Below are 1,153,433 nucleotides of genomic sequence, written 5' to 3' on the forward strand. Positions count from 1 at the left end.
CGTTCTCCACTTTGAAATAACAGCATTCGCTTTATGAGTGCTGCAGTTTTTTTTCTACAATTACAGAAATTACTCCGGAAATGTACCGTTTTTACAAATGTGAAAAACTGTTCCAAGGGACAGTACCATGATGCAAATAGGAAAAAATATTGTAGTCAAATTTAAAAATTTTCCAGCAGTGAAAATCTTGTCAGTACTATATGTAATATGTTGCAGTAGTATTTTACTTCCACAAACAATCATTGAGTGAAATCCAATTAAGTGAAAGAGCAATAAAACCAGATATCAGCGGCAAACAAAATTTTGTAATGGAAGGGAGTGGTGATTGGCACAGATTTCTATTTTCAACACACAAAAAATTGTTAGTTCTTCTGTTACACAGATTCACGGTAATCAAAATTCTGTATATACACTTCTGGTCATTATAATTGCTACACCAAGAAGAAATGCAGATGATAAACGGGTATTCATTGGACAAATATATTATACTAGGAGTGACATGTGATTACATTTTCACGCCATTTGGGTGCATAGATTCTGAGAAATCAGTACCCAGAACAACCACCTCTGGCCATAATAACGGGCTTGATACGCCTGGAGATTGAGTCAAACAGACTTGGATGGGGTGTGCCGGTACAGCTGCCCATGCAGCTTCAACACCATATCACATTTCATCAAGAGTAGTGACTGGCGTATTGTGACGAGCCAATTGCTCGGCCACCATTGATCAGACGTTTTCAATTAGTAAGAGATCTGGAGAATGTGCTGGCCAGGGCAGCAGTCGAACATTTTCTGCATCCAGAAAGGCCCGTACAGGACCTGCAACATGCGGTCGTGCATTATCCTGCTGAAATGTAGGGTTTCACAGGGGTCGAATGAAGGGTAGACCCACAGGTCGTAACACATCTGAAATGTAACGTCCACTGTTCAAAGTGCCGTTAGTGTGAACAAGAGGTGACCGAGACGTGTAACCATTGGCACCCCATACCAACACGACGGGTGATACGCCAGTATGGCGACGATGAATGCACGCTTCCAATGTGCGTTCACCGCGATGTCGCCAAACAAGGATGCGACCATCATGATACTGTAAACAGAACCTTCATTCATCCTGAAAATGACGTTATACCATTCGTGCACCCAGGTTCGTCGTTGAGTACACCATCGCAGGTGCTCCTGTCTGTGTTGCAGTGTCAAGGGTAATCGCAGCCATGGTCTCCGAGCTAATTGTCCATGCTGCTATAAACGTCATCGAAATGTTCGTGCAGATGGTTGTTGTCTTGCAAACGTGTCAGGGATCGAGACGTGGCTGCACGATCCGTTACAGCCATGCGGATAAGATGCCTGTCATCTCGACTGCTAGTGATACGAGGCCGTTGGGATCTAGCACGGCGTTCCGTATTACCCTCCTGAACCCACCGATTCCATATACTGCTAACAGTCATTGGATCTCGACCAACGCGAGCAGCAATGTCGCGATACGATAGACCCCAATCGCTATAGGCTACAATCCGACCTTTATCAAAGTCGGAAACGTGATGGTACGCATTTCTCCTCCTTACACGAGGCATCACAACAGCGTTTCACCAGGCAACGCCGGTCAACTGCTGTTAGTGTATGAGAAATCGGTTTGGAAACTTTCCTCATGTCAGCACGTTGTAGGTGTCGCCACCGACGCCAACTTTGTGCGAATGCTCTGAAAAGCTAATAATTTGCATATCACAGCATCTTTTTCCTGTCGGTTAAAGTTCGCGTCTGTAGTACGTCATCTTCGTGGTGTAGCAATTGTAATGGTCAGTAGTGTACATGTACATGGATACTCTGCAAATCGTATATAAGTGTCTGGCAGAAGGTTCATCGAACCATCTTCACAATTCTCTATTATTCCAATCTCGTATAGAGCGCGGAAAGAATGAACAAAAAATGGTCCAAATGGCTCTGAGCACTATGGGACTTAATTTCAGAGGTCATCAGCCCCCTAGAGCTTAGAACTACTTAAACCTAACAAACCTAAGGACATCACATACATCCATGCCCGAGGCAGGATTCTAACCTGCGACCGTAGCGGTCACGCGGTTCCAGACTGAAGCGCCTAGAACCGCACGGCCACAACGGCCGGCAAAGAACGAACACCTATATCTTTCAGCACGAGCGCTGATTTCCCATATTTTATCATCGTGATCGTTTCTCCCTATGTAGATCGGAATCAATAAAATATTTTCGCATCCGGAGGAGAAACCTCCTGATTGGAATTTAGTGATAAGACTGCTTCCCAACGAAAAACGCCTTTGTTTTAATGATGTCCATCCCAAATTCTGCATCATTTCAGTGTTACTCTCTCCCCTATTTGGCGATAATAAAAAACGTGCTGCCTTTCTTTGATCTTCTTCGATGTACTCCGTCAAGCCTAATTGATAAGGATCCCACACCGAGCAGTAGTCTAAAACAGGACGGACAAGCGTAATGTAGGCATTCTCCTTAGCAGATCTGTTACATTTTCTAAGTGTCCTGTCCATAAAACGCAGTATTTGGTTATCAATCGCCACAACATTGTCTATGTGTCCCTTCCACTTTAATTGGTTCGTAATTGTAATTCTTAGACCTTTATTTGAACTTACGGCCTTTAGATTTGACTGATTTATCGTGTAAACGAAGTTTAACGGATTCCTTTTAGCACTCACGTGGATGACTTCACACTTTTCGTTATTTAGGGTCAATTGCCTATTGTTGCACCATGCAGATATCTTTTCTAAATCCTTTTGCAATTTGTATCGATCCTCTGTTGACTCTGCTAGTCGATAATCGACAGCGTCATCTGCAAGCAACCAAAGACGGCTCCTCAGATTGTCTCTCAAACCGTTTATATAAATAAGGAACAGTAATGGGCCTGTAACACTATCTTGGGGAACGCCAGAAATCGCTTCTGTTTTACTCGATGACTTTCTGTCAATTACTACGAATGATGACATCTCTTGCAGGAAATCACGAATCCAGTCACATGACTGAGACGAAATTTCATAAGCACGCAATTTCACTCCAAGCCGCTTGTGTGAAACACTGTCAAAAGCCTTCTGCAAATCAAGAAATACTGAATCAATTTGAAATGCCTTGTCAATAGCACTCAGCACTTCACGCGAATAAAATGCTAGTGGTGTTTCACAAGAACGATTTTTTTTTAAATCCGTGTTGACTGTGTGTCAGTAGACCTTTTTCTTCGAGGTAATTCATAATGTTCGTACGCAATATATGTTCCAGAATCCCACTGCATATCGACGTTAATGATATGGGCCAGTAATTTAGTGGATTACTCCTACTACTTTTCTTGAATGTTGGTGTGACCTATGCAACTTTCTAGTCTTTGGGTACGGATCTTTCGTAGACCGAACGGTTGTGTAATTTAAGTATGGAGCTATTGCATCAGTATACTCTGAAAGGAACCTATTTGGTATACGTCTGGACAGGAAGACTTACTTTTATTAAGTGATTTAAGTTGCTCCGAGGACATCTACGTTAAATGCTAGGGGAAGTTGAAGAGGTATCGCGACGACAGTGTCAACAGTAGATGCTTATATTCATTTTCTTTTACTTATTCAAACTTCTTTGTCGGATTAGTTTAGTTTCGACCATTACCGATCATCAGCTCAGTCTAGAGCATATATGGAAGAAAGATGGAGTTGTTATTGTCTTTAGTCCTAAGATCGGTTTGATACAGCTCTCCATGCTACTCCACCCTCTGCGAATTTTTTCATTTCCAAATAACTACTCTCACCTACATCTTTGTGAATCTGATAATGATACTCATGTCTTCGTCTCCTTCTACGATTTCCAGCTCCCACACTTCCCTGCAGTAAACTGATGATCCCTTGATGACTCGGAGTGTGTCCTATCAACCGATCCCTTCTTGTGGTCAAGCTATGTCACAAATTTCTTGTCTCTCCAGTTCCATTTAATACCTCCTCATTTGTTACGTGATCGACCCATCTAATTTTCAAAATTCTTCTCTAGTAAAATATTTCTAAGGCTTCTACTCTCTTTTTTAAAAAAATGGTTCAAATGGCTCTGTGCGCTATGGGACTTTACATCTGAGGTCATCAGTCCCCTAGTACTTAGAACTACTTAAACCTAACTAACCTAAGGACATCACACGCATCCATGCCCGAGACAGGATGCGAACCTGCGACCGTAGCAGTCACGCGGTTCCGGACTGAAGCTCCCAGAACCGCTCGGCCACCAGCAGCCGGCTCTCTCTCTCTCTTTTTTTTTATCTAAACTGTTTATCGTCCACATTTCACTTCCAAACAGGGCTATACTCCAGACGAATACCTTCAGAAAAGACTCCCTGACACTTAAATCTTTATTCGATGTCAACAAATTTCTCTTCTGCATGAATGCTTCTCTTGCTATTGCCAGTCTACACTTTATATCCTCTCTACTTTGCTGTCCAAGTAGCAAAACAACTCTACTACTTAAAGTGTCGCGTTTCCTTATATCACCTGAGTTAATTCGACTACACTCCATTACTTTTATTTTACTTTTGGTGATGTTCGTTTTATATCCTCCTTTCAACTGCTTCCAAATCGTTTGCTGTCTCTGACAGAATCACAATGTCATTGACAAACTGATATCATATTCCAAATTTTTCTTCGGTTTCGGTTACTGCCTTTTCAATGTGCATATTTAATAACATCGGGGATAGGCTCACTTACTTTTCAACCGCTGCCTCCCTCTCATGCCCCTCGACTCTTATAAATTTCGTCTGGTTTCTGTACAAGTTGTAAATAGCCCTTTGCTCCCTGTATTTTACCCCTGCTACGTTCAGAAATTCAAAGAAAATATTCCAGTCAACATTGTCAAAAGCTTCATCTAAGTCTACAAATGATATAAACGCATGTGAGTGCAGGCTTTCTCGGCGAATTTCATTTATGAAGTCTTCACGGGTTGTCAGCCGAATAGCGTCGTCGTCTCGTAGCAACGTTTCATGGAAGGCGAAGATGATGGAGACGCATTCCATGGAAACGTTGCTACGAGACGACGACGCTACTCGGCTGACAACCCGTGAAGACTTCATATAAGATATAAACGCATGTTTACCTTTCTTTAACCTGTCCTCTAAGGTAAGCAGTAGCGTCGTTATTGCCTCGCGTGTTCTTACATTTCTCTAGAATCCAAACTGATGTTCCCCGAGGTCGGCTTCTACAAGTTTTTCCATTCTTCTGTAATGAATTCTTGTTAGTGGTTTGCAACCATGACTTATTAAACCGACAGTTCGGTGGTTTTTCACACCTGTCAGCAACTACTTTCTTAGGGATTGGAATTACTACCTCCTTCTTGAAGCCTGAGGTATTTCGCATGTCTCATACATCTTGCACACCAGATGGAAGAGATTTGTCATGGCCGGCTCTCCCTAGGCTATCTGTAATTCTGACGGAATGTCGTCTGCCAACGGGGCCTTGTTTCGACTTAGATCTCTCGGAGCTTTGCAAATTCTCCGCGTAGTATCGTATCTCCCATCTCATCTTCGAGTACGTCCACTTCCCCTTCTATGATACTGCTTCATTGCTTCACCTCCCTTGAATAGACCCTCTACATACTCCTTCCATCTTTGAGATTTCCCTTCTTTGCTTAGGACCGGTATACCATATGAGCTCTTGATTTTCATGCAGCTGCTTCTCCTTGCTCCAAAGGTCTCTTTAATTTTCCTGTAGGCGGTTTCATTCTTTCCCCTAGCGAAATACGCTTTTAAATTGTTACATATGTCCTCTGACACTCCTGCTTAGGAATTTTGGACTTACTGTCAATCTCATTTTTTAAACGTTTGTCTTCCCTTTCGCCTACTTCATTTCCTGCATTTTTAAATTTCTTCCTTTCATCAGTTAAATTAAACATCTCTTGTGTTATGCAAGGACTTCCACTGGGCCGTGTCTTTTTACCTATTTGATCCTCTGCTGCCTTCACTATATCATCTCTTGCAGTTACCCATTCCTCTTCTACTGTATTCCTTTCCCATCTTACCTAATGCTTCCTCTGAATCTCTTTCGACTTATTCAGGTGAAATCTCCTTACTTTCCTACCTTTTTATGATTTCTTCAGTTTTAATATACAGCTCATAACCAGTAAACTGTGGTGCCCCTGGAAATGTCTTAAAATTTAAAATCTGGTTTCTGGATTTATGTCTAACCAGCATGTAATAAATCTGAAATATTCATGTGTCTCGAGGCCTCTCTTACGTATACAATCTTCCTTTATGCCTCTTGAGCAAAGTGTTGGCGATGATTAAGTTACGCTCTGTGCAAAATATTACGAGGCAGTTTCTTCTTTCAATACTTTCTCCCAACCGCGCAACCGCTACGGTCGCAGGTTCCAATCCTGCCTCGGGCATGGATGTGTGTGATGTTCTTAGGTTAGTTAGTTTTAAGTAGTTCTAAGTTCTAGGGGACTCATGACCTCGGATGTTAAGTCCCATAGTGCTCAAAGCCATTTGAACCATTACTTTCCCCCAGTCCATATTCACGTACTATTTTTCCTTCTCTTCGTTTTCCTACTATCGACTTCCAATCCCCCTTCACAAATTTTTGTCTCCGTTAACTACTTGAATAATTTCTTTTATCTCATCTTACATTTCTTCGATCTGCTCATCATCTTCGGACGCACCTGGCATGTAAAGTTTTACTAGTGTGGTGGACTCGGGTCCGTGTCTTTCTTGGCTAGTATAATGCGTTCACTACGCTGTTCATAGTAGCTTACCCGCATTCCTATTTTGTCATTCATTATGAAACCCACTGCAGCATTACCCCTGTTTGACCATGTATTGCTGCGCGGAGTGGCCATGCGGTTAGAGGCGCAATGTCACGGATTGCGTGGCCCCTCCCGCTGGAGGTTCGAGTCCTCCCTCGGGCATGGGTGTGTTTGTTGTTCTTAGCAAAAGTCAGTTCAAGTAGTGTATAAGTCTAGGGACCGATGACCTCAGCAGTTTGGTCTCTTAGGAATTCACACACATTTGAACATTTGACCGTGTATTATAATCCTTTATTCACCTGAACAGAAGTCCTATTCCTCCTGGCACCAGCTTCGCTAATTCCCACTATATTTAACTTCAAACTACCCATTTCCCTCTTTAAATTTTCTAATATATTCGACCGATTAAGGGATCTAACATTCCACTCTTCAATCCATAGAATATCAGACTTATTTCTCCTAAAGATGTCATCCTCCTGAGTGGTTCCGCCTGGATATGCGAATAGAGGACTATTATATCCTGGGAATAATTTATCAAAGAGGACACCATCATCATTTAACCATACAGTAGAGCTGCATATCCTCTGGAAAAATTACGGCTGTAGTTTCCCGTGGCTCACAACCTTTCGCAATACTAGCACAGCGAGGACGTTTTGGTTGATGTTACAAGGCCAGACTAGGCAATCATCCAGACTGTTGCCCCTGCAACTACTGAAAAGGCTGCTGCCCCTCTTCAGGAACCACACGTTAGTCTGGCATCTCAACAGACACCCCTACGTATGGTTGTACCTACGGTACTGCTATATGTATCGCTGAGGCACGCAAGTCACTCCACCGACGGCATGGTCCATGTTCATGGGGGGAAGACGGCGTAGTTCTCGCAAAACTCTGTTGGGCAAGTATAGAGAAACTGTATTCAGGAAAACAATGGGATACCTCCTTAATATCGGGCAGGACATCCTGTTGCCCGGCATAGAGCAGCAGTCGACAATGCGTGGACTCTACAACTCGTTGGAAGTCCCCTGCAGAGATACTGTGCCTCTGGTCCAGTGCAGGATTTTGTTCACAAACAGACCTCCCAATTACGTCCCACAAATATTGGATCGGATTCATGTCGGGCGATCTGAGGGACAAAATGATTCGCTCGATTGTCCAGAAAGTTCTTCAAACGAATCGCTAACGAATGTACCCCGGTGACATGGCGCGTTGTCATCCATAAGACAATCCATCTTTGTTTGGCACGTGAAGTCCATGAATGGCTGCAAATGGTCCCCATATATCTGAAAATAACCATTTCCAGTCAATAATCAGTTCAGCTGGACCAGAGGACTCAGTCCAATCCACGTAAACAGAGCCCACATCATTATGGAGGCATCACCTTCTTGCGCGGTGCCTTGTTGACTACTTGGTGCCATGGCTTCGAAGGTCTGAGGCACCCTCGAACCCTACTGTCAGCTCTTACCTAAATTGGGACTCGTCTGACCAGGGCACGATTTTCCAGTCGTCTAGGGTCCAATAGATATGGTCATGAGCCCAGGGGAGGCGCTGCAGGCGATGTCGCGCAGTCACAAAACAGTGGCGTCCGTCGTTTGCTGCCGTAGCCCATTAATGCCAAATTTCCCCACCCCTCTTCTTACGGATATTTCCATCGTATGTCCCACATTGATTTCTGCGTTTAGTTCAGGCAGTGCTGCTTGTCTGTTAGCACTGACAACTCTACGCAAACGCCGCTGCTCTCGCTCGTTAAGTGAAGAGCGTCGACTCCTGCGTTGTCCTTGGTCAGAGGTAGTGCTTGAAATTTGGCATTCTCGGCACGCTCTTGAATATTGAATTTCCTAACGATTTCCGAAATGTAATGCCTTATGCGTCTAACTCCAACTACCATTTTGCGTTCAGAGACTGTTAATTCCCGTCTTGCGGCCCTAATCACGTCGGAAACCTTTTCAAATGACTCACCTGAGTACAAATGACAGCGCCGCCAATGAACTGTCCTTTTATACCTCGTTTAAGCGATACTACTCCCATCTGAATATGTGCATATCGCTATCCTCTAACTTTTGCCACCTTAGCGTGTCTCACGTAAGGATCATGATAAGGGGAGTTTAGAGCGCATACAGACCCATATGGGTGGGTGAGGACAATGGTTTCCGCCGAACAGTGAACCTCCGTCATACCTTCAACTTCCTATCCTTGGCTGGCAACAAGAGTTGAACGAAGGTATTGGAACATCTCAAACACAACATATTATCATGCCTAATACGACGTATTGAAACCGTTGGAATTCAGAACAGCTTCCAGTCGCGTCGGAGTGGATGAATACATGACCTGTGGAAGTTTGGGGAGAATTTTATACCATTGTTCCTTGAAATTAGTGGCAGGTAACGGTGTCGATGGTAGAGAGTGATCACGCATCCTTCCCTCCAAGCCAGGCCACAAAGAGTCAATAATATCGAGGTTTAGTGGCTGTTTTGACCATGGGACATACAACAATTAATTCTCGTGTCCACAAAACCAATGCTGGACAATTCGAGCTGTGCGAACAGGAGCCCTGTCGTTTTCGAACACAACAACCTCTTGGGAATGAACACTGTAGGGTGAGATAGACCTGGTACGCAAAAATGGTCACATAGTTCTTGAAAGTAATACTGCCTTCCTGAGTACTCACGAGGCACATGAAGTACCACTACATGACCGACCAAAGCATCGCAGAATCTCCACCACGTCTCAATTCTGGGACGTAATCTAGGTAAGAAGCTGTAAACAATGCGAAACAAGACTCATCCGACCAAGTAACATTCTTCTGCTGCTCCGCACTCCACTTTTTATGCTTTCGGCACCACGTTCACCTGTTACGGGTTACAGGAATCTGCATCACTGAGTAGTGGTTTTCGAATTCCAGCTTTCCCTGAGATTCCCTGCTCCTGAAGTTCCCTTCGTATTGTTTTGGTGCTGACAGGGTTCGCGAATGCGACATTAAGTCCAGCAGTGAATTTTGTAGCTTCCGTTCTCCCAGTTCTCCTATTCTTCTTCACAATCGTTTTCAATCACCGTCTGCCACGATTACTCAACACATGCTTTCTTCTGCATTATGAGTTACGGGATAATCTTTCTCCGCTTTCCCTGAATGCGGTATAGATCTTCGATAGCGTGATTTTTGTAGCATGAAACAATTAGTCTGCCTTGGTTACGGGAAATCCCACCATACGAGCACGAACAGTTTGCCACAAGTTATGTACACGGTTTGCAGCTTTAATACCTACTGTGTTACCCTTTGATGTAAGACTTTGATGAACATATTACAATAGTATTTTAAATTTTTAAATTCGATCAATAATTGAATGAAATATTCAGACTAGAATTTTTTGTTGTCCTTGGAAGAAGTTAGATAGTCAATCCACAATTGTGACTTGGTAACAGTTTCAGTTGTTTAGTAATGTATAAGAGATGTTTTCTTACAGGCCGGCCTGCCAGCCGATGTGGCAGAGCGGTTCTAGGCGCTACAGCCAGGAACCGCGGTGCTGCTACGGTCGCAGGTTCGAATCGTGCCTCGGGCATGGATGTGTGTGATGTCCTTAGGTTAGTTAGTTTTAAGTAGATCTAAGTCTAGGGGACCATCGACCTCAGATGTTAGGTCCCATAGTGCTTAGAGCCATTTGAACTTAAAGGCCCTAGCAGTCATGAAATGGAAACCTCAGTTAATATCAAAATTATTTTGTTTGCAACGTTTAGCTATGTCTTCGAGTTACTTCTGCACATAGTCGCTGCTCTGACTTAAACATTTGTCATAGCACTGTACCAACTTCTCAATATCCTCGTTATAGAAGGAGTCCACTTGTGATATCCGCGAATTCACTACACTGGTCTTTAGCTCATTGTCTGTGCCGAAATGCTGTCCTCATAGTCCGCAGTTTATATGAGCAACTCCGGTGTACTGCCGAGCATTGTTGTGAAGGACAATGCCCACATTCCTCTTCATTTGTTCTGAATTGCCCTTCGTAAACGGTATCCCGAGTCACCTGATCCACTCGTTGCACAAGATCATCGGTTGACTCCAGCTTCTTTCCCTGACTGCTTGGATCATCAGTTTCTGTACCCCCTGCGTCAGAGGTCCTGCACCCTCACCTTGCCATCGTGCTCGACAGTTGAGTTATGCGGGCTGCATGAAATCAGGCTGAAACCCTCAGAGGGAATAAACCGAATGACGACACACACTTCACCCCTGGTGGGAGACCATTGTTCTGCACTTGAATACGAGCTCATTGTGGGCTGAGAACTGAAATGTGTGAAGTGACGTGATCGACAGACATACTAGGAATATTCGAAAACACATCTGTAGAAAACTTCATTGGATTTTTGCTGCAGTTTTAATTTCATCTACATTACATCTACATGACTACTATGCAGTTCACGGTGAAGTGCCTGGCAGACGGTTTATCGAATCACCTTCAAAATATTTTCGACTGTTCCACTCTTGAACAACATATGGGTAAAATACACTCTTAAATCTTTCTGTATGAGCTCTGATTTCTCTTATTTTATTGCGATGATCATTTTTTTTCCCTATGTGGGTTAACGTCTTGATAAAATATATTCTCATTCAGACGAGAAAGTTCGTGACCGAAACGTTGTGAAAAGATTTCGCCACTGTTAATAAATCCCTTGTTTTAAATACTGCCACCCAAACTGGATTATTATAACTGTGACACTCTCTCCCCTATTCTGCAACAACAAAAAATGAAATGCCGCAGATATCGTGTCTAAGCCATTTTGCAATTGTTTTTAATCTTCTGATGACTTTACTAGACGGTAAATGTGAGCACCATCTGCAAACAAGTTAATGTCTCCTAAATCGTTTATATACCGGGTGATCAAAAAGTCAGTATAAATTTGAAAACTGAATAAATCACGGAATAATGTAGATAGAGAGGTCCAAATTGACACACATGCTTGGCATGACATGGGGTTTTATTAGAACCAAAAAAATACAAACGTTCAAAAAAGTCCGACAGATGGCGCTTCATCTGATCAGAATAGCAATAATTAGCATAAGAAAGTAAGACAAAGCAAAGATGATGTTCTTTACAGGAAATGCTCAATATGTCCACCATCATTCCTCAACAATAGCTGTAGTCGAGGAATAATGTTGTGAACAGCACTGTAAAGGAGTTATGGTGAGGCATTGGCGTCGGATGTTGTCTTTCAGCATCCCTAGAGATGTCGGTCGATCACGATACACTTGCGACTTCAGGTAACCTCAAAGCCAATAATTGCACTGACTGTGGTCTGGGGCCCTGGGAGGCCAAGCATGACAGAAGTGGCGGCTGAGCACACGATCATCACCAAACGACGCGCGCAAGAGACCTTTCACGCCTCTAGCAATACGGGGTGTTTTTTTTTTTTTTTGTTCTAATAAAACCCCATGTCATTCCAAGCATGTGTGTCAATTTTTACCTCTCTATCTACATTATTCCGTGGTTTATTAAGTTTTCAAATTTATACAGACTTTTTGATCACCCGGAATATTAGGAACACGAGATGGTCCGTAAGAGTTCCGTGGGGAACGACAGATTTCACTTTTACTCTATGACTTCCCGTCGACTACTACGACCTGTGACCTTTCTGACACTAAAGCACAACTGAGATGATACTCCACAGACACGAAATTTGATTAGAAATCGCTTGTGAGGAATGGTGTCAAACCCTATCGGAAATGTAGATATGTGGCATCAATTGCAGATCACCTGACGATAGTACTCATTGCTTCGTGTTAATAAAGCTAGTTGTGTTTCATTAGAATGATATTTTTTGAATTTGTCTTGACTATTTGTCAATAAATCGTATTCTTCGAGCTAATTCATAATGTTCGAACCCAATATACGTACGTTCCAAAATCCTGCTGCATATTCGCGCTAGTAATGTGCATCTATACTTCAGCGAATTATTCCTGTTCTCTTTCTGAATTATTGGTGTGACATATGCAACTTTCCGTCGAATAAGCGGTTGTATGTGGTTGCCAAGTATGGAGGTATTGTGTCAGCATACTCCGAAAGAAATCTAATTTGAGTACATTGTGGACCAGAAGATTACCTTTATTGCCTTATGCTGCTTCACTACACGGAGGATATCTACTTTTAAGTTGCCTGCCTTCCTGACTCAATGGTCAGCCATGCTGACAGCTTTGTTGAGGGTCCAGGTTCGAAGCCTGACCGGCTCGGAGATGTTATCCGCTCGGGGACTGGGTGTTGTTCTTTTCATCATTTCATCATCATCGACGCGAGAGTCGCTGATAATACCGCCAAATACAAGTCAAACGAACCCATTGTGTTCTCACGGCCGTAACTGCAGTACGATTATGCCATAGCTACAAGTTACTCATCTTGGCAGCTGCTCTTGATTCGAATTCTGGAATATTTTCTTTGTCGTCTTTGATGAAGGAATTTCGAAAAATTTGTCTAATAATTTCGCCATACTAGCACTGTCATCGGTAATATTAACAATGGTATATTTATTTATTTCATTAACAGTACAGAGTAACGCACCGCCTTGAAATGTAAGGTGGGTCAGATGCTACTAAATCTAATAGCAAAGATTTCTCATTATGACAGTCTTATTGGTATACAGTTGTTAATGTTTTTTTACATAATATAAAGAACACAATGTATAAAAAGTTCTCTAAGGTTACAGCGAGTTGAGTGCTTAACAATTGTTAAAAAGGTTTTATATAATTTGTTTCTGTCTAGTTGATGAGAATATAATTTACATAATGCGAATGTCAAAGAAAAAGAAAAAGAAAAATGTAATACAATGTATGGTGAAAATCGTTTATAGTCTATGTAGCATGTTGATTGGTAATGGCCTGTTACTATTTATTTAAGGTGAGAAGGTCTCGGTAGAACCTCGAGCTATTCTCATCTGAAATGGTTTATGTATGAAAAGGTTTATATATGTTTACTGTGTTTGTGTGTATTAGTATATTACTGGGAGCGTTGTAAGGCAGGACACTACATGATATTCAGCGTCTGTTTGTTTGTCCTAATGTTGGAAGTTGCGGTATATTCTATGTGATACCTTAGATACATACGACTGGTATTATACAGATTAAATACTGATTGAGCATTTGATACATGGGATACACGAATTTTAGCTTAACATGAGAAATATACTCATGTTTGTAAATTTGTTAGTGGAAATAGAATGCTACTTGAATGCATTATTTCTTAAATAACTTAATACATTACATTTGTAGTTTTATACATATTTTATACAGAAAGTACATTTGATATATAAAATGCATTCATTGTAGCTTTAAACAGAGAAAGAGAATAGACTTTTATCTACACATAATAAGAGGAACAATACATTACTGCTTGTGTGTGGTATACTTTAAACACAATGGAAACTGAGCGGGATGGCGCAGTGGTTAGCACACTGGACTCACATTCGGGAGAACGACGGTTCAATCCCTCGTCCGGCCATCCTGATTTAGGTTTTCCGTGATTTCCCTAAATCGGTCCTGGCAAATGCCGGGATGGTTCCTTTGAAGGCGCACAACCGACTTTCTTCCCCGTCCTTCCCTAATGCGATGAGAGCGATGACCTCGCTGTCTGGTCCACTCACCCACAACAACCCAACAACAACAACAACAACAACAACACTATGCAGTATGTCGTCGGGGAGTAGGAGCCTCGGGATAAAACGTCTTCGAGACTTCTCCTCAAAAACGACGTTACGTTACTGCTAGTGTCTTAGTATGTGGTGTCGGTGTTTGTTTTATCATTCTTACAGCCTGTTGCTTTGTTTGTGACTGTGTTGTGGCATGCAGTGTCATGCTTTGTTGGTTACAAGTTGATGCCTTCTGAGTCATGTTCTCTTAGTGCGTTGGTTCCTTCCTCGGTTTCGGAATCTGTGGTCGTGCTTGAGTCCTCCAATGTGGTTTGTTGTGTTGTTTGTGCTTATCTACGCCTCCTTCCATATGGCTTTTGGCGCTTGTATTCTTCATGCAGTGTGTTCGATACAATATCGGCTACGCTATTTCTTGTCCGCCTCCGTAGAGTAGCGGCAGGGGACTGGGTGTCGTGTGTCCTTAATCATCATTTTCATCATCATTGATCCGCAAGTCGCCTAAGTGGCGTCTACTAAAAAGGACTTGCCAATACGGCGGCCGAACACCACCACCCCCCCCCCGCTAACCACCCCCCCCCCCCCCCCCCCCCGCATGGGGCCTCGCAGCTAACAAATGGTTCAAATGGATCAAATGGCTCTGAGCACTATGAGACTTTAACTTCCGAGGTCATTAGTCCCCTAGAATTTAGAACTATTTAAACCTAACTAACCTAAGGACATCAAACACATCCACTCCCGAGGCAGGATTCGAACCTGAGACCGTAGCGGTCGAGCGGTTCCAGACTGAAGCGCCTAGAACCGCTCGGCCACTCCGGCCGGCCCCAGCTAACAATGCCATACGCTCATTTCATTTCGTTTGTGTTCCAGCCATCATTATTACATATTATTCTGGCGATGTCACTGTCGTTCTGCATAGGTCTCACTTGTGCTAGCGTGCTTCATAACAGTGTAAGATGTTCTGGTGTTCCAGTTTCTCCGCAAACGCATATTTCATCTCTGGTGTCACCGCCAGACACCACACTTGTTAGGTGGTAGCCTTTAAATCGGCCGCGGTCCGTTAGTACACGTCGGACCCGCGTGTCGCCACTATCAGTGATTGCAGACCGGCCACACGGCAGGTCTAGTCTAGAGAGACTCCCTAGCACTCGCCCCCAGTTGCACAGCCGACTTTGCTAGCGATGGTTCACTTTCTACATACGCTCTCGTTTGCCAAGACGACAGTTTAGCATAGCCTTCAGCTACGTCATTTGCTACGACCTAGCAAGGCGCCATATTCAGTTACTATGTATCCTGAACAGATAATATTGGGAATCATATACCATCAAGAGGGACGTTCATCATTAATGGATTAAAGTTAAGTATCAAACTAATTACGTCCGCTTTCTGAATTCTCATTCCTTGTCATGTTCCAGACCTCACGTCACCTCGAAGGGAACGATCTATTGATACGTTATCAGCATGGTTTCAGAAAACATCGTTCTTGTGCAACGCAGCTAGCTCTTTATTCGCACGAAGTAATGGCCGCTATCGACAGGGGTTCTCAAGTTGATTCCGTATTTCTAGATCTCCGGAAAGCTTTTGACACCTCTCCTCACAAGCGACTTATAATCAAGCTGCAAGCCTATGGGGTATCGTCTCAGTTGTGCGACTGGATTCGTGATTTCCTGTCAGGAAGGTCGCAGTTCGTAGTAATAGACGGCAAATCATCGAGTAAAATTGAAGTGATATCGGGTGTTCCCCAGGGAAGCGTCCTGGGACCTCTGCTGTTCCTGATCTATATAAATGACCTGGGTGACAATCTGAGCAGTTCTCTTTGCTTGTTCGCGGATGATGCTGTAATTTACCGTCTAGTCAGGTCATCCGAAGGCCAGTATCAGTTGCAAAGTGATTTAGAAAAGATTTCTGAATGGTGTGGCAGTTGGCAGTTGACGCTAAATAACGAAAAGTGTGAGGTGATCCACATGAGTTCCAAAAGAAATCCGTCGGAATTCGATTACTCGATAAATAGTACAATTCTCAAGTCTGTCAATTCAACTAAGTACCTGGGTGTTAAAATTATGAACAATTTCAGTTGGAAAGACCACATAGATAATATTGTGGGGAAGGCGAGCCTATAGCCGGCCGCGGTGGTCTAGCGGTTCTAGGCGCTCAGACGGAGCCGCGGGACTGCTACGGTCGCAGGTTCGAATGCTGCGTCGGGCATGGATGTGTGTGATGTCCTTAGCTTAGTTAGGTTTAAGTAGTTCTAAGTTCTAGGGGACTGATGACCTCAGATGTTAAGTCCCATAGTGCTCAGAAGCATTTGAACCATTTGAAGGCGAGCCAAAGGTTGCGTTTCATTGGCAGGACATTTAGAATATGCAACAAGTCCACTAAAGAGACACTTAGAAAGATGCAACAAGTCCACTAAAGAGACAGCTTACACTACACTCGTTCGTCCTCTGTTAGAATATTGCTGCGCGGTGTGGGATCCTTACCAGGTGGGATTGACGGAGGACATCGAAAGGGTGCAAAAAAGGGCAGCTCGTTTTGTATTATCAGGTAATAGGGGAGAGAGTGTGTGCAGATATGATACGCGTGTAGGGATGGAAGTCATTAAAGCAAAGACGTTTTTCGTCGCGGCGAGATCTATTTACGAAATTTCAGTCACCAACTTTCTCTTCCGAATGCGAAAATATTTTGTTGAGCCCAACCCACATAGGTAGGAATGATTATCAAAATAAAATAAGAGAAATCAGAGCTCGAACAGAAAGGTTCAGGTGTTCGTTTTTCCCGCGCGCTGTTCGGGAGTGGAATGGTAGGGATATAGTATGATTGTGGTTCGATGAATCCTCTGCCAAGCACTTAAATGTGAATTGCAGAGTAATCATGTAGATGTAGATGTAGAGTATAGTTCTTCCCTCTTCACGCCCGCCTACGTGAGCTAAAACGCGAGCATTTCGGCCTCCTCTAGTAATACGGTGTTGGCTCTTCTTCCAACACGACATCATCTTTAGTTAGTCTCACGCGTTTTAAGTTTACCTGATAACAGATTCATGGCATTGATTGTGTTTTGCTGCTTCTGTACTTTATCGGTAAATTTCGCGAGCGGTCGGGCCTTGAACAAAAAACAGCCTTCGTAGACAAACTGAAGAGCTGAAAGCATTTGAGTAAAGGAGAAGAACAGGAGGCGAAAGTAGTTGGCTGTAGAGTTAACCCACCTGGAAGGTCTGCGGCCGTCGTCATCCTACTGCCTATGGATAAGCGGCCGGTGATAGGGCCCAAGACAAGACGGGCTAAGTCCGGCGCGTGGGAGGAGCGGCCGGTCCTCAGAGGCCCGGGCCGGACTTGGAAGAGGCCGCAGGACGCGGGTGGCCAAGAACAAGCAAGCAGCCGGGAATAAGCAATGCTAATGCGGCGCTGATGACGGCCGGCCGAGGCGCTGCTTGGCATGCAGCCGACACTTGCCCCTAATGACCGGCGGCGGCGCATCTCAATCAGCCACTACGGCGGACCGGACAGGACGGGTCGGGTCTCCTCCTCCCCCCGCACCCCCTCGCCTCTTCTGGGCTCTGCTGGCCGGCGACAGCCAGACGGCCAAATTAAAAGTCGGCCGGGAGGGGCCCCGACCCGGCTGAGAAGAACCGCATCGCACTGCGCGCCACTGCTCGCGCCGCCAATCAAAGCTCTGCGCGGGACCCTACAAAGGGTGCGGGAGCAAGCGAGGACGCGAGACTCGACACATCTGCACTGGGCCTGAAGGGCAAAAGGGAAAGCCACGCGTAGACGGTTCTGGCTAGGAGGGCGAAAAGACGACTTCCTACAGGGGTGTCCGGAAAAGGACTCCCTGATTTCAAAATTAAATATCTCGATAACAAAGATCGATAGAGGAATGCAGTAAACGATATGTTTACTGTGAAGGCTGTAACAAGTTTATACAGCAGTTTCAAATAATAGTTACAAAAGCTGCTAACAGATGGCGCTGTAATCGCTATACGTAATGCCTAGTATAAATAGTGATCCGAAGTCCAGAGCGATCAGTTCCACTATTGAAACGTGAAAGGAGGTTAGCGTACCGAAGGAAGAGATTAAAACCATGTACTCCATTGAACAGCGCGTTTTTCTCGTGCTAGAGTACCACAGGTTAGAAGAGAGTCCTACGGCAACAAGGCGAAGTTTTCAAGCACGATTTAATGTTCCAAAAGGACCCGATGCGAAAACCATTCGTACGCTCTTCGCACAATTTCAACGAACAGGCAGCGTAACTGATGATGTAGTGGGGCATGTTGGCCGCAAGCAAACCGCAGTTACGCCTGAAAATATCGCCACAGTTTCTGGAATTATTCAGCGAAATCCAATGTCATCCGTCCGTAGAATTTGCATCTGACACTGGTTTGAAGCGTTCCAGCACGCAGAAAATACTGAGAACGAGCCTACACATGTTTCCATTCAAAATTCAAACGCACCAGGCCATACCCATACGAGCTGTACAACAAAGAGTTGCCTTTGCTAATCAGATGCTCACAATGATTGATAGTGAAGGATTTGATGTTGGCTGCATCTGGTTTACAGATGAAGCACACTCCCACCTGAATGGATACGTGAATAAGCAGAACTGGCGATTTTGGGGTTCCGAAAAGCCATATTGGTGTGAAGTGAAACCCCTGTATTCTCCTAAAGTTACTGTGTGGGCTGCAGTATGCAGCAGAGGCATTATTGGCCATTTTTTCATTCGAGAAACGGTCACTGGTGCACGTTACGTTGCAATTTTGGAACAATTTGTCACCACACAGCAAGCGCTAGAGGATCGACCAGGTACTGAATGGTTTATGCAAGATGGATCCCGACCACATCGGACCGAATAAGTGTTTCGCTTTCTTGAGGAACACTTCGCGAATCGAGACATTGCTTTGGAATATCCCAAATTGACTGGTGCAGGCATGGATTGGCCTCCATATTCGCCGGATTTGACTCCCTGGGGCACAGTGAAAGACATGGTCTACCCGAAGCATCCCGCCACGCTGGACGAGCTTGAATCGGCGATCTCTGTGGCATGTGAATCCATTTCGGTTGAGACACTACGAAATGTGATGGCGAATTTCATTCTTCGTTTGCGCCACCTCTGTAGTGCCAATGGTGAGCATTTTGAAAACACTGTGATGTGATTGTTTGCAAAGATTGTTTTCATACGATTATTTCACTTATGTATGCTGATATGAGCTGTACAGCGTACAGCGCCATCTGTTAGCAGCTTTTGTAACTATTATTTCAAAGTGCTGTATAAACTTCTTACAGCTTTCACAATAAACATACCGTTCACTGCATTCCTCTATCGATTTTTGTTTTCGAGATATTTAATTTTGAAATCAGGGAGCCCTTTTCTGCACACCCTGTAGACCCTCATCAAAAGTATCTGGACACCTTTATACGAGGGTCGTTCAATAAGTAATGCCCCACATTTATTTAAAAAGCCTTTAATATACATAGGCAAAGGTCCTTATGGTGCTTCACATCTGATATTCGTTCTGTGCGCCGGTGAAGTTTCGGACCGTTCCGGCAGATGGCAGAGCCATAGTACAGAGTCAAAATGGGGTCTACATACGACTCGCGCTTCGACCATAGACTGGCCCTGACGTCATTTTCGTGGCTCCGACATCTCTGGGCTGAAGTCACGTGAATGATGGCAAAACATGGTTGTTTCGTGTTGCGCTTATGGCTGTACTCAGCATTTTTCTGGGGAAATGGCATGACATTTCACGTGAAAGTGTTTCTATGATAGTGCAGATGCGCTTATTGAAATCTACTGAAGTGACTTTTATATGTTTTTTACACCTGAAATAGAGTATCACGTAAATTAAATTGTTGAAAGTGATGCCTGTAAAGTCAGACTCATATTACATTTTGGAAAGTATCTGTGATAATTCGATTACAGAAGTAAGTATAATTGTTTCTCGTTCCTACTCATAGGTTCCCTGAGGATGAAAACCAAAGGCAGCTTTGGATACAGGCTCTGAAACGGAAAAACTTTAAGCCATCTACACATACGCGCCTTTGCTCGAAGCGCTTCGCGGAGAAGTGTTTTGATACGTTAGTTATTATTTACAATGTATATTTATAATTTATATTTACAGTGTCTGTCATTTTTAAACCTAGGCTCCAAAATTATTTTCTGAAACTTCAAAGTCTCACCTTTCACCTAAAATATCATTTTTTTTAAACTGATAGTTTAAACTTTTGTAAAAATAATGGGAACTGAACCTTTTAAGTGCACCTAAGATTGATACTCTAAAATGGACCTACTCCTAAAGTCGACAATTTTGGCACCTATAATTGACATAATTCCCATATCCCATTTTCTTTTATAAGTGACTAGAGCTCAAAACGCGGTGAATCCAATGTTAAAAGTTTTGACACGAGCCCGCTCTTACTGTTTAAAAGAATTTTAACGACATTTTGATTTAACTGATAGTTTATAGCAGTTTCGTCCCGCTGCCCACCAGAGTGGCGTTCGATATATTTGTTAGATTTTATAAATGGTACTGTGAACAAATCCAGGTCAAATGTAGTTCTGGCATAATTTTTCGCAAATAAAAAAGTAATTTTTGTTGGAAGCGTTTGGCAGTCAATTGAGAAATGTGGGGAAAATACGATACAAACATAGGAGGCAGACCGCTGATTGTAAATCCCGCCACGTTTTGCCCACAGTCACGTGGTTTACGTTGGAGCCACACCAGCCCTATAGCTTCTGCACAGCAAGGCCAGTGTACTAGTATCTATGGTCGAAGGACTCGCGTTAAAAGCAGCGTGCTGTTATTGAATTCTTGTGCGCAAAAAAGAAACCGTGGTGAACATCCACGAAAGTTTGTGTGCAGTGTATAGCGATGCTGCAATTGATAGAAGTACGGTTGGGCGATGGGTAAAGAAAGTTACAGCCTCGGGAAACGTAGAAACAGAGCTCTATGATCAGTCACGCTCGGGACGTCCTGTCACAGCCACTGCTCCAGACATGCTGAATCGTTCGGCTACTATTATTCATGCCGACCGGCGCATCCCAACTCGACAATTGGCTGTACAGTTGTCGGTCAGCATCAGAAGTGCATTAATTTTTAGATAACATAGTTGCGTGGAGATAGCAGTGATTGGTTTACTTGTAATCAATTAATCAAAATGACAGTCATAATCGCATTATTTATTTTGTTGACAACCGGTTTCAACCCGCGATGGGGTCATCTTCAGGGCATATTTGCACCATTTGGTCGCTCGCGCAGTCGTTACCCTGCCTGTGCCTATGATAGTTACCAACCGTGCACAGGCAGGGTAACGACTCCAGCGAGCAACCAAATGGTGTAAATTTGCCCTGAAGATGACCCCATCGAGGGTTGAAACCGGTTGGCTACAAAATAAAAAATGCGATTGTGACTGTCATTTTGATTAATTGATTATCGGAAGTGCGTCTGCAATGATCGAGACTTTCGGATAATCAAAGAGGGTGGGTTGGACATCGTTCCCCAACCACTCCACAATCCAGACCTGGCACTCTCGGACTTCCATCACTGGGCCGCTTAAAGATTCTCTACGAGGAACACACTTTGAAGATGACGAGAGTGTCAGTCATGCAATGAAAACATGGCTACGCCTACAGCACAAGAGCTTTTATCAGCAGGGAATACATGCTATTCCACAACGTTGTCGTACGGCCATGGAACGTCTTGGAGACTGCGTAGAAAAATAGGACATGGACAAGACGTGTTGATGTATATCGTCACCAAATTCTGACTCTTAATAATAAACATGTTCTGAAATAAAAATTGTGGGGCATTACTTTTCAAATGGCCCTCGTAGAAGTGACCAGAACACGTCACGAGAAGCGAACCGGCCAACATAAAAAGGAGACGTGATGTATTGTGTACGCAGCACAGAAGCAGTAACAGTAGAATAGGTCGGCAGGAAAAAAGATCAGGGTCTAACGTCTCGTCGACATCGAGGTCGTTAGCGGTGAAGCACAAGCTTGGAGTATTTCAAGGATGGCGAACGAAATCGGCCATTCTCTTTCAAAGGAATCATGTCAGCATATGCCAGGAGCGATGTGGGGAAATCACGGGGAAACAGTTTGGATGACCTGATGCGGATTTCAGCCGTCATCCTCCGGAATGCGTGCCCAGTTTGCTAACCGCTGTGCCACCTCGCTCTGTCGAATAAGTGGCTAAGAGTAGTTTAAAGCATTCAACCCTCAAATACTAGCCAGTGGGTTGTTCAATATAACACTTACCATGAAAACGATGTGCCAAGAATAACAAACACGGTGGATTTCAGAAAATAATGTCCGCGCTCTTCTATCCCTAACATAACTGGACGCAACCTGATTTCCTCTCGTCTTGTAAAGATGTAGCTATCGTCCCAATTCGTTTCTCCTCCGCTGGCCGCAGGCGTCAAACAGACGAGAGCACTTTTGCTCGGACGTTTTTCACCCATGGTATGATTACATGTAATTCTATGTAATTTTTTAATTCTGATAAAGTCTGCGTTAGTGCAGTCGAAACTATGGTTAATTTGACAATAGTTTTGTGCAGCTGAGGTGGCTATACATACAACCTGTAATTACTTGTGAAGAACGTGAAGTAAAGATGAGGACCAAGATGGAAATGAAGTGGAGGTATACACTACCTTCTAAACAAAAGACACGTAAGAGACGAAACAAGGTGGGCATAAAAAGCCGATTAACGCAGACAAAGAGAGCATTCTTGGGGAATAGAAGTCGGCTAGCATCAAAGACAGGCCTTAATCTGAGGACTAAATGTATGAGAATACGTTAGATAGTTAATTACATGTTCCATAGAACATTCGAACGTTCTTACAAAAAAGACCACTTAGATAATATTGTGGGGAAGGCGAGCCAAAGGTTGCGTTTCATTTGCAGGACACTTAGAAGATGCAACAAATCCACTAAAGAGACAGCTTACACTACACTCGTTCGTCCTCTGTTAGAATATTGCTGCGCGGTGTGGGATCCTTACCAGGTGGGATTGACGGAGGACATCGAAAGGGTGCAAAAAAGGCAGCTCGTTTTGTATTATCACGTAATGGGGGAGAGAGTGTGGCAGATATGACACGCGAATTGGGATGGAAGTCATTAAAGCAAAGACGTTTTTCGTCGCGGCGAGATCTATTTACGAAATTTCAGTCACCATCTTTCTCTTCCGAATGCGAAAATATTTTGTTGAGCCCAACCTACATAGGTAGGAATGATCATCAAAATAAAATAAGAGAAATTAGAGCTCGAACAGAAAGGTGTTCGTTTTTCCCGTGCGCTGTTCGGGAGTGGAATGGTAGGGATATAGTATGATTGTGGTTCGATGAACCCTCTGCCAAGCACTTAAATGTGAATTGCAGAGTAGTCATGTAGATGTAGATGTAGAAAATAATGTGGAAGGAGTCAGTTTACAGGATATGTATACATGACTAGTGTTAACATCAATGAACACACACTCACACACACACATATATATATATATATATATATATATATATATATATATATATATATAATATGCGGAACAGGAACTGTCCAGGAGAATTGATTTTAATTTACATTTAAAATTTGTTTTGCCACCTATCTGACATTTTTGTTATTGGGCAGATGACGAAAAGATTTTGTTGCATCATACTGAACTCCTTTCTGAACCACTGACAGCTTTAATGAAGGACATTTTTGCCTGTAGTGTTGTAGGTATGGACACCACTGTCCTTCTTAAATTGTGATGGATAATTTATGACGAATTTCATTTGCGAAAATGTGTATTATAAAACAATTCCTAGGTCCTTGAAAGAGGTACCAACATGAAGTTTTTGTATGCCCGTTCTTCTGACACAGCGTTTGACAGACTTCGGCCGTTCACTTATGTAATAAAATGGAAAACCTGCAGCCGTCCTTCCGATGCTATTCATATATAGCCACCAGTTTCAATGATCCAGGGCCCATCTTCAGGCACTAACTGACGCTGCAGCGGTTAACTCCAATCACATACACGATTCCACCAGTGGCCAACATCTGTGAATGGTTTCCGTAAACTTAACAACGATACTGCGTCTCCAGTCGTCAACTACCAATTGGAAACCTGGCCGAAATTTCAAAGTTGCTCCAATATGGACAAAAATAAGTGTAATGGGGTTTCTAACAATTCTGATAACAATTTTTATATCAAAATTGAAAATTTTAAAATGACAGGTTTAACACGGTGAAAAGAATCTAGAATAAATTGAAGTTAACAACAAATGTTTTTGGTGATCGTTTATTATTTTCATGATAAATTTTATTATGAACTTGCCTCTGTTACTAACTTTATTACAGAAAATATATACTTAAGTACAGTGGTGAGCCAAAGAAACTGGTACACCTGCCTAATATCGGGTAGGACCCCGCGGGCACGCAGAAGTGCCGCAACACGACATGGTATGGACTCGACTAATGTCTGAAGTAGTGCTAGAAGGATTTGATACCATGAATTCTACAGGGCTGTCCATAAATCCGGAGGAATACGAAGGGATGGAGGTCTCTTCTGAACAGCAAGTTGCAAGGCATCCCAGATATGCTCAATAATGTTTGGGGTGTTTGGTGGCCAGCGGAAGTGTTTAAAATAAGAAGAGTGTTCCTATAGCCACTCTGTAGCAGTTTTGGACGTGTCGGGTGTCGCATTATCCTGTTGGAATTGCCCAAGTCGGTCGGAATGCACAATATACATGAATGGATGCAGTTGATCAGACAGGATGCTTACGTATGTGTCACCTGTCAGAGTCGTATCTAGACGTACCAGAGACCTGTCAGAGTCGTATCTAGACGTACCAGAGCTCCCATATCACGCCAACTACACACGCCCCACACCATTACACAGCCTTCACCAGCTTGAACAGTCCCCTGCTGACACGCAAAGTCTATGGATTCATGAGGTTGTATGCGTCCATCCGCTCGATACAATTTGAAACGAGACTCGTCTGATCAGGCAACATGTTGAAAGTCATCAACGGTCCAATGTCGTTGTTGGCGGGCCCAGGTGAGGGGTAAAGCTTTGTGTCGTACAGTCATCGAGAGTACACGCGTGGTCATTCGGCTCCGAAAGCCCATATCGATTATGTTTCGTTGAATGGTTCGCACGCTGACACTTATTGATGGCCCAACATTGTCATCTGGAGCAATTTGCGGAAGCGTTGCACTTCTTTCACGTTGAACGTTTCTCTCCAGACATCGTTGGTCCCTATCTTGTAGGATCTTTTTCCAGCCGCAGCGATGTCGGAGATTTGATATTTTACCGGATTCCTGTTATTCACGGTACGCTCGTGGAATGGTGGTATGGGAAAATCCCCTCTTCGTTGTTACCTCGGAGATGATGTGTCCCATCGCTCGTGCGCCGACTGTAGCACCACGTTCAAACTCACTTAAATCTTGATAACCTGCCATTGTAGCAGTTACGATCTAGAACTGCGCCAGACACTTGTCTTATATGGGCGTTGTCGACCGCAGCGCCGCATTCTGCCCGTTTACATGTCTCTGTATTTGAATACACATGCCTATAGCAGTTTCTTTGGCGCTTCATTGTGCATTAATAACAAAACTGAAGTTATATAAGTTTCATTCACCTTCTTTCTCTTGTACTTCTCGATCATCTTCATTTCCTTCTTCGTTTTCTTCCTCAGTGACATTTGTAACCTCTTCAACATCCGTAGCATCTGATACTTCATAATTCTCTGCTGCCGGCACCAAGAAGGCAACAACATCCGAGGAGAACGTTTTCACTTTTACTGGAGATAGTTTCCGCAAAAAAGAAATGTGGGGATCGGCTATTGCTGGAAGTCTCTTGAAAGCATTCTCCCCATTTTTCTCGCTACAAGACTTTCTAGTAAAGGTTAGGCGATGTTGCTTAATAAAGTTACTTGTTGATTCCTGCACAGCTTCCGACATATGACCGATTGGTAAAAGTGCAGAGTCATTATGTCCTGTCCGTTGATCAACACTCTACAGACTCATTTTGACATACTGTACCACGAGTATTCTTTGACATAATGCGTGGCTGTTGGAATGGCGTAGCTTCGGACCTGTTTGACGTCAATCTCTATTTCTGTAGTGTAAATAACGGCGTTTTACAAATGTCGCTTAAAAAATGGCTCAAAGCTGGGGTTGCAGCTCGTAGGTGGATTTTAAAGCTGATTCTTTAATAAAGTAGTATATATTTAAGGACGGAATGAAAAGCAAAGCGGAATGACGTGTAATCTGAAATTCATCCCTTCTTTTCGCTCGCGTTTTACAATTTTCTTACTTGTTTTCAGGTAAGAAGTTAATTAACAAGAACCAATTGTTAATTAATCATTTAATAGTGAAATAAGTGTTCGTAATTATGTACATACTTCTAAAATAGCCTCCATTAAAAAAATTCTGTCTGATTTCGCTGAACAAAAACATTTCATCCGAACGGCGCAGTACTTTTCCAGTCCGAGTAGCTCGGCACGCAGCTCACAAGTGGATTTCGCTTTGAACCTGAAATTCAATCTTCGAAATAAACTGCTGGCCGCCTCTGAGACAGGGATTAACTGGTCCCCCAACCTAACTCTATCCAACGCTTTAAACGATATTTCTCAACTCCAAATTCTTTTTTTTTATTTACGGCCACGTTTCCGGGGTTATAAGACGGTGTATACTGGCTAGAGCCGGTCGGTGTGACTGGTGTTGGAGGTTGGTGATCTCTCGGTGGTCAGCGACCTAACGGTCAACATCGCCTGCGTGGACGAAGCTGAAGCGTGTGAGCCTGGCCTGTGACCAGACGGCGCTGTTACGATTTCACCAGCTCGACTGGTGGCTATAGAGCATTTTTGTGTCGGTAACAATCTAAGTCAGTTTGGTATGAGAGAAGATTCCGAATAGTAAGAGCACGTCCGTGTATGCCGTGGTCTTCAGTGCTGTGGGTTCACTGCGTGGCCAGAGTGGATCAAACTCAAATTGTCTGTTGTGGACATCTACATATTTTTGTTCTGTCTCGCCCTACTGCTAACATTCAGTGGCTTGACCTGTTGTGAAGTTTGTTGTGCTCCTAACCAGTGAGGCACGTTTGTAGCAGGGTGTTTCGCAACCGAGCAGCAGTGCCCAAGAAATTTTCCTTGTTGTTGTGGGTAATTAAATACGCAACTTACGCTTCGTACATCAGCTGCTGTCCACCGGCGCGCGCTGTCTTCATGTGTGTTTCTTAATGTGTGATTCTTAATGAGAGAGGAACAGATTCTGTGAGTTCCTTATTGTCTTGTTGAACAGCCGAGTGTTACGACATTTATGTATCACGCGCCCTGGTGCCCTCCTCTTTGGCAATAAATGATCATTTGTGTAATTTACTGTAGGCCATTTGTATTTTCTATTGACTACTGTTTACACAATCATCTTTCAGACGTGCTTGGTAGTGTACTATTTGTTCTTAAAATTATGGTATTATCAGTTAGCTGCGTTAAACTTACTGAAATTATAATCGAAGCTATAGCTTGACCAGAGCTTGCGTTTTGGTGCTGTAAATTGTGTAGGTTTAGAAACTTGGGCAGGTAGTTTGTTTGACCATTTAAAGACATTAATTTGAGTGTTGCACCTGGGCTTTGACCTACCTAAATCTGTCAGGCTTGTGTTACGAAAATTGTAAATTTATGTGACTAATTTTCTATTTTCATCCTTTAGATTTTTAATTTTGTTAAAAGGGTATTTTAATATTTTGTCGGATAATTGTATGTTAATAGTTAGGAAGGGAGTACACAACTTCTTGGAGCTGTTTGGAGAAACAAACTTTCTTGAAGTGGGACTGTTATCCATGTGCTACATCAGTTGCCAGTATGACATTGTCTGTTGTACATACCTGAAAAGAGTGATGATATTGTCTATTGTACATACCCGAAAATAGTGTGTAATTTCAAAATTTAAGGGCCACTCATTTTCTGAGAATCACTTAATACTTCTTTGGAAAAGTAATTTACTATTTATTATGCTGCATTCTCTCTAACTGGGTTTATTACAACCCTAGTGTAGCCAGCAGAGAGTACCAATTCGGCTCGATGGCTGTTAAAAGGAAGGTTATTCGCTTATATAAGGACTAGGAATGCACGCAAATCTGGACACTGTAGGGATCCCTTTGTAATTTCTCCCCATTCTCCCCAGTCACTATAATTTTCTACCCTTCCGACATTGCTTGAATTATTCAGCACAACCTTTTTACAATCTGGTAAGTATGATTCAAGCCAGCTGTGCGTAAAGCCGGCAAACACGTCAAAACTTGAGTTTTTCCAAGAAAGAAACGTAATCCACACAATCACCGCAATGGAAAAATCACAGAAACTATCAAATGGAGATAGTTCAAGGCTTGTACCTTTTGATGAATGAATGTATAAATAGCATTCTCAGTCGATCATCGCTTCTGGAATCCAAACTAATTTGCTAAATAAATGTGGAACTGTTCTTGAGCACATTACTTTTCGAATATTTTGGAAAAAGATGTCAATAAGGAAATTGGAGAATTATTGTTTAACTTTGGCTTGTGACCTTTCTTATGAAGGGTTGTAAAATTGCATGTATTAACACGTCTGGAAAAATTCCCTGTGGCATTGATGACTGCCTATCTCACTAAGGACATTACTTATTAAGCTGAACAAGTTCTCAGAATTTTATTTGAAATCCCATCAGTCCCACATGAGTTTCGTTTCATTATGAATTTTGATAATGCTGTTAATTTCACTAAAGGATGTTGTGCTACTTCTCGTACCTTAAAGTTTTGTGGAACGACGTTTTGACACATTCTCTTGCATCTTCAAGCATTTAATCCTACGTTTGCTAATAGAGGTAGAAGTGATAGTTAAAAGTACACACAACTTTTGAATTATCGGTCACAAAACTGCCATTTAGTTTAAATGTTATGGTGTCTTGTACACTGACTGGCTCACCTGTCTCCAACTGGCAACAACCCTTGTACTTTTAATCTTATCATCTGCATTATTTATTTGTGTCATTATGTGCATACTTCTGGGCACTTTAATGACTTTCCTTAATATGCTACAATACTTTTAAGTGTGCTAGTAATGTCAGATCTCAACTTAGTCTGGCCTGTACATAAATTTCTCTCTTACGTTTACATGCGATTGTAATTTCCTTAGTTATTCTCGGCTTACTTGTTTTTTAATGGATTTCCTTTTTTTTTAGGAAAACAACTTGCAAATTTTGACACACGTTTACTATGGAATGAATTGAATCTGATATTAGCATTTGTTTTTATACTACCTCATTCTACACCACCCCTTTTAACTTACTCTGCAAACACTGTATCCTATTCACATTAATAAGCGCCGCTGCTTTGTGTGAAACCGCCTCATGCCTGTAAGGTGCCTTAATGTATATTACCATTAATTTTGCATGACGATCAGGCAGTCGCTTAGCAACTAGGTATAGAGTAATTGTTTCAGTGTGAGCACTGTCCATAAAAATGTTGTCAATCAGTGTCCTACTATCACTGCTCACGAGTTGGAAAACTGGCAACTGAAATTAAATTGAAACATCTCCATAATGATTCCAGTTCATTTTTCCTGCCCATATATTATAAGAAATCTAAACTGAAATTTCCACAAACTACTAATTGTTTATTATGTCTGAGAGGTAGCTCAGTAATGCAGCTGGATTTATCATAATTAACTGAAAGTTTCCTAGAGGGAACCTCTAGACCGTCACAGTTATCAGAGAAGTGTCCTGCAGTAACAGCTCACAAGCAGATGCTTCTAGATTCTGATCAACACAAAACGTATTTGTTCCAATATATTTCGGCTTTCTGTCCAACTATTGCATATGTTGTTGCAACTCCACCTTTTTCCATGCTAATTCAACATGAAAACAATGCTAGTCTATTATTCCATATATTTAACTAATCCATCCCAGTAGTTAAGTGGTGTTCAGAGAGGCACAGAACATCTATCGCTTAAGCCGGAGGACAGCATTCTAAGGCAGTGAATGATGGACTGGTGGAAAAACGGAACAGAGAGAACAGAAATGTCTGACTTGGGGTGCTACAGGATAATTTTGAAAAAAAGGTGGCCCGATAAGGTAAAGAATGGGGAGATACTCCTTAGAATCGGCAAAGAGAGGAATTATAGAAAAGACTGACAAAAAGAAGCGACAGGATGACAGCACGTGTGTTAAGACATCAGGAAATAACTTCCATTGTACTAGAGGGATCTAGAAAGGGTAAAAACTCTATTGGAAGATCGAGTTTGGAAGACATCCAAGAAATAAATGAGGACGTATATGAGATGATGAGGTGATACAAGAGAGGATTCGTGGCGTTTCGAGTCAAAGCAGAGGGCTGATGGAACAAAAACATAAAAGAAATCTATATCTATATTCCGCAAGCCACCTAACGGCGAAGAAGAAAGTATTTCGTGTACCAGTACGAGTTCCCACCTTCCCTTCTACCGGACACTAATGGTGAGCAGGAAGATCGAACAGTTGGTTAGTCTCCACGTGACCTCAAATGTCTCAAGTACACTACTGTCCATTAAAATTGCTACATCACGAAGATGACGTGCTACAGACGCGAAATTTAACCGAGAGGAAGAAGATCCTGTGATATGCAAATTATTAGCTTTTCAGAGCATTCACACAAGGCTGGCGCCGGTGGCGACACCTACAACGTGCTGACATGAGGAAAGTTTCCAACTGATTTCTCATACACAAACAGCAGTTAACCGGCGTTGCCTGGTGAAACGTTGTTGTGGTGCCTCATGTAAGGAGGAGAAATGCGTACCATCACGTTTCCACTTTGATAAAGGTCGGATTGCAGCCTATCGCGATTGCGGTTTATCGTATCGCGACATTGCTGCTCGCGTTGGTCGAGATCCAATGACTGTTACCAGAATATGGAATCGGTGGGTTCAGGAGGGTAATACGGAACGCCGTACTGGATCCCAACGGCCTCGTATCACTAGCAGTCGATATGACAGGCATCTTATCCGCATGGCTGTAACGGATCGTGGAGCCACGTCTCGATCCCTGAGTCAACTGATGGGGACGTTTGCAAGACAACAACCATCTGCACGAACAGTTCGCCGACGATTGCAGCAGCACGGACTGTCAGCTCGGAGACCGTGACTGCGGTTACCCTTGACGCTGCATCACAGACAGGAGCGCCTGCGATGGTGTACTCAACGACGAACCTGGGTGCACGAATGGCAGAACGTTTTTTTTTCGGATGAATCTAGGTTCTGTTTACAGCATCATAATGGTCGCATCCGTGTTTGGCGACATCGCGGTGAACGCACATTGGAAGCGTGTATTCGTCATCGCCATACTGGCGGATCACCTGGCGTGATGGTATGGGGTGCCATTGGTTACACGTCTCGGTCACCTCTTGTTCGCACTGGAGGCACTTTGAACAGTGAAAGTTACATTTCAAATGTGTTACGACCCGTAGCTCTGCCCTTCATACGATCCCTGCGAAACCCTACATTTCAGCTGGATAATGCACGTCCGCATGTTGCAGGTCCTGTACGGGCGTTTCTGGATACAGAAAATGTTCTACTGCTGCCCTGGCCAGCACATTCTTCAGATCTCTCACCAATTGAAAACGTCTGGTCAATGGTGACCGAGCAACTGGCTCGTCACAATACGCCAGTCACTACTCTTGATGAACTGTGGTATCGTGTTGAAGCTACATGTGCAGCTGTACCTGTACATACCATCCAAGCTCTGTTTGACTCAATGCCCAGGCGTATCAAGGCCGTAATTATGGCCAGAGGTGGTTGTTCTGGGTACTGATTTCTCGGGATCTATGCACCCAAACTGCGTGAAAATGTAATCACATGTCAGTTATAGTATAATATATTTGTCAATGAATATCCGTTTATCATCTGCATTTCTTCTTGGTGTAGCAATTTTAGGGCCAGTAGTGTTTTACGTTCATTATCTTTTCGCGAGACATACGTAGTGTAATTCAATATACTAAATGTCCTAGGAACGCACGCTACCTCTCCTGTAACGACTGCCTCTGGAAGTGAATGTGCATATTTGCGGCACTTATTCGGTTACTACAGAAACCCGTGTCGGAATGCTCTGAGCTTCATTAGACATTCTCTGTTTCCTCTAACAGTCCTACGTGGTAATGATGACTGGGTGTTGTGTGATGTCCTTAGCTTAGTTAGGTTTAAGTAGTTCTAACTTCTAGGGGACTGATGACCATAGATGTTAAGTCCCATAGTGCTCAGAGCCATTTGAACCATTCTACATGGTAAGGGTCCAGACTGAGGAGCGAAACTCAAATATCGGTCGAATGAGGGTTTTGTAAGCTACCCAGTTCAGTGATGCTTCTCGCTGAATTTTCGAATGGCCATTTGCCTGGCATCTGCCTTTGAAACTATTAGTTTTATATAGTACGAGTTTAAATCGTCTCTTATCAATATTGCAAGAGATATTTAGTAATATGAGCGTTTCTACTGATGATTTGGTAATCGTGTGATCAATCGCGTTTGTAACTTTTCTCTTATTTAAGTACAATACATGACATTTATATACACTGGTGTGCAAAATTTGAAGACGAAAGTAATTTGCGCCTGATGTGATACTACCAACTAACACAACTCGGTGATGCTTGCGCTATAGTTATAAAAATCTACTGCAGTACAATACAGAACGTAAAGTCAACGCGATTCCTAACGGTCTACTGGACGTTACAAAAAGTGGGACGTGGTTCTGAATGCAACATGTGATTACCACGAATGGTAGCGCATGCTCTGCAATATTCTCCCCTACTGGCACAAGGTTGGTGAGGAGTATATATGAAGGTAGTACCCGTTGCCGAAAGAACAGATACTATTGATGACCATGCAGCTTCTCTAGAATGAAATGATAATTAAATCGACACCCTAGCTGCAAACAGGCGTACATATATATCATTGGGAACATTTTGAAAATGTGTGCCCTGACCGGGACTCGAACCCGGGATCTCCTGTTTTCATGGCAGACGTTCTGTCCATGTGAGCCACCGAGGGCACAGAGGTAAGTGCGCCTGCAGGGACTCATCCCTTGCACGCTCCCCGTGAGCTCCCGGGTTCGAGTCTCGGTCTGGGCACACAATTTCAACATGTCCCCAATGATGTATATCAACGCCTGTTTGCAGCTAGGGTGTCGATTAATTGGTCATCAGTGGTATCTGCTCTTCGGTAAGCCGCGCGGGATTAGCCGAGCGGTCTAGGGCTCTGCAGTCATGGACTGTGCGGCTGGTCCCGGCGGAGGTTCGAGTCCTCCCTCGGGCTTGGGTGTGTGTGTTTGTCCTTAGGATAATTAAGTAGTGTGTAAGCTTAAGGATTCATGACCTTAGCAGTCAAGTCCCACAAGATTTCACTCACATTTGAACATTTGCTCTTCGGTAACACATACTACCTTCATATACAGTTAAAATATGGCTACCCGGCCATTGACTTTCTTGCGCGAATGCACACGCCATGCCCCAACTCGTACGGGAGTTGCTAGATTAATCTGCGACGAGTAATGAGTGTGATGGGCAAACATCTATTAGGCGCACTACGAATGTAGCGGTGTGGACATGTTGGGAATGTGGGTCTCACGGGGAGCGTGCAAGGGATAAGTCCCTGCAGGCGCACTGTCCTCTGTGCTCTCGGTGGCTCAGATGGATAGAGCGTCTGCCATGTAAGCAGGAGATCCTGGGTTCGATTCCCGGTTCGGGCACACATTTTCAACACGTCCCCAATGATGTATATCAACGGCTGTTTGCAGCTAGGGTGTCGATTTAATTATCATTTCATTGGTAAAGAGTTCTTCTGGTAGGGCTTTCCATACGTCTACCAGCGCAGTTCACAGTGGCTGGGTGGTCGTCTTTGCATGTGACGTGCTTCAATACATCTCCCCAACGCATGCCAGACATCCTCGATGGAATTTAAGTCGGGGGAACGGTCAGGCCAGTCCATTCGCCTAATATCCTTTCATTCTAAGAGATCCTGTACCTGCGCTGTCCTTTGTCGTCGCGCTTTGTCATCTGTAAAACTGAAATCAAGACGAGATGCTCCCTTGAAAAGGCACACGTATGGAAGTTGCACAGTGTCTCACTAATGTTAATCGCCGAGTGTACGGTGTTCAAAGCTTTGGAGGTCAGTACTCCCATGCAACATTACACCCTCCCTGACGCCAGGACCACCAAATCGACAACGTTCGACAATGATAGTGGGTGTTTTACATGTCTCCAACTCCCCCTAGTTTAGACTAGGTCATGCATTGTCGGACATAAAAGTTTCGAGCACGATCGTTTCGACGGTCCTCGAGTTACAGTGTTGAGATACGTGGGCGTACAGAAGTCCAGATCTTTGAAGGTGGTACACTCGTCCGTCAACGTCAATGTAATACTGAACTGCCTTCCCATGTGCGCCTTTTCAGGTATGAATTCAGCCCTGACTTCAGTGTTATGGCTAACAATAGTCTACCGTATCACACAGTGCAGGTGGAGAAGCTCTTGGAATGAGAGGATACTCGGCGAACTGACTGGCCTGCTCGTTCCCCCGACTTAAAAACCATCGACCAAGTTTGAGATGCGTTGGGGAGACGTATGGCTGCACGTCCATATGCACCAACGATTGTCAAGTGCCCTGGCGGAGATATGGAACGCCCTACGACAAGAACTCCTTACCACACTTGTGGCCAGCAATGGAGCAGTATTACAGAGCTTGCACTGCAGTAGGTAGTTATCGCATGCATTGACAACCATGTCCCGCCTTTTGCAACATCCTGGGGGACCATTATGAATTTTGGAACACGTATTATGTTCGAGGATAATGACCTTTCTGGAGACTAGAAATCTACTCTGTAGGAATAAGTATGGGTTTCGAAAAAGACGATCGTGTGAAACCCAGCTTGATCTATTCGTACGCGAGACTCAGAGGGCCATAGATACGGGTTCCCTGGTAGATGGCGTGTTTCTTGACTTCCGCATGGCGTTTGATACAGTTCCCCACAGTCGTTTAATGAACAATGTAAGAGCATATGGACTATCAGACCAATTGTGTGATTGGATTGAAGAGTTTCTAGATAACAGAACGCAGCATGTCTTTCTCAATGGAGAGAAGTCTTCCGAAGTAAGAATGATCTCAGGTGTACCGCAGGGGAGTGTCGTAGGACCGTTGCTATTCACAGTATGTATAAATGACCTTGCAGATAACATCAGAACTTCACTGAGGCTTTTTGCGGATGATGCTGTAGTATATCGAGAAGTTGTAACAATGGAAAATTGTACTGAAATGCAGGAGGATCTGAAACGAATTGACGCATGGTGCAGGGAATGGCAATTGAATCTCATTGCAGACAAGTGTAATGTGCTGCGAATACATAGAAAGAAAGATCCTTTATCATTTAGGTACAATATAACAGGTCAGCAACTGGAAGCAGCTAATTCCATAAATTATCTGGGAGTAGGCATTAGGAGTGATCTCGAATGGAATGACCATATAAAATTAATCGTCGGTAAAGCAGATGACAGACTGAGATTCATTGGAAGAATCCTAAGGAAATGCAATCCGAAAACAAAGAAGTAGGTTACATTACACTTGTTCGCCCCCGCTTGAATACTGCTCACCAGTGTGGGATCCGTACCAAATAGCGTTGATAGAAGAGATAGAGAAGATCCAACGGAGAGCAGCGCGCTTCGTAACAGGATCATTTAGTAATCGCGAAAGCTTTACGGAGATGATAGATAAACTCCAGTGGAAGACTCTGCAAGAGAGACGCTCAGTAGCTCGGTAGTTTCGAGAACATACCTTCACCGAGGAGTCAAGCAGTATATTGCTCCCTCCTACGTATATCTTACGAAGAGACCATGATGATAAAGTCAGAGAGATCAGAGCCCACACTGAGGCATAACGGCAATCTTTCTTTCCACGAACAATACTAGACTGGTATAGAAGGGAGAACCGATAGAGGTACTCAAGGTACCCTCCGCCAAACATCGTCAGGTGGCTTGCGGAGTAGAGATGTAGATGAAGATGTAGAATCGCGGTGTTCATTGCAATTATTGTGTTTGAAAAATACTATCATCTCATTGCGTCTTTCTTTTAGTTGCGCTCTTTACTATACTGTAGCAGTTCTTTATACACTCCTGGAAATTGAAATAAGAACACCGTGAATTCATTGTCCCAGGAAGGGGAAACTTTATTGACACATTCCTGGGGTCAGATACATCACATGATCACACTGACAGAACCACAGGCACATAGACACAGGCAACAGAGCATGCACAATGTCGGCACTAGTACAGTGTATATCCACCTTTCGCAGCAATGCAGGCTGCTATTCTCCCATGGAGACGATTGTAGAGATGCTGGATGTAGTCCTGTGGAATGGCTTGCCATGCCATTTCCACCTGGCGCCTCAGTTGGACCAGCGTTCGTGCTGGACGTGCAGACCGCGTGAGACGACGCTTCATCCAGTCCCAAACATGCTCAATGGGGGACAGATCCAGAGATCTTGCTGGCCAGGGTAGTTGACTTACACCTTCTAGAGCACGTTGGGTGGCACGGGATACATGCGGACGTGCATTGTCCTGTTGGAACAGCAAGTTCCCTTGCCGGTCTAGGAATGGTAGAACGATGGGTTCGATGACGGTTTGGATGTACCGTGCACTATTCAGTGTCCCCTCGACGATCACCAGTGGTGTACGGCCAGTGTAGGAGATCGCTCCCCACACCATGATGCCGGGTGTTGGCCCTGTGTGCCTCGGTCGTATGCAGTCCTGATTGTGGCGCTCACCTGCACGGCGCCAAACAGGCATACGACCATCATTGGCACCAAGGCAGAAGCGACTCTCATCGCTGAAGACGACACGTCTCCATTCGTCCCTCCATTCACGCCTGTCGCGACACCACTGGAGGCGTGCTGCACGATGTTGGGGCGTGAGTGAAAGACGGCCTAACGGTGTGCGGGACCGTAGCCCAGCTTCATGGAGACGGTTGCGAATGGTCCTCGCCGATACCCCAGGAGCAACAGTGTCCCTAATTTGCTGGGAAGTGGCGGTGCGGTCCCCTACGGCACTGCGTAGGATCCTACGGTCTTGGCGTGCATCCGTGCGTCGCTGCGGTCCGGTCCCAGGTCGACGGGCACGTGCACCTTCCGCCGACCACTGGCGACAACATCGATGTACTGTGGAGACCTCACGCCCCACGTGTTGAGCAATTCGGCGGTACGTCCACCCGGCCTCCCGCATGCCCACTATACGCTCTCACTCAAAGTCCGTCAACTGCACATACGGTTCACGTCCACGCTGTCGCGGCATGCTACCAGTGTTAAAGACTCCGTATGCCACGGCAAACTGGCTGACACTGACGGCGGCGGTGCACAAATGCTGCGCAGCTAGCGCCATTGGACGGCCAACACCGCGGTTCCTGGTGTGTCCGCTGTGCCGTGCGTGTGATCATTGCTTGTACAGCCCTCTCGCAGTGTCCGGAGCAAGTATGGTGGGTCTGACTCACCGGTGTCAATGTGTTCTTTTTTCCATTTCCAGGAGTGTATATTTTGTGATCTGTGGTGGGACTCGCGCCAGTAGTATCTCTGACGTGAGTAGGATCGGTTTTCCTACCGCAGAGGTTTGTATTTGGGCTCGGGCCGACTCGAGATATAAGGGAGTGCTGACCGCGACTAAGGGAGAGGACACAACGCTTTGAGAACTTTACGCGGCGGTGAGCGAGTCGGCGATTGGCTGGCGGACAGAAGCGAAGACGGCTTGCCTGAGGCCGGGCGGCGGTTGTCTCGTGGTTGTACTAGAGTCGGCGGGAATTGGCCGGCGCTGTGCATTCTCCGGCAACCTCGTGAGCTGTGGATGTGCCCGCTTCCTTGGAGGGACAAGCTGTAATGGTCTTTCGAAGTCATGGTTTGACATCTCCGCAAAATCGTTCCAGCATCAAGGCACCAAGTTAAGTACGCTATTTACTAAGAGCTCTTAGTTAGCTGTCATTGTGATCGCTCTTGGTACAGTAAGACGTCGCAAGACGTGTGATGTTATGTTGTTCGATTTCATTTGTGGCCTCTTAGTAAGCGTGTGCTCTGCTTCCGCATAATATCTATCTATTTGCAGATGTGTGTCCGGAAGTTCTAGTCAGTGTCGGTTCTCGTGAGCCAGTTCATTTCCCACTGTTTGTTTATCAAGTACTGTTTCACTTGAAGGACTTGCGAGTGAGATTAGTTGTCGTTTAACCTTGATTTTATAGAGTTAATATACTGGTCTATCTTAGGGCTTTAAGAAAAGTTTCCTGCCTCCTATTGTCGGATGTGGTCTGTGTTTCAGTGAGTTGAGGCAGCGGAATAACTGAAGCGCAGAGCTTCCCTTTAGATTACGACTTACGGGCGGTGGACTTCACTTGAGCTCGTGTGTTCCACTTCCGTAGCGTTTTCTTGGTTCACATTTTGGTGGCCTACTCGACGTGGGGTTGCAAACAGAGCCGCGTCTTAGTTCGAATTTAAGTATTACTTCCCTCAGTCGGTTCCACCGTTCGTGGCCAAACTTCGGCATTGCAAGCTTGGGCGTTGCTTCGGTTGTTGCACTTTTTCTGATGTGTCTTAACTAGAGATGTTTTGTTAAATTTATGGTCATATTTTGCCTGAGTGGCGATTCTTAATGTTTGGCTAATGATTTATTAACTTACTTATGATTTTATGTAATGAAAATTTCGTAAATATTTTGCCTGAGTGGCGGTTCTAAGTGTTTGGCTAATGATTTATTAACTTGCTTATAATTTTATGTAATGAGAGTTTCTTAATAATTTTTGCCTGAGTGGCGGTTCTCAATGTTTGGCTAAATTTCTTAAATATTGTGCCTGAGTGGCAGTTCTCAATGTTTGGTTAATGATTTATTAACTTGCTTATGATTTCATGTCTCCTAAATAATCTTGCCTGAGTGGCGCCTGTTAAATTGTATCTGCGATTGTTTTGGGTAGTTAATAAAACCATTGGAATTGAACTGTTCAATTTATTGGGTCAGCCCTTCCACCCCCTTTAGATTTAAAGGTTAAACAAACAGCTGTTAAGTAAAACCGTCCCAACAATTCCATTTTGTATCCTCGAAGACTCTGATGAGTATTGCACCATAGGAATCAAGGCAGAGAATGTCGCTTAGTGGTCGGTATCCTCTTTCTACAACACAACTGCACACATGTATGAACAGGGTTCTTTATTTACGTAAACAGGAAGCTACTTATCTTGAAGAGAGTCCATGTGTAGTGGTACAATATCTTCAAATAGTAGTCCACGTTAGCCTCACTGCTGGTGAAGTACAGGTCCCACTCTGTGATGAATGACAGACGCCAAACTAGAACGCGAGTGACAGTGAGTTAATCTGTCAGATACTGAGTGACTGAGACTGACACGAGTGACTGATACTGACTGAGCCCTCCGGTCAGCGACGGCGATCTAAATACGAGGGTTGGAACTTCAATAGTGGCAGCTATTTATTCACAACCGAAACAAAAGAGTTACATGTTTGCACCTGTTACTGTCCTTCAAAGTAGTCACCAGCGTTGTGTAGAACCCGTTGCTAGCGATGTGGATGGCGTAGTATACCGATAGCAGAGCTTGTTCTGTTGATGGTGCGAATGGAGCGGTCTACTGCATGTCGAATCTCAGGAACAGTTTCTTCATCTTCGGAATCAAATCAAAGTCACAAGGACTTAAGTCCGGGGAGTATGGTGGATGGTACAGTACTCCCCAGTTCCATCGACCGAACAGAGCAGCCACAGCTTGCGCTGTATGCGCCCGCGCAAAATGATGGATGGGTTGCGCAGAAAGTGTCGCCGTTTCTTTCGCAAAGCTGGTTGCAGGTGATGCTCAAAAAACGAACAGTAATACTGTGCATTGACGGTCTGCCGTGGAGGAATGTAGTGCGTCAGGATAACACCATCACAGTCGTACACGAGAATCATCATAACTTTAGACCGCCCCATTCGCACAATCAACAGAATAGGCTCCGCTAACGGTATACTACGCCTTCCACATCGCTGGCAACGGATTCTGCACAACGCTGGTGACTATTTTGAAGGAGAGTAACAGGTGCAAACATGTAACTCTTTTGTATCGGTTGTGAATAAATAGTTGCCACTATTTGAGTTCCAGCCCTCGTGCTCTCAGTCGAGAGGGCGTTGGCGGCACGTTGCTTGCGAGCCTGTCATTTGCCTCTCTCCTGTTAGGCGCACTTGATTCAGCGCCTGCTATCGATCTTCTTGCTCCACCATTACCGACTGGTGTGCTGGGGACAAATTACACCAGCATAATATATGTGTGGTCCAAATTTCACAGATATATGGTACTTGGCAATGGTAAACCATGCGAAATTACTTACGTTTTTAAGATTTGCACACCAGCATATTACAAGGGTTAACTACAAATCCCTGTTGATCCTCTGCAGGTCTTTCTGCATTTCGCTGTAGTTCATCTGTGATGTAGCCTCTTACATAACGACATTCGTGACCAACTTCATGTAGATTCGGACATTGTCCACTAAATCATTTGCATATAATGTAAACAGTAATGCCTGTATAGCACTCAGGGCGCGCCCAAGGTTGCGTTTATATCTGAAGATTTCTGTTCGTTAAGAATGAGACGGTTTCTGTTTACAAGTACCTCTTAATCCATCCAGAAACATGATTCATCTTTCGTACACGCCTTTTTTTTTATTAGTCGACAGTGCAGAATTGCATCGAACGCCTTCCGAAAGTCAAGGACTGCGGCATTACATTTGGTACTGATATCGACTGCCTTATGATTTTCGTGGACAAAAAGAGCCAGCTCGGTTTCTCACGATAGTTTGCGAAACCCATGTCGATTCCCACAGAGGCAATTTTCGATCTCTAGAAAGATCATAATACGTGTACATAAAACGCCTTCCTAAATTCTACAACTGGATGACATCAACAATATAGGCTTGTAGGTTAGTGCGTCTGTTCGACGAACCTTTTTGGAAAAGGTGTTTTTCCTATCAGGTAGAACGCTTATTTCTTACACTGACCCACTGTTGAATCTTGAAAATTTTAACAATATGTATCATAATGTCTGTTTCTTTACGTCCAGTTTACCAACGGATATATATGGAGATTGAGTGTGACATACTCTTCCTAACAAGTCTCGGGTACCTCTAGGACACCTCTGCTAGTGCTGAAAACTAACCAAAGGAGATGGTACCAATAGAGGAGAAGAGTATTACAAGATAATGTACTATGTGGACGCTCATTTATTTCATGCGACTCATCTTCCTTAAGGGTAAAGTTCTGTAGGGAGCACATTGTGCTCATGTGGGAGCGATCTAGATGCTTGTAAAACAATAAACTGGTAACCAAGAACGCAGGACTTCTGTTTGTTCCATGATTACCTGTTTCGGTGAAACTAAAGCCGCCATCATTGGATCTAGGGAGGACAGAAAACACTATAAAAGCGGGCTTGGATTCCACTTATATAACATGTATACATATAAAAAAATTTAGTTACATACCTTAGGACACATACAGGTTACAACATCAAGGCAAACAATGGTGATATTAATAGTTGTCTATAACACGCAAGCCTTACAAAATTGTCGTAAGTAGCACATAGGCGTCCAAGAGAGATGACATTATGAATGTTAAGTGTCTCCATCACATACAAGCGCAAGCTAGGTACTACCGCAACTCCGGCTCTGTTCTTACACTACAGGCCGCGTGGCGAGATGGCGCTAGCAGAAGAGGCGCCAATGTATGTCACAGCTCGCGTCATAACAGGCTCTGCATGTGTGGTAACACTACGTCACTAGGGCTTGTACATAATTTTAGAGATTACTGTCTCACGTAAACATATACAAAACTTATGAAAGCTGCTGACCTACACAACTGCACATCTGCCTGGTCACATATACGACATATCGAAAACCGAGTGCAAATTTCATGAGAACTGCGGAATTACAAAAATGTTTATCTGTCTGGTCCTATACGTAATAAGATACGAACATACATACAGGGTGAAAAGTATTTAAACCGCCAAACTCTGCGAGGTTGTAGGGGACATCGAAACAAATATTTTTCCCTAATGTAATTTTTTCCTATGAGGATTATTTAAACTGGTGGAGGCCGTATTACTCTCTTCAGTTGTTGGAGGTCGTATTAGGCTCTTCAGTTGTAGTAAACTACTGTCCACCAGTGTAGTAGTGCATTGTCTCTGTTTACTAATGGAGCGATACACCTAGAGTGAGTACACTGATATGGTTGGTGCATACTACGTAGCGCACCACAATGGACGAGCTGCACAGCGGGTTTATCAACAACAATATCCTAATTGCCGTATCCCGCATCATACGACCTTTGCTGCTGTGTACTAACGTCTGCGTGAGAACGGGCCATTTAACAGATTGCCTGGACAGGGACGCCGACGCACGGTAAGAACGCTGCAATTTGAGGAAGCTGTCTTGCAGCATGTGAAGTGGGACCCTTCAATCAGCACTCGTGCAATTGCATCTAACATGGGGACGAATCAGCCGAATGTAAGAACAGTCCTTTGAGAGCAATTGTTACGTCCATTTCACTTGCAGCGTGTCCACAACCTGGAATCAGCTGATTATCCACCCAGAGCACAGTTTTCACAGTGGTACTTGGAACAGTGTGAAATGCATCCTACATTTCCATCCTCTGTGTTGTTTACCGATGAAGGAACGTTCGTGCGTAATGGAGTCTTCAACATGCACAATTCACATGTTTGAATTGAGGATAACCCACATGCCACAGTTACTAGCGCTCATCAAGTGCGGTTCTTCGTTGATGTGTGGGTCGTTGTTGTTGAGGACTGTTTAATTGGGCCGTATCTGCTAAAATATGGTTCAAATGGCTCTGAGCACTATGGGACTTAACATCTGAGGTCATCAGTCCCCTAGAACCTAACTAACCTAAGGACATCACACAACACCCAGTCATCACGAGACATAGAAAATCCCTGACCCCGCCGGGAATCGAATCCGGGAACCCGGGCGTGGGAAGCGAGAACCGTATCTGCTACCTAGGCCATTAAATGGCAGGCGCTATTACAATTTTCTCGCCAGAGCATTGCCAGAATTGTTGGAAGACGTTCCGCTCCCTACAAGACAACGCATGTGGTTCCAACATGACAGGGCGCCAGCACATTTCAGTCACCGAGTGCGTCGATTCCTGGACCGACGGTTCCCAGAAACATGAATTAGCAGAGATGATCCTGAACCATGGCCTGCTTGATCCCCAGATATGTCCCCTATGGACTTTTTTTGTATGGGGAGAGATGCGCAATCTTGTTTACGCAACTCCTGTTGCATCAGAAGAGGATTTGGTTGTCCGGATAGTAGCAGCAGCAGGATCAGTTCAGGATACTCCTGGGTTTTTTGCCCGTGTCAGACAAAACATGATGCGACAGTGTAACCTCTGTTTATGTGTCAATGGAGGCATTTTTGAAAATCTACTGTAACTGAAATTGGGTTGTGTTAATGTGTTGTCTCTTGGTCATAAACTAATGGAAATGTGTTCGTTGGTTTAATTAATTTTCCACCAGAGAAATTTTCCTCTACCGGTTTAAATACTCCTCATAAGAAAAAATGACACTAGGGAAAAATATTTGTTTTGATGTCCCCTACAACCTCCCAGAGTTTGTCAGTTTAAATACTTTTCACCCCGTAGATATTTTATGGGATCTGCAGGCTTATACACAGCACATCATTCTGGTGATATATCAAATGTTCCGAGGGTATATACAAATTTTAAGAACATTACATGGTTACACAGTACATACCCGTCTGGTCATATATAAAAATATCAATAAAACACACGTAGCGTATGAACGCAGATTTTTCCGGTCATATCAAATGCACATCTGCCTGGTTACATATAAAACACACCGAAAAGAAATGCAATTTTTCTGGGACTGCCGAGTTACACAAGTACGCATCTGTCTGGTCGTATATAAAACCTACCAAACGTCGTATACAAATTTAAGGACACTGCAGGGTTACATAAATGCATATCCGTCTGGTCTTTTATTAAAAAATATACCGATACCGATAAAATACACATTGCGTATGAGGCTATGGGTTTTGGTCTTAAGTACCACTTAATATAAGAAGTACAGCTATGTGGCAGCCTCATATAAATGAACCACGGTCATCTAACAAAACCAATATCAAAAAGTTATGCCAACCTTATGTCGACTATATACTTCAAGCGTAAAGTACTTACGACGTCCTTAACTCTTTTAAGTACGATATCCTTGCATTAATGAGCCTCACTACAGAAATTCCGCTCAATGTTTTTGAGGGAAAAAGAAAGGCTGAAATTAACCACCATTTGATACAAGATCAATTTGAATTTAGGACAATAAAAAGAATCAGAGAAGCAATAATGGCCCTGATAACGATACGAAAAACACGAAATGAGATAAACGGGAAAACGTATACCGCATACATTGACGTACAGAAGGCTTTTGACAGAGTGTACTACAAAAAACTGTTGGGAAAACTGAATAAAATCTCGGGAGACTCGAGAGATATTAGGCTAATTATGGTGCGCAGGATGGGTTTGGGCAAGCTATTCTTCTCGTGCTTTATACGTGTATGCAAGGAGAAGAAATCCTAATACCTTATGCCATGCAGTTCACACTGGTTTTCAAACGAAGTACGTATATGTAGATGTAGTTTAATGTAGCTAATAATGATATAAATATTATAACTAGAAAAGTAAACAACATGCTTTAATATCTATGCTGCACGCTGGACTTCTGTAAACCGAGGAGAAATAGACACACGATGCAATTCATATGTAATCAAATACTGCTTTACAGTATACATCTATTTCTCTTATAAATCGTCTCAAAACTAATATGTTTAGTCAGTATCCAAATAATTTTTTATTACCAGTGATAGAGGTCGTTCCTTTTCGGTGGCTGATCAGCTTTGCAAAGTCCTCCATTCATTAGTGACAAATAGATTTTCTCCAGTTGATCAGCATCGTGTATCTAATTGACACTCCAGCAGGTGACCACGGTTCGAGGCCAGTTACACATAACGGTCTACCTTCGGGCTCCTATCCGACGGTACTTGTTGCTGCTGGTCTCGCAACACATTAGAGCGAACAGACAGCTGCTCTGTGGGAGAGTGCCCGCTGGTGGAAGACGGCACAGATGCGGCAACTCCCATATGCTGGCAATGCTTCCGGCCCTTTTTAAAATTATAAAGCCACCTGCAGTGGTCGATGTCTCAATGCGGAAAATTAAAAATTCCGATGTCCATTTCATTAGCATTAGAGAATGTCATTACCGATAGTAATGATAAGAACGAAATATCCATAAATTGAAATTTCAATTTATAAAATCGGGTTCGTTTCCAGTAGCCGCAAGCAGTTCTGCAGGTCCTGGAAAAGCACGAACTGTAATGCGGCGAGCAGGTAGCACCTGCTGACAGATACCTCTTAATGACTCACGCACGAATGCACGTGGTAAAGCGCCATCTCGGTGGCTCCAGAACGTTGTGTCTACAAACTAATTTGAATTCACTTTTCCAGGAGTTCTTGCGGAACCTTACCATCATCCGACGCGGTAAATATTTTTACAGACAAAACGCCATTATTTTTGGTAAATATTTAATAATGTTCGCCAAATTATAGCACCACTGTTGTATTCACCAAATACTCTCGAAGTCAAACATAAATTGATGATAGGAAGAGAACCCCACGCCACCGAGTTCCTTAACGCAATGCTGTTACGTGGTAGCTTACTTCCACACAGAAGCCTCGTCACAGGGCCGGACAGGGTTACGCAACATCTACGGCAAAATTATGGTGGCGAAACGGATCAGAAACAGTTTTAAAAAAAAATGTTGTCAGAAACCTTACTTATAATGAGAAGATCGTGCATGGCAATAGTACAGTGCTCTCTTGTACCATCTTTAACTCTCGTCTAGGCCTGAATCCAGTATATGGTAACTATAACCACTTGTGAAGTACACTGACAGAAAAAATCGCAGTATCAAGGAGGAGTTCTGCAACATAAACGAAAGTTAGTACGTGTGGTTTCTACATCTGAAAGGTCATGTATAAGCACTACTGACCTTTAAAATTGCTGCACCACGAAGATGAGGTGCTACAGCAGCGAAATTTAACCGACAGGAAGAAGATCCTGTGATATGCAAGTGATTAGCTTTTCAGAGCATTTACCCATGGTGGGCGCCGTTGGTGACACCTAGAATGTGCTGACTAGAGGAAAGTTTCCAACACATTTCTCATACACAAACAGCGGTTGACCGTCGTTGCCTGGTGAAACGCTGTTGTGATGCCTCGTGTAAGGAGGAGAAATGCGTACCATCACGTTTCCGACTTTGATAAAAGTCGGATTGTAGCCTATCGCGATTGCAATTTATCATATCGCGACACTGCTGCTCGCGTTGGTCGAGATCCATTGACTGTTAACAGAATATGGAATCGGTGGGTTCAGGAGGGTAATACGGAACGCCGTGCTAGATCCCAACGGCCTCGTATCACTAGCAGACGAGATGACAGGCATCTTCTCCGCATGGCTGTAACAGATCGTGCAGCTACGTCTCGATCTCTGAGTCAACAGATGGGGACGTTTACAAGACAACAACCATCTGCACGAGCAGTTCCACGACGTTTGCAGCAGCATGGCCTATCAGCTCGGAGACCATGGCTGCGGTTACCCTTGACGCTGTATCACAGACAGGAACGCCTGCGATGGTGTACTCAACGACGAACATGGGTGCACGAATGGCAAAATGTCATTTTTTTCGGATGAATCCAAGTTCTCTTTACAGCATCATGATGGTCACATCCATATCTAGCGACTTCGCGGTGAAAGCACATTAGGAGCGTTTATTCGTCATCGCCATACTGGCGTATCACCCGACGTGATGGTATGGGGTGCCACTGGTTACACGTCTCGGTCAGCTCTTGTTCGCATTGACGGCACTTTTAAAAGTGGACGTTACATTTCAGATGTGTTACGACCCGTGGCTCTACCCTTCTTCCGATCCCTGTGAAACCCTACATTTCAGCAGGATAATGCACGACCGTATGTTGCAGGTCCTGTATGGGCCTTTCTGGATACAGGAAAAGTTCGACTGCTGCCCTGGCCAGAACATTCTCCCGATCTCTCACCAATTGAAAACGTCTGTTCAATGGTGGCCGAGCAACTGGCTCGTCACAACACGCCAGCCACTACTGTTGATGAACTGTGGTATCGTGTTGAAACTGGTTGGCAACTGTACCTGCACACACCATCCAAGCGCCGTTTGACTCAATACCCAGGCGTATCAAGGGCGTTATTACGGCCAGAGGTGGTATTTATGGGTACTGATTTCTCAGGATTTATGCACCCAAATTGCGTGAAAATGTAATCACATGTCAGTTCTAGTATAATACGAGTATATTTGTCCAATGAATACCGGTTTATCATCTGCATTTCTTCTTGGTGCAGCAATTTTGATGGCCAGTAGTGTAAAAATTTCTCACCAATCACAAAAGAGTGACGCTAGTAGCCCCACTATGAGGATGCAAATCAGGTTTGTTTCAAATACACGCTGTAACGGTCGTGAGCGTTAGCTACCTTTGAGACTGGAAGTGGTGAGCTGATGTTAGGCAAGAATGCCTTCAGGGGAACAAAAACGCCATTATCAATACCTCACTGAGTTTGAGCGATGTTGTGTAAAAGGGCCACACGTAGCTAGATGTTCCTCCTGCAACACTGCAGAAATACTTGATAGGAATATAGCCACAGTACATGACAGTTGACAACGGTGGTCACGAGAAGGTACAGTCGCAAGAGGACCAGGCTCCGGCCAAAAAAGTGGCACTACTGAGAGGGAATGCCATCATGTTTGTCTTATGTCCGTGTCATACAATACTGCATCTGCAGCATCAATCTGAGCAGCGCTTGGCACCACAGAGACACAAATCGGTTACTTCGAGGACAGCTCCGAACCATCCGAACCAGACGCCGTGTAGCGCGCATTCCACTTACCCCAAACCACCACCATTTGTGACTTCAACGGTGTCAACCGAGAGCTCACTGGAGGGCGGGATTGGGATCTACTGGGTTTCCTGATGATAGCTGATTCTACCTCGGTACCAGTGATGGGGCCGAGCGGTTCTAGGCACTTCAGTCCGGAACCATGCGGCTGCTACAATCGCAGGTTCGAATCCTGCCTCGGGTATGGATGTGTGTGATGTCCTTAGGTTAGTTAGGTTTAAGTAGTTGTAAGTTCTAGGGGCTGATGACCTCAGCAGTAAAGTCCCATAGTGCTCCGAGCCATTCGAACCATTTTAAACCAATGATGGCCGTGTGTTGGTTATAAGCTGTCCCGTTGAGGAACTGCACCCAACTGTTTGCGGGCTAGACACACTGGACATAAACCTTGAGTTACGGGCGATTTCGAATGACATCAGGAGCGCTCTCGTGGTTATCCTACGCAACATGACTGCATAACTGTACGTCAACCTGGTGATTCGGCTTGTTGCGCTGCCACTCATGAAAAGCAGTCCAGGGGATATTTCCAACATGATAACGCTCACCCAAATACTGCTGTTGTAACCTAACGTGCTTTACAGGGTATCGACATGTTGCCTTGGCCTGTTCGATAATCAGATCTGTCTCCAATAGAACACATATGGGATATCATCGGAAGACAACTCCAGCGTCATCGACAAGCTTTCTCTGAGTTGACCGACCAAGTGAAACAGTCGTGGAACTCCATCCCACAAACTGACATCTGGCACGTGTACAACACAATGCATTCACTTTGCATGCCTGAATTCAACAATCTGGCGGTTACACAGGTTATTAATTTACCAGCATTTCACATTTGCAATAGCTTATCTCGCGCTTACGTTAACCTGTGATCTTACATTGTGAATCTCTTAAATATATTACGTAGACAAATGTATTCCCCAAATTTTATTACTCTGTATTAACTATTTTTGTTGTTGCAATTTTTTTTCTTTCAATGTATCTTCTTGAACTCTTCTTAGCAGCGGCGACTGCAGACTGGGTCCTGATGCTGTCTCATTGTGGTGTTGATGCTCTCTTGAGGTACTTACTGGAGCCATGTGTTGGCCTGTACTCGCATCTGACGAATTGATGTCCACTTTGGAACCATTTGTGTGACTTAAGGCAAAGGTCCCGGGAGTAGACAACATTCCATTAGAACTACTGATAGCCTTGGGAGAGCTCGCTCTGACAAAACTATACCATATGGTGAGCAAAGTGTCTGAGACAGGCGAAATACCCTCAGTCATCAAGAAGAATATAGTAATTTCTATCCTAAAGAAAGCAGGTGTTGACAGATGTGAAAATTACCGAACTATCCGATTAATAAGCCACAGCTGCGAAAGGCTATTTGCAATTTGTACAGAAACCAGACGGCAGTTATAAGAGTCGAGGGACATGAAAGGAAAGTAGTGGTTGGGAAGGGAGTGAGACAGGGTTGTAGGCTCTCCCCGATGTTATTCAATCTGTATATTGAGCGAACAGTAAAGGAAACAAAAGAAAAATTCAGAGTAGGTATTAAAATCCATGGAGAAGAAATAAAAACTTCGAGGTTTGGCGATGACATTGTAATTCTGTCTGAGACAGCAAAGGACTTGGAAGAGCAGTTGAACGGAATGGACAGTGTCTTGAAAGGAGGATATAAGATGAATATCAACAAACTCAAAACGAGGATAATGGAATGTAGTCGAATTAAGTCGAGTGATGCTGAGGTAATTAGATTAGGAAATGAGGCACTTAAAGTAGTAAAAGGAGTTTTGCTATTTGGGGAGCAAAATAACTGATGAAGGTCGAAGTAGAAAGGATATAAAATGCAGATTGGCAATGACAAGGAAAGCGTTTCTGAAGAAGAGGAATTTGTTAACATCGAGTATAGATGTAAGTGTCAGGAAGTCGTTTCTGAAAGTATTTGTATGGAGTGTAGCCATGTATGGAAGTGAAACATGGACGATAAATAGTTTGGACAAGAAGAGAATAGAAGCTTTCGAAATGTGGTGCTACAGAAGAATGCTGAAGATTAGATGGGTGGATCACATAACTAATGAGGAGGTATTGAATAGAATTGGGGAGAAGAGGAGTTTGTGGCACAACTTGACTAGAAGAAACGATCGGTTGGTAGGACATGTTCTGAGGCTCCAAGAGATCACCAATTTAGTATTGAAGGGCAGCGTGAAGGGTAAAAATCGTAGACGGAGACGAAGAGATGAATACACTAAGCAGATTCAGAAAGATGTGGGTTGCATTAGGTATTGGGAGATGAAGAAGCTTGTACAGGATAGAATAGAATGGAGAGCTGCATCAAACCAGTCTCTGGACTGAAGACCACAACAACATGGCAAAAGCATGAAATTGGTCTTGCATTATGGACTCTTTATTGGAGGCCAGCCTCAACATTTGCGCCTGTGTATTAGACACCTGCGATCTCTATGTATGGCTTTGTTACGTATCTTCTGGAGGACGCAACAGCTACAAAGATATTATCCAAACGGTATGAAGCATATAAGAGATACAAAGCTGGTACATAGAAGAGAAAAACTATACGGGTAGTAAAATCTCCTCCCTCCACCTGGCTTTGTTTGCGGTTCTGTTTACAATTTGAGCATTGCACGCTTACAAAGGGCGGTGTCAACAGAGAGAAGTCACAAGCCTATTCTTCTGATAACGTGCTTGATAGTGAAACATTACTCTCATACTACAGCGCTTAGTCCCGTGTATTAGAGTAGAATTCATGAACTGATGCTGAAATAAATAAATCTACATCAACAATGCGGTTATTGTTGAGTAAAATCTGGAACTTCACTCTTAGCTATGGCTATTAACTTGTAGATTTACCTTAGAAAATCTTTCTTCATTTGTCCTACGTCGATTGATTGAAATCCCTTTAGAAATTTGTTAACCGCTGTCTCCGTAACAGAAACTGGATTTGCCTGGGCCTTTCGGGTGATATGTAACTGCCTGCTCCTTGAGGTGTGGTCGCTACACAAAAATAATTGTTATTGTTCGAATTTTACTGGGCTGGAATGAAGTGTATACCATCGTCAACAGATCAACTTTACTATTTTGCCAGTACATTTTCATCCATTTTTGTTGCAGCATATACAGAACAATTCTTCCGTGATTCATTGGCAGCGGTATACTCAAGAATGGCTGCCTCACTCTACATACTGCTCTAGGAGTCGTACACTAACTCGGAGAGAGAAATAATCGATACCCTGTTATGAGAATGCTGTGACCCTTCGAATTCTACGCTTACTAGCCGGAATAAGACTCGACTACAACGTGGCACGATCGAGACCCGAATCCTATCAAGCTGTTCGCCATTTAATTGTGCTAGGAGTATAGCGGCTAATAGAGGAACTCTGGATGCCTAACCATTGTTTTTGAACGACATGCACTCTGCTTCTCTTGTCGTGACCAACTAATCTCCCACATCTGTTTCACGCACCAGCTCTTGGGGTTTACACACCTCTAAAATACGTTAACCTTCCCCGTTTCTCCGATAAACTTGAGAGTCAACACACCATTGTATCACACATCGTAAGAATACCTGCTGTGTACTGCGCCTATTAAAAATATCTTATGGTAGGATATGGATCGTTTGCAGATGGAAGGTCGTTTTACCATCGTGTATCTTAAAGGTCCTTGCGATCTTTGGTGTTGGAAGACGCTTCTCCTCTTCCTAAGTCACTTGGAAGCTGCACGTTATATTCATTGTCTCCTTGGTTCGTGTTTCACTGAAGCCATTCTAAAAGATGTCGCTGAGCTGTAGTCAGGCTTCTTTGGTCTCTTCGTCCTGGCCATTTTGGCTAGAGCGCTGTGAACAAATCGTCAGCTTTGGCTGAGTTCTGGCAGCTAGATGCATGCAATTGCAGATCACTACGCGTCGGTTTCCTATTGTGCCATCTTGCATTTTTTGTGCTCATACGTCCAGTAATGCGATACAGCTGCCTTTGTTGGCCTCTTTGGTGAATTTTACGTTTTCAGTTCACCAGATACCTTTCCTCACGAGCAACTTTAACTAAACTGCGTGCGACTGATCTTCTGTCAGAAAAGCCACAGTTCGTATTTAATGACGAAAAGTCATCGAGTAAAACAGAAGTGGTGTTCTCCAAGAAAGTGTTCTAGGTACTCCGCTGTTCCTACTGTACATAAACAATTTAGGAGACAACCAAGCAGCCCTCTTGGACTGTTGGCAGATGATGCCGTCATTCACAGTCTAATAAAGTCATCAGAAGACCAGAACAAACTGCAAAATTATTTAGATAAGATATCTGTAGGGTGTGAAAATGGCGATGGATCCAAACAATAAAACATGTGAGGGCATCGACGTGAGTACTGTACTAAAAGGAAAACGTTAAACTTCGGTTACATGTTAATCGCAAAATTGTCAAGGCTGTAAATATAATTAAATACACTCCTGGAAATGGAAAAAAGAACACATTGACACCGGTGTGTCAGACCCACCATACTTGCTCCGGACACTGCGAGAGGGCTGTACAAGCAATGATCACACGCACGGCACAGCGGACACACCAGGAACCGCGGTGTTGGCCGTCGAATGGCGCTAGCTGCGCAGCATTTGTGCACCGCCGCCGTCAGTGTCAGTCAGTTTGCCGTGGCATACGGAGCTCCATCGCAGTCTTTAACTCTGGTAGCATGCCGTGACAGCGTGGACGTGAACCGTATGTGCAGTTGACGGACTTTGAGCGAGGGCGTATAGTGGGCATGCGGGAGGCCGGGTGGACGTACCGCCGTATTGCTCAACACGTGGGGCGTGAGGTCTCCACAGTACATCGATGTTGTCGCCAGTGGTCGGCGGAAGGTGCACGTGCCCGTCGACCTGGGACTGGACCGCAGCGACGCACGGATGCACGCCACGACCGTAGGATCCTACGCAGTGCCGTAGGGGACCGCACCGCCACTTCCCAGCAAATTAGGGACACTGTTGCTCCTGGAGTATCGGCGAGGACCATTCGCAACCGTCTCCATTAAGCTGGGTTACGGTCCCGCACACCGTTAGGCCGTCTTCCGCTCACGCCCCAACATCGTGCAGCCCGCTTCCAGTGGTGTAGCGACAGGCGTGAATGGAGGGACGAATGGAGACGTGTCGTCTTCAGCGATGAGAGTCGCTTCTGCTTTGGTGCCAATGATGGTCGTATGCGTGTTTGGCGCCGTGCAGGTGAGCGCCACAATCAGGACTGCATACGACCGAGGCACACAGGGCCAACACCCGGCATCATGGTGTGGGGAGCGATCTCCTACACTGGCCGTACACCACTGGTGATCGTCGAGGGGACACTGAATAGTGCACGGTACATCCAAACCGTCATCGAACCCATCGTTCTACCATTCCTAGACCGGCAAGGGAACTTGCTGTTCCAACAGGACAATGCACGTCCGCATGTATCCCGTGCCACCCAACGTGCTCCAGAAGGTGTAAGTCAACTACCCTGGCCAGCAAGATCTCCGGATCTGTCCCCCATTGAGCATGTTTGGGACTGGATGAAGTGTCGTCTCACGCGGTCTGCACGTCCAGCACGAACGCTGGTCCAACTGAGGCGCCAGGTGGAAATGGCATGGCAAGCCTTTCCACAGGACTACATCCAGCATCTCTACGATCGTCTCCATGGGAGAATAGCAGCCTGCATTGCTGCGAAAGGTGGATATACACTGTACTAGTGCCGACATTGTGCATGCTCTGTTGCCTGTGTCTATGTGCCTGTGGTTCTGTCAGTGTGATCATGTGATGTATCTGACCCCAGGAATGTGTCAATAAAGTTTCCCTTTCCTGGGACAATGAATTCACGGTGTTCTTATTTCAATTTCCAGGAGTGTATCTAGGTACTGCAGTTACGAACAACTCAAACTTGAACGATCAGATAGAAAATGTTGTGCGAAGGCGAACAAAAGACGGTCTTCTAAAGAAACTGGTGGAACTGGGCTTGTCGTTTCTCTATGGAGTATTGCTGCATGGTATGGGATCCTTACCAGATGGTATTGGCGGAGGGCAACGAAAAAGTTCAGAGAAGGGCACCTCGTTCCGTATTAGCGCGAAATAAGAGAGAAGTATTAGAAATGAGAACAGCGATCAACTTAACATTAGAATTGGTGATCACGAAGCAGACGAAGTCATAATATTCTGATACCTAAGCAGCAAAATAACACATGATGGACGGAGCAAGGAAACTATAAAAAGCAAAGCAGACTAGCACTGGCAGAAAGGACATTTCATGGCCAAGAGAAGTCTACCCACCTTAATTTCGGGAGGAAATTCCTAAAACTGTACTTTTGGAGCATGGGACTGTATGGTAGTGAAACATGAACTGTAGAAAAATAGGAATAGAAGAGAATCATAACATTTGAGACGTGGTGCTACAGAAAAATGTTGAAAATTAGGAGAGGAATTCATGGAGGGCCGTATCAATCCAGTCAGAAGACTGATGAATCAATAAGAAAAAAAATGAATTGGGGGGGGGGGGGGCGCGGAGAGGATGTCACAGATATTACACGACAGTTGGGATGTCTGTCATTAAAACAAAGGCGTTTTTCACTGTAGCGGGATCTATCACCAGTTATCTCCCTCGAATGTGAAAATATTTCTTTGATGCCCACCTATATTGAGAGAAATGATCACTGAAATAAAATAAGAGAAATCGGAGCTCGCACGGAAATTTAAGTGTACATTTTTCCTGTGTGCTATTCGAGAATGGAACGGTATATTCGTGGTCTGGAGATGCTGCGATGAACCCTATGCCAAGTACTTAAGTACTTAAGTATGAATTGCACAGTAGTCATATACGATGGTTGTCCAGAAAGTAAGTTCCGATCGGTCGCGAAATGGAAACCAATGGAAAGATCCGGTAAAGCTTCGCACAGATGTGTTGGGCAGTGTCTCTAGTATGCCCGCCGATCGTGTCGTCTCTCTCTTTTTAGTTCTGAGTGAACAGTGAGCACGTAGAGATGTGTAGGGAATAGCGTCTAGCCTGGTCAGAGATTTCGCCTGTGTCATGCAGCCCACATAACACAACTGTCGAGCAGATCCTTCTTCATGCCAATTCTCAGTCGCACACTGCAGGGGCAATGAAGACGCTCCTGCAGTGTTGCCGATGAGAAGTGTTTGGTCACCCACAATACAGTCCGTAATTGGCTCCCCATGAGTCTCATCTCTGCTCACAAGAACCGCTGGCTATAAAGACAAAACTTTTACACGGACAACGAGCTGCAGACCAGTGCAGATAAATGGCCGACGGCACAGGCGGCTGCTTTCTAAGGATATTGGAAAGTTGATACAACAGTACGACAAAACTCGATGTTGGGGTGGCGACTATGTAGAGAAGTAGGTGGAAGGCGTACCTAACAGTTGCAAATAAAACGTTTCTGGTTTTCACTGTGGTTTCCATTTCGCGACCGATTGGAACTTACTTTTTGTACAACCCTCGTAGATAGATGCACACGTAGATGATATAAGTGAAATTCATCTAAACGTCGCACATATTCGACTAATTCACTCAGCTGGAAACCCGAGTGCTTTATATTATTTCAGGTCGTCGAGGAAGGCAACGAGATCGTATGAAATATTTTATTTCATTGGGGATTACCTAATTTCCTCCTTCAATCATTATCACGCAACACCACAAAAAATGTGTGTATCTGCTTTTATTTGTCAGTATGTCACGATACACACAGCAGTACGGAATAGATCAACATGTAACAACGTCCCACATTCTCGTCGAATGGCGTAATATCGTAAATGACGTCCGATACTAGTCGAACGGGAAACTGCAGTTAGTTTCAGTGTAATAGTTGCAACAAAAATGAAAATTTTGCGTCTCCTCTGGCGTCTAACCTTCCGACACCACTCCATTGTTTTTTGGACTTAGAGTTTTCGTTAACTTCATTGGATAGTTTCTGTCTTTCCTATACTGTACTGCATTCCTGGCGTTTTCACACTAAATGCCGCGGCGCAGTCAGTACAGCAGGGTTGTTGATAAAGCGTGTTTTGGGTGTCGCTTTCAGATTGTGGTATGGACGAGCACCGTTGACTGGAGTGAAGGCGAAGCGCCGGCGCTAGAGATTCCTTTTGATGAAATATGCAGACTAGAGGCGCGGCGTGGACACAATGCAGCCACTGCATGGCTCGTTGACAGACGCCGTGACTCGGTGCGTCCGCTGGGGGGAGTGGAGACTGTCCTCCGAGCGGTGAGGGCGGACTTCCATTACGTGCGGCCACACTCCACGTATCAGCCCCGTGCGGGGGAGGCGCTCGTGAATGTGTGTGCAGTGTCCAATCGCCTGCACGATGTAAACAGTTATTTCTGACACATGTTTCACATACAACTGGCAAAGGCGGAGGAGAGGCGTTGGAGAATTTTTGGTTCTTCTTAGCCAGAAACCAGTGAGTCTTACATGACTGGCTATTTAGATTTTGTATACATGTCTTTTCATGTTGCACGGACTTTATTTTCTGGAAGATATGCAGCTGGACAAATACTTTTTGGAGTCACTATTGATGAATGACTAAGACTTATCAGAGATCTCGCCGAACACTGAATTTGTGCAAGTCAGCTACGCACAATTATACAGTCGACTGCACAATCGGTAATACCAGAGCTCTTATCTAGATTTCGTAGTAGAGAAACAAAGAATTAAATCTTGAAACCCTATCTATTATATAGACTTGGAAAAAAGCTTTCCATCGAACTGATTGAAATAAATTATGATCACTAATAATTGAGAGTTATTACCTGGCATACCGCCACCTCATAAGGGCAATCAAAAGCTTATATTGTGAAACAAAAATAGTATAGTACAGAAAACAGGAAAGAAAGGAGAAATGAATGTCAGTGAAGGAGTAAGACAGGGTTGTTGCATTTGATCCGCTCTTCCTAACGTTTAAGTGGAACATTTCCTTCTAAGTTAGAAGTCAATTATTTATTGAGAGATTAAATTAAGCAAACAGGCTAATTTAATTGCTTTTCAATTCTGCTTAAGTTTCAGAAATTAAATCCAGAACTGTGAAGGTACCATTACTTAGAACGAGTAATCTTGCCATTATTGTTATATGGAAACAAGAGTTACATAATAGAAACTAACATGATAAAATACAAGCAGAATGGACGAGATTCGTGAGGATACTCTCCTGCACTAAAAGAAACTTATTAAAGAATTAATACACTTGTTCGCCCCCTGCTTGAATACTGCACACCGGTGTGGTATCCGTACCACATACGGTTGATAGAAGAGATAGAGAAGATCCAGCGGAGAGCAGCGCGTTTCGTTACAGGATCATTTAGTAATCGCGAAAGCGTTACGGATACGATAGACTCCAGTGGAAGACTCTGCAAGAGAGGCGCTCAGTAGCTCGGTACGGGCTTTTGTTGAAGTTTCGAGAACATACCTTCACCGAGGAGTCAAGCAGTATATTGCTCCCTCCTACGTATATCTCGCGAAGAGACCATGAAGATAAAATCAGAGAGATTCGAACCCACACGGAGGCGTACCGACAACCTTTCTTTCCACAAACAATACGAGACTGGAATAGAAGGGAGAACCGATAGAGGTACTCAAGGTACCCTCGGTCACACACCGTCAAGTGGTTTGCGGAGTATAGATGCAAATGTAAATGTAAATATAGATGAGATTCATGTCACGAAATTCCCAATTAGGAGTATTTTTTTTCTGGAGTGATCAGTCTTCTGTATGATTCGATGTAGTCTACCACGAATTGTGCCAAAATCGTTTATCTCACAGTAGCACTTGCACCCCACGTCCTCAATTATACTGAAGCACCAAATAAACTGGTACAGGCATGCGTACTCAAATATAGAGATATGTAAACAAGCAGAATACGGCATTGCGGTCGGCAACACCTATATAAGACAAGTGTCTGCCGCAGTTGTTAGATCGGCCACTGCTGCTCAAGATTTAAGTGAGTTTTAACGTGGTGTTATAGTCGACACACGAGCGATGGGGTACAGCATCTCCGAGGTAGCGACAAGTGAGGATTTTCCCGCACGACCATTTCACAAATGTACCATCAATATCAGGAACCCGGTAAAACAACAAATCTCCGACATCGCTAGGGCCGGAAAAGATCCTGCAAGAACGGGACCAATGACGACTGAAGAGAGTCGTTCAACGTGACAGAACTGCAACTCTTCCTCAAATTGCTGCAGAGTTCAATGCTGGGCCATCAACAAGGTTCAGCGTGCGAACCATTCAACGAAGGCCCTCTCTTGTACCCTTGATGACTACACGATACAAAGCTTTAAGCCTCTCCTGGATGATTGGAAACATGTTGCCTGGTCGGACGAGTCTCGTTTCTAATTCTGTCGAGCGGGTGGATGTGTACCGGTATGGTAACAACCTCATGAATCCATGGAACCTGCATGTCGGCAGGGGACTGTTCAAGGCTCTGTAATGGTGAGGGGTGCGTGCAGTTGGAGTGATATGGGAACCCTAATATGTCTATATACAACTCTGACAGGTGACACGTATGTAATCATTCTGTCTGATGACCTGCATCCATTCAAGTCCATTGTGCATTCCTACGGACTTGGGCAGTTCCAGCAGGGCAATGCAACATCCCACACGCCCAGAATTGTTACAGAACAGCTCCACGAGGACTCTTCGGTGTTTCAACACTTCCACTGGCCACCAGACTTACCAGGCATGAACATTATTCATATCTGGCATGCCTTGCAATGTGTTTTTCAGAAGAGATCTGCAGCCCCTCGTACTATTACGGATTTAAGGACAGCCCTGCAGGATTCATGGTGTCCATTGCCTCCAGCACTACTTCAGACATTAGTCGAGTCCATGCCAGGTCGTGTTGCTGCACTTCTGCGTGCTCGCGGGTCCCCTACACGATTTTACGCAGGTGTATCAGTTTCTTTGGCTCTTCCGTGTATTTGTTGGATGTATCCCAGTCCCTTTCTTCTCACAGAGGTTTTTCTTTCTATACCTGTCTGTAGTGACAAGGAATATATGCGTTTGATATCATAACAAATGTCCTATCGTCCTGTCCCTTCTTCCTGTCAGTGTTGTCCATACGTTCCTTTCTTCGGTGATCAATCTAATTTTCAGCAATCGTTATCTCAGTACTTGTCAAAAGGTTCGATTCACTATCGTATAATGGCGTGCTCCACGTGTACATTCTCAGAAATTTCTGTCACCAACTAAAGCCAAAATATCCCTTTTTCCTTGCGCTAGTCTACTTTTAAATTTATCCTTGTTTCATTTATCAGGTATTGTTGTGTTTCCTAGATAGCAGAACTCCTTAGCTTCATCTACTTCGTGGTCCACAGTTGTGATGTTTAGTTTATTGCTATCTCATACCTGCCACGTCACATTACTTCCTTCTTTCCCTATAGGCTATATACTCGTCACGAGATAATCTAGCAGCTGCATTATAATTTAAAAAGTTGTACTCTTTACTTTTCAGTCCCAGTTATATATTTTCACATTATGACTAGCTTGATTTCCCGGGGGGGGGGGGGGGGGGGAGCAGGTGGGGGGGGGGGGGAGAGGAGATGGGGGGGGGGGGAATCATCCTCAACCTACGTAGGCGGCAACTCGTCGTGTCTGTATCGAAACTACACATTATTCTGTATCTGTATGCCCTTCCGATACAGACACGATGGATTGCTGACTACATAGATCTAAGATTGATCCAAGAAGCTCAAACTCGCCATACTGTGAAAATGCGCAACTGATAATAAAAAATAAAAAATATGCAAATTTTTCTTTTAAGCCTTCTTCTTTCATCGGTTCAATCCACATTCTGTGCTCATTAGACTGTTCGTTCCATTCATCACATCTTGTAATTTTTCTGCACTTACACTGGGGTACCAATGGCATCAGCGAATATTATCATTCACATCCTTTCACGTAGAATTTTAAGTTTACTCTTGAAACTGTCTTATATTTGCATCATTGCTCCTTTGATGTATAGATTGAATAGTACTGGCAAAAGACTACATCTCTGTTTTTACTCGCTTTGTAATCCGTGGTCTTCGTGTTTGGTTTTGATTGGAGTTTCAGCATCGTAAGGGGGTTTTACTTTATTTCGATTAAACAGGAAAAGTACTTTCTGTTAAATGTATACATATAAATAATGCAAACACTGCTACAAGAGTGTTGTTTTCACTCTTTGTCGCTTCGTTAGCTTGTGCCATTTATCACAGCTCAAACGCAGTTAATTAGACATTTATCAGACAATAAGCAGCATCTTCAAATATATACCTCTACCGCTCACTGGGTCCATAGTTTCTTCAGTGTTGAAAAACAGTGGCTTTGAAACCTACGAACTATAGAGGCTTTCGTCCATAAAGAAAGCCGCCTAAAACCGTAGCCCGTGATCTGCCGGATGCATGTTTGCGTCATGCTTAGCAGACTGCTGAAAGCCCGGCGTGATACTGTCGGCAAGAGTTTGTATTACGGGTGAAATCGATGGAGATATTAGATAACGGATGGTTGGATATATGAGCTGCCGAATGTCGTATCCATGAATCCATAAAATTATAAAAATGGATGTATGTATGCTGTATATGAATGTGTGTATATGAGTACGTGTGTACCATGTGTTCTCCTAAACCACCGGACTAATTTCAACCAAACTTTGTTCACATATCACTTACTGTCTGGGAACAATCGCTTTGGGGCTAAGAACAACCCATCGAATCGCGAATACTCATACTTTAATCAACAAGTAATTGAGACTGAGAACCTTAGATACTTGCAAGAAACTTTACACAAAATTTCAGACCTTTAGGAAACTTTTTCTAGTTGCCGACCCCCATAGAATGATGAAAGAAAAAAACAGTTCTTCGCTTATTACATTTTCGCTCTTCATGTAGTAAAAATGCCACTTGATGCATGACCTTTCAATTTATTTCTTCTTTACTACTAACTGGATACGGGGATAAATTTTGCAGACAGCATTCTCATACACAACTGAATGTACCAGAAAAACTACATCTCTGTACGACTGTTAGTTCAGGAGGTACGACGGTATAAACACTGAAATGCGTGAGAAACTCCCGCATCGAGCAAGACGTTTAAATGTATTACTTCGCTACTACCAATTCTCTTCGTAACACGTTACGCAGACGGTATCCGTAAATGTTGCTGAATGTGCCTACAAAAATACATCACAGTACGACGCATAATGTAGAAGCTGACGCCAGATACTGAGATGCATGAGAAATTACGACGTTTTAACTTATTACTTCTTTGCTACGAACTCTATTAGTATCACATTTCACAGATACTATCCACATTGGCCGCTGAATGTACCTAGAAAAATATCATTGTACGACACGTGGTTTAGCAGGTATGACATCAGAAACACTGATATAAATCAGAAACTGCCGCATCATGCATGACGTTTGGTTATTATTTCTTTCCTACTCATTCTTTTCACAGCGTATTTTGCAGACAGCCACATGTGACATTGGATATACCTGCAAAATTGTATCGTGGCAGGCTTTCTGCTGTTCAGGAGATAGGGCGTCATAAGCATTGAGTTGTGCGGAAACGAAACTGCAGGGCAAAATTCGCAAATCATACAGGTGAAGTATGTGTATAAATACGTGTGAAACATGTAAAATATGTGAGAAATACATTTGACTTGTGCGTACGCCGGCAAAGCCACGGTTAGAAAGCTCATCCTAAACACCAGGAACGATTTGTTACAACCTCGAAAGAAGTACTGCAGGCATAAGAACCACCAGCCTCTTACATGGGTGAGTGTGAGAGAGAAGAGGAGGAGATGCACAGCGAGGGGGAAGGAGAAGATAATAGAAGGAGGAAACGAACAGAGACAGTGTGGGAGGAAATACAGAGAGAGTAGGGAAGAGGAGGAAACAGACAGAGACTGTAGAGGAGGAAATGGACAGAGAGAGGGAAGAGGAGGAGATAGAGAATGGAAGAGGAGGAAGTGGACGGAGGGAGAGGGTGAGAATAGGAGATGAACAGATAGAGAGAAGGAGGAAATGGAAAAGGAGAAAATGGGGAAAGAGACAGGAGAGGAGGAAACGGACACGGAACAGAAAGGGGAGGATATGAACACGTCAAGGGGCAAGAGGAGACGGAGACAGAGAGGGCGAGAAGGAGATAAATGGAGAGTGGGGGAGAAGGATATTGATAAAGATAGGTGGAGAAGGTGATAGAATTAGACGGTGGGAGCAGATGGAATGAGGGGAATGGGATAGGATGAGATGGACAGAGAGAGGGGAAGGAAGCGATGGACAGTGTGGAGAGTGTATGACGTGGACTGAGAGAAGCAGAGGAGGAGACGGATAGAGAGGAAGTGATGGAGAGGTGGAGAGTGAGGGGGAATAAGGAGATGGACTAATAGAAGACTGGAGTAAACAAACACCAGGCAACGCCAGGTACTCGACTAGCTGTATATAAAAATTTACCAAACTTTTCCAGTCGCAATTAGTACCCATGTTTAGTAAATTAAACCGGATATTTCTTTCCACGTCTTTTAGTAACAGGCCTCCTTTATATGTTCCTTTTTTTATTTTCAAATATCTTTACACTTGCCCAAGACGATTTTCGCTGAGAAGAATTTTGGAAATAACACATTTTTCTATTTAATTTCCTTGTTCTTTGCAACAAGATACCTTCAATAATAAATACTGTGTGTCACAGTGGCGGTTAATATCAATCTGCAGTCGAAGTGATACAGTCGAGTCAGTAGTTGATGTGGCAGTGTTACCAAGAGTATCTCGTGCTAACTTAAATCAACACTGAACCTCGTTAATTTGATCCAAGTTTACTGTTAAATAACAGCGAACTCGTGAACTGGCTTCATTTTTCTGATATAATTTTAAAATTGATAACCAGTCAGTGACGTTTGTATAATCGTCCCTGAAGTATTTGAGCATCTGTATGGTCCGACGGAAGTGTTCCAGTATTCCTTGATGATAATTATTATCTATGTCACGAGGGTTGCCGAGAAAGTAATGCACCGTGTAATGATCCCGATAGGAGGGAAAAGAAGTATGGATGGATACGATACTGGGGATAAATTACGATTTTTCAGTGAATTAAACTAAAGTTAGTTAAATTTCGTATGGTTGCAATTATGATGCAATGTTTTTCAATGTCATTAATATAAAATATTTCGATTCAAAAGAGATTGCAAAAGCAAGGTACATTTATTTAAACTGTTTTAACACGAATATTTCATTAGGAACTGTTATGTTTTGGCTTTAGTTGGTGGAAGAAATTTCTAAGAATGTACACGTTATATGATTGTGAATCGAACCTTTTGACAAGTGCTGCGCTACCTGGTTGCGGAAAATTAGGTTGGCAGTTAATAATGAGGAGGTTACCTGCAGAATAGCTGAAGGAAGGAACGTATGGACAACATTGACAGGAAGAAGAGACAAGACGACAGGACATTTGTTATGATATCAAACGCATATATTCTTCGTCACTACAGATACTTATAGAAAGAAAACACTCTGTGGGAAGAAAGAGGCTGGGATGTATCCAACAAATTCACTGAAGAGCCAAAGGAACTGGTACAACTGCCTAAGTCGTGTAGGACACCCGTGAGCAAGCAGAAGTGCAACTGCACGACCTGGCGTGGACTCGACTAATGTCTGCATTAATGCTGGAGGGAATGGACACCATGAATCCTGCAGGGCTGTCCATAAATCCGTAAGAGTACGAGGGGCTGCAGATGTCTTCTGAACAACACGTTGCAAGGCATGCCAGATATGCTCAATAATGTTCATGCCTGGTGAGTCTGGTGGCCAACGGAAGTGTTTAAACACCGAAGAGTGTTCGTGGAGCTACTCTGTAACAATTCTGGACGTGTGGGATGTCGCATTGTCCTGCTGGAACTGCCCAAGTCCGTCGGAATCCACAATGGACATGAATGGATGCTGGACATCAAACAGAATGCTTACATACGTGTCATCTGTCAGAGTCGTATATAGAATGCTTACATATGTGTCACCTGTCAGAGTCGTATATGGACATATTAGGGTTCCCATATCACTCCAACTGCAAGCACCCCTCATCATTGCAGAGCCTCCACTACCTTGAACAGTCCCCTGCTGACATGCAGTATTATTAAACTTATTTGTTTTTCATACTAAGTGTAGTGAATAATCAGGATTTTCTCGCCAAATTTTAAAACGAGCAATATCGTAGTCACATATGTTTACACTTTGGTAAGCCTATGTGAGCAATGTGAGGAAGAGTTGCAGTACTGTCACGTTGTGTTGTATACTGAATTAATTTCCAGATTTGCACTTTTTAAGCCCAATATTATGAAAATGAGAAAGGTCATACTCAACACTGTAATCCAGATATTTCACTTGGCTGACACTTGTGATTATTTGTAAAATGCACCACTTACGTTTTCAATCTAAACATCTGAGCACCAGAATTATTCGTAACTATTTCATGTAAGTAATTCATTTAATAACAATTTAATTGACTCTAAAAAAAGGGATAGTTTGTTGATCTCTTTGGAAGGTTATAAATACGAGCACTGTCAAAGACCAGCAGGCAGTTGGCTCAGTGTAGTTACGAAAGTCACGTCGCTCAGTGTTTTTAGTGCATGCTAATTCCATTGCATGTAAACACATGTGGATCGCAGAACCAAAGAGGTTGATGCACAAGATGAAACTGTTTTGTCAGAGACGCCATGTAAACTTTACGTGTGTTTTTTTAAAGAGGAATAAAAACGTATGATGACTTTTATAAAAGGACAAGATGTCTCCAGCTTTACGTTTTTTAAAAATCCGGACCTCTTATAAATATATAATACCCTAGGCAACAAAAGCTAAGAGCCATAAACTTTATCTTTGAAACAGTATTGTTCAGCATTGTGACGACCACCTCACGAACATCTTTGAAATGTTTTGATGAGAAGTTATATTCTCTTAAAGCATGTGACATTTTATTTACTAACATAAAACCGAATTTTCGTCATATTAAGGCAGGCGGCCATTACAATGGTGGGGGCGTCGTCCGGGATGTGAATGGACACTGACTGTGAGTCATCAAGAGTAGAAATCGTGTTCTTTGGGACAGTGATCGATGTATGAAAAGTGCATTCTACCGGAATTTTGGGAATTGTGATCATGGAACAAAAGCAGCCTACACCTGTATGAAGAGGACAAGATGCAACTACGACTAACAATGACAGGAATAAATAGATATTTCAGCACATGGAAAAGAAGAGGACAACAGCAGCAACATACAACCTCACGAGATCGAAGTTTTAGAGGTACCAAAAAACATTAATTCTTTTTAAACAGCAACATGGACAAACTTAAAGAGGAAGGTGCTGTGGGATGTGAAATAGTTGATGAGGTGTAAGTGAAAAAAGAAATTGTAGATCCTTAAGAACATTCTTTCGATTTGCAAAGATGTTTAGAATCAATTAGTAAAAATGTAGGTACCCTTAACATGCAAAGCGAGAATTTTGGGGAACAAATAAACAAACTAAACGAAAGTTTTGAAACACAAAATGAAAAATTGGACAGTTAATTCGTAGAAATAAAATACGTTTTTCAGAAACAGCTTACACTTGTTAAAGACAACATTAAGGAGAACGAATTAAAATTAGAGAATTTAAATAGTAAAATTAATGAGGAAAAGAAAGTGAATTTGCTAGTTGTATAAGTAAACTCAGCAAAGATATCACAGACACACATCAGAAATACACAACACTTAATGATAATTTAACCACACTATCACAAACCACAACAGCAGATAATTCAGCTATAAAAAGTGATGTTAATGTTTGTAATGCTAATGTGAAAACTTTGGAAGAAAAATTAGGTCAAAGTAATGAAATTTATTTTGCTACACATCTACACAATGGGTTTAGTCCTTTAATAGGAAATGTTCCAGTGAAGAGCTTCCCTGGAGATAGCTTTCACCCTGTTGATTTTATTCGTCAGTGCAAAGATTATTTTCTAGCTGGGATGCCTGATGAAATGAAAGTGAAATTTGTTAAGAGATTTTTGGAGGGTGAGGCTGTCTCAGGGGCCAATGAAAATTCTAACAAATGGGGAACTTTTGATGATTTTGAAAGGGGATTTATGAGTAAATTCTGGTCACAGTCCGAACAGGCCAGATTAAAGTCTGAATTTTTAAATGGGCCAATATATAGAAATAAATTTGGGAGTATGCAAAAGATATGCAAACAATAACTAAAGAAACTTTCCAATTTAAGAAACCCTTTTGACACCATGACCCAAATTGATGCTTCAAAAAGAAGGCTACCTGAAAGGATTTAATGGGAGTTGTTTCATGCTCCTGATGACTCAGTAGAAGATTTTCTAAAATTTGTTGGCAAAATGGACAGGGGTCTAGAAAGAGACAGTAAAGACAATAATCAGACAGGGGGGTGGAATAAGAACTATCAAAGTGACAACTATGACAGAAGAGACTGTAGAAATGACAATATAGGGGGTGGAAGGGATTATGGATAATACAGGAACAATTCTCAATATGAAGATAGGAGAAGATGGGAAAATAATTACAGAGACTCTAGGGATAGAGGTTGGCAGAGACAGACTGATCAATACTGGGGAAACCAGAGGAGACAGAATGACCATTATTGGGGAGACCAAAGGGAACAGACTGACAAACACAGAAATGGTAATGAAAACAGACTACTGGAAAACGGGAAGTCGCCTCAATATGTGTCCATAGTTTTGGGGCGAGAAGACATAATTATAGGACAAACCATTATTCTAATAATGACCAGAGAGGATATGATGATACTCATAGAAAATGCCAAAGAAAAGTTGAAAAAGTGAAAATAAATGCAGTAGAATTTGATAAGAAATTTTGGGATAATATGAGAGTTAGAGATTCTGAGGTAGAGAACAACTGTGAAAGTCAAAAAGACAATGATTATTTAGAAACTGAGAAACATGTGGTTACTGAATTTCATAGTAGGGCAGAAAAGGAGGTAGTACCTGATACTATAACTGAGATACAAGATCTAGAATCACGTTTGGGGGGTTTATTTAAAGATGAACATAATAATGATGTTGTGCTAAGTGACACTAAGGACCAATCTGCGGATAGTCAGATACGTAGGGGGTAACAGAAGAAGTTGATACAGTTGATGAATGTGGAGGTAAGGTTATTGATAATGATGTTGATGAAGTTGATGTGTTTATTGAGCTGTGAGAATGTAAAGAGGTTGGTATAAGTAATGAAGTAGGGGATATTATTGATATATGATGTTAGGGAAAGTGTATCTGATGGAAAGCTGTTGTCTGTAGGGAATTACAACGCACTCATAAATGAAGTTTTACCAAGTGATGATAAAGATGTAAGTGTTTTACATACTAATGTTAAGTTTGATGATAAAGGGGAAACGCTTTTGAAGGTACTATGGAATAATTATGAAAATAATGTAGAAAAGAATCTCTAGCCAAGTTAAGTGAAACCTTATACCCTACTTGGTGGGTAAAGATAAGAAGTGGATTAAATGAAAAATGGGGTGACAAGAACAGCTTGTTCAACACAAAGACGAAATTATGTGAAACAGGCGAAGGTAAAGGAATATCTGTGGGAGTTAATGCTGTAAGTACTGAAACTGAAACAGTAAATAAGAAAAAGAATATTGCTGACTTTAGTTTTAAGGAAATAGAAAATGATTTAATGGGTGAAAATTTACAGGATGGAAATGAAAATTTTTTGGTAGGCTGTCCTTTTATAGAAGTTAAGATTGATAAATGTCAAGGGAAAGCATTGGTGGACACAGGCAGTCCAGTTTCAGGGATTACTGCTAAGCCTAGAGATAAGTTAAAAGGTGCAAATATTTTGTGGAAATGCCAGTAGTTGGCCTGAAAGTAAAAGGAGCTACAGGGAAAAGTAGCAAGATAATAAGATATCAGGTTTTACTTACTTTTACAATTAATAGTTGCGCATTTGAGCATGGATGCCTAGTAATAGAGGAACTCAATGAAAACATTATTTTGGGTATGGACTGGAAAGTTAATCAGTCGATACTTTCGCGAAACAGTCCCTCAAATACTCCTCAATGGTACCCAACTACCATACCAAAAAACAGTAAAAGACCTTGGAATAATCTTGGATGAACACCTAAACTGGGAAGAACAAACAGTCACAGCTTGCCGGAAATCGCTCTCCTCCCTACATGCAATTCAAAAATTTAGAAAAATATTTCCAACCCATGTTAAACAAAAATTAGTCCAAACACTAGTCTTGCCTAATCTTTACTACTGTGATGTAGTTCAACATGGCACAAATAATGAAAATTCGAGATGCCTCGAGCTAGTGATGAATGCTTGTGTTAGATACGTATGCAACATACGGTTGTATGATCATATCAGTCCTTCATACTCCCAGCTAGGTTGGATACGCCCACATAAGGCACGCGATCTCCACACGATGTGCTTACTTCATCGATTTCTTAGCCACTGGTGCCCCCAATACTTATCTTCTCACATTAAACACCTATCATCATTCCACAACCGCAATACCAGATCGGATACGTCTAGCATCTTGGCTGTACCTTTACATAACACAAAATCTTTCTCTGTGTCATTCTCCATCTCAGCCATACGACTATGGAACGCGCTCCCCTGTGATCTGCGTCTTATCCAAAGCCACTCAACATTCAAGAGGGAACTTAAGACTTACATATTAGGGACGGTATAGCCACCATTGTTGTGCCCCCCCTCATCTTTTTCTTTCTCCTCTCCATCATAGCTTCGAATTTTACCATTCTATTTCTCTTCCTCTAACCTATCTACCTCTTCTATATCTCTTTCACCCCATTCCATCGTCTTATGTCTCTGCTTGATGAGAATAACTCACAAGCTGCAAGAATATAACGAGTAAATTCTCAACTAGCAATAGGACTGACACTCATAAAAGAAAAATATGTTTACTTTCATATACATAGTCATTATTATTATTATTATTATCATTATTATTATTATTTTTATTATTCTTGATTGTTATAATTATTTTTTGATTGTTATAATTATCATTGTACTACTTTTATAATCTCTATTTTTTTTCTTTAACATTAATACTGTATAACATGTTATATGTCCTAATTTTCTGTAGACACTGAAATTTGTTGAATCTGAGTATGCCTGGTTAGGTGTAAGAGAGGGCCTGAAGGCCCTAATCTTACCAGGTAAAATAAATGCATAAATAAATAAATAAATAAATAAATAAATATTGAAAGTAAATGGAGCTTTTAATAGGGATGCTAGAGAAATGCACATAACTGAGCCCATCACTAAACAAAATCATTTAGTTAAGTTATTCATATTAAATTGTGGAAAGTCATGTAACCATACAAGGGCTACCACTGTTGAAGATGAAAAGTATTATTTTCAGGAAGAAAACTTAGGTGAGAAAATAAACGCCCAAGATTTTGAGGAACTAGTAACTAAGAAAATGTAAAGTGCTAGTAGTTTAAGCAGTTCTTAAAAAGAGGACCCCAAAAGTTAACTATGGGAGTTTCAGGATGTTTTTAGCGATGTACCAGGGAGAGTGAAAGATTACAGTGTAAATTACATTTAAAACCACATGAACCTTTTTTCATAAAACCATATGGAATTCCTTTTTCAAAAAGAGAGGGTGTAGAAAAGGAAATATAAAAGATGGAGAACTGGGAAGTAATGGAAAGAAGTCGAAGTGAATATAACAACCAAGTTGCCATCGTAGGCAAACAAGATAATTGTGTTAGATTAGTATTAAATTCTCGACATCTAAATAAATGTCTAATTAGAGAAAATTACAATCCAGAGAGTATTGACGAATTATTAAATAAGTTTCAATGTGTAAAATACATGACTAGCTTAGATTTAACGGCAGGATTCCATCAAGTAGCATTAAGCCCGGAGTCAAGGGAATACACAGCCTTTTTGTACAATGGCAAATGATACCAATACTGTGTAGTACCTTTTGGATTAAATGTATCTGTTGCAGAATTCATTAGAGCACTAGACTCAGTTCTAGGTCATGAAACTAACTCTAAACTTACTATTTATGTTGATGACATCTTAATAACAGTAAAAACTTGGGATGAGCACTTAAATCTATTAAGAGAAGTCTACTTAAAACTATGAAAAGGGGGAATGACTTTAAAATTAGAAAAACGCAAGTTTGGAGTAGAAGAGTTGAAATTTTTGGGACATATAATAACAGAACAAGGAATTTCCCCTGATAAAGATAAAATTAAAAGCAGTGGAAAACTTTCCAACTCCCAAGAACAGAAAACAGTGGAAGTTATTCTTTGGACTCGCAGGATTTTATAGAAAATTTGTCAGCAATCAAGCTCTCAGTGCCATATGTTTATGTAATTTACTCAAGAGAAATGTTGTGTGGGACTGGAATCCAGAATGTCAACAAGCCTTTGATAATACAAAGTCACAACTTAGTAATAGTCAGATATTACATAGACCAGACATGTCTCTACCATTCTGTCTTGCAACATAGTAACTCTGGACTAGGGTCACATTTATTTCAAGAGAAATAAATCAACGGAATACTGGAACACAGGACTATAGCATTTGCTAACCGAATCTTTCAGAAGCATGAAAGGGTCTGTACTGTCACAGAAGAGGAATTATTAGACATACATTGGGCATTTACCAAATTTAGAAGTTATCTCTTAGGCCATGAAATCATTGTTTTTACTGATCATAAGGCTTTAAGTTATGTACAAGAGTGCAGGTTGTACCACCATAACCGCCAGGACCAATGCATGAATGTGAAACGTTACGTATTTATTATTTGAAGTCTCCTGAGTAAGCGCGCCAATTTTCCATCACTTCAGACAGATGGAGTAGCTGCAGGACAGTTTCAAGATGGCGTCAGTAGGTGATGTACATTACAAGCAACGTGCCATCATTGAATTTCTCACTGCAGAAAAAGAAACTGTGGGGAATATTCAGAAACGCTTGTGCAAAGTCTATGGAGCATCTGGTGTCGACAGAAGTACAGTTAGTCGCTGGGCACGGAGGGTGAGGTCATCAGAAGGCGGTTCGGCGGAGCTGCACGATTTGCAGCGGTCGCGAAGACCGTCCACGGCTGTAACACCTGACAGCACTGCGCTAGCCCTCTCGGACTTCCACTTGTTTGAGTAATTAAGGGATACCATTAGTGGAAGTCATTTTGAGATGAGGAGGTGATTCACACATTGAAGCACTGGCTTCTCCACCTGTACAAGGAGTGGTACCGACAGGACATACAAGCCCTTGTTTTGCGCTGGAGGAAGGCCATAGAACGGGATCGAGATTACGTGGATAATAGAGTTTGTAGAAAAGACACCATTACTTCGTGTGGGTAATTCTCACTATGTTCAATGAAGAATTGTTGAAGAAAAAATGCAGTGCATTACTTTCTGGGCAACCCTCGTATTAAACTGCTAAACGGTCATCCGTTCAGTCATTCCAGTTGCAGATTGCATATCTAACATCTTTCATGGGCAACAAAATTTGTCAGTATTTCGTCTCAGGAACAGTTATAGTCGTACGCGAAAGGTGTAACACAACTGAAATGACAGGAAGTTTGGGATTGGTGGAGTGGATGCTGTTAACGGTTTTACTGGAGACATTCAAATTCATCATTTATTAATAAAAGACAAAATCTAAATATTATAAGAGTGACTTCAATATGGCTGATCACAACAATTAGATCTAAACGTCCACTTTATCACATTTGGCCACATGGCAAGAAATGTCAACAAACACAGCTTCACATCGAAATAGACTTACATGTAAACATAAAAAAGAAATGAGTATTTGGCGTTAGAACGGATAACAAAATGCAAACAAACTAACACTGTCCCAACAGGCCTTGAAGGCTCAGTGGTACCGACCAGCTGCAGAGTCATCCTTACCCCTTGTGCGTCATTAGATGCAGATGTGGCGGGGCGTGTGGCCAGCACACCACACTCCTGGCCATTGTCAGTTTTTGTGACTGGTGTCGGTACTTCTCCGTCAAGTAGCTCCTCAATTGGCCTCATAAGGACTGAGTGCAGTCTGCTTGCCAACATCACTCGGCAAACCCGCATGGTGACCCCTCCAAGTGCTAGCAAGCACGACAGTGCTTAACTTCGGTGATCTGACTGGAGCCGGCGTTACTGCTGCGGCAAGGCCGTTAGCAGTAGCAAAGTACGTATGGGTGAAATGTTTCATGTACTTTATACAGATAACATAACTAAATTCAGGCGTACATGCTATTAAGACACATTGATTCACCAGACGTGGTGACAAAACTTAATGCAAGTAATCAGTATAAAAACAAAGAAAACCAGGCCAAATATTTAAGTTTACAGTCACTGCAACTTCGCAACGAGTGATCCTTTCCGATCATAAAGCGAAGGCTTTCACGACCGGATGTCATAGTTGCCGATGAGTTCTTCAAGGTTATCGCAGGAGAGGTACTGTGAAGTTTGGAAGGTAGGAGGCGGAATTGAAGCTGTGAGGACGAGTCGTGCTTGGGTAGCTCAGATGGTAGAGCAGTTGCCCGCGAAAAGCCAAGTCCCGAGTTCGAGTCTCGGGTCCAGCAAACAGTTATAATCTGCCAGGAAGTTTCATATAAGCGCACACTCCGCTGCAGAGTGAAAATTTCATTGTCTAAATAACTTCACGTACTTGGAACCATCTAACAGACAGCCTCAGCACTACCAGCGCTGTCAATATTTAACGGTATTGGAATGGCAGGAAGCTTCACAGCTTCACCTCTCAATAGAACATCACTGCTCTACGCAGCACGCAACACTCACGAATGCAGACTCAGACGGACGAACGACAAGTCAAGCTAAACAATAAATTCAACCGTAAGGGTCTAACGAGAAAAGAAGTTTCACATTCAAAATGAGGCCTTCCAGAACAACACGCACTGAGATACACGTTTAATAAGACCACTAGCTCAGGGACGGCAGGAAACATTAAAGTAACTCAATGAACTTTACATAAATGACATCAAAGAGACCAGAAAAGAACACAATGCCGCACGAAACACAACGGCGGCAAAACAACGTCGCTCTGACACATGAACGGGCTCTCGTAGCCGTGGCTCAGTACGATACTAGCATCTATACACCAACAGGGGCATTACAGGTGTAGCTTGTACCTAGGCGCCACACATGGAAGCGAGAAGGCTGCAAGCTGACAGCTTACACCTTTGCTAGTGAGTCTGCAGCTTCCATACGGTCATCTTACTTGGTGCGTGCCACCGAAGTAATGACTGGCAGACAGCCTGCATTCGATGTCCGTTGTGCCACAACATCCGTAAGGGCGGCACACTGCGTGCACGGCACAGAGGAGGAGGAGGAGGAGATTAGTGTTTAACGTCCCGTCGACAACGAGGTCATTAGAGACGGAGCGCAAGCTCGGGTGAGGGAAGGATGGGGAAGGAAATCGGCCGTGCCCTTTCAAAGGAACCATCCCGGCATTTGCCTGAAGCGATTTAGGGAAATCACGGAAAACCTAAATCAGGATGGCTGGAGACGGGATTGAACCGTCGTCCTCCCGAATGCGAGTCCAGTGTGCTAACCACTGCGCCACCTCGCTCGGTCCACGGCACAGAGAAGTCGCAGACAGACAAGCAGCCTGCACTCAGCGGGCACGAGTCACGGTTGTACGTATCGCTCACGATCACAACCACAGCAACAATACAGAGGATGGCTGCACTTCAGCGGACCACATGTTCCCGTCCTCATATACAGGCTGAGTCCAGACTGAGAGCCCGCACCAGCCAACGCTGCTGCACTTCTGCCTTGGCCACAGACATCGAGCCCGACAGCGTGCGCGTGGCAGTGCTCTCTGATATTACACTACTGGCCATTAAAATTGCTACACCAAGAACAAACGCAGATGATAAACGGGTATTCATTGAACAATTATACACTCCTGGAAATTGAAATAAGAACACCGTGAATTCATTGTCCCAGGAAGGGGAAACTTTATTGACACATTCCTGGGGTCAGATACATCACATGATCACACTGACAGAACCACAGGCACATAGACACAGGCAACAGAGCATGCACAATGTCGGCACTAGTACAGTGTATATCCACCTTTCGCAGCAATGCAGGCTGTTATTCTCCCATGGAGACGATCGCAGAGATGCTGGATGTAGTCCTGTGGAACGGCTTGCCATGCCATTTCCACCTGGCGCCTCAGTTGGACCAGCGTTCGTGCTGGACGTGCAGACCGCGTGAGACGACGCTTCATCCAGTCCCAAACATGCTCAATGGGGGACAGATCCGGAGATCTTACTGGCCAGGGTAGTTGACTTACACCTTCTAGAGCACGTTGGGTGGCACGGGATACATGCGGACGTGCATTGTCCTGTTGGAACAGCAAGCTCCCTTGCCGGTCTAGGAATGGTAGAACGATGGGTTCGATGACGGTTTGGATGTACCGTGCACTATTCAGTGTCCCCTCGACGATCACCAGTGGTGTACGGCCAGTGTAGGAGATCGCTCCCCACACCATGATGCCGGGTGTTGGCCCTGTGTGCCTCGGTCGTATGCAGTCCTGATTGTGGCGCTCACCTGCACGGCGCCAAACAGGCATACGACCATCATTGGCACCAAGGCAGAAGCGACTCTCATCGCTGAAGACGACACGTCTCCATTCGTCCCTCCATTCACGCCTGTCGCGACACCACTGGAGGCGGGCTGCACGATGTTGGGGCGTGAGTGGAAGACGGCCTAACGGCATGCGGGACCGTAGCCCAGCTTCATGGAGACGGTTGCGAATGGTCCTCGCCGATACCCCAGGAGCAACAGTGTCCCTAATTTGCTGGGAAGTGGCGGTGCGGTCCCCTACGGCACTGCGTAGGATCCTACAGTCTTGGCGTGCATCCGTGCGTCGCTGCGGTCCGGTCCCAGGTCGACGGGCACGTGCACCTTCCGCCGACCACTGGCGACAACATCGATGTACTGTGGAGACCTCACGCCCCACGTGTTGAGCAATTCGGCGGTACGTCCACCCGGCCCCCCGCATGCCCACTATACGCCCTCGCTCAAAGTCCGTCAACTGCACATACGGTTCACGTCCACGCTGTCGCGGCATGCTACCAGTGTTAAAGACTGCGATGGAGCTCCGTATGCCACGGCAAACTGGCTGACACTGACGGCGGCGGTGCACAAATGCTGCGCAGCTAGCGCCATTTGACGGCCAACACCGCGGTTCCTGGTGTGTCCGCTGTGCCGTGCGTGTGATCATTGCTTGTACAGCCCTCTCGCAGTGTCCGGAGCAAGTATGGTGGGTCTGACACACCGGTGTCAATGTGTTCTTTTTTCCATTTCCAGGAGTGTATTATACTAGAACTGACATGTGATTACATTTTCACGCAATTTGGGTGCATAGATCCTGAGAAATCACTACCTAGAACAACCACCTCTGGCCCTAATAACGGCCTTGATTAGCCTGGGCATTGAGTCAAACACAGCTTGGATGGCGTGTACAGGTACAGCTACCCATGCAGCTTCAACACGATACCACAGTTCATCAACAGTAGTGACTGGCGTATTGCGACGAGCCAGTTACTCGGCCACCTTTGACCAGACGTTTTCAGTTGGTGACAGATCTGGAGAATGTGCTGACCAGGGCAGCAGTCAAACATTTTCTGTATCCAGAAAGGCCCGTACAGGACGTGTAACATGCGGTCGTGCATTATTCTGATGAAATGTAGGGTTCCACAGGGATCGAATGAAGGGTAGAACCATGGGTCGTAACACATCTGAAATGTAACGTCCGCTGTTCAATGTGCCGTCAATGCGAACAAGAGGTGACCGAGACGTGTAACCAATAGCACCCCATACCATCACGCCGGGTGATACGTCAGTATAGCGATGACGAATACACGCTTCCAACGTCCGTTTACCATGATGTCGCTAAACACGGATGCGACCGTCTTGATGCTGTAAAGAGAAGCTGGATTCATCCGAAAAAATGACGTTTTGCCATTCGTGCACCCAGGTTCGTCGTTGAGTACACCATCGCAGGCGCTCCTGTCTGTAATGCAGCGTCAAGGGTAACCGCAGCCATGGTCTCAGAGCTGATGGTCCATGCTGCTGCAAACGTCATCGAACAATTCGTGCAGCTGGTTGTTGTCTTGCAAAGGTCCCCATCTGTTGACTCAGGGATCGAGACGTGGCTGCACGATCCGTTACAACCATGCGGATAAGATGCCTATCTCGACTGTTAGTGATACGAGGCCGTTGGGATCCAGTACTGCGTTCCGTATTACCCTCCTGAACCCACCGATTCCATATTCTGCTAACAGTCGTTGGATCTCGACCAACGCGAGCAGCAATGTCGCGATACGATAAACCGCAATCGCGATAGGCTGCAATCCGACCTTTATCAAAGTCGGAAACGTGATGGTACGCATTTCTCCTCATTACATGAGGCACCACAACAACGTTTGACCAGGCAACGCCGGTCAACTGCTGTTTGTGTATGAGAAATAGGTTGGAAACTTTCCTCATGTCAGCACGTTGTAGGTGTTGCCACTGGCGTCAACCTTGTGTGAATCCTCTGAAAAGCTAATCATTTTCGTATCACAGCATCTTCTTGCTGTCGGTTAAATTTCGCGTCTGTAGCACGTCATCTGCATGGTGTAGCAATTTTAATGCCAGTAGTGTATGCATGTAACTAATGAAGAATATACAGATGTTCTTCAATGGACGGCGGGTACCACCCTCACGACATGTCACTCACCTAAGATGCCCAGACTGAGCGATGTGGCGCTGTGGTTTGCACACTGGGCTCACATTCGGGAGGACGATGGTTCAAACCGCGGCCATCCTGATATGGGTTCTCCATGATATCTCTGAATCGCTCCAGACAAGCGCCGGGATAGATCCTTTGGAAGGGCGCGGGCGATTTCCTTCCTCATCCTTGAAAAAATCCGAACTTGTGCTCGTTAGACCACGGACAAGGGTCGGGATTAATTTCAGGAAAACACGTGAAAGGGTGGTCCACCTTGATCCGCCATTTATCATTCCTAAACAAATATATTTTTTTCAATAACAAATCTATTATAAGCCAACTAACAGTTACCAAGATTCTTGCCAAATACATACAAATAGTTAAAGTTTTCAAATTAAAATCACCATGCATAAGGACATTTACAATACAAATAAAATTGCACATGGTACTCGAAGAACATGCCCTCTACGCAGTACAATGGTGGCCCGGTTACAAACCGTTAATCGGTTAAATAAATAAACGGCGGTACTCTACCCGCGTGACTAGCATCACAAACGTTAAATAAAAGACTAAAATGAATACATCTCCACTGGTTATTCTACCCTCATGTACGCAAGATAAGACCAAGGTACCCAAACGCTATCGACGTGTAAAAACAGAAGCGAACAATAGTACTTCACAGACTGGCCGCAAGCCTATTACATTTAAATAAAGTTCAATACTTAATACTCTACCGAGCCCCTAAAACACTATTAAAATGATAGTGACAATTAAACTCTTTTTTTCTTTTAAAGAACTCAAGAAACTCAGTGCTCAGTTTGCCCAAAGGCATTCATCTCTCGCCGACAAGGTCCTTACAGTAACAGAAACACTGAGTGATTTTCCTCCCAATCCGGCGACACCCCACCGCCGCGGCACGATGCCAAAAGAATGACACTAGACTCCTCAACTTGAGGCTGGAACGGGAGATCCGCAGAAGCGCGTTTGTCCTGCCAACACCTAGGTCTCGTGCGATGAGAGGAAAGCCGCCCGAGCAGAAGGAAAACGCGTCCCTGGCCCGGACCAACGCGTCAACCGCTGCCGATACAAACTGGCAACATATACCAAACGTTAGACAGCAAACATGTTTGACAGAAATTAACATACACAGCAATACTTAAGCAGCCAATTAAAGATTATTTTCAAGGAAACCAACTTTTGCCAGCCGTTGTGGCCGAGCGGTTCTAGGCGCTTCAGTCCGGAACCGCGCTGCTGTTACGGTCGCAGGTTCGAATCCTGCCTCGGGCATGGATGTGTGTGCTGTCCTTAGGTTAGGTAGGTTTAAGTAGTTCTATGTCTAGATGACTGATGACCTCAGATGTTAAGTCCCATAGTGCTGAGAGGCATTTGAACCATTTTTGAAACCAACCCTTAAAACTTGAGGAGCGCCCCGCTCATAAACATTGTAAGTTAACCTTCCCAGCAATAACAAGAAACAATGTACAAGTAATTTTACAAAAGTTACATAATAATTCAGGCAAGATTAAGTAAGTCAAGATATACCTCTATTGGGTCCTCTTAGGGACACTGTAATTGGGTTATACACCAAATGGCAGATGGCCGGTTAAAATGTACACTTATAACCTAAGGGGTCCTCATCACGCAGTAAAAGAGAGTGTGTAAATACAAGAACGCACACTCACACGGCCCACACGTGTGTACCCTTAGGCTGAGCGCACAGAACTTAAGTTACAGGCCAAATCCAATAACTCGCCCCAGGAAGGACCATAAAGTCTACAATAAACAGAAATTACAATCAGTAGTATGAAGGGCTCGATAATAACAAAACAAAGATTTAAGTACAAGATTAAAATTGCGAAATAATAGCTTTTTGCTTACAGAAGCCTACAGTTTGACACATACAGCCCCAAAAAGAGCCACTGAAAGGTATGAAGACAGTGGATTCCCGGCCAGCTCACACCGCGACAGAATTAACAGTCTTCAAATATTTACCGGATAGTCTCCATGCACAATTTTAAATAAATGCCAAGAACGCCAGTAGCTTCAGGACTCCAGCTGCCTTCCTGCTCGTAACGCTAACAAGCTGTCTAGTACATCTCGGAGTATTTAGCACACCACAGTTAACTGATGGACTTCGTAACCAGGCTGCATGCGACGAGAGCCGTTCTTTCCCCACTAAACTAGCCAATGCTGCAGGAAAACGCGGGTCCACATGGCCCAACGGTCAACGGTTTCAACTCGCTGCAGTCATTAGGATGCCGAGTTCTCAGCCACACCCGTCGAGTTCCGTGTCCTACATACCACCCCTACCACACAGCTCCACAGGGAACACATAGCCCAGCAAAGGTGATACGACGACGGCCAGAGTCGATGGAAATGGAAGTGAGCGTTTGGCGTCATTGGCCGGGAGGCCCCTTGCGGGGCAGGTCGGGCCGCCTTGGTGCAGGTCTTATTACATTCGACGCCACATTGGGCGACCTGCGCGCTGGATGGGGATGAAATGATGATAAGGACAGCACAACACCCAGTCCCTGAGCGGAGAAAATCCCCGACCCAACCGGGAATCGAACCCGAGCCAGTAGGACGGCAATCCGTCACGCTGACCACTCAGCTATCGGGGCGGGCGCCAGTGTCGATGGAACGCGCGCACGAGAGGCGTCAGTAGGGTCGCGCGCTCGACCTAACAGAAGCCGCCATGCTTCACTCCATCCCTAATGACCTCTACGTCGACGGGACATTAAATCCTAATCTTCCTTTTAAGACACGTATGATATGATTCACCAGTAATACTCATCGAGTCGCATATAAACCAGCATGGAGAGAAGTTCTCCAAGAACGCAGAACGACACGTAGTGGCTCGAACAGCAAGAAGTTGAGGCTTCACGAGTATTCTCCTAACCTTAGATCACGTATAATTCTATACCGCTAATTATTTGGGAACTGCCGTGGTCTGTGAGGCCTGCGTTTTGGGAAGCAGCCATAAATTCTTCCCCTAAATCCTTAGACGAGGAAGCAACGGAATCATCGTTCGCAAATAATCGAGTCTCGTGTCCTGCCTAATTCCTAGAGCTCTTGGGGCCGTGGACAGCTGTTAGATTTCAACCCCAATTCCACACTACATTTTCAGGATATTATCTGTTGCAAATTTAAGTAAGAAATGTAGTTAAATAATTTATTTACCTTAAGAAAAGATTATACAAATAGGTAAACAAGTGAATGTTAAGAGCTATGGCCATGTGCCTGACACAATCCCATGGCCCTGTTTATATTTAAACCTCCTCCGACTCCTATTTTTTAAGGAATCGAAATCTGGTGTATAAAACAGCTTCAGTTGTCTGATAACTCTACAAGTGAGTTAATATGACAAATATTGGACCTCAAGCATTTTAAGTCCTTATGGTTGATGACGCAAAGCCTTAATTACTTTCGATTAATTATTTATGAATCGTTCACAGGTTGAGAATATTCCCGGTGACCTGCGCTCCGTTTTAAGGTAAGCCATTTTTCCGTGTACTTCAGTGCTTATGTCATCATTTCTCGTGAACTTTGTATACAATGAAATAATTTTGTAGTTATGTGTAGTGGTGTGTGTGGCGATACTGTCTGCAAAATTGGTTGCGAATAGTGTTAGAAGTAAAGACGTAATAAATCAAGACGTCACGTCTGATGCCAAAGTCTTACTGCACGAGAAAGCAAAAATGTAGTGAGGGATTAACATCTTTTCTTTCATTATTTTATGAGAGGTCTTATCGAGAAACGGTTTGAATTTATGTGAAAAATTCGTTAGAAGTCACTAAGTACACCCATTCTCAAGGAGTGCATGAGTAGAGTCTGGTGAGTTGTGCCGCATCAAGACATGTACTACTGTATAAGACTCACCATTTCTTTCCTAAGTCCCGACCTGTGCGCTCCAGGAGAGGCTAATAAATGTGGAGGGTATTTTATAAGAACGGTCTGAACTGCAGGGTTGAGACAGCATATGCAAACACAACTTTATAGACGATCAGTAGGATATGTAAAAATAATATGTCCCGTAAACTTTGAAACGCGTATGTATTCAGTACCAGCGATGGCAAGGCATGACAGAATCTCTGACCAGAGAGTTATTTATCGTGTCTAGTCTGCGCTTGACTGCGCGAGAGTTCAGTTGCGAGCTGTACTCAGTCGGAGTTGTGTGCGAGGAGTCGGCGGGCGTCGACATGGGTCTCTGGTCAAGGTTCGGGACGAGGTATATTGTTAAATAAGGTAATGAAGCAGCATTGCGCACATCTGATAATGTAATGTATGTTAATTGTAATTAATTTGTTCAAGAAATGCCCCAATAATAATTTTGTTTTCAAAGCAATCGTTTTTAAGAAAAGAATCATTACAATTGAAACAATATTTCCTATGCTTTTCCTGCCAGAATCAATTTATCAGGTTAATTATTACACAGGGCCTAAGGTCAGCGATGCTGCCCTATTATTGTGGGTTTAATGATTAATCTTCATTTCTTAATTTTTTGTGTCGAGTGTACATTGGGCCATAATTTTTTCATTATTTTTGTAGCGAAGGTACAGTCGCTTTTATTTCAATTTAACGATGTTGTGTGGGAGTTCAACAACACTTGGGTCATTATTATTCAGTAATCTTGTGGGGAACAAACCTTTGGCACGTTTTCATTATCATAGACTTTTCTTTTATTTCTGCTGGGAGGTTACGTTTAGCACGATGCCCATTTACATTTAATTATTTTCTTTCATTTCTGCGGGGAGGTTACAACTTTTTTATTTTATTCTTCTTTTGTTTTGTTTCCTACAATATGGTCTAGTATGCAGATTGCCAAACTTTTCATTTTTTAACATATTCCTTCGTGTCAATTCAGTCATGACTATTGGATGCGTCATTTAAAGAAATTGTTACAATAGCAAGTGACGGGTCAGAGATTTGACGGTACTTGGCGCCACCTCAAGTTTGCCGTCGTAACCTGTGGACTCTGCAGCTGGTTGCATATTCTTATCGAAAAGTGTTATTCACACGTCATTATAAACGGTTGTTTATATGTTTTTTTTTAAATGTATGTCGAAGAGCACCGCCGTAGAAATGTGAATCGCTTACCTAAAACGCAACAGCAGGCAAAGCGGCAAAGATGTTACAACTGGCAGTCATCCTTAATAGCCGCGTTATACGTTTGTTTAATGGTTCCAAAAAGCTTTAATATTGATCTTACGGACAACAGCGGTTCAGATTGGGCTTTGGGCAGTTGAATTTAAGCTTTGGGTGCCCACGGGGTCGGTGTAGCTACTGACACTGTCGAGAGCAAGTTTGCAGGTGTGGTAAGTCCGCTACAAAGAGAGAGCGACTGATAGGGAATTTTGTAGCTCCTCTAGTCCCCTCCCAGTAAGATACGTTAAAATGGATTCTGAGTATCACTGTCGGCATTGGTTTTAAAAGAAGAACAGCATTGTTAGTCTGGGAAGGTCTTGTGCAATAACGGTGTAAAGAGACCGGGGAAATGTGATTTGTTAGGTTATTGCAGTACTGAGCTGGTAGAGCTACTCTGGTCAGCCAGAATGTATGACTACCCACCTACAATCGATAAAAACCCATCCAGCCGATATCAGCGTCACCTGGCGAGGAATGACAGCTAGTGAGACAAAAAACGTGTGGTGCATGTAGTATCAGTGAGCGTACTGTCTGTTTGTAGAATGGGGAAGGCGCGCTATCTATCTGAGTTTGACCGAGGGCAAATTGTGATGGTCCGGAGGCTCGGCACGAGCATTTCGGAAACTGCACAACTTGTCGGCTGCTCGAGAAGTGCTGTGGTAAGCGTGTTTCACCAAGATGGAACCTCGTCCAGACGTAGTGGCGTTCGGCGGCCACCTCCCATTACAGACGTCGGACGTCGAAGGCTGGCCAAGCTGGTAAAACAGGACAGGCAGCGAACTATGGAGGAACTAACATCAGACTTTATTTCTGGGCACAGTACAAGTGCGTCTGAACACATAGCGCACCGAGCGCTCCTAATTATGGGTCTTCGCAGCTGACGAACCATCAATGGCACTTGACCATCGGCAGTGGACGTAGGTGCAGTGGGAGAGCGTTGCATGGTCTGATAAGCCCCATACTTCTTCATCATGCCGATGGGAGGGCGCGAATCCTTAGTCTTCCATGGAAATAGCTCCTTATAACTGTACTACAGGACGGAGACAAGCTGGCAGTGGCTTCGTTATGTCCTGGGAAACATTCACGTAGGCATCTATGGGTCCAGTGGAGCTCGGGCGAGGTGCCATGGCCGCCAAGGAGTATCGTACACTGGTTGCAGACCACGTACACCCTTTCATGACAATTATGTTTCCCGAAGGCAGCAACATAATGCGCCATGTCACAAGGCCAGGAGAGTGAGAGAATGGTTCGAAGGACACAGTGGCGAGATCCAATTGATGTGCTAGACCTCCAGTTCGTTAGATCTGAACCCGATTGAACACATCTGGGATGTGATCGTACGTCGCGTCAGAGCTGATTGGGTCCTAACCGGAAGTACGTGACATGTGTGTGCACATGTGATGCCAACTTGCTCCAGAGACATGCCAAGGCCTCGTTTCTTCCATGCTATGACCCGTTACCGCTGTTATCTGTGCCAAAAATGGACATACCGGTTATTACGTAAGTGGTCAAAATGGTCTGGCTGATTAATGTTTATCTTGACCAATGATGTGTTGCGATCGCACAGTGATCCGATTTGTTCCGTGTCTTGTGGCTAGAGGTCCTGTTGGTCACCCTCTAACATAACTGGTTATCTGCACTATTTGCATTGAATTTTGGCACTCTCTAAGGTAATTAAGTGGTCGCAGTATACTTGTTGGGTTTTGACACCGTCTAAGGTAATTAAGTGGATGCAGTATTTGTGCTGGGATCTGGCACGCTCTTCTGCAATTGAGTAGCTGTTTTACATCTTTGGCACATTCGTTTGGTGATTTTCATTGAGTGAGGTATCGACTCAATTGGAGGATAATTTGTTTAAGAGGCACTAGAGGTTTTAAAACAGAACTTATCTCATGTCATATAGCGTGCCCGAAAATTCACAAAGGTCTCTCCCTGATTAGTTAAAAGTCGTTGCTACTGACACCATTAATGCGACCTTTCTGAAGAATTATCATTACTTGGAGAATCATTGTGGAGAGTGGTTTTGCATTTAGAGAACTTCAGTGCTACGCGGTTGCCAACACCTGAAGAGGCAGAGTTTTGCTTTAATTGTTAAACTTCAGGGCCTAAGACGGTGGTGGAGCGTAGGTTTTCTTTGGGTTTTTTTATGATTAACTATCGTTGTTGCTTGGTGATTAGCTTAGCTGGCACTCGTCCACAGCCGCCAATAACCTGCTATAATAAATAAAAAATCAAATAAAAATACGTTTAGTGAAATCAAAATTGAACTTGCCTTCAATTAATCTTGAGCACAAAAGAAGGAAAGGATAAAAGAAAAGAGTTCTGAAAATATCGCAACGAAAAGAGAAGACAAAGATATTAATCTTTTTTACTAGCTGCATTTGAGAATAAAAGTTCAGAGCTGCAGTTTATTTGTATTATGTCTCTCTAGATGGGTGTAATCTGTTAAACTCCAGTTGAGGAAAAGAGGCAAAAGAGGAAAATAATTAATCAGTAGAGGAAAGAGGAAAATAATTAATGAGTAGAGGCTATAGAAAGAAGGCTAACACTTGATAGTAATTTTTATAATACGAATAAAAAGAAATGTGTCTGTCTGTAATCGATAAATGACAGGGATGAGACTAAAATTATATCATTGACACGGCGGTAAATTTGATCTTTGCTCCAGTTTCGCATAATTATACAAAAGAGGCAACTTCTGCAGTTATTACGCCTATTTCGAATAACTATAATTGAATAAACTTCGCAACTGCCAGGTTCCTTTCAAATATTTGACTTTGTGCGGCATAGGCATGAAAGATAGATTGTATCATGTGTCTTAATATAATGTAATTATATTATTAACGCTAGTCAGCAGTATAGTCGCAGTTCAACTGCACACAGTTGAATGATATTTAACTAAAGCATAAATAACTACATATAAATTATCACTGTGGAATTTCGCGATTACAACTAACTCAAAAGAAGTAAAAGGGATCTACGCTTTACTAACTTGATATCTGGACGAAGAATCAGCAAAACGTGCATAGCGAGCTGATAATTTGAAGCAATACCAGTCTGTAATAAGACGTATTTATGTGTTAAAAGAATGTATTTGCATATCTTAATTCCTACAAACAATTATGCTGGAAACGTGAAGCTAACATTATGGGTGTGATTACGTACAAGAAAAAAGGAATAGTAGTAATAAGTCGTACTGAAGTCAGAACTGAAGAAATTTCGCGATTTAATATTAGAAATTCAGACACGTGCACGCAACATCACAACGAAATCTGGATTTTTGTACTACTTATACGTCAGTAAGATGCGTAAGGCTGCATGTACGTACATAATCAAAACGCCTCCTGGAAAGGAGAAATATAAAATCGATACTAGCAAGGCTTTTGCTCACCATTTACGCACGTAATCGTTGTGTATTTACGGAAGTACTCCAGATAGTACAATGCACCGGAGGTGTTTAGTACGTGATGTATTGATTGCGTTCGCCTTTGTTTGAGCCATAGTCCATGAAGTACTACCTGTATTCTGCGGGCTACCTATTACTTTGTATGTGTCGATATATAGAATTTGGCGGCTGCTGAAATTCGCAGTAATGATGTTAAAATTATCAGGAGTATTGTTGGAGACGGAGTACTAATGCAAGTATCAATCATATTATTAAGTCGTGGTGTGTGTTCTATTCATTTGCTTCTACTTTTGCTAATAGCGGCTCAGTGAGCTCCAAATACACTCGCTCGCTGTTCATTAATACAGATAACTCCAGATTCATAAGTGACAGGGGAGAATATCGTACTAAAGTATAGTGTATCTAGGAATACGTAACGTTGTTTGGTCAGTTACTAATTTTAGAATAACATGAAAGAATGTCCACTAGACACCACCCTAAGCAGTTTCCTTCAAGTTCTATAGGTTTTGTTGTTGTCAGGTATGAGGTTCTCCGTTGTGTAGCATTTGAAATATTTCGAGTTCTACACATTTAATAGTTGTGCAAAGTATTAAAGCTATCTGTAATGTAGTGTTAATTGTTCAGTTACAGATTGTCATGGGAAGTAAAATTACATATATTTTTGAAACTAGTTGTTTAACGTATGGGCGGTTAAGCTATACTTCGTCGGCGGTGCATCATCTTGAACTTTCAAATAAAAGAAGCTCTTTTAGCACTGAACACGTGATATTAGCAAATTAACTGAGTTTCGTTAACGTCCAAATAATTTTACCTGCCTTGAAAATAGAAATTCCTGCTGGTTTCAATTGCAAATGGTTTTTAACTTGCAAACGGGTTTTGATAAAACTTCTGCTTCATTTCATTTCACTTGCTGATTATTTGTATGGAATAATGTAACATATTGAAGACTAGATACAGTACTGACAAAATTTTATCAAGCGAAACGCTTCAAAATTTCGACAGGACATTAGCTCCTACGTACCTAGGAAAATATTTTTATATGTAGAAAAATTTTACTTTCTCAGAGCAATTGTTGTCATTTCAGAAAAATACTGCAGCACACATAAATTGCATGTCCGTATTTAAGAATGGACTAGGATAATATATTAAACTCCTGTTACAGGTTGGCTAGAGGCGAAGGTCGGAAAATCAGTACAAGATACTCGTGCAACACTCTCCCCTACCCTTCCTCTGTGTAAGGGAGAACATAAGAAGCTAGGCATCGATGCGCACACTATCTTAATTATGAGTAACGTAATCTCAGGCCGACGCAAATCGCTGAATTATTACAGGATACTTACTGAACTTCACTAATGTAACTTGCATCCACGATGGAAATTGGAAAGAATGTGGGTGTTGCAAAACATAGTTTCCAACATTTTTACTGATTTATTGTGTTTAACCTTTAATATGAGGTTATAACCCAGAAGGAGTAGACTGTGACAGCATTTAAAATTTTTAAATCCGATCTGTAATTATATGATACTAGCTGCTTGCGGCCACGTGTAGCTGTGGCCCAGTCTGGTTAAATAGAAGAAAAAGAAAAGAGAAAGCACACGTTCCTAATATATATGGGAATTGGACATACGTCCTGATCTCCTTCTTCCCCCTGTCTCTGTCTACCTCGTGCTCCCTAACTCTTCATCCAGTTCCTCTTCCTTCGCCTCTCTCTGTCCATCGTCTCCTCCCCCCTCTCTCCTTTCCCCATGCATCACTCTTTCGCCCCTCTGTCCATTACCTCCCCCACCCTTGCTAACTCCTTGTCTCCCTCTCTCTCCATCTCCTCCTGCACTCTCTCTTCGTTCATCTTCATGTCCATTTCCTCCCACCCCTCAGTCCATCTCTTCTCCTGCATCTCTGTCACTTTGCTTAATGTTACTGCAAATTCTTACTCTGTAGTAGTATTCTAATTGTACGCCAATAAGCCATAAATACAACTTTTCTGTTTTCCAACAACGTTTCACAACTGTATATCCTGACACGACCATCTTCATATTAAAACTCCATAAATGCACTTACGTGAAATGTTACTTTTTCATATTTTTTCGCTTTTCTTCCCATATATTTCACTGAAAGTATCAAAAATGCTTGCTGTCTGTACCAATGTAACAGTAAATCGGTTGTTCTTGTTTAAACCTACTATCAGTTCTATGTGTTCACTCAGTGAACTGATTCTGGCTGGTGTGCTAATCTTTCTCTTTATAACACCAGAATCGGGACCACATGGCATGAAAAAATGCCCACGTATGAAAAGATAATGGTGCAGATTTTGTAATCTGCAGTTGTAATGATATTTCGCGAAATCTAAGAACAGCTTCATTTTTCTTCTGAGTAGGAAATGCATCAGAAAGTATGGGTAGTTTCTTGGCAGAACTTGACAACTGGCTGTTAATGTCGTCTAAGATAAAAGAGCAACCTTAATCCGGATTTTTCTTAGCCTCCCCCACATTACATAATTAAAATTTTTCAGTACTGTCCCTCATGTTGTGGATATTAACAGCGTTAATGCTGAGTTTTCTGGAGCAGAACGCTTCTTGTGCTGATATCTGACGCACACGTTTGGTGTGAAAACAGTACTTCTCCGGTAGAAATGTCTTTTCTGGGCTAAACTAAAACTTTGCTTCCTGTCTGTAGGCCGGCGATATATGGTAGACGTGTTACTTCTGCATAAAACTGTCGATATTGCCTCTATAATCACGAAAATATGGATAACTCGCATATTGTCAGAAAGTGGAGATGTGCTGTTTCTGCAAAAGGCGATTTGTATGTTATACAGGATGATACAGCTTCCCCTAAAGCTGGGTTTTATGCAACCCCAATGGCTTCAAATTCCACACACAAGATTTTCATACTCTCACGTTTGCTGCTCTATTAGTCGCACAGAAAAAAATGAACAGTACCTTTTTGTTGGAAATTTATTGTATTTAAATCTTGTACTGGGATGCGTTTTCGCCAGAGGCCATAGTTTTCCAATTATTACAGAAAAACGTACAAAAGAGAGCTTCAGATGCGTTCTACTTGAATAACGTGAAAACTGTGGCGAAAATATACCCCCATACAAAATTCAGCTACATAAAATTTCGTACAAAATGGTCTTGTTCATTTTTTCTGTTGGACTAATAACCTGTATGTAGCAAGTGAGAGAATACGAAAATTTTGCGTATGGTAATGGAAGGTGCTGCAGGCTATAGAAAACCCAGCGGTAGGGCCAACTGTATCACCCAGTGTATCAAAAATATGCAGCGGAAGCCTGGTCGAATGTTCGCTAGAGTATTATGTAAAAATATGAAGTAAATCATTCAAGAACTTCTCAAAGTTTTTGCTAATAACTTTTTCCCTTTATTACTCCTATTTAAATATTAGGTATATAAAACGCATGTGTATTCGTATGCAACTTTGTACCAAAATTTGGAAAAAAACTGTTGAAAAACTTTCCTAGGATTAAGATTCTAAACAAGTGAATGTTAATTTTTGTATTTATATATGCACGAAAAATCAAAGTTTTGTGGCATGTGGAAGCTGTTAGATGGGGCATCTACAAATGGGACTGGGTGACCGTTTTAATCTAATAGCAACATATCCTGATACGCTTTAATTATTATTCATTTGAACAGTATACCTATGAGAATGGTCCATACTCAGTAATGCAGAACAAGCAAAATACGTAGATATAGTCACTATCTGTCTAACAAGCATTACAACTCTCACAGTTACAGTTGGCACTAAACCCGTAACTATTCGTATAATGCTTGGTTAGTGTTAGTCAGGACTGTTCCGGGTGGAAACCACGAAAATTTTGTTGAAACATCAGATCTGACACTTGCTGTTGCTTGTTATCCACCTGGGGTTGACAACTTCTTTCATTCCAAGTCGGAATACTACTTCTTTAACAATCCATGACAATCTCTTCATTCCTGTTGTTAACTAGCTGAGTACCAGGCATCGCCCTTATATGTATGTAGTTAAGTTCTATTAGTCCAACTTATCCCTTCCCCTCTCTCTTCCTTCTCCTCCTGCCCTGTCTCTGTCCATCTCCTCCCCCTTCTCTCTGCCCACCTCCGCCACCCCCTCTCTCTGTCCATCTCCTCCTGTCCCTCTTTCTCCTCATCATCTCCTCTTTCCTTTTTATGTCCACCTCCTCTTCTCCACACTTCCTGTCCATCACCTCCTCGTCTCTTTCTCTGTCCATCTCCTCCTCCTCCTCTTCCTCTTCATCTCCTCCTTCCCTCTTATCTCTTGAATTATGTGTCACCAATGACATAATTTTGTTGATACATTGAGCAGCATATGCGGATACTATTTGCTAAATTTGTTACAAATAGAGTTTGCAGCAAAGAAGCAATAAATGAAAACGCCATGACATCATGCATGATTGAACACATTTACTTTACGAACAGCGAAAATGTACTAAGCGCAAAACTGTTTTCCTGTCATTATTTGTGTTCACGCCTACCCCAATCTCTTTGAGAGGTAGGTAGTTCTTACACCCACAGCAATCCTTTCCAGGCGGTAAGTGATATGTGTCCTAAGTTTGGTTATAGTCAGTCCTCTGATTTCGGAGGAGATGTGGGACATACACAAAGACATAAATTTTTATAATACATATGAATGTCCGTTTTTCATGATCCGATTTCGATAAAATGTAGCCTGTACGGTGTCATTAGGTACGGTTAAGTGATGAGCAGAAACCCCATAAAAATCTTTCTAATGCTGTCGGAGATTAGTGTCTTCAGACAGACAGATAAAGTTTTAGTAAAACTGAAACTAAAGCACTGTATTTTCTTTTCCGTGATCCCTTTTTGATATCCTATATAGTGCACCAAACTACCTCCGAAAATTCCATCATCTTGTCAGTCATCATTCCATTTCTTAGCAGTTACTGCTCCACATAATTATAACCTTCTCACTCACACTAATTCAAAATTCTGGCTCCATCCCTGAAAATGGAACAACACACTGACAATAACGTACGGGCTTTTGAATGAGAAGATTACACATTATCAACATTTGATTGGCCAAAGATTGTTTGCCAGGTTATCAAGGAATTTGGCCCTTCTAGATATAGTATGGTTACACAGGGCTGTATTTCTCGTCCACTGTTAACTGCTTTTACACACCAGACTTCATACTGTGGGGTGGGCTCTTAAAACCCAGAGCAGTGATTCATCTACCATACATTCTTTATAGTAGTGTTGTCTAAAAAGACACTGGCAACAGCCTTTGCTCACTATACGGCGAGCCAGAAGGCTCATCAACTTTGTAATTTTTCCCTTTTCGAACCCAAAGGTTGAAATATAATCTAATGGGGGTGAAAAGAATCAATGATAATCTGGGTGTAACAGTGAATGGCATCCTCCACCATTCGAAGAATGACGTATTATTGTGACAAATGACACGAGAATGTACGAAAGCTGTGCACAAGAGGGGAAACCTAACAACTGAAAAGGATAATTATATCTATTCACTAAAAGCAGATATCGGTCGACAGAGAACGCAGAGTGCCGTTCCTTACAGCAGGTATCAAGGAAGGATCATTAGTGGACGGTTATTTTAAGAGTTAGCCCGAAAAGAATTTGTACCGAAGCTTTTGTGGTTTTCTTGCTAAAAGCTGATATCACCCGACAACACATGATGATACAGGGTAAGCAAAACAGAATTGGTCCCGAAGATACTTCACGCACCTTAAGAAAGGTAACACAACTTGCATCACCTGCCCCAGGTCTGGCTGACGTAAGTTAGGTTGCCTATCGTAACATGCATAAAACAGACTGCGCAACAGAATTAGATTACTTTTTTGAAATACAGTAGCGGCCTTCCATTCATATGCGTAAGTGTGAACTTTCCCCTCAAAGGTGCCTGCAATGTTCCTCTGCAATTCTTGAAAAGCATGGCGCCCTGCGACGCTTCACACAGCAAGATGCCGACAAATGCGAAAAAGAAGGCACAGCACAGATGTTTATGGGAGCTTTAAGGTAGGCTGATGTCACATTCGCAACAAATTTTACGTCAGTTCTGCTCAATGCCACCATGGTTGTGTTAAACAACAGGAAGGTCCTCATTCCCTTCTTACCCATTTTTCAGCCGTTCTCTTGTTGCCTGTGCCACGGTGGACAGAACAACGACTTCCAGCGTCTAAATCATTCCGTTTTCTTATGGGTGACCTAGAGAAACTTTACAGTCACACCTCTGCTCAGAATCAACACGAAAAGACCTCAAGGGGTGACATAAAGGGTGACAATGAAACCACCCCTTCCCTCATCGCTTTGCTTCCCACAAATTTCGCCATCTTGCAGTACGATGAGCCTTAGGACGACATTCTTGACAACGTCCGACACTGCTGCCACAACCTGGGTGTTTCAACCCTAATATAAAGACAACATGGGGTTGCACAATCACTGAACGTGATCTGGCCTCTTGGAGTGCATTGCAGCTGTAGTTTTTTCTCTGATAACGCGATCCGAAACAGCAGAACTGTTTTACGCTTTTTCAACGCTTCTATTTCGCGTTCTCTTGTGTGTCGACCACGGGGAGGGGGTGGGGGGGGCGCTGCTACGTTATCATGTGCGTGAATAAGGTGGAGGAGGGCACTCTAGATCTCCCAGTTCGGCAACACTCTTGGTACCACCCACGCACATTTGTTCAGCAATTTGAAAATGTACCTGTCGGAAACTTCGACACCAATCTAGACTCGCAGCTGCTCTAGCGCCTGTAGGAAGGTAAACTTCACTTAAAGGGATTCGAATGGACAGTATAACCCTTAGGCGTTAGAGCAGCGACGAGCTGGGATCGTTATCTAAGTTTCTGACAGGTATTTTTTAACATGCCTAAAATATGCGTGCGTGGTACCGAGAGCCGGCCTTAGTGGCTGGTGGTTTTAGGCGCTACAGTCTGGAGCCGCGCGACCGCCGCGATCGCAGGTTCGAATCCTGCCTCGGGAATGGTTGTGTGTGATGTCCTTAGGTTAGTTGGGTTTAAGTAGTTCTAAGTTCTAGGGGACTGATGACCTCAGAAATTAAGTCCCATAGTGCTCAGAGCCATTAGAACCATTTTTTGGTACTGAGAGTGTTGCCGAATTGGTGGGGTCTTAGAGGCACCGTTTGAAATTTTGCTCACGTATATTTTAATGTGGCATCACCCCCACCCCACTCCCTCCTGATCATTGCACAGGAGAGTGTGAAACAAAGGCGTTGAAAAAGCATGAATCCTTTGCTGCTTCGGATCGTGTTCAAATTACGTCGAATGCTTTTTAATGGTCCCTAGTGTTTTCTGTTCTGTATACTAGGCAAAAACTGCGCCCACACTACATTCCAAAGGCTCAGATCACGTTCAGTGCGTTTGCAGTCTCCAATGTCCTTAGAGTTGGGTTGAAACTACCAGAGGTGACACGAATGTCGAACGTTATCAAGAACACAGTTATCTTGTTCATCGCAATGCAAACCTCATTTTCGACAGCGAAATACCAGGAAACCAACGCCGCAAGCGAAGGTGTGGTTTAACTGACGCGCTCTGTGCCACCCTATGGCGCCTCCTTGTGACTATTCTGAGAGCCGGTGTGTCTGAAATGTTTCCCTCGGCCACGTCATAAGAAAAACGCGTTACTTCAACGCTGGATGTCACCATTCTGACCTCCAACGCAGATGCCTCACAAGAAGGGGTTAAATGTGAATATGAGGGGGTGTGACTGCCTTTGTATCGTGTGAAACGTCCACAGTGGCTTTGGGGAGAATTGTGGTGAAACTTTGTCCCATTAACGTTCTTTATGCCACCCCTGATGCCGTTTCGTGCGGAGTATAAGTGACTGTCTGCCTTAAATGTTTCTCTCGCCATCCATAAGAAAACCGCGTGATTTAAACACTGGATTTCCCGGTTCTCACCTTCATCGCAGAGGCGGCAAGGGAAGTGGGTTAGAGGAACTGTGACGACCTTGCCGTCGTGTGATACATACACGATGGCGTTGGTCAGAATCGTGGTGAAATTTGTTGCCAATTTGACAAAGTTAAGGCTCACATGAACTTCCGAGCAAAGGCCATTTCCTCGTATTTGTGGGCACCTTGATGTTTACCTCGCCAACCACAAGGAAAATGCGTGGTTTAAACGCTGAGATTCGCTGTTCTGACCTTCATCGCAGAGGTGGCAAGAGAACAGATGAAATGTGGGTTAAAGGGTCTTTGACGACCTTGCCGCCGTGTGATACATCCACGATGGCGTTCGTCAGAACTGTGGTGAAATTTGGTGTCAATGTGACATCATTAGCTCAACGAAAAGCTCGCATGATCTTCCGAGCTTAGGCCTTGTTTTCCGTATTTGTGCAGGACGCCTTGCTGTTTGAAGTATCGTTGAGCCCGAGGGTGGCATCACACTTTTACCATTATCGAGTAACTTTGTAGGCACCTTTGAGCTAAATTTTGTGCTTATATGTCTCAAAGGGAGGCAGTTACCAGGTATCGAAAAAGTAATCTTTTCATTTTGTTGCGCACTGTATACGCTACTGGCCATTAAAATTGCTACATCACGAAGATGATGTGCTACAGAAGCGAAATTTAACCGACACGAAGAAGATGCTGTCGTATGCAAATGATTAGCTTTTCAGAGCATTCACACAAGGTTGGCGCCGGTGGCGACACCTACAACGTGCTGACATGAGGAAAGTTTCCAACCGATGTCTCATACACAAACAGCAGTTGACCGGCGTTGCCTGGTGAAACGTTATTGTGATGCCTCGTGTAAGGAGGATAAATGCGTACCACCACGTTTCCGACTTTGATAAAGGTCGGATTGTAGCCTATCGCAATTGCGGTTTATCGTATCGCGACATTGCTGCTCGCGCTGGTCGAGATCCAATGGCTGTTAGCAGAATATGGAATCGGTGGGTTCAGGAGAGTAATACGGAACGCCGTGCTGGATCCCAACGGCCCCGTATCACTAGCAGTCGAGATGACAGGCATCTTATCCGCATGGTTGTAACGGATCGTGCAGCCACGTCTCGATCCCTGAGTCAACAGATGGACGACAACAACCATCTGCACGAACAGTTCGAAGACGTTTGCAGCAGCATGGACTATCAGCTCGGAATCCATGGCTGCAGTTACCCTCGACGCTGCATCACGGACAGGAGCGCCTGCGATGGTGTACTCAACGACGGACCTGCTTTCACGAATGGCAAAACGTCATTTTTAGGATGATTCCAGGTTATGTTTACTGCGTCATGATAGTCGCATCCGTGTTTGGCGACATCGCGGTGAATGCACATTGGAAGCGTGTATTCGTCATCGCGTTACTGGAGTATCACCCAGCGTGATGCTATGGAGGGCCATTGGTTACAAGTCTCGGTTACCCCTTGTTATCATTGACGGCACTTTGAACATCGGACGTTACAATTCAGATGTGTTACGACCTGTGGGTCTACCCTTCATTCGATCCCTGTGAAACCCTACATTTCAGCAGGATAATGCACGACCGCATGTTGCAGGTCCTCTACGGGCCTTTCTGGATACAGAAAATGTTCGATTTCTACCCTGGCCAGCACATTCTCCACATCTCTCACCAATTGAAAACGTCTGGTCAATGGTGGCGGAGGAACTGGCTCGTCACAATACGCCAGTCACTACTCTTGATGAACTGTGGTATCGTGTTGAATCTGCATGGGCAGCTGTACCTGTACACGCCATTCAAGCTCTGTTTGACTCAATGCCCAGGGGTATCAAGGCCGTTATTACGGCCATTGGTGGTTGTTCTGGGTACTGATTTCTTAGGATGTATGCACAAAAATTGCTTGAAAATATAGTCACATGTCAGTTCTAGTATAATATATTTGTCCAATGAATACCCGTTTATCATCTGCATTTCTTGTTGGTGTAGCAATTGTAATGGCCAGTAGTGTACGAGAGCGCGGAGCGAACTGCCTCTGGCCAGAACAGATACAGTATATATACAGTTACAGAACATTCCAGTACCATGAGTCTTGACATTTGTGAATACTTCTAGAATGTACTCGAACCTAATGTAGAAATTAAAGTTCTACAGTTTAGGTGAGTTTTGAACTCACGACCCTCCATGCTATAGTCTAGTATCATATCCACTACAGCACGATTTCTGCGACAATATTAAAAATATATCATTATTGTGTAAAAATATGAAGTAAATCAGTCTAAAACTTTCCGAGGTTTTTGCTAATAACGTTTCCCTTTACACATTCCCATTTAAACATTACTATCTTTTAAAAGTATGTATATGAAACACATGTGTATTTGTATACAATTTTGTACCAAAATTTTGAAAAAATCGTTGAAGAACTTTCGTAGGTTTAAGATTGTAAACAAGTGAATATTAATTTTTATATTTATATATGCATGGAAATCAAATTTTTGTTGCATGTGGAAGCTGATAGATGGACCGGGTGACCGTTTTAGTTTATTAGCAACGTATCTAGATACATTTTAATTATTTTTCATTTTGACAGTGTGCCTATGCGAATGGTCCATACTCAGTAATGCAGAACAAGCAAAATACGTAGATATCGTCACTATCTGTCTAACAAGAATTACAGCTCTCACAGTTACAGTTGCCACTGAACCTGTCACTAATCCTATAAGGCCATATTTACTTTCGTTAGCGTTAGTCAGGACTGTTCCAGGTGGAGACCATGAAAATTTTGTTGAGACATCACTTGCTGTTGCTTGTTATCCATCTAGGGTTGACAACTTGCTTCATTCTTAGAATACTACTTCTTTAACAGTCCATGACAATCTCATCATTCGTATTGTTAACCAGCTGAGTACCAGGCGTTGGCCTTACATGTATGTACTTCAGTTCTATTAGTCCATCTTATCCCTCCCCCTCCCTCGTCCATCGCCTCCTCCCCCTGTCTCTGTGCATCTCCTCCCCCTTCTCTCTGCCCACCTCGGTCAACCCCCTCTCTCTGTGCATCTCCTCCTATCCCTCTTTCTGACCATCTCTTCCTTTTTCCTTTTTATGTCCACCTCCTCTTCTCCCCACTTCCTGTCCATCACCTCCTCGTCTCTTGCTCTGTCCATCTTCTCCTCCCCTTCTTCCTCTCTATCTCCTGCTTCCCTCTCATCTCCTGAATTGGTAAATTTGGTGTCAATGTGACATCATTAGCTCAACTATAAGCTCACATGACCTCCGGACTTTGCGCCTTTCTTCCAGTATTTGTGAACACCTTGCTGATTGAAGCTTCGCTGAGCCCGAGGGTGATACCGCAAAGCGTCACCCTTTTTCACAATTATCGAGTAAGTTTGTAGGCACCTTTGAGATAAATTTTGTGCTTACGTGTCGCAATGGGAGACAGCTACCTGGTTTCAAAAAAGTAATCTTTTCATTTTGTTGTGCACTGTATATTATTCACCTTAAGGTAGGCAACCGAACTTACGTCACCCACAATGGGGGCTGGTGATGTAAGTTGGGTTGCCTATCTTATGGGGCATGAAATGTTTTTTGGGCCAGTTTTATTTTGCCCAGGATGTATTACCTAATCTGTGGTACACAAGGATTAGTAGCCAGGGCTGATCCCACCGCAGCGGAAGCAGCGAGGCGGGGGCCGCCAGGGGACCGTAGTCCGGGCAGAGAGCGAGCAGAGAGGCTGGATAGAAGCCGGAGGATGGAGGCGCCGCTGTCTCCGCTAAGTAATGCAGCGGCGTGCGCTAATGCAGCCGCCGCCTTGCATGAATCATGCAGGCTGCGGCTGCGGCTGCCCGGACTCTCAAGACGGCGGGCCGCACCACCACCGCAGCCCCAATTACCGCCGCAACGACCAGCGCCCGCCGCCGCCGCCGCCGCCGCCGCTGCCGCTTCCGTCCCTCGCCAGCACCAGCCCTGGCACTGGGCTCTCGCTGCCTCAGACGTCTCAGCCCCCTGCGCGGTTTCGTATGGGGCTCACCTACTTAACTGCTGACTCCTCTTCATTCATTCCCGTTACACGGAATAGACTGTTCGATACAGTTCCGCACTGTCGACTGATAAACAAACTAAGAGCCTACGGAATATCAGACCAACTGTGTGGCTGGATTGAAGAGTTTTTAGCAAACAGAACACATCATCTTGTTCTCAATGGAGAGACGTCTACAGACGTTAAAGTAACCTCTGGCGTGCCACAGGGGACTGTTATGGGACCATTGCTTTTCACAATATATACAGGGTGTTACAAAAAGTTGCGGCCAAACTTTCAGGAAACATTCCTCACACACAAATAAAGATGTTATGTGGACATGTGTCCGGAAGCGCTTAATTTCCATGTTAGAGCTCATTTTAGTTTCGTCAGTATGTACTGTACGTCCTCGATTCACCGCCAGTTGGCCCAATTGAAGGAAGGTAACGTTGACTTCGGTGCTTGTGTTGACATGCGACTCATTGCTCTACAGTACTAGCATCAAGCACATCAGTACGTAGCATCACGAACGTGGTTTTGCAGTCAGCGCAATGTTTACAAATGCGGAGTTGGCAGATGCCCATTTGATGTATGGATTAGCACGGGGCAATAGCCGTGGCGCGGTACGTTTGTATCGAGAGAGATTTCCAGAACGAAGACGTCCCGACAGGAAGACGTTCGAAGCCATTGATCGGCGTCTTAGGGAGCACGGAACATTCCAGCCTATGACTCGCGACTGGGGAAGACCTAGAACGACGAGGACACCTGCAATGGACGAGGCAATTCTTCGTGCAGTTGACGATAACCCTAATGTCAGCGTCAGAGAAGTTGCTGCTGTACAAGGTAACGTTGACCACGTCACTGTATGGAGAGTGCTACGGGAGAACCAGTTGTTTCCGTACCATGTACAGCGTGTGCAGGCACTATCAGCAGCTGATTGTCCTCCACCGGTACACTTCTGCGATTGGTTCATCCGACAATGTGCCAAGCTTCATGTCAGTGCAAATGTTCTCTTTACCGATGAGGCTTCATTCCAATTGTAAATTTTCACAACCAACATGTGTGGGCTGACGAGAATCCGCACGCAATTGTGCAATCACGTCATCAACACAGATTTTCTGTGAAAGTTTGGGCAGGCATTGTTGGGGATGTCTTGATTGGCCCCATGTTCTTCCACCTACGCTCAAAGGAGCACGTTATCATGATTTCATACAGGATACTCTACCTGTGATGCTAGAACATGTGCCTTTACAAGTACGACACAACATGTGGTTCATGCACGATGGAGCTCCTGCACATTTCAGTCGAAGTGTTCGTACGCTTCTCAACAACAGATTCGGTGACCGATGGATTGGTAGAGGCGGACCAATTCCATGGCCTCCACGCTCTCCTGACCTCAACCCTCTTGACTTTCATTTATGAGGGCATTTAAAAGCTCTTGTATAAGCAACCCCGGTACCAAATGTAGAGACTCTTCGTGCTCGTATTGTGGACGGCTGTGATACAATACGGCATTCTCCAGGGCTGCATCAGCGCATCAGGGATTCCATGCGACAGAGGGTGGATGCATGTACCCTCGCTAACGGAGGACATTTTGAACATTTCCTGTAACAAAGTGTTTGAAGTCACGCTGGTACGTTCTGTTGCTGTGTGTTTCCATTCCGTGATTAATGTGATTTGAAGAGAAATAATAATATGAGCTCTAACACGGAAAGTAAGCGTTTCCGGACACATGTCCACATAACATATTTTCTTTCCTTGTGTGTGAGGAATGTTTCCTGAAAGTTTGGCCGCACCTTTTTGTAACACCCTGTATAAATGACCTAGTAGGTAGTGTCGGAAGTTCCATGCGGCTTTTCGCGGACGATGCTGTAGTATACAGAGTAGTTGCAGCATTAGAAAATTGCAGCGAAATGCAGGAAGATCTGCAGCGGATAGGCGCTTGGTGCAGGGAGTGGCAACTGACCCTTAACATAGACAAATGTAATGTATTGCGAATTGATAGAAAGAAGGATCCTTTATTGTATGATTATATCATAGCGGAACAAACACTGGTAGAAGTTACATCTGTAAAATATCTGGGCGTATCCGTACGGAACGATCTGAAGTGGAATGATCATATAAAATTAATTGTTGGTAAGGCGGGTGCCACGTTGAGATTCATTGGGAGAGTCCTCAGAAAATGTAGTCCATCAACAAAGGAGGTGGCTTACAAAACGCTCGTTCGTCCTATACTTGAGTATTGCTCATCAGTGTGGGATCCGTACCAGGTCGGCTTGACAGAGGAGATAGAGAAGATCCAAAGAAGAGCGGCGCTTTTCGTCACAGGGTTATCTGGTAAGTGTGATGGCGTTACGGAGATGTTTAGCAAACTCAGCTGGAAGACTCTTCAAGAGAAGCGCTCTGCATCGCGGTGTAGCTTGCTGTCCACGTTTCGAGAGAGTGCGTTTCTGGATGAGGTATCGAATATATTGCTTCTCCCTACTTATACCTCCGGAGGAGATCACGAATGTAAAATTAGAGAGAGTCGAGCGCGCACGGAGGCTTTCCGGCAGTCGTTCTTCCCGCGAACCATACGCGAGTGGAACAGGAAGGGGAGGTAATGACAGTGGCACGTAAAGTGCCCTCCGCCACACACCGTTGGGTGGCTTGCGGAGTATAAATGTAGATGTAGATGTAGAATCCTGAGGAGCCATTCGCTTCCTTGGGATGCAACAATATGTTATCGTAGTGTTTGGAACGATGGCCTTCGGTGGGTTATACCTTGTGGCCTTCCTTCCGTCGTTCCGAATCCAAAGACATCAGGTATTCACACTGCGATCAGTCATTATACTTAAAGAGAACAGTACAATTTCTGCTGCCACGTAAGGTACATACATCCAATACAAAACATAATAAAAACTATGAGTACAGTGTCTTGAACGTACATTAGATATGCAGTTGCAAAGAAAAGGCTGTGAGAAGTAAGTTTCTGACACTACAGTGCATTTGTTTTTACAATGTGGTTCAGGTAAACCACCACAGCGACGATCCTAATTAAAATTCCGGCAAAGATCTGTTTTAACAACACATTTGTCTACCATAGGGACACTAAAGCCAGGTGAGGACTCATCCTCTACTCTAACGGCTGGGGCCGACAGCAATTAAAGAAAGTTCCGCCTCTCAACTGAACACAAAACATTAATCCACGGAATAAATGCAATAACTCAGCACCTGATTTAAAAAAACAAACTAAGCAAAATTATATGGAAATAAGTCGAATACACTTTCACTTTAGGTCATTTTGTATAGGAAATGACTGACTACTAATTCAAAACGATGTTCTTGCCAAAATTAGACTCACTGCACCCCATAGACTCAGTAAATCAGAATAAAGGAATTACAAAACAAGGATTGACTATTTTATACTTAAGTCTTGTTTCTTCCTAAAATATGCTGCCGTTAGGGTGTGACAAACGGGAACCTCCATGAATTTTGAAGCAACTAAGAAGCGACAGAAAACGAAAAAATATATGACAATACAGCCATGTCAGGCATTTCCAGTCAAGTTGTACATTGTTTCTAGAATCTCCACTTCAGATTCCACAAGTGCATCCCACACATCAGATAAATTGAGACTTGCAAAGTAAATAATGCAGTAAACATTATAGTAAATGTAAAATAAATGCCTCATTGGTAGTACAAAAAAAATTGTTTGCAAAAGAGAGTTGGATAAACAACAAAATCACACCGTATTAAACAAAGAAATTCATGCGTAATAGAATGTTGTATGATATACAACTCGTTATCTGTATTTATTAACAATTCCACGGTGATAATCAGCATCGTACAGAAATCTCGACACCTCACAGGAAGAACACTGCGATATACACAGAACAAACATATACGAAAAATTAAAATACCCACTAACAAAAACAACCAGAAAATAAAACACAACAAAGCCCAACACATATACCCAGAACAAACATATACGAAAAATTAAAATACTCACTAACAAAAACAACCAGAAAATAAAACACAACAAAGCCCAACACATATACACAGAACAAACATATACGAAAAATTAAAATACTCACTAACAAAAACAACCAGAAAATAAAACACAACAAAGCCCAACACATTCATCAATATATTCCAACCAAAAGTAATAACCCTCACAGTTACAGAATTAACAGAGAAAGGAACACACTATTAGGAAAAATGTCTCATAAACAACCTTAGTACAAAGACAGACAACCACTACACAGGAAATCTGTTTGTAGAACCTGAAAGCATCTTGACAGATGAAGAAAATCAAGCAAATAACACTGTAAATGTTTGACTAGTAAGAGAACTAGAGAAGAAAAAAATAAACGACATAATCTTTATTAAAACAGAATACAATATAACTAAGAAATTAAAAGAAAAATTGCACTCCAGTAATACCATAGTCACAAGAGCTGATAATAGAAATGGCACAGTACTAATCATTAAATAGCAATATACAGGAGAAAACCAGAGACATCATCTTCTCTAACAATATCACAAAACTAAAATCTGATCCATTTGCTTATTTGCAGATGCACACAAAAACAGCCTCCAGTACATCAAACATGTACTCACAGATAAACAGAAGCGTACAGACACAAAACAACCCAAAAGCACCAATACTCAGAAGCCAACCCACCGTTCACAATCCATTAATTCCAATGGACTATGAATGCATCATCATACCAATGTGAAGAAACAAGAATAAAACCATAATGGGACACTATGAAGTGAAGAACAGCCGAACAGTGAAAACAAAACAAAAGACACATTACACAAACAGTATCACTCATTTCTTTCGACATAGAAAACATGTATGCACCACAATAAAACTAATTGAACATACAACAGACAACCTAAAAATTATATTAGAGAGATACCCAAAACCTTTAAAGGAATCACATCGTAAAATCACTCCCAATCTGAAAAGGAATTTTACTTACAAAAAGATGGTCTTTCAATGGAATCCCCATAATCATCAACGTTTGCAAACATATTCATCAGCCACACAGAAAATATAATCTTTGATACAATCATCACAAGGGAATGATACAGAATTGTTTATTGGTAGAGATACGTAGATGATATAATCTGTATGGTAGATGAACGTAAACAGAAGCCAAATAAACTTCACACAAGCATAAAGAGAATCTAAAAACAGTCAAAATATCCACGGGTGTGCTGCCGGTCTATAGTGTCCAACGGGCACAATATTTCGGCGATCATACATGTCGCCATCATCAGGTGAACTGACGGACTGAGCTCAGAGCTCAGTCTGTCAGTTCACCTGACGATGGCGACTTGTATGATCGCCGATATGTTGTGCCCGTTGGACACTATAGACCGGCAGCACACCCGTGGATATTTTGACTATCAAATACGCCGGGAGAAACTCAAGAATCACAGTATACCTAAAAACGTTCATCCATCATGGAAAGAGAAACACAAAAAGAAAATGCATTTCTTTGATAGAACGATAAAGAGGGATAGCAATAAACACACATTTGACAACAATACAGAGAGACAGCAATAAACATACATTTGACATCTTCAGAAAGCCAACAGCTGCAGAACAATTACACATGCCATGTCCAACCATCCACAAAATCAATAATGAACAGACTACGACGCCTTACACGGACTAAATAATATGCTATTGAGCAATCAAAACTGTGAAAAAGAACTGCAAGCAATAAAACTCATAGCCACAACAATGGTTATAACACCTTTATAATACAAATACTCAACCACAAAATCAAAATTGAACTACAGAAAAATGAAAACAAGCAGAGATCATAAACACAACAGAACCTCACAAACAATACAGACGCTACAGCATACACAGAAACATAAAACAGTAACAATTATGACATGACGAACAGAAAAAAATGGTATATTTTAATCTACAGATAAAAATCAACACACAGACTAGTAAATACGCTAAAGAAACAAGGATTACACATTGGTTACAGAACAAGAAACACACTGTAGTCACATTTGCATATAACAGTAGACAAACCAGATAAATACCAAGGAGCAGTTGTATACCATTTAGAACATCAAGAATTTGAACCAGTATATGTGGAAACAATAGGCAGGAATTTAGTACTAGGTACAAAGAACATAAAACAAGCTTTGCTAAACACCTGATAAAACACAGATATGAACTGTCCAACATGGAAGAAGAAGTGAAAATTACTGGTGTGAACAATTACAAAAAAACTTCGTACCCAAAGAGTCCTTGTACCAAAAACAAGATGATTAATGATCATATCAACATATACAATAACGCATGTTAGCCACTAAAACAATAACAAAAAGTAATGTCAAATATAATCAGACTAAATAAATAATTGCTTAACATTCCTCCTTCCTTCCTCTCTCTCTCACATATTCTCACTCAAACACACACACACACACACACACACACACACACACACACACACACACAGATAGACACACACGACAAATGAACAAATATCAAACGAAACACACACAGCACAAAAAAAGAGGATAGATAAACTCATCAATAGCTAGCAACACTAGACACTGTAAACACATACACATATCCAGCACACACAGTGAAAAGTGAAAATGAAGTGTTATAATAAATGTGGGACAGAAATTCCGAAAATCTGGCACCTAGGTTACAGAGACCGAGTAAATGCATGGACTGACAATATGGAAAATTGTAAGTAACGATTGTTGTTGTTGTTGTTGTTGTTGTTGTTGTTGTGGTCTTCAGTCCAGAGACTGGTCTGATGCAGCTCTCCATGCTACCCTATCCTGTGCAAGCTTCTTCATCTCCCAGTACCTACTGCAACCTACATCCTTCTGAATCTGTTTATTGTATTCATCTCTTGGTCTCCATCTATGATTTTTATCCTCCACGCTGCCCTCCAATACTAAATTGGTGATCCATTGATGCCTCAGAATATGTCCTACCATGCGATCCCTTCTTCTAATCAAGTTGTGCCAAAAATTTCTTTTCTACCCAATTCTATTCAATACCTCCTCATTAGTTATGTGATCTACCCATCTAATCTTCAGCATTCTTCTGTAGCACCACATTTCGAAAGCTTCTATTCTCTTCTTGTCTAAACTATTTATCGTCCACGTTTCACTTCTGCAAATGGCTACATTCCATGCAAATACTTTCAGAAACGACTTCCTGACACTTAAATCTATACTCGATGTTAACAAATTTCTCTTCTTCAGAAACGGTTTCCTTGCCATTGCCAGTCTACATTTTATAGCCACTCTACTTCGACCATCATCAGTTATTTTGCTCCCCAAATAGCAAAACTCCTTTACTACTTTAAGTGTCTCATTTCCTAATCTAATTCCCTCAGCATCACCCAATTCAATTCGAATATATTCCATTATCCTCGTTTTGCTTTTGTTGATGTTCATCTTATATCCTCCTTTCAACACAGTGTCCATTCCGTTCAGCTGATCTTCAAGGTCCTTTGCTGTCTCTGACAGAATTACAATGTCATCAGCGAACCTGAAGGTTTTTATTTCTTCTCCATGGATTTTAATTCCCACTCCGATTTTTTTTTCTTTCCTTTACTGCTTCCTCAATATACAGATTGAATAACATTGAGGATAGTCTACAACCCTGTCTCACTCCCTCCACAACCACTGCTCCCACTCTCATGCCCCTCGACTCTTACAACTGCCATCTGGTTTCTGTACAAATTGTAAATAGCCTTTTGCTCACTGTATTTTACCCCTGCCACGTAGAAATGGATTCTAGAATAATTATAAAAAACAGTGAATCAAAACAAGACCTCGTGAACACAGTATCTGTATATGACCTGATGGGGGATAACTATTATAAAGATATTAAAAATCGACATGAAAGAGGTCAGAGCCATTAGTCGAGTTAATAAGGCTCTTACTAATTTAGAAACACCAATGGCAGCCGTTAGAGTAGAGGATGAGTCCTCACCTGGCTTTAGTGTCCCTATGGTAGACAAATGTGTTCTTAGAGAAAATACTAGTAGTGTTAAAATAGTAATAATGAGTGTAGGAAACTCGATGAGTTGTATGGGAATATGTCATTCTTGCAATAGCCCAAGTTTGGTGGGAGCAATTTTGGTCAGGAAATAGTAGCCATATGTCAAATCGTTTTCCCACCAGAGTGAATGGTACACCATATCATTTTTCTGAGGACTTTTGAAGATGCATATTGTCCTCATGGGAGAGTAAGAAGAAAGTAAACTTTACCATAGAACATTTGGAAGGCGAATCTGTGGAATGGGGAGTGCCGAATGTCAAAGATTTCCGAAACTGGGAAGAATTTAGCAGGAAATTTAAAGAGGAATGTTGACCTGAGGGTGAGTAGCAGAAACTAACTTTGGATCTGTTTGATCCTAATTCATGTAACAGAAACTGGGAAGGTTTTAGGAAATGCTTCAAATGACATCTAACTAGGATTAATTACTTAGAAGAACCTATTACTTTGAGCCATTTGACTAAGGTGTAGATTAGTCATATGCCAGCCTACAGACAATCGATAATGATTGCCAAGGAATGGGCTGAGGTCAGTACCATAAATATCTTCAGCAATTAGATATTTTGAATAAAACTAGGTATGATGAGAAACCTACATTTAGCAAAGACGATTTTCAGAAATTTAATGACCATTTTAAAAGAGAATGGAAGTAATAACCACCCAGTATTGTCAGCTTAAGAACATATAGACCATAATGATGCACCCAGAAAAAATTGGAAAGTTCCATATATTGCAGAATAACACTTTTTCAGGGAACCAGGAATGTCCCGTGGTTACGAGTATTATTGAGCATTCAGGAAACAACAGATGCCTTTTGGTAGGGACCACAATGAGAACCCAGAAAGTAATAATCAGAGGCCCAAATACTTAGGTATAATCAGCTTAAAGGAAGAATGGGGATTCCATGCTAACCTCTTTGGCGAGAAACCATTTACTATTGATTCTAATAATTTGAAATGTATAATTATAGGAAAATGGTTCACATAACGTTCGATTCCGATAGTGTTACAAGTGCTGTAGATCAAGCTCTTTTGGAAGCAAGAGAGAAATGTGGAAATGTCCAACACTGCCCATTACTGGAGTCCAGGTAGTGGACATCACTGGAAGTAGATTCGTTCCCCACTGGCAATTTAAGATTTTATCATAATATCTTACTAGTACCAAAAAAGAACAACCCCTCACAACCCCTCACTATTAGGCTTAGCTACCTCATCATGGGATCAGTTTGGGTTTCAAAAGGCAATCGATGTTATGTCAAGGAGTGTAGCAATGTAGCAATATATATATATCAGTGGCGCAACTAGTCTATCGGATTCTGGGGAGACTAGGCTGAAACGCTATATCCCAAACCAGAGGAAATTGAAGTCTTTTGACCGACTCATGCCCAAGGTCGAAACATTTTTTGGAACTATCAATATTAACTCTCTCTTGACACCAGGAAAACTCTATAAATTAGGAGACACACTAATAGAACAAAATATCAAAATTTTAGCCCTGCAAGTAACAAGGTTGCCTTATGAGAACACCATGGATTTTGGAAACTACCGATTGTTTAAAAGTTAAACAGACAAAAGAATTCTTAAAAACACTCCGCATCTGGGTGTTGCATTCGCAATTTCGCAAGACATTCTTGGCTCCGTAATCGAAGTAAATCCAGTAAACAACAGACTAATGACAATTTCCATGAAATGTGCAAATAAAATGTACTGTTTAATTAACACACACATGCCTATCAACCAGGAGAATAAAACAAATCCAGAAAAAGTAAATAAGTCATGGGAAGTGTTAGAGAATACAGTCTCCAAAATTCCTCAAAATTATGTAAAGACTTTAATGGGTGATTTTAATGCACAGTTAGGGAAAGAGAGAAAATTTAGAAAAACGGTCGGTGAATTCCCTGCACATAAATGGACCAATCAAAATGGAAAGAGGCTGGTAGAATTTTGCAGAAATTTCAATCTCAAAATTATGTCAAGTCATTTTAAGAAAAAAACCTTCAAAACAAAAGACATGGCGATCACCTAACAAGGACATAGGTGAATTCCAAATTGACCATATTGCAATCTCGTATCCATGTCACAAAGATATTTTAAATGTTCAAGTTCGTAAAGGCGCCAATATTGACTCAGACCATTACTTAACCCGTGTGAAACTAAAGCTAAAACCCCAAAATTTCAACAAAAGGACACCATTAATCCCCAAATTTGACACCAGTAAAATCCAACCATCATTATTAGCAGACGAATTTGACAAAACAAGTGCACAAAATTGGGAACAACTCAAACACAAGATTATCAAAACAGCTCAAGATCAAATTCCTTTACAAAAACACAAGAAACATGCTTGGTGGAATGAAAACTGTGATCATGCAATCAAAGCCAGACAAGAGACATTTAAAGCATGGAACAGCAACAAGACAGAAGACACATATGATACATTCCTGACAACTAGAAAAGACACTTCAAAACTAATTACACAAACAAAAAGACAATATGAGAATAGTCAACTCTTAGAAATTGAAGAAGATTTTCAAAAATACAATACCAGAAATTTTTATAAAACTTTTAAAACCAAAATAAAGGGGTACCAACCCCAGAATCTTTGCTTCAAGAAGGAAAATGGACAGTTGGCTCTTAACAACCAAGAAAATTGCAAAGAACTTTCTAAATATTTTAAGAATCTTCTAAATTGCCCCGAGCCCACAGAAAGATTTCCACCAAAAATTCCCCAACAATGCAATCCAGTTTCACTTGCACCAAATGAAGAGGAAATCATTAAAGAAATTCATAGGTTGAAAAACAACAAAGCATCTGGTGAAGATGGAATTGTTGCAGAACTTTTAAAGGCAGCTGGTCCAAAAACCGTTAAAGAAATTACTTCAATCATGCAAAACATTTGGCAAACTGAAAAAATTCCTGATGAATGGAAAACCGCCTTGATTCACCCACTTCATAAGAAGGGAGACAAAACTGATGTTAGTAATTACAGAGGAATTTCTCTTCTTCCAGTCACATACAAAATCCTCTCTCAATGTCTTCTGAACCGAGCACAACAACAACTTGAATGGAAAATTGGCGAATATCAAGCAGGTTTCAGGCCAAATAGATCTTGCCCAGAACAGATTTTAGTCCTCAAACTAATTCTCAGACATCAAAAAATTTACAATAAAAAACTAGTTTGTACCTTTGTAGATTTTAGAAAGGCTTATGACTCAGTGGATCGTGAATCTCTTTTCCAAATTGTGAAAGAACAAGGCCTGGATCCTAAAACCACGGCAATTATCAGAGATACGCTAACTGGTACAAAATCAAAAGTAAAGTTCAGAGGAGAAATTTCAGAATCCTTTGAAATAAAAACAGGCGTGAGGCAAGGTGATGGACTCTCTCTGTTGCTATTTAACTGCGTTCTAGAAAAAGTAATACAAGAGTGGCGCGAACGAAAATTGGAGTTCAAAATTGACCAACCAGTGAAATTAGGACGAACAAATATTCGAATAGACTGTTTGGCCTTTGCAGACGACTTGGTTATTCTAACGCAGGACATCCAAATTGCTCAGAAACAAATAGAAATTCTTAAAGAAACAGCAGAAAGAGTAGGTCTCCAAATCTCATTTGAAAAAACACAGTATATGACTAGCAACAAACTGGCACCCAAACTTTTGGAAACTAAGTATGGAAAAATCAAAAGAGTTTCGCAATTCAAATATTTAGGTGAAACAATCTCAGAGACTGGTCTAGAAAAAATTGGAAATGAAATTCGTTGTCAAAAGATGGAGACAGCTTTTAGACTTACAAAAGACATCTACAACAAAAAATGTCTCTCGAGGTACTCTAAATTGAGACTTTACAACACGGTCATAAAACCAGAGTGCCTTTATGGGGCTGAAACGCTAATTTTAAACAGAAAAAAGGACATTCAAGAAATCCAAAAAAGAGAAAGAAAAGTAATCAGAAAAATTCTAGGTCCAAAATATACTGAAGAAGGAACATACAGGCTAAGAGCAAATAGTGAAATTCAACAATACACCAGCATATATTCGGATATGAAAAAACGCAGATTAAAATTTTATGGGCATATTAAAAGAATGGATGCTACCAGACTAACTAAACAAGTAGTGGAATTCTACGAAAATCGAAGTAAAGCTAAATTTGAGACAATAAAATGGATTGCTGCTATAAAAGAGGACATGAAAGAGGCAGATATAAAACAAGATGAAATTCAAGACAGAAAATTATTTAGGCAAAAAATTCATGACTGGGTAGTTGGTCAAGCTGAAAAACCAAAGAAAACTGGAACCACATGGTCTGATGAAAGGAAAAGAGCTCATTCCGAGAGAATGAAAACAATTTGGGCAGAGAGAAAGTCTAAAAGAAAATAACTGAATGCCCCGTGATTGTACTTCGCGTGGTCCAGTAGGGCCCAAACGTGAATAATAATATATATATATATATATATATATATATATATATATATATATATGTGTGTGTGTGTGTGTGTGTGTGTGTGTGTGTGTGTGTGTGTGTGTGGTGTGTGTATGTGTGTATTTTTTTGTGGATCCAGACCTGTGGTGAAGTTCATTTAGAAGAGCTGGTACAAGCATGTGTTACCACACAAATATTGCAAGGTAAACATGACCATACTATCGATAAGAATTGTAGTAGGAGAGAACTAAACTGGGAGAAAATAATCAGCTGATCATGAAGGACTGAGGAGAACTGCAGGAGCTGTTAATCAGGTATAAATATATATTTTTTGATAACCCAGGGTGTGTAGTCAGGTATGAGTGTAAACTTAAAATCAAGACTGTTAAACTATTCTTTAAAAATCTTATCCTATACCCATGATGGCCAAACCAGCTGATACAATAGAAATTAAAAAGATTATAGAACAAGATGTCACTGAAAGATCTCAGAGTGAATGAATAATCCTCTATTAGTAGTGAAAAAAACGCAATGGTGAGGTTCAATAAGGTTTAGAGGCTAGAACCTTAAATCAAACCATAAAAATGAAAAAGGATGGACATTTACCAATGGATGAAGTACTAGCGAGATTATACGGTGAAAGATATATTAGTAGCATGGAACTGAGGGTTGGTTACTGGCAGTGTGGCATCTGAGGTCATCAGTCCCCTAGACTTCGAACTACTTAAACCTAACTAACCTAAGGACATCACCCATATCCATGCCCGAGGCAGGAGTCGAACCTGCGATCGTAGGAGCAGCGCGGTTCCGGACTGGAACGGCTAGAACCGCTCGGCCACAGCGGCCGGCGCAGGGTACGTGGATTAATGAAGTTGTCTCCACACCTGTACACATCCATCCGCCCGATACTCTTTGAAACGAGACTCGTCCTATCAGCAACATGTTTCCTGTCATCAACTGACCAATGTCGGCGTTGGCAGACCCAGGCGAGGCGTAAAGCTTTGTGTCGTGCAGTCATCAAGGATACACGAGTAGGTCTTCGGCTCCGAAAGGCCATATCGATGATGTTTCGTGGAATGTTACTGACGCTGACACTTTCTGATGGCCGAGAGCTGAAATCTGCAGCAATTTGCGGAAGCGTTGCACTTCTGTCACGTTGAATGATTGTTTTCAGTCGTCGCTGCTCCCGTTCTTGCAGGATAGTTTTCCGGCCCCAGCGATGTCGGAGATTTGGTGTTTTACGGGATTCCTGATATTCACGGTACACTCGTTAAATGGCCGTACGGGGAAAATCCCTACTTCATCGCTACCTCGGACATTCGCTGACTATAACACCACGTTCAAACACACTTACATATTGATAATCTACCACTGCAGCTGCGGTAACTGATCTAACAACTGTACAAGACACTTGTTGTCTTATATACGCGATGCCGACCGCGCCGCCGTATTCTGCCTGTTTACATATCTCTGTATTGAATACGCATGCCTATACCAGTTTCTTTGGAACTTCAAAGTATTTGTAGCAAGAATGTGAAATTAAATTAAACATTTGTAACACAATGTAATGAGTACAAGGAAAATGACATGTCGATAAGAGTGGCAACAATCTGAAAAAAGAGAAAAATTGACCAGTACTTTGTGACCGGTGGCCATCTTATCACCTTCTTACTGTAGCTAGTTTATTTGGTGCTAACTCTATCATCTGCGATCGCAAGAAACAACTCGTTTACTTCAGAAGCTAGTGAAGTATGTGCAACAGTTCTCTTGTTGGTGTGAAGGCACTGTTAGCAGCTAAGTACGTATTGATATACAGATACATATAGGTATAACGTTGTACCCGCTGGTTCAAACAATAATATAAATTTTAAACCACTTTCATACGCTCCACGGAAGACACACAGCAATGTATGTGTTTGTGTGTGTTTGTGTGTGTGTGTGTGTGAGAGAGAGAGAGAAAGAGAGAGAGTGAGAGAGAGAGAGAGAGAGAGACAGACAGACAGACAGACAGACAGAAAGAACAGATCTTTGGCGACATGGCAACTATTATGGCAATGTAAAGTTCCTAAACCAGTTATTGAACAGAAACACATATTGTTCATGAGAAACATCAGCATCAATTGTCACTTCTGCTGGATATGTTCTGCGTATCAACAAACAATACGAACTACGCCCCATTTCTGAGACAAAAGGCATTTTACCTGAAGTATTATGGGTCAAACATCTCATTCAAAGACATATAATTAATTCACAAATTAAAACTGTGCCCCTCGTAAAAGTCTGTTCTTATGTAATGGAGTAAGTACTTACAGTTATTTGGTTCAACTGAGATCGCAAAAAAAGACAATAAGATTGAAACTTGGAATAAAAATAACCTCTTTTCATCTAAAATAATCATTGACAACGTAATTTACTGGAGTGTGTCTTAAAATGTATTTTGTGTGTTAAAGTTGGTCCTACCATTATAATCTTGTCGTTCCACTCTAATTGATGTAGTACATAAGTAATTCAGTAGGTAATTAGAATTGTGTCAACAACTGGGTTCGCAGGGATTGGTATTGCTTTCCCCATTCGATCACCCAGCCATAGATTTTCCGTGATTTACCATAATCTCTCAGAGAAGACATCAGGTGTTTCACTTTCCAATGATGAAGCGGTACTTTAAGTATTTGTTTTTATGATACAGATATTGTTTAAGATTTGCTGACCTCAGTTTCTAAAAATGTAACGTTTCCGTATTTGCTTGTAATTTGTAACAGTACTGTATAGGTATAAAGTTAATGAATCGGAATACTGAAGACAAATACATCTCTCTATCACGCGGTTTTCAACTGTTTGTTATCAAAGGTGTACCTGGTTTCAGGATTAGTCTCTCTGTAACTTTAAAAGAGAAATCTACAACTATAGGACATGACTATCAACGTACACAATGAGTAAGAATGTTTAAATATATTAAAAACTTCTTCTAACAACTCTGTTTTCATGTCATTCATTATAGATGCTGAGAAAGTTGTCAATGTATGGGGCAATGTTTTGGAGTAATTCGTTCCCTACAGCTAGATCTCCCAATATCCCTCATGAACACAAATACTGGCACATTGGGACCAACTGGTGAATCTTTGAATTGAAAGCAGTGACCTTCAAAGAGAAATGTTTGTATATGGTCATGATTTTGGATGAGGTGCCACACTGCCAGGGGATTGATGACCTCAGATGTTAAGTTCCATAGTGCTTAGAGCCATTTGAACCACTTTCTTGTTTGTCATCTCCACGAAGAGCTTGCAGCAGGTGAATTTTATATGGTTTCACGTGTAAACGTGTAAACGTCGACGCAACACACGCCAGACAGACATCGGGAGCATGTTGAGCTGTCGAGCTACACGGCGAACGGATTTCTGCCGACTTCTTACGAAACTAGGGTAGATGCTTTCGACGTCTGTGTCAGACACTGGGGGACGGCCCGACGATTTGGTTTTACTCAAACTGTTTCTCGGAATTGTTCATCCCATCGTCTAATACTCTGTGATGTAGGAGGATACACATCATACCTGGTACGAAAGTCACGCTGACAAGTTATTAATGACCCGCACTGAGGAAAACGTGGAACACAAAACGCTTTCTGTTGTCCCGACAGCATTTTTGCTAGAACTGAAGTGGGCGCATTCTGCTGGTACCTAGTGGCAACCATAGAAAACTCGAGAGTTTACCCTTTCCAAAAGTACGCTGTTGACGCACATGTCTCAAGTAACATAATAGTTATGATTTTTTTTAAATTCGGATGATTCTTTCTGATGCACCCCGATCTGGAAATCGAATCTGGGAACGGTGCCACGATCATTTGTACAGCAACTAGTTTCTCTGCGGCAACAGAGATCTTCGCAGATACGTCAGACGAGGTTGGCGTTAGGACAACAGCAGGATATAAATGCCAGACAGGCAGTTCTGTACTCATATCTTGTCATTGAAGCTTCCGTACAATGAATCCAAAGCACAACGTCTGCATACAAAAAATCGATGTCTCGGGTATTATGCTAGATATGGCTATGAGGTTTATTCAGATGGAAGCCAAACTCATAGTTCCTTTCACGGCAACACTTCCATTTGTGCTCCGTTTCTTACTCGTAGAGTGTGTGCAGTGATGGTCAAGAGCCAACACTGGCACTGTTAGGCGACACATCGGACCGCATATGTAGTTATATTTTATTAATTGGTAACCGACATAAATTACTCCACTCCTCACTAGCTCAGAGGTAATTAAATTAACCGTAGCCGATGAAGGTACTATCTCGACGACCCATGACGGAAGCGAAGGCGGATCATTGCCACTAGCAACTTCCTGTGATACCCGCCGTAGACTTACCACTGTCGTGATGGAATATTCGAGAATACGGTGCCAAAGTTTACATTAGAATGAAATGCGTAATTTTTTGTTCCAACTGGCCGTAATCTGTAACCTCGCCTTCTGTAATAGGCCACAATGAGGAACTTGGCCGTATTTATTTGTTTCTTCAGAAGGGTGTCAGAAGTTCCATTTCTTCTAAATTCGCAATCACACCATTTAATGGTCTCTACAAAACGACAAAATAATTCTGCCGGTGGTTCTACTCTTTGATAACCGAAGTAAGTCTTATTGACTACATGGTTCTTTAACAGAGTCAACACGTGGCATAAAACTTACAGAATTGCAGTTGCGTAATCATCTATATTTTCAGTTACGCCATTAATAGATGTACTTTTACGATAGTTTTGAATTGTGCACACCTTTGTGTCGTGTCATGATAGTATGCACTACGAACTCCTACAGTCCCATGCTGTGAGCTTTCTCTTTCTATAATAAATTCATTTAAGATTTTGTATTTATGTTAGAATGCACGTCGGGCAGAGGTGTAAGTATGTCCAAATCCATTATTATAATACGTAATAAACCTCAACGACCGCTGCTAGAAAGCAATTAGAAAAGAACTGTCACGCTCCACTGCGCCCAAACATTACGTATCCACTGTTGGATCCAGAGAGGCAGCTGAACTTAATCTCGCAACTCGTCGTTGGTATTGTCCCATGAAAGAGTTGGGATTACAGTAATATGACCTCTTTCAACCATTTAATACTCAGTCTAACATGTATTCTCCGTTGTTGTGCAAAGTGTCATTCATACTTATTTCGACATATCTCTCAAATGCAGCAGGTGTGGTCTGCAATATCGCACAGTGTAGTGCCGCAGCCTTCATATCAGCATCGACATTTGGGGAAAAGATTTTGTGAAGTGATGAGTCGCTGTATATGTTGTGCCACTCAGATGGGTATGCCTGGATCTGAAAGATGCTCACGGGACTCTTTTCATTTGAATATGTCGTTGTGACAGTGATATTTGTTGGTGGTGGCACGGTCTTAGGTCCCTATAGTTTTCGGTTGATGATAATGCTTCCCAAATTGCGACGGAAGTTTGTACTTGAACCAAAGGGGTATAAGCCTGGTAGGGCCACTGGCCATCTATTACACAGGGTGTACCAAAAAGAATCATTCGATTTGGCACGTCTATATATCTGAAACTAATAAACATATATAATGCGTTTTGGTTTTTGATGAACGGGAAACACAAAAAGTTTTTTTCATATCTTTTCATAGGTGTTCAATATGCCCCCTTGAGACGCACGGAATTCATTGTTGTCGGTAACGGAGACACATAAACAAAGTCTTTTATAAAGCCCCATGCGAAATAATCACATACAGTCAGGTCCGCTGACCATGGAGGCCAGTAATCCTTCGGTCCAGTACGCTTGATTCATCGTTCAATAATCCTTTGATTTAATAATTCACTCACTTCCAGATGGCAGTGTGCCGGTTCCTCATCTTGTTGGTAAATGAAGTCGTTCGAATCAATCTCCAATCTCAAACATATCGGGAACATTGTTCTTTCAGAGAAAAATTGACAATATACCTTATCCCGTGAAACAAAACACATTAACTTTGGACAGTCCCTCTCATGTTTTACAACTTCATGTGGTTGTTCCGGACCCCATATTCTCACATTATGGCGGCTCACCTTTCTATTTAAATGGAATGTTGCCTCGTCATTAAGCACTAAACATAGAAGAAAACTGTCATCCTCCATCTTGCCAAGAACGAAATTACAGAAGCCGGCCGAGCGGTTCTACGCGCTACAGTCTGGAACCGCACGACCGCAACGATCGCAGGTTCGAATCCTGCCTCGGGCATGGGTGTGTGTGATGTCCTTAAGTTAGTTAGGTTTATGTAGTTCTATGGTTCAAATGGTTCAAATGGTTCTGAGCACTATGGGACTCAACATCTGAGGTCATGAGTCCCCTAGACATAGAACTCCTTAAACCTAAGGACATCACCCACATCCATGCCCGAGGCAGGATTCGAACCTGCGACCGTATCAGCAGCGCGGTTCCGGACTGGAGCGCCTAGAACCGCACGGCCACCGCGGCCGGCCTTCTATGTTCTAGAGGACTGATGACCTAAGAAGTTAAGTCCAATAGTGCTCAGAGCCATTTGAACTATTTGAAATTATAGAACTCCATACGTTGTTGTTTGTCACCTCCACCTCACAGTAGGTGAATTTTATATGGTTTCATGTATAAACGTCGACGTAACACACTCCAGATAGACATCGGGAGCATGTTGAGCTGTCGAGCTACACGGTGAACGGATTTCTGCCGACTCCTTGCGAAACTAGGGTAGATGCTTTCGACGTCTGTGTCAGACACTGGGGGATGGCCCGGCGATTTGTTTTTACAGAAACAACCTGTTTCTCGGAATTGTTCATCCCATCGTCTAATACTCTGTGATGTAGGAGGATCCATTTCATACCTAGTACGAAAGTGACGCTGAACAGTTACTACTGACCCGCACTGAGGAAAACGTAGAAAACAAAACGCTTTCTGTTTTCCCGACACCATTTCTGCTAGAACTGAAGTGGGCGCATTCTGCTGCTACCTAGCGGCAACCATGTAAAACATGAGAGTTTGCTCTTTCCAAAAGTACGTTGTTCACGCACATATCTCAAGTTACATAGTAGTTATGATTTTTTTTTAAAATCTGGATGATTCTTTTTGATGCACCCCGATCTGGAAATCGAATCTGGGATCGGTGCCGTGATCATTTGTACAGCAGCTAGTTTCTCTGCGGCAGCAGGGATCGCAGCAAGTACGTTAGATGAGGATGGCTTTAGGCCAACAGCAGAGTATAAATGCCCGACAGGCAGTTCTGGATCCATATATGGTCACTGAAGCTTCCGTACAATGAATCCAAACTACAAGGTGTGCATACAAAAAAATCCATGTCTAGGGAAATGTGCTAGATATAGCTATGAGCTTTATTGCAGATGGTAGCTAAACTGATAGTTCCTTTCTTGGCAACACTTCTATATGTACTCGGCTTCTTACTCGTAGAGTGTCTGCAGAGATGGTCAAGAGCCAACACTGGCACTGTGAGGCAGAACATCGGACCGCATATGTAGTGATATTTTTATTAATTGGTAACCTACATAAATTACTGTGTTATGGGCCCCATATAAACTACCTACAGTAAGAGCGTGATAAGATGTTCACCGGTCCCAAAGTACTGATGAAATTGGGCACTATTCGAAACTATTCACGTCGACTTTTCTCTTTTTTCAGATTGCTGCCAGTCTCAGCGACATGTCATTCTTCCTGTACTCATTACATTTTGTTACAAATGTTTAATTTAATTTCACATTGCTTGCACCAAAGAAACTGGTATAGGCAAGGGTATTCAGTACAGAGATATGTAAACAGGCAGAATACGGGGCTGCGGTCGGCAACGCCTATATAAGACAACAAGTGTCTTGTGCAGTTGTCAGATCGGTTACTGCAGCTGCAGTGGCAGGTTATCAATATTTAAGTGACTCTGAACGTTGTGTTATAGTCAGTGAATGTTCGAGGTAGCGATGAAGTGGGGATTTTCCCTGTATGACTATTTCACGAGTGTGCCGCTAATATCAGTGGTTCGGTAAAACATCAAAGCTCCGACATCTCTGCGGCCGGAAAAAAATCCTGCAAGAACGGGAGCAACGACGACTGAATACAATCATTCAACATGACAGAAGCTTAACCCTTCCGCAGATTGCTGTTGATTTCAATACTGGGCCATCATCAAGTGTCAGCGTTCGAACCATTCAACGAAACGTAATCGATCTGGGCTTTCGGGACCGAAGTCACACGCGTGTACCCTTGATGACTGCACGACACAAAGCTTCACGCCTCGCCTGGGTCTATCAACACCGACATTGGACAGATGATGACAGGAAACATGTTGCTGATCGGACGAGCCTCGTTTCAAATTGTAGCGAGCAGATGGACGTGTAGGGGTATGGTATGGAGACAACTTCATGAATCCATGTACCCTGCATGTCAGCAGGGGACTGTTCAAGCTGATGGAGGCTCTGCAGTGGTGTGGGAAGTGTGCAGTTGGAATGATATGGGACGCCCAATACGTCTAGATACGACTCTGACAGGTGACATGTACGAAAGCATCCTGTCTGATCACCTACTTCCATTCATGTCCATTGTGCATTCCGACGGACTTGGGCAATTCCAGCAGCACATTGCGGCACTCCACACTTCCAAAATTGCTACAGAGTGGCTCCAGGAACTCTCTCCTGAGTTTAAACACTTCCGCTGGCCACCCAACTCTCCAGACATGAACATTATTGAGTATATATGACGTGTCTTGCATCGTGCTGTTCAGAAGAGATCGTACTCTTACGGATTTATGGACAGCCCTGCAGGATTCACGTGTCGATTCCCTCCTGCACTACCTTAGACATTAGTCGAGTCCATGTCACATCGTGTTGCGGCACTTCCGTGTGCTCGCGGGGGACCTACACAATATTGGGTAGGTCTACAAATTTCTTTGGCTCTTGAGTGAAATATAATAAAGAGGGAGATATGAGTCAAGAAGTCACTGCATTTACAGCAAAAGTGTAGACACAGAGAATCCCGGAGGGATGAAGAAATACTGTATTCTGTCGGTGAAAAGAGGACGTACAGGAATGAAAAGCAGACGGTAACTAACTATCAGTCGCTGAGAACTGAAATAGTCTTTCACTGTGAGCAACCATAGTCATTATGTATGAGAGAGATATGTAATCTTACGAAAAATGACACTGTAAACAGAAACTCTGAACGATATTTTAGGGAATGAAAATGTAAATGAGGTAACTAGCTGAGGGCAGATGAAATGGCTCGTGTTAGAATAGAGTAAGGTTAGATACAATCGATAGTGTACTTCACGTGACACAAGAAGAGGCTGCTATTGATGAAACAGGGAATCCAAGAGTGTGGTTAGAAACTGACAGAAATTGGCATTTGAAGATGACCGTCTCTTATACCATGCTCTTACGAATCCATGTTACTTCCATTTGAAATTAATACTACAGCAGCTGATGGGTACGAGGTGCACGCTCCCATAAGTTTTTAGTCCTGGAACACAAACAATAAAACATTTCCTGTTTCACCCTGCTTTGGCCGCGATACCCCTCCGCCCACGAAGCAAGCGGCCAGCGTTATGTAGCCTACGGCTCACTTTATCAAAGTCAGTTAAAATTAAGCAGGTCTTAAAATATTAACCTCTCCGTAAGCATTTTTGGTTGTTATGGACCAGGGAAACTACACTCTGAAGAAGCTCTTAACGCTAGTTGATGTTTTTTGGATTCAGCTGTTAGTAACTACATGTGTGATATTATAAAATACAGCTGAGGACTGCGAGCCACACCAAAAACTAATTGGGGCCGCATGCAGGCCTTGGGCCGGAATTTGACGACCACTGGTCTAGGCGATGCTCAGTTTTTGCCCAGGGCTTTACCAACGTCTCATCCGTCACCGCCTCTGCAGAAATTCTATTCGAGCAGTAAAAGTTTGCACGTCAAGCACTGGTGAATTTTCTATTTTTTCTGTACCTTACCCCACAAGAGGGTTTAGATCTGTTGAATGTGGTGGCCATGATTTTGGATCGTATCTACCTATCCTTCTGTCCGGAACTGGCGAACAAACAACCGCCAGCGTGTCGGGGCACCAACTTCCTGAAACACTACCAATTGTTGAAATTCCTGTAACTCTGGTACACCGCAAAGTTCAAACGTGGGCAGGTAAATTGTTGTCGTAATTGTAGCGTGAGGGAAAAATTACCTTGTTACATTACTGAAAATGTGAAAAGTCGCTTCATCGGAACAGAAACTTTATCGTAGTCATTGTTTGTGTCGATTCGTTTCAACGTTCAAATGGTTCAAATGGCTCTAACTACTCTGGGAAACTATGTGGAAACCTTTCCACATGATTCACCTGACTACAAATGACACTCCATCAATGCACTGTCCTTTTAAACCGTGTGTACACCATACTACCGCCGTCTGCATATGTGCATCTGTTATCCCACTACTTCTGTCACCTCAATTTATACTCCGCTGTACCCAGTGAATGAGCATAGGTCCTTTGGCAGTGTTCAAATGTTCGTGCATCTCTCTTGTTGATTTAAACACTCTGTTGATTCAGTGTCTTCTTAATATTCTGCTAATATGATCTATCAATGTTTCAACTATTGGAAAGAAAACTTTCTCTTTAGTTGGTTCTTTTTCGCCAGAAGTTTAGACCCTTATACTATCGTTCAAAAGTTTTCGACGCCCTGAAAGTAAGATAAAAAAGCTAGTTATTAGGTTAATGCACGAATATATTTTCCCCAGTGTAATGCTCAATACAACGTTTACGAGTAGTGTTCAGCGTTTTTAAAAATGATCTCGTTCAAAACATAGCTTTCCGTTGTTATGTTGTTCAGATTCCAAGCATTTCATTCCGCTAATTTTGTGTTGTGGTGCCGTAATATAATCTTTCCTCAGTAGATAGTGTTCATAGAACGTCAACAGATCTGTACACATGGTTACAGGTATGAAAGGAGCATGTCGTTTTACACGAGATATCAAAGGGTGAACCTCAGTGAGTACTCAGTGTAGACATCGATCATGGGACGAAGAAAGGAGCTTTCACAGAAAAAAGTTCTGCAGTTGTATCTTTAAATTGCAACCTGTCTTACTGTGCGACAAATATCACATCAAGAACATACTTCCTTGGGATGTGTCCGCTATACCTTGCAGAGGTATGTGGATGCTGGCCAGACCATGGACCTACCTCGAAACGGTAGGCCAAAAGTCGCATCAGAAAGTGATGACAAACATATAGTAGCCACAAGTAAAAGTGATCGCTTCTAAACAGCGCCAGTTTTAGCATCAGAACTCAACCATAATAGGGAAAAGCCGGTGAGTGTAAGTACTGTGGAAAGATGTCTTCACGCACCGGACCTCAACGGGCGTGTGGCGGGTAATAAACCTTTACTGGCGGCTATTAATAGGCAGAAGAGGCTACACTGGGCAAGACAACAGGAAAGTTGGGCAGTAATTGAGTGAGGTCTTTGACACAAGGCGACGCAAGTTTGATCGCCGGTTGCCAGGTGAAAGAATTTTCTACATCTACATCTACATACAAACTCCGCAATCTGCCATATGGTGCGTGGCGGAGGGTACCTCGTACCACAACTAGCATCTTCTCTCCCTGTTCCACTCCCAAACAGGGCGAGGGAAAAATGACTTCCTATATGCCTCTGTACGAGCCCTAATCTCTCTTATCTTATCTTTGTGGTCTTTCCGCGAAATGTAAGTTGGCGGCAGTAAAATTGTACTGCAGTCAGCCTCAAATGCTGTTCTCTAAATTTCCTCAGTAGCGATTCACGAAACGAACGCTTCCTTTCCTCTAGAGACTCCCACCCGAGTTCCTGAAGCATTTCCGTAACACTCGCGTGATTATCAAACCTACCAGTTACAAATCTAGCAGCCCGCCTCTGAATTGCTTCTATTTTCTCCCTCAGTCCGACCTGATAGGGATCCCAAACGCTTGAGCAGTACTCAAGAATAGGTCGTATTAGTGTTTTATAAGCGGTCTCCTTTACAGATGAACCACATCTTCCCAAAATTCTACCAATGATCCGAAGACGACTATCCGCCTTCCCCACAACTGCCATTACATGCTTGTGCCACTTCATATCGCTCTGCAATGTTACGCCCAAATATTTAATCGACGTGACTGTGTCAAGCGCTACACTACTAATGGAGTATTCAAACATTACTGGATTCTTTTTCCTATTCGTCTGCATTAATTTAAATTTATCTATATTTAGAGTTAGCTGCCATTCTTTACATCAATCACAAATCCTGTCCAAGTCACCTTGTATCCTCCTACAGTCACTCAACGACGACACCTTCCCGTACACCACACCGATGTGTATCCCTAACATCAAAGCTTGAAACATTTTCCCTCATGGTCAGGGGATGTTTCGGAGGCGGTAAGAGAGGTGATCTTTTACAAATAAACGGAACAATGAAGAAAGAGGATTACCATCGCATTCTACAGTATCATGCAAAGCCGTTTGACTGGCAAGGGGTTCGTCCTACAGCAAGGTAACGACCCCACGCACACTTCAAAGCTGTGTAAAGCGTGTTAGGCAAATTTTTTTTAAAAAAAAGACCGAACTGAAAAATATGATTTGGCCGCCACAATCCCCCGACTGTAAGCCTATTGAACTGCTTTGGGACCATTTGGATAGAGCAGTTAAATCAAGGCCTATTAGCAACGTTCATCACGTCTGGACCAGACTACAAGAGGAATGGCGGCATATCGCCGTTGAAACCCTGTTGACGCTGACAGCAGGAATGCCTCGCCTATGCAGAGCAGTGATTAAAGCCAAAGGAGGCTACTTTGGAAGAGTAAAATTTGAGTGTATGTATGTAGTTTAAATAAAAGATTATTCCAAGGCTGACTTATGAGTATTTCTAACATTTTTCTTTACAATTTGCATTTTTTCGTCAGAATCAGTAATCTTCAAAAACTTTTGAGCGATAGTGCATCTCTTTAGCAGAGGTCATCCTTGGTGTAATTCCGACCATGAAAGCCTATACTATATGATACTGTTGTTGCACGTTTTTCAGAAAGTTATTGGTAGCATATTTTGGAAATAACAGGGAAATTATAGTTAGTTAGAGAAGCTTTTATCCGGAAATGCATTAATGTTAGCAGATGACAGTCCGTCGCCGTGGTATGAATAGACCCAGGCGGAAGGGCTGTCAGAAAATCGTTTGAGGTTCTCGTCTGGAAATTAAAAGCTGCGACTCACTCCCTGGCCGCAACTGCCCCTCAAGCCAGCCCTCAACTCCTCACCCCGCGCTGCTATTAGCTCATGTAACGAAAAACCCATTAATTCATTTTTCTCTTCGCTTTCCTTCCCTTACCCTCCTCCTTTTTTTTCCCCTCCCGCCTTAATGTCTTTTCCTTTAACTGGCCTTCCCATTCATACCAATTTCTATTGTACTAAATACTGGTTTCTTCTTATCAGACTCTGCGCCTGGCTTGTCGCACAAACTCCTTCCGGTTCAATTTCCCTTCGCATTCATCAATCTAATTTCTTGTGAGAAGTCCATTAATTTCTTGCAGAGCGCATTTTATTTCGGCGTCGGGGAAACCAACTTCAGAAATATTACTTTTTCCATTGCCCAGGATTTTTCAGGGGTTAAAGAGAAAACCACGTACACTGCAATATCTAAAGCGAGCGGTCCCCTTGTTTTAATCAGACTGGAATCCATATGATCCCCTGGTGCGCAGAGTTTTTTGAATATAGACAACGGAAAAGAGAGTAGGAATCGCTCGCGAAATCCGTCGTTTTATTACAGTAGATCTAGATTTCAACTTTTGCATAGTCATCTTCAGTGCATGTAACAACAGTTGACATTGGTCCACACAGTCACGTAATAGAAAATATTGGTTGTTGTAGAGCAGACAGGAATCTAACAGAAACTTATCTCGGACTCCAATATGCTCTACAACAACCAATATTGTTTATTACATGACAGTCTGGACCAATGTCAACTATTGTTACATGCATTGAAGATAACTAATTGCAGATCTACTGTAACAAAACGACGGATTTCGTGATCGATTGCTGTTCTCTTCTCCATTGTCTGTCCGCTTTTTGTTTTCAATTTGTGGCAACCGCAAAAATTAGGACAATAACCAGCAGTGGGAAATTTCTAATTACTCTTGTATGTCTGCAACAAATTAGCTTTCCAATAAGATGTTAGAAGGTTTGATTCTTTGATGTTTGTACAAGTAGTGTGAACTATGGGTCGCTGACCTGCTACTAACAACGTTGTGGCACAGTATTTTCATCAGTACATTAGGGAGCGCGAAGTACTATTTACGCATTACACTGAATGCATCAGATGGAATCTTAGATTATGCAGTTCAGTTCAGCTCCTGCTGAAAGGAAAACTAGCAAGATACACTAAAATAAGATTAAATGATGTAACAATAGGAGAAGCGGAGTAAGGTGATATCTAGGGATGTTTCTGGACGTACGTCGTAACTTTGCACATCATATAGAGGAAGCAGGCAGAAAAGGTGCAAAAGTGATGAATAAAATTATAGCCATTGCAGACAGCGATTTCGGCTTCAGTTGAAAACAGAGGACACCATTAATCTATATTAGCACCAGTCATAGGATATGGTGCGAGCATGCAAGCATTTGGGCTCAAGGATTTCAGCTGGTGAAGCCAGCCTCATTAGTGAGAAGATTTTAACGAGGAGTGTTACTAATTGTAAGATCAGTGGTCGCCAATTAGATTACCTCGAAAAATGCTTCCTTAGTAATTCCAGGAATATGCCCATTGGACTTGGAAATTAGGAAAAGGTGAGCCCTTTACTGATTAAAGGAAGACAGTCGAATGGAAATACAAAGGATGTTTTTAACTGGGGCCAATATGAAAAGTTAATAAAAGATCGCATATTACAACTATGGCAAAATGAATGAGACATTCTTAACCCATTGAGTGTATTGATACATTACCTGACTGGCCATAGCCTGACTAGTACGTATCTACACAAAATCGAAAGACAGGTGAACTATATCTGCTCCTGCGGCACTGTGGACACACCATATTAAACAATGTGAGACTGCGCACTCTACGAAGATGCGGCGAGTAATGGCCGTCATGCGTTAAGGATGTCGGATTCAAAATCAGCAATATGGAGCGAGTCAACCTGGTGCATCTCGGACGATACGGGAAAGTCAAGGAACACTTCACGAGGCATTCAACCACATATCAGCATGCTGCCATTCCGGGCGGGCAATATACTCTGCAGACGGACAGAAGACAACTGAGATCGGCGACCTCCTAATAAAATAGTTTCTTAAGAATTTACTCGCCTTTGGTGCATGTCATCATGGAAGTGGGGATTTAAAGAAGTAACAGCGATTGGTGGTATTGCTTATTACAACGGAAACGTTACTTATGTGTTGCCCGACGCCAAAGGAATCCAGTACACAATGGCTGCTGACTGGGTAGTAGCAGAGAAAAACCATCTACAGGCTAAATGCACAAAAAGTAATAAACAAACACAGAAAATTGAGTCTGAGTGCTTGCAGAAGTATTAGTAGCAGCAGGAATAGTGGTTAAGGATTTTCTTATAGTTTTGTGTGGTAGAATTAGTTGTAGTATAAAAAAATAAATTTTAGAATTAAAAAAAGTTAACACTTAACTCATTATTATCCAAGACAAAAATGATTACTGTGGCCTATTTTAGGAGTTCAGATAGTAGCCGGTAATTATGAAGAATAAATAAAAGATAATAGTCCAGTTTAGTTATAACACAGATGGAACAAAATGTTCAACGTTATTTGAGTAGTTCATTATCAAAAACAACCTTCGATCTGTTTGTGGTCAATCATCCTGTCGGTCGATTAGTCTAATGCCACTCACTGCCAGCTTCACCTGCCATCGGGAAGAAAGCCTCGGAAAATTACCCTATTAAAACGTCTGACCTGCCAAAGAAATTGGTCCCACGCAGAGACGGTGGCGCTGAGGCATCGATATTTCGAGTGCGGACCCAATTTTTAGTTTCACTAGACTTTTATGCGGGTCTCCATGACAGTCCATGGTATGCAGGCCTCCTCATGGCTGCATGACTACCGCAACCCACATCCATTTGAACCAGCCTACTGTATTCAAGCTTTGGTCTCTCTCTCCAGTTTTTGGACCCCACACTTCCATTGCCAAACATGGCTTTGATTAAAATATCTCTGAACATCTGTTTCGAGTCTGTTTTATTATTCAGATTGCTCATCTTGTTTTGTGTCGTATCTTGTTGATGTGTCGTATCAACCGATCCCTTATTTAGTCAAGTTGTCCCACGAATTTGTTTTTCCCATTTCGATTCAGTGACTCCTCACTTGTTACTGGATTTATCCATCTTCTACAGTCCTGTACAGCACCACTTTTCTAAAGCTTATACCTTCTTCTTATCTGACTTGCTTATCATCCAGGCTACACTTTTATATAAGGCTACAGACAGACATATACCTTCAGAAAAGACTTCCTAACACTTTATTTTAGGTGGTGACAAACTCTCTTCTTCAGAATTGATTTTCTGGTTCGTTCACTTTGCTCTTCATAGTAATTGTTCTGCATTCCTATTTTATTATTAATTATTAAGCCTACTCCTGCTTTAAATCTATCTGATTTTGTGTTGGTAAGCCTGGAGTGACCTCCTTTTGGCGGATCAGGTGGAGACCCGGATCATTATGTCTAGCAGTGTCTCGTTGACCAGCATCTAGCGGATTCAAGTGGCTCCAAGCACTATGGAACTTAACATCTAAGGTCATCAGTCTCCTAGACTTAGAACTACTTAAACCCAACAATCCTAAGGACTTCACACACAGCCATACCCGAGCCAGGTTTCGAACCTGCCATCGTAGCAGCAGCGCGGTTCCGGACTGAAGCGCCTAGAACCGCTCGGTCCCAGCGGCCGGCGCATCTAGCAGATAAAGTGGCTAGACGAAGCAGATTGGCCCACATGTGACAATCGGTTAGTGTGAAGTACGTAGTAGTGAATGTGTTGCTAGGGTCTGGGTGGCAAGTATTTATGATGATTCTGGGCACTGTGTTCTGACAGGTCCCCATCTTCAGTCACCTAGGGGATCAAGACAGCGCAGCATGAGAAAATTTAGCTCGCCGCTGCGGTGGACTGTGGTACCGTACGATGCTCTTTCAGCAATGTTCCAACCCCGGCAAAGGGATTTCACAGGAAATTAGGTTGCCCGCCTCGCCAAAGGTTGTGATGTTAGCACTTATTTACATTCGACCAAAAGCGATATATCGCCCACAGACCTTAGAACCTGTATCAATTCCTCTTAAACTTTTATTTCTGTTACAAAATGTTTGCTTCATTCCCTGCACGCTGATGACAGTGGTCATAATCTACACCCTGCCTTACACTCTTCATAATGCCATGTTCTGATCTGTTACGTCACAGCCACTTACGTTGTGCTGATTATACATCTGTCTTTGTCCTTCATCTACAGACTTTTAAGGAACACGATTTGATTACGAATTGAAATCATTTTACTGTCAGATGAAAATTTGTGACAGATTGATTATCTATATGTAATACATGATACATAAATTTCCGGCATATATTTCTCTTAGCTTCTATTTGTGCTTAGTTTTAATACCTTGAACTCTATCACGTTTGCATTGTTATATAATTTTGCAACATATCTTTTACACCTAAAATCTTTAGCAAAGTTATTCACCAGCTTGCCACCGTTAATGGCGACATAAGTCTGGTGATAACCGTTAGAAAAAAACCAGCTCATAAGATAAACAAATAACGTAAAAAATCAACACTGTTTTTTCCACTGATAAACGAGAAATACCCAAGTGCGACACAGAGATCTCTCAATATAAAACACACAGCCAATTGACACGAACTGGCACAAGGGCAAATAGTTTTCCGAATAATGAACAGAATCTACGGCCTGTTTCCTTCGAGTGTGAGTAGTTCCTGCGTCTTGTTTGATATGTAAGTTAGTGTGTATCATTAGGCTTGATTTCCCTAAACTCAAATTGAAAAATTTATAGTGTGTGGTCTCCACGTATGGTAACGGGTTAAGAACACGAAAACATTGTTCCACTGCTACATTGGAAACTCGTTATCCTCACTAGATGGGCCCGTACATCATCGAATTGTCGAAAATCTTGATAATATGGAAAGTCTGGAAAATTTAGAATGATATGGATTAATGCCTTGAAAACAACTTATATTTATGTTTATGTAAACACACAAATTATACAGCATATTCGCAGAAACTTTGTATTGAAAAATCCAACACAATGAGTTTTATACGTTGAGGTAACCAGTAAGTTTATTTTGAGCCAGAATTTATCTCGCTTACGTGCAGCACCATTACGTAGTCGTTTCAGTTCTGTTGAAACTGATCCCGGCTGCTGTTCCAGACAGCCGTTATTTTGTTCAGCTACCATATGGTCCCTGTATCTGGCATACGTTGTTCAGATTGAGCGCCAACTTCTCAGCTAATCTATCATGGTTGCGTCATTTGGTGCAGACGAGAGAATGACAATAACATTGTGACAGCTAATCGTTTACGTCTCAGTATCCCTTAAATGTTTGAAAAAGCTTCAGTTCCTTCCTATTAAGTGCATCATATTTTCTATGGACATTGCCACAATATTCATTCTCTAAGTTGTTTATTTTAGACTCGCAGCAAACAGGAGCAATACAGAATTATACAGTACAACACAGTGTTAACTTGTCAACCGGCAACATGCTGGGATTCGTGTGTGTGCGGTTGCCTGAATTTGAATTTAATGAGTGTCGACTGTTATCTATATTACTTTTGGAATATCATTAATCTGTACAGTTATTTTACTTTAATAAAGTCCCGATGAACTTTGATTCCAGTTAACGATTGCCGAATAAATGCGGTTCCGCTTAATAGTCAATATTTCTCTTAGACAACATTAGTTAGATAGTAAAAAAATTTTTGAAACTTCTACGAGGTCTTGCTGGAAACCAATGCCTCTGAATTTTTTATGTGAACACTCATAAGGCTGTTTTTTTTTTAAAAAAACTTTATTAACATTCCATATCTTTATTCTTCATGTCTAGATATTTATGCCTCAACGTATTGTGTTCTATTGTATGTTAATCGGGGACCTAGAAACGACGGAGAGGCTCCGTCCCCAACGCAGCCGCAGTGGTCCACAACCCCACGACGACTACCGCAGTCCACTTCACCCCTCCACGCCCATCACCGAACCCAGGGTTACTGTGCTGTTCGGCCCCCGGTGGACCCCCCAGGGAACGTCTCACACCAGACGAGTGTAACCCCTATGTTTGCGTGGTAGAGTAATGGTGGTGTACGCGTACGTGGAGAACTTGTTTGCTCAGCAATCGCCGACATAGTGTAACTGAGGCGGAATAAGGGGAACCAGCCCGCATTCGCCGAGGCATATGGAAAACCGCCTAAAAACCAATCATAGACTGGCCGCTTCACCGGACCTGGACACAAATTCGCCGGGCAGATTCGTGCCGGAGACCAATGCCTCAACACAATCATCCAGGCGACGAATATACATATTTCTCCCAACGAGAAACATCTAGCTCACAGTCCAGGCCCAATCTTAAATGACCAGACACAATTTAATACTTCCTCTTTGCTAAACTTCACGTAATCCTCTCAGTTTTTCATTACTTCCACACTGTCTGTTCCTTCATATTCCGTCATTTCCTGTATTCACTGAATTCTTTTACTTTATTGAAGTTGCCTGTGTAATCCATATAGTGTGTAGTTACAGTTGTTAAGTTTTCCTTTAATTGGTACTTGTATTACTTTCCATGTTTAATACCTCTTGGAGTTGTCTTGTCAAGTACTGTTTCTATTTTACTTGGTTCATTATTTAATGCAAACCGTTACATAGGCACAGTTTTTTGTATAGTGTTAATTTTTTTACTCTTTACTCCCTTTATATTCGTATATTGTTCAACTTTTTACTTTTTAAAATGTAGTACCTCCACACTTTCAAAAATGGAATTTACTGTATGGTTCCTTTACACTCCTCCGTTTTCCTTCATTTATTTGTTTATATAAACTGATATTGCTTAAATTCTTCACATATTGTGTAGTTACATTGATAATTCTCTTTTTTAACTGGTTTATGTATCGATCTCCATGTGTTATACCTCCTGAAGTATCCTTGTCAAATACTAATTTTATTTTACTGTATTGGTTTTGTTTATTAACATAAATTGTATATATAGGCATGCTGTTCCAGTATTGTATTAGGGTTTTTCATGTTTGCTCCCTTTATATTTATTCATCGTTCAACTTTTTAGTTTTTATATTGCATTACCACCTTTCTGTCAAAAATGTCGTTTACTGTTTATTTGTGCTTCAATAGAGATTCGTAACTTCTTTTCCAGTGTCTTTTAAAAACATTGTAGCTTTTTTGGCGATAATATCAAATGTCTGAAGGTGGCCTTGTAAGACGAAAACCGGTTGACACACTAAAATTAATATTGTAGGACAAAAGCAAAGTAGCATTTTTAATTTATTATAATGTTGTTCTACCAAGAACCTACGGAAGATTCATTTAACAAGAACCCAGTTTGTTGGTAGCGTCAGTGTAGGTTTGTCTTTGTGAACGGAGCCATAACTCATCTCGGTTTGCACCGCTTTCTCACTATCGAAGTGAAGTTCTCGAACGTGTTCTCTAATTTTTGAAAGCAATTGGAAATCGGATGGGGCCAAGTCGGGACTGTACGGAGGATTATCGATGACTGTGAAGCTAAGGCATCGGATTGTTGCAGATGTCGCAGCGCTTGCGTAGGCCTATGATCCTGACATTGCCTCGCTGAGAAAAAGAGAGCTCCATCTGTGAACAGTTAGAAACCCTGTAAGAGGCTGTTTAGGTTTTTATATTGGTAACGTCACGTAGCGCTCTGTATGAAAATCACAGGCTGTGCTGTGTGCAGTCTGTGGCTGGTTAGCATTGTTGTAATATTCGCTATTCTAGTGTTGGGCAGTTGGCTGTTAACAGCGTGTAGCGTTGCGCAGTTGGAGGTGAGCCGCCAGCAGTGGTGGATGTGGGGAGAGAGATGGCGGAGTTTTGAGAGCGGATGATCTGGACGTATGTCCATCAGAGACAGTAAATTTGTAAGACTGGATGTCATGAACTGCTATATATATTATGACTTTTGAACACTATTAAGGTAAATACATTGTTTGTTCTCTATCAAAATCTATCATTTGCTAACTATGCCTATCAGTAGTTAGTGCCTTCAGTAGTTAGAATCTTTTATTTAGCTGGCAGTAGTGGCGCATGCTGTATTGCAGTAGTTTGAGTGACAAAGATTTTTGTGAGGTAAGTGATTTGTGAAAGGTATGGGTTATTGTTAGTCAGGGCCATTCTTTTGTAGGGATTTTTGAAAGTCAGATTGCGTTGCGCTAAAAATATTGTGTGTTAGTTTAGTGTTGATCAGAATAGGCAAAGAGCGAAATGTCTGAGTACTATCAGTTCTGCTCAGCTGTTTGAAAATCAAATAACGTAAGGGGTTTACCAGCACAGTAATTCGTTTATATTTGTAACAGGATGTTTCATAGGGCGACCCTGCCAGGATACCTCACTGGAATCTTCTGATTTTTTCTTGTAGTTTGTGTAATTAGTGTAGCTATTTTTTATTGCTAGTGCATAATTATAGAGAGAACTTCCTTTGTAGTTGTAGTCTTTCATTGTTGTACAGGAAAACAGTTGTGGCATGCATGTAGATCTGCACCAAGTATTTCGCAGCTGCACTAGAAATTAACGAGATATTATTTTCAGTGCTATGTTAATGTGTTTTTTTTTTATTTTGCTCTTCAAATTGTGCTTTCTCTGTGTTATCGTGTGAAATATTGCGAGAATAATGGCGTGTGAAAAACGTAATACTAGGCTCCAATGTAAATTGAGAAATGATAGTGACGATGAGCGTAGCATATCAGCACCACCGTGTAATGAATTAACAGACATTCAAAGTAGTAATTTGGTAATTGTGCATCTGGAAATGGAGCGGGTGGCAAATAATGGTGTAGCCAGTGAAACAATTAGTGAACAGGGAAGCATTATCGATCGATCGGTCGGCAACAGCTCGCCTCAGAAATCCGAAATGCCAGGACACAATCATGCAAACACTATAGAGTCAGGTTTTGCGTCCTCACCGTTTTCTCAAATAAGTCAAGACACATTTTTTGCTTTTCAAGATGCGAATATTGCCTTTTCAAATGCACTGCCGAATAGCACTGAGGAACATGTTTCAGACACCAGTGCATTGTTATTACAGTTAATGCAACAAATGGGACAAAGGCTACAAAAGTTAGACACAACGCTTGAACAAAATCTGAAACAAATGGAACGAAATCTTCAAAAGTTAGACACAATGGAACAAAATCTTCAAAAGTTAGACGCAATGGAACAAAATCAAAAACAGTCACAGCAACAGCTTCAAAAGTTAGACACTACGCTTGAACAAACACGTGAAGGTTTAACTGGTGAGTTACTTAAAATCGAATCTAAATGTCAAAAAGTCTGTAATGACGTAAAAACACAAATTTGTGAGCATTTTCAACCTATTTTTTCGCGTCATGAAAATGCATTACAGAATGACGAAGCAGCCATAAAAGAACTGCAAACTATTGTTCATGAAAATCACGACACCTTGCAAGCTAAAATTGACTCAGTTGCATCTACCGATTCGGTTACACAACTTGCAAAAACTCAGGAAAACTTAAAGGACACAGTAGATACGATTTCAACACAAATGGACACTCTAAACCTTGGTTCAGAAATACACACTGAGGAAATCAGTTCATTATCGGAGAAAGTAGCCGAACTTCCGGATCAGTTCACTAACTTATCTACAAAGGTAGATGATGATCTGAATGACACAAGACCCGCTGCCTTCACTGACACAGAAGAGTATGAACAAATTAGAAAATTCAAACAAAATCAGAATCAAATCAATACACAGTACAAAAGAGAAATCCGGGAAGTACAAGATCAGTTGAGACAGGTAATACAAGAATTACATTTTTCAGACGACACTCGCGCTCCAATTCGAGAAGAGGGACATAGAAATACAGAACAGCCACTAAATAATAACACAGGGCACTTCGGAAATTATGAAAGAAATTGGCAAGGCGCACTGAATTTTGAGATGGAACCACCGAACAGAATCAGAGAGATTGTACCTTTTCCGAATACACGTAAACTTCGACACAAAGACATAATTGATTTGGCTATTAAAAGTATAAAATCTGGAACAGACAAAAGGAGAAAACTTCACGGTAAAGCAAATGCAAAGAAATTATATATTGGTCAGAAAGTTCTCATTAAAGCTCATTCATTGTCACATAAGAAGAAACAATTGAGTCACAAATTCTTTCTGATTTACAATGGACCTTACAGAATCCGACGTATACCACATGATAATTGCGTTGAAGTTGAAACTCTGCGTACTAGGAAGAGTAAAGGATTGCACCACATTTCACATGTAAAGCCGTTTATTGAGAGATACTCTGTTTTTTTAACTTAGTCTTTGCCATAAAGTTTTCACTTCACGTTACTAGTACTCTTTGTCACACTTAGAAACTGTTAACATGCAACTATGTTTTAGAATTAAATATCCAGTCAAGAATCAAGAGAACTTATTTAAACAGAAATTACGAATGCATTGTTATAGTGAACAGACGTCACAGTGTTATTGTGTGTACATTCTTGCTTGTTAGTTGCACAATTACGTAACGACTATAAGGCTTACATACTTAGAACATATACTGGTACTGCTAATGAGATTTTAATACAACATTTTGATTTACTTGAAAATACATTCTGGATTTAAAGTACTTTCTGAGAGATACCAGATGACACAGTGGTTAGTTTATTTGCAGCTACACGATTATATCACGACTCTACTAACGTGTGACACAATTTACATTGTTGCTTTTGTGTTGTATCTGTTTTATATCTGCACAGTTTTTCTGAATTCTTCTGGAAAGGAAAACATGTTTTAGTAGTAACTTTCGTGGTATAGCTACAATGAGACAGCCTTTTTCGTAGCACAAAAATACATTACAGTATAGTATTTTCTTGGTCACGGTACTGTACGTAATAACTACGCTATCTATACGCATAGCATTTCACTTTTGTTTATTACGAGGTAAGTACATTGACTTCTACAGAATTTTGCTTATGGACGACGATAATTACGACACTTGGCACATTTTTACCGTTAAGTAATGACAGAGATTATCTTACAACAAGACGCACAGTTTAGTGCTGCAGTACACGTATTTGAGTGATTAATTTTGTACTTAAAATATTTATTTTTAAAGATTTTTGAATTACAAGGATACAAATGTTTTCTGTGATACATTTCATTCCATTGCTGTAATCTGTAACACCTGAGGGTATAATTACATTAATCCTCAGGGGGGTACACGCCTACTTTGTGTACCGTGTGTTTGGCAAGCACAAGGAGCCCTAGCTAATATGGTATTTGCTTATACAACTTTACACATCGGTACCATATTTCTCTAACACAGAATTACACAGCTATCTGATTATTTAACAGAGAAACAAACATTTATTTTACTACGTCAGTGACACATGTTTACGCAATTACACAGTTGGATAACTTCATACTTATGAAATTGTATTTTATCTGTACTTTGTGAACTGTTCATATTTTTTTGGAACCATTGTGATATTATGAGAGCTTTGAATGATGTATTTGGTATGGGATCAAGATTTTTAAAGTACGTTTGAGGTAGATGACATTACTGAAACGAGAAGAGACTTTTTCTTAGGCCTTGAAATTATTGAAAGAAGCTGCGACGTTTTGAGATGTGATTGATCTGTTATGATGTTATTATTACGATTATGATGTGCTTTATGCTGTTGAGGTATGTTTATCATCAATAGGGTGATGCTATATAAGGAATTGCATTATTCTCTGTGTTTATTATGAGGAAATATTGAAGACATGTTGATGAATATGTATATGTGTAATAAGGTAAGGAATAAGGAGTAGTGGTTAGGGACCCTGATTTATGAAAAGGATGTTGGAAATCGGGAATCGTACTCCAAGAGTTATGAAATGTGTGTATATGCGTGAATGTATCACAATGCCAGCGAAAATTTTTTGGATACTGTTATATTTATAGGATTTTGTTTCTACACAATTGTAACGCAAATGCTCAACCTCTGAAATTTTTTTACATGAGACTGTCACTGCTGTCATAAATATTTCGGTAAGAAAGTTAAGTGACCTTCACATAATGCGTCATGGGCGCCCAGCTGTGCCACCTGCCTGAAGAAAAAGCCATTAGGTGGAAAAAACAAAAAGAGACCATTATCCTAGCTATTGACATTTCTTTGTAGAAAGCATTGCAAATACGACATGCTCGAACTTGAAAACATATAATTACACTGTGGAGTTCTTAATTTATGATATTTACTAAAATGCCTAATGAAATTATGAGGAACATTTTACATCTATTCTCTTTCTAGTTGAGAGATTGCTCAATTTGTTTAATATCTTGTTTCTAGCTGCACTGCAGCAGTGGTTAAAATAAAATTTAATAGATGTACTAGTATAGATATTTTATGCCTACAGATCCAGTAAATAATAATTTTTTATGATCTACTTCCAAAAACACGAGGGAGCACAAAAAGACATTTCCCTTCGCAGGAATTGCATACATAATTTTGTCAATGAGTGGATAATTTGTTTCATAGAGTAAGTTATCGTGATGCATCACCCTAGTGGTAAGATGTGACATAGGTATTAAACATGGCCATTTTTAGTGTACTATTTTTTCTGCTTGTGGGTTTGTCATGTTTAGATATAAGTTATTGCATTTGCTGCTGCTGTTTGCCAGGCATAGTGCTACTCAATTTTGCTTTGTATTACTTTGTTAAGCCAGTTTTACTACTGATTTATTTTTCTTGTTTGCTGCACATTGCCTTATATTAGTTGTAATATTGCAATTACTTTGCTAATTTAGATATACTGCTTGCTTTGCCAATTTGCATTTTTTTGTCATTGCTGTTTGTGTTAATTTGTTATGTGTTGCTGCATTGCCTTGTCCCTTAGTTTAGCATCTCAGTTCAGAAGATTTAAGTTAGCTTAAGAGGGAGTAGGCTATATAAGAGAATGAGTTGTGATGAATTGGAAGTAATCCATTGACAAGGTATAAAAAAATGGTGAAATAAGAGGAAACATCTATGAAATGAAGTTTGGGGTTGCATTGCAGTACCAAATGTCACACTGAAAACAAACCCTGTCCTGTCCTTTTGTGTCATTCCACTATGTGTCTGTGTACCCTTGTGTATTTGTGTTCTTTCTGTCTTTATGTGTTTAGCTGACAACAGTTATGTTGTAGAATTTTTCTAATATTATGTTATTTACTATGTAAAGATGTTTAGACATTATTTATTCTGTTCTGTTTTAATGCTCATGTGTGAAATTAATGTTTCGAAACTATTCTCATTATTTTATTTATTTATGTATGTCATAATTCCTGTAATACTGACGTATCTGTTTATTTCGATTCTTTTGTCAAGCCTGCATTACCACAAATGTTATCTGTATTGTTATGTTCTTTAATGATGTATTTTGTACCTTTGTAATTGTACTCTTATGTTGTAAATTATATAGACACCAGTTCTTCAAACAAAGTTTCATTTCACTGCACACATTTCTGTTGGTCATAGTATATGCACAATATGTGAAAAAAAAGAGGACTGTTGGTGCTCACACATGTGCTGATAATTCAGCAAGGGACTGGTTAACAGCATTGTTGGTTCTAAGGACAATTCCAAAAACTTTGTGAGTGCACAAGTGGTGGTTCATGGGCTTGATATATTATCCACAAGACTCTTTGAGGGTGATTGTGCACCTGCACAGTCGCAACAGATGGCTGCTGGCCGTCTCTACAAGGATTGCAGTGGGTCGGCACCTTTCATAACCCACCAGTACCATTATTTCTACAACATGGATTGCAGTGGGTCTGCACCTCTGGTGGCCCACCAGTACCATACTCTCTACCAGGACTACAGTGGGTCTGCTCTGTGATGACCTACCTACCAATATTCTTCAAAACTTCGACTGACTCTGCTGTGGGTTTGCTCTGTTGTGGCTCATTACCTGTCTGCATGTCAAGACTCAGCATTGTCTTTCCATTGGAAGGACAACACTACTTCTACAAGACTGCATGGAAATCCACTACTTCCGTGTGCATTGTCTTTTACTGCCCAGACTTTGAGAAAAAAAAAACACTGCAATTTTACTGTGATGAATGATCAGGACTCTCTTTATGGACTGTGAGAAAATTTTAGCTTTTGACCATCATATCAATAAGTGTGTGGATTTGATATCTTTGTTATTGTAATTAAGAAAAATTTTACAAATATGTATTGGCCAGTGCCCAAAACAATTTGCAAAATTTTTTGTGGGGAGCCTATGTAAGTAGGCTGTTTAGGTTTTTATATTGGTAATGCCATGCCATAAGAGTCGAGGGACATGAAAGGGAAGCAGTGGTTGGGAAGGGAGTAAGACAGGGTTGTAGCCTCTCCCCGATGTTGTTCAATCTGTATATTGAGCAAGCAGTAAAGGAAACAAAAGAAAAATTCGGAGTAGGTATTAAAATTCATGGAGAAGAAATAAAAACTTTGAGGTTCGCCGATGACATTGTAATTCTGTCAGAGACAGCAAAGGACTTAGAAGAGCAGTTGAATGGAATGGACAGTGTCTTGAAAGGAGGATATAAGATGAACATCAACAAAAGCAAAACAAGGATAATGGAATGTAGTCTAATTAAGTCGGGCGATGCTGAGGGAATTAGATTAGGAAATGAGGCACTTAAAGTAGTAAAGGAGTTTTGCTATTTGGGGAGCAAAATAACTGATGATGGTCGAAGTAGAGAGGATATAAAATGTAGGCTGGCAATGGCAAGGAAAGCGTTTCTGAAGAAGAGAAATTTGTTAACATCCAGTATTGATTTAAGTGTCAGGAAGTCATTTCTGAAAGTGTTCGTATGGAGTGTAGCCATGTATGGAAGTGAAACATGGACGATAAATAGTTTCGACAAGAAGAGAATAGAAGCTTTCGAAATGTGGTGCTACAGAAGAATGCTGAAGATTAGATGGGTAGATCACATAACTAATGAGGAAGTATTGAATAGGATTGGGGAGAAGAGAAGTTTGTGGCACAACTTGACCAGAAGAAGGGATCGGTTGGTAGGACATGTTGTGAGGCATCAAGGGATCACCAAGTTAGTATTGGAGGGCAGCGTGGAGGGTAAAAATCGTAGAGGGAGACCAAGAGATGAATACACTAAGCAGATTCAGAAGGATGTAGGTTGCAGTAGGTACTGGGAGATGAAAAAGCTTGCACAGGATAGAGTAGCATGGAGAGCTGCATCAAACCAGTCTCAGGACTGAAGACCACAACAACAACAACAATGCCATGTAGCGCTCTGTATGAAAATCACTGGCTGTGCTGTGTGCAGTCTGTGGCTGGTTAGCATTGTTGTAATATTCGCTATTCTAGTGTTGGGCGGTTGGCTGTTAACAGCGTGTTGCGTTGCGCAGTTGGAGGTGAGCCGCCAGCGGTGGTGGATGTGGGGAGAGAGATGGCGGAGTTTTGAGGGCGGATGATCTGGACGTGTGTCCATCAGAGACAGTAAATTTGTAAGACTGGATGTCATGAACTGCTATATATACTATGACTTTTGAACACTATTAAGGTAAATACATTGTTTGTTCTCTATCAAAATCTTTCATTTGCTAACTATGCCTATCAGTAGTTAGTGCCTTCAGTATTTAGAATCTTTTATTTAGCTGGCAGTAGTGGCGCTCGCTGTATTGCAGTAGTTTGACTAACGAAGATTTTTGTGAGGTAAGTGATTTGTGAAAGGAATAGGTTATTGTTAGGGCCATTCTTTTGTAGGGATTATTGAAAGTCAGATTGCGTTGCGCTACGAATATTGTGTGTCAGTTTAGTGTTGATCAGAATAGGTAAAGAGTGAAATGTCTGAGTACTATCAGTTCTGCTCAGCTGTTTGAAAATCAAATAACGCAAGAGTTTTACCATCACAGTAATTCATTAATTTTTCTAAGGGGACGTTTCAACCCGATTACATGAATCTCGCGCACCGCCATGTTCCACACTTCAACACGGAACTCCCTGGAGGTGAAGGGCTGCAACTTGCGGCAGCAAAGCGGGAAGGTCGACTGAGTAATATGCATGACACCTCATACTTCAACCGACAATGAGAAGAGAATAAAAAACTTGGAGGCCTTACTTTCCAGCACGCCTTCGTACATCACGTTAACACAACATCTGGAAACATCAGCGTGAAATAATGTATGTGTTATTTACCGTAAACCACCATGCCCAGAGAAATTAATATTTCAACGTAAAATCAATGGTAAGGAGGGAGATAATGGAAATGGGACATTTGAAGGGAAGAAGGAAGGTCTGATGCGAGATTGTCTTTCATGGTGAACGTCAAATGTACGAAGATGTGGACGCAAACTACCCAAGAGCAGATAGTGAAAAATGTCTATAAATACGGAGGAAAGCGTGTAATGTGAAGGAATTAAAGCTGTAAAGACTCTCGCAGCGATCTTTCAGCGTAAAGGTGCTACTGTATCAATGAGGAAAGAAGTTGACTTCGTCGCAACATTCTTTAATGAATAACGGTGAAGAATGCTTTTTTGAGGGATATCTGAATGAATTGTGTTTTTTTTTCTGTTTATCAGGCGATCACACCCCTACAGTTACAGATCAAACGTGTTGACTATCAGCGGGTTAAGTACATTAAAACATCTTACCTGGATATTCCAACATATACTGCTCCAAATTTTATGCACATTTCAGAAGATCTGTCTCATGTAAGGCAGTTTGTTGGATAAGAGCGCCAATAATAACTTTCGTGTATTTTCATACAAAATCAAAAAAATGGCGCCAAGACATCTAGGCAAAATCAGCTGGTGAGGCAGAGAGTTATGAGCAGTCGCACTGACCTGGTAAGACAGCGCTGCTAACCGTTCAATTTTGGACTAGAAGATTACAAGTAGGATTGGCTTAAAACTGAAATTTATGCGCCGTGGGCAACCAAAAATGAAGTGATTGTATGGCATTGTTGTGCGGGAGGCCCCATGCGGGGAATTTCGGCCGCCGTATTGCAAGTCCTTTTCAGTTGACGCCACTTTGGCAACTTGTGAGTCAATGACACACGACACCCAGTCATCACGAAGCAGAAAAAATCCCTACCCCGCCGGGAATCGAACCCGGGACTCCTTGCGCGCAGAGCGAGAGCGCTACCGCAAGACCACGAGCTGCAAACGCCGTGAATACCAATTCAGCTCACTTGCAAAAAAATACATTTGTGACAGTGATCACACTTGAATCAACAAAAAAAAAAATTACAAACTAAGTATGGAGAACAGCAGTATTCTCACCCATAGCACGTCAAAGCTGAAATTTCGAGTGCGAAGCAATGTCATTGTCAATTTCGGCTTATTATACTTAAATGACGATGTAGCATTTGATTTGGTATTACTTTCAATAACGGTAAAATACCTGTATGCTGCCGGCCGGTGTGGCCGTGCGGTTCTAAGCGCATCAGTTTGGAACAGCGTGACCGCTACGGTCGCAGGTTCGAATCCTGCCTCGGGCATGGATGTGAGTGATGTCCTTAGGTTAGTTAGGTTAAAGTAGTTCGAAGTTCTAGGGGACTGATGACCTCAGATGTTAAGTCCCATAGTGCTCAGAGCCATTTTGAACCTGTATGCTGATGCAGCAACTCATTTGGTACCCGAATAACATTCTCACGCGAGAAAAACCTGCTCTGTCGATTTTTATATTATTTTCTGGCGTTAAAAATTACAGAAAATATTTAAAGATAATGTACCACAAGTTGTTGTGGCTCTGAGCACTGTGGGACTTAACAGCTATGGTCATCAGTCCCCTAGAACTACTTAAACCTAACTAACCTAAGGACACCACACAACACCCAGTTATCACGAGGCGGAGAAAATCCCTGACCCCGCCGGGAATCGAACCCGGGAACCCGGGCGCGGGAAGCAAGAACGCTACCGCACGACCACGAGCCGCGGACACATATTGTTGTAATCATTTCTTTGTAAACTTTCATATTAAGAAAACTATTCATTTAATTTTAACTGTACAACATACCGGGTATAACTCGGCATTATTTGTAGATGTAACAACGTACTCAGTTATTTTCATGCCGTAAGTACGAATGTTGATGATTAGGTGTGGATGTGTCTGTATGCAGAACGATGGATTTTGAGTCGAACGATGACACGTTGCTCCCTAACAGCACACATTGACATCTGCGAAGAGAACTTTTTATCAAAGAAACTTACGAATGCTTCAAGATATGCGTTACGTTACATGTCAATAAAGCCTGTTGGTCAAGTACAAGGGGGACAGTTGTAAACCTTATCCAAGAACGTGGAAGAGTTAAGTGAATGTTGCGGTTAAGAACTGCAGAACCGTGATTGAGTCATTGTACCCTTGTCGAATATTTCATCGCTGTCGTACTTTGTGGCCTGTGTCTATAGACCCGTTCTAACTCACCTTACGATGGAGTCGGCAAACTGGAAGGGAACTTTTCCCACCTCCCTCACTTCTTATTCCACTTTTATTGCACCTTTCTCTCAAGGGGAGGCCGCCTTATAGCGTGGGAAGAAGATTGAGTGCTTAATTATCCAATCAATAGATTAATTAATGGGCATTGTTAAGATACCGGCGCACAATGAAGAATTTTCATCTTTGTAGTTTCGCAGGGAGAATAAGGAAGGCAGTACATGTGAAAAGACGGCACGAGGGGAAGGGTAGCGCCCGGTGTAATTTTAAAAGACGACTGCAGCTGATGGGTAGTTACAAGACGGAGTGAGGGACGGTGTTGTTAAAGAGTTGCAGATAAGCGGGCGGGCTAACTAGGCGAGGTGAGGATGAAGAGGGAGGAGAAATCTTTTCTGCGGTTTGCCTGTCCCTCTGCGCCTCGGAAAGTTTCGTCTCCTCAGGTCCTGCGAGCTACAAGGGGGCAACATCTGTAGCAAGAGCGCCGGCTGTTAACGTCACAAAGGACTGTGGCGTCCAAACTCCAGTATGTACCACTCGTTACAGTGTGTTTAAAAGGAGAGGAGGTAATTTTAGAAGTTTAAGGTGTCACGTGGCCGGGGTTATTTTCAAACGCGCTGTTTTAATTAAGCTATCGGCATTTGCGCCCTTGGGACGCAGCCGGCTGTAGAGCGCTCCTTATAAAACTTTTACGAGGTGCTGACGAATGAGGGAGGTAACTGCTCGCGTCTGAGGATGGGGCTAGAGCGTTGAACGCAGTTTACACACCCACTGAAGAGAAAGAGAGATAGAGAGAGCGCGAGAGACAGAGCGAGACAGAGAGGGAGGGAGGATGAGACAGAGAAAGGAGGAAAAGAGAGAGAAAAAAGGCGCTAGAATAAGGTAACGAGAGAGACAAGGATGCGGAAGACGTTAGGAAGTTTCAAAGAGGTGTGGAGGCCACAGTTACGACGACTTGGCCATCGATGTATTCAGTGCCAGACACCCACTCGAAAATGGCTGTCTCAACGATACAACATGCGTTACTGTTCCGTGCAGACGTAAGGCGCTCTGTCTGCATAAGACACCATGAGAGCACCAACAAAGGTAACAAGACTCACTATTCCAGGTCTTCAATTGTATTAACCAGAGTGCTTGAGATGGCCACAGACAGAATACTCCGGAAGACTGGCATCAGGTGATCTCGAAGGGCTGAGTACACTCTCTGCTCGACCTCAGTATTGAGACAGCAAGACGTGCCGTTGTCCCAGAATGCAGCTGTCATATTAACAATCGCTCATTTGTGAAATTTGAGTCCAAATACGGGGAGATTAAATGAAAAAGGCTTTATTTCGCACACATTTGCACTAAATGGAACGTTTTTAACACGATTGTATTGGATCGCTTTCTTGTCCGTTTGATACAAATTTTGCAATTGATTTCAAACTAATTCCTGGCGAGATAAAGAGCTGAAACTTTAAATATGGCTCAGAACGGGATGATAATACGATATTAACTCTCATTCTTGTCTGGTATACGGTGGACGGTACTTCGGTTTTGTCTGTCTGTTCAGTACAAATTTTGCAATTGATTTTAAACCAACTTGTGGATGAGTTAGAGACTTCAGATTTTCATCATAGCTCAGAACTGGATGACAATGGAACACTGACTGGCTTTCTTGCCTGGTGTAGGTTGGAGAGTACATTGTGTGCCACTGCTATTTCACTCTTTTTCCTGTTCAAGTCACGATGTTTCGCCGTAAAAGCAATTGCTGACAAGCCTCCGTGTTAATTACTTACAAGTTCTATAGATCGTTTGAACGATTTTTTTACTCAAATGATGGGACGAGTCAGTTTACAGGAGATGTATATATGATCAGTCTTAACATTCACGTACACATTTAGGGGTACTTATGCACCTATGCTGAGAAAAAAGTTTACTTTTTATTTTTATTTCTTTTTACGGGCTACCAGATTTTAAGTGCGAGCTCGAATCTTTTCAAGTTTTACCTTCACAATCTTTCCGTGACATACACGTAGGAGAAAGCAATATTTTGATTGAGTCAGGTGAAGAGAAACTCAAATAAACCATAAATTTACAATGTATCTCTGTTGTAATCTCATCAAAATGTCCGAAATGTACTAAAAAATTTCACACAGACACGTCTAAAAAGCAGAACATAATTACTCGTAAGTAAATAAAAAGCTTTTTAATGTAACACATTTGTAAAATGGACTATACGGTACAAAATAATTTCTCATAACGCATACAGAATTCTAATCCCATACACACGGCCGATAAAATCCGTACTTGTGGATTTTTAATAACTACGAGTATGAAAATACTCGTACCACCCTTACTCTACGCACCGATCCAATTCCGTACGTGGATGGAACACGGAAAGAAGTACTGCCAGTGCCTGCTTTTCTAGGAAGAATTTATCTAATTTTAGCTTCGCAGTCATTGCCCAAGGAAAGTAGTACGGTTTCTTGACTCGAATCGGAAAATGTACTCTCAGACTTTCGTTAGTGAAGCTATTCGCGATGCATGACATCTTCGCTGTAGCGCCTACCACTGTGGTCTTTTGATCATTTCTGTAGCACTCAGGCTATGTAGTCTGTGACGGCTCGCGAAGCTTTTTTTTGCATCTTTTGTATTTCTTCCCTTAACACAACTTTGTAAGGACGAACAACACTTACGAATAGGACGAAAGAGGATTTCGTATTTGGCCTCTTTCGTGTGAGGAGTACCCTTCCTTAGCCTTCTGACAATGAAAGTCTACCTTCCCCCTGCAAGCTTGAAGCGATGGTTCCACCTTACATCGTTCTATACAGATACTCACCTGATTGTGGTTCACTTAGTGAAAAGATAAAGGATACATTCGTCTATGTGCACATTGCACATTATTTACGTTCCGACTCAGACGTCAATTAGCACCAAGGTACAATCAGCTGCCACCTATCAGTTTCTCTCTGTCATCTGTGAACAGCCAAAAAAACCTAAAGCTTTACAAGAGAAAGAGGTAAAAGGAAACACTTTTTTATGTGACAAAACCAACACAGTTGTACTGTTTCCCCGCTAGAGATCCATGAAAATTTTGTACTAGGATGGGTCAGTAATAGGACTGTTGATGTTTTTAAGAATTTCGGGAATCCGATGTACCGATATTTAAAAACATATCATTATCAGCTCTCGATATATCGAAAAATGTTCCGATATATCAATATGTCCCCGGAATAAACCGACATACCGGCCTATAAAAATATCGGCAGCACATTGTAAATACAATGCCGGTTTCAGAGCTGTATATTTGATTTATTATTAGATATCCTGTAAAACAGTAAGCTAGCACCCTATTTATTCCTCTTTGAGCAAGAATTGAAAGGAAAACGATTCACGTTCATGCTTGGTGATAACCACTTTCCTAACAATGCTAACTGCACAGATGTGGCACAATAAAAAGTGTCTAAAAGGTCCCTCGTTCGGTTTCGTCAGCGACCTAACAGTTGTAGTGCCAAAATTGCTTGGTGAAGTTAATCATCACACGTCTCCCACCAACCGCAAAGACCAATATTGTCGATTAGATTTTTGTTCAACAGTTTCAGCAACTGTTTTTGGAAAATGCCGATGTGGAGAAATTGCAGTCTAGTTGCGTTAATGTTTTTTAACGCAACTGGTGTGCTATTTCTTCACAGCGGAAATCTTGTTATTCCATTCACACCGCCGCCTCCAGGGCAATCGGATACTGTCGTTTATTCGCGTCCTGAACGAGGGCTCCCTTGTTCTAGATTGTCTGGAGGCGTTAGAAGTTGGTCGACTTGAGGGCACAGGGTTTTGTGGCTGAATGCTGCCAGTATTAGTAAGAAAAGGGTTGTAGGGGTATAAGTGCAGTTATTGTGATAACTGGTACCCTAATATGTACCATCGTCAGTGTGATAGTTGTTTTTCCCACTGCGTTTAAGTGTTTTCCATATAAGTAACTTCCTGATGTTTTCTTCACTGTGGTAACTGCTCCACTAACTGAACTACTCCTATCTGTATAGATTAACCGTTTTAAGCCCACGCTTCAACATCTTACCTGCCGCCCAGGGAAAAATAAGCACGAATGGCTTGCTGTTGCCACATGTACTGGGAAGTGTTAACCAACCTAAAAACATGCTACTCGTAATAGCTACACTACATCTACATCTACATCTACATCTACATGATTACTCTGCAATTCACATTTAAGTGCTTGGCAGAGGGTTCATCGAACCACAATCATATACTATCTCCCTACCATTCCACTCCCGAACAGCGCGCTGGAAAAACGAACACCTAAACCTTTCTGTTCGAGCTCTGATTTCTCTTATTTTATTTTGATGATCATTCCTACCTATGTAGGTTGGGCTCAACAAAATATTCTTCGCATTCGGGAGAGAAAGTTGGTTACTGAAATTTCGTAAATAGATCTCGCCACGTCGAAAAACGTCTTTGCTTTAATGACTTCCATCCCTTCTCGCGTCTCATATCAGCCACACTCTCTCCCCTATTACGTGATAATACAAAACGAGCTGCCCTTTTTTGCACCCTTTCGATGTCCTCCGTCAATCCCAACTGGTAAGGATCCCACACCCCGCAGCAATATTCTAACAGAGAACGAACGAGTGTAGTGTAAGCTGTCTCTTTAGTGGACTTGGTGCATCTTCTAAGTGTCCTGCCAATGAAACGCAACCTTTGGCTCCCCTTCCCCACAATATTATCTACGTGGTCTTTCCAACTGAAGTTGTTCGTAATTTTTACACCCAGGTACTTAGTTGAATTGACAGCCTTGAGAATTGTACTATTTATCGAGTAATCGAATTCCAAGGGATTTCTTTTGGAACTCATGTGGATCACCTCACACGTTTCGTTATTTAGCGTCAACTGCCACCTGCCACACCATACAGCAATCTTTACTAAAACGCTTTGCAACTGACACTGGTCTTCGGATGACTTTACTAGACGGTAAAGTACAACGTCATCTGCGAACAACCTAAGAGAACTGCTCACATTGTCACCCAGGTCATTTATATAGATCAGGAACAGCAGAGGTCCCAGAACGCTTCCCTAGGGAACACTTTATATCACTGCAGTTTTACTCGATGATTTGCCGTCTGTTACTACGAACTGCGACCTTCCTAACAGGAAATCACGAATCCAGTCGCACAGCTGAGACGATACCCCATAGGCCCGCAGCTTGCTTAGAAGTCGCTTGTGAGGAACGGTGTCAAAAGCTTTTCGGAAATCTAGAAATACGGCCATTAAAATTGCTACACCAAGATGAAATGCAGAAGATAAACGGGTATTCATTGGACAAGTATATTATACTAGAACTGACATGTGATTACTTTCTCACGCAATTTGAGTGCATAGATCCTGAGAAATCAGTACCCAGAACAACCACCTCTAGCGGTAATAACGGCCTTGATACGCCTGGGCATTGAGTCAAACAGAGTTTGGATGGCGTGTACAGGTACAGCTGCCCATGCAGCTTCAACACGATACCACAGTCCATCAGGAGTAGTGACTGGCGTATTGTGACGAGCCAGTTGCTCGGCCACCATTGACCAGACGTTTTCAATTGGTGAGAGATCTGGGGAATGTGCTGGCCAGGGCAGCATTAGAACATTTCCTGTATCCAGAAAGGCCCGTACAGCACCTGCAACATGCTGCTGAAATGTAGGGTTCCGCAGGGATCGAATTAAGGGTAGAGCCATGGGTCGTGACACATCTGAAATGTAAAGCCCATTGTTCAAAGTGCCGTCAATGTGAACGAGAGATGACCGAGACGTGTAAGCAATGGCACCCCATGCCATCACGCCCGGTGATACCCCAGTATGGCGATGACGAATACACGCTTCCAATGTGCGTTCACCGCGATGTCGCCAAACACGGATGCGACCAGACGCTGTAAACAGAACCTGGATTCATACGAAAAAATGAAGTTTTGCCATTCGTGCACCTAGGATTGTCGTTGAGTACACCACCACAGGCGCTCCTGTCTGTGATGCAGTGTCAAGGGTAACCGCAGCCATGGTCTCCGAGCTGATAGTCTATGCTGCTGCAAACGTCGTCTAACTGTCCGTGCCGATGATTGCTGTCTTGCAAACGTCCCCATCTGTTGACTCAGGGATCGAGACGTGGCTGCACGATCCGTTACAGCCATGCGGATAAGATGCCTGGCATCTGGACTGCTAGTGATACAAGGCCGTTGGGATCCACCACGGCGTTTCGTATTACCCTCCTGAGCCCACCGACTCCATATTCTGCTAACAGTCATTGGATCTCGACCAACGCGAGCAGCAATGTCGCCATACGATAAACCGCAATCGCGATAGGCTACAATCCGACCTTTATCAAAGTCGGAAACGTGAGGGTACGCATTTCTCCTCCTTACACGAGCCATCACAACAACGTTTCACCAGGCAACGCCGGTCAATCCATTCGTACCTGTCTTGGAGCCATGCGACCGACGCCCACCAACGCCCTTTTAATAGAAGCAGGGAGATGCCCTTGAGCATTAGGCGCCAAATGTTATCGGACAAATTCTACATTCAAGGCATGGCCATTATGGACAGTTCCGTCTATGAAAGTAGAGACTGCATTTATCGACTGTGGATTGCATCCCACGAAGGAATAAAGTGCCAGCCGTTTGTGCCAGCTTTGACACTTGGTCACCTGTCATACATTCTATACGACGTTCAGCGCATCTACCTGTTTTTTAATACACTCCTGGAAATTGAAATAAGAACACCGTGAATTCATTGTCCCAGGATGGGGAAACTTTATTGACACATTCCTGGGGTCAGATACATCACATGATCACACTGACAGAACCACAGGTACATAGACACAGGCAACAGAGCATGCACAATGTCGGCACTAGTACAGTGTATATCCACCTTTCGCAGCAATGCAGGCTGCTATTCTCCCATGGAGACGATCGTAGAGATGCTGGATGTAGTCCTGTGGAACGGCTTGCCATGCCATTTCCACCTGGCGCCTCAGTTGGACCAGCGTTCGTGCTGGACGTGCAGACCGCGTGAGACGACGCTTCATCCAGTCCCAAACATGCTCAATGGGGGACAGATCCGGAGATCTTGCTGGCCAGGGTAGTTGACTTACACCTCCTAGAGCACGTTGGGTGGCACGGGATACATGCGGACGTGCATTGTCCTGTTGGAACAGCAAGTTCCCTTGCCGGTCTAGGAATGGTAGAACGATGGGTTCGATGACGGTTTGGATGTACCGCGCACTATTCAGTGTCCCCTCGACGATCACCAGTGGTGTACGGCCAGTGTAGGAGATCGCTCCCCACACCATGATGCCCGGTGTTGGCCCTGTGTGCCTCGGTCGTATGCAGTCCTGATTGTGGCGCTCACCTGCACGGCGCCAAACACGCATACGACCATCATTGGCACCAAGGCAGATGTGACTCTCATCGCTGAAGACGACACGTCTCCATTCGTCCCTCCATTCACGCCTGTCGCGACACCACTGGAGGCGGGCTGCACGATGTTGGGGCGTGAGCGGAAGACGGCCTAACGGTGTGCGGGACCGTAGCCCAGCTTCATGGAGACGGTTGCGAATGGTCCTCGCCGATACCCCAGGAGCAACAGTGTCCCTAATTTGCTGGGAAGTGGCGGTGCGGTCCCATACGGCACTGCGTAGGATCCTACGGTCTTGGCGTGCATCCGTGCGTCGCTGCGGTCCGGTCCCAGGTCGACGGGCACGTGCACCTTCCGCCGACCACTGGCGACGACATCGATGTACTGTGGAGACCTCACGCCCCACGTGTTGAGCAATTCGGCGGTACGTTCACCCAGCCTCCCGCATGCCCACTATAAGCCCTCGCTCAAAGTCTGTCAACTGCACATACGGTTCACGTCCACACTGTCGCGGCATGCTACCAGTGTTAAAGACTGCTATGGAGCTCCGTATGCCACGTCAAACTGGCTGACACTGACGGCGGCGGTGCACAAATGCTGCGCAGCTAGCGCCATTCGACAGCCAACACCGCGGTTCCTGGTGTGTCCGCTGTGCCGTGCGTGTGATCATTGCTTGTACAGCCCTCTCGCAGTGTCCGGAGCAAGTATGGTGGGTCTGACACACCGGTGTCAATGTGTTCTTTTTTCCATTTCCAGGAGTGTATGATCTTCAAACGCTCTGCTCCCAGATCCCAGTCCATTATTTAAGTACGACCTGGCTGGATAGTACTAATGTCAACGTTGGCTTCAATCGTCTCGATCAAGCACAATGGCCGGGTTTTCTCCGTGTATATACCGGTGGCTCCAAAATTCTGCAAGAAGAGTGCATAGGATGCGCTTTTTCCTGCCCTCAGATCCAGATCTGCAAAACCTTCAACCTGCCTACGAGCACTTCTATTTTTACGGCGGAGACAGTAGTAGGTTTGGAAGCACTTAAGTTTGTCTCTAGCACTTACTTCCCCAAGATATTGATAGTATCTGACTCGCAAAGCGTTCTTAAAAACATTCAGTACAGTCGATGGAACAAAGCAACCAACAGTTATATCTTGGATGTGATATCTGAATATATTCGCAAAACACGCACGGGCCGGACGATCCATTTGTTGTGGGTACCTTCCCACTCTGGTATCCTCTATAATGATGAAGTTGATGCATTAGCCAAACAAGCGGCAACCTTAGGCACTGTCCTGGATCTGCACCTTCCTTATACAGACTACTTAGGCGAAGTCAAGGATCGCGCAAGACAACAATGGCAGAAAATGTGGAACGTTTCTCAACTAACAAAAGGCGGTAATTACGCAGTGCTACAACCTCGGGTTCCTTCACAGCCGTGGTTCATGAGGACACATCTGGACCGATCCACGATTTCTACCATCATCAGACTCCGCTTCGATCATGCCTCTTTCCCACAACATCTACATTGGATCAACGTTTACAGTTCACCAGCATGTGAGTGTGATCCTGAGTCGGAAGCTGATGTCAACCACATCTTATTTATGTGCCCCAAATTTGACCGTGAACGGTTGGTCTTTCTGAAGACATTGCTGAGTATGGGCTGCCATCTTCCTCAATCAGCTTCTTCTCTTTTGTGTACTAAAGACGTTCGTCTATATAAAGTGATAGTTAACTTCATCAAGAGTACTGGTCACAATCTGTAGGTTTTAATGGTGTACGTAAATTACAAATATGTCTTTCTGATGAAGATATTTCGGAATTGGTGTGAATTGTAAGCCAAGACACTTTTAATTGTTTTCCAATTCAATTCAATTCAATTTTTAAAACATTATGTACAAACCTATAACAGTTAAGCTTCTTATTCTTGTAAATATGCATTTCTGTATTTGTTTATTCAATTATGTGTACATTGTCACTATGTGTTGCCGATGGCTAAATTGAGTACACCCTCAAAGGCCAAATAAATAAATAAATAAATAAAAAGCCGGTCAACTGCTGTTTGTGTATGAGAAATCGGTTGGAAACTTTCCTCATGTCAGCACGTTGTAGGCGTCGCCACCGGCGCCAACTTTGTATGAATGCTCTGAAAAGATGATCATTTGCATATCACAGCATCTTCTTCCTGTCGGTTAAATTTGGCGTCTGTAGCACGTCATCTTCGTGGTGTAGCAATTTTAATGGCCAGTAGTGTACAATTACTAGCTCGCAGAAGTAGTACACTATCCTAAGTCACCAATAAAGCTATCTGCCCTTACACCGTTAACACTCTGCACAATGAAAATTAATTTGTTAAGAAAATCTTTAACGTCATTCTGCAATTCATGCCGAGGTAGTGCTAGAACTACCCAAACCTACAGTGTATGACGCTGCTAATTGTCGATGAGGGAAATTACTCCTGCTGTAGGAGTAGTCACAGCCAGTGTCAATCAGACCTTCCCCTCTTCTTTAGCAAGTTGTTGACGACACAGCTGCTGCAATTAGTGGAGTGAAGTAACATTGTTGAGGGGAGTGGGTCGGCCGGCGCGTCCTGAGGACATCCCCGTGTCGCAGCGGCCGCCCCTTGTCCTTCCGTAATCAGCACAGATCGAACCCCTCCCCCCTCCCTCCCTCAGCTGCCAGACTGCTGCTCCCAAGCGTCTTTATTTTTCCGCTTAATTTACCACTCAGATACGCCTGCCCTAAACTGATTTCCCTCTCCCGGAGGCGCAGAAAGGGAATTTTTGCCCCGCAGCTCTCGGGCAGCGCAACATCAGTCATCAAGGCAGCTGTCAAGTGAGACAGCGCTTTTGCCTAAATAATTGAGATTCCTGAGCGTGCGACTCGAAGGAATTGATAATTTCCTTTCTTTTCCGGTTAGTCTGAGTCATCACAGGACATTTAATCTATATCGATCAGCAAAGTAAAGTTGTACTCGTGAACTTGCGTGATCAGCAACCGGCCTCAGAAGTAGTCGTCTCCACCACCGGTGGCGGGAAAAAGTTTCATCTCAGAGTGGTCCTGCACTGAGTTCTTCAGAAAACTTAAAATATTAAAAATTCACTTTTCATTGCTAGTGGAAAAACCTGAACAAATTCTCCTTACTTTCTTATATATATGTGTGCTATCCACCTTTGCAGAAAAATCAGTAAATCGCTCATTGTTATGTTATTATGAAAAATCACCAATTCTAAATCCCTGACCAAATTAATTACTACGCCTGGATGTCCCCGCCAAATGTGCTATTACAGTTCGTTACGAAGTCTTCAGATCGAATTTACAAAAATCTCTCCATAAATGAAAAATAATAGAAGAAAAATATTGCCGGCACACAGCACACACTAAAACCATCTTACTCCATCACAAGATACAACTCGACTTCTCTTCTCTAAGACTGCATTCTATTCGCAAGCAAAGGTTCTACTTACAGTGTCTCGCAGTGCAACCCATTTGTCAAAGATATTGCCCGCTATTACCCAGATGCTATTGAAACTTTACTTTCCCGAGTGACGTCCAAAATACTAAAATTTTCTGTATAAAACATAACCATTACAGTGTCTCAGTAATGTACAGTCATGATTATCTGACATCGTCAATCCTAAAAGGATACTAGACTCCCTAATCTACAGTCGCCGCCAAAAAGAGCCAAACTGGCCATTACACAGGTGATGTTAGCCATCGTTTACTGGATCTATGACTATACCAAATTTGAAGACAGATACGTGCAAGTAACTCGCTTTTCATAGCAATCATACACAACCGCTCACTTGACGAAAGGTCAGTTCCTAAAGACTGGAAAGTAGCACAGGTCATACCAATATTCAAGAAAAGAAACAGGAGTAACCCACTGAATTACAGACCCATATCACTGACCTCAATTTGCAGTAGGATTTTGGAGCATATACTGTACTTGAACATTATGAATCACCTTGAAGAAAATGACTTATTGGTACATAACCAACACGGATTCAGAAAATATGGTTCTTGTGCAACACAGCTAGCTCTTTATTCCCATGAAGTAACGACTGCTGCCGACAAGGGATCTCGTATCGATTCCATATTCCTAGATTTCCAGAACGCTTTTGATACCGTTCCTCACAAGCGACTACTAATCAAATTGCGGGCGTATGGAGTACCGTCTCAGTTGTGTGACTGGATCCGTGATTTCCTCTCAGAGAGGTCACAGTTCGTAGTGATAGACAGTAAATCATTGAGCAGAACAGAAGTGATATCTGGTGTTCCGCAAGGTAGTGTCATAGGCCCTCTGCTGTTCCTGATTTACATAAATGATCTAGGTGATAATCTGAGCAGCTCCCTTATATTTTTTGCAGATGACGCTGTAATTTACCGTTTAGTAAAACTATCAGACGATCAATTCCAATTACAAAATGATCTAGAGAGAATTTCTGTATGGTGCGAAAAGTGGCAATTGGCACTAAACAAAGAAAAGTGCGAGGTCATCCACATGGGTACTAAAAAAAATCCGATTTTGGGTATACGATAAATCGCACGAATCTAAGGGTTGTCAATACGACTAAATACCTAGGAATTTCAATTACGAGCGACTAAAATTGGAAAGACAGCATAGATAATATACTGGGGAAGGCTAAACAAAGACAGAACACTTAGAAGATGCGACCAACCCACCAAAGAGACAGCCTACATTACACTTGTCCGTCCTCTGATGGAATATGGCTGCTCGGTATGGCATCCTTATCAGGTAGGATTAACGAAGGACATCGAAAAAGTGAAAAGAAGGGCAGCTCGTTTCGTATTATCGCGCAATGGGGGTGAGAGTGTCACTGATATGATAAGCGAGTTGGGGTGGCAGTCACTGAAACAAAGGCGGTTTTCTTTGCAGCGAGATCTATTTAAGAAATTTCAATCACCAACTTTCTCTTCCGAATACGAAAATATTTTGTTGACACCCACCTACTTAGGGAGAAATGATCATCATAATAAATAAGAGAAATCAGAGCGCGAACGGAAAGATTTAGGTGTTCCTTTTTCCCACGCGCCATTCGACAGTGGTATGGTAGAGAAGTAGTATGAAAATGGTTTGATGAACCCTTTGCCAGGCACTTAAGTGTGAATTGTAGAGTAACCATGTAGATGTAGATGTAGATGAGACGTTTAATGCCACGCAAGATCGTCATACGCCAGTTAAGTATTGCAAAAACTATTAATAAATCATTGTAAATTGTTGCTACTCTATGTTGCTACTTATGCCACAACCACCCTCTAATTCAGTTTCATACAGTGACAACCCTATATAGTTGCTGCGTTCGAGGAAGCCACCGCACAACAGCAACAACTTTCGGTGGTAGGGAGTTCTTGTCTAGTCCATTCCACGTTTGTCGCCAGTGCGTTTGGTGATACAACACTCAAGCTACGTAGCACCAAACTGTAGCATGTAACATCGCCTCGTCTAAACAAAAAGATAATTTCCATGGCCGAGTTCACTATTATGACGACATGCAACCCCCCAGACCCGAATAACTGGTTAGACTCACGACAGTGAAAGATTTCCCTAACTGCTACTTGTTGGCTACTTTATAGATGCCATTACCATCATCATCATCATCATCATCATCATCATCATCTATATTCAAGGACTAGGGTCCAGAGACCTGTTCCGGCTTCAGTATTTCAGATCCATTGGTTCCTGTGCTGACCTACATCCTCTACCCTTTGAGTCAATATTTCAAAATCTTTTTCGGATATCTGTCGTGTTGCATTCTGTGCACATATTGCTTCCATTTATAATTATATATGTCACTTTTTTCTGTTATTGCCAAATATTATAAGTTTATTTCCAGTATCTTCGTTACTTGCTCTATCTTCTACTTTACATCCTTTAACTTCTCTGAGGAATTTCATTTCTGATGTCAATATTCGATTGATGTCTTCCCTTTTTACTATCCAAGTCTCAGCTCAATAAAGGACCACAGGAACAGCCGGCGTTTCTTAGAATTGCAGTTCCATTTCTTTAGTTGTCCTTGTACTTGCTGTTCTTTTTATTGTTCCATAGACACCCTAAAATTTTGCTGTTTTATTCCTTCCATCTTCATCATATCAAAATAATGTCGCAGTCCTGGTATTTTAAATGATCTACAAGCTCCGTGATTTTGTTTTGTATGGTCATCTTTTGTTTTCTTCAGAATGCCAACACTTTTGTCTTTTCTATTGATATTTTGAAATTACATTTCGTAAATTACGTTTAATTTAAAAATATCCCTTTGTAACTCTTCTTCTGAAGTAGCTGTTACAGTCTAGAAGTCAGCATACATTTATGTTTCTATATAATGGTCCTTATCTAGTTTTAATCCTTTGTTGTCTTTTCCTTCCTCAACCGATATTTTAATCATGTCATTTACATATAAACTGAATAAAACTAGAGAAAGACTGCAACCTTATTTAACTCTTCAGTTAGTCATAATGCCTTTCTTACTTAACTTGTTCCCTGCTTTTATTTTTTTTAAGGTTCCGCATCTCAGTCTGTAATAAAGGGAACCCTTATACGGTCGCTTTGTTGTCCGTGCGGCTGTCTCTCTGTCCGACTATTAAGAGCGCTTTTTCTAAGGAAGGAGTAGACGAGAGAAATTCAAATTTAAGTCACTTGTTAAGGTCTGTGGTCACTCATCAATACCTGAAGAGTATTTCCCGTTGGCCTAGAATCATGAAACGTCACAAGTAGCTTGGTTTCACAGAACAAATAAAATGAAAAGTTCTAAATTGTTTATCTGTAATTATATCACACAAGAATATTTCTTTTGACATCGGTTATCTGACTTCAGACTTGAAATTCAAACATTCGCAAAAGTCTTGGAATTCCTCGGATCGATATGTTGCCAGTATCAATGTCGATATCCTCGATTCCCATAATGGATGAACTGTCTACATACACATAATTAAGTTTGTACAGAACCTTCAGTGTGCGAGTCCTACTCGCAACAGACCATTCTTTACTTTTCTTTTAATTTAGGTTCATTGCATTAGTTTCTTATGGCCCATATCGTCGTGGAATTTCATTTTCTTGTAGCTCTGACCAGTTTTATGTGTTTATTTATTTATCGTATCGAAATACATATACAAACATTACAAAACTACTACACGTCAACATTTAAGCACAGCTCACCAGCATAAAATAACAAAAGTGACAACAGCTATATATGGATGTGAAGGTCTTTCAGTATTTTATATCATCAGGCACGTGGGGACATGTCGATACAACACGAACAACTGACTCTCGCTCTGCACCACAGCCACACGATGATGGTGAAGATTTGCCACACTTGCAGAGAGTGTCTGCACACCACCCATGCCCCTTTCGGATGCGATTGAAGGTAGTGAGAATTGCCCGAAGCTGGTCGTATCCAGGTGTTTTCATCTGTATGAAAGGCAGCTTCAGGCATTGTGGGGAACAATTTTATTGCCAGCAACTTACCCATTCGTCGGTGGTATTGAATTCAGTTTCCATTTCCTTCCATCATTTGAAGGTCGGTGTTAGTCTTCTGGTACTCACGCTGTTCCGTTTGATATCAGGACGCGGAATGTGGCTCAATAGAGATAGCCATTATGTGGGAGTAGATCGTATTGATCCACTAATAATGGGCATGGCCTTGTTAAATTGTACGTCTGTATTCTTTACGTGTTGACTATTAACCCAGACAGCTGCGTAGTATTCTGTTGCTGAGCATACCAAGCCGAGTGCTGATACACGCAGTGTGTCTGCTGACGATTCTCAGCGAGAGCCGTATAGTTTATGGAGGCATGACCCCATGTTATTTTGGATGTATGTTATGATGAAATTTGTCTGCTTCAAAACAAACATCAAAGGCTCTGGATGCCAATCTACTGGGCAGATGAAAACATGAAACTTCTGTTTTATTTGAGTTTGGTCATAACCTTTATTTGCGAAAATAGTGGCCTAAGATGTCTAGATCAGAAATTGTAATTTCATTAGCTGTTTCAAGGGTTCTGTGTTGGGTAGCTATTGTCTAGTCTTCTGCATAGCCCAGGTTTCTCGACTGTATTGGAGGGATATGAGTGATATATATAAATTAAACAAAAGAAGAACAAGGGTGGATCCCTCTGGTAAGCCATTATTCAGTACTTTTGGGCAGCTAGTGTCTTTTGCTGTAGTTACAGTAAATGTCCTTCTAGTTAACAGGTCGCCAATCAATTTTGTTGCCCTTTGGCATTTGACACGCTGCAATAATTTACCAAGCCGTTCATGCCTCCAAACTTTGTCATATGCTGTACTTAGATGAACGAAAGCAACTGATGTTTTCTGCTTCATTTGGTATCCTGTTTCAATAAACGTTATTATAGATAAGACTTGACCAGCTCAGCTTCGTCCTGGACGGAATCCAGCTTGCTCAATAGTAAGATTCTGAAAGATTTATGGAATAATACGATTCTACAGAATTCCTTCAAGCAAACTATTTATATTGCTCAATAGTGCGATTGAGCGTTAGTTCTTAGGATTGTCTGGTGCCTTGCCGCGCTTGAGAATTGCTATGATTTTGAATGTTTCATTTTTTGTGGGACTGAACCAATGTCATGATGTCAGAGATAGAAATCCGCCAGCCATCTTTTTGGGTAGTTCCCACCATTTAGAAGATATTCTTTGTAGATACCGATACTTCCCGATGCCTTTCCTGGTTTTAGAATTCTAAGAGCAGCAGAAATTTCAGGTAAGAGAAACTCCTCGAGAAATCACGTTGTTCATTAGTGTTCTTTTTGAGGAATATAAGACTCCGTCTGACGTATCTTGTATGAGTTTCATCCTTTGGTGCTCTTGACGTTGACAGTAAATGTGATGTAATGCTGTTAGCTGATATATGAGTGTTGTTCCTTATATTAATTTTGTCTCCATCCAACTTCCTTAATAATGTCATGCTTTTATACTTGGTTTTTCAAAAACTGAGTGACTCAACAGTCTCTGTCCAACTAATGCGTCTGGCTGTATTGAGATTTTCAAATAAGTTATCTGCTATTTCCGGGTCCTCGCCTTTGAGAAATTCATCATATTGCTTCTTAGTGGTTTCATTCCAAGCTGGAATATATGTGTCCGGTAGCCGCTAGGCACTACTGTCATCTTTGCTGCACGTATCATAGCTCCAAAATGCCTCTCATAGTTTTTTGCTTTTGGGGGAATCCAACCATGATATCTGTCCAGATTTTTAGCAAATACATCCCAGTTTGCTTTTCTGAATTTCCAACTAGATCGTCGAAAGGATGAAACGGGTGGGTATTTGGACCTTGTTGACTGTGCGGGAAGTCTTATTTTTATTAGTTGTTACAAAGCACAGGTCGGGATTGTACTCCTGTCTCTAAGCTTCTGATACGAATGTTCCTTTACACTTTGCATCAAACACCAAATATAAGGTATTGTCTTCTGCCCAATTTACAATGGCTTCACGTTGGGACGTTGAGATACCGGGATGACCTGTGGAGGCTAAGAGATAGCTGGGGGTTTGTGTATATTAATTGCTGTTGGTTCTCCTAGTTTTACTGTAACTTCGTGGATGTCACTAAGATCAGATACAGACCAGATGTGCATTCTTAATTGACGACAGCATGTATGTTGGCACTGCGTAAGCACGGTCGTATATTTCTCATAGTAATTCAAAGCCAGGCATTTTTTCTCTCTAATTCATTTGGTCTTCATTTTCAGAATGCGTTTCCTGAATAACAACAACATCAGTGTTATGTTTTGATAAAATCTTTTGAAGGACTCGGCATCTTATGCCTCAAATGTTGACTTGACATTCCTTGACGACGGGGCCTGAGGAGAATCGTGTGAGTCCATAACTTGTAACAAATTCATTTCAATCGCGAGATCTTCTAAATTATCTAGCTACCTCTGCTTCTTGGCTTTGGATGTTTGCCTTCATGTGACCGTTTTTAGTATCACCCAGAGCTTCGTCCTGTTTACTCTGTCAAAAGCCTTGACATAGATGATAACATCTATGTGTGTCTCGTTATTAAATTACCTTCTTTTATTTATCAATATCTTGTAACTAAATATGTTATCCATTGCTGTTCGTCCATATCTAAATCGACTCTGGTCTTCAGTTAAAATTGTTTCTGCTATTGGTCTTAACCTCAGAGTAAAATTCTCCATACCCTATACAGCCAACTGTTAAAACATTTATCCCCATGTAATAATTACAGCCTTTTCATTCTCCTTTCCCAGAAATGGAGTACTCAACAGCTGTTGACCAGATGTCAGGCATTCTCGCTTTCTCCCAGCATAAATTTAAGAACTGTAAAAACTTTAATGAAAATTTCGGCGCTTTTTAATAACTCTCTGTTGACGCCACTATACCAGCTGACTTTCTGTTTTTAATAGTTTTCAAAGCTTCTTCTGAACTTGCTATTGTCAGTACATCCATCGCTCTCCCTCCTTCATGCATATCCGCTTGTTTCATTAAGTTTTGGCCATGCCATAACTTTTTGTAATGTTCTTCCCATTCTATCTCGTTGATTGTCTTAATGTTTACTGTATCTTTTTCTCGTCTATTTAAACGTTTGCTTGCACTGTAGGCAACTGCTTGTTTTCCATAAATCTCATTTGCTAGGTCACTTGTGTATTTAGCTCAACTTGCTCTGTGTGCTTGTTTACATTCTCGTTTGACAAATGCTCTTTTTCCGCTATGTTCTTAATTCTGGCATTTTTTCTTTGTAGATATTTTAGGTATGCTCCCATTTTCTCTCTTATTCGTTTTCACTTTTCTACGTTCCATATTATTAACCTGTTCTTATCTTTTAACGCTTGTTCCCAGTCCTTCTGAATACTAGTACTTATATTCTGTCATTCTTCGTTAATATAACCAGTGGTGGGTTTCATTAGCAATTGTTAATACAGTATCTTTTTTCGAATATGATTTGTACGATTTTATCTTGTAACATGTGTATTCTGACTTTATTTTTGTAAGTAACATTTCTCGTTCACCATTTTGCTATAATAGGCATTTCAGAAATTAGTAAGCAATAGTTAGAATACACACTACCCACCATAAGTTTGGAAACACCTAGTAATTATAGACAATGGAAAGGAAATACAGTATAATAATGCATTTTGTTGTTTTCCAAATGTTTATTAAGCGCAAATAATACACAGGAAGATGTAACAATTAAATTTTCGATTCCTCGAAGTAGCCACACTTTGCTTTCATCATTGCCTTGCACACTCTCGGCATGCACTGCGTCTGCTTTGCCAAGGTTTCATTTGGAATTAATCTCCATTCTTGCTCCAGTACCTTCCACAATATTGTGACCAACTTGTGATTTCCCGTTTCCGGATCCTCCTGTCCAAGTCATCCCATAGCAGCTCCATTGGGTTAAAATCAGGGGATTGGGGTGGCCCTTTCATGTTTTTCAATATTTTACGAACTTCTAGAGGCTTCACGTAATTCTGACACAAGCGAGACATATGTTTCGGGTCGTTGTCTTGCTGCAAGACAAGCCCTTCCCCTATCAGACCCAAACCAGATGTCTTAGCATGTCGTTGGAGAATGGCATGATAATCCCTTTGGTTAAGTTTTCAATCTATTTTCACCAAATCTCCGACTTTATTCCCTCCAAAGGATCCCCACAACAACACAGAACCTCCTCCATGCTTTACAGTTGGAATTACGCACTGTGGATTCAAGCGTTCATGGGGTAAACGGCGTACAAATTGACAGCGTTTACTTCCAAATATTTCGGACTTGGATTCATCAGTGAATAAGACTCTTTCCCAGTCCTCCGCTGTGCAATGTTGGTGTGTCTTAGCGCACTGAAGCCTTTTCTTCTTGTTAACAGGACGCAAACAGTGGTTTCCTTGTTGCTACATAACGTCGGATGTTGTTGTCTGCCAGGAGTCCTCTCACTGTTGACTCATTGATCAGTGTATCCCACGTTGTGTTTAGTTCAGCGGTCAATTTACGGACAGTTTTTAAAGTGTTACGTTTACTTGTCGCTACCAAATACTTTTCCTGACGTTCTGATATTTTCCTGGGTGCTCATGAGCGAGGACTATCTCCATAGGAGCCTGTTTCTCGATGCCGATGTATGGTTTTGACAACTCCGTTGATGGAAATCATCAGTTTCTTTGCTATTTGTCGGACACTAATGCCTTCTTGGTGCAAAGAGATTATCATTACCCGTGATTCATAAGGAATCTGGAACCTTGGGGCCATTTTAAATTACTTTCGTGGCATGTTATAGCTTTATGCAAACGCAACTACAAGTGAACAGAAATGTAAACATCGCACCTCTACATAGCCATGCGGTCTACTCGCGCCACCTGGGGTGTTTAGAAGAACTGCTTGGAGAGGTTACGTCGGTTTACATAAAACGGAACAATACTAATGTGATCCAATAGGCATGTCTATGTAAAATGATTAAGTGTACAATACTGTTCGTGACATCATTAACCGTTATTTGAGCTTGCCATTCCGTATTCTAACCAATAACTCACATAGCTCACTTCCATCTTGCCCCGTTGTAATACGCAGCATGGTGTTTCCAAACTTATGGAGAGCAGTGCACGTCGCTTCCTCGATATAATCTAATGTTCATTTATCAGTGATGATGCTTTTCCGTTAACTATATGTAACCAATTAATGAACTGTGACTTCGAGTTGACCAAGTTTGTCCGTAAATTTCCTTTTTCTTAAAAAAAATGTATTAGTAATTTTCAGGTTATTAAAAAAAGCGAGTTGTCTCAATTCTTCTCCATTTTTATTTAAAACTAACTGACAAACCAGACGTTTCCCGGGTATTCATTTTGGACAATTTTCTATTAGGAAATATAAAAGCCAGGATTCCATACAAACTTAATTATGTATACAGACAGTTTATCCATTACGGGGACAGAGGATATTGACGAATTTTGCCTGTTATCAACATTGATAGTGTGGCAACATATCGGTCCCACGGATTCCAAAACTTTCAAGAATGTTTTAATTTCAAGTTTGCAGTCGGAGAGCAAATGACAAAAGAAATATTTTTATGTGATATAATTACAAATTAACAATTTCGGAGTTTTCCTTTTATTTGTACTGTGAAACCATGCTTCTTGCCAAATTTCCTCATCCTAGATCAACGAGAGGTACCCTGCAGGTACTGATGAAAGAGTTTTCGAGTATCGAAGTAAGTGACACAAACGCCCGTATCTTTTGACTGAGTTGACTTAGAATCTTAAAATTTTTACTCCGACAAGGACCATAGACCTAACAGGTGACACAAATATGAACTGGGTACGTCTGCTCTTTCCTGAGGAAAGTGGTTCTTATCAGTCGGACAGACAGACAGACAGACAGACGCACCGACGAACGGACAACAAAACTATCCTACAAGGCTTGCATTTTTACAGACTGAGGTATGAAACCCCCAAAATACGACCGCCTTTGTAGTGTAATATCGAACGGACGGACAACAAAACGGTCCTACAAAGGTTCCATTTTTACAGATTGAGGCATGGAACCCTAAAAATCAAAATGGCTCTGAGCACTATGGGACTCAACTTCTGAGGTCATTAGTCCCCTAGAACTTAGAACTAGTTAAACCTAACTAACCTAAGGACATCACAAACATCCATGCCCGAGGCAGGATTCGAACCTGCGACCGTAGCGGTCTTGCGGTTCCAGACTGCAGCGCCTTTAACCGCACGGCCACTTCGGACGGCCCTAAAAATCGACCGCGTTTGTGGTGTAATAGCGGAACAAATTTAATCGTGATAACATGTTTGAAATTATACTCGGTATGATGATTCCGGACAGTTTCTGCACCCTGGGCGCAGCTACTTCGCGTGTGTGCAACGTGATTTTGTAAACGTCTCTATGTCAACGCCTCTTCACAACTCTATAGACGGATATTGTGCTCGCCTGCAGCCGTATGCACTGCACAGCTGAAAGCTGTCAAAAGCGCTGCTGCTAAATAGAGGTATTATTTGCTCGCGATCTACACTCAGTCTCATACATTAAGCAAAATGCTGATCCATGGTGAAACAGCGCTCTGGTGGGCGGTTTGCGGGTTTAAATTACCTCGGGGTATGACCATGCGGTGCATTTGACCTGCGCTCGTCGCACAGTGGCGCTGGCAGCAGTCAATATCTGCAGAGGTGTGTCGGTGCATGTCAGAGTACGGTGCAGCGAGTAAGTATGCAGACGTTTTGAAAATGGCTCAAAGAATGCATGTTGATGACGTTATGAGAGGTAGAATACTAGGGCGACTGGAGGCTGGTCAGACACAGCAGGTGTACCATAAAGTGTGATCTCACGAGTATGGCAACGATTCCAGCAGACAGAAAACGTGTCCAGGTGCTACAGTACGGGACGTCCACAGTGTACAACACCACGAGAAGACCGATATCTCACCATCAGTGCCCGCAGGCGGCAACGGAGTACTGCAGGTAGCCTTGCTCGGGACCTTACTGCAGCCATTGGAGCAGTTGTCTCCAGACACACAGTCGACAGACGACTGAACAGACATGGTTTATTCACCCAGATGCCTGCAAGGTGCATTCCACTAACCCCTGGTCACAGGAAAGTCTCTAAAGCCTGGTGTCAAGAACACAGTACATGGTCATTGGAACTGTGGTCCCAGGTTATGTACACGGACGAGTCCAGGTATAGTCTGAACAGCGATTCTCGCTGGGTTTTCATCTGGGGTGAACCAGGAACCAGATACGAACCCCTTAAAGTCCTTGAAAGGGACCTGTATGGAGGTCGTGGTTTGATGGTGTGGGATGGGATTATGTTTGGTGCACGTACACACCTGCATGTCTTTGACAGAGGAACTGTAATAGGTCAGGTGTATCGGGACGTCATTTTGCACCAGTATGTCCGCCTTTTCAGGGGTGCAGTGGGTTCCACCTTCCTCGTGATGGATGATAACGCACGGTCCCACCGAGCTGCCATCGTGGAGGAGTACCTTGAAACAGAAGATATCAGGCTAATGGATTGGCCTGCCTGTTCTCCAGACCTAAACCCCATCGAGCACGTCTGGGATGCTCTCGGTCGACGTATCGCTGCACGTCTTCAAACCCCTACGACAATTCAGGAGCTCCGACAGGCACTGGTGCCACAATGGGAGGATGTATCCCAGGAGCTGCTCGGCCACCTGATCCAGAGTATGCCAACCCATTGTGCGGCCTGTGTACGTGCGCATGGTGATCATATCCCACACTGATGTCAGGGTACACGCGCCGGAAACAGTGGCGTTTTGTAGCACATGTGTTTCGGGACGTTTTTCTCATCTTATTACCATTACCTTGGACTTACAGATCTGTGTCGTGTGTGTTCCCTATGTGCCTATGCTATTAGCGTTAGTTTTGTGTAATTCCACGTTGTGTGGCACCACATTCTGCAATTATCCATACTTTATGTGCATAAGTGTATATAAAAGACTCCGGTATCCTGCTTTAACTTATAGGTTGTGTGGATCTTGTCCTCTCTTGAAACCAGTCCGGTTCGAGAACTGAGACGTCTGTTTGTGTTCTTACTTTGCATTAAGAACTTCTCTTTGTGGACGACAGCGTTGTCAAACTTTCATTTATAAGTTGCTATGGATGTCATTCTCCTTTTGGACTGGCCCGGTTCGACACTGGGTTGCAATTTTGTGTTTTTCAATTTATATAACGAACTTTTCTTTGTACTTCACACTTTTATCATTGTTCTAACGTGAAAACTGCACTAATTTTCACTTTCCACTGTTGCAATTACTCTTGCAATCCGTCTTTCAGTGCTTTTATTTTGCATTATGTACCTATGTACATCGAATTCTGTTTATTGGTCTCCTGTGGACATTGCAATTATGATATATGGCACTTCTGAAACTACTGATGTTGGCTGTATGGTTTTGCTGCGTAAAGTCAAGAATAGATAGATAAATAAAAATGCGTTGCCAGGTGTCAGGAATTTCCTGAAGATTACTCCACTGTCAGAGTGTCTTAGAAAAAGAAATTCATTAAAACTTCATGCATGATATGGAATTTTTCCACCCGTCTCAGGGTGTAAAATATCTCCTGATATACGTGCCATACCAAGATGTAATTTTGTAGGTACATTCAGCAGCATATGAAGGTACGGCCTGCAAAACATGATGCGAATAGCATTAGTAGCAAAGATACGTCATGCACAATTTGACAGTTGAATTAGTTTTCATAGTAATGTAAAGGATTCGATTCTTTATTTTTGAACACTTTTTGTAAATATTTCAAAAAATGGTTCAAATGGCTCTGAGCACTATGGGACTTAACATCTGAGGTCATCAGTCCCCTAGAACTTAGAACTACTTAAACCTAACTAACCTAAGGACATCACACACATCCATGCCCGAGGCAGGATTCGAACCTGCGACCGTAGCGGTTGCGCGGTTCCAGACTGAAGCGCCTAGAACCGCTCGGCCATTCCGACCGGCTAAATATTTCAAAAACAATGATCATAATGTATTCATAAATTAATTATTTCAAATAATACTGTCGAAAAGACTGATATTTTTCTCGTCTTCTACAGCTAAATCTACATCATTAGTCTGTGTATTCACACTTCAGTGTTTGGCAGAGGGTTCATAGAATCGCTTTAAGACTATTTGTAGACTATTCTACTCTCACATAGCTCGTGGGAAAAACGAACATCCAAATTTTTCCGTGAGATCTCTGATTTCTCTTATTTTATTGAAATGGTCTTTCCCCCCTATGTGTGTGGGTATCAACAAACGTTTTGACATTTCGTGAAAAGTTATCGCTGCAAGAAAAACGCCTTTACTTTAATGATATCCTCACTAATTGCCTGATCAGATCTGTGACACTCTCTCCCTCAATTTCACTGTAGTACAAGACGAGCTGCCCTTCTTTGAACTTCTTCAGTGTCCTCCAACATTCCTATGTGGTAAGGATTCCATACCGCGCAACAGTGTTCCGGAAGAGGGCGGACAAGCGTAGTGGAAGCAATCTTTCTAGAAGATCTGTTGCCTCTTCTAAGTGCTCTGCCAGTAAAACGCAGTCAGTGGTTCGCATTTACCACAAGTTTTTCTACATGATGGTTACCGTTGAAGTAGTTTGTAATTGTAACCCTTAACTATTCAGTTCAGCCTACAACCTTTAAATTTGTGTGAGTTATCAAGTAAAATAAATTTAATGGAGCTTTTTTGGTTGTTAAGCAGAGGGCCTCACACCTCTTGTTGCTCCTGGTCGACTGCCACATCTTGCACCATGAAGACATCTTTTTTTTAAATCATTTTGCATTTCGTTTTGATCTTGTGATTACTTTACTCGCTGGTTAACAATAGCATCAGCGAGCCCACATTGTCCCCTAAATCGTTTCCACAGATTAAGGAGAGCATGGGGCCTGCAACACCCCTTAGGTGAAACCCACATATCCCTTCGATTTCACTAGATAATTTGCCGTCGGTTACTACGAACTATCACATTTTTCACAGGGAATCACGAAACAGTCACACAACTGAAACGATGCTCCATAGGTACGCAGTTCGATTAGAAGCCGTCTGTGAGGAAGACTGTCAAAAATCTTCTGGAGATGTAGAACTAACCTGAGATCCCTCGGTAATAGCGGTCATTACTTCGTGTGAACGAAGAGAAAGGTATGTTTGACATTTTTTTTACTCCGCCCTGGTTGTGTGTTACTAGACTTTTTTAGGTATTTCATAATGTTGGAATACAGCATATATTCCAATATCCTAGTAAAATTATGTCAGTGATATGGGTCGAGAAGCATAGACAGTAGTTTGATAGTATAGACAGTAATTTAATAGCAGGAAACTTGAATGAGGTACTACATTCTTTCTAGTACCTGTAAAATAGATTCTATCACTAACAAACGCACGAAAAACTGGGATAATAAGGAAAAGTAGCCGAAACAGGGATCTGTTAATGTTACACGAAAATTTTCACTTCATAAATACATTTATTGAAAACAAAAATTGAGAAAAGAGCAGGGAAATATTCCCTGTGTTAATATTATACGGTGCTGAAAGATCCCTGAAAGAGAGCTACTGACAGCATGATTGGTTTCTAACACGACATAATAGCTGAAGAGCTGTTATTGTAAGTGTAGATCTCTTTAGAAAGCTACCAAACAAAATGAACTGCTTTAAAATATGATACACTCTACAAATATATTCAGGAGAGCACAAAAAATTACAGAAAGTGGCAATTGATTTCAGACCAAGCAAGTAAGTAAATAGCATGTCAGGTAAATACGAACTTGTATTTCCCTTGGAGCTGACAGCTTACGTAAGAGCCATTTCATTGCTTGCAGAAACTCATAAAATAGCCAATTTTTGCAGCTTCCTGTCACTATGCGTTTCGGGCTTCATACGTCTTTAACTGCCTTTGCCTTGCTATAGATTCACAGTGTCCGTCAGCATTTTGGAAACTGGGTCCATCCTACGGAATTAAACTATTCGTTTAATTTTTTAGTTTTCCGAACTGTATTTTAATATCTAATCTACAGATAAAATGGACGAACAGAAGCTGCATTTGGACAACAAATCCGAAGGAAGAAACTGCTGGAGAACACAGTAAAACTTTCGTAAAATATTTTCATTAAGTAATCTCGTGACGTATTCATCAAGTACAGTGCTCCCAAATTTTGATCACAGTTCCACTGTTCTCCTAGTTTAGTAACAGTATCTAGCATATATTGTATTACTTCTGTAGCGTTAGTGTTAATGTGTTATTATTCTACTTGTGCTAACCGCAACGCCATTGCTCCCATGGTTTAGACAATTGTCAAACGCCTGTCTTCATGAAATACAAGAAATTGTCATTTAGGTACATTCATTAAATAAACTGACGCAACACGAAGCTTCATTTTTCAGTCACACAGATACTTTACTGAAGTTGGTTTCTAATCTATAACAAACCAAATGACGAAAGTTACTTCGTGGTAACCATGACAAAAATCCGAAAATTATGATCTTACTTCAGCAGAAGTAAAGCGTATGATAAGTGCATAACACCGCAACAATTATCTTCTGACTGTAGATTGAAACTAAGAGCATCCAGTTGTAGCTTACTCGTTCATATATTCCTCATCGAACAAGATGGAGGGAAGAATTCTTAACTTTCATCGGGCGGCTGCAGCATTCCAGACGGACACGACATACTCACTAATGACTGCAAAAAGTTTCCTGAAATGCGTCTTATCAAAGAAAAATAGCAAAACAGTGAGTATAGTCCGATAAAAACTACTTGATGTTTGAAGTCTATCACTTCTCGCTACTGTGTTGCCATATCCACTGCCGGCAATCGCTCCGATATAGGCGACACACAAACCCGGTGGGTCACTTCACAAATTCTGTTAACCCGTAACGCCGAGCAACGTTGAAAGTGCGAGGTATGACGGAAATCGGAGATGCTCTTTCGACAGCTGCTTTTAGTCATAATATATATAGCAGTTCATGACAAATTTCAAAACTCCGCCATCTCTCTCCCCACATCCACCACTGCTGGCGGCTCACCTCCAACTGCGCAACGCTACGCGCTGTTCACATCCAGCTGCCGCTGCCCAACACTACAATGGCAGACAACAATGCAAACTAGCCACAGACTGCACACAGCATAGCCAGTGATTTTCATACAGAGCGCTACGTGGCGTTACCAATAAGAAAACCTAAACAGCCTACTTACATAGCCCCCATACTCCCCACAAAATATTTTACAAATGGTTTTGGGCAGTGGCCAATAATGATTTGATAAAATTTTTCATAATTACAATAACAAAGATAGTAAATGCACACACTTATTGATACAATGTTGGTCAAAAGCTAAAATTTTCTCACAATCCATAAAAACAGTCCTGATCGTTCATCACAGTAAAATATCAGTGTTTTTCTAAAAGTCTGAGCAGTAAAAGAAAATGCACACGGAAGTAGTGGATTTACATGCAGTCTTTAAGAAGTAGTGTTGCCCTTCCAACGGGAAGACAGTGCTGACTCTTGACATGCATACAGGTAATGGGCCACAACAGAGCAAACCCACCACAGAGTCAGTCGAAGTTTTGAAGCGTATTGGTAGGTAGGTCGTCACAGAGCATACCCATTGTAGTCTTGTTAGAGATTACGGTATTGATGGGCCACCAGAGGTGCAGACCCACTGCAGTCCTTGTAGAAATGGCCAGCAGCTATCTGTTGTGACTGTGCAGGTGCGCAATCACCATTGAAGAGTCTTGCGGATAATATAGCAAGTCCATAACCACCACTTGTGCACTCACAAAGTTTTTGGAATTGTCCTTAGAACCAGCAACGCTGTTATCCAGTCCCTTGCTGAATTATTAACATACGTGTAAACACTAACAGTCCCTACTTCTCACATATTGTCCATATACTATGACCAACAGAAACGTGTGCAGTGAAATGAATGCTTACAAGTTACTTAATTTGATGAACTGGTGTCAATTACAATTTTATGACATAAGAATACAATAACAAAGGTACAAAATACATCATTAAAGAACATAACAATGCAGATAACATTTGTAGTAAAACAGGCTTTACAAAAGAATAGAAATAAACATGTACATCAGTGTTACAGGAATTATGACATAAGTAAATATATAAAATAATGATCTTGTTTTTATGCCAGTGACACATGTTTACGCAATTACACAGTTGGATAATTTCACACTTATAAACTGTAGTTTGTCTGTACTGTGTGAACTGTTCATATTTTTTCGGAACAATTGTGATACTATGAGAGCTTTGAATGAGGTATTTGGTATGGGATCATGATTTTTAAAGTACGTTTGAGGTTGATGACACTATTGAAATGAGCAGAGAATTCTTTTTAGGTTTTGAAATTATTGCAGAAAGCTACGACGATTTTGAGACTTGACTGAAGTGCTATGATGCTATTGTTACGATGACTATGTGTATTATGCTGTTGCGGTATGTTTATGATCAGTAAGCTGATGCTATATGAGTTATTTGATTATGCTACGTATCTGTTATGATGAAATATTGAAGAAGTGTCGGCGAATAAGATAAGGAATAATGAGTAGTGGTTAGGGACTCTGCTTTGTGAAAAGGATGTTGGAAACCAAGAATCGTATTTTAGATTGAAACGTCCCCTTTGAACAATTATATACGACTGTGCTTAAACTGACACACAATATTTTTTAGCGCAACGCAATCTGACATCAAAAATCCCTACAAAAGAATGGCCCTGACTAACATTAACCTAAGCGTTTCACAAATCACTTACCTCAGAAAAATCTTCGTTACTCGAACTACTGCAGTACAGCGAGCGCCACTACTGCCAGCTAAATAAAAGATTCAAACTACGGAAGGCACTAACTACTGATAGGCATAGTTAGCAAATGAAAGATTTTAATAGAGAACAAACAATGTATTTACCTAAATAGTCATAATATATATAGCAGTTCATGACAAATTTCAAAACTCCGCCATCTCTCTCCCCACATCCACCACTGCTGGCGGCTAACCTCTAACTGCGCAACGCTACGCGCTGTTCACATCCAGCTGCCGCTGCCCAACACTACAATGGCAGACAATAATGCAAACTAGCCACAGACTGCACACAGCACAGCCAGTGATTTTCATACAGAGAGCTACGTGGCGTTACCAATAAGGAAACCTAAACAGCCTACTTACAATCTCTACGAGCAAATTCAAGATAGAAAAAATTTTATTATCGGCGGTAAAAGCAAACTGTAATTTCTAGCTACCATTGGTTACCTGAAATTATCTTCAGACGCGCTACACGAGCTGCCGCGTTAGCAACCGATGAGAAGTCTTGGTTGGCACTTAGTTGCAGACTATCGGCGACACAAGCAGATTAGAAACGAAAAAAGAATGATAGGAAGAAAAATAAGAGCAAACTAAAAAGTCAGTACGATGATTAAAATGAAGCGACAAATTATTAGAAATAAAACAATTACAATTAAACCAATTAATCGAATAAAAGTAATAATCAATATATTTCCATTAAATTCAGAAAAATTAAACTTCTCCATGGATATGATGGGATCCGAGCATATTCGACTCTGTTGGCATCAGCATGGGTTTCGAAAAAGACGATCGTGTGAAACCCAGATCGCGCTATTCGTCCACGAGACTCAGAGGGCCATTGACACGGGTTCCCAGGTAGGTGCCGTGTTTCTTCACTTCCGCAAGGCGTACGATACAGTTCCCCACAGTCGTTTAATGAACAAAGTAGGAGCATATGGACTATCAGACCAATTGTGTGATTGAATTGAAGAGTTCCTAGATAACAGAACGCAGCATGTCATTCTCAATGGAGAAAAGTCTTCCGAAGTAAGAGTGATTTCAGGTGTGCTGCAGGGGAGTGTCGTAGGACCGTTGCTATTCACAATATATGTAAATGACCTTGTGGATAACATCGGAACTTCACTGAGGCTTTTTGCGGATGATGCTGTAGTACATCGAGAGGTTGTAACAATGGAAAATTGTACTGAAATGCAGTAGGATCTGCAACGAATTGACGCATGGTGCAGGGAATGGCAATTGAATCTCAATGTAGACAAGTACAGGGTGATTCAAAAAGAATACCACAACTTTAAAAATGTGTATTTAATGAAAGAAACATAATATAACCTTCTGTTATACATCATTACAAAGAGTATTTAAAAAGGTTTTTTTTCACTCAAAAACAAGTTCAGAGATGTTCAATATGGCCCCCTCCAGACACTCGGGCAATATCTACCCGATACTCCAACTCGTTCCACACTCTCTGTAGCATATCAGGCGTAACAGTTTGGATAGCTGCTGTTATTTCTCGTTTCAAATCATCAATGGTGCCTGGGAGAGGTGGCCGAAACACCATATCCTTAACATACCCCCATAAGATAAAATCGCAGGGGGTAAGATCAGGGCTTCTTGGAGGCCAGTGATGAAGTGCTCTGTCACGGGCTGCCTCGGGTAGTTTGGCTTTCAGCCTAGTCAACAGCGCCTCAAGCGAACAAATATACAACTAAATGAAACTTTATAGCTCCCTTAATTCGCCGACAGATAGTGCTTAGCTCTGCCTTTTGTCGTTGCAGAGTTTTAAATTCCTAAAGTTGTGGTATTCTTTTTGAATCACCCTGTATAATGTGCTGCGAATACATAGAAAGAAAGATCCTTTATCATTTAGCTACAATACAGCAGGTCAGCAATTGGAAGCAGTTAATTCCACAAATTATCTGGGAGTAGGCATTAGGAGTGATTTAAAATGGAATGATCATACAAAGTTGATCGTCGGTAAAGCAGATGCCAGACTGAGATTCATTGGAAGAATCCTAAGGAAATGCAATCCGTAAACAAAGGAAGTAGGTTACAGTACGCTTGTTCGCCCACTGCTTGAATATTGCTCACCAGTGTGGGATCCGTACCAGATAAGGTTGATAGAAGAGGTAGAGAAGATCCAATGAAGAGCAGCGCGCTTCGTTACAGTAATCATTTATTAATAGCAAAAGCCTTACGGAGATGACAGATAAACTCCAGTGGAAGACTCTGCAGGAGAGACGCTCAGTAGCTTGGTACGGGCTTTTGTTGAAGTTTCGAGAACATACTTTCACCGAGAAGTCAATCAGTATATTGCTCCCTCCTACGTATATCTCGCGAAGAGACCATGAGGATAAAATCAGAGAGATTAGAGCCCACACAGAGGCATACCGACAATCTTTCATTCCACGAACAATACGAGACTGAAAGGGATAACCGATAGAGGTACTCAAGGTACCCTCCGCCACACACCGTCAGGTGGCGTGCGGAATATGGATGTAGATGTAGATTACCCTTCACACGGAAGGTTTATCCGCTAACCCCTGCGCTACAGAATGTTGGTATATTTATAACTCTCGCTAAGATGAATTGCATCCATCAAAAATTCATCTTCACGCAATGGCGCAAGAAGCTTACCTAATGTAAGCCGATCTCTGTGATTGTAATGACTGTATATGTAATGCTGAATCTCATCTTCTGCGGAAGGATCCAGTACTGTTTGGTTAGTGCCGCGTATGAAACGTGCGTATTTCGTTAGCATCGTGTGTGTGCGCGTGTGTGTTGTTGTTTTCAGTGTGGTTATCATGTATTATGAAAAACGAAATAAAACGGCAAGATCCCGGATTCGAGATCCAAATACATCAAGAAAGAAAGCTGGACACGGAATTGGAAATGAACTAATTACTGTGGCAGTTCGGTCGCAACTTGAGCGCTCTGATTGGAGAAAACCAATACGTGAAGTGCCAGCTTTCAAGTAATTTAATCGCCCCATAGTTGCTGTACTTCTTTGAGTAATTTAATCCACTGCTGTGATGTTTAGCCAACATCTTCATGTACACAATCACCTTTCAGTTGGTGCTGTACACAAGAAATCCTGAGAACGCACTTCTTCCGTTATTTTGTAACGTTCTGCCAAATGTTAAGTTGCTGAACAACATTATGAAGTCACACATACAGAGGGGTCCAAAAAAATGTATCCACTGTTTAAAAGTCCATAACGGGCAAACTAATTGATGGAGTTGTCCCATATTTGGCAGTGTAATAGCTTGTAGTTCCGGCAATCGCCACACAAGCATTGTATTGCGTTGTTTTGTTTTGTCAGATGACAGTCGCGAGATAGTCAGTGTTTTGTTCTTAGATGCACCTAGTTACTCGAGTAAACATGGCTGGCGCAAGGCTTACATTCGGTGGAAGGAAGTCAGTTTTGAAGTGGTATTTTAAGTACGAAAATGAGGTTCAACGGTAATGGTGAAATGAGTATCAAAGAACCACCGACACGTTAAACGATTCGTCGCATTCGAGACAAATTTGAAGCCGATGGCTGTGTTAAAGATATACACAAACAACGGTCTGGACGACCTGCAACAGTAACAAGTCCAGCTAACTCCTGTCGTGTATTATAACAATTCACTCGCTCACCACAGAAGTATGTGAGACAGTGTGCTCGTGAAACTTGAGTGAGTCGCTCAAGTGATCGGCGACTTTTGAAGACAGCAAATTGGACGTGCTACATCCCACGATTGCTACATGCAATGAACGAAGACAACCCAGATCGTAGAATGGAGTACTGAGAGTGGTTTACTAACATGGTGCGCTACGATGAAGAATTTGCAGAGATGATTGTGTGGTCTGATGAGGCACAGTTCAAACTCAATGGTACAGTAAATCGGCACAATTGCTTCTACTGGGCCGCCGAAAATCCGAAAGTCCATGTAGACAACGCCGTGAATTTGCCAGGAGTAAATGCGTGGTGTGGGTTGTCTTACCGGGGCTTGATTGGGCCATTCTTCTTTCACGGCACAGTTACCGGTGAGGTGTACCTTCAGAAGCTTCAGACATCCATTTTACCTGCCATCCGAGACTTGTATGGAGACGGAAGAGTTTACTTTCAACAAGATGGCGCCCCAGCCCACTACCAAAATCGTGTTAGGGCGTATCTCGACGAAAACCTACCAGGAAGATGGCTAGGCCGTAGAGGTGCTGTGGAGTATCCACCACGTTCCCCAGATCTAACTCCTGTGGACTTTTACCTGTGGGGAACACTAAAGGACGTCGTTTATCGACAAAAGCCACGCCCATTGGATAAATTTCGAGAATCCATCGTACATTCATGTGCTATCCGACTGAACACGTTGCAGTCAGTAGTTCGTGCTGCAGTTCAGACGCATCGTTTGTGTGTGAATGTTAATAGTGACCATTTAGAACACCTACAGTGATATCTTTAAGTTGGACTTTAAGCTACACTTTTACCAAAAATAACACAACTCAGTCAATTAGTTTGCAAGTTATGGACTTTTAAACAGTGGATACATTTTTTTGGACCCCTCTGTAGTATCTTGCGTCCCATACGCGATTTGGAAGGCGCACATCTTTTGCGTCTGCCGCGTAGAGACGGAGAGCACCGGGTTAAATCCGGGACGCCCTTTCCTCCTGGGGCAACACTTTGCTTCGGCGGCCGGGATAAAAATCTGCGCAAGGAAACTGCCGTCAGTGCGCGAGCTTCCCAGCCGGGGTCGTACAGACGTAATGGAGCAATTTTTTGCCGCTCCCCGAGTTAGGGAGAACGAGTGAGGCATGTTTTAATTGCTGGAGTCGCCGCCCTGCACCTTACGTATTTTTTAATGAACCTAATATACAAAAGGCGGGAGCAAATGAAACTGTAAGGTACAAGGTACACAGATCTCAATCTTTTCCTCGGGAAGATTTGTCCTTTGGGGGTTCCTTCCTAAGCCAATTAACTTCTGTAGAGATTAAAAAGCACAAGTACGGCTCAGCGGCCTAGGGGTCGGGGCCGATATAACTCATTTAGGGAAACATTCGCCTTTTTATCAAGCAAATTGTATTGACACACGCCTGATGAAATATTACTGATTGCTTAGTTCCTTTACAAAGTTGAAAGTTGCATGGAACACGTAAATAGACACGTCACTAGACACTTTAACAGCTCCTCCCGTGGGAAGAAAAAATGAAATCCACCTTTGATGCTTTTAATTGGTCAAAATGTACCGAAACGTTTGTTAAGAGTGCGACAGCTTTACGCTGTAGTTTGTGAAGTTCATGTAACATTTATCGAGTGACGGTCTTAAATTAAACGTGATCTCGAAGAAGATGTACTGGATATTTATTATTAATTACGCGAAACAGAGAAAACATTGAATTTGGAGGAAAGAGCTAGTTTTACATCTTATACTGGCTTATAATGAGAACAGTAATTGAAGTTCGACAACTGCGAGCAAACGCCGATTGATTGATTCTGGTTATTTCAAAACAACTGCTCCTCCTATATCATCGATAATATGCACTGCACTTTCAGAACTAGGTCTGCCTATCCATGGGGTTCTTCTCTTCCACCACTCCTTCAGCTGTAGTTTTCTGAACTGTGACACATATTTCTATTGTCAAAAGCTGTAAACGTAAGCTGTTAAAATGTTCTAGCTGTTTCCACTGAACTTTTACACGTGTATCAACAAAGAAATCAGTGTAACTTGAATGTAGTCACTACGTTTAATCTTTAAACTGATTGTACATAGTACGTCATGACTCCTATTTTATTGCACTTGAAATTTACCTCTTGTATGAAGTTTGACCCATAAAGAAACAGTAACACGGTTTGACTTAATAATGAATTTGCTGTAGTGGACCAAGTTTTTCATATCCAAGCGGAATATTAAAATCTATATTTAGCAACCTACCCCCATGAACCATGGACCTTGCCGTTGGTGGGGAGGCTTGCATGCCTCAGCGATACAGGTGCAACCACAACGGAGGGGTATCTGTTGAGAGGCCAGACAAACGTGTGGTTCCTGAAGAGGGGCAGCAGCCTTTTCAGTGGTGGCAGGGGCAACAGTCTGGCAGATTGACCGATCTGGCCTTGTAACACTAACCAAAACGGCCTTGCTGTGCTGGTACTGCGAACGGCTGAAAGCAAGGGGAAACTACAGCCGTAATTTTTCCCGAGGGCATGCAGCTGTACTGTATGGTTAAATGATGATGGCGTTCTTTTTGGGTAAAATATTCCGGAGGTAAAATAGTCCCCCATTCGGATCTCCAGGCGGGGACTACTCAAGAGGACGTCGTTATCAGGAGAAAGAAAACTGGCGCTCTACGGATCGGAGCGTGGAATGTCAGATCCCTTAATCGGGCAGGTAGGTTAGAAAATTTAAAAAGGGAAAAAGATAGGTTAAAATTAGATATAGTGGGAATTAGTGAAGTTCGGTGGCAGGAGGAACAAGATTTTTGGTCAGGTGAATACAGGGTTATAAATACAAAGTCAAATATGAGTAATGCAGGAGTGGGTTTAATAATGAATAAAAAAATAGGACTGCGGGTAAGCTACTACCAACAGCATAGTGAACGCATTATTGTGGCCAAGATAGACACGAAGCCCATGCCTACTACAGTAGTACAAGTTTATATGCCAACTAGCTCTGCAGATAATGAAGAAATTGATTAAATGTATGATGAGATAAAAGAAATTATTCAGGTAGTGAAGGGAGACGAAAATTTAATAGTCATGGGTGACTGGAATTCGAGAGTAGGAAAAGGGAGAGAAGGAAACACAGTGGGTGAATATGGATTGGGGGAGAGAAATGAAAGAGGAAGCCGTCTCGTAGAATTTTGCACAGAGCATAACTTAATCATAGCTAACACTTGGTTCAAGAATCATAAAAGAAGGTTGTACACATGGAAGAATCCTGGAGATACTACAAGGTATCAGATAGATTATATAATGGTAAGACAGAGATTTAGGAACCAGGTTTTAAATTGTAAGACATTTCCAGGTGCAGATGTGGACTCTGACCACAAACTATTGGTTATGAACTGTAGATTGAAACTGAAGAAACTGCAAAAAGGTGGGAATTTAAGGAGATGTGACCTGGATAAACTGACTAAACCAGAGGTTCTACAGAGTTTCAGGGAGAGCATAAGGGAACAACTGACATGAATGGGGGAAAGAAATACAGTAGAAGAAGAATGGGTAGCTCTGAGGGATGAAGTAGTGAAGGCAGTAGAGTATCAAGTAAGTAGAAAGATGAGGGCTAGTAGAAATCCTTGGGTAACAGAAGAAATATTGAATTTAATTGATGAAAGGAGAAAATATAAAAACGCAATAAGCGAAGCAGGTGAAAAGGAATACAAACGTCTCAAAAATGAGATCGACAGGAAGTGCAAATGGCTAAGCATGGATGGCTAGAGGACAAATGTACGGATGTAGAGGCTTATCTCACTAGGGGTAAGATAGATACTGCCTACAGGAAAATTAAAGAGACCTTTGGAGAGAAGAGAGTCACTTGTATGAATATCAAGTGCTCAGATGGAAACACAGTTGTAAGCAAAGAAGGGAAAGCAGAAAGGTGGAAGGAGTATATAGAGGGTCTATACAAGGGCGATGTACTTGAGGACAATGTTATGGAAATGGAAGATGATGTAGATGAAGATGAAATGGGAGATACGATACTGCGTGAAGAGTTTGACAGAGCACTGAAAGACCTGAGTCGAAACGAGGCTCCGGGAGTAGACAACATTCCATTGGAACTACTGACAGCCTTGGGAGAGCCAGTCCTGACAAAACTCTACCATCTGGTGAGCAAGATGTATGAGACAGGCGAAATACCCTCAGACTTCAAGAAGAATATAATAATTCCAATCCCAAAGAAAGCAGGTGTTGACCGATATGAAAATTACCGAACTATCAGTTTAATAAGTCACAACTGCAAAATACTAACGCGAATTCTTTACAGACGAATGGAAAAACTGGTAGAAGCCGACCTCGGCGAAGATCAGTTTGGATTCCGCAGAAGTGTTGGAACACGTGAGGCAATACTGACCCTACGACTTATCTTAGAAAATAGATTAAGGAAATGCAAACCTACGTCTCTAACATTTGTAGACTTACTGAAAGCTTTTGACAATGTTGACTGGAATACTCTCTTTCAAATTCTGAAGGTGGCAGCGGTAAAATACAGGGAGCGAAAGGCTATTTACAATTTGTAAAGAAACGAGATGGTAGTTATAAGAGTCGAGGGACATGAAAGGGAAGCAGTGGTTGGGAAGGGAGTGAGACAGGGTTGTAGCCTGTCCCCATTGTCATTCAATCTGTATATTGAGCAAGCAGTAAAGGAAACAAAAGAAAAATTCGGAGTATGTATTATAGTCCACGGAGAAGAAATAAAAATGTTGAGGTTCGCCGATGACATTGCAATTCTGTCAGAGACAGAAAAGGACTTGGAAGAGCAGTTGAACGGAATGGACAGTTTCTTGAAAGGAGGATATAAGATGAACATCAACAAAAGCAAAACGAGGATAATGGAATGTAGTCGAATTAAGTCGGGTGATCTTAGGGAATTAGATTAGGAAATGAGACACTTAAAGTAGTAAAGGAGTTTTGCTATTTGGGGAGCAAAATAACTGATGATGGTCGAAGTAGAGAGGATATAAAATGTAGACTGACAATGGCAAGGAAAGCGTTTCTGAAGAAGAGAAATTTGTTAACATCTTGTATAGATTTAAGTGTCAGGGAGTCGTTTCTGAAAGTATTTGTATGGAGTGTAGCCATGTATGTAAGTGAAACATGGACGATAAATAGTTTGGACAAGAAGAGAATAGAAGCTTTCGAAATGTGGTGCTACAGAAGAATGCTGAAGATTACATGGGTAGGTCACATAGCTAATGAGGAGGTATTGAATAGAATTGGGGAGAAGAGGAGTTTGTGGCACAACTTGACTAGAAGAAGGGATCGGTTGGTAGGACACGTTCTGAGGCATCAAGGGATCACAATTTTAGCATTGGAGGGCAGCGTGGAGGGTAAAAATCGTAGAGGGAGACCAAGAGATGAATACACTAAGCAGATTCAGAAGGATGTAGGTTGCAGTGAGTACTGGGAGATGAAGAAGCTTGCATAGGATAGAGTAGCATGGAGAACTGCATCAAACCAGTCTCAGGACTGAAGACAACAACAACAACAACAACATATTTAGCAAAAATTAGATTAAATTGCAGTCTAAATTTTCAGCTAATTTAATGTGCAATTATCAGTTTTGGTGTTTCAGTACTTGTAGCAAGGACTCGGTGCAGTGCAGATGAACCTGCACACTGGATTTTGTAATACCCAACGAAGTGAAACGACAACAGTTCATCGTTACTGCGGAGCACATGACTTGAAGATCCATTGTAGCTCATTCACCTTATCTAGTTGAAAAATTCACCTGAAATTAAGAGATACTATTCCTCGTAAAAGCAGTTCATGTGTACTCATGATTAAAACTGTTTCACAGGAACGTGCTTGTTTCATGAACACCGTTCTTTTTTTTAAGTCATTACAGACCGCCACTAATTTCTCTCCTGCACCAGCCTCTTCATTCTTCATCTCAGAGTAGCAACATACATCCTTAACTATTAGCAGAGCGTATTCCAATCTCTCTCTTACTGTACAGTTGTTACCTTTTACAGGTCTATTTAGAACCATGGAAGTTATTTCCTACTGTCTCAAAAGATGTCCTATCAAACTGCCCCTTTTCTTGTCAATGTTTTCTGTATATTCCTTTCCTCACGCCGATTCTGTGGAAAACCACCTCATTTCTTACCTTATCAATCCACCTATTTTCCAACATTCTTCTATAGCACCACCACTCAAATGCTTTTACGCTTTTCTCACTGTCCATGTATCACTTCCATACGATGCTGTGCTCCAAACGAATGTGCTCAGAATTTTTGTCCTCAAATTAAGACCTATCTTTGATACTAGTAAAACTTCCTTGGCCAAGAATGCCTTTTTTTTAATGTCTCCTTGATCCGTCGTCCGTCATGTGTAGCATGGATACCCGCTCCGCGTAAGTTCTTAATGCAGCGTATCAGTTTTGGTGTTTCAGTCCTTGTAGGATGCAGTGGAGATGAACCTGCACACTGTATTTTGCAATACCCAACCTCATCCTTTTACCTTCTCCCACATGGAGTCTCACCATCTCCGCGAATTATCACTCCTCTTCAACTACATCGAACGCTTCCCCTCATCTTAAGCTACCCGCAAACTCGATTCCAACAGCCGCATTGTTTCCCCTGTGATCGCTAATCCTGGTATAGTGAAGACCGTCTCTGCACACACCAAAACCCCATATCCCTTTTCGCCACATCTTCAACGGACTCCCTCTCTTAGCTAATGAAATCCACCCCTATATTTATCCGTCCTCCCAACTATAACTCCTCTTCATCTCTCCCATTTGACATCAGGACTCTCCCCACTCATCTTCCGTGTTCCATTTCTACCAATTTCTTCTCCTCTCCTGACCACCCACCAAACTCTCCTTCCCTTTCCATCTTGCAACTATCAACCCTAACGTCTATCTTCATTTCTATAGGTACCACTCAGTGGTGTATATATTCATATCCACACTCTTCCCCCCTACGTTTATTCCTCTCCCCAAAACCGTTTTCCCCAGTGTAGGTCCTTCAGTACTTTAATGAAAGCCAGTTGCTCTGCTATAATGACCGTCGCCGTACTTTGAAACATGTTTTCAATATGTATCTTTTATTATTACCTGTCAAAAGTTTTAATTTTAATTAAAAAAAAACTAAGAAAACGAAGATTGTATTTTACGTAAATGGTATCAAACAACCTCTCCTTACAGATTTTACAAACATTTTTAAGTTTACGTCCTTAAAGTTGTTAGAAACGTCTCCATTTACATTGTAAAAACTTTTGGCTGAAGAGCCCCCCCCCCCCCCCCCGAACATATGGTGAGGTACATGAAATAAAAATAAGAAAAAAAATTGTGTTCTTCAGAAAGTGGATGCAAAAGCTCATGAATAACATCTAAAATTGTCCTTCAGTGGAGTACGTGTATTTATACATCCATACATTAACGAAAGACAGAAAAACAACCCTATATTCATACAATCGTCTGTCCAATTACCTAACACGTGGGAACATAATGAAATAAGCGACCTGTATGTTCGGATGACCGAAGATAAATTAGATATCGATACCCATGTGGTCAAACAAAGACACTTTTCGAACAACGAACTAGCATTGCACATATGAAATACAACTGCAAAGTATCTCACTTAAGTAAACATGAAAAATCAAGTAACACATAATTATGCACACGCAATACGAGTCAGCGACCACGTCATCACATTCCTGGCACTGTATCTTGAAATAGCCGACCTCAACATCACAAGAAAAAATACGCACACTTTAAATGCCAATGCTTTGTGACGACAGTAAACAAAGAGAACCGACCACGACGGTTTGTGGAAAACGAGTGTGTGTCTTTGTCCGATAGTCCACACTCCCTATCTAAATGAGTCCCAAGGAATATCATTGGCTGGCTACACTCAACGTAATTATTAGAGGCTGCCACTGTAATTCCCAACCAAAGATAAATCTATTCTAGCACACAGAAACACTGACTATAGCGCCTTTGAGTCATATACATACTTAGCAACTCGTCTGCAGGTACATGACGTGCAAGTCGTCAACAGCAGGCGGTTTTTAAACGAAGTAAAAACAAAGGAATGTAAACGTCGGGCAGCTACGAAATACTCCCTGCATTGAGGTGTTCAGCCAGAAAGAAGGTGACATTTGTATGTTGTATAGGTGTTACAACTAACTCCGCAACTAACGCATTTCGGGAGGACGACGGTTCAATCCCGCGTTCGGCCATCCTGATTTAGGTTTTCCGTGATTTCCCTAAATCGCTCCAGGCAAATGCCGGGATGGTTCCTTTGAAAGGGCACGGCCGACTTCCTTCCCTAATCCGATAAGACCGATGACCTCGCTGTCTGGTCTCCTTCCCCACAACCAACCAACCAACCAACTAACGCATTTTTAGTCATGGACCTTGCGAGAACACGCCATAACGCTAAATTCGTCACATGCATTTTTTTCTTATTAAATTTGTCGAATTCTCTGCAGGTTTAGAACTGTTTGCAGCCTTTGTGAAAGATGGACGTGTAACAGAAACTGTAGTGGAAATTATTTGTCAGACATAATGACAAACACTCTCGAAGTTTTACAGGCAGAAAGTAGAATACAAGCATGCAAACGTCCATGAATTGTATAGACACAGGAGCCAAATGTCAGTATGTGGAATAGAGTTCCATGACTGTTGCCCTTGGTCGGTCAGTACAGCGACGGTTAACGCTGTTTGTGGATGACGCTGGAGTTATTGTCCGATGATATCCCATATGTGTTCGATTGGAGACAGATCTACTAATCGAGCAGGCCAAAACAACGCGCCAACACTCTATGGAGCAAGCTGGGTTACAACAGCGGCATATGGGTGAGAATTATCCTGTTGGAAAACATCCCCTGGAATGCTCTTCATGAATGGCAGCTCGACACGTCGAATCACCAGACTGACGTCAAAATTTGCAGTCGGGATCGTGAGATAACCACGTGAGTGCTCCTGCTGTCACACGAAATCGCACCCCAGACCGTAAATCCAGTTGTAGGTCTGATGTGTCTAACATGCAGACAGGTTGCTTGCAGGCTCTCAGCTGGTCTCTTTCCTGCGAACATGTGGCCATCACTGGCACCGAGTCAGAACCAGTTTTCCTCAGAAACACAACAGACCTCCACCCTGCCCTCCAACTAGATCTCGATGGACTCCACTGAAGACCCTAATAGTGGTGGTTTGGGGCCAGTGGAAGGCATGCTCGTCTTGCTAGGAGCTGTCATTGAAGTTCATTGTGTCACTGTTGTTCCAATTGCAGCTCAAATTGCTGGTGCAGATGCAGTACGATGCGCCAGAGCCAGACGCCGAACACCATGTCTTCGCTCTCGGTAATGCCACGTGGTCGTCCAGGGCCTGGTCTTCGTGCGACCGCACATTCTTGTGACATTGCTACCAGCATTCACGTACAGTGGCTGTATTCCTCCCAAATCTTTCTGCAATATCACAGAAGGAAATTCCAGCTTCTCGTAGCTCTATCACACGACATCGTTCAAACTCTGTGAGGTGTTGACAATGGTGTCTATGTTGCCTTAAAGGCATTCTTGACTAATACCAACTCACCGTGACCAATCTCAAAGTTAACTAACGCTCGCGACCATTACAGCGTGTATTTAAGGCAAACAGATGTGTGAACATGCCTACCAACTTTCGTTTATGTCGCACAACACTTCTTTGGTGCTGCGATTTTTTTCCGTCAGTGTATGTGGAACCACCAAAAGCACAGTACAGTGTATGACAATGCAACACTGTACAGTGTACGATAATGCCAAATACGGTGTTCAAAACCAATGAAATTAAAAACACAAGCGAAGGAGTATCAGACTGGAGACAGGTGGCACATTCTCATGCAAAAACCGAGCGAGGTTGCGCAGTGGTAGGACACTGAACTCGCATTCGGGAGGACGACGGTTCAATCCCGAGTCCGGCCATCCTGATTTAGGTTTTCCGTGATTGCCCTAAATCACTCCAGGCAAATGCTGGGATGGTTCCTTTGAAAGGGCACGGCTGACTTCCTTCCCCATCCTTTCCTAATCCGATGAGACCGATGACCTCGCTGTTTGGTCTCTTCCCCCAAACAACCCAACCCAACCTCATCCAAAAACCGTCTGTGCAGCAGAATGGCAGGAAAAAACATTACATGACCAATATGCAATGCTGCCTATGCTAGAATTGTGAACCCTTGTAAAATGTCTGTTCAGTCACCCAGCATGCAAAAAGCATAACCAATTACAGTAAGTTTGATCTATCTATAACAATAATTATTATTATTTTTGTATAACGTTATATGTACTTAGTGTTCTCTTGTTACTATTACAGCACTTGCAGAGGCATTCAAAATCTGTGAAAGAAAGCCATTGCGTTTTTGTTTCAAATATCCCTGTACAGAGCCCTCGCATTGCATTTGAGGCTTGACAGTGATGGCTATGGAAGATAACTGTAAGTATTTGAAAGTGTAGCATTCTCACATTCCAGAGTTAAGCATTCAGTGTTTCTTTTTTATAACTTTTTATTCCTCCCACTGCACAATGTGATGATCATGATGATCATCATGATGATAGTGATGATGATATTTTCATTGCTGAGAGAGTGACTGAAACATTTTGCTGCTGCTGCAGCATTCTAGAAACTGTGATAAGAATATTTTCCACCATAATGGCACCAATGATTAAGCCACTTGTGTGGACTGATCTACAGTGAACAAGCGTGTACGTGTGTGTGTGTGTGTGTGTGTGTGTGTGTGTGTGTGTTTTGTACATGACTGAAAAAATAAACAAATAAAAAGTTCTCAAAAGATCAGCGTTGTCTTTTAACATGAGAATCCATTTCATGCCACGTAAGTACATCTAGTCTTGTATTGGACTGGTTGAATACGAATTACAGTGGTACGGGCATGTACGACGAATGGAGGAAGCCAGAATACCAGAGTTGATACTGGAGTGGGAACCGGAGGGAAGAAGAAGAGGAAGACGACCTACGACCACCTGGCTCCAAAATGTACAGCACACAATGAGGAGAATGGGCGCAGAGGAAGAAGACACACAAAATCGAAACACCTGGAGAAATATTTTGAAAATATAGTTTAAGAACCTTTATTCTTTGTGTAGTAATTTCCCAGTATATTATTATGTTGGAGGTAAGCCTCTGTAATGCGGAAAAGCTCAAAATAATGAAAAAAAATACTAACGGCGCTCTCCATGTAAGTGGGTGCTGTTGCAAGCGCTCACAGACGGGCCAAGAGAACAGATGTCAACCAATTAAGCATTAATTTAATGCTCAGTCTTCAAACTATAGTGTTGCAACACCGTTTACAGTGAAGTGAGGTCATTAGCCTGGGTTATCAACAAATTACAGAGATACCTATGTCCCCTAATAACAACTGCCAGGCGTTGATTAAATGTGCAGTCTTTGGACTGGGTTGTGGTTCACGCCTAGCTTGTGCTTGTATTATGGCGAAATAGGGGAAAGAGTTTCACTGAGATGATGCAGGATTTGGGGTGGACATCATTAAAACAAAGGCCTTTTTGCTTGCGGCGGGGTCCTCTCATGAAATTCCAATCACCAACTTTCTCCTCCGAATGCGAAAATGTTTTGTTAATACCGACCTACATACGGGGAAACGATCACCATGATAAAATAAGGGAAATCAGAGCTCGTACGGAAAAATGTAGCTGTTCGTTCTTTCCGAGCCCTATACGAGATTGGAATAATAGAGAATTGTGAAGGTGGTTCGATGAACTCTCTGCCAGGCACTTTAATGTAATTTGCAAAGTATCCATGTAGATGTAGATGTAGATGCTGTACCAAACCAGTTACTGAGAAAGCTGATTTTGTGAGTTGCTCTTATAGAGGTCTCTCGTGGTATGTGACCCTCTCAGACAGCTGGCACCTGCTGCAGCTGCCTGGAGAGAGACAGGCGCAACAGAAGTCTTCAAAAAAGTCTGTTCTGCTGTTGCATCTACATATGCACCAAAAGCATGGGGTGCATGGTATCATTACAACTCAGTCGGTATAATATTAGATTCATATGAAGGTGCTAAGATCCAATTTGACATATGCTCAACACACAAATTTTAGCGAATAGAAAAACAGATATAATACGAATTTCCTTTTATTGTTCGTCTTTTTTCCAACACGTTATACAGTTCACACTCATGGGAAATGGCCCATCAATTTGATATTGGTTTTAATGTTTATAGCAGGGCTCATATTTAGAAAGAACATTTGGGGTAGCAGATGAAATTCGAATGAGATATCACACAATCGTGGCATAAGTTGGTTTGGAAATAGGCAATAACGTACAACGTTCAGGCTAGTGGCAAGTTTTTCAAACACATCGGTGAACACTATACACAGGTTCTTCCGTTTTTAACCAGAAGTGCATATAAAATATGTCGAAGCAGTCCTATTGCGCAATAAATCCATAATCTTCAAATGGAATCGGGGTGTACCACTCTGGAGCAATAATTTGCTGTAGAATAGTAAACACATCACTGCAAATGAGATTCCGTGAATACAGCAATAGATAGATTTATATATTTATTCCATCACAGGTGTGGTGAAATCAGTACCTGAAAAAATACTGTTTTTCAACCTTAAGTACAATTTAAATATCAGTACATGAAGCGTGTCAATGCTGCGATGCCTTCACGCTGTGAATTCTTTCCAGTAACGGTATTTGAAAGCCTCAAATATGTTGACGTCAGAGTAACACTTTCCCGATACAAGTTGAACTGCCTGTGTGAGATAAGCCAATGCAGATTGCGCCAGTGTTTCGCTGAAGTGCACAGTCACACTCACAAGGGAACCTCCCCATCGCACCCCCCTCAGATTTAGTTGTAAGTTGGCGCAGTTGATAGGCCTTGAAAAACTGAACACAGATCAATCGAGAAAACAGGAAGAAGTTGTGTGGAACTATGAAAAAAATAAGCAAAATATACAAACTGAGTAGTCCATGCGCAAGATATGAAACATCAAGGAGAGCAAGGGTTCAGGAGCGCGGTGGTCCCTTGGTTCAAGTCTTCCTACGTGTGAAAAGTTTACATTTCTCATTTTGCGACCGCACCGCAAAACCGTGCGATTAGTAGACGAAAGGACGTGCCTTTCCGATGGGAACCGAAAAAATTTGATCGCAAGGTCATAGGTCAACCGATTCCTTCACAGGAAAACACGTCTGATATATTCTATACGACACTGGTGACGGCATGAGCGTCACATGACAGGAATATGTTGTCGACCCACCTAATTTGTACACTTGGCGAATGGGTAAAAAAATTCTTCTACCTTGCCCGATTTAGGTTTTCTTGTCGATGCGATAATCACTCCTAAAAAGCGATGAAAACATAAGAGTTTTTCAGATAATAATCGTCTGAAAATAAAAAATTAAAACTTTCACTCTAGGGAAGACTTGAACCAAGGACCTCCAGTTCCGCACTTGCTCACGCAAACCACGAGACCACGGCGCTCCTGAGCTCAGCCTATCATTGATGTTGCCTACCTGCGCGTGGACTACTCAGTTTGTATATTTTCTTATTTTTATCATAGTTCCACACAACTTCATCCTGTTTCCTCGATTGGTCTGTGTTCAGTTTTTCAAGGCATATCTACTGTGCCAAATTATAACTAAATCTGAGGGGGGTGCGGTGGGGAGTTTCGCTTGTCAGTAAAGCTGGACGACCATGCACTTACAGCAGAACTCTTCCAGACAGTAAAAATCTATAATGGGAACGAGTTTACGTACATGCAGCAACCTACCTTCAGTACACCAATCATGCGTCCTGGTTATGCGGTTCAGCAGGTGCTAGACCACAGATTCAGCTGACAACCAACAGTCAGAGTTTCTACAACAAATTTTTAATTTATTTAATGGATTACGCCCCTCCTACCCCACAATCGGACGAAACAGTTGCTATATATATATATGATGCAACTGAGCTAGATATTGGCATGTAGTTATGTTCACATTCGATTATATTTATATATCTAGCAATATCTAGAAGTTTACACAAATAACTATAAAAAAGTAGCAAGTAATCTCAGTACGCTAACACACACTGGAGGGTCCAAAAAACTGGTTGACTTGCCTAATATCGTGTAAGGCTCCCGCGAGCACGCAGAAGCGCCGCAACACGACGTAGCCTGAACTCAACTAATGTCTGAAGTAGAGCTGACGGGAACTGACACCATGAATCCTGCAGGGCTGTCCGAAAATCCGTAATAGTACGAGGGGGTGGAGAATCCTTCTGAACAGCACGTTGCAAGGCATATGCTTAATGACTGAATAATATTCATGTTTCAACTCAGAAGAGTGTTCTTGGAATCACTCTGTAGCAGTTCCGGACGTGTGGGGTGTCGCATTGTCCTGCTGGATTAGCCAAAGTCTGTCGGAATGCACAGTGGACGTGAATGATGCAGGTGATCAGACAGGATGCTTACTTACCTGTCACCTGTCAGAGTCGTATCAGGGATCCAGTGTCACTCCAAATGCACACGCCCCACCCCATTACAGAGCCTCCACCAGCTTGAACAGTCCCCTACTGACATGCAGGGTGTATGGATTCATGAGGTTGTCTCCATACCCGTACACGTCCATCTGCTCGATACTATTTGAAACGAGACTCGTCCGACCAGGCAACATGTTTCCAGTCATCAACAGTCCAATGACGGTGTTGACGGGCCCAGGCGAGGCGTAAAGCTTTGTGTCGTGCAGTCACGAGTGGGCCTTCGGCTCCGAAAGCTCCTATCCATGATGTTTCGTTGAATGGTTCGCACGCTATCACCTGTTGATGTCCCAGCATAGAAATCTGCAGCAATCACACAACAGACGTTCAGCGAAAGCTGTGATATCTCATCATCAGAAAAGTGAAAACCCAACCCAGTTTTTATATTCGACGACATCACAGTGGAAAATCAGGATGAGATATGTAGATTTTTCTACTTTGGCCTACATGGTTGGTTGGTTGGTTTGGGGAAGGAGACCAGACAGCGTGGTCATCGGTCTCATCGGATTAGGGAAGGATGGGGAAGGAAGTCGGCCGTGCCCTTTCAGAGGAGCCATCCCGGCATTTGCCTGGAGTGATTTAGGGAAATCACGGAAAACCTAAATCAGGATGGCCGGACGCGGGATTGAACCGTCGTCCTCTGGCCTACATGTAAAAGTTAAAGTTTTTTATTTGCGCCGAGCATATTCCCGGATTCCAAAGCAGCTTGTTCGTCAGAATGCTAACGTCAAACAGGATAGTATGAATTTAAACCACATTTACCAAGTGCATGTAGCTATTCACATGATGTTCAACGAATTTATAAGCATTTGCATAGGTTGCAGGAATTTTGTGCGATATGGGTTTCTGGATATTTACAAAACGAGAAAACTGAATGACGGGCGGTATAAAAGAAACTTACAGGAAGTTCTCGTTATCAAAAAATAGTGACAATATACGATATGCAGTGGATGTGTCTGCACGTATGTCGAGCGTTTAGGCCAATAGGAAGATTACGCACGGACGAAACTTTCTTCCGTAAGTGGAAGCGAAAATTGAACCTATCAACAATACTGTTAATCTTCGTACTACAGAAATGCAGATGTTGGGTAACATCATGCAAATGACGACTATAAAGGACCATGAAATATAAGAAGCATTGGAAGCCATAAGAAAACCCTTACGCACGGTATTACGCAACAGCAGATATTGGGTAGTGCAATGCAACCTATAGCAAATGGTTCAAATGGCTCTGAGCACTATGGAACACAACATCTGAGGTCATCAGTCCCCTAGAACTCAGAACTACTTAAACCTAACTAACCTAAGGACATCACACACATCCATGCCCGAGGCAGGATGCGAACCTGCGACCGCAGCAGTCGCGCGGTTCCGGACTGAGCGCCTAGAACCGCTTGGCCACCACGGCCGGCGCAACCTATAGCCCTGAAGGTTCATGAAACAGAAGAAATACTGGAAGATACGAAACAAAATCATTCAGTAAATATTAAGGAAAATATTATCATGAAGATAACAGTAGAACCATTCTGCAGTTAATTAGCACAGTAAATATAAATGTCAACGTCAGCAGCTCGTGGTCGAGTGTTTGGGGCCTCCCGGTCAACAATGCCATACGTTCATTTCATTTCATGTGCTGTCTGACTTTTAAAACATCGAAAAATCTTTTTGGAAGTGAACTGTTATTATGCCGGCACGGTAGCTCAGCGTGTTCTGTCAGAGACCTGACTGGTCTCTGTAGTAACAATAATAATAATAATAATAACAAACTGAGTGAAGCGATCAACAACGAACTTCAACGGATGTCATGTGTCGTCCGCTACAACCCATTACAACGAACAATAATGAACAAAATCCAAAAAAAGGAAGTGGCTAGCGTTGCTACCTCTGGATCACGGGGTCCCGGGTTCGATTCCCGGCCGGGTTGGGGAATTTTTCTGCCCGGGAGGTGGGGGTTTGTGTTGTCCTCATCATTCCATCATCATTCGTAAAAGTGGCTAGATTGGACTGTGTACAGATTGGGAATTTATTCGGACGCTGATGACCGTGCAGATGAGCATCCCACAAACCAAACAACATCATGATAAATGTGAACGACATTGATAAAACAGTTTCAGCCGTATGAAGAGTGTCTCTATAAGATGTAGATAGTCTCAGAGCCAGTTAGGTTTCAGCAACATCTCGACAAAACGCAAAATCAAGGCACAGGAGGCTATTCGACCAAAATTGCAACTGCTAAAAGTCGGAAAGCTGCAGTGAGATCAAATTCTGTTCAAATCTTTCAAACCAGTTATTGAATACATCTAGTGACTCTTGAAGGCTGAAAAAGTCAAGGAAAAAGATCCAATGTGTGATTTTATTAATCGTCACAGTGATTATAAGACAGACAAAATATGTGGCCTTAGCAGACTAAAAATGTATATGCTGGGTACGCAGCCTGTAAATTTAACAGAGCACACGATATGAGTTGTTGCTCGAAAATTTGAAAGTATTACTGTGTCTAATATTCCTAAGATCAACGAGAACTGAGAATCACTTGCAGAAATATCTACAAAAGTACAGTGAGATATTAAATTTGATAGCCAATGCAGATCGCAAAAAAAAAAAAAAAAAAAAAAAAAAACTTTTCAAATGGCTCTGGGGATTATGGGACTCATTGCTGAGGTCTTAAGTCCCCTAGAACTTAGAACTACTTAAACCTAACTAACCTAAGGACATCACACACATCCATGCCCGAGGCAGAATTTGAACCTGCGACCGTATCGGTCGCGCGGTTCCAGACTGTAGCGCCTAGAACCGCTCGGCCACTCCGGCCGGCGGAGATCCAAAAAGCCCATCCAGTGTGCAATACAAGAGTATTATTAAATCAGCATTAGTTGGTGGGCATAGCACAGGCAAAGTTATTAACAGCCAGCAGAAGAGAATGACCAATCTGCCTCTGGAGAATATTATCCACGACGATCTATGAAATAACAGAAAGATTACGACTGCTTACAGCATCAGCAAGTTCTGGGAATACAGCTCACCCGAATAGAATTACACGAATAATTTCAGAGTCACGGAAAATGTTTTACGATTATGCGTTATTTAGCACCAACAAATAAGAGCTAGTAATGACGTTTGAAAGTTGGAGAAGAGATTTGGAAGAAAGAAGAATAAAAATCAATAGGAAGGAATGGGAGGATAAGTGTATAGGAGGACAAGAGGAAGTAACAATACCGTTGGATGGAGAAAACTCAATGAAAGTCGACAGGTTTAAATACTTAGGGTCATATATGTCTAGTGATGGCAATTAAGATGTGGTAATAGCCGGTAGAGTGCAGATAGTTTGGATGAACTGTAGAAGATCATCAGGTGCATTATGTAATAGAAGAATAAATCTGAATACTGAAGGAATATTTTTCAGTAGTAAGACCTGCAGTGCGGTACGGAGCAGACACGTGGCTGCCAACGAAGGCAGATTATAAGGCAATGGATGCGATGGAGCGATAATGCTAAGGTAGAAATTGTAGTGGGAGCTGACGCAGCCAGAGGAAGAACAAGGAGGTGGGTAGATTGCGTATGTAAGGACTAGAGGGAGAAACATGTGAAGGAGCCGGCCGATGTGGCCGGGCGGTTCTAGGCGCTACAGTCTGGAACCGCGCGACCTCTACGGTCGCAGGTTCGAATCCTGCCTCGGGCATGGATGTGTGTGATGTCCTTAGGTTAGGCAGGTTTAAGTAGTTCTAAGATCTAGGGGACTGATGACCTCAGATGTTAAGTCGCATAGTGCTCAGAGCCATTTGAACCATGTGAACGAAGGGGGATTATGGGACCGACTAAAATGGAGAAGACTTGCCAAGAGTCTGGAGCCGAGCGACCGCTACAGTCGCAGGTTCGAATCCTGCTTCGGGCATGGATGTGTGTGATGTCCTTCGGTTGGTTAGGTTTAATTAGTTCTAAGTTCTAGGCGACTGATGACCTCAGAAGTTAAGTCGCATAGTGCTCAGAGCCATTTGAACTTGCCAAGAGCGTCGGCCTCACGTGAGTGGGAAAACGAAAGAAATGAAGAAGAGTATGAAGCAGCAGTAGTGTGATTCGTCGCGCTGTAATTTCTTCACGAGATGAGTTGACTGGGGGCTACGGGGTTACCTACATCCGGCAAGAATCCCTGTACCCGCGAAGAACAAAGTAATTCACCTCTCCTGAGATCATTGTCTTACTGCCACATATTTAGCATAACATATTTGACCAACACATCAGCTGGTAGTCACATGAGAAAGGAAAATCTCTTTAAGTGAAATGGAAAGCTCTGTCACCAATCACAACGCTAAATAGTCATGTGGCATGGCATGCAATTACTAAAATAGAAACGAATATTAAAACTAATCAAAGAAGTATTTGATTATGCAGTGGCATTGGGTCAGTATTTCACTACAGAGCCTTTCACTGTGAGTAATAGAAACTAAGGTAGGAAACCACCAGCTGCGTGGACACGCTGCTCTCATTCCATGGTGTGTCAAGCCAGTGGAGTGCACGACCATAACTCGATTACTGCGGGAGCGCTTCTGGAAAAGGAACAGGCGCTCGATTTCCACGATTAGCTGAGCGTTGCGTGCGCGGCCGCAGGGCAGGTTGACAGGGACGCTGATGCATAGAGGGGCCTCATCTGTCTGCTATCACATTAGCCGACTCCGCATTATACATGCTGGCGCCGCAATTTGCGCGCCGAGTCGAGTGCGCCGCCTGAGCCATTGTCGGCCGCGGTAGCCGCAGTCCCGGGTTCGAGGGCTGGGTCAACACATAGTGCGCGTGCGCAGTGCGGCGCCGCCACCGCCCGCAAAGCAGCCAAAACGCGCCCGCCCGGTCGCTGCAGGGGCGGGCCGTGGCCGTCCAAATTAATTATGATGATAGCCGCTGCCGGTGGGCGTCGGCGGTTCTGTCCACCTGCTAGGACGCCGCCGCGCGCAGTCCGGCCAAGCAAAGCTGGTCCTCCACCTCTGCGTGTGTGGGGCGCTGTGTAGGACAGACGTAAACATGCTACCTACGCCAACCCGCACACGCACACACGAATATACACACAAACACTCACACGCTTGTGGTGCCCGACGTCATTGGCTTTTAGCCTAGTGTTAGCATATATAGAACTTTATCCGCTGGCCTTTGTACGGTGACCCACTAGCAACACTGTGCTCATGAAACTAACGTCGCTGTAAGTGCTATAACCATACTGCACCTTCAGCTATGTAGGACGGCAATTCAATAAATAAAGCCAGTTTCTTTTCTCTTCCTTTGGCTTACTGCACTGACTCAACAAAGACATGCCTTAAACTCACTGTTGTTGCTGTTAGTTCAGCGAACAGCTTTATTCGTAGTGATTCATCATCATAATCGTCTTGAATTATTAGGTACTTTGGCCTTTCCGCCTCAGAATTGTTCACTCCCTCTTGCCGACTGGGTTATACTGAATTGCTGCTTTAATTATTATATCATTGGCCATACGCTGTGCATGGTCTTTCCTGTTCACTGGGCAGTTTTCAGTTACATTTGTAATAGGTTCAACATTTAGTTCTACATCTACATCTACATCCATACTCCGCAAGCCACCTGACGGTGTGTGGCGGAGGGTACCTTGAGTACCTCTATCGGTTCTCCCTTCTATTCCAGTCTCGTGTTGTTCGTGGAAAGAAGGATTGTCGGTATGCCTCTGTGTGGGCTCTAATCTCTCTGATTTTATCCTCATGGTCTCTTCGCGAGATATACGTAGGAGGGAGCAATATACTGCTTGACTCTTCGGTGAAGGTATGTTCTCGAAACTTTGACAAAAGCCCGTACCGAGCTACTGAGCGTCTCTCCTGCAGAGTCTTCCACTGGAGTTTATCTATCATCTCCGTAACGCTTTCGCGATTACTATATGATCCTGTAACGAAGCGCGCTGCTCTCCGTTGGATCTTCTCTATCTCTTCTATCAACCCTATCTGGTACGGATCCCACACTGCTGAGCAGTATTCAAGCAGTGGGCGAACAAGCGTACTGTAACCTACTTCCTTTGTTTTCGGATTGCATTTCCTTAGGATTCTTCCAATGAATCTCAGTCTGGCATCTGCATTACCGACGATCAACATTATATGATCATTCCATTTTAAATCACTCCTAATGCGTACTCCCAGATAATTTGTGGTATTAACTGCTTCCAGTTGCTGACCTGCTATTTTGTATCTAATATCCGAATTTCTTTTATGGTCTAACAATGAATATCACGCTACAAAGCGGAGGTACTTCATCTCTGATGATTCGATTCGTCGTAATTGACCAGATGTGAGGGTTCAACACTTGCTACGATACAGTGGGAAATTACTTTGTAGACTTTAATTAATGTTTCTTTCCGTACGTTATGGTTGAATAGACGATGCACAATTCCACAGAAAGTCTGAATGTGGCCAATTTTAGCTCTGCGTCATCTGACTTGTTCAATTATTAGTCCGTCTATAGCAGTTTTCTCTGTTAGGGTAACAGTCCTTGAAATGCTATCACTTTTGTTTAAAATGTAGATATTATCATTCTGTATGTAGCGGCAATTTGAACCAATCTGTGTACTGAAATTTGAACTTTTCTTCAGATTCTCATATTATAACCTGAACATCAGCAAATAGCTTAGTCATAAAATTAAAATTATCAGTTCTTAATGAGTCATTTAATAAAGTCAACCATTTACGAATGATATCGTCAATGTAAACATTAAATAGGGTGGGTACAGGGAGCAGCCTTGTCTGACTCCTTTCCTTGTTTGACATCGGCAGATTCTGTCCCATTCCTCACACTACGGATTCTTATTTTATTATTTTTGTATAATGACTGTATTGCCTAAAAATGTGTGTGAAATCTTATGATACTTGACTGCTAAGGTCATCATCCCTAAGCTTACACACTACTTAACCCAAATTATCCTAAGGACAAACACACACACCAATGTGCAGGCCGAAGTGGCCGAGCGTTTCTAGACGCTACAGTCTGGAACCGCGCGACCGCTGCGGTCGCAGGTTCGAATGCTGCCTCAGGCATGGATGTGTGGGGGACTAATGACCTCAGAAGTTAAGTCCCATAGTGCTCAGGGCCATTTTTGAACACGCCCATGCCCGAGGGAGGACTCGAACCTCCGCCGGGACCAGCCGCACAGTCCATGACTGCAGCGCCTTAGACCGCGCGGCTAATCCCGAGCGGCTGTATTGCCTTAATCAAATATAATTGAACTCCCAATTCCTTGTGTGATTCCCATAGCATTTTCCGCTTGTTACACGCCTTTTTATAGTCGATAAAAACTCAGTAATTTAGTGGTTTTAATTGCATTCTCGATTACTTGTCCGAAAGTGAAAAGACAATCAGAACATAACCTACCTTTTCTAAAACCATGTTGCACTTCTATTACACGAGCTTCCGCTATTGATACTAATCTGTCGTTATAATTTTAGCAAATAGTCCACAGCAGGAATTTAATTGACTTATTCCTCGGTAATTTTCGCAGTGCCATTTATCGCCTTTATAGTAAATAGGGCATACCAAAGCTTCATTCCATTCGTGTGGTACATCTCCGTTCAGCCAGCAAACATTCTTAAAATATAAGAGTCTGTGGTTTAATTGATCCGCTGCATATTTAATCAGCTCCATGTTTATAGTATCAGCGCCAGATGACTTTTTATTTTTGGTTTCTCTGAATTGGAGTGGTTTCAGATCATTTCTTTATGTCTTTGATGCACAAAGGGAGAAAAGAGGGGAGTGATTCGGCTTCTGTAAGGTGGAGTCTTGTACCTAGAAGATATTGTACCTAGGAAAGCATTATGTTTTCTGGTCGATACTTCAGTCTGGTGATTGATTTTAGAATAACATGAAAGAGTGCACTCTAGAGACCGCCAAAAGTAGAGTCTACCATTTTGTACAGTTTTTGTTGTTGTTAGGCATGGGGTAAATATTTCCTATTGTACACTTTAAGTGCTGTATAATGTATTGAATCTATCGGGAATGTATTGTTAATTCCTTAGGTACAGAATTTTATGGCGAATAAAATGCTATATCTTTTTAGAGCTTTCTCTGTAATACCTGGAATGTTAACCCATAACGTCTTTTACTGTGAAACACGTGATACTTGCACATGCACTGAGTTTCCTTAATGTTTTCCTTAATGACTTAGAAAAATTTACTTTTCTCGGAAAAGGAAATTTGCGTTAGTTTCAAATAGCTTCTATTTCAACATACATTTAACTGGTAAATGGTTTTAGATAATACTTCTGCTCAATTTGATTTCACTTATTGATTATTAAACACGGTACTGACAAGAGTTGATCAACTGAAACGCTTTGAAATTACAGTTGAATATTTGTTCCTAGTTACAACATCACTATATACCTTGGAGCATGTTTTTCACGTTTGGAGAAATCTTGGTTTGCAAAGGAAGTTTTGTAATTTCAGAAAGAGACTGCAGCGCTACTTAGAGGCGAAAGTCTTAAAGTGTACCCAGTACTCTCCCCTAGTCTGAAGGGGCTAAAACTACGGAGGTATTCGCAGAATGCAGCTGCAGTATCGTGATAGCTTAGTGAACGGAGATTTTACGAGTGGATAAATCATTTTAAAAGAGGACATTTATCTGGCTGCGATGAAAAACGCTCGGGTAGGCCGTCCTCTACAAAAACGGACGGGAACACTGAGGCAGTTGAGCGAAAGCTCAATGATGATCGTCATGCCAGAACCGATGATATTGCCCACAAGTTTATCATTAACCACGGTTCAGCATTTGCAGTCGTCTGCGAGTTACTAAATCATCTAAAACGTTGTGTTTTGTTCCTTATCCACTGACATACGAACACAAACAGGGCCTTTTGAAAATAAGGTAGTGCAATTTAAATCATTTGGTAGAGGAAGTGCTTGGATTAAAGTGAGTGTAATCGGAGAGTCTTTTGCCTCTACTGTTCAGTTTATACATCGAATAAGCTATGACAGAAATAAAAGAAAGGTTCAAGAGGCGAATTAAATTCGGGGTGAAAGAATATCAATGATGAGATCCGCTGAAGACATTGCTATCCTCAGTGAAAGTGAAGATGAATTACGGCATCGACTGAATGTAATGAAGTCTAATGAGTACGGAATATGGACTGAGAGTAAATCGAAGGAAAATGTAATGAGAAGGGACAGAAATGAAACCAGTGAGACAGTTAACATCAGGCTCGGTGATCACGAAGTAGACGAAGTTAAGGAATTTTGCTATCACGGCAGCAAAATAATCCGTAACGGAAGGAGCAATGAGGGCATAAAAAACATCCTAGTCCTGGTTAACGGGCATTCATGGACGAGAGGAGTTCTCTATTATAAAACATAAGCCTTAATTTGAAGAAGAAATTTCTGAGGATGTATGTTTCGATCAGAGCATTGCGTGGTACTAAAACATGGACTATAGGAAAACCGGAAAAGAGGATAATCAAATCATTTGCGACGTGTTGCTAGAGAAGACTGTTGAAAATTAGGTGGACTGATAATGTAAGGAAAGAGGAAGTTCTCCAGGGAATGGGAGAGGAAAAGAACGTATGGATGCCACTGACAAGAAGAAAGGGCAGGGTAACAAAAAATCTGTTAGGGCATCGGGTTCAAATGGTTCAAATGGCTCTGAGCACTATGGGACTTAACTACTGAGGTCAGCTGTCCCCTAGACTTAAACGTAGCTAACCTAAGGACAGCACACACATCCACGACCGAGACAGGATTCGAACCTGCGACCGTAGCAGCTGTAAGTTTCCGGACTGAAACGCCTAGAACCGCTCGGCCACAACAGCCGACCATCAGGGAATAGGTTCCATGGTACTGCAGGGACGTGTAGAGAACAGAGATGGAGTACATGCAGCAAATAATTGAGGACGTAAATTGTAAGTGGTACTCTGAGGTTCAAATGGCTCTGAGCACTATGGGACTTACCTGCTGAAGTCATCACTGCCCTAGAACTTAGAACTACTTAAACCTAACTAACCTAAGGTCATCACACGCATCAGTGCCCGAGGCAGGATTCGAACCTGCGACCGTAGCGGTCACGCGGCTCTAGACTGTAGCGCCTACAACCGCTTGTCGGCTACTCTGAGGTGAAGAGTTTGGCACAGGAGAGGAATTCGTGGTGGACCGCATCAAACCAGTTACAAGACTGATGACTCAAAACAAACTAAAAACAAATAAAGAGGATGTAGCAATCTTTCTCGGTCGCATACTAGCCGTTCCTGCATCATTCGTCCACTCAGCCGTTCTCTCAGGAAGTTATTAGTTGGGTTGCCTTCTAACTGACTACACTGATAACGCCCGTATATAGTACGGTTGTCCATCTACCATCTACACAGGTCCACTACCAACAGCCATCTCGGTGGGCCATCCACTCCAGGACAGAAACAAGACCGGCCGGGGTACCATGCTTGGACCGACGCCAAACGTGCAGTTTTGTACGCAATTTTCCACAAACCCTGCCGCTGGCTCCAAGTTAATTCCGCTTCTTTCGCTCAGCCGTCACTCACTCACCGCTGTCACACGTGGCCACACCTAGCCTCGACGTGGCGCTGCATCCTGCAAGGTGCATTCCACTTACATCCATTCGGCCGAGTCAAAGAATCTCATCAGGGACATCACTTTGAAGATGTGGAAAGCTTCAAAAATAATGTACGTCAGTGGCGGAAAGAGCAGTACCTTGGCGTTTACTGCACAGATGCACATGCTCTTACTTCAAAATGGAAGGAAACCGTGGACAAAGCTGGTTAGTTCATTTTTTCATGAATACGGTGGCTGTTATCCTATTTACCGTCGGCTTATAATGAAAATTTGAGAGATGACAAATCTTACGGGAGGTGAAAAAAAACTGTTTTTTCAACATATGTTGGAACTGCGTCAAGTAGTTTTCATGCCGGTTTCATCAATAATTAGAATATATTGCTCAGTCTGAGGCTGACGACAGTGAAATTCAATATAGAGAAATGTTATTGATATTAGAAAACAGAATGAATGACAGTAGGGTGCCCTGTATAATTTGCATGCCTCTCTTTATTGACCCAGTGACGGTTTTTAATGGATTGTGAATGGTTTTGGGGTGTGTAAAAATGTGCAAAGCAATGGACTTGAGGCGGTTCAACAGGAAACGACTCGGCCAAACAGGTCGGTGACTGGTGGACAGTTTCGCGGCCTGGGCGGTATAAGTTTCTTCGATGTGATGTCGACCTCAGAACCCTCAGGGGGCAGCAAGAGTGGTCCTGCAACACGACTGGTTGTGGCTGACACCTGGTCAAGGACAGTACAGTTCCATGTGCAGGAGATGCGGAAGTCTTACCACGTTTTCTGATTTCTTTTGCCGCTTATGGAAAATGCAGGCCATAGGAAACAAACCCAGTCATCGTAGCAGTTCACTCTGAATTTCTCTACCCTGTTGCTGGGCTGTGAACATTGGTGAGAGAATGTGTGGTTGGCGTAAAGATGTGTGACGCCAGGTCGCAGCATTGAGTGCTTTCCGACACTAGGGGTGAGTTTAATTTTGTCATTGGAGACGAAGCTATATTTAACACATTCCACCACAGAAACAATTGCTACAACAAGTTCAAGCTAACGCTGTTTTCGTATTTCGTGTAAAACTTTTAAGAATATATGACCCTTCGAACCTGCGTTATTCTGATCTGCGATCATTAACTACATGTTTCGCCACATAGCGAGTGCTACCGGTAGCACATCTGTTGAGTATCTTGTATACCGAAAATCAGCACTAAATATCTGCCAAGCTTATTTTTATTGTCCATTGCGTCGTAATTCATGGCTGATAGTCGAAAATCTAGATGTAAGATACGAATCCATTTCCAATAGTTTTACAATTCCTTAATTTTGAGTCAGTTTCATGATGTTGTAGAGAGCAGGGAAAAGAATGCCCGTCCTTCACTGTATCGCCTCATAAACGAATCGTCTTTCGTAAGGTTTCCACTATCAGCGTTCACAAAATTCCTTTCCATTATCACTTAAAACCTGTAAACGCGTTTTTCATCACTAAATAGCTAAACTGTTTGCAGAAAAAGTACCTAAAATCTTAGTAACTTCGGCTGACACTCCTGACACGTATAGCTTCGTCTTACTCCTAGTCTGCGATGTCATCAGAGCTTCAGCCAATAACAGAGCGTTTTCGGTTGTTGTCGTTGTGGTCTTCGGTCCTGAGACTAGTTTGATGCAGCTCTCCATGCTACTCTTCCTGCGCAAACTTCTTCATCTCCCAGTACCTACTGCAACCTACATCCCTCTGAATCTGCTTAGTGTACTCATCTCTTGGTCTCCCTCTACGATTTTTACCCTCCACGCTGCACTCCAGTACTAAATTGGTGATCCCTTGATGCCTCAGAACATGTCCTACCAACCGATCTCTTCTTCTAGTCAAGTTGTGCCACAAACTCCTCTTCTCCCAAATTCTATTCAATACCTCCTCATTAGTTACGTGATCTACCCCTCTAATCTTCAGCATTCTTCTGTAGCAACACATTTGGACAGCTTCTATTCTCTTCTTGTCTAAACTATTTATTGTTCATGCTTCACTTCCATACGTGACTACACTCCATACAAATACTTTCAGAAACGACTTCCTGACACTTAAATCTATACTCGATGTTAACAAATTTCTCTTCTTCAGAAACGCTTTCCTTGCCATTGCCAGTCTACATTTTATATCCTCTCTATTTCGACCATCATCAGTAATTTTGCTCGCCAAATAGCAAAACTCCTTTACTACTTTGAGTGTCTCATTTCCTAATCTAATTCCCTCAGCATCACCCGACTTAATTCGACTACATTCCATTATCCTCGTTTTGCCTTTGTTGATGTTAATCTTATACCCTCCTTTGAAGACACTGTCCATTCCGTTCAACTGCTCTTCAAAGTCCTTTGCTGTCTCTGACAGAATACAATGTCATCGGCGAACCTCAAAGTTTTTATTTCTTCTCCATGGATTTTAATACCTACTCCGAACTTTTCTTTTGTTTCCTTTACTGCTTGCTCAATATACAGATTGAATAGCATCATGGAGAAGCTACAACTCTTTCTCACTCCGTTCCCAACTACTGCTTCCCTTTCATGTCCCTCGACTCTTATAACTGATCTGCTTTCTGTAAAAATTGTAAATAGCCTTTCGCTCCCTGTATTTTACCCCTGCCACCCTCAGAATTTGAAAGAGAGTATTCCATTCAACATTGTCATAAGCTTTCTCTAAGTCTACAAATGCTAGAAACGTAAGTTTGCCTTTCCTTAATCTTTATTCTAAGATAAGTCGTAGGGTCAGTATTGCCTCACGTGTTCCAACATTTCTACGGAATCCAAACTGATCTTCCCCGACGTCGGCCTCTATCAGTTTTTTAATTCGTCTGTAAAGAATTCGCGTTAGTATTTTGCAGCTGTGAATTATTAAACTGATAATTCGGTAATTTTCACATCTGTCAACACCTGATTTCTTTGGGATTGGGATTATTATATTCTTCTTGAAGTCTGAGGGTATTTCGCCTGTCTCATACACCTTGCTCACCAGATGGTAGAGTTTTGTCAGCACTGGCTCTCCCAAGGCTGTCACTAGTTCTAATGGAATGTTGTTTACTCCGGGGGTCTTGTTTCGACTCAGGTCTTTCGGCGCTCTGTCAAACTCTTCACGCAATATCATATTTCATCTTCATCTACATCCTCTTTCATTTCCATAATATTGTCCTCAAGTACATCGCCCCTGTATAGACCCTCTATATACTCCTTCCACCTTTCTGGTTTCCCTTCTTTGCTTAGAACAGGGTTTTCATCTGAGCTCTTGATATTCATGCAAGTGGTTCTCTTTTCTCCAAAGGTCTCTTTAATTTTCCTGTAGGCAGTATCTATCTTACCCCGAGTGAAATAAGCCTCTACATCCGTACATTTGTCCTCTAGCCATCCCTGCTTAGCCATTTGCACTTCCTGTCGATCTCATTTTTGAGACGTTTGTATTCCTTTTCACCTGCTTCATTTATTGCGTTTTTATATTTTCTCCTTTCATCAATTAAATTCAATATTTCTTCTGTTACCCAAGGATTTCTACTAGCCCTCATCTTTCGACCTACTTGATCCTCTGCTGCCTCCACTACTTCATCCCTCAGAGCTACCCATTCTTCTTCTATTGTATTTCTTTCCCCCATTCCTGCCATTTGTTCCCTTACTCTCTCCCTGAAACTCTGTACAGCCTCTGGTTTAGTTAGTTTATCCAGGTCCCATCTCCTTAAATTCCTACCTTTTTGCAGTTTCTTCAGTTTTAATCTACAGTTCATAACCAATAGATTGTGGTCAGAGTCCACATCTGCACCTGGAAATATTTTACAATTTAAAACCTGGTTCCTAAATCTCTGTCTCACCATTATATAATCTATCTGATACCTTCTAGTATCTCCAGGGTTCTTCCATGCATACAACCTTCTTTCATGATTCTTGAACCAAGTGTTAGCTACGATTAAGTTATGCTCTGTGCAAAATTCTACCAGACGGCTTCCTCTTTCATTTCTTAGCCCCAATCCATATTCACCTACTACGTTTCCTTCTCTTCCTTTTCCTACTGTAGAATTCCAGTCACCCACGACTATTAAATTTTCGTCTCCCTTCGCTACCTGAATAATTTCTTTTATCTCATCATACATTTCATTTTCGGTTACGTTACCAAATCTTGATATTTAATGACTTTTAACGTTCTATTACATAAAAATAAGACATATTTTGTGAGAATATCCACTGTAAATGCGAATTGAACGTTATAATCACTCATTATAGAAACAATCCGAACCATACTTTTAACATAGGATAACAGCCTATTTTGAGTGCACAGTGAGCACGTAAAAATGCCTAGAAAATAGGGCCTCCTGTCAAGTATGAGGGCCAGGTGAGAGATTTCGCCTGATGTCGTGCAGACCACACAACGTAATTGTCACGCGTTTCGTTCTGCATCACAATCCTCGGCCGCACTCAGCAGGGGCAGTGAAGACGCTCCTGCAGCGTTTTCGATAGGAAGTGTTTGGTCAAATGATTACTCACAAGACAGCCCGCAATTGTCTCGTTGTGAGTTCCATCTCTGCTCACATCAACCGCTGGCTATGAGACAACATTTTGGCACAGACAAAGAGCTGAAGACGAGCATAGAGAATTGGTAGAAAACACTGGCGGCTGCCGTCTATGAAGAGGGTACTGGAAGCTTGTTATAACTGTACGACTGATGTGTAAGTGGGAGCTGCGTCTATGTAGAGAAGTAGCTGTACGGTGTAGCTAACGATTGCAAATAAAACAGTTTTGAATTTCGCAGTCGTTTCCATTTCTCGACCGATCGGAGGTTGCTCTTCGAATAGACGTCATGTACTTGAACTGGAAGTTTTTCGCACTAACGGTATATGACCAAACCTTTATATTTGGTTTTCACACCTCACTGAGCCATTTTACAGGTCAAGTATCGGGGGGCTAAAGAGAAGTGTATTTACTTGAATGCTGAAGACTGCTGAAAATCGTTTAAAAATGTACAACATACTTCACGAATTATGCGTGGTTTTCTCACTTACCGGAACCGCGCGACTGCTACGGTCGCAGGTTCGAATCCTGCCTCGGGCATGGATGTGTGTGATGTCCTTAGGTTAGTTAGGTTTAAGTAGTTCTAAGTTCTAGGGGACTGATGACCACAGATGTTAAGTCCCATAGTGCTCAGAGCCATTTTTTTTCTCACTTAACTTGTTTACCTAGCGATATACGTGATCTCGTTTTGTGTTCACGGGAGTGTAGCACATTGGTCGTTACCCCTCTTTGGCTTAAAAATTGAGATTCTGAGTTTTCTACTTAATAATGCAATACAAACATTTTTGATTTTTTCTCTTTTTTTTTTAAAAAAAAACGAGGGAGAATTTTCAGCCCACGTTTTGTATCTAGTCCGTCGTCTTTACATTCAACGCATTTTTATAAGACCATAATTCAAAAGCTTCAGTTCTCTTCTTTACCGGTTTTCCGACTGTCGGCGGGCCGTGCGGCTCTAGGCGCTACAGTCTGGAACCGAGAGACCGCTACGGTCGCAGGTTCGAATCCTGCCTCGGACATTGATGTGTGTGATGTCCTTAGGTTAGTTAGGTTTAATTAGTTCTACGTTCTCGGCGACTGATGACCTCAGACGTTAAGACGCATAGTGCTCAGCGCCATTTGAACCATTTGAACCGACTGTCGGCGGCCGCTGTGGCCGAGCGGTTCTAGGTGCTTCAGTCTGGAACCACGTGGCTGCTGCGGTTGCAGGTTTGAATCCTTCCTCGGGCACGGATGTGTGTGATGTACAGTCCGAACCAGGTTTAAGTAGTTTCTAGGTCTAGGGGACTGAGGACTTCAGATGTTAAGTCCCATAGTGCTTAGAGCCATTTGAACCATTTTTTTCCAACTGTACGAGGCGTGATCAACAAGTAATGCAACAATTTTTTTTCTGAAACCAGGTTGGCATTATTGAGGATTCCAATATACCTTATTATTTCCCACTTTTTTCGCTTCAAAACCGTATTTTTCAACATGATCTCCGTTCAATGCGACTTCCTACCCTACCTTACTCTAAGAACACTTACGGCTGCATAATACCGCACTTTCGGCTGACGTCGCAACCAACATCTTGCTGCACCAGTAACCTCCCCATCATCTACGTACTGTTTCCTGTGCAGTGCTTGCATCCTTCATTGGGCCAAACAGATGGAAGTCAGAAGGCGAGTGATCCGGGCTGTACGGTGGATGAGGCAGAACAGTCTAATGACGTTTTGTGTGCTTCTGTCAGGTCCGCAGACTTGTCTGAGGCCTTGCATTGTCGTGGAGAAGGAGAGGTTCGTTTGGATTTTTATGGTGACGAAAATGTTGAAGTCGTTCTTCATGCAAACACAATAACCCCTTCAGAGTCCCAGAGGCCTGTCGCCATGACTTAGCGTTGTCTTAGGAGAAGAACTGGTGCGGCGCCACTCCATGGATTGCCTTTATTGAAACCTGGTGGTAGTCAAGGGAAGGCAGGACTCGGTTACGATTGTGGACGAGACCGTAATCAGTTACTATTGGTTGCCTTTTACAGTTACACACAATTTATTTAATGTTAAACCAGCACACATTATTAGTGAAGGAATAAACAACTGTGTAAATAATGTGTTTTCAGTGAGTTGCAATTTAACAAATCACCATTAAATTCAGATACAGCAGATAATGTTTTAAAAGCAAGCCACTGTGATCTGGGCAGAAGACCTTACACGCCAGGAATGGCAATAAATTAAGATTTTGTTTAAAACCTGCTGCAACTTACAAATTACAGGTCATGAAATATTAAAGGCAAGTCACCAAAAACACAGCAGAAGTCATCAGATTCTAGGAATGGCAGTAAATAAGGCTTTATAGGCTTACTGCGTAAATACAAATACCAAATTAGAATTGTAAGGCAAGCGATCACAATCACAGCTGAAGGCCTTACACACCAAGAACGGCAATAAATTAAGTATTTTTTAAGAACTCGCTGCAATTTACAACTTACCGGCATTGAAATATTAAAAGTACGTCGCCACAAACACAGCAGAAGGCATCAGACGCCAGGAATGGCAGTAAATAAGGTTTTAAAGATTACTACTAAAATACAAATACCAAATCAGAATTTTAAGACAAATGTCCACAATCACGGCTGAAGACCTTACACGACAGGAACGGCAATAATATAAAAAATTTAGAAACCTGCTGTAAAACAGCAAATACAATAGCAAAGTTTAATTAAAAAAAACACAACCAACTGATAACCGAACGGGTGAAATAAGATGTTGGTAAACTTTGTAGCACAACCCTTACATCCACTGAATACTACACTGCTAGATTTATTCCCGAAGGCGACCAGAACTATTAACTAGACATATATAACATATAATGTGCGCATTACAAGATATTGTAATTAATAATATAATAATAAAACACAAGGGCCAGTACATACGTTTCTTAAGGGGTACTGACGCAGATTATACCCGCAGAAAGCGTAGACTGAAGGAGGGTTACACTGAACTACTGGCCATCAGACCTCCTTTTAGAACACACCTGTCTTACAAGAACCAAGGGACCACAGACGGTGCTCTAGAAATCGACCTCTGAGAAGGTCCGGCAACAAACACTTTCGCGAACGATGAGATAGGCAGCCAAGTGTTCCATTCACTTCACAAGATCGTAACTCAGACTAATGGCAGTCTAACGAATGTCTAATGATAATCTTGCTGAAGCTACCTGACGTCCGATAAACCGAATGAAACGATGGAACAATACGCCAAAGCCGGAACCGGCGATCTGCACTATGTCCCCAGAATATTGTGTTTAGAGCGCCCGGAACGAGAAAGGAATCACTATCACCAGAGTAGAAGAATCACCAAACGCCCTACAATAAAGAAAGATGCCAGAGCTACACGCCTTACCGGACAGCAAAGGCAAGGCGAGGAAACCTACAGTGCAGTTACATGCACTAACACCTAGGGCAGATAACTGGGGCGTTAGCGGCCACCAGGCAAGAAAAATTACCGCTGGTTGAACTTAGCAAATTCTACTAAGTTGAACGCAGTAAATAGTAATAAGAAGTCGAGGAAAGCTAATCAGATCCGCCTTCCCCAAGCACTCCACTCGCTGCTCTTCGCCTCGGCGACACTACGAGCAGCAACACGAGCTCAAGTCACTGGAGAATCGCGAGATATCACAATGGTGGAAGTTTCTCTACTTCAATTGAAATGCGCTCATCTTAAAGCTTTGTGGATCCGGCTTACGACGACGTCGTGCACCCTCGTGACCACAGCCCTTCCAGCCGGCTGTCCATGCGTGCCGCCAGCGCTCCCGGCGTGTTGTGGCACTGCGCGGACCTGGCTCCTCCTGAGCTCCTGAGTCCCCAACCGAACTCGCACACTCACATGACGCGGAAAAACAACGACGTCGCCTCAAAGATAGGGCAACAGTTACTACATATCGATAACCACCGCTGCTGCCGCTAGCGGACAGGCAACGCTTGCGAAACCGAGTGGCGCTAGTCAGCACGAGAAGAAGACAAACAACCGCAACCATGCCAACTAAACGATACCGTCCGGCCTCCAACAGAGGGCGGAAACCTACAAACAGCACCAATGTGAGCAGCAGCACTGCTCAGTTATCTACATCTACATCTACATGGATACTCTGCAAATCACATTTAAGTGCCTGGCAGAGGGGTTCATCGAACCACCTTCACAATTCTCTATTATTCCACTTTCGTATAGCGCGAGGAACGAATGAACGCCTATGTCTTTCCGTACGTTTCCGGATCAAATAGAAATCTGTCGGACACGTCTGCTCGACCTACTTGCGATGATGCCTGTGACGATGTTCGACAAAAAGTTGTGACCATCAGCCCCGTTACGCGGAAGCAATGCTGTATAGATGATACCTTGTTGCTCTTCATAGACATCTGCTAGATGGTGAGAAACCCGGTGGGCACCCATCTTTGAGTACCCAACTGGTGGACGAGTGTGTCCATTTGAGCAGCAAGGTGTTTGAGTGTGATCCGTTAGTCGCCTCGAACGTGAGTGGCCGCACGTTGCAGGAGTCACAGCTGTGTGCGCCTGGCTATCACAATCAGACAGATTTGCTCGACCCTGTTGCGATTGTGATGATAACTTCGCCCAACGACTTACCGTGTTTTTGTTCACTGCTAGGTCTCTGTAGACATTCAGCGGGCGCCTATGAATATCTGCGATACGCTGGTTTCCCGCCAAGCTCTCTGCTTGGAACGCACCTCCGTTACAGACGCCAATCTGACGGCTACGTATATCGACGACACCAATCAAGAAACTACAGGAGCTAAAGCGTGAATATCCCACTACGTACCACAAGAAATTCCCCATTTTTCCAACCGAAATCGGCTGAGACAAAAAAAGTGTTGCATTGCTTACTGAACGCCCCTCGTAATTTCACAAACTCCCGCAGCCCGACCATCTTTCTAGAGTCTCCGTGTCCAAATACCTGCAAGATGCGTTGGACACTTGCAGAGGGCGGCAACAAAGGCGCTGCATCGCAGGAGCGCGCGCACCTTTGTTCTGCGAGGCAGGGCGGCAGTATTTCACAGCACGGCGGAGTGCAGCGCCGCGCTGGCCGCTGCGCACCGCCGACTGATCCGCCGTAAAGCCGCGGTCGCGTATCTGCCGCGCGGGATCTCTGTTACAATTTGTTGCGAGCCCCGATATTAATTGGGCTATTTAGTCGCTGATTTATGCCGCGCCGTAAAACGCCGTCGGCAGGCCGCGCCGCGCATCGCCGGCCGCTGAGTGACGCGAGTCTCGCAGCGGTGTTCCCAATTAGAAAAGGAAGACGCCGGCGCGCCGGTACACGGCCCGCGGGTCGTAAACAACGCGAAACCCGGACCGCCCCGGTCGGCGAAGACAGCGCCTGACTGGCGGCCGGCGGCCGGATGATGTTTTATAGCCCTCCGTAGCGGCGAGCCCGGTATGGTGGTCGAGCAATTGCAAAGGACGCGCCTCATCCGCACGATGAGATTAGTTGCGATTCAAGAAATCGTGCGCTCGGGAGTAGACTAACAAGGGAACCTCCCCATCGCACCCTTCTCAGATTTAGTTATAAGTTGGCACAGTGGATAGGCCTTGAAAAACTGAACACAGATCAATCGAGAAAACAGGTAGAAGTTGAAACTTCCTGGCAGATTAAAACTGTGTGCCCGACCGAGACTCGAACTCCGGACCTTTGCCTTTCGCGGGCAAGTGCTCTACCATCTGAGCTACCAAAGCACGACTCACGACCGGTCCTCACAGCTTTACTTCTGCCAGCATCTCGTCTTTCAGGAGTGCTAGTTCTGCAAGGTTCGCAGGAGAGCTTCTCTAAAGTTTGGAAGGTAGGAGACGAGATACTGGCAGAAGTAAAGCTGTGAGGACCGGGTGTGAGTCGTGCTTCGGTAGCTCAGATAGTAGAGCACTTTCCCGCGAAAGGCAAAGGTCCCGAGCTCGACTCTCGGTCGGGCACACAGTTTTAATCTGCCAGGAAGTTTCATATCAGCGCACACTCCGCAGCAGAGTGAAAATCTCATTCTGGAAACATCCCCCAGGCTGTGGCTAAGCCATGTCTCCGCAGTATCCTTTCTTTCAGGAGTGCTAGTTCTGCAAGGTTCGCAGGAGACTTCTGTAAAGTTTGGAAGGTAGGAGACGAGATACTGGCAGAAGTAAAGCTATGAGGACCGGCCGTGAGTCGTGCTTCGATAGCTCAGATGGTAGAGCACTTTCCCGCGAATGGCAAAGGTCCCGAGTTCGAGTCTCGGTCGGGGACACGGTTTTAATCTGCCAGGAAGTTTCATATCAGCGCACACTCCGCTGCAGAGTGAAAATCTCACTCTGCAGGAAGAAGTTGTGTGGAACTATGAAAAAAATAAGCAAAATATACAAACTGAGTAGTCCATGCGGAAGATACGCAACATCAAGGATAGTCTGAGATCAGACCGTGGTTAGCGTAAGCAGCTAGGGAACGAGTGGTCCTTGGTTCAAGTTTTCCCTAGAGTGATGATCTGTCCGTTCTTTCACTGATGTCTCTATTCACTGTAATAAGTTTAGTGTCTTTGTTTTGCTGGATTCATATTGCCCACGGAATACATCTCACGTATTTAATGCACTCTCGCCCAAAGTAGCGAACAGTCAATTGCCAGCCAGGGAGCCTCGTTAGCAGGAATGCACTCTCTTCCATCCGCTGTAGTCGACTGACGTCGTGTGTTTCGATGTTTGTTTAGGTGTAGCGTCCCCATACTATGGCGCAGTTACCTCGCATCGGACGGACGGACGCACAGATAATAACTGTCTGAAAATAAAAAAAAATAAACTCTTCATTCGACGGAAGACTTGAACCAAGCACCTCTCATGCCGCAGCTGGTCACGCTAACCACGGGACCACGGCACTCCTGAGTTCAGATTATCCTTGATGTTGCCTATCGTGCGCATGGACTACTCAGTTTGTATATTTTGCTTATTTTTTTCATAGTTCCACACAACCTCTTCCTGTTTTCTCGATTGAGCTGTGTTCAGTTTTTCAAGGCCTATCCACTGTGCCAACTTATAGCTAAATCTGAGGGGGTGCGATGTGTAGGTTCCCTTGTAAGAACCTCGAATACGTGCACTTGCTGTTTTATACGTGCTGTGTCGTCCGAACGGGAGACAGCCAGGGCAAAAGCCCACAGGCGCAAAGATACGAACTTGTGCCAGTGCCATAGAGACTCGCCACTTGCGCAAGTTCCACCAGCGCCGCGGATGGCGCTGAGGGTGAAGGTATCGACTTCGCCTCGGCCGCCGAGTACAATCCGCCAAATGACAGAAGCCTACTCGTAAGGTAGACGAGCAGCTCTCGCTTGAATACACATTGAAGAGCCAAAGAAACTGGCACACCTGTCTAATATCGTGTAGGGACCCAGGAGCACGCAGAAGTGCCGCAGCACGACGTGGCGTTGACTAGACTAGTGTCTGAAGTAGTGTTGCAGAGAATTGATACCATGAATCCTGTAGGGCTGTCCATAAATTCCTAAGAGTACGTGGGAGTGGAGATCTCTTCTGAAGAGCAAATTGCAAATCATCCCAGATATCCTCAATAACGTTCATCCCTGGAGAGCTCGGTGGTCAGCGGAGATGCACGCGAAAGAACTTGCCCCCTTCTAACAGCCGTGTACCGCAAATCTCTGGAGGAACGGAAGGTTCGAAATGAATGGAAAAGAGCAGTTTTCAAGAAGGGTCGTCGAGCACATACGCAAAACTACAGGCCTATACCTCTGACATTGATCTGTTGTAGAATTTTAGAACATGTTTCTTGCTCGCGTATTATGTCATTTCTGGAAACCCAGAATCTACTCTGTAGGAATCAACATGGATTCCGGGAACAGTGATCGTGTGAGACCCAACTCGCTTTAATTTGTTCATGAGACCCAGAAAATATTAGATACAGGTTCCCAGGTAGATGCCATTTTCCTTGACTTCCGGAAGGCGTTCGGTACAGTTCCGCACTGTCGCCTGATAAACAGAGTAAGAGGCTACGGAATATCAGACCAGCTGTGTGGCTGGATTGAAGTGTTTTTAGCAAACAGAACACAGTATGTTGTCCTCAATGGAGAGACGCCTACAGACGTTAAAGTAACCTCTGGCGTGCCAGAGGGGAGTGTTATGGGACCACTGCTTTCCACAATATATATAAATGACCTAGTAGATAGTGCCGGAAGCTCCATGCGGCTTTTCGCGGATGATGCTGTAGTATACAGAGAAGTTGTAGCATTAGAAAATAGGAGCGAAATGCAGGAAGATCTGCAACGGATAGGCACTTCGTTCAGGGAGTGGCAACTGACCCTTAACATAGACAAATGAAATGTATTGCGAATACATAGAAAGAAGGATCCTTTATTGTATGACTATATGATAGCGGAACAAACACTGGTAACGGTCACTGCTGTAAAATATCTGGGAGTATGCGTATGGAACGATTTGAAGTGGAATGATCACAAAAAGTAATTGTCGGTAAGGCGGGTGCCAGGTTGAGATTCATTGGGAGAGTCCTCAGAAAATGTAGTCCATCAACAAAGAAGGTGGCTTAGAAAACACTCGTTCCGACCTATACTTGAGGGGATCCGTACCAGGTCGGGTTGACAGATGAGATAGAGAAGATCCAAAGAAGAGCGGCGCGTTTCGTCACAGGGTTAATTGATAAGCGTGATTGCGTCACGGACATGTTTAGCAAACCCAAGTGGCAGAGTCTGGAAGAGAGGCGCTCTGCATCGCGGTGTAGCTTGCTCTCCAGGTTTCGAGAGGGTGCGTTTCTGGATGAGGTATCGAATATTTTGCTTCCTCCTGCTTATACCTCCCGAGGAGATCACGAATGTAAAATTAGAGAGATTCGAGTGCGCACGGAGGCTTTCCGGCAGTCATTCTTCCCGCGAACCATACGCGACAGGAACAGGACAGGGATGTACTGACAGTGGCACGTAAAGTGCCCTCCGCCACGCACAGATGGGTCGCTTGCGGAGTATAAATGTAGATGTAGATGTAGGTGTTTAACTTCAGAAGAGTGTTCCTGGAGCCACATGATAGCAATTCTGTACGTGTGGGGTGTTACATTGTCCTGTTGGAATTGCTCAAGTCCGTCGGAATGCACAGTGGATATTAGTGGATGCAGATGATCAGACAGGATGCTTACGTACGTGTCACCTGTCAGAGTCGTATCTAGACGTGTCAGGGTTCCCATATCACTCCAGCTGCACACGCCCCACATCGTTACAGAGCCTCCATAAGCTTGAACAGTCACCTACTGACATGCAGGTTCCAAGGATTCGTAAGGTTCTCTCCATACCCGCGCACGTCCATGCGTTCGATACAATTTGAAACGAGACTCGTCTGACCAGGCAACATGTTTCCCAGCATCAACACTCAAATGTCGGTGGTGACGGGCCCAAGCGAGGCGTAAGGCTTTGAGTCATGCAGTTATAGAGGGTACACGACTGGGCCTTCGGCTGAGAAGGGCCATATCAATGATATTTCGTCGAATGGTTCACACGCTGACACTTGTTGATGGCCCAGTATTGAAATCTGCAGTAATTTGCGGAGGGGTAGCACTTCCGTCAAGTTGAACGACTCCCTTCAGTCGTCGTTGGTCCCGTTCTTGCAGGTTCTTATTCCGGCCGCAGTGATGTCGGAGATTTGATGTTTTGCCGGATTCCTGCTCTTTACAGTACACTCGTGACGTGGTCGTACGGGAAAATCCCCACTTCACCGCTACCTCCGATTTACTGTGTCCCACCACTCGTGCGCCGATTATAAAACCCCGTTCAAACTAACTTAATTCTTGATAACCTGCCATTATAGCAGCAATAAGCGATCTAACAATTGCACCAGACACTTGTTGTCTTATATAGGTGTTGCCGACTGCAGCGCCGTATTCTGCCTGTTTGCATATCTCTGTATCTGAATACGCATGCCTATACCAGTTTTTTTGGTGCTTCAGTGTATAAGTAATTAGCAACTCGTGCACAGGTATATAACGAGAAAGTTGGCAACAGCAGGCGGCTTTCAAACGAAGTAAAGACAAAGCAGTGCAAAAGGCGGGAACCAACGAAATACCCGCTGCGTTGTGATGTAGCTGCATACAGTCAGAAAGAAGCTATAGCTACTACAATTAACTCAGCAACTAACACATTTTAGTCATGTAGCTTGCGAGAACACACCATAACGTTAAATTCATCACGTCTGAAAACATTTGTTAAATTCTCTGCTGGTTTGGAACTGTCTTCTGAAGCTGGATATTGCTCTGTCGTCCGAACGAGACACAGCGAGGGCAAAAGCACAACAGGCGTAAAGATGCGAGGTGGTGCCAGTGTCATAGAGATTCGCCACTTGCGCGAGTTCCAGCAGCGCCACGGGCGGCGCTGAGGATGAAGATATCGACTTCGCCTGGGCCAACTTCCAGCCGAGTACATTCCGCCAATGAGCGTAAGACAACGTACAGAAGCCTTCTGGGAAGATACAAGAGCAGCTCTTGCCCACTTGGCTATAGATCGTCGTCCAGAGCTGACAGACAGGCAACGTCGTTTTGTGAACTCTGTAAGTGAAAAGGCAGTTGTTGTAAAATTGCACTTGCGATGTACTCTGAAGTTGACCTACGATTATTTGCTCTTAGCTATTGAGGACCTTTTTTGTGTTATATTACATGTGGTGTCGCAGACTTCATTATTCAGCAAGTCACAAAGATAAGTAAACCTTTTTAAATCATTTGTGTGAATTTTTTACTGATGTGTTGGGACTTTGTAGAACCTTCGTTCTCCTACCCAGATACATGACCCTGGCGCATAGCTGTGTAATAGTGCCAGGGCGAAATTTTCTTAGCTGCGTACTGCATCAGAAGCCGTTTCTCGAAATCACAAACTCGGCGTACAGTAACAACAGTGGTAACTCGCCTTCAGCGGCAGTAGCGATGACACCTTTACAAAACTGGCGAGGAGGATTTACAAAAACACGTGCGCCCATCCAGAGTTGAAAAGAGGCAACTGAAAACCAGTGAAAGGTGTTATAGCACGCGAGTCGCGTTGGCCGAGCGGTTCTAGGCGCTTCAGTCCTAAACCGCGTGACTGATACTGCCGCAGGTTCGAATCCTTCCTCGGGCATGGATGTGTGTGATGTCCTTAGGTTAGTTAGGCTCAAGTAGTTCTAGAAAACTGATGACCTCAGATGTTAAGTCCCATATTGCTCAGAGCCATTTGAACCATTTGTTATAGGACATTGAAGAAGAATATCATCCACACAATTCGAAAGGTAGCACGGATAGGTAAGTGCGAAAACTAGCCCACCATCAGCTAAACGGGTCATGAATCAATGCAGCTGCAAGGCGTATGAATCAGAAGAATGTAAGACGAAACTATTAGATGACAGCTTAGGAAGGCATCAAAGGCGGTAGATCTGACGTTGCACTTGATACCGCAGGCAAAATGTGACAAAACTCAGGACTTGTCGACCTAGGAGTTCGACAATGTAAAATGGTGCAAGGCATTCGACATTATGAGGAAAATACATAGGTGTAAGCTGAGATAAGGCTTTTTTTTTAGTTTAAAGGATACGCAAATGAAAATGAGATAGATGGAAAATAGTAAGTAAACTGTATATTATTTAAAAAGTAATCGTCATAACTGTTAACACACTTATTGTACTGAGAGACAAGACAGGCAATGCTTTCATAGAAAGATGTTCGCTATTGATCACAGAACCATGACAATCCCAGACGTGCACCTGTTCGTCCGAAGAAAATTGACGGCATCGAGTATGTTTCTTCAGGGCGCCAAAAATATGGAAAGCACGTAATGAGATATCGGGACTGTAAAAAATATTTGTAAGGACGTCGTAGTGAATTTTTTTCGCGGTAGACGAAACAACTTTAGCAGCATGTGGACCTGCCAACACCTGACAAGGTTATATCTAGAACGCTGCCGAAGTTTCACTAGGAAGCCCATCACACGTCCATACAGCCCCGAGATCTCTCCCTCACGAAGCAGTACACCAGACATCACTCTCTGAAGCATCTCATGGAGAAGTGCATAGTTGCGACGCCATCACACAGCAAAGCAATTGCCGAAGTTTGATGCGAAACGCCGGTTCTATGTAATGCTATGTGTGTAATATGTTTGGCGGCAGAAAGATTTCAGAACAAATCTAACTACGACCGAAGTTCGTTACTTCCGCAAGAGAATGGTCAAAAGCCATCGCTGCTCTGTTAACTTCTCTAGAACAAGATTCACTTGTTAAAAAACACGACTGAATGGAAAAAATAATAGAGACAAGAAAAATTTTAAGAAAAGTAAATGCTAAAAATACTAGACACTTAACCAAATGCTTCAAATGGCTCAAAGCACTATGTGACCTAACATCTGAGGTCATCAGTCCCCTAGACTTAGAACTACTTAAATCTAACTAACCTAAGGACGTCACACACATTCATGCCCGAGGCAGGATTCGAACCTGCAACAGTAGCAGCAGCGCGGTTCCAGACTGAAGTGCCTAGAACCGCTTGGTCACAGAGGCCGGCTAGACACTTACCCCCGTGAAGTTCAGAAGATGAGGGGAAGTACACAAATAAGGTTGAAAAGCGAAAGAAAAGAACGCGATGAAATATTTTAGGGAAATAGGGACGCTCAGAAACGCAGACGTTCAGTTTCGGCAAATTCATGTGAAGAGGATGGGGATACAAAAAAATGTTCAAATGTGTGTGAAATCTTATGGGACTTAACTGCAAAGGTCATCAGTCCCTAAGCTTACACACTACTTAACCTAAATTATCCTAGGGACAAACACACACCCATGGCCGAGGGTGGACTCGAACCTCCGCCGGGACCAGCCGCACTGTCCATGACTGCAGCGCCTGAGACCGATCGGCTAATCCCGAGCGGCGATGAGGATGCACACGTTCTAATCAAGTATCCAGTGATGTTGAACATGGCCATAAGATCGAATGTACAGGATGTGAACATAGTGGCAACAGCATCCGAATAAGATAATACTCGAAGAAGCGTGTTACGTGCAAGAGTTTGTTTCATAAAAAATAGTTTTTTTTTGTAACCATTGGCCAGCAATCTGATGAAATCGGTTTAAAAAAAATCTGGTCATATTCTATTCGAAGTTTCTTAATTTTGATGATTATTTTGAGGGTTCCTTTTGTTACTGTCTTTTACCGATTGTGGCTATCTTTCCGGAGTTCCAATATCTAACTCACCCAGCAGTGTGGTGATAGTCGGCTACTTTCAACATCTATTATAATCGCTTAAAATTAAATGCATTTCAATACTTCCCTCTTAGGTTTTAGTGTACGTTTCAGGTATAGATAATTAATTGCGAAATTGTAAAATATTACTTTTAAAGTTTTCAAATAATTACAGGTAAGCATATTTTGAAACACTGTTCATCGCACACCATTTTACGGTTTAAAGTCTTCATTGTGGGACGTAGAACTAGTTCCGGGACCAGAACTCTCCCACAGCGCTGAGTATTAGTCAGTTTTAGGTCACAAACAGAATGAGAGCGGTTTCACATCCACCGTGCTAGCCGGAATTTGTCCCCTGGGATTTTTTCTTGTTGCCTATGATGAAAGGGAACCTAACGGAAATGGCTCTGAGCACTATGGGACTCAACTGCTGAGGTCATTAGTCCCCTAGAACTTAGAACTAGTTAAACCTAACTAACCTAAGGACATCACAAACGTCCATGCCCGAGGCTGGATTCGAACCTGCGACCGTAGCGGTCTTGCGGTTCCAGACTGTAGCGCCTTTAACCGCACGGCCACTTCGGCCGGCGCGGAACCTAACGGGGAGCGTTTTCAGGAGACGTAAGAAATGGATCGAAAGCCACCGCACACGTGAAACAACGATCACGAAAGCAAACAATCAGCTCAAAGAGGATGACCGTTGGTCAACCGATTAAAAGCGAGCTATAGTAGAGACACGCACAGGAAATGGAATCTTGTTGCTTTTCTTTAATTAATAAAATTGCAGCCAAATAGCCATTTACATTTTAGATTTACCTTTACATTTCTGCATATTCATTTATCGATTTCACTCTTTCACTGCACAGTTCTAAGTGATATCGTTCACAGGCTTCGTTACGCAGTTGTGGTTGGGTCGTGATAAGTTTTGTTTTTGCAAATTAGATGATGAAAGCCGCGAATAGAAAGTCTAGTTACGACATGTCGCAGCTCGAAGTTTTGTGCTGTCCATGAGTGGTTCGTCATTGCTTCGGTGCCATTGAACTCCTGCCATACATTTTCTCGTTTGTCCTCCATGATCTTCAGTTGCTTTCTGGAAACCCTTGTGTGTGGCATCATATATCGAAGTTTGATGTCTTCAATTAGGAACGTCTCTCTCGCTAGCAGGTACACTAGTCTAGATCTTATTGTCTTTGAGAGACCTAGTGCTCTTTTTAGATAAGTCGATTTTACCTTTTCCAGTGTTTCTAGATTTTCTTCTGTCAGGTGGTCCCATGGCCTTCATCCCATAGATTTTTGCGATGAATAATTTCATGGCTGTTTCTAGGCTGAGTAGGCGGATGTTTTTGATGTCCTGTATTGCTATTATTGCTTGGGCTGCACGTTCTGTTGTATGTTTTGTGAAGCATTTGGCTGTTGGTTGCAATATCACCCCTAGGTATTTAAAGTCTGATAAGATTTTTATTTTTTGTTCTCTGATTTTGATTTCCGCATTCTTGGGTGATTTGCCTCCTTTTCTGAAAATCACCATTTCTGTTTTTGTTATGTTTACGTGTAGTTTGTGTTCACTGCACCATTTGTCTATTTTCTCAATGATTTTCTGCAGCTTCTGTATATCTGTTGAACCTACGGCTATGTCGTCAGCGTATGCATATAGCGGGTGATCAAAAAGTCAGTATAAATTTGAAAACTTAATAAACCACGGAATAATGTAGATGGAGAGGTAAAAATTGACACACATGCTTGGAATGACATGGGGTTATATTAGAACCAAAAAAAAACCAAAGTTCACAAAATGTCCGACAGATGTCTTGCGCGCGTCGTTTGGTGATGATCGTGTGCTCAGCCGCCAGTTTCGTCATGCTTGGCCTTCCAGGTCCCCAGACCTCAGTCTGTGCCATTATTGGCTTTGGGGTTACCTGAAGTCGCAAGTGTATCGTGATCGACCGACATCTCTACTGATGCTGAAAGACAACATCCGACGCCAGTGCCTCACCATAACTCTGGACATGCTTTACAGTGCTGTTCACAACATTATTCCTCGACTACAGCTAGTGTTGAGGAATGATGGTGGACATATTGAGCATTTCCTGTAAAGAACATCATCTTTGCTGTGTCTTACTTTGTTATGCTAATTATTGCTATTCTGATCAGATGAAGCGCCATCTGTTGGACATTTCTTGAACGTTCGTAGTTTTTTGGTTCTAATAAAACCCCATGTCATTCCAAGAATGTGTGTCAATTTGTACCTCTCTATCTACATTATTCCGTGATTTATTCAGTTTTCAAATTTATACTGACTTTTTGATCACCCGGTACTTTGGCCTCTCCTCCTCAGAATTGTTCACACCATCTTTTCAAGGGGCGTTCAACACCCTCTTGCCGGTTGGGTCCTCGACTACAGCTATTGTTGAGGAATGATGGTGGACATATTGAGCATTTCCTGTAAAGAACATCATCTTTGCTTTGTCTTACTCTGTTATGCTAATTATTGCTATTCTGATCAGATGAAGCGCCATCTGTCGGACATTTTTTTTGAACTTTTGTATTTTTGTTTTTGTTCTAATAAAACCCCATGTCACTCCAAGCATGTGTGTCAATTTGTACCTCTCTGTCTACATTATTCCGTGATTTATTCAGTTTTCAAATTTATACTGACTTTTTGATCACCCGGTACATATACATCTTCTTCATTTTCTCCTATTCGGAGTAATTCTTCAGTGACAAGAATGTACAGCAAAGCGCTCATTGGGCCACCCTGTAAGACTCCGTTGGATTGCAGGATGAGGTTCGAGAAAGAGAGGTTGCCTGATATTGTGATTAAGTTGTATTCGAGGATTGACTTGATTATTCTTGTCCATACGCTATCTTCTCCCATTGTGTTTTCCAGTTTTCGGACTATGAGATCTCTTTCCAGTAGGTCAAAGGCTTTGGTAAAGTCTATGAACACTGTGTAGAACATTTGTTTCTTTTGTAGCGCTTCATCGATATCGTTTAGAAGAAGTCTGACTGCCGTAAGTGTTGATCTTCCAGATCTGAAACCCATTTGTCGTTCTGGGAGATGACTGTCCACAGAGGCTTTGACTTTTTGTGCAATTATCTTTGAAAACATCTTGAACTGAGTATTTTCCAGGGCTGTGCCTCTGTACTTGTTTGGGACCTTTGGGTCTCCTCTACCTTTGCAGAGAACTTTTATTGTCGAGTGTCTCCACTGTGTCGGAATGCTTCCAAGTTCTTGTTTTCGCTTCTGTAGTCCCTCTGCCTGAAACCTACGATCACTGACGAATTTGGCGACGTGTCTCACCCACGAAAGGTTTGCGAATGGAACGACATTAACCGCGTACCACTAAGAAGCTCGCAATCCACAATGGGCTCCGCCAGAAGTCTATAAGGGAGGTCGGGGTACGCGGGCGCTAACAAAAGAGTCCCTCCATCTGCATATTTCATTTTTAGTGGGCGTCACCGCGGATTGCTCCTCCCCGAGCGGGAATAGAGGTTCACGAACGAATCACCCCGCCCCGTCCATATAGCCCCTTATTACAGCAACATGTGGGAAGAGGCGGGGATGAAAAAAAAAAAAAAGCACAGTATCACCATTTGCATGTTAACAGCTATAAAACTCTCCCCGCGGTATTTGCACCTCGCGCGCAAAAAAAGTATGCATGTTTCATTTGTGTTCGTATTGGGCGTGCGCTGTCTCCTCCGGCGAAGCTCGTTGCGTATGCAGATGGCTGGCGCTAAGGGAGCCGCAGCCGACACGTATACACACGCCCGCAGTCTGCGGCGGCGCAGATTACGTGAGTCACACGACCAATATGCAGTTACGGTCCGTCTGCTTTGCCCTGCCCTACTCTGCTCGACTCTCAGGAGGAAGCGGCGGCAGCCGGCGAGGTCACCGCCCCCGCAGCGGACACTCCTCCAACCCGCTAATGGGCTCTCCTCTCGTTTACTGTCACCGTCAATACACAGGCCGTGCGTCCGATTACACCGCGGAGCATTAGTACTGAATATTCCTATAACGATATACAGGGTGAACCAGTATTCGCGCACTTGGAAACCACAGCGCGATTCCTTGGATACTGACAGTAGGCGAGAGAGTTGCACCTTGGAACATTCATTATACTTCATCTCTATCAAGTCCTGTAATAGCAATGTGAGACCTTAACTTTTCCCGGCGAATCGAAAGTTCAAATAACTTACGGGTTTGCTGCCGGGTAACATCGTCGAACACCGCCGATATTTCGACAGGAGCACACCCTGCCATTCTCAAGGCACAAATGCAAGGAAGAAAAAATGTGCAACCAAATTTAATACCTCGGTTCACAGAGAAGAAACAAGGAAGACACCACACACAGAACAAGTGTCAACACAACCAAAGATAACCAACATCAGAAATATCGATAGTTACTATTAATCAACAGGTGAGGTAGCACTAAATCTGTCCCTCTGTTTTTTTGATGAGAGACAGAGCCGGATTCCAAGCAGCATTTAAACAAAATCCACCATCTCTGTTAATAAGGTCGCTTGATAGTCTGATTTCAACAGCTTCCTTAATAACACTGTCCCAATAGCTGGACGTGCAAGCCAGAATCTCCGTGTTGTTGTATTCCATAGGATGACCAGTGTCAAGGCAATGTTCTGCAATAGCGGATTTGCTTGGCTGTTTTAAACGTGTGGGACGCTTATGTTCAATACACCGGTCTTCCACAGTCCTGATTGTCTGACCAATATATGACATGCCACAACTGCAAGGAATACGATAGACCCCAGCCTTACGCAAACAAAGATCATCTTTTACGGACGCCAACAGGACCTTAATCTTAGAAGGTGGTCGAAAAACACATTTCACATCATATTTCCGCAAAATACGGCCAATCCTGTTGGAAATGCTTCCTGCGTAAGGCAAAAAGGCCGTAGACTCATGTGCCACTTCGTTGCTATCGTCACTCACCCGTTGCACAGAAGGCTGATGGCGCAACGCACGTTTGATCTGCCTCTCATTATAAACATTCTGACGAAAGGTGCCTTAGAGATGTGCTAGCTCAGCTGCCAAACTTTCAGGGTCTGAGATAACGTGGGCCTTGTGAACCAAGATGCGAAGTACTCCTTCACGCTGGGCTGGATGGTGACAACTATCAGCTCGCAGATACAAGTCAATGTGCGTAGGCTTCCAATAAACAGAATGTCCCAACGTACCATCAGTCTTCCTTTTGACCAACACATCAAGGAAGGGAAGGCATCCATTCTTTTCCACCTCCATAGTGAACTGAATATTCGCGTGGATTGAATTCAGATGTTCCAAAAACCGGTTTAAATTCTCACTACCATGTGGTCAAACAACAAACGTATCGTCTACATATCTGCAAAAACACTCAGATTTCAAGGTCGCTGACTCCAATGCACGTTCCTCAAAGTCCTCCATAAACAAATTGGCCACAATAGGTGACAACGGGCTTCCCATTGCAACTCCATCAGTCTGTTCGTAGTACTGACCATTGAATAAAAAGTAAGTGGAAGTCAGCACATGTCGAAACAAATTCGTTAACTCGACACCAAACTTAACCTCAATTAGCTGCAACGAATCAGAGAGAGGAACGCGAGTGAAAGGAGAAACCACATCAAAACCGACTAAAATATCATAGTCATTCAAACGCAATCCCTGCAATCGACGTAAGAAAGCTGCATAATCTAGATTATATGGCCTCCATAAGGTCCATAAAGAGGCTATCCCGTTGAGGCCTATTGTTTCTAATATTGGTGCTTCGACATATCGTGTAGCTAAACATCTTGCTAGTTTGTTGAGCCCACTAGTAGGTAGGTGTGAACACCACATTAATAACTCTGCAGATTAATAGTAACTATCGATAATTCTGATGTTGGTTATCTTTGGTTGTGTTGACACTTGTTCTGTGTGTGGTGTCTTCCTTGTTTCTACTCTGTGAACCGAGGTATTAAATTTGCTTGCACATTTTTTCTTCCTTGTATTTGTGCCTTGAGAATGGCAGGGTGTGCTCCTGTCGAAATATCGGCGGTGTTCGACGACCTCACCCAGCAGCAAACCCGTAAGTTATTTGAACCTGTAATAGCACTTAGAAACGACGGCCATTCAATAAGTATGCAACAAATTTTTTTATCGCCCAGTTTAGATTGAAAAGGAAATATCTAACTGGAGTCCTAGAATCTATAGAATTGGAAAGCAGGAATGGAAACTCAAAGAAATTGTTTCAGTATACAAAGAAAAGTAAGAGAGGTTATCAAAGTGAAAACCTATTCATAAAAGATAAAAATCAAAATATGCTAACGCAGCTGGAAGGTATCCTAGAAAGATGGAAAGAGTGTTTCTCAGAAATGTTAAGTTGCACTGATCCGCACATAACCTGCAATTAAGCAATGCCTGACAGTGACAGCATTAATAATGACGAATGTAGAATCACAGATCAGGATGTGATCCACTCCATTCAAAAGCTCAAAAACAACAAGGCAGCAGGTGAGGACCAGATATCAGCAGAGATGATAAAAGAGGGCGGAAGCAAACTACACAAAGAAATTCATAACCACAATGATCTGGAAAACTGCAACACTGCCTGAATATTGGAAAACTGCAATAATTTGTTCCATTTAAAAGAAATGAAACAGAATGGAATGCGGAAATTACCGAGGAATCAGTTTGCTCAACATAACATACAAAATCCTGTCAATGACCATTCTGGAAATACTTAAACCTTACCCAGAAAACACTATTCTAGATTACCAGGCTCGATTTCGAATAAACCGTTCCACAACTGATAATTTGTTTACCATACGACAGGTCATTGATAAATACTGGGATTTTGACAAGAACATCCACTGTCTCTTTATTGACTTCCAGCGAGCATACGACAGTATCAATAGAAATAGCCTCTACAACACATTACGAGAATTTAGTATACCCAGTGAAATCATTAGGTTGATACAACTGTGCATGGATGGCTCCCAGGCTGCAGTGAAGTTCAGAGGATCCATATCCTCCAACTTTCCAATTAAAACAAGACTTACGACAGGGAGACGCTCTTTCATGTGTCCTCTTCAACCTTACATTAGAGAAAGTGGTTCGGGAGAGTAATTTACATGTATACAAAGGTCTCCGAATCGAACACAGTGAAGTAAAACTCCTGGCTTATGCAGATGATATAGTGTTGCTGAGTGACACTGAAGAATAACTGAAAGGCATGTACAGATCTCTCAGGCACAGTGCCAGCAAAATTAGGCTTTTGATTAACCAAGAGAATCCCGAATATATGGAAATAGGTCGAGTCATAAACCCAAATCCTTACTTTGAAATTGACTAACAATGTAAATTCAGGAAAGTTCTCCCGTTTAAATACCTTGGATCACGTTTCAACACTAAAAATATCTTAACAATGGATATAAATGAAAGAATAGCCTCAGGGTCAAGATGTCTGTACTCACTAAGCAACCCACTCAACAGTAAAGCTTTGTCCAACTACCACAAAGATGAAGATATACAACACTATTATCTGCCCCATAGTACTGTACGGTTCAGAAAGCTGGACGCTTACAAAGAATAAAAGAGAAAACTGAATGTTTTCGAAAGAAAAGTAATGAGAAAAATCTGGGGACCTGTGTTGGAGAATGGCGTATGGAGAATTCGAAAGAACAATGAAATCTATCAGTTAATGAAGGAACCCACTATCATCCAGAAATTAAAAAGTAGGAGCTGCAATGGGCTGCACATGTGGCCAGAATGGAAAACAACAGAATCACCAAAACAGCATTTGAAGGAACTCTCCAGGCAACAAGACCATTGAGCCGACCTCGTAAAAGGTGGAAATATGACATAGAGGAAGACATTGCAGCATTAGGAATTTCCGCAGGGTGGAGAGAGGCTGCGAGAGATAGAAGGCGGTGGAAGCAGATGGTTGACGCAGCGCGTGGTCTACAGGGCCTGCGATCGCTGAGAAGAGAGAGAGAGAGAGAGAGAGAGAGAGAGAGAGAGAGTTTAGATTGAAAAAAATGCGGAATTTGTTGTGGGACATCATGGAATATTTCCGCTCCAGCCCAAATAGTTTCATGAAGTTCCGGTATGTGGCAGCGCTATAACGTAGGCTTCAAAATGGCGTCTGTAGCGGAGGTCCTTTCCAAGCAGAGAGCGCCCATTGAGTTTCTTTTGGCGCAAGACGAGAGAATCGCAGATATTAATAGGTACTTGTAGACTGTCTTCGGTGAACAAAAGAACGCTGACTTGTTGGGCAAAACGTCTGTCCTCAGCGCAACGAAGTCGCGCAAACCTGGCCGATCTACAGCTTGCCGGTGACCCCTGCAACGATGGAACGTGCGGACACTCTCATATAGTTATCGACGGACCACACACCTTGCTGCTCAACTGGACGTCTCTGTTGGTAGTGCTCACACAGTCGTCCACCACCTGGGGTACGCAAAGGCGTGTGCCCGCTGGGTTCATCGCTGCCTAACACGTAAAGAGCAGCGAAGGACCATGTGTGCGGAATTGGTGCGATGGGTTGCTTCGAACCGGAAACAAGACGGCAATCCATGGAGTGGCACCATACCACCTCTCCTGCGAAGAAAATGTTCAAAGCCACACCCTCAGCCGGCACAGACAGGAGAGCTTCTGTAAAGTTTGGAAGGCAGGAGACGAGGTACTGGCAGAAGTAAAGCTGTGAGGGCTGGGGGTGAGTCGTGCTTGGATAGCTCAGTTGGTAGAGCACTTGTCCGCGAAAGGAAAAGGTCCCGAGTTCGAGTCTGGGTCCGGCACACAGTTTTAATCTGTCAGGAAGTTTCATATTATACAGCACCTAAATGTGTAGAGCTCAAAATATTTACTCATCTCTCATAACAATAAAATCAGTAGGAAATTCTGTAAACTCCTTAGGGCCGTCTCTAGCGTGCATACTTTTGTGTTATTCGAAAATCGGTCGCTGGATTGAAACACCGGCCAGGAAACGTCGTGTGTTCCTAGGTACACTGTTCCCCAGGTACAACATTCTCCTCTACAAACATATCTGTAACATAATTTCATCCCTCGCGTATATTCCGTAGAAAATGAACGTAGGTAAAAGACAGTTGACAATACAGTAATCGTTATATTCGACAAGCATCGTCATTCAACGCTGCGTAGGCATGACGCCCCGTTAGTGCAGTGGGTATACACTGCTGTGCAAAAGTTAGGGACGAAACTGAATTTCACACGATGTGTCACTGCCAAGTAACACAGCTAGATGGAAACTTCGACTCTACATAGATAGGACTGCTATAGTGCAGTACAGCACAGTACAGAAGATAACTGGAAGAAATACGTAATGAAACGAAAAAAAAAATATTCGAAGACAGTATTTACACTGAAGTCACCCCGATTCATGACGATCCGCTGGACGTTACAAATGGTGAGATATGAATCTTAATGAGTGTGTTATCTGCAAGGACGGCAACGTACGATCTGCAACGCGCAAGTTTGTAGAGCAATTCTGGTGGTAGGGCGTTCATTTCCTCCACCAACGCCTTTAACAGTTGCTGGGCCACACATCTTCGATAGGATTCAAGTCGCCGAAAGAGACAGGCCAGTCCATTCACCGAATGGAGCGGTGAATAGTGCGTGGAAGACGAAAGGATAAATATTTAAAAGAAAAATTCACCTTTATAGATGGAATAATAAAAAACTGATTGTAGTCATCTTTCTATGCTAAATTTAATAGCTGCACGCTGTATATGCAACACCTGCTGTAATTTTTGTATAACGATTAGATGACCAGATATCGTATCATTCATTCTAAAAAATAAACCTACTACGAAATTGAGCTCTCAAACTCGAGTATTCTAATGCAGAACCCTACCCATTGCCCTAACTGCGCAGCACAGACACACATTATTATTATATGAAAATGCTTGTCGTACATGTCTGTTTTCTTCAGAGAATATGCAAGGGTCGAGATTTTCTTACAGACGTTAATGTTCTGTTAGCAGGCAAGAAACCATCATGTGGTTCACACTGTATATGATCAAATAAAACTAATTTACCGAAAGGAATTTTTATTTTATTTTATCCGTTATGGAATGTTTAGCGAAAGCCTGCTGCTGCCATACCACGGTTTTGTTTCTTCTGTTATAATATGAGGAAACAAATATCGCGACAACTGTACAACGTAGTTTCGTTGTTACCGAGTACGGCAAATGCCTTCCAGCACTTCGCAGGAGGCCTACAAATTTATTAGCAGCATAAACGTTTTGTTGAAATTCTGCTCTCAGCAAGGTATAAATATCCTGAGACCGACTGCATGACGACGTTGCAGAGCAAATGAGCCAATGCTCTGGTAACAGTCGCACAAAATCGACCGTGAGCGCTACTTGCGAGCAGAGCGACTTACGTGTGACTGGCGAGTGCTAGGAAGACATTTTCATTTGAAACATCAAAAAATTATGGCATACGAAAAGACTCTGACACGATTGCTAGTAAGAGCTTTTATTGATAAATATTATGTGAATTGAATAACGACGAAAATGTTTTTGGAAACACTATCTTCATATGAACTTCCAAGATACTGTGCGAGCGTGGACGAGCAACTTTTACTTTTGCAGTTTCTGTCACAGTTGCGTTCAAAAAATTTCGTTTGTTGTGCCTAGTTTCGGACTATATCGTCCGCTCTCAGACCATAGCCTTTGTTTTCAGTCTTAACATACATTTGCACTAGTGCACACATGTACAATAGCCATAAGATAAATAGTGAAAGATTCCTCCTTTTGGAGGAAGTTTGCACTGGTTGTCTTGGTGAAGTTACTGGATCCTGAACAAACACTAGAATACTAGTTATGACTACTGTGCCAGTGTGCACATGTGGAGATGTATGTTAACATTTACAACGAAGGCTGTGTTTTGAGAATGGACGATGGCTGTGGTTTGAGAATGGGTGATATAGTCCGAAACTATTCACCACAAATAAAAATTTTGAACGCAAATGTGATAGAAACTGAAAAAATGAGACGTTATGTGGTGAGTCGACTTTCCATTTAAGCCTTAAAGGCAAGTACAGCTGCAAGATTTGGCAGAAAGAGAATCCGCGGCAAAAACGGAAACAAGGTAGTTATAGCCCAAAAGATAACGTCTTTTGTGCATTATGCAACAAGTGTACGGCACTTTCTTTTTACAGGCGAAACCAATCAACGGCGTAGTATACTGAAATATACAGGAAAACATTTTAATTCCTCTGACGGACCACACTGACCAACAATGCAGCGTACACTTCACGCAAGATGCTGCATCGCCCCACTACCTCGCCAACATCCGGGGTATCTTCCATAATCGCTTTCCAGGTAAATGGATATGGTACTTTTTGACCTTTCTTGCGTGGAGTCATCAAACATAACTTGTTTGTACCACCCTTACTGGCTTCTCTAGAAGAGTTCAGAGCCACAGTTCAACAAGATACACTTCTGCAGCGACTTTGACAGCGATTCGGTTTCAGATGGCATGTGCGCCATATAACCAATAGAAGTCACAGTCAGCCTGTTGTGCTATAAAGTAAGAGAAAGAGCTTTATGCACTTTATATGAAAAAAATGACAGTGACCCGGATTAGTAAGTCTTATGAACAAATCTAAATGAATTTTCAGAGTTGTAAACTCTTTTTAGAAACATTCTGTATTTACAAAATAATGATTCTGACTGGGTACAAGGAACACACAGTAAACCTGTTGAAAGTGTTGTGTACGAGTTCGTATACAGTGGTAAGGAGAGATGGGCTGCAGAGTGGAGCAGGAACGATTAGCGAACGAGTTAACACAGAAAACAGAAGATTTACTGAACATATATTTATCCAGGTGTACGAAGACAGCAACAAATAGTGTCCCACTCATACAAAAGCAATTGGGATGATGCTGGCTGTTCTAAGCACTAACGATGGTGTCGAAGTGATGAGGCTGGGTTGAGTGGCTGCCGCCCTATTTGTGCACCACTAGATCTACCAGATCCGGTGGGACTGTGCCCGCGTCAGACTGAAACCTACAATTTCGTTGTCAACCTAAAAGCGGCCGAGGGTGGTATTGATATGTGATACGTAACGGTAGGTCACGTAAACTGACATTTCAGTAAAAGAAAAAAGGGATTTGCTTGTGTCACGTGTAAATTATAAATTATTTCAAAACTGCGTACGTGTGCGCGATGTATAAGAAAGATTAAAAAAGTTAAATCATACCACCAAAAATCACAAACAGCGATGTGATTAACAAAGAACATTTTTTTGTGTATAATATCTGTGTAATGAAAATGAACATGACCAGAGACTATTGTATTGCTGAAATCTGGTTGTTTTCTTGATTTTTCTAGCGGAAGGCCGCCATTTTACAGCAGTACGGTATTTAATGGAAGTTTGGTTGTAATTTAGTAAAATATAATTGTTATGAGAAAGTGTGCATTATTGACTTAGTGGGCACCTCTCATGATAGTAATAATTAATTATAATTTACAATTTTTTTACAGAACTTCGTAGTGCAGGGAGCTCATCTCCCCTAGCTGGATTTAGTCGGCCATTACGCTGACTATATTATATAAATAAAATTTCATGACATAATATTAAATGTAAACGTAAGACGTTTCTGTACCTTGATCTTACAATAGTTTCAGAGTGAAAATAGGTTTCGTTTATTAATATGTAGAATACTGAATGAGTTCAGTGTGTTTCGAGTTTGGCCGCTTAAGGGCAAATGAGATTCTTTCTAGTTTTGCCTTGCAAATAATGAACAAGAAATATTGAAAATAATTCCATTCAATAAGCTCAGAAATATCTCAGTTAATCTTTGTGTAGTTTCGTACATAAATGACCAGTAGCCCCTGAGACCCATATTAATAATTACAGTTTGCGTAAGAATACGCGTATATGCTTTTCTAAATAGCATCGCTCACGCAAACTATTTATTAGAAGGCAGTGAATTGCGCGTTATGTTTAAAAAATATTATATCGTACCTACTTCGGGGCAGCCGATGTCCGTACGAGTGTTATCGCGGTATATGTTAATTAAAAGTCTCATGGTAGCCCACAATATTCAATGACACCCCAACCAAAGTCATAAAATACAATTATAAAAATAAAAATATGTAATTATACCGTGATAAGTGGCGTCATATATAGTTATACCGTGATAGATACCACAGAAGGGATTCACCACAAGGTTTTAACACAGAATATGGCTTAAGGACAATAAAAAAAGCAAAGACATGAGCAATAAAGAGTAGTAGAAAGGAGAACAATTCCTCGATTAACATCAGAATTGAAGTCGACATAGCTAAGGATAAAGTGAAATAATTCTCCCAGTTTCGAAGTAAGATTGCGCACTGTCTTCGAAGCAAGGAAACTGTCAGAGATTAATTGCCACGGGCGAAAATGCTTTTCAATAAAAGACATCAGCGGGTATCAGATATTGATACAGAAGGTGAACTTGTGCACCACAGTGTTGTACCGAAGTGAAACAGGACATTTATAAATGCATAGAAGAACGAGATGGAATCATTTGAGATGTGATGCCATCGACGAATGTTAAAAATTAAGTGGACAGATAAAGTACGCAGTGATGCAATATTAAGAGGAAGAAGGGATCGCTCAGTGGGACATATATTTCGATACCCAAGATTAGTTAACTCGGCTCTGGAAGCAGCGGTGGAGGGGAAAAACAGTAGGAGCAGCACGAGACTGAATCATGAAAGATATTGTAGTAGTTCTGCCGAGATGAAAGGATTACCGCATGACAGTAACAGATGGAGTGCCGCACCAACGACAAGGTAGGCTGGTCACTTTAAAAAATGTCACGGATAGTTTATGAGTAATTACAATTTCGATTTTTTTTTTGTATTTATGATTTAGTTTAAGAGAAATTTACTGTTATTTATGAACGAGAGCGTCTTTTTGTCATGTTACTACATGGTCGGCAACAAAACTCTGGCCCTAAAAGTGGTGAATGCACCTTAAAATAGGCAACCCATCTAACATCGTCTGCATCGGGAACAGATGATATAAAGTGGGACGCATATTTTAAGATGTAAGAAATACATTCGGAGCCGCTTTTACTTTTTACTCTATCACATGAAGAGAGATCGCAAAGTAACATGAGGTGCAGTGTTCTCATCGCATTTGGTTTGTGGCATTTATTTTAAACGAAAATCATCAAGCTACTGACCTGCAAATGAGCCGACGTAAATTTGTACACATGAGTTTTTTCTGTTGCCATAAGAGTCTTGCTTGTCTCGGATTATAATCTAACGGTAATCTGTCACGATAGCAGGTGCCCAATACCCTTTATACCACCTCGCTGTTGAAGAAATGTCTTTGTGGAAATCATCATACTCATCTAATGCATGCAAATGAGAGTCCTTCATAGGTACCGGTACCGGTACATTTAAAGCCAAATTGTACTCCTGATGTCGATATGTCATTCGTAATCACATTGTAGACGGCAATCTTTGTTCTCTGGCCCAAATTTTCTGTTATCCTCTTAAATCACATCCGTGCTCTTTATCCTTTCGTAATTAATAATGCTTCAAAATGCTGACCTTTCTGAATTTCCTTGAATTCGCATAAAAGAAATGATTGCAACAAAAAAAGTAGGAGTCGGCTTTCCTTCTCGTTTATCAGCCTACGCATAAACCCATAACTTCTCTGTCTGCACTGTTAGATAAAAATAGAAAGGACTTGTTGTTTGCACATGTACGTCATATCTATCTATTTTATTTCCAGGTTCTGCGCCTTGAAGTATGTCTTACCAATATATGTACCGTACTGCACTACCCAACGTACGACGTGTGTGGAAAAGTACATTGCCCATTATAATCTTTCCTCACCTTATGTTTTATTAGTGAATGATATGTGGGAAGAAAGAGTGTCGGTAACTCTCTAGAAGCATGTATTTCTAATTTTTCCATCGCGAGAATTACATGACATACAATTTGGTGGAAGTAATAAGTTTATTGATTCTTGATCGAATATCGGTTGACTCTGTGACGTCTCACTTTGGAGTTTTTCGAAAAATGCTGTGATTCTCTTGTGCTGAATAAACAGACGACCCAACCAGCTGTTGCCTGAATCCCCCCGTCTCTCCAGTTAATCCGTTTCCATAGCGATCTCAGCCTGTCAAAAGATACTAAAGGCACAGATGTCTTATTAAGCGGCCTGCTTCGTGTTGAATTACACTTTCCTAGATTCCTTCCGTCAACTCTTAATCCGGTATCTGCCGTACCTATAAGTAATTGCACCTTTAACTTCCCCGGACAGATTTATATACTTGACGTTCGTGCCTGACTCCAGCGACTGATCGCCGAACGTAGAGTCAAACTATCTCGACGTTTTCTTCTGTTTATGCTCCTTCTACTCCTTTCATTTGTTTTGAGGGTCAGTCGATAGTCTCTGCACTAGACTCGAGTTACGATAATTGCGGAACGACTTTCTAAAGACGTCGACTGCGAACAGCCACAGAGTGCCGAAGTGATGCTCTGCTATCTCTTTTATGCAGGGTGTTAAGATAAAATATTGCCTATTTTCAGAGTTGGTAATATGAACCGAAACAAAACAAAAACGTCCAGAAAAGTAGACTCTGAAATGAATACGTTAAGAGCACTTGGTCGTATTCACTATTATGAAACACATCTCTTCTACTGGAAGTTCTTTGCTCTTACGAGCCGGCCGCTGTGGTTGAGCGTTTCTAGGCGCTTCAGTCCGGAACCGCGCTGCTGCTACGGTCGCAGGTTCGAATCTTGCCTCAGGCATGGATGTGTGTGATGCCCTTAGGTTAGTTAGGTTTAAGTCGTTCTAAGTCTAGGGGACTGATGACCTCAGATATTAAGTCCCGTAGTGCTCAGAGCCATTTGAACAATTGTGCTCTTAAGAACGAGATACAGAAAGCAGTAAACAAATGAAGACAGATTCCTCTATTACTGTCTTGGATACAGCAAACAGTAAACACTGCAAACGTCGTTACATTATTCACATTTCTGGATAAGTGCAGCGCGTATATTAGTTCTAATCGAACCAGTTTTGTTTAATGCATTAACATGGTAGTTTTATCTTTGCATTTAGCAACATGATGGAAACCTATTAATCCATACGGGAATACCTTCTGTCATTTTATTGCATATTCTAGCAACAGTTGAGCCCGTGTCCTTTATGCTGAAAATTTTTCAGGCGCAGGGTACCAGTTGCGCAGCTTCTACTGTGTGAAAGCATTTCACAAGCCAATCAAATGGTTCAAATGGCTCTGAGCACTATGGGACTCAACTGCTGAGGTCATTAGTCCCCTAGAACTTAGAACTAGTTAAACCTAACTAACCTAAGGACATCACAAACATCCATGCCCAAGGCAGGATTCGAACCTGCGACCGTAGCGGTCTTGCGGTTCCAGACTGCAGCGCCTTTAACCGCACGGCCACTTCGGCCGGCCAAGCCAATCAAAACACAGACTTACTCCACTAGTACCAATGCCTGTCTACACTTTTTCAGAGCTGTGAATATCCTAACAGGTGTTTACAGCATGCAGTATCCATAGAAAATAACAGGAATGTGTTCTCATTTGTTTACCTTGAGTCGGACGATGCAATAAAAAGGTTCTTGGGTTCGAACCCCTGCACCGCTTAATTGTTGAATAAAAATCACTAGCTTTGGTGGCCAACGACTACCGGCAAAATAAGTCACACTCATTCTGCCAACTGCCTTGTCAAAGAAGGCTGAGGAGCGCACAGAAGTTGAGGGTACCCTCTTGCCCATGGGATGGGAAACTGCCCCTTAAAGCAGAAGAATCAGCAATCATCAAAGGCAGGAGGATGCAGAAGGCAATGGAAGACTCTGCATTAAAGAAAGCGTGTATCCATGGGACTGTGTCCTTTAATTGAAAAAGTGTCACGTTGATCTCTCCATTGGCAAAAGATACCGAATTAATCCCCCATTCGGATCTCCGGGAGGGGACTGCCAATGAGGAGATGACCATGAGAACAAGACAGAGTAACTAACAAAATAATAACGATCTGCGAGTCGGGGCATGGACTGACAGAAGTTTGAACGTGGCAGGGAAGACAGAAAATTTTTAAAGGGAAATACAACTACTCGTTCTAGCTATAGTTTGGGCCAGTGAAGCGAAATGGAAAGAAGACAAGAATTTCTGGTGAGATGAGCATAGAGTAATATCAACAATAGCAGAGAATGATACAACGGGTATAGGATTCGTTATGAATAGGGAGGTAGGGCAGAGAGTGTGCTACTGTGAACGGTTCAGTGATAGCGTCGTTCTCAACAAAATCGACAGCAAACCAACACCGACAACAGTTGTTCAGGTACACATGCCGAGGTCTCAAGCTGAAGATGGAGAATTCGAGAAAGTATATGAGGATACTGAAGGGATAATTCAGTACGTAAAGTGAGATGGAAATCTAATAGTCTTGGGGGATTGGAATGCGTTTGTAGGGGAAGGAGTAGAAGAAACGGTTACGGGAGAATGTGGGCTTGGTGTTAGGAATGAGAGAGGAGGAAGACTAATTGAGCTCTGCAATAAATATCAGCTGGTAATAGAGAATACTTCGTTCAAGAAGTGGAGAAGGTATACTTGGAAAAGGGCGGGAGACAGGGGAAGGTTTCAGTTAGAGAGATCGTGACATTTTGATAGCCCCCAGAAGGCAGTCATGTCAAGCATATATATTCTTGTAAAATCGCGTTGCCCACTGACAACATTATTGATGGTATGAGGTTCGTTTTGATATTTTAAAGGTATCTAAAACTATAAATAACTATAAATATTGAAAGTGTGCAGGCCCATTAACAGCACTCGTGAAGTGACGCTCCGTGAGTCGTCTGTAACAGAGCTGCCGCTGCAGCCGATGTAGTAACACTGTCGCTGCTAGTGACAGACGTCAACTATCAAGTAATTTTAAACGAACTGTAGTAGTGTTTGATGTATGTTGGGGTTACTTCAGGCTTGAGCGGGCATCGAATTATAGTATATGTGGCTTTATATTTTCCACAATGTAGTGACAGTCTTTAGGTTTTCTGACTGACATATCATCTGTCTCGGAGACATGTACGCAGATGTCGATTCTGATTTTTATCCCCCGTTGTGGCAGTGCAAGAAGTTGGTTGTAGGCCTAGTTTTTACGAACAGAGATGAGTTGTTCTGGGTGTTGTGTGATGGTCTGGGTACTTTAAACTACGTATAATATTATGGTTGTTCTATAACGTAGACACTAAGCTCAGTAATGCCCGTGCATGTTATTACCAGTCGCTTAAATGAAAAACCTGACGTGGTACTACTGGAAATGCCTCCCAACAGTTTAGGCTTGTTGTCATGCCCTGAAGACCATATAGGTCTTAAAGTACCATTTAGGTTACCGCTAGCTACATACGTGATATATTACTGAATATGTTTCCATTCTGTTAGGCATATTTTGCAAAATTGTAATGCCGGAACCGCTGCTCAGAATGAAATCAAACGCGGACTGTATATTATCGAAGAAGGGGGAAACGTTACGGCAACAAACTATGTTTTCCCACTAGATGCCACTGTAGGCGTCGTAATGTAAATGGGTTCGGCTACAAATGACACAAGAATAGCAATACAACGGCTATGGCGTAAGTTGTACGTTAAACGAGCCATACTGTGTAATGTGGATGACCTCAGAAATTTGGCATTCAGTAGTTTTGGCACTGTTAGGTAAGACCAATCACCAAAAGATCGTACCGTAACGGGTAGGAAAATTCGGATATTAATTGTCTTGTAACCAATTTGCCTGAAGTCAAAAAGTGTATAAAAAGAAACAATGGAATCGGTTTCTAACTGTCCTGAGACATGCACAAGACATGTTCAGAATGCTGTCCACCGCTTTCTGCCACAAGCTGATATCGAGAAACAGCATGTGCCACATCAGCTTGGACTGTTTCACGGGTAAGCTCAGAATGCATTGCGCAACGTGTGTGTCTTCGTACGTTTGTAATCACAGCACTGAACACAGCACCTTTCAGATAATCAAACAGCGGAACTCACACGGATTAAGATCAGATGATGTGGACGGCTAGGCTGTACGGCAATGGCGGCTGCCAAGTCTATCATTTCCAACACGCCTGTGCAGCATCCACTTTACTGGCTGTACCCCAGAAGCGCGATCTTCCATAAAAATGATTCTACGCACACATCCACACTGTTGAACGGCTGCAATGAAGCTGGTATGCAAAAGACTCTTACCAGTGACGGCACAGGTAACAGGACACGCAGGACTCATCTCGTCGAAAAACTACGGCCCTACGATAAACGATGCCGTCGACTCATAACATACAATTACCTTTGCAGAAGGAAATGGTATCGATAGATAGACTGTATATTGACATCTCCTTGGCGATGGAAATAGGTTTCCTCTGTCCACAGAAAATTCCTTGCCCATTCCCATTCGCTGTCAACTTCCTGTGAGGAAGAAAGTCTAAGCAAACGGTTGTCTTACTGACAGACAGCATGAAGTAACTCCTAAACATGAATGAGTTTGTACCGATAGCAATGCTGGATACTTCGTAGAATTTTATGCACCGAGCTCAAAGGCAAGTCCAAATTCGACCCCTTGGCCTGTACTGTGGCCACATCTTCTACTGACGTCAGATCAATTGCTTTCCTCCCGCTGCCACATTGCACATCAAAAGATCCTGTCTCTTCGAATTTCGTAATCAGTTCCTTGGCAGACAGAAGAATAATGCCTTTTTACATACCTTGAGTATCCGTAACTTTCGCACAACTACTTTCATGCAGTCACCGTTCTTATAAATGAGCTTTAGCAGCAGAACGCCATCCTGCATTGAGATAGTCATACCGAGCATCTCAGACACTTTGGAACAGCCGTGTTCCCCAGGATTTTTGTTTTTCATATTCTGCCGCTTACATCGCCATCTACTGATAAGATTTTCGTTTCCTCCTTCTTTGATACTATTCCGTTGAAATTGATGCCATTCTGAGCAGTGTTTCGTTTTTCTTACATAATTTTGAAACTGAAATTTTAATTATAATCACACTGTGTATCAGAGATTTACTGACACATTATTGCAGGGTTTCTTATGTTATTCCTTCTTGGTACTCGCATCCTGCCTTCATGTAGGAGCGACCTAAAGCACAGCTATAGACTTTATTTCACTGCATGTGGCGTGTTAACTGTACTTTGTCTGCCTTGACGTAGAGAAAGCATACGACCGCGAATGACATTCCCCTCTCCTTTTTAAACTCCGATTTATGCAATTCCCATCAACTATATTCTCCTTATTGCATCCTCCCTCTCCTTGTTAACAACACCAGTTCCTGTATCTTCCACCCAACTGCAGGAGTGCCCCAGGATCCGTCCTCTCCCGTCTCCTTTACTGCTCATACACTGCTGATATGCCCAAACTACCTCCTTCCTTCCACTTCCTTCAGGAGACTCCTTTCCTCGCACTCTACTCTACGCTCCAGAAATCCCAACAGTCCCTCCAAATCCACCTTAATCACTTTATCTCCTGGCGTAACCTATGGCTCCTTAAGATTAACGCCACCAAAACCCAGGCAATAATTATAGGACGTACTACCATCACCTTCCAGCTCCATGACTTCTACCTCACCATTTATAACCGTCCCATCCAGCTATCACACTAAAATACCTTGGGCTAAGCTTCGACCGGCAACTAACGTGTAACTTCTGTGGTCTATACTGCTGACAGCCCACCACCCTGCCCATATGGAGTGTGGTGGGATGAAATAACAAAAAAAAGTTATCTTGAGGAAACGTGTATAATATAGTCAGTGCGGCGTCTCCATAAGAAATGTCCTGTTTCACGTAACCTGTTGTTGTTCTCGTGCCCACAGTAATTTTCATTTTAGCGCTTGTGAAGGGTGACAGGAATAAATACATGACTTTTCTTTTCTGTGTATTCTTCGTACGTTGTCTGATACAGTTATCACTTCAGACCTGTACCAAACGATGTTGTATTCATTTTATGTATTGCTTGTATTGTTCGTCTAATGCTGAATCAGCGTTACTATGTGTGGTCTACAGGAACTTGGAGGATATTCAGTATTTTCCCTGCCAGAACTAGCGTACTGCTGTCTTTTGGTCATCCAGCTATACGTATCAAGATGTGCTCAGATTTACATAGACTCATGTAATATTCGTCTTCGTCTGTGCAGCTGGAATCGATTACATTTTTATGTTACTATGCACTACCAAATACACAGCTGTCATTTGGCTTGGCGGTAAGTACATATTATCTAGTTATTAGTGGTACCTTATTTAGTGAGATAACACACGGCTTCAGGTCGTGATTCGAGTTCACTTTTTTTATACACTATGTGTGTCATGGGGATGGTTGTAATGGTCATTTCTGAAAGATGATATAAGTGGTTTTCATGGAGTAGTTTTGGCTTCTAATCATAGTTTGCAGTAACTGCAAGCTTCACTTCAAATTTGATCAGAAAATACTTTAATTTTTATTATGGACTGGAGGGCAGTTTCTAACAGTTTTATACACCATGTTATTGTTGAGGTTGTATTTTTATGTTTAGTGTTACTTACGAACAGCTTTTTCACGTTTTAACGTTAGTAACACGACTAGCGGAACTTTGTAGACAATCAGTGTGCCTTTGGATCAACATCTGGTTGTGAAGTTGTTATGATTCTGGTTGACATACTTTGTACATCTACTTGATGGCTGACTCAAGTACTCAATGTACAAGATGATTCAGCTCCTCTACCCACTGGTTTTATGCAACCTGCAAGACCTTCAAAACACACATGAGAGATTTTCATATTCTCTCTACATGCGAACTATTTTGGCCTTAGAGAAGTTATTAATGGAACCTTTTTTGTAGGAATTGTAATGTACTTAAGTTTTGTACTGGGATACGTTTTTGCTGGAGGTGTAGTGTTTCGAATTATTCAAGAGAGACATATTTCAAGATCACTTTTGTACATTATTCTTGATTGACTGGAAAACTGGAGCTTCTAGCATAAATGTATCCCAGTACAAAATTTAACTACATTAAATTTCCTCCAAAGGAGGTCCTCTTCTTTTTTTCTGTTGGGCTAATAGTTTGCACGTAGCGAGCGAGAGAATATGAAAATTTCGCATGTGGGTTTTGATAGTGTTGCGGGTTGCATACAACTAATAGATATGGGGCAGCTGAGTCAGCCTGTATACGGCTGGCTACTCCAACAGAACATCCGTCTTGTTGGTAGCCGTTTGGAATTCACAGTTTTTGTTATTATATACTTTCACTGGTAAACTCACTTAATATGTAAGACTGGCTACTCCTATTAGCCACTTCGGATTTACGGTTTGTTTACTCTGACACTGACTAGAGTAAATTATGATGAAGGTATTGTTTTTGTCTTCCTGATGATGTGATTTGCTTAAGTAGTTTGATTTGTCTTATTGTTTATTAACGCAAGGTTATTTGGTAGCATTTATTTTGACGTTATGTCTTTTATTTCTTGGATGACTAATGCTGTTATCACATCTGACGTAGGTAGGTGCCCAATGACGGTGCAGTGCTCACCGAAATCGATCGTATTCGAATAAAGAGTTGTAAACACAAAGCTGAAGGTGTTACCATTACTTCTCCTATACTGACCAACTGTTGTCAGACTCTCCAGCTGAAGTACAAAATGGTTGCAAGAAAGTTGGACCTGTATAAGGTGTTCCATTGGTTTCATGTCGGGACTCGGGCCATTCCACTTCAGAAAAGTTATTTTCCATAATCCGCTGCCTCACGGTTACTGCTGTATAACAGGATACACTGAAGGGCTGGTGTTAAGAATAGTCGTCTGCGGTCTATTCCTTCACTGTACGCAGTACACAATGTTGTAAGATATTTTCATATCCTTAAGGGCAATAATGTAATCAACTCAAAACACGAAAAACACTCCCATACCGTTACATCACGTTCTGCGTACTTCACTGTTAGCGATACACCTGATGGCAGTTAACGTGCTCCAGCGGTTCGCCACAACCAAATCGTTCTACAAGGTATAGCGTGATTCATCACTCCAAATCCATGGTTTCCAGTCATCTAGTCTCCAGTGGAGTCGTTCTTTACGCCACCTCAACCCGTTGCTTAGCACTGACTGGCTTACGAAGAGCTGGTGAATAGCTGAAAAATTGTACCCCATTCTTTTTAACTTCCTACACTCTGTCACTGTGTCATCTGGACGGCCGGTAGCACTTTGGAACTGACGAGTGATTCCGTCCGCTGATTTCAAGCGATTTTTTACAGCTATTCACCGAAATGCTCAATGGTCCCCCTACGTCAGTACCCGAAGTCCGCCAGCGTGTTGGTTTCGCTGTGGTTGTTCCTTCGCGTCTCCACTTCAGTGTCACATCGCCAACAGGCGACTTGGGCAGCCTTAGAATGGTTGGAATGTCCCTGATGGATTTGTTACTCAAATAAAATCCAATTAGTAGTCTACATCTTTCTCTACATACGGATGTCCAGAATATTGGAACACGTGAGGCAATACTGACCCTACGACTTATCTTAGAAAATAGATTAAGGAAAGGCAAACCTACGTTTCTAGCATTTGTAGACTTAGAGAAAGCTTTTGACAATGTCGAATGGAATACTCTCTTTCAAATTCTGAGGGTGGCAGGGGTAAAATACAGGGAGCGAAAGGCTATTTACAATTTGTACAGAAACCAGATGGCAGTTATAAGAGTCGAGGAACATGAAAGGGTTCAAATGGTTCAAATGGCTCTGAGCACTATGGGACTTAACATCTGTGGTCATGAGTCCACGAGAACTTAGAACTACTTAAACCTAACTAACCTAAGGACATCACACACATCCATGCCCGAGGCAGGATTCGAAACTGCGACCGTAGCGAACATGAAAGGGAAGCAGTGGTTGAGAAGAGAGTGAGACAGGGCTGCAGCCAACCCCGATGTTATTCAATCTGTATATTGATCAAGCAGTAAAGGAAACAAAAGAAAAATTCGGAGTAGTAATTAAAATCCGTGGAGAAGAAATAAAAACTTTGAGGCTCGCCGATGACATTGTGATTCTGTCAGAGACAGCAAAGTACCTGGAAGAGCAGCTGAACGGAATGGACAGTGTCTTGAAAGGAGGATACAAGAGGAATATCAACAAAGCAAAACGAGGATAATGGAATGTAGTCGAATTAAATCAGCAGATGCTGAGGAAATTAGGTTAGGAAATAAGACACATAAAGTGGAATATGGGTTTTGTTATTTGGGCAGCAAAGTAACTGAAGATTATAGGATATCAAATGTAGACTGACAATGGCAAGAAAAGGTTTTCTGAAGGGGAGAAATTTGTTAACATCGAATGCATATTTAAGTGTCAAGAAGTCGTTTCTGTAAGTATTTGTATGGAGTGTAGCTATGTATGGAAGTGAAACGTGGACGACAAATAGTTTAGACAAGAAGAGAATAGAAGCTTTTGAAATGTGGTGCTATAGAAGAATGATGAAGATTAGATGGGTAGATCACATAACTAATGAGGAGGTATTGAATAGATTGGGGAGAAGAGAAATTTGTGGCACAACTTGACTAGAAGAAGGGTCGCTTGGTAGGACATATTCTAAGGCATCAAGGGATCACCAATTCAGTATTGGAGGGCAGAGTGGAGGGTAAAAATCATAGAGGGTGACCAAGAGATGAATACCGTAAACAGATTCAGAAGGATGTAGGTTGCAGTAGGTACTGGGAGATAAAGAAGCTTGCACAGGATAGAGTAGCATGGAGAGCTGCATCAAACCAGTCTCTGGACTGAAGGCCACAACAACAACGGATGTCCAGATAGTGTACTACTGCGTTTCTTACCGTTACATCCAAGGATGGGGCGTGGAGAGAATAATTGTTCGTATGCCCATATGAAAGTTGTTTTGTATCCTCTATCTCTACAGGAGAGGTGTGTAAGGGGGACAAAGAATATTCGTGGCTTCTGTTCTGAAATTATGGTCTTTAAACTTGCCTATCAAGTCCTCACGTGATTTATAGAGTTTGACTGTGAGTTTGTACCAATTAATTTTTTCCAGCATTTCTTTTAGATTCAATCGTCAGTCAAACAAGAGTTAGCCGTCGCACCGTCCTGTAACGCGATACTTGAGTTTGCTTGATTTGGAGGGTAGGACTGGGACTTCAGGGATTGAACATCATTGGTAATGATTAAACATATAGTCATTTAGAAATTACGATCACAGTTTTCTTATTACGTTACTGTTGACTTAATTACAAAAATGATGGAGCAAAAGGTAAATACCAATTTTAATCAATTAAAAAAGCAATTTTAGGTCCCAAGCAAATGACCAGATTTCTTTGTGCCCCTTCTTTTCTTTCCTTGAAACAATAAAAAAAAACAGAAAAAATAAAATAAATTTAAACGGAAATTTGGCAGTCTCTTAAATTTTCACAAGTTAAACAGAAATTTTTGAAGTTTTTAAAATTTCACAAATTAAACAGGAATATTGCTACCTTTTGAAATATCAGTGACGTAGTAAAACTAATTCGTCACAAAATTTACAGGAAACATGACAATTTGAATCACAATCACAAAATCTGAGGTAAATATTACAAATAAGGAAGTGCTCGGAACTACAGGTACCAGCCTGACGTCGCCGGAAAGTTTGGGGACGCATTAGAACACGGGCAACCTGGAAGAACTGGGAGCTCCTTCTACAATACCCAGAAAAATATACTCTAAAGCACCTGCAGGGTTACTGAAAGAACGTGAAATTTTGGAAGTGAGATTAAGGGACGAACACAATTAGTGTATGCATATTTTTTTACATGAATATGTAGTATACAGTGTTTAATTATGGAATGTCACAAGAATTTTTATTTCTTGAATAACACATCCGATAGATGAACTCCCCCTCGGCGAATACATTCTTGCAGCCTGATAGGAACGTTATGAATGGTTCGGCATAACATTCCAATATGAATCCTAGAGATTTCCTCTCCTATTCTTGCATTAAGTTCTTCAGTGGTAAAAGGTAGAGCACGGTAAACCACGCCATTATGATGGCCCCACAAGAAAAATGAAGCGTCCCCTTGCCTTGAAATGACAAGATTCCCAAACAATCGTCGCACAGCCGCCATCGTTACCCGTATTCTTTGTGCCGTTTCTCTGTCTTGTTGAAACCAACGGTTGACACGAAAATATAGTTCATGCGCAACAAAACTTTCCATCATGGCAACATACCAAACAGACTTTACAGTGGTTTAGCGTCCATCATCTTCTATAAAGTAGGGGCGTATAACGCCACTCGATGACATTGCAGACCATAATTTAACGTTGTTGCTGTGCAATGGACGCTCGAGTAGCTCACGTGGATTTTTTTTTTTTTTTTATTTACACATCAAGTTCAGTAGGACCAAATTGAGGAGCAAATCTCCAAGGTTATGGAACGTGTCAGTACATGAAATTACAACATAAAAGTAATAACAGATAAAAATAAATGTTCATGAACCTGAAGTCAGTTCATAACTTTCAGTAAACGCTATCAGCAATACAATAAGAATCAGCTTAATTTTTCAAGGAAATCCTCGACAGAATAGGAGTGACCTATGAGGAAACTCTTCAGTTTCGATTTGAAAGCGCGTGGAATACTGCTAAGATTTTTGAATTCGAGTGGCAGCTTATTGAAAATGGATGCAGCAGTATGCTGCACACCTTTATGCACAAGAGTTAAGGAAGTCCGATGCAAATGCCGGTTTGATTTCTGCCGAGTATTAACCGAGTGAAAGCTGCTTATTCTTGGCAATAAACTAATATTGGTAACAAGAAACGACAATAAGGAATATACGTATTGAGAGGCCACTGTCAAAATACCCAGTCTCGTGAACAGAGGTCGGCAAGACGTTCATGAACTCACCCCACTTATTCCCCGAACCGCCCTTTTCTAAGCCAAAAATATCCTTGTAGAATGGGAAGAGTTACCCCAAAATATAATACCATACGACATAAGTGAATGAAAATAAGCAAAGTAGACTAATTTTCGTGTCTAAGTATCACTTACTTTTGACACCATTCGAACAGTAAAAATGGCAGTATTAATTCTTTGTTCAAGATCCTGAACGTGGGCTTTCCATGACATCCTACTATCTATCTGGACACCTGAGACCAATAGTGAATATTCTGTCCATTGACAAAGCGCTGAGGTGGAATTGCGATTCGTCTGACATCCACATGTTGTTAATGAATCTGTCAGCGTAGTGCACCTTTGCTAACAAGCGTAAAGCACTTTGTCGGCGCGTTAGCAGATCGTTAGGTTGAAGTTGCTGAACGATCTGCAGCTATATACCCATATTCAGTGTTCGTTGGCCGGCCGGGGTGGCCAAGCGGTTAAAGGCGCTACAGTCTGGAACCGCTACGGTCGCAGGTTCGAATCCTGCCTCGGGCATGGATGTGTGTGATGTCCTTAGGTTAGTTAGGTTTAAGTAGTTCTAAGTTCTAGGGGACTGATAACCTTAGAAGTTAAGTCCCATAGTGCTCAGAGCCGTTTTTCAGTGTTCGTTGAGCACTGCGTGACTGCGTGACGTCGAACATAGCGCTGTGGACTTCTTAACGAAACCAGTTCGCACATCCTCGATATTGTCTCCCATACGAGCGGTTCGAGATCTCTCTGTTAATTTCTTCTTAAGAGCAGAATCCTTCGTTTCAAACTTGCGGAACCAGGTGTCGACTGCACGCGGCGAGGGAACACGACCTTGCCGTCCGATGTTGAAATGAAGACGTGTGGCCTCCACGCTTCCATTCTTGAACAGACTTTTACCGAAAGGGTATGCTGCACATTGTTCCATTGCACTATATTTACTAACTACCTCACACCGCAGCCACAGCAAGTTCCAAAATTTCACATCCTTATGAGTCACCCTGCACGTCTTAATATAAAACTCCAGTGGAAATGTAAGAAATACAAAGTATTAATTACAAGCCCAAAGTATTTCTTTAGTTCCCGCTTAAGTTAAAACTTCACGACTACTGCTTATAATAAGCGGTACAAGCCAACAGCTCCTTTAAAATTCGCTAACAGTGGATCCAAAGAACCAAACCATTTCCCGCAAAATGACAACAGCCTTTCAGTCCACAACACACGAAGGAAGTATATCAAAAACTATTAATGAAAATAACTTATTACAGAAACTTCCCAGCAGATTAAAATTGTGTGCCGGACCGAGCCTCGAACTCGGGACTTTTGCCTTTCGCGGGCAAGTGCTCTACCATCCGAGCTACCCAAGCACGAATCATGCCCCCTCCCCTCAGCTCTACTCCTGCCAGTACCTCGTCTCCTACTTTCCAAACTTCACAGAGGCTCTCCTGCAGGGTGTGAGTCGTGCTTGGGTAGCTCAGTTGGTAGAGCACTTCCCCGCGAAAGGCGAAGGTCCCGAGTTCGAGTCTCGGTTCGGCACACAGTTTTAATCTGCCAGGAAGTTTCATATCAACGCACATTCCGCTGCAGAGTGAAAAATATCTTTCTGGAAACATCCCCCAGGCTGTGGCTAAGCCATGTCTCCGCAATATCCTTTCTTCCAGGAATGCTAGTTCTGCTTGGTTCGCAGGGAAGCTTCTGTGACGTGTGGAAAGTGGGAGACGAGGTACTGGCGGAAGTAAAGCTGTAAGGACGTGGCCTGAGTTGTGCTTGGCTAGCTCAGATGGTAGAGCACTTCCCCGCGAAAGGCAAAGGTCCCGAGTTCGAGTCTCGGTCCGGCACACAGTTTTAATCTGCCAGGAAGTTTCATATCAACGCACACTCCGCTGCAGAGTGAAAAATATCTTTCTGGAAACATCCCCCAGGCTGTGGCTAAACCATGTCTCCGCAATATCCTTTCTTCCAGGAATGCTAGTTCTGCAAGGCTCGCAGGGAAGCTTCTGCGAAGTTTGGAAAGTGGGAGACGAGGTCTGGTGGAAGGAAAGCTGTAAGGACGGGGCCTGAGTCGTGCTTGGGTAGCTCAGATGGTAAAGCACTTGCTCGCGAAAGACAATGGTCCCGAGTTCGAGTCTCGGCCCGGCACACAGTTTTAAAATGCCAGCAAGTTTCCTATCAGCGCCCACTCCGCTGCAGAGTGAAAAATCTCATTCTGGTAACTTATTACAGCTAAATACAAATCGAGCACCAGCGGGAGGAAACAATTCAGTAATTACCTGGTCCAAATTAATCAGCGAGTACAACTTATAACCATTGGCACCTTTTACCATTTAAAGGCCCCTAAAGCCCTAATTATGCACTCTTATGAACAGAGAGGCTGAACAGAATACCACGGTTCAACAGTCAATTTCAGCACAAGACAACACCGGGTATAAGTGCGCGAGATAACCTGGCATTAAAACTACGCCAAGTGGGATCGAATTAATAGACCAAAGTTTTCAGGAAGTTAAGCAGTTCGCAAAACACCAAGCAGTGCACTCAGATCTGCTCACCACATAGAGGCTATGGCGATGCTTAGACACTTAAGTCAGGGCAGGACCGTTCAGCTGCCGTAACGGACACAGGCGCTAGAAAGGAACAGTTGACAGGAAGAAGCCACGGTGGAAGACCACTGAAAACTCCACTGGGAAGGTGCGGGTAGTTCAAGACCGTTCAAGGTAGCCCTACTCGCGTGCCAAAGGCGGGGACCGCACGCTTTTCTCAGCAAAGGAACCCGGACGTGCCGGTGCCGGCGCCGAAAGGCCGACTCAGCATCACACGCCGGACCCAGGCCTGGCTCCGCCCCACTTCCTTCAAGCCCACTAAGAAGCAACTGCGAGCCACCGCCTCTGCTCGCAGCCCCAGACCACTTCCGCCTCGCTTAACAGTATGCCGTTCGGCGACACCACAGTGGTGTTGTCTGCATAGTATCGCTCAGCGGCCGGCTGCACCACAGTGGTGTTGAGAGCATAGTATCGCGCAGTGGCCGGCGGCAGCACGTTAGTATCTTCTGCATTCTGTTTGTGTTTTGTTTAGGTAACAATAAGTTACACGCGTCAGCAAGTGTTTTGTTTTTATAAGTACTTGGGCCCTCTTATGATGGCGGACGAAAGATACAATAGGATTATTTACGATGAATGCGCGGACGTCTTGGTTCAAATGGCTCTGAGCACTATGGGACTTATCATCTGAGGTCATCAGTCCCCTAGAACTTAGAACTACTTAAACCTGACTAACCTAAGGACATCACACACATCCACGCCCGAGGCAGGATTCGAACCTGCGACCCTAGCGGTCGCGCGGGTCCAGACTGAAGAGCCTAGAACCGCTCGGACACCAGCGGCCGGCGCGCGGACGTCTTGTCTGACGTTCCGCACGACTTGGCCGAATGGGAAGAAGACATTGGATATCAAAAAAATGAAAGTGAAGCAGTATCGTAGGGAGACAGTGAGATACGTCCAAGAAGAATTCGCTAAAAGCTACGGTTGCCAACTCTGCTGAATCAGACGAAGAAGACAGTGCACAGTGGTCAGACTTTGATTTACCGAGGACCAATAACAAATTTGAAGGATCCCCGGGTCCAAACATATTTCCGAAAGGTACACAGAGCGTCGAGGGTATCGTACAATTATATATTGGGAAATATCTATTTTGATATACACTACTGGCCATTAAAATTGCTACACCAAGAAGAAATGTAGATGATATGCGGGTATTCATTGGACAAATATATTATAGTAGAACTGACATGTGATTACATTCTCACGCAATTTGGGTGCATAGATCCTTGGAAATCAGTACCCAGAACAACCACCTCTGGCCGTAATAACGGCCTTGATACGCCTGGGCATTGAGTCAAACAGAGCTTGCATGGCGTGTACAGGTACAGCTGCCCATGCAGCTTTAACACGATACCACAGTTCATCAAGAGTAGCGACTGGCGTATCGTGACGAGCCAGTTGCTCGGCCAGCTTTGACCAGACGTTTTCAGTTCCTGAGAGATCTGGAGAATGTGCTGGTCAGGGCAGCAGTCGAACATTTTCTGAATCCAGAATGGCCCGTACAGGACCTGCAACATGCGGTCGTGCTTATCCTACTGAAATATAGGGTTTCGCAGGGATCGAGTGAAGCGTAGAGCCACGGGTCGTAACACGTCTGAAATGTAACGTCCACTGTTCGGTGCCGTCAGTGCGAACAAGAGGTGACCGAGACGTGTAACCAATGGCACCCCATACAATAACACCGGGTGATACGTCAGCATGGCGATGACGAATACACGCTTCCAATGTGCGTTCACCGCGATGTCGCCAAACACGGATGCGACCATCATGATGCTGTAAACAGAACCTGGATTCATCCGAAAAAATGACATTTTGCCATTCGTGCACCCAGGATCGTCGTTGAGTACACTATCGCAGACGCTCCAGTTTGTGATGCAGCGTCAGGGGTAACCGCAGCCATGGTCTCCTAGCTGATAGTTCATGCTGCTGCAAATGCCGTCGAACTGTTCGTACAGATGGTTGTTGTCTTGCAAACGTTCCCATCTGTTGACTCAGGGATCGAGACGTGGCTGCACGATCCGTCACAGCTATGCGGATAAGATGCCTGTCATCTCGACTACTAGTGATACGAGGCCGTTGGGATCCAGCACGGCGTGCCATATTACCCTCCTGAACCCACCGATTCCATATTCTACTAACAGTCACTGGATCTTGACCAACGCGAGCAGTAATGTCGCGATACCATAAAACTGCAATTGCGATAGGCTACAATCCGACCTTTATCAAAGTTGGAAACATGATGGTACGCATTTCTCCTCCTTACACGAGGCATCACAACAACGTTTCACCAGGCAACGCCGGTCAACTGCTGTTTATGTATGAGAAATCGGTTTGGAAACTTTCCTCAAGTCAGCACGTTGTAGGTGTCGCCACCGGCGCCAACCGTGTGTGAATGCTCTGGAAAGCTAATCATTTGCATAACACAGCATCTTCTTCCTGTTGGTTAAATTTCGCGTTTGTAGCACGTCATCTTCGTGGTGTAGCAATGTTAATGGTCAGTTGTGTATTGGCAACTAAACCAAAAAGTACTACGGTCAAAATTGCAATGGAAAGAAACTGGATTTAAAAAATGCCAAATTTGTCGACGTTACGGTACTCGAACTTAGAAAATGGTTTGGGCTTGCTATCCTGATGGGAATTGTAAGAAATGCGAGGATCAATGATTATTGGTCAACGAATCCGTTGATAGACGCACCGATACGTCGCAAAACGACGTCCCGCAACCGATTCAGACAAATATTATCATTTTTACATTTTTCCGACAGCAACAATAAACTGGTTAGTGCCGACCGGCTAGTCTGAGTGCAATTCGTAATTGATTATTTTTCCAATAAGTAAAAAAAAAAAAACGTTTGATCTAAGTCAAAACATCTCAATTGATGAAGGAATGAGTCCGTGGCGTGGACGGTTAAATTTTAAAGTTCACAATCTGTCGAAAATTGCGAAATATGGCTTACTCATTCGGATGCTGTGTCATTCGAGTACATGATACATTTCCTCGTTGAAGATGCATTCAGGTGCTGGACAGCCTTTAGCAAAAATAGAGGAGGAACTATTGACACCTTCTGATGGAAAGTGGCATCACCTCTGCATGGACAATTATTATAACAGTATAGAACTTGCATAGAAGTTACTTGAAAAGAAAATTCGAGTTTGAGGAACGATACGGCAAAACAGCGGATTTCTGGGAAATTAAAGAGCGCAAAAATCAATGTGTTTGAAGCTTGTCATCAATGGAAAGGTGACAAGCGGCCGCCGCCAGGCCAAGTAATCCGCTTTAGCGCTGCCGGCGCCAAGCGAATAAATTTGTACGAGACGTGCGGACGGCAAAGAGTTAAGCAAAGATGTCATTTAATGCATGACACGGCTGTCAACGGTCGTGGGACGGGTCACAGCCCTGTATCCCAGTAAGCTACCAACTAATAGCAGCCTGCTGTTTGCTTTACCTAGAACTGCGATTGTGTCACTGTTCAGTTTCGTACCTCTCCTCTTTGTTACGCCCATATCTGGAATGACATGACTGCATAGTTGATACAATAAGTCACGGAGACCTGCAAGGAACGCCATGTGACACATTGTGCCAGTCCCCTGCATCCCGTCGTTTCGCTGCTAAGTCGGAGATCCATGCAGTTGTTATGGGAGTAGAGACTGGCAGTGAAGGTCAGTAAATTGCGGATAATGAAGTCAACTACCCAGCCGCTGCGATCCTCACGCTCGCCGCTCTGGAGGGCTAAAGTGACTCGGAACTGGGTGCTGTTCCGTAACAGCTGGCTTCCTACCCTGACGTGAGGACCAAACATTAATGACGACCGTGCTGTGCAAATCTCTCCACGCCACATTTCATATTGTAACAAGTGGGCAGAAATTAATTAAGGGGGTGATCTACCTTCTATTTTAGCTACTGACAAGACGAGTGTGATAAAGCTTCAAAAGATTTGTAACTGACTGGACTCTCGCTTAAGATTTTGGGTTGGAGATTTCAATGGATTGCAGGATCCATTCCATCGATCAGGTGTCTGCTGTAGGAAGTGATAAGGTGATTTTCATTGTGTGTATGTGAGTGAGGCGGGGTGCATGTGATTGCATGCGTGTAGGTTTTTGCAACGTTATTTATGTTTTTTCTTTCAGTTCTCGTTTTAATAATTTAGCGAACTTTACTCAAACTCGTCTCATGAAATTTTACAATGGGCTCAAAATACTTTGTTGTCGTGCTCCCACACTGCTATATCATTATCATCATTAGTTGTGTTCTTAAACACATCCATGCTTGACGATATATGAGCTACATGTTAGGTATCCTTCGTGAAGTAGTATGACATTTCGCACGTGCTACATTCAGCAACCTTGAGCTGATACCATCATTCTCTCCTTTTTCTTCGATTCCTTCCCATATTACTGTCTTGTGCATTCCATCGGTTCTGCCCTTCATTTCTAGGGATGGAGGGAGCAGAAAATTCTCCTTAGCCCATAGCCAAACTTAGAGAATGATCTTAAATTGAAACTCAGGATTAAATAAAACGCATACACAGATCACTTCTCATTAGCATTGGTCCGACAGGCTGTAAAATTTGCTCTTCTGGGTCAGCGGCAAGAGCGGTTCTGGATGTTTCTCGGTCGGTAGTTGTTCGCGCTGATGATCCGGGTTCCACAAACCTTCCTTCCTTGCTTTGACCATTAACGTCTGTTAACATCGCCGCACCATTCACTCAGGCAACACCATGTAATACGCCATTTGCACATGTGATACGCCATTTGCACGACAATACGTAAAAGGCAAGTGTGCCCCTTCGGACTGCGAATACCCTCTGTGACAAAACGGCTGAAACTATAACAGGTTAACAGTGCAAATGCATCGATGGGGACGGAGAAATGTGGATACGTGGTTAATATAAATGTCTAGGGGACCACATTGCCATTTTTTTAAATGATGAAATGACCACTTAGGATCTTCCTAAAACTTCATTTTGTCCTCTTTGTCTGAAGATTCCTGTGTCTCTTACACTGCATCTTACAGTTGCTATGCTGTTGCTTTCGTTATTCTGACCATGTTCTCCCAGTCTTTGTAGTTCTTCTTTCGTCATGGAACCCTTCCAAACTTTGTATTCTGCTTTGTTTTCTGTTTCGAAACATGCCCCTTTCTAACAGGTGGGCTTCCAGAGTCGTGCACCTCTCAAGGTCTTTCAGAGCTTCTTTAACCCGCAGTGTAGTGGTCTTTTCAGTACAGAGGTAATCAAACATTTTTTTGTGAAAGACGTCCGTTTATTTGAATACATCTTCCATTTGAGTATAGTCTATCAACTAGATACGGCGTTTTGTCATTTTCGTACGCCATCTTTATCATTTTCTACTCAGATTAATGCCTATAAGAACTGATCTGTGGTGTGTGTTTTTTATATCTTAAATCCTGTATTTCAGTTTATGAAATCTTACTTTGGCTATGGGCTAAGAAGAATTTTCTGCTCCCTCCAAACTTAGAAACGGAGGGCTGAACCGTTGGAATGCACAGAACAACTGCATGGGGAGGAATCGAAGAACAAAGAGAGAAATAGTGGCAGACGACACCAGCCATCACTGTCATGGCGTACGTGGCTTCGGGCACGTAGGTGGAACGATCTTTTCAATCGAAATCGCGGGAGTTGGTTTCCATTGGTTGGTGGAAGTTCTCGGTAGATGTTTTGACATCTTGCGATTGAATCTATTAAAACAGGCCAACAGGGAAACCACATGGAGCGGTTTGGACCCAAGCCGATTGGGCCGTGTAGTTGCGCCCCGAAGCTAGAGCTGTGAGTATCCAAGAGGTGCGCCAAAATGTGCGTCCTCTCGCGCGTACAGAGGAGCGAGTGGGGCAGTGGAAGACTGGAGGTGCTGCAAGCTGGAAGCATTGGATGTGCTATTGGCCGGAGGGGACACACTGTGCAGCTGTGACGCCACCGCTTGCCGGCGTGCCGATAGCTAGTTCATTATCAGAACTGGTTAGTAGCCCCAATAATTTGCATTTGACTTTTTCCGAGCTGCTGCAGTCTTTGTCATGTGTCCTGTAAGCTAAATTATTTACACCGACCTGTTTTAGTTTGAACAGGGTGTTCGTTCTCTTGTTTCAATGATTCTAACTTGTGGTGTATAGGAAACCTGCATACTCGGTTCGCTAGACAAAAATTCATACAAATCGTGTTAATGAGTTTTATTACAAAAAGAAATTTCCAATACCTAACTTCTGCAATTACACAGATATGTCGCAAGTAAAGGGCGACATACGAAATAATAGATCATAGATATTCTTCAGTATAGACAGTTCCGTGATACATAGTGAGTACAAGCGAAGTAATAGAGTTGACGCCGCTATACGAGTGCCTATTCTCGAAGCTGCTATTGAACTGGGCCGTCACCAGTCCGTCGCGGTGTTTATGTCCTCTTCACCTAGGGGCCACTGCTGTCGCGTTGCCGTCCTGGAGATGGTTTGGTCAGCGTGCGATAGGCTGACGCCTTCTCACAGCCATCTCTTTATCTATCGTTCCCGACCGGTGCGCCGGCTCTTGACATTACGCCGTAACATAAATCGCATGAGTTTTTCTCTCACTCTACTGTTGCCCCATGTAAATCCGTTAAATTTTATCTCACATCTCGAATTTCTGTGAATGAGTAATAACGACTTTTTCTCTTGTTCTTTGTCCTCAACAGTGCTTATGTCTGTCGGATCACGCACAAGCTCCCATAGAGGCACCCCTAATGATGATCACTATGTCAAATCTGCAATTGGTAACTGGCAGTAGCATTTAAGAACATCATTTTTTACGCAAGTTAATTTCCTTCACGCACAAGTAATTGTAATAACTCCAAAGGTTTAAATTGTCTTCTTTACTCGTTCTTCAAACCCCCAGGCCATTTTCAGATACATAATGTAGTAGATTAAGAAATTCATATGAAATACTTCTGAACACTGGGTTCTTCGCCAGAAGGCCATAATGTGCGCTTTGTATCCGTTGCATAAGGGTAAAGAAATTGTTTTGATTGCTTTCGGGGTGGAAATTGCTCCTACTTTTATTAACCATTGCACTTATAGTGTACGACATCATCAGTGCATGCGATAAAAAAATCAGTACGGATCACTACTTAAATATATTCAAGTCCCATTTTTAACCAGAAACACACTACAACACGTTAAAAGACAGCCGGCACCTCATACCTGGATAGTCTGTTTTTGTCCGTTCTCAGTAGGTGTCCTAGAAATATCAGCCTCCTTTTCCTCGTGGTCTCCGACATACCCTCCACATCTCGGAGACTTCTTTGTTGCTCCGAAGTTTCCAGCCGGCCTCAGTTTGAATTGCGTCCAAGACCTCTTTTCGGTGATTTCAATTTCTCATCGAGAGGCATTCACTAGTTTACAGGAATTTGTTTTGACCATAGTATTACAGTGTCATAGTTTTCCAGGAGATGCCCTTTTTGTTGTAAATGTTTTGTCAGTCCATAGGCTCTCACCATTTTTGTGGAGATGCTCGTTTTGCTGTAAATGTTTTGCCAGTCCATAGGCTCGCATCATTTCTGTGGTCCGATCGCCTATTGCAGCTTTATCTAGTCCATTTTATTTTATAGCGTCGTCGAGGACCTTCAACGTCATTATCCTCATAATAGGGCCTGCCTCTGTTTCAAGGATTTTCGGTCCATATTTGTTATTCATCATGAATTTGATCTTTTGTATCGAAATCATCTGCCCCGCTCCACTTTCCGGCGAGGTGGATCTGGCGGTGGCTTTCTCTCTGCGCGGTGTCTTGCTTTGCCCTTCGCGAAAGTGCCACAAAGCCATCCGCAGGCGCCACACATTTCCAATTTCTCACAATGAGGTCAACCCTGTGCAGGGTTGCATTTCGGTGAAGTGGGACTGCTTTTAGCGGGATAACAATTGTTTATGTTTGAAGGCAATTAAAGGCAGTCATTTGCTTCACCAATTCCACTCACTCATGTCATATGGCCCTTTTATCTGTGCTACTCGCTTGTTTACTAGATCGATTAAGAACATTTCTGATGATGTTGGTCTAAAGTTGATAAATATCACGAGGTGGTGCGTTTCGCCTGCGCGAGCGAGATAGTTATCAAAGAATAACGAGAGGAAGTGTAGGAGGGGTGTGCAATAACAGTCATTGTTAGTCGCCATATTTTATAATTTGTGTTTCTTGAGATTCACAAGCGATATTTTATGTTAAGGTGGAGTTTAGAAACGCCCGGAATACAGTCTGTTGCAAAGGTAACTGCGCGTATTTAATTTTTATCAAAGGATTCTGTGATAAACTACTATGTGCTACAAGCTTGTATAGGACTTCGAACATTTGGTGGTCGATGTTTGCTGTAGAACCTGTTTCAATAACACGGTCAAAAGCATAGAGAAAGTTTTCTCTGCTAAAAAGAACTCATTTCACTAGCAGAGAATTATCGAATGACCAAATGCAAATGGCAGTGTTCAAATTCGAGTACATCCTATAGAAGTTTTCTTTCTCTTACATTTCAAGAATTTTACAGGCAACCGTCAGAGTCGGCAGCTGCTTCTACACCACGAGAGTAACTTGTCTACGTTTACGAAGTTACACACGCTGTGGGAGTAGTCGACGCCGATCGAGATAGTGTCCTTCACAGACATACAAAGAGAGACATTACACACACTAGTTCAACAACAACGAGTTTAATATTACCCGCTTTAAAAACATTAATTCTTCTTTTGAGTGTACTACAGCATCAGTGGATGGGATAAAAAAGCAGTAGGGATTAATAGTCAAATATATTCAATTACAATGAAATGAATAACCTTAGCTCCATACAGGCGTTGATATAAGTCAGCGGGGACAGTTGAAAATGTGTGCCCCGACCGGGACTCGAACCCGGGATCACCTGCTTACATGGCAGACGCTCTATTCATCTATTTTTTTTTCTTTTTGTTCGATATAGTTCGTTGCGTTTGGTCTGGGTAGACGTCACAAGACATCCGTTCAAGTTGATCGGTGGTTCCTTCACTCAGCCCTCTGACCGAACACGCTGAGCTACCGTGCCGGCATTGCCCGAACTCTTATGAGAATAGGCAGTAAAGCCGCGAGTAATGAGTATAATGGGCAGGGGCACCATGAATAAAGTGTGGGACAATAAGTTGAGAATATGGGTCTCACGGGAGGCATGCCAGAGGTAAGTCCCTGCAGTCGCACTATCCTCTGTGTCCTTGGTGGCTCAGATGGATAGATCGTCTGCCATGTAAACAGGAGATCTTGGGTTAGAGTCTGGTCGGGGCTCACATTTTCAACTGTCCCCGATGACTTATATCAACGCCTGTATACAGCGAAGGGTTTTTATTTCATTGTAATTTCATTCTAACGAGCTGCATGGTCACCGATGGTCTGTTCTTTCGGACAGAACAGATGCCATCTTCATATAAATACATTCAGTACCCGTTTGTGCCTATTTTTATCCAGAAACACAGATTAAGACTACTAGTTTACCATCAAATCACCCCATACTATAACACATTAAGACATTAAAAGACAGCCGGCACCTGATATCTGGGCAGTCTGTTTTTGTGCGTTCTCGACAGGTGTCCTATAAATCCCATCCTATCTAGAATTACATTTCTGCGATGTAGGACTGCTTTTTGCAGTAATGTGATTGTTTATAATGCAAAACAAATTAGAATAGTAATCTGCATCATCCAGTTCGTTAATATCCACTACCTGTTTCGCGAGTCTGACTCTCTTCTTCAGGTGGATGCAACACTGTACATTTGTATTTCACCTATTACAGCCAATCTTCTGCTATATGTTTTAATTTGTTGTGAAATGGTTATAAATGGCTTCTTATTCGGAACATGGCACTGAATTTACGTGGAAAGCAATAACTAAAGTACTCGTAAGTTTTTTCCGTTAAGCTTGACTCTTTTTAATGCATTCAGTGGTATAATGTCAGTATATGATGACTTTCAGCACTATATACCTCAGTGGAAAAACATGTGAGTAATTTTGTTGATGTTCATACTGTCGGTCCGATGTCCAGTGCTACATTGCGAATGAAAGTGATATACAACTATTTTATATCAAAATAAAACGAAAGCTGTTGTTTGATGGCATCCATCAGTCACACGTAAGTAAATCACTGTATCAATTTGAGGATGAGAGTGAAAATACATGAAAAGCATCGTGGTAGTTAATGAGAAATGTGACTGATATAAATACCTGTTTCTGTTTATCTTGTTTTACTGGTTCTGTTGTGATACAACTCGTAAAAATTCACGAGCCACACGACTATGGGATGACCACGCCGTGTTTTGACCACTTCCATGAAATGTTACGAATTATATATTTATTACAAAATCAGGGAAGTTCCAAACTTTAACTGCAGTAAAATTTGTGAAACAGTGAGCGACATTAACATCGAGCACTTGATCGCCGAGCCAGATGATTTACGAACTCTGAGTGAAATACCGCTGCAGTTTAGCACGCGGCCCCTGCCGCACCAGATTTTCGCGCGTTCCCCTGCCTTTCTCCACAGTTCGTTTAGAATTCCGGCGTCCCCGGCACAGCGGCCGGACAAACAGGTTAGAAATCCCCGACGCACGTTTAACGCCGCAAACGGAGGCCGCCAACGAGTTTGCCCGCAGCGGTGTTTTGTGTGACGAAGTCAAAAGCCATTGTGGACCGGCGGACCACCATGGAGCCCAACCGCACGCTCATGAATCGACGCAAATCGTCGCGGTCTGCTGTTTACGGTAGCAGCGGGCCGCGTTTGCCTGAATTACAGCGGCCGCAGAAACCGCACAGCAGCAGTAAACAGCCGGGCCTCGAACCGGCGACCGCCCGCTGGGCGTCACGTGCAACTGCCGGCGCCGCAGTTCGCGTGTTCACCGCGACGCGGGTGCGTCCGATGGCCGCGTAAGTCTCACACCTGCTGTGCCCAAAAGGAGCCGCCGTCGGCTGCGTTTCATGTCGCTTCGGTCCATTACATGCAATTATCCGTAGATGGCTGATTTGACTAGAGTGACTGTGGTGAATCAGTTAAGATTATTATTAATTAAATATCGTTCTAATTACTTATGTTTATTACGAAATTATTTATTTATTTAACATGATCTGATCAGGGTCATTGGGACCTCTCTTACATCGGACAATGGGTTTCGCTCATACAGCACATTTTTTACATCATTAGGTACTAACAACATTAAAACAAGAAATTTTTCGTGCGGACTCCATTCATCAGTCATAAATTAGAGGGACCGGAAAGTAATGTCATTTCTACGGATGGCGGTATTCTGTTGTCATTTATCAGCTCATTGTGTACTTCAGAGTCGTGCCAAGGACATTTTAAGGTTAGAGTGCCTTGTTTACTCTTATGTTATTAAATCTTATTTCTTTTCGGGTTATGGTGAAATGCCCAGCCAACTACAGAGGAGGGGCTGTCTGCTTTGTGAGTTTCAGAATAGCGGTGACGCAACAGGTACTACCAAAACCGCTTGCAAATTTTATCCAAGTGCATTAAACTTTCGTAAATTCCAAAAGAGGGTTCTTCTAAGTTCAAATGTGTTGATTCTGATCTTTCCGACTCTCATCGATCAGGAAGAACATCAGCTTTCGAAAGTGACATGGTAAGTGCGGAAGCAAATTTGTGTCAGACAATCTAGAACTTAACCAACCTTGGTCTACCATCCAAGAACATTTGCTGCAGGATGATACAGACAAACAAGGCTAACCGATCCACCACATGCAACTTATTGCTTCAACGGCGCAATACACAGCCGTTTTTTTAGCGCTTGATCTACATCTACATCTATACTCCGCGAGCCACCTTACGGTGTGTGGCGGAGGGTACTTATTGTACCACTATCTGATCCCCCCTTCCCTGTTCCATTCACGAATTGTGCGTGGGAAGAACGACTGCTTGTAAGTCTCCGTATTTGCTCTAATTTCTCGGATCTTTTCGTTGTGATCATTACGCGAGATATATGTGGGCGGTAGTAATATGTTGCCCATCTCTTCCTGGAATGTGCTCTCTCGTAATTTCGATAATAAACCTCTCCGTATTGCGTAACGCCTTTCTTGAAGTGTCCGCCACTGGAGCTTGTTCAGCATCTCCGTAACGCTCTCGCGCTGACTAAATGTCCCCATGACGAATCGCGCTGCTTTTCGCTGGATCATGTCTATCTCTTCTATTAATCCAACCTGGTAAGGGTCCCATACTGATGAGCAATACTCAAGAATCGGACGAACAAGCGTTTTGTAAGCTACTTCTTTCGTCGATGAGTCACATTTTCTTAGAATTCTTCCTATGAATCTCAACCTGGCGCCTGCTTTTCCCACTATTTGTTTTATGTGATCATTCCACTTCAGATCGCTCCGGATAGTAACTCCTAAGTATTTTACGGTCGTTACCGCTTCCAATGATTTACCACCTATGGCATAATCGTACTGGAATGGATTTCTGCCCCTATGTATGCGCATTATATTACATTTATCTACGTTTAGGGAAAGCTGCCAGCTGTCGCACCATGCATTAATCCTCTGCAGGTCCTCCTGGAGTACGTACGAGTCTTCTGATGTTGCTACTTTCTTGTAGACAACCGTGTCATCTGCAAATAGCCTCACGGAGCTACCGATGTTGTCAACTAAGTCATTTATGTATATTGTAAACAATAAAGGTCCTATCACGCTTCCCTGCGGTACTCCCGAAATTACCTCTACATCTGCAGATTTTGAACCGTTAAGAATGACATGTTGTGTTCTTTCTTCTAGGAAATCCTGAATCCAATCACAAACCTGGTCCGATATTCCGTAAGCTCGTATTTTTTTCACTAAACGTAAGTGCGAAACCGTATCAAATGCCTTTCTGAAGTCCAGGAATACGGCATCAATCTGCTCGCCAGTGTCTACGGCACTGTGAATTTCTTGGGCAAATAGGGCGAGCTGAGTTTCACATGATCTCTGTTTGCGGAATCCATGTTGGTTATGATGAAGGAGATTTGTAATATCTAAGAACGTCATAATACGAGAACACAAAACATGTTCCATTATTCTACAACAGATTGACGTAAGCGAAATAGGCCTATAATTATTCGCATCTGATTTATGACCCTTCTTGAAAATGGGAACGACCTGCGCTTTCTTCCAGTCGCTAGGTACTTTACGTTCTTCCAGCGATCTACGATAAATTGCTGATAGAAAGGGGGCAAGTTCTTTAGCATAATCACTGTAGAATCTTAAGGGTATCTCGTCTGGTCCGGATGCTTTTCCGCTACTAAGTGATAGCAGTTGTTTTTCAATTCCGATATCGTTTATTTCAATATTGATGAAAAATGGGTTCTCTGTAATAATCCAAAACGTAGAAGGCAGTGGCTCTCTCCGAATCAATCTCCACGAAGTACAACTAGGCCAGATTTAAACTCCTAACAGGCTTATGTGTTTTCAGTGGAGTATTCGCCGGTAGTTCATTTTGAAGTGCTAAAACTAGACAAATTGTGAACACAGACCTGTGAATAACTGGACAGACTAAATTTATATTTAATTGGAAAGTGCCCAACGATTTTCAACAGAAAAGTCGTTTTCTACAACACAAGAATGCAAGACCGCACTATAGAAAAATTTAATGAACTGGGTGGGAGGTACTGCCTCACTCACCACACTCGCTCGATATTGGGCCATCGGATTCCCAGTTATTCCGATCGCGACAATATTTTCTAAGTGACGAACAGATATTCTGCTCAAAAACTAATTTATTTTCATCGATTAGGCATTGAAAATCTGCACAATGGTTGGCAAAAGGTTTTTGGTAATGAGGATGATTACATTATTAATTAAAATTAAAAACTTGTTTGTCATTTATCTGTTTGAATGTAATGCAAGAAAAAAATTACTTTCCGGTTCTCCTAATAACAACAGATACGTTTCCCTTACGTGGAAGCTAATGTGTGCAAAAGATGTATATTGCAATGCTACGATCTAGCTGGCAGTGTATTCAGATAAAAATGGAGGATCTGAGCACCCTTTTGCACTTCGAGTGGAATCCTGCTAGTAAAAGGCAGAAGAATCACTAATGGTCAACGAGGACGGAATTGGCATTCGAAATAAGTCTATTAGAGACTAAAAAATTGTATCAGCGAAACAGGCTGCCTATTTAGTGAGAGTAACGATCTAAAAACTACCTACTGAGGTGGCGCAGTGGCAGGACAATATCTCGTATTCGAGTGAAAAGCCATTCATATACCCGTCCGTCCATCGAGATATTTGTTTTCTGAGATTTCCCCAAAGCACATATGATGAACGGAGGGGTGATTCCTATGGAAGGTCAGCATCGATTTCCTTCCTCATCCCTCTCTGTTATTAACTTCTTCTCTGGCTCATCGTCGACTCCACTCTAAACCCGGATCTTCCTGACGCTGATTTGGTGTATAGCATGCGATGATGCCACTACGGCTCCAGTAGATCAGGACATTTTTTTTATTAAACAGATCTGAAGATGATCATTATAGACCGAAACCGGTAGACTGATGACAAAAAATTTGTGGCTATAGACGTGAACTAAAGGAAATTGTTTTTCCTTCAAATATTCCAGAGATATAATGTTGTAGTGAAATTGTAGAATCTGAAACAGAGGTGAGCAAGTTAAAGTTACACGTAGTAGTTATTATTGACATGAAATGGACAGAGACCCGACTCCTTGTCAGAAGAATGAATGCTAATAACATGAACCACGGACCTTGTCGTTGGTGGGGAGGCTTGCGTGCCTCACCGATACAGATAACTCTACCGCAGGTGCAACCACAACGGAGAGGTATCTGTTGAGAGGCCAGACAAATGTGTGGTTCCTGAAGAGGGGCAGCAGCCTTTTCAGTAGTTGCAGGGGCAACAATCGGGATGGTTCACTGATATGGCCTTGTAACATCAACCAAATAGGCCTTGCTGTGCTGGTTCTGCGAACGGCTGAAAGCACGAGGAAACTACAGTTGTAATTTTTGATGAGGGCATGGAGCTCTATTGTATGTTTAAATGATTATACCATCCTTTTGGGTGAAATATTCCGGAGGTAATATAGTACTCCATTTGGATCTCCAGGTGGGGACTACTCAGGAGGATGTCGGTATCAGGAGAAACAGAACTCGCTTTCTGCGGGTCGGAGCGTCAGATCTCTTAATCGGGTAAGTTGGTTCGAAAATATAAAAAGGGAAATCGATAGGTTAAAGTCAGATATAGCGGGAATTAGCTAAGTTCGGTGGCAGTACGAACAGGACTTCTCGTCAGATGAATACAGAACTATAAATACAAAATCAGATAGGGGGTAGTGTAGGAGAAGGCTTAATAATGAATATAGGAATAGGAACGCGGATAAAGTACTATGAACAGCATAGTGACCGTGTTATTGTAGACAAGATAGACACGAAGCCCGCACTCACCACAACAGCACAAGTTTATAAGCCAACTAGCTCCGCAGATGATGAAGAGATTGAATTAATATATGATGGGATAACAGACATTTTTCAAATAGTTAAGGGAGACGAAAATTTAAGAGTCATAGCGTGCTGGGATTCGATAGTAGGAAAAGGAGAGAAGGAAAAGTAGTAAGTGAATACGGACTGGTGTGAGGAATGAAAGTGGAAGTCGGCTTATAGAATTTTGCACAGAGGGTAATTTAATCGTAGCTAACATGAAAGAAGATTGTATACGTGGAAGAGATCTGGACACACCGGAAGGTGTCTGACTGATTTTATAATGGTGAGATAGAGTTTTCGGAACCAAGTTTTAGATTGTAAGACATTTCCAGAGGCATATGTGGAAACTGACCAGAATTGATTGATTATTAACTTAGATTAAAACTGAAGAAACCGCAAAAAGTTAGGAATTTAAGGATATGGGGCCTGGATAAACTGACTAAACCAGAGGTTGTGCCGGCCGGAGTGGCCGAGCGGATCTAGGCGCTACAGTCTGGAACCGCGCGACCGCTACGGTCGCAGGTTCGAATCCTGCCTCGGGCATGGATGTGTGTCATGTCCTTACGTTAGTTAGGTTTAAGTAGTTCTAAGTTTTAGGGGACTGATGACCTCAGAAGTTTAGTCCCATAGTGCTGAGAGCCATTTGAACCCAGAGGTTGTACAGAGTTTCAGGGAGAGCATAAGGGAACGATTGACAGGAATGGGGGAAAGAAATACAGTACAAGAAGAATGAGTAGCTCTGAGGGATGAAGTAGTAAATGCAGCAGAGGATCAAGTAGGTAAAAAGACGAGGGCTAGTAGAAATCCTTCGATAACAAAAGAGACACTGAATTTAATTGATGAAAGGAGAAAACATAAAAAAGCAGTAAATGCAGCAGGCAAAAGGGAATACAATAGGATCGAAAGTAACTGCAAAATGGCTAAGCAGGACTGGCTAGAGGACAAATGTAAGGATGTAGGAACGTATGTCGCCATGGTAAGATAGACGCCGAGTGCAGAAAAATTAAGGAGACCTTTAGAGAAAAGAGAACCACCCCTATGAATATCAAGACCTCAGATGAAAAACTAGTCCTAAGCAAAGAAAGGAAAGCAGAAAGGTGGAAGGAGTATATACTCCTTCCACCTTTCTGCTTTCCTTTATACTTGAGGGCAGTATCATGGAAGTGGAAGAGGGTGTGGATGAAGATGAGATGGAAGATATGATACTACGTGAAGAATTTGATAAAGAACTGAAAGACTTTTAAGTCGAAACAAGGCCCCGGGAGTAGACAACATTTCGTTAGAGCTAGTGATAGCCTTGGGAGAGACAGCTATGAGAAAACTCTTCTATCTGGTGAGCAAGATGTATGAGACAGGTGAATTACCCCCAGACATCAAGAAAAGTAAAATAATTCCAATTCCGAAGGAAGTAGGAGCTGACAGGTGTGAAAACTACCCCAGTTTAATAAGTTCAAAAATATTCAAATGTGTGTGAAATCTTATGGGACTTAACTGCTAAGGTCATCAGTCCCTAAGCTTACACACTACTTAACCTAAATTATCCTAAGGACAAACACACACACCCATGCCCGAGGGAGGACTCGAACCTCCACCGGGATCAGCCGCAGATTCCATGACTGCAGCGCCTTTAGACCGATCGGCGAATCCCGCGCGGCTTAATAAGTCACAGTTACAAAATTTTAACATGAATTTTTTACAGAATAAATGAAAAACTGGTAGAAACCGACATCGGGGAAAGTCAGTCTGGATTCCGGATAAACGTACGGACACACGACTCCTCATAGAAGATAGGTTAAGGAAAGGCAATCTACATTTATAGCATTTGTAGACTCAGTGAAAGCTTTTGACAATGTTGACTGTAACAGTCTCTTTCAAATTCTGAAGTTGACAGGGGTAAAATACGGGGAGCGAAAGGTTATTTACAATTTGTACAGAAACCAGATGGCAGTTACAAGTGTCGAAGGGTACGAAAGTTAAGCAGTAGTGGAGAATGGAGTGAGACAGGATTGTAGCCTACCCCCGATGTTGCTCAACCTTTATACTGAGCAAGCAGTAAAGGAAACAAAAGAAAAATTTGGAGCAGGAATTAAAGTCCAGGGAGAGGAAATAAAATCTTTGATGTTGGCCGATGGCATTGTAATTCTGTGAGAGACAGCAAAGGACTTGGAAGAGCAGTTGAACGGAATGGACAGTGTCTTGAAAGGAGGATATAAGATGATCATCAACAAAAGCAAAACGAGGTTAATGGAATGCAGTCGAATTAAATCAGCGGATGATGAGGGAATTATGATAGGAAGGAAGACACATAAAGTGGTAGATGAGTTTTGTTATTTGGGCAGCAAAGTAACTGATGATGAAAGGATATCAAATGTAGACTGGCAGTGGTAAGAAAAGGGTTTCTGGCGAGTATAGATTTAAGTGTCAGGAAGTCTTTTCTGAAAGTGTTTGCATGGAGTGTAGCCGTGTATGGAAGAGAAAGCATATACGATAAATAGTTCAGACAAGAAGAGAATAGAAGCTTTTTAAATCTGGTGCTACAGAAGAATGTTGAAGATTAGATGAGTAGATCACATAACTAACGAAGAGGTTCTGAATAGAATTGGGGAGAAGAGAAATTTGCGGCGCACCTAACGAAAAGAATGGATCGGATAGAATAACATATTCTGAGGCATGTGGTGTAAAAATCGTAGAGGGAGATCAAGAGATGTATATAGTAAGCAAATTCAGAAGGATGTTCATTGCAGTTGTTACTCGGTAATGTAGAGGCTTGCGCAGCATAGAGTAGCGTGGAGAGCTGCATAAAACCAATCTTTGGACTGAAGATCACAACAACAACAACAGCTTTAGCGAATGGTGAAAAAGTGGGACTCGAAGACTGCTGTCAGAGAGAGGTACGAAGTGATTCAATTATAACTTGAAATAAATTATTCTATTGAGATTTCACTCGATGCCAACGCTGCCTGCTAATGCGAAGATTTACAGACCAACAGGTTAATGAAGAGAGAATACATGAGGATGTACAAGATGGAGAAAAATATATGAAGGGTAATTCGGTGGCTCCTTTGCAGTATCTACTCCCTCTAACGTATCCAAATATGCGCTGTAGATATGAAGTCTTGAGACCACACTGGCGAGTTAAAGTGATGGAACCTTCACTCGTGTTTCCTCATATTGGAAGACACGAATAAAAAGGACAGTTTGCTTTGCAATCGTATTGTGCTGGAAATATTATGCCGATCTCTCGTTGCCTAAGAACAGTGTAGCCACTAAAAAGTTGTGTATATTTCTTCTGAGTGAAACACAAATTAAAATCGATACATTTTGATATTTATTTACAACAAGGGATGAATGTATCTCATAATTCAAAAAACTATTTCCAGTATTTTGAAACATATTGGGGGCACTAAGCTCAATTTGTGTGTAGGCACAAAGCTGATTAAAGCATTCGCTTGCTGGACATTTTGTTTTCAGTGAGGCAGCTTTAAGCTCCCAACGAGGCACTGGTAAATTTGATAAATTCACGAGGAAAGTTGAGCAGTGCTGGCGTATAGACAGGCATGTTATCTGCAATCGGTACGAAACAGTTTTAAACCAACAACAGAGGGTTATATAGTAACAGCTCGATTCGACGTAATCTGACAGTGCGTCGAAATTACATATGCAAAAAATAGGTGAAGCAGAACAAATTTTCAAATATTTTGGAACTGCTCAAAGAGGGAGACAATCTTTGACATAAAGAATGTACAAGAAGTAAGATGAAGGTCTGCGAACTGGAGTGCGTCGAGTGGTTACTTTGGATTTTCTTATGCGACAAAGTAACTATGTGGCAGTCTCATGTATGATAACCCGAAATAGCCCTTTGGGGCATACGCAATGGCTGTGGTTCGTGGGTTCCGGATTGTCCCGCACTGGTATAGAGTGAATGGAAATGTGGTAGCTAGTAGAGCCAGAGGAACGCCAGAAAAGAAACCAGCTAATGAATCTGCTTCCTGGTGCGAGGACGTTTCACCTCGGATGGAGAGAGGAATACTGTTTACGGACATAGGTAGAGAGATTACGGTGTCCACGGGTGCTGCTTTCCGTAGGATTTTCCTGACCGAAGTTTCAGACGATCGGTGGCTCGCCATGCATACCTCTTGGTCGTCAAGAGAAAGTTTTACGGATGGTGGAAGGCAATGATGGTCGTTTACTGTTGACACTATTTACGCTTTCATTGTTGCCTTTTTTTCTTAAAGCATCTGTTCTTTTCGTACTAAGTGGAGTATTTTGTCACCTATGGTAGAGTCCTACACGATATCTTACGAAGGTGGAGTCTAATTTTAGTATTTCCCCTGTATCTATGATGTTCCTTCAGTCTTCAGCATACAGATCGCACCACTTTTCCTTCATAATACGAACACCACACTTGCATATGATCTTGTGCACTCCTCTTTCATCGTAGGGAGACTGCATGTCTTTGTTGTTTACAGATGATCTTGACTACAGTCTCTGCAGTGTATTTTTATTTATTCACCGGCTTTTGGTTTCATGGCCATACAGCCAACCAGGGTTTATAAATACGTGTATTTGTAACAACTGTTTCCTTGGACCATTATCTGTTATAAATTCATTAGTGACAAAAGAAGTACCATTTAAATTCAGCTACAACGAAAGGATTATTATTTACATAAAACGTATACATATTCATTGCACTTTTGGCCGATTTGTCTTTCGACGCGTTGGAAAATTGGAGTCAGTCCTCCAGGCGGAGCGTGTCTTGGTTTCGGGTCAGCTTTCTTGGAGTGATCATTCTCACATGTGGTGTCATTCCTATCGCTATTTCCAGCAAAGAAGGAAAAAAAAAAAAACAGAATTACCGTCCTCGAGGTTCTATATTTTGCCGTGTCCGATTGTATGGAAGCGCTTAATTCCTTGGAAGTTCCAAGTATAAGATTATACACTCTAACGTCTGTTGATCCCAAAAGGGTTTTATCGCGATGGAGACATTTGTACCCCACAGTGCCATGACTCCAGGACATCGTAATATTATACTGTAACGTAGGATTTAGGTGGTGTGGGCTTCGGGGTGGAAACTGTGAAGGGGTAGGGCTCAGTTCAACAATTATTTGATCTGATATCAACAGAATAAAAATACTCTTTCTTCAACATTAAATATATCTGCGACCCGCGAAGAACCTAGAGTAGGGCTCCACCCATTCAATAAAAACTGTTTTCCATTAAATAAAAGCATAATATTCCTTCTTTGCTGTAATATACGTAACTGGGTAAAAACATTAACAATTTACAATGACTGGCTCTCGGCCGCAACCATTCATCATATCCGAGACAACTTCAATAGCAAAATATAGGATTACAAAACAATTTTTATACTAACTGGGATCATAATATTGGTCTGCGCACATTACCGTCGCCCGATAGTTACCACAATAAATTACACATCACTCTCTTCCAAACCACCACGCATTCACTACCACTCAGTAATTTCAATAAACAAATTAATATAATTTAGTTCTCTACCGATACCATATAGCGCTGAATAAGGAAAGGAACATTACAACGCTCGTAAACATGTCAGGTTTATGTGTTTATTGTCATTCTACATTCAATGTTATCCGGACGAGGGTTGGGTGCATACAAAATACTTACCTGAACTTGTGTTTTTGTTATCCTGTTGTTACCTGTAGTACTATGATGTCCGCAGTGTACTTCAAGCAGTGGTGCGATACAAACTATATGCCTACTGCAGTTCAGTTTCTTAGTAACAGTTGACGGTGTGGACATAGTTACTATGGCTCAAAGAATGGAGATATTCATAGACAAACGTAACGCAGTTGCAACATTCAGACACGCAGATTTATCTCTTCGCCAAATTGCGAAACAATGTGTTGAGTCTGTAGCGGGAGTTCAATACACACTTAGAAGACAACAGGTAGCAGTAAGTATCCACCATGACTAGGCCGAGCTCGTAAAATAACTAAAAGTGATGACAGATTCGAGAGAACTAATAGTAAGAGTAATAAGTTCAAAATTGCAGCACAGATTCGCGCAGAACTGGTAGAAATGAACAATAGACACATGTCTGTTGAAGCAGTAAAACGGGGACTGAGCGACACGGGCTTGAAGTGTAGCAGCGAGGAAGCGTCTTCTGAAGCCCGTAAATAAAACGGAAGAGAATCGAAAGGGCCATGAACCGTAGTAAGTGGATACATGAAGAGCCGAAGAAAGTGCTATTCACTGATGAATCGAAATCTGAATTTTTTGGTACCAGGAGGAGGACATTTGTTTTGTCGATCTGTCAGAGAAAAGATAGCCCCACAGTGCAGTCCACCTACAGTTAAACACTGTGGGAGCTATATAATGGTTCTGTGGTGTTTTGCAGGAGATAGAGCTGGTCACATTGTGAAAATAAAAGAAGATACGGACCAGAAGAACTACCAGCATATATTTCAGAATCGTACGATACCATGTGGATTGCGCTTAATAGGGAAAGGGTCCACATTATGACAGGATAATGACTTAAAACATCGGTCGGTAGTCTATAATAAAATATATTGCATTAAAGGAAAAACATAAGATACTCAAAGATATGGTGTGGCCGTCCCAATGCCCTGATTGTAATCCTACTGAAATGGTCTGGGATGAAGTGGAGAGTCGTATCGGGAAAGATCACGCAACAAGCAAGGAATATCTTTGGAAAGTGATTAAGGATGTGTGGAATCACATAGACTCGCAGCACCTATAAAAACTTCTTGACCGCGTGTCTCGAGCACGTGAGGCTGACACTAAATTCAAGGGAGGATAATTTGATGCAAGTAGAATATAATTTTTCTGTTTTTATTCTATATGTTCAAAAAATGGTTCAAATGGCTCTGAGCACTATGGGACTCAACTGCTGAGGTCATTAGTCCCCTAGAACTTAGAACTAGTTAAACCTAACTAACCTAAGGACATCACAAACATCCATGCCCGAGGCAGGATTCGAACCTGCGACCGTAGCGGTCTTGGGGTTCCAGACTGCAGCGCCTTTAACCGCACGGCCACTTCGGTCGGCATTCTACATGTTAAAGTGTATATATTTGAAATATGTTATTATTTATTCACACTGTCGAGCGGTACTGTATATTTTTATGATTTCTGATACAATAACGCAAACAATTGATAACTGACAATTAACAAGTAACAACATGAAATCTCAGCAGATCTGTATCAAGAACTGAGTCATGCTCATAAGTTAGTTTAAACACTTCAGGATCAATACAATTAATCACGCTCACAGCTTGTGGTTAATGAACTGCATTGCTTTCGCTTACAGCACACACACCCGTATTCCTGTGCGCCATAAATAAACAACCGCAACTTGCGCCAAAACAACCGCTGAGTTTCGTGCAAAATGTCGTTACCTGTAAATACACCAAATACACCGTTCGTATACCGCACTGTATACTGTATCAACCGAACACCTCCAGCGCGCAACATTCAGCTTCCAAAAGCACTCAGGTACTGATCTTGTTGATATGCAGGTAACACTGCACGCCGCACGCCCGGCTGGAGAAAGAAACCAACTGCTCCACTACGCTGTCATGTCCACACAGCGGCCACACAAACCGTGCAGACCAGCGACCCAGGAGAAATACGGGTTCAAAAATGAAATTGTGACGTCACACTATTAGACTTGTCCCCCACACGTACAGAGCCTATAGGAAGGATATTTTTCTTTTTTCTCTGCTGCTTTTGCCCTCAACAGCTCTCTCTAGTACCGTGGAAGTTACTCCCTGAAGTCCTAACAGATGTATCCTACCATTCTGTCCCTTCTTCTTGTCAGTGTTCCCCAAAAAAATCCTTTCGTCTCCGATTCTGCGCAGAACCTCCTCATTACTTGCCTTATTAGCCCAACTGATTTTCAACATTCGTCTGACGCACCACATCTCAAATGCTTCAATTCTCTTCTGGTCCGGTTTTCCCCCAGCCCATGTGTCATTACCATACACTGCTGTTCCAAACGTACATTCTCACAAATTTCTTCCCCAAACTAAGGCCTATGTTTGATACTAGTAGACTTCTCTCTGTCAGGAATGTTGTTTTTGCGAGTACTAGTCTACTTTCGATGTCCTCCTCCGTCCGTCCATGAGTTATTTTGCTGCGTAGGTAGCAGAATTCCTAACTTCATCTACTTCGTTATCACCAATACTGATGTTAAGCTTCTAGCTGTTCTCATTTCGCCGGCCGAAGTGGCCGTGCGGTTAAAGGCGCTGCAGTCTGGAACCGCAAGATCGCCTCGGGCATGGATGTTTGTGATGTCCTTAGGTTAGTTAGGTTTAACTAGTTCTAAGTTCTAGGGGACTAATGACCTCAGCAGTTGAGTCCCATAGTGCTCAGAGCCATTTGAACCATTTGTTCTCATTTCAGCTGCTTCCTGTTACTTTCGTTTTTTCTTCGATTTACTCGCGATACATATTCAGCGCTCATCAGGCTGTTCATTCCATTCAGCAGATCCTGTAACTATTCTTCATTTTCACTGAGCATATCAATGTCATCAGCGAATCTTATCATTGATATCCTTTCACCTTGAATTTTAATTCCACTCCTGAACCTTTCTTGTATTACCGCTTCTGATTCGTTGGATAAATTGAACAGTAAGGGCGAAACACTACATTCCTTTCTTACAACCTTTTTAATCCGACTTCGGTCTTGATCTTGCACTCTTATCGTTCCCTCTTGATCTTGTACAGATTCTTCCCGTCTTTCCCTGTAGCTTACCCCTATTTGTTTCAGAATTTGGATCATATTCCACTATTTTACACTGTCGAACGCTTTTTTCAGGTCGATAAATCATATCAAAGTATCTTTTTTTAAGGCTTGCTTCCATTATCGACCGCAACGTCGGACTCCTTCTCTGCTGCATTTACCTTTTCTAAAGCCAAACTGGGATAACAGATTCTCAGTCGGTGTACCGCTTTATGATATTCCGCGTTTCGTTGATTCTTCTTCTCCGTCCGGCGTCAATTGCATCGTCCTTTTAATTCGTTGTATGTTGTGTGCTGTACTATAGAATGACACGGCCTTCCTGAAGTTGTTCCTTGTTTAGTCAGGTGGTCGGCCTGTTTGTTGCGAGGGTGGCTTTCACTTATATTTGAGTGATTTCTTTTTCCTGACTGTATGGTTGACTGGCTTGCTGCAAAATTCCGTAAATGACTTTGTTGTTCTGTCGCTGTGTAAAACGGGTTTTCAGCATGTTGACTACTGCGCAGGAGTCGATTAAGATAGTAATTTTATCGTCTGTGCGATTTTCAGTGCTTACCAATGGTTCAAGTGGCTCTGAGCACTATGGGACTTAACTGCTGAGGTCACCAGTCCCCTAGAACTTAGAACTACTTAAACCTAACTAACGTAAGGACATCACACACATCCATGCCCGAGGCAGGATTCGAACCTGCGCCGTAGCGGTCGCGCGGTTCCAGACTGTAGCGCCTAGAACCGTTCGGCCACCCCAGCCGGCTGCTTACCAATGGCTACTTACTATGTCATCATAACAGACAACTCAACAGATAATCGGCAGAATTCCCAATGCTGTATGGTATATGAATGCATATCCGATCTCATTTATATTTTGGCCCCATTCATAATAGTATTTTAGTGTCCATTATGCGTTCTAAGACTTCTTGTATCGTGTGTGAGTGCGCAATTCTTGGCAGCTATTTCATTTACGTCTCCAGGAAGCAACGTGTTCGTAGGACGTGGCTAATGAGAAAGAGAACGGGTCGCGATTCCTTCCTGCGGCTGAGGCAGACAGCGGAGGGAACACTTGAAACGGCCTCTTGGAACTTTGCTCTCTGCGCGCGCCCGGCGCTGACATGTGGACGTTGTTCTACCGTGGCGCCAACAATAACAAGAGCGCAGCGCCGAGTTGTGCGCGCAAACACATCTCGGCTGCTGAAGTTTGTCTGGCGGGCAGCGGTGAGTAAGCAGTCAGCAGCGGCAGGGTACAGGGGAACCCCCGCGGCACTACCCCTTCCCCCTCACCCTGTCGCTCCCCTCCGCCACCCCCTCCACCCACCGCCCTCCTGACCCCACGGACAGTGCCTATTTAAGTGCCGGGGACGCACTAGAAGCAGGCCGAAAGGTTTGCCCGCTGCTCTAACTGCCGCCAGATAAACCGATTAATCATTCTCCGTAAGTTTCAAGAAGTGGCCGGCCTCGTCGCGAAACGCCAGGGGGGAGGGAGCATTTGGAGTGCGGCAGAGGGCGCCGTGTGACAGTCGCAGGGCCTGGGAGAAAGGGCGCGCCCTTCCTTCCCTTCATTACGCCCCCTCTTATTGGCTTACCGCAGCCTGTTTCTTTTTGCCGCGCTACACTTCTGCAACAAGGAGAATAAAAGTTCCCGCCGTTCACCCTAGCAACCCTTGCGCAACTTTTTGCCTTTTTAAACGACGTCACTCTGCTGGTATTCCAGCGTGTCAAGAATATGCTGCAGTAGTTGCTATTGTTGGAAGAGACTACTTCACAGAGCTGACAGACCTTCTGCTGCATACGTGTGTACCGCGGTGCGTAGTATCTTGAAAATGGCAGCTGGTATTGATCTACAATCGTGAATCAGATTGCCACATCGTGTACTTTTTTTCAAAGAACACTCCAGCAATTTTAGGATATGCAGAATGGGAGACTTTAATGTGTCAGTTGCGGAGCACACCGAGCGATGTTGGACCGTGGTAAGACGGTGCAGGTGTGTTGGGAGACAGCAGTTCAAATCCCCATTCAGCTATCCAGATGTAGGTTCTTCGTGGTTCTTCCAAGTCGATAAATTGCGGGACGGTGCCACGGAAACGGTTAATGTCGATCTCCTTCCCCAAAGCACGTACTGTCTCGGGATTGCTGCTCGTTTTTGTTGTACGCTCCGAGCTGACAGTAAGCTATATTTCTGAATACTATATTGGATGACTGCGAATAATATCGTTTATATCTTTTTGTTTATTTGCAACATGCTCGTTTACAACTTTTTTTTGTCATCAGTCTTCTGACTGGTTTGATGCGGCCCGCCACGAATTTCTCTCATGTGCTAACCTCTTCATCTCAGAGTAGCACTTACAACCTACATCGTCAATTATTTGTTGGATGTATTCCAATTTCTCTCTTCCTCTACAGTTTTTGCCCTCTACAGCTCCCTCTAGTACCATGGAAGTCGTTCTCTCTTGTCTTAACACTTGACAGTTGTCCCACCATCCTGTCCCTTCTCCTTATCTGTGTTTTCCACATGTTCCTTTCCTCTCCGATTCTGCGCAGCACCTCCCCTTTTATTGCCTTTAGAACATAAACATATTTAATACTACATGTAAGAGGTGTGATTGGAAAGTTTTAAGAATGGGCTCGTAATTGTACAACGGTGGTACTTACATCCTACAGTGATGCATCTCCTCCAAAATAGTCCCCTTCTGAATGAACACACCGACTCCAACGGTGTTTCCACTTTTGGAAATATTCCTGGAAATTTCTTTCCTGAAGTGTGTTAAGGACACTCTCCGTATATGCCTGGATGTCTTCAATCGAGTCAAATCGCTTCCCTTTCAGTGAAAATGTCAGTTTAGGAAACAGGTAGAAATCCGCAGAGGCCAAATCAGGGGATTACGACGGTTGTGGAAGCACAGAAATTTTTAATTTGGTCAAAAATTCAACGATGGAGAATGCACGATGAGCCGGGAGCATTGTCATGGTGTTGCACCCAACTCCTGTCTTTCCACAATGCAAGCCTTTTCTTCCGCACCTTTTTGCGCAAAGGCTCAAGGACACATTCGTAGTATTCCTGGTTAATTGTCTGTCCTCCAGGGGTAAATTCATGATGCATAATACCGGTAGAATCGAAAAAAGTCACGAACAATGTCTTCACCTTCGACCGACTTTGCAGTGCTTTTTCGGTCGTGGTAAGCCTGGACTCTTCCACTGCTATGACTGCACTTTGGTTTCAGGATCATATCCATATTCCCACGATTCGTCACCTGTAATTACCCTATTTAACAAATCTGGGTCTTCTTCGTACGATTAATCAGTTCTTGGCACACTTCAAGTCGGTGTTGTCTATGGTCACTTGACAACACTTTTGGAATGAATTTTTGCGGGCACTCGACGCATGTTCAGAGCTACAGATAAAATTGACTGAACTGCATAGAAACTTAAACTAAGCTCATCGGCCATCTCCCTAACTGTAAGTCTACGATCAGAGCGCACTAAGTCGCGAAATTCCTCAACATTTTCATTCCTTTTTGAGGTGGAAGGACAGCCCGACTGTGGTTCATCTTCAAATGATTCGCGGCCATTTTTAAATCTGCTGAACCAGACGAAAACATTTGACTGGCTCATACAATTATCTCCAAAAGCTCTTTTTAATAGTTCGTAAGTCTCAGGAGCTGATTTACCGGTTTTAAAACAAAATTACACAAACTCATTGCTCCGTTTTTACGTCCATTTTCACGCGGACAGAATCCGGCAACAAGCCGTAATACACCCACACTCAACCAGCTGCCACAACGAACTGAATAAACGAAACGCAGTTTGGCTGGTTCAAATGGCTCTGAGCACTATGCGACTTAACCTCTGAGGTCATCAGTCGCCTAGAACATAGAACTAATTAAACCTAACTAACCTAAGGACATCACACACATCCATGCCCGAGGCAAGATTCGAACCTGCGACCGGAGCGGTCGCTCAGCTCCATACGTTAGCGCTTAGAACCGCACGGCCACTCCGGCCGGCACAGTTTTCTATCAGAGGGCGTTCAAGGACAAGGCAATGAGTCACTCTCCACCCTTCGTGCACCTGCACGCCAAACAAGTAAGCAGTAGCGAATCCATTCTTAAAACTTTCCAATCACACCCCGCATGTATTGTGGTGTGTGTGTGTGTGTGTGTGTGTGTGTGTGTGTGTGTGTGTGCGTGCATATGTGGAGCATAGTGTCACGTTTGTGTTCTATGATGATGATGAGTAGGAGGAGGAGGAGGAGGAAGAGAGGGAGATGGTGGAACCCGGTGCCGAGACATGTCCTACTCCTCGCGAATACATCAATATCGTCAACTTAACATTCTCGTCTGACGGATGGGTCACCGTCAACAGTGCCACATACCCTCACTTCAGAGATATTGTGGAGAGGTTTGGTATTGAAACCTGCACATTGTCACTGCGGGTCAAATACTGGCAGAGAAAATGTTTTCCACTACTTGTATTCGAACCGCATTACCCCGTGTTGAACGCCACCGCGACTCTTTAGACTACACAGAATTGTCTCGTGCCTATTTTAAACCTTGGATGCATAACAGGGGTCTTCTGGACTCGGCATCTTTCCATTTCACCAATAAAATGTCTTAAAAACTGTTTATTTTAGTTTGTGTTCCGTGTAATCCTTGGAAAAAGAGTTAATTTTCAATAGGAAAAACATTATTTGATGCATGTCAATCAATTTCTTTTTATTATTGTTGTACCCCTGTACGCCATATACATGACAGGGGTCTTTTAAATCACTTATCGAAGTAACCAACTTTCGAATTATTTACCTTTCATCTGAATGGCACATTATGTTTGCAAGATTAATAACAACAGTTAACAGTTCACCACACCTACAAACATTGGCGGACAGTCAAAATAACACCAAAAGCTACCGCTGAGTATTCTTTTGGGACGCAAGTTATTTCTATACATCAGAACTGTTTCGGGAGAGAATAACTTTAGTTTCATGAATAGGATAGCTGTGAAAGATATTTTTATCCTCTACTTACAGCACGGGTTCAGTATTATCTGCTAGAAGAGAACGAACATCGTCTGAAGTCAACAAGAACGATCACAACTTTGAATCAAGAGGAAACTGTTTTGGACCAGGGAGATTACAGTGATTAATACACTCATGGACCCCAGGAAAATAAATTCGCATCTTGTAGCATTCCCAACCAGACAGGTTGCAGAAGTGCTGGTTTCTTTATTGCACCTGATGGAAGACAGTGGAGAAAACACGACTTTCATGCAGCAGAATTTGGCAAGAGTATGATGAAAATTCCATCTGGACCAGTATCACGTAGTTTAACTGTCGTTCTAAGAACGCATGGGACTGTTTTATTTCGCAATGAATGTTAAAGGGTGTTGCAAACTGTACTATTTTAGAGGGCAGGCCCATGGCTAGTATCAAGAAGGAAATTGACACAATATTGTGTCTGAGGAAATCAATGTATTGTTTGGACCCCGATCAGACGAAACAAATCAGTCCTACAACACTATAGACACTAACAAAGACTTTAAGAGGAACGTTAAAAGAGTTGCAACGGATAACTTTTTTGCAAGTGTTCTATTATTTGCTGAACTATTGCAGGAAAATATTGCACCAATGGGGCTTTTGAGACAAAACAACAAAGAAATTACACCACAAATGAAGACTTACACCTCCACAGAATTTCTCTGCATCAAAATGCCACAATAGATGAAGGGTGAAAAAGGAGCTAGGTGCTGGGTTAAGACGTTTTTCATTTTTAAAAGTTTATGACTTCTGAAGAGGGCTATAGTATTATAGTTGAAACCATGGTCAAGATGTAGTATAAACGTAATTAGTGCATCTGTGGGCTGTTTTTCATTCGAAACAAGCTAGAGATGGTTTTATTCAATAATCAAACCAAATAAGAACCCCAGTTTATTGACCGGATGGTGCTTAAATACAAATGAAAGAGATAGACAAGGAGATAGCATTATGACTTATGGACAAATGCAATCGATATAGCACCCAAAAATACTTCGCGTTTATTTTCATAGCAACATCCTACCTACAAAGAAGGCAGAATTTTCTTCCAGGAATTAGGACGAGAGGTGACATATTCTCGTATGGAGAAGAGGGTCAACAACCCACGACTCCAAAGAATTTCTTACAAGCTACGGATCAGTGCGGCGCTACTAGCCCGTCGTATGAACGGAAAGCTCACCAAGAAGAAAGTGCTCCGTGTGCCCAGAGAGAAAGTGATAAAACAGGCAGCAGGTTTACAAAAACATAGTGTAAGTATTAGTAAAGCGGGTATTTTTCATGAGAAAAACATGTTGTGTAAACCTAGCTAAACTGAAAATTTGTTGTTTGATCTCAAAAATTTGTAATGTAACTTGTGATACTGTGTTTCATGTATTAAAATTAAGGTCCGAGTAACGTAATAAAGGTCCGCTGCTCGTGGTCTCGCGGTAGCGTTCTCGCTTCCCGAGCACAGGGTCCCGGCGGGGTTAGGGATTTTACCTGCCTCGAGATGACTGGGTGTTGTTGTATCGTCTTCATCATCATCATTCATCCCCATCACGGTTGGAGGAAGGCAATAGCAAACCACCTCCACTAGGACCTTGCCCAGTAAAGCGGTGCCGGTCTCCCGCATCGTCCCCCTACGCTGTCTAAAGAAGCATGGGACTTCATTCCATTTTCAACGTAATTAAGACTTCCTTGTTTGTTATCTGTCATCAAATTCGTCATAATTTGATAATTTTGTTTTAATAAATGGCATTTTGTATTTTTATGAGGTACGCGTCTCACGGACACCTCTCATGCAATTTTTTTTTTTTTTTTTTTTTTTTTTGCGAGTTCAGCCACTCAAGCATCCAAATACAATAAGAACAGACGATAACAGAAATAAAGGGTGTCCCAAAAGGAATGTTTAGTATTTAGGGATATGACACGAACAATCATTTTAAGCTAAAAAGTCTAGTAAACATGGTTTCTAAAATGCACACCTTAAGAGATAATGAGCACTTCTTCAATCTTCGATACTGTGAAACAAATCACTTCTGCCGAGAGTTCTTTGTTTTCCATATTTTGGGTGTGGTAGTATAGATCAAAACAAGAAAGAAATGTTCGTTAAAATTACCCTCAAAATTGTGTTCCTTAAGGGGTATGAGAACTAGCTCAGTTGAGCAAATGTATTTCACAGTAGCAAGGACGAACAATTGCTCATAGCTCTTAAAGTAGGCGCTTTAGAACCCGGGTCCACTATACTTTCCTTCCTTGTTTTGATGTATGCTACCACCGCTCAAAATAGGCGAAGCAAGGAGCTTAGGGTAGAAGATATTTGTTTCAGAGTATCGAAGACGAAGGATGATATGCAGCTTAGAGCACAGGTTTTCTAGAATTTTATGTTTCATGCGCGACACAATGCAGTCACTTTAGTATGACGATCGCCTATGTTCAGCGTTAGCGTACAATAACCACTCATACGTAGCAGCACTGTAAGGGTCATGTATAGCGCGTTGCGGTGGGCGGGTTTGGGAGGACGCGGAGGGTGGTGCAGTTGTTGTCCTGATGCGGAAGCGGAGCGATATATTGGCGTCAAGGGGGTCGTGACCTTGGGATTTCGGGTCAAGAATGGAAGCATTTTCGAAACGGTTAAGGAGTGTTTGACTGCCATCGTGGGTGGGGTGTGCTTTGCCAGGTGGCATTCCCTTCGTGGTCTCGTCATTCTGGGACGCACACTGGAACCTGAACAAGTGCTCGTCAGGATGATATGCAGCTTAGAGCACAGGTTTTCTAGAATTTTATGTTTCATGCGCGACACAATGCAGTCACTTTAGTATGACGATCGCCTATGTTCAGCGTTAGCGTACAATAACCACTCATACGTAGCAGCACTGTAAGGGTCATGTATAGCGCGTTGCGGTGGGCGGGTTTGGGAGGACGCGGAGGGTGGTGCAGTTGTTGTCCTGATGCGGAAGCGGAGCGATATATTGGCGTCAAGGGGGTCGTGACCTTGGGATTTCGGGTCAAGAATGGAAGCATTTTCGAAACGGTTAAGGAGTGTTTGACTGCCATCGTGGGTGGGGTGTGCTTTGCCAGGTGGCATTCCCTTCGTGGTCTCGTCATTCTGGGACGCACACTGGAACCTGAACAAGTGCTCGTCAGGATGATATGCAGCTTAGAGCACAGGTTTTCTAGAATTTTATGTTTCATGCGCGACACAATGCAGTCACTTTAGTATGACGATCGCCTATGTTCAGCGTTAGCGTACAATAACCACTCATACGTAGCAGCACTGTAAGGGTCATGTATAGCGCGTTGCGGTGGGCGGGTTTGGGAGGACGCGGAGGGTGGTGCAGTTGTTGTCCTGATGCGGAAGCGGAGCGATATATTGGCGTCAAGGGGGTCGTGACCTTGGGATTTCGGGTCAAGGTTGGGAGCATTTTCGAAACGGTTAAGACTGAGTGTTTGACTGCCATCGCGGGCGGGGTGTGCTTTGCTAGGTGGCATTCCCATTGAGGTCTCGTCATTCTGGGACGCACACTGGACCCTGAACAAGTGTTTGACTGCCATCGCGGGTGGGGTGTGCTTTGCCAGGTGGCATTCCCTTCGTGGTCTCGTCATTCTGGGACGCACACTGGAACCTGAACAAGTGCTCGTCAGGATGATATGCAGCTTAGAGCACAGGTTTTCTAGAATTTTATGTTTCATGCGCGACACAATGCAGTCACTTTAGTATGACGATCGCCTATGTTCAGCGTTAGCGTACAATAACCACTCATACGTAGCAGCACTGTAAGGGTCATGTATAGCGCGTTGCGGTGGGCGGGTTTGGGAGGACGCGGAGGGTGGTGCAGTTGTTGTCCTGATGCGGAAGCGGAGCGATATATTGGCGTCAAGGGGGTCATAACCTTGGGATTTCAGGTCAAGGATGGGAGCATTTTCGAAACGGTTAAGACTGAGTGTTTGACTGCCATCGCGGGCGGGGTGTGCTTCGCCAGGTGGCATTCCCATCGAGGTCTCGTCATTCTGGGACGCACACTGGACCTTGAACAAGTGCTCGTCTATCCAGAATAGTTGGAGATAGTATTTGAAACATACTCGGGCGCAACTGACTGCGAGAAAGCAATATTGACGTTGACGTTCTCTCTACTCCTTGAACTAAGAGAGCTTTGGTTCGATGTTAACTATTGTGAAAAGATATAGTCTAGCTTCTAATCTTAGTGAGTATGGACGAATGGACTAATGTATTACAGCTTAAGAGAGCGGGCATTGTTGCGAGACCGAAGTTGATTGAAAGGCATTTTCTCATTTTGTGCGAGAATAATAAACCAATTTCTCAGCAGCATAAACAAGCGTGTACTCCGTAAATTATTCTCCATCTTATGGTTTCACATTTTCAAATATTTGTGCATGCCTACGAGACATTTCTTTGGACTGTGGAAGCTATGACCTGCAGACTCTACACAGTCATTAATTTGAAGACTTTTAAACAAATCCAATTCGACGGACAAGCTTCCACACAAAGGAGAATTGGACAGTAGTTAACGCAGAGTAACTCTCCTACAGTTTCAGCACGCAGTTCGACGACAGAAAAATCTGGAAATTTATGGTAAGGTCTTATGGGACCAAACTGCTGAGGTCATCGGTCCCTAAGCTTACGCACTACTCAGTCTAACTTAAACTAACTTACGCTAAGGACAACACACACACACACACACACACACACCCATACCTGAGGGAGAACTCGAACCTCCGACCGACAGAGACATCGCGTACAGCTTACAGTCAGCATGCAGCAGCAGATCTCTAGTCTACCGTGCACAGCCCCCTGAACATAAACGTCGTCTACTGAGATCTGTTTGGTTATTTATTCATTCCAAAGACTTGACTCATTTCTTAGAGAGGCCGAATACTAAAGAAATGATTCCTTGAATCATTAATAATAATAATAATAAAATCAAAGCAGTAATTAAATAATAATAATAATAGTAATAATAATAATAATAATAATAATAATCCCCGTGGAGGCCCGGGAAAAGAATAGGCCTCCGGTATGTTCTGCCAGTCGTAAAAGGCGACGAAAAGAACAAACCACTAATAGGGCTAACCCCCCTTTTAGTGTGATTAGTTGGTTCAGGACAGAACTAAAGAAGCCTCGGACAAGCGCCGTCATGGTCGGGGACGACGCTTGAACCCTATGCCCGCCCACAATGGTAACAACACTGCTAGCCAACTGGTAAATGATTTAAATCCAAATAGAGGTGTTTTGCAGGATATGCTTCCTGCAACCACCCTAGAAGGAAAACAAAGACAGAGGATGAGATGGTCAGATGAAGTTAATCGACACCTCATGTTCTGTTATTACCAAGCAACAAACCTAGGACCCATCACAACTGGATACAGATCACAAGTATACACAACATTTATTACCAGATACCCAGAATTAAAATTTTTAACAGAACAACGACTAGCTGATCAGATCTGTGTAATAATAAAAAATAACAGGATACCCCAGTCAGAATTAGAAAACATCAAACAACAAGTACAACAAATACTGGAACAAAATAATGTGCAATCAGAAGAAGAAGAAAATACAGTAATGGACTCAAACATCCCAGAGCAAACAAACAAAGAACAACATGCACCAATTAAACAATCAGAGGAAAACGAAATCTTAAGACAGCCACCAGAACAAGCACAAATAGAACACGAAGTGACACACATGTTAGATATAGAAGAAAAATTTCAGCTAACATATATAGAATACAAAGACACACATACAGACATTAGACCATTCTTGCATAGACCACCATATAACCCACAAGTCGAAACAACAATAAAAACTATCAACACAATCATACACAACAAAATAAATGAAAACACAACTATGGAAGAGTTACAACTACTGGTTTATATAGGAGCACTCACTACACTAAATATACACACTAGGCAGAGATCAGAACCAACCAACACACAGAAGAAACCCACAAAACCAGCATGGCAACACAGGCTACAGATCAAAATAGAAAAACTGAGAAAAGACATCGGACAGCTAACACAATTTATAAGAAATGAAATCTCGGAAAAAAAAACGAAAAAGGTTAGGTAAAATCTCACAACGAGAAACGACAGAGCAATTAGACGAAAAGAAGCAGAAATTACAAGCATTAGCCAAACGACTCAGAAGAAAAAAAAAAGTGAAAATAGAAGGAAACAAAACCAAACATTCAACACAAACCAAAAGAAATTTTACCAGACAATAGGTAACACACACATTAAAATCAACAATCCACCAAACATAACAGACATGGAACACTTCTGGAGCAACATATGGTCAAACCCGGTACAACATAACAGGCATGCACGGTGGATACAAGCAGAAACAGACACATACAAGATGATACCACAAATGCCTGAAGTGATAATTTTGCAACATGAAGTCACCCAAGCAATTAATTCTACTCACAATTGGAAAGCCCCTGGAAATGATAAAATAGCAAATTTCTGGTTAAAGAAGTTCACCTCAACACATTCACTTCTAACTAAATTATTTAACAGTTACATTGCAGACCCATACACATTCCCTGTTACACTTACACACGGAATAACATATCTGAAACCTAAAGATCAAGCAGACACAGCGAACCCAGCTAAATATCGCCCCATAACATGCCTACCAACTATATACAAAATATTAACTTCAGTCATTACACAAAAATTAATGACACATACAACACAGAACAAAATTATAAATGAAGAACAAAAAGGCTGTTGCAAAGGAGCACGAGGATGTAAAGAGCAACTGATAATAGATGCAGAGGTGACATATCAAGCTAAAACTAAACAAAGGTCGCTACACTACGCATACATTGATTACCAAAAAGCTTTTGATAGTGTACCCCACTCATGGTTACTACAAATATTGGAAATATACAAAGTAGATCCTAAATTGATACAGTTCCTAAACATAGTAATGAAAAATTGGAAAACCACACTTAATATCCAAACAAATTCAAATAATATTACATCACAGCCAATACAGATTAAGTGTGGAATATACCAAGGAGACTCATTAAGTCCTTTCTGGTTCTGCCTTGCTCTGAACCCACTATCCAACATGCTAAATAATACAAATTATGGATACAATATTACTGGAACATACCCACACAAAATCACACATTTGCTATACATGGATGATCTAAAACTACTGGCAGCAACAAATCAACAACTCAACCAATTACTAAAGATAACAGAAGGATTCAGCAATGATATAAGTATGGCTTTTGGAACAGACAAATGTAAGAAAAATAGCATAGTCAAGGGAAAACACACTAAACAAGATGATTACATATTGGATAACCACAGCGACTGCATAGAAGCGATGGAAAAAACGGATGCCTATAAATATCTAGGATACAGACAAAAAATAGGAATAGATAATACAAATAATAAAGAAGAACTAAAAGAAAAATATAGACAAAGACTAACAAAAATACTGAAAACAGAATTGACAGCAAGAAACAAGACAAAAGCTATAAATACTTATGCCATACCAATATTGACCTACTCATTTGGAGTAGTGAAATGGAGTAACACAGACCTAGAAGCACTCAATACACTTACACGATCACATTGCCACAAATATAGAATACATCACATACATTCAGCAACAGAAAGATTCACATTAAGCAGAAAGGAAGGAGGAAGGGGATTTATCGACATAAAAAGCTACATTATGGACAGGTAGACAATTTAAGAAAATTCTTTCTAGAACGAGCAGAAACTAGCAAAATACACAAGGCAATCATTCATATAAATACATCGGCTACACCACTGCAATTTCATAACCACTTCTACAACCCTTTAGATCACATAACATCAACAGATACGAAGAAAGTAAATTGGAAAAAGAAAACACTTCATGGCAAGCACCTGTATCATCTAACACAGCCACACATCGATCAAGACGCATCCAACACATGGCTAAGAAAAGGCAATATATACAGTGAGACAGAAGGATTCATGATTGCAATACAGGATCAAACAATAAACACCAGGTATTACAGCAAGCATATTATTAAAGATCCCAATACCACAACGGATAAATGCAGACTTTGTAAACAACAAATAGAAACAGTAGATCACATCACAAGCGGATGTACAATACTAGCAAATACAGAATACCCCAGAAGACATGACAATGTCGCAAAAATAATACATCAACAGCTTGCCTTACAACATAAACTTTTAAAACAACACGTTCCTACATACAAGTATACACCACAAAATGTACTGGAGAATGATGAATACAAATTATACTGGAACAGAACCATTATAACAGATAAAACAACGCCACATAACAAACCTGACATCATACTCACCAATAAAAAGAAGAAATTAACACAACTAATCGAAATATCCATACCCAATACAACAAATATACAAAAGAAAACATGAGAAAAAATTGAAAAATACATCCAACTGGCTGAGGAAGTCAAAGACATGTGGCATCAGGATAAAGTTGACATCATACCAATTATACTATCAACTACAGGAGTCATACCACACAATATCCACCAGTACATCAATGCAATACAGCTACATCCAAACATATATATACAACTACAGAAATCCGTAATTATTGATACGTGTTCAATTACCCGAAAGTTCCTAAATGCAATATAACACATACCGTACAGTTAAAAGGAAGTGACGCTTGATCAAGGTCCGCATCACTCCATTTTTAACCGGACCTAACGTCTGAGAAAGTGAAGGAAACAATAATAATAAAAGCAGTTCATCGTGGTTACGTTTTGTCTCTGAAAGAAAATCTTCAACACAGGTCTCCATACAATAGCTCCTCTCGTGAATCATTACATCTCAGTAAAATTATGACAATTTACCGTTCATGTGAGAGGAAGCTATACCTCAGGATCCACGTCGACCCCTATATGCTATTTGTTTTTTTCTAGCACGATGGCAATGCAGTGTTTCACACAGCTCGCTGCGTACACTCGTGGTCCGAATAGCAGCCCTGGGTACCAACATCCCTGAATTCAAACTCTGTCGGACTGCTTCCATCGGGTTGTTCGCCCCTTGGAAGCTAAACTGAGAAACCTAGGGCAACTGGCCAAGGCGCTAGCGTCGGCATGGGTCAATGTCCCTGTTTGTACTTTCCACATTCTCACTGACTCTCTTCCTACACTTCTCGCAGCAGTCCGCATTGCAATAGGTGGTTATTCAGGCTTTTGACAGGCAGTCACGTTAAGAAGCCATGTTGCGGCTCGCGTTGGCGCCATTGGTAGGTTGGCATCGTGGCGTCTCGTTTTCTTCTTCTGTTTACTGGCGCCAAGATGTTTGCTAGCATCGTCTGTCCGCGAGTGGCAGCAGCAGCGGTTATTGATATCTAGTACAGTGGTGCTTTTTTTTGGAGGGACGTCAAGTGTTGTCCGGGTCGGAGTGTGTCAGCCAGTTTGGTTGGGACGGAGCAGTGGCGAGGTCCGACAGTGCGAAGACATGCCGGTCTGCTGGCGGCACGCAGGCACTGTCGAATCGAGGGGCCATAGCTGCGAGGGCGACAACCTCGTTCTTCGCCGGATCCAGGACGTTTCAGTTGAGTGAACATTAAACTGGTAGTGAAACCTCCACTATTTTGAGATCATGTTGTTTGTTCGCGCGTTGCTGCTCGCAGGGTCGCTGAGAGAAAGAGCAATGAGTGGAGTGTTTGGAGTTGGCGAAATTAATTAGCCATCCTCCACCTTTTTATTATTAATCATTGAATTCCTTGTGTTTATTCATGAAGTTCAACCAGCGGTATTTTTTCCTCCTAGTGGTCGCTAACGCCCCAGTTACCTGCCCTGGAGGTTAGCGTATTTTCGCGGCAGTGTACCTTTCCTCACCTTGCCGCAGCTTTCCGGTAAGACGTGTAGTTCGACAGCCTCCTTGATTGTGGTTCGGATATTTGTTTCTTTTGGACTACTTTGGTCGTAGTCAGTCCTTCTGCTTCTGGGTGTCCTAAAAACCGGATTCAGAAGACGCAGTGCTGTCGGCCAGTTGCGCCTTGCCTGGGTTATTCCATCGTTGTGTTGGTTATCAGACATTAGGTAGATGCAAGAGTGTTAGCCGGCGTTTGAACTGTCACTAGTTTGAATTGCCATCTGGTTAAGCGAATACAACTCTTGGCTGCCTGTCTAATCGTTTACAAAGTTGAACGACTTTCCCAGGTCGATCCTTGGAACACTGTCTGAGGCCCACTTCTCTCTTGATTTGGACAGATCGTGAAGATTGTCAATAAGACCTTCAGCGTGAAAGCAACTTGTCTTAAGAATTTTTAATTAGATATTGTCTCTTAATATGAGTGTCCCTTTTTTTATAATATTTTAGTAAGAATTTGCCATCTAGGCCTTCAGCCGTCAAATTCTTTTTTGAGTTATTACTATTGAGGCCTTCAACCTAGTAATAATTTGAATTTCTGGTGAATAAGACCTTCAGCCGTGAATGCAATTTGTCTAAAGAATTTTTAATTAGATATTGTCTTAACAGTCAAATTTGATAATTGTTTCTTGTTGTCAACGTTATATGCAATTGGTTCCAAATAAAGTGTACGTTATTTTTTTATAAAAAACTGAGCAACCAATGGCAACTGAGTAAGGCCCCGTCTACACCGAAATCTGCCTTTCTTTAAGTACCACGTCTCAGTTAATGTGACTGGACACTGTTTTCCATTGATTTCAGCAAAGTCAGCTGCAATTACACACATATTGGAAAGTATCCCTTCATGAATAAGTTGTAGGTTATGTCACCGCATCAGTGACAATAGGCTACTTTTATATTCATTTCACGGTTATTCATGTTTGTTGATAATGTATTAACGTTTGCAACTCAAAAATATAATTCCAGCTTCGTTAATTAAGTAGAAAAATAACCAAGAACAAACATTAATCTTACGGCTTCTTTGTCGCCGCTAGGGTGCTATTCTCGCTCCAACTGTCAAACGGTAACAGCTTTCACACTGTGTCACGACCGTGTGTATTAGGTCCCCTGGACTGGATTTGGTCCTGATTACCGAAAACAACAGAGACGTCGAAGGTTTCAATTTCCTTGCAGGAAAAATAAAAGAAAGTCCTGTATGAGTATCGATCTAGAATCGTTTAGTTTCTCTTTTATGACTGGGTGTTGTGTGCTGTCCTTAGGTTAGTTAGGTTTAAGTAGTTCTAAGTTCTAGGGGACTGATGACCATAGATGTTAAGTCTCATAGTGCTCAGAGCCAACTGAACCATTTTTTTTTCTCTTTTATGAGAGTGTTGCAAACAATGGTAGTTGCAGTACCTACTGTACTGTATTAGGCACTGCGAGGCAGAAGCGTGACAGTTGTAAGTAGGCGACACCAATGTAACTCCAAAGTTAAGTATTGTCAGTTACTTTATTAAAATAAAACTACTAACGTTATTTGCTTGAATTGTTGTATATCACTTCGAGAACCCAGCATCTTTTAGCCACCATATAAGCGACGAGTGGGCAAAATCCAACAGTAAATGAAGTTCTTCTCCGTCGTCCGTAAACCACTTTAGTTGTCTTTCTGCGAGGGTAATATTTTCCAACAGCGTGGTTAATGTGTGACAGACAGTTCCTGTAAGTACTCTGGGAAAATATATCGTCCTATGAGAATATGTCACAGTGCCTGCCCACACATTGAAGCTTTGCTTCCATGATCGTCATTTTGTCGATTTATTATCGCAAGGTTTGTGGATTCCGCCTCATTTATCTTCTATATGTATGTACACATTAAAAACAGTGTCCGTTATCTGTTTGTTTGTAATCCATACATATGTACAGTTTCGTTCCTATCCTGCTGAAATTTTGCACACTTTACCTTCACGGCAAGAGGAAGATAACTGCGTAAGATCTAGTAATCTGATGCGAAATACGAGGGCAGTTCAATAAGTAATGCAAAACATTTTTTTTCTGAAACAGGGGTTGTTTTATTCAGCATTGAAATACACCAGGTTATTCTCCAATCTTTTAGCTACACAACACTATTTTTCAACGTAATCTCCATTCAATGCTACGGCCTTACGCCACCTTGAAATGAGGGCCTGTATGCCTGCACGGTACCATTCCAATGGTCGATGTCGGAGCCAACGTCGTACTGCATCAATAACTTCTTCATCATCCGCGTAGTGCCTCCCACGGATTGCGTCCTTCATTGGGCCAAACATATGGAAATCCGACGGGGCGAGATCGGGGCTGTAGGGTGCATGAGGAAGAACAGTCCACTGAAGTTTTGTGAGCTCCTCTCGGGTGTGAAGACTTGTGTGAGGTCTTGCGTTGTCATGAAGAAGGAGAAGTTCGTTCAGATTTTTGTGCCTACGAACACGCTGAAGTCGTTTCTTCAATTTCTGAAGAGTAGCACAATACACTTCAGAGTTGATCGTTTGACCATGGGGAAGGACATCGAACAGAATAACCCTTTCAGCGTCCCAGAAGACTAACCATGACTTTACCGGCTGAGGGTATGGCTTTAAACTTTTTCTTGGTAGGGGAGTGGGTGTGGCGCCACTCCATTGACTGCCGTTTTGTTTCAGGTTCGAAGTGATGAACCCATGTTTCATCGCCTGTAACAATCTTTGACAAGAAATTGTCACCCTCAGCCACATGACGAGCAAGTAATTCCGCACAGATGGTTCTCCTTTGCTCTTTATGGTGTTCGGTTAGACAACGAGGGACCCAGCGGGAACAAACCTTTGAGTATCCCAACCGGTGAACAATTGTGACAGCACTACCAACAGAGATGTCAAGTTGAGCACTGAGTTGTTTGATGGTGATCCGTCGATCATCTCGAACGAGTGTGTTCGCATGCTCCGCCATTGCAGGAGTCACAGCTGTGCACGGCCGGCCCGCACGCGGGAGATCAGACAGTCTTGCTTGACCTTGCGGCGATGATGACACACGCTTTGCCCAACGACTCACCGTGCTTTTGTCCACTGCCAGATCACCGTAGACATTCTGCAAGCGCCTATGAATATCTGAGATGCCCTGGTTTTCCGCCAAAAGAAACTCGATCACTGCCCGTTGTTTGCAACGCACATCCGTTACAGACGCCATTTTAACAGCTCCGTACAGCGCTGCCACCTGTCGGAAGTCAATGAAACTATACGAGACGAAGCGGGAATGTTTGAAAATGTTCCACAAGAAATGTCCGGTTTTTTTCAACCAAAATTGGCCGTGAGAAAAAATGTGTTGCATTACTTATTGAACTGCCCTCGTATATACACTTATCAGCCGGAACTATATGACCACCTATCGAATAGCCAGAACTTCGAACTTTGGAAAGAAACCAATGTGGCCTTGGTAGGCCGCTGGTGGGAGCTGACGCCACATCTCCACATACAACTCACCTAATTCCCGTAAATCCCGGGGAGGGGGTCGATAAGCTCTGGCGCCACGTTCAGTCACATTCCAGATGGGTTCGATCGGGTTCAGATCTAGTGAGTTGGGGGGCCGTCACATCAATTGTAACTCACTACCGTGTTCCTCGAACCTGTCCACCACACTCTTGACCTTGTAACATGGCGCATTGTCTTGTTGAAAAATTCCAATGCCGTCGGGAGACATGATCGTACTCCTTCGCCGTCATGACTTCTTGCACGAGCTCCACTGGACCCATCAATGTCCACGTTAATGTTCCCCAGAGCACAGTGGAGCCGCCGCCCGCTTGTATCTGTCCCACAGTGCTGGTGTCAAGGAACTGTTCCCCTGGGAGCATGATGAAGAAGGTATTGGGATTCATCACACAATGCAACGCTCTCCCACTGCGCCAACATCCAGTGCCGATGGTCAAGTTTCTGTTTAAGTCGTAGTTGGCGACGTCTGGCTGTTCTCATTGGCACATGCGTGGGTCGTTGGCTGCAGAAGCCCACCGTTAGGAAAAAAATGGTCGTATGGCATTGTTGGCCGAGAGGCCCCATTCAGAGGAGTTCGGCGACTTGCGAGTCAATGATAATGAAAATGATGATGAAGCACACACAACACCCAGTCCCCTGCCGGGAATCGAACTCGGCCCCCTACGTGGTAGGCGGTAACGGTAACGCTACCGCTACGCTTCGACGGCGGCCCCTTACAAGGGAACCTCTCCATCGCATCCCCCTCAGATTTAGTTATAATTTGGCACAATGGATAGGCCTTGAAAAACTGAACGCAGATCAATCGAGAAAACAGGAAGAAGTTGTGTGGAACTATGAAAAAATAAGCAAAATGTACTAACTGAGTAGTCCATATGCAACATCAAGGACGACGTCGGCACAAGGCCGCCGTGGTACTGTGGTTAGCGTGAGCAGGTGCGGAGCGAGAGGTCCTTGGTTCAAGTCTGCCCTCGAGCAAGAAGTTTACTTACTTTATTTTTGCAAAGTTATGATCTGTCCGTTCGTTGATTGACGTCTCTATTCTCTGTAATAAGTTTAGTGTCTGTGTTTTGCGACCGCACCGCAAAACCGTTCGATTAGTTGACGAAAGGACGTGCCTCTCCAATGGGAACCGAAAACATTTGATCGCAAGGTCATAGTTCAACCGATTCCTCCACAGGAAAACACGTCTGATGTATTCTATACGACACTGGTGACGGCGTGTGCGTTACATGACAGGAATATGTTGTCGACCCACCTAACTTGCACACTTGGCGAATGGGTAAAAAGATCCTTCTACCTTGCCCGATTTTGGTTTTCTTGTGGATGTGATAATCACTCCCAAAAAAGTGATGAAAACGTAAGAGTATGTCACATAAACTGAAAATAAAAAATTAAATATTTCACTGAAGAGAAGACTTGAACCAAGGACCTCTCGCTCGACAGCTACTCACGCTAACCACGGGACCACGGCGCTCCTGAACGCATGTTATCCTAAATGTTGCTTATCATGCGCATGGACTACTCGGTTTGTATATTTTGCTTATTTTTTCACGGTTCCACACAACTTCTTCCTGTTTTCTCGATTGATCCGTGTTCAGTTTTTCAAGGCCTATCTACTGTGCCAACTTATAACTAAATCTGAGGGGGGTGCGATGGGGAGGTTCCCTTGATAGTTAGGAGTGTTTGGTGCACTGTGTTCAGACATACTTCTATTCTGCCCAGTATTGAAGTCTGATGTTAGTTCCGCCACAGTTCACCACTTGTCCAGTTCCACCAGTCCGCCCAGCCTACGACGTCCGACATCTGTAACGAGGGGTGGCTGCGTACCCTCACGACATCCAGACGGTGGTTTCACCTTGATTCCGCCACGTGTTGAAGACACCACAGCACTCCTCGAACATCCGACATGTCGTGCAGTTCCCGAAATACTCGTACCGAGCCGAGCCTCCTGGCCATCATAATTGCCCTCGGTCAAACTCGGATAGATCGCGCACCTTCTTCATTCTACACACGGACAGAACACATACTGATATTTCATGCGTTTTGCGTATGTCTGACTCGCAGTCATTCCTTGGAACGTGATGCTGCTATTGCCTGGACGTGTGTTTATAAAGATATTACGTCGCTGGTTATAATGTCCTGGCTAATCAGTGTGTATGTTACTGTAAAAGTAAGACGATTGGTAAATTATAGAATTTACTGGTAAAACCTAACTTTCACCATCACGGTGTGGTAATAGCCTGAAATATCTTGATACACACATAGCTTTCAAACTTTTTCCAAGAGACATTGGTAAATCTGAGGATTTACCGATACAAACTGGTAAAACAATATTCGTTAAAAAATCAGCTTAGCAATTTTTGAATTAGTTTGTAATGATTGTAAAATAACGTTATTTAAATATCATTGCATTCCAATGCGATATTAATGAACAATATTCCATATTAAAGTTACTAAAAATTATTGTACTTATACAAAGAATGGAAATTCTAGGTTGGAATATCAACTATGTAAGAAAAAGATAGATTGCTACTTACCATGAAGATGACATATTAAGTTGCAGATGGGCACAGTTAAAAGACACTTACACGTTAGGTTTTTGCCACAGCCTATGTTAGAAAAAGAACGAGAAAAATTCCAGTCTGAGCTACCGGAAATGGCAGTCATGTGTATGGGGTGTGCTTGTTTGTGTGAATGAATGTGTGTGGATTTCTATTTCATTTACTGATGAAGACTGTGGATAAAAACTAATGTGCAAGTGTCTTTTAGTTGTGCCTGTCTGCAATTTAATGTGTCCTACTTTGTGAATGTTAATTTTTGTTACAACAAGTTTGGGTGAATGTGACAGAGGTCGTACATCACGACAGTGTCATCAAGGTCTTGAAGAGGCGTGAGGGGAATCAGCATTGTCATACAGAATAGTGACACGTTGGGTAAAAGCCTTCAACAAAGGTCGGCAAACTGTGGCAGACATGCATCAGGCAGGTCGTCCTAGCGCCTTGAAGACGTGCCTGCTGTTGCCGTTATGACATTTATAATTGCATAATATGCAAGACTATTTACCCAAATATTTTTGGCTGCATACCTTTGTAGACAATTTTTTTTTTTTTGGTCATCAGTCTACTGACTGGTTTGATGCAGCCCGCCACGAATTCCTTTCCTGTGCTAACCTCTTCATCTCAGAGTAGCACTTGCAACCTACGTCCTCAATTATTTGCTTGACGTATTCCGATCTCTGTCTTCCTCTACAGTTTTTGCCCTCTACAGCTCCCTCTAGTACCACGGAAGTCATTCCCTCATGTCTTAGCAGTTGTCCTATCATCCTGTCCCTTCTCCTTATCAGTGTTTTCCACATATTCCTTTCCTCTCCGATTCTGCGTAGAACCTCCTCATTCCTTACCTTATCAATCCACCTAATTTTCAACATTCGTCTATAGCACCACATCTCAAATGCTCCGATTCTCTTCTGTTCCGGTTTTCCCAAAGTCCATGTTTCACTACCATACAACGCTGTACTCCAGACGTACATCCTCAGAAATTTCTTCCTCAAATTAAGGCCGGTATTTGATATTAGTAGACTTCTCTTGGCCAGAAATGCCTTTTTTGCCATAGAGAGTCTGCTTTTGATGTCCTCCTTGCTCCGTCCGTCATTGGTTATTTTGCTGCCTAGGTAGCAGAATTCCTTAACTTCATTGACTTCGTGACCATCAATCCTGATGTTAAGTTTCTCGCTGTTCTCATTTCTACTACTTCTCATTGCCTTCGTCTTTCTCCGATTTACTCTCAAACCATACTGTGTACTCATTAGACTGTTCATTCCGTTCAGCAGATCATTTAATTCTTCTTCACTTTCACTCAGGATAGCAATGTCATCAGCGAATCGTATCATTGATATCCTTTCACCTTGTATTTTAATTCCACTCCTGAACCTTTCTTTTATTTCCATCATCGCTTCCTCGATGTACAGATTGAAGAGTTGGGACGAAAGGCTACAGCCTTGTCTTACACCCTTCTTAATACGAGCACTTCGTTCTTGATCGTCCACTCTTATTATTCCCTCTTGGTTGTTGTACATATTGTATATGACCCGTCTCTCCCTGTAGCTTGCCCCTACTTTTTTCAGAATCTCGAACAGCTTGCACCATTTTATATTATCGAACGCTTTTTCCAGGTCGACAAATCCTATGAAAGTGTCTTGATTTTTCTTTAGCCTTACTTCCATTTATAGCCGTAACGTCAGAATTGCCTCTCTCGTCCCTTTACTTTTCCTAAAGCCAAACTGATCGTCACCTAGCGCATTCTCAATTTTCTTTTCCATTCTTCTGTATATTATTCTTGTAAGCAGCTTCGATGCATGAGCTGTTAAGCTGATTGTGCGATAATTCTCGCACTTGTCAGCTCTTGCCGCCTTCGGAATTGTGTGGATGATGCTTTTCTGAAAGTCAGATGGTATATCGCCAGACTCATATATTCTACACACCAACGTGAATAGTCGTTTTGTTGCCACTCCCCCCAATGATTTTAGAAATTCTGATGGAATGTTATCGATCCCTTCTGCCTTATTTGACCGTAAGTCCTCCAAAGCTCTTTTACATTCCGAGTCTAATACTGGATCCCCTATCTCTTCTAAATCGACTCCTGTTTCTTCTTCTATATCATCAGACAAATCTTCACCCTCATAGAGGCTTTCAGTGTATTCTTTCCACCTATCTGCTCTCTCCTCTGCATTTAACAGTGGAATTCGCGTTGCACTCTTAATGTTACCACCGTTGCTTTTAATGTCACCAAAGGTTGTTTTGACTTTCCTGTATGCTGAGTCTGTCCTTCCGACAATCATATCTTTTTCGATGTCTTCACATTTTTCCCGAGCCATTTCGTCTTAACTTCCCTGCACTTCCTATTTATTTCATTCCTCAGCGACTTGTATTTCTGTATTCCTGATTTTCCCGGAACATGTTTGTACTTCCTCCTTTCATCAATCAACTGAAGTATTTCTTCTGTTACCCATGGTTTCTTCGCAGCTACCTTCTTTGTACCTATGTTTTCCTTCCCAACTTCTGTGATGGCCCTTTTTAGAGATGTCCATTCCTCTTCAACTGTACTGCCTACTGCGCTATTCCTTATTGCTGTATCTACAGCGTTAGAGAACTTCAAACGTATCTCGTCATTTCTTAGTACTTCCGTATCCCACTTCTTTGCGTATTGATTCTTCCTGACTAATGTCTTGAACTTCAGCCTACTCTTCATCACTACTATATTGTGATCTGAGTCTATATCTGCTCCTGGGTACGCCTTACAATCCAGTATCTGATTTCGGAATCTCTGTCTGACCATGATGTAATCTAATTGAAATCTTCCCGTATCTCCCAGCCTTTTCCAAGTATACCTTCTCCTCTTGTGATTCTTGAACAGGGTATTCGCTATTACTAGCTGAATTACACCTTTGAACCTTGTCCTCCAACCAAAGAGAGTTTGGCAGCCACGTCCCGTACACTAGTTTTCTCTCTTCGTACTTCTTCGACGCTGATAAAATTTTCCTTGCACAGTGTAAACTGGGTGCAAGTATACAATGACTTCAGTTTGCCAGATTTGATGGTAGGTTGATAAAATTCTTCATCCTGAATATTTATCACCACTGCTATTATTGATTTTGCACCAATTTTTACCTGGTCTAAATCAAGTACTTTAGTTCTCGCATTCCATCCAACATAAGGTTTTGGAATTTTGCTACAGAAAGCTGCTTTCATTTTCTTTGCTTGCATTTGAAGACCACCTTTGGCAGCCTGTCGGACCCGCATTACTTTAGTAACACTGTTGGATGTTGTCAGTACCTCATCACAGTCATCAGTCGGTGCCGGTCTCTCAGTGTTAACTGACATCAAACCCTGTGTCTCTATCTATGTTCCTTCTGTTCCAGTATTTGATTCATTTGAATCAATTCTTTAAACTGTCATCCTCCCTCTCTTGTGATTAGCCACAATACTGTTTAACATTGTTTCCAAATCTTCTTCAGTCCTTGCATTTTTATTAAAGCACATGGAATAACTGAACAGACAATACCCATTTCCATTGGAGCACCAAATATGGCTTATGTAGTGAACATCCCTTCATGATAGCCCTATTTTTCATTTCTTCCACAAAGCTTAACCTTTCAAATCATTTTGAAATTTTATTTGTTTCTATCCATGTCGATAAAATTTTTTCAATGTCTTGATTTGCTCATTTGCCTGATCCCTGAGACTGACTGTACCTTGGCTTCCCATGGACTGTGTTTTATCGTTCAACCACATAAACGTTGTCCAACGGGCACAATATTTCGGCGATTAGACATAATATACTGAATATTTAAAAACGGAAAATCGTTTATTTTTCGTCGTAAAGTGCATAATTACTCCATGTTTAAAGATAACATCTTTATTATGATTGGCTCTCGTCCTTTGAAAACACCATGGGCAGCGCTCTTGGTCGTTTGGAGCAGAATTATTCTTTCGAGGCCTAGTAAAGCGGCCCTTTTCTCTACGTCGATTCGTAAAATTTCGTCATGGATTCTTGCTAAGGTACTCTGAACTGTAATTGGTCAAAATTTATGGGAGATGCTGTAGTGATAGTGTGGAAACATCAAAACAATGCTGAACGTGATACTGATACATATCTACATCTACATAATACTCCGAAGCCACTGTAGGGTGCTTGGCGGAGGCTACCTTGTAACACTGCTATTCATCCCTCTTTCTGTTCCACTAGCAAATGGAGCAAGGAGAAAATGACTGTCTATATACCTCCGTAAGAACGTTAAATTCTCTTATCTTTCGTTTGCAGTCCTTCTGCGAAATGTCCTGTGGCGGTGGAATCGTTCTACAGTCAGCCGTAAGTTACGGTTCTCTAAATTTTCTGAACAGTGTTTCGTGAAAGTAAAGTCGTCATCCCTCCAGGGATTCCCATTTCAGTTTTCGAATCCTGCCTCGGGCATGGATGTGTGTGATGTCCTTAGGTTAGTTAGGTTTAAGTAGGTCTAAGTTCTGTGGGACTGATGACCACAGATGTTAAGGCCCATAGTGCTCAGAGCCATTTGCACTATTTGAACACATTTCAGTTCACGATGCGTCTCCACCATACCCGCTTGTTGATCAATCCCAACTGCAACAAAATCCAGAGGCTCGCCTCTGAATAACTTCTATCTCTTCCCTTAACACGACATGCTGAAGATCCCAAACACTTGATCAGTACCCAAGAGCGGGTCGCACTAATGTTCTGGACATGATCTCCTTCTCAGATGGGTTACATTTCGCTAGAAGTCTCCCAATAAATCGAAGTCGATCCATTCGTCTTTCCTATTACCGACTTTAACCGATGTGCACAGTAGGCATTATGAAGCTACTAGTACGAGGGTGGTAATTTAAATAGTGGCAACTGTTTATTCACAACCGATACAAAAGATTTACATGTTTGCACCTGTTACCGTCCTTCAAAGTAGTTACCAGCGCTGTGTAGAACCCGTTGCCAGCGATGTGGAAGGCGTAGTATACCGTTAGCAGAGCCTGTTCTGTTGATGGTGCAAATGGAGCGGTCTACTGCCTGTCGAATCTCTGGAACAGTTCTGAAGCGAATGCCATGAAGTGGTTCCTTCATCTTCGGAGTCCAATCAAAGTCACAAGGACTTAAGTGCGGGGAGTATGGTGGACGGTACAGTATTTCCCAGTCCCAACGACCGAACAGATTAGCCACAACTTGCGCTGTATGCGTCCGCGCATTGTCGTGCAAAATGATAGGTGGGTTGCGCAGAAAGTGTCGCCGCTTCTTTTGCAAAGCTCGTCGCAGATGATGCTCCAAAAACGAACAGTAATACTATGCACTGACGTTCTGCCGTGGAGGAACGTAATGCGTTAGGATAACAAAATCACAGTCGTACACGAGAATCACCATAACTTTCACCACACTGGGGCTCTGACACACTGTCGACTTTCGCGGCGACCCATAATGACGACATTCGTTGGACTGGCGTTTTAGTTTTGGCTCGTACGATGTGGCCCATGTCTCATCCACTGTTACGATACGGCCTAAGAAAGCCTCTCCTTCGCGCTCATAGCGCTCCAAGTGCGCCTGAGTAGCGTCGTAACACATCCATTTCTGTATTTCCGTCAAGTCATGCGGATCCCATCGTGATGCAATTTTTCGCATGCCCAGCCGTTCCTTCAGGTTGCGAAGCACAGTCGTATGCGCTAATCCGGTTTCGTGGGCGAGCTCACGAATCGTGTGGCGTCAATCACTGTCCACTAACGCGGCAACAGCATGCACTTCTTCAAGACGCTAGGACGACCTGCCCGAAGCATGTCTGCCACAGTTTGCCAACCTTTGTTGAAGGCTTTTACCCAACGTGTCACTATTCTGTATGGCAATGCTGATTCCCCTCACGCCTCTTGAAGACCTTGATGACACTGTCGTGATGTACGACCTCTGTCACATTCAGTCTTGATCCAACTCCATTGTTCCTGTTTCGAAAACGTGACACCGTTACGTTAGGCCGCTCGCTCACAGGTGACTGTTTTCCTCGATCGTGCGCACGCCGGTGACGTGAACGGGCGAGTCCATTTGCTCGGAGGTAAGGTAGGCATGTCAACAACGTGTGCTATCTGCGACAATAGCAGATTCCATTGCATAGTGTCTCCAGAGCAGTGTTGCCACTATTTAAGTTCCAACCTACGTAATTGTAAGTCCACCGTCAATGACAATATGAATAATTTCGATTCATATTTTGGTTGCAACAATTATTTTCATGTTAGGCTGTTGTGGTTTTATTTAAATAAATTGCTTTTTTCACAGTTTCTATAAAATTAAACAAGGTACGCTTGACTGTAAGGTACTGTTATTTGCGGTATATTAAAGTAAATTTTTTAACAATTTTTAGAGAGATGTGATAATAAATTTGTAGCTTGGAATATATTTTTCGCTAGTTTCAGAGAAATTTGTTCACTTTTTACTGGACTGAGACAGTAAGGGAGGCAAGTTTATTGCCTTGAATAGGAAGCTGAGAGATCCTAGTGCTCATTACATTTTTCAGTTGTTGGATTTAACAGACAGTTCACTGCGTATCACACAAATTACTTAAGGCGGGTACATTCTGCATTTTACCGGTTTCATTTCACCGCCGCAGTGAGTTCGGGGTGCAATCAAACACTACTTAGGGACATTAGAAAGTAATCTACAAGTGTCATCCCACGCAAAAAATTATTGCCACAAAAAGAGTGGTACGCTTTCCAAGTAATTATAATGTTTCAACAAGCAGCCGAACCACGCACTGACCATATAGTAATTTGAAACCAACCATTTCCGCCCCATTTTATGATTGATCAGTTACTGTTTATTTATATAACCGGTGTAATCCCGTAATACATGTTAAGATACCTACAGATATGATCTCTCTGCAGACACACACAGGATAAATACTTCCTTTCATTTTAGATAAACTGGAGTTTGGCGCATTTTTGGTCATCTTCTAATACCCGTGCATCTCAGTTTCTGAAGAATGTAGTGTGGACCTGTAATTTTTCCTCCTATCTACGTGATTATGTAGCTCTCAATTCGTTCGAGCAATCAATCATTCATGATAGGAAATACAGTCATAGCTCAGTCACTCAAAATGATTCTGAAATTTTACTTGTTAGAATGAAATCAGGCGATGATTCTTCTTCTCTGCAGGCTCGTGCTTAGCGGCAGTCTGCTAATCTGCACAAATAAAATGCCTCGTAATTTTGGGAGCGTTGTATAATCAGTCGGGAAACCTCCGATCAAGCGGATATTTGGCTTTGATGAAGTTTAACCTTCCGAAGAAGCAATAGAGTTCTTGGATTATTAAGTGCAGGTTCGTATCCAGTCTTTCGGAAGTCCCTTCTGATTAACAACTACGCAATATATCGATAAATATCATTAATTCTCAAATTTAAAATACACACCATTTACTTGAAGGAGCCATCTATATATATTTCCATTTAATCGTACAGTTCATATCAGTTATCTTCTGTAATGAATCTCAATAATCAGGATTACAGTTCTTCCAAACCAAGCACAGGCTAATCGGCACGAAGACAATCTCGGAAGCCCCCTTTCTTTTTTTTCTAACAACCACCAGAGAGAGTACTACATAGAATACTTATGCGCTCATGGCATAGCTATTGTATGAACTACTTTTCGCATGGATTCTGCGAGTATGAAGATAGAAAATGAGTAAACGTCATTCAAGGGTGGAATTGTATCTGAATAATTCATCGAATATATAGAGATATTACAATTGCCCCTCGCAGCGAGCAAAGTTAATGATAATACACTTTGGGAGCTAACAGAAAAAATTTGTTGGGTTGTTTATTCAAAAGAGGAATATTTTGAATTAGTAGAATTTCATTATAGAGAGTATGGGTAACATGTTAAGACAATAAGTTACGAGAATACCTAAGCTGTAGCTTTTACATGTACCGGGGTATACCCGCATCCCGAGTACATAACCAGGGAAGATGTAGATTGGTGTAATTACGAAAAAGGTCTACCCATTTGGGAACTGGCCTTCACAGGGAAACCCTGGAAAACCCGGAAGAATAGACCCCAGCTCAGGTATTAAAGAAGATAGGAAAGCCTAAATCCAGTAATTTTGAAATATATAGAAGCTCTATAGATTAGATCGAAGGAAAAGTGCCTCATAGCCAAAAAAAATTTTACAATATTGCTCAAAAAAATATTTTCAAAATTCTTCTTTCGACGATGTAGCCGGCGATCTCGTTGTGAAGTCGATCGAACAGGAACACTGGGTACGGACACCGGGTAGGCGACGTACAGCGTTTGGTGGACGCGGCACGGAGGACAGGCGATGGCTTATGGTACAGGATAGAAGCTGGTAACGTGCCGTAGAAACAGGAAGATGATCTCAGGAACAGATGGTCAGGTACGTGAACATGAAACAGGTTTAAAGTGGAATAAGAAAAGGTTCTGACTGAATAAATCCCTGGAAGAGAGTGGATTAAGGCAACGAAGTCCATATTTCATCGTTGAACTCAAAATCGGAGTGGATCCCTACATTCTTCCATCTGTACTAGACTGGAACATCCATCAGTTCTGACAATCACGAATTTTTTTTTTGTAGTCCTCAATACCAAAGTTGTTTTGCATTACAACTGCTGATTGTCCAAAACATTGCCATATAGACCGTGGGCATTTAAATTTTGTTGTAGCTCTTATCGAATGTATTCCTCTCAAAAAAAATTTTAATCAAATCTTCGTTTTGTTATAGTGCAGGTGGAAGTAGAGCATTGAATCTGTCCGAGGTTTGCTTTCAATCACGAAATTATGGATAAAATTTAAGTTTACACCTGATGAAAAATTTTAAAAACAGGCATATGACACTGACTCCACAAAAGGAATAATTTGAAAAATTTTCATTATTCTTATAATTAATTGATTTATAGATCCACTTGCAAATAAATATCATTAATGATGACGTATGTTCATTTAACAAATCATCCACTCGTAGAATCTTCTTCATCCTCTCATGAACATTTATGGAAATATATTTCAACAATTATGTCCATAACATGAAACACACAAGCTGCTATTCTTAAAATGTTAGTTAAAATTCTTAAATTAATTCTCCTGGTAAAGAAGGCATAATTAAAAAATCTAAAAATTATAATAATTTTCTCTCGCGCAACCAGAGAGTTTCTTCAATTGTTTGCAACAGTGACATTATCGACTGTTGCTTCATTTCACAGTTCATTTGTTTTCTTGCGCGAACAGCGCACATCATACACACAGCGTATTTACCTACATATCCCACACTGTTCAAGTTTCACACGCAATTCTCACATAAGTGCCGCGTCTTGAGGAAATGTAGATGCACTTTCATTGTATATCACTGTGGCTTCTGCTCATAGTCCACACTTACAAACACTAGTAATTAACAAATTCTTCTACCTATCTTAAAAATTTTGTGCTAAACTATCACAGGAGTAATCTCACTGTCTCTTAACCTATCACAGGAGTAATCTCACTGTCTCTTAACCTATCACAGGAGTAATCTCACTGTCTCTTAACCTAGCACAGGAGTAGTCTCATTGTCTCTTAACCTCTAGACAACATAAACTTCTTGATATTTATATACACATTCGACTCATAGTCAAATTCCACACTAAATTCTTCTCCATATTTGGTATCACAGATCTACGATCCTTCACTAAATTTCTTAATATCATTATGCGGGAATAATCCCTTTATCCTTTTCGATTCGGGATATGCCAACAAGTATGATCCAGGATTTGGTATATTTACAATAACATATGGTCCGGTATAAATAAGATTCCATTTCTTTATGTTCTTCATCAGTTTCGAGTAATGGATGTGCGCCTCAATAAACCTTTTCTCCAAGATGAAACGTCTGAATCTGGTGAATCCGTTTATCATATGTCAATTTCCGTTGTATTGCCCGTTTAGTTAAATTGACAAGTGCGAGTAGAATTTTTTCTTCCCATTTTAAATTCTGGTCTTCATACTTTTCGTCCGTTGCCTCCAGGTTTTGGAACGACTAAGAGCGGAGAACAATATGGACTAGTTGATGGCTCAATCAAGTTCCATTCTAACATTCTATTTATCACCCTTTGAACGGATTGTTTTAAACGCCAGGGGATCGGATAGTGCGTGTAACAGTAAGTCTGATGTGGCTTCACTTGTAGGTGACAAATATACCCTTTAATAATTCCTGGTTTCTCATCAAAAATCTCTTCATATGCCTCTAACAAATAATGAGGCTGCTGCCTTTGTTCTCCGGTAAGCTGATTTGATTCACTAGCTTTTATCATTGTTGTTTGGTTAAAGTCCTCCTGTTGCATCAAATCCTTTGAAAGCTCCTTCCAACGACCGTTTGTAGTGTCAATTAATTGAATTATGGCACCGCGACAATATTTCTCATGCACCGTTTCCTTTCTATTTAAATCCAGTGCTATCTCTTCTCCATTTAATCTAAATTTAACTATTCCTTCCAAAAAATCTATCTGACAATCGTATTCCTGCATACTCCCAATACCAAGAATACAGTCCACTAATAACTTCTCCACTACAAGGAACGTGCATTTTATTGCTACATTTCCCATTTTCATCTCTAATTGTGTTTGAATTTTGACATTGGGAGAGCGTGCTCCAATAGCTCCGATGATTTTGCAGTTCTGTACTGGCAAAATTGGTACCTTCTTCTTCCTAATAATTCTCCGAAAAAGAGCGCCTGAGATGACATTGGCGGAAGCGGCGGTTTCCAATATCACATTCGTTGGAACTTCCTCTATTTCAACACATACTTCCGATACCGGAACACTCGATCTGTCATTATGACACGTTATTAAATCCTTTGTTAACTCTTCAGTCAACAGCTCACCATCATTATATCTTAACATTTGTAATTTTACTGTTTCGCCCCTAACAGATCCCCTGACCGCTCCTCCGGGGCACGATGCGGTCATGTTTAGTTTGACTGATTATTGGTCCGATTGGTATTTATCTCTTCAGCTACTTCAGTGATTATCGGTTGTTGTGGTGAATTCGGTCTATATTGTCTTGCTTGATTTGTGTAATTATTGTTGTTGTTCTGCTGGTGTTGGTAGAACTGTCCTGTGTTGCCATACATTGGATCATATCGATTAAAATTCCTACTGTTTCTAAAATAGCCCCTCGCTGCACCATTACCAAAGTTTCCATTATGGTAATAATTATTATTTGCATTTTGTCCATTTCTAAGTCTCCTCGGAGAGTGTAGTTTGTTATGATTATTGTTACTGCTACCATTACTGCCATTCCCATTCGAGTTGCAGCTCGGATTCGCTTCTGTTACTCCTCTTTGATATGACATTTCTCTTGCCCTTTTATTGTCCTCCTCAATTATATCAATATGATCAAGCGTAGTCATAAATGAGTCTATATCCTTATCATTTATATATAACAGCTGATTCCTTATACTGGTGGGTAGTCTGGACTTGAGTATTCTAAGTATATCTGGCAAAGGAATCGGTACATCCCAATACAAAGATTTATTAATGTATTTCTCAAAATATCTCTTTAGAGATCCTCTAGAAAATGAGAAAGGCTCAGGATATAATACTTCCTGCCTAAGTCTTTCTTGTATTCCAGCAGACCAATATTTTGCTAGAAAAGCCTGCTCAAATTCTTTGTAACATTTACAAGAAGATGTTTGTTCGGATGCCCACAATGCTCCTGTTCCTTGTATATATCCAGATACAAAACTAATCTTTTGCCATTCTGTCCAAGATCGTGGAAATAGACCATTGAAGCTTCGAATAAAGACTACAGGATGAACATTCTTTTTGTCAGGGTTAAAGATTTGAAATTGTCTCTGTTTAATCATCTTCTCCTCAACGCTACTACGATTCCAAAAATCATCCTGTTCGTACTTTTCCCTGTGGCTATCCGTTATATCGAATCTTACTTGTGACGTTCCAGTTCTGTCTACATCGGATCTTGACGTGGACGGAATGTCACGCACAGATTGAGAGTTTTGTTTCCTACTTCTCGGTGTTTCTAAATCCTCCTGCGAGAGATTTAGTGATCTTTCGATATTTTCTTTCCAACGCGAGAAATCTTCGCCAAGTTGTTCTCGAACTTCCTTTAACCCTTTGTTAAAAAAATTATCCTCGGAACTCTCTGAAATGGACTGTAAAGCTACTTTCACAGTTTCTTCTATCGTTTCCGAAGGAGAATTTTGCCGCTCTAATGTCATTTCTGAAAACTTTCCCGCAAGTACATTCATTCTATGTTCCACTGTCTCCTGTTTTTCCTTCACTTCGTCAAATTGCTTCTTTAAATTATCTTGGGATTCTGTTATTTCTGGTATCATAGATACGGGACACTGTATGTCCTCTTGAGCTTGTATTACTTGAGGAAACAGTTCTACTTGTTTTTGTATCGTGTCAATTTTGACGGATACATATTCGGTTAGTTCCGCTTTTAATTTACTATTGTTTTCTTGGCATTGTTGGCGGACCTGCTCAATTCGAGCAATAAGATTCTGTTCGGTCTTTTCTGCCTGTTCGTTTATTTCCTGTGTCTGGGTATTTAATCTCTGATCTAATTCGGTAAAGGTTGCTCTTAACTGATTTTGTAATTCTGTTTGATTTTCGGCTAGTTGATTTTTGAATTCATTTTGTATAACGGATAAGTCTCGTTTCACCTCTGCTTGGCCTTCGGCTAATAGAGACAACTGTCGCATAATAACAACTAATGTGTCAACAACAGTCTGATCAGCTGTTGTATGAATGTTTTCTGAACCAGCGGGATTATTTATATTGCTACCGCTAGCCACAACAGTCTCAGAATTGTTATCCGTGGCCTCTGCTCCTGCGCAAACAGCTGAAGGCTGTTGCACGTCTCGTTGCTGATTCAATGACATTTTAAATGCCGCTCTAGTCAATACCATTAAATAACTGTCAATATCAGGTTCCAGTCACTAAATACAGTTTCAAATTTACTGTCGTAGACACACTTAACTTTCTAATTACTTCACAGATGGTATAAAGTTCACTGCTCAGATACGAAAATCACACAATATACAGTTCTACAATCTAACTACTATCTGGAAAAAAGTTCTTTCTAAATTGATTTCAAACTATTTTAACTACAGGATAAAAAAAATTAGATTTCTCTGGCCTTGTTCTGTAGTCTCGGTGTTGTCCAATAGTTGACATCGTTTCTTGGTATCAGCAATCTTTTACTATGGGCACCGAATCTCTCTTCAGATTAGTTACCTCTCGTTCTCGTTGGTTTTCATGAAACAAAAAATACATATATTATATAACAATCCAAGAGAGTCCTGTCACACTGGCGCCACTGTAATTTTTCCTTCTATCTTTTCTTTTCTAATTCTGTTCTACGTAATTATGTAGCTCTCAATTCGTTCGAGCAATCAATCATTCATGATAGGAAATACAGTCATAGCTCAGTCACTCAAAATGATTCTGAAATTTTACTTGTTAGAATGAAATCAGGCGATGATTCTTCTTCTCTGCAGGCTCGTGCTTAGCGGCAGTCTGCTAATCTGCACAAATAAAATGCCTCGTAATTTTGGGAGCGTTGTATAATCAGTCGGGAAACCTCCGATCAAGCGGATATTTGGCTTTGATGAAGTTTAACCTTCCGAAGAAGCAATAGAGTTCTTGGATTATTAAGTGCAGGTTCGTATCCAGTCTTTCGGAAGTCCCTTCTGATTAACAACTACGCAATATATCGATAAATATCATTAATTCTCAAATTTAAAATACACACCATTTACTTGAAGGAGCCATCTATATATATTTCCATTTAATCGTACAGTTCATATCAGTTATCTTCTGTAATGAATCTCAATAATCAGGATTACAGTTCTTCCAAACCAAGCACAGGCTAATCGGCACGAAGACAATCTCGGAAGCCCCCTTTCTTTTTTTTCTAACAACCACCAGAGAGAGTACTACATAGAATACTTATGCGCTCATGGCATAGCTATTGTATGAACTACTTTTCGCATGGATTCTGCGAGTATGAAGATAGAAAATGAGTAAACGTCATTCAAGGGTGGAATTGTATCTGAATAATTCGTCGAATATATAGAGATATTACAGACCTTTTCACAATTCTTTTGGTTAGTCAGCTTTTATGGCGGAGGCAGTGGCAATTTTGGAAGTGGTGTAGTTGTATCTTCTACTTCCTTCTGAATCACAATAATAGTACCAGACTCCCATAATGCCTTTAAAAATAGTCAACGTTGGAGATGGAATAAAACGATTAACCGTTATAAACTGGATGTGGACTGGAATATATTCTCTGTAAATGGAGGGGCAGACAATGAGTCGTGCTGCGGCTCACGTTGGTGCTGTTTTTAGGTTTCCGTCCTCTGTTGGAGGCCAGACCGTATCGTTTAGTTGGCATGGCTGCAGTTGTTTGTCTTCTTCTCTTGTTGACTGGCACCACTTTGGTTCCGCAAGCGTTGCCTGTCCGCTAGTGGCAGCAGAGTTGGTTATCGGTATGTAGTAACTGTGGCCCTATCTTTGGGGTGACGTCGTGCTTCTTCTGGGTTGTGTCGGTGGGCTGTTCGGTTAGGGACTCACGAGGAGCCAGGTCCATGCAGTGCGCGAACACGCCGGGACCGGCGGCGGCGCGAATGGGCTGCCGGATCGAAGGCCTGTGGTCACGAGGGTGCACTACCTCGTCGTAAACCGGATCCTGTATTTGGATTCAAGTAGAGAAACCTCCATCACTGTGAGATCTTGTGATTCTCCAGTGATTTGGGTTCGTTTGTGGCTCATAGTGTCGCCGAGGCGAAGAGCAGCGAGTGGAGTGCTTGGGGAAGGCCAATCTGATTAGCTTTCCTGGACTTCTAATTACTATTTATTGCATTCAGTTTGTCACTGTTTGTTAAGTTCAACCAGTGGTATTTTTGCTTCCTCGTGGCCGCTAATGCCCCAGTTAACCGCCCTACATATCTGCCACTAGTCTGAGTTACCATCATTTTGTCTCACCTGTTTGGTGATCAGTTGCTTGTCCTTTTAAATTAACCTTTGCTGTTGTATTTGATATTTTACTGTATGTTTTTTAAATTTTTTATGTTATTGCCATTCTTGGTATTACAGCAGGTTTACCTGGTTGTGCTACCAAGTTTACCATCATTTTGTCTCTCCCGTTTGGTGATCAGTTGCATGTCTTTTTGAATTAACCTTTGCTACTGCATTGCTGTTTTACAGTGTGTTTGTTAATTTTTTTTGTAATTGCCGTTCTTGGCGTTAAAGGCCTTCAGCCGTGACGGTGGCTACTTGCCTTAAAATTCTAACTGGGATCACATTGGCTTGCTTTTAAAACATTGTATTTTATGCTCATTTGATAAATTGTAACGCACTGAAAGCACTATTAATTACACAGTTGTTTATTCTTTCACTAATAATGTGTGATATCTTTATCTATTGCTTAGTCTGGAATTATCGTTTCAAAATAAATGTGAGTAATTGCAAAAGGGAACCAATAGTAACTGATTAGGGCCCCGTCCACGATCGTAACCGAACCCTGCCTTCCTTGACTACCAGGTTTCAGACAGTCTATCTGCTGTGAGTAGATTCCCATGCTGGCATCCATTACAACGAGGAAATCTACGTATTAGCGAAGCAAGCTGCATGTTTAGTAACTGCCCTCTGAAACTGCCACACACACACACTACTTACGTGTGGTCAAGATCCACGAGAAACATCAGTGGTAAGAGATTTGGAACTTATCCAAAGAAGCGAAAGGTGGATATGATGTGGCATTACAACCTCAAATTCCTACAAGGCCGTGGTTTACAAGGGCGCATTAGACCGGTCAACGGTTTCGACCATTATTCGACTCCACTTTAACCAAGTCTCTTTTCCTCTGCAATTACGGAGCATCATCATTACCACAGTTCTCCTCCATATAGTATCTTCTGATTTAAAAGAAGATGTAAACCACTGCAGTCAGTAGCGAGCCAGTGTGTGTGTTGGACCTTCCATCAAGCTACGGACCCCCTTGAAGATGTCTCCCGCAGTCGGAGACGAAACGTTGGGAATCACCTCAGAATTCATCAACCGACCACGGCATAACAGCCCGGATAATTATAATGGACATGATATTTCCGGCCGTGAAAGTTTAAATTTTAGTAAATTTACTTCTGACGCTACTTGTTAAAACTTTATTGTGGAAAACATTGTGGCTAGAGCTTTACAATCTGTAAATATGGATTTATGTGTTTTCTCCCGACGTTTAAGTATCCAATGTAAACACGTGTTTTACAAGGGAAAATAATAAACACAAATATCAATATGAAGTATACTTTGCAACAGCGTATGAAATTCAACTTTTAAACGTGTACGAATTAATGCCATGGTTTATATTTTAATATGAATATAACATCTTGGAAGTTTTAAATTTGTATCATGACTGCGTTTGGTGGTAGGTTGGCGCCAAGTGTGGCAGAAGTTACTCAGATTTGTAGATGAGTTATGGACTGTGCTGGTAGTGTAATGGGATTGTAAGAAACAGTTCATGATATTACTGTATCATTTAAAAGAACTTGCCAAGTAAATGCGAAGATCTGTGAGCTAAGTGACAAGACTGTGAAGTTCGTAATAAAAAGTATGGAATTTCAACAAACGTATTTCAGTCATTTCGTACAAAACTTTGGAGAATCTGAATGCAGTTTAGATGCCCCTAGGGAATGATGCCGCAATAAAATAAGTTGTAATGAACTTTTTCTGTTTTCTGCCACTGATACTGTTATAACTTTGTTTTCAATGCAATAATGCCTGTAACACACTTTGTGAATAGTTCTTGGTCATGATTGATTATTATAATAGCAAATCAGTGGGGGTGGCTGTGTTGGGTGCATTAGAAAATGAAACACGATTGAGGTAAAATATTGCATTTATAGTGCCGCAGAATGTGCTATAAACACATTCGGTTTTCTTAAGTTCCTTTACCATTTAAGATAGTGTAACTGATTTTCATGAATTCGAGATGTGTGTAGCGAACATTTGAGTGTTCCTGTGTTTCTGCATAAGTCAGGAAGATATAGCGCCGAAGCTGCCCAACTTGCTCCCGTTGTAAACAGAATTCTCGCTAGCGCTATGAGCCGCTCTTCCAGTTTACAGCTCCAACTTGGCGTGTCACCTATCTCCGCGGAGTTCACACGGCAGCGGTGCGCGAGAGACAGGGCGACTAAATTTCTCACAGAATGGCGAAAGTTGACGAGGATGAGTGATACTATCTTGCCTAATGACGACAACATGCGCAAATTGCTTAACCGCGCGGATGCGCACTGGTCGCGAAGTTGTAGCACACGTGGGCCCTTAGCCGCATGGAATGGAGCTCACACCTGCTCGGTCGCACTCGGCGAGTGCTCGCAAGCTGAAAGCGAGTGAGGCCGTACTGCGTGTTGAGAGAGAGAGATGCCGTACAGCGACTGCTGCCCACTCAACTACTCCACGTTGGCGCCGTGCTCTAATGCACTCCCCTCCTTTTACAAAATGTCACCTTATCGTTCCCTAGTTGACGTAAGTTGCCAAGTAGTTGCACGATTGCTCGTACTTTACCACGAGCAAGTTTTTGCCATCTCTTCCCACCACTGGCAGACGCAATTCAGGACATTGGTGAATCGTGTGGTACATCTGTGGGAAAATAACACTGCCACATCTTGAGGTTCTTCGGCGTCTCTTCAAAAGGTCAGTTTTTTTCTCAATTCATTGTGCAAGAAGTTAAAGAGGTAAAAACAGAGAGCATTAAAAGACGTAAGCACCGTATCGCAAAAACGTTGTGTGAAGTGACGAATCACGGTACACAATGTGACGATCCGAGGACAGGGTGTGGGTATGGCGAATGCCCGGTGAACGGCATATGTGTAGTGCCAACAGTAAAATTCGTAGGCGTTGTTGTTATGGTGTGGTCGTGTTTTCATGGATGGGACTTGCACCCCTTGTTGTTTCACGTGGCACTGTCACAGCACAGGCCTACAATGATGTTTTAAGCACCTTCTCGCTTCCCACTGTTGAAGAGCATCTTTCAACGCCTGTTTGTAATGCACGGCCTGTGGCGGAGTGGTTACACTAGAATAACATCCCTGTAATAGACTGGCCTGCACAGAGTCCTGACCTGAATCCTATAGAACTTCGTGCCAGGCTTCATCGACCGACATCGATACGTCTCCTCAGTGCAGCACTCCGTGAAGAACGGGCTGCCATTCTCCAACAAATCTTCCAGCACCCTACTGAACGTATGGCTGCGAGAGTGGAAGCTGTCATCAAGGCTAAGGGTGGGCCAACATTATACTAAATTCTAGCATTACCGATGGAGGGTGCCACGAACTTTTAAGTCATTTTCAGCGAGGTGTCCGGATGCTTTTGATCACATAGTGTAGCAAGTAGTTAATGTGGAAGCTTTTATGGTACTCGAGAAAGCGCTGTAAAAGTCAAAAAATAAATAAATAATCCGTATTATATTTCTCCACTGAGAAAGTAATAACAGAAAGACATTTGGTTACTGTCTTTCCAGCTCCATGAACAAATATAAGGTTAATACAACATAAATGCCTCAAGGCAGTATTAGAAAAAAACGTAGAATGGGAAAATTTTAAAAATGACTAAGATCTTTTGGGCAATGAACAAATAATTTGAAGAAAGAAAGAAGGAAAAAAGATTGAAAACCGCCTCACACCGGTAGTAGCAAAGATTTGTTTTAGTTTCTTTAATCAAAAGAAGCCGCCATCAATGGCAATTAGGCTATTAACAAGCGCCTTAGAGCAATAATAAGCAATAAAAGAATAGCAAATACATGCTGCTTTGGAATCGTACAACACAGACATTTAAGTAAATCACGTTCTGGCACCATAATTAATAAAGCAGGTAAGACCACTTGTGTGAACAAGCAAAAAACACTCCTGGAAATGGAAAAAAGAACACATTGACACCGGTGTGTCAGACCCACCATACTTGCTCCGGACACTGCGAGAGGGCTGTACAAGCAATGATCACACGCACGGCACAGCGGACACACCAGGAACCGCGGTGTTGGCCGTCGAATGGCGCTAGCTGCGCAGCATTTGTGCACCGCCGCCGTCAGTGTCAGCCAGTTTGCCGTGGCATACGGAGCTCCATCGCAGTCTTTAACACTGGTAGCATGCCGCGGCAGCGTGGACGTGAACCGTATGTGCAGTTGACGGACTTTGAGCGAGGGCGTATAGTGAGCATGCGGGAGGCCGGGTGGACGTACCGCCGAATTGCTCAACACGTGGGGCGTGAGGTCTCCACAGTACATCGATATTGTCGCCAGTGGTCGGCGGAAGGTGCACGTGCCCGTCGACCTGGGACCGGACCGCAGCGATGCACGGATGCACGCCAAGACCGTAGGATCCTACGCAGTGCTGTAGGGGACCGCACCGCCACTTCCCAGTAAATTAGGGACACTGCTGCTCCTGGGGTATCGGCGAGGACCATTCGCAACCGTCTCCGTGAAGCTGGGCTACGGTCCCGCACACCGTTAGGCCGTCTTCCGCTCACGCCCCAACATCGTGCAGCCCGCCTCCAGTGGTGTCGCGACAGGCGTGAATGGAGGGACGAATGGAGACGTGTCGTCTTCAGCGATGAGAGTCGCTTCTGCCTTGGTGCCAATGATGGTCGTATGCGTGTTTGGCGCCGTGCAGGTGAGCGCCACAATCAGGACTGCATACGACCGAGGCACACAGGGCCAACACCCGGCATCATGGTGTGGGGAGCGATCTCCTACACTGGCCGTACACCACTGGTGATCGTCGAGGGGACACTGAATAGTGCACGGTACATCCAAACCGTCATCGAACCCATCGTTCTACCATTCCTACACCGGCAAGGGAACTTGCTGTTCCAACAGGACAATGCACGTCCGCATGTATCCCGTGCCACCCAACGTGCTCTAGAAGGTGTAAGTCAACTACCCTGGCCAGCAAGATCTCCGGATCTGTCCCCCATTGAGCATGTTTGGGACTGGATGAAGCGTCGTCTCACGCGGTCTGCACGTCCAGCACGAACGCTGGTCCAACTGAGGCGCCAGGTGGAAATGGCATGGCAAGCCGTTCCACAGGCCTACATCCAGCATCTCTACGATCGTCTCCATGGGAGAATAGCAGCCTGCATTGCTGCGAAAGGTGGATATACACTGTACTAGTGCCGACATTGTGCATGCTCTGTTGCCTGTGTCTATGTGCCTGTGGTTCTGTCAGTGTGATCATGTGATGTATCTGACCCCAGGAATGTGTCAATAAAGTTTCCCCTTCCTGGGACAATGAATTCACGGTGTTCTTATTTCAATTTCCAGGAGTGTATAATTAGCGAAATGAAAAGAAATTCTTGATGACCAAGTTAAAAGAAAGACTAACAGTTAATGCCGCTAAATGACCAGGAGCAGTAAATACGAAAACCTTAATTCAAATTTCATTCACTGGGGCAGAGCAATGCATAACAACAGCAAATTGCGAAAGGGTCGAGATCACCCGAAATGTGGCTCACACAAATTTAACTTGGTGGCCAGCTACTTTAATAAAAGGAGACAAATATCTCTATACTCACAGCAGTGAAGTTAAATAGTACATCAAGCCGGCTCTTTTTTTTAGTTTGTTGTCAATTGAGGCACCTGATGGCAGGGATGTGCAGTGAGGTCTCCTTCCGGGCTTCTTTACCATGTAGGTATAATAACAATAATGACAATAATCTTATGCTCATTTGCAATATACGAAATTGTATTAGTAACCCAGCCACACACATACAAATCAAATTGACAGAATAGACCAGCAAGAAAGTTATAAAACAAATCTCCTAACAGCGCAGAACACTAGAAGAATAACAACATAACATGTGTAGCTTGCCTGAGCAGCAACTAGCTGCACACCTACGTTGAGTATGGCAACCACTCCCCTGGTGGAACAACGAGTAACAAGAAATTCATCAAACAGTACAAGACGCAATTCGCTATGCGAACTTCAAAATGGGCACAAACAACCAAATACAATTAACTAACAACTGCACTCTCGCCCAGTAATAAGGAAGGTTCAGAAAACGCACTTACAGTATGTGATGTAATTAGGACTACAGAGGTTCAGGAAACATCTTTAAGAAGTTCAAGTCGCTACCCAACGACGGACGTAGGTGCTCACCATAACGATTCTAACGCCTTTCACATGAGAAGAAATTCCCGGGCGGGTTGAGTATCTAGTGGATTAAATTAAGATTGGCAGCACCAGCAGCCATCAGGCCATGCTACTGCTTCATCACCAGCGATCGACCCATCGAGCAGGAAAACAAGTTGACAGCAACAACGTACCTCGAACAGCACAGCGTGTCTCCAATAACTCGACTCTCTTAACGTATGCCGTGCACGCCCATATATCGCTACCCGGCGCCACGTCGCTGCCCCCTTGCAGAAGCGTGTCCGCCGATTACCCAGCAACCAGGCAAAGAAATTCCTGCAGGGTGGCAGCTATCGATATATCACATGTGTGGCTTAGGCGGCTCACTTTTATAGTGAGAGAAGTATAATGATGATACGCCTGATGTCCTAAGAGCAATACATGATTAAGTATTCTGTCATGCTAATTATCCTTAGCGTGAAGTAATCTTATAACATGTCATCTACTATTGTTCCTTGCATATTTGTTACACATCCTTTTAGTGTGTCTTTATTATTAATGATACAATTTCTTCTTCACGTATAAGTGTAATAGTTTAAAAATATCAGAAGAATTGTGTCATTAATAGGTATTCTTCGTGCCTTTTTGTTCACTTAAGACCCACCCAGACTATGCATGGAATTGTACATATCTCTGTTTCTACAAGAAGATTCATACACTTGTATAAATCTTTGTATGCATTATGTAATATTTCCATAATTTGTTCTGTCTCACATATTGTGTGTCTTTGTGTTATGAGGTGGACACCCAAAGTTGAATTATGTAATACAGCCACTGGCCTAGTGTTTAATTTTCTTCCATTTCGTTTGCTATTACATAAATGCTGTGGATGCATCATGATGTACCTTAATCAGAACTTCTGCTCATAAGAAACGTGACGAACGTACCCTGGAAAATGTTGTGCTTGTGGTGTCACCGCCAGACACCACACTTGCTAGGTGGTAGCCTTTAAATCGGCCGCGGTCCATTAGTATACGCCGGACCCGCGTGTCGCCACTGTCAGTAATTGCAGACCGGCAGGTCTAGAGAGACGTACTGGCACTCGTCCCAGTTGTACGGACGACTTTGCTAGCGACTACATGGACGAAGACTCTCTCATTTGCCGAGAATATAGATAGCATAGCCTTCAGCTAAGTCAATGGCTACGACCTAGCAAGGCGCCATTAACAGTATATTGCATGTATCTAAAGAGTCTAACTTGTATCGCCAAGAGCGGTGTACACCAATGATGGATTAAAGTTAAGTATTCCAGCAGCTACGTACTTTTCTTTATAGCATTCATTACGTATCCTGTTTCAGACCTCACGCCAGCCTGCGTGAGTTTAACGCGTGCATTTCGGCCTTCTCTAGCTATACAACAGTGTTGTGTGTCACTGGCTCTTGCCCTATAGAGGTCTGCGATTTTCTATTAAATGTGCTGTTTTTCAAGTTGACTTTGTATCTAAGATTTTTATCATGTTCTTTGTCAACTGACGCGCACATAGGATGAACAGTCTGCCAGTCAGTGATCCACATTGGACGGCTTTCAGCTTTCTTCAGGCACCTCAATTGTGCTGAAGCTGTACTGTGACGTCACTGCTATATGACTACTTGCCATAGGTGTGGCATAAGAATTTAGCTTCAAAATTTTTATTACTTTCTATGAACTGGCTTGTGCTTTTATCCACTGTGATATTCCAATTCTTGTGGTGGAATGTATATGAAGATGAATGCTAGTTTTTCTTAAATGTGAGAATAGTAATGTAATTAGATTTTAATGCCATTGATGTTATAAATGTGACTGAAACGAGTTATTCCCTTAAGTTATTGAATTGAAACCGCTACCTCATATCCATTTTGCTAAGCATAATATTAAACTTTTCTGAGTCTTCTGACTCGTTTGATACGCCCGTCACGAATTCTTCTACTGCTCTACACCTCTTCATCTCAATATGGCAGCTGCACCCTACGTCCTCAATTATCTGTTGGATGTATTCCAATCTATGTCTTCCCCTATAGTTTTTACCCGCTACAGCTCCATCTAATACCAGGAATATTGCTCCCTGATGTCGTAACACACGACATATCATAGAGTACCTTGTTGTAGTCAGTCGCTGACTGTGCGGAGAACGTACTCATTCCTTACCTTATCGAACTACCTAATTATCAACTTCTTTTGTAGCGCCACATCTGAAACGCTTTTATTCACTTCTGTTCCCGTTTTCCCACTGTCCATGATTCACTACCATTCAAATTAAGGCTTATGTTTGCTGCTAGAAGACTTATCTCGGGCAGCAATGTCCTCTTTTGCTGTGTTACTCTGCTTCTTATGTCCCCGTTGCTTCGTCCATCATGGGTTATTTTGCTTCCCAGGTAGCAGAACTACTTAACTTCGTTTACTTCATTACCATCAGTTTTGATTATCATACCTGCTACTGCTAATTACATGTCTTTTTTCCGTTTACTTTCGGTCAATAACCTCTACTCGTTATACTGTTCATTCCATTAAACAGATCTTGCAGTTCTTCTTCACTTTTACTAAGGATAGCAAATCTTATTATTGATATCCTTCCACCATGAATTTTAATTGAACTCTTGAACCTTTCTCTCATTTCCGTCATTTCTTCTTCGATGTATAGATTGAACACTAAGAGCGAAACACTGCATTCTTGTCTTCCATTGCGTTTAGTCAGAATACTTCGTTCTCGGACTTCCAATATTACTATTTCCTCTCAGATCTTGTATATAATGTATATTAACTTTCTCTCCCTGTAGCCTAATCCTATTTGTCTCAGAATTCCTGACATCTTGCATCATTTCACACTGTCGAACGCTTTTTCTAGGTCGACAAATCCTGTCAGTATATCTTCATTTTTCTTCAGTCTTGCTTCCATTTTCAAGTGTAACGTCAGAACTGCCTCTCTGTTGCCTTTACCTTCCCCCAAGTCAAACTAATCGTCATCTAACAGCTCTTCTATTTTCTTTATTTTGTATATTATTCTTGTTAGCAAGTTGGATGCGTGAGCTGTTAAGCTGATTGTGCAATAATTCTCACACTTATCTGCGCTTAGTATATTTAGAGCTGTGTGGATGATACTTTTTCGAAAGTCTGATGGCACGTCGGTAGTCTCATACATTATATACCCGAACTTTAATTGTCGTTTGGTTGCCGCACCCCCAATAATTTTAGAAATTCCCATAGAATGTTCTCTATCCCTCCCGCTTTATTTGATCTCAGATCTTCCAGAGTTATTTTAAACTCTGTATCTAAAACTGGATCTTCTGTCTCTCCCATATCGACTCCTATTTCTTCTTCTGTCACGTACCAAAGAAGCCCTTCCCCTCGTAGCGACCATCAATGTACACTTTCCACGCATCCGCTCTCTCCTCTGCGGTTAGCAGTGGAATTTCTATTGAACTTTCCTGGATCTACATCTACATCTACACGCCACAAGCTACCTGACGTTGTATAGCGGAGGGTACTTCTGATATCACTAACTCATCCTCCCCCCCCCCCTTTTACCTGTTCCATTTGCGAAGCCGACCGGGGTGGCCTAGCGGTTCTATGCGCTACAGTTTGGAACCTCGTGACCGCTACGGTCACAGGTTCGAATCCTGCCTCGGGCATGGATGTGTGTGATGTCCTTAGGTTAGTTAGGTTTAAGCAGTTCTAGGAGACTGATGACCTAAGGAGTTAAGTTCCATAGTGCTCAGAGCCATTTGAACCATATGCGAGAGGCGCGTGGGAGGATAGACTGTCTTTCGGCCTCCGTATTAACCCTAATTTCTCGACTTTTCAAGTCGTTGTCATTTCGCGAGATATGTGTGGAAGTAATATGTTCTCCGACTCCTTCAGTGAAGTACAGGATGTATCAAAAAGAATCATCCGATTTTAAAAAACCATAACTATTATGTTATTTGAGATATGTGCACGAACAACGTACTTTTGGAAGGAGCAAACTGTCGAGATTTACGTGGTTCCCGCTAAATAGTAGCAGTGTGCGCCCACTTCAGTTCTACTGAAAATGGTGTCAGGACAACAAAAAGCGTTTTTTGTTCTACATTTTGGGCAGTGCGGATCACTAATAACTGTTCAGCGTGACTTTCATACTGGGTATGGTGTGGATCCTCCTCCAGCTCAGAGCATTAGTCGAAGGCATGAACAATTCCGAGGAACAGGTTGTCTGTGTAAAGGCAAATCGCAGGACCGTCCCCGAGTGTCTGACGCAGATGTCGAACGCATCCGCCATAGTTTCAGAAGGAGTCCGCAGAAACTTCCTTTTCCCACAGCGGAGACTAATTCTAACGACTTTATTTACCAATAGGATGTGGCACCGCCACACTGACATCTGGAAGTGTTGGAATTTTTAAATGAAAGAATTACTGAAAATGGATCGGTCGCACTGGACCAAATAATTCAGCCTTACATTACTGGCCTCCAAGGTCATCGGTCCAGACTGTACGTGATAATTTCTTGTGGGGCTTATAAAAGACTCTGTTTATGTGCCTCCGTAACCAACAACAATAAATGAAGTGAGACATCGCATAACAGCAGCTGTGGAAGCTGTAACTCAGGAAATGCTCGCTGTAGAGGGGGAACAATTTGAATACCTCGTTGACGTATGCCGTGCATCTCAAGGGGTGCATGCTGAACACCTATGAAAAGATACGACAAAAGCTTCTTGAGTTTCCCGTTCATCAAAAAACAAAATTCATTGTGCACTACTGGCCATTATAATTGCTACACCAAGAAGAAATGCAGATGATAAACGGGTATTCATTGGACAAATACATTATACTAGAACTGACATGTGATTACATTTTCACGCAATTTTGGTGCATAGATCCTGAGAAATCAGTACGCAGAATAACCACCTCTGGCCGTAATAACGGCCTTGATACGCCTGGGCATTCAGTCAAACAGAGCTTGGATGGCGTGTACAGGTACAGCTGCCAATGCAGCTTCAACACGATACCACAGTTCATCAAGAGTAGTGTGTGGCGTATTGTGACGAGCCAGTTGCTCGGCCTCCATTGACCAGACCTTTCCAATTGATGAGAGATCTGGAGAATATGCTGGCTAAGGCAGCAGTCGAACATTTTCTGTATCCAGAAAGGCCTGTACAGGACCTGCAACATGCGGTTGTGCATTATCCTGCTGAAATGTATGGTTTAGCAGGAATCGAATGGTTCAAATAACTCTGAGCACTATGGGACTTAACATCTAAGGTCATCAGTCCCCTAGAACTCAGAACTACTTAAACCTAACTAACCTAAGGACATCACACACATCCATGCCCGAGGCTGGATTCGAACCTGCGGCCGTAGCGGTCGCGCGGTTCCAGACTGAAGCGCCTAGAACCGCTCGGCCACACCGGCCGGCGCAGGAATCTAATGAAGGGCAGAGCCACGGGTCGTAACACATCTGAAATGTAATGTCCACTGTTCAAAGTGCCGTCAATGCGAACAAGAGGTGACCGAGACGTGTAACCAATGGCACCCCGTACCATCACGCCGGGTGATACGCCAGTATGGCGATGACGAATGTGCGTTCACCGCGATGTCGCCAAACACAGATGCGAACATCATGATGCTGTAAACAGAAAACTGGATTCATCCGACAAAATGACGTTTTGCCATTCGTGCACCCAGGTTCGTCGTCGAGTACACCATCGCAGGCGCTCCTGTCTGCGATGCAGCGTCAAGGGTAACCGCAGCCATTGCCTCCGAGCTGATAGTCCCTGCTGCTGCAAACGTCGTCGAACTGTTCGTGCAGATGGTTGTTGTCTTGCAAACGTCCCCATATGCTGACTCAGGGATCGAGACGTGGCTGCACGATCCGTTACAGCCATGCGGATAAGATGCCTGTCATCTCGACTGGTAGTGACACGAACCCGTTGGGATCCAGCACAGCGTTCCGTATTACCCTCCTGAACCCAAAGATTCCATATTCTGCTAACAGTCATTGGGTCTTGACCAATGCGAGCAGCAATGTCGCGATACGATAAACCGAAATCGCGATAGGCTACAATCCGACCTTTATCAAAGTCGGAAACGTGATGGTACGTATTTGTCCTCCTTACACGAGGCATCACAACAACGTTGTCCATTCGGCACGTTGCTGCGCCCATCTGTACCGCGCTGCATGGTGTTGTGGTTGCAAAGATGGACCTCGCCATGGACGTCGTGAGTGAAATTGCGCATCAAGCAGGTTATTGCGCACAATTTGAGTCATAACACAACGTCCTGTGGCTGCACGAAAAGCATTATTCAACATGGTGGCGTTGCTACCAGGGTTTCTCCGAGCCATAATCCGTAGATATCGTACAGCCACTGCAGTAGTAGCCCTCTGGCGGTCTGAGCGTGGCATGTCATCGACAGTTCCTGTCTCTCTGTATCTCCTCCATGCCCGGACAACATCTCTTTGGTTCACTTCGCGACGCCTGGACACTTTCCTTGTTGAAAGCCCTTCCTGGCACAAACTAACAATGCGGACGCGATCGAACTGCAGTATTGACCGTCTAGAACTACAGACAACACCTGCCGTGTACATATTTCCTAGTGGAATGACTGGAAATTATCGGCTGTTTGACCCCCCATCCCTGTCTAATACGCGCTGCTCATGCATGGTTATTTATATTTTTGGGTGTGTTTAGTGAAATATCTGAAGAGTCAAACGGACAGTATCCACAGCCAACGTCTATCTTCAGAAGTTCTGGGAAACGGGGTGCAACATTTCTTTTTATGTGTGTATTTACGGTCATATTACACTTCCTTTTGACATTCCTTTGCAGTAGTATTTTTATATTAGTCGATTTCGTTCCGTTAAGAGCTACTTAGAGAGGTCTGTCTCCTGGGAAGTAGTCTAAAATCCAGTCACAAATCACGTCCAGTACTCGGTAAGCTCGTATTTTTTTTCTTTTCCTTTTTGTAACTACATTTATGAACCTACGTATCCACTACAATTGTCAGAAATATGTGACACGTTGGGTATGTACTTCCCATGTGCGTCGGCTCCGTTTAACTCTCTTCGGTGCCCTCTTCTCGGCCACCAGCTACGTTGTGACCACACAGTAGGTAAACTGTGCAACGTGTTAGTTCTAGCGTCTTCCTTCGAAATCTTCCGGTACCTTGCTTTCCTGCTCGTTCGGTATAATTCAACTGGACTAACTTGTACTCCGCGAGCGCTCGTGAGCAGTTCAACGGAGTCATCTCATGCCTACATCAAACTGCAAGGCCACTAACTACCAAAGACACAGGTACGACATTAATAAAGGATATTTATGTCTACATCTACACCTACATCTACATTGATACTCCGCAAGCCACCCAACGGTGTGTGGCGGAGGGCACTTTACGTGCCACTGTCATTACCTCCCTTTCCTGTTCCAGTCGCGTATGGTTCGCGGGAAGAACGACTGTCTGAAAGACTCCGTGCGCGCTCTAATCTCTCTAATTTGACATTCGTGATCTCCTCGGGAGGTATAAGTAGGAGGAAGCAATATATTCGATACCTCATCCAGAAACGCACCCTCTCGAAACCTGGACAGCAAGCTACACCGCGATGCAGAGCGCCTCTCTTGCAGAGTCTGCCACTTGAGTTTATTAAACATCTCCGTAACGCTATCACGGTTACCAAATAACCCTGTGACGAAACGCGCCGCTCTTCTTTGGATCTTCTCTATCTCCTCCGTCAGACCGTTCTGGTACGGATCCCACACTGATGAGCAATACTCAAGTATAGGTCGAACGAGTGTTTTGTAAGCCACCTCCTTTGTTGATGGACTCCATTTTCTAAGCACTCTCCCAATGAATCTCAACCTGGTACCCGCCTTACCAACAATTAATTTTATATGATCATTCCACTTCAAATCGTTCCGCACGCATACTCCCAGATATTTTACAGAAGTAACTGCTACCAGTGTTTGTTCCGCTATCATATAATCATACAATAAAGGATCCTTCTTTCTATGTATTCGCAATACATTACATTTGTCTATGTTAAGGGACAGTTGCCACTCCCTGCACCAAGTGCCTATCCGCTGCAGATCTTCCTGCATTTCGCTACAATTTTCTAATGCTGCAACTTCTCTGTATACTACAGCATCATCCGCGAAAAGCCGCATGGAACTACTAAGTCATTTATATATATTGTGAAAAGCAATGGTCCCATAACACTCCCCTGTGGCACGCCAGAGGTTACTTTAACGTCTGTAGACGTCTCTCCATTGATAACAACATGCTGTGTTCTGTTTGCTAAAAACTCTTCAATCCAGCCACACAGCTGGTCTGATATTCCGTAGGCTCTTACTTTGTTTATCAGGCGACAGTGCGGAACTGTATCGAACGCCTTCCGGAAGTCAAGAAAAATAGCATCTACCTGGGAGCCTGTATCTAATATTTTCTGGGTCTCATGAACAAATAAGGCGAGTTGGGTCTCACACGATCGCTGTTTCCGGAATCCATGTTGATTCCTACATAGTAGATTCTGGATTTCCAGAAATGACATGATACGCGAGCAAAAAACATGTTCTAAAATTCTACAAGAGATCGACGTAAGAGATATAGGTCTATAGTTTTGCGCATCTGCTCGACGACCCTTCTTGAAGACTGGGACTATCTGTGCTCTTTTCCAATCATTTGGAACCCTCCGTTCCTCTAGAGACTTGCGGTACACGGCTGTTAGAAGGGGGGCAAGTTCTTTCGCGTACTCTGTGTAGAATCGAATTGGTATCCCGTCAGGTCCAGTGGACTTTCCTCTATTGAGTGATTCCAGTTGCTTTTCTATTCCTTGGACACTTATTTCGATGTCAGCCATTTTTTCGTTTGTGCGAGGATTTAGAGAAGGAACTGCAGTGCGGTCTTCCTCTGTGAAACAGCTTTGGAAAAAGGTGTTTAGTATTTCAGCTTTACGCGTGTCATCCTCTGTTTCAATGCCATCATCATCCCGTAGTGTCTGGATATGCTGTTTCGAGCCACTTACTGATTTAACGTAAGACCAGAACTTCCTAGGATTTTCTGTCAAGTCGGTACATAGAATTTCACTTTCGAATTCAATGAACGCTTCACGCATAGCCCTCCTTACGCTAACTTTGACATCGTTTAGCTTCTGTTTGTCTGAGAGGTTTTGGCTGCGTTTAAACTTGGAGTGGAGCTCTCTTTGCTTTCGCAGTAGTTTCCTAACTTTGTTCTTGTACCACGGTGGGTTTTTCCCGTCCCTCACAGTTTTACTCGGCACGTACCTGTCTAAAACGCATTTTACGATTGCCTTGAACTTTTTCCATAAACACTCAACATTGTCAGTGTCGGAACAGAAATTTTCGTTTTGATCTGTTAGGTAGTCTGAAATCTGCCTTCTATTACTCTTGCTAAACAGATAAACCTTCCTCCCTTTTTTTATATTCCTATTAACTTCCATATTCAGGGATGCTGCAACGGCCTTATGATCACTGATTCCCTGTTCTGTACATACAGAGTCGAAAAGTTCGGGTCTGTTTGTTATCAGTTGGTCCAAGATGTTATCTCCACGAGTCGGTTCTCTGTTTAATTGCTCGAGGTAATTTTCGGATAGTGCACTCAGTATAATGTCACTCGATGCTCTGTCCCTACCACCCGTCCTAAACATCTGAGTGTCACAGCGATATATCATACTTTCGTGGTTTATCAGCTCATTAAATTCATGTGGCCTGACTGGCTGGTAGTCCGTCAAGAGGGATGTTCAGCCGACTGTTGGGAAGTTCTTTCAGTTGGACGCCACCGCAAAGACTCGTGCGCCCACAACCGAGCCCAGTAATGCCACCATTGAAATGTGACCTACTGTGTAACGTGGAATCCAAACCAGGTGGTATATCTTCAAATCATAGAGATGTGAATGCTAGCGTAAGGCAAACTGAGTCAAACATTCAAATAAGCTACGATCGTTCTTGAAAATGTCCTCGGCAGGTGGGGACGAAACATTGGGTTTTAATGGTGAAATCCATTCGACCATGGCATAATAATGGTTCAAATGGCTCTGAGCACTATGGGACTTAACATCTGAGGTCATCGGTCCCCTAGAACTTAGAACTACTTAAACATAACTTACCTAAGGACATCACACAACACCCTGTCATCACGAGGCAGAGAAAATCCCAGACCCCGCCGGGAATCGAACCCGGGAACCCATGCCCGAGGCAACAATCGAACCTGTGACCGTAGCGGTCACTCGGTTCCAGTCTGAGCACCTAGAACCCCTCGGCCACACCATCCGGCACGCGGCATAATAGCTCGGAACATTTTGTTAATACACTCCGGTGTCTGACTGGTATTCGACACTTAAGACTCGCATATTCTCACTACCACTAAACCCGACATAACCTAAACGTTACATTAGCGACCGTTGCTCTCATTGTGGAGTAACTTTGTTTCGCACTGTAACCAGCACAACAATTCAAAGCATATCCACGTACCCATTGAAGAAATGACGTGCTTCACTTCTAATCTGTCGTCCAGAATGTTCTCATACTTCAAATTGTGCACTAACATTTCCAGTTTATGTATCCACATCGCATAAAATATTTCGAATTTTGTATCCGTCTTTTTTGCCACAATTATTCGTCCCCCTTTCCAGATCATCTGGTAACCTAAATCTCAGTACGTTTCCTGTTTCAAACGCCACGCTTTGAAAATGATAAATTACAACAATAGTTTAGAGCTAAGGATAAAATTAAAAACTAAACCTCTTTCCTGTGTTGTGAGTTCTTTCAGTTTCAGCAGTGAAGTTTTCCATGGTTCCCGTGCGTTATCTGATGAGCACTTGCAGATGGCGTGCTGAGTCAAAACAAGGAAGCCAGAAGCGTTTAGTGCGATGCTGTCAGGGCTGCGTTTAGTACTCGGTGATGGAAGCTAAACTGCACGGACAGGAAGAGTCCCCACGCGGTGCATACGAACACTTGCTGCTGCTGCTGCCCCATATGAATATGCAAGACGCGTATCTTGAAATACTGACGCTCCGTCGTCATGCAAGTAAGATTAAAAAGCAATTTTTTCCAGAAATCTCACCAGCGGATTCCTGGATATTATAAATTAGTTGTATCGTACACATAATTCCTCGGAACGCTCCCGATTTTATATTTAAAAAGTATAGCTTAATTGTTATTGCCGCTATTATAATGAATAGTATCTGGGAAGGGCGCTCGGGCGCTAGGTGGGGAAATCTCCATGTAAATTGTGTCGTAGCGAAGCGTCTGCGTTTCCATCTTGGCGGAGAGCGAAACAATCAAGTGGAGCTTAAAGACGGCCGGACTACGGGGAGAACATCGTGCAATGAATTATATAGCGCATAATGATCGCCAGATTAGTCCGAGTCCGACGAAACGCTCCACTCGTCTCCTCTTTTTTACTATTTGCCTCCCAAAAACTATGTTTCCACGGGACTTGGTGGCATTTTCATATTACGGCTGTTAATCTCGTCAAAAGTGAAGCTACAAAAAAGCATTAATGCTCGGTTCCTTAGAGACAGTATTAGCAGCCGAGTATTTTTATGCGTCGCGTATGCTAATGGGAGTCGCCGGTATGTGGGAAGACAAGGACCCAGGCTCTCATTCGAGGACTGTGGGCTGCGAGCTGGCGCCCCCTTCCCCTCTTTCCCCCCCCCCCCCCCCCGCCCCCTCTTTGCGATCGCGAGCCACGCCCCCGTCTGCGTGCCTAATTCGTGCTCGGTCCCTCATGACAGTGCTCGGGTCGCGGCTAATTGCGCCGAGACAGCGTTTAATGACGAATTAGGATGGAGGGCCGGCGCATTAGCCTCTGGAGATGAGGCGCCCGTCTTGGCTGTCTCCAGCCCCCGGGGACCGGCCTGCTCGCTCCAGCTATGCCCAAGATGCGTCCTCCAGGAGGGCTGAAGACACCCGCCACAACACGGAATGACACCGAACAAGGGTAACTGTAGGGTGGTGCACGAAGTAAAAAAAAAGCCGCGAGTGCTGGACTGTCGTCTGCAGTTGTCATCTATTTGTAACAGCGCAACTCAGACCCTACCTAACTGTTTACTGATTCATTTTGTTTTCTGTTTATTCAAGATTACATCGTTGAGGTTTTGTAATTATTATTAATTCAATACTGTATTAAACATGTATAATCTTTCCTCACTTGAAAACTATGATGTCTTTTAGATTGTCTTTAGATTTTAAAAGTCGTTTGACAACTGAAAATGCTATATTCTCTTTTCTCTGTGAGGTACTGAATGAGCTAAACAAAAAATTTCGAACGCTTGGCGTATTTTTTGATTTAACAAAGGCATTTGACTGTGTTGATCCCACAATATTGCTCCAGAAGGTGGACCATTACGGAATAAGAGGAGTAGGTCACAATTGGTTCACTTCTTACTTTAGCAACAGACAGCAAAAGGTCATTATTCACAATGTTGATAACGGCTGTGATGTGGGATCTGAGTGGGGTACTGTCAAGTGGGGGGTGCCCCAGGGATCAGTGTTGGGGCCGCTCCTGTTCCTTATTCATATAAAAGATATGCCCTCTAGTATTATGGGTAACTCTAAAATATTTCTGTTTGCTGATGACACTAGCTTGGTAATAAAGGATGTTATGTGCAACATTGACTCGGTTTCAAGTAGTGCAGTACATGACCTTAGTTCATGGCTTATAGAAAATAAACTAACATTAAATCACAGTAAGTCTCAGTTTTTACGGTTTCTAACACACATTTCAACAAAACCTGACGTTTTAATCTCACAGAACGGGCGTATGATTAGTGAAACTAAACAGTTCAAATTTCTAGGTGTTCAGATAGATAGTAAGCTGTCGTGGAAAGCCCACGTTCAGGATCTTGTTCAAAGATCCATTTTCACTATTCGAACGGTATCGAAAGTGAGTCATACTTCGACACGAAAACTAGTCTACTTTGCTTATTTTCATTCACTTATATCGTATGGTATTATGTTTTGGGGTAACTCTTCCCATTCTAGAAGGATATTTTTGGCTCAGAAACGGGCGGTTCGGGCAATAAGCGGTGTGAGTTCACGAACCTCTTGTCGACGTCTGTTCAAGAGTCTGGGTATTTTGACACTGGCCTCTCAATATGTATATTCCTTATTGTCGTTTCTTGTTACCAATATCAGTTTATTTCCAAGAATAAGCAGGTTTCACTCGGTTAATACTCGGCAGAAATAAAACCTCCATTTGGATCGAACTTCCTTAACTCTTGTGCAAAAAGGTGTGCAGTATACTGCTGCATCCATTTTCAATAAGCTCCCACTCGAATTCAAAAATCTTAGCAGTAATCCTCGCGTTTTCAAATCGAAACTGAAAAGTTTCCTCATGGGTCACTCCTTCAATTCTGTCGAGGAGTTCCTTGAAAAATTAAGCTGATTCTTATTGTATTGCTGATAGCGTTTACTTAAACTTAGGGACAGACTTTTTTTCAGGTTCATGAACATTTATTTTGATATGTTATTACTTTTATGTTGTAAGTTCATGTACCGACATGTTCCATGACCTTGGAGATTTGCTCCTCAATTTGGTCCTACGGAACTTGACGTGTAAATAAATAAATAAATAAAGTGTAGGAATGTTTCCTGAAAGTAATATTTACAATATGAGCAAGTGATATGTTTTGTCTTTCCCTTATAATCTCTTTGGTTATTTTTAAATTTGATTAATTTTATTTAAATAATTTTGCGTAGAACTACCAATATGTGCAAACGATATGTTTTGTTTAAAGTGATTGTTTGTTGTTATTTCATAGCTAATACTCATACTGAGGCTACAAAATTTTGTTCACTAAATGAATAATACAACTTGTTGTCCACTGTACCAGGGGAGTCAATGACTCATGCTTTATGTTAACTTGTGTCTTACTGCGGTAACAGGTCAAATCGGTGATGAAAGTTTCATGGTTATCAGAATGAGATTTTCACTCTGCAGCGGAGTGTGCGATGATATGAAACTTCCTGGCAGATTAAAACTGCGTGCCAGACCGAGACTCGAACTCGAGATCTTTGGCTTTCGCTGGCAAGTGCTCTACCACCTGAGCTACCCAAGCACGACTCACGACGCGTCCTCACAGGTAGAGACGAGTACAGCTGTGAGGACGGGTCGTGAGTCGTGCTTGGGTAGCTCAGTCGATAAGTCGAGATAGACATCGATCACACTTACGGACCCTTAGTTAATTTCTAGAAGACGACCCAGTCTTATACCAACGTCTGGAGAACGGGTCGTTAGATGGCTCTCTTGCTCTATCGAACGTCGGGTCGTGAGCGGGTGTCGCCCCCGACACGAATTTCATTTCATTGCTAGAGGACCATGTTTCTTTTGTATTTGTACTATCTGCGATGTCTTCATGTCTTTTTCATTTGGACAATTTCAGTTTCATTCATTTCCTTAATTAATTTTCTAATTAACCACTATTTGTCAACATTTGGACATTGTAAACATTATTTCTGCGGTAGTATAACAAAATGTATGTCAGCAAAAGTTGTAAGTCTGACGCTGAAAGAAAAAAAAAGAGTAGCGTTGAAGTCTCATTCTGAGCTTCAAACCACCTTTATCCCATTTTTTCTAACAAAAAAAAGAGGTAAAAAATAAAAAAAAGATAAAAATTAAAAAAAACTGGTAGAGCACTTGCCCGCGAAAAGCAAAGGTCCCGCGTTCGAGTCTCGGTCTGGCACACAATTTTAATCTGCCAGGAAGTTTCAAGCTTATGTTTGCTAAAACAGGGATCCCACGTGTATAGGAAAGTGCATATCATTAGTGTAATAGGACCTACAGTTTGTTTATTGTGCTCACTAGTAGGAAACATTTGATAGATAGACCATTTGTTATGATTACAGTAACTGCTTTCAGTCATACATCAGTGAGAAAGTGTTTGTCGGTGCACTTCATTTAAATTTTAACTAAGTGGAAAGGTATTTTGCTGAGAGAGACTTAACCTACGTCCAAATCATAATTTTGTAGTGAACTAGCCGGCCGCGGTGGCCGAGCGGTTCTAGGCGCTTCAGTCTGGTACCGCGCGACTGATACGGTCCCAGGTTCGAATTCTGCCTCTGGCATGGATGTGTGTGACGTCTTAGGTTAGTTAGGTTTAAGTAGTTCTAAGTTCTAGGGGACTGATGACCTCAGATGTTAAGTCCCATAGTACTCAGAGCAATTTGAACCATGTTTTGTAGTGTAATATGTTTACATTTTTTTTGTTAGTTAGGAAAATGTTTGAAATGTAAGACAGAACCTATGTTCAATTTATGATTCTATGGTGAATATTAATAGTAATATTGTTGAGACCATCCTGTTTGACTAAGCACTGAAGACAATAGTGTGTATCAGTATCTGTTGTACTTAAGGAAATAGTTTGTTCTACTCTGACTATCAGCTCCAACCTTAACGTTGACATATGCTTGTCTACAGTTCATTGCACTCTCGTGTGGCAAAGTATAGGTTGTGTTTGTCCATTAAAGTTACTCTTATCCATTTTCTTGAATAGGAATGTTACTCATTAGGCTGGCGACCGTTTCCTTTACCATTTGTACAGTGTGGATAGGTAAATTTTATTTGTTACCGTTTAAACATTTACGTAATTCTGACTTTCCCTTCCGATAAGCCACTTCCGTTAGGTACATCACGGTCAACATAACAAAATTCCTTCCAGAGGGTAACACTGCTCTGCTTCTTTATACTATAATTGCTTTCACTAATAATTACGTGATACAATTTGCCTCCAGCTTTGAGGTTATGGTATAACAGGAGCGGACGGCAGTGTTATATATAGTTTCGAAGTTGTTGTGACTACGTTTTGTGTTGTGAATAGGAAAGCTGTTGCGACTTGGTTAATACGTTGAAGTAAATATATCAGCTAGAAGCATCCTCTTCAAGAAAGAACCGCTGTAGTGGAGACGTAGGGCTACTTGTCTACCGGTTCATTTAAGGAAACGCAGAACATTTTCGCAAATTAGTTTGCCGGTGTTTCCGTACCAGCAAAGAGCAGTATATAGGATTTGGTGACGAAGTGGATTCTTTTGCAAACGCAAAAAGAAAACATAAGTCGAGCCTCATCCGTGCGCACGCCTGATGTAATCGCGTGCAAAAGAAGTCGACATGTAAACTGTCGCAACAAGTGAAAGTTTCGCATAGGCTTTGTCAACGTGTTCTGTACCATATAGTGATGAAGCCCGACTAAATGACATGTGTTCAGGAACTGAAGGAGGAAGATAAGGGAAAACGTGTGGATTACTGTACGTGGTTCAAATGGTCCAAATGGCTCTCAGCACTATGGGACTTAACATCTGTGGTCATCAGTCCCCTAGAACTTAGAACTACTTAAACCTTACTGACCTAAGGACATCACACACATCCATGGCCGAGGCAGGATTCGAACCTGCGACCGTAGTGGTCACGCGGTTCATTGCTTGTATCTTACAATGTGATGACCTCAGATGAACCTCTGCAGAATATCTTACACCAGAGCTGCGCGGAGCAGCCGAGCGGTATGAGGCACCATGTCACGGGTTGCGCCGCCCCTTCCGCCGGAGGTTCGAGTCCTCCCTCGGGCATGGTTGTGTGTGTTGTTCTTAGCATAAGTTAGTTTAAGTAGTGTGTAAGTCTAGGGACCGATGACCTTAGCAGTTTGGTCCCTTAGGAAATCACGCACATTTGAACACACGCACCAGAAACCTGTGTGCGTGATGAGTGGCTCTAACGCTGACTCGGCTAAGATACATAATTGATTGGCCAATTCACACAATATAACAGGTGATTACATAAAAATGTTAAAACTATTAGAATATAAAACTGAATGAAAAATCCAATAGGCTGCTGTAGCCGTATTTCCTTAAATAGGTAAGAGACTCACACAACAGGTTTAGAAACCTTTAAACTGTATCTTCTGGTGCATATAATGCCATATCATATGGTATAGGCAGTTATTACAGAACAGCGCAGAGTAACATTTAGCCTTCCTCTTCAATTGATAAAAACAAGTATCAATAATGAATTACCAGTCTGTGTTAAGATCACGGACTGTCATGACATTACCGATTAAAATGTGTTCCTGTGGGCCTATGTCAAGCAACAGACCCCCCAGCAGAGTACATATGAATCACTGACTATGTAATGCACAGACATCCCCAAGGGGTACGATCGCAGACATGGGTGGAAGCACAAGTGGCCAAAGACACTACTAGCTAGGGCATAGCCACCTATGGTAAACTAACATACACCAACAAGCGACAAACGTCGGCAAGCCCCTCCATACCAGCAACACTGACAGGTAATTACCAGCTGCTATTAGCGCCGACCGACAGGCCACAGCAGGGACACCGACGAGCTTGCCCACTGACGCACAAACAATTCGCCAACATCAACCTACACTGTGCATCCGTTATATGACCTATTGAACACAAAAACAATTATAAACCTAACAGTTGCAGGTTGCTGACGGCGAACGAGAGCTCAACACCGGCACCCAGCGACAGTCGCCGAGCAACACCACCGCACAACGTCAAAGCTACTAACAAAGCCTACCCTTGCACCACCTATGGCAGGCGCAAGACATCCGCTACTGCTCTTACCATCCGACCTAACTATCGCACAGGTTTTTTTCCCTTGGCTCTTACATTGGCACATTTTTCCTCTGCCCTTCAATCCTCAACTCTTCGTTCGGCTTCGAGCCAATCTATCTCCAGATGAGCGCGTATTAATGGTTAACTTTAACCAGACGTACGCAAACATCGCAGTACCCACATCCTGCGACACCTGATTCCGTATTTCTAGATTTCCGGAAAGCTTTTGACACCGTACCTCACAAGCGACTTCTAATCAAGCTGCGGGCCTATGGGGTATCGTCTGAGTTGTGCGACTGGATTCGTGATTTCCCGTCAGGAAGGTCGCAGTGCGTAGTAATAGACGGCAAATCATCGAGTAAAACTGAAGTCATATCAGGTGTTCCCCAGGGAACCGTCCTGGGAACTCTGCTGTGCCTGATCTATACAAATGACGTGGGTGACAATCTGAGCAATTCTCTTAGGTTGTTCGCAGATGATGCTGTAATTTACCGTCTAGTAAGGTCATCCGAAGACCAGTATCAGTTGCAAAGCGATTTAGAAAAGATTGCTGTATGGTGTGGCAGGTGGCAGTTGTGTGAGGTGATCCACATGAGTTCCAAACGAAATCTGTTGGAATTCGATTACTCGATAAATAGTACAATTCTCAAGGCTGTCAATTCAACTAAGTACCTGGGTGTAAAAATTACGAACAACTTCAGTTGGAAAGACCACATAGATAATATTGTGGGGAAGGCGAGCCAAAGGTTGCGTTTCATTGGCAGGACACTTAGAAGATGCAACAAGTCCACTAAAGATACGGCTTACACTACACTCGTTCGTCCTCTGTTAGAATATTGCAGCGGGGTGTGGGATCCTTACCAGGTGGGATTGACCGAGAACATCGAAAGGGTGCAAAAAAGGGCAGCTCGTTTTGTATTATCGCGTAATAGGGGAGAGAGTGTGGCAGATATGATACACGAGTTGGGATGGAAGTCATTAAAGCAAAGACGTTTTTCGTCGCGGCGAGATCTATTTACGAAATTTCAGTCACCAACTTTCTCTTATGAATGCGAAACTATTTTGTTGAGCCCAACCTACACAGGTAGGAACGATCATCAAAATAAAATAAGAGAAATCAGAGCTCGAACAGAAAGGTTTAGGTGTCCGTTTTTCCCACGCGCTGTTCGGGAGTGGAATGGTAGGGAGATAGTATGATTGTGGTTCGATGAACCCTCTGCCAAGCACTTAAATGTGAATTGCAGAGTAATCATGTAGATGTAGATGTAGAGAAAACTAACCCTTATACAGAGATGGCAGTAGACCTATTGAGTTGGCCATCATGCCGGTGTGTGGCGTGGAGGGGCTCTCTCTCTCTCTCTCTCTCTCTCTCTCTCTCTCTATATATATATATATATATATATATAAAAGAAAGTTGACATATATGAAATGTAGATAGGACTTACTAATAACACTAACGCAGGAAACCCATACGCATAGATCCTACGTATATCTCTGCCCGCTGTTCTACATTGGTAGAGACAAAATTGATTCTTAGTTATCCTGAAAGACAGTTGCAGTGTTCTTCCGGGAAAGTCTATTTCCCTCACCACGAGCACTTCTCGCTTTTCGGTTGACAGAAAAACTATAGCTCCACTTTATTTCGTGTCTAGTTCTTATGTATGTAGACAAAACAACTTCTCTGGTCATGTGTTTATATACCAGAGTTATTTCAGTTTATTGGGCCAGTACTTATTTCTAATAGTTAAGTGAGCTGTTACGCAAAAAAGCTCAACAACTGGTGCTGTCAGCTGCCTACCACTTTGAAGAGCCTGTCCCAAATATAACATGCTGTCAATGTGTATTCGACAATGTCGATTTCATTGTCTCCATAATCACTGGCTAGAATATTTTTCACAAAATGGGTATTATCAGATACATCGCCCAGCCCCTCAGCTCTCATCGTCTGAAGAGACCCAGAGGCTTAAAATGTCACCCTCTGCAATAGTAATCGGTTCCTAGGTGATATAGAACTTAAGATGTTTCAGCGTAAGTCAAAGGGTGCGTTACAGCAGATTACTGTTCTGGACCAGTTGATGATAAGTCCCACTTCATGAGAAATACTCACACCTATTTTGTAAGATATAATGTGTGTGGTAAATGGCTCCACTTAGTGCAGCCCATTCTACAGTTGTGAGAAATTTCTGAACGGAAAATATTTATGCTGTCTAGAGGTAACACCTGCGATAAGGAATAGGTCAGTAAACAGTTCAGTTGAAGAGGAATGGGCATCACTAAAAAGGACAATAACAGAAAATGGAAAGAATAACGTAGGTACAAAAAAAGTAATTGCGAAGAAAACATGGGAAACAGAAGAAATAGTTCAGTCAAACGAAGAACACAAATATTCATGGAAATTCAGGAATAGTCAAAAACAAGTGGCTTAGGTCTGAAACAAGTAGGATGTGCAAGGAAGCTAAAGCGAAATGACTGCATGGAAGTGTGAAGAAATAGAAAAAGAAGTGATTTTTGGAAGGACTGCCGCAGCATATAGGAAAGTCAAAGTAACCTTCAGTGAAATTAAAAGCAAGGGTGGTAACATTAATAGTGCAACGGGAAATGCACTGTTAAATACAGAGAAGAGAGCGGATAGGTGGAAAGAGTACATTGACAGCCTCTATGGGGGAAGATTTGTCTGATCTGATGGAAGAGCAAACAGGAGTCGATTTAGAAGAGATAGGGGATCCAGTATAAGAATCAAAACTTAAAAGACCATTGGGTTGGGTTGTTGTGGGGGCGGAGACCAGGCAGCGAGGTCATCGGTCTCATCGGATTAGGGAAGGACGTGGAAGGAAGTCGGCCGTGCCCTTTCAAAGGAACCATCCCGGCATTTGCCTGGAGCGATTTAGAGAAACCACAGAAAATCTAATACAGGATGGCCGGACGCGGAATTCAACCGTCGTCCTCCCGAATGCGAGTCCACTGTGCTAAGCACTGCACCACCCTGTTCGGTAAAGAGCATTGGAAAACTTCAGATCAAATAAAGCAGAAGGGATAGATATCTGAATTTCTAAAATCACTGGCGGAAGTACCAACAAAACGACTGTAAAAACTGTAGAATATATGAGTCTGGCAATATACCGTGTGATTTTCGGAAAAATATCATGCACACAATTCCGAAGGCCGCAAGAGCTGACAAGTGCGAGAATTAACCCACTGTAAGCTTAACAGCTCATGTACCGAAGTTGCTGACAAGAATATTATACCGAAGAATGAAAACGAAAATTGAGAACGTGATAGATGACGACCAGTTTGGCTATGGGAAAGGTAAGGGCACCTGAGAGGCTGTTATGACGCGGTTGTTGATAGAAGTAACGCTGAAGAAAATTCCAGTCACGTTCATAGGATTTGTCGATCTGAAAAAAGCGTTCGACAATGTAAAATGGTGCAAGATGTCCGAAATTTTGAGAAAAGTAGGGGTAAGCTGTAGGGGAAGACGGGTAATAAACAAATTGTACAAGAGCCAGGAGGGAATAACAAGAGCGGACGACCAAGAACAAAGTGCTCGGATTAAAAAGGGTGCAAGACAGGAAGTAGTCTTTCACCCCTACTTTTCAATCAATACATCGAAGAAGCAATGATGGAAATAAAAGAAACTTTCAAGCGTGCAATTAAAATTAAACGACAAGATTCACTGATGACATTGCTATCCTTAGTAAAACTGAAGAAGAATTACAGATCTGCTAAACTGAATGAACAGTAAATCGAAGAAAGGCGAAAGTAATGAGAAGTAGCAGAAATGAGAACTGCGAGAAACTTAACATCAAGATGGATGGTCACGAAGTAGATGATTCAAGTGGCTCTGAGCACTATGGGACTTAACATCTGAGGTCATCAGTTCCCTAGATTTAGAACTACTAACTAACCTAAGAACTTCAGACACATCCATACCCGAGGCAGGATTCGAACCTGCGACCGTAGAAGCAGCGCTGTTCCGAACTGAAGCGCCTAGAACCACTCGGCCACAGCGGTGAAGTAGATGAAGTTAATGAATTCTGATATTTAGGCTGTGATGAGGACATCAAAGACAGACTAGCACTGGTAAAAAGGGCATTCCTGTCTACTAGTATCAAACATTGGCCTTAATTTGAGGAAGAAATTTCTGAGACTGTACATTTGGGGCACGGAAGTGAAACGTGGACTGTAGGGAAACCAGAACAGAAGAGAATCGAAGCATTCTAGCTGTGCTGCTCCAGACGACTGTTGAAAATTGAGTGAACTGTTAAGGTAACGAATGAGGGGGTTCTGCGCAGAATCGGAGAAGAAACGAATGTGTAGAAAACACTAACAAGGAGAAAGGACAGGATGATAGGACATCTGGAACGATATCAGGGAATAACTTCCATGGTACATGAGGGAGCAGTGGAGGGTAAAAACTGTAGAGGAAGGCAGAGGCTGGAATACATCCAGCAGATAATTGAGGACGTAATTTGCAAGTCTTACTCTAAAATAATGGGCTTTACATAGGAAAGGAATTCGCTGCGGGCCGCATCAAACCACAACAGAATGCCAACAATAGATAGCAGCCAAGTGCCACACTCACAAATCCAATCCTTTTCGCACCAACGATACATAGGTCACTGACAACACACTTACTAATTTTTCATTTCTCAGCCATTGTTGGCAGGAACTCACAACAACTGCCAATAAGGATTCACTGACCTAACTGGACGTAACTCCTCGATACAGTGTGTTACAAAAAGGTACGGCCAAACTTTCAGGAAACATTCCTCGAACACAAACAAAAGATGTTATGTGGACATGTGTCCGGAAACGCTTAATTTCCATGTTAGAGCTCATTTTAGTTTCGTCAGTATGTACTGTACTTCCTCGATTCACCGCCATGATTTCATACGGGATACTCTACCTGTGCTGCTAGAACATGTGCCTTTACAAGTACGACACAACATGTGGTTCATGCACGATGGAGCTCCTGCACATTTCAGTTGAAGTGTTCGTACACTTCTCAACAACAGATTCGGTGACCGATGGATTGGTAGAGGCGGACCAATTCCATGGACTCCACGCTCTCCTGACGTCAACCCTCTTGACTTTCATTTATGAGGGCATTTGAAAGCTCTTGTCTACGCAACCCCGGTACCAAATGTAGAGACTCTTCGTGCTCGTATTGTGGTCGGCTGTGATACAATACGCCATTCTCCAGGGCTGCATCAGCGCATCAGGGATTCCATGCGATGGAGGATGGATGCATGTATCCTCGCTAACGGAGGACATTTTGAACATTTCCTGTAACAAAGTGAAGTCACGCTGGTACGTTATGTTGCTGTGTGTTTCCTTCCATGATTAATGTGATTTGAAGAGAAGTAATAAAATGAGCTCTAACATGGAAAGTAAGCGTTTCCGGACACATGTCTACATAACTTATTTTCTTTCTTTGTGTGTGAGGAACGTTTCCTGAAAGTTTGGCAGTACCTTTTTGTAACACCCTGTATAAACACGTGCTCAGTGAAGTTGTCTTGCGTATTCACACAATAGAACTGAACAGGAATGACTGGGGAGATGTAGTCTTTCTGTAAACCGACCATCGGGGAGCACTCGTGGTGAAGGATGTCACATTTCCCAGACGGACACTACAGCTGCCGTACAGGACGACTAATAATCAATTTACAATCTACCGATGTGGAACAGTGTGCAGTATTTATTTACATTCTGTTGATATGCCGCTTGCCACACACTCACAGTATATCTTCCAAGATGTCTCATGAAGTGGGACTGATCATGTTGTGGTCTAGAACAGTAACCTGCTGTAACGCACTCTTTGACTTATGGTGAAACATCTTAAGTTCTATAACACCTAAGTGACCGATTTCCATTGCAGTGGGAGACATTTTAAGCCTCTGGGCCTCTTCAGACGATGGGAGCTGAGGGATTGGGAAGATGCATCTGATAATCCTCATGTTGTGGGACGTATTCTAGCCAGTGATAATGGGGACAATGAACTCGACATTGTCGAATACACATTGACAGCGTAGTATTTTTGGGACAGGCTCTTCAAAGTAGTAGGCAGTTAACAGCTCCAGGTGTTTTTTTACAAAACAGCTCACTTAACAACTAGAAATAAGTAATGACTCAATAAACTGAAAATAACTCTAATGTATAAACGCCGGCCGTTGTGGCCGAGCGGTTCTAGCCGCTTCAGTCTGGAACCGCGAGACTGCTACGGTCGCAGGTTCGAATCCTGCCTCGGGCATGGATGTGTGTGATGTCTTATCTTAGTTAGCTTTAAGTAGTTCTAAATTCTAGGGGACTGATGACCTCAGATGTTAAGTCCCATAATGCTCAGAGCCATTTGAACCATCTAGTATATACACACATGATCAGAGAAGTTATTTTGTCTATAATTGGAAGCCATAGTCTGTTCGTTTCTTGCCTTACTGTTATTAGTAACTCATAGTTGTAATCCATGTAGTGTTAACGTATTTTAGGAAAGTAGGCCCCCCCCCCCCCTCCGCCCATCTACCCTGCCCCCATGGTGTGTGTTTGTATGTCTCTGCACTGCGTCGCCAGTGATTTATAATGCGTGCTATGGAGGCTCGGTATCAATTTGTGAAACTTGCTTCTTGTGACGCAGTGGGGTAGAGAGACTGAGGAAGAACCTGTTAGATTTTTAGTTTGATGACGTATGAAGGAGGGAAGTGCATGACCACAATCCAGGGATACCTTCCTTCACACTTCTGCCCTCCAACACTAACCCCATCCCTCCCTTACCACCTCCCCCCCTCCCCATCACCACACTGTTGAACCCCTAGATAACAACTTATCCCTTAATACGGCTTCTACTGAACTTACACGTGATAAACACGTTTAATATTTGTTCTTAACCCACGTCATTGAATAGTAAACACTGTACTTTTAAAACAAAAATTTCAACAATTTGCGATTTTTCGGTCCCATGCAACGTGAAAACTATTAGTCGTAGAAAAAAAATGAATTGGGGGTTTTGTGTAGGACATTTATATGTGTTTAATTTTGTACTAGAAAGCATTTTTCTCTAGAATCCGCGGTTTTCGAGTTGTTCGAGGAAAACCAAAAACAGTGACCTTTAAATACCACCCCCACCGCCCGCTCACCCCAACGCTCAAACTACCAGCCAGAACTTTTGGCATGTTGTTCATGCACTTGGTGCAGGGAGTGGCAACTGACCCTTACCATAGACAAATGTAATGTATTGCGAATACATAGAAAGAAGGGTCCTTTATTGTACGATTATATGATAGCAGAACAAACACTGGTAGCAGTTACTTCTGTAAAATATCTGGGTGTATGCGTACGGAACGATTTGAAGTGGAATGATCATATAAAATTGATTTTTGGTAAGGCGGGTGCCAGGTTGAGATTTACTGGGAGAGCCCTTAGAAAATGTAGTCCATCAACAAAGGAGGTGGCTCGACCTATACTTGAGTATTGCTCATTAGTGTGGGATCCATACCAGGTCGGGTTGACAGAGAGGATCCGAAGAAGAGCGGTGCGTTTCGTCACAGGGTTATTTGGTAAGCGTAATAGCGTTACGGAGATGTGGCAGACTCTTTAAGAGAGGCGCTCTGCAACGCGGTGTAGCTTGCTGTCCAGGTTTCGAGAGGGTGCGTTTCTGGATGAGGTATCGAATATATTGCTTCCCCCTAGTTATACCTCTCGAGGAGATCACTAATGTAAAATTAGAGAGATTCGAGCGCGCACGGAGGCTTTACGGCAGTCGTTCTTTCCGCGAACCATACGCTACTGGAACAGGAAAGGGAAGTAATGACAATGACACGTAAAGTGCCCTCCGCCACACACCGGTGGGTGGCTTGCGGAGTATAAATGTAGATGTAGATGTAGACGGTACTCGCTACCATTACTGTATAAAAATTTACGACTATACGAACTGCTTCCCTTAATTTTTTTTTCGTTAATTGGACTAAATCAGGTTCTGTAGTCTTCTACGGACCACTGTTCGACACGTTCCGCACTGTACGAATACCGATGCTCAGTTGCATCACTGCAATGGAGAGTGTGACTCGGCGGAGACGGCGATCCTCGATGCCGGATCCCCGAGGGCACGGGCCGCCCTTAGATGCTGGCGGCGGTGGATAAATGCGTTCCCCCCCCCCCCCCCCCGCCCCCCCTCCTCACGCCACCCACTCGGAGGGTTCGTCCCATTTTCAAAGGTAGTTTCTCTTGACTCATGTACTAATTGGCAGTTGGCGCTGCTGGTTGTAAAACATAGCAAACACCTAATATCGCGTCAGAGGGCAGTAAATGTGTTGTGTATACTACACAGTTATCGGATACCAAATCTGCGTAGGAAATAAAGCATCCCCACAAGCCCTCTAAGGTATTTCTATATTTCAAAATCTTCTGGCGCAGCAGACTGTTGAGTTGAACGTCGAACATGTGGATTTCGTCCAATTTGTGGTTCAGTCGTCAGCGAATTGCTCTCCTGCTCGAGGCGAACGTGCGTGCTCCAAGCAGAGCTGCAGAACTCAGCATTGTGCTCAGCGTACCGCAACCCACACCCACACAGAACACTGTAGAAGCCAAGCAAGTGCTGTCCCATTGGCTCCTTGGCCCAGCCGACTAGGACTCCGTAATATTCTGCAGTGATCGGAAGAACGTTTTGGTGACGTCGTCGTGTTTCTTCAGAACCCTTACCACCTTACGATACTGGTCACACGTTTTCCAGCAACACTAGTCGCCTGCTCTATTCTTCTGTTATTCCGTCGTTGCATATTTTTTGTATTGCTTTCATTATTTACGTGTCGTTGCAGCTGTTACTTCAGGTGTTGAAATACTCTTCTAAGCACCTCTATTCAATACAGAAAGACAATCATACTAGAGGTGGGGAAAAAAATATGGAAACAACACAAACACAACACATTACCAAGACTAATACGATGTAGGAAAATCTTTGGCATTCACAATAGAATTCACTTGCCTCGGAATGGATAAATGCAAGTGCTGTATGGTTTTCAAGGGAATATTGTATCCTTCGTTCTGCAAAACAGTGGAAAGTTCAGGTAATGATAGCGATCGTGCACCCTTCTCTCCAAAGTAGATCACGAAGACTCAATAATCTCGAAACCTGCTGACTGTAGTTGGTAAAGGAGATATGACAATTCATCTTCGTGCTTGCAAAACCGGTCTTGTTCGATGTGGGCTGTGTTGACTGGGGCCGTGTCGTCTTGGAACACAGCACCACCATTGTAGAACAAACATTCCACCATGGGATGGATCTTAGCAGTCAAGGTCACATAATTCTTGGCGGTATTGCAGCCTTGCAGAGTAATCTTGGGTCTCAAATCACCACCGATCCCCGCCATGTTGCGTTATTGGTACGTAAACTCGGCTAGAAATTGGAAACAGTGTGAAACAAGACACAACTACGGTCGCAGGTTCGAATCCTGCCTCGGGCGTGGATGTGTGTGGTGTCCTTAGGTTAGTTAGTTTTAAGTAATTGTAAGTTCTAGGGGACTGATGACCTCAGATGTTAAGTTCCATAGTGCTAAGAGCCCAAACAAGACACATCTGACCGGATCACTTACTTACACTGCTCTTTAGTCCCGGTTTTGTGGTTCCAGTACCACCTTTTCCTGTTACGGGAATTTGCGTCTCCATCGCTGCTTTTGGAATTCCAGCTGTCCCTGCAGTTCCCTGCGTATGCAGTTTTCTTTTGTTGACTTGGTGCTGACAGGCTTAGCAGTTCTGTAGTAGCTTATGCAGATTTCGTCTTCTTACTTTTCGTCACGATCACTCACGTTTTTCCGTGTTTCCTGTATGCGGTATAAATGTTCGATACGCCGCATTTTTAAACAGCAAAAAATTCAGCGGATTTGTTTACGGAAGTATCCACCACTTGAGCACCAACCATTTGCCCATGTTCGAATTCACCTGACTACGACGTAATTCACTCACAACTACAAAGAACATCTTTTTGTCTAACACCTATACATTGTATTCGTCTCGTACAGGCGAACTCGGAGAGATGAAACTGAACAACAGTCGCATTACGAAGCACGAGTAGCAACTAACCTTGTCTTACCACTGGAGCGCCTTTCAATATGACACCATCCGACGCTTTCGCTTTCCTAATTGACTCAAACTGGGTTTCTGGGTCATTCCAAGCGCCTCCACTCATTCCTCTTCATATATGTGAACCTGAATGATATAAATATTTGAACTTACGACGGAACATTTTTGCTATTGCTTTTAAATATGACTGTGACATGCAAATGTGGAAGACCGTGTTTTTGTGTATTCGCTAACAAGTTCAGTTCTTAATTTTTCGAGTTTTTATGACGCAAAAATTTTATGTAGCCAACGGCCTTTCCGCGGTGGTAACATCGGTTACCTTCAGTCCACCGAAATTAAGCGCTGCTAGCATGGCTAGCACATGGATTTGTCACCGTCCAGGTCTGCCGTGAGCTGTTGGCAAGTGGGGTGAACTCAGCGTTTGTGAGGCTAACTGAGGAACTACTTGATTGAGAAATGGCGACATCTGTCACGGAAGCCGACAACGACAGGGTGATGTGCTGACCTCATGCCTCTCCCATATTCGCAACCAGTGACGCCTGTGCGCTAAGAATGACACGGCGCTCGGGCGCTGCCCAATGTTGCTTTAAATGTGACTGTGGCTTGCAAATCTGGAATGCTGTGCTTTCATGTATTCGCTAACAAGAGCATTTCTTAATTTTTTGAGTTTTTATCACGCAAATAATGTTTGTAGCCAACGGCCTTGCCGCGGTGTTAACACCGGTTCCCGTCAAATAACCGATGTAAAGCGCTGTTGGACTCGGCTAGCACTTGGATGGGTGACCTTCCAGGCCTGCGCTGTTTGCAAGTCGGGTGGACTCAACCGTTTTGAGGCCAACTGAGCAACTACTTCATTGAAAGATAGTGGCTTCCGTCACTTCCGTCACGAAAGCTGACAACGGCCGAGAGAGCGGTTGCTGACTACATGACCACATGCCTCTCCATATCCTCAACTAGTGACGCATATCGGCTGAGGACGACAGAGGGCTCAGTCGGTGCCGTTGGGCCTATCTAGGCCTCTTCAGACGCAGTCAATTTATGTCGCTAAAGGGGTATAAAGATCTTTGGTTGGTTGGTTTGGAGAGCAAAAGGGCCAAAGAACAGCGTCATCAGTTCCTTTTTCCTCATGCAAACAGGTCTCGGGTTAAAACCATAGCCTGCCACTGTGGCCGAGCAGTTCTAGGCGCTTCAGTCCGGAACCGCGCTGCTGCTACGGTCGCAGGTTTGAATCCTGCCTAGGGCATGGATGTGTATGATGTCCTTAGATTAGTTAGGTTTAAGTAGTTCTAAGTCTAGGGGTCTGATAACCTCAGATGTTAAGTCCCATAGTGCTTACATCCATTTGAACCATATTCTTGCTAAAACCATTCCCAAAAAGAGTCAGGAAAAGTAAAAATGCGTAAAACTAACTGGGAACCACAATGAAAAAGAAAACGAAAGAAGAAAACCATTAGGGGAAAACATGGAAAACATGGATAAAAAGGGAAAAAAAGCTGTGGAAGGTATTAAAATAATATAGCACATGGCCTGTGCTGCCTGATCGCAAGAATAAGAAAGGATGAGCCAGCCAATCTTCAACATACAAAAATCTCCAGCCGAAATACACAAGGCTGAGAAATATAAATAGCAACAAGGTGAACATCAGAGCGAACAAACAGAAAAGAAAGAGCGAGGAAGAGTTAAAAAAGAGGGAGGATGAAGGCCTGGGAGAGCAGGCCAGACGTCCACCCTCAAATTGAGTGATAAAAACCCCACTCACGAAGAAAACGCAGAACTAGATCAGACGTTGAGGCATTGTCTCCTGACACCATAGGCAGTGTGGCGCGAAGGTTAAAATCCCGCTTCAGGGCGGCAAAAATTGGACAGTCGAAGAAGATGTGGACCACAGTCAAGTGGGAACCACAGTGACACTGAGATGGGTCCTAGCGACGGAGGAGGTGACCATGTGCTAGCCAAGTAGGGCCGATGCGGAGCCGGCAAAGGACAACGGAGTCCCTACGAGAGGTTCGCATGTATTGTCTCCACAGATTCGGTTCTCTACTTGATAATATGTAGTTTATTTGTTGTACTGACGCTGTCCCAGACCCCAAAAACTTTACGGCGTAAGAGCGATCGGAGATCAGTAACTGGTGTGCTACTAATCTTTGTAACTTCTCGCATGGTGCGATAGAGACTAGAACCACCACTTGATTTCACACGCTCTTGCGAATTGTTTCTGAAGTAATGTTCTAAACGAAAGAAAAGTGCTTATTCCCTAGGCGTATACTGAGAAAAGTAGTGTTCTTTCGGTGTGGATAAGCAAGGCAGGAATTCTACGAGATTTTTTGACTTCTCCAGAAGCCCATTTTACCATCAGGATCTAAGTTGAAACATCCTGGCAGATTAAAACTATGTGCCGCACCGAAACTCCAACTCGGGACCTTTGCCTTTCGCGGGCAAGTGCTCTACCAACTGAGCTACCCAAGCACGAATCACGCCCCGTCCTCACAACTTTACTTCTGCCAGTACACAGTTTTAATCTGCCAGGAAGTTTCATATCAGCGCACACTCCGCTGCAGAGTGAAAATCTCATTCTGCGAAAGATCTAAGTTGCTCATTATTTGTCTGACAGGGCTGTGCAGAAATATGGTGACAGCATATTCTTTTTCGGGCTGTTCAAGACATAAAAGTAGCGGTCACAGTGCCTGGCGAACAGTCCGTTTGCAATCGACTGATTAGTTACCATTGATTGCGCATTCGTCTGCTGGCATCAGCCACAGCAGAGGGGCTATTTGTTTCATGGCATGTGCTCGGATCCCATCAAATTACGAAGCACTAGTAGAGATACGGACAAAATTGCCAATAATCGCCTCCATTTACCTCCTTACTGTATTTGAGGAACGCGTGATTGAGTTACGCGCCGATAGTAACGCCAAGATGTGCGTCGGAGCTCCCTCCAAGTCCTCAGTCTACCGCAGTTGTAAGTAACCAGCTAAGGCCACTGCCTTTTGCTCTCTGCTGATAACTTGTTGAAGATACACGTTATGTCTACAACACGAACAATGCCATAGCCAATCGAATCCACCCATTGTTGACTGGATCCCTTAGATGGTAATGATGATGATGTTTGGTTTGTGGGGCGTTCAATAGCGCTTCTAGGCGCTCAATCCGGAACCGTGCGACTGCTACGGTCTCAGGTTCGAATCCTGCCTCGGGCATGGATGTGTGTGATGTCCTTAGGTTGGTTAGGTTTAAGTAATTCTGAGTTCTAGGGGACTGATGACCTAAGATGTTAAGTCCCATAGTGCTCGGAAACATTTGAACCATTTTTCGTTCAATAGCGCGGTCGTCAGCGCCTGTACAAAGTCGCAATTTTTACACCGTCCAATTTTTTTCACAGCCCATTCGAACCACTGTCACGAATGATGATGATGAAATGATGAGGACAACACAAGCACCCAGTCCCCTGGCTGAGAAAATCCACAGCCCGGCCGGGAATCGAACCCGGGATCCCGTGACCCAGAGGCAGCAACGCTAGCCACTAGACCACGACCTGCGAGCCAGGTCTCTCAGATCTACTATACTGTGGGTATGTTGATTGCTACGTTTCACCTACCGTTCGTAACAGCCACAGCTATTTTGTGTGGTACTGAGATAAACTGATATACTGGATCACTCGAAGAGGTGACAATGTCCCTGAGAGTTCGTCAATCCAGGAACGTATGTGTACGGCCATTAACCGTTGTAAGGAATCCCTTCTGTTCAAACCGCATTCTGATTTTCCAGTTTTACAGTTGTGTATCGCGTCTGCAAATATATATTTACAGGGAATAAAGCTATACTGTAGAACGCACACTGCCGGGAGAAAGATTTCAGTTCCCGCGCTGGCTGAAGGAGCAGGTGGACTACATGGCGTTGCCAGTGGCCATTGGTGTGAGGCGCTGTGGATAGTCATGATAACACCCATTACATCAGCAGCGAGATACGTAGGGAAAGGATAGTTATTCTGGTGCGAAGTAAGTAATCTTACTTAATAAATATTTACTAATAAATGTATCTTTTTCCAACGAAGACATTAAGAGCAACCTACAGATCATAAGTGCAATTTACAGATGTCCATCCTATTTCATGGACGAGGACTTCAGCTGATTGTATAAGAGAAAAAGTACCACCAAAGACGTACCTTGAGAATATCTTTATTCGATCACACTACCTGGCATTGGAGACAACACGGTGCCGAGTATAGACACCTGATGAAAGCTAGCCTACGTGTGCTAGTAACAAGGACCCCACAATAAATGCGGCAAAGAAATGAAATACTCTTTTGCCAGTGACGGGGCCTGAGGATGGCGGCAAAGTGCAGCGGAAACTAGTCGTGTGACAAAATAAAGACATTCTGAAGATACAGCTGTGTTGGTACTTTTTCTGCCATGAGTCACAAGTATTTCCCCACAATAGTATTACAACGCCAGAAATCGGTCATCTTAGTAAACAACTGAATAATGTTTACGCCAAGTACAAAGTACGGAGGGCTACGAAATACCACGAGTGTAAGTACGAGGTAAAGACTGTGCGCCGTAGTTGCCAGTCGCCGATAGAATGGCTCCCGACCTAGTTCTGTCGTAAGAGCATATTCTCAGGAAATTGTTAGTTTCCAGTTAATCATTTTTAATTGTTCCAGAACGAGATTTTCACTCTGCAGCGGAGTGTGCGGTGATATGAAACTTCCTGCAGATTTAAACTGTGTGCCAGACCGAGACTCGAACTCGGGACCTTTGCCTTTCGCGGGGAAGTGCTGTACCGTCTGAGCTACCGAATCACGACTCACGGCCCGTACTCACAGCTTTACTTCTGCCAGTACCTCGCCTCCTACTTTCCAAACTTTACAGAAGCTCTCCTGCGAACCTTGCAGAACTAGCACTCCTGAAAGAAAGGATATTGCGGAGGCATGGCTTAGCCACAGCCTGGGGGATGTTTCCAGAATCGGAGTGTGAGCTGATATGCCCGCTAAAGGCAAAGGTCCCGATTTAGAGTCTCGGTCCGGCACACAGTTTTAATCTGCCAGGAAGTTTCATTTTTAGTTGTGTCGATATTATCGGCTTATGGTGTTTAGTAAATAAATACATCACAATGGCATCCATTTTGAAGGTTATTCCGCTTAATATAGCATCCCGCTTCATCACTTACAATCAGAGGAACTGAACTTTACAGACACCTCAGAGGCGCTGATACTGCTTCTGCAAACGACATAGACTTCGTTAGCTTCTCGGCAAAACAGACAGAAAGAATCCTACACGACCCCACATTAAGATAGCGAGTGGATTAATCTCCGCAAAATTCGGATGGAAAAGCACGGCAACGCCTCTTATACCATACTCTACAGACTCACTGGCTAAACTGAGACATTTCTGGAGGTTTAGTACAAGTGGGGGCGTTCTTCCTGGTCAAAGAAAGGGCAACTTTTGATCACCAAGAATAAATCACTCTGGTTTATGTTCACGGCAACATGACTTAGTTAACCCTTTCCAAGGTACGAAAAACGCCGTACAAAACACAAATGTGACATCATTGGTGACCAGCTGCGCTATACGTGTGTATGAGCTGTTGAAAATCGGACTGACTGCAGTTTCTGGACAGCGCTACGAGTGCTTGTCCACTTTCCAAGCGCCCTTGCATGGACAACACATATTTTCCGGTGTCGGGAAACGCCACAACGTGTTTGCACGAACTTCGCGATGTCTCTCCCTGGCCCACGCATACAGTGTACAGTTTGACTTTCGGTTATTCGTCTGGACCGTCCGCGGCAGAATTTCATCCAGCCCGCTCGAGGCCTGGAGAAATTTGCGCCGCGGCGTCACACACACAGGGATGACGGCGTGGGTCGGCGGGACTCCTCGAGAGTCTGTGGTGAAGCGGGGGTGGTGGGGGCGGGAGGGGGATTACAGGCAAACAGGGCAGACGTCCGCGGCTGAGCGGAGGCGGTGGCGGTGGCGGCGGCGGCTGCGGAGGCGGAGGCGGCGGCGGCGGAGGCGGAGGCGGAAGCGGAGACCGGCCGTGATGAATCGCGAGCTAATGATCGCGCGCCGGAAGTCGCTGCCCGCCGCGGACGCCTCTAGAGAAAGACGAATCTATGCGGGCCTAATTACTAATTACTCGTAATTGAATTGGCTCGGTAATTATTGAAGACCATACGTCGGCTCCGGACTCGCGTGTGTGTTCGCCCCCGCCCTAATCTGCGACGATTCAGTGCCTCCTCGCCAGTTGTGGTCCGCCTCCGTTTTTTCGGAACGGAATAAATGTAATTTGATGATCAATACTGCCTGTTGAGTTGATTTTTTGCTATTTCCAGCAAGGGAGACACACGGTGCTGAAGGAACGTATTTATTCCACACTCCTCTGTCAGTACACAAATAAGGAGTTTAAGATATTTTTCTGTGTGGATCCATAGACATTAAACTTTTAAAAATGAAAATATGATCCGTTGTAGGCTGTATATGAATGCTCTACGTTTCATTTGTGAGATTAACTTTTTTCAACATTGCGTCGTTTTCAAGCATATCCGTGACATAAAGTTAAGTAAATGACGTGTCGAGTTGTGTACATATCGGATTCATCTTACAAATATACGGCAACAAATTAAAAACCATACAAAATCAAAATCATAGCGCTGCACCATCACATGTCACGTAGTAGAGTGACACGTGACGGTGTGGCACTCTGATTTAGAATCTGTAATATGACGTGTAGCCATACATGTGTAAGATGAATCCAGTATTTAGGCAATGTAACGTGATGGACCTACGTTGATGGAACGTACGTTCTTGAAAACGACGCAGTGTGAAAATGACTAATCGTACAAATGAAATAGAGAGCATTTGTCAAAGAAGGAAGGTTTCAAAGCATCCACACTCTTCAGGTAGAGCTGTAAATATCATGGTTGTTGACCTAGTTAATGTTCAAAAATCTGAGGGTTACCTACAGGAATTGTATTGTTATCTACACGTCACCCCAGGATATAACATAAAAATCGCAGCGCTATGTCTTTTAGAGTCGAATATCCAGTACAAATAAAAGTAACTCCAGATAATATACCCGCTGAACAAGTGTCTCACTTTCAATACCTTCGCTGTGAAATCAGTAAAGACACTGATCAAAAAAGGAGTAAGTACCAGGCCATATGTGGAAGAATATTATCTAGGAAAAAGAGAAAAGAGAGCGAAATTTAGGGAGTGATGGCTGTACAACTTTTGGTGTGTGGTTCAGAGAAATGAGTGAAAAATACCAAACATATTAGCAAGCTACAGTAAAATTTGTGTGAACGGTTGAATGATACTGGACGGATGTAAAAATGACGGATTGTGATGAGAAGTATATTTTTTAAACAGAAGATGAAATAAAATAGAATAAAATAAAGAAAAATGCCTCTCACATATGAGCAGAAAGCAGGAGCGATACAGTTTTATCATCTAGACTGAATGGTAGAAGACATAAAGAAAACGATGGCAACAACCTCCTCTGTGACTGGGTCAGACGAACAGTATTCGTCTCGAAAGAAGAAAAAGCACAGGCTAAGAAAGATAACAGGGGATGAAGGAGGGACCTACTTGCTCAGATTTTCTCCTCTTGACTGACTACTGGGATATTTATGCCAGGTTATTGTTTGCATTTTATCCACAATCACGCCCAGAAAACCTGAGCCGTCACATCTCTTCACTCTATGACGAGGAGATGCTCCACATTGTACTTAAGTCGAATCAGCTCCGCCAAAGAAAGATCGACATATCAGTAGATTGACCTTCCTAAAAGCAAAACTTGCAGAACCTGAAGCAGATGGCTGTGTCGATAGTCGAAACATTGTGCATAAAATAGAAACAATGGAATAATAACTCGGCAGAACAGCCAGAAGCACACCATTAAGTAGGGATGGATTTCACTTCCCAAGGTCCAAAGTGAAGCGTAAGAGACTTCACTAAGTATCAACAGCAATCAGTAGAGGACTCCTCTGAACATTCACTTTTAAGTTTTCAGTTGCCTATCTAAACCACGTGAGAGCTCATACACACGTTCCTTACAGCGCACAACAAAGTGAGCCCTAAAGCGAATGAGAAAAAGGGTATAAGTGTAAATATTTCTATTGGTGATTGGGGACAGTGTACTGAATAACATTATATCAGTAATTACGTCATTTGCAGCCTATTAATTATAGCTAAGCAATGGCCCACATTTTTTTCTCAGAAAGTATTTATTGTTAAGAGTCCGAATTTGGTGACAATAATCAATATGCCTTGTCCATGTCCTATTTTTCTACGTAGTCTGCATCACGTTCTATGGCCGTACGCCAACGTTGTGGAAGACCTTGTATTCCTTGCTGGTAAAAGCTCTTGTCCTGTAGGCCTAGCCATGTTTTCACAGCATGACTGACACTCTCGTCATCTTCGAAGAATCCTTAAGCGGCCCATAGAGATGGAAGTCCGAGGGTGCCAGGTCTGGACTATAGGGTACATGAGGCAATGATGTCCAACCCAATTTGGCGATGTGTTCCCGGGTTCTCAGACTTGTGTGTGGTCGTGCATTATCGTGTTTGAGCAAGATTTCTGCTGGATTCTTGTCCGATCGAATACACCTTAAATCGACCTTGAGTTCATTCAGAAACTTCACGTATGCCTCTGAATTGATGGTTGACCCGCTTGGCATCACATCCACGAGAATGACGCCGTCAAAATCTCAGAAGACTGTCACCGTGACTTGGGGGTTGTCTTGAATTTCGTCTTTTGTCGTGAATGCGGATGATGCAACTTCACGGACTGCCTTTTTGTTCCCGTTCCCCCGTAACGGCCTGTGACAGAAAAGCCTCTCCGTCGGTCTCAAAACGCTCCAACAGTTCGGCTGAAATAGCCTTCCTGTGAATCTTGTGGTCCGCTGCAAGCATTCGTGGAGCCCATGGTGAGCACCTCCTTGAATATCTCGATCATTGAAGACACACTTCCGATGCTGGCCGACAGCTGTAGAACCGATTGTCGAGTGGCGATGCGCCGGTTGACACGAATAATGGCATCCGCACGATTCAGCATGTCTGGAATAGTGCCTATGTCAGGACGTTCCGAGCGTGGCTGATCATGGAGCTCTGTCTCTGCCTTTCCTGAGGCTGTAGCATCCTTTATCCATAGCCCAACTGTACTCCTCTCATCTGCAGCATCGCCATGCACTGCACACAAACGTTTATGGATGTTCACCACGGTATCTTTTTCTGAAAACAAGATTTCAATAACAGCACGTTGCCTGTACCGTGAGTCGTAAGTAGGCGCCATTTTGACGCTGTGCTACGGTTCTGCCATCTGCCAGAACGGTTCCAAACTTCACCGGCCAGAGAACAAACACCAAATGTGAAGTGCCAACAAGGACGTTTGTCTATGCATATTAATGACTATTTTTTTTAAAAAAAATCTGGGGCATTACTTATTGAACGACCCTCGTATTACAAGTAGTATGTTTTTAGACTGGGTAGTACCTCCAGATGCCAACGACCTTGCCGCAGTGATAACACCGGTTCACGTTAAGTACTGTTGGGCTCTGCTAGCACTTGGATGGATGACCATCCATGTTTGCTGAGCACTCTCGGCAAACCGGGTGCACCCAGTCAATGTGAGGCCAATTGAGGGAGCTACTTGACTGCAAAGTAGCTGCTCCAGCCACGGAAACTAACAACGGCAGAGAGAGCGGCGAGCTGGCCACATAACTTCCTCATATCTGCATCCAGTGACACCTATCGGCTGAGGATGACACGGCGGTCGACCGGTACTGTTGGGCACTCCGAGGCCTATTCGGATGGAGTCTTTTAGTTTTAGTACCTTCATCTACATGTGACAAGGTCGAGTCATTAATGTTGACTTATCCTGGGCAGCATATCCGGTGTTGAAGAGTGGACACACGGGTGCAAAGCAGTTAGTCTGTACTGTCAGGAGCTGTTCACTTTCGGGCCCATACAGGGCCATGCAGAAACCATCTGATCGTGAAGTCTGTGACGTTTCTGTGGGAAGACAGTACAACGCAGAGAAAAAACAGCTAACACACTGATGGGTGTACGTTTTAAGATATCACACATAAAAGTATCTGCACTTACACACTGTGTAATGTGTTGTTTCCTGACATTGTGAGGTTAGAGACATGTGACCTATGAAAATGATAAAAGATTTTCTTTTACAAAATCATTTGATAGTCCAGGTCTCAATATTTTAACAATCAGTGGTTACTATTCCGGCTGAGCAATCAGTCATCTTCAGATAAAGTAATAAAATAAGTGCAAAATCTAACAGCAATATAGAATGCAGACATTGCAGTCTGGACCATTAAAGGATTTTATGTAATAATATTTAACGTTTAATATTGCATACTGTGGCAATGAGCAACACAAAAAAATCCATCATTATCAGCGAAAAAAAAATGATCAGAGTGGATAGTTTTTCGAAAATAATTTCTTTTAGAGGACGAATGCAGGTTTCGAGATTAACTGAGGATGATCAAGGTCAATTAGTGATTCTCAGTGGATCTTGTGGAAAAGAAAGTGACGTAGGAGGACACTGTTGTCAGAAAAGTAGTTACATCCTCTGATAATTTACGGGCAACTCTAAGATTCCGTTCCACTGGTGAATCGAAGTCTGTGAAAAAACTTTATTTTCGGTACATGAAGCCTCGCTCTAAGCACCACTTCTGGCGTTATCGCATTGGGAATTGTAGGGCTCCCCTTGATAGGACAGGCGTGCACTACACGAAGGAAGCACCTAATCTGGTAGCAGAGTACTTGTAGAGCGCTCTTTGGCCTCTTTAGGCTAGGCGGTGGTTTGAGGTACTCCGATGAACACTCGCCAATCGGCATACATACAGGGAAATCAGACCATCTTCAGATTAAGGACACTTCAACTATCAAAATTTTATCAATAAACTGGTGAAGTATTCGTAACAAAATTCCCGGATTTACTGCCCTCCAGGAAAGTTCTCGATCTCAAATTATTTTTGGGACCGGGCTCTGGCTAAAATCTAAAGTAAATAGTTGCGAGATTCGTGGAACCTATACTGGAATGACAGATTAGAGGCCTTAGGTTAGGGAGTTTTCATTGCATTTGATAAAATTCCTCTATTGAGGTCGAAGTTGAGTGTGACAGTGTAATCAAATGATGACGTGTAACAAGTATAGGTGAAACCAAGTTAATTGTTTGATGTTTTTACCGACAACCCGATTCCGCTGTGACAGCTGTAGTCATTCAGAGGGGGTCACTATCAATGGCGGGTAAACATCTAGATCATGCTATACTAGTTGGAGGAGATTTTAAACTGCTGAGTATAGACTGGGACGTGTATGGATTCGCTGCAGTGGATAAAGACAGCGTTTCGAAGTAGTTTTGAACACGATTTCCGAACACTGTCTTGAGCAGCTAGTTCGTCAGCCCACACGCAGTGAAAACATCTTAGACATTACAGCTACAAACAGGCCGGACCTTATAGATGGCGTCAGTATAGAGACGGGTATTAATGGTCATGATTTCATCAGAGCGACTATTGTTAAAAATTAATAAGTCAGCCCAGACGTCTAGGAGAGCGTTTCTGCTAGAAAGAGCAAATAAGCAATAGTTATAATCTCGCTTTTTACTTCCAGTGTCATGCTAAAGTTTAAAAGGGTTGTAAACCGTGCTCTGGACAAATGTATGCTTCGTAAATGGACTAAAGAGGGAAAAGACGCACCGTGGTTTAGCAACAAAATTCGAAAAATACTGAGGAAGTGAAGACTGTTGCATCTTCGGTTCGATAGGGATCGCGTAAATGATGGCTAGCAAAGACTAGTATTGTTTCGTGTCTCAGTGAAAAAGTCTATGGGCGAAGCATACAACAACAGCCACCGTCATACTTTAGCAAAAGATCTGGCCGACAATCCGAGAAAGTTCTGGTCCTACGTAAAATCGCTAGGCGCGTCTGAGAGTTCCATCCACTCACCCATTGACTAGTCTGGAATGGCAGTTGAAGGTAGCAAAACTAAAGTTGAAATTTTAAATTTTTAAATTCCGCATTTAAGAATTTATTCATACAGAAGAATCGCACAAACATACCATCGTTTCACCATTGCACGGAGGTCAGTAATAAGCATCCCTGGCCCACTGGAAAAATTTGAAAGAGTTGAAGGCAAATAAATTGCCAGGTCCGGATGGAATCCCAGTTCGGTTATATAAAGAGTACTGTACAACATTGGTCTCTTGGCTTGCATTTATCGCGAATCTCTCGCCCAGTGCAAAGTCCCTAGCGAATGGAACAAAGCGCAGTTGACTCTTTTGTATAAGAACTGAAAAAGAACGGACTCGCAAAATTACAGACCAATATCCCAACATCGGTTTGCTGCAAAAATTCTTGAACATTTTCTCAGTTCGAAAATTGTAAATTTCCTAGAGACCGGAACGGTTGGGCCGGCCGTTGTGGCCGAGCGGTTCTAGGCGCCTTAGTCCGGATCCGCGCTGCTGCTACCGTCGCAGGTTCGAATCCTGCCTCGGGCATGGATGTGTGTGATGTCCTTTGGTTAGTTAGGTTTAAGTAGTTCTAAGTCTAGGGGACTGATGACCTCAGATGTTAAGTCCCATAATGCTTAGAGCCATTTGAACGATTTTTTTTGAACGCTTAAGTCCACGAATCAGCACGATTTTAGAAACCGCCCTCCTGTGAAACTCAGCTAGCTCTTTTCTGACTAGATATACTGCGAACTAAGGATGAAGGGCAACAAGCAGATTCATATTTCTGAATTTCCGAAAAGCATTTGACACGGTACCCCACCGCAGACTATTAACGAAGGCACAAGCATACGGAATAGGTCTCAAAGACTTCTTGAGTAATGGAAACCAGTACGTTGTTCTCCATGGCGAATGTTCGTCAGAGACGAGGACATCGTGAGGAGTGCCCCAGGGAAATGAGATGGGACAGCTATTATTTTCTGTACACGTAAATGATCTGACTGATATGGTGGGCCGCAATCTACAATGTTTGCTGATGATGCAGTGATGCACAGAAGATTGTCGAAGAGGAGTGTCTATAGGATGGTACAAGATAGCTTCGACATTTCTAGTTCATGTTACGAATGGCAGCTAGCTCTAAGTGTAAGTTAATGTGGATGAGCAGGGGAAATAAAATCATGAAGTTCGGATGCACCACTAGTGTCTCACTTGACACAGACGTGTCATTTAAATATAAGGGCGTAGCGCTGCAAAGCGATAAGAAATGGAACTGGCATCTTAGGATTGTGGTAGGGCAGGCGAATGGTTGACTTTGGTATATTCGGAGAATTTTAGGAAGGTGTGGTTCACCTACACTCCTGGAAATGGAAAAAAGAACACATTGACATCGGTGTGTCAGACCCACCATACTTGCTCCGGACACTGCGAGAGGGCTGTACAAGCAATGATCACACGCACGGCACAGCGGACACACCAGGAACCGCGGTGTTGGCCGTCGAATGGCGCTAGCTGCGCACCGCAGCGCCGTCAGTGTCAGCCAGTTTGCCGTGGCATACGGAGCTCCATCGCAGTCTTTAACACTGGTAGCATGCCGCGACAGCGTGGACGTGAACCGTATGTGCAGTTGACGGACTTTGAGCGAGGGCGTATAGTGGGCATGTGGGAGGCCGGGTGGACGTACCGCCGAATTGCTCAACACGTGGGGCGTGAGGTCTCCACAGTACACCGATGTTGTCGCCAGTGGTCGGCGGAAGGTGCACGTGCCCGTCGACCTGGGACCGGACCGCAGCGACGCATGGATGCACGCCAAGACCGTAGGATCCTACGCAGTGCCGTAGGGGACCGCACCGCCACTTCCCAGCAAATTAGGGACACTGTTGCTCCTGGGGTATCGGCGAGGACCATTCGCAACCGTCTCCATGAAGCTGGGCTACGGTCCTGCACACCGTTAGGCCGTCTTCCGCTCACGCCCCAACATCGTGCAGCCCGCCTCCAGTGGTGTCGCGACAGGCGTGAATGGAGGGACGAATGGAGACGTGTCGTCTTCAGCGATGAGAGTCGCTTCTGCCTTGGTGCCAATGATGGTCGTATGCGTGTTTGGCGCCGTGCAGGTGAGCGCCACAATCAGGACTGCATACGACCGAGGCACACAGGGCCAACACCCGACATCATGGTGTGGGGAGCGATTTCCTACACTGGCCGTACACCACTGGTGATCGTCGAGGGGACACTGAATAGTGCACGGTACATCCAAACCGTCATCGAACCCATCGTTCTACCATTCCTAGACCGGCAAGGGAACTTGCTGTTCCAACAGGACAATGCACGTCCGCATGTATCCCGTGCCACCCAACGTGCTCTAGAAGGTGTAAGTCAACTACCCTGGCCAGCAAGATCTCCGGATCTGTCGCCCGTTGAGCATGTTTGGGACTGGATGAAGCGTCGTCTCACGCGGTCTGCACGTCCAGCACGAACGCTGGTCCAACTGAGGCGCCAGGTGGAAATGGCATGGCAAGCCGTTCCACAGGACTACATCCAGCATCTCTACGATCGTCTCCATTGGAGAATAGCAGCCTGCATTGCTGCGAAAGGTGGATATACACTGTACTAGTGCCGACATTGTGCATGCTCTGTTGCCTGTGTCTATGTGCCTGTGGTTCTGTCAGTGTGATCATGTGATGTATCTGACACCAGGAATGTGTCAATAAAGTTTCCCCTTCCTGGGACAATGAATTCACGGTGTTCTTATTTCAATTTCCAGGAGTGTATAAATGAGACCACATACAGGATGCTAGTGCGATCTATTCTTGAGTTCTGCTCGAGTGTTTGGAATCTGCACCAGGTCGGATTAAAGGAAGACAGCGAAGGAATTCAGAGTTGGGGCCACAAGGTTTGTTACAGGCAGGTTCGAACAACGTGAAGCTGGACGGAATGGCCGAGCGGTTCTAGGCACTTCAGTCTGGAACCGCACTACCGCTACGGTCGCAGGTTCGAATCCTGCCTCAGGCATGGATGTGTGCGATGTCCTTAGGTTAGTTAGGTTTAAGTAATTCTAAGTTCTAGGGGACTGATGACCTCAGATGTTAAGTCCCATAGTGCTCAGAGCCATTTGAACCATTTGACCAACATGAAAATGTTACGTAAATGCTTCGGGAACTCAAATGGGAATCCCTGGAGGCAAAGCGACGTTATTTTCCAGGGAACAGCACTGAAAAGATTTAGGAAATAGGCATTTGAAAGTGACTGCAGAACGATCCTACTGCCTTCAACATACATTTCACGAAGCGACTAAGAAGATACTAGAAATTAGGGAGGCACATAGGCAGTCTGTCTCCGAATGGAGCAGGGAAGGAAACGACTACAAGTGGCAGAGGATACATTACGCCAGTGGTACGGACTATCTAGCGCGACGCACCGTCCGGTAGCTGGCAGAGAATGTAAGCATATGTCGATGTAGACCACTTCTCTCCAGGGTCAAAATGATATGCTCTTTTCTATAGTACACTGTATGCATTTTGCTTTGATTTTAATTGCCTCCTGTGTTGTCTGCGGTCTACATACTTTTAACATACAGAACATTTGCTTCTAAGGATGCATCACGTTTTCCTTGTTGTGTATTCCACGTTCCTTCTCGTCGAAATCACTTGATCAGTGCCTCGCGGTAACTGTGAAGTGCGTAGCTGCCGAAGTCTTCCGTGTTTGAAGGCACACCTGTGAGTCAATGCTCCGGCTTCCGTCAGCAACATTCACGTACCATCAGGTGAGCCTTCACTTACGGGTCTGGACGTGCCTTCAGTTCGGTGCAGCATGCAGCAGTAGGGTGAGAGTAACGAGTTTGGGCTGTCTGCTCAGTTCCGGGGGCTCTTTTTGAGTGCTGATAGCAACTTGTAAATGGACACTGAGCAAATTCCAGGGCGGTTACTGGCAAAAGAACACCGTAAACTTCTTCCTCTGTCGACGTCCATTCAGAGCTTGAGATCCGCATCTAAGGACCTTATTGTCAACATATAATCTTTCTTTCAGAGTTCCAACATGAAGTTCACTGTGTTTCACTTATCAGTTTATGACGCTGCTTCCGCCGTTGCCCGTATCTTCGTAGACAGATCGCGATCACCGTGTGACCCGTCGGCTCGTTATTCGGACTATGTGGCGGGTGGTGTATCGGTTTTAACTGAGAAGTAAACTACACGAAACATGAGCAGCCTTGAAAATTGCGAAAAACCGTAACCACATAGCACTTGAAAATGGCCCGGTCATAGCGTCTACTCATAGTGCTGTGCAGAGACCATGACTTCAGTGAAAGTAGTGCATCGACTGATCAAATCAGATTGAAAGTATCAAAGATAAAATTAAAAGTGAAAGTATCTAACCAAAATTGTTTCCTTTTTAATTAGTGAAAGGAAGTGGATTATGATTCAGGCTGTTAGATTTAAACACAATGTTGATCTCTCTCTCTCTCTCTCTCTCTCTCTCTCTCTCTCTCTCTCTCTCTCTCTCTATATATATATATATATATATATATATATATATATATATATATTGTTAAAAATTTAGTTCATACAAAAAAACTACCATTTTCAACATTTTTGTAGCACGAATCAGTCTTACAGATAATTTTACAAAACGCTTACTGCGTCAAACCCTGGACATACAAATCCAAACTCTGAACGTTATCTAACAAAACCCATTTTGAAATTATTATATAGCTTCTCCCATTAACGTGCTAAATTTCGCGAATCCTACCTTAAAGCTGTCACCACACGTCTGCTTCCTCTGGGCACGTAGCTGCGATTCCCGAGTTTTTTACTGCGCGCGCCCAGCTCTCTTAACCATCAAAGGTCCTCCTACTCAAAGATACTATATTCATTCCACCTTGCGGTTGGCAACTATCGACTTTATTTTCTTGATCTACCCTGATCAGACCTTAGTACATACCTTTCAAGGTGCTGCGTCTCGAAGTCAGGACTGTAGCTGCGGGCTACATGGACTTACCGACCGTGACGTTTCCGATCCCTTTGTCGGTCCCGCAGGTAGTGTGGCATTTCCGACCAAACAGTTTTGCACTCTGGTACATCCTCCATTATTGTTGCAGCTTTATTTGATGTGGTGACAGAGAGCTGTACAGTCATTACTGCCCATTTCACTCGGTAGCAGTTTTTAACTGTGCTCTTAGGTTCCTGTTTAACCACACCATTGGAGATCCCTACGTATTCGATAATAAGCAGCCAAATATTTGTGACCAGCAAGAATACGAATGGCAATGCTCCCAGTTTCATTCGCAGCAATTTAATCTGTACTCTTAGGTCCCTGCTTAACCACAGACGCTGAAATCGTGACATATTCGGAAAAAAACAGAATACAAATGTCATTGCTGCTCGTTTCACTTGAATAATTTAGATCCTTTGTTTTTATGAGAAGGTTAAAAGTTAAAGAAAAAGCATTCAGACATGATTACGCACTGCGTGAATAGCCAATCCCAAGCCTGGATAAAATGGCTCTGAGCACTATGGGACTTAACATCTGAGGTCATCAGTCCCCTAGAACTTAGAACTACTTAAACCTAGCTAACCTAAGGACATCACACACGTCCATGCCCGAGGCAGGATTCGAACCTGCGACCGTAGCGGTCGCGCGGTTCCAAACTGAAACGCCTAGAACCGCTCGGCCACACCGGCAGGCTTGGATAAAATGAGAAGGGGTATCCTTATTACGAAAAGACCGGAAAAGACACGGTTAACACCAGCCAGTTCTGCACCGTGTTATTTCCGACCGTGTTATTTCCGCACCAGTGTAACGGCATCTTTTGACGGTCGGAAAAGCCACAGATAAAATATTGGTGGCCGGAAACACCACGTTGACTTCTCCGGTCGGGAAGTCCCGTGCACTTAACTGCGATGGCGCTTCGTTCTCCCAGTGTTGTTCCTGGCGTTTTTGGTTTCTTGACAATGGAATATCAGTCGGTTTGCAATATGCAGACATTAGAAGTACAGATCCGCCACCTTCCTCCTACCTAGAGCCAATACAACTGTAACAAACAGGAGTATTTATATTCCTTTTTTTAAATCTTTTATCACATTAATTTCATGCAGTTCACTACGATTTCCTCTTCATCTAAAACAGCAGCTACGCCCAACGTTCTCAATTATTTCTTCAATGTCGTCCACTTTCTAATATCCCCTACAGGGTCATCCACTATCGTTAAAGATATTCCCTCGTGTTTAATATATAATCTCGCATCATATTACTTCTTCTAATATTCCCACATACTTCTTTTCTGGCCGATTCTGCGACGAATCCCTTCATTTCCGACTATATCAGTTCACTTAATTTTTCTGTAGTACTGTGACTCAGACACACCGATTCTCTTCTTTTCTGGTTTTCACACCGTCTAGGACTCTCTTCTACATCATCTACACCTACATATATACTCCGCAAGCCACCTAATGGTATGTGGCGGAGGTTACTTTGTGGAGCGGAGTCACTTCACCTTTTGCTATTCCGGTTGCAAATAGTTCGCGCGAATAATGACAGCTCGTAAATGTCCAGACTCGAATCTTCATGATCTCTTCACGAGATATACGAGTACGTTGGAGGAATCATCATGTGGTTGATCTGCAAGGTGGTGTCCTATCTCGACCATACACTGTAAGACCAAGGTCCACATTATCAAGCAATTTGCGTTTTTATTATTGAACTGAGGATTGCCATGGCAACCAGCAAAGTGTGGAGATCAAGTTAAGGGTTCCGCACGCATAATTATAACCATCACATGTCTATTAAACGCACGAAGAGCGTTGCAGTAAAAATCACCTATTATGAAGAACTTCTCCTTGGCAGAGTTCTCTGCCGAAAACCACTGGAAGTGGGCTCGGTGCTGAGCAGTCGAGGGGGGGGATTTTATAAAACCCACAGCGAGGGCCACCCAAGTCGGCGTCCTATGCGGAGGCGCCCCTTTGATCTTACCCTAGACCCGACGTCCGCAGCAGACAATGGCGGTGCTTTCGCCCCGCAGCAGAGGGACCTTCCGCGAATTTTGGAAATGGTGACAGTGTGGCGCTTGGGTCAATGACCTCAGACAATGGGCGCCTCCCAAAAGCAACGCTGATTGCACAGCTGCTGGGCGTCAAGACAGCGAGTGGGAGTCACGATGATTGGTTAGTCTGTCTGAGAGCTACAGAAATTAGATATTCGCGTTTTGGCCTCGAAGAGAAGCAGTCACTTTTGTTCCGGTTCTTGCGATGGAGAGGCAGCGAAGTTTTGCATCTCGTTCGGCAGCCTGGACATTAGGTTAGTACATAAGCAATCGCGAGGGGCAGTCAAGCTGCAAAAAGACGCTGATCCACATCTCGACACCACGATAGGGCTGCGTGCTGTGGTTTCGACGTTGCAGGGAACATCGTCTGCATCATCAGCAACTCTGATAGTATTCAAATCGCTCTTGCCGAAATAGGTACAGAAGGGCTAAATGCTTGCTCAAAGTGCAGTTTTCTTCTGTATATCAATAACCTTCATGTTGATAGGTAAAACTACTAGAATCTCGTGCGCTCTGTCAGTGATAGGAGACGTGCCAATCCGTACTGAAAACTAACGAAAAATAGTACCTTTGTGTTAGCTGTCATTTTTATTTATACACTCTGTGCCATAATTCATCAGGAAGCATAATCTCATCATGCATTTTGAGATGTTAATATAAAAAACCTAGTAATAATAAAAATTTGTTTCATTCTGCTCAGTATTTTTGGCTTTCAGTTAAAATTGCCCGCCAGTTCCCACAACCCAGTCATTCTTTTGAGGAAAACTTCTGTATTTTGCCGGCCGGAGTGGCCGAGCGGTTAAAGGCGCTACAGTCTTGAACCGCACGACCGCTACGGTCGCAGGTTCGAATCCTGCCTCGGGCATGGATGTGTGTGATGTCCTTAGGTTAGTTAGGTTTAAGTAGTTCTAAGTTCTAGGGGACTTATGACCACAGCAGTTGAGTCCCATAGTGCTCAGAGCCATTTGAACCATTTTTTCTGTGTTTTTCTTTTTTTAATTGATTCTTATCATATGTGTGGCGTGCGTTCTCACTTGACGTGATTCTTCAACAGGGCAAGGGATTAAAAGTCAGATACTGCGTATAGGAGTCATGCCAGGGGGACTGTTCTTAAAATTCCGAGTTAGCATAATGCACGATCTGCATTCCGCCTGACGGTGAGATCAGCTCGGAGGACGACTCCCAGACTCTTCTGGGACTGTAGGCTTTCGAGACTTCAACAGTAGACCATAACGTGCTGCAAAATGCCTCTCTCTCAGCGTTTGTCACTGGAGTTGATTGTGAATTTCCCTGACGTTTTCGCGCTTGCTAAATCAACCTGCAACGTAACGAGTTGCTCTTCTCCATTTCGTCTGTCAGTCTTGTTAGTTACGTGTCCCACACTGACGAGCAATATTCAGTTATTGGTCGAACGAGTGTTTTCCACTGAAGAGTCAAAGAAACTGGTACACTTGCCTAATACTGTGTAGGGCCCCCGCGAGCACGCAGAAGTGCCGCAACACGGCGCGGCATGGACTTGACTACGTCTGAAGTGGTGCTGGACGGAACTGATACAATGAATTCTGCATGGCTGTTCATAAATCTGTAAGAGTACGAGGGGTTGGAAATCTCTTCTGAACAGCACGTTGCAAGGGATCCCAGATAAGCTCAATAATGTTCATGTCCGGGTATTTTGGACGCCAGCGGAAGTGTTTAAACTCAGAAGAGTGCTCCTGGAGCCATTCTGTAGCAATTCTGGACGTGTGGGGTGTCGCATTGTCCTGCTGGAATTGTATAAGTCGGTCTGAATGCACAATGGACATGAATGGATGCAGGTGATCAGGCAGGATGCTTACGTCCGTGTTACCTGTCAGAGACATATCTAGACGTATCAGGGGTCCCATATTACTCCAACTGCACACGCCCCACACCATTACAGAGCCTCCACCAGCTTGAACAATACCCTACTGACATACAGGGTCCGTGCATTCAGGAAGTTGTCTCCATAGCCGTACACGTCTATCCACTCGATACTATTTGAAAGGAGACTCGTTCCATCAGGCAACATGTTTCTAGTCATGAACAGTCCAATGTTGGTGTTTAAGAGCCCAGGTGAAGCGTAAAGCTTTGTGTCGTGCATTCATCAAGGGTACACGAGTGGACCTTCTGCTCCGAAAGCCCATATCGATAGTGTTTCGCTGAATGGTTGGCACGCTGACACTTATCGATGGCCCAGCATTGAAATCTGCAGCAGTTTGCGGAAGGGGTGCACTTCAGTCACATTGAACGATTCTCTTCAGTCGTCGTTGGTCCCGTTGTTGCAGGATAGTTTTCGGGGCGCGGCGACGTCGGAGATTGACGTTTCATCGGATTCCTGATATTCACGGTACACTCGTGAAGTGATCGTACGGGAAAATCCCCACTTCACGTCACCTTTGTGATGCTGTGTTCCATCGCTCGTTGGCCGACTATAACACTACGTTCAAACTCACTTAAATCTTTATAACCTTCCAATGTAGCAGCGGTAACCGATCTAACAACTGCGGCAGACATTTGTTGTCTTATATAGGCATTGCCGACAGCAGCGACGCATTCTGCCTCTTTGCATACCTCTGTATTTGAATACGCATGCCTATACCAGTTTCTTTGGCGCTCCAGTATAATATCTTGGTGATCATGTTACTATTGTATGACGCACTTAAATATAGCAATCATGCAATTCGCATATACTTTAGCTCACGTTTTGTTAACAATACATTGAATATTCAAGTGACCGCTGTATAATTTTCACTCTGGATCGCCTAATACTTGTGTCTGTTTTATTCCGTAGACCGCTCAGTACACCGAAACAAGCTTCTCGGCTGAGAGCATGTAATTTTTGCCACGTTTACCATTTTAACTCTTACATCAAGCAAGATATCGAGTGAAGTTTTTTGTGCTTGGATGATACAGCATTCGAAAGCTTTGGAAATGTTGAGTACAGAGATATAATCCCAGTTAATGTTGGCGTTGAAACTTTTCACTCAAGAAATGAAACTGAAATCCAAGACAGCCAAAAATCTTTAATACAAATCATTTCTTTTCCACTACTCGCCCTGCTCCCGTCATTCGGCAGTAAGTTGAAATTAATGTTTTCATAACTTACATTTGGAATTATTATTTTAGCGAAGAACTAAAAAAAAACGGCGTATATGACGACAGTTACAAGCTGTTGCTGTCCAACCCTGCAAGGAGGATCGAACCAATGCACTTCGATCTAGAGTATTTTCATGAACAATATTTTGTTTAATGCAACCGGTCTCCAGAAACTTTCGCGTAAAATAAATTTAGCGAGCGTCAGCTATGCAGTCAGTTCAAGTGACCATATAGGCAGAGTGGAAGTAATGAATGAACCATGATATATTTATTAATCTTTGTTGGGGGCAGACGGGGAATGGCGGTGGGGATAGTATTGCAAGTCGTCCACAACACAGTGATGTAAGAAATTATTCTCTACAAAGGTAGGCTTTACTTATTGGGACAACAGACCTACGAGTGTCTTGCCCCTCGATTCATGGTGTATTGGAACAAAAGGGAACATAAACTTTACACTGTTTGCCTCACGCAAGACCGACCCAAAATTCGATTTCTAGGACCCGGTATCACGCATCCACTCTGCATAAAGCGGGGCCCCACGCAGGAAGCTCACCTTCCCTCTCTCAACCTCTCTCCTTAAAAAGGAGAGGAGAGAGAGAGAGGAACGGCGTGCGCTGACGCCGGAGAATTTCCAATGATCCCCCATCTTACTGCCGCTACTTCTTCTTGCATGAAAAGTCATCCCGTGCGCGGACGCGCGTGTTATTTTCGCCGAGTCGTATCACAAGTCAGGATTATCTCTGTCTGCGGGAGGGGAAGTGGAGGTAGCCGAGTGCCCTCTTCTTTTATCTCCGGTCCCTCCCCCTGCCCACGCGCTCTTATTATCTGCAGATATTTCACGCGCCTCCGCCACCCCTCTTCCCCCTCTCCGCCCTACCCTTTCTCTCTCGCCTGACTTACGCCACCCTGTCCTCGGCGTACAAACAATCCTTTCAGGAGTCTTATTTTTTATTCCTTCAGCGAATAGCTGTTCTTTTTCTTTTTGTCTTAGGAGACGATCTGAAGATGTCGCTAGCGGTGGAAACGCCGGAGAAAGAGAGAAGTGCTCGGGAGGAGGCCGAGCTAAGTGCGTTTCACGAGCACTTGGCTGTGATGGGGAATAATATCCAGAGGGATATAAAATAACGCCCACCGAGTCGAGTCGGCTGCGCGCTTCCCCCGCCGCCCCCGGGCATATTGCAGGCGGTCTATAAAGTCGCGCCTGCTCAGATTACCGCTCGGCGGCAGATGATCCGCGCACTATTATTGTTATTATCATTGGCAGAGTGACGTCGGGGGAGCGGCGCCACTCTGGCGGGATCAGATGTGCGTGAGGCGAATTAGGGTGCTCCGCGGAGGCAATGCCACCGCCCGCTTGCCACTGACTCGAGGGCGCTGTTACCATTCCGGAGGCGGCGACAGAGAGATAGAGAGGGAACAATTTGAGATTTCATACTCAGCTCTTGCCGAGTTTTAAGTTAATCATTTGCAAAAACTGTGCTAACTAAGCTTCTAGGGAAAATTGAATACAGCTTCATCTGCACTCCACAAACAGTCGCACAGTCTACGGTGAACAATATGGCAACTGAATAAAACCTTCTGTGTTTTCAAGCCGCGTCAATTCGATTAAAATTCCCCAGCTTTCAGTGGCTATCTCCGACACATTCATCAAAAGCAAAACAACTGAATGCCGGCACTGACGCTTTTTTCTTTTTCAGTACAGCGTCACCAGTGTAGAGCGGTCTGTCTCGGTTTCGGAATAATGTTAGTGATATATATATGAAGATGGTATCTGTTCTTTCGGACGTGTCCGAAACGGTCAAATGTCCCAAAGAACAGGTACCATCGGTGACCATGCGGCTAGTTAAATGAAATTACAATGAAATGAATACCCCTAGCTGCATTCGAGGACGGTTGAAAATGTGTGCCCCGACCAGGACTCGAACCCGGGATTTCCTGCTTACATGGCAGACGCTCTGTCCATCTGAGGATAGTGCATGTGCAGGGAATTATTTCTGTCACGTCTCCAGTGAGACCCACATTCGCAGCTTATTGTCCCGCACTATATTCATAGTGCCCCTTCCCATTATACTCATTTCTCGCGGCTTTACAGCCGATTCCCGTAAGAGTTCGGTCACTGTTTGCGCATCTGCGCAGAAGAAGATGGTCAAATGGCCGGTGAGCCTTAACTATATGTATATGAAGATGGTATCTGTTCTTTAGGACATGTACGAAAGAACAGATCCATCTTCATATACATATTCTCTAATGTCTTAACAGATGTCCTATCGCCTTTCCCCTTTTCTGGACACTGTTTCCCAGATATTCCTCTCCGCTGCGATTCTGCCGAAAACTTTCTCATTCCTTACCGTATCAGTTCACCTAATATTCAACAATCGTCTGTAGCACCATATCTAAAATACTTCGCTTCTCTTCTTTCCCGGTTTTTCCACAAATGGTTGAAATGGCTCTGAGCACTATGGGACTTAACATCTGAGGTCATCAGTCCCCTAGAACTTAGAGCTACTTAAACCTAAATAACCTAAGGACATCACACACATCCATGCCCGAGGCAGGATTCGAACCTGCGACCGTAGCAGTCTCGCGGTTCCAGACTGTTGCGCCTAGAACCGCTTGGCCACACCGGCCGGCGTTTTTCCACAGTTCATGTTTCACTACCTTACAATGCTGTACTCCAGACGTACATTCTCACAAGTTTCTTCCTAAAATTAACGCCTATGTTTGATATTAGCAGGTTTCTCTTGGCCAGGAATACCCTTTTTGCCAGTGCTGGTCTGCTTTTGATGTCCTCCTTGCTCCGTCCGTCATTGGTTTTTTTTGCTGCCTACGTACCGCAATTCGTTATCTTTATCTGCTTCGGACCATCAAGCCTGATGTTAAGTTTCTCGCTGTCCTCATTTCTGCTACTTCTCATTATATTCGCCTTTCTTCGATGTACTTCTGTGCTCATTAGATTGTTCATTCCCTTCAGCAGATCCAGTAATTCTGCTTCACTTTCACTCAGCACAGCAATATCATTACCGAATTGTGTCATTGATATCCTTTTATCCTGAATGTTGATTCCACCTATCTTTTATTTCCATCATTGCGTCTTCGATGTAAAGTTTGAGTAGTAGAGGCGAAAGACTACATCCCTGTCTTACACCTTATTAGTCCGAGCACTTCGTTCTTAGTCTTCCACTCTTATTATCCCCCTCTTGGTTTTTGTACATATTGTATATTGTCCGTCTCTCCCTATAGCTTACCCATTTTTTCTCAGAATTCTGAACATCTTGCATCATTTTACATTGTCGAACGCTTTTTTCTGGTTGACAAGTCCTGTGAATGTGTCTCGATTTTTCTTTAGTCTTTCATCCATTATTAACTTTTAACTTTTGTAAAGCCAAAATGATCGGCATCTAACACGTCCTCAATTTTCTTTTCCATTCTTCTGTGTATTATTCTTATCCGCAACTTGGATACATGAGCTGTTAAGCTGATTGCGAGACAGTTCTCGCTCTTGCACATATTAAAAATCACGTTTTTAGAGGCCATACCAGGACTATCGCTTTAGTCATGGTCCGAATCCGATGACAGCAAGAGGGACAGAGTGGCGATGCCTGTGCTGGGGAGTCTTGTTTCCAATGTGTCGCAACATATTGACCGTGCCGCACAGGGCGTTCATTTTATCGTAGAGGCGCTTTGCCTTCTCTCGAACGGACATTTTTAGATGGACCATATTGGTGTTCTCGTCTAGGATAACAATCCTGGTGACTGGAGGTGCATGCGGGCTGCACCGAAGCCGGCTAGGGGGGGGGGGGGGGGAGGCGGGGAAGATGTGCATCCGAGAGTCACTAATCGTGGCCGACGCAGAAGAACCATAATTGAGGGAAGGGTGTACAATAGACTGGTACAGTAGGAGCTTGGTATCTAAGGTTAGTTCCTCGCTGTTGAGGAGCGAGTACAGTGGTTTTTATCCGCTTCTGCTCCTTCTGGGTGATGTATTCCGCATGTCGATGGAAGAGCAGATTTTTATCCGTCCAAACACCTAGATATTTGTTATCCGTGAACTATGGGACCCGGAGGCTTGCAATAGTGACGTTGTAGCGGGCGCTAGGGTGCCGTTTGGCGAAGCAGACCGCCGTAGTTTTGGCAGCATTGAGGGCAATCTTATTTGAAAGATACCAGCTGGCCGGCCGCTGTGGCCGAGAGGTTCTAGGCGCTTCAGTCCGGAACCACGCAGCTGCTACGCTCTCAGGTTCGCATGCTGCCTCGGGCATGGATGTGTGTGATGTCCTTAGGTTAGTTAGGTTTACGTAGTTCTATGTCTAGCGGACTGATGTTAAGATGTTAAGTCCCAAAGTGATTAGAGCCATTTGAACCATTTGATACCAGGTGACTGTTGCATCCGCCCGCCTCTGGAGACGACCAGTGAGCTCTTCCGCGTTGCGGCGGTCGTATGGAGCACCGTATCGATGGTGTATTGCGCCATCTGACTGTCTGGAATGATGGCATATCACTCACATAAATGTTAGCGTATAAAATCAGTGAAAAAATAGTCTAGATCTCGATGGTACTTTATTAAAACGACCGATTTCGGTCTACACCTAGACCATCTTCACACAGCACTATCAGCTGAAGTTGACAATGCGTACAACGGCTTTTCATGCCATTCTATTTTTTTTGTTTTTGTGGTTTTGAATTTAATAATTGTGCTTTATTGTTCATTTGCTAGATTCTTTCTTTTTTTATATATATTTTTTGAGCCTCAGTCGCTGAAAGTGCTGAAACTGAGTATAGGCCGAAACCGGTCATTTCAATAAAGTACCATCGCGATCTAGACTGTTTCTTTCACTGATTTTATGTAGATTACAAGATCACTACTTCCCGAAAATGTCACCAAAAATACTGAATATTGAAGAGGCTGGGAGGCGACACTGAGCCTCGAGGGATACACATCGACGTGTGGCCTGCCGGGGCGGGCACTGTTTTCCGCTTATACATATACGATTGTAGCGTCTGGCACCAATCATGGAAGGCCGAAACGACGCATGTGCGGGAGGCAATTCGGACAATTCGGAGCAGTTCCGGCCCGTTGTGAGACCGAGTGACATCAACGGGCCGGTGCCAAGTTTTAAACTGCCACTCCCGCCTCCCTAGAAGCGTGAGACATCCGTCTTTGCTTCCTTTCGAAATCGAGAGTCCACTCCCACGCCCTACCTGGTCTCTGATATGACTGTTACTGTTTATTTTAATCTGAGCTGTCTCCGTTGTAACGGACTTCTGATATGTTGATGCATGAGCCAAGTCTCTTATCCCTTCAAACTGTATTTTGTGTCTGTTTTCCAGGCAGTGCACAGCTATGGCCGAATTGTCAAGTTCCCTTTGTTTAATATGTCGCTTGTGCTCGATACAACGCTCTGCGACCGTGCGAATCATCTGACCTATCTACACTCCTGGAAATAGAAAAAAGAACACATTGACACCGGTGTGTCAGACCCACCATACTTGCTCCGGACACTGCGAGAGGGCTGTACAAGCAATGATCACACGCACGGCACAGCGGACACACCAGGAACCGCGGTGTTGGCCGTCGAATGGCGCTAGCTGCGCAGCATTTGTGCACCGCCGCCGTCAGTGTCAGCCAGTTTGCCGTGGCATACGGAGCTCCATCGCAGTCTTTAACACTGGTAGCATGCCGCGACAGCCTGGAAGTGAACCGTATGTGCAGTTGACGGACTTTGAGCGAGGGCGTATAGTGGGCATGCGGGAGGCCGGGTGGACGTACCGCCGAATTGCTCAACACGTGGGGCGCGAGGTCTCCACAGTACATCGATGTTGTCGCCAGTGGTCGGCGGAAGGTGCACGTGCCCGTCGACCTGGGACCGGACCGCAGCGACGCACGGATGCACGCCAAGACCGTAGGATCCTACGCAGTGCCGTAGGGGACCGCACCGCCACTTCCCAGCAAATTAGGGACACTGTTGCTCCTGGGGTATCGGCGAGGACCATTCGCAACCGTCTCCATGAAGCTGGGCTACGGTCCCGCACACCGTTAGGCCGTCTTCCGCTCACGCCCCAACATCGTGCAGCCCGCCTCCAGTGGTGTCGCGACAGGCGTGAATGGAGGGACGAATGGAGACGTGTCGTCTTCAGCGATGAGAGTCGCTTCTGCCTTGGTGCCAATGATGGTCGTATGCGTGTTTGGCGCCGTGCAGGTGAGCGCCACAATCAGGACTGCATACGACCGAGGCACACAGGGCCAACACCCGGCATCATGGTGTGGGGAGCGATCTCCTACACTGGCCGTACACCACTGGTGATCGTCGAGGGGACACTGAATAGTGCACGGTACATCCAAACCGTCATCGAACCCATCGTTCTACCATTCCTAGACCGGCAAGGGAACTTGCTGTTCCAACAGGACAATGCACGTCCGCATGTATCCCGTGCCACCCAACGTGCTCTAGAAGGTGTAAGTCAACTACCCTGGCCAGCAAGATCTCCGGATCTGTACCCCATTGAGCATGTTTGGGACTGGATGAAGCGTCGTCTCACGCGGTCTGCACGTCCAGCACGAACGCTGGTCCAACTGAGGCGCCAGGTGGAAATGGCATGGCAAGCCGTTCCACAGGACTACATCCAGCATCTCTACGATCGTCTCCATGGGAGAATAGCAGCCTGCATTGCTGCGAAAGGTGGATATACACTGTACTAGTGCCGACATTGTGCATGCTCTGTTGCCTGTGTCTATGTGCCTGTGGTTCTGTCAGTGTGATCATGTGATGTATCTGACCCCAGGAATGTGTCAATAAAGTTTCCCCTTCCTGGGACAATGAATTCAAGGTGTTCTTTTTTCCATTTCCAGGAGTGTAGATGGGACACCATTTACAGCAAGCACACGAAGGGCTATGTCGTCTTTAACAGGGCGTCGCATACCTCTTATCTTGAAGACGGGCCGGAAAAGCGGTCTCGGTCCACGGCTCTGCAGCACGGTCCTAACTGGTCGTTGCCTCACAGAGAGGTCAGAAAGGAGGCGACTATTTTCGGTGGAATGTGTAAACGTTTCCAGTGTCTCTGTTGCTGAGCGGTTCACTCTGAACACTTGTCCTAAGTACTGCAGTGCAGATTGTATGTGGTCCTCGTCAGAAATAAAGTTTGCTCTGTGTACTAACGTGTTAAGGATCGCTTTCTTGAGTACAGGGTGATGGAAGCTGTCGCTGTTCGATCCGTGAGCGTCGGCTTCCTATATAGTGAATGCCCAAGCCGCCTCCTGCCTTCCGCTCAGCTACGCTACTGGCCATTAAAAACTGCTACACCTCGAAGATGATGTGCTCCAGCCGCGCCATTTAACCGTCAGGAAGACGATGCTGTCATATGCAAATGATTGGCTTTTCAGAGCATTCACACAAGGTTGGCGCCGGTGGCGACAACTGCAAAGTGCTGACATGAGGAAAGTTTCCAACCGATTTCTCATAACAAACAGCAGTAGACCGGCGTTGCCTGGTGACACGTTGTTGTGATGCCTCGTGTAAGGAGAAGAAATGCGTACCATCACGTTTGCGACTTTGATAAAGGTCGGATTGTAGCCTACCGCGATTGCGGTTTATCGTATCGCGACATTGCTGCTCGCGTTGGTCCAGATCTAATGACTGTTAGCAGAATATGGAATCGTTGGGTTCAGGAGCACCGTCCTGGATCCCAACGGCCTGGTATCACTAGCGGTCGAGATGACAGGCATCTTATCCACATGGCAACCACGTCTCGATCCCTGAGAGAACAGATGGGGACGTTTGAAAGACAACAACCATCTGCACGAACATTTCGACGACGTTTACAGCAGCATGGACTATCAGCCCGGAGACCATGGCTGCGGATACCATTGACGCTGCATCACAACCAGGAGCGCCTGCGATGGTGTACTCAACGACGAACCTGGGTGTACGAATGGCAAAACGTCATTTTTTCGGATGAATCCAAGTTCTGTTTATAGTATCATGATGGTCGCATCCGTGTTTGCCGACATCGCGGTGAAGGCGCATTGGAAGCGTATATTCGTCATCGCCATACTGGCGTATCACCCAACGTGATGGTATGGGGTGCCATTGGTTACACGTCTCGGTCACCTCTTGTTCGCATTGACGAGAGTTTGAACAGCGGACGTTACATTTCAGATGTGTTACGACCCGTGGCTCTACCCTTCATTCGATCCCTGCTAAACCCTACATGTCAGCAGGATAATGCACGACCGCATGTTGCAGGTCCTGTACGGACCTTTCTGGATACAGAAAATGTTCGACTGCTGCACGTTCTCCAGATCTCTCACCAATTGAAAACGTCTGGTCAACGGTGGCCGAGCAACTGGCTCGTCACAATACGGCAGCAACTACTCTTGATGAGCTGTGGTATCGAGTTGAAGCTGCATGGGCAGCTGTACCTGTACACGCCATCCAAGCTCTGTTTGACTCAATGTCCAGGCGTATCGAGTCCGTTATTACGGCCAGAGGTGGTTGTTCTGGGTACTGATTTCTCAGGATCTATACACCCAAACTGCGTGAAAATGTAATCACATGGCAGTTCCAGTATAATATATTTGTCCAATGAGCCGGCCGTTGTGGCCGAGCGGTTCTAGGCACTACAGTCTGGAACCGCGCGACCGCTACGGTCGCAGGTTCAAGTCCTGCCTCGGGCATGGATGTGTGCGATGTCCTTAGATTAGTTAGGATTAAGTAGTTCTAAGTTCTAGGGGAATGGTGACCTCCGAAGTTAAGTCTCATTGTGCTCAGAGCCAGCCATTTGTCCAATGAATACCCGTTTATCGTCTGCATTTCTTCTTGGTTTAGCAATTTTAATGGCCAGTAGTGTAAAATATGCAAGAACGATGGCTTGCCATCTTTCTCCATCACGATAGAAATTTAATGATCGAATTGACACCGTTCATGATGTGATCGACGAACTGCTGCAGTGCAGTTTCACCGTGAGGCCATATGAGGAAAGTGTCACCAACGTTACTTAGGCAACAATACGGGCGCAACACCTTTGAGTTCAGAGCTGCTCCTCAAAGTGCTCTGTGAAGAAATTCAAGAATGCCGGAGAGATTGGTGATCTCCTGTGCCATCCGTCATTTCACAATATTCGCCGCGATACAAGAAGTACATTGCCGTTAGATCATGGCAGAATGTTGGCGGAGACAGCCACTGAAAGCTCGAGAACTTTATTCGAACTGACGTGGCTTGAAAACCGAGAAGCTTTTATTCAGACTTGCTGCCACGAAAGACTCCGAAGACACATTGTCACTCCTCTAGTAAGCTTGCTGTCGACAGTTTTTCTGAGGTGTCATTCTGCTAGGTACCGGAGCGTAGGGGAATCAAGGCACCCAAGGCAACGTGTGTTCGTAAACTAGGTACTTCGATTTGCTGTCCCCTCCTCATACTATATCCTGGCTGTTGATGTGCGGCGTCAGCTGTCGCTGGGAAGAGTGAATGTAATTAACAGCTAATAAGCTGTAGACTGTAAAACAAAATACTTGGCAAGAGGGCAGCTCCTTAGCGCTTCCGCACTTGTCTTCTGCTAGGGCACTATCCCATGAGGCACTGGGTCCTCCTCCGGCGAGTGGGGACTCAAATTTACGATGCTAGAAGTGTACAGCATTCAATACGCCACATTTATTGGATGTTTTTTATAGTCACGCAAGAGGGCAGATTATGCGGAGAATGTGGTAAGACTTTTAAGATATAGTGAAATGTCTAACTCACTATCTAAAATACACTACTGGCCATTAAAATTGCTACACCAAGAATAAATGCACATGATAAACGGGTATTCATTGGACAAATATATTATACTAGAACTGACATGTGATTAAATTTTCACGCAATTTGGGTGCATAAATCCTGAGAAATCAGTACCCAGAAAGGCCCGTACAGTACCTGCAACATGCGGTCGTGCATTATCCTGCTGAAATGTAGGGTTTCGCAGGGTTCGAATGGAGGGTAGAGCCACGGGTCGTAACACATCTGAAATGTAACGTCCACTGTTCAAAGTGCCGTCAATGCGAACAAGAGGTGACCGAGACGTGTAACTAATGGCACCCCATACCATCATGCCGGGTCATACGCCAGTATGGCGATGACGAATACACGCTTCCAATGTGCGTTCACCGCGATGACGCCAAGCACGGATGCGGCCATCATGATGCTGTAAACAGAACCTGGATTCATCCGAAAAAATGACGTTTTGCCATTCGCGTACTCAGGTTCATCGTTGAGTACACCATCGCAGGCACTCCTGTCTGTGATGCAGCGTCAAGGGTAACCGCAGCCATGGTCTCCGAGCTGATAGTCCATGCTGCTGCAAACGTCGTCGAACTGTTCGTGCGGATGGTTGTTGTCTTGCAAACGTCCCCGTCTGTTGACCCAAGGATCGAGACGTGGCTGCACAATCCGTTACAGCCGTGCGGATAAGATGCCTGTCATCTCGACTGCTAGTGATACGAGGCCGTTGGGATCCAGCACGGCGTTCCGTATTACCCTCCTGAAACCACCGATACCATATTCTGCTAACAGTCATTGGATCTCGATGAACGCGAGCAGCAATGTCGCGATACGATAAACCGCAATCACGATAGGTTACAATCAGACCTTTATCAAAGTCGGAAACGTGATGGTACGCATTTCTCTTCCTTACACGAGGCATAACAACAACGTTTCACCAGGCAACGCCGGTCAACTGGTATTTGTGTATGAGAAATCGGTTGGAAACTTTCCTCGTGTCAGCACGTTGTAGGTGTCGCCACCGGCGCCAACCTTGGGTGAATGCTCTGAAAAGCTAATCATTTGCATATCACAGCATTTTCTTCCTGTCGGTTAAAATTCGCGTCTGTAACACGCCATCTTCGTGGTGTAGCAATTTTAATGGCCAGTAGTGTATTAGAAAGGATGTTTTAATGTAATCAGGGCGACTGGCCCAGGAGATAAATTGAATATTTTCATTCTGAATTTGCCGCCATACGATTCTTTCATTGGTCCACCATGCTCTTAACATTGACCCCCCTTGCTGCACTTGAACCCCTGAGAGTCTCATTCGTAGTCGCTCAATCCGTCACACTCGCTGGTCTGTTGTTTTTCGGCCACTTGAGGTGCAACTGCGACACTAGGTATTTAGAGACGTATAAAAAATATATTTATGGAAATGTAGGAGAATTCTGTGTTATTTCTGTATCATTGTGATAAACAAGATTTTTCACCGTAATTCTGAACATTAACAGTAGGGAGAAGTTAGAAATTTTCATGTGATGCGCAATTACTACCGAAGTCTGCTATCGACAATACCGTAATTACGTAATAAAAGTTTTAAATTAGACAAAACCATTGCTACAAAAAAGAACCAAATTTGGACATGAACGTCTCTATAATGGGCTTTCACGAAATCTTTTTACTTTCGTGTGCAGTTTCTACCACCGCAGGTGATCTATACAAACAGATGAGCTTTAATTCAGTGCAGTTTCTTCATTCCATAGAGCACAGACTAGCTTCCTAAGGATTGGATCAACGTCAATTTCAGCAGTTCCTCAGAAGTTTTGACCTTGAGTCTGGTGATATCTTGTATTTTACGAAAGTAAAGTGCCTTAGTCGAGGTCAGATGCAAAAAAATATTTTTATTATATAATTAGTGAAACCAAATCTTTCATGATATCAAAAGCAAAATCTGTGCCTGAACTTGACGATGCCAACTGGGTGGCGCTTGCAGCAATTTCACTATATTTGACTCCTCATTTAAGTGACTCAAACAGGCGACTTAAAGAAAGAAACCTATTAGTCAGCATCTTTCGATGGAATGAAAAAATTCCAAAATCGATTTCAGAATTTTCGAAACAATCACAATTTTTGCATTTATGCGTCACGTTTTACAAACAATATAAATACGTTTCAAGAAGATTTTCAGTTTGAATGCGTAGATTTGCAGTCTGGCAACTAATTAGATGAGAAATTTCATCATGTACCTTTTTGGACTCTTGCGAATCATATCTGCCGAAAGACAAATATCGCGTGCTGTGGAGTCACGCGTTATACTTACTCTGAGTAAGACATAATGCCCTGCCGACACATTTGTCGGAGCGCCAGTGCAACGACTATAGTAATATCCGCAACCAAGCATCGCGCAGCCCTTCATATAAACACGAAATGTTGAAGAAGTTCCGAATTCTTTGAGACGTGGTAGTACTCACCGAAACAAGAAAAATAAGTAGCAATGGATAACCATAGGTCCGGAAAATGCAAACTTTCTGCTGTCTACGCCTGTTTACAGGAGGAGTTCAACGTGGCGTCCATTCATGACAATGCACCTCTCTGGCCTCTAGCGTAAGGAATGACGCACCATTCGCAGTACACCCTGTTGTTGTACCTGCTGGCACGCATTGAAGAAGCTGCCCTCTAGGGTCCGCACATCGCCTATTGGCGTGGAATAGACCAATTACTTCAAGTATCCCCATAATTAAAAGTCTAGGGGATTAGTACTACCTATACATTTAAATACCTCAAATGGAACTGTAATTGAATATACTGTGGTATTTTAAACATAGCTGCACAACAGAAATGGTTTCACGTAATAAAATTATAAACAGCCGACCAGTTGCAATGGATAAAGAAATTCTTTACCTAGGTTTCGACAAATATAATTTTTTCTTCTTCAGAAGGTAACCTAAGGGCAATGAACATCACAGCTTACATTATAAAAGTATGAAACTTATAAGCCAAAAATAAATTTTAAGACAAATTAGAGATCTCTTGCATTACAGAAGTATGATAACGACGACTGGTACTTACAATTTTACATTTTTAAAGACTAATGTACCACCGCCGTTTTTACAATTATCGGCATAGATCCATGTGTCAAAAATAAAATATAGCCCCAGAATTAGGGGTTGTCACGATAATATAAAATAACTCATGGATCTTGCTTGTGAAAAATAAAATATAGCCCTAGAATTAGGGTTTGTCACGTTAATGTAAAATAGCTCATGGATCTATTTTATATTAACGTGACAAACCCTAATTCTAGGGCTATATTTTATTTTTGACACATGGATCTATGCCGATAATTGCAAAAACGGCGGCGGTACATTAGTCCTTACTAATGTAAAATTGTAAGTACCCGTCGCCGTTAAAATACTTCTGTAATGCAAGAGTTCTCTGATTTGTCTTAAAATTTATTCTTGGCTTATAAGTTTCATACTTTTCTAATGTAAGCTATGATGCTCATTGCCCTTAGGTTATCTTCTGAAGAAGACAAATTTATATTTGTCGGAACCTAGGTAAAGAATTTCTTTATTCATTGCAACTGGTCGGCTGTTTATAATTTTATAATATGCTGTGGTAATTATTTTTCAGATTCCTGCCTCCTGTCGAAGTGAAACGATGGAGTCTGAGATTGTGGACCGCCTCGACCACCGCAATTAACACTACCTATAGCTTTCTGGAACATTTATTTTTGGGTGTGAAGTGCATTTGAAGCTCTAAAAACTATAATTTCAGGTACAAAGCCAGTCAACAATTGCATTTGGTCACAGTACCTGTGAAACGTTATTCACTCTACTATGCTCTGTATGTTGTTGTCCATTCATACCATTCTTGCCGTGGCATTAAAATTCACTAGGTTAAGCGGAAAATCTTATTTCAGGATTCACATTCACCTCAGCCGCCTGTGCCAACTGATAGAGCCATAGACAGCTGGACTGTAAGTGAAGCTATTTGATACATTGTGGGGCCATAGTGGATAACAGTCTTCAACAATATTATGTCAAGAATAGCATGCCCATTTTTACGATCGTCAGACTAAATAAATATACATACAAACAGCATGACTTGTTTCTAATTAAGCTCCATTGAAGGTGTTTTATATTATTTCAGTCACTAACACCACTTGCAGTAATAGTAATGTCATTTGCACTTCAACAGCCCAACAGAGTAAATAATATGTTAGTATTTTAATTCATATACTTTTGCTTGCAGGATAGTCCTGGTGTGGTAAATTTGTCACCTGGAGCTGGCCAAAGTTCTAGTTCTGAATGTGGTACCCCATCCCGTTACTCAAGGCAAGGAAGGAAACTCAAGAGGGAAAATGAAGGCCAAACCATTGCGGCAGTAGTGCTGTAAAGAGTGAATGCCAGATTCGAAACAGGTGTGGAAGAACCTATTGTAAAATTTGTCGCCAATGAACGAAAAGGAATAGAGTGCAAACCATTTTTTCATTAACAAGTAAAACTAAAATTTTCGAAGCATTAATACAATAGTAGAATGAACCGTTTGCTGAATAGGAAACAATAAAATGATTGTAAATACATGTTCAGAAACTGAGTTTACGTATAGTTTCAAATTGACTACTGTGTAGTTTCAAATTACCTACTATATAGTTTCAAATTTCCCACTTCCCTTCCTATACAATTTACTGATTTTTCCTAGGATTTACTGATATTATTAACTTCATAAGGTTGCATTGTAACTAAGTCTGCATGAAATAGGTTTCTCCTTTTTGCACTGTTGATAAGCCAACAGGGTGTCGTATCTATTGCCTAGGAGGTTGAAATCATCTGCTTGGGGCTTGAATGCTTACCCACTATATGAATGTTTTATTCAGGAAGCATTTTCCTACTACATATGGAATCTGAATTTTGTCACAATGTAGCATTGCCAAGGGATGTACAGCCTGTAGTGGTGTCACAAAATTATTTACGGCAGTCCAGTTATACCAAGTTCCATGTATTTCTGATAAATCAAGCCATATGATCACGAAATAGCATCTATATTACACAGAATTTAGCCAGGTAATAAAAATAAAGGGTTAATGGTATGTACACAACAGTGGAAAATTTTCTTTATCATGTCTCCAGCCATGATGCAATGCTCTTTAACTTATATTTTAATCACAACCTTCCTGCATAGTGTTGTTCAAAAAATTCAGCTATTTATCAATCGTATGAAAATAACTTGACTAACTTGGGAATTCATTTGAATGACTTAATAGATTCTATGTACTTATGAAACATATGTAGGTCCAAGAAGTCATTGTAGAACACTTGCATTTCTAATTATTACCAATGTACAGCACATACCACAATGTCACGATAAACATTTGAGGATACTTACTGAAATATTGCATACAGAAGTAACTGACATTTACATTTGCAGCTAAGATTCTATTCCTTCGAACCATTATCTGATATGTTGTATACATCTATTTTGTTTCTGACACCGAAACACTGGATGTTACTTGTGAGGATACTATGGAAATTTTTCAGACAGATAAAATGCCTGGCCATCTTCACTACTCATGCTACATCATTACAGAAAATGTTGTGGAATGTTGTTGTTGTGGTCTTCAGTCCTGAGACTGGTTTGATGCAGCTCTCCATGCTACTCTATCCTGTGCAAGCTTTTTCATCTCCCAGTACCTACTGCAACCTACATCCTTCTGAATCTGCTTAGTGTATTCATCTCTTGGTCTCTCTCTACCATTGCCAGCCTACATTTTATATCCTCTCTACTTCGACCATCATCAGTTATTTTGCTCCCCAAATCGCAAAACTCCTTTACTACTTTAAGTGCCTCATTTCCTAATCTAATTCCCTCAGCATCACCCGACTTAATTAAACTACATTCCATTATCCTCGTTTTGCTTTTGTTGATGTTCATCTTATATCCTCCTTTCAAGACACTGTCCATTCCATTCAACTGCTCTTCCAAGTCCTTTGCTGTCTCTGACAGAATTACAATGTCATCGGCGAACCTCAAATTTTTTATTTCTTCTCCGAATTTTTCTTTTGTTTCCTTTACTGCTTGCTCAATATACAGATTGAACAACATCGGGGAGAGGCTACAACCCTGTATTACTCCCTTCCCAACCACTGCTTCCCTTTCATGTCCCTCGACTCTTATAACTGCCATCTGGTTTCTGTACAAATTGTAAATAGCCTTTCGCTCCCTGTATTTTACCCCTGCCACCTTAAGAATTTGAAAGAGAGGATTCCAGTCAACATTGTCAAAAGCTTTCTCTAAGTCTACAAATGCTAGAAACGTAGGTTTACCTTTCCTTAATCTTTCTCCTAAGGTAAGTCGTAAGGTCAGTATTGCCTCACGTGTTCCAGTGTTTCTACGGAATCAAAACTGATCTTCCCCGAGGTTGGCTTCTACTAGTTTTTCCATTCGTCTGTAAAGAATTCGTGTTAGTATTTTGCAGCTGTGACTTATTAAACTGATAGTTCGGTAATTTTCACATCTGTCAACACCTGCTTTCTTTGGGATTGGAATTATTATATTCTTCTTGAAGTCTGAGGGTATTTCGCCTGTGTCATACATCTTGCTCACCAGATGGTAGAGTTTTGTCAGGACTGGCTCTCCCAAGGCCGTCAGTAGTTCCAATGGAATGTTGTCTACTCCGGGGGCCTTGTTTCGACTCAGGTCTTTCAGTGCTCTGTCAAACTCCTCACGCAGTATCATATCTCCCATTTCAACTTCATCTACATCCTCTTCCATTTCCATAATATTGTCCTCAAGTACATCGCCCTTGTATAGACCCTCTATATACTCCTTCCACCTTTCTGCTTTCCCTTCTTTGCTTAGAACTGGGTTTCCATCTGAGCTCTTGATATTCATACAAGTCGTTCTCTTATCTCCAAAGGTCTCTTTAGTTTTCCTGTAGGCAGTATCTATCTTACCCCTAGTGAGATAGGCCTCTACATCCTAACATTTGTCCTCTAGCCATCCCTGCTTAGCCATTTTGCACTTCCTGTCGATCTCATTTTTGAGACGTTTGTATTCCTTTTTGCCTACTTCATTTACTGCGTTTTTGTATTTTTTCCTTTCATCAATTAAATTCAATATTTCTTCTGTTACCCAAGGATTTCTACTAGCCCTCGTCTTTTTACCTACTTGATCCTGTGCTGCCTTCGCTACTTCGTCCCTCAAAGCTACCCATTTTTCTTCTACTGTATTTCTTTCCCCCATTCCTGTCAAGTGTTCCCTTATGCTCTCCCTGAAACTCTGTACAACCTCTGGTTCTTTCAGTTTATCCAGGTCCCATCTCCTTAAATTCCCACCTTTTTGCAGTTTCTTCAGTTTTAATCTACAGGTCATAACCAATAGATTGTGGTCAGAGTCCACATCTGCCCCTGGAATACATACAGAAAAAACTTTCATGGGTGTGGGATGATACAAGCAAACGGAGAAAAGATAAATACAACTACCTGATGTGAAATTTAGTAATAGAATATGGAATCGATTAGTTGAACATTATTGATATTGCGAGTTGCTGATTACATACAATTACATTAAGAAAATGTTCAAAAATTGTCATTTTATTTAATGGGCAAAGAAAGACTATTAAAAAAACTTCTTTTCAACAGCGTTTTTTTTTCCTTTTTTTTTTTTTTTTTTTTTTTTTTTTGACTTGGCTTCCAAATTTTTAACACAGACCATGCAGTTTAAATTCACTGCCAGACAAATCTTAACAGAAAATCTATCATTCAATAAATTTTTGATCAGTGGAAGAGGTAACCCACATGCTTATAAGGACGAATAAAATGTATCTGATATACGGTTTCGCTGAACTAAGTTGTTAATCACTTGTTTTACAATGATCCTTATTTATTTCTTTATTACCTGTTTCGGGAACGACTACTATGAATTTTCAGATTACTAATTTACAAGGAAAAAATTTAATTGTTATTTGAAGATGGAGAGTAGTCATCACCAAAACTGGTAATGCATAAATTAAAAGGCATCAGCTGCTGAATAAAATTGCTCCATAATGAAACCATATAGAAGTATTGTAGTACAACGAATTGAACTTTTAATGTGTGTGAAAGTCTGTCTATGTACCAGGGCTTTTCCCCTCAAAATTGAATCTATTATGAAGCTAACACCTTATACACAATATACACATTACATTTTAGATTCATACTGACAATGAATATATCTAATGGTGATGCATGTATCTATTGTACTACATTTAGTGGCTGCCAAATAAAGTTAAATAAAAAGGTATATTTCTTAATAATCAAATTGTTTATCGACTCCCATTGCCATGGGACATACATGTCACTATTAAAAATCGACAAAACCGGACACGAACATCTCTCACACTACATGATGTTCATGATGATCGGTTTCCACCCTGTTGAGCAATGCCTGATAAAGTAGTCTCCAGCCTCCAAGCTCCTTGCTCCTCTGTGCACAAGCCTGTGCCCTCAAAATCTGCAGCAAACAAATAGATTCCAACTGTTCATCAACGAACAAATTGCGGAAGATGTGCAATTAGTTCTACTTTCTCAACTGGTAGCCATAGCGGGCCCTTGTGGCCGGGCGGTTCTAGGCGCTTCAGTCCGGAACCGCGCTGCTACTATTGTCGCAGGTTAGAATCCGGTCTCGGACATGGATGTGTGTGATATCCTTAGGTTAGTTAGGTTTAAGTAGTTCTAAGACTAGGGGACTGATGACCTCAGATGTTAAGTCCCCTAGTGCTCAGAGCCATTTGAACCATTTGGCAGCCATATTGTACCAAGAAAAATTCTGAATCCATTTACGAGGATGCCACTCTCCTTGCAGTTGATAGTCTGTGATTTAGTGCTTCTTTGGCTTTATCGCCTCCACAATCTGGGAATTGTTTCACGATGTGTGGCTCCAACCGAAAAACATCATCAGCCACAAATTACGTATGGTACAGTAATACTACTGCACTCCAAGGATTTTGCCTGTGGGACACTCATTGTCCCACGGGGCAGCGCTTATCTTACACTTATCAACACTCCACTGTCACTCACGAGTCCATTGCATCCGAAGTCCACAAGCTGGAATCTGTCATTTGTATCCAGCACTGCAAGTAGCACAAGACTAAGTAGTACTGTAAACCTGCTGTTGGTGGCGGTGTGAATGCAAATGTTTAACATCGATGGCACCTGAAAAAAAATTGAAGTTTGAAAAGATTCGTAATTCTGTGGGGTAGCACCAAATTTAATGGGAACTTGAAAAACGTCCGTAGCAGACCCAAATCATGCAGATCCTAGTACAAAGGAAATCAGTCGTATTAAATTTACAAGGTTTTACATGAATAAAACAAAATGGCTGCAGTGTTCATGATGAACAAAGTACTTGTGCTTTATATGGTACTTATTCCATAGAAAATCATTCCAGGTGTACTTTCCCACAAGTATGAAGTATCAAATTAATCTGTGAAGCTCAATATAAGAGTAAAATACTACACTTAAAATAGATTTTTTCTTGTATACTGAGGTAATAACAAGCAAATCGATACTTGCCAAAGCATTACCAATCACATCACAAAGCAAACAGTGGGTTCTGTTTTAGAGCAACCATACTTTTTTATTTAAAGGAAAAAAATCATTCCAACTTAATACCAAATACTGGAGTGGAGTTACAGTCAATCTGTGCTGCAAAACACACACACACACACACACACACACACACACACACACACACACACACACTCACATACATACACACACACAAATTTTGTCTACGTAGTCAAACAATTTTTTTTTTTTTTAATGTTCAAGATATTCACGAGGGATATAATTTAAGCAAATGAACATCTTGCATACCACGCGATATGAACATCATGAAATACATATTTCTGCTGCAAAGAATGTGTCAACTAGGGCATATGTATAATAAAACAGTCAGTGTAAATATGCCTGACGAAGTGGTCTAATACACTATATGCTATGCATAGAAAATTTTTGCGTAGCTTTGTTTATCTAATGTCTCAGTACTTAATTTAAAGTATTTATATTTATTTAGCAGAGTTGTCTCAGAACGAAGTACATGGGAGAGTGACATTTTAGAACTGTCGCATATATGCTGAATGTGCATGATAGATATGCAAGAACTAAACCGAACTGCAGAAGACGTCTACACATGGAAGATATTCCATAACTAGCCCAGTAAGTATGGGACATTCCAGTTAGTCCCTGACTGGCAAAAAAGGCAATCTTGAACACCTTTAAAAATTACAATTGAAATTGAATTTTTCTGCTTTACATTAATTGAAAGTTGGATAAGAGAACTGCAGTCTGAAGTTCAAGTCCGAATGCATTTTCTTAAGTAAACTAAATTTTGTAGCCTTAATTTCCAACTACAGTATTCTACAGTTTAGGGGCGCCGTTTTACAGAAACAGCTGGTTGGCTCTAAGCAGCCATCTTGTAGCGCGACATGGTCGCTCGCACGCAGGACACACAAGGTTGTCGCCCGATGTTGGTGCTTGTCGCTGGAGTGTCGCGTATGCAGAAGTCGCTCGCTGTCGGTCGCTTCTGTCGCTGACGTAAGACACGGCCTTAATACTGGATGCGGCGTCACACACCTCGCTTTCCTCCAGCTGCGGCGGTACAACCGGACGTTTAAAAACTACCGACAGCCGTCGGCACCCCGTACACTGACTTCGTACGGTAGTTCCTCCTTCCGCAACTCAGACACCCCAATCACCTCTCTGGCTGCCATGCAGAAACGATACAACATCAAAGTATTATCGGCATTACAAAATATAACCGCTCAATCTTAGGGAACTGTCATTAAAAAAATAATATACTACTACTACCACACCACAACCAAGGTCTGCTACCATTGTGTTACAGAGCATTAAATGGAATGTGTGGGGGTGACGAGGTAGGCGTAATAGAAAAGTTCTAACCATAATTTTATTGTAGAAACCATCCAAACTTCTAAAAACAACACGAAATAATTGCTTTAAAACAATATATCAAAAAACTTTACAATGAAACTTTAATGTGGAATCTTGGCCAAGAAAAAATTTACAACCAGTAGTGAATATAACACATGCACTCGTCCTATCAAAATTACTGCAGTTCATTATTCGTCTGTCCTTGCTCAATGCAAACTGTTACAAAAGAAAACAACTATCAGAACCTGTCTCTAGACGTGACACGAAAATAGCCATCTGAATACAGTACATATGAATGGTATGACAAGTTTCCGAGCTCCCCCTCCGGCAGAGTTCCCTGAGCCACATAGAACACGCCCGGTGTTCAGACCCCTGGGAAACGACCGTTCCAATCACCACAGCTCACTATAACTCAAAACGTTTAATGATCGGTACTATCCTCCGTGTCACCGATACCGACCAAAGTCATCTTCTGTCCGGAACACGTCGTGTAGCAGGATGGCGCAGTCCGGGACTCCGCTCTTCCGTCTCGCTCCCTGGTTGCAACCGCTCTCCACGTAGCTGGCCCCGGCCGCCCCTCATGGCAGTGAACAGAGGGCGACACCTGAGTGGCGCTGGTCGCCCCACACTATAGTACCGGCGTGCCGGCACGGTAGATCAGCGTGTTCGGGTTGGGTTGTTTTGGGGGAAGAGAGCAAACTACGAGGTCATCGGTCTCATCGGATTGGGGAAGGACGGGGAAGGAATTCGGCTGTGCCCTTTCAAAGGAACCATCCCGGCATTTGCCTGGAGCGATTTAGGGAAATCACGGAAAACCTAAATAAGGATGGCCGGACGCGGGATTGGAGCGTCGTCCTCCCGAATGCGAGTCCAGTGTGCTAGCCACTGCGCCACCTCGCTCGGTCAGCGTGTTCGGTCAGAGGGTTTAGTTACCCTCTGTAATAAAAAAAAAAGAAAAATGAGTAAACGGATCAACGAACAATCTGAACGAGTGTCATCGGACGTGCGCCACGAACAAATTCAACTAAGAACATATAGAACAAAAATGAGATTAAGAAATGTGGGGATGATACCATAGGCACAGAGGAATTTGCCGACTTGCTAAGTTTTGGAGGCATTGTCGATACACAGTAAAGATGATTTGGACGATACACGTGTCCTTGAAGGCGACGGTAGTATAATGTGTTCAGGCACAGAACTGCAAAACGGCGGCGGAAACGGTTTTTACATTTCCTCTCACTGGGAATATCGAGTGTATTTCGGTTACACGGTTCATTTCAGACCAAGAAATTGACGATAACTGATTTCATTACCAATTTTTCCAACAGCTCAAAATAACCAAAACGGAAACGGACCTATAGCCTGACTGACACAGAGACATTTCCTGCAATATTTACAGCCCACAAGCAAAAAATATGCCTCCCGTGCATGTTATGTACGAGGGTCAGTCAAACGAAAACCTTAAATATTTTTTTATTCTGCAGAAGTGGTACAAAGCTGTATCACCTTTCAACATAGTCTCCTCCACCCTCAATGCAAGTCCTCCAGCGCTTACAAAGTGCATAAATTCCTTTAGAAAAAAATTCTTTTGGTAGTCCACGCAACCACTCATGCACCGCGTGGCGTACCTCTTCATCAGAACGGAACTTCTTTCCTCCCATTGCGTCTTTGAGTGGTCCAAACATATGGAAATCACGTGGGGCAAGGACTAGTGAGTATGGTGGATGAGGAAGATGGTTCAAATGGCTCTGAACACCATGGGACTTAACTGCTGAGGCTATCAGTCCCCTAGAACTTAGAACTACTTAAACCTAACTAACCTAAGGACATCACACACATCCATGCCCGAGGCAGGATTCGAACCTGCGACCGTAGCGGTCGCGCGGTTCCAGGCTGAAGGGCCTAGAACCGCTCGGTCACACCGGCCGGCAATGAGGAAGAAATTCAAAATGCAGGTCTGTAATTGTTGCAACTCTTATACGGGAAGATGGTGGTGGTTAGTGTTTAACGTCCCGTCGACAACGAGGTCATTAGAGACGGAGCGCAAGCTCGGGTTAGGGAAGGATTGGGAAGGAAATCAGCCGTGCCCTTTCAAAGGAACCATCCCGGCATTTGCCTTAAACGATTTAGGGAAATCACTGAAAACTTAAATCAGGATGGCCGGAGACGGGATTGAACCGTCGTCCTCCCGAATGTGAGTCCAGTGTACGGGAAGTGTGGGGCCTTGCATTGTCATGTTGCAAAAGGACACCTGCTGACAGCAATGCACGTCGCTTTGATTTTACTGCAGGCTGCAGATGATTTTTTGGAGATCTGTGTATGATTCACTAGTCACAGTGGTCCCTCTAGGCATGTAATGCTCTAAAATGACGCCTTTGTCGTCTCAAAAGAGAGTCAGCATAATCTTCCCTGCTGATGGTTCTGTTCGAAACTTCTTTGGTTTTAGTGATGAGGAATGGCGCCATTCCTTGCTCGCTCTCTTCGTTTCCGGTTGATGGAAGTCGACTTAGGTTTCGTCCTCAGCAACGATTCTTGCAAGGAAGCCATCATCTTCTCGTTCAAAATGCCGAAGAAGTTCTTCACAAGCATCAACACGTCGTTCTCTCATTTCGGGAGTCAGCTGCCGTGGCGCCCATCTTGCAGACACTTTGTCAAACTGGAGCACACCATGCACAATGTGGTGTGCTGACCCATGACTAATCTGTAAACATCCTGCAGTGTCATACAGTGTCACTCGGCGGTTTTCCTTCACTATGGCTTCAGCGGCTGCAACGTTCAGTGGAGTCACAACTCGTTGTGTCTGACTTGGACGAGGAGCATCTTCCACTGAAGTCACACCATTTGCGAATTTTACACTCCATTAGTAGACTTGCTGCTGTGACAAACGTGCATCACCGTCCTGGACCTTCATTTGTCGGTGAATTTCAATAGGTTTCACACCTTCACTACGCAAGAACAAAATAACAGAACGCTGTTCTTCCCTGGTGCAAGTCGCAAGTGGGGCGGCCATCTTTATACTGATACTGCGACGGTACGTGCACATCTGCACTTTGCTGCCATGTACAGGCCATTCTACACGCTGTTTGTAGCACGCTTACCAACTTACAGAATAACGGCGCGAAATTTCGATTTGTTATTACAAATTTAAGGTTTTAATTTGACTCGCATGTTCTTCAGAACCAAAAAAGGAAATGGGAAAGCATCTTGCTAGGAGACACGTCATCAGCGCTAACAGTGCTCTGCGGTGTTATGTATGGAACCGTGTTTTGAAATGTTTTATGTGAAAATACAGTATGAATCCATGTAGAAAGTGCTATTGTATTTAAATATGATATTCAACACCGATCATTATGTATTTATGAACTTATTTACTCTATCTGTAGCCGACCGCTGTGGACGAGTGGTTCTAGGCGCTTCAGTCACGAACCGCGCTGCTGCTACGGTTGCAGGTTCGAATCCTGCCTCGGGCATGGATGTGTGTGATGTCCATAGGTTAGTTAGGTTTAAGTAGTCCTAAGTCTAGCGGACTGATGACCCATAGTGCTTATGGCCATTTGAACCATTTAAACTTAAACTCTACCTGTACGAATGTATGCCATTTTTAATTTTTTAATTTTACGAAAACAATGTCATTTATAATAATATAATTTCTCCGTGTTGTACCAGATAGGATTTCGTTCATAGTTGCATATTGAAGAAGACAAAATGGTTTTAAAATAGAGCTAATTTTATATTTTCGATATTTTCAAAGATAGATGTTTTTGAACACAGCTAAAATTGCATGGATACTGCGAATATGAGGGCGTTAGGGTAATCACGATTAACCGGATGGGAGTGCAGTGTGTCACTCTTCCATGTATACCATACTGAAAACAGACTGCTAAATCATAAGTACTTTAAATTAAGTATTGTGACATTACATAATCAAAGCTATGCGAATGTTTTCTGTGCATCTAATGTAGCATATTACAGCACTTCTCTAGTTTCTGGGATTATACACGTACGGTGTGCCAAAAATAGTTTGAAGAAAAAATGGCTCAAATGGCTCTGAGCACTATGGGACTTAACTTCTGAGGTCATCAGTCCCCTAGAACTTAGAACTACTTAAACCTAACTAACCTAAGGACATCACACACATCCATGCCCGAGGCAGGATTTGAACCTGCGACCGTACCGATCGCGCGGTTCCAGACTGTAGCGCCTAGAACTGCTCGGCCACCATGGCCGGCCGTTTGAAGAAACCTGTACTGTAGAAAGTGAGATAAGAGGTAAACTTAAGAGCCCGCACTTGTCATATTCCTTCCCAGTCAGTATGCAACAAAGTTAAAACAAATGAAATGGATTTTAGGTATAAACATTCACCATTCGAATATTATTGACATCAGAGTGAAACAATTACGAACAAAATATGTTCTGCTCATCTTTCGTTCTTGCTTTCTGCTCGTTGTCTAAGATCCGTTATTTTGTGCGATATTTGGAAACGCATTTCTTCACATTCTTCGTCATTTATTGACACCAGATAAGTTTTTTCACGACATAGCTTCTATAGATATGTGCACCAAATGGCAAAATCTTCAGGCGAGTGGAACAGTATGTTTCAAGTAATAAGTTAATCACAGACTAACAGCATAGAACTGTATCTTTACAGATCAAAACTTGAAAACAAGCACACTCTGAACTGCTGGGCAACATCCATATTTATAATCTCACATCTCCCGCGACAATTTCTGCAAAACAGAAAAGGTTTAATTACAACGATTTCATAATTAGCACATGACTGGTGACAAATTTTCATTTTTAGAAACGTGAGAAGCAACGTTAAGAGAATACAATATTAGCCAATCATATCTTGTTCAGCGTTACGGAAAAATCTTCTGGAACGTGAAAGTTTTTATCGTCTATAACTTTTCAAACGAATTGTTTTCGGGAAAAGAGTGTTGTTCTTTCAAAAACGGAGAAATGGTTTGAATTGTACCGTGAGAACGCTATCACGAATAAATATTACCTGTGCAGAAATATTAGGCAGTATGTCGTTTGTAGACATCGTAGTTTCATCATATTTCTTTAAATTTTTGTTATTAAAAGTAACTACACTATTACAAGCAGGGGGCTGATATTAAATACTGCATAACAAAGTTTAATGTGAATCATCTTTAGTAAAGTTTCGCCAGATACTGATTAAACATGATGTATTTAATACACAAAATATAAAAATTATAAAGTATTTTGTTTTTAGTTATTTTCTTTAACTTAGTCCGCCTCTGTAGCGTAGCGGTAGCGTTACCGCCTACCACGCACTGGGCCCAGGTTCGATTCCCGGCAGGGGACTGGGTGTTGTGTGTCATCATCATTTACATCATCATTGACTCGTAAGTCGCCGACGTGGCGTCAACTAAAGAGGACTTGCAATACGGCGGCCAAACTTCCCCCGAATGGGGCCTCCCGGGCAACAATGCCATCCGATAATTTCAATTTTTTTCTTTTAACTTAAATGATGTGATGACCTTCACTAATATATGTTAAACGTACGGTTTGTACTTGACTCTACTCTTGATCAAAAGGGGCGCTGGATGTTGGATGAAATAATTACTTATATTCCATCACATATTTGACATAATTCAGACGATTAGTTGGGATCAGTTGGTTGGTTGCTTGGTTGATTGGGGGAGGAGACCAAAGAGCGAGGTCATCGGTCCCATCGGATTAGGAATGGATGGGGAAGAAATTCGGCCGTGCCCTTTCTACATCTACACCTACGTGATTACTCTGCTGTTCACAATAAAGTGCTTGGCAGAGGGTTCTATGAACCACCTTCAAGCTGTCTCTCTAACTTTCCACTCTCGAACGGCGCGCGGGAAAAACGAGCACTTAAATTTTTCTAAGCGACCCCTGATTTATTTTACCATGATGGTCATTTTTTCCTGTGTAACATTTTGCCAATTGAATGTTTTCGCAATCAGAGGAGAAAACTGGTGAATGAAATTTCACGAGAAGATGCCGACGTAACGAAAAACGCCTTTGTTTTAATGATTGCCACTCCAATTCACGTATAATGTCTGTGACACTGTCGCCCCTATTTTGCGATAATACAAAACGAGCTGCCCTTCTTCGTCCTTTTTCGATGTCATCCGTCAGTTCTACCTGATGCGGATCCCACACCGCACAGCAATACTCCAGAACAGGGCGGACAAGCGAGTTGTAAGCAGTCTCTTTAGTAGACCTGTTGCAACTTCTAAATGTTCTGCCAATGAATCGCAGTTTTTCGTCTGCTCTACCCACAACATTATCTGTGTGTTCGTTCCAATTTAGGTTATTTGTAATTGTAATCCCTAAATATTTAGTTAAATTTGCAGCCTTAAGATTTGTGTGACTTATCACGTAATCGAAATTTAGTGGATTTCTTTTAGTACTCATGCGAATAACTTCATACTTTCCTTTATTCAGCGTCCATTTCCACTTTTCGCACCATACAAAAATCTTATCTAAATCATTTTGCAATTCGTTTTGGTCATCTCATGACTTTAACACACGGTAAATGACAGCTCATCTGCAAACAATCTAAGACGGCTACTAAGATTGTCTCCTATATCGTTGATATAGATCAGGAACAAAGATGGCCTATAACACTTCCTTGGGGAACGCCGAATATTACTTCTGTTTTACACGCTGACTTTCCGTCCCTTACTACGTACTGTGCCCTTTTTGACAGGAAATGACGAATCCAGCCGCACAACTGAGGCGATATTCCATAGACACGCAGTTTGGTTAGCAGACGCTTGTGAGGAACGGTGTCGAAAGCCTTCTGGAAATCTAAAAATATGGATTCAATTTGACGTACCCTGTCGATAGCACTTATTATTTCATGAGTATACAGAGCTAGTTGTGTTTCACAAGAACGATATATTCTGAATCCGTGCCATGTGTCAATAAATCGATTTCTTTGAGGTACTTCATAATGTTCGAATGCAGTATATGTTCCAAAACCCTACTGCAGATCGACGTTAGTGATATGGGCCTGTAATTCAACGGATTACTCCTAGTCCCTCTTTTGGGTACTGGTGTGACTTGACCAATTTTCCAGTCTTTAGGTACGGATCTTTCTGTGAGAGAGTGGTTGTATATAATTGCTAAATATATCAGCATACTCTGAGAGGAACCTGACTGGTATACAATCTGGATTAGAAGCCTTGCCTTTATTAAGTGATTTAAGCTCCTTTGCGACAATGAGGATATCTACTTCTATGTTTCTCATCTTGGCAGTTGTTCTTGTTTGGAATTCAGGAATATCTTCTTCGTCTTCTCTGGTGAAGGAGTTTCGGATAACCGTGTGTAATAACTCTGCTTTAGTGTCACTGTCATCAGTGACTTCACGGTTGTTATCGCGCAGTGGAGGTATTGATTACGTCTTGCCACTGGTGTTCGTTATGTATGACCAGAATCTCTTTGGGTTTTCTGTCAGTTTTCGAGACAGCATTTCGTTATGGAAATTATTAAAAGCATCTCGCATTGAAGTACGCATTATATTTCGAACTTCCGTAAAAATTTGCCAGTCTAGGGAATTTTGGGTTCTTTTAAATTTGGCATCCGTTTTTCGTTGCTTCTGCAACACCGATCTGACCCATTTTGTGTAGCACGGGGGATCAGTACCATCACTTATTAATTTATGTGGTATATATCTCTCAATTACTGTCGATACTGTCTCTTTGAAATCATTCCACAACTATTCTACGCTTACATGATCAGATCGAAAGGAGTGAAGACTGTCTCTTAAAACGGCGTTAAGAGCATTTTTATCAGCGTTTTAAATAGATATACTTTGCGTTTCTTTTTGATGTTTGTAGGTGTTACGGCATTCAGCCCAGCAGCAACTGACTTGTGGTCGCTAATCCCTGTATTCGTCACAATACTCACTACTCGTATTTGTCCAGTGTTATTTGTTGCTAAGAGGTCAAGTATGCTTTCGCAAACATTTACGCTTCGAGTGGGATCATGAACTAATTAATCAAAATAAGTTTTGAGAAAGCATTCAGTTAATGGATGACGTTTCATGCCCGCCGCCGGCTTAAAACGTATAATTTTTCCATCATCATTCAAGACACGACGGTCACAAGAGCTTTTAATTCAGGAGAAGTGGACCGCACACCGAGAGGCCGGTCCCTTCAGCGGACGATTCAGCCTATCTACATCGGACGGCGACTGCCCATGGAGCGGACAGCGTTTGCCCGAGTGAAAGGGGAGAACGACCGCGTGTTTGGCTTAAAAGCAAATTCCGCTACATTGTGTGGGACTGCCCAGTTTAGGGATTTTCGAAAGTCAGATTGCGTAGTGCTAAAAATATTGTGTGTCAGTTTAAGCACAGTCATTTATAATTTTTCTAAGGGAACGTTTCATATGTCGAAATTACAAACGACTGTGCTTAAACTGACACACAATATTTTTAGCGCTACGCTATCTGACTTTCAAAAATCCCTACAAAAGAATGTCCCTGACTAATAATAACCTATACCTTTCATGAATCACTTACCTCACAAAAATCTTCGTTACTCGAACTACTGCAATACAGCGAGCGCCAATACTGCCAGCTAAATAAAAGATTCTAACTACTGGTCACTAACTACTGATACGCATAGTTAGCAAATGAAAGATTTTGATAAAGAACAAACAATGTATTTACCTTAATAATGTTCAAAAGTTATAATATATATATCAGTTCATGACATCCAGTCTTACAAATTTGCTGTCTCTGATGGACACACGACCAGATCATCCGCTCTCAAAACTCCGCCATCTCTCTCCCCACATCCGCCACTGCTGGCGGCTCACCTCCAACTGAGCAACGATACGCGCTGTTAACAGCCAACTGCCCAACACTACAATAGCATATACTCCAACAATGCAAACCAACCACAGCCTTCACACAGCACAGTCAGTGATTTTCATATAGAGCGAACATAAAAACCTAACCAGCCTACTTACAATATCCCATATTGATGTCGGGGTATATGCGCAGGAAACAGTGGCGTTTTGTAGCACATGTGCTTCAGGACGGTTTTCTCAACTTATCACCAATGCCGTGGACTTACAGATCTGTATCGTGTGTGTTCCATACGTGTCTATGCCATTAGCGCCAGTTCTGTGTAGTGCCTCCTTGTGTGGCACCACATTATCCTTAATTTATGAGCATGAGTGTAGAAGTTTTATTGTGGAGACCCTGTACATTCCTGGATCCATCATTTAACGCTGTATTTTGAAACTTTAAGCTGTCGTGTGATAGTTGGCGTGGAGAGCTTTTCTTATCAAAAAATACAAAAAGATAGTGTAACAATCAAACACAAAGAATGATAATAAAAAGCTCTTTGTAGTACCAACTTTTTTTCTGAAGACGTATAGCAGGATTAAAATGTTGGGCATAAAGGCATTGATAGTGCGCTAGTCCCTGGAAACGGTCGACAGCGAAAGACGCCTTGCGGGGCATAGCTCTCACGACAGTCGCTCTCCAGTTTACGAGCGCCGGGGTCCCTGCCCTCTGACGGTTCCTTCGCCGTCCTGGCGCGGACCCAGCGGGGACCTCAGCCCTCGACATTGATTTCGCTTTAGGCGCCGCGCCGCAGAGCTGCGCGCCGCCACGGGAGGCCTGTATTCTAATGCCGGCGCGGAGAAGCGGCCGATATTGTGGAAGAGATCAGGCCGCACTTTGGCAGCGCGGTGGCAGTTTTCCCCAGGCGATAAATACGGCGCGCTGCGGCTCGAAAGAGAAGCCGGGCTCGGCAGGGTTCGCAGCGGGGTGACACGTCCGTCTCGTCGGCCTTGGGAGTAGCACGCACTGTGTGTCACTGGCGATGCGTTTCTACCAGTACCAGCTGTGAGAGTGTGGGTGCTATTCTGTCATTCTGCGCAACGGATTAATCTGAGATGTACTCTTTACCCTGTGGCTCCTGCAAGATGCCATTTCCACCCCCACACTACTACAGAAGTAAGACAGACGCTCCTAACGTTCTAAAGAGAAATGCCTGAAAAACTTTCAGCAATAAATATCTTCTGGAGTCGTCCGCTGTAAGGAAATGACACAAAAATTCACAAAATTTCTTACCTAACTAGTGGGATACTTGGGTACTGGAGTAGTGCTAATCAGTGTATGAAAAACATGAAACTAACGAAAATTGTTATTTGTTTTGCAATCATTCTGAGAAACCACAATGGCACCTTTAGTTATGAACTGTACAAGTTATTTCCGGGTTCTTTTCGGAATGTGAAGTTACCTCTAAAGGATAGGATTCGCTAATGAAATTTCTGTACAAAGTTTAAGATTGTTATTGACTTGGCAGAATGGGAGGCAGTCGCATGTCAAATGCAGTGAAGTGTACTGTCGTGGAGGAAATATGCGGGTTACAAGAGCTGTAGCGCACAATACCGTAAGCTGCGGTGACTGCTGTCTGCGCCACTCGCTACTGACAAATAAGATAACTTTCGTTCTATCTGGATTGACCTTTGATAATCAAACTCTCCCTACGCCTTGATGAAGTCAAGGACTTCTATTCGCCCCTAGTCTAACTATTGGCGTGGTACACCAGTCAGATAACCAGTCCACCGTGATGCCACTCAAAAATTCGCTCACAGGCGTTTAACTATAACTCTGTCCGTTCACACCGCACAATAAGTGTGGCGGCCAACACAGTGAACAACGCTTAATAGCAAGGACTCAATATAGAGTCGCACTCCGATTCGCTCTCGATAGAGGTGCTCTCCCAGTGAAGTACTGAGGAGAGACACTAGCAGTGCAGTTCGGACCTGGCAGTGTTTGACTTGGGACGCGGCAGAAGTTCAGTCGGGGCGCGGCTGCAGTGAGGTCCAGAAAGCCATGACTCGCCCGACGTTTGCCGATATACAGGGTGTTACAAAAAGGTACGGCCAAACTTTCAGGAAACATTCCTCAAACACAAATAAAGAAAATATGTTATGTGGACATGTGTCCGGAAACGCTTAATTTCCATGTTAGAGCTCACTTTAGTTTCGTCAGTATGCACTGCTCAGTGGAGCACGTTATCATGATTTCATACGGGATACTCTACCTGTGCTGCTAGAACATGTGTCTTTACAAGTACGACACAACATGTGGTTCATGCACGATGGAGCTCCTGCACATTTCAGTCGAAGTGTTCGTACTCTTCTCAACAACAGATTCGGTGACCGATGGATTGGTAGAGGCGGACCAATTCCATGGCCTCCACGCTCTCCTGACCTCAACCCTCTTGACTTTTATTTATGGGGGCATTTGAAAGCTCTTGTCTACGCAACTCCGGTACCAAATGTAGAGACTCTTCGTGTTCGTATTGTGGACGGCTGTGATACAATACGCCGTTCTCCAGGGCTGCATCAGCGCATCAGGAATTCCATGCGACGGAGGGTGGATGCATGTATCCTCGCTAACGGGGAACATTTTGAACATTTCCTATAACAAAGTGTTTGAAATCACGCTGGTACGTTCTGTTGCTGTCAGGCGTGCTAAGTAGCCGGCAGGGGTGGCGCAGCGAGTGGGGGGACACTGGACTCGCATTCGGGAGGACGACGGTTCAATCCCGCGTCCGGCCATCCTGATTTAGGTTTTCCGTGATTTCCCTGAATCGCTCCAGGCAAATGCCGGGATGGTTCCTTTCAAAGGGCACGGCCGACTTCCTTCCCCGTCCTTCCGTAATCCGACGAGACCGATGACCTCGCTGTCTGGTCTCCTTCCACAAAACAACCCAACCAACCCAAAGCGAGTGGGGGCGGAAATAAAAGGAGTCGCTGGCTGCTGACGTAGCCGCGTCGGAGTCGACTACTCGCTATCGACTGGCGGCCGGTACGAGTGGTCTCTCGTCGCCCTGGCCTACTTTGGGATCTGCTGGGACTCTCCATGATTAATGTGATTTGAAGAGAAGTAATAAAATGAGCTCTAACATGGAAAGTAAGCGTTTCTGAACACATGTCCACATAACATATTTTCTTTCTTTGTGTGTGAGGAATGTTTCCTGAAAGTTTGGCCGTACCTTTTTGTCACACCATGTATATCACTTGAGTGCGGACCACCTTGCTTGGTCGTCGGTCGGTCGTCTTGTCGGACGACGTGTATTTGGCTTGCGGTCGCTTATGGGTTGGCTGTGTGTGCCGACTCGTAATTCGTCCCTGTTATTATACAGTCACGGCCATTGGCATTGTTTAGTTCTTCGTGCAAGTGTACGTGAAACTGTGTGTAGTTTGTGTGATTTTGATTGACAAGTTATTTTAAATGGTGTCGGCGTACTGGATCTGAGAGGTCGGTCGTCTCATCGGGCGACGTGTCACTGGTTCTCTTAGCGCTTCTGAGCCCCTTCAGTCATCATCTTGTGGAACTTGGGTCGGTCCTTTCCTGGTGCAGCGATGTCGCTTAGTCAGTGGGCGTGTTTCCTCTACATGGTTGTGTCCGGGCCGCCGTTGTGTGTCTGTAAGTGAGTGGGAGACGCACCAGCAGTGCAGTCGCGACGGAGCAGCAGTCGCAGACGGACCAGCAGGCAGTTGGTCGGTTGGCGTGGAGTAGCGAGGAAACCTCGGCGCGTGATTTGGCCGACCACCTGGCCGCATCCACAGGCAGTCGGAGTGTGTTCTGCTGTTCCCATTGCTACTAGGTCAATAGCTCACCGATCCTGGACAAGAAAGTTAAGTTCAACTTAGTCTACCAGCAAGTCACGACTGTTCGCATTGTGTCGTTTGGATGTCGTTGTCGCCTGTTGCGACAAGTTATCTTGTCGGTGTGTCCGTTGACTGTCGGTCGGTTGGTTTGCCGGCGGATCGGATATAGTTGGGCCGACTACCTGTCTGCCCATAGCGAACGTTAATATTTCAAGTGCAGACCAACCCCCGGAAACTTCTCAGCGCCGCTGGCTGTACTGCCTTTTCTTATTGGTGTTTGATTGTGTATTTTAATGGCTTATAGCCGATGGTTTGAATTTGTATGCTTTTAGTGGGGTTTTTAATAATGGGTCTTCAGCCGATTTAAAATTGAAATTTCCTTACTTGTCAAGTCTTGCATTGTTTGGGCCTTCTGACTTTTGAAAATTTATTGTAGTTGTGTTTTTCAATAATGGGCCTTCAGCCACTTTAAAATTTAAATTCCTTACTTGTTAAACCTTAAATTGTTTGGGCCTTCAGCCTGTGTAAAATATTGTTTAAAGATAAGCTTTGGGCCTTCTGCCTACTAAAAATTATTTTAGTTGTCTTGAGTCATCGGCCTTCAGCCGTTTTTAAATTAAAGTTCTTGTCTTTCAAGTATCAGACTGTATGGGGCCTTCAGCCTAATTGAAGATAAGGTCTTCTGCCTTGTGTTTCTTTTAATTAATTTTACCCGCAGTTTTAAATCATGGGCCCTCAGCCGTCTTCAAATTACACTTATTTGCTTTTCAAGTGTTAGATTTGTTGGGCCTTCAGCCAAGTTATAGAACTAACTTACGTGAGGCCTTCTGCCTTCTAAATATTCTTTTTTGAGTCTGAATTTTAAGCTAATGGCTTTCAGCCGTTTGTAAATTTAAGTGGTTGTGCCCTTAAGGCTATTCACCCGATAACTAAGTTCAAAACCTTTTTCTGTATTATTTGGACAACTAAATAAAGTTATATGTGTTTGAGTGTGACTGAAAGCCCCCTTTTGGCCCCTTTCCACAATTCCAACTACCTGTTCTGTCCTGCGTATTTAAGCAGGGCGTTCAACTTTTTTAAAAAATAAATACATATGTGATACTCATAACACTGTGTCATTGGGCTGTATAGGCGGACCCGTGCCTACCATTCCAATCTGTGAATTCCGCACGTCAATAGTGAATTCTGTTATTGAAATATTTGCGTTGCAAGTTGCAGGTGATTCACCCTGTATACTACGAAAGCTGGTTATCGAAACTGAACACTGTGTTAATAAACAGGAAGAAGACGAAAAGTAAATACTGCAATGTTGTGTACATTATTTTATAGTAGCTCATTACATTCAGTAATAAGAAGAGGAAAATTAAAGACGAAATTCGCCGGCCGGAGTCGCCGAGCGGTTCTAGGCGCTTCAGTCTGGAACTGCGCGACCGCTACGGTCGCAGGTTCGAATCCTGCCTCGGGCATGGATGTTTGTGATGTCCTTAGGTTAGTTAGGTTTAAGTAGTTCTAAGTTCTAGGGGACTGATGACCCCAGCAGTTAAGTGTCATAGTGCTCAGAGCCATTTGAACCATTTTGAAAGAAGAAGTTCGACGAGATGGAGGCAGACGAAACAAGTTGGCAAGGCGTGTGTAGCAGAACAGATATTTTCTGTATGTTAAAGTAGTTTTTAGCCGTTACAACAAGAGCACATTTCTTATACGAAGTATCAGTATTTCTCTGGCGCCGTGTGCAGTGCAGTGTGGATAGCGAGAATCGCGGGACAGCAAGTAGTCGCTTCGCTTTCCAGTGTAATATTAGCCAGTGCGGCGCGCGTCTACGTTTTCCACACACAACTAGTGGAGACGGGGTTGACACGTGACGCCACGGCCAACTCGCTCCTCATCTGAAGGAACAACAAACGCCAAGATCGACCAAGACGGCAAGAGCAACTTGGGTCGGCCCGGCACAATATGCAGGGCGGCGCATCCGCCGCAAACTCCTCCATACCTCCTGCCCCCGCACCACACGCCTCCCTCCACGCCCCACGGTTTCCCGTACCAACAGCCCGGCTCCGCCATTATAATTATAAGCCGGTCCGCTGCGCCGCGCGACTATGAGATGGCGAGGGCATCACTAAATGCTACAGCAATCCATCATCCCGCCATTTTTACTTGTCTCCGCGTCATCCCTGCTGCGCTCCCCTGTGTCCTGCGGCCCGCCCCCGCTCTCAAAACACGGACGCCGCGCCGGCCGGCGTGGCCCGAGCGATGTCCCTGCTCATATAGGAGCCCGTCCTCTCCTATTTAATTGGGTTTAATAATTAGTTGCGTGCCTTACACTCTTGGTAATTGCAGACAATAGGACGGGGCGGCCGCGGCGCGCCTCGCCTCGAAGCGGCGCTGCTGTCGCGCACGGGTGTTGGGGGTGGGGGAGGTGGGGTAGTGGAGGCGGCAGTGATTCCTCCCCCACTCTCCTCCACACGGTCTCATCAGTGGCCAGTTCCACCCCGCACCACCACAGCCTCGCTCCCGCCGCAGAGCCCTCGCGCTCGCAAAGTCACTTAAAATATGCCGGAGCTCCGCAGATTTTCCAAGTGGACATCGCGCGGCGGATGGGAAACGTCACCGGAGAGAAAAGACGAGAACGCTACCGGGCCCCGTCTGGCACTCATCACCATGCCGGAGGGGGGAGCAGCGAGAGTGCGAAGAAGGCGAGAAAGCGAGGAGAGGCGCGGGGCGCCGGAAGAGGAGGGTCGTGGAACAAAAGAGCAGCGCGCAGCAGTTTCCTTTGTCAATTAAAAATGCCTCTCATTGGCGGCGCCCGCGCCCGCCGTTCTTTTATCTCGGCAGCCTCTCAGCGCGGCCCTCTCGATGTGCGGATTAGAGCGGCTTATCGAGAGTCCCAGCAGATCCCAAAGTAGGCCAGGGCGACGAGAGACCACTCGTACCGGCCGCCAGTCGATAGCGAGTAGTCGACTCCCACGCGGCTACGTCAGCAGCCAGCGACTCCTTTTATTTCCGCCCCCACTCGCTGTGCCACCCCTGCTGGCTACTTAGCACGCCTGACCCACTTTCTCAGCACGATACGAGGACGTCTGGCTGGACTGCACCGTCCTTCCATGCAGTTAATATTTGGCTCATACATCAACAGAGTGACTGACTGAGTAAGCCGAATAAATAGTTTTAGCAAGAAAGTGAGGTGGGCAACAAGATTAGGTTTCAACGCCCCGTCGACAGGGAAGTCATTAGACGCGGAGAAAAAAACAGATAGGCCACGGGTGGGGAAGGCAATGCCCGTGCACTTTCGAAGGAACCATCTCGGCAATCAGCTCAAAGCATTTTTAGGATATAAGGGAAAATCTCAATCCGGAATTTCGTAACGTGTGTTTGAACTACCGCCCTTCTAAACACGAGTGCAGTGTCTTCAGCCATGCGTGTAGCTGCACTCTACCAAAACTAAGGTTCATAGATTTCGAAAACTAAATAAATGATACATTGGTGGGGATGGAAACATAACTGAATGTGTAAGAGAGAAACAGGAATCCGTCAATTTCTCTGTTTTTTTATTTCTTTGGTCGTTTTTCACGTAACTAAGACGGCACACCACTCAGTCTTAGTTCATTAAGTATATTATATCCTTCCTAAATATAAACTGCACTTTATGATTTGTAAAAATTAGTTGATCATGTAACTTCTGCGCTTTTATGTAACCAAAGCAATTACTTTTGATGCAAGTACAGTTTAAATGCACATACATTATACATAAGGGCAACGGCTTTCCCGCAGTGGATACACCGGTTCCCGTGAGATCACCGAAGTTAAGCGCTGTCGAGCGTGGTCGGCACTTGGATGGGTGACCATCCAGGCCGCCATGCGCTGTTGCCATTTTTCGGGGTGCACTCAGACTCGTGATGCCAATTGAGGAGCTACTCGACCGAATAGTAGCGGCTTCAGTCAAGAATACCATCACAACGACCGGGAGAGCGGTGTGCTGACCCCACGCCCGTCGTATCTGCATCCTACACTGAGGATGACACGGCGGTCGGATGGTCCCAGTAGGCCACTCGTGGCCTGAACACGGAGTGCATATACATGTATATATATATATATATATATATAATTGTTATTTAGTTCTCTATAGAACTCCTTCATCATGATCAATGTAGAAGTTTCCTGTTATTACTGATAACAGCGAAAGATGTTTGAGAGGAACAGAAGCATGCTTTTTACAAGTTCGACAACTACTGAAGCGATGTCTGGTATATTTTTGTTTTGAATTTTTTAAATTATACCTTTTGTTGAGGAAACAGAGCATCTAATACTAAATGAGAAATCTATACAGTTTTCTCAACTTTTGCTACAGCAACCCGTTGTTTCACATTACATATCGAAAATTGTCGAATGAAACCTGAATTAAACATTGACAAATTCAGTTTTGCCATATATTGTTAATTTTAAGTAACCTATAGGAAGATAAATATTTAGAACAAAAATTTACCTTACTTTACGCAGCCCTTTGTATTTCCTCACTAGGTTACTAGACAGTTTACCCCCTCTGGTTTTAGAGGAATCTGGTAAGCCACTGAACGGACACGTAAAGAAAGCGACCGTTTAGTATTTTATCCATCCTCAGCAAGTGTAGTTGTATATAACGAAATAATAAGCAACTTTCTTCAGAAGGCTGTACCTACTGTGTACAGCAAAGTGCCACCGCGGCAGCTGATGACCGCGCAGTTGAGGACCCCAGAAACCAAACACCAGCAAAGTGCCGTGGTCATGTGGTTACTAGCTTCTGCAGCTCTACTCCCACACCGCCTCGCTCGATTTTTCAACAACAGGATATTGACTGTATAAAAGTGCGCAGAATATTACATTTCCTTGTCTGCAACAGCAAGTGTCGAGCAGGTTTAATGTGAACACGTTTAGAGTTGTTGGAAACAGCAAGTGTCGAGCAGGTTTAATGTGAACACGTTTAGAGTTGTTGGAATTAATTATGAAAAATTGTATTGAATTACGCGATCATCATTATTAGTCGATTTAGTCATTTCAGAGTGTCGTGACCTCGTTTCTTCATTCTTTTCTTAAGGGGGTTTTCTGGTCTCGAAGTCCGCTTTTTATCTCTTTTTCAACTTTTTTTTTCGAGGTGAAATCAAAGGATAAGTCGAAGAGCGCTGATATCCTTTTGTTCAACAATCTTTTACCTAAATTACAAAAACTGTCCAAAAATATTAAAGGGTTATTAAACAAAACGGCGCCGAAGATCGTAATGCACGCCGTGCTCAGGTGGGTGGTTGGACCTGGTTCAGTAACTGGGTGATCTGAAAGAGACCAAACCGAAAAATTATTAAAATATGCCAGTGTAGCTATGATCATAATCTTTGAACAGTAAAAAAAAAAGTAATTTTTTCGCAAAATGACGGCTATTTGAAAAAAGTAAAAAACTCGACTTTGACTGGGTCTTCAAATGTACATTTTTAAATCGATATTTTGGAAACTGTTTAATTTTTAAACGTTCCGACCATAGCCAGTTTAATTCTCTACAAAATTAGCTAAGCGGCATCCAAATCGGCCGAGTAGTTTTTCGGCAATCCTAACACACAGCAAAAAAAATAAGACTTTTAGGAAATCGTGTTTAAAGTTCTGAAATGGATTTTCGTCGGTTTTTGGGACATACCATCAGTCTACGATGCATGCAGCATGCCTTCCTCGATCTCGTAAATCTCGTTCGCATGCAGCTCTTCCTCCATGCTGCAGATCTGACTCTTCACCGGCCGTAGACGTCCGCCTTTCGACTTCTATAAAATCGAACACCGTTCCCAAATTGTTCGCAATTTCGACTGCTTCTTTACTGGAATATAAGTGTTTTGGTGAAAGGCGTCCGTATCAGTAAATTTATCTACTCGTTAGAGTTTCGAGTGTTCGCGTCAACTCATCTTTCCAGTAAATTACCATCCGATACGTCTTCGTGTACAGGTCCGATTGCCTGCAAACGCCATCCGCGGGCGCTAGACGACGCGAGAATGTCGGTTCGATGATCGTGTATTTCAACTATATGCAATAGCTTACGGGCGAAACGGTCTCGCACACACATTCTCCGTAAGGTATCGAAATAAGCAATGAAAAATCAATTTTTTGAAAGTTCTAGACCAGTAAACACCTTTAAGTAAATGAATCTTCTAGTAGATACTTCCATCCACCGCGATCTTAATCTCTTCTTATTACACAATGGGAAGCGGCGGGCCGATAATATTCTTCTCTTGATCCAGCCATCGATCTGTTGTTCTTCTTCACAGTCGTCTCCCTTCGATTTGTAAGTAGGCTGTTTAGGTTTTTATGTTGGTAACGCCACGTAGCGCTCTGCATGAAAATCACTGACTGTGCTGTGTGCAGTCCGTGGCTCGTTGGCATTGTTGGAATATTCACTTTTCTAGTGTTGGGCAGTCGAATGTGAACGGCACGTAGCGTTGCGCAGTTGGAGGTGAGCCGCCGGCAGTGGTGGATGTGGGGACACAGATGGGAGAATTTTGAGAGCGGACGGTCTGGACGTGTGTCCATCAGAAAGAATAAATTTGTAATACTGTATATCATGAACTGATATATATATATATATATATATGATGACTTTTGAATATTATTAAGGTAAATACTTTGTTTGTTCTCTATCAAAATCTTTCATTTGCTAACTATGCCTATCAGAAGTTAGTGCCTTCAGTAGCTAGAATCTTTAATTTAGCTGGCAGTATTGGCGCTCGCCGTATTGCAGTAGTTCGAGTAACGAAGATTTTTGTGAGGTAAGTGATTCATGAAAGGTAAAGGTTATTGTCAGTCAGGGCCATTCTTTTGTAGGGTTTATTGAAAGTCATATTGCGCTACGCTAAAAAAAAATATTGTATGATCAGAATAAGTAAAGAGAGAAATGTGTGAGTACGTTCAGTTTTGTTCAGCTGTTTGAAAACCAAATGACTTAAGAGGTTTATCACCAGAGTCATTTATAATTTTTCTAACGGGACGTTACAGATTTTGCCTTGAAAGACGGTCGTTTAAAAATTATCCCCTTCTCTTCTCGAAGTATGCCCGAGGAACTGGAAGCAGCTTTGATAGATTCGAGAGTATACACTTCTTCTGAAGGTTCTTCTGTAATAGAAGCATCGGTTCTTCTTTCTGATCGTGTTATGCACAATATCTTCCTCCAAAACTACGTTTCGAAGACATCAATTCGACTGTTGTCACAGTGCAGCTATCGCAGCTGTACGCAGGATACGCTAACGATTCCACTTAGCATCTATGTTTTTTTGGATATTGCCGGTTCTGCCAGATCTTAGTGAGTATGAGGACGATTTGTCGTTTTATTTACTTATCACACAATATCTTGTGTCATTGATCTTAGATCCTGGATATCCACAATCATTCATTACCTCCGGACCCTGTAAAGGGTCTCTAAGTTGAACCTGATCAACCAATGGTAGATTCATTCCATGTAGGCTTTCACGGCCGGCGTCTTTATCAGTAAACTCTTCCGGGCTAAGTTGCCGTGGTCGATCTGTAGAACTTCTTCTCCCTGACGTTTCGTTCTCAACTGCGGAGAACATCTTCCGAGGTGAGTCGACGACTGGCTGCTAGGAGCTGGGGCCGCCGCTTATATAGAGATCGTAGGGGGCGCCACCACACGTCACATGGCGTCGATGTGCAGCTATCTCTGGCTATCGTCTGTTCTCTCGATTGCAGGCAATCGATTGTCACGTGATTGATGCAACGTCGACCGCCATATCTTATCCAATTTTAATCCTTCTTCTTTACGATTAAAATTGTATTGATGTTTGTGGATTTCAATTGCCTCTCTATACATACGTGTATAATAGTGCGACGTCCTCGCTAGCACGCTTGTTTCACCAAATTTTATGTCGTGATCTCCATCCTTAAAAACATGTTCCGCTACTGCCGATTTGTCGATATGTCCCAAGCGACAGTTTCTTTTGTGCTCCGTCAACCGTGTATTGATGCTTCTTTTGGTAGTTCCTATGTAAACCCTGCCGCAACTACACGGAATTTTATATACCCCTGGGGTGGCTAGGGGGTGACGAGCATCTTTTGTTGATCTTAGGCATTCACTAATTTTCTTAGTAGGCCTAAAAATGGTCTCTACCTGAAACTTGGCTAGTACTTTTCCAATGCGATCCGTGATATTATGGATGAACGGAAGAAATACTTTTCCAGCTGATGGTTGTTGCTGTCTCCCATTTTTAGGCATTTTTCTATTTGGGTGAAGTGCTCGATTAATCTCGTTTTTTGTATAACCATTTTTCGCAAAGGCCATTCGTAAATGATTTAGTTCTTCTTGTAAGTAGCCTGGTTCACAAATATTATTGGCCCTATCCACTAGTGTTTTTATGACCCCCCTCTTTTGCCTAGGGTGGTGGTTTGAGTTCTTATGGAGGTAGCGATCGGTATGTGTACCTTTCCTGTAGACCTTATGGCCTAAGGTCCCATCCGCCCGTTTGATAACTGATACATCCAAGAAGTTAAGTTGTCCAACTTAACTTCTTGGATGTATCAGTTATCAAACGGGCGGATGGGACCTTAGGCCATAAGGTCTACAGGAAAGGTACACATACCGATCGCTACCTCCATAAGAACTCAAACCACCACCCTAGGCAAAAGAGGGGGGTCATAAAAACACTAGTGGATAGGGCCAATAATATTTGTGAACCAGGCTACTTACAAGAAGAACTAAATCATTTACGAATGGCCTTTGCGAAAAATGGTTATACAAAAAACGAGATTAATCGAGCACTTCACCCAAATAGAAAAATGCCTAAAAATGGGAGACAGCAACAACCATCAGCTGGAAAAGTATTTCTTCCGTTCATCCATAATATCACGGATCGCATTGGAAAAGTACTAGCCAAGTTTCAGGTAGAGACCATTTTTAGGCCTACTAAGAAAATTAGTGAATGCCTAAGATCAACAAAAGATGCTCGTCACCCCCTAGCCACCCCAGGGGTATATAAAATTCCGTGTAGTTGCGGCAGGGTTTACATAGGAACTACCAAAAGAAGCATCAATACACGGTTGACGGAGCACAAAAGAAACTGTCGCTTGGGACATATCGACAAATCGGCAGTAGCGGAACATGTTTTTAAGGATGGAGATCACGACATAAAATTTGGTGAAACAAGCGTGCTAGCGAGGACGTCGCACTATTATACACGTATGTATAGAGAGGCAATTGAAATCCACAAACATCAATACAATTTTAATCGTAAAGAAGAAGGATTAAAATTGGATAAGATATGGCGGTCGACGTTGCATCAATCACGTGACAATCGATTGCCTGCAATCGAGAGAACAGACGATAGCCAGAGATAGCTGCACATCGACGCCATGTGACGTGTGGTGGCGCCCCCTACGATCTCTATATAAGCGGCGGCCCCAGCTCCTAGCAGCCAGTCGTCGACTCACCTCGGAAGATGTTCTCCGCAGTTGAGAACGAAACGTCAGGGAGAAGAAGTTCTACAGATCGACCACGGCAACTTAGCCCGGAAGAGTTTACTGACAATGGTAGATTGTTGATTCTTCAGCCGCCAATTGAAATTCCAACATCCCAGCCATCCAGTTCGCTCTAGACTGCACAGAACTGAGGTGACAGTGTATAATCTTGCCTGACTTCAATCTTTACATCTAAAAATTCGAAGTATTCACCATGTGCCTTTATGGTTGCAGTTTGGCTGCTATAAAGACCATTCGATAATGACACTAGGCGGTTTGAAACACAAAACTCACTGAGCATATGCTACAACTTGTCCTAAGTGACACAATCGACGGCTACAATCAAAGGCCTTGGCGACAAATGAAGTCGGGGACACATAACTCCCATTTTTAAATTATCTGCCTCAAACTCACGATTGCCTCTCGAGTACTTTTACTTTCCATAAAACCTGCTTCATCTGCATAAATCTGAGATTACAGTTATTGCTTTAGGTGTTGGTTCATTATGTATAGGAATTTTTTTCTGACTTGCGATATTAATGCTGTTGTCCGGTAACTTTAGAAATCCTTATCTGTCTTGTAGTGCAGCCTTGTTTTGTTTTTTCAAATGCTTCGTAAATGCTAACCGTGATTCTCCATTTCACTGAACAGAATATAAGGTGCCGTGTCTGATTCCATGTATATGTTCTCTTCCTCAATGTTACTTCCTTTGCAGTTAAGGGTTCCGCAGAGTTGTTCCCACTTCACTGTTGCTTCCTTATTGTCACAGAAAAGATTGCCATTTTAATCTTCTGTCGACCTTGATTTGAATTGTCGGTTAATGATGCTTACATTCTTTTGGTTTAGCTTTTTCCTGCTGACCTCTTTCGTCACGAATGCAGGTGACATACTGTCTTGTCAGTTCATCATATATCTCGTGTAAAATGTCGTCGGTGCTGTTATCACGTTATTCCGCTACAAGAAACCAAGCTTTCGACTGTTTCCACGGTTGTCTTCCTCAGAAAAAGAACTAAGTGTCAAGAAACTAACAGATTCGCGCAGATTTTAACGATGTAGCGTTCCTGGCTGTGTCCAGGTATTACATTGACGGTGTTTCATTTTCCGCAGCTTCTTTATTTCCATCTAGAAGTATGGTACGGAATAAATTCCCATGACGCATGGCTTGATGGGTAACCCATATCTGTTAAATTTGTTCCCACACACGCACACACACACACACACACACACACACACACATGATAATTTCTATACTTTCTTTGCTGATTAAATCGTAGTAATTTGAAAGATGGGCTAGAATATGTCTTTCCTCGAATAAGTTCTTCTGCTGATCCGTTAGTGTGCGTTTGGCAACAGATTACATAAAAGGGAGTGTTCTCACTGACTGACTCACTGACTTATCATCGAAAGGCCCAAATCGCTAAGGATAGAAACTTGAAATTTGGAGAACATGTGGATCTCTCACAGCACTGCAACATAAACAGTCGCGCAGGGTGCCGACAACACCCCAAGGTACATTGTTGCATCTTTTCTTGGAACTTGCCCTTCAATGGTAGATTCTGTTGTTACTCAAAGCTTTCATATTACGTCCTAGAAAGGTACCAATAAACATGACATTATACTCCTATCCATTATATAATAATCCATCGATAAGGATGACTGGGGTGTCCTGAATACCCCGCATGACTGCTTAGGGGCTAAGATTTCTTTAATGTAAAACATATTCTTTTTTTATTATTCAATGCTGTTAATAATATATTTCCTCCTTCTGATACTAATGGTAGTCTTTGCACAAACCTTGCAATTTTTTGGATGTAATAAATGAACTTCTAAAATATAACCATATTTACTGTCATCTAGTATATAAAGATTTTTTTCACAATTAAAACGTTTTGTAATGATTGAGACATTCCTCAAACATATATATTATTTGCATCTTAATATGTAATATAATTTGATTGTTTTTTATGGCTCAAAATCTGTCATATATTTATTATTGTATTTAGCACATCCTTTTATACTGTGAGAGCTTCAAGAAATAAAATCATACCATAATCATTTAATAAATCTAATTCAACTTCAGACTAGAAGATAATTTATCAGTACTTGAGGCCATAAATTTAAATGTATCTAAAAATCTTAATTTTAATCCAACTTCAACCACCACTAGTAACATATTTTTGTTAATTATTTATAATCACATCAGTATCTCAATTATATATTGTTAATTCTTTGATAAAAAAATGAACATCCTAATTTGTTAAATTATGAATATAAACTGGAATAGGAGAAGTATTTTTATAACTAGGCTTACAACATTCATGTTCCACTCCTTGATATTTTCCTGTTAAATGAAAATGATCTCTTACTTTTTTCTCTTTTAGTAAATCTCTTTTCACAAATAAATCAAATTTTTCAATTTAAAGAGTTTATTTTACCTTCATTTGTCATTGTCATTGCAACTTTCGGATCATTTGCTCCTGTAATTTCTCTAGATTCTTGTTTTAACTTTCCAATAAATTTTTCACTGCATTTAGACCAGTGTATGTAACAGGATTTTTATAACCATCATTAAAATATTTACTATAAGCACTAAATGAAATTGGTAAATGTTTTTGATATTTATAAAAATAAACTTTTTCAGGATTTGTTTGAGAAGTGTTAACATTTTTTAAAAGACATTCGAAATCTGCATAATTTCAAAAGTTTACTCATAATGAATTATTATAATTTTAAAAATTAATTTTTTACCCTTCTACAGAGTGTAGGGGTGAGGTAATAGGTGAGTGTGAGAGTGAATTCTAATATGAGTGGGAGTGCAAGGATGAGTGTGAGGGTGAATGAGAGGGTCAGTGTGAAAGTGAGTGTGAGTATGTGTATCAGTGTGAGTGCGACTGTGAGGCTGAGTGCAAGGATGAGGTAAGGGTAAAGGTACTGTGAGAGTAAGACTGATGGTGTGTGTAAGGGTGAGTGTGAGGATGAGGGTGACCATGATGGTGAGAGTGAGGGAGAGGGTCAGGTGTAATGTGTGGAATAGTGTGTGTGTTTGTGAGTGAGAAAGTGAATGTTTCTTTTATCATTGTGTTACTAAACTAAGATTAAACTGTGATATGTGATAAACTGTAACTATCGATCCTATCCTCATCTCCACACTGTCCCTCCTGCTCACACTCACCATCACTCTCACCCTCTTGTTCAATCTCACATTCATTCTCACTCTCAGCCTCACACTCCCCTTATACACACCATCATACTTACACACAAACTGATCCTCACACTCTCCCTCACATACACCCTCACACTCATCCACACAGTCACTTTTACCATCACTCTCACACTGACCATCACCCTCTTACTCACATTCACATTCACCATTACAGTATCTCACACTCATGCTCACAATCACATTCACAAAACACACACAAATACTCACTCTCACACTCTCATACTCACCCACACTGCCAAATTCATACTCACACTCACACTCACCTTCACTCTTAGCTTCACATTCACTTTCACACTCACCCTCACACTCAACCCCAATTCACAGTCACACTCTTCCTCACACTGACCCTCACACTCACCCTAACCATCACCATCACATTCAAACTTACTCTTGCACAAACATAAACACTTATGTTCACCTTGATGCTCAAACTCATACACACACTCACACACATACTCGCCCTCACACTCTCACTCACACACATACAATCACATTCACAACCATACTCACAATCACACCTACATTGAAACTAACCTTCACCTGTACCCTCATCCTCATGGCCACAGTCACACTCACACTCACACTCAGCCTCATCCTCACAATCAGTCACACTCATCCTCACCCTTACATAAATACTGACATTCATGCTCACACTCACACTCACTCACATATCCACTCTCACAACCACTCACCCTCAACTTCATCCTCAGGTTCAGTGTCACAGTCACTCTCGCACTGATCCTTATATGCACCCTCACACTCACCCTCATCTTCACCCTCATCCTCTCACTCACCCTTATACATTCCCTCTAACTCACACCCACACACACATTCACACACAAACTCACACTCACACCTACGTGCAGATCTACACTTACATTCATCCTCACATTCACTCTCACACACACTTTCACACTCACACATACTCACCCCACATTAACCCTCACACTCACAGTAACCTGCACTGACCCTCACCCTAACACTCACCCCCACTCTCACCCTCTTGCTTGTATTCAACCTCACACACCCTCACACTCACCCTCATACACTTTCTCACACTCATCCACATACTCATTCTCACACTCACAGTCACATACATACTCCCTCTCACATGCACACCAACAGTCACACTCATATTGAAACACAGCCTCTCACTCACACTTAACCTACACTCACTCTCCTTCACTACACCATCACCTCATACTCACTCTCACTGTCATTCTTACCATCAACTTCACCCCCACATTCACATTGAGTAACACACTCATCCTGACACATACTCTCCAACTGACCCAGCAACTCTTCCTCATATTCATCCTCACCCTCACACTCACACATGCACTCGCTATAACACTCTCTTTCACACCCACTGTCACAAACATCCTCACTCTCAGCCTCAAATTCACCATCATCCTCATGCTTAACCTTACACTCACTCAACCTAACAGTCACAGTCACTCCAGTACTCACACCCACACTCACACACATTCACACTCACACTAAATCTCTCTCATACACACTAGCACACACCCTATCACCCTAACCCTCACCCTTGTGCTCAAGCTCAGCCTCATCATCACACTCACCATCACCCTCACCCTCACTGTCACCCTCACCCTCACCCTAATACTCTATATCAACCTCACTTCTACCTTAACATACACCCTCAAGATCACAGCAACACTGTGAATCAAACTCATACTCAAGACCCACACACACTGTCACTTTCACACTCACCCCAACCTTACTCTTAACATCAACTTCATCCACACTCTCACCCTCAGCGTGACCATAACACACCCTCACCCTCATGATCTGCCACTTCGCCACAACAATCCTTGGCATCACTCAGACTCTCAACCCTACACTCACCCTCACACTCAAACTCCCACTCACATTCATGTCATGCTTCTACTCACACTCAGACTCGCATTCACAATCACAGAACACAAATTCACACTCATGCTACTACTCACTCTCACACTCACCTTCACACTCACTCTCACCTTCACTCCCAGTCTCACTTTCACTTTCTCAGTCACAAACACACACACTATCCCACACATTCCACCTGACCCTCTCCCTCACTCTCACAATCATGGTCACCCTCATCCTCACACTCACCTTACACACACCATCAGTCTTACTCTCACAGTACCCTTACCCTCATTCTTGCACTCAGCCTCACAGTCACACTCACACTGATACACGTACTCACACTCACTTTCACATTGACCCTCTCATTCACCCTCACACTCATTCTTGCACTCCCACTCATATTAGAATCCACTCTCACAGTCATCTATGACCTCACCCTTACACTGTCCCTTTCGAATTCACTCTCACACTCACCTACAACCTCACCCTTAGACTCTCCCTCACACTCACTCTCAACTTCACCCTGATGCTCACACTTACACTCATACATTACGATCAACTGATACCCAGCGTCACACTCCCATGCACACACACACATCATCTCACTTACACCACTCACAACCACAATAAGACTCACTCTCACACTTACCTCACACTCACAATTACCCTCACACTCATGCTCACACTCACCCCCTCCCTCTCACTCTTACACTCATACTCACACTCACCCTCTCATTCACGCTGACTAATCACCTACTCACCCTCAACTCATACTCACCTCACAGTCACCCATACAATGAAATTCACCTTCATTCTCAGTCTCACATTCACCCTCACACTTCCCCTCAAATTCACCCTCAATATCATCTACAAATTTGCTTCCATTTACACCCTCACCCTCAGCCTCATGCTAACCCTCAAACTCACAGTTTACCCTATACACACCCTCACACTCACACCCGCACACATACACAAACACTCACACTCACTCTACCACTAAATCTCAGACCCACCCTCACCCACACTCATCCAATCACCCTCAGCATGACTCTCACTCTTACCATCACCCTGACTCTCCCCCTCAAACTCACACCCATCTTTGAACTCACTCTTTCATTCATACTAACTCTCATACTCATCAATACACTCACTAACACACACTCAGACTCAGATTCACACTCAATCTCACACCCACTTTCACACTCACACTCACTTTCAAATTCAAACCCTCATTCTCTCCCTCACAATGACTCTCACACTCACACTCATCCTCATACACACAATCACCCAGTCTGTCCCACTCACACACATCCCAACATTCACTCTCATACACATCCTCACAATAATGCTCAACTAGCCTAAACTCACTTGCATCCTCACACTCAACCAGATCCTCATCCTCACCCTCACACTCACCTTCACCCTTTCCCTAACCTTCTCACTCAACCCCTCACTCACATTCACACACATCCTTACGCTCACCATCCCCCTTACCTTCATGCTTACCCTAACAGCCACCCTCACCATGACTGTCAGCATCACCATTACAATGACTCTCACTCACCATCACATTCACCCTCATCCTCACACTCACACTACACTCTCACTCATTCACCCACACTCACATTCACACTCACACACTAACACTCACCCTCATACTCACCATCACACCCAACCTCACACTCACACTCCAACTTACCCTCTCCCTGACCCTCACTGACACACTCACCCACTCTCACACACATACTCACACGAACACTCACCTCACACTGACCCTCACACTCACTCTCACCCTTATCCACACCCTAACCCTCATTCTTACACTCACAGTGACACACACTCATGCTCTCCCTCATTCTCCACCCCCACCCACATCCTCACCCCCACTCTCACTCTCACTCTCTCTCACCCTCACCCACACAGGTCAGGTTACCTTGGGTTAGATTAGGTTAGGTTAGGTTATGTTGTGTTAGGTTGGTTTTATGGTTGAGGTTGGGTTAGGTTAGGTTAGGTTGGATTAAGTTATGTTAGGATAGGTGTGCTTAGTCTGGGTTAGGTTAGGTTGGGTAGGTTAGGTTAAGTTAGGTTAGTTCATGTTAGGTTAGTTTACGTTCATCTACATCTACATCTACATTTATACTCCGCAAGCCACCCAACAGTGTGTGGCGGAGGGCACTTTACGTGGCACTGTCATTAACTCTCTTTCCTGTTCCAGTCTGGTATGGTTCGCAGGAAGAGCGACTGCCGAAAAGCCTCTGTGCATGCTCGAATCTCTCTAATTTTACATTCGTGATCTCCTCGGGGGGTATAAGTAGGGGGAAGCAATATATTCGATATCTCATCCAGAGTTAGGTCAGGTTAGGTTAGGTTGGGTTAGCTTGGTATAAGCTTGGTTAGGTTGGATAAGGTTGGGATAGGTTAGTTTATGTTCTGTTAGGTTGGTTAGGTTACAATGGATTAGGTTGGTTTATATTAGGTTAGTTTATGTTAGCCGAGGTCGGTTAAGTTAGGTTTGTTTATATTGGGTTAGCTTAGGTTGGGTTATGTTAGATTAGGCTGGGTTAGTTTAGGTTAGTTTAGATTAGATGATTTTAGAATAGGTTAGATTAGTTTACAATAGTTTGGGTTAGGTTGGGGAGGTTATATTAGGTTAAGTTGGGGCAGGTGAGGTTAGGTTGGGGTAGGTTGCATTAGGTTGGGTTTGGTTGGGTTGTGTTAGGTTAGTTTAGGTTGTATTAGGTTAGGTTGGGTTAGGTTAGTTTAAGTTAGATTAGGTTAAGTTAGGTTAGTTAATTTGGTTAAGTTAGTTTAGGTTGGGTTAGGTTAAGTTGGGTTGGGTTGGATTAAATTACATTAGGCTGGTTAGTTTAGATTAGGTTAGTTTATGTTAGTTCAGGTTAGGTATGGTTAGGTTAGGCTAGGTTAGGGTAAGTCACAGTCTTATACATTCTGTGTACGAGGTGGAAGGGTAGTAGTAGGAGCACATTTCTTGGTTGATGACATTAAGCTGATCTTCCTCACTAGCTCGACAGTCGCTACACCCAAACGTTTAATGATGAATTTTGGCTTTGCATAGTAATTCCTCAACTGTAGTTCTCCCTGATATGATCTCGTGGCTTAGGGGCAACGGTTTTTACTTGTAATCAAAACATTCTGGGCTTCAGATTTGTATACAGCCACAGCCAAAGTTCTGAATAATAATCATCAACAGTATCAGTTGAAGACGTCTCACTTAAGAAGTCATCCTTACTATGCCAATTTGTCAGAGAGGGCACAAAAGTGGTTCAAAGCACTCTCACTACCTTACGCTGGGAAACTGGCCCTAAACGGTGGAAGAATTAGGAATGTATAATGGTATGAGGATGCGGAAGGCAGTGGAATCCACTACATTAAGGATACGTAATATTTAACCACAGGACATTTGCCCTGTAACCGAAATATAAATTAAAAAGTGTCATGATGATCTCACCATTGGCAAAATATTGTGGATTAGTGCCCTGTTTGGATCTCTGGGAACTGATTGCCATGAGGAAAATCTGGAATAACCAGTGAAGGGATAACATTTTATGATTCTTAGAATGGAATGAATGAAGTTTGAACATAGCGAGAAAGATAGACAATCTGAAATGAGGAAGTACAAAGTAACAATTTAGATATAATGGGAATCAGTGTACTGAAATGTCAAGAAGATACGTTTAGTGGTAGAACGAATGTACGTTAATATCAGCAGCAGCATTAAAATGGTGTAACTGGAGTATTTTTTTATCATCAGTCTTCTGATTAGTTTGATGCGGCCCACCACGAGTTCCTCTCCTGTGCTAACCTCTTCATCCTCATCTCAGAGAAGCACTTGTAACCTACATCCTCAATTGTTTGCTGGATGTATTACAATTTCTGTCTTCTTGTACAGTGTTTGCCTGCCACAGCTCCCTCTAGTACCATGGAAGTCATTCCCACATATCATAACAGATGTCCTATCATCCAGTCCCTTCTCCTTATCAGTGTTTCCACATATTCCTCACCTATCCAATTACGCACTCCACCTAATTTTCAACATTCATTTGTAGCACCACACCTCTAATGCTTCGATTCTCTTCTGTTCCGGTTTTCCCACAGTCCATGTTTCATTACCATATAATGCTGTACGCCAGACGTTCATTCTCAGAAATTTCTTCCTCAAATTAAGGCCGACATCTCATATTAGTACACTTCTCTAGACCACAAATGCCCATTTTACTATTGCTAGTCTGCTTTTGATGTCCTCCTTGCTCCGTCCGCCGCTAGTTATTTTACTGCCTAGCTAGCAGAATTCCTTAACTTCATCTACTTCGTGAACATCGATCCTTTCACTCAGGATGGTAATGTCATGAGCGAATCGTATCATTGATATCCTTTCACCTCGAATTTTAAGTTTTTTTAATATGAGCACCTCGTTCCTGGTCGTCCACTCTTATTATTCCCTCTTGACTGTTGTACATATTGTACATGACCCATCTCTTCCTATAGCTTTGAAACGTCCCCTTTGAAAAATTGTACATGACTGTCCTTAACCTGACACACAATATTTTTTAGCGCAACGCAATCTGACTTTCAAAAATCCCTACAAAAGAATGGCCCTGAATAACATTAAACTATACCTTTCAGAAATCACTTACCTCACAAAAATCTTCATTACTCGAACTACTGCAATACAGCGAGCACCACTACTGCCAGCTAAAAAAAAGATTCAAACTACGGAAGGCACAAACTACTGATAGGGATAGTTAGCAAATGAAAGATATTAATAGAGAACAAACAATGTATTTACCTTAATAGTCATAATATATATAGCAGTTCATGACAAATTACAAAACTCCACCATCTCTCTCCCCACATCCACCACTGCTGGCGGCTCACCTCCAACTGCGCAACGCTACGCGCTGTTCACATCCAGCAGCCGCTGTCCAACACTACAATGGCAGACAACAATGCAAACTAGCCACAGACTACACACAGCACAGCCAGTGATTCTCACACAGAGTGCTATGTGGCGTTACGAATAAGAAAACCTAAACAGCCTACTTACATAGCCCCCATGCTCCCCACAAAAAATTTTACAAATTGTTTTGGGCAGTGGCCAATAATGATTTGATAAAATTTTTCATAATTACAATAACATAGATATCAAATGCACACACTTATTGATACAATGTTGGTCAAAAGCTACAATTTTCTCACAGTCCATAAAGACAGTCCTGATCATTCATCACAGTAACATTGCAGTGTTTTTCTCAAAGTCTGAGCAGTAAAAGAAAATGCACATGGAAGTAGTGGATTTCCATGCAGTCTTGAAGAAGTAGTGTTGTCCTTCCAACGGAAAGACAGTGCTGACTCTTGACATGCTGACAGGTAATGGGCCACAACAGAGCAAACCCACAGCAGGGTCTTTCGACGTTTTTAAGAATATTGGTAGGTAGGTCGTCACTGAGCATACCCATTGTAGTCCTGGTAGAGATTACGGTATTGGTGGGCCACCAGAGGTGCAGACCCACTGCAGTCCTTGTAGCAATAATGGTATTGGTGAGTCAGCAAGGGTGTAGACCCACTGTAGTCCTTGTAGAAATAATGGTATTGTTGGGTCATCAAAGATGCAGACCCACTGTAGTCCTTGTAGAGATGGCCAGCAGCCATCTGTTGTGACTGTGCAGGTGCACAATCACCATTGAAGAGTCTTGTGGATAATATAGCAAGTCCATAACCACCACTTGTGCACTCACAAAGTTTTTGGAATTGTCCTTAGAACCAGCAATGCTGTTATCCAGTCCCTTGCAGAATTATTAACACACGTGCAAACACTAACAGTCCCTACTTCTCACATATTGTCCATATACTATGACCAACAGAAACGTGTGCAGTGAAATGATACTTAATTTGAAGAACTGGTGTCTATACAATTATAAATTTACAACATGAAAATAAAATTACAAAGGTACAAAATACATCATTAAAGAACATAACAATACAGATAACATTTGTAGTACAGGCTTTACAAAAGAATCGAAATAACATATCCATCAGTTACAGGAATTATGACATAAGTAAATATATAAAATAATGAGAATAGTTTTCGAAACATTAATTTCACACATGAACATTGAAATAGAACAGAATTGTAAACAACTTTACAAAGAAAATAGCATATTATTAATGCAACTTATATTTGAGGATAACAGTATTCCTCTTCATAGTGAATATAGCTTAGTACTAGAAAAATTCTACAACATAAATCGTATTAGCTAAACACATAAAGACAGGAAAAACACAAATACACAAGAGTACACACACATATAGCGGAATAATACAAAAGGAATGGACAGGGTTTGTTTTACTGCAGTATTTTGCAAACAAAACTTCCTTTACTTCTTGGAGATCTCCCTTCATTCATCATTATTCCCAAAAAGTCCTATCTATACCTGCTTTCTGTATTCTATTCATATTTCTTTCAATATAATTATTTCTCAGTGTACAATACTCATTTTGGCCCAAATCTTTATCACGTAACTTCGCAACGCATTCTTTACCTATTCTCCATAGTCAGTTTCTTATATAGTCTACCCCTCTTAAGCTAACTTAAATCTACTGAGCTCAGATGCTAAACTAAGGGACGAGGCAATGCAGCAGCACAAAACAATTAACGTAAACAGCAATGAAAAAAAAATGGAAATTTGCAAAGCAAGCTACAGTAAATCTAAATTACCAAGCAATTCAACATTACAACTAATATGAGGCAATACGCAGCAAACAAGAAAAATAAATCAGTTGTAAACTGGCTTAGCAGAGTAACACAAATTGAAATTCAGTAGCACTATGCCTGGCAACCAACAACAGAAAATGAGATAACTTATACCTAAACATGACAAAGCTCAAGCATAAAAAATAGTACACTAAAAATGGCCATGTCTAATACCTATGTCACATCTTAATACTAGAGTGATGCATCACAATTTATTCTACAAAAGAAATTACCAAGTGCTTGAAAAGAAAATTATGAATGCAGTTCCTGTGAAGGTAAATGTCGTTTTGTGCTCCCTCATTTTTTTTAAAAAAATTATTATTTACTCGATCTGTAGACAGAAAATATTTACATTAGTACATCTATAAAAGCCGGCCGAAGTGGCCGTGCGGTTAAAGGCGCTGCAGTCTGGAACCTCAAGACCGCTACGGTCGCAGGTTCGAATCCTGCCTCGGGCATGGATGTTTGTGATGTCCTTAGGTTAGTTAGGTTTAACTAGTTCTAAGTTCTAGGGGACTAATGACCTCAGCAGTTGAGTCCCATAGTGCTCAGAGCCATTTGAACCATTTGAACCATCTATAAAATTTTATTTTAACCAATGCTGCAGTGCAGCTAGAAACTAGATATCAAATGAAATAAGCAACTATGTACAAAGTAAAGCATAAGAACATCATTCAGTAGTCATTAGGCATTTCTTAAGTTAGTAGAAAAATCTCTCAACTAGAGAGGCAGTAGTCATAATCAGATGTATAGACATAAAAATATTTCTCGTCATTTCATTAGGCATTTCAGTAAATCATAAATTAAGAGCTCCACAGTGTAATCATATGTTATCAAGTTCGACCGTGTCGTTTTTCCGATGCTTTCTACAAAGGAACGTCAACAGCGAGGATAATGGCCTCCCCTTTTTTTTCCACCTGTGCCTCTGGAAGGCACACGCTAATGGCTTTTTTCAAGGCGACTGTCGCCCAGCTGGGTGCCCACGACGCATTAGGTGCAGGTGGTCACTTAACTTTCTTACCGAAATATTTACGACACCAGTTTCCACTACAGTGACAGTCTCATATAAAAATATTTCACAGGTCAAGAATTTGGGTTACAAATCTGTAGAAACAAAATCCTATAAATATAACAGCGTCCAAAAAATTTTCGCCAGCATTGTGATACATTCACGCATATACACACATTTCATAACTCTTAAAGTACGATTCTTGGTTTCCAACAACCTTTTTCGCAAACCAGAGTCCCTAACCACTACTCATTATTCCTTACCTTATTCGTCGACACTTCTTCAATATTTCATCATTACAGATATGTAGCATAATCAAATAACTCATATAGCATCAGCTTACTGATCATAAACATACCGCAACAGCATAATACACATAGTCATCGTAATAATAACATCATAACACCTCAGTCAACTCTTAAAATCGTCGTAGCTTCCTCCAATAATTTCAAAACCTAAAAAAAATTCTCTGCTCATGTCAAAAGTGTCATCTACCTCAAAGTACTTTAAAAATCGTGATCCCATAAGAAATACGGCATTCAAAGCTCTCATAGTATCACAATGGTTCTGAAAAAATATGAACATTTCACAAAGTACAGACAAAATACAATTTCATAAGCGTGAAGTTACCCAACTGTGAAATTGCGTAAACATGTATCACTGATGTAGTAAAAAAAAATGTTTATCTCTCAGTTAAATGATCAGATGGCTGTGTAATTTGTGTGTTACAGAAATATGGTACCGATGTGTAAAGTTGTATAAGCAAATACCATATTAGCTAGGGCTCCTTGTGCTTGCCAAACACATGGTACACAAAGTAAGCGTGTACCCCCCTGAGGATTAATGTAATTACACCCTCAGGTGTTACAGATTACAGCAATGGAATGAAATATATCACAGAAAACCCTTGTATCATTGTACTTCAAATATCTTAAAAAATAAATGTTTTAAGTATAAAATTAGTCACACAAATACGTGTACTGTAGCGCTAAACTGTGCGTCTTGTTGTGAGATAATCTCTGAGGAAGTGTCGTAGTTATTGTCCTCCGAAAGCTAAGTTCTGCAGAAGTCAATGTACTTACCTCATGATAAACAAAAGTGAAATGCTTTGCGTATAGATATCTTAGTTATTGCGCTTATTGCCGTGATGAGGAAAGTACTGTGCTGTAACGTATTGTTGTCCTATGGAAAAGGCTGTCTCCTTGTAGCTATAGCACAAGAGTTATTACTAAAACATGTTTTACTTTCCAGAATAATTCAGAAAAACTATGCAGATATAAAACAGAAACACCGCAAAAGCAACGTTGTAAATGGTCACTCATTAGTAGCGTCGTGATAAAATCGTGTAGCTGTCACATAAACTAACCACTGTGTCATCTAATATCTCACAGAAAGTACTTTAATTCAGAATGTATTTTCAAGTAAACCAAAATGTTGCATTAAAATCTCATTAGCAGTACTGGTAAATGTTCTAAGTATGTGAGCCTTATAGTCGTTACGTAATCGTGCAACTAACAAACAGGAATGTACAAATACAACAGTGTCGTCTGTTCACTATAACAATGCATTCGTAATTTCTGTTTAAAAATGTTCCCTAGGTTCTAGACTGGATATTTAACTTCAAACATTGTTGTATGTTAACAGATTCAAAGTCTGACAAAGCATACTAGCAATGTAAAGTGAAAAGTTATATGGCAAAGATAAAGTTAAAAAGCAGATTATCTTTCAATAAACGGTTTTACATGTGAAATGTGGTGTAAACCTTTACTCTTCCTAGTACGCAGAGTTTCAACTTCAACGCAATTATCATGTGGTATACGTCGGATTCTGTAAGGTCCATTGTAAACTAGAAAGAATTTGTGACTCAAGTGTTTCTTCTTATGTGACAATGAATGACCTTTAATGAGAACTTTCTGACCAATATACAATTTCTTTGCATTTGCTTTACCGTGTAGTTTTCTCCTTTTGTCTGCTGCAGATTTTATATTTTTAAGAGCCAAATCAATTATGTCTTTGTGTCGAAGTTTGCGTGTATTCGGGAAAGGTACAAGCTCTCTGATTCTGTTTGGTGGTTCTTCATTCTTTAGTACAAGAGTAGGTGGTAAAGCAGTGGAATCATGAGGCATTTCATTCAGCACATTTTGAAATAAGTGTAAATATCTGTCCCAATGCTAATGCTTTCTGTGACAATAAAGTCTGCAAAGCTTATTGATATCTTTCATAATCCATTCAGACGGGTTACAATGTGGTGAGTACAATGAAATAAAAACAGGTTTGATTTTATGATTCCGAAACATGCGTGACCAAACAGCAGATCTGAATTGAGGTCCGTTATCTGAAATGACTTTGCTAACGTGTCCAACTTCACGTAAGAAATTTTTAACAAAGGCGTTGGATACAGACCGTCCAGTGGCTTTACGTAACGGTGTGAAAGAAACAAATTTTGAAGTAAGTTCAACAGCGACTAGAACGTACGAAAATCCATTAGATGTTCTGACAAGCGGTCCCAAGAGATCAACAGCAGAATTCTTTTAATTTAGAAGGAATGATAGGAAACAGCGGAGCACGATGGGAGATAGTAGATGGTTTTGCCTTTTGACAAAGTTTACAAATAGACAAGACTCTTCGAATTCTCTTTTCCATATTGTTAAAATAACAAGTCGTTCGAAGAATATGATAACATCTTCGTGGGCCAAAATGTGCGTAGCTGAAATGAATGTACCAAATGAGCTTATTAACAAAATCGTCAGGAATGCAAAGTACCCATAGCTTGTCATCAACAGTGCAGCGTTTGAACAGTACGTTGTTTCTAACCAGATAATAATGCCGAATCTGTGTATGTGTCTTTTCATGCCATTTACTCTTGATGTCTTTCCAAATCGGATCTTTATCTTGTTCGTGAGCAATATCCTTTAAAGATGTGGTGATGAAGTTTTCAAAGGCGACTTTCTGAATGTAAAGAATACTGAAATTTTTTTCGAGGTTGCCTCCTGTGTTACTTTTCTCCAGCCCAGCCGGTGCGCGTGACAGTGCGTCCACAACAATGTTCTCCTTGCCGGGAATGTAGACTATTGTGAAGTGGAATTCTTGCAGAAATAATGCCCAACGTTTTAACCTGTCATGATTTAATTTTGAAGACATAAGAAATTGTAATGCACGATGATCACTGTATACTTTTACGTGCTTACCAGAAAGAAAGAAACGGAATTTGTTAAATGCCCAAACGATTGCTAAAGCTTTTAATTCAGTAACGGAATAATTTTTTTCAGATTTTGTTAGCACTCGGCTAGCAAAAGCAATGGTTTTCTGAACAGTAGTGTCATTTTCTGTGGCTTCTTGAAATAAATGGGCACCAAGACCGACTTTAGAAGAATCCATGCTAAGGCAGAAATCTTGTGACAGATCTGGATGAGCTAGTATTGGCGCGTTAAGTAGCGATTCTTTCAAAGAATTGAATTCCAACTGTGCTTCTTCGTCCCAGTTCCAAACAGTATTTTTTCCAGTGAGAGAACAAAGTTTTGGTGTAACAAGAATTTGCATATTCAGAAAACGACGGTAAAAATTTATGAGACCTAGAAAACTACGGACCTGTTTTTTTGTGGATGGAACTGGAATGGCACTGATTGCTTCTAACTTTTCAGGATCTGGCTGAATGCCTTCAGAAGAAATAATATGTCCCAAAAACCTCACCTTTGACCTACCGAATTCAGACCTTTCCAAGTTAACTGTAATTCCAGATTCTGCAAAAATACGTAACAAACTGTTGAGGATGCGATTATGTTGTTCCCATGAAGCTTCTGCTATTAAAATATCGTCCACATATAAGGTGATGTGACGTTTTAAGAACTCAGGTAATATGGAATTTAGCCCGCGAATTAATGCTGCCGAAGAAATGTTCAAACCAAAAGGAAGTTTCCAAAACTGATAACAAACGCCGAAACAAAGGAAAGCTGTGTATTTTCTACATTCTGGATGAAGTTCGATCTGATAAAAGCTGGATCTGAGATCAATGGAAGACAACACTTTTACACCATTAAAATTTTGAAGAAGTTCTTCCAACGTTTGCGGCCTGTCTGTTTCAGGAATAATGATAGTATTGATTTGTCTCGAATCTAAGACAAGCCTGATCGATCCATTTTTCTTCTCAACAACATGTAATGGATTGTTGTATGAGCTTACTGCAGGCTCAATAATGCCCTCATCAAGCATAGATTGTATTTCTGTTCTAACACGGTCCCTATAATGTGCTGGAATTACGTATGGTCTAACACAAAATTTAGTATGCTCACGAACACGAAATTGGTATTGAAATCCCTTGATTGTTCCTGTTTTGTGAGTAAAAACTGTGGAATGTTCTTGTAAAATCTGAAAAAGGTCCTGCCTATCAGTGTCATTACAATTCTCAATTGTTTGAATTTTATTCTGAATTAACTCATTAATTTCAAATATGCCGTCGATATCATCCCTGTCAGTACTTGCAGAGTGATTGTTAGTGTCTAGTTCCGTAGAAAATTCCGAACTGTTGTCCAACAGAAGGTAAAGCCGATTAATTTCTTCGTCATGGTTTGAGAGCCAATCTTCAAATTTCAAAGCTATTGACTTACCTTCCTTCTCTAAACTTATTTCAGCATCGTGAAAGTTTAAGATTGCTTTGTATTCATTCAAAAAGTCTACTCCCAATATAATTTCCGTCGACAATAATGGAACAATAAGAAAGCTCATAGAGAAGCTGTGGCTTTGGCAAAAGAATTCTAAATTGGTTTGTTGGCGTACATCTACACTTTTTCCAAAGATTGCACCTTGTAATTTAATCTTACGTAACGGAAGTGTGGGGCAATCGTTCGATTTGTTGCATCTGCTAAAAGCTGTTTCACTAATTACTGAAATGGGACTGCCAGAGTCAAGTACTGCCGAAAATTTTACGTCATTTACAGTAATGTGAATCACAGGATATGCAATGTTGTTATGTTTTATGTCGTGTTCCTGGAGTAAGGTGTCCCTAATGTCTTCCATTTTTACGTAATTACTAGCTACGGCAGCTGCGTCATTAGTTTCATAAGTACGTTTTGTGGCTGCCAGCGGTGTGAGTCATTGCCCATTGTCTCTTTGTTGGGATTTGGAGACCTAACTTCTACAAATTCACCTCCTCGAGAGGGCCATGCTCTGTCTGAATCCCGCCAGTTCTGATGCAATTCAGGTCTGTCGTTACGATCATATCGTCTGTCGTCATGTCGGTAGATGCCATAGTTTCTTTCTTGTCGGTCACGTGGTGGAAAATTTCTCCCTGAATCGTAACTGCGCGCTGGACCGTTGCGTCTAAAGTTATTCTGTCTCCCTTGATAATAATTATTTTGGTTCCCATATTGTCTGTTTCTCTGATTGTCTCTGTGATAGTCACTACCACGGAGAGGTGATCGTTCCCTGTAATTATTACTACTCTGCCAATGGTTGTCATACGGGTGGTGTCTGTTTTGGTCACGATATGTGTTGTGAGAATAGCCTTGTCGTGTCCAGTTATTATTTCTGTCATCGCGGAATTGTGACGGATGTGACCTGTAATTGTTGTGCTCCTGTTTCCATGTTCCTCGATTGTCAGCATCAATTTCCAGTTCTTGTAACAGTCCCTGAAAAGCCTCAATGTCTTCTTTGCAACGTCCTGCTAAAATAATATGTCGTAAATGTTCAGGTAATTTGATTAAGCAAATGCGGATGAGTTCCGAGGGGCTGTATGGGTTTCACAGGTACTGATTCTTGTGCAACATGTCTTCAAAATATTTCACAAGACTGGAAAATTCAGATTGTTCGAAATGTTTCATCATTATGATGCCATGTTTTACTCGGTCTTGTGTAGCTTGAGACCAATATGCTGAGAGGAAAGCATGATAAAGATCTCCTTCACTGTGACAATCGTGAATGACCGATCGCATTCTTACAGCTGGTTCATTCTCTAAGTAGCCACACATAAATTCTTATCTGTGTTCTAACGACCAGTTGGGAGGAAAACAATGAGAGAATTGATGGAGCCATGCTTGTGGATGAATGTCGTTGCCAGAATTCTTAAATGTTTTGAATTTACGTGTAGTAATGAACAGCTTATAGTCAAAATCATCATGTCGGCGAGTCGCATATCGGTCATTGTTAGGTCGTGTCGGCTGTTCCATCTCAGAATTCGGTGCACATTGCCAATTTCTTTCATAACTTCCGAAATGCCCTGTGTTATTATTTTGCGGCTTTTCCGTATTTCTAAGTCCCTCTTCCCGTGTTGGAGCGCGAGGGCCCTCTGAAATACGTAATTCTTGTATTACCTGAGTCAACTGATCTTGTACTTCCCGGATTTCTCTTTTGTACTGTGTATTGATTTGATTTTGATTTTGTTTGAATCTTCTAATTTGTTCATACTCTTCTGTGTCAGTGAAGGCTACAGGTCTTGTGTCATTCAGATCATCATCTACCTTTGTAGATAAGTTAGTGACCTGATCCGAAAGTTCGGCTACTTTCTCCGATAGTGAACACATTTCCTCAGTGTGTTTTTCTGAACCAAGTTTCAGAGTGTCCATTTGTGTTGAAATCGAATCTACTGTGTTCTTCAAGTTTTCCTGAGTTTTTGCAAGTTGCGTAACCGAATCGGTAGATGCATCTGAGTCAATTTTAGCCCACAAGGTCTCATGATTTTCATGAACAATGGTTTGCAGTTCTTTTATGGCTGCTTCGTGATTCTGTAATGCATTTTCATGCCGCGAAAAAATAGGTTGAAAATGCTCACAAATTTGTGTTTTTACGTCATTACGGACTTTTTGACATTTCGATTCAATGTTATGTAACTCAGTAGTTAAGTCTTCACGTGTTTGTTCAAGAGTTTGTTCCAATGAGTCTAACTTTTTAAGATTTTGTTCCACTGTGTCTAACTGTTGCTGTGTTTGTCTCTGGTGTTGTTCCATTGTGTCTAACTGTTGCTGTGTTTGTCTCTGGTGTTGTTCCATTGTGTCTAACTTTTCAAGCTTTTGTCCCATTTGTTGCATTAATTGTAATAACAATGCGCTGGTGTCTGAAACATGTTCCTCAGTGCTTTTCGGCAGTGAATTTGCACCGGCAACATTCACATTTTGACAAGCGGAAAATGTGTCTTGACTCATTTGAAAAAACGGTGAGGACGCAAAACCTGAATCTACAGTATTTGCAAAATTGTGTCCTGTCATTTCGGATTCCTGAGGCGAGCTGTTACCGAGCGATCGATCGATAATGCTTCCCTGTTCACTACCTGTTTCACTGTCTACGCCATTGTTTGCAGCCCGCTCCATTTCCCTATGCACAGTTACCAAATTACTACTTTGAACGTCTGTTAATTCATTACACAGTGGTGCTGGCAAGCTACGCTCGTCGTCACTATTATTTCTCAGTTTACTTTGGAGCCTAGTGTTACGTTTTTCACACGCCATTATTGTCACAATATTTCACACGATAACACAGAAAAGAACAATTTGAAGAGCAAAAATAAGAGAACACATTAACATAGCACTGAAAATAATATCTAGTTAATTGCAGCTGCGAAATACTAGGTGCAAATCTACATGCATGCCACAACTGTGTACAACAATGAAAAACTACAACTACAAATGAGATTCTCTCTACAATTACGCACTAGCAATAAACAATAGCTACACTAATTACACAAACTACAAGAAAAAAATCAGAAGATTCCAGTGAGGTATCCTCGGTTAAGGGTCGACATATGAAATGTCCCCTTTGAAAAATTATACATGACTGTCCTTAACCTGACACACAATATTTTTTAGCGCAACGCAATCTGACTTTCAAAAATCCCTACAAAAGAATGGCCCTGACTAACATTAAACTATACCTTTCAGAAATCACTTACCTCACAAAAATCTTCATTACTCGAACTACTGCAATACAGTGAGCACCACTACTGACAGCTAAATAAAAGATTCAAACTACGGAAGGCACAAACTACTGATAGGGATAGTTAGCAAATGAAAGATATTAATAGAGAACAAACAATGTATTTACCTTAATAGTCATAATATATATAGCAGTTCATAACAAATTACAAAACTCCGCCATCTCTCTCCCCACATCCACCACTGCTGGCGGCTCACCTCCAACTGCGCAACGCTACGCGCTGTTCACATCCAGCAGCCGCTGTCCAACACTACAATGGCAGACAACAATGCAAACTAGCCACAGACTACACACAGCACAGCCAGTGATTCTCACACAGAGTGCTATGTGGCGTTACGAATAAGAAAACCTAAACAGCCTACTTACATAGCCCCCATGCTCCCCACAAAAAATTTTACAAATTGTTTTGGGCAGTGGCCAATAATGATTTGATAAAATTTTTCATAATTACAATAACATAGATATCAAATGCACACACTTATTGATACAATGTTGGTCAAAAGCTACAATTTTCTCACAGTCCATAAAGACAGTCCTGATCATTCATCACAGTAACATTGCAGTGTTTTTCTCAAAGTCTGAGCAGTAAAAGAAAATGCACATGGAAGTAGTGGATTTCCATGCAGTCTTGAAGAAGTAGTGTTGTCCTTCCAACGGAAAGACAGTGCTGACTCTTGACATGCTGACAGGTAATGGGCCACAACAGAGCAAACCCACAGCAGGGTCTTTCGACGTTTTTAAGAATATTGGTAGGTAGGTCGTCACTGAGCATACCCATTGTAGTCCTGGTAGAGATTACGGTATTGGTGGGCCACCAGAGGTGCAGACCCACTGCAGTCCTTGTAGCAATAATGGTATTGGTGAGTCAGCAAGGGTGTAGACCCACTGTAGTCCTTGTAGAAATAATGGTATTGTTGGGTCATCAAAGATGCAGACCCACTGTAGTCCTTGTAGAGATGGCCAGCAGCCATCTGTTGTGACTGTGCAGGTGCACAATCACCATTGAAGAGTCTTGTGGATAATATAGCAAGTCCATAACCACCACTTGTACACTCACAAAGTTTTTGGAATTGTCCTTAGAACCAGCAATGCTGTTATCCAGTCCCTTGCAGAATTATTAACACACGTGCAAACACTAACAGTCCCTACTTCTCACATATTGTCCATATACTATGACCAACAGAAACGTGTGCAGTGAAATGATACTTAATTTGAAGAACTGGTGTCTATACAATTATAAATTTACAACATGAAAATAAAATTACAAAGGTACAAAATACATCATTAAAGAACATAACAATACAGATAACATTTGTAGTACAGGCTTTACAAAAGAATCGAAATAACATATCCATCAGTTACAGGAATTATGACATAAGTAAATATATAAAATAATGAGAATAGTTTTCGAAACATTAATTTCACACATGAACATTGAAATAGAACAGAATTGTAAACAACTTTACAAAGAAAATAGCATATTATTAATGCAACTTATATTTGAGGATAACAGTATTCCTCTTCATAGTGAATATAGCTTAGTACTAGAAAAATTCTACAACATAAATCGTATTAGCTAAACACATAAAGACAGGAAAAACACAAATACACAAGAGTACACACACATATAGCGGAATAATACAAAAGGAATGGACAGGGTTTGTTTTACTGCAGTATTTTGCAAACAAAACTTCCTTTACTTCTTGGAGATCTCCCTTCATTCATCATTATTCCCAAAAAGTCCTATCTATACCTGCTTTCTGTATTCTATTCATATTTCTTTCAATATAATTATTTCTCAGTGTACAATACTCATTTTGGCCCAAATCTTTATCACGTAACTTCGCAACGCATTCTTTACCTATTCTCCATAGTCAGTTTCTTATATAGTCTACCCCTCTTAAGCTAACTTAAATCTACTGAGCTCAGATGCTAAACTAAGGGACGAGGCAATGCAGCAGCACAAAACAATTAACGTAAACAGCAATGAAAAAAAATGGAAATTTGCAAAGCAAGCTACAGTAAATCTAAATTACCAAGCAATTCAACATTACAACTAATATGAGGCAATACGCAGCAAACAAGAAAAATAAATCAGTTGTAAACTGGCTTAGCAGAGTAACACAAATTGAAATTCAGTAGCACTATGCCTGGCAACCAACAACAGAAAATGAGATAACTTATACCTAAACATGACAAAGCTCAAGCATAAAAAATAGTACACTAAAAATGGCCATGTCTAATACCTATGTCACATCTTAATACTAGAGTGATGCATCACAATTTATTCTACAAAAGAAATTACCAAGTGCTTGAAAAGAAAATTATGAATGCAGTTCCTGTGAAGGTAAATGTCGTTTTGTGCTCCCTCATTTTTTTTAAAAAAATTATTATTTACTCGATCTGTAGACAGAAAATATTTACATTAGTACATCTATAAAAGCCGGCCGAAGTGGCCGTGCGGTTAAAGGCGCTGCAGTCTGGAACCGCAAGACCGCTACGGTCGCAGGTTCGAATCCTGCCTCGGGCATGGATGTTTGTGATGTCCTTAGGTTAGTTAGGTTTAACTAGTTCTAAGTTCTAGGGGACTAATGACCTCAGCAGTTGAGTCCCATAGTGCTCAGAGCCATTTGAACCATTTGAACCATCTATAAAATTTTATTTTAACCAATGCTGCAGTGCAGCTAGAAACTAGATATCAAATGAAATAAGCAACTATGTACAAAGTAAAGCATAAGAACATCATTCAGTAGTCATTAGGCATTTCATAAGTTAGTAGAAAAATCTCTCAACTAGAGAGGCAGTAGTCATAATCAGATGTATAGACATAAAAATATTTCTCGTCATTTCATTAGGCATTTCAGTAAATCATAAATTAAGAGCTCCACAGTGTAATCATATGTTATCAAGTTCGACCGTGTCGTTTTTCCGATGCTTTCTACAAAGGAACGTCAACAGCGAGGATAATGGCCTCCCCTTTTTTTTCCACCTGTGCCTCTGGAAGGCACACGCTAATGGCTTTTTTCAAGGCGACTGTCGCCCAGCTGGGTGCCCACGACGCATTAGGTGCAGGTGGTCACTTAACTTTCTTACCGAAATATTTACGACACCAGTTTCCACTACAGTGACAGTCTCATATAAAAATATTTCACAGGTCAAGAATTTGGGTTACAAATCTGTAGAAACAAAATCCTATAAATATAACAGCGTCCAAAAAATTTTCGCCAGCATTGTGATACATTCACGCATATACACACATTTCATAACTCTTAAAGTACGATTCTTGGTTTCCAACAACCTTTTTCGCAAACCAGAGTCCCTAACCACTACTCATTATTCCTTACCTTATTCGTCGACACTTCTTCAATATTTCATCATTACAGATATGTAGCATAATCAAATAACTCATATAGCATCAGCTTACTGATCATAAACATACCGCAACAGCATAATACACATAGTCATCGTAATAATAACATCATAACACCTCAGTCAACTCTTAAAATCGTCGTAGCTTCCTCCAATAATTTCAAAACCTAAAAAAAATTCTCTGCTCATGTCAAAAGTGTCATCTACCTCAAAGTACTTTAAAAATCGTGATCCCATAAGAAATACGGCATTCAAAGCTCTCATAGTATCACAATGGTTCTGAAAAAATATGAACATTTCACAAAGTACAGACAAAATACAATTTCATAAGCGTGAAGTTACCCAACTGTGAAATTGCGTAAACATGTGTCACTGATGTAGTAAAAAAAAATGTTTATCTCTCAGTTAAATGATCAGATGGCTGTGTAATTTGTGTGTTACAGAAATATGGTACCGATGTGTAAAGTTGTATAAGCAAATACCATATTAGCTAGGGCTCCTTGTGCTTGCCAAACACATGGTACACAAAGTAAGCGTGTACCCCCCTGAGGATTAATGTAATTACACCCTCAGGTGTTACAGATTACAGCAATGGAATGAAATATATCACGGAAAACCCTTGTATCATTGTACTTCAAATATCTTAAAAAATAAATGTTTTAAGTATAAAATTAGTCACACAAATACGTGTACTGTAGCGCTAAACTGTGCGTCTTGTTGTGAGATAATCTCTGTGGAAGTGTCGTAGTTATTGTCCTCCGAAAGCTAAGTTCTGCAGAAGTCAATGTACTTACCTCATGATAAACAAAAGTGAAATGCTTTGCGTATAGATATCTTAGTTATTGCGCTTATTGCCGTGATGAGGAAAGTACTGTGCTGTAACGTATTGTTGTCCTATGGAAAAGGCTGTCTCCTTGTAGCTATAGCACAAAAGTTATTACTAAAACATGTTTTACTTTCCAGAATAATTCAGAAAAACTATGCAGATATAAAACAGAAACACCGCAAAAGCAACGTTGTAAATGGTCACTCATTAGTAGCGTCGTGATAAAATCGTGTAGCTGTCACATAAACTAACCACTGTGTCATCTAATATCTCACAGAAAGTACTTTAATTCAGAATGTATTTTCAAGTAAACCAAAATGTTGCATTAAAATCTCATTAGCAGTACTGGTAAATGTTCTAAGTATGTGAGCCTTATAGTCGTTACGTAATCGTGCAACTAACAAACAGGAATGTACAAATACAACAGTGTCGTCTGTTCACTATAACAATGCATTCGTAATTTCTGTTTAAAAATGTTCCCTAGGTTCTAGACTGGATATTTAACTTCAAACATTGTTGTATGTTAACAGATTCAAAGTCTGACAAAGCATACTAGCAATGTAAAGTGAAAAGTTATATGGCAAAGATAAAGTTAAAAAGCAGATTATCTTTCAATAAACGGTTTTACATGTGAAATGTGGTGTAAACCTTTACTCTTCCTAGTACGCAGAGTTTCAACTTCAACGCAATTATCATGTGGTATACGTCGGATTCTGTAAGGTCCATTGTAAACTAGAAAGAATTTGTGACTCAAGTGTTTCTTCTTATGTGGCAATGAATGACCTTTAATGAGAACTTTCTGACCAATATACAATTTCTTTGCATTTGCTTTACCGTGTAGTTTTCTCCTTTTGTCTGCTGCAGATTTTATATTTTTAAGAGCCAAATCAATTATGTCTTTGTGTCGAAGTTTGCGTGTATTCGGGAAAGGTACAAGCTCTCTGATTCTGTTTGGTGGTTCTTCATTCTTTAGTACAAGAGTAGGTGGTAAAGCAGTGGAATCATGAGGCATTTCATTCAGCACATTTTGAAATAAGTGTAAATATCTGTCCCAATGCTAATGCTTTCTGTGACAATAAAGTCTGCAAAGCTTATTGATATCTTTCATAATCCATTCAGACGGGTTACAATGTGGTGAGTACAATGAAATAAAAACAGGTTTGATTTTATGATTCCGAAACATGCGTGACCAAACAGCAGATCTGAATTGAGGTCCGTTATCTGAAATGACTTTGCTAACGTGTCCAACTTCACGTAAGAAATTTTTAACAAAGGCGTTGGATACAGACCGTCCAGTGGCTTTACGTAACGGTGTGAAAGAAACAAATTTTGAAGTAAGTTCAACAGCGACTAGAACGTACGAAAATCCATTAGATGTTCTGACAAGCGGTCCCAAGAGATCAACAGCAGAATTCTTTTAATTTAGAAGGAATGATAGGAAACAGCGGAGCACGATGGGAGATAGTAGATGGTTTTGCCTTTTGACAAAGTTTACAAATAGACAAGACTCTTCGAATTCTCTTTTCCATATTGTTAAAATAACAAGTCGTTCGAAGAATATGATAACATCTTCGTGGGCCAAAATGTGCGTAGCTGAAATGAATGTACCAAATGAGCTTATTAACAAAATCGTCAGGAATGCAAAGTACCCATAGCTTGTCATCAACAGTGCAGCGTTTGAACAGTACGTTGTTTCTAACCAGATAATAATGCCGAATCTGTGTATGTGTCTTTTCATGCCATTTACTCTTGATGTCTTTCCAAATCGGATCTTTATCTTGTTCGTGAGCAATATCCTTTAAAGATGTGGTGATGAAGTTTTCAAAGGCGACTTTCTGAATGTAAAGAATACTGAAATTTTTTTCGAGGTTGCCTCCTGTGTTACTTTTCTCCAGCCCAGCCGGTGCGCGTGACAGTGCGTCCACAACAATGTTCTCCTTGCCGGGAATGTAGACTATTGTGAAGTGGAATTCTTGCAGAAATAATGCCCAACGTTTTAACCTGTCATGATTTAATTTTGAAGACATAAGAAATTGTAATGCACGATGATCACTGTATACTTTTACGTGCTTACCAGAAAGAAAGAAACGGAATTTGTTAAATGCCCAAACGATTGCTAAAGCTTTTAATTCAGTAACGGAATAATTTTTTTCAGATTTTGTTAGCACTCGGCTAGCAAAAGCAATGGTTTTCTGAACAGTAGTGTCATTTTCTGTGGCTTCTTGAAATAAATGGGCACCAAGACCGACTTTAGAAGAATCCATGCTAAGGCAGAAATCTTGTGACAGATCTGGATGAGCTAGTATTGGCGCGTTAAGTAGCGATTCTTTCAAAGAATTGAATTCCAACTGTGCTTCTTCGTCCCAGTTCCAAACAGTATTTTTTCCAGTGAGAGAACAAAGTTTTGGTGTAACAAGAATTTGCATATTCAGAAAACGACGGTAAAAATTTATGAGACCTAGAAAACTACGGACCTGTTTTTTTGTGGATGGAACTGGAATGGCACTGATTGCTTCTAACTTTTCAGGATCTGGCTGAATGCCTTCAGAAGAAATAATATGTCCCAAAAACCTCACCTTTGACCTACCGAATTCAGACCTTTCCAAGTTAACTGTAATTCCAGATTCTGCAAAAATACGTAACAAACTGTTGAGGATGCGATTATGTTGTTCCCATGAAGCTTCTGCTATTAAAATATCGTCCACATATAAGGTGATGTGACGTTTTAAGAACTCAGGTAATATGGAATTTAGCCCGCGAATTAATGCTGCCGAAGAAATGTTCAAACCAAAAGGAAGTTTCCAAAACTGATAACAAACGCCGAAACAAAGGAAAGCTGTGTATTTTCTACATTCTGGATGAAGTTCGATCTGATAAAAGCTGGATCTGAGATCAATGGAAGACAACACTTTTACACCATTAAAATTTTGAAGAAGTTCTTCCAACGTTTGCGGCCTGTCTGTTTCAGGAATAATGATAGTATTGATTTGTCTCGAATCTAAGACAAGCCTGATCGATCCATTTTTCTTCTCAACAACATGTAATGGATTGTTGTATGAGCTTACTGCAGGCTCAATAATGCCCTCATCAAGCATAGATTGTATTTCTGTTCTAACACGGTCCCTATAATGTGCTGGAATTACGTATGGTCTAACACAAAATTTAGTATGCTCACGAACACGAAATTGGTATTGAAATCCCTTGATTGTTCCTGTTTTGTGAGTAAAAACTGTGGAATGTTCTTGTAAAATCTGAAAAAGGTCCTGCCTATCAGTGTCATTACAATTCTCAATTGTTTGAATTTTATTCTGAATTAACTCATTAATTTCAAATATGCCGTCGATATCATCCCTGTCAGTACTTGCAGAGTGATTGTTAGTGTCTAGTTCCGTAGAAAATTCCGAACTGTTGTCCAACAGAAGGTAAAGCCGATTAATTTCTTCGTCATGGTTTGAGAGCCAATCTTCAAATTTCAAAGCTATTGACTTACCTTCCTTCTCTAAACTTATTTCAGCATCGTGAAAGTTTAAGATTGCTTTGTATTCATTCAAAAAGTCTACTCCCAATATAATTTCCGTCGACAATAATGGAACAATAAGAAAGCTCATAGAGAAGCTGTGGCTTTGGCAAAAGAATTCTAAATTGGTTTGTTGGCGTACATCTACACTTTTTCCAAAGATTGCACCTTGTAATTTAATCTTACGTAACGGAAGTGTGGGGCAATCGTTCGATTTGTTGCATCTGCTAAAAGCTGTTTCACTAATTACTGAAATGGGACTGCCAGAGTCAAGTACTGCCGAAAATTTTACGTCATTTACAGTAATGTGAATCACAGGATATGCAATGTTGTTATGTTTTATGTCGTGTTCCTGGAGTAAGGTGTCCCTAATGTCTTCCATTTTTACGTAATTACTAGCTACGGCAGCTGCGTCATTAGTTTCATAAGTACGTTTTGTGGCTGCCAGCGGTGTGAGTCATTGCCCATTGTCTCTTTGTTGGGATTTGGAGACCTAACTTCTACAAATTCACCTCCTCGAGAGGGCCATGCTCTGTCTGAATCCCGCCAGTTCTGATGCAATTCAGGTCTGTCGTTACGATCATATCGTCTGTCGTCATGTCGGTAGATGCCATAGTTTCTTTCTTGTCGGTCACGTGGTGGAAAATTTCTCCCTGAATCGTAACTGCGCGCTGGACCGTTGCGTCTAAAGTTATTCTGTCTCCCTTGATAATAATTATTTTGGTTCCCATATTGTCTGTTTCTCTGATTGTCTCTGTGATAGTCACTACCACGGAGAGGTGATCGTTCCCTGTAATTATTACTACTCTGCCAATGGTTGTCATACGGGTGGTGTCTGTTTTGGTCACGATATGTGTTGTGAGAATAGCCTTGTCGTGTCCAGTTATTATTTCTGTCATCGCGGAATTGTGACGGATGTGACCTGTAATTGTTGTGCTCCTGTTTCCATGTTCCTCGATTGTCAGCATCAATTTCCAGTTCTTGTAACAGTCCCTGAAAAGCCTCAATGTCTTCTTTGCAACGTCCTGCTAAAATAATATGTCGTAAATGTTCAGGTAATTTGATTAAGCAAATGCGGATGAGTTCCGAGGGGCTGTATGGGTTTCACAGGTACTGATTCTTGTGCAACATGTCTTCAAAATATTTCACAAGACTGGAAAATTCAGATTGTTCGAAATGTTTCATCATTATGATGCCATGTTTTACTCGGTCTTGTGTAGCTTGAGACCAATATGCTGAGAGGAAAGCATGATAAAGATCTCCTTCACTGTGACAATCGTGAATGACCGATCGCATTCTTACAGCTGGTTCATTCTCTAAGTAGCCACACATAAATTCTTATCTGTGTTCTAACGACCAGTTGGGAGGAAAACAATGAGAGAATTGATGGAGCCATGCTTGTGGATGAATGTCGTTGCCAGAATTCTTAAATGTTTTGAATTTACGTGTAGTAATGAACAGCTTATAGTCAAAATCATCATGTCGGCGAGTCGCATATCGGTCATTGTTAGGTCGTGTCGGCTGTTCCATCTCAGAATTCGGTGCACATTGCCAATTTCTTTCATAACTTCCGAAATGCCCTGTGTTATTATTTTGCGGCTTTTCCGTATTTCTAAGTCCCTCTTCCCGTGTTGGAGCGCGAGGGCCCTCTGAAATACGTAATTCTTGTATTACCTGAGTCAACTGATCTTGTACTTCCCGGATTTCTCTTTTGTACTGTGTATTGATTTGATTTTGATTTTGTTTGAATCTTCTAATTTGTTCATACTCTTCTGTGTCAGTGAAGGCTACAGGTCTTGTGTCATTCAGATCATCATCTACCTTTGTAGATAAGTTAGTGACCTGATCCGAAAGTTCGGCTACTTTCTCCGATAGTGAACACATTTCCTCAGTGTGTTTTTCTGAACCAAGTTTCAGAGTGTCCATTTGTGTTGAAATCGAATCTACTGTGTTCTTCAAGTTTTCCTGAGTTTTTGCAAGTTGCGTAACCGAATCGGTAGATGCATCTGAGTCAATTTTAGCCCACAAGGTCTCATGATTTTCATGAACAATGGTTTGCAGTTCTTTTATGGCTGCTTCGTGATTCTGTAATGCATTTTCATGCCGCGAAAAAATAGGTTGAAAATGCTCACAAATTTGTGTTTTTACGTCATTACGGACTTTTTGACATTTCGATTCAATGTTATGTAACTCAGTAGTTAAGTCTTCACGTGTTTGTTCAAGAGTTTGTTCCAATGAGTCTAACTTTTTAAGATTTTGTTCCACTGTGTCTAACTGTTGCTGTGTTTGTCTCTGGTGTTGTTCCATTGTGTCTAACTGTTGCTGTGTTTGTCTCTGGTGTTGTTCCATTGTGTCTAACTTTTCAAGCTTTTGTCCCATTTGTTGCATTAATTGTAATAACAATGCGCTGGTGTCTGAAACATGTTCCTCAGTGCTTTTCGGCAGTGAATTTGCACCGGCAACATTCACATTTTGACAAGCGGAAAATGTGTCTTGACTCATTTGAAAAAACGGTGAGGACGCAAAACCTGAATCTACAGTATTTGCAAAATTGTGTCCTGTCATTTCGGATTCCTGAGGCGAGCTGTTACCGAGCGATCGATCGATAATGCTTCCCTGTTCACTACCTGTTTCACTGTCTACGCCATTGTTTGCAGCCCGCTCCATTTCCCTATGCACAGTTACCAAATTACTACTTTGAACGTCTGTTAATTCATTACACAGTGGTGCTGGCAAGCTACGCTCGTCGTCACTATTATTTCTCAGTTCACTTTGGAGCCTAGTGTTACGTTTTTCACACGCCATTATTGTCACAATATTTCACACGATAACACAGAAAAGAACAATTTGAAGAGCAAAAATAAGAGAACACATTAACATAGCACTGAAAATAATATCTAGTTAATTGCAGCTGCGAAATACTAGGTGCAAATCTACATGCATGCCACAACTGTGTACAACAATGAAAAACTACAACTACAAATGAGATTCTCTCTACAATTACGCACTAGCAATAAACAATAGCTACACTAATTACACAAACTACAAGAAAAAAATCAGAAGATTCCAGTGAGGTATCCTCGGTTAAGGGTCGACATATGAAACGTCCCCTTTGAAAAATTATACATGACTGTCCTTAACCTGACACACAATATTTTTTAGCGCAACGCAATCTGACTTTCAAAAATCCCTACAAAAGAATGGCCCTGACTAACATTAAACTATACCTTTCAGAAATCACTTACCTCACAAAAATCTTCATTACTCGAACTACTGCAATACAGTGAGCACCACTACTGACAGCTAAATAAAAGATTCAAACTACGGAAGGCACAAACTACTGATAGGGATAGTTAGCAAATGAAAGATATTAATAGAGAACAAACAATGTATTTACCTTAATAGTCATAATATATATAGCAGTTCATAACAAATTACAAAACTCCGCCATCTCTCTCCCCACATCCACCACTGCTGGCGGCTCACCTCCAACTGCGCAACGCTACGCGCTGTTCACATCCAGCTGCCGCTGCCCAACACTACAATGGCAGACAACAATGCAAACTAGCCACAGACTGCACACAGCACAGCCAGTGATTCTCACACAGAGTGCTATGTGGCGTTACCAATAAGAAAACCTAAACAACCTACTTACAGCTTACCTCTACTTTTCTGAGAATTTCGTGCATCTTGCACCATTTTACATTGTCGAACGCCTTTTTGCATGTCAACAAGTGCTATAAATGTGTCTCGATTTTTCTTTAGGCTTGCTTCCATTACTAACCGCAACATCAGAATTGCCGCTCTCGCGCCTTTATCTGCCCTAAAGCAAATTGATCGTCACCTAGCGCATCCTCAATTTTCTTTTCCATTATTCTGTATGTTATTTTTGTAAGAAACTTGGATACATGGGCTGTTAAGCTGATTGTGCGATAATTCTCGCACTTGCCAGCTCCTGCAGTCTTCAGAATTATGTGCCTGACATTTTTTCGAAAGTCAGATGGTACATAGCCAGACTCATACATTCTACACACCAACGTGAATAGTCGTTTTGCTGTCATTTCCAACAGTGATTTTAGAAGCACTCGTCATCTCTTGCCGTCTTCGGAATTATGTGGATGATACTATTCCTAATATCTGATGGTATGTCGCCAGTCTCAAACATACATCACACCAGCGTGAATAGTCGTTTTGTTGCCACTTCACTCAGTGATTTTAGAAATTCTGATGGAATGTTATGTGTCCCTTCTGTCTTACTTGATTTTAAGTCCTCCAAAGCTTTTTTAAATTCTGATTCTAATAATGGATCCCCTATCTCTTTTAAACTGACTCCTGTTTCTTCTTCTATCACATCAGACAAGTCTCCCCCCTCATAGAGGCTTTCAATGTATTCTTTCCACCTATCTGCTCTCTCCTCTGCATTTAACAGTGGAATTCCCGTTGCACTCTTAATGTTATCATCCTTGCTTTTAATGTCACCGAAGGTTGTTTTGACTTTCCTGTATGCCGAGTTTTTCCTTCCTATATTCATTTCTTTTTCGATGTCTTCTCGTTTTTCCTGCAGAAATTTCGTCTTAGCTTCCCTGCACTTCCTATTTATTTCGTTCATCAACGACTTGTAATTCCCCATTCCTTTCTTTCCCGCAACGTGTTTATACTTCCTCCGTTCATCGATCAATTGATTTCTTCGCAGTTACCTTTTCTGTACCTATGTTTTCCTTCCCAACTTCTGCAGTCACCCTTTTTAGGGATGTCCATTTCTCTTCACCTGCACTGCCTTCTGAGTTATTCCTTATTGCTGTGTCTATACCCTTAGAGAACTTCAACCGTATCTCGTCATTCCTTAATGCTTCCGTATCCCACTGCTTTGCGTATTGATTCTTCCTGAATAATGTCTTAAACTTCAGCCTACTCTTCATAACTACTATATTGTGATTTGAGTCTATGTCTGCTCCTCGGAACGCCTTAAAATACAGTATCTGATTTCGGAATCTCTGTCTATGATGTAATTTAACTGAAAGCTTCCCGTATCACACGGCCTTTTCGTAATAGACCTCTTCCTCTTGTGCTTCTTGCACAGAGTATTCGCTATTACTAGCTCTCTCATTCCTTGTCCCAAGCCCATATTCTCTTCTAACCTTTTCCTCTACTCCTTCCCCTACAACTACATTCCAGCCTCCCTTTACATACTGTATCATCCTTTCAATGTCCTCATACACTTTCTCTATCTGTTCATCTTCAGCTTGCGACATCGGCATGTATACCTGAACTATCGTTGGCGGTGTTGGTTTCCTGTCGATCGTGATAAGAATAACCCTATCACTAAACTGTTCACAGTAACACACTCTCTGCCCTACGTTCCTATTCATAACGAATCCTTTTCCCTTTATACCATTTTCAGCTGCTGTTGATATTACCCAATACTCATCTGACCAGAAATCCTTGTTGTCTTTGCACTTCACTTCACTGAGCCCTACTGTATCTAGATTGAGCCTTGGCATTATCAGATTTTCTACTTTCCCTACCACGTACAAGCTTCTGACATTCCGAGCCCCGACTCGTAGAACGTTATCTTTCTGTTGATCATTCAATCTTTTTCTCATGGTAGCGTCCCCCTTGGCAGTTCCCTCCCGAATATCCGGATGGGGGACTATTTTGTATTCTTTTGCCAATGGAGAGACGCTTCTCCAATTACAGACCACATGTCGTGTGGATACACGTTACATGTCTTTAATGCAGTGGTTTCCATTGCCTTCTGCATCCTCATGCCGTTGATCATTGCTGATTCTTCTGCCTTTAGGGCAGTTTCCCACTCCTTGGACAAGAGAGTGCCCTAAACCTCTGTCCACTCGTCCGCCCTCTTTGACAAGGTCGTGGCAGAATGAGGGTAACTTCTTATGCCGGAAGTCTTCGTCCGCCAATGCTGATTATTATTCAAAATTTAAGCAGCGGCGGGGTTGAAACCCGGGACCGATAACGTTTTGATTATAAATAAAATACGCTATCTCTAGACCATGGGTCACGGGAGTAGGATTCGTTATCAGTAAGAAAGTGAACTAGAGAGTCAGCTAATGTGAATAGTTCGAAGATAGGGTTTTCCACATCAGATTCGACAGCAAACCATCTCTGACAAAGATAGTCCAGGAGTATATGCCGATGTTACAAGCAGAAGACGAAGTCATAGAGAAAGTATATAAGGATATTGAACTGATAATTCAATATGTGAAGGGAGATGGAAATCTAATTAATAGCCGTTAGGGATTGTAATGCAGTTGCAGGGGAAGGAATAGAAGAAAGGGCGATGAGGCAGTAGACGCTTGGCCTTGTGAATGAGAGAGGAGAAAAAATCATTCTGTAACAAATGTCAGATGGAACAGCGAATACTCTTCTCAGGAATCACAAGGGAAGGAGTTGTTTTTGAAAAAGACACACCGGGGGTTTATCACAGTGACACATAGATTCTGAAATCAGATATTGGTTCGTAACGTGTACTCAGGAGCGCATGAAGACACAGATCACAATTTACGAGAGTAATGATGAAGGGTAGAATGAAGATTAAAAGAATAAACTAGAGGAAGCAGTGAGGAAGGAAATGGGATACCGAAGTACTGAAAACTGTTGAGACTGATGTGAAGTTCTCTAAGGAACTGTGATAAGAAATACCAGAGTAAGCAATTCAGTAGGGTAGACATCTCTAAAACGCTCAATCACAGATGCAGGGCAGTCAAAAATAGCTACAAAGAAGATAATTTCGAAGAAACCTCGAATGACAGAAGAAATACTTTAATTAATCGACGAAAGAAGGAAAGGCAGGAGCACAGTACTATAAATCACTTCAGACTGACATAAATGGGAGTGCAGGGAACTCATGATGATAAGGCTGCAAGAAAAATGTGAGAGAATAGAAAAAGAAATAACTGTCAGAAGGGCTGACCCAGCATATAGAAAAGTCAAATCAGTCTTTGGTGAAATTAAAAACAAGAGTGGCAGTGTTAGAATACAACATTAAATCCACTGTTAAAAGCAGAGGATGAGACGGATGGGTGAAAAGAGTGCATTGGAAGTCTCTATGATTGGGGGAGGTTTGTCTGATGACATGGTAGATGAAGCACTTGAGCCGATGATGTTGTCATAGGAGATCCAGTATCATAATCAGAATTTAATATAACTATGAAAGATTTGAAATCAAATAAGACAGAAGGGATCGATAACATTCCATCGAAATATCTAAAATATATGGAGGAATAAACAAACGACTCTTCACGTCAGGGTCTAGAATCTGAGAGACTGGCGACAAACCATTACACTTCCGAAAAAATTATCCACACAATTTCGGAGATAGCAAGGGCAGATAAGTTCGTAAACTGTCGCGCAGTCCGCTAAACAACTCATTCATCCAAGCTGCTGACAAGTTATATACAATACGTAAAAGACTCAAAAGGGAACAAGAAGATTAAAAGACCAAGAACGATTGATATGGGTGTAAGACAGGGATGCAGATCTTCGCCACTACCCTTTTAAGCATCTAATAAGAAATGATGAAAACGAGGAAGACTGACATTTCTGGATGAAAGGATATCAATCATCAGATTCGCTGATGACATTTCTATGCTTATTGAAAGTGAATATGGGTTACAGGATACGTTGAATGAAACGAGCGGTCTAATGAGTACGGAATATGGATTGAGAGTAAACAGGAGAAAACAAAAGTAATGAGAAGTATCAGAAATGACAAATGAAAACTAGTGGTCAAGAAGTAGACAAAGTTAAGGAGAAACAAAATAACCCATAATTCATGAAGCAAGGACATAAAAAGCAGACTACCACGGTCAAAGAGCGCATTCCTGGCCAATAGATGTCGATTGCTATCAAACATAGGCCTTAGTTTGAGGAAGACGTTTCTGTGAATGTACGTCTGCAGCACGGCATTCTATGGCAGGGAATCATGGCAGTGTAAAAACCGGAACATAAGGCAATCAAAGCGTTGAGTTATGATGCTAGAGAAAAATGTTGAAAATTAGATGAACTGGCAAGATAAGTAATGAGGAGGTTCTCCGCAGAATACGAGAAGGAGGGAACATATGGAAAACACTGATAAGACGAAGGGACAGGACAATAGGGCATGTGTTATGGTATCAGGGAATAATGTCCGTGACACTAGAAAGACCTATAGAAGGTAAAACATGTAGGGGAAGACAGAGATTAGAATATATCCAGAAAACAATTGAGGAGGCTGGGAGCAAGGGGTACTCTAAGGCGAAAAATTTGGCGCAGGAGAGGAATTCACGGCTGGTTGCATCGAACCATTCAAAACAATAATGACGAACATTCGACAAAGGCTTCACAGTTTAACGGTAGATCTCCACTGACGACTGGTACTAGTGTCGTTGGTGGGATAACAACGTCTTCCACCGCTGACAATCTTTCTAACGAGTGCTTATTGGAATAGCTTTGTCAATTTGTAGCTCTAATCTTCCACCGTCTGTGACTGTTTGTGATGCCCGCAAGAAGTCCCAGCCGAAAATGGTTCAAATGGCTCTGAGCACTATCGGACTTAACATCTGAGGTCATCAGTCTCCTAGACCTTAGAACTACTTAAACCTAACTAGCCGAAGGACATCACACACATCCATGCCAGAAGCAGGATTCGAACCTGCGACCGTAGCGCTCGCGCGGTTCCAGACTGAAGCGCCTAGAACCGCTTGGCCACATCATCCGGCAGTCCCAGTCGAGAATAATCGTGTCACTACTTCCTGATAGCACGACGTACTCGAAGGCCCGTGTTCTATCATCAATAGTTATTCTCTCAATATTTGTTGCTGTCGGGTGAACGTATTTCCTATTTCCGACCTCCCGCACTATCGCTTGCAATCATGAAACATGGTCTTGCTTAGCTGACGATGATAAGCATCTGATGTTGCTGAAAACGAAGCCGCTGAGTCGACCAGACGCCGACTTGACAGTCGATGATGACGTCAGTGATATTTCCTCAAATCGTATTGAGCCTCGTCCATGGAGGATTTGCGTCTATAGCGGCCTCACTACAGAGATGGTTGTCTTCCTTACTTCTCTTGAATTCGGCGACCAGACGAACGGCTGGTACGTCTGTACAGCGACGCGGAGCGCCTTCCGGGTGTTGAGGAACGACCACGGCTTAGATACGGTGGTGAACTGGGGCCCTCAGGTCGACTGTAATAGTTTGCAGTTGACTTGCGGTAGTAGGACTGTTGTGACTGTCGATGTTCTGGGGTGTAGTAGTCGAAAACTCGCCTTCTTAGAATGCAGTCCTGATAAACGTGTTCATAACATCCACGAGGGCGTGTTGTCGTCGGACTTCGCAATGTCTGTTCTTCTGAGGCAAGTTGGTTGTATCTGCATTGGTTGGGTGCTGGCTTGTAGCTTGCAGCATACGTCCGAGTTGGCCGAGTACATTCTTCCCGTCACGTTAGGGTGGTGGCGGAGATTGATGCTAAGGAGCGATACACCTCTTTCTCAAAATTTTCTGTTATCACTTACGTCTCTTGTGTTCTCGGCCCGACTTTTCTGGCTACCTTACACTGCTCTATCTCTTCTTTTAATATCTAGCCGAGGAATAACATTCGGCAGATGGTCATTCCTGTTTCAAATGGTTCAAATGGCTCTAAGCACTATGGGACTTTACATCTGAGGTCATCAGGCACCTGGACTTAGAACTACTTAAACCTAACTAACCTAAGGACATCACACACATCCATGCCCGAGGCTGGATTCGAACCTGCGACCGTAGCGGTCGCGCGGTTCCAGACTGATGCGCCTAGAACCCTCCGGCCACTACGGCCGGCTAATGTATATATTTAGAAGTGCCCGGCGTCACCGACACACAGTTCCACGTTTAACCCACAATTAAGTCCAAATTCTAAGGCGGGATCGTCGGTGATGTTCAATACTTAGGACACAAAGCACATTCATTATTGACACGAAACATGCAGTGGGAACCTACTGGACGGAGAGGGCAGATATTGACATAAACATCGAATATTCCAGAATGCTGGTATGTGTATCAACATCGAATAGGAAATGATGGGTAACACGTAACAAATAACTGTTGGTAGTAAGGTTTGCACTGGCAACAAACAGCACGTCAGCCAATGACGGAAATCACTACACCAAAATGCATGAACCACAACTTGCGGCAAAATTCAGCAAATATCGCTCTACGGAGAAAGAGACAAAAGTATAGTTTTTTCGGTGAGGACAGCAAATGTCTTGCTTGATAACCTATGTTAAAAACGATGTACTAATAGCTCGCGAGCGCTGATCAGATGGTGTTCGCTTTTTTTCAGCATTGGATTTACTCGTTTCTATGCAGACGACGAAAAGATTGAAGAAATGTATGATGAAATAAAAGAAATTATTCATATAGTGAAGGGTGACGAAAACTTAATAGTCATGGGTGACTGGAATTCGGTAGTAGGAAAAGGGAGAGAAGGAAACGTATTAGATGAATATGGATGGGGGCTAAGAAATGAAAGAGGAAGCCGCCTGGTAGAATTTTGCACAGAGCACAACTTGATCATAGCTAACACTTGGTTCAAGAATCATAAAAGAAGGCTGTATACATGGAAGAAGCCTAGAGATACTGACAGGTTTCAGATAGATTATATAATGGTAAGACAGAGATTTAGGAACCAGGTTTTAAATTGTAAGACATTTACAGGGGCACATGTGGACTCTGACCACAATCTATTGGTTATGAACTGTAGATTAAAACTGAAGAAACTGCAAAAAGGTGGGAATTTAAGGAGATGGGATCTGGATAAACTGAAAGAACCAGAGGTTGTACAGAGTTTCAGGGAGAGCGTAAGGGAACAAATTACAAGAATGGGGGATAGAAATACGGTAGTAGAAGAATGGGTAGCTTTGAGGGATGAAGTAGTGAAGGCAGCAGAGGATCAAGTAGGTAAAAAGACGAGGGCTAAAACAAATCCTTGGGTGACAGAAGAAATATTGAATTTAATTGACGAAAGAAGAAAATATAAAAATGCAGTAAATGAAACAGGAAAAAAAGGAATACAAACGTCTCAAAAATGAGATCGACAGGAAGTGCAAAATCGATAAGCAGGCATGGCTAGAAGACAAAAGTAAGGATGTAGAGGGTTATCTCACTAGGGGTAAGATGGATACTGCCTACAGGAAAATTAAAGAGACCTTTGGACATAAAAGAACCACTTGAATGAACATCAAGAGCTCAGATGGAAACCCAGTTCTAAGCAAAGAAGGGAAAACTGAAAGGTGGAAGGAGTATATAGAGAGTCTATACATGGGCGATGTACTTGAGGACAATATTATGGAAATGGAAAAGGATGTAGATGAAGATGAAATGGGAGATATGATACTGCTTGAAGAGTTTGACAGAGCACTGAAAGACCTGAGTCGAAACAAGGCCCCCGGAGTAGACAACATTCCATTAAAACTACTGACGGCCTTGGGAGAGCCAGTCCTGACAAAACTCTACCATCTGGTGAGCAAGATTTATGAAACGGGCGAAATACCCTCAGACTTCAAGAAAAATATATTAATTCCAATCCCAAAGAAAGCAGGTGTCGACAGACGTGAAAATTACCGAACTATCAGCTTAATAAGTCACAGCTGCAAAATACTAACGCGAATTCTTTACAGACGAATGGAAAAACTGATAGAAGCCGACCTCGGGGAAGATCAGTTTGGATTCCGTAGAAATGTTGGAACACGTGAGGCAATACTGACCCTACGACTTACCTTAGAAGCTAGATTAAGGAAGGGTAAACCCACGTTTCTAGTATTTGTAGACTTAGAGAAAGCTTTTGACAATGTTGACTGGAATACTCTCTTTCAAATTCTGAAGGTAGCAGGGGTAAAACACAGGGAGCGAAAGGCTATTTATAATTTGTACAGAAACCAGATGGCAGTTATAAGAGTCGAGGGACATGAAAGGGAAGCAGTGGTTGGGAAGGGAGTGAGGGTTGTAGCCTATGCCCGATGTTATTCAATCTGTATATTAAGCAAGCAGTAAAGGAACCAAAAGAAAAATTCGGAGTAGGTATTAAAATCCATGGAGAAGAAATAAAAACTTTGAGGTTCGCCGATGACACTGTAATTCTGTCAGAGACAGCAAAAGACTTGGAAGAGCAGTTCACCGGAATGGACAGTGTCTTGAGAGGAGGATATAAGATGAACATCAACAAAAGCAAAACGAGGATAATGGAATGTAGTCGAATTAAGTCGGGTGATGCTGAGGGAATTAGATTAGGAAATGAGACACTTGAAGTAGTAAAGGAGTTTTGCTATTTGGGGAGCAAAGTAACTGATGATGATCGAAGTAGAGAGGATATAAAATGTAGACTGGCATTGGCAAGGAAAGCGTTCCTTAAGAAGAGAAATTTGTTAACATCGAGTATAGATTTAAGTGTCAGGAAGTCATTTCTGAAAGTATTTGTATGGAGTGTAGCCATGTATGGAAGTGAAACATGGACGATAAATAGTTTGGACAAGAAGAGAATAGAAGCTTTTGAAATGTGGTGCTACAGAAGAATGCTGAAGATTAGATGGGTAGTTCACATAACTAATGAGGAAGTGTTGAACAGGATTGAGGAGAAGAGAAGTTTGTGGCACAACGTGACTAGAAGAAGGGATCGGTTGGTAGGACATGTTCTGAGGCATCAAGGGATCACCAATTTACTATTGGAGCGCAGCGTGGAGAGTAAAAATCGTATAGGGAGACAAAGAGATGAATACACTAAGCAGATTCAGAAGGATGTAAGTAGGTACTGGGAGATGAAGAAGCTTGCACAGGATAGAGTAGCATGGAGAGCTGCATCAAACCAGTCTCAGGACTGAAGACCATAACAACAACAACAACAGACACAGAGAAGAGACCTCCTATATATACACTTAATATCTGATTAGCATTGTAAAACCCGAATTTGCCTAACTGATATCTTTCCAACAACTCCCAGTGACCCTTTGAATCTCAGCCGTGACGTCACGTCTTCCACCCACGTTTTAAATTCGTGCCTTTGGTAGCGGCAGCCGTGACAGAGTTAGTAGTAAAGGATTAATCAAAACATCACCTCTCACGCTGAAGTTTGCTGCGTGAAAATGAAAATGTAGTATATCACTAACTTTTTTCCTTTCAACGTTTTGTGCGGCGTGTCAGCATGAAAAAGCTTCGTAAAGATTTGAAATTATGTATACAGTTCTTTGGAAATCGGTAAGTGCTCTCATTCTCAAATACTAGATGAAAAAGTGCGGCCTCCACACAAACACGCTGTTTCTAATACTTGTCTTGTTGGGCTCAATTTTAACATTACATTATACCCCTCATGTGGGGATTACGACAGAATTTTAAATTTTTATATTCAGCCAATAATTATACGAAACACTGAAAGCCAAGTTTTTGTTGCTCCTGGAAATCCCTAGACAGGCAACATGCAACTGGCGTTGGGTTTCTGGTGGTCGCTTAGTAATATACTGTAGATAATTCTGTGGGTTAATCTTCTAATTTGTATAATCCACTCCTTTCTTAGCTTCAGTATCATGCAGATTGTAGTAATTATTGTAGCATCGTGAGAAACTGTTGGCCTACGACTATGTGATTTCCAGTTCAGTAACTTGCAAAGATGGAGTCGTTACATGTCACAGCACAGCAAAAACTGGTTGAGCAACTGGCTAACTACTCCCTACGGGAAAGAAGTCTAACTCAGACGAGTGGAGTGTTAACTAAATATCCAGTACGTAAACTGTTTTTGACTGCGAAATCTCTGATCTGCGGAAGAGAGTGCAGCAACTATAATGTAATGGCAGAAGTGGCTGAAGACAGAGAAGGACCGGTTTATCAACATGGTGTTGGTTTTAGTGTCTGATGACGAATCTCTACTACCAATTTCTTTATACATTATTTGAAGCTATACTTTTTGGATCTTTGCTACTGCGTAGGTGTCAATTTGAATGCAATTAAATCGATAGAATAATCCCGAATTTGATTGGATTCCGATGTCAACTTCATGTCATGCAATCGAGCATTAACCTAAATGTTCTGCGCATTCGTGATCTGATCTTGTCCGAATCATGTTTTTGCCTCACTGCACTGCGCTATGTTTCACTTTGTTGTAGAAATATAAGGCAACGATTTTTGATAGCTAGCATTTCATTGTACATGAAATGAAGTATACAGGGTGTTACAAAATGGTACGGCCAAACTTTCAGGAAACATTCCTCACACACAAATAAAGAAAAGATGTTATGTGAACATGTGTCCAGAAACACTTAATTTCCATGTTAGAGCTCATTTTAGTTTCGTCAGTATGTTCTTCCACCCACTCTCAATGGAGCACGTTATCGTGATTTCATACGGGATACTCTACCTGTGCTGCTAGAACATGTGCCTTTACAAGTACGACACAACATGTGGTTCATGCACGATGGAGCTCCTGCACATTTCAGTCGAAGTGTTCGTACGCTTCTCAACAACATATTCGGTGACAGATGGATTGGTAGAGGCGGACCAATTCCATTGGCTCCACGCTCTCCTGACGTCAACCCTCTTGACTTTCATTTATGAGGGCATTTGAAAGCTCTTGTCTACGCAACCCCGGTACCAAATGTAGAGACTCATCGTGCTCGTATTGTGGACAGCTGTGATACAATACGCCATTCTCCAGGGCTGCATCAGCACATCAGGGATTCCATGCGACGGAGGGTGGATGCATGTATCTTCGCTAACGGAGGACATTTTGAACATTTCCTGTAACAAAGTGTTTGAAGTCACGCTGGTACGTTCTGTTGCTGTGTGTTTCCATTCCATGATTAATGTGATTTGAAGAGAAGTAATAAAATGAGCTCTAACATGAAAAGTAAGCGTTTCCGCACACATGTCCACATAACATATTTTATTTCTTTGTGTGTGAGGAATGTTTCCTGAAAGTTTGGCCGTACCTTTTTGTAACACCCTGTATTCTTAGTGAGGGTTGCATCAAAATTTTTGTCGTCTGAATCTGTCAGTGATCTCTTAAGTGGTCTTTTTAACTTATTTACGTTGTTTTTGCGAAGATATGATTCTAAAGAGATTGTTTTGTTAGTTTTCAAGGTAACAGTGTCGTTGATGTAGTGAGTCAGATGCATCGTAGTGGCGGTATTGACAATGTTGTTATTCGGCATATTGTTGGTGTCTTCTAGTGTTAACAATGGTGTCCTTTCTCTTTCTAAGGTATATCATGACAATAGTTATGGATTTATGGGCTATTATACTATTGTACCTCCTTTGAAGAATAAAGTTTTATTATGGATTAGTAACCGGATGCATCACGTTGATTTTTTTGGGGGAAGAAAGTTTTCATCTCGTGTACACCTGTGTATACGTCGTCTAGAGTGTCACAGCAACTTAGGACAGACATAATTCATTGATTGTACAGATAAAGTTTACGAGTACAGCCGTTTTTTCAGTGGCTCTTTCGGTTTGTAACGTGATTCTGTTTCAGTTTCTATCTGGTTAATTTGAAATTTGGCCTCAGAAATTTGCGCAACTTTAGTCTTCTTAGCGTCGTTTACAGTGATGTGTTTGGCAATGACTTTCGCTGCTAGATATTTCTTATTACATTTTATAGCTAGATTACTGTTTTCTCGTTTGATAATCAGTTGAGTCATAGAACAAACATGATGCAAGGCTGCCTTGGTCTTCCCAATTGCTTCAGAATACACTTATAATACGCAGTTCGTGATCATCTCGTAAATCGAATAATTTATTTCTGAACAGTGAATGCGCTTGAAACAATAATTCAATGAATAACAATAAAGAAAATTCCTCAGTTTGCAGATTGACACTCCCCAAACAGAAATTTTTGCAGTGAACTGAAACGTCTTCGCAGACTCAGTCTGTCTTTTTATTATTTCAGTTCGCACCGATAACTATTCCCATATATCCGGAACTCTTTTTACTTCCTACTTCCGGAGCCGGCCGAAGTGGCCGTGCGGTTAAAGGCGCTGCAGTCTGGAACCGCAAGACAGCTACGGTCGCAGGTTCGAATCCTGCCTCGGGCATGGATGTTTGTGATGTCCTTAGGTTAGTTAGGTTTAACTAGTTCTAAGTTCTAGGGGACTAATGACCTCAGCAGTTGAGTCCCATAGTGCTCAGAGCCATTTGAACCATTTGAACCTACTTCCGGCAGGTGTACTATAGATTCCGAAGACGATGTTTCCGATCTTCCTCACATAACTGTATTTGCTATCAAATTTTACCGTTAAAAAGTTTCCGCAAATATTATTAAGTTTGATCCCTTTCACTGATGGCTAAACGCCGGTAGTGCAGGTAGCTTGTCAGGCCTGCTACTTTTTAAGATCCATCTTTAAATTCACGATACTTATGCGCATGATCGATGACTCTCCTCCGTAAACGGCGGCTTACTTCACGAGTAATGACTTCAGATAAATGTGCGACACTTCTCCACTTCAGTTTAACGACATAATGCCACGAGAATAATCGAAATGCACGTGCTTTTAATCGGTAGCTTGGCTTAGCTCGCTTTGCCCCGACCCCCACGCCCAATTTACTCCAAGACGTACATCCTGTGGTTCTACACGCCTCTTACCATTTCCGTTGGTGATACGTCCGTCCTAACGAATGTAATATATCTCAACTAAGATGGTGATGAATAGCTTCCCAGAAAGGTTGCAATTACGCACATGATTACAAGGAGCGTAAATGCACCCGTCCCCAGTTACTAGCACCTGTCTCAACAGCCGGTAACTGGCCGCTCCGTTTGCTGTGTCGCAGTTTTGTCTGAATGATTGCACACTCGCGACAGAACACAGACTGACAGAAAGTTTTTCATCTGGAAGTGTTGCGTACTTGAGCAATCGGTTAGCAGAAAGAATTATTCTTTCGTAACGCTCGTGAACCATACGTATTGAGAAAATAACGATAGCTTAATCAGTCACATAGAATGTAGTCAAATTTATTCATTTTTAATGGAACGCTACAACAGCTGACTTCTCAGCGTGTCAAGTTGTCATGCGGATGACATTTCGCTGTTCCCGGCACAAGTTGAATCGGAGTGCACTTACCCATGAAAGGACAGCTGAGGAGTCACTTGAAGGAAGTAGCGGCATCCAATTGAAAAACCCTATATCGATGGCTGGAAGAGATTTAGTTTTCTTTTCAGGGTCATCAGCGTCCAGACTCATTTAATCCAAGCCGCTACGACTGTTATTCCTGTGCCAACTTCTTCATCTCAGAATTACACTTACACTACATCTTCTAGAGTATTTGTGAGATATAAAATGGCTCTGAGCACTATGGGACTTAACATCTATGGTCATCAGTCCCCAAGAACTTATAACTACTTAAACATAACTAAGGACAGCACACAACACCCAGTCATCACGAGGCAGAGAAAATCCCTGACCCCGCCGGGAATCGAACCCGGGAACCCGGGCGCGGGAAGAGAGAACGCTACCGCACGACCACGAGCTGCGGACTGTGAGATATATTCCAACCTCTGTCGAACTGTACAGTTTTTACCCTCTACTACTTCATCTAGTACAATGGACGTTAATCCATCATGCTTTCTCATCCTGTCGCTTCTTCTGCTCAGTGTTTTCCACATATTCTTTTCTCGTTGAGTCCGTGGAGAACATGCTTATTTATTACTTTACAAGTCCTCTTAAATTACACCATCCTTCCGGAACACTATATCTCAAACGCTTAGATTCTCTTATTCTCTTATTATTTTACAGACTATGGTCCATTTACATAAAATATGTATATTCTCAGGACCTGGAAGAGCAGTGGAATGGAATGGATAATGTCTCGAAAGGACAGTATAAGATGAACATCAACAAAAGCAAAACGAATGGAATGTAGTCGAATTAATTCGGGTGATGCTGAGGGAATTAGATTAGGAAATGAGACACTTAAAGTAGTAAATGGGTTTTGCTATTTGGGGAGCAAAATAACTGATGATGGTCGAAGTAGAGAGGGTATAAAATGTAGACTGGCAATGGCAAGGAAAGCTTTCTGAAGAAGAGAAATTTGTTAACATCGAGTATAGATTAAAGTGTCAGGAAGTCATTTCTGAAAGTATTTGTATGGAGTGTAGCCATGTATGGAAGTGAAACATGGACGATAAATAGTTTGGACAAGAAGAGAATAGAAGCTTTTGAAATGTGGTGCTACAGAAGAATGCTGAAGATTAGATGGGTAGATCACATAACTAATGAGGAAGTATTGAATAGGATTGGGGAGAAGAGAAGTTTGTGGCACAACTTGACTAGAAGAAGGGATCGGTTGGTAGGACATGTGTTGAGGCATCAAGGGATCACCAATTTAGTATTGGAGGGCAGTGTGGAGGGTAAAAGTCGTAGAGGGAGACCAAGAGATGAATACAATAAGCAAATTCAGAAGGATGTAGGTTGCAGTAGGTACTGGGAGATGAAGAAGCTTGCACAGGATAGAGTAGCATGGAGAGCTGCATCAAACCAGTCTCAGGGCTGAAGACCACAACAACAACATGTGTATTCTCAATTTTTTCTTTTAATTTTGAGGCATGTTTGATGTTAGTGGACTTCTTCTACTGATCAGTTCTTTCCTCGCCCCCTTGGTTAGATTTTCGTGCGTTTATTTTTTTCCAAGTGTACAGAATTCTTCCCTTCGCCTACCACGTTATCACCAGTATCGACATACCGTTAATCACTTGTCTCATTTCTGCTACTCCTCCTTTCTTATTTCGTGTACCCACAGTTCAAGTTCTTTGACTTTAACCGGGTACTGATGTCTCATGACAGCATAGATCAAGAGTGATATTTCCGGGCGTAACGGCCAACTTTACGTCCATCGACAACTTTCAAACATATCCCTCTCCACAGCAATGAGTTCTTTCTTTTGTTACCTGTAATACCTAACATAATGAGTGCCCCAAAAGGTACTTTACAAGGTGAGTGTCATGTAACTACATTTATAATTCACTTATAGAAAAAAAGAAAATTTTGTGTGAAGCATCAACACAAAAAGTTTTTTCTGGTAATTTAGTCAAGTTTTATACGTGTTCATTAGTGCTTCCCCACCACAAGGGAGGTAACAGACGATTGTTTTATGAGGCCGACACGCGCAGCCGTGATAAGGGTTGCTCTTCTGTCACGCTGAACGATTCTCTTCACTCGTTGTTGGTCCTGTTCTTGCAGGAACTTTTTCCGGCCGCATCGATGTCGGAGATTAGATATTTTGCCGCATTCCTGATATTCACGGTACACTCGTGAAATGGTCGCACGGGAAAATCTGCACTTCATCGCTACCTCGGTGATTCTATATCCCATCGTTCGTGCGCCGACTATAACACCACATTCAGACTTACTTAACAACTTGCCATTGTAGCAGCAGCAGCCGAGGTAACAATTGCGCCAGACACGTGTTGTCTTGTGTAGGCGTTGCGGACCACAGCACCTCATTCTGCCTGTTTACACATTTCTGTATTTGAATATGCATGCCTATACCAGTTTCTTTGGCGCTTCATATATATATATATATATATATATATATATATATATATATATATATATATATATGTGTGTGTGTGTGTGTGTGTGTGAGGATCACTTTGCAGTCGCACTGCATGTACAGAGAGGAGTCTTTAACAATGGATTTTGTAATCGCTGCAGCAGGTAGTCGCCGGGCGCCAGAGAGAACCGTAATTGCTCGTAATTGTTATTCTCTTACTTACGTAATCACTCAGAACGTGGATAATTACAGGTGAGAGAATTTCCGTTTCATGAATATGTATACGCCAAGGTGCAGCGCGGTGGAGCATTTGTTTTTGTTGCCGCAGCGTTCTGAAATGTCTTGAGTTATAAACATTAGTTTCAAAAACGCATTAAAGCCGAGCGCCTCGCCTTTATTATTTTCTCGGTAGGGATTTTTTTATGTACGCCTTCGGGTGGCTCTCTCAGTAAGCGTGAGCTATACTCGAGCTGAAATAACACGGAGGAACGGAGCCTACGCAGCCGTAATAAACGCTTCCAACTGTGCACGCCGGCCTCCGTTCAAACAGAGGTGTGTCCTCAGCTCACCTTCGGAAACGATTCTCGTTATTACGAGGTATTCACGATACATATTACTTGTGATCTAATTTCTTTTTTGTGGCAGTAAATTTCCGGTAGCGAAATTTCATCAATATACAACACACCAATAAGAAAACTGACGATTTGTTTCTCGAATAGCCAACTCAATTGAACATAACATTTCAATGATTTACGGTGGTAGAATTGGGGTGAACCCATGCTCGCCGGTACTACCGCCTTTCGTCCCTCTAAACACAGTAATCAAATGCTAATTATTTTCTTCCACCATTACAGCACAACTATTCGCCTGGTATTGAACAGGTAAATGCAACAACCAACCGTTAAAGCTAATTCATGCTTGTCATAGGTTCTAGATATTTACCGCAAATAGCAGCAGCGTGATCAATAGGTGAGACATCGTAATAATTACACGAAAACACTTTCCTCTCATGTTAACCAGTCTGACATGATAAAGTTAAGACAGATTTTACTTGTAGTCAAGTTTGTCAGCTTTCTGGAATATTTGTTAACTGGAAAATATACACAGGGGATAGAGTTCTACCTGGAGCATAGTGTACCTAGGGACCTCTGATATTACATGGTCGATGTTTCAATCTACAGACTGATTTTAGGATCGCACTGTAATCTCCCCCCACCTTCCTATTTCCAGTCATTGTCCACAATAAGCAAAGTCTCTTATGAAAAATTTGAGATGTGCGAAGATTACAATAAACTTTCTAGTTTACTTAGCTTTTCGTGTAGAGTCGGTTCCAGTTCTTTCTGTCTAGTTGTCTGATTCCTGAAGCTGAAATTCCCACATTTCAAGTCCTCAAAGATGAATTTATCTAAATAAATTTGAATATTGTTGTTGCAGTATTTTTGTTGTTAGGTTAATAGATTTCATCAAATTTTAGTATATCATACAGTCATTTGGATTTTCACATTAACAAACCGGGAATTACATTGTTCGCCAAAAATACAAAAATACATCAGTTCACATCAGAGGCATGCTTACTACTACTTCACTCTGCGGTAATAACAGTATTCCAAAGGGTTTACAGTTTTTCTTGACAAATGAATTACCGGCCGTTTTGACCGGACACCTCGATCGAGAAAGCTCATCAAAACCAGTTCGCTGAACTTTATGGCCGGCCGGTGCGGCCGAGCGGTTCTAGGCGCTTCAGTCCGGAACCGCGCTGCTGCTACGGTCGCAGGTTCGAATCATGCTTCGGGCATGGATGTGTGTGATGTCCTTAGGTTAGTTAGGTTTAAATAGTTCTAAGTCTAGTGGACTGATGACCTCAGAAGTTAAGTCCCATGGTGCCATTTGAACCATTTTTTATAGCAAATGAATTTCTATTGGTTTCGATTATTATTTCATAAATGAATCCAGAAATAAACATAAACAGTACTAGATTGCTTAATTAGTAACACAGATTTTAAGTGTGCCAACTAATTCGTACTTTCAAATTTTTCGCAAAAAATAATTTTAACTCCACATTCAGAACTAGTATTTAACGATTATAGCATTCAAAACAAACTGATCCCTTTTCATAAATTTTAACACATTTCTTGTCGTGGCCATTTTTGCAGCAGCTGTATGTAAATTGAAGTTGTTTCAAAGAAAGTGCCATTTTTGCAAACTGCACATCGAAATTTTTATTTTTATTTGTGCACCCAGGCGGGTTTCGCCTTTTTTACAAGACGTTTTCAGTGGGTGTCCTGAAATATTACATGATTTGTCCACTTTTACCCATAGGTTATGGGTTCACATCTAGGTTATAGATTTAAAGACAGTTCCTGAAGGTTTTTTTATGAAATGGAAGGGTACTTACCGGTAACTTCTAATTCATTGCATCTAAGCAAACTGCTTTCTCTCATCTCGCAACCGGGTGGACATCTTACAGTTCACCTGGTTGCCAGATGAGAAAAAGCAGTTTTCTTAGATGCAATGAATTAGAAGTTACCTGTAAGTACCTTTCCCTTTCATAAAAAACCTTAAGGAACTGTTTTTAAATCTATAACCTAGATGTGAAACCATAACCTATGTGTAAAAATGGACAAATCACATAATATTTCAGGACACCCACTGAAGATGCTTGTACGAGTAAAAAAAGGCGAAACGCGTCTGGGTGCATAAATAAAAAAAAATTCGATGTGCAGTTTGCAAAAAAGGCATTTTCTTTGAAACAACTGCAATTCATAAATTTTATCTTGAAACATAACATACTGTGTATAAAATTATATGAAAATTTTCAGCCGGACGGAGTGGCCGAGCGGTTCTAGGCGCTACAGTCTGAAACCGTGCGACCGCTAGTTCTAAGTCCTATGGGATTGATGACCTCAGAAGTTAAGTCCCATAGTGCTCAGAGCTATTTGAACCATTTTGAAAATTTTCAGAAAAGCAGCTGATATAATACTGACCTTTCCAAGATTCGAAAAATAATACCGGTATCGACAACTACTGTCGAGAAAAAGTGATGCTGGACGAGGATGTCCCATTACAACGTGAAGGAATACCTTCAGTGCAGCGTTTGCAAAAATTACGAGTTCCACATATTTAAGTGCTGTATAACACACATGGAGTCACAAAAGACACCTCCATAACCAGAACCTAGTCCTTTCCTTGTAGACACAGCCCACACCATTATAGAGTCGCCACCAGCTTGCACAGTGCCTTGTTGCCACCTTGGGTCTACGGCTGCGTGGGGTATAAGCCACACTCGAACCCTACCACAAGCTCTTACCAACTAAAGTCGGGACTCATACGACTAGGTCACAGTTTTCCAATCGTCTAGGGTCCAACCCATAAGATCATGACTGCAGGCAACATCGTGCTGCTAGCGAAGGCATTTGCGTCTGTCGTCTTCTGCCATAGCCCATTAACGCCAGATTTTGCCGCAGTGTCTTAAGTGATGCGTTCGTCGTCAGTCTGCGTTTATTTCAAGCAGTGTTGCTTTCCTGTTAGCACTGGCAACTCTCGCCGCGCTTGGTCGTTAAGTGAAGGCCATCGGCCACTGTGTTGTCCGTGTTGAGGAGTTATGCCTGAAATCTGGTGTTCTCAGCACACTCTTGACACTGTGAATCTTGGAATGTTGAATTTCTTAGCAGTTTTCGAACTGGAATGCCCCATGCGTCTACCTCCAGTTACCATTCTGCGTTCAGTCTGTTAATCCCCGTGGGGACTTATGACCTAAGATGTTGAGTCCCATAGTGCTCAGAGCAAATCCCCGTCGTGTGACTGCAATTAAGGCGGAAACTTTTCGAATGAATCACCTGTGTACGAATGACGATCTGCCAGAGCACTGTGCTTTTATACCTTGTGTACGCGATACTACCGCCATCTGTATATGAGCATTTCGCTATCGTACGATATTTGTGACCTCAGTGCATTGTAGCTATATGGAGGCTATTGTCAATTTTTCAGTTACAGAGTTTTTGTTACCTTGGAACACGTGATATTTGCAAATGAACTGAGTTTTGTGTAATGTCTTCTTTTTCCGAACCATTCCTTTTGTTTTGTTTCCTGTGCTAAATAATTACCAGAAAGAAACAGCCCAATATCTGGTGTGGTATGCGGAAACGAAATCACCAATTATTGTCCAAAGAAATATGCAATGTGAATTTCAATAGGCTCTTTCAGACGTTAAGGCTATTAAAGCTTGGAATGGCAAGTTCCTAGCCAGTGGGAGTGTAAAACATCAGATACCCTCCTGTGTGCTGGTGCACCATCCTGCTGGAGGAACACATTTGGCTGAGGGCGGCGGAATTGAGAGACAACAAACTGTTCAGACGCGTCCAAAGAAGTGGCTGCTTTTACTGTTTGTTCGATGAAGAAAAATGGTCCATCTATGCAGTCTTTGGGGAACGGCCTTGCCGCAGTGGATAAACTGGTGCCGGCCTGGGTGGCAGAGCGGTTCTAGGGCGCTACAGTCTGGAACCGCGCGACCGCTACGATCGCAGGTTCGAATCCTGCCTCGGGCATGAATGTGTGTGATGTCTTTAGGTTAGTTAGGTTTAAGTAGTTCTAAGTTCTAGGGGACTGATGACCTCAAATGTTAAGCCCCGTAGTGCTCAGAGCCATTTGAACCATCTGATTTGATAAACCGGTTCCCGCCAGATCACCGAAATTAAGCGCTGTCGGGCGTGGCCAGCGTTTGGATGAGTGACCATCCGGGCCAGCATGCGCTGTTGCCATTTTTCGGGGTGCACTCAGCCTCGTGATGCCAATTGAGGGGCTACCCGACCGAATAGTAGCGGCTTCCGTCAAAGAAAACCATCGTAACGAGCGGGAGAGCGGTGTGCTGACCACACGCCCCTCCTATCCGCATCCTCATCTGAGGATGATACGGCGGTCGAATGGGTCCCGATGGGCCACGTGTGGCCTCAAGACGGAGTGCAGTCTTTTAACAGTGCGCGCCACATTTTAGTTGTCTCCTACATATTCTCGAAAACTGTGGGGAGTTTGTGAAGTGCAGATATCATTATTGTGCCGATTAACCTATCGAGCTGTTTCATGCTTGTCGCACCACGAGCTATTACACGTGGAATGGCAACTTCTACGAACAGCTGGACGGCGTCGCCATGGGTAGTCCTCTTAGTCCAGTGGTGGCCAACTTCTACATGGAACATTTCGGAGAACAGGCACTGGACTTGGCACCTTTTAAACCCAAGAAGTGGTGTACATAGTCGGTGCTATGTTCGTCGTGTGGAGCCATGGTGAGCAACAGCTCGGTGACTTCCTAAGGCACTTGAACAGCCTCCATGGCAACATGAAATTTACAGTGAACTACATCTACATCTACATGGATACTCTGCAAATCACATTTAAGTGCCTGTTAGAGGGCTCATCGAACTGCATTCACAATTCTCTATTATTCCAATCTCGTATAGCGCGCGGAAAGAATGAACACCCATATCTTTCCATACGAGCTCTAATTTCCCTTATTTTATCGAGGTAATCATTCCTCCCTATGTAAGTCGGTGTCAACAAAATGTTTTCGCATTAGGAGGAGAATGTTGCTGATTTCCCTTATTTTATCGTGGTAATCATTCCTCCCTATGTAAGTCGGTGTCAACAAAATATTTTCGCATTCGGAGGAGAAAGTTGGTGATTGGAAATTCGTGAGAAGATTCCGTCGCAACGAAAAACGCCTTTCTTTTAATGATGTCCAGCCCAAATCCTGTATCATTTCTGTGACATTCTCTCCCACATTTCGCGATAATACAAAACGTGCTGCCTTTCTTTGAACTTTTTCGATGTACTCCGTCAGTCCTATCTGGTAAGGATCCCATATCGCGCAGCAGTATTTTAAAAGAGGACGGACAAGCATAGTGTAGGAAGTCTCCTTAGTATGTCTGTTACATTTTCAAAGCGTCCTGCCAATAAAACGCAGCCTTTGGTTAGCCTTCCCCACAACATTTTCTATGTGTTCTTTCCAATTTAATTTGTTCGTAATTGTAATACCTAGGTATTTAGTTGAATTTACGGCTTTTAGATTAGACTGCTTTATCGTGTAACCGAAGTTTAACAAGTTCCTTTTAGTACTCATGTGGATGACCTCAAACTTTTCGCTATTTAGGATCAACTGCCACTTTTCGCACTATTCAGATATTTTTTGTAAATCGTTTTGCAGTTTGGTTTGATCTTCTTATGACTTTATTAGTCGATAAACGACAGCGTCATCTGCGAACAACCGAACACGGCTGCTCAGATTGTCTCCCAAATCGTTTATATAGATAAGGAACAGCAAAGGGCCTATAACACTACCTTGGGGGACGCCTGAAATCACATCTGTTTTACTCGATGACTTTCCGTCAATTACTACGAACAGTGACCTCTCGCACAGGAAATCGCAAATCCAGTCACATTACTTACTCCATATTCCGTAAGCAAGCAATTTCGCTACGAACTGCTTGTGTGGTACAGTGTCAAAAGCCTTCCGGAAATCCAGGAATTCGGAATTGATCTGAAATCCCTTGTCAATACCACTCAGCACTTCATGTGAAAAAAGAGCTAGTTGTGTTTCACAGGAACGATGTTTTCTATACCCATGTCGACTGTGTGTCAATAGACCGTTTCCTTCGAGGTAATTCATAATGTTCGAACACAATATATGTTCTAAAATCCTGTTGCATATCGACGTTAACGATATGGGCCTGTAATTTAGTAGATTACTTCTACTACTTTTCTTGAATATTGGTGTGACCTGTGCAACTTTCCAGTCTTTGGGTACGGATCTTTCGTCGAGCGAACGGTTGTATATGATTGTTAAGTATGGAGCTAATGCATCAGCATACGCGGAAGGGAACCTAATTGGTATACAGTATGGACCAGAAGACTTGGTTTTATTAAGTGATTAGAGCTGTTTCACTACTCCGAGGATATTTACTTCTACGTTACTCACGTTGGCAGCTGTTCTCGATTCGAATTCTGGAATATTTACTAGAAAAGAAGGAGCAACTACTCTTCTACATGTGCTGGTCGCAAGGAATGGTGAAAACTCGGGACACTGCCTGTATCAAAAACCGATAAACACGGACCGATACCAGCAGAAATTGTCAAATCATCACCGGAGATAGAAAAGAGGTATGATTAATATGAATATGTGAGCTGCAGCACCTCAGACGCGAGATGCAACAACTGGAATCTTTCTGAGGAGCAATGGGTACTCCACTATTTACATAAGCGTAACAAGTCGAACACACGGCGAAATGACACATTGGAAAAAGAAATGTAAGAAATGTCGTGAGCGGCCTTTCCGCCATGCATTCCCAGAGTGACGGACAGAATCGGCCGTATATTGCCAAACACGGCATAAAGACAATTTATAAACCGCCAAGGGAGACCAAAGAGTGCCTCAGGTTGGCAAAGCAGGGACCCACTTGCGGTGTCGGAAATATAACGCATACTATGCACAGTCGGAAAAGTTTATGTGGTAATAACTAAACGGTCAATGAGTACCAGGATTGCAGAACGTAAGCGGCACTATATGTTGCGACAGGTGGAGAAATCGGTCTTGGCAGCGCATGCGCTGTGTGACACCGACCGCACAATAAAATTCGCCGACACGGAAGTTCTGGCTGTGGAGAAGAGCTATCACCATCACCATCACATCTCTTGTTCAGAAAATCTATAGGAATATATAAACACGAGAATAGCTTCAACAAGAAAGAAGAAAGCCTCAAGGTGAAGGGATCCTGGATTCCCGTGCTGCTGCGAACGACTGTTTCAGGTAGCGAGAGGAGAACCGCACTGGAAATGATCGCGGAAAATCCCTTCCTTGGACGCTGGTGCGCCAGGCTCATATAATCTGCAATCTCGACTCAAGTAGACCACCAGCAATGGAGGATGAAAATTTGACAATGCCAGTCACTCGTACTGGCGAATCGTCAGAAAAATTATCAAACAAATCTCAGCCGATGAACCGGAGGCAGAAGCCATCAGACAGTTTGTCAATAAGTGGCCACTAAAGACTTAACAACGTTATAATTTGAATTTTGTAAGCGTCCAAGCGAAGTCGTTTATGCACCACCTCGTAAACTTTCGAGAGATGGAGTATAGCGCTCATAAAGTTCAAATGGTTCAAATGGCTCTAAGCACTCTGGAACTTAACATATGAGAGGTCATCACTACACTAGACTTAGAAACTACTTAAACCTAACTAACCTAAGGACATCACACTCATCCATGCCCGAGGCAGGACTTGAACCTGCGACCGTAGCAGCAGCGCGGTTCCGGACTGAAGAGCCAGAACCACTCGACCACAGCGGCCGCCCATAACGTGCAGCGAACTGATTTTGATGAGCTTTCTCGATCGAGCTGTTCGGTCACCTCCCCCATTTCATCAGATGTGCGTTTTCTGCCAGTACCTGACTGTTTACACTACCAGTTTCTAGTAACTTGTCAAGCCTTGTTTGGTAGCTCCCTTGGAACAATGGGTGATATCGTTTCTGTACGTCTGCAGAAATTAATCATGCCAAGAAATCGCCATAATTCTTAATAGCTCGTAGGCCGTCGGAGTTGACGAAAAAGCCCTGTGCGTTGGATCAGGGTCAAACTCCAGTTGGTCTGATGGAGTGTTCTAGAAATATTACTTCTGTTTGTCAAAGCTGGCATTTGTCTTCATTCGTCACTACTCAGAAATGTGTGCTCTTTTGGAAATGCATAAAAACTAAAATGTCCAAGTGTGAGAAACAAACGGAAACCTGAGGAGAATTTTATCACTCAAGAGTTCGCATATTTGGACTATATCTACATCTACATCTACATCCATACTCCGCAAGCCACCTGACGGTGTGTGGTGGAGGGTACTTTGAGTACCTCTATCAGTTCAAATGGCTCTGAGCACTATGGGACTTAACATCTGTGGTCATCAGTCCCCTAGAACTTAGAACTACTTAAACCTAACTAACCTAAGGACAGCACACACATCCATGCCCGAGGCAGGATTGGAACCTGCGACCGCAGCACTCGCACGGTTCCGGACTGCGCGCCTAGAACCCCGAGACCACCGCGGCCGGCCGTTGCAGATCCTCCTGCATTTCAGTACAATCTTCCATTGTTACAACCTCTCGATATACTACAGTATTATCCTAAAAAATCCTCAGCGAACTTCCGATGTCAACCACAAGGTCATTTATGTATATTGTAAATAGCATCGGTCCTACGACATTCCTCTGCGGCACACCTGAAATCACTCTTACTTTGGAAGACTTATCTCCATTGAGAGTGACATGCTGCGTTCTGTTATCTAGGAACTCTTCAGTCCAATCACACAATTGGTCTGATGGTCCATATGCTCTTACTCTGTTCATTAAACGACTGCGGGGAACTGTATCGAACGCCTTGCAGAAGTCAAGAAACACGGCATCTACCTGGTAACCCGTGCCTATGGCCCTCTGAGTCTCGTGGACGAATAGCGCGAGCTGGTTTCACACGATCGTCTTCTTTCAAACTCATGCTGATTCGTACAGAGTAGATTTCTAGTCTCCAGAAAAGTCATTATACTCTAATACGTGTTCCAAAATTCTGTTTTCAACCGTAGGCCGTGAATGAGAATTTTTTGAGCCCGAATGATCTTATTGTAGTAGTTTTGGTTAGATCCTCAGTAGCCATGGGTATTAGCTGTTTTGGTATTTTACAGTCTAGAACGGAGAACGTGGAAGCACTTGCCAAAGTGTCAGTAAGGCCTTGGATATTCGATTTGGCGCAACAGTCTGGTACTGTAGGGGCATTCAGAGCCCGGTACTCAACACATAGTCTGTACGATCACTCTTTCTTAGGAACTAAATGTATGAGTCAAGGCCACAGGTTGTCTCGTAGCCGGACTATGCCTGCCAGTAGCAATTCACCGACAGTGGATTTAGCTGACTGGAGTCTGTCTGATGCCAGCGCGCATTCCTTATGATAGGCTGATGGAGATGGCGTGCACCGCTGCATGACTGACACCTCTCTGTTTATATGGCGCACACATTGCGTGGGGAGGACAGGGGACACACGTAGTGGTTGGTTGGTTTGGGGGATTAAAGGGACCAGACTGCTACGGTCATCGGTTCCTACACACGTAGTGAGTGCATGTACACTGTTAGAGAAGTTCACTTTTGGTGAATTGTGTGGTATGCACCGACTGTAGGTGGATGCGGTCAGTTGCTTTTCGCGCCACGGTTTTCCAGACGGTGATACCGTTCCCGCTTTAACTTTGGTAGATAAGATTACGTAGGATGAAATTCGCTATATAATGAACGCGACCGAGCTTTCACTTCGAATTTCTCGTTGTGAAGCCTGAGCCTCTTTCTTCTTCATAACTCTTCGCCACCGCATGGCCGGCCGCTGTGGCCGAGCGGTTCTAGGCGCTTCAGTCCGGAACCGTGCTGCTGCTACGGTCGCAGGTCCGAATCCTGCCTCGGGCATGGATGTGTGAGATGTCTTTAAGTTAGTTAGTTTTAAGTAGTTCTAAGTCTAGGGGACTGATGACCTCAGATTTAAGTCCCATAGTGCTCAGAGCCTGACGATCGTTGACAAGTTGCAAGGGGATTTCGTGTGTTGCGTTTTGCGTTAGATGTAGCGGAATAGTCCACTCTGAAGCTGCACGTGATTATGCTGGAAGAGCGCCAGTGATAGCTGGAACCCACTCTCCACGCCATGTTCCACTGAGGCTCCCTAGTGTTAGGCCAGGGGAGCGATGGAACCCACAGGGAACGTCGCGCCCAGGATCGGTTCGCTGCACCTTGAGACCACAAATGACCATGTAAATATCTCATACACATGCAGGTCCATAGTGCGCGTGATGTTTAATAAAAAAAACTGTCTGATATGAGTGTCGTACGGTATGGAGTTGGATGACAGACATTCTATGTTCCATTTGTGGCTGTTGCCCGGAAATGGTGGTCACTTCAGAGCCAGCGTCAGTAAGAGCCACTGTAATAAATTCCAGTGCGGGTGACTTGCGGAATGGAGCTGGGAATCAAAGAATGAAGTCAACATGAATTTTATTGCTAATAACAGAGGATACAAAAAGACTGCATGCATACGAAATAGAAGTTGTTCACAGAGACTTCTGTCTTGAGGCGTGGCCATTTACGGTAATTATTTAGTGACAGAAACAAAACAAAAGGAATCCTTTAAAATAAATATTCTCACAAAACATTATGAGCTGATTTAAATCAGGCCGCAAATAGCATGTGTCTGTGCCTTATAGTTTTTTTAGGTACTCCAGTCACATTAATATGACCACCACCTACGTTCGACGTCAACGTACAATAACCACTCGTAGACGGCAGATGGCAGTGCTATCAGCGGAGGGTATATACACTGAAGACCTGCCAAACATCGTGTAGAGCCGCCGCGAGCACGCAGCACTGCCGCAACACGACGTGGCATGGACTCGACTAATATCTGAAATAGTGCTGGAGGAAACTGACATCATGAGTCCTGTACAGCTGACCATAAATCCGTAACAATAAGAAGGGGTGGAGATCTCTTCTGAACAGCACGCTGCAAGGCATCGCAGACATGCTCAGTAATGGTCATGTCCGGGGAGTTTGGTGGCCAGCGGAAGTGTTTGAACTCAGAAGAGTGTTCCTGGAGCCACTCTGTAGCATTTCAGGACGTGTAGGGTGTCGCATTCTCCTGCTGGAACTGCCCGTCCGTTGGCAAGCACAACGGACATGAACGGATGCAGATGATCAGACATGATTCCTACGTAAGTGTCACCTGTCAGAGTCGTATCTAGACGTATCAGGGGCCCGTATCACTCCAACTGTACACTTTCCACACCATTACAGAGCCTCCACCAGCTTGAACACTCCCCTGCTGACCTGCAGGGTCCATGGATTCATGAGTGTACACGTTCATCAGCTAGATACAATTTGAAACGACCAGACAACACGTTTACAGCCATCGGCAGCCCAATGTCGGTGTTGACGGCCACAGGCGAGACGTAAAGCTTTTTGTCGTGCAGTCGTCAAGGGTACACGAGTGGGCCTTCGGCACCGAAAGTCATACTGATGATGTTTCGTGGAATGGTTCGCACGCAGACACTTGTTGAAGGGCCAGCACTGAAATATGCAGCAATTTGCAGAAGGATTGCACTTATGCCATGTTGAACGATTGTCTTCAGTCGTCGTTTGTACCGTTCCTGCAGGATCTTTTTCCAGCCGCAGCGATGTCGGAGATTTGATGTTTCACTGGATTCCTGGTATTCACGGTGCACTCGTGAAATGGGCGTACGAGAAAATCCCAGTTCGTCGCTACCTCAGAGCTGCTGTTTCCCATCCCTCTTGCGCCGACTATAATATGACGTTCAAACTCCCTTAAATCTTGATAACCTGCCACTGTAGCAGCAATAACAGATTTAACAACTGTGCCAGACACTTGTTGTCCTATATAGACAGCAGCGCCCTATCTTTCCACGTTACATGTCTGAATACACATGCCTATACCTGCCTGTGCACCCATAGTCTCGTGGTCCTGGGTTCTAATCCCGCTGCTGCTTAAATTTTGATTAATAATCAGCATTGGCGGCCGAAGACTTCCGGCATAAGATGTCACCCTCAGTCTGCCAACGACCTCGGTCAAAGAGGGCGCAGGAGCGGACAGAGGCTCAGGGCACTCTCTTGTCCTAAGGGAGGGAAATTACCCCGGAAGGCGGACGAATCAGCGAAGATCAACGGCATGAGGATGCAGAAGGTAATGGAAACCACTGCATTAAACATACATAACGTGTACCCACAAGACAAGAGGCCTGTAATTGAAGAAGAGTCGTGATGATCTCTCCTTTAGCAAAAGATTCCGGAATAGTCCCCCATTCGGAACTCCGGGAGGGGACTGCCGAGGGATAGGTAACCACGAGAAAAAGATTGAATAATCACCGAAATAATGACATTCTACGAGTAGGGGCGTGGAATGTCGGAAGCTTGAACATTGAAGGGAAACTAGAAAATCTGAAAAGGGAAATGCAAAGGCTCAATCTAGATATAGTAGGTGTCAGTGAAGTGAAGTGGGAAGAAGACAAGGATTTCTGGTCATATGAGCATAGGGTAATATCAACCGGAGAAGAAAAGAGTATAACGGGAGTAGGATTCGTAATGAATAGGAAGGTAGTGAAGAGAGTGTGTTACTGTGAACAGTTCAGTGATAGGGTTATTCTTATCAGAATCGACAGCAAACCAACACCGAGAACGATAGTTCAAGTATACATGCAGACGTCGCAGGCTGATGACGAAGAGATAGAGAAAGTGTATGATGATATTGAAAGGGTAATAGAGTACGTAAAGGGAGATGAAAATCTAATAGTAATGGGGGTCTGGAATGCAGTTGTAGGGGAAGGTGTAGAAGAAAAGGTTACAGGGAAAAATGGGCATGAGACAATGAACGATAAAGGAGAAAGATTGAGTTCTGTAGTAAACTTCAGCTAGTAATAGCGAACACTCTGTTTAGGAGTCACAAGGAGGTATACTTGGAAAAGGCCGGGTAATACGGGAAGATTTCAGTTAGATTACGTCATGGTCACACAGAGATTCCGAAATCAGGCACTCGATTGTAAGGTGTATCCAGGAGCAGATATAGTTTCAGATCACAGTGTAGTAGTGATGAAGAGTAGGCTGAAGTTTAAGACATTAGTCAAGAGGAATCAATTTGCAAAGACGTGGGATATGGAAACACTAAGGAATGACGCGATACGCTGGAAGTTCTCTAAGGCTATAGATACAGCAATAAGAAATAGCTCAGTAGGCAGCACAGTTGAAGAGGAATGGACATCCCTAAAAAGAGCGATAACAGAAGTTGGGTAGGAAAACATAGGAACAAATAGCTTAAGTGCGGAGAAACCATGGGTACAGAAGAAATACTTCCATTGCTGTATGGAAGGAGGAAGTACAAAAACGTTCCGTAATACACAGCAATACAGAAATACAAGATGCTAAGGAAATAAATAAATAGGAAGTGTTGGGAAGCTAAGACGAAATGGCTGCATGAAAAAGTAAAGAAATCGAAAAAGAAATAATTGTCGATTGGACTGACTCACCATACAGGAAAGTCAAAACAACCTTCGCTGACATTAAAGTAAGTGTGATAACACTGAGTGCAACGGGAATTCCACTGTTAAATGCAGAGGAGAGAGCGGATAGGTGGAAAAATAGCGGGTGATCAAAAAGTCATTATAAATTTGAAAACTTAATAAACCATGGAATAATGTAGATGGAGAGGTAAAAATTGACACACATGCTTGGAATGACATGGGGTTTCAATAGAACCAAAAAAAACACCCCATATTGCTAGACGCGTGAAAGATCTCTTGATCGCGTCGTTTGGTGATGATCGTGTGCTCAGCCGCCACTTTCGTCATGCTTGGCATCCCAGGTCCCCAGACCTCAGTCCGTGCGATTATTGGCTTTGGGATTACCTGAAGTCGCAAGTGTATCGTGATCGACCGACACCTATGGGCTGCTGAAAGACAACATCTGACGCCAATGAATCACCGTAACTCCGGAGATGCTTTACAGTGCTGTTCACAACATTATTCCTCGACTACAGCTATTGTTGAGGAATGATGGTGGACATATTGAACATTTCCTGTAAAGAACATCATCTTTGCTTTGTCTTACTTTGTTATGCTAATTATTGCTATTCTGATCAGATGAAGCGTCATCTGTAGGACATTTTTTGAACTTCTGGATTTTTTTGGTTATAATAAAACCCCATGTCATTCCAAGCATGTGTGTCAATTTGTACCTCTCTACCTACATTATTCCGTGATTTTTTCAGTTTTCAAATTTATACTGACTTTTTGATCACCCGGTAGATTGAAAACATCTATGAGGGGGAAGATTTGTCTGATGTGATAGAAGAAGTACCAGGAGTCGATTTAGAAGGGATAGGGGTCCCGGTATCAGAATCAGAATTTAAAAGAGCTTTAGAGGACTTAACATCAAATAAGGCAGGAGCACATGTAGGATGCCTTGCAACGTGCTGTTCAGAAGAGACCTCCAGCCCCTCATACTCTTACGGATTTATGGAGAGTTCTGCAGAATTCAAGGTGTCAATTCCCTCCAGTACTACTTTAGACATTAGTCGAGGGCATGCCACGTCGTTTTGTGGCACTTCTGCGTGCTCGGGGGGCCCTGAACGATATTAGGCCAGTGTACCAGTTTTTTAAGGAGAAAATATAAAAATGCAGTAAATGAAGCAGGCAATAAGGAATACAAACGTCTCAAAAATGATATCGACAGAAAGTGCAAAATGGCTAAACAGGGACGGTTAGAGGACAAATGTAAGATTGTAGAGGCTTATCTCACTAGGGATAAGATAGATACTGCCAACAGAAAATTAAAGAGACCTTTGGAGAAAGGAGAACCACTTGCATGAATATCAAGAGCTTTGATGGAAACCCAGTTCTGAGCAAAGAAGGGAAAGCAGAAAGGTGGAAGGAGTATATAGAGGGTCTATACATGGGCGATGTACTTGGGGACAATATTATGGAAATGGAAGAGGATTTAGATAAAGGTGAAATGGGAGATATGATGCTACGTGAAGAGTTTGACAGAGCACTGAAAGACCTGAGTCGAAAAAAGGCCCCCGGAGTAGACAACATTCCATTAGAACTACTGACAGCCTTGGGAGAGCCAGTCCTGACAAAACTCTACCATCTGGTGAGCAAGATGTATGAGACAGGCGAAATACCCTCAGACTTCAAGAAGAATATAGTAATTCCAATCCCAAAGAAAGCAGGTGTTGACAGATGTGAAAATTACCGAACTATCAGTTTAATAAGTCACAGCAGCAAAATACTAACGCGAATTCTTTACAGACGAATGGAAAAACTGATAGAAGCCGACCTCGGGGAAGATCAGTTTGTATTCTGTAGAAATGTTGGAACACGTAAGGCAATACTGACCCTACGACTTATCTTAGAAGAAAGATTAAGGAAAGACAAACCTACGTTTCTAGCATTTGTAGACTTAGAGAAAGCTTTTGACAATGTTGACTGGAATACTCTCTTTCAGATTCTAAAGGTGGCAGGGGTAAAATACAGGGAGCGAAAGGCTATTTACGATTTGTACAGAAAGCAGATGGCAGTTATAAGAGTCGAAGGGTTTGAAAGGGAAGCAGCGGTTGGGAAGGGAGTGAGACAGGGTTGTAGCCTATCCCCGATATTATTCAATCTGTATATTGAGCAAACAATAAAGGAAACAAAAGAAAAGTTCGGAGTAGGTATTAAAATCTATGGAGAAGAAATAAAAACTTTGAGGTTCGCCGATGACACTGTAATTATTTCAGAGACAGCAAAGGACTGGGAAGAGCAGCTGAACGGAATGGACAGTGTCTTGAGAGAAGGATATAAGATGAACATCAACAAAAGCCAAATGAGGATAATGGAATGTAACCGAATTAACTCCGGTGATGCTGAGGGAATTAGATTAGGAAATGAGACACTTAAAGTAGCAAAGGAGTTTTGTTATTTGAAGAGCAAAATAACTGAAGATGGTCGAAGTAGAGAGGATATAAAATGTAGACTGGCAATGGCAACGAAAGCGTTTCTGAGGAAGAGGAATTTGTTAACATCGAGTATAGATTTAAATGTCAGGAAGTCGTTTCTGAGAGTATTGGTATGGAGTGTAGCCATGTATGGAAGTGAAACGTGGACGATAAATACAGGGCAATTACAGATGATTGAAGCGATTTCATAAATTCACTGTAGCTCCTTTCATTGACATATGCTCACGACACACTACAGATACGTAGAAAAACTCAAAGTTTTGTTTGGCTGAAGCCGCACTTCAGGTTTCTGCAGCCAGAGCGCTCGAGAGTGCAGTGAGACAAAATGGCGACAGGAGCCGAGAAAGCGTATGTCGTGCTTGAAATGCACTCACAACAGTCAGTCATAACAGTGCAACGACACTTGAGGACGAAGTTCAACAAAGATCCACCAACTGCCAACTCCATTCGGCGATGTTATGCGCAGTTTAAAGCTTCTGGATGCCTCTATAAGGGGAAGTCAACGGGTCGGCCTGCAGTGAGTATTAGGGAGAAGAGAAGTTTGTGTCACAATTTGACAAAAAGAAAGGACCAGTTAGTAGGACATGTTCTGAGGCATCAAGGGATCACAAATTTAGCATTGGAGGGCAGCGTGGAGACTAAAAGTCGTAGAGGGAGACCAAGAGATGAATACACTAAGCAGATTCAGAAGGATGTAGGTTGCAGTAAGTACTGGGAGATGAAGAAGCTTGCACAGTATAGGGCAACATGGAGAGCTGCATCAAACCAGTCTCAGGACTGAAGACCACAACAACAACATTGGAGGACTTAACATTAGATAAGGCAGGACCATATCTAGGATGCCTTGCAACGTGCTGTTTAGAAGATACCTCCAGCCCCTCTTACTCTTACCGATTAATGGACAGTTCTGCAGAATTCAAGGTGTCAATTCGCTCCAGTACTACTTTAGACAGTAGACGATGGCATGCCACGTCGAGTTGCGGCACTTCTGCGTGCTGGAGGGGAGTGGGGGCTGAACGATATTAGGCAAGTGTACCAGTTTCTTTGGCTCTTCAGCGTATTTTCGAAATTTTATTACTCTACATAAATTATAATTTGGTTTAAGGTTGTTTTTGCATTTGTGTATGTTGTGGATCTCTCTAGAGTATCACTGTAGGCGACAGCGGTAGAAAGGAGCCGGAGTAGGGCAAACAGGGTTCGCACAGAGCGGGGCGGGTCTGACGAATGTGTACCCATGGGAAGCTGCGCACAGCCAGTACGTATAGGGCGCGGGTGTCGGCTGCGGTGCCACAAAAGAGCAGGCCAGCGGCTGCCGACCCGGCAGCGTTTGTACTCTGCGTCCGTGTGTGTGCCCGCATGCGCGCGCGCGCGTGCGTGTGTATGTGTGTGCGTGCGTGCGTGCGTGGACGCAGCCGCCGCCGCTGGCCGGAGGGCGTGCAGAGACCAGGAGGCGAGAGGACTGCGCTTAAATTGAGTCCGGAACTATTTAGATTGGCCGGTGTACCGGCGCGAGGGCACGGCCCGCCGTTTGATGTCCGGCCGGCGCTAAATGTTAACATATGCAATCAGTTGTCCCCCCGGCATTTGCATGCGGAGTGACTGATACACACAGAGCTTATATCCATTCAAGTTCGTCAAAGTTCGATCACGCGCACCACCGCTGCCGGCCAGCTCTCGCACTTTCCACTCCAATTCTGGCAACCTCTCCCGCCCCCCTCCCCTTTCCCCCGCACCACCACCCCCGCAGCGTCCGCCCACGCCGTTCCGCTCTGACGCTTTCGCCGGTCCCACCCCCCACATAACCCTTTCCCCTCGCAACGCACTCTTCTCTTCGGCCATCTCTGTTGCCCGCGTCTCGCCGTCTCAGCGGGACTTTTTTGCTGAAATAAATCGCTCCCTCCTGCGCTGCCAACCCCGTCCTTTGGAAAAGCGCACGCGTCGAGCCCACACTGACTTCTCTGAACGCCAGCCACACCCATCCCTCTCCCTCCCCTCTCTGTCGACATCACACCACCATCCAGCGGGCAGGAGCGGGAAACTCGGTTCCACTTTCGATTGGGTAAAACTGCGGAGCGCTGAACGACGCTTTCAACGCGCCGTTGTCATGTTTGAATGTAAATTGATGGATGAATCGTGCGCCACGCAATATACAAGGGCGTGAAAAAGGGAAAAGATTATGCAAGGATATGAAAACTGGCCGGCACTTTTTTTTTTTATTTTCATTTTCGCGACCAACTTCGCTGGGCACAGCACGAAAAAAATATGTATATTCATCACCCAAGTAATTGACATCGAGTTAACACATACGGAGATTATAAATGCACTGTCAATCAAATACAGTACGGCCAGAAATGCCTGACTACTCGGCTTCTGTTTAAACTGCCTTGCCGCCCCCTTGCTAGCATCGCAGTTTCCACCAAGAACTTAAAAATATTTTTCCTCTTAACTTCGTTGAAATCTTTTTAGCTTCGTGCAACAGAACCATGTTTGTCAATCATTTCACATCTGAAGACCTGTAATTTATTGGTCGGCCGATGTGGCCGAGCAGTTCTAGGCGCTTCAGTCTGGAACCGCGTGACCGCTACGGTCGCAGGTTCGAATCCTGCCTCGGGCAAGGATGTGTGTGAAGTCCTTAGGTTAGTTAGGTTTAAGTAGTTCTAGGGGACTGATAACCACAGATGTTAAGTCCCATAGTGGTCAGAGCCATTTGATCCATTTTGTAATTTATGTTAACACTTTGCCGTCCTCGCGTCTCGTACAACCTATTCGCTTGGCGCCGGCAGCGCTGATTCAGATTACTTGGCTTGTCGCCGACCGCTTGTCACCTTTCCGTTGCTGACAAACTTCAAACACGTTGACTTTTGCGCGCTTTAATTTTCCGGAAATCCTCTGTCTTGCCGCATCGTTCCACAAACTCGAATTTTCTTTTCAAGAAACTTCTCTGGAAGTTCAACACTATTACAATAATTATCCATGCAGAGGTGATGCCACTTTCCATCAGAAGGTGTCAGTAGTTCCACCACTGTTTTTGCCAAAGGGTGTCCAGCGCCGGAAAATATCTTGAATGGGGAAATGTATCCCGTAATCGAATCACACAGCATCCGAATCAGTATGTCGTATTTCGTAATTTTCGACGGATTCAAAAAAATGGTTCAAATGGCTCTGAGCAGTATGGGACTTAAGTTCTGAGGTCATCAGTCCCCTAGTACTTAGAACTACTTAAACCTAACCAACCTAAGGACATCACACACACCAATGCCCGAGGCAGGATTCGAACCTGCTACCTTAGAGGTCGCGCGGTTCCAAACTGTAGCGCCTAGAAACTCTCGGCCACCCCGGCCAGCCCCTAGACTTAGAACTACTTAAACCTAACTAACCTAAGGACATCACACACATCCATGCCCGAGGCAGGATTCGAACCTGCGACCGTAGCAGTAGCGCGTTTCCGGACTGAAGCGCCTAGAACCGCTCGGCCACAGCGGCCGGCTTTCGACGAATTGTAAACTTTAAAATTTAATCGCCCACGCCACGGTACCATTCCTTCATCAACTGAGATGTTTTGACTTAGATTAAACGTTTCTTTAAACTTTTTGGAAAAATAGTCAATTACGAATTGCACTTTGACAAGCCGGTCGGTTTTATCTGGTTTATTGTTGCTGTCAGAGATATGTAAATATGATAATATTTGTCTCAATCAGTTGTGGGACATCGTTTTGCGAAATATCGGTTTGTTTATCAACAGATTCTTTGACCAATAATCATCGATCCCTGCTTTTTTTACTACTCCCATAAGGATAGCAAGCCCAGACCATTTTGTAAGTTCGTCGACAAATTTGGCATTTTTTAAAATCCAGTTTCCTTCTACTGCAATGTTGACTGTAGCACTTGTTGCTTTCGTTGCTAATATATTCAAATAGATCGTTCCCAATATATATAATTTACGATATCCTCAACGCTCTGTGTATCTTTGGGAAATATGTTTGAACCCGGGGATCCCTCAAATTAGTTATTGGTCCTCGGTAAATCAATGTATCACCACTGAGCACTGCCTTCTTCGTCTGATTCAGCCGAATCAGTTGGCAACCGTAGCGTTCACCGAATTCTTCTTGGACGTTTTTCACTATCTTCCCACGATTCTGCTTCACTTTCATTTTTTTGATATCCAGTGTCTTCTTCCCAATCGGCCAAGTCGTCCGGAACGTCAGTCAAGACGTTCGCGCATTCATCGTAAATAATACTATTGTCTCTTTCGTCCGCCGTTATGAAAGGGCACAAGTACTTATAAAAACAAAACATTTGTTGACGCGGGTAGCTTATTGTTACCTAAACAAAATACCAGCAGAATGCAAAAGGTACTACAGTGCTGTCGCCGGCCACTGCGTGATACTATGCTCACGACACCACTGTGGTGGCACCGGACACTGAGCGATACTGTGCAGACGACACCACTGTGGTGTCGCCGGCGGTTGTCCGATATATCGCTCACGACACGACTGTGGTTTCAGCGGACGGCATAGTGTTAACATAGCTTTATTGTAAAATACACTGTTGAAAAGAATTAGAGGAACATGGCTTTCGTCGTCTGCCGTACTCCATTGAGCAATATCTGAAGATAGGGAATATTATTACCCAATTACATTTTTATCTTTCAAAAGTTAGGTACACAACAGAAAACCGTACCACCCTTGATAGTTTATGTAAAAAGAACTGAAATGTCCAACAGGTGTCCAAAACAAAGTGGAAATAATCATTCATCCGTCACCCTCGGTGCTTTTCATTGGACTTCAATAACGTATATGGCCTTGATGATCGTTTATAAGTGCCTGTCACCTAAATGGCATGCTCCGTATACTGACGTCACCCTGTGGTATCCATTCCAGTGTCAGCTCATGAGAGTTCTGTAGGGTCTACGGTGGAACAGGACGACCACGAACGCATCTGACAGGCACGTCCCACATATGGGCGACGGGTTTGATAGAGACTCACTTCCAGCCATTCCATTACTTCAGTGTCCAAGCTTCGCAAGACATCTCTGCTGACACCCTAGAGAGAGGCCCCTGGCATCAGAAGGAATTCAGGGCCAACACCATACGCAGCAGTCACCACATGGTCCATCACGATCTGTTCGATGTAATGCCTGGCGGTAAGGCTACCATGGACAACGAGAAGATCCGTATGGCTGTCAACACTGTAGCCCCCCCCCCCCCCCCCAACATCACAGAACCTTGAAATTTGTCGATTTTCTGAGCAATATTTGGCAGGTCCCGCCACGATGGGTCTCCGCACACTAACACGACCACCACCTTGTGTCAGATATATCTGGACTCGTATGTGAATGGCACATTTCGTCAGTAACGAGTTGCCAGTTGGCATGGGAATGAAGGCGAGCTGCAAGATTTTGTCGTGTCAATAGGAAGTCTGCGTCGTAAGGTCCTTAGTCGTAACCTCTTCATTGCCGTCTGATCTGGCGCAGCGGCTCCAGTGGCCACTCTAGCTCCCTCTTGCAGTGCTCTGGCGGTATCCGTACTACGCCGCAATGCAGAGATGGCCAGATATCGGTCCCCACTTGGGGTTATAATGCGTCGACGATCTTGTCCAACTCACGTAGGGCGGTGACCTGTCTCCCTGTAGCGTAACCACAACCTATGGATGGCATATGGAGAGGCATTGGCGTCTGCAGTAACGCGACCGAAAGTCCATCCTTTTTGGACCAAACAGACCGTACTTGCAACTTGCACTACATTGATGTATCGCATTTCATATGCTTGGTTTACACAACTGTCATCTGTATACCTCATTGGAAAACACTGGGACACCAGTATTCGCTTCCTTTTGAGGGGCCATGGCCAACAGGAGGCGAATGATTTTAATTGTTTCTTACATTGAAAGATAAGATCTCAAGCCATCTAATGTGACCACAGTTACCAACTCCATGAAAACAGATTTAACAAATCGGTCATTCGTACATATGTTCTCTAACTCTTTTAAACAGTGTATTTACTTGCGTCTAACGAAAAGTTGGGGGTCTCTAAGATATAGACTTCATTATCATTTACCTTCCTTCATTGATCTTCAAATACTTTTCTCTCTCTCTTTTACATTTCCCATTCTCTTCAGTTGTGGTGCTCGACGCGTCGAATCCTCGGAGTTAAGGTATTTTTAAAGTCATGTTTTACCGACAACGAGAACAGAAGAAGCGGCATAAAATTACTTCTCGCCAAACTTTATGCCAAAGTGCCGGAGTAAGAACCGAACTTCTCCGCAGAATGTCATGGTATCAGTGAGTAGTAGACTGTCGAGGTTCATCCCTCGGGTGGCGAGGTTAAGAGTGGCCGTTCACTTGGTGTTATTGGACAGAAGTAGGCTAGATAGCCGGCACCAGGTTTCATTCCAACAGTCCTCTAATATTATTCAATAACTACAACAATAACAATACAAACACCACACTATAGTGCATATTCACTAGGCAAAATCGTCTACACGAAACACTTACAGCCTGTCGTTGTGGCCGAGCGGTTTTTGGCACTTCAGTCTGGAACCGCGTGACAGCTACTATCGAAGGTTCGAATCCTGCCTCGGGCATGGATATGTGTGATGTCCTTAGGTTAGTTAGGTTTAAAGTAGTTCTAAGTTCTAGGTGACTGATGACCTCAGATGTTAAGTCCCACAGTGCTCAGAGCCACTTGAATCAAAGACTTACACTTAAAATAGTAGTTTTGAAAATTGTTTAAGTGGTATGAACTTATGAGACCTAAAACAGGCTGTCATCCACAGGAGTAAACAAGCAACAGGTCAGATGACTAGTGAAAGAGTGACAAACGACTCAGTGACATATAAATTATTTTATTATATCTTGTAATGCAGAAGACTGGAAAAGAAAATTGAGCATCTGATAGCCAGCGATCAGTTTAGCTTTAGGAAAGGTAAAGACAGCAGAGAGGCAGTCTGACGTTTCAGTTTATAATGGAAGCAGGGCTGAAGAAAATCAAAATCATACCACTCCATTTTTCGGGCCGGCGGAAGTGGCCGAGCGGTTCTAGGCTCTACAGTCTGGACCTGCGCGACCGCTACGGTCGCAGGTTCGAATCCTGCCTCGGGCATGGATGTGTGTGATGTCCTTAGGTTAGTTAGGTTTAAGTAGTTCTAAGTTCTAGGGGACTAATGAACTCAGAAGTTAAGTCCCATAGTGCTCAGAGCCATTTGAAAACTCCATTTTTCGGCTAATGTTACGGCTACCAATTGAGATGTTCATGAAAGAATATGCAGTCTTGCTTCCAAAATTTTTTTATTTATATAATTTGAGATGCGTTCCACTCACACATTAGCATTATCAGACAAATGGGAGAAAAACAAGTTTCCTCAGTACAAATTTATGAGCCGGGAATCAGCTATAAAGCTTCATTGTCGGTTAAATAAAGCAACTGCGAAACCACGACCTGAGTTGTGCCGGCCGGAGTGGCCGAGCGGTTACAGGCGCTACAGTCTGGGACCACACGACCGCTACGGTCGCAGGTTCGAATCCTGCCTCGGGCATGGACGTGTGTGATGTCCTTAGGTTAGTTAGGTTTAAGTAGTTCTAAGTTCTAGGGGACTTATGGCCACAGCAGTTGAGTCCCATAGTGCTCAGAGCCATTTGAACCATTTTTGAACCTGAGTTGTAAGAAGAGCATAACCAAAGACAAACGTACAGGGTGAAAACACACAAGGGCCACTGGCAAGTCAGCAGGAAGTCCCACAGTTAACAAAAATGGCACGCCATGCAATAAAATTTACAGGATCAATGGAAAGAGTACAGAATGACACGCAATCACCAAAAATGACACGACATCCAATACAATACACAGGATACGTACACTTACGGAAACAAATAAGAATACGTTTCAAGACGAAGAGCGGTAAGCGGAACAATCATAAGAAACCACGTAAATAGGGGTGGAGATAAACGAATAAATATTGAAGGCTAAGAAACCTTGGCTCACAGAGTATGTGAGTAATACAAGAACTGAAATCGTACAAGAGACCCACAATGCCTGTGATTACGCGTACTCGCTCTTACCACAACTCAGGGCATGTTTACAACATAAGTCAGGTGTACAAAGCGTCCTTACGGCCCACGTTTACGGCTCCTACTGTATGTAGCCTGTTTATATGTTTGTATGTTGGCAGCGCTTTAGACTGCATTAATATCTCTGACAGCGCTATGCGCCCTCTGTAAGAGACTCTGTGGCTGGAAGGACTCGCAGTTAAGAAGATAATAGTTAGCAGTGATGGAAGTTAGAAGTTAATAGATGGCAGTGATGGAGGTTAGAAACAGTGTTAGCGCGAGCGGACGGTCTGGACGTGTGTCTGTCATGGAGATTTAATATTGGTTGGACATGATTTAATAAATGTGGGTAATGGAATTATTGACGATTATATAATTTTTGTGACTGAATGTCATATGATTTGGGTAGAATCTGCTAAATACATTGTTTGCTCTCCAACGAAATCTTTCCTTTGTGAACCACATACCTATTAATAGTTAGAGCCTACAGTAGTTAGAATCTTTTTATTTAGCTGGCTGTATACTTGCTGTACCTGCTGTAGTTCGTGTCATGAAGATTTTCTATGAGGTGAGTGACTTATGAAATGTATGGGTTATTGTTAGGATTTCTTCTAATTCAGGGCCATTCTTTTGTGTTAATTAATAGTCATATTGCGTTGCGTTTGTGTATTGCGGGTCATAAATGAATAGAATAAGTTTGAGCTGTATTTGTTAGCGAAAATTCTGTAGATCAGTGTTGAAATGATTAAGACGTACTGAACAGTACGTTCAGTTTCACACAGCAGCATTTACAAGGTTCAGTTGCATTAAGCAATTTAAGTAAAAACGTAGAAGTTTCACCTTCTCAGTTATTTCAGTTTAAGTAAAAATTTATATTTAGTTATAAATCAAAGTGTCCGATACCGAAATAGGTGGCTGCACCAAACGGGAGAATAGAGAACGTTTTTACAGTGTAATTATAAACTTAGATTGATTATATAAGATAAAAACAAGGAAGCACAACTGACCAATATCAATGTACAAACCAAAGCCACGTGTGCATAGACTTTTATTTAAAAGTAACTCCATAGCCTCGAAGTAACCCAGGTTAAGAAAGGTCAGTTGTTCATTGAACAGGCCTGGACCCTTAAGATAGACTCTTTTCGAAATGTCAAACTCTTCAAAGATGTTCATCTTCTTTCCTTTTTGTACAACATGCAAAATATCGAGATCATTAATGGATTCATGGCGATGGCGAGAAGTTTTCAAAAGTTGCGCGAAGGGCGAATATATTTTAAGTTTTTGTTAAAACATGCTCATTGATACCGGCTATAATGGACCTCCCCGTTTCCCCGATATACTGCGCGTCATAATCAAGACAATTTTATACGCTTCCGATATCGAGAACGGGTAAGTTTCTCATTGTGAGGAAGCAGGAACTGTTTCCCCACACTTCTAGGAACGCACATCTGAGCCAACTGTTTGTGGATGAGAACTCGTGACCTTTAGCTTCACTCGTTCCCGGTATTCATAGTATAAACGACGGACAAAAGACGTACAGAAACTATTTTCGTGTACTATATATGAAAGGTTGCTAATTTATTTTTCAAAAAAATGGTTCAAATGGCTCTGAGCACTATGGGACTTAACATCTTAGGTCATCAGTCCCCTAGAACTTAGAACTACTTAAACCTAACTAACCTAAGGACATCACACACATCCATGCCCGAGGCAGGATTCGAACCTGCGACCGTAGCAGTTCCGCGGTTCCGGACTGCAGCGCCTAGAACCGCACGACCACCGCGGCCGGCTATTTATTTATTTTTTTTTTCAATAGAATCCAAGTTGAGTGGAACTTTAAACATTCGAGCAATCGCCGACCTAAAAAAGCTTAGCTTATACTGTCTTGGCTTGGCTGATGTAGTGCGAATCACTGAAGAGCAAGTGGTAGCGTTCCTAAAAATATCGAAACATACCTTACTATTAACCAATTGAGGGAATAAATCTAAGAAATTTTTCACACCGTGCTGATCCATGGTTGCACGGGTAAAAAACAATTTAGGGTGAAGACTTTAAAATATCCACCTATTGGGTTTTAAAAACTCTCAATGTGTCATTGAAATACCTTCTATAAAAATGGATCTGGGAGTTCAAAGCAGTTACACAGGAGAAACAACCTCTTTAGAGATTGGTTACGAATACATAGGCGCGGAAGCCCGAGAGACAACGTAGTTTTTATAACCGACTCCTGGCTCATACATCTGTACTGAGGAAACTTCCCCCCCCCCTTCCCCCCTCCACCTCCCGATATCTCATGATCCCCCTGTGAGAGTGAAACACGTCACAAATTAAAGAAATAGAAAACCATTTTCCAACCGAGACTGCCTATTCTTGCTTGAAGAAAAATCGAGAAAGTTTCGCTGAATTTGTGGATCTGAAAAAAGCGTTAGACAGGGCAAAGTGGTGAAGGTGTTCCAAATCCTGAGAAAAATAGGGGTAAGCTACAGGGAAAGATGGGTAACGTACAATAGGTACAAGAACCAAGACCAACAACTAAGTGCAAGGGTTGCACGCACGGGTGTCTGACAGAGACGTAGTCTTGCGCCCCTTCCGTCCAATCTGTGCGTCGAAGAAGCAGCGACAGAAATAAAAGAGAGGTTCAAGAGTAAGATTAAAATTCAAGGTGAACGGATATCAGTGTTAAGATTCGCTGATGAAATTTCCCTCGTCATTGAATGTAAAGAAGAACTACAGGACCTGTTGAATGGAATTTTGCGGTAAGTTCCTATGGGACCAAACTGCTGAGGTCATCGGTCCCTGTTGAATGGAGTGGGCAGTCTAATGAGTTCAGATTATGGATTTGGAGTAATTCTAAGATAGACCAAAATAATAAGGAGTAGCATAAATGAGAACAGCGCGAAATTTATCATCCTAATTGGTAATCACGAAGTAGATGAACTTAAACATTTTTGCTACCTAGGCAGCAAAATATCCCACAACGGACGGAGCAAGGAGGATATGAAAAGGAAAAACAGCATTCCTGGGCAAAAGAATTCTACTAGTATCAAACATAAGTCTTAAGTTGAGGAAGGCATTTGTGAGAATGTACGTTTGCAGCACAGCATTGCAGGAGTGAGACACGGATTGTGGGGAAACCGGAATAGAAGAGAATAGAAGCATTAGAGATGTTATTCTGCAGAATAATTTTGAAAATTAGGAAGTCTGATAAAGAGAGGAGTGATGACTTTCTCCTCGGAATCGGCAAGGAAAGGAACATATGGAAAACACTGACAAGTAGAAAGGTCAGGATAATAGAACTTCCATTAAGACATCAGGGAATAACTTCGATGGAACTTATGGGGAGCGTAAAAACTGTAGAGGAAGACAGAGATTGGTATACATCCAGTAAATATTTGAGGACGTAGGCTGCAAGTGCTACTCTGAGATGAAAATTTTTGCAGAGGAGAAGGATTTTTGGCGGGTCGCGTAGAACCAGTGAGATGACTGATGATGTCTCACGATATTAATTAGAAATCTTCTTAACACAGTAAGCTGAGTGTTTCGTTCGAAGGTGGTAATGGTGAGGAACATACAATGATTTACCACACGTGCTTTATCGATGTAGTGAGCGATCTCTGCAACATAACATACCTAACCGTATATCCATGGCAGCCTTGACACCTAAGCGATGTCAAGCAGTTTAGTGCATTTAGCAGAGTAGAAATATTTCGGAAATTGCTGCATGTTTTCATTTAGCTATTTCCTAAATGAAAAGTGCAATTGCCGTAATATTTCTACTGTGCTACGTGCACTTTGCTGCTTGATGTAGCTAAAGAGGACCATTCATATGGCGTGTTGTAAACATGGGTACTGGAACATCGAGAACATCGTAAGAAGCTTTAGACTTAATTACGTACGTGGCAGGAATTCTCCATCGTTAACGTTTAAAGGACACCTACAGACGGATAGCTACACAAGGAACGGTATAAAGTGAGAAGAGAAATTGACGCTATCGTCAGTTTAGTATTTTTTCCTCTTTGACACAAGTTATCCGCATCTGTACTTACTAAGTTGAACAAACAACTGCTATTTGTTCGAACTGCTACTCCTCCTATCTAGACAGATCAGAAATGAGTATGCCCACCTCATTTGTCTGTGACGACCACCACGAAGATGTTAAGAGGTTCTATAGGCCTTTGCCCATTCCATACTAACTGTTATTTACAATATAATGTATTCTACGTCACGTATCCATCTACTGCGGACGCGCATACCCGCTCTTCGTGTGACGTCTTCACCCTTATACCGTCTCAGCATCGCGTATCGTATTCCAGGGATCATGGCTGTCGTCAGTGAAAATGAAATCAGGGCCCACAGCAACACAAAAACATTTTGCAAATCTGAGTACAATGTCCTTTTTCCGTGACATATTAAAAACCATACTGCAAAGATATGTTGATATGACTTTGGCGATTGCACGTCCAGCCAAGAAATTGACTTCCACTGCACCATAATCATCAATTTTCAGCATGGTAAGATCTTTCATTCCTGTTCCACCCCATTTTTTGTCCAAACTTGTTCTTTGAAATCAACATAGAGTCTTCTCAGCGCGTCACTGAGCACTCTGTCTCGATCACAGTCACAGTGCAATACTTTGAACAGGTACTTCGATGTATGGGAATCAGATAATCTCCCCCATCAGGACTGTAAGCGTAAAGAATCCTCCATTCCAGGAAGTTAACTACTAGAGTTAGACAGAACCGTATGTATATGATTAAATCAGTTCGTCAGAATTTCGTAGTGTTCTCGAGACATTCACAGAGGCCTTGGCATCTACTGGTCTGTCAAATAGCGTAAACCACACCGGTGTCCAAAATTAAAGCAACAAACGGAAATTTTGCAAGGTTGCTTTTATTTTGTCACAAAACGGTATAACCGGGAGATGGTAAAGTAGGAACAGTGTAAAGAATACAGAATGTAAACATTTGCAACATGCATAACCGTATACATAAACGTTCTTCGTTTACTCCAGTTTAACGGACTTGCACTCACATTCAGAATACTGGTTAATGTGCTCAGTAGGGGGTGTGATCACCTCTGGCAGCAGTATAGATCTAACAACGACGGGGCAAGCTGTGAATGATGTCATCAATCTCATATCGAGGCAGTAATGCCCATTCTTCCTACAGAGCTGCTCGCAAGTGTTGGAGAGTGGTTGGTGAATGATGACAGTATGCAGATCGTCTCACTAGTGCATCCCAGACGCTGTATAGGACTCAAATCGGGAGAGCGAGCGGTTATGTCTTGCGTGCAACACCTTCGGTTTCCAAAGAAAACATCAACCACCTGTTCTCTGTGAGTCGAGCATAATCGAGCATCAATACGAAGTTTGGCCTACAGCACCTCGCAACAACCGCACATGAGATCCCAAGTTTTCTTCACCATACCTGACAGCATTTAAACCTTGTCGATTCACCCGTACAATTTCATGAAGAATTGTCAACATAACCCTGCCCACACCATTAGTGATCCTCCTCGATATCTGTCTCTTTCAACCACGTTTGGGTCCCGAAATCGTGTTCCACGTTCCCTCCAGATGCGAATCCATCGAGAATCACTCTCCAGGCCAAATTGGGACTCATCTGGCCCACTGTCCGACCGTCCATGTGACATGCTGTCTACTCCACTCTAGACGTTTCCTTATGTGACGATGCATCAGAGGTACACGTACAATAAGTCTCTGACAATAAAGGCCACTTTACTGAAGCTTTCTGTACACCGTTTGCCTCGATATAACACGTCCAGCGAATGCTGAGAGCTCACATGCTAGGTGCCGTGCAGTATTACGGCAGTACCGTCGTACCCTCACAGCCAAATAACGGTCCCATCTTCCGGATGTCACGCGTGGTCGACCCTGCGCTGTAAAGTGTAGCCACACCCGAGAAACAACAGAACGATTCCCATTAAGCCATCGGGCCACATCAGTTAGCGATTGTCCCGTTTCCATTCTTCCTGTGGCCCTCCATCACAGAGAGTCTGGTAGGCGTCCGCTCTGTGCCATGCTGCACCGTCTGTGACTGTGTACACAGCGATTGTGGATGTGGGACTACCGGGCAAACACCAGCCCGTTTGATAGGCGCCATGACGTCATCGTTGGCGTGGTTTTCCATTCATTAGAATGCCATGTTCAGTGCAGAACACGATCGTACGGACATCTGCTGACACTCTGCATGATTATAACGTGAAGTAGTATCTACGTAGGGAAATAGCGGTTTATTGCTTTAAATTTGGGCACCAGCTGTAGTCTTTCATTCCATACGATTCTCTTCCATTGAGTGACGCCTATTAACAGCCACTGTTTTGTTTCATAGTCAGATTGGTGGAAAGAGCCTGTTTGTGTTTTATTCCCGCAGACACCAATAAAAGTATGCGCCTATGAGGAATATTATGTACAGTGGAGCGCCCACATGTACAAGAGGAACAGCTGAGGTGGCGAACTGATTAACATTCGCGTTTATTTCCTATGCTGTGAGCTCCAAGTCTCATCCGTTCACTTATATTTAGGACCACTTCAAGCAGATGCTGGAAAGGTTGTATTTACGAGACAACTATTGGTTTCCATGTTCATAGTTGCCAAATTCGAGATTTTGTTACAAGAGCGACCGTTGACAGAAACACCCTCTGAACTGATAACAGCACCGCCACATGTCTAATATGACCAGGAGAAGTAAGTGCGAAGGATGATTGAAGTTGAGCATCAGACTGGTATTACAATCAGAGTATTCTGCTTATCGCGAGCAATCGCCTTATTCATGGCATCGGAGAACGCAGTCTACGTCTCTATTCAAATCATTACATTTTACATATTAACCCACTACCTAAATACTTTAGTGGGTCCTAATTTCATACACAGTATTGCAGCTATTTTTCCACACTGCAGGTAAATCTTAGATTTTGATCTTACCACTACAGGGTTCCTATTTGTACTTAATCTACAAAACTTATGCTACCTGCAGCGTTACATGTGCGCCAGTGACCTATAAACCTGATGAATGTTGGCCTGGCCCACAGAGCTTATCCCAGTGGGCATGCCCCTGCCACTGGGCTGGCCGGTAACTTGGTATCGCTGCAGTCTGTCCTAGAAAACGTTATCCCATCTTGCTAACCCATTTTAAGTCCAGTGTCGCAACTGGTGCGTGTTCTATCCGGTTAAATGTACACGCTGGCCCCTAGCCCAGAGCAAGGCGGATCCCAGCCGTGAAGTGACTGGCCAAGTCCTGGCCCGGCGGAACAGGAAAGGTGCACGGAGTCTAAGTTGGTGTGATTTTTACTGGTTGTCCCTTAGAAATTTCTTAAGGACTTTTTTCGAAACCTCGTCTGTCAATCTGTTTAAGACATTGAAGGTGCTGTCATGCGTTAGCAGATGGTACGTGTCATTATTCGGAAGTCGTTGTCTTAGTTCGTTTGCTACGTCATCGAAGAGGTGGCACTCATACACCACATGTTGTGGCGTGCCTAGCACAGCACCACAGTCCCACGCGGGTGTAGCCTGCTTGCCAAACCGGCATAGACATGTCGGGTAGGGTCCATGTCCAGTAAGAAAGTGCAGGCATGAAGTACGTTAGGTTTACTCGTTCCTCTATGTCCGGTAACAGCTCATAACTTCTGCGCACCGTATCCTCGTTGTTCCACTGTTCCTGCCATAGTTCTGTCCCTCTATTCTTACTTGCAGTCTTATCCCCAGCGTAAACCCCAAGTATCTCCATTATCTTATCCCTTTTATCCTTCTTCGCCCAGTACCAGGCGGCCTGCTCACGGATTTTAATGTCCAGTGGACAGATCTCCATTAGGACAAGAAGCAACCCTCCAGGTGGTGTACTGTATGCTCCTGCTGAATGCAAGAGCGTATTACGCTGCACCCTTCTTACGGCCGTAGCAGGCATGAGCCTCGTGAGTCTGTGTGCCCAGACCCCTACTATTGATGTTAGAATACTGCTGTGGTACAGATTTATTAGATTGGGTGGAAGATGAAAGCGTTTGTGGCCTATTCCAATGAGGTTATTTAGCAGTGCTAAAGATCTTTGAAATACGGTATCAATATGTGATGCGAAGTTCAACCTCTCGTCGATGACTACACCTAGATATCGGGCCTCGTGGCGCCGAAGAACTAGTGAACCATTGATTCTCACTGTGGGATTTCTGACAAGTTGGCCTTTGAGTAAGAGATGTTTTATTGGGGGCGATAGTCATTTTCGTCTTGTGGCACCATGTTGTAAGTATAGTTATGGCTCTCTGTACTTTGGGCTCTAGGTCTTCGCGGCTGCGGCCGCCAACCAGCAGGAGGATGTCGTCTGAGTATGCTATGACCTCTAGCACATCGTCACTACTCTTAAGATCTTCAAGTAGCGGCTCCATGTTGATGTCCCAAAAGAGAGGTCCTAGGACAGAGCCCTGAGGACATCCTTTGGTTACTGTCTTACTGACTTTGCCGCCAGGGGCCGGTAGCCAGACCTCCCTGTCTGCACAATAGCTTCTCAGACAGCCATATAACTGCCCTGGACAGTTCTTCTCCCGCAAGCAGGAAAAGAGTGAGGGCCACCACAGGTTGTCGAAGGCGCCACTGGTATTCACTTTCTACGTCTCTATACCGCAAGTCACCTTTGTCTGTGTCGGAGGGTACTTTTTGCGCCAGTGTCACTTCCCGTTTGCCCTTTCCAGTCGCAAATAGTTCGCGGGAAGAAAGATGGCTGTATAAGTCTCTAATTTTACATTCACCGACTTCTTGCATGACATACGTAGAAGGGAGTAACATATTGGTTGACTCTTCTAAGGATCTACGCTCGCGGAATTTTAAACGTAGACCACATCAGAATACAGAACACCTTTCTTGCAGCGTCTGCCACTAGAATGAACTGAGAATCTCAGTGACGCTTTCGTTGTAGGATGTCGCGACTGGAGTCACTCAAAGATTATACGATTAGGGTCGTTCAATATGTAATGCATTGTTTTTCTAAAAGCAGGCTGGTTGTATTCACGATTTTAGTAGCATACTATTCTCCACTCTTTAGTCCTGTTTTGCAAGTAATCTCCATCCAATGCAACGGCCTTACGCCACTTTACTGGTAGAATCTGTATGACAGCATGGTATTACCGTACTGGTCGATGTCGCAGCGAAGGTCTTCCTCCCCACAATCAATGTACTGGTTTCCGTGGAGTGCATCCTTCATTTGGCCAGACAGATGGAAGTCGGACGGTGCGGGATCCAAGCTATACGGGGGGGGGGGGGGGGGGGTGAAGAAGAGCAGTACAGTGAAGTTTTGTCAGCTCCTCTCGGTTGTGTTTGAGGCATTGCTTTGTCACGAAGAAGGAGAAGCTCGTTTGTGTTTTTATGGTGACGAACACGCTGAAGTCGTTTCTTCCGTTTCCTGATGATAGCATAATACACTTCGGACTCGATCGCGACACCATAACAGAGGACATCAAAGAGAATAAATAACTCCTTCAAAGACCCAGAAGACCGGCTGTGGACGCGGCTGTGAACTTTTTCTTCGGACGAGAGGTGGAATGGCGTCACTCCATGTATTGCCGTTCTTTCGAGTTCGAAGTGATTAAACCATATTTCATAGCCTGTGACGATTCTCGACAAGAAACTAGTACGATAAGCCTCGTTACGCACAAGCAATTCCACACAGATGGTCCTTCGCTGCTCTTCCTTGGGTCTTCTCTGTTTCCTCGATTTCAGGCTAAAGAGCAATACTCAAGTATTAGCCGAACGAAAGGTTTGATGTCCGTAAGGTACTTCCTATGTATGTGGACTACACTTGCTGAGGATCCTTCTAATGAATAGTCTGCTTCACCCACGATTAGTTTTACGTGGTCCTCCCCACTTTAAATCGCTTCGTATGCATACACCAAAATATTTTATGGATGTGAGGCCGCGGTGGTCTCGCGGTTCTAGGCGCGCAGTCCGGAACCGCGCGACTGCTACGGTCGCAGGTTCGAATCCTGCCTCGGGCATGGATGTGTGTGATGTCCTTAGGTTAGTTAGGTTTAACTAGTTCTAAGTTCTAGGGGACTGATGACCTAAGATGTTAAGTCCCATAGTGCTCAGAGCCATTTTATGGATGTGATTGCTTCCAGTGGTTTTTCTATACAGTGATGGGTCTTTGTGTCTGTTTATGCTCATTGCGTTGTGTAGAGGTTTAACTGCCAGTTCCTGTACCAGTCGTCCGTAATCTGCAGGTCTTCTTGCATTTCAGGGCATTTTTCTAGCGCTGCGGCTTCTCTGTGTACGATAACATCATCCGACGTTATCCACTATGTCATTTATACGTACTGTGAAAATTAATGGCGTAATTTTGCTTGTGAAGAAGTCTCTCCATGGAGAATAATATTTTGCTAGAATCTCTCGAATCCTCTGTACGCTCTTATTTTGTTCATGGGGCGGCAGTGGGGAACTGTATCAAACGCCATCCGGCAGACATCTACAGGGGGTAGACAAAATAATGTGGACAGTGGTAGTAATGGGATGGTTATGTTTGGTAGTCAAACACGAAGGTAAGGCTCGTGCCGCGCTGGATTGTGCGTGTTCAGTACGGACTAGGCATCAGTGCAGGTGGTTTACGAGTAGTACACACTTCGTATTTGCATTCAGAGGCCGAGGTCGACGTGGAATGAAAGACCTCACAAAGTTCCATAGAGGGCTAATTGTGGGGGTCCGATTAGCTGGAGCATCAGTAACCAATACAGCCAACTTTCTGAATGTTTCAACAGCAATGACAACCTACACAAAACCTTGTAAACGTAATAGTGCGCGGAAATCATAACTAAATGACAGAGATCGTCGTATGCTAACACGAATTGTGTAAGAAAATACAAAACTACTGCTGCTAAAGTGACTGTAGAGATCAATAGCCATCTTCGACACCCCATATCTATCGACACTGACCGCCGAGAACTCCATAAAGCGAATATTCATGGACGAGCTGCTATACCAAAACAATTAGTGACAACCAACGAAAAAAGCGTAAAACATGGTATCAAGAGCATAAATCCTGGATAAATGGGAAAAACGTCATATGATCCGACGAGTCAACGTTTTCGTTATTTCGAACATCGGGCAGGGTTTACGTCTGGAGAACGCCGAAAGAAGCCTACAACCCTGACTGCTTCATTCCAACTTTTAATCATGGATCAGGAAGTATTGGTTGGTTTGGTTGTTTGGGGGAGGAGACCAGACAGCGAGGTCATCGGTCTCATCGGATTAAGGAAGGACTGGGAAGGAAGTCGGCCGTGCCCTTTCAAAGGAACCATCACGGCATTGGGTGGAACGATTTAGGGAATTCACGGAAAACCTAAATCAAGATTGCCGGACACGGGAGGACGAAGTGTGGTGGTGAGGACAGCCATATCATGGTATTCTGCTTGTCCCATTATTACTTTCAAAGGCCATCTTACAACCAACGATTATGTGAGCATTTTAGGTGATCAGGTGCACGCCGTGATTCAAATGTTCTTCCCCAATAATGATGCCATATTTCAGGACGATAAAGCACCCATTCACACAGTCATGACAGTACAATCGTGGTATGAGGAGCATGCAACTAAATTGCAGCATCTTCCGTGGCCAGCACAGTCCACGGACTTTGACATTATCGAACCCTTTTGGGCGGTATTGGAGCGCAGACTCCGGAGCAGATTTCCGCCTCGCTCGTCAGTACAGGCGTTAGAAGAGGTTCTGATCGAAGAGTGGCATAACATTCCTCTGCAGCCTGTACAATCATTATATACCAGTATTCCAAGAAGAATCGCTGCTGTATGACGGGCAAATGGGGAACTAACCCCTTATTAAAAAACCGTTCCCAAGTAAGTACAGGTGTTCACATTATTTTGTCTATACCCTGTACCTATAGACAGATATTTGACACTATCTACGTCTCGTGGACAATCAGAGCGAGCTGTGCTTTACACGATAGTTATTTTTGGAACCCATGTTGATTCCTACAGAGGAAATTTTCAGTCTCAATACGCGAGCATAAAACATGTTACAAAAATCTACAAGAGCCGATGTCAGAAATATTGGCCCATAGAATTGCGTGTTCGAAGATCCTTTTTGAAACTGAAATGACCTTCGGTACACTGGAGCGACTTCTTTCGCATGTTCTACGTGTGTCAATATTGTTACGTCCAGTAGCCTTGCTCTTGACGAGCGATTTCAATTGCTTTTCTATCTCGTAGCCACTTATGTCGATGTTTGTCATTTCGACCTTCATTCGACGATTTGAAGAAGGAATCACATACGATCTTTGTCAGTGAAATAGGTTTGGAAAAGATGTTTCGGACTTCTCTCTGTCATCCTCCGTTTCCATGTCATTATGGTAACAGAGTGTTTGAACAAGTGGCTTCAGCATGTTTACTGATTTAACAAAAGACGAAAAGTTACTAGAATCATATCTGTAAAGCCAGCGGATAGAATTTTACTTACGAATTAGTTGAACACTTCAAACATGAATCTCCGGGGGCTGGTCTTGGTTTCGTACAGTCTTTGTTTGTCTTTTTAAGTTTCGGCTACCTTACAATTTGCAATGAAGCTCTCTTTTGACTACGCAGCATCTTCCTAACACCTTATGGAACCACCGCGGGCCTTCCCAACCACCATACGTTTCATTGGACCGTTTCTTTCTAAGCTTATTGTACAATACTGTCGAACTTTACCCATTAATGCTCAAAACCTTCGGTTCTGGAGGTGAACGTTTCATGTTAACAGCTCAAGTAAATTGAAAGCTGTTTTTCGTCGCTCTCGATAATCAGAAATATCTCCCTACATTTCTTCACATTACTTTTTACATCCATTTTCAGCGATGATGGTTCAAATGGCTCTAAGCACTATGTGACCTCTGAAGACATCAGTCCCCTAAACTTAGAACTACTTAAACCTAAGTTAACCTAAGGACATCACACACATCCACGCCCGAGGCAGGATTCGAACCTGCGACCGTAGCAGCAGCGCGGTTCCGGACTGAAGCACCTAGAACCGCTGGGCCACAGCGGCTGGCCCTCAACGATGATGTCACGGCGTTGTGATCACTGATTACCTGGTAGAAACTGAGTCGCAAAAAAATCGGGTCTGTTGGTGTCTAGGAGGTCTTATTCGTTGCATTCACGAGTCGGTTTCAGATTAGCTGATCAAGATAATTTTCGGATACGGTACTTAGAACTATTTCTCAATATTCCCCGCTGTAACAGTAACAGTTCGGATTTATCATGTTATCAGTGAGTCCTTCTTGTGCTGGAATTTTTGAATAGAAAATACACTTTCATGTATTACATTCACTGATTTTATCACAAATGAAACTATTCATATCAGTACATTTAATTGAAACTGAAACTAAAGCTAAATTTTCGTTGTAAACGAAGACTGTTTATTATCGCGTCTGTGCAGAGAATAAGGAAGCATAAGTTTTTTAATTGAGAAGGAATATGTTCGATACAAATGAGAAACAACACATATTTATACGTTTCCCATACAATTTTTATGTAAGCGGAAAACGCATCAGAAAATCTGTCTACCCTAAAAATCCAGATCCATCTGAAGTTTCGATGTTCAGTTTCCAAGTAATATACTCCGGTATATTATCGAATAAGATACATTACTAGGCTTTCACATAAACAGTGTTATGCACGGCATCCTTGATTATTTATACTTGTGATGAAACATTAACCCTAATCTAAACTGAACTTCTACTTGCCGCTAGCGAAGTACATGAAAGTAACATATCAGATCATAAAGCTGAGAGCTTCTGGGAATTTATCTGTCATCAGCATTTCCACTAAGTTGGCAGCCCTGTGCGGGATTCCCCACCAGTGGCGCGATAAGCTGCCTTCCCACGTATCCCCAACGTCCGAGTCTCGTTTATCAGGGAGACGTCCCACCCAGTTTTCTCCCATTCTGAAGTATTTTTCCGTGACGAATATCACGCGACTAGACATAAAACACTTATAAACATCAATTCCTTTCTGCGATACCAGATATATTCCCCCAGGGACGAAGGGGAAGCACGAAAGACGAGGGAGTGCGTACCACCAATTTATTCCTGGTAGCTGCAAAGTGAAACCTCACCCTAAAACACCAAAAATTTAGAGAAAGGTGCAGAACAAAGGTTGTGGTGGTATAAACGATGTATCAGTACTTTTTTATATTGGCTTTTTTCTGCATATATCGTATAGTTTACTGCTGATACAAAAAAACACAGGCAGGTAAAACTGAATTTTGTATCGAATACTGAGTGACACAGAGGACTTTCCGTAAAGAAAATCGGTTTGTCGCAGTGTAACGATTCGTGGCTCAGAGAATGAATGTGTACGCGGAAAGGGAACATTCGCTCGAAACTCAATACAGCAGCCACTCCAGGCACTCACTTTTATCGCTCCGAGAGGCCATTGTTACCAAAGAATTCCGAAAGTCTGTGCTATACACGAAGGGTGTTCATAAAGTTTCATTAAAGTCTTGAAAACGTAAAGTTACTTATCAGATATTGTTTATTTGCAGGTATACTAGCTGAGGCTATAATATAATGGGACTTATGGTGTAAAACACTTTGTTTCAGAAACTTACATATTTAGTTAGTGTCATCCAAAATACACTCCCCTCCTATATTACAACAACGAATGCGAATTTACCATTGATGGAAACAGTGCCGAGCTCCTTGATGCCGCGTGCCGATTTTTCTTTCACTGCGCCAACGGACTGAAATCTTGTTCCTTTTATTGCCGATGTGTCCTTGGGAAACAGATAAGTGACCTGATGCTAAGTCAAGCAAATGAGGTGGATGATCCAACAATGGGATTTTGCCACACTTCGTTGTAAACCTCTTAACAGACAGTACGGAATGAGCCGATGCGTTATCGTGTTGCGGAACCTGTTCTTCCAAAATGGGGGTCGTTTTCTTTTTCTTACTTTCTCACGGAGTTGAGCAATAACCTCAAGATAGTAATGTTGATTAATGGTTTAATTTTCAGCAATCCAGTGAAGGTAAATAGTTCCATGAGTATCAGAAAAAAAACGATCATCATCGCCTTGAATCTTGATTTGCTCATTCGAGCTTATTCTGCTTTCGGTGAAGCTAGACCTTTCCAATGCACGGATTTGGCTCTTAATTCGTAAGTCACAAACGAAAAACCGAGATTCTTCACATATTATCACTATTTCCAAACAAATCTGGATCACTTTCAATGGTATTCAAAGTGACAGCACAAACATTTTCACGACCTTCCTTTTGGTCTATCGTGAGTATTTTCTGCAATAGTTTCGCACACACTTTCTTGATGTTAAACTGCTTACGTAAAATTTTCCTTACGTATTCTTTGTCAATATCTACAGTGATGATAAAATCTTCTCGGGTTGACTGCCGAGTCAGCGCGTTGTTCTCTGGCAGAGTTTCAGCAAGTTTCTTACTTGCCATCTTCAGGATAAGTGTCGGGTTTCTACACTTTCAGCAATCGATCGAATATCCAACTGATGGTCAGATGGAATCGGATTGCCTACCTTTTCGATATTTTCAACTCTTTTGATATTGGAACGCGTCCCTGGCGTAAGTCATCTTCACGTCTTCTCGGCCATGTTTGAAACGCTTGAAACACGCAAAATTTCGCGTACGTGAAACAGTCTTCGTCATACAATTTTTTTAGTACAAGATAGGTTTCAGTAGCAATTTTTCCAAGTTCCATGTGGTACTTCACGACAGTCGTTGCTATATTATTACACCTACATTTTCCCGGCCAAACACCTGCTGCGAAAACGACGGCCGCGGCCGCGCTTATTTTTCTACACACACCAGAGCCGCCGCATTGGGCTGAAATCGCTTCATGCTTCTTAACTATTGGTTATTCGTCTTCGGCGCATGCGCACTTACTCTGTGACACCATCAGTCACGTTATTTTATAGCCACACGTCGTATCTCTGCAGCCCTGCAACGCATTGGAATCATGGCACCAGAGTATCGTAGCATTTCACTATAGGGGCGAATACCAAATGTCAGACACCACTGATAAAGTGGAGTATCGTATGGTGATTCGCTGTCTGCCTTTGAACGGAAACAACGACGCTGCAACAAACAGCGTGCGTTAACAGCGCAGCATCATATGACACAGTCGTAAGGCGACGTACACGCTCCTAGTGTGGTCAGACAAGGCCGAATGTCGAAGAACGAAGTGACGGACCATCTCTCTGTGAAGAACCGTGAATCGCAAGAAAAATTGCGGCGCTGGTGCTCGAAGACCGGCATGTCGCAATTGAAGTGATAGTGGAAAAAGAGATCAATTTTTAACATTTTGGAGGGCTTGATAGAGCCCTCTCCCCCTTGGGTTCCACGCTGCTTGCACCCATACCAATCCGATGCAACAGTGGAAATGTAGCAACTGTGTCAAGCCAATCCAGACGGATTTTTGAGCCACGTAATCATCATGAACAACTGCTGATTGTGTCACTATGCCGGCCGCGGTGGTCTAGCGGTTCTAGGCGCTCAGTCCGGAACCGCGCGACTGCTACGGTCGCAGTTTCGAATCCTGCCTCGGGCATGATATATGTGTGTGATGTCCTTAGGTTAGTTAGGTTTAAGTAGTTCTAAGTTCTAGGGGACTGATGACCACAGATGTTAAGTTCCATAGTGCTCAGAGCCATTTTTTTGTGTCACTATGACTCTAGGAGAAAGCAAGCAGTGGGAACATGCTGGTTCAGCACCACCTAAATGAGACGAATACCAAACCATCATAGCAGCCCTCCCGCCTAGCCGCAGGCTGAAACGCGCTGCTTCCCGAGTGGGAAGGGGTGACGGTCCCCGACACGAAACCCCCCGGCGGATTAGTGTCGAGGTCCGGTGTGGCAACCAGCCTGTGGATAGTTTTTAAGGCGGTTTTACATCTACTTCGGCAAATGCGGGCTGGTTCCCCTTATTCCGCCACAGTTACACTGTTCAGTGATTACTGGGCAAAAACCGTTTCCACGTTCGTGTACACTATAATGATTCTACCACGCAAACCTTTGAGTTACACTCGTCTGGTGAGACATTCCCAGGGGGGTCTGCTGGGGGCCGAACCGGACAATAGCCCTGGGTTGTGTGTGGGGCGGCAGTGGGGTGGGTGGACTGCTGTGGCCTGTTGTGGACTTGTGAACCACTGAGGGCTACGGCAAGACGAAGCCTCTCCGTCGTTTCTAGGTCCCCGGTTATATATGCATACATAGACAGAAACTATAATAGGGCAATGTATAAGGTTACTACACTGCCCAATCACATTAGAGTGACCACCTGTCAAAAGCTGGAATAACCATCTTTCGCAGTGCGAGACGTGCGAGAAGAGGGTCAGTGAGGTTCTGGAAGGTACGGACAGGGTTGGGAACTATGCTGACTCCAGAGCAGTAGACGGCTGTGCTAGATTCATCAGTTGAGAATCCATGGCACGAACAGCCTATTGAGGTGGTCCCACATTTGTCTCGATTCGGTTTCATTCCGGGAAGTTTGGTGGCGAGGGAAACACGATAAACTCATCCACGTGATCTCCGAACCCCGCAAACTCTACATAGTGGTGGACATCGTCCCCAAGGATAGATGCATACTTTGGCTGATCCATTGTATCTTCCAAAATGACGAGGTTACAAAGGGAATACCATGAAAACAATCCCCAGACCATAACGTTTCCTCCTCCGTCGAGGACCCTTCCGACGATTGTTGCAGGGTGTCCCAGACGTTTTTGTGGCACGTGGCAACGACCCAAGGGAGCATGAAACGTGATTCATCTCAATATGTCCCCTGTCGTCACTCAGTGGTCGTTCAGTTACGATATCCACATACGGATTTCAGCTTTCATCGCCGATGAACCGTAGTCATCATGAGAGCACGAACCAGGCGCCTGCTTCAGAGGCCCACAAGCAGCAACGTTCGCTGAAATTTCGTTTACGAAACACTGTTGGTAGCCCCTTGGTTCATCTGGGCGGTCAGGTGCCCGACAGTTGCGCGCCTATTCCCTCGTACACATGTCCGCAGCCGTCGTTCAACCCTGTCATCTACGGCCCCTGATGTACCTCAGCGCCGGCTTTGGATAGAGTCATTTTGTCATGCACATCATAGCTTAGCCACAGTGGTATATGAACTCTTTACAAACTTAGCATTTTCGAAAATTCCTCCATCACTGACCCAAAAGCCAATGATCATGCCCTTTCGGACGCCAGATAAATCGCTATGTTTGCCCATTATGAGAATGACTTCGCTGTTCTCGCTTCTCCCGACGCCCTTTATATACCATCCCCTGCTGAAGTTGCAATCTACCGCCTGTGAACGATCATTTCACGTTGACGTCGATCTTAGGTGGCGACCACATTAATGTGACTGGACCATGTGTATCATGAGAGGTAATATTTACTACAGAGCGTATTTCCTCAGTACACCTATAGTGGAGTACCAAAGTTTATTTCGTTGTCGCGCAGTCATTCTGCGCTGGCTAGCACTTCTTTGCCGAGCGTAGGTAGATCCGGACGTGTTCTCTTGTCCGTGCTGCTGTTGAGGCTTGGTTTCGCAATGCACTCGCTGGGAACATATCAAATGAGGCCATAGATGACTACGCATTCGCGTACGCTAATATTGCAAGAAGCGGAATGTAGTGTTTAGGGATCCTTTTCAGTTTCAGCTTTTCAGTATCGTACTTACTTTTTTGACCATTAAAACACTGCCGGTTTAAGCACTTCATAACATACATGAACTCAGGAAGGTATCGTATCAATCTTTGCTCTTTCCTTTTTAAAGAACTGAATGTAAGAGGAAGTTTTGCCAAAATTATTCATTTGGTGAGCTTTCTTTTTTATATACAGATCATAGTAATTTTTAATGATAATGTAAACATATTCATATTTTCTAATACTGTACGTGTTAATCGCCCAACGTCAGTACACAACTAAACCACAATACTTTTCAAGTTGTACCTTGCTTTACCTACACATTCCATTTGCCTGTTCAAAAGTTTTTAAGTACCACTGTTTGGACATGCATTGCAGCTTACGTGTTGTCATTATTAGTGAATGGCACTGATCTAGCGAGGTTTATTTGTGTAATATCAAAAACTGGTTCAAATGGCTCTAAGCACTATGGGACTTAACATCTGAGGTCGCCAGTGCCCTAGACATAGAATTACTTAAAGCTAGGTAACCTAAGGATATTGAAGTGTTGGCAGAAGAGCCAACACCGTGTTGCTAGAGGAGGCCGAAATGCACGCTTTTAATCTCACGCAGACTGGCGTGAGGTCTGGAACAGTTAAGGGAATCAATAGTAGCAAATAAAGTACGTAGTTGATGTAATACTTAACTTTAATCCACAATTGGAGAACATCTCTCTTGACTGTACATGCTTCACAATACAAATATCAAATGCTATGACGCCTTGCTAGGTCGTAGCAAATGACGTAGCTGAAGGCTATGCTAACTATCGTCTCGGCAAATGAGAGCGTATTTGTCAGTGTAGCATCGCTAGCAAAGTCGTCTGTACAACTGGGGCGAGTGCTAGTAAGTCTCTCTAGACCTGCCGTGTGGTGGCGCTCGGTCTGCAATCACTGACAGTGGCGACATGCGGGTCCGACGTATGCTAATGGACCGCGGCCGATTTAAAGGCTACCACCTGGCAAGTGTGGTGTCTGGCGGTGACACCACAGATATCACACACATCCACGCCCGAGGCAGGATTCGAACCAGCGACGGTAGCAGCCGCGTGGTTCCGAACTGCAGAGCCTAGAACCGCTCGACCACAGTGGCCGGCTGTAATATCAAAAGCAGCTTGATTTCTTGCAGCTCATTCTGTTGCAAGTGATTATGTAAAGGCGTACTGAAAAGTAATGCCTTGAATTTTTTATGTGTAAACTTTTAAGCCTTTCTAAGTAAAACAAACATCATTAACACTCTACAAATTTAGTCTTCAAGTCAACATATATGTTTCTCAACAAAGTCATCCTGGCGAGGTAAATATTTGTGCCAACGAGAGGCCAGTTTGTTGATACCATCGCTGTAGAATTTGTGACTTCCTTGACGGAGCCACAACCTCGTCTCTTTCTGTTTGTGCCGCTCCATCACTTTCGAACAGAATTCCTCGAAGGTGTCCGTTAAGTTCCGGAAACGGATGAAAATCGGATGGGGTCACGTCGGGACTGTATGGAGGATGATCGATGGCAGTGAACCCAAGGTGTCGCATTGTTGTAGATGTCACAGTGTTCGTGTGTGGTCTGGTATCGTTGTGCTGAAGGGGACTGATGGTCCATGGGTGAACTAACCCTTCCAATTCTTGCGTTCAATTTTCTGAGAGACTCGCAGTACCTTGCAGAGTTTTTGGTGTTGCCTTTAGACAATAATTCTGAATGCACCACACCCTGAGCATCGTAGCAAATAGTAAGCATGACTTCGCCTGCTGATGGCATTGTCATGAACTGTAATCCTTTGAATTCCATGAATACTTTCTTGTATTCCGGGTCATTACTTGTTACAATACTGTTAAGGAACCTCGCGCTCAAAACGCAAAATAAAGTGTTGACAGATCTCCAGTATCCTCTTTCACATGTCAGCATTGAGCACTCGAGGCACCCACTATGCGTACAGTTTTCTGTACCGCAGCTCTGCAAACATGAACTCTGCATAGTCTCATGATATGCCACACTTACCTGAGAGCTTGGTCCGTGTTATCTCACGATTTCATCTGAACATTCTTAGGGCGAGATTCAGACATTGTTCAGTGCCTTTAGTGAGTGTTTGATAATCTTCACAGATTCAGCTTTGTAAGTAGGCTGTTTAGGTTTTCTTATTGGTAACGCCACGCAGCGCTCTGTATGAAAATCACTGGATGTGCTGTGAGCAGTTTGTGGCTAGTTTGCATTGTTGTCTGCCATTGTAGCGTTGGGCAGCTGGATGTTAACAGCGCGTAGCGTTGCACAGTTGGAGGTGAGCCGCCAGCAGTGGTGGATGTGGGGAGTGAGATGGCGGAGTTTTGGACAGAGACAGTAAATTTGTAAGACTGGATGCCATGAACTTATATATATATATATATATATATATATATATATATATATATATATATATAATGACTTTTGAACACTATTGAGGTAAATACATTGTTTGTTCTCTGTCAAAATCTTTCTTTGCAAACTGTACCTATCAGTAGTTAGTGCCTTCAGTAGTTTGAATCTTTTATTTAGCTGGCAGTAGTGGCGCTCGCTGTATTGCAGTAGTTCGAGTAACGAAGATTTTTGTGAGGTAAGTGATTTGTGAAAAGTATAGGTTAATGCTAGTCAGGGCCATTCTTTTGTAGGGATTTTTGAAAGTCAGACTGCGTTGCACTAAAAATATTGTGTGTCAGTTTAAGCACAGTCATGTATAAATTTTTCTAAGGGGACGTTTCAGCTTCCTTCAGCCAAAGCATATCTATGACTTACATGTTGTTGTGGTTGTTAGGCAAAATGTACTGTCGTTTTCTGAGAACTGTGTTAAAAAAATATTGTATTGCTCTATACTCGTAGCAGAAGGTAGTTTCGCTTTATATTCAGCGATCAGTTTAGTTAAGAGGCAAGAATCTTGCACATCTATGTAAGTAAATATGTATGTAGTTGACGTAACCTACATACCGATGTGGTGCGATTAGAAGATTGTATAAATCTTCTATATGAGAAGTTCAAATAAAAAGATTACGCATAAAGTTTACACAGCGATCCAGCAATCGCATCTAGAAGGTTAGAAACGGAGGCTTACAGAGGTTGCATAAGGCATACACAACTATACACGTTGGAACTACAAATGCAGAAGGTTTGCATAGTCCTAACTAATGGTTTCAGATACGCAGTTAGACGCATAAACGTTTCAGATGTGATGCTAAATGTTTTAGAGGCTATCATGGTGTGGCGCCAACAGATTATGATGATAAGAGGCAAATCGTCACAGAAGCATACTACCGAAATCTCCTGACGAGCTTTCGGAAGGCTGTCCAGACGAAGCTGTCCAAAATGGGTGTTTTTACTTCCGACAACGCATCATATCAGTGTATACAGGACACAGTCACACATGCTGCTTCTTTTTGCTGTCACATTTCTCTGTCACCACAAATAGGACATCAATAATAATCGAGGAATAATGACATCATCGATGACTTGGGAACCTAACGCATACTATGATCCAGTACTTGGCGATATGAGCAGCTTCCTAATCTCTATTCATCCATCCCACGTGCGGCACTTTCGTATTCGCTTTACTATAACTCCCAGTTACAGTACAACACATAATTTTAGATTTTGTTCTTCCACGTGTAAGGTAGCTAAGTAAACTGACAAGTGCCCTCTAATCGTCAAAATATGCTTTGGTTGAATGGGTGTGTGAAGCGCACTGTCGAATGTTCTTGCTTTCGCTGAGGTTACCAGTGAAACAGAAGTACACTACACGATCAAAAGTATCCGGGCACCCAGTGGTGGACATTAGTGTGGAAATATTAATTTTAATTTTAAACCAACAGCCTCAGTTGCAAGGATTACCTATATTTACCTAGGTTTCAGTCGGGATAAAAATAACTTTTATTCTCAAGAAGGTTTGGTTATCCCTACTGAAACCTAGGTAAATCTAGGTAATCCTTGCCACTGAGGCTGATTGGTGTAACATTAAGATTAATATTTATACAGTTGCTGACAGGGCCGCGAAATGTTGAAAACATTAGTGTGGAGTGTGTCCACCCTTCGCCTTTATGACGGCTGGAATATGGTGCCTCAGTGTCTGTGGAGAAATGACAACCCGTCCTTCCTCAAGAGCCGAAACCAGGAAAGGTAATGATTAGGAAACTGGGGTCGGAGCGAAGGTACCGTTCTAACGTATCCAAAAGGTGGTACACTGGGTTCAAATCGGGACTCTGAGCAGGCCAGTCCATTTAAGAATGTTACTGTCCACACAGATTCTGTGTCTATGACAGAATGCATCGACATGTTGTTGTAAACGTCATGTGACTAGGGCCTCCCGTCGGGTAGACCGTTCGCCGGGTACAAGTCTTTCGATTTGACACCACTTAGGTGACTTGTACGTCGATGGGGATGAAATGATGACGATTAGGACAACTCAACATCCAGTCCCTGAGCGGAGAAAATCTCCGACCCAGCTGGGAATCGAACCCGGGCCCGCGGGATTGACATTCTGTCGCGCTGACCACTCATCTACCGGGGGCGAACGTCATGGTGTTAAAATCATCGTAGTACCAGAACTGTTGCTCCACCATACGCAGTATACAATGACGCAAAATGTGTTCATATCCTTCCGAGTTTAGTGTTTCCTGGTTACCGGTTTTTTAAAAAAATGTGCAAGAATTGGACCACGTTCCAACCACGAAAAACATCCCTGCACCGCAACATCACATACTCCACTCTTCCGATACTTCACTGTTTGGACTAAAAATGATGCCAGATCACTTCCACCATGTATTCGCCAAACCCGAAACCTTCCATCGTATAGTCATCGCTGCAAAATCACTCGTTTCCAGTCACCCACTGTTCACTGGCGTCGTTATCTGTAAGCATTAACTACAGATATGTGTGGTTTTTGACGAACTCCTCCACCGTTTTACAACATTTTTTGTGTGTCTACGCCCAGTCATTGTGCTAGCTGGACTGCTGGTAGCACTTTGGAACTCGCGAGTCATTCCTTCCGTTGATCTTGTGCTACACTTTTTTTTTTTTTTTTTTTTTTTTTACGCCGTCCCTCCGCAATACTCCATGGTGCCCCCCCGTCATTTCATGAGATCTGCCTACTCTTGGTCTAGCTACGGTTGTTCCTTCGCGTTTACACATCACAGTCAAACAGGTGACTTGGGCAGCTTTAGAAGGGTTGAAATGACCCTGATGGCTCTGATACTCAGCTGACATCCAGTGAGTAGCCCACTTCCGAAATCACTGAGCTTCCTTTCTACTGACAATACAATAATCCCTGCCTCCTCTTATACTGGCGGATCCGCCCCTCGTTGCAACTGCCGGTGAATTCCTCATTTCATAGAGGAGTCCGGAAATTTTTGATCAGGTAGTGTACACGTCAGAAAGATGCAATTCTAGGGAAAGGCAAGTGTTAGTATTTAGCCTCGTTTGTAACGAACCTGTACATGTAACAATGCCTCTATAGCAATCACATACGTACTTCGCCGTCGTTAATTCTTCTGTCATAATAAACAGTTAAGGAATATGGTTCAAATGGTTCAAATGGCTCTGAGCACTGTGGGACTTAACATATATGGTCATCAGTCCCCTAGAACTTAGATCTACTTAAATCTAACTAACCTAGGGACATCACACAACACCCAGTCATCACGTAAGGAATATGAAACGGTGGAACTACCTGAACGTTTATCTTGGATCTGTTGTCATAGGAAGACTACAACAAGATCATATAGAACTAAAAAAAGTAAGAGATCTGTGAATTGATCGTGTTGTGAAGGAAATCAAGGAGAAATTTGGAAAGGGCATAAAAGATTATGGAGAAGAAATAAAAACTTTGACGTTTGCTGATGACATTGTAATTTAGTAAGAGACCGAATAGGACTTGACAAGGTAGCTGAACAGAATGGGTAATCTTGAAAAGATGATATGAGATAACATCAACAAAAGCATAATGGAATGCAGTCGAATTACATCAGCTGGTGCGGACGGAATTAGATATAGAAACTAAACTCTAAAAGTAATAGATGAGTTCTGTTATTCGGGCAGCAAAATAACTAATGATGATTGAAGTTCAGTGGATATAAAACGAAGACCGGGAATAGCAAGAATGACATTTCTGAAAAAGCGAAAATGGTTAAAATCCCATATAAGTGTTAGGAAGTATTTTCTGAAGATATTTGTATGGAGTGCAGCCTTTTATTGAAGTGAAATGTGGACGAACGCAATGCAGTCAAGAAAAGAGTGTAAGTTCTAGAAATTTGGTCCTATTGAAGAATGCAGAAGATTAGATGGGTAGATAGAATGATTGATGCCCTCTGTCATCAAAACTGGACGTGCACACCGTCTTGCAAAGTGTATTGTGGCAATTTCAGGCATTAAACTGGCTGGGCAGGGTAACAACAACATTAAAAAAAGTTCTCATTAAACATGGAGACAGATAAAAGATACACAACAACAATATATGAAAACAGATAAACACAATAGCTTTCAGAATTCTGAACAAAATTTTGTAGATTTGCAAAGCTGGTAAACCAAAGAAATTAAGAAAACGAGTTAGGTATATACATACGTATGGATGTTCCACATCTCCTCTTAAACCACTGAGCCGATTTCAAACAAACTAGGTAGACATATAAAGAGCCAAAGAAACTGATACATCTGCCTAATATCTTGTAGGTTCAGATAGCTCTGAGCACTATGGGACTTAACATCTGAGGTCATCAGTCCCCTAGACTTCGAATACTTAAACCTCACTAAGGACAGCACACACATCCATGCCCGAGGCGGGATTCGAACCTGCGACCGTAGCAGCAGCGCGGTTCCGGACTTACGCGCCTAGAACCGCTCGGCCACAACGGCCGGCTATCTTATAGGGACCCCGCGAGCGCGTGGAAGTGCCGCAACACGACGTGACGTGGACTCGACTACTGTCTGAAGTAGTGCTGAAGAAAGTTGACACCGTGTATCCTGCAGGGTTGTCCATAGATCCGTAAGAGTACAAGGGGGTGAAGATCTCTTCTGAACAGCACACTGCAACGCATCGCAGATATGCTCAATAATGTTCATGTCTGGGGAGTTTGGTGGTCAGCGGAAGTGTTTAAAATCATGAGTGTTTCTCGAGCCACTCTGTAGCAATTCTGCACGTGTGGGGTGTCGCATTGTCCTGCTGGAATTGCCCAAGTCCGTCGGCATGCACTATGGACATGAACGGATGCAGATGAACAGACAGGGTGAGTACGTACGTGTCACCTGTCAGCATCGTATCTAGTGGTATCAGGGGACCCATACCACTCCAATTGCCCACGCCCCACACCATTACAGAGCCTCCACCAACTTGAACAGTCCCCTGCTGACTTGCAGTATCCATGGATTCATGAGGTTGTCGCCTTACCCGTACACGATCATACGTTCAACACAATTTGAAACGAGCCTCGTCTGTCCAGGTAACATGTTTGTAGTGATCAACAGTCCCATGACGGTGTTGACGGGACAAAGCGGGGCGTAAAGCTTTCTGTCATGGAGTTATCAGGGGTACACGAGTGGACCTTCGGCTCCGAAAACCCATGTCGCTGATGTTTCGTTGTATGGTTCGCATTCAAATCTGCAGCAGTTTGCGGGAGCGTTGCACTTATCAGGGGTACACGAGTGGACCTTCGGCTCCGAAAACCCATGTCGCTGATGTTTCGTTGTATGGTTCGCATTCAAATCTGCAGCAGTTTGCGGGAGCGTTGCACTTCTATCACGCTGAATGATTCTCTTCAGTAGTCGTTGGTCCCGTTCTTGCAGGATCTTTCTCTAGCCGCAGCGATGTCGAAGAATTGTTGTGTTTACCGGATTGCTGATATTCACTTTACACTCGTGAAATGGTCGTACCGGAAAATCCCAACTTTATCGCTACCTCTGAGATGCTGTGTCCCACCGCTCGTGCGCCGACTATAACACCACGTTCAAACTGATTTAAATCTTGATAACCTGCCATTGTAACAGCAGTAACCGACCTAACAACTACTCCAGAAACTTGTTGTTTTAATAGGCGTTGCCGACCGCTGCGTCGTATTCTGCCTGTTTACATATCTCTGTATTTGAATACGCATGCCTATACCAGTTTCTTTGGCCGTTCAGTGTAATTTACTGTCTGGAATGAATCGCTGTGGGCATAAGAACCACCTACTTAATAAAGGAATGTGGGTGGGGATGAAAAAACAGTGCATTCCACGACGAAAAAATATCCATATTTTAGTCATGCAATATTTGAGTAGAGGAGTACTTATAGAAGTGCAAAAATCTTTAGACATAATTTCAAACCTTCAATAAACATTTTCTTGCTGACGACCCCCGCAAAATGATGAAAGGAAAAAAAGTTCATCGCTTACTACATTTTCGGCGTTCACGCGATATAACTGCCACATGAAGCATGAGTTTTTAATTTATTACCTCTTTATTTCTAACTGTATTCGTGCAACATTTTGCAGATAGTATTGGCATATGCCGCTGAATGTATCAGGAAAATTACACCATTGTAAGACAGTTTAGGAGATGTTACATCAGAAACACTGTGATGGGTACAAAACAATCCTATCACGAAACATGTTTAAATTTATTACTTAATTGCTATACTATTCGCAACACTTGTTGCAGACAGTATCCAGATCTGCCGCTGAATGTACATGGAAAAATATATCATTGTACGTCATATGGTGCAGAAGATAAGTAATAAACACTGATATGCGTGTGAAAGTGTCACATCATACATAATGTTTTAGTTTATTACTTCGTTATTGATATTTCTGTTCACAACGCACTTTGCAGACAGTAGGCATATATAACACTGGACGTGCCAACAAAATTATGCCATCGTGCAGCACATATTTCAGAAGATACGAAGTCATAAACATTGAACAGAGTGAAAATAAAGCTGCAGCGAAAAATTCGCTAGTTATACAGGTACAATACGCTTGAAATATGTTAAATATGTGTGAAATATATTTGAAATGTGTGTGTCGGGCAAAGCTATGGGTAAAAAGCTCATCCTAAACTATGGTAGATTACAAGTAAATTTGGTACGCATATTAGTTACGGTCTGAATAAAAATACTGTAAGGGTAAGAAACACCAGCCTCAAATTGAGGTGAGTGTGATAACGTGGAGAGGGAAGGGAGGACGAGGAGATGGACAGAGAGTGGAGTGGGGGGTGGAGAGGATGTGGATAGAGATATGAGGAGATGAGGATGAACAGAGATATGGGAGGAGTGAATGAACAGAGAGTGGTGAAGAAGGTGAACAGGAAGACGGGGTGGTGGACGTGGACAGAGAGAACGGAAAAGAGGAAATGGACTAATAGAAGATTGGAATGAATACACAACGGCGGGTACTTAGCTGGTATTAAATAAAAAAATCATAAGCATCATATCAAACTGTTTCTTGAAACGCTGCAGCACACGACCAGTGGTAGACCGCACTGCCACGACACTGGCTTAAACCGTGCGGGCGAGGAAAGTCACGCACTGTATTAGGAGACTGTAACACACTCATTGCTATGTTACAATGGGCAAAAATACAGTAAAAGTCGGTAGTGTATAAATCGAAAAACGTTGTGTAATAGGGATCAATGGAATGAGGCGGTGCAACTGTTAAGGCACATACCTCATATTCGGGAGGTTGGAGTTCGTACTGTCCGACCATTTTTATACAAACCTTCTAATTTTGGTATGCAGCCTCTCAGGTCCTGTATCTGAATCCGTTTTTCCAAAAATCATCACTTCCCCTACAGCTAATCACTTCAAAGAATAATATACACGCTCACAAATTATTAAAGCTTGTCATCAAAACATGCGATGACAGGTGCCTTCCTGTTAATTAATTCGAGAAATAAACAAGCATTTTTTTTTGTCATGAGTCATCTGACTGGTTGGATGCCGCCCGCCACGAATTCCTCTCCTGTGCTAACCTCTTCGTCTCAGAGTAGCACTTGCAACCTACGTCCTCAATTGTTTGCTGGATGTATTCCAATCTCTGTCTTCCTCTACAGTGTTAGCTCTCTACACTTCCCTCTAGTACCATGGAAGTCGTTTCCTCATGTCTTAGCAGATGTCCTATCATCCAGGGCCTTCTCCTACCAGTGTTTCCCACATGTTCCTTTCCTCTCAGATTCTACGCAGAACCTCCTCATTCCTTACCTTATAAGTCCAACTAATTTTCTACATTCGTCTGTACCACCACATGTCAATGCTTCGGTTCTCTTCTGTTCCGGTTTTCCCACAGTCCATGTTTCACTACCATACAATGCTGTACTCTAGACGTACATTCTCAGAAATTTCTTCCTCAAATTAAGGCCGATATTTGATATTAGTAGACTTCTCTTGGCCAGGAATGCCCTTTTGCCATTGCTAGTCTGCTTTTGATTTCCTCCTTGCTCCGTCCGTCATTGGTTATTTTCCTGCCTAGGTAGCAGAATTCCTTAACTTCATCCACTTTGTGACCATCACTCCTGATGTTAAGTTTCTGCTACTTCTCATTACCTTCGTGTTTCTTCGATTTACCCTCAATCCATATTCTGTACTCATCAGACTGTTCCCCTTCCATTCAGTAGATCATGTAATTCTTCTTCGCCGGTCAGTGTGGCCACGCGGTTAAAGGCGCTTCAGTCTGGAACCGCGCGACCGCTACGGTCGCAGGTTGGAATCCTGCCTCGGGCATGGATGTGTGTGATGTCCTTAGGTTAGTTAGGTTTAAGTAGTTCTAAGTTCTAGGGGACTGATGACCTCAGATGTTAAGTCCCATAGTGCTCAGAGCCATTTGACCCATTTTGAATTCTTCTTCACTTTCACTCAAGATAGCCATCCCATCAGCGAATCGTATCATTGTTATCCTTTCACCTTGAATTTTAATTCCACTCCTGAGCCTTTCTTTTATTTCCATCATTGCTTCCTCAATGTACAGATTGAAGAGTAGCGGCGAAAGGCTACATCCTTGTCTTACACCCTTTTTAATACGAGTACTTCGTTCTTGGTCGTCCACTCTTATTATTCCCTCTTGGATGTTGTACATATTGTATATGACCCGTCTCTCCCTGTAGCTTACCCCTATTTTTCATAGAATTTCGAACATCTTACACTATTTTACATTGTCGAACGCTTTTTTCAGGTCGACAGATCCCATGAACGTGTCTTGATTTTTCTTTAGTCTTGCTTCCAGCATCAACCGCAACGTCAGATATGCCAGTCTGGTGCCTTTACCTTTCCTAAAGCGAATCTGATCGTCATCAAACACCTCCTCAGTTTTCTTCTCTTCTGTATATTACTCTTGTCAGCAACTTGGGTGCATGAGCTGTTAAGCTGAATGTGCGATAATTCTCGCACTTGTCAGCTCTTGCCGTCTTCGGGTTGTGTGGATGACGATTTTCCGAAAGTTAGATGGTATGTCGCCAGACTCATACATTCTACACACCAACGTCAATGGTCTATTTGTTGCCACTTCTCTCATCGATTTTAGAATTTCTGATGGAATGTTATCCATCCCTTCTACCTTATTTGATCATTAAGTCCCGAAAACCTCTTTTAAATTCTGATCCTAATACTGGATCTCCTATCTCTTCTAAATCGACTCTTGTTTCTTCTACTATCACATCAGACAAATCTTCCCCTTCATAGAGGCCTTCAATGTATTCTTTCCACCTATCCACTCTCTCCTCTGCATTTAACAGCGCAATTGCCGTTGCACTCTTAACGTCATCACCCTTCTTTTTAATGTCACCGAAAGTTGTTTTGACTTTCCTGTATGCCGTGTCCTCCCGACACGCACTTCTTTTTCGATGTTTTCACATTTTACCTGTAACCATTTCGCCTTAGCGTCCCTGCACTACATATTTATTTATTTCCTCAGCGACTCGTATTTCTGTATTCCTGAGTTTTCCGGAACATTTTTGTACTTCCTCCTTTCGTCGATCAATTGAAGTATTTCTTCTGTTACCCATGGCTTCTTCGCAGTTATCTTCTTTATACCTATGTTTTCCTTCCCAACTTCTGTGTTGTCCATTTTTAGAGATGTCCTTTCCTCTTCAACTGTGTTGTCTACTGAGCTATTCCTTATTGCTGTATCTAAAGCCTTAAAGTACATCAACAGTATCTCGTCATTCCTTAGTACTTCCGTTTCCCACTTCTTTGCGTATTGATTCTTCCTGACTAATGTCATAAACTTCAGCCTACTCTTCATCACCTCTATATTGTGATCTGAGTCTATATCTGCTCCTGAGTACACCTTACAATCTAGTGTCTGATTTCTGAATCTATGTCTCACCATGATGCAATCTAACTGAAATATTCCAGTATCACCTGCCCTTTTCCAAGTATACCTCCTCCTCTTGCGTTCTTGAAAAAGAGTATTCGCTATTACTAGCTGAAACTACACTACTGGTCATTAAAATTGCTACACCACGAAGATGGAAGATGACAGGAAGAAGATGCTGTGATATGCAAATGATTAGCTTTTCAGAGCATTCACACAAAGTTGGCGCCAGTGGCGACACCTACCACGTGCTGACATGAGGGAAGTTTCCAACCGATTTCTCATGCACAAATAGCGGTTGACCGGTGTTGCCCGGTGAAACGTTGTTGTGATGCCTCGCGTAATGTCACGTTTCCGACTTTGATAAAGATCGGATTGTAGCCTATCGCGGTTGCGGTTTATCGTATCGCGACATTGCTGCTCGCGTTGGTCGAGATCCAATGACTGTTAGCAGAATATGGAATCTATGGGTTCACGAGGGTAGTACGGAACGCCATGGTGGACCCCAACGGCCTCGTATCACTAGCAGTCGAGATGACAGCCATCTTATCCGCATGGCTGTAACGGATGTGCAGGCACGTCTCGATCCCTGAGTCAACAGATGGGGACGTTTGCAAGACAACAACCATCTGCACGAACAGTTCGACGACGTTTACAGCAGCATGGACTATCAGCTCGTGGACCATGGCTGCGGTTATCCTTGACGCTGCATCACAGATAGGAGCGCCTGCGATGGTGTACTCAACGACGAACCTGGGTGCACGAATGGAAAAACGTAATTTTTTCGGATGAATCCAGGTTCTGTTTACAGCATCATGATGGTAGCATCCGTATTTGGCGACATCGCGGTGAACGCACATCGGAAGCGTGTAGTCGTCATCGCCATTGTGGCGTATCACCCGGCGTGATGGTACGGGGTGCCATTGGTTACACGTCTCGGTCACCTCTTGTTCGCATTGACGGCACTTTGAACAGTGGACGTTACATTTCAGATGTGTTACGACCCGTGGATCTACCCTTCATTCGATCCCTGCGAAACCCTACATTTCAGCAGGAAAATGCACGTCCGCATATTGCAGGCCCTGTACGGGCCTTTCCGGATACAGAAAATGTTCGACTGCTGCCCTGGCCAGCACATTCTCCAGATCTCTCACCAATTGAAAATGTCTGGTCAATGGTGGCCGAGCAACTGGCTCGTCACAATACGCCAGTCACTACTCTTGATGAACTGCGGTATAGCGTTGAAGCTGCATGGGCAGCTGTACCTGTACACGCCGTCCAAGCTCTGTTTCACTCAATCACCAGGCGTATCAAGGCCGTTATTACTGCCAGAGCTGGTGGTTCTGGGTACTGATTTCTCAGGATCTATGCACCCAAATTGCGTGAAAATGTAATCACATGTCAGTTCTAGTATATTTGTCCAATGAATACCCTTGTCGGTGATGGTTTAGTGTCGATTCTGATAAGAACAACCTTGTCACTGAACTGTTCACAGTAACACAATCTCTGCCCTACCTTCCTATTCATAACGAATCCTACTCCCGTTATACCATTTTCTGCTGCTGTTGATATTACCCTATACTCATCTGACCAGAAATCCTTGCCTTCTTTCCATTTCACTACATTGACCAATACTTTATCTAGATTGAACCTTTGCATTTCCCTTTTCAGATTTTCTAGTTTCCCTACCATGTTCAAGCTTCTGAAATGCCACGTCCGACTCGTATAACGTTACCTTTTCGTTGCTTATTCAAATTTTTTTTCATGGTAACTTCTCCTTTTGCAGTCGCCTCCCGGAGATCCGAATGGGGGACTGTTGTTCAAAATGTGTATGAAATCTTATGGGACTTAACTGCTAAGGTCATCAGTCCCTAAGCTTACACACTACTTAACCTAAATTATCCTAAGGACAAACACACACACCCATGCCCGAGGGAGGACTCAAACCTCCGCCGGGACCCGCCGCTCAGTCCATGACTGCAGCGCCCTAGACCGCTCGGCTAATCCCGCGCGGCTAGGGGGGACTATTCAGGAATCATTTTCTAATGGAGAGGTCATCACGACACCTTTTCAATTACCGGCGTCATGTCCTGTGGATACATGTTACGTGTCTTTAGTGCAGTGGTTTCCATTGGCTTCTGCATCCTCATGTCGTTGATCATTGATGATTCTTCCGCCTTTAGGGGCAGTTTCCCACCCCCGGGACAAGAGAGTGCCCTGAACCTCTGTCCGCTCCTTCGCCCCCTTTGACAAGGCAGTTGGCAGAATGAAAGTGACTTCTTCTACCGCATGTCCGACCATACCGGTTTGATTTCCATGGCTTTTGTGCATCACATTAGGCCAATCCCAGGAAGTTCCTTTATCCATGTAGAGCATACTCAAGTATTCTATGTATATCTACATTTTGCACTTCTGACTTTAATGTACAACCGTAATAACCCCTGCATCATTGTTAAATGATGCTTGGATGAAGTAAATAAAGTGAAAATAAAACCTCTATCGATCTGATTCGATAAACGGAACAGTTTCTGTATTCCATACTTGCCTTCAATTGGTCGTAACCAACGAGTTAGTCTTAAGAGGCATAAACTTGAAACGTAAAATGCAGAGGGAGCCTCATTAACCACGTACAGGTTTATGTTTTGATCGTCTTAATATAAAATTCGCGTTGAATTAAATTTCAGCTCAAATTACTCTATGACTTTTCATTTCCCATTTACTACTGAAAAAGCTCCTGGTACAAATTAGCGCAATCACATTTCTCAATAGCGTGATCTATTTCAGGTGCAGATGCAGACATTTGTATTTCATGTGTGGTTGATGAGAAGATATTTCGTTCCCCAGGTAACATTTTTAATTTCAGGGCAACACCCTCTTTTCTGTATTTTGGGGCAACAGAACATTCTCCTTCAGTTCATTTACATCTAAAGGTTTGGGTTAGCTAAAAGAATGTCTCAGACTAAGAGCTAGAAGTTTGTGGACGTGATTACGGAGGATTTTAAATTACAAATGGATGTGTAAACAAAACATATTAAGTGAATGAATTCTGTGAAACTTTCTCTCTCGTAAATTAAAACTGTGTTTCGGTCGTTGCTCGAATCTAGGCAAGGGTCCAGTTTCGAGTTTCTGTCTGTAACACAGAAATTTTCTGCAGAGTGAAAGATTCATTCTGTATGGAATCTGTAGTTGTTTGTTAATACGGTGTAATTACTGTGTTCAGATAGTTCAGAGGCTCGAGTGTCAGTATAACGACGCTTACTTGCCTGCTTACACCCTACAACCTCTCTCACTATGAGCACATGTGAAACAATTGCCTAGTCATCTGGTTAACCTAAGTAATGCATTGAAATTGATCGGATGAACTTGTGCCTACTACTAGTACAATGGATTATGCACGGTAATGCACTGCGGCGTTACTTTTCCTTTTTTTTACTGTTAATTGAATCTCTGAAACGAGAATGCGGAACCAATTCAACATTTGCCTACACAGATGTGAATGGCTGATTCAAGCTAGACCTGGCTCCCCTCTCCGTCTGTCAGGTTAGCGCTCTATGCCTACACGAGCTGGTCAGACTGTGCAGTCTAATAGTTCATACACTACTTGTAGCTCCTAGTGGAAGAACGAATATGTCTTTTAAGCGCCAAACGCTAGCACCATATAGCCATAACGAACAGCTCATGATAGCGACAATAATTTCTACATTAACATCTACACAAATAGCCAGATACCCAGCAAACAACTGTAGTGCATGAATAGGGTACTACTCATTAAACATCAGATTGTAGTCTATTCCTTGCTCCCTGTCTTCATAACGGTTCTTGAAACTATCTGAGCTCTTGCGAGATGGTTGACAGCTCTGTTCAAGAACTGCCCCTTCAAGTTATTCTCTATAACCCAGGCGCTGTTTCGCGAGGCGAATCTGTGGCACTCGAGTCGCCCTTCCGACGTAACCTTCGTTACACACGCGTGACAGTAGGTCAGTTGGTGTAGTAGAAGTGCCTAACAGGAGAACCCCTCAACCTCCGTTCCGCTCGCTTAAGATAAAGTCTGGTAAATTAGTCTCATGGTGCAACTTTTGATGAGAACTATACTGCTCTGCGAAACTAGAGATATACAGGGTGGTCCATTGATAGAGACCGGGCCAAATATCTCAAGAAATAAGCATCAAACGAAAAACCTACAAAGAACGAAACTTGTCTAGCTTGAAGGGGGAAACCAGATGGCGCTATGGTTGGCCCGCCAGATGGCGCTGCCATAGGTCAGACGGATATCAATGCATTTTTTAAAATAAGAACCCCCATTTTTATTACATATTCATATAGTACGTAAAGAAATATGAATGTTTTAGTTGGACCACTTTTTTCGCTTTGTGATAGATGACGCTGTAATAGTCGCAAACGTATTACTACGTGGTATCACGTAACATTCCGCCAATGCGGACGGCATTTCCTTCGTGATACATTACCCGAGTTAAAACGGACCGTTTACCAATTGCGGGAAAGGTCGATATCGTGTTGATGTATGGCCATTGTGATCAAAATGCCCAACGGGCGTTTGCTATATATGCTGCTCGGTATCCTGGACGTTATTTAAGGAAACAGGATGTGTTCAGCCACATGTGAAACGTCAACCATGACCTGCAACAAATGATGATGCCCAACTAGGCGTTTTAGCTGCTGTCGCGGCTAATCCGCACATCAGTAGCAGACAAATTGCGCGAGAATCGGGAATCTCAAAAACGTCGGTGTTGAGAATGCTACATCAACATCAATTGGACGCGTACCATATTTCTATGCACCAGGAATTGCATGAAGACGGCTTTGAACGTCGTCTGCCACTGGGCACAAGAGAAATTACGGGACGATGACACACTTTTTGCACGCGTTCTATTTAGCGACGAAGCGTCATTCACCAACAGCGGTAACGTAAACCGGCATAATATGCAATATCGGGCAATGGAAAATTCACGATGGCTGCGACAAGTGGAACATCAGCGACCTTGGGGGGGTTAATGTATGGTGCGGCATTATGGGAGGAAGGATAATTGGCCCCTATTTCATCGATGGCAATCTAAATGGTGCAATGTATGCTGATTTCCTGCGTAATGTTCTACCGATGTTACTACAAGATATTTCACTGCATGACAGAATGGCGATGTACTTGCAACATGATGGATGTCCGGCACATAACTCACGTGCGGTTGAAGCGGTATTGAATAGAATATTTCATGACAGGTGGATTGGTCGTCGAAGCACCATACCATGGCCCGCACGTTCACCGGATCTGACGTCCCCGGATTTTTCTCTGTGGGGAAAGTTGAAGGATATTTGCTATCGTGATCCACCGACAACGCCTGACAGCATGCGTCAGCGCATTGTCTATGCATGTGCGAACATTACGGAAGGCGAACTACTCGCTGTTGAGAGGAATATTGTTACACGTATTGCTAAATGCATTGAGGTTGACGGACATCATTCTGAGCATTTATTGCATTAATATGGTATTTACAGGTAATCACGCTGTAACAGCATGCGTTCTCAGAAATGATAAGTTCACAAAGATACATGTATCACATTGGAGCAACCGAAATAAAATGTTCAAACATACCTACGTTCAGTATTTTAATTTAGAAAACCTATCAGTTACCAACTGTTTGTCTAAAATTGTGAGCCATATGTTTGTGAATATTACAGCGCCATCTGTCACAAAGCGAAAAATGTGGTCCAACTAAAACATTCATATTTCTTTACGTCCTACAGGAATATGTAATAAAAATGGGGGATCCTATTTAAAAGAACGCAGTTGATATCCGTTTGACCTATGGCAGCGCCATCTAGCGGGCCAACCGTAGCGGCATCTGGTTTCCCCCTTCAAGCTAGACAAGTTTCGTTGTATAAAGTAACATAGTATGTTACGGACTCTGTGGAAGTGAGTGGAAGTGCGGCAGCATCTTTCCAGAGGTCTTACAGTCGTACTCGTGGGGAATACAGCGCTAAATGGGCTGGCTCCACAACACGAGGCTGTTGGAGGAACTGGAAAAGACACTGTGTGTGTATGTCACTCGGTGGGCAGTTACGGTACACTGTACCAGTGTTTTCATCGCAACATTACCAGAAAATAAAATCTGAATGACTTCATACGAGGAAGAATCGCCTGGAAACTGGAAGAAAGACAAAGTGTGACGATCGCAGCCCAAAAGTTTGGTACTGTTCGCAGTACTGCTTCAGGTGTATGGTGAGCATTCCGAACCACACGCACTGCACTCGTCCAACCATAGATGCACATGACCGCTACATTCTGAATAGGACAAGAAGCGACCCACGTCAGTTGCAGCCACATTTAACAGGTCTGAAAGGCACTCAATGTCACGCATCACATTAGCATAGTGCGTCCATGACGGTGGTTTCTTTGTTCTACGACCAGTGCGTTGTGTTCCGTTGACACAGCACACCCTCAGTACAGTTTCAGAGGGCCCAGAACGTAGGGACTGGAGCAACGAGGTGTGAGGTCACGATCTTTACTCGGATTAGCCGCGATTCAGTCTCAGTAGTGATTCTGGATGCACCGAATTACGACAACAGAAAGGAACACTTAACGTACCCAGGAACACTGTGGATGTTATTGTGTGGGGGGGACATAATGTTGCAGGGCCCTACTGAACTCCAAATCTTTGAACACGGAACAATCACTGGTCAACATTTTTGTGATACTGTACTCTTTCCCAATGGGCAACTTTGCAGGACTACATTCGGTCTTGACTTCATTTTATGGATGACAATGCGCGACAGCATTGAACAACACAGGAGAAGGAAGGGCTCTTGGAACGAGAGGATATTCGGCGAATAGACGGATCTACCAGATCTCCAGACTAAAATGCCATCGAACACGCGTGGAACGCGTTAGGGAGAAGAATTTCAGCACGTCCACATGTACAAATCACTATAGACTTTCGTCAGCAGCACTAGTGGAGGAATGGAACTCTGGAACGCCATATCACAAGAATTCCCGGCCAACATGGGAGCAGTCGCAGAGCATGCCCTGTGAACCATCATGATCAAACACCCCTCCGCTTCCCCCCCCCCCCCCCCCCTCAATCATAAATCTTTTGTAATGTCCAGGAGCTGGCCGCGGTGGCCGAGCTGTTCTAGGCGCTTCAGTCCGGAACGGCGTGACTGCTACGGTCGGAGGTTCGAATCCTGCCTCGGGCATGGATGTGTGTGATATCCTTAGGTTAGTTATGTTTAACCAGTTCTAAGTTCTAGGGGACTGGTGACCTCAGATGTTAAGTCCCATAGTACTCAGAGCCATTTGAACCATTTTTAATGTCCAGGAGACCATCATGTATCACTATGACTTCTATGTAACCATTGTCTTTGAATGAAAGTGTCATTTCCGTTCCTTTGACCACGTATTTCTTTCGGCTACTACACTGTACGAGTCCTTCCCGTGTGAGGTCCAAGTTTCATCGAACTATGTTACTTGGCAGCGACAAATCATGCGAATGGTTCTTTCGACCATGCGTTTTGCACACCACTGTATTTTAACAGAAGAGAGAGGGTGTTCAGGTGTCGTAGAAGGATATTATTCTGATAAACTCCTCGAAGTTTTTCATCCTTGGCGGATTACGGCTCAGCCTCGCCTGCAATCACTCACCAAAGATTCGCATCACGCGCGATGGCCGCAGCGGCGTCTATCGCTCACGATCTTCCCTCCAGCGACAAGGAGATTTATTTCTGGCGGAGGATATAACGTTAAACGGCGGAAACAGTAAACCGGAGCCGCTGCCGGCCGCGGCAGGGGCGACAGTGGTAAAACGATGCCCGCCGGTCAAGGGGTCAAACTGCCCCTTCCGGGCAGCAGACGGCAGATTTATAAATGAAAGGGAGAGGCGGCACCGCGCCCGGGGCGGCCGCCATATCTATGGGTCCCGGCGGCCCACCACAGGAGATTCCATCACCCATCATTTTTCAATATCCTGGCCGGCAGAGGGGAGAAAAACTGGAAATAGACGCGGCGTGACGGCCGGGGAGACGCGTTGTGGCGCGGCCGGCGGAGAGCGCGATCTGTCACCACACCTCGCCGCTGCCGTCTCCCGGGGCTGCCGATAAAACAGATGCCGGCCGTCGCCCCACACAGTGGCTTCGGGTGTCACACTTCTCTCTTTTCGTAAGTCGACCTTGCTTCCGCTGTGACACCATCCTCTATCGCTTCCTCTCTGGCCTGGTAGTTGACGGGACACTATAACACGAGGTTCCTTCTCAATTTGTTATAATCTCATCTGTGCTACAATCGATCCAATTTCGTATCAACAGCCTGACCTCCAGTTGTGTTCTCTGTTAACTGGCCAAAAATACGGGCAAAAATTACACAGAAATCGCCAGAGCATTCCGTCCCCGAGACCTCTGCTTTCAGTCTACACCCATCTAAAATAATGAAACAGAGTGAGATGAAGAAAGCCATGGAATTGTATAGGAATTCCTTTAGCCCGGCGTACTGCAACTACTCGACGTCGCATGGACTCGACAAATCGTTGGCAGTCCCCTGCAGAAATTTTCAACCATGCTGCTGCCTCTATAGGCGTCCATAATTGCGAAATTGTTTTGTGCACGAACTTATTGTGTCTCACTGTTTAGAGGCACAAAACGCGTGGGTGTTTTCAGCTCGTTACTAAATGCAAATAAGTAGGAGGCCGAGTTGATAGGAGCTGAAGGAGTCCAGGGTGCAATAATATGCGGTACGGCACACTGTTAGAAGGATTATTATTCAAGAAACAAAGTACGATGAAATTACTTATCTTCAGTGGTTTTTAGGACTGCAGCTGCGGCTATAACTGATAATCTCGTAACATGGAATACCATGAACTAATACAACATATTCTCAGGGACTAAGCCTGATGGGTCCTCCTCAGAGAATCCATGCAAAGAGAGCTGGCTGAGGGCCGATTATGGAACTGTGTCTGCCTAGGTTGAAATGTAGCTAAGAAGTGAACGAGGCACACTCCAGTTCCGTCGAGCTGCACAGCCCGCTAGAGTGCGTTGTGCTCGGCAGACGACGGGCTGCCAATCTTGCGTTGGCGCGGCGTTGTAGTAGTATCTGCGGCAATGATACTACAGAACTGACCTCTCGATTTGTGGATGGGATTCATGACGGGCGATCTGACGTGCCAAACCATTTGCTCGAACTGTCCATAATATCCTTCAAATCAATTGCAAACAGTTGTCATTAGTAATAATGCCATCGTTGTTTTCGAAAATGGTGGTCATGAACTGCTGAAAATGGCCTCCAAGTTGCTGAACATAATTTACAATCGATGATCAGTTCATTTGGACCAGGGGACCCAGTCTCCAAGTAAACACAGCCCACACCATTATGGAGACACCAATGCCTTGCATATGACCTTATTGACAGCTTGGTTCAATCGCTTCGATGGGTCTACGCCACACTCCAACCCTACCGTCAGCTCTTAACAAGTGAAATTGGGTCACATTTTACCAGATACCAACCGATACGGGCATGAGCCTGGGAGAGGCATAGCAGGCCATGTCGTGCTGTTAGCAAAGACACTCCCGCATGAAGTCTGCTGCTGTAGTCCATTAACGCCATATTTCGCCATACAGTCCTAACGGACACTTTGGCCGTACGTCCGACATTGATTTCTGCTGTTATTTCACGCAGTGCTGCTTGTCTGTGTAATGGTACTTGAATTACGTAACCATTACGGCACGGGCCGGCCGAAGTGGCCGTGCGGTTAAAGGCGCTGCAGTCTGGAACCGCAAGACCGCTACGGTCGCAGGTTCGAATCCTGCCTCGGGCATGGATGTTTGTGATGTCCTTAGGTTAGTTAGGTTTAACTAGTTCTAAGTTCTAGGGGACTAATGACCTCAGCAGTTGAGTCCCATAGTGCTCAGAGCCATTACGGCACCTCACCGCAACCTCTCGATACCAGCAATATTCTACTGTGTTTCTGTAAAATGGTTAACATATTTCTGTGACAACATTCAGATTTGATTTCATTAATGTAGAGGTACTTTGATACATCGATATGTTTATATTGCAATGATATTATTCTTATGCGTATTCTTTCTTTTGTCACTATGATCTTTGACGTACTTGTAACTCTGAATTTTGGGGGGGTAAGCGGTTATTACACAGTCAAGTCTTGGTCATCATGTTGAAAAGACGCAAATTGTAGTCAGTTTATGAAATGTGAACATTAACAGTGAGGAAGATATCTTCAAGAATGTTTTGTATTGTGAAGTGATGTTGCAACAAAAGTAATAAAAAAGAAGTGTAACTTAAATTCGGAGTGCTGATTACTTTTTTACATCACCATTGTCCTACCTTGCAAAAGTTTAATCTTCAAGAATGGTTTATGAAACACAACTATAAAACTTTTGAATATCGCAGAATAGCACCTAGGCCTCTTTGCATCCGAGCTTGGAATCATCACTTCCCAGATTTTCGACGGTTGAGCCACGAGTTCACAACGAGACCAGCGTGGGAAACACGAAAAGATGAGTGCCTAGTTTATCCATTATTTCAAGAAATGACTTTATTAACTGTGCTCTAATGACACCTGCCACATAATATAACTTTGTTGTTGCCCGAAAATGCAATATTTAGCAGCGTGAGCAACACTACAATCATAATTAATTTTTGACCTTTGTTGCGGTAGGGTTGTTAGATCTGTTAGCACTGACTACTCTACACAAACGCCGCTGCACTCAGTCGTTAAGTGAAGGCTGTCGGCCACTGCGTTGTCGGTGGTGATACCGGCCTGAAGTTTGGTGTTTTCAGCACACTCTTGACTCTGTGGGTCTCAGAATACCGACTTACCTAAAGAATTCCGAAATGGAATGTCCCATGCGTCTAGCTCCAGCTACCATTCCGCGTTCCAAGTCTGTTAACCCCCGTCGTGAGGCCGCAGTCAGGTCGGAAACCTTTTCACATGAAACATCTGAGTACGAATGACAACTCTTGCAATGCGCTGCCCTTTTCCACCTTGGGTAAATGACACTACCGCCATCACCCTATGTCGATATCGCTATCCCATCACTCTTTTCACCTCAATGTGTCTTGGAATAGTCCTCGATTAAAAACTAACTTTGGAATCACCAGCAACCAGCCATCAAAAATAATGCACACAGTAGACTAATACTACCACCAAGGAGATTAAATAGCTCAACTATCCCACTTAATTATAAGACCTTAATTCGCCACATCCGCACCTACACGTATGTTGCGTGGAATTCAAAGCCTTCAACGTTTTAACGCTTCCTCAAAATCCTTGAGTTCCGCGCACCCCACCTCGCTTTCCGTTTCCACTCATTGCTCTACGATGTTGCACCAACTTGGAGAGTTCCCATATCACCTAAACCCCCTTAGTACCGAATCTCAACCATCAACTGCATTCCGAACCATTGAGAAAAATGGTTCAAATGGCTCTGAGCACTATGGGACTCAACTGCTGAGGTCATTAGTCCCCTAGAACTTAGAACTAGTTAAACCTAACTAACCTAAGGACATCACAAACATCCATGCCCGAGGCAAGATTCGAACCTGCGACCGTAGCGGTCTGGCGGTTCCAGACTGCAGCGCCTTTAACCGCACGGCCACTTCGGCCAGCTAATCATTGAGAAAGATGGTTCAAATGGCTCTGAGCACTATGGGACTCAACATCTGAGGTCAACAGTCGCCTAGAACTTAGAACTACTTAAACCTAACTAACCTAACGACATCACACACATCCATGCCCGAGGCAGGATTCGAACCTGCGACCGTAGCGGTCGCGCGGTTCCAGATTGAAGCGCTTAGAACCGCTCGGCCACACCGGCCGGCGAACCATTGAGAAGACTGACCTGCTACCGCGCCACAGTCACCGCGTCTCACGTTCCTTTCTCTCCACACACTCCACGTTCTTTCCCAGGAAGACTAATGAGACTGATTTTTTATCCATCAAAGTTTTTATTTTTTGTCAACATTATTTTCCCAACAAAGCAGTTCCCAGCTATGCACCAGCAGAGTGATTGTACTCAGTATTGGTAGCAGCGCTGAACTGCGTCAACTGGTAGGCCCTTTAACATATCGGTCACATTCTTTTGAATGTTTTCCAGAGTCCCAAAATCTCGTCCTTATAAGACATTTTTCAATTTCGGTGAAAAAGGAAGCCACAAGGTCTTAGATCAGGTAAACTCAGATCAGGTGAACAGGGGGCTATGGAAAACATCAATGTCTTTTGAGGTGAAAAATTCCGTGATGGACATGGCCGTTTGATACGGGGCGTCGTCAAGGTGCAGCATCCACTTATCTTCAGTGTTCGGTTTCAGTCGATTCGTCCTCTTTCTGAGCCTTTCAAGGACATCTTTGTAAAACACTTACTTGACAGTTTGTCGTAGAGAAATAAATTCTTTATGCACTATACGCCTACAGCAAAAAAGTAAATCAGCATTTTTTAATCTTTGATTTGCTCATTCGAGCTTTTTTTGGCTAGGAGGTGTCTCAGTCTCCACACCTTGTCGCTTTGTCTCAGGATCGTACTGAAATATCCAGGAACCTGTGATCACATGACTGAACCATTCATGGTCGTTGGCAGTATTCTCAAGAAGATCAACAAACACGTTTCTTTTAATGTCCTACTGCTCAGTTGTGAGGTTTTTCGGCACCGTTTTGACAGAAATATTTCGAATGTGCAAACCTTCGTCCAAAATTTGATGTACGGCGATAGTGCTTAAGTTTAACAGGTCATCCATCATCCTTATTGTTAAATGTCGGACTGAACTCACATCAGCACGCACACTTACGATGTTTACGTCGGTTTTTAAAGTTGAAGGTCCACCTGAGCGAGGTTCATTTTCACCATGTTCTCGACCTTTTTTTTTTTTTTTTAAAAAAAAAAAAAAGACTTGTGTTCTTGATAAGGAATGTTCCTCATAGTCTTGCTTCAACATTTTAAAGATCACATTCGTGAATTCCCGAAGTTTAACGCAAAAACTGTCGGGATAGCGTTGTTCTAAATTCCGCTGTTCTATTTTCGAGACACACACAAAAATCACAGCTTCACTGATGGAGCTCTCAAAATTCACTTGGTGGCCGTATGCTACTTGTGGTGTCTAGGAATCCTGCATACTCAGTTCGCTACACAAACATTCAAACGAGTCGTATTAATGAGATTTATTACAACAAGAAAAGATACAATACTTATCTTTGCAATTACACAGATGCGTCGCAAGCAAAGGGCGACATACAAAATAATAAATCTTCTTCGTATAAACAATCCTAAATCTGTATTACATGGAGAGTATAAGCGAAATAATAGAGTTGACACCCCTATACGAGTGCCTAATCTTGAAGCTGCTATTCAACTGAGGCTTCACCAGTCGGTCGCGGCGCTTATGTCCTCTTCACATAGGGGCCGCTGCTGTCGCTTTGTCGTCCTGGAGAGAGGTCGTTCAGCGTGCGATTGGCTGACGCCTTCTCACAGCCACCTCTTCTCTTTGATTCCAGCCTGGCGTGCCGGCGCTTGACTTAACGCCGTAACAGAACTGAAACTGGGACCGAGCATCTCAATGTAACCAGATCGTTCGCAGTGTTGTCAGTTTCATTACTTCTCTCTCACCAGCCCCATTGCCCTTGCACACCATGAAATTACTCTTGATATTTATCGATTCAGCCACCTACAATCTTCTGTATCTCTTCTTTTTCCAAATGATGCCCCTACCCCACTCTTTCCCTACATCAGTTCCATTCTCCTCGTGTCACCTACACCCCAACTCTTGGCCGTTTTCTGAAGGACTGTTTTAGCGTCCTCTGCAATCCACAACTTCCCAATCTGTTTAGCAGAATAAAGTATAATGGCTAATCAAAAAATTATGCGTTATTGCAACATATATGCAACCTAGCGTGACTCCAATGCGGTTATTTAAGCACCGACATGTAGTCAAGGGGTCAGTGTGGCCTTCGTAAGTAAACTTTTTGATCGCCCCTTGTACACAGAACTAACAATGATCAAAAAATAACCCAGATTCCCCGCCTGTTAACCATCTAAAACAAAGCTCACTATGGACTAAAACTACTAACCGCTTGACTATACGAGCTATATCCTGCGATCATAATCCATGTATACAAGACATTCATCTTACCCATTGTCACCTAAGCAAATGCTGCATCGACCTCTGATCCTGTCAACGAGCTATACCCAAGGAAAACATCCACTTCACCTCGATTTCCGTACCCGTGTATCCTCTCTCACTGTTCCTACTCCACCTCAGGACACCTCTCCTATATTTTTCTTAAACTCTTACTCAACACTCCACTGCATTTCCATCCTTCATACCCTACCTGGTAGTTGTACTTGTGTTAACACTTCACATCCTTCTCCCAAACTATGAAAGTATCCACAAGATTTACCCTTTCTATGAGCCATAAAACATCCCGCCCCTTCATTGAAAATGAAGGTTCCACCTCATCCATACCCTGCCCGGGGGAAGGCCCTCCCACCACTTATACTCCATCGTCATTTCTTCGCTAAACATAAACCAATCTCACACCATTATCCAACTTTCTCAACTACAATACCGTGATCTCCAGAGAGGTGAAAGAACTCACATCATCGTCATGCATTTCATCATCACTGCGTTAGTAAAACTATGTCTCTAATCACTTGAAACTAAGGTTGAAGTGCGGTAGCGAGAATTCCGCCAATCCGTTCACATCAGAAGGTTTTCAGATGATACAGAAAAAGAGAAGAAATTAGTAAGCACTGCAAATGACCGTTAGTATTTCATCCCATATCACAGATCTACCGTCTTTACAGAAAACTGGCGGATTGCTGGCCTTCCCCATCAACCAATTTATAACATATAGGACATTACAGAACGTTAAAAATACGATGCCACGAAGGTCGCGAGGGACTAGAGTTGTAAAACTGCCATAGGCTGTCGTAAGTAAGCGAATGGTACAGTAGCTTTCCTTGTTGCTTTAGTAAGTTAAGGTCACACCCGCGTTAGCTGTACTTTAGGTGTGTTGCATACCTATCGCGTATTACCCCCTAACGATCGCATGCTCTGAGTATGCAATCGTTGTCATATTAGATTCCCCTTATAATCGGAAACTGTGTAGAAAATGAGCGAGGATATATGAAGGGCTGAGTCACCTACAGAAAAGTTTTGTTCTACAAAGATATCCTCCAGTCCGTTACTTAAAAGTAAGCTGCATTTACAGTAAAATTAAAACTGTCAATATTTAATTCTGGTTTTATTCGAAAATTGTTGATTTTCAACGTGAAATAGAGGAATCTTGAAGTGAAAATAAAAGAATACTTATCATGTAGCGCTAGAGAATGCAATTTTCTCAAGAAAAAAGGCAAGACAGAGAAAAACTCCAACTAAAAATATATCAAACATTGCTTCAATACTTTGTCGAACGTAAATAAAAAATATTTCCGTTATTCAGAAGCAGATTTTACAGTTACATTTAATAACAATAATTCTTCCCTTTGATCATGATGAAGAGTGATACATCTCTCGCGCTTGGTTTCAAACCTAGTTCAACCTGTTCCCGTGAGTGGCGCCGTCGCATCATGTCTTCAAGATGGCTGCTACACTTGACGTCCGTCAGAAGCAACGTGCTGTCATAGAATTGCTGTACTATGAAAACAAGACAGAAGGAAAGATCCACAAGACGTTGAAAAAGGTGTATGGAGATGCTGCTGTCGATCGCAGTACAGTTAGTCGGTGGGCAAGCGGGTTACGTGATGAAAGCGGGCACGGCAATATTGAGGATCGTCTTCGCAGCGGCAGGCCTCGTACTGCACACACTCCAGACAATGTGCAGACTTGACGAACTGGTGACTGTTTACAGACGCATCACAGTGAACGGATTGTGACGCTACGTTAGGATAGGGGAAGGAAGCGTTTGCAGAATACTGGAAGTGTTGACGTTAAAAAAGGTTTGTGCCAGGTGGGTTCCCAGGATGTTGACAGTGGCTCACAAAGAAACAAGAAAAACGGTATGCAGCGAACATTTGGAACAGCACGAGAATGGTGGAGATGAATTTCTTGGACGAACTGTGACAGGTGATGAAACATGGCATCATCATTTTTCACCAGAGACGAATAGGCAATCAATGGAGTGGCATCATGCAAATTCACCCAAGAAAAAAAAATTCAAAACCACACCTTCTGCTGGAAAAGTTATGGCTACGGTGTTTTTCGATTCCGCAGGACTCTTGCTTGTGGACATCATGCCAAGTGGAACCACCATAAATCCTGATGCATATGTGACGACAACTTCGCTCGACTGAGTCGTGGTCGACCACGTCGGCGAAAGCAGGATGTTTTGCTGCTGCACGACAATGCACGGCCACATGTCAGTCAAAAACCATGGAAGCAATTACAAAACTCGGATGGACAACACTGAAACACCCGCCCTACGGTCCGCGTATACGTTAGGACAGTGGAGCGAAATTTCTCGTTAATGGGCTAGTGCAGCAGACGACCGACAAGAAATTCTTTGCTAATTGCACGACAACGCTTGCAGCGTCTCTAAGATGAGTCCCGATCTCACTTGCTGAGAGCTGAAGGTACTGTTCTAGTGGTGGAGCAGACCCCGCGAATCCATGGACCTAATCTGTCAACAAGGAACCGTGCAGGTTGAAGGTGGCTCCATAGTGGTGTGGGCTGTGTTTGTGCGGAATGGACTGGGTCCAGCTGAACCGACCATTCATTGAAAATGGTTACGCTCGGCTAGTAGTAGACCGTTTGATCGATTCATGGATGTTCCCAAACAGCGATGGGATTTTTACGGACGACAATTCGCCGTGTCACCGAGCCACAGTCGTTTGTGACTGGTTTGAAGAACATTTTGGACAGTTAGAGTGAAAGATTTGGCCACCCAGATCATCCAACATGAATCACTTCGAAAATTTATGGGACATTATCGAGAGGTCAGTTCGCTCACAAAATCCTGCACCGGCAACACTTTCGAAATTATGGACGGCAATAGTGGCAGCACGGCCCAATATTTCTGCAAGCGACTTCCAACGACTTGTTGCGTCCTTGCCACGTCGAGCTGCTGCACTACACCCGGCGAAACGAAGCCCGGCAAGATATTAGACGGTATCTCATGACTTTTACCGCCTCTGTAGTTATCCAATAGCGCAACTCCACGTGCGACAAACGTCACAATGTCAAGCTTCGATATGCAAATACGAGTAGCTAGCGTTTTACCCCAACCGCCCAATGTAGGTACGATCAACGCAATCTGCGTTCTGTATACAGGGTGGTCCATTGATCGTGACCGGGCCAAATATCTCACGAAATAAGCGTCAAACGAAATAAACTACAAAGAACAAAACTTCCCTAGCTTGAAGAGGGAAATCAGATGGCGCTATGGTTGGCCTTACATATTCGTGTAATACGTAAGGAAATATGAATTTTTTAGTTGGACCACTTTTTTCGCTTCGTGATAGATGGCGCTGTAATAATCACAAACATATGGCTCACAATTTTAGACGAGCATTTGGTAACAGGTAGGTTTTTTAAATTAAAATACAGAACGTAGGTACGTTTAAACATTTTATTTCGGTTGTTCCAATGTGATACATGTACCTTTGTGAACTTATCATTTCTGAGAACGCATGCTGTTACAGCGTGATTACCTGAAAATACTACATTAATGCAATAAATGCTCAAAATGATGATCGTCAACCTCAATGCATTTGGCAATACGTGTAACGACATTCCTCTCAACAGCGAGTAGTTCGCCTTCCGTAATGCTCGCACATGTATTGACAATGCGCTGACGCATGTTGTCAGGCGTTGTCGGTGGATCACGATAGCAAATATCCTTCAACTTTCCCCACAGAAAGAAATCCGGATACGTCAGATCCGGTGAACGTGCGGGCCATGGTATGGTGCTTCGACGACCAATCCACCTGTCATGAAATATTCTATTCAATACCGCTTCAACCGCACGAGAGCTATGTGCCGGACATCCATCATGTTGCAATTACATCGCCATTCTGTCATGCAGTGAAATATCTTGTAGTAACATCGGTAGAACATTACGTAGGAAATCAGCATACATTGCACCTTTTAGTTGCCATCGATAAAATGGAGGCCAATTATCCTTCCTCCCATAATGCCGCACCATACATTAACCCGCCAAGGTCGCTGATGTTCCACTCGTCGCAGCCACAGTGGATTTTCCGTTGCCCAATAGTGCATATTATGCCGGTTTACTTTACCGCTGTTGGTGAATGACGCTTCGTCGCTAAATGGAATGCGTGCAAAAAGTCTGTCATCGTCCCGTTATTTCTCTTGTGCCCAGTGGCAGACGACGTTCAAAGTCGTCGCCATGCAATTCCTGGTGCATAGAAATATGATACGGGTGTAATCGATGTTGATGTACCATTCTCAACAGCGACCTTTTTCAGATTCCCGATTCTCGCGCAGTTTGTCTGCTACTGATGTGCGGATTAGCCGCGACAGCTGCTAGAACACCTACTTGGGCATCATCATTTGTTGGAGGTCGTGGTTGACGTTTCACATGTGGCTGAACACTTCCTATGTTCTTAAATAACCTAACTATCCGGCGAACGGTCCGGAGACTTGGATGATGTCGTCTAGGATCCCGAGCAGCATACACAGCACACGAAAGTTGGCATTTTGGTCAGAATAGCCATACATTGACACGATATCGACCTTTTCCGCAATTGGTAAATGGTCTATTTTAACACGGATAATGTATCACGAAGCAAATACCGTCCACATTGGCGGGATTTTACGTGATACCACGTACTTATACGTTTGTGACTACAACAGCGCTATCTATCACAAAGTGAAAAAAGTGGTCCAACTAAAACATTGATATTTCTTCACGTACTACACGAATATGCAATAAAAATGGGGGTTCCTATTTAAAAAACGCAGTTGAAATCCGTTTGGCCTATGGCAGCGCCGTCTAGCGGGCCAACCACAGCGCCATCTGGTTTCCCCCTTCAAGCTAGACGAGTTTCGTTCTATGTAGTTTTTTCGGTTGATGCTTATTTCTTGAGATATTTGGCCCGGCCACTATCAATCAACCACCATGTATAAGGAAATTTTACGCTGTGGGTTTCTCATTCAGATATTGCAATTAAATTCTGGTTCTTTGTGAGATTGTGTAATATTACATGTAAGAAGGAGATACGTTCACCAAGAGACGTGGGAATATGGCTGCGGCAGGTTCTTGGTTTATCGAGTCTGTGGTTTTATGTTTCTGTAGTACTGCTTCTCGCGTTAGCCGGAATCCCACGACAGTCAAGTGAATTCAGGAGTGCTGCACTCAAAGCCAAGCACGAATTCAGCGGGCGAGAGGGGAACCACGTTTCTGCCCGCGCCGTTCAGGTTCCCTCAGCCTTCTAGGTTATCTTAAGACAGGGAGAGACCGAGACTCGCAAAGGTCCCGAGTTGGAGTCCCTGTCCGGCACACAGTTTAATTTGCCAGGAAGTTTCATTTCCTTTCCTGTTCCACTCTCACAAACAGAGTGAGAGAAAGGCGATTGTCTGCATGCCTCCGTATGAGCCCTAATTTCTCTCATCTTCGTGGTTCTTAAGCGAAATCAATGCTGTCGGCAGCACAATATTTCTGCAGTCATACTTGTGTGTTTATCGAACCTACCGGTACCAAATCAAGCAGCCAGCTTCTGAATTGCTTCGATGTCCTCCTGTTGCGGATCCCAGACACACGAACAGTACTCAGTAGGTCCTCTCGCGTATCATATTCTGTCTCTGTATCCGAACATCACGCGTTTGTTAATCCTATTCATCCACATTAACTTAATTAACTTTAATTTTTTTTACATTAGAGCTAGCTGCCATTCATCACACCAACTACAAATTTTGTCCGAACAATAAGTTATCTTGTGTCCCCCCACCATCACTCAACTTCGACACCTTCCCGATGCCACAGAATCATCAGCAAACAACTGCAGACTGCTGCTCACCTTCTTTACCGGATCTTTTATGGATACGCAAAGTAACAGCTGCCCTATTCGTTTCCTGGGCACTCCTGACGGTACCCTTGTGTCTGGCGAACACTTGCTGTTGGGGACAGAATACTGAGTTCTGTCATTTAACACGTCTTTTAGGAACTGTTCCATCTGCTCGCACCTTCGGTTACTGTCTGCAGTGCGGCACTGTGTCAAATGATTTTCAGAAATCTAGAAACATGGAATTTGCCCTTGACCTTCGCAGATAGTTCGCAGTATATCACTCGAGAAAAGTACAAGCTGAAATTCGGACGAGCGATTCTCTCTATAACAATGCTGATCTCTGAACGGGAGCTTTTCGGTCTCAAGAATATTTATTATAGGTTGCGTTCCAGAATTTTGCAGCAAACCAATATAAAGGATATTGGCCTACAATTTTGCGAGACGGTTCTTTTACCCTTTATACAATGAAGAGCCAAAGAAACCGGTACACATGCCTAATACCGTGTAGATCCCCCGTGAATACACAGAAGTGCCGCAACACGATGTGGCATCTACTCGACTAATGTCTGAAGTAGTGCTGGAAGGAATGAAACCTGAATCCTGCAGGGCTGTCCCTAAATCCGTAAGAGTTCGAGGGGTTGGAGTTCCCTTCTGAACACCACGTTGCAAGGCGTCCCGGATATCCTCAATAATGTTCATGTACGGGGAGGATGGTGGCCAGTGGAAGTGTTTAATCACAGAAGAGTGTTCCTGGAGACAGTCTGCAGTAATGCTCGATGCATTGTCCTGTTGGAATTGCCCAAGTCCATCGGAAAGCACAACGGACGTGAATGGATGCAGGTGATCAGACAGGCTGCTTAAGTACGTCACCTGTTAGAATCGTATCTAGACGTATCAGGGGTCCTCCAGCAGCTTCAACAGTCCCTTGCTGACATGCAGGGTCCATGGATTCATGAGGTTGTCTCCATACCCGTACACGTCCATCCGATTGATATTATTTGAAACGAGACTCGTCCGACCAGGCAACATATTTCCTCTTCCGGCCAGGCAACATGCTTCCAGTCATTAACAATATAATGTCGATACTCACGGGGCCAGGCGAGGCGTAAAACTTTGTGTTGTGCAGTCATCAAGGGTACACGAGTGGGCCTTCTGCTCCGAAAGCCCATATCGATGATGTTTCGTTTACTGGTTCGCACGCTGACACTTGGTGGCCCAGCATTGAAATCTGCAAGAATTTGCGGAAGGGTTGCACTTCTATCACGTTGAACGATTCTCTTCAGTCGTCGTTGGTCCCGTTCTTGCAGGATCTTTTTTTCGGTCCCAGCGATGCCGGAGATTTGAGGTTTTACCGAGTTCCTGATATTCAAGGTACACTCGTGAAATGGTCGTACGGAGAAATGCCCACTTTATCGCTGCTTGGAGATGCTGTGTCCCATCGCTCGTGCGCCACCTATAACACCACCCTCAAACGCACTTAAATCTTGATAACCGGCTACTATAGCAGCAGTAACCGATGTAATAACTGCGACAGAGACTTGTTGTCTTATTTAGGCGTCGTCGCCCGCAGTGGCGTATTCTGCTTGGTTACATATCTCTGTATTTGAATACGCATGCCTTACCAGTTTCTTTGGCGCTTCGGTGTATATACAGGGTCACATCTTTCTTTTTCCGGTCGCTTGGGACTTCGCGCTGGGCTAAAGATTCACGATAAATGCAACTAAGTGAGGGGCTAATTCCACAGGCAACACTTTGTAAGACTGGTGTCCCATCCGGGCCTCGCGACTTATCTATTTAGAACTCTTTGAATTTCTTAATGCCAGGGATGGTTATTACTATGTCGTTCATACGGGACTCTGTACGGCAGCAAAACGACGGTGTGCCTGTGTAATTGTCTTGCATGAACTATTTTTTAAACACGAGACTTAAAGCTTCGGTTTTTGTTATGGTATCTTCGACTCCCACACATTACTGGTCAACGAGCGACTGGATGAAAGCCTTAGAACCGCTTGGTGATTTTACAAAAAACCATAATTTTCTCGGTTTACTGGGGTTATTACGGAGGTAGTTGTTGTGTGCTTCGTGCATAGATCGTTTTTCGGACTCATGAAAATCTGCTAACCTGAATTCATTTGTTCGTTCTCTTTTGACCCGAGAGTGTAAAAGCCTTACTTCCTCAGCGTTTTCCCAATTTTTAAACCTCGGTGGGTCATGTCCGTCACCCAATTATTAAACACATACTTCTCCAGAACACGATTAACAATCTCTTTAAACTTTTCCCACAATCTCTGTACGTCCATTCTACTGGAAATAAATGATGTTAACTCGCTGTCTAAGTGAGGTGCTAACAACTGCCCATTTGCTCTTTCTATCAGAAACACATAGAAAAAGCTATATATGTAACTTCCCGCGGTACAACAGGCAACAACTGAGTGTCTGAGCGTGGATGGTCATCGCCATATGCAGAAGTACATTCAGGCCTGCCTTGAGGGAATGTGCTGAAACTCATGTTGTTTATATTGTACATTAATGACGATCAAACTTTTTGGACATGACAGTTACTTGTCATTAAGCATAGGGAGTGTTGTACATCTGGAAGACTTTTCAGAATTTTCCTCTAGCCAACCCTATAAGAGAAGCTTATTTACACTTTATTATTAAATTTTTAAATCACAGCATTCAAATTTCATATGCTGGAGTTTTGTTTGTATGTTTGTTAGTTTGTTTTTTGAGATTACAAAAATTGCTCCGGAGAGTTAAATGAAATGAGACGAGCCAAATGACTTGTCATTTCTCATTGCTTCCCACTCGCTCTCGTCGCCGTTAAATCCTCGGCCATGTAGTGTCGGACGTGCCGAACACGAGAGACTATTACCGCCTCTAACGAGCACAACAAACCCGCAACAAAGCCGAAAAGCTTCACAGTTCTAAAGCACACCCAGTAATGCAATTGAAATATCCAGTAACAGGTTAAATTAATATTAAAAAGAGTCGATGAAATCTGCAGTATGTAACCAATGTAATCTCTTTAACCCGTCTACACTTTTATATTTTCAGAACCTGCCTGACTCAACTCGCATAACGTCGAATGATTTACCAAACGCAAATGAAAAGAGACGAGCCAAATGACTTGCCATTTCTCATTGCTTCCCAATTGCACAAAAATTCTGTGTACGTGATATCCAACTTAACAATGGTAGTGGGGAACAAAGAAGCAAAATTTTAAATGAGCTCTTCACATTACCACGCAACCTTATTATTATCGATGGTATATATAAGATATTAATGATTTCTCGCGGGAGGGTTTAACCAAACGGTAAAAATTTGAACGCAACGGATAACCTATTCTTTATGATGAAAGTAGGGTATAGGTTGATTGATATTTATTTAATACCGATGGCATTTCAGTAACTAGCCGTGTGTCTGGTGGAATATACACTCCTGGAAATTGAAATAAGAACACCGTGAATTCATTGTCCCAGGAAGGGGAAACTTTATTGACACATTCCTGGGGTCAGATACATCACATGATCACACTGACAGAACCACAGGCATATAGACAGAGGCAACAGAGCATGCAGAATGTCGGCACTAGTACAGTGTACATCCACCTTTCGCAGCAATGCAGGCTGCTATTCTCCCATGGAGACGATCGTAGAGATGCTGGATGTAGTCCTGTGGAACGGCTTGCCATGCCATTTCCACCTGGCGCCTCAGTTGGACCAGCGTTCGTGCTGGACGTGCAGACCGCGTGAGACGACGCTTCATCCAGTCCCAAACATGCTCAATGGGGGACAGATCCGGAGGTCTTGCTGGCCAGGGTAGTTGACTTACACCTTCTAGAGCACGTTGGGTGGCACGGGATACATGCGGACGTGCATTGTCCTGTTGGAACAGCAAGTTCCCTTGCCGGTCTAGGAATGGTAGAACGATGGGTTCGATGACGGTTTGGATGTACCGTGCACTATTCAGTGTCCCCTCGACGATCACCAGTGGTGTACGGCCAGTGTAGGAGATCGCTCCCCACACCATGATGCCGGGTGTTGGCCCTGTGTGCCTCGGTCGTATGCAGTCCTGATTGTGGCGCTCACCTGCACGGCGCCAAACACGCATACGACCATCATTGGCACCAAGACAGAAGCGACTCTCATCGCTGAAGACGACACGTCTCCATTCGTCCCTCCATTCACGCCTGTCGCGACACCACTGGAGGCGGGCTGCACGATGTTGGGGCGTGAGCGGAAGACGGCCTAACGGTGTGCGGGACCGTAGCCCAGCTTCATGGAGACGGTTGCGAATGGTCCTCGCCGATACCCCAGGAGCAACAGTGTCCCTAATTTGCTGGGAAGTGGCGGTGCGGTCCCCTACGGCACTGCGTAGGATCCTACGGTCTTGGCGAGCATCCGTGCGTCGCTGCGGTCCGGTCCCAGGTCGACGGGCACGTGCACCTTCCGCCGACCACTGGCGACAACATCGATGTACTGTGGAGACCTCACGCCCCACGTGTTGAGCAATTCGACGGTACGTCCACCCGGCCTCCCGCATGCCCACTATACGCCCTCGCTCAAAGTCCGTCAACTGCACATACGGTTCACGTCCACGCTGTCGCGGCATGCTACCAGTGTTAAAGAATGCGATGGAGCTCCGTATGCCACAGCAAACTGGCTGACACTGACGGCGGCGGTGCACAAATGCTGCGCAGCTAGCGCCATTCGACGGCCAACACCGCGGTTCCTGGTGTGTCCGCTGTGCCGTGCGTGTGATCATTGCTTGTACAGCCCTCTCGCAGTGTCCGGAGCAAGTATGGTGGGTCTGACACACCGGTGTCAATGTGTTCTTTTTTCCATTTCCAGGAGTGTACATAATCACAACTGGTCTCTCTAGTTAACATGGTTCACTTTCGCCACGTAATTATGGAAAGGGAGAGGGGAGCGCAGACCTGGCTTCAATGTAATTTTATGCAGGCAGACAATTATACATAAACCCATGCTTATTACAATCAGTTATCATAGATCACGCAGAACAATTTCAGCAAACACACTACAAGCGAACTCGGTCAGGGCGGAAGAGTATATGCCTAAATATTCCAATTTTTGTTAAAACGTACGCTGAAGAAAGGGTAGCAAGCGGTGCACTTAACTATGACTGCCAATTTTGGTTTAATCTTGCTTTCAGTAACAACAGCACGTTACTGAGATGGAGGGAAGAACATTTACTATCACATGGCGGGAAAATTTTGCAAGTCTGTATTCCATCAATGGGCATTAAAATCTGAACTTTCCTAGATACAAGAGTTTAAACCATGTATTTTACATAACGCACTTCATTGTAGGCGAACCAAATAGTTATGGAGGGCACAAGAAACATTAACTATCACATCAATATTATTTCACACACGTGGCCAAGTAGCGGAAGCCAACAGAAATGTAAAAAATACGAACACACAAGATTATTTCTTCTCTGTCTTACACTCATCCACTACCGTATGGTTATTCACTCGATTTCTATGCATTTTCAGACCGAAACTGCAGTTTAACTATGTGGTGGTTGCTCCAACCGACTACGTGGCAGGAAAGCAAGTACACAAAGAAAACATATGAAAAATAGGTAAAACCCCCCAAGATATTACTGTAAAAGAAAGACCATATCAAAATACATTAAATGAGTGAACTGTCGTTAAACACAGAGCACTAATACGACCGTGAGTTTAAGGCCCATGGTGCATTGCCTGACCAAGGCAGAAACGCAAAGTTCTTACTGAAATTTGAATAAATTATGAAAATTAACTTCCTTATGGGGGTTTGGTGGTAATACCACACCTGATTTCAACATCTGGACTTCGTTAACGAGCAGTTTTGATACATTCTGATAGCTTTGTTAACATTACCAAAATCGAGAGCTGCGTCTCCACGTCCGTCCGGCGCCGCTAACCAGGAACAAGTGGACATCCGGACACCTCGCCTAACCGTTGTTCGTTCAAAAGGTGGTGGAGGGGGCGGTACACCAACCTGACACAGCCATTACTCGTGCCTTCGCGTCCTCTGTGACCTGACTTGCTCACTATCTTCGCCAGACTTGACGGTGTTAGGGGGTTGGTACCATCCTACCACAGAACCACTCTACTCATGCAATGCTACGACCTCTGACCAAAACTTTCTGCTACTTCAATAATATCTCATTTATACAGCCCATGTTGCGCAAGGGAAGGGATACAAGGGAACGTGGCACACATGAAATAAAAATCAATGCGTAAATAAATAAACACCGCTTGCTCCATTCCCTTCTGCTTGTTACCCACAGAGTAAAAAACACTCTCGGTATAATTCTCCGGTACCGAAATTTATTGAGAAAGTGAGGAAGACAAGTTTAAGTAGATGACTCCCAAGGTCATCAGCTGAAGAGAGGGTAAGAAACAAACCGGTACCTTTGCCAATCTGGACATGCCATGTGTGCAGAAGACACAGATCTAAAGTACTCCACAGACTAGGGTATCTTAGTACAGGCACTCCTGCACTTACTGCCTTCATCGAAGAGGGAAATTCCGCGAACAGTTTTGGATCTATTTGTTGGGAACGGTGTGGGATGTTTCCACTCCTGATTTTGCCTTTTGCCCTTTTGTAATGATGATCTTTTTCTTCGACTGCAGTGACTGTCTGCTTGCAGCGTTCCTTAAGCGTGGAACCATAGTCAGTGCGCAACAGTATTGATACACTTTCCGAAAATTGTGGAGCGCCATAAGTCAAAACCTCCAGGAATTCTGTCGGGTGCAATAATCCCCACGCACGATGGCGCCCATCACCACACTGCCAGTCGGACGAACGCCACGAATCAGTGATTTGGTTCCAAAACAATGCAGCATCAACATCCCTGATGTCCCATAGTGTCATTTTCACATCGTTGGCGACCTAAAGGACATACTAGTTTCAGTCGGACGAGGAAGTGCAAGAGTGGGTGTAGTTATGGAACCGTCAGAGCCCGATCCCATTCTACGAAACGGAAAATGTGAGTAGTGCTTTCTCTTGAATGGAACAATTCAATTCTACCGTTGTGGTGGGTGTTCGGCTTTCATTTGACTGCCCCTTATACTACTCTCGCGAACGAGCAACACAGTGCATAACATTACGTTGTGGACCGCTTCACACGCGCTTCAAGTAAAGCAGAATGGAACAACCCTATTGTATCACTGAGGTGGGTGTTCGCCTCTCATTTCACTGCCCCTTTATACTACTCCAGCTTTTGGTAATGTGCAGTCCAGTACACAACACCACACTGCGGACAGCTTCTCATGCGCTTCAAGAAAGCAGAATGGAAACTTTCCATGTTACCACTTTGGCGGGTATGTGGCTTTATTTTGACTTCCCCTTACACTACTCCACCTTTCGGGAAAGCGCAGCCCAGTCCACAACATCATATTGTGAACCGCTACTCACGTGCTTCAAGTAAAGCAGAATGGAACCATTCCATGTATCGCTGTGGTGCGTGTTTGGCTTTCATTTGACAGCCTCTTACACTACTCCACCTTTCGCGAATGAGCAGTCCAGTGCACATCATTACATTGTGGACCGCTTCTCATGCGCTTTAAGTAAAGCAGAATGGAACCATTCGATGGTACCGCTGTTGCGGGTTTTTGGATCTCAGTCCACTGCCCCTTACACTACTCCACCTTTAGGGAATGTGCAGTCCAGTACTCACCACACTGTGGATCGCTTCTCGCTCGCTTAAGTAAATCAGAATGGAATCATTCCATGGTACCACTGTGGCAGGTATTTGATTTTCATTTGGCTGCACCTTGTACTACTCCACCTTTCAGTAATATGCAGTCCAGTACTCAACATCACATTGTGGACCGCTTCTCACGTAATTTAAGTAAATCAGAATAGAGCCATTCCATGCTGTCGTTGTGGTGGGTGTTCGACTTTCATTTAACTGCCTCTTATACTACTCCAACTTTCAGGAATGTGCAGTCTAGTACTCCACATCATACTGTGGACCCTTCTCACGCGCTTCAAGTAAGCAGAATGGAAACATTCCATGGTACCACTGCGGCGGGTGTTTGCCTTTCATTTGACTTCCCCATGCACTATTCCAACTTCCGGGAATCTGCAGTCCAGTACTCAACATCACGTTTTGGACCGCTTCTCACGTCCTTTAAGTAAAGCAGAACAGAGCCATTCAATGATACCGTGGTGGTTTGTGTTCGGCTTTCATTTGACTGCCCCTCATACTATTCCACCTTTAACGAATGTGTAGTTTAGTACGGCCGGCCGCAGTGGCCGAGCCGTTCTAGGCCCTACAGTCTGGAACCGCGAGACCGCTACGGTGGCAGGTTCGAATCCTGCCTCGGGCATGGATGTGTGTGATGTCCTTAGGTTAGTTAGGTGTAAGTAGTTCTAAGTTCTAGCGGACTGATGACCTCAGCAGTTAAGTCCCATAGTGCTCAGAGCCGTTTCTTTTTTGTAGTCTAGTACACATCACATTGTGGACCGGTTCTAATGCGCTTCAAGTAAAGCACAATGAAATCATTCCACGGTACAGTTGTGGTAAGTGTTCAGCATTCATTTGACTGCCCCATATACTACTCCACATTTTGGGAATGTGCAGTCCAGTACTCCACATTACACTGTGGACCGCTTCTCACGCACTTCAGGTGAAGCAGAATGGAACCCTTCCATGTTACTGCCGTGGCGAGTGTTCAGCTTTCATTTCACTGCCTCTTACACTACTCCACCTTTCGGGAATGTGGAGTCCAGTCCACAACATCACACTACAGACCACTTCTCACGCGCTTCAAGTAAATCAGAATGGAACCATTCCATGGTATCGTTGTGGTAGGTGTTCAACTTTTACTTAACTGCAACTTTTACTGTTCTAACGTTGGAGAATGTGCAGTCCAGTCACAACTTCACATTGTGGACCACTTCTCAGGCGCTGCAAGTAAAGCAGAATGCAGCCATTCCATGGTATCGTTGTGGCGCGTGTTCAGCTTTTATTTGACTGCGAATCTGCAGCCCAGCACACAAGGTCACATTGTGGACCGCTTCTCACGCGCTTCAAGTAAAGCATAATGACATTTACAACGAATGGAGTCAGTTGCAACAGGTAACCAGACATACGAAATATCAAAACAACGTGTCTGCGTCTTTGCTCGCACTCTCACACTTGTCAGGCTGCGGCGTTAATTATGATACACACTACAACGGGGTGTAAGCAATAATTGCTTACAACGCACCACAGTAGTGTAGCTGAAGTCGAGACGAACAATTTGGAAAAAATTGGAATAAATTATTGAGGTCTGTCAAGTAGCGAAAGAGCCTCGAAATGGCCTACAAATGCCACCTAAGCTGCACCATAAGCGCGCCGCTCGATGTGTGGTTCAAATAGTGCTCGAATATTATAAAGAAACGTTGTTCTTGAACTTAAAAGTTGTAAAATTGATGTTTGCTAATTTTATCTCAAAATATTGTGAATATACTGAAAAAAATTAGCAGTTAAATCGTATTTTTTGTTTCACCTCCTTACTACGAAAGTACCGTGGTTTTAAAGGTTAAGTTTGGATCTATTTCTGAATGTTATTAGTTTTTGTATAATGTTCACAAAAATCTTTTTTTCTTTCAGTAGCCTCATAGAAAACTTCAAATTAATGATGTTAGCGTAATAGGCGCTGAGCTGGTGGCGTTAGAGGCCCGGTGATTATTGAAAATCTGGAGCGGCACGTATGCACAGTAGCTTAGATGTTTTTGTAGGGCAATTTGAGATCGCTTTCCAGCTTGATAGACCGCAAGTGTCCTGTTCTAAATTGTTCTTCTCGACTTCCCCTACATCGCTGTGGTACGTACTAAACAGTTACCGTTTATATGTATACTGTATAGGATTTTCGATTTTCACTTGTTCTCCTACGTTAATGCTATGTATTGTTGAATTGCTGAAGATCTGGTTTAGTTAGTATTGTTCCAATCTTTTCACGTATGCAAGAAACGTGTTACGCTCCTTCTCGATTGAATTTCGAAATATTTGGATATTTTTGTAACCTTTGATCCCTATTAACAGCTGTTTACTTCTGTTCCCGAGTCTATATCTTTTGAAAATATTCCCCTCTGTTTCTATTGTCCGTTCCCTGCTACTACTTCTACTTTGAACATAACAGTTCATTCAGTAATAGAGTATTTACTAGAGTATTTACTCGGGGGAGTTGCTAGTCTACTACCGAGCGCCTCCCCAGGCGACGGATAGGGGGATAGTCTGTTCCACATGTTAGTGGTGGCTGGTTAATATCCTCTGTGCCCTAACACAGAGCTCGCTCAAGTCGAGTTTGATAGCCTCTGACAGGCAAACGTGAAAAGGTCTCTTAGAGAAAAATTTCCACCGTTCAATACAGCAGGGAAGGAGAAGGCTGCATCGGACTCGGTGGGTAGCCAACTAGAAGACTCAAATGAATTGGAGAATTTGAAATCACCCAACTCTCATCAAGCACATAAATCTAAAATAAAACATAACACGTTAACTACATTTCATTCACATAACATAAGCTCTTTTCTGAAATTGGAGCTCTCAAAAACTTCACAATTGAATTGGGCAGACGAAACATCGTAATAACTTACAATGGAAAACCAGAACAAAGAGTTATGAAACAGTGCCCGCAACTCAGGACAGGATTTATAGTAAATTTGAAAATGATAGATTCAATAACTGATTTTAAAGCTTTTTCTCCACGAATCGCAACTTTATCTCTGAAAACCACAAACAAGATCTGTAGTATCATAAATCCCCATGCCCCTACCAATGAGAATAATTTTCTGACAAGAACTATGGTAGAAGTAGAAAAATTCTGTGATCTTTTGAATCAGACAATAAATCAAGTCAATAAAACAATATAAAGATCTTGACATGGGATTTTAATGCCCAACTCGGAAAGAAAAAGAAGTATAGAGAAAATGGGCTCCACATAAACAAACTGATACAAACGGACGAAGACTCGTTGAAATTTGCAAAACACATGGCCTCGTCTTCAAATCCAGATATTTTAAAAGAAAACCAAGAAAACGTATGGAAACATCTTGATTATACAAGAGGAGAGTGGCAGCTGGACCTGTCTGCATGGACAAATTCTCTCACAAAGAAATTCGAAATGATCAAGTACCGGCACTAAGTGGAACATACACAGGTTCAGATAATTATTTCCTCAAAATCAAATTCACCTCATTAACAAAAAAAGACAGAGAGGAACTGGCGTTAAAGAAAGTATGACCCACACAAATTAATAAAAAATGACAAACATCAGAAAACACACAAAATAGAATAGTAACGGACAATCCTGAGGAACTAACAACAATTTTAAAGCTACGTGCTGAAGAATCGGCCCTAGTGAATCAACGTAAAAAACGTGCATCGTGGACTACGGAATGTGATGAAATTCATGTTGAAGGACATCAAGCTTGGACAAAATTTCAAACTCACAAAACAGTAGAAAAATTAACGAACCTCAAAAAGACCAGAAAAAATTCTCTCAAATTATCAGAAAAACTAAGCGGAAATATCAAAAAAATCTACTGAGAACCACTGAAGAAAACTACCACAGAATCAGTTCCAGAGATTATTTCAAAGCCTTTGATAAACAGTTACATAATTACAACCCTTCTACACTATTGCTGAAAGATAACGATGGAAGAATAACCCACAATAACAAGGATAACTCAGAAATTGTGGCGGCCGGAGTGGCCGAGCGATTCTAGGCACTTCAGTCTGGAACCATGCGACCGCTACGGTCGCAGGTTCGAATCCTGCCTCGGGCATGAATGTGTGTGATGTCCTTAGGTTAGTTACGTTTAAGTAGTTCTAAGTTCTAGGGGATTGATGACCTCAGATGTTAAGTCCCATAGTGCCCAGAGCCATTTGAACCATCAGAAATCGTGGCAGAAGCATCCAACTAGGTCTCGAACTCAGATGAACCTGAAAATCTTTTAACAATAGATTTAAGCACACCTGTAAAAACCAAACTAGAAAATATAAACCCACCTACAGTACAAGAAATTGAAATTTCACTTAAAGAAATGAGGAACTACAGAGCATGTGGTGAAAATCAGTTGTCAGCGCGAATGTGGAAGTATGCTGGTAAAACAATTCACGCACCTTTGCATATTATTTTTTTTAATTTGGGCAGCAGAAAAAAACCAGAAGACTGGACTACAGGTATAATTAACCCACTTCATAAGAAAGAAGACAAAAGTGATCCAGACAACTGTAGAGAGACCTCGCACTCGGACTGTACCTACAAGATTTTCTCAAAGATTTTACGCAGTAGGATCAAAGAACAAGTGGATAAGGAAATGGGGGAATACCAAGGAGGCTTCAGACCATGGAAAAGCTGTGTCGAACAAATAATTAGTCTGAATTTAATCATGGTTTATTACCACAAACGAAACAAGCCTCTGTCAATTACGTTTGTAGATTTTAAGAAAGCGTGTGATTCTATCCATAGAACCTCAATGTTAAAATTTTTGAGACACTTCGGATTCCACTCCAAATTAATTAAACTGATACAACTTACCTTAACAAATACAAATTCGAAAATTAAGTTCAGAGGGGAACTTTCTAAATCATTCTTTGCAAAACTGGTTTCAGTTAGCGAGTCGGCCTGTCACCACTTCTTATTAATTGTGTCCTTGAATACGTTATGAGGGAACGGTACAAGGACAATCCAAAGAACATTAAGATCGGTACACAAAAAGATGACTTAAATTGAACTATTTAGGTTTTGCTGATGACCTCGCTCTTCTCGCCAACAACATTCAAGAAACCAAAGAACTAATACAATCATTACAGGAAATAGTGCAGAGTACTGGTATTAAAATATCTTTTGAAAAGAACAGGAATAATGCTAACGGAACCGCCACTGACAAACAAAATTAGAACTGGAGAACACGACATAAAAATTGTTGAAAAGTTTAAGTACTTGGGAGAAATAATAACACACTTGCTGAGATAGAAATCAGTATGGCAGAGTAGAATAAACAAATTGATTAAAGTGCATCATGTTACCAAGAACACATATAACAAAAAATGCCTGTCAATAGTCACAAAATTGATACACTGTAGCAACAGACAGATCATTCAACGTAGGAAGAAGAATAGTCAGACTATGTATAAATAAAAAGTACCTAAAAGATGGAGTTTGGAGAGTAGCTTCAAATGAAACTGGTTATTAAGAAAGTACAATGAAAAAGAAACGGAACACTCTTTCAGGACATTTGATGAGGACAACAGGAAATAGAATGAGCAGGAGAATCATTGAGAAAATATGGAATAAAAAGAGCTACATTAGATGGATCACAGAGATCAGGGATGACATGATGAAATTACAGATGACGATGGAGGATTTGGAAGACAAGACAGACGCGTTCAAGGTATTTCAGGACAGCCATATCACGCTACTAGTAAAAATTAACAGACAAGAATGGAAATGGTGATTTCGGATGAGGAGAGAAGGACACGATCTGAGAGAGAGAAAAAGTATGGCCAACAAATAACAGAAGACCGTAATTCATAATACACTCCTGGAAATTGAAATAAGAACACCGTGAATTCATTGTCCCAGGAAGGGGAAACTTTATTGACACATTCCTGGGGTCAGATACATCACATGATCACACTGACAGAACCACAGGCACATAGACACAGGCAACAGAGCATGCACAATGTCGGCACTAGTACAGTGTATATCCACCTTTCGCAGCAATGCAGGCTGCTATTCTCCCATGGAGACGATCGTAGAGATGCTGAATGTAGTCCTGTGGAACGGCTTGCCATGCCATTTCCACCTGGCACCTCAGTTGGACCAGCGTTCGTGCTGGACGTGCAGACCGCGTGAGACGACGCTTCATCCAGTCCCAAACATGCTCAATGGGGGACAGATCCGGAGATCTTGCTGGCCAGGGTAGTTGACTTACACCTTCTAGAGCACGTTGGGTGGCACGGGATACATGCGGACGTGCATTGTCCTGTTGGAACAGCAAGTTCCCTTGCCGGTCTAGGAATGGTAGAACGATGGGTTCGATGACGGTTTGGATGTACCGTGCACTATTCAGTGTCCCCTCAACGATCACCAGTGGTGTACGGCCAGTGTAGGAGATCGCTCCCCACGCCATGATGCCGGGTGTTGGCCCTGTGTGCCTCGGTCGTATGCAGTCCTGATTGTGGCGCTCACCTGCACGGCGCCAAACACGCATACGACCATCATTGGCACCTAGGCAGAAGCGACTCTCATCGCTGAAGACGACACGCCTCCATTCGTCCCTCCATTCACGCCTGTCGCGACACCACTGGAGGCGGGCTGCACGATGTTGGGGCGTGAGCGGAAGACGGCCTAACGGTGTGCGGGACCGTAGCCCAGCTTCATGGAGACGGTTGCGAATGATCCTCGCCGATACCCCAGGAGCAACAGTGTCCCTAATTTGCTGGGAAGTGGCGGTGCGGTCCCCTACGGCACTGCGTAGGATCCTACGGTCTTGGCGTGCATCCGTGCGTCGCTGCGGTCCGGTCCCAGGTCGACGGGCACGTGCACCTTCCGCCGACCACTGGCGACATCATCGATGTACTGTGGAGACCTCACGCCCCACGTGTTGAGCAATTCGGCGGTACGTCCACCCGGCCTCCCGCATGCCCACTATACGCCCTTGCTCAAAGTCCGTCAACTGCACATACGGTTCACGTCCACGCTGTCGCGGCATGCTACCAGTGTTAAAGACTGCGATGGAGCTCCGTATGCCACGGCAAACTGGATGACACTGACGGCGGCGGTGCACAAATGCTGCGCAGCTAGCGCCATTCGACGGCCAACACCGCGGTTCCTGGTGTGTCCGCTGTGCCGTGCGTGTGATCATTGCTTGTACAGCCCTCTCGCAGTGTCCGGAGCAAGTATGGTGGGTCTGACACACCGGTGTCAATGTGTTCTTTTTTCCATTTCCAGGAGTGTATTAACGAAATTGGTCCAATGTTTTCCATAAAACAAAAAAATAAAAAATAAAACGCAGGGTGTCTGGAGCTTAAAGGCTACTCTATAGGGTAAGGTGGGGCTAAATGAATCACTTCAAACTTTCTGACCGCAAAGGGGTAGTAAATATTTAATTACGCATGTTAAATTGTAATAGTGAATAGATCAGAGTTAGAAGTTTTGCATCATAAAGGTACATTGCTTTAAGATCTATTTTTCTACATTGTAAATAGCAAAATATAAAATGTTGAGACAACGGAAGAATTAAATATTTGTGGGGCTATTTTAATCGTGAATGGGGGTACGTGAATCATTGTAAACTATCACACAATTAAACAAAATATGGAGGATTACACTTTGTAACTGTTCCAGTAGTTGTTACATGCATTTCCCACAGCGTAATTGCTTACGACCAGTAGCCTCAATACATTTCACGAAACCACACCTTGCACTGTTCATACCTGATTCACCCCCTTTCATTACAGATCTAGATAATGATGAAGATGAATTCTCGTCTGGATTTGAACGTTTTCTTGAAGATCCAGCGCTTTTCTACAAAACATGACCTTCTTTCTTTGGGAGTTTTCAAAACGCAGTTTCCCCTTCCCTCTTGTAATACTGAGATGCACTGGTGAAGACAGATAGCAAGCTGAATTTTTCTCTCTCGTCGGACGTGACCTACCGGTGGTTTTCGTTGGGGTTGGCAGTGCAGAACAAAATGATGAAGATGACGTTGCTGAGCTTTGACTTTCAGAATTTACTGGAGGATTGCGAGTTGCATGTTCTGGGATTACCTCTGATTTCTGGTAACAGAATGGGACTTACCATTCAGGAATGTGAAGGACGCACGGAATTTGTCTGATGGTGTTTTGTTGGGACTGAAGGGGAAAATTCCCGTGCACTCAAATCCCCTCACAGCACTTCCTACCGTATCTCCACGACTCCAGGCGAAGTCAAAAATTTATCCGAAAAGAAATTTTGTAATAGAGACTCAGGAATTATTGTGTATGACTAGGGTACATGAATACATCAAACAAAGAAGAAATAATACATGTTGTATTCCGGTTGAAAAAGCCCCACGAATACTGATTCACATACCGCTCTTCCTTATTATTTTTTAAGTGTAAGCAGTTGCTCACATTTGTAAGAGAAGTTGTTCTGCTGACCGATCTGGTGGCTCCTATAAAACAGGCAGAGGAAAGGTTTATAATTAGCGTTCACGTATTTCAATGAAAGGTCTTATTTTAAACAGACATAATATTGCATGGCGGATTATGACACGGAGGCGATAAAAGTCGTGGGATAGTGGTGTACACACACAGGGTGGTCGGAAATTCCCGTTACAGACTTCTTGGACTTGTAGAGAGGAGTGAGTAGATCGTATGTTGAATAGGAACCCATGTCCGGAAACGTCATCCAACGAGACTACATGGGGTGATTCCGTGTTGATGTTACAGACTTTCTGGGATGATGGAGAACGATAAATGTATTAATTTGAAGTCAGGATCCGTGTACCGGAAACGAACGAGTCGAAAGTTATAAGCGAAAACCGTTCTGATACCTCTGACAGTTGAATACATGTACCGGTTCTTGCGTTGCGAAGAGTGTAGGGCTGGTAACTTTCAGTTGTGGTAGTATGGACAAAAACGAGAAAAAATGTCCAATAAACGTGGGCTCTGATTTGAATACTTGAGGAGCTATGACCATTCGTTCATCTTCGCTAATATCAAACAAATCTCCTCTACTGAGCAAGTGTTAATAGCTGTTAAGGTACGCACTTTAGAGTCCACGTTTATTGGACATTTTTTCTCGTTTTTGTCCTCACTACCACCACTGAAAGTTACCAACCCTACACTCTTCGCAACACAAGAACCGTTACATGTATTCAACTGTCAGAGGTATCAGACCGGTTTTCGTTTATAACTTTCGACTCGTTCCTTTCCGGTACAGGGAGCCTTACTTCAAGTTGATACATTTATCGTTCTCCATCATCCTAGAAAGTCTGTAACCTCATCACGGAATCACCCCGTGTATACGTACATTTATACACGCCCGCGCCTATAACTTGGACGCTCTGTAGTATCGTTGCATGACATTTCCGGACATGGGTTCCTATTCAAAATACGATCTACTCACTCCCCTCTACAAATCCTAGAAGTCTGTAATGGGAATTTCCGACCACCCTGTACAGAGACGGCGGTAGTATAGCATACACAACGTATAAAAGGGTAATGCATTCGCAGAATTGTCGTTTGTTCTCAGGTGATTCATGTGAAAATGTTCCCGACGTGATTTTGCCCAAAAGACGGGAATTAATAGACTTTGAACACGGTGTGGTAGTTGGAGCTAGATGCATGGAACATTCCATTTCGAAGATCGTTAATGAATTCAATATTCCGATATCTGCAGTGTCATGATTGTGCCGCGAATACCAAATTACCTTTCACCACAGACAACGCAGAGCACCGACGGAGAGCAGAGACGATTCGATGAAGTTCACAGTGCTAACAGACAAGCAGCCACTGCGTGAAATAAACCGAAGAAATCAATGTGGGATGTACAATGAACGGTTCATTAGGACAGTGGAGCGAAATTTGGCGTTAATGGGCTATGGCAGGCCGGCCGTAGTGGTCGTGCGGTTCTAGGCGCTGTAGTCTGGATCCGAGCGACGGCTACGGTCACAGGTTCGAATCCTGCCTCGGGCATGGATGTGTGTGATGTCCTTAGGTTAGTCAGGTTTAATTAGTTCTAAGTTCTAGGCGACTGATGACCTCAGACGTTAAGTCGCATAGTGCTCAGAGCCATTTGTACCATTTGGCTATGGCAGCAGGCGACGGACGCGAGTGTCTATGCTAACAGCACAACGTCGCCTCTCCTGGGCTCGTGACCACGTCGGTTTGATCCTGGACGACATGAAAACCTTGGTCTGGTCAGCTGAGTCCCGATCTCAGTTGCTAAGAGGTGCCGGTAGGGTCTGAGTGGTGGCACAGACCCCACGAAGCCATGAACCGAAGTTGTCAACAAGCCACTGCCCAAGCCCCATAATGGTGTGGGCTGTGTTTACCTAGAATGGACTGGGTCCTCGATTTACGGTTCAAAATGGTTCAAATGGCTCTGAGCACTATGGGACTTAACTTCTGAGGTTATCAGTCCCCTAGAACTTAGAACTACTTAAACCTAACTAACCTAAGGACATCACACACATCCATGCCCGAGGCAGGATTCGAACCTGCGACAGTAGCGGTCGCTCGGTCCCAAACTGTAGCGCGTAGAACCGCTCGGCCACTCCGTCCGGCGATGTACGGTAACGTGGAGACCTTTTGCAGTCTTCATGGACGTCAAGTTCCCAAGCAACGACAGAATTTCTGTCGCTGATAATGATCGATGTCACCAGGGCACAATAGTTCGATCGAGTGGTACGGCCACCCAGGTCACCCATCATTAGTCCTACCGAACATTTATGGGGGATAATCGGGAGGTTATTTCGGGCACAAAACCATGCACTGGCGACATTTTTGCAATTATGGACGGCTGTGGAAGCAGCGTGGCTGAATATTTCTGCAGGGGACTTGCAACGACTTTTTGAGTCCATTTCCACGCCGAGTTGCTGACCATCTACATCTACATTTATACTCCGCAAGCCACCCAACGGTGTGTGGCGGAGGGCACTTAACGTGCCACTGTCATTACCTCCCTTTCCTGTTCCGGTCGCGTATGGTTCGCGGGAAGAACGACTGCCGGAAAGCCTCCGTGCCCGCTCGAATCTCTCTAATTTTACATTCGTGATCTCCTCGGGGGGTATAAGTAGGGGGAAGCAATATATTCGATACCTCATCCAGAAACGGACCCTCTCGAAACCTGGCCAGCAAGCTACACCGCGATGCAGAGCGCCTCTCTTGCAGATCTGCCACTTGAGTTTGCTAAACATCTCCGTAACGCTATCACGCTTACCAAATAACCCTGTGACGAAACGCGCCGCTCTTCTTTGGATCTTTTCTATCTCCTCTGTCAACCCGACCTAGTACGGATCCCACACTGATGAGCAATACTCAAGTATAGATCGAACGAGTGTTTTGTAAGCCAACTCCTTTGTTGATGGACTACATTTTCTAAGGACTCTCCCAATGCATCTCAACATGGCACCCACCTTACCAACCGGAGAAAAGAAGACATCCCACGATTTTTATTACCTCAGTGTATAAGCTATTCTGTCTTCCTATTCTAATTCCTTCTGAATCGTGTGGCCGTGCTGTTCTAGGCGCTTCAGTCTGGAACCGCGTGACCGCTACAGTCGCAGGTTCGAATCCTGCCTCGAGCATGGACGTGTGTGATGTCCTTAGGTTAGTTAGGTTTAAGTAGTTCTAAGTTCTAGGGGACTGATGACCACAGATGTTAAGTCCCATGGTGCTCAGAGCCATTTGAACCATTTTGAACCTTCTGAATGATTGGTGTCTGGATTAAATATATTTGACAATAATCTTTCTTCTTGCTTGTGCGTGACTTGTCTAGCAACGGTGTCCGAGTTGCGCACACAGGCTGAGCAGTACGATATTTTCTATTTCTGTTTACATAGCCCCATGATTATAGAGCTCCACTCTAAGCTAGATCCAGTTCTTTTGCTTATCGAGAACGATTTATTTTTATTTTTATTCTGCTTATTTTTGGAATTGTGGCAAGCTAAGTCATGTTATGTGACAGTGGTATTGTTTAAATATTAGGATAGTTCATCAAGGTATTGAAACGTCACAAAATAACATTTACGTTTCGTTCTCCATCTCCAGGATGGGTCAATTACAATATCACTAAAAGGTTTAATTCTGCGTGTTGTTCATTATATGGGAGATGAGCGGAAACCACTGCTAAAACGTGGCTGGCTGCTTTCGTTTCCCGCTCAGCAGCCGTGGGCGACAGAGCGTAAACTGGGCGTCCGGGGGCGCTGGATTTTGCCGTCGCCCAGTGTGGCGCCGTGACGTGGTATCGCGGGCCAGCGCATTGCATAAACTTGGCCCATTACTGGCTGTCCGTCAACTTAATGGTCGCCTTACGCCTTCCCGCGCAAACTGCCGCTAAAACGCATTTGCTTGAGGCGTTAATTATTTAATATCTGCGACGCATCCACCTGTCTCCTTCCATCAATATTCATAAGGTAAACTTATTTGCCAATATTTCGTAATTAAAAAAACGACGACATTCGTTAAAAAAAAATATTCGCGCGCCCCCCGAGATTGATTCTGCGTGTCGTACGAGCGCGGACGCGAGCTTCAGGGATGAAGGGAGGAAGAGGTATAAAAAGGAAAAAAAAAACGTGTTGCGCGGCAGCTGTGCGACGGCTGGGAATTAGTCGGCCGGTAGGCCCGGGAAAGGACAGCAAAATATATTATCGCATCTTTTATAAAACCGTGTCAACAATTTTAATTATTTGCGCGGGGAAGAAGCGACAAGCGTCAACAACAGGCGGCCGCCTACTACCTCCTGCCCCCCGGCTCCGGCGCGCAGAGCTTCATATATAAGCCGCGCCACCCCCGTGGCGCTGCCTGCCGCGCTGGCTGCCATCCCCAACCCCCTCGCCTCCCACTCGCGACCCCGTGTCACCCTATCTCTATTTTAATTACATTTTCTTTAATTAATATGCTAATAATAATTTTGCATAGTAATTATTGAGAGCAATCTAGCAGGGTGGCGCCGCTTGTCGCTTTGATGTATCGGGCGGCAACCGTGGCGTCGACGTCGGCGTCGGTGGCGGCGTCGCGAGGCGAGGCGGAGAGACACGACGCCGGGCGTCGCGCACAGCGAGCTGCGCTACGCGCCGGGCGGGCGCATGTCAACGGCGCGTGGGTGGAGGGGGGGAGGAAGTGAGGGAGGGGACAGGGTGAGGGGTGGGGGGCAGCGTCGTGGTGCCACCCTGCCCCACCTCCGACTCATGTCGCCCTGCGGTGCGGTGCGAGTTGTCACCAGTGCATGCGCGCGCGCGTGTGTGTGTGTGTGTGTGTGTAAAATAAGGAGAGAGAGAGAGAGAGAGGGTGAGTGAGAGAGAGACAGACAGACGTAAAGGACACGATGTGACGGAATGATCTGCAGCGACAGGAAGGCTCCGTGCATGTACACGTAGGGTTTCTCCATCGTCAATCCACTGTCGCCAAGTCATGACCAGATGCAGGCGAACGTATATATTTCATCTCTCTAGATATCTTTTATTTAATTTATTTACACGTCTAACTGCGTAGGACCAAACTGTGGAGCCAGACCCCATAGAAACGGAAATGAAACTGCTTGAGAATTGTTAATAAACAATGAAATAACATTTGCAGGAATCCCATGCAGACGACCAACTGCTGAGTGTACATCAGCATATTCAACAAAATAACACACGAATTCGCTTAACACATGTTTTTTCTCTTTTTTCAGGAGCTTTTCGATACAGAATAGAAGGGGAATCAATAGAAAATTCTTCTAAAATTTTACTTTTTAAAATTCAGTCTTGATCGCACCACGTATGCTACAAGAACATAGGTGACCGGTGTTGGTCATATCGCATGACCATAATCAGACCTGTAATTTAATTTAGAAAGTAATAGAAACCTTACTAGATTGACAATAAAATATGAGAAAATGCTTATAAGGATAAAATACAATAAGACTTGTTATACCCATGGCATCCTTCGAAGATGGTAGGTGGAGCACTCTTCTCAGCTGCTGTGATGTCAACCGGTGCCAGCAAATGACGGGCATACGCTTAAATACGACGATGCTCCGCTTACCTCTTCTCCCTCTACCTCACGTCAACCAATCAGTGTAAAACGGGAATTAGTTTAGGAAATGAGACACTTAAAGTACTAAATGAGTTTTGCTATTTTGGGAGCAAAAACGCGGTACGTTTGTATCGAGACAGATTTCCAGAACGAAGGTGTCCCGACAGGAAGACGTTCGAAGCAATTGATCGGCGTCTTAGGGAGCACGGAACATTCCAGCCTATGACTCACGACTGGGGAAAACCTAGAACGACGAGGACACCTGCAATGGACGAGGCAATTCTTCGTGCAGTTGACGATAACCCTAATGTCAGCGTCAGAGAAGTTGCTGCTGTACAAGGCAACGTTGACCACGTCACTGTATGGAGAGTGCTACGGGAGAACCAGTTGTTTCCGTACCATGCACAGCGTGTGCAGGCACTATCAGCAGCTGATTGGCCTCCGCGGGTACACTTCTGCGAATGGTACATCCAACAATGTGTCAATCCTCATTTCAGTGAAAATGTTCTCTTTACGGATGAGGCTTCATTCCAACGTGATCAAATTGTACATTTTCACTATCAACATGTGTGGGCTGACGAAAATCCGCACGCAATTGTGCAATCACGTCATCAACACAGATTTTCTGTGAACGTTTGGGCAGGCATTGTTGGTGATGTCTTGATTGGGCCCCATGTTCTTCCACCTACGCTCAATGGAGCACGTTATCATGATTTCATACGGGATACTCTACCTGTGCTGCTAGAACATGTGCCTTTACAAGTACGACACAACATGTGGTTCATGCACGATGGAGCTCCTGCACATTTTAGTCGAAGTGTTCGTAAGCTTCACAACAATACATTCGGTGACCGATGGATTGGTAGAGGCGGACCAATTCCATGGCCTCCATACTCTCCTGACCTCAACCCTCCTGACTTTCATTTATGGGGGCATTTGAAAGCTCTTGTCTACGCAACCCCGGTACCAAATGTAGAGACTCTTCGTGCTCGTATTGTGGACGGCTATGATACAATACGCCATTCTCCAGGGCTGCATCAGCGCATCATGAAATCCATGGGACGGAGGGTGGATGCATGTATCCTCGCCAACGGAAGACATTTTGAACATTTCCTGTAACAAAATGTTTTAAGTCACGCTGGTACGTTCTGTTGCTGTGTGTTTCCATTCCATGATTAATGTGATTCGAAGAGTAGTAATAAAATGAGCTCTAACATGGAAAGCGAGCGTTTCCGGACACATGTCCACATAACATATTTTCTTTCTTTGTATGTTAGGAATGTTTCCTGAAAGTTTGGCCGTACCTTTTTGTAACACCCTGTATACAGATTAGAAGACAATAGTGGTTCCACCACTGACCGCTGAGGCACATCCCCCATTTAACCATGCCCCAATCAGACGCCAATAACCTTATTACTGTGCAAAATGGCCTTTTTCTGCCTGTTCTTAAAGCTTGAGAGAAACCATTTGTGAGCTTCTCCATTTACTCTATAATGGTCCAACCTCTGCAGTTGCATTTTGTGATCAACAGAACCAAACGCTTCAGTTTATCAAAGAAGACGGTTAATGCTAGAACTTTTTGTTCAACAACTACTGCAACCTGTAACTGCTACTGTATACATACCTTGGTCTCCGTCTACGATTTTCACACTCCACGACTCTGTCCGTTACCACATTTACCATGCCTTGATGCCTCGTTTTGTGTCCTATCAAACAATCCCTTCTTTTACTCAAGTCTCGCCTTAAAGGTGGCAGGGGTAAAATACAGGGAGCAAAAGGCTACTTACAATTTCAACAGAAACCAGATGGCAGTTATAAGAGTCGAGGGGCATGAAAGGGAAGCAGTGGTTGGGAAGGGAGTGAGACAGGGTTGTAGCCTATCCCCGATTTTATTCAGTCTGAATATTGAGCAAGCAGTAAAGGAAACAAAAGAAAAATTCGGAGTAGCTATTAAAATCCATGGAGAAGAAATAAGAACTTTGAGGTTCGCCGATGACATTATAATTCTGTCAGAGACAGCAAAGGACTTGGAAGAGCAGTTGAATGGGATGGACAGTGTCTTGAAAGGAGGATATAAGATGAACATCAACAAAAACAAAACGAGGATAATGGAATGTAGTCGAATTAAATCGGGTGATGCTGTGGGAATTAGAATAGGAAATGAGACACTTAAAGTACAAAAGGAGTTTTGCTATTTGGGGAGCAAAATAACTGATGATGGTCGAAGTAGAGAAGATATAAAATGTAGACTGGCAATGGCAAGCAAAGCGTTTCTGAAGAAGAGAAATTTGTTAACATCGAGTGTAGATTTAAGTGTCAGGAAGTTGTTTCTGAAAGTATTTGTGTGGAGTGTAGCCATGTATGGAAGTGAAACATGGAGATAAATAGTTTGGACAAGAAGATAATAGAAGCTTTCGTAATATCGTGCTACAGAAGAATGCTGAAGATTAGATGGGTAGATCACATAACTGATGAGGAGGTATTGAATAGAATTGGGGAGAAGAAAAACTTGTGGCACAACTTGACTAGAAGACGGGATCGGTTGGTAGGACATATTCTGAGTCATCAAGGGATCACCAGTTTAGTATTGGAGGGAAGCGTGGAAGGTAAAAATCGTAGAGGGAGACCAAGAGATGAATACACTAAGCAGATTCAGAAAGATGTAGGTTGCAGTAGGTACTGGGAGATGAAGAAGTTTGCACAGGATAGAGCAGCATGGAGAGCTGCATCAAACCAGTCTCTGGACTGGAGACCACAGCAGCAACATGCCATAAATTTCTTTTATCCCTGGTTAGATGCAGCACTAACCATAAATGTATGAAACAATGGTCTGACACACGTTTTTTACTGTTCAAAAGACATTTGACTTTTCTGGAAAGACATTTCATGTGTATTATGCCAAGATACTGCTATTTTTAAGCTCTATTAAAGAGTTTTACAGTTAGACCATACGCTTCTTTCGGATACACTGACATTTTCAAGCGATTTCGATATCTCATCCTTGACGTTGTAGCTGTCAAATATTTCTGCGTACTGTATTTGCTCCGTAGAGTGAATTGTCTTTGTTTGTATCTATATTTTCCCAGTAAAAGTTGTTGAATAATTATTGTTGAAATTTTCGTTTTCTATAAATGTGACAGTTTTATTTGACGGAAGTCTATGATGATGTACACAAATACGGTGCTGAAAACCTAACGACTGGAGATGGTTTCTATAGACCTGCTGAATGATCTTCAAAATTCATTCTATGACCAAATGTATCTGTACACCTAGGGTGTGTGCATCCTTGGCCTTTATAACGGCCTGAACTCTGCAGGTAACACTATTAATATGGTATTTGAATGTGGAGGAATGACAGTCTGTTCTTACTCAAGAGTCGAAACCAAGAAGGTATAGGTCTGCAATGAATTCGACGTTCTAACTCATCCAAAAGGTGTCCCATTAGCTTTAGGGCGGGACTTTGGGTAGGCCAGCCCATTTGACGGAAGTTATTGCCTGTAAACCATTGCCTCACAGAAGCAAATTGTAAGAGGGTGCACTGTAATGCTGATACAATCATCGTCTCCTGACTGTTCCTCTGCTGTACCCACTAAACAGCGCTTCAAAATGGGTTCATAAACTCCCGTATTTAGCGTTTCCTGGAGAACCATTAGAGGGCCTTGCCTAACCACGAGAAAGACCCCCTTACCATAATACCACATTCTCTGTACTTCACTGTTGGCACTTGACACGATAGCAGGTAACATTTTCCAAGCATTCACCAAAAACAAACCCTTCCATCTGGTTGCCACGGGGTATAGCGTGATTCATCACTGCCAATCACTCGTTTTTAGTTACTCACATTCCAGTGGTCTCGCCCTCTTCGACAAGTAGAAGGAAGACATAGATAATGTTGTGTGGAATGCTAACCAAAGACTGCGTTTCATTGGCAGGGCTCTCAGAAAAAGTAACAGGTCTACTAAGGAGACTGCCTACACTACGCTTGTCCGTCCTCTTTTAGAATACTACTGGGCTTTTTGGGATCCTTAACAGATAGGATTGACAGTGTACATCGAAAAAGTTCAAAGAAGGGTAGCACGTTTCGTATTATTGCGAAATAGGGGAGAGAGTGTCACTGAAATGATACAGGATTTGGGATGGACATCATTAAAACAAAGGCGTTTTTCGTTACGAAGGGATCTTCTCACGAAATTCCAATCACCAACTTTCTCCTTCGAATGCGAAAGTATTTTGTTGACGCCGACCTACAAAGGTAGAAACGATCCCCATGATAAAATAAGGGAAATCAGAGCTCGCACGGAAAGATATAGGTGTTCGTTCTTTCCGCGAGCTATACGAGATTGGAAAAATAGAGAATTGTGAGGGTGGTTCGATGAACACTCTACCAGGCACTTAAATGAGATTTCAGAGTATCCATGTAGATGTAGAAGTCAGGCATCATTTAGCAATGCGTATAGAAATGTGTGTTTCATGAGGAGCCGGTCGACGATTATACCGCATTCTTTTTAACTCTCTAAGAGTCTAAACACCGTCATCGTGCTAGCTGGAATGCTTTCAGCACTTTGGAACTCACTAGTGATTCTTCCCAATGAGTTCATGTGATTTTTTACAACCTTCCTACGCAATGATCGAAGGTCCCTGTAGATGATATCTACCTGCTCTTTGTTTAGCCATGGTTATTCCTTCGTGTTTCCTGTTCGCTCATCATAGCAGTACACTTGGACTGCTTCAGAACGCTTCAAATGTCCCCTGACGCACTGGTTACTCAGGTGACATGCAGTGACTAATCCACTTCCTATGTCACTGAGCTCTTCTGAGCGACTCCTTCTGCTGTTAACTCCTTCTCTACTGATTACGCAATATTCTCGCCTGCTTTTATACTGGCTAGTCCATCTCTCGTGAAACCTCGTGCGCATTTCCATATCTGATCAGACAGTGTTTCTCCAGTGTCGATCCACTGTCTGGCAAGTCATTATCAGATGCAGCGAACATCTCATCTATCTACTTCTCGTGAACACAATAGAAACTGACAACAGCGTCAATTACACTTGATCATTGTATACGCCTATACAAGTGTCAGACAAGAAGCTGAAAGTAGGCAACGTGCCTCTGTTTTATCAACTTCGCAATTATTTACTAACCCGTGATCTTGCACACTTATTTGTCCCATATCGTCCTTGTGGTGGTCTTCAGTTTGAAGACTGATCTGATGCATCTCTCCCAGCTAGTCTATCCTGCGCCGACTTGTTCATTTCTGAATAACTACTGCAACCTGCATTCGTTTGAATTTTCTTACTGTATTCATCCCTTGGTCTCCCTACACAATTTTTACCACCGCTCTCACAACTACACATGCACACCTCTATTACCAGACTGAATAATCCCTCATGCTTCAATATTCATCTTATCGAACTATCACTGCTTTTATTCAAGTTGTGCCATAAATAACTTTTCTACCCATTTCGATACAGCTATAAACAAAATGGCACGGAAAAACGATTTCACGCGGGTTTTTACCGTTCAACGGATTCTGGTAGTTTCAAAAAATTTAGCGCATGATCTTCAAAGTACTCTTTGTTCAGGTGGATAACACTTGGATTCAAGTGTCTTGTACATTGTCAGGCACCACATTATCGACTCCTAAAACTACCATTCCTAAGCATGCGCTCAACAACTCTACATGATAAACAGCAACCAGATGCATTTTTTCAAGTAACTCAACCCAGAGCCACGCTCAACTACCGTTAATGTTGATAAACTAATACTTCCTGGCCAGTTTCGAGCTGTATCTCGTTTTCAAGTGCAGATATCGGTCTGGAAATATTCTCTGAGTAAGTGCTTATGAATAGCCAGATACTCTCTACACTACCAAGGCTGTGTTCACATCGATTTGTAGGCTTGAAAATACGCTACTCCTCTAAACTGGCCAGTAGTGATAGGCAACGAACTTATTTTAAACAAATAACCTGGTTACTCTTTTAATCTGTCATGGCCGTGATGCTCCCTCAGTAGAAATCAATTTTCTATGTGTCTACTCTCGCAATACTTTTCACTAGATAATAATTCAGATATATGCTAATTTACATTGTTATTGCTCAGGGCATGGGAGAGTTACACTTGTTACACTTTCCTTTTTTAGACAGTAAGTCATATATTTACCTAGATTATCTCAAATGACCCTAGAATTATGTCCATTTTTCATGATGTCCCTTCACGTCCCCATCATGATCATTGGACTATCACATAGACAGTGGCTTATTCCAGATTTCGAGTTACGTTTGAGCTAAGTTATGAGAAACAACTCCAAGCATGCCAGACTTTCGTTTTTTAGGCCTATCTCTAGTAGCGCTGCATTTGAGATACCTCTACAGTATTTCTTTCTCGACACTAATACAGATGTGCACCAAGGTTGGTTGTAGTAACTCATGGTGTTGCATGCTTATGGTTACTTTTATAAATCGTTTTCCAACCAAACTTCTCTTCACAGCGTGTGACGTCAGATGACACTGTGCCTGTCACTGTGTTTGTTATAGATAATACTTTATTTGTGTACCATTCGTGCAACCCAAACTTGGTTCCACTGAGCAAAAAACGAGTTGTGTGTAGTTTATACGCAATAAAAATTGTTAACATGTGCTTGTAGGGCCCTATTGTCCAAAATATGTGTAAAGTCGCCTAAAAGTATCATTTATTTATTTCTTATCTGATTATTCGGGAGGACGACGGTTCAATCCCGCGTCCGGCCATCCTGATTTAGGTTTTCCGTGATTTCCCTAAATCGCTCCAGGCAAATGTCGGGATGGTTCCTTTCAAAGGGCACGGCCGACTTCCTTCCCCGTCCTTCCCTAATCCGATGAGACCGATGACCTCGCTGTCTGGTCTCCTTCCCCAAAACAACCAACCAACCAATCTTATCTGATTAACCACTAACTTCATTACTTCCAACATAATCGTTAATGTACCTGCAACAAATTAAGTAATAGAATGTGTACATTTACCAGGTACAATAATTGAGAGACAAATATAAGGAGAAAATATTTTATTTTACAAGTTCCTGGATTAAAACTGTGCAGTACTAGGACACAAACTGAAGAGTGCACTGTTGCTGGTCCTCGTTTCTTGTAAATTATTTAGTGGAATTCTCCATTAGCTGTACACTGATCAGCCAGAACATAATGACCACCGACCTGGTGTCGATATAAACCCGTATAGCGATAGCAGCGTCACCTGGTGAGGAATGACTGCTAGTCAGACACACGCACGGCGCATGCAGTGTCATCAAGCATACTATCTGTGTGTAGAGTGGGGAGTGTGCGATATCTATCTGAGTTTCACCGAGGGCAGTGCTGCCTATGAGCGCAGAACAGGCAGCACACCGCTCCTGGTACACGGGGCGCTCGGGGACCACAGCACAGTTACGACACCTGAGGATGGGCTTATAACAGTCCGAAACGGGTCGTGTGAAAATAAAGTAATTTACAACTGAAGTGGTATTTTCAACCTCTGCTGGATTTAACTGAGTACTGTTTGCTTGGAACTGTTCGTTGAGTAATCAAAACAGAAGATTCGCCGGCCGGGGTGGCCGAGCGGTTCTAGGCGCTACAGTCTGGAACCGCGCGACCGCTACGGTCGCAGGTTCGAATCCTGCCTCGGGCATGGATGTGTGTGATTTCCTTAGTTAGGTTTAGGTAGTTCTAAGTTCTAGGGGACTGATGACCTCAGATGTTAAGTCCCATAGTGCTCAGAGCCATTTGAACCATAACAGAAGATTAATTTTCTTCCGAGTTTAGCTTGGACAACGTTATTTAGTTTGCGGACATGAAACTGTTGTCCACGCAGGACAGATGGGCTAGATCTGCTTCAGCCGTACTCCGGCTCGTGTTTGTGCTGTTGACAAGTTGGCGTCGTGTATTCGGAATGTGACCTCTCGTATTCTTAGTCCTTTCACTGCCGCCACTACGTTTGCTCGCTATGTCCGTGCATGAGTGGCAGCAGCAGTGTTTATCTATAGCGAGTACTGCGGTACTATCTTTGGAGCGACCTCTGGTATTTCCGGATGGTCGTGTGTCGGGGTTCGGTTGGGACGGAGGACCAGTGAGGTCCACACAGCCCCAGGACTCGCCGGGACAGCTGGCAATACCCGATGGAAGGATGTGGTCGCGAGAGCGCACGACCACGCCATGAACCGGGTTCAGCTAGTTTAAGTTGAATGGATCGTTAAACACGAGTAGTGAAACCGCCACTATTGTGTTTGTGTCCGTCCGCCGAAGTGACCTCATGGCAACAAGCTGTTACTTGGCGATCCATACTGGGACGTTTACCTTGCCTGACTTGATCGAGAGCGACCGTTGGTTGGTCGTTCTGTCGGTCGTCTCAACGGACGACATGTAATTGGTCTTCCGACGGCTTCTGGATTCTCTGTGTTTGTGTCGACTTGTAATTCGTCCTTGTTGCTCCGCAGTGACTAGTTTCAGTATTGAAACTTCCTGGCAGATTAAAACTGTGTGCCCGACCGAGACTCGAACTCGGGACCTTTGCCTTTCGCGGGCAAGTGCTCTACCAACTGAGCTACCCAAGCACGACTCACGCCCCGTCCTCACAGCTTTACTTCTGCCAGTATCTCGTCTCCTAACTTCCAAACTTTACAGAAGCTCTCTTGCGAACCTTGCAGAACTAGCACTCCTGAGAGAAAGGCTATTGCGGAGACATCGCTCAGCCACAGCCTGGGGGATGTTTCTAGAATGAAATTTTCACTCTACAGCGGAGCGTGCGCTGATATGAAACTTCCTGGCAGATTAAAACTGTGTTTTGGTATTGTTTGAGTGGTATCTAGTGTGGTATTGAATGAGCAGTCATTTTAACGCTGTCTACGTACTGGATTCGTGGATGCAACTTGTTGTGATTGCGTTTGAACATGTTCTCTTGTATAATGTTTGTTGTTTTACGATGTCAAGAATGTAGTCCGCTCGTCTGACTGCCATAGGTTATTCTATCGTGTATTGGGCATCGGATTTTGCGAGACTGCTGGTCTTGTGATTAACTGTGACTGGTTTGAGTAGCCATCCTGTTAATCAGTATAACACTGGGCTGCCTGTCTCACCTGAGTTACGTTTGAGGGACTTTCCCAGGTTGTTCCTTGGAGGACTGTCTGTGGATCACTCCCTTCTTTACTTGGTCTGAGTGTGTCAACCGTTTAAAAAATAATATTTTGTTTAAATTATTACTATTGCTTGTGGCCTTCAGCCGACAAATAATTTTAATTCTTCTTAATAAGGCCTTCAGCCGTCAGTGTAGCTCGCGTTCCAGCCAATTTTTTAGGTTGTTTTAAAAATTATTTTGTTATTTTCAACGTGTAGTTGTCTTCCTCACTTGTAATTCAGGCCTTCAGGCGCTAATTGTTCTGCAATATTGCTTGTGGCCTTCAGCCGACAAATAATTTGAATTCTTTCTTAATAAGGCCTTCAGCCGTCAGTGTAGCTTGGGTTACAGTCAATTTTTTTTAAAAAGATGGTTTTAAAAAAATTATTTAAGGAAATAAAGTGTATATGTTTACTGTGCAACCAGCGGTAACTAATTAGGCCCCGTCTACACCTTTTCCTGCTTTCCCTAAGTCCCGCGTTTCACTGCTTTCAATAATTGCTATAACCAGCGTTACCAGAGTTGAGTTATGTATTTTACTATTCACTACTCTCTGTTACTTTCACTGTGTGTGTGCTGCCCTAGGATACACGTATCCGTCCTATCAGGACAGGTTTATCAGTCTTTTGCAAGAACAGCGAGATTTTCATCAAAGTGGGCTCCCCCAACCCACAACAGATACTTCAACAAATTGCTAATACCCCATTGACGTTTTCTTTCTCGTATCTGAAAAGACATAAATTCTCCAAAGAATAAGGAGTCGAAAAGACATGTGTTACACAATCAGCTGAGTTCTGTGTGTAGTACATGCCGAATCAGCACTGTCTGACAAAAGGTTGAAGCACGCAAAAGGAGAGGATAAATGGGATGAATCTTCACTTGTTGAGAAAAGTATTCGAATTTTTTTAATCTACATCTACATGGATACTCTGGCAACGGCCTTGCCGCAGTGGATACACCGGTTCCCGTGCGATCACCGAAGTTAAGCGCTGTCGGGCGTGGCCGGCACTTGGATGGGTGACCATCCAGCCGCCATGTGCTGTTGCCATTTTTCGGGGTGCACTCAGCCTCGTGATGCCAATTGAGGAGCTACTCGACCGAATAGTAGCGGGTCCGGTCAAAGAAAACCATCATAACGACCGGGAGAGCGGTGTGCTGACCACACGCCCCTCCTATCAGCATCCTCACTTGAGGATGACACGGCGGTCGGATGGTCCTGATGGGCCACTTGTGGCCTGAAGACGGAGTGCTTTTACATGGATACTCTGCAAATCACATTTAAGTGCCGGGCAGAGGGTTCATCGAACCACCCTCACAATTCTCTATTATTCCAATCTCGTATAGCGCGCGGAAAGAATGAACACCTATATCTTTCCGTACGAGCTCCGATTTGCCTTATTGTATCGCGGTCATCTTTTCTCCCTATGTAGATCGGTGTCAACAAAATATTTTCGCATTCGGAGGGGAATGTTGGTGATTGGAATTTCGTGAGGAGATTCCATCCAACGAAAAACGCCTTTCTTTTAATGATGTCCAGCCCAAATCCCGTATCATTTCTGTGACACTCTCTCCCGTATTTCGCAATAACACTAAACGTGCTGCCCTTCTTTGAACTTCTTCGATGTACTCCGTCAGTCCTATCTGGTAAGGATTCCACACCGCGCAGAAGTATTCTAAAAGAGGATGGACAAGCGTAGTGTAGGCAGTCTCCTTAGAAGATCCGTTACATTTTCTCCTGACAATAAAATGCGGTCTTTGGTTAGCCTTCTCCACAACTTTCTGTGTATTCCTTCCAATTTAAGGTGTTCGTAATTGTAATACCTACGTATTTAGTTGAATTTACGGCTTTTAGATTAGACTGGATGGCTCTGAGCACGATGGGACTTAACATCTGAGGTCAACAGTCCCCTAGAACTGACAACTACTTAAACCTAACGAACCTAAGAACATCACACACATCCATGCCCGAGGCAGGATTCGAACCTGCTACCGTAGCGGTCGGTCGGTTCCAGACTGAAGCGCCTAGAACCACTCGGCCACACAGGCCGGCGTGTAACAGAAGTTTAACGAATTCCTTTTAGCACTCTTATAGATAAAGCACACTTTTCGTTATTTAGGGGCAACTGTCAAGTTTCGCACCATTCGGATATTATTTCTAAATCGTTTTGCAATTTGTTTTGATCTTCTGATGACTTTATTAGTCGATAAACGACAGCGTAATCTGCAAACAACCTAGGACGGCTGCTCAGATTGTCTCCCAAATCGTTTATGTAGAATAGCAAAGGGCCTATAAGATTACCTTGGGGAACGCCAGAAATCACTTCTGCTTTACTCGATGACTTTCTGTAACATAACTGAGACGATATTCCATAAGCACGCAATTTCACTACAAGCGGCTTGTGTGGTACAGTGTGGGAAACCCTTCCGGAAATCCAGAAATACGGAATCGATCTGAAATCCCTTGTTAATGGCACTCAACACTTCATGTGAATAAAGAGCTAGTTGTGTTTCACAGGAACGATATTTCCTAAACCCATGTTGACTGTGTGTCAATAGACCGTTTTCTTCGAGGTAATTCATAATGTTTGAACACAGCATATCTTCCAAAATGCTGCTGCAGATCGACGTTAACGATATGGGCCTGTAATTTAGTGGATTACTCCTACTATCTTTCTTGAATATTGGTGTGACCTGTGCAACTTTCCAGTCTTTGGGTACGGATCTTTCGTCGAGCGAACGGTTGTATATGATTGTTAAGTATGAAGCTATTGCATCAGCATGCTCCGAAAGGAACCTAATTGGTATACAGTCTGGACCAGACGACTTGCTTTTATTAAGTGATTTAAGTTGCTTCACTGCGCAAGGGATATTTACTTCTACGTTACTCATGTTGGCAGCTGTTCTCGATTCGAATTCTAGAATATTTACTTCGTCTTCTTTTGTGAAGGCATTTCGGAAGGCTGTGTTTAGTAACTCTGATTTGGCAGCACTATCTTCTATAGTATCTCCATTGCTATTGCGCAGAGAAGGCATTGCTTGTCTCTTGCCGCTAACATAATTCACATACTACCAGAATCTCGTTGAATTTTCTGCCAGGTTTTGAGACAAAGTTTCGTTGTGGAAACTGTTATAAGCATCTCGCATGGTTATAACATCAAGTATACGGCATGAGGATGCAGAAGGCAGTGGAAAGCACTGCATTTAAGAAACATAATGTGTATCAATAGGGCATGTGGCCTGTAATTGAAAAAGCGTCATGATGATCTCTCAACTGACGAAAGATTTCCAACTCGTCCCTCATTCGGATTGCGGGAGGAGACAGCCAAAGAGGAGGTGATCGTGAGAAAAAGATTAAATAACCAACGAAAGGATAACGCTCTACGACTTGGGGTGTGGAATGTAAGGGGCGTGATCGTGGTAGAGAAGCTAGAAAATCTTAAAAGGGAAATGCTAACACTCAGTCTACATATAGTGGAAGTCAGAGAAGTGAAACGGAAAAAGACAAGTATTTCTGGTCGTATGAGTCTTGTGTAATATCAACAATAGCAGAAACTGATAGAAAGGGAGTAGGAATCGTTATGAATAGGAAGGTAGGGCACAGGAGGAATTACCGTCAACTGTTCAGTAACACTTTTTGTACGTCAATCCTTTTGAGTGGTGATCTTGGGGACCACAGCTGTTCACTACTGTAAGAAAATGAGACGCCTACAGCCGTCCTTATGACGTCATTTATTGTGTAGCTACTAGTCTCGGCGTTTCAGTGAGCCATCTTTACGCCTTAGTTGATGCTGAAGGGGCTATCAAGATCTATATGTGCGCTGCATCATTGGTCATCATCAGTAACTGTGATGTCAGCACTCAAACCATCAACTGGCGACTACTTGATGACTGGAGTGCTGACATCACAGTTACAGATAGTCTGCATAAACCAGTTACGTTGGTCAGTGGTGCAGCGTATATATAGCTCTTGATAGCCCCTTCAGCATCAACTACTGCTTGAAGATGGCGCACTGAAGTGCTGAAACTGGTAGCTACACAATAAATGACGCCATAAGGACGGCAGTAGGCGTTTCATTTTCTTACATTAATTCAGTGATAGGGTTGTTCTCATCAGAATCCACAGCAAACCAACACCGACAATAACAGTTCGAGTATACATGCCGACGTCGCAAGCGGAAGAGGAAGAGACAGAAAAAGTATACGAGGTTATTGGACGAGTGATTCAGTACGCAAAGGGCGATGAAAATCTAATAGTCATGGAGGAGTGGAATGCTGTTGTATGGGAGGGAGTGGAAGAAGGGGTTACGGGATAATATGGGCTTGGTATAGTTCAATTCTTTTATCTTGGCGGCTCGCGCATGCCCGCCCAGACGCTGGAGATTGCTGCGTTGCCAGTTGCACACGACGCACGCGCCAAGAGAAGCAGCGCCATAGTATAGTATAGTTCGCAAGCTTACGTGTAGGGGGGAGCGCGCAGTTCATGAAGTAAAGCCACCACGGCCGCATTAACCCTTTCGCTGCTACAAAGACGTGCTCCCTGCATTCCGCACTGTGCGCGATTTTGTCACTGCGCTGCTCGCCTGTGCAGACACATGGTGTTCAGACTGCTTTGACACTCTTATCATTCGATTCCACAAAAACTATTTGGCCCAAAAATTTGATTTTTACACATCTTCTTGACTGATACCTTACCCCCATAAATGACTTAATTTTGTTTCGATGTTCAATGCAGTTATTATGCAGCATTAAATATAGTAAACAATTGCAAGAAATTTTGAAGAGTTTGCAGATGTAAAAGTCCATAGAGTATACTTTCCGTATGGTCGATTTTAGTTGCCACAATGTTGAGAATGAAATGTAGACAGGATACCTAAATTTCATATAAAATTTACTGTATAACAATATCTCATTTAATTTAAGTACCACATAGGTGTCGTATGTAATATTGAGAAATATTCCATCTTTCGCGACTGTAACAAAAGTTTTATTTACACCGGGCACGTTTGGCTTTATTTTAAAGCACTTCAATCAATCAAAAGGAAAAAGACAAAATACATTAAACAAAAATGTGGACTTACAAAAACATTAGGACTTGAATATACCGTCTATCAGTGAAGTGCTCTGAGCTATGTCAAATACACTCCTGGAAATGGAAAAAAGAACACATTGACACCGGTGTGTCAGACCCACCATACTTGCTCCGGACACTGCGAGAGGGCTGTACAAGCAATGATCACACGCACGGCACAGCGGACACACCAGGAACCGCGGTGTTGGCCGTCGAATGGCGCTAGCTGCGCAGCATTTGTGCACCGCCGCCGTCAGTGTCAGCCAGTTTGCCGTGGCATACGGAGCTCCATCGCAGTCTTTAACACTGGTAGCATGCCGCGACAGCGTGGACGTGAACCGTATGTGCAGTTGGCGGACTTTGAGCGAGGGCGTATAGTGGGCATGCGGGAGGCCGGGTGGACGTACCGCCGAATTGCTCAACACGTGGGGCGTGAGGTCTCCACAGTACATAGAAGTTGTCGCCAGTGGTCGGCGGAAGGTGCACGTGCCCGTCGACCTGGGACCGGACCGCAGCGACGTACGGATGCACGCCAAGACCGTAGGATCCTACGCAGTGCCGTAGGGGACCGCACCGCCACTTCCCAGCAAATTAGGGACACTGTTGCTCCTGGGGTATCGGCGAGGACCATTCGCAACCGTCTCCATGAAGCTGGGCTACGGTCCCGCACACCGTTAGGCCGTCTTCCGCTCACGCCCCAACATCGTGCAGCCCGCCTCCAGTGGTGTCGCGACAGGCGTGAATGGAGGGACGAATGGAGACGTGTCGTCTTCAGCGATGAGAGTCGCTTCTACCTTGGTGCCAATGATGGTCGTATGCGTGTTTGGCGCCGTGCAGGTGAGCGCCACAATCAGGACTGCATACGACCGAGGCACACAGGGCCAACACCCGGCATCATGGTGTGGGGAGCGATCTCCTACACTGGCCGTACACCACTGGTGATCGTCGAGGGGACACTGAATAGTGCACGGTACATCCAAACCGTCATCGAACCCATCGTTCTACCATTCCTAGACCGGCAAGGGAACTTGCTGTTCCAACAGGACAATGCACGTCCGCATGTATCCTGTGCCACCCAACGTGCTCTAGAAGGTGTAAGTCAACTACCCTGGCCAGCAAGATCTCCGGCTCTGTCCCCCATTGAGCATGTTTGGGACTGGATGAAGCGTCGTCTCACGCGCTCTGCACGTCCAGCACGAACGCTGGTCCAACTGAGGCGCCAGGTGGAAATGGCATGGCAAGCCGTTCCACAGGACTACATCCAGCATCTCTACGATCGTCTCCATGGGAGAATAGCAGCCTGCATTGCTGCGAAAGGTGGATATACACTGTACTAGTGCCGACATTGTGCATGCTCTGTTGCCTGTGTCTATGTGCCTGTGGTTCTGTCAGTGTGATCATGTGATGTATCTGACCCCAGGAATGTGTCAATAAAGTTTCCCCTTCCTGGGACAATGAATTCACGGTGTTCTTATTTCAATTTTCAGGAGTGTATAATTTTTGTGTGTGGCACACACAAACAGCATTTATTTGCTAAAACACTGATCAGCCGACACAAACGTTGAATATTGTGTTACCGCAGCACAAAACTACGAAATGTGACTTGGCAATGGAGGAGACAAAATACTGTCCACTGAAGATGCTTCAAAAGAGAGAAACGCGTCTGGTCTAAATAAGTCGCTTATTACAGTTGCAGAAGAGGAATATATCTCAATACCATAGGTAAAACTGCGACTGTGGAACAAAAACAAGAAAGAGAACATGAGTACCATTGTGTATGTACCATACCTTTCATTGATTGAAGTGCTTTAAAATAAATCCAAAAGCGCCTGGTGTAAATAAAACTTTTATTACAGTCGCGAAAGACGGAATATTTCTCAATATTACATACGACACCTATGTGGTGCTTAAATTAAATGAGATATTGTTATACAGTAAATTTTATATGAAATTTAGGTATCTTGTCCACATTTCATTCTCAACATTGTGGCAACTAAAATCGACCATACGGAAAGTATACGCTATGGACTTTTACCTCTTCAAACTCTTCAAAATTTCGTGCAATGGTTTACTACATTTAATGCTGCACAATAACTGCGTTGAACATCGAAGCAAAATTTAGTCATTTATGGGGGGAAGGCATCAGTCAAGATGATGTGTAAAAATCAAATTTTTGGGCCAAATAGTTTTTGTGAAATCGAATGATAAGAGTGTCAAAGCAGTGGGAACACAATGTGTCTGCACAGGCGAGCAGTGCAGTGACGACAAAATCGTGCACAGCGCGGAATGCGGGGAACACGTGTCTGCAGCAGCGAAAGGATTAACGAAGAGACAAAGCACTAGAAATTTCAAAAAACTCCATTCAAACGAATAAAATTCGTGAAGTAAGACACTTCGATATTGTTTTTAAATAAAGGAAAATTTATGTACCGCACAAGGTTTGAACTCATAACCTTTCGCTTTATGGGTCAACACTTTAACCGTTACGCTAACGCAGCTCATCTGCAAATTAAATTCCATAAGGATTCTAATATGTCAAGCAAAATACTGACAAACACTATTGGTATGACTATGAATTACTTACGTTTCGTCGAAGTACAATAGGAAATAAACAATTACCGCTGTTCTTTATTGCGAAAAAGCGGTTCGTGAGATTGATACAAACACCTTTCCTTGTTATCGCCTGAATTAGGAGTCTTATTGCTCGTTTGGTTTAATTAATTAACAGAATATGAAGCAATTGGTATAAAGAACACTTTTTCCAAACTTTCTATAAAAGGAAGTCTGCTGTCAAGACATTGCTTTTGTTCTATTACTTTATTTATGACTGAACGTTTCTAAAACTGGAGACACTCGTCCGTGCTCTGCACTGCAGTCGAGATCTGGCAACGTCGTTCTCTGTTCATTGGCTGACTGTGTTTTGTGACGTCAGATGCGCAGAACGAACCTAAACTCGGCCGCCAACATAAATGACGCGTACTTTAGTAGGAATGAGAGAGGAGAAATTCTAATTGAATTCTGCAGTAAATTTCAGTTAGTAATAGCGAAATTCTGTTCCAGAGTCACTAGAGGAGAAGGTATACTTCGAAAAGCCGGGAGATAAGAGAGTATTTTAGTTCGATTGCTTTGCAGTGAGGCAGATCCCGAAATCAGATATTGCATTATAAGGCGTACCCAGGAACATATATAGATTCAGATAACAAGTTAGTAATGAATGGTAGACTGTAGTTTAAGAGACTAGTAGGGAGGATTATTGCACAAAGAAGTCGGATGCGTAAGGAATAACGAACGAAGAGACACGCATGAAGCTCTCTAAGGCTATAGATACTGCGATAATGAATAGTTCAGTAGGCAGTTCAGTTGAAGATGACTGGACATCTCCATAAAGGGTATCACAGAAGTTTTAAAGGAAAACATAGGTGCTAGGAAGTTAACTACGAAGACATCATGGATAACCGAAGAAATAATTCAGCTAATCGACGAAAAGAGAAGGCACAAAAAAGTTCAGGGAAATTAAGGAATACAGAAATAGAAGTCACTTAGGAATAAAATAAACAGGAAGATTAGGGAAGCTTAACCGAAATGGCTACATGAAGTGGGGGGGAAATCGAAAAAGCAATGATTGTAAGAAGGACTGGCTCAGCATGAAGGGAAGTCAAAACAAGCTCTGGTGAAATTGAACGAAAGAGCGATAGCATTAAGAGTGCAGTGGTAATTCCACTGCTAAATGCAGAGGAGAGAGCGGAAGGGCGGAAAGAGTACACCGAGGACCTCTATGAGGAGAGGACTTATCTGATGACGTGATAGAAAAGAGATAGGGCTCGACAGGGGACAGATAGGGGATCCAGTATTAGAATCACAATTTGGATGAGCTTTGGAGTACTTAAAATCATATGAAGCAAGAGGGATAGATAACATCCCATCAGAATTTCTAAAATCATTGAGGGAAGTGGCAACAAAACGATCATTCAGTTTGGTGTGTACAATGTACACTCCTGGAAATGGAAAAAAGAACACATTGACACCGGTGTGTCAGACCCACCATACTTGCTCCGGACACTGCGAGAGGGCTGTACAAGCAATGATCACACGCACGGCACAGCGGACACACCAGGAACCGCGGTGTTGGCCGTCGAATGGCGCTAGCTGCGCAGCATTTGTGCACCGCCGCCGTCAGTGTCAGCCACTTTGCCGTGGCATACGGAGCTCCATCGCAGTCTTTAACACTGGTAGCATGCCGCGACAGCGTGGACGTGAACCGTATGTGCAGTTGACGGACTTTGAGCGAGGGCGTATAGTGGGCATGCGGGAGGCCGGGTGGACGTACCGCCGAATTGCTCAACACGTGGGGCGTGAGGTCTCCACAGTACATCGATGTTGTCACCAGTGGTCGGCGGAAGGTGCACGTGCCCGTCGACCTGGGACCGGACCGCAGCGACGCACGGATGCACGCCAAGACCGTAGGATCCTACGCAGTGCCGTAGGGGACCGCACCGCCACTTCCCAGCAAATTAGGGACACTGTTGCTCCTGGGGTATCGGCGAGGACCATTCGCAACCGTCTCCATGAAGCTGGGCTACGGTCCCGCACACCGTTAGGCCGTCTTCCGCTCACGCCCCAACACCGTGCAGCCCGCCTCCAGTGGTGTCGCGACAGGCGTGAATGGAGGGACGAATGGAGACGTGTCGTCTTCAGCGATGAGAGTCACTTCTGCCTTGGTGCCAATGATGGTCGTATGCGTGTTTGGCGCCGTGCAGGTGAGCGCCACAATCAGGACTGCATACGACCGAGGCACACAGGGCCAACACCCGGCATCATGGTGTGGGGAGCGATCTCCTACACTGGCCGTACACCACTGGTGATCGTCGAGGGGACACTGAATAGTGCACGGTACATCCAAACAGTCATCGAACCCATCGTTCTACCATTCCTAGACCGGCAAGGGAACTTGCTGTTCCAACAGGACAATGCACGTCCGCATGTATCCCGTGCCACCCAACGTGCTCTAGAAGGTGTAAGTCAACTACCCTGGCCAGCAAGATCTCCGGATCTGTCCCCCATTGAGCATGTTTGGGACTGGATGAAGCGTCGTCTCACGCGGTCTGCACGTCCAGCACGAACGCTGGTCCAACTGAGGCGCCAGGTGGAAATGGCATGGCAAGCCGTTCCACAGGACTACATCCAGCATCTCTACTATCGTCTCCATGGGAGAATAGCAGCCTGCATTGCTGCGAAAGGTGGATATACACTGTACTAGTGCCGACATTGTGCATGCTCTGTTGCCTGTGTCTATGTGCCTGTGGTTCTGTCAGTGTGATCATGTGATGTATCTGACCCCAGGAATGTGTCAATAAAGTTTCCCCTTCCTGGGACAATGAATTCACGGTGTTCTTATTTCAATTTCCAGGAGTGTATGAGAATGGCCATATACCAACAGACTTTCGGAAAAGCATCATCCACACAATTCTCAAGACTGTAGGAGCCGACCACTGCGAGAATTATCACACAATGAGCTTATGTTGCTGACAAGAATAATTTGCAGAAGAACGAAAAAGGAAAGAAAATTGAGAATTTGTTACATGACGGTCAGTTTGGCTAGAAGACGATCAGTTTGGCTTTAGGAAAGGTAAATTCACGAGAGAGGTAGTTATGACGTTGCAGTTGATTATGGAAGTAAGAATTAAGAAAAATCGAGGTACGTTCACAGGATCTATCGACCTGTAAAAGCGTTCTACAGCGTAAAATGGTGCAAGATGTTCGAAATTTTGAGAAAAATAGGGGTAAGATACAGGGAAAAAAGGGTGATATACAAAGTGTACACGAAGCAAGAGGGAAGAGTAAGAGTGGAGCACCACGTACGAAGTGGTTGGATTAGAAAGGGTGTGAGACAGGGATGTAGTCTTTCACCCTTGCTGTTTAATCTATACATCGAGAAGCAACAAAGGAAATAAGAGGAAGGTTCAAGAGTAGGATTAAAATTCAAGGTGAAAAGACATCAATGACAAGATTTGTTGATGACGTTGCCATACTCATTGGAAGTGGATAACAATTACGGAATGTGTTAAATGGAATAAACAGCCTAATGCGCACAGAATATGGACTTAGTGTAGATGAAAGTAATGAGATACAGCAGAAATCGGAACAATGAGAAAGTTAAATCAGAAAATGGTGATCACGAAGAAGATGAAGTTAAGGAATTCTGGTAACTAGGCAGCAAAACAATTCGTGATGGACGTAGCAATGATGGTATAAAAAGCTGACTACCACAAGCAGAAAAGTAATTCCTGGCCAAGTGAAGTCTACTGGCATCAAAGCTAGGTCTTAATTTGAGAAAGAATTTTCTAAGAATGAACGTTTGGAACACAGGATTATATGGAAGTGAAACATGGAGTGTAGCGAAACCGGAACAGAAGAGAATCGAAGCATTTGAGATGTGGTACTACAGAAGAAAGTTGAAAATTACGATACTTTTAAGATAAGGTATTAAAGGTTCTCTGCAGAAGATCGATGACTCCAAAAAATGAATAAATAAATGAAATATAAATAAAAAATAAAAAAACCGAGTCAAACTCAGAAAGAAGTTGACGTTATGGGCCCAGTTATCTGTACGACGTTTTATCCCCTCAAGGCTGGTTGTATGCGTGGAATCGTTTTGGAAGAGCGTCACAAAGCAATTGCATCGTGTCCTGAGGTAAGCTGGTCGACAACAGTCGTTACTGGTCCTTGATATTCCGCATATTGGCACTGGGACAGATCTGATGTCCGAGATGGATCCACACACGTTCTGGAAATTTTGCTGGCTACAGTAGTGCTTCATCATCGTGCAGACAGTTCAAAGAGACACGTGCACGTGTGGACAAGCAATGTCCTGTTGAGAATGGTACCACGATACCGTGGCATGAGAGGCAACACATGAGAGCTTAGAGTGTATGTGATGGCACCGTTGTGCCGTCAGCGTTCCCTCAGCCACTAACAGCCGTGACCTGAAGTCATACCCGATGATTCACCAAACCATGACGTAGGGATTAAGTCCGATGGTCCTGCCCAAAACACTGCAAGTATTGGATCTCTTCCCATGTTGCCAACGATGGATTACCAGGGTAGTACTGAAACGCAATTCATTGCTGAACCAATGTGACGCCATTCATCAGCATTCTATGCTTCCCATTTACGGTAACACTCCAAACGCACGGGACGGCAACTCCTTAGCCCGGCAACCGTTATTCTCGCACCAAACGCGCGGGTTCCCAGATAGATACCATGTTTCTTGACTTCCGCAAGGCATATGATACAGTTCCCCCCAGTCGTTTAATGACCAAAGTAAGACCATATGGACTATCAGACCAATTGTGTGATTGGATTGAAAAGTTACTAGATAACAAAATGCAGCATGTCATTCTCAATGGAGACAAGTCTTTCGAAGTAAGAGTGATTTTAGGTGTGCCGCAGGGGAGTGTCGTAGGACCGTTGCTATTCAGATGCTTCAAATGGCTCTGAGCACTATGGGACTCAACTTCTGAGTTGATTAGTCCCCTAGAACTTAGAACTACTTAAACCTAATTAACCTAAGGACATCACACACGTTCATGCCCGAGGCAGGATTCGAACCTGAGACCGGAGCGATCGCGCGGTTCCAGACAGAAGCGCCTAGAACCGCTCGGCCACACCGACCGGCTCTTTGCTATTCACGACATATATATAAATGACCTTGTGGATAACATCGGAAGTTCACTGAGGCTTTTTGCGGATGATGCTGTAGTATATTGAGGGATTGTAACAATGGAAAATTGTACTGAAATGCAGGAGGATTTGCAACGAATTGACGCATGGTGCAGAGAATGGCAACTGAATCTCAATGTAGACAAGTGTAATGTGTTGCGAATACATAGAAAGAAAGATCCTTTATCATTCAGCTACAATATAGCAGGTCAGCAACTGGAAGCAGTTAATTCCATAAATTATCTGGGAGTAGCCATTAGTAGTGATTTAAAATGGAATGACCATATGAAGTTAATCGTCGGTAAAGCAGATGCCAGACTGAGACTAATTGGAAGAATCCCAAGGAAATGCAGTCCGAAAACAAAGGAAGTAGGTTACAGTACACTTGTTCACCCACTGCTTGAATACTGCTCTCCAGTGTGGGATCCGTACCAGATACGGTTGATAGAAGAGATAGAGAAGATCCAAAGGAGAACAGCGCGCTTCGTTACAGGATCATTTAGTAATCGCAAAAGCGTTACGGAGATGATAGATAAACTTCAGTGGAGGTCTCTGCAGGAGAGACGCTCAGTGGCTCGGTACGGGTTTTTGTTGGAGTTTCGAGAACATACCTTCACCAAGGTGTCAAGCAGTATATTGCTCCCTCCCACGTATATCTCGCGAAGAAACTACGAGGATAAAATCAGAGGGATTAGAGTCCACACAGTGGCATACCGACAATCTTTCTTTCCACAAACAATACGAGACTGGAATAGAAGGGAGAACCGATAGAGGTACTCTCCGCCACACACCGTCAGTTGGCTTGTGAAGTAGATGTAGATGTAGATGTAGAATGTCGCAGGAAGTCCATTACTCGTTCTCGGATGGAAGGAGCAGATGTCATGGGGCGGGAACGGGGGGGGGGGGGGGGGAGGGGGGTGTTTGGTTAGTATGTGCTTAGTTCAGAACACCGTAATTCTCCGTTATGGTAGTGAGGCGTTTTCGACTAGAACCTCAACAGAGGTTATGTCTACCCTCACGTTCCCACACAGTCCGACACCGGGTCGCTGGTGGATCTGAATGTCTCATAAACCGGGATATTGCACGATTCGACCAGCCGATCGAGTGGAAACCGTTTTTACACTTTGTCAGGTGCTGACAGCGCTGTCCCATACGAGTACATAGCATCTCAGCGTCCTTCACAGTGATCAGACAGTATCTGAAGCTGTTCGTGCCACTCAAATCCCCTAAGCAGACCTAGTATCAAAACTAAACATAACCAACTGTCTAAATACAGGGTGAACATTAATTAAATCGACAAAATTCAGGGACAGATACCTGACGGGAAATGGAGGAAAAATGATCCTATGGACATGTGTCTCGCAATGCATCGTTGCCAAGGCAGATGGCATTGATGAAAGAAAGTTCCTCTGAACACGAGCCGTGTGTTCCTTGAGTGTTAAAGGCTATATTATTGACGCCCCTTGCTGTAAGCACCAGAATGGTCCGGCATTCATGTCGGGAACAAGCCGAGACGGTGTTTGTGCACGGCGTAGCAGATGAAACGGTCGACAGACAGCACTACTATACCAAAACAAGTACCGTCACAGATACCAATCACATCACACAACATTTCAAGCTCTTTCCGGGCGTTTGTGTGATCATGGGTGCTTTCAGATAGACACACAAGAAGGTCTTGAAATTGTGGTGTCACCGCCAGACACCACACTTGCTAGGTGGTAGCCTTTAAATCGGCCGCGGTCCGTTAGTGTACATCAGACCCGCGTGTCGCCACTATCAGCGATTGCCGACCGAGCGCCACCACACGGCAGGTCTAGTCTAGAGAGACTCCCTAGCACTCGCCCCAGTTGTACAGCCGACTTTGCTAGCGATGGTTCACTGACTACAATTTTCTCATTTGCAGAGACGACATTTTAGCATAGCCTTCAGCTACGCCGTTTGCTACGACCTAGCAAGCCGCCATATTCAGTTACTACGAATGTTTTCAGAACAGATAATATTGTGAATCATGTACCGTCAAGAGCGACGTTCATCATTAATGGATTAAAGTTATCAAACTAATTACGTCCGCTTTCTGAATTCTAATTCCTTGTCATGTTCCAGACCTCACGTCAGTATAGTTCTTCCCTCCTCACGCCAGCCTACGTGAGCTAAGACGCGTGCATTTCGGCCTCCATTCGTGAAACGGTGTTGGCTCTTCTGCCAACACAACAGAAATGCTGTGTGATGAACTTGCTTTGGTATAGCTGTGCTGCCTCTCGACTGTTACCATCTGTTAGGCCATACGCAAACACCATCTCGGCTTGTTCCTGACCTGAATACCGGCCCATACTGTTGTTTACAGTACGCTGCGTCAATCATGCTGCCTGCAACACACAAGGAACCACATGGTACATAGTCAGAGGAACTTTCATTCGTCAGCGACGTCTACCGTGGCAACGATGCATTTCCTGACACATGTTCATAGGAACATCTTTCCCCTCATTTCCAGTGAGGAATCTATCCCCGAATTTTGCACGTTTTCTAGATGTTTGTCCTGTATATTCCCCACATGGTGAGTTAGAGAGCGGTCTGTTCTTTGGGTATCACTCTGGTAGTCGTTTTGTCACAGAGAGTCGTAACTCTACACATTTACATACCTGTCAATGTCGTTTGCGTACACGAAGTTACATTCACATCCGACCATGTCTTCTGGGTGCTGAGTCTAAAATCCCTAACCAGCATTGCATTAGGTTTTTGCAGCGGATTTGAGAGGATCGAGACGTACCACAGCTTTCGCCACTATTTCTCCAGCGTTGCTGCTGCTTGGGGTAGCTGCCTGAGGAGTGTCAGCCGTGGCCAACGCAGCTAGCAGCTGTTTCCGGACAGCGGCCAATTCACCTTGTGTCCGCCCTCTGATGGGAGGAGCCTGAGTATTGCTCTGTGACTCATCCTGTAGCACAGTTGTACAACAACCAGTCGTGTGTGGCACCGGTTCATGTCGCAGAGCAATATTCAACTGGTGAATTTAATAATCCTGAAGCATTTTTTCGAAGAGCAGTCGTGTCTGCTGTCCTTGGATTTCTAACCATTTTTACAGGGTAGCAGATGTAGATAAGATTACTCTCCTCCCGAACAGGCCACGAAGGCCCAACGGTACCGACCAGCCGCCGTGTCATCCTCAGCCCATAGGCGTCACTGGATGCGGATATGGAGGGGCATGTGGTCAGCACACCGTTCTCCTTGCCGTGTGTCAGTTTCCGAGACCGGAGCCGCTACTTATCATTCAAGTAGCTCATGCCTTAGAAGTTAAGTCCCATAGTGCTCAGAGCCACTTAGCTCATCAGTTTGCCTCGCAAGGGCTGAATCCACCCCGCTCGCCAACAGCGCTCGGCAGACTGGATGGTCACCCATCCAAGTGCTAGCCCAGCGCGACAGTGCTTGACTTCGGTGATCTGACGGGAGCCGGTGTTACCACTGCGGCAAGACCGTTGGCTATATGAGATTACTGTCAGCAGATTTCTATACACCAATTAGCAACTGTTATAGTATCTCCCGTAATGATTCACACAATACGAACGAAGAAATTCAAGCTTTTACACTGGGGTACTACCCGCGCATCTTTCACATGTGGAATCAAATCAGGGCACAATATCATTTCAGTACGATATGTGATCACTTCCGTTATTGTTGCTTCCAGGCCGTAGAATATAAATGTTAATATGTAGACCCATATCAAATCAGTTCCTCTTTTGAGGAGGGTGGCTAAGTCTTCTGCTTGGTCTGAAGCAGCCTGCTTCGAGTTCCTCTCTTGTGTCAGCCTATTCATCTCAGAGTTATTACCTATACAAACGTCTTCGTTTATGTGACCCATATCTTGTAAACTTTTGCCTTCACAACTGTAAAACAACTGCAGTTATATCCACATGTCTTAGCAACTTGCCTATTATCCTACCCTTCTAGCTCACCCTTTCCATGTATTATATTATTCTGAAATGTAAGGTACACCAAGATAGCTTGTAAATCTTGTTATTGATTACTGGTTTCGACAGATCTACGGTGTTATCGTAGAATTTTGCAAAATATTAACAGAAGTTCACGATCTTTACAAACTTGCGAGTAACATAGTGGAATTGCGTAGTTTTACAGTAAAAGATAGCAAGGAATATCAGAAAGCCAATGTCCTAGCGCACTCGTTAACACAACACAACAATGACCACTGACCATGATGACAGCTCAGATCTGTCGAAACCAGTAATCACTAAAAATATTTATAAGCGACCTTGGCGCACTTGATATGTCACAACAATATAACAATCGAGATCGCCCCTCTCCCCCCCCCCCCCCCCCCCAGCTGTTCACACAACGTCAAACATAAACTAAGGTGACGAAGGTCATTGGATACCTCCTAAAATCGTGTCGGACCTCCTGTCTCCCGGCGTAGTGGAGCAGTTTAACGTGGAGTGGACACAACAACTCATTGGAACCCTCTGCAGAAAAACTGAGCCATGCTGGCTCTATAGACTGTAAGAGCGTTGTCACACCACTATGGAGCCACTACCAGCTTGCACAGTGGCTTGTTGACAACTTACGTCCGTGGCTTCGTGGGGTCTGCGCCACACTCGAACCCTACCATCGGGCCTTCCCAAATAAAAATCGGAACTTATCTGACCAGGCCACGGTTTTCCAGTCGTCTAGAATCCAACCGATAGGGTCACAACCTCTCCGAAGCGCTACAGGCAGCAAGTAGATGCACTCACGTCGGTCGTCTGCTGCGGCAGTCCCTTAAGGTGAAATTTCACCGCTCTGTGCTCACGGATACGTTCGCAGTACGTCCCACATTGATTTCTGCAGTTACTTCATCCTGTGTTGCTTGTCTGTTAGCACTGACAACTCTACGCAAACGCCGCGGCTCTAGGTCGTTAAGTGAGGGCCATTGGCCACTGCGTTGCCCGTGGTGAGAGGTAGTTCCTGAAATTTAATATTCTCCGCACACTCTTGACACTGTGAAACTCGGTAATATTAAATTCTCTAACGACTTCCAAAATGGAATGTCCCTTGCGTCTGTGATGATGTTTGGTTTGTGTGGCGCTCAACTGCGCGACCATCAACGCTCGTACACATTCCCCAACTGTTGTAGCGGGACTTTGAATTTTGCAGCGCTACACTCGTTCCCTCAGATATAAATTATACCGTCGCAGCTGTATGAGCGTTCGATGGCAGAGAAAGTATTTATGAGAAAATGAAGGTACAAAAATTGTAACCCTTTTTGTTTTCTACCCGCTCTTGTCTCTTGAGAGCGGAAGCTTAACTTCACTTATTCGATAGTCTTGGTATGATTCAGACGTAAAAACTTATTCGTTAGTCTTGGTCTGATTAAGACGTAAAAACTTATTGATGTGTAGACATATTGTATTCTGGAAGCTTGTGTGAAATTTGGAGGATGGAAGCAGCCGTAAAATACATTGCAATCAATATCAAGATGATTTTAATTCGTAGACATTAGTAATTCCTGGACGATGAAATTTACTGCAAGATTTTGGAGCAGCTACGACTTTTTCATGCAGAAATGAAGCAGGAGATTGTTGGAGAACAAGACCTGGACGGCGCGCGAGAGAAGAAATATTAACTTGGTAATGAATGAACTCTTATCTACTCCATTTCCCCCTGTCAATCACATTCTGTTGATCTCTGTTCTCTTTCAAATAATTTTTGTAGTAGAAATTGGTTTGACTTTTGCTCAGAAACGCCACGAGGACCACCCCATCAATAACTTTTCCGAATCACGAAGTCCGATAGCTTTTCTGTAATACGAAGTCCGATTTGCATTTCATTCTTTCCCTTTTCCACGGTCATTAACGATTTTAAAACCCCCTTTTTATTACCATTTCTTCCCATATTTTCAACCTTTTCTTTTATTCTCTTTTTCTTTTTTATTAACCACTACAACTGACGTCGCGGGACTTCGAATTTCGCCGCGCTACACTGTACGCAGTCCAATCTTGCCACGTTCATGAATGATGATGGAATGATGAGGACAGCATAAACACCCTTCCCATACGTCTAGTTCCAGCTACCATTCCGCATTCAACACGATACCACTGTTCATCAAGAGTAGTGACTGGCGTATTGTGACGAGCCACCATTGACCAGGCGTTTTCAATTGGTGAGATATCTGGAGAATGTGCTGGCCAGGGCAGCAGTCGAACATTTTCTGTATCCAGAAAGGCCCGTTCAGGACCTGCAACATGCGGTCGTGCGTTATCTTGCTAAAATGTAGGGTTTCGCAGGGATCGAATGAAGGGTAGAGCCACGGGCCGTAACACATCTGAAATGTAACGTCCTCTGTTCAAAGTACCGTCAATGCGAACAAGAGGTGACCGAGACGTGTAACCAATGGCACCCCATTCCATCACGCCGAGTAATACGCAAGTATGGCGATGACGAATACACGCTTCCAATGTGCGTTCACCGCGATGTCGTTAAACGTGGTCGTGACCATCATGCTGTAAACAGAACGTGGATTCATCCGAAAAAATGACGTTCTGCCATTCGTGCAACCAAGTTCGTCGTTGAGTACACCATCGCGGGCGCTCCTGTCTGTGATGCAGCGTCAAGCGTAACCGCAGCCACGGTCTCCGAGCTGATAGTGCATGCTGCTGCAAACGTCGTCGAACTGTTCTTAAAGATGGTTGTTGTCTTGCAAACGTCCCAATCTGTTGGCTCGTGGATCGAGACGTGGCTGCACGATCCGCTATAGCCATGCGGATAATATGCCTGTCATCTCGACTGCTAGTGATACGAGGGCGTTGGGATCGAGCACGGCGTTGCGTATTACCCTCCTGAACCCACCGATTCCAGCCGGCCGCGGTGGTCTAGTGGTTCTAGGCGCGCAGTCCGGAACAGCGGGACTGCTACGGTCGCAGGTTCGAATCCTGCCTCGGGCATGGATGTGTGTGATGTCCTTAGGTTAGTTACGTTTAAGTAGTTCTAATTTCTAGGGGACTGATGACTACAGAAGTTAAGTCCCATAGTGCTCAGAGCCAGCCACCGATTCCATATTCTGCTAACAGTCATTGGATCTCGACCAACGCGAGCTGCGATGTCGCGATACGATAAACCGCAATCGCGATAGGCTACAATCCGACCTTTATCAAAGTCGGAAACGTGATGGTACGCATTTCTCCTCCATACACGAGGCATCACAGCAACGTATCAGCAGGCAACGCCGGTCAACTGCTGTTTGTGTATGAGACATCGGTTGGAAACTTTCCCCATGTCAGCACGTTGTAGGTGTCGCCACCGGCGCCAACCTTGTGTGAATGCTCTGTAAAGCTAATCATTTGCATATCACAGCATCACCTCCCTGTCGGTTAAATTTCGCGTCTGTAGCAAATCGTCTTCGTGGCGTAGCAATTTTAATGGCCACCACATCCCATGCTTTTCAATCATCTCATTTTCGGGTTTACATTGATCTCAATAAAATGCAACCTGACCTCGGACCTTGCTCAGATATGGCTCAATAATGCTGTCACGTGGGTGATACAAACGAGATTTTCTTCCAAGGCGTCGCCATAACATAACGGCTGCTGTTGTGTATCCATCACCAGCTCCACTCTCCTCCCCTATCCTCCCCCACCCCCGCCCACTGCCATCACCACCACTCACCCACCAACATTTAGCTGTCTCTTTCCCTTTCACTCACCGCTGTTGCTAGCAGGAGAAGTCACACGGACTCACCATTAATAACTTAACACGCTGGAGTATCTAAATGGTGGTGCCGTATCAATCTGGACGGCGGACGCAGTTCCCTACCTCCCTCACCCCTCTCCCCACCAGCCGTTTCTCTCGCACCTCTCTCTCCAACCCCCCCCCCACCCCACCGATTGCTTTTCTTTCTCGGCCCTCCTCAAAAAAAAGTCCAAAAAACGTGGCGAAACCGTCACGCAGCTCGGCAGCAGCGTCGGTGCCTGCTGCTCTGGAGCAGGGGCTGGGTTCGGCGAACACTCGAGCCCCCGACAGACCACACACCACACGCGGGCCAGCCGGCGGTCCTGCACTGCACACACGTGCTGCGCCCTTGATAAATGAAGTTGGCTCCCGCGCGCCGCTATTTTTTTTTCCTCCTCCTTCGTCCCCTGCTCGCTCTCTTTTCCCTTTCGCCTCTCCCTTTTTCTTGTCCGCCCGCCCATGCGCCAGAAGAAGAACGCCCGAGGCACCAGAAAATGCGGCCCACGCCAGACCGTACCGGCGCAGGCGTTGTCGTCTGTTTGATTGATTCCTCCTTTATCGGACTCAGCGTGTACAGTAAACAACAATACGTTAGCCACAAAAGCGTTCCCACACACGCCGCCGCAGGGTAATGGACTGTTCGCGGCACGAGCCGTCGTTTTTCTCCGTGTTCTCAAAGCCAGCGCGGTACTCCGTAATTACTTTGCACTCCGGTAACAGGACACTTCCATTTCTCTCTCTCTCTCTTTCCTCTTCTTGTCAGACGTTAGTCCTGTCCCCTTCTGCATTTTTATACGAGCCTTTTATTATTTTTTGACAGGTAATTTTAATATAAGACATTATGAAAATGTTTTCATTCGACGACCATACAGTCCAGAGTCGGTATGCCAATCGGACAAATTCGCCTGGAGCATTGAGGCGTCTGGTAAATCATCGTGTCCTGCTGCGTGAAGAAGTTCGTAACTGCCTGCTGCACATCCTCGTCCGGCAGGAATCGTAGACCCTTCAGTGCTTTTTTTAAGGGACAGAGAGCGTAATAACCGCGTACTGGGAGATCAGAACTACAGGGCGGGTGTCCGAGTATCTCCTTTTTTGTCCGTAATGGATGAGGCTGGCCTCGCAGATCGACCGGCGTCTTGTGTCGAACCGCTTCCAGCATGGTACTTGGCTCACCATCCAAGAACAGTGGTTTTCGACACATCTGTTCTTTTTTTTCTCTAATGCATTTTCTCCGTCAGCCAACATAACAACATAACATTGACCTGTTTGGACGCGTTTGGCACTAAGGTCGCCATAGTTTACGTTTCCGCACATCAGAAAGACACGAATGCCATAGTAACCCTTGCCCATGTCGGTGCCGCGCGGGATTAGCCGAGCGGTCTGAGGGGCTGCAGTCATGGACTGTGCGGGTGGTCCCGGCGGAGGTTCGAGTCCTCCCTCGGGCATGGGTGTGTGTGTTTGTCCTTAGGATAATTTAGGTTACGTAGTGTGTAAGCTCAGGGACTGATGACCTTAGCGGTTAAGTGCCATAAGATTTCACATCCAATATCGGTACTTATACCTGTTGAAACGTCCCCTTTCAACAATTATACAAGACTGTGCTTAAACTGACACACAATATTTTTAGCGCAACGCAATCTGACTTTCAAAAATCTCTACAAAAGAATGGCCCTGACTAACATTAAACTATACCTTTCACAAATCACTAAATCACTTACCTCACAATAATCTTCGTTTCTCCCACTACTGCAATACAGCAAGCGCCACTACTGCCAGCTAAATAAAAGATTCAAACTATGGAAGGCACTAACTACTGATAGGGATAGTTAGCAAATGAAAGACATTAATAGAGAACAAACAATGTATTTACCTTGATATCATCATATATAAATATAGCAGTTCATGACAAATTTGAAAACTCCGCCATCTCTCTCCCCACATCCACCACTGCTGGCGACTCACCTCCAACTGCGCAACGCTACGCTCTGTTCACAGCCAGCTGCCTAACACTACAATGGCGAGTATTACAACAATGCAAAGCAGCCACAGACTGCACACAGCACAGACAGTGATTTTCATATTGAGCGCTACGTAACGTTGCTAATAAGAAAACATAAACAGCCTACTTACATAGCCCCCATGCTCCCCACAAAAAATTTTACAAATTGGTTTGGGCAGTGCCCAATACAGATTTGAAAAAAATTTTCATAATTACAATAACAAAGAAATCAAATGCACACACTTATTGATACAATGTTGGTCAAAAGCTAAAATTTTCTCACAGTCCATAAAGATAGTCCTGATCATTCATCATAATAGTAATTACAGTTTTTTTTTTCGCAACATCTCATTAGTAAAAGAAATTGCACACAGCACAGACAGTGATTTTCATATTGAGCGCTACGTAACGTTGCTAATAAGAAAACATAAACAGCCTACTTACACTGTAACCCCATCGGAGCCGCGTTACGTTGTGAGACGCCCCGCTAAACTCGCAGGACAGGACAGGTAGTTTAAACTGTGGAAAGGGGCCAAAATAAGCTGCTGTCAGTTACACACGAATATATAACTTTATTTATTTGACCAAATATTACAAGAGCCAAGAAAATTAAAAAAAAAAACACACAGCATTAATTTACCGGCTGAATGCGCCATACAATCTCATGCCTGAAGGGCAGGACCACTTTAAAATCGGCTGAAAGCCAATAACTTAAGATTCAAACCAAAATCATAAATTTAAAAGGCACAAGGATTTACCTTAAATCAGTTAGGCTGAAGGGCCAAATAATCTGACACCTTAAGAGCAAAACAACTTTAATTTAAAAATCGGCTGAAGGCCCATCACTTAAGACTCAAACCAAAATAAATTTTTAAAAGGCGAAAAGACCTTATGCTAAAACAGTTCTTTAAATTTGGCTGAAGGCCAAAACAATCTTATGCCTTATGGGCAAAACAACCTTAATTTAAAACTCGGCTAGAAGCCATACAAATACAAACAACAAGAACAAAAAATGGTTCAAATGGCTCTGAGCACTATGGGACACAACATCTGAGGACATCAGTCCCCTAGAACTTAGAACTACTTAAACCTAACTAACCTAAGGACATCACACACATCCATGCCGGAGGCAGGATTCGGACCTGCGACCGTAGCGGTCGCGCGGTCTTGACTGAAGCGACTAGAACCGCTCGGTCATAGCGGCCGGCCAACAAGAACAAATAAGGAAAGGCAGTACACCCAACGGCCCTCAGAAGTTTCCGAGGGTCGGCCTGGAATTCAAACACTAACGCTCGCTTAGGTGAGACAGGCAGTCGGCCCAACCATTCTCGATCCGACGACAACCCGACCGACAGACAGTCAACGGACGCACCTACAAGGTGACTTCTGCTCCCCCCGACCAGCACACAACAGGGTGTTCAATGCAACAACGTTGAAGCTAATGGCGCCAACAACCAATTATACAGTGAGCTGTCAAACTACACACCGTGATGGACAGTGATAACACGATGAGGAAAATACACTGCCTGAATTTACGTCAACGGCCAGGGCAGGTAACTGGAACGTTAAAGGCCATAAGACAGAAGATTCCGCTGGTGCACTTCAATTCAAAATAACCAAGCACAGTTAAACTCCACCGAGGGGTTGCTAACATTTGCCAACTTGAAAACACACGTTGTTGCTCGCGGGAATGTCCCAACAACCCACAACGAAATCCAAACGACACGACGTGAGTAGTCGTGACTTGTTGGTAGATTAAGTCAAAACTCAACTTTCGTGTCCAGGCTCGGTGAGCCACGGACCTCGTAGCAATGGGAACAGCACCACACACTCCGACCGTGCGTGGACGCCGCCAGCGTCCTCAGCCAAACTACGCGCCGCGGAGATTTCCTCTCTGCTTCACCCCAACCGACCAACTGCCCAGGCTCGGAAACGGTGAAAGGACCAAATATATGTCGACCGATGAGACGATCAACCGAACGACCAACCAACGGTCGTCCTGCTCCGATCTCCCTCCCTCGGATGGTTCATGTGTGTCGCCAACGGTCCGTCCCGAACTGGCTGGCAGACACACGACGACCCGGAAATACTATCGATCGCTCCAGAGATGGTACGACAGTGCACTTATCGATACGCGCTGCTGCTGCCGCTCAGGGGCAAGTAAGGCAGGAAGTTAGTGACGCCAGCAAATGGAATAAGAATACGAGGCGGCAGTACAGTAATAGAAGATGACAAACAATATGCAGGAGAAACGTGCGCCGTGCACGGCACACATTGCATAAACGCTGCACCAACGCCCACAAACAGAAACTTTTTGATAGTGCGTTATATATCGGCTGCTGCACTATCCGGCAAATTTACTGTACCTGCAATAGGAAATAAGCAAAAGGGTCCACACTTTGTCACATAACTTGCTATTTCTTATACTTTTCCGTTGGCGTTACAGGTAATTCACATTTTAAAATGCAGATACACAATGATGTTTCTTTGTTTAACAGTGCCCTCCACCAGGTTCTGAAGGAGAGAGCATTCAGTTGTTTTCTTCTTTATCTTGAATGACAAGCTTAACGGACGCAAGCTAAGTCATTATTTTCCCTTTAGACGAGATTTAAACATTTCATAATGAGTAAATGACAATGTTGCAGTTCCAGAAACTTTTAAACAATATTTCACCAAAAATATCTGAAGCATCACAAACACAGGCGTGGTCGATTGAGCTACTAATCTATCACAGAACACACACAACCGCAAACAACACAGAGGCTAAGAGCAAATTGGGATGCACGTGTGTCGTGACACGACATAATAACGCGACGCACACGTTCCACATTTGCCGTCCTGGTCCTGCACATATTGAGACGCGCACACATACTTCGCACGCGCCGGCTGGCGATGCGTTGTGCTGATAGAATTCACACCCTATGTCGGTACTTATACCTGTAACCGCATCGGAGCCGCGTTACGTTGTGAGACGCCCCGCTAAACTCGCAGGACAGGACACCCATTAATCTTTCTTAAACAGTCTTACAGAAACTATTCGGTAAAAATATTTTATTTTTCGTTACTTATTGTGTTATGTGGTCCATCATATCGGTAATCGCCATACTTACTGTGACATACACATTTAAGAAATACACTGTGTAAAATTCGAGCCGGCCGGTGTGGCCGTGCGGTTAAAGGCGCATCAGTCCGGAACCGCGTGACCGCTGCGGTCGCAGGTTCGAATCCTGCCTCGGGCATGGATGTGTGTGATGTCCTTAGGTTAGTTAGGTTTAAGTAGTTCTGAGTTCTAGGCGACTGATGACCTCAGAAGTTAAGTCGCATAGTGCTCAGAGCCATTTTGTAAAATTCGAATAGCTCGCAAAGGAAAAAGGAGTTCCTATGATTTTACATTTGGGTTGTTACATGTTGCTGTATCCGAAATTTAGCTAACATATTGAATCTTTCTTGAGGCCTGGGAGGGCGTCCTTGTCTGTGATCTCGAGAAAATGGATCGATGTAGCGCGTTCACTCCCGATCTCACACCCGCTAGAATGAAGTATTCACAACATCCCTCATATCTCCTAGACTCCTCGAGACATCGAAATGAGACTTCGCGAATTAAAGTACACAAGGAGGAGAGTATTTTCCCAATCCGTGAATTATATCTACGGCGATATATCAGAATTTGTACTTTCTATTTCATTTTTTTTTCACTCCAGTGACTGTAATTTTCTAAGAGTCATCAACAGCTGACTGAAATTTCTTGTCATACGTTACTGCAAACCGACACAATGAGGTTTTCCGTAAGCTATTGACCTATCTGGATACCAATTAGCTGTCCAATCAGACACTGTGTCTAAGAATTCTGTCGCAGTAGCTGCTGCGAGATACTTTTGGGTAAATTATACTGTGTTTTGGCAGAAGAAGTACAATTATACCGTCAACAATAGAAATGTGGCCGTTACTCATAAATGGTGATGCTTCTTCGAATAAGATAAAGTTTACAACTCACAAGAAAATAAATCGCCAATTCTACTACAATTTTTGGTTAAAACTCTGTAATCCATTGAATTTTTAACACTGAGCGACTGGAATCGAAACTTACCACACGATTTTATTCTTTCCTTCATCTGACCAGTACTAAAATAATGACGAGAGTGCCACTAAGGCGAAATGACGCGCACGTGCCAGATGCTGATGACTCGCCTACGGCTTGCCAAACTGACAATGTGTGATTCGCGAATAAAATAGTTGTTATTGAGAAATATAAACAACTGATTCGTGGCACAACACAGTTGTTGTATTGTCAGCAGCTGACAATAATGAGTGGAACGGGAATGCGGGAACTAGCCAGATGTGCCTTGTGAGGGGAAGAGTCCACGTTGTTCGAAAAACGTTGTTATGAAAGGAGATTTGCCTTCGTCAGCAATACATTTCAACAAATTAAACATATCAAATCACAGCACTCAGGATATTCATAATTTCGGAATAATCCCGACAACTTCTTCGTTTCTGTAGTCTGTTGTATAATTAGTTTATTAATGGTGATAGTATATTTGCAACCACTGAAAAGCTTTTTCTCGTCACGAAGAGCCAATTAAAACGTTGTCGGCTGGACCCGGCGGAGGTTCGAGTCCTCCCTCGGGCGTGGGTGTGTGTGATTGTCCTTAGGATAGTTTAGGTTAAGTAGTGTGTAAGCTTACGGACTGATGACCTCAGCATTTTTAAAACATTGTCTTTCGTGAGGGTTTCTCGACTATTTCCAGCTTGCAGTTGGTATGTGATGTCCACGTGTGCGTAGCATAATGTCTCGTTCCTCATCCACATCCAAATAATGACAGTGAAACATATGTACTTCAGATCTTGGACGCCTTTTACCAGCAGCAGAAAGGGGTCATACCTGTGAAAATTACCCCTTTTTGTAACAAATCGTAGAGATATGCCAGCGTAATAGGCAGTACGTACATAATCCTGTTTTACTTCCCTGCCTTGCTTCTTGATCACATGATTTTATAATATTCCTTATTTCCTTATTCACTAGCCTCACAATGAATCATCTGTTTCTTCATTCGATCTGAAAAGATTGTGGAGATGGAAGATATAACCCCAGTGGCTAACGGCTCACCCAATTGTGAATTGTTCTTGACAATATAATAAATAAAACATAAAAACTATACAGATATAGGTAACTGAAAATTATAATGTACTAATGAAAAGAGTTGGAGCGCTTAAACGGCGAAAAATAGAACACTGCTCAGTGACGTTAAAATTGAGTATACTGTAAGGCTGAATTTTTAGGATGGGCAATACTTCCACTGCCCATATTCACCACGCCGAGGTGGACGTATGTTAGGACTACATTCCTGCTCCCCGCCTCACCCCTCCCGTAGTGCTAGCGCGGTGCGAGAAACTGTGCCACAACCATATACGCTACCGTGAATCGTGTAACAGATTAAATTAGGCAGCAGTGGGAATGGATTGTAATACCAAATCATTTGGCACTGAACTCCGCAGGACATCCTGTATCGGCGAAAAACGTAACTCTTTTAAAGAAGTAAAATAAACCTGACGTATTGATCGTCCTGTGTGGGAGAAAAACGTAACTCTTATTAGGGAGTAAAATCAACTTGACTTTGGTCGCAAAGTTTACCGTCTCAGTCATCAGCGAAACACAAACTTACTTCTCTGTTTTTCGTAATTTCCATCATCAGATTGCCAGGTACCATACATTTTTCATTCTATTTCAATGGCGTGTCCTCAGTATTGTCTATTGCAAAGGTCACATGTCTACTGATGACCTCCTAAGTGCAACACCAATAAACATGAAAACAGTTATCAACCATTTCATTACTCTCCTGCCTGCACTATCAAAATTCGAAAGGAATAAACGGTTAAAACTCAGCATATCCAAAACCCAAGCGGTATTGTTTGGTTGATAGAGGTTCATTAGCCCCAAATATTGGGAATTCCTAACATCTTTAATTCTAAATGGGAAAAGAATCGCCGGCCGGAGTGGCCGAGCGATTCTAGGCGCTACAGTCTGGAAACGCGCGTCCGCTACGGTTGCAGGTTCGAATCCTGCCTCGGGCATGGAGGTGTGTGATGTCCTTAGCTTAGTTAGATTTCAGTAGTTCTAAGTTCTAGGGGACTGATGACCTCAGAAATTAAGTCCCATAGTGCTCAGAGCCATTTGAACCATTTTTTTGGACAAGAATCAACTTTTCTCCCACAGCAAAGAGTCTAGGGGTAACAACAAATGAAAATGTAAATTGTAATGAGCACGTAACTCCAGTGTTAAAGAACCTCTCCATGCCTTGGAAAAATATAAAAAGCTCTTCCCTCTTGACCTGAAAAAGAAACTTGTAAAAACACTTCCAATCATTTATCGCAACTATGTTATTGTGCCAGAACTTTCTCAGGAAAGCTCGCGGCGTCTGGAACTGGTCCAGAACGCCTGTGATCGATTTACCTCTGACGTTCGACTCCCTGATCATATTTCACCTTCATATGTACAGCTATCCTAGTTGCACACAAACAAGCACTGAAGTTTCCAACAGTGACATTTCCAACACTTTCTCCCATCTGTGTCTTATCAACGTACACTGTCCCTCTATCTCTCCTCGACCTTACCCCTCTTGTCTGAACAACATGACGGAAACACCCATTCCAATCAGAGCTAAATCTTTTCTGTCCAACTTCATCGCTCAGACAGTTCTCGAAGTCCTTTTCAGTAACATGAACCATGCTCTCGAATTACCTCCCCCATCGTATTAGAGAACTGAATAACATGTCGAGTTTCAAAAGACAGTCATTCACATATCTACTGCAGTAACAACAATGCCTACCATTGTCCCTGTTCGCACTCGTTACACACCTACATCCCACTTATCAACCAGATCTTCCTTATTTTACAGCGCTCTTAGCTGGTGCAGACTCCTTAAATTCCCCTTCCCCAGAACTCGCTATGTCAGAAAATATGGGGTGTCCATAAACTATCTTTACAGCTTAAGAGTTTAATTCCTTCAAAATTATGTTACGTATTAACAAATGGTTTTCATCATGCGATAAGTCATAACGTTTTGCTTCCTCATTGACACACATCAATATGTGCACTAATAGCGGCTCGTATAGTTCAAGAACACCACGGTGACTTGTTCAGATGCACCGCGTGCCTTCTAGTCCTGTAGATCTCTAACCTTGATTCGTACACCAGATCCCTTACAAGACGCCACAGAAAGAAGTCTAGTTTGGGGTCAGGGGATCGTAGCGGCCACCGAACTCGAGCATTTCGTCCAATCCACCTATCCAGAAACTTTTCATCCAGAAATTGACAGACATTCAGATACCAGAGGAATGGTGCTCCATGCTGCTGGAATATGACATCAGGTTGCAGATGCCCCAGTCGTGGAACAGTAAATTCTTGTAACAGTTCTAGGTAAATACCATAGTTGACGGTAGACTCCATGGAAAAGAATGGACGAACGATGTAGTTGTGTGTCGGCTCATACCAAACATTGATCTTGGGACTGTCTCTTACCATTTCACGTCTAACACGAGGATGTTGTGAACGTTATGACGATTCAGTTTGCCGGATACATGTGTGCCTTTTGGTTTCCTCCTCCGGCAATTTGCATTTCGCGCCGCTTCGGATATAGTTCCTCTGTATTCCACGAACTGATGGTTATGAATAGGTGCGTGAGTGACGGTGCGCTAGCGGCGAACACTGATTTATACGTGCAAGCCAATAGTACCACAATCCAGCACAGAAGAACGGAGTGCTCAAAACTCTAGTCCACAGAGCACGTACTCTGTCAGAGCCCGACAGTTTGGTGATGGAAATAGAACACTTCAGCAAGAATGGATTCTCATTTAGAGATATCCAGAAGGCACTTCGACCTGCTAGTCAACTGCAGGATGCAGTAGAAGAACCAGAAGAGGCGAAAAGGGTGGCATACTTGCCATATGCTCGCCCGATCTCTGCTAAGATCAGTAGAATTCTCATGAAACATGACACCAAGCCGCGGGAGCACGTTGCTTCTGGATGGGCAATAAGGAGACGCCCCGCAAGCGCGAAAGGGATGTGTGGAGCTTTGCCGGACTGTGATAGTGGGTTCCCTAGCGGCCGGAACACGAAACGGTTGTTCTAGACAGTGGAGAGTATCGATGTATAGAGGCAACAGGTTTCCCTCTTTAGAGGTGGTTACGTGAGAGGTAGTCACAGACAAAGTTGTCATTTACTTCGCTGCATCTCTATTGATGTGTAGTTTTATTTCGTTAAGGATGTGTTAGTGCTACATTGCGTGTGTTTTGTGTGATTTAACTATGTTAAACTACTGCGCATCCCCAGCAACATGTTGCTATAAACTGCATCCGCTCTAAGCAGCCCGAGTTTGGGATTCGCTTGAAGGAGTGCTGACTGATAAAAGGGGTCATATAGTAACTGATAGCTCATTGGTAAATTTATTCCTCCGATTAAGCGATGTAAACGATGCACGGCTGGTTCCTCGTCTGAAAGTGATTTGCGATTGTTTCTTATGCTACTTATATGTGTTGCAGCGTTGTTTTTCTGAACTGTGAAACCTAACCGCTTTTTATTCCACACATGTAAAAATTATCGAGGTGACATTTTGAGATGGGGGGTGTGGTTCCTAAGGACACACCGAAATTACAATCGAAATCAGTTGTAGTTGCCACACACTTCTTCATTACAAATACATTGCTCATAATACATTCACAGTAACCATAATTACAACATAGCTCGTCTTATAGAACATAAAAATCTTTTAAGATATCTGCCACGTATCCTTTACTTTGAACCACTTACATTAGTACAATATGACTGACAAATAAATCACCCCTACTTCCTCACTTACATCGAAACTCTATTATCTATCTTTTCATCACATCCAAGTTCGGAATTCAACAGGCAGTAATGTTTTAAGGCTTCTTTGGCCAACTTTCCATGATTTAAAAAAAATATTCACTAGAGTATCCTTCGTAAAATATGATTAACTTAACTAGCTCAGATAAATGTTTTGAGTTCCACAAACACGAATATTTTTAAGATTTACTAGGGCAACATTTCATTAAATGAAACACTATTCATAAAACCGTTATTGACATAACTATGGCTGACATAACCAACCCAGTATTCAACAGACAGTGATGTTTTAAGGCTTTCTTGGCCAACTTTTTATAATTCAAACACAATGTTCATAAAAGCATGCTCGTAAAATATGACTAAAGTAACTATCCCAGTTAAAAGTTCAACAAACAACAAAATTTTAAGGTTTGCTTTGCCAACTTTTTATTAACTAATACAATGTTCAGAAAACCCATTTTCGTAAAACATGATTAACATGACTAACTCACATCAAAGTTCTGAGTTCAACAAACCCCAAAATTTTTAAAGTATACTCGGCCAACTTCAGATTAATTAGAACAATACTACTTGCATATAACAGGTTCGTATGATTTCAGTACCTGACTATAACGAGAAGATCTTCCCAAGAAAAACTTATCAGGGGCCGCTTCCACTGTACTTGAGAAATAGTGATGGACGCGAACACACCAAAGGATTTTAACCAATACAAGAAATCCATGGGACTGGAAATGAAATAAAAACGTACTCAACTCTGCACTGCGATTGAGATTCAGAAACCATAACTCTCCACCGAAAGGACGGAATTACAGGTCAGTAATCACATAACCCGAGACGTGGGGAGGGGGACAGGGCCTTAAATATCACTCTGCCACCGTGGTAGTCCGATCCCAGTTTGCTCGCGTCAACCACTGCCAGTTATCCGCAACATAAAATACATCAGCGGGAGACAATATTCTGACGCATGAGATACACAGTCCTAACTGCACAACTACATATCAATATCTTTCAATGATATACTCCACAAATTAAACCAACAGAATTAACCTCCGTGACTTACTTGGACAGTCACGGCTCTTAAAATTTGGTTAGCTAATCCCTTAAAATTATCACCAAAATAATGGCATAAAAGTTAGAGCAACAATAATAATCTCGGCGCACATTTAAAGGGCAGAGTAAAATAATGACATAACGGGTAGAACGAGAAAAATAAATCAGCGCAGCTTGGAAGGCCAAACACAGACTTACGCCCTACTTACAAGGGAACCTCCCCATCGCACCCCCCTCAGATTTAGTTATAAGTTGGCACAGTGGATAGGCCTTGAAAAATTGAACACAGATCAATCGAGAAAACAGGAAGAAGTTGTGTGGAACTATGAAAAAAATTAGTAATATATACAAACTGAGTAGTCCATGCGCAAGATAGGCAACACCAAGGAGAATGTGAGATCACGAGCGCCGTGGTCCCGTGGTTGGCGTGAGTATCTGCAAAACGAGAGGTCCTTGGTTCAAGTCTTCCCTCGACTGAAAATTTTACTTTCTTTATTTTCGCAAAGTTATGATCTGTCCGTTCGTTCATTGACGTCTCTGTTCACTGTAATAAGTTTAGTGTCTGTGTTTTGCGACCGCATCGCAAAACCGTGCGATTAGTAGACGAAAGGACGTGCCTTCCAATGGGAACCGAAAACATTTGATCGCAAGGTCATAGGTCAACCGATTCCTACACAGGAAAACACATCTGATATATTCCATACGACACTGTTGACGGCATGTGCGTCACATGACAGGAATATGTTGTCGACCCACCTAACTTGTACACTTAGCGAATGGGTAAAAAGATTCTTCTCCCTTGCCCGATTTAGGTGATGAAAACATAAGAGTTTGTCACATAAACTGAAAATAAAAAATTAAACTTTTCACTCGAGGGAAGACTTGAACCTAGGACCTCTCGTTCCGTAGCTGCTCTCGCTAATCACAGGACCACGGCGCTCGTTGACTCTTATTGTCGTTGATGTTGCCTATCTTCGCATGGACCACCCAGTTTGTATATTTTACTAAATTTTTTCATAGTTCCACACAACTTCTTCCTGTTTTCTCGATTCATCTGTGTTCAGTTTTTCAAGGCCTATCCACTGTGCCAACTTATAACTAAATCTGTGGGGGATGCGATGGGGGGGGGGGGGGGGGTTCCCTTGTTAGTTACACTTGTAGCTACGTGTTTAGCCATGCTTCGTGTCTGTTTGGTGGGCGTCGTTACACTTCCTTAATTGCCGTCAAGATATCAAGTGACGACACCTAATTCAGTGATAAGCTACTGGAACAATTCAAAATGGGTTTTAGTACACTGGAATATTTAGTTAATATCAACACCACACACTGAAGCAACTCGACGACTCCAATTCATTCGGCCTGTGTAACTTGTAACCAACTCGACGGAACTTGTCCTTCCAACTTCTAGAAAATCCCCATCGCCATGGACAGAAGATTTTCATTGTAATGTTAACGGTTAAACTTGCAATAGCGACTGGCCAAGTTCCTTCGTCATGCCGACTCGGCCTCTAGCCGTGCTGCATACAACCACAGTCCCACGTCACTCCACCTCACACCGCGGATACCCGCACACCAGCCACCAACAGAACGTGCGCACCGCAGTTAAAATCCTCCACCGCCAAAGACGTGAAGAAGACAAATAAGCATCGAAGTCGACTCAACGAACAAAGGACAATGAATGGAAACTTGCGCCAGCAACGCACCAGCTCAGGGATCAACGCCGAATGTGAAGCCGAAGCTTCTGGAACAAGGTTCTGAGGGTGAGGCCTTCGCATTCTTCAGTTACTGGCTGAGAACTATGGTTTAAAGCAACCATTGTGATTTAACGTGACTCGGTAGAAGCCGATGGGAAGTAAGTTGGTCCTTGGGGTTTCAAATGAGTTTGTTAATGTTAAATTATTTTGAAATATTATTGTTACTTTTTAAAACAAATTTTTCCTGATAATGCTGAACGGCGCCTTTTAACAATCTTGATATTTAAAGTGATTACTGATGCCTTGAAACTTTGAATTTTAGCGCTTTTTGACTGAATCCTTAGTGTCCCTTTTACGGAACTAAAAGGTCTTGTTTTGGGTGGTGCTTTTAAAACCCTTTTGATGTGACACTTCAATTGTATCATTAGCGCTCTTAAATTATTTTGCAGGTCTTTCACTTATTTGGTTGGCGCTTTTAAGTAGCGTTTTGTGGTCTCATGTAATTTCAATGTGACTGTTTTTTTTTCCTTTATTGAATTTCAATTCCCCCCTTAGGGGGCGGCTGGCAGCAGCTTAGTACGCTGCTCTACAGCCTACAGACTTTTTAAAAAACGGAAGAAGAAAAGAAACAAGAAAAACAGGCGATAAAACGGTGACTTAAAGTGTAAAATGGCGGAAAATTGTGGAAAGTTAAAAGAGAAAGCAAAGGGGTCGGCAATGTTAATAAAATACATAGGAGTCAGAGAAGTAACATAGTAGACACACAATTTAAAAAAACATGGCGACAGTCTGGTTTTTGTTCGCAAGGGATAAAAAATCACACCCAGCGACAGTATGATGGCCGTTCGCAACACTTCCCAAAAGATACACAACACGGAACACTCACTGGAAAACACTGCACGAAAATGTCGGTACAAAGATGACACTCCCTAGACAAGGGCAGATGGGGGGGGGGGGGGGGGGGGGGGGTGACTGTTCGACTTAAAGATTAAATGAGCTAAGGTTACCAGCGAGTGCCTTAAGAAAATTGTTTTATGATGACATAAATTTGTCATTTTTCTGCTGACTCTGGGCTCACTCCTTAACTAAACCCGGATTCCTGCATCCTGTACCGTTTCAGTACGTTGGACGCACTAATCTTCTTTGCATTTCAGAGGACTTTGATCTGTTAACCAGGGGACGTTCGCTCTTCACGTCAGCAGCGACCTTTAGGACACTGAGTTGATAAACGGGACCGAACGTCTGCAACTGTCCACTGTCTTGGATCATCCGCCATTTAGCTTTCCTCGGCGGTTCTGAAAACGTCCGCTGCCAGTTCTGATACTGGCTGAAGCTCTGCGGTTTTATAGCACAGAGCACCTCGCTGGCGTTTCGTATGAGCACAGTAATTTCGCACAGCAAGACCTGCTGCATTCTGCCACATTACCATTCCCGCTGCCTACCACGCGCGAACCCCAGAACCCCAGTCTGTTAGCAATTATTCTACCGCTTCCTGCAATAAATGCCTCCCTTACGCTGATAATCTGCTAACTACTTCGGCAATTAAACTGCGTATAACCCCCGTGCGCTGAAATCGATGTCAAATTATTTCGACACTAACTACCCTTTCTGATACACCCCTCTCTGATATGCGACCGTCGTTCGTCGAGAGACGCAGTCAGAGATTTAAACCCCATCGCTCATGGAAGCACTAAAACGGTACAGTTAAACGTTGAATGTTTATCAACACTACATCGATATATTGGGTGTTCCCTGCAACACGAATACGAGGCGTGTTTTTTAAGTAAGTACCGTTTTGAAATTGAAAAAAAGACGTCCTAAGACATCTCAATGATCTTATTTTTACATGAAAGCCTGTACCTTAATCTAATTTTCTACGTAATTTCCGTCAATACTGAGGCATTTGTCATAACGTTGTATCAGTTTTTGAATACCCTCCACATAGAAGTCTGCCGCCTGACTTCTTAACCATTGCATCACCACTGTTTTGACTTCGTCATCGTCGTGAAGACGCTGACCACCAAGATGTTTCTTCAATATGAAACATGGGTGGCCCCCGTCACACCAGAATTAAAGCAACAGGCCATGGAATGGCGGCATTCAGATTCACCCAGAAAAGTGAAGTTTAAGCAAACAATTTCTTCCCGGAAGATCATGTGCACAGTTTTTTGGGACAGAAAAGGAGTAATGGTTGTGGAATTTCTGCCTCGTAATGAGACAATCAATGCAGCATCTTACTGTAAGACATTGCACAATCTACGCCGTTCAATGTAGAACAAAAGACGTGGCAAGTTGAGCAAGGGCATCGTTTTGCTGCAAGACAATGCCTGTCCGCATGTGGCGAATCAGACCAAAGATCTCATCACATCTTTTCGATGGGAAACTCTAGATCATCCGTACAGCCCCGATCTTTGAAGAAACACCTGGGCGGTCAGCGTCGTCATGACGAAGTCAAAACAGTGGTGATGCAGTGGTGAACAAGTCAGGCGGCAGACTTCTATGAGAAGGGTATCAGAAACTGGTACAACGTTATGAGAAGTGCCTCAGTATTGACGGAAATTAAGTACAAAAGTAGATTAAGGTACAGGCTTTCAGGTAAAAATAAAATTATTGGGATATCTTAGCACGTCTTTTTTTAATTTCAAACCGGTACTTACTTAAACAACACACCTCGTATTTCGTTAATGGCTGAACGTTATCTGAACAACATTTTCACCACTTAATAATACCGTATGGAAACGACTGGGCATTTTGTTCTGTCGCCAATATTGAAGCACCTACAGTTTGGATTGTTCGATGTTAGCAGTGACACTTTTACCAAAAATAATGGGGACATGCGTTAAAATCAAACATGAAATAAGACACAGCCAAGTCTCACTGATTGAGAATGTAGCACTACTAAAATAAGTGTTCGTTCTTTTCCTTAGTATCTTTGAACAAAATTTCGATCCGATATCTTGAACTGTTTATTACATATTAGGGCATCATTACATAAATATATTAGCAACGGATACGCTATTGCGATCACGATGCATTGCAAAATGACGGAATCTATATTTAGTCCCAGCTATCACAAATTTCTTTTCTTTCTGAGAACATAAATATGAACAAAGTTTCTCTTTATCCTGTATTCTCTTTTGGTCGCTTCAAATTTCTTTCACATTTCTTGTAACTATGGGATCTGTGGTCGAAGCTGCTACGTCATTATAATCGCCAGAAGTCTGAGTTTTGTAGAGTCTCTGTCCCAGGCGTTACCTTGTTGGTCCGTCCTTTAGTATATAGGGAGTTTTAGGTAGTAATGAATTTGTGTAATCTTATATTTGTGAACCTTACAGTTACAATATGTAGATTTCTGTAATAAATTTCCAGGTTCCTCCTGTAACACTGGTTTTTGAAACGTTGAAAGTAGTTCCCCGGTGACCAAGCGACTGTCTTACAGTTCAGCACCTGCGAGTCGAAAGTACCATTGGTGCCGCAGTTTCTCACGTATGGTCAATATTTCCTGGTAGTCCTGTTTCTATAGCTCGACGTCTACATCCACATCAGTACTTCGCAAATCACCTGACAGTGTGTGGCGGAGGGCACTTCTCCTACCACTAACTGATCCCTCCCTCCCTGATCCAGCAGAAAATGCCGCGTGAGGAGAACGGTTGTCGGTAAGTTTCTGTATTAGCTCTAATTTCTCGAAATTTCTCATCGTGATCATTTTGCAAGATATCAGCGAGAGGAAGTATATGCTGTCCCACTCTGCCCGGAACGGCGTTGTCCATTTCGAGAAATTTCAATAGTAAACCTCTCCGTGATGCACAACGCCTCTCGTGTAGCCTCTGCCACTGGAGTTTATTCAGCATCTGTGTAACGTTCACCAGCCGACCAGGCGATCCCGTAACGAAACGCACCGCTTTTCGCTGAATCGTCCATGTCTTCCATCTGTGCAATCTCATAACGGTACCAGATTGATGAACATTATTCAAGCCTTGTAAGCCACTTCTTTCGTGAATGAGCTAAGTTTCCCTAAAAGTCATCCTATGAATCTCACCCTTTCATCTGACTACTATTTTGTTACATGATCATTCCACTTCAGATCGCTCTGGACGCTTACTCCTAGATATTTTACTGTAGATACTGTTTCCAGCAGTTTGTCATCAGTACTGTAGTTGTACATTAGCGGATTTACTTCCCTATCTATACGCAATGCTGCACATATTGACGTTCAGTATCAACTACCAGAGGCTGCACCATTCTTCAAGCCTCTGTAGGTCATTCTGCAAATTGATACTGTCTTCTTGAGCTGCTCTTTTCATATAGACAACAGCGTCATCTGCGAACAGTTTTAAAGAGCTTCCTACCCTTTCTACTAGATCATTTATATACATTGTTAACACTGACGGTCCTATTACATCCCTCTGTGGTACTCCGGAAATTACCTTAACAGCTGACGATTTACTTCCGTCGATAGCGACGTATGGCGTTCCATCTGCAAGGAAGTCTTCAGTTCAGGCTCTAATCTGGTCCGATACTCCGTAAGTTCGTATTTTTTCACTGAACAGTAGCGCGGGACGGTGTCAGATGACTTTCTGAAGTCAAGGAAGACGGCACTTACCTGAACTCTGTTGTCAACGCTAAGGATCTTACGGAGGAACAGGGCGAGTTGAGTTCTGCAAGATCTCTGTTCGCGGAATGCACGTTGATTTTTATAGAGGAGCTTTTGTTTCCCGAAAACGTCATACTTCTTGAGCATAAAACATGTTCCATAATTCTACAACGGGCTGACGTCAACGGTATGGTCCTATAAATACTTGTAACCTCCTTACTACCCTTATAGAAAACTGGAATAACTGCGTTTCTTTCCAGTCTCTAGGTACCTTTCGTTGCTTTAGAGAACTACGATAAACTGCTGCTAGAAGAGGAGCAAGTTCTTTAGCATAATCTTTGTAGAATCCTACAGGGATTTCGTCTGGTACTGATGCCTTTCCTCAACTAAACAATTGTAGTTGGTTTTCTATACCGCGATCGATTACCTCAATATCTGCCATTTCGACGTTCGTACGATGATTGAAAGGAGGGATCGTATAAAGATGTTTCGCGGTGAAACGATTTCAGAAGACTGAAAGCAGTATTTCTAGCTCCTCTCTGTTATCTTTCTATTCAGTGCCAATATGGTACGGTGAGATTGATAAAATTTTACATTTAAAGTCATTCAGCGCTTGCCCCATTGCTTTCCTTATGCTTATTTTCGCTTTGTTCAGCTTTTGTTTGAAAACTACGTTTTTGACTCCTCTTGAATTTGTCATGAAACTCCCTTTGTTTACATAGCAGTTTTCTAACACGTCTACTAAACCACCGTGTGTTTCCTATCCCTTAATAATTTGTTCCCAACATACTTGTCTAAGGCGTATTGAACGATGCGTTCGAATTTTGTTCCATTTTTGTTCCACATCTTTATCTTCAGCAGTGAATATATGACTTTGACAATTCAAACACTCTGCGATTTGTAGTCTGTTGGTTTATTAGTATTCTAGGAAGGGTCGTAACGGTGTTTTGTAAGCAACCTCCTTTCTAGACTTAGTATTTTTTGCGGTGTCCTAACAACGAACCGAAGTCTGTTCCCTGTTTGATCTACGACTGTGCATATGTGAGGATTATGCTCCATATCTCACAAATTGTATTTGTGTGCTTTGACTCATTCTACTTGTGATTTAATGATGCCGTATGTAGTCAAAGTGCACTACGATTTACGCGTTTCCTGAAGTGTATAGTTATTTCTGAACATTTAAAGCAAGTTGCCAATCTTTGTGTTACTTTGAAGTCTTATGATGTCCTCAAAGGGTCTTCGTAAACTTCTTTTCGAAAAGGTGTTCATTACAGATAACTGCTCACCTGAAAAAAGCCTATGGATGCTAGTAATATAGCATACCATGTCATTAATGTACGCCATGAACAGCAAAGGTCTCAAAACACTTCCATGGAGCACGACAGAAGTTACTTCTACATCCATCGGTGACACTCCATCCATGGTTACACGCTGCGCCCTCTCTACCAAGAAATCATCAGTTCACATTGTGTTTAATACTGCCATCTACGAAGAAAGTGATTCTAATGCTTCTACAATAGTTTATCCGCTAGTGGCCAATCCGTGACAGTTACTAATTCCAGCAAATTAAATTCACCTCTGCCATACTTCTCTTTACTAAACGTTACCGGTTTCTGGAAATTCATCCCCCATCTTCAGGCATCTTTGACGACTACAGTCATGTGGCGTAGTAGCGTCCAGTTACATGGAACCTTGTACCATCAAGAGCACCACGAGGTCATAAGCCAGGCGTGAAGTGCACTCCACAGTGTATCCCATGTGGCTACAAGTCTCCAAGACGGCTGAAGATGGACAATCAAATCGATATGCTTTAAGAATTTTATGTCCTGGAATGATATAATATTAGTGTGGAATGGGATCTAAATATTTATGACTGAAACACGGACTAAAGACTCCGATGAACGTAGATAGATCAGAACTAACAATTCCTATGTAATGCTTGCAATTAGTCGTAGATGAAATCTCCAAAATCAAGTGGCGTTCACGTTTTGGTGTAAGAGACTGTTGTGGGTCGCAAGGTGAAACATGATACACTCAAACTACAGGCAGAAGTGTATGAAAATGACAGAATGATAAAAAATTAGGAATCAACGGACATCTGGTAAAGTAGACAGAAAACAAATGAAACGATAAAACCTGGCACATAGCAGCATACCCTGGAAAAGAGAAAATGCATGTCAGAAATAATTTTCTGAAAAAATTATCTGAAAATAACAACATAAATTCTGCTTCACTCTTTCTAACAATACAAAAATAAGTCTTAGGTTATCACAAGTTTAAAAATGAACCACTCGACTGGAATAGATGGCATCCCTGACAGTCTTGTTTAAAATTTGGAGATCTCATTGTTGGATAGATGTGAGAAAGTGAAGCTGAGATAACTGGTGAGTGATGTTGATTGTTGGGGCTCTAAGCCGTAGTGTTACTAGGCTCAAGGTATGAAGCTTTCTCAAAGGGTTAAAGGAAAAGCAATATTGTGACAGTGGAGTAACAAATACTAAAGACAGAGAGGGTAGTCAAATTTCGTCAGTGTACCTCTATGGAAACAAAATGAAGACGCTTTCTCTTCTTGGTACTCCGAATATAGTAACGCAGTGTGTACATTCGCTCAGGAAATTCGCTGTAAATTATCCATCACAATGTGATAAATATTATAATGTCCTCAACTACAATATTAAGGGACGGTATTACTATGTTTACTCATCAATGAAGCTGTGTGTTGTTCAGATGGCTCACTAGGACCCAACATAAATCACTTTTCTTTTACGCAATAACGGAAATTAACGGGCAGTTAATCTTAAATTTAAACTAAATCTGTTTTTTGAGCAAATGAATTTTTTAATCAAAAACTGATAACATACGCAGTCTCCCAGCCGAAATTCTAACTCCGGTTGCTACATTTTATTACTTTCGCCCAGTAGGGCGTGTATCACGCAAAATCATCGCGTTTAGTTCGCGTTGGATTGCCGGACTAGTAAAGTACGTGCCAGCAAACTGAGAAATAATGGAATAGTCTATGCCGGACTAGAGAAATGTTCAGTCAGTCTTGAATCTAGCCTTCACCTGTCAACGATGTGAGGAGCCGTAAGGTACACAGCAGGTTCGGATTCCCCGTTAAATTGTAGGTTTCCTTTCCTCAGTCGGCTAACGGGGGTATTCGTAGATCATGACACGCAAGTAGTTGACGTGGTGAATGGAAAAACCCGCGTCCAGCTCTTGAGCCACACACTTCTGTTCGTCAAGTATATTTAGCTAATAGTCTGAGAAATCACCAAGGCTGTGTATGTTGTTTAGTTATCAATTTGGTACACACAAATGAATTCTGTATACACCTCGTACAAGTTACTCATTTCAGAAAATAACGACAGAAATTACAGAAATGATGTACAGCACATGGGATTAGCCAAGGTAAACGGGGAAGAAAATAAAATACTTACATATTTTTACCCTTCACTTTCGACAATAAAGCAGATTCCAAATGTGGAGCTGCTACAAATCTTTTCCATTTCCTGTAGAATTCGATTCAGTGGGTAACTGATGAAAACAAATTAAATTTCTTTCAACAAAAGGAAATTTTAATCCTAAAACCCCCTTTTTTTAAAAAAAGATTTAATATTATAATCAGAAAGCACTCTCTAAATATCAAGTTACAATTTATTCAGAGGCAGAAAGAACAAATTTTGACAGTATGAGCTATCGGGCTGAGAACCTTGCCGCTCCCTTTGACACGGCAGTAGTCACGACCGCTCACAACAACCTCTGAAAGACTACACTGGTGCAAATCAGTAACACGCCAGATTACTTTAAACTAAAAATTTCAACAACTCACACAGTCACATAAACTATGCACCCCGTAGGAGGGATGGAAATGGTACAAAACACTAACATTAACAAAAATTATCTTGCCACAGAAGGTGCAACTTGATTTTATAAAAAACTCTTACGGTGGAAGGGTGACAACTTTATATACTAAAATGACCATTTAAATAAAAATCCATAAAATATACAAACATGCTCTACATTACACATATAGCGTCTCTCAAGATGATAGGCAAGATAAAAACATATTTCAGGAATTCGGGCGTTACACTTCAAGCAATAAATTCATTAACACCGAATCTGACAAACATGACAGAGGCAGCTATTAACGTACGGCAGACCGACAGACAGACAGACAGACAGACACTAACTGCCTAACAAATGCGGACGGGAGACAGACGAACAAGCTGGGGACGAGAGACTGACCAAGAAACACATAAAAGTTAACAAGTAAATGAAACAACAAATCACGAATCACTTAACTTCTAATAAACTGCGATGTTTGGCGAAGACCTGGCGCAGGACCCCCAAATCGCTCTCCCGAACCGTCCGCTGCCTGCCGCTTCAACGGACGCAGGAAGGCCAGCCGATCTCCCGTCTCACGGCGTCGCAGCTCGCACCGGCCAGACTAATGTCGTGGGTTGACTCCTGTTGCTCTCGTGTCGACCGCGAAGCCACTACCCCTCGCTATACGGCGCGGCCCACTCGACTCACGTGGCGACCTCACATGCGCCGACGTTCAAGACGGACAAGTGATCTTATGTCTCAGTGCGCGACCGACCAACAGATCGATCCAACCACCAATGACCGCTGTCCGAGCAACTCGAGCAGACTGGCGCCCTAACACATACTAGCACTCCAGACGACAGACAGACACGGACTGCCCCACACTGACCCGGCTGACCAACTGACCAGACTCGCCACCTCGCGAGCTGATAGCACCCCTTAAATGCATGTGAAGAGGCAACCTTTTCTCTTTCCCACCAGAGGGAGACACCAAAGCTGCGACTGCTACAGCGGCGCCACCGCCAGAAAAGGAGGGCGACTGCTTCACACTACGCGCTGCGGCGCGCTCTTCAAAACAGCAATTTTTTACCACGGCTCAGTTCCAATCCACTGACTACGTACAAAGATTTCGGGAGGTTACCCTTTGTTATGAGACGAATGCTGGATCATTAGGTCCCAAATATTTCCGACTACTAACCCCTTGGTTTCATTCTCACCTTGTATTGTACTGTATTGTATGGAACTGGGGACCTAGAAACGACAGAGTGACTTCGTCCCCGCCGTTGCCCTCAGTGGTTCACAACCCCACAGCAGGCTACAGCAGTCGACTCACCCCACAGCCGCCCCACTCTGAACCCAAGGTTATTGTGCTGTTCGGCCCCCAGTGACGCCCCTGGGAACGTCTCACACCAGACAAGTGTAACCCCGATGTTTGTGTGGTTGAGTAATTATGGAGCACGCGCATGTGGAAAAAGTGTTTGCGCAGCAATCGCCAACATAGTGTAACTAAGGAGGAATAAGGAGAACCAGCCCGCATTCGCCGAGACAGATGAAAAACCGCCATAAAAACCATCCACATACTGGCCAGCACATCGGACCTCGACACTAATACGCCGGATGGCTTCGTGCCGGGAAGCGGCACGCCTTCCCGCCCAGAAAGCAGTGCGTTACACTGCCCGGCTAACCGGGAGATCTCATTCTCACCTTCCTGGGCACTGGATAAAAAGAAACAAGATCTTCAACAATCTGCCCTGAACTCACGAGTGACTGTGAGTAAATATCCTTGTCCCTAGGTTACCCATCCGTAATGCGATATCAAAATGCACTCTTCTCGAGGGACATCGTGAAAGCCATGCGGAAAGGCAGTCAGGTAGATGCAGTGTCTCCTGATTTCCAATAAACATTTGATCCACCTCAACCCCAGAATTTACCAACGAAAGTACGATAGTATGGATTATCAAAGAAAGTTAGTGACTGGATTGAGGGTTTCCTGATAGACAACGGAGCAAAGATGGAGAGTCGTCGACAAATTTAGTAGGAACTCTCGGTGTGTCCCATAGAAATGTGCTGAGATCCTTACTGTTCATGATGTGTATTAATAATCTGATGACAGTATTACTTTCTCTGCAGATATTAAAGGAAAACATCAAACAAGTTGCGAGGCGTACTGCCAGATACGTTACCGATCTGTTCGATCAGTTCTAGAACGTTAGAAAAATGCTCTCTGAGCTTAGATGATTATTCTTGGTAGTAACATTTTTGGCGAAAACCTATTGAGGAATTTTTGAGGACCAGTAACTGCGACAAACTGAAGAAAAATTCTACTTCCTTCAACTTTTATCTGGCGTAAGCAAATTACGACTCAAACTGAGGATCAATGTTCGATCGAATTTGCGACCGTATCTGTAAAGCGAGTGACTAGAAATGGCGCAAAGTACCCTCTGGCTTTTGGATTATGTGTACGCCGTTGGTTCGACAGATCCTGGGTCTGAATTTTCCAGACTAGGAAGAAGTGGATCTATTGTTCGAACGAAGTGCTGTAATGACAATAGCGGGCTTTTCAAAAAGATTAATCAGATTTTCTACATGAACAAAGTACCATCCGATTTCATAAGAGTATATTTCTTACATGCGTGCATGTTGTAACATACAGCTTCGACAACGTGGAAACAATGACGTTTTCACTGAACAAATTTTCCTCAGTATTCTGATGGAAGTGTCATTGAAGGGCATATTGAGTTTACTAAAATACAACTTTTTACTTATCTGATTGTCTTGAAATTGTTTGCGTTGTCTCTCTTTTAATTATTATGATAATGTCTGTAGATCTTGCTTCTACGAAGAAAATATAATGACTCCCGGATTATGAATGTTTGACAACTCACTACGTACGAAATGAATTAAAATGTATGAAATTTTAACTCTTTGTATTTTGAACTCTTCAGATATCAGTTTGGCAAAATTTAACATCCATTTGAGTGACAAATTCCAATCAAGTATGGCTGTCTCCCGCCACATTTCAAACATGGGGTGATTTCTATTGCTCAAAATTTTTCCGGAAAGTGCGAACGAGAAGAAGGACAAAGACAATGTTTGAGGCATTGTTTAGCAAAAGGAAATAAAAATAAATTTACATAATTTTACGTTACAACATCAAGATTATCCTAATCTCATAAAATATAAATAGTTATGAACGAAGTCGGAGTTTTGTCATTTCTTGACATACCCAAGCTGCTGATACGCGATGTGTAATTATTCACAGTTTTGGATTCGGGGAAAGATATTCAGTGGTCAAGGTCGCAATTTATTACTTTTATTGATTACTAGGTTCAGCTCAAGTTATTAGCCATCTTCAGATCACAGGATAAGCAAAAGCAGATTACTGGTTGAACACAAAATTTTTAATTATCTTTTGATCTGAAGGTGGCCAAAAACTTTAATCGAAACTAGTAATCAATAAAAGCAATGAATTTTGATCTTGACCAGTAAAGGATTTTGTCTGAATCCAGTAACCGTAAAGAAATAATAAATTTTAGTAAACATGAATTTATCTGAACTTTTTTACTTATAAATGAAATTATCGATACCGATCGCTGGATTCAAAATGTGTATCACGCTTTATCACATAGCAACATACAAACTTGAAGTACCCTTTACAGTTATATTTCTGGTTAAAGCTCTGTTTCACCTTTCAAAAGTGTTCAGTGTGATCTCCTTTCGAGGCACGACATATGTCCAGACCACAGTCCAAATCGTTCGTACTTTTGCGAGCATGTCTGCTGGAGTCGTTCTGCTTCGGAGCTCACGTATATTTGTTGTAAGGGAGCCACATACGCGGAGTTCTCCACAAACTCCAGGAAAACACTGAGCCGTGGTAAAAATTGCTGTTTTGAAGAGCGCGCCGCAGCGCGTAGTGTGAAGCAGTCGCCCTCCGTTTCTGGCGGTGGCGCCGCTGTGGCAATCGCAGATTTGTGTCTCCCTCTGGTGGGAAAGGGGAAAGGTAGCCTGTTCACGTGCGTTTAAGGGGCGCTATGAGCTCACCAGTCGGACAGTGGGTCAGTCTCTCAGCTTGCTAGTCTGTCTCTCGTCCGCATTTGTTAGGCAGTTAGTGTCTGTCTGTCGTTCGGAGTGATAGTATATCTCATCACGTCGAATCAACCTTGAAAGCCGGCAAAATGAGTCTTTCCACTCCGGCAGTAAGAGAACTCAGCGAGTGGTCGCCCGGTCGGGGCTTAGTTCCGGCATCTGAGTCTGCGCGTTAGGCCGCCAGTCTGCTCGATTTTGATCAGGCAATGGTCATTGGCGGTTGGATCGATCGGTTGGTCGGTCCCGCACTGAGACACAAGATGAGTTGTCCGTCTTGAGCGTCGGCGTATGTGAGGTCGCCACGTGAGTCCAGTGGGCCGCGACGTATAGCGAGGGGTAGTGACTTCGCGGTCGACACGAGAGCAACAGGAGTCAACCCACGACATCAGTCTGGCCGGTGCGAGCTGCGACGCCGTGAGACGGGAGATCGGCGCGCCTTCCTGCGTCCGTTGAAGCGGCTGGCAGCCGACGGTTTTGGAGAGCGATTTGGGGGTGCTGCGCCAGGTCTTCGCCAGAAATTGCAGTTTATTAGAAATTAAGCTATTGGTGATTGTTGTTTGATTTAGTCTTGTTAAATTATACTGGTTTTCTTGGTGAGGTCACCAGCCGTTTTGCTTTGGGATCGTCCCACCATTATTCTCAGTTTGCCCACCCGCGGGAAGGTGGTTGTTTATAAATTGGGTGGTCCGTTTTTCCCATGTGGAGTAGGGGCGGGTTAGAGCAACCTACGGATCGGGTTGTTCGGTAATTTCGCTATCAATCTACCGTACGTTAGTAGCTGCCTCTGTCATGTTTGTCGGATTTGGTGTGTTAACGAATTTATTGCTTGGAGTGTAACGGCCTAATGCCTGAAATATGTTTTGATCTTTGGAAACTTTGATATTATTGCCTATGATCTTGAGAGGCGGTATCTGTGTACTGTAGAGCATCTTAACTATTGTTTGACCAACATTGTAGAATTTTATATAAGATTGCATTTCATGGACTTTTATTTAAATGGTCATTTTAGTGTATAAAGTTGCCACCCTTTCACCGTAAGACTTTTCTTAGAAGTTAAAATCAAGTTGCACCTTCGGTGGCAAGATAAATATTTTACTGTTAGTGTTTTGTACCATTTCCATCCCTCCTATGGGGGGGGGGGGGGGGTGCATAGTTTGTGTGCTTGTGTAGATTGTTAAATCTCTTAGTTTAAAGTTATCTGGTGTGTTGCAGATTTGCACCAGTGTAGTCTTTCAGAGGCTGTTGTGAGCGGTCGTGTCAAAAGGGAGAGGCAAGATTCTCTGCCCGTAAGCTCTTACAGTCAAAACTTGTTTCTTTCTGCCTCTGAATAAATTGTAACTTTGATATTTAGAGGGTGCTTTCTGGTTATAATTTTAAATCTGTTTCTTTTAAAAAATGCTCTTAGGCACTAATAAAGTGAATAAAATTCCCATTTGTTAAAAGGAATGTGGTTATGATTTCATCAGTTACTCCCTGGCAACTACTTCCATGCTTACATAGGGTGATTAAGTGTGTTAATGTTCTTGATGAATCGCTAGTAAATAAAATAAATTCTTAAGAATATTCTTGAAAATAAATCAGGGTTCAAACACATACAGTGAGATTGGACGAAGATGGAAGCCAACGATGCTGTTCCAAATCTAAACTTTTATAGCCGATCCATCGTTGCAGCACATTCTCTTGACGACAGTCACGACGCACAGTTGTAACTGAATTGCACCCATTATAAAGAAAAACGGAAAATTCCAATTGTTGCTGTGTTTTCGCCATCTCTGTTCGACGTACGTTGGATAATTATCGAGCGAGCGAGCTAGATGCACCAGGTATGGGCCTACTGACAGCCAGATGAGTCGGTAACTTACAACTTGCGCCAAGGTACACTTTCACGAAACGACACGATATTGCAATGTCTGTGTTGTTACGAAGAACTATGCAAAGTTTCAAAGGAATATTGTAACATATTTTTTAACAATAGTCTCTGAAATATCGCATTTATCCTGCGGCATAGCTCAGCGACCTTCAATTAAAATGTCTTCCCCTCTACAGAAATTACACAATGTGTGTGCGAGTACAGGTTGTGACACGGGAGAGACGACATAGGGAAGCTTGGGTCCGACCATGAGTCCTGCAGGATAGCCAAAGCGGTAAATGCGACCTCTTGCGTAAAGTGGGAAATCTGGGTTCGAATTCCGGTCCAGCACAAATGTACACTGTCATCTCCCTATACAGCTGATGGTTTCTTCTATTCGCAGCTGCGAATACATTCCAAGTATTCAGTTACACTTTTCTATGTGTACGTTAAAAAACACCCATTGTTTCCATCTTTATTCATGTAGAAGATACGACCACCATCATTAGTCCGTTTAACTCACTGATGACTGTTGATACATCATTTCTCCTTTCACTTCTTTAATACCTGCATCTTCGACCAGACGTCTCCATCCACAGTTCTTCTAAATGTAATGTGAAGGCGTAAGCCGGTAATCTTCTTAGCTCTGTCCAATCATCTGCTTAATGTTCCTCCTTGTGGTCTTTTGCCCTCGATTTTCTCTTGCAAGATGGTCTTTTTTATCCCCTTCTCGTCTCAAGATGTGTCCTAGAAATAGGAAGCATGACTGACACAGGAAGATGGAGCTAAGTTCTGCTATAATGGAAGCACTGGTCCTTTTTTTCTGTCCATGGTACACGTAACATCTTCCTTCAACACCACATGTCGAAGGCATCAATACGGCTGTTGTCACTAGCTTTCACGGTATGGGTCTCGCAGTTCTACAAGAACACACGGAACAACAGTGATTCTATGAAGCACACCATCGTTGATCATAGAATGAAGGCTTTCACGGCAGGTGTTGTCATCACTTAACACTTGTCCATACATAGAAATCTCCCCTGACGTTTCGCCTTCGACTGCGGAAGGCATCCTCCGAAGATGGCTCTGAGCACTATGGGACTCAACTGCTGTGGTCATAAGTCCCCTAGAACTTAGAACTACTAAAACCTAACTAACCTAAGGACATCACACACATCCATGCCCGAGGCAGGATTCGAACCTGCGACCGTAGCGGTCGTGCGGTTCCAGACTGTAGCGCCTTTAACCGCTCGGCCACCCTGGCCGGCCATCCTCCGAAGACAATCGGCCTACTGCAACGAGAGCGCGAGTGAGCGCCGTATATATAAACCATCCAGAGGGCACCGCTGTCAGTCACGTGACATCGGCTGTGCTGTGATCTCTGATATTGCCAACTTTCTCATTTGAAATTAATCGATTGTCCCGCTGTTGCTGCAATGTTGACATCCATATCTTATCCAGCTCAATGTCTTCATCTTTTCTATTAAAATTATTGCAGTGTTTGGCAATCTCAGTGACCTCTCTGTACATTCGCGCATTATATTGCCATGTCTTTGCTAAAACGGTCGTCTCACTAAACTTTATTTCAAGATCACCTTCGTGAAACACATGTTCCGCTACAACCGATTTATCAATATGTCCGAGGCGGCAGTTCCTTTTATGTTCACCCAGACGGGTGTTGACGCTTCTTTTTGTTGTGCCTATAAAGACCTTTCCACAACTGCACGGAATTTTATAGACACCTGGTGTAGCTAGAGGATGTCGTTTATCTTTTACGGATCTTAAACATTCTTCTATTTTCGTGGTGAGTCTGAAAACAGTTCCACGTCGTACTTGTTAAGATTTTTCCAATGCGATCAGAGAGATAGATCGTGCACTACGCCCTAGAATGACAACCAGAACGGACGAGGATCGATACCAACCCAAGGGGAAGTGTTCTTACCATTTATCACTAAGGTCACTGATCGCAGTTGGCCGATTGTCCTCGGAGGATGCCTTCCGCAGTCGAAGGCGAAACGTCAGGGGAGAGTTCTATGTATGACCACGGCATCTCAGCCCGGAAGTGATGACACCTTCGTTGGATTGGATATTGCCCAGTTCTACCACATGTTAATTAATATAACCATTGTTACTCGGCCAAGGAAGATTCACATTTTTATTTCTTTGTCTCTTTTTACTGTGTCATCGCTCATACGTCCTAAATATGCACATTAACAACCTTCATATCCTTTAAGCAATCTTTATGTCGGATTTAATCTGAAGCCTGTCGATTAATAACTATTAGTTAGGAATTTTTCCTGTTTAGACCGAAATTTAAACTAATAACCTTCATTATGGAGAACACATCACAAAGTTCTTCCTTACTTCCCGCAATGAGGGTAGTATCATTCGCAAAACGTAAACTGTTGATTTTCCTGAACCAGCTTAATTTCACCACCCGAGCGCCTGAAGACATACTCTGCATAGATGTTAGAGAGGTAATGTGACAGTATACAGCCTTGTCTGACGCCACTTGTCACGTCAAAAAACTCCGTGAATTTACTATCCAACTTTCTGACTGCAGTATCATTGATATAAATGCCTTTTAGTAAAGATGCTAGGTGTTTTGGAATATATAGTTTTGTGAAATAGGATGATGTTATTGGAACACACTGTTTTTTCTTTCATTTTTTCTATCGATTTAGAGCAATCTCTTTAGAGTTACCACCCGTTATGGTGGGTGTTACTCGTTACTCGTTTCCGTTGTTCACGAGGCAAAGTATCGTCCTTGCACATTATTTTTTGGCGAAGATGAGAATAACAATTCTCGAACACTTTCCATATTTGCCTGATTTGTCCCTAGCAGGCTTCATGCTCTTCTCCACCTTCAAAACTGCTATCAAAGAGGGTCAGGGGGGGGGGGGGGCGAGGGTAGCGCATTTTGAGGATGTTGGATCGTATCAACGGAATCTAAGGACGATTTTGAGTACTATTCCAGGCAAAGCTCTATCTAATGTATTCCAGATCCTCTAACACCCATGGCAGGGGAAGGTAGGGACGTATCCTGAAACCTAGTAAGACAGCAGTTTGGTTTTAACTACGTTTCGTATAGTACTCCAAGATAGTCGCTGATCTTATTGATCCTCCTGTTACTTGCAATAGGGACCACAGCCAAAACAACTTCCGTGAAATGCGTCTGCCACACTAACTAGGCGTCCATTGTTAACACACAGCAGTTTAAAAATTTAAATCACATGAATAAGTCTGCATAACGTGCAGCAGTAGAGAGTGAACAATAAAAAGATATTTTGATAGCTGTAATGATAGCCGTACCTGCCTTTAGCAGGCATGTAGAGTGATCCCGAACTCCACTGAGAAAATACAGAGCTTGTTCTGGGATATTTCTTGAGTACTTTGGCTGAAGACAAAACTGATCTTCAATGGCTCACTAAAGATTAATATTGCGGAATGCAGGCTTTCTCAGAAAATTCCGTTCATGAAATCGTCTCATGTAATCAACCTTAACTTTACGATGAGTTTCCGACCTGTTATCTTTAGGCACCTGGAGATGACAAGTAGGAAAGTCGTCAGAAGGCTGTGGCAACACGACGCTAGAACTCGGCTGATAAGCCGAGAAGCTTTTTGTAATGATCTATACGGTTTGTTACGCCAGTTACCGCTGTTTATGCGAAAATAATTCCGCAACAGAGAAACATCCGGTGATATGCAACCATTCTAACTGGTGTTATCCTGCTAGGAAAAAATTTCTTAATACCACTCGAAACTAGCGACAGACACATTCAAACTCTACCCTTTACTTACAAGCTGGCGGAAAAAAGGCAGGGGTGTAAGGTACTATCTTTATTCTTTTTGGTGGGAAATACGTTCAACTGACGAGATGCTGGTGTTGGACAGAGGGAGGTTTAAAAAGTGCATTATCTGTAAGCATACATACGCTGTTTGACATCAAAGTACGCTACAGATGCCTGCTCCAAAACCATTCTGCAGCCCAGGTAATACACGCTACCACAACTGATGGGAAAAGGCTCCACTTGTCACGTCGAAAGACTCCGTGAATTCACCATCCAACTTTCTGACTGCAGTATAATTGTTATAAATGCCTTTTAGTACAGATACTAGGTGTTTCGGGAGATATAGTTTTGTGAAATAGGATGAATCTTACTGAAACACACTGTTTTTCACAGTTCTAATTACGGTTCGAAACTGTCATGAGAGAACCAGCATTTTTAATGAATGGGTCATAATGCAGCACATGTACTGGGGGAAAATCGTCCTCCTAAAGGACTGCAGAGTGCAGAGGGAGTGGCAGTTGAACACGTTTTCTTCTCAATGTACAATCACAAACTGCCGAAAACCAAGGCCTTCTCACATCCCCTCACGCCTCCCCCTCACTCCCTCTAACACGTTCCACCGAACGTCTCACGCCCCTGCTACCACCCTCTAAGGCCGCTGCCCACACTAGGCCTTCCACCATCTGGCCGTCACCTTAAGGCGACGTTCCTACGCCTGCATAATAGCGTGTATCGTCAACTAAACAATAGGAGATAAGAGGACAGCAGCCTCAAGCGCAACTTGTTCGTCTAAAATATAGCGACAGAGCCCCCACACGCCGTTCCCTAGACAGAGAGCGGCTGTGTCCACCGACCACCACAGCAGACACAGCCCCCCTCACCCTCACCCACAGCAGCCAGCCGTTCGGCTATAGAGAGCATTTGACCTCAACGCATACATAATCAAGCATCTATTAAAAAAAGCAAAACACATTTGCCACCATAATAAATAACCTCTTTTCACGAAAATAGGTTGTGGTGTGCGTACTGTAAGACCTTCAGATTATTTAACTTGTCGCTCTAACGAAGTAGGCGAGTGTCAGCAATATGTCTCGTGGTCTTATCGTGGCGTGTTTATCTTCTGCCGTTAGGTCAGACGATAGAAATGCCACTTGCACGCTTAGAATAGCAGACTGACAGTGACCAACTTTAAACAGAACTTGATTAATTTTCACACACATTTATTAAAATAATAACAAACATAAAAATTACTTAACTTGGTTCTAGATGCTATTTTCAATTGACAATCTGAAGTTGCTTTGGTATTGGTACGTTAATCTTATTCTCACATATATCTCTGATTCTTGACAAAAGTGTCTATACATTTATCTTCATGGCTATGTACAGGAATATGGTAATCTTATTAGGTGCAGACTGAAACTTGACTATAGACTGGTACAGGCTAACGCTGACTGACTAATCGGAGGTCTGTACACTCGTTATAATACCTCGCACGTTCATGTATCACTGCATGAGTGTGATCCGCGAGGAGAAAAGGTTCTACGTAAGCAGCAATCTCATTGGCTGCGTTACATATGAATACGCGGATCGGCGGAAGCAGAATTTGGTCCGTCTCTATGGCAGCGCCATCTCGTAGTGTGGAGACGGATGAGTGTTGCGCCTGCGCTGTTTTGCTTTGCGGGGCGCGCTCTAGTGGGAAAGTTGTGTACGCGCTGACTACGCGGAACTATGTACACAAGATAGGTAAAGTCCAGTTTCTTTTAGTTTTATGAGAAAAATCGGCATAGCTTTCACGGCGACTGCAGTCGCATCTCATTATTTTGTGTCGTCCAGCGAAGTGTACTGCCACCAATCACGAATTACCAGCACCCTGCGTAAAATCAGAAAAAAGAAAACTTCGACTATTTTGATACTAGAACTACTGATCACTGCAAAATGTCCTAGTTATTTCGATATTCTTTACAGAGTAAAAAAAAAAAAAGCGAGAATTTAAACTCCAAAGAAAAAAAATCTAGATTAAACAATGTCTTCCAGCTTGTTGAGCAAATTCCAGGACCTGAGAGCATCTCTCGCATTCGTTGTCTGCAAATAAACTCTCATACATGTGTGTATTACAAACATTTCAAATAGGTAAGGAACGGGGGTCGCTACGCTTTCAACTCCCTAGTTTCAACTAGTTTTCAATGTCATCCAGCCACCCATTTCCGCATTCTAAATACATGCACATAGAATGTTGTCTATAGGAAAAGTCTTAGGATTTTTGGAAGGTTAGCGAATAAGACAGGTAAATATTTATTAACTTTTTCATATACATTTACACACAGAAAACAACTCTTTCCTTATTTTCGTTAGGTGTAGTTCTAATAATGTCAAACTTAATTTTTAACTTATAACTTAAATCCACATCTGAATCATCTGTTTCTTTCTCCATCCAGTAATTTGACAAGTACATAGAAGGTATATTCTCGAATTCTAATACATATCTAATTTTCTTTTTGTAAAGTACTTGTTTTATGTCTTTAACTAGTAGCTCAGTTCCTTCCTGCAGTTCTTCTAGCCGAGAGCATTCGGGGATTTTCATTTTTCCTCGTATCTCCTCCATGACGCTATTTTTGAAGCGTTGTAAAGCGTTCCACGTCTTCCTGTGTGTATGTCAGCCATTTTTCTGCTCCATATTCTTGCGGGATTTCTATATAGAACTTTAAGTTTACAACTTTTGCAAACGAGTGTCCAGTAAATGTAGTTATTCCATGAGTTTTAAACTCGCCAAATGGCTGTTCTGTTCCTGGACAGAGAGCGGCTGTGTCCGGCGACCACTTTGCACCACTCATGATATGCCTTATGATGACTGTCCTAGACAACACAAAAGGGAAATTAATTAGCATAGCCCCACCCATCCGGAGGATGCTCCATGTGGCTATTTCAAAAGTCGGCTGTTTGCGAAACACAAAGCCCTTCCCGCATACTGCGTAACTCTACGCTGACATCCTCAGAACAGTGATAAATGACTGGCTATTCCGACCGAGGGAGAGTCACGACCTCGTAGGGAACTCGCCCGCCATTCTGCGCTGGACTATTTAAGATCAACTCGACTACTATAATAAAATAACTATTAAAAAAGAAAAACACGATCGCCGGCCGATGTGGCCGAACGGTTCTCGGCGCTTCAGTCTGGAACTGCTAGACCTCTACGGTCGCAGGTTCGAATCCTGTCTTGGCCACGGATAGTGTGTGATGTCGTTAGGTTAGTTAGGTTTAGGTAGTTCTAAGTTCTAGGGGACTGATGACCTCACATGTTAAGTTCCATAGTGCTCAGAGCCATTTGAACCAAAAACACGATCATTTTACGACAACAACAGTTGTATGGTATAGTCAGCTTTTGAGCTGTATTACGCTTTTATGCTGCCCTTGTGTAGTGCTATGCATATAGTTGTTTAATTAGGCCCAATCTTTGTGATTAATTACGTAATTAGGATCGATCTTTGCGACAGTTTCCCAACCAAAATAAATAAATCACACTAACCTAATCTTCCTCTCCCGCATCTGGACAGTTGCCACGTGTTAGGTGGTGCACTTGGGCTTTCCATCCAGAAGCACCAGGGCTCGAGTCCCAGAAAGGGCACTGCCATTTTAAATTTCCCATCAATTCCAAGAGCCTCTGGTGGTTTAATTGTGTTAGGGGGGTACACTTGGGCTTTCCGCCCAGGAGGACTAGGATTCGAGTCCCGGAAAGGGACCAACCAATTTTAATTTCCCAAAAATTAGCGGTGGAGTGGGGTGGGGTGGGATGTCGGCACAGTCCTGGGACAAAGAAATTCCTACCAAAATTCGAAATTCCGGCCAAACTTCGAATTCCCGCCAATAGGGTAGGATGGTGGAGGGAGGGGGGGGGGGGGAGAGAGGAGGAGCTGGGGCACACTTGCAGCTGAGAATAACATGTGATGTCATCTGTGGGAGGGGATGGGCGTGGTCGGGGGTGGGCGTGGTTGGGGGTGGGGGTGGGTGGGGATGGGCCGTCGCAGGGGTGATTAAGTGACCAATTTACTTAATTTGCATATCAATTTGATATTAAAAGTATCCTAAAAACGCCCTTGTCCTACTACTGTCCACATCCTACTACTCCAGAAGTGTTGACAGTTACTTGCCATGTGGGGTAACACAGAGAAGGGAATCGCGCATTGAATTCGTTTATTATTCATTGAGATTAGGAGCGCCATAAGCATAGTTAACGTACAATTAACACTGAATGAAAACGTCTACATCTACATCTACATACACATTCCGCAAGCCACGGTATGACTCGTGGCGGAGGGTACCCTGTACCACTGCTGGTTATTTCCTTTCCTGTTCCACTCGCTTGCGACGGAAAATAATTGTCTGTATGGCACCGTATGAGCCCTAATTACTGGTACCTTAACTTCGTCGTCCGTACGTGAAATGTACGTTGGTGGCAACAGGATCGTTCTACAGTCAGCCTGATACGCTGGTTTCTTAAGTTTTCTGTATTGTGCTCCTCGAAAAGAACGTCGCCTGCGCTCCAGTGATTCCGATTTGAGTTCCCGATGCATCACGGTAATACTAGCATGTTGTTCGAAGCTACCGGCGACAAATCTAGCAGTCAGCATTTGAACTGCTCGGTGTCTTCCTTTATTCCGACGTTGTGCATATCCCCAACACACAAAGAGTAGTCAGAAATGCGTCATAGTGGTGTCTCCCTTACAACAAGCACAGTTTTCTAAACTTATCCCAATAAACCGAAGTCGTCTATTCGCCTTTCCTGCCGCGATCGTTAAGTACTCATTCTATTTCATATTGTTTCGTAAAGCTACACTTTGATTAAATATTAAAGTGACTGTCTCAAACACCTCACTACTAATGCTGTACGCTAACATTATCCTTTTTTTCTACTCATTCGCATTAACTTCCATTTTTCTACATTTATTCCTATTTGCTATTCATCACACCAACTAGAAATTTTATCTGAATCATCTTGTATCCTCCTATGGTTACCCAACAATAACCTCTTAGCATACGTCACAGCTTCATCAGAAAACAGCCAAAAACTGCTGCTTACTCTCTCCGTGAAATAATTTATGTATATCGAAAATAACAGCGGTCCTGTCACATTCCTCTGGAGAACTGCTGCAGTTATACTTGTCTCCGAAAAAACATTCACTGTCGATGTGAAATTTAAAATGGCTCACCTTAGTATGGCTGGCAGTTGTCCAGTCGAAATATCGTGGATGTAAGCTAACGACGACTGGCTGCAAGCCCGAAATCTTTTTGAATATTCACTGTCGAATACAACATAGTGGGTTCTGTCACTAGAGGTCTTCGGGTCACATATCTGGGAACGCATACCGTACATTCGTTAGCAGTGGGCCGTATGGTACTGAGTCAAATGCTTTGCGGAAAACTAGGAATGTCCAAGCCGCCTGTTGTGCTTCATGCATAATTCGCAGAATATAAGGTGAGAAAAGGGCAATCTGAGTTTCGCAGGAGCGATGCTTCCTAAAGCCGTGATCTCAAGGAAATTAATTATATTCGAGCTGAGAATGTGTTCAAAGATTCTGCAGCGGATCGATGTCCAAGGTATTGGTCTGTAATTTTGCGGGCCCGTTCTTTTAACGTGGCCCTTTTTTTCCGGTCACTCGGTACTTGATCTGGACTAGATATTTGCGCTAAATGCAAGCCAGTTCTGTAGAGCACTCTTTGTAAAACCGAATAGGGATTCATCGCAGTCTGCCGACTTATTTCGTTTCTACTGTTTCAGTTGCTTCTCTATGACAGGGATGATTATTACTATGTCGTCCGAAGGGGAATCTGTTCGATGAAAAAAATGAAATGTCGTACGGCTAGGGCCTCCCGTCGGGTAGACCGTTCGCCTGGAGCGGGTCTTTCGAGTTGACGCCCCTTCGGCGACCTGCGCGTCGATGGGGGAGAAATGATGACTATTAAGACAACACAACACCCAGTCCCTTGGCGGAGAAAATCTCCGACCCACCCGGGAATCGAACCCGGGCTCTTAGGATTGACAGTCTGTCACGCTGACCACTCAGCTACCAGGGGCAGACTGTGCGATGGTCAAACGACTGCGTGTTTGTACGATTTGTAACGTCCCCTTAGAAAAATTATGAATGGCTGTGCTAGTAAACTTCTACGTTATTTGATACAAAGACAGCTCACTAAAACTAAACGTACTCAGACAGTTCTCTCTTTAATTATTCTGATCATCACTAAACTGACACACAATATTTTTTTAGCGCAACGCAATCTGACTTTCAATAATCCCTACAAAAGAATGGCCCTGACTAACAATAACCTACACCTTTCATGAATCACTTACCTCACAAAAATCTTCGTTACTCAAACTACTGCAATACAGCGAGAGCAAATACTGCCAGCTAAATAAAAGATTGTAACTACTGAAGGCACTAACTACTGATAGGCATAGTTAGCAAATGAAAGATTTTGATAGCGAACAAACAATATATCTATCTTATCTATAAGTTCATGACATCCATCTTCACAAGTTTCCTTTTTCTAGCGGACACACGTCCATATCGTCCGCTTATAGTAACCTCTCAAAACTGTGGCATCTCTCTCTCCACATTCACCACAGCTGGCGGCTCACCTCCAACTGCACAACTCTACACGCTGTTCACATCCAACTGCCCAACACTACACAAGCGAATATTCCAACAATGAGTCCAACCAGCCACAGACTGCACACAGCACAGTCAGTGATTTTCATACAGAGCACTACGTGGCGTTACCAACATAAAATCCTAAACAGCTCACTTACAGATTCTACTGCGGGAACCATTAGGTAATTGCGAAATTTAAAACCTAATACCCAACTGACCACTACCGAATGCAAGTTCGAGGGGAGTGTCACTTTTGCCAACTGAACGGAATAAATTCGCTTCCAAACAAGCCACAGGGCGCATACAGGCTACATTTCCACTGTTGTCTATATATGTTCAGTGCAACACAGATCCGAAGCCGGAAACCATGGGTAGCTAATGCTAAATTGCTCGGAAATCAACCCCGAAAAATCAGCGAAATTGTGTGGTACTTTTCGGATCCACCCTGCATTTGTACCGAAAATGTTTCGTGTAATCTGTGAAATCATAATGATACGACTTGTGTGCTCCTAGCAGTTACCTGTGTGGTTTGAGTATCAGCACCTTTACCAGTTTGGATTCTGGAACGTGATAAAATTACGAGCATCAGGGTAACCGCACAGCAAATGCCTCATTCGTTAGTCGCGCTGTGCAACGTGCAGACCACGTATCCCTGCATGTAGCAGCAAATTTCGGGCGGGCGTGAATGCGTTCCCGGCTCGCGCGGCGAAGATTAATCCTCCTTCCGCTGACAGCCCCCGCACCCGCGTCTGCACACACAGAACGCGTGCGCGCGCTTTCGCCGGCGCGGAAATCGTTTGCGCGCGTTTATTTGTCTCATTTAAAACGGACTTATCCGGCGGCCTCCGGGCGGAAACGCACGCTGCCGCCGTCCCTCCGGCAAAACGCAAAAACGAGGAGTGCCAGAGGCGCACAGTGGGGAACGGGAAGAAAAATATTCCGCGGCGCCGAGTACGAAACTGCGCGGCAAAGATAACGCGCACGCGGCCGTGACAGATGCTCGCATGCAAATGGGCATTTGCTTAACATCTATTGTCCCGCAGGGGAGACGGTGCCGAGCGAAGTGGGGCACTTTTTTTTCCCCCCGCGGTCCTTTCCGCGCCTCTGTCCGCACTGTGTAATTACCGCAGTCCGTAGCTGCGTAGGCACCAACTAACAGGCGGAGCTCGCGCAACTGACGTGGCAGGGCGCTGTCGCAAGCCAGAGGACTCGCTCCTCTTTTGCCACCTGAGGCTAGGTTCATATAAGCGGAATGTTTGTTGTGTAGTAAACGGATGCACTGCTAAGGCGCTCGGGATAGGTGCAGCAGTCCACACGGGGCGCAATGTCTGCGAATACGGAATTTCCCATCTAAGGCTCCTTTCACAGTGGCACCGACAAAGGTCGTAGGACGTCGCCATAGGTCGCCCGATAACAGCCCGACCTCCTCCGTCAGTTCCTGGCGGGATCGATGAGGTTAGAATCTGATCGAGCAGTGCATGAGTATACAGCCAGTTCGTAGTGTAGAGCGGATACAATATTTCGGAGATCAGACATGTCGACATCATCAGGTTCGTTGATGAACTGAGCTCCAGAGGGTGCGCAGCCGACATTATCCTCTACCACAACACACCTTTCCCTCCACGGTTCGAGCCCGGGGGCGCGCGAAAGCAGTCTATGGTAGTGTCGATGTAGTTGCTCTGTCCTCCCTGGTCACCAGATCGGTGTGTTTGCCGAGCATATACGAGGGTCACTCCAAAAGAAATGCACACTATTTTTTAAAAAATCCAACTTCTATTCTACATGTTTGAAAGTTTTACAGTGTGTAGATACATCCTTTAGGAACAATATTTTCATTTCTCCACGTAATTTCCATCCCTCTCAACTGCCTTACGCCATCTTGGAACCAGCGCCTGTACACCCGCACGGTAAAATTCTGGACCAACCTGTTGGAGCCACTGTTTGGCAGCGTGCACAAGGGAGTCATCATCTTCAAACCTTGTTCCACGATTGCTACTGTCGCAGGTTCGAATCCTGCCTCGGGCATGGATGTGTGTGATGTCCTTAGGTTAGTTAGGTTTAAGTAGTTCTAAGTTCTAGGGGACTGATGACCACAGATGTTAAGTCCCATAGTGCTCAGAGCCATTTGAACCTTGTTCCACGAAGAGAGTCTTTCAGTTTCCCGAAGAGATGATAGTCTCATGGAGCTAGGTCAGGAATGTAAGGCTGGTGTTTCAGTGTTGTCCATCCGAGTTTTGTGATCGCTTCCATGGTTTTTTGACTGACATGTGGCCTTGCATTGCCGTGAAACAGCAAACCATCCTGCTTTTGGCGATCTGGTCGAACACGACTCAGTCGAGCTTGAAGTTTCTTCAGTGTCGTCACGTATGCATCAGAATTTATGGTGGTCCTTCGGAATCGAAAAACATCGTAGCAATAACTTTTCCAGCAGAAGTTGTGGTTTTGAATTTATTTTTTTTGGGGTGAATTTGCATGATGCCACTCCATTGATTGCCTCTTCGTCACTGGTGGTAAATGATGGAGCCGCGCGGCCACCTGTTCGGATTAGCGCAGTGGTGGAGAAAGTGGGGGCGCTGAGTGTAGTCGACTGCGATCGCGGAGCGCGAGCGAGCCGATCCTGATCTGTGATAGTGCTGTATACAGATTATCCAGTTAATAGGTATTTAAAAATTGAGATTTGTTAGAAGATAATATGACAAGAGTATCTTATTCGTGATTAATAAGTCAGTTTCCTAAAATGTAGGTAAGAAGTTGGACATCAGTGATGCCGTTTGCCTATGGCATTTAAGTCTCTTACCTTAAAATTTTCCGCAAATATTGCGTTTTAGGGTAAATTAGGGACGCAATGTCAGAAGCTGGTTAAAAAATTTTGTAACATTACTTCACTCCTCCCTGCGCGATTAGTATGTGTTGAAAAAAATGGATCTTGGCTTCACAAATAGTAATATGATCGGTCCTCATCGGCCGATGTCAGTCGTCGGCGGAAACCCCCGATGTCGCTGCCACTTTGAGCGCCACCTTACCAGCCGTATCGCCCGTAGCGAGATGAAAACGGCGCGACGGCCCACAAGAATTGGCTGGGGCAGGCTGTTGGCAGTCAGTGCTGGGAGCGGAGTGGACATTCCACACCAGGCAGTCTGGTGTTCTCCGTTTTGTGTTTGTATTTACTCGTACTAGCATCTGCCACAGTGTTTCCTTCAGGTATGGAGAAAACCGACACAGAAAGTTCAGTCATGGAAATAAAGAAAATAACTTGTATTTGGGACAACGGCCGACGAATAGAAGAGTGGTAACAAGAAAGATACTTTCCGTCTAGGATCACAAACTTTTAGGTCCTCAGACGACCGGTTTCGGTCAGTAATGACTATCTTCAAATCGGTTTTAAAAACATGTTCTATGTAATGAAGCCATAGTGCCATCGTGAAAAGATAAAGACAAAATCAGCTTTTGACGCTGTCACTATGGCTCCATTACGTAAGTACATGTTTTCAAAACTAATCTGAAGATGGTCATTGTTGACCGAAACAGGTAATCTTGAGTTAAAAATGTCATAATTCCTGCAGCTGTATTAAGGTGTTGGTTTTATTAGCAACTAGTTTCGATGTTGTTACAACATCATCTTCAGTAGTGAGATAGGCGTGTTCCATGCGGAAGGCATGTAGTAGGAGTATGACAAACGGATATGGTTCACATGCACGTTTCGTGAAGAAGCGACAATAATGACATCAATTCCTTACCATCAAAGAACTGAGCCAAGGAATCGCCTTGGAAAATTACTAACTGAAAAGAGTCACCTGCAGCAATAGAGATAATATTAAAAAAAAAACAAGATACATTTTCAGTAAGCACCGTTCTAAATTGGGCACCTGTGAGAATGAGTCAACAGTAGCAAATTAGTTCATTTTATTATGTCTCAGAAGCATTTACACAATTACCGAAAATTACAATCAAACCAGAATAATGAAACTAACAAAAATGTGCATATAATGAGAAATACGTATATATGACAGGTCATGCTCTGACCAATGTAACACCTCAGATTTAGCTCTCTTGCTAATGCGCTCTACTAGCTCTGCCTGCCAAATAATTAACTACTGCAATGCTGTTTCCTAATGCTGTCACGTTACTTCCTTTTTCATCCAAGTTTGTTACAAACTCAAATCCTATCACAGTAAATGCGTCTTCAGTTCACTGAGCAGTTGTTTCGTGTACGTAATTATGCAGGATACAACATGCTTTAATTATTTGAAAAACAAATAACATACCAACATACATCACTTTTTGATTCCAACTGACTTCATAAACAACATGTGCTGGACAACACGAGCCACAGCTCCGCATACCGCACGCTCGTAGCCTTGGATGTGGCATGACGTACCCCTAAGTGGCCAACCACCAATACTCGGGGCGAGCAGTAATAAAACCGACAAACTGCAGGGACGGATCACTGACATGGAGGAAAAAAGATCCTCTAAAGATATGTCCGGAGAAAGACGGAGTGAATGCAACGACAACAAACCGTTCCCGAATAAAGTACAGAGTTCCATGGCACTCACGACACAACAGATGTTCAAAGAGGCCTCCATGGGACTGCAGGCGATAGGGTCGGCAGCGATTGTCATGGATGAAACACGGAATCGTGCTTTGGCTCACACCATGTTGGCGAGTGACTTACCTGGAGCCTGTACTAGGTTTAGTCTCAGTGGCTCCGAGCACTAGGGGACTTAACATCTGAGGTCATCAGTCCCCTAGAACTTAGGACTACTCGAACCGAACTAACCTAAGGACAGCACACACATCAATGCCCGAGGCGGGATTCGAACCTGCGCCTAGAACCGCTCGGTCACAACGGCCGATCTGTTAATCTCAGTATCCTGTAGAATCCGGTCTCCAAATCTGCTGCACGCAAATTTCGCCGTCTCCCTCCACATTCGTCTGCCTGAAAGGATCCATGATCACACGTACGCCCAAAAAGGGCTCGAAATGTTGTGTGATGCGTTTGGTGCCTGTGAGGTTACTTGTTTTGGTATAGCCGTGTTGCTTCTCGACCGTTTACATCTGCTTGGTCGTTCACAAACACCATCTCCGACGTGAATACAGGACCATCCTGCTGCTTGTAGTCCGCTGCGTCAATCACACAGCCTGCAGCACGCAAGGAAGACTCGGCCCACAGTTCGAGGAATTCTCATTCGTGAGGGCCGTCTGCCATGACAACGATACATTTCCGAACAGTGGGGAATCCGACCCTGAAGTTTGTCGGTTTTATTAATGTTCACCCTGTATATCATCTATTTTCTTGGCACTGGAAAAATTATGGCTGCCCTTCTAGCTTTAAAAACAACTTTGATATGTTAAATTACGTTTTGTACACAGAAAAACATGAACTAAAATGCACCAAATGTAGACTGAGTGGGAATACATTTTCGGCTATAAACTTTCCGAAATATGTGCAATGGTTTACTTTATTTCGAATTTTCGTCATTTGTATAAGCAATACCAAAAAGGGAGCCAGTTCACTATCAACCTCCGATGTGAGACTATAAGATGAGAAAAAGTCAAATTTTTAATCAAATAGTTACCTCAAAATGGAATCAGAAATATTATAAAGCGGAAGAAAACAATGGTCTTTACTTTTTTCATGCGGAAACTTAAATTTTTGCTGTGTAACTAGCCACATTTATACAAAACAATTATTTTAGATGTAGAGCAGACGATACGATATTTCCACAAGTCGCCACATGGCAGGACATTGCGTCTCACTGCAGGACATTCCAGTCTTGTGTCCTAAGAGTAAGAGTATTGCCGAACCTGTAATTTGAGAACGTCGAAAAAGTGTGTGGCAATTAGTACATTACGGGAAGCAATAGAAAGCAAAAACAGCTTTGCAGTCTACATCACAACAGAGAAACAGCTTTAAAAGCGAAATAAAATTATAGAGTTTACAGATAATAGACGACTGAGCTAAGATTGTTCCCTCCCTTGTAAGTTCTTCATCGTATTGATAAGGTCTTCAAATACTGGAGGAGAAAATGACAAAATATAAATCTGCGAGTAGAAATTGAGAGTTAAAGTAGTCTGTTGTTTACAGACAGTGTTGTCAATGTGGTAGCATGAATGAGACATAAGACACACTTTTAGAAAATTGATCGAAGAATATGACAAGTGGGCCAGCCGGCGTGGCCGTGCGGTTAAAGGCGCTTCAGTCTGGAACCGCGTGACCGCTACGGTCGCAGGTTCGAATCCTGCCTCGGGCATGGATGTGTGTGATGTCCTTAGGTTAGTTAGGTTTAATTAGTTCTAAGTTCTAGGCGACTGATGACCTCAGAAGTTAAGTCGCATAGTGCTCAGAGCCATTTACTTTTTTACTATGACAAGTGGGGTTCAAATGGTTCAAATGGCTCTGAGCACTATGGGACTCAACTGCTGAGGTCATTAGTCCCCTAGAACTCAGAACTAGTTAAACCTAACTAACCTAAGGACATCACAAACATCCATGCCCGAGGCAGGATTCGAACCTGCGACCGGAGCGGTCTTGCGGTTCCAGACTGCAGCGCCTTTAACCGCACGGCCACTTCGGCCGGCCAAGTGGGGTTGGAGACAAATATTGGGAAAATGCAGTATATGGCAATACAAGTGCGAGGGGGGGGGGGGGGGGGAGAGGGGGAAGGGGAGAAATCAAGCAGAGACTTATTACAAATAGAAATTCATGTAAATAATTTGGCACCAGAACGACACCAGGTGGATGGATTGTTTAAAAAAATGGTTCAAATGGCTCTGAGCATTATGGGACTTAATTGCTGAGGTCATCAGTCCCCTAGAACTTAGAACTACTTAAACCTAATTAACCTAAGGACGTCACACACATCCATGCCCGAGGCAGGATTCGAACCTGCGACCGTAGCGGTCGTGCGGTTCCAGACTGTAGCGCCTTTAACCGCTCGGCCACTCCGGCCGGCTCTTTCAGTTGTTGTTTCTGTGCACTTGCGCATGAAAACAGGAAAAAGTGCAAGGCCTAAACATACGGTAAGAGAACCGACCTGCAAGATTCTCCCTATCGGGCAAGTCGCCACCTAATGAAATGCTGAATACTCGAGGAAACGTGAAAACAAGGTACCAATAGAATTTGTATAAGTACAGGGAATGTGTCAAGAAAAAGGACTGATGTGTTTTAAAGTTATATGGACAGTTATGTAAAATCAAAATAAGCATAAATTGACATTTACTGGAAATGCAAATAACGACCTCTGCAAGATAAATGCCAAATAAATTTCCTGAGAAGTAGCGACAAAAAAAGTCCATACAAAGCTAAAAAGCGTAAAAGAAATATATAAACAGCACTAGTGTGATGTCTTCAGAATGAAAGACGTCGAAGTGAAGAAATAATTTATGTCGTCAGAATTCGTGCATATCTGTAGTGTAAATAAAGTAGCTGGTCACATGGAAGTTTCGTAGAATAAATACCGTAAAAGTTTCTTCAGTAATTCTTGCTGCTGAAATTAGCGTGCGTATAATTTCGTTCTAAATCGCAGCCGTATTCTTGGCACTAAAACTTACCTTGTTGGTATTTCAGTGATTTGTCATTATTGCTATACAATCTAAATTGAAATTCAGTACATATCATTCAGGTGTTGCATAGCTACAACAGGTGTAAAAATTAGACAAGTTCAGTGTATCAGTGTCAAAACCGTATGTAACGTCGCAGTTCTGGAAAGCAAAATCGCATAAAAAGTAATTTAATGTTATGGCAGAATCTGCTATGTTCTATTTACGTTGCGCAATATAATTGATCCAGCTGTGTGTTTGGCTTGGCATAATATTTTTGAGATGAATGTAGATGTGATTAGTTTAGGAAATCGATGTTTTCAGATAAACATGCTTGACGTCTTGTTGCTGGCTATTTTACTGTTAACTGATTTGCTGTTGATGACTTTGCGATTAATTTGATATGATCTGTGCACTGCTGTTAAATCAGATGGCCATCGCGAGTAAAAGGAAATTGCTTTGACGCCAATGGGCTTGATATATGCCGAGCAGAGTTTTGTTTTGATCGGCGTAGCACTACGTTGCTTTGAAGTAAGCTGTGGTGTGCCGCTGTGCGTCACGACGATATTGTTGACCACGTCGCTGCTGGTTTTAAGGACGGCATGGCAGTACCTGTCGCAGATAGATATTTCACTTTGTAATCTTTCTAAGATTTGTTAACAGAGCTATATTTAATTTGATGATTTCCATTTATGTTGGATTAATGAGGTTAGATAATACTTGCTGTTTAAATCTGTTTGTAAATCAATTATGAGTAACGTAACTTCAACTGTCAGATGTTTTTGTAAAGCCAAATTTAATTTGCAATACAATTTTTCTAAAAAAAAAAAAAAAAAAAAAAAAAAAGACAACTCGGTGTTAGTAATTCACCATAATCAGTACCGCCTCCCTGTCCGGGTCATATATTTTTTAAATAAGTTGGATTTTCTTAAATGTTCTCGTTTATCAGCCAAACGAATTTCACGTGCATTTGAAGTATTAGGCTAACATTGTACACTGCGGAGCCTCGTTTCGTAAGTGGTGTTGGAAAAGACGTACGTCGCCTTCCTATGGATGCTGCTGAATAAATAAGAAGGGAAACTGGTTCTCTTGAAAGGTCCTCCCCAACACAGTAATGTAACCGCTGAAGAAAGGGCTGCACTACGGAACCTTCGAGAAGATCCGGAAACAGTGGTGCTGAAGGCTGATGAAGATAATTCTACCGTTTTGTTACCTCGTAGGTTGTATTTGGAGAAGATGTGTAGTCTACTTAGTGATACTATGTACAGGAAAATTGATCAATACCCAACAGCACTTGTGCAACGGAAGACGTGTGCCCTTTGAACTCTTCCTTGTTAGCTCCAGAGACCACCAAGCGGTTAAGACCACATGGCAGCGTACCACCGAGATTGTATGGTCTTCCTAAAGTACATAAATAAGGTCTTCCTTTACGGCCTATAGTGAGTAATAGTGACGCACCCACATATGATTTAGCCAAACATCTAGCTTCTTTGCTGAGACCATTGGTTGGCAAATGTTCACATCATATACGTAACTTTGCTGATTTTATCAACAGACGGGGGGCTCTCCACTTAAGTAGTTCGGATCTTCTAGTGAGTTTTGATGTAGTTTCCCTTTCCAGAAAAGTACCTCTTGCTGATTCCTTGACGCTAATTGGTCAACAGTTTGAATCGGACATCACTGCTTTGTTTCTACATGCTCTTTCCTCGACCTATTTTATGTTTAACCAGGAATATTTTGAACAGTCTGACGGTGTCGCCACGGGCAGTCCTCTGTCTCCTCTCGTGGCTAACTTTTTTATGGAGGATTTTGAGAAATAAGCACTTGAATCAGCGGTTTGTAAACCAACTGTTTTTTGGAGATACGTTGATGATACTTTCATAGTGTGGCCCCACGGAGAAGAAAAGTTAATGGAGTTTTTTCATCATCTTAACTCCGTCCATGAGAATATTCGATTTACTATGGAACGAGAGAAAGATGGTTACCTTCCATTCCTGGATGTTTTGGTTAAACGGAAGAGTGACTGCTCGGTGGGACATTCTGTTTATCGTAATCTCACTCACACTGATTTCTACTTGCATTCTTCAAGTTGCCATCGCCCATCCCAAACCATGAATGTGCTTAAAACCCTTGTGCACAGGGCACATAGGGTGTCGGATGCAGAGAATTTGCCTAAGGAACTTGCACATTTAATGACGGTGTTGAGAGACAATGGATACTCGATCCGGCATATTAACAGGTCCTTCTCAACTAAAGCCGGGAACCGGGAAGTGGGTAAAGAGGAGAAAGTGCCAGCCAAGTCCCTAACTTTTCTTCACTTCGTTGGAAATATCTCCTTCAAAATAGTGAGGATTCTTAACAATTTTCATGTGAAAGTGGTTTTTCGTCCACCTTCTAAGATTTCGGATCTGCTGGGATCGGCGAAGACGGGAATTTACAAAATACCGTGTCAATGTGGTATGGTCTACATAGGACAGACAATGCGTACAGTGGAAGAGCGTTGTACGGAACATCAACGTTGCACTCGCCTACTGCAGCCCAGTAAGTCTGCAGTTGCGGAACATTGTATTTCCAAGGGACATTCAATGGAGTATGACAAAACTTCGATTCTGGTCACAGCAACAACCTTTTGGGACTCCATTATCAAAGAATCCGTTGAAATACGCATCGCAGGAAACCTAATAAACCGTGACAGCGGTTACCAATGAATAACGCGTGGAATCCAGTCATTTCCGAAATTCGAGACGAAGACGCCAGAAGACTTCGATAGCTGCGGTCAGCGACAATATCGAAGGCAGCCGAGTCTTGCAGTTCCACCAGCGAGGACGCTGCCGCTGGGCGGTGTGGTCCTTCTGTCTCCGCGACTTCAATGCATGCGCGACAGTACCATCAGCGCACTATATAAGACGGAGCGGAGAACGTCTTCGTTGGTTGCCCTAAGTCAATCCCTCCAAAACCCAGGCGATCATTGTAGGCAAAACCACCCCATCCTTCTGCCTCCTTGATTTCTATCTCACCATCTATGGCTGTTCTATCACCCTCACTCCCACCCTTAATTACCTTGGCATCACCCTCGACCGTCGCCTCTCCTGGACTCCCCATCTCTGGACAATCCAAGCCAAGGCACACTCCCGACTCCATCTCCTCAAGCTCCTTTCCAGCCGATCGTGGGGTCTGGACCTCTCCACCATCCTCCACACCTATAACTCCCTCATCCGCCCTATCCTTTGTTACGCCCATCCGTCCTGGATCTCCGCCCCCCCCCCTACCTTTTATAAATCCCTACAAATCCTTGAACGCCATGCTCCCCGCCTCGCCTATCACATCCGACTCCCCTCCCCCACGCGGATCCTGTATGATCTCATCCCCTTCCCCCACCTCCTCCTTTTCCTTGAAAGGATACGGATCATGTACACCTCCCGCAAACTTGATCCTCCTCATCCGCTTGTCTCACCTGTCCTCTCCCACCCGCACCTGCTGCCACGCCTGTATTCCCACATCCCACCCGGTCTCCATCTCTCCACCCTCCTTACCCTCTCCCAAGGTGGCTTCCGCCAGCTCCCCCTCCCTGATGATGTCCTCCTCCCCTCCATCTACCCCTCCGACCAACTTTGATCCTCCCTCCCTCTTCCTGTGTCTGTTCCTTTGGGCACCCTCCGTCCCTCCTCCCCTTCTCCCCACTCCTCCCCCGGGCCTCCCCTCCCCTGTCCCTCTACTCCTCCTCCCATCTCCTCAGCCATTGGCATCTTTCTTCTCCCCTCTCCACCCTCCTCACCCTTCTTCCCCTCTTGGCAAGTCCCCGGACTCGCACACGCTACGTGGATTTTCGCGCGCCGGAGATCATCGCCATCAGTGTCTCGTGTGTGTGATGTCGTTTTGTGTTTTTAGTGTCCGCAATCACGCTTCTACGTTCACTTGTGCCGTCGGATTCATCAGTGTTATGTGCGCCGTGTCAACGTGTTTTCAGTGTAGATATCGTCGAGTGTGAAGGGCTCCGTGTTTTTTGTGTATCTGTGACCACTATTTTTTGCCCGTCACTATGTTCATTTTAATTCTCCATTATTGTACTGTTATTGTCAACACTATGGCTGAAGAGCGGCGTAGCATGCCGCTGCCAGCCTACCTGATTGTTCAGGTGTTAAAATAACAATAAAGAAAAAAAAGTCTTCGTTGTCTACTGTCTTCCATGATGTTCCCCCTTTCTTGTATCTATGTTTACCATGATTTCTCTTTTGTTATTTTTTAAATGTTTTCTATTATTTGTTACATGTCTTTCGGCTAAAGAGCAGGGTAATTGCTGCTACCAGCCCGCCCCGATGGGGAATTGAAAACAATAAAGGAAAAAACAAAAACGTCTTCGTCAGTCCTCGTTCGTATCACCTGAAGATGGCTGGCAGTTGTCCAGTCGAAATAACGTGGAATGAAGTTTACGACGATCGGCTGCAATCCCGAAATCTCTTTGAACAGTTGGTTCGCCCGGAAAATTTTAAATTTTACATCAAACGCCTTTACGGGGAGGAGATGGCCTCAAATGTAAGAAGGTCCATGAAGCTACGTGATGATAGGGCGAAACTTTTAAGTTCTTTAAGCTTTTTAATGAGATGACAGGACCATGGGATAGTACCCAAATGTGTACTCTGTAGTCAAATCTGCTACAGGTGTCCCCCTATGTCCGCAGCTCGTGGTCGTGCGGTAGCGTTCTCGCCTCCCGCGCCCGACTTCCCGGGTTCGATTCCCGGCGGGGTCAGGGATTCTCTCTGCCTCGTGATGAATGGGTGTTGTGTGATGTCCATAGGTTAGTTAGGTTTAAGTAGATCTGAGTTCTAGGGGACTGATGACCATAGATGCTAAGTCCCATAGTGCCCAGAGCCATTTGTCCCCCTATCCTGTTTTAGAGTAGGCAAGCCGCTGCTCACGACAGTAGCACGCGAACAGCCTACCAGCTTCCCTGTTCCCAAGATTCCCGTTGCCAAGCTCCAGGCCATAACAATCTGTCGAAGTCGTTTTCGACAGTGGATTTCCCCTGTTGCGGCCTGTATTGTCGATAGAGCGATTCTCCATTTGTCTCTGTTCCCCTTACATATTTGCCTTACCACATCACATGCTCGCAGTGCCAGCAGGCGAAAACGAGTCTCATAATGGGCAGCACTAATACTGTTTTGAGCCATCAGTGTGTTATCATACAGTCTTCGACTATGTCTATCTGAATGGGCTATTCAAAAAGGTTGCTTAGTTGAAAGCGGTATAGCTACAGAAATACTTTGCGACTTTTGATTGTAATAGACGTTATTACTGAAATATGTGCGCACTGCTGCTATCAAACATGGTAAACTACATCTAATTCTTCACAGATGTTCATAACACAGCAACCCATTCCGTTCCGTCCTGTCTATAGCACATATAAGTTCCTTCATATTGATTCTTACCCTTGACATGAGCTTCAACTGAGGTGCTAAGCACCATTTTATCACTGTCTATGACCTGTAACACACCAAGTTAATGTGCTGACCATTGCACTAATCTGCAACGTTGAATTCGTTGTTGCGTTTATAACTGCAATCGCCCAGCGCAACGATGAATTGCAGCCATCAAAAATTTAGCTTCAGTTAATTTCTTGCGGAGCTTATCTGATGTAAGCCGATCTTGGTAATGACGCTAACTGTATATGTGACGCTGAATCGCGTCTTGTGCGTAAGTATCGACTAGTGTTTAGTTAGTGCCTTGTGTGAATCGTATTTCATTAGCACCGTTGTGGATGTGTTGTTTTTGATGTGTCTATGATGTGTGATTCAATACGAAATAAAAATGTCAGACCCATGATTCTGGATGCAAACACATCATGAAAGAATGCCGGATGCCGGACAAGAAATTCCAAGTGAATTGAGCAATTGTTGTGGCAGTAGGGCAACGGCGAACGGCTCAGGCATGACGTTGAGCCCTCTGATTGGAGGAAACCAGATCCAATGCGTGAAGTGTCAACTATTAAGTAACTTCAATCGAACTGTAATAACGTGTTATATGTACAAAATAAAGTATATGCGACCTAGGCTGCATTTAGCACTAATAATGATAAATTAAGCGTCCTGTTACAGAGACTTTATCTATTATTTTGACCTCTGAATTTATCGGACACCTTGATAATATTCACGTTAGCATCCAAGTCTTCTCCATAAGATTATTCAATCATATTCCGTCATTGCCCAATTTTTCTTAGGGCTACAGTTCTTATATTCAAGTTTCTGAGCCATGAAACTAGCGTTTTGAGTACTGGGCGAAGTCCCTTCGACAGAGAAAGAGCGCCATTGTGCAAAAACGGCAGTCCAACTAACTGGAGAAGCGCGCTGTGCGAATTCCGCCGATTTACAGGAAGCACGTTTCCGATAGCAAAACTCTGGTCGTAAATATGTACTGATTGCAGCTCCCTTCGCATATACTTAAGACCACAACGAATTTTCAACACAACTTTTCTTGCTCATTTTAGTGTACGATGTTCCCACCAAAAAGTCCCAAGTGATCATACGGAAAGAACAAAGGGTGGATGTGTGAATCAACAGTCTGTAACTTTCCTTCTTTTTACTTTTCATTGGCTTCTCCACCATGAAAGGCAATTTTAGACACACCCCCTTACAGACTCGCGTTTCTTTTCAGTCAATTACTGGGCGAGATGGTAGAGTGACAGAGAGGCTCCCAGATGGAAATAAAGAGGAGCTTATAAGTTGGGGGAATTAACCTGACAGCCAAGGAAAACGTCCCGAATGCCTTATTTGGAACTGGATGACTGGAACCATTTTCTATTCCTTTGACAATGTTCTCCAGTGTCCCAGACAAAAACTATGTATAGGCATTGTGTTTATATGTTGTGTACGTGTAGGTATTGGTAGATGTAGGTCTTCTTGTGTTGAGAAATCTGTAACCTTTTCACGTTTCATTCTCTCTTCCAAGGGGCAGAACAGGCTATTAAGAGATCCGGCTAATTAGAGTCCTGGTTCGTTTCAGTCAAATGTACCAGCAGTTTGGCACTGGGGCAGAAGGAATTCCAACTGGGAATACACAGCCTGACTGACGAAAGTGAAGCACCCAGAAGGAGAAGAGGAAGTATAATGAAACCTGACAGGTTGGGAGTGTATCTGATGTTATTTCAGCGCCTCAAATTTACAAAGAACTTGGCAGTATGCCATACTTATCAGTATGACATTGCACTCCCTGTGATTTGGATCCATCACCTAATTAGGATGGAAAGGGTGTCATAAGGTCGTTGTAACGTCTCCTTATACAAGGTGCCGCACAAATGTTGTAAATGGTGCTTGATATCCTGAATACTAGCACTGGGACACAGTTGACGACTGAGGTGGTCCCACACAGCCCCGGGTCTGCAGATTTCCAATTTTCGAACCGGAACAAAAATTTGATAGCGCCCCCCCCCCCCTCCCCCCCCCCCCCCCCCTCGTGCCACCGTCCCACTCAAGCGTTTCAGTTCAGGCGTCAAAACAAAAAAAAATCGATTTTTCAAGAATATGTTCAGTTTGTAGTGCACATCTTTCTGAACAGTTTGATATGTAAAACATATATGTTCGAAGAAACGTAACACGTGTTATTTCATCTTAAGTGTGCCAAAGTGCAGTGTCATGCCTCTGTATTTCGCTGTGTGGAATTCAAACGTATATATTTTGTAATGGAAGACATCAAACCTATATTCATGGCAGAGGAAATTAAAATGTCCTGTGGTGCCTCTGCTAGTCCCAGTCGTACGGTTTGACATCCTAACCCCCTTTAAAAAAAACTCACAATGAGTGCTATGTGGGATTATTTATGACCGGGATGATAAGAACTCCAGAAAATTTGCACTCTTTGTTGCTTGTTAGCTAATCACTTTCTCTTCTATATGACATAAAATTAAATATAGGAAACATAAAACCAGTCAAGACAAGAGCCAAGCAAGACAGTACCCACTTCTTCAATCCTTGGGTCCCAGAATTTTTTTTTTCTCTGTAGTCTTGCTACAGCTTTACACGGAGGTCTATCAGTTCCGTGAAAGACTATTATCTTATCATAGTTTGTCAAACGTTTTGCTACATGAAAAATCAAAATGTCAGTGTCTGATACTGAGAAAGCTGTTAATATAAATAGCACCCAAGAGTGGTGTGGTTTCTCGAACTGATTACGACTATTTCGTCACTGTCTGTTGGATAAAATGTAACAGGACTTGCTAATATTGCTGCAGTTGCAACACACCCCATATAAGCGGGACTGTATTGGCACAAATGATCATTTTTATCTACGTCATTTACATAGACAACAGGACAGAATGCAATTCATGAAGTACCAATATCAAATGCCTATTAGGCCTATTACAAGCAAAGATTTAGTGTTAGGAAATAGTTTCACTTTTCATTCATATGCTCCATTTTCTCAAGCATAAAATCGAGAAATAGTAGTAGTACGAGGTTTTTATATAAATTAGGAATCGTCATAATCTTCCGAATAATTTGATTGACGTCCCCGTTTCTTCTCTTTCCTCTTTCTAACAAACAATCTTCTATCGTCAACTATGTAGGTATTCCTGCAATTGTCAAAACTCATTCTCCAGTTAACTTGACTAACCCTGCCAGAATCACCGGTTTAGTTATCCACGTTTGCACTCCGGTTAGGTGTTACTGCGTTTTCGTACAACGCGTTTTCCGCGCTGTTCCGAGAATAGAACTTAAGCGGCTGCTAATCGAGGACTGTACAACTGGCTCTTAATAGTGTAATGATCTGGCAAAAATTTTCTGTCAAAATTTCATTTTCTTGGGTACACCAAGGAGAAAATATGTAATCTTTCTTAGATGTCATTCCTGTTTTTCGTTTATTTCCACTCTTGTAGTCTGAATTTATGGATTTTACTAATAATTATTATAGCAATGCTTATCATTCGCACATCCAATCAACCACATAAACCAACCCGTTTTGGTTTATTCGGCCTAACTCGTACAGAGCTGTCCGCTTTTGTCTGCGTGAAAGTTTTTTATTTGTTGATGCGGCAGATATTCCCGTGGCAGAGACAGCACGTGCACTATGCACGCATTCAAAAATCAACTTATGATTCGTTCAGAAATGAACTTACAATATGTTCAAAAATCAACAGGGATGCGCTTCAAAATCATATGAACAATCGATTGACACTGCACTGGATGCTAGGGGCTTTGTGAAACAAGGTTTTTTTCTTCAAGAATGTGAATTTGGCGCCCCCCGAAATTTCCGGCCGGGCAAATACCTCGGTTTGCCCCCCCCCCCCCCTCCCTCCTAAATCCGAGGGTGGTCTCACAAGTGTTTTTTCGGAGGCAGATCTGCGAAATGTGCTGGTCACTGGACTATTCAGACACAACGCAGACAATTCATAGAGATACACGCCATGTGTTGACGATCATTGTCCTGTTGAAAAATGGCACCACAACACTGTTCCACGAGAAGTAACACGAGGGTGCAGGATGTTCAAATGGTTCAAATGGCTCCAAGCACTATGGGACTTAACATCTGTCATCAGTCCCCTTGACTTAGAACTACTTAAACCTAACCAACCTAAGGACATCACACACATCCATGCCCGAGGCAGGGTTCGAACCAGCGACCGTAGCAGCAGCGCGGTTCCAGACTGAAGCGCCTAGAACATCTCGGACACAGCGGCCGACCTTGCAGGATGTCCGTGACGTCGCGTTGTACTGTCAGCTCAATCACTACCAACCCAGACCCGAAGTCATATCCACTGTCCACTGGCTTCCTACGGTATGACACCAGGAGCAAAAAAAAAAAAAGGAAGAATAGGACGGCTTCTCAGATCGCCATGATCGCCGACTACTGTCATATGGTGCAGTCGTGAACAGCGATTCATCGTTGACCTCAGTGCGACGACATTAATGGGCAGTCTATGCTTCCCGGTCATGGAATCTCTCCAGATGCAGCCGCTGTGGTTTTAACGGCAGCCTATCCATGACACTGTCATTCCTGTCCCAGCTTCTGCTAGTCTCAGACGAATGACGCGGGACAACACAGAACGTTGTAAGGATTCCATTACTTGTTCCTGGATGGCAGATGGAGATGTGAAGATGTTACGATGTACCCGATGCAGAATACGGCGATCATCCCATCTCGTGGTCAGACTTGATTGACCGGAACCCTGAGGACGAGTATGCCTGCCCTCTAGATTCCCTGCAGTGGAGCGTGGCACCACTGGCAGATGTGAATGCCTCAAAAATCTGGCTGTTGTACCATCAGTAGGCCAAATAGAAGCTCACCATGAGGCCCCTTTTAAACTCTGTCAGCCGCTGATGACGCTTTCTCACAGGGAAGTTTCGTCTCCTTTGTAGTGATCACATCTGACACTGTTCACGCCTGTCTTACACCCTACCACGCCTGGGAGCGACACTAAACACGAACGACACTAATTCACTCTTGTGGCTGTTCTACCTGTCACAGAGGATTGCAATCATTTACGTACCCACCGGTGGTGCGTACGTGTACAGAGTTACACTGACATCCAACGATGTCTTCTGGCTGATTCACTTTTTTGTCAGAGAGGCTATTTTGGAAGGGGACTTCTAGTTCTGAATTCACCGAATAACCAACGAAAACCTGCTGAAAGTCTTGATCGGAACAAGGGAATTTATAATCATTGTCGCAGTCAAAAATGTGTAATGCGTGTGTTGTGTGTGTGTGTGTGTGTGTGTGTGTGTGTGTGTGATATGGGATATGGGGGGGGGAGGCACGCACGCGTTTGTCAGTAACGCCACTGCATTTCATTTCCTGGTCTAGTTACTAAGAGCGAACGCGAGATATATATTTTAAAAAAAAATTGGAAACGGAAACATGCATGTAGCAGATCATTCGATCAGAGGTAAATATAGCTGTAATGACGATTGTGTATACTGTACATCTTGCAGAGCATTTAATTAACTGTCATGTTGCATCTGCGCCTCATCGTTTTCAGTTTTTATTAACCGTAATCTGTTTCAACCTTAGACTGTGCTTATTGTTTTGTTCTTCACTCCAAAGACTGGTTTGATCCAGCTCTCCATGCTACACTACCCTGTGCAAGCCTCTTCATCCCCGTGTAACTCCTGCAACCTACATCCTTCTCAGACTGCTTACTGTATTCCTCTCTTAGTCTCCCTCTACGGTTTTTACACCCCTCCCCCCCCCCCCCTACACTCACATCCATACGCTTCCCTCCGGTAGTAAACTGGTGATCCGTCGATGTCTCAGAATGTGTCGTACCAACGAATTCCTTCTTCTAGTCAGGTTGTGCCACAAAGTTCTTTTCTCTCCAATTCTGTACAGTACCTCCTCATTACTTACGTGTTCTACTCATCAAATCTTTAGCATTGTTCTTGTTCCGGCGTGCTCTCAAGCGCCGGCACGAAGACGAAGAACGCAAGAGTAGAGAAGGCTGTGAGACGACGTCAGCTAATAGCCCACAACAAGGACCCCAACACCACAGCGGCCTCTACAAGAAGAGAATATAAGCACCGCTCCTGCCAGCCTCAGCGCACTTTCATTTAACTCATACTGTTCCTCCCCCTCTCCTTTAATCTGTCACTTAGCTGTAATTCCCGGCTAGCCAATGGGCCGTTCGTTTTCCTCACACTTCTACTGTCCCTTCCACTGTCCTGTAACCTTTCAAAAAATCACGCTGGCCGACCGCTTTCCTCACACTTCTACTGTCCCTTCTACTGTCCTGTAACCTTTCAAATAATCACGCTGGCCGTCCGTTTTCCTCACACTTCTACTGTCCCTTCTACTGTTCTGTAACCTTTCAAAAAACCACGCTGGCCGTCAATTGGGCCGTTCGTTTTTCCTACCTCTTCTACTATCGTTCTAACTATCCTTTCAACCTTTCTAAGAAAACCAGCACAAAAGTCAAGTAAAGACCACACAATCATGTAACTCCACACCACCACGTCATGTAAGAAGGAGAAGCGCCTCGGTAGCGCTAAGACTTCGCCCACTGCAGAGGGTACAACCCTCCGTTATGTGCGTCTGTGTCTGCCTCAGCGCACAGTACTAGACCGGCACTAGTAGAAACCAGGCCTTAGAGGAGAGCATTACGATTGCAGTTATTAGTGATCCATATCCACTGCATGTATTGACATTTTATAGGAAATACGTACTCCATTGTGAGCCCAACTACACTTGATCCACCGAGCGAGGTGGTGCAGTGGTTAGACACTGGACTCGCATTCGGAGGACGACGGTTCAATCCCTCGTCCGGCCATCCTGATTTACGTTTTCCGTGATTTCCCTAAATCGCTCCAGGCAAATGCAGGGATGGTTCCTTTCAAAGGGCACGGCCGACTTCCTTCCCCGTCCTTCCCTAATCCGATGAGACCGATGACCTCGCTGTTTGGTCTCCTTCCCCAAAACCAACCAACCAACCAACCAACACTTGATCCGTCGGAACCCAACCAGGGGGCTACCACGGACCTACCGACACAACCACTTGCTTCCCATCGATCAGTACACGAGAACCCCAACCGGGTTACAAACGTGATAATCCACAATGGAGTATGTATTATCTGTCAAAATTACACACCACGTGGGACAGCGACAACAGGTGAGGAAAGGACGCTGCCTGAAATTACGTTAGTGGCCAGGGCAGATAACCGGAACACTAACGGCCACTAGGCAGAAAATTCCGATGGTACACTTGAATTTGAAACACGGCAATAGTTAACTCGCTGAAAGTACACTGCCTGAATTTACGTCAGTGCCCAGGGCAGGTAACCAGAACACCAACGGCAACAAGACAGAAAATTCCACTGGTGCACTCAAATCGTAGTCGACCAAAAGAGTTAATTATACCGTATGGTGGCTAAATCTCAGCAGTAGAACTACTCGATATTGCTCACCGGAAATCCTCCCCAACAGCAAACCACCGAAGCGAACCACCACAACATGAACAGACGTGGCTTGGGTAGTTGAAACCACTTCTCAACTTTGACGTCCTGAGTCGGCGAACCATGAAGCTCGTAGCGATCGGGCAGCTCCACACACGCTCCGACACCGCGCAGGGCGTGCCAGTGGCCCCAGCCGACTGCACCGTGCGGAGATAACCTCCCTTGTCCGCAACAACCTACCGAGCCTCTGCCAGTACGCCGATAACATTTAAAACAAGTTGTCAGTGAAAATGACACCAACTACACACACAGTTTGACAAACACTTGGACGTAGACTTAAACGACACTCAGCAGTAACTAAACACGCACGAAGACAAATCGGGAGTCGGTGCACACACAAACACAGCCGACTCATGAACGATTGGCGAGCCACAACGAGTCGTCCGGCAGGACGACTTACCGTCGATCCACCAAGACCGTGGCCCGGCTCAAGTGATGCGTGGCGGCAATGGTCGGGCGAGCCATGTCGACGCAGACCTCACTGCTGCTCCAACCCGACTGCACTAGTGCCGCATTGCAACTCCGGACCGGCAAGTCTGGTCTGCGCTCCAGACGCGTTGCAACTGACTGACAGACACGAACCCGTGACACGAACTCACAAACCGAACTCCCTTACCACAGATTCTTTTTTCTTTATTGTTGTTTTAAACCTGTAAAACAGGCAGGCTGTCAGCAGTATTCTACGCCGCTCTTCAGCCAGAGGATACACAAAGAGAAGAAACACTGAGAAGACATATAAGTTACAGAACGGTAGGCAATAAAACAGTAGGCACATAAAGACAAACACGGAGCCGTTCACACTCGACGATAATCCACACTGCAAACTGTTGATACGACGCACAAACACTGAAGAAGACGATAGCACTGGTGAACGATGGAGTGTGATGGTGATCACTGAACACTAAACATGACGGCACACACGAAACACTGATGGCGGTGATCTCCGGCGCTCGAATGTTCACTTAGCGTGTGCGAGTCCGGGGGAGGGAAGCCCAGGGGAGGAGGGGGGAGAAAGGGAGGATGGAGGGAAAAGGGAGAGAAGGGATGGAGGGTGCCCAGAGGAGCAAGCACAGGAGGAGGGCGGGAGGATCAAAGTTGGTAGGAGGGGTAGATGGAGGGGAGGAGGGCATCATCAGGGAGGGGGAGCTGGCGGAAGCCACCTTGGGAGAGGGTAAGGCGGGTGGAGAGATGGAGACCGGGTGGGACGTTCGAATACAGGCGCGGCAGCGGGCGGGGGTGGGAGAGGATCGGGGAGACGAGCGGGTGAGGAGGATCAAGTTTGTGGGAGGTGTACAGGATCCGTATCCTTTCAAGGAAAAGGAGGAGGTGGGGGAAGGGGAGGAGATCGTACAGGATCCGCGTGGGGGAGAGGAGACGGATGCGATAGGCGAGGCGGAGGGCAAGGATTTGGAGGGATTTATAAAAGGTAGGGGGGGCAGAGATCCAAGCCGGATGGGCAAAGCAAAGGATAGGGCGGATGAGGGATTTATAGGTGTGGAGGATGGTGGAGGGGTCCAGACCCCACGTACGGCCAGAGAGGAGCTTGAGGAGACTGAGTCGGGAGCGTGCCTTGGCTTGGATTGTCCGGAGGTGGGGAGTCCAGGAGAGGCGACGGTCGAGGGTGACGCCAGGGTACTTAAGGGTGGGAGTGAGGGCGATAGGACGGCCATAGGTGGTGAGATAGAAATCAAGGAGGCGGAAGGAAGGGGTGGTTTTGCCTACAATGATCGCCTGGGTTTTGGAGGGATTGACCTTGAGCAACCACTGGTTGCACCAAGCGGTGAACCGGTCAAGATGGAATTGGAGAAGGTGTTGGGAGCGCTGTAGGGTGGGGGCAAGGGCAAGGAAGGCGGTGTCATCGACGAACTGGAGAAGGTGGACGGGGGCTGACGGCGGCGGCATGTCCGCCGTGTACAAAAGGTACAGAAGGGGGGAGAGGACGGAGCCTTGGGGCACACCGGCAGAGGGGAAAAAGGTGTAGGAATCTGTGTTATTGATGGTGACATAGGAAGAACGGCGGGAGAGAAAGGTGCCGATCAGACGGACGTAGTTAATGGGAAGGGCGAAGGTTTGGAGCTTGAAGAGGAGACCGGAATGCCATACGCGGTCATAAGCACGTTCGAGGTCCAGGGAGAGGAAGATTGCGGAGCGACGGAAATTAAGCTGTTCGGAAAGGATGTGAGTGAGGTGAAGGAGAAGGTCGTCGGAAGAGGTCCCTTACCACAGACAACGACAGAGAAGTAATAGCAGTCGAGCAAAGATACTACGAGAGGGGATTCGATACGCGCTGCTAGCGCCGCTGATGGTCAGGCAAAGCAGCAACTGAGTGACAGTAGTAATATAAATTAACGTAGTGAGGTGGAAGTACGTTAAAAACAGGGTGTAAAATACACGATGGCGGGAACACGAGCCACGCACAGCTCAACATTGTCTGTAGTGAAAGACATTGACTATCTGCATGCCATCCATCGCTTGCGACACCGTTGTAAATTCAGAGTTAAGTACTGTCAATCAGCTTTATCGTAATAAAAACTTTAAAGTTATTTGCTTGTATTGTTATATATCATCTCGAGAACGCAGCATCATTTAGGCATTCTATACGACAAGAGTGAGCAGGACCCCACACTTCTGTAGCACCACAATTCAGAAGCTTCTATTCTCTTCTTCCCTAAACTGTTTATCGTCCATGATTCACTTCTATAAATGGCTACATTCCATACAAATACTTTCAGGAAAGACTTCCTAACACTTAAATCTATACTCGATTTTAACAAGTTTCTCTTCTACAAAAACGCTTTCCTTGCCATTGCCAGTCCACTTTTAATATCCTCTCCACTTCGACCATCATCAGTTATTTTGATGCCCAAATAGCACTCGATGTTAATGAGTTTCTCTTCTTCAAAAACGCTTTTCTTGCCATGGCCAATCTACTTTTTATATCATCTCTACTTCGATCATCGTCAGTTATTTTGCTGCCCAAATAGCAAGGCTCATCTACCACTTTGTCTCATTTCCTAATCTGCTTCCCTCAGCATCACCTGATTAAATTCGACTACATTGCAATATCTCCCTCGGTAAAAATTACGGCTGTAGTCTCCCATTAGATGGTTCAAATGGCTCTGAGCACTATGGGACTTAACTTCTAAGGTCATCAGTCCCCTAGAACCTAGAACTACTTAAAGCTAACTAACCTAAGGACATCACACACATCTATGGCCGAGGCAGGATTCGAACCTGCGCCCGTAGCGGTCGCACGGTTCCAGACTGAAGCGCTTAGAACCTCTGGGCCAGTCCGGTCGGCCTTCCCCTTAGACTATAGTGTTAGTGCAATAGCTTGCAAGTTAGACTGATCCATTCTATTGCCGGAGACAGAGAAGTTTCGCCACCTTAAAATTCAAGTCACTTCATCATTGTCTGACATTTTTGTTTTAGATTTCGGAAGATTGATTGTGATGAAACTCACGTCAATTAATTTTTCACCCCCTCACGGCGAGTATTAATAAATACAGGAATTGAGAAGTGGGCGAATTATGAAGGATTAAACTTCGGTAAACACGAAATAGCTCCGCGGACAGCATTAGCTGGAAACAAAAGGGACGAGCGCGCCGTGGGCTCCAAAAATCTGTTGCGGTCCCCCTCGCGGAACGGTCCGGAGCGGCGCAGAGCAGATATTCCGCCTGAGTGCGGCCAGTGTGTGCGCGCAATAACAGTCTGTCAGCCGCATATAAATAGCCGTCCGTCCGGTTATTAACGAAACGCGGTGACACTGCAGAAAAGCGGCCGCCGTGAATGGAAACTGCGCAGTCCGGGAGGGAAAACATTTTAAAGCGAGCGGCGGACGAGAGCACGGAATTCTGAATGGAAACCGTGGCGTCACGGCGGGCTATGACGCGGCGCACGGCATCTGGCTTCCCGACCTCTGGACTGGCTGCGTGCGGAACAGATTTGAAGCAAAAGAAGCGGAGGTAAACTGCCCGTCTTGGCAATATTCATAGCCGTCAACAGTTACACACTGATTGCAGTTGGCTGACATCTGTTCTCAGTGTTTGGCCAAGAATGTTTCCCACCACCGACGCCACCGTAGATCTGCCCTGACGGGGACGTCACACGGAAAGCTGCTAGCCGGCCGGAGTGGCGGAGCGGTTCTAGGCACTACAGTCTGGAACCGCGCGACCGCTACTGTCGCAGGTTCGAATCCTGCCTGGGGCATGGGTGTGTGTGATGTCCTTAGGATAGTTAAGTTTAAGTAGTTCTAAGTTCTGGGGGACTGATGACCTCAGAAGTTAAGTCCCACAGTGCTCAGAGCCATTTGAACCATTTGCAAGGTGCTAGGTGAATATCGGTGTACAGGCGACAGCATGCGGACCTACTATGCTCCAAAGCGCCGCGCATAGAAAAGGCAGGAATTTGACGTCAGCGTTGAATGTCAGCGAGCGAACAATGCGCTGGAAGGAAGAGAAGGGCCTGACACGAACCATTTAGTCCAAAACTGGCTCTCGGATAACGTTGACATGTTCTGTTCAAAGGAGTTCTGGCCCCTGAGGAGCCATCATGCTCATAAATCGTATTCCGTTGGATGCAGAATGGTAGGGTCAAGTGCGTTAGTGGCCGTTTTGTGTACCAACAGAAGGCTCATTCTAGTGCCACTACCTTACGGTAGAGGCTCAAAAGGTTAGTTAGGTTTAAGTAGTTCTAAGTTCTAGGGGATTGATGACCTCAGCAGTTAAGTCCCATGGTGCTCAGAGCCGTTTTTTTTGGTTCCTCGGGAAACACCAATCCCTTTTTTTTTGTCATCATCAGCGGTCCAAAACCAAGCCAATGATTCCAAGACGGCTATGCACAGCAAATGTCTGAAAGTTTTACAATACAGGGTGATTCAAAAAGAATACCACAACTTTAAAAATGTGTATTTAGTGAAAGAAACATAATATAACCTTCTGTTATACATCATTACAAAGAGTATTTAAAAAGGTTTTTTTTCACTCAAAAACAAGTTCAGAGATGTTCAATATGGCCCCCTCCAGACACTCGAGCAATATCAACCCGATACTCCAACTCGTTCCGTACTCTCTGGAGATGTTAGAGAATTGGCTGTTCCCTCAGCTCGAACAAGAAGCACAACAATTCATATTTCAGCAGGATGGAGCGCCACCACATTGGCACTTATCTGTCCGTAACTACCTGAACGTGAACTACCCGAGGCGATGGTTCGGCCGCCATGCAGCCCGTGACAGAGCACTTCATCACTGGCCTCCAAGAAGCCCTGATCTTACCCCCTGCGATTTTTTTCTTATGGGGGTATGTTAAGGATATGGTGTTTCGGCCACCTCTCCCAGCCACCATTGATGATTTGAGACGAGAAATAACAGCAGCTATCCAAACTGTTACGCCTGATATGCTACAGAGAGTGTGGAACGAGTTGGAGTATCGGAATGATATTGCTCGAGTGTCTGGAGGGGGCCATATTGAACATCTCTGAACTTGTTTTTGAGTGAAAAAAAACCTTTTTAAATACACTTTGTAATGATGTATAACAGAAGGTTATATTATGTTTCTTTCATTAAATACACATTTTTAAAGTTGTGGTATTCTTTTTGAATCACCCTGTATATTCCAAACATACCGATCTCCAACAAAATGGTTCAAATGGCTCTGAGCACTATGCGACTTAACTTCTGAGGTCATCAGTCGCCTATATCTTAGGACTAATTAAACCTAACTAATCTAGGGACATCACACACATCCATGCCCGAGGCAGGATTCGAACCTGCGACCGTAGCGGTCCCTCGGCTCCAGACTGTAGCGCCTAGAACCACACGGCCACTCTGGCTGGCGATCTCCAACAGCCTTGCAAATATTCCTGATATCTTTAGATATCTTTATCCAAGATATAGAGGTTCAAAGTTACCCCTATTCTACACGTAAAATCCGCTATGAGGCACAATCTAAATATCAAATAACCGCAGAAAAATGCTCAAATTTTAACACTATATTTGAGAGGTTCCATGCCCTCTTTTGCATGTCTCCTCTCATTTTCATCAATTTTATTAGTGTTCTATGTCATTTCACCGTAGTAACAGACCGAATAAGGTTATTGTAATGAGAGTATTTGTACTGAGAGCTCAAAAAATACATTTCACTTGATTCCTAAACATGTTGTTTTACTTCTCTGGGTGGCCTGGGCGAGGCGAGCATCGGAGGACGCGGCATGCTGCGTTTCCGGTTGGGGGCTGCACTTCCCTGAATTCTGAGGGGTTCGTACCATAGGCTTAAGCGCTCGGCGGAACGACTGACGTCGGTCGAGTTTCGCCTATTGTATGCTGGGCGAAACGACCTGCGAGACGTCTGAGTGTCGCCGCAGTTTATGTGTTTACCGTTCCGGCGCGTCCGGAACGAAGATTCCTGGCACTGACTCACTGCTTTGTCCTCTTGATTCGGAGATTACTTTTGGACTGTGCCCTGCTGGGTGTGACTGTCTGGCGCCGGATAGGCGGTGGTCTAGGCAGGTTGTTTTCGTAGCCGGTCAAATGGCCAAGTTCAGTGCCCTCTGCTGAATAGCAGAGGCACGATTGGTCAACTTAAACTGAGGTTAGTTGACGTCATAACGCCCTGCTTGAAATTGGAGGGAACGGTCGCTATTGGCGCGAGTGATGTTCTGAGACAGTGTGGGGAATTTTGGAATCAGCACTGAATGCTGATTCGTGGTTTTTGATGAGAGTAGAGAGTTGAGCAATGTTGGCTTCGCTTTTGCGTTGTGCGGGTAGTGGAATTGGGGATCTGATCTTCGTCGGAGTGGGACAGTCTTGCGACTTGGTCGCTCATTTCCGGAAGAACTTAGAATTCTCGGACAGCTTTGGAGGCCAGGGGTTGTCACAGAGTTGCTGCACGGCAGAAGTCGGCGCCTACATCATCAGGACTCTGGACTCTGCCTACCGACGACGTGCTGCAGATTTCAGTACTGGTGCAGTATTTTGCGGCTCCGGCATTGTTCGACCTTATCAATTTTATACTGAATCCCTCAGCAGCATGCGCGCTCTCTTTGCTACAAGTCCACCTTGCTTGTTTCTCCATGTGATCCCATTTGAGCTCTCACTACTAATTGCGATGCTGGTATATAATTATTAATATTTGATTCATTAGGATCTCCAGTCATTATCCTCAATCGTTTGCATCACAGAGAGTAGGAGCCCCTTGTTCTCGAGCCAACTCTTATTCTCATAATATTTCAGTATACCCTGTCCTTTAACTTACTGTGTGTGTCGACAACCATGTGCATTCATGTTCTGATGTATAACAAATCTCATTGAAATATTTAATCCGCATATCGTTTCTTAGATATAGGCAGAATCCCCTTCCCTGTTGTTTATTATGATAAGTTCTCTTTTTTGAGTAGATTACAATTTTTATTAAATTATTGTGAGTGTGCACTCCTTATTGTACCAACTAGCAGGGTACACCAGCATTTCCTTCCGTTACCGTTGTGCCCATAGTTAATTAGCTGGTAAATAAGGAGGGGGTCGAGTGCAAGTCTCGTTCTCATGCAAAATTCGTCTGAATTAAAGAGGTACAAACTCTTCTCCACCCTGGCACCTCGCATATTCTCTAGGCATTTATCTAGAGGAACCATTCCCCCGTTTCCAAAAATCTTCATCTGTTATTGAGAAACACCACAAAACTTGTTCTTTGGACCAAAACCTAGCCGTGTATTCCGAGAGAGCTATGTACAGCACATGTCCGTAATTTTTCTGACGTACCGGTACTTCTAAGATCCCGATCTCGCAGAAACTTGAAAATTTTCATTATATCTTTGCCCGCTTCCGAGATAAAGAGGTTGAGATTTATCCTATTTGTCCACGTGAAATACGCATGTAAAATCCGATCTGAGGCGAAAACGTAGTTCATGAAGTGTCGTTTCGCGGAGAAATATTCTGTAAAGTGTCTTAATTTTCATGTGAGAACGCGATGTTGCAGTACTGAAGCCAAGCAAATACGGTCTGATGCGAAATATTAGTTTTGCGCAATTTTATTTTCAGATAAGTAAAGTATCTAGATTGTACTCACCAATACATTTCTTTCCAAATGAGTTAGTGTCCTGCTGCAGAATAAAAAAGAAGGGAACCAGCGGAAAAAGGATTCTGTCGGAGCACTAAAAGCCGAATATGTCCCTGTTGAAAAGACTCTGACTGAAAAATAGGCTACCAGCTGCTTCATTCTACCTTCCTCAGCGCCTTTAAAAATATTCCCAAAAATATTGGCATGCCAACATATTCACTCTTTTTTATGCTGAGAGAGAAGGAGACAGTGGCAGTGGGAAAGAGACAGTAAAGTAATAAATACTGGAAGATAGTAGACAGTGGTTGTGTTATAGAAAGGGCGAAGGAGATAATGGCAGTGTAAGAGAAAGAAAGGGACACAGTGACAGTGGAACATAATTGACACTGGGAGAACAGTGCCAGGGAAAGAGTGAAGGAGACTGTGCTAGGGGACGAGGGGGAAGGGAATAAGGAGAACGTGGAAGTGATTCAGAGACAGTAATAATTACACACAGTGTACGAGGGACGGTTCAAAAGTCCGTGCAAAAATAAAAACTACTTTCGTGTTTGGGGTAAACCTTTCTTATTCCATTCGACATAGTCTCCTTTTAGATTTATACACTTCGTCCAACTCTGTTCTAATCTGTTGATCCCTTACGAATGATGGGAATTGTCCAAGTCTGCAAAATAGCTATTAGTTGTTGCAATCGCCACCTCGTTTTAATAAAATCTTTGTCGCGCCAGCCATTTCTTCAAATTGGGGAACAAATAGTAGTCCAAGGGAGCCAAGTCTGGAGAATAGGGAGGATGTGAAACGAGTTGGAATCCTATTTCCAATAATTTTGCGACCAAAAGTGCTGAGGTGTGTGTGCTGGGGCATTGTAGTGATGGAAAAGGACTTTTTAGCTGTCCAATCGCCGGCGTTTTTCTTGCAGCTCGGTTTTCAGATGGTCCAATAACGATGAATAATATGAGCCTGTAATAGTTTTACCCTTTTCCAGATAGTCGATGAGGCTTATCACTTGCGAATCCCAAAAGACAGTCGCCATAACCTTTCCAGCCGAAGGAATGGTCTTCGCCTTTTTTGGTGCAGATTCTCCCTTGGTAACCCATCGTTTAGGTTGTTGTTTGGTCTCAAGAGTATATTAATGTATCTATGTTTCATCCACAGCGACGAAACGACGCTTAACGTCCAGCGGATTCTTCTTGAAGAGCAGCAAACCATCCTTGCAACATTTCACACGATTCCGTTTTTGGTCAAAAGTGAGCAATCGCGGAACCCATCTTGCGGATAGCTTTCTCATGTCCAAATGTCTGTGCAAAATATTATGTACCCGTTCATTCGAGATGCCCACAGCACTAGCAACCTCACGCATCTTAATTCTTCTGTCATCCATCACCATATCATGGATTTTATCAATGATTTCTGGAGTCGTAACCTCCACAGGGCGTCCAGAATGGTTCAGCATCACTTGTGCTCATATGGCCACTCCAAAAATTTTGAAACCACTTATAAACTGTTCTAGTTGAAGTTGCATAGTCACCGTGATGTTTATCAAGCTTCTCTGTAGTCTCCTGAAGCGTTTTGCCTTTCATAAAGTAATGTTTAATCACCACACAAAATTCTTTTTCGTCCATTTTTTGACAATCACTCGACTTCCTTGATTCACACGAATGCCAAACACAAAGAAATTGATCAATATGGCTTAAACTTGGTGTGCGTTCTTTCGAAAGATGCTAATAACTAAACATGGCCTCTATACGCTCCGGTCGGGCCATCTCTCGGACTTTGCACGCCCCTCGTATATGACAATGGCAACGAGGAAGAGAGAGATACTGACGGCGAGAAAAGACTGAATCAGTAGGCAAGAAAGAATGAGATATTAGCAGTAAGGAAGAGCAACAGGCAGTGATAGAAGACTGTGGTAGTAGGACAGACGCAGGGGACTGTGGCTGTGACACAGGGGACACTGACAGAGAGAGAGAGAAAGAGATAATGACAGTGAGTTGGGCCGAATGAGTGAATGATAGAGGGCAACTGGGAGTGGATGGATATGAGTTACTTAGCAGCAGGTGACTAATGGGTGTGAGTGAGTTAGAGTTAGGAGAGGTTGTGAGAGTCTGAGGTGAGTTGCGCGTACAATAAAACTTGAATATATTCGTATCACAAAATTTTTGGAGAAATTTTTAAAGGTTCTGAGAAAAGTAGAATAAGGCAGCTGGTACCCCACTTTTCAGTCAGAGTCTTTTAAATAAACAGGAACATAGTCGCATCCTTTTTTTTTGTGGTCCACTAGGAGCACTTTTCCGCTGATTCTATTGCTTCCTGTACTTCGATTAAAGTAATTATGTGATTGACTTTTGAGAGAGTGGAACGGGCCAGCCGTCCAGTACGGGTTCTGCTGTACTCAAGATTCGGCAAATTTATTTTATTCAACTTTGTTGCCGGACGCCATTCCTTTCAGCAAAACTGCCACCTACCTAGCGCCACATGTCTATGAATTGTGTGCATTTTGTCCTGTGTCCGACCGTCCGCCTGCTTAAGTGCGTGTTAACGTGTTTGCCTACTGTGCAGGGGGCCTGGGTTCGATTCTCGGCCGGGCTGGATATTGTGTCTGCTCGTGGAGTGGGTGCTGTGCTGTCCTTCTCATGATTTTCTCATCACCGATGCGCAAGCCTCCAATGTGACTCCCGGCGACCGAACTTCAACGGACGGGGCCTCCCGGCCATCAATGCCACATGATCATTTCTTCGTGTGTGATCGTATTTTAACTACTTGTGTCTCGCATTATTAATAATTTATGTGTGTGTTGTAGTATCTTAAGTAATCTAGAATTGATTGTTTGTAGCATCTTCTCAACGTCTTCCGATATAAGGTTGGTAATGTGCTATCTGATTTTTATGTGCAGGAGAATGGTGTTCCTCAGGGAAGCGTTTTAAGTGTCACCCTCTTTGCCATCGCCATTAACAGTATCACGTCCACAATCCGGAGTCCTGCCAAATGCTCCTTGTTTGTGGACGATTTTGCTGTTTTCTGTTCTTCCTCCAGTCTTGTCACTGCTAGTCGGCAGTTGCAGCTTACGATACAGCGATTAGAGGCATGGACTGCGAAGACGGGTTTTACCTTTTCTGCAGACAAATGTGTGTGTGTTCATTTTAATCGTTCTCGACGTCTTTTTACCTCCCCTGAATTGCGTCTGAGGGACACCATTCTTCCTTTTAGCGACACTGTGCGGTTCCTGGGCCTCACTTTTGATTCCAGGTTGTCGTGGTTGCCTCACCTTAAAGACCTCAAGGTGCGGGCCCTGAAGGCACTGAATATTTTGAAATGCCTGAGCCATCGGTCCTGGGGAGCAGATCGGGCGCGTCTGCTGCAGTTTTATAGGGTTTTCGTCCGATCGCGTCTTGACAATGGTTGCACCGTGTATGGGTCAGCAAGGCCTTCGTATCTGAAGATTCTTGACGCAGTACACCATGAGGGTATCAGGCTGGCCACTGGTGCCTTCCGTACCAGTCCCATCCCCACCCTGTGTGCTGAGGCAGGGGAACCGCCGCTCGCCATCCAGCGGAAACTCCTCATGGTGCGACGGGTGTGTCAATTCCTTGCCTGTCCTACCTCCCCTGCGTACCCTACCGTTGCCCGACCGCCTATGGAACGTCTCTTTTCCGGTCGTCCCAGGGCAACGAGACCATTTGGGATTCGTGCCAAGCATTTGCTTGAATCCCTTGGTGTCGAGCGTGTGGCCCCCCAACGACAAGGTTTTACTCGCCTGCCTCCCTGGTTGCTCCAGAGGCCCAGTATCCTTTTAGACTTGTCGGAGTACCGGAGGAGCTGCACTCCTGCGTTTGTTTTTACCTCCTTATTTTACGATATTTTAAACCCGCATCCCGACCATGTACCAGTATTTACGGATGGCTCCAAACAGGGGGCTCTGTTGGTTGTGCTGTTGTTTTCCCTGATCGAGTCGTCAAGTTACGGCTTCCTGCGGCGTTTACCATCTTTGATGCCGAATTGTTTGCGATCTTGCGGGCATTGGAGCAGATGAGATGTGTTCCCAGTCTTAAGTTCCTCATCTGTTCTGACTCCCTGAGTGCCCTTCAGACCATGCAACACTTGTACCCAGCGGATACGGTCGTCCAGAACATCCATGATGCCCTACTCCACCCGCAACGGCAGGGGAAGGAGGTTTCCTTCTGCTGGGTGCCATGGCACGTGGGTATTAGGGGAAACGAACTGGCGGATGTGGCTGCCAAAGATGTGTATTCCCTCCATCACGTTGTTGCATGTGCCGTCCCCCTCCATGCTGTTACCTCCCTCCTGCGTTTTCGCGTTCTGCGTCAGTGGGAAGAGGAGTGGCTGGCAGTCGGTGAAAATAAGCTGCGTCTGGTCAAGGCCACCACGCGGCCATGGCGTACGTCCTACCAGTCATGCAGGCGGGATGAGGTTCTCCTCACTCGCCTCCGCATCGGGCACAGTCCCTTAACGCATGGTTTTTTACTCCGGCGGGAGGACCCCCCAATCTGCAGTGCTTGTGGCGTCCAGATTACTGTCCGCCACATTTTACTTGACTGTCTTTTATTCTCTGACCAGAGGGTGGTGGTTTCTTTGCCACCGGATTTGCCCTCTATTTTACAAGATGACGCAACGACTGTAGTTAAGGTCTTACGGTTTTGTGTCCTGTCCAATTTGTTGCCTCGGATTTTAGGGAGAGGGTTTTAATGTGCTGCTGGGTGACTGGCTCACCCAGGTTTTAGGTAAGAGGTCAGCCAGTCACGATTGCCTCCTTGTTTCCCTTCGGTTTCTGTTCTCTTTTCCTTGTTTCCCTTCCTTTTTAGTGTGTTCCTTCTCCTCTTGTTTTGCCTCTGTATGTGAGGATTTGAAACTGCGTCAGGTCTGTGTCTTTCAGCCGTTCTCCTTGTTCGCTGTCCGTCTTAGTCCCTTCACTGCATGTGTTCCTGTATTTATGCGTTTGGGCGCTGATGACCCCGCTGTTTAGCGTCCGTAAACCTCAAACACACACACACACACACACACACAACGTCTTCCTGAAGTAAATATAGACTTGATAGGATACGCGACACCCATGACTTGCCTGAACAAACATGGAAGACAGAAAGCCACCCTCAGGCTGGCCAGTACACAACCATGGTAGTTAATCTGCCACGCGGAGTCCATCCAAGTCTGGGTCAGCTGCTCACAAGCTAGCCACTGCAGTCTGTCAAATTCATTTTTTTTGGGGAACTCAGCCTTGCCCTGGTATGTATTTACTCTAGTTCTATTAGTCCATCTCCTTCTTCTGTGTCTCTCTGTCCATCTCCCTCCCCACCCCGTCTCTCTGTCCAACTATTCCACCTGCACAACTGCGTCCAACACCTCACTCTCGACGATAATTCCATCTGTGCGGAACATTCGCCGCCCAGTATCACGCACTGGTACCCAAAAATCATTATTTTACGAATGAATCTTGTTAACTGATAAAGATTTTCTAAAACAGAAAAATGAAGTTTCTAAATAAACGTCGAAAGAAAGCACAGTTAACATTTGAGTCATTTGCTTATTGTTAGTTCTTTAGCTAACTGGGGCCTGCGGTGCAGTAAACGGCAAAACACCGTTTTCAATGGTTTTTTTCAGTTTCCTTAGGAGCCGCTCGTAAACAAACGGTGATTTTATAAGTCGCCCAAGGCTCACACTAGCGCACACCTCTTGCAAAGCAGCCAATCTATTTGCTCAGCTTTCCTGGGCTGGGTGAAGCGTGTAAAGTTTAAATTTTTGCCCCGTGCATTAGGATAGCTACATTATGCCTGTTCTTCCGATGTGTATACGAATGTTCGCTAGGCAAAGGGCTATCCAAAAGACTTCAACCCTTATCCCCATAATCAATAACACTCGGGACATGACCCCTGAAAAATGGCATCTCTCGCATGCGGATTTTTGAAACATATTGGTACCGTGCACGACACGATGACACAAGCATATTCAGATACACGAAGAAGCTATGAACAAATAAACCTTACATTACATAATACTCAGAGATCAAAAGTATAAGAATGACAATGCTAAAACCGTACAAAGTGATTACTGTCACAGACAACTATGTCATAGGATAAAATAACTGGCGACTGTTATGAGCTGCCAAAACGGGGGAAGGGGGGGAGGTGGAGGGGAGGATGGAGTGTGAGTGGGGAGCAATTTTAGTATTTGCAACAAAAGTATTATCTTATGGTGAGAAAAATATTAAAGGGATGCCACTAATTTAGCAGGGGAGATTAATGAAACTGTACTTGATCACTAAGGATTGCGTGGTGAACAGAAAGAATGGGTCTTCTTAGAGGTACCTGAAGTATCTATTTGGCAATTTTTGTAATTTCGATACGTAACAACTCGTCAAAATTTTCTGCCATACATTCTTAAGATGATTTTCTCGGGGACCCTTCTCTTTTCGATACGTAGTATCCGGTCTGAGGCGTGACGATAATTTTAACTGCCGCAGTGAACACATAGCAAGGGTCCTGGGGTCCTCGCTGGGGTTCACAAAGCTATGCTTTTAGTCAGTATTTTTTCACAAATAAACTCTATGACACACTGGATCAATACAATGGCTGCTTCATCTCTTTTTTCTGCCTCTTCCATACCAGTGCCTCCTTCTCTAGCACTTTCTGTCTGTCTCACTGTTATCGTCTTTATTCCATTCCTTTTTTTCTACCATTGCCAATCTGTTATCGTCTTTGCCCACCGAAATAGTTCGATTCTTGGGGTACCTGAGATCAATTGTTTACGATATTACCGCCAAATACTTCGGGGAAGTCTGGAGAGGGTTCCGTTAAACCCAGCGAGGAAACCTCATTCGAAGAAACTCGTGTCAAAATCGGCGGCAGTTATCGAAAAGGCTCAGGCGCTGATTCCGGAGGATCCAGGGCAATCGTTGAGGAATTTGCCATCAGCATTGAATGTCAGCTAGCGAAAATGCGCCGGATGCCAGAGCAGGACCTGATACGAACCATTTAGTCCAAAACTGGCTCTCGGATAACGTGACAAGTCCTGTTCAAAGGAGTTCTGGCCCCTGAAGAGCCATCATCCGGACCCCCTCCACTATTACGTTTGGAGCGTAGTCGAATGAGTTACCAATAAGACGAGGCACCATAATGTCACATGTATAGGCACCGCTATCGAAGCAGCATTCGTGAATATGAACAGCACTGTTTTAAAGAGTGCTTGCGATCGCTTCAGGACAATATTGGAGGCGGTCATTGTGGCTGAAGGGGGCTACATCGAGTAATGATACACTTGAAAGATACCACTACTTATATGTAAAGGGATTTTCAATTTCATTTGTATTTTGTTTTAATAAGTTTGCTTTTGAAAAGTAATTTTCATTTGTCCGCATTTATGTACGAGGGTTATTCGGGAAGTAAGGTCCGATCGTCGCGAAATTGAAATCACTGTAATAATCAAAAATGTTTTATTTGCGACAGCTAACAACACCTTCCAGCTACTTCTCAACGTAGTCACCGTTCCGACTTAAACATTTGTCGAAGCGTTGTACCAACTTTCCAATATCCTCATCATGGAAGGCAAACTCTGTACTTTCGGACAATTCTCTACACTGGCCAATAGCTCGTTGCCTGTGCCAAAATATTGTCTTCATAGCCAGCAGTTCATATGAGCAGAGATGAAACTCAGAGGGTGCCAATTCAAGGCTGTGTTGAGGGTGATCAAAAGTTTCCCATCGAAAGCGCCGCAGGAACATTTTGATTGCCCCTACAGAGTGCGGTGGAGAATTGCCGTGAAGAAGGAAATGCATGACAGTTATGTTATGCGAGAGGCATGACATTAGGCGAAATCTCTTTAGGGCTTCATACACTACTGGCCATTAAAATTGTTACACCACGAAGACGACGTGCCACAGACGCGAAATTTAACCGACAGGAAGAAGATGCTATGATATGCAAATGATTAGCTTTTCAGAGCATTCACACAAGGTTGGCGCCGGTGGCGACACCTACAATGTGCTGACATGAGGAATGTTGCCAACCGATTTCTCATACACAAACAACGTTGACCGGCGTTGCCTGGTAAAACGTTGTTGTGATGCCTCGTGTAAGGAGGAGAAATGCGTACCATCACGTTTCCGACTTTGATGAAGGTGGGATTGTAGCCTATCTCGATTGCGGTTTATCATATCGCGACATTGCTGCTCACGTTGGTCGAGATCCAACGACTGTTAGCAGAATATTAAATCGGTGGGTTGAGGAGAGTAATACGGAACACCGTGCTGGATCCCAACGGCCTCGTATCGCTAGCAGTCGAGATGACAGGCATCTTATCTGCATGGCTGTAACGGTTCATGCAGCCACGTCTCGATCCCTGAGTCAACAGATGGGGACTTTTGCAAGACAACAACCATCTGCACGAACAGTTCGACGACGTTCGCAGCAGCATGGACTATCAACTCGGAGACCATTGCTGCGGTTACCCTCGTCGCTGCATCACAGACAGGAGCGCCTGTGATGGTGTAGTCAACGACGAAGCTGGGTGCACGAATGGCAAAACGTCATTTTTTCGGATGAATCCAGGTTCTGTTTACAGCATCATGATGGCCGCATGCGTGTTTGGCGACATCGCGGTGAACGCACCTTGGAAGGGTGCATTCGTCATCGCCATACTGGTGTATCACCCAGCGTGATGGTATGGGGTGCCGTTGGTTACACGTCTCGGTCACCTCTTGTTCGCACTGACTGCTCTTTGAACAGTGGATGTTACATTTCAGATGTGTTACGACCCGTGGCTCTACCCTTCATTCGATCCCTGCGAAACCCTACATTTCAGCTGGATAATGCACGACCGTATGTTGCAGGTCCTGTACGGGCCTTTCTGGATGCAGAAAATGTTCGGCTGCTGCCCTGGCCAACACATTCTTCAGATCTCTCACCAATCTGGTGTCCGAGCAACTGGCTCGTCACAACACGCCAGTCACTATTCTTGATGAGCTGTGGTATTGTGTTAAAACTGCATGTGGAGCTGTACGTGTACACGCCATCCAAGCTCTGTTTGACTCAATGCCCAGGCGTATCAAGGTCGTTATTACGGGCAGAGGTGGTTGTTCTGGATACTGATTTCTCAGGACCCATGCACCCAAATTGCGTGAAAATGTAATCACATGTCTGTTCTAGTATAATATATTTGTCCAATGAATACCCGTTTGTCATGTGCATTTCTTCGTGGTGTAGCAACTTTAATGGCCAGTAGTGTATTTGGCGGAAGACTCTACTGTACTAGGAATGTTTAAGTGCTCACAGTGCTCTCAGAACTGAAAAGAGCGGCGTGACGCGATCAACGGGCATGCTAGAGATACTACCCGGCATGTCAGTGCGAAAACTTCATCGTATATTCGGTGTCGTGTCCATTTCGCGCCCAGTCGGATCTTACTTTCCGAACAGCCCACGTATCAGTTTATGATAATCTAATTTAATGCTTGTAGCTTCTCGGGCAGAAGCAGCAGGTTTCGTGTATACGGCAGCGCGCGTTATCGAGTGACTCGCGACAGAGTCGTGTAGTTGCAGGCCTGTGGGTCCGCCAAGGGCCCAGTCGGTAGCGGAACGAGTTTGCAGGAAAACAGTACAGAGAGTGGCGGCGGCAGCGGCGGCGGCGGGTCTGTGGAAATGAATTTCCCGGCAGGCCGATACGCGGGGGCGACTTTGTAGGTCGGCCGGCGCGCAATTTTCCACATTAAACGTCCTCCGGGGCAGTCAGCAATAACCAATAGCGACGGGACAGACGCCGGTCGCCACAAAGCGGCGAGTTGGCGGCTGTTTGCGGAGCCGGCCGCGCCGGCAATTTGCCGCCAACTTAGCGGCCGCCGCACCTATTCCGGCAGGCGCACACAAAACGCGGTTTATGAGGTGCGAGCCGAGGCGAGGCGAGGCGAGCCCAGCCGGCGCGCAATCACGCGCCGGTTCGACTCTTTGTGCTCGGCGCGGGCCCGCAGCGCGCGTCCTGTTTGTCCGCTATCGATTCATCGCCGCGTCCGCTGTCAGCGCCTCCCCTGCACTGTTCGCCCATTAGCTTCTTCTTCCTACACGTCACTCTGGCTGTAATCTGTGTTCCGGCTGTTGTTGTTGTTATTGTTGTGGTCTGCAGTCCGAGGATTGGTTTCATGCAGCTCTCCACGCCACTCTGTCCTGTGCAAGCCTCATCATCTCCGCGTACCTTGCACTGATGTGGCAAAAATCGTGGGGCAGCGATATGCACATACACACATGGTGGTAGCATCGCGTATGCGAGGGATAAAATCGCAGCGCATTAGCGGAGCTGACATTTGTTCAAAATGGTTCAAACGGCTCTAACAAGGGAACCTCCCTATCGCATCCCCCTCAGATTTAGTTCTAAGTTGGCACAGTGGATAGGCCTTGAAAAACTGAACACAGATCAATCGAGAAAACAGGTAGAAGTTGTGTGGAACTCTGAAAAAATATGCAAAATATACAAACTGAGTAGTCCATCTGCAAGATAGGCAATATCAAGAAGAGTGTGAACTCAGGAGAGCCGTGGTTCCGTGGTTGGGTAATGTGCCGTCTGTAATAAAAAAATAATAATAATAATAAAAAAACTGAGTTAACAGATCAACAACGAACTTAAATGGATGACTTACGACGTGCGCTCTGAGCAGATGCAACGAACTAAAGCGAAAAAAAGAAAAAAAAAACGTGCTTAGTGTGAGCAGCTGCGGAACGAGAGGTCCTTGGTTCAACAATTCCCTCGAGTGAAAAGTTTAATTTTTTATTTTCAGTTTATGTGACAAACTCTTATGTTTTCATCACTTTTTTGGGAGTGATCGTCACATCCACAAGAAAACCTAAAACGGGCAAGGTTTACCCATTCGCTAAGTGTACAAGTTAGGTGGGTCGACAACATACTCCTATCATGTGACGCACATGCCGCCACCAGTGGCGTATAGAATATATAAGATGTGTTTTCCTTTGGAGGTATCGGTTGATCTATGACCTTGCGATCAAATGTATTCGGTTCCCATTGGAGAGGCACGTCCTTTCGTCTACTAATCGCACGGTTTTGCGGTGCGGTCGCAAAACACAGACACTAAACTTATTACAGTGAACAGAGGCGTCAGTGCTGCTCACGCTAACCACGGGACCACGGCGCTCCTGGGCTTACATTATTCTTGATGTTGCCTATCTTGCACATGGACTACTCAGTTTGTACATTTTGCTTATTTTTTTCATAGTTCCACACAACTTCTTCCTGTTTTCTCGATTGATCTGTGTTCAGTTTTTCAAGGCCTATCCAGTGTGCCAACTTATAACTAAATCTGATGGTGGGTGTGATGGGGAGGTCCCCTTATAAGCACTGTGGGACTGTCCGCGGCTCGTGGTCTTGCGGTAGCGTTCTCGCTTCCCGCGCACGGGGTCCCTGGTTCGATTCCCGGCGGGGTCAGGGATTTTCTCTGCCTCGAGATGACTGGGTGTTGTGTGTCTTTCATCGTCATTCACTCACATGTCGCCGTAGTGGCGTTAAAGAACTTGTGGAGCACTGGCCGAACCGCCCAGCGAGGGTCTCCCGGTCACCAATGCCATACGGTGATTACTATTACTGGGACTTAACATCTGAGGTCATCAGTACCGTAGACTTAGAACTACTTAACTAACTTAAGGACACCACACACATCCATGCCCGAGGCAGGATTCGAACCTGCGACCGTAGCAGCAGCGCGATTCCGGACTGAAGCGCCTATAACCGCTCGGCCACAGCGGCCGCCTGACATTTGTACTCACACGATTTACGTGAAAATGTTTCCGACTTGCTGTTAATTAACAGACTTTGAACACGGAATGGTAGTCGGAGTAAGGCGCATGGGACATTTTATTTCCGAAATCGTTGTGGAATTCAGTGTCGCGAGAGTATGCCCAGAATACTAAATTTTAGGCAGTACCTCTCATTGCGGATAACGCAGTCACCGATGGCTTTCACTTAACGACCGAGAGCAACGGCGTCTGCGTCTAGTTGTCAGTGCTAACAGAGAAGCAATATTGCGTGAAGTCAGAAATCAAAGTGGGACATTGCGGCGGATCCGGTTTATAGTATTTCGTGACTTCAATTACTTATAAATGAAATTTCAGGTAGATCAAAAAAATATAAAACGAGTTACCTATTGCCAGTGTAACAACTCGTTTGATCTCAAAAATGATTATCCCGGCTAATACTTGTCATTCTGCTACAGAAATCTACAGTTGGCGTTGTGTAGAAATTTTGTCTGTAAAGTCGTGTGAGTGGCACTAAATCGCATATCATTTGTCAGATTTTACACAACTGTTACTTAACATGGAAGCACTTTTCTCTAGCAATAGGAACATTTAGTCACAAAATACTACCCGCACACGACACTGACGTATGTCTTCTGCTAAAATGTTTCATGTAAATCGTCAGAAATAATTAGGCTTCGTACATCAGCAAATAAGTAATTGATATTACGTAACGTGCTGTGAGCACTATTTTTAAAGATTCAGTCTGAGTCGAATTCTGTCTTTTAAAGTAGATTCGGGACCACCGGTGCACATTTATTTCCATTCATTTATATCTAACAACATTTATGTTTGTTAAAATTCTCGATTCAAAACTGCCGCGGAGATATTTTTGCCAAGATGGCGGCAGACAGATGGTAGTCAATTTGTCTATTGTTGTTATCCATTCCTTTTATATGAAGGTAATACATTTAGATAAAACTCTTAAAGCCTTTTATGTCTATTCTTTAGTATTTAAAATCATTTTCAATGATAAATACCATCATATTTTTTATACCAGCTACTAGTAAACTCCGCTGTAACTTACTAGCGCTAATGGCTACGCTCCTAATTGCGGAGCTGTAAGTTAACACTTACAAACATTAATTAGATTGGATTACAACTGAAATAAATACAAATCCACATCTAGACAATAGCGACTCTATTTTTGAAATAATAATTAACAATATCCAGTTACAGGTTTTCTCTTTACAGACCTCACACGTCTCACGTCCGAGCAGTTCATCGGTTAGCACAGGAAGAACAACTGAACCACAATTATCACTGATAACAGAGAAAGTTTATAATTGTCGTTGTCTATGAATGTACTGAGTGATCAAAAACTCAGTATAAATTTGAAAACTGAATAAATCACGGAATAATGTAGATAGAGAGGTACAAATTGACACACATGCTTGGAATGACATGGGGTTTTATTAGAACCAAAAAAATACAAAAGTTCAAAAAATGTCCGTCAGATGGCGCTTCATCTGATGATAATAGCAATAATTAGCATAACAAAGTAAGACAAAACAAAGATGATTTTCTTTACAGGAAATGCTCAATATGTCCACCATCATTCCTCAACAATAGTTGTAGTCGAGGAATAATGTTGTGAACAGCACTGTAAAGCATATCCGGAGTTAGGCATTGGCGTCGGGTGTTGTCTTTCAGCATCCCTAGAGATGTCGGTCAATCATGATACACTTGCGACTTTAGGTAGCCCGAAAGCCAATAATCTCACGGACTGAGGTCTGGGGACCTGGGAGACCAAGCGTTACGAAAGTGGCTGCTGAGCACACGATCATCACCAAACGACGCGCGCAAGAGAACTTTCACGCGCCATTTGTCGGACATTTTGTGAACTTTGTTTTTTTTATGGTTCTAATAAAACCCCATGTCATTCCAAGCATGTGTGTCAATTTTTACCGCTCTATCTGCATGATTCCGTGGTCCATTAAGTTTTCAAATTTATACTGACTTTATGATCACCCTATAGTTCTCTGATGATAGTTTTAATTCACACAGAAATTAAATTATTACAGAAATAATGAAATAATAATCGTCATTTTTACACAATGCGGTCTTTTTTACGCGTAGTATCGATAAAATTTGTTGAAGTTTGTACACTTAGTTAATTTTAACATCCTGTGGCTAGAACATAGTGTCGTAGATATTACAACATACGACGGACGTATCCGGTTTTCCCACACTCCATGTGTTACTACGATACAATGCTGTGCTCCAAACGCATTTTCTCAAAAATTTCTTCTTCAAAGTAAGACTTATGTTTGATACCAGTACGCTTCTCTTGGCCAGGAATGCTGCTTTTGCCAGTACTAGTCTGCTATTTATACCCTCCTTGCTTCTTCCATCATGGTTTTTTTTGCTGTCTAGGTAGAAAAATTCCTTAACTTCGTTTACTTGATGATCATCAATTATGATGTAAGGTTTGTCGCTGTTCTCAACCTCGCTACTTCTCATTTCTTTCGCATTTCTTCTGTTTACTCTCAATCTATATTCCGTACACATTAAACTGTTAATTCTATTTAATGTAAATGCTTGTAATCTACCATGTATATATCCATTACTTTAAGATACACTGTTACTTAAAAGGCCTTGGATGAGTCGCTACTGTTAATTATCTGGTCTAGGAGTAAACGTCCTAGTCAGTTAAAAAGTTGAGTGATCACGCAGAGTGGATTACAGGAAAATTAGATGCTAGGCTAAGATTCACTGATCGAATGTTAAGGAAATGAAGATCATCCGTGAAAGAATTGGTCTGCGAAGCACTTGTTCGATCGATTCTTAAGTATTGTTCATCTGTCCAGGGCCCTTAGCTGGCTGGATTCCAAAGAAGAGCAAACACTTTTTGTCACGGGATCGCTGAATAAATAGGAGAGAGTAACAGAAGTGCTGGACAAACTCCAGTGGCAAACGATACAATCAGACGCTGTGTGTCGAGGACGTGTTTTCTATTGGAATTTCAGAAACATACATTCCAATAATAGTCAGGTAACATCTTACTTCCTCCTACACATGTTTTTCGAAATGACCACAACGAGAGTAATGTGAGAAACTATAGCTCAACCGAAAAAGCTACTCCTTATGTTTCTGAACTGGACTGTAATAAAAATGCGAAGGAACTGTTAATCAGAACTCAGGGAAAAGTTTTAGTCTAATTCACAATCGATTTATTGATCTTAAACGATACAAGACAACAAAATTATTAAAGAAACATCATACAAAAATATTTATTTAACAAAATCCTTACTAAAATGGGATCTATGGTGGACAAAGTTATCTGCTGGGGATCGACACACGACACTAACCAGAACACTACTCGCTCTGTCTCAGTTCATACACGTGAATTCAGGTTATGGCATCAAACTACGCCACCACCAAGCATCTATATTCTACCATACCAAAAAAAAAAGGAAAAATATGGTTCGAAAGAACAGGGTGCTGAAAAATAGGTATTATAGCCCTACGTTACAGCAGTGAACACTTTACCACCCTACTGGTCAAGGCAGCACACTACGATGCGTTCGGCGACTGAAGTTATGGATGGCGGAAATCTGTTATTAAATGCGCGTTCCCGAAAAATGCACGTATGCGGTCTCGCATTTGGTTACTTCATAACGCAGATACTTCCCTAAGAGCCACTGAAACCCTGACAGATTATAGCGTGCAGGTGGACCCGTTTGCTGGTCTGACAAACAAATTTGACTCAGTGCCACGACTGTGCATGTCAGAATACGTCAAATGTTCAGGTGGCCAACTCAAGACAGATAAGTACACCCACACATCACTCATTGGGACAGTGATGATATAAGCAGTACCTCTGATGGTTTAGAAGGTGACTGGCACAGGCTCTAAGTTGCACCCTAGCAAAGGACACAAGTCTCACTGTTTAGGTAGAGACCGGCAGTTCTTTACTAGCGAAGCGCCAGTACAAGAGACTTGTACAAGAGTGCCGATCTCCCTTTCTCCCCATTTCCTCGCCAGCTCGGTTCCAAAAGCACGTTTCTCTTCTTTGACTTCACCCATTCTGACACAAGTAAAGCACGAGCTGGAGCCCAGCATTCTAAGCTCGGTGAATGGTCTTTGCACTGCAAACCAATTTGACCCATCAGAGACTTAAAGTTAATTGGCAGAAAACGAAAAAATTCAGCTTTGCGGCTTCTTTCCCACACGTTTGCCATGTCTTTTGCTAACACAATACAGGGTGGAAGCACAGCCCTCCATAAACAGCTTGTTATCTCCCCTGTTGCGTCCATTTCAAAGTTCGCAAAGAAAGGCCATAAACTCACATTGACAAAACATGTTTTGAAACAGAGTCTGGACGTCTGTGCCCCAGTTTCCCTGTCCCATGGACATTAGCAGAACGTTTACATTTCTTTTGGCGGGTTGCTCGCTAGCAAGGCCTACAATGAGCTGTCGGCGACTTTTCGGCGCTAGGCCATATACCTGGACGTCTGGCACCAAAGCTAACGTGTTTTGCACAATGCGACTGCTGCACACGGCCGTCTGGAAATGTCTCTTTATCGTTCCCGAGAAAAAGACGCGCTTTGTCGCCCCACCAACGTCGTGCTTTTACTGCGGTCATTTAAGTCGGCACACTATTCCTTTGAATGCAGGTAAAGCTTACCATATTTCTTTCCCTAGACCACGCAAACAAGACCATACACTGCTTCCCACCATTTCATCACAACGTATGAAGTCAAATCGCCATAGATCGTATTCCCTACACCGAATCAGAAGTGAGGGTGCCCTGCAGTCTCTCAGGGTTACCGTCTTCCGCCAGTTGTCTTCAAATTCAACAGGAAAGGAACGAACGTTGCTCAAAGCGGCTTGCGAAGTATAGATGCAAATTTAGATGTGAATGTCTTACGGTATGTGAGTCTAGACTCTAGTTGATGGCTCACATAACGACAGAACACTTCCTGAAGCTCTTCAGGGGAAGATATTAGTTGGTTCTTTTAAAAAAAGCCATGATTACCTCTTGCTACTATCCCTGTCCAGTCCGTGCTACAGCTCCAACTGTAACAACCATTTTGTCCTAACTGTATCATCATAAAACTATTTTCCAATGTTGATCTCTATCCTGTGTATTTTTTTCTAGTTAACCTCCTTGGTGTGGATTATAATCAGTAGTTGGAGCCCCATGGCTAGCAGAACATCATGCTGTACCGCCATGAGGTTTTGTAAGGACCTTTATTATTGCTAAGAGTTTCAAGTGTTACTTGGGAAGGGTGACGTAAAGCCATTCTACCCTCTCCTGAGCCAAGCTGGCCACTACTGTTGTAAAAGCACCTTGACATCTCGGACACTGGTACTCGGACAAAGTTGACGTCAGTGCTGGCCCTACACATGTTCTATAGGGAAAATGTATGGAGATCTTGCTGACCACGGAAGTACGTCGACACAACGGCGACTATTCTTAGGTGTGTGGACGGGCATTGCCCTGATGAAAATTTACCACGATACTGTCACAGCAGAAGTACAATGTGACGATGCAGGAAGTCCGTGACGTAGCATTGTTCCGTCACAGTTCCCACAAACACTTCAAGCTGTAACCTGAAGTCATACTCGTTGTCTTCTGTATTGTCGCCTGGAAATGGAAGAAGCCCTAAGTAAATATTTTTTAGGGTGAAAATAGATGAAGTGACAAAAGCACAAAATCCAAGAAACTTAGGTAATAGGTCTAGTCCTATCTGCTTTACAACGAAATCAAAGAAAATAGTCTTCATTGTTAACGGTAATTGTGTAAGGACTGTGATACTATTGTATTAACACTTACTTCTGTTCGAGTCCTTGGAAAAATAAGAAGCAAACTTGTTCGGTAACATTTTATGACATTGATAAAAAGTTTTCTGATGTAAGAATTTCTGTTCGTTATCTCAGAATATAATTATCGTTCGTTAACATAAAAAAATGATTTTATTCAATGTTCATTTGTGTGTAAAGCACCTTTCCTACGAGTTATCTGCCATTTTCATTGTGGCAGATGTATGTTAATTGTTGGCAGAGACTGCTGCAACATTCTCTAAATTCACCCAAAGCTGGGCGTGGCGCCCACATCTGCACTAAAAACTGCCTTCATTTATCAAGAGGAGTAAAACGGGCAAGTAATACAAGCACATATGATCAGAATTTTAAATTATTTCAGGTAAACCAGAACGCAGGCTGCAGCGTAAACAATGACGCAAGTCATTTTCTTTTACTGTTTTCAGCTACCTATAAATGTTTTCTAGGTCATCAGCAGCCATGCATGCAGAAACTACAGTTACCCTGAAAATAAATAGCTCATTATAAATAATGTGACAACCAGTCGCGGAAACATAAGTTATTTATCTTGTTGCAGATCGATTTCGACTGATATCAGTCATCGGTACATTTTTCTAACCGATACATTCCATAAGTAGAGGTACTGTCCTTGGCAGATTTCTGTCATGATGTCAGTCGAAATCGATCTGCAACAAGATAAATAAATTATGTTCCGCGACTGGTTGCTACATTATATACAATTTTATATTCCACGGTCGCTGCACAGAAAGGGAACCTTGTGGAGCCCAGCATTCAGAAGATAGCTCATGTTCTCCTATTTAATCTGCTGTTTAAGAGAATAGTCGTCACTCTCTTATGTAACTAACCACATCGTTAAAGCACTCCGTCTTCAGGCCACGAGTGGCCTACCGGGATCATCCGACCGCCGTGTCATCCTCATGGAGGATACGGAAAGGAGGGACGTGGGTCAGCACACCGCTCTCCCGGTCGTAAGACGGTAGTATTCTTTAACGAAGCCGCTGCTATTCGGTCGAGTAGATCCTCAATTGGCATCGCGAGGCTGAGTGAACCCCGACAAATGGCAACAGCGCATGGCGGCTGGATGGTCATCCATCCAAGCGCTGGCCACGCCCACCAGCGCTTAACTTCTGTGATCTCACGGGAACCGGTGTATCCACTGCGGCAAGGCCGTTGCCTAACCACATCTTTAAGCAACTAGTAATTATTGTGAGATGTTTGACTTTAACTACGTGTACTGTTACGTATAATCGAACTTATATGAACGTCGTGTGAATCTTACACAACTTTCGAAGCAAAGATTTAAAGAATAACTATAACCATTCTCCTTTTATATTTTTCATCATGTTTAGGGAAATTAAAGTGCAACAGTTTTTCCGCTTTATTCATCACATACATTTTTATTACATTAGGGTTTATTACGTTTCTGACAACTTGACGCAGTGAGTAACTCTGCTGAGTCTCTACTAAACATTGGAAGAAGGTAACCTCTCCCCAGGTCAACGACAGTCGTCATCCGTGGTAAAGCAGAAGCTGTATTCATCGCTCAACACAATGCGACGCCATTCATTAGCAGTCCATGCTTCAAGGTGGCGGCAGCACTCCGAACGCAGCCGTTGTGTTGTGGTACAACGGCAGCATACGCATGGGGCATTAATTCGATGGTCCGGCTGCTGTTAGTCTTCGATCAAGGTGTGGAATGACACAGAATGTTATATTGAGTTCATAGCTTGTTTTCGGATGGGCAGGCACATATATGAAGGGATAATGACATACCTGGTGCAGAACACGGCAGTCCTTATTTGTGGTAGTCAGACGTGGTCGATCGAAGTCTTGAGATTCACCTGCCTATGTCCCATAAATCTGGATCCTGCACGACTGGGTAAGCCGGAGTAATAGAGACCCAAAGTGAGGCCCCTTTCAAACACTGCAGATGCTGATAACTCTTTCCTGCATATTGAACAACATCTGACGCAATTCACGCCCCTTGTACAGGATATTTCCGTGAGAATGACAAAAAAATTAACAGGACATAGGGGATGCTCCACTGAACAATTTGAGATAGGGAACCTGCGGTCGGAGAAGCCAGCTTAAGGAGGTAATAGGAATAAAATCAAATTACTGTGAATTTTTTTATTTACACTATTGGCCATTAAAATCACTACACCAAGAAGAAATGTAGATGATAAAAGGGTATTCATTGGACAAATATAATGTACTAGAACTGGCATGTGATTACATTTTCACACAATTTGGGTGCATAGATCATGAGAAATCAGTACCGAGAACAACCACTTCTGGCTGTAATAACGGCCTTGATACGCCTGGCCATTGAGTCAAATAGAGTTTGGGTGCACTGTACAGCTACAGCTGCCCATGCAGCTTCAACACGATACCACAGTTCATCAAGAGTAGTGACTGGCGTATTGCGACGAGACAGTTGCTCGGCCACCATTGACCAGACGTTTTCAGTTGGTATGAGATCTGGAGAATGTGCTGGCCAGGGCAGCAGTCGAACATTTTCTGTATCCAGAAAAGCCCGTACAGGACCTGCAACATGTGGTCGTGCGTTATCCTGCTGAAATGTAGGGTTTCGCAGGGATCGAATGAAGGGTAGAGACACGAGTCGTAACACATCTGAAATGTAACGACCACTGTCCAACGTGCCGTCAATGCGAAAAAGAGGTGACCGAGACGTGTAACCAATGGCACCCCATACAATCTTGCCGGGTTATACGCCAGTATGGCGATGATGAATACACGCTTCCAAGGTGCGTTCAGCACCATGTCGCCAAACATGGATGCGACCATCGTTATGCTGCACGCAGAACCTGGATTCATCCGAAAAAAATAACGTTTTGGCATTCGTAAATGCAGGTTTGCCTTTGAGTACACCATCGCAGGCGTTCCTGTCTGTGATACAGCGTCAAGGGTAACCGCAGCCATGGACTCCGAGCTGATAGTCCACGCTGCTGCAAACGTCGTCGAACCGTTGGTGCAGATGGTTATTGTCTTGCAAACGTCCCCATCTGTTGACTCAGGGATCGAGATGTGGCTGCACGATCCGTTACAGCCATGCGGCTAAGATGCCTGTCATCTTGACTGCTAATGATACGAGGCCGTTGGGATCCAGCACGGCGTTCCGTATCACCCTCCCGAACCCACCGATTCCACATTCTGCTAACAGTCATTGGATCTCGACCAACGCGAGCAGCAATGTCGCGATACGATAAACCGAAATCGCGATAGGCTACAATCCGACCTTTATCAAAGTCGGAAACATGATGGTACGCATTTCTCCTTCTTGAGGCAACACAACAACGTTTCACCAGGCAAAGCCGGTCATCTGCTGTTTGTGTATGAGAAAACGGTTGGAAACTTTCCTCATGTCAGCACGTTGTAGGTGTCGCCACCGGCGCCAACCTTGTGTGAATGCTCTGAGAAGCTAATTATTTGCATATCACAGCATCTTCTTCCTGTCGGTTAAATTTCGCGTCTGTAGGACGTCATCTTCGTGGTGTCGCATTTTTAATGGCCAGTAGTGTACATTAGTTATAGCTAACTGCAAATAACACCATTGACACAATGAAGGTACCGTTTGTACCTTATGTAACAAAACGTGTTGTGGGTGATACGGGTGTAGTTCTTCGTCGAGTACTCGCTACACGCTAGAATGCGCGGCGCCCATTTCACTTGCAGTACCGACAAATACTTGTAGTGGGGTCCATTGCAACAATTTCTAACAGCACAATACGCGATAACTTGTGCCCGTGTTAATTGTACATAATCTGGAAAACAGTAATTCTAGACGAAGATGTAGACAAGTTTACTTCGAAAGCTCCTTAAGCTGAGTTCTCCGACCCCAGATACCCTACCTCAAATTGTTCAGTGGAGCATTCTCTACGTCCTATCATTTTTTGTACGCTCTTATGGAAACACGTGGCATATCCTACCACACGGGACAACAACACTAAATACAGAAAACAGTATTGCACTATGACGGCCGTTCTATTCGTCACAGAGAGTTAGACACCCACCTACGGTGTGTGCATATAAACGTTACAGTGAGAGCTGATCAAGTCTTTTGGGTGCTGCGCTTTCTTTGTCAGGCGGTATTCTTTAACACATTTTCTGGCATAATAACCTAACACCATCTCCTTCGATTCGTAGAGGAAGTGCAAATTTTCTTTAGGACGTGCTCTAAGGCCCGAACGATTTTCTGCAAAAAACGAGCCCGTTATTCTCGATTTGGGAGATAGCTGCGACTAAATGTGCTCGACCGGAGAGCAAATCGCTGCAGAAGATGACCTGTCGTAATTAAATGCTGCCGCAGGGCGGTCTGGGTGGGAACATAACTCGCAATACCCACAGACTTTGCCTTCCAGTTCCAGTGCGAAGGAAAAAAAGGGGGAAGAAAATGGGCGGAGCCTCGTTTCCATTCGGCGGCAGAGCGTCTGCCAGATACGGCTCGATATTGCAAGTATCGACTGCTGCTAACGACGTTCTGAATATTGCCGCCGCCGCCGCCATCTCGCGACCCTCATTAGTATTCCGGCCTCCCGCCAGCCGAGGTGATCGCGTCACGTGATCTGCCCTCCGCCGCTGTCGCGAAACCGTCTCCTCCTCGCAAAAGTCCTCTCCAGTTCTCTACCCCTCCCGTGCCTCCTCCCACCACTCCGCGCTGCGACCGCCCCGTCGATAGAAGTTTCCTCCTCTGCCGGGGAAAGGAGCCACGGGGGGAAAATATGTGAGAAGAGCAAAGAAATCTGTTACAGACATTTATCTTGATTTGAGTGTCTGGGCGCTGGGGAGGCGGCGGCGCTCGGGCGTCTGCGGCCACTGGAGAGGCGAGGAAGGGCGGTTTTTGCGACAAGCGCAGCAAACGGCCTCGGAGGGGAGCAAACGGGACATAAAATGCGGGTTTTAAGGGGATGGCGCGCCGGGTTTATAATGTGTGAAGCGGGCGGATCGAGGGATCGGCTGCTCCGTTCCTCGTGTGTTTGCAGTGATCCGTGCGCTGCTCAGGGAGCCAGCAGTTTGTCTGTGCTGATCGCCGCCACCTTGAACGTGTCTACCCTGGACGCTGGCAGGGTGGCAATTATTAAACTATAAGGGAAAAAAAAGGAGTTTTGCTATTTGGGGAGCAAAATAACTGATGATGGTCGAAGTAGAGAGGATATAAAATGTAGACTGGCAATGGCATTGAAAGCGTTTCTGAAGAAGACAAATTTGTTAACATCGAGTATAGATTTAAGTGTCAGGAAGTCGTTTCTGGGAGTATTTGTATGGAGTGTAGCCATGTATGGAAGTGAAACATGGACGATAAATAGTTGCGACAAGAAGAGAATAGAAGCTTTCGGAATGTGGTGTTACAGAAGAATGCTGAAGATTAGATGGGTAGATCACATAACTAATGAGGAGGTATTGAATAGAATTGGGGAGAAGAGGAGTTTGTGGCACAACTTCACTAGAAGGGGGGATCGGTTGGTAGGACATGTTCTGAGGCATCAAGGGATAACCAATTTAGTATTGGAGGGCAGCGTGGGGGATAAAAATCGTAGAGGGAGACCAAGAGATGAATACACTAAGCAGATTCAGAAGGATGTAGCCTGCAGTAGGTACTGGGAGATGAAGCAGCTTGGACAGGATGGAGTAGCATGGAGAGTTGCATCAAACCAGTCTCAGGACTGAAGACCAAAACAATAACAACAAGGAATAAAATCTAAATTAGTTACAAACTAAGGCTTGCACACACTTGATTGAACATATAAACGTCACTACAGGTATTCGGATTTAGGTTACATGTGTGATATGCCTGCCATCAGTGGAGATCATGTGGTGCAGACGAATAGTGAAATTCAGCATGATCCGCTGAAGTGTCGGAACCTCGAGCCTATCGATGACCTCCTGAATACTTGCTTTCAGCTCAGCAACGGTTTTGGGGTTATTGGTGTACACCTTGAGTTTAATATAGCCCCACAAAATGGGGCCTCTGGGTACCAAAGAGCAGAACGCGGTCCGCAAAGTAGTCCTCCAGGACATCAAACACTCTCCTGCTTCAGTGAGGTCGAGCTCCTGCAACGGTACTTTCGCGTTCTCGTCAATACGGTAGCAGAACGTTTAAGTTCTACCACTGTAAAGACGGAAGATCCGCGATGCGGAATGTCAGAACTGTGTAGTAAGTAGCGGCAGGAACACCACCACAAAATCACGCAGCACTAACACTCCAAACCATCGACTCTCGGAGAGAGATTTTAACCGTGGTCAACCTAATGGTAAAGTATCGAACTAATTTTCTCCGAATCATACAGTTTGTGGGAAAAGCAGTGAGAACAATTACTTTTGGAATCATTTATTCAGACAAAGCCTGTTATAACAATAAACTGTTTCGCTTAATAGAACGGCCGCCAGCCCAAATCGGGAACAGTTCTGCACAAAAAGATGAAGTCAATTTTCGACACTGAATAAATAACTACTTTCACTTACTACGTAATTTAAACACGACCACTTAATTTCCATTTACTACGCTCACTTGGCAGTAATTCCTATTAATTCCACTTTCTGTTCCTTATGGAATTTATCACTATACTTCAGTAATTATTTAAAGAAGACACGCATATGTTTCAACAAGGATATAAAAAAATCAAACTTATTGCTATCATTCATATGACCAAAACTATAACACGACTAAATTTCATTTCTTTAGGACTGTTAATTGTTAATGCTTTACTAACACCAATATTTGTCTGGCTTTCTTTGACATGGAGAAGCAACACGAACAATTACTATTAAGATTGTTGCAGTTAAACAATTATGTTACTTTACTTTCAAAAATGCTATTGAAAACTCATCCTCATGGGTACGCAAGGCGGTGGCCCTTAAACTGACACGTGCTAACTTCAGTATTCAATAATGATTTTCAGAATTTACTACCAAAACAGTACTATTGCCAGTAATTTACTATTATTCAAGCTTCAATAAACATCAGGATACTTAGAATAAAGTCGTTTAGGTAAGGACCCTACTGAGGTAAATGAAATAGGAAAATTACGATTCAACAGAAAGGTACATTTAACACTTATATTCCACTGATTGAAGATGGATGGTTCATACTGTGATACACTTCTAAATAAAGTACTTTGCCTGTTACTGATGTCGAAGGTGGCGTGAGGCGGTGCTGCGTAGTAACATTGCGCAGGTACGGCTCTTGATGTACATAGCTCTGTCTTCCTCATGGTGGCGACGATAAAATTGCAAATTTCTGAGCTATTAATTTATTGCCGTACTGCGCCAATCATGTAGAATACGTTCGAGGCCAAAACCCAGTCTTGCAGGTAAATTCGGGGCCTCTACTACTTGACCAACATAATGCGTGTTCACCACTTACAGGGCAGCTACCGACTGTGTGAGCCACTTGCGCGCCAATTCTCACTCGCGCGCCCCACCACCTTTTCCATTCCACCACAGAACGGAGTTCCGTTCTACCTATGATCCCTACACCTTTTCAATTTACACTTCTTCTTACAAAAACCCTAAGTATGAACCATCTACAATTGCTTGACAGCATATACATATAAAATTGACATAATTAATTACAGTTGTACTTGAAATATTACATAATTATTTATAAAATATGTTTTAATACATTTATTCCACCTACGTCAAAGAGGTAATTTCAAACAGATAAACTACACTCAACAAAAGCTTACTCTAGTTATAGTATTTGCTTAATTTTTCAAAATTATTAAGGAACCAAAACAAAAGTTTTAAATATACAGATTAATGGCAGTATTATATTTACAGTAGCATTACACTCCGTCTTGCGTGAACAACATCTTGTCGAAATCAGGATCACTTTGGATAATGGGGGTGAAATCATCTTCCACAACCTCCACGTATCGTTCGGTAGTAACCGTGCCATCAAGGAATATCGCATACCACACAGTCATCCGTTGAGGGTGAAGAGACTTCTCGATCGCGAAATATGGATCCTCAGTATCCCAGATGCGCCAGTTTTGCTTATTGACGAGCCCATTCAAATGTGGGCTTCGTCGCTAAATCAAACCATACTAATTCCCAACATGCCCCGTGGCGAACCGTGCAGTTTTAACGTTCTAACGCAAACCGTTCAGAAGTTATCCCGATTTCATTTCGTGTAGCTCAATAATTGTCACCCTGCACATATCATTTGGATAAGAGACTTGGAGCCTCAGCAGGCTAGAACCAAAGCATCTGTCACGAGTGTAGTATCAATCCGTTGTGGTGATTACTATGTGCGACTAACAACTATTTATTTTTTGTTGGCATGTATTTCGAGTCCACGTCAATGTAAACATGAAAATTGACAAATCCACAACATTCGTGGTATTTTCACTAATTTAACTCGTTGCCAAGTATTGAACTGTAGGACCACAGCTTGAGATCTTTTGATTTGTGGTGTCGATACGAAGTTTCATATGTTTTTTTATTTACTCTTCCAAGGAAGAAACACTTGCTAACATAGACATTAGCGGTAAATTCAAGACGGCCATCACCACTCTTGTCAACATAATAAACTGCATACGAACGTGCTGAGAGCTAGAGAAGTTACATGAGCCGGCCGGTGTGACTGAGCGGTTCTAGGCGCTACAGTCTGGAAACGCGCGACCGCTACGGTCGCAGGTTTGAATCCTGCCTCCGGCATGGATGTGTGTGACGTCGTTAGGTTAGTTAGCTTTAAGTAGTTCTAAGTTCTAGGGGACTGATGACCTGAGAAGTTGTCCCATAGTGCTCAGAGCCATTTGAACCACTCTGAAGTTACATGTATTCCAAACAATGTGAGTCTACTTTTATATGTACTGTACCTGTATATATTATTAAAACAGATGCTGGAAAGAATTGCTGTGGATATAAAAACCACTAATTCCCTTTCGGATGCTGGTAGAGTGGAAACGGGGTTACGTAGCAGATGATCAGATAAAGAGGGGAGAGGAGGAGATGGCCAGAGTGTGGGGGCAGTAGAAGAGGCAGATGAGTAGAAGTGAGAGGGGGAGATGACAGAGAGAGGGGAGGAGATGACAGTAGAGGAGGCAAGATGGGCAGACAGAGGGGAGAGGAGTAGGTGGATAGAGAGAGGGATAGAAGGAGATGAAAAGAGGGAAGGAGATGGTCATATAGAGATGGGAGGCGTAGATGAACAGATGGAGGTAGAGGAGGAGATGGGAAGAAGAGGTAGATAACGTGAGTGAGGAGGAGGAGATGGACAGAGGCTATGGGAGAGGAGTTGGACAGAGAGAAGGGGAGGAGCGGGAAGAGGGGAGGGAGGAGTAGAGGGGGAAGGTAGATAGCGGAAGAGATTTTTTTCTTGATTATTTTGTTGGAATCGTAGCTAACATCTATCATCGTGGATTTAGTTGATTTGGAATACTTTAAAGATATGAAGTGCTTATTTGTGCTGTTCAGTTGCTCAACCAGGTAGCGACAATGAGCACTGCACAGTGCTTTTTTTTTTCTTTTCAAACTACTTTCGATATGAAATATCATGCCACACAGCTGATTACCATAAACAAATTTAACATACTCTCCGGAGTCGTACGGTTTAAGACAGCAGAGATTGAGATATATATGTGTGCAATATATGACATACGAGTACATGGGCGAAACCGCAGGTAAAAAGCTGATATACGTGTAATTTCTGCTGAAGGTCAGGTTACTGTACAGTTCGGTGGTTCATAATCTACGAACGAAGCAGTATTATAGATTAAGGCCCCTCCGAAAGCGATGTCGTTAAAGACGGTCACAGTCCCACACCAGAGAAGAATGGGGAAAGAAATCAGCATCGTTTCTTTCGAAGAAACCATTACATATTGAGGAACACCTGGAAGAATACTTTGCAGGAACAAATAAAGTTTCTGCGTTTGGAGGTGGGGGTGGGGGTGATGGGGGACAGTGATACAATAGAAAGAATGCAGAATCAGTTCAGTCCCTAGTGGGTTGAGTGTGTCACCTGTATGACCGATCACCGTATCTCAAAGCGAGTGTATTGTCGGCCTAACAGAAGAAGTCGCCATCTTTAAAGTGAGATTAATAGGTGCAAAGGCACCCTCGCAGCTAGGCTAAGGGAGTGTAACATCATCACACGTCTGGGAAACGTCCACATTTGACCGTCAACTGCGGGACAATAGTGGCCCATCAAGAGTTAGGAATATTCGGAGAACTAAGATATTACACTGCAGTGGTAAGGTGCTCGAAACATTGCGACTGGCAATGTAGCACCTTACGATACAGTGATCAGCTACCTTGATACTCATTTAGTAAAGACACCAAGCTTATGGATGACGATCTAGACCTGGATTTACCCAACTCAAATCTATCTTCACATTCTCATGCTCCTTACACGAGATTTACAGGAAATTCAAAATGATTGCAGCTATTACAAACGGTTAAAACTATTTAAAGCATAGCGACACATTTTACATAGCATATAAAAGAAAGTTAAAAATGTTGATCGTTGTGCAAGCAGAGTGCGCGGGAAACCTGTGAATGATAGGATAAACATCGTACAATCCATTTTGCTTCACTGAGTTGTTTTGACAAACATCTAGCTGACCATGTTTGAGTAATGGCTGATGCCATAGCTTGGTTCAGATTACGTTTTTCAGCAATATGGAGTGCCCCCGCATTGGGGTATGAGGATTCACAAACTTCTCAGGCAGCTTCTTCCTAAGCATGGACCTGTCATACTGGACATGATGACGCTGCATCATGTTCTTGACCATATCAGTTCCTTGGTCTGACACGCGAGGGATTCTCTATATGAGATTATGAAACATACTTCATGTATGTGCCTTCTTCGCCGAAAACTGGTATTTTACATCTGAAAATGTGCGAGAAAATTGAACTTACCTTTACGAATTATGCAACTCTTATGGATGTATCGCTGTCCATTAAATAGTTACACCTGCTAGTATTCGCTGTAGTTATTTTGAATTGCTTTGTGTGGTGAAGCCCGCAAAATAGTTGTACTGTCTTTCTCGAACGGGCTTCTGTAAATGTACCCAAAAGGTTTCGCGAGAACACTGACCCTTCTTCGAAAGATTCTTACACTTTAGCAAGGTTTTACCCGATTTATTACGATACTAACAGCGAGTCACTGATGTCGTTCGACGTCATACCTAGTAGATAAGGGTTCTACATACTCCAGAGTCCACTAGCATCTTGTTTGCAGTTTGCTCTACGGGTGAAACACAATTTCCTAGAACTCTTGCAGCGCGCGCGTCACTATACCAGAGTCTTCCGGAGACCAGTACAGGCGCTGCTATAGGTTACAGGGCAGACCACTGTGCATCGCAGGAGGCAGCACATCAGAAGGAACCAAGAAGTGCCATCGACTAAGTCAGCAGTACGGATTTTACTGAATGTCTGGGTACCCGTTGTGTAAGTCCTGTGTTGGCCTTCGTACAACTGACTTCACACGAACGTTCCTTTTCACGTTCCTTCCTAACACTATTCCTATTTTGTTTAACCACTTGGCAGGCGCAAAAAGTTTACCAGTGATCTTATAATCAGATATTACAGGTTTATTTCTCCTCTTTTGTCTATTGTATTTGTTTATTTATTTATTAAACCTGATCTGATTATGGCCATTAGGCCCTCTCTTAACATGGGAGCAGAGTTTCAGACGTACTTATCTATTACATCATGATTAAATAAGAAGTAACTTTAATACGACAACTAGTAACATAAAATGATCTGAGTGTCTGCAGTGGCAGTATGAGTAAATTATACTGACTATGAACAAAAAATACCAGCATAAAATACATTACTCCAGCTGCTGCAACTGTTAGTGATAATAGCAGTAATAATAATAATAATAATAATAATAATAACTGATTAATAATCAATAATAATTAATAATCATTAATAACATTAATGACAGTGGTATATATAAAAAGACTTTATAGATTTAAAAATATATAAGAAAAATTTATAAGTACAAAAATAGATTTTATATGATACAATGAGTTCTGGAAAGCAGGAAATTTTAGGAGACTGCATCGGCTAAGAACATTGGGAAATGAGGAATATCACGTTGGAAAGAGGGATGTATAAGGGTAACGAGTGCGTGCAGGGACACTGGTAATCTTGACGTTGGGTTAATAGGTTTGTTATTACCTGTCTTCTGAAAGTAGATATGTTATTTAGTTCTCTAATGTACTTCGGGAGGTTATTCCAGAGTCCGATTCTTGCTACTAAGAATAAGTTCTAGAAGCTGGCTGAACGATGGAGTGGAAAAAAAATGGGTTTCCTCTAATGGAAACGGATATTTCTGCCGTGTCGGGAAGAGATATAAGGGACAGCGTTCACTGATAACGCGGTAGAGAAGACAGAGGGTATGGAAATTTCTGCACTTGTCTCCACATAGCCGGGATAGCTGATGAAATGTGAACAAAGAGTCGAACATCACAGATATATCGAACTCAAGCATTCATAATCAGTTCCAGGCGCTCTGAGCTTTCTTGGGAAAGGTCTTGCGTGATAACATCACTGTAATCAATAACTGGAGGTATAAGTTTTTGTACAATCTTGTTTTTCAGATCAAGAAGGGAGAGCTTTTTATATTATTTTAGGGCATAAACAGATATTGATGCCTTCTTGCACATAACAGTTACGTACTCAGTTCAATTTAGATTTTCAACTATTATTATTTCTATCCTATTTGCTGAAGGAGATGAGTTGATATTTATCCCAGTTAGGGTTGGGGATGGTAGGGATTCCCGATATATTCCGGGGCAATAAGCACCGATTGGATTTTGGATAGACTGAACTTTAACACTATATTCTGCGTACATTTTGATAGTGCACTCAAGTCGGAATTGAGATTCTCGATAGAGGTTTTGCACACACATACAACGGGAGGTCATCAGTGTACATATGTTGTTTGCAATAGGACAAGATTGATGAAACATCATTTACGTTGATATTATCTAGCAGTAACGCACATTTAAGAGAGCTGCGGAAGTCGTTTGCTGTCTTATAATTGCAATTTGCTCTCTTTGCATTCAAGGGAAGAGCCGTTGAGGAGGGCAATCGATCGCTTCATAACAAGGTTGACATCAAGGTGTAGTCAGATCACCTGGGCGAGCTTTCTTATTGCGTCTCTTTACTTTCAGTGGCTAACTTACGTGCAATGAAGCTCTCAGTGCGGGAAGCAAAGAATGATTAAGGATTAATGTGCCTCCACTAGACGTTAAAGACCACGACAAGTTCAAAGTCGCCACGGCTACAGCCATGAATATCGCAACGTTGCTCACAGCAGGCGTGACACTACGCGAGGGTCCTCTGGAGACCAGGGGAAGCACCGCGATGGCTTGCAAGGTTGGTTGGTTGGTTTGGAGGAGGAGACAAAACAGCTAGGTCATTGATCTCATCGGATTAGTAAGGATGGGGAAGGAAATCAGCCGTGCCCTTTCAAAGGAAGCATTCCGGCATTTGCGTGAAGCGATTTAGGGAAATCACGGAAAAGCTAAATAGGATGGCCGGACGCGGGCTTGAACCGTCGTCTCCAGAGTGCGAGTCCAGTATACCAATTACTGCGCCATCTCGCTCGGTGATGGCTTGAGAAGCAGACCATTGAGCAGAAGACCGCACATCAGACGGACCAGGAAGTGCCACCGACCAAGCCAGCGCTATGGATTTGACGGAACGTCCGTGTAGCCCTTGTGTATTCGCCGGCCGAGCAATGAAGTTGCGGTACGCTCGTCTGTGTTTTCTATAGAGCTGTCTGTCCGTTTGCTTCCTGAAGGGCACAATGTTGGGGGGGGGGGGGGGGCTCTTGAGCCTCTTCCATGAACTCTTGGTGCAAGTTGCTGTTAATTATCTCCCGTATGTGATAGGCACTTTGCTCATAAGAAATGTCAGATTTATTTCGGTGTACATACGGTTCTATTCAGTGCTACAGCGATTAATAATTACCAGGGGATACATGAGAAACTTTCGTTCTTTAATAGCTCTAAATAACGACGTACTTGGAATAAGTTTAGTCGTTGGGATAAGTATAGTTGAGAGATCGAAGAAGAAACGTCTCTAAAAATGAACCGAACGATGTGAAACAATTACCATGAATATACACTATCTGATCAAAAGTATCTGGACACCCCCAAAAGCCGGCCGGTGTGGCCGAGCGGTTCTAGGCGCTTCAGTCTGCAACCGCGCGATCGCTATGCTCGCAGTTTCGAATCCTGCCTCGAGCATGGATATGTGTGATGTCCTTAGGTTAGTTAGGTTTAAGTAGTTCTAAGTTCTTGGGGACTGATGACCTCAGATGTTAAGTCCCATAGTGCTCCGAGCCATTTGAACACCCCCAAAAACATACGTTTTTCGTATTAGGTGCATTGCGCTGCCACCTTCTGCCAGGTACTCCATATAAGCGACCTCTGTAGTCATTAGACATCGTGAGAGAGCTGAATGGGGCGCTCCGCGGAACCCACGGACTTCGAACATGGTCAGGTGATTTGGTGTCACTTGCGTCATACGTCTGTACTAGAGATTTCCACACTCCTAAAAATCCCTAGGTCCACTGTTTCCGATGTGATAGTGAAGTGGAAACGTCAAGGGACACGTACAGTATAAAAGCTACAAGTCGACCTCGTCTGTTGACTGACAGAGACCGCTCACAGTTGAAGAGGGTCGTAATGTGTAATAGGCAGACATCTATCCAGACCATCACAAAGGAATTCCAAACTGCATCAGGATCGACTGCAAGTACAATGACAGGAGGCGGGAGGAGGATTTCATGGTCGGGCGGCCTTTCACAGGCCACACATCACCCTGGTAAATGCCAAACGACGCCTCACTTGGTGTACGGAGCGTAAACATTGGACGATTGAACAAGGGAAAAACGTTGTGTGGAGTGAGGAATCACGTACACAATGTGGCGATCCGATGGCAGGGTGTGGGTATGGCGAATGCTCGGTGAACGTCGCCTGGCAGCGCGTGTAGTGCCAACAGTAACATTCGGAGGCGGTGGTGTTATGGTGAGGTCGTGTTTTTCATGGAGGGGGATTGAGCTCTTGTTGTTTTGCGTGGCACTAGAACAGCAGACGCCTACATTGATGTTTTAAGCATCTTCTTGCTTCCCACTGTTGAAAAGCAATTCGAGGATAGTGATTGCATCTTTCAACACGATCGAGCACCTGTTCATAATGCACGGCCTGTGGCGGAGAGGTTACAAGACAATAACATCCCTGTAATGGACTGGCCTGCACAGAGTCCTGACCTGAATCGTATTGAACAGCTTTGGGATGTTTTAGTTCGCCAACTTCGTGCCACGCCTCACCGACCGACATCGATACGTCTCCCCAATGCAGCACTACGTAAAGAATGGGCTGCCATTCCCCAAGAAACCTTCCAGCACCTGATTGAACGTCTGCCTGTGAGAGTGGAAGTTGTCACCAAGGCTACGGCTAGGCCAACACCATACTGACTTCCAGCATTACCGATTGAGGGCGCCATGAATTTGTAAGCCATTTTCAGCCAGATGTTCAGATACTTTTGATCACGTAGTGAATGGCCTATGTATTGACTCGTTCTCATAGCTAATATTCATAATTTGGCAACAAAAATTTACATTTTTCGTACATCATTTATACATCAGTAATAATCATAGTAAAAAAATATAGTCCAGCAATTGTACAGTAAAACCAAGAGTTGCCTTTTATGGGAATTAGAGTTAAAAAACAGCTGTATGCTTTCGACAGTTCTGCAGCACTTATTTCGACTGGCTGAATAAGGTCGGTTTTTTTGCCGTGGTCTGGCTGAACGCCGTGTCATCCTTGGCCAATGTGGTCACAATATGCGATGTAAATGGTCAAATTGTCAGTATACTGCTCTACCAGGGTTGTCGAGTTTTTCGACCTTGTACCCGCTATTACTCGGGCAAGAAGCTCCCAGTTTAGCCTCACGACGCTGAATGCACCGCGTTCGAGCCTCCTTCCCACCAAACCGTGCGGAGTGACGGCGCTGTCAGATGCGCCATGCCACGGTTTGCGAGACCTCTCCCGCCGAAGATTCGAGTCCTCCCTCGGCCACGAGTGTTATTCTTAGCATAGGATAGTTTAAGTTAGTTTAAGTGTTATGTAAGTCTAGGGACCGATGACCTCAGCAGTTTGGTCCCTTAGGAATTCGCACACACATCTCCCCCCCCCCCCCCCCCTCCCCCTCTGGCAACGTCGAGAATCAAACCGGACGCCCACATATGGCAGTGAGCCGTACTGACCGCTCAGCTAAGGAGAGAAATAATTGGCTGCATACAATATCATCTGAGCCATGCTGGCTCGTATTGATATTTGCTTCGCCGCCTACTAGCGTGACTTCACCGTTCGGGCGTGCCGCGAGGTGACGCAACTGCGCGCCTTTGCGAATTTTTCGGTGATCTCTCAGTGGAGTGCAAGACCGGTGTCTCTGGGGAGAGGTAGATGGGAAGAAATGGCCGTTGGGTCACAAGGCAGTACCCATGTTGGAATAGCGTGTTGCCTTATACGCGGTAACCGTTACGGCGAAATGTTGATCAGTGGGGAACCTAGAGAGCTCGGTGTTTGGGGAGGTGTTTTTCTGGCGCATTCCATTCATGGGCTAAGAGGATCAGCTCACCGCATTCCTGGCTGTTTAGCTTCATTAACTTGGACGCCGTCCGCCCTCCTACGAGAGTCTATAGTTCCCTCTTCCATTTGGCGAGACGTTCAATAGCACGGTTGCTGATTCTGCGAGTTGTTTTGGAGCTGACCGCCTCTGCCTTCCTCCTGAGTCGAATTGCTCTCCGGCATTTTATAAACGTTACTGTGAATGCATATGTTTCAATGTAGCCTTAATGTTTCCCATTTGTAACTGTTGCCCATTAAGGTAGTAGTCACTCTAGCCAAATATTTTGTAAAACTTCCTCTGCAAGTGGTGATCAGTGTCCTTGGCAGTGACGCGATGGTGTGTTTAAGGTTATTGTAATGAGCTAAGGTTTTCGGGACACGTCCTGTTCTTTAATATTTTACTCTCCAGATATCATACGAGTTACTGCGCTTTTTTGCTTAATCCTGGTTATTCATTTAATGTATGTTCATGTTTTAATTTGTTTTGATTTTAGTTATATTTTAGATGTGTGGCCTGGTGAGGCCATCAAGCTGTTTACCGAACCCGTTAATGAAGGGAAACGGGTTAGTTGCTCGCCATTACCCGTCTGACTGTGGGGTAACTTCTTGTTTGGCTTCTTTTATGTGACTGTATGCGTCTTGGGCCTTACGTTCATGACTCAACACCCAGAAAGTTTCGGGGTGCTATTTGACGTTTGCCCACTATCCCTTGAGACAAGAAAATGTAACTATTTTCAATTTAATCAATTGGTGTTGCAAATTATATTAAATATGGTTTGTCCCTTTTAGAGCTTCACTGAATGATTTATTTAATACACAGTTTTATGGATACTAAAATTCTAATTTAGTGGGCAGTAAGCTGGCTCAGTTCGCTTTTAAAAATTGTCATCTAATTACACCTAATTGAAGCGGCTTCGGCGTATATTTATCTTGCGCTTCCTTTGCTGAAGGGCTACTGTGCCTGTATTACTGTTTGGTTTGGAGCTGTCTTGCTTAGGCGATTCTTTCGCTGCGCTGTATCCTATTTGGCACCGCTTCTCACCTTGGTTATGGTGCCAGAGGTGAGCCGGTACTGGAGTGGCTGTGTATTTGCCGCGTGCGTCTGCTCGGCGCGGCGCGGCTCCGTCGTGCTGTGTATCGGGCAGCGCGAGATCAGACACCGTAACTAGCTCTGCGGACACCTTTCATGCCGCTTCGTCAGCTCCCTATGCTGAGTTTGCCTTTCCTTCTTTAACCTTAAGTCGTCTGTTCTTCTGTGCCTCAACTACCAAAATTCTGTCTCGTTCCTTGATCTTTAGTGGCTGGTGTTTGTGCCTCTGGATCACCGGTTCCCGGGTTCGATTCCTGGCCGCATCGGGATTTTTCTCCGCCCGAGGACTGGGTGTATTGTCCTCACTACTTTCGTCATCATTTGGGAGAGCGGCGAACCTGGACAGTGCAAAGATTGGGAATTCGTACGGGCGCTGATAACCACGTAGTTCAGCACCCCACGAACCAAATGTCATCTGTCATCATCTTGATCGTTAGTGCCGCTGGAATCCTGCGATATTAAAGACTTATTAATACCCTTGACTCAAGCACTTGTTATGCAATGGTATATTTGCTGACTAATTCATTCTCTTAAAAGCGATCATTTTTAAAGATTATTGCTCTGAAATTGTTTCGGGGCCCACTGTCAGTTTTTTATTGCTTTAAATAGAGTTGTACGTTTTCTTACCTGTTTCATTTTGTTAAATTCACAGGTTATGAGTATTGTATATTTGCCGCCATTTCTTTAGTTTGTCCTAACTGTCATTCAGCACTGCCTCAAATACACTGAAGAGCCAAAGAAACAGGTCAATCCCCTTAATATCGTGTAAGGCCACCGCGAGCACGGAGAAGTGTCGCAACACGACGTGGCATGGGCTCGACTAATATTTGTTAGAGGGAATTGACAACATGAATCCTGCAGGGCTCTCCATACATCCGTAAGAGCACGAGGGGTGGAGGTCTCTTCTGAACAGCACGTTGCAAGGAATCCCTGATATTCTGAATGTCATGTCTGACGTGTGTGGGCCGGTCGGTGTGGCCAAACGGTTCTAGGCGCTTCAGTTTGTAACCGCGCGACCGTTACGGTCGCAGGTTCGAATCCTGCCTCGGGCATGGATGTGTGTGATGTCCTTAGGTTAGTTAGGTTTAAGTATTTCCAGGTTCTAGAAGACTGATGACCTCAGATGTTAAGTCCCATAGTGCTGAGAGCCATTTGCACCATTTGAGGGGTGTGGAGGCCAGCGGAAGTGTTTAAACTCAGAATAGTGTTTTTGGAGCCACTCTGTAGCAATTCTGGACGTATATGACGTCGCATTGTCCTGCTGGAGTTCCCACGTCCTTCGGAATGCACACTGGACATTAAAGGATGCAGGTAACCAGACAAGATGCTTACGTGCGTGTCACCTGTCAGAATAGTATCTAGACGTATGAGGAGTCCCATATCACTCCAGCTGCAAACGCCCCACACCGTTACAGAGCCTATACTAGCTTGAACAGTCCCCTGCTGACATACAGGCTCCATGGATTCATGAGGTTGTCTCCAAACCCGTACGCGACCATCGCTCGATGCAATATGAAACAAGACTAGTCCGACCAGGCAACATGTTTCCAGTCATCAACAGTCCAATGACGGTATTAGCGGGCCCAGGTGAGACGAAAAGCTTTGTGTCGTTCAGTCATCATGGGTACACGAGTGGACCTTCCGTTCCAAAAGCCCATATCGATGATGTTTCGTTGAATGGTTCGCATCCTGACACTTGTTGATGGCTCAGAACTGAAATCTGCAGCAGTTTGCGGAAGGGCTGCACGTCTGTCACGTTCAACAATTCTCTTCAGTCGTCGTTGTTTCCGTTCTTGTAGGATCTCTTTCCGACCGCAGCGATGTTGGAGATCTGATGTTTTACCGGATTCCTGATATTCACAGTACACTCGTGAAATGGTCGTATGGGAAAATCCTTACTTCATCGCTGCCTCGGAGATACTGTGTCGCATCGTTCGTGCACCGACTATAACACCACGTCCAAATTCTCTTAAATCTTGATAACCTTCCATTGTAGCAGCAGTAACCGATCTAACAACTGCGTCAAACAATTGTTGTCTTATATAGGCGTTGCCGACCGCAACGCCGTATTCTCCCTGTTTACGTGTCTCTGTATCTGAGTAAGTATGCCTATACTAATTTCTTTGGCGCTTCAGTGTAAGAATTTTTAAATTTTTGGTGCTCCCATTTAAAAAAAAAAATTTGGATTGTGAAACACAATATTTGGAGCTGTAACACCCTTAAATGCTTTATAGTTGTTCGAATTTTTGGGACAAAGTAGCCCTTCTTCCATTGCGATTATCTCGTTAAAAATAAATTCAAATTGCGAGAAATGATAAATGATGTCGTAAGCGGGGTATGCCTTCCACGAGGAGTTCCAGTCTTTGCCCTGTTTCTGGTAAATTATTCAGTATTGTAAGAAAAATAGATAACACTACCGCAAATTCTTAAAGTTAAATCCCAGCGCAGCAAACTGCACAGAGGGAGAAAAATCCCAAAACCAAGATGAAGTTGTGCGAAGTAATCCAAAGTTGATAGGCTTGTTTCTACGTCTGAAAGAAGACGTGTACCTAAATTTCGCACCAGCCGTTTAAGAGTTGCGCTAGCAGCGCCACTACGAGGATGCAAATCAGGTTTGCTTTATTTATTTCTTTTATATTTTATTTACACGTCAAGTTCCGTATGACCAAATTGAGGAGCAAATCTCCAAGGTCATGGAACGTGTCAGTACATGAAATTACAACATAAAAGTATTAACAGATAAAAATAAATGTCTATGAACCTGAAAACAGTCAGTCCATAAGTTTAAGCAAACGCTATCAGCAATACAATAAGAATCAGTTTAATTTTTCAAAGAACTCGACAGAATAGAAGTGACCCATGAGGAAACTCTTCAGTTTCCCGCGTGACCGCTACGGTCGCAGGTTCGAATCCTGCCTCGGGCATGGATGAGTGTGATATCCTTAGGCTAGTTAGGTTTAAGTAGTTCTAAGTTCAAGGGGACTGATGACCTCAGATGTTGAGTCTCATAGTGCTCAGAGCCATTTGAACCATTTTTTCTTCAGTTTCCATTTGAAAGCGCGTGGATTACTGCTAAGATTTCTGAATTCGGTTGGCAGCTTATTGAAAATGGCTGCAGCAGTATACTGCGCACCTTTTTGCACAAGAGTTAAGGAAGTCCGATCCAAATGGAGGTTTGATTTCTGCCGAGTATTAGCCTAGTGAAAGCTGCTTATTCTTGGAAATAAACTGATATGCGTAACAAGAAACGACAATAAGCAATCTACATATTGAGAGGCCAATTTCAAAATACCCAGACTCGTGAACAGAGGTCGACAAGACGTTCGTGAACTCACACCACTTATTGCCCGAACCGCCCGTTTCTGAGCCAAAAATATCCTTGTAGAATGGGAAGAGTTACCCCAAAATATAATACCAAACGACATAAGTGAATGAAAATAAGCAAAATAGACTTATTTTCGTGTCGAAGTATCACTCACTTTAGATACCGTTAGAATAGTAAAAATGGCAGTATTAAGTCTTTGAACAAGATCCTGAACGTGGACTTTCCACGACAGCTTACTATCTATCTGAAAACCTAGAAATTTGAACTGTTCAGTTTCACTAATCATATGACCGTTCTGTGAAATTAAAACGTCAGGTTTTGCTGAATTGTGTGTTAGAAACTGTGAGTCTTGCTGTGATTTAACGTTGGTTTATTTTCTGCAATCTATGAATTGAGGTCATGTACTGCACTATTTGAAACCGAGTCAATGTTGCACACAACATCCTTTACTACCAAGCTAGTGTCATCAGCGAACAGAAATATTTTACAGTTACCCGTAATAATAGAGGGCGTATCATTTATATAAGTAAGGAACAGGTACGGCCCCAACGCGCTCTAACGGTCGTGAGCGTTAATTAACTTTGGGATTAGACGTAGTGAGATGATGTCAGTCAAGAATGCCTTTAAGACGAGATTATCCAAACTGAGTTTGAGCGAGGTCGTGTAATACGGCTACGAGAAGCTCAATGTTTCTTCCGCGATACCGCAGAAGAACTTAGTCGGTATGTACCCACTGTACATTGTTACTGGTAGCGATGATCAGGCGAAGGTACGCTCACAAGAATACTGGGCTTCGTGGCTCTACCGAAAGGGAAGACCGTCGTGTTTGTCGTATGGCTGTGGCGCATCGTAGTTCATCTGCAGCAGCAACTGGAGCAACAGTTGGCACCTCAGTGACACAAAGAACTGTTACAGATCGGTTACTTCAAGGACAGCTCGGAGACAAACGCCCTGTGGCGTGAATTCCTCTGACTCCAAACCTCCACCATTTGCGAATTCACTGATCTCAAGCCCTCACTGGAGGGCGGACTGAAAGTCTGTTGCCTTTTCTGATAGCTGACTCTGCCTCCGTGGCAGCGATGGCCGTGTGTTACTTACAAGGGAACCTCCCCATCACACCCCACTCAGATTTAGTTATAAGTTGGCACAGTGGATAGGCCTTGAAAAACTGAACACAGATCAATCGAGAAAACAAGAAGAAGTTGTGTGGAACTATGAAAAAAATAAGCAAAATATACTGAGTAGTCCATGCGGAAGATGGGCAACATCACAGGTAATTCTGAGTCTAGGAGTGCCGTGGTCTCGTGGTTAGCGTGAGCAGCGGCGGAATGAGAGGTCCTTAGTTCAAATCTGTCCCCGCGTGAAAAGATTAATTTTTTATTTTCAGACAATTATCAAAGTTCAGGCACTCACACATAATCAACTTCGCTCTCCAAAATGCCAGGACATGTTCAGATTTGCTTGGACGTATGCAGGATTTGACGGTCTACGCACGCAAAAATTTGAAAACGTTAAAAACATATGTTTCGCCAGAACACAGGGAAAACTGTGCGACTGTGAAACTGTTGCATTCATTTGTTGCAGTTTATGTGACAAACTCTTATGTTTTCATCACTTTTTTGGGAGTGATTATCACATCTACAAGAAAACCTAAATCGGGCAAGGTAGAACAATATTTTTACCCATTCGCCAAGTGTACAAAATGGTTCAAATGGCTCTGAGCACTATGGGACTTACCATCTTAGGTCATCAGTCCCCTAGAACTTAGAACTACTTAAACCTAACTAACCTAAGGACATCACACACATCCATGCCCGAGGCAGGATTCGAACCTGCGACCGTAGCGGTCGCGCGGTTCCAGACTCAAGCGCCTAGAACCGCTCGGCCACTTCGGCCGGCCGCCAAGTGTACAAGTTAGGTGGGTCGACAACATATTCCTGTCATGTGACGCACATGCCGTCACCAGTGTCGTATAGAATATATCTGACGTGTTTTCCCGTGGAGGAATCGGTTGACCTATGAAGCTGCGATCAGATGTTTTCGATTCCCATTGGAGAGGCACGTCCTTTCGTCTACTAATCGCACGGTTTTGCGGTGCGGTCGCAAAACACAGACACTAAACTTATTCCAGTGAAAAGAGGCGTCAATGATCGAACGGACAGATCATAACTTTGCGAAAATAAAGAAAGAAAAATTTTTCACTCGAGGGAAAACTTGAACCAAGGACCTCTCGCTCCGGAGCTGCTCAAGCTAACCACGAGACCACGGGCCTCCTGTACTAATAACTACCTGTGATGTTGCCTATCTTGCGCATGGACTACTCAGTTTGTATATTTTGCTTATTTTTTTCTTAGTTCCACACAACTTCTTCCCGTTTTCTCGATTGATCTGTGTTCAGTTTTTCAAGGCCTATCCACTGTGCCAACTTATAACTAAATCTGAGGGGGGTGCGACGGGGAGGTTCCCTTGTAGGAGGAAGCTGGGCGAGCGCCTGCGATCAACGTACAGGGTAACACTTATCGAACTATTTCAAAAAGAAACGCAAATTAGTTACAAGCTACTGGGTGATACACTTTTTTCAACATCTAACCGTCACTACAGATATTCGGATTTAGGTTAAGACGTGTTTAAGATGCCTGTCATTATTGGCGATGATGTGACGCAGACGACTAGCGAAATTCTGCGTGACTCGCCGAAGTCTCGGAAAATCGACGCTGTCGATGATCTTCTGAATAGCTGTTTTCAGCTCAGCAATAGTTTTGGGGTTATTGCTGGGGTTATAGCTCCTCAAAAAGGTGTCACATGTGTTCAGATCCGGAGAATATGGCGGTCAACCGACGCCAATGCCAGTGGCCTCTGTGTACCCCAGAGCCAGAATGCGATCCCCAAAGTGTTCCTCCAGGACGTCAAACACTCTCCTGCATCAATGGGATCGATTTCCCTTTTACATGAACCTCATCTTGTCGAAACCAGGCTCACTCTGGATAATGGGGGTGAAATCATCTTCCACAACTTTCACGTACCGTTCGGTAGTCACCGTCCCATCAAGGAATATCGCACCGATTACTCCGTTACTGGGCATTGCACACCACACTGTCACCCATTGAGGGTGAAGAGACTTCTCTCGATCGCTAAATACGGATTCTAAGTCCCCCAAATGTGCCTATTTTGCTTATTGACGAACCAGTCCAAGAGAAAGTGGGCTTTGTCGCTAAACCGAGCCGTATTCACATCAAAGTCCTGTTCGTCAGTTCTGTAGTGTTGGCGAAACACAACCCCTGTTCCCTGGCCATGAGATTTAGTGGCTGATGGGTTTGAATTTTATGTGGGAGGAGATGCCGGTCTTCAACACCATGTTGTCGCAGTGTCTCCCGGTTGAGTCCCACCTGTTGTGCAGCTCGTCTGATCGATTTCCTGGGGCTAGTTTGAAACACAACACGTGTCTTCTCGATGTTTTCAGACGTTTTTACTCTTTGTGGACGACTGACATTGCCAAAACTTTTATTACGAACACTACCCGTTCTCTCAAAGTTGGACCGGTTGTCGTCTGTCTAAATTCGTTCGCAAACTTCCATTGAGCCGCGGCTGAGCAGTTGTTGCTCGCATGGTAGGCCTTCATAAGCGCTACACGCTTACGCAAACTGTGGCTTTTTCACGTGAAAATGACCAACAATAACAAGGCGTATGCGAATACTAATTCCCATCATGCCCCGCGGCCAGTTGTGCAGTTTGAACGCCTTAACGCAAACCGTTCAGAAGTTATGACGATTTTATTTCATACAGTTCAAAAAAATGGTTCAAATGGCTCTGAGCACTATGGGACTCAACTGCTGAGGTCATAAGTCCCCTAGAACTTAGAACTACTTAAACCTAACTAACCTAAGGACAACACACACATCCATGCCCGAGGCAGGATTCGAACCTGCGACCGTAGCAGTCGCGCGGTTCCAGACTGTAGCGCCAGAACCGCTCGGCCACCAGCGGCCGGCATTTCATACAGTTCAATAATTGTCACCCACTATCTGCGGTCCAGCCACTGGTCATACACCTGGGATTATGGCGTAGGGTACTACTGCATATGATAGCAGGGGCACTCTTGTGAGTCTGGTGATTTGACCTTATGTGCTAATATTTAAGAAACAGCATTCTAAGGAATATTTTCCAACAGGGTAACTCTCACCCACATCCTGCCGTTGTACCCGAATATGATCTACAGAGTGTCGACACGCCTTGGCCTGCTCTGTCACCAGTTATGTCTCCAATTGAGTACGTATTAGCGGACGACAACACCAGCGTCATCCACAAATAGTGGGAACCATCCCTGTATTGACCGACCAAGTGTAAAAGATTTGGAACTCCGAACTCCATCCCACAAACTGACATCCGGCACTTGTACGACACAATGCATGCACGTGTACAAGCATGCATTCAACATTGTGGTGGTTGCACCTGGTGCGAGGGTTGTCCAGAAAGTAAGTTCCAATCGGTCGCAAAATGGAAACCACTGGGAAAATCCGGTAAAGCTTTGTACAGATGTGTTGGGCAGTGTCTCTAGTATGCCCGTCGATCGTGTCGTGTCGCTCTGTTCAGTTCTGAGTCAACAGTGAGCATGTAAAGATGCTTAGGGAATAGTGTCTCCGCCAAGTATGAGGGTCTGGTTAGAGATTTCGCCTGTGTCATGCAGCCCGCATAACACAACTGTCGAGCAGTTCCCCTTCTTAATGCCAATTCTCTGCCGCACACTGCATGTGCAATGAAGACGCTCCTGCAGCGTTTCCGATGAGAAGTGTTTGATTACCCATAATACAGTACGTAATTGGCTCCCCCTATGTCTCGGATCTGCTCACAAGAACTGTTGGCTCTGAAGGTAAAATTTTTCCACAGACAACAAGCAGATAACTGGCCGAAAGCACAGGCGGCTGCTTTCTATGACGAGGATATTGGAAAGTTGATGCAACACTACGACAAAACTCGAAGTTGGAGCGGCGACCATGTAGAGAAGTACGTGGAAGGTGTACCTAACTATTGCAAATAAAATGTTTCTGGTTGCCACTGTGGTTTCCATTTCGCGACCGATCGGAACTTACTTTCTGGACAACTCTGGTATTAACGTATGAGCATTTCACATTGGCAATGGCTTTCCTGGCGCTTATATTAATCTGTGAAATTGCAACTTTAATCGCTTAAATATGTCACCTAGACAAATGTATTTCCGAAATTGCATAACTCTGCATTAATTATTTCTTAGTGTTGGATTATTCTTCCCATCATTGTACTGAAGAGCGATATGTAATATGTTTGGGTTAATGGATGATGCATGGTCTTTTCCATTAAACTCCACCTGTTCTCCGTAAATAATCAAATTGTTTTCATTCTTTCCATTTGTCTGGTAGAGAATTGAGTTAGAACAGTATAGAAAAAATAAATAAAAATTTAAATGAAGCTTCAGGACAGCGTAATACATTGAAAGCAGCACTTTCAACATCATGAAAGATCTGATCCAACTTTCAGCTTGTCTTTCTCCTTGACAACGGAATACAACATTAGCTCTAATTTTAGATATATAAAATTCACTGTGATGGATGTCCGAGATCTTGTGTAGGACAGACAGAGAGGGCATTTAAGACCTTCTTTAATGAGCAATTGCTCAACGAAGAACGTGAAAATCCATATGTCATATTTCACACAATGTCTTGAAGTTGAAAAACGCACTGTTTCTCCACCATCTCTACTGAATATAGAAACTTTCTATGCAGGTGACAAGGGCTAAAAGTAATCTCTTCGAAGAGCTTGAAACAAATAAACATTCCCGCCTAAAATCTGAAGATTTGTTTAGTGAATATGTACCACTTCAGATGGCATTGCTAATTTCTTTCCAAAAACATGACTTCAAAACATCCTTTACCAAAAATAAAAAGACAAAGCTGTTTTTTATAGATAACAAGAGGCTCACAACAAATGGTTCAAATGGCTCTATGCACTACGGGCTTAACATCTGAGGTCAGCAGTACCCTAGACTAAGAACTAATTAAACCAAACTAACATAAGGACATCACACACATCCATGCCCGAGGCAGGATTCGAACCTGCGATCGTAGCAGTCACGCGGTTCCGGACTGAAGTGACTAGAGCCGCTCGGCCACAAAGGCAGGAGGCTTGCAACAGCTCGCATTGAAAAATAGACACTGTTTTGATTGCGCAGCACCGCTTAGAAAATTATGTAAATTAATCCACTTTTAGATACGACGCTATGTGGTATACTTATCATAATACACAGATATTGCCTTACGCGTATGGGTCTTACGTGATTCCTTCCGATCATATCTTAAATGTTTCAGTTCAATGTGCACTATCTTCTTTTATTGCGTTAATGTATTTTACCCATACTCTGTAAACTGTGTTGGCAGTTTATAGGCGCGAAATAGATGGTCGGGCGTGGTGGTCTTGCTGTAAAGCGCATGCTTGGAAATCGAGACGCGGAATCGCATCTCGGTCGGACCATGAATTTTTCAGTCTTTGTTTTAACCTAACCTTCACCTCTCAACGACGTGAATCGCCTCTAGAATCGGTTCGACGTTAAACTGTAGGTCCCCATTCCCTAGTTGGATACCTTGGGTAGGTTAGTAACATGCAAGTCGCTGAAGTGGCGTCCAATTGAAAGGCTTTCACCAGCGCAATCAGCTATACGAATAATTCTTTAACTTTCACTGCTTGTCTTGTCATTGACATTAAGGGAATGTTATAACATTTTACCATTGTTCATGTATTGTAAGTTACATTGTAATTAGCACTTATATGAGCCCACAGGCATACTTTCCGCATATAACGTGAGCAAACACTGTGACCTCGCGCATTCTCCACTCGTCGACAGAGAAGCCTATGTGCAGCCAATTCGCCTTGTCTTGTATTTCTGTAAACTCGTTTCCGGCTGCCAGCCTTGTCTTCAAGACGCTGGAAGAACAACGTATTGCCGATGCGCTATTTGCTCTTGGCGGCAACATCAACTTTAAATTAATCAAATTCTACACCAGCCTTTTGTTAGCCTCTTTAACCTAAACTTTTTATTGACACATGATTGCCGGTAGAGCCCCTTTCATCTTTCTCTTTATTATGCCTTAGTCACACATCTTATATGCTTTTATGATGTTTTTGCTGCCTCCGTACCTACTTAACTCTGTGCGTAAGCGTAATTAATTCACTCTAACTCAACATTTTGTGGTACACTACGTAAATTTTGTGATTTGTCGTCTTACTATGGATCATTAAAGAGGTATGTAATTTTTCCGACTCACATTTTTCAAATCAGACAAATAAAAGAAGTAATATATTTTTTTACTTTATCAGTTTAGGACTTCTTAATCGTCCAATAGTAATTTGACGTGGGCTTGTCCATGGTACAAGCCAGCCGGCCGCGGTGGTTCTAGGCGCTCAGTCCGGAACCGCGCGACTGCTACGGTCGCAGGTTCGAATCCTGCCTCGGGCATGGATGTGTGTGATGTCCTTAGGTTAGTTAGGTTTAAGTAGTTCTAAGTTCTAGGGGACTGATGACTGCAGCTGTTGAGTCCCATAGTGCTCAGAGCCATTTGAACCATTTTTGGTACTAGCCAGCACTGAGTATATTCTTTGTAATAAGTTTCTTGTATTTCACACACAATTATAGCGATCTTTTAACTACTTCTTCTTAAATTTCTTCTTCTTTCACAAATTTTGTTTACTTCCGAAGATCACAGGTTAACGTATCGAAAACAGGAAAGTGAAAAAAAAAATTCAAATGCGCAGCTGGTGATTGATTCTATGTTGCAAAACCAACAGCCAGCCTTCAGAAGGAGATAATCGGATAGAAAGCAGCACGAAATCTACCGAGGCATCTTTTCCTTTTGCGGGCAAGTGCTCTACCAACTGAGCTATCCAAGCACGACTCACTCCCCGTCCTCACAGCTTTAATTACGCCAGTACCTCGTCTTCTACCTTCGAAACTTCACAGAAGCTCTCCTGCAAACCTTGCAGAACTAGCACTCCTGGAAGAAAGGATATTGCGTAGACATGGCTTAGCCACAGCCTGGGGGATGTTTCTGGAATGAATTCTAGAAACTTACGACAAATCTCCACAACCGTTACAGGTAGCTGGCTATGACATCCCAGGATGAGCACATAACGCTTACCGTCTAAAGGGGCTACTTCATTTCCACATGAGTACGTCTACCGTCTCTCATGATCAAAACTCCCGCAAGAAATCATATACTGACATACCTTCTTTAACCTGTGCGGTTGCCGATGTTATTTTCCATAATCCTTGCAAAATGAACCCATACCTTATTTTCACGTATGTCGGTCCCCACCACCTGGCGGAGTTCCATGTTTGTCTGGTTAGGAAAGTGATTACCTTTCACCCAGCGGGTGTGGCTTCGCGCCATCGCGGTGACTGAGTCCAGAGGTACGTGGAGCGCTGCAGCGGGAATATACGCGGCCGTTCGACATTCCTGGGCGGCGCGCGCATATCATTTCCAGCACATAAAAGCGGGCGGCGCCTCCTCAGCATTCATATCGAGTGCCTCCCGAACGCTCACAATACCCTCGTCGCTCTCTCCCTGCTCTCACCAAACTGACATTCCACGCCCTCACTATTGTCGAAGGCGGCTCTCATCAACATTCTCTTACGATGCCGTCTCCAACAGGCGGGCCTATACTTAAACAGAGAAAAATAATACGTGAATTTGGAATCACAGGTAACGATCAATTCTAATGGTCTTGTACAACTCACTCTTCACCCAGTCGTTGTAAATGATGACAATGAAACTTAAATTTTACGTTGACCCGCCTCAAGAAATATTAGTGCCTTTATTTTTTCAGCTTTTCTAAAGACGTAACGAACTGACAGCACGTTATCGAACATTGTAAAGAAAGGTAACGGCCGGCCGTTGTGGCCAAGCAGTTTTACGCGCTTCAGTCCGTAACCGTGCGACTGCTACGGTCGCAGGTTCGAGTCCAGCCTCGGGCATGGATGTGTGTGATGTCCTTAGTTTGGTTTAGTTAGTTCTAAGTTCTAGGGGACTGATGACCTCTGTTGTTAAGTCTGATAGTGCTCAGAGCCATTTTTTGAAAGACAACGTATGGGTTACTTCAGCGGTCATGCGAGACACAGCTGGCCCTCTTTGTGCATGATATACAACAGGCTCTAGATACCGGCTCCCAGGTTGATACTATACTTCTCGACTTTCGAAAGGCGTTCGACTCAGTTCCGCACTGTCGCTTACTCCAAAAAGTGCGCGCTTAAGGTCTATCCGATGACATATGCGGCTGGATAGAAAATTTTCTGACAGACAGGGAGCAGTTTGTCGTCCTGAACGGGGTGACTTCAATAGAAACAAGCGTAACTTCAGGTGAGCCCCAGGGTAGCGTATTAGGTCCGTCGATTTTTACGATTTACATAAACGATCTGGTTGATGGTATTGAATTAGACTGTTTGCCGATGATGCTGTAGTCTAAAGGAAAGTAGTGTCACACGAAAGTAGTGAAGAAATCAATGAGGATTTGCAGAAAATTAATGCGTGGTGTAATGACTGGCAGTTATCTCTCAATATTAGTAAGTGTAACCTACTGGGTATAACAAGGCGAAAAATCCCCATTAATGTACGAGTGCAAAATAAATGCCCAGGCTTTGGAACCTGTAACATCCGTCAAGTATCTGGATGTGACTATTCGAAATTATCTCAAATGGAATGATCAGATTACACAAGTAACGGGTAAGGCAAGCTATAGATCGTGGTTTGTTGGTCGACTCCGAAGCGTAGCAGCCCTTCAACAAAGGAAATAGCTTAAAATACGTTAGTTCATCCAGTCTTAGAGTACTGATCGCCTGTATGGAACCCTTACCAGTTGGGTCTAATTCAAGAGATTGAGAAGGTCCAAAGGAGAGCGGCAAGATTCGTGATGATACATTTAGCCATCGCGAGAGCGTTACAAATCTCATAGAAAGTTTGAAGTGGGATACACTTGCAGATAGACGGCACGCTAAACGGAAGGGGCAGCTCACTAAGTTCCGAAATCCGATTTTCACCTAGCATGTAGAGCATATATTATTACCTCCAACGTTCAAATAGCGCAATGATCGCCATTCAAAGATAAGGTAAATTAGAGCTCGTACTGAGGCGTTCAGACAGTCGTTTTTCCCTCGCGCTATCCGTGAGTAGAACAGAGAAGGTGGGGGTTGGGGGGGTAAATATGACTTTGGCGAGAATTGTGCCCTCCGCCACACACCGCTTCGTGGCTAGCGAAGTATATATGTAGATGTAGATGTAGCTGAGGTTTCATTACAATAGCGAGTTAAGATCTTGTATATAGGTAGATGCGGATCCAAGTATTTGGGAGAGGATTGTGATCGCCCCTCCATTCCCCCCCCCCCCACCCCCCCCCCCCCCCCCCGACCCCCTCTCTAATGGTAGGAGGGCAGTTTGTAGTTTGCGGAATCACTACAGGACGTTAGCGGCAGTGCAACGGGGTTCCCGCGTAATAATACGTCATCCTTTATAATGGGACACGTGTCGCGCCAGTGTTCTGGGTAGAGATCTGTGGTGCAGACATCTCTGCTCCCGTGCAGTGATTTGTAAAAATGGTTGAAATCGAGATCCGAGAAGTGATTAATTATTTCGTGAAGAAAGGTAAGAAATCAGAAGAAATTAATGCCGATTTTCAGAACGCTGCTCCTGTATATTTAACAGTTGATAAGTGTCACAGGGTTATTTGGTAAGCGTGACAGCGTTACGGAGATGTTTAGCAAACTCAAATGGCAGACTCTGCAAGAGAGGCGCTCTGTATCGCGTTGTAGCTTGCTGTCCAGGTTTCGAGAGGGTGCGTTTCTGGATCAGATATCGAATATATTGCTTCCCCCTACTTATACCTCCCAAGGAGATCACGAATGTAAAATTAGAGAGATTCGAGCGCGCACGGAGGCTTTCCGGCAGTCGTTCTTCCCGCGAACCATACGCCACTGAAACAGGAAAGGGAGGTAATGACAATGGCACGTAAAGTGCCCCTCGCCACACACCGTTGGTTGGCTTGCGGAGTATAAATGTAGATGTAGATGTAAATGGTCAACGAGTTTCATGTAAGTCAGCAGGCTTTCGTGGCCGTTATCACTTAAGTTAAAATCTTCTGGGTCGTTAAGCCGCGTCATATTTCCTCTAAAATAATTTACGTTAGGATCCCTCTGGTGGGATTTTCTCCAGACCCTCAAAAAGATCCCAGCAGAGGGATCGAAACGTCGATTATTTTAGAGGAAATATGTCGCGGCCTAACGACCGAGAAGATTTTAGTAAACGAGTTAAAATAGGTCAGAATAGCTTAGATGATAGCCCGCGTAGTGGTCTGTCAAGATGTTATTTAAAAGTGCATAAATGGTAGTGCAGAATCGCAGACTGAAATGCGAGAAATTGTTGAAGCTGTAGGGATGTCATCTGAACGGGCATATCACATTTTAAAAGTGGAATTGTGTATGAGAAAATTGTCTACTATGTGGATGCCGTGAGTCTTAACATAGGATCAGAAACGCATCGGTATGAATATGTTCGAGCAACGTTTGACCCGTTTTCAGAACAACGAAGAAGATTTTTTGGGCCAGGTTGTGACCACAGATGAAACTTCGGTCTACAGCTGTATCCCAGAGACAAGACAAGCGTCAAAGCAATGGTAACATGTTGAATCAGAAAGAAAACAAAAGCAATACGGTTGGCTGGAAAGGCCGCGGCGTCAGTTTTTTGTGATGAGAAAAAAAATGGAAACGTCGTGTGGCTAGGGCCTCCCGTCGGGTAGACCGGTCTTTCGATTTGACGCCACTTCGGCGGCCTGCGCGTCGATGGGGATGAAATGACGATGATTAGGACAACGCAAAACCCAGTCCCTGAGCGGAGAAAATCTCCGACCCAGCCGGGAATCGAACCCAGGCACTTAGGATTGTCAGTCTGTCACGCTGACCACTCAGCTACCGGGGAGAATGGGATCCTACTCGTAGATTACTTGAGAATAATACGCTAACCTGCTGGCCCAACTGACGTGAAACAATGCCAGGTTTGGCAAGGAAGAATGTCATCTCACATGAACGAGTGCATGTATACAAGTGCGGTTGCCATGCCAAACATTGGTGAACTAAGATACGAATTGTTGCCACTCCCTCCTTATTCGCCTGATTTGGCTCCAGCAGACTTCCATCTATCCCCCATGCTCAAAATTTTCCTCGGTGGACTTTGCAAACCACTCTCGAAGGCAGAGGTGAAAGGGACGAGTACATGACAATGAAACAATCAAATAATCCTAATGAACTTTGGTCTGAAAAACAATGGTTTCCTCTACACGGCAAATGTAAAAGGGGAGGCATGTCTGTGTTACAACACGGTTATTGTCTAACGTTCCACTTACTTAGAAGCGCCACAACTGAGGCGTAAGTTACAAAAGGACAACGTTTCCGCTTTTGACTGTATCATCATTTCCAAAATCTACTGGTAAATGGCGTTGTGACAATAAGTGTACCAATCGTGGGCCGCAACAATACTACGCTAAGCTGTAGGTCCAACTGCGGCAAAAGATACGTGAAAAAATGCAAGATTTGGCAAGGAAGAATGTCATCTCCCATGAACGAATGCCTGTATACAAGTGCGGTTGACATGCCAGGTCGCCCGATTCAAGCCGTTATATTTATTTTTGTGCATATATTTAAAAGTTTTGGTGTATTCCAACCCTGCTGGTAGTGTCTATTTACTCCGCGAGCGCAATCTTGCGGTTTGTCAGTGTTGTGGACTGGCAAGACAGCCAATCCACTAGGAGGAAGCCGAAAGGCACGCGTTTAAGCTCACGCAGGCTGGCGTGAGGTCTGGAACAGTTAAAGGAGTTGAGTCTAGTAAAAAAAAAGTGCGGAGCTTCTGGAATATTTAACTTTAATCCATAATTGGTGAACATCGCTCTTGACGGTACATGTTTTATAGCATCAATAGTGACTGGTAATGGCGCCTTGCTAGGTCGTAGCAAATGACGTAGCTGAAGGCTATACTAACTATCGTCTCGGCAAATGAGAGCGTAATTTGTCAGTGAAGCATCGCTAGCAAACTCGGCTGTACAACTGGGGCGAGTGCTAGGAAGTCTTTCTAGACCTGCCGTGTGGCGGCGCTCGGTCTGCAATCACTGATAGTGGCGACACGCGGGTCCGATGTATACTAACGGACCGCGGCCGATTTAAAGGCTACCACCTAGCAAGTGTGGTGTCTGGCGGTGACACCACAGTCAGTGCACTCCGAACACGCGTGGAGCTTTCGAACCTACACGGGCGTCGATGAGGAGATGCGGTGAAGCCTTCCCTATCATGAGCATTGGCCGAGTGATGCACCTGATGTAATATGACTGACTGTCCTCAACTGCGTATCTACAGTTTAGATCCTCGGGGACTTTCTTGTAAGGTGTTCTTGTACTCACAAGCTCATGTCACCAGTTTGACGACATATTTTTAAGGAGAGAAAAAAGCACACTAACGAGATATAACCCCAAGAAATCCATCCCGCGCGAATATTTGAGCGATAATTCTGACAGTAAGCAGTTATGACTGAGACGTGGGACACACGCTCAAGGATACTTCAACTCAATAAAAACAAGGCAATAATTACCAATCAAACACAAATTATGGCTTGTAATTTCCAACAGATCGTATTTAACAATTGTATAGCAGCAACAAACTGCTGTTACCCCAGAATAATATGCATAATTTCCATAGAATCTGAGACATTACTAAACAGACAAAATGTCTAGGGGCGTCAAAGCCCATCCCAAACAATAAATAATTTTAAAACTCTCTTTACACGAATCTTAAGAACCAGACAAACAATAAATGATTAACTGAGAAAATCTTACACAGTAGCCGGACACCTTTTATGATATAACAGCAGAAACAACTCACAATTTCTCTTTCTGAATAAGATATTAAAAAGCCAGTAAAATGAAAGGCATCTTTCAGGTATAACAAAACTTCAGTTACAAGGAATGGCACATCAGGGGTGCACGGAAACTACAGCTCAGAGCGAGCCTAAATGAAAACTGAAAGTAACGGTGAAAAAGGAAAGACGGACGCCTCGGCGTCACCAGGAACAAGTAATAAAACACTCAAACTCGAAGAGGAACTGGAGTCTTGCCGGCCTTCGGTGGCCGAGCGGTTCTAGGCGCTTCAGTCCGGAACTACGCGGCTGCTACGGTCACAGTTTCGAATCCTGCCTCGGGCATGGATATATGTGATGTCCTTAGTTTAGTTAGGTTTCGGGAGTTCTAAGTTTAGGGGACTGATGACCTCAGATATTAAGTCCCATAGTGCTTAGAGCCATTTGAACTATTCTTTTTAAACTGGAGTCTACTGATAAACACAACGACCGCGCTATCGTTTACCATTCAAACTGGCCGCAGCCAAAGCGTCATCCCCCAGTTCAAAATGGTTCAAATGGGTCTGAGCATTATAGGACTTAACATCGGAGGTCATCAGTCCCCTAGAACTCAGAACTACTTATACCTAACTAAGCAAAGGACATCATACACATCCATGCCGGAGGCAGGATTAGAAACTGCGACCGTAGCAGCCGCGTAGTTCCGGACTGCAGCGCCTAGAACCGCTCGGTCACACCGACCGGCCCCTGTAAGTAACAAATCATTGATTTTCGGACCAGTGTTTATTACGATTATCTGCTGGTTTCATTGACCTCTACTTACCCCTTTCGTTTGTACCAATATTAGTAAAACAACTTGTATGTCAGTTTCCCAATTCCACAGCAAACTGCGTAAAATATAGTAGCATAAAGAGTAAGAGTATCAAAAATGATAGGAGTTCTTGAAATTACGAGCTACATACATTTAGTTGCTTGTGTGAAGACCTACCAACATGGATGCCCTTGAAGTGTCGTCGATAACGTTCCAGACAGGCAAAGAAGTACACTCACAGGCTGACAGCACTTGCCGTCAACGGAAAAGTCGGACACAATTTATGTATCTACAGGTAGAACCAGAAAACCACAGGAATTTGAACAAAGCAAGACAGAAAGAGAAAGAATATCCAGTAATGACTTCACAGACCTAGGCAGAAAGTGGTCCAGGAAATACACTGGCATGCAAAACTTAAGGACGAGAGTAACTTTCGCATGATGCATCATTGCTAAGTAGCATATCTAGATGAGACTTTGACCATACATAGAAAGAACGCCTACAGCACAGTACGGAAGGTAAAGTAAGGAAATAAGCTATGAGACGAAAATAAGTGACTTTATTCAAAGACAATAGATGCACTGAAGTCACCGAGATTTATGGATGCTCGAGGTTACAAAAGACGTGACGTTGTTCTTGTCAGTGTGTGTGATCACAACGGGCGGCACTGCATCTTCTGTAACATCTTCCCGAACTGCTCAAAACGTTGCAAATGAGTTCTTGTTGTAAGACGTTCTGCTCCTCCACCAGCGCTTCTGATATCTGATGGATCGTCGTTGGTACGTGTGGACGTGCTGCAATATGGCTCCCCAACGCATACCACACTTGATCGATGCGTTCAAATCTGGAGAATGGGCACGCCATCCATTCGTGGAATATTCTTTCGTTCAAATACCTCCTCCCTCAGCACTGTTCGATGCGGTCACGCATTGTCATGCATAAAAATGAGTCACGGCCGAATGCACCCCTGAAGCGACGAACAAGGGGAAAGAGTATTGTATCAAACTTCCTGGCAGATTAAAACTGTGTGCCGAACAGAGACTCGAACTCGTGACCTTTGCCTTTCGCGGCCAAGTGCTGCTTCATGAACACTTGCCTGCGAAAGGAAAAGTTCCCGAGTTCGAGTCTCGGTCCGGCACAAAGTTTTAATCTGCCAGTAAGTTTCATATCTGTGCACACTCCGCTGCAGAGTGAGAATTTCATTCTGGAAACATCCCCCCAGGCTGTGGCTTAGCCATGTCTCCGCAATATCCTTTCTTCTGGGAGTGCTAGTTCTGCAAGATTCGCACGAGAGATTCTGTGAAGTTTGGAAGGTACGAGACGGGCATTGGCGGAACTGAAGCTGTGAGGAAGGGTCGAGAGTCGTGCTTGGGTAACGCAGTCTCCCCGGTCGGGGCTCACATTTCGAAAGCACGGTACTTCAGCGTGTTCGGTCAGAGGGCTGGTTGCCATCTGTAATAAAAAAATAAAAAGAAATAAAAAAACTGAGTAAAGGAATAATCGATCAGCTTGAACGGATGCCATGTGACGTCCGCCCACACCAAACAAAACGAACGATACCGAATAAACAAAGAAAAAGAGATAAAACAAGAAAAGTCGGTAGAGCACTTGACCGCGAAAGGCAAAGGTCCCGAGTTCGAGTCCCGGTCCGGCACACAGTTTTAATCTGCCAGGAAGTTTCACATCAGCGCACACTCCGCTGCAGAGTGAAAATCTCATTCTGGAAGAATTGTATCACAATAACGTTGACTAGTGAGTGTACCGTCTTCAAAGGTTAGTGTGCCTATGCAACATTATGCCTCCCTACAATGTAACACGTCGACCGCCAAAACAATCATGTTCGACAATGTTCGTGGGAGCACTGTCTGTTCCCACTTCTTTCTGTATTAGGTTACGTCCGGAACAACTACTCAGACTGAATCTGCTCTCACTCGGGAGGAGCACGCGACCACGCTCGTCATTGATACAGTCCTCATAATCTCGGCACCATCGCATACATTACCGCTGACGTGCGGCTGTCAATGAAACTCAGTGTACTGCTCGTCGGGCAAAGATACAACCCGCATGCAGTCGCCTTGCGACTGTGGAATGTGAGCTTGAGTGCCTTGCAGTGCTGTTAAATATAGTTGCAATTGCATCTGCTGTTTGACGCGGGTCTCTTGTATCCTGCTGCACAAGGTGATCTGGAACTTCAATTGTTCGTTGTCTTCCACCTCCTCTCCTTCGGACAGGAGTGCCTGTAAAACAACAGTGTGAGCAATACCGAAATCCTGGGCTACACTCGTCACACTTCGTCCATTTTCCAGTTTCCCGATGATTCATCCATGTGTGAAGTCATCGAAATGTTGTCGTCGTTCCATGTTGTATTGTAGAACACAACAGCGCACCATAGTTGCTCGCTAATGACAAACACTACCTTTTCCCGTTCCTTCAACTGCCTCGTGCAGCAGAACCAGCCCCATTTGGCGGTATTGTCACACTATCTTCACACTATGTGACGTACAATTTAGTGTGCACAATTGGGAGACCTCTAGCAACGTTACCCCGACACTGCCATTCATTGCTATATCGTTGTTAATCTGCTATTTTATTTTTGCTAGCCTGTCATTAAGTTTTGCAGTGCAGTGTATCTAAGGTGGTGAACACACATTGATTTTCTGTTGTGTAAGTTGTCAGGTCGTCGAAGTTGTGATTATAGTTTACCTAGTAATCGGATGACACATGAGCTTCTAAAATTTTCGAATACATGTTTTTTTTAATATTGTCCATGATGGTCTAGCGGGCAGAGCATTAGACCCCGGCCAGGCAGTTCTTTGGTTCAATCCCGTATAGGAAAGGGATTTTCCCTGTTTCCATTGCCTCCAGTATGTCCCCAGGTGTGCTCAGCTTGTTGTCAGATGAATTCTAAATTGCAACATCATGTACTTTATGCCAAAGCAATGTACTATGCGCTGATGTAAACAATTATTAGTGTTCTTGCATTAAAATATTTAATTTCGTTCAATGATTTTATAAGAATCGTACGCAGCTGTGGAACGTTAAATGTGGAAGGTGTCGCGGGAGAGGAAATGAGGAGGTGTGTGTGTGTATGTGTGTGTGTGTGTGTGTGTGTGTGTGTGTGTGTGTGTGTGTGTGTGTGTGAGAGAGAGAGAGAGAGAGAGAGAGAGAGAGAGAGAGAGAGAGAGAGAGAGAGAGACATTGGGGCGCACCCCCCTCCACCCGACACCAAATCAGAACCGAAACCTGGATCCGCGCATGAATTGGTAAGAACCACAGGTTTTAAGCTTAGTGAAATTTCAGTTAACATTTTTAACCGAATCTTCTTCATACTGAAGCGCTGCAATTCGTAGTAATCAAATGTGTACTTCTGAGGATGGGCTGTATCGAATTTCGAAACATTTTATCCTAATAAAGCAGATCTAGTGATCCAGACTGTGTCGTTCTTTTTTGTAATTATAACTGGTCGCATTTCCCTGGTACATCATTTCTTTATGTAGAGGAAGGACTGCGCGGCCATTGTCATTTCGTCTAAAATTCTTTGGGGTGCGTGACCGTATTTATCAACGTATAGAATTCTCCAACGTTTTGCAAATAGCCTTCCTCGTGGTATACCCTTAGGAAGGAAGGCCGTTTGCAACAGTAACCGAGAAGTCGGACAATTTTGTATGTTGACCACGCGGTCACATACCCCAAAGAATTTTATGGACATCATTACTTCAGTTACAAATTTCGTCGAAATGGATGTGGAGACCTTTCTTACGCTGGCTTGATTAGTACACTCTCTTAAGACATACACTGTTTAAAATAAAATCCACAATTTTACAGTCCACAGCACTTTCAAAGCTATGGATGTTATACTCGTTTACCGATTTTCGCCTTACATGCCCTTCATCAGACGTAAACCTTCTACTGTCGTCAGTCAGGATACGTTACTGGTGAACAATATTGAGAAAGATGTTACACATCGACGGAGAAAGTAAATGTTTGACAGTGTAGTGGTAACGTAATTGAAAAAAATGAAACATTAGATAAATAGCATGAAGTGCTGTTACAGCTAAAATGTAACGCAGGAACGTATTTGAGAAGGAATTCGTCATTGTAACGCGAAATACTTAAGATATAATATGTATTAATGCTGTAAAGAATTTATTTTGCTGCGAGGAAAATATACCTTTAATAATAAAACAGAATGTACAGCATGATTGAGCTGCCCCTACAGGCGAGTTTTAAGCAACCAGCAACACCTTCAAATTAATACTCGGATGCGTCTTCACCAGAGAGAACAGTTTTCGAATGATTCAAGAAATGCCTTCAAATGCGTTTTCCTTTTATAACTCGAAAACTCTGGCCTCCAGCGAAAACTTATCCTTACAAGATGTGACTGAATTGAACTTCGTACAAAAAGGTCTTGTTCATTTTTTCGATAGGACTACAAGACGTAGCAGGCGAGAAGATATGAAAATCTTGAGTGTGGGAGTTGAAAAGCGTTGTGGGCTGCATGAAACTGAACTGTAGAGCAGCTAAATCAGCCAGTGTGTAGTACATAGGGAATCAATCAACCCGTGACAACACTCGCTCCTCCATATCCGGTGTACGAACTGCAGGAGATCTACCGCCATCACTCTTTCTTGTTTCGAATGGTCGCGTGCCTCCAACCTGCTGCAACAGTCCAATGGAACTTCTTTTCTTTTCTTCCAGATTGAATGCAGAATTGAGGATTTCGTTTGTCGCAGATGATAAATGTCTGTCTGGTGAAGCGTTTTTTGAAACCATTCCGGAATACCGTGTTTGCCATTTCCCGCATACGATGAGGGGACATTTCGTTCCTTTTTTTTTTTTTTTGTCCACACTCCGAGGAATCACTAATCGTGCGACCCATCCTAAAATATGGCCCAAGTGTGTTGGATTTGTACCAATGAGGACCAATAGGTGATATTAAACGGATACAGAGAAGGGCAGCACGAAACATCACATGTTTGTTTGACCCATGAGACAGTGTCTTAAGTTACTGAAACAAGTGAAGTGGCAGACGCTTGCTAATTGAAGCAAACTGTCCGTTGGAGAGATAATTAGAAAGTTTCTAAAACCAACTCTGAGTGACGTATTTAGAGATATATTACAACCTCTTACGTATCGCTCCCATTTGACCACTATGACAGTATTGACTAACTACAGCGCGAAGAGAAGCACTCAGCAATCATTCCTCCCTCGTTCCATACGTAAATGGAAAGCGAAAAAGACGTAGTAACTGGTACAACGTGACGTACCCTGTGCTATGCACTTTACAATGGTTTCCAGAATAAAAAAAAAATGGTCATCAGTCCCCTAGAACTTAGAACTACTTAAACCTAACTAACCTAAGGACAGCTACAGTCTGGAACCGCGCGACCGCTACGGTCGCAGGTTCGAATCCTGCCTCGGGCATGGATGTGTGTGATGTCCTTAGGTTAGTTAGGTTTAAGTAGTTGTAAGTTCTAGGGGACTGATGACCTTAGAAGTTGAGTCCCATAGTGCTCAGAGCCATTTGAACCATTTAACCTAAGGACATCACACAACACCCAGTCATCACGAGGCAGAGAAAATCCCTGACCCCTCCGGGAATCGAACCCGGGAACCCGGGCGCGGGAAGCGAGAACGCTACCGCAAGAGCTGCGGACCCACTTTCCAGAATAAGGATGTGCCTGTAGATGTATAGTACATGTAGATGCCAACACAATCTCACAAGATACGTATGGAATTAGAGATCTAGGAGGGAATTGATAAGCTATGACAAACAAGAAAACATCACCAACTTGATCTCATATCTTAAGGCGAATAAAGCACGACTACAAGTTATCAGTTCCAGTAGTCAGTCAGAGGGCGTGCGCACCGGTTTGTCATATGATCCGCCCCACACCATTGGTTAGTGCCCAAGCGCGAATTAGGCCTACAGTACAGCGGAGTCAGTCAGACGTTTGTGAAATGCCGTTGACACTGGTAACACCCTTCGTTCGCTTTGTGCAGGTGCACGGTTTCTAACCTGTAGCTGTTGCCAGAGACCTCTTTGCTTTGAATATTTTTATGTTGCGATTCATAAATGCTGTGCAAATGAATGAAACGAAGTCGTGTGTCATTAACAAGAGGCGTTGCGCTATATAATTATTAAAATCGCTGTTATACGTTATTTTCTTTGAAATTTAAAGTTGACCCCGTTATAGTGAAGTACATTTGTTGATTCATGTTCTTCAATATGACTGCAAATCAACAATCATTAGCTTCATCTCATAATAATTCAACAGCATAGGGCTATTCGTTCTGATTTTGAGGCGTGTACAGAGCTGCAGAATATCAGTATGACATTATTGTTAAAATGAAGCTGACTTAATACGTCCTCACATTACGAGAGGCGTTCTATAAGTAAATGCAACATATTTTATTCTGAAAGTAGGTAGATTTTATTCAGGATTCCAATACACCATATTATTACCCAGACTACAAAACACTATTTTCCTACATAATCTCCGTTCAGTGTGACGATCTTTACCCCACCTCACTGGGAGGACCTGTATGCCGGCATGGTACCACTCTACTGGTGGAGTCGGAATATCAGTAACCTCCTCACGAGCCACTCGCCGATATGTCACATTATTGTTAGATACATTCCAACATATTTAGTTGTATTCAAGCATTTTTATTAATATTAATCATGCACAGCTGCCGCTCATTAAGTAACTACTGTGTACGAAACGATATACGTGCATAATTCTCGTCCGGTATGGGAGGTCCTAAAGGTGCTAATCTGTTCAGATTAAAAAAATGGAAGTAAAAGAACTTAAGTCTAGGAATGACCGGTGAGTACACACTCAATCCACAGAAATGACACCTCGCTATGGTTTACATAAATCATGGCGTCATTCACATAACTCTTTCACTTCAAATAATACAGAAATTATGTGAAAGTGCTGTAACTTACGAAGACAAACGACAGAAACGCAAGGTGACAGGTGGTGGCCCAGGCAGGTGTAGGAGAATGGAGGTGACAGAAAACACGTTCAGGGAATACATTATCTTGCACAGCCCCTCGAACTTTGAAAACGTTCTTGGTATGAAAATAGTAGTTGCGACAGATATTTTCAAGCGATTTCATCGCACCTTCAGTTCAGTCACGGGAGGTTCCGCCAATTCCTATATAGACTGTTCCTATCTTACTATGACTGCACTTCCGTAAAAGACCTCAATCATAATTTTTTGGCTCCTGTCGAAAACACCGCTAGACAAAATAATTAATCATGGAAATGGTGCCGTCGGGAAAGTAACTACCAAAGTGTATGAAAAGCACTTACTGTGGAGTGCACCCTCGTTGGGCCAAATTGACGAAGGTCGGAAGTTGCAAAATTCGGGCTGTAGGGTGGATGGGGAGGAACAGTCCAATGAAGTTTTGTGAGTTCCTGTCGGGTGCGCAGACTCGTGTGAGGCCTTGCGTTGTCATGGAGAAGGAGAAGTTCATTTCCTAGAGGTAGCACAACGCACTTTCAAATCAAACGTTGCACCACGAGGGAGAACAAGGAACAGAATAACTCCTATAGAGAGCCAGAAGACCGGCGCCAGGACAGCACCGGCTGCGGATGCGGCTTTGAACTTTTCTTCGGAGGAGTGGTGGCGTGACCCTATCCCATGGATTTCATTTTCGTTTGCAGTCCAAAGTGATGAACGTTTGGTTCATCGCCGGTCGGTGTGGCCGAGCGTTTCTAGGCGCTTCAGTCTGGATCCGCGCGACAACTGCGGTCGCAAGTTCGAATCCTGCCTCGGGCATGGATGTGTGATGCCCTTAGGTTAGTTAGGTTTAAGTACTTCCAAGTCTAGGGGACTGATGACCTCAGATGTTAAGTCCCATAGTGATCAGAGCCATTTGAACCATTTTATGTTTCATCACCTGTGACGATTTTCGACAAAAAACTGACGCGATGAGCCTTTTAACGCGCAAGCAATCCCACACAGATGGTTCTTCGTTGATCTTTATGGTCTTATGTTAGGCGTTGAAGAAAGCAGTAGGCACACATCTTTGAACGCTACAGCTGGTGGATGAGTGTGTCAGCGCTATCTGCTGATAGAGACGCCCATTTGCGGGGCGAAAAAGTGCCCCACGTCCCAGTATTGCGGAAGTCACAGCTGTATGCGGCCGGTTGGCACACGGGAAGTCTGACACGTTTGCGAGATCTTGTTGCTATTGTGATAGACGCCTCGCCCAACAACTCACCGTGGTTTTGTTCACTGCCAGGTCTCCGTAGAAATTATACAAGCAATTGTGATGTTTCCTTGTGAGAGGAGCCCCACAGTAACAGGGCTAAGTACAGAGGCAAACACATCAAACAAAAAATGAATAATGAACATGAACAGGGAGACAGCCTTAGGTACGGTAACCTAAAGCCGACTAGAAACAATTTCGGCGAGCATACTGAGCCGTGGCTGGCTCGTGTTATGCTTTGCATTAAACATTGGTTGATATTCTGTGATTAGTCTCCCACGGCTATCGCGATTATGATGTTATCTTCCCTCTCCGCGAGTGGCAGCAGCAGCGTGTATCGATATTAGCACCCTTGTACTATCTTCGACCTCGGGCTTATAGTTTCCGGCTGCGCCGTGTGCGGCCAGTTGGTCGGTTGGCGTGCAGCAGCGAGGAAGCCTCCGTGGCGCGTGTCTGGCCTAGGCCGCTGGCGGAGTCCAGGCACGGTTGTAGTCTGAGGGGCTGCTCCCATTGCTACGAGGTCCGTGGCTCACCGATCACGGACACGAAAGTTGAGTCTTTACTTAATCTACCAGCCAGGCCCAACTGTTCATATGGTGTCGTTTGAATTTCGTTGTGGGCTGTTGGGATACTGCGGCGAGCAAAAACGCGTGTTTTCAAGTTGGCGAAATCGTAGCCGCCCTCCTGTGGAGTTTAACTTAACTTGATTAATTCTGAATTGAAGAGCACCAGTGGAATCTTATGCCTTGTGGCCGTTAACGTTCCGGTTACCTGCCCTGCCCGTTGACGCAAATTCAGGCAGTGTAGTTTCCACCTCGTGTTGTGGATGTCCAGCACGGCGTGTAGTTTGACAGCTGAATGTGTAATTCGTTGTGGGCGCCGATACCTTCTGCGTTGTTCCATTGAACTCCCTGTTGTGTGCTGGTCGGGTGGAGCGGAAGATATCCTGTCGCTTGGTCCGTTGACTGTCTGTCGGTTGGGTTGCCGTCGGATTGAGAATTTGTTGGGCCGACTGCCTGTCTCACCTAAGCGAGCGTTAGTGTTTGAATTCCAGGCCTACCCTTGGAAAATTCTGAGCGCTATTTGATGTGCTGCCTTTTCTTATTTGCCAGTCTTGTCCGTTTATGTATGGCTTCTAGCCGATTTTAAATTAAAGTTGTTTTACCTTTAAGGCGTGAGATTGTTTAGGCCTTCAGGCTAATTTAGACAAATGTTTTAAGATGAGGCCTTTTGCCTTTTAAAATTCAAATTCTTGTTTTTGAGTCTTAAGTGATTGGCCTTCAGCCGGTTTTCCATTAAAGCTGTTTTGCTCTTGAGGCGTGAGACCGAATGGCGCATTTAGCCGGGAATTAAGTTCTAAAGTTAATGTTTGGCTTGCTCTGTTTTTAATGTTTTCCTTATTCTTTTAAAGTTTTTCAAATGAATAAAGTAGTATGTTCGAGTGGAACTGACAGCCACTCATTTTGGCCCCTTTCCACAAATTAAACTATCTGTCCTGTCCTGCGACTATAACAGGGGATCTCACTGGTAACAGAACATGGTTCCGATCCACGGACCTCTGGGTTATGGGCCCAGCACGCTTCCACCTTCCGCTCCATCCGACCAGCACACATACGTTCCTAGAAGAGTCAACTGTTGTATTGGTTCCTCCTGCGTATATCACGCGAAAAGACCGTAAAGATAGAGAGATAGATTAGAGGCCATACGGATGCTTACCAACAATCGTTTTTTCCGATACGATACAGTAGTGCCTGTGTTGTTAAGAAGTACGGTGCAATGTTCCTTCGAACACGCGTGCATGTCCAAAGGAACAGGCACTGCAGCGACTACAGCCGTCACGAAATACATGAAATGTATTCGCAGTAGCTTATACGGACAAGCTTGAGCTTTATAACGGACTGGCGGCAACGAAATTTGTGCCGGACCGGGAGTCGACCTTGGATTTCCCGCTTTACGTGAGAGGTGGCCGGAAGCGCTTTGGCCATTCGTGCACGAATCACAACCAGACGCAAACTTCTATATGTCGTCGTTCATGCGTCATAACGTGCACTCGTACACTTTGTGTAATTCCTGTACAGAAGGGGCGGGGGACATTTTAATTGGAAGTCGCTGCCTCGTATTGGCGGATAAATACGGTATTGCATTGCCTGTGTTGTTAAGAAGTACAACGTAATGTTCCTTCGGAGATGCCTGCACGTCCGAAGTAATAGCCAGTGCAGCGACTCCACGTGTTATGAGATACTACAAATGTATTCACAGTTGCGAATACGAAGGACTATCAGCTATATAAGGAAATGACGACAGAGACTCCAATCCCGATTTCCCGTTTTATGCGACTGGTCGCTTTAACCGCTATTTTTTTCCTCTTTTTCCCATTTTGTACACCACTGCTCTCGGCATTTGGTCAGGACGGACATCACAAGACATTCATACAAGTTCATCGTTGAATATTTCATTCAGTTCTTTTCTTTATTACGAGGCGTGTTTTTTAAGTAAGTACCGGTTTGAAATTAAAAAAAGACGTGCTAAGATATCTCAATAATTTTATTTTTACGGGAAAGCCTGTACCTTAATCTACTTTTCTATATAATTTTCGTTAATATTAAGGCACTTGTCATAACTTTGTACCAGTTTTTGAGTACCCTCCTTATAGAAGTCTGCCGCCTGACTTGCTAACCACTGCATCACCACTGTTTTGACTTCGTCATCGTCTTGAAGACGCTGACCGCCCAGGTGTTTCTTCAAGTGCAGGAACAGATGGTAGTCACTGGGCACATGATCGGGGCTGTACGGAGGATGATCTAGAGTTTCTCACAGAAAAGTTGTGATGAGATCTTTCGTCTGATTCGCCAGATGTGGACGGCCGTTGTCTTGCAGCGAAACGATGCCCTCGCTCAGCTTCCGTGAACTGTTGCTTTGAGTCTGGTGTGACGTAGGCCACCCATGTTTCATCGCCTGTTACAATTTGGCTTAAGAAATCATGACCGTCGTTGTGGTACCACTCCAGGAAAGTCAATGCACTGTCTAAACGTTTGGTTTTGTGCACATCCGTCAACATTTTCGGTACGCAACGAGTGCACAATTTTCGGTAATTCAAGTGCTCGGTTACAATGCAATACAAAACACTACGAGAAACATTCGGAAAGTCATCCCGCAAGGAGGAAATCGTAGAGCGCCTGTTTTCTCTCACCTTATTGTCCACTTCCTGCACCAAACTTTCATTAACGACCGAAGGACGCCAACTCCGTTAACATCATGCACCATTAGTGGGGCCATTTTTAAATGCTCCCACCCACTTTGTTACTATTCCATCACTCATAAAGTTTTCTCCGTAAACTGCACAGATCTCACGATCAATATCGATCGCTTTTAGGCCATTAGCACTAACAAGGGAACCTCCCCATCGCACCCCCCTCAGATTTAGTTATAAGTTGGCACAGTGGATAGGCCTTGAAAAACTGAACACAAATCATTCGAGGAAACAGGAAGAAGTCGTGTGGAACTATGAAAAAATAAGCAAAATATACAAACTGAGCAGTTCAAGGGAACATAGGCAACATTAAGGAGGTTGGGAACGCAGGAGCGCCGTGGTCTCGTGGTAACGTGAGCAGCTGCGGAACGAAAGGTCCTTGGTTCAAGTTTTCAATCGAGTAATAAATTTAATTTTTTATTTTCAGTTTATGTGACAAACTCTTATGTTTTCATCACTTTTTTGGGAGTGATTATCACATCCACAAGAAAATCTAAATCGGGCGAGGTAGAAGAATCTTTTTACCCATTCGCCAAGTGTACAAGTTAGGTGGGTCGACAACATATTCCTGTCATGTGACGCACATGCCGTCACCAGTGTCGTATAGAATATATCAGATGTGTTTTCCTGTGGAGGAATCGGTTGACCTATGACCTTGCGATCAAATGTTTTCTGTTCTCATTGGAGAGCCACGTCCTTTCGTCTACTAATCGCACGGTTTTGCGATGCGGTCGCAAAACACAGACACTAAACTTATTACAGTGAACAGAGATGTCAATAAACGAACGGACAGATAATAACTATGTAAAAATAAAAAAAGTAAAATTTTCAGTCGAGGGATGACTTGAACCAACAACCTCTCGTTCTGCAGCTGCTCACGCTACCACGGGACCACGGCGCTCCTAAGCTCGCGTTCTCCATTATGTTGCTTATGTCGCCGATGGACTACTCAGTTTGTATATTTTGCTTATTTTTTCACAGTTCCACACAACTTCTTCCTGTTTTCTCAATTGATCTGTGTTCAGTTTTTCAAGGCCTATCCACTGTGCCAACTTATAACTAAATCTGAGGGGGGTGCGATGGGGAGGTTCCCTTGTAAGAAATCTTATAACAGGCCGTTCTTCACAGTTGGCGGGACTGGCATCTTAAACACTCAGGACACAACGTAAACAAGAAAGAACGAGACTTTAATGGCGTCAGTGCGTAGATTAGGGTACAGGCTTTCATGTAAAAATAAAATTATTGGGATATCTTAGCACGTCTTTTTTAAATTTCAAAACGGTACTTACTTTAAAAATACGCCTCATATTATTATTATTATTATTATTACGGAAGGCAGCCCGTCCGTTGACCGTACATGCTGAGCTATCGTGCTGGCATCCGCTTTGGGTGCTTCAACACACGTCACGACCAGACTCAAACTTCCGTGCATGCATGACTGAATGAACATTGTATCGTACTTTTTAACAACACACGCACTGCAATACCGTATTTATCCGCCAATTCCAGATAGCATTATGATATTTAGCAGTCGATTCCAAACAGCGACTTTCAATTAAAATATTTCCCTCCACCCCCCTGTAGTGAAATTACAGTAAGTGCACGAGGGCAGCCTGCGACGCAGCAACGACGACATATGAAAGTTTTGGTCTGGCCGTGGGTCGTGCATCTATAGCCAAAGCGGTTAAGGTGACCACTCACGTAAAGTGGGAAATCCGAGTTTGATTCCCGATCCGGCACAAATTTCCACTGTCATCATACAGCTGATGGTTGTCTGTATTCAAATGGCTCTGAGCACTATGGGACTTAACATCTATGGTCATCAGCCCCTAGAACTTAGAACTACTTAAACCTAACTAACCTAAGGACATCACACAACACCCAGCCATCACGAGGCAGAGAAAATCCCTGACCCCGCCGGGAATCGAACCAGGGAACCCGGGCGTGGGAATCGATAACGCTACCGCACGACCACGAGATGCGGGCGGTTGTCCGTATTCACAACGTTCTTTCCACGATCCATTCGCGATTGAAACAGGAAAAGTGGGTAGAGACAATGACACATGAAGCATCCTCCGCCACAGACTGTAAGATGGCTTGCGGAGTATAGATGCAGATGTAGAAAAAAGTGCAGATACTTATTGACTGCCTCTGGTAGACAAAAAAAACCTCTCGTATTTTAAATACTGTATCCGTTCCGAAAACATATCGTTCTGAGCATACTGAAGCAACCATCAGCTAAGCGTCTGGTGACAGAAATGTTTATTGTCATCAAGAAGGAAGCCGAAATTAATGGGCAGCCACGCAGGCGCCGGTGTGATACGTTTTTTTAGGATCAAAACTAATGACGACGACAGACACTCGTATGGAGATGTTCCGGGCAGGACGAGGCTCTGCGCGAGTTGGCGCGTCGCTCCGCCAGCGTTGGTGCTCGTCCAGCGGCGCGGCAGACATCTGGCCGCTAGTGCCGGTTGGGAGGCTGCCTTACGTCGCCGCTCACTGCGCTCTTCATTATTTGGCTCTCGTCGGCAGCGGAGGCCGCAGGCGGTAACGAGACGGCGGGCTCGCATTGCAGTGTCAACACGACCCGGCAGCACGGCACTCGTTACCAATTAGCGCGCCATCAGTATGCGGGCCCACGGAGCGCAGCGCGGCGCGCGGCTTGCCGGTACTATGCGCGCGCACGGCTGCCCACTCGGCCGGCACTTTGCCCAGCTGGAGGCGCCGCGGACCCGGCAATGGCGGAGCCGCTGCTGCCGCGCGATTCTTACTCTGTCGAGTCTTAAGCCTAGTTTACACGACGACACTAGGATCCAGGCAACTGCGCTACCGGCCACTGCACATGCCTGCCGCTCCTTTGCGCAACTCGTCGGTGAAACTAAACACTTTCAGTGTGTGCCAACTTTGGCGACACTGTAGATCAGGGTCATCCAAGAATTGCGCCCGGCGGGCGCGCCCGCGCCCCGCGGGCGCAAGGCAGTGTAGTTCAGCGCCCCGTCCGCGACCGTGTGTCGCTAGTGTCGGCATAGGAGGAAGAGCGAGAGAGAGAGAGAGAGAGAGAGGGAGAGAGAGAGAGATAGCTGCGGAGCGAGTGAGACCGCACAGCACTGCTCTGCGCTGGACTGTCCCGCGGTCAGATCAAACGTAAACAAAATATTCTATTTTAGAAATAGTTTTGTGTAAGGGATATATTGTCTCATTCTTACTGTTAGTAGTTACAAATAAATATATTTTGTTATACTTCGTGCTATAACTTTTTGTATCTGTTTTCAGAGTTTAGAAATTGGATCCTTATTTTACGTAATAATTTTAACTGACCAAGTTTGAAAACTTACTAAAAACAGAATTAAGGTTATAAAGCTCTTTAATTCTTACAGTCAACATTGTTAAACAAGACAATTAACATTTTACACGTTTTTCTTTTTCGAGGAAGCGATTTTGTCTAGGTGAGACTGCTATCCTCAAAGAATTAGTCAAATTTTTATCGCCAAGTAATGAACGGTTCTTAGTTTTAGTAAGCTTTAAAAGAGAGTAAAAGGGCTCAAAAATATACGTAGAACCAAACATAGAGAGAAATTTGGCCTCGTGCTTGTGCAAAAGAGGATATTTCTCTCGTGGAAGACATCTGTAAAAGTCATCCGAAGTTTTACACATAAGAAAGCGGTTCTTCAGGCGGATATCGCACTGCAGGTCAATCAGCTCTAGTTGAAGCACTTGTGAGACGTCCTCTGCCCGAAGGGGAAAAGGGCGAACAAATATATATATAAGGCCAGTTGAAGCTCACTTATCTCCAAAAACATTTTTTCAAACTGTTCTTGTAATTCGCAAATGATTTGAATATAATTTGAAAAATCCACATCTTCTTTAACACTGTCTAGTACAGGAAAGTGTCCACAATTCTTCTCGCGCAACTGTTTTCCCCACAAAATAAGTTTTTTTTTAAATGCTTGAATCGTTTGCACTAAATCAGCAACAGAGTGATTTTCGCCTTGGAGTGAAATGTTCAAAGTATTTAAATGACCAGTAAGGTCACTCAAAAAAGCCAAATTCGCCACCTACTTTGGATCACAAAGTAATTCATCTGGGCGTCCTTCCATTTCAAAAAGGTATTTATTTCACCCCTCAAGAAGAAAAACCGATGAAGCACCTTTCCTCTGCTCAGCCATCTTACTTCGGTGCGGTAGCGGACGTCCTGGTATTCCGTTTCGATATCAGCCAGAAATTCCTTAAATTGGATATGTGTGAGTCCATGCGACCGAAGATAATTAACCGTTCGAAGAACTGTGTCCATAACATTTTTTATGTTGACAATTTTCGCACAAAGTGCCTCCTGGTATATCAGACAATGGACTGCCCCGAATAAGGAACAGCCGACTTCAGCCATTTTTAACCTGACGTAACCCAGGAATCCAGTGCGTATCCCTCGTAGCGTAGGGGCTCCATCCGTTGTTACAGTGGTCAGGCGTTCCCATTTTAAACCCATTGATTCTAACACGTTTTCCACGGCTAGAAAAATATCCAAACCCGTGCTTATGTCTTACAATGGTATGAGGTCGAGAGGCGCGGCGAGCGGTCGGGCGGCCCGCGCGGCCAGGTAAGCGGCACGGCTCGCCCACTGCAGCAACATACGAATTCGCCCGGGGCGCTGGGCATGGGCGATCGCGGGCGCTAGCGCCCCAGGGGCACAGTTTGGACGGGCCTGCTATAGTTCAATTCTTTTATCTTGGCGGTTCGTGCATGCCCGCCGAGACGCGGGAGATTGCTGCGTTGCCAGTTGTACGCGCCAAGACAAGCAGCGCCATAGTATAATTCGCAAACTTACGTTTAGGGCGGAGTGCGCAGTTTATGAAGAAAGCCACCACGGCCGCATTAGCCCTTTCGCTGCCACAGAGACGTGCTCCCCGCATTCCACGCTGTGCGCGATTTTGTCATCACTGCACTGCTCGCCTGTGCAGACAAAAATCAAATGGCTCTGAGCACTATGGGACTCAACTGCTGTGGTCATTAGTCCCCTAGAACTTAGAACTAGTTAAACCTAACTAACCTAAGGACATCACAAACATCCATGCCCGAGGCAGGATTCGAACCTGCGACCGTAGCGGTCTTGCGGTTCCAGACTGAAGCGCCTAGAACCGCACGGCCACAACGGCCGGCCACACTTTATCATTCGATTTCACAAAAACTATTTGGCCCAATAATTTGATTTTTACACATCTTCTTGACTGATGCCTTCCCCCCATAACTGACTTAATTTTGTTTCGATGTTCAACGCAGTTATTGTGCAGCAGTAGATGTCGTAAACCATTGCACGAAATTTTGAAGAGTTTGCAGAGGTAAAAGTCCACAGCGTATGCTTTCCGTATGGTCGATTTTAGTTGCCACTAGAAATTTCCGAAAATTACATTCAAACGAATAAAATTCATGAAGTAAACACTTTGATATTGTTTTTAAATAAAGAAAATATTATGCACCAAACAGGGATTGAATTCAGAACCCTTTGCTTAGCAGCCAAACACTTTAACAATTACGCTAACGCAGTTCGCCATTCAATAGACCTCCCTAAGGACTTTAAATAGCACGCAAAATACCGAGAAACACTGTTGGTATGACTATGAATCACTGACGTTTTGTCTAAGTACAATAGGAAAGAAACAATTACCGCTGTTCTTTATTGCGAAAAAGTGGTTAGTGGGAATGATACAAACACCATTCCTAGTTATTGCCTGAATTAGGAGGCTTATTGCTTGTTTGGTTTAATTAATTAAATGAATATGAAACAACTGGTATAAAGAATGCTTTCTCCAAACTTTCTATAAAAGAAAGTCTGCTATCAAGACATTGCTTCTGTTCAATTACTTTATTTATGACTGAACGTTTCTAAAACTGAAGACACTTATCTGCGCTCTGCACTGCAGTCGAGCTCTGGCAATGTCGTTCTCTGTTCAAATGGCTCTGAGCACTATGGGACTCAACTGCTGAGGTCATTAGTCCCCTAGAACTTAGAACTAGTTAAACCTAACTAACCTAAGGACATCACAAACATCCATGCCCGAGGCAGGATTCGAACCTGCGACCGTAGCGGTCTTGCGGTTCCAGACTGCAGCGCCTTTAACCGCACGGCCACTTCGGCCGGCCCGTTCTCTGTTCATTGGCTGACTGTGCTTTGTGCCGTCAGATGCGCAGAACGAACCTAAACTCGGCAGCCGTCGTAAATGACGCGCACTTTAGTTGCCTGAGTTGTTTTGAGGTTATGTGTGATCGTAGAGAGTAGGAAAACTAAAATATGAAGTGGGGAACGGAAAATAATGTTAGCTTTTTTGGATATCTGTGCTTTGCTTAGGTGTTTGTGGGATTTCAGTGATGCTGATTACAAAAATAACCAACATATTGCTGCTTTTGAGACCTTCACATTCGATCAGAACATAGATTGACAATATCTGAGCTGCAGGGCAAAATTTATTGAATTAGGAGCACATATACAACTGAATTAAGAAAAATACAGGCAAATGTAATTCTAGCCTGTAATGGTACTTGAATTACGTAACCATTACAGCACATCACCTCAGCCTCTCGATACCAGCAATTTCTGTGACAACATTCAGATTTGATTTAATTAATGCAGAGGTACTTTGATACATCGATATGTTTATATTGCAATGATATTATTCTTATGTGTATTCTTTCTTTTGTCACTATGATCTTTGACGTACTTGTAACTGATTTTTTGGCGCGTAAGCAGTTATTACAGGGTCAAGTCTTGGTCGTCATGTTGAAAAGACGCAAATTGTAGTCAGTTTATGAAATGGGAACTTTAACAGTGAGGAAGATATTTTCAAGTATGTTTTATATTGTGAAGTGATGTTACAACAAAAGTAATAAAAAGAATTGTAACTTATATTCGGAGTGCTGATTACTTTTTTACACCACCATTGTCCTAACTTGCAAAAGTTTAATCTTCAAGAATGGTTTATGAAACACATCTATAAAACTTTTGAGTATCACAGAATAACACTAGGCCTCTTTGCATCCGAGCTTGGAATCATCACTACCTAGATTTTCGACGATTGAGCCATGAGTTCACAACGAGACCAGCGTGGGAAACACGGAAAGTTGAGTGCCTAGTTTATCCATTATTTCAAGAAATGACTTTAATAACTGTGCTCTAATGACACCTGCCACATAATATAACTTTGTTGTTGCCCGAAAAAACAATGTTTAGTAGCGTGAGCAACACTACAATCATAATTAATTTTTGACCTTTGTTGTGTTAGGGTTGTTAGAAGCTCTGGAAGCTACAAGACTAAAATTCCCTCGTTCGAGTTGGCCGACTTTTTTTTTTTTTAAAGGAATATTGTTGACAGGTGGGAAGGAAGGTTACACAAATCAAGAAGCTGCATCCTTTATTCAATATTCATCTATCTAAAAACGTCGCAACAGTGCTCCCCATTCAAATATGTTTGAATTTTGAAACATTGCCTCTGTACAGATCTATCTTCAAGAGAGTAGTTTGCAAACTATTCTCTTCTTAATACGGACTGTTTCGAATAATTACTGCTGTTAATGTTAATAATTATTGGTGTTAATGAAAAAGCGTCGTCACCAACTAAAACCGCTTCTTATAGCATGCCGCGTGGTCTCGATTGTAATGCACGCAATGTGATATGTAATTTCAGTTCTGGCGACAGTGCTTCGTGCGTTACAGTATCTTTATTCCTTATGGCATAATTAACTCTATTTAGAAGAAACGTGAACAGTTCTGGTGACATTCTAAGATAATTAAAAGCACTTCTCGGGTCTTCCATTATAAATTATTTCAGCAATGATGCTGAGCAAACCGAGCTTACGTCTTTTCTTCATCGAGTCACGAATCGAAACACGTTTCTTATTTTTTTCTTATGCAGCGATTGAAAGCAACAAGTTTAATACCATCACAACTCGTGCGACGTGCAGCTGCCAATACTTTCATTTCCGACACGACTCAGGAAAGCACAAAACGACGAAACTAAAGTGTATACTGGTTTTGCCGTGTCTACAGTCAAATATGAAACCATTTGCGTGCAACTCATTCCACTCAACGAGAGGCGCAACGCAATGTCGTCATGTAAACTAGACTTTAACCCACAGCGACCTCACACTGCGAAATCCAGCTCTACAAACCAGCGTCCAGAAGGCGCGCACAAGCGGGACAAGACGGTAATGGGAAGTAACTGCTCCACCTCTTCACAAACAGAAAATGAAATAAATCTCTCGATAGAGCGAAGGCCACTACACTTGATGACATACCACTAGGATTCTCAATACACCGTTTGTGACCATTCGAAGTCTGCCGTTATCACACACTGCCAAGAAAAGCAATGTAACATCTTGGTGGCTCTTCAGTCCGGAACCACGCGGCTACTACGGTCGCAGGATCGAATCCTGCCTCGGGCATGGATGTGTGTGCTGTCCTTGTGTTGGTTAGGTTTAAGTAGTTCTAAGTCTAGGGGACTGATGATTTCAGTTGTTAAGTCCCATAGTGCTTAGAGCCATTTGAACCATTTGAAGTTGAACCATCTTCATGGATAAGTGATGTGACAAGTATTCCACCATTGTAAGATTATATGACAACAAATTCAGACCAAATAAAACATACATGTCACTGTAAAGGATACCCAAACATTCACATCAATACACAGTGTATCGGCTCTCTGACAGTAACGCAGGCGTGTATTTTCGATGTAAATAATCATCAAGATGCCCAGTGGGATCCTGTCCCAAGAGTTCTACAGTTTTGCAACGGCTCTTCCAGGTTCTGGAGAACGAGTAACTTCCCGCTTGCCCATGTTCCAAACGCTTGAAATTGTCGAGAAATCTAGTGATCTTGCTGGCTGAGGCAGTTGTACACCACAAAGATCACGTTGCGTCGTAGCACTCATAGGTGGACTCCATTATCCTGCTGAAAAACTAGATTACCTTCTGTTGAAGAAATGGGATTAAGAGGGGAATAACATCCTGCATAATGTGGCACGCAGTGGTTGATTTAGCGTGCAGAAACACCAAATGTGACCACAGGCTGTAACTGATGCAGTACTATGCCGAGTGGCGTGTCGAGACATGACTCCAATTTTTATATTGACAATAGCCCTGCCTTCAAGACTAGACACACCCCGTCCCATTACTAACATAAATCGTTAAATGTCAGTCCAAGATATTTAATTGTGGGAATGTAATAGGAACAGCTCACAAACCACGCGTCCTACTAAAACAGAAGTATACAGGCTACATGCCCTTATTACATCGTACACACACTGTCAGCACTACACTCGTCAATAGTGTTGCAATGCCTTAAAGTGGTGAAGGGTCAACACACTTTAGTATCAGTTCAAAAAAATGGCTCTGAGCACTATGGGACTAAACTTCTGAGGTCATTAGTCCTCTAGAACGTAGAACTACTTAAACCTAACTAACCTAAGGACATCACACACATCCAAGCCCGAGGAAGGATTCGAACCTGCGACCGTAGCGGTCGCGTGGTTCCAGACTGTATCGCCTAGAACCGCTCAGCCACTCCGGCCGGCTTAATATCAGTTCTTATCGTTATAGTAATTAGGATTTAATTAAATCTTGTGCACATTACACGTAATCTGAAACCTAAATGAACCGTTCAAAGAGCCGTAACATGAGTTGCTTCTGATAACAGTAGTCAACAATCCTCAGTAAAATTTGGTACTTGCAATTCATAACATGCGCTGATTATAGCGTTATTAGTGATTATTTAAGTGATTAAGACCTCTTACTGATATCAAACAACTTTATAACACAAAATAACAATAGCTATCGCTTGTTATTTACGTTAGAGAAGTGTACCGACACTTTACTACGTGAAGATCTTTCAATCACTACTATAAAAAAGAATTACCTAAAAACGCGTAATAGATATTTACCGTGACCAACGTTTCACTTAATTACGGTAAATCTCAATTTCTTATACCATTATTCAGTTAAATTTAATAAACCGTTTCTTATTACGACAATGGCGAACGTGGAACGTGGCAACCAAAGTTATAATTTCATTGCGAACCAGCGATATAGCGACAGCTATCTCTGCGATACTATCAATTCTTTTACGATCTGTAAACGTTATTTCTTGCTGTCCCTTTTTCTTATTTCTTTCTCTTTGATCCTTGAAATAACCGTTACGTGAATGAAGAAGTTAACACCTTTCTTTAATGGGCTCTAATTAAATATTTTTCTCTAATTACTGATTTTTAAATCGTAATAAAATCTCGATATGACACTGATTCTTTCAGTCTCGTAACTTGACCTGAATAACTGACTTTTAACTACTTTGCATCAATGTAGCTCTTAATTATTTACGCCACTTGCGTATCTTTCAGTGGGGATTCAATCCTTTCCATTGTACAATTAGACTCCGAACTCAGAATTCGGTTTAACTTTTCTTTGTTAGGATCAAATTATTATCTCACGTACATCTTCCATCTGAACGAGTCACATTAAAAAAATCTACACCCCACACAAATCGGCATAGAAAAGACAAAACAAAAACACAAACAAAATTCCCACATGCCACCATAACTTTTGTACTAACTTTAGTACAACGATCAAGGCTCATCCACTTCAGATGCTGGCAATCGCGTTCCCTGTAACAGTCGCTAACTTAAATATGCCACTGGTCACCTTACTGTGCAATGGAACTGAATATCAACGGATAACCTTTATTGTTCCGCTAGGGTACGAAGTCTGTTTTCGAAGATTAGTGTCGTGAATTTTAAGGGCAACAATAACTGGGTCCTCTTTAATATAATTCGTGCCGATCCTAGCTCCCGTCTTTATAAAACACCAACTGAGACTTAAACTAAAGGGTCAGAAAATCACAATTACTACGCCACTGACGCTGCAGTACGTACTCAAATGTATACACCCACAGAACTCAGCTTCCTTAGAGTGGGCGTCCAAAATCACACAAATACCGCAACTACTCAATTATCTTAGTGCGTGCGTGAATACAACATCCACCAACTTAAATCACAACGACTTCTAGAGCCTCGTGCGCACCAGGAGTACCACGAATTGCACTCTAAGTCCAGTCCAATGATCGACTACCACCTTCAAACATCAGCTTCTCCAAAATGGGACACAGTGTCCCGAAATTAGCGCGTAACTTTACAACAGCACGCTAGCCCGTTTCTTCCTACACAAACTTTATCCAAACTATTGCAGCGTCAGTTAATCGGTTCCTTCACACATTCGATCGTAGCAAAACTCTCTTCAGCCCTACGACCCAAAATAAAGTCAAATTAGTTAGTTTAATGTACGCTACTTTCTCTCGCGGAACAATATAAAATGAAATAGATACACTGCTGAACATGTCTAACAACTCTACCACACTAAGTTACAGATAGACAACACCGCCGAATAATGACTCAATAATTCAATAAACCTTCTTGGCGATATGCTCACACAATTTGTTAGTCGACATCCCACCAAGATCGGCGATCTGTTGTCTTTCTTGGTGACTTTTAGACATGATAATTAGTCAGAGCTTGCACCTATCATCTCTAGCGTAGACTTCCCTACCAAGACATAAATTACAACTGAACTTCTAAATCCCAAAAAAAGTAGGAGAACCAGTTTACATAGTCACTTTACAATTCCGGTGCTTTTAACAATTAAATGTAAGTGCTGCGGCGGTCATCGTCTCGTTGAACAGTGGCCAGCTGCCGGCGACATGAGACTCTTTTTCCGCAACTTGCTCGTTCTGTCAAGCGCGGTCGAAAGCTCGCTTTTCTACAACATTTACAGTACATACATACATTTATAACTATTCATCACGTATGTAATACTTGCCAACCGCTAACTTAATATATTGTAGCGAATCAAAGTCCGTGACGGCACCTAAAAAATGAATATGCGGCTGCTCAGCAGGTCTAAGCTGTACAAGTTTACAGAACGTCCGTCATTCGCATATAAACAGAACCTACTCTCATCACTGAAGACAACAGAGTGCTGCTCCACGACACCAGAGTAACGGTGCTCGCCTGTGTCATGGTGTCAGTGGCTGCCTGGACAGAGATAGAAGTTCCGTTCCCATGGTCCTTGGTGAAACAGCAGGTGCAGCGTGTGCCCGAATGTCTCACTGGATAACGTGCGGTCGGCCGCCACTGCTCACACAGTGAATCGATCTTGACGTGAGTCAGTACGTCGCGGACGTCCATAACATAGTCTATGGATGTGGAAATGTTCCACAGAGCACAGCTGAAAGCGGCGGCACACCACCGAAACATTTTGCCCAACATATGCAGCATTCCGTCAATACGGCCACCTATCTTCCCGTAGACGTTAATGAGGCCCTATTCACGTCGCTGAAGTTGTTCAACAGGAGTACTCGTTGTCGGGGCATAGCTGCCACCTGTAATGAATATCGCAGACACTATTAACCTCTAAAAGCACAGTTATTGCATTCATAGTCAAAATGGAGGGTGGCCAAACAGACCTCATGACCGCCGTCCGATAGCCGCTGACCATGACAAATGAATCACTAACATTCGCTCCTTAGTATGCACGTATTATACTGCGGTGCTATTGAACACAGTTCTTGAGGCTCTTGAATTTTTTACAGTAGTGTATAACAGATGACAAAAGTGACATAAATCCTGTCATACTAACACACACCGCCGGCCGAAGTGGCCGTGCGGTTAAAGGCGCTGCAGTCTGGAACCGCAAGACCGCTACGGTCGCAGGTTCGAATCCTGCCTCGGGCATGGATGTTTGTGATGTCCTTAGGTTAGTTGGGTTTAACTAGTTCTAAGTTCTAGGGGACTAATGACCTCAGCAGTTGAGTCCCATAGTGCTCAGAGCCATTTGAACCATAACACACACCGAGCGAGGTGGCGCAGTGGTTAGCACACTGGACTTGCATTCGGGAGGACGACAGTTCAAACACGCGTGCGGTCTCCTGATTTAGGTTTTCCGTGATTCCACTAAACGGCTTCAGGCCAATGCCAGGATGGTTCCTTTGAAAGAGCACGGTCGACTACATTCCCCATTCTTCCCTAAACCTATGGGACCGATGACCTCGCTGTTTGGTCCCCTCCCCTGAATCAACCAGCCAATAATGCCACTTGGAATTAAGAACCCACGGTGCTATTTACCTGACAACACACGATAAAATTATTCTATTTCGATACAAAATAATCAGTCTATGAGTGCGGCGTCTCCCGCTCCCCCCCCCCCCCTCTCTCTCTCTTTTTGTTTTAAACACTCACTCACTCAACACTCAACCCCCTCCTGCCCCCCCCCCCCCCCCCACACACAAGTATTCATCCACCTCCTAACAATAATACTGGCTCATCAGAACCAATGCTCTTCCTCAACCTCACACCATCATATATCTCTCTGTCTCCTTTTATCTATCACATTTCCAGAACCACACGAACGCGCACTCTCTCTCTGACACACACACACACACACACACACACACACACACACACACACACACGCAAGCACTCACAAACCGAAAAATTATATCTACATGTAAATCTGTTATCTACATCTTTAGTATTCAAGGGTGTTACTAAAGTATTTTATTTCTAAAACGTACATATTTACTTATTATGCAAGGGTACATTGTGTAACACCCTAACTTCCCCATCGAGAGAGGTGGCGCAGATACTAGCACACTGGACTCACGCTCGGAAGAACGACGGTCCAAACCCCTTCCGGCCATCCAGATTTGGGTTTCCCGTGATTTCCCTAAATGGCTCCAGGCAAATGCAGGGGTGGTTCCTCTGACGGAGCACATCCGATTTCCTTCCCCGGCCTTGGCAGTCTGAGCTTGTGCTCCGTCTTTAATTACCTCGTAGTCGACGGGACGTTAAATCCAATCTTCCTTCCTTCCTTCTCGCTTCGCCTCTTTCCTATTCCGTTCTTCCAACAGCGAACTGTGCACCCGGGAAGAACAATTATCGATTGGTAAGTCTCCGTGTGAGCTGTAATCTCTCTTATTTTATCAGTATGGTCTACGAAAGATATGCATTTAGGAAGTAACATACTTCTGCTGCGAAAGTATACGGTGTAATCAGCCTTGACACTACAAATTCAGTTTGGGTGTGTATAATTCACCGCTATTGACAGCCTTATTTTGAGCTCTTGGCTCTAACCTACAGATACATAGTCTACGCTTACTTCTTGTTCCTGAATGAGCTTACGGCGGACCTCCACAAACACCAGCCAGTAGGCGGCTTAATTCTGGAGACGGACGTTGCAACAGTGCTGGGGCAACGCCCTGCAAGGTGGCGTCCTGTCGTCAGTGGTTGACTGGGCTGCTTCATGGTGTAGCATAATGTGGCGTTTCTGCAGCCGACTATGTGACGAGAGCCTTGCTCCTGTCACAACGCTCGCGAGCACAGGGACAACTCGAGATGTGCCTATGAATGAGAGGGACTACTGGTGTAAAATATTTTATTTCAAAAACATACATATTTAGTTACTGTCACCCTTAATATATTCCCATCCTCTAACCCTGCAACGTTCCATGCTGATTTTCCATTGACGGAAACAATGTTGGAAGTCTTTCGCTGTGAGCTCCTTGATGACGTGTCAGCTTTTCCTTTCACTGCCTCAGAGGACCGAAATCTTTTTCCTTTTTAATGCAGATTTTACATCAAAGCCACATTGTGGGATTAAGATCGGTAGTCTAAAACTAGGATGCTATACTTCGCTAGGAACCTCTTTAAAGAGAATGCGGTATGAGCCGGTGCATTGTCTTGATGCAGAACCCATGATTAGTTCTTCCAAAATTTGGGTCTTCTTTTATTCCAGGTGTTGAGCCTGAAACTCAAGGCGGTAACATTCAGAAACCCGGTGAAGAATCACAATTTTACGAACACAGAAAAAAAAGTCATCGTTTTGAGTCTTGAATTGTTCATTCGACTATTCTTCTCTGTCGCTGAAGTTGGACCCTTCTAGTGCATGGATTGGAGCATAGTTCCTGCATCATAAGTGAAAAACGAAGTTGCATCACATGTTGTCACTCTTTGCAAGAAATTAGAATCATTTTAAATGGTACTCAAAGTGTCAGTACACATACTTTCGCGACCTTCTTTTTCTTCAACCGCGAGAATTTCCGGCACCAATTTCCCTCATACGAGGGCGAGTCAAATGAAAAATTTAAATATTTTTTTAAATATTATTTATTGTGCAGAAGTGGTACAAAGCTGTATCATCTTTAAACATAATCTCCCCCAAGCTCAATGCATGTCGTCCAGGGCTTACAAGGTGCATAAATACCTTTAGAAGAAAATTCTTTTGGTAGTCCGCGCAACCACTCACGCACCGCGTGGCGTACCTCTTCCTCAGAACGAAACTTCTTTCCTGCCATTGCATCTTTGAGTGGTCCAAATATATGGAAATCGCCTGTGGCAAGGTCTGGTGAGTATCTTGGATGAGAAAGACCCTCAAAATGCATGTAATGCTCCAAAATGACGCCTTTTTCGTCCCAAGAGAGAGTCAGCATAACCTTCTCTGCTGATGGTTCTGTTCGAAACTTTTTGGTCTTGGTGGTGGGGAATGGCGCCATTCCTTGCTCGCTCTCTTCGTTTCTGGTTGGTGGAAGTGAACCCACGTTTCGTCCCCAGTAACTATTCTTGCAAGGAAGCCATCACCTTCTCGTTCAAAGCGCCGAAGAAGTTCTTCACAAGCATCAACACATCGTTCTCTCATTTCAGGAGTCAGCTGCCGTGGCACCCATCTTGCAGACACTTTGTGAAACTGGAGCACATCATGCACAATGTGGTGTGCTGACCCATGACTAATCTATAAACATGCTGCAATGTCAATCAGTGTCACTATGGCATCAACTGCTGCAATGTTCTCTTTAGTCACAACTCGTTGTGCCTGACCTGGACGAAGAGCATCTCCCAATAAAGTCACACCATTTGTGAACTTCCTACTCCATTCGTAGACTTGCTGCTGTGACATACATGCATCACCGTACTGAACCTTCACTCGTCGATGAATTTCAATAGGTTTCACACCTTCACTATGCAAAAACCGAATAACAGAACGCTGTTCTTCCCTGGTCCAAGTCGCAAGTGGGGCGGCCATGTTTATACCGATACTGCGACGGTATGTGTGCATCTGCACTATGCTGCCACCTACAGGCTATTTTGCACGCTGTTTGTAGCACGCTTACCAACTTATAGGATAACGGCGCGAAATTTCGATTTGTTATTACAAATTTAAGGTTTTCATTTGACTCACCCTCGTACTTTTCTCATGTTAAATTGGTCATGTAAAATTTGCCATATGCCTTCTGTGTCAATTGCTATAGTTTCAGCAATCATATCGAATCAGTTTACCTACTTCTTCCATATTTTCGTCCGTTTTGGATGCTGAAGGGCGCTCCGGGTGCGAGATATTTTCAGCTTCTTCTCGACTATCTGGGAAACGCTTGAACCACTCAAAAGGTCGTATATGTGATAAACAGTCTTCGGCATACACTTCTTTTAGTAACAGGTTTCAGTAGCAGTTTTTCTAAGTTCCATGGGAAACCTGACGAAAATTCGTTGCTCTGTTATTACGCTTTTTTTCGGCAAAACAAAATAACACCTCTTAGCTCTTACGCAAACGAAAGCTATTGCCACACTGATTTATCTACAGACACCAGGGCTGTCACATTCGATAGAGCAGGCTTCACACTTTACAGCTGTTGGTCGTTCATCTTTTGCGTATGAGTACTCCCTCTGTGACAGCATCAGCCCCATTATTTTACAGCCACACCTCATAAATGTTCCCAGCTCAGCCAGCAGCGACGTACCTTTTGTATCGTGCATTCGACTGGCGTATTCTTTGCGCCAGTCATCAGTCGAATGTACAGCTGAGCTGCTCGAGGTCGAGCCGCTGGTTTACAAGCCGTCAAGAGGCCCGGGTATCGATCTGCATCTGCCAAGGTCAGGCCACCCAATTGGCACCATGGCCTCACAATAGAGTCCTTCTCCGAGGGTCCTCGGTTCGACTCAGGGCGCCTGTACATTCCTGCCAGCACCACGGGGTGCAGGTAGCAGCCGTCGACAGCAGAGTTCGTCGCACCGTGGAGGTCAAACAGCCCTGGATCAGCAAGTTTATGTTTTGCGTCAGCATCCCACTGGACACATCACCCGGCGCTTAGTAGCTACGACTCGCACCTGGGACGCTGACACCAAAGTATTGTATGGATGACATCGAGCAATAAATATTGTGCATACTTCCAGCGCCTGAATATTAGAGGGCATCAACTCTTGCTAAATTGTGATGCAGAAAGGCAGCCTGAGTTGCGAATAAAATACATGTTTTTTTTCAGTTTTTACTAGTTTCTGGTTAATATCCATTTTCGAACCAATCAAGCCTTGAAAAAGTAACTGTACGTATAAAATAAGAGTGAATAACACCAATACATATACATCCGTTCAGTGATGTTCATTTGGGACCGGACATAAACGTTTAGATATTATTTATTATTATTTTAGAGGTGGGCCTATATTTAACTTTGAAAGTCTTCGTTAGTCCGAAAATGGGTATTAACTCGAAACTGGCAACCTACTGAATAAAAATCTCATTTATTCGCAGCTCTGGTCGTCTTTTTGCACCGTAATAAAGGATATCTTTGATGAGTAAGAATTCCTGACTCCGCGCTCGCCGCGCTGGGGGAGAACCCATACCACAACTTACCGCACGAGCGATTCTGCAGCCAGAACCGATCAGCCCCCAAAACTGGAATCAGAAGTCGCTGCTCTGCAACATTCCGCTAATAAAACGGTTCACTTTTTATGTTTATTCAGGTTACCAGTTTCGACCACTCTTGTAGGTTATGTTTCTATTCATACCGAACTGCTGCTGCCCTAAATGGTGGACGCCTGCGTTGAATTCGCGTCTGAGCTGAAGAACACGGCTGTAAACAATACTAAGGCACAAGATGACTATTTTGAGGAACTGCACAGCAAAGTTCCAACAAATTCTCATAAATGTGATACTTCAAGTGCATTAACTGCGGTTTTTTGTTATACAGGTGAGTCATTGCTCTCGAAAGCTTGTAGAGTAAATACGTATCTTTCAAAACGTAAATTATATGCAAAATATTATTCTTAAGAGTACATCAATGCTTATTTACCGTTTTGTACGTGCGAACCCAGTGCACATAACATCATTTACCATCGACTTACCACAGCTTACTTGTTTGGCGAGTTAACGAAACATTACCGTGAACCTCTAAAAAACACAAATTTGATAGTTCTGCATTATTCCAGTTTATAATATTAAGATTTGCACTACCAGATTTTTTCAATAATGAAGTACAGAAACCTCAAAAATTAATTTTCGATCAGCACAGTGCTAAGGAGGGCCCTTAACATTTCTGATGTTACTCTCTCACGTAAATTCACGTAAGCAGTGTTAAGGGACACAACTCAACACTGCTAACTTGCTTAAAGTATAATTCGCATTTCGCTAATTAGCAACAACATTTTAAGCGCATCTGAGTTCAGGAACATACCTAGCATCTTTACCTGAGGCTTAATGATCCGTATCATCCTCTGAATGTTCAGAATGGTTCAAATGGCTCTGAGCACTATGGAACTTAACAGCTGAGGTCATCAGTCCCCTAAAACTTAGAACTACTTAAACCTAAGTAACCTAGGGACATCACACACATCCATGCCCGAGGAAGGATTCGAACCTGAGACCGTAGCGGTCGCGCGGTTCCAGACTGAAGCACCTAGAACCGCTCGGCCTGCCAAACATGCCACGTACAATGTTTGATGTTCAATAACGCTGTTTCGCACCGAGTGTCCCTTACCTCAGTTTTCATTCGAGCTCTGAAGGGGGAAAGCTTCCATCGAATAGCTGCGCTTCTTCCTCGAAATTTGTTTGCAGAAAATTTATTTCTATTTCCACCGCTGATATTTGATATACTGGACTGTTTTCTCATCGTAATTGGGCACCATCTACAATATGAGGCAGTTCCCGACAGCTTTTGGCGGTGACTGTCTTGTGTTTCGCGTGGGGTCGTAGTGGAGCATCATACATCATTGAGAATGTAAATAATTTTACGGAAACCGTTCTGCAAATAAAGTTAAAGGAAAAAGTTCTACCTCGTCAGTGGAAAACACTTCTGTAGTTTTAATTCAACCCTCTCCTGCTGACGAACTGCTATTCACAGTAACAAGATGTGGATCTGAACAACATGAGCTACCCCAAACATCCAAGTCGTTAACCCGAATGAAAATAAAAAAATGACCCAGATGGAGTCTGGCTGTCTTCATTATACAAAAAGTAGGCTCAGTGAACTCAGATGTCGTGCCTGCAGTTATGGGATTCCGTACAGAATGAAAACACCCCCATAAATTAAATGTACTAAGACGGTGGACTGTCTGAGAGAGACATTCTACATCACAATATTATTTATATTTGATAACCGGTTTCGTCCAGTATAGCCTACCTTTTGATCTGATGATCTAAAACCCGTCGTAGTAACTGTTGTGCTTCGTCAACCGAACTCAGTTCAATTCAGATGACGATGCGCAATAATTTCTACGACGAGCTTCTAGGTAACCAGACCTGTAGATGGTCTACACTGGCTATTCGTGGCAGGTATGTTGAATATCGGCCATGATTTACGCTCATGCCCGTAGTTGTTGCTATGAATTGTCTCTTCCGTTCCAATTAATAACCCGAAGAGATTAATGTTATTTTAGGCAGCTGCTGGACATAATGATCTTCTTTTGAGAACATGGTTGAAACCCATTGCGTCTGCCAGTCGTTTCTCGCTTTTACATTAAGCCCAGCATTTCTTGGTGAGGAGGTATATAACTAGAATTCCGTCGAAGTTCATTGGTCCTTTTTTCAAGCTTTCTGCTGTATTATTATAAAAGATGCCACTCTGACATGGACTCTGCAGTCAATTTGCTACTACGCCAGCTCACTAACTTGTAGCGACTTCTTAACTAATGTCAATATTTATTCTATTTTTTTATATTTTGAGGCTCTTCAGTAGACTTAAGGAATCTGTTAGTGTCACTACCCTGTTCTGTGAGCAAGGCCGGCCGCGGTGGGCGAGCGGTTCTAGGCACTTCAGTCTGGAACCACGCGACCGCTACGGTCGCAGGTTCGAATCCTGCCTCGGGCATGGATGTGTGTAATGTCCTTAGGTTAGTTAGGTTTAAGTAGTTTTAAGTTCTAGGGGACTGATGACCTCAGATGTTAAGTCCCATAGTGCTCAAAGCCATTTGTACCATTTTTTTGTGAGCAAGGACTGCCCCATTTGGCTGCTTCCATAACTGAAATGGCTTCCACATAGTTAAGGTACATAGGGCGTGATAATTTTCTGCGACGCTGTGCATTACACGTTTGCTTTCTCACCGTCGGTGGTATTCGACCATGGGGCCCGAAATATTACAGCATTACTGACAGTCTCTCTGACTCCATTCTCTGCAGGTGTTATTTTATCTTCTTACGTGGAATTTTCAGTTGCTTGGTCCACTTATAAAATGTTGTACAGGCCGTTGATTCACCTCTGATGAAGGAAGCACAAAGAAAAAGCTTCGTTCTGTGAGTCTGTAAATGCTTGTGAAGCCTTGAACAGAGTGAACTGAAGATAATGGTGACTATGTTGGAAAACTATGTTACTGTAAATTTTGTACTGCCGCTGAAATAAAAAACAAAAATGTTGTATAGATACTGGTATACTCAGCCTGCCTCCATAATCGAGTGACAGAGACATAGTCTTCCGCTAGTAGTCATAGTAACCTGCATAGAAGAACAATAGTTGTTTGTAACTGATGGTATGCGCTCTTTGCTGCATCATGATTATCGTGGGATTTGATGAAGTGAACTTCAAACTTGTATTAGCGAAGTACAGTCCAAGACGTCATTTGCAGGTAAATCTAATGACTACGTGACTTCAAATGATCCGGAACCTAGCTCAAGACATTTTATTTTTTCCCCCATTTCCTATTTCTTCTGACGGTTTCAACGGAGTTACAAAGTCACTTCTCCTCGACTACAGAAGAGTCTCGCATGTGTTTATTTTTATCAGGCAGAGCTTTCTGTTTTCTATGGAGACAGAATGTCTCATCTTTTGGAACTTCGTGGCAGATTGAATCTGTGTGCTGCACCGAGATTCGAGCTCGGGGCTTTTTCCTACCCAAGCAGGACTCGCGGACCCTCCTCGCAGGCTTACAGCCGTCAGCACCTCATCTCCTACCTTCCAAACATCACAGGTACAAGGCGAGGTTCTGACGAAAATAAAGCTGTGAGGAAGGGCGGTGAGTCCTGCTTGGATAGCTCAGTCGGTAGAGCATTTGCTCGCGAAAGGCAAGGGTCCCGAGTTCGAGACCGGGCCTAGCACAAAGTTGTAGCCCTCCAGGAAGTTTTATATCAGCGTACACTCCGCTGCAGAGTGAAAGTTTCATTCTGTATTACCTTTTACCTGTAATATCAGTAGTCTTGCACAATCAGTAAATTTGGGAAGATCAGTTTGGATTCCGTAGAAATGTTGGAGCACGTGAGGTAATACTGACCTTACGACTTATCTTAGAAGAAAGATTAAGGAAAGGCAAACCTACGTTTCTAGCATTTGTAGACTTGGAGAAAGCTTTTGACAATGTTGACTGGAATACTCTCTTTCAAATACTAAAGATAGCAGGGGTAAAATACAGGGAGCGAAAGGCTATTTACAATTTGTACAGAAGCCAGATGGCAGTTATAAGAGTCGAGGGACATGAAAGGGAAGCAGCGGTTGGGAAGGGAGTGAGACAGGGTTGTAGCCTCTCCCCAATGTTATTCAATCTGTATATTGAGCAAGCAGTAAAGGAAACAAAAGAAATATTCGGAGTAGATATTAAAAGCCATGGAGAAGAAATAAAAATTTTGAGGTTCGCCGATGACATTGCAATTCTGTCAAAGACAGCAAAGGACTTGGAAGAGCAGTTGAATGGAATGGACAGTGTCTTGAAAGGAGGATATAAGATGAACATCAACAAAAGCAAAACGAAGGTAAAGGAATGTAGTCGAATTAAGTCGGGTGATGCTGAGGGAATTAGATTAGGAAATGAGACACATAAAGTAGTAAAGGAGTTTTGCTATTTGGGGGGCAAAATAACTGATGATGGTCGAAGTAGACAGGATATAAAGTGTAGACTGGCAATGGCAAGAAAAGCGATTCTGAAGAAGAGAAATTTGTTAACATCGAGTATAGATTTAAGTGTCAGGAAGTCGTTTCTGAAAGTATTTGTATGGAGAGTGGAAGTGAAACATGGACGATAAATAGTTTGGACAAGAAGAGAATAGAAGCTTTCGAAATGTGGTGTTACAGAAGAATACTGAAGATTAGATGGGTAGATCACGTAACTAGTGAGGAGGTATTGAATAGAATTGAGGAGAAGAGGAGTTTGTGGCACAACTTGACAAGAAGAAGGGACTGGTTGGTAGTACATGTTCTGAGGCATCAAGGTATCACCAATTTAGTACTGGAGGGCAGCGCGGAGGGTAAAAATCGTAGAGGGAGACCAAGAGATGAATACACGAAGCAGATTCAGAAGGATGTAGGCTGCAGTAGGTACTGGGAGATGAAGAAGCTTGCACAGGATAGAGTAGCATGGACAGCTGCATCAAACCAGTCTCAGGACTGAACACCACAACAACAACGCTTTTTCCAACACAAGTAGAATCTTTAATTCAGTATTGCTTCCTTCTACTCAGAGCGTGGGAAAAATTTCTGAGACACTCATTCTGTAATAAGAGTGAAATTGTATCGATGAAGGCATCCTTTTATATCGCGGACCATGGATAGCCTCTTTGACTACTAATCTGCTTTTCTGCTTGCTCACCTGTAGGGCGCCAGCACTGAACTGCTTACTGCCGGCGTGCGAGCAGCACTGTGCTGTGTGCTGGGATCCCTAACACCGCAGGGCAGGCCGCAGACCGCACGTGGCCCACACGGAATCCGCGCGGTGTGTATCGGATAGCGACGTAAGACGCGTGCCACGGCGCTGCTAAGAATCCGTCTCTTGCGGGAGGCAGGGGGCGCTCCTGAGGACCACGAATACCTGCGGCGGTCGCACTGCGAGACGAATTCCTGCCGGGCCGGCCACGAGCGGAGGAATCCTTTGAGGGAGCCACTGCTTCCTTCCTTCGCAAGACGGCGGCGCAGCGGTCGCTCCACATGGGTACGCGTACGTATGCGTGGACGTCTTTCACTTGTGTACTGTAACCGCCAACCACTTGGGGGAAAGCACATAGACAGGACCACACACACGCGAATCTGCAGGCAACTTTCACTTGCAACATATCTTTGGCAATATTCAAAATCTGTTACGTGGAATCGTAGTTGTGGATCATGGTCTCAGACTGGCAAATGCCTGAATCTGTTATAAGCATCGGAGTATATGTGTGTGTGTCTGGGATCTCCTCCCTAGCACCTGGGTCGATTTAACCAAATTTGGCACAGAAACAGCAGGCCTCACGAGTACAGCACTGTTGAATTAGAACCTCCTACCTTCAGTTAGGAGATATGGGGAAAAAGTGTTTTTATAGCATGTGGCGTATAGGCTGCCCTCCATGACATGCTTGTTGTGTGAGAACAATATAGTCTCCTAACCAACGTGCTTTGCCGGGCAGCCTACATGTCAGTGACAAGGAACAGTTTTCCAGGCCCTGACATGTACTGTAGTGTGCCCTGCATGACAAACATGTCGCCGGAGCAACTTGATTTATGGAGCTGTATTGCAGGGGCTACACGTGCCAGTGAACATGGCCACAGATGGGTTGAGAAGGATAGAGGATGGGATGGAGAGAGTGAGGGGGATGAGGAAATGGACAGACAGAGGATGTGTAAAGGGTTGGTGCTCAGGAGGAAAAGGAAGAGGGATATACAATGTAAAGAAGGAGGGAGACGAGGATATGGTCAGAGGAAAGGGGGGAGGAAGATAGAGAGAGGGGTGGAGGAGAAAAAGTGCAACGAGGTAGATGGCAGAGAGAGGAAAAGGTGGACAGAGAGAGGGGGAGAATTAGGTGCATTCAATACAAGTGTTGAATGTATACATGGGCGAAGCTGTGGAGAAAAGGCAAATTCTGAATAGAAATAATCATCAATGACAGACAAAGACTAACAGTATAAGGGGTCAAAGTATTTCTACCAACGACCTTTTCAATGAGGATGGAGGACTATACAGAGTCTCTGGGCACCCTTTTGCCCTCAGTGTGGAGAACGGTGCCTAAAAGGCAAACTAATCACCAGTGACAAAACATAAGTAAAATGAACCACTCCATTAGAGACATGTAATGATTGTGCACAGAGCTTGTGTCCCCTAAGTGTAAATGTGTGATGATAATCACCACCTTGGCAAACATTGCTGGCAGCAGACAACCATGGATGATATGACGAAGAGAAAGAGTCAAAACCCAAATCAAAAGCAATATTTTCAGAGTTGGTTCGTGGATAAAAACAGTATAAACGTTGTATGGAAACTAGCAATTTTTTTTTGTCATCAGTTTTCTGACTGGTTTGATGTGGCCCACCACGAATTCCTGTCCTGTACCAACTTCTTCAGCTCATAGTAGCATTTGGGAAATAGGTCATCAATTTCTTCTGGATGTATTCCAATTCGCTGTGTTCCTCTGCAGCATTTATCCTCTGCAGCTACCTCTAGTACCATGGATGAGATTCCCCGATGTCTAAACAGAGATCCTACCATCCTGGCCCTTCTTCTTCTCAGTGTTTTGCATATATTCGCCGGCCGAAGTGGCCGTGCGGTTAAAGGCGCTGCAGTCTAGAACCGCAAGACCGCTACGGTCGCAGGTTCGAATCCTGCCTCGGGCATGGATGTTTGTGATGTCCTTAGGTTAGTTAGGTTTAACTAATTCTAAGTTCTAGGGGACTAATGACCTCAGCAGTTGAGTCCCATAGTGCTCAGAGCCATTTGAACCATTTTTTTGCATATATTCCTTTCCTCTCCAGTTCTGCACAGAACCACCTAATTTTCAACATTCTTCTGTAACATCACATCTGAAATACTTTGGCTCTCTGCTTTTCAGGTTTCCCCACAGTCCATGTTTCACTGCCGTACAATGCTGCGCTCCAGTAGTACATACTCAAAAATTTCTTCAGTTAATTAAGACCTATGTTTGATATTACTAGACTTTTCATGGCCAGGAATGTCCTTTATGCCAGTGCCAATCTGCCTTTAAAGTCCTCCTCGCTCTGTCCGTCTTTGGTTATTTTGCTGCCTAGGTAGTAGAATTCCTTAACTTCATCTATTTCCTGACCATCAATCCTGATGTTAAGTTTCTCGCTGTTCTCATTTCTGTTACTTCTCATTACTTTTGCCTTTTTTCGATTTACTCTCAGTCCATATTATGTACTCATTAGACTGTTTATTCCATTCAGTAGGTCATTTGATTCTTCGTCACTTTCACTCAGGATAGCAATGTCATCAGCGAATCGTATCATTGATATCTCTTCACCTTGACTTTTAATATCACTATTGAACGTTTCATTTATTTCTGTTAAATCCTGCCTACCTGTCAAATATGGGGCGTCTCGGAAACCTGCTTTCTCGGATCTCTAGACCACAATTCAAGCAACTCGTATTAATGAGTTTTATTACGAAAGGAAAAAATTCAGTACTTAGCTGTGTGTTAAACAGATGTGTCGCAAGCAAAGGGCGACAGACAAAACAAGAACTCCCTACAGTATAACAATTCTAAGTTTAAGCTACATAGAATATACGAGCACTGTAATGAGTTCCAGTGCTAACCTCTTCATCTCAGGGTAGCACTTGCAACCTGCGTCCTCTATTATTTGCTGGATGTATTCCAATCTCTATCTTCCTCTACAGTTTTTGCTTCCTACAGCTCCCTCTAGTACCATGGAAGTCATTCCCTCATGTCTTAACAGATGTCCTATCATCCTGTCCCTTCTACTTATCAATGTTTTCCACATATTCCTTTCCTCTCCGATTCTGCACAGAACCTCATTATTTGTTACCTTATCAGTCCACCGAATTTTCAACATTCATCTGTATTACCACATCTCAAATGCTTCGATTCTCTTCTGTTCCGGTTTTCCCACAGTCCATGTTTCACTACCACACAATGCTGTATTCCAGACGTACATTCTCAGAAGTTTCTTCGTTAAATTAAGGCCGATGTTTGATATTAGTAGACTTCTCTTGGCCAGGAATGCCCTTTTTGCTATTGCTAGTCTGCTTTTGATGTCCTCCTTGCTCCGTCCGTCACTCGTTATTTTACTGCCTCGGTAGGAGAATTGCTTAACTTTATCTACTCTGTGACCTTCAATCCTGATATCGATCCTATAAACGTGTCTTGATTTTTCTTTAGTCTTGCTTCCATTATTAACCGCAACGTCAGAATAGTCTCACTCGTGCCTTTACCTCTTCTGAAGCCAAACTGATCGTCATCTAGTGCATCCTCAATTTTTTTTTCATTCTTCTGTATATTTTCTTCTCAGCAACTTGGATGCATGAGCTGTTAAGCTGACTGTGCGATAATTCTCGCACTTGTCAGCTCTTGCCATCTTCCGAATTGTGTGGATGATGTTTCACCGAAAGTCAGTTGGTATGTCGCCAAACTCATACATTCTACACAACAACGTGAATAGTCGTTTTGTTGCCACTTCCCCCATCGATTTTAGAAATTCTGATTTAACGTTATCCGTCCCTTCTGCCTTTTTTGATCTTAAGTCCTCCAAAGCTCTTTTAAATTCTGATTCTAATACTGTATCCCCTATCTCTTCTAAATCGACTCCTGTTTCTTCTTCTATCACAACAGACAAATCTTTCCCCTCATAGAGGCTTTCAATGTATTCTTCCCACCTATCCGATCTCTCCTCTGCACTTAACAGTGGAATTCCCGTTGCTCTCTTAATGTTATCACCCTTGCTTTTAATGTCACTGTAGGTTGTTTAGACTTTCCTGTATGCTGAGTCAGTGCTACTCATTTCTTTAGTAATTTCTTCACATTTTTCATGCAGCCATTTCGTCTTAGCTTCCCTGCGCTTCCTATTTATTTCATTCCTCAGCAACTTGTATTTCTGTATTTCTGAGTCTACAGGAACATTTTTGTCCTTCGTCCTTTCCTTGATCAATTGAATTATTTCTTCTGGTACCCAGGGCTCGTTCGCAGTTACCTTCTTTGTGCCTTTGTTTTCATTCCCAACTTCTGTTATCGCCATTTTTAGGGATGTCCATTCCTACTCAACTGTATTACTTACTGAGCTGTTCCTTATTGCTGTATCTATAGCCTTAGAGAACTTCAAGCATATCTTGTCATTCCTTAATACTTCAGTATCCCACTTCTTTGCGTATTGATTCTTCCTGACTAATATCTTGAACTTCAGCCTGCTCTTCATCACTTCTACGAGTATATTGTGATCTGAGTCTAAATCTGCTCCTGGGTAGGCCTTAAAATCCAGTATCTGATTTCGGAATCTGTCTGCCCAGTATGTAATCTGCTTGAAATCTTCCCGTATCTCCGGTCTTTCACACTTACACCTCCTCCTCTTGTGATCCCTGAACAGAGAATTCGCTGTTACTAGCTTAAGTTTATTACATAACTCAATTAATCTTTCTCCCCTCTCATTCCTTGTCCCAAGCCCATATTCTCCTTCACCTTTTCTTCGACTTCCAGTCCCCCATGTCTATTAGATTTTCATCTCCGTCTATGTTCTGTATTACCCTATCAATATCCTCATACACTTTCTTCATCTCTTCATCTTCAGCTTGCGACGTCAGCATGTATACCGCAGCTATCGTTGTCGGTGTTGGTTAGCTATCGATTCTGATAAGAATAACCCTATCACCGAACTGTTCACAGTAACACATTCTCTGCCCTACCTTCCTATTCATAACGAATCATAGTCCCGTTACACCATATTCTGCTGCTGTTGATATTACCCTACACTCATCTGACCAGAAATCCTTGGCTTCTTTCCACTTCATTTCACTGACCCCTACTATATCTTGATTGCGCTTTTGCATTTCCCTTTTCAGATTTTCTGGTTTCCCTACCACGTTCAAGCTCCTGACATTCCACGTCCCGACTTACAGAAAGTTATTATTTCGTTGATTATTCAATCTTCTTCTCATGGTAACCTCCCACTTGGCAGTCTCCTCCCGGAGATCCGAAAGGGGGGCTATTTCGAATCATTTTTCTAAAGGAGAGATCATCAAGACACTTCTTCAGTTACAGGCCACATGTCCTGTGGATACACGTTACTCGTCTTTAATACAGTTGTTTCCATTGCCTTCTGCATTCTCAAGCCCTTGATCTTTGTTGGTTCTTCCGCCTTTAGGGTCAAACCCCTAGGGCAAGACAGTGCCGTGAACCTTCTGTCCGCTCCTCCGCCCTCTTCACACGGCCGTTGGCAGAATGAGGTTGATATTTTATGCCGGAAGTCTCCGGCTGCCAATGTTGATTAGTAATCAAAATCTAAGCAGCGGCGGGATTCGAACACAGGACCAAAGACGTTTTGATTATGAATCAAAGACGCTATGCGAAGACCCCGGGTGCAGGGCCAATTGAAAACGTGGAAGTGCATCAGTGTTACCACATTGAGCTGTTGGATGATAAAGACAAAGTGGATGTTTGTGAGAACCGGTGACAATGATAGAGTCTATGACAATAACAACGAGGAAGTGACAACAAGAAATGACAGCAGAATTGTGAAGGAATGGGAGATAGCAGCACTAAGAGAGAGCAAGAAGATGACGGTGACGTATCTGTGAGAGAAGACAGCAGTATTAGGACAGAGCGAAGGACACTTGCTGTGAGACAGGAGACAGTGACAATTAGACTGACACAAAGAGATAATGACAATGAGATGGGCTGAATGAGTGAGTGAGGATTGGCTAGAGGGAGTGAATGGGTATGAGCGTCTTAAAGTGATGGGCTAGTGGGTGTGAACGAGCTTGTGGGAGAGAGAGGTGAGTTGGATGTTAAAAAGAGCGCGAATATATTTTTTGCAATTTGGAAATTTGTGATAAGTTCCTATGGGACCAAACTGCTGAGGTCATCGGTCCCTAGGCTTACACACTACTTAAACTAACTTACACTTAGGACAACACACAAACGCATGTACCAGGGAGAACTCGAACCTCCGACGTGGGGAGCCGCGCAACCCGTTTCAAGGTGCCTTGGACCGAACGGCTACAACGCGAGGCCAAGTATGCATTTTTGCGAAAATTTTTGAAGGTGCTCAGGGAGATTGAATAAGGCAGCTGGTACTCCACCTTTCAGCCACAGTCTTTGAAGCAGGAACATATCCACCTTTTTTATGCTCTGATAGGAGAATTTTCCCGCTGAATATGGTTTTCGCGTCTGTTACTCGCGAGCAATCTTTGCTGTACTATCTGCGCCCACTGGCCTATTATCTCTGTAGTTGCTTCTGCTGCACTGGCTCTGCCAGTGAGAATTTAAGGCGCTGATTCTGTCCACGTGGCTTGCAAGTTCGAGGAAGATGGCTTGCAAGTTCGAGAGATAGAAAGGTTCCTTCAGGACATTATCGTCGACTATACTCTGGCGACTGAGTGTGGTCGCGCTGTCTTCACATATACCGAGAAGGAAGGCGCGTGATGTGTGAACACAACCTTGGGTTTGTGTATGCTGAGAACTATAAACAACATTTCTCCACGAGCCTGCTCTGGAAGAAAAGGTAATATTTAACTACATGTACGAACATGGCGAGACTTATTGGAAAAGGAGTTTTCTTTGGATGCTGAAGCAGTATGAATAGCAGAGTCAGACTAACATTTACGATTAACGTGGGTCAGTTTACGTTCTCTTTTTACGTACTAGAGTTGAGAAAACAGGTGCTTTATTCACCATGGGTTACTTGCGTTTCGTTAGTTATACGACTATTGTGTAGATGAAGACTTTGTGCCATTGTGGCCATGAGTGCCAAGTGACTTACGATATACCTTTTGGGTTTAAATAATCATCGGATATTACAAAGACTTTTGCGTTTATTTATACGTCTTTCCCTCTTAAAATTAAGCACAAAGGTATATTTATTATAAAGTTTGTCTTTGGAATACCCGAGGGTAGGTACACTTATATCGTGCAATCAACGTAATCAATTACGATTGTAACGTTCTTTATAATTGTTTTGTGTTTTTTGTTATTGCCAATGAATCTGCAATGCGTAATGTTTGTCTTGCGCAAATTTACTGTGTGATATGTTGTTGAGCAAATGAATTAATTTGCAAAACCAATACGCAATTCTCATAATGAAACCAGCCCCACTGAAATTTACCCATTCTCGTGAGCACCGAGTTCCATGGCCCTGTGCAATAAACTAATAAAGTTCCCTCTGCAAATAAATAATCAAATAAATTTCCCTTAGGTCTCTAGTCGCAACGGATACAATCTTGGTATTCCGTCCTCTCCACACTAGACATAGAAAATATTCAATCTTGGCACAGCCAAGTACAGAGCCGGACGTAAAATGGCTTCGCACAAATAATATCAGTAGATTGGTTGATAAATGAATGATCTTAAAAATGTTCGGTGAAAATACTGAATATTAGCTCAGCACTGTGCAGTGATGCCCGCATTTAAACTGTTACAAACATTAATACCTTTGTGATTTTGGCACATTAATATTTTTCTGATTGTGATTGTAAAAAATATTTCTTTAAAAAATATTCATTGGATTTAAATAAACACGACATGGAAGAGCATGAGGTTCTGATAAGGGGATATTCTAATACCAAATGCTTCAGTTTCAAAATTGTATTCGAAGTAAAGTTTCTCCTTCACAAAATCTGAAATGGAACATTTTACGTTAACTTCAAAATCAGCGAACTTCTCAACTCTTACAATTCTCACTTAATTTCGTAATTAAAAGCACTTGGATTGTTACATGACAAAAAGTCTGACATCGTTTTACAAAAAGAACCCAGAAATTAACTTCTCTATATCAGGATTACGAAATACACAAAATACTTCAAATCGAGTGTACCTAATCAACCTATATATTAAATCTGATGGAAAACACTTGCTTCCTACATTCAAGCGTCAGCACTGTAAAAATTAGTGAAAGCCACGTTGCGTTGCTTCATACTCAAAACTAAATATACCAAATTTCATTACCTTACAAATTTGTTCCAGTTCCTTTACCTTTGAGTTGCAGTATAAATTCATTACTCTTCTATAATTGCCATGGACAGTGGTCAATATTGTTAACGATTAGTATCACTTCAATTCTTGATAACGGTACATCCTCAAAAATCAATAACACACTTTACACTGTTAAAGAAACAATCACAACCTAACATTTACTGGCTCTGTGTAAGTGTAAACAATATCATTCGTGCATAGACCAAATGCTAAATTCTCCCCGATAACCACTAGCTTTAAGTCCTACATCCTACCTATGAAAGAAAGCGATAGCAACTGCTACTGTGCTCCGCACGCCCCTATTTACAATTGGTTCTACGATTCAGGCAACATCTTTCATTCAGTGGTGTCAAAAATACAATCTCTTCTATACATGACGATCATTTCTGGCCATTTTTCATGAATCATATTACAAAATCTGGCTCCTCATGCAAGTGGAGCCCTCACATAACCCTCCAGGGGGGTTTGTTAAATTTGCCATGCCATTTGGATGTGCACTGGAGACCAAATGTAGGGCAAATGTTTAGATCAGTATCTACAATATGAATAATTGGCGTTATGTAATCATTACAATATAGTCCTACAGAAAGTAGAAATCATTGGACTCTTGAGAAAACTGGTGCTCTGGTGCATAAATAGAATATTTAAAGTCTGGTCATGTCATATACAAAATGTTCTAAATTCATGTTGTTAGAAGATGCATAACATTAGTGAAACTAAAAGTATATCCCCAGTCGTCAAGAAAATAATGCGAAAATGGTTAAGAAAAGTTTGGTGCATGGCTGAAGCTTATGGGCCTGTAGACATGGCTGCATTATAATAAAGTCCAATTCTTTGTAGTTTCAAATCTGAGCATTAGTCATAGTATGTTGGCCCAGCGCCCAAGAACAGCTAAACAAGTCACCATAGTCTCATTCCAGTTGAAAGTTACAGTTGGTACCTGGCACCAAATTTACCAACACCCAAAGTTGATTGCTCTCAATACATCAATATTGTGATTATCATCATCATCATTACATTTGAAATTGAAGATTCTTCAACGACCCATATTGTACATAGCCACACTGAAGTATGAATGCTCATATCCAATAGCTCCAATGCCACGAAAAGAGAGAAGAAATTGGATGATTAAAGGTGGGAAGCAGTAAGACAGTTAAGGTAGTGGAACATATTCTAATAAATGAAGCAAAATGCCTATGTAAAATCTGAATGAGCCTATACTGAGTGTTGCAACATGATAGCTTTTAGTAAATGTGCAGACATTGAACAGTAAAGATACAATATCCTAAAAAAACCATGAACTGGACTAAGCCATAGTGCTGTATATTATGCCATGTCAATTCTACACAATATAATGAGAAGTGTGGCAACAGTCTGCCTGTAAGTATAATAATTCTCAAGAAATGTGGCATCAGTCTGTCTGTGAGTATATCAATACTAGGATACATGCTAAATAATCAAGACATAAAGACTTAAGTAAACAAGGCAGGACAAAATTATTGGTAATGGATAATCCTACATAGTGACCTACAATGGACTATATACGTATCATAATGTATATAGACGTAGTTAGACATATTAGAAAAATGGTGAGATGGTTAGAAATTCATTTTACATAGTGTACATTCTGACAAAATATTTAAGAAGGTAATAAGAAATACTCATGGGCTTGTGGCCATTATATGAAGTATACATATTAATGGAAGGTCAAAGGTTGGCTACGAGTGGCCATTATAGAGTATGCATTAGTACATAACTACCTAAAACTGTAGTGTAAATTTAAAGTTCCTGGCTCTCAATGGTCATTTGACATAAATGCTTACACAAACTTCTCACAAAGTGACATGAAAATTAGAATACTGGCTCTCGGTAGTAAACAAAAACTTATGTTATTTATTCATTGGAATGCTGTAGCTGGTGCACCAATTATTAGTACTACAAGTCTTGTACCAAATCCACCAATTATAATAGGCATTACTGTGAAGAAAATTATTACAAATGCATGGGCTGTAATAATATTATAAATTTGGTCGTCCAGTGGCAGTACTGCGACATAATTACTTAAGAAACCGAGACAGTAAAATCAAGAATTGAATGGCTACAGGTGGCCTTCTGCTTGAAGTACATACAAATCTTAATATTTAAAACAATGTCATAGAAAATATCAATCAGAGGCTCAAAGTGGCCTTCCTACATACATAAATGCTGGTCTTAAAAATTATAAAATGTTTGGGGCTCCAAGTGGTCTAGCCCTGTGTCACACGCCATTGGGTGGCTCATGGAGTATAAATGTAGATGTAGATGTATATGAAATACATGCAGATCTTAATATCTAAAACGGCTGAACAGAAAATATCAATCAGAGGCTCCAAATGGCCTTTCTACATGTATTAATGCTGATCTTAGTAACTATAAAAAGTTTATAGTTTAGTTAGCATAGTTTAACATAGTGTAAACATCAAAGCTGAGATAGTATAATACCATATCATTAACTATAACTTTATGTGGCACTCAGTGGCCTAAACTTAATTGATACTGAAAATACATAATTCGAGATGGCCTTTACATGAACAATGTGCAGTATTAAATGGAAGTAAGGCTCTGCATGGCCTGTATGAGTATATATCAGACAAACAGGATCATAGAATCTAAGTATGGGGTGGTGTGAGTAAAGACACAATATTTATAGGTTGTGTATTGCCCTAGAGACTTCATAAATTTCAGTCTAGTAAATGACCTATATCTCTAATAATGTGCATTGCCATAGGGAAGGATATGAGAAGGATTGATAAGAGCAGTGCACTTCATCTGCAAAGAAAAAGATTAACAGTCAATTGTCATTCACCTTGAGTCAAGAACTGCTATGGCTAAAGCAAAGAAAAATCTGATTATAGTGTAGGTCAGCATAAAGACAGGAGTACTAAGTGCAATATAGCTTACTGACTAGATAAATTTAACATATCACAGTAAATCATGAGATAAATATGCAAACTGAGGGGAAATTGCAGAAATAGAGGAACCTGGAAATGTGATTATTAACATGAAAAATAAGAAAAAGAAGCATGATAATATAAGAAGGCAGTATCAAATGCAATCTCATAAGGAATGGTTAAAAATTGTTTTTAGGTGCAAAGTTTCTGTGACAGTCTCCCACAAACACCTCCAGTCATATGGCACAAGGTAAGACAGCTTTTCCTAGAAAGGACACAACATACACAAAATACATATTAACATCAAAGAATATCGTTACAGGAAAATCATCAATATAACCCTCAATATTGTAGTACACTATGAACACTCACTGAACATCACATTACATCATTATTTCAAATATTGGTGTAGCTCAGGGCGTGAACACTCATTTTACAATACTCTTATACCTAACACAAAATGCAGAGAAAAAATCCTTAATCCTAAGTCTTTATAGGCAATCTGCCTGATTTACTTAGTACACTAACAGGAAAATGTTTACAAACGCATGCCAGAAAACAGTGTGAGAAGTTTCAATGGTCTTTAGTATTCCGTATAAGTTGCTTATGTCATGCTTTCTGTTGTCTCTTGTCTCTTTCAGCTGTTGCTTTCATGTACACACGTATGAAAACAGGAAAATGTGCAAGGCCTTAACTTGCAGTAACAGAACCAACCTGCAAGGTTCTCCCTACCGGTCCCGTGGCCACCTAATAAAGTGCAGAATAATCAAGGAAGTGTAAAAACAATGTGGCAATAGAATTTGTATAAGCATAGGAAGTGTGTCAAGAAAAAGTCTGCTTTGGTATAAAGGTATGTGGACTCCCATGTAAAATTAAAATAAGTATAGGTTGAGATGTACTGCTAATGCAAATAACGACATCTGATCTGGAAGACGAATGTCAAGTACCAAATTTCCTGTAGAGTATACTACATGAATTATTTATTCAGTTCGACATCTTATATATAGCAGTAGTGTAATGTCTTCAGAATGCAAGACGTCGAACTGAATAAATAATTTATGTCGTTAAACTGGAGCATATCTGTAACGTAAATAAAGTAGCTGGTTACATAGAAATTTCGTAGAATAACTAACTTAAAATATTCTTTTCAAACTCTTGCTGCGGAAATAAGTGTGCATATAATTTCGTTCATAATCGCAGCCGTATTCTTGGAGCTAAAACTTACCTTATTGGTATTTCAGTAGTTTCTCATTATTGCTATACGATGGAAATGAAAGTTCAGTACATATCATTCAGGTGTTGCTTAGTAACAAAAGACGTAAAAAATGGACAAATTCATTGCATCAGTGTCGAAATGGTGTGTAACGTCACAGTCCCGGAAAACAAAATCGTATAAAAGTAATTTATGTGATGGCAGAATCTGCTGTGTTGTATTTACCTAGCGTAATATAATTTATCCAGCTCTGTGTTTGGCTTGGCATATTATTTTTGAGATGAATGTAGATGTGATTAGTTTTCGAAATCGATGTTATCAAGGAAATATGCTTGACACTTTTGCGCTAGTGGTATCAGCTCTGGTTATTTTATGGTGGACTGATCTGCTGTTAATGACTTGGCGATTAATTTAATATGATCTGTGTACTGCTGTTAAATCCGACGGGCAATGCGAGTAAAAGGAAGTAACTTTGACGTTAGTGGGCTTGGAAAATGCGGAGGAGAGTTTTGTTTTGGGCGGCATGGTGTTACGAGGGCAGTTCAATAAGTAATGCAACACAATTTTTTTTCTCGGCCAATTTTGGTTGAAAAAACCGGAAATTTCTTCTGGAATATTTTCAAACATTCCCGCTTCGTCTCGTATAGTTTCATTGAGTTCCGACAGGTGGCAGCGCTGTACGGAGCTGTTAAAATGGCGTCTGTAACGGATGTGCGTTGCAAACAACGGGCAGTGATCGAGTTTCTTTTGGCGGAAAACCAGGGCATCTCAGATATTCATAGGCGCTTGCAGAATGTCTACGGTGATCTGGCAGTGGACAAAAGCACGGTGAGTCGCTGGGCAAAGCGTGTGTCATCATCGCCGCAAGGTCAAGCAAGACTGTCTGATCTCCCGCGTGCGGGCCGGCCGTGCACAGCTGTGACTCCTGCAATGGCGGAGCGTGCGAACACACTCGTTCGAGATGATCGACGGATCACCATCAAACAACTCAGTGCTCAACTTGACATCTCTGTTGGTAGTGCTGTCACAATTGTTCACCAGTTGGGATATTCGAAGGTTTGTTCCCGCTGGGTCCCTCGTTGTCTAACCGAACACCATAAAGAGCAAAGGAGAACCATCTGTGCGGAATTGCTTGCTTGTCATGTGGCTGAGGGTGGCAATTTCTTGTCAAAGATTGTAACAGGCGATGAAACAAGGGTTCATCACTTCGAACCTGAAACAAAACGGCAATCAATGGAGTGGCGCCACACCCACTCCCCTACCAAGAAAAAGTTTAAATCCATACCCTCATCCGGTAAAGTCATGGTTACAGTCTTCTGGGACGCTGGAGGGGTTATTCTGTTCGATGTCCTTCCCCATGGTCAAACGATCAACTCTGAAGTGTATTGTGCTACTCTTCAGAAATTGAAGAAACGACTTCAGCGTGTTCGTAGGCACAAAAATCTGAACGAACTTCTCCTTCTTCATGACAACGCAAGACCTCACACAAGTCTTCGCACCCGAGAGGAGCTCACAAAACTTCAGTGGACTGTTCTTCCTCATGCACCCTACAGCCCCGATCTCGCACCGTCGGATTTCCATATGTTTGGCCCAATGAAGGACGCAATCCGTGGGAGGCACTACGCGGATGATGAAGAAGTTATTGATGCAGTACGACGTTGGCTCCGACATCGACCATTGGAATGGTACCGTGCAGGCATACAGGCCCTCATTTCAAGGTGGCGTAAGGCCATAGCATTGAATGGAGATTACATTGAAAAATAGTGTTGTGTAGCTAATAGATTGGGGAATAACCTGGTGTATTTCAATGCTGAATAAAATAACCCCTGTTTCAGAAAAAAATGTGTTGCATTACTTATTGAACTGCCCTCGTACATTGCTTAGAAGTAAGGTGTGGCGTGCCGTTGTGCAGCCCGACGGTATTGTTGCTGGTTTCAAGGACGGCATGGCACTTAGCTGTTGCAGATATCATACTCTCTCCGTCCGTGGCCTCTATGCTTCCTGTAGTCTGTACTACCCGATGCCCTAGACCTTGACTAATTTGTAACATTTGAGATATCTGAAAGTTATTAGAGCTGTTTTCAGTTTCTATCGGGTAACTGTACTGGGTCAGTGTGCCGGAATCTGTGTTAACCTCGTCGGTAACGAAATTTATACTAGCGTCAACACGGGTTGTAATACTAGTGAGCAACTGCTGTTCTGCTTCCTGCCTTTGTACTACAATTGAGTTTAAAAATTGTTTGTTCTACTCTGTGTGTTTACAGAGAAAGTCTTCGTATCGTTTTTCTGAGGTCTCAGTGTGAACTTTCAAGACGTGCATCTAACCAAGTGTCTTGTTTGTCTATTCTTTCATAAACTGTTGGGATTTTATAGCCTTTTATAGGTTTTGAGACACCCTGCTAACCCGCAGGACAGGACAGGCAGTTTAAATTGTAAAAAGGGCCCAAAATAAGGGCTATCAGTTACACTCGAACATACGACTTCATTATTTGATCAAAAATTACAAGAGCCCAAAAAAAATTTTTTATACACACAGCTTTATTCTTTGGGACTTAATTACCGGCTGAAAGCCACCTTAATTTAAAAACGGCTGAAGGCCAATAACTTAAAACGCAAGCATAATCAGAAATTTAAAAGGCAACCCTTATCTTACAACAGTTCTTTATTTAAGCTAAAGACCCATAGAATCTGAGATTTTCAGACCAAACAATTTGAATTCAAAATCGGCCGAAAGCCCAACACTTAGGCTAAACAACATTAAACTTTTGTTTAAAAAAAGGCCTTACGTAAAACGGTTCTTAATTAGGCAAAACTCAACCAAAACGGAATTTTAAAAAGGAAAAGCCTTATCTTAAAACAGTTCTTTAGTTAGGCTGAAGGCCCAAGGAATCAGACACTTCAAGAGAAAACAAGTTAAATTCAAATCGGCTGAAGGCCTAACACTTAAAACTCCATACGTTATTTTCTTAAATACCAAAGGCCTTACGTGAAGCAGTTCTTTAATTTAGGCTGAAGGCCTTAAGAGCAAAACAACTCAAACTCAAAATCGGCTGAAGGTCCAACACTTAAAATTTAACAACATTAAAAAATTTTAAATGCCAAAGACCTTACGTGAAACAGCGCTTTCCACTAGGCTGAAGGCCTTAAGAGCAAAACAACTCAAACTCAAAATCGACTGAAGGCCCAACACATAAAATTAAACGACATTAAAACCTTCAAAATATCAAAGGTGTTACGTGAAACGGTTCTTTAAATTAGGCTGAAGGGCTAAAGAACGTTACGCCTTAAGGGCAAAACAACCTTAATTTTAAAAAATCGGCTAGAAGCCACACAAGTACAAACAACAAGAACAAATAAAAAAAAGGTGCTACACCCAAGGGCGCCCAGATGTTCGAGGATCGGCTTGGAATTCAAACACTAACGCTCGCTTTTGTAAGACAGGCAGTCGGCGCAACCATTGTCGATCCGACGACAACCCAACCGACAGATAGTCAACGGACCAAGCGACAGGATAACTTATCTTTCGTGTTCGGGATCAGCGAGCCACGAACCTGGTAGCAACGGGAACAGCCCCTCACACCGCGCGTGGACGCCGCCAGGCCCCGGCCAGACACGCGCCAGGGAGACTTCCTCGCTGCTCCAAGCCAACCGACCAACTGCCCAGGCCCGGAAACGGTGAAATGACCAAATACGCGTCGGCCGATGAGACGACCAACCGAACGACCAACCAACGGTCGTCCCGCTCCAATCTCCCTCCATCGGACAGTTCACGTGTGTCGCCAGCGGTCGACTTAACTGCTGCTGCGTCCCGACTGCACTGCTGGTCCAACTGTCTGCCAGACACACGACGACCCGGCAATACTATCGGCCGCTCCAGAGATGGTACGACAGTGCATTTATCGATACCAGCTGCTGTTGCCGCTCACAGGCAAGTAAGGCAGGAAGTTAATGACGCCAGTAAATGGAATAACAAAACTAGGCGGCATTGGCGTAATAGAAGACAACAAACAATAAATGGGTTAAACGCGAGCCGCGCACGGCTCAGCTTCCACTACATTGATGTCTTAAAGCAGTAATATCATGTCTCAAATATTTCATGCTGTCTGCAAACTGCCTGTCTATAGTTCCAATTTTTATTCGCAAAGACGTTTTTCACTGGCCGTAGTACCGTTATCTACCAGTTTCAAATTGTCATCAGTCGTTTCTGCGTGCAATTCAACCTCGTCACGTATGGTCTAAAATTGTTCATTGAACTGTGTGGTGGTGTCAACTTGTATTTCTCGTATTTCGTGTCATGTGATGGGCAGTTGATTTATCACTTTTATTAAATCGTTCATTAAGGTGTGTAAACTGTTTAACCACCAGTTACATTACATTTTGAAGCGACGTTTCCTTATTTGTTTCAAGTAATGCGTCGGGTGTCACTAGCGTTTTGTGGTGTGGAGACATCATCTACAACCATGGACGTCTCGTTTGTTTCAGTATCTGCATAATTACCTGTAATGAAATGTGAGCGATTTCGAAAAACAGGCTGAGTACTTTGCATTACTGTGTTCTCTAACACGCTATTGGCATTCTGATTGACTGTACAAGAAGTGGGAAGTTCGATAACCTGATTCGGAAAAAGATCCTCTTCCGACATCTGCGTGTTAGTAATATCTACCTCAGCTTCGTCCGCTATTCCGGAATCGACAGTCTGAGCAGGTGGTAAACTAGGAGAAATCATATTATCAGTAAACTGTACATAACTCTGGGAAGCGGAACTTATGTTTCCTCTGGTGAGTTGCAACTGTTACACCGCAGATCAGTTACCATCATTCTCAACATTGTAGTCAATAATCGGAAAATCGTCTATTTCGGTATCTCTAATATTCAGACTACGCGCCTCTTTTCCGCGGCATAGTAAAGCACATACAGAGTACTAACAAAAGACCAAAGTACTAAACAGTCAAATCAATAGAAAACAAAGTGGAGCATAAGAATATATATATATATGTATGTATATGACTATTTTAAATTTCAAATATTTCACAAAGCGAACTGGCAGAGCTACCGCCAAGTGTAATGTTCTTTTTTGAAAGATTTGGGTGTTTGTTTGCCAATAAATATGCAATGCACAATGTTTGTCTTACGCAAATTTACTGTGTGATGTCTTGTTGAGCAAATGAATAAATATGCAAAAGCAATACGCAATTTTCGTAATGAAATCAATTCCTCTGAAATTTATCCAGCCTCGTGAGCACTTAGTTCTATGGCCCTGCGCAATAAACTGATAAAATTCCCTGTGCAAATAAACAATGAAATAAATTTTCCTTAGCTCTAGAGACGCAAGGGATGTATCTTGGTATTCTGTCGTCTCCACAGTAGGCATAGAAAATATTCAATCTTGGCACAGCGAAGGGCAACCCTGGCCGTAAAATAGCTTCATACAAATAATATGAGTAGACTGGTTGATAAATGAATGATCTTGCAAATGTTCGGTAAAAATACTGGATATGGCTCAGCGCTGTGCAATGCTGCTCGCATTGAAACTGTTACAATCATTAATAGTTTTGTGATTCTGGCACATTAATATTTTTCTGATTCTGATTGAAAAAAGATTTCTTTAACAAATATTCATTGGATTTAAATAAACACGACATGGAAGAGGATGAGGTACTGATAAGGGGATATTCTAACACCAAATGCTTCAGTTTCAAAATTACATTAGAAGTAAAGTTTCTCCTTCACAAAATCTGATATGGAAGATTTTACACTATCTTCAAAATCAGTGAACTTCTCAACTGTTCTACAGTTCTCACTTACTGTCATACTTAAAAACACTTGGATTGTTACATGGCAAAAAGTCTGATATCGTTTGACAAAATAGGTTCCAAAATTGAACTTCTCTGTATCAGGATTACGAAATGCACCAAATATTACGAATCGGGTATACCTAATCAACCTATACATTAAATCTGATGGAAAGCACTTGGTTCCTACATTCAAGGGTCAGCACTGTAAAAATTAGCGAAAGCCACATTGTGTAGCTTCATACTTAAAACTAAATATACCAAATTTCATTACCTTACAAATTTGTTCCAGTTCCTTTACTTTTGAGAACAGTATAAATTCATTACTCTGCTATAATTGCCATGGACAATGGTCAATATTGTTAACGATCAGTATCACTTCAATTCTTGATACTCTTAAAGCCTCACAAATTAATAAAACGCTTTACACTGTTATAGAAATAACCACGACCTATCATTTACTGCCTCTGTGTGAGTATAAACAATATCATTCGCCCATAGACCGAAAACCAAATTCTCCCAACTAGCCACCAGCTTTAAGTCCTACATCCTACCTATGAAAGAGTGCAACGAGAACGGCAACGGAAAGCTCCGCGCACCCCTATTTACAATCGATTCTCAGGCCACCTCTTTCGTTCGGTGGTGTCAATCTCTTCTACGTATGACAATCGTTTCTGGTCATTTTTCATGAATTATATTACAAAATCTGGCTTCACGTACAAGTGGACCCCTTACACGACTTTGTACCATCAGCATGACTGTTATTTCAGTAACAACTATTCACAAGATTTATGTTCTTCAAGAGCGAAAAGTAGCTGTCGTGCTCTTGTAGGCTTATTTGATATTCCAAAATGTATGGGAGCGACAACTATCTGGTGACGTGAAAGAGGATTTACAAAACAGAGGAGATCTAGTACAAAAATCAGAGATTGGCAGAGTTCTGTAAGACCTGCGAACAAACAAAGCAGAAGGGATGGGCAACATTTCTTCCGAGTTTCTAAAATCATTGGAGGAATCGGCAACCAAACGCCCAATCAGTTATTGAGTTAATCAGATTGGAGGCTAAAACGCAGGCTTTCTGAAATCTAAAAATATAATCTTGATTGCAAAGACAGACAAATACGAAAACTATCGAAGAATCAGCTGAACAGGTCCTGAATGCAAGTTACCGACAAAAATGTTACGTACAGAAGAATGAATGATGAAACTGATTGTTTGTTAGCTGACGAAAGGTAAAGGCGCCAAAGAGGCAGTCCTGAAGTTGCAGTTGACAAAAGAAGCAAGAATCGTAAAAAATCAAGATGCCTTCATCGAATTTGTCGACCTGGAAAAAACGTTCGACAATGCAAAATGTTGCAAATAGTTTTAATTCACCAGAAAAGTTGGTGTAAGCTATAGGGAAACAGGGGTAATACGCATTATGTATATGAATCAAGAAGGAATAATAACAATGGAAAATCAAGAAAGAAGCCCTGATTCAAAAGAGTGTAAGACGGGGATGAGATCTTACTCACATCTTGTTCAATCTATGCATCGAAGAAGCAATGGCGGAAATAAAATAAGCATACGAGAGTTAGATTAAAATTCGGGATGAAATGATATCAACGATAAGTTCCGAAGATGAAGTTGCTATTCTCAGTGAATGTGAGGAAGACGTATAGGGGTTACTGAGTGGAATGAACAGTCTAATGAACACAGAATACGGATAAAGAGTAAACCAAAGAAAGATGAAGGTGATTCGGAGTAGCAGAAATAAGAACAGCGAAAATTTAATATCAAAATTCGGCATCACGAAGTAAAAGAAAAGAAGATATTCTGATTTAGTTCTCGTAGTTAAGCATTAAACTTATATAAAATTTTTGTAAATTGTCGCCTTTTGAGTGCAAAATTATTTCCTTGTACAACCTACTGCAATGTTGGCAGTGTGGCCAATGCAAATCCGTAAAATAGGTCTACAATAGTAAGCCTGCGTCTACATTAAACGAGAGCGAGGCAAGGTACATGCCGAAAATTGTGTGAATTATGCATACGTCTACCACTGGTACATCTTTTACTTTAATAACATGAAACTCTTACTCTTGGACATTGTATACATCCAGCAGAACAATGCTAGACCCCACACTGTTGTTGATACCACGTGCGCCTTTGGGAAGGCCTGTCCAATCTCCTTCTGGATTCGGCCGCCGTATTGCAAGTCTCTTTAGTTGACACCACTTCGGCGAATTGCGTGTCAATGATGATGAAAATGATGATGAAGGACACACAACACCCAGTCGCCTGCCAGGAATCGAACCCGGGCCCGCTTGCGTGGTAGACGGTAACCCTACCTGCGCTACAGAGGCGGACATCTATAGCAACAAGCGAGTAACACCGACCCGTTGCAGGTTCTAAATGTACATCTACATTCATACCTTACGATGTGTTGTGGAGAGTACTTTTTGCACAAGTATAGTTTCCCCCCACTTCCTGTTCCAGTCGCGTGTGGTGCTCAGGAAGAACAATTTCTGGTACACCTCTGTGTTTGTTCTAACGTCTAATTTTATCTTGATGGCCTTCTCGGCTATGTAATAGCTTCCAGGTTCATCATATTTGATTTTCAGTGTTTCATATAATTATTGACCGAATTAAGAAGTTTAAAATGACGGCATAGTCTTCTCATTAAGAGGTATAATCGTATGGTACAGGTTTAACACAATGAGACAAGTCTCACAGTTAAAAACTCTGTAAATGTCTTGAGGCAGCGTAAATAAATACCCGGACTACATACATCCACTATTTGATAATAAGAGCACTTACTGACTTAAGTCGTACTTAAAATTTTAATTTTTATGAAACTTTTTCTCGCTGACAGCCTCCACAAAATAATTAAAGAAAGTTTATCGCTTGCTGCACTTTCGCTTCTGATGCAGTCAAATTTGAGCATCAAGTATGATTATCAGTTTCTTATTGCTTCGGTACTTACTCTATTCACAACACATTTCGCAGACAGTACGCGAATATACCGTTGAATGTGCCCGCAAAATCATATCATTCTACGACACACTGTCATAAACATCGGCATGCGCCAAAAATAAGCGTCGCACGGAGTAGCCGCGTGGTCTCGGGTACCTTGTCACGGTTCGCGCTGCTCCCCCCCCCCTCCCCCCTCCCCCCCCCCCCCCCCCAAGAGGTTCGAGTCCTCCTTCGGGCATGAGTGTGTGTCCTTAGCGTAAGTTACTTTAGGCATTATGGAAGCCTAGGGACCCATGACCTCAGCAGTTTGGTCACATAGGAACTTACCACAAATTTCCAATTTCCAAAAACCAGCCTTGTCTTTCAACGGAGCGCAAATTACCGAAGTTATGTTCTTGCAGTGTTTGACAATTCTGAACTTTTCCTCGCTTACATGCTTAACGTCAAATATAACGGGCAGTGAAACGAAAATGCGGCAGGTCGGAAAAAAGTCAGTAAACTGTTTATTTAAAAAATTATCGGTTTAATTGTTAATATATTTATCTGAATGTGAGACAAGACGGCCAGTGCCTTCAAGAAAAAATGATTGCTGTTGCCTGTGGAAGTATGATGCTAACGAAGCGTGCATATATTCGTCCACAGCAAATCGACGGGCAGGAATTTCTTTCTTCAGGTGTCCAAAGATGTTTAAATCGCGTGGGGAGAGATCGGGACTCTATGGAAGTTGAGGTAAGGACTTCCCGGCGAAATGTTTGCACCGTGTCGAAAAAACAGGCACGCCAGCTCCGGGGAAGTTATATTGCCCTTTGATTCCAAGAGCCTACTGCTTATTGAGTTTCTGGCACACAGCACCACAATTAACTCACGACGGTACACTTTGCATATAATTAAGTGCGCCAGGAAGTCAAAACGTGCACGAATGTTGACGAACGGCATAATTTTGTTGCAGGGTACTCTCATGGTTCTGTATGCAACCGCAAACTTTTTTCCATAAAGGCATTGAATGTCTTATCTCACAGTGGGATAAATGCCTTAACTGTTACACCGATTACTTTTTTAAATAATAAAATGTTTACTTTTTCATTTTTTCCATTTATATTGAACACATTAACTCGTTTGTAAAGTAATACGAAGTTTGATGCTGTCTTACATATAAGGGATCGATTCTTTAAAAAACAGGGGGTTTACTGGTTTGTCAGTAACAGAGCACACCTGAAATGTGATGGAAAGGCATATACTTTCATGTCAGTCTCCAGCCTGCATTCCCCATGAGCTGACACAACATGTGTTTGAAGTACGGTAAGAAATTCGCTAAGGTAATATTTGCAAGCTGTTTGCTTGAAAATATTCACGCCTGTTAGGGGTCAGAACTCATATACTGCTTGTGGTATCGTCCGATCATGGTGCCACACCATAGTCGGCAGTGCGCATCGATAACGAAGCCTCACTCCAATCCGCAACGATGAATGGGAGACGGTAAAGAAGACACACACTGTCTCTTAGCGCAGCAGCGCCCGCACATAGAGGTCAATATAGCGCCGAGCGTGGAAGCGCTCGTTCTCAGTTCGTGACCTCAGCTGATGCAGTCAACATCATCGAGTAGGACAAAGAGCTATTCCAGCCTGAGATGGAAAAGTGCTACCGTAAATTACTTCAAGAGAAGCGTTTGTTAATTAGTAGATAAAGTGATGCTTTATTAGTCAACGACGGTTTCAAACTACCAAGCACTCCTCAGGGAAAGGATTGCCGCGTGGTTCCTCTCAGCTTGCATGGTCATCGCCGCTCCCATCATTTAAAAAAGTTTTTAAAAAAAGATTTTTAAATTTTATCTCCCGCATTCACCAGATGACGGTATATTGGGAGCCGGCCGGAGTGGCCGTGCGGTTCTAGGCGCTACAGTCTGGAGCCGGGCGACCGCTACGGTTGCAGGTTCGAATCCTGCCTCGGGCATGGATGTGTGTGATGCCCTTAGGTTAGTTAGGTTTAATTAGTTCTAAGTTCTAGGCGACTGATGACCTCAGAAGTTCAGTCGCATAGTGCTCAGAGCCATTTGAACCATTTTTTGAACGGTATATTGGACATGAATGGTGGGGAGTGGCTACAGGGCAATGTTCAACGTTACCATGTTATAAATAGCGTATATTGCCTGAGGATGCACCGATGAGTGGTGCGAAACCGGTCGCAGAGTTAATAAATATCATTGATACAGCCAGTGCGGAGTTTTCTTTGGAAAAAACCGATGTTTGGCTGTGGTCGCCCTCCCTACAAAACAACATATTAAAGTAAATCGTTTTATCATTCATGTAATAAAGCGAACTAATATTTCATATGCTATGTTGTAGTTCAGGTGAACCTTCTCCCAGGGCAATCGAAGAACAGGAAAAGTCGTGCAGTTTCCGAAATGCTCGTGCCGAGCTTCCAGGCCATCGCAACCCGCCCTCGGTCAAACTTAGGTAGATCGCGTGCCTTCCTGATCCTCCACACGGACAGCGCGTTCACTGATACTACATTCGTTGTGAATGTGTCTGATCAGCAGGCATTCCTCTCCATGTGACGTTGCTATTACCAGGAGGGGTCATAACACTGATGGTCGACGTTCCAAATTAAAAGTTAATACCGGTTACATGATGAACATTTCGACAAAGTTTGATAAATATGAGACTGGGCTTCATAATGTAACACTTTCGATTTCGGTCAGCGTAAGACTGGAGAGCAGTATCTCTCTAGGGCAGGGCTTCACAACATACGTGCTCGCCGAGCAAGCTGTGAGCAGCAAGGTGCGAGCACGGAGCAGCGCGAGCACGCTACCCCCACTACCGGACCAGAGCGGAGTGTGGGGAGAGTCACGTGGGGTACACAACAGCTGCCGCCAGTCGATGTAAATCCGCGGCCACCTGCAGGGATATCACTCACGAATTATTACTGCGACAAATGAAACAAATAAAGGAGAATGTACACCTGCCACATAATTTTATTAGCTTAGTGTATGCCTCTACCATCCGTAGACACTGAAACTAAAGAATTCCACGACAATCCTATATTTTCAACACTTTCTTCAACACTGCTTAAAATATCACCTCCGGTTGTAGTGTTCTTCATGGCTACTACATCGAGGAGCTCCTCCCTCACCTGAAGATCTCTATGAACACCTCTAATAAATATGGCAAGCTGCGCTGTTCCAGTGATATCAACACTTTCGTCCAGAGCTAGAGAATAAGCCATAAAATCTTTACAGATATTTGCAAGCTGGCTCTGGACGTCGTCTGCCATGTCCTGTATGCGACGCATAATGGTCATGTTAGATAATGGCACAATCCGAAACTGTTCAACTTGAGATGGACACAAATGTTCCGCTGCAACTACCAAACAGTCTTTTATTAAATCGCCATCAGTTAAGGGGCGCAGGGATTTTGCTAAAAGCAAAGCAATTTTGTAACCCACTCTGAGAGCTGCCTCAGTTGATTTTTCTTCGTCGTCCAGATCTTCTTCGGATAGCTTCCTTTTAAGTTTTATAACTTCCTGTGCACGATCTGGTCAATCACATTTTCCATGTCCCGTAGTCTTTCGCGTGGTACGACATATAATGTCGCTGCAAATTAAATTTCGTAAAAGAATTCAGCGTTTTGTGACATACTAAACATTTTGCAACACCATCTTTTTCAGTAAACAGATACAATTCCTCCCAATGGGGGTTGAACTGCGAAAGCATGGTTGGGGTTACACAACGGCGACTTCACATGATTCTTAACCAGCGAAGTGACTGTTAAGAGCTGATCGTAGTACTTTAAACGTTACACAGTCGGCGCGAATTCAATAGGACGCTGCGGCCCTATTCAAACGTGCGCGCACATTTCCCCTCCCTCCCCTCCCTCCCTACTCCGCGACCTTGCAGCTACTCGCGAGCACGTGCCTGAGCAGACGCGAGTACTCGCGCTCAAAACCGGCCAGTTGTTAAGCCCTGCTCTAGGGAAACTGGCTTCTGTATTCCAAGCCGAAATTACTGCAATCAGGTCATGTGTGGAGGAGGAGTAGGTGCTACAATGACCGTAGCATCTACATCTATTCAGACAGCCAGGCAGCCCTGAAATCATGGGCAGCTCCTGCAACAAGATCTAAGACTGTTGCAGATTGCCACAGGGCTCTGGTGGAGCTAGGGGGAAGCAATAGGCTGTACCTAGTGTGGGTCCCTGGCCACTCAGGGATCTGTGGCAATGAACAAGCCGATAGATTGGCTAGGATGGGGGCAACAACTCCATTTATTGGAGCGAGACCTGTCTCAACAATCACCAAGGCTATGATCAAATTAGAACTACGGAACTGGCTCCATAAACAAAAACATGGTAAGGTAATTATGCCAAAGCCATTTTCAAAAGAAGCTCTGTAATTGTGGGAATGAACAGGAAAGAGATCACACTCATGACTGAACTGACCAGCCATGGGAACTTCAAAAAACGCCTACACACAATGGGTATAATGGAAGAGGACCCTAAATGTAGGATCTGTAATGAGGGTGAAGAAACTGCATGACATCTAATCTTTGAATGCATGGAATTGGAAAGTAAAAGATATAGAATCTTCGGGGCAAGTAGACTTGAAGAAATTGTGTCTAACAAAAAACTGGTAGAGGAACTCCTTGCACTATTTAAGGGCACTGGTTGGCTGTACTAGATATACAGAGAGCAGTACCGCACAGTAAACCTAGTTTCGGTGCGGGTCAGATCTAAGCTGTTTTAGCTCTCCTGTTAAAATCAATCATTCAATCAATCAATCCGTCAGTGTATATCCGATCAACTGGGGGGACGCGCAAGACTCCAAAGACGCCTGTGGCGCCGCGGACAGTCCGCGTGGGTTAATGGAATCTCTGGCCAGATCGGCGCAGCGCTGCAACTAGATTACCAAGTCCGGCGCATGCGCGCGCGCGTACAGTGTTTCTTACGGCCCGCGGAGGAAGAGGCGCCGCTGCTGGTGGCTGAGAGGAAGCCGCAAGCCGAGCCGGCCGCTCATTACATTAGCGCCGACAATGGGGCTAACTTGGCGCCCGCCCGCCGTCTTCGGCCTCCACCGCCGCCGCCGCCGCCGCCGCCGCTGCCGCCGCCGCCTCCGCCTCCGCCGCCCCCGCAAGGGCGCGTTTTTCCTCCGGCCCGTTGCTGCCCTCCGTCGGCCCGTTTCGCCTCCGCGACGTCCCCGTCCACAGACCTCCTCCTGGAGGCTGTGCGGAGGGCGCTATCGCCTTACCCTCCGGCTCGGAGGGCCACAAGTTTCCTCCACGGAGCATTTAGCCCCCAGTTAAGCCAACGTCCGCGCCGCATCCTTCCTTCCTTCCTTTCGGCAGAGGCCAGAGGACGAGGAGAAGGACTGGGAGGAGGCGGCTAATCTAGTTACCGACTTGGCAACAAGCGGCCGTTCGGCGGCGTTCTGCGCGGACGCGTGAGTACGTGGAGGAGGCGGCGCGGATTTCTGGAAGCGGCAGGAGGAGGAGGAGGGACCGGGGATTGTGTGTCCGACTTGCAAAACAATAACACTGGCAGCGCCTTGTCTGGAGCATTCTCCGGTCTTCAAAGGGGATTACAGTGTGCTCGGGCTACTTAGCGGACCGCGCCGGAGTTGCGGCAACTAAGTTGTCGGCGCTGCGTGCTGCTGGTGGCGTGGCGTGGCGTGGCGGGCTGCCCGCCGCCGTAACACGAGCGCCGGCCAGGGCTGCGCCGCAAACCGCCCACGGTGCTCCTGACGGCTGCTTCCAGACTCTCCAGCCAAGAGGCCGCAACTTCTCCTAACCTCGTCAGCATTCTTACGACAGGACTTAATGAGCGGATGCTCAAGACTGGTGACAACTGATTTTCAAATCGATGAAATAAGAAAATACAAAGACGTTCAGGGAAATTCAGGAATAAAGTCACTTCAGAATGAAATAAATAGTAAGTTCATGGAAGCTAAGGTGAAATGACTGCATGAAAAATGTGAACAAATCGAAAAAGAAATCATTGTCGGAAGTACTGACTCAGTATATAGGAAAATCAAAACAAACTTCGGTGAAATTTAAAGCAAGGGCGGTAACGTTAAGAGCGCAATGGGAATTTCAGAGGAGAGACCGCTTAGGTGTAAAGAGTGCTTTGAAGGCACCTGCGGGCTTAGCCGAGCGGTCTTGGGCGCTGCAGTCATGGGCTGTGCGGCTGGTTTCGGCGGAAGTTCGAGTCCTCCCTCGGGCATGGGTGTGTGTGTTTGTCGTTAGGATAATTTATGTTAAGTAGTGTGTAAGCGTAGGGCTGATGACCTTAGCAGTTAAGTACCGTAAGATTTCACACACATTTGAGCATTTTTATAATCGGAAAGACTTGTCTGGTTACGTGATAGAATAAGAGACAGGATTCGACAAAGTAGTGATAGGGTAGCCATTATTTGGATCAGAAGTTAGGAGGGCATTTAAAGACTTAAGATCAAATAAGGCAGAAGGAATGGATACCATTCCGTCGACATTTTCAAATTCATTGGGAGAAGTGGCAAGGAAACGACTATTCACGCTGGTGAGTAGAACGTGTGAGTCTGCCGATGTACCATCTGACTTCCCAAAAAATGTCATCCACACAATACCAAGGTTGCAAGAGCCGACAAGTGCGAGGATTGTCGAACAATAAACCTAACAGCTCATACATCCAAGCTGCCGACAAGAATAAAAAGGGTTCAAATGGCTCTGAGCACTATGGGACTTATCTTCTGAGGTCGTCAGTCCCCTAGAACTTACTACTACTTAAACCTAACTAACCTAAGGACATTAGACACATCCATGCCCGAGGCAGGCTTCGAACCTGCGACCGCAGCGGTCGTGCGGCCGACAAGAATAATATACAGAAGAATGGATAAGATCAGTTTGGCTTTAGGGAAGGTACAGCTTATACATCCAAGTTGCCGACAAGAATAATATACAGAAGAACGGAAAAGATCAGTTTGGCTTTAGGAAAGGTAAAGGCACCAGAGAGGTAGTTATGACGTTGCGGTTGTAACAAAATAATGACTGAAGAAAAAACAAGACATGTTCATTCCATTTGTCGAGTTGGAAAAGGCATTCAACAGTGCAAAATGGTGCAAGATGTTTGAAATTCTGAGAAAAACAAGGAAAAGCTACAGGGAACGGCGGGTAGTACACAATATGTAGAAGAACCAAGAGGAAACAATTAAGCTGGGAAACCACGGGCGAAGTGCGCGGGTTAGAAAGGGTGTAAGACGGGGATGTAGTCTTTCGCCCGTACTGTCCAATCCATACATCGAAGAAACAATGACGGAAAGTGGAGAATGGTCCGAATGTGGGATTACAATTCGGAGTGTAAGGATATCAATGACAAGATTCGCTGATGACATTGTTGTCCCCAGAGAAAATGAAGAAGAATTACAGGACCTGTTGAATGGAACGAACAGTCTAATGAGTAGAGAATATGGACTGAGAGTAAATCGAAGAAGGACGAAAGTAATGAGTATAGCAGAAATGAGAACAGATAGAAACTTAACATCTGGATTGGCGACCATGAACGAGATGAAGCTAAGGAAATTCCTAGGCAGCAAAATAATCCATCATGGACTGAGCAAGAAGGACATAAAAAGCGTGCTAGCACTGGCAAAACCAGCATTCCTCGCCAAGAGAAGTGTTCTAATATGAAACACAGGGCTTAATTTCAAGAAGAAATTTCTCAGAATGTACGTTCAGAACACAGCATTGTATGGTAGTAAAACATGGACTATGGAAAAACCGCCATAGAAGTGAATCGAATTATTTGAGATATGGTGCTACAGAATAATGTTGAAAATTAGGTGGACTGATAAGGTATGGAATGAGGAGGTCCTGCTGAGAATCGGTGAGGAAAGGAATATGTGGAAAGCACTGCCGAAGAGAAGGGATAGGACAGGAGGAGATCTGTTAAGACATCAGGTAATAACATCCACGGCACTACAGGGAACTGCGGAGGGTAAAAACTGTAGCGGAAGGCAGAGACTGGAGTAGATCCAGCAAATAACTGAGGCTGCTACTGCTACTGTGAGATGAGGTGACTGGCACAGGAGAGGAATTCGTGGCGGGCCTTTCAAACCAGTCGGAATACTGATGCCTCAGAAAGAAAACGAAAAACAAAATTTTAAAACTGCATTTTAATTGTACGGTATCTTCTCGAAAGTACCTGGACACATATAAATGTTCATTGAGGGGGCATTTCTCCACCATTCCCCTTCATAACGGCTTCAACTTACATGTGGATATTTTCAATGAGGTATCTGAATATCTGGGGACCAATGTCAGCCTATTCCTCAGAAGCCGAAAACGGAGAAGGTGCTGTAGTTGAACTCTGTGGTCTGGAGCGAAGTCGACACTGTGCGTCATCCCAAACGCTTCCGATCGTGTCCAAGTCTAGACTCTGGGCAACATAGACCACTTCGGATAGTTATTGTTCAGAAACAGTTGCCTCCTAGATGCTGCATTAGGACATGGTGCATTACACAATACATAATTCGGGTGAAAAGCGTTTTTTCATTTAGCATCTACTATTTTCTTAAAGGGGGTACCTTCACGAAAAACACACACACCAAAAAGACGCATGGACCTCTCAATTTTGAAGGTACAGGAACTAAATTTTGTACCATGCTTTACATGGAATTAAGATATTTACTGTTAAGTTCCTTGACTTATACAGGGTGGTCCATTGATCGTGACCGGGCCAAATATCTCACGAAATAAGCGTCAAACGAAAAAACTACAAAGAACGAAACTCGTCCAGCTTGAAGGGGGAAACCAGATGGCGCTATGGTTGGCCCGCTAGATGGCGCTGCCATAGGTCAAACGGATATCAACTGCGTTTTTTAAATAGGAACCCCCATTTTTTTCTGGTATCTTCGACTTCCACACATTACTGGTCAACGAGTGATTGGATGAAAGCCTTAGAACCGCTTGGTGATTTTACAAAAAACCACAATTTTCTCGGTTTACTGTATTACGGAGGTAGTTGTTGTGTGCTTCGTGCATAGATCTTTTTACGGACTCATGAAAATCTGCTAGCCTGAATTCATTTGACCCGAGAGTGTAAAAGCCTTACTTCCTCAGCGTTTTCCCAATTTTTAAACCTCGGTGGGTCTTGTCCGTCACCCAATTATTAAACACATACTTCTCCAGAACACAATCTCTTTAAACTTTTCCCACAATCTCTGTACGTCCATTTTACTGGAAATAAATGATGTTAACTCGCTGTCTAAGTGAATGTTTGTGACTATGATGGCGCTGTAATAATCACAAACATATGGCTCACAATTTTAGACGAACAGTTGGTACCAGGTAGGTTTTTTAAATTAAAATGCAGAACGCAGGTACGTTTGAACAATTTATTTCGGTTGTTCCAACGTGATACATGTACCTTTGTGAGAACGCATGCTGTTACAGCGTGATTACCTGTAAATACCACATTAATGCAATAAATGCTCAAAATGATGTCCGTTAACCTCAATGCATTTGGCAATACGTGTAACATTCCTCTCAACAGCGAGTAGTTCGCCTTCCGTAATGTTCGCACAGGCATTGAGAATGCGCTGACGCATATTGTCAGGCGTTGTCGGTGGATCACGATAGCAAATATCCTTCAACTTTCCCCACAGAAAGAAATCCGGGGACAAAGAAATAGTTCATGCAAGACAATCACACAGACACACCGTCGTCTACCCTTGATGACTGCACAACACAAAGTTTTACGCCTCGCCTGGGCCCGTGAGTATCGACATTATATTGTTAATGACTGGAAGCATGTTGCCTGGACGGAAGAGGAAATATGTTGCCTGGTCGGACGAGTCTCGTTTCAAATTATATCAATCGGATGGACGTGTACGGGTATGGACACAACCTCATGAATCCATGGACCCTGCATGTCAGCAAAGGGACTGTTCAAGCTGCTGGACCGAAAAAAAGATCCTGCAAGAACGGGACCAACGACGACTGAAGAGAATCGTTCAACGGACCTGACGTCCCCGGATTTCTTTCTGTGGGGAAAGTTGAAGGATATTTGCTATCGTGATCCAAAAGCGAAAAAAGTGGTCCGACTAAAACATTCATATTTCTTTACGTACTACACGAATAGGTCAGGTCCGGTGTACGTGCGGGCCATGGCACGGTGCTTCGACGACCAATCCACCTGTCATGAAATATGCTATTCAATACCGCTTCAACCGCACGCGAGCTATGTGCCGGACATCCATCATGTTGGAAGTACATCGCCATTCTGTCATGCAGTGAAATATCTTGTAGTAACATCGGTAGAACATTACGTAGAAATCAGCACACATTGCACCACTTAGATTGTCATCGAAAAAATGGGGGCCAATTATCCATCTTCCAATAATGCCGCACCGTTCATTAACCCGCCAAGGTCACTGATGTTCCACATGTCGCAGCCACCGTGGATTTTCCGTTGCCAGATAGTGCATATTATGCCGGTTTACGTTGCCGCTGTTTGTGAATGACGCTTCGTTGCTAAATAGCCCGCGTGAAAAAAATCTATCATCGTCCCGTAATTTCTCTTGTGCCCAGTGGTAGAACTGTACACGACGTTCAAAGCTGTCGCCATGAAATTCCTGGTGCATAGAAATACGGTACGGGTGCAGTCGATGTTGATGTAGCATTCTCAACACCGACGATTTTGAGATTACCGATTCTCGCGCAATTTGTTTGCTACTGATGTGCGGATTACCCGCGATAGCAGCTAAAACACCTACTTGGGCATCATCATTTGTTGCAGGTCGTGGTTGACGTTTCACATGTGGCTGAACACTTCCTGTTTCCTTAAATAACGTAACTATCCGGCGAACGGTCCGGACACTTGAATGATGTCGTCCAGGATACCGAGCAGCATACATAGCACACGCCCGTTGGACATTTTGATCACAATAGCCATTCATCAACACGATATCGACCTTTTCCGCAATTGGTAAACGGTCCATTTTAACACGGGTAATGTATCACGAAGCAAATACCGCCCGCACTGGCGGAATGTTACGTGTACTACTACTTATACGTTTGTGACTATTTCAGCGCCATCTACCACAAAGCGAAAAAGTGGGCCAACTAAAACATTCGTATTTCTTTGCGTACTACACGAATATGTAGTAAGAATGGTGGTTCCTAATTTAAAAAACGCGATTGATATCCGTTTGATTCATGGCAGCGCCATCTAGCGGGCCAACCATAGCGCCATCTCGTTTCCCTCTTCCAGCTATACGAGTTTCGTTCTTTGTAGTTATTTCGTTTGATGCTTATTTCGTGAGATATTTAGCCCGGTCACTATCAATGGACTACCCTGTATATATTCAACAACATAGAAATCACACAGCAAACTGGTTGCAAATAACTGTTTCTTACGCTGACCTATGTTTCGACACCTCTAAGGATTTCTTCATCCTAATGAAACTTTAAGAAACCCCATAAAATAATACACAGAAAATTAAGTTTAACAAAAAACATTAACCAAGATGAGAATTGTCATGACTTACAAAGGCTAGTTAGGTAAAGTTACATTGGGAGAAGGCAAAGGTCAAATACATTAAGCTCTCTTCCGTTATATTTTGTTTTTATAATTAACTGTTGTTTAATTATATTATTTCTGTTATAGTGTCTCAGATTGGCACATGTCACTGTCCGCGTCCCTTAAGCGACGCAGGATGTATTGTTTTCGGGGCCGCAATGTTAGTTACTGGACCGATCAGTCTGATGTTCGTAGCACGGCATACGTGCTAAAGGCTGGAACTTATTTAATTTTAAATTATGACTTGAGCATATTTGCTCTAAATTTTGACCATTGCTTTCTCGCAATGTAACTTTAAGTAAGTAATCTTTGTATCATGACAAGTCCTACCTTGGTTAATTTTTTGGTCAAACTTGATTTTCTGTATAGTGTTTTATAGGGTTTACTTGATGAAGACATCCTTAGACGCGTCAAAAACTAGGTCGATGTACCAGACAGTTATTAGTAACCGGTTGGCTGTGTGATTCCTACCTTGAAACTTATGTACGGCTGCTCTTTAAAACTATACATATTTAACTTTTTTGAATGTTATTCAAGAATTTTATTTTCAAAAAATAATATTTATTTTTCTCTGAAACTGTACAAGTGATTTTTTAAAAAACTTACTCCTGGTATCTGCCAAATCCAAATAGCCAGTCGTTGTGGACGAGCGGTTCTAGGCGCTTCAGTCCGGAACCGCGCTGCTGTTACGGTCGCTCCGGCCGGGGTGGTCGTGCGGTTTGAGGCGCTACAGTCTGGAACCGCGTGGCCCCTACGGTCGCAGGTTCGAATCCTACCTCGGGCATGGACGTGTGTAATGTCCTAATGTTAGTTAGGTTTAAGTAGTTGTAAGTTCTAGGGGACTGATGACCTCTGAAGTTAAGTCCCATAGTGCTCAGAGCCATTTGAACCATTTTTTGCCACTCCAAATCTGTTGTTCCCACTCCGGGTACAGAGTGATTCGTCGCTCCGAATCATTAGTTTCCAGTCACTAGTTGCCCAGTGCCGCTGCTCTTTACACAACCTGATGCATCGCTTAACAGTGACAAGGGAAATGTGAGGCCTATCAGCAGCTACTCGATCATTGGACCCCGTTCTTCTTAGCTCCCTATGCACAGTCATTGTTCTAGCTGGACTGCTGTTAGCACTTTGCAGTCCGTGACTGATTTCTTCCGTTTATCATGTGGCTTATTAGAACCATCCTTCGCAGTGCTTTACTTTCCCTGTACGTCAGAACACAAGGCTTGCCTGGTCTTGGTTTAACAGAGATTGCTCCTTCGCGCTTCCACTGCAGCTCACATCGCAACAGTCTACTTGGACAGCCTGATGAGCCTGTTATGTAGGTGACATCCAATGACTAGTCCACGTTCGAATCCACTCGGCTCTCCTGACCGACCCATTCTGCTCTTACTACTTCTATATTCCAAACGGAAACCTTTTTCTCATTTTATACTGATGGGTCCACTTCTCGTAACGTCCAGTGGCCAGTTGTGGTATACGGACACTTTTGATCACATAGGGCTCTTATCCACGAATTGGCTATCTGAAAATGCGCCTGATCTCAAAGTGGTTAGAATCGGAGAATTCTCATGTTGACAAAAAGGGCTGAGCGAACGGAGTTCAGCTAAGGCCACTATTATAGCTATAGACGGTGGCATCCTCTAAAAAATGACCGGGTCTAGTCGCCGCACAGTGGGTAAAATTGTGAAAATACGATGAAAATTTTGGAAAAATGTTAAATCACTGTGGTGTAAAATCCGTGTAATGGAATTTTTGAACTTCCTGAAAACAGTCTGATAGCAAAATTGAAAAGTGTGTACATTCCCTGTCTCTTCAAAAAACTTCAGCACTGGCTTAATGAAAAATACAGGGTGTGACTAAAATGTATAGCCAAACTTTCAGGAAACATTCCTCACACGTTGAGGAAGAAAATAATTCATACGAACATAGCTCCGGAAACGCTTTATTTCTACGTTGGAGCTCAGTTTCTGCCACTATTCGACTCATCACTTATCTACTTTGAAACGAAGTCTCATGCTTGAACAGTACATTTGCGCTAAAGTGAAGGCGGACACACTGTTGAAGGAATGATTCGCAGAAGTGTCCCATGTGGGAAAATCAGCTGCTGAAGTGAGGACAGACACACTGTTGAATGAACGATTCGCAGTTGTGTACCCGTGTGGGAAAATCAGCTGCTGATAGAGCCTGCACACGTTGTACAGCAGGTTCTCCAGTGGCAATCTCCAGACAGTCACGTGGTCAACATTAATTGTTGTAGCTAATGGTCTTACGCTGATACTAGGGTTGTCGGCAACTGTTCGAAGAAGTTCTTCCTCCATCTGAGGTGTACTGGTCCTTCTAGGCCTTCCCCAGTCGCAAGTAGTAGGCTTACACTTAACCTTAAATGTTTCCTAATACGACGATCAGCTGCTACAAGAGTTCTCCTGCCAGGGCACTGTCATTCTGGAAATCTCTCCCCATTCAGACGTTGGCGCCACGGCCATTACCGGTAAATGGGCATCTGCCAACTTCCCATTTCAGTACATTGCGTGTTCACTGTACCTGAAATCAAGTCCGTGATGAGCACTAAACAGTTGATGCTACGTGCGTGATGCTAGTAGAACCATGAAGATAGTAGTACGTCAACACAATCAATGAAGTTAGTTTCTTAGCGACATTAGCTTCGTTCAATTGGAACAACGAACACTGGATGTGAACCAAAGAATGACAACTTACTATACATTCTAACCAAACGCAACCCAGAGGGTATTTTCAACATTTCGTGCAAGAAAATGTTCTGTGTAATGTAGGTACAATCTGTTTCTGTGTGTTTGCCATCGTTAATATGACTATGAAGAGAAGTAAAAACGAGCTGTAACATAGAAATAACGCGTTCCCGGACTTATGTCCATATAACACATTGTTTTCGTGAATGTGTAAGGAATATTTCCTGAAAGCTTAGTAGTACCTTCTTGTTAACATTTGAAGAGGTGTATTAAGATGGTAGTTTTAAGACTTCATGTGTCTTACAGATCGCTCCCCCCCCCCCCCCCCCCCACATCATTTGAGAACACACACAGCACGTTCATACGAAAAAGTTCTTTTTTCGGTTGTTGTTCAACTAACGACTCACATTGGTTTGAATGTCGCTTATGGCGTCAAAGCATTGACTACCCCTGTGCATTTCTGCACTTTTTTTGATTTGTATTAGGTTCGTGTTGATAAGACCAAGTCTTGTCAACACTAATGATCTTTTCCAGAAAAGAATTGTCCATGTATTGCATTTCAATGAGGTCGCAGCTGGCGTTCACACGTCTTTGTTTTCGTTCAGGAGTCAAGGTGTGTGCGACAAAATTGTCACACATTTTTCTCGTCTTCAAAATATTCTAGAGCATGTCTTGAACAAGTGATTTAGAGATATTACTCCACTGCGATTTGTGACATGACGACGTTGAGACACTACGGTCTTACGCACACTGCTTAACACTGTTTGCTCACAATAGACTGGTCAACTGCACATCTGTTGTTACAACTGTTTCTTCAAGCTGCCACTGTAGCTAATTGGTTGACGTTGCTTATACGCCAGGTATAAAATCTGCCTAGGGACTTTTTGAATGAATGGTGCAATACTGCAGACATAATCTAGAATATATGCTATTATTTTTACGAAAATAGATATCTTGGTATTTTATCAATGCTGATTACCGACTTGCTATAAAAAGTTTAAAAATCGTACTGATGCGTGTTCCAGCATAACGATTTATTGTACACATATTTCAATTATTTAAAAAGCCGTCTTTATTTTATGTATTCTGCTTTATATTGCGGTTTTTTCCGTCATGTTGTTTAGTATCCATTTTCCTAATATTTAAAACAGTCTAGTTTAGATATTGTGTTATGATTTAATTTAAGTTTTTGGGGTGTTTTATTGATCATTGTCCAGGAACGGTGGTTTTAAAACGATATTTGTAAGTCATCTTTTGCTATTTGATGCTGTAGTTGTAACTCTGTCTTGTTCTTCTTGTGCACTGTTGTTGTAAAATATTCTATTGTTAACTTTCGCGTATGTCTGTGTTGAATACTAAGCTGAACAGTGCAAGTCGTGTGATTACGTAAACGCTATTTGATAAAAAGAGTCCCCAAATCAGTCTGAAACTGTATTACGGATTAACATCCAGAAAACGTGAAATTATATCCTAAAGAAGATGTCCTGTGAAATTCTGTGATAGCACACTGCAGTGAAGTGAACAGTGCTACAGTGGATGACGTACAGTCATTTTCTCCCTAGCCTTGGTACTTCGGCATGAAATTCCTTATGCCCCTGAACTGCGTTCTCATTAACTATTGTATTAGCCCCTAAAAGGATAAGTTATAAAACCTGAAAATGTATGCACGCAGGGCAGCTTTAAAAGTTAAACTAAGTCATGACGAAAAGAATTTCAAAGACATAACGTAATGTAAAGTTTACAAGGAAAAATGTATTCTGTATATCCTTCTCTTGTCTTCATCCCTCATGTAACTATTAAAATTTTTTTATTAGTTACTTCCATCAGGTGAGTACAATTAGTCCCTTCTGAGTAGCATTCCTTAAAATACATTTTTCACTGCAAATTTCTTTGCTGGCGTAAATTCCGTAAACTGAAAATAGACATTTAGATGTGTAGCAAAATAACTTCTATAATTACCATATCTTTCTACATTACAACGCAATACATGCGTTCGAAATTACAACACTAAAAAAATTACAGTAAGGCATATTCCATAAGCAAATAAGTCAACTGGATGCAGGGATATAACTACGTACAAACACGCAAAATGAAAAATGTTCATCAACTATTCAGTATTTTTAATTGAAAATTTCGGAGCACTCTGAATTTTTCTAACCGTCAGGGGACGGTTGTAATTGAAATCGTCATTATTCGGTGTACTCGAATGTTCTTTGTTGCTCCACCTTGGTCGCCCATTATCTTACCTGCGACAGAAATTTCACTTCAATAGTGATCGCCGAAATGCCAAAAGTATCCATAATCATCTAAATCATCTGCAGGGGAGTCACCGAAATCATCTCCACCTTGATTAAGTTTACTTTCGATTAGCGGGAGTTTATCACATATTGTATATAATTCTCGTTTCTGTTGTTGATCGATTTTCACTCGACCATCTGTAAATTGTTTCAAAGTTTTGTATTCTCCTGTTGCCAAAAAATGAGCCGGTAATGTGTCATCCGAATCCCTGTCTGCGAAGGTCGACAAGTTCGTCACTTTTACAGTGAGTTCCTCAACTTTCTCAGAATTTGTACCCAGTTGTTCTTTTTCCATTTACAATTGTAACTTCATTGCTTCGGCCTACTCGCCAATACTTCATCCTATTCATCCATCTCGCGAGTAATGGCATCAGGTTGCTCGTTCTGCTCGTTTACTCCACTTTACTTCACACTATACTGTCTTGTTTGGCTTACAATTCTTCTTTGTTCAGAGGTTGATTATTTTCAATATTTGAAAAACTTCCATATAACCTTTCACCACTTTCTAAGCATATTTAGTTCTGTCGCCGCCGCTCTGTCTCAATATTACTAAGGCCAGTCTCAATATTATTTATTATTGGTTGGAAATCATCACTAACTTCTTACCTAATTTGAATTGGCAAATTTTGTGTCTGTAGTTCTATCTCTTCCTCTGACCGAATATATTCGTCTTGTGATCTAGCTGACTCTTCCAGTGCTCTACAAAATCTTTCCTGTGCCGAAATCGTCTCTGTCAGTAACTTTGTACTTTTCTTAATAAAGTGATTTTATCTCTTTCTTTGACCTTCCCGTCTCACATTGTAACATTTCCCATTTATTAGTATTTTCTTCCTGTAAAATAACACTTTCGTTCCTCATTGTTAGCAACAATTTTACAAGATTACCGTTACCAGAACCGAAACTAGAGCCAACAGAAGGTGATGGGGGTACAGTTCCCACGAAAGAAGCTGACGCAAATCCAGAACCTACCGTTGCTGTTAGAATTTGCTATGAAGCGTCACTGGTTCTTGGTGCCTCATCTCCTGTCGATTTTTCCTCAAAGACTTATCTTCATTCGCAATCGTTTGTTCTGTACAGCACTTTGATTCGATAATGAATTAATTTGAATCTCAATGTGCAGTTTTCGGGATTTTCAATGACATAACTAATTTTTCCCTCCTATAAACCGTGAACATTGCCGTTTGTGGGGAGGTGCAATCACAACGGAGGGGTATCTGTTGAGAGGCCAGACAAACGTGTGGTCCCTGAAGAGGGGCAGCAGCCTTTCAAGTAGTTCCAGGGGAAACAGTCTGGATAAATGATTAATCTCACCTTCTAACATTAACCAAAACGGCCTTGCTGTGCTGGTGCTGCGAACGGCTGAAAGCAAAGGGAAACTACAGCCGCAATTTTTCCCGAGGGCATGCAGCTTTACTGTATGGTTAAAGGATGATGGCGTCCCCTTGGGTAAAATATTCTGGAGGTAAAACAGTCCCCCATTCGGATCTCCGGGCGGGGACATCGTTATCAGGAGAAACAAAACTGGCATTCTATGGATCAGAGCGTGGAATGTCAGATCCCTTAATCGCGCAGGTAGGTTAAAAAGTTTAAAAAGGGGAATAGATGGGTTAAAGTTGGATATAGTGGGAATTAGTGAAGTTCGGTGACAGGAGGAACAAGACTTCTTGTCAGGTGCATATAGGATTATAAATAAAAAATCTAATAGGGACAATGCAGGAGTAGGTTCACCAATGAATAAAAGAAATATGAGCGCCTGCAGGCTACCACGAACAGCATGATGAAAGCATTGTTCCAGCAGAGATAGACATGGAGCCCAAGCCTAACACAGGAGTACAAGTATATATGCCAGCTAACTCCGCAGACGACGAAGAGATTGATGAAATGTATGATGAGATAAAATAAATTATTCAGACATTGAAGGGAGACGAAAATTTAATAGTCATTGGGGCTGGAATTCGATAGTAGGAAAAGGAAGAGAAGGAAAAGTAGTAGGTGAATATGGAACGAGGGTAAGGAATGAAAGAGCAAGGCGCCTTGTGGATTTTTGCACACAGCACAACTTTACATAGCTAACACTTGGTTTAAGTATCATGAAAGAAGTTTGTACACTTGGAAGAGGCTTGAAGACACTGGAAGTTTTCAGATAGATTATATAATGGTAAGACAGAGATTTAGAATCCAGGTTTTAATCTATAAGACACTTCCAGGAGCAGATGTGGACTCTGACCACAATCTATTGGTTATGAACTGTACATTAAAACTGAAGAAACTGCAAAAAGGTGGGAATTTGAGGAGATGGGACCTGGATAAACTGAAATAACCAGAGGCTGTAGAGAGTTTCAGAGAGAGTATTAGGGAACGATTGAGAAGAACGGGGGAAAGAAACTCAGTAGAAGAAGAATTGGTAGCTTTGAGAGATGAAATAGGGAAGGCAGCAGAGGATCAAGTACGAAAAAAGACGTGGGCTAGAATAAATCAGGAGAGGTATTGAATTTAACTGATGAAAGGAGAAAATATAAAAAGGCATTAACTGCAGCAGGCAAAAAGGAATACAAACGTCTCAAAAATAAGATCGACAGGAAATGCAAAATGGCTAAGCAGGGATGACTGCGGGACAAATGCAAGGATATAGAGACATATATCACTAGGGGTGAGATAGATACTGCCTACAGGAAAATTAAAGAGACCTTTGGTGAAAAGAGAACCACCTATATGAGTATCAAGAGCTCAGATGGAAAACCAGATCTAAGTAAAGAAGGAAAGACAGGAAGGTGGTGTATTGGCACGTAGGAAAAGCCAAGGATAACTGCTGCAAGTGCCCACAAAAGATGTAGTTTTCTACGCCGGAAGGCGAGAACAAATGATAAAAAAATCCATTTTTTGTGCAAAAACCATGGAAGTGGCGACCGTGATAGGACATTAAGAAAGCCACGAAACCAGTTGTGTAAATTATTCAAAATTATTTATGACATCGTATGAGATTTTTTTCGCATGTACTAATTATTTTCAAATTTTCATGCGCAACATCACGATTGGGAGCAAAATAGCAAGAACCAAACATTCTTGTGGAGAAAACCAATTCAAAAAGGAAGCAAAAAGAAACCGGAATTTGTGGAGAATTTTGGAAATACGCTGTTTGTTACATCGCAGCAAAGGTAGGACCGCTACGCAACCGTTTGCTTAGCTATGCTTGGTAACCATAAGAGCACACTTGCCGCTATACTTCAAAAACTCGATAGCCTGAGCACAGAAATAAAAAATACAAACACCAATTACACCAGTTTGCGTGCAGACGTACAAAATACAAACACCAGTTTGCGTGCAGAAATAAAAAACATAAACACCAATTTGCGAACGGACAAAATACAAAATTTGACAGTTTGTCGCAAAACCTTACCTTAGTAACACAAGACATAAACGATATAAAACAAGAGCAAAAACAAGCTTTAAGAGATTTTCAGGATACAGTCACACAGCAGATCAGTGATTTGACAAAGAATTTTCGCGAGGAGATGATTGTAGAATTTAAAGACATGGAATAACAGCTAAACCAAGATGTACTTTCCGAAGTAAACAATGATATTACGGGTATAAAACAGAAATTAGACACTCTAGACGAGCAGAATGACACAGTAGAGCAACAAATAAAAGCGATTAAAGACACACGCGCAAACTTGGAAGCTACACAAACACAATTAACTTCCACAGTAAAGAACATCTCTACCGTAGTAAACGAACTGCAGAAGGATTACGAAATATACCAGCAGCTATTGATGAACTCACTTTAAAAGTAGCATCACTTGAAATCGAATCAGTCTGTGCCATAAAAGAAAAGAGACAAAATTAATGAAAATTTATCTGACGTAATTTCACAAGCTGAAGCAGGTACTTTAGACAAAACCAGTACCGCAGCGGAGAAGGTCTCAGAGGTCTCATTGCTTGTATTTAGAAACTCTGTGGCTAACATCTCGACTGGAAGACTTCTGTTTGACAAAAAATCCGATTTAAAATATGAAATATGACACATCGACTAAAAATAGAACTAACATTACTTGTACTGAGTATCACAAATAAGCTAGTGGCCTTACATAGTTCTGTGATTTATTCTGAAGCACCTACAAATTTTTCCGTAGTAAGTGTCACGTCATCTTTAAATGCTAGGCAATTTCCAGTGATCTTGCCTGGCTAAACTAAAACACAGTGAAGCTTTGGTCAGACTAGAAATTAAGCACTGAAAAACTCTTAATCTCGAAGCTAAAGAAGAGCACAAAAAATTAGAAAGAAAAATCTACGATACAAAAACAGCCGTTTTAACTCACCCTATTTACTATCGGGAGAGTTTAATCGATGGAAAGTTTAGAGACTGATATTTTGTGAGACCTAAAACATTATTCTCTCTGAATAACTTGCTTGGCTTCGTATTTTCGCGACCGTGAAACTTTGAAATATTGTAAGTGCGCTAATTTGATTGGCACTGGGTAACTGGATTTTTAATTGAATTATATGCAGGTTAGCAATTACTACAATTCGTCGTTATCTCTGTGAGATGACCGCTCTGGCGGCTAAACAGATATCGTCCAACCTGTCAACAACATATTAATGAGATTAGTAGTAATAATAATAAAACGTGAATCATTACTTGAACTAAAATAACGAATTATTCTTACTTGTATGAGCTTTCTGTTATACATTTGTCTTAGTAGACCAAGGCCAGGAGGAACAAAGTTAACGCAAGATGTAAGAAAAGAATAATGTCAGACAAATGATAGAGGTCACTTCACACAGATATCGTAATTTCGACTTATTCTTGTAAATTTAAAACACTGTGGATTCATGTTTTATATATAAGACTGTTTTCTTTATCATCAGTGGCTTAGTGCACAATTAATTCATTACATTTAGAAAAAAAAAAGTGACTTTATTAGCACCGGTAAAACAAGGAAAAAATACTTTATGTTGTCATACAGTAAATCAGAACACAGATTAAGATCTACAACAAAACTATATGCGAAAGTTGAAAATTAAGAGCCGGAATGACATAAGGAGGATTAAAATTCTATGGACACATATGACGAATAATTACAGACCAACTAGACAAATGGTTGTCTCACTAAATATTTACAAAACCAAAATCGCATGGCTTAGAAAGAAGAGATATCGAAAATGTGAGAGTCGACTTGGGCTCAATAAGAAACAGAACACTTTTTAAAGAACCAATAGAAAAGGTAGGCTCTCAGGAGAGAAAAAAAATCTAGACCTAGAAGGAAGTGAACACAAGAAGAGAAGGAAGTCTAGTTGACTCTTACATGTAAAAAAGGATAAAAGAACGGACCCAAAAAATTACATACCAATAATCCTAACATCGATTTGTAACATAGGCCTAATTTTGGAAATTACCCTGAGTTAGAACATGATAAATTTCACCGAGACGGAAAAGCTCCTATCCGCATACAAGCACGGATTTAGAAATGATTACTTGTGCGAAACTCAGCTTGCTCTTTTCTTATAGGGTATCCTGCGAACCATGGATGAAAAGCAGCAGGCAGATTCCATATTTCTAGATTTGCGGAAAACTTTTGACACAGTTTCCCACTCAGACAATTAACGAAGGTCCGAACATACGGAATAGGTTCCCAGATACGCGAGTGGCTCGAGGACTTCTTAAATAACTGAACCCAGTACATTGTCCTGGACTGAGAGTGTTTATGAGAGACAAGGCATCGCCAGGTGTGTCCCAGAGAAATGTGATAAGGTCGCTCTTGTTCTCAAAATACGTAAATGATCTGACGAAGAGAGCGAGCGGCCATCTGCGATTGTTTGCTGATGACGATGTGGTATACGGGAAAGTATCGTCGTTGAGTGACTGTATAAGGACAAAGGATGACTACACTGAATTTTTATTTGATTTGATGAATGGGAACTTGCCCTAAACATAGGAATATGTAAATTAATGCGTATGGGTTCGGATACACTATTGGTGGTATGCTGCTTCACTAAGTCATATTGATTAAATATGTGGGCGTAACGTTGCAAAGCGGTATGAACTGGAACGAGTACGTGAAGTTGGTAGTGGAGAAGTCGAATGGTTGGCTTAGCTGTATTGGGAGAATTTTAGGTATCTGTAATTCATGTATAAAGGAGACCACATGGAGAACACTAGTGTGATCCATTCTTGAGTACTGCTGGGATGTTTGGGATCCTCACCTAAGTCCGAAAAACATCTAAATAATTCAGAGGTGTAATGCTAGATTTGTTAATGGCAGATTCGATCGACACAGGAGTACTACGGAGAGGCTTCGTGAACTCAAATCGGAATCCCTGAAGGGAAGATGACACGAAGTGCTATCGATAAAATTTGGAGAACTGCTATTTGAGACTGACTGTTGAACAGTTCTACCGTCTGCAACGTACATTTTGCGTAAATACCGCGAAGACAAGGCAAAAGAAATTAAGACTCGTATAGAGAGGTATAGACAGTAGTTTTCCCCTCGATGTATTTACGAGGGGGACATGAGAGGTAGAAGTCCTTCTCGGCTATGCAACGTGTGGTGGATTGCGGAGGAGGTATATAGATGTCATATTCGTACAAACAAAGTTGACACTCGGTGCAGTAACTGATGGGAGCGACTGTATATGGGAAATGCCTTTACGGACGCTCAACTCAGCCACTGCACAGAGTTTCAACTTTGCGCTTATTGTAGAAGGAGCAACATTCTCGAAGAATGAAAGAACTGTTGACCCAAAGTAAACTACAGTTAAAAACAAAGAAGCAGAAAAAAATGATGAAGGGTTATTGGAAATGAAAAAGTGATGGATACAAAATGAGTGAAAAAATTCTAAGAAATTACAAAATACATCTACATCTACATACATACTCCGCAATCCACCAGGCGGTGCTTGGCGGAGGATACCTCTACCACAACTAGCATCTTCTCTCCCCGTTCCACTCCCAAACAGAACGAGGGAAAAATGACTGCCTATATGCCTCTTTATGAGCCCTAATCTCTCTTATCTTATCTTTGTGGTCGTTCCGCGAAATATAAGTTGGCGGCAGCAAAATTGTACTGCAGGCAGCCTCAAATGCTGGTTCTATAAATTTCCTCAGTAGCGATTCACGAAAAGAGCGCCTCCTTTCTTCCAGAGAATTCCACCCGAGTTGCTGAAGCATTTCCGTAACACTCGCGTGATGATCAAACCTACCAGTAACAAATCTAGCAGCCCGCCTCTGAATTGCTTCCATGTCCTCCCTCAATCCGACCTGATAGGGATCCCAAACGCTCGAGCAGTACTCAAGAATAGGTCGTATTAGTGTTTTATAAGCGGTCTCCTTTACAGATGAACCACATCTTCCCAAAATTCTACCAATCAACCGAAGACGACTATCCGCCTTCCCCACAACTGCCATTACATGCTTGTCCCATTTCATACCGCTCTGCAATGCTACGCCCAAATATTTAATCGACGTGACTGCGTCAACAGCTACACTGCTAATGGAGTATTCAAACATTACGGGATTCTCTTTCCTATTCATATGCATTAATTTACATTTATCTATATTTAGAGTTAGTTGCCATTCTTTACACCAATCACAAATCCTGTCCATGTCATCTTGTATCCTCCTACAGTCACTCAACGACGACACCTTCCCGTACACCACAGCATCATCAGCAAACAGCCGCACATTGCTATCCACCCTATCCAAAAGATCATTTATGTAGATAGAAAACAACAGTGGACCTACCACACTTCCCTGGGGCACTCCAGATGATACCCTCACCTCCGATGAACACTCACCATCGAGGACAACGGACTGGGCTCTATTACTTAAGAAGTCTCGAGCCACTCACATATTTGTGAACCAATCCCATATGCTCGTACCTTAGTTAGGAGTCTGCAGTGGGGCACCGAGTCAAACGCTTTCCGGAAGTCAAGGAATATGGCATCCGTCTGATACCCTGTATCCATGGTTCGCAAGGTATCATGTGAAAAAAGGGCGAGTTGCGTTTCACAGGAGTGGTGCTTTCTAAAGCCGTGCTGATGCATGGACAGCAACTTCTCTGTCTCAAGGAAATTCGTTATATTCGAACTGAGAACATATTCGAGAATCCTGCAACAAACCGATGTTAAGGATAATGGTCTGTAATTTTGAGGATCCGTCCTTTTACCATTCTTATATACAGGCGTCACCTGCGCTTTTTTTCCAGTCGCTCGGGAATTTACGTTGGGCAAGAGATTCGCGATGAACGCAAGCTAAGTAAGGAGCCAGTGCAGTAGAGTATTCTCTGTAAAGCCGAACTGGAATCCCATTAGGGTCATGTGATTTATTTATTTTCAACCCATTCAGCTGCTTCACAACCCCAGGGATATCTATCACTATGTCCTCCATACGGGAATCTATAAGAGACTCAAACGGCGGTATGTTTGTACGATCCTCCTGCGTGAAAGATTTCTCAAATGCTAAATTTAAAATTTCAGCTTTCGTTTTGCTGTCTTCCGTTGCCAGGCCAGACTGATCAGTGAGTGACTGGATGGAAGCCAGAGTTTAGTTTTTCGATCTTTGTTACGTTCCTCTTGATATCCAGTGCCCAAAATAATTCATACATGCATTGCCATCAATTTAAAATGATTATCCCGAATTTAAATCTTCCCTATATCTCGTTACTTAAGATAGAATGGATGATGAAACGTCTTTCACGGTCTTTAAAGTGTGCAAGTTTCTTGAAGCTCGGCTTATTATTTGCGTAGTGTATGATAGTCCAGCGAGACTGCAATTGAAAAGAAGAGCCTCGGTTGTCTTTATTTATTTATTTTTGACCAGTCGAAAAGTTTTTCAAATTCTCTTGGAAGTCGACCTAATGAGTTCTTTCTTATCTTCGTGTCAACAGGAAAGAACAGTATATCGGACTCATATTTCCCGGCACTGTACTTGCGATGACAAGTCTTCTTACGTCGTTCTGACAGTGTACAAATTACTCACATTTCTTTCTTCAGTAATAAGGCTTTTGCAGCTGAGAAAAGCTATAAAATCCTAGGTGCACTACACGACTCAATAGAGTTCGTATAGTTAATTAACTGTATTACACCCGTAAAGCATTTTCATCTCATTGGGTCTGGCTACAACTAATAGACGAAGAAAAGTTTTTGAATAAAACATCTGTTCTGTATGTCACTTTGAGTACAGAAATTTTGCTGCCAAGCCTGTTCTCGCACACAGTTCCAGAAATTGAAATTCATCTCCCAGTACCAAAGCGCGCGAAAGATCTTTTCTCTGACTGGCCACATAACACAGTGGCCAGTCAGCCAATTTAGATTCATACACGTTCGGTAATCTTCTTCTTTGGGCCGGTCCTAATTCCGGAATCGATTTGCACAAGAACACAAATAATATTAAGAAACATCTTTATTTGTCTGAATGACTGAAGTACACATCAAATTTCTAAAGTGACTAAAATTACCTTGCATACAATTATCATATTTCCCGATGTATGTGACTCACACTAAGGTTTCAAAATCTGATTCCCATACTAAAATTACTGTTATTAACGACTTCAACTTTTCATGTATATTTGGCATTCAGCGTTTCACTCACTCAGATAATACAACTGAAAATAATGGCATCCAATAAATTAAATACTAGTGGCTGTGTGAAAGGAATACATATTTTATCATTTTAACCAAACTGCTTTTCACTTATCTATTTAATGATATAATATATAGTTCAATTTCTTCACTGAGTTTTACACAAAACGAGTTGGAAGTTGTTCATCATGGAATTCTTCGTTTCAGGTCGTATGTGGACTCTGGATGTTACTTTAGATATTACAGCGATATTCTTGCCACTTTAACTGTTATTCATAATAAGTGGATTTCTAGAAATGTCTTTAACATCAGTATGTACGTAATATCTGCAATTGTAAAACTACGCAGTAGGGCTTGGCGTACTGGCCGGCTGACATGTTAACATCTGTTGCCTCCAGCGTGCGAAAGCCTTCGCTAGAATCAAGAGTCACTGGAGATGTACATTGCTACGCTTCGTAATCGAACATTTCTCTGTTAAGAAATTTTCATATTCTTAACAATCATCAGCAAATTTCTTGACAGCTGACGGTTAGAAAAGCCTAAATCTCTCTCCTTGTAACCTCAAATGAGACACGAGATGAACCTGATGAGCTGAAAATTAACACTAATGTATGGTATTTGTTCCATATACTATTACTTTCAGTTTTGTTCTATAAATTTTTTATCATTTTTACTTATTTTTTATTTAATTATTTATAATAAACAAAATATATAGTGACGACTTTAGCGTAATTATGCTCTAGATTTTGATTAAATTCCCAATTCATATATAACTGAATCACGTTTTACGCTCATTAACCGACTTAGTGCAAAATACTCAGATGAGTACTTATCGTGACTGCAGTTTCAAACGTCACTAATCAACAGAACACGGAATAATAGTTAGCTATTACGGGTGTTTGACGTAGAAAATAGTTTAATGGAAAATATGCGAGGAAAAACGTGAACAGCAGGTGCACTACCTGAAGTATGCCCTATCGTTTCCCTATTTCGTATTTACCCTTGAGAGTTATACATTAAATTTTCTACGTGCATAAGCAGTCGAACTATGGTTGATGATAGATCTAAACAGAATACCAATAGACCTTTTAACTGAAGATTGCTTTGTTTTCCTTAACAGAACGCAGGTTAGAGCTTATGTTAATACTAGCATTACCACTTTACAAATCTCACTGCTTAGGTAATGTAGTTTTACAACTTTGGCGAGTCAGGAAACTTTCGACCAATGAGAATCGTTCGCGGATTGCTACCATTATGGTCTTCCTTGTTTGAAAGATAATTCGCCGGTACTGAGTTACATTCGAGTCTATGTGCTGTTCTGGATCGACTGGATGTTCGGATGGAGCCTTATTTCGAGAGAAGACTTTTTCTGGTAGAGATTCAAACTTCCATGCAGATTCTACTATGAAGGGGGATTGGGGTGAGATGATTTAGATTTATTTGCCATGGTGAAATTGGTTCTTCTGTGCCAAGACTAGAATGGTATTCCTTTCATGGGAATCAACCTATGTGCTTACGCTTGGTAAAATGCGAGATCATATGTTGCTAATAATTAGGTGAGTAGATGCTAGTTACAGCGTCGTACATTACTTTTTGACTCCGTCGTACCGTAAATTCAAGAATATTACCTTTTCCATAAGTACAAAAATAGTTTTCACTTACTGAAGAACCGTGAGATGCGAATTCGATGTTTCTATTGCTGGTTGAAAACCTAAAACGTACACTTGTTTGTTTGAGTTGCCCTGCGGCGTTGTAATGACGTCATTTTGTATTCAATAGTAATATAAGTGCTTACCGTCCGACGTCTTTCTAAGTTATCACAAAATATCCCTCACCATTCTCTGTTTTGTGCCGATAGTGATTATCACTGCGCTAGGCCGCCATCTTGCAAGAGATTACACGATCTCTTCACTATCCACAATCACTCATGGCGTATCGGAAATCAATTAATGAATCCGATTTAATAAGACATACATAATGAGCGCCGCTTCTTTTCATGCGATAAGTTTCAAGTGCTGATAGACGTAGGCCGATGCATACTGCTCTGCTGATTGCAGTTTCTCAAACATTGTGCTGCGTAATGTCACCAATTATTGTGAAGATGCGTAGGAATGAGCCAGGATTTAGATACTGATTCAGACGATTTAACTATTTTTGCGTACCAAATCTAGAATTACAAGACTGAGGAGACTTTCTCTTTGCGCACCTGGACGCTACAACCAGAAAGCTAACACACGTTCACCGTAGTCCATTGACTTTACGAATCAATACACCGTGTGCAACATACAAGAACTGGTCTTATGAAAGTGCGTGTTCAAATTTGTGGGTTGTTAGCGTTTTCAAATTATTTAACTGGGACGTTGGAATTACACATTTCGCATATCTTGAAAGAATCATGGTTTGGTTACTACTGTTTATCAGAGTAGTCTATGTTTTTTGAACACGTAGTCCTCTTAGAGCTTTGGTATGACTTTCTTATAATTTCACTGTATGTCTAGTTAATCTGATTGGCTCCATTCTTATAACACGTCCATACAAATTCAGCCTGCGTGTTTTCATGTAATAAACGTTCGTACACTTTCTATATTTTTCGTTCTCCTTTCTCAGTATAATTTGGACTTAAAACTATCCTAATTACCTTACGTTCTCTCTTGTCAGCTTCCCAGACCTTGGGGTCGTTACTTCTCACTAAGTATCTCCTCAAATGTCATCACCAGACTCTCACGAGGAAAAACCACTCGTAGTGCCAGGCACAAAAAGCAGGTCCTCCACTTTGTAGTCATACACGGTGACCACTTTTCCACTGAGGTGGACATATCTTAATATTGTTTTTCCCTCATTTGATTCGTTCGCCGTTTATAAGATCCATATTAGTTTTCTTCCCATTCATGGCTTATTTTAGCTAGTATAAAGATGAAAAATAATGGGAAGAGTTATTCACATTATCTCATTCTTGTTTTAATTTCGGAATGTTCCTTAGTTTATTCTCGAAATTCACCTTAAGTTCCTCTATCTGATAAAAAAATATCCTGATACCTATTAGCGGACATTAATAGTTGGCGTTCACAACATTCGCTTCCATGACACCTTAAGCTCTTACGGAGATACATTCACTGAGGTGTCGTATTGTCTTTGAAAGAATACAGCGCTTACTCCCTCAAGACCCGATACCAGGGAAGTAATGATACTGTGTGGTACCGTCTTGTGCGAAGTCGACATCCTAACTCATCCCAAAGGTGATCCATCGGGTTTTGGGGGAGACCGTTTCTTGCAGATTTCCGTACAAAAGACTGAAATGTGAATGTGTTCTAACGTATATGATTATTTTTAAAATGAGTTGTTTCCTGTTATTATGGGAAACTGTTAAATGCTAAATAAATATCTTAAAAAAAGTCCGTTTCAGGCATGTTATTATTCACAAACTATTGCGTCACATCTGCAGCTCAGTGATAGGGTCCGTTGTTAAGGTGACACAATCATCGTCCCTGAACTGTTACACAGTGGCATAAAATGTGTTCATATCCTTCAGCATTTACCGATTGCTTAAGTGCAATAAATAGACTGCACACAAATCATCGAAATACCGTAACACCACCTACTCCATAGTTCACTGTTGGCACTACACATGATAGCAGGTCATATCCTCCACGCATTCGGCAAACCCAAACTCATCCGTCGGTTTGCCACAGAGTACAGCGTGATGTCACCACTCCATACCTCTCGTCTGTAGACATCCGCTGTCCAGTGACGCAGCTCTTTGCACCAACTCGAGCGTCGTTTAGCGTTGCCTACAGAAATGTGTGGCTTATGAGGAGGTGTACCACCATTGTGAGCTATTCTTTCCCGACACTCTGTTCTTCTGGTTGCGTTTTTAGAATTAACGAGAGATTTCTCCCTCCCATTTTCATGCTACTTTTTACAATAACTCTTTGCAATCCTCGACCGTCTCTGTCCACCAATACACGAGATCATTCTGGTCTCATTTTACCAGCAGTTTTTCCTTCATGTTTCCACTTCAAAATCACATCACCGGTAGTCTTCTTTTGCAGCTTTAGAAGGCCTGCAATGTTCCTGAAGGATCTGTTACTCAGATGACGTGCAATGACTGATTCACGATCTACTTACTGCTTCTCTACACTCAGTATCCTTTCGTACTGGCGGGTCCGCCTCTCTTGACATCTAGTAGTCAACTCCGCATTAAATAAGGATAGTTGGACACTTTTGACCAGATAGTTTATGTACCATTAGGTGCTCCACTAATAATTGGAGCATTCCTTTTACTACGTAGGGATTGCGGAAAGTAAGTTATACAGGGTGTTTCGAAAATGACCGGTATATTTGAAACGGCAACAAAAACTAAACGAGCAGCGATAGAAATACACCGTTTGTTGCAATATGCTTGGGACAACAGTACATTTTCAGGCGGACAAACTTTCGAAATTACAGTAGTTACAATTTTCAACAACAGATGGCGCTACAAGCGATGTGAAAGATACAGAAGACAACGCAGTCTGTGGGTGCGCCATTCTGTACGTCGTCTTTCTGCTGTAAGCGTGTGCTGTTCACAACGTGCAAGTGTGCTGTAGACAACATGGTTTATTCCTTAGAACAGAGGATTTTTCTGGTGTTGGAATTCCACCGCCTAGAACACAGTGTTGTTGCAACAAGACGAAGTTTTCAACGGAGGTTTAATGTAACCAAAGGACCGAAAAGCGATACAATAAAGGATCTGTTTGAAAAATTTCAACGGACTGGGAACGTGACGGATGAACGTGCTGGAAAGGTAGGGCGACCGCGTATGGCAACCACAGAGGGCAACGCGCAGCTAGTGCAGCAGGTGATCCAACAGCGGCCTCGGGTTTCCGTTCGCCGTGTTGCAGCTGCGGTCCAAATGACGCCAACGTCCACGTATCGTCTCATGCGCCAGAGTTTACACCTCTATCCATACAAAATTCAAACGCGGCAACCCCTCAGCGCCGCTACCATTGCTGCATGAGAGACATTCGCTAACGATATAGTGCACAGGATTGATGACGGCGATATGCATGTGGGCAGCATTTGGTTTACTGACGAAGCTTATTTTTACCTGGACGGCTTCGTCAATAAACAGAACTGGCGCATATGGGGAACCGAATAGCCCCATGTTGCAGTCCCATCGTCCCTGCATCCTCAAAAAGTACTGGTCTGGGCCGCCATTTCTTCCAAAGGAATCATTGGCCCATTTTTCAGATCCGAAACGATTACTGCATCACGCTATCTGGACATTCTTCGTGAATTTGTGGCGGTACAAACTGCCTTAGACGACACTGCGAACACCTCGTGGTTTATGCAAGATGGTGCCCGGCCACATCGCACGGCCGACGTCTTTAATTTCCTGAATGAATATTTCGATGATCGTGTGATTGCTTTGGGCTATCCGAAACATACAGGAGGCGGCGTGGATTGGCCTCCCTATTCGCCAGACATGAACCCCTGTGTCTTCTTTCTGTGGGGACACTTGAAAGACCAAGTGTACCGCCAGAATCCAGAAACAATTGAACAGCTGAAGCAGTACATCTCATCTGCATGTGAAGCCATTCCGCCAGACACGTTGTCAAAGGTTTCAGGTAATTTCATTCAGAGACTAAGCTATATTATTGCTACGCATGGTGGATATGTGGAAAATATCGTACTATAGAGTTTCCCAGACCGCAGCGCCATCTGTTGTTGAAAATTGTAACTACTGTAATTTCGAGAGTTTGTCTGCCTGAAAATGTACTGTTGTCCCAAGCATATTGCAACAAACGGTGTATTTCTATCGCTGCTCGCTTAGTTTTTATTGCCGTTTCAAATATACCGGTCATTTTTGAAACACCCTGTATATGTTGCCGTACACTGAGAACACTGTGAAGCAAGAGCGGTGTATTGTCAGAAGAGCGGACATATTCCGGATATACAGCAGACAGAGTTCTGCTGCGCTACGGGTAAAAGGCGAATCACAGTATGCAAGTGAAGTGACGTGGTGACTTTAAATGTGCAGGACAGTACGATTCTCGTGGGAAAACGAGTAAATAACACACGGATCACCGTGGAGTTCTGGCGGTACATGGACCATATCTAAATGGAACGGGCAATTTGACCAAAGCTGCACAGCCGCGCGAGATGCTAAATCGCCATATAGTCCACATCTTGCACCACGTGATTTCCATATTTCTAGTTAGCTGAAAGAACATCTGGAGAAAAACAGATTTTTCAATGATAAGGACATTCACGCATGGCTCTGTGACCAAGGAGGAATTTAGCTAATGGTAGAGCACTCCGACCGTTGTGCAGGGGTTCACTGGATGTGACGCCCAAAGAGGATTGAGGCCGCTAAAACTGAGAGGCACTGGTCAGGACCTGTTTGGTTCCCAAGGCGTCAATAAGATATCATTAAATTAACATCCATTTAATTCTGAGAGCTTTTACACAGATTCAGTCTCGTCCTCACCACAGCCTGGGATCAGCCATACTCCGTCCATGGCACAAGAATATGCTCAGTGGTGCATCAGCGCTCATCGTGGTGGTCGTAGACCCTGGTGTTATCTGGTCAGTTCTGTAGTCTCATGCAGGATGGGGCAGTGTCTGGCGTATCCCCATAGCCTAGTGTGATTGTGGACGTCTACCGAAGCCTCAGCACTCTCGTTGAGCTTAGGCTTGCCCCAGAATTCTTCATACCTCTGGCGACGGGTGGAATGATGACGAGAAGATGGAAGTACCAACAGCGATACAGAGGACAGACCAAAGGATGATACCAGCGTATAGTAGGTGAGTAGGTAAGGCGGTGCTTCCATTTCCAAGGAGTGACGACACTGGCGCAATGCTCCCAAGTCGAACACCTCGCTCTCAGACATGTTAGTTATTCATCCATGGAAGTTCTGCCTGGCGCTCATCTACAGTCATTGTTGTGCCTGTCAGGAATGGCAGCTCTCCACGTTGAAATCCCTGCCCGCAGCTGGATAGCAGCGGTCTCACAGAAGTAGATTCCAAACTGCCATTGGTTGACAACACTTCGTCGTATGTCAGCAGGTCATCCTGCAACTGATAAAGTTGGCCTTCCACTGCTATCGCTGAATGACCAGACTCAGGTAGGAAGGGAAGAGTTATACAGGTGATCCGATATGCTCCAGTTTATCTTGCCTGTCAGCGTTCTCTGCTGGACTAATGTTTAGATGCAGAACTGCACAGCGTCCTTGGATGTAAGGTTTGCAGCATGAAAGGTGTACTTGCATAGTGTTTAGGTACAGTTAAACTACTCATTGGAATGACTTCACTTTTTAATATAAATATCTCTCAACAGCTAACTATCAATCAGTGATTTTAGAATTATCAAAAACAATTTAAATCAAAAACAAAAGACTGACGAAATTGCAAACTAAGCATTTTGGGAAGCGTTCGGGTGACGCCTTTTCTGGTACGGCGGGCGAAGTGTTTCGGGCTGTTCGTCACTCTAGAATTGGCAGTCGAGAAGGACAGACATGTTGTCTGTCGTAGGATGTGTCTCCAATTTTTATTTAAGTTCCTGTTCGTCACTCTGGATTAGGCAGTCGAGATGAACAGTCATGTTGTCTGTGGCAGGATGTGTTTGCCAGTATTCGATATTAAAAGATTCACTCCGGTAGTCATGGGGCACAGACACGTGCCACAAAGTGTGTAAAGATACATTTTCGTGAACATTGTGTTTGATCATCTACTTTGCTTTATCAGAAGGTGGTGTATTAAAATCATGTAGTCTTCTCGTGTGGCTATATTAAAATACGCGAGTGGCATCCCAAAGAAGTGATACATTATTTCAGAATAGAATCTCGCTAAAAGTCAGTTTCAGCCTCAAGATACAGAACCTACAACCTGTGTGCTGTTTTCTGCGCTGGGAACATCAACTTGAAGACAGCAGGTTAGTGAAGTGTACAAGAACTTATGTATACCACACAGTGCAGTGGAAACAACTAGGCGCCAGCCTCACGTGCACTGCATGCACAGAACAAATGTGCTCAGTGACACGTCATCTGCAGTAATGCAGAGGAGGTAAAGGAGGATGATCGTTATTAACACCAACAATCAATTCAGTCTTCCTTTCTTGCCATCCCGGCAGGCACGCTACACCCAGACATCGTTGCAGATCCCTTCCAAATTTTACTCTTTGCTCTAAACTTATTTTGATACAATTATTTACAGAGATTTAATGGCTATGTTTAATAATATTCATGCAGCTGTGTCAGAGTGTAATGCAGTATCCAATAAAAGTTTGTTAGCGTTCCATGACTAATCATGAGCTATTATTTTAAGGATCCCTCATCTTTATTAGAAACTGTCATGTTATGTAGATGAAAAGAATCACTGCTCTCACCTGCAATGGCACATTATGTGGAATCAGTGGCGACGAGTGAAAATGTATACCAGACCGGGATTCGAACCCGGTATCTCCTGCTTAGTAGGCAGGTACATGAACCACTGCACCTTCCAGGACACAGCATTATCTTAACTGCGCGGACTATCTCTGCGCGCCTCACAGCCAGTCCTCATTCCCCATCGAGCGCCACCTATCCGCAGTCCCTATCCATTGACTCCGTGTTCGATACTTTGAGATTACCATGGGAGGTCGGACGTATTTGTGCATCCGCACTGAAGAAGGTGGATCCATTGTCCAATGACAATGAATACATTGTGTCTATTCTTTCGGGCATATCAGTTATATGAAAGCATTGTGTCTGTACCGAAATAACATACATGTACACTACTGGTCATTAAAATTGCTACACAAAGAAGAAACGCAGATAATAAACGGGTGTTCATGGACAAATATATTACACTAGAACTGACATGTGATTACATTATCACGCAATATGGGTGCATAGATCCTGAGAAATCAGTACCTAGAACAACCACTGGCCGTAATAACGTCCTTGGTACGCCTGGGCATTGAGTCAAACAGAGCTTGAGTCAAACAGAGCTTGGATGGCGTGTACAGGTACAGCTACCCATTCAGCTTCAACACGATACCACAGTCCATCAAGAGTAGTGACTGGCGTATTGTGTCGAGCCAGTTGCTCGTGCACCATTGACCAGACGTTTTCAGTTGGTGAGAGATATGGAGAATGTGCTGGTCAGGGCAGCATTCGAACATTTTCTGTATCCAGAAAGGCCCGTACAAGACCTGCAACATGCGGTCGTGCATTATCCTGCTGAAATGTAGGGTTTCGCAGGGATCGAACGAAGGGTAGAGCCAAGGGTCGTAACACATCTGAAATGTAACGTACACTGTTCAAAGTACCGTCAATGCGAACAAGAGGTGACCGAAACGTGTAAGCAATGGCACCCCATACCATCACGCCGTGTGATACGCCAGTATGACGATGACGAATACACGCTTCCAATGTGCGTTCACCGCGATATCGCCAAACACGGATGCGACCATCGTGATGCTGTAAACAGAAACTGGATTCATCCGAAAAAATGACGTTTTGCCATTCGTGCACCCAGGTTCGTCATTGAGTAAACCATCGCAGGCTCTCCTCTCTGTTATGCAGCGTCAAGGGTAATCGCAGCCATGGTCTCCGAGCTGATAGTCCATGCTGCTGCAAACGTCGTCGAACTGTTCGTGCAGATGGTTGTTGCCTTGCAACGTCTCCGTCTGTTGACTGAGGCATCGAGACGTGGGTGCACGATCCGTTAGAGCCATGCGCATAAAATGCCTGTCATCTCGACTGCTAGTGATACGAGGCCATTGGGATCCAGCACGGGGTTCCGTATTACCCTCCTGAACCCACCGATTCCATATTTTCCTAACAGTCATTGAATCTCGACCAACGCGAGCAGCAATGTTGCTATACGATAAACCGCAATCGGGATAGGATACAATCCGACCTTTATCACGGTCGGAAACGTGATGATACGCATTTATCCTCCTTACACGAGGTTCAAATGGTTCAGATGGTTCTGAGCACTATGGGACTTAACATCTGAGGTCATCAGTCCTCTTGATCTTAGAACTACTTAAACCTAACTAAGCTAAGGACATCACACACATCCATGCACGAGGCAGGATTCGAACCGGCGACCGTAGCGGTCACGCGGTTCCAGACTGAAGCGCCTAGAACCGCCTTACACGAGGCATCACAACAACGTTTCACCAGGCAACGCCAGTCAACTGCTGTTTGTGTATGAGAAATCGGTTGCAAACTTTCCTCATGTCAGCACCTCGTAGGTGTCGCCAGCGGAGCCAACCTTGTGTGAATGCTCTGGAAAGCTAATCATTTTCATATCACAGCATCTTCTTGCTGTCGGTTAAATTTCGCGTCTGTAGCACGTCTTTGTCGTGTAGCAACTTTAATGGCAAGTAGTGTAATTGATACGCCTAGGTCGGCAATGGATCTGCCTTTTTCCGTGCGAATGTAGAAATACGTCCTATCTCCTGTGGGACTCTCAGAGCAGCGAAGATGGAGTCAGTGGGCAGGGACTGTGGATAGGTGGTGCTCGGTGGGAATGTGGATAGGCCGTGAGGCGAGCCGAGATACCCCGCGCTGTTGTGATAACGCCGTGCCACGGAAAGCGAGGTGGTTAACACACCTGCTTTGTAAGCAGGAGCTCCCAGGTTCGATTCCCGGTCTGGTACACATTCACACTTGTTGCCGCTTATTCCGCGTAATGTCCCACTGCAGCTGACATAATATTTCACAGCTACGTACTGTGCGTGGTGTGCGTTCTTTCGGACATGTTCGGAAGAACAGAAACCACGCATTCATATGACTCCCGTTTTTTTTTTCTGGTGGCTGCCTCGCCACATCGTAGATCTGCTTCCATTTAGCTCGCTGTGCACCAGCGATATTTTTTGCCGTTTGCATCTCCCGGGGGCCGTGTGACGGGGGCCCGACACCGCAGCCCGCGGCGGCCTCAGGGAGCGCGTGGCGCCGTCTACGCGGCATGTCGCGGGTTTTAACGCGGCGCGCTCGCCGCCACGCCAGCCTATCATTAGCGTCTTCCGCCGAGCTGCCATTACGGGCGCCGGCGGCGGCGGTCGCGGCTGCGTTCCCGCCGCAGCGAAACGACCGCGAGGAACGGCCGCGCGCTCGCACCCGATCTCGTAAACGTCAGCCGCGCTTTGCCAAATTGCCGGGAATTATGCGCGCCCGACGCACGACGGCGACTCTTAAAAGCCGTGAATAACGCCGCGGCCGAGACAATGCGATGGCTGTCAGTCGTTTGTTTGGGACGGATGTGTCCACATGCTGCCAGGACTTCACTTTGTCTCCGTTCTGAAACACACGGAGTGATTACAAAAAAAGTTGAAGATGTGATTACAAATTATTCGACGGCTTCATAGCGTCATATCCCTGCGTGCGTACCGGACATATACAGGGTGAGTCACCTAACGTTACCGCTGGATATATTTCGTAAACCACATCAAATACTGACGAACCGATTCCACAGACCGAACGTGAGGAGAGGGGCTAGTGTAATTGGTTAATACAAACCATACAAAAATGCACGGAAGTATGTTTTTTTAACACAAACCTACGTTTTTTAAATGGAACCACGTTAGTTTTGTTAGCACATCTGAACATATAGACAAATACGTAATCAGTGCCGTTTGTTGCATTGTAAAATGTTAATTACATCCGGAGATATTGTAACATAAAGTTGACGCTTGAAACCTCCAATGTTCAGTTGCGTGTTGTAACAAACACGGGCCACGGTCGGCGAGCAGCATCTGCAGGGACATGTTTACGATGACGACCGTGTTTACGAGTGTGGCTGTAGTGCACTGTTGTGGTTTGGTCTAGCTGTCGCAGTGTCCGCATGTAGTGCTTTCTGCTATTGTTATTCGGGATTCGTCTCCGCACGCAGACCAACTGTAGTACACCGTGTTACCAGACGTCTGCGATAGTGTAGTGTTGTAGGAACTGTGACCATGGTGTATTCCAACTCTGAAAAGGCGGAGATGATACTCATCTATGGCGAGTGTCGACGCCTGCAGGGTGTATGCAGAACGGTACCCGGACAGAGAGCATCCAACGTGCCGCACATTGCAAAACATCTACCGCCAACTGTATGCAACAGGTATGGTCGTAGCACGCAAACGGGTCCGTAACAGGCCCGTCACAGGAGAAGCGGGTGCAGTTGGTGTATTAGCTGCTGTTGCCATCAACCCACACATGAGTACACGGGACATTGCGAGAGTCGGTGGACTGAGTCAAAGTAGTGTCATGTGCATACTGCATCGTCACCGCTTTCACCCGTTTCATATGTCGCTACATCAGCAATTACGTGGTGATGACTTTAATCATCGAGTGCAATTCTGTCAATGGGCATTAACAGAGAATGCGTTGCAGTTCTACCTGTTTACCGATGAAGCGGGTTTCACAAACCACGGGGCAGTGAATCTACGGAACATGCATGCATTGATCTATTGGCCTGACATGTCGGGTCACACTCTATTCCACTCCGTAATTGAAAACGGAAACCACGTGTGTACGTGTACCTCACCCCTCATGGTAATGTACATGTGCGTCAGTGAAAAATACCAATAAAAAGATGTTAGCATGTGGACGTAATGTGCTGTTCCAGTCTCTTCTGTACCTAAGGTCCATCACCGTTCCCTTTGGATCCCTACGTAATTCGGTGCTCTCCGATACACATGATCGAACAGCGGAGGAGTGGTACTCAAGCGTCAACTTTAGGTTACAATATCTCCGGGAGTGATTAACATTTTACAATGCAACAAACGGCACTGATTACGTATTTGTTTATATGTTCAGATGTGCTAACAAAACTAACGGGGTTCCATTTAAAAAAAATCGTAGGTTTGTGTTAAAAAACATACTTCCGTGCATTTTTTTATGGTTTGTATTAACCAATTACACTAGCCCCTCTCCTCACGTTCAGTCTGTGGAATCGATTCGTCAGTATTTGATGTGGTTTACGAAATATATCCAGCGGTAATGTTAGGTGACTCACCCTGTATATCTGATCTTACCGCCATCTCAGCGCCGGCCACTGTGGCCAAGCGGTTCTAGGCGCTTCAGTCTGGAATCGCGCTACTGCTACGGTCGCAGGTACGAATCCTGCCTTGGTCACGGATGTGTGTGATGTCGTTAGGTCAGTTAGGTTTAAGTAGTTCTAAGTCTAGGGAACTGATCACCTCAGATGATAAGTCCCATAGTGTATAGAGCCATTTGAACTATTTTTTGAACCACGATCTCAACACGGGGTGTTAGGTGGTTGTGACATGGGACCATGTAAGGTATTTTAAAATTTGCATCTGAGAACATGAAATGTCGATAATTGCGTAAAACGCTGTCAGCAAGAAATATAATTTTATCTCGTACTAGCAGGAAAATATTCTGCAACAAACTCCCAGTAAATACTAAAGGCTTTGCGTGAGGGGTTCAGAGGGAAGACATGACCATAAAGTGAATCTGGACTCACAATGGGAGGCCACGTCGTTTGGAACGCTGATCTACTGCAAACTTCGTACACTCGTAGTACTCCATTAGGACAACAAAATGTGTAAGCAGTAGCGCGTACTTCTCAAGCGTTATTGAGAAAATCACAAGGTAATTTCGGTCGTCCAATATATACCTGGACGTCGCCATTGTTATCATGAACCGGCGGCAGCTGACTGGTTAGCGTTCAAGCCCCGTAGCCGTTGGGTCGCTGTGTGGAATCCCGTTCGTTGTTTTTTTTTTATTTTCGACACAGTCATTTTCTTTACTATTTATATTACAATTGGTATAATGGGAAAATTACGTGTAATCGGATGAACTTTTATTAAATTTACAATGTTATTTGGCAGTCTACAAATTTTTGTTATCACAAATAATACAATTTACTATCGACTAGTAAACGACCAAACGCATAAAGTGATACCGAAAATGTATGCCTGTCCGTGTCTTCAAAATTGTTCGTATTTAATCTAAAGAGAACGAGAAATTGCTTCTCGTGAAGACGCTATTAAAATACAGCCGACACTGAATGCCCAATTAGAAGCGCCCATATTTAAGGGAATGCTGCGTTATGCATAGTTTGCTTCCAAATTATCGTCTGAAAGAGAGGTTTTTGATAATGTTAACGAGGTTTTTTTCCCCACGGAAAACCTAAAAAGACCTTGCGTATGCGCAAACATAGCATTTATTCGATGCAAAAAAAATGGCTCCGAGCACTATGGGACTTAATATCTATGGCCATTAGTCCCCTAGAACTTAGAACTACTTAAACCTAACTAACCTAAGGACAGCACACAACACCCAGTCATCGCGAGGCAGAGAAAATCCCTGACCCCGTCAGGAATCGAACCCTGGAACCCGGGCCTGGGAAGCGAGAACGCTACCGCACGACCACGAGCTGCGGACTATTCGATGCAGCTGGTGCCGTTTAACTTTATGTTTTCCATGTTTTTTACGAAAAATACCATCGTGCAACTTGTACTCGTAATGACGAAAGCGACGATTAATTGTACGTCTTTCGAAAGCCGTCTGTGCCGCTCATAAAGTTGGAGGTAACAAGTCGCTACGGGCTCTTTCCTGGTAAGAGGGATTTCTCGAATAACGGACAAGCATAGATTTTCAGTATCACTTTATGCGTTTTGTCGTCTACTAGTCGATAGTTACAAATATTATATTGTTTGTGATAATAAAAATTTGTAGACTGCCAAATAACATTGTAAATTTAATAAAATTTCATGCGATTACAGGTATTTTTTGCCATTATATCAATTTTAATATAAATAGTAAATAAAATGACTGTATTTAAAATTAAAAAAATCTGACAAACGGGACTCGATCCAGCGAGCCAACAGTTACGGGGCTTGAAAGCTAACCAATTTTTTAAAAAATAAATAAATCTCATGTTGTTCGCCATCGTCCGTTGCATCTGCTCGGGGCGGACGTCGTAAGACATCCGTTTAAGTTCGTTGTTGATCGATTAACTCAGGTTTTTTTATTACAGAGGGTTGCTAACACTCTTTTTCTCTTTTTTTTTTAATCTCATTTTGTTCTCTTTCGTTCGTTGTAACTGCTCGGGGCGGACGTCGTAAGACACCCGTTTTAGTTTGTTGTTGATCGGTGAACTCAGTTTTTTTACTACAGAGGGCAGCTAACCCTCTGACCGAACACGCTGAGCTACCGTGCCGGCCACCATCCGGCTCCCACCGCTTCGTAATAAAAATGGCCACGCACAGGTATATACTGGACGATCGAAATTATTTTGCGATTTTCTCCATAACGCTTGAGAAGTACGCGCTACTGCTTACACATTTTGTTGTCCTATCGGAGTACTACGACTGAACGAAGTTTGCAGTAAATCCGCGATCCAAACGTCGGAGCCCCCCTGTCAGTTGGTTTTCTGTAATATACATTTTTCGTCAAACAGAACACATGAAATTGAAACGAAAAGAGATTTAATCTTTCTATAAGAACAAAGGTTCAACTGAAGTAAAGATGAAAACAACTAGTTATTATATTATGACCTCACGAAACTTCAATCCTCTGGTCATAGCTGCAGGTTCTTTGATTGTTCTCGGAGATGGCTGAGCAAAACTACAACATATGAAACATTAATTGACTTTATTATAAGAAGGATAAACATATTTTCTTTACATTATACAATTAATGTGCGTGTCGAGTTTTTACAACTGCCGCACGGATTGGCAGTGCGGTTCGAGGCGCCATGTCACGGATTGTGCGGACCCTCCCGCCGGGGTTTCGAGTCCTCCCTCGGGCATGGGCGTGTGTGTAGTTCTTAGCATAAGTTAGTTTAAGTAGTGTAAGTCTAGGGACTGATGACCTCAGCAGTTCAGTCCCTTAGGAATTTACACATTTGAGTATTTAAAACAGTGTTTGAACAGTAAAGCATCACTGGATGCACTCAATCCCAAACTTTTCTCTTAATGAAAAAGTTCAACATTTGTAAAAGTACAGTTCCTTCTCAGACGTGAATAGCACCGGTGAACTAACTACATGTTGTTCACTGCTTCATCGAAGGTCACGAACTGGGGAAGAGTAAGTCCATCATCGCCTCTGTGTGAGGGTGCTGCAATGGTCAGAGAGAGGGTGTGACTTCAGGACATCTCGCATTCATCATTGTCGATTGTAGCGAGACATCGCTAGTGCCTGTGGTACCGATATGCATTGGCGACTTTGGTGTGGCATCACATCTCTCGACGTTACCACAGATTACATAGGAAATGTTTGTCCATTGGCTTATAATCCTTTTCTCTCTTCTTCTCACATCATCAAATATAGCCTTTTCTCCGATATCATGTCTGTCGCACGTCTCGGTGAAGTGACCAACAACAGCTTTCCATTATATCAATAGAGTATAACAGCAGTGCAGATGCTGTCTTTCCATCACTTTAATGTCTTTATCAAAGTAATCACCGAAGTAAACATGAGTCTCCGGTTCACCTGCAGTCATTATTTTTGCAAAGTTGAAATTAAACTTCATTTTGGCAACGTCAGCTCCATCAAACCCCCTTTCTTTCGATTTTCCTTTTCACAGATTAGGAAACTTTTCGAAGAAATATTTGAAATATTCTCCATATTTCGAAAAAGCTCTCAGAGACAGTTTCTTTAAGCACATCCTAAAGCACAGAGGTAGTAAAAGAATTTTTGAGATTATAATGGGAGAAAAAGAAGACTCAAAGGGTTTATCACACAAGTGCATTGCCGGCTTCGGTGTCCCACCATGATCGTTGGACGACACCACAGATTACATGGCAATTGGCTTGTAATTCCTTTCTCTCTTCTTTCCAAATCATGTAACATAACATTTTCTCCGTCGTAGCGTCTATTGCACGTCTCGTGAAGATACCAAGAATAGCCTCCATTATATGAGTATACCAGCGGTCCAGATGATGTCTTTCCATCACTTTGATGTCTTGATCAAAATGATAACCTAAAGATACCTGTGTCTCCCTTTCAAAGTTGCAATTAATCTTCATTTTCCGAATAGTTCAAATGGCTCTAAGCACTATAGGATTTAACAGCTGAGGACATCAGTCCCCTAAACTTAGAACTACTTAAACCTAACTACCCTAAGGACATCACACACATCCATGCCCGAGGCAGGATTCGAACCTGCAACCGTAGCAGCCGCGTGGTTCCGGACTGAAGCGCCTAGAACCGCTTGGCCACGGCGCCTTGCTTTTGCGAATGTCAACAAATCCCCCATCTTTCAATGTTGATTCTGACAGATAAGGGAACATCCCGCAGTAATATTGGAAATATTCTCTATATTTCGGTGAAGTTTCATTATGCACATCCTAATGTGCAGAGAAGATAAAACCGATTTTGAGATTGTACTGGAGAAAGAAGAAGACTGGAAGGGCTTATCATACCACGTACGATCTATACTGACCAAAACAATCACTGACAACGGAATTCAACTTCGTATTACTATTTATTGTAGTACAGTATACGAATCATATACACCATCCAATCAAAAATGGCCGGACACCTACTAGTGACCATTGATATGGGGTGTGTCCAAACTTGTCCAAACTTTACCTTCTTGACAACTTGAACGCTGCTGGGTACATTTTTCATGAGATGTCTGAATGTGCGTAGCAGCACAGTTTTCCTCAAGAGCCGAAACTAGAGAAGGTAGTCATGAAGGACGAGGGGGTCTGAAGCGATATCAGTAATCTAACTCATCCGAAAAGGGGTTCCATTCAGCTTAGGTCGGGACTCTGTGTTTGGCAGCCCATTTCAGGGAAATGCTGCTTTGTGACTGGGTGCATTGTCATGCTGATACTCTGAATCAGTGTCTCCAAACTGTTCCTCTACTGTATGCGGTAGACTATGCTCTAAAAATGGTTCAAATGGCTCTAATCACTATGGGACTTAACATCTGGGGTCATCAGTCCCCTTGACTGAGACCTACTTAAACCTAACTAACCTAAGGACACCACACACAACCATGCTCGAGGCAGGGTTCGAACCTGCGACAGTAGCAGCAGCGTGGTTCTGGACTGAACCGCTCGGCCACAGCGGCTGGCCTAGACTATGCTCTAAAATACGTTCATATCCTCCCTCATTATGTAGCATTTCCTTAAGCGCAATAAGGGGTCCGCACCCACCACAAAGAACAGCTCCATACCGTAACACCACCCATTCATACGTCACTGTTTGAAGTACATACGATGACAATGTTCTCCAGACATTCACCAAAGCCAAACCTTTCCATCTGATTGTCATAGGGTATAGCGCGATTCATCGCTACAAATCACTCGTTTCCACTCATCCACTGTGCAGTGGCGCCGTTCTTTAGATCATCTAGAACGTCGCTTAGCACTGAGTGTAGAAATGTGTGTCTTATGAGGAGCTGCTCGGCCATTAACTCCATTCTTTCTGCCTATGCACAGTCATGGTCCTAGCTGGACTGCTGGTGGCACATTGGAACTCTCGACTGATTCCGTTCGCTGATTTCATGCGATATTTTACCACTATCTTCCCCCGTTTTGACGGGTCCTGTTCATTAGTGCATGACGTCTACTTGGTATTCGTTTGGCTGTGGTAGTTTCTTCCTACCTCCACTTCACCATCACATCACTAACAGTCGAATTGGGCAGCTTTAGCTGTGTTGAAATGTCACTGATGGTTCTTTTACTCATGTGGGATCCATTGAGTTGTCCATGTTTGAATAATCGAGCTCTGCTGGCAGAGCCTTTCTGCTGCTATAGTCTCTCTCCCGACAACACAGCATTCTCCGGCTCCTTTCTTCACTTTCTGGTCTGCCTCTCGTGAGATGTAGTGGTCAATTCCGCATTACATAGTCGTCAGCGGATACTTCTGATCAGGTAGAGTGTTATTAAAGTCGCTTAGTATGCATTTCTTTAGGCTGGGTGTTAAATATAAAAACAGTATGTGCGAGTTGGGTTTGCTATCATATTGGGAGTTAGCAAATTAAAAACCATGAGAAGAAGTCACATTAAAAACAGTTTTTTCATCGTTGGCCTGTCTAATAAGTGCTACAGCTCAGTTAGTCATCTTGTTCGTTCCATAATATCACAACTAGTTGAAACTTCCCCTTTGAACAATTTATACATGACTGTGCTTAAACTGACACACAATATTTAGTTAGCGCAACGCAATCTGACTTTCAAAATTCCCTACAAAAGAATGGCCCTGACTAACATTAAACTATACCTTTCACAAATCACTTACCTCACAAAAATCTTCGCTACTCAAGCTACTGCAATACAGCGAGCGCCATTACTGCCAGCTAAATAAAAGATTCAAACTACTGAAGGCACTAACTACTGATAGGGATAGTTAGCAAATGAAAGATATTAATAGGGAACAAACAATGTATTTACCTTAATATCATCACAAGTCATAATATATATATCAGTTCATGACAAATTACAAACCTCCGCCATCTCTCTCCCCACATCCACCACTGCTGGCGGCTCACCTCCAACTGCGCAACGCTACGCGCTGTTCACAGCCAGCTGCCTAACACTACAATGGCGAGTATTACAACAATGCAAAGCAGCCACAGACTGCACACAGCACAGCCAGTGATTTTCATATGGAGCGCTACGTAACGTTGCCAATATAAGAACCTAAACAGCCTACTTACATAAGGAAAACATAAACAGCCTACTTACATAGTGTCAACACATGGATCAAACCGTAAATATCACTGAAATATCGGCCAAGAGTGCGTTATTTGGACAAAATATGAGTAGTAAATAAACATAGTCTAAATGATCCGGATAATACAAGAGCAGAGTGTATTTTCTTTGCTATGCCACGTGGTGTGCGGACAAAGGTGGATGTAATAGTTGTTTACTGCATTTGCCTTGAAGCATAAGAACGTGGAATATAAGAGTAACAGGCGTTACATGTAGGAGGATATTACTCAGCAGCAGGTCTTGGAGTCTTGTGGAATCCTCTGGGACTGTATCCGAGCAGTTAACTGATTACTTATCTTGGTTCGCGAACACTGCTTGAGGCGAGATATACTAGGTGTTAACTTCTGTTGAAAGACCTTCGGACCTCACAGTGAAGTTTCGGCCAACATAGAGCCTAACCGGAGACCAGTGGTGCATGACAACAAACGGAGATGGACGGGAAGAAATGACGGCGGCCATGAGAACCCCAACACGCACTGTTCCCATGTGACATCAAGAAAGTAACGGATAAAGACGTTCTGTTAGATGCAGTACCTTTTTGCTACCAGCAACTCTTTGTCTCACTACCACAGCAACGCGTATTTCGAGAAGTACCATCGCATATGCCAACAAAACGAAATTTGTGACTGGACTGAGGATTTTTTGGTAGGTATAGAGAGTGCTCGACAGACGTGGAAAAACCTGGGACATGCTCTATAGACGAGTCGACTTAAGTTGATCCCGGACAGTTGCATTGGGCTGGGCGCTGCAGTTTCGCGGGCCTACCTCAACCAATAACGTAACGTGATTTTGTAAACGCCTCCATGGCAACGCCTCAGCCGTTAAGGCATCGCAGTTAAAAGCTGGAAACAGTGCTACGAGCTGTCGGGGATATACTTAAGCCGACTCAACTATAGGAACTTGCCCCCCTTCTAACAGCCGTGTACCGCAAGTCTCTAGAGGAACGGAATGTTCCAAATGATTGGAAAGGAGCACAGGTAGTTCCAGTTTTCAAGAAGGGTCGTCGAGCATATGCGCAAAACTATAGGCCTATGTCTCTGACATCGATCTGTTGTAGAACTTTAGAACATGTTTATTGCTCGAGTATCATGTCATTTCTGGAAACCCAGAATCTGCTCTGTTCTGTAGGAATCAACATTGATTCCGGAAACAGCGACCGTGTGTGACCCAACTTGCTTTATTTGTTCATGAGACCCAGAAAATACTAGATACAGGCTCTCAGGTAGATGCCATTTTCCGAAAGGCTTTCGATACAGTTCGCACTGTCGCCTGATAAACAAAATAAGAGCCTAGGGAATATCAGACCAGCTGTGTGGCTGGATTGAAGAGTTCTTAGCAAACAGAACACAGCATGTTGTTCTCAATGGAGAGACGTCTACAGACGTTAAAATAACCTCCGGCGTGCCACAGGGGAGTGTTATGGGACCATTGCTTTTCACAATATATATAAATTACCTAGTACATAGTGTCGGAAGCTCCATGCGGCTTTTCGCGGATGATGCTGTAGTATACAGAGAAGTTGCAGCATTAGAAAATTGCAGCGAAATGCAGGATGATCTGTAGCGGATAGGCACTTGGCGCAGGGATTGACAACTGACCCTTAACATAGACAAATGTAATGTATTGCGAATACATAGAAAGAAGGATCCTTTATTTTATGATCATATGATAGCGGAACAAACACTGGTAGCAGTTACTTCTGTAAAATATCTGGAAGTATGCTTACGGAACGATTTGAAGTGGAATGATCATATAAAATTAACTGCTGGTAATGCGGGTGCCAGGTTGAGATTCATTGGGAGAGTCCTTAGAAAATGTGGTCCATCAACAAAGGAAGTGGCTTACAAAACACTTGTTCGACCTATACCTGAGTATAGCTCATCAGTGTTGGATCCGTACCATGTCGGGTTGGCAGAGGAGATAGAGAAGATCCAAAGAAAGGCGGCGCGTTTCGTCACAGGGTTATTTGGTAAGCGTGGTAGCGTTACGGAGATGTTTAGCAAACTCAAGTGACAGACTCTGCAAGAGAGTCACTCTGCACGCGGTGTAGCTTACTGTCCAGGTTTCGAGAGGTTGCGTTTCTGGATGAGGTATGGAATATATGGATTCCCCCTACTTATACCTCCCGAGGAGATCACGAATGTAAAATTAGAGAGATTTGAGTGCGCACGGAGGCTTTCCGGCAGTCGTTCTTCCCGCGAACCATACGCGACTGGAACAGGAAAGGATGTAATGACAGTGGCACGTAAAGTGCCCTCCGCTACACACCGTTGGATGGCTTGCGGAGTATAAATGTAGCTGTAGATGTAGTATACTTGGCGTTCAAGTTGTATATTAGTGATCTGGGAGATAATATTAACCGAGCGAGGTGGTGCAGTGGTTAGACACTGGACTCGCATTCGGGAGGACGACGGTTCAATCCCGCGTCCGGCCATCCTGATTTAGGTTTTCCGTGATTTCCCTAAATCACTCCAGGCAAATGCCGGGATGGTTCCTCTGAAAGGGCACGGCCGACTTCCTTCTCCATCCTTCCCTAATCCGATGAGACCGATGACCACGCTGTCTGGTCTCCTTCCCCAAAACCAACCAACCAACCAAGATAATATTAATTCATAAATGACTTAATGTATGTATTGTAATATTATCTGTAACCTCAGAGCTGTTGAACATAATGCACTTATCATAAAAAATTCAGTCGATAGTACCGGAAGATCTTGGAAAGGGGGAAAAAAGAAATTTAATATTGTGCTCTTCTCAAAACGCAGAATTGTAGTGTCCTATGGCTGCGATGTCAATGGGCTACAATTGTAATCAGTCGTCTTAAACAGCAAACAAATAACGGGATTGGGATGCGGTAAGACTTTGTGGGGATGTGAAAAAGAATGACCACATTGAACTAAGCGTAGATAAAGCCGGTGACCTAATTCGGTGGATTGCGAGGATACCCACCTACGTAGCCGAGGTCGCTAACCCACACCTGCTTAGCGGCGCTCGACTCGGAGGTACGCCGGTTCTGATCCTGGCGGTGACTGAAATTTTCACTGCGAGTGACAAAGGGAGCGCAGGTTGTGGTGTAGAGTTTCTGATCAACGGCCTATACGACAAAGTCCTGGAGCTTGAATTCCAAACCTCTCCGCAGAGTCTCATGAAGTGAGCGCTCGTGACACTGTTGATGGTTATCCGTCTGCCGGATGGGGGCGTTAAGCTCAGCGGTCAACTTGTAGGCCATATGCCGGAGCCGCGTTTCACTCTCTGCCTTCTCTTATCATTATCATACGTCATAACACTACACTACACTCACACACAACCTACACTAACCTAAGCTCTGCAGATAGACATACGACACATCTCTCACATGTCTGCAAGTAAAGGACCCTGTGTACTCAGAGGAAGAACGCCCTATCCGACAGGCGGCTGAACCCACCACATGAGATATTCCAGCCAAAAATAACCGTTCAACATTCGCATGTTGTATAGGTCGGATATGGGAAAAATGAGGTCAGTCTACGAATGAGACTGCTTACAAAATATTCCTGCGATTCATCGGCGAATGGCACCCAAAGAAGTAAAGACTAACAGGGCATATTGAACGTACAAATAAAGACGTCACCAACAGTGAGCAGTTCGTTTGACACGCGGGAGAATTACGCGGAAGAGCTGAAAAACTTGAACTAAGAGGCGCTAGAATACAAACGTTAACAGTAGATAAATGAACTAGTTTCTGAATTTCAGTAATCGTTATTAGGAGACAAATCTAGAAATATCAGACTGGTCATGCAAAGCTCTTCTAATACTTCACTAGATATCCACATCTGGTAAAGGGACATACGTCACACAAAAACATATTTGTCTTTGTCTTCTGTCTTATTAGAATGTACCCGTAAGCCCTTGATTCCTTACGGATTCGAGCTCCTATGTGTAGTACAGCTTCATTCATGTATTAAATATTTGCATAAAGCATGTAAGAGGGAAAAACGGCTTAGAAAAGGTTTGAAATTTTGCATAAAGTTTACTGGAAATCGCTAAGTGCTCTCATTATGATACACTGGATAAATGTAGTCTCGGTGATTTGCGCTCCACTTTCAATAAATGAAAGTTTTCCATGCACCTCAGTGTGTAATACTTCATGTTTCCTAAACTACACGTCGTACAATGAGATTTTTTTTGTCGCTGCATTCTGTGGTATATGTGGATACTGTCTGCAAATCGAGTTGCGAATACAGTTGGTAGTAAATAAGTAACAAATTAAAACGACACACGTCATGGTGAAGTTTGGCTTCATGAACACCAAAAATTCGGTAACTGGCAAAAAGTTTTATTTCCATCATTTTTCCGGGGCTGTCAGTGAGAAAAAGTTTGGCTAAGGTTTGAAATTATGTATTAAGTTTGTTTTAAGTCGCTAACTGCCCTCATTCTCGAATACTAGTTGGATAAAGTTCGAGTATTAACGTGCTGTGTGTTTCGCTGCGTCACCACAAATAAATAGTCCCCAACTGTTCAAATGGTTCAAATGGCTTTGAGCACTATGCGACTTAACTTCTGAGGTCATCAGTCGCCTAGAAATTAGAACTAATTAAACCTAACTAACCTAAGGACATCATACACATCCATGCCCGAGGCAGAATTCGAACCTGCGACCGTACCGGTCGCTCGGCTCCAGACTCTAGCGCCTAGAACCGCACGGCCACTCCGGCCGGCTCCCCAACTGTAATACTCATCTTATTGTGCTAAACTCTTCACTTAATATTATACCTCTTAAGGAGTACATTATGATACTATACTACGTTTTTGAATTCCGTCACTAATTAAGTAGAATACTGAAAATCAAATATTTGTTCCTCCTGGAAACGTTAGACAGGCAACCAGCAACTGGTACTGGAGTCCAGGACAGTCGCTCAGTAATTAAAAAATACACTGATCGGACTACCGATCTATTATTGATGTAAACTAGTATAGGCGGTAGCAGAATCACCTGGCGAGGAATGACTTCTAGTCAGACACACGCAAGCTGCGTGTTGTATCAGTGAGTGCGCTGACCTTGTGTATAATGGGGTAGGCGCCCGTTCTAGCTGAATTTGACCGAGGGCATATTGTGATGGCCTGGAGGCTCGGCAAGTGCATTTCGGAAAATACACTTGTCAGGTGTGCGAGGCTTGCTGTGTTGAGTGTCTTCAACACATAGCAAAACTAAGATGAAACCACGTTCACACGTAGTAGGCTGGGTAGGCCGGTAAAACAGGACATGCTGAAGACTGTTAGAGAACTGACTTCGGACTTTAATACCGGGCATAGTGGAAGTGTGTCTGAACACGCAGTGCACCGAACACTCCAAACGATGGGTCACCCAGCCGACGACCCATGCAGGTACCAAAGTTAACACCACGACATCGGCAACTACGACTGAAATGGGCACGTGACCATCGGCACTGGACAATGGCGCAGTGACAGAGCTTTACATGGTCTGATGAATCCCGGTACCTTCTTCATCATGCCGGTGGGAGGGCGCGAATCCTCCGTCTTCCAGGAGTACAGTTCCTTGACACTCCTACTGCGGCACGGAAACAAGCTGGCGGTGGCTCCATTATGCCTTGGGGGACATTCACGTGGGCATCCATGGGTCCAGTGAAGCTCGTGCAAAGTACCATGACGGCCAAGAAGTATTGTGTAATGGTTGCAGACCACGTACACCTCTTCATGAAGGTCATGTTTTCCGAAGGCAGCGGCATTTTTCAACACGATAGCTCTCCATGTCTCAAAGCCAGGAGTGTGATGGATTGTTTCGAGTAGCACAGTGGTGAGTTCCTGCTGGCGCCATTACTCGCCAGATCTGAACCCAATCGAACACATCTTGGCGTCAGAGATCATCGCTCCCCTTCCCGGAATTTACGGGAATCAGGTGACCCGAGTGTGCAGATGTGGTGCCAATTCCCACCCCCACCCCCTTCCACCTGTCAAGGCCTCATTGCTTCTATGCCACGACGCGTCTCTGCTGTTATTCGTGCCAAAGGCGGACATACCGGATCTTAGCTAAGTGGTCATAATGTTCTAGCTGATTAGCGTATTACTGTGGTAGCAGGTAAGCAATATCGTATGAAATCACCCAAGTGCTTCGTTACTTCTGCGAACTAGCTACTCCCTCGCTTAGCCCAAGAACCCAAAAAATGGTACAAAACACTCTGAGCACTATTGGACTTAACATCTGAGGTCATCAGTCCCCTAGAACTTAGAACTACTTAAACCTAACTAACCTAAAGACCTCACACACATCCATACCCGAGGCAGGATTCGAACCTGCGACCGTAGCGGTCGCTCGGTTCCAAACTGAAGCGCCCAGAACCGCTCGGCCACACCGACCGGCACCCAAGAACCCACAAAACACACCTTCAAAATTAATCAGTTTCTAGTTAATAACTTATCAACTAATTTAAATAATACAGTTTTCTTCCACTGTCTGTCTGTAAAAAGCAGTAACTTTCTCAATGTTATAACTTATCATTTAGACCCTCTTTGGCGCTCTCAATACGAGCGTCATATGACATGGAACAGACGCTAACGCCACAGCAGCACTCTTGCCTAAACATCTGAAACGATTGAAATGAGTTGTTTTATATCAGGGTTGGCGAGGAATCCAGTTCGCGAATTGTGCCCTGGCTCCTGTGACATAGAGCTCAACTTGCCTGCATACTTCCGCCATGCCACGTTATCTGAGTGGGACGAGGGAGAACAGGGTGAACCTACAAGTACACTGTATTTATATGACAATACTGCCGCACTGCATATGACTGGGCTTCATATTTCTCAACTGCATAGATCACAAAAAAATTTCTGTATTATTTAATTATTTTGGAAGCACTGAAGATATATGATATATAAATTGCTTAGGGCAAATGCCGGGACAGTTTCTTCGTAAGAGGACGGCTGCATTTCCTTCTCAATCCTTCCCTAATCCGAGCTTGTGCTCCGTCGCTAATGACTTGTCGACGGAACGTTAATGTGATCACAAACACGAGGAAGGTCTTTCAGAGACGTATGATCATCGAAATGTTGTAGTATTTTTGCAAAATCATTATACAGCCACCCAAATTCTACCAGAGGAAGACAAAGTAGACTGCAGATCAATCAGGTACATCTCCACATGCACAGCGGCGCTTTTAACTGAAAAGGCAAACGGTCTCGAAAACAGCTGTTAAACACATGTAAAGCTAACAGTTTCTTCAAAATGCTTTGAAAATTATCTTTGTATACTAAAAATGAAGAAATTCCTCCAGCTGTATTTAAGGTGTCAATTTTATTTTGGCAACTAGTTTCAGCGTTGTAACAACGTCATCTTCAGGCCCATACACTTGTTGACGTCAACTGCATGCGGCATACGTCCGTATCTCAACACTGACTTCTAGTATCAGCCGCACGCAGTAGACGTCAACAAGTAGCATGGGCCTGAAGATGACGTTGTTACAACGCTGAAACTAGTTGCCAAAATAAAATCGACACCTTAAATACAGCTGGAGGAATTTCTTCATTTTTAATATAATGTTATACCAGCTGACGTCCCACTGTCCTCCATTTCAACTATGGATGTACGAAGATTATCTTTGTAATTTCTTCAAGGCCATAAGGAATTCTTCAGGTTTCGCGTTTTCTTTAACTCCACTTAGCTTAGGGAAATGGATGGTGTTTATTACAACTTGTACTTTCTACACATCCCCATCGAATCAGAAATAAGTTTTTTCTCATCGCGCATCGTCTTTCTGTTGGCAGGGTGCAATCATGTCCACTTAAAACTCAAGGTCTGCAATCCATTCCACGTTTTCAAATTTTCATACCTGCACTCCTTTTCCCATCACAAATTCAACAATAGTGTATTTTAATTCGAAAAATCGTTATATGCACGCCCTTTGAGTTAACCAGTATACTTTGTAGCAATATACACACTTTTCCTGTAGTTCCATCTAAAACTCTTGGAACTAACAGTGGACTAATGCGTGGAGCTTCAGAAATTTTACTACTCGTGCTCCATGCCTACCCGTGAACGTCCTTCACACCACAAGTGGAAAATGGTAAACGTTACTGCCATCACAATTCTGCCGAATTAAAGAGAGTTCTGACGTCAGAAAAATGCCACATCGCAGTGCTAAATGAAATGTCGTGCTATACTGAATACTTCCGGTAAGGATTGAGCAAAGCAGAGACAGGCCGAACCTCGGCCCGCATGTGGCCTACACATCTAGGTCACTTACTGTTTGGCATTGCCTGGCCTTCCTGTTCTAGATGAATGTACTGTTGCATCTTCTGATTACATGCTGCTTTATATATAACAGAAAGATGAACAGACGCCAGTGTCAAGCGGGACTTAATGATTGTTCAGAAACACTGATGATCCAAAACTTAAGGACCCATTCGCTAATAGTGTATAGGTCCACCTTTGAAAAGCAGCGATTCTGTGTGTCATCGATTCGAAACCACTCATAATTTTCATGGAGGTATTTGGCAGCAGCTGTCTACATACAAGTCACGCTGTTCCCCTAAATTATGAGCCGATTGGTTGTGGGCGTGGAGAATGACACTAGATGGTGCCGCAGATGTGTTCCATCATGATGAGATCAGGCGAATTTGGTGGCCAAGACATCAACGTGAGCTGATTATCATTTTCCTCAAACCAATTGTAGGAAGATGTCATCACCATCGGGCATGAACGTATGCAAGTAATCTGCAATAATGTTCACGCAGACCGCAGTTGTCATGGTGCGTTCGGAATTGACAATGTCGTAGCGTCTACTGGGTGACACGGGAGAGTCTTTTGTTACAGAGCCCTGTGTTCAGCAGTGTGCACTGAATGGTGTCTGCAACCTCCTTGTAGCGTTTCATCGGATCTACAGAGAGGGCCAGCTTCTGAACTTCACGGCCCGTGATGAGTTTGTTGTCCGTCGCCTACCTGTGGTTTCACCGTCATCCAACTACTTTCCACAGATTCTGACGACAGTAGCACGAGGTCAGCTGACCGCCTTCGCCGTTTCGAAGATGCTCGTTCCCAAGCGCTGGGCCATAGCAAACTGCCCTTTGACAAAATCACTCCTGCTTTCGAGTCGTCACTCTTCTGGTTGGCTGAATGTGGGGCGCCACGACTTCCTTTCTTGCATCAGCCTACTCATCTCAGAGTGGCGCATGCACCCTATGTCCGTAATTACAAGGTATGTCTTGAAAAGTTCAGTGAGTCGACTGAGAAAATAAAAGAAACGAGCGGTACAAACTACAATCAAAATACCTTTACCAGCCATCAAAGAAGCAACTACTAACTACAACACACGCCTGACATCGAGTGGAAAGCTATTGGCCACTGTCAGAAAACGCTTCTTGTGGAATCGCTAAAGGCACCATGGACACGCATTGTTACATATCCGCATTACAGGAGGTGTGACCTGGTGCTATCAATACGACACGGAGACAAAACGACACTAAATCGCTCGTTGTTCGTCGTCTTTCCGGCCTCCTCGGATAGAGATGAATCTTGAATCAAGGCCTTGCTCTCGAAAAAGGCTATCGCCATTGTCTTAATCATGGATTTTGTCAACTGACCTTTTTTATCCAGATGCTGAGAGGGAACACGTAGCATTTAATTTAAGTTACAACGATGTGCTGAAATGGGAACGGTACGGGAAAAGCACTATCGAACTGTTAGAGGCCAGACGACACGTAATCACATCACAGGGTTCTGATTTCCGGAATTTTTTTTATCAGCATTTAGTGCACGACACGAGAAAAGCTCCACATTGCTGCATTTATAGTTGCATAGCGTTCAAACGACACAAGCTAGACGGGAACGGCGAAGTCTAGTTTGGTGCCAAGTAAACACTTCCAAGGGACGTTTGAGGTATCTACGCTGCATCTACATCTACACCCAACACAAACTGCTATAAAGAGCGTGGCAGATAGTGCTTCCTACTGCACGAGCTATTAGAGCTTCATCCAATTCCAATCATGTACGGAGCGTGCGTACTGTAATTAATCTAATCTTGTCGTACAATGCCTACGGGGGTGACGTGGAAGGGATTACAGTACATTTCTCGATTCATCTAGTAAAGGTACAGATATCCACTTTGTACGTGAAGGATCGAATCTATCCTGACGCCTTTTTGCTACAGCTCAGCGGCATCGCTGAACGGGATTCCCCACGGTTCTAGAAGGGACACAGTGTCGCCTGGAGATGGTTTCCGACGAAGAAATGAGTCAGTCGCACCAAAGCCGCGATGCGAGAAAAGTGATAGTGCTTCAAACGCTAATTTTTTAAGTACAGGATTAATTTCGTATTGGGAAGTGGTTATATACACATATCAGAAAAAGTTTTGCATACCTCGGCTCCTAGAGTTCTGGAACTTGTATAGAAATTTGTAATAGAGATCAACATAAACATCATTTCCGCCCTTTTTATTGTTCATGAAAATCACACATTGCATGTTGTACAACCATACTGTGGCACATTCAGAGGTGGTGGTCCAGATTGCTATACGCACCGGTAACTCTAATACCGAGTAGCACGTCTTCTTGCATTGATGCATGCCTGTATTCGTCGTGGCATACTGTCCACAAGTTCATCAAGGTCCACATTGTCCTACTCATCAACGGCGATTCGGCGTAGATCCCTCAGAGTGATTGGTGGGCCACGTCGCCTATAAACATCCCTTTTCAATCTGTCCCAGACATGTTCGATAGGGTTCATGTCTGGAGAACACGCTGACCATCCTAGTCGAGCGATGTCGTTATCCTGAAGGAAATCATTCACAAGATGTCCACGATGGCGGCGCGAATTGTCGTCCATGAAGACGAATGCCTCGCCAATACGCAGCCGATATGGTTGCTCTATCGGTCGGAGGATGGCATTCACGTATCGTATAGCCCTTACGGCGCCTTCCATGACCACCAGCCCCACATAATGCCATCTCAAAACAGCAGGGAATCTCCACCTTTCTGCACTCGCTGGACAGTGTGTCTAAGGCGTTCAGTTTGACCGGGTTGCCTCCAAACACGACGACTGTCTGGTTGAAGGCATATGCGACACTCATCGGTGAAGAGAACGTGATGCCAATCCTGAGCGATCAGTTCGCCATGTTGTTGGGCCCATCTGTACCGTGCTACATGGTGACGTGGTTGCAAATATGGACCTCGCCATGGACATCGGGAGTGAAGATGCGCTTCATGCAGCCTATTGCGCACAGTTTGAGTCGCAACACGACGTCCTGTGGCTCCATGAAAAACAGTAATCAACATGGTGGCGTTTCTGCCAGGGTTCCTCCGAGTCATAATACGTAGGTAGCGGTCATACGCTGAAGTAGCAGCCCTTGGGCAACCTGAGCAAGGCGTGTCATCGACAGTTCCTGTTTCTCTGTATCTCCTCCATGTCCGAACAACATAGCTTTGGCTCACTCCGTGACGCCCAGACACTTCCCTTGTTGAGAGCCCTTCCTAGCACAAAGTAACAATGTGGACGCGGTCGAACCGCGGTACTGACAGTCAAGGCATGGTTGAACAACAAAAGCCGTGTACTTCCTTCCTGGTGGAATGAATGGAACTGTTCTGCTGTTGGAACCCTCCCTCTTTCAGGCGCTGCTCATGCATGTTTGTTTACATCTTTGGGCAGGTTCAGTGACATCTTTGAAAGTCAAAGGGACTGTGTCAGTGATACAATACCCATAATCAACGTCTGTTTTTAGGAGTTCTGGGAACCAGGGTGAACAAAACTTTTTTGATGTGTGTAATTAGAAAGGGAGACGGTATCGTAAGAAATTAGCAGTTTTAAAATCATATAAGCTCGTGACAAATGAGTGACAGTAACTGTAGTGCAAGTGCGATCAGAACAAGTGGGGACATTGTACTTGAAATTAAAATGAAATAAATTTACTATGTCGTACAAAAGTGTTCGCATATTGCAATCTTTTCATTATTATTAGAATTTTTGTAACGGGCTGAGTTACAGAACCGTATGGGAGAACATAGGGCATGCGACGTAGGCTCATGATCACACCGTTTGTTATTGGCGCACTTTTGTAAGTAGAGTTCTCCACATAGTGTGCGTCTGTCTCTAAGAGTCTGCCAGTTCAGGTTTTTCAGTACAACCGTGACGCTTTCCCACGGGTCAAACAGTGTACTGATTATTCGTGTTACCATTTCTCTGTCTATGTTCTGTATAACCTGTTGCACAAACCTGAACAATATTCCAAAACAGGTTTCACGAGTGGTTTGTAAGGAAGCTCCTTTGTAGACTGATTGCACTTCTTGGACTGCATCTGCCGTCTGTATTAAGTCCTCCATGTGACTAGCGGATACTGCCACATGGCTTACGCAGTTGTTGCGGAAGGAGGCTAAGTCTGAGTGGTCGGAGGAAGGCCAGGGAGCGTTTGTCGAATTAAAGAGTGAAACGTCCCCTTAGAAAAATTATAAATCACTGTGCTTAAACTGGCACACAATATTTTTATCGCAACGCAATCTGACTATCAATAATCCCTACAAAAGAATGGCCCTGACTAACAATAACCTATAACTTTCATGAATCACTTACCTCACAAAAATCTTCATTACTCGAACTACTGCAATACAGCGAGCGCCAATACTGCCAGCTAAATAAAAGATTCTAACTACTGAAGTCACTAACTACTGATAGGCATAGTTAGCAAATGAAAGATTTTGATAAAGAACAAACAATGTATTTACCTTAATAGTGTTCAAAAGTCATTATATACAGGGTGCCCCAGCTATCTTGTCCACCCAAAATATCTCTGGAACAATAACAGCTATTGGAAAACGACTTTCACCGGTATCAATGTAGGGCTGGGGCCCATGAATGTACATATTTGGAAACATTCTAAAACGAAAGCATATGTGTTTTTTAACACAAACTTATGTTTTTTTTAAATGGACCTCCTATATTTTTTCTTCAGCAATCCATAGCATGACAAAGCACATACACAATGGCCTTGATTGCATCGCAATATTCCCATTACATCCCGAGATATTGAGACGCGAAGTTGACGCTTGAAATACCCGACATGCGCTGCTAGCGCATGTCCTGAGGCTCAGGCGTGAACCCCATGCTGTCCGTAATCGCAGCAGGATGGCAGCAGACCGTATTATTCGTTTCGGACCTCTTGATAAGTATGGAAGTGTGATTACGCATGTCAATCACATCGTGATTACGGGCAGCATGGGGTTCACGCCTGAGCCTCAGGTCGGGTGTTTCAAGCGTCAACTTCGCGTCTTAATATCTCTGGATGTAGTGGGAATATTGCGATGCAATTAACGCCATTGTGTATGTGCTTTGTCATGCTATGGATTGCTGAAGAAAAAATATAGGAGGTCCATTTAAAAAAACATAAGTTTGTGTTAAAAAACACATATGCTTTCGTTTTAGAATGTTTCCAAATACGTACATTCATTGGCCCCAGCCCTACATTGATACCGGTAAAAGTCGTTTTCCAATAGCTGTTATTGTTGCAGAGATATTTAGTAAATTTGTAAGACTGGATGTCATGAACTTATATATATATATATATATATATATATATATATATATATATATATATATATATATATATATATATATATATATATATCAGTTCATGACATCCATCCTAACAAATTTACTGTCTCTGATGGACACACGTCCAGATCATCCGCTCTCAAAACTCCGCCGTTTCTCTCCCCACATCCACCACTGCTGGCGGCTCACCTCCAACTGCGCAACGCTACGCGCTGTTCACATCCAACTGCCCAACACTACAATAGCAACTATTCCAACAATGCAAACCAACCACAGCCTTCACACAGCACAGCCAGTGATTTTCATATAGAGCGCTACGTGGCGTTACCAATATAAAAAACCTAAACAGCCTACTTACAAGAGATGTGTTAGCAACCAGTCTGGTGTTGGTGTTCCTAGATTTTCAAAAGAAGTTCATATTATCATGCGGTGCGTCGAATAAGGCAGTAGGGTGTGTTTTGTTCCAGGAGGTCGAAGGCCACGAACACCCTGGTACCTTTGCATCAAGACAGTTGAATGCGACAGAGAAAAATTGTTCTACAACAGAGACAAGTGCTTAGCTTGAAGTAAGGAGTCACATTCCCAGTGTTACCTGAAAGGAAGGGAATTCAAGGTAGTGACATACCATGCCGCTTTCAAGTGGTACTATGTCTGAGGACCCATCCAGAAGATTAACGAAGTAGGCCTTCAAAGTCAGTGAATTTCAGTTCCAAGTAATCCACAAACTAGAGTGGAAACACAGAAATGCAGACGGGCTAAGCAGAAAAATCGCTGTAGTGCAAGTACTAGGTCAATAGCTTGGAGAATAGCAAGCATACCAGAGCACCGACCAAGAGTGTAAACATTATGGAAAGTAACATAGGTTTTCCATGCATGACAGATTATTGTGAAGAATGACGAAACTGGGAGCATGAGTTGTGGTGTTGGTATGACCGAATTTAGAAATATTACGTGAAATGCATCATATTTTATCGGGCCGTACGGGGTGCTAGGCGACGAATCAGAGAGTGGCGGAAAAGTACTCGTGGAAGGTAAGGAAAGATGATCATGATCGGTACGTCAGGAACTCAGTAGACTCTCCGCAGCGAGCGAATTTGAGCCCGAAACTGTTACTGTTTCAGAGGCTGCCAGAAATAACGGAACCGTTAAGTTTCATTGGGGTGAATATGTTAGGCTCATTTAGCCGAAATAGGTAATAGTTTTATGCTGACCATAATAGACCATTTTTATCGTTACATCGAAATGATGCCGATGCCACACCAATAGGCTCCCACAGTCACACAAGCGTTGGTGAATAGTTGGATATTGATGTTTGGGATGACACATACGATAATCATGCATAAACGCAACGAACTTCATGTCTCACCTAATGAAAGAGTTGTGTCAGTTACTAAAGATGAAACAACTGAAGACCATTTCATTTTAATCATAAGCTAACATAAGGGCGGATCGAGTTCATCGGACTGTTGGAAAGATGCTTAGTTATTACGTCAGTGCACACTATTCATATTGGAACACGTATCTGTTCTTCGTAGCGACTGCCTGCACCTCCAAAGTACACACTAGCATACGATTGTAGCCATTCGAGGTAGAGTACCGGAAAAAGACGCCGTCACTATTCGAAAGGATGCTGGATAGGAGACGCGGTACAAGAGTTTGCCGCATGGCGAGGGAAGCAGGAAGAAAAGTTCAGCGAGCAAATACTAAGACATCTGAGAAGCGGTTATGTCAGTATAAAGGTCGTCAGTGGGTAATGTTGTACAGCCTATATACCCAGAAGGGAAAGACGAAGAAGTTCGTGACACGCTACCAGGTTCCTTAATAAGTAATGAAAACATATCACCAGGAAATATGGAGTTGGACAAATACGCATGTTTAGGACGCCTACGAGCATTCAAGGGTGTGTCAGAGGCAGTTCCACGAGAGGCGTTGGCAAACGGGAGGAGAGAAGCGAAAAAGAAAAAAAAAAAAAAAAAAACGGAATGACCCTACACAACTGAAAACCGTAGCCTGATCAGATGAAGCCCCATTTCAGTTGGTAGAAGGTGACAAGTGAGAGAATTATCGCACAATCAGCTTAACAGCTCATGTGTCCAAGTTGTTGACAAGAATGATACATAGAAGAATGGAAAAGAAAATTGAAGATGTGAGATGACGCTCAGTTTGGCTTCAGGAAGCGCAAGGGCACCAGAGAGGTAATTCTGACGTTGCGGTTGATAATGGAAGCAAGACTAAAGAAAAATCTAGACGCGTTCATAGGATTTCTCGAACTGCAAAAAGCGTTCGCCATTGTGAAATGGTGCAAGCTGTTTGAAATTCTGAGAAAAGTAGGGGTAAGCCATAGGGAGTGACGGGTACAAGCGACAAGAGGGAATAATAAGAGTAGACGACTAATAACGAAGGGCTCGGAATGAAAAGGGTGTAAGACAGGGTCACAGTTTTGCCTCTACTGTTCAATCCGTATATCGAATGACGGAAATAAAATAAAGGTTCAGGAGTCGAATTAAATTTCAAGGTGAAAGGCTATCAATGACACCATTCGCTGATGACACTTCTGTCATGAGTGAAAGTGAAGAAGAATTATATGATCTGCTGAATGGAACGAACAGCCTAATAATTACATAATGTGGACCGAGAGTAAATAGAAGGAAGACGAAAGTAAAGAGAAGTAGCGGAAATCAGAATAGCGAGAAACTTAACGTTGGGACTGATGATCACGCAGTAGATGAAGTTTAGGAATTCTACTGCCTAGGCAGCAAAGTAACCAATGAAGGACAGAGCAAGGAGAACATGAAAAGCAGACTAGCACTGGCAAAAAGCTAATTCCTGGCCAAGACAAGTCTACTAGTATCAAACATTGGCCTTAATTGGAAAAGAGATTTCTGAGAATCTACTTTTGGTGCACATCATTGTATGGTAGTGAGACATGGAATGTGGGAAAACCGGAACAGAAGAGAATCGAAGCAAAAAAGGCATTCCTGGCCAAGAGAAGTCTACTAGTATCGAACATAGGACTTAATTGGAGAAGAAATTTCTGAGAATGTACTTTTGGAGTACAGCATTGTATGGTAGTGAGACAGGGAATGCGGGAAAGCGGAACGGAAGAGAATCGAAACATTTGAGATGTGTTGAAAATTAGGTGGGCCTATGAGTTAAGGAATGAGAAGGTTCTGCGCAGATTCGGTAAGGAATATGTGGAAAGCACTGACAGCGAGAACGAACAGGATGATAGGACATGTTTTAAGATATCAGGGAATGAGGGAAAAAACTGTAGAGGAAGATAGGTATTGGAGAGCACGTAGGTTGCATGTGCTAGTCTGTGATGAAGAGGTTGGCAAAGGAGAGGAATTCTTGGCGAGCCCTATCAAACCGACCAGTCAGAAGACTGATGACTAAAAAAAAAAAAAAAAAAAAAGTGCAGCTAAGGGAAGGTCTTAGAGTGGCGCACAGACCCCACGAGGCCATGGACCCAAGTTGTTAACAGGGTACTGAGCGAGATGGTAGTGGCTTCCATAATTGTGTGAGTGTGTTTACGTGGAATGGACAGAATCGTCTAGTCCAGCTGAACCGACCATTGGCTGGCAATGGTTATGTTCGGCTACCTGGAGACCATTTACAGCCAGGACTTCGTGTCTTCAAACAACGATGAAATTTTCATGGATGACAAAGCGCAGTTCCACTGACCAAAGTTGTTCATGACTGTTTTGAAGGACATTCTGGACAATTCGAGCGAATTATCTGGCCACCCGCATCGCCCGAAATAGAACTTAATCGAGAAGTCAGTTCATGCACAAACTCCTGCATCGGCCACACTTTCGCAAAGGACAGCTATAGTAGCAGCTTGACTCATGTCACTTGTCGAGTCCATGCCACGATGAGTTACTGCACTAAGCCAACCAAAAGGAGATCCACACCAGATTAGGACTCTTGTCACCTTAGTGTAAAGTAACTGGGGAGTGGCATTTCACGCATGCTTTGAACTTGGAGAACACTACATTAAACAACATATGAACGCTCCAGAAACTAGTCAAGGAAATCGTGGATTGTGCCAGGACCTACGCTAGCGCTCTTCACTGGGATATGGAAGCAATACAATCTCAAAAGAAGGTTGTATATATAAGACTAACGATGAGAGGCTACTGCAGTCACTGGGAGACGATATCTCGGACGCTAGAGTGAAATTAACGAGTTTGCAGCAAACAGTCCATCAAGCACTACATGGTCTGTTAAACCCCACCTTGCTGTCTCATGAACAGTATTTGAGGGGACTGTCGAAGGTGCTAGGAGAACTGCCGCCGGATTACAGCTAGTGGTGGAACTGAGAAGCCAGAACTCGCCATTCTACTGCTGTGGGTGTGACCATGGATAGCTCGTGATGGTACGTATCAGGGAAGGCTCTGGCAGCGAGAAAGCATGCAGTGTTCAGGTGTTACACGGAATGCACTTATCTGGTAATACGAGTATTAGCAGAATTCGGGAAATTCGTCCAAGTGGGAGAGGAAGGTGTGCTACCATTAGCGGAACATGCGAATGAACATGTTAAGACCGAGAGTGAGCCTCAGCAGTGCCACAGCAGGATAGTCACCGTATGCCCCAACTGTGAAATAGTGACGAGGATGAGTAACTGCATCTTGCAACTCTTCAGGTGTCAAACATAGGAACATCCTTGCCAAAAGGATGTGATAGAGTTGGAACTGTCTTTCGAAATAGCAGATTTACATTGGATACGCCCGGTGCCAATGATGTAGTGGTGGTTGCTGGTTGGTATTAAGAGGAGAATCTTATGGGGGCGAGATGTCTGCAATTACATGGTAGTGGACTGTTGATCACCCGGACTATTTGTGGTATTATGGGGCACACATTTCATTTACCAGCTCCTACGACGAAAGTTATGCTATTGAATGTGACATGGCCACAGTTGTACTGGCCAAACAACATCATACTTTCCTTAATAATACATGGGAACCGAACTGGGACGATTCATTAAGCATGATGGTATCAGCCCAGGAGAGGGGGTGACTGTAGAGCAATTGCTGCATATGGAACAGTACTGGGATTGTAGGCATTTGGTGACCGTGAAACCAAGTGTCGCAATTTCTGTAGGCCTGGTGATTCTGAAGGGGACTGGGAGACGGGAAGGGTGGGGAGGCGAGACTGCAGTGGTGGGGGTAGCGGATATTCTGTGTGGGCATTCCGGCCGCGTCTTGCGAATTGGACTGTGCTGGTCGCGCTCTCGTCGTATTTTTGCCGGACTGCAGGCCACACGTCCTCCGCCTCTATCACTGTCGTGATAGAATGAATTCTTTTACGACGCAATCCCAACAGCTGGTTGTCCGGTAAAGCACCTTGGTCTTCTGAAGTCAAAAGTGTGGTCTTCTTTGATGCTATCTTCTGCTATCGCTGGCTTTTCTGTCTGTCGCTGCCTATTTGCTCCTCACAACGTTTGAAAATATAGCACTGCGTTTGCCCAATGTGCTGTTGGCCACATTCGCAGGCGATGCCGTATATTCCCGGCACGTCCACTTTTAGTGGGTCTTTCGCAAAGCCAAGCCACTCTTTCATCTTCGGCGGTGTCGGAAGACGGTTTAAATGTTGAGGGTTTTCGAGTAGCCTCGCAATTTTGGATGACGGCTCTTCCAGGTACGGCAGGGAAGCGAGTCTCTTGTCTTCTTCTCCTGTTCCCAGTTTTCAGCATCATGTCTCGTTTTGAATGTCTTACTAACCTGCGTTTAACTGCACACATCCTTGTAGAATACTTCCTTCAGGTGTCGAAGTTCTTTTTTTTTATCGCAGATATCGTGCGCCTTTTGTAACTCCAGACGCACGAATAATTCAGGCAGGGGCGCGTACGTCACACACCAGGTAATACTGGAGCCGTCTTCGGCGGGGAGCGTGTAACTCTTTCAGACGGGTTTAATAATTCTTGACTGCGCGTTTAAATGCATGCATGCCCTCTACAACACACAAAAGAATTAAGATCTTTAGTGGGTGCCTTTTCAATTACATATTGATTTCCCATGTGCCCTGCACAAAGCTGAGCGTTCGCGAAGTGTGGCGGACAAACTGACTAGCGTTACGTCACAAGTTCGTCGCAGGGGCCGATTTCTCGTGGGCCCTTAAGTAATAGTGTATGCCGTTGCGCTGCATTGTAGTTTGTCATTGCATGTATGTACATGTCTGTGTGGGTCTTCTTCCTATACGCTGAATGACCAAGTGTAACATCTGCCTATTTTCCTTACTAGTGTGTCCAGGAAAGGGAGAGAACCATTCTCCTCTATTTCCATGGTGAAAGCATTGTCTTTATGGATGTTGTTCAGGTGGTCCAGAATCTCGTCCAGTGCCTGTCTGCCACGGTCCCACACCACGAAAATATCGTCGACATAGTGCGAGAAGTACTGGTTAGCGGTTTGAAGAACCAGCGATCCCTAGAGCCAGTGGGCATCTCAGGCCATCCATCTGTTCGCATGTGCAACTGGGACAGACAGAAAAGGCAGCGATAGCAGAACATACCATAAAGTAAGACCACACTTTTGACTTCCAGAACAATAAGGTCCTTTGTCGAGCAACCGGCTACTGATCCGGCGTCATAAAAGAATCCAGTGATGTACAGGTCCGCCACAATATTTTCAACAGAGACAAAGGATACCTCCAAAGTGCGGCATGGATTCCGGCGTTACCGACAATAGGACGAGAACGCGACCAGCACTGTTCAGCTCTCAAGACGCGGCCGGAATGCCCTCACAGAGATGCGAATGGAGTACTCGCTACCCCTGTCACTGCATCCTTAGCCCCCTCTCCGCCCGACTATACAGGAGCAGTACACGGGCACTAACACGAGCCATGGTAGACTCGTTTGGAACAGCCGCAGCAGTATCTCGACACTTCACCGGAAGATGATGAGTAAGACGCTCGTCGAAACGCAGGTGTTTTAATACTGCCACACGATTCGAAAGTCGAGAGTTTTTCACCGAGAGGACACGCAAAGAGAGACTGCATTCACACTTCTATATCTGTCGATGACTGTCCCTCCAAGATAAAATGCTGCGTCGTACCTACCAAGCTATCCTTAACGGAACTGGTGACATATAATAGGACATAGTCCGCTTCACCATTGAATGTGCGCAAAATTTCAGTGCGAATGTGAATTCACCATTTTCAAAGTTTAAACAACTTCCAGGGAGTTAGGCAGGATATTGGCCAAAGCATCTTCACCTCGTGCCAGGGCAAGAGGAGCGTGCTTACCGTCCGATACTCTGCTAGTTCATGACGGAATGAGCTGGGAGGCAGACGTAGTTTAATAACACACATGGGTAATGTATGTGGCTGTTGGATAAGTGCAGCGATGCTTCCTAACCTTCGAACTGTAAATATAAGTCCATTTATGTTATTGTTACATTGTTACATGTCGATGCCATCCCAAGCTGATCGCTTGGTTAGGCAGGATAAACTTCTGACTACAAGCGTTTCATTTCTAATTATTGGATCAAGCGCAACGTGATTAAAGTTGTTTGATGCTATTTGCAGACAAAGGCCGCTATTGTTATCTTACGCTAATGTGTTTGGTTTTACAGAATACCATGGTGTGAACGTTGCGTAAATCGGAGGCCGAAATGAGACATGCAGGAAATCCACGTGGTAGTGGGGGAGGTGTCGAACCTAGAGCCAACAAGAACTTACGTACTAAAATACTAAAAGACACATGATACGCTGCAATAAGATTGCTGTGATTGCACTAAGTCAGAGGTCCCAAAACTTTTTTTTTTTTGTCTCGGAGGCCACGTGTCACTTTTTTTTCAGTTTTGGGCGGATACCCAGTCTTTCGTACATTCAATTTTTACAAATTCATTAACTTCAAATGCATTTTTGACAGCTGATAATGTGCTACTGAATTTTATACGTATAGTTGTAGTAGGATAGAGGAAAAACTTTAAAAAAGTTATTTAAAAAAATAAGTCTTATACAAGGTGTTACAAAAAGGTACGGCCAAACTTTCAGGAAACATTCCTCACACACAAATAAAGAAAAGATGTTATGTAGACATGTGTCCGGAAACGCTTAATTTCCATGTTAGAGCTCATTTTAGTTTCGTCGGTATGTACTGTACTTCATCGATTCGCCGCCAGTTGGCCCAATTGAAGGAAGGTAATGTTGACTTCGGTGTATGTGTTGATATGCGACTCATTGCTCTACAGTACTAGCATCAAGCACATCAGCACGTAGAATCAACAGGTTAGTGTTCATCACGAACGTGGTTTTGCACTCAGTGCAATGTTTACAAATGGTGAGTTGGCAGATGCTCATTGGATGTATGGATTAGCACGGGGCAATAGCCGTGGCGAGGTACGTTTGTATCGAGACAGATTTCCAGAACGAAGGTGTCCCGACAGGAAGACGTTCGAAGCAATTGATCGGCGTCTTAGGGAGCACGGAACATTCCAGCCTATGACTCGCGACTGGGGAAGACCTAGAACGACGAGGACACCTGCAATGGACGAGGCAATTCTTCGTGCAGTTGATGATAACCCTAATGTCAGCGTCAGAGAAGTTGCAGCTGTACAAGGTAACGTTAAAGACGTCACTGTATGGAGAGTGCTACGGGAGAACCAGTTGTCTCCGTACCATATGCAGCGTGTGCAGGCACTATCAGCAGCTGACTGACCTCCACCGGTACACTTCTGCGAATGGTTCATCCAACAATGTGTCAATCCTCATTTCAGTGCAAATGTTCTCTTTACGGATGAGGCTTCATTCCAAATGTGATCAAATTGTAAATTTTCACAATCAACATGTGTGGGCTGACGAGAATCCGTACCCAATTGTGCAATCACGTCATCAACACAGATTTTCTGTGAACGTTTGGGTAGGCATTGTTGGCGATGTCTTGATTGGGCCCCATGTTCTTCCACCTACGTTCAATGGAGCACGTTATCATGATTTCATACGGGATACTCTACCTGTGCTGCTAGAACATGTGCCGTTACAAGTACGACACAACATGTGGTTCATGCACGATGGAGCTCCTGCACATTTCAGTCGAAGTGTTCATACGCTTCTCAACAACAGATTCGGTGACCGATGGATTGGTAGAGGCGGACCAATTCCATGGCCTCCACGCTCTCCTGACCTCAACCCTCTTGACTTTCATTTATGGGGGCATTTGAAAGCTCTTGTCTACGCAACCCCGGTACCAAATGTAGAGACTCTTGGTGCTCGCATTGTGGACGGCTGTGATACAATACGCCATTCTCCATGGCTGCGTCAGCACATCAGAGATTCCGTGCGCATGCGGCGGAGGGTGGATGCATGTATCCTCGCTAACAGAGGACATTTTGAACATTTCCTGTAACAAAGTGTTTGAAGTCACGTTGGTACGTTCTGTTGCTGTGTGTTTCCATTCCATGATTAATGTGATTTGAAGAGAAGTAATAAAATGAACTCTAACATGGAAAGTAAGCGTTTCCGGACACATGTCCACATAATATATTTTCTTTCTTTGTGTGTGAAGAATGTTTTCTGAAAGTTTGGCCGTACCTTTTTGTGACACCCTGTATATTTATTACTTTAAACGACACGAAATTTATTACATAAGTGATTTTAATGAGTGGGTTGATTTTACTAGCAAAGTGTCAAGATTAGGCTTTAATTTAATTAAGTTTAAACTTAAATTTTCTCGGTTTGCGATTTTCAGTGTGTTTCTCTTTTAGGAAGGTCGCCAACAGCGCTGAAACACATTTCCACGTGGTAAAATTTCCACAAGGTATAAAAACGGAAAAGCTGTGAAAAACTTTCTCACCATAGTTCATAATGCAAGATAAGTGACATGCATGTCTCTACGAAGCCAGAATAGCTGATACCCCTTCTAAATCGCATCTTCACTTCTTCGTTAATGCTTATTCCGGTCAGATCTTCTTGTAATTTGACTTCCGTTTCTTCATTACCACTGTATGGACTGATAATCCGCTGTGGTATCCCAATAGGTAAAATATTTCGAGTCCTAGTTTCGAAGTGTGAAGGATATTTAGTAGTTGAGCGCACTGTGAAGCGTGACCATAGCGGCAGTTTGTCTGTGACAGTGTGGATAACTGGGAAAATTCACTCGCTCCAATGTTTTGCTTGATTGGTTTAATACTGGCAAGAAATACTGAAATGATGGATTTTGTTTTTATCAGATTTAGACTCTCACCATGGAACTTAAAATTAATTTCGTTAAATTTTGCAAACAAATGTGTTAAATAAGCCTTGTCTGATTTCCATTGGATTAAATTTTCTTTTAGAACTGAATTTTTAGCATCTGATAGTTCTGAAACACTCTCAGAAAGTGTGTAAAATCTTGTCAATCACAAGCCTCTTGACAGCGAGAATGCTTAAGTGTGGAGTTGTAATCGATCGATTTTCTTTATATAAATGAGCAAATAACCAAGAATTCGATGTCTGGCTTCGAATTTTGTTTATTGCTTATTGACAAAGTGAAAACAATGATGCATTTGCCACTCTTATTTTTAGCAATTAAACGTTGTTAATGAATGGCGCAGCATTCTGCGAACACATAGAGACTGTTTTGTTTTAAGGGGCTAGCTACCAAACATGGCAAATCTTCATCCGGTGGCCCTTGTAACATACCAGCATTATTTTAACGCCTGCAGCAAAGAAAGTACAGTTTCCTATCGATATATTTTTAGTATTTTGTCCTCTGAGACTTTTAGCAAGGCAGCGATGTGATTTTACTGTCTCCATTTTCAGCTGTTTCCTTCCTTGCGCAGATGCTGGCAATATCAGAAATTAGTTTTAGTTCATTAGTCAAAGAAGCTAGAAGTTTCTTCGGAAAACACCGATTTACGCATTTAGCCGCCTTTTCATGAAAGCATGGTGTAATTAAATATTACTGCGACACAAGACGTATTAACCAGAATCGTACTAGAATGTACTGAGTTCATGTTGCAAATTATAATAATAAGAGTGGAATAACAGTGAATTAGTGGGAAAGTCGTTCGATGAACCCTCTGCCAGGCATTAAAATATGATATGCAGTGTAGCCATGTAGATGTAGACGTAGATGTACATTTTATTTACGCCAGTCAACTTCGGCAAATCGAAGGCTTGAAAATATGTCCATAAATCAATGAATATTATGTGACGCATAGCTATATAAGTAAACGAAGTGCTGTAGATGGCATCGGAGTTGATAACAGTTTTTAAAGTTTACATCCTGTTTCTCTACTTTGAAACTCAGTGACATTTAGGCTGGCTATTTCTGTCAGTAACCAAGAGAATATTCGCTAGTCTTCAGATTTTGTTTTGTATTTCCGATTTTTTATCTTTGAGGGTCAAACCAACTTTATTGGGACGCTTACCAGTTGGGTGCGATTCAAGAAATTGAGAAGGTCCAAAGAAGAGCGGCAAGATTCGTGACTGGTACATTTAGCCATCGCGAGAGCATTACATATCTCGTAGAAGGTTTGAAGTGAGACACACTTAACAGAAGGGGCTGCTCACTAAATTCCGAAATCCAATCTTCACCGAGGATGTAGAGCACATATTATTACCACCAACTTTCAAATCGCGTAATGATCATCATTCAAAGATAAGGGAAATAAGAGCTAGTACTGAGGTGTTCAGACAGTCGTTATTCCCTCGTGCGATCCGCGAGTGATACAGAGGGGGGGGGGGGGGGGGGGGGGGGGGGAAATATGACTTTGGCGCGAATTGTGCCCTCCGCCACACACCGCTTGCTGGCTAGCGGATTATATATGTAGATGTAGATGTAGATTGGTATATAAACTTCTCTAGCTCTATTTTCTAACTTGTTGAACGTGTAGGATTTGTATCATATGGGGAATGTAAGTTCATATTGTTAAATTTATATGTGGAATATATATTCATATTGATAATATAAAAGATATATTTTGCATATATTAATGTAGATGCTTAGCCTTTAGCTCTCAAAATCTACCTTAAAATATTGGGTTGAACCTATCAATTCCTTAACATACGTTTAGTACACATCTTGTCATATTTAGTTCATAAAATCTCCGAATCAGTTTTATTAAACCAAACTAATCTAAACTAAACTAAACGCCGCCAGAATAGTCCATGAAGGCCCAGAGGGTACCGACCGGCCGTGCCATGCTCAGCCCAGAGGCATCACTGGATGTGCATATGGAGGGGCACGTGGTCAGCACACCGCTCTCCCGTCCGTTTGTCAGTTTACTAGACCGGAGCCGCTACTTCTCAGTCAAGTAGCTCCTCAGTTCGCCTCACAAGGGCTGAGTGCACCCCGATTGGCAACAGCGCTCGACAGAACGGATGGAAATCAGTTTTATTGTGAATGGAAATTTGGAACCTGACTCCCTCTTGTATAAATTCCTAGTCACCCATCAGAAGGGCTAAGGGTATCTATGAAGTCAATACAAATGAACATGAAACTACGGTTCGATGTAAATTAGAATTATCTGTTTTTATAAATATTCAGTTTGTCGACTTAGAGGTTTCTAGAGAAGGGACAACTACAGCGTACTACACATGTAAGTGCAGATATTTCTTTGGTGACTGAAGAAAGTGTGCTGAACAACATATTTTATTTGCAGGCTAATAATTATAGCTATTAGCAGTAGTACGCTTTTAGGTTAGTTAGTACCTCAAAACACATGTGGCAAGAGCATGCCGTTAATGAATGTCTTCCCCTGGGCAACACGTCAGATGTTCAAGAATGGACCCGTGGGAGCAAAACGGTTAGTCTACACTGACAAGCATAGCCCACTTAGTGGTGCAGTTACGGTCATGCGGAAAACACCAGGTCGTAAAATTCGTGATTTGATTGCAGGAAGAAAAGAACCAACACACTGAAATGTGTACATACTAAGGTAGCACATATGAAAGTATTAGCACTTGTAACCGTTAGTATAGTGAGATAGGAACTACCCCTCAATTTGACTAATCTGATTTAACAAAACCTTGTCCGTCATTGCACGGTTTCAAGGGGATGTGAACAACGCTCCTGCAATTTGGCGGTGCTGTGTTAATACCACTGTGTAGCCTCACTTGATTCCGAAGACTATGCAGTAGTACTGCTGATGACGATCTTAAATTTCAGAAATTCTAATGAGACTAACGTCAGAACTTCAAAAAGTAGTTTCCTCCCATGAAATCAGTCACGTATGTTTTACAACATTTAAAAGCTATAGAAACGGCAAAAGAAAGCATTTTCAGGAAAATGCCCCCATTGATGAAGGTTAAAGATAGACTGCATAAAGAGTTCTTGTCTTCAGATAAAGTTCACCGACCTGTTCTACGGAGCGGAATAACAGCTGAGGACACGCGTTCGAGAGCGACAGGATTGTCACTTTGCAAACGATGTGTTGTGTGATAAAGATTGAACTATTTCCATGACCAGTTAAATAAAGCCCTGAACTATTGAACTGTACTGTACTACACGAAAATTCATGTCCCAGAAAACAAACTAAAACGCGATCCGACGGCAAATGCTTAATGAAATAGAACTGGAAGGAAATCAGCATTGGCCGTATTTTGTTGTTTTATTGTCAGAAAAATCGATTTTCAGTCACTTGGTGACCATCCTCAGTTCTATAATATACAATTAAAATTGGTAGGCACTGGTACGAAGCTGTAACCACAAGCGTAGAGCGATCACATAAACTTTCCTTCCAATTCTATCCACTATTTGGTCGTGGTGCACACAACAATCCATGGAGTCGCCAATCTTAACGAAATAGTCATGAACATACATACTTACTTAATATAGGTGCAAAGAAAGTGAATTTTGAACATCAAACAGTGGCTAATCATTCCTCAAGAACTTGTTTTCGTTGATGCCCCGAAGGTCCAATGGACGTCGACCGGCCGCCATGTCACCCCCTGGTATTCAGGGTAATGCCAAGGTGGTATGGAGGGACATGGCGTCAGCCTACCGCTCTCCCGGCCGTTTTGTCGACCTACCAGTCCTCGAAGCCGCTGCTTCTCATTTGCGTACCGCATCAGTTGGCATCAAGAGGCATCCTCCCACCACGGAAAAATCTCTGTCTGTACCGGGAATCGAACACGGGTCCCCCGCATGGCAGCCATCCACGCCGACCAATCAGCTGCGGAGGCGGACATTTAGATTGTGTGTGAAATCTTATGGGACTTAACTGCTAAGGTCATCAGTCCCTAAGCTTATACACTACTTAACTTAAATTATCCTAAGGACAAACACACACACCCGGAGGATTCGAACCTCCGCCGGGATCAGCCGCACAGTCCATGACTGCAGCGCCTGAGACCGCTCGGCTAATCCCGCGCGGCGGACGTTTATATTATTAAGGAAGACGAAAATTTATTTTTGTCAGGAGACTGGAATTCTGTAATACGAAAAGAAAGGGAAGGAAACATAGTAGGAGAACATGGGCTAAATGAATGAAAGGGAAACCTGCTTGGTTGAAATAATCGTTGCAAACACTTATTTTAAGAATCATGAAATAACGTTTTACATCTTGAAGAATGCAGGTGACGCTGGAAGGTTTCAGAATCTTATATAAAAGTATTGCACAGCATCAGAAACCAGATTTTAAACTGCAAAACAAGTTCAGGGGCAGACGCAGACATTGGCCACAATTTATTACTATTGGATTGTAGAATAAAACTTATGAAATTCCAGAACTTAAGAAAATTAACGAAATGAGATCTGGATTAAGTGAAGGAACCAGTGGTTGTTAAGAAATTCGAAGGAAGCAAGAAACTCAGTTGAAGACAAATGGGTAGCTTAGAAGACAGTAGATGCTCAAATAAGCAGAACGACAAGGACTACTAAATATGCTTGACTAACACACGAGATATTGAACTTAATACACCAAAAGAAATCATACGAAAATGTAGCAAATGAAGGAAATATAGTCTAAAAATGAAAATGAGAGAAAATTCAAATTGGCTAAGCAGGAATGGCTGGACAGGAAATGAAAATCTGCCTAAGTATACATGACTGTGGCAAATATAAACACAGCCTATAGGAAAACCAAAGACACTTGCAATGAAGAGAGAAGCAGTTGTGTGAACATCGAGAGATCAGATGGCAAGCTAGTAGTAAGGAAAGAAGTGAAAGCTAAAAGCGTATAGGAATATAGAGAAGAGATATACAAGGGATATGAAGGCAATGTTACTGGAAGGGAAAATTGAGCACACGAAGATAACGTGGGAGATATAATACTGTGAGAAGATTTTGACACAGCACTGAAAGACCTCAGTCGAAACAAGGTACCTGGCGTAGATCAAGTTCCCTCACAATTATCGAAATCCTTGCCCGGAGAAAACGGTGACAAAACTATTCCACTTGGCATTCAAGATATACAAGAGGGCTGAAGTAACCTCACACTTCAAGAAGAGCAATACCTGTCTAGAAGAAGACAGAGGCGGTCGTGTAGATATTACAGAACCATGAGTTTATTGAGACTTGGGTTCAAAATGCTAACGCGAATTAGTTAAAGGATAATGGAAAAGTTGAGCCCATGGGAGATCATTTCGGTTTCCGGAAAATGTAGAAACGTGCAAGGCAATACTGACTTTACGACTCAGACGGTAGATTGGAAAACGGCGTACCTACGTGTACAACATCCGTAGATTTAGAGAAAGCTTTCGATCATATCGACTGGAATACACTGATGGTAGCAGGGATAAAAGGAGAGGATCTAAAGGTGATCTTCATCTTGTACGGAAACCAGATTTTATTTCTAAAAGCCGAAGGACATGATCGGGAATCAGTTGTTGAGAAATAACTGAGAGCAAGAGGTACAGAAAACCAACTAAAATTTGGGAAAGGGAATCGTAGTTCAAAGAAAAGAATTAAAATTTTATGATTTACATAATCTTTAGTAACTTCAGGGTAAAACACCAACTACTTTGCAGCAAAAATATGGTGCTCATTGGCTCCTAAATAGTAGTTCACGACAGTGCCTCGCCGACTTAAGATGTCGTCATGTGTTTGCGTTAGAATGTGTTTAGTTTCAAACATAATTTTACATCAACGGAATCAAAAGACTTTAGAAGTTCATTTTGTTTACCCTCTCCTGTGAAGTTGAAGAACTTGGTAAATCTATGCTATTTTTATTTCCATATTTAATAGCGTGAGATTCTGCTAAGGAACTTCTACGTCCTTATGATAAAATTCGCAGCAATCACTCACAAAGAAGTGCTGTTGTAGAGGCAAAAAGTAATACAGTTGTATTTGAAAAAAAAGCCTTTAACTCGTTGGTTGACAAAGTTACGAAAATATTTTACCACCATTTTACGCGCCTAATGTGATTCCTTATCTGCCTACAAAAGGATAACCAACATCCTTAACTTGAAAAAATAAATCTGAAGAGATTTAGTTCAATAAGACTCCATCATAATCATAATACTGTGGATGTTTGCTGTCTTCTTCTTTTGTGAGTGGGACGTGTTTGATCTTTCCCTCTTCTTGCTCGAAAAGCTTTGTTTGTGTGACGTTTCTGATAGCATCGCGATCGTATAGATTTGGTGATAGTAATTCGTTAAGGCCTTTCTCCAGTTTGTTTCCACCAACAGGGCCTAGTTCAAAATGGTTCAAACGGCTCTGAGCACTATGGGACTTCTGTCATCAGTCCCCTAGAACTTAAAACTACTTAAACCTAACTAACCTAAGGACATCAAACACTCCCATGCCCGAGGCAGGATTCGAACCTGCGAACGTAACGGTCGCGCGGTTCCAGACTGTAGCGCCTCGAACCACTCGGCCACCCCGGCCGGAAACTGGGCATAGTAATCTTATTTTCATGAATATGTGAATCCGTTTGGGTTCCCTCTTTCTCCATATCCCGTGAGATGGATTCTTGGCACCATCTTTATAACCGTGTTTTTAGTGATTTTTCTGCAATGGGTTTTGGCTAACGCATTCCATCTTTTATTCGTAGTCTGAAGACTGTGGTCTAACATGACATCCTTTTACCTTCAGTGTCTTATGTTAGGGACTTGAGTGCTTCTGATATGTATAGTTCTTATGGTTTGGTTGCTGTTGTATTCTACAGAAATGTATAGTTCCAGGAAGTAAGGACTGCTTCAAGGCAACTTATTTATTTCTGTTTTCCTTCGTTCTGTTTCCTGACTGCCAGCGTGATCTTGTATGTAACTGAGTTGGGGATGCTGTTCAATCTACATTTCTTCAAAGTTTTGATTTCTTGCCTTCTCACCCACTTCTTTGTGTGTTTGCGTGCATCCACTTTGTTTATCTCTTTTCTTTAATTCCTTATAGATGTGTGAATGCATTCATCTGTTATATTCCCTTCTTTGGTCTCAAAACTCAGTTACCATTCGATTGAACCTAATATTTTTGTAAAGATACTTCTGTCTTTCTTTACCAAATCCAATGCCATTTTGCATCCAAATAAAAGTAGTGTTTCTGACCCATAGAGGACTTCTGGTTTTACGACTGTACTGGAATGCCTTATTTTAACATATATGGAAAAGCATTTTTTTTAGTTTACAGGTCTTCCTCTTTCACGTATGGTCTTTTCATTTCTTAAGTTCTTCTTTTTACTGCTGCTTTTTCACTTTTTGCGTTTATATTTTTACTCGCGTATTTTAGTCCAGTGAAACTGTCAGAAAAAAAGCCTGTACCTTGCAAAAGGTGGGGTAGAAGATTTTATTTTTTTAACTCGTTCATATTGTTGGAAAGGTTAGAAAACCAAGTTTTCTCTTGGGAACACTTTCTGCAGTCAAAAAACTTCGAAAATTTCGGACTTTTTTCATTTTTTTCAAAATATCACAGTTTCATTTGCTCCTATCGCTTTGACGCCTACTTTCTTTTTTAAAGAGCACAAAATTCTCTACAAATTTGATTCTTACCATTTGTTTCTACTCCCAGTATGTAAGGCGCTGCAGCGCGTTAAAAAATACCAATTTCTCAAATTTCGAGCAAAGAATAGTTGGTGACAATTTCCACGATGTAAAGTCCGTAGAAAAGATAAAGTTGTGACTCTCCTTTCTGCGTTCAATTCTGTAAAAGCTGGGAGCACTAAAATTACTCCTGTTGATCCTTTAACTCTTTTCCAAAGGTTTTGTTTAATGAAATAGTGAAGAAGAGTTAAAAGCCTTTCTGAAATATGAACTTGCTCCTTACCCAATGTCCCTATTCTCAGAAAAAGGCATGCGAAAAGGAACAAAATCCTCATTCTACAATGCCTTCGTTCCAGTGGAAGATGTGAAGTCAGGTGGACTGAGTAAATTTTTTGTCATTGATGGAGGGTACCTTATCCACAAAGTGACTTGGACTCGAAATGTTTGCTTCAAGTCAATAGCCCAAAGCTATGTTTCGTACCTGAAACGTCATTTTGGATCTCAATTTGCTATTGTATTTGATGGGTGTCCATGTGAGGGAGACAAATGTAGCACAAAGAGTGCTGAGGGGATTCGTAGGTCCAAACAACATTCTTCGGTTGACGTTGTGGTTGAATCAGAGATGATGAACCAAGTCCCTCAGGACAAGTTCTTGTACAACGAACGAAACAAGATGCGTTTGATCACACTTCTTAAAATGGAATTTCTGGAGTGTAGCATTGAAGTGCACCGGGCACAAGAAGATGCTGACGTTATAATTGTAACATTTGCCATTTCAAGAACCAAAGATTTTGGAAGTGTTGTCATTGTAGGAGAAGATGTTGACCTGCTTGTGCTCATGACCGGTTTGGGGCAAGGCATTGAAAACTTATTTTTCTTAAAGCCAGGAAGAGGAAATGCAGAAGACAAGTGGTTTTCCACTGCATCTTACAAGTTTGACAGTGAATATATTCCGTTCACTCACGCCTTTAGCGGATGTGATTCAGCATCTGCTGTTTTTGGTCAAGGAAAAATTAAGTGCAGCAATATTGTTGCGAAAAATGAACACCTAACCTCAGCGCTTTCAATAAACCACATGCTACCCGTGAAGAAATAATAACTGCAGGAGAACAGGTTACTATCGCATTGTATAGTGGAGGTGTCAGCAGTTCCCACACACTAGACCATTTGCGGTACCGGCTATTCGCCAAGTCTGCCGCAAAAAGCAAACTGAATCTTGCACGGTTGCCACCTACACAAGATGCTGCACAACATCATTCGTTGCGGACTTACCAACAAGTCCAAAGTTGGATGGGAAACTGGGAACCTCCTGAGAAATGGGGCTGGACTCATAGTGACCACGATCCAATACCCGATATAATGAGCCAAGATCCAGCACCTGAAGCGCTTCTACACATTGTTTCATGCTCATGCAAGCTGATCTGTGGCGGAGCGTGCTCCTGCGGAAAAATGGGTTTGAAATGTTCTTCAATTTGCAAGAAATGTATTGGTGTCTACTGTGAAAACGTGCCAAAATTTTTATATGAAGACAGTGAAGAAGATGTTATGGAGGATGTTGAGGAAACTGCTGACGAAACCAACGAACTTGCTGAGGCTGACTCGCTGTTTAAAGAAGAGGTCAATCTGGGATCATCTCTATGTACAGACCCTAAATCCGTAACTCAAGGTATTTCTGGTGACACTGAGGAACCTGGCTCATCAAAACGTTGAAAGTGATGCTCATATCTGTCTCAAGTGCGCTTAAGTGCAATATTACAAGCATTACACACCCAGAACTGTCAACATTTTTTAGTAACTGACAATGCATTTTAATTGTAATAAAGCTACTTATTTTTAATGTCAACTGTGTGGCTTTTATACACAAGAATAATTACCTACCTAATTAGGTTGCCTATTGCAGCTAATAATAGTTCAGTTTCCTGATACAATTTATTTTGTGTGCGTGTGTACGTGTGTGTGTGTGTGTGTGTGTGTGTGTGTGTGTTTATGTCTCTTAATGATATATTTTTATATTTATAGTTTTACAAATACCAGCGCTGAGGTGGCCCATAGTGAACTTCAGGTAGTGATGTAAGAATCACAATAGTTCGGTGTCCAGCAATTCTTATGTTGCATACAGAGAAATTGGATACCTGAAAGTGAGGTGGTAAATTCCAACTTATATCATGGTGTATAATGTGTTTATACTACACAAAAAGAAACTGAAAAAATAGTGTTCAAAAATTAGGTACCTTGCCACTATGCTCAAAATTTGAAAAATTGGTATTTTTTGAGGCGCTGTAGCGCCTTAGATATTGGGAGTAGAAAAAAATGGCAAGAATCAAATTTGTGGAGAATTTTGTGATTTTTAAAAAAGAAAATAGACGTTAAGCGATAGGAGCAAATGAAACTGAGATATTTTGAAAAAACTTTCGAAGTTTTTTGACTGCAGAAAGTTTTCCCAAGCGAAATTTTGTTGGCAAAACTCTGTTTTCTAATCTTTCCAACCATATGAACGAGTTGAAAAAATAAACTCTTCTACCCCACCTTTTGCAAGGTATATCTGCTATTTGACTGGACTATTTGAAGTTATTTGTTTTCTTCATGTTCAGATACTTGGTTTTTAAATTTCTTGGAGAGTCACTTTCACTGGTCCTGTATCTCTTTCCAAAAGATATTTATAGAGCTGCTTTTGTAGCTGTCTTCTTCGTAATCTCTAGTCTTTTGTATGCATTGTTTGAGGTTCCAGCAACTGTTAAGAGATCGTCTGCAAAAGCGAAACAGTTTATTGCTTCTTTCGATCTGACCAGCCATATGTAGTTGTTAAGTATTTATTTTCTTCCTCTATTGTCTATTCTAGTAGTAGTAGTTACAAACCGTCTCCTTGTCGGACTCCTGATACAACCTGGAGAAGGCTAGACCTTTCCCAAGAAATTTAACTTTAGATACTGTGTTCGCTTAATTTTTTTCAGAGCTTTCCTATCTACTGCAAATTTCGTCGGTGTTTTGGGGAGTGGGCTTCCGTCCATCGAATCATAAGTCAACAAATACTGGCACTATCTTTTTATTTGGTACTAGATGACAAGCCCGGCATTTCTCTGGTATTCATTCTGCCAATTCTTATTTAGAAACGGAAACAAAAAGTGAACTGCGTTTGTAGTGCAATATCGAAAAATTTCATTCACATGTGTTCGTGAAAACACTTTTGAAATCACCAAGCAGTCATACAAAGGAATATGCATAATTTAGGAATATGTAAGTACAGTACCCGAATTAAGAAACATGATCCCAGACAGCTTCTATACCCTGGACGCAGCTGCATCACATGTCTACAACACAAACTTGTAAAATATTATATGGAAACGGTTCTTCATAGCTGTATAGACGGTTACTGTTTTCGTCTACAGCCTTTCGCGCTTCGAAGTTGAAAGCTGTCAATAGTGCTGTCAGGTGTCAGAGATTTTCTTAAGATGACTCAACTGCAAGAATGTCTTACATCTACATGGTTACTCTGCAATTCACACTTAAGTGCCTGGCAGACGGTTCATCGAACCATTTTCATACTACTTCTCTACCATTCCACTCTCGAATGGCGCGTGGGAAAAAGGAACACCTAAATCTTTCCGTTCGAGGTCTGATTTCTCTTATTTTATTATGATGATCATTCCTGCCTACGTAGGTGGGTGTCAACAAAATATTTAGGCATTCGGAAGAGAAAGTTGCTGATTGAATTTTCTTAAATAGATCTCACCGCAAAGAAAAATGACTTTGTTTCAGTGACTGCCACCCCAACTCGCGTACCATATTAGTGACACTCTCACCTCTATTTCGGAATAAGACAAAACGAGCTTCCCTTCTTTGCACTTTTTCGATGTCCTCCGTTAATCCTACCTGGTAAGGATCCCATACCGCTCAGCAATATTCCACCAGAGGACGGACAAGCGTAGTGTAGGCTGTCTCTTTAGTGGGTTTGTCGCGTCTTCTAAGTGTTCTGCCAACAAAGTGCAGTCTTTGTTTCGCCTTCCCCACAATATTATTTATGTGGTCTTTCCAATTTAAGTTGCTCGTAATTGTGATTCCTAAGTAGTTAGTCGAACTAACAGCCCTTAGGTTTGTGCGATTTATCGCATACCCAAAATTTATTGGAATTCTTTTAGTACCCATGTGGGTGACCTCGCACTTTTCTTTGTTTAGTGCTAACTGCCACTTTTCGCACCATACAGAAATTCTCTCTAGATCCCTTGTCGACAGCACTCATTACTTCATGGGAATAAAGAGCTAGCTTTGTTGCACAAGAACGATATTTTCTGAATCCGTGTTGGTTATGTATCAATAAATTTTCTTCAAGGTGATTCGTAATGTTCGATTACAATATATGCCCAAAATCCTACTGCAAATTGAGTTCAGTGATGGGGGTCTGTAATTCAGTGCGTTACTCCTATTTCCTTTCTTAAATATTGGTGAGACCTGTGCTACTTTCCAGTCTTTAGAAACAGACCTTTCGTCAAGTGAGTGGTTGCATATGATTGCTAAGAAAGACGCTATTGTGTCTGCATACTCTGAGAGGAACCTGAATGGACCGGAAGATTTACCTTTCTTAAGTGACTTGAGTTGTTTCGCAACACCTAAGATATCTACTTTTATGTCACTCATGCTAACAGATGTTCTGGTTTCGAATTCTGGAGTATTTACTTCGTCTTCTTTCGTGAAGGCAGTAAAGAAGAACTGTTTTAAAACTTCAAGCATGTTGTGGGAGTTTTTCATGCATCTCAGTGTTTATGACGTCATCTCTGGTGATATATGGGTCACACAATGATATGATTTTGTAGGTACGTTCAGCACCATATGTGAATATTCTCTGCAACATATGTTGCGAGTAGAGTCAGTAGCAAAGCAAAGAAGCAATAAATTGGAACGTCATGCACAATAGCGCAGTTCTTCACGCATCTCAGCGTTTATGACGTAATACCACTTGAACTATATGTGGTATCAAGATATAATTTTGTTGGAAATTTTGGAAATTTGTTGTAAGTTCCCATGGGACCAAACCGCTGAGGTCATCGGTCCCTAGGCTTACACACTACTTACTCTAACTTAAAATAATTTTTACGCTACGGACAATACAAATACCCATGCCCCATGGAGGACTCGAACCTCCGACGGGGGGAGCCGCACGAATCGTGGCATAGCGCCTAAGACAGCGCGGCTACCCCGCACGGCATATAATTTTGTAGGTGCGTTTAGCGGCATATGTGGATACTGCCTCGGTGAAATTTATTTCGAACAGAGTTAGTGGCACAGAAGCAATAAATTTAAATGTAGTACATCATGCGGTATTATTTCCTGACTATGACAGGCAGGTGGTTCTTCCCCCAAAACGATTGTTGCCTGACATTAAGGGTATTTGCACCAAGTTCGGTAGAAATCAGTCCTGCGGATTAGGAGGACATGTGGAACATATACATACGCACACATAGACACATCCATTTTTATAATACCCCCCATGAACCATGGACCTTGCCGTTGGTGGGGAGGCTTGCGTGCCTCAGCGATACAGATAGCCGTACCGTAGGTGCAACCACAACGGAGGGGTATCTGTTGAGAGGCCAGACAAACGTGTGGTTCCTGAAGAGGGGCAGCAGCCTTTTCAGTAGTTGCAAGGGCAACAGTCTGGATGATTGACTGATCTGGCCTTGTAACATTAACCAAAAAGGCCTTGCTGTGCTGGTACTGCGAACGGCTGAAAGCAAGTGGAAACTACAGCCGTAATTTTTCCCGAGGGCATGCAGCTTTACTGTATGATTACATGATGATGGCGTCCTCTTGGGTAAAATATTCCGGAGGTAAAATAGTCCCCCATTCGGATCTCCGGGCGGGGACTACTCAAGAGGATGTCGTTATCAGGAGAAAGAAAACTGGCGTTCTACGGATCGGAGCGTGGAATGTCAGATCCCTTAATCGGGCAGGTAGGTTAGAAAATTTAAAAAGGGAAATGGATAGGTTGAAGTTAGATATAGTGGGAATTAGTGAAGTTCGGTGGCAGGAGGAACAAGACTTCTGGTCAGGTGACTACAGGGTTATAAACACAAAATCAAATAGGGGTACTGCAGGAGTAGGTTTAATAATGAATAGGAAAATAGGAATGCGGGTAAGCTGCTACAAACAGCATAGTGAACGCATTATTGTGGCCAAGATAGACACGAAGCCCACACCTACTACAGTAGTACAAGTTTATATGCCAACTAGCTCTGCAGATGACGAAGAAATTGAAGAAATGTATGATGAAATAAAAGAAATTATTCAGATAGTGAAGGGAGACGAAAATTTAATAGTCATGGGTGACTGCAATTCGAGTGTAGGAAAAGGGAGAGAAGGAAACATAGTAGGTGAATATGGATTGGGGGACAGAAATGAAAAAGGAAGCCGCCTGGGAGAATTTTGCACAGAACACAACATAATCATAACTAACACTTGGTTTAAGAATCATGAAAGAAGGTTGTATACATGGAAGAACCCTGGAGATACTAAAAGGTATCAGATAGATTATATAATGGTAAGACAGAGATTTAGGAACCAGGTTTTAAATTGTAAGACATTTCCAGGGGCAGATGTGGACTCTGACCACAATCTATTGGTTATGACCTGTAGATTAAAACTGAAGAAACTGCAAAAAGGTGGGAATTTAAGGAGATGGGACCTGGATAAACTAAAAGAACCAGAGGCTGTACCAAGATTCAGGGAGAGCATAAGGGAGCAATTGACAGGAATGGGGGAAATAAATACAGTAGAAGAAGAATGGGTAGCTTTGAGGGATGAAGTAGTGAAGGCAGCAGAGGATCAAGTAGGTAAAAAGACGAGGGCTAGTAGAAATCCTTGGGTAACAGAAGAAATATTGAATTTAATTGATGAAAGGAGAAAATATAAAAATGCAGTAAGTGAAACAGGCAAAAAGGAATACAAACGTCTCAAAAATGAGATCGACAGGAAGTGCAAAATGGCTAAGCAGGGATGGCTAGAGGACAAATGTAAGGATGTAGAGGCCTATCTCACTAGGGGTAAGATAGATACCGCCTACAGGAAATTTAAAGAGACCTTTGGAGATAAGAGAACGACTTGTATGAATATCAAGAGCTTAGATGGAAACCCAGTTCTAAGCAAAGAAGGGAAAGAAGAAAGGTGGAAGGAGTATATAGAGGGTCTATACAAGGGCGATGTACTTGAGTACAATATTATGGAAATGGAGGAGGATGTAGATGAAGATGAAATGGGAGATACGATACTGCGTGAAGAGTTTGACAGAGCACTGAAAGACCTGAGTCGAAACAAGGCCCTGGAGTAGACAATATTCCATTGGAACTACTGACGGCCGTGGGAGAGCCAGTCCTGACAAAACTCTACCATCTGGTGAGCAAGATGTATGAAACAGGCGAAATACCCTCAGACTTCAACAAGAATATAATAATTCCAATCCCAAAGAAAGCAGGTGTTGACAGATGTGAAAATTACCGAACTATCAGCTTAATAAGTCACAGCTGCAAAATACTAACACGAATTCTTTACAGACGAATGGAAAAACTAGTAGAAGCCAACCTCGGGGAAGATCAGTTTCGATTCCGTAGAAACACTGGAACACGTGAGGCAATACTGACCTTACGACTTATCTTAGAAGAAAGATTAAGGAAAGGCAAACCTACGTTTCTAGCATTTGTAGACTTAGAGAAAGCTTTTGACAATGTTGACTGGAATATTCTCTTTCAAATTCTAAAGGTGGCAGGGGTAAAATACAGGGAGCGAAAGGCTATTTACAATTTGTACAGAAACCAGATGGCAGTTATAAGAGTCGAGGGACATGAAAGGGAAGCAGTGGTTGGGAAGGGAGTAAGACAGGGTTGTAGCCTCTCCCCGATGTTGTTCAATCTGTATATTGAGCAAGCAGTAAAGGAAACAAAAGAAAAATTCGGGGTAGGTATTAAAATTCATGGAGAAGAAATAAAAACTTTGAGGTTCGCCGATGACATTGTAATTCTGTCAGAGACAGCAAAGGACTTGAAAGAGCAGTTGATTGGAATGGACAGTGTCTTGAAAGGAGGATATAAGATGAACATCAACAAAAGCAAAACAAGGATAATGGAATGTAGTCTAATTAAGTCCGGTGATGCTGAGGGAATTAGATTAGGAAATGAGGCACTTAAAGTAGTAAAGGAGTTTTGCTATTTGGGGAGCAAAATAACTGATGATGGTCGAAGTAGAGAGGATATAAAATGTAGGCTGGCAATGGCAAGGAAAGCGTTTCTGAAGAAGAGAAATTTGTTAACATCCAGTATTGATTTAAGTGTCAGGAAGTCATTTCTGAAAGTATTCGTATGGTGTGTAGCCATGTATGGAAGTGAAACATGGACGATAAATAGTTTGGACAAGAAGAGAATAGAAGCTTTCGAAATGTGGTGCTACAGAAGAATGCTGAAGATTAGATGGGTAGATCACATAACTAATGAGGAGGTATTGAATAGGATTGGGGAGGAGAGAAGTTTGTGGCACAACTTGACCAGAAGAAGGGATCGGTTGGTAGGACATGTTCTGAGGCATCAAGGGATCACCAATTTAGTATTGGAGGGCAGCGTGGAGGGTAAAAATCGTAGAGGGAGACCAAGAGATGAATACACTAAGCAGATTCAGAAGGATGTAGGTTGCAGTAGGTACTGGGAGATGAAAAAGCTTGCACAGGATAGAGTAGCATGGAGAGCTGCATCAAACCAGTCTCAGGACTGAAGACCACAACAACAACAATGGATTTTGTGGAGGGGGCAGAAAGGAAAGGAAAGGGAAGGAGCTATTTATATCAGCTGCGTCGGGAATTTATGTAGAAGCAGCGACAACGAGTGAAAATGAGTGCCGAGCCTGGAATGTACTGCTTACTAGGCAGGTGCGTTAAACATTACGCCATCCGGACACAGCGTTTATGGCAAATGCACGGACTACACTGCCATGCTTCCAAGCCGAGCCACATTGTCACCTAGCACCACCGATCTACAGTCGCTGTCCATGTGTTCTATGTTTGCTAATTTTAGATACCGGATCCAGGTCGAACGTAAATGTGCGTCTGCCCTGGAGGATGTTTATTCATAGCCGTCGAGGCATATAAATTATACGAATGCATGTTGTCTGTTCTTTCGGATATGTCCGAAATTGCAGACACCACGAGCTCATTTAATTTCTGGATCTTCTTAGTGAAATCTGAAGTCTCTAGCCTCCTTTTTGTCACAATTTTTGGTGTTTATAACGATCATCCTCCTTTACCTCCTCTGCATAACTGCAGATGACGTGTCACTGAGCACGTGTGTTCTGTGCATGCAGTACACGTGAGGCTGGCGCCTAGTTGTTTCCACTGCACTGTGTGGAATACGAAGGTTCTGTTATAGTTCACTAACCTGCTGTCTTCAAGTTGATGTCCACATCGCAGAAAACAGCACGCAGGTCGTAGGTTCTGTATCTTGAGGCTGAAACTGACTTTTAGCGAGGTTCTGTTCTGAAATAATGTATCACTTCTTTGGGATGCCACTCGCGTATTTTAACATAGCCACACGAGAAGACTACATGATCTTAATACAACACCTTGTGATACAGCAAAGTACATGATCAAACACAATGTTTACGAAAATGCATCTTTACACTATTTGTGGCACGTGTCTGTGCCTCATGACTACCGGGAGTGAATCTTTTAATACTGAATACTGGCAAACACATCCTGCCACAGACAAGATGACTGTACCTCTCGACTGCCTAATCCAGAGCGATGAAAAAAATAAAAATTGGGAACACATCCTACGACAGACAACATGTCTGTTCTTCTCGACTGCCTAATCCAGAGTGACGAACAGCCCGAAACACTTCGCGAGCCATACCAGAAAAGGCGGGACCCGAACGCTTCCGAAGTGCTTCGTCTGCAATTTCGTCAGTCTTTTGTTTTTGATTTAAATTGTTTTCAATAATTCTAAAATGACTGATTGATAGTCAGCTGTTGAGGGATATTTATAATAAAAAGTGAAGTCATTCGAATGAGTAGTTTAACTAATAATAATAATCATACTTTAACGCTTTGGCGCCCTTGCTCCGAACACAGCAGCCAATCACAGAGCAGTAGCATTATGTAGGCGGTCTTTCTCACGGGAATGGTACCGAATTAGAGGTGGGTCGAACTCGTTGATTCCCGTGAACTACTTCATTCATTTCACTCTTTGCCGCGAAGCGTTCAAATGAAGTAGTTCATTCATGAAGTACGAAGCCTAGCGAAGTTGCCCAGTTCGCCGCTCAGCCGCGGCTACGCTCGGTTCGCCTTGCTCGTACAATAAAGGTTCGTAATACTTCATAATTTTACCAACAGATGGCCAACTATGCAGTAACGTGCACGCAACGTTTTACGTTCTTACAGCGTCTGAGCTAACTTAAATAGAGCGTGGTCGAAGGGGACAAAGGAAAGATAAACAGAGAAGCCTGTCACATAAGAAGGTATTACATTTAACCTTGCTCGACATTTTCTCATGAAACGCCCAAAAAAGTCTTTATCAGCCAAGTGAAACATTATTTGTTGTATTCATGGACTGAAAAACTAGGGCTACCAACAAAATGCAGTCTAATTTCATGTTCCTTTTAAAATTTAATTCAAAGTAGAGTGAGTATGTTTACCACTGTCACAAAGTCTATATATCTACGTTAAGTAATTATTCAGAAGTTTTCCTGTAGATTTTATTTTGTTGAGAATAATATAACCCTCCAAATTCAAAACGTAAACTGTCACCTTTAGTAATTGATACGATTTCAGGTAAAATCCCTCTTTCAGTGTTATTAACAAAACTTTTATTTTCATGTTGGCTGTGCGTGCTCACACAGCCAGCCTCTTCGTTTGTATCTGTAATATTAATTTGTCCGAAAGCGCTGCCAACGGTAGGCTTCCGGTAGACGCGAAGTATAACTGAACTGCACAAATAGTCGCGGGTAATGATGCCAGCACTGCAGGAAGCAGCTGACGCTGCCTTCCCATCGCCCCTCACCTCCCCAACCCATCGCAAACCAATAGTTTCCCACAAACGCCGCGCGATTCGTCGACAGGCAGTAGAGGGGGGACTGAAGTGAAGGGAGAATGAGTGACGTTACGCCGATGTAATGGGATGAGGGAGAGGGGAAGAGAGTGAGTGAACTCGAAGGAAGTGTGGAGTGTGTTATCTGTGAAGAGTTTGAAGTAGCAGTTCATTGAAATTGAGTGGTTAGTTCACACTTCAATGGAGTGAAGCGTTCATTTGAACGACTCATTCACGAGCTCCCCATCACTATACCGAATCTAACATCTGCCACACCACATTTCGTCATCTATATACTTCTTGCATCTCCACTGCTCTGGGAACAGCTTCTTGGATGGTATGATGGCTGACTATGCCAGAAATATTGCAATTCTCCTAAGTATCTAAATTCTTTAGTACACAGTACTTAGTTATTGCTGATTTCTAGCTCACCCAATGTGGTTTTGATACCAGTCATGAAGTTTTTCAAATGAGATTAGAAATTCAATTTTACTGGTTGTTTTTGTGCACTGCGTCCTTGGAAATTAATTATACATCAGGAGTTTGTTACCCTTTTAGGTAAGAGGTCCGCCAGTCACGATTACCTACTTGTTTCACTTCGATTTCTGTTCTCTTTTCCTTGTGTATCCTTTCCTTTTTTAGTGCGTTTCTTCTCCTTTTGTTTTGCCTCTGTATGTGAGGATTTGGAACTGCGTCAGGTCTGTGTCTTTTAGCGGTTCTCCTTGTACGCTGTCCGTCTTCGTCCCTTCACCGCATGTGTTCCTGTTTCTATGCGTTTGGGCGCTGAATACCATGCTGTTTAGCGCCCGAAAACCTCAAACCACACACACACACACACACACACACACACACACACACACATACACACCATATTTTGCCATTTTGAACAAAGGATGTATCGTCATCATGCACTTGAAGAAAGTGAAAGCTTGGTGCTCTAAGGTGAAGCGAAGGGGATACGATACGGTGCGGTGGCGTTGCCAGAAGACAGAGGAGCGAGACGTTGTTTTCGCGAAGGTGGTTGTAGAACCAAGTTGGCTCTCTCCGAGGCTTCCCGAATAAAACGAGAACTCCGGCAGCATTACATATTCTTCGCCATGTTCCCCTCAGAATTCTGCTAGAATTACCCTCACTCGGCACAAAGGAGGAAGGAATCTAACAAGGCAGCGGAAGAACGGCTCCAGTAGGGCTGGAGGTGGGTGAGGGGGTTTTGGGGGTGGGGATGGGGGGAGTGGGGAAGCAGTGCGGGAAAGGGGCACAGTGGAGGAGAACAGAAGACTGGCTTCGGTCCCAGGAGTGCGGCGCAGCCAAGATCGAGGGCCTTACGATTCTAATGAGAACAAATTAAACTATCATTACTGGACGCGGCCGGGTGAGCGGCGGACTGAATTTTGAAATATGGGAAACAGGCCTCGGCGGCATCTGCTGCGGCCCGACCCCGCAGGATTCTCATCCCTTAACTGATAGAGAAGGCGAGCCTCGAGGAGGCCGCGGGGCTGATGGCTGCTGCGGGGGACGGAGTGTTCCCTTACCGGATCCAACTAATAACAAGGGGAATCTCCGGGCCAAGTTGGCGCCGCCGGCTACGCTACCTACAGTTTAATGCTCGGCGCGGTGCGCCGCTAGTCCGTCACCCGACTCAGCGAAGGCGCTCACTGGTTGCAGCGATGCGCCAGTGTCTACAGGGTGAAAAGTATTTAAACCGACAAACTCTACATCTACATCTACATGATTACTCTGCAATTCACATTTAAGTGCTTGGCAGAGGGTTCATCGAACCACAATCATACTATCTCTCTACCATTCCACTCCCGAACAGCGCGCGAAAAAAACGAACACCTAAACCTTTCTGTTCGAGCTCTGATTTCTCTTTCTTTATTTTGATGATCATTCCTACCTATGTAAGTTGGGCTCAACAAAATATTTTCGCATTCGGAAGAGAAATTTGGTGACTGAAATTTCGTAAATAGATCTCGCCGCGACGAAAAACGTCTTTGCTCTAATGACTTCCATCCCAACTCGTGTATCATATCTGCCACACTTCTCCCCTATTACGTGATAATACAAAACGAGCTGCCCTTTTTTGCACCCTTTCGATGTCCTCCGTCAATCCCAACTGGTAAGGATCCCACACCGCACAGCAATATTCTAACAGAGGACGAACGAGTGTAGTGTAAGCCGTCTCTTTAGTGGACTTGTTGCATCTTCTAAGTGTCCTGCCAATGAAACGTAACCTTTGGCTCGCCTTCCCCACAATATTATCTATGTGGTCTTTCCAACTGAAGTTGTTCATAATTTTAACACCTAGGTACTTAGTTGAATTGACAACCTTGAAAATTGTACTATTTATCGAGTAATCGAATTCCAACGGATATCTTTTGGAACTCATGTGGATCACCTCACACTTTTCGTTATTTAGCGTCAAGTGCCACCTGTCACACCATACAGAAATCTTTTCTAAATCGCTTTGCAACTGATACTGGACATCCGATGACCTTACTAGACGGTAAATTACAGCATCATCTGCGAACAACCTAAGAGAACTGCTCAGATTGTCACCCAGGTCATTTATATAGATCAGGAACAGCAGAGGTCCCAGGACGCTTCCCTGGGGAACACCTGATATCACTTCAGTTTTACTCGATGATTTGCCGTCTATTACTACGAACTGCGACCTTCCTGACAGCAAATCACGAATCCAGTCGCACAACTGAGACGATACCCCAGAGGCCCGCAGCTCCATTAGAAGTCGCTTGTGAGGAACCGTGTCAAAAGCTTTCCGGAAATCTAGAAATACGGAATCAACTTGAGATCCCCTGTTGATAGTGGCCATTACTTTGTGCGAATAAAGAGCTAGCTGCGTTGCACAAGAACGATGTTTTCTGAAACCATGCTGATTACGTATCAATAGATCGTTCCCTTCGAGGTGATTCATAATGTTTGAATACAGTATATGCTCCAAAACCCTACTGCAAACCGACGTCAATGATATAGGTCTGAAGTTCGATGGATTACTCCTACTACCCTTCTTAAACACTGGTGCGACCTGCGCAATTTTCCCATCTGTAGGTATAGATCTATCGGTGAGCGAGCGGTTGTATATGATTCCTATGTAGGGAGCTATTGTATCAGCGTAATCTGAAAGGAAGCTAATCGGTATACAATCTGGACCTGAAGACTTGCCCGTATCAAGCGATTTGAGCTGTTTCGCAACCCCTAAGGCATCTACTTCTAGGAAACTCGTGCTAGCAGCTGTTCGTGTTTCAAATTCTGGAATATTCTGGGGGTTTGTAGGGGACATCAAAACAAATATTTTTCCCAAATGTCATTTTTGCTATGAGGAGTATTTAAACCGGTAGAGGATGATTTCTCTGGGTGCAAATTGATTAAACCAACAAACACTTTTCCATTTTTTTTATGACAAAGAGACAACAACTAGGTAGCAGATACGGCCCAATTAAGCAGTCTCCTACAACACCGACCCACACACTAACGAAGAACCGCACTTGATGAGCGCTAGTAACTGTGGCATGTGGGTTACCCTCGCTCCAAACATGCGAATTGCGCAGAGGATGGAAATGTAGGATGCATTTCACACTGTTCCAGGTACCACTGCGAAAACTGTGCTCTGGGTGGATAATCAACTGGTTTCGAGTTGTGGACACGCTGTAAGTCAAATGGACGTAACAGTTGCTCTCGAAGGACTGTTCTTACATTCGTCTGATTCGTCCCCATGTGACGTGCAATTGCACGAGTGCTGATTGAAGGATCCCGCACCACATGCTGCAAATTGCAGCGTTCTTACCGTGCGACGGCATCCCTGTCCAGGTAATCTGCTAAATGACCTGGTCTCACGCAGACGTTCGTACACAGCATCAAAGGTCCGTATGATGCGGGATACGGCGATTAGGATATTGTTGTTGATAAACCCGCTGTGAAGCTCGTCCGTTGTGGTGCGCTATGTAGTACGCACCAACCATATCAGTGTACTCACTCCAGGTGTATCTCTCCATTAGTAAACAGAGACAATGCACTACTACACTGGTGGACAGCAGTTGCCTACAACTGAAGAGCGTAATACGCCCTCTAACTACTGAAGATCGTAATACAGCCTCTGACAACTGAAGAGCGTAATACGGACTCCAACTGTTTAAATAATCCTCGTAGGAAAAAATGACATTAGGGAAAAATATTTGTTTTCCTGTCCCTTACAACTTCCCAGAGCTTGTTGGTTTAAATACTTTTCACCCTGTATATGAGTTAGGTTTACCTCACTGACGGAAGCTAGTATATCTTGTTATACACTAATCCTCTAGGATAATCGAAACATGTGGATTGTATAACTCGTATACCAGTTGCCTCTGTTGCCTACCGTACCACAAACTTTCGACATCAGTCTTTATACGAGACGTGGCGGGTAAATAACGAGACTGGTGTCAAAAATATGATTTATTTCAAACAAAATTCCAACTAAAATTTATCCCCGTGAAACATCATTGCAGATTGCGATCATCTGTTTATTTTTATGCTCAGTGCTACCGATTTCGATCAGCGGACCATTATCTAGCAGAACAACTTCCTGCATCGAAGTTATTGTAATGAGAAGCTGGTTACGCTTTGCTTCGTCTTCATAGTGATCTACTGATAGAAATAGGTAGCATTGAGCATAAAAATAAACACAAAAAATGGCTCTAAGCCCTATGGGACTCAACATCTGTCATCAGTCCCCTAGAAATGGTTCAAATGGCTCTGAGCACTATGGAACTTAACATCTGAGGTCACCAGTCCCCTAGACTTAGAACTACTTAAACCTAACTAAGCTAAGGACATCACACACATCCATGCCCGAGGCAGGCTTCGAACCTGCGACCGCTGCAGCGCGGTTCCGGACTGAAACGCCTAGAACCGCTGGGCCACAGTGGCCGGCACATAAAAATAAACAGCTGGTGGTCATCTACAATTAAGTCTCACAATTATTTGATAGCTTTAAAGCTCCATATCACCAGAAATCTAAAATTTCTCCCCTTCAAAATACTACCCCCTGTTATCTATACATCGCATCCGTTGTCACCCTCTTCAAAACTCTGCCGTTCTTAGGGTTCAGTAACTCGATCGCCAAAAGCGGAACCATTACAGGATCACTTCATTGTCTGTCTTTCAGATAGTTCAAGAGCCTTTTCCCTTGTAACTAGTGGACATATCAAGTTGACATTTATGTCTCATATTAAGGTCTCCGACCCTTGTTGATGTAAGGCTGTGAGTAAATGCAGTGAAAAGATACCGCCACTCATTCGCATGACATATATTTTGATACTCTCAAACTCACTCTGCAAAGCCTGTGGGCTACTTCCCATTGACCTACAATCATGAAACTTGCCAATAAGGAAGGTTTCCCACTAAAACCAAGCGAAAAATAACCGAAAACAGTTACTTTGTAATTTTATCACAAGAATTTTTTTTTGTCTATCGTTATTTGTTCGTCTTTCCGCCCGTCCGTTAAGCCACCTTTTCTCAGAAACTGGTCGATGTATGAAGCTGAAATTGTTGTCACTTGGTGGTGTAGTAAACGCAAGCTTCTAAGCCGACGCAATGAAAAGATAGGCGATTTATGTCACATATTTTGATACTCGCAAACTGACTCATGAAAACATCAATGGTAATTTCCGTTGGCCAATAATCGTGAAATTTGGCAAAAAGAAAGAAATATTTCGCAGTACAACCAAAGGAAAATATCCTAAAATTGTTAATTTATAATTACCTCATACGAAAAAGAATTTCTTTTGTTATCCGACTTCAAACTTGAAACATTCTCGAAAGTTCTGGAATCTCTGGGAACGGTAAAAAATCGTCAGTATCCTCCAAAAAAAAAAAAAGGTACAAATGGCTCTGAGCACTATGGGACTTAACTTCTAAGGTCATTAGTCCCCTAGAACGTACAACTACTTAAATCTAACTAACCTAAGGACATCACACACATCCATGCCCGAGGCAGGATTCGAACCTGCGACAGTAGCATTCGCGCGGTTCCAGACTGCAGCGCCTAGGACCGCTCGGCCACCCCGGCCGTCAGTATCCTCGATTTACGGAATGCATGGTCTATATATATAATTAAGTTTGTACGGAACCCTCAGTGCCCTAGACCTACTTGCACCTGGCCAGTGTTCTTCTTTTAGCTCTTCAACAGGCTTGTCCACTAACAACTCTTTCGCAGATATGGCTTTGTGGTTTGGTGCGTTGTCCTGATGCAGAATCCATGACTCGTTCTTCCACAAATCCGATCTTTCCTTACTTACTCCTTCCCTCAGCGTGAGTACTGTAGGTAGAGAGTTAAATATTGACGAACATGCGCGAAATGACGTAGGGTTTTATTGAAACCAAAAAATGTTGCCAAAATGATCATAGAAGGAGCTTCGTGTGATAGAAGGCAATAATTAACATAACAATTTATTTTTAGCGAAGACGATGTTCTTCATAACAAATGCTCAACGTGTCGGCTGTCATTCATCAACAATACCGGCACTCAAGGGACACTGCTGTGAACAACACTGTCCAGGATCTCAGTAGTTATGGTCAGAAATTGACGTCTCTTTTAGTATCCCTAATGAAGTCGGACGATAGCGATTCACAAAAACTACAACCAATAATTACAAGGATTGAGGCCTGGGGACCTCGGAAGCCAAGAATGACAGAAGTGACGGCTCAGCACGCGATCCTCACCGTATGATGTGTACAACAGATCTTTCACACATGTTGTAATATGGGGTGGTGCGTCGTTCTGAATTAAAGTGATACCTTCCAGCAAGTGTTTAACAGCCAGGCTACGGATGGTGCGTTTCTGTAACATAGCGGCGTACCTCGCACCCGACACGCTCCTCGAAGATAAAGGTCCGATCACGACGTATGTGGTAAACCCACAACACACCGTGACTTTCTCGCCACGCAATGGGGTTTCCATGACAGTTCTAGGATTTTCGGTAGCTTAAATATTCGATTCCCAAGCGTCACTGACACATTTCTGATCCCTGTTGACGATCTTTCCTCTGGCTTTCGATTTCAGAGAAACATCATGTCGTTTCAGACAGTGTCTCAGTTTTTATTTGGACAGTATCGTCAATTCTTCAGTTTGCAAAAAAACTCTCTTGTATTAAACCACCAGAAATGTTTCACTTTATCCAGTCAGTCCGTAGAGGATGGTATCAGAAGCATACAGTATGTCTACCCGCGCTTTGCCATCCGAGTGTTGAGGAGATTAAGACAATCCGTCCTTGGACGAAGAGTCGTCGTGTCGGATTCTTTCTAGCTGTTTTTCCGATAAGCTCTCGAAGTTCGTGTCCCTCGCAGAAGCAGTATCAGCGACCTCGTGTTCTCTGTAAAGTGCAATTATACTTCCTGTGTTTATAAGTGATGAATCGGAATGCTATTATGATGTACTTATCTACTAAAAACCATAAATTGATAATATTGACACAATTAATAACGATTAACTGAAAACTAAAATTTTCTTGAGAGCATTGTCTTACGACAGAACTACATCGAAAGGCATCCTATCAACGATTGGTGACTACGGTGCCCAAGCTGTACCTCGTACTTACACTCGTGCTATTTCGTAGCATTTCGTACATTTTCGTTAACTCAAACATGGTTCATTTATTTATTAGGATGATCAATTTGTAGCGTTGTAATACTGTTGTCAGAAAGTACTTATGGCCTTCTCCTAATATGTCTTGGCATGGTTAGCTTAAGGGCTGGCCGGATGCCCTTCCTACCAGCAAATATTAAGCAAGATAATTTCCTTCGCGCCAGATTACCTCAACTGTGCTATCCCTACGTACCTCGCTGCTGACGCACCGGGTGTTCCCATATCTAGCCACAGCACCTCACAGCACCATCCACTGTACACGCCATATGGTCCGCCGTCTCCTTCAGCCAGCGTGGGAACTGAAAGCTTACTACCGACTGTGTGCGTTCTGCAGCACCACTTTACTCACTGAACACTGCACCATATATGCAGACACGGTATTTCAGTCGTAGATGCACAGAACTATTGTTGTGCTAGGCGGACCTGCTTAGCTGATCATTTTCTGCTCTACATTCACATGTTCTGTGCTGTGTGCACCGTGTTGAGTCTGACGTTTTTCACGAATCTGATACGTCAGTTGACGAACGGATATATTCAGATGCTTGTTATTCTCAGTTAAGGACCGTCGGCGGCTACTAACGGATGAAGGTCATCTCTTTAAGTTTTTATGCCTACATGTATTTAGAAAAGGCAATGTCCTAATAGGCATACTCATCATTGCCCAGCCCAAAAACTGAAGATAGAAACTTAAAATTATGAGAACGTGTCGATCTTATACTCCAGGCGTCGATTAAGGAGGTATTTTTCGAAATTCCATCCCTAAGAGAATGAAGTAGTGGACGAAAGGTTTTCTGAAAATATCTCGCTATGAAGGCAATTTTGGAGCCAGACTAACGAAAACTGATGTTCGGTTTCTCGATTAAAAATAAGGAAACATTCATTAGTGTTTTTTGGAAATTTGACCGCTACGGGGGTTAAGTAGTGGGTAAAAGCTTCTTTAAATAAATCATTGAACAGAACTACTGAAGCATTTCTAAGGCTACATCTATGAAAAACCGTATTTGACATCTTGGTTACAGACGTAACCCGTAGAGGGCTGAAACAAGGGCTCAAAAATTTTATAAAAGTGCTTCGTTATGATAACATTTTAAATCTATGAACATTTCTATTTGACCACTCTGTTGGAAATAAAAATTACAAGACATCACTGTTTTGGGACATTCAACCCTTATGGGCGTGAAATAAGTGATGAAAATTTTTCAGAAAATATTTCATTGTATTAAAACATTTTAAAGACAAATCTGTGAAAATTGGAATTTCACTGCTCGGTTCGATACAAAGAAATATGTGTTAGGGAGTGAAAGTTTCTATAGAAATATCACAATAAGAACGGGAAATCCTTCTTAATTAATAAAGACCCTGTACTCCGGATACCAGAATCACGTTTTGGTCAAAAGTACACTTGGAAAAGTACCATCATTCTATGGCCTTAATTAACGTTAATGACTTAGGTGTTGCAATCTGTAACATAAAAATTCGATTAGAGAAAATGTGCATATCATACAGGATACGAAAACGAAACGGCCGGCGCTAAGCTAGACCTACATAATGTCATGACGCCTTACAAGGGTGAAACGTGAAATTATTATTAATAAAAACACTTTTGTAACCCAGACAGTTTTGATTCAAAAATGTACCGGGTTCGGTTGTACGAGATCTTGTGTGAAACACCACAGTAGCTGCTAGTGTAGTTATTTATTTTGACGTTGGATCTTCATTATCCAAAACAATTGCACGTTAACGAACTACAATGAGTTTCACACATGACGCTGTCTCCAGCAGTGCGTGAGAACCAAATCGGGAGTCTGTTAAAAAATGTTTCCAAAACATTAAACACTCCGACAGTAGCAAACGTAATTCTTACGGCGTTATTGCCGGCCGGTGTGGCCGTGCGGTTCTAAGCGCGTCAGTTTGGAACCGCGTGACCGCTACGGTCGCAGGTTCGAATCCTGCCTCGGGCATGGATGTGTGTGATGTCCTTAGGTTAGTTAGGTTTAATTAGTTCTAAGTTCTAGGGGACTGATGACCTCAGAAGTTAAGTCCCATAGTGCTCAGAGCCATTTGATCTTACGGCGTTATTACCAATAAGACTGGTACCTTTGAAAGAAAGTAAATGTATGTCCAGAGACTGCGGCTCACCGATTGCATGCATCGCTATGCCCTACTGAATTAACGTTTGATCTCAATCTCATAATTATGGAGTGCGAACTTTGTTAACTCAGCTCCAGAAGCTACTGGAAGGAAGCGAAGATCTGCCCTCACAGAGGAACACTCCACGTTGTACCGGCTGCTCAACTTAATGTGGAACTGGGATCCAGATGGTCGATCCCGGCTTCAGAAACGCCGCTCACGCAATAAAGAAATTTAGCTGTCAACATTTGAGACACAGTCGGCTGACCTTCAATTTCCGGTAGTGGGCCTGCGTGGAGATCTCGATATGATAATGCGCCGACCGAGAGTTCATAAATCCTGAGACGCTTGGAGACGCTTTCCCGTTATTGGCCCGGGAATTGTTTGATGGTTACGTTTCTGTGAGATATATTGTTCGCCTACCGACGAACGGGCAGCGATGATTATGATAGAATGAGTTCTGATGGAAATTTATGGTCGCCGGAACGAGTGGTCGCCCGAGATTCGATCCGCATGGAAATACGGCGCAGCGGAAAATGGACGACTTTTTCTTCCTTTCTCAAGGGAGCCCTTGCAGCAACAGCTTAAGAAGATTATTCGCCACGACGTCGCTCGGGAGAAAAACAGAGCTGAAACGAAATTGCAAGAAACTAATCAGAGGAAATTGCAGTCCGTAAAATCAGAGACAAGTGTTAGATTGCTGCATACGTTCGTAGCGTTTCTGTTTTACATGTTGGTATTCCGGTTGTTATGGGTTGATTTATCAACTGGCGGCCGCTGTGGCCGAGCGGTTTTAGGCGCTTCAGTCCGGAACCGCGCGTCTGCTACGGTCGCAGGTTCGAATCCTGCCTTAGGCATGGATGTGTGTGATGGCCTTAGGTTAGTGAGGTTTAAGTAGTTCTAAGTCTAGGGGACTGCTGCTATTCGAGTTTACATATTATCACTTTCTAATTTTGAGACAGTGAATGGAGCTGTGGACGCTGGAAAATGGAGTGCCAAGTTGAGGAATAAAAATATTTCCCACGTATTCTTCTGTTTGAGTTCAGTAGAGAGGTGATGGCAATGGAGGCAGCCAGAAAAATTTGCTCTGTGTACGGGGATAATGCCATTTGGCATATCATAGCAAGAAATTTTTTTTCTCGTTTTAAGGAGGATCGTTTGGTGATTAATGACTCTCCACGTTCAGGAAGACATTCGGAGTTTGATGAAGGTTGTTTGAACACATTTATTCACAATGATCCACGTCAAATAAATGGCAAAAGTGATTAGCTGTGATCATTCCACCATCGAACGACATTTGTATGCAATGGGGGAATTTCAGAAATGCTCTAATCCAAAAATTACAAGAATCAGTGGGTGGCCATATGTGCATTTCTGCTTGCTCATCATCAACTGGCTTGTGAACAACAGCGATCATTCCAACCCTGTGTCGTTACAGGTGACGAGAAGTGGTGTCTTTGTGTTAACATAAGGAAAAGGAGTTTTGCTATTTGGGGAGCAAAATAACTGATGACGGTCGAAGTAGAGAGGATATAAAATGTAGACTGGCAATGGCAAGGAAAGCGTTTCTGAAGAAGAGAAATCTGTTAACATCGAGTATGGATTTAAGTGTCAGGAAGTCGTATCTGAAAGTATTTGTATGGAGTGTAGCCATGTATGGAAGTGAAACATGGGCGATAAATAGTTTTGACGAGAAGAGAATAGATGCTTTCGAAATGTGGTGCTACAGAAGAATGCTGAAGGTCAGATAGGTAAATCACGTAACTAATGAGGAGGTATTTAACAGAATTGGGGAAAAGAGGAGTTTGTGGCACTACTTGACTAGAAGAAGGGATCGGTTAATAGGACATGTTCTGAGGCATCAAGGGATCACCAATTTAGTACTGGAGGGCAGCGTGGAGGGTAAAAATCGTAGAGGGCGACCAAGAGATGACTACACCAAGCAGATTCAGAAGGATGCAGTTTGCAGTAGGTACTGGGAGATGGTTCAAATGGTTCAAATGGCTCTGAGCGCTATGGGACTTAACATCTATGGTCATCAGTCCCCTAGAACTTAGAACTACTTAAACCTGACTAACCTAAGGACATCACACAACACCCAGCCATCACGAGGCAGAGAAACTGGGAGATGAAGAAGCTTGCACAGAATAGAGTAGCATGGAGAGCTGCATCAAACCAGTCTCAGGACTGAAGACCACAACAACAAGGAAAAGAAAGGAATGACGGAGCCCAAACAATGCAGTAGCTTCCCGTACAGAGACTAGCGCTCATCAACAGAAGATAATGTTCTGCATCTGATGAATAGCGACGGTGAAGTGTTGCTACTCGGCGATAACGTCACCCAGCATTCTACTGAACTGACAAAAAACTTATGCAGGAGAGGGATGGATAGTCATTCCTCAACCACCTTAGTCACCTGATTTTGCGTCCACAGATTTTTCATCTTTCCCGCTTTGTATCGAACAACCTTCAAGGAAATTCCTTTCAAGATGGAAATGCGCTCTCAAGATGACTCGGCGAGTTCTTCGCCTGAAAATTGCGTGATTTCTGCAGTCGCGGAATCCAAGAGTTACCCCAGGGTTGGCAGACTGTTTTAAATAGTGAAGGAGAATATGTTATTGATGATTAAACTTACGCACCAACCCATATTTCCTTACGACCATTGACATGTTATACAAATATAGTACCGTATTGTCTTTCAGTTTTAGGGCCGGCCTATTGTGGCCGAGCGGTTCTAGTCGCTTCAGTCCAGAACCGCGCTGCTACTATGGTCGCAGGTTCGAATCCTGCCTCGGGCATGGATGTGTGTGATGCCCTTAGGTTAGTTGGGTTTAAGTAGTTCTAAGTCTATGGGACTGATGACCTCAGATGTTAAGTCACGTAGTGCTTAGAGCCATTTGAACCTTTTTTTTTTTTCAGTGTAGGATGACATATACACCCCAGTCACCTGTGTAAGGGTAAATGAAAACGGGTAAGTTTCCAAATATATTACTAAATATTATCTACCAAGTAATAATACCTGTATGTGTTGAAAGCCATTGTAGAAGCAGTTGTTAGCTAGCTGGCAAAACTAGAAATGCATCCAACCCCTCACATCCTCGTCCGTGGCCAAATTATGTCCGAATAAGTTTGTTTCTCAAAGTCTCTGCAAAGTAACTTAAACGTTGAATGATCTGCACAGAAGGCGAGATTATGAAGTCTTCCCCAAAGAACATGTGTGGGCGAGTGTCATCATCGAGAACAGTGACTGTCAAGAACATCATTTAGTATTTAGTCGTGTCAGAAGTGTCAAGAACTGTGTATAAAAACAAACAGTGGATGTAATTTGTAAAGATCAAATGTCTGAAGCTGCGTAGGCATACATTTCACATTCAGTACTGTAAGAGGAACAAATTCTGGAACAAAATCGGCCCCGTCGAACGTATTGGTGCTAGCTTTCATGAGGCACTCAATAGTACAAGTACTTGGGCCTCGGTCGCATAGCAACGGTGCGTCTGATAAGTCCCACTTGCTTCTTGCAGTTATGGAGCGCAGTTTTTTCAAAGGTCTGCAAATGACTCTCTCCTCTACGTCTCATGGGGACAGTTCTTACCTTAGTATACACCTCTTTCGGAGATGGAAAGTTTTTCTTGCTCTGGTTATATAAGAATGGAATAAATGTGATACAGAAGAGGCAGTTCTGACGTTGCAGTTCATAATAGAAGTAACACCAAAGATAGCAACACAATTCCACAGAATTTGTCCACTTGGAAAAACGTTCGACAATGTTAAATGGTGCAAAATTTTCGAAATTCTGAGAAAAATATGCGTAAGCTATTGGAAAGACGGGTAATATACAATATGTACAAGAGCCAAGAGAGAACAATAAGAGCAGAAGACCAAGAACGAAGTGCTAGATTACAAAGAGCGTGCCGGCCGGAGTGGCCGAGCGGTTCTAGGCGCTTCAGTCTGGAACCGCGCGACCGCTGCGGTCGCAGGTTCGAGTCCTGCCTCGGGCGTGGATGTGTGTGATGACCTTAGGTTAGTTACGTTTAAGTAGTTCTAAGTTGTAGGGGACTGATGACCTCAGAAGTTAAGTCCCATAGTGCTCAGAGCCATTTGAACCATTTTTTACAAAGAGCGTAAGACAGGGAAGTAGCCTGCCGTCCTTATTTTTCAATCTTTACGTCGAAGAAGCAATGACGAATATAAAAGACGGGTTCAAGAATGGAATTAAAATTCAAAGCGGAAGGGTATCAGCGATAAGCTTCGCTGAGGACATTGCTATCCTGAGAAAAAATGAAGAAGAATTACAGGATCTGCTGAATGGAATGAACGGTCTAATGGGTACAGAATGTGCATTGAGAGTAAATCTAAGAAAGACGAAAGTAATGAGAAGTAGCAGAAATGAGAACAGCTCGAAACTTAACACCAGTGTTGGTGATCACAAAGTAAAGATGTTAGGAAATTCTGCTACCTAGACAATAAAATAACCCGAGTGGACGCAGAAAGTGCATCAAAAGCAGACTAACGTTGGCGATAAGGGCATTCCCGGTAAACAGAAGTCTATAGCATAAAACATAGGCCTTAATTCGAGGAAGAAATTTCTGAGTGTACGTTTGGTGCACAGAATTGCACGTTAGTGGAACATGCACTGTGGGAAAATAAAAAAAGAAGAGAATCGAAACATTTGAGGTGTAGTGCAACAGAAGAATGCTGAAAATTAGGTGGACTGATGCGGTATGGAATGAGGAGCTTCTCTACAGAATCCGAGGAAAGAAGTATACGGAAACCGCCTGGCAAGAATAACTTGTATGTTAATAGAGGAAGACGCAGAAGGTAATAACTGTAGAGGAAGACAGAGACTGAAATACACCCAGCAAATAATTGAGAACGTAGCTTGCTACTCTGAGAGGAAGAAGTTAGTACAGGAGAGGAATTCGTGCTGAGCCACATCCAACTAGTCAGAAGACTGATGACCCCCTCCCCCAGTCCAAAAAAGGGTAAGATTTCCTGTTGCGTGCAGAAAGCGTCTCCTCATTCAATTCTGTGGCGGGCTTGCTGGTATCCAAATGAGGGTAAGCGATAGAAGTCTACGGTTTCTGGCCGTGCGGTTAAAGGCGCTGCAGTCTGGAACCGCAAGATCGCTACGGTCGCAGGTTCGAATCCTGCCTCGGGCATGGATGTTTGTGATGTCCTTAGGTTAGTTAGGTTTAACTAGTTCTAAGTTGTAGGGGACTAATGACCTTAGCAGTTGATGCCCATAGTGCTCACAAGGGAACCTCCCCATCGCACCCCCCTCAGATTTAGTTATAAGTTGGCACAGGGATAGGCCATGAAAAACTGAACACAGATCAATCGAGAAAACAGGAAGAAGTTGTATGGAATTATGAAAAAAATAAGCAAAATATACAAATTGAGTAGTCCGTGTGCAAGATAAGCCGCATCAAGGTACGTGTACACTGAGGGGCACCGTGGTCCCGTGGTTACCGTGAGCAGCTACAGACCGGAGGGTCCCTGGTTCAATCCTCGCTCGAGTGAAAAGTTTTAATTTTTTATTTTCAGACAATTATCAAAGTTCATGCACTCAGAAATGATTAACTTCGCTCTCCAAAATTCCAGGACATGTTCAGATTTGCTTGGACACATGCAGGATTTGACGGTCTACACACGGAAAAACTTGAAAACGTTAAAAACGTATGTTTTGACAGAGCACAGGGAAAACTGTGCGACTGTGAAACTGTTGCATTCATTTGTTGCCATTTATGTGACAAACTCTTATGTTTTCATCACTTTTTTGGGAGTGATTATCACATCCACAAGAAAACCTAAATCGGGCAAGGTAGAAGAATCTTTTTACCCATTCGCCAAGTGTGCAAGTTAGGTGGGTCGACAACATATTCCTGTAATGTGACGCACACCTCGTCACCAGTGGCGTATAGAATATTTCAGACGTGTTTTCCTGTGGAGGAATCGGTTGACCTATGAATTTGCGATCAAATGTTTTCGGTTCCTATTGGAGAGGCACGTCCTTTCGTCTACTAATCGCAAGGTTTTGCGGTGCGGTCGCAAAACACAGACACTAAACTTGTTACAGTGAACAGAGACGTCAATGAATGAACGGTCAGATCGTAACTTTGCGAAAATAAAGTAAGCAAAATTTTCATTCGAAGGAGGTCTCGAACCAAGGACCTCTCGTTCCGCAGTTGATCACTCTAAGCACGAGACCACAGCGCTCTTCAGCTTGCATAGTCCTTAATGTTGCATATCTTACACTTGGACTACTCAGTTTGTATATTTTGCTTATTTTTTCATAGTTCCACACAACTTCTTCCTGTTTTCTCGATTGATCTGTGTTCAGTTTTTAAAGGCCTATCCACCGTGTCAATTTATAACTAAATCTGAGGGGGGTGCGATGGGGAGGTTCCCTTGTCAGAGCCATTTGAACCATTTTTTTCTACGGTTTCTTCCTTCCTCGTTGCCACTTCGCGTCTGATGCCAGGGGCTACGATACTGGCTTGACGGTAAGGCTTGTCAGTCGGCTAAAGCTGTAGTTCTTACTGTCCTGGGTTGTACACCCCATGTAGTGCCTGCTAGTTTGCGCACGGGTTGTTTCCAGCTGTTACTTCACGCTTCGTGTTCGTACAGTGCTCCCTGTAAGTGAGGCTCTAAGTTGGAGTTGCGTAATGCTCTAGCGGCATCCCCTCCCACTAGAGAAGCCTCCCAGCAGAACGTATCCGGGCGTCCCCTGGGCAACAGGTACACCTGGCTAATTCAGAGCAAAATCACAGAGCTAGGTAAGATAATAAGTAAGCGACGAAGGCATAAGGCAGCCGGCTTCGATGGCATATGTTTGGAACATATAAATTCCGAACATACGGAAAAAAAGTTGTTACACCCTCTGGTGAAACTCTGAATGGCTGTCTATGATGAATCCTTCATTTGTCTTACCAGAACTCAAGCTGGGAACCTCAACGTTCGCGGGTTACGCTCTTACAAAAATGGTTCAAATGGCTCTGAGCACTATGCGACTTAACTTCTGAGGTCATCAGTCGCCTAGAACTTAGAACTAATTAAACCTAACTAACCTAAGGACATCACACACATCCATGCCCGAGGCGGGATTCGAACCTGCGACCGTAGCGGTCGCTCGGTTCCAGACTGTAGCGCCTAGAACCGCACGGCCACTCCGGCCGGCTACGCTCTTACCTTCTGGGCTATCCACGCACGACTCACGACCCGCTCACACAGCCTCACATCTGCCAGAGCGTCTTTCTTCCCTCCAAACATCACAGACATTCTCTTTTCCGTGCCTTTCTGGACTATCAGCCCTGAAGCTTTAGTCTGTCAGGAAGTGTAAACGGTAACTGTTTATGACATCATCATACTACATGTCATCCTAAGACCTGATACACGACACGCATCGATAATACATAAAAACTGTGCTCATATGAGGTATCTAGCAAAGTTTACTATCTAAATTAAGATTTATCAACAGGATATGAGTTACCACTGTTTTCGGAAACTATATTCGAAAGCTCATAGAAGATTTTGGACACGGCTTATGCCCTGAAATATACCCCCAGACACTTAATGTGCCACAATCTCTCCATTATTTAGTAATTCCGTATCCCACTTCTTCACGTATTGATTCACCCTAGCTAAAACTCCAGCATACTCTTCATCACTGCTAAAGTGTGATATGAGTCTATATCAGTTCCTGGGTATGCCTTAGAATACAGTATCTGATTTCGGAGCACCTGCATGACCATCACGGAATCTAACTGAAATTTTCCCACATCTCCTATTCCAAATATACCTCCTCCTCTTGTGATTCTCGAATAGAGTATTCGCTATTACTAGCTGATTTTTAGTGCAGAACGGAATTAGACTTTCTCCTCTCTCATACCTACTACCATTCCCATATTCTCTGCTACCCCTCTTCTGCTCCTACCCTTACAGCCCGATGACTATTAAATTTCCATCTCCGTTTACTTACTGAATTACCCGTTCATTATCCTCATATACTTTCTCTACTTCTTCATGTTGAGCTTGCGACGTCGGCATGTATACGTCAACTGTTGCTGCCGGTGTCGGTTTACTGTCAACCCCGTCACTGAACTGTTCACAGTAACTCACTCTCTTTCCTCTCTTCCCATTCACAACGAAGGCTACTGCAGTTACACCATTTCCTGCTGCTGTTGATATTACCCCATACCCACCTGACCAGATATCCTAGTCTTCTTTCCATTTTACGTCACTGACCACCATTATATACAGACTGAGACTTAGCATTTCCGTTTTCAGATTTTCTATGTACCCTACCACGTTCAAATTTCTGGCATTCCACGCCTCGACCCTTAGAATGTTATCCTTTCTGAGCCGTGGCGCCATTGTGCTATCTTTGGATCCTCTGAATGGGGTCCTGGTAGGAGGCGCGTGCGCCGCACTGATTCGCCCGGTTTATCGCAGTTTGCAAGTGAGGGAAAGATCGGACCTGTGTCGCGGTTGGCGAGTTGGTGTTGGTACGAAGCGGCAGCAGATATGGACTGAGGGGCCAGTCTGTTGACATGGTGACCATTGCGGCCTCTTGGTGTATTTGGAGCCGTATGCACGACAGGAGTCACTGTGGTTGATTTCTGGATTTTGCAAAGACAATTCGCCTTCTGGAATGTTCTCGCCATGTGCAGTTTGGATGTTGGCGGCCGGTATAGTGCTTTGAATGATGGGATATGGAGTACTAAAGAGGTTATGGTGCGTATTGTGTTTATTCCCCCAGTGAACCTCGCCTGTGGAGTTTGAAAGACGAGGTTTCCCTGCACTTACTGTAACCTATTTGAAGCCGCGAGTGTAAGCTTGCTGATTTGCTTAGTGATTTCTGTTTATGTGTGTATGAGAAGTGTTGTACAGGTAGCTGGTCTGTTAGAATCTCCGAGTTAGTCTCGGGTTACACGAATGTTTACTTAGATGGTTCAAAAAATGGCTCTGAGCACTATGGGACTTAACTTCTGAGGTCAACAGTCCCCTAGAACTTAGAACTACTTAAACCTAACTAACCTAAGGACATCACACACATCCATGCCCGAGGCAGGATTCGAACCTGCGACCGTAGCGGTCGCGCGGTTCCAGACTGTAGCACCTAGAACCGCTCGGCCACTCCGGCCAGCTTACTTAGATGGGCCACTGACTGAAGTGGTATGTTTGTTTTTGAACTGTTCTGCTCCAATTTTTATGGTGGTACTTAATGTGCTCTGGTGTTTCCATTTGCTGTTCCTAATTTTTCAGTCACTCCTTAGCTGTTGTAAGTTTTGAGAAATGCTGAATTAGCTTTTGATGTTTTAAACTAATAGTCTTTTAAATTCGTTGTAGATGGGTTTAAATCCTGAGGATCTGCAACCTCGATCTTATCCATAAAGGTTGAGCCTAACGACTGTGCCAGGCGGGTAAGCTCGCATCTATTATTCTGTTGTTTCAAAAGAGCATCCGATGTCTGTTGGTAAACCTGCTGTTGCTTATCACAAGTGTCTTATCATTTTATATGGGCAGTTGTAGTACAGTAATTGAAATTTCTGCTTGTAATTAAAAGGTTTAAGCCTTACTCACTTACCGAGCGAGGTGGCGCAGTGGTTAGCACACTGGACTCGCATTCGGGAGGACGACGGTTCCATCCCGTCTCCGGCAATCCTGATTTAGGTTTTCCGTGATTTCCCTAAATCGCTTCAGGCAAATGCCGGGATGGTTCCTTTGAAAGGGCACGGCCGATTTCCCTCCCCATCCTTCCCTCACCCGAGCTTGCGCTCCGTCTCTAATGACCTCGTTGTCGACGGGACGTTAAACGCTAATATCCTCCTCCTCCTCATTCACTTGACTTAGAGCAGTAATTTCTTAGGGAACGTTACCTTACTTTATTAAGTCTTGAGAGATCTGAAGACCTTATTCTCGGAGCTCTTGACTTTATTGTTGTAATGTGCGTGCGATTTGTTGACAGCCCTGGCTTTTCAGCTGTAACGTTGTAATTAAAGCGGCGCTTGCCCGCTTGTACGTACTCCTGTATTTCGGCCTGTGCACATACCCGGACTACATCTCCAAAAAAATGATTCAAATGGCTCTGAGCACTATGGGACTTAACATCTAAGGTCATCAGTCCCCTAGAACTTAGAACTAATTAAACCTAACTAACCTAAGGACATCACAAACATCCATGCCCGAGGCAGGATTCGAACCTGCGACCGTAGTAGTCCCGCGGTTCCGGACTGCAGCGCCTAGAACCGCACGGCCACCGCGGCCGGCCTACATCTCCAATGATCGTTAGCTCTCTCTGGAGTTATGACTCCAGCTGCAGCTGCTGAATATGTTAAGTTTTCCGGATATTCTATTTGATAGTTTGTTTTAAGTAACTGCGGCTTCGAAATTGCCCTGTCTTCTGATCTAACGTAAGAAAGATTCTATTTTCTGCACTTGAGTTCACGAACATTTACTGTACTTCAGTTCTTGAACGTTTAAATTCCATCCGCAAATCACTTATCTTGGTAGTCAGCTCAGCCCAACTTGGTGGCACACTTCTTGTAACTCATTGGAAGATTATCAGACTTTGCCCTCTTTCTCGGAGATTTGATTCTTGTTCTTGGTACTTGTCTAATTTAAATTAGGAGTCCTTACTTAATTCCACTGTTAATACTTGTGTGGGTTTTATTGGATGACTACTTGTTGTCTACTCAGTTTTAAGAGTGGTCCCTGTGGGGGTAAAGGTGGCTTCAGCCTACGTGGCCGGCCGGTGTGGCCGAGCGGTTCTAGGCGCTTCAGTGTAGAACCGCGCGACCGCTACGGTCGCAGGTTCGAATCCTGCCTCGGGCATGGACGTGTGTGATGTCCTTAGATTAGTTCGGTTTAAGTAGTTCTAAGTTATAGGGGACTGATGACCTCAGATGTTAATTCCCATAGTGCTTAGAGCCATTTGAACAAATTTTTGAACTGAGTTACGGATACTGACAATCTTGTAGTATGATGTTTATAAACGCCAAATTATTGGTCATTTTAAGTTGCCATATAATATGTATCTGTAGTTACAGCAGAAAAACAATAAATAGAAAAAAACGTAAAACACGAGCAAAGTAAGCGATGGATTCAAGTTATAACACTTCTGATTTATTGTTCTCAGGACGGTAAACAGATAAAAACATGCAGTTAGTTTTAAAATATGCGTGTAGTTGTTGTGAATGCGCAAAAGAGATGGCAGCACTGGATGCTACACAGAACTCTAGCGGCAGCAGCGAGGGTGAGGACGGTCTTTGATACATAAAATGATTTATTATAAGAACAGCGCGTAATCAATAGTTTTCTCCATTTATGTGATGTAACAACACTGAAGTTCATCACCAGTTAAGGGAGACGTGTGATGATGGAGTCATGAATGTGTCTAACGTGCGTTCGTGGGTGCGACAGTTCAGAGAAAGCAGAACGTCATGTGGCAATAGACGAAAACAATTTCGGCCTGTAATGGTACTTGAATTACGGCACCTCACCTCAGCCTCTCGATACCAGCAATATTCTACTGTGTCTCTGTAAAATAGTTAACATATTTCTGTGACAACGTTCAGATTTGATTTCATTAATGTAGAGGTACTTCGATACATCTATATGTATATATTGCAATGATATTACTCTTATGCGTATTCTTTCTTTTGTCACTATGATCTTTGGCGTACTTGTAACTCTGATTTTTTGCCTCGTAAGCGGTTATTAGAGATTCAAGCTTTGGTCGTCATGTTAAAAAGACGCAAATTGTAGTCAGTTTATGAAATGTGAACTTTAACAGTGAAGACATTTTCAAGTATGTTTCATATTGTGAAGTGATGTTTTGGAACGAGATACGTGATATTGCAACAAAAGTAATAAAAAGAAGTGTAACTTAAATTCGGAATGCTGATTACTTTTTTACATCACCATTGTCGTAACTTGCAAACGTTTAATCTTCAAGAATGGTTTATGAAACACATCTATAAAACTTTTAAATATCGCAGAATAACACCTAGGCCTCTTTGCATCCGAGCTTGGAATCATCACTACCAAGATTTTCGACGATTGAGCTACGAGTTCACAACGACACCAGCGTGGGAAAGACGAAAAGATGAGTGCCTAGTTTATACATTATTTCAAGAAATGACTTTATTAACTGTGCTCTAATGACACCTGCCACATAATATAACTTTGTTGTTGCCCGAAAATTCAATATTTAGCAGCGTGAGCAATACTACAATCATAATTAATTTTTGACCTTTGCTGTGGTACGGTTGTTAGAGGCCTCACACCAGTCCGTCTGACGACATGAGCGACCGAATGGAGAAAGTTGTTTTGGATGATTCCCGAACGAATGTGGAACACATCGCCTCTAAAGTTCGCATTTCTGTGGGGTTTATGCACACAACTCTGTATGAAGACCTGAACATGAGCAAAGTGTCATCCAGGTGGGTGACACCAATGTTGATGGCCTCAAGCCTGCATGCATAACACGTTGCTAGGCAATGTTAATGAGTGATGGTGGGATGAATGGGATTTTCTTTCCGTTGAAGGTGACAATGACTTAGACATGAACGCCCGTTTTTCAGACATGGAACGAAGTGACAGCCAGGTCAGTAAGACCGCTCACACTCATCGCTACCAAAAAATTTTTGAATAAGCGCCAAGAAATGATGGCGGCCATGTTCGGGACAGTGATGGCGTAATCCTTAGTCCTTGTGTTGCAGAGGGTACTACAGTGACGATACACCCTATATAAAAGTTTTCAAGAACAAGCGCCTTCTATCGTTGCGTGAAAAACGGCTGGAAAAGACTGTACGTGGACTATGTCACCAAGCCAAAGCACTAGCGCCCCGAGTGACCACGCAGCTGCACTTTCTTGGTGGTAGCAGCTCTGAAGTGATTTCTCGTGCTCCCTACGCACCTGACCTTGCTCCTAGTGACTTTTGGCGGTTCCCAAAGTTAGAAGACATTCCCTGTGGTCGCACATTCAGCAGCCGCGCTGCTGTTGTATCAGAGATTTTCCCGTTGTCAAACCACTCCTGAAGAAGCGTTCACAGTGTCCAAAAATGGTTCAAATGGCTCTGAGCACTATGGGACTTAACATCTGAGGTCATCAGTCCCCTAGAGCTTACAACTACCTAAACATAACTAATGACATCACACACATCCATGCCCGAGGCAGGATACGAACCTGTGACCGTAGCGGTCGCGCGGTTCCAGACTGAAGCGCCTAGAACCGCTCGGCCATACCGGTTGGCCAGAGTGTCCCCATAATCATGGTTTCATCATCGCGAAAAATGTGTAAGGTTACAAAGAGTTACGCCGAGAGGTGATACAAGTTTCACAGTTTTCATATTGTTAGTTTTAAGGTTTACGATTTGTATGCATGTCATACCCCTCCCCTTGAAATTTCCATAGCCCAGTAACGCCATTTGGCGAGATGTAATGCGTTTTGTGTTACGTATGCTGTGGATGAGGTGCGAGGAAGAAAGGGCAGCACGGACCGAATAGCACAATAGAAGGGGCAGACACCCTGGCTGTCAGTAACCCCGCACTGACAGCCGGCATCATCACGACTTTATCGCCGCCGGGCATCGAACTGGGTCTTCAGCACCGGCGGTCGTGACCGCGGCCGAGGCGCGCAGCCGGCAGCGGATCACGGGGCGCCGAGATCCCGGACGCCGCGCCGCGATTTATTGTTTCCACGTCTCGACTCGCCTGGAAACGTATCTCTCTGGTCGGGGTTAAGAGCCCTCTAAAAACAACGCCGGGCAGCCCCGCACCGAGGTGTTCACACGACTGCCGACTCGTGAACTACGAGTCGGTGGGAAAGAGGGGCTTGATGGGGGAAGGGAGTGGGGGGGGGGGGGGAAGGGGGGGAGGGGTAAGAGGCGAGACGGGTCTCGGTCGGCACTCAGTCGGAGATGGCGGGTAGGGGCGAGAGAAGAGCGGCGAGATAGCAATACAGAAAGTAATTCTAAGACAATATTGCCGGACCAATAAAGGCTCGGCCGTAACGGCGAGGCGTGGAGCAGCCATCCAGAGCTGGCGGCCAGCACAGCGCCTGCAGACTGGATGAGTCGGGACGCCACGGGCCTGCAGCCGCTTCTCCCTAATGCCTGTTATTTGCCACCGAGAGAACGTCTGCGGCCCCGAGGCCAGAGATCTGCATCTGCCGGCCCTCAGCAGTAAACGTTCGCCCGCGTCTCCGGAAAGAGGAGCCTCTCCGCGAGTGGCTGCAATTTTCTAGCACTCCGCCGCTACTTATCGCCACAGAGCCGCGAGTGTAAGGGCACAGCAACGCCAAGCCGCTAAAGAGGCCAGCGGCTACACCTGACGGCTCTATTTGTGCGGGGCGCGCATTCACAGTACGCAATGCGAGCGCCACCACTTAACGAGAATTAGCGGAGCAAATGCCACAGTTATTTACCCTAGCCTTTTATTTTCATCCTCTTAGAAGGGGAAGGCCTCAGAGACGGCCAACCGATTCGGCTCACATTTGGCAGGTCGCTTGTGTACAACCTAAAACGAAGGAATCTAACAAGGGAACCTCCCCATCGCACCCCCTTCAGATTTAATTATAAGTTGGCACAGTGGATAGGCCTTGAAAAACTGAACACTGATCAATCGAGAAAACAGGAAGAAGTTGTGTGGAACTATGAAAAAAATAAGCAAAATATACAAACTAAGTAATCCATCTGCAAGATAGGCAACATCAAGGAGAGTGTGATCTCAGGAGCGCCGTGGTCCCATGGTTAGGGTCAGCAACTGTCGAACCAGAGGTCCTTGGTTCAAGTCTTCCCTCGGGTGAGAAGTTAAATATTTTATTTTCAGACAATCATTATCTGTCCGTCCGTCCGTCCGATGCGAGGTAACTGCGCCGTAGTATGGGGACGCTACACCTAAACAAACATCGAAACACCTAAATCGGGACCGAGCGAGGTGGCGCAGTGGTTAGCACACTGGACTCGCATTCGGAAGGACGACGGTTCAATCCCGCGTCCGGCCATCCTGATTTAGGTTTTCCGTGATTTCCCTAAATCGCTCCAGGCAAATGCCGGGATGGTTCCTTTCAAAGGGCACGGCTGACTTCCTTCCCTAATCCGATGAGACCGATGTCCTCGCTGTCTGGTCTCCTTCCCCCCAAAAACAACCAACAACCTAAATCGGGAAGGTTCGCTAAGTGTACAAATTAGGTGGGTCGACAACATATTCCTGTCATGTGACGCACATGCCGTCACCAGTGTCGTATAGAACTTATCAGACGTGTTTTCCTGTGGAGGGAATCGGTTGACCTAGGAGCTTGCCATGAAATGTTTTCGGTTCCCATTGGAGAGGCACGTCCTTTCGTCGAGTAATCGCACGGCTTTGCGGTGCGGTCGCAAAACACAGACACTGAACTTACTACAGTGAACAGAGACGTCAATGAACGAACGGACAGATCATAAATTTGCGAAAATAAAGAAAGTAAATTTTTCACTCGAAGGGAAACTTCAACCGTGGACCTTTCGTTCCGCAGCTGCTCACGCTAACCACGGGACCACGACACACCTGGGCTCCGGCGATCCTTGATGTTGCCTATCTTGCGCATGGACTACTCAGTTTGTATATTTTGCTTATTTTTTTCATAGCTCCACGCAACTTCTTCCTCTTTTCTCGATTGACCTGTGTTCAGTTTTTCAAGGCCTATCCACTGTTCCAACTTGTAACTAAATCTGAGGGGGGTGCGATGGGGAGGTTCCCTTCTAAGATATTTTGAGTCACCACCCCCACGTTTCTGAGAAAATCACCCCTAAAGGTTGTTTCTTTCACACCGTTACTTAAAGCCACTGGACGGTCTGTATCCAACGCCTTTGTTAAAAAAATTTTACGTGAAGTTGGACACGTTAGTAAAGTCATTTCAGATAACGGACCGCAATTCAGATCTGCTGTTTGGTCACGCATGCTTCGGAATCATAAAAGCCAGCCGCAGTGGTCTCGCGGTTCTAGGCGCTCAGTCCAGAACCGCGCGACTGCTACGGCCGCAGGTTCGAATCCTGCCTCGGGTAGGGATGTGTGTGATGTCCTTAGGTTAGTTAGGTTTAAGTAGTTCTAAGTTCTAGGGGACTGATGACCAGAGATGCTAAGTCCCATAGTGCTCAGAGCCATTTTGAATCATAAAATCAAACCTGTTTTTATTTCATTGTACTCACCACATTGTAACCCCTCCAAATGGATTATGAAAGAAATCAATAAGCTTTGCACACTTAATTGTCACAGAAAGCATCAGCATTGGGACAGATATTTACACTTATTTCAAAACGTGCTGAATGAAATGCCTCATGACTCCACTGCTTTACCACCTACCCTTGTACTGAAGAATGAAGAACCACGGAACAGAATCAGAGAGCTTGTGCCTTTCCCGAATACACGTAAACTTCGACACAAAGACATAATTGATTTGGCTATTATAAATATAAAATCTGCAGCAGACAAAAGGAGAAAACCACACGGTAAAGCAAATGCAAAGAAATTATATATTGGTCAGAAAGTTCTCATTAAAGCTCATTCATTGTCACATAAGAAGAAACACTTGACTCACAAATTCTTTCTAGGTTACAATGAACCTTACAGAATCCGACGTATACCACATGATAATTGTGTTGAAGTTGAAACTCTGCGTACTAGGAAGAGTAAAGGTTTACACCACATTTCACATGTAAGATAATCTGCTTTTTAACTTCGTCTTTGCCATATAACTTTTCACTTTACATTACTAGTATGCTTTGTCAGACTTAGAATCTGTTAATATGCAACAATGTTTCAAGTTAAATATCCAGTCAAGAACCAAGAGAACTTATTTAAACAGAAATTACCAATGCATTGTTATTGTGAACAGACGACACAGTGTTATTGTGTGTGTACATTCTTGCTTGTTAGTTGCACAATTACGTAAGGACTATAAGGCTTACATACTTAGGATATATACTGGTACTGCTAATGAGATTTTAATGCAACATTTTGGTTTACTTGAAAATACATTCTGGATTTAAAGTACTTTCTGTGAGATACCAGATGAGACAGTGGTTAGTTTATGTGACAGCTACACGATTTTATTACGACGCTACTAATGAGTGACAATTTACTATGTTGCTTTTGCAGTGTTTCTGTTTTATATCTGCACAGTTTTTCTGTATTATTCTGGAAAGTAAAACATGTTTTAGTAGTAACTTTTGTGGTATAGCTACAATGAGACTGCCTTTTCCGTAGCACAACAATACGTTACAGCACAGTACTTTCTTCATCATGGCAATAACCGTAATAACTAAGATATCTATATGCAAAGCATTTCACTTTTGTTTATCATGAGGTAAGTACATTGGCTTCTGCAGAACTTAGCTTTCGGAGGACAATAACTACGACACTTCCACAGAGATTATCTTACAGCAAGACGCACATTTAGCGCTGCAGGACACGTATTTGAGTGATTAATTTTGCACTTAAATCATTTATTTTTAAAGATATTTGAAGTACAATGATACAAAGGTTTTCCGTGATACATTTCGTTCCCTTGCTGTAATCTGTAACACCTGAGGGTATAATTACATTAATCCTCAGGGGGTACACGCTTACTTTGTGTACCATGTGTGTGGCAAGCACAAGGAGCCCTAGCTAATATGGTATTTGCTTATACAACTTTACACATCGGTACCATATTTCTCTAACACAGAACTACACAGCTATCTGATCATTTAACTGAGAGAGACAAATATTTATTTTACTACATCAGTGACAGATGTTTACGTAATTACACAGTTGGATAACTTCACACTTATGAAATTGTATTTTTTCTGTACTTTGTGAAATGTTCATACTTTTTGGAACCATTGTGATACTATGAGAGCTTTGAATGTCGCATTTGGTATGGGGTCATGATTTTTAAAGTACGTTTGAGGTAGAGGACACTATTGAAATGAGCAGAGAATTTTTTTTAGGTTTTGAAATTATTGCAGAAAGCTACGACGTTTTTGAGATTTGGCTGAGGTGTTATGGTGTTATTATTACGACGACGATATGTGTTATGCTTTTGAGGTATGTTTATGATCAATAAGCTGATGCTATATGAGGACTTTGATTACGCTATGTATTTATTATGATGAAATATTGAAGTGTCGCCACAAGATTGACGTGTCGACGAATATGTACATGTGTAATAAGGTAAGGAATAAGGAGTAGTGATTAGGGACTCTGATTTATGAAAAGGGTGTTGGAAACCAAGAATCGTACTTTAGAATTATGAAATGTGTGTACATGTGTGAATGTATCACAATGCCACTGAAAATTATTTGGACACTATTGTATTTATAGGATTTTGTTTCTAAACATTTGTAACGCATATTCTCGACCTGTGAAATTTTTTATATGAGACTGTCACTGTAGCGCAAACTGCTGTCGTAAATATTTCGGTAGGTCACTGTAAGCACCCAGCTGCGCGTAAGTCGCCTGGAAAAAAGCCATTAGAGTGTGCCTTTCAGAGGCACAGGTGGAGAAAAAAAGAGGCCATTATCCTCGCTATTGACATTTCTTTGTAGAAAGCATCGCAAATACGACACGCTCAAACTTGAAAACATATGATTACACTGTGGAACTCTTAATTTATGATATTTACTGAAATGTCTAATGAAATGACGAGAAATATTTTATGTCTATACACCTGGTTGTGACTACTGTCTTTCTAGTTGAGAGATTTTTTTTACTACCTTATGAAATGCCATATGGCTATTGAATGATGTTTCATGCCTTCCTTTGTACATATTTGCTCATTTTGTTTAATATCTAGTTTCTAGCTGCACTGCAGCATTGGTTAAAATAAAATTTAATAGATGTACTAATATCACTATTTTCTATCTGCAGACCCAGTAAAGAATAATTTTATGATGTACTTTCATATAAAAGAGAGCACAAATAGACATTTCCCTTCACAGGAATTGTATAAATAATTTTTTAATGACTTGATAACTTTATTGCAGAGTAAGTTTTTGTGATGCATCACTCTAGTGTTAAGATGTGACATAGGTATTAGACATGGCCATTTTTAGTGTAATATTTTTTCTGCTTGAGCTTTATCATGTTTAGGTATAAGTTATTTCATTTGCTGCTGCTGCTTGCCAGGCAGTGTTACTGAATTTGACTTTGTATTACTCTGTTAAGCCAGTTTTACTACTGATTTATTTTTATTGTTTGCTGCGCATTGCCTTATATTAGTTGTAATGTTGCAATTGCTTTGCTAATTTCTATAATGCTGCTTGCTTCACCAATTTCCATTTTTTTGTCATTGCTGTTTGTATTAATTGTTTTGTGTGCTGCATTGCCTCATCCCTTAGTTTTTTGCATCTGAGCTTAGTAGATTTAAGTTAGCTTAAAAGGGGGTGGACTATATAAGAGAATGAGTTGGGATGAATTGGAAGAAATGCATTGAGAAGTTATACGAAAGAAGTACAGAAAGCAGGTATAGATAGGACGTTTTGGGAAAAATGATGAAGGAAGGGAGATCTCCAAGAAGTAAAGAAAGTTTTGTTTGCAAAATACTGCAGTAAAACAAACCCTGTCCTTTCCTTTTGTATTAGTTCGCTATGTGTTTGTGTACCCATGTGTATTTGTGTTCTTGCTGTCTTTATATGTTTATTTGATAAGACTTATGTTGTAGAATTTTTCTAATACTCAGCAACATTCACTATGATGAGGAATACTATTATCCTCAATTATAATTTGCATTAATATGTTATTTACTTTGTAAAGATGTTTAGACATTCTGTTCTGTTTCAATGCTCGTGTGTGAAATTAATGTTTTGAAAACTATTCTCATTATTTTATGTATGTACTTATGTCATAATTACTGTAACAGTGATGTATATGTTATTTCTATTCTTTTGTAAAGCCCCTATTACTACAAATGTTATCTGTCATTGTATTCTCATGTTATAAAATGGTAATTGACACCAGTTCATCAAATTAAGTAACTTGTAAGCATTCATTTCACTGCACACATTTCTGTTGGTCATAGTATATGGACAATAAGTGAGAATTAGGGACTGATAGTGTTTGAACGTGTGTTAATAATTCAGCAAGGGACTGGACAACAGCATTGCTGGTTCTAAGGACATTTCAAACAAATTTTTTGTGGGTGGACAAGTGGTGGTTTATGGACTTGCTATATTCTCCGCAAGACTCTTCAATGGTTATTGTGCACCTGCACAGTCGCAACAGATGGTTGCTGGCCGTCTCTACAAGGACTACAGTGGGTCTGCATCTTTGATGGCCCACCAGTACCATTATTTCTACAAGGACTGCAGTGGGTCTGCACGTTTGATGGCCCACCAATACCATTATGTCTACAAGGACTATAGTGGGTCTGCATCTTTGATGGCCCACCAATACCGTAATCTCTACCAGGACTACAGTGAGTCTACTCTGTGATGACCTACCTACCAGTATTCTTCAAAACTTCGACCGACTCTGCGGTGGGTTTGCTCTGTTGTGGCCCATTACCTACCTGCATGTCGAGTCAGCACTGTCTTTCCGTTCGAAGGACAACACTACTTCTTCAAGACTGCATGGAAATCCACTACTTCTGTGGGCATTGTCTTTTACTGCTCAGACTTTGAGAAAAACACTGCAATTTTACTGTGATGAACGATCAGGACTGTCTTTATGGACTGTGAGAAAATTTTAGCTTTTGACCAACATTGTATCGATAAGTGCGTGCATTTGATTTCTTTGTTATTGTAATTATGAAAATTTTTTCAAATCTGTATTGGCCACTGCCCAAAATAATTTGTAAAATTTTTTGTGGGGAGCATGGGGGCTATGTAAGTAGACTGTTTAGGTTTTTATATTGGTAACGCCTCGTAGCGCTCTCTGAAAATCACTCGCTGTGCTGTGTGCAGTCTGTGGCTGGGTGGCATTGTTGTAATATTCGCTATTGTAGTGTTGGGCAGTTGGCTATTAACAGCACGTAGCGTTGCGCAGTTGGAGGTGAGCCGCCAGCAGTGGTGGATGTGGGGAGAGAAATGGCGGAGTTTTGAAATTTGTAAGACTGGATGTCATGAACTGCTATATATATTATGACTTTTGATGACTATTAAGGTAAATACATTGTTTGTTCTCTATTAAAATCTTTCATTTGCTAACTATGCATATCAGTAGTTAGTGCCTTCCGTAGTTTGAATCTTTTATTTAGCTGGCAGAAGTGGTGCTCGCTGTATTGCAGTAGTTCGAGTAACCAAGATTTTTGTGAGGTAAGTGATTTGTGAAACGTATAGGTTAATGTTAGTCAGGGCCACTCTTTTGTAGGGATTTTTGAAATTCAGATTGCGTTGCGCTAAAAATATTGTGTGTCAGTTTAAGCACAGTCATATATAATTGTTCTAAGGGGACGTTTCAAGTGTTCGGTCAGAGAGTTAGCTCCCTCTGTAATAAAAAAACTGAGTTAATCGATCAACAACGAACTTAAATGGATGTCTTACGACGTCAGCCCCGAGGAGATGCAACGAACAAAATTGAGATTAAAAAAAAGCCCAACGGCCAAGGTAACTGGCTAGGAATCGGGAAAACCCGGGTCCGAATCTCGAAGAAACCTAGCGGATGTTATTCTTCTCGTTTGTATTTTGCCATATCTCAATTGATAGCGATAGGAAGGTTAACAAGGTAAGTAAATCAATAAGGAATGTTAATAATAAGGTAGGCAAACTAATTTCCCAAACGCCGTGAGTTAGTAAAGTATTAAACTTTGAAGCCTTGTCACATGGAAACAACTCCGAGTAAAAGTGCTGCGACTACCTCACGAGGGATCACAGACAGCCAACCGTGCGACGCTAGTTTACAGCGAGGCACGAGATAGAATGCACGCGGGGCGAGTTATGTTGTCCCCGTTGCCTCTTCGTCATATCATAGGGGAGGAACAGTGAAGCTGTCGAAAGATTGCATTCATTAGATGCTCCTGGTGCCGTGAGTATATTTGTTTCGAATGTTTATATGACAAGTACCATCCATCTAGTTGTTCGAAGAAAAGTGAGGACACGTAACGGTGACTGGAAGAGCCATTGTAAAGTGACCTGGAGTAGCATTTTAGTTGTTTACTATCCCAAGAGGTTTGAGAAATTTATTTGCCTACCTTATTATCATTCCCTGTTGATTTACTTACAATATTAACCCTCCTGTCCTTATCAATTGAGATATGGAAAAATAAAAACGAAAAGAATAACATCCACTACGTTTCTTCGAGATTCGCAGCCAGTCACCTTGGCCGTTGCGCTATCGGTGCTGTCGGCGAAAAGCGTTGACCGTGTGGGTAAAGACGCGGAAGTTGTAAAAGTTTCTTACCTCGATTTCCGGAAAAGTATGCGTTTTCGGACCCCATACCTGGTGATGAAAAGTGCTCTATTTACAATTATCTATCGATCCCGCCAACTTTGAGTCGATCGCTCGTCATAGCCTTTAGGGGTGATTTTCTCAAAAACGCGGGGTGTTGACCCAAAATATCTTAGATTCCTTCGTTTTAGGTTGTACACAAGCGACCTACCAAATCTGAACCGAATCGGTTGGCCGTGTCTGAGGCCTTCCCCTTGTTAGTTTAAACCAATAACCTCCCCAAGCCCCCTCCCCCAATTCATTAAAAAACTATCACGTATAAAATACCTCCAAATGTGTGATTTCTTTGGAAAGAGTAAGTGTGGGCAGGAGCAAACGTGCCCACGGGGCAAAGATACGGATGTAGTGTTTCTCCTAAATTTAGACAGCATTGTATTTGGAGCGCAGCGACTTGGTACTAACTTTAATGAAATCACGTGTAGTGCACGATCGTGGAATCACGTGAAGAACCGAGGTGCCGACGGCACCAGCCAGATGGAACCTAAAGTATCTGAGGATAGGGACAACAAACTTGTGTTGGTCACAAGGGATGGTGAAAACCTGGGACACAGCGTGTACCGAAAACCGACACCCACGGATCGATACCTACACAAACTATCAAACCACCACCCGAGCGAGAAAAGAGGCATGATTAACACTCACTTAACGTGAGCGGGACGAATATGTGAGCCACAGCATCTCAGACGCGAAATGCAACACCTGGAAAGTGTTCTGAGGAGCAATGGGTACTCCACATGTTATATTAGAAGCGTAACAGGGCCAAACACTCGTCGAAGTAAGGAATCAGAAAAAAAATGTCGGACGCGGCCTTTCTGCCATACATTCCCAGAGTGACGGACAGTATCGGGCGTATATTGCGCAGACATGGCTTAAAGACGATTTTCGAACCGACAAGGAAGATCGAAGTGTGTCTTAGATCGGCAAAAGAGAAAAGGGACCCACTTGCAATGTCGGGAATATACCTTATACCATGCACATGAGGAAAAGTTTATGTCGGAATGACTGGACGATCAATCAACACCAGGATCAAAGAACGTAAGCGACATTGCAGATTGGGGCAGGTGGAGAAATCGGCAGTGGCAGAGCACGCACTGAGTGAGACCGACCACGTAATAAAATTCGCCGAGAAGGAAGTTCTGGCTGTAGAGAAGCACTATCACACGCGCTTGTTCAGAGAAGCTGTAGAAATACAAAAACACGCGAACAGCTTCAACACGAAAGAGGAAAGCGTTAAGGTAAACGGATCCTGGCTTCCCGTACTGCAGCGAACGACCGTCCCAGGTAGCAAGAGGAGAACCGCACCGGAAATGAGCGCGAATAAGCCCTCGGACGTTGGCTCGCCACGTACATATAGCCTGCGGCCGCGAGCTCAGCTCCAGTTCACCATCGGCAATGCACGGTGAAGCTTTGACAATGCCAGCCACTCGTGCTGGCGAAACGTCAGTAAAATCATTAGATGAACGTCGGCCGAAGAATCCGAGACAGAGGCCAATAGGCAGTTTCTCAAGAAGTGGCCACGAAAGCCTTAACAGTTGTGTATCTGAGGATGGCTTTAACATTAGCCGAAACCGGTAATAATAAACAAACGTTATTGCGATCTCGGCTGTTGTTTTAATCACAGATTTTTTTCTCCTATTTGTGAGTGTAGTGTGGCAGCCCTGAATCTTAGGTTGAGAGATTTTAGGGCGGTAGTGTCAGATGTGTTGGTCAGTGGTTTGCGCTTTGGAGTTTTCGAGATACAAGTTGACTTAATTTCTTGGAATTTACCATGTAATTGATAGCTATCAGTCTCTTACAACAAAATCCCAAAGAATTTCTAATACCTCGTATGTAATTACTTAAACTAGCTCACGCTTGGTTTAAGAAGTAGCAAACATGCAAGCTGATACTAGGCGTTCAGGAATTAGCGCCATGGGACAAAGATCCTAGGAACTGGCTGGGGAAAATGTCCACGTGCATAACTTTGCGCCAAAGCATTCATGTTTCCTTCTGCTGGTTTTAATACTGAACGTGTTTATTTAACACATTTAATGGACCTGAATTTGTAGTTCACTGTTTCACATCGACTGATTTAGTATTAATAAGACCAATTCATCCTTGTGTTACCGAAACTACGAGAGAAACGTCCTCCACGCCGTTGTCTTCTAGAACGTTAGAGAAGGCTAGGAAAAGCTGGCCTTTAAATGTGCGCCGAGATTATTCTTGCTATTCTTTTATGCCATTATTTTAGGGATGGATTTAAGGGATTGGCTAACCAAATTTTAAGAGCCGTAACTGCCCAAGTAAATCACGGAGGTTAATTCTGTTGGTTTCATTTGTGGAGTATATCATTGAAATATATTGATAACTAGTTGTGCAGTTAGGATTGTGTATCTCATGCCTCAGAATACTGTCTGTCGCAGGCGTATTTTATGTTGCAGATAACTGGCAGTGGTTGACGCGAGCAAACTGGGATCGGACTACCCCGGTGGCAGAGTGATATTTAAGGCCCATCCCCCCCCCCCCTCCCCCCCCCCCCCCCCCCGCCCACGTCTCGGGTTGTGTTGTTACTGTTTTGTAATTCCATCCTTTCGGTGGAGAGTTGTGGCTTCTGAAGCTCAGTCGCAGTGCAGAGTTGAGTACCTTTTTATTTCATTTCCTGTCCCGTGGATTTCTTGTATTGGTTAAAATCTTTTGGGGTGCTCGCGTGCATCACTGATTGTCATGTAGAGTGGAAGCGGCCCGTGTTAAGTTTTTCTTGGGAATATCTTCTCGTTATAGTCAGGTAATGAAATCATTCGAACCTGGTATATACAAGTAACATTGTTCTAATGAATCTGAAGTTCGCCGAGTAAACTTTAAAAATTTTGGGGCTTGTTGAACTCAGGAACTTGACGTGAGTTATCTTGTTAGTCCTATTTGATGAATCAGGATTTTATGAACATTGTATTAGTTAATGAAAATTTGGCCGAGTAAACCCTAAAAATGTTGGTGTTTGTTGAACTCAGAACTTTTATCTCAGCTAGTTAAGTCAATCATATTTTACGAAGGAAGCTTTTATGAATATTGTCTTTAAATTATGAAAATTTGGCTAAAGAAGTATTAAAACATTACTGTCTGTTGAACTACCAACTTGGATGTGATGAAAAGATAGATGAAAGGGTTTCCATGTAAGTGATGAAGTAGGTGTGATTTATTTGTCAGTCACACTGAATTAATTATGGGTCCATGGACATGGTTTAAATTAAAGTAAGTGGTAGAAAGAAAACGACATGTGGAAGACATTTGAAAAGGTTTTTGTGTTCTATAAGACAAGCTTTGTTGTAAATATGGTTCTGTGAATGTATTATGAGCAATGTGTTTGTAATAAAGAAGTGTGTGGCAACTGCATCTGATTTCGAATATGATTTCGGTGTATCCTTAGGGACCACACTGGTTGGAAGTCCCCTGTACGAAAAACTGAACCATACTGCCTCTGCAGGCGTGCATAATTGCGAAAGTGTTACTGGAGCAGCACTTTGTGTACCAAGTGACCTCTCAACCACGTCCCATAAATTTTCTTGAGATACATGTCGGACGATCTAGGAGGCCAAATCATTTTCCTGTATCTTCCATAATGGTCTTCAAACCAATCGTGAACAGTTGTGGCGTGGACACAAGACGCATTATCTTTCATAAAATTTCCGTCGTCACTTGGCTGCAAATGGTCTCCAAGTAGCCGAACGATACCATTTCCAGTGAATGATCGGTTCAGTTGGACCAGAAGACACAGTCCACTCCACGTAAATACAGCCCCCGCCATTATGGATTCACCAAAAGGTTGTACAGTGCCTTGTTGACAAGTTGGGTCCGTGGAGGTCTACGCCACACTCGAACCCTACCATCATCTACTACCAACTGAAGTCGTTACGCATCTGACCAGCCAACGGTTTTCCAATCGTCTAGGGTCTAGCCGATATGGTCACGAGCCCAGGAGAGGCGCAACAGGCGATGTCATCCAGTTAGCAAAGGCAATCGCTTCGGTCTTCTGCTGCCATAGCTCGTTAACGCTATATTTCGTTGCACTGCTCTAACGAATACGTTCTCTGTATTCACCACACAGATTTTTGTGGTTATTTCACGCTGTTTTGCTTGTCTTTTACGATTGACATCTCTACGCAAACGCCGCTGCTCTCGGTCGTTATGGGAAGACTCTCGGCCACTGCTTTGTCAGTGGTGATAGGTAATGCCCGAAACTGGGTATTCTCAGCACGCTGGTGACACTGTGGAACTCAGAATATTGATTGCCGAAACGGAATGTCCCATGCGTCTAGCTCCAACTAAAATTCCGTGTTAAAAATCACGTCGGAAAGCTTTTCACACGCATCACCCTTTTACACCTTGTGTACGCGATATTACCGCCATCTAAGTACGTGCATATCATTATGCCATGACATTTCTCACCTCGGTGTACAGGTGAAGTCACTCATTGATAGGTCGCATACAGCTACGAAATATCGGGGATGTTGATTCCTTTGTTTCAACCATTGTTCCAAATGTATGATATATGAATATGGTATCTGCTCTTTCGGACGAGTCTGAAAGAAAGAACACGTCCGAAAGAACAGATACCATTGGTGATCTTGCAGCTCTCGAAGAATGAAATTACAATGAAAACTAGGCCGTTAGCTGCTTACAAGCGTTGATAAATATCAACGGGGACAGTTAAAAATGTGTGCCTCGACCGGGACTCGAACCCGGGATCTACTGTTTACATAGCAGATGCTTTATACACCTTTTCTTTTTTTTCGGTATTGTTCGTTGCGTTTGGTCTGGGCAGACGTCACAAGACATCCGTTCAGGTTGATTGTTGCTTCCTTTAATCCGTTTTATTATTACTGAGGGTGAGCAGCCCTCTGACCGAACACGCTGAGCTACCGTGCTGGCGTGCGCCATCGAGGACACAGAGGATAGAGCGACTGCAGGTACTTATCGATGGCACGATCCCCTTGAGATCCACATTCCCAACTTACTGTCCACAAACTACAATTGCAGTGCCCTACCCGCTATACACATTACTCAAGGCAGTCAATCTACCGATTCCCGTAAGAGTTCGGGCAAATTGCGTGCGTCCGCACTAAAGAAAATCATTGGCCGGTAAGCCTAATCTACGTACATGAAGAAGATCTTCAGTCTTCTGAGTAGCTTAATGCGGCCTGCCACGAATTTCTCTCCTCTGTAGCATTTGCAGCCGGCCAGAGTGGCCGAGCGGTTCTAGGAGCTACAATCTGGAACCGCACGACCGCTACGGTAGCAGGTTCGAATCCTGCCTCGTGAATGGATGTGTGTGATGTCCTTAGGTTAGTTAGGTTTAAGTAGTTCTAAGTTCTAGGGGACTGATGACCTCAGAAGTATGTCCCATAGTGCTCAGAGCCATTTGAACTATTTTATACTACACTCCTGGAAATTGAAATAAGAACACCGTGAATTCATTGTCCCAGGAAGGGGAAACTTTATTGACACATTCCTGGGGTCAGATACATCACATGATCACACTGACAGAACCACAGGCACATAGACACAGGCAACAGAGCATGCACAATGTCAGCACTAGTACAGTGTATATCCACCTTTCGCAGCAATGCAGGCTGCTATTCTCCCATGGAGACGATCGTAGAGATGCTAGATGTAGTCCTGTGGAACGGCTTGCCATGCCATTTCCACTGGCGCCTCAGTTGGACCAGCGTTCGTGCTGGACGTGCAGACCGCGTGAGACGACGCTTCATCCAGTCCCAAACATGCTCAATGGGGGACAGATCCGGAGATCTTGCTGGCCAGGGTAGTTGACTTACACCTTCTAGAGCACGTTGGGTGGCACGGGATACATGCGGACGTGCATTGTCCTGTTGGAACAGCAAGTTCCCTTGCCGGTCTAGGAATGGTAGAACGATGGGTTCGATGACGGTTTGGATGTACCGTGCACTATTCAGTGTCCCCTCGACGATCACCAGTGGTGTACGGCCAGTGTAGGAGATCGCTCCCCACACCATGATGCCGGGTGTTGGCCCTGTGTGCCTCGGTCGTATGCAGTCCTGATTGTGGCGCTCATCTGCACGGCGCCAAACACGCATACGACCATCATTGGCACCAAGGCAGAAGCGACTCTCATCGCTGAAGACGACACGTCTCCATTCGTCCCTCCATTCACGCCTGTCGCGACACCACTGGAGGCGGGCTGCACGATGTTGGGGCGTGAGCGGAAGACGGCCTAACGGTGTGCGGGACCGTAGCCCAGCTTCATGGAGACGGTTGCGAGTGGTCCTCGCCGATACCCCAGGAGCAACAGTGTCCCTAATTTGCTGGGAAGTGGCGGTGCGGTCCCCTACGGCACTGCGTAGGATCCTACGGTCTTGGCGTGCATCCGTGCGTCGCTGCGGTCCGGTCCCAGGTCGACGGGCACGTGCACCTTCCGCCGACCACTGGCGACAACATCGATGTACTGTGGAGACCTCACGCCCCACGTGTTGAGCAATTCGGCGGTACGTCCACCCGGCCTCCCGCATGCCCACTATACGCCCTCGCTCAAAGTCCGTCAACTGCACATACGGTTCACGTCCACGCTGTCGCGGCATGCTACCAGTGTTAAAGACTGCGATGGAGCTCCGTATGCCACGGCAAACTGGCTGACACTGACGGCGGCGGTGCAAAATGCTGCGCAGCTAGCGCCATTCGACGGCCAACACCGCGGTTCCTGGTGTGTCCGCTGTGCCGTGCGTGTGATCATTGCTTGTACAGCCCTCTCGCAGTGTCCGGAGCAAGTATGGTGGGTCTGACACACCGGTGTCAATGTGTTCTTTTTTCCATTTCCAGGAGTGTATTTGCAACCTATGTCCTCAATTATTTGTTGCATATATTCCAATCTCTGTCTTCCTTTACAGTTTTAGTCCTCTATAGCGCCCTCTAGTGCCATGGAAGTCATTCCATCATGTCTTAACAGAGTCCGATCACACTGTTCCTTCTCCTTATTAGTGTTTTCCACATATTCCTTTCCTCTCCGATTCTGCGTAGAACCCCCCCATTTCTTACCTTATCAGTCCACCAGATTTTCAACATTCGTCTGTAACACCACATCTCAAATGCTTCGATTCCCATCTGTACCGGTTTTCCCACAGTCCATGTTTCACTGCCATACAATGCTGTACTCCATAAGCACATTCTCAGAAATTTCCTCCTCAAATTAAGGCCAATATATGATATTAGTAGACTTCTCTTGGCCAGGAATTCCTTTTTCGCCACAGCTAGTCTGCTTTTGAGGTCCTCCTTGCTTCGTTCGTCATTGGTTAGGTAGCAGAATTCCTTAACTTCATCGACTTCGTGACCATCAATCCTGATGTTATGTTTCTCAATGTCCTCATTTCTACTACTTCTCATTACCTTCGTCTTTCTTCGATTTACTCTCAATCCATACTGTGTACTCGTTAGCCTTTTCATTCCGTTCAGCAGATCATGCAGATCTGCTTCACTTTCACTATGGATAGCAATGCCATCACTGAACCGTATCATTGATATCCTTTCACCTTGGTTTTAATTCCACACCTGAACCTTTCTTTTATTTCCATCATCGCTTCTTCAATTTACGGGTAGAACAGTAGGGGCGAAAGGCTACATCTTTCTCTTTCACCGTTTTTAATATGAGCACTTCGTTCTTGGTCGTCCGCTCTTATTATTCCCTCTTGGTTGTTGTACATATTGTATATAACCCGTCTCTCCTTATAGCTTACCCTTACTTTTTACAAAATTTCGAACATGTTGCATCATTTTATATTGTCGAACGCTTTTTCCAGGTCGACAAATCCTATGAATGTGTCTTGATTTTTCTTTAATCTTGCTTCTGTTATTAACTACAAATACAGAATTGCCTCTCTCGTGCCTTTACTTTTCCTAAAGCCAAACTGATCGTCATTTAGTGCATTCTCAATTTTCTTTTCCATTCTTCTGTATATTATTCCTGTAAGCAACTTGGACGCATGAGCTGTTAAGCTGATTGTGCGATAATTCTCGTACGTGTCAGCTCTTGCCGTCTTCGGACCTGTGTGGATGATGCTTTTCTGAAAGTCAGATGGTATGTCACCAGACTCATATATTCTATACACCAACGTGAATAGTCGTTTTGTTGCCACTTCCCCCAATGATTTTAGAAATTCTGATGGAATGTTATCGATCCCTTCTGCCTTATTTGACCTTAAATCCTCCAAAGCTATTTTAAATTCTGATTCTAATATTGTTATCCCCTATCTCTTGTAAATCGACTCCTGTTTCTTCTTGTATCACATCCGACAAATCTTCCCACTCATAGGGGCTTTCAGTGTATTCTTTCCACTTATCTGCTCTCTCTCCTCTTCATTTAACAGTGGAATTCCCGTTGTACTCTTAACGTTACCACCCTTGCTTTTAATGTCACCGAAGGTTGTTTCCTGTATGCTGAGCCTGTCCTTCTGAGAAACATTTCTTTTTCGATGTCTTCACATTTATCCTGCAGCCATTTCGTCATAGCTGCCCTGCACCTCCTATTTATTTCATTCCTCGGCGACTTGTAGTTCTGTATTCCTGAGTTTCCCGGAACATTTTTGTATCTCTTCCTTTAATCAATCAACTGCAGTATTTCTTCTGTTAGCCATGGTTTCTTCGTAGTTACCTTCTTTGTACCTATGTTTTCCTTCCCAACATCTGTGATGGCCCTTTTTAGGGATGTCCATTCCTCTTCAACTGTACTGCCTACCGAGCTATTTCTTATTGCTGTATCAATAACCTTAGAGAATTTCAAGTGTATCTCGTCATTCCTTAGTACTCCCGTATCCCACTTCTTTGCCTATTGATTCTTCCTGACTAAAATCTTAAACTTCAACCTACTCTTCATCACTTCTATACAGGGTATTACAAAAAAGTACGGCCAAACTTTCCGGAAACATTCCTCACACACAAAGAAAGAAAATACGTTACGTGGTCATGTGTCCGAAAACGCTTACTTTCCATGCTAGACCTCATTTTATTACTTCGCTTCAAATCACATTAATCATGGAGTGGAAGCACACAGTAACAGAACGTACCAGTGTGACTTCAAACACTTTGTTACAGGAAATGTTCAAAATGTCCTCCGTTAGCGAGGATACATGCATCCACCCTCCGTCGCATGGAATCCCTGATGCGCTGATGCAGCCCTGGAGAATGGCGTATTGTATCACAGCCGTCCACAATGCGAGCACCAAGAGTCTCTACATTTGGTACCGCGGTTGCGTAGACAAGAGCTTTCAAATGCCCACATAAATGAAAGTCAAGAGGGTTGAGGTCAGGAGAGCGTGGAGGCCATGGAATTGGTCCGCCTCTACCAATCCATCGGTCACCGAATCTGTTGTTGAGAAGCGTACGAACACTTCGACTGAAATGTGCAGGAGCTCCATCGTGCATGAACCGCATGTTGTGTCGTACTTGTAAAGGCACATGTCCTAGCAGCTCAGGTAGAGTATCCCGTATGAAATCATGATAACGTGCTCCATTGAGCGTAGGTGGAAGAACTAAAATGAGCTCCAACATGGAAATTAAGAGTTTCCGGACACATGCCCACATAACATCTTTTCTTTATTTGTGTGTGAGGAATGTTTCCTGGAAGTTTGGCCGTACCTTTTTGTAACACCCTGTATTGTGATCTCAGTATATATCTGCTCCTGGATAAGCCTTAAATCCAGTATCTGATTTAGCAATCTCTGCCTGAACGTGATGTAATCTAACTGAAATCTTCCCGTACCTCCCGTCCTTTTCCAAGTGTACCACCTCCTCTTGCGGTTCTTGAACAGAGTATTCGCTGTTACTAGCTGAAAATTATTACACAACTCAGTTAGTCTTTTTCCTCTCTCATTCCTTGTCCCAAGCCCATATTCTCCTGTAACCTTGTCTTCTAGTCCTTCCGCTACAACTGTGTTCCAGCTCCTCATTACTATTTGACTTTCATCCTCCTTTACATACTGTATTCCCCATTTAATATCCTCATACACTTTCCCTACTCTTCATCTTCAGCTTGCGACGTCGGCATGTATACCCGAACTGCCGTTGTCTGTGTTGGTTTGCTGTCGATTTTGATAATAACAACCCTGTCACTGAACTGTTCACAGTAACACACTCTCTGCGCTACCTTCCTGCCGGCCGAAGTGGCCGTGCGGTTAAAGGCGCTGCAGTCTGGAACCGCAAGACAGCTACGGTCGCAGGTTCGAATCCTGCTTCAGACATGGATGTTTGTGATGTCCTTAGGTTAGTTGGGTTTAACTAGTTCTAAGTTCTAGGGGACTAATGACCTCAGCAGTTGAGTCCCATAGTGCTCAGAGCCATTTGAACCATTTTTGAGCTACCTTCCTATTCATAACGAATCCTACTCCTGTTATACAATTTTCTGCTGATGTTATTACCCTACACTCATCTGACCAGAAATCCTTGTGTTCTTTCCACTTCACCTTACTGACCCCTACTATATCTAGATTGAGCCTTTGCATCTTCCTTTTCAAATTTTTTAGTTTACCTACCACGTTCAAGCTTCTGACATTCCACGCTCTTCCATTGATTATTCAATCTTTTTCTCATGGTAACCTCCCCCTTGGTAGTCCTCTCCCGGAGAGCCGAATGGGGGACTATTCCGGAATCTTTTGCCAATGAATAGATCATCATGACACTTCTTCTGTTACAGGCCACATGGCCTGTGCACACACGTTACGTGCCTTTAATGTAGTGGTTTCCATTGCCTTATGCATTCTCACGTCGTTGGTCATTGCTGATGCTTCCACCTTCAGGGCTGTTTCCCACACCTTGGACAAGAGAGTGCCCTGAACCGCTATCCTCTTCTCCGCCCTCTTTGACCAGGCTGTTGGCAGAATGAGGGTGACTTCTTATGTCTAAAGGCTTCGGCCGCCAATGAATATTATACCTGCTGTCACGGCACCACCGTCATTGTCTTGCGTCATATGGAAAACAATATGTTGATAAGCTGTTAAGTAAACTTCGCCAAAGTTGGAAGAACAGTGTTGGCATGTCCTAAGAAAATACGTTGTAAGTTAACAGAATTTCATTCCATGTCATTACATTAGCAATACAGAACCCTGTCTCACTGTTCGACTTTCCAGTCATACCGTTTAACTGGAACTGTGTAAACATTTAAGCTTGTTTACGAATTATCATAGTGTACTTCTAGGTCTGCGAATTGTAAACGGAAATGATCAACGGTAATTATGTTTAACAAAACGGGATTGAAGATAGTACAAATTGTGATACAGAACTGCAATAACCAAAATGTAACGTCCACTTATCAGCAACTTTGATCTTAGATTTTTATTCATAAATGTGTGTGTCAGTCGTTGTATTAAGTGTCGTTCTGCAATGCAGTAACCTAACTCTTGATAAGCTTCGCACACTGATATCCAACCAACATTTTCAGTAGTCATTGTTATGTAATTTACTTTCGATCTGGATGTCTTACAAAAGACTAAATAGCCAATGCACGTCGGTAGTGCATATCTATCCGTTTGCTCTTTACATAATACACGTAGGCCTAATTGATATACTACACTAAACAGCTATTTTAAACAGCAAAAAGTAGCCTTTTCTTAATGATCATCACAATCGGCCTTCTGATTTATGTATATTTAGGTATATTTTTGTATTCATAATCGTGTAGAATGAATGTGGCTGCTTGAGCCTTTCTTTGACATACCAGTCGAATGTAAGAGGAAAACTGCCCACGAGAGGATTTCATAGGTATATTTATTCAGATCTGAATCGCTCTGTGTTAATCTGAACCTGTAAAAGGGACGTGGCACTTTGTATTGATTTTGCCCTATAGGTTGGTTGTGAACACGCTGTACTGTGGTGCGTTAAGTGACTGCATCAGTATGTTGTAGACTTCTTGCTAATGCATTATAGAAAATGAGGTGTGAGTACTGGATTCTGTTATACTCTTAATTTGCAGAAGGAGGTATTGTGTTTTGCGTCAACGTTTTACAAGTTCAATTAAAATTTGTGGAACAGTGTTAACGAATACAATAAGGGCAGGAAGTTGTCTGAGAACAAGTAGTAGTACAATTCTTTTAGTACGCGTATGACCACTTACATTTCCGCAACGGTAAAGTGAATCCGCCAAAGTTCTTGTACAAAATCGTCACAGGCAATGAGACATGAATTGCTGATTTCATCTCAAAAATTAAGCAGAAACCGATAGATCTGTTTCACACCGAATCTCAGCCCAGGACTATAAGCAGATCATTTCGGCGCGAAAATTGAAAGAACAAGCTTCTGAGACGGGGAAGTGTTCTGATTATTGACTTTTTAGACAGGAGTGATGATCAACGATAATCCCGGGTGTCAATCATAGCGACATAAAGAATGTGAGTTTTACACGTACCTACGACTCCATTCACACACAAATGCCTCAGCATTCGACACATCTTACAAGAGTTATGCAGGGAATCACGCTCCATGTCCTCCGGGGGTGGACTAACATACTATATACTGAAAAAACAGAAGCACAATACACTATCGTACCTACTAAGGATTAAGAAAAGCATTAGCATTAAAATCAGCTTCATGTCTTTTCCGAATGGATACGTACAGCTCCTGTAAGATTTTCGAGGGATTATTATTCCTACAAAATAGTGGTAAGTTCCGGTAACGACAAGGAAGGTGGATAACGATTACAGCCCGCATCTCGTGGTCGTGCGGTAGCGTTCTCACTTCCCACGCCCGGGTTCCCGGGTTCGATTCCCGGCGGGGTCAGAGATTTTCTCTGCTTCGTGATGGCTGGGTGTTGTGTGCTGTCCTTCGGTTAGTTAGGTTTAAGTAGTTCTAAGTTCTAGGGGACTGATGACCAAAGATGTTAAGTCCCATAGTGCTCAGAGCCATTTGAACCATTTTTTTTTATTTTTTTTTTTGATAACGATTACACAAACTTCTCTCATGCAGTTGATCACAAAAACATTTCTGGATGATGTGAGCCACGTGAACAGGGGCCCCTGCCGTCTTGGAACACAGCATCACTACAGGGGGACAAATATTGCACCATGGGATGGACGTTTTCCGCCAACATTGTTACTTAATCGTTCAAATGGCTCTGAGCACTATGGGGCTTAACATCTTAGGTCATCAGTCCCCTAGAACTTAGAACTACTTAAACCTAACTAACCTAAGGACATCACACACATCCATGCCCGAGGCAGGACTCGAACCTGCGACCGTAGCAGTCCCGCACTTAATCGTTGGCAGTAATGCGATGTTGCAGAGCAACCAAGGAATGCCACGATATGGCTACCCAAATCATTACCGAATCTCGCCGTGTTTCACTCTAATGACGTAAACCCGACCAGGAGTTGTAAACAGTGTGTAACAACGCACGTCCGATCACGTGACTTTTTCCAGTAGTTTTGTAGTCCACGTTTTATGGCTTCAGCAGCATGTTTTCCTGCTATGAGCAAATCGTTTTGTACTTGTTGCATTTGATGACGTCTAAGATGGACCATAAGGGGTTTATGGATGTACCATTGTTCACTGGCGGTTCCTCACAAAACCCAAAAAGATTTTGCCATTTTTTTGTTCCAAAACCATTCATTAGTGATCTCTTCGGCCGTAACAGCAAATGGCTGAAATTTTTAAGATATATTCTTTAGCTCGCGATCTCGAACGAACTTCAAAATTTTCTTGATATCTTTGCCCGTTTCCAAGATATAAAACTACAAAGATACCTTATATATACACGTAAAATACGCGGATGAAACCCAGTGTGAGGTGAAATCTAAATAATAAATAACAGCAACAAATTGCTCAGATATTAGCGTTATACTCTGTAGGCATTTATCTAGAGGTTGATCTTGCTGTTTTCAAACATTTTTGTCCGTTTCTAGAGAAACACGTCAAAAATATGGTTTTTGGGTACCAAAACCGAGCTGCAGATCCCAAGACGGCTATGTACAGCAAATGGGTGTAATTTTTACTACATATTTCTATCTCGATCTCGAAATACTGGAATATTTTCGTGATCTGTTTATCCGATTCCGAGATACGAAGGTTCAAAGTTACCCTACATTGACATGTAAAATGCTCACGTAAATTTCGGTATAGCAGGAAAATGTAGTTCATTAAGTCTCTCCGTTATCATCAGAACGGTTCTGGGAACACCGTGTCACAGTACTTAAGCACACGTAAAATTTTTGTGCACGTAAAAGCCGATCTGAGATGTAAAATTAGTTTTGCGTTATTTCAATTCCTCATAAGCGAACTTTCAAAATTTTTCTGACCCATAAAGTTCTTTTCATGTGAATGACGTGCCCTACTGTGGTAGGGAAAAGAAGCCTACAAGCGGAAAAATGCTTCTATGAGCACAAAAAGAACGAATATTCTCGCGTTTAAAAGCCTCTGACTGAAAGGTGGGGTATCAGCTGCCTCATTCTAGTTTCGTCAGAACCCTTAAAAATTTCCCAAAAACTTTGACGTACGAACATACTCGCGCTTTTTTATGATGAATGAGAAAGAACAGCGACGGAGGGAAGGAGGAGTAAAAGTAATAAATACTGGAAGACAATAGACAGTTGTGGTATGGAGAGAGCGAAGCAGACAATCGTAGTGAGAGAGAAACAGAGTGACACATTAGCAGTGAAATGCAGTTGACGGTGACCGATCAGTGCTGGGAAAGGAGCTAAGGAGACAGCGACAGTGGGAGAGGAATAAAGAGCAGTGGAAGTGGGTGAGATTCAGTGATAATAAGAGACAGAGTCTGTTACAATCACTACGAGCAAAAAGGGACAGTAACAGTGGAAGGAATGAACGAGAGCGTAGCACTAAAAGAGAGCAAGAGGGGGAGAGTGACAGTGACAGCCTGAGGCAACAATAGTAGAAAGAACGAAGGTAATCGTGGCTGTGGGACAGGAGACGATGACAGTAACATAGAGACATAAACAGTTAACGACAATGAGTTGGGCTGAATGAGTGAGAGTGAATGGTCAAGTGGGAGTGAATGGGTAAGAGCGACTTGCAGCGACGGACCAGTGGGTGTGAGCGATTTACAGTTAGAGAGCTTGTGGGACTGGTAGGTGAGCTGCTTCTTAAAAGGAGGGCGAATATGTTCCCATGAAAAACTGTTGAGGTGCTGAGGAAGGTTGAATGAAGTAGCTGGTACCACACCTGTCAGTCAGAGACTTTTAGCCAAGAGTATCTTCGCCTTTTTTTGTGCTCTGATAGGAACATCTTTCCACTGGTGTACTTTCCTTACAGCGTCACGTGTCCAGAACGCAATCAGGCTGTATTGTCGTGGGGGGCTGGTCATAATGTATTGGCTTATCGCCGATGCGTTTCTTCCTGTCTGTAGGGTTGCATGAAATCATTGGCGTATGAAACTCAAGTAGAAACTGAATAGAAACTGGTTGGTAGCGTCTTAACTGACTGACTCTTTGTACGACAGATAAAGGGGACGGGAGAATAGGACAAAATGTTAAACACTGGTGCGATCTCTGCATTGAGACTAAACGTCGTTAATTTGCAACAGTTGCTCTGAGCTTAAGCTGCTGCTCTCAAGAGAATACGTGCTCAGTACGTAATGACCACGTAAGAAACATGATAATGAGAACTTCTTGCTAAGAGCTGCTTATGAACGTCTCTCAACAATTACAGAGGACACCCAAAACTGTGGCCACAACGACTACAAAGCCGGAGCCTATTACGTGAAAAGTTACAATAGAAAATAAAGGCCGGCCGCGGTGGTCGAGCGGTTCTAGGCACTTCAGTCTCGAACCGCGTGACTGCTACGGTCGCAGGTTCGAATCCTGCCTCGGGCATGGGTGTGTGTGATGTCCTTAGGTTAGTTAGGTTTAACTAGTTCTAAGTTCTAGGGGACTGATGACCTCAGATGTTAAGTCCCACAGTGCTCAGAGCCATTTTTTTTTAATAAAGGAACAGAAACCGATAATTCATTCAGTTTCATGGGATACATCTCTTATTTATAGGAAAAAACGGACTTAGGCAGATAAAATTAGATTAGTGACGCAGTCCTTAAAAAATTGGGAAATAAAATACAAAGAGCGAATACAATAAATCTTTCTGGAATCTTAGTTATTCTTTCCTTTCTACAAGGAAGTGCTGTATAGGTTCTAACGAAACAGAAATAAATTTGGTTTCGGAGTCAAAAATTAAGGATTTTGAGAAGACAAGAAGGAAACAGAAAAATAAACTGCGGAAAAACAAAATGGAAATAATAACTGGACTACATACAGAGTATGCATATCGCACACGAGACTACAGTACAAACATTTACAAAGATTGTGTAGTCTTAGAATAAATAGGAATTTTGTGATGAATTGTATCCACCTGTGGTAGTGACAGCATAAATCGGCGGGAAGGTCCACAAAAAATCGGTACTAGCTTGTTACTGTATTAGTAGCGCAAGCTACAGTTCAGGCGGCTTAAGCTCTGAGTAAGATACGTCACCAACATTTAACACTGTAGTCTTCAGTAGAGTACTTTGTCCTGTTTTTGTACCTTTTTGTACATCTATCACTTCTTTAATGTTTATGCAACTGCAAGGAAGCAACGCGTAGAGCTGAAGAAATTATATCGAGAAACAATAGTTATATTTTATTCGTTTTCAAGGGAAACCAGCCTACAGACCTCGCTGTTAGGACTAAGAGTACACAGTTCTGCGACGCAAATATAACAGGTAATTCCCACAGCAAACGAAATTTGTATGGCAAGAATTTAGAAATCTCAGAGACGTTATTAGACTCAAAGCGCGTCGATACTGAACCGGCAGAGTGAAATGAAAATAGCTCAAAAGTAGGAGGCCTAGAGGCCGGCCGAAGTGGCCGTGCGGTTAAAGGCGCTGCAGTCTGGAACCGCAAGACCGCTACGGTCGCAGGTTCGAATCCTGCCTCGGGCATGGATGTTTGTGATGTCCTTAGGTTAGTTAGGTTTAACTAGCTCTAAGTTCTAGGGGACTAATGACCTCAGCAGTTGAGTCCCATAGTGCTCAGAGCCATTTTTTTTAGGAGGCCTAGAACGTACCTTCTGACGCCAGCCAGTGAGTAATGGTCTGACAGAAGATGTAAAAAAATGTCTGATATCTTACCTCTCCAGTGAATAATATAGTACACTTGTCTCCTAAGTAGTGTAGTTTGTAAAATTTGACGATTAGTAGAATATTAATTGAACTGAATGCAAAGCGGAGTTCACTTGATATATCTACAACTTCATTGATACTCCGCAATCCACCGTTCGGCGCGTGGCGGAGGGTACCCTGTACCATTACTTGGCATATCCTCTTCTGTACCATTCACAAACAGGTCGAGAGAAAAACGACTATCTATATGTGTCCGTATGAGCCCTTGTCCATTAAAATCGTTCTGTAGTCAGCTTCAAATTCTGGTTCTCTAAATTTTCTGAATAGAGTTCCTCGAAAAAAAAAAAAAAAAGTCACTCTCTCTCCACGGATTCCCATTTGAGGTACGCGAAGCATTTGCTTAACATTTGCGTGTTGTTCTAACCTACTAGTGACAATTCTAGCAGCCCGCTTCTGACTTCTGAACTGCTTCGATGTCTTCCTTTATCCCACCTGATACGTATCCCAAACATTCGAGCAGTACTCAAGAATAGGTCGCGCTAACGTCCTATATGCGGCCTCCCTTACACATGAACCGCGCTTTCCTGGATTTCTCCCTATAAAATGAGTCGCCCATTTACCTCCCCTACCACAATCCTCGCATGCTCGTCCCATTTCATATCACTTTACAACGTTGCGCCCTGATATTTAAACGATTCAACTGTGTCAAGCAGAACACTGCTAACGCTGTATTCGAGCATTACGGGTTTGTTTTTGCTACTCATCTGCATTAACTTAAATTTTTCTACATGTAGAGCTAGCTGCCATTCTTCACACCAACTACAAATTTTATCTAAGTCATCTTGGATCGTCCTACAGTCACTCAACTTCGATGCCTTACCGTACACCACAGCATCATCAGCAAACAACCGCAGATTGCTGCCCACAATATCTGCCAAATCATCCATGTATATAGAAAATAGTAGCGGTCCTACTACACTTACCTGGGGCACTCCTGACGATACCCTTGTCTCTGATGAACACTCGCCGTCGAGGACAACGTACTGGGTACATAACCCAGTCTTATGAAGTCTTCGTGTCACTCACATATACGTGAACATATTCCATATGCTCGTTCCTTCTTTAACAGCCTGCGATGGGGCACTGTGTCAAACGCTTTCCGGAAATCTAGAAATTTGGAATCCACCTGTTGCCATCATCCTTAGTTCGCAGTATATCATGTAAGAAAAGGTAAGCTGAATTTCCAACGAGCGATGCTTTTTAAAACCGTGCTGATTAGTGGACATAAGATACTCAGTCCCAAGGAAATTTATTATTTTCGAACCGAGAATATGTTCAAGGATTTCGCAGCAAACCGAAGTTAGGGATATTGGTCTCTAATTTTGCGGGTCCGTTCTTTTGCTCTTCTTATACACTGGATGCTTTTTTTCCAGTCGCTTGCGACTCTGCTTTGGGCGAAACATTCGCGAAAAATACAAGCTAGGTACAGGGCCATTGATGTAGTGTACTCTCTTTGAAAAACCGTAGTGGGACTCCATCCTCATTTGTTTTCAACTCTTTCAGTTGTTTCTCTACCCCAGGGATACTTATTACTGTGTCGTCCACATGGGAGTCTGTTCGATAGTCAAACGACGGTATGTTTGTACTATTCTTCTACGTGAACGATTACTTGAACGTGAAATTTAAAACTTCAGCTTCCAAATGTCTGTCTTCAACTGCCATACCAGACTGGTCAGCAAGTGACTGGATGGAAGCCTTAGACCCACTTAGCGATATTATATAGAACTAGAATTTTCTTGTGTTTTCTGCCAGATTTTTTGCTAAGGTATGACAGTGGTAGTTGTTGTATGCTTCGCACATAGATATTTTTGCGGACTCACGAATCTCTACTAGCCTTTGCTTGTCGTCATTTGCACGTTCCGTTTTGAACCGAGGACGCCTCTGCTTCCCCAGCATTTTCCGAATCTGATTATTAAGCCGTGGTGGTTTTTTTCCGTTCTTAATCCATCTCCTAGACACATAATTCTCAAGGCCACGATTTACGATCAGTTTAAACTTTGCCCATAATTTCTCTACGTCTATCTTACTGAAACTAAGTGATGCAAGTTCACCGTCCAAGTGAGATGATTGCAACTGCTTTTCTGCTCTTTATAGAAGAAACACTCTCGTAGCCTTCTTAACTGATTTATCAACTTTCGAAACCATAGTTGTTATAATGACATCATGATCGCTACTCCTCTTTTCTATACAGACGATGTCGATAAGGTCTGGCGTATTTGTAGCTACAATATTTCCATTGTGTGTAGACTCCCGAACTAACTGATCTTAATAGTTTTAAGAAACCGTTTTCAGAAGTGCTTCGCACGACTGTCTTTACCCCCTGCAATGAATCCATAGACATCCTATTTCATACTTAGTAGATTAATGTCTACTCCAACCAGTAATATATGAGCTGAGCGCTTAGGCACAACTGACCGTAGACTCTATGAATGACAGTAGAACTATTGCAGCAGAATCGGGTGGTTGGATAATAGATCCAACAATTACTTGCTTTCACTTAGACCTGTTATACGCAACCCTATAACTTCACCGTCACACTCAGCTTCGAACTCGATAAAGACAATATTTTTGTCAGCTGCAATGAACACTCCCTCTTCTATGACCTGCAATCTGTCTTTCCTATAAAACTTCCATGAGACGCTAAACATCTCAGAGCTTTGCACTTCGGGTTGTAGCCCGCTCTCGGTCCCAAGAATAATATGAGAACTACAGCTTTTCTGGAGGGCTGCAAGTTCAATAACTTTGTTACGAATACTTCGATAGTTTACTGAAAAAATTTTGACAATCATGTGTCTTGACTCTGAAATCAGTCTGACTTCCGTTGCTGCGTATCGACTGGAGAGAGTTCATCTGAGTACCTCAAGTACTCTGCTATCCTAGTAGCTGCTTCGTTTATGTAGTGCACCCCTGACAAGAGGAGTCCTACAGTTCACCAACGGATCCCTAATGAGGTATCCATGATAGTAAACTACTTTGCTGTCATCGTTTCGGAACTTTATATGATCTTAGAAGAAGATGGGAGATGTTCTCTACGGTCATAGTTTGAGTCCTGGTGTAGATAAAATGTCAATAAGTCATTCTACTTCGGATTAATCAGTGAATTTCCAATGTCTTAATCACGCCAAGGAGGGAAGTTTTTGATTTCAATTGCAAAATCATACCATCTTTACTGGAGAGATTAGTCAGTAGAATATTGCATCAAAGTACAATAATTCCCTATAGAAAGTTCACTGGTGTATCACAAAACGGAAAATCTGCCGACTTTATTACCCTTTAACAATCTTCCATAAAACGACAAGACAGTGTTATTGTTAATATTATTATTATTATTATTATGCTTGCAAATAAGATCTGTGAGAACGCTGAGCTGTAGACTACGTTTCTTTCTACAAGTGACTTTGAACCTCCTTTTCGTGCCAGCGTACAAGGGTCTTACAGCTGCAGATTTCCCTTCTACCCTAATTGGCACTACTGAAATTTAGATGTAAAAAATTCCTTGTTCTGTATGTCTTCTTGTGTAGTTCCTGTCAGTCTGAGATCATTATTTTCCTAATCCATATTTGCGACACTGTTATCTTTTTATGATTTTGTTGGCCATCTGATTACATTCTTCGGATATTGTCGTCATATTTCAGTCTTCGTTTTCTATTGTTACTGTGACCGTTTGTCTACTGTACGATTTCTAAGCTGATGGTTTATAAATTTTTTCCCCAGAACAACTTGTATAATTTATATCTCTCTTTCCTCAACGTTTCAGATTTAGTTTTGGTGATCAAAATTAGTGTTTGCGACGTATAAAGTCGTCATTCCTTCTTACAGTGTGTTTGGAAACACACTCTTTGCAGATATTTTTTGGTGTGACATGCTATCGTCAATGAATTGCCACTAACTTCTTTTACTGTCTCTGAATTGGTTTCGCGAGGTACTAATTTCACTCATTTGATTTTGAAGTATTCAGTTTCTATATTGTATTGGTAACGTAGCAAGTAACGTATTCTGTATCTTTGACTGAAATCTATATGCCATCTCTTTCTATAGCTTAGATTAGTAGTTAAATTTTTTAACTACACGCATGTCACTATACGCAATTTCCCTGTGTCAGTGCCTTCATTTCAGCTTAGTATCTATGGTCTTCGTCCTCCGTAACCTGCAGTTCACGGTCTAGGCTAAATGCTCCTCTGTATTAAGTATATTACCATCCCTGTAATTTACTCCATTCCCAAGGTAACCACACTGGATCAGTTTGTGTTCCACTACTATTATACAGAGTGGTCAGAAGCAATCTCAAAAGAAAGGGTGTTATAGGGGAGGTCTTGCTGAGCGCCGTTTCCGAGTTATTTAGCATTGAAATTAGCTAACCAGGTCGTTGCGCACGCAAATTCAAGCATTTGCTCACTCAAAAATGCGGTAAAGCAAAGACATCTCTAGGTCCGTGAGTTACCACTTGTTTAAATGCTGGTTACCAGTTACAATGTGCCTTTTTTGGAAGCGATAAAAGTTAGGAGACGAAACGAAGAGCACGTTTTCCAACATTTTCTCTGGAAGGCAGCTTGAATTGATCAGATTGGAAGACAAATACAGTTTCACTGAGAAATAGTTCCGTGAACAGTAGTCTTTTTTTCAAATTTGTGAGGAGTACACTCAAATACTACATGATTTACAACATGTCAGCATTTATTCCTGTTTAAAAATTGTGAAATATTACTACACTGGGCCAAACGTAAGCGAGAGGTGGTGTCGCAAAATGTAAGACCGATACGTGAGTTGTCGGAAACAAACTTAGACTTTTCATAACGAACTTATCAGGAGCGCGGCATGTCTCCAGTCTAATATCTGTATGTCTTCCTGAATGTCACAAACATATGATCATGTTTCTCAAGCGAAAGAAGTTCGAAACTATGATGAGTGTGTTCAGAAGATAGCTGACAATGATTCAGAAATTGTATGACTAGTTCACAGGGAATCGAACTTTTCACACAAAACTAAATACACGAAAGTCTCAAGAAAAGTGTTAAAAGTTCTTTTCGAATATTTTCACATCAGCGCGTATACCGAAAGATATTCTGCACCTAACACTGACTTTCAAACAAGTGTGAAGTTTCCGGTTTAGTTCTTACGGGAGCTGTACTGTAAATGGATGAGTAAGTATATACATAGATTGGGTAATTGATGCCAGATGTTTTCCGCTTTCGAAAAACGGTGCTACTGCCAAACGTTTTTTTTTTCTGCACTATACACTCAAAATTCTTCAAAAAATAGAGATAGTGTCCTTTGCACCTGGAAAAAAAAGTTTCTATCATTTTATTTTATATTCTTTATCTCTCCGACGTTTTTCTTGTTGCAAACTTCGTTATACTGCTAGGCACAAAACTGGTTGTTTACGAGCAGATAACCTGGTTCGCTGAAACTTCAAAGTCTAAGTAATATTCGAATTTAACGTCATCTTTATTTGTAAGCTTTTCCCGTGTTGATCTGGAAGAGTGTCTCCATCTTCACACACCACGATGGGACAACAAAAACGAAATTTCTTCGGAACAGTGATGATATCATTCCCTAATCCCACCCTTCAACCATTACACCACTCTGTTTCTCTAACAGTGAGACAATTTTAACATCCGACTTTTCTTTCGAAAGTGTTACAATATTTCACACTGTGACTTGTACTTGTTTCAGCAACATTAGTGTTACTGGTTTCCTCGCCATCGACTGATTCTTAGTCCGCAGTGTCGAGTGTTTTAGCTGCTAGAACATGTACATCAAGTGAGACAGGCGAAAAATTCTCACCTCGGAAATTAAGTAAAAAATGAGCTTTTCGTCTTTCGCAGGATAATCAGACTAATTCCTTTTGCATCCCGCAAAACACTGGCCAGGTATAACGAACTTCATCTATTCGTACAGGCCAACGCCTTCCACCTACCGCATTTATTACGATTTCGTGTCTGGCTTCAGGTGGTGGAGCCAAATCTAATGCACAGGAATGCGTTTCTGGCTTTTACTCATCTTCAGTCACCACAATACATATTTGACTCTTCAGTCAGCACATACTGGCAAAATCAACAGCAATGGACGCTGCAGCTGCCCTACGCGAAATAACAATATTGTTTAGCTACTACGCTTCGCGAATTGTACATTTGCGATGTCTGCTGTTTACGTGTACTTACTTTCTACTCTGCTTGTTGTTATTCCGATTCTTGCCATTATGAATGTGGCACTAACAGTTTTTTTGCTCTGTTTTGCACAAAAACAACCGAGTATCTCCCATGTCGCCAACTGACATCTTTACTTACATCGGGAAATACATCTACGGTCAAAGTTTACATTTTGCTTAAGGTTCTGCTATGGTCAAAGCTATATTTTGCTTACACTTTCTGTGTGACTAAAAAGAATGAAAACTATTTAACATGACTGTGCTGAGTATATGGTTATTACATAGTGATTGTTTAGGTTATATGGTACATTATAAAAAATAAAAGTAGTATAACATCTTTTATGCAGAAGAATTAACATTACTTTTTTCTCCTTCTTTCTGTTTTTTCTCTCACAGTTGGTATGACATTTATAAACAATAAAGAAAGAACAACAGTAATTATGAAAATTCCGTAGAAATATATTGTTTCGAAACTCTGCTTGATCAATTAACATTTCATTTCGATTACGCATTTGTGAGAATAAATTTCGACTTCTTCAACTAATTTCATTCTTTTTCCTTCGTTGGCCATGTGGAATGTTCGTAATTTGTGAGCTATGATTGTCGCTTGATGTTCATCTTCATCTACATGCAGGGCAAATGTGGATTTGCTTAAGTTTTAAACGAAGGACATCTGCGCGTTGCCCGAATCGTGCCCTGAAATTTCGTCCTGTTTTGCTAATGTAGATCTTTACACATCAACTGCACTTATGTTTGTATGTTCCTGGTCGATTGTAAGGCTTACTATTATTTTTAATGTTATAGATGGCTTTGTCCTTAATTCTATTATTTCTGTAAAAAACTGATTCTGGACTTCCTTCCTCGAAAAAGGTTTGCTTCTTTGTTTTCCTAGAAATGGCATGCTCACATATTTTTCTGTTAGCCAGTAAAATGGATAAATTGTAATAAATTGTAAGTTTGTATCTGTACCATGAGTATCATATGCTCTGTAGCTACAAATACGTCTGTTTCATTCAATGTCGGAGAAAGAAGAGCTACATTCGGATTTTTATCATTTCTTTCGTCAGAGAAGTGCAGCCACAACAATATCTCCGGAAAAAGAGTTACGCAGATGACAGACTGACTGAACCTGTCAACACTAACTAAACAAATTCTACTAAAGTGTAAACAATAATAAAAATAATAACCAGTCGACTACTGCCGTTGAGCGGGAAGGTGCATACTACAGCACCTTCGTGTACAGTGCACTGAAGTGTCCCCTCCGATATGTCTACACCGTCAGCTACTTCATACACCTTTCATCTTTGCTTGACGATGACTAATTCGTACACAGTGTCAATGGTTTCATCTATAGTTGCAGTTTAAATGGGAAATTTTTAGATTATACTTGAAGGTGACCTTTGTGAATATCGACTGCAAATATAGATTACTATAACCACTATAACCAGTCGCGTTTGTTGTTCCTCCCAGAACTCGATACGGAGAATTATAACGCCTTTTTATTATGTGGAGTTATTTCAATTAATGGGACAATTACATCATATACTACACTACAATAGAAAGGATGCGTAAAATGTATAGAAAGTGTCTTTAATGTAAACACTACTGGATAAGCAACCTCTTATCACTAAAGTTAATAACGCTGAATATCGTACATGTATAACATGAATGCCTATTTAACTGAAATAAATACGTAAGGTAACGGAGGTATATTTTTCCGAAATGCATGTTGGAAATGACGGTAGTTTGTATTTTCATCAGTAGGGGAAGTGATGGGACATCATCCTCGTGGATTACCTTGAACAGAGATACGGGATGTTTGAATTCCGCTGAATTCCACTGCCTTCTCCTTAGCCGTGGAAAATATAAGAACGGCTGACCAACTTTGGGTGAAATTCCGTTGACTTTAACTTTTCGAAACAGAGAATCGTATAGCGGCACAGTATTCCACGTTATCTACTGAACGACACACACACACACACACACACACACACACACACACACACACACACACACACACTACACAACTGCTTCTAAACTATTCACCATCTGTGCACCAAGACGAGAACTATTCCCCGCGATCTCGTTGAAAGGTTTTCTGATCATTCCGAACATCACATCTTCACGGATAGTTCCTGCTGATGGCTTAAGGTGGCATCTGTTATATTTAACCATTGTTAGCAACAAAAAAGTGACAGAATTTCTTCTCACCCGCACAGCGACAGTGAATATAAAGAATATATTTTGAAATTCAAGATTCTGATGAGGAATACGGAAGAATGGCTGGTTCAAATGGCTCGGAGCACTATGGGACTTAACATCTGAGGTCATCAGTCCTCTAGAACTTAGAACTACTTAACCATAACTAACCTAAGAACATCACACACATCCATGCCCGAGGCAGGATTCGAACCTGCGACCGTAGCAGTCGCACGGTTCCGGACTGCGCGCCTAGAACCGCGAGACCACCGCGGCCGGCACGGAAAAATGTGAAAGACAGTGCAACAAAGATAAAAAAAAATTTTTTGCTTCGTTTTCGACTGACCTTTAAGTAATACTCTTCTTCAATGTGCTCTTCGTCTGTTGTTACATTCCCGATGACATACGCAAAGTTTGCCGAAATATCACCTACCTAACTACATCCAGCGGTATCTATCACTTTGTTGGAAACTCCACAGCAAGAAATGTATTTCTTTTACTTCTTGAGATAGTTTAAAGTACCTTCCACTGTGTATCGGTGATAACAGTTCGACGTGCGGATTTTAGCTGACTTTAACTAGAGCTGCTAATCGGAAGAGTTTTGACAGATTTCTTAAATATTGTACTCCCTCCTACGAGGGAAGCTTCGAGGAAAGTTCTAAACTAGTCAACTCAATACACTCTAAGGATAGTGTCTATAAATTCGTCTGCTTGTAGTGGATACCAGGTCATATTGTCGTAAGTGTGAACGAACGTTATGATCAGAATGCTGAAATGGAGCAACAATTTTTAACTACTTTTAATCCGTAATGGAACTGCGAAGATCTGCTTGTATCCAACGTAAGAGTACAATATTGGCGACAACATTAACTTCAAGTAAACTATGTACTAAGCTATTCAACATATCTCACTGAATTCTCTATTGTCCTATAATTCTAGTCTCAAAAAGCTATTAATATCACTAACAGATTAAAAGCAATCTTAATCGTTACCATTAGAATGAATCACCTGCTAAAACTAAAACCTTCAGCGAATTGTTCAGCTGAAGAGGACATAATACATTTTTAGTGCAGTGTATGTGTACCAAATACGCAGAAGCACTACACGAAGCTCTGAAAGCTGTCGACTGCTCCTCATTCCGCAAAATTTTTGTATTTTGGACAATCAAGCTCGTAAATGTCTTCAGGTTTGGCAAAAGAAAATTTTAGTATTAGATTGAATCTTTGCTTATTTGCTTTGTTTATTGACCTTCTTGCATGGGCTAAAGCGCAACTCGCTAGCTGCGAAAAAGGGAAATGTCTTCTCACTCTTTCTTTAATTTGGCATGGGCCATTCATCGCTAATATTTAAGATAAAAACTAGTAACAGCCAGAGGTAAAAAATTTCAGTTGGTTTAGAAATGACACGACCACTGATTAAGCATTCTGCGCTGGCGGAAGTCACTGAATCTCACCCTGTAGTTCAGGGTCACACCGTTCACCGACGAATTTCTACTAGAAAATTTTCCCGCACTTTACTCAGCAGTTTCTATAACACTAACTCGCCGTCGGCGCCTCATACGAGAGATCGTCGAACAGTTTGCTTTCGAGTCTATGACGTTTATATTCACGGGATATTTAATACCATCGTAGTGTCACAAGTAAAATACATTGTATTTTTAATCGTCTACTGCGTTCGACACTTTTTATCACTAGAATTCTCGGCTGGGGCTGTTAGACGCAGATCGTTGTTTTACGCGAATCAGGACCTCAAGACTAGAAAATTTCAGACCGTGTTGCTGTAGATGTCTCAAGCGCTGCGGTTAGCGTTAGAGAATTTTATTCTCCTGTTGGTTAGGTGGGGTCCAAGTAAATTTCTTCTTCATAAATAAGTCACTTCAAAGAAAATATTCTTTACCCGCTTACTTCGAGATCGTCCGTTACTAAAAATAAAATTAAGTAGCCACAGAGGAAATTCCATTTTATAGTTACTTTGTGAACCGTGTTACTATGAATTTGGCGATACTGCGATCTATTATCACGTAGCAGATGTGGTTACAAATCAGAAGTGTTTTTTTTATAATTTTTATGCCAACTGCTTAAGCATTCTCAATAGAAAAATGTAATGTCTTGGATGTTTTATTTGGGTTGCGAATATATTGCTTAATAATAGCAAAACAAAAGACATTCACGGCATCAACAAGAAATTTTTCAAAAAAAAAAAAGTAATACCGTGTTTTACGAACTACAAAACGTACTTTTTTCTGTGAAAAATTGCCTTCAAAAATCCGGTGCGTCTTGCACTATAAGTTAATATTAAAATGTCCAGTGTTTGATTTAAAATTACCGTCAATCTTTGATGTGCCTAGTAACAGAACTGTTGCCATGAAAGGTGATAAACTGTAACTATAAAAAGAGACGCACATGAAACACTGTTGTTCTTTCATGTTATGCTGACGATACTAAACTTAATACAATGCTCATTTCCAAGCGCAACAGCAATGGCAGAACCTTCTGAAATACCACCAGAAGTAGTTGTTCGCGCACGTGACAAGGGTTAGATGTACGAGGCTGGTATGAAATTGTGGATTAACAGACTTTGAGAGAGAAGGAAAGGTACTTTACTGAAGAAGAGTTCTCTTCTTGTACTGCGACAGTTTATCCATCAGTTGAAAAATTCTGTGAAAGAGCAATTGAGACAGGGAAATACATATCTTTCTGCTATTCCAGGAGAGCTTACTTCACAGTGCAACCTCTTGATGTTTCGACAGATAAACCATTTATAGTGTATATGAGAGAGGACTTTAACAAATGGATGATTGATGAAAACTAACATGAATTCACTCCGGAGGGAGCTGTAAACGACCTTCAATCAAACAAGTGTGTTATCGGATAAGAGAGTTGTGATCTAGAGTGAGAGAAGACATTACTGTTAAATCTTTCAAGAAGTGCGGCATAAGTAACGCTCTCAATGGCAGTGAAGACAATCTTATATGTCAAGAGGACAACGCTGACAACGAAGAGAAAGAAGAAGAAGAAAAAGAAGAAAGTTGAGATGACTATTGTCAGGGATTTTAATGGCGAGTACGGTTTTATAAACTAAGAATTTTTTTAGTCTGGCTTTGCAATGTAATAATGAAAATGGTAAAAAAGGTATTAAAAAATCATTAAAAAGTAAGGTGCGTCTTATAGTTCTTAATGCGTACATGAAGACAAAGAATGGAGGTTTGGGTGATTAAACAATTGAAATTACAGTGGCGATTTAATTTTCGTGAGACAGAGGAAAAACTACATGTCATTTTAGTCAGTAATAGCTTTCATCGCTTTATACTACCACGGAACAAAATTTTCTGTAATATTTGTGTGAATATGTTTGGCAACTTATCAACACTGTTGTGAATAAGAATTACGCTATTTGGACTAAAAGTTTCTCAGTGAGCGCGTACATTCAATCTAATATCATTAAAATAATGTCTGTTAGTTATACTGGCTCAACTTTCTTCTGAATACGTCAATGTGAATGCCACTCACACAAACCAATGAAGAAGATTATAATAATGAAGAATATTTGACTTTAGATAAGTTATATGCCAGAGGGTTATAGTACCCGATAGGGTTATATCGTTATAGAAAGGTTTAAAAAATGGTTGAAATGGCTCTGAGCACTATGGGACTTAACATCTGAGGTCATCAGTCCCCTAGAACTTAGAACTACTTAAACCTAACTAACCTAAGGACATAACACACATCCATGCCCGAGGCAGGATTCGAACCTGCGACCGTAGCGGTCGCGCGGTTCCAGACTGTAGCGCCTAGAACCGCTCGGCCACCCCGGTCGGTACAAAGGTATACTAAATTACTTTCGACAGATAGCGGATCACGAAAGCTTAAACATTTGGAAAACAGTTCTTCTACTTACGATGTGCTGATCATCTATCACGCACGTAGAATGTGTACACTTGGCATCACTATTTTTATCTCAGACGGAGATGTACATTTACAGTCACTTCTTAATTCACGTACAAAATTAGTTTTGATATTTCGTTGATGGTTACAATACACACTAATGCTTCCAGAGAGAAAGCGCTGTATCTCATTCTGTCGCATAGACTACAGTATATTCCACTAGGCACAACCAAGGTTTGTGAGCAATTTGTTAAATAACACAGAAGAGACAAGACAAAAGAATCAATTCATTGTGTTCACAGGAACATTGTCTCCAAGTAATACTCCGACTTCGTGTCCAGTTTTTCCAACTGACTTTTGAAAGACTATATCTAGCGTTCTCATTACCATGTACCGAAATTGAAATTTATGATTATTTCGATCTTGGGTGTTCAAATTTGTCTAAATCTCAAACAGAGAAGTTTTGAAATTTGTACCCTCTGTTTCCTGATTTTCATAGCTTTGGAAATGATCATCATTATTTCATTGCAGCAACAATAGATCATATGACTCTGAACAGTGCTTTGGATTAGGAAATAAATCTGTTTAATACGAAAACAACAATTGTAATGGCAGTTTTGTGCACGAAATCACAGTGTAACGGAGTTACCAAAGACGAGGGATGCCCTGTCGCTGTCACATATTAAGTTCAATGGGGATTCATATTTTAAACTGCATCTAACATGGTGGAGTAACATTCCGTCTCGATTGTTAAGTTTCAGGAAACAGAAAGTTTAAAGCCTACCGGGTTATACTCCAGCAACAATTAGCGATTTTTAAACAGTTTTTTTGTCAGTTGCACATTTTAAAACAGACACACGTGAATTTTCTAGGTATGACTTGGGGACTTCCGGCTTTGTGGGAAACAAATCATGAATCGGAAGCTGCCAGTGAATGTTGAATGAAGAAAAGAAACGGAATAAATACCTTCGTCTGACACCATAACAGAAATACGCATAACTCGCATTTGTACGTAATGTCCATATCGGAAGTGAAGAGGGAGTCGGCGCAAAGCAGAGAATTTTGAGGTCTCTGATTGGCTACAAGTTCACACTTGCGTATTGCGAGTTCTGTTTGGATTGGTTGCATCCGTTTCTTCTCTTCTTCGTCTATGTCTTTCCACTAGGACCGAATCTCGCTTAACAAGCGTAGAAGGTAAAATTATAGCATATAACAAAGATGAAGCCACAGATTTGTAAGCGGCAGAAAATGTAGCGTGCGTTGACGCTGGAGCCATCTGTTGGCTGCGGTAGGTACCATGACTCCCACCAAGTTCATAACTGTCGCCTCCAGGCGTCGCTCCGATCGCTAGGATCGGAAATGGTTTTCTGCTCTTCGGATATTAAGATAAAGACGATAAATGTAGCATACTACTCGCTCACAGATGTGAAAATTTAAATGATTAATAATTTGAAGAGGTAAATAATATTGTAATACACGAATATTTAGTTATTTATGCTACTGCCAATAAATACACAAGAATTCGAAACCAACGCACAAGGAAAACAAAACTTTTCACAATTAATTTGCAAACGGAGAAGGACACTAATAATTACAGCAAATGAGCGTCATAATTCCAGACACCATGGATACTCTGGTTTTAGGAAATGCCTTATAAGAGACGATATAGTGCACTTTATACACTTTGGTATACAAAATTAATACATAGCAGGACACAAAGAATAAGGAAAAACTTTTATCTTAGGCGGAAAATATACTGATTATAGTTTACATAGTAAGGTTTATGTTGAAAACGCCACTTGTTATTAATCAAAATAGATTGTTATAAATGTGGCGAATCGAAACACTGCAGAAATGATGTAACTCAACATTTTACTAGTTTGAATCATTTCTCATACTAAATTACTGTACGTAATGAACGAAGCAGTGTGAGAATTCTGAACCGGCAATCTTGACAGTATACTCCTGGAAGCATTTAATCTCTCACATACCAACGGGCTTAGCAAATTCAGCACTCTGAGACTGAACTATCTGTTAAGCAATTTACGAAGACACTCACAATGTATGTGATGTCCTACCAGGTGAAAACTTACGTGACACGGTCATAATTCTGTCGCATTCACGTTAAGATCTACGCTGTGAAAGAATCATTTGGTCGTAGTCTCTCCGGTTATGTCGGCGTGACTATTTCCTGGTGTGATTTTAGATGAACAGCGGAGCTGTAATTGCACCTTTTTTGTTATTCGTATCCGCTGCCTGGATTAAAACCATACAGAGAAGTACTGCTGGCGTCTTTTCACTGTTTATAGTGAGTTCGGCTCATGAGCCATTCCCACCGCTCCCCCCCTGCTTTCTTTCCCCCTCCCCCTCTACTCAGCCACACTGCAGTTCCCCTTTCCCCCTTCCACCCCCTACCATCAACATGATACCTATTTAAAAGCCGGCCGAAGTGGCCGTGCGGTTAAAGGCGCTGCAGTCTGGAACCACAAGACCGCTACGGTCGCAGGTTCGAATCCTGCCTCGGGCATGCATGTTTGTGATGTCCTTAGGTTAGTTAGGTTTAACTAGTTCTCAGTTCTAGGGGACTAATGACCTCAGCAGTTGAGTCCCATAGTGCTCAGAGCCATTTGAACCTATTTAAAACACTGACGACAGCGGCACGAAACTGACACGTGGTTCTGAGTAGACACGAAGAGTTGCTGACGCAAAGCTTAGGTAATTTTTACGTGATGTACAATTCTTGCCTTTTTTACTTATTAGAAAATATTACACGGTACATATTTAGTTTGATATGAGAAAAGTACCACCACAGCTGTATCCTCAGAATGTCTTTACTATCTTAAAAGACTAGTTTCAGCTGCACGTTACCGCCATCCTCAGGCCCCCCCACTGCCAAAAGATTTTACTATGTTTTAAATCTGAAGTTGATCCAGAGTGATCGAAACAAGTGATCTAATTACTAATATGGAACTGAGACAGAGCAATAAATTAGAATTGTCTTAAAGAACCTACTGTGCTGTTCTTGTTGGCAACTGTCCATCAGAGAAAAGGGTATGAACAAGAGTGCTCCAGGAAAGTGTTACAAGACCACAACTATTCTCTATATACATAAACGACCTGGCACACAAGGCTTGGCAGCAATCTGCAGTTGTTTGGTGATGAAGCACAGGTGTAAGGAGATGTTTCAAAGTTGAGTGACCGTAGGAGGATACGACACAAAAAAAAAAAAAAAAAAAAATTGTAATTAGTGTGATGAATAGCAGCTACCTCTAAATGTAGAAAAATGTAAGTTAATCAGGATGAGTAGCAAAAAGAAACCTGTAATGTTTGTATACAGCATCAGTCGCTAAGCGTCTTAGCATAACGTTGCGAAGCGATATGAGATGGAATGAGCACGTGAGGATTGTGATAGGGAAAACCAATGGTCGACTTTGGTTTACTGGAAGAATTCTAGGAAATTACGGTTCATCTGTAAAGGAGACCGCATATAGGACGCTAGTCGGACCTATTCTTGAGTACTGCTCGAGTGTTTGGGATCTGCACTAGGTCAGATTAGAGAGAGACAACGAAGTAATTCAGAGACTGACTGAACTGGAATTCCTGAAGGGGAGACTACGTCCTTCCCAAGGAACACTACTGAGAAAATTTAGAAAACCAGCATTTGAAGCTGACTGCAGAACGATACCGTTGCCTCCAAAATATATTGCGCGTGAGGACAACGAAGATACAACATGAGAAATTAGCGCTCATACGCATGCATATACACTGAACAGCCAAAGAAACTGGTACACCCGCCTAATATCGTGTAGGGCCCCCACGAGCTAGCAGAAGAGCCGCAACACGACGTGGCATGGACTCGAATAATGTCTGATGTAGTGCTGTAGGGAAATGACACCATGAATCCTGCAGAGCTGTCCATAAGAGTACGAGGGGCTGGAGATCTCTTCTAAACAACACGTTGCAAGGCATCCCAGATACACTCAATAATGTTCACGTCCGGGGAGTTTGGTGACTGGAGGAAGTGTTTAAACTCGGAAGAGTGCTCCTAGAGTGACTCTTTAGCAATTCTGGACGTGTGGGATTTAGTATTGTCCTGCTGTAATTGACCAAATCCGTTGGAATGCACAACAGACGTGAATGGATGCAGGTGATCAGACAGAATGCATACGTATGTGTCACCTGTCAGAGTCGTGTCTAGACGTATCAGGGGTCCCGTATCACTCCATCTGCTCACACCCCACACCATTACAGAGCCTTCACCAGCTTGAAGCGTCCCCTGCTGACATGCAGGGTCAATAAATTCATGAGGTTGTCTCCATACCCGTACACGTCCATCCGCGCGACACAATTTGAAACGAGATTCGTCCGACCAGGCAACATGTCTCCAGTCATCAACAGTTCAATGTTGGTGTTGACGGGCCCAGGCGAGGCGTAAAGCTTTGTATCGTGCAGTCGTCAAAGGTACACGAGTGGGCCTCCGGCTCTGAAAGTCCATATCGACAGTGTTTCGTTGAATGGTTCGCACGCTGACACTTGTTGATGGCCCAGTACTGAAAACTGCAGCAATTTCCGGAAGGGTGCACTTCCGTCACGTTGAACGATTCTCTTCAGTCGTCGTTGGTCTCGTTCTTGCAGGATCTTTTTTCGGCCGTAGTGATGTCGGAGATTTGATGTTTTATCAGATTCCTGATATTCACGATACACTAGTGAAATGCCCGTACGGGAAAGTCCCCATTTCATCACTACCTCGGAGATGCTGTATCCCATCGCCAACTATAAACCACGTTCAAACTCACTTAAATCTTGATAACCTGCCATTGTAGCAGCAGTAACCGATCTAAGAACTGCGCCAGACACTTGTTGTCGTAAATAGGGGTTGCCGACCGCAGCGCCGTGTTGTGCCTGTCTACATATATCTGTTTATGAATACGCATGTCTATACCAGTTTCTCTGACGGTTCAGTGTAGTTGTTTTTTGCTCGCTTTATTTGCGAGTGGAACAGGAAAGGAAAGGAAAGGAAATGAGTAGTAGTGCTACATGCTACCCTCCACGTTCGGTGGCTTGCATGTATGTAGATGCCACAGTACCGTACTACTGCGTTAGAAGAGCCAAAACAAAATGGTGAAGCCCACTGATAAATCGGAGTAGCGTGCGGTAAGTCAGTTTCAGCATCTGACGCCGAACAACGCTGCAAAAATGCGAACTGCGAAGTGAACAACCGCATGAGAAACTGAGCATCTGGAACTAAAAGACCAGCGTATCGTAGTCGACAAGACTGTGAGAAAGTGAAAAATCAGTCGTGGATCAAATTTCATTACCTTGCACCAAATTTTGGATATTGCAGACGTAGCCGGCCGCTGAGGTTACGACTGCTCATCCCCATTAAAAAATCCCGCTGAACCCAGGGCTCAGAGGAAATGTGACAGCTTTATCGGGCCAATTCAGATGAGGGCAATTCAGATGACTCCTTCAGATGCGTAATCACCATAAACGAACACCATGTCTATCACTGTGAGTCAGTGAAAACCTGTGGATTATACCGCAAATGAAGAAGGCAAAGACGCAACCATCATCGGGTAAGGTGTTTATTGAGTGTTTTTGGGAGTGCCATGGTGTGGTGGAAGCAGTTTATGTCCGCAAAGGCTTCAAGTAGAAGTACATGGCGGGAAGCTTGTCAAGGTGGTATTTTCGCTCCACGACAACACCTATGCTTGTTTTGTGCAAGATACAGGTCAACGTGCAGCATCTTTCGGCTGTCATATCGTGTGTTCCTAAAAGCGGTAGTAGCAAATATGGCGGGTAGTGAGCAGAAAGCTTTCTGTGTTTTACAGTTTGCAAGGACTGAATCTGTTGGTACAGTGCGCCGGCCGGGGTGGCCGAGCGGTTCTAGGCGCTACAGTCTGGAACCGCGCGACCGATACGGTCGCAGGTTCGAATCCTGCCTCAGGCATGGATGTGTGTGATATCCTTAGGTTAGTTAGGTTTAAGTAGTTCTAAGTGCTAGGGGACTGATGACCTCAGAAGTTAAGACCCATAGTGCTCAGAGCCATTTGAACAATTTGTTGGTACAGTGCAACGTTTGTTCCGTATTAAATTCCATTATAATCCCCCGAGTGATAATAAAATCAATAGACGGTATCATCAGTTTGAAGAGAGCGGGTCGGAGTACGGGACGATCAACTGTGCCTGAATGACGTGTTGAACGAGTGAGACAGTGGTTCACGTGTAGCCCAAGATGTCAGTTCGGAAGGTGAATTAACACTTCAACTGACGTTTGTGTGGGTACTTTCATGGGGGCTCTTACAGCCACGTGGTAGTCGTTTGCAGTTGTTACAAGCTCTGAAGCCTACAGCATACGGTTTACGTACCAGACGATCAAACGAAATGTTGCTAAATGACGACGAAGATTTTCTGCATCGTGTCGTCTTCAGCGATGGATCGACATTTCACCTAAAATAATGCGAGCATCTGGGTGTCAGAAAATCCTCACAAGATGGTACAGTTGCAACGTGAGTCCTCTAAACTGAATGCTTTCTGTGCCATATCCCAGCGAAAAGTTTATAGGCCTTTCTTTTTTGGTTAAGCAGCTGTAAGTGATATTTATTGTCTTGATGCGCTAGACCTATGGCGCTTTCCTCGTCTGGAAGAAGCCGAACCATAGAACTTATATTTGGCAGCAAGATGGTGCGCCGCCTAACTGACACAACTCAGTGCCCGACTGGTTGAACGACGTTATAACCGACCGTTGGATTAGCCGCAAAATGACACAGATTGATTCGAATGGCTTCCACATTTATCCCATCGGAGGCCACTTGGAGGTTCATAAAGGATCATGCATATGTGCCTCCGCTAGCAGCTGATGTACCCGTCTTAAGAAACAGGATTGTCGCAGTTGGTGCAACAATTACTCCAGACACTCGCCGATCAAGCGTTAGGGAGAACTCGCCTGTCGACACGATGTGTGCCGTGTGATGAATGATGCTCACATTGAATAGTTGTAAGAGAAGCTGCTTGAGTTACTGTTTCATCTGATGTGTTTTTTATAATTATAAGACGGTTCAAAAATGGCTCTGAGCACTATGGGACTCAACTGCTGAGGTCATTAGTCCCCTAGAACTTAGAACTAGTTAAACCTAACTAACCTAAGGACATCACAAACATCCATGCCCGAGGCAGGATTCGAACCTGCGACCGTAGCGGTCTTGCGGTTCCAGACTGCAGCGCCTTTAACCGCACGGCCACTTCGGCCGGCAATTATAAGACGAATTTAGTAAATACTGAAAAGCCTTAAAACCCTGATATTAATTTTGAAACACCCTGTAGTTTCGCTTAGGTGCCATATTTTCCTTAGATGGTACCCAGTGACTCTTCGTATTTTCTTGTATGAAAAAACCTTTGTCTGACAGGCATTTTCAGAATGACAATGGGATAAATTTCAGATGGAAATTTCCTGAACAATCAAAATGCTGACTCCTGCAACCAACGTCTCCACCACGTCATCCACTGTTGCAAAAAAATGTGAGACAATGGACAGTGAAAATACAGAGAGAGGGCCTAACAGCACCATCAGGTTTCATGGTTCCAGCTTGTCTCGTAGAGGTCATAATTGAGGGGTATGTTCATGAAAAACACAAACTATTTGAAACATACGCCAAATCCACAGTTCTGAATATCTGGCAATGACATTTTGTACCATGTTACACATGAAATTAACTCATTTACTGTTAAGTTCCTTTTTTATGGAATTTAAAAAAATTTAATTTCAGGAAACTGTATATACAGGGTGTTACAAAAAGGTACGGCCAAACTTTCAGGAAACATTCCTCACACACAAAGAAAGAAAATATTTTATGTGGACATGTGTCCGCAAACGCTTACTTTCCATTTTAGAGCTCATGTTATTACTTCTCTTCAAATCGCATTAATCATGGAATGGAAACACACAGCAACAGAACGTACCAGCGTGACTTCAAACACTTTGTTACAGGAAATGTTCAAAATGTCCTCCGTTAACGAGGATACATGCATCCACCCTCCGTCGCATGGAATCCCTGATGCGCTGATGCAACCCTGGAGAATGTCGTATTGTATCACAGCCGTCCACAATACGAGGTTGCGTAGACAAGAGCTTTCAAATGCCCCCATAAATGAAAGTCAAGAGGGTTGAGGTCAGGAGAGCGTGGAGGCCATGGAATTGATCCACCTCTACCAATCCATCGGTCACTGAATCTGTTGTTGAGAAGCGTACGAACACTTCGACTGAAATGTGCAGGAGCTCCATCGTGCATGAACCACATGTTGTGTCGTACTTTTAAAGGCACATGATCTAGCAGCACACTTAGAGTATCCCCTATGAAATCATGATAACGTGCTCCATTGAGCGTAGGTGGAAGAACATGGGGCCCAATCAAGACATCACCAACAATGCCTGCCCAAACGTTCACAGATAATCTGTGTTGACGACGTGATTGCACAATTGCGTGCGGATTCTCGTCAGCCCACACATGTTGATTGTGAAAATTTACAATTTGATCACGTTGGAATGAAGCCTCATCCGTAAAGAGAACATTTTCACTGAAATGAGGATTGACACATTGTTGGATGAACCATTCGCAGAAGTGTATCCGTGGAGGCCAATCAGCTGCTGATAGTGCCTGCACACGCTGTACATGGTACGGAAACAACTGGTTCTCCCGTAGCACTCTCCATACAGAGACGTGGTCAACGTTACCTTGTACAGCAGCAACGTCTCTGACGCTGACATTAGGGTTATCGACAACTGCACGAAGAACTGCCCCATCCACTGCAGGTGTCGTTCTAGGTCTTCCCCAGTCGCGAGTCATAGGCTGGAATGTTCCGTGCTTCCTAAGACGCCGATCAATTGCTTCGAACGTCTTCTTGTCGGGACACCTTCGTTCTGGATATCTGTCTCGATAAAAACGTACCGCGCCACGGCTATTGCCCCGTGCTAATCCATACATCATATGGGCATCTGCCAACTCCGCATTTGTAAACATTGCACTGACTGCAAAACCACGTTCGTGATGAACAGTAACCTGTTGATGCTACGTACTGATGTGCTTGATGCTAGTACTGTGGAGCAATGAGTCGCATGTCAACACAAGCACCGAAGTAAGCATTACCTTCCTTCGATTGGGCCAACTGGCGGTGAATCGAGGAAGTACAGTACATACTGACGAAACTAAAATGGGCTCTAACATGGAAATTAAGCGTTTACGGACACATGTCCACATAGCATCTTGTCTTTATTTGTGTGTGAGGAATGTTTCCTGAAAGTTTGGCCGTACCTTTTTGTAACACCCTGTATTCCTTTATCCCAAAAACTATTCAAGAGAATTGTACAAAATTTTCTGTGTTTAATGTGTTAGCACAGATTAAGTTTCTCTTATGAAGTTTTTTGAACATATCGAATGGGAGAAACTCACAAATTTTTACTTGTAACTCTGTAAGTATAACATAAAATTCATGCAAAATTCCAAGGACTTTGCCCCATATCTCAGCTTACACTCAGAATTCCGAAATTTACTCTTGAAACAACACTTATTGCCTTGATAGAAATAAGTTTGCACTATTTCGTAAGTCTAGCGTTCATTGATTCTGAGTAAAAGGTACATAAACTTTGAAAAATATGGTTTTCAAGAAATGCAATTTGAAGTTAAACCTACTGTTTTTTCTTGTGCCACCTCTTCGGAAGGCCCCAGATTTGTGCTCATGGTCCTCTTTTCCTTCAAGGCTTCTTTTGTTGTTTCTCGTTTTCCGCCTTCTTTCCTTTACCACGTCTTCAATTGACTTTTCAACCGCAGACAGGGTCTGTAAATCTATTTTTCACAAGATGTCTCAAGAGTCAAATTCCCTATCTCAAACTCTCTAAGACCTTCATCCTTCCCACGTTCCCATTATTCAATACAAGAGCCGTGTCGTAAATTGCAATTCTAACAACTGTAAGAGTTGAAATGTGGTTTCAGGGCATTGTTTCTATATGTGTGAATTAAAACGTTTGGATTCTGGATTTTACTATGAACACGCTCATTTAGAAGTTCAGAATCTCCCATAAACTTATAAGTGGCTTGACCCAGGAAACAGTTTGGAAGCGTCTCCATGTAAATGTAGGGGTTGTTATCCCTGTCAGCCTGTAGATATTTACACACATGATGAAAGTGAAATTCGCCTGATAACACCATGTGGAAATATGTCACCCATACCGCACTCTTCATATCACTTGCACTGGATATGTTCTGTCTGATAGCGTTGTCACCTTTCACTTCAAGCAGGCCGAAGTGGCCGTACGGCTCTAGGCGCTGCAGTCTGGAACCGCGAGACCGCTGCGGTCGCAGGTTCGAATCCTGCTTCGGGCATGGATGTGTGTGATGTCCTTAGGTTAGTTAGGTTTAACTAGTTCTAAGTTCTAGGGGACTAATGACCTCAGAAGTTGAGTCCCATAGTGCTCAGAGCCATTTGAGCCTTTCACTTCAAGAACTTCAATTACCTCCGTCAGTGTCACAAGGCAAAACAAGAACTGCTTCTCCATAAACAAAACAGATTGTTTGTTATTGTCTCTAAGAAACTGAACAGAGTAGTAAATTATCTACAAACCAAAGAATATGTATCACAGCCTTCTAGATGTACACCGTGCAAATCTGCTAGAAAGTAATCCACGGGATCAGTATTCACTGACATATATTGAAGTGTTGCTTCAGAAAGTTGGTATGACAGGAAGGTGGTGTCACACATTTAATTATTTTTCATGCACTTCGGATGCGATTTCAGCAGTCAAACTTCGGGAATTCATTGACCTTGAGCTCTACTGACAAGTAAAAAATAAATTTAAAATTCACTTTCTGGTCAATTTTATGAAAGTGCCCCCTTAAAACAGTAGTATCACCTGTCGTAAGAAGATACTTGGAGAGCATAAGGGGTCAACTTCGATATTTGTATTTGTGTTGGAATTCAGTCCCCGAGCTACACGTTTCTATAGTAAGAGTAACTATCAAGAAATACTGTGTACTGCATTTAGCTTTCACCGATGAAAGCTACATTTATGAGCAGGAAATTACGTTTTTTGCACGATCAGGAAAGCAATCACCGCTTCCACACGGCGTAATTAATCGGCAGTGCGAAAGCTCATTCGCGATACGGCGGGCGCACCATATTCCGGCTCGTTAGCGAAGCGCTAAAACAAAGATGCTGCCTGCGCGCCGTCAATGTTTAATTGCGAGCCGCGGCAGAGTAAGTGGGGGCGGCGCGGCGCGGCGGCTTTACCTGATGTATGCGCCGGGCAGGTTACCCTCGCCTTACAAATTCCCAGTGTAATATCCTCCCGAGGCGACCCGCCTGCCTTCAGCCTGTCAGCGGCGGGCCTGCGCTCTGAGGCACTGCTGACAGCGTCAGCGGCTCACGGCTGCCTACGCGCTGCGCTTGTCGTCCCGCAGGGGTCGATTTCGGGGCCTCTGCTGTTCGGAGTTCACGTTAACGCTGCACCGCGCAAAGCATTGTTAACAGAGTCTCCTGTGTCAGGAAAGTAAGATATCTCTACTAACCGACGTGCTGCTTCTCAGCTTAACTACCGTCCAATGTAAACTAGTTGACATTTGACGCTTAGGGTTCGAACCTGTGGCGATGCTGAAGCGTCAAAATATATATAAATGACGTAGTAGATAGTGTCGTAAGTTCCATAAGGCTTTTCGCGGATGATGCTGTAGTATCCAGAGAAGTTGCAGCATTATAAAATTACAGCGAAATGCAGGAAGATCTGCAGTGGATAGGCACTTGGTGCAGGGAGTGGCAACTGACCCTTAACATAGACAAATGTCATGTATTGCGAATACATAGAAAGAAGGATTGTATGATTATACGATAGCGGAACAAACACTGGTAGCAGTTACTTCTGTAAAATATCTGGGAGTATGAGTACGGAAAGATTTGAAGTGGAATGCTCATATATAATTAATTCTTGGTAAGTCGGGTGCCAGGTTGATATTCATTGGGAGAGCCCATAGAAGCCGGCCGAAGTGGCCGTGCGGTTAAAGGCGCTGCAGTCTGGAACCGCAAGACCGCTACGGTCGCAGGTTCGAATCCTGCCTCGGGCATGGATGTTTGTGATGTCCTTAGGTTAGTTAGGTTTAACTAGTTCTAAGTTCTAGGGGACTAATGACCTCAGCAGTTGAGTCCCATATTGCTCAGAGCCATTTGAACCATTTTTTTAGTCCATAGAAAACGTAGTCCATCAACAAGGGAGGTGGCTTACAAACCGCTCGTTCGACCTCTACATCAGTGTGGGATCCGTACCAGGTCGGGTTGACAGAGGAGATAGAGAAGATCCAAAGAAGAGCGGCGCGTTTCGTCAAAGGGTTATATGGTAAGCATCATAGAGTTACGGAGATGTTTAGCAAACTCAAGAGGCAGACTCTGCAAGAGAGGCGCTCTGCATCGCGGTGTAGCTTGCTGTCCAGGTTTCGAGATGAGGTATCGAATATATTGCTTCCCCCTACTTATACCTCGCGAGGAGATCACGAATGTAAAATTAGAGAGATTCGAGCGCGCACGGAGGCTTTCCGGTAGTTGTTATTCCCGCGAACCATGCGTGACTGGAACAGGAAAGGGAGGTAATGACAGTGCCACGCAAAGTGCCCTCCGCCACACACCGTTGGGTGGCTTGCGGAGTATAAATGTAGATGTAGATGTAGATTATTGTTTTCAGGCACCCACCTCAACTCTGTGCCTGCACGACTCCTGTTTAATTTGCGCAGACAGCCTTGTAGACAGGGCAACCACAGCTTTGAGTAATTATCTTGGTCATTAATAAACCGCATCAGCCATATTTAGTCCTTTATTTTTGGGTATTACCGATTTCACGGCATTAAGAGCCACATCTTCAGATGAATATCTGCATAACAGTAAATGAAGAAGGAATAACAACTCTGAGACATCCACTGATATGACAGTTTTCTAAAGTTAGTTTAAGAATTTCAAAAATTTTTAAAAACTTTGACTTAAGAATATTAAAATATGTGCACCCATATAACTAAAATATTAGAGCTAAAAAGCTCTCAATCTTGTCCACATCTGTGTCCGTCAGAACAAAACACTGCTAAAGCACGGTTTGTCATTTAATAAAATATCCGGATGCACAGATTCCAATCCAATATGTAGGACGGAGCCTATACAAATTACACCATAGTGATCCATTGGTAAGGTGAAAATATATGAGAAACTATTGAGACCTAATTTGCAACTAAAAGCCAAGGAGTGGTTATAGCAAAATGGATAAAATGCGTAAAGTAAATATCTATCGACGGGTAAATGGTACCCGAAAAACCCTCTTACCGCTTCTCTGGTCTGCACGCAGTCGCGGAGCAGGTGATGCGCTGTCGTATACCGATGGCATGAAAGAAAGTAACTGGCCTACAGACGTCTCACGCATGCGCTGATGACGCGGTGATCTTCTGGGGGAACGCATGATGGTGAATGAAAACAAGGAATATTGGAATAACAACTTTTTTAAAAGAAACAACCCATAGCATACAATAGTGGCAGTTGACATTTATTTTCATTAGTAAGGCCTGTAAATTATGTTAAGCTAAAGAAATTCTTGAACGAAGGGTGTTTAATGACTTAAAAGATAAACATCAGATGCAAATATTACCGCAAACGAACAGATCTACCAGCAGGGTCTTCTGAATAAACCTTAAAGAAACTTTGAAAATTTTAAAATTATAAAATAGTTCTTTTGGAACAATGTTTAAAAAATTTTCATGTTTTTGCTATTAAAAGGATTCAAGACTATACTGAATTTAGATACTTCTTAAGTATGGTTAGCTGGCCGGTATAGCCGTACGGTCTGGGTGCTTCAGTCTGGAACCGCGTGACCGCTCCGGTCGCAGGTTCGAATCCTGCCTCGGGCATGGATGTGTGTGATGTCCTTAGGTTAGTTAGGTTTAAGTAGTTCTAAGTTCTAGGGGACTGATGACCACAGATGTTAAGTCCCATAGTGCTCAGAGCCATTTGAACCATTTGAAGTATGGTTAAAACCTAAAAAAATGTGTAAACGAACATGAAAGGAAGACGTGCAAAACATAAGATAAGGGAGATGTGCAGGACACGAAGAGGTGAGGGGGGAGGAGGGGGAAGTGATGAAGATGGAAAGGCCCAGAAGTGCAGAGTATTGCGTCAGGTAACTTAGGTGGTTGAAATGCCTCGTTGCCTTAACTTCATTTCTCCATTCAGGGTCTGGTGAGGAAAACATCTTAAGGATTTCGTAATACCGACCATCTCCAAGATGCTTAATGTGTAGCCCTTGTTTTCTTGATCTAAAATTTTCAAGTTATTGGGGAGGTCAGTATGGAATGTCCCTGCTCACTGAAGTGGGTACTGAAGGCAGATTTTGAGTTGGAAACCCGAAGATGTTCTTTAAACGTGGTACTTAATCTCCTGCCAGTTTGTGCAATGTAAGGCATGGGGCAATCATTGTAAGTTACACAGTACATCCCGACTGCATTTTATCTTAAACAAGTGGAATGCTCTCTGTGCCTATACTTTATGCCAAGGTTACAAAGAATGTAGAAAGCCGGTTCAATATTTTTGAAGTAGAACTGTTTTCTGATTTTTTAAAAAAATATTGCCGAAATATGGAATTTTATGATACCTGGTACCAGCAGCCATGCAACTATCAGGGTTGATGAGGATGTTATCCATTGTATTAGTTTTGGTTTTTATTTCTCTCAGGACACGCCAATTAATACCATGAAAAACTCAATGTCATAACCATATTTGTAGGCTATGAGCTCTCTGCCATGACTTCCTTTGACAGCGGGTCATTACGGAGGCTGTATAGACTGTAGGTTGCCGTCTAGTATTTGGTAGGGTGGTTGGAGGAGTTATGAATCGATATATCAGTGGTATTTGCCTTCACGTAAACATCAACTCCAACTTCATTGACACGTAAGGTAATCTTAAGATACAGGCATGGTATTATACTCCCTTCATTGTACTGTGCAGTAAATGAACCTTCTGGGTCTAAGCTATTCAACTCGTCCACAACCTGACAGCGTTCTTCGCATGTCCCATTGAAAAAAAGAAAAAGGAGGATTTCATATATGCACTTGTACCAAGCTACGCTCTTGCTAGCATGTATCGGAAACTGAGTCATGGCATGTGACTCAACAGTCGTCATGAATGTACTGGAAAGACCATATGACAAGGGAGACCCTTTCCAAGAGCCTGTTTTTGTGCAATAGATCACTGCGGAATAATTCCTGCAGGCACCATCCTCCATATTGGATTGAAACCCATGCATCCGGTTGTTTTATTTAGTGACAAACCGCCTATTAGCGATGTTATCGTCTGACGGACAACGAATGTTTGGTACAAAGTTGTGAGCTTTTCAGTTCTAATATTATAGTTATGTGAGCACAAACTTTTTAATATTTTTATATGAAAATTTTTAACAGTTTTTTTCTAAATCTTAATATAATTTTAGAAATTATCATATCAGAGGACATCTCAGGGTTGTTATTCTTCCTTGATTCATTGTTATGCAGATGTTCGTCGGAATATGTGGCCTTTAGTGTCATGAAAGTGGTAATAATCTAAAAATCAAAGACTAAATACTGCTGAAGCGGTTTATTAATGATCCGATATAATTGTTTATGTGTATTCTGTAGCTAAGCTAATAAGAGAAACTGACAGTAAAATTAAATACTTTTATGAATTTGAAGAGTAGCATTTTAGCCGTTAGATTGCCGAATTACACTCTGTTCTTTAGCGGTTTTAGTCGTAGGGACCATCATCACAGGAACGAAAAACAGTACATCAGACGGCAAAGCAATTCACATTTCCTTTAAATGAACTGAAAGTCGTTCGAGTTACCAGATGTTTACAAAATCATACATAGCACATCACGACTCTAAACAGCATAACAAGGAACTGCCACGGAAACAACAATTTCCATCGCGATCGTGTTACTTTGCGTTTTTAAAAGCAATCGGACTTCGTGGCAAGGTATTCGAAACACAAAATGGGCAGATTATGGAGAGCACGAGTTTTTGATGTTTAAGTGGAGTGCAACAAGTTTTGTCAAGCAAAATTACAGTCCCCATTCGAAGACTGACATGTACTATAGGACAGTATGATTATAGTATAAACGTAAACTTTGAATAAATTGCTTGTTTTTCGCTAATAAACATAGAATGTTTTCAGTTAAAAATCACCTCAATACATGGCTTAAGTCTCAGTCTTTGTTATATCAATGGAAAGAAACCCCCATGAACCATCACCTTATAATAACAGATACTGTCTGAATCCAAAGATTAGTTAAGAGATAACTGCAGCAGTCATTAAACGAACAGAATTCGTAGCTTATACTCACCAATACTATCCTAAAGCTCTATGAAGGATTCGGAAAAGAAATGATCCCATATGTTGTATATTATTATGTAATTCACTGTCCACAAAATCTCTTCAAATTCTCTATCTCCAAAAAACGCTTAAAAGTGTGAAGTTTACCTGTGGTATACATCTCTATAGTGCGTGCAAACAAGTCGAAAATCTGTTCTTAATCTTAATTAGAGGCGGAGCTTTCTTTTTCTTTTTTTTTTTTTTTTTTTTTTTTTAACGAAAGACGTTTTCCAGTTCAGGAGACAGTTTTAAACAAGTCAAGTCATAATGTTACCGAAATTTCAAATCGCACTCCACGTTCCAGCTACATGCTTCGGGATATGGCTTTTTTGTGTTTCAATATTTAACTTTTAACAAGTTTGAAGTCTGTATCTCCTACATACAATCATCCAAAAATTCTTCATTTCAGTATGGTGTATAGCTCTAGAAATGTCGGAACTCAGTTATTAATTGTAATTCGGGCCGGAGTTAGGTTCTTCTTGAAATGGGTGAAATTTTTGTGTCCGGTAAGGTTTTCTGTTTAAGATCTCGCAGGCAGAATGCTTTGCGCGAAGTGGCAACAAAGTGGGAGCGGACAGTTACAGTACATTTCCCATTCGCGTATTGTTGGCTGAAACGCTAACAAATTGAAATAGAACTATCTAAACGAGGGACAGTCAATCTTTTTTTTTTCCTAGCGCCCACTTTTGTAACCCCCTTAGAAGTAAATTTTCTAGCCGCCCATCGGTTCAACAGGAATACTGATGTACAAAATACGGAAACAACTTTAGTTCATAAAATTTATAAAGCAGAGTTACACTAGGTTAAAGCATATAATAACAGTTATTTACCAAATAATTTGTCAAAATTTTATGAAAACGTAATGCAAATATCTTTGAAACCCCACCACCTACCCACCACCATGGAAGCTGGAACACCCACCGGCTGGCTGGACTAACGATTCACTTGATGCGACAACGTACATGGCTTGTAGCAAGTTGTCTTTCATGCTTCACTTCTATACAGGGTGTTACAAAAAGGTACGGCCAAACTTTCAGGAAACATTCCTCACACACAAAGAAAGAAAATATGTTATGTGGACATGTGTCCGGAAACGATTACTTTCCATGTTAGAGCTCATTTTATTATTTCTCTTCAAATCACATTAATCATGGAATGGAAACACACAGCAACAGAACGTACCAGCGTGACTTCAAACACTTTGTTACAGGAAATGTTCAAAATGTCCTCCGTTAGCGAGGATACATGCATCCACCCTCCGTCGCATGGAATCCCTGATGCGCTGATGCAGCCCTGTAAAATGACGTATTGTATCACAGCCGTCCACAATACGAGCGCGAAGAGTCTCTACATTTGGTACCGGAGTTGCGTAGACAAGAGCTTTCAAATGCCCCCATAAATGAAAGTCAAGAGGGTTGAGGTCAGGAGAGCGTGGAGGCCATGGAATTGGTCCGCCTCTACCAATCCATCGGTCACCGAATCTGTTGTTGAGAAGCGTACGAACACTTCGACTGAAATGTGCAGGAGCTCCATAGTGCATGAACCACTGTTGTGTCGTACTTGTAAAGGGACATGTTCTAGCAGTACAGGTAGAATATCCCGTATGAAATCATGGCGGTGAATCGAGGAAGTACAGTACATACTGACGAAAGTAAAATGAGCTCTAACATGAAAATTAAGCGCTTCCGGACACATGTGCACATAACATCTTTTCTTTATTTGTGTGTGAGGAATGTTTCCTGAAAGTTTGGCCGTACCTTTTTGTAACACCCTGTATATCCTATAACATGTTGCAGTTACTTTACTGATTCCAATGTTTTCACCACCTCATTCTCCCACGCGTTTGAAACAACGCGCAGCAGTTTTCTCGAAAGCTCGAATACATGTTGCGCTCTGTGATGTTATTGATAAGTTACGAAACGTTTTTAAGCTCATATCAAAATATATCTGTTAAATCATGTTAGTGGTTTCTCCCGTCAATTCTTGTGTAAACAGTTTCACGTTTAAGGTTTAACAGTAAACAAACTGTGTTTTTCTAGATTAACACATGTTTTTTTCCCAACTGGGTTTTGGCTTATTAGAGTTATTACCAGTGGATAGCATCCAGAAGAGACTCCTGTGGAAGAAATATACCTTGAACAACACTTTGAAAATAAATTTGGTCATTATATATACTAGGTAATGTTACATTGAGTGCTCAGCATTTATGTTATGTATCAACTTCTTTTCCATAGAGTTATACTACACAGAAGGCCAATGTTTATTTGATACATATCGTGAGCCATAAGCGTCCTCGTAGTTCAACATAATTCTTTCAAAGGAAGGCGTACAGACGGAGTCTTTCACAGCCCCCACATAACGACCTGTCAAGTGGCCTCCTAGGCCAAAGGCGCAATGCCGGATCCCTTTTGGTGATCCATTACTGTAGCAGCTAATTATTAAGAAATGATCTTCAGGTTCCTGCACGGTGGTGGAGTGTTGTGTCGAAAAACCGTCAGTATGTTTTCGACGGATCTCTGACATGACCAGGTACGTGAGTTATGTAATCGTAGGTTCCTAAATCTTTCTTCGGCAAACGGCACCAAACATATTATGTTTCGGAGAGCATCTCTCGTGTTCGACAGTAGTTATGTGCCTGCTGTGTTTGCTATATTTTTTCACTGCGGACATTTAGTCTTCCACGTAAATGGAACGTAGTTTCATCACTGAACACTGAACACGAAACGAAATTCTTATCTTGCAGGCCCACACCCGGAATGGATTCACATAACTTATACAGTGTCTGTATGAAGAGAAGTTTAGGTAATCTTTGGTTCAGGGAGTCTTATCGCTGAACACGTGAATGGAGGAGTTCACTTTGAGCTACCAGATTTACTGTTGTTAAGGGCTGGTGACAGTCACTTTTACTGGTTTGCTTGGTTCTGGTTGGACGCACGTTTTGGAGTGGGACTTGTACTGTTGACTGTGATTGCGTGGAGACTTACTTTTGGGATGTCGTTTCCTCCATCTTGGGGTATTCTGACGGAGGTAACGCATTTGCATTTATTTCGATTGCAAGTATTTCAGTGGCATGCTTGGGCCAGATTTTTCATTTCGCTGGTAATAATATAGAAGTTCAATTCATGGTTAACAGAACATTGTTGGGGCAGTTGTTTCACGATTATCATGCTTGGACTCGGGAATTCATTACGTCACTGTTCAGCCTTTTCAGTGTGCCTAAAGTCGTAATCAGGTTTTCTTTAATACGATTTAAAGGATTAATATACCTTTCTGTTTCATACATCCATGTGATAGTTTCTGGAACAGACGCGCAGCTTTCATTCAAAATATAACTAAAATACTTCCGCTTTTTGTATATTTTGAACTACAAAATAACTTTAGACTGAAACAGGATTTTATTCTCTGTACCTTGTGATTCCACATTCCCGTCTGACAATTGAAAATCTGCTTAGGAATATCATTCTTACACGCAATGCACAGTTGGGTGATTTAAAACGTGATCACATGGATTGCACCTTGCGTGATCAGTTTAATAGAGACTGGCTTTACAGCACTACTGCCAAAAGCAGCATTTGTTAGAAAATTCTTTGCCAATCTATTCATAGTGTTGCCCAGGCACGTTGCATGTCCATAAATAAGCAAAGTCATCACACATGAACATTACACAGTCACTCACGAAAATTATACACTGTGAAGCACACACACAGAGGGTTACACAAATACAGGTCACCAAAAATAGCTTACATACGAAAGCTGTACAATAGAAGTGTACTCCTTAAAGTTACGTAATTAGTGCTGTGTATGACTTTGTACACAATAATACGAAAAGGTGGATAGAGAATGATACGGCAACCGTCGTCGTAAGAAAGCTGGAGAGGAGCAGAAATCGTTAGCGAACACGTTAAAGCGTACGAAAACTCATTACAAATGGTTCAAATGGGTTTGAGGACTATGGGACTTAACATCTGAGGTCATCAGTCCCCAAAAACGAGAACGACTCAAACCTAAGTAACTTAAGGATATCACACACATCCATGCCCGAGGCAGGATTCGAACCTGCGACCGTGGCGGTCGCGCGGTTCCAGACTGAAGCGCCTAGAACAGCTCGGCCACACCGGCCGGCAAAACTCGTTACAAATAATGCAGCAAGAAACGGAATTCACCTATCAGAATGTCAACAAGGAGGAGGCTCCCTGAACTAGGCACGAACAGAGATGTTGGAGCCGCGACTAGGCGGCGTCTGTGTAGCGAAATGGCTCCGGCTGGGTCGCTGCCACCGGTCTTCCTATACTGCGGCGGCAGAGGGCACTCGTAATACCGGCTCGTTGGAGGCGTGCATCAGAAGGCTTGCTACATTGGACCCGCCGGATCCTGCACGAACGCTATCGGCGTCTGACAGGAATTTGCATGTCTGTTGCCGACTGAAATACGCCTATGGGGTGGTATCGATATATGATACCATAGTTCAAAGCAGAAATATAAAGGTTCACCTGTTATACCGCCGGCCGCGGGACTGCTACGGTCGCAGGTTCGAATCCTGCCTCGGGCATGGATGTGTGTGATGTCCTTAGGTTAGTTAGGTTTAATTAGTTCTAAGTTCTAGGCGACTGATGACCTCAAAAGTTAAGTCGCATAGTGCTCAGAGCCATTTGAACCATTTGAACCTGTTATACCAACTACACAGCAATCACGTTTGAGACTGGAATAATAAAGAACTATTGTGAAGGTGGTTCTATGAACTCTCTGCCAAGCACTTAAGTATGATTTGCAGGGTATCCATGTAGATGTAGACGTAGATACACACGGATTCCCAGGTAGATGCCGTGTTTCTTGACTTCCGCAAGGCGTTTGATACAGTTCCGCACAGTCCTTTAATGAACAAAGTAAGAGCGTATAGACTGTCAGACCAGTTGTGTGACTGGGTTGAAGAGTTCCTAGATAACTGAACGCAGCACGTCATTCTCAATGGAGAGAAGCCTTCCGAAGTAAGAGTGATTTCAGGTGTGCCGCAGGGGAGTGTCGTTTGACCGTTGCTATATACAATATATATATATATATAAATGACATTGTGGAAGTTCACTGAGGCTTCTTGCGAATATTGCTGTAGTGTATCGATAGGTTGTAACAATCGAAAATTGTACTAAAATAAAGGAGGATCTGCAACGAATTGACGCGTGGTGCAGAGAATCTCAATGTAGCAAGTCTAAAGTGCTGCGAATACATAGAAAGAAAGATAATTTATCATATAACTACAATACAGTAGGTCAGCAACTGGAAGCAGTTAATTCCATAAATTATCTGGGAGTAGGCATTAGGAGTGATTTAAAATGGAATGACCATATAAAATTAATCGTCGGTAAATCAGATGCCAGACTGAGATTCATTGGAAGAATCCTAAGGAAATGCAGTCCGAAAACAAAGGAAGTAGGTTACAGTACGCTTGTTCGCCCACTGCCTGAATACTGCTCAGCAGTGTGGGATCCGTACCAGATAGTGTTGATAGAAGAGTTAGAGAAGTCCAACGGAGAGCAGCGCGCTGCGTTACAGGATCATTTAGTAATCGGAGATGATAGATAAACTCCAGTGGAAGACTCTGCAGGAGAGACGCTCAGTAGCTCGGTACGGGCTTTTGTTGAAGTTTCGAGAACATATCTTCACCGAGGAGTCAAGCAGTATATTGCTCCCGCCTACGTATATCTCTCGAAGAGACCATGAGGATAAAATCAGAGAGATTACAGCCCACACAGAAGCATACCGACAATCTTTGTTTCCACGAACAATACGAGACTGGAATAGAAGGGAGAACCGATAGAGATTCTAAAGGTACGCTCCACCACACACCGTCAGGTGGCTTGCGAAGTATGGATGTAGATGTAGATGTAGAATGTTAGAAACTCGTTGTTTATCGTCTTCATTTGGGACTTGCGGCAACTGATTCCCGTATGGTTTGAAACACAAACGCCATCTAAAAGTACACCGGGCAAATACAAAATGAGTGGCTAACTCGTAGGTGACACAACGAGTATACTTCTGTGGAGAACTTCCACAGCGCTGTTGAGTGCAGTCTACGTCTTCAGTGAACACGCAGGGGTGACCTGTGGATTAACCCCTCACAGAGAGGACTATCGTCTTGTACCTGCTGCAGGATCTGCAGGACCGTACTCTCCACGACAACCAGCCAAACGATTGTCACTGAATTGTACTTGTTGAAACGGAGAACGTAACACGCATCACGACCTGCCACATCTTTGTAAATTAACGAGCGAGCTAGCTGCTTCGGAGAGTCCCTTACAGGTAACCACATTAAACAGCAACTCACAACTGGCACCCAGATAAACATTCAATTTCAATGTATGAGCTAAAAATCACCCAAGCCTCTATTTTCATTCACGCAGAAGATATAGTCCTGTGTAATTTTATGAAATAATTGTTATTAAATCTTTCAGTTGTTGTGGTATCTGAGAAATGGGAGACCTTCTCTGGAAATATAAGCCCCTTCGACGCCCCAGCAACAATCACGTTTCGCAGTCGGAGAATCATTAAGGGGGAACGTTCGTGTAAGGAACTCACTATTTTAACACCCATAGTTTTGAGGATTACCGCAATGAAATTTTGTACTATGCTTTACATTAAATTAACATATTTATTGTTAAGTTCCTTGAGTGATTTATATTTAACTTTCTCATAAGATTTAAAAATTTTATTTAAAAAAAAATATATGTACCTTTTTCTCAGAACCGATTTCAGAGATTTCTATAAAAAAAAATTTCGGAACAGTCCAGGTTCTCTGATGGACGTATCCGTGAGCGGCGGCTCAGAGAAAAACGGACCACACCAGACTGTTTGTCATCGTCATACTGGTGCATAATGGAACGTAGCGTGGGACGTCATTGGATACCCAGCACCCATAGATGGTAAGTTGGATAGTGGTCGTTGCATTTCTCACGTTTTAAGGATGTTCTCCATGCTGGAGGTATCCGTGATTTCGTCTTTCAACAATATAACTCAAAACTGCATGTTTTCCATGCTATCCTGAGTAGCACTGGGAGGAACGGAACGAAAAAATCGATTCAGTCGGTTGTTGAAAAAATGTCAGTTCATTCGATTCCGGTTTTACCTATCAGTTGGACTACCCATTCACTCTTTTGAGTGAACCCAGTCTGTGGGGACAACAGAATGAAAACGGACGCTGCAGCCCGGCGCATTCAGTTCAGAACGGAAAATCCAATCGTTTTTCCATTGTTAAATCATTATTGTAGACTGCGTTTTACCATCCTTTGTCGTCACTGTTCAGGTATTTTCGTTTCATTGAATGTCGAAAATCAGCTTTTAGTTCAGTTTTTGTCCATTTTAATGCATAGGCGTTTTCCTAATAGTGAATTTTGTATATTATCAGAATGCAGAGACACTCTATGGCGTTAGAATGGAAAAAATTGTATGTCTGGATAAAAAATGATTCATTGCGGCTTATACTGTCTGCTAGAATGATTTATATTCTGAAATTACATTAATTAAAGAAATCCGAGGAAAATTAACGATGATGACAAATATATCACGGAAACAATACTTCTGACTGGTAATAATATATGGTTGAAAAGCAAGTGATTAAATCATCAAAGCCAGCCGGTGTGGCCGAGCGGTTCTAGGCGCAACAGTCTGGAACCGCGCGACCGCTACAGTCGCAGGTTCGAATCCTGCCTCCGACATGGTTGTCCTTAGGTTAGTTAGGTTTAAGTAGTTCCAAGTCCTAGGGGACTGATGGCCTTAGAAGTTAAGTCCCATAGTGCTCAGAGCCATTTGAACCAAGCCAAACCATCAAACAGTTTAAAAAAAAAACTGTACCTCTTACGCTTTCCTTTCACCATTCCTTAGGATTTGCCGAACTAGAACTATCGGTAATGCGTACAAACCAGTGGGAAGAGGGACACAGAGCTTCAACAAAGTTTTAATAAAAGGCTGCACATTTATTTAAACATAAATTAATAATATTGCATCACTTATTGACGTTTTAAAATTAACCGAATATCCGTAGTTAATGCCATAATTACGAAAAATAAGTACATGAACTCTGAAAATATTTAATTTTTAAAAATATTCATTTTATTTACGTCTCCTTAAAATTAGGTCCATTTTTTTTTGGCACCAAAAAAGTTGGAAACCCTAGTCATAGTTCATGTACAACCGAAAGGGCGGAAAATTGGGTGATCGAAATCAGCCCAGGAGACAGAGCTAAAAGATTCATATAACTGGTGTACCTGTCAGAGACTTTTGTCTGTCGATTGTCTCACATTAAGTGAAACAAAGTGAGTGAAAACATTCATATAGCTGGCATGGTTTCAGCGACTAGTTTCATTTGGTTGTTTTCTTCTAATGGAAAAAACCGCCAGAAAGAAGAAACAATCGACTGTGACCTGCCACGATATAGAGGGTGTTCAGCTGTTGCCCTGGCCAGCACATTTTCCAGAATGTCTCACCCGTTGAAAATCATGGGTGCTGAGAGAGTGTCATGAGAGCCAGCATTCTCCAGGATCTACAATGATAAACTTTGACACAAAGTTAAAGTAGCCTTGAATGACGAATGTGTGTTTCTCATTCAACCATGTATGAGCCGTTGTTGCAGCCTGTGTTGGCAGCTCTGGTACCAAATTCCGCACACTGTATGCATCCAATCCACCTATAAATTTTAGCATATTTTCTTGCTACTATATCATATACACAAAATAAGTAAAATTTCACCATTTGTTATCCGTCCATGTGTGAAATATTTAATGTCCAGCAGTCTATATAGAAAAATAACAATCAAATTTCAGTCAGTATCACAATTTTGAAAATTGTAAGGGAAGCCTGCTGTATCGTGGGCTTATGCCTGCTCTGTCAGCAACACACATTACGTCCAAGTTATGAGGGCAACCGGCTTCCTTGCAGATGACGCACAAGAGTGGCCACACTACACATGGCCACCAGACGGAGACCTAAGTGCTGATAAGGGTCGCTAGTCCCATGGTCCTCTTTCTTATGCCGGTCACGTGACAGGAAGCAGGACTATCTGTATCCCGGCATTGTGGGCTGCACACTGACTCTCGGAGGCCAGTTCACTCCGAGTGAACTTCCTGGGCCAGGCGAAAAAAGGCACTCACATTTCAAGTATTAGGAACTCATCCAGATCCAGCACGATACCGTCAAAACTGTTCATGCCAGTTTCTGCCACCCGGAACTTTTGACATGACCTTCGCAACAGAAGACGTGGCCACCCTCACCATAACCAGCCACTGGGCTCTCACATTGTGCCTGACTTATGACATTCACTATGGTTACTCCTATCGCATTTTTAACCAAATATATGTTTCTTACTGACTGTGGGAATGTGTCATTCTTAGTCAAAGCCCTTTAAGTTCCAAAGATCCAAGATTCTGGGACCGTCTCGGTCGTGATAACACATTTCTAATTTCTGGCATTTGGCACATATCTGTTCATTTATTTTGTAAGGTGGCAGCTTGAATGAATGTTAATTCCGGACCTTACATGAGATTTTACATGTCATAACAAGTAGATGGATATGTTACCTGACATACTTCAGGAATAGTGAGCAGATTTGCCTACAAAATGTACAGGAAGTAATGCAAAGGGATGAGAGTCGATTCGACACCAAGCCCAAATCCTGCATGTCAAACAGCAAAAGGTGTAAAATGCTGCTGGAAAAACGCATTATTTTGGGGGAAGACGCGAGTTGCGCCGTCGCAGCCCGCATACAATGAAACGCTTCTAACAGGGTTTGGTGACCCACAGTGAGAGAGACAATCAACGAGCCTGGTGATACAGCGAAGGAAGCAGGTAGCGGCCCAGCACTGCCTGCAGCGGAGGAATTCTTTAGAAAACTGCATTGGGGGATTTGCAGACGGATACAAACAAGCCAGAGATGCAGTTGATTATGCGAAAGGCCTGTGGTATGCTCGTGATGTTGCAAGATCCCCTCGCTTCTAAACTGATACTGTTATTACTCAGCTTAGCCGCGAGCCCGTAGAGGGTGGTATATGTGACGTACAGTATAACTGGTCAGCATTTCCATCCGGGATTGGCGAGTGTAAGTCGGACCTTCCTTGATCCGCCTTGGTGGGTTGTGTCGTCGGATTTCCTCCTACCTGTGCCCGGTGCAGCTCTCGTAAATGTCGTCCCGTGCAGATCCTTCATTGGCGCATTGGATGTCTCTGTCGGTGGAAGATAATTATCTGAAATTGCTGTCGATCAACTTTGGGGTATCTATTTACTCGAAATTAACATTCAGAATGCCGTAATATCACTTTTATTCCTATTAGATCAATAATGAAACACTCATGTCACAAACTACTCGTAAGCGAGAGCACGGCTATCATCGAACAAAACAGGAAGAGCTCTTAACGCCGACTGCCGACTTTGGCGCGCAGTCCGTATCTCTTACTAGTTTCGACACAGATCGTGGATTTCCGATCAAGTTCGTACTTACTAAGATATGCATTTGATAATGAACGGATGTGAATTTTAACGAGGCAAAATTATGATAAATAGTTTTAAACACCCAGAGGCCCCTCCTAGTATTCATGTTGTCATAAATGACTTTAATTATTAAATATAAATGAACAAAATCGGTGACTTTGGCGCCAAGATGGCGGTACTTCCCGTCATGTATATTTCCCTGGCTGACGCTTGTTGCTACGGTCCAGCGCCGAGCCCCACCCCACTACGCGCGACATATGGTCGCTTCGTCACCTAGCCAGCCAGCATGGGAAATGCTCTCCGATTCATGGCCGGCTACGGACTACAGCTCTTCCTAACTATCGTCAATACATCAATGAGAGACAATAATTTATTAAAACTGGTAAAAACGTCTTCTTCACGTAAGAGGCACCTTACAATGTATACGTGTAACTTTTAGGTGTCAGGAGTGGGCACAAAATGTCCAGTTGGCTGGAATAAACTTGGAAGAAGAAAAAGGGGCGATGTTTCGATGCAGTTTAAAGGTAGGCCCTTTGCGATTGACAGGGGTAGTTTCCACAAGATGAAAGGAATGCTCCCATTGGTCTGAAAAAGCTATGATGCGAAGCACGAAAGGACACATGTGGGGGACAGTTTGTTACAGAAGCCACAATACGGAAAACATTGGGAACTCTCCTCTGAACCAGTGTCAAGTGTAGAACAGGGCACATCCCGCTTTGTACAACACCAAAAGAGGAATTTCTGTGTGAACACTGCGTTCACGTTGGCTGACATCCAGCTAGAATTAGTTTAAGAGTCGTTGAGCTCCGATAGCGGAGAAACGAAACTACCACATAGCTAAAGTTCTTGCAAAAACTGAGAGGGCATTGAAGTATACATGCTGTTCCATCTATGCACGTATATATCGCTATATTTTCCAGACTATAGTTGAAGGTATGTTTTCTCTCCTAATGAGAAACATAGGATAGTTTCAGCACTAAAGATTTTGATTAGATTTTTATAGGTTTTTCAGAGGGCGAGAGCAGCCATGCAGCCGGCAGCACGTTACAGCTAAAGGCAAATGCCGCACGCAGAGGCGTAAAATTGTTGGATCACCAGTTTGCGTCCACTGTGAACTCGAGCAACGTTGAGTACTCTTTTGCTCACCTTGTTACAAAAACTAACCACCCTCCATAGACTTGGTTGTCATTCTAAATAGTACTGAACTTATAACTGGAGTCGGATGGTTTGTGGTAATTTTGAATAACTCAGACAGTGCTTCACCGTCTGGAAGTAAGAAAAATACTGTAGAGAACGTTCTATTTAAGTTTGATATTATTGTGTTCAGTGTTATTTCTGCTAATCAGGACGTAATACATTATCCTGAAAACTGTCCTGAAATTGTCATGTCACAATCTATGTAAACCCGTGTGCTTCTTTGAGATAATAAACAAATTTCACAGCTAAACACCGATGTGCTGTGTCATAGAATATGGGTCCACTCCTAACTCCAGTAATTTATTCTAATGACACTAACGCACCCTTAGGGTGTTTTTGCTGATGTCTGACGAATTTGGAAAGGAGTGGAGTGCCAGAATTTTACACAATAGTGATTTCACCTTCATAGCCATCCTCAAGTGTATATGGAACTGAAAATAAATAAGCCATACAGCGCAGTGCAGGGCATAGGAACAAGAAATTTGCTGCCTCATCCAAACAAGGCATATCCAGGGCAAAAGCACCACAGGCACAAAGAGGCGAGCTGGTGTCAGTGCCGTAGAGACTCGCCGCTTTCGCGAGTTCCACCAGCGCCACGAGCAGCGTTGAGATATCGACTTCGCCTCGGCCAATTGCTGGCCGAATACAATCCGCCAATGACCGGACGACAGCGGACAGAAGCCTACTCGGAAGATAGAAGAGAAACTCTCACCCACTTGGTTATAGATCATCACCAGGGCTGACTAACACAGGGAACATCGTTTAGTGAACTCCTAGAAGTGAACGGACAGTTGTTGTAAATTGCATTGGCTTTGCACTGTGAAGTTTACCTTTGGTTATTTGTACTTACAAGGGGACGCCGCCAATTGTGAAATTCAGATTCGATTCATACTGCGCATAATAAAAGCTCATGGCCAGAGGTGTAATGTGGCAAAGCACCAAGATGCACTTCTCAGGCGTTGTCGAGAAAATCGACAGTTGAAAGTAACCGTTGCGGTAAAATACTCTCTACGACTAAGAATTTTCTGTAGCGTCGTGGCGCAGCGGTAAGCGCTCGGGTTCGTTTTCTGAAGGTCGCCGGATCGAATCTCGCGCCATGCAACATTTTTTTATTATTAGTTTATATATATATATATATATATATATATATATATATATATATAACTATTAATGAATTGCTTATGCATCTTGGTGAAGGCGGATCGCTCTCCAATTGTACCGCTTCCATTTTTCCGTTTGTTTAACAGGGTGTACCAAAGCTGTCACGTCCGCACTGATTTTTTTATATATATATATATATATATATATATATATATATATATATATAATTCCCGGTAATCAGTTGCAACAATTATGCATATAATAAGTCGTTGAAAGTCGTTTGTTGCGGAAAAACTGGCGACTTCGAACATCATTATGTTTTCCGCAAACAAAGTTGTATTTCACAAATGTTATTAATTGTCTTCATAATGTTAACCATGTATAGTTAACGGAAGACGTAGAAACGATATTCCGAAACGAATACGTATAGCGTAAGTCAAACGTTCGAATTAGAATAGAGACCCCACGAGCACAAATTTGCTGTGTCAGGTATGAAATGTAAACTCCGTTACTCGCTCGTTACACTTGAAGGACAGATGTTGAATGGGCCGGAACGAGCCGCCGCATAACAGCGTTTGCCTGCTAACTTCGAAAGAAGGTAGATGCGGTCCCTAACGCAACTTATAACATCGTCGAAAGTCAGTGCGGACGGGAGAGCTTTGGTGCACCCTGTTAAACAAACGGAAAAATGGAGGCGGTACAATTGGAGAGCGATCCGTCTTCACCAACGTGCATAAGCAATTCATTAATGTTTGAATTACAAAAAACTAATAATAAAAAAAATTGCATGGCACGAGATTCGATCCGGCGACCTTCGGATTGCGAACCCGAGCGCTTACCGCTGCGCCACGACGCTGTGCAAAATGAATAATCGTAGAGAGTATTTCGTCACAACGGTTTCTTTTAACTGTCGATTTTCTCGACAACGGCTGAGAAGTGCATCTTGGTGTTTTGCCACATTACACCTCTGGCCATGAGCTTTTATTATGGGCAGTATGAATTGAATCTGAATTTCACAATTGGCGGCCTCCCCTGGTTAGCCATTGAGGGCCTTTTTTGTGTTATTTTACATTCAGTTTTGCAGACTTCATTATTCAACAAGTCACAAAGATAGATAAATATTTTTAACTCACTTGTGTGACTTTGTTACTAATTTGGTGGAGTATTGTAGAGCCTTCGTTCTCCTATCCTGTTACCTGACCGTGGAGCATAGCTGTGTAACAGTGGCAGGGAGGAAAGCGGTGTACTGCACCAGAAGCCGCTTCAGGAACTCACAAACTCGGCCTATCATAACACAGTGGCAACTCGGCCTCCACAGCAGCAGCGATGACGCCTTTACAAAACTAGCGACGAGAGTTTAAAAAAAAAAACTATTACAAATTTGATAACATTATTTACTTGTTAAAATATATCTGATATGTCTGTCACATGTCACCTTTGATAAAACATACGAATATTTCTGGTCTTAGAGACCATTTGTCATATTGCAGGCTATGATTACGCATCGAAGGCACATAATATGCTTGACATTGTGCGCAGTGAATGTGCTGAGAATGTCGCTGAGTATTTCAGGTTAAGGATTTATCAGTTTCTGTGCTTTATGGCAATCCCGCCATTACACGTATGTCGTGCAAGTTGTTGCGCAGGTGTGACATCTTTAAGTAAATCTCCATAAATATGTGAATTAAGATTTCATAATATTGCACCCAGGTTATCGTTTTGACATAAAAATTTTATTGTACAACTAAAATGGTCATATTTGCACTCTGCATATGATATATTACAAAGCATTCGTGTAAGAGGCTGTTGCGAACTTGTATTACAAGGACATCTTAAGCGCGTAGCTAAATAAACTTCCACCTTCCCTTTCCTAGTAATGCCTTTCGTAACGCAAAGATCATGTAGGTCACACTATGATTTCGTTTTGATACAGTCTTGGCTCAAATGGCTCTAAGCACTATGGGACTTAACATCTGAGGTCATCAGTCCCCTAGACTTAGAACTAATTAAACCGAACTAACCTAGGGACATCACACACATTCATGCCCGAGGTAGGATTCGAACCTGCGACTGTAACACCAGCGCGGTTCCGGACTGAAGCGTCTACAACCGCTCGGTCACCGCGGCCGGCCTTGATACGGTCTCTGCCACTGTTTTGACATATGTTAATGTCAGTTGATGGACAGGAGTGACGAATGCAGCACACAGAACCAATATTGGCTGTTAAATACGTCATACTGTGGTTTTTCGCTATTCACAATGCCAGCCATGTTATGTATCTTCGATGTGTCCTCATACACGTAATACGATAAATGGTCTATAAGACCAGATACATGTTTTTGCCATGATGACACCTCACAGACAGGTCAGATATATTTTAACATTTGAGTTATGTTTTCAGATATGTAATATCTTATTTCTACTGATCTCTGCATGTGCGATACGACGCTTAATTTTCAGTTCAACATGCACTTGAGAATTTGTATAACGCCAAAATCATGCTTGTGTAATATAAATGAACAATTAAACAATGGATAACCCAAGATGGAATTTAACAGTGTTATGAAAAGGAAAGTTGCTCTTCACCATATGGCGGAGATGCTGAGTCACAGATAGGCACGCCGGCCGGGGTGCCGAGCGGTTCTAGGCGCTACAGTCTGGAACCGTGCGACCGCTACGGTAGCAAGTTCGAATCCTGCCTCGGGCATGGGTGTGTGTGATGTCCTTAAGTTAGTTAGGTTTAAGTAGTTCTAAGTTATAGGGGACTGATTACCTCAGTAGTAAAGTCGCGTAGTGCTCAGAGCCATTTGAACCATAGGCACAACAAAAAGACTACCACAAAGAAGCTTTCGGTCAGCAAGACCTTCATCAAAAATAAACGACAGTGTGTGTGTGTGTGTGTGTGTGTGTGTGTGTGTGTGTGTGTGTGTTTGTGTGTCTGTTGTCTATTTTTGACGAAGGCCTTCCTGGCCGAAAGCTTATTTCTGACAGTCTTTTTGTTGTGGCTGTATCAGACTCAGCATCTCCGCTATATGATAACTGAACAATATACAGTCTAATGGCAGAAATTTCTTTCAAAAAATTCTACGTGACTTTTGCCCCCAATAAAGGAAAGATCAGTAACATTATTTGTGTTCTTTAATTATAATTGGAGTTCTTTTGGTTTCGTAGTTGTTTCAGCACACATCTCTTGACACGTGAAGATAGCTACCGGCCTTCAGCCATGCGTTCTTTCGTAAATATAACACAATCAACTTGTTGAAGTCAGTCGTTCGTTAAATATCCAAGTCTTAAAACAGTAAAAATCGTATGTTTTCATGTTCGATAAATATTCAAGAACTAGCTGTACTCAAGTCTTGGTGTTTAACATATCATCCTGTTGGAGCTGACTGTTTAATGGTCTTTTTAAGCGTATTCGACATTTGTATATTTTTCTTGTGGTGCCTTCCATGGATGCATTAAATCCTTCGAAGTTTACCTATTGAGCAACATTTTGTCTGCTGCTTTTGGTTCAAAAATGGTTCAAATGGTTCTGAGCACTATGGGACTTAACTTATGAGGTCATCAGTCCCATAGAACTTAGAACTACTTAAACCTAACTAACCTAAGGACATCACGCACATCCATGCCCGCGGCAGGATTCGAACCTGCGGCCGTAGCGTTCGCGCGGTTCCAGACTGTAGCGCCTAGAACCGCACGGCCACTCCGGCCGGCGCTGTTTTTGGCTTCTGAAGTTATGTAACTCATAATGTCTCAAAATTTTACATTTAAATACACCGCGATTTTCAGTCCAAAAAATTAGCACGCGGAAGGGAAATAGCAAGACCTGGAGTATCCGTGTCGGAGAGTTGGTGAGGGGGAGGGAAGGGTAGGGGGGGGGGGGGGGTTAGCGGACGGAGCCTCAGGTGAGTGAAACGAGAGACGGCGCCGGGGGCGCTGGAAAGAAATTAAGTGAAAGCCTCTTAAGAATAAAGGAAAGCAGGGGTGTGGGTGTTGGGCGGGCGGCATTCAGAGGTGCGAAGCCCATCCCGGGGGGAGTCCCGCGAGGTGTCATCCGCGGGATGAGTAAACAAAAGCGCCTGAAGAAACCGCCGCTCATTGAATAAATAAGAGATGAGGCGCAGATGGGGCGGCGGACCGTGTTTGGCATTCCCGGGCTCTCGGCGGCGGTGTGAAAAGCCGCGAAGGGGGCGGGCGTTACCGCCCCTCGGGAAGCAAGCAGTCGCCGCCTCCCTCGCTTTTTAAAGACGCCGCCGGCAGTGTTAAATGCCTGCCGTGGTCTGTCGCGTAAGCTACGCCGGCGGGAGAGCCGAGTGTACAGGTAGCTTTCTTCCACTGTGCACGTCGCTTGTTTGGACTTAACAAGAGTTTCGCTATGCTTTGGGGTAGCTAGAAAAAAAAATGTTCTGGAGACCTGAGAAACAAATAGGCTATTCCGAGTTGTCCGTAGCAACAGAGTTCACGTAGTAAACAGTAAGAATTAAACGAAGTCCAGGTCTCAGAGACGGTGTGGGATTACAGTCACAAAAAATTTAAATTCGAACCGTTACATAGAAAATGTTGGGGTGAAGGTGACCAAAGTACTGCATTTTACTGACGGAACACTTGGAAGCTGCAACAGATCATCTAAAGCGACTGTCTATACTGAGCGTGTCCTTCCTGTTCTTGAGCATTGCTGCGTGGTATGTGATCCTCACGAGACAGAATTGACGGTGGACATAGACAAAAATGAAAGAATTGCAGCTCGTTTTGTATTGTAACAAAATAGCGGAGAGAGTGAACGGATCATGATAGTGAGTTCGCATGGCTATTGCTGGAACAAGGCGTTTTTCGTCGCGGCTAGAGCTTTCCAGAAAATTACGATTTTCAATTATCTGTCTCAAAATTTTGTTAGTCCCAGCTACATGAGGAGAAATCAGTCGTGATAAAGTACGAGGAATGAGAGCTCGCACGGAAAGATTCAAGTGTTCACATTTTCCACGTCCTATTCGAAATTAGAATAGTTGGAAAATAACGCGAATGTGGTTATATGAAATGTCTGGCAAATACTCAAGTGGGAATTCAGAGTAGTCATCTAAATATGCACTGAGGTGACAAAAGTCGTGTGATACCTCCTAATATCGTGCAGGACCTCTTTTTTCCCGGCGTTGTGCAGCTACTCTACGTGGCATGGATCAACAAGTCGATGCAAGTCTCCTGCAGAAGTACTGATCCATGCTGCCTCTACAGCTGTCCATAATTGCGACAGTCTTGTCGATGCAGGATTTTATCCACTGAAGTAACCTCTCGATTGTGTCCCATTTATGTTCGAAGGGATTCATGTCGGGCGATTTGGGTAGCCAAATCTATCACCCGAATTGTCCAGACTGTTCTGATACGGCCTATCGTCATCCATAAAAACTCCATCGTTGTGTGGGAAACAAAGCCAATGAATGGCTGTAACTGGTTACCAACTAGCCGAACGTAACAATTTCCACCCAATGATCGGTTCAGTTTGATCAGAGGACCCAATCTCTTCTATGTACACATAGGCCACACCATGATGGACCTACCAACTTCAACAGTTTCCTGATGACAACTCGTGTCCCTGCTGCGCCACACTCGAGCGCTACCATCACAGTTTGCCAACTGCAGTCGAGACTCATCTGACAGATACAACCACGAGCCCGGGAGATGCACTGCACGCGATGTCGTGCTGTTAGCAAAGATACTTGGGTCGGTCGTCTACTGCCATAGCCATTAAGGGCAAATTTCGACGCACGGTCCTAACGTTTACGTTAGCCGTACGTCGCACACTGACATTTCACACAATGTTGCTTGTCTGTTAACATAAACGATTCTGCGGAAACGCCAGTGTTCTCGGTCGCTGACTGAAGGCGTTCGGCCACTGTCATGTCTTTGGTGAGAAGCAACGTCTGAAATTTAGTATTCTCGGCATAATCTTGACGCTGTGCATCTCAGGATACTGAATTCCCTAAAGAATTCCGAAATGGAATGTGCCATGCATCTAGCTACAAACACGTTTCCGCGTTTAAAGACCCATAATCACGTCGGAAACCTTTTACGCGAATCACCTGAGTACAAATGACAGCCCTTTTATGATTTGCGCACGCGATACTATCGCCATCTGTATATGAGCATATCGCTTCTGTCACCTCAGTGTACATGACGTGTATGTGATGTCATACAGTATCGATACCACACCAGACAGAACACATCCCGAAATTGGTAGTAATCGACACCACACCAGACGGAACGCATCTCGAGGTTAGCAGTAATCGATACCACACCAGACAGAACACATCCCGAGGTTGGCAGTAATCGATTCCACACCAGACAGAACACACCCCGAGGTTGGCAGTAATCGATTCCACACCAGACAGAACACATCCCGAGGTTGGCAGTAATCGATACCACACCAGACAGAACACATCCAGAGGTCGGCAGTAAATCGTAACGGCCTCGCCAATCCGCTAAAGCTTTGAAGCTGCATCTGACGCACGACCGCTACGGTCGCAGGTTCGAATCCTGCCTCGGGCATGGATGTGTGTGATGTCCTTAGGTTAGTTAGGCTTAAGTAGTTCTAAGTTCTAGGGGACTTATGACCACAGCAGTTGAGTCCCATAGTACTCAGAGCCAGAGCTGCATCTGATTGTATTCATGTAAACACATATATATGTATTTAACGTCGTGCAGTATCGATACCACACTAGACAGAACGACTCCAGAGATGGAAAGTAATCCAATCGGCAGCCGTCCGCAGCCGTCTTGAGAACACACCTCCTGCTGTACGTGCACGTAGTCCCACCTGTCCAGCCCGTGTAAGACAACGTTGCAACGATTCCAGCCCAGTTTACTAGCAGTATACGAACGGAATTAGCCGAAACCTCAGCAATTTACAGTAGCGTATCTGTATCGTGATCAGTTATGACGATTAGGTCCTGATTAACGGGCAGTTTCTCGGAATTGTTCTACAAGTTAAGCTATTTTGCTCTTCAGAGCTACGTGTGCTGCTAATAATTCCTGCTTTCTGTCTAAGCACCCACCTACTGCTCGACATCCACATCTGGTTGACTCAATAATGTAAATGTAGAAAGTAGGTGTAAAGCATGATAAATCCACCCAGAGAGAAATTATTATTATTATTTACCGTATGGATGTACACACACAAATCACTGCAATATTTATACATTCAAATACAAAAGAAATATGCAAGATTCTGAACTCAACTGACTTTACAGAGTGATGCCAAGTGAGTCGATCCTTTCCAAAGTGTTTTTCAAAAAAAAAAAAAAGGTTCAAATGCCTCTGAGCACTATGGGACTTAACTTTAGAGGTCATCAGTCCCCTAGAACTTAGAACTACTTAAACCTAACTAACCTAAGGACAACACACACATCCATGCCCGAGGCAGGATTCGAACCTGCGACAGTAGCGGTCGCGCGGTTCCAGACTGTATCGCCTGGAACCGCTCGGCCACCCCGGCCGGCAATGTGTTTTTCAATTTCAGCATTTTGTCGTTGATAAAGGCTTCATGAAACGTTCCAGTGTCGTTGGCGAGGCACTGATGACATCCTTCCAGTCTCCACTGAAACATCTCTTGGGACAGTCGTCTATAACTTGGTGAATAGTCTGCGCTGAAGCTCCATAGTCACCCAACGGGGTGTCCAAGAACACCCATTTGTGCATGAAGACTTTGCTCTTACGTGTCCTCATCGGATTCTGTCTGCTGACCAGATTCTTCTAGGCAGCTGCAAGTCTGATATACACGTAGGATTTTAGAAGCCACAACGACGTATGTCAGCGTTTTTTCACGACTTCTTCCACACATCTTCGGACTTCGGATGTTGGATCTCACAAGCTGTGCAGAATGATTTTCTTATCTTGAAATGCATTTTGCATAGATGGAGAAAATTTCCTTTGGGCAAACCCTAAATTATTAATCCTTTCACATCCACGGCTCATTGCTTCTTGTCGTCCCAAATGTGATGGAGCAACGTTATTGAGAACAGGATAGTGCCAGGATAGTGGAGTTGATCTCAAGGTGTCCGTTACGATTCCCATGGTATCGTTCTAATGCCACAGAATACGCAAGAGACAAGGCCACTTTACAGACGGAAAGGACTTGAAACTCCCCTCCCCCCTCCCACCAAAGTCGAAGCTAGTTTCCAGATAATGTTGTTCCTTGTCACTGACTTTTCTACAAGTGAGGTGAGGTGAGTCCTGAATGGTGGTGAACGACCCAGTGTGATTCTGAGATACTTAGGGTCAGGGTTGTTCTCAATCGTTTTCTTACACAGAGTGATGTTTAGTGCCTGGCTTGCTTAGCGATTGTTGAGGCTGAAAGTAATCATTTCACTTTTTATAGAGTTAGGGCACAATCTACAATTTCTGCAAAAATCGGCGAGTAGTATCAGGTCTTGTAAGAACACATTTCCTCCATCCTCTAGGTGCTTGGTTTGAAATGCAATGGCAGTATCATCAACATAGCACAACCTCTTTGGTACAGAAGAGAAATCTTAAGCGAGTACAAAACCAAGTAATAGCGAATTCCTGACTATTCGTAAGATCTGATCGCTAATTCGACCGGAGATAAATCTTAATCGAGAGTGACAACTAAGTAATACCGAATTGCTAGCTATCCGTATGGCACGACAACCGTAGCTTCATTAGAAGGTAAGAATGTTTCGGAGCTGACCCCTCTCACGGTATTTCTGAATGGTGTCTGCCGATACTCTCACCTCGCGTGTCGGCTGCCCTCCCTACAGCGCTCCAGTAACAACAAGCCAGGTGGGCAGTTCGAGTATCTCTGTCTGCGCGTCGATATCGATATTCAGGCTGGTAAGCGAATCAAGAAGAATATAATAATTCCAATCCCAAAGAAAGCAGGTGTTGACAGATGTCAAAATTACCGAACTATCAGTTTAATAAGTCACAGCTGCAAAATACTAACGCGAATTCTTTACAGACGAATGGAAAAACTGATAGAAGCCGACCTCGGGGAAGATCAGTTTGGATTCTGTAGAAATGTTGGAACACGTGAGGCAATACTGACCCAACGACTTATCTTAGAAGAAAGATTAAGGAAAGGCAAACCTACGTTTCTAGCATTTGCAGACTTAGAGAAAGCTTTTGACAATGTTGATTGGAATACTCTCTTTCAAATTCTGAAGGTGGCAGGGGTAAAATACAGGGAGCGAAAGGCTATTTACAATTTGTACAGAAACCAGATGGCAGTTATAAGAGTCGAGGGGTATGAAAGGGAAGCAGTGGTTGCGAAGGGAGTGAGAAAGGGTGGTAGCCTATGCCCGATGATATTCAATGTGTATATTGAGCAAGCAATAAAGTAAACAAAAGAAAAGTTCGGAGTAGGTATTAAAATCCATGGAGAAGAAATAAAAACTTTGAGGTTCGCCGATGACATTGTAATTCTGTCAGAGACAGCAAACGACTTGGATGAGCAGCTGAACGGAATGGACAGTGTCTTGAAAGGAGGGTATAAGATAAACATCAACAAAAGCAAAACGAGGATAATGGATTGTAGTCAAATTAACTCGGGTGATGCTGAGGGAATTAGATTAGGAAATGAGACACTTAAAGTAGTAAAGGAGTTTTGCTATTTGGGGAGCAAAATAACTGATGATGGTCAAAGTAGAGAGGATATAAAATGTAGACTGGCAATGGCAAGGAAAGTGTTTCTGAAGAAGAGAAATTTATTAACATCGAGTATAGATTTAAATGCCAGGAAGTCGTTTCTTAAAATATTTGTATGGAGTGTAGCCATGTATGGAAGTGAAACATGGACGATAAATAGTTTGGACAAGAAGAGAATAGAAGCTTTGGAAATGTGGTTCTACAGAAGAATGCTGAAGATTATATGGGTAGATCACATAAGTAATGAGGAGGTATTGAATAAGATTAGGGAGAAGAGGAGCTTGTGGCACAACTTGACTAGAAGATGGGATCGGTGGGTAGCACATGTTCTGAGACATCGAGGAATCACCAATTTAGTATTGGAGGGCAGCGTGGAGGGTAAAAATCGTAGAGGGAGATAAAGAGATGAATACACTAACCATATTCAGAAGGATGTAGGCAGCAGTAGGTACTGGGAGATGAAGAAGGTTGCTCAGGATATAGTAACATGGAGTAGCATGGAAGACCACAACAACAACAAGCAAATCTGAATCGCTGTCAAATACTGAAGACAGGTTTCTTTGTAATTTCCATTTACATTACAATAAGAAAAAAATATTCATTTGTGGATGACTGCTTCATAGCCTACAATTGAAATATTCCAGTATATCATTTGATGTTTTTATAATAATATGTACTTTGTCTCTACTATGGTTAACCGTAAGCTTAGCCTGTTGCAGTTCCCTCCCAGCTATTTTCTCTCTGTCATAGCATTTGTATCCAGCGTCTTCAATTATTTGTTGGACATATTCCAATCTTGGTCTTCCCCTACAGTTTTTACCCTCTAGATGTCCCTTAAACACCATGGAGGTTACTCTTTTTTTGTCTTAACACATGTCATACTGAACTGTTATTCCTCTAGGTAGCCAACATCCTACAAATGTTTCTCTCCTGGCCTGCTCTGCAGAGAAACTCCTCACTCCACCAACCTGAAGTTCATCATTATTCTACAGCACCACATTTTAAACGAATCGATTCTCTTCCTTTTTCCTGTTCCACCACAGTCCATGATCCACTGCCGTACAATGCTGTAATCCAAAACTTACGAATACATTTACAGAAATTTCTTCTTCAAATCAAGGCAAATGTTTGATTTCAGTAGACTTTCTTGGGTCCGGGATGCGCTCTTTTTCTGTGCTAGTCTGCTTTTAATGTCCTCCTCGCTTTTACCACCACGTGCAATTTTGCTTCCTCAGTAGCAATCTTCACTTTCTGTGCTTCGTGGTCACCAATTGTCCATGTTTATCACTGATCTCATTCTTTTAACTCCTCATTACTTTCACTTTCGTCTTTCTTCAGCGTGCTCATTAGACTGCTCATTCCATTCATCAGTTCAGTACTTTATTCTTCGTCTTTCTTCTTGCAAACACTGTACATTATCTTTCGATCTCTACAAGTTACATCTATTTTGTTGAAAATTTCGAACACGTTGCAACATTTTATATTGCTGAACGCTTTTTCTATGTCGACTAAGTGAAAGAAAGTGTCTTGATCGTTCTTACTTTGTTTACATTACCAAGCACGACGTAAGAACCAACTTCCCGCTTCTTTTAACTTTCCTAAACGCGAACTGATCGTCGTTTCGCGGACGCTAAACTCTCTTTTCCATTCATCTGTATATTATTCTTGGATACATAAACTGTTATACAGGCTGTGTCACAGTTTTAGCACCTATCTGTCCTTCTGCTTTCAAGATAGTGTCGACTATACATTTCCGGAAGTCTGGTACAATTCTCCGGACTCATAGATTATACAAATCTACTTGAATTGCCGTTTGGTTGCCACTTCCCTCAATTATTTTAGAAATTCTGAAGAAATGTTATCTATTCCTTTCCGTTATTTGGTCGCAACTTTCCAAAGCTATTTTAAACCCTGATCTATAATTTGATGTCCCTTGTCTTCCATACTGAATCCCAGTTTTTGGTGTATTAAGTCATCACAGTGTTCACCCACATAGCAAAGGCCTTCAGCCTATCATTTCCACTTATCTGCTCTCTCCTCTGCGATTAACAGTGGAATTCCTCTTGCACTCCTAAAGTTGTCTACACTTTCACGTCCATTTAAATTTGTTCTGACTTTTCTATAAGCTGAATCGTATTCCGAAGACCATTTCTAATTCGATTTCTTCGCATTTTTTTTTTTTTTGCAACCGTTTCATCTTCACTTCCATCCTCTTTCTTTTTTTCATTCGTAAGTGATTTATTTTCCTGTATTTCTGTGTTTCTCGAGCCGGTGTTTCTCGAAGCCGGTGTTTCTCGAAGTAACTATCGGCTCTAAGGGTGCTTCCTGGCAACGCCAGGTCAGGTGCAACAGGAAGCTCTCGTGAACACCGTGCAAAACTGTGTCACGGTAATTGCCTGATAAAGTGTTGTTGTGTTGCCTTTGTGAGCCGAAAATTAGCTCATTGATAAAGGTATTTATATCTGTAAGCGTTGTGCAATATGCGACGAGATCACAAATCGTTTGAATGTCATTTTTCTCCAGCTTATCCCGTTGTATTACAACTTCAGTATTCCTTGCTACTAAAACAGAGGGATTCTGCGTTATTGCGAACTTCCAAGACTCATGGAGGAGGGTAGATGTATCAGTTTGAGATAAGGGTCACCGGCACGGAAACAACAGAGTCGAAAATTACAAGTGGCAATCTTTCTGGTACCTCTGACAGTCGAATGCGTACACCTGTACTGTTGTCGCTAGGCTGTTGGATACGTAACCTTCAAAGGTGGTAGCATAGCCCAAACCAATAAAAACGTTTAGTAGGTATGCGCTATAAAATGCTACTAATATTTATTCATCTTCGCAACTGTGGAAAATATCTCTTCTACTGAGCAAATATCGATAGCTCTTAAAGTACAGTAACCAGTTTAGTGGCATTATTTATGGGACACTTTTCTCTGGTTTTGGTCCATATTACCTTTCTAAAAACATGCAAATCAAAGAGTTTGCAGTACAAGAGATTTATTTTACAGTATTGTTGATGAACAAGTGCACATAGCTGATAAGGCATTCATTTTAGAGCCTACGTTAACAACACATTTTTTCTTGTTCTCGTATAAATTGCCACCTCTGAAAGTAGCCTAACCTTCAATCTGAGCAACAACAGTACCGGTACACTTATAAGCCTGTCAGAGGTATGAGAAAGATTTTCGCTTGTAACTTTCGGCTTGTTTAAAATTTACAATGAGAAGCCAAAACAATACGACCACTGCCCATCGTAACGCTGGGTGCAGCCTGGTGGCGTTACAAGCACGTGACGTGTGACAAAAGTATATGAGAAGTATGTAAACGGAGAAGACACGGACGAGGGATCATCCTAGCGAAAATTTGGCCTGAAAATGGGGAAATCCGTTAAGATGAGAGACTTTGACAAAGGGTAGATTATTATTACGCAGAGCCTGTGAACGAGTATCTCGAAAACGGCAAATCCTGTCGAATGTTCACGTGCTACTGTTGTGAGCACCTACGGAAAGACATAGGACAGTGAAACTACCACTAGGCGCTGAATGCTTGGGCGTCCAATACTCTTCACTTTGTGGGGCTCGGAGGGTTGTCTGCTCGGTGAAGTAGGATAGATGGTGATCTGTGATGTATCTGCCGAAAGAGCACAATGCTGGTGTTTGCGCGCGTGTTTCGGAGCACACAGTTCATCGTTCATTGCAGTAGACCACCCCAATGTGTTCAGAGCTATTGACCCAAAGACATCGTCAATTACGATTTCAGTGGACACAGGACAATCGGGATTCGACCGTCGACTCAATGGAAACGTGTCTGTTCTTCGGATGAATCACATTTTTTGTTACACTATGTCGATGCTCGTCTCCACAAATGTTGTCATCGAGGTGAACGGCGGCTCGAAACGCGTAGTGCGCCACGTACACAGGCTGGTGGGAGCAGTGTTATGCTATGAGAGACGTTCTCCTACGCTTGCATGGAATGTGTGGCAGTAATCTAAGACACGTTGACAGCTGCGAGCCACCTGCATCCCTTCATGCTTGATGTCTTCTCCGACGGCGATGTCATCTTTCAGCAGCGTAGTTGACCATTTCCCGTAGCCAGAACCGTACTGCAGTGGTTAGAGGAGCAGTAAAGTGAACTCACGTTGATATCTCGGCGACTGATGTAAATCCTGTGCAGTCGGGGACCAGCACCGTGTACGCAATTCAGCGGCTGCTTATTTACGCACATTACATGACTTGTGCGTAGACATCTAAAGCTATATATCTCCATAAACCTACCAACAAATTGTTGGAACCCTGATACGCAAAATCAGTGATGCATTCGTTCCAAAGAGGACAAACAAGCTATTAATCACGTGATAACCATGATTTGGCGCTTCGGTGTACACCACAGCAACTGATCGGTACAATTGACGCAGCCAGTGTGTTTCCAATGAAACGTCCCCTTTTGAAAAATTACTGACACACAATATTTTTTTTTAGCGCAACGCAATCTGACTTTCAAAAATCCCTACAAAAGGATGGCCCTGACTAACATTAGCCTATACCTTTCACAAATCACTTACCTCACCAAAAGTCTTCGTTACTCGAACTACTGCAAAACAGCGAGCGTCACTACTGCCAGCTAAATAAAAGATTCAAACTACGGAAGGCACTAACTACTGATAGGCATAGTTAGGAAGTGAAAGATTTTAGTAGAGAACAAACAATGTATTTACCTTAATAATGTTGAAAAATCATAATATACATAACAGATCAAGACATCCAGTCTTAAAAATTTCCAAGCTCTGCCATTTCTCTCCCCACATCCACCACTGCTGGCGGCTCACCTCCAACTGCGCAACGCTACGCGCTGTTCACATCCAGCTGCCGCTGCCCAACACTACAATGGCAGGCAACAATGCAAACTAGCCACAGACTGCACACAGCACAGCCAGTGATTTTCATACAGAGCGCTACGTAACGTTGCCAACAAGAAAACATAAACAGCCTACTTACATAGCCCCCATGCTCCCATGATAATAATTATTTTGGTTCCCATATTGTCTGTTTCTCTTATTGTCTCTGTGATAGTCATTACCACGGAGTGGTGATCTTTCCCTGTAATTATTACTACTCTGCCAACGGTTGTCATACGGGTGGTGTCTGTTTTGGTCACGATTTGTGTTGTGAGAATAGCCTTCTCGTGTCCAGTTATTATTTCTTTCATCACGGAATTGTGACGGATGTGACCTGTAATCGTTGTGTCCCTGTTTTCGCATTCCGCGATTGTCAGTGTCAATTTCTAATTCTTGTAAGAGTCCCTGAAAAGCTTCAATGTCGTCTTTGCAACGTCCTGCCAAAATAATATGTCGTAAATGTTCAGGTAATTTGATTAAGCAAATGCGGATGAGTTCTGAGGGGCTGTATGGGTTTGACAGGTACTGATTCTTGTGCAACATGTCTTCAAAATATTTCACAAGACTGGAAAATTCAGATTGTTCGAAATGTTTCATCATTATGATGCTATGTTTTACTCGGTCTTGTGTAGTTTGAGACCAATATGCTGAGAGGAAGGCATGATAAAATTCTCCTTCACTGTGACAGTCGTGAATGACCGATCGCATTCTTACAACTGGTTCATTCTCTAAGTAGCCACACATAAATTCTAACCTGTGCTCCAATGACCAGTTGGGAGGAAAACAATGAGAGAATTGATGGAGCCACGCTTGTGGATGAATGTCGTTGCCAGAATTCTTAAATATTTTAAATTTACGTGTAGTAATGAACAGCTTATAGTCAAAATCATCATGTCGGCGAGTCGCATATCGGTCATTCTTACGTCGTTTCGGCGGTTCCATTTCAAAATTCGGTGCACCTTGCCAATTTCTTTCATAATTTCCGAAATGCGCTGTGTTATTATTTTGTGGCTGTTCCGTATTTCTATGTCCCTCTTCCCGTATTGGGGCGCGAGTGTCCTCTGAAATACGTAATTCTTGTATTACCTGTGTCAGCTGATCTTGTACTTCCCTGATTTCTCTTTGGTGTTGCGTATTAATTTGATTCTGATTTTGTTGGAATTTCCTAATTTGTTCGCACTCTTCTGTGTCATTAAAGACTACCGGTTTTGTGTCATTCAGATTATCATCTACCTTCGTAGATAAATTATTTAGCTGATCCGAAAGTTCAACTACTTTCTCTGATAATGAACTAATTTCCTCCATGTGTCTTTATGAACCAATTTTCAGAGTATCTACTGTGTCCTTTAAGTTTTCCTGAGATTTTGCAAGTTGCGTAACCGAATCGGTAGATGCAACTGAGTCAATTTTAGCTTGCAAGGTCTCATGATTTTCATGAACAATAGTTTGCAGTTCTTTTATGGCTGCTTCGTGATTCTGTAATGCATTTTCATGCCGCGAAAAAATAGGTTGAAAATGCTCACAAATTTGTGTTTTTACGTTATTACAGACTTTTTGACATTTCTATTCAATGTTATGTAACTCAGTAGTTAAATCTTCACGTGTTTGTTCAAGCTTATGTTCCACTGAGTCTAACTTTTGAAGCTTTTGTTCCATTGCGTCTAACTGTTGCTGTGTTTGTCTCTGGTGTTGTTCCATTGTGTCTAACTTTTGAAGATTTTCTTCCATTGTGTCTAACTTTTGAAGATTTTGTCCCATTTGTTTCTGATTTTGTTCAAGCGTTGTGTCTAACTTTTGAAGATTTTGTTCCATTGTGTCTAACTTTTGTAGCCTTTGTCCCATTTGTTGCATTAATTGTAATAACAATGCACTGGTGTCTGAAACAAGTTCCTCAGTGCTTTTCGGCAGTGAATTTGCACCGGCAACATTCACATTTTGACAAGCGGAAAATGTGTCTTGACTCATTTGAGAAAATGGTGAGAACCCAAAACCTGAGTCTACAGTATTTGCAATATTGTGTTCTGTCATTCCCGATTCCTGAGGCGAACTGTTGCCGACCGATCGATCGATAATGCTTCCCTGTTCACTACCTGTTTCACTGTCTACACCATTATTTGACGCCCGCTCAATTTCCCTATGCACAGTTACCAAATTACTACTTTGAATATTAGTCAATTCATTACATGGTGGCGGTAACACACTGCTTTCGTCTTCACTGTCATTTCTCAGTTTACTTTGGAGCCTAGTACTACGTTTTTAACACGCCATTATTGTCACAATATTTCACACCACAACACAGAAAAACACAGTTTGAAGAGCAAAAATAAGAGAACACATTAACATAGCACTGAAAATAATATCTAGTTAATTGCAAGCGCAGCTGCGAAATACTTGGTGCAAATTTACATGCGTGCCACACCTGTTTTACTGTACAATGAAAGACTGCAACTACAAAGGAGATTCTCTCTACAATTACGCGCTAGCAATAAACAAAATCTACACTAATTACACAAACTACAAGAAAAAATCAGAAGATTCCAGTGAGGTATCCTCGGCTAAGGGTCGACATTTGAAACGTCCCCTTTTGAAAAATTACTGACACACAATATTTTTTTTTTAGCGCAACGCAATCTGACTTTCAAAAATCCCTACAAAAGGATGGCCCTGACTAACATTAACCTATACCTTTCACAAATCACTTACCTCACCAAAAGTCTTCGTTACTCGAACTACTGCAAAACAGCGAGCGTCACTACTGCCAGCTAAATAAAAGATTCAAACTACGGAAGGCACTAACTACTGATAGGCATAGTTAGGAAATGAAAGATTTTAGTAGAGAACAAACAATGTATTTACCTTAATAATGTTGAAAAATCATAATATACATAACAGATCATGACATCCAGTCTTAAAAATTTCCAAACTCTGCCATTTCTCTCCCCACATCCACCACTGCTGGCGGCTCACCTCCAACTGCGCAACGCTACGCGCTGTTCACATCCAGCTGCCGCTGCCCAACACTACAATGGCAGACAACAATGCAAACTAGCCACAGACTGCACACAGCACAGCCAGTGATTTTCATACAGAGCGCTACGTAACGTTGCCAACAAGAAAACATAAACAGCGTAGTTACACCAGTACTGGAAGACATAAGGTATACCCACTGTCACATCCTCTAACCTCAGAGTGGCTCTGAGGTAAGCGGGGTAATTCACCAACATGAATTACAATTTAATGCGTCTTAAAATATTACTGTCCCTGTTCTTTTGTTAGTTATTGAACTGTAAAATTACACTCTTAATAGTCTCTTAACCCTCGTTGACTTTTTGGATGCGGATGATAGCTGCTAGACGTAAATTACTATAAAATAGTGCAGAGACCCGTGGGCCGCACAAATTCTTGATTCGAACCGCGTGCGGCCTACAGGACGCAGCTTGACGATCACTGATCTATGCTATCACCATATACTTAGACCGCAGTGTTTATTAGAGCAGCATCATTATGAGTAATATATCTTTGAGACCCTCCCACGTACTGCAGTCTTCAGTTGTACGCATCATTGCCGCTGCTGCATGTGTCCACCATCTGTCAGGTCTTCACCTCGGTCTTTCCTCAGTTCTCGCGACTCCCAGCCCGCCTTCCTCCCACTCACATTCAATCCATATTCCACTTCATTTTGTTCCTCGCTCCATTTGCTTGTTTTCCAGTTCCTCTTATTAATTCGCAAGAGGCGTCTATCATTTTCCGCTGAGGATCGCTGTCTTACAAATACTTTTCTCATTACGATGAGTCAACACTGTCAGTATCAGATGGATTGGAAGTTCCGTTTTCAAAGATCTCCTTTTTATTTGCCAAAAGCACCGCACGCCATTTGTACTCTTATTTGTACTCCATTTACTGTAGTCGCCACTTTCCAGCAGTAATTAATTCAGTTCTCATCTATTTTTCTGATTTGGAAAGTCGAAATGTAAGCGAGAGGGTTAGACTATTTCCGTGAATAAGGGAATAGTTTCAAATAGCGACATTCGGTCCAGAGCTCACACCCTAGAGCCCACGAAGATTACACTCTAAAAATAGACTCAGATAAAAAGGAAATGCCAATACTTTGGCCCATTACCAATTATATTCTGGGAATGAGTGCAGAACATTGATATAATTTGCTACTGTTGACATGCTTGGAAGAGGATTATCCAGTATGCGGAGAGCTACTTAGGACGTGCTTTAAGGCGTACTTGAATGTAAAATGGATTGTCGAAAATAAGCAACACCAACCGTTTTATTTCTTCATTTTGTTTTGGTTTAAGAAAATAATTGGTAGAACACGTGAATTTTAGTTGACAGAAAAATTATTGGTGATACGTCTAGCTAAAACAAGGAGAGTATAATTTTTTATGTGTTGATTAATTAGTTTGAAGGTATCTAGGTATTGGTTAGTAACTGATGTTATTCAGTGATAAGGGTTTCGGAAACTTCGGGAACCACTGTGATACAGAGAAATCTAAATCGAAGAGATGGGGAAGTGACACTCTCTTCTCGTGAATCAGTGTACAGTGCTTAATGCCAGCTTAGGCACTGTACCGTCTCACTCTTTATCTGTGAAAGGCACGGTGGAGGGAAACTGCGCGCCATTCTGTTTTTGTCCCCTTCACACTGTGCTCGCGGGTAGGGTGTGGGAGGAACAAATGTCGGTAAGCTTCGGTGTATTTCTCTGCTTTTACTATCATGGACATTACGTGAGATATGTCAGGGAGAAACTGACTTGCTCCACAACGAAAGTATTAGTTCACTTCAAAAAACATTTGATTCATTATTGCACCAACCCTTATTATCCTAGGTACAGTCGTATGGAGTATCAACCGAAGTTTGTAGCTAGGATTTTTTGGTAGGGAGGATGCATCATGCTATGTTGGATGGAGAGTCATCGATCCATGGAAGTATTTTGGGGCCCTTGTTGTTCACATTGTATTTAAATAGCCTTGGAAAGAATACTGATAGTGTGAGGTGTTGGATGAGGTGTACCCTACCCCTAAAATGGTACTAGTCGATGCCATCAACCTAGAGAGAAGGGACTAGGGGAAACAATGTCATACAATGGATAAAATCTTATTGGATGAGAATTACCAGGGACAGCCCAATGAATCATGAAAATACTGGTACCACACGTTACAGAGATATAGTTACCTACAAAAGGAAACTAGCGCTCAAAATAACATTTTAGTTTATTACCATAAGCTATCAGTTAAAATGGTTCAGTCACTGAATCCTGTATATAAACTTTATGAGCTGTAGCCTAGGGGCAAGTGGGTGGACACATGAAAACATAAACATGACTATGACCATTGACTGCACAAACGGTTATCTATTTGGAGAAAGTGCATGATGTGTGCAACTCGCTGGCTGTGAATGTCAAAAGTTCACAACTGAACCCTGATGCAAGTTAATTAGCATCATGTTCCCCTCGCCTCAGTGATGGCATCAGCGGGTCGTGTTGGATGACTGTTGCAGTAGCGGCTCGAAATTCTGAATACAGCCTTTCCTTAATACTGTGCTCTAACTTGGAGACATCTTTCTCTCCAACAAGAATCTTCTTCAGCATCCCTGAAGCAAGTATACTCTTCGTCATACCTGCAGCAAGTGTGTTCTCACTTTACTCCCCAAAACTTAGCCGGTACCACCAGGGTAGAAATTTCGCTACCTAATTGCAGCAGACCTTTTGAGTTCTGACGAATAATAATTTTATAAATAAGTTTAACAAGTTCCTGCTGTCACAGATTTTGTCGTGGTTAATCAATAGTGGTGTGGTGCAGGGAGTCTCTCCCACTAGACAATAAATCTCTCTCTGGTCAATCGAAATCCTTACATATAGACACGAACGCGAAAATACGCCAAGCAAAATGATTCTGTGAACCATACAGAAACTTACTTACTTGAATCCAGGTGAACATTCCTGTCCAGTACAGCGTCACCAAATGCCAGTCCTGAGGTAACAAATTCTGAGTTTTTCATCTTCTTTTCAGGTCTTATCACACCAAAAAGCATTCCTTCCGGCGTCTCGCACGATGCAGCTTTTCAGAATGCAGACTGCCCTCCTACGTGCCTGCTAAGAAGAATTAGAATGCTGCGACTTTCCTTTCCTATACCTGCTTGGTGTGGGGGGAGGGGAGGGGGCGCAGATTTCAGCACTGAACAATTTTATGATACTCTGGTCTTTCTAAGCCCTTTCACGAGCCACCAAAGGCAAGCTCCCATGGCTGCAGAAAATTAGGGGATCTCTTCCTACAATAACACGAAAGAAGAAGAAGAAGTAAATAACAGTGCAATAATTGGTAGCAGTGAATACTGTATGCAGTTTTTAAGGACTGACATTATTGACTGCGGACATGTGCGTTTTGCACTGTAGAATAGGCTGCATGAGAGTTTGAAACTGACATGCAACAGGAGTAACATAAGACTTTTTACAGTTGGTGCAGTTACCTGTAACAAAGTACTGTCTGCATAATGCTGTACAAACATTCAGTCTGATCTTGATAACTTTTCAAAGTGGAGCAAAGGTATGCAATTACCTTTAAATGAACAGAAGTGTAAAATTATTTGCTTCACCAAATGGAGCGAGATAGTGTCCGATGAGTATAATATGAATTACTTACTGTTTGTATCAGTCATCTCATACAAATATCTAAAGTGGTAACAAATGATATGGCACTTGAAATGAAATGATCACATAGGCTCAGTCATGCACAATGCACGTGGCAGACTTCACAAGTAGCGCACTGGGAAAACGCAGTCCATCTGCAAAAGAGCTACTTAAAGTTCAGAACACCGATCACTTGTACATGAGACCCATATAAAATAGAACTAAAAGGGGAAACTGAACATATTGAAGGACGATACAGTCACAGGTTTATTTGATTCATGGAAATGTTGAAGAACCTGAATTACCAGAGTCTTCAAGACAGATGCAACTTATCCTGTGAAACCCAGCTTAGAAAATTTTAAGAGCCCTCTGCTTATCGCTCCTCTTGAGATCGTGAATACAAAATTAGACTACACTAGCTGACAAAAAAAGGTGAAGCACCCAGGAGAGGAGAAAAAAATGGTTCAAATGGCTCTGAGCACTATGGGACTTAACATCTATGGTCATCAGACCCCTAGAACTTAGAACTACTTAAACCTAACCAACCTAAGGACATCACACACATCCATGCCCGAGGCAGGATTCAAACCTGCGACCTTAGCGGTCACGCGGTTCCAGACTCAAGCGCCTAGAACCGCACGACCACACCGGCCGGCGGAGCGGAGAAGGAAATGATATGAAACTTCGCGTGTTGAGAAGAAGTATGATGTTACTGCAGTGGTTACAAAATCGAGTCAAATTTACAAAGAATGTGGCAGGATGAACCTGTTTATCAGTGTGACATTAGACGCTCTCTGTCCTAGATGCATCCACCAATTCAGTTGGGAAGGGTGCCATAAAGCTTTTGAGGCAAGCTGGCTCTCAACCCTCGTAGCTAGTCCGTGATATCTTGGGTACTGGTAAGGGGATGGAGTTTATCACCGAGTTGGTTGCACGCATATTCTATCTGGGACACAGTTGGGGATCCAGCTGGCCATGGGCCTACTTCAGCATGCCCTTACTGTTCATAGAGTCTCTTACAATGCTTTTGTAAGAGCGTTGTTCTGCTAAAAATGGCACTGCAATAGGTGGCATGAGGACAAAGGATGTCCGTGAGTTAGCGTTGCGCCACCAAAGTTCCCTCAACCACTGACTGGTCACCACTGTGCTCGCTAACGATTATCATCTGGAGTAGCACAGAGCCACGATTCATCGCTGAACATAATGCGACGTTAGCCACCAGCCGTCCATGCTTCCCGGTGACGGTACTACTCCAAACGCAGTCGTTTGAATTGAGGTGTTAACAGTAATGTACGAGATGGTTATTCCATACTTCGACTGCTGCTACACTCTGACCAAATGTGCAGGACGACACAGAACGTTGCAGTGAGTCCATCCCATGCGTGGGGTGCAGGCGCAGATGTGAAGAGGTTACGACGTAGTTGGTGCACAGCACGGTGACCCCCCCCCCCCCCCTCCCCCCTTGTGGTAAATGGAAATGGGCGTTTGGCGTCATTGGTGGGGAGGCTCCTTGCGGGGCAGGTCCGGCCGCCTTGGTGCAGGTCTCACTACATTCGACGCCACATTGGGCGACCTGCGCGCTGGATGGGGATGGAATGATGATGAAGACAACACAACACCCAGTCCCTGAGCGGAGAAAATCCCCGACCTAGCCGGGAATCGAACCTGGGCTCTTAGGACGGCAATACCGTCACGTTGACCATTCAGTTATAGGGGGATCAGACGTGGTCGACTAATATCCTGATCATAAGTACGTCTTGCCTCACGTTCCTTTTTTTTTCTTATTTTTTTGGTCATCAGTCTACTGACTGGTTTGATGCGGCCCGCCACGAATTCCTTTGCTGTGCTAACCTCTTCATCTCAGAGTAGCACTTGCAGCCTACGTCCTCAATTATTTGCTTGACGTATTCCAATCTCTGTCTTCCTCTACAGTTTTTGCCCTCTAAAGCTCCCTATAATACCATGGAAGTCATTCCCTCATGTCTTAGTAGATGTCCTCTCATCCTGTCCCTTCTCCTTATCAGTGTTTTCCACATATTCCTTTCCTCTCCGATCCTGCGTATAACCTCCTCATTCCTTACCTTATCAGTCCACCTAATTTTCAACATTCGTCTATAGCAACACATCTCAAATGCTTCGATTCTCATCTGTTCCGGTTTTCCCACAGTCCATGTTTCACTACCATACAATGCTGTACTCCAGACGTACATCCTCAGAAATTTCTTCCTACACATTCCAATATCGGGCCACTGTGACACCAGAATCCCTACATATGTGGATATTGTACGATTCATCCAGCCGTCAAATGGAGATCCAAAATGAGGCCCCTGTCAAACTCTCTCAGGTGTCGACAACGCGGTCTCACACCAGTACGCGACATCTGTGTGTCCTTCACAGTGATCACTCATCTGGTACTAATCACAGCCACTGTCAAGTCACAATCCCTACAACTCTGGATACTGTACTATTCTTTGAGCCGTGAAGTGTAGATCCACAATGACGTCTCAGTCAAACTCTTTCGGGTGTCGACAACACTGTCGTATATCAGTACATGGCATCTGCATGTCGTTCACAGTGATCACTCAACATCTGATGCCGTTCACGGCCCCTATACCCCATCAGGCCTCGTAACATCACTAAACATGAAAAACCGTAATGCACTCTTGTGGCCCTATTGCCTGTCACAGAGTGTTGCAAACCTAATCATTTAAATACCCATACATGGTGTGTACGAATATGAAATTACAAGAGCAATCGATCAATCCTTTGGGTGCTACAATTCTTTTATCGGGCATTGTAATTACTGCACGCACAGAGGCATTTAGGTAGCAGTCTTTCCGGGCTTCATAACCGATTGGAACTGGAAGCATTATACACTATGTGAATAAAAGTATCTGGACACCCCCAAAAACATACGTTTTTCATGGTAGGTGCATTGTGCTGCCTCCTGCTGCCAGGTACTCCATATCAACGACCATGAGAGAAAAGAATGGGGCGCTCCGCGGAACTCAGTGACTTCGAACGTGGTCAGATGATTGACTGACTTATGTCATACGTCTGTACGCGAGATTTCCACACTCCTAAATATCCCTAGGTACACTGTTTCCGATGTGGTAGTGAAGTGGACACGTACAGTTCAAAAGCGTACAGGGCTACAACGACTGTTGACTGACAGAGACTGCCGACTGTTGAAGAGGGTCGTAATGAGTAATAGGCAGACATCTGTCCAGACCATCACACAGGAATTCCATACTGCATCTGGATCCACTGCAAGTACTATGACAGTTAGGCGACAGGTGAGAAAACTTGGATTTCATGGTCGTGTGGCTGCTCATAAGCCACACATCACGCCGGTAAATGTCAAACGATGCCTCACTTGGTGTAAGGAGCGTAAACATTGGACGTTTGAACAGTGGAGAAACGATATGTAGAGCCATGAATCACGGTAGACAATGTGGCGATTCAATGGTAGGGTGTGGGTATGGCGAATGCCCGGTGAACTTCATCTCCCAGCGGGTCTAGTGCCAACAGTAAAATTCGGAGGTGCTGGTGTTACGGTGTGGTCATGTTTTCCATGGAGGGGGCTTGCAGCCCTTGTTGTTCTGCGTGACACTATCACAGCACAGACCTACACTGATGATTTAAGCACCTTCTTGCTTCCCTCTGCTGAAGAGCAATTCGGGGATGGCGAGTGCATATTTCAACACGATCGAGCCCCAGTTCATAATGCACGGCCTGTGGCGGAGTAGTTACATGACAATATCATCCCTGTAATGGACTGGCCTGCGCAGAGTCCTGACCTGAATCCTTTAGAACACCTTTGATACGTTTTGGAACGCCGGCTTCGTGCCAGGTCTTACCGACCGACATCGATACCTCTCCTCAGTGCAGCAACACCGTGAAGAACGGGCTGTCATCCCCAAGACACGTTCCAGCACCTGATTGAATGTATGCCTGCGAGAGTGGAAGCTGTTATCAAGGCCATGGGTGGGTCAACACCATATTGAATCCCAGCATTACAGATGGAGGGCGCCACAAACTTTTAGTCATTTTCAGTCAGGTGTCCGGATACTTTTGATCACATAGTGTATGTGGTGCCATGTTGAGTATTAGGGGTGCCGACTTTTCAAAATTTCTGTGGATGCATATCAGCGGCGTAATATAGTACATGGTTTCTGGGGGGTCTCGATATTGTTTAAATTGCTTACCTGTCATTTACTCGTACATTCTTTCATGAACAGTGTCTGTGTCATAAATATCTGTGCTGTGATAAAGTAAAATATACCAAAAAAATGGTTCAAATGGCTCTGAGCACTATGGGATTTAACTACTGAGGTCATCAGTCCCGTAGAACTTAGAACTACTTAAACCTAACTAACCTAAGGACATCACACACATCCATGCCCGAGGCAGGATTCGAACCTGCGACCATAGCGGTCACGCGAAAATATACCGGTACTATAAACATTCGTTGAGTCTGCTCTAACTTATACGGTAACACAACTGATAAAAACCAAAGGAATGAAATCAGACTCGGGTTCAAATGTATTTGGACGAACCCAGAGGCGTGACGTACGTGATACGGGCCTGGCAGCAAAAATTAAAATTTTTTACCACGTAACCCTCGGTTTGCAATATAAGCTCCCTCTTCCTCAAAAGCCACTGTTTCAACAAACAAGAATACAATAATCCAGATTAGGCGAAAACAATTTCACTGAAAGAGGTTTTCACTCTGCAGTGGAGTGTGCGCTGATATGAAACTTCCTCGCAGATTATAACTGTGTGCCGCACCGAGACTCGAACTCCTACCTTCCAAGGCAAAGGTCCCGGGTGCGAGTCTCGGTCCGGCACACAGTTTTAATCTGCCAGGAAGTTTCAATTTCACTGAAATCTTAAACCACACCGCTGTTATGTTTGAAAGAAACTATTGAGGTGGACTATAGCAATCGGTTTCTCTGATAATTCTCTATAATTGCTCAATATTGGTAAGAAGATATTTTAAAACAGTGGTTGATGAATGGAGGGGGCGTATTGTAGCGTATCACTTATAGCGAAACATGAAAGCAAGCCGAAAAGACTGGATCCATTCACAGTATAGTGCGACTGTTATTCTGGAGAGTGCCTTTGCCTTGGCCACAGAAACTAGAAGGAACGGGGAATGTGCTGCTTGGTTGCTTTTGCACAAAGACATCTGAAACACACAGATACGTGTCAGAGTTGATAAGTTTAAGTTCCATCACTGTCTTTAAATATTTCGTTACCTTTCTGATAAAGGAAAGTGAGAAATATTTATATTTATTTCGTTTTTATCAAACTAAAAGTTTTGTGGGTGTGGCGCACACACAAGACATGTTGCTTCATATAGTTCAAATGGCTGTGAGCACTATGGGACTTAACATCTGAGGTCATCAGTGCCCTAGAACTTAGAACTGCTTAAACCTAACTAACCTAAGGACATCACACACATCCATGCCCGAGGCAGGATTCGAGCCTGCGACCTTAGCGGTCGCGCAGTTTCAGACTGAGGCGCCGAGAACCGCTCGGCCACAACGGCCGGCTAAGACATGTTGGTGCTCGAGCCTCGGAGCACCCACGTAGTCAGCGCGCATGCTAAGTACCCTCTGCCATACACTTTATAATGAGTTGTAGGGCATCTATGTAGATGGGGATCACGATTAAATCTCTGGGAATTTGAAGAGTAAACGACTACATGACAGGCGTTGTGCCCTCTTCGTTGGGTTCTATTTCTTTCATCAGTTCTCGCTAAGTGGTAGTTGTTAGAAATCGTCATAGTAATTGGACAGCTTGGCTGCGAATATAGTTTTCGTGATGATGAAGCTTCCAACATGTCCATACCGAAAAGAAACAAGTGTTTCACCGTTAGATGTGGCTGTTACCCGCAGCCCCTTTACAGCCCCGTCCCACCGTGCTGGGCTCACCTGCTGCGGCGGCGCATCTCGACGCCACAGCCATGATAGGAATCCCGCAGGCATAAAGAAAATTACAGCGTTTCCCAGCGCCTCGCGGCGGCAGGGGGCTAGGAGGGGGGTGTGGTGGTGCTCGCGAGCGAGGAGACACGCAGCGCGAATCGAGGGAGCAACGGCGAATAACGGTATATTGCGCCTATAAACAAGAATATAAAATGGTATTTTAGATTATTTCGGTCCCTCGCAGCGCGAGAAAGACGGAAGGCGGCGGCTGCTGGCGGGCGTAAAAAGCGCGGAAATATACCGACGGAAATTTTAAAGTGCGCCGCTCATTAATTAGTCACGGCGGCGGAGGAAGTTACACTCGGCCGTAATGGGGCGATGCATTATGTTTGTTACTCCGCCTTGCTATGCGAACTTCACCGAGCTCGAGGACAGCGTGTGTGTGTGTGTGTGTGTGTGTGTGTGTGTGTGTGTGTGTACGCGTCGAGGGAATGAGAGCAGTGCGGTCCGCCGAAATTGCCCACAATTTCCCAGCGGGGTTTTAATGGCGGGGAATGCGGTCGGCGAAAAAAATTAAATTAGTGAGCGCGGAAGAAATTTCTTTCCCACCACTGACGACTTTCGTAAAGAAAGGTGGAAAGCGTACACCAAAAACTCCTCTGGTTTCGATAATTTTAAACTAGAAGTTAGCATTGTTTATATTTATAATGTACTGTCTCTATACTTATTAAATATGGATTTTAAATTTGACGAAAACTGAAACAGCCGTCTATGTTTAACAAAATGCAGACCCTTACGGTTGGGTTTGAAATTAGAATAACAGTATTTTAATTTACTGCACGCGTATTATTTATCGTGCAGTTGCAACAAATTTTGCCTTTCGTCCATTCAGTGAAGCTGTACCTCCTGATCTGTTTTCCGTAGATACTGATTCCACAGCCGGCCGCGGTGGTCGTGCGGTTCTAGGCGCTCCAGTCCGGAGCCGCGCTGCTGCTACGGTCGCAGGTTCGAATCCTGCCTCGGGCATGGATGTGTGTGATGTCCTTAGGTTAGTTAGGTTTAATTAGTTCTAAGTTCTCGGGGACTGATGACCACAGCAGTTGAGTCCCATAGCGCTCAGAGCCATTTGAACCGTTTGAACTGATTGCACACTGCCTCGTTCAGACTTTTGTATTGACAAGTTTATAACATTGCTAAAATATTTTGATCATTATATTTCATTCGTCTGGCTGAAAACTGAACACTTTCTTTAATAGTCATTCATTTCCTAATGGCTGAATCTTGTCGAAGCAAGCATTTTCTGCCATTACTTGCTATTCTTTTGACCTCATCACTTCCGCGTTTGTTCTGCGCTTAGTGCCCTAAAATAATATTTTTCACACTTGTCATTTGCTTCATTCTCGAATACATTGCCTGCAAATGTTCTTATGTGAAAGGTGTCAGTCTAGTAATATGTTTTACAAATGTCCTTTGCCTTTTTTTCTATTTCTTTCTATTAGCCGCCAGTTAGTCCATGTCATTTTGTAACCTCCCCACAAAAATGAAAGATAATATTCAAATGTTAATGGACATAGAGCTGCTACTGAATACATACGTGTTTCAATTTTCTGTCACAACCACATCACTGTTGGCGCTTATCGCGTCTTCTCTTGTTTCCCCAGTGTCCAGCTTTAAATTCAGTAGGAAAAATGAATTTCACATAGCAGATTTTGTGAAAGATTTCAATACGCCTGCGTTAATATGTTATCTGTAAGAATATTTTCCTTAACCGGAAATACTTAGTTAATGCTGTTTGAGATGTTGTATTTTCACACCGCCACATCTCGTCACATTAAACACCGATTTCAGTAACGAAAGAGGCCAAGAGCCACTTATTTGTCAAAGTATAATATTTAACTACGCATTGTAGTGATGTATTTTGACGATTTACAAGGAGAAGTGAATCCAGAGCCACTGACGTGCCCGAGGAACTATAGACTAATTCAACGCGCATGTAAAAACATCAACATTAAATACAGACTCTGAAGACATTTGAATATTACAAAAAAACAGGCGCGCAACCCATCGTCCACTGCCGGACGATATCACACTCTTTTTGTCTCCTGTGTAATACGGACGCATCATTACATAAGCGTCATTATTAGACTTGTAATTTGTTAAGCCCTGCAGATAAATACTGTCATTTTGTTGCATGTGGGAATAGCATGTGTGTAAAGCGCAGAGTGGTTAATGAATGGACATTACAAACCACTCAAGCTCTGTCATTGTTCTTGACGTAAGTACACTCCTGGAAATTGAAATAAGAACACCGTGAATTCATTGTCCCAGGAAGGGGAAACTTTATTGACACATTCCTGGGGTCATTTCCACCTGGCGCCTCAGTTGGACCAGCGTTCGTGCTGGACGTGCAGACCGCGTGAGACGACGCTTCATCCAGTCCCAAACATGCTCAATGGAGGACAGATCCGGAGATCTTGCTGGCCAGGGTAGTTGACTTACACCTTCTAGAGCACGTTGGCTGGCACGGGATACATGCGGACGTGCATTGTCCTGTTGGAACAGCAAGTTCCCTTGCCGGTCTAGGAATGGTAGAACGATGGGTTCGATGACGGTTTGGATGTACCGTGCACTATTCAGTGTCCCCTCGACGATCACCAGTGGTGTACGGCCAGTGTAGGAGATCGCTCCCCACACCATGATGCCGAGGTGTTGGCCGTGTGTGCCGCGGTCGTATGCAGTCCTGATTGGGGCGCTCACCTGCACGGCGCCAAACACGCATACGACTCTCATCGCTGAAGACGACACGTCTCCATTCGTCCCTCCATTCACGCCTGTCGCGACACCACTGGAGGCGGGCTGCGCGATGTTGGGGCGTGAGCGGAAGACGGCCTAACGGTGTGCGGGACCGTAGCCCAGCTTCATGGAGACGGTTGCGAATGGTCCTCGCCGATACCCCAGGAGCAACAGTGTCCCTAATTTGCTGGGAAGTGGCGGTGCGGTCCCCTACGGCACTGCGTAGGATCCTACGGTCTTGGCGTGCATCCGTGCGTCGCTGCGGTCCGGTCCCAGGTCGACGGGCACGTGCACCTTCCGCCGACCACTGGCGACAACATCGATGTACTGTGGAGACCTCACGCCCCACGTGTTGAGCAATTCGGCGGTACGTCCACCCGGCCTCCCGCATGCCCACTATACGCCCTCGCTCAAAGTCCGTCAACTGCACATACGGTTCACGTCCACGCTGTCGCGGAATGCTACCAGTGTTAAAGACTGCGATGGAGCTCCGTATGCCACGGCAAACTGGCTGACACTGACGGCGGCGGTGCACAAATGCTGCGCAGCTAGCGCCATTCGACGGCCAACACCGCGATTCCTGGTGTGTCCGCTGTGCCGTGCGTGTGATCATTGCTTGTACAGCCCTCTCGCAGTGTCCGGAGCACGTATGGTGGGTCTGACACACCGGTGTCAATGTGTTCTTTTTTCCATTTCCAGGAGTGTATTAACATGTTATATGTACGTTAAGTCCAAGTTCATAATTATAGTGTCACTTACTCTAAATTTGTGTTTGCTTAAACATTTACTTTCTATGTGCCAAGTTTTTTTTATAGAGCCAACCGTGTCCGACGTGTTATTGTGCGGACAGAACAGTCGAGGCCGACGTTAACATACTACTTACATTCCCCCCCTTGTAATATTCTTCAAACTCACTTTTAAACTGGCCCTTAGGTACATTTTCAGTGCGAGTGACGCCCGGGAATTTCTTAGCAAACTTCACTTCTCAAATCGTACATCGGTCGCACAGAGCCTCACTGTTCCACAATGGTACGCGGGAAAGGGAGCTACGCAAGTATATGTTGCTTCCCCTTCTCAATCTGATGCTTAATAATAATATTAGTAATAATGCTAATATTTCCTTACATCAGATGTTTTTCTCTTCACTTTGATTAAACATCTGTTATCTGTAATTATTCTATCGAGATGGCAGAATTCCATTGCAGAGGTAATTTTAGTGCAACAAAACATCATCTTTAACCTTGTCTCTGTAATATTTTGTCTTACTGGAACTGCATCAGTCTTCTAACTACACTGGTCTGCAAAACTTAAGGACGAGATAGATAAAGTAACATGATCTACTAGCTACTCAGTGTAAATGATTGAAAATATGGGCGTATGTTGGCAGAGGTTTCCCAATCGTGCACAGTAAGCTTCACGCCACACGGCGTGAAATGCTAACCTTACTATAGTGCCAGATACGGCGGTCCTCACAACACCAGGCAGTTGAAGGGTTGGGTAAAGGAAGTATGTGGCGATGTTCTTCATCGCAACATGGTCCGGACACAACTTTTGCATTTCACACGTGGAAGAATTATTGGGAAATTGGAAGACGGACGAAGTGTGACGATTGTAGCCCAATGTTCATAGCATTGTTTCACGAGCTTGGGCAGCGTTTCGAAATACAAATACTTCTGCCCGGAGGAGAGGAGGCGGTTGAGCACGCTCAGCTGCATCAGTAGATGACAACTACGTTTTCCAACTGGCCAAATACACTCCTGGAAATTGAAATAAGAACACCGTGAATTCATTGTCCCAGGAAGGGGAAACTTTATTGACACATTCCTGGGGTCAGATACATCACATGATCACACTGACAGAACCACAGGCACATAGACACAGGCAACAGAGCATGCACAATGTCGGCACTAGTACAGTGTATATCCACCTTTCGCAGCAATGCAGGCTGCTATTCTCCCATGGAGACGATCGTAGAGATGCTGGATGTAGTCCTGTGGAACGGCTTGCCATGCCATTTCCACCTGGCGCCTCAGTTGGACCAGCGTTCGTGCTGGACGTGCAGACCGCGTGAGACGACGCTTCATCCAGTCCCAAACATGCTCAATGGGGGACAGATCCGGAGATCTTGCTGGCCAGGGTAGTTGACTTACACCTTCTAGAGCACGTTGGGTGGCACGGGATACATGCGGACGTGCATTGTCCTGTTGGAACAGCAAGTTCCCTTGCCGGTCTAGGAATGGTAGAACGATGGGTTCGATGACGGTTTGGATGTACCGTGCACTATTCAGTGTCCCCTCGACGATCACCAGTGGTGTACGGCCAGTGTAGGAGATCGCTCCCCACACCATGATGCCGGGTGTTGGCCCTGTGTGCCTCGGTCGTATGCAGTCCTGATTGTGGCGCTCACCTGCACGGCGCCAAACACGCATACGACCATCATTGGCACCAAGGCAGAAGTGACTCTCATCGCTGAAGACGACACGTCTCCATTCGTCCCTCCATTCACGCCTGTCGCGACACCACTGGAGGCGGGCTGCACGATGTTGGAGCGTGAGCGGAAGACGGCCTAACGGTGTGCGGGACCGTAGCCCAGCATCATGGAGACGGTTGCGAATGGTCCTCGCCGATACCCCAGGAGCAACAGTGTCCCTAATATGCTGGGAAGTGGCGGTACGGTCCCCTACGGCACTGCGTAGGATCCTACGGTCTTGGCGTGCATCCGTGCGTCGCTGCGGTCCGGTCCCAGGTCGACGGGCACGTGCACCTTCCGCCGACCACTGGCGACAACATCGATGTACTGTGGAGACCTCACGCCCCACGTGTTGAGCAATTCGGCGGTACGTCCACCCGGCCTCCCGCATGCCCACTATACGCCCTCGCTCAAAGTCCGTCAACTGCACATACGGTTCACGTCCACGCTGTCGCGGCATGCTACCAGTGTTAAAGACTGCGATGGAGCTCCGTATGCCACGGCAAACTGGCTGACACTGACGGCGGCGGTGCACAAATGCTGCGCAGCTAGCGCCATTCGACGGCCAACACCGCGGTTCCTGGTGTGTCCGCTGTGCCGTGCGTGTGATCATTGCTTGTACAGCCCTCTCGCAGTGTCCGGAGCAAGTATGGTGGGTCTGACACACCGGTGTCAATGTGTTCTTTTTTCCATTTCCAGGAGTGTAATTGACGGCTGTAAGGTGTTTAATTTGACATCGTCTATCGTAAAGTCGAGTCCCGCAATCATCACGAAAAAGATGGACATACAGAGATTAAAAGGAGAGAAGTTATTCATCCTACAAAATGAGAAAACGAACATTAAGATAACTTTTACATGCCAAGGTTTTAGGTGAAATAAGTTGGACACCCAAAATTGCAGACTAAGTCAATAATTTGTTATAAGAAAATTCTTTTTATATATTCCTTTCACAGTCTAAGTTGAAATCTATACGAACAGGTTGTGGTGTTCGTCTCACTTTAACGACCGCCAACGTGTAACCGATAGCAAAAGGTCGTCAGAGAAATAAAAAAATCTTCGCAACAAAATTAGAAGAATTTCCAAAGCATACGCGACACAGCATGGGACACTGGTGTCGTACGTTGATTCTGCAACGTAGTGTGTAAACTGCAGACTTCTTGGAGTTTTCGCGCCTTGTATCGCATTATAGGCACTGCGAAGTTCGTAAATGATGCATTGGCTTAAGAATGACAGTTGAGTAATAACAATTTAGCATTGCGAGGGCAACTTTCTTGAGTATTATCGAGTACACAAAGACGTGAAATTAATACATACGAAACGTAATTTCTGCTGTCATCCAAGTACAGAATAATTTTGTTCGACGGGGATTCGATCATTGTGTTTCATCAAGTCCGCATATTTGTAAAAGCACTTGGATCGAATGCTATGACTGTGCCTTCACAACGACCACACCTGATTTATTCATCTGTACTTTTTCATCGGAACTGATCGTCAGTTTCTTACTCCTCTCGCAAAAGTTGAATACTAACAAGGAAGAACAAAACTTCATCAGTCACGTCTCGTCTCATGTAACGGAAGTGTATTTTAGCCAGTTCTACGTAAACACGCTCCATTCTGGTGCATGTTTCATACTTGCCACTGCTGCATTCAAAATCCACTTTCCCCTCTCCATAAAATTTACTAGGTCACATTCCGTTTGATGTTGGTATATGCGATGACATTATTTAGTTTCCCGAAGGCCCCTTGACGTTGTAATGCCAGTTGCAGTTCTAACAGTACTAACGTGCACAGGGATGGCAACCGCCTTCTCCGTGGAACACATTACGGAGGTGGAGAAACTTAACCGCAGAACTGATTGGGTAACTTTCAGGTTCATTTATATTCAGACCATTCGATTCTTTCCCCCGATCGTCGCACATCTTTGGCCCTCCTTCTCCCACTGCCATCTCATCAATTTGCCGCGGCTGATTTAAATTCCGTTCACGTTTCGTGAGTCGTCCCGCTTCATTCCTAAAGATATGCACAGGGCGCAAGCCTGCAGCCATTTTGTTTGCGGTCCCGACGAACTCAGGCTATCTCTTTCCCGACCATTGCGCTCGATCCAAGCTTCGGTCTCTCTCTCTCTCTCTCTCTCTTTCTCTCTCTCTCCCTCTCCCTCTTCCCCCCTCTATCTTTCTCACTCTCTCCCTCTGTCCCTCTCCCCCGCCCTCTCAATCTTTCTCACTCTTCCCTGTTCTATCTCAAGTCACCAATGTGCTCCATTACTGGCGAACTTTATTTCCGACGACGACTATTTGTCACGATTTCTGTTTCAGAGATTCGTGACGCACGTTGTAATTTAGTTGATGGTAGAAAATATCAACAATCAGCAGCATTTACTTAGAGTTTCAAAAGAATGAAGCAGCATAAAAGTTAAAACACTTTTAATCGGACGCAGCTGGCTTCGATACACCAACTATTCTCACGTAGGTTTACAATGATTCTCGAGTGTTGTCCTGAACTATGTGTTGCACAATGATTTGCAATATCCGCTGCAAATAGAGGTAGTAAAATAGAAGTGTTGTTGTTGTTGTAGTCCTCAGTCCAGAGACTGCTATGATGCAGCTCTCCATCTACTCTATCATGTGCAAGCTTCATCTCCCAGTACCTACTGCAACCTACATCCTTCTGAAACTGTTTAGTGTATTCATCTCTTGGTCTCCCTCTACGATTTTTACCCTCCACGCGGCCTTCCAGTTCTAAATTAGTAATCCCTTGATGCCTCAGAATATGCCCTACCAACCGATCCCTTCTTCTAGTCAAGTTGTGCCACAAATTTCTCTTCTCTCCAATTCTATTCAACACCTCCACATTAGTTATGTGATATACCCATCTAATCTTCAGCATTCTTCTGTAGCACCACATTTCGAAAGCTTCTATTCTCTTCTTGTCTAAAGTATTTATCGTCCACGTTTCACTTCCATACATGGCCACACTCCACACAAATACTTTCAGAAACGACTTCCTGACACTTAAATCTATACTCGATGTTAACAAATTTCTCTTCTTCAGAAATGCTTGCCTTGCCATTGCCAGTCTACATTTTATATCCTCTCTACTTCGACCATCATCAGTTATTTTGCTCTCCAAAAAGCAAAACTAATTCACTACTTTGGGCGTCTCATTTCCTAATCTAATTCCCTCACCCGATTTAATTCGACTATATTCCATTATCCTCGTTTTGCTTTTGTTGATAATCATCTTTTATCCTCCTTCAAGTCACTGTCCATTCCGTTCAGCTGCTCTTCCAAGGCCGGCCGGTGTGGCCGTGCGGTTCTAGGCGCTTCAGTCTGGAACCGCGTGACGGCTACGGTCGCAGGTTGGAATCCTGCCTCGGGCATGGATGTGTGTGCAGTCCATAGGTTAGATAGGTTTAAGTAGTTCTACGTTCTAGGGGACTGATGACCACAGCTGTTAAGTCCCATAGTGCTCAGATCCATTTGAACCATTTGCTCTTCAGGTCCCTTGCTGTCTCTGACAGAATTACAATGCCATCGGCGAACCTCAAAGTTTTTATTTCTTCTCCAGGGATTTTAATTCCTACTCCGAATTTTTCTTTTGCTTCCTTTACTGCTTGCTCAATATACAGATTGAATAACATCGGGGATAAGCTACAAACCTGTCCCACTCTATTCCCAACCACAGCTTCCATTTCATGCCCCTCGACTCTTATAACTGCCATCTATCAAGTTGTACATAGCCTTTCGCTCCCTGTATTTTATCACTGCCACCTTCAGAAGTTGAAAGAGAGTTTTCCAGTCAACACTGTCAAATACTTTCTCTAAGTCTACAAGTGCTAGAAACGTAGGTTTGCCTTTCCTTAGTCTATTTTCTAAGATAAGTCGTAGGGTCAGTATTGCCTCAAGTGTTCCAACATTTCTCCGGAATCGGAACTGATCTTCCCCGAGGTCGGCTTCTACGAGTTTTTCCATTCGTCTGTACAGAATTCGTGTTAGTATTTTGCAGCAGTGGCTTATTAAACTGATAGTTCGGTAATTTTCACATCTGTCAACACCTGCTTTCTTTGGTATTGGAATTATTAAAAAAAATGGTTCTGAGCACTATGAGACTTAACTGCTGAGGTCATCAGTCCCCTAGAACTTAGAACTTCCCGCCTAACTGCCATAGTACTTGCAGTGGATCCTGATGCACTTTGGAATTCCTGTGCGATGGTGTGGATAGATGTCCGCCTGTTACACATTACGACTCTCTTCAATTGTCGGCGGTCTCTGTTAGCCAACAGATGAGGTCGTCCTGTATGCTTTTGTGCTATACGTGTCCCTTCACTTTTCGACTTCACTATCACATCGGAAACAGTGGACCTACGGACGTTTAAGAGTGTGTAAATCTCGCGTACAGACGTATGACACAAGTGACACCCAATCGCCTGACCACGTTCGAAGTCCCTGAGTTCCGCGGAGCGCCCCATTCTGCTCTCTCACGATGTGTAATGACTACTTAGGCCGCTGATAAGGAGTACCTGGCAGTAGGTGACAGCACAATGCACCTAATATGAAAAACGTATGTTTTTGGGGCGTATCCGGATACTTTTGATCAGACAGTGCACATTCAAACATGCATACACCGTGCAACACTGCTAAAGTGTCACTTTCTCGAAATGAAGTAATTGTCCCCCTTTACGACGCAGAAGTTTGGCTGAAAAGTCCTATCGCCTTGCTTTGTAGAGGTACGTAAGTGTGGTGTCTTGCGATCTCACTCTCTGGCTCGGCGGCGGTTCAAACGACAAAGTGTCGACGCAAGTGAAAATAAGACCAGATTTCGGAAGTTGATGTGTGGTGTGAGTTGGGTTAAAGATATCACATTGGCACCAGATTTCGTCACAATTCTGTCCAACGTCTCCATGAAGGCGTCACACTATGCGAAGCTGTCACTATGGGAAGCGCGTCGAAGCGAGGTTACCCACATTTCTCCCCACCTTCTGCCGCCTCTCTTATGGAGGTCAGAATAGCAACTCTCAGTGTTGAAATGACGCGAATTTCTTACGGGTGCCCGGAGAAAACATTTCAAGACACACAGCTGCTCAGAATCGACCCGGAAAGGCCGCATGGGGTGTCATGAAGGGGGTCAATGGAACCACCACTTTCCCGTAGGCCGTTGATCCCTGTACATTTCGCAGTCGAAAGAGGCAGTTCGCAGTGTGTGAGCAACAGGACGACACTCTTTACAACCTTCGGCACTGCTAGGACGATTGAACCCTCCTCCCTAAGAAAATCGTCGGCCAGCAACCCCAATGATCGTGTTTGGACCCCTTTGGAGCAGAGTGACTGCTGTTTTTCGTCTGGTGTACAGGGTAGAACCAGTAGGGACCGTCCGGAATCATTCGACGTAATTTGAGCGAAATTTGAAGAGTTAAAGGCACATTATGCTTTTCCAGCCCTCCTGTGGTGGGATTACTGTGGGGGAGAGGGGGGGGGGATGGGAGAAATGGGGGAAGAGGGAAGGGGGGAAGAACAACGTGTGTGACACTAGCTTATACGTGAATAAAATGGCAAATCGTCCTTCTAAGACCTCCAGTTTGGCAATACCCTCGGTGACACTCGCACATCTTAGTTGAGTTCCTTAAAAAGGTACCTGTGAGACAACCCATGATGGAGTCCACAGCGCCTGCAGGCAGGCAACGCGTCAACTCTATTATGATTAATTACACCTGCCATCACACTCTAGAGCACCAGTGTGGACTACCTGCCGGTGCCTAGGACTCCGACACGTATTGTCTCTGCACAGGTACATTTTTCAAGGGTTGAACAAAGTCAGTTGGGTGGCACTGAGGGTGTTGCCAAACTGGGAGGATGGGAAGGGGGGACCCAATGTTAGAGGGAACACTTGCTCTTTCATTCACACATGTGTTACTGTCGAAACTCCCCCTACCTCCTGCCCCGTTTGATGATGCCACAGGTGGGTGCGAAAGAAGAGGGCTGAAAAAGTATCAGCAACCTTTGCTGGTTCAGATTCTGTCGGATGGTTTCAAACGGTCTTTAGTGGCCCTGCCCTGTATAGCAGATCTGAAACATGCGGTCGCACTATACTGCAAAGGAGTCAGATCACTTTCAGTTGAGTTGCAGGTCCACAATGTCTTTAGAGAAGGTCTGAATTATCTGCAGAATATCAGCAGTGTCTAAGGTTGACATGAACGGCATCTTGTTATTCATCGGCCTGCGAACTGTCGTTTCCGACAGCGAAATATAAGGGAATCAATGCCCCAACGGAAAGGGTGGTTTCGCTGACGCACTTTATTCCATCCTCTACTGTCTTTCTGTGTCGATTCTGAGCGCCGTTTGTCTAAAATGGTTTTCTCGACTGTCTATAAGGAATCCGTGCTGTTCTCCATCGCAGAGGTATCAAGAGAATGAGGTGTGAGTAATACGTCTGTGACGATCTTCCCATAGGGAGACATGTCCATGATGGCGCTGGCAGAATTGTGGTCATATTTGCTACCAATGTGACATCATTAACCTCCTTTACACGCCATATGAACTTCTGAGTTCTGCCTTTTTTACACATGTGTCGAGATCTTCTTGTTTGAAGCCTCGTCGAGCCCGTGGGCGACGTCGCAGGACGACACGCTTTTTGCACCACTGCAGAAGTAAATAATTTCAGAGGAAGGTTGAAGCCACCTTTGAGCCACATTTCAAACTTCGCGAGTGAACTCAGGAAAACCCGGCGGACATTCCTTCTGCCTGGAATATGTGGAATACACAACTGAACAACAACTGTAATAACAATAAGACGCAGAAGACAAAGAAACTGAAATTCAGTAGGGTCAGCCAGGAAGAGTAAGTTGTCGTTGGCTTCCACTAGACCTCGTGTGCAAGTGTTAGTTACGTTGAGGGAGTTTCGGGACCAGATTGCTCGAGAATTTGTCATCCTAAACAGAGTAGCCTCGTTCAAAGAACCTACCTTTGCACCTTGAAACCCTGCTCTCATTTAGTCTAGAGATTTACAGATAGTGCAGGGTAGCTGTCAGCCAATGTCATTATCTCCGACAGCTGAGTGAAAGGAGGGGTGCATTATTGTTTGTTTGTTTTTGCTTTTCTTTCGCCATCCACAGTGCTAGAGGGAGCTGTTCGAGATCTTACCCATTCGAGGCCTTAGTTCTTAACGTACAAAAACCAAAAAACCAGGCGAGATGATAGTGGCACTGTGGGAAACACAGTTGAGAATAAGTGGAAGAGGACTACTGGTCCTTGCGTCTGCCTTACAACAAGACCTGCCACAAATCGTTGTAGTAAGCGGAGGATTAGAATTTGTTATTATATCTGGGTCAATTTTTCACATAAATATGTATGCATTGGAGATGTTCAGGCAATTGTTTGTGTAACAGTGAAGTCCATAACTTGCTCGATACGTGCAGTGTACCAACCTAATGTGAGGGTACTACTAGCTGTTGTCGCTTTATCAAGACCATCTGACCGTCAATTATTATGATTTCACAACAACATATGAAAAAGAGAAGGACTCCTATGAAGATACGGGCACATCTATCGTAGTCCGAAAATTCCAAAGTGTTGTGATACAGTTTTACTCAACTCACCGTGATTTTATAAGTCTGAGCTCCATTGTGGCTGATCGATCGATTCCAAATCGACTACTCCAAATGATAACTGATTTGTTCGTCACAATATCTACGTCATAAAAGTTGGTTCTGAAATAACGTTACACAGACTTTCGGCCGCCTCGCAAAATTGCTTGAAATTATCGACCTGTTTTCATATTGATCATTTTACTTAAAAAAAATGGCTCTCAGCTCTATGGGACTTAACATGGGACTTAACATCTGAGGTCATCAGTCCCCTTGACTTAGAACTACTTAAACCTAACTAACCTAAGGACAGCGCATACATCCATGCCCGAGGCAGGTTTCGAACCTGCGACCGTAGCAGCAGCGTGGTTCCAGACTGACGCACCTAGAACCGCTCGGCCACAATAGCCGGCGATCGTTATACTTATATTTACTATATCATCCCCCTGTGTGGCTTCTCTTTTAGAAATTATCTTCAACTTTACTAAAACTTTTTGGAAGTCAGAACCGCTTCTTATTCACACTGACATAAAAGGTTTTGAGGATTCGAGAGGGGATGAATTTGGGGGGGGGGGGGGGGGAGGGGGATTTTGTCTACTAATCCTGTCAAGTCTGATACGAGAACACTGCTCATCTTAATTTTAACACTTCGTTAGGAAAACCTTGTGAAGCAATTGATGTATTTCAAACGAAGCAGGAGATCAAAATACATCGTTTCTGATGACTAAAACGATACCTTAACTACTAACAACCTATTAAAACATCATAACGACATATCACTAACTTTCAAAATACTTTGACTAGACGAAATCCTATTACCGTTTTGCAATCCTCTGATTCTACAAAATCGTTTGACAAATTCATGGAAACATTGTTAGATTTTTACTTTTATATTTTTCTTTTGAACTCTGTGCTTTTTTGAGCTTATCCCTTTCCATCCGTTTCAACCCAGTTCAATCAAATCAAGATAAACACAATTTTCATACAACCATAACAGGTAATTCTTATGGGAGCTTCGCAATGTCGTTTGGATGCTATGAACTGTCTCTTGTCTTAGCTATCAGTGTAGATTAAATTTACGCAAAATTTAAATCATTAGCCAGTTCGTAATCCTGACGTAGGATTTCTCTGACTAGTCTCAGTCGAATGGGAGTCATTTTTGTCAAAACTTGTGGATTTGGGGTTTCATATTGTTGGTGGAGGATGGAGTTAATGCCATTTATAAGAAGCAGTAGGTAAAGGGAATACGAAACATAGTGTGAACATTGGTAGTGATGGGATGGTTGTGTTTGACAGTCAACAAAGCAGGTGAGGCACGCGTGCGCTGGACTGTGCGTGTTCAGTACAGACCAGGCATCAGTGCAGGTTATGTACGAGTAGCGCACACTTCGTATCTGCGTTTAGAAGCTGAGGTCGACGTGCAATGAAAGACGTAACGGAGTTCCACAGAGGTGCAGATTGTGGGGGCCCAATTAGTTGGAGCATCAGTAACCAAGACAGCCAACTTATTGAGTGTTCCACAAGCATATGTTTCAAGAGTCATGACAGCCTGCACGATACATGGAAAGACATCATCGTGCAAACGTAATAGCCGGCGCAAATCAAAAGTAAATTACGTAGATCGTCGTACGCTAACACGAATTCTGTCAAAACAACACAAAACTACGGCGGATAAAGTGACTGCAGAGTTGAACAGCCATCTTCGAGACACCGTATTTATCGACACTGTCCACCGAGAACTCCACAAAGCGAATATTCATGGCAGAGCTGCTATACTGAAATCATTAGTGATGACAACTAACGCAAAGAAGCGTAAAACATGATGTCAGGATCAGAAATCCTGGACGGCAGATCAGTGGCAACATGTCTTATGGTCTGACGAGTCAAGGTTTTCATTATGTCTAACATCAGGCTGGGTTTACGTCTAGGGATCACCAAAAGAAGTCTACAATCCTGATTGCCTTATACCAACGGTTAAACATGGACGCGGAAGTGTTATGGTGTGGGCAGCCATATCGTGGTATTCTGCTGGTCCCATCATAAGTCTCAAAGCCGTGTTACAGCCAAAGATTATGTGAACATTTTAGGTGATTAGGTGCATCCCACAATTGAAACGTTGTTCCCCAACAATGATGCCACATTTCAGGAGGATAATTCACCCATTCACACAGCCAAGACAGTACAATCGTGGTATGAGAAGCATGCATCTGAACTGCAACGTCTTCCCTAGCCAGCACAGTCCCGGGACTTGAACATTATCGAGCCCTTTTGGACGCTATTGGAGAGCAGACAACGGAGCAGATTTCCGCCTCCCTTGTCACTACAAAAAAATGGCTCTGAGCACTATGGGACTTAACATCTGTGGTCATCAGTCCCCTAGAACTTAGAACTACTTAAACCTAACTAACCTAAGTACATCACACACATCCATGCCCGAGGCAGGATTCGAACCTGCGACCGTAGCAGTCGCGCGATTCCTGACTGAGCGCCTAGAACCGCTAGACCACCGCGGCCGGCTCGTCACTACAGAGGTTAGAACAAGTTGAGTGGCATAACATTCCACTGGAGACTATACAATCATTATATGCCAGTATTGCAAGAAGAATTGCAGCTGTATTATGGACAAATGGGGATAGAACCCTTTATTAATAAACCATTCCCAGTTAAGTACAGGTGTTTACATTATTTGCCCATCCCTTGTAGATCGAAGTGTTCAGGAGATAACGGTGGCTGTTTTGGTTGTGCCGGCCGCGGTGGTCTCGCGGTTCTAGGCGCGCAGTCCGGAGCCGTGCGACTGCTACGGTCGCAGGTTCGAATCCTGCCTCGGGCATGGATGTGTGTGATGTCCTTATGTTAGTTAGGTTTAACTAGTTCTAAGTTCTAGGGGACTGATGACCACAGCTGTTAAGTCCCATAGTGCTCAGAGCCATTTGAACCATTTTTTTTGTTTTGGTTGCGTTGACTCTTTCTAAAAAATTATTGACTCGTTGACGAGTATTCATTGCACCAACGAAATAAAGGGTTACTTTTTGAAAACTCGTGGATTTTCCCCACTGCTACGCAGAAGTGTGAAAGTCGGAACTAAGGTGCCTCCAAACTTCCTCTTTAGTGATGCCATTCATGGCTTCCTGCGATGTCACCTTCTGACTCGGCGACCAATTGAACAGCAATGTGTCGACATTCGCGAGAAAAATACCATATCTCAGAAGTTCATATGATGTGTAAGGTGGGCTAGTGATGTTACAGTGGCAAAAATGTCGCCAAAACTCCGTCCAAAGCCACCTTGGACACGTCACTCGATGGGAGGTTTTTTGTATGTAAATCCTTCTGACTGATGGTTTGTGGGACTTCGACCGTTTACTTACGTAATGAAATGAGACAACTGAGTTGTTGGTTTGAAGTTATTTATTATATCATAATAAATAACATCATTATAATAAAAATATCAAAAAGACTGCTGCAGGTGTTTCATTTTATTACGATGGGAACGTCGTCACACGACCCTTAACCACATGTCACCCTTTCTCTTGACGCCTCTATGGTGGAGGTCTGAACCCTGAAACCCAGCGTCGGAATCACATGGCTTTCTTATGGATGGACGAGGCAAACATTCCGGAGACACCACCGCTCAGACTTGACATGAAAAGGACTCAGGACGGAGCACAAAGGGCGTCAATTAAAACACCCCCTCACTTGGTTCGTTCATTTATACACACACACACACCAGTCGAAAACGACAGTTTTTCAGTGCGATGTGCAACTGAACGACCTCTGACACGCACCGGACGATTCAACCCTTATGTAAGGACACCATGGGTCAGCAACCCCAGTGATCGCGGTCGCATCACTTTGGAGTGCAGCACGACCGCAAACTTTTCTGTGGTATGCAGGGTGGAGCGACTAGCGAAGAATTACTAGGTTTCAAAAAATTGGATCTTTAATTATTTTGCTTATTTCTGTATGCTGTGATCGTAGAATTGCCGTCTTCAGAAAGCAGAGAGTGAGAGAAAAATAATCTTAGGGCAGACTGTAGATTGAGTGTATAGTCTCAGACTTAACCAAATTAGCCGCTGAGTGACATCAGTGGTGCATTAAACCGTAATACTATATATAGCCATGTCACGAAGTATAGAGGTTGGCCCTCCACACAATGTTCGATGATTTACGGAGTAAATATGTATTTGTACAGTGACCCATTCAGGTTTGTTGGGCGCTCAACTGCGCGGTCATCAACCCCCATACAAAGTCCCAATACTCGTATTTACAAAATCCAATCCAGCCAGTGTTAAGAATGATGATGATGATGATGATGATGACGAAACGATCAGGACAACAAAAACACTCAGTCGCCTGGCAGAGAAAATCCCCAAGCTGGCCGGGAATCGAACACAGGACCCCGTGATCCAGAAGCAGCAACGCTAGCCACTAGACCACGAGCTGCGAACGAACCCCCCCCCCCCTCCCCCCCCCCCCCCCCCCAGCCGTTAGAAAACATCTATCCAAGATCGACTTCCAAGTGTTTGTTCTGTGACGTTAAATTCTGGAGAAGGTTGAGATTTGACAGTAAGGATGGTAATTTGATTGGGTGAAGAGCGTTTAAACGTGTTAATCTATGAATGTACTCAACCGCCAGAAAATATTTGAAAAAATGGTCTGACCAATAGCACCCGAAGGATGAAGAAATGAACCAAATGCCATACAAATCATTTTGGGGACGCAAAATAAATTATTCAATACAGCACAACTATACTAAAGGAAAGTCGTAGAATCAATGAGTTGTCCAAAGCCCTCTCACTGCTGTTACTACAGGCACTACAGCGAATCTAAGACCTAAGTATGATCTAGTTTATAGAAGTTTACAAAATGATTGTCCTCCATATGTGTTCTCTTCAACAGCAAGAAATTGTAATCCTGGAAAGAAGATTCGCCCCGGGTACCGTATGATGTACCAATATTTCTCTGAGTTAATTTTCGAGGTTGCAGTATCCAACCGAGTGGGGCAGTGTCCTGATAAACATGCGTATCCCATTTCCTAAGATTAGTGTCCTAGTCAGGCGACACTAACGTCAAGTTTTTAGTAAAACAAACTTGAAAAACGATGTAAATATCCGAAGAATCTGAATCGATTCTGCGAGCTTTAAAGGGAACCTAGCGAAAGGATGGGGTAGTCTCGAGGCTGCTGCGACAAGGTGGCGCTTACGTTTCGTGTTGGGCGGGGTTTTAAACTACGAGTCTGTTCAGTCAAGCAAAAATGCTTGTTGCTCTAGTTTAACTTTTTTTCATTCTGATTAAGGCCTGCCGCGTAGATATGTATTTTCTTCTAAATAACAACAATGTTTTCGCTCGTAATATTGTACCGCTTCTCATCCACTGTCTCTATCTTATTGTCTCTTCTTAGTTACAGACTTTTCGTATTTTAAACAAATCGTAGTCTCGGATATGACATACGTATATTTAGCACTAAATGTCTTTTTTAACCGAGCGGAGAACTGTAGCTCGTAGTATCTTCTTCCTCCTGGTCCATCTTCTTTAGTAGTGGTATTGGTAGTAGTAGTAGTAGTTATATTAGGTATTACTAGATGAAAAAGAAGAGAAACATGGATGAGGAGGAAAAATGAGCTACAGACTGCTTTTTATCGATCTTTTTCTTTTTCGCCTACTAACACTAGAAATAAGGAGATGGATGAGAAGAAGAAAATGTACTACATGCTCCAGGGCTCCGCTCAATGACAAAGTGATATTAAGAAATGAATAAACATATGCCGTATCTCAAGTAGTGTTTGAAAATGTGTTAGTGATGCTATTATTACTAGCAGTAGTAGTAGTAGTAGTAGTAGTAGTAGTAGTAGTTGATGTTGCTATTGTAGCAATAGCAATGGTAGTAGTTAGGATTTATCAACTTCTCAAAAATTTAAAATAGTCAACGAAAAGAGAGACAACTTTTCAGCCAAGATCGTATTTGTAAAACCTTTATTTATGAAGACGAATATCGGAAAACACAGTTACCTTCTCTGAGCTCTGTACAAGTGGCCAATTTGCGCTATAAATGTGTTCCATATCTCAATTGGCGATACAGTTGACGGTAAGTCAAAGTTAAAACAGGTATTTACAACATATTTCACCAAGTGCATCCGTCCCATATTACAGGTGAGTGGCACTCTTGCATTAGTGATGTACTACGTCGTCTGTACATGGTACTGCTACGGTCGCAGGTTCGAATCCTGTCTCGGGCATGGATGTGTGTGGTGTCCTTAGGTTACTTAGGTTTAAGTAGTTCTAAGTTCTAGGGGACTGATGACCATAGATGTTAAGTCCCATAGTGCTCAGAGCCATTTGAACCACTTTTTTGTGCATGGTACGGATGCACTTGTTGAAAAATTTGATAATACTAGTTTTAACTTTGAACATATTGTGAACGCTGGTGTTATCTTTGGCATTCCAATGAATCTTACGTCAACCGTTCAGCTAATTAAGGTATGAAGTACATTTATAGACCAGATTGACCACATGTATTAACCTGTATATGGAACGGATTATGGTAACTCTGTTCACCGAAAGCGGTAATCGTACATAAAGGTTCTGCAAATCCGATCTTGGCAGAGAAGATTTTTTTTCCTCAAGATGAATATTTAAAGATCGTCTCTTAGCTGTCAAGTAGGAGTAAGTTAGCCAACTTCAAATAATTTTCGTTATTAAATGAAGCTGACAGAAACAGTTTCACAAAAATTTACGTCAGACATTTCGCCTGATGTAACAAAAAAAATCTAAATAAAAGACAGGCCTTCTGGGAATATTCACACGATCAAAAATGTATTCATGAAGCTGCACGGTGAGGTTTGTCAGAAAAAGTCGCCGAAATAAAAGTGAAACCATTCCAAGTTTTAGAAGTGCTAAATTCAAAGAGGGCTGGTAAGATCTGAAACATTCAATCGTGTAATTTTATGTAACATCATAAAGAAGTGGTACACTTTCACAAGAAAGCAGACGCAACTCTTGCAAAAAAATATATGATTCTCAGCTGGGTATGTTCAGCAAAGTTTCCCATATAGGTCGTAAATACAATTTTGTTTGTAAGTTTATGTTCCTGCAAATTCAGAAATGGAAGCTAGTAACCCATTGTAATAATAGTAAGTAATAAGTAGTTATGAAGAAAGTTCGTATTGCTGTCTTTGCCGTAGCCGGCTTGAGCGCGAGACACTAGCTAGCTCAGAATTAGTCAGCTCTATCAGCCCTTGTAAAATATACTCGGTAGCGTAAGTAGATAAGCTCACTGAACTGTTCGTGGCATGTTGGTTTCCATTTTCTCATTAATGTCAGAGGCACATACTGACCTACGAGTAAATGCAGATAGCTTTAGCTGAAAGTGCAGACACAGCTGCTTCTTTTGAAGTAGCTAAACCACTTTCGTACACAACGTTGTTCGAAGTAACAGGCTGAAGTACACAGAGTGCATTAGCTCGGGAGTTCTTCATGAAAACAACTCCTCACAGCAAACTGATCTACGAATAAATGCAGATAGCTTTAACTGAAAGTCCAGACACAGCTGCTTCTTTTGCAGTAGCTAAACCACTTTCGTACACAACGTTGTTCGAAGTAACAGGCTGAAGTACACAGAGTGCATTAGCTCGGGTGTTCTTCATGAAATCAACTGCTCACAGCAAACTAAAAAACGATGTTATGAATCATGTTAACCTTTCACAGGGCTAATCTACTTAAAAAAATCTGTTCCTACTGCTAAAACCCAAGAAACAAATGAAGTAAACTCATTACCCATTTCCGCCGTTATAACAACAAATCTGTTTAAGAAATACCGGGGTAGCAATCTGGAGTGACAGCTTTGTCATTCGCAGCAGCATCATTGATGGAAACATAATCTCAAAAACAATTTACGAATTCTGTATTCCTCTAAAGGTTTACGACTGCTCAATACCTTTATGTTTCTGGTAGTTTGTTCTTTGTGCAAAGAAATGTGAAATCATTCAAATTATTTCAAGCATGCTATAGGTGTTAAACATTAGGCCTTGTTGTCATTTCTCACTAAAAGACGTACCGCTTACTGAAAATTTAACCACCTTTTTAGGTTTTCATCAAGTCGTTTGATGAAAAGCACAGAAATTTCGGTTTCCCTTTATTTCAGTTGCATTTCTGACTCAATCTGATCCATCAGTGTGTTCAGTGTATTGAAAAACTAACTATTAACAGCGACTGAGTATCCACAAAATCGTATATTCAAACGTTTAAGACATGTACTGCCTTCCAACGTTGCTAGTTGAGCAAGACATATGCGAAAGATTCTCTAAAGTTGGCAAAGAAATAGAGAAGTATAGACAGACTGAAGTTTTAGATGCAGAGAGGAAGCTAGCAGTTTAACGATCCGTCTACACTGAGATCATTAGAGGTGAACCTCTAGTTCAGGTAGACAACCGAGACGAAATTAGGTCTGGGACTTTTACGTACTGTGGGTATCGGGAACGCTTAAGACACAGAGGAACACAACACGTTATTCTGCTCTAATTTGCACAATCAGAATGTCACTAAGACTGAGTTACAGAATAAAATTACGCCATAATGTATAAGGGGTGATCGAAGGGTTTCCATGGCCCATTCGAAGGCCACACTGATCCCACACCTACATGTCGTTGTAGCAGCTTCGAAATTGTGCTGGGTTGCATATACGCCACAGCAACGCCCTCAAAAGGAAACTTTTTTATCGACCCTTATATTACCGAGAAAATGTCTGTGACCGAAATACGTAATTATGAGTAGAGCAGAAGTTGCTTAGCTTAGCAGTAGACGTTCAATAGCGTGTTACACTTAAAACGTTTAAAAACTGTCAATCCAATGACGCCTACTCTTGTTTGTGCCGTACCCATTATTGATGTTATATTATCTGTTCTGCTGAACTGAGGATACTGTGCTTTTTCGAAATTATTGGAGAGCCCATTATGAGTAGACCGCTTCATAATTATATGGTTAAAACTACTTTTGTTGATGTATCTGTGACAGAATTACCTATAATACTTGTGTCATCTATAGAAAGTGCTAATACTGCATAATGAATCTCAAGTACAAGGTGATTCACATATAGAGAGTGTCCGCTTTATCTCGACTACTTTCTGTTCAGAAGCAAAATAAAATGGAAAGAAGCAAATGTTTACCTATAAGGTGGACAATAACCAGAATGAGTGCTTTTCTTGCAACTTTGTTCATTACAATGATATGAACAGCAGTACATATATTTGAATAGCATCCTATATTTTTACTCTCTCTTCAAGACTTGTTCAAATCGTATTGTTGTATAATATTTAACGTAAACATGACTTTATTAAAAAAAGTAACAAAGAATTGACTGACTCTCCTGTACTGGCACACAGTGCAGGCACCACACGTAAAGTAACTAGTCCAGTTGCTGGAGTTGATTGTAAACAAACAGGAACCCAAGAAAAATACACACCACACATTCAGTCAGTCTTCAGTTGAAAGTTTGTGTGGGTACATTGTGCACCACCGAAGGGAAGGTGGAAATGATACTTGTCTATGTAGAACGTAAGTTAGAGGAACAATGACCGGTGTGCATTTTCCTCGTGTTTTTATTTCTTTGCTGTCAACCCGAGCAGGTATGCGAGTTACGTTATCCCGTGTAACTGCGCTGTATGCTACGGCAGAATAGTAAAACCTAGTTATTTGTTATGTTTCTGACAACGTTATGTTTGTGTGAATGGTAAACTGTGATATGCTTTTGAATCGGTTGTTGAGGAGAGGGATGGATTACAGAATAAAAAGTATAGGGTGCTATTCAAAACATTTTCATATCTTCGTAACGAACAAATTCACAAGGAAAGCAATCATCTGGTTAATGTGCCCCTGGTACCCAAACAACTTTGTTTAAGATATTTTTAGATTGCTTGTGGGCAAAATGTTATTTGGACTGCCGGCTAGGGTGGCCGAGCGGTTCTAGGCGCTACAGTCTGGAACCGCGCGACAGCTACGGTTGCAGGTTCGAATCCTGCCTCGGACATTGATGTGTGTGATGTCCTTAGGTTAGTTAGGTTTAAGTAGTTCTAAGTTCTAGGGGTCTGATGACCTGAGAAGTTGAGTCCCATAGGGCTCAGAGTCATTTGAACAATTTTTTTTAAAATTTGGATTGATCAAGCTCAATGCGAAACTACATAAGAAATGGACAGTACTCAAAATCATGTCACTAACTTATTTTCAGCTTGTAGCACTTGTCTGACTACTTCTGAGCAACCTATCGTTTTTTACATTTTCCGTAAGTATGATACAAGCCAGTTATTGGTAAAAACATTAATGCCATAAAACTTATGCTCTTGTTCCGAACAAGGGACGCGTTTGTCCTGACACTGGACCTAGAATCAAGAGGACTATGGTTCAAAGCCGTCCAGAGTGGCCGTGCGGTTCTAGGCGCTACAGTCTGGAGCCGGGCGACCGCTACGGTCTCAGGTTCGAATCCTGCCTCGGGCATGGATGTGTGTGATGTCCTTAGGTTAGTTAGGTTTAATTAATTCTAATTCTAGGCGACTGATGACCTCAGAAGTTAAGTCGCATAGTGCTCAGAGCCATTTGAACCATATGGTTCAAAACCGCGTCCGGTTCAACTGATTCAGGTTTCCCATGGATTTCTTCAAATTCTTACGGCAATTGCGCGAATAGGTCCTCGGAAGAAGGACACGAACTACTTCCTCTCCCACCCTTACACAAAACGAGCTTGCACTCCGTTCTGTAATGGCAATGTTGCCTTCGGGACATTAAATCATATTTTCGGTTGCTCATTAAATTTTTCCATGAAGAAGTGCTTTGGACGAATCATAGAAGAAACCAAATCATATTTCTTTTTTCAAAAATTTATGTTATTTACTGACACCTCTTGAAGCCCATGTTTCAAATGAAGTCTTCTTTATTTGGACTATTTTCGGCTAACAATCTATCCACTTTCCGATCATAAACCATTGTTGATTAGTGTTAGTGCCATTACGGCTTCACATCGTTAAAACATTTCTTTATATGACGTATTTAAAACAGCTTTTCGTCGTTCGTGGTTTGTGTAATTGAACTATGGGCATAAAAAAGTGCGCTATGCTGTTTCACTTAGTAGCTGACACGATCAATATTTACACGATTTCGTTCAAACTGGTTCGAATGTCTCTGAGCACTATGGGACTTAAAATCTGTTGTCGTCAGTCCCCTAGAACTTAGAACTACTTAAACCTAACTAACCTAAGGACATCACACACATCCATGTCCAAGGCATTATTCGAACCTGAGACCGTAGCAGTCGCGCGTTTCCGGACTTAGCGTCTAGAACCGCTCGGCCTCCACGGCCGGCCACGATTTCGTAATAGAGATCATCAGCTATACGTTGCTGTAGCGTGCTACATGTAAATAGTATGGCCGCTGATACCCAATATAAAACTCAAGAAAGTAAAGGGCATCAGCTGCCATAGTATCCGCATGTACCATGTTACAGCAACATATACATGACGATCTCTCTTACGAAATGGTGTAAATACTGATCATGTCAGTTACTAAGTTGTAACGGTATAACGCCTTTGTTTTATGACCTTCGTTCAATTACACAGGCCACGAACGACGAAAAGCTGTCGTGTACGGATGTTGTCATTATGGGAAAGGTTTTGACGATGTGAAAGCGTAACACTAATCAAGACCGGAAGATGGATAGATTGTTTTCTGAAACTAGTAATTAATCCAAATAACGAAGATTTCATGTGCGACCTTAGTTCCACGAGCTTTCAATCCCTAACACAAAGAGAAAAAAAATTCCAACAGATTACGTATCTCCTGGATGATAAAGTCAACAAACATGATTATATTTTGTTTTAAATGTTTATGGTATTTGCTGAGTAAACGTAAAAATTACTACCTCAGTCGCGCAGCCCCTCTGAAAACCACGCTGGTATGGATTAAATAAATAATTTCTTCTTCTGAGACAACTTGTACAATACGTATGTGGGAAAAAAGACGTTAGGAACTGAACGATAATTATTGTAGTCTTTCGTGGCGCTCTTGTTACAAAGAGGCTTATCACTGCCGCGCGTGCAGGAAGGCAGAGCGCCGTCTGTTTGAGACGGCAGCGAGAGCAGAATGCCCACGTGTATAAGAGGCGGCAGGGAGGTGGCGGGGGCGGCGGCAGCGGTGGCACGTGCGGGGCTCCGGCGCTGCAGATGGCGGCTCGATCGATGCCGCCTCCGCCTCCGCCTCCGCCCCCGCCGGAGCCTCGCCGCAGCCGTGCCGCTGCCTGCTCTCTGGCTCTCCTCTGCGCGCAGTCTGGAGGTCCGCACAGCGGCTTAAAGCGGGTCTCCGCGCAGTCGCTACCTACCACGCTGGCGAGTGGAAGTCACGATTCTCTAACAAGATGGCAAAATTGCCTGCCAAGGGCCACATTTTCGTGTTAGATTTCTCCGTCTAAGTCTATACTCTGGTAGGTAGGGGATGTTGTGAAAAGTACTTAGTGTAACACTATCATTTCCCAGCCCTCTTTACTACTCTAGTAGAAATAAAAACTTTGTGGTTTCCCAATGACGCTGTAACTCTGTCAGAGACGACAAAGGACTCGGAAAAGCATTTGAACGGAACGGATGGCGTCTTAAAGACAGATTATAGGACGAATATCGACAAAAATAAAACGAGGATAATAGAATGTAGTCAAAGTAAATTAGGCGACGCTGCGGGATTTAAATTAGGAAATGAGACGATAAACGTAGTAGATGAGATTAAGATTGCAAAGTAAATGGTTCAAATGGCTCTGAGCACTATGGGACTTAACATCTGAGGTCATCAGTTCCCTAGAACTTAGAACTACTTAAACCTAACTAACCTAAGGACAGCACACACATCCATGCCCGAGGCAGGATTCGAACCTGCGACCGTGGCGGTCACGCGATTCCAGACTGAAGCGCGTAGAACCGCACGGCCACACTGGCCGACACGACTGCAAAGTAACTGATGACGGGCGAAACAGAGAGGAAACAGAATGTAGACTGCCTATAGCAAGAAAAGATTTTTTGAAAACAAGATCGTGTTAACGTATAACATAAATTTAGTATTACGAAATATTTTTTCAAGGTATTTGTATGGTGTATAGCCTCGCACGGAGGTGAAATATGGCGATAGACAGGATAAGAAGAGAACAGAAGCTTTTGAAATGCAGAAGTATAGAAGAAAGCTGAAGAGGAGATGGGGAGATCGAATAACTAATGAGGAGGTACTAAAGCAAACTGGGGGGGAGAAAGAAGTTTATGACACAAATTGACTAAAAGAAGTACAGAAAATAGCATGCTTTCCGGCTCTTCTTGGAACATACTCTGTTGTAAATGTTGCGTTCAGCCTGTCCGTGATGCGTAACGATTCTCTTGTGCCACCTGGCACTTGGATGGCGCTCTCGCACTTAGTGAGTGGACCTGTGACGAAAAGTGATAAGTCTTCTTTAGAACTTTAATATCTCTTTTGTTAATCCTAACTGAATACGAAAAGAAAATTCTTATGGTACCATAATGCTAATGAATCTCACTTTAGAATCTGTTTTTCTTGCAACTTTATGTTCGTTCCTCTTTAGATCCAGGCGCATAATCCTACATAAAAGGTAAACCGATAGTTACCGGCGAATCAGCGGTGCATCCGCTTTCTGCCCATCTTTGAAATATGTCGATCACAACGAATACCTAGGCACACTGAGATTTCATGACGGATGTCAGTATCGTAAGCAGCATAGTACAAGATTAAAACTGTGTGTCGGACCGAGACTCGAACTCGGGACCTTGGCATTCCGCGAGCAAGTGCTCTACCACCTGAGCTACCCAAGGACGACTCACGAGCCATCCTCATAGTTTTAATTCTGCCATTCTGGAAACATCCCTCAGGCTGTGGCTAAGCCATGTCTCCGCAATATCCTTTCTTGCAGGAGTGCTAGTTCTGCAATGTTCGTAGAAGAGCTACTGTGAAGTTTGAAGGTAGGAGACAAGATACTGGTAGAATTAAAGCCGTGAGGCGGGGTAGTTCAGTTGGCAGAGCACTTGCTCGCGAAATGCACAGGTCACGACTTCGAGTCTCGGTCCGGCACACAGTTTTAATCTGCCAGGAAATTTCATATCAGCCCACACTCCACTGCAGAGTGAAAATCTCATTCTGGAAGCATAGTACAAATACAGCATTAATTAAGGTAACTGATAACTTGAAATGAAATGGTTCAAATGGCTCTGAGCACTATGGGACTTAACTTCTAAGGTCATCAGTCCAATAGAACGTAGAACTAACTAACCTAAGGACATCACACACATCCATGCCCGAGGCAGGATTTAAACCCGCGACCGTAGCGGTCGCGCGATTCCAGACTGTAGCGCCTAGAACCGCTCGGCCACCCCGGCCGGCCTAACTTGAAATATTCCATAGACAACCGTGGGGCTACAATGTTGAAATTCCTAGACTTCAGAGAAGTATTTCAAACCGTTACTGCTTTCAACAATGCGTCTCAGTGTGCGCAGTGAAGTGGTTTGAAACTTACTTGAGAAACAAACAGCAGCATGTCGTCTGTGAGAGTGTAAAGTCGTTCTGGGAGCAACTTTTCTAAGGAATGCCACCGGTGTCATCCCGAAGACCTCTTTTTTCCTACTTACATGTAAATGATATCGCGGCGGTTATTCCCTGTAAATAACTTGTATATGCTGAATACGTCCAACATAACTCAGCTACCAAACGTGGAGATGTCAAGACTGACATCGCACAGATGAACAATGACGTGTCTTCAGAGCTCACATGGGCATAAAGTATGGGCATACAACTAAATGCTGAGAAGCCCCAAGTAATTTTAAGCTGTCCTGAGTTCAGCGAAGAATCACCCATTATTCCTCTCTAAAGTACTCAAGTACCGTATAAGAAGACAGAGAAGTATTTGTGTGTCATTATGGATGAGCGCTTCAAATGGGCAGAAAACGCTCTTGCTACTGAGAGGAAGTCCTCTGTTTATGTCCCCAGAAGGTTCGGGATATATTTCCACTGGTGGAAACGAAAACATATGCAGTTTCTCGTTTCTGCCTAAATTTTGCTATTGTAATGTAACCTACTGTACAGATAGCCAAAACTTAAGGTAGTTAGAAGGATGTATGGTTGAGGGGGTTATATGAGCATCCACCTGTTCGACAGTGTGAGTGAAGCATTTTCCTAGTTAGGATGGTTGCGGCCAGACCAGATACCTGGCTACTAAGTCGCCTGTATACTTCAACACTTCTTCAGCGTGCCCGATTATCTAATATTACAGGTGCGTCAATCGTTAAGGGAAAAATGTTATCAATCGTGTCGTTCTCTGGGACAGACTACCCTACGCGCTACGCACAATTCAGAAGCCTGTTGCATTTACGAAACAGCTGAACACTTTTTTAATGCTCATAGCTTTTCTCTCAACCATTAACGTATACAGGAATTGTCAAACAAAGATGCAAATGCTCTTTTCTCTTAGTTACGTGTATTAACCTTTTCGTTTTTTTAGTTATTTTTACTCTTTTCTTGTCCTTTGAAACGTTCCTCTTTCTCTTTCTCCATCCTTTATCTTCTCTCACATCCACTGCTCCCACAGCCAGTGCCTATATTTAACTGCATGTAAATCATCTTCATTTTTGTACCTTTCGTAAGCAACGATTATTTTGTATATGTATTATTTATAGTTTCAACTATTTCTGTCATAATTATTTGTAAGTGATAAATTCAAAACTAGAGACAGGATCTTTTATAACGTGTATGAGTGCAATGTAATAGAGAACACATGGACGTAATATTACTAGTGTCAGCATAAATAAATCTCTAAATCAAATAAATGAAGAAATAATTTGTTTCAATAACAGACTGGGTCTTGGCCCCAGCATACTTTTGACCTATTATGAAGCAACGTGTTAGAAGTTGACCACGAGAATGGCATGTGGACGGCAAAGTAGTAGACAATTCCCTTCTTCTTTACCTAGTAGACGGAGATTATTTGCAACAGAGTTATTCCCCAGGGTTGTTCTTGGGTGATACCACTCGAGGCTATGTGGGAGAGTGCAGTCCAGGTTAAATAGTTCAACAACCCTATTCACATGCGTCCTATCTGGTACAATGGTCTCGAGAATAAGATATCCCTACTGTATCAACGTTCGTATGTTCAAGGATTGGAATCGGTCTTTGAGTGACCTCCGTGGGTTACTGAGGCTATGTAGGGGACTGCAGTCCAGGTTAAATAGTTCAACAACCCTACTCGCATGCGTCCTATCTGGTACAATGGTCTCGAGAATAAGATATCTCTACTGTATCAACGTCCGTATGTTCAAGGATTGGAATCGGTCTTTGAGTGACCACCGTGGGTTAGTCTCAGGTAATTTCCCTGTATGAATGACGTCTTGTCGCCCGCAACGTATCACTGAATTCATATGGAACTTTACGATCGTCACCGTCATCGTCGCAGTCGCCATCATTCATTGCAAGTCAGCCGGTTCGCCATCATTGGCTATATCTCTATCGCCGCCACCACAATATTGACGGAAATTATGTAGAAAAGTAGATTAAGGTACAGGCTTTCATGTAAAAATAAAATTATTGAGTATCTTAGCACGTCTTTTTTAATTTCAAAACAGTGCTTACTCAAAAAAACACGCCTAGTATCTCAGCTGGCTACCCATAAAAGATGCAGCGCTGACACCCCACCAGATGACCAAAAGCTACCATACGAACAGATACCACAGATACCACTGACTCACCATCTATTGTTTCCTGACTCTCTTTCCTATCTCAGTCCTTTGTTCTAATGTTCATTAACGCAAAGTTACATAACTCAGTAATTTTGTCTGTCGATATAGAAGTTGCTTGCTTCACATGGACAGCCTGGACACCATTAAGACATAAAATCCTCACATCATGTCTTGCACTCCCATCTTTTGCATAAATTCGTTGGAAATTTTGGTCACCACGCATCTTTGTTCCGAGTCAAAGCCCCGCGTCCTAAGCTGATCCATTCGAATGACACCAATGTTTGAATTAATGTGAACGTTGTAGAGAAGCTACGATGAAATAAAGAAAGATACGTAGGTTATCAGTGTAGCAAGAGAGGTTTGTAATGTCAACGATGTTCATAAAATCTTCCGATTGTATTGAGTCAGATTTAATTCTTTATTAATTTCTAAGCCCACGTCACTAGTAAAGTCCATCAGAGTAAGGTGGTGGTAGAGCCTACTACTGAAGGGTTATGCTTTACCGCAGCTGTTATTGACGTCGAATGAAACAACAAGTTTACTTTTACCAGACACTGTTTATTTATCTCCACGACGCTTTTCCAAAGTTTAAACCTCCATCATCAGGTGGATGTATATTTGTTAGTATGACATAGGCGTGTGCTGTGTCACGATTTTGGGAGGAACTTGTGGCACATTCTAATGGAGAAACAAAACACTTCTCCGCGACCCTGATTTTTTGTTTTGTGCCGTGACTTTGAAAACTGCGACACGTTGTTTTTACTATCCACACAGCCGGCTGCGGCAGCACTGCTGTAGCATTCATAGTTTGGCCAGAGGGCGTGCGTCGGCTGCATTTTGTGCTGCAGCAGCGCCATTCCAAGTCTAGCTGGGGCGGCACGGAATTGGGGGAAGTCAGTCGCCTCCACGACTCACCCCAAACACATCAGCTGGAGGCCAGCGATGACACCATGAGGAGCCACGCACGAAGCTGTGGTGTGAAGTTGGGGCAAGGGTCGGCGTGGCATCTGATGGACTCGTAGTGGTGGGCTGCGCCTGGGAATGTTGACTAAGGCGAGAGTCAGCTGCACAGAGAAGTAACGACAACACCATCTGGGGACCAGAGCCACCGTCACAGAGGCAACAGTGGACAAGCCTTCAGTGTGTCATCGAGGATAAGGACCGGCGTAGCAGCTGACGATATCATAGTGGCAGGTTGAGTCTGGATTGTCAGAGCAACAGTAGTGTCAGCTGCACGGAAGAGTAATCACCCTCGCGATATCTGACAGATTTTTGGCATGTTATTTGGGCCAGGGATTGGCGTGCCAGCTGAGGTTATCATAGTGGCAGGCTGAGTTTGGATGTGTTCGAATAAGAGTCAGCGGCACTGAGTGGTAGAGGCATCATCAGGGGGCCAGCACCACCACTGTTTTGAAAGCAGTGGACAAGCCTGTGGCATGTCATCAGGGCCAAGGACTGGCATGGCAACTGAAGTTAACCTAGTGGTGGGCTGGATCTTGATGTATCAGAGTAATAGTAGAGTTACTTGCACCCGACGGTAACGACATCATCACCTGGGGGCCAGCACTACTACAGCAGGGGACACAATGGAGAAGCCTGTGCCACATAATTGAGGTCAGGGACTGGCGAAGCAGCTGAGATTGTCGTAGCGGCAGGCAGCGTCTGGGTGTGTCACGGTAAGAGGAGAGTAATCTGCATTGAGTGGTAATGACATCATCATCTGGAGGCCAGCGCCACCACGTCAATGGGAGCAGTAAACAAGTCTGTGGCTTGTCATCGAGGCCATGGATTGACGTGGCAGCTGAAGTGATGGCTGGCTTGGCGTGAATGTTTTGGAGTGATAGGAGTGTAACCTGCACCGAGTGATAACGACAATATCATCTGGGGAATAGCGCCAACACTGCATTGGATGCATTGGACTAGCCATGGTGTATCACTGAAGTGAAGGATCAGCTTCGCAGCTGGGGAGATGTATGGGCTGAGCCTGTATGTGTGAGAAGACGATAGTCAGCTGCACTGAGCGATGACGATAATATCGTCTTGGGGCCAGCGCCACCACTGAAGTGGAAACAGCAGAGAAGCCTGTGCCATGTCATCGAGGCCAAGGTTGGTGTGACAGCTCAGGTCATAGTGGCGGGCTGAGTCTCGGTAGATGTGGCCGAGCGGTTCTAGGCGCTTCAGTTTGGAACCGCGTGACCGCTACGGTCGCAGGTTCGAATCCCGCCTCGGCCATGGATGTGTGTGATGTTCTTAGGTTAGCTAGGTATAAGTAGTTATAAGTTCTAGGGGACTAATGACCTCAGATGTTAAGTCCCTTAGTGCTCAGAGCCATTTTAACCATTTGAGTCTCGGTGTGTCAGAGTAAGAGAAGCGTCAGCTGTCCCGGATGATAACGACATAATCATATGGTGATCAATGCTAACACCACAGTGGGAGCAGTGTGGCCAAGCCTGTGGGCCACGGATCAGTTGGGTAACTGAAGTTTATTTTAGCAGAGGGCTCAGCCTGGTTGTTTCAGAGTAAGACGAGAGTGAACTGCACTGAGTGGTGACGACATCATCGTCTAGGGGTGAGCGCCGTGACCACCCTGAAAGCAGTGGAGAACCTGTTGCATGTCAGTGAGGCAAAGGTCAGTGTGGCAGCTGAGGTTGTCCTGGTGGCAGGCTGGGCCTGAATGTGTCAGAGTAAGAAGAGCGTCAGTTGCTCCGAGTCCTAACTACAACCCCAGCTGGGGTTCAGCGCCACTGCAGTGGACAAAGCAGTGCACAAGCCAATGGCATGTCTTTAGGTCCGAGGATTGGCAAGGCGACTGTGATTGTCCTTTTGTGGTCTGGGTCTGGATGTGTGGGTGTAATAGGTAAGTCAGCTGCACCGAGTGGTAATGACATCATCTGGGCGCCAGCACTACCGCCACAGTGAGGGCAATGAACAAGCCTTCAGAACATCGTTGGGGCTATGGGTTGTTGCATCACCCAAGGTTATCGGTATCAGCGGTCTGGGCCTGGTGGTATCTGTCGGTAGGAGGGGGAGCCGTGGCGATTACAACTTCAGCCATTGATGGAAGCCGTACTGCCTTGGGGGGACTAGCCACGAGGTGGCACTGGATCTTAGACAGGGCAAGGCTGAAGGACTTCGAGAGGTCGAAAGATCAAGTTGAATGAATAAAGTGAAAAATGAGTGTTTCTGCTACCCCAGAAGCAAAATAGCGCTTGAAAGACAAAGAAGGGGTATATAAAAAGCAGGTCAGCACAAACAAAGAGAATAATCAGTGACAAAAAGTATCTGGCAAACCAGGCCTTAACATTTCAGAAAGAATGTTATGAGAGTGTGCAACTAGGGCGTAGCAATGTCAGGAGGTCAATAATGGACTGTCGGAAATATGAAAAGAAGAGGGTCGAAGCGTTTGAGATGAAGCGGTACAGGAAGATGCTGAAAATTAATTTGGCTGATAAGATGAGGTCCTCTGCGGGACTGTTGAGGAAACAAATACATGTGTGGAATAAACTGATGAGAAGAAGGGTCAGTGTGGTACGACATGTGTTAAAATGTGAGTGAATATTTTTCACTGTAGTAGAGGAAACACCTGTGCGCAGAAGTGTAGGCGGATTCAAAACTACATTACTGGCCATTAAAATTGCTGTACCAAGAAGAAATGCAGATGATGAACGGGTATTCATTGGACAAATATATTATAATAGAACTGACATGTGATTACATTTTCACGCAATTTGGGTAAATAGATCCTGAGAAATGAGTACCCCGTAATAACGGCCTTGATACGCCTGGGCATTGAGTCAAACAGAGCTTGGATGGCGTGTACAGGTACAGCTGCCCATGCAGCTTCAACACGATACCACAGTTCATCAAGAGTAGTGACTGGCGTGTTGTGACGAGCCAGTTGCTCGGCCACCATTGACCAGACGTTTTCGATTGGTGAGAAATCTGGAGAATGGGCTGACCAGGGCAGCAGTCGAACATTTTCTGTATCCAGAATAGCCCGTAAAGGACCTACAACATGCGGTCGTGCATTATCCTGCTGAAACGTAGGGCTTCGCAGGGATCGAACGAAGGGTAGAGACACGGGTTGTAACACATCTGAAATGTAACGTCCACTGTTCAAAGTGCCGTCAATGCGAACAAGAGGTGACCGAGACGTGTAATCAATGGCACCCTATACCATCACGCCGGGTGATACGCCAGTATGGCGATGACGAATACACGCTTCCAATGTGCGTTCACAGCGATGTCGCCAAACACGGATGTGACCATCATGACGCTGTAAACAGAACCTGGATTCATCCGAAAAAATCACGTTTTGCCATTCGTGCACCCAGGTTCGTCGTTGAGTACACCATCGCAGGCGCACCTGCCTATGATGCAGCGTCAAGGGTAACCGCAGCCATGGTCTCCGAGCTGATAGTCCATGCTGCTGAAAAGGTCGTCGAACTGTTCGTGCAGATGGTTGTAGTCTTGCAAACGTCCCCATCTGTTGACTCAGGGATCAAAACGTGGCTGCACGAGCCGTTACAGCCATGCGGATAAGATGCCTGTCATCTCGACTGCTAGTGATATGAGGCCTTTGGAATCCAGCACGGCGTTCCGTATTACCCTCCTGAACCCAATGATTCCGTATTCTGCTAAGTCATTGGATCTCGACCAACGCGAGCAGCAATGTCGCGATACGATAAACCGCAATCTCAATAGGCTACAATCCGACCTTTATCAAAGTGTGAAACGTGATGGTACTCATTTCTCCTCCTTACACGAGGCATCACTACAACGTTTCATCAGGCAACGCCGGTCAACTGCTGTTTGTGTATGAGAAATCGGTTAGAAACTTTCGTCATGTCAGCACGTTGTAGGTGTCGCCACCGGCGCCAACCTTGTGTGAATGCTCTGAAAACCTAATCAGTAGCATATCACAGCATCTTCTTCCTGTCGGTTACGTTTCGCGCCTGTAGCACGTCATCTGCGTGGTGTAACAGTTTTAATGGCCTGTAGTGTAGAATAAGTCCAAAGAATAAATTAGGTCGTTGTGAGTAAGTGCGACTCTGAGATGAAGAGGTTGACATAGGACAGGAAATCGTGGTGAGTCGTGTCAAATCAGTCGAAAGAACTTACGACCACCATTCCATAACAAAAGTCTTAACGTAGGTGACTCCATGGTGAACATTTCTGCCGACTGCACTGACGTTAAGTCATTTAACGGTCTCAATCAAGCCGGCAAGACTGTCAAGAAGTGACAAAAATCAGGCTCCTCCAGAGGAAAGCAATTAAACATTCTGTCTGGTGTTTACATAACCGTCCTGTAACCGGAAGGCTGTGAAATTCACGGCAGAACAGGCCATGCGGCAGAAGGGCGATTTCGGGAGGAATCGTACCCTTCCTGGACGCCGGAGACAATTGTGTGTGTGTGCAGCCGTCTGTTTGCGCCGGCAGTGTTGTACCCCATTGGTAGGAGGCGGTGGCGTTTGACTGCACGGCTGCAGATAAGATGCTCCGAGGCGAACGCACGTGGTCGTGAATAGCGGGGAGCCATTAGCCGGACACCAAGAGGTCAGGACTACCGCCGATGGGCTTTTCACTGTGCGCCCTCCCACAACAGCGTCAAAAGACACGAAACACCATAAACAGCAGGAAGTGAACCTCACAATGATACGGTCCCTGTAAACATTTTAACTTTCCACTAAACTATATTCGTAGTAATGACGGTGTGGATCACAGTAAGTTTTAGTGTGATTGCTAATAGAAGGGGATAGATGTAAAAGGTTCTGGCATAATTACGAACTGTGTGATGCATCTTGTTACGGATGCAACTATACATAGAGCCAGTAAAAAAAGGAAACCAAGCCAAAATCTGTAACTGAACTGAACTGAAAATTCAAGAGGAAATAAAAACGTTACTGTTTGGTGATAACGGTGTGATTGTGTCAGGGATGACAAAGAACTTTGGAAAATCAGATGAACGGAATGGATGCTGTCTTGAAAACAAAGGTGTAAGACGAACATCAACGAAAATAAAATAAAAATAATGAGGTAATACGTCACCTCATTATTTTTATTTTATTTTCGTTAAATCAAGCGATGCTGAATAAATTACATTAGAAAATGAAATGTTGGAATCATTAGCTAAGTTTCGCTATTTAGACAGCAAAACAACTGACAGCAGCAGAAGTGAACAGGACATAAAGTAGAGCACAGCAATAGAAAGCAAAGTTTGGTTGAATAGGAGAACTGTTGCAACATAAATTTAATATCAATGTTAATATCAGTTTCAATGTTATGAGGTAGTCTCTGAATGTATTTGTCTGATATATTGCCTTGTACAGCAGAGAAACGTGGAGGATAAACAGCACACACAAGGGGAGAGGAGAGGCTTTTGAAATCTGGTGCTGCAGAAGAAGGCTGGACGGGTGGAACGGACAGCTGAAGAGGAGGTACTGATTAGCATGAGGGGGACAACATATTTGTGGTACAACGTGGCTAACAAGAGGAATAGGGTGATATCGCACTTTCTGAGGACTAATATGCAAAATCGTCAATGATTACTTCTTGTCAACGACGAGTAAATTAAATAAGAATTAATTTCAGCCAGCGAGATCTGGCAGTATTAAAAGTGCAAGCAAAGTTAGTTACAGCGAATCAAGGCAACGGTGAGGATCACTGGAAACCTATATTTGGAGAGTAACATCGAAGGAACTGATACAGAGCTCAAATCACAGCCGTGTTAAGGAGCCTTGTAGCTATCATCAGGGATGATGTTAAACATGTGTTTTCCGTGTATTAGGAATGACCTTCGTTTCTTACACCGAGTGAACATGCCGACTGCCCAGTAATTAAGGCCTTGAATTGCCTGTGGGAGAAGAATCCCTTTGGTCATGGTTTCCCTAATGAAGGGGAATACCGAGATGGTTCCTTTTTAAACGCTAAGAACAAATTTTTTCGTCATAATTTTTATATCCGAATTCTCTCTTCATCTCTTCCGTCATTATCGTCATCGAAACGAAACATTTTAACATTTCTTCATTTCTACCTTAGCCGGCCGGTATGGACGAGCGATTCTAGGCGCTTCAGTCTGGAACCGCGCGACCGCTACGGTCGCAGGTTCTAATCCTGCTTCGAGCATGGATGTGTGTGATGTCCTTAGGTTAGTTAGGTTTAAGTAGTTCTATGTTCTAGGGGACTGATGACCTCAGATGTTAAGTCCCGTAGTGCTCAGAGCCATTTGAACCATTTTTTTCTACCTTGATTTTGTATGTAACGCATTCTTTCAGGCAGACCTCTGCCCGAATCACCTATTCGTTAATATCGTTTCCTCACAGAAAAGTTTAAGTAAATGAATTTCAGTTTTATAAATACAGGTCAATAACATAATTAACTGTTCGAAATAACTTTTGAAATAACAGCGTAGGTCACAACTGCTACTTAATTCAAGCGATGTGCCAACAGGCTCAGAATTAGTCTTCTGGTATAGTTGTTGAGATGGCAAGAAAATCTATTACATCCTCCAAAACAAAGAAAGGTTTCAATAAACAAACAAACATTTTGTCTACTTAATGATGGCTTCTCGTTACTTATCCCATGATGTATTACTGAATAAATTACAGCATTATGTTATGGGAAAGGAATGACCTAATTTCTCTTTTATTTGTGTGTCAGGAAGCATTATGCTGCCACGTAAGAGCGTACAGTGGCATTCCTTACTGGGACATCACATCGCGTAAGGTCTTCAGGTTTCCATTCTTGAATCATTTACTTTCTTCACATTTTTATGACAGTAAAGATACTACACATTAAGCCTAGTAACTGTATAATACAGCAGATAACGTATTGCATGGATTGACTTCTCGAATCATTGCTAATAAGCTGTCACCAAATTGAAAAGAAGAAGAAGAAACACTTCACAGTTTGTTTATCAGATGTGGACGAGGTAGAACAGTGGCGTGAAAAGTGAAGTACAGTACACTGGTTTTCTGGGGTTTAAGATAGATGAGAAGCTGTCATGGGAAGCAAATATTAAAGCTTTCCCGGTGCACAGTGAACACAGCACTAGTACTATGCAAATACTGTGCTTTGTTGACGTGGAAATTGTAAAGTTAGTGTGATATAGAAAATGTGAGAGAATGAAATTTTCGAGTGAAACAAAAAATATAGCGCAGGCTCACTTCAAATTTTTTATGTCGATTGGAAACATCAGAACCTATAATGTCAAAAATTTCAGCTTCAAGAATCAGCCCCTAGACCTGAAGAACTGGAGCCAACTACGAGAAAAAAAAGAAGTAAAAAGTTTATTGTAAATCTTACTCCTCTCGAAGTTTATTAAAAGAGTGGCAGTGACAATCAACAAATTATGTTAGGGCGAGGTAGATTACAACTGCTATTTGCAACACTGTAAACTCAGTACACGCAACTCCGTACAGCTACTCTCTGTCAACAACAGGTGTCTTTAAGGAACAAATGCTTTCTTAAGGAACAGCTGGATTCATTTAGAGAACACAAACCAGAGGAACAAACATTATGTGGAGAGCTTGTCTTTGTTGTCGTTTGGAAACGTCTGATTTACTCTCCTACTTATATTTGCAACAGACTCCTGCAAATATCGAGGTGACCATTGACAGACAGCATACTTTCAGGTCCTCTTTCCAGCCAAAGCCCTTTTACTATCCGCAGTAAAATACTAAGTCCATTTAATTATAGTTGTTATTATAATTTACGACAGGGAATTTGATATGGATCTTGTCAACAGGATGTAGGTTTTTTTATCGGGCCTACTGACCCAGGTTTAAGTTTTAGAGCGTTTTCACAACTAATTCCGATTGAATGCCGAGATCTTTTCTAACGACAGGACGTGGCCGTCACATTCTCCATTTCCTGTTAATTTTTACTGACGTGAATTTAATGAGTTATTATGTCACAATTTTAGAATATTATTGTTATTACAACTACTATTATCAACTTCTCAACTGACATTTCACACCGTCCAGCTAATGTAAACTAAATTTCGGGACCAAAACAGCAGGCGTTTAGTTGTACTGAATGTCATGACTTTTGTGCACGAAGTCGTCTCCGAGTCTTGGTAATATGATAAATGATACTCGTCCATGTATTTCTGGACATTTGTTTGGTGTTAACGTTCTTTCAGAATCAGTGTGGTGCTTTCTTTCAGGCCGTTTATCCACCTTCCTTTGGGTTTCCTCTACGTCTCTGAATACCTGATCTTTCGAGCATTCTAGTATGTCTTCTATTCTCATGATATGAACGAAGTACCTTAATTTCATCTGCAGTATTTTGATGTTTTTTATTTTGTTTTCCCGGGTCTGTTTCACTCTTTTATTTTCGCAGTAGATGAACTCCTCAGTAGCTTTTTCCGAACTCACATTTTAGAAGAATAAATTTTATTGTGAGCTACCTATTCACTGCCCACAACTCACATCTATAGAAAACTATGGGAAAAGTCAAACTTTAAGTTGTTTTTATCTTGCTTACAAGTGACAGTTTCTTTTCCTATAGCATCTCAATTTGATTGCAGTGGCGTTTCCAAGTTGCAATCTTCTTCTTGTTTCCTCAGTGTAGTACAGCCTAAAAATAAATATTTATTAGATTCCTGAGTGGTTTCTCCATCCTTTACTGCAAAAGTCTTAATTTCTGCTGTCAGCATTTTTGTTTGCTTCAAATTTAGCTTTTGGCCAACTTTTTTCACTTGATTTGCTTATTTTTTGCAGCATATTTATAATGTCTTCTTCATTGCTTACTATAAGTCTTGTGGCCCTCAGCTTTAATTCCAGTGTCTGTATCTATCAGACATGGAGTTCTAATTATACGCATTCATCAGGAATTACTAACGCTATAAATAGTAAAAAAAATCATGTAAGGCACTATAAGACTTACAGATTAACGTGTTAGTGACAAAAGAGACATAACACTAATACTTGTGACAAAAACATTGCTAACATAGAACACCAAAAGAAGTAATATTACATTGGTACTAGACAGCTGCACCCCAAAAATAAGTAACATGTAACAAAAAGAAAATAAATGTACAAAATTATGATGATTCTGAATACTGAGGACCAAAGAGGTCTGAATAAGCACTGCCAGGATCTCCTAGCGGTCAATCACAAAGAAGTTTTCTCTGTATGTCTGTTACATGAAAATCGAGAGCTCAGATGGAAACCCAGTTCTAAGCAAAGAAGGGAAAGCAAAAACCAGATGCAGTTATAAGAATCGAGGGGCATGAAAGGGAAGCAGTTGTCAGTAAGGGAGTGAGACAGGGTTGTAGCCTATCGCCGATGTTATTCAATCTGTATATTGAGCAAGCAGTAAAGAAAACAAAAGAAAAATTCGGAGTAGGAATTAAAATCCATGGAGAAGAAATAAAAACTTTGAGGTTCGCCGATGACATTGTAATTCTGTCAGAGACAGCAAAGGACCTGGAAGAGCAGCTGAACGGAATGGACAGTGTCCTGAAAGGAGGATATAAGATGAACACCAACAAAAGCAAAACGGGGATAACGGAATGTAGTTGAAATAAATCAGGTGGTGCTGAGGGAATTAGATTAGGAAATGAGACGCTTAAAGTAGTAAATGAATTTTGCTATTTGCGGAGTAAAATAACTGATGATGGTCGAAGCAGAGAGAATATAAAATGTAGACTGGCAATGGCAAGGAAAGCGTTTCTGAAGAAGAGAAATTTGTTAACATCGAGTATAGATTTGAGTGTGAGGAAGTCTTTTCTGAAAGTATTTGTATCGAGTGTAGCCATGTCGACGATAAATAGTTTAGACAAGAAGAGAATAGAAACTTTCGAAATATGGTGCTACAGAAGAATGCTGAAGACTAGGTGGGTAGATCACATAACTAATGAGGAGGTATTGAATAGAATTGGGGAGAAGACAAATTTGTGGCACAACTTGACTAGAAGAAGGGTTCACTTGTTAGGACATATTCTGAGGCATCAAGGGATCGCCAATTCAGTATTGGAGGGCAGCGTGGAGGGTGAAAATCGTAGGAGATCAAGAGATGCATACACTAAACAGATTCGGAAGGATGTAGGTTGCAGTAGGTACTGAGAGATGAAGAAGCTTGCACAGGATAGAGTAGCGTGGAGAGTTGCATCAAACCAGTCTCTGGACTGAAGACCATAACAATGACTGCTGAGTGTGTGACATAAAGAGTGAAAAGATATTATCTGTTTTGTGCTACTTCATACACAACGATAAGGGGAGGTGGGCTAAAAAGTGGTGCAGCAAATGTTGTCGTATACAAGCTGGACAGGAAGAGAAATTATTACCGTATATACTGTAAACAGAAGGGTTACAAAGAAATTTTACAAAAGAACATATAGCAATGAAGCCCAGCTGTTACAAGAAGCAAGTACAGAGCGTTGTGCAGTATGACGCTCCCGCTACTAATGCACGAGCGAACGGTCAAAAGCTGAATAAGACAAAAGACTGTTGAAGACTTGGACTGGGACAGGCTGTGTAGCTACCGCCGACCATCCCATATCACGACGGCACAAGGCGCTCGTAGTCGGAGCCAGTGTAGGCGTGGCTCAGCGGGCGCGCGTCATTGGATCTGCCAGGTGCCTGCACGACAGCTGACAGCATCTGTCGGAAACGTGCGTTTCCGTTGCTAACTGTGGGATAGAGCTGTGCGTGGTATCGATCTATGATACCTACTTCTCTGACGTCTGTTGTAAGGTTTAATTTTTCTGAAATGTCGAGACTGCTGATTTTCAGTTGCTTAACACATCCGAGGTATGGTTAATAGTCCATAGTGCCGTCGACGTCGAGGTTATTAGAGATTACTGCGGCCATCGTGCGTAGGCGGGAGACGAGAGGGACGCGCCGGCAGGCTGTGGGTAGCGGAAGACGCAGCCGCCGCTGGAATCCTATTAAACTTTGCGCCGCCCAAGCCCGGCCGGCTACCTGCGCTGTTGACACACCGCCGGACGCCGACTTGGCCGCGCCGCCGCTCCCGGGGGCAGCGAGCCAGACGCGGCAATAATTGCTAATATTACTACCGTCTCAATGAAACTTGCATCGCGCCTCCCAGAGCCAATATTTGACTTTAATCTGCCTGTTTGAATTGTTTAAAATAATTATAAAATCCGCTGTGTGGAGGCCGGCGAGGCAGATTACCGCGTTTAGAGAATGATCTGCAAGAAGCGCCTCCCTGCACGCCCAAGCTTGCACTGTCTGCCGCCATGTGTGTTAAGCGATGAGGTGGGAGGACCCTCGTACAGAAAAAGAATAAATGCGTAAGGGCTGTGGCGTATGACAGGACAAAAGCAGTAGTTCTAACCAGTTAGATGAGGTGTGACGTGCACCCACATAGACATAGCCGCTAATACACGAATTTGCGGTAGTCCTCGACCTCTGGGACACAGATTCGAATCTTGGTGATGGAAGAAACTTGCACTGAAATTTGGCCTGCGAGGGGAGGAGAGGTGATGCTTAAATGTACCAACATCCTATACATTCCGATCCTATCCACAGCAACTTATGTAGTAACCGCTTGTAACACTGATGATAGTGGTCCATTCGTCGGATGGAGACCTTAATTCTTACGCGCTACTCGAGAGAAGTGTTCCACGTGACAGCACTTACTTAAAACTCTCAATACTTTCCAATAATCATAAAAACAACACAAACTCATTTCTTTATATATCTGCTCTTCACAGTCAGTCTCGGTAACTACGACTAACCACAGTGACTTGTTTGTGAATTCTCTTAAATTTTCTTTTAACTTTCCATCTTAAATGTCAAAGTAGATAGGAGTAAGTCGGTCAGCGGGGAAATCTTTGTATACCGGTACTACTTTTATTCGTCATACGTTTCTGAATAAATTTTCGGGAAAAAAGCATCTGCAATTGATCATGTTTATGTGTATTACTACTCCCTGCCGTATGGAGTATTGGAAATCTGTATACAGGGACCTACGTTATAACAAGCTATTGTAACGATATTTACGTGAGAGAACACAAAACATCGTGAACGCTTCAATCACTTGATATAGGAACGCCTGCCAAAACCATTATTTGTTGATTTCAGCACCATGAAACTACGTGTATTAGACAATGTATTTGTTTTAATGATGGGGTAGTAAGAAGATATGAAATCTTGTAGTCGTTAGGGATCTCTCCTAGGTACTATATGGAAAACGTCACATATGCTAGTTAACTGTTTGAGACTGGCTTAAGCTGAAAAATGGGATTTTGAACGAACAAATAGAACCAAAACAGAAAGGAGAAATGAGAAAAGAAAGAGAGAAGACGAGTAAGGTAATTAAATTTACAGTTACGTTTTATGCTTCTCTTGAACACAAGAGATGTAGAAAACGAAAACTTTTTTGAAAGTTTCGCATACCAATCTGTCTTCCACGAGAGGAGAGATATCTTGTTTTATTCCTCAGATGCAAATAATTCTTACATAAAAAGGTGTGACACAAATGATATTGGAGCGTTCTACATTTGAGACGGATCTGTAAACGTGTGCTTAGTTTCTAGCACCCAAATAAAACAATTAAACCTACAGACTCTCTAATTATGGAACCGCAAATGAAAATAATAATAAAATATAAGATACTGTATTTTGCAGATCTTAACATATTATGAAAAAGTCAACATGTAATTAGAGCAATTAGACGTGTATAAAAGTAATCACAGAGATTCAATTCTGTTGTCCTATTGCTTACATTGTGCTTTGATTATAGGCTTTTGTGTTACAACTATGCAAACTTCGTCAAAGCCGATAGCCTTTTCCTGATGTTCATAGGCCTTAACATGACTTCCAAGCGATCGGAATCGAATAATCTGGAATGTCGTGCAGCACGAATAGGTCTTCAGAAGAGAGTTGGAAATATTATCATTAGTGTTTGCTGGCATACTACATGCAAAAGTAAAGCAACGAGGCCACAGTTAAACACCATATGGAAACTCGGATTTATCGGTGATGCAATAACTCCGTTACAAATAAGTTTTAGAGAAGAAATTGGCTTCGGTTGTTTCAGAAGGACATCTGGTACTCGCTAATCCTCTCTAGGGAAACCGCGAGGAGCTTCTATTCTTAATAAATACGAAATCATAGTGCAAATTGCTGTTCTGCTTCGTTCAGTTAATAATCTTACAACATTATTCGCTGAGAGATCGCTGAAGCTTGTTTAGTTGAAAATGAAGTGAGACATTTCCTTCTCAAACCTAGGAGTGTCGTTCTTTAAGCTTTCCCGCTCACCGCAGATATTTGATAAGTAGCGCGTTATGAAGCGAAGTGGCTGCTTGGAAAGAAAAGTTTGTTAGTAAGTTTATGGATTATAACATTCAGTTTATATTAATTATGGCTAAACAGATGCTCGTACATAGCCTCCCGTATGGGGTGCAAAGAGCTTGGCACCCCCAACTTGTCGGCAACTGATCATAAGCGGCAATAGGCTTGAGATGAGGCGCTGTACTGCGTTTTGAAATTTGGTACTGGGCGTTGGGACACAGTACGGTGATTCGGTAGAGTACATATGTACCTGTCTTACGTTAGTCACCACGTCAAAAAACGTGGGATGTTAGCTGAATGTCACTTAACACCTTTGCGCTACACTGCAAGTCGAGCAAGTTATTTAGTTCATCCTAGCACACACGCCAACAGATCCATTTACACTCGCTAGGAATGCATATTTTTGTGAAACATGTTAATCCAGAAATAAATTATAAAGAACTCAGAACCCCTGTTAGGACTAGTATTTCCCGACTGGAAAGCTTTTCTGGCACGTCCCACTTCTTTGGATTTCCGACAATCCGCCTTACGCTGTAGGACTTCTAAAAACCAACTGTGCTGTGGGACATTAAGAAAGTTACTTTTCCACTCTCGCAATAAGGAAGATATGAGGATCGCTGAGCGCTTGTGAATAATTTCATGTTTTCCACGGCAGTCAAATTGCTTTTTCTCCGTTCCTTTCGAGGAGCTACGTAAATTTTTCTTCGTCATTCAAACGTGTAAACCTTGGAAGGAGGATTGCAGAGATATACACGGTGATTCAAAAAGAATACCACAACTTTAAAAATGTGTATTTAATGAAAGAAACGTAATATAACCTTCTGTTATACATCATTACAAAGAGTATTTAAAAAGTTTTTTTTCACTCAAAAACAAGTTCAGAGATGTTCAATATGGCCCCCTCCAGACACACGAGCAATATCAACCCGATACTCCAACTCGTTCCACACTCTCTGTAGCATATCAGGCGTATTAGTTTGGATAGCTGCTGTTATTTCTCGTTTCAAATCATCAATGGTGACTGGGAGAGGTGGCCGAAACACCATATCCTTAACATACTCCCATAAGAAAAAATCGCAGGGGGTAAGATCAGGGCTTCTTGGAGGCCAGTGATGAAGTGCTCTGTCACGGGCTGCCTGGCGGCCGATCCATCGCCTCGGGTAGTTGACGTTCGGGTAGTTACGGACAGATAAGTGCCAATGTGGTGGCGCTCCATCCTGCTGAAACATGAATAGTTGTGCTTCTTGTTCGAGCTGAGGGAACAGCCAATTCTCTAACATCTCCAGATACTGTAGTCCAGTTACAGTAGCACCTTCGAAGAAAAAGGGACCAAAAACTTTATTGGCTGAAATAGCGAACAAATGTACAACTAAATGAAACTTTATAGCTCCCTTAATTCGCCGACAGATAGTGCTTAGCTCTGCCTTTTGTCGTTGCAGAGTTTTAAATTCCTAAAGTTGTGGTATTCTTTTTGAATCACCCTGTACTTCTGTTAAATTTAGTGGTAAGAATAGTGACGATCCTTCGAAGGTACTGGGAAAGCAGAACATTTTGGAGCTCCTATTGTTCTGCAAGAGAAGGAAAAAGAAGGAAGGGAGATTAATGTTTAACGTCCACCGACATCGAGGCCATAGAGACGGAACACAAGCTCGGATTGTTTCAGAAAGAGGAAGGAATTCGGCCGTGTTCTTTGAAACCAACTATCCCAATATTCGCCTGGAGCGATTTAGAGAAATCACGGAAAACATAAACCTGGATGGTCGGACGCGGATCTGAATCATCGTCCTGCCGAACGCGTGTTTAGTGTGCCTACCACTGCGTCACATCGCTCTGCTTCTCTAAGAAAGTAAGGCAGCTTAGGTGATCCTCTCCAGATCAAACGCAACTTAAGGGGGGACGTTGATAAAAAACACACACTATTTCCAAAGTGCACCAAATCCACAGTTTTGGAGACATAGCAATCAAATTTTGTACCACGCTTTACATGAAAGTAACACCTTTATATTTAAAATCCTTTGATTATATATATATTCAACTTTTTAAAATGAAATTTGAAGTTTTATTTTCAAAAAGTAATGTACGTTCCTTTTTCTCAGAAAGTATTCAAGAGATTTCTACAAAAATTTCTCTGTTTCATCTCTTTATATGTTGTAAGCTTCTCCCATGAGGTTTTTGGAATAGGTCAAATAGGAGAATTTTCATAATTTTTCAGTTATAATTCCACAAGTACAATTTTAAATTCATGCAAAATTCCAAGCACTTTGCCCCATATCTTAGCTTACAATCAGAATTTCAAAATTTTCTCTTGAGACAACGTTTATTGTGTTTACATAAATATGTGTACAAAATTTCATAATTTTAGCATTCATAGAATCTGAGGAAAAGGAACACAAGCTTTAAAAAAAAAAACTTTTCAGGAAACGCAATTTAAAGTTCAACCTAACTTTTCCCTTATGTCACTTCTTGAGAAGGCACCACATTTGTACTCTGGGTCGTCTTTCACTTCAAGGCTTCTCTTCTGGTTTCTTGTTGTCTGTTTCCTTTCTTTTACCAGGTCTTCAACTGACTTTTCAACTGCAGAGACGCGCTGTAAATCTATTTTTCTCAGGATGTCTTGAGTAAAATTTCCTATCTTGAAGCCCATTCTTTCTAATACCTTCATCCTTCCAAAGTTACCATCATTAAATACACTCCTGGAAATGGAAAAAAGAACACATTGACACCGGTGTGTCAGACCCACCATACTTGCTCCGGACACTGCGAGAGGGCTGTACAAGCAATGATCACACGCACGGCACAGCGGACACAGCAGGAACCGCGGTGTTGGCCGTCGAATGGCGCTAGCTGCGCAGCATTTGTGCACCGCCGCCGTCAGTGTCAGCCAGTTTGCCGTGGCATACGGAGCTCCATCGCAGTCTTTAACACTGGTAGCATGCCGCGACAGCGTGGACGTGAACCGTATGTGCAGTTGACGGACTTTGAGCGAGGGCGTATAGTGGGCATGCGGGAGGCCGGGTGGACGTACCGCCGAATTGCTCAACACGTGGGGCGTGAGGTCTCCATAGTACATCGATGTTGTCGCCAGTGGTCGGCGGAAGGTGCACGTGCCCGTCGACCTGGGACCGGACCGCAGCGACGCACGGATGCACGCCAAGACCGTAGGATCCTACGCAGTGCCGTAGGGGACCGCACCGCCACTTCCCAGCAAATTAGGGACACTGTTGCTCCTGGGGTATCGGCGAGGACCATTCGCAACCGTCTCCATGAAGCTGGGCTACGGTCCCGCACACCGTTAGGCCGTCTTCCGCTCACGCCCCAACATCGTGCAGCCCGCCTCCAGTGGTGTCGCGACAGGCGTGAATGGAGGGACGAATGGAGACGTGTCGTCTTCAGCGATGAGAGTCGCTTCTGCCTTGGTGCCCATGATGGTCGTATGCGTGTTTGGCGCCGTGCAGGTGAGCGCCACAATCAGGACTGCATACGACCGAGGCACACAGGGCCAACACCCGGCATCATGGTGTGGGGAGCGATCTCCTACACTGGCCGTACACCACTGGTAATCGTCGAGGGGACACTGAATAGTGCACGGTACATCCAAACCGTCATCGAACCCATCGTTCTACCATTCCTAGACCGGCAAGGGAACTTGCTGTTCCAACAGGACAATGCACGTCCGCATGTATCCCGTGCCACCCAACGTGCTCTAGAAGGTGTAAGTCAACTACCCTGGCCAGCAAGATCTCCGGATCTGTCCCCCATTGAGCATGTTTGGGACTGGATGAAGCGTCGTCTCACGGGGTCTGCACGTCCAGCACGAACGCTGGTCCAACTGAGGCGCCAGGTGGAAATGGCATGGCAAGCCGTTCCACAGGACTACATCCAGCATCTCTACGATCGTCTCCATGGGAGAATAGCAGCCTGCATTGCTGCGAAAGGTGGATATACACTGTACTAGTGCCGACATTGTGCATGCTCTGTTGCCTGTGTCTATGTGCCTGTGGTTCTGTCAGTGTGATCATGTGATGTATCTGACCCCAGGAATGTGTCAATAAAGTTTCCCCTTCCTGGGACAATGAATTCACGGTGTTCTTATTTCAATTTCCAGGAGTGTATAATAACTGCATCATAAGTTGCAATTCTGACAACGGTAACAGATGCAAATGTGTTTTTAGGGCATCGTTTCCATGTGAGTGAATTTAGAGACTCATTTGGATTCTGGGTTTTGCCATGAACACACTTTTTGAGAAGTGCGGGTTGGGCCAAAAATGATCTATAAAACCAAAGAGTATGTATCACGGCCTTCTAGATGTATCCCGCACAAGTTTGGTTGAAAGTAATGCACAGAATTGTTGTTCACTGAGCTGCTGTTGAAGTGCTTGTTCAAAACGTAGGCGTGGCAGGGAGGCCGCGCCACACTTTTAATTAATTTTCAGGCACTTCGGATGCGATTTCAACATTGAAACTTTGGGAACTTATTGTCCATGAGTTGTACTAACAAATAAAAAATAAATCGAAAATTGACATTTTGGGTCAATTTCATCAATGTCCACCCTTAAACAGACGTTCTTATTCACCGTATCATTTTTGTTGCTTCTTCCCCCTTCCCCATTTGTCTGGTAGATGGCCTGTCAACAATAGCACTTACGTCTGATATTCAGCTAGACAGATTTGAAAATATACAAAAGTGATTTCAAATAGTATTGACATTTTAAATTAATTATAGTCTCCAAGTGGACCCACTGTGAGTTTTTCTTAGAAGATAAAAGTTGATGATGGATAATACAAAACATCCACTGATGGTGATGTTGGTGGTGCATGATTTGGTTCTGCCAGGGAATAGAGCAGGATAAAAGATGAGATTTGTTGATTTTCAGATGGATACGAATAGTACGTGGTAAGGAGTTTGTGGCAGAGTGTTTTAGAATGGATGTCGGACAGAAATGATAGGGAAGGATTTTAGAACTATGCTGTTTGAAAGGGAAGTAAAAAAGGAACCCTTACATGGAGAGGATATGGGGCATTCTGCTCAATCTTTAACAATGGTAACATCTGCGGACGGATTTCTTGACCAGGTATGAGATGGGAAAGTATGTGTTGTGTAGGTATGAGATTAGAGGGACTGGTAAAGACGGATGTGCAGAACGTTTCAGATGGACAGAAATATTGCAATATAAATCACTTAGCAATGAAATAAATAGGAAGACTGGGGAAACGAAGGCAAAACACGTGCAGGAAAATTTTAAAGAAATCTAGAAAAAAATAATCGTCGAAATGATTGCCTGAGGAAACAGAAAAGTGAAAATACCTTGAGTGAAATTAAAAGCTAGGGCGGTAATATTAAGAGTGCAATGGGAATTCCACTGTTAAATGCAGACGAATTCTCTGATTAAAATGAGTGCAAGATACGGATACAACCTTTCGCCCATACTGTTCAATTTGCACATCGAAGGAGCAATGACGGAAATGAAGGGAAGTTTCAAGAGTTCCTCAAGTTCTTCGGAAAATGTTCATGCACCAGCCGGTCGAAGAAAAAGACCTTAAACTCGTTATCAGACGATTTCCCACCCAGGTAACTGTGAACAGACGACGTATGCGCTACACGATATGGGCTTCCCTGCAGCCAGTGTACGTCATACAAAAAGCGCTACGACAAACAAACGACCTGGTGCTGCAGCCAGTTTCGCCTTTAACCTACGAAAATCAAAGGATAACAACAAGATCTACCGAGTCCAATATTTACTATACACACACGTCCGGGTGGAGGCGTACAGGAACAGGGAGCGCCCAGCCCAATGCAAGAAGTACCAGCGTTTCGAACACACACCCAACACTCACTTCCGGCTCGGTGTGATCACTGGCTGGTTACCACATGTCCAAGGAGTGCACAGTGTTGCATAATACCAAGACAAAATGTGCTAACTGAGTCGGAGACCACCCGGCATCTAGGTTGTCTTGCGAAAACAAGAAGAAATCCAGCAAACAGAAGCCAAAGAAACGGACGCAACCGAAGTTCATTACAGTGCAACATCCACCTGTAGTACTCGGCCTTCTCCGCCACAGACACTCACACCAAACGCAACCGAAGCCGCCAACTTCCAGTGAACACACTGCTGGCAGAACGTATTCGGATGCATGTTACCGTCTACCTGGCACTGCCCCTCCCAACACCGAAGACGTCAGTGTTTTGACATCACGAAGCATCACGCAACCATACGCGCATGCGCTACAGGATATCTCCACGCTACTCAACTGCCTTCAACAGAAGATCCCTTCCTGAGTCCTGTTGAAGGAATCATCGAAGCGTTTGCAGCGCCTTAAATGGCATACAGGCATCCTATGAGACATTCCTTGTCTGGAATGCAAATGGTCTGCGATCAAATAAATATAAGATTAACGACTTTATTTCTCGACATCCCATGGATGCTGCACTTATCAGCGTAACACACCTTCACAATTTCGATCCGCCTTCGAAACATACACATCTATTTCACTAATTGTCTAAGCAGACGAGTTAGGGGAGGGGGGGGGGGGGCACGGCCAACTGTATTAAAAAGTTGCTCTGAAATCATCTAGAAGTGTTACCGGCGCTACATTCACTAGAAACAGCGGCTGTGACGATCAGCACAGCAGTAGGTAATGTTCCCGTCGTCGCAGCTTACATCAGCTCCGAGGCTTCACTGATGAACTCTTTATTAGCGGCAGAGCTGAACGCTAAACATGTCTCCTGCAATTCACGGCAAACGAACGCCAAAGGACAAGCACTGTTCGACATGCAGGATGAGCTCCGATGTGCCTTCCAGGCGCCATCGGATCCTATGCGAATTAGCTACGTCCACCACCAGGAAAACGGCGTTCTGGACATTGCCCTCGCGAAGGGAACACACCCTAACAATCATATACGCACAATTAACAATCTGTCCACCGAACACCAGCCGGTAGTTGGCAACCTGGAATGAGGAGATCTCCTCCTCCTACCTCTCCGCTGGTCGGACGTCAACTGGGACCAATTTTTATTGAAAATACCTTGATAACAACGTACGGTCGACCCTCCGTGTGTTCACACCGGAAGAAATCGACGTTTCCGTGGTGGCACTCACCAAGAAAGTAAAAAGAGCTCGAAGCGAGCAGCTACTACCAATGTTCGTCCTGAATCACAGTTTGACACCTTTCCACTGACTCCACAGGAGCTCAAAACAGCAACCAATACAGACGATGTTAACAACTCTTCCGCGACCCAGCGGACAGGCGGCAGGTCAAACGTCTGTCACGAGAACTGCACTACCGTGCCACTGAATGGCGTCAACAGAAGTACTCAACACCGATGTCACAACAACTACTGAGGATTCGTGACGAATGGTAATTCGTTGGACGAATCTGTCAACCAACGCCAATGAAGAGAGTGATCATCGGCCCTTCACCAAGAGGTCTTCAAGATATCTTTGTCCACCAAATAATCATCCCCGATTAGGCCTGTCGCGACGACGCGCGTCGCCATAAACTTCATATCCAAGACCTCATGCAAACGTCCGAATGACGCCTCTCCATGACAGACCATTCCTACCACAGGATATTGCAAAAATCATCCGAAACACCAACAAATTTGCACCCGGGATCGATTTCATCACCATCACAGAACTACGCCAGTATATGCACAAGGTAATTTTCCTCCTTATTCGGATCAACAAAGGATGTATCACATGAACTTACTTCCCTGTGGCATGGAAGAGGTCAAAATAGTGCGCAGCCAATGAATCACAGCCCCATCAATCTGTTGCCCACACTGGGATGGTCTGGGAGACAGAGGTGCTGGAACGACTCAAGCAGTACCTGTTACAGCACGGTGTCATCAGCCCAGACCAGCTTGGCCCTCAACCAAAGGTCTAATCCGAACTCCAGCTTAAACGCCAAACTGAACACATTAAACAGCGCATCATTCTTCGACAGTCTACTATTGTCATCTTCTTTGCCGTTGAAAAGACCTCCGGTAAGGTGTGACGCAACAACCTGATCATGAAAATTCACCAGCAGACATCACTTCCAGACTGCTATATCCATCTAGTTGACAGTTTCCTAAATGACCGCACTTTTTCCGTGTCTGTGAATCGGAAACTTTCTACACCCGTATCGTCACAGCAGGGTGTCTTGCAGGGATCAGTCATCGCACCGTTACTCTTCAACCTTTATGTGAACGACCTACAACCCATGATCACCAGCAGTCTCTATGCCGATGATACTGCTTCCCTGATTTCCGCATGTAGTACCGAACAGCTGATAGCTAGTGCGCACCGCCAGATCGGTGAAATGGAGACGTGGACCTTCAGCAACAAGATAACTGCACCAAGACAGCAGCGGTATCTTCACTAGCAAGGGGCTACTCATGCAAGTACTTGGACATGATCCCATGGTCATCAGCCACGAGATACCAGAGTGTCGACCTCGACACGTCCTTGACGTTAACATACCATGTTCGAGAACGTAAACAATCAACATACATGGCTATTAATCCACTGCTGCCATTCTTCCTTAGTAAGGATCCGGCGCTGAAGGCGAATCTTCAATTATACAACTGTACTGTCCAGCCCAAACTCGTCTATGGCTGGACCTGCGCCTTGAACGTATCATCACTGCAACCACTCCAGAACCCTGTCTGCGATGGACGCTGGGACCGCCGCGTTGGGCCACAGAATGAGAATTGTAAGCCTACTTGGAAGAAAAGTACCTACACGAGAAGACTAAGGACTATGCCATATCTGTCTTCCTTAGAATCGACGCTTAACGGGATTTTGTACATCACATCCAACACGTCGGTACAGTCCACCCACAACCATGGCATAAATATGAAGTTCTGCTGGCCATTCCACAACACCATCCGCCGAGGACATCCGGCGGCGACCTCCACACGCGTCTTCACCCCGCATCCTTCCTCTGCCCCACACCTCCCCACGGAACTGTCTCCAGAAACTTCACCTTGTCTTATAGTATTTTACTTGTACAGAAGTTCCACGGATCCATCTGAGTGCCCAGGATGCTCTCATTGCATCGTTCAGACACAAGATGGTCCCTCTTGAGTACAAACTACACACACACACACACACACACACACACACATACCTTCAGCGAATGCAAGAGCTAGTGAGTCTTGTGGGACGAGGGGGGGGGGGGGGGGGGTCAGTTCACATGTGTAGCTGGTGCCGTAAACTGAACATTGACACGAAAGTGTTATGCTTATTGCTCCAGCTAATTCTCCTTCGAAATTGCTAGTTGTGTATGAACTTCCTGTCTTATCGAAAGCTCAACACGGGAACGGGTATGCCTCGCATCATTTGATAATTTGGCGGGATTTCACTGTATTGCATGTGGATTTAAACCTGTAGCAAAAGAAGGGAGAATGCAAAAGAATAAACGGCTAGCCTTACCGTTTTAACGCAGACACTCCTCGGTTTTGTTATTAATGTACACTGTCGATTAATCTTGTTTCTTAGTCTGACGATGTTTGAGAGCGTTGTGTTTAAGTCTATATTGTGACTGGTACACTGTGTGGTCAGGCGGTTTCCCGATCTTACAGTGTTTTATAAAGTTTTGTGAACTCATGTTGATGCTTATTGACGCTATGTTTTTAACAATTATACATGAGCTGGAACCTTTATTCTTGCTAAATCTATTATTAAATTGTTTAAAAATAAATATATTTTATAGCTCTCCTCTTGGTTAAGGTTAGTGATCCGTTGTTATTAGAGAGAAAAGCAGTTTGGATAACTTGTGTTTTATGTCACGCAAGGTGCTTTTGAGATCATGAGGTGGGAAACTTGTTTTAATCTCTTAACGCATGATATTTTGTTAAAGTATAGGTAAAACCTTGTCATTTAAGTCATAGTTAAGACCAGAATTTTATTCAGTGGGGTCCATAATTTAACATCTGTTTTAGCTACGTCACTTGGTTTTCAGATCACGTTATCCAAGAAAATGTTCCTCCTTCTTTTAGACTGAAAGGTTACGTTGCTTACTTAATTTTAAGACATGTGTTGTGATTGTCTCTTACGTGTTTTAGATCGCTCATTAGTGTCATAAACTCTGTATCGTAAAAAGTCTGTTTGAGAAGGGAACGTTTGGAAGACCGAACCTGGCAGTTATTTCTGAAGCTGTTGTGAGTTGTTGTATTCCACAAAGAAATTATATCTGATTTAACGTAGAAATTCCAGATGTCTTAAAAATATTATTATACCCTTTGATAGGCTTTATTCTTTTAAATTTTAAGTTGCCACTTTTTATTAGAGTTATTTTTTAAAAATAAAATTATAGAAGATTGTCCTTGTTTATTTCTCTGTTTGTGCCTTTCGTATCTTCCACTAATAGAATTGAGTGTACTGTCTTGTGATGATTTTGAGATATTTCAGACTCAACGTTATCATAATCTTCACCCTTCAAAGTACATTTATGTTCAGGGAAGAGTATGACGCCCGCCTTCTGGGTGCAAATCAGGAGACTGTGACGGATGTTTAAGGACTGTTACTTTTCTTTCAACCGAAACCTTACGGACAAGGGTAGGAATATGGGCAGACAACAATGACAAAAAGTAAATATGCGCCCTCAAAGAGCTCGTGTATTCAAAGCAAATTGTTGTCAAAAAATGGTTCAAATGGCTCTGAGAACTATGGGACTTAACTTCTGAGGTCATCAGTCCCCTAGAACTTAGAACTACTTAAACCTAACTAACCTAAGGACATCACACACATCCATGCCCGAGGCAGGATTCGAACCTGCGACCGTAGCAAATTGTTGTCAGTCCCTATAAATACACAAAAATATTTAGTTCAGGAAACTTCTGCTTGCACAGTTTGTTAGCTCTTAACTAGTAAATTGTTAGCACAATTTAACTTTTGACAGTTCAATTAGTAGCAGAGGTCACTTCAGTTGGCCGTCATTCAAATGGTTCAAATGGCTCTGAGCACTATGGGACTTAACGTCTATGGTCATCAGTCCCCTTAGAACTACTTAAACCTAAAAAACCTAAGGACATCACACAACACCCAGTCATCACGAGGCAGAGAGAGGCCGTCATTCGCTTCTAGAAATGATTGTATGATTCAACCATTATGACCAACGTTAAAGTCATTATTAGAATAGGTCTACGTATTGTCAATGGAAAGTGAAAGGACGGTGTATAAAATTTCCTATATTTTATGGATGAATATCCTACGCATGGTTGTAACGAGAAAGGGGGTGCACAAAATTTTGTATGTTCAATGGAGAAATACTCTCTGAAGCCTCACCAAATAAATGGAGCTGGTATATTATTATGTATTGGTGTATGATAGATCCTGACCAGGGATATTAAAGAAAGTGGGTTGATTTCCGTGGGTATGATGACGAGTAACATGCTCTTCTAGTTACGTTACATTCAGCGCCTAACAAGACCATATCACAGAATATTTGATATTTTTCAATATGGCCCAACAAGTAAGACAATTAATATATTGCACAACGGACAACGTAAGTCTAAACACGCATGTCAGGAATATAACGTCAGAGAAATCGCAACAGACTTTTTTATTATTGCAGGTCTCTTATTCTGTTTATTACTTGCTTTCAAAAACACACTAAAACTACATGTACACTGATGTTTCGGGATGAAGAGAATGTTGGAAGATGATTGTTAGCAGTATCATTTACAGAGACAATAAATTCTTTTATCATGAATGATGACCGTTTATTCAAGTCAGAACATCATACTGCCACTGACAATGCTTCATAAAACATTCAGTAGACGAGATTTTCTAGGTGTAAACAATAGCACACAATTTAACTTACCTTTACAATACGTAATTGATTATTCTTTAGGGGGTCCCTTGACATACATCAAAACGGAACTATGAGGATACATCGATCATTGGTGGGGGCAACTGGCCTTGTTGTCGGACCACGGGATTAGAATCATTTAAATTCACACACATTCATTCCGTGCGAGAGCGAGCGACACTGTTACTATTTACCCCTACTGAAGCAAAAAAAAAAAAGAATGAACAAAGGGGACAGCCAATCAGTATAGCGAGAAAAATTCGCCCTTGCAAACGTTTTGTTAAAACAAAATAAAAAAGTAACCAACTGGTAATGATTTTGTGCACATGAAGATATTCATTAGGAAAAAAAATTCACATGCTACAAGATGCATGACCACGTTAATTGAAAACTATGGATTCGAAAACGCACGGTCTAACGCACAAAGACGGTGTTATCAACCACAAAGATTCACCAATCTAAATAGAGCTGGATTTAACACGCCATTCCCCACACGACACATTGTCTAATATGGAATGAAAGTAGCAGACGGGAGGAGTTCACGATACCTAATGTATAGGACTCAGCATGGACGTGATGGCAGCGCAGAATTGAACAAAGCAGTGTCCCACCTAAGTACCCTGATCTCAAGAAATTAAATAACGAATATCGTAGAAGGGGTCATGAAATGTTTTCCTTAGGTAACGAAATTAAAACAGAATCTAGTAAATATTTCTACAAGCTACACTATCACATTCAAATACAGGATCCACAACCGAACAAGACAGGTGAAGAGAGCATGTCCGTTCACTTACCAAACTGCTGCAAAAGTAACGAAACATGGCGCCTATCCGAAATAGTTGTCTTTTGGTTAACATTTCTATGGGAGAAATACTGCTCCGACTGACCAACCACACCCCATCAAAGTCGGAAATAGCACTTATCTTTGAACTTGCTCACAGGTTTTCGTTATATGCTGTATATTCCCACAGGGTTTAGTTGGAAAGGGCAACAGGCTACATTTGCTAACTGTGACAGTCCACGAAAACATTTGAAATCTACTTGCACGCGTACACATTTCTTCATTCATAGTGAATTATGGGATAAATATATATATGTCCTTCAAGTAAATGAATACTTTGGCTTATCTCTTCTCCAAAGGCTGATTATAAACCTGACAGTGTGATAAGTGATATAAAATTGGCACTACAAGTACGCACGACAAATCATAAACGTAAGGTGGAAAGAGTCTGATGAAAAATACTGAATAATAATAGTTCAAGGCTCTTTTCACAACATTTTGGAATTTATTATCAAATATTAGCCTCCAAAAACGCACACTATTGAAAACACAATCCTACTTTTCATTGTCATTACCAGCGGTAATTCTTCTAGTTGTCTGAAATGATGAACGTAAATCACTAGAATTTATTATTTTGTATCTCCCCTGTTTGCTATCTGTTTACTACCCACTTTCACATATTGATCCCGCCTTGCGTCCATACGCCTCGCTGTTGACACTAATAATGCTTGTCGTAGCACAAGCCGTGTGATAGATCAAAGAAATGGCTGAAGAAATAAGATTTCGCCCAGGCTAACGTGAACCGTAGATTTACAGGTTCAAAAAATGGTTCAAATGGCTCTGAGCACTATGGGACTCAACTGCTGAGGTCATTAGTCCCCTAGAACTTAGAACTAGTTAAACCTAACTAACCTAAGGACATCACAAACATCCATGCCAGAGGCAGGATTCGAACCTGCGACCGTAGCGGTCACTCGGTTCCAGACTGCAGCGCCTTTAACTGCACGACCACTTCGGCCGGCAGATTTACAGGTTACACAGTTGTTCGAGTAATATTGCCACTTTTTACATGTGTAAAAACTGAGTCCCGGAACTTACCGAAACTATTACTTAAGACTCACATTTGTTTCCCAGGAACGGTCAACGACAGCAGAGATTACGGTGGGGTGGTCAATATTACGTGGGTCCATTACGTGGTGAGTGAACACATTATGCAGCAGGAGGTGAGTCGCGGATGGAGATGGGCAGGAGGTGCTAAACGTACCTCGCCTCGCCTCCAATAATTACGCAGACAAACCGTTTAGTGGCCGCGAGGGAGACCGCGGGCGCTGTTTGGGTAAATCACGGCCGCCGTTGTCGTCGGAGCTGGCGGCATTGTGTCGCGGGCTGCCTGCTGTCCAGGGGCTACGACGCCCGGGCCCAATGTGCGTGGTCCCGGGAGGCCCTGTTTGCCGGTGAAACAAATGCAAACAGTGCGCCAGTAAATCCTGCACTGTATCAGCGACACCGTGGACGGTATTGTCGAGTACCGCATCGTGAAACACGAGTTATATGCAAGTGATAAATGCTGTAGTGATGGATTGTAGTTAAATACTAATACATTTACAAGCTGAATCTTTCACTCTTCTGCCAAGTGTGCACTGTTTTGAAACTTCCTGACGGTTTAACGCTGTGTACTGGACCGAAATTTGGACTCGCAACTTCGCCTTTTATGGGCTATGTTCTTACCAAATGACCTATCTGGTAACAGACACTTCTTCGTATAGAGTACGGTCATTTCGATATCGATACTTTTTTCTCGATACTTGACGCTCTTGCTCATACCAAAACTTGACAGCAGGTATCGTACCAAATGATCCTAGTAAATATTTGTTACATTTTCATTATTTACCCAAAATTTCGGCTACATGACTCAGATGTAACACTCTCAATTGAACGGGAGAGCATCAACAGGCCAACAAGTGAGTGAGTAGTGTGAGTCTGACTTACCGAGTGAGTGCACGAGAACATTTGCGGCGCTTCACCAACCTTTGGAACTTATCGTCCACACTTTGCTCACTTGGAATCCCATTTTTTTCTCGATATAACTCACTTGCTTGATTTTACATTATTGTGAAAAACAGTTTAAGTGCAAGAATTCCAAAATCAGTAGACAGAATGGTGCGTACCAAAAATGAAACTTTTGTTAAACTAGATAATTGTGAAGTGAGGTAGGAACCACTTTGAAAGCTTGAAGTCTTCGTGCAATAGTTAAAACTGTTGCATTAAAATACTGTTTTAGGAAATCAGCGTGCTCTGTCATGATCAGCTTCATTAGGTGGAATAATACATTTCCCTAAAAATGGATCATTGTCAAAAAATGTCTGTGTGCATACATCGATATGTACAGTTCCTAAAATATAGATCTGATCCGAATGAATTTTTTTTAGTAGATAGTACGCTCTAAAGAACACCTAAATATAGAAGTTTCGATTTCTTAATTTTCAAAGCTGTGTGTAGAACGATTTTCATTTAAATAAAACGAACATCCGAATCCTCAAAATACGTAAAGCAGCTGAATGAAATATTGTATTAAGGTAGAACCTTAAAGGGAAAAAACTTCTTAATTTTCTCATTATATAAACAAAAATTTTCTGAGGATCTTTTCCCCTAGGTTTTCAGTTTTTGTTACTATAAGACAAAAGGAACCCTGGGAGATGGGCTATGATGGGACCACGTTTGTGCAGGTTATTACTGTGCAGTGCACACAGAGTGCTAGCGACGTGCACAATGCCATGCACGAAGGCTGTACTGCATGTGGTGAAGGTGGCGGCAGGCAGGTAGAACTGACCAAGTGGCTACCGAATGTGACCCGCTGACAGCCATCAAGTACGTGGACAAGCAAAGTCTTGCCCAATCTCTAGCAGCAAAGTTTCTCTCATGAAATCTAGCATCAAAGTGTCCTACATTAGGAGAACCTCTTGCATACCATTTTAAAAAGTTTTCTACTTGTGTGTCCCTCCATCTCATGGTTGAATTCAGACTCTTTAGCAGACGTGGAAGCAGTAATTAAAACTTCCGGGCTAAGAGGCCGTGGTCCAATAGTAGAAATACTTCTCCCTGACGTTTCGTTGCCAGCTGCGGGCAACTTCATCTGAGGTGAGTCTACGACTGGACCAGTCGAAGGCTCACCTCAGATGATGTTGCCCGCAGCTGGCAACGAAACATCAGGGAGAAGTATTTCTACTATTGGACCACGGCCTCTTAGCCCGGAAGTTTTAATTACTGAAGACGCCGGCCGTGAAAGCCTACACGCTATGATTAGACGTGGAAGCGGTGGCGTGGGTGTCGTTCCTGCTATTCGACTGCCTCTCGCTATGCAGGCTGGAGCCAATAAACCATTTTCACGTTCGGAGGGGAAAGTTGGTGATTTAAATTTCGTGAGAATATTCGTGTACATCTACGTACATACCTCTGATGTCATCGTACAGTGCATGGCATTTCCTTTCCTTTACCATTCGCAGATAGAACGAGGGAAAAACGATTGTCTATATGCCTCCGCAATAGCCCTAATTTCTCGTATCTTATCTTCCCCTAAAGCGAAATGGGTGTAGGCGGCAGTAGAAACGTTCTGCAGTCAGCTTCAAATTCGGGTTCTCTAAACTTTCTCAGTAGCGTTCTTCGAAATGAATATCTTCTCCCATCCAAGGATTCCCATTTGAGTTCCCGAAGGATATCCGTAACACAGTTTGCTTCAATCTGGAGTGTGTTTTAATCGGAGCTGGCCGCTAGTTTTTGTACAATGTTCATATTATCAATCCCACTGTTGAAATATTTCAAGAAGTCCTCAAACATATAAGGCGGATTTTCGATGTGTGTGCAAAATCAAACGACGCACAGATAATGCTGTCAGAAACCAAAATCATTTGTACCATGTTTTACGCAAACTAATTATGTTCTCATTATTCATTCCATTCAATAGAGACTGTAATTCTTCTTCACTTTCACTGATGATAGCAATGCCGTCAGCGAATCTTATCATCGATATCCTTTCACCCTGAATTTGATCGAACTCTTAGAGCTATCTTTCTGTTCCGTTATTCCTTCTTCGATGTATAGATTGAACAGTAAGGGCAAAAGACAACACCCCTGTCTTAAATCCTTTTTAGTCCGAGAACTTTGTTTTTGGACTTTCATTCCTATTGTCCCTTCCTGTTTCTAGTAGATATTTCCTTGACGTTACACTTATCGTTCCCAGGATTTCGGACGTCTTGTATTACTGTACTTTGTCGAACACTTTAGAGTGACAGATTTCGCGAACACGTCTTCATTATTCTTACGTCTAGTTTCCATTATCAGTCGCAACGCCAGAACCGCCGCTCTGGTGGCCTTACTTCTCGGAAAGCCAAATTAATCGTCATGCAATAGATCCTCAATTTTCTTTTCCGATTCGTCTGTACATTATTCCCATCAGCCATTGGATGCATGAAACATTAAGCTGATTGTTATTCCTTTCAGCATCTCAGATGTATGAGCCGTTAAGATGATTGTGTGATAGTTGTCACACCTATCTGCTCCTTTTGTACAAGAAGCTACCGAAAAGTAATTCCTACGTAAAATGATAGCACTATCAAGATTTCATGGAGCTCCTTTATCTAAACGCAGCACGTTTGTCGCAAAATTCTGGAATATCTCAGCAGTGACCCACTGGAAAGAGGACCGTAACGTTTAAAACGCCATACTTCTTGCATGTGCGCAAGGCAGAGTGAACGTCTTCCCTTTATGTATAGGCCATGTATTGTCTTCCTCATGGCTACTTTTTCCGACCTCCACATATAGCTTCTTTGTCCGGCTAAAGATGGGTGCCCTACATTAAAGCACTCAGAAAATATCCATGGACAACGCTCTGAAAATTAGTTAGTGGAGTTTAGGATGTTCCTGTAAACAGAAAGCCGCCCTACCGTGAAAGATTTTTAACGTAGGCTGCCGTGAATATGAAAGACATTAAATGCTCAGAATTACAAGCAAATTGACAGCTTATCAGACGAGAAGTCTTCACCTACCAGGTTTAGCAATAACTATTTTTTTACGCAAACCAGCATTTATAGAACTCAAAATAGGTTCTTAGGTACTTTTCGTGGTTTGAAGACTTTTAAGTAATGAAACCAAGTATGTCTTCCTGAAAAGCGAGTGTTCATCAGATACAGGTATCGTCAGAGAGGTGTGATAGGACTGGTCTCGTTCTGTACATATACAAATGATCTAACAGATAGGATGAGCAGCAATTTGCCACTCTTCGCTGTTTATCCTGCTGTGTACAGGGAACCGTCGTTGTTGATATACTGTAGGAGGATACGAGAATGACACGACATGAATAGAATTTCTATTTGGTATGATGAATGCTTGCTAGCTCTAAATCTCCAAATGTAGAAAAATATAAGTTTATGCAGATGTATAAGAAAGATAAATCTGTAAGTTCGAATACAGTGTCTATGGTGTGTTTCTTGACCCGATCATGTCGATTATATATCTAGGCGTAACGTTGCAGATCGACATTAAATGGAACGAGCTCTTAATGTCGGTAGCAGAGAAGACGAATGGTCGACTCTGGTTATTTGGGACAGTTTTAGTAAAGTGTAGTTCATCTACAAAGGTGAATTCGTACTGTTGTTCGTCCAATTCTTTAGCACTGTTTGGGTGTTGCGGAATTCCACCACGTCAGATTAAAGAAAGACATCGAAACAATTCAGGTGTTTTGGTAGGCTGGAGCAACACGCGAGTATTACGGAAATGCTTCAAGCACTCTAATGTAAATCTCCAGGCAGAAGAGGAAGTTCATTTCGTGAATGTTGAGAAAGTTCTCAGAACCGGCGTTTGCGACAGGTTACAGAACTATTTTACTGACACCACTACACATCGTATGTAAACCCCTCGAAAACAAGTTAAGAGAAATCAGGGCTCGTACGGAAGTGTATATGTAGCCATTTTCCCATCCTCCATTTGCGAGTGCAACAGGAAAAGGAATCACCAACAGTGATACAAGGTACCACCTGTGGTGGACCATATGGCGTCTTGCGGAGTGTTTACGTAAATGTAGATCTACAGGGTGACCAATAGCCTGTTAACATTTGAAAATGCACTAATTTTGGGTATAGTGTAGTCTGATAGATAAAACTTCGCACACGTTCCTGAAATGACATGGAGTTTTATTTAAACCAAACACGAATGTTGTTCCACATATACATACCCTCTCCCCCTATTCACTTGATCTTAGTCCTTGTGACCTTTTTGTTTCCTCTAAATTAAATTTTTTTTTTAAAAGGACGTCATTTTTAGATTCTGGAGAACATTGAAAAGAATGTGACTGGCATGTATAAGATATTACAAGTTGGTGACTTTCAGCGCTGCAAACAAGACTGAGAACGATTCCGCCGGTGTATAGCTGTCGAAGGAAATTACTTTATTACTTTAAAGGGGACGATACTGTTGTTTGAGAAAAAAGAAGAAAATGCTTTGTTATGTAAAAGTTGTTTCTTTACTTCTCTCATACACCACGTGTTATTTCATAAGCGAGTGTTTTCACTGTTACGATACACCCTGTAGAGACAACTGAAACAAAACGGCTTGGCTACGTTGGTGCAAATGAGTGCATAAAAATTACACACTCTTTGATAGTTGATATCTTGGAACAGAATGACATATCGTTGTATTTTGGCGCGGTAGCGTAGTCCATTGTTTTCTCAACAGATCTTGGTGTGCGTTTCGCACCAGATGACAGTGAAGCAATGAATGAAGTAAGATTGTCGTTTGAGCAACGGAAGACCGTACTGAAATGGTACTGTAAGTTCGAAAACATGATGGAGGTACAAAGGCAGTTGCGGAATGAGTACAGAACTCAGCCACCAATACATAAAACAATTTATCATATTGGGGAGAAAGTTGAAGCCGACTGAACTATTCAGAATGTGCATAAGGAAAGGTCTGGCCGACCAAAAACATCAAGTCCAGCTTGCAGCCCAGTTGTTTTGCAACATTTTACAAGGTCACTCCAAAGTTCTGTGAAACAGGGTGCACATGAAAGCGGGGTATGTCGATCAAGCGTGCTACGAAACCTGAAGCCTGAAAAAGTGGAAAGTGTACATTCCAAGATCGCTGCACACTATGAACGAGGACAACCCTGATCGATGGCAGGAGTACTGCGAGTAGTTTGAGGGCGTGCTTTGCGAGGATGAGCGGTTTGCAGGGATGCTTATCTGGTCTGACGAGGCGCAGTTCAAACCGCCACAACCGCATGCCGTGTTAATCGACCTGGTGTTGAAGTGTGGTGTGGTCTCTCATCGTGCGGTTTGATTGGTCCATTCTTCTTTGAAGGTGGAGTAACTGGTGAGGTGTATCTCCATATGCTACAAACTTCAATGTTACCTGCTATCAGAGAGGTGTTTGGAAATGGAAGATTTTTACTTGCAATAACATGGACCACCGCCTCACTACCACAGAGGTGTCAGAGCCTACTTGGGTGAAAATCTACATGGGCGGTGGATGAGTCGAAGAGGAGCTGTTGAAAACCCACCACTGTCTCCCAGGTCCCTGGGAGTAGGGAAGGATGGGGAAGGAAGCTGGCCGTGCCCTTTCAAAGGAACCATCCTGACATTTCCCAGAAGCGATTTAGGAAAGTCACGGAAAACCTAAATGAGGATGGCCGGACGCGGGTTTGAACCATCGTCCTCCCGAATGCGACTCAAGTATGATATATAGGACATAAAATGCCGTCTGAGGCCTGCGTTCCTTTTTCATGTTAACAATTGTCAACCAATGCTGTACAGTTGCAATAAAGTCATGAGATGTTCAATTGACTCTTCTATTAGGAAATGTTACGCGTTTCGGGATTACACCCATTTTCAGACATCACAAACAGCCTTTGAATTGTCAAGGTTGTACGCCTGGCTGGTTAGGAAGGAGTAACGGTTGTGATGTCTGAAGATGGGTGTAATCACGAAACGCGTAACATGTTCTAATAAAAGAGTCAACTGAACATTTCATGACTTTATTGCGATTGTACAGCACTGGTTGCCAATTATCGACTCCAGTATGTTAACCACAGCGTCATCACGCCCGGTACACCTCTTGACTTTTACCTATGGGGATTCTGGAAAATGAAGTTTATCAACAGAAGCCAGCTAAACTGAACGAGCAACAAGAAACCATCGGGGCATTCTGGGCGGCTATCTCACCGGCAACACTGACAGCCGTAGTTCGATCAACAGTTCAGCAACATCAACGTTGTTTGGCTGCTAATAGGGTTCACTATGAACGCATAAAATAAACTTACCCCGTGCAAGAATTGTAGCGGTATGTCATTTTGTGCCGTTAATGCTATCAATGTCTACATTTTTCTGAACCCGTCTGTAGAACGCCTTTCGACAGCTGGTCCAAAAGAATAATTGTTGAGGAAGAAATGCGAGTGCAAGAACTTCAAGTGGAGAACTGGGAAGCTTTAAAGGAATGGCTTTTGGGACGCGAGAATCGGCGATAGTTGCAACGCACACTGATGATGATGATGATGACGATGATGATGATGATGACGATGATGATGATGACGATGATGATGACCAAAGAAAAGGAGGGGTGAATCGACAACTCTAGGAATGGTTCCTCTCTCGCTGTAAACACTCCTGGAGGATTTAATAGTAACTGCAGTCTTGCCGTGGAAACACCACTTCAAAACATCGAGGACTGCTGTAGGCACTTCGTGAAGAGGACGGTGTGTGCAGCGTCACGGCTGCAGCCACCACGGGGGTGCACACGGAGCAGGTGGCGGGTGGCCGCTCGACGCGGCGTCCCGGCGCCGACTGCAGCTCCGCCAGGTCGGCAGTCGGACAGACAAATAAAAGCGGAGAGCGGGAGAGAGTCGGCACCGCCCAATAGCGAGCCTCGCCGCGACGAGTCCGATTCGTACTCGGATCCGCCCCCGCACCCGCCGCCGCCACCTCCACCGCCCCCGCTACTGCCGAATGTCGGGGGCGCAGACGCAGAACGCGGAACGCAGTCGCACAGTGGGCGCGCCCCCGAGTTTCTCGCATTGCTCTGCACGGTTTACCAATGCGGCCGCCGCCGGCCCGGGGACCCGCCCACGAGCGCGGCAGTCAGTCCGCCTCCCCTTTCACCTTTCTCCCACCTTGCTATCCTACTGCCCCTTTCTCCCTCTTACTCTCTCTTTCTGTCTCTCTGATTCTGGCCTTTTTTCCCCTTTCATTTGTCTCTCCCCTCGCGACGAGTGCGTTTCTCTGTCTCCGTCGCGCTGGAAATGGAAAAAGAGCGTCGGCGCGCAGCCGGCACCGCCCTGTCCCTCCCATTCGTAAATTCGCGGCAACTCACGGAATCCGACCGGCGAATCGCAGAATCGTCTTCGAGTCGCCAGTTCCCATTGGTTCGCAGCGGCTGCGCGACGACCCGGTCTCTGCAGCTTTCCGCTTCAAGGACAAACCTGTATTATTGCTTGTGGCAAATGTTACCGTCGTAGAGGATTGGTCCCATTCTCTTTGAGGGTAACTGCTCCGAAAATGTTCTCAGTTATAAAAAAAAAGAATCTTTAGTGTACAGAGTAGGCCTGTAACAACGATTAGGGCTCAGTTAACTGGGAAAAAATATACAGGCATTAAATGTGGCATAGACACAATTCATAGTAGATCCATTATGCACCTGAATCTATAGAAATATATCAGTATTTGACTGTATTTGGCTGCGCTGGTCGCATATTATGGATCATGTAAAATTATTTTTCCTTGAGATGTATCAAATCCTTTTTTGATTTTGGTATTCTCACCTATAACATTTTTATAAATTTTATTAACACATACTGATCGGATTATAATCATAACCGATCCACAGTAGTAATCAAACAACCTTGCAACCGGAAACAAGTTCTAAAAAACCTTTGGACCTGTCAGTCATTAAACGAAAAGTCGAAACAGTTACCTCAAGCGTGGATTACTTACAGCCATCACAGTCCAGAAAAAAGGTCTCTGATGCCCTCTGGAATCTGTCTACGGAGCAATGAATAATTTTGATCTCAGTTAACACTCCCAGTCATCCCACATAATTTTTGAACGAGCGGGAGGGAAAGAACAGGTCCAATCTCTGTCTACACATATAACCTTTATGACTCCCTCTAAAACAGTACTATTTTTTTTTAAATCTTAGCAGACTCCTCTCATCCCGTCCCACTGTCACCGTTTTACACATGTCCCATTCTCGCCGTTGTAAAGAGAATCTTCTTATTTCCTGCATCATCAATCCATAATTTTCAGCAGCATTCTGTAACGCCCACTTTCTCACTTTTCACTTCCATGCGGTGCCGTGCTCCAGGGGCACAATATCAGGAATTTCATTACCTAATAACGACCTGTGTTTCATACTAGTAGTCTATATTTGGTGACAAATGGTGAATTCTTCTGCGATATCCTACTTCTTACTCCCCCCTTGATTCCTCTGTCGTGCACTATTTTGCTCGCAAGGTAACAAATTTTCTTCATTTCGTCTACCACACATTTGATGTTACATTTTTTGCTGATCTCGTTTTTGGTAGCCACAATACTGTCGTCTTTCTTTCGTTCACTGTCAATCCATATTAAGTGCATAGCAGACTTCCCTTCCGTTCTACGGATCACGTAATTCTTCCCCACTTTCTCAGAGGACGGTGATGTCAACAGAAAATCATGTCGTCATGTTTAACCCTGAATTGAAATCCCTTTCATTTATTTCCATCAATATCCCTCCAGTAAAAGTTTTCCTACAAACTGAATTCGCACTGCATCTATACACATTATAAATTGAAGTTCGCCCAGCCCACGTCCCTCGTTTTCCTTTCGTATGCGAAGGCATATATCAGGAACTACTGTAGGGTTTTCGAACAGTTTATGTCAACAGATTCCCAAGGAGGTTTGTGTATACAATTTATTATCGCTATGCCAGACGAGCCGCCGGACCGTTGATACTTCGTGCTACGCGGGCGAACCAGGGGCGGACCGCTAGTTTATAACAGAAAATCTGAAACGATCCAAATATAGCCACAAATATTTCACAGTTTTCCTAAGAGGTCATTTACCTAAAGAGGCTATTATAGAAACCTTACATTGTCAGCTGGAGAGCGATCATGGATTCAGTATAAAGAACGTTTCAGACATGAAGTTTTTATTGCCTTGATCTCACGTAGGTACACTGGATTGTTAGCTTCGATAGTCCTGTCGACACTAGTGATCCAGCGTACCTATTTGCGATCGAGACAATTAAAACTAAACTCCATCCGGCCAGACCTTGGAAGGCCTAATGGGACCTATCGGCAGCCGTGTCATCCTCGGCCCACAGGCGTCACAGGATGCGGATGCGAAGGGGCATGTGGTCAGCACACTTCTCTCCCGGCCGTATCGCAGTTTACGAGACCGGAACCGCTACTTCTCAATCAAGTAGTTCCTCAGTTTGCCTCAGAAAGACTGAGTGCTCCCCGCCTCCCAGCAGCGCTCGGCAGACCGGATGGTCACCCATCCAAGTGCTAGCCCACCCCGAGAGCGCTTAACTTCGGTGAGCTGACGGGAACCGGTGTTACCACTGAGCCAAGGCCGTTGGTGCGATCAAGAGAATAAAAACTTCATATGTGAAGCTTTCTTTACACTAAATTGGATATTCTTTATTTACTCTAAACCATTCCTGTGTGAAGTTCGAGTTGTAGGTGTTGGACGTTGAGTGTGGTAGTTGATGAGCCTATGTGGTGTTTTATATTGCTTCAACATCTACATCTGTATCCTCAAACCAACGTACGATCTCTGACACAAGGTCCGTAGTGTGCCATATCCATTGCTATATTATTCACGTGTGATATACAACAAGTAACGTTTTGAAGGTCTTGCTGTACAAGCACAGGTTATAGATCAAGGAACGTCTTGCTCATTACGCTAGATGCACGATGGAGGGTGTAACATTTCTTGGCCTATTGTAACATGGGTTGCAGGAATTTTATGGACGAGGCTCTCCACATCGCACTTAGCGTTGGATCTACTGTCTGCAACGGCTGTCTATTGACGAATCATGTGACACTTTCACGTATACTAAACGAACCTGTCACGAATCGTGCAATTCTTCTTTGAAGCTTCTCAATCCTATTCGTTAGTCATGTTCATAATTGTTCCAGACAATGACTAACATTCACCCTAGGAGTATTACAATTATTCTTAGGTCCGTCTGCTTTCTCCAAGGTGAGTTTTATGTGGTCGTTGCACAATACATCTTTCCAACAGATACTCCTATATGATTCTTGGTTGTGACTGACATCAGTGGCTGACGGCTGACCCAGATACTGCTCTCTATGCATACAGGGACTTTTCTTATAGTAACGCACAAAACACTAAACTTACGTATGTTCAGTATCAACTCCACAATTTTCCAACAGGTTTTGATCGCCTTCAGGCGTCTCTCCAATTCCAGATGATGTCACTTTCTTGTATACAACGGCGCCAGCACAGAAATACACAGGGTGATTTTTATAAATGGGCACAAATTGCAGAATACGATCCCTGAGAGTATAAGGAAAGGTTTTTCAGGGTACTTTGTGCTGAGAAATACTTGTTAAGAAAAAAGTTAGATACATTGCGCCGTTTCCGAGTTAATTAGCATCGAAGTCAGGCAAACATGCCGTTGCAAATTCAAGTGACCCTCCGGATACACTTAGTGTCAGTTTTTCTCATAGGGTAGATGATAGTGCACGACACTGCTCAGCCTCTGACTCGGGTTCGATCCTTACTACCGTCCCGCACTCATTAGTTGTATCGCTCTCTTGTTTCATTTCAGGAAACCAAGCGAAGAACACATTTGGTGATACTGTCTCTGGTAGACTACTTGAATTTGCGTGTGCAACGGCCTAATTGGCTAACTTCAATTCTAATTAAATCGGAAACAAGACACAAAGGAATTAATGACAGTAGTTTCCAGTGCACATTAATTTAAACCAATGGGGAACATAGAAAATTTGTGCCGGACTGGGACTCGAACCCAGGCTTCCTGTTGCAGACGCAGTGATCATCGCAACTGCACGGACTACCTTAGCACGGCTCCCGCCAGACACAAATTCTCAACTTATCCACACACTTGCCATTTATCTTCATTACTCGCGGTATTTCGTCGATTTCCGTAAGAGTTCGGGTATGGTGCGCATCCGCACTCGAAAACGTCGCAACGTACATATTTTTTTCTTAATAACTGTTTCCAAGCACAGCCTACCCTGCAACACCCTTACAAGTTTGTCAGACTGTTTCTGACTACTTTGTGGAGGTCATTATTTCTTGTGCTATCCGATTGTTTACAGGAGGTACTCGTTATAGTCACCTGACACTCTTAACATAATTAGCCGCCAACCACAAACTCGTGCGATCTCATTTGGAGAGCTGACCTCATTCGTCTGACGCCCGCTCGTAAAACGTGAGCAGTTCCAACTGATATGGAAAACACTCTGCGGCAGGCAATTTGTTGGGCACAGATAAGTGGTAAACAGCGACCGTTAATTTGTACAGTGAAGCGTATGATCGCTCACTATTTCTACTCGTACATCGCTACTAAAGAGAGACATATTTCTTGGTTCCATTATCTCTCGAGGGATTGCATTTGCCCACACGTGATAATTTATTTTTCCACTCTCCGTGAAGTCCGACTCATCAGAAAGTAAAACCCATGCTATGAACTTCAGATCTTCGCACACTTGTTGCAACACCCGCTCTTTCACAACCGGCGTAAGAAGGTCCTAAGGTCTACCGAAACCTCGTGTCTTGTTTCGAATCATCCCGTGTCGGAAAGTCGTTGGAAGAACCTTGTGATGGAATACAGCGATGTCGTTGCTTCTACGTCAAATATGCCTGGCTATTAACGCTCTTAACTGGATCAGTCTGTCACTTCCCGCTTGGAAGAATGAGACCCCATTCGCTGTTTGCGTTGTTCACACAAAGCCCTCTCTGATATCGGCACAATCTCAAAACGATATGTACCGAATGTGTGATTGCCGTCAGAGAACTAAGTACACAGACACATTCAGCCATTAAGAAGTGGAATGAACCTCAACAGGAAGACAGCCTAACCCACAGAGAAGGATGTACTATCGACACAAATAAAACGAGCCTTATTCCAACAGTACCTTTTCATAGGTATTTTACTCTAATTTTCATCAGTGCTCTCTCCCTGTTGAATATGGGACACATTTTTCTTATGTCGCGTGGTAACAGCAGTCGTCCTATCATACTACTCTGAGATACACTGCATATTATTTTATCTGTTGACATAAACCTCAACATTTCGAAGAACGTATGGTCTGGACCTGTATCGAAGGCTTCCTGGAAATGAAGAATAACGAATGGCATGTCAAGTTTAAAGTGTTCATTTGACATCCGACTCCATGATACAGTAGTCAGCGACTATGGCCCGAGATAAACTGACGCTGACCATATCAGATTGAGCTGTTACGCAAACGAGTAGCTACTTGATGAAGTTAATTACATAGGCCCCCAAAGTGGCGACAAATAGATAAAAACTGAACGAGGTAGCGCAGTGGTTATCACGCTGGAATCGCTTTCCGAGGGAAGTGGGGGAGGGGGGAATTGGAGAGGATGGTTAAAATCCGAGTCCGGCCATCATGATTAAGGTTGTCCTTGATTCCGTCCCATCCTGCTCTAATCCGATCTTGTGCTATGTCTTCAATAACCCCGCTGTCGACGGGACATCAAACCATTATCTTCCTTCCATCCCATATGAAGAGCATATCATCATCAGTAGTATCTCATACTCTCCCTCAAAGACATTTCAGACATGCCCCTGATAAACTTAATATAGGCCTATGTCGCTAAAGCGAACTGTTTCAGGTTTTTTGAACACGTTTTGTGATCTGACGTAATGACCTTTTTGAAGACCGAAGGTCCTATACTTATGAACACAGATTCCGTTAACAATCGTCTTGTGAAACCTAGCTCCCTCCCTTCATCCAATAGACTTAGAAGACAACACATAGCGGAGCCTACGTCGACGCCGTATTTGATGACTACCGGTTGGCGTTCGCACAGCAGTTGCGCACTGTCGCCTAATGAACGAAATAAGGGTTTGCTGAATATCTGACCGGCTTTGCGACTGGACTAAGAAGTTCCAACAAACAGAACACACCGCGTCGCTCGTTAAAGACCGAAACCGTCCGACGTAAAATTAGATTCGAGTGTATCCCAAGGGACTGCTATGGACCTTTACTGTTTACAGTGCCCTAGTGCGCAATGTCGGGAGGTTTGTGAGGCTATACGCGGACAACACTATTGCTCACAGGGAAGTCATAATGACAGAAAATTGTAGCGAAGAGCAGAAACACACGCCACAAACAAATGTGATGTAGTACATATAAATTTCTGGAGAGAATTGTTATTGTTTTATTACACATTATCCGAACAACTACTACAAACAGTCTCATTAGTTAAATACTCTAGAGCGTGAATTCGGAGCGATTTGAAGTGGAAAGACCAGATTAAATTATTGGTACGAAAGACACAGAAATGAAATTGAGTGGAAGAATCCTCAGGAAGTATAGTCCTCCTACGAAGTACCCACAAGCCTCCTGGGGGACTCTAAGTAACACTGTATATTATGGAGGTCGTCGCTGCTCTAAGTCTGGTTGTCATACAGGGTATGCTCCGTTTGAGAACGTCAAGTCACCTATGATGTTCACCCCATGCTCCTTTGCATGTTGCTGCTATGTTGAAAATATCCAGCTTCCTCTCGTCCACGCTGTTTCTGCCGACGGGGCGATGTTCCAACAATGTCGCTTGCAAAGCCTGCATTTCTATCATATTGAGAGGCTACCTGTAAGCTTCGCTTGTTATCCAATAGCTACAGCATCACCTGAACTCTTTCCTATAAAAAAGAGACAGCAGGATATTCTACAAGAGTATTAAGCCGACCAGTTATTTATTTTCACCAGACATCATTAAAAGCAAATACGATTCCAAACCAGAGATTTTCAACCTTTCTGAGACAAATGCCTTTGATCACGTATCAGGCAAAAGCACGACAAACTTAGCACCTATCTGAAAATTACTGGCTTTTTCTCAAATGACAAAATGTAAGTTATGCAGACTACAACAACAACGGCAGCAAACGTACTGTCGTAAGAGCAATGACAGATATGTTCAAATGACTCATACTTTTTTTGTAAGTGTTTTATTGAACTACGAAATAACGTGTGAATGAAACGGCTGGCACTTGTTTTTGGAAATATTTTTGTATTCCGTCTGGTCAAGGCCTATGCACATCGTGAATACTCCAAGTTCCTCAATTTTTTTCTTTTCTATTTCTTCCAACGTCATAAATTTACTTTCACGTCTTTACGTTCCGTCGAATGTTATGAACGAGTGGTATAGATTATGTTCTTCGCCGATAGTGAGGAAGAGTAAGTTAGACGAAAGTAAGAGCTTAGCAAAGTATAAGTTGACCTCTGACTGTACGTCAGTCACGTCATTCAAAGGAAACTGCATTTTTATCAACTATGATGGACCAAACATTTCTTGCTTTTAATTATCAACAGTGCACTCCTTTTCTCACATGCACGCTTACAATATTGAAATTACAGAAGTTACTCATGTAAAGTGAGAACAAAGTTACGACCTCTGTAGAGAAGTGTACGGGGTCTTTTATTTTTAACATGCCTTACAACAGGAAAAAGGCACGATGATAGTCGTTAATTGAAGCAAAAGGTTTGCTTAAAGAAGTATGTCGTTAGAGTGGATCTTATGACGCTTTTCAAGTAAACGAATTAGTAAAGAGACTGTATTACAAAAAGAAAGGTCCCCAGCTGTAATGTCCCCACAGAAAATACCCTCTACCACGCACCAATTAATCGTTTTTAATCAAACCATCCACATTCATTCGCTTTGGAAAAGTTATCTGATCTGATTTTCTCGTAATATATGCGGCGACAGCTCGTCGACGCCAAAGTATTTTCTAGTGCATCTATTCTTTGAAATAACAGAGATGCACATATGCATTCTCCATGGTTGTTGGAGTGGTAACGAGGACAGCTTCTGGAGTATCTGTTGAGGGATTGACGTGTTTCTCAGAGATACATATTCTGCTTTTCTTCTCGCTAAAGCGAGCCAATTAACATTTGTTCCGCTAGCGGTTTGTTTTGATGAGAAAGAGATTGTAAAAGGAAAATAATTAAGGCGGGGAATCACCAGAGATCTGGACATGTAATGGAAATGGATTTAATACACGATTTCCTCCATAAATAAGGTTTGTGACTTTTTTTGTTCTGGAGTGAATGAACGAATGAGTTTTTTCTGAATCATTTGTTGATCACGTTGGCCCTGTAATTAGTGGGGAAGTTTCAGCTGTGTCGAAGAGAGCCTGCAATCACTGAGTCTGTCTTAAATCATCCAAAAAGGGTTCGTACCCATCTGGGATTCGCAATCTTTAATAAAAGGAACAAATTGTCCAAACGATTGATTCTCCCGACTGACTGCAGTGTTTAACAGTAATAATAAATGTAAAGATCTCTTACAGCAAGCCAGCCGCTGATTACCAAGACGAAGGACTCCACCAAAGATTCTATTTGGCTGATTCTTTTTATCACTATATCACGTAATGAAATCTTATATTAAAAACTATACATAGATAAAGGAGAGAAAGAGAGAGAGAGAGCGAATGAAAATAGAGATAATACTAATAATCCTCCATTAGTTTAATTTTTCGCCTGTCTTATCACGGATCAGCCAAGAACTGGGAGGGCCTTACTTTACTGTATAGCCTTATGTGTGAAGGTGAAGGGATCTTAAAGACAACAGATACACGTCTATACAGACAAGACATTACACAGAGATAGCGGCTAGCTGCATTGATCATCTATTCTTAGATTAAAGAGACGGTAACTTATTATCCGAACATTAAAATGTTAAACAGCGTAGCCTGAATATCTCTGAACCCAGAAGTGTTAGGGTTTTTTTTTTTTTCTTTTTGTGAATCAAGAGCACAAATGTGTAACGGTTCGTTCGACTATGTTGCTGCCGTGTAGTAAAGTTAATGAATAAGTATTTACAATTCAGTCTTACAAGCTGTTGACACACGCAAAATAAGACCTGTTGAAAAAGTTCGTGGTATTTCTTTGGTTTGGCACAGTCACGCAGTTTCTGATAGGACAGTGAGAAGGCAAAGCATTTTCCTCTCAACATCATAGTGTTCTAAGAAAAATGGATTTCAGCATGCAGTCACTATAGTCAAGCCTCTGCAGCAACCCTCTTGTAGCATGATTGAAGTGAAACTCATACTTGTTCTGATAAAACAGTTTTTACACATATTAGGGACAGTTTGTTGTTTTCAACGAAACGTTTTGAATTGGTAGTTTTCTCTGGCGGTTTTCGTATCAGAACACCGTGCGTCCACCGGCCAGAGTTCTTTCCTTTCGCCTCTCACAGCCTGGCTTATGCAGATATATCCCTCTTTCCCACCACCCCCACCCCCCAACCGCCCTTCGCGGCCCACCCCTCCGACCTCTCTCCACCGACTGTCCCTCTTTTCCTCTTTCACTGCAGGCTGCCGTATTTTAAAGGAGAACGGTATCGGAGAAAAAGGACGTTTGCCCGGGTGCGGATTTCGGCTGGTGGGGCGGAAAGCGCGTTGCGTCTCTCCCGGCCTCCGCTCTCCTCTCGTCCCTCTCTCTCTCTCTCTCTCTCTCTCTCTCTCTCACACAGTCTCCCTGTCTCGCATCCTCTCTCTCTCATTCCGTCCGTTCCACTCCCACCCGGCGCTGTCTCCCTCTCGCCGCCCTTCTCCGTCCGTCTCTTTCCGTTTCTCCATTCGTACTGCGGCGCGGCGCGGCGCGACTCTCCGCTCGCTGGGTCGACGAATAGCATTCTCCGTCTCAGGCGCCGGCGGGCGCGGTCCCAGAAACGCCCACTCCCATTGGTCCGTTCCCTCTCACACACACGCACGCGCGCATACACACGTACGCACGCACACACGTCCAGAGTCTACTTCGCTGTAATTCCGAGTGCGAACTCACGAGGAGGCGCAAAGCGGGAACACCCGAAATTCTCGGAGAACTTTAAATGTCTCCGGGAACGCGGCGCACGATATTAACGATTGTTCAACCCTTAAAGGAACGACGAGCTGCAGGCGATGTTACGAACTTGGCGTCTGCTGCCAGACTCCAAGACTGCAGTGGTTATACACGGACACAATACCGTAACAGAACGTTGCATGCAGAATGTATAATGTACGTACTTTTACCTCTTCGCTTCAGTCAAGCTTCGACACCCGTAGTGCACTGGTCTTGTTTTTGTTCCATCAGTGTATACGAGGATAAAAGAAGGGACTAATGTGGCCAATCGCTGACCACCTACTACACAAGGAAAATCCTTAATATTTATCCATTTCTCTTACGACAGTACTGTTGCTGCCGTTGTTGTTGTGGTGTTCATTCCGAAGAAAGGTTTCGTGGTATCTCTCCACGTTAGTGGTTCAAATGGCTCTGAGCACTATGGGACTTAACATCTGAGGCTATCAGTCCCCTAGAACTTAGAACTATTTAAACCTAACTCACCTAAGGACATCACACACATCCAAGCCCGAGGCAGGATTCTAATCTGCGACCGTAGCGGTCACTCGGTTCCAGACTGAAGCACCTAGAACCGCTCGGCCACCGCGGCCGGCCCACGTTAGTGTATACTGGACAAGCCTATTCATCTCAGCATATTTACTGCAATCCACATCTTACTGTAAAAATGATTTCGTCTACCTATACTATTTTTACACCTCCATATGTCCCTCAATTAGCTGCAACTCCTTAATGCCTGAGTGTGTTTCCCTCCTTTTCCTTTTAGTCAGGTTGTGCCGTCTTTCGCTTTGCTTTCCAATTTCCTTCAGTAAATAGTCATTAGTTATGTGACCTACTCACCTAATCTTCAGCAATTTTCTATAATAACACGGTCTATTTTCGTATTGTCTGTGCCAATTATGGTGCAGTTTATTTTCGTATCATGTTAGGGTACAGACAAATATTTCAGAAAATACTACCTAACAGTTAATTTTATTTTCGATTCATTATGCTATAGCTAGTCCGTATTTTACATTCTCTCCACGTCAGCCATCATCTTTTTTTTTTTTTTTTTTTTGTCCAAATCACAAAACTCATGTACAACTTTTAGTGTCTCATTTCCTAACACAATTCCCTCAGCACCAATGGATTTAATTCGACCATATTTTCCTTCTCGTGCTGTTGTTTTTGTTCATCTTACAATATGTTTCACAGCACTATCCATTCCGTTCGGCCGATCTTCCAAGTAATAATAGTAATCATTATTATTTCGTGTGCTTCACTGGCCCGGTGCAAGTCTTTCAATTCGACGCCACTTTGGAGACTTGTGTGTCCATAACCTACCCCACTTACCAGCTGCGGGAAAAGAGAGCTACAGTTTAACGTGGAATCCGAACCACGTGTCGTTTCTAGTGATTCGTCGTATCGTTGAGAGGTGAAGGCTACATTAAAACGCGGACTGCAAAATCCTACAGCTGACTGGGGTTCCATCCCGAGACTTCTTTGTTTCTAGTCCAGCGCCTTACCGCCTTTTTTCCCCACTCATCGTTAGGACTGGGCGAACTTCACATAACAATACTCCTTCAAGTTCATCGTTGAATGTTTTACTTAGGATTTCTTTTTTTCAAACAAACAAAAGAAGGAAAATGAAAAGAGGGCAGGTAGCCCTCTGACTGAATATGTTATCCCGTCTGCTATCGCAAGACTACCAGGCTCTTCCATGTTGACAGCAGGTTAATACTGAACGAACTGTGGAGTCACACCTTAACAGCAGAACACTACGTTTGAAAACCTGTCACTTGTACGTCTCAATTAAGATCAGCGACTTTCAAATACCCAAGGCACTATACCACTTCATCTGAAAATGGTGGGCACGAAACTCACTAGAACGCTGGAACAAGGCGACGCCACCAGTCGTCTGATAGCGCGAGTAGATTTCCTCACCCAAGGCACTGATTGCAGTCTCAGGACTTTTCTGATAATAGCAAATCATGCTGAAAAGATTTAATGTTGCTCTAAAGCGTATAAGGCGGAGATTTAGCTAGCCACCTGTAATCATCGATTCTTGATAAAGACAAATTATAGGATGGTGAGAGACGACATTAACAACTGCAAATATACACCCGTGTGGCAGAAGGCCAGCAGTTTTTGTGTCAGTGTTACAGAACACTATGATTTTCTATGCTACGACAGGTCATCAGTGACCTTTTTTAGCGTCGTTGGTCTTCTGACTGGTCTGATGTGGCTCGCCACGAATTCCTCTACTCTACCAAATTCTTCATCTTAGAGCAGTCCTTGCAACCTACATCCTAAATCACTTGCTGGATGAATCCTAATCTCAGTCTTCCTCTACAGTTTTTACTCTCTACATCTCCCTCTGGCACCACCGAAGTCGTTCCCTGATATCTTAATAGGTATCCTACCATTATGTCCCTTCTTCTTCTCAGTGTCTTTCACATATTCCTTTCCTCTCCTATTCTGTGGAGAACCTCTTCACTGCCTACCTTATCAGTCTACCTAATTTTCAACACTCTTCTGTAGCACGACACCTCAAATGCTTCGATTCTCTTCTGTTCCGGTTTTCTCACAGTTCATGCTTCACTATCATACCATGTTGTGCTCCAAACGTACATTCTCAGAAATTTCTTCCTCAAACTACGCCCTATGTTTGATACTAGCAGACTTCTCTTGGTCAGGAGTGCCCTTTTTGCTAGTGATAGTTTGCTTTTGATCTCCTCCTTGCTCTGACTATTATGGGTTATTTTGCTGCCTGGTTAGCAGAATTCCTTAACCTCATCTACCTCGTGACCATCTGTCCTGATGTTAAGTTTCTTGCTGTTCTCATTTCTGTCATTTCTCATTACTTTCGTCTTTCTTCGACTTATTCTCAATCCGTATTCTGCACTCATTTGAGTGTTCATTGCATTCATCAGATCCTGTAATTCTTCTTTACTTTCACTGAGAATGCCATCAGTGGATCTTAGCATTGATATGATTTTACCTTAAACCTTTCTTTTATGTTCATCATCGCTTCTTCGATGTGTAGATCGAGCAGCAGGGGCGAAAGACTCCATCCCTGTCGTACAACAATTTTAAACCGAGCACTTCGTTCTTGATCTTCCACTTCTATTTCCCTTCTCTTCCCCTATTTTACTCAGATTGTGGAACATCTTGCACCATTTTACATTGGTGCGCCCTTTTCCCTTGTCGACGAATCCTATGAACGCATCTTAATTTTTCTTTAGCCTTGCTTCCGTTATCAACCGGGACGTCACAATTGCCTCTCTGGTGCCTTTACGTTTCCTAAAGCCAAACGGACCGTCATCTAACACACCCTCAGTTTCCATTTCCATTTCTTCCTTCCTTACAGAATACCAACATACAGTGATCTGTGCCTCTCTTGACTAGAGAGGCAGCTAAGAAGAGCAACTTCACACGAATCAGGACCGTCCCTCAGGTAGGATATGACCCTCATCCTACATCTAGACCACACGCATTACTCCTGCTGAGGCACGAAGTTTACAACTTAACAACACAAATTTTCATATTTTCCAGTATCTAGCCAGAAAATTTCCAGGATCTCGAACACTGGTTGTCGTTAGATTTGCCGTCGTTTCCATAAATCAATGCAAGCGCACATTGGAATAATGTCTTCGCGAAATGGTTAGTTGCTTTCTATGCCATTCATATATTCTGACCGGTAATGTCTCCAATAATATCGATACTGAATGGAGGTTACCCTTCGTGTTTTTTTTTTTTTTTTTTTTTCATTTCTCTGTACTGCTTGCTATTAGAGTTAACAGTCACGTTTTTGTAAACAAATTTTATCTGTGTGATGGAAATATTAAAAACTAGCTGCTATCCACAGATTTTCTCACATACCAGCAGTTTTGTTACGACTATTCGGATAAGAATAGCTCATGGTGTGCCGCCGAAACTATCAGTGTGTTAGAATAAAGACATTCTCAAGATACAGTTGTGGTGGTACTTTTTCGCATACATTCCAATATAGTCCAATCTGCATCATGGGTAATATTATTGATAACTGAAATAACGTACTGATCTAGCAATCAAATGTAGAAAAGCCGTGATTTCTTGTTGACAGAAAAGAAAGGACGAGAAGCAAACAAGACAGGTAACTCTCAGAGAGCAAGGGGTCAGTCGATGTCTGGATGGAAAATTTTGCTGGGATTCCGCACGTCATTGCAAGCGGCAGCTGTCCGAAACATCAGCATGTTGTATCAGATGATATTTCCAAGAATGCACTCAGTTTTGCTGTTGGTGTAACGCAGCGTTGTGAGATGGCATGGCCCAGAAAAAAACCACACTTCGGGCTTACGCTGACGCTTGAAACAGCTGCTTCTGAAAGGTAACACGTCCCGTTTTCTAAAAAAGCCGGCTAAAGTTTGCATCACGATGACGGACGAGATGGCATGAGCCGATGACGCGTGGTATTACGACGAACAACTGTTTTGCATCCTATTCGGATGATTATCAGCTTTGATTTAGACAGCCACGGCTGTCAAACGCCGACTGTCATTCTAGTTAGCTACTTAGAGTACCTTTGACAGCAATAGTCAACTAGTTTTCAGACATTACTAGAAATATTTTTAGAGAAGAAACGACATGAAATCAGTTCAATTCCGTCTTCGCCACAAAGCGAATCTTACATCTTTCACGAATCACCCATTAGCCGATTGATAATTTTGAGGGTAGGCTTCTTCCTGTAGTTCCTGTGCTCTCTTTGTCCTTTTACGAAACGAACGAGTTGACTTCCATCCTCAATGCCTTACGTTTCCTTGTTGGCAGTCGACAAGGCCACGGGGATTTGCTTTAGCATTCATATCGCTTCATGACCTTCCAGTTCGTCATATTGTGAATAATTTAATACGAACACTTAGCGCCAATACTACATTCATTACATTTTTTTTCTTTTCTCTTTCTACGGTTTGCGTAAGTGCCTCTTAAGAAGTACGGGAAAAATTCCATCTGATGTCATGATTCGCTCAATACATAAGAGACTTCATAAATTATAAGTGATATAGTATTTACAAATCCGATACATTTTTCATAGTGACACGAAAATAACCTCAAAATGAGTAAAGTGTGTCTTTTGACCATCTATTACACCCTAAGTTACGATTCAAATTATGTTTAAACAAGAAACCGAAACTTATCATTATTCGTGCCTTTTAGTATAGGTGAGAACTGTAGCTAAAGTGTTTTTGGTCTCCTTCCTTCTTATTTACCCAGAGCTATAGTCCAGTCCATACAGTACTTATTAGAAATCGATTCACTTTAATCTATTAACGTCTCGGAGAGCAGTGCCAAATGATTACAGGAAACTATTCGTCCGGATGTATGTCGCGCATCACATGACTATTAATAAACTACTTTAGATGTATGATAGAAGCAACTAAAAGAAATTTCGCTACGGTATTACAGCATTATGGAAAATCGTATGTTCAGGCAAGAGGCAACCTTAAACTAAGGCACGGTGCATACTCACCGAGCTCGAAGTCAGCTTACTGGACGATCTTGACTGAAAATATTGTATGCTGGGTGTTTCAGAGCTTGTATGTATTTGCTAAAGGACATCTTGACACACATCATCAGCTGCAATTAAAAAAGTATTTTTTATGTACTTTGCATACTGGAATTTGAGCATGCAGGCCACCATCACCATTGTCGTATACAGACGATAAGCAACAATAATATGTGAATAACACAAGAACACTTTGTATATCTTGAAACAGAACCGTAAGATTGTTTCAGTACTGTACATGTCTTCATCAAACGACGTGTCTGTCAAATGTAAAATTTTTGTGATGGTTTAACATGATGGTGCTCTATAAAACGCAGAAGTCCCGCAAATATTTAAAATATAATTGTGAATCTGAAAATAACTTGCCTACACGATCACAGTGGGGCCATAATCTTCAGGTAAAAACAGAGTCTCATAACTCTGCTGTACACGGATCGTCGAGCACGTGTGTTTCATAAAACTGTGAATTGCTAAATGAAATGATAATAACCATCTCTTTAAAATATTTGTAAAAACGATCGTTAGGAAATTTATTCAATCAATTAAGTTCGAAGCACAACGTTGCCCTTGAAAATCGTCTGCCGTCAGACACATCTCATGCCGAGTACTCATATGATAATACGTAGGTACTTGTCCGTCTCATAGCACCTGTACTCATCTAGCTGTCTCCGGGATAGTATATCGCTACGTGGAAACTGTAAATCATGTCTTAGCAAATAGTCTGAACTTTTACCCAGCCAACAGAAAAGCTCGGCGGGCAGAATCGATCAGCGAGGGTCGTGTGGTCCGTAGATAGGTCACTCTTGTCTGGGGGCTCGGTTCTTCCGTTTCCCGTTGTTAGTTAATCCGATCTTTCCAGTATATAAGCTCCCTCTCTCTCTCTCTCTCGTTATGAAGAAATGGGTACATTGAAGCTGTTTGGTTTTGAATTATGGTGAGATGTTTATTGGCGACTTGCTGGCACTACAATTAAGTGATTGTATGTTATATGGATATTCAGGTTGCGGAGTGTTAGATACCTTCCGCGAGATAATTTGCATTCGTGTTTAATGTGGGAAATGTTAGGTCATTTTTCGAATTCACAACTTCCTTAGAACACGTTGGAATAAATATCCAACCTCTATGCAGTCATCCAGATCTCGTTACTCCTCCACCCGTCAAATATTGCACTTCGGGTATTGACACTAATATATGATAATATTCTTTGTCTATTACGTATGGGTAGTCATATAAAGGTACATAGACGTTGAATGGAATTTGTATATGAAACTTAAGATTACTTATTCAATTACTGAACACTTCATTAAGCGTACATGAAATTTGGGGTTCTTATAAATTTCATTTCGCTCCCTGATCTTCATTCAAGTTAACCCTTTCATGCGTCCCATATCCCTCTATGTATTCACTTAAGAATCAAGTTCTCTAACGTATTACGTTCACTTTAACTACAGTTAAAGCCGAGAGGGAATAAGCTTTCTTCAGCAGTAATGAGATCTTTATTTTAAATGAAATTTTCAGCTATGCGGTTTATTTCGTGTTGCTGCAGAACGGGCTGTGGAAGACTTGGAGCTGAAGTTCTGCTATCACACTAGCTCACATATTGTCCATTTGCTAGGTGTTGTCGGTTACAGAGCGCCATTTGGAATACACATATTATGCATATAAGGTGTAGAATGAGATTTTCACTCTGCAGCGGAGTGTGCGCTGATATAAAACTTCTTGGCAGATTAAAACCGTGTGTTGGACCGAGACTCGAACGCGGAACCTTTTCCTTTCGCGGGCAAGTGCCCTACCGACTGAGCTACCCAAGCACGACTCAGGACCCGTCCTCACAGCTTCAATTCTGTCAGTACCTCGTCTACTACCTTCCAAACTCCACAGAAGTTCTTCTACATGGTTCACAGAAGAACTTCTGTGAAGTTTGGAAGGTAGGAGACGAGGTACTGGCAGAACTGAAGCTGTGGGGACGGGTCGTGAGGCGTAGTTGGGTAGCTCAGTCGGTAGAGCATTTGCCCGTGAAAGGCAAAGGTCTCGAGTTCGAGTCTCGGTCCGGTACACAGTTTTAATCTGCCAGGAAGTTTCATGTAAGGTGTAATTTGTAGACGTATTCAGTGCATAGCAGCATGAGATGAGTTGCATAGATTAAGGTTTCAGTTTCGTCTTTCTTCCTGTTAAACCTCCTTTTAATTATTTCCTTGCACCAAGAGAAAGTTCTAGCAACAACGAAATTTTGAAGAAAGGCAGATATTGTTTATTCGTACATGGATTGTATTACTTATAAACGGGACATTAAACAGTGGGTGATGATGATGTTTGCTTAGTGGGGGATTCAAAGAGGCTATTATCAGCGTCCGTACAAATTCCGAATCTTTACACTGTCCACTCTCGCCGTTTCCCCGAATGATGATGAAACAATGAGGACACAAACAAGGGAATCAAACCCGGATCCCCTTGACCCACAGGCATCAATGCTAATTACTAGACCACGAGCTGCGGATTAAACAGAGGAGCCACCCACGTTAAAGTATAAAATAGTGGAAGACTTTCATCAAGCCTCAGCCACACTTTACGGTCGTGTAGGATTCTGCTATTAAGTAAGAGACCGTGAAACTTTGGGTCAAGCAAAGAGTCTCACAGCACTTTCTCTCATAATCTCTGAGACCGTACCAGGACAGATCTGTGACATACGTGATCTGTGAAGTTTGGAAGGTAGGAGACGAGGTACTGGCAGAACTGAAGCTGTGGGGACGGGTCGTGAGGCTTAGTTGGGTAGCTCAGTCGGCAGAGCACATTGAAAACGCGTTTGGACAATCAGTGAGAGTATATAAGAGATGAATATATGTTGTCGTTATTGTGGTCCCCAATCCGAAGACTTGTTTAAGGCACCCCTCCACATCACTTTATCTTGTGCAAGCCTTATCATCTCTGAAAACTTCCTTATTAGTTATTTGTGTGTTTACTTATTTGGTCCTCTGCTGTATTTACTATTTGATCTCTCTAAGCTACCCATCGAGCTTCTTCATTTCTTTCATCTGTCTCAGTCAATCATTGCCTAATTCCCCCTCTGAAATTTTGAACGACATTAATTTTTATCAGTTTATCCAGGTCTTTTCTCCTTAATTTACTAGATATTCCCACATTATTTTAATTTCAATTTGCAGCTCATAATCAATAAATTACGCTCGGAATCTCATCTGCACCTGTAAATGCCTTACTGTTTCTAATCTCGTTCAAAATCACAGTCTGACAACTATAAAATCAATCAGCAACCTTCCAGCCACTCCAGATATCTTACATGTATACAAACTTCTTATATAATTCTTAAACCATCTATTAGCAATGATTAAATCAAGCTCTGTGCACAACTGGACCAGGTGGCTTTCTCCTTAATTCCTTCCAACCAGCTTATGTTGTCATCCTGTTGTTCCTTCTCTTTCATTTCCTGTTGTCGAGATCCAGTGTCCTCATAACAGTAAAATTTTCTTCTTCCTTAAATATTTGAATAATTTCTTTTAAGTGATCACGTATTCTTTCAATCACTTCAGCACCTGTGGAGCAAGCTGGCATAATAGGATGTACTACTGTTGTGGGTGATGGCTTCATGACTGTCTTGGCTGTGATAATGCTTTCACTGGGCTTAGCTGCATTCTTATTTATTTATCCATTATCAGACATACTTCTGTTTTACTCCTATTTTGTTTTGTCTTTATAACCCTGCACTCACCTGACCAGAAGTCCTGTTCATTCTGTAATTTCATCCACATCTAATTTCACCCTAGCACCCTTTTTAAATTCTTTAACATAACTACCCAGTAAAGGTATCTAATGTTCCACGTTTTGAATCATAAAATTACAGTTTAGTTTTTCCTTATGACAACATCCTCCTGAGTAGCCAAATATGGAGATCCTAATGAACGACTATTTTACCTGCAGAATATTTTACCCAAGAGGGCACCATCATCATACAGTAGCGCTACATGCTGTTGGGGAAAACAAAAACTGTGTTTTCCCCTTATTTCCAGCTATAAGGAGATCTAGCTCAGCAAGGTCATGTTAGCTGAAGTGAAAAGGGCAAATCAGTGAATCATCCAGACTGCCGTCCATCATACCACCATTGCTGCACCTGTTCAAGAACCATCAGTCTATCACGCCTCTCTACAGGTACCTCTCCACTGTAGTATCTACGGTCCGTCTATCAGTATCGTTGAGGCATGCAACCCACCCCATTTGGCTAGGTCGATGGTTCATGGGTGTTGGAAGGGTGACATATAGGAGACTAAAATTGATTCCAGCTGTTTTGAGCAATAGACTGAACAAGATGGATGTAAATGCAATAAACTACATAACGAGATTGACAACTGAATATAGATCTGAGGAAGAACTAACATATCTTGTCAGTGTTTAGTCTATTTATACTGAGAAAACCGGAGAAAACTCCAATTGGAATTTATCCATTAAAACACTGTTTAAATTCAGCAGATACTTTTTACTGCATACCTCTGTTTGTCAAGAGCGTTGATTGGGTGTTTCACTGTGTTTGTGTTGTAACGGAATAAGCGTTTCTCTAAGATTACGTCTATGTTTATATTTAAAAAAATTCTGATAAAAGGAACTGATCTTTCAGACTGAAGCAGAATTTGAGCGGAAAACATCAAAATTGTAAGAAACCTAATACCTTTCTAAGGAACTGAAGACATGATTTTTAATAAGTAATCTGGGAATAACATTTTCAATTTGAGTCATCGGCCCACCACGAAATGCCCTCTTGTGCCTACGTCTTCACCTCAGAGTTGCACTTGCAAACTATGTCCTCAATTATTTGCTGGACGTGTTCCAATCTCTGTTTTCTTCTACAGTTTGTACAGTCTACATTCCCCTCTAGTACCATGGAAGTTATTCCTTGATGTCTTGAAAAACGTCCTACCATCCTGCCCTTCTTCTCATCAGTGTTTTCCTTATATTCCTTTCCACGCTGATTCTCGAGAGACAAGGAAGAGTTCTCAACGGGACTCATCAGCTGAAGCAGCATTTTCCTGAAGATGGCGACCAGTTGGATAGCCGAAATATCGAGTCAAGTTGATTTTAGGATCCGGCAGCAAACCTGAAGAGACTTTAAAGACTTATTACGCCGGGAAAGCCTACGTAATCACATATTTAGACTTTAATTTCCCAGTCAACTCTATGGGTTGAAAACAGTTCATACTAAACACAAAAGATACAATCTGTAAAATCTATTAAGACACCGCTCCTTCATTTACACGTGACAGTAGCCTGTCTCTTCAATTCTCTGCAAACTCCTTCGTTCTCGCTTCACATTGTGACCTATCGATTACATTTAAAAGCTCATCTCTCTGTCGGCATACTATACATATTAGAATGATTTAAAATTTAACACTCAAATTACAATTTTCTGTTCATCATAATTCTATAGATGGTAGTTACAGAATGTACACATAAAGAAACTTAAACCTGCGATATTGCAGTTCTGTCTTCAGTGTGAAAAGAAAAGAAAAAATTATATCAAATTATCTACACATGTACCCCCATTTTATCATATGACGTCTCTTGAACTCATCGTACTGAAATGTTTCTATCACAAATGAGGTATGTTGCATTGTGTACTTCACATAGTCATGCAACTCCAAACGCGGTTTTATGTCCAACTTATTCTCAAAAGTCTTATCTCTACCTGCTTTGTCAGAAAATATTTCCCTATTTACCAATAAAACTTCTCTCAATTCCTCTTTCAGTGGTTCACTTAATGTGTCAACTTACGGCATTTGGTATTTTAGTTCTTCTAAAATCCTACATTCATCTTTATCATAGCTGTAACACAAATTCATTTTTAGCTGCCCAAATTCAGGTTCTGTTGGCATTACTTTTACCTTGAGATATTCCAACAAGTTATTATCTCCACCAGAAAGTCATCAAATTTTTACTTTCTCCTCATAACTCAATTTCAGTATTAACAACACTAACCTCGGAATTAAACTCTGCTTTATATTCTGTTCAACATTCCATACCTAGAGTTACATCTACACTTAACCCAGTTACTACAGAAGAAATTGTACCAAACCCAAGCCCCAAAATTTCAAACTCCGTAAGTATGTGATGCTTAACAACTTTATTCAATTTATCAGTAGCACCTACTGTTTTCTTTCCATACACCGGCACACAACCCTAGTTGTTTCTCATTACAAGTGTCGCTACCGTAACCCTCGACAGTGATGAAAACATTAAATTTCTCTTCAATGTCTACTTCTATTTCATTGTTCAAAAATTGGTGGTACCTGTCCTCCTAATAAGATTACATTGTTTTCCTTCTCCTTCCCCATCTCCCTCCAGCCTATTATGAAAGAGAGATGCAAATTCGATTTTTATTCAAATAACAAATGGGAGAGGAAGAAACACAAAATCACCAATAGCGCTGTTCTATCTCCAATGTTAAAAGATAAGAGTAAAAGAAAAATTACTATAGGCTATTGCTACACCAAGAAGAAATGTAGATGATAAACGGGTATTCATTGGACAAATATATTATACTAGAACTGACATGTGATTACACTTTCACGCAATTTGATAGATCCTGAGCAATCAGTACCCAGAACAACCATCTCTGGCCGTAACAACGGCCTTGATACGCCTGAGTCAAACAGAGCTTGGATGGCGTGTACAGGTACAGCTGCCCATGCAGCTTCAACACGATACCACAGTTCATCAAGAGTAGTGACTGGCGTATTGTCACGAGCCAGTTGCTCGGCCACCATTGACCACACGTTTTCCATTAGTGAGAGACCTGGAGATGTGCTGGCCAGGGCAGCAGCAAAACATTTTCTGCATTTAGAAAGGCCCGTACAGGACCTGCAACATACGGCCGTGCATTATCCTGCTGAAACGTAGGGTTTCGCAGGGATCGAATGAAGGGTAGAGCCACGGGTCGTAACACATCTGAAATGTAACGTCCACTGTTCAAAGTGCTGTCAATGTGAACAAGAGGTGACCGAGACGTGTAACCAATGGCACTCCATACCATCACGCCGGGTGACACGCCAGTATGGCGATGACGAATAAACGCTTCCAATGTGTGTTCACCGCGATGTCGCCAAACACGGATGCGACCATCATGATGCTGTAAACAGAACCTGGATTCATCCGAAAAAATGACGTTTTGCCACTCGTGCACCCAGGTTCGGGGTTGAGTGCACCATCGCCGGCTCCCCCGTCTGTGATGCAGCGTCAAGGGTAACCGCAGCCACGGTATCCGAGCTGATAGTCTATGCTGCTGCTAACGTCGTCGAACTGTTCGTGCAGATGGTTGTTGTCTTGCAAACGTCCCCATCTGTTGACTCAGGGTTCGAGACGTGGTTGCACGATCCGTTACAGCCATGCGGATAAGATGCCTGTCATCTCGACTGCTATTGATACGAGGCCGTTGGGATCCAGCACGGCGTTCCGTATTACCCTCCCGAACCCACCGATTCCATATTCTGCTAACAGTCATTGGATATCGACCAACGCGAGCAGCAGTGTCGCGATACGATAAACCGCAATCGCGATAGGCTACAATACGACCTTTATCAAAGTCGGAAACGTGATGGTACGCATTTCTCCTCCTTAGACGAGGCATCACAACAACGTTTCACCTGGCAACGCCGGTCAACTGCTGTTTGTGTATGAGAAATCGGTTGGAAACTTTCCTCGTGTCAGCACGTTGTAGGTGGCGCCACCGGCGCCAACCTTTCGCGAATGCTCTGTGAAGCTAACCATTTGCATATCACAGCATCTTCATCCTGTCGGTTAAATTTCACGTCTGTAGCACGTCATCTTCGTGGTGTAGCAAGTTTAATGGTCAATAGTGTAGTATCTTCAGAGTGTATGTCCATACTTTGTTTCTTCAACGTCTACCTCATTCTGCCGAGTGAAGTGTGGCGATATTCTCTGTTATATCATTAGTAGAATGTTTGTACTGTCTGAAATGGTCACTCAATACTGACAGATTGGACTCACTTATATTAACATGTTCTGTAAGCCCTGTTTTGAAGTTCCTCCTGACTTCCCCAAGATAAAGCTTATCACAGAGCTTTTACCGTACTAGGAATATATGTTTGACAAAATACGATATTGCTTGCAGAAAACTAGTCTGCGTTTTGATTGTCAGACAGGGAACACTATAGGATCACACATTACACTCAACATGGATAACATGTGAAATTGCTGTGATACAGACAGTCCACTTACATTCACGTAACTACCACCTTTGTCCGATGTCATCGTGCAGTAACCTCTCTGACAGTAGGTGGCAGTACTAGCAGTGAAGGATATGTAAAGACAATCAGGAGACGCAGAAAACATTGGAGTCATTGTCATAATATGAACATGGAGTGGTTTACCTGACATCTGAAAGAGTACAATAATTGGCTTGGGACAAGGGTGGAAGCATTTTTGAAATGCGCTATACAAAACCGGCACTGACGAAATTTGGTGCAGCACAGGCCATAGATGACTAGGCTGAATGATAGCTGCAGGGATGTGTACGGATGAGTAGATGTGCAACTGTTGAGCAACTGACCATCCCGATGAACTAAGGGGTGCCAACAGCGCATCCTCAGTAACTGCTCAGTGGACGACACTGAGTATGGGCTTCCAGTGGACGCAGCTGATTCATGCACCCATGCTGACTGCTGTCCATCAGCGATGAAGGCTGCCATTTCCACGACAATACCGCAACTGGACGTCCACTTAGTGGTGACGGAGTGCCTCTTCAGGAGTGCCTTTCCAGGAGTGCCTTTTCAGATGAATCATGAGTTATGTTCCACTAGATGGCCATTATATGCACAGCCTAAAACTCTGAAAGCAAACAAGAATTGATTGTTGTGGTCTGGGGAATGTTTTCATGGCATTCCTGGGTAATCTAGTCATTCTCGAAGGTACAGTGGATAAACACAATAATAAATGAAAAAATGCAAGTTTTGGATAACCCATAGCCAAAATTCTTATTATTAAACCAAGTTGTCTTAAAGTAGAAAGAGCAATAATTTTCTTCAAATCAAATTCAAAATTAGCCCCCAAACCAGTATGTGTCTATGTGTGGGCACCCTCCACTCCTATATGCAGTTTGCTCTTTCTCGACACGATGGCATCTAACCAGAGGACAGAGCAGTTTGTCACACAGCTGGCAGCTGTGCGCAGTTCGAGCATCAGGATGAGTTTACCGTACTCTCCTGGATTTAAACTCAATCAAGAATCTGTGGGACCAGCTCAATCTCGTAGTTCTTAACAGGTGTATTATATGCCATAAATAGTACGTTTCTGCTGCATTAGTCTTGTTTCTTCATGAAATAAGCGATACTCTCATCCGTCACATTGGAAATAAAATTGAGTCGTCCCTTGCATGTAGAGTTTGTAAATGTAGAGTGCTAGGGATGGAGGAGCAAGTTTCGAGGCATTTGTGTTCTGTCTACTGTGCAGTTGGTCTGCTGGTCTCTGACTGGAACTAACGGGTAAATATTTTGGGGGAAATGTAAGTTCTGCAGTCTGTGGTAGAGCGACAGATACTCCCAGCAACTCGCTACTCACTTGCTCTAGCATGCTACTTCAGTTGTCCATTTGATTACAGTTTCTGGTTGTGTATCGTCAACTTTAAATTCGTTAGCTGCCCTGAGAAGGATAAGCTATTCCGTTTTCTCCAGGCTGTCTTCCTTATAACACCGTATCATTCCATAGTGCTAGCGTCATTTTTCTGTGAATTCAATCCGGATTTTTAGAAACTTGCTTGTTAATTGTGCCCAATAATTAAAGCAATTAACAATACGTTGTATTCAGACTTGATTTAAATTATAAGATCACTTAAACTATGCTACAACTTTTCCAAGGTGCATCTGGTGCATACTTAAGCTTGTTGTTTTCACTGTGACGATGTTATCATTGTGGACAACAGATAAACTCATCAGTAATTCTTTTATTATTCAGTGAAGGTAACGAGCGTTGCACTCGCTCATCTTATTTGATTACAGACTGAAGGACCGAAGAAAGTGGTATAGGCATGCGTGTTCAAGTACAGAGATTTGGAAACGGGCAGAATACGGCGCTGCGGTCGGCAACGCCTATATAGGACAACAAGTGTCTGACGCAGTTGTCAGATCGGTTACTGCTGCTACAATGGCAGGATAACAAGATTTAACTGAATTTGAAGATGGTGTTACAGTCGGCTCACGAGGGATGGGACACAGCATCTCCGAGGCAACGGTGATGTGGGGAGTTTCCCGTACGACCCTTTCACGAGTGTACCGTGAATATCAGGAATTCGGTAAAACATCAGATCTCCGACAACGCTCCTTCCGCAAAAAGGTCCTGCAAGAAGGAGACCAACGACGACTGAAGAGAATCGTTCAACGTCACAGAAGTGCAACCCTTCCGCAAATTGCTGCAGATTTCAATGCTGGGCCATCAACAAGTTTCAGCGTGCGAACCATTCAACGAAACTTCACCGATATGGGCTTTCGGAGCAGAAGATCAACTCGTGTACCCTTGATGACTTCACGACGCAAAGCTTTACGCCTCGCCTTGGCCCGTCAAAACCGAAATTGGACTGTTGATGACTGGGAACATGTTGCCAAATCAGACGAGTCTCGTTTCAAATTGCATCGAGCGGACGCACTGTACGAAAGAGAACCTCATCAATCCATGGACTCTGCATGTCAGCAGGGGACTGTTCAAACTGGTGGAGGCTGTGTCGGAAACGTGCAGTTGGAGTGATAAGTGACACATGATACGTCTAGATACGACTCTGACAGGTGACAGGTACGTAAGCATCCTGTCAGATCACCTGCGTCCATTCGTGTGCATTGTGCATTCCGACGGACTTGGGTGATTCCACCAGGACAGTGTGACACCACACACGTCCAGAATTACCACAGAGTGACTCCAGGAACACTATTCTGAGTTTAAACATTTCCGCTGGCCAACAAACTCCCCAGACATGAACATTATTGAGCATATCTGGGATGTCTTGCAACGTGCTGTTCAGAGGAGATCTCCAATCCCTCGTATTCTTACGGATTTATGGACAGCCCTGCAGGATTCATGGTGTCAATTCCCTTAGTCGAGTCCATGCCACGTCGTGTTGCGGTACTTCGCGGGGGCCCTACACGGTATTCGGCTGGTGTTTCTTTGGCTCTTCAGTGTAAATTTGTTTATCGATTGAAGAGAGCTGAGTCTATTTCCCTTATGGTTCTAAATATGATGTGGGTTGTTTCGTTATTATTTTACGAATGTAACTGCAGTATTCAGACGAAATGGGCAACAATATTTTGTAGCAATGTCACAGCATCACGCAGACCCACGGTAACTGCCCACACGAAATGCTTAAAACTTCCTAACAGTCAAATATATAAGAAATCTCGAGTGTATAAAATAATATTTCGTGTTAATGTTTATGTTGGACAAGATGCTGGCTGTAGGTTGGTATCGCAACCCAAACATGTTTTTGGATGAAAAGTAGGAGGACTAAGCAGGGTAGTATAGAGTCTGCACATTTCTCAAGGCGTTTGCTGTTTGAATTAAAGCGTAGTGTCCTACATTATAATTGTGCAATATGCACTTTGGACCCTGGTCGTGAACAGTATAATGACAAAGTTTACCATTCTTGCACCCGTCAGTCCAGGAGTTGGAAAGTTGTGGCCTTCCACCAAATAGTCTAATGACGTGTTGGTGACCATCTGACTGCCACAAACCGAAGCGAGACCCACCAATGACCTCCGTAGAACGTCACTCAATGCCTCAGTTGATCTGGCTCTACAGCATGTAAGTTTGTGTTGACTCTGGTATGATCTCATCTGTAAAAGGCGCCTGTCAACTCTAGATCACACCCTAGCTGGTAGTAATTTGTTCCCGACATTACATTTGACTTGTAACATCTGCCCAGATTTAAGCTGTTCTCATTCGTCACTTCGTCAGAGCGTGTCGAAAAACCCTACAATCTTCTCTTGATATAGGACTTCTAGAAGGACAAACGCCAACTCTTAGTACCACACTATTGCCCCCTGTCTCGTCACCAACTGTTCTGCAGTCGGTTAACTAGAGCCAACTCGCTGTGCCGGCCGAAGTGGCCGTGTGGTTAAAGGCGCTGCAGTCTGGAACCGCAAGACCGCTACGGTCGCAGGTTCGAATCCTGCCTCGGGCATGGATGTTTGTGATGTCCTTAGGTTAGTTAGGTTTAACTAGTTCTAAGTTCTAGGGGACTAATGACCTCAGCAGTTGAGTCCCATAGTGCTCAGAGCCATTTTTTTGAACCAACTCGCTGTGCCATCTGTCAGTATGATGCTCCCATGTCTCTAATGTGCTATCATAGAACCCTTACCAGCGTCTCACAGTTGGGAATGGAAACTCGCGTTTCCGATAGATGCCTATAGCCATCGTGCGCGGACCTGGCGTATCCAAGGATGCACACCCAATGTCCCACACCTTCAGCGGCACTGACTATCAGTGCCTCTGCCGCCGCGATGTGGGGCGGCCAGTCTCAGTCGCAATCTTCGACACTGTTCAGTCTTCGTCAGCCTTCGACAGTTCGCTCGAGCATTAGTAGAGGAAGCCTCCCATTGCATTCATAGCAGGACCACTGTGTTCACGTATTCGCTAATAATTTCCTCTCCTGTCCAGCTTCCATACGAGGACAGCTGCTACACCATTCTGTAACTTATTTCTCCTTACCGTTGCTTACGCGAAGTACAGAATACTTAAGGGAATGGAAGTACCGGAGTACCAGTTTGTCAGTGTGCGGTCAAAGTGTCTTGGTGTTTCCTGTCAGTGTTCAATTTGGCTGTTGGTGAGTGTAGCCGGCCGCTGTGGCCTAGCGGTTCTAGGCGCTTCAGTCTGGAACCGCGCGATCGCTACGGTCGCAGGTTCGAATCCTGTCTCGGGCATGGACGTGTGTGATGTCCTTAGGTTAGTTAGGTTTAAGTAGTTCTAAGTTCTAGGGGACTGATGACCTCAGATGTTAAGTCCCATAGTGCACAGAACCATTTGAACCGGATGCCTTCCTGTCGCTCCCCCCCCCTCACCGGTGGATGAGGTTATGAGGAAGATAACACAACACGATGACGAGGATGAGGACAGCACAACACCCAGTCGCTGCGCGGAGAAAAATCCCTGACCTAGCCGGGAATCAAATCCGGCATCCTTTGCGTGGCATTCCTTCGCGCTGAGCACCACTCAGCTATTGGGGTGGACCTGCATTTACATGAGTACACACAGTAAAATAGACAGATAGCGTCATTATGTCCGCAAAGGAAGCTATCCCACGAGGATACAGGAAAGAGTACATACCTCGATGGAAGAAAAACAATGAACAGCTTTATAATTAATTCATAAATAGTGGACGGCGGTGACAGATGTAGGGAACGAATTTCTGAACAGTTTAAATCCAGCAATACGGTTTAAATGGATAGATGCGGTTGAAAGATGAAGTTCACAAAACCAAGCAGAGTAGCTTCGACAGTTTTGTGAAACCTTGGGAGAGCCAGCTACTTACTTCGGCACAGGATGTTCATCTCCCCTAACGTGGCTGCAGTCCAGGTAGTTAATACTTCAAGAGCCCCATGGGAAGGCTATCACACAGCTGCAGTCAAAAAAAGTATTCAAACAACTGAAAATAACATCTTATAAAAAGTCAATATATTCTGAATCTTTAAGGTCGTTGACGTTATTCAAGCTATGAAGGAAATGAAGCTCGATAAAGCTCCAGGATTGCATTCAGAGTTTCTTCATTATTGTGGATTGTGTGCATGAAAATGGCTCGCTAGTTTCTTTTCCGATACATTCTTAACGAGAACCATACCACATAAAAAAAAGAAAAAGTAAAATATTGCGATCATGTTAAAACCTGCGGAAAAGACGTGAAAGCTGTTGTCCAGTTGTCCTAATCAGCTTAGTCTAGAAACTGTTAGAGAGAATCACCCTTAATGAGGTTAGCCACAAAATATTAGCATCATTTCCGCCTGAACAAGCTGAATCCCACCAAGCAGAAGCTGCTCAGACCAGGTTTCCTTTTTGAATACTTATACTGAAGATAGATATCAAAGGCAACTGAAATCATCTGTGGTACTTTTAGATTTAACAGCATTACAGAACACTGTATGGAGACAAGGACTAATATGTAAGTAGCATCGTACTCGTATTATTCCCTGTCGTGTGACGGAAAGACTAGTAGAAAATATGGTTAGCAATACAACATTCCAAGTGATTATATTGCAAGTATAAACGGAAAACAAATGGAAACGGATACTGGTTTTCCTCAAGGCTCCGTCTTAGCTCCTCTCCTCTTAAGCATCGATACTACTGATACGCAAACACTTTTTATCACAGTACAAAGTAATAAGGGTACTCTACGCAACAGACAAATGAAGGATGTTTCGCGTGTTTAAAGCATTTCATCGGTGAATACATATTAACCAGCTTCCGCCTGAAATTAGAGCGGAGCAAAACCTTCACAACATCTGGGATATGATTAATGACGTCAGAGTATTTCACAACTTTCTTCCCGTACGCGAAAAACGTTGCTCCTTTTGTTGATGGTGAAACGACAGCACAAATTGCATTTTCGCCCATCGCAGTCTCCGAAGCGAGGAAAAAAAAGTATAATTTCGAAGCGTGACGGCTTAACGAGATTACGTAAAAATGATTAGTTCTGCCAGTGAATTTTTGTTTTCGCTAAAGCCTAATGGGTGGTCAGAGAGGAGCAGCCTTCGGAAATGAAACAGCGGACACGACGCCGTTAGGTGGGGTTGGGTGATGGGAGGAGGGAGGGTGGTGGTGGAAGCGGGCGCGGTGGCGGTAATCTAATCTCGCCTTTTAAAAAACCGAATTATGCCTGCCAGCCTGCCTCTAAATTCGTAACGAGGTTAGAAAACTGCGCGACCGAATAAAATTCCGACAGTCGGGCTCGGCTGAGCCTGTGTGCGAGGTGAGTGAGCTTCCAGCGCTGCCCCGAGTGCGGTGGGCGGCGGCGGGGATCCGCGGGCGGCGCGGGGCGGCGCCGGCAGTGGGCGGCGGTGGGCGGCGGGGGTCGCAGAAGCAGAAACAATATGAGTGCTTCTCTGTGTGTGTGTGTGTGAAAGAGAGAGAGAGAGAGAGAGAGAGAGTGAGAGAGAGAGAGACAGAGACGGAGACAAGGAGAGAGGTAACGCTGACGGCCGGCGCGGCTCAGCGACGCCAGAGGAAGCGACGCGGCGAGAACGGAGAAGAGGAGCACCACTCGGAAGAGGAGAAGTAAGACGCAAGAAACATCAATAACAGCCAAGATCCAATAGTATTGCTCATGCGTTGGACTGCAGTGGCAGAGACATTGACGTCCTGTGACGCAATACGGCGCGCACCCTCCGTCTCTCTCTCTCTCTGTCCTCTTCCACTTTTCGCCCTCTACCGTAACCCGCCCCCCTCCCCCACCCGCCTCCCGCCAACCAACCCTTCCAGCCGGTCTTCCGCTCCTCGCTTTCTCCTCTGCCGTTCCGTCAGCTTCTGTCTTCCTCTGCGGCGTCGCGCCGTGCTAGTGGTAGTGGGTACACAGCCTGCCAGCGCGCGCACCTGGCCCCCTACCACCCCGCCACGTATACATATGCCGGTCCTCTCTCCCGCCGTTGGAGGACCTCTGAAATCCATCGAAAATCTCGCACCGAGATGCTCGGTCCGAGCGAACTACCCTCGCACGAAGTCGACAACAATTCTTAATCTTGAAGCCTGAGCAAAATGGTGCGCAGAATGACCTTCATTTTAGAAGAATGGCGTCTTTTCAACCAGGGTTTTTTTTTTCGAAACAGAACATTGCTAAGCGCTACTGGCTAGTTTCAATCTTTGCTCATTCTCAAGTTCATAAAATTTGAATATGTGCCCTAGAAAAAAAAGTGTGTCATCGTACACGTAAGGTATATGTAAACTACGTCCCGCACCACACACAGTTCGTGCAGACCTTGGAATAGGCATTCATAGGTTACACACACACACACACACACACACATGTGTAACCACTTATAAATCCACCATTTGTAACCTGTACACCAAGACCAAGATTGTGTATGTTGACGACTTTCTTATGCAAGAAGGTTACATCGCATTTGTCTTTCGTTTACTATAACTTACAGGGTTGATGTATTTACGTCTATCAAAGCACTTCAGAGAACGTGCAAAGCTAGAAACTTTCCTTCAAACATGAAGGAAGCTTAAGGTTAACGTCCCGTCGATATCGATATCATTAGAGATCGAATTGCTTCAAGGATGGAGAAGGATATCGGCTGTGCCCTTTCAGAGGAAGCATCCCAAAATTTTCCTCGAGTGATTTAGGGAAGCGACGGAAAACATTAATCTACTTTGCCGGACTCGGCTTTGAGCTGGCATCCTTCCGAGTGCGAGTCCACTGCACCACCTCGGTTGATAGTAACCATCAGTGGTTAATAAAGCAGTGCACTGTCTGACCAAAACTATACAGATAACCACTAGGAGTCACAAGAGGCAGATCCGCCAGGACAAACGGAAGTGGGGAGTATCGTGTTGTCAGTCTAGAAACATAGTAGCAGCAGAATGGGTCGACCAGGAACTCAGTAAGTTAGAACGTGGACACTCATTGGATGTCACCTGACTGACAAGTCCGTCAAGGACATTTCAGACCTTTTAAAGTTGCCCAAGAAGATCGTTGGTGTTGTGATTGTGAATTAAAAACGTGAAGGGACAACCACAGATAAACCTAGACCAGGAAGATCTCATGAACTGACAGAAAGGTACCGTCGAGCATTGCAAAAGGTGCTTAAGACACTGCATGAAAGCAACAGTTGGAATCACTCGTGGTGTCCAGAGTGCTGCAAGTTAGCAGACTGATGCATGTTGGGAGATTTGCACTACTGGCCATTAAAATTGCTACACCAAGAAGAAATGGAGATGATAAACGGCTATTAATTGGACAGATATATTATACTAGAACTGACATGTGATTACATTTTCACGCAATTTGGGTGCATAGATCCCGAGAAATCAGTACCCAGAACAACCACCGCTGGCCGTAATAACGGCCTTGATACGCCCGGGCATTGAGTCAAACAGAGCTTGGATGGCGTGTACAGGTACAGCTGCCCATGCAGCTTCAACACGATACCACAGTTCATCAAGAGTAGTGACTGGCGTATTGTAACGAGCCAGTTGCTCGGCCACCATTGACCAGACGGTTTCAATTGGTGAGAGATCTGGAGAATGTGCTGGCCAGGGCAGCAGTCGAACATTTTCTGTATCCAGAAAGGCCCGTACAGGACCTGTTACATGCGGTCGTGCATTATCCTGCAGAAATGTAGGGTTTCGCAGGGATCGAATGAAGGGTAGAGCCACGGGTCGTAACTCGTCTATAACGTATTATCCACTGTTCAAAGTGCCGTCAATGCGAACAAGACGTGACCGAGACGTGTAACCAATGGCACCTCATACCATCACGCCGGGTGATACGCCAGTATGGCGACGACCAATACACGTTTCCAATGTGCATTCACCGCGATGTCGCCAAACACCGATACGACCATCATGATGCTATAAACAGAACCTGGATTCATCCGAAAAAATGACATATTGCCATTCGTGCACCCAGGTTCGTCGTTGAGTACACCATCGCAGGACCTCCTGTCTGTTATGCAGCGTCAGGGGTAACCGCAGCCATGGTTTCCGAGCTGATAGTCCATGCTGCTGCAAACGTCGTCGAACTGTTCGTGCAAATGGTTGTTGTGTTGCAAACGTCCCCATCTGTTGACTCAGGGATCGAGACGTGGCTGCACGATCCGTTACAGCCATGTGGATAAGATGCCTGTCATCTCGACTGCTAGTGATACGAAGCCGCTGGAATCCAGCACGGCGTTCCGTATTACCCTTCTGAACCCACCGATTCCATATTCTGCTGACAGTCATTGGATCTCGACCAACGCGAGCAGCAATGTCGCGATACGATAAACTGCAATCGCGATAGGCTACAATCTGACCTTTATCAAAGTCGGAAACATGATGGTACGCATTTCTCCTCCTTACACGAGGCATCATAACAACCTGTCACCAGGCAACGTCGGTCAGCTGCTGTTTGTGTATGAGAAATCGGTTGGAAACTTTCCTCACGTCAGCAAGTTGTAGGTGCCGCCACCGGCGCCAACTGGTGTGAATGCTCTGAAAAAATAATCATTTGCATATCACAGCATCTTCTTCCTGTTGGTTAAATTTCGCGTCTGTAACACGTCATCTTCGTGGTGTAGCAATTTTTATGGCCGGTAGTGTAGTTACAATGGTCGTGCAACTTACATAATACATATATTCCTATACTCAATGTTAAGCGACACTACGAGACGATATATGGTTCGACGCCACTGACAATGGATGACTGGTAACGAGTCATTTGGAATGATGAATCACGCCGTACCGCGTGTCAACACGATGGATGTGTTTAGATTTGGCGAATACCATGATTACGTTAATTGCTATCATTGTGTCAACAGACAAATGGTGTTACGTTATGGGGCTTAAGATATGATTAAGATATGATCCTCTTACTGCGCTTAAAAAATGCTAAATGCGGACAATATGAATACATTTTACAACACTGTAGCCTGCGTACAACAGATGAACAGTTTGGGAGCGATGATTGTTTACATCAGCATGAAAATATACGACGTCATAAAAAAGCATCTGTGAGTTATTGGCTTGCCGACAGTTTCGACTTGAACGCAGTCGAACACCTTTGAGATCGGTTAGAATGTCGACTTGACTACAAACCCAGGTGTCCAACATCACCACATGCTCTGGTTTCAGATCTTGAGGTAGAATAGTCTGCCATCCCTCCGCAGACATTCAGACGCCTCACTGAATGTTTACCCAGCGCAGTTCGAGTAGAAAGAGTGCACCCTATATTAAAGTCCACTATTGTTGTCTGGGTACTCTTGATTAGCCCTTGATCAACTAATTATTAAGTAACAAGCTGTGTATACAATCTGCTTCCAGGAGACAGTGACGCAATGGTTACAGTCTGGACAGCTCGTTCCCACAAATACTATACCTTTCCTGTTTCACTTTCAACCAGTTCTCAGTTCCTTGTATCATGTAAGAGAGACCACTGTAATGAGAAGAGGTGAGTTCTGAGTCTAAGAACGGAGAACTTTAATTTAGTAGAAGTCATGTGCAGAACATAAAGCCATGTCTGTTAATGACTTAGCAGCTCGCACATTTATACCTTCCGTTCATATCCGATCATTTTTAATAACTGGTTTCTGAACTGTTGGATTTCTTCTGGGGATCTGAAAAACGCCCACCTGTATTCTAAAAGTGCTGTGTCATCCAAGCAACCGATTGTGTAGTATGAATTTGGCCTATTCAGTGTAACTCGGACAGCCGTCAAGCTTTTGAGGAGGATGGACTCTGTGCTTGTCACAGAATCGATAATGGCTTTGGTTTAGAACCTTCTTTCAGCCCCAGAACAGAGAACCCTGGTCAATTTTCTGAAAGAGGTCACAAAAAGAAATCTTCACACAGATATTAAAAACATATATCTTGATGTTGTGACAATTATTTTCGGGTAAGCTATCTAGGATTAATAATATATTGGATGTTGGTCGACTGTAGGATGGTGTGCGAAAGCTTGGTGACCAGCTCTGGCTAAACAAGTGAATTAAAAGACGTCACGAGGAAGCAAGAGTATAGGAAGAGCAGGACTCGGTTGTTGGTGGGCAGAATTTGTTACGTTGTATTTCGATGGGTGGTGTTCTGTCGTGCTTGTGGTATGGTAGAACCGGAGATCGACAATGAATTTCCACCCTGTTACGGTGTAAAGTCAAGCGCCGGCACGCCATTCGGGAACGATAGAGCAGAGAGGGCTGTGAGAAGACGTCAGCCAATCGCACGCTGACCGATCCCTCTCCCGGACGACAACACAACAGCAGCGGCCCCTATGCTAACAGAACACAAGCGCCGCGCCCGACTGATAGCGGCAAGCTCTACAGTAGCTTCAAAACTAGTGACTTGTATAGAACTGTCGACTCTAATTACTTAATCATACAATTTATGTAACACGGACTTGGGAATTGTCATACTGAAGAGATTCTTATTTTGTCTGTCACCCTTTGCTTACAACACATCTGTGTAACACAAAGTTAAGTGTTGTATTTTTTCATGTTGTTATAAAACTAATTAATACGATTTGTTTGATTGTTGTCTAGCGATTCCCAGAAAGCGGGATTTGTAGACACCCCATATCTGACGACTAGGCTGGATTTAACACACACTGCATCTAATGTGCACTGATTTGAAACTTCTTGACATATTAAAATAGTGAGAATTTTGTCTTTTGCGACTGAGATATCCCAGCACAACTCGTAACAACCATCCCCCATTTTCCATGGGGTTTCACTTCGTCATTACCTCTTTTCCTACCTTCCAGACTTTGGAGAAGTTCTCTTGTACACCTTGCGCGACAATCACGTGTGGTAGAAAGGATACTGCGAAGAAATGGGGAAGGTAAGAGAAGAGGTACTGGTGGAAAGGAGCCTGTGTGGCCAGATCGTGAGTCGTGCTTCGGTATCTCAGTCGGTAAGAGCCACTGCCCACGAGAGGCAGAGGTCCTAGGTTCGAGTCCTGGGCCGACACACAATTCTAATCTGCCACAAAATTTTACAATTACAGATGTTGTGCGTGATAGGGTAGTAGTAGAATTAAACAAGAGTAGCCATGTGGGACAAAAATGGTTCAAATGACTCTGAGCACTATGGGGACTTAACATCGGAGGTCATCAGTCCCCGAGAACTTAGAACTACTTAAATCTAACTAACCTAAGGACATCACTCACATCCATGCACGAGGCAGGATTCGAACCTGCAACCGTAGTAGAACCTCTCGGCCACAACATGTGGGACAAGTGGATTGGGATTATTCTGGGATTATGCGGATGTGGTATTCAGGTAGAATATACAACGGACAGCCAGCAGAGTTGTTGGAGGATATAGGGCCCAACGGGATTAACGGTTTGGAGAATGATATTAGGTGCGAGTAGAACTTGAGGAGGTGTCTCGACAAGGTAGCCTGTCGATGAAGCAGGTTGGGACAGTATTTTCATATTTTGTGGGAGGAGTGTTCGCCTTACAGCCGTAGATGTAGGAAAGTCTGAAACTCTCGAGTCTACAGTTAAAAGTTGGCGATCACTTGCAGGGGGTGTAAGGCAGTCAGCATGAGAGCACTCTGCCATGAAGTAAGCGCATGCGAAGAAAGACGTATGAAGATGAAGATAAACAGCGGTGACTGCGTGTATCACTGTATCATACAGTTCGTTTACAGTTTGGTACAGTTCAGCAAAACGAAGTATGTGTGTAGCCATAGGATACTCGAACTAAGACATCATGGGCATATTGAACATTGAGGAAGTACAGATATCACACTCCTCTCTGAAGCATGTGCGTCACTCAACTCGGTAATATGTGATTCGGTGTTTGCCGTACTTATATGCTGATCACTCAGTATTTTCTATCCACATATCAAAAAGAAAAAGTTAACCCTGATGGTTAGTGAAATAGTGTGCAGTACCGTGGGCCATTTGCGTAGAAGAATTAATTCATATACAGTACTGGCCATTAAAATTGCTACATCACGAAGATGACGTGCTACAGACGCGAAATTTAACCGTCAGGAAGAAGATGCTGTGATATGCAAATGATTAGCTTTTCAGAGCATTCACACAAGGTTGGCGCCGGTGGCGACACCTACAACGTGCTGACATGAGGAAAGTTTCCAACCGATTTCTCATACACAAACAGCAGCTGACCGGCGTTGCCTGGTGAAACGTTGTTGTGATGTCTCGTGTAAGGAGGAGAAATGCGTACCATCACGTTTCCGACTCTGATAAAGGCCGGATTGTAGCCTATCGCGATTGCGGTTTATCGTATCGCAACATTGCTGCTCGTGTTGGTCGAGATCCAATGACTATTAGCAGAATATGGAATCGGTGGGTTCAGGAGGGTAATACGGAACGCCGTGCTGTGATCCCAATGGCTTCGTATCACTAGCAGTTGACATGACAAGCATCTTATCCACATGGCTGTAACGGATCGTGCAGCCACGTCTCGATCCCTGAGTCAACAGATGGGGTCGTTTCCAAGACAACAACATCTGTACGAACAGTTCGACGACGTTTGCAGCATCATGAACTATCAGCTCGGAGACCGTGGCTGACGTTACCCTTGACGCTGCATCACAGACAGGAGCGCCTGCAATGGTCTACTCAACGACGAACCTGGGTGCACGAATGGCAATTTGTCATTTTTTCGGATGAATCCAGGTTCTGTTTACAGCATCGTGATGGTAGCATCTGTGTTTGGCGACATCGCGGTGCACGCACATTGGAAGCGTGTATTCGTCATCGCCATACTGGCGTATCACCCGGCGTGATAGTATGGGCTGCCACTGGTTACACGTCTCGGTCACCTCTTGTTCGCAATGACGGCACTTTGAACAGTGGAAGTTACATTTCAGATGTGTTACGACCCGTGGCTCTACCCTTCATTCGATCCCTGCGAAACCCTGCATTTCAGCAGGATAATGCACGACCGCATGTTGCAGGTCCTGTACGGGCCTTTCTGGATACAGAAAATGTTCGACTGCTGCCCTGGCCAGCCCATTCTCCAGATCTCTCACCAATTGAAAACGTCTGGCCAAAGGTGGCCGAGCAACTGGCTCGTCACAATACGCCAGTCACTACTCTTGATGAACTGTGGTATCATGTTGAAGCTGCACGGGCAGCTGTACCTGTACACGCCATCCAAGCTCTGTTTGACTCAATGCCCAGGCGTACTAAGGCCGTTATTACGGCCGGAGGTGGTTGTTCTGGGTACTGATTTCGTGATTGCCTGAAAATGTAATCACATGTCAGTTCTAGTATAATATATTTGTCCAGTCAATACCCGTTTATCGTCTGCATTTCTTCTTGTTGTAGCATTTTTAAAGGTCAGTAGTGTAGTTCATGTCACTTTAGTATGTACTAGTTTCCGACGCCGTGTGAAACTGGATAATCGCTGCAACGAAAAGAAAATCTAAAGGAAGCAAGTATGACAAAAAAAGGAAGTTACCAGAATTTTGGAACTCTGAATATTGGTCAGAGATGGAGGTATGCCAATTGGCAAATAACCTCAGTACGGAACATAAATCAGCAGTATCTGCAACATCAGAGAGTCTCTTAACAGTGAAAATCTCTTCATGCTATGCATCCGCGTAACTCAAAAATTACCTCAGTAACAGATGTAAGAAAGATTGCTACTTCCGGCAAGCGCGTTGCAAATTCTTTCCGTGTACGGCCGGAAATCTCTTTCATTGGACTCAGAATAGACCACTCGAGGCTGCGGGGTCAGGGAGAGAAGAAGATTGTAGCGCGTGACAATTTGGCGTCACTCGTGACGCTGGGGCGGCAGACAAGATCTGCCGAGGTTGGTAGGCTGGTGTGAGGGGGAGGGGGGGGGGGGGGTCTCGGAAGATGCCGGCAGCCAGCCAGGCGCAAGTCAAGGGCTGTGCAGATGCGCAGATAACGAGGCGCCACGCCAGCCGGGTATAGACGAACCCAGCTCTTAAAGGTGATGACGGCGTCGCGCGTTGACTTCTCCTGCTCCGGCAGCGCGTCGGCCGGTAAACACGTTCACACCCAGCTTGACAGAGCCGTCACACTGGCGAACGTCGACTCATATTGTGACGTTCTTAACATCAGGTTGCATAAGGCTCGAGAAAATTATGAATAACCAAGCCTGTACCATATTTGCCCTCTTTTTGGGTACCGTGTCCCAATCTTTAAACATGGAAAATTTATAGGATCGTTTTGTTGACAGTCTGTCTGTCTGTCCGACTCAAAAGAACCTTTTTTTCTCAGAAACGGCTAGACGTATAAGTTTCAGATTTATGTCACGTATTAAGGTCTATCGTCCCCTGGCTGCGTAAACATTTTTTTCTAAGTCACTTCAGTCACAACCTTCCATGAATTAAAAATAATTGATAACCAACGGATTGGCTGATATTTCCAAGTCACTGAAGCTCTTGCATGCACAGTTGCTGAAGCGCAGACATATTTAACATCGTTTCAATCAAAAGATACGGTCGTTTAACGTCACATATTTTCACTCTCGCAAACACATTCATAAAAATCCACAGCGTCTTTCCCGTTGGCCTAGAATCATGAAATTCAACAAGAAGCGCGGTGTCACATTGCAAGTAAACCAAAAAAACTTGATACTTGATAAACTGTAATTATATTGCATAAAAGTATATTTTGCCATTTGAACACACCCAGCTTTCATCATCTGTCAAAAGCGTAGTAGACGAACATTACTGATTGAAAAAACAAAATGTAGGTTGCAGTTAAGGTTTAAAAAGTACATAAAATGTTATATTAAATATTCCTTCTTTGCATACACTGGAGCGCCATGAAACTGGTATCCTCATCATCATCATCATCATCATCATCATCATCATCATAAGCCAATTCAATCATTAAATGATGTGGCCTCTACGAGTCGTGGATTCAGGTAGGCTTTCAGCGGTTTTCTCCAAGTGGGACGGTCTTGGGCAGTTCTCTGCCAGGTGTTACCAGCGATCTTCTTGATGTCTTTGTCCCATCTGTCTGGTGGTCTTCCTCTAGGCCTCCGGTGCTCTCTTGGACTCCACTCCAGTATTAGCTTCATCCATCTGTTGCCTTTTCTTCTTGCGACGTGGCCAGCCCACTGCCATTTCAAAGAACCTACTGTCTCTAAGATGTCATTAACCTTCGTCACTGAGCGGATGTCATCTGCCCTTTTCCTATCCTTTCTTGTATAGCCCAGCATTGATCTCTCCATGGCTCTCTGTGCTGTCCTAAGTTTGCCTTTTGTAAAAGAGTTCAGTGTCCATGTCTCGCAGCCATACCTCATTACAGGAAAAATGCATTGATCAAATACTGCTTTCTTCAGATTTACTGGCATTTTTGATCTGAGTACTGTTGAATTCTTCCCAAATGCTTGCCAGCCAAGCTTGATGCGTCGATAGATTTCTGGCCTTATGTCTCCCTTCATATTTATAATCTGGCCAAGGTAGACATATTCACTGACCTCTTCCAGTAGACTGTTCTTGACTTTCACATCTCCAGCTGGGACCCATTTGTTGGACATTACTTTTGTTTTGGAAAGGTTTATGTTCAAGCCAACCAGCTGACATTCCGATGCAAGATCTGTAACTAAGTTTTGGAGCTCTGCGAAGTCTTTGGCTACTAAGGCAATAACATCAGCAAATCTCAAGTTGGTAAGCCTTCTTCCATTAATTCTATTTCCCTTACCTACCCAGCTCAGCTTTGACATAGCCATTTCCAATACAGCAGAGAACAGTTTTGGGGAGATGGGATCGCCTTGCTTGACTCCCCTCATGATGCGGAATTCTTGAGTTGATCCGCCGATGTTAACATAAGCTGAAGAATTCTCGTAGATTTACCTGAGCACTTCAATGTATGCTGCTCCCACTCCTTGCTCACTCAAAGCTTGGAGGACAGCTACATGGCTAACGGAGTCAAATGCCTTTTCAAAGTCAACAAAGGCAATGCAGAGAGGCAGTTGGTATTCATTCGCTCTGCTTATCACTTCACTAACGGTTAGAATATGGTCAATGGTGCTAAAATTGCTTCGGAATCCTGCTTGTTCTATAGGTTGGGCTGAGTCTAGGGTGGAACTAATTCGGTTTAGCAAGATCTTTGTGAAACTTTTATACAAAATTGAGAGCAAGCTGATAGGACGGTAGTTTTTAATATTGTGGATACTTCCTTTCTTGTGTATCTGGTATCGGCATGCCTATTCAAATTCAGAGATGTGTAAACAGGCAGAATACGGCGCTGCGGTCGGCAAGGCCTATATAAAATAACAAGAGTCTGGCGCAGTTGTTCGGTTACTGCTGCTACAACGGTAGGTTATCAAGATTTAAGTGAGTCTGAACATGGTGCTACAGTCGGCGCACGAGCAGTGGGACACAACATCTTCGAGTTAGCGATGAAGCGAGAATTTTCCCGTACGACTACTTCACGAGTGTACCGTGAATACCAGGAATACCAGGAATCTCCAACATCGCTGCGGCCGGAAAAAGATCCTGCAAGAACGGCACCAACGACGACTGAAGAGACTCGTTCAACGTGACAGACGTGCAAACCTTCCGCAAAGTGCTGCAGATTCGAATGCTGGGCCATCACCAAGTGTCAGCGTGCGAACCATTCAACAAAACATCGATACGGGCTATCAGAGCCCAAAACCTTCTCTTGCACCCTTGGTGACTACGCGACACAAATTTTACGCCTCGCCTGGGTCCATCAGCACCGACATTGGTAACTGGAATTATGTTGCCTTGTCAGACAAGTCTCGTTTCAAATTGTATCGAACTGATGGACGTGTACGGGTATGGGGAGAGCCTCATAAATCCATGAACCCTGCATGTCAGCAGGGGACTGTTCATGCTGGTGGAGGCTCTGTAATGGTGTGGGGCGTGTGCAGCTGGAGTGATATGGGGCCCCTGATACGTCTAGATACGACTCTGAAAGGTGGCACGTACGCAGGCATCTTGTCTGATCACCTGCATCCATCCAAGTCCATTGTGCACCACGACAGACTTGGGCAATTCCAGCAGAACAATACGACATGCAACGCACCCAGAATTGCTACAGAGTGGCTTCAGGAACACACTTCAGAGTTTCAACACTAACGCTGGCCACCAAACTCGCCAGAAATGAACATTATTAAGCATACCTGCGATGCCTTGCAACGTGCTGCACTCGTACTCTTAAGTATTTATGGTCAACCCTGCAGGATTCATGATGTCAGTTTTCTCCAGCACTACTTCAGACATTAGTCGAGTCCATGCCACGTCGGGTTGTGACACTTCTGCGTTCTCGCGGGGGCCGTACACGATATTAAGCGGGTGTACTAGTTTCTTTGGCTCTTCAGTGAATGTAAACTGAAGCCCCCCACTCGTTTGTTTTAGTGTGTCCAGGCCATTCTGAGGAACTGATGTCGAGATTTTGATACGGTCTTGGAATTCCTGGGACCAATACACTACCAGTATCGATGCCGATAAGAGGCAAAATTCTCCGAGTTTCTCAATTCCGAATGAATTATGAACTACATATATACATAATGACGTTTGTACCGAATCGTCTGTGAGCGAGTCCTACTAGCACTTAGCCAATTTCTTTCTTCTTTTCCTTGTGCCTTCGTCTTGCATCGTTTCAGGGCCGGCGTGGTTATTAAAGGGTTTGGCATCGTTAAGGCAAGGGGTGGCCGGATGCCCTTCCTGTAACCACCCCCTTACCCCACTATCTGCGTGTAGTGTTATTCATGTGAAACTGAACGAAAGTTTTCTAAATATTTGCGAATCCTGGTAACTGAGGCGGAAGCTGGGTACCATCCTGGTATTCATCTAGTGGTATGTCCAAAACCATCTAAAAACCACATCCAGACTGTCCGGTATACAGACCCTCCTCGTTAACTCGTCAAGCATGTTCGATGTGCGGCTGGCGCACCTCTCCATAGAATAAAAATAGCTTCAACACGCACGGCTGTTGCACGCTGGATTACATTCTTGGTTACTAACCGGAAAGCGTTGAAAATTATCTTCACGGATAGTTAAAGGATATGTAATGTAAACCACGCAGAGAGAGTTGGAAGGGTTCATGAAGAGAATCTCGAAAACGACAATAAAGCGAGATAAGGGTACAAGCTCATGTTATAGTTTATAGGGACGGAAAGACCGAGAGACGAAGGCAAAGAGAGTGTGTGTGTGTGTGTGTGTGTGTGTGTGAGAGAGAGAGAGAGAGAGAGAGAGAGAGAGAGAGGGAGGAAGAGAGAGACGACAGACAGATAGAGAGTCGATGTATGCAATGGTATGCAATAATTTATAATTTAATTTGATGAATGTAGTATGTTTTGGTCCATGGACGTGACAGACCTGTATATCTACTAATCTGCAAGCAGTTGTGAAGTACATGGGAGAGAATACTTCCTACGGTGCTAGTTAGGGCTCCTTCACGTTCCAATCACGTTCGTAGCGCGGGAGGAAGGACTCTTAAATGCCTCTATGCATGCTGTAATTTCTTAACTTATCTTCGCTATTTGTACCATAGGGTCACGTAGGGGTAATGTATTACTATATTCCTCATTTGAAGCTGTTTGTGCCAACCTTGTGGCAAGGATTTTACAGAATAGTTTACATCTGTCTTCAGATTTTCTTTGCGTCTACGTCGCTCTCTTGTGCAGATCAAACAAACTTGTGACCATTTGTGCTGCCCTTCTTTCTATATGTTAAATCTCGCCTGTGAGTCCTACTTGGTGTGGGTGCCGCACACTTCAGCTATATTCTAGGGTGGGTCGACGACTGTTTCGTAAGCATTTCCTCAGTAGACATCATATTTTCCTGGTGTCTTGCCACTGATTCGAAGTCTGCAACCTATTTAACCTACAACTGAGACTATGTAAGCGTTCCATTTAATGTCCCTAGACATTGTTGTATCGAGGTGTTTGTATGAGGTGATAGATTCCAGTGGTGACTCACTGATACTGTAGTCAAAAACAATCACGTTTTCTTGCATTTCGTGAACAGATTAATTGTACACTTGCCAATCTTTGCACCACCAGCGCCTTTGTCTTATCAATGTCTCCTTAGCTTTTTCAGATAGTACTTCACTGTAGACAATAGCAACGTTTGCAGAAAGTCTGAGGTTACTGTTAATTGTACGTATTTCATGTTTTGGATTTGGTGTTCTTTTCAATGAGCCGTGGGATGTTAAAAAAACTATTTGAATACATATGATTATGTTTCATTTTTGTAATAACTCATTGTTTGTTTTGTATATAATTAATTTAACAGAAAAGGTTACTCTATCAGAAGAGAAGGTACCCTACAAAAGAGAGTAGATGGTAGTGAATAGTGGTGTTTGATAGAAAATAGTGTTGAAACTGCAGATAATGTTTGCATACAATTCGTTCAAGAATGATGGCTAACAATAATTATGTAGATATTTTACACATGGCTCGAAGTAATATTTCATTCTCATAAGACAATTTTTTTCTTGCAGTTATATGTATGACACTGTGCATTTGTACAGTTGGTTATGAATATTTGTTGTATGTATTCTGTTTTGCACTTACATATTTTTGAGTATTGGAAATTGCGAGATTTAGAAAAAATATTGTCCAAAGACGATACTATAATTCCTTAGATGAGATATTGTTGATGATGTTTGTACAAAAATCACTGAAAACCTACGTGCCTAAAGCACAGAAACAAGTCATATCTCTTAGGATGGCCTTCTTTATTAATCAAGCCCCAAAGTCCTGAAAAGAGTGTGCTCAGTTTGTTATTAAATATCATTTAACATTTACGATAATATGTATTTTTAATGTTAATTTACGGTATTTCCAAATGTAGGCTAGCAACAATATCATGTTTTGACAGATTTAAAGTTTGTAATTAATGATAAACTGGAATTGAAACATAAATAACACATACTAAATAGACCCACACACACACACAATTATGACAGATTCCAACACTTAATGATCATGATAATCATCATTTTCATTAAGTACTTCCTGTGTCTTGAGGTCCATATAAAACTGCCAATACACCTCCAATTACGAAGTGCTACTGCTAAGAACATGATGCAGATACTAAATTATTATATTCGCAACCTTAGATACCAACTGAGCAGAGAGCAGAGCAACAATAGTATGATTTATGTTTTGGGCCCATGTGGAAATCATGGTCAGAGAATTCAGTGGGAGAGATTTCCATGCATGTTCGTATAAACAGTATGGGCCAACAGTATAAACCAAACTGGTTCGCCATAAGATCCATAGATGTGAGTAGCATGCAGACATTTTACAGTCTCAAAATTGGCAATAGTATGCTTCAGGTTCTTATGGTTCTCTGCCCCATATGGATATTCTGTATAAGGCTTTGAACTTAACCTTTCATAACTTTTCATGTATATGAGGGACAGAGCGGACGCAGATGTTGGCACATTGACACATTTGAGGGGGGTAACTGGTCGGCTGGTCACTTAAACACAGCACATTCAGAACGTACCCATGAGCAAGCCACCAGTATAACTGCTTGTAAGTGAAAGTTGAACATAGTATTTTATCCATCCTCAGCAACTGTAGTCTTATCTAACGAAATAATAAACAGGCAGTTGCATAAAAGAAATTTAATTTCTTTAATGGCTTTGGGCACTCAGCGCCCTTCTTCAGAAGGTTTTATCTATTGCATTATGGAACTTCTGGAATTCAAAGATCTATTTAATCCTCATGGCCCATTGTCAGGAATCATAGTGACACAAGACATGACTCCAACTGGGCATCAAACATTTATGTACTCTAAGCCATCCATGGTAGCCCATAACTTACAACTGGTAGTGGAGGAATTCATGAACCAATAGTTTTGTGATGTCATCATTGAGGATGGAGTCATTGTTAGATGGAGTTACCAGAGGATTGAACCTCCAACAGTGTATGGCGTATCTTGATGATGTTATTGTGTTTGTGGAGGATACGAAGGGGTATGTACAATAATTAAAAAATTATATTCAGTGTGCCCGAAGCTTAGCATAGAGAAGTGCTGTTTTGTACTGAAGAAAATGAGTTAGTTGGGGAATGTAATTAGGCGAGAGACCAGATCTGAAATTAGTGTATGCTGTGTATAATTTTCTAACATCTCAGAAGAATAAAAATTGAAGTCTTTTTATAAGAAGTCCATAATGGGATTTGAAGAAACAGCACATCTATTCACACACTTTTTAAAGAAAACTGTAAAGTTTCAGCGAATGTCAGAGAACAAAAATGTGTTTGAAAAATTAAAATAATTATTAACAACTAGATCTGTGTTGATCTTCCAGATTACGAAAAGGAATTCGTTTTATCATGTGATGCCAGCTACCATGTGATGGGTTGTGTTTTAAGTTGGGAACTTTCAGTCACCTGCACATCATGGCAGATGAATAAAGCAGAAAAGAATTATTCTGCAACTGAAAAAGAGGTTTTAAAACTAATATATGGCATAACATACTTCCACTGCTATCTGTAATAGAAGAAATTCTACATTTTCATAGATCATCAGCATCATAAACTGAAAGTTGCACTAAGCAGACTAAAATGCTGGACGTTATACTTAAGTGACTTTTATTTTGAAGTAATTCATGAACTTGGTAAGAAAGATGGTAATAAGGACGGACCTAGCAGGAACACTGATTTAGTGCAGACAATATATGTTAGCCCAGTGGCGTGGCAGAGAGCAAACTATTTGTGATGTAAACATAGGTCACCATCATGCCGAAAGAAGAAGTTTGGAAGGAAACGAATGACCAAATGTTACCCAGTCATGGTGAGGATAGTGCTACAGACTGAATAATAGGTGAGCTTTACTGGTGAAGAACACAAAAACAAGAAGTTAGAACAGTGTGTAAAAAACAATGTACTATGTGCACAACATGCAAAATTAATTCGTCAATTAGTGTCACTGCAGAAATTGTCATTACCAACTAGACCATTCAAAATGATCATAATGTGTATTTTAGGTCCCTTTACCCATACAAGAATGGGAATCCGCTACATTCTAATTATTATAGACTATTTTTCTCACTATGATGCACTGATCACTATTCCAGACACCAATGTCGAAGCTGTAACATGTAATTGGTTACTGAAGTTCAGTGTTACAAAAACAATAATCACAGATCGGGTCACTAACTTTATGTCAGAATTGTTGAAGCAGCTACATCATTTGTTACGCATTCACAAATTGAGAATAAGGAAATTACATCCACAGACTAATGGAAGAACAAGATATGTGCCTCAAATAATAGGTCAGATGGTAAACTATTACGTGTTTAGCCATCATAACGAATGAGATACTTTCTTAACATACACTATGTGATCAAATGTATCCACACATTCCGAAAAGCATACGTTTTTCAGATTAGGTGCTCTGTGCTGCCACCTGTTACGAGGTATTCCATATCAGCGACCCCAGTAGTCATTAGACACTGTGAGAGAGCTGAATGGGGCGCTCCACGGAGCTCACGGACATTGAACGTGGTCAGGTGATTGGGTCTCATTTCTGTCATACGTCTGTGCACTAGATTTCCACACTTCTTAACATCCCTAGGTCCACTGTTTCCAGTGTGATAGTGAAGAAAGGGATACGTTCAGCACAAAAGGGTACATGCCGACCTCGTCTGTTGACTGACAGATGTGTGTGTGTGAAATTTTATGGGACTTAACTGCTAAGGTCATCAGTCCCTATGCTTACACACTACTTAACCTAAATTATCCTAAGGACAAACACACACACCCATGCCCGAGGGAGGACTCGAACCTCCGCCGGGATCAGCCGCACAGTCCATGACTGCATGACTGACAGAGACTGCCGACAGTTGATGAGGGTCGTGTTGTGTAATTAGCAGACATCTATCCAGACCATCACACAGGAATTCCAAACTGCATGAGGATCCACTGCAAGTACTGTGACAGTTAGGTGGGAGGTGTCAAAACATGGATTTCATGGTCGAGCAGCTGTTCATAAGCCACACAATACGCTGGTAGATGCCAAACGACACCTCGCTTGGTGTAAGGAGCGTTCACATTGGACGACTGAACAATGGAAAAACGTTGTGTCGAGTGAAGAATCACGGTACACAATGTGGCGATCCGATGGCAGAGTGTTGGTATGGCGAATGCCCGGTGAACGTCATCTGCCAACGTGTGTAGTGCCAACAGTAAAATTCGGAGGCGGTGGTGTTATGGTGCGGTCGTGTTTTTCATGGAGGGGGCTTCCACCGCTTGTTGTTTTCCGTGGCACGATCACAGCACAGTCCTACATTGATGTTTTAAGCACCTTCTTGATTCTAACTGTTGAATATCCATTCGGGGATTGCGATTGCATCTTTCAACACGAACGAGCACCTGTTCATAACGCACGGCCTGTGGCAGAGAGGTTACACGACAATAACATTCATGTAATGGACTGGCCTGAACAGAGTACTGACCTGAATCCTATAGGACAACTTTGGGATGTTTTGGAACGCCGACTTCGTGCCAGGCCTCACCGACCGACATCGATACTACTCAGTGCAGCACTCCGTGAGGAATGGACTGCCATTCCCCAAGAAACCTTCGAGCATCTGATTGAAGGTATGCCTGCGAGAGTGTAAGTACAGTATGGACGAAACACTGCAAACCTGTTTTTCACTCTTTCTATGTCGAACACATGGTCCCTGGTATTCCATTTCTTGTTGTGCGCTTTTCGTTTTTGTGCGTACTGTCTATTTCCCATCTTTCTCTATAGTTTGGACTTATTTTTCTCAGAATTTTGAATATCTTGCACCATTTTGCGTTTTCTCCAAATCCTATGAAAATGTCTTAATTTTTCTGAAGTCTTGCTTGCATTAGTAAGAGCAACGGCATAACTCCCTGTCTGGTGCCTTTATCCTCCTGAAATCCATATGATTGTCATATAACACAATCTCAATTTCTTTCCATTCTTTTTTATATTATTCTTGTCAGCAACTTCGACGTATGAGGTGCTGAGCTTAAACTACGAATCTAATACTGGATCCATATCTAACCTCATTTCTTCTATCACATCGTAGGTGCTTATTTTCTACCTCCTCCCCAATAAACAGTGGAATTCTCGTTGTACTCTTAACGTTGCACCCTTGCTTTTATTTTCTTCGAATTCTCTGGATATGAATGAGTCCCTCCAACGACATTATTCGATTTCTTTTTTTCCATCAGTTGACGTATTTCGTCTGGTATCGAGGGTTTTCCACAGTAGCGTTAATTATAACTATTCTTCTCTCTCTAGCCTCTGCGATTCCCCTAGAAGTTTATTACACTTCAGATGAAATTCCTACTGTGGCAGTAATTATCGCAGCACCGATGAACTTACCAAACTTCAAACTCATCTCACTTTTTTACACACTGATTCTTCCGGACGACTCTCTTAAACTTCAGTCTACTCTTCATCTTTACTAAATTGTGATCTGAGTCTGCATCTGTTTCTGGATACACCCTGAAATCCGATATCTCATGTCGGTATCTCTGTCTGACCATAATGTTATCCAGGAGGAATCTTCCCATGCCTCTGGGCCTTTCCCAAGCATGTCTCCTCCTCTTAGGATTTTGGAACAATTTATTCGCTATTACTAGGTGAACTCAATTAGGCTTTATCCTCTCTCACTCCTACTATTATCTCCACATATGCTCCAGTAACTCTTACTTTAGTTTGTTCTCCTACCATCACATTCCAATTTCCAATAATCATTACATTATGATATCCTTTTACGTACTGAAATCCCTATTCAATATGTTCATATTCTGTCTCTGCCTTTTTAAGTTCTATATGTGAAGTCGATATCTATGCCTGAACTATAATTATTAATGTTGGTTAACTGTCGATTCTTACGAGAACAACCTCATCACTCAACTGTTGACAATATGTTTCTTTAATACTGTGTTTTCCATTGCCTTCTGTTTTCGCATGTAGTCTATTGTTGAGTTTTTCTATTGACCCAAGGGCAAGAGGTTGCATTGAAACTCTACACTCACCCCAGCGCTTTCTGACAGGGCAGTTGGTAAAACGACGGAGATTCTTTATATCGGAAGTTTTTGACCGCCATTACTGACTTTATTCAAAATTTAAGGAACGGTTTAGGTTGAACTCAATGTGCCTTAAACAATTTTTCATGTGAGTATATTTTTGTGGTCTTCCATATTGGCCTTCATTTTTATTTTTCTCTCTCAGTTCTTGTACATATTGTATGCTACCTGTCTTTACCCAGATACCCTTTCAGACATCTTTCGCCTTTTTACATTGTTGACAGATTTTTATAGGTCGACAAAATCCTATGAACAATTTCCATTTTTCTATAGCCACTTGTACGAACTTTATATACACGCTTATGACCTTCACTACCAAAAAGCACACGTACCCAACGACCTTGGTTCAGAGGATGGAAGGGGTCTCTGGTGCCAAAAACTTGCCACAAAAAATTAACTCCACCTAAACAAAGTATTTGATGAGAAAGGCTAAAACAACAAAAAAGTGTCGATAGCAATTTTAGGAAGTATTTTAGGAAGCACAACATCACTGAGAAGAATAATAGAAGGGTTGGATCATTTATATACATGACCGGGAGATTACCACTTTTCTGAAGAGACATAACATCAAGTCAGTCTTCAGACCTTCAGCTAAAATACGCCAGTTTCTGAAGCCCGTGCAAAAGAAAATTGACCACGCTTTTACAGAATAGAGTGTGAGTGAGGATAGTATTAAACGGGCAGACATTGCACAGGATACAACAATGAGAGATTGAACATGAGAGATGTATCCGATTATACTGTCCTTAGAAATCAGTAGTAGCTGAATGTGCCTTGGAAATTGGACGTTAAATTCCATTCGAGGACACCTCTGTCATCACACGAGCTGCTGGGAAGGACAGCGTGATAAAAGAAGCTATAGACATCAGAATATCGTATAAAGAAAGCAACTTGCGGCTTGCAGCTCGGTATACGTGGAAATTGACCATAGAGAGGTTACAGTTCGACAATATTGCGTTATACGTGTATGGTGATGGCCTCAACACCAGTGACGTCACAGTCGGACGGGACAAGAAGCCACCTGATAGTAGTCGCAGAGAATTAGAGTGAAATCTCGTGCACGACACAGGTGAAACCACGAGAAAATTTTATTCGTCTTCGGATGCCGTATTTCAACAGTGAACTCCCCTATCTCTTGCATATATATTTTTCTAAATTTTTATGTTGTATGTAGAGAGAGAGAGAGAGAGATTTAGTGTGTGCTGTGACAACTTGTCTATAGGGAAAAATATGGAAACACTGCGAGAAATGTTCAGTCGAACATAAACGCAGATGCTAGGGATGCCTGCAGGTGGCGCTGTGATGTCTGACCACTAGCAGCAGGGTTGCGTTAGATGTGTGGTGTTTTACGGAAGTCAAATGTGGACAATAAGAGGACGGAAGCTTTCAAAATAGGGTACTAGAGAAAAATGCTAAAGATTAGATACGTAGATCGGATGATTAATGAAGAGATACTAATTCGAATTTTGAGGGAAGGTGCACTATTGCATTTAGTTAAAAAATATTTTAAAAATGTACGGTGAAATGTTCTAAAAAGTTGTAGAGTCTGCTTGTAGCTGCTAGTCCTCATTTAATGTGACATCAAGGTACAACAAGTTAAGCGAAATCGAATTGCATCTTCAGGTTAATTTGGATGGGTTACATTAAGCCAAACCAACACGATCTTCCAACATTCTATATGGCACATATCTTGGTAACATCAAATGAAATAGATGTTGAAAGATCCATCAATAATCTCAGATAAATACGGCTCATTATTAAGGAACACACTAGTTTATATATTCCTGCAAAATTCGACAGAAGGAACAGGTAACTCCTAAGGTGTCAAGGAATAGTTATTTGGTAATAAAAGGATGTGTGGGTCGTATACCGCATATTTCCGGGTACTTGTTCATAGAATGACGCTGTAAAAAATTACATATACTCTAATTCAAAAGGAACATACAGTGCAGTTTTCAGTTTCAATCATTGTTCATCAACAGTAAGTCGTGTGATACTTAATTCACACATCTGTAACTTTTCCTACAGGAACAATGATGGTGCATTCCTCCCAGATCAGGATTGCGTATAACAGGCAACTTGTCTTGGCCTACACGACACCTCTCACTTGAGGTTAACGCACGAGAATGTCCCTGACAATTTTAACTACCCTTCAGAGAGAAAGACTGCAGATGCTGCGATTCGGAACCGTTTGCAGAAATCCTGCCAAGTAAAGCGCAAGCGCTACGCTGGTTGCATACACAAAGGCCGCCAGGTGCTATGGTATCGATTTTGTATATCAGCAACAGCAATATAGAAAAACGACATTTCTCTGTTTTCGATGCTGACAGGCGCTACTACGGATACAATATAGCTCTGAGAGCTTAAACAATATTCTGAAGACATAATTAATACTGTGATAGAACAAAACGCCGCGCAATCACATTCTGCTGACACCTCACGAAGAATCGTTCATGTTTAGTAAACGTATTTCTGCACATTATTTGTTATGAGTTTTACGGCGGAATTTTATGATACAGTGAGACGATAGTCGAGGATTCGGATTACGATTTTTCTACTGGTAAACATAATTTTCCAAGAGGATATTTAATTATTAAGAAAGCTTACAATGTTTGTTATTCTAGGCTATGTAATTACAATCAAACAGAAAAGGGAAGGAAACGCTACAACTTGTTGATGATACATGACTATCGAAATGCGCAACAGTGCTAAAAATAAAAATTAATATGACTGAAGCAGTTTGCTCAACTCCATATTAGAGGTCGCTAACGCACGCCTGTGCGCTAGCTCTCGACCCTGATGTAAGCCTGATGGAATCCTTTTGGTGGAAAACTTTTCGCTGACAGTATTTGGCCGGCTAGTGGAGGAGAGGTAGTGGCATAAATTTCCTGATCAACAATCGTTGCGCCAATGCCGTGAATTAAATTCCAAGTCTTTCTGCTGGGTCTCATGAAGTGAGGGCATGGTGATCGTTTGCCGGATGGGGATGTTAAGTTTGACGGTCCGCTTGCTGCTAATCGACGGGTGTAGGCTATGTGCCAGCACCGGGTGTTATCATCACCCTTCTTTTCATCCATGACGACACAAACCCAACAGTACACCGTACAAGTATTCATCTCAGTCGGCGACAAGCCGCAGACGAACACTTCACACTTCACAGCAATGGCGGACGAATGCAACAGCAAACTACGTCCATTAAGACATTGCCTTGAAAGGCGTTGCAGGATTCCTGGATCTGCTCCGCTTCCTGAGTATGGAACTACTTTGACTTGAAGAAATGTACCACTAATTTTTTGTGTATTGTTGTTGTTCTTGTTGTTTTTGGGGGAAGAGACCAGACAGCGAGGTCATCGGTCTCATCGGATTAGGGAAGGACGGGGAAAGAAGTCGGCCGTGCCCTTTCGAAGGAACCATCCCGGCATTTACCTGGAGCGATTTAGGGAGATCACGGAAAACTTAAATCAGGATGGGGATTGAACCGTCGTCCTCCCGAATGCGAGTCCAGTGTGCTATCCACTAAGCCTTTTGTGTATTAACTAACTTATGTTTTGACGAGTACCAGCACCTTGAAAAGCTTTCACTTTTTGAACACTCTCTTTAATATTATGATGAGCTGTCAGCTGGAAGAGAGAAAGCGCGTTTCTTGAACTGAAAGCGACACAGTGCCCACAGTTGAAAAGCTGACACGGCTACATGATAGTTCTATAAGCGAAATTAGAAAGAAAATCTCCAAGCTGTAAGTTTCATTCCAGAGAATGAACGGAGTCTGTAGAGCAGAAAAAGGTCACTGGAACTAGGGGAGGGAAAGCGGCTACACAGTAGCTGAATACACGGAGCAGGTGGGCAGGCTGGCAGACAGCGAGCAGCGAGCTGGCGGGACAGGAGAGAGCCGAACAGAGCAGAGCAGAGCGGGAGAGGGATAAGGAGGCCGGGTCGAAGAGGCAGAAGAGCAGGGCAGGTGGCTGTGTGGGTGGGCGGCAAGGCGCGGCCAAGAAGGGCGCCTGGTCGAGCCGGCCAGGCGATCGATAGGCGGCGGCGGCGCCTCGCCTGCACGTGGCGCGCGACTGCCGAAGAAGGCCGTAGCGCCCTCTAGGGTCGGAGTTGAGAGCCGCGCCGCAAGAAGTAAGGGCGGCGGTCGTGCTGCGCGGGCTGCGTCCTGCCGGCCGCAGGCGCCGCGTCAGTGCTAAGCTGCTGGCCTACCTTCATAAGGCTCCGCTCGTCGGTGCAGTTTTTACCAAGGTCGCGGATAAATCTACTTTCCACATTGTTTATGGATTTTGAGGTATAAACAGCAAGCGGTGCACTTCATACATAACTGATCACGTCAGATAACTCGTTGAGCCCTCACGATGAATCTCCTTCTGAGCGGCGACAAATTAGTACTGGTGTTCCACACGGTTCAATTGTAGGACCGCTGTTGTTCTTGGTACGTAATATCCACGGATAAAATATTGGCCTCCCGCATCAACGAGCAACTTGCTGCTTTGGAACGCAGTAGATTGCGTAGAACTCGTACCAAGCGCTCAGATTATCTTCCACCTCTGTGGTGAGACATGACACTGAAGTTGTGCCAGTCGACAGTATAGAATCAGGGTGAAGAGAAAGCCGATCTCCACACCGTTCGCATTTTGTGACTTTCGAGCTACAATGAGCAAATAGTTCACCTCAAATTTGAGCGCTAAGAAGCAAACGGTCGTCTTACATAGGTAACTCAGATCTCAACAACAGCTGAAAGCATAAAAAATAAAAATACTCCTTACAGAAGACTGTGTACAGTTTATTTTCCAAAAATCGTGTTTCTGGGACCAGCTTTATTATACATTGACAGATGTGGCGCGAAAGCTTCTTTAATTTATGTTGCAGCCAGAGTTTTTATTTTCCAGAATTAATTAAAGGTAGTCTAGGATTTTGCAAAACTTCAAATTACTACAAAATTTAATATTCTTTTAGGATCAGCAGCCGGATCATGAAGTCATCTTGACACAATATTTCCGCAATCCACCTAGCCGCCATCTTCAGGTTAGCATGCCGTTGCACGAACTCGATGGAACTGAATTCGGACTGCAAGCGGGGGTTCCTTTATACTCCGCGGAAGGCCAACAGCGCTTGCACAAGAAATCGTCGTAACTGCCATCTAGCACATAGCATCCCTTTGGTGGAAGCTGGAAAAATGGATAAACCGCTATTAAAAAGTATTATGATGGCTGAATCAGAAATGTCTGTTAAAACGAGGTAGCAAATCTTCCTTAAAGGGTAACCCTTCTCTCTATTGATAAGACTGGCAGATAGTCGAATTTGGATGGATTCTTTTAAAACAGAGTCCCAATCACTTCTGTCTCTTCATACAACACTTTATACCCGTTGGTAAGACAGTGCTCTGCCCCGGCAGATTCCGTAGGCTGAAACAATCATGTGTGGCGTCAGTGGTCAACACATCGGTAGTAGATGGTTCGAATTTTTCGACCAATACCAGCTTTCTCACAAGGGTAGGAGATTTTGTACACACCGCATTTCCAAATCACCGTTGTCTGCGGACTTTGGCCAGAAGTGCTTAAGCGATTTCAGACGCAGGAAACTTGACGCAAGAGGTGGGTTATCTTAATGTCGTGTTCAAGCAGAATGGCTATACCGCCAAACAGATCCGTCTTTCCTTTCCAGTTTGGACCTCGTGGGAAGCATTAGAAAATATATGTACATCGGTGACTTTCCTGCCTTTTGCTGGGAACATATCTTCTAAAATAGGAAGAATTTTAAAAATATGTGTTTTTCGTCAGCCAGCTAAGATTAGAGCGCTCCTTGTCTCACTAAAGGATGACTTGGGTTGAGGAATCTCGGTGTGTACAAAATCCCTTGCCACTGTTGGAAAGTTTGTATTGGTCAAACAATGTGTACCATTCATGACTGAAGTGTGGAGCACCAGGGCACACATTTGTTTCAACCTAAGGAATCTGTGGTGGAAGAGCGATGTCTTACTAACGGATACAAACTGTTACATGAAGAGACACAAATGATTGCCCATGCTTAACGCTATTGGGACTGTGTTTTAAAAGAATCCATTGAAATTGGTATATGTGCCAATCTCATTAATAGAGAGAAGAGTTACCCTTTAAGTAAGATTTGGAACCATGTTTTATCAGACACTACAAACAATGGTCTCTGATGTAGCATCAGAGTACTTTTTAATAGCGATTTGTGGATTTTGCTCGCTTCCACCACTGGGGCGCTATGTGGCCACTTGTGCTAGAGGGCTTTTACGACTGATTCTTCCGCGTCCGCTGTTGGCCTTCTCTGACTATGAAGGAGCATCCGCTCACAGTCCGAACTCGGTTACGGCGAGTTCGTACAACAACATACTCACCTGAAGATGGCGACCAGGTGGACCGCGAAAATATTGTGCCAAGAAGACGACTTCATGATTCGGCTGCAGACCCGAGAAGAATATTACCAATTATTTTACACCGGGAAAGCCTAAGTAGTCATACAAAAGATTATTACACAATTTTCAGGAATGATAATTGCATTTCAACTTCTGTATAAAAAACAGTTTCGATATGTCATGGTTTGTAAGATATTAGGATTTCTAAGATATTCCCTCTAAACTTAATATGCTACAATGCCTTTCGGGGTGTGTTTTACCCCTTAAAAATTGAAGTGGGTAAAAACGAAATGATACGTATTGCATTATTTTGACCTCTCTACATAGCTGCCAAGATTCATCAATGGCCGGCCGAAGTGGCCGTGCGGTTAAAGGCGCTGCAGTCTGGAACCGCAAGACCGCTGCGGTCGCAGGTTCGAATCCTGCCTCGGGCATGGATGTTTGTGATGTCCTTAGGTTAGTTAGGTTTAACTAGTTCTAAGTTCTAGGTGACTAATGACCTCAGCAGTTGAGTCCCATAGTGCTCAGAGCCATTTGAGCCATTCATCAATGTTTTCATGGCAGTTGGATGCAGGTGACTGTGTCGAATAGTTTCTTTACAATCGTCACTCTGGAAGTGGGGGAGATGACTGTTATCCAGCTCTTCTGCATACAGTACTGTCGCATGTGACCGATTGTAGATGGGATCTTTGTATGGTCCATGAGTGCTGTTGTCGACTCTGTTCTACACTACGTCTGATCAAGCTTACCCTGACGCCCCTATCTAATGCGAAATTGACCACTAGATCTCACGTGATGCGGATCTGCCAATATTAAAAGAGGCAAGGACTATTGCGTTGTCAGCAAAACGTAGTAACAGCAGAGAGGGTGGGTTACGAGAGCTCAGTGACTTCGAACGTGGACTACTCACTGCACAGCACATACACAACGGACATTTCATCCTCTCTAAAGCTGCAAAGTAGACTACGCACCCTTAAATACGTCTTCACACCGACGTAGCCAGGAGACGGCTTGTGTTATAGCTCGGCCCACTTCTTTGGACCGGTTTAGAATCTGGTCCATGCACCAAGACTTTTCCAGTGAAAATATAAAAATATATTCATTAACTTCACCTCTTCTGACAATGTCAGGTATGTTGTTGCGTTCGCTTTACTTACTGTTCAGATACAATATATTATTGAAACTTCCTGGCAGATTAAAACTGTTTGCCGGATGGAGACTCGAACTCTGGACCTTTGCCTTTCGCGGGCAAGTGCTATACCAACTGAGCTACCCAAGCACGACTTACGCCCCGTCCTCACAGCTTTACTTCCGCCAGTACCTCGTCTCCTACCTTCCGAACTTTACAAGTCTCCAGCGAGCTTCTGTAAAGTATGGAAGGTAGGAGACGAGGTACTGGCGGAAGTAAAGCTGTGAGGACGGGGCGTGAGTCGTGCTTGGGTAGCTCAGTTGGTAGAGCACTTGCCCGCGAAAGACAAAGGACCCGAGTTCGAGTCTCGGTCCGACACACAGTTTTAATCTGCCAGGAAGTTTCATATCAGCGCACACTCCGCTGCAGAGTGAAACTCTCATTCTGGATAACATATTATTGTTCGTTAGCTGTAAGCTGCCATTTCTTGTTGTACGTGAACTCTGAGCACGGACTTTATGTATTTCGTCCATTACGTATTATGACCGCCGGAATTGTCTTTGTTTGTCTCTATGGGTACGTACACCATTTTAATAGGGTTTGCATCTGCACCCGATGTTCTTTCGTATAGGTATAAATCCTGCTTTTGCTGGTCCAGCCCTTGGATATCTGTGGTATATATCTCTAGATCATCTGCATGAATTTAACAAACTGTGTGTCAGTGTCCTACTGGCAGAGCCGCTAAGGATGACGAAATTGTGCGTAGTAACGGCTCGAGCGATATGGCGCATAGTGCCACTGATAATGGGAATCCTCGTTTTACTGAGCACTTGATCGCAAATGTAATTGGCGCTTTTCCGTTGACGATCACTCGAAAATTTGAATTTGTCAGTAGGTGCATGATTCCGGTTGTAAATTAATTCTCAAATGCGAGAGCGGGCATGACAGCCGAGTACTGCACGCGAAACGCAATGTTGGGCGTCCGAGTCCCTGTCGGGAAGGTTTAATTATTGTGAAAGCTATATGTAACCTGACCATCGAGTATAGGAAAACAATGCATCTGAATTTTTTTAACGGGAAACGTCTTAAATTTTTGAAATAGAACTAACGTTATTTACATTCGACACTTTTATTCTCAATGTCGACATATTTATTTCTCAACATATTCAGTCTAGCGCCAGAAACATTTCTCTCGATAAGAGGCCAGTTTGTTGACGCCGCCGCTGTAGAATATTTGACTTTGTTGCTGGAACCACAACCACACCTCTCCTTGCACCGCTTAATCGTTATTAAAGTGAAGTCTTCGAAGGTGTTCTATAAGTTCTGGAAACAGAAGAAAATAGTAAAATAGGATGGGGCCAAGCCGGGACAGTATGAATGATGATCGATGACAGTGAACCCAAGACTTTGGATCGTTGCAGATGTCGAAGCACTCGCGTGTGGTCTGGTATTGTAATGCTGAAAGAGAGGGTGCTCTACATGTGGACGAATTCTTCGAATTCGAAACTCGATTACAGAGCGCTGTTTCTCAAACGCCGACTTACGTAGTTGCGTTATACATCATCATATTACACTCTACGGTTCGGGGCTTTCTAACGGCAGATAGATGTAAATATATATACGTTAAGAATAAAGAAGGAGAATGATAAAGACGTTTATTTTATTTACAAAATTAAAAGTTTCCACATAAAAATAATCGTAAGAATCGTGTTAATCTCTTCCTTCCATTATCGTCTGCACCATTTTCTCAAAGTTACACAATATATTTGACTTAAAGCTATGCAGGTACGTGTTTCACAAAAAGGCGTAGCACACGAAACCGAACGCTATGCGTTGTGGCAGTAATAGAAAACATACTACACTGTCTCTTCAATACATGTTCTCCTTCCAAATAATAAACATGAAATGAAATACCTTCGCCAGTTGACTTGTAAGTTGCACCTCATCTCAAGTTACACAATGGGAGGAGAAGACTTTAAGATCAGAGTAATGGTGCAAGATGAGGGAAAGCTAATGAATGGAAGATGATGAACAACAGTGAAACTTATGAGAACTGCAGCAAAGACTAGGATATTGTGGAGCAGTGTACCAGAAGCTAGCGATTAACATTGCAGAGAGATTTCTATGCATGCATTCTGCAATGCATTCTGGGTCTTGCGAATTGACGTTAGCAATCGAGAAAAAGTTTGAAACATTAAAAAAAAGCCAGAAGTCCATAACTTCACTGCTTCATCTGTTGCCTCTTTATGTCTTGAAAAATAGTTTATATTTCATGTTATCTGTACGTATTTGGTTAATTTCAACAGTGATTTTATGTTATGGTATAATTACGTTTTTATAATGTTTTTTGCCAATGGTTGTGCGGAGAATTTAATCTTATAATTAGGAAAATATATTCAGCAATTATTACAAGATCATTAAAAATGTAATTAATGAAGCCTTTGCGAGGAAGTGGCAATGTGGTTATAGACGGCATCGTTGCTGCTCGGATTACATATTTTTGTTAAAGCAATCGATTCTAGAAAGAAGGAATGCCACTTGCCAAAGTTCTTGTTTTTCACAATTTCTGAAAGAGCATTTGATCCTATAATTTGGAGTGAACTGGGAGAAATAAAAGAAACTAAAGAACATTTTTAAACATCTGATTAAAATAATCGGAAGTGTATGTAGGAACAGGTCAGTAAAAGTACAGACTGAAGAAACAAAATGGTTGTTAATCTGGGAGCAAAATATATATCTCCATTGTCGTCACTACTCTGACCAGTAATTTTAAAGTGGGCAGAGTTATTATAAACACCCTTTTATTTGAAGTTGTTTGTAGCTGTTCAGAACATGATCTGAAATTAACAGTGATGAAATAGGAGACATTAACAAAAAGAAACAAAACAGTGAGCTTCCAAGACAGACAACATTTTAGATGTAAAGCAGCTAGAAATGATGCAATTTGAAATGAAGTATGCAAGTTCACCTAGTTGCAGTATAAAGTATTGTTTCTTTGAGCAAAGGTAGGTAATCCACAAAATATATAAGTTTTGAAAAATTTGTGGTACAATTAACAGGGCATTAAATGGTTGTAGTAGGTCCTAATCAGAAAGGAAATTTGAACTGAAATGCTGATGTATTCTTCCAAGACCCATTGTTTGGAAGTTGGAATACAATGACCACTGCAGGAAAAGGATATGCGAAGCATAAGTGACAGTAATAACGTCAATGTTGAATTGCCACTACTAAGGATGGTCAGTTTAAGATAATTTGATTACCTGAATTGACAGTCGTCAGGCTCAGAATCTTTGTTGGTCGTCAGATAAGTTTGTACGAATCATAATAAGACAAAAAGTTTTCATTACATTAGAAAAAACAAACAGGACTTCGTTTAGAAATTTAGACTGCAAGTTTCGACTTTTTCCGTTCTTGTTGTTGTTGTGGTCTTCAGTCTGAAGAGAGGTTTGATGCAGCTCTCCATGTTACTCCATCCTGTGCAAACCTTTACATCAGCAAATAACTACAGCAACTTACATTTTTCTTAATCTCTTTACCCCCAACACTTCCCTCCAATACTGAAATGGTGATCCCTTGATGTCTCAGAAAGTGTCCTGTCAATCGCGTCCTTCTTCGGGAGTTAGGTTGTGCCATAAATTTCTATTCTCTCCAGTTCTATTTAGTACCTCCGCATTATTTACGTGATTTACACATCTAATCGCGTCCTTCTTCGGGAGTTAGGTTGTGCCATAAATTTCTATTCTCCCCAGTTCTATTTAGTACCTCCGCATTATTTACGTGATTTACACATCTAATCGCCAACATTCTTCTGTAGCACCACATTTCAAAAACTCCTAATCTCTTTCGTCGAAACTGTTTATTGTCCGTGTTGCCGGCCGGTGTGGCCGAGCGGTTCTAGGCGCTTCAGTTTGGAACCGCGCGACCGCTACGGTCGCAGGTTCTAATCCTGCCTCGGGCTTGGATGTGCGTGATGTCCTTAGGTTAGTTCGGTTTAAGTAGTTCTAGGTTCTAGGGGACTGATGACTTCAGATATTAAGTCCCATAGTGCTCAGAGCCATTTGAACCATTTTGTCCGTGTCCCACTTCCATACATGGCTACACTCTATACAAATACTTTCACAAAAGACTTCCTAACATTTAAATCTGTACTCGATGTTAACAAATTTATCTTCTTCACAAACGCTTTTGTTGTCATTGTCAGTCTACGTTTTATAACATGTCTACTTCGGTCAGCCGGCCGGTGTGGCCGTGCGGTTCTAGGCACTTCAGTCTGGAACCGCGTGACCGCTACGGTCGCAGGTTCGAATCCTGCCTTGGGCATAGATGTGTGTGATATCCTTAGGTTAGTTAGGTTTAAGTAGTTGTAAGTTCTAGGGGACTGATGACCACAGATGTTAGATCCCATTAGTGCTCAGAGCCATTTGAACCATTTGAATTTCGGTCATCATAAGTTATTCTGCTGCCAGTAATGCAGAACTCATCTGTTATTCTGAGTGTCTTGTTTCCTAATCTGATGTCCTCTGTATCATCTGAATTAACTCGACTACATTCCATTTTCCTTCTTTTGCTTTTGTTGAAGTCCATTTCGTTCAACTATTCTCCCAAGTCCTTTTCTGTCTCTGACAGAATTACGATGTCATCAGCAAACCTCAAAAACTTTAATTCCTACTCCAAATTTTGGATTCCTTTACTGGTTGCTCAACACGCAGACTGAATAACATCGGGGATAGGCAACAACACTGTCTCACTTCCTTTTAAACCACTGCTCCCCTGTCATGCCTCTCGTTTCTCATAACTGCCGTCTCTTTTCTGTACAAGCTGTAATCATCATTTTGCTCCATGTACTTTACCCTTGCTATCATCAGAATTTCAAAGAGATTATTCCAATCCAAAATTGTCAAAAGCTTTCTCTAATTACACAAATGCTATAAACTTAGCTCTGCCTTTGCTTAACCTATCTTCTACGATAAGTCGCAGGATCAGTTTGCCCTGCAAGTTCTTACATTTCTCTGGAATCGAAATTGACCGTCCTTCGAGGTCTGTTGCTACCAGTTTTTCCTTTCTTATGTAAGAGACTGGGTTAGTATTTTGCAACAATGTGCTATCAGAGGGATAATTCGATAATATTCACACATGTCAGCACTTCCTCTCTTTGGAATTGTAAATATTACATTCTTCTTGAAGTCTGAGGGTATTTCACCTGTCTGATAGACTTGCACACCAGGTGGAAGAGTTCTGTCATGGGCGGCTATCCCAAGGCTATTAGTATATCTGGGGGAATGTCGTCGACTCTCGGGACCTTGTTTCGACTTGGGTCTTTCACTGCTCTGTCAAATTCTTTTCGCAATTGCCCACGTAAACTTCGTGTTCGTCCTCTTCCAGATCTATAACATTGCTTTCAGATTCATCTCTCTTGTATAGACCCTGTATATATTCCTCACTAGTTCCACCTTTCGTTGACTTAGGACTGGTTTTCCACCTGAGTTCTTGATTACATACAAATGCTACTCTTTTCTTCAAAGGACTCTTAATTTTCCTGTAGACTGTACCTATCTTTCCGCGGTGAAATCTGCTTATAAATCCTTTATATTTGTCCTGCTTAGTCATTTTGCACTTCCTGTCAATCTCATTATTTAGAATTTGTATTTCCTTTCTTCTGCCTCATTTTCTGCATTTTTATATTTCCTCATCTAAATTCATTGCCTTCTGTGTTATCCGAGAATTTCTACTAGGCCTTGTCTTTCTACCTATTCGATCCTCTGCTGTCTTCACTATTTCAACTCTCAAAGCTACCTATTCGTCTTCTGCTGTATTCTTCTCACCTATTCTAGTCAGTCGTTGCCTAATGCTCCCTCCGAAACTCTCAATAAAAAATAGTTCTTTCAACTTATCCAGGTCCCATCTCTTTAATTTCCTGGCTTTTCGCAATTTCTTCAGTTTTTATGTATGTTTTATAACCAATAAATTGCGTTCAGAGTCGACATCTACCCCTTTTAATGTTTCATAATTTAAAATCTTTTCCCATAATCTCTCTCTTATGATTATATAATCAGTCTGAAATCTTTCGGTGTCTCCTGGTCTCTTCCATCTATACACCTTTTTTGATGATCCTTAATCCAAGTTTTAGCGATGATTAAATTTTGCTCTTCATAGCTTTGCCCCAGTCCATATTCATCTACGATTTGTCCTTCTCCTCCTTTTCCTACTACCGAATTCCACTCCCACATTACATTTTCGTCTCAGTTAACTATCTGAAAATTTTTTTACCTCATCGTACATTTCTTCAGCCTCTTTATAATCTGTTCTGCTGCGGTGGGTGTTGAGTTTCTGTATATTTTGGCTACGATAACGCTTTCACTACGCTGTTCACATTAGCTTAGCCGCACTGTTATTTTTTTATTCATTATTAAATCTTCTCAGGCATTACCCCTATTTGATTTTGTAATTAGAATTCTGTATTCCTGTTCCTCCTGCTACCGATCTCCATTAATTCCCATTGTATGTTACTTCAACCTATCCTTTTTCCCTTTAAAATTTCCTAACCTGTTTGCCCGATTAAGGGATCTAACATTCCATGCTCCGATCTGCAGAGTGACAGTTTCGTTTCTCCTGAGGACGACATCCTCCTGAACAGACCCTACCTGGAGTTCGGAATGGGGGCTATTTTACCTCCTGAATATTTTACCCAAGAGGATACCACCATCATTTAACTACACACTAGTGCTACATGCACTCGGCAGAAATTATAGCTGTAGTTTTCCGTTGCTTTCAGCCGTTCACCGTACCAGCACCGAAGGCCGTTGCGTTGATGGTGACAACACCGTATCAATCATTCATCAATGACTGTAGCCCCTGCAACTACTGCAAAGGCCTGGTGCCCCTCTTCAGGAACCCCACGTTTGTCCGACCTCTCATCATGTACCCGTCCTGTGTGGTTGCATCTGCGGTTCAGTTATGGTTATTGCTGAGGCAGGCAAGCTACCTCACCGACGAGAAGGTCCATGGTTCATGGACGGGACTTTTTCTATAAAATTCGCTCATTTAAGAAACAGTGTAGCTCCTTAAATAGATATTTTCAGGACATGTAAACAACCGTTTTTAAAATATTTACATATATGAAAATCTGTTTCGTTCTTTTTAAATAGTATAGTTAATTGAGCAACTTAACATATAGCATGTTCTCCAGCTCCTAGTAGGCTCAGCCATAACAGTGATCAAAGTGATTGGAGTTACGTTGTTTCTTAAATTAACTCAAATGCTTGTGAAAATTTATCACAGAAATTTGCTGTTGTAATCAAGTTAATAATAATTTTACTTTCAAAATCTATGAAACAAGTAAAAAGTGATTTATACAGGAAATCTGTACAGATTTATATGACATTAGTAATATATTGGCTTTAACATTAATATTAACTTGAGGTATATAACATTTTTTTTTAAAATTACGCAACAAAAATAGTCTTATAATGCTATGAATTGTCAATGAAAATGCAAGACTGGAAACAATTACTTCAAGTTATCAGTGGTTGTCCAAAATTTCAAAGCATAATTGATGATATTCTTTACGAATATACCGCAGTATCTTCTTTAGGTCAGCATATTTAGCTTCAGTGATTGACAGCTGTCTGTTGTATGCCCTTGTTTGCGGCAAACACACATTTCGCTTTCAGTACCTCTCAGGATGAATGTGTGTTTCACTGCTGTGTTGATGAATGGTGATATAACTACTGGCTCTGGATGCCGATATGCGTACTTGAAATGCCTTAATGTTGATATCTGGAATGCTATACGCTTGTCTCTTGGAAGGTGTTCGCTTTCTCGTGAATTTACTATCTTCTTGTACAGAGGAGACCACCATCCTTGAAGTCAATTACTCCTTCAGCGCTCAACACAGTAGCCATGAACTTCCCATGGTGTCTTGACTTTACTGTTATCTCACACACTTCTTTTGGAAGATAAATTCGGCCGCGCATTGACAAAAGCAACTTCACAACACCAATGTCACGGTCACTGGGGAGAGAAGAATGTCCTCTCAGATGAAAGAAGTGCTGGATTTGATAAAAAAGCTCTGTCTCTACAAGAGCCTTTAAAAACCTCGCTATGGTGTGATCTCTGTTTTGACAGCCACAGCTATCACTAAAGAGGTGCAGTTTCTTCACATCCTTCGGAATGCAATTATGTATGTCATAGAGAAGGAAACAAGTTACTTCATTTGGTCCTTTGTTACCCCTGGTTACATCATAGAAGTAAAAATTACTTTCTCCTGATATTATACTATGCATTTCCAAAACTTTGAGAGTTAACTGTCGAATATAAAACAACTCGTGCACCAGAATGTTAAAGAGTGCAATATTCTGCATGTAGTCATATGTTATAACAGCCAGATCCTCCCCTTCTTTGAACTTATTCATTGAAGCTTGAAGGATACTGTAAAAGTTTTTGTTCTTCTTTTGTGGATCATTAATGCTGCGTCAGCAATCTTCTTCGCCTTCTCATTAAGGAATGGGGACGTCAGTTCCTGTTCCAGAACTTCACGTGAACAGCAAGTATCTGTCTCAGGCCTCCCAAAACAGAGGTGAAATTAGTCTTTGAGATGTTTAGCATAGTACTGTATGTAAACTTCTGAACTGATATGTAAACATCTGAACCATGATTTTCAAATTTAACTTTGCATCAAGGTTATTTTTCACTTCGGATTAGTAGTTAGTTATTTCTGGGCGAAGATTCAACTACTGCAAAGGCCTGGTGCCCCTCTTCAGGAACCCCACGTTTGTCCGACCTCTCATCATGTACCCGTCCTGTGTAGTTGCACCTGCGGTTCAGTTATGTCTATTGCTGAGGCAGGCAAGCTACCATATTGCAACTGGAGTCTTGCGGACTATCAACGGTTCTTTTAGACGACGGAGTAGACTGTCACTCTTAAGACCATTGAAAACTAAAAATGCCTTCTGTCACACTTCCTTTCTATCATCACGCTTAATGGACGACGCACTTTTAGACGGACGAGTTTTTTGTGCATTGTTACACGTGATGACCCGCTCATGAACCATGGACCTTGCCGTTGGTGGGGAGGCTTGTGTGCCTCAGCGATACAGATAGCCGTACCATACGTGAAACCACAACAGAGGGGTATCTGTTGAGAGGCCAGAAAAACGTGTGGTTCCTGAAGAGGGGCAGCAGCCTTTCCAGTAGTTGCAGGGACAACAGTCTGGATGATTGACTAATCTGGCCTTGTAACACTAACCAAAACGGCCTTGCTGTCTGGTACCGTGAACAGCTGAAAGCAAGGGGAAACTACAGCCGTAATTTTTCCCGAGGGCATGCAGCTTTACTGTATGGTTAAATGATGATGGATTCCTCTTGGGTAAAATATTTCGGAGGTAAAATAGTCCCCCATTCGGATCTCCGGGAGGGGAATACTCAGGAGAACATTGTTATCAGGAGAAAGAAAACTGGCGTTCAACGGATCGGAGCGTGGAAGTCAGATCCCTTAATCGGGCAGGTGGGTTATAAAATTCAAAAGAGAAATGGATAGCTTAAAGTTAGATATGGTGGGAATTAGTGAAGTTCAGTGGCAGGAGGAAGAAGACTTCTGTTCAGGAGAATACTGGGTTATAAACATTAAACCAAATAGGGGTAATGCAGGAGTAGGTTTAATAATGAATAGGAAAATAGGAATGCGAGTAAGCTACTACAAACAGCATAGTGAACGCGTAATTGTGGCCAAGATAGATACGAAGCCCACGCCTACCACAGTAGTACAAGTTTATACGCCAACTAGCTCCGCACATGATGAAGAGATTGATGAAATGTATGATGAAATAAAAGTAATTATTCAGATAGTGAAGGGAGACGAAAATTTAATAGTCATGGGTGACTGGAACTCGACGGTAGGAAAAGGAAGAGAAGGAAACGTAGTAGGTGAATATGGAATGGGAGTAAGGAATGAAAGAGGAAGCCGCCTGGTAGAATTTTGCATAACTTAATCATAGCTAACACTTGGTTCAAGAATCATGAAAGAAAGTTGTATACATGAAAGAAGCCTGGATATACTTGAAGGTTTCAGATAGATATAATTGTAAGACAGAGATTCAGGAAACAGGTTTCAAATTGTAAGACATTTCCAGGGGCAGACCACAGTCTGTTGGTTATGAACTGAAGATTAAAACTAAAGAAACTGCAAAAAGGTGGGAATTTGAGGAGATGGGGCCTGGATAAACTGAAAGAACCAGAGGTTGTAGAGAGTTGCAGGGAGAGCATTAGGGAACGATTGACAAGAATGGGGAAAAATACAGTAGAAGAATGAGTAACTTTGAGAGATGAAATAGCGAAGGCAGCAGGGGATCACATAGGTAAAAAGACGAGGGATAATAGAAATCCTTGGGTAACAGAAGAGATATTGAATGTAATTGATGAAGGGGAAAATACAAGAATGCAGTAAATGTAGCAGACAAAAAGGAATACAAAGTCTCAAAAATGAGATCGACAGGAAGTGCAAAATGGCTAAGCGGTGATGTCTAGAGGACAAATGTAAGGATGTAGAGGCGCATATCACTAGGGGCAAGATAGATACTGCCTACTGGAAAATTAAACACACATTTGGAGAAAAGAGAACCATATTGCATGAATACAAAAGCTCAGATGGAAACCCAGTTAGCCGGCCGAAGTGGCCGTGCGGTTAAAGGCGCTGCAGTCTGGAACCCCAAGACCGCTACGGTCGCAGGTTCGAATCCTGCCTCGGGCATGGATGTTTGTGATGTCCTTAGGTTAGTTAGGTTTAACTAGTTCTAAGTTCTAGGGGACTAATGACCTCAGCAGTTGAGTCCCATAGTGCTCAGAGCCATTTGAGCCATTTTTGGATCCCAGTTCTAAGCAAAGAAAGGAAAGCCGAAAGGTGGAGGGAGTATACAGAGGATCTATACAAGGGCGATGTTCTTGAGGACAACATCATGGAAATGGAAGAGAATGTAGATGAAGATGAAATAGGAGATATGATACTGCGTGAAGAATTTGACAGAGCACTGAAAGACCTAAGTCGAAACAAGGCTCGGAGAGTAGACAACATTCCAGTAGAACTACTGAAAGCCTTGGGAGCGCCATGCCTTACAAAACTCTACCATCTAGTGAGCAAGATGCATGAGACAGGCGAAATACCCTCAGACTTTAAGAAGAATATAATAATTCCAATCCCAAAGAAAGCAGGCATTGACAGATGTGAAAATTACCGAACTAACAGTTTAATAAGCCACGGCTGCAAAATACTAACACGAATTCCTTACAGACGAATGGAAAAATTTGTAGAAGCCGACCTCGGGGAAGATTAGTTTGGATTCCGTAGAAATGTTGGAACACGTGAGGCGATACTGATCCTACGACTTATCTTAGAATATAGATTAAGGAAAGGCAAACCTAAGTTTCTAGCATTTGTAGACTTAGAGAAAGCTTTTGACAATGTTGACTGGAATACTCTCTTTCTAATACTGAAGGTGGCAAGGGTAAAATACGGGGAGCGAAAGGCTGTTCCCAATTTGTACAGAAACCAGAGGGCAGTTATAAGAGTCGATGGGTATGAAAGGGAAGCAGTGGTCGGGAAGGGAGTGAGACAGGGTTGTAGCCTATCCCCAATTGTTATTGAATCTGTATATTGAGCAAGCAGTAAAGGAAACAAAAGAAAATTTCGGAGTAGGAATTAAAATCCATTAAGAAGAAGAAATAAAGACTTTGAGGTTCGCCGATGACATTGTAATTACGTCAGAGACAGCAAAGGACCTGAAAGGGCAGCTGAACGGAACAGACAGTGTCTTGAAAGAAGGATATAAGATGAACATCAACCAAAGGAAAGCGAGAATACTGCAATGTAGTCGAATTAAATCGGTTGTTGCTGAGGGAATTAGATTAGGAAATGAGACGCTTAAAGTCGTAAATGAGTTTTACTATTTAGGAAGCAAAATAACTGATGATGGTCGAAGAAGAGAGGATATAAAATGTAGACTGACAATGGCAAGGAAAGCGTTTCTGAAGAAAAGAAATTTGTTTACATCGAGTATAGATTTATGTGTCAAGAAGTTGTTTCTGAAATTATTTGTATGGAGTGTAGCCATGTATGGAAGGAAACGTGGACGATAAGTAGTTTAGACAAGAAGAGAATAGAAGCTTTTGAAATGTGGTGCTACAGAAGAATGCTGAAGATTAGATGGGTAGATCACGTAACTAATGACGAGGTATTGAATAAAATTAGAGAGAAGAGAAATTTGTGGCACAACTTGACTAGAAGAAGGGATCGGTTGGTAGAGCATATTCTGAGGCATCAAGGTATCACCAATTTAGTATTGGAGGGCAGCGTGGAGGTTAACAACCGTAGAGGGGGACCAAGAGATGAATACTCTAAACAGATTCAGAAGGATGTAGGTTGCAGTAGGTACTGGGAGATGAAAAAGCTTGCACAGGATAGAGTAGTATGGAGAACTGCATCAAACCAGTCTCTGGGCTGAAGACCACAACAAAACAGGTGCTGAGATCTTGTAAGTATATATTCTGTTCATCTTCACTCTTGAAATTATTAAATCCATCTAACAAAGATGACTGATGAAATATGTCAACACTAGTAAAACACTCTTTCGTACAATTGCATTTCTTACCTATTTTTCTTTCCGGAATTGTTTTTCCTGAATAGTTTATGTACTCATTTCCCTGATCACGTACCCTTCTAATAACTCTACTCGTGTGTACATCGTCATTCCCCGTACCCATTTGCATTATCACAGAACTTTAAAACAAAATTGCTATCAACCTGCACCTTGTGATCACTTAAGATAACCAATACCAAGAATGTTCTGTTCTGTCTAAAAGACAACCAACTCTTCAATAATGACAGATCTTCTCACTGCCAACAGAAGCAACAGTGCTGCCACGTTAAAATTAGAAACACCAGAACAACAGGAGTTACGTTGTTTCTAAAACTAGCACACACTTACCAGACACAAAATATATACAAAGGCGGAGGGAAAATACGTCGTTTCTAGACAGAACGCTGCGTCTACCCTTAAAGAAGGCTTGAAAATAAATAACTCATTTTGCATAAAATGTGGAGTGCCTTTGTTTCTAAAATGACCGATTCATATCGTGTGAATCTGGACAGAGGCGTGCGGATGGTGCGCTAATCGACTATTCACCAACTGATCTGCTTCCTTCCAACGTAATTAACACTGAAACATAACAAAACTCCGTACGTCATTAGTGAAAGGTAGCGACGTAACTTTTACATATAAATAAAACATAGGCTAAATCAGAATTTCCAGTAATTATTTCAAATTTACTACAAGAAGTATCAAGATTTACTCACATTCAGAAAGGCAGAAGAAGACAGACAGCAAAGAGGAGACGATTCGTGCGTCTCCTGTTTCGCAAACCGAACGTCGAAATTAAAAGCAACGATTTCTGTGGAAATATCGTAGTGGTATTATACAATTTTATCTTTGTAGAGTGAACTAATTAATCACACTGAATGGCTGTGACACTACTGTTAACGAAGTAGGGAAAGCCATTCAGGTACGTCATTTTGGAGGTTTGTTTCATATGACGTGGTATATGATAGAGGTTACACTGTTACATTACTTTAAGTGTCAAGTTACATTATCGCTTACGTTTGTTATGTAATTAATACAAATAATACGATATGCTTACTATGCACTTGCTTTACTTGGTGGTCAAGTCAGAAGCGAGTATAAAACGAGACTAATGATTGTAAACTCACTCTGTTGTAATTTGTGCCTCAGAGCTGAGCAAAAAACAGCTAAAACCGCGAGAAGTTAGGAAACTGCGCTCATACAAAACCTGCTTGTTCTACTAAGACCAATATTTACAAAGTTTTGCCGAGTACTAAAACTAAATCATTTCCTAAAGCTACTTCCCCTTTGAGTGAGAAGAATGACTGAGCTTGTAAAACTTCTACGTTACTTAATTTTCAGACTCGAGAGTGAAACTGAACACACTGAGACTGTTTCGTCTTTACTTATGCTCAACATTTCTAAACTGACACAATATTTTAGCGCAACGCATTCTGATTTTCAATAATCCCTACAAAAGAATAGCCCTGACTAGCAATAACCTATGCCCTTCATGAAACGCTTCCCTCACAAAAATTTTCTATAGACGAACTACTGCAATTCAGCGAGCGCCAATACTGCCAGCTAAATAAAAAATTCTAACTGCTGAAGGCACTAACTACTGATAGGCATATAGTTAGCAAATGAAAGAATTTGATAGAAAACAAACAATATATTTATTAGTATTCAAAAGTCTCTCTCCCTCTGTCTCTCTCTCTCTCTCTCTCTCTCTCTCTCTCTCTCTCTCTCTCTATATATATATATATATATATATATATATATATATATATATATATATATATATATATATATATATATATAGGGTGATCGTGACCGCACACAGGGAGATCGTGACCGGGCCAAATATCTCACGAACTAAGCGTCAAACGAAAAAACTACAAAGAACGATACTTCTCTGGCTTGAAGGGGGAAACCAGATGGCGCTATGGCTGTCCTGCTAGATGGCGGTACCATAGATCAACCGGATATCAACCAATTTTTATTACATATTCGTGTAGTACGTAATGAAATATGAATGTTTTAGTTGGACCACTTTTTTCGCATTGTGATAGATGGCACTGTAATAGACACAAACATATGGCTCACAATTTTAGACGAACAGTTGGTAATAGGTAGGTTTTTTAAATTAAAATACAGAACATAGGTACGTTTGAACATTTTATTCCGGTTGTTCCAATGTGATACACGTACCTTTGTGAACTTATCATTTCTGAAAACCCATGCTGTTACAGGGTGATTACCTGTAAATACCACATTAATGCAATAAATGCTCAGAATGATGTCCTTCAACCTCAATGCATTTGGCAATACGTCTAACGACATCCCTCTCAACATCGAAGAGTTCGCCTTCCGTAATGTTCGCACATGCATTGACAATGCGCTGACACGTGTTGTCAGGCGTTGTCGGTGGATCACGATAGCAAATATCCTTCAACTTTCCCCACAGAAACGAATCCGGGGACGTCAGATCAGGTGAACGCGCGGGCCACGGTATGGTGCTTCGACGACCAATCCACCTGTCATGAAAATCGCTATTCAATACCGCTTCAACCGCATGCGAGCTATGTGCCGGACATCCGTCTTGTTGGAAGTACATCGCCATTCTGTCATGCAGTGAAACATCTTGTAGTAACATCGGTAGAACATTACGTAGGAAATCAGCATACATTGCACCATTTAGATTGCCGTCGATAAAATGGGAGCCAATTATCCTTCCTCCCATAATGCCGCACCATACTTTTACCCGCCAAGGTCGCTGATGTTCCACTTGTCGCAGCCATCGTGGATTTTCCGTTGTCCAATAGTGCATATTATGCCGGTTTACGTCACCGCTGTTTGTGAATGACGCTTCGCCGCTAAGTAGAACGCGTGCAAAAAATCTGTCATCCTCCCGTAGTTTCTCTTGTGCACAGTGGCAGAACTGTACACGACGTTCAGAGTCGTCGCCATGCAATTCCTGGTGCATAGAAATATGGTACGGGTGCAATCGATGTTGATGTAGCATTCTCAACACCGACGTTTTTGAGATTCCTGATTCTCACGCAATTTATCTGCTACTGATGTGCGGATTAGCCGCGACAGCAGATAAAACACCTACTTGGGTATCATCATTTGTTGCACGTCGTGGTTCACGTTTCACATGTGGTTGAACACTTCCTGTTTCCTTAAATAACATAACTATCCGGCTAACGGTCCGGACACTTGGATGATGTCGTTCAGGATACCGGGCAGCATACATAGCACACGCCCGTTGGGCATTTTGATCACAATAGCCATACAACAACACGATATCGACCTTTTCCGCAATTGGTAAACGGTAATGTATCACGAAGCAAACACCGCCCCCACTGACTGAATGTTACGTTATACCAAGTATTATACGTTCGTGACTGTTACAGCGCCATCTATCACAAAGCGAAAAAAGTGGTCCAACTAAAACATTCATATTTCTTTACGTACTACACGAATATGTAATAAAAATAGGGGTTTCTATTTTAAAAACGCAGTTGATATCCGTTTGACCTATGGCAGCGCCATCTAGCGGGCCAACTTCAGCACCATCTGGTTTCCCCCTCCAAGCTAGACTAGTTTTGTTCTTTGTAGTTTTTTTCGTTTGATGCTTAAGCCCTTCGGATTACAGGTGTTACAAGTGTTGTTTACGGTGAGGGACTGAACTAGCGTAATAAATATACAGTGTGGTCCATTGATCGTGACCGTGCCAAATATCTAGCGAAATATGTATATTCGTGACATCTCTCTCCCCACATCCACCACTGCTGGCGGCTCACCTCCAACTGCCCAACGCTACGGGCTGTTCACATCCAACTCCCCAGCACTACACTGGCGAGTAACTACCAACAATGAGTCCAACCAGCCACAGACTGCACACAGCGCAGTTAGCGATTTTAATACAGAGCGCTACGTGGCGTCACCAACATAAAAACCTAAACGTCCAACTTACAATATATATAATCCAGTGAGACGAAGCGCTCCAGTGAGGAAGCGATATGCAGACTGGCCGATGTTAGTCACGTTCGTGTCGAACTTTTCTTTTTTTCAGTTACAGCATCACATTGTATTCAGTTTACGACTCCACAGTGCGGTATCTTGTATATTTGTTCTGTTAGTGTTACCTTTATTTCAACCTTAAGAGCATTAAGACATGACATGAACTTCTTAACACATAAACGACCGCTTTGTTTTAGCCCTCACACCTATACAGGGTACAGAAAATAATACTAGGTACAATAACATCGTGTGTATCCAGTGAGTGGGCTACATTGCACATTATGCTGCGCGCAGTAATTCCATTCTGTCAGTTTGACGTCCAGGCTTATCTTCACAGAGCCAGTATGCGCACGTACGAACGATGTTCACCTTAGAAAAGATATTCAAAGCGACCACCTTGCATCTGCAAACACTTCGCGTCTCACTGGATCATACCGGCATGCACGCGAGCTATTAAATCGTGTACATCTATGGGTGGAATACTGTGAAACTTGTTATACAAGACAGTTATTCTATAAAGTTTGGTATTTTTATCAGTAATATATCATGTGTCATGTATTTGCTCCTTTGGTAGAATAGCTGGAAATTCTATTACGGTTTATGTACTTAGTACGTAGTCGACAGGACACCGGAAAAGACTGTGACAGGGCCTTAAGCCGTTCGGATTACAGGTGTTGCAAGTGTTGTTTACGGTGAGAGACTGAACTAGCGTAATATGTTTTCATAATAATTATTAAAGAATTATAGTTTTTAAACAATCTGTGATTTATGTTAAGTTTATCATTTTAACTGTTCTTGTAAATATTGTATCATAACGACAGCACTACATATGAAGTGTTACAATCAATAAATTTCGTTCTCGCTTAACAAAATTGAGATGGAGCAGTCTATCAGAGGTTGTGTTATTGTAGCGATTAGAAGTTTTGGCTGATGATGGCCAGGTACGATGGACCCAAGGATTTGAATCACGGCCCGTCGTCGGTTGAAGTACGACCCAGGTGCAGAATTAGGTTCTTGACAGGAAAAGTCATCATCGAAACAGTAGGCGCGGTATCTGTCCAGATTTCTTTGTTTCTCGATGTTGCCTAATACAGCAGCGCTTCATCGGATCACATGAAACAATTGTACAACTGAATTACTGCCACAGGTTATACTGAAAGAAACTTTCATTACAGGACAAGTAATTTTTTTCTTTAGGTCAATACAAATAAAAATATATTTTCATGAAATATTGACTGGATCTTTTAGTCTAATCACAAATACAACTCTAGTGCTTTAAGGTTCGTGGAACACGGAGGCCGGAACATTGGACATCCATGACCAGTCCATTTCCCTGGAAACGCCTCATTTAAATAGTTACACACATTCGTTCCAAAGCGACGCGTTGTCACCATCATGCTGAAACCATAGCTGTCGCCGAACACCAAGTAGAACGTTTTCTAATACATCAGGCAAAGTGTTGCAAAGAAACGTACAATACAATGGCGCATTCAGTTTGTCTGGCAACAGGTAGGGACCCAAAAGATCTACTCCCACTATTCCAGTCCACAGGTCTATGGCAAAGCATGCCAGAAAAACATGTTCGCGGGTGACATATGGGTTGTTTTCCTGGAACTTCCTTGCAATATCACGGGTACTTTGCCGAGATGACTGATGGACGGTTTCAAGAATTTCATCTTCTGTTTGTGGAGTACGTGTAATCCTTGGCCGGCTCTCTCTGTTACTTGTGGACGAAGATTATTGACTTCCAAAGGCGTTGTTCCAGGAGACAAAAGACAGTCTTATCAGGATGTGGTCTTTGAGGGTGCAAACGAGCAGCAGCAGCAGCAGTGGCACCAAAAGCACGTCGACGTGTTCAGCGTTTGTGTTCTCCATCGGGCAGCCACCCTACCTAAACCTGACAGGGACATTTATGCTTGTGCACTGCGCGAGTAGTAGACACACGCACGTAGTTTAAGGGATCTCATTGTCATGTGATACGTTATTTTCGTGTGACAAAATGATGTTCTGCTTATAAACGACAAGGACAAGGAACGGACGCCTAAAAAATAAGGAACGTGATGAGGATTCATACTATAGCTCCATAGTGGATGGGAGTGTGGAGACCCAGTAGTCTGCTTGATGAGCTACAACGGCGAGTGCTGTGGTCCAGGACTTTTCTATATATTCCGATGCGCTGCACCGTATGACTGTCACCAGCTGATCGTTCTCATACATATGTTTTCAAAATGCACCCGATCTGATTTTGCTGCATAAATTTTTCTCTTGAATCTGGATGAGGAACTGCATGCCGACCTCCAAGTGCGCTATTTTCTCTTCAGCCTGTATTTTTTCTTCAGCCTGTTTGTTCATTGGGCCAAGTCTACCACTTACTCATTCCAGAAATACTGTAAGGATGGTAATTCATGCAGCTTTACTATTAAATATTATAGACCTTACAATAAATTGTTCATGTCACAAGGAGTTTCTCAGATGAATGTACTAGTGTCCTGATTTTCTCTTCGTTACACCAGCACGTTAATATTCTAGAACAAAAGTACACTCTCATTACGCTCGAGTCTTAAGTCAAAGTAATTTGAAGTAGTGAGCTTTCTCATTAGGCTCATGGTTTGACCTACTCATCACACGAATTATTACAGCCCTCGGCTTCTACACCACAGTATACTGTCCAACTGGTACACAAGCCAATATCACAGCATTTTTGTTCAAATCTTCTTAAAACTACTTTTTACACAATTACGTATGTCAATTAGCACCTTACACACCCTAGGCAGTACACTGCCTGGCAAGGACTGCATTTTACATACACAGTCTATAATATGGAGCTATGCTCACTTAAACTTCACTAATTTAAACTTCCTTCCAGAAGTGAATATCTAATTACTAATAGCATAACATGCACATAATCGGTAGGCAAGTACAGTTAAAACAAGTACAAACTATGACATACAACACATGAATGTTCACTCATTTATGTCATAGTGGGCATACAACCCCTTAATCTTGTTGCTTTTAGGGTATCCCAGGACATAACTTTCTCCATGAGAAATGATAGCAACCTTATCAGGTCCCGTATACAGAAATTGTGATCCGCAGTTTTCTTTCAAAGAAGTGAAGATTTCGGATGAGTTTATAGTACAATATGTTTTCCCAACTTATTCAAAAATGGTTGAAATGGCTCTGAGCATTATGGGACTTAACTACTGAGGTCATCAGTCCCCTAGAACCTAGAACTACTTAAACCTAACTAACTTAAGGACATCACACACATCGATGCCCAAGGCAGAATTCGAACCTGCGACCGTAGCGGTCGCACGGTTCTGGACTGTACCGCCTAGAACCGCTCGGCCACTCCGGCCGTCCCCAACTGATTGGTCATAATCTTCTGTATAATAGGGTTACCTCAGGTGTGCCTGCTCAGTGGGTGAGACTAACTTTTCTTACCTTTTCTTCCCAGGAATACGTGTAGAAGAGGATTTATTCACTCATCTTTCTCCTTCGATATACTTACTGGTCCAGTCATATAATCTGTGTATTATACAGGGTGGCCCATTGATCGTGACCGGGCCAAATACCTCACGAAATAAGTGTCAAACGAAAATCCTACGAAGAACGAAACTTGTCTAGCTTGAAGGGGGAAACCAGATGGCGCTATGGTTGGCCCGCTAGAAGGCGCTGCCAAAGGTCAAACGGATATCAACTGCGTTTGTTTCAAAATACGAACCACCATTTTTATTACATATTCATGTAGTACGTAAATAAATATGAATGTTTTAGTTGGAGCACTTTTTTCGCTTTGCGACAGATGGCACTATAATAGTCACAAACATATGGCTCACAATTTTAGACGAACAGTTGGTAATAGGTAGGTTTTTTAAATTAAAATACAGAACATAGGTACGTTTGAACATTTTATTTCGGTTGTTCCAATGTGATACACGTACCTTTGTGAACTTATCATTTCTGAAAACCCATGCTGTTACAGGGTGATTACCTGTAAATACCACATTAATGCAATAAATGCTCAGAATAATGTCCGTCAACCTCAATACATTTGGCAATACGTGTAACGACATTCCTCTCAACATCGAAGAGTTCGCCTTCTGTAACGTTCGCACATGCATTGACAGTGCGCTGACACGTGTTGTCAGGCGTTGTCGGTGGATCACGATAGCAAATATCCTTCAACTTTCCCCACAGAAACGAATCCGGGGACGTCAGATCAGGTGAACGCGCGGGCCACGGTATGGTGCTTCGCCGACCAATCCACCTGTCATGAAAAATGCTATTCAATACCGCTTCAACCGCACGCGAGCTGTGTGCCGGACATCCATCTTGTTGGAAGTACATCGCCATTCTGTCATGCAGTGAAACATCTTGTAGTAACATCGGTAGAACATTACGTAGGAAATTAGCATACATTGCACCATTTAGATTGCCACCGATAAAACGGGGGCCAATTATCCTTCCTCCGATAATGTCCCACCATACATTAACCCGCAAAGGTCGCTGATGTTCCACTTGTCGCAGCCATCGTGGATTTTCCGTTGTCCAATAGTGCATATTATGCCGGTTTACGTTACCGCTGTTGGTGAATGACGATTCGTCAATAAATAGAACGCGTGCAAAAAAATCTGTCATCGTCCCGTAATTTCTCTTGTGCCCAGAGGCAGAACTGTACATGGCGTTCAGAGTCGTCGCCATGCAATTCCTGGTGCATAGAAATATGGTACGGGTGCAATCGATGTTGATGTAGCATTCTCAACACCGACGTTTTTGAGATTCCCGATTCTCGTGCAGTTTGTCTGCTGCTGATGTGCGGATTAGCCGCGACAGCAGCTAAAACATCTACTTGGGTATCATCACTTGTTGCAGGTCGTGGTTGGTGTTTCACATGTGGCTGAACATTTCTTGTTTCCTTAAATACCGTAACTATCCGGCGAACGGTCCGGACACTTGGATGATGTCGTCCAGGATACCGAGCAGCATACATAGCACACACGTGTTGGGCATTTTGATCACAATAGCCACATATCAACATGACAGCGATCGTTTCCGCAATTGGTAAACGGTCCATTTTAACACGGGTAATGTATCACGAAGCATATACCGTCCGCAATGACGGAATATTGCGTGATACCACGTAGTTATACGTTTGTGACTACTACAGAATCAGGAAGCGAAAAAAGTGGTCCAACTAAAACATTCATATTTCTTTACGTACTACACGAATACGTAATAAAAATGGGGGTTCCTATTTAAAAAAAAGGCAGTTGATATCCGTTTGACCTATGGCAGGGCCATCTAGTGGGCCAACCAACCTCAGCGCCATCTGGTCTCCCTCTTCAAGCTAGACGAATTTCGTTCTTTGAAGTTTTTTCGTTTGATGCTTGTTTCGTGAGATATTTGGCCCGGTCACTATCCATGGACCACCCTGTATAATTGCAGATAGTTCAAAACGGTCGAAGTGCTTTATGCATCTTACGCTTTATCCATCGTACCTTACTACTATGTGCACAAGTTCTGATAATCTGTTGATTTTTCGAAATTTATTGTTCCAGAGTAAAGTCAAGCGCCAGCACACGGGTCGGGAACGTTAGAGCAGAGAGGGCTCTAAGACGACGTCAGCCAATTGCACGCGCACTGACCCCTGTCCACGACGACAACCCGAAGGCAGCGCCCTCGACACGAAGAGGACTTAGCGGAGCGCCACCGGGCCGCGGCCCAGTTGAAGACTAGTCCACTTCGCCTATTTCGACAGCGGAGTCAAAAATAGGCATTTGTATAGCAGCGACTTAGGAACTGTATTACCTCTCTTTGTATTACGAATTATATGTGCTGAAGAGATTGCTTATGTCGCGTGTCGCCTTTTGGTTGCGACACATCATTGTAAATTTCTCAAAGTATTGTCATTTATTTTCCGTAAATGAAATTCATTAATACAATTTGCTTGAAATTTTGTCTAGCGATCCGAGAAAGCAGGTTTCCTAGGCACCCTATATTCAACAAGTAGGCAGGGTACAATAGTTATGTTCACTAGGATTTCGTTCAAGACTAATGTGTTGTTTAACTCCATTTTCTTGTAACAATATTTCCCATGTGCGACAGGTGAAATTTGAAGCATTATCTGATAGGAAGGTGGCACACTTGCCAACTATTGGTGCATGAAAATCCACCTCTAACTGTGGGCAGGGCCCTTTGGCACCAAAAGCTATGATTCCCAGTGGTTTTCTTGTTACTATATAGTGTACTGTTGTACCCCCCCCCCCCTGAACCATGAACCTTGCCGTTGGTGGGGAGGCTTGCGTGCCTCAACGATACAGATAGCTGTACCGTAGGTTCAACCACAACGGAGGGGTATCTGTTGAGAGGCCAGACAAACGTGTGGTTTCTGAAGAGGGGCAGCAGCCTTTTAAGTAGTTGCAGGGCCAACAGTCTGGATGATTGACTGATCTGGCCTTGTACCATTAACCAAAATACTGCGAACGGCTGAAAGCAAGGGGAAACTACAGCCGTAATTTTTCCCGAGGGCATGCAGCTTTACTTTATGATTAAATGATGATGGCGTCCTCTTGGGTAAAATATTCCGGAGGTAAAATAGTCCCCCATTCGGATCTCCGGGCGGGGACTACTCAAGAGGACGTCATTATCTGGAGAAAGAATACTGGCGTTCTACGGATCGGAGCGTGGAATGTCAGATCCCTTAATCGGGCAGGTAGGTTAGAAATCTAAAAAGGGAAATGGATAGGTTAAAGTTAGATATAGTGGGAATTAGTGAAGTTCGGTGGCAGGAGGAACGAGACTTTTGGTCAGGTGAATACAGGGTTATAAATACAAAATCAAATAAGGTAATGCAGGAGTAGGTTTAATAATAAATAAAAAAAATAGGAGCACGGGTAAGCAACTACAAACAGCATAGTGAACACATTATTGTGGCCAAGATAGACACGAAGCCCACGTCTGCTCCAGTAGTGCAAGTTTATATGACAACTAGCTCTGCAGATGACGAAGAAATTGATGAAATGTACGTGGAGATAAAAGAAATTATTCAGGTAGTGAAGGGAGACGAAAATTTAATAGTCATGGGTGACTGGAACCCGAGAGTAGGAAAAGGGAGAGAAGGAAACATAGTAGGTGAATATCGATTGGGACTAAGAAACGAAAGAGGAAGCCGTCCGGTAGAATTTTGCACAGAGCATAACTTAATCATAGCTAACACTTGGCTCAAGAATCATGAAGGACGATTGTATACATGGAAGAACCCTGGAGATACTAAAAGGTATCAGATAGATTATATAATGGTAAGACAGAGATTTAGGAACCAGGTTTTAAATTGTAAGACATTTCCAGGGGAAGATGTGGACTCTGACCACAATCTATTGGTTATGAAATGTACATTAAAACTGAAGAAACTGCAAAAAGGTGGGAATTTAAGGAGATGGGACCTGGATAAACCGAAAGAACCAGAGGTTGTACAGAGCTTCAGGGAGAGCATAAGGGAACAATTGACAGGAATGGGGGAAAGAAATACAGTAGAAGAAGAATGGGTAGCTTTGTGGCACGAAATAGTGAAGGCAGCAGAGGATCACATAGGTAAAAAGACGTGGACCAGTAGAAACCCTTGGGTATCAGAAGAAATATTGACTTCAATTGGTGAAAGGAGAAAATATAAAAATGCAGTAAATGAAGCAGGTAACAAGGAATACAAACGTCTCAATAATGATATCGACAGGAAGTGCAAAATGGCTAAGCAGAGATGGCTAGAGGACAAATGTAAGGATGTAGAGGCTTATCTCACTAGGGGTAAGATAGATACTGCCTACAGGAAAATTAAAGAGACCTTTGGAGAAAGGAGAACCACTTGCATGAATAGCAAGAGCTTTGATGGAAACCCAGTTCTACGCGAAGAAGCGAAAGCAGAAGGGTGGAAGGAGTATATAGAGGCTCCATACAAGGGCGATGTACTTGAGGACAATATTATCGAAATGGAAGAGGATGCAGATGAAGATGAAATGTGTGATATGATACTGCGTGAAGAGTTTGATAGAGCACTGAAAGACCTGAGTCTAAACAAGGCCCCGGGAGTAGACAATATTCCATCAGAACTACTGACGGCCTTGGGAGAACCAGTCCTGACAAAACTCTACCATCTGGTGAGCAAGATGTATGAGACTGGCGAAATACCCTCAGACTTCAAGAAGAATATAATAATTCCAATCCCAAAGATTGCAGGTGTTGACAGATATGAAAATTAGCGAACTATCAGTTTAATAAGTCACAGCTGCAAAATACTAAAGCGAATTATTTACAGACGAATGGAAAAACTGATAGAAGCCGACCTCGGGGAAGATCAGTTTGGATTCCGTAGAAATGTTGGAACACGTGAGGCAATACTGACCCTACGACTTATCTTAGAAGAAAGATTAAGGAAAGGCAAACCTACGTTTCTAGCAATTGTAGACTCAGAGAAAGCTTTTGACAATGTTGATTGGAATACTCTCTTTTAAATTCTGAAGGTGGCAGGGGTAAATACAGGAAGCGAAACGTTATTTACAATTTGTACAGGAAGCAGATGGCAGTTATAAGAGTCGAGGGGTATGAAAGGGAAGCAGTGGTTGGGAAGGGAGTGAGACAGGGTTGTAGCCTATCCCCGATGTTATTCAATCTGTATATTGAGCAAGCAATAAAGGAAACAAAAGAAAATTTCGGAGTAGGTATTAAAATCCATGGAGAAGAAATAAAAACTTTGAGGTTCGCCGATGACATTGTAATTCTGTCAGAGACAGCAAAGGACTTGGAAGAGCAGCTGAACGGAACAGACAGTGTCTTGAAAGGAGGGTATAAGATGAATATCAACAAAAGAAAAACTAGGATAATGGAATGTAGTCAAATTAACTTGGGTGATGCTGAGGGAACTACACTTAAAGTAGTAAAGGAGTTTTGCTTTTTGGGGAGCAAAATAACTGATGGTGGTCGAAGTAGAGAGGATATAAAATGCAGAATGATAGTGGCAAGGAAAGCGTTTCTGATGAACTAAAATTTGTTAACATCGAGTAAAGATTTAAATGTCAGGAAGACGTTTCTGAAAGTATTTGTATGGAGTGTAGCTATGTATGGAAGTGAAACGTGGACGATAAATAGTTTCGACAAGAAGAGAATACAAGCTTTCAAAATGTGGTGCTACAGAAGAATGCTGAAGATTAGATGGGTAGATCACATAACTAATGAGGAGGTATTGAATAGAATTGGGTTAGAAGAGGAGCTTGTGCCATAACTTGACTAGAAGAAGGGATCGGTTGGTAGGACATGTTCTGAGACATCGAGGGATCACCAATTTAGTATTGGAGGGCAGTGTGGAGGGTAAAAATAGTAGAGGGAGACCATGGATGCGCCAAAATGACCCCAGGCATTATGCGTGTATCTGATTAACGCATTCTCAGATGTAGTTAGTATACAGACGAACCAAATGTCAGATCACGGATCACCCCCATGAAATAGAACATCATTCAGCTATTAGTAATATTGTTTTAGTTTATCTACTGGATTCAGTGCAAGCAGCGTCTTAGCTTTCAACCAATGTGGATCAGCATTTTGTAGATGTCATACGTTTGTACGTATCAGAGTAATCCTGATGGTAATTATTATCCTCTGATAATTAGATTGCTCAGTAAGATCTATATATTCTGGTAGGCTCTGTGGTAGTCGTACAGAGCCGTACGACAGGGTTACCTTTACGTAAAATGTGAATGCCACCATAATGGCATTCTTGTAGAAACAAAAACCAGCATACTAAGCACAGATGACGTAATTTGCAAGATGACAAAAAACTCAACGTTTTATGGGATAATTATCCTGCTTTTCCTTTCCGCAAGTGTAATAATTAGCCGGCCGAGGTGGCCGAGTGGTTCTAGACGCTACAGTCTGGAACTGCGCGACCGCTACTGTCGCAGGTTCGAATCCTGCCTCAAGCATGGATGTGTGTGATGTCCTTAGGTTAGTTAGGTTTAAGTAGTTCTAATTTCTAGGGGACTGATGACCTCAGATGTTAATTCCCATAGTGCTCAGAGCCATTTTTTGTAATAATTAAACTTTTTAAATCTCCATACCAAATTTGTTTCCAGTTCTGAGATGGAGTATGCACATTAAAATTCCAACAACGTTCGACTTCCGAAACTAATAAACGCAAATTTTCTGCTTTCTATCCTCTTCGATTACCTTAAATAGGCATTCTTCTATGCCAGAAAATGAAGCGTCAGTTACGAGACAAAAATCCTTAGTCACGTGATGTTCCAATTAACTAAGACATCTTTTGTTGCATCAATATCTCTTCTTCATACATTGGTCCACATTAATGGTGCTTTTATCTTAAAGTGGTTCAAATGGCTCTGAGCACTATGGGACTTAATATCTGAGGTCATCACTCCCCTAGAACTTAGAACTACTTAAACCTAACTAACCTAAGGACAACATACACATCCATGCCCGAGGCAAGATTTGAAACTGCGACCGTAGAGGTCAAGCGAATCCAGACTGAAGTGCCTAGATCCGCTCGGCCACATCGGGCGGCCCTTTTATCTTCAACAGACTTAATATAACCGTACCATTCAAGAGTTTTTTGGCACAAATCTTCGAAATAATAACGTAAAGCAAAAAATGCCTTACGCTTTTTTTTGTGCTGGGGTAACAGAAATGTTTTATTGCACTGATTTTGATGGGGTATGGAACGATTCCTGTAGACGATTTTGCCCCCTTGAACTTCGAGTCCTTTAAGTCTGCAGTTACCCCTACTTCAAAAAATTCCTCCAGTGTCTTTTCTAGCAAATCCATGTGTTCCTTCCAGGTGTGAGTCACTATTGATACATCGTCAACATACTCTGTCAAGTATTTCAGGTCGTAATGCAGCATCTGGTGCGGTTATGAACACACCTGAAGTCACAATTACAACAAATGGCAGTACACAAAAGTGATAGCTTACCTCCCTAAAGCCGGCCGGAGTGGCCGTGCGGTTCTAGGCGCTACAGTCTGGAGCCGAGCGACCGCTACGGTCGCAGGTTCGAATCCTGCCTCGGGCATGGATGTGTGTGATGTCCTTAGGTTAGTTAGGTTTAATTAGTTCTAAGTTCTAGGCGACTGATGACCTCAGACGTTAAGTCGCATAGTGATCAGAGCCATTAGAACCATTTACCTCCCTAAAGGTAAAGGCTGTATACTTCCTAGATTCTTTATTAAGGCTCACCTGGCAGTAGAAACATCTTATATCGATGCAAGTAAGGTATTTGACTCCTTGAATATCAGCAGTTGTTCATTTAATTTTTCTGATTGGATTCTTACAAGAACAATTTTGTTAACAGAATCTTCCGTCGGTTCTTGGAAGAACAACATTACAATAAATGAAAAGCACCAGTTTGCTTTTGTTCTACAATATTGTAGGACAAAGAGCAAACTGGTGTGGAACAAAAGCAAACTGTTGCTTTTCGTTTATTAAGAACAATTATCTTGTTAATGGCCCTCACGTCCAAAACTGGATGAAGACCTACATTAGGAGTCGCCACAACTGATAGTGGCATGGAAAGTTCAATTATTCTCTATTCAAGCATCTATTTGATTTCATTAGTGATGGCTATCCTTTTGACCCAAGGGATGAAAGGCATGTTATGGTTATAAATCTGAAGGGGGTGGACTTCCGTATTATATTGGCATGTTGCGATGACACCAGGTTTACTTTCGTATACGTATACATAATATCTCCCTAAGGTCTGCTTGTTCCAATGTATCAGTATTAGTGGAGTCAGTAATCTAGCCTTTTAGCAAATTTTCAATATCTTCCGCTTGGCTCAGTGTGAAGGTTTGATTCTGATGCATTGTCTTAAGCTGTCTTAGCCTTACAGTCTGGCTGTATTTAACATATTCCAATTGTGTTTTCATTAAATCTATAAGAACGTTATAGCTATCGATATCAACCCTTTGTTGCCTGACGGAACTTAAAAGTACCAGTAAATTTTGACTCTCATTATTTTCTCGTGGTGCAGTTTCGTGCTCTGAGAGCCTGTCGGTACTCTGATCTACTGTTTCATAGATATTATTGTGCAATACATAGACCTCTCTGGCGGTCAGAGCTTGAAATTGTTTTTCGCACGCTGCTGTGAAAACAGAAGATTGTATGTGCTTGTTTCCATGGCGTTGTCTGAATTTGTGCGCAATTTATTGAAACTTCCGTTGAGTTTTCCATTGTAAATACTTACCTTCTCTGTTTTTTTTTATAATAGTTTAAAGCATTACGTTACAAGTGAATGAGATAAAGTGGAAAATATAAAGCGGACTTATTAGTACCGTCAGGTTGTGCTAACACTTTATTGTAGCAACAATGCGTTACATCTCACTAGTTGTCCTGTCCACTTTTTCTCACACAGATGGACGAAAATCGTAAAACTGGTGGCTACTTTCGACCTTTGAATGATGCAGAGATTGAAGCAATTTTGTATGAGGACACTCCCTCTGATATTGCAGAGGATACTGCCATCGAAGATTATGACGAAAATGTTAATAATTTTGACAAAGCTTTTTCGTGCAATTTGCAAGAGGCAGATTGTGAAACAAACTCCACTTGTTCGGATAATGATGCGTCAGAGAGTTCTTTGCCGTTTACTCCTTCACCTCAATGTGAATATCGGACAAACAGAACGTGGAGAGACAAACACATTGAAACAAGGAACTGTGAATACAGATATAGTGAAGGTATCGTCTTACACTTAGATTATCACAAAATTCTTTTTCAGCATTAGTCAAATTCTCCTTTTTCATTTCATGAATTACTCTAGAATCCTGTTCCGTCTGTGACAACTGCAGTACTATTTCCATTCATGTATTCATTTTGCAGGGCCTATGGAAGAATTATTTCAGGACTGCCACACAGCTACTGATGTTTTTATTTTCATTTTGAAGCCAATTGCAGAAGACATAATTTTCCAGAGCAATCTTTACGCAACACAGAAGGGAAGAATATGAAATCTGAAGGAACATGAGCTGTATGCTTTTTTGGGAATTAATTTATTTATGGGTTTCCACAAGCTGCCGCACTACTGGTTTGCATGTGATGACCTTGGTATTTCTATTGTAAGGCGATGCATGAGTAGGGACAGGTTTGATTTTATTTTGAATAATTTACATGTTAGTGACAACACAAAAATTCCAGAAAGAAACAGTGATAAATTGTATAAAATACGCCTGCTTCTGACTGCTTTGAATAAGTAATTTATGTCCATATACAGGGCCACTAGTGTACTCAGTACTGATGAATCAATTATTGTCTTCAAGGGAAGAAGTAGCATAGAGCAATATAATCCATTAAAACCAATCAAACGAGGCTATGAACTATGGGCAATTTGTGATAAAAAAGGATACACACTCAATCTTGTAGTGTATCAAGGTAGAAATGAGACACTGGAGAGGGACTTTGAAGGGTACGGTTTACGGGAGAGAGTAGTACTGAAATTGTCTAAACCGTGTTGGGATCAGTACAGAAAATTATACTTTGACAATCGTTTTACTTCTATTCCACTTTCGGAGAAATTAAAATCCGTAAATACATTTGCCTGTGGAACAATTAGAACAAACAGGAAAGGTTAGCCAGCGAATTTACCTAAAGAAAAATGTCTAAAGCGTGGGGAATCAAATCACAGATTGTCATCTTTAGACCTAACAGTATTTCAATGGAGGGACAGTAAAGTAGTGTATTTTGCGTCAAACTTCCATGCCACTGAACAGAGCGTAGTGTCAAGAAACAGAAAGATGGAACTAGTACGACTATAGCATGTCCAGTTATTGTATGTGATTACAATAAAAACATTGGTGGTGTGGATCATGTAGACAGGTTACGTTCAACTTATGGTCTTGACAGGCGATCAAAGAAATGGTGGCACCGTCTCTTCTGGGGAGCAATAGAAATTGATTTTGTCAATGCTTACGTCGTTTTCAGTGATCTACATGGGGCACCGCCACTGCTGGAATTCAGGCGTGCTGTGGTACTAGGGCTAATGAACGAACAGCAAGTGCCAAATCTCAAAAAGAGAAACTCTGGTAAAGATGTAATAACTCCCCCAAAGATAAGGAAAGGTAACTTTTCTGTTCCTAAGGATGTACGTCTTGGCAACCGAGGAAAAGATTTTGTAGTGTTCAGTTGTAAAAGAGGACGATCGCAAAATGTGTGCGAAAAATAAAATGCAGTCGAGACCACATTCACAATGTCGTACATGTAAAGTGTATTTTTGCTGCAATGAGAAAAAGAACTGTTTCCTACAATTTCGTGATGAATCACTAAATATGTGATATGTATATACTGTCAAAAATGTATAGCTAGCAACACTAGCCACTAGACCACGAGCTGCGAACCCACTGCTGCTTGTATTGTGGCTTGTGGCTTGTGCCATGCATGGGTGGTTTCCCATATGGAAATTCCACCCATTATTGTTGTAATCTGTGTTATAGTTTTGTCAATGTCTGTTAACAGTACTATGACATCCAGGATGGTACCAGTTATCATTCCATATCTTTTTGTGTGAATTTTGTGGACCTCGTTCGATACGCTGCGCATTGTGCGCCAGAGCAGGTTATGACTGTGTGACATTCGATGCTGTCTTGTTCTGCCATGATTACAACACTGGGAACGCAGTGGAGAGGATTGTTCAGTATGGTTACTGTTACTACCGTTCCGATCAGCATCCTCTTGCATGAGGTCCAGAGAGTCATAAACATACAATTTTTAAGATAATTCTTAGGTAAATGAATCAATTTGTCTCTGAGGCCAAGTGGCAGTTTTGCATTTAATACTCTGAGGACGTCAGGATTAGATATGGGTTCGTTGCAGTATCTCGTTTTCCTAATGCATGTTTCAAAATACTCTTGGAGGCCTCGTACAATGTTTTCTGTTGAAAATCTTTCAGAATCTTTCATGGACACATTGGGACCAAGACTTTCCTAAAAATGCTCGCTCTAACTGCTCGTAATCTCGACAGTTCTCTGCGGTCTCATTGGTCTAAATGGTGGTTTCGCCTTTTACGAAGCATGTGATGAAATGAATGCGCTGTTCATGAGACCATGACCTAGGCAGTACCCCCTTGAAAGACTTTATGAAAACGACAGGCTATATACTTCTCTTGTCTTGTGTGAACACCTAAAATTGCCTGCTTTTTAGTAGACTTTCATGTAACAGAACAGATGTCCAGGGCAGTGCTGCCCCTCACCATTTACTACATTTAAAGATTAGGTGATATGCCTCTGCTATATAAACTATTACCATATCTCTCATCAAACATTGGGATTAGTATGATTTCCTTCCAAGCTAATAACAGAGGCCGACGGGTCAGTGGCCATGTGTTCTTGCTTAATACTACTAATATGCGAACCGACGTTTTCTCGCCACTTCGGTAGGTCTTTATCGCTGCTTTAATTTGATTCGATTCTGTTTCAGTGACCTCTCACGAAGTGCCTCCTTATAACAATACTTCACTCGCTGTTTGGTGTACAACCTGTGGTACTTCTGAATTTACACTTTCATTGAAGACAACGAGCAGCAGCTCTTTTCCAAAGAACGTGCAGTGCCTATTGCACTTCGTCAACGGGTTACAAAAGATCTGGCTCACTGGCAAGAAATTGGCATAATCGCAACAATCTTTGCGAGTCAGTGGCCTTCACCAGTACTTTATGTTCGCAATCCATCAGGAAAAATTCGTATTTGTGCTGGTTTCAAAGTCACTGTCAACCCTCAGATAGTTGTGGATACTTATCCATTGCCTCGACCTGACGAACTCATGGATCGCTTACGCGCATTGCGCTATTTTTCAAAAATTGACCTTTGCGATTCTTACCTTCAGATTTCTCTTGATGAATCATCACAAAATGTGATTCTCATCAATATACATTTAGGACTTTTCAAGTTCCTTCGTTTGCATTTCGGTAGGCATCAGCAACTGCCATTTTCCAACGCTACCTACGACAGCTGACTACTTATGTACCTTAATGTACAAATTACCTGGACAATATTGTACTTGCTCTCCGCACAGCAGAATAACGTCTTGCCAACTTGCGCAATTTCTGTCTGAGGCTGGACTCAAGTAATAAAGAAACGTGCGCCTTTTTCCAGACGGAAATAGAATATTTGGTTCATGTATTCAATTCTCGAGGTGTTCATCCGACACAGGCACATTTGCAAGAAAAACGTGTTCTGAAAGCCACTAAGAATGTCAAAAAATTGCAGTCTGCCGTAGGGTAGCTTAATTATTACATTCGCTTCATTGCTAACGCAGCTCATATAGCGGCTCCCTTACATCGTCTTTACAGCAGAAATGTTCCTTTTGCTTGGTCCCTAGATCGTGATAGCCCTTCGGAAACTGAAAGCGGCATTGCTCAGTGATCTACGCTCGGTTCATTTCGATCCAAACCAATCTGTCTTTTGGCCACGGACGCGTCGTCCTTCGGAATTGCTGCTGTTTTGTCACACCATATTGGCTCGTCAGGTTGATCTATTTCCTTCGCCCCCAAGCTTCTGAGAAAAGCTCGCAAATAGAAAAGGAAGCTCTCGCCATCATTTTCAGAGTGACTAAATTTCACCTGTACCTATATGATCGAAAATTCTATTTGATTCTAGGCCCTAAGCCTTTGCAGTCACTCTTCAATCCAGACAAACCGATACCTGTTCGTACTTGATGGAAATTGCAAACGTTGGTATCTTCTTCTCTCCCACTACCACCAGTACGAGATCAGTTATCGGCGCACTTCTACGTATGCGAAAGCATACGCTCTCTCACGTCTACGTATGGCACCTGATGCTGAATTCGACACTTCCGAAGCAGCATGTTTTCAAATTGATGGCCCGGAGCACTGTGGGACCCAACATAGGAGGTCATCAGTCCCCTAGAACTTAGAACTACTTAAACCTAACTAACCTACGGACATCACACACATCCAGGCCCGCCCCAGGATTCGAACCTGCGACCGTAGCTGTCGCGTGGTTCCAGACTGAAGCGCCTAGAAGCGCTCGGCAACTCTGGCCGGCTTCAAACTAATGCACAAGAAACTAACATTGTTGAGCAGTTTCCCCTGGATTATCGCAAAGTAGCGCAAGCCACTTCCTCAGATCCTGATTTGCAAATTTTACTCCGATACATTCGTACCGGATGGCCATCTTCTATCAAGCACATTGTCAGCCCCTTTGTTCGTCGATATTTTGCACGTCGACATGGTATTTCCGTTGTTCATGGTGTCATTTTGCTTCCCACAGAGTCAGGAAATTTGGAAATTTGTGGTAAGGCCATCGTCCCTAAGCCTACACACTACTTAATCAAACTTAAACTAACATAGGCTATGGACAATACTCATACCCATGCCCGAGGGAGGACTCGAACTTCCGACGGGAGAACCCTCACGGACCGTGAGAAGGCGCCCTAGACCACGCGGCTAACGCGCGCGGCACAGAGTCAGGGCATGCGCCTGTGGTGACATCGCAAGTGCTTCAAAGACACGTACTCAGCTTACTGCATCAAGGTCACTGGCGTATTGTCCGCAGAAAACAATTAGCGCGCAGACATTGCACACGGTTTAGCATGGACGCGCAAATAGAAAGGATGTCTGAAGGTGTCAAGCATGTGCGGAACATCAGGCCGCTGCTATACAACGTTTTTTTGAGTGGCCCAAGGCAGAAGCGCCTTCGCAGCGTGTTCACATAGACTTTGCTGGTCATTACTGGAGCACATGATGGTTAGCAGTGTAAGTAGGCTGTTTAGGGTTTTGTGTTGGTAATGTCACGTAGCGCTCTGTATGAAAATCACTGACTGTTCTGTGTGCAGTCTGTGGCTGGTTTGCATTGTTGGAATGTTCGCTATAGTAGTGTTGGGCAATTGGATGTGAACACCGCGTAGCGTTGCGCAGTTGGAGGTGAGCCGCCAGCACTGGTGGGTGTGGGGAGAGAGATGGCGGAGTTTTGAGAGCGGACGATATGGACGTGTGTCCATCAGAAAGAGTAAATTTGTAATATTGGATATCATGAACTGACATATATATGATGAATTTTGAACATTATTAAGGTAAATACATTGTTTGTTCTCTATCAACATCTTTCATTTGCTAACTATGCCTATTAGTAGTTAGTACCTTCAGTAGTTAAAATTTTTTATTCAGCTGGCAGTAGTGGCGCACGCTGTATTGCAGTAGTTTGGGTAACGAAGATTTTTGTGAGGTAAGTGATTCATGAAAGGTATAGGTTATTGTTAGTCAGGGCCATTCTTCTGTGGGGATTATTGAAAGTCAGATTGCGTTGCGCTAAAAAAGTATTGTGTGTCATTTAGTGATTATCAGAATAACTAAAAAGAGAAATGTCTGAGTACGTTCAGTTTTGCTCATCTGTTTCAAAATCAAATAACGTAAGGGGTTAACCAGTACAGTAATTGATAAATTTTTCTAAGGGGACGTTTCATAACAGTTGTCGACGCGTATAGTAAATTCCCTTTTGTTGTTCCCATGTCACCGACAACATCTCGCTCCACTTTGCAAGCACTTCAGTCTATATTCTACATCGAAGGTCTGCTTGAATTGCTCGCCACAGACAGTGGACCTCAGTTTGTCTCTGCAGAATTTGAAGATTTCTGTACAGCGAACGGCATACGCCATCTCAGCACCAGCCCACCCACAATCGAATAGTGAGGCTGAACGTTTTGTTCGCACGTTCAAACAGCAAATGGACAAACTTCACTTGCACCATCTACGCGAACAAGCCTTGTTCCGCTTCTTGTCCACTTATCGCTCCCAGCCCCGCAACGGCCCTTCGCCCGCAGAACTGCTACATGGGCGACTCCAGAGCACGCTCTTGCATTTCCTCCATACCCCGCTGCGATCGGTGCCTTCACACTCCAGCCAACATATCGGATTAGCCAACCTGTGTTTTACAGAATCTGTGGCAGAAAGGAGTCATGGGAGCGTGCGCGTAATCACTGATTCAATTGATTCGCGTATGGTTCAGTTTCGAGGTAACTATGGATTGCAGAAGCGGCACCTAAAACAAATTCGCCCTTGTCGCTTGTATAGTTCTGCCGCTTCTCGTACGTTCACAGATTCCTGGCCTTCCCTGTCGTCCCAGCCCGAGCGCCATCCATAAGAATGGCGTCACGTGACGCTGTTTCCGGACCTCGAGCCGTTGGACATCGTCCGACGCCGCGTCCGTCCACTAACGGACTTCCGGCGGCACCTGCCGTTGCGGATTCATGCCCTCAAGAAGATGGGTGCTGGGAGGCATCCTCTGCGTCGTTTTTCGGCCAGTGTTCCCTAACAGTCTCAAGTCGGATGTCGTGGTGCGAGCTGCGAATTAGCATCGGCCACAGCAACGGTCGCCTCTCCGACACTGGTTCCCGCACCCACGCCTCCCCCTTCACCGTCACTATGGTTCTCGGCCGTACGTGACGACGGTGCAGAGGTTTGAGGGGGAGGAGTGCTGTGTTGTCCGAACGAGACACAGCCAGGGCAAAAGCACCACAGGCGCAAAGATGCGAGCTGGTGCCAGTGTCGTAGGGACTCTCCACTTGCACGAGTTCCACCAGCGCCACAGGCGGCGCTAAGGATCAATATATCGACGTCGCCTCGGCCATTGCCAGCCCAGTATTAACCGGCAGCCGGCCGTTGTGGCCGAGCGGTTCTAGGCGCTTCAGTCTGGAACCGCGCGACTGCTACGGTCGCAGGTTCGAATCCTGCCTCGGGCATGGATGTGTGTGTGTTGTCCTTAGGTTAGTTAGGTTTAAGTAGTTCTAAGTTCTAGGGGACTGATGACCTCAGATGTTAAGTCCCGTAGTGGTCAGAGCCATTTGAACCATTTTGAACAATCCGCCAATGACCGGACGACAGCGGACAGAAGCCTGCTCGGAAGACAGAAGAGCAGCTCTCACCCACTTGGTTACAGATCATCGTCCACGTTTGAATTACACAGGGAACGTCGTTTAGTGAAACCTTAGAAGTGAACAGATAGCAGTTGTAAATTGCTTTTGCTTTGTACTGTGAAGTTTACCTCCGATTATTTGCATTTCGCCAATGAGGGCCATTTTTGAGTTACATTACATGCAGTGTGGCAGACTTCGTTATTCAACTAGTCACAAAGATCAGTAAAGTTTTTTAACTCATTTGTGTGACTTTTTTACTAATTTGTTGGAGTGTTTGAAATCTGGTTTCGCAAATGACAGAGCGGATCAGGTTGTGGAAAGGGGCCTTACTGTTGGTTACACAAGAACACAGAACTTTATTCCTCGAAAACACATTGCACAGTTTTCTCTTTAAAATAACAAGGATCAATTCACGGCTGAGGGCCCAAGTAACTTCTCAATAATAAGGTTTAAATAATTCCTTTTAAAACACAAGGATTTAGAGAAACGGCTGAAGGCCTTACTTTAAGAAAACTTAAAATACCTTCTCGGCTAAAGGCCCAAATAATATTTGAGATGAGCAAAGGAAATTCTTTAAAAGGCAAGCATTTACCAATTTCGGGTAAAAACCATATTAAGGAAAATTTTAATTAATTCCTCGGCTGAAACCCCAATAATATTTCAACATATAAAAGGCAACCTTTAAAGATAAGCAATTACACAGTACAAAAGAAAACCATCTTAAGAAAACTTGAAATGTCTTGACGGCTGAAGGCCCAAACAATTATTCAAAATAATTAAAGGCAAACCTTAAGATAAGCATTTACACAGTACGGCTGAAGGCCATTTTAAGGATTCATGATAATTAAAGAGAAACCTTACAAACAGGAATTTACACATTACTGCTGAAAGCCACAAATTTTAAGAGAAATGCGGCTGGAGACCTAAATACAGAGCAAACGAGAATTTTAAATAAAACACGGCTGATGGCCTAATCTTAAAATACTTCACATAAGGTTCGGCTGAAGGCCATATACTAAACATAGAACAACAAAATTAATACACGGCTGAAGGCCTGACACAGTACTTGCGACAAAAGAAAATCACAATCCCAAACAACAGAACAATGGTACTCAGAAGTGTTCCAAGGGTCGGCCTGAGGAGGTAACTCTAACGTAAGGTTAGGTGAGATAGGCAGCCAAGAATAACATTAAGTAATCAGATGGAAACCGGACCCAGGGACGGCTGAAGGACCGACCAATGCCCTAATCAACTCCGCTGCGCCGACCAACGGCACGTCAGCGGCAAATATCAGCCGAGTACGAAGATACCGGGAGCACTACGTCTTCAAATTGGTGTCTAAAAACAGCCAAGGCACAATAATCACTCAAAAATATGAAAAAACACAGAGATTGTAGAACTTCACGCCGTCTCGGACAGCATCAAAACGGCGAGGAAACACAAACGTGCTACTCTGTCCCAACCGACCGACTGCCTACTAGTATGCAGACAGCATTCATAACTGCTCAGTCGAAATTACACAAGCTAGACGGAGTACCACGAAAACACTTGCACCAAGAACTCTGACAATCCTAAAACCAATCACTGTGGAACAACAAGGACGAATCACAAGTCGACACACGCAAAGTTTCCATAAGCGGTCGGCGACCACATACACGTCGTCCGATGAGACGACCGACCGAACGACCAACCCAGGTCGTCCCCACCCAAGTTATGTGTGTCGGCAGAAGTTAGGCGAGTCATGGCTGTCCGGAGCTCACTGCAGCTCCATCCCGACTCCCTTGTTGTCCATTCGGAACTCGGAGACACGGCGAGCCGGGCCCGCTGGCTCGGATCCAGCCATGCAGAGGTAACTCTTGCCCATCGGTGACGACATCTGTGCACGAGGAAGGAACCGGCCCACGTCCGGCAAGATGACCAACTAAAGAGGCCCAGAAACGGTCAAAAGACCAGGCACGCCGGCCGAAGTGGCCGTGCGGTTAAAGGCGCTGCAGTCTGGAACCGCAAGACCGCTACGGTCGCAGGTTCGAATCCTGCCTCGGGCATGGATGTTTGTGATGTCCTTAGGTTAGTTAGGTTTAACTAGTTCTAAGTTCTAGGGGACTAATGACTTCAGCAGTTGAGTCCCATAGTGCTCAGAGCCATTTGAACCATTTGAACCAGACCAGACACACGTCGCCCAATAAGACGACCGACCGAACGACCAACCAACGGTCGTTCCCGCTCCAGTCCCCTTCCGTCGGACAGTGCATCTGTGTAGGCAGCGGTCGGCGAGTACTCTCTGTCCGGACCTCACTGGCGCTGCGTCCCCGACTGAACTCCAGACACACAACGACCGGGAAATACTAGCGGTCGCTCCAGATATAATGCACTTATCGATAAACGCTGCTACTGCCACTCACGGGGAAGCAAACCAGGAACCTAGTGACGCAGTATGTCATTCTCCATGGAGAGAAGTCTTCCGAAGTAAGAGTGATTTCAGGTGTGCCGCAGGGAAGTGTCGTAGGACCGTTGCTATTCACAATATACGTAAATGACCTTGTGGATAACATCGGAAGTTCACTGAGGCTTTCTGCGGATGATGCTGTGGTATATCGAGAGGTTGTAGCAAAGGAAAATTGTACTGAAATGCAGGAGGATCTGCAACGAATTGACGCATGGTGCAGGGAATGGCAATTGAATCTCAATGTAGACAAGTGTAATGTGCTGCGAATACATAGAAAGAAAGATCCTTTATCATTTAGCTACAATATAGCAGGTCAGCCACTGGAAGCAGTTAATTCCATAAATTGTCTGGGAGTAGGCATTAGGAGTGATTTAAAATGGAATGATCATATAAAGTTCATCGTTGGTAAAGCAGATGCCAGACTGAGGTTCATTGGAAGAATCCTAAGGAAATGCAATCCGAAAACAAAGGAAGTAGGTTACAGTACACTTGTCCGCCAACTGCTTGAATATTGCTCACCAGTGTGGGATCCGTACCAGATTGGGTTGATAGAAGAGATAGAGAAGATCCAACGGAGAGCAGCGCGCTTCGTTACAGGATCATTTAGTAATCGCGAAAGCGTTACGGAGATGAAAGATAAACACCAGTGGAAGACTCTGCAGGAGAGACGCTCATTAGCTCGGTACGGGCTTTTGTTGAAGTTTCGAGAACATACCTTCACCGAGGGGTTAAGCAGTATATTGCCCCTCCTACGTACATCTCGCGAAGAGACCATGAGGATAAAATCAGAGAGATTAGAGCCCACACAGAGGCATGCCGACAATCCTTCTTTCCACGAACAATACGAGACTGGAATAGAAGGGAGAACCGATAGAGGTACTCAAAGTACCCTCCGCCACACACCGTCAGGTGACTTGCGGATTATGTATGTAGATATAGATGTAGATGCAGACGCCAGTAAATCGAATTAAAAGAAAAACGAGGTGACAGAACCACCAAAACAAGATGACGAGCAAAAACGGCATGACCGCGAGCCGCGCACGGCTTCGTGTTGTAGAATCTTCGATCTTCTATATTATTAACTGGCCCTGGGGTATAGCTGTGTAATAGTGGCAGTGAGAACTTGTCTTAGTGGTGTACTGCACCAGAAGCCGTTTCACGAATCCACAATCTCGGCCTACAGTAACAACAGTGGCAACTGGACCTTCACAGTAGTAGCGACGAGGCCTTTGGGAAACTGGCGACGAGGGTTTACAAAAAATGTCAACTGCATTGCGACTTCATGCAGTATCAGCGGCGACGAGTGAAAATGCCTGTCGTATCAGGATTCGAACCCTGGGTCTCTCGTTTGCGAGGCAGTTGCGTTAACGAATGCGCCTTCCACAAGCAGTGTTTACCGCAATTGAGCGGACTATCTCGGCACGCCTTTCGTCCCACCGACATTCCCGCCTAGTGTCATCTAGCCGTAGTCCTCGTCTACGCTCTCCATACTCGCTACCTCGAGAATCCCACAGGAGGCCGAACTTAATTGCGCATCCTCAACGAAGGTGGAGCATTCACTGCCCATCGAGGCGAATCAGTTATATGAAAGCGGGGTGTCTTTCCTATACTTTCTCCCCATTCCACCATCAATTTACACGAGATGTATCATACTGCCGATTCTGGGTGGTGTCTGTTCTTTTGGATATGTCCTGAAGAACAGAAACTCCACATTCATTGATTTTCCTCGATTTGCAGTGAATCCACCATCTTCAGAGCGGACGTACAATGACGTTCGGCCTCCTGTGGGAATCTCGAGGTAGCGAGCATGGACGACATAGACGAGGACTGCGGGTAGATGACGCTAGGTAAACACTTCGTGCGGATGGCGCATTTGGTTTCGGTCAGAGGGCTCCATGCTCTCTGTAATAAAAAAACTGAGTCAAGAAATCAACGATCAACTTGAACGGATGTCTTGTGACGTCCGCCCAGACCAAACGCAACGAACCACATCGAAAAAAAAAAAAAAAAGTTATCGCAACTGAGGCAGTTGCGATAACCTCTCGTTTTTTTTTTTTTTGGTTCGATGTGGTTCGTTGCGTTTGGTCTGGGCGGACGTCACAAGACATCCGTTCAAGTTGACCGTAAGCGAGAGATCCACGGTTGGAATCCTGGTCTGGTACACATTTTCACTCGTCGCCGCTGATTCCGCATGAAGTCGCAATGCAGCTGACACCAGTCGTTTCTTCCATTTCATTTTCTTTCCTTTCAGCCCCTTACACCTCCACTTTACAGTTAACTAACAACTTAACTCGCACATATAAATTTTAGGGAAGTACCAGAAGACTGCGATTTATCGGTAGAACACTTAGCAGATGCGCACACCACTTGATACTGCTCATCCCACGCTTTTCTGTCCTCTTCTAGAGTACGGCTACGCAGGATGTGATCTTTTGCAGTTGGTACTGAGAGAAAATACCGGAGAAGTTCAAAGAGAAGTGCTTTGTTTTGTATTACCCTGTAATGGGGGATAGTGTGTGACGGATGTGATACACGAGTTCCGATGTCAGTCATTAAAACAAAAGAACTTTTCATTACGGCAAAATCCACCCAGGAAACTCAATCACTGCTACGGTCGCAGGTTCGAATCCTGCCTCGGGCATGGATGTGTGTGCTGTCCTTAGGTTAGTTAGGTTTAAGTAGTTCTAAGTTCTAGGGGACTGATGACCACAGATGTTAAGTCCCATAGGGCTCAGAGCCATTTTTTGAAACTCAATCAGCGACTTCTTCCTCTGCGCACTGAAATGCAGTGCGGACAATTAGAACTACAACGCCAAGAAGGCACCATGCGAGAAACGTGCAGTTGGTATGATGTGTACTTTATGCTTGGATGTATAAAAAATTCAGAGCTACCGCAAAAAGCAGGCAGAAGCAAAGCAGTCTGCATTCTCTCTATGTGGAAAGATTACGTAGAGGGTTTCTTATTCCGAAATTGCTACACTCCTGGAAATGGAAAAAAGAACACATTGACACCGGTGTGTCAGACCCACCATACTTGCTCCGGACACTGCGAGAGGGCTGTACAAGCAATGATCACACGCACGGCACAGCGGACACTCCAGGAACCGCGGTGTTGGCCGTCGAATGGCGCTAGCTGCGCAGCATTTGTGCACCGCCGCCGTCAGTGTCAGCCAGTTTGCCGTGGCATACGGAGCTCCATCGCAGTCTTTAACACTGGTAGCATGCCGCGACAGCGTGGACGTGAACTGTATGTGCAGTTTACGGACTTTGAGCGAGGGCGTATAGTGGGCATGCGGGAGGCCGGGTGGACGTACGCCGAATTGCTCAACACGTGGGGCGTGAGGTCTCCACAGTACATCGATGTTGTCGCCAGTGGTCGGCGGAAGGTGCACGTGCCCGTCGACCTGGGACCGGACCGCAGCGACGCACGGATGCACGCCAAGACCGTAGGATCCTACGCAGTGCCGTAGGGGACCGCACCGCCACTTCCCAGCAAATTAGGGACACTGTTGCTCCTGGGGTATCGGCGAGGACCATTCGCAACCGTATCCATGAAGCTGGGCTACGGTCCCGCACACCGTTAGGCCGTCTTCCGCTCACGCCCCAACATCGTGCAGCCCGCCTCCAGTGGTGTCGCGACAGGCGTGAATGGAGGGACGAATGGAGACGTGTCGTCTTCAGCGATGAGAGTCGCTTCTGCCTTGGTGCCAATGATGGTCGTATGCGTGTTTGGCGCCGTGCAGGTGAGCGCCACAATCAGGACTGCATACGACCGAGGCACACAGGGCCAACACCCGGCATCGTGGTGTGGGGAGCGATCTCCTACACTGGCCGTACACCACTGGTGATCGTCGAGGGGACACTGAATAGTGCACGGTACATCCAAGCCGTCATCGAACCCATCGTTCTACCATTCCCAGACCGGCAAGGGAACTTGCTGTTCCAACAGGACAATGCACGTCTGCATGTATCCCGTGCCACCCAACGTGCTCTAGAAGGTGTAAGTCAACTACCCTGGCCAGCAAGATCTCCGGATCTGTCCCCCATTGAGCATGTTTGGGACTGGATGAAGCGGCGTCTCACGCGGTCTGCACGTCCAGCACGAACGCTGGTCCAACTGAGGCGCCAGGTGGAAATGGCATGGCAAGCCGTTCCACAGGACTACATCCAGCATCTCTACGATCGTCTCCATGGGAGAATAGCAGCCTGCATTGCTGCGAAAGGTGGATATACACTGTACTAGTGCCGACATTGTGCATGCTCTGTTGCCTGTGTCTATGTGCCTGTGGTTCTGTCAGTGTGATCATGTGATGTATCTGACCCCAGGAATGTGTCAATAAAGTTTCCCCTTCCTGGGACAATGAATTCACGGTGTTCTTATTTCAATTTCCAGGAGTGTATTTATTGTTGGTCGTTTGCGAGAAGATAGTGTAAGAGGAGAAACGTTACAGGCATGGGTCAAAATTTGACAGTAGCAGTATCGCGACATATCGGGCTGTGCTTCGTGATTCCACTACACCGATGCTCGCTTCGATCGGAATCCCACTACGGCCACGCAATTAGCGGTCCTCTTGGCTGTGCTGGGTCATGCAGCTACAACGCATGACACGAACTAGGATTTCTTTTCTTTTTCTTTTTCAGTGAGGTAATCCACATCATATGACGACTTCTGGAGCACCAAGAGCTGTCAGCATAGCGACCATTGTTGTGGTTTCCCTGAATGCGACATCAGACATAGAGAGCGATTCCAGTAGTGATACACCCAACAACACTGGACACAGGAGGACTACCATATCGTCTGTTCAGACGTAGCAGCTCTGTATACTGTATGACTTTGGACTTGCCAGTGTGTAAAGGTTTCGAGAATTATAAACGATGCCAATTTCAGCATCACATGGGCCCAGCGACTGGTGCAGCGTGTGGTGTGGCACTGGCTACACAACAGGGTCACCTCTGGCTCGCATAGCTGGTGATTTGTGTGATATCGTCCAGAGATCACAGTGCCACACCAGTGTTGGGAACGCATATCGATACCATAGCAGGTAGCAAGGGCCCACTGCAATCCATAGCGATGTGTGAGAGGCATTCGAGAAGACCACACCTCCCCTCTCAGCACAGCCGCGCCCTCACGCTGAGGTCAATATAGTGCTGAACATGAAAGAGCTCTGCACAGTTCGAGACATCAGCTACGCAATCAACATCATCGTGTAGGACAGTGACAGCTAAATTTTCAGATGAAATGTCTTTTCTTAAATATTGAACACCGCACTGCAAAAGAATTGTTTGTTAATTTGTGAATCAAGTCAAGCTTTCATAGTCACTGTAGTTGTAAGTTATCGAGCAATCCGGTGGGAAAGAACTGTGTCAAAATTTAGCAAATCTTTCATTCATTTATGTAATAAAGTGAATTAATATTTCATGTGTTCTAGTATGATGCGTCATCTCCCAGAGCAATCAAAGAACAGTATAATCCACAGTTTTGCCTGGACGAAAGTAGTTTCGTCTAGTCACAACAATTTGGGCAACAGCCTCTACATTTCCGAAGTGCTAACGCCGGCACCTGTGTCCTATCTTTAGGGTCTCCGTGACGTCCCCTTTCAAAATGCAACTAAAACAATATTTCTAGTGCCATCCTGCCACTCCTCAGTATGGTGAGCTTTCGATTGTAGCCCTGGACAGTATATTCTACATATCTCTTACCTACTGAAAGCATATGGTCATGGGTTGCTTGGAGACAAGGACGCCAACACTCGGCAGCCATTACGCCTGATAATCTCTGCAATAAATAAATTACGAGCGCCATTCCGGCGGCAAGGTCAGATCGGTCACGAAATGAAAACCACTGTGGAACCCAAGAAATTTTTAGAATGAGATTTTCACTCTGCAGCGGAGTGTGCGCTGAAATGAAACTTCCTGGAAGATTAAAACTGTGTGCCGGACCGAGACTCGAACTCGGGACCTTTGCCTTTCGCGGGCAAGTGCTCTACCAACTGAGCTACACAAGCACGACTCACGGCCCGTCATCACAGCTTTACTTCTGCCAGAAACTTTTATTTGCAACAGTTGCCTACACCTTCCAGCTGCTTCTGTACGTAGTCGCCGCTCCGATGTAGGGATTTATCGGAGCATAGTACCAACTTTCCATTACTCCTGCAGCGGGACGGGATGTGCTCTCACTATCCATTAAACGATCTATCCACCTACCTGGATAGGCTTCAGGTTGTCTGCCGCTTCACTCTGCCATGGTAGGTATTGATTTAGCCGACAAAAGCAGCGTTGACAAAATTCAACTAAACACCAACCACGCAAAGGCTATATAACTCCAGTCCATGGGCAGTAGCTGAAATTTTAATTGTCGGGCGTTCGGAATTCCTGCATGAGTCGTTTGAAAAAAGTGTCAAAAATTTCCTTTAATTTGGTTTAATATCCTTAAAACAAGGAAAATGATTATCAAGTCCGTATTTAATACTACGAAATCAATTATGCAATGTTATTGATTGTCTCTGCTACGGGTTCAGATCCGAAAGCAGCCATAATGTATTTAAAAAATGGTTCAAATGGCTCTAAGCACTATGGGACTTAACAGCTGAGGTCATCAGTCCCCTAGAATTTATAACTACTTAAACCTAACTAATCTAAAGACATCACACACATCCATGCCCGAGGCAGGATTCGAACGTGCGACCGTAGCTGTCGCGCGGTTCCAGACTGAAGCGCCTAGAACCCGGCCGGCCAGTACGATCCGATATTTTAAAGTCCTGAACAGTCACTGACCCACGAACACTAGCGAATTAAGACGTTCAGTCGCTCAGTAGGATTTCTCTAATGAAGTGCACATCGTAATGTCTCGTTATCTCTGCACGAAACACGCCTCGCGGAGTTTATGTACAACATGAACTGTTCACATCTAAATATCTCCTAAAATACATCATTCACAAAACTAAACTTTCACAAAATACTTATTGCTGTAGTCACTTTTCGTCAACAACCTGAGAACCGATCAAACGCGAGTATTACTTCATTTTGATACAAAGGTGATCAGTGCGGCTTAACGTAGGTGGTTACCAGAAGACGGCTTCCGAGCGATTAACACGACTCGTAGATCTCAGGCACAAAGTCTTTCTCAAACACATGAGAAATGATGAATTCCTATTTGCTAGTATGTTAAGCAGCCATTCAGATCATCTCGAGCACTTCTATTCTCGCGGTATTTCTATTGTCAGCCAGACACATTACCACAAATATTTAGACTAGAGATTACGTAATTCCGAAACTAAATAAAACTGAATAAAAACAAAATATGACTGCTTTCCACAAAATAAATTACTCAACGCCCCTTCTGGCTGCCCTTTACAAAATCTAGCTCAGCCGGGCATATGTCACAAATTTCGCTATTACACAACTTTATCATGTATACATTTGCTTAGTTTTAATAAAATATTACATTTTCACTTTATGTATGTCATCCATTCACACTCTCACTCTCTCCAAAACACTCACACATCAAAAATAATAATTTTCCAAGCTCTTTTCAATTGCGCCAGTAATTTGTGGTAATGAAACTAAAGAAAATTCCAGAAAATTTAATTATGTGAATCTCTCCTCTTGGTTGTAGCTTGAATTGATATTAAAGATGAATACATTACAGCGCCTTACTATGTTTCACAATACCAGCAGGGTTAGTATGTGTTTTAGGTAAAAATTTATATTTCCGAAAGTATTGAAGTTACTGCTTTGACATTTTAACAGTATGGTAGTGTAATCCATAGAACTTGATATACTATGTATGAAAGAGATCGATTAATATTTAATAGTACTTCATCAGATTCATACAGAATATGTGTAACGTATTGCACCCAGCGTTAAGCAAGCACACTGCTCGCTGGGTCCAGTAGCCAGAGTTTGTCTGCTGTACCAGGGTGAGAACTAACATCTGCTGTCCGCTCGTCTCCACTACAAGCTATGCTTTCAACGCAAGGTGAAACTCGCAATAATTCGCTACGTTATACCTCGTCAAAAAGACAGCCACCTGTGCTTTCTGGCAATTCTCTACGCTGGTCTGCAGTTCGTTGTCTGTGCCAAAAAGTTGTCTTCGCACACAGCTGTTTATATAAGCAGAAATGAAACTCACGGGCAGCCAGCTACGGGCTGTACTGTGGGTGAACAAACATTTCCAGCCGAAAACGCTGCAGGAGCATCTTACATTGCCCCTACAGAGTGCGGCCGAGAAGGAAATGCGTGACCATTATGTTATGTGGGCGGCATGATATCAGGTGAAATCTCTCACCAGGCCTCCATACTTGGCGGGAGACATTGTTTTCTAGGGACATTTACGAGCTCACCGTACGTTCAGAACTGAAAAGAGCGACGTGACGCGATCGACGGGCATACTAGAGACACTGCCCAACACATCTGTGCAAAGCTTCATCGGATTTTCACTGTCATTTCCATTTAGTGCCCAGTCGGAACTTATTTTCCGAACAGCCCACGTAGTACGGGAAACATACCCATATCTGTAATCAAAGTGCAGTTCAGTTTGACACCTAGCCCATCCTAGCACCGTTGTACTAAGTTTTGCACACTATACACTCTCAAATCACCTACAGTTTTAATAATGTATTCTTCCTACTGTACTGTGTACACACGATAGGTAAATTTTCATTGTTTTCTACCTTTCTTGTTCTTACAATTTTGATTAACAGTAGTGTACAAACTACCCTCTACGTCATAGAGAAGACATAGGGCTCTTTGCTGATGACGCAAGCATCATAATCAAGCCCAACAGAGTACCGACAATGGAAGAAACAACAAATTATTTTTCTTCCTTTATTGATTTTCGATCCCCCCTGGGGGGGGGGGGGGGGCTGACAGCAGCTTCATACGCTGCTCTACAGTCGAGAGAAGAGTTAATAAAACAATGGTAAGATAACAAACAATATAAAAAAGGCGATAAAACGGTGACTTTATTAATAACAGTAAAATGGTGGAAAGTTGGGGAATTTAAAATATAAAAATACGGCGTTGATGATGCGGATGAAGACACACAGTAAGTAGACAGGCACAATTAAAAAACACGGCTACAGTCTGGTGTCTGTTCGCACGAGATAAAAAAACACAACTAGCGACATTATGCTGGCTGTTCGCAACAATGACAGAGGACGCACAACACTGAACATTCACTGAAAACAGCAGTATAGACGACACGGCGGCAGATGGGGGCGGGGGGAAGGACCCGGACCGATGAGCAGGAAAAAAGGGGGTAGTGGAAGAGAAAAAGGGGGGAGCCGATGGGGGAAGAGGACATAGAAAAAGGGGAGGCGGCAGAGCGGACGCGAGAAGGAGTGGGGAAGGCAGTGGAGGGGAAAGCAAAAGGACTCGGGAAAGAGAAGAGAGTCAAAGAGAGGATAGGCGGGGACGAACAGGATGGAAGGAGGGAGAGAGGGAGCACAGGGAAAGGAACAAATTAAATATTGTAAGGTATTATTAATTGATTCTAGTTTAATTTTAATGACATCACGATAAAGTAAGAGACATCAGAACTCGTTCGGGAAGATGAAGACCTTCACATGCACTTTTTGATAGTGGTAGCGGTAGAGATAGAAATTATTGTTGTTCTAAAAACAGATACCACAGTTTATCTTTATCCAACAGACTTAATTTTGAAATAGTTTACACCACATGTCTGTTTTAGAATAAGTCAGATACATACTGTCTGATCTAAAGTGTCCGGACACCATTATTTAATGCGGAATTGACCACTAGATGTCGCAAGACTCGGACCTGCCAGCACAAAAAGCGCGTGGAGCTTAAGTAGAGAAGCAGTAACAGCAACATGAGTCGATCTGTAACTTCGAATGTGGACTATTCATTGAATGTTATCCGTGTAACAAATTCGTCGGGGACATCTCAACCCTTCCAGACCTGCCCAAGTCAACTGGTAGTGACGTGAATGTGAAGTGGAAATACGAAGGCATAACCACATACAACCAAGACCAGGCAGGCCTCTTGCACTGACGGACACGGACTGTCGACCACAGCGGAAGGCGATTGTAAAAATCGCTTGAAGTGAGTCGAAGGAATCGCTTCTGAAATACAAAGTGCTATCAGCGGTCTAACACAATGACTGTGCACATGGAGTTAAAAAAAGAATGGGGTACCGCGGTGCAACAGTTCCTCATCAGCCACAGATTTTGAGGTCAGTGCTAACCGGAGGTTAAAGGGCTGCAAAGAGCGATACCACTGGGCAGTGGATGGCCGGAAACGAATGATCTGGAGCGGTGAATCGCTCTATGTCCTGTGGCTGTCCGATGGAAGGATTAAGGTTTGTCAAATGCCTGGAAAATGTTACCTGACATCATGTGCAGTGCCAACCGTGAAGTACAGAGGAAGTGATGTTCGACATTGGGGTATTTTTCGTGGTATCCTTACTGTGCTTAATAGAACGCTAAACAGTGAAAGGTATGAACATATTTTACAGCATAGTGTACTGAGTACAGTGGAGCTCGGAGACGAAGATGATTCAAAATGGTTCAAATGGCTCTGAGCGCTATGGGACTTAACATCTGAAGTCATCAGTCCCCTATAACTTAGAACTACTTAAACCTAACTAACCTAAGGACATGACACACATTCATGCCCGAGGCAGGATTGGAACCTGCGACCGTAGCGGTCGCGCGGCTCCAGACTGAAGCGCCTAGAATCGCTTGGCCGCACCGGCCGGCTACGAAGATGGTTTTGTGTCATCATGGCAAAGCATTCTGTCATAAAGCAATATCTGTGAGGCAGTGACTTATAAACAAATCGTTCCTGGACGAGATTTCCTGCCCAGAGTCTCGATGTGAACCCAATGCAATACTTCGAGGATGAGTTAGGAAGTCGACTTCGCTCCAGACCTCAAAATCCAACCAGCTCTGGTTTTGACTCTTCAAGAATAATAGGGTTCCATTCCTCCGCAGAGAACTCATTGAAAGTATCCTCAGCAGAGTTCAAGCCATGATAAAAGTGGAGAGTGGCTGAACTCGATTTTAACGTCCACTAGTAGGTGTCTAGGTAGTTTTGATAGTGTTGTGAATGTGTGCGCCTGTCAACACAAGCATCATGTATATTAAAAACATGGTATACACATCATATATCACATTCCGTCACAAAGTACGTGAAGTAAGAGGGTCATTCCAAATGAAAGGCACACTATTTTTGTAAAAATACAGTTTTCATTCTGCATGTGTGAAGTTTCACAGTGTGTAGATACATCCTTCCCGCTTGTTTTCAAACTTAGTTCAACCTGTTCCCGTAAGTGGCGCCGTCACAGCATGTTTTCAAGATTGCTGCTACACTTGACGTTCGTCAGAAGCAACGTGCTGTCATATAATTCCTGTGCTGGGAAAACGAGACAGTGATAAACATCCACAAGAGATTGAAAAAGGTTGAAACACGTATGTAACATAGCAGCGATGGCGAGGCATTGTAGCATCTGTGACCAGAGAGTATGCGCTTGACCGCGCGAGTGTTGCGAGCGGTTCTCAGTCTGTCAGTCTGTCGTTGCGAGTCTGTCAGTAGTAGTCGTTCCGAGTCTGTAGCACTGTCTAGTTGCGTGCAGTACTCAGTAGTCGTTGCGAGTCTGTAGCTCTGTCTAGTTGAGGGCAGTACTCTGTCAGTATTCGTCGCGTGCAGTACGCTAATAGTCGTCATGCAGAGCGGTCGGTCAGTAGTAACAGCCCAGTGCGGTTGTATGATGTAGGCGGTCGGCAACACTGGTCAAGATGGTGAATAAGGTATACCATTAATTAATATAATCATTAGATAATGTAAAAATTTATTTATTGTAATTATTCTCCAACAAGTTCCCCAATAATAATTTTTATTTCAAAAGCATTTTTTCAAAAATTTAATTTTTTATTGAACTAAAGATCTCGTTGCACTTCCCATTTCATTCCACTTCTTTTGAAGAAAAATTTCACTAGAATCACAAAAAAAAAAAGAGAATATTATTATTTGCAATGCAGTTCCTCCAAGCGGTGCGCAACAACAAGAGCAGATATGTGACATCCATTTATTCTGAGGTAAGACTTTAATTCTGATTGTTTTACACAGGGCCAAAGACCGATATTTCGGTTTAATTGTATTTTCTTGTCACTGAACGGACTTTAAATTTTGTGAAGAATTTATATTTGAGTCAGATTGCGAATTTCACATTTTTGTTGCCATTTTCAATACCTCTCATTGTGGGCGAGGTTACAATTAGCGCAATGTCCATTAGCATTCATAATTAAATATTGTCGTGTTTCTTTCTTTCAAATTTTTGTGGGGAGGTTACACTCGGCTCCCATTTGTATTAAGTATTGTCATTACATTTCTTTTAAAATTTCGGTGGGGAGGTTACACTTGGCGACACCCAGTCCAGGATCGTATTTCGTTGAGAGTCTTTTGAGCAACAGTCAGATATCTGCTCTTATTTGCTTAGATATAATTAGGATTTGGCGCAACGCTTTTATTAACTTGTGACTTTTTTCTACAGGTCAACGGCAATTCGTTGCTCTGTTGTATTTGTGTGTTGTTTTAGCATTTGTGATTATTTGTTTTGTGAATAATTGACTGTTGTAAAAATGCCGCGAAAGACTATGAATAGTGTATCGCGAGGTATTACGAACGAAACTACCGATTTAAACAACTTTACCGATAGGACATGTGACACGCAGTGTAATCATGACAATCCTGCGTCCACTAACAATCAGTGCATTATAACCACTAGTGATGACTTTTATATTAATGATGAACACACGAACTCAATTGTCTCGTCTGTTAATTTGACGACAATTGATGACGCGGGACGCTCTATTGTAATGAGCGCTGCCCAGCTTAAAAACACCCGATTTGGAAAATTCAAGTAACATACAAACAAATTTTTCGAATGAAAATGGTCAGTGTAGTGAAAGTACGACGGATTTATTTAATTCCGAAATAGGGTCTGACAGTGTATGTTTAACTGGCAAACCTTTTTGTAAATTACAGAATGACCAAATGGTCACGCAAAACGAGACAATTCCAGATCGACCATTGAACAGCACAGAGAATAGAAATGCTAATTTTGAATCGGATCCAATTATGGCATTTTTGCGGCAAAATTTCAAACAGTTTAATGAAAAACTAGACAAACTTATTGAACGGATCGGACAACAGAGTGAAAGTTTCGACAACCATTACAAACAACTTAGCGAAACAATTGATAAAAGTTTCGAACTCACAAACGAAAAACAAGACGATCTTAAAGAACAGAACAAACAAGTTAGTGAGCAGATTACAGCTGTTACCGTGCAATGTCGGGACAATAAAGTACATTTACGTGAGGATACTGAGGCTTGTGCTAAAAACAGTAATAAAGAAGTTGGCACTGTTGCACAAGAATTAAGTAGCACACGTGTAGGCACAACAGAATCACATAAAGACGGGATTATTGGAGTCACCGAACAATGTTCAGCAAACGAAACACAGGTACACGAAATTAATGCAATCACTGAACAATGCCCTAAAAACGCAGTACAGATTCGCGACGAAGTTAATTTACAGTCGGTGGAGGTTTCGCACACTCCGAATACGGAGGTTGATGAGAGGTTTGCACGACAGATCGGCCAAATTGACGAAAGTGTTACAGTAACAGAGTTGAGGGCTAATTCAGTCACCAATACGTCACAGAACCCGCCACGTTGCGAATATTTGTCAGACTTACGCAGCGTGTATAATGTGAGCAATTTACAGAGACTACGCGAATTAAAATCCGAAAAGCTACGCGACTTGAAATATGAAAAGCTACGCAACTTGAAGTACGAAACGACACAGACAAACAGATTCACACACAAACCCGAACGTGTTTTCAAATTCAGTGACGAGAACGATGATAATAAGCAGTTTGCATTTGTAAGAAAATGTAAGGAATTTAATAATGACAGAGCACAGATACACGATTTGCACTGTATACGACAATTTATCTTTGTACATTCACCGCTATTGCCTGTAATGCAGAAGCTAGCTTTGAACCAGATGCGACTATTTATTTTTGTATTTACAACAGCATTGCCTATAATGCAGAAATTTGAATTAGCACGGATACAACAATTTGCCTTTGAAATTTTACCGCTATTGCCTGTAACACAAAAGCTAAAATTTATTTGCAGTGCGTAATAGACCTCAGGGGATTCATTACGCTTTAATGAATATGTGCCGTAGCGAGCATAGGGCCCCGAGCTGTAGTAGTGCTGTTTCATCTTTAGTTTTCTGCACTGCTGCCTTCTCTTCTACTATCCTTTATATCTATCAAAACTGCTCTTTAACTATTGCTCTACCTAGTATTAAGAAACGAGTAATGAAAACCGGATATGACAAATATTTTACCGAATGTGACAATTTTCAGTAGGCACTCCCGTAATGACAACTACCGCCGTAATTTTAATTACATATAAAATCGTAATCATCAGTATGTATAAAATTTTGAGCAATCGGAACCACATTTTGGTAACAATAGACGTTTTTCACCACAATAGCATGAAAGTCAGCCGCTTAGCATACCTAACCAACAATGCAGTCTGCAAGGTCAACCAAACTTTAATGTTTCGCCGCGTGCACGTATAGTCCCAGCTCCAACAAATGGTAACGCATGGCAGCAAAGAAATAACTACGTACAGATAACACACTATTTCAACTCGTATCACAATGCGCCGTATAGAAATTACTATCATGACAGACGTAAAAAATGATGAGCACAATTTTCAGCGTACATTTTAATAACAGTCGATCTTATCAGCAGCAAGAACATCAGCAACAACATATTATCACGAATGAAACAGACAATAGGTGTCATCGATAGCGTAATACGTCAGTAAGAAATAACAGAGCAGTTCTTATAGTGGATATGCCACAGCATCCTCCCGTAAATAATAGCACGTACGACAGAATTTGACCAGACACAGTACAGATTGCATATTCCAGTAACGTAAGCACTACTTTAGACACGCAAAATGTTGTTCACGAAAATGTAATTACTTTTGACGATATCAGAGACACTCTCTTGCAGGAAAGACCAGTTATTCAGAAAACCATTTCACATCCTGTTATCGAAATTAAAATTGGTTCATCGAAATTTTCAGCAGTAATCGATTCCGGCTCACCTATATCAGTAATAAATGAGGAGACTTTCAACGAGTGCAACAAAGAGAATACGTATCCGACATTACCATTAGGCAAAACAAAAGTGAAAGGAGCAGTACCGAGTAAAGGAATAGACGTTAAATTGCAGACGCATTTGTCATTTAGTATTGCAGGTCACACATTTCACTCAAATTTTTGGATTGTTACTTTATTGACGACAGACGTAATTTTAGGTACTAATTTTCTGGTACAACACGACGCAGTCATTGATTTTCAAAATTCTTATTTAATGCTAAAGGATGAAAATGTACAACTTGCTTTAGAATTTCAGCACTCGCTATCTGCGGAAGAACAAACAATTAATCGCACAGAGGTCATTTCCGCAACACGTAACATAGACTGTAATCCCACATTGTTCACGGATACGTACGTACACAACTATGATACTCCAGACGAAGCTGACTACGACGTACTACAGATGATTTCTGATAAGGTTAAAGAGAGCAGTGCAAATACAGACGACGAACGCACGCAACTACGCAAAATTCTTTTACAGCAAGCTACATGGACACGCATGTTACGAGCTAGAAACATTTCTCCGATTTATATATCCAAGTACCATGCTTCTTCGAACCCCTGTGAAAGATTAATGAAAGAAATTGGTAAACTGTGTAGAATATACTGCCACAAAAGACATATTGATTGGGATACACACATACTCTCATTCCAAGATGTAATTAATTCCATTCCAAATGAATCCACTATGCTATCTCCGACTGTTATACTGAAAAACGTTGAACCACCGAACAAAATTAAAGAATTAGTAAAATTACCCAAATGTAGGCGACTAAGACACCACGAAATAATTGACATTGCGCTGAACAACATCAAACGTGCCGCAGAGCGCCGGAGAAGACAGCAAAAACAGGTTTGTAGACGCCGAGACTTTCACGTTGGACAGAAGATATTAGTACGTACACACTATTTATCCAGCAAATTAAAAGGTAAGTGCAGTAAATTTGAACTTCTATACGCAGGTCCATATCGGATTCGCAGCATCCCTCACCCCAATGTTGTACACGTCGAAACTTTGAGAACCAGAAAATCGAAAGGCAATCACCATATCTCAAACATTAAACCGTTTATTGAGTGAAACCACTGTATGATTCAACACACTATGATGCCATTTACTAATGCAATTATTTCACGTGACTAATTACTGATGATTATCGTATTTTTTCTTGGCAAGTGCCCGGCAAGGTAAGGTTAGCAGGTCGCTTTTCTTGTCGTTACACATCAGACCGTGCACATTTTCCACTTTTTTTGTGTGTATGATTGTACTCCAGTTTAGTTTGTATGCACTATGAAATAGTTAAGATATAACACACACCAGTCGACTTTGACATTTTTTTTGCCTTATGACATCTCAACATCGTGACTGTTTCACTTTTTTTTTTTGCTGCTGCATTGTATTATTCTGTGTATATTTTTGCATTTGAACACTGTCAATGTTTTTGACATATTACGTTTTCTGTCATGTTATGCTGTAGGGTTAATTATGTTACCATAAACCAGTCATTATCTAGTGGGTATATGATTTAAATGCAAGACATTAATCTCTGCTCATCAATTTCAGAAAGAAATGATTCTAAGAAATAAATTTAACATAAATGGGAATTTCACCTACGGAATAAACGAAAGGAGATGCAATGACTTTATGAGGAAGAGTAAATGGATCAGGATTAACAAACATTAACAAGAATATACTATACTCATCACAGAATAGCAGTCTTAACTAATTTTTTCTTTCAGAATACAAGGTGATTGATGCAGGCTGTCAGAGAGAACTACACATCTTAGTTTTAGTGATGAAATATGCTAGAGATAAGGAATAGTTATGTAATGAGTAATGAAGTGATTTTTTGCAGATGATAATGAATACTGATGAATAATGATGAAGGATATGATGTTATGAATAATGAAGTTTTTCTTTACAGGTGATGATAATAGTGAAGTTATGATGGTATTGATAATGAAGTTTTTTCTTTACAGATGAGGATAATGTTGAAGTTATGTATTTATGCAACGTAGTTATTTAAGTATTTGTTGCAGTTTGCTTTGACAGCAGGTGTTACATTGCATAGTAGGATGACTGAAAGTTTTGGAAAGGACAGCTATGGAACACATTTTTATACACACTTCATTGCCTGTTAATTCGAAGTTCACTACTTTTCAGCATAGTGTGCGTTTCTTCTTTCAGGTCAATAATCCATTTTGTATTTTTTCCAGGAGAAGTTTTTCATGATACTTACTAAACCTGTTATTTATTATACCTGTTCTAGTACTTGCATTTTTATATTTTTACCCATTTGTGTCTATCGTTTATAAATGTGATCACATGTACTGCCTTGTTACATAATCTTGCTACAGCTGACTCATGACAAATGACGTTACTTATCCTCATTTGCAGCAATAGGTCAAAAGCAAATAGTGTTATGTTTCAGCAATTAATTATCGATCCCAACGCAATGCATTGCTACCAAAAAAATGTATTACCAGTCCCACATAATGTCACTAGTTTATGATAATTCTGAATAATACTGATCAACTCTGAATAGCATGTCACTTGAGTAATGACCTCTTAATGAGACTATATTCAAAATAATGCTTTGTCACTAGCTAATAACTGCCACTGTTTATTGTAATGATACTACTTATAATGCCTGTGATTACTAATGATTTGACTGTAATTAACTGATTTTTAATAATGACTTTGTAATGATCTGAATAATACTGAATGATGAACTATGTTTTATTCTATTCAATACTTGCTGGCCACTGAGTGCCAATAATTAATGTCAATCAACGAAATTGTTATTAATTATGCCATTAATTAGTCCTTTTTTTTCCCCCATGTTGAGTTTTCATGTTTTGGTTAATGGCCAATGAGTGCCAATAATTTGTATCACTCAATGTATTATGTTAATGCTAGGACAATAATTGACTCTCCTTTTCAATTAAGGCTTCTGATGAACATTATTCTGTCTTACTAAATATACTTTGTAACCGGCCAAGGACCGCCACTGTTTATTGTAGTACGATTACCCATGATGCCAGCTAGTGATTCTTAATAGATTGTAATGACACATAATTAATTAACTATGGTACTATTTAATAATGCTTTGTAATTAACTATGGTACTGTTTAATAATGCTTTATAATTAATTAAGGCTAATAATTCTTACTATATTGGAATGACGAATGATTAATTAATTAACTGTAATTAGACAAATGATTAGTTAACGACAGATGATTAATTAACTGTAATTAGACAAATGATTAATTAACGACAAATGATTAATTAATGACAAATGATTAATTAACTGTAATTAGGAGAAGGTTAATGATTCTTAATTATACTCTGTGACAAAAAAGAATGCGATTGTTTCATAATGCTTTGTAACCAGGAAAAGAAGGCTACTGATTCTATGTAAAACAATTAATGAACATTTTTCTGTAATACTACATACTTGGTACAGAAATGTTCAATAACTGGGCTATGAATGCCACAAACTGCTAATTAAGTCTGTAACTGTCAATACTATGTGACTTGATGTCCTTCACGTCATAAGCTGACTACCCTAAATTATTGCAATGTCCATTTGTCCTGTTTATCCTAGTGATCATGGAGCACTATATTTGGTTTTTGCACTAATTCTACGTTGGTGTGCCTTGTAAGAGCGTGGTGTTGACACGACATGCTGTCCACCACCGTGAGCAATGAAGACGTTATTATGGTCCCACTGTTTGGTGTACCTAATGTACTGCCAAAATGAAAACATGGAACATTACTACGACAGTTCAGTGTCTTGGCTACACTGATAAATTCTGATGGGAAAAGAACTTCAAGTTGTGTCACTTGGTGTTGTACTTCTGTGGAAAGATATGGACTTTCAGAACAGCTGTGTGCAATCTAAAGTGCTACAACCATGATGCAATCCTTCCCTTTCCTATCCTGATTCTTGTCACATAAAGAAAAAAATTTTTTGGTAACATCATTTATGTTCATAGGTTATACATTTTTTTCGATTCCTGAACTCCAGTGTGAGTACACTTATGTCACTGGTCGACATGATGTTTGCCATTATGTTTATTTGTTGTGAAAATGCTAAAGACATTTTTCAGTGCATGTGCACTTTGGACATGATTTTCTTGCCATTATGTTTATTTATTGCGAAAATGCTAAAGACATTTTTCGATTTGTTCTGAAGTACAGTAGATGTACACTCTTGTCTTTTATATTGTATATACATTTTTATTTTCTGAACTACAGTGCATGAGCACTTCTGTTAGGTGTTAATATGTTTTTTACTGAACTTCAGTGCCTGTGCACTTTTCTCATTTTTCAATATGATTTGTATAACCTTTATGATTTCCTGATATGTTCATTAAGTACACTCATGTCACTTGTCAACATAATATTTTTTGCCAGTCTGTTTATTTGTTCTGAATATGCTAAAGAATTTTTTCAGTGCCTGTGCACTTTATCTGTCAAAAAATTTGTATATACATTTTTCTGATTTGCTACTATCTTTAGTATTCACATTTTGTCTTTGTCTGTTATATTTTGTACTTAGTGCGTGTGCACAACATTTAAATATTCTGTAAGTTGTAGGATTTTGTTAATTAATGAAAAATTTTGCCGCGCTTGGCAAGTCCAAATGACTCACCATCGCTGCCAAATTTTTGCCCCCCCAGTGGAGGGTTATGAAACACGTATGTAACATAGCAGCGATGGCGAGGCATTGTAGCATCTGTGACCAGAGAGTATGCGCTTGACCGCGCGAGTGTTGCGAGCGGTTCTCAGTCTGTCAGTCTGTCGTTGCGAGTCTGTCAGTAGTAGTCGTTCCGAGTCTGTAGCACTGTCTAGTTGCGTGCAGTACTCAGTAGTCGTTGCGAGTCTGTAGCTCTGTCTAGTTGAGGGCAGTACTCTGTCAGTATTCGTCGCGTGCAGTACGCTAATAGTCGTCATGCAGAGCGGTCGGTCAGTAGTAACAGCCCAGTGCGGTTGTATGATGTAGGCGGTCGGCAACACTGGTCAAGATGGTGAATAAGGTATACCATTAATTAATATAATCATTAGATAATGTAAAAATTTATTTATTGTAATTATTCTCCAACAAGTTCCCCAATAATAATTTTTATTTCAAAAGCATTTTTTCAAAAATTTAATTTTTTATTGAACTAAAGATCTCGTTGCACTTCCCATTTCATTCCACTTCTTTTGAAGAAAAATTTCACTAGAATCACAAAAAAAAAGAGAATATTATTATTTGCAATGCAGTTCCTCCAAGCGGTGCGCAACAACAAGAGCAGATATGTGACATCCATTTATTCTGAGGTAAGACTTTAATTCTGATTGTTTTACACAGGGCCAAAGACCGATATTTCGGTTTAATTGTATTTTCTTGTCACTGAACGGACTTTAAATTTTGTGAAGAATTTATATTTGAGTCAGATTGCGAATTTCACATTTTTGTTGCCATTTTCAATACCTCTCATTGTGGGCGAGGTTACAATTAGCGCAATGTCCATTAGCATTCATAATTAAATATTGTCGTGTTTCTTTCTTTCAAATTTTTGTGGGGAGGTTACACTCGGCTCCCATTTGTATTAAGTATTGTCATTACATTTCTTTTAAAATTTCGGTGGGGAGGTTACAAGGTGTATGGAAATGCTGCTGTCGATCACAGTACAGTTAGTCGGTGGGCAAGCAGGTTAGGTGATGAAAGCGGGAGCGGCAATATTGATGATTGTGAGACCTTAACTTTTCCAGGCGAATCGAATGTTCAAATCACTTACGGGTTTGCTGCCGGGTGACGTCGTCGAACACCGCCGATATTTCGACAGGAGCACACCCTGCCATTCTCAAGGCACAAATGCAAGGAAGAAGAAATGTGCAAGCAAATTTAATACCTCGGTTCACAGAGGAGAAAGAAGGAAGACACCACACACAGAACAAGTGTCAACACAACCAAAGATAACCAACATCAGAAAGATCGATAGTTACTACTAATCAACAGGTGAGGTAGCACTAATTCTGTCCCTCTGTTTTTTGATGAGAGACAGAGCCGGATTCCAAGCAGTATTTAAACAAAATCCACCATCTCTGTTAATAAGGTTGCTTGATAGTCTGATTTCAACAGCTTCCTTAATAACACTATCCCAATAGCTGGACGTGCAAGCCATAATCTCCGTGTTGTTGTATTCCATAGCTTGACCGGTGTCAAGGCAATGTTCTGCAATAGCGTATTAGCTCGGCTGTTGTAAGCGTGTGTGACGCTTATGTTTAATACCCCGGTCTTCCACAGTGCTGATTGTCTGACCAATAGATGACATGCCACAGCTGCAGGGAATACGATAGACCCCAGCCTTACGCAAACCAAGATCATCTTTTACGGACGCCAACAGGGCCTTAATCTTAGAAAGTGGTCGAAAAACTTACTTTACATCATATTTCCGCAAAATACGGCCAATCCTGTTGGAAATGCTCCCTGCGTGAGGCAGAAAGGCCGTAGACTTAGGTGCCACTTCGTTGTTACCGTCACTCACCCGTTGCTCAGAAGGCTGATGGCGCAACGCACGTTTGATCTGCCTCTCACTATAACCATTATGACGAAAGGTGACTTCGAGATGTGCTAGCTCAGCTGCCAAACTTTCAGGGTCTGAGATAACGTGGGCCCTGTGAACCAAGGTGCGGAGTACTCCTTCACGCTGAGCTGGATGGTGACAACTATCAGCTCGCAGATACAAGTCAGTGTGGGTGGGCTTCCTATAAACAGAATGTCCCAACGTACCATCAGTCTTCCTTTTGACCAACACACCAAGGAAGGGAAGGCATCCATTCTTTTCCACCTCCATAGTGAACTGAATATTCGGGTGGATTGAATTCAGATGTTCCAAAAACCGGTTTAAATTCTCACTCCCATGAGGCCAAACAACGAAAGTATCGTCTACATATCTGAAAAAACGCACATGTTTCAAGGTCGCTGACTCCAATGCACATTCCTCAAAGTCCTCCATAAACAAATTGGCCACAAAAGGTGACAACGGGCTTCCCATTGCAACTCCATCAGTCTGTTCGTAGTACTGACCATTGAATAAGAAGTAAGTGGAAGTCAGCACATGTCGAAACAAATATGTTAACTCGACACCAAACTGAACCTCAATTAGCTGCAACGAATCAGAGAGAGCAACGCGAGTGAAAAGAGAAACCACATCAAAACGGACTAAAATATCAGAATCATTCAAACGCAATCCCTGCAATCGACGTAAGAAATCTGCAGAGTTCTTAATGTGGTGTTCACACCTACCTACTAGTGGGCTCAACAAACTAGCAAGATGTTTAGCTACACGATATGTTGGAGCACCAATATTAGAAACAATAGGCCCCAACGGGAGAGCCTCTTTATGGACCTTAGGGAGACCATATAATCTAGGTGGTACAGCACAGTAAGAATTAAGACTCTTGATAGTCTCCTGTGACAAAGAACTTTTCTTCAGGAGTTTATTTGTCTTTCTCTCAACACTCTTAGTAGGATCAGCACCGATTTTGCGATACGCCGAATCAGAAAGTAGACACTGCATCTTTTGAATGTAATCGTGCTTTTTCAGCAAAACTGTGGCGTTACCCTTGTCCGCAGGTAAAATAACACTATCGGGATCCATTCTAAGTGAACGTAAAGCAGCCGCCTCAGCTGTTGTAATGTTACACTTGGGTGGACGGGCCCCAGTCAACACACGACAAGCTTCCCTCCTAACCTCTTCCGCAGCCTCGGAAGGTAGTTTATAAACAGCCTGTTCGAGAGAACTAATAAAATCAACGACTGGCAAACTCTTAGGCGTCGGTGCGAAGTTCAAACCTTTCCCCAGCACAGACAAAGCTGCGTCGTCAAATGTTTTCTCCGTGAGATTGATTACAGAACGTCGAGAATCAGAATTAGACACTGAGCCAAGGAAACGTTCAAACTTCGCCGAATGACGAGCAGTTACAGATTGAAATTCCCAGTCAGACTGCGACCAAGAGGCACCGTCCACCCAATCCCAAGAAAATTCAGAAACATTAGACGCCATCGTTAAATGAAGCTGAAATAATTCCTTACAAACAAAATCTAATTGACGGCGAGTATAGTGGATCCTTTCACGAACAAGAGCTAAACCAGCACGTTGCTTGATGCGATTGGCGGCAGGAGAATTAATATGATGCACAACCTTAGCAAACCTTATTAACAGAGATGGTGGATTTTGTTTAAATGCTGCTTGGAATCCGGCTCTGTCTCTCATCAAAAAACAGAGGGACAGAATTAGTGCTACCTCACCTGTTGATTAATAGTAACTATCGATCTTTCTGATGTTGGTTATCTTTGGTTGTGTTGACTCTTGTTCTGTGTGTGGTGTCTTCCTTGCTTCTCCTCTGTGAACCGAGGTATTAAATTTGCTTGCACATTTTTTCTTCCTTGCATTTGTGCCTTGAGAACGGCATGGTGTGCTCCTGTCGAAATATCGGCGGTGTTCGACGACGTCACCCGGCAGCAAACCCGTAAGTTATTTGAACAGTATTGAGGATTGTCCTCGCAGCGGCAGGCCTCGTACTGTAGTCACTCCTGACTGTGCAGAGACTTAACGAATTGGTGACTGCTGACAGACGCATCACAGTGAACGAATTGTCACGCTACGTTGGGATAGGGGAAGGAAGTGTTTGCAGAATACTGAAAGTGTTGGCGTTAAAAAAGGTTTGTGCCAGGTTGGTTCCCAGGATGTTGACAGTGGCTCACAAAGATACAAGAAAAACGGTATGCAGCGAACTTCTGGAACAATACGAGAATGGTGGAGATGAATTTCTTGGAAGATTTGTGACTGGTGATGAAACATGGCTCCATAATTTTTCACCAGAGACGAAGAGGCAATCAGTGGAGTCGGATCATGCAAATATACCCAAGAAAAAAAATTCAAAACCACACCTTCTGCTGTAAAACTTATGGCTACGGTGTTTTTCGATTCCGAAGGACTCTTGCTTGTGGACATCGTGCCAAGTGGAACCACCACAAATTCTGATACATATGTGACGACACTGAAGAAACCTCAAACTCGACTGAGTCGTGTTCGACCACATCGGCAAAAGCAGGATGTTTTGCTGTTGCACGACAATGCACGACCACGTGTCAGTCAAAAAACCATGGAAGCGATCGCAAAACTCGGATGGATAACAATAAAACACCCGCCTTTCTGTCCTGACCTGGCTCCATGTGACTATCATCTCTTTGGGAAACTGAAAGACTCTCTTCGTGGAACAAGGTTTGAAGATGATGAATCCCCTGTGCACGCTGCCAAACAGTGGCTACTACAGATTGATCCAGAATTTTACCGTGCGGGTATACAGTCGCTGGTTCCAAGATGGCGTAAGGTAGTTGAGAGGGATAGAAATTATATGGAGAAATGAAAATATTGTTCCTAAAGGATGTATCTACACACTGTAAAACTTTCAAACATGTAGAATAAAAGGTGTATTTAAAAAAAAAAAATAGTGTGCATTTCTTTGGAGTGACCCTCGTATATTTCAGGACGCGTTGCCAAACAGCTTTCATATGTTTAAAAAATGTGTTATCACCGCCTTGACCTGTTGGTAAGATACTATATTTATACAACTAGATCCAGACTTCTGATCATCATCAGGTTCGTAAAAGTATTCACAGCATCATGTCAGGCGAAATAAAAATCATTATCGTGTCGTGATAAAACTATGAATAATGCACTTTCATCATATCGTAATAAAAATTACGTCGTCATCGTGTAAACACTGTGCTAGGGAGTGTACATATCTTGAAACACATGAAGTATGTCAAGCGTCATCTAGGCCAGAACATTTTAGAGACACAGTCTGCAAGACGTGCATCTCTCCCTAAGCCAGGCAGTGTGAATTCCAGTGCAATTAAGAGCCCACATGTTCCCCTGGAGTAGAATCCACTGTACTGAACTCTCACACCAAACGGCAGTCGTAATAAAATGCGTTAATTCTGGAGGAAATGTTTAACCTCAATATGTAGCAGCCAACCGGAAAGTCTGGAATGGGGCGAACGCAGGAAAGCGTGTCTGGCGGAACGAATGAACGACATATATGTTGCGAGTTGTACTGTGGAGTGGGCTGCGTTATGGAGTGGGTAGGGAAACGGGATGGGTTGGGTGGGGAATGGCGGGGGGTGGGATGGGGGGGGGGTGGGGGGGGAACGTGGAGCCACCACTGGCAGGCGACACAGCGAGGGCTTACGAGCAGCGGTCGGAGCCCTGACTGAATAAACCAAACCGTTATGAGGCGGGCATTAATTCGTAGCCAACATTCTGTCACGACCACATATTTAATCCATTCATACGATACTTACACACTACGGGATCAATCAATCAATGCAGTCGCATAATGAAATCAATTAATAAACGCCGTCCCATTTGAAACCGTCATTTAATCACGCGGCTAGAACGGGAAAATTCGCGCTCACACACACACGAGCACGCTCCCTGGCGCCCACCCCTTTGATGTGGCACGCAAACACGGTCCATCTCCACCGCTCGGCCTGTGCTGTCCTGCTTTGTGCCTGGTGTACATGACGCGCTCGCTCGCTCCGGCCGGCCCAAAAGTCGGCAGTGCAGCACACTCAATGCGGACCGCCTCGCCAAACGCACGCAATAATACTAGCCCCCTCAGAGAAGCGTACCGACGTGAATGCACTAGAGAAATGATTCTGTCACATTATGAAAGTAATCTACCGTGTTAGTTACCGAATTACATGTACCACAGCTCGTTTGCTCAAAATATCGTAACGATGTGAAACGCTTCAGTTTACAGGCTATGTGACAGAATTTTTACGCAAAGTGTCAATACAGTTGTTGCACACGGGTTTTCTTGTAGTATCGAGATGCTGCGAACCGATAGGATATATATATATATATATATATATATATATATATATATATATATATATATATATATATATTATTGACATTGTGCTCAAGTTGCCTTGCGAGAAAGGATTGTTTGTTCTAATGATATTGCTGAAAATGCCTTCTGTCTTAATAATACCAGCTCAGTGTATTGACAACGACTGGCCTTTCAGCAACGAAAATTGGAAATTTGTGGTAAGGTCTTATGGGACCAAACTGCTAAGGTCAGCCGGCCGCTGTGGTGGAGCGGTTCTAGGCACTTCAGTCCGGAACCCTGCGGCTGCTACGGTCGCAGGATCGAATCCTGCCTCGGGCATGGATGTGTGTGATGTCGTTAGATTAGTTAGGTTTAAGTAGTTCTAAGTCTAGGGGACTGATGACCTCACACGTTAAGTCCCATACAGCTTAGAGGCATTTGAAAAACTTTTTGCTGAGATCTTCTGTCCCTAAGCTTACATACTACTTAATCTAACTTAAACTAACTTACGCTGAGGACGACACACACACCCATGCCCGAGGGAGGACTCGAACCTCCGACGGGAGTGAGCCGCGCTAACCGTGACAAGACGCCCTAGACCGCGCGGCTACCCCGCGCGGCTTCAGCAATGACTTGCCGCCGTGTCATCATCTGTCAATGGCGTCATTCGGATGCAGTACATGTGGGCATCGAGTCAGTACACTGCTCTCCCAACCGTTTTCAGCTTCCGAGACCTCTGTCTCAATAGCAACAAGCTCAAAATCGAAACGAATAACACAAAATAATCGTCAAGGTCCCAACAACGACGGAGATGAAAGCCAACAGTTCAAAAAGGGGAATGAAGACTGAAGTTTAACACCCTTCTATGGCGAAGTCGCAGTAGACGGATAAGTATGGAACCCAAAATTCATACCTGTTTCAATACGTTAAGAAACTGGTTCGTAGTCCAGACTTGTTTAAAGAATGTGTAGCAGGGGAAAAGTGTTGCGCATAGATTTTTCTGGGCTAAAACGATATGTTTATCTACTCTCCGAAAAAATGTAAAGGAATGCTTTTGACATCATGCTTGTGAGTCTTTCCTCCTCATTTACATACTTTAGTTTAAAAACAGCAGTTAAAGATTTTATCCGTTTACAATACATGAAAAAATTTTGGGCATAAAGATTCCACTAAGTAACAGACACGTAGGAATATTTTCAGTTTGCATCGAAAGCTGTTTCTCAGGTACATTACATCAGTGCATAAGTGACAAGTAATTATTCTCGCAGCGGTCCCGATTTTTCCCTGATCTAACGACTAGACGTTTTGTTTCATTTGGATGGTTTACGCATAAAAGTAAATTTATTGCAAAAAACACATCGATCAGCGAGAACATTTTGATTACCCGCAGCACTGTGACAGGGACAAAGGAAACATTAAATGAGGATTTATGATACCAATATAATGCGTATCCGAGATGCATCCGACTCGAGAATTTTTCTGTCAGACTGACATGGCGGCTGCAAATAACCATCACAACAGCAAACAGGTCCTTACCACGTACACTTCTCCCAAGGGTGAATGCCTATGAAGCCGGTACAAGAGAATGAGATTAATGGACTTGGACGTCTGACGTTTGCCTCGTCTGTAAATCAGTATGTACGATGATGTGAGCCACAGCAGAGAGCAGAGTACAGTGGTGGGGAAAGCGCAGGTGTTTCCGAGCACACTGCTGTAAATCAGGATACTCGTTATACCGAGACAATGAAGCGGCATGCATGATCATAAAACGTGATCTTCCAGTCTCGCGGCTTCTAGATTTCTGTTCCCTTTGATTAAAGCAGATGTTTCATCACAGGAAATCCATGTTGTGTTTGTTGTGTAAACCATACATATGTACATACAAGTGTAAAAGTTGTGAACACCTACAAACAATCATAACGATCTCTGCTGCTGCGCTGGTTGAATTAGATCAGATTTTGTAGACGAAATAAAGAGCCAAAGAAGAGCAGAGCGTTTCGTCACAGGTCCGCTTACTGAGCGCGGGAACGTCAAGGAGATGCTAACGCAACTTCAGTGGAAGGCAATATAAGACAGGCTTTATGTATTACGGTGTGATTCGCTGTTAAAAGCGTACGATCTTAGAAGAGTCAACCCACGTATTGCTTCAGCCAACATACCGGATGATCAAATAGTCAGTCTAAATTTGAAAACTGAATAAATCACGGAATAATGTAGATAGGGAGGTGCAAATTGACAAACATGCTTGGAATGACATGGGGTTTTATTAGAACCAAAAAGATACAAAAATTCAAAAAAATGTCCGGCAGATGGCGCTTCATCTGATCAGAATAGAAATAATTAGCATAACAAAGTAAGACAAAGCAAAGATGATGTTCTTCACAGGAAATGGTCAATATGTCCACCATCATTCCTCAACAATAGCTGTAGTCGAGGAATAATGTTGTAAAGAGCACTGTAAAGCATGTCCGGAGTTATGGTGAGGCATTGGCGTCGGATGTTGTCTTTCAGTATCCCAAGAGATGTCGGTCGATCACGATACACTTGCGACATCAGGTAACCCCAAAGCCAATAATCGCACGGACTGAGGTCTGGGGACCTGGGAGGCCAAGCATGACGAAAGTGGCTGCTGAGCACACGATCATCACCAAACGACGCGCGCAAGACATCTTTCACTTGTTCTAATAAAACCCCATGTCATTCCAAGCATGTGTGTCAATTTTTACCTCTCTATCTACATTATTCCGTGGTTCATTAACTTTTCAAATTTGTACTGACTTTTTGATCACCCGGTATATCTCGGAGAAAGACGTAAAGAAAATATTGGAGAGATTCAGTTTCACGCAGATAGCCATTGTTCCCACCCACAATTCACTATGGTACCGGAAAGAACGGAAACAAAAATTGTACACAACGCTCCCTCAACCACACACCGTAAGGTGCAGAGTATACTTTTAACTGTAGATGTAGAAGCACTTCTGCCACATTATGAAGCATATTAGTTGATTGCTACATTGCTAGAGAATTTTGAGAGCTTTCTAGCAAAATTTCACAAATTATATACGTATTATTAAGGCTTCGAATGGTAACACCAAATACCAGACAGTGCAATTTTGTTGTTATACTAAGAAATTTGAGATGGCACTCTCAGTTCAACAACACTTCTAAACTCCAAAGTATAATACACACATCAAAAAAAGTTTTGCGTCACCCCGTTTCCCAAACCACCTGAAGACAGACGTTGACTGTGGATATTGAACACAGACACAGTCCCTTTGCCTGTTCAGAGGTGTCACTAAACCCGCCCAAAGA

At 43.1% G+C, this 1,153,433-nt stretch overlaps 2 pseudogenes; both read left to right on the forward strand.

The window, feature by feature from the left end:
• Positions 1-399,298: 399,298 nt before the first annotated feature.
• On the forward strand, positions 399,299-399,416 carry LOC126417895 (5S ribosomal RNA; annotated as a pseudogene).
• A 160,956-nt stretch (positions 399,417-560,372) lies between these two features.
• On the forward strand, positions 560,373-560,489 carry LOC126417307 (5S ribosomal RNA; annotated as a pseudogene).
• The last annotated feature ends 592,944 nt before the right edge of the window (positions 560,490-1,153,433 follow it).

This window comes from Schistocerca serialis, chromosome 8, assembly GCF_023864345.2.
Source record: "Schistocerca serialis cubense isolate TAMUIC-IGC-003099 chromosome 8, iqSchSeri2.2, whole genome shotgun sequence".
NCBI classification, from domain to species: domain Eukaryota; kingdom Metazoa; phylum Arthropoda; class Insecta; order Orthoptera; family Acrididae; genus Schistocerca; species Schistocerca serialis.